General features: G+C 44.0%; 3 protein-coding genes, 1 long non-coding RNA gene, 1 other non-coding gene and 1 pseudogene across 9 annotated transcripts; 3 read left to right on the forward strand and 3 right to left on the reverse strand.

Annotated features, from left to right (window-relative positions):
- Window positions 1-13933: 13933 nt before the first annotated feature.
- On the reverse strand, window positions 13934-14032 carry LOC115898436 (annotated as a pseudogene).
- Window positions 14033-14708: 676 nt separating this feature from the next.
- On the forward strand, window positions 14709-317149 carry CHCHD3 (coiled-coil-helix-coiled-coil-helix domain containing 3). 3 transcript variants are annotated; one of them, XR_004058031.1, is made up of 11 exons: window positions 14735-15002; window positions 26330-26417; window positions 76243-76324; window positions 78230-78319; window positions 124038-124155; window positions 214423-214506; window positions 262557-262627; window positions 286834-286989; window positions 288898-289034; window positions 305499-305634; window positions 316347-317146. XR_004058031.1 is itself a non-coding variant. In XM_030932908.1 (8 exons), the coding sequence occupies exons 1-8, from the start codon at window positions 14922-14924 to the stop codon at window positions 316368-316370; spliced, it is 684 nt and encodes a 227-aa protein (XP_030788768.1). In that variant the 5' UTR covers window positions 14709-14921; the 3' UTR covers window positions 316371-317149. The 3 variants fall into 3 exon arrangements, 2 of the variants coding, with proteins under 2 accessions (XP_030788768.1, XP_010356039.1); XM_030932908.1 differs by lacking the exons at window positions 78230-78319; window positions 286834-286989; window positions 288898-289034 and having other exon boundaries at window positions 14709-15002; window positions 316347-317149; XM_010357737.2 differs by lacking the exons at window positions 78230-78319; window positions 214423-214506; window positions 262557-262627; ... (2 more) ...; window positions 305499-305634; window positions 316347-317146 and adding an exon at window positions 129389-129989 and having other exon boundaries at window positions 14709-15002.
- A 31114-nt stretch (window positions 317150-348263) lies between these two features.
- Window positions 348264-348367, reverse strand: LOC115898467. The gene has a single exon (XR_004058194.1). It is a non-coding gene; the product is annotated as a small nucleolar RNA SNORD46 (small nucleolar RNA).
- Window positions 348368-446807: 98440 nt separating this feature from the next.
- PLXNA4 (plexin A4) lies at window positions 446808-969310 on the forward strand. Of its 3 annotated transcripts, XM_030933215.1 has the most exons (32): window positions 518061-518901; window positions 585383-586656; window positions 604672-604854; window positions 793975-794106; window positions 852285-852385; window positions 864962-865085; window positions 865818-865971; window positions 867143-867242; window positions 869723-869837; window positions 882495-882695; window positions 890243-890339; window positions 890822-891012; window positions 894979-895130; window positions 899415-899532; window positions 906024-906160; window positions 908173-908337; window positions 911428-911521; window positions 911982-912221; window positions 912862-913008; window positions 913689-913923; window positions 917943-918085; window positions 924215-924483; window positions 927576-927642; window positions 928495-928641; window positions 933164-933323; window positions 943914-944017; window positions 944561-944660; window positions 945867-946057; window positions 947310-947479; window positions 951966-952178; window positions 959590-959740; window positions 962158-969310. In XM_030933215.1, the coding sequence occupies exons 2-32, from the start codon at window positions 585469-585471 to the stop codon at window positions 962251-962253; spliced, it is 5685 nt and encodes a 1894-aa protein (XP_030789075.1). In that variant the 5' UTR covers window positions 518061-518901; window positions 585383-585468; the 3' UTR covers window positions 962254-969310. The 3 variants fall into 3 exon arrangements, with proteins under 3 accessions (XP_030789076.1, XP_030789075.1, XP_010366188.1); XM_030933216.1 differs by lacking the exons at window positions 518061-518901; window positions 793975-794106; window positions 852285-852385; ... (25 more) ...; window positions 959590-959740; window positions 962158-969310 and adding exons at window positions 446808-446986; window positions 450525-450640; window positions 609115-609364; XM_010367886.2 differs by lacking the exons at window positions 793975-794106; window positions 852285-852385; window positions 864962-865085; ... (24 more) ...; window positions 959590-959740; window positions 962158-969310 and adding an exon at window positions 706009-707814 and having other exon boundaries at window positions 518779-518901.
- Window positions 829428-832860, reverse strand: LOC115898367. Its single transcript, XR_004058102.1, has 3 exons — window positions 832825-832860; window positions 832153-832365; window positions 829428-829642 (listed from the first exon to the last, which is right to left on the reverse strand). It is a non-coding gene; the product is annotated as an uncharacterized LOC115898367 (long non-coding RNA).
- A 123295-nt stretch (window positions 969311-1092605) lies between the features above and the next one.
- Window positions 1092606-1093517, forward strand: LOC104665915 (ferritin heavy chain). Its single transcript, XM_010367883.2, has one exon. It carries the CDS (start codon window positions 1092804-1092806, stop codon window positions 1093353-1093355), a length of 552 nt encoding a protein of 183 aa, XP_010366185.2. The 5' UTR covers window positions 1092606-1092803; the 3' UTR covers window positions 1093356-1093517.
- Window positions 1093518-1153433: the final 59916 nt, after the last annotated feature.

The following is a 1153433-nucleotide window of genomic DNA, read 5'->3' on the forward strand; positions in this document are numbered from 1 at the left end:
TCTTACCCTCTTCCCTCCTCCCCTCTGCTGGTCTCTCTTGGAGTCAACCTAGGCCTTTCCCACAGAGATTCACCCAGCCTGGTGTCTCTGCCTCCACTGAGTAGCTCCATCTGCCCAGGTGTGGGATGGAGACAAAGGACAGTTGGACTGAGACAGCCAATAAAAAGAGCTCCCTGGAAAATTTCCATCCGGCCTGCACATTGGGAGGATGGGGTGAGGCCTCAGGAAGTTTGTGCCATTTGCAGTGGGGAGGATCCTGGCCTCTCCTGTTCCTGGGTGGTGACCTGAAATGCAATCTGTAAGACAGGGGCCTGTTAACAGGAACCCCTCTTGCTTTGCTGAGAGTCTTTTTCCTTTTCCCTCAATAAATTCTATAACTCCTCACCCTTCAAAGTGTCTGCATGCCTGATCTTTCCTGGTTATGTGACAAGAACCTACAACAGGACCTGCTGAGTGGACAAGACACACCTGAGTATCGGGCAAGAGTGAGGGAAAAGGGCACTCATATCTTCATTATTCTGTATTCTAATTAAACTTTCCCAAACAACTTTTACATTTAAATGACTTAAACACTTCTGAAATCTCTATAACAACCTATACGGTTTTCCTTATTTTACCCTTATAAAGTAGATTGGTTAGATGTTATCCTTTTTTTTTTTAGAGATGAGAAAGCCAACAATTAGAGAAATTAAACATTATATCCATGATCTCACTATAGGTCTTACTTTACTAATTAGAAAGCTGGAGTTACAACCTAAGGTTTCTGACCCCACCACACGATGCTGGCTCTTTAGAAAAGGGAACATACTTGGTTCACATTCATTAATTCATTTAACAAACGTGCATGCATAGACTAGGGATCCAGTACGGACTGAATATAAAAGTTGAAGAAGACACAGTCCCTGCCTTCAAGGAGCTCACAGTACAAGGAAGGAGAGTGGGAGCTGTTCTAGAGATGCGACACCCCTTGGTTTTCTCTCCACTGTTAGGAGGAAGGCAATTTGCAGAGCGCCCTTCCCTAGGTGTCTTCTTCCACCCACCCTCCCCTCCTTTCTCCTGGAATATTGTTGGCACAGCTTGCCCCAAATCTTGTGGCTGTGTGTGTCAGGGACCCCGCTGATCATCTCATAGCTCTCCATGAAAGGTGTGGAGGCAGAGATCCAGAGACAATGGCATTCTACAGACACATACACAGGCTGTGGTCAGGAGGATTGCTCTGTGGGTCCCTGAGGGCAGGGAAACCAGCCTTGGAAGGAAAGGAAGTCCAGTGCAAGAACAGCCTCAGGGCAGCTAGGGAAAGAGGGCTCCCAAACTCTCTAGAACATCGTGGACTCTCCCCAAACTTACTGTTTCTCTTCCCACTTTTTCTCCTATTAGTTTAAAAGTCATTAAAAGAGATAATTAAAAACAGAGGAGATGATTTTCAAAAGAAATAAGAAGGGGATAAAAAATAATGTAAGGCAATAAAATGATTGAAAAAAGTATTTCAAAAGGCTCAAATTAGATAACAGCAATTATAAAAAATGAGAACAAATTTGAAAGATTAACAATTAAAAATAGATATAAAATGGCTTAAAGTATAAAGTCATAATTAGTAGTATAAAACAAAATTGTAAGTAATGTTATAAATTAAAATAATTGATTATACATTTTAAAGATGAATAATTAAAAAGTAAAGATAAATAGTATTAAGTTAAAAACCATAATTAATTAAAATAATATTTTAGAAAAGATGAGTATACCCATAGAGAAATGGACAAAGAACATGAATTGACATATGACGAAATACAAATAAAAATATGTATGTAAAAAATGTTCAACCTTGCTAATAATAAAATAAATGCATATTAAAACTTTGAGCTATTGATCTCTGCTTACCAAATTGGCAACGGTTTGAAAAATGATGTATTCAGTGTCATTAGGGATACGGGAAACAACTGTTGTATATCCCTGAACCATAAATTGTTTCAGCATACAGACGCAAGACACATGAGAGAGCTGACACTGTGCATACTCTTGTTGTCCCCAGTAATTTCATTGCTAGGAACTTATCCTAGGGGATAATCATGAATATGCACAGTGAGTTGCCTGCAAGAATCTTCATCAACATAATTGTTAATAATGTTAATGTTTTGGGCCAGGTGCGGTGGCTCACGCCTATAATCCTAACACTTTGGGAGGCTGAGGTGGGCCGAACACTTAAGAAGAGGAGATGGAGACCATCCTGGCCAACATGGTGAACCCCATCTCTACTAAAAATACAAAAAATTAGCCTGGCGTAGTGGCACATGCCTGTAGTCCCAGCTACTTGGGAGGCTAAGGTGGAAGAATCACTTGAACCTGGGAGGTGGAGCTTACAGTGAGCCGAGATCGTGCCACTACACTCCGGCCTGGGTGACAGAGCAAGACCCTGTTTCAAAATAAATAAATAAATAAATAAAGGGCTGGGTGTGGTGGCTCACACCTGTGATCCCAGCACTTTGGGAGACCGAGGCAGGAGAATCACTGGGTCAGGAGTTCGAGACCAGCCTGGCCAATATGGTGAAACTCCGTCTCTAACAAAAATACAAAAATTAACCAGGTGTGGTGGTGCTCGCCTGTTGTCCCAGCTACTAGGGAGGCTGAAGCAGAAGAATCGCTTGAACCCAGGAGGCAGAGGTTGCAGTGAGCCGAGATTACACCACTGTACTCTAGCTTGGGTGACAGAGCGAAATTCTGTCTCCAAAAAAAAAAAAAAAAAGTTAATGTTTTAAAACTTCGAGAAAAAAATTCCTAAATGCCCAATAGTAGGAAATTGGATAAATAAATAAGATTTTTCACACAAAGAAACACTATACAATGATTAAAAATACTATTGTAAAAGAACATTTAGCCAGGCATGGTAGCTCACGCCTGTAATCGCAGCACTTCAGGAGGCTGAGGTGGGCGGATCACAAGGTCAGCAGTTCGAGACCATCCTGGCCAACATGGTGAAACCCTGTCTCTACTAAAAATACAAAAATTAGCCAGGAATGGTGGTGCATGCCTGTAATCCCAGCTACATGGGAGGCTGAGGCAGGAGAATCGCCTGAACCGGGGAGGCAGAGGTTGCAGTGAGCCAAGACCGTGCCATTGCACTCCAGCCTGGGTGACAGAGCAAGACTCCATCTCAAAAAAAAAAAAAAAAAAAAAAAAATTTTAATAACATGGAAAAGAGAATCACAATGCATTAAGCAAAAGACCCAGCAGGTTAAGAACAGTTTATACTATATGTCCCATATTTCTTGGAGGAAAAAAAGATTATGTGTGCATATTATTAATATATTAGAAGTAGTTTTTATGGGTAGTTATTTATAGGTGATTTTTATTTCTATTTTTTGAGACAGGGTCTTGCTCTGTCACCCAGGCTGAAGTACAGTGGTGTGATCATGGCTCACTGCAGCCTTGAACTCCCAGGCTCAAGTGATCCTCCCACCTCAGCCTCCCAAGTAGCTGGGATTACAGATGTGTGCCACCACGCTCACCTAATTTTTGTATTTTTAGCGGAGATGGGGTTTCACCATGTTAGCTAGGCTAGTCTTGAACTCCTGACCTCAGGTGATCCACCCGCTTCAGCCTCCCAAGGTGCTGGGATTATAGGCGTGAGCCACCATGCTCGGCCAAACAGCCAAGTCTTGGGAGTAAATGACTTTCCTTCTGCCATTCAGCAGCCATCAAGACCCAATACATTCAAATAATTCCTCAGGCTTCAACCCATTCTCTATAGTTTTTGTTCCTGGTCAGTGCCCTAAGAGACCCCCATAACCCCTGAGCCAGTCTCTACCTCCTACCCCAGAAACTGAAGGGACCAAGTATTCCTGGCCTTGTGCAATGACCACCCTATGCTACCCTAAAGACTGGGAAAATGTGGGTGACTTTGGTACACAGGGGAGGTGTACACAGTTTATCAGTAAGTATGCTTTATGTGACAACATGCAGAAAACAATGCTCAAAGGCAACCATTTCTCTGATATTTATCACCAAATATTAATTTTGCCTGTTCCTTCCTCTTTAGTGTAGTGGTGAGTATAATAATAATAATAATAATTTTGCCTGTTCTTAAACACCATGTAAATGGCCTTATGCAGGCTGTATTCTTCTATGTTGGGCTTCTTTTGTTTAACATTATGCCTATGATATTCACCTATGTTGTTGAGTATAGTGATAGTTTATTTTTATTTTTATTTTTTTGTTGTTGTAGTATAGCATTCCATTCTGTAAATATACAATTTATTTATTCTAAAGCTGATGACATTTGGGCTATTTTCTGCTTGGGGCTCTTGTAAATAAAGCTGTAATAAATATTCCTGCATGTATCTGTTGGTAGAAATAAACATTCATTTCTATTATGTGTATCCCCGGGAGTAGAATTGCTGGGTCATTAGCTAATGAATTGAATGAAGCCAGTACTCCTTCCCCAGTATTCCCATGGGGAAGGTGTATTGATTCACAGCAGGCCCAAGTCACCCCTGTACCAGAGGCCTGTATTGCTACCTCACAATCGTGCACCATCCCTCCACTTAGCAATCATGTTTGCCACAGCTCCAGTAGCTGCTACAGTATCCTTTATCCAGCACCAAAGTCCTGCACATAGGGCTCATGAGGGCAGTTTCCCACGAGAGACAACATAGCTGGCAGCAGAGTACTAGATGGAATGCTTGGAGATATGGACTCTTGCCAGGCCCTGATGTAACCAGGCTGTGTGGCCTTGGGCAACTCACTCAGCCTCTCTGAGTCTTGATTCTTTCATGTGTGACATAAAGAGGAAGGTTAGATGGTTTTTAAGGTTGCTTCCACTTGAAAGTCCCATGAGTTTTTGTTTTGGAGACAGGATCTCACTATGTTGCCCAGGCTGGAGTGCAGTGGTGCTCACTGCAACCTCAACCTCCCAGGCTCAAGTGATTCTCCTGTCTGAACCTCCCAAGGCTGCACCACCACACCCCCCCTAATTTTTTTTTGTGGAGAGGAGGGCTCGTTTTGTTGTTTAGGCTGATCTCAAACTCCTGGGCTCCAGTGATCCTCTTGCTTCAGCCTTTCAAAGTGCTGGGATTACAGGCATGAGCCACTGTGACTGGCTCCATGAGTTTTTTTGTTTGTTTGTTTGTTTTGAGACTAGAATCTGGCTCTGTTGCCCAGGCTGGAGTGCAGTGGCACAATCTTGGCTCACTACAACTTCCACCTCTCGGTTCAAGCAATTCTCCTGCCTCAGCCTCCTGAGTAGCTGGGATTACAGGTGTGCGCCACCACACCTGGCTAATTTTTGTATTTTCAGTAGAGACGGAGTTTCACCGTGTTGGCCAGGCTGTCTCAAACTCCTGAACTCAACTGATCTGCCTGCTTTGGCCTTCCAAAGTGCTGGCATTACACGTGTGAGCCACCAAGCCCAGGCCCAGCTCCTTGAGTTCTAATAAAAGAATTGCATTTTACCAAGTCTTGTTCCAGGCCTGAAGGTTGGAATCCATTATGCTTTGGAACATGTAAGTAAACCAGAGTTTCAGTGGAGTTGAGAGGCTTAGGATGTGCCCATCTTGGGTGCCTCCTTGAGCTGCTGCAAAAGCGGAAGCAAACAAGGCAGCACACTTGGGTGAGGACCAGCTGTGTAGAATGTGTGCTTAGGGATATTTCTACGCTGTTACCATCAATAAACAGGCATTTCTCTGCCTGTCCAACATCACAGCAGAAGTGCCCATATAACCTTGATGCATTTCAAGCATTTGTTATTTGGAAGTAAAGAGGCTAACAGCCTGCATTTCTGAAATCTCTCAAGCTCCATGACAGGTAGACATTGTTAAAAAAGGTTAGGAGAATGTCCTTTTGCTCTCAAACAAAAATGGCTTGAAAATTCATCAAGGCCAGAGGAGCCATCCAGGAGAGATGACAGATGGAATGTTTGTGCTTGTTTAAGGCATGGAGATGAGAAATGAGTCTCTTCTGACTCCGTCTCTGTTCATCAGAGATGATCACTCTAAATCCAGCACAAAGGAAATCAAAAGACCTTGGAACTCTGGCAGGGCTTGAGTTTAGAAGACGCAGGAGCCGGGCTGAGTTTGCTTCTTACTTCGTGCACACTTCTCCCCACTCACTGCCACCCCTCCTTCTATGCCCTTAGAATCAGTATTTCAGCCACTGTATGTTGATGAATGTAAGATGAGGAGAAAAGAAATAAGGTGTCAGAGAAAAAAAAGTAAAAATGAGAAAAGCAAAGCAGAAGAACGTCCAGTAAAGGACAGAGAGTGGCCTTTTAGAAACCTGCTGTTCATTTGGTGAGGCTTTACTCTAGAATAAACTTTATGCCAGAGGTACCAAAAAAATCTTCCTGGTGAACTGCAAAGTTATGACCTGTGGGTAAGATTTACTTTAGCTATTGAGCATTAAGTGATGTCTGTTAAACTGAATGGTCACCAGAGCCCATCCTAAGACTGGCATGGCAGAGCATATACAATTTACCATGAACAAGGTCTTAGTAGCAAAGTGTATTCATCTGTTCTTACACTGTTAATAAAGACATACTCAAGAGTGGCTAATTTATAAAGGAAAGAGGTTTAATTGACTCACAGTTCAGCGTGACTGGGGAGGCCTCAGGAAACTTACAATCATGGTGGAAGGGGAAGCAAACACATTCTTCCTCACAGGGCAGCAGCAAGAAGAATTGCCGAGCTAAGGGGAAAAAGCCCCTTATAAGACCATCAGATCGCCTGAGAACTCACTCACTATCACGAGAATAGTATGGGGGAAACCGCCCCCGTGATTCAATTATCTCCACCTGGTCCCACCCTTGACTCGTGGGGATTATTACAATTCAAGGTGAGATTTGGATGGGGACACAGCCAAACCTTATCACAAAGGTACTGTTAGTTGAAAATCAAAGATAGATGGAGTGGTTTCTGAAACATGGGGGATCTCCGTCTCATGATTTTATGACACACGGGCAGTACAGTAAATCAGTTCTACTTGATCAATGCATGAAATCACTTGATCATTATGGCTACTAAAGGGAGACTATGTGATTCATGTCATAACTGTGGGTATTTTCAAAGTTACATAGTTATACTGTACTTGTAAATGCTTTCTAATTATTGATGACTTGTTTTATGCTATTGTGAGTTTTTAATCTTTTCAAGTGTGCTGCTCAAAATTCTTATATTCAAAATATGTCACATAAGCACATATGCATACACCCACATGTGAGCGCACACACACACACACATACACACACACACATACACAATGCTGTTTTAGGGCTTCGTTGTTTTTATATGATTCTACAAACAATAATTGGTGGAAAAAGTTTTAAAGCTGATGTTCTATTATGGCTTGTCAAATACGTCTTAGTCCATATTTTCAGAATGTCTCTGTATTGATTGCACTACACATGAAGCACTTTTCAGTGATTTTAATTGGTTTGCTATAACTATGGCAACTATATGTCCTAGATTTTGCAGGATAATCCTGATTTCAAGGACTGATTTCATTGTCTCTTTAAGTTCACAAATAATAGAGCAATTGCTTCAATTTTTGGCTCAGAAAACACCATCATTAGATCCATATTCTATTTCAGCACAGGTCATAGAATCCAAGTGCTCTACTGTGCAGCTAGCATGCTACTCAGAATTGCTGGGGAGGGGGCCGTGATGAACAGCACAATGATTAGCTTTTCTAGCTGGGGACCAAGAACAGATCTCTCTCCTCCTTAACCCTCATTATCATTATCCCATGTCACGTTCTTTCTATTTTTACCTTTGCTTCTCATCCATATCTTTCTACACTCCCACCAAGTAGAGCAGGGACAGTCAAGCAGTGTGCGATGGAGTGGCAGAAGTGAGGTCTCCAGGATTAGGTCTTTTCCTACTTTTTGTTTAAAGTTGGGATTGAAAAATTGGTGTATATAGAGCAAATCCTTCTGTAATTTTTGTCTGTTTGAGTCATTTGAAAGTTCATTTTTATGTATGTATTTATTTTGAGACAGGGTCTCACTCTGTCGGCCAGGCTGGAGTGCAGTGGTATGATCATGGCTCGCCACAGTGTAGACCTCCTGGTTTCAGATGATCCTTGGACATCAGCTTCCTCAGTCGGTGAGATGACAGGTGCACATCACCACAGAGTAAATTTTGTGTTTGTTGTAGAGATGGGGTCTTGCCAGGTTGCCCAGGCTGGTCTTGAAGTTGCCCAGGCTGGTTGTGAACTCCTGCGCTCAAGTGATCCTCCCATTTCGGCCTCCCAAAGTGTTACAGTTGTGAGCAACTGTACCTGGCTGATTTGGAAATTTAGGTATACATATATTTTTCTTTTTAGGGGAAGGAGATCATTAGGGATGACTGGATTTTTCCTTTCTTCCCTCCCTCCTTCTTTTCCTTCTTTCTCTTTTTTCCAGCATTCATTCCAAAGATGTGATGTGGTGGGAAAGGGACAAATCACAAAGAACAGAGGAGTTGGAAGATAATATTGCTTAGTGATCAAGCTAAGATTTGTGAAAAACCAAATTGCTGCTCAGTTCTCGGCTCTGCATCAAAGTAAACTGCTGACATTCAATACTTAGAGTGCTGGTTTCCTAGGCAGAGACGGAAGAAAATATGTTGCATTATTGTTGTTGATATTTGGGAAGGCACATATGATGAGAACGATCCTCTGGTAAGACTGTATGTGCCCCAGAACCTAGGAAGCGTTGTGCGGCTGGGCCTCCAGAAGCCCAGCAGCTTAGACAGAGCCGGCCATTATAAAGACTATAGTTGCAAGGACTTTCTGAATCCTAGACATCCCTAGAAGTTTCTGGAGTCCTGGGTCTTCACATCAGTGCTCTGTATTTGTGAGGCTAAACTAATTTTTTTTTTTTGAGACAAAGTCTAACTCTGTTGCCCAGGCTGGAGTGCAGTAGTGCAATCTCGGCTCACTGCAATCTCCGCCTCCCAGGTTCAAGCGATTCTCCTGCCTCAGCCTCCCGAGTAGCTGGGATTATAGGTGCCTGCCACCAGGCCTGGCTAATTTTTGTATTTTTAGTAGAGACAGGGTTTCACCATGTTGGCCCGGCTGGTCTCAAACTCCTGATCTCAGGTGATCTGCCCACCTCAGCTTCCCAAAGTGCTGGGATTACAGGCATGAGCCACTGCGCCCGGCCAAGACTAAACTAATTTTTAAGGGCTTGCTTTATGCTAGTCTCCCTTTTAACTGGCTTGTATTTCACTATTACAAAGTTGCTCACGGTTTTCTTCTTCTTTTTTCTTTTTCGTTTAAAATAAAAAAACAAATGATTTGGACTTTAATAAATGATAAATAATTTCTATCATGTTTAAATAACTATAAATTCTTTTTCAAAAAAATTTTTCATATGTTATCTTAATAACTATACATTCTTTAACAGCTTTGCTTATTTATTTAGAGACAGGGTCTTGCTCTGTTGCCCAGGCTGGAGAGCAGGAGTGCATTTATAGCTCATGGTGGCCTCCAAGTCCTGGGTTCAAGTGATCCTCCCACGTCAGCTTCCAGAATACAAAGGACTACATCTGCAAACCACTATGCCTAGCTAATAGTTTTTACCAGTGTTATTAATACATAATTTACATGTCATAAAGATCATCTGTTTAAAGTGTACAATTGAATAAATTTCAGTATACTTATAGCATTGTGCAACCATCACAATCTACTTTTAGGCATTTTTATCATTCCTCTAAAAGAAACCATGTACCAATTAGAAGTTACTTTACATCTCATCCCCTCCTACCCTCTCTAAGCCTAATCTTCTTTTGTTTTCCATAGACTTGCCTATTTTGAACATTTCATTTAAATGGAATTATGCAATATGTGGCCTTTTGTGTTTGGCTTCCTTCACTTGGCATAATGATTTTGAGGTTCATCTATACTGTAGTATATATCAGTACTTTCTCCCTTTTTATTACCCATTAATATTCCATTTTCTAGATATATTACATTTTGTTTTTCCATTCATCAATTAATGGACATTTGAGTTGTTTTTCATACTATTATAAATGGAATTGCTCTCTTCATTTCATTTTTGGCTTGTTAATTGCCAGTGTATAGAAACACAATTATTTTTTATTTTTATTTTTTTTTGTGATGGAGTCTCACCTGGGCTGGAGTGCAGTGGTGCCATCTCTGCTCACTGTGACCTCCGCCTCCCGGATTCAAGCAATTCTCCTGCCTCAGCCTTCCCAGTAGCTGGGATTACGGGTGCCCACCACCATGCCTAGCTAATTCTTGCATTTTTAGTAGAGATGGGGTTTCACTATATTGGCCAGGCTGGTCTCGAACTCCTGACCTCAGGTGATCTGCCTGACTCGACCTCCCAAAGTGCTGAGATTACAGATGTGAGCCTCTGTGCCCGGCTACAGTTGATTTTTGTATGTTGATTTTGTATCCTGAAAACTTGCTGAATTTTTTTTTTTATTATTTCTAATTAGTTTTGCAGTGGATTCTGTAAGATTTTTCTATTTGTAAGATCATGTCATCTTTGAATAGAGGTAGTTTTACTTCTTCCTTTCCAGTCTGCATGCCTTTTATTTTTCTTACAGTTTCTTCTTCCACCTATCTTTAGTTTGCCATCATTCTTCATGGTACAGACTCAGTGTTATAACTTCTTTTATTGCTATCTTTTTGTATGCTCTGAATTTTCTAGTTTAAATTTGAGAAAGTGAATACAGAGATAGAGAAAAGGGAGAAAGACATAGAGAATCTGAGTAGCTCAAGTGTTAGCTATTTCTTTTTAGGGCAAAGCTTTGCATTCTTTTCTCTTCTGTTTCTTTCTTTTTTGAGATGGAGTCTCGCTCTGTCACCCAGGCTCGATTGCAGTGGTGCCATCTCAGCTCACAGCAAGCTGCGCCTCCCGGGTTCATGCCATTCTCCTGCCTTGGCCTCCAAAGTAGCTGGGACTACAGGCACCTGCCACCACGCCTGGCTAACTTTTTGTATTTTTAGTAGAGATGAGGTTTCACCATGTTAGCCAGGATGGTCTCAATCTCCTGATCTCCTGATCCGCCTGCCTTGGCCTCCCAAAGTGCAGGGATTACACGTGTGAGACACCGCGCCTGGCCAAAGCTTTGCATTCTAGCTCATAGGTGTCTGGCTAGTAAATGCTGCCTGTGGATTAGATGACCATTAATAAGCTGTAGCCAGAAAGAAAGGGGGTCACAGGTTCTGGGTAGCTAAAGAAGGGATTGCATAGACATGACTGGCCTGGAAATTGACATGGATAGAACAATATTGGTAGAGAAGGCTTTTTTTTTTTTTTAAAGATTTCATTGATTTTTTTTTTTTTTTTAAACTCAGAAGGCATCTTTGTAATGTTGGTTAAAATGCATTAGGATGTCTAAAATATTTTGGGATTGTCTGTTTGATAAGACCACTTATATGTTTTTGCATCATAAATAGTGAAGGCACTCCACTATCTTCTCATGCTTAGTATTCATCATCTTTAATATATTTGGTTGAAAGAATTCTATTTAATATTCTAAGGAGATAAATATATTTAAGACAACTAGTGGTTCCTTCATCTCTCTATTCTCTCCAAGAAACACTTTCTTTGTACTTGGTTATTTTGGCAAGTGCTTGTTGAGCATATATTTTATATGGAACCTCCGATATGCCCTATATATTGGGGTAATAAGTGAGAGTGTGTTTGTGGAGGGGAGGGTCCCCAAAAAATGAAAGTCATAATTCCTGGGAGCTCTAATTCCCAGTAGAAGAAAGAGTTAGGCTGGGCATGGTGGCACATGCCTGTAATCCCAGCACTTTGGGAGGTTGAGGCAGGAAGGTTGCTTGAGTTCAGGAGTTTGAGACCAGCCTGGGCAACATAGTGAGACCGCAGCCAGGTGTGATGGCACACACCTGTAGTCACAGCTACTGGGGAGGCTGAACTGGGAGGGATTGCTTGAACCTGGGAGGGTGAGGCTGCAGTAAGTGGTGCTTGGGTCACTGCACTCTAGCCTAGGCAACAGAGCAAGACCCTCTCTCAAAAAAATCCAAACAACAACAAACAAACAAACAAACAAAAAGAAACTTGAGAACAAGTACGAAGTAGCACGTAGTCTCATAACTGCAAAGTAACATAGTAAAATTTGAAAATAATATAATGATGAGATGTAATCAACACTCTGCTACTGACCAGGGATATAGAGATTAAAAAGACATAGTTTCTGCTCTAAAGATTCATACAGTAAGGTTGGGCGCGGTGGCTCATGCCTGTAATCCCAGCACTTTGGGAGGCTGAGGTGGGCAGATCACAAGGTCAGGAGATTGAGACCGTCCTGGCCAACATGGTGAAACCCTGTCTCTTCTAAAAATACAAAAAAAATTAGCTGGGCGTGGTGACACATGCCTATAGTCCCAGCTACTCCAGAGGCTGAGGCAGGAGAATCGCTTGAACCTGGGAGGCAGAGGTTGCAGTGAGCCGAGATTGTGTCACTGAACTCCAGTCTGGCGACAGAATGAGACTCTATCTCAGAAAAAAAAAAAAAAAAAAAAAAAAGATTACTACAGTAATAGATCAGCACATAATTGGATTCATACAGTAATAGATCAGCACATAATTGAAGCTAAAAAATGTGACTGCACTGTAGATGTCTTTGGCATAAGAGAATGCCATGGTGTGTTGTGGCCCACTGCTTTTAATGTTGAGAGGGGTTAATAGAAGAACAGTACCATCATTAACCTGATTTCTACTGAGAATCATCTGCCTCTGTAAAACTAAGGTCATATGGCTAAACTTATGTGTAACAGTGTGTTTAGCAAAAAATAAATATGTAAATGGATAACCTCATAACTACATACTGGTCTTATAGAGGTGAAATGTTGAACTATAAATAGAAACTTTCCACAATAGATCATCTCAACTTTTCTGATGTAGTTTTAATTCCTCCACTAATTTATGCCGTCTTTGTCAATCACTTACTTTTCTCTGCCTAACTCTATAAGGGCCTAACTTATGTAACCGAACTAGTAATAGGAGACACAAAAGTGGAAAGTAAATCCTCTGCATATTTGGTGCAAATAATTTATTCTCTGAAGAAATGTATTTTCTCATTGGTTTGAAAACCACAGCACTTACAATTTTACTTTACAAAAAGAAAAAAAGTACAGATACATAGTTCATGAGATGAGGGACATGGGACCAAACATACGTTCACTTTTTTTATTTTATGGCTACGACTAAAATGTCACCATTCATGTACTGCATAACAGTGTTTCAGTGAAAGAAAAACCTCATTTCTGACGGCAGAATCACAAGATTATAATGGAGCTGGAAAATTCCTGTCGCCTAGTATTTACTACACTATGCTTTTTACCGTTAGATTAAAGTGCATTCTTTCTACTTATTAAAAAAAAATTAACTGTAAAACAGCCTCAGGCAGGTCCTTCGGGAGGTATTACAGTAGCTCCATACGTGTTATTGCCTCTGAAGACCTTTCAGTGGGACAAGATGTGAAGGTAGAAGACAGTGATATTGATGATCCTGATCCTGTGTAGGTCTCGGCTAATGCGTGTGTTTTGGTCTTAACTTTTAACAAAAATGTTTAAAAAGTAAAAAATAATTTCAAAAATAGAAAAAAGCTTATAGAATAAGTATATAAAGAAATATTTTTGTACAGCTATATAATGTCTTTGTGTTTTAAGCTGTTACTAAAGAGTCAAAAAGTCACAAAAATGAGAAGGTTATAAATTTAAAAAGTTCCAGTAAGCTAAGGTTATTCTTGAAGAATGAAAATATTTGAAAATAAATTTAGCGTTGCCTAAGTGTACAGTGTTGATAAAAGGTACAGTACTGTATAGCCATGTCCCAGGCCTTCACATTCAACTCACCACTCACGCACTGACTCACCCAGGACAACTTCCAGTCCTGTAAGCTCCATTCACGGTAAGTGCCCTATAGAAGAGTACCATTTTTTATCTTTGATTTTTTTTTTTTTTTAACAAACTGCTTTAGAAATTCATGTGTCATCCTTGCTCAGGGGCCATGCTAATCTCTGTATTGTTCAAATTGTCCTAGATGTGTTGCCAAAGCGAGCACTTTTACACTGTTTTTTTACTGTACCTTTCCTATGTTTAGATATATTTGGATACACAAATACCACTGTTACAATTGCCTACAGTATTTACTACAGTAACATGCTGTACATCTTTGTAGCCTAGGAGCAATAGGTTACACCGAGTAGCCCAGGGGTGTAGGAGGCTACACCATCTGCGTTTGTGTAAGTACACTCTATGATGTTTGCACAACCACAGACATCACAAAGTCACCTGACGAGGCATTTCTCAGAAGTAGTCTTCATTAAGCGACCCCATGACTGTAATGAAACGCTAAGTTTTGAGCCAGGAATTTGTGTATAGAACACTAGGAATGGCTTCATTAGGATCATGCATCTCTTTCATTAAACTGTGAGTCCCTTTGAAAGACAGATTATGTCTCTGAACTCAGTGGCCTAAATTTCTAGAATTACGTCTTCCAAAAGTTGCCCAGTTAGGCGTCTGGGGAGTCAAAACCACAACTCCCAGAATGCCGTGCTCCCTTAGCGCGCTCAGGCGCGGGGAGAGAATGTCCCAGCATCCATCGCGCCAGATCGAGACCACAGTTCCCACTACACCTAGGGACTCCGGGGAAAGCTTATCAAACACCACCTGTTGCCATAGCATCCGGGTCGGGTGAACCAATCCGGGCGCCCTCGCCGAACAGAGGCGGGGAGTTCGCATCTCCGGCCAACCTGAGGCGTCTTTGTTGTGGCGCGTGACCGGAGGAGGCGGGAGCTCAGGACCGGCGCCTTCTCCTTGCTTCTGGGGTCGTGGCCTTGCTCCCGCTGTGCGGGAAAAGAATCCAGGCCGTTTCACGCGCGTGTGGGCGCGCGGGCCCCGAAGTGCTAGTGGTTCCGCGCTAGGTCTCCGCTGGGTCAGGAACCGGAGCCATGGGTGGGACCACCAGCACCCGCCGGGTCACCTTCGAGGCGGACGAGAATGAGAACATCACCGTGGTGAAGGGCATCCGGGTGAGTGCCCGTGGACGGGCGGAGGGCCAGTGCTCGGACTCGGACCCCAAAGTCCCATCTTCCCTGGACCCGCTCAGCCTGGTTTCTCCCGTCCCGGCCCCTAGTGTTGTACGGCCAGAAGCCCAGATGTCTGGGAAGAAGCCCAGAGTTTCCAGACGTGGGACATTCATTCAGAGATAGTTCCTGGTTGTGTGCCAAGTGCTAGGCACTGCTGGGGCGGGCGGGGAATGCCAGGTTGAATTATACCCTGCAAGGGCTCACGGTCTACTCGTAACTGTACTGCTCACTTGTTGCAGGGCCGTATTTGAAACTCAGTGGCTCAGTGTACCTGTCTGTGAAATGGTTCTCCCGGGTTCAGGACCCAAACCCTGCTTTCCCACAGTTCACACCCTAGTCTCCCAGGGTGAATTGGCATTTTAAGGATTGCCTTTGTTTTGTGTCATTTAGTGCTCTCCGTCTGATAACACCCCCTCCTCCCGCTCGCTCCCCACACCCTGTAATCCTCCCTCCCACCTCCACAGTCTTTTCTGGCCTGCTTGGGGTGGCTTCTGGCTTCTCCCTGCTTCCCTTTCACTTGATATCTCCTCTTTCCCAGGCGCCTCCTCTGTGACCTGCTGCGCCGAAGTTTTGGACTAGGCCCAGTTGCTTCAGGACTAGTGTCTGCCAGTCTGATAGGGGCTGAGATAGGTTTGCAGTTTTTCAGACCAGTGGAAGTAATGTAGTCATTTCTGACCAACGTTGCGGAGTACTTTTTTTTAATGCCCTTTGCATGCATCTGATACATAAACTGAAAACCTGGTTTTTCTCTAGGGTGTCAGTATACCAGCACTAACTTCATTAACACACTCTCCCCTGCGCCTGAATTTGGAAAAAAATTCAGTCCACATTTTTGGACGTATGATGCCTGAACCTAGTAAATAAAGCAATTTTGACTTCAGAAAGTTTTATAATAATTTATATTTTTTTCTGTTATCAACCAGCGTAAATAAATTACATTTGTAAATTATTTTTAACAGTTGTTATCAGGAAATAAAACTTCTTAAATATTTAAAATGTTTTAAAACTTTTTCTTCCGAAACTGTTACCTTGAGAATAATTTATTAAACTTTTCTTTATAGAAACTCAGACTGTTGAACTGTTTTTGGTCTGTGACCAGCCTTTCTTTATATCATACTAATTAATGGTAGTACTACATTTTGTAATAAAATATCTGAGGCTGCATTCTTTGAGTTACTGTGGTTCAGTTAGTACTCTTTGGAGTAAAAAATTACTGTAAACTTTTAAGTTTTATGCAGAGATTTTAAGACTTGCCAATAGGCCTTCGGTATGCCACTCAGGGTGAAAAATAATTAAAAGACAAAGCAAAATAAGTTTTGGGTGAGAAGACATTGGTTAGAAAAAAATGTATAAATCCATATTCTCATGCTTTAGTACAGACACAGTGCTAAGAGCAAACAAAATTGAAAGAATGTGGCCACAGCACAGAGATTCATATAAAATATTAGATAAGGTTGGATGGAATAACTGACAGCAGGGATATGTATTCTATTAAAATGGAAAAATTGTCTAAAAAACCTTTTTAAGATTTTTGTTTTTTAAAAAGAAATGTCCTTTGGTCATAAACTTGACAGCATTCTTCATTTGTTTTTCTTTCTCATATAGTACATTTTATCTGTATTGCTACAGTTCAGGCATGCTCATTTTGACCTCTGTGCTTTTCTTCAGAATATACCCTTCACCTGGAATGCCCTTGCGCTGGTCTCCATTGCTTCAAATCTCCTTTTACATGAGTGTTTTGCAGTCTCCCTGAGCTTCAGTTTTCTCATCTGCAAAATAATGGGACTGAGTACATCTCTCAGATCTCTGATGTTTTCCAGTCCTGAAATCCTGTGAGTCTGGTGGCACTGTAAGTTTCTTGTAGCCATACTTAGCCTGTTGCAGTTTCCTGTAGAAGTGACATCCATTGAAGTATTGGGTACACAGAGGTCATTCTGATTTCTTTGAGCTCATGATAGAAAGAGTGTCAACTTGTAATTAAACAGACAGTTTAAATCTCAGGTTAGATATTTATTACTTAACGTGATTGCCTGTGTGGTTTTTGTCTTGGTCTTTTGTAAATGTTTTCAGTTGATCTTAGTATTTTTCTTGGCTTGAGTTAAGCAGACATCCATTTAAATCGCAGGTTAGGTATTTATTAGCCTGTGGCCTTTGACAACTGACTTCTTCTCGTATTATTTCCTTATACATAAAGGGTAATACCATTCCTTCCCTTGACTGGTTGTTGTAAGAAGATGAGGTAAGGTATGTAAAGCACCTGGCACATTGTAGGTTTTCATTAAAAAGGCAGCCATTATTATGATAGGGTTCCTTTCACATGCAAAGTTATAAGAGTCTTTGAAAATGCTGTGCCGTGTAGTGGAAAGAACATGTGCCTTGAAACCAAGCAGACCTGGGTTGGATTCTGTCTCTGCCTCTCCCTAGCCGAGTAGCTCTGGACAAGTCACTTTTCATCATGTTTCCGTATTTAGTATTTCTGGATAAGGCAGCCTACTTTGAGAATTTGACATAATGTGTATCTAGCACAGTGTCTATTACTTTGACAGTGTTTGCACTCGTGAGTAGTAGCTGTTATTAGAGCTGTTCAAAAGAATGGACATGTGAACTTATGTGAACTTCAAATTTTAATAAAAATAAGAGCATGTTGTGCCCCAACAGGTGTACCTAAAAGGGTATGGACTGGGAAATGGGAGTCTTGCATTATATCCTAATTGAGGGTGTTTTTTTGTCTAGGTCTATTGTAGATGGTTTTTATTTCTTTATATTTTTCTTGGCTTTAAACAGTCACATTGTTTCCTTCTGAGACATGGGGAAGGATAAGAAACTGCATTCTCAGTATGTACATAAGTGATTGTTTTTAGCTTAGTTTGTTAGAACATGGTGCCAATGAGGCACCAAACTTCAGTTTTGAACTACAGTTGGGTTAGTTCAACTTGGCTGAAGAAAACTTTCCAACTTTGCCCAGTTGTCTAGCATTTATGTCATTGGTTGTAAGAAATGAAAGTTTACCAAACTTATTCAACAGAGTCAGTCACTACTGGAAAACTAATTCTGTGTTCTGTTACACTGTTAAAAATAGTACAGATGGTCTCCTATTAGGATGGTTCGACTTAGGATTTTTTGACAGTGGTGTGGAAGTGACAAGCGTTCAGTAAACTCAGCTTCTGGCATTACCTTTAGCAAAATCCATTGTAAACCAAGGAGCGTCTATAATTTCATCTTCATTTTTTTTTTTTTTTCATATAATGACTTGGGTTCATTCCCTTAATAGAAATATGTTGGCAATTATGAGCTTTTTGAGTTGGAGTCTCCCTGTGTTGCCCAAGCTGGTCTCAACTCCTGGGCTCAAGCTATCCTCCTGCCCCACTCTCTGGGACTACAAGCATGTGCCGCTCCACCAGGCTCAGTCATCATTTATCTTAATGTTTAAAGAATAACATTTAGTGAACAACATAAGGCTTTTGGTAACTATGTTGAATATTTATTTATTTGAGATGAGTCTTGCTCTGTCGCCCAGGCTGGAGGGCAGTGGCACGATCTCAGCTCACTGTAACCTCCGCCTCCTGGGTTCAAGTGATTCCCCTACTTCAGCCTCCTGAGTGTCCGGGATTACAGGCATGTGCCACCATGCCCTGCTAACTTTTTTGTATGTTTAGTAGAGGGGGGTTTCACCATGTTGGCCAGGCTGGTCTCAAACTCCTGACCTCAAGTGATCTGCCCACCGTGGCCTCCCAAAGTGCTGGGATTACAGGTGTGAGCCTCTACACCTGGCTGAATTTATTAATAGATTGTGTTTCTGTATATTGTTGAGGTCCTTAATTGTCTATGAAAGGACCTACTTCAAATTTTAAGTTTAAAGTTTTTTCTCACCCACCAGGTGTTATTTTTCATGGTATTTGTAGGGTCTTGTTTCTTCCCTTTATCCTTAGCAACTGATAGCTTTTCTTCCCTCTTCTGTAAAAATAACTTGTATTTTTACGCCTGATTCCAACTTGAATCTGAAACTACTCATATGGATTGGATGAAAGGTCAGTCTTTTGCCTTGCCCTCTTCGCAAGGCTAAACTAAATTCCTAGAGATGGAAAGACCAAGCATTTTCATTACTCAAATTACATGTGGTTGATAGGATTTTTGTGGGCACCTGCCGTGCCTGCTTGGAAAGTGTGCTTACAGCTCAGTCTTTCGAAAGTTTATCTGAAACATCAAAGCTGTGAGTGAACTCTTCTAGAGCAAATGTCAACTTCAGTGAGTATCATTTTCAAAGATATATTTATCATGCTTTCCAGACATAAACGAATGTCAGCAGCTGGGCCTTACAGTTGCAAGCTGAAATTAACAGGAGCCAGTTATGGCAGTATGGATACTTAATATGGAACATAACTCATGCTTTGGGAAGTGTTGGCAGTTGAGAGACTGTAAATGAAGAGATTACTTAATATGGGGTATTATTGAGGATTCTGAAGAGAGTATGTTATCAGAGACTACAATTTGGGTCAGCCATTGGGAGTGTTGAGGAATATTGTACAAATAATTTAGTTAAGTAGTAGATGATTAGTTTCTTTCAGCTTTAGATTCTATGAAGTTTTTGGGCTGAGTACCATCTTAAGTTGTCTAGGATTTTATAAAGGTAGAGATAATGGTTTCTACTAATGACAAATGTAAAGAAACACAAACCTAAGCTAAGAATTACATATTTTATATATATCTATGAACATGTGTATGGGTTCCCTCTCCTCCTTTCCCTCAAGTAACTATTTGGGAGTAATTTCTCCCAAATAATAGTAGCAGTTTTTGAAGCCTATGTCTTAAAAAGGTAATTGTAAAGCAAACTAATCCTCACAGAAAATGACTTATGCTAAGTGGAAGGAGGATCAACAGAGAAAAATGGGTCTGAGTTCTTGAATCAATTTGCTAGGACATATCTGGAAGAAGATAAGAGAAACTTCTGGAGGCAGGAAGCTGATTTGTTTGTCTCATGTGGCTCGTAACTATATCTCTTAGAAGGGCCACTGGAGAGTTCCTCTTTTTTTACTCTATTCCCTGGGAGTAGAAATACTTTCTGTTTGTCCATCTCACCCAATCTCCTGTTTCTGAGAAAATTCTGTCTTCTGGATTGGTGGGTGGTGTTTCTGGCACGAATTTTGGATAAGACCAAACAAGTTGGGTAGGAAGAGATGAGTGGGAAGACTGTAGGAGATGACACTTGCCCTTTCCCCCTCTGTGGAGCACATTGGTGTGGTGAGTACTAAAAATTTAAACTTGGCAAGCTCTGTTTGCCTAAATTTGTCTTTAGGAGCAATAGAGAATAGGGTGGACAGTCAAGTTCAGTGGGCTGAATATCGGCAGATGTGCTTCTCTTGGTTGCCTCTTATATTAGAATGGTGGTTCTTTTAGTTCGTTGAGCACTGTGGATCTGTGAGCTGTGGATTCTGGCCAGAACCATGCAATAAGCCAACAATTTTGTGTGCAGTTGAGTAATTGATCCATGGACTACTCAGTCTGTGGACCTCAGGGTATAATTCCCAGTATCAATGTGTGTGGGGGTTATGTTGTTTCACTATTCTTTGCTACAAATAATTTCTGTAAATTGCCCTTGGTATTTGCCTTGATGCAGATTCCAGAGATGTCTGGAAAGCAAGTATAATAGGTATAGGTTATTATATAGGAAAAGGCTTTTTCTAAAACAAGTGCCCTGTTCAGGAAAGATGTGTTTCCTGAGGAAGATACTTTTTTTTTTCTTTTTGAGACAGAATCTTGCTCTGTTGCCCAGGCTGGAGTGCAGTGCAACCTCTGCGATCTTGGCTCACTGCAACCTCTGCCTCCTGGGTTCAAGGGATTTTCCTGCCTCAGCTCCCTGAGTAGCTGGGACTACAGGCGCGTGCCACCATGCCTGGCTAATTTTTTGTATTTTTAGTAGAGACGGAGTTTCACCATGTTAGCCAGGATGGCCTCGATCTCCTGACCTCATGATCTGCCCGCCTTGGCCTCCCAAAGTGCTGGGATTACAGGCGTGAGCCACCACACCCAACCGCAAGTTACTTCTTACACAGAGGCTGCCATTGCAGAAGCTTATGTTGTACCACGGACCCCCATTTTGGGTCATTTTTCATCACAAAGATGAGTTGTTCTACAGCTACAGATTGTGTGTATAACCCTGGTCAGCATCTCTAAAGCTTGTCAGCTGCTTCACGAGTGAGTACCCCTGTTCACAGAGGAGATCAGGTGAGTCCGCAGGTCTGAACTTACTACTGCAATGGGAAGGTCAGCTCAGAGAGCATTGACTTTGGATACAGATGATAACACAGCAAGACTATTGCCTCATAACTACACTGCTGTGAGCAGACTGGGAATAGGGTAATAGTGCTTGGAGCTGGCAGAGGTGCAACTGTAGATGGCCATGGGTGCTGCTTTGGAAGGGCCTAAGGATACAGTTGTTGAATGATTGTAAGAACAAGAGAAAGGTGGACTCTCAATAAGGCAACCCTACAGTATGTTTATGAAGCCTACAGTAGATTTAGTGTATACTCCTTTGGCACATGCTTATAAGTTGACTGAACAATAACCAAATACCCCACTGGGAAATGTTTTGAATTGATGTGAGAATTTGACATTAAGTAGCAACTTGGGACATCAGAGAAGCCTCAAAAAGAAAAAAAAGTTAACAAGAAATTAGTGATTAGATTGAAAGAGACATTCTACTTCCACTACCCAGAGAACATAGATAGAGAAAAATGAGCACCTTCTCCACCCATACCAGGACTTAGGCAGCTGCTGCCTGCAATAGCTGTAGGCCTAGTCCTCATGCACCTTACAGAGGAGGAGTCAGTACAAGCTCAGACCCAGTTGATAAGAATGAACCAAAATGAAATAAAAAGTCCCTGTGGCTGGAGCTATATGGGTAATAGCTTTAGCAAATATTTGTGTAGTCAATTATAGTTTATGGTGCAAAAGACTAAAATCCCTCCACAAAATCTCTCGGGATAAATATTTTCACTTTTTCAGATGAAAATAGTAACTTTTCAGATGAAAGCTTATTGCTAACACTTGATTTTTGAGATTTATGTATATTATATATCAGTTAAAATAGCTTTAAGATTCTAAAAATGAAAGCTCATTTTTTTCTCTTTAAGAGGAAGTGATATATTTTTATTACATGCATGGGATTGAAGGAGTGTGTTATTTAATAGTAGAGCATTGGACTAGAGATTGGGAATTACTGCTTCTGGTCTTGATGCTGCCAGTAACTGAATGTTACTCAAGGTCTCTTTTTTCTTCAAGTATAAATTGAGTCAGTCTTAGAGGGATTTTCCTCGGATGTATCTCAGCTTCGCAGATGAGTTTCAGCAACATTCCCAGTGGCTGTCAGTTGTTGGAAAGATGCAGCTGGCCCTGGCATTTTCAAATAGAAAGTCTTTGTGTCTTCCGAAAAGGGAGTTGTAGTTTTTTCCTTCAAAGAGCACACACAGCATTTGATCTGTAGCCTTTCTTTTTTCCATCTCACTTCCATTCTGGTTTGGGCCCCGAGATAGAAGTAACAGTTCAGGTATAGACTATTTAGTTTGTTGATGTATCACAGGGCCTTGATTAGTACCTGGCCTGGGAGACATCTGTTGAATGAATGACTTAGTATATAGGAGCTTGCAATCTAGTGGAAAGGCAGAAAGGTGAATGTGGAAAGGCTAATACCTGTTCTTTCATTGAGACTGTATTGGAAGTTTGAGAAAGGAACAGTGGGTACAAGGAATGGTAGCTTTAGGTAGGCAGGGTTGGAAGGGAGTGGACAACTGGTTTGGTCAGTGAAGGCTTGAATGTTTAGACTGGGTCTTGAAAGGTGACTCCCTCCCAAGAGGCCAGGAGAGAAGGCAATGTAGGCGTGTGTAAAGGCAAGGAGATGGGTGTAGAACAGGATATGAAATACTAAGGAAAAAAAGCTGTAGAATTTGAGGCTGGAGAGTTAGGCCATCACCAAATGATGAAGTCTTGAATGCTGTACAAAGAATTTGAATGTTTCTATAAACAGACAGTAGCTATTGAAGAATTTGAAGTAGGGAGTTACCATTATCACATTTGCATTTTAGGCGGATGGTAGCAGGAATTAGGGCAGGAGAAATGGGATGAGAGAAGAGAGGAATTTATTGAATATTTAGGGATTGATGAAGTCATGGCTAAGAAGGAGAGAGAAAGAAGAGTTGAGAACAAGCCCTATGTTTGAATTTAGGAAGCTGGGTGTTTGTGGTGTCATTAATGAGGTAAGGAAGGCAGGAGAAAGAAGAGATTTGTGGCAAACGTGAGTTCAGTTTTGGACACTGGGTGTGAGGTGCTTCTGGTTTGCCGGAAGGAAGTTTTCATTAGACAATTCAGTGCGGAGACCGGGCTTCTGGGATGTAGGTCTCAAGCTTGAGCGAATACATTTATTAATGGAATTTATTAGTTTATCAACAGCAGTTAGAAATCAAGAGATTGGATGAGAGTACCAGTACAAGAGCACATAGAATAAGAAGAGAATAAGGGCAAAAGACAGAATGTTGGGCCCTTCAGTATTGAAGTGTAGGCAGGAGAGGGGAAGCTGCAAAAGAGATAAGATGTGGCCAGAGTCCTAGGAGAACCAGGACAGCAGGATGTCAGAAAAGCCAAGGGAAGACTTTCCAGAAGAGGGGAATGGCCAGAGGTGTTAGATGTTAAAGGTAAGCCATATAAATAAGACGTTTTGTAAATATGAAATACTGATTTACATAAATATCAAAAGTTATTTGGTCATTGGTGACTTCTACCAGAGGATGTTCACTGTTGCACCTGAGGGTAAAAACCAGATCGTGGTGAGTTCAGGAAGTGGAAATGGGAAGAAGACCCTTGATACAGGAGGAGGATCACTCAGTTACTTGAAATGGAAATCCTGGGCTCTTCCTTGATGACTTCCGCTTTACTCCCACATCCACTCAGAGATTGGGTAGTGATGCTGAGGGATGTTTGAGTGGGATCTTGAGACTTAGACTTTTTGGGTTTGAATCCTTCCTCTGCTACTGATAAAGTATCTGATCCGGGGCCGGTTATTTAATCCGGCTATGCTTCAGTTTTTTCGCCTATAAAATAGAGATATAAAAATACCTATCTCATAGGCCTGTGAAGGAGTAAGTAAGTGAAGTGCCTAGCTTAGTGTAGCGCCTGGCACATAATAAGCACTCAGTGAATGTTAGTATTTTAAATCCTAAATACCTTTTAAGTGTGTTCTCCCCTGGATTACCATAATAGCTTTTTTTTTTAAAGCTTATTAAAGTAAATTACTGTAGAGTAATTTACATGCCGTGAAATTCACCTATTTTAAGTTTACATTCCAACGCTTTTTTTTTTTTTTTTTTTTTGCTAGATAGGATCTTGCTCTGTTGCCCAAGCTGGAGCACAGTGGCATGATCACAGCTCATTGAAGCCTTGACCTCCTGGGCTCAAGCGATCCTCCCTCCTCAGCCTCCCAAGTAGCAATTCAACACTTGATAAATTTACTGAGTTGTACAAACATCACTACAAGCCAATTTTAGAATATTTTTATCATCCCAATAAGATCTCTTGTGCCCATTTACAGTTAATCCCTATTCCCACCCCAGCTCTAGGCAACTACTTATCTACTCTATAGGGATGCTTTTTCTGGGTGCTTCATATATTTCATATAAATAGAATCATTCAATGTGGGCCCTTGTGTTTGCTTCTTTCACTTAGCTTAATGATTTTTAGGTCTATCTGCACTGTAGCATATGTCAGAACTTCACTGCTCTTTACTGCTGAGTTGTGTTCTGTTGTATGGATATGTAAGATTTTGTTTATCCATTCACTGTAGATAGACATGTGTTTATTTCCACTCTTGCTCTTATGAATAATGCTGCTATGAACATTCCTGTGCAAGTCTTTGTGTGGACATATGCTTAATAGCTTCTTAATTGGTTCTTTAGCCTCCTTCAGGGATCCTACTTCTGTTCTTGTCCCCCTCCAATCTGTTCTCTACACTGTAGCCAGAGTTATTTTCCTAAAGTGTTAATCTGATTGTGCCATTCCCCTGCTTCAAATCCTTCAGTAGTGCTCAGGTACCCTCAGGATCAAGTTCAAACTGTTTCAATTGAAGAGTTCACTGAGAATCCTCAAAATCTGGAATCTCTACCTTCCCTCCCCACCTTCTCTTTCACTATGCCCCCTTCCACTTTCTTGCTTCAGCCATTTATTCATATTGTTTCATTCATTCATTCAATTAACTAGGCTTAGTGAGGCACTGGGAATATAGCGATAGGACAGCCAAATCCTTGCTTTCACGGAGCTTTCTTTCTAGTGAAAGGCAAATATCAGATAGTGGTAAGTGCTATAAAGAAAATAAAGGATGACGTGATAGTAACTGTGGGAATGATGACTCTCAAATCCACAGGACTGGGAGTTCCTCAGAGCCTCTGCTCTATTGCCAGCTGCCTACTTGATGTCTCCACTTGTATGTCTAACAGTGGCAAATTCTGGTTCTCATCTGTACTTTAATGTGATTTTTCTCGCCCAGGAGCACTTTGATCCCATTGCATCTCTTCCTAACTTTTACGCATCCTTACCTTGTAAATCTTCCCTAATCCTCTGCTCCAGCCCTGTCTTCAAAGCCTGGCTACATGTGCTGCCCATTATGGTTTCTGTATACTTCCATTACATGCTGACTCACTCAGGTTGCACTCTTCGTGTTATATTTAAATGCCTGATGGTTGTTTATTCTATTATGCTTTAAGCACTTGATAATTTTGAATACTCAGAATCTAGCCTAGTTTCTGGCACATAGTCGATGCATCATGAAATCTGTTGAAAGAGCGATTGTATGTGGTTAGCTTTGAACAGGAGGGAGGGAGGGGAGGGGGGAAGGAACACTTTCCTTCGGGACTAGAGGGAGAGAAGGAGCTAAGGCCCATTAATGCATAAATAAGTGTGTAGGTTTAGGGGAGGAAAGTTGAAGTTTAGATAGCATACATTTCCTCAGAGATTACAATTTCGTGCACAGTATAAAATGAACAGTGTAGTTATTTATAATGAACAATTAGCAGTGCATTAGAGAAAATAAAGGAGCAGTGCTGTGGGGTGCATCTTGAAATCTTAAAATTATTCTTCCTTCTGGTTTTATGGCTGTTAGATTTAGCCTAATTTCTTTAGGCCATTCGTCATATGTATGGATATGGATGACTAAATTACTTGGATGTTATTGCATTGGTTTTCATTCTTGCTGTTTTATAATTGATTTTATTTTGATGTTGCTTTTCCAGCTTTCGGAAAATGTGATTGATCGAATGAAGGAATCCTCTCCATCTGGTTCGAAGTCTCCACGGTATTCTGGTGCTTATGGTGCCTCAGGTATTGCTGAATTTTAATTTTAGGGTTTTTAGGAGAAAAATTATAAGTGGAAAAAGTTGACTCAATAGTCATGTTCTCTAGCATTCTGTCTTTCATTATTTGGATGTTTAGCTTTTTATAAGGAATATTAGAACTCAGTATCGGGGTTTCTTTTAAAATGTTTTGTACTGGCCGGGCGCGGTGGCTCAAGCCTGTAATCCCAGCACTTTGGGAGGCCGAGACGGGCGGATCACGAGGTCAGGAGATTGAGACCATCCTGGCTAACCCGGTGAAACCCCGTCTCTACTAAAAATACAAAAAACTAGCCCGGCGAGGTGGCGGGCGCCTGTAGTCCCAGCTACTGGGGAGGCTGAGGCAGGAGAATGGCGTGAACCCAGGGAGGCGGAGCTTGCAGTGAGCTGAGATCCCGCCACTGCACTCCAGCCCCGGCGACAGAGTAAGACTCCGTCTTAAAAAAAAAAAAAAAAAAAAAAAAAAAGTTTTGTACCAAGAATGAAGCTATTTTCAAACAGTCTTTGAACATTTTGTTTTCTTTTCCCACTCCTGAATCCTCTACTAGGTTTTGGAAAGTTACTTTATATCTTTTTGTATAAAATGGATTGCTTATAGGGATATTAGAGATTTAGGAATAAATATTTATTTAAAAAATTGAACTTAGAAAATATTGATTTGCTATTTTCAAATTGTGAAGGGTTCCAAATGATTTTATTTTCTAATAAATTTCTTCTAAGTTTATAAAAGATTTAGTTTGTCACAGTCAGTTATTGATGGAAATATGGTGGCAAATGGAATCCATAAAGAATTATTAAGCCTAATTTTATCTGTAGGTCCTGCTGGATAAGAGACTTAATGCTGTTTCTTCTCCCTTTTCTCTCTTCTGCCACACTCATCTGTTTATCCAATATTTTACTGAGCACCAGCTATGTGTCCAGTACTGTTCTTGATACTGCCCAGTTGATGGATAGATATGCTATTTATTGTGAAATGGCAACAAGAAAATAATTGGGATAATTAATTTTGGATTAAGTGAGATTTTCCTGTACTTATCAGAAAGGGGAAATCTGTCTATAGACTGTGAAATTGAGAAAGATGAGATCCTGCCCAAATGACATTCACTTGGGCCAATTGTCGCCCCCCCACCACCTGCTTACTAATCATTAAGTCAGTAAACATGAATTGAGCTTCTGATATGTTTAGAGGAGAGGGTACCAAGGTATTTTAAGAAATAGTTCTTACCCCTTTGAAGCTTCTTGTTTAGTACTAGAGTTGAGGATTCACAGTTAGTTAATGCTAGATAGAAAGTGAGCATGCCTTCCTTGTTAGAAACCCTTTTTTCGGCTTCTGGACCACACTCTTGGTTTTCCTTCCACCCTACTTGCAACTCAGTCCAGGGTTCTTTGTTGATTTCTACTAAGTAATCTTGTCCCAATGTACGGTTTTGAAATCATTATCTAGATGCTTGTGACTCCCAAAATTATATCTGTAGACCTGACCTTTCTCTGAAATTCCAGACATAATAGACAACTGCCTACTTGAAATCTCCCCTTACCGATTTCTCAACTTAACATATCCAAAATCAACCTTTATTTTCACCCCCAGGCTTACTTTTCTTCTCTGTCTTTCCCAGTAGATGGCACAGGTAGTCAAGCCCCTTCTTGGGGATTCATCCTTGTTTTCTTTTTTCCTTACTCCTTACATCAGACTGTTAGCTAGTCTTGTCAACTCCATCTCTAAAACATGTTTAAATATGTTCCTTTTGCATCCATCTCCTCTGCTATAGCTCCAATCCAGATAGATAACCATTGTCTTCTGCAGAAGTCTCTTAACTGGCCCCCTGCTTCCAGTCCTCCGCCCTGTGCTGTGCACACAGAAGTCCTCACAATCTATTGAAGAAAAGCAAATCAGGTCAAGTCGTGTCCCAGTGGTGGCTCTCCATGGTACGTAGAATATAGTCTGAGCTGCTTCCCTGGGCTTCCATCATATATCATGACTGGTCCCTGTCTGCCTTCCAATATCATCACCTTATTCATCATCTCCTATCACCCTTCCTCTACTTATTCACTGTGACTGCTATCTTCACTAGACGATAAGCTCCAGGGAACTTGTTCTTCATCTGTTTGTTCACAGCTGAATTCTCAGCTCCTAGGATAGTGTACCTGCTTCTTGGTAAGTGCTTATTGTTTGTTGAATTAATTTACGGGCATTATCCATTTTAAAAGTAGCTACTTTTGTTCATTTTGGAGAGTTCTATACATTTAATACAGGTGACATTTATTGAATGTTTCTTTATGCAAATAAGTAAACCAGGTATTTTGAAAAGATGCAAAAATAGGAAAGAGTTCTTTTTTTGGCAGATAAACTACATATACAACAAGACTATAAGGGAGGTAGAAACATAGTATAAAAGAAACCTAGGAGATACTGAAATTAAGTTTATCAAATATTTTGGCTTAAGAAGATGCCTTGTCGTGCAGAAACAAATGGCTGTCCAGTTTATTAAAATGCCCAACAACTGCACTTCTGGTCATTCGGGTCTTGCATATAAATACCATTGCATACAGTGAGCACATCTAGCTGACGATAAATGTACTCTTGCTTCCTCCTCTTCCTCAAAATGGTGAATCTGTTCATATCTACATGTATGAACTTAAAATATGGAAAATGTTAAGGAAGCAAATGGTTTGTAACTTTGTAAGTACTTACGACGTGGTGTATCTTTTTGCTTATGAATATTCTATGCTATACCCATTGTTTCTGTAGTTTAATTAAAACATTTTTTTGGTGTTAAAAAAAGAATGATGATGTATGGATACATTTAAAATTGGAATTTGTCCTAAAGTATGATTTGTTGTAGGTAGATTTTTTTTCCTACCTCCTGTGTTAAGGAGTGAGGGTGATGATGATGATGATTCAATATACTGAAGTAATGACAGATGACACTTAAACAAAATTTGTTACATGGTAGGTACTCTGCTAAATCCTGTGTATGTCTTATCTCATTTCATCCTTATAACCCTAGGAAGAAGGACCTGTGATAACCCATTTTACGTAGAAGGAAACTGACACTTGAAGTGATAATTATTTTGCCCAAAGTCACACAGCTGGTGAGCAAAGGAGATGAGAGTTACATTCAAGTTTGTCTGACTCCAGAGCAAATGCTGTTAACCACTTTGTCTTATTTTAATTTGAATGACATCTTGCTTTAGAAAGGATATGACAGAAACTAGTTGGAACAAAGGAGCTGCTTTTTAGTGATGTTCTGCTTGAATTAAGGAAAGAACCTGTTGTCTATAAGTGATTGTTGGTTGTTCTCAATTTTTCCCATATTGGCTCTCAAATAGTGAGTGGAAGGAGAGAAAATGTTTTCTTTCGTGGGTTGTTTTGACACTTTGAGAGAGTGGGGATGGGTCAGGAGATTTTCTGTGAGTTCTGTGGTGTGTCTGGCCCGAAGAGCATGACACTGATGTGAAGAGCTCTGGTTTTGCTGAGGGACCCATCCCTTCTCACTCCCCATTTGAAATGACTGATGAATTCTGTGGTCCATGACCAGCTGTGACCAGCCTGGGCACTGAAAGCTCTTAGAATGCCATCTTGTGGGCTGGGTTTGGTGGCTCATGCCTGTAATCCCATCACTTTGGGAGGTTGAAGTGGGTGGATCACCTGAGGTCAGGAGTTTGAGACCAGCCTGCCTAACACGGTGAATCCCTATCTCTGCTAAAAATACAAAAAATAGCTGGGCGTGGTGGCACATGTCTGTAATCCCAGCTACTCGGGAGACAGGCATGAGAATCGATTGAACCTGGGAGGTGTAGGTTGCAGTGAGCCGAGATTACTCCATTGCACTTCAGCCTGGGCAACAGAGTGAGACTCCATCTCAAAAGAAAAAAAGTATGCCATCTTGTGTTTTAGTGGTCAGGCTAGAACTACACTCTCCAAATGGAAGCCACTAGTCACATGTGGCTCTTCAAAGTTAAGTGAAAATTAAGTTAATGATCAAATGAAAACTTCAGCTCCCAAGTTGCACTCATATTTTATGCTCAGTAACTGCATGTGGCTTGTGACTACCATACTGGACAGTGCAGATATAGGGCATTTCTGTTATTGCAGACCATTGTGTTGCATAGCTCTGATCTAGAATACACCAGTGCTTTTTATCTTCTGTCTGCACCATGATGTGAAAAGGACTCAACAAGGCTCATAGGACAGGTTCTTTGAGTACATAATTTCTCTCACCCATTCCAACCTAACCCAAGAAAAGAACTAAGATTTAGCATACTATTTTGAAGTGATCTTGCTTTAGGTTAAGAATGCAGTTCGACTATGTGTAAATTAACAAAGATTTATTCTTCTTAGAATTAAAAAAATTGATTTATAAAAGCAGGAAGCCTGAAAATTTATGTTCTGTTCTGAGTTTGTCTCATTTAGGGGTTTTAGTTAGTACTCAATAATAGATTTCTTATGATTTAAAATTTAGATGTGTTATGAAATAATTTTTCAAGCCTACAAAAATGTATTGATAAAAGTGTCACTCGCCTTTTTTACATTTTTCAGTATGAAGTAAATTATATATTAAATGTGAGTTGAATTTTAAGTATTTATTACAAAGCCTTTTTTCTCACAGGACTCTTAGTCATACCAGCCCTAGGCTATTCGTATGTGTGAATATAGGGCAGTGTATTTGATGAACTAAGAGCCCTAGGATTTCTGTATATAGGAACTCAATTTTGTCATAAAAATAGTTTTGAGAATACATTTTATACTATAAGAAGGTGGGTTCCTCTGAAGACTTTACTGAAACTATTTTTCATAAAAAATATAATTTTTTGGCTAAACCTTGAATCAGATCAATGGCTCGTTGCAATAAGTATTTGCATGTAAAGCTGGGTAAAATAATACACTGTGTGACACACAGCAGATTGTAATGCCACTTTAATAAATGAATGTGCTCTAAAGAACTTAACTGTGTCCTTGCTGCCTCAAATTTTCTGCTGCGTTATCTCAACTGTATTGGTTTGCTTTTACACCAGATAATTTTCTTCTTAGGCTGACATAAGGAGATGTCATTGCATATAGTTATAAACTTACCTTTTCATTAACATCTTGCATCTTTTGATTTTAAAAAATCAATTTTGGGTATTGATTGTTTCCTTTCCCACCTGATCTTTTAGTTTTTCTGGCTTCTAATGAGGTCAGGCCTCTCATGGTTGACCCTACCGCTGAAGAAACTGTCCGCGAATCAATACGAAGAAGCAGACAGGAAATGATATTAGGAGATGTTTTGTTGTTTTCGTAAGCTACTGGCAACCAGATAAAAATGATGAATCTGGAAAAAAACAAGACAAATGACCTAACTTTTATTATTGTCCTCACTGTAGAAGTTTCTCTGTAAATTTCTCGTCATTGTGAAAAATAACAAAGATTTGCCAGTTTGTGTTAAGTATATCACTGAGATCACTAAGTATTTGGCAGCCTTAACAAATTGCAGGAAACCAATTTGAGCAGGAAATAGCACAGCCTAAACTAAACAGCCAATTTTGGGAAATAGATTCATCTATAAGTTCTGTGTATTTTTCTCCCGGAATCTGGCCCTCCTAGTTATTTTAAAACAGCTCTTTAAGGCTCATTTAGACATAACACTGTAGGGAGAGTTCAGAGAAAATAAGCTTATTCCTTTGACTCGAGTTACAAGAACTGAACGTCTAGGTTTCCAACTTTTAATATGTGAAACTTTGTCGATGCCAGTGTCTCAATTCTGTACTTTTTTCGTGGGCCATAATGGATGATTTGCCTTACTGTTCCTAATGGTAAGAAACGTAATTGCTGTTGAATTAAAGGCATTAAATCTAATTCTCTAAGTCAGCATATTCTGCTCTGAAAAAGAAATCTGCCAACGGTCCAGGGTTGAAGAACTTCATGGTTAGTTCCATCAGTCAACAAGTGGTAGCATTGCCACCATCTTTGACCTTCAAGGAATTACTAGTTTGGTCTAAGCATATTTAATGTTACAGTGTAGTGAATGAGTACTAGTTTAGTTGCTTTCTCCATTAGAATATATACGTGAGTGAAATAGAATGTATAAGAGCTGTGGAAAATGCTTTAGAAATTTAGACAAAGAGCATCAGGAGCTTTGGCAGGCAGGCCTGGCATCAGGGGAAGTGAACTTGAGCCAAACTTGAGGCTAAGGGGGACGGGAGGGGGGTTAGAGTAGAAGGTAATCCTGGTAGAGTTAGCACACAGACCAGATTAATTCAGATAAAGATTTCTTGTAGGGTCTCATGGGTGGGTAGGTTGAAGTCAATGAGTTTAATTCTATCCTATAGGGCCTGGGCAGCTACGGAGGTGTTCCATCTCATTTTAGGATGCAAGACTGGAAAGTTACATTAGTTGCACCTTCAGATATACCCAGATATTGGTAACATTTTTATTCTTAAAAATATAGTGCCTGTTTTCTTACTGATATTTTTATGTCCGATAAACAAATCAGAGTGGTAAGAATATGTATTTTCTGCCATAGTACTAAATAAAGCCATTTTCATCTTCAGTTTAGTAAAGAAGCAGCCCTATAAGCATTTTTGTTTGACTGTAATTGGCCCTATTGCAAAAATAAATAAATAAACAAATAAATAAAGTTGCCTTCAACTGCATGAGACAGCGTGGCAGTCTAGGGTGTAACGGATGAGTTCTGAGCAGGGAAGGGGAATGAAGCAAGTGGATCCTTGGAAGGATAAGGAAAAGAAAGGACGTTAGTTGGAAACTAGCGATCGGGAAGGTCAGCCGCTGCCTGGTCTAGGAAGAGTGGCAGGGCAGAGGAGGACTTGGCTGGACATGGTAACTATGGCTCCATGGATGGGTAGTGGCAGTCCTGGACTCACGCTTCAGTACTTTCTCCCCAGGCTGAGGGCACCTTTTCTCTGTGCTACTTGATTCATCTCTATGTTGGATTTATTTTTGAGAATCCAGAAAACCTTTAGGCTGACTTTATTTTAAAATTGAGAGGAGGGCATAGAAAACTTCCTTTCAGCCGGGCGCGGTGGCTCAAGCCTGTAATCCCAGCACTTTGGGAGGCCGAGACGGGCGGATCACGAGGTCAGGAGATCGAGACCATCCTGGCTAACACGGTGAAACCCCGTCTCTACTAAAAATACAAAAAACTAGCCGGGTGAGGTGGCGGGCGCCTGTAGTCCCAGCTACTCAGGAGGCTGAGGCAGGAGAATGGCGTAAACCCGGGAGGCGGAGCTTGCAGTGAGCTGAGATCCGGCCACTGCACTCCAGCCCGGGCGACAGAGCGAGACTCCATCTCAAAAAAAAAAAAAAAAAAAAAGATAAAAGAAAAGAAAACTTCCTTTCTTGTCATTAGCAGTGTGGTTTGTATTTTGTGGTATTTTGGAATGGTCAAAAGGGAGTAAAATGAAGAAAGTGTTTCAGTGGGAGAGGGAATGAACTAGAGATAAAGCTTGGTAGGTTCTGAACGTCAGTGAGTCACACCTTCCGATTGTTTTCTGTGACTAGGAACTCCCACCCGTTGATTTCCTAGTTAATGGATTAACCACTGGCTTCAGCTACTTTTTATTGTGTCTTCAGAGGTCCCTGCCCTTGTGACTGAAGCAGCATAATTTACTTTGCATTGGTGCTTCTAGGTGGTATGAAGTCAAGTGGGCTGGACACTACCTACTTGCCCCTAAGTTACTAGAAAGAAGCAGCTGTTCTGTTAGGTACGTTGTATAATGTAGATTAGAAATATAGTAATGTCGTAGAGTCACAGTACTCAGGAGCTGGAAATTAACTCAGGAGTTACGACCCAGTAATTTCAATGACAGCAGGGAAAAAAGATGCTGTTTTAAAGACGCTCCCCAGTTTTGCTGCCGTAGATTCTGGACACTAACTTTAAATGCAATTACGGGCTAGTGGATTGTATTTTCCCACAGAACAAGTGTTGTTACTTGGCATAACCAAGCAAATCATGGGTGTCACCAAAACTATATTAAGAAAACTAGATAAAACAGTGATATAAATTTTGTAATCACGCTTTAAGATTTATAAAATAAAATACGGCATTGGTTATTCAAGCAAAACTAATAGAATATAAAGCATAGGACATATACGTAGAAATACTATTTTTGATTTAAATTTCATACATTTGTTGTAAACAATATTAACAATATTTTTGCCTTTCTTGTAATTTGACAGACTTGAGAGCATCATCTGGTTGGCCCATATCTCTTGTATAATAAGTTGTCCAAGGGAGTTTCAAATGTACATTTTCCTATTGCAAGCAGAGAGATTCAAAATCAATCCATTGACTTTCCAGCTGTCAGCCAAATAGTAGGTTATTGTTGTTGATGATGATGTTTTCCCTTGTTAAAAAAAAAAAAATTCTGAAAAGTAAGATCTGATCCAGCATTTCACTTCTTCCCTTTACCCTCTCCTGCCTCCCTGGTTTATTCAGAGTCACTCCTATAGTGCTCTGTATTAGGCCAAATCAGTGCTACCAGGGAACAGTAAGTGCTTTTAAGTCCCCCTTTTAAACCTTCTCTGCCCCCAGGGCTACTTGACACTGTTGACAGCTGTCACTACACTTGAGTGTTCCTTGAAAAGCCTCGGGAACCCATGTGGATCATTATAGTAAGGCTCTCCAAACTTTGTCACCCAATTGCTATGGCATGCTTATGACAATATTCTGGTTCTGTATGCCCTGCTTCCCCTGAATGAGCGGTTAATTGAAATATGGGTTTTAATTAGCCAGCATCGAATGATTGGGGCTTGAAATTACTTTCAGTTCCAGGGTAGTCATGATAACTCACATTACTATAAAGATGCAAGGTGTTTGGAACATCTCACAGATTGCATGGCAGGCAAGTACACGGATGCCAGCAACCAGCTCCTGTGTACTCACTGTGTTGGCAGGACTTCTTTCCTTTGTCAGCTGAGTGAGTGCTGCTGCTTTCTTCCTTACTTCGTGCACTTGCACCTTGCTCTTTTCTCGTAGGGCTTTTTTTTTTTTGCTTGTCCACACTCATTATTGCTATAGTCCTGCAAGGGTCACTCACAGACCTTGTCTGTATTTGATGAGCAATACAGCCTTGCTCTGCATTTCCCATTTTATGATGTTAACTTCTTCAGTTTCTCCCATCCCTGGCGTCATTGCCCTAGTCTGGCCACTATCATCTTTTTCTTGCATTGCCCTGACAGACTGTTGCTTGGGGTGCCTGCCTTTAGTCTTTCATTCCCCGGTTTATTCTCACTGCAGCCCTAGTTTCTTTCCAAAGCATGAAACTAATGCCATTCCTCTGTTAGAAACTTGAGCCCTCTACCCCGTCCCGGCCTTCCTCTTAGGATGCAGCCCAAATCTCTTACATAGATAGCAAGGTGCTATACAATCCATCTCCTGCTCTAGTCTTCTCTGGGAATTTCATGGGATTGAGCCCATATACTGCTTTTGTACAGGACCTTGCTGGCAGACAGACCTTTGTCTGTCATGTTGAACTTCTTTGTCTAGTCATATTGAAGTTCTTGCATATCCTCAGACTTATCCTTTTGAGCTTTTTAATTTTGATACAGAGTTTTGCTGTTGTTGCCCAGGCTGGAGTGCAGTGCCTTAATCTTGGCTCACTGTAACCTCTGCCTCCCGGGTTCAAGTGATTCTCCTGCCTCAGCCTCCCTAGTAGCTGGGATTACAGGTGCCCGCCACCACGCCCGGCTAATTTTTTGTATTTTTAGTAGACACGGGTTTTCACCATGTTGGCCAGGCTGGTCTCAAACTCCTGACGTCAGGTGATCCACCCATCTCAGCCTCCCAAAGTGCTGGAATTACAGGCCTGAGCCATCACGCCTGGCCTCCTTTTGGGTTTTTGACCATGTTGTTCCTTCTGTCTGAACACTGTTCCAACTTCTAGCCCTGCCCCAACTGTATCTCACCTCTTACCTGCCTTTCATCTGGCAAACTCTTGCTCATTGTTCAGATTCCTGCCTAGAAACCAGTTACCCCAGGAAGCTTTTCCTGAGACCCAGTCCTGGTGAGACGCCCCTCCTGTGTGGGCCTGTGGCACCCTGTGCATGTCTCTCATACCACGCGTCACGTGGTGCTGCCACTGCCCATCACACACCCCTCTCCTCCAGATCCCACAGCTTCTGTTTTCTCATTGGTCCTCCCAGGACCTCCTCTTCTGGCACTTCCTCCAGCACTCCCCCTTGCTTTGGTGCTGAACTTTCTTTGCCTAGGTGAGAAGCCTTTATAGGACTGTGTGTGTTCGCTGCAGGTAAATGTTGACCTGTTGAGGCCAGGTAATTAGGCAAAGCAGGAAAAGAGGAAGTCTCAGAGGGTCGAGGAGATTTCCTTCAAGAGCCATTTCTTCATCTTCTCAGTGTGGACCTTCCAAGTTGATACCATTTTGAAGAATTTCCTTTTCTTGTGTTACTGGTTCTCTTTACTACTGATCCTTGTAATCGTATGTACTTCATTGTGTTGTAATTACGTGTTTACTTGTCTATTTTTCCCATTTGATTATGAGCCTTTGAAAGAAGTGAATGTTCACTTCCCATGTTCTGTACGCTCAGTCCACAGTGACTGTATTATAGAGTTAGGTGCCTCATAAATGTTTGTGGAATGCATGAGCTAAAGCAAATCAGATAATGAAGCCTGATATGTATAAGTGCCTGTGTCCGCTAAGTGTCAAGCAGGAAAAGAGGTCTTTCTCTTAGGTTGGTTCCACTGGGCATGGGTGTGAGTGTCTTCACCAGGCTCCTGATGGTGCCTATGTAATGCCAGTCTCAGGTCTCAATCGTAGCAGACCCAAGGAAGCCCTTTTGGAAGAGGCACTTTCTTGAGTACCATCTGGGGAAAACTACGAGTTTGTGGAGGAGTAGCTAGGGAGCGGGGCTCTGGATTTGGAAACATTGATGTGGAGGTTCATGTCCTCCTCCTAGTTATTAATTTAATTTAGAAAGGAAATCATCTGTGTAGACTTGCCAAGTTTTGGTGAGTGCTGAAGTGAGCTGGGATTTTCCCTTCTTGGACCCTCCCACTCAGTTCCTGCTACCCTCCTCATTTTCCTCCTCCATTGGGGTCGAAGTTAATCTGACATTAGTACCTTTGCCCCCTGGAATTTTTAGGTTAGGAGTTTTAGGTGAGGTTTGGTTAGGGTGTCTAGAGGGAGGTCCCTAGCTTAGAAAAACAGGTCTTACCCCTGACTCCCTTTTCTAGTAGAATGCCCCGCTCTCTTCCTGTTGTCAAAACTCTGGGACACTTGAGAGTTGGGCTTCTCTTCACTGTATCTTCTCCTGTGCGGCTGTTCTCATGCCGGATATCAGCTTCTCACTTGAGGATTGTAGCTTATTTTCTTCTTGAAAGAGTGGTCTTTCTGCCATCACTCATTTCCTCAAGCCTCTGAGGCCCGCTCTTTGAAGTCTGGGGTCTTTGGTGTCTGGAAGCCCAGGAGGGTTGTGGTTTGGTTTGGCTTCTGGGTAGGGGTTGGAAGGAAGGCCCAATGCTTGGGCCAGTCTCCCAGTGTGGGGATGACTGGGAGACCAGGGAGCTAGCTCAGGGAGCTCCCTGTGTGCTCAGACACACAGAAGCATCTGAGGAGCCCTAACTAAAAAAGATCCAAGAAAACCTCTAGAATTTGCTTTAGCTCATATGGGCTTTTACCCAGTGCTTCCTTTTCACCTCATCACTGTGTGCTGCAGTCACAGGGAATGTGAATAACTATGTCCTATTGGCTTCATTTGGTAGTTACACTAAATTCTTCAGATGCAATTTGTTTTTTTGTTGATATAGTGGTCATCTCATGACTTTAAACAACAAGATAAAATATTGATTGCTGTGTGTGAGTTTTGAGAATGGACCTGAGGAATGAAATGAAAATCAGTTACTAAAATCAGGATACATTTGATTTAAATAAAAAATATTAAAGCAGCATTTAAGGTCAACAGCTCCCCCAAAAACATTGTTTTGTTATGTAGCCAAGCTAGGTTACAGATTCTGAATATCATCCTTATAATTATTTAAACAAATTGTTTTAACAAAATACCTCTAGCAGCCCTCAATTCATTTCCCTTCTTGAAACTTGTGCTTTTCAGTGCTGTGGCGCAGACCTGTAATCCCAGCACTTTGGGAGGCTGAGGCAGGAGGATTGCTTGAGCCCAGGAGGTCGAGCTTGGAAGTGTACTATGTTTGCATCCCTGCACTCCAGCGTGGGTGACAGAGTGACACCCCATCTCAAAAAAAAAAAAAAAAAAAAGAAACTTGTGCTTTTAGCAAGAAGAGATGGCTTTAACTGTGCCTGCACACTTACAGTAAAAAATAAGGCCAATTACCTGTTTTCTTTTTCCTTAGTAGGAAAAATGAGCCCAGCTAAGTAGCTTTTGTTTAATTTTGTGGAGCAGCAAAGATATTCATTGAGTACAATATGTTTCTTTAATTTTTCTTAATAACATGTTATCTTCTCTGGGAATCTCATGGGATTGAGCCCATACACTGCTTTTGTGACATCTTTTAAAAACTTTTCTAAAAATGTTTTTTTAATATTCCATCTCAGAAACTTTTGAGAGTGGGTATTATAAGATTATGGAAAGTTATAATCCTGTTTTCATGATTCTTTGACCTTGGACATATTTTATTGTTTTTTTAATAAAAAATCTTTAATGAAAATTAAATATGTATGTATATGTATAATGAAAAAATATAAATGCTCAAGCTTGATAAACATAAAAATAATAAATTATTTCCTCTAATTCTTTTTTCCTGTCCTATTAAACATGCCTCTACTGACATAGCCAGTATTTTGTAACTCATGTTCATCTTTTTTGCAAAAATGACATTTGCACAAGTGATGACATAAAACTTGTTAAAAACAGTGATTTTTAAAACTGTTCATGATTGTTTACAGGACTTTGAGCTGAAACATTTTTTTCTTTTTTTTTTGAGATGAGGTCTTACTGTATCACCCTAGCTGGAGTGCTATGGTATGGTAATGGCTCACTGCAGCCTTGAACTCCTGGGCTCAAGGGGATTCTCCCATCTCAGCCTCCTGAGTAGCTGGGACTGCAGGCAGGTGCCCCCACACTGCCAATTTTTAATTTTTTTTGTAGAGACAGGATCTTGCTATGTTGCCCAGGCTGGTCTCAAACTCCTGGCTTAATTCCATCCTTCTGTCTCAGCTTCAAAAAGTGCTGGGATTATAGGCATAAGCCATTGAGCCTGGCCTGAACTGAACCTTTTTAAGGCTATGTTATATTTTGATTGAGAACTACCTTTTTCTCTCCATCCAAGTAAAATTCTTTAAGTTGAGCAAAGACCTCCCAGCCCTGCAGCATCATCTGTGATGTGCCTCAATAGGTGTGACTTGAACCAACCAAACCAGACCCAATTGCAAAGGCCAACTGAAATCACCATCTGTGCTTTACTGGCAGTGATATGATGTGATTGTGTGCTTTCAGAAATAGGGTTACAGAGGAAATGAACCTCAGTTCTTCAAATGGGAAATGGAAAGGTGGTAGTTAAATCACCACTGAGTAGAGGAGAGAGAGAGCACATGTGGTGTATGTTGAGTGTTCAGAGGGCTTTTGCCATTTAATAGTTGTGTGATCACAGACAAGTTGTCTCATTTTTCTTCAGAATAAAATGGGGAGACTAATGCCAATTTCACATGGTTGTCATGGAGACTAAATGAGAAAATATACAGATGCTGAGTGAAATATAGCAGGTGATCAATAAGTATCCCTTTCTTTTTTTCTTCTTTAACATAGCAGCATCCAGGGCCATAACTTCACTGCCACCTTTCACCTGTTCCACATTGACTCTTGCAAAGGGAACTACTTTCTATCTACCCTCTTTGGCTTTCATTTGGTTTTCTGTGCCCTTGCTCTAACAAACATTTATTTATTACTGGCTATGTGCCAGACACTATACTAATGCCAGAGTTTCAAAGATGAATAGTTCAGAGATGTAATGGAGATACGCAGGTAGCATATAGGATTGACTGCCGGCTAACTCTGCATAGGGCGGTCAGGGCAGACTTCAGGAAACAGGTGGTGATGATGTTTGAGCTGAATATTGAAGGAGGAATAATGGGAGTTTACCAGTCAGACATGATGGAATTGGTGGTGGGGGTGAGGAGGAGAAAGGGCATTTCTTGGGAGAAGGATGATGTGTGATGATGGGTGCATTGGTTACAATCATAAAGGGCTTGGTGATTTCTGTGAATTATAACTAGTTATATTTATTTGAAGTGCACGTACTCGGTGGGAAATGAGGTTACAAGGAGTAAATACAAATAGACTAACAAAGCTAAGGAGTGGGCATTTGCTTCTATAGTAAATAGCTCTAACCCTCCATCTTTTTTTTTTTTTTTTTTGAGGCATAGTCTTGCTCTGTTACCCAGGCTGAATGCAGTGGTGCGATCATAGATCACTGCATCTTGACCTTCTGGGTGCAAGCAATCCTCCCTCCTCAGTTTCCTGAGTAGTTTGGGTTATAAGTGTGTGGCACCACCACACTTGGCAGACTTTTTTCTTTTTGTAGAGACGTGGTCTCACTCTTGCCCAGGCTGGTCTCTAACTCTTGGGCTGAAGTGATTCTTCTGCTCAGCCTCCCAAAGCACAGGCGTGATTACAGGTGTGAGCCACTGATCTGGCTCTAACCTTACATCTTTATACTATTTTTAATTAGTGTATATGTGTGAGTATGGCGGGGGAGGAGTTGGGGGAGAGATGTCACCTCCAAAGTTGCCTCAACAGAACTTTTCTTGATCCTATTTGCCTTCCTCTAAACTCACATGACATTTTATCTGTATTTTTCTCTTGGCAGTCAGTATTTTATGTATACACACACATATAATTATGTATAGTTAATTATAATATAATTAAATATATAACAATTATGTTATAGTTAATTATAATTTGATATATAACACAATTATAATTATAATAAATACATAGCAATTATAAACAATTATAATTGAATATATAACATAATTATATAATTATAATAAATACACAATTATAAACAATTATAATTAAATATATAACATAATTATATTATAATTTATAATAAATATATACATAATTATGACTAACTGTATAACATAATTATATAATTATATAGCAATTATAATTATAGTCAAATATATAGTACAACTATAATAAATATAGAACAATTGTATATACTATAGTCAACTATTTAATTATTCTAATTAAAGATAATATAATTATAATATATAAGTATATTATACACATAATTATATGCAAAATTACGTGTATATTTTATATGCATATCATTATATATTAAGAATATGTAATTTTTGTTTTTTTAAAGAGATGAGGTCTCACTTTTTTTCCCAGGCTGAACTCAAACTCCTGGGTTCAAGTGATACTCCCACCTCAGCCTTCCAAGTAGCTGGGATTAAAGGCAAGTGCCACCATGCCAGGCCCCTCTACATTTTAAAAACAGTTACTTATTTATAACTGTGTTAGCACCTTTACTGTACATTAAGCTCCTTGTGGGCAGAAGGCATACCTGAGAGCCCCTGGTTCCTTTGTGACCCATATGGCATCTGCCTCACCTGTGGAAGGTGCTTAAGAAACACTTGACAATGTAATGAATGAATCGATGGGCCTGTGAGCATCCCCAGCTTCTTCAGAATACTTTTGACTGCAGAAACATGTTTGATGAAAGTAGTCAGTCACATGCCACCTGCGTCCCTGTCAAGTGCCCGTGCCCGAGCTCGCTGCTGTGTGCACTGCGCTGAGTGAGTTATGAGGTGCCTTTCCCGGAACCCTCCTCTCGCCTGGACCCAAGAGAGGCGACAGCTGCGGCTGGGGCTCTTGGTTTCCAGAGGGTCTGGACTGGTTTGGGTGCTTTAAAATAGATATTTAGTTCAGTGGTGCTTATGGGGGAGATGCGACTAGAACTTAAGTGTGAGACTTGGGTGGATGGGAAAGTTAAATATTGGTCTCTTCAAGTTTTTTTTTTTTTTTTCTCTTTTGCTATTGTTACCACTTGTCACCGTCTCCATGTTAAAATGCCAAAAATGATCTAGTTGTTGCTTTTTTCCCTATTTTCCACCCTAGTCGCTCCTTACCGTGACTCCTGCCCTTGGAGGGCACGTAGCAGTGTCTGTCCCGCCAGTCCCAAGGCCCTGTGGGAGGAGACTGGCCTGCATCTCTCTAAGACTTAGTCTGACGCCACGCGCATCTCTTGTTCTGTGTTCAATCAGTAGTCCAGGGGAGAAGCTTCTGCCACTTCAGAGCTTTGCTAAACTAACCTAATTTGTCCAAATCACCCCAGAACCACCATCTCTGACTCAAGCTTCCATGCGACAGCCTGATCCGTTTCCCTGGACAGGTCTCTTTCCTGGAACGCAGCCCAGGCACCTGTGCTCCTGGCACCTTTGAGGTCTCTCCTTTGAGTCGTGGCCACCGAGAGGGTTGAGAACACAGCACCCGAGGTCCCAGCCTTTGCAGGAGCCGCCCTGGGCAGAGCTGGACTTAGATCTTCGGTGGCCTCATATAAAGCCGGCAGCCAGCCTCTTCTAGAACCCTAGCCCAGGGACTGGAGTAGGAAAGGACCTTCGAAGCGAAGACTGCCTTGTCCCGCACTTCTTCCGGCTTCGATGGAAAAATGGGCTTCCTAATGGGTTAAATCCTTTAAAATAAGGAGTTGGGGGTGAAGGGTGTCGTGCACTCCTAGAGAAAGGTACACAGTTGCCTGGCTGGGAACGTGCTTGGCGCTGACCCTGCGGGCATCTGACTGGTCTTCCAGCTCAGGAAAAAGAATTTGAAAGAGGCTTAGCGTGAAGGGGAATCAAAGAGGAGGTTGTGATTTGGTTGAAGGTGCCTGGTTTAGTGCTGTAATTGTCTTATTTTTTTTTTATATATATATTTCTTGGAGTAAACATTTTAAATAAACGACATCATTGTCTACTGAAAAAAAAAAAAAAACAAAAAAACAAAGAAAGTAGTCCGTCACAAAAGACCACATACTAAATGATCCCATTTATAGGAAATGTCCAGTATAGGCAAATCTATAAAGAGCGGAAGTGGTGGTTGTGTAGGGCTGGGGTGGTGGTGGTGGTAACAAGGATAGGGAGTCACTGCTGATTGTTGCACAACTCTGAGGATACACTAAACACCATTGCATGGTACACTTTAAATGGGTAATTTTTTTTTTTTTTGAGACGGAGTCTCGCTCTGTCGCCCAAGCTGGAGTACCGTGGCGCGCTCAGTGCTCACCGCAAACTCCGCCTCCCGGGTTCACGTCGTTCTCCTGCCTCAGCCTCCCGAGTAGCTGGGACTACAGGAGCCCGCCACCACGCCCGGCTAATTTTTCTTTTTTGTATTAGTAGAGACGGGGTTTTACCATGTTAGCCAGGATGGTCTCGATCTCCTGACCTCGTGATCCTCCTGCCTCGCCTCCTGCCTTAGCCTCCCAAAGTGCTGGGATTACAGGCGTGAGCCACCACACCCGGCTAAATGGGTAAATGTTATATAATGCACATTTTGTCTCAATAAAGCTTTTGAAATTTTGTCAAATTTTTTAAAAAGTATCTTTAAATGCATTTTTTTCCTGTTTTTATGTTTACCATATGCACATAGGGACTTGTATTATATAATATTTATTGTTATTTTTTGAAGTTTGGACTGGGAGCTGATAGCATGAGCTTTGGGACTTCATTAACCATTTCAGAGATGCAAGGGAGTGTGAGAGGGAATTCTTGTGAGCCTATGCAGAATGACCTCATTCCCTCTGTCAGAGAAATACTGCACTAAGTTATTTTAGTATTAGCAGAGTGACATTGTTGGATATATTTGGATAGTATATTTTTGTTTCAAGTCATTGAAGGAGTTTGTCTTCAGGGAGCAATATATTGCTTTACCTTAATAAAAAGGCATAACATTGGCAGAAGGACAAGGAATGGTGCTATTTTTCTGTCACCTTCAGAATGAAGAGGTAGTAGTTATACTTTGTTTTTTAGCCTGTTGATCTTGTACTTCTCATCAACAGGTGCTTTATTTTTAAAAGTGTGTTTTATATTAAAATAGCATTTATGCACTTATGAAGCAGTACTTATTAATAAAACATGCCCTTAGATAAATTGTTTAATGAGGTTTTCTTTTTTCTTCCACATTGTGGGAACTAGTGGTTTCTGTATTGATGGAGAGCAGGGAGCATCTTTTCTTGTGTGTTCATTTATGTAAAATTTTGCCCTCTTGAAAAATGAACAAAGATAGCCAGAAGGTATTTGTCATGCAGTCTAACCACAAGAAATCTTGAATGAGATCATCATCAAGTAACTTAAATAAAACAGTTATTTTCTGACACTTGATCACCAGAGTCATTCTTTAGGACACTTAGCATTATTATGTGTTTATTTTTCTTTTTCATATGATTGCCAACTATTTTGAAGAACGGAATGCTTCAGATTAATGTCTTGGGAGGGAGACACAATCTACTTGACCCTGATTTAAAGGGATAGTGGAAGTGGGTGGTTCTTCACCACGGATGTGATTGTTACTAGGGATTCTTCATAGACTCTGTCATAGCAAAAGTATTACATTTGGCTCCTCATGGCGTATCCCATGACAGCAGAGTGTTGCTCAGTGGATTGACTTGGGCTGAATCAGTAGGGTCTTTCCAAGCATAAATTTGAGGGCTTACTAGACCAGAGAGAGGCAGAGGCCTTAGGATTTGGCGGGAGATTCTCTGAGTTGTTGCAAATAGTCTCCATCTCTCCTGTGCATGACCCAAGAGTTTGCTCGGAGACACCTGTTGAATAAATGGTCAGCCAGCACTGTGGTTAGGTGGAAGGAGCACGAATATTGATAGATGTTAAACCCTGACGTGGCTGAGCCTAGCCTTCAGCTTTGCCTCTTACTGTATTTGTGATGTCCAAGAGTGACAGGGGCTAACATAGCTATAAATAAGCAACTATTAAGAAATTGTAAAAAGTAGTTACTGCCAAGAGAAAAATACAGAGAAATGCCGGTGTGAATTTGGAGGAAGTTTAGAGTGATAGGAGCTATGGGCTAAAGCCACTACTCTTTCTTGGGCAATCCCCGTTATGGAACAAAGGGATCCAGAATGCATTTTCCCAAAGAAAGAATGAGTACAGATGAAATATTGTTGTTAGAATAATTCTTCAGGCTTATCATGGGTTTTTGGGTTAACTTGGAAAGCCAAATAGCATTTCACTTTTTAATGATGAATATGCAGATGAGCTGTGGCACTCCTGAAGAGCTGGCATGGCTTTCCATAGCTGCGGTCAAGCTTGGCTCCTCTCTGTTTTCCGTATGTCTCGTGAGAGGGTTTGAAATATCAGCTTTGGATTCCAACATTTGAGTTCAATTATAGTCTCTATGTAGTTTTGATTACAGGCAAACATTTGTATACATACAAATGTGTGTCTGTGTACGTGTGTTTGTCACTTAGGAAAATAACGTGTCAACCACAGATGTGTTAGTATGAGCATTTTAACAGATCGTTAGTCACTGAAGTTTTTTTGCAGTACAGGCTAATGTCAAAGGCAGGCTTTCTCCTGCTTGCTGTTTTGCCCAGGGCTGGCATGGCTGGACAGTGACATGAAGGGATTGTAACAATTCACTTTTGTAATTGTTGATATAATTTTGGTTGGCTTTTGTTTATTAACTATTTCAAGTATGATGGTGGTGGTTTTTTGTTTCTGCTTTCTCTGCTTCAAAATGATCAACGATTGCATTCTTCTCCTCCACTATATGTAGGAGGGAGGGAGGATTTAGTACTTGCACATGAAAATACTTTGATGCTGTGTCTGGTCATTTTTCAGGGAGAGAGAGGCCAGAGCCTGTGAAGGTCTATTGCTGCAGAATGGTTAGCACAGAGGCAATTGGTACAATGAGGGGTGCTCAGGCTTTGGGACCATCCAGCCCTGAATCACCATGGGGCTCTTTATAACATTGGAATAATACCTCAAGGCTAACCTAATGCCTAGAACATTGTTGAATCAGTAGAGACTAAATTGGCATGGTATTGGATTGCTGACTAGAAATACTTCTATCTCAACCTTATAATCAGTTGGCCATTTTGCTTTGGGTACATTTCTTTATTTCTCTGGGCCTTAGTGTTCTTATCTGTCAGATGGTGGAATGGACTGTTATCTCTAAGATTCCCTTGATAGATTCTGAGCTTTTTAGATAAGAACCATTTTCATTCGTCTTTGTTTCCTAACACTGCTATTATACTTGGACAAAACATTTTTTTGAACAAATGATTGGATTTGCAACTATGGTTATATAGCTACATATAGTTATAATTATGAGCTTATTTGTATATGTCTGTGAACATTTATAAATGAGAATTGTCTTTTTTTGAGGTTTATCCTCAAGCAGCCTGAAATACACCTTTATCTCTAAGTATTCATTCATACATATACATATGTTTGTATGCCTAGATCTAATATATAAAATTTAAAAATTAGAAAAAAAAAAATAAAAATGATCAAGGTGCAAGGATATGCATTTAAAAAAATCTGTTGCTTTGGAAGAATTTATTTATGTTTCATTATTTGGATATGATGCTTAGAATAACTTGGCTATCAGAAAAATGCTGTTGGCACCTTCTAGGTTTAAAAAAAACACTCCAGAGAATTAGAGAAAAAATAGTAATTAAAAGGATACTGTCAAGGTTGGTAGGTCTAAATTTAACAGAGCAGCTGTGTTTTGGTTTGGAGGGGTATGTGTCTCATGCTGTCTCCCCATGCTGTTTGCTTGCCCTGTTATGAGGCAGAAACATGTTATAATGGAGATAGAGATCCTGCCTTTTGAAATGCAGCCTCAAGAAGTGGCTGCTTGAATATTGCAGTGCCCCCACTGGCTTACAAGAACCTTGTCAGTGTTTGGAGAAGTTTAAAGCTAGCAGGTATAATTGTTGTTAGGCTTTCTGGCTTGGCTGTGGTCTTTTTCTGAAGGAACTCTTCAAGAACATTGGACAGTATTCTCTGTGCTTGAAAGATTGTGTTTTATTGCATTTAAGATGCCAGTAATTATAAGATTTTATTTTAATTTATTTTATTTTATTTTTTGAGATGGAGTCTTGCTCTGTCACCCAGCCTGGAGAGCAGTGGTTCAATCTCGGCTCACTGCAGCCTCTGCCTCTTGGGTTCAAGTGATTCTCCTACCCCAGCCTCCTGAGTGGCTGGGATCACAGGCACATGCCACCACGCGTGGCTAATTTTTTGTATTTTTAGCGGAGACGGGGTTTTGCCATGTTGGTCAGGCTGGTGGTAAACTCCTGACCTCAAGTGATCTACCACCTTCGGCCTCCCAAAGTGCTGGGATTACAGTCATGAGCCACTGTGCCTGGCCTATTTTTAAGATTTTATGTTCCACTAAGAAATAACCTCAACAGTTAAGCTGTGATAAAGTGCTTTCCTATTCATTAGAATATTCATTTTATGTTTATTGGAGTTGTTCTATCTATGTTCATAGATAAAAAGGAAAATTTAAGTGAAATGAATTGTTAGCAATATTCTTGAAACTTGCATTCAGAGTCCAAGTCTTCTGAATCATTTTCGGCCTCCATGTTTTCCATGTGAGTGTTTTTTCCCATACTATCACCTTGCGTGCCATTAAGAGTGCTAGTAATGTAGCAGTTGTTAAAAAGAGTGCTCTACTGTCTGCCCTGGAATTTTCTTCCATGCTGCTGACTCTCATTCTGCATTTTTTTTTTCTTTTTAAAAACACAGTCTTCTCTGTGGCTCAGGCTGGGTACAGTGGCAAGATCTTGGCTCACTGTAACCTCCACCTTTCGGGTTCAAGCAATTCTTGTGCCTCGGTCTCCTGAGTAGCTGGGATTACATGCATGCAGCACCATGCTAATTTTTTGTATTTTTAGTAGAGACGGGGTTTTACCATGTTGGGCAGGCTGATCTTGAACTCCTGGCCTCAAGCGATCTTCCCTCCTCAGCCTCCCAAAGTGCTGGGATTACAGGCATGAGCCACCATGCCTGGCCCTTCATTCTGCATGTTTTGATGCTACTGCCTTCTTGATCTCACATAGATAATGTCATGAATGATGTTATGACTGCCACCTGGCCCACAGTGACAGGAAGATACCGTCGATATCAGAGATGAATAAATGTGCACCTTAGAAGCAGTGGCATGTAGCAGCAGTGCATTAGCTGTAAAAAGGACTTTGACCAAGGAGTCATTGTTCAGGGTTCACAGTAGAAGTGTGGATTATGGAGTATTTTCTTTATTCTAAATGGTTAACATCGCAAGTAAAGAAATTGTTTCACGTTCAGACACTATTATTCTCTAATTGTATTAGTGTACAGTTCCCTTTTCTCTTTCATGGAGAATCTTATCGGAGAGTTTAACCTGAAAAGAATAGCCCTGCTATTTCTGTTTTTTTTTGAAACATCTTTCAAACATCAAACATACTTTGCTTCTCAAGCATTCATAGTATGTATAAATAATGAGGAATACAAAGATGAGTAAGGCTTGTTGCCCTCAAGGTACTGGTGGTTAAATGAGAAATGGTAATAAACATCACTAACAAGAGCACATTATAGTCTTCAAAGTAGGATAAAATTATTGGATACTGTTTACCTTGGATTTATTAAGTTTAATTAAGTCTGCCTACAATAAATAAAAAATCACATGTCTAAAAATATGTGTATGATCTTGAATTGGATCTGAATCAGATTTCTTTCCCTTTAGAAGCTCTATGTGGATAATTGAGTCAAAAGAATACGATCTGTAGGTTATAGTATTGATGGTTGTTAATGTCCTAATTTGATCATGGTGCTGTAGTTATATAACAGATTGTCCTTGTGTTGTGGAAATTACATTGGAATATTTAGGGGTAAAGACATCACGCCTGCAATTTATTGTAATGTGTTTCAGAAGAAAATATTTGTGTGTGTATGTATGTGTTATGTTTGTATAGAGAGAATGATCAACTAGATGGTGAAACGTTAATTGGGAAGTTTGGGTGAAGGGTACATGCGGATTTTTTATGGCATTCTTACAACTTTTCTGTGGTTTAAAATGATTTTAAAATAGGAGGTTATGGAATTGAAAAGCTATTGCTAAGATATCAGATGCCTAGTACTTTTAAAGCAACATACTTATTTTATGTGATTTTAGGGCAGATGTGTGCATATTTTAAGAAAAATTCCATTCTCTTGGCGGAAAGTTGCCGAATGTCTTCACCTCTGATTCCTTGCTTTCAGACACCCCAAAGTGCTTGCTCTCTCACTTTGGGGATTTATATATCTTTTGCGGCCCACTTGGGGGGAGTATTTGCACATATATTTCTATGTTACTGCCATTCTCCAAACACTCTATTATTATTGTGTCTGAGAGGTTTTCAGCTGTTTTTGGGGGGGAGTTTCCTGCATTTAACCTTTGGTAGTGATTTTCCAATTGTCTGTGAGTAGCTATTTTGATGACTTAATTTAGAAAGGTGGTCCCTTTTATTTATTTCTAAACTAGCCCCTATGATCCCTGCTTCTCTTCTGCCTCTTGACCCCTCCCTTATTTGTCACCCTTCTCCTCACTTCTCTATAAGGCACGATTCATCTTTGGAATTAGTAAAAATCCTGCCTCTTCCAGGAAGCCTATCCTGATTATCCCTATGGAACTCTCATTGCTTCTTACTCTGCCACTTACTACACTCAGTTTTGTATAGTTATATTTTATTGTTTTATATTGTTCTCCATGATGGATTAAAATTATTGTTTTGTGGTCACTTAAAGTTATATGTACATATTATTTTCCCAGCCCAGTGTCAGAGTACTAGCACATATAAGCAGATATAAACAATTTTTCCCCTCTCCCGCTGATTTTATCCCCACAGCTCATGGCTGTCTCCACGAAGTAAGTGATTCTATCTGAGGAGGTATTTTTTACTGGATCCAAAACTGAAGCCACTGTCTGACTTTTGGGATTATCTGTATCTCTCCTTTCTTCCTTTTTACCTCCAATCTCTGAGGATTAAAGTTTTTTTTTTTTTTTTTTTTGTCTGCATTAACTGAGATATTAGTTTCATAATGTAGCCAATTCATTTACTATTTTAAATTCAGAATGACAAATAAACTGGAATTTTTTCACCTGTTATTAGATCTGTGATTGTTGAAACACGTAAAACATATTTGAACAAAAAACCTTCCAATACAGTTTATAAATGTGTTATCCTCTGGTAAGGATAAAGTCATGAGACTAGTTTTTGCTCAAGGATGTACCACATTTGCATCTTAGATACAACTGTTAATATTCTCTTCTTGTTGATTCAGGCAGGGTAGCTTTTCCTAAGTGACAGAAATGTAGATGATTATGTGAAATAATGAGTTGTAACTCTGAGTTTGTTTCATATCTGGATTGTCATTTTGGCTTTTTGGATTGTCTTATGAAAATTTTCTGAAGGCAGTACTCTTTTATAGAGTTGGGATTATGAAACTGTAAAATGTTCTCTTTTACCTTTGTCTTGTCTCTGAAACATTTTTTGGGTTAAATTCTTTAAAAAAAAAAAAAAAAGTCCCATTGACTGTGTATGTGCTATTAACTCTAGCATCGTTTCCATGATCTGGCATCATCCAACATTTGATTTGTCCTCTTTCATACATTAGCACATCCCAGCAGCTCGTGGAAGCATTTGTGAACGAGGAAACTGAGGCTATGAGGGATTAAGTGATTTACTTTAGACCACAGGTGACAATGTCTGATGTAAATTTGGGTCTTCACTCCAAACCTGTACATTCTACTGGATTAAAGGTTTTTAACCTGCTTTGTGCCAAGTTGCACTTTGGCATTCTGGTGAAGCCTGTGGATCCATTTTACTTTTAAATACAAACCATACATAGCATTATAAAAGAAACCAATTATATATAATTTTAAAAACCCAAGTTTGTAATATACACTGACTTACTAGCACATTACATAAAATGACCTGGTGTTGGGTGTATTAACTACTATTATTTCAAAGTAGTGATGAGCATGAATATTTGGAATGTCTGAAACTATTGTAATGTGTTACGAAAATGTGTGATTTCTATTGGTGACAAATCACAGGTACTGTGGCTAATACTACTTGGTTTTAGGGTATCATTCATATTTGAAGGAAATGCATACTGTATTTAGAAGTTAGTGAAAATAAAGGTGCATTTTTTTTTTTCTATCCAAGTTTACAGATCTCTTGAATTCCCAGGTTAAGAACTACTTCATTAGACTATACCGGTCTCTCATGTTTATAAACATTTGTGCCACCTGCTGGATCTGCTCTTAAAAAACAGAATAAACAATTACAAAAGCAAAAATATGTGCAAACAATGTAAGACTTCACTAAAAAAAGTAAGATTCAGGCATATGTATTAATTCTTGCACTGCTATAAAGAAATACCTGAGACTGAAACGAGGTTTAATTGGCTCATGATTCTGCAGGGTGTGTAGGCTCATGACTCTGCATGGTGGTATCTGCTGGCTTCTGGGGAGACTTCAGGAAACTTACAATCATGGCAGAAGATGAAAGGGAAGGGGGTGCATCACGTGGCTGGAGGAGGAGGAGGGGCAGGGAGAGGTGCCGCGCACTTTTAAACGACCAGATCTCATGAGAACTCACTATAAGAATAGCACCCAGAGAGAAATCAGCTCCCATGATCCAGTCACCTCCCACTAGGCCTCACCTCCAACACTGGCGATTACAATTTGAAATGAAATTTGGGCGGGGACACAGATCTAAACTATATCAGCATATACATATGTTGTGAGATTCTGGAGGGTAAAAATTAAAATTTACTTAATTAAAAATGGTTAGAAACTATAAGTTTAAATTGTGTTTCTTAGTGTTCTAGTCAGTTCTCTGCCTACCTCTCCCCTAAAGATAAAATAATCATATTTTATTTTCTTCATTAAAAAGCCTTTGCCTTCTGTATTTCAGCTTCTTATGGGCAATTTGTTTTAATGAGGGTGACTGTCAGAGAGAGTTTCAGTTCTCCATTAGTGATGACTGGTAGGTAGAGCAGAGACAGGACCTGAAATAGAATGTTAGAGTGCGCTGAAATGGCAAGGCTCTCCTGCGCGTCGTGTAAGCCTGAAAAGGTTTGTTTTCTTGCTTTTCACCGGGTGAGTCTGAACCTCTTTGTCAGTTGTCAGGCCTGACAGCTTACGTGTATTGTAGTTGCTTCCATCCTTACCTAAAATCTAGTTCTACTCTTTCTCTTGTTAATTAAATGAGAGGCATTCACTTAAACGCATTTTATTTCCTCTCTTAGGTGGGGAATTGGTAAGCTGTTTCTTCTAAACTGTTAAGCCCCTCTGTCTGAGTTGCTCCAGAGATACTAATTTGGATGATGTTGACAGGAAAAGCTTTAGGTAGAGGGAAAAAACCGACTGAGCACATTTACTGCTCAGCAGGGTTGCCATGCTCCCCTAACCCCGCAGCATGCAATAAGTATGTGCGTTGCTTTCCCCAGGCCAGCGTCCTGGGTCAGAGCTGCAGGACTTGGGAGGCTGTGCCTTGGCCCTGCTGTCAGCCTCATCTCCCGCCTGGGGAGGAGTGCTGCAGACTTGTGTGAGCTTCCATGCAGCTTCCTGGATTCCCTCTCCCAAGTCTGCCCTGCGGACCCATCCAGGACTGCCTTATACATTCTTGCCCTTGACTCTTTCCAACCTTGGGGTTTTCTAATCATTACCAACACTTTACAGTCTTTTTGTATTTCACAAAAATAACTTGCAAAAGCTTTTGGCCTGAATTTTTGTAACAGTCTTTTGATTACAGTAAAGGCTGCAGAATACTGTTAACTTCTGATTATCTTAGGACAGATTGTTTTAAATTTGGCTTGTAAGTTGAATGGTACTTTATTTTCCTTTAGTACTTCTTGTATTATTATTATTGTTATTATTTTGGGGTAACTATTCTCCCCACCCATTAACTTTTATTTTGCTGCATCCCATCAGGAAACTTGTAAAACCTAAAAACGTAAGCATTTATTCAATTATAGGTAATGTTTGAAAGAATACAGGTCTGCCTAGGTTGGTATTTTGTACCATTCCCAACTGGGGACTTAAATGACAATGTTTTGGAGAGCACATGCTGTTAAAAGCGCTAATGGAGAACATTTTAATTTCTATTAGCAAATCAACCAATAAACAATTATTTAAGTATTTTCTTTGAGTGTCTGATGAGTTTTGTGATTGTTAGTAGAGATAGGCAAATGGGTTTCAGCCGATTCAGTTGCTTTATCCACAGTTGGTTTATCACACATGCTGCTACCTGCCATGGTGATTAGACATTTACATGGTTTAAAATTTTTATTCATAGTCATGCAATGTTTAATTTATGCCCATAATAGATTATTGGTAGAAATCTGGAAACATAAGGGACACTGATGCTGAAAAGCAGGTTAATGAGCATCATAAATGTGATGATGCCTCTGAAAATTAGCATCAAGATGCTTTTCACTAGATTGCTAAAATGTATTCATTTGCTAAAATGCTCGTATAGCACATTGGGGTGTGTCTCATATTTTAATACTTAATCTTAGAAAGATTGCTCTTCATTTATTAGGAATAAAAACTATTCTCCCCCAATTGTATTTGCATTTGCAAATAGTTCCCTGAAATCTTTTATCTTGTCGTAAATAAAACACAGAAGTTCTAAAATCAAACCAGTTAACTTCCCTAAGTGCAAAATGTAAGAATTCTGAACAGTAGAGCGTGAAAGGGATTTTGTCTATTTCTTTTTTTTTTTTTTGAGATGGAATCTCACCCCGTCACCCAGGCTGGAGTGCAGTGGTGCTATGTTGGCTCACTGCAACCTCCGCCTCCTGGATTCAAGCGATTCTCCTGCCTCAGGCTCCCAAGTAGCTGGGTGGGAGTACAGGTGTGTGCCACCATGCCCAGCTGATTTTTATATTTTTAGTAGACATGGGGTTTCCCCATGTTGGCCAGGCTGGTCTCAGACTCCTGACGTCAGGTAATCTGCCTGCCTTGGCCTCCCAAAGTGCTGGGATTACAGGTGTGAGCCACTGTGTCCAGTCGATTTTGTCTATTTTTGAAACTGTAACAGTTAAGTCAGTTTTGTCTACATTAAAAAATATAGTTGGTCCCCAAATGAAATATATACTGTCATATTTGAATTTTTTTCATAAAGGCTGCAACAAGTTGAATTTTATCTTGATATATCATAAATGGTATAAAAAGACTATTACAATAAACCTTGTGATGGTTCACGCCTGTAATCCCAGCACTTTGGGAAGCTGAGGCAGCTTATTATATTATATTTATATAATAATTTATATTATATAAATATAAAATTTATGTTTATATTTAAACATATAAATTACAGATGTTTAAAAATATTACCAAAGGTTTCTTAAGATTGTATTATTTTAAGAAATGCAGTTATCTGTTGGAATGTGTAGCAGAGAGAAAAGCCTTGGGGTAGGGACAGCCAGGACAAGGGTGTTCTAAATCACATTCAAGTTTTGTGTATATGACTGGAGTGGGTGGAGATGGGGGAAGTAACGAACTTATGACTCAATCAGTCTTTTCATTTCAAATTCTGCTTAGTGAATTTTGAATAAAAGAAAACCTGTGAAAAAGGAAGATTTAGGAGGATTTGTATTGGACCCTTACTGCTATTATGTGGAATGCTACGTGAGAAAAAAGCCTGGACAACATAATGAAACCTCTGTCTCTACAAAAAATACAAAAATCAGCTGGGCATGCTGGTGCACACGTGTGGTCCAGCTACTTGGTGGGGCTGAGGTGGGAGAATCACTTGAGCCCTGGCCATTGGTGCTGCAGTGTGCCGTGTTTGTGCTGCTACCCTCCAGCCTGGGTGGCAGAGCGAGACCCTGCATCAAAAAATAAAACACCCACCCCCAAAACAAACAAACAAACAAACAAAAAACTTTGTCATGATCTTTATTAATAGTATTAGGTATTTAAAATAAAATGTTTTAAGTAAAATCACTTATGTAACATATAAATTACAGATGTTTAAAAATATTACCAAAGGTTTCTTAAGATTGTATTATTATAAGAAATGCAGTTATCTGTTGGAATGTGTAGCAGAGAGAAAAGCCTTGGGGTAGGGACATGGAACATCTTCCCGCTTTCTGCATCAGAGAGTATGAAAATGTGTACACATTGGCACAGACTAGAGCCAGTTTTGAATGATTTCTGCAGTATATTGGCCTTGCCTGGTCCCCTGTGTCATTGCAGAGTAGATTATAATGATGTGTATCACCTAGCAGGGATGCCAAGCTCCCTACATCTTTCTGGGATAAGGATGGTTTGAGTAAAAGGTTGCCATGGTTGTCTAGATGCAGCAAGCAATGTAAGACTGTCTCAGAATGTGTTCTCTTGGTGTTAAGCCTTGGAGGTGTGTCTTTGTGAGTATTCAAAGGGAAACATAATAGTTGGAAAGAATCTTAGGGACATGCAGAAATACTACTGCAGTGTGATGAAGAGAAGCCTTTTTAAGATTGTGAAAGTATAAATATTGCTTATAAAAAATAGATGTGTTTCAACCAAGCTTGCTTTTAAGTGAATATGTATAAGTAGATTATAGTTCTCCATTTACATCTTTTATAAAATTGGCCATGCTATACTGGAAAAAAAGGGCCCTTGGATATAATTTGCATTTCTTAAGAATGTGGCAGTTCTGTCATTGCATGCTTAAAAATAATTATTTTCTTATAGAACTTTAATGCCAAAAACCTTGCCAGCACCTCTTATATATTTGTATTTTACCTAACTTATGCCCAGGCAGACAGTTTTAGACCTGAACTATATTTATCTTTTAGCTGATAGTTGAAGTCCTCATAGGACTGTTAGCATATCAAAGGCAGTATTGAATTAGAGCAGTTGTTTGTTTTAGGTCTTAGAAATTCCCAGAGTTTAGCAGCAGAACATAGAATAGTGGAAGTGGATTCTTAGATGGGTTCAGCCAGGACAAGGGTGTTCTAAATCACATTCAAGTTTTGTGTATATGACTGGAGTGGGTGGAGATGGGGGAGTAACGAACTTATGACTCAATCAGTCTTTTCATTTCAAATTCTGCTTAGTGAATTTTGAATAAAAGAAAACCTGTGAAAAAGGAAGATTTAGGAGGATTTGTATTGGACCCTTACTGCTATTATGTGCAATGCTACGTGAGAAAAAAGATGGAAAAGTAAATCAAGAGCATTGCTTCACTTAGGTTTTCAGCAAACATTGGGATAGCTGAGACATTTTTTCATTAAGGTTTAGCTTGCCAGAAAGGTGGTTGAGAGTGAGTGAATTGTTAGTATGGAGGTACTATGATTGTATGTAGGTACTATGATTGTTAGATTAACATTAAACAGGAAGTAGATGACTGGATGGAGCCTTGAAGAATTACCAGGGTAGGAAAGGTAATTTAGTCATTGAAGTGCCATCTATAAATTCCTTGTTATTTGAAATTTGAGTGTTATTTTGATAGGGATTTGGGTAAAGTAGGTTTATGGGAACTAAAATGTAATCTAATGAGGTATTGGTATTTATCAGAAGGTGATATAATTCTCACAACAATCCTATTACCTGGATACTTGTATAATTTCCACTATACAAGCAAGGAAACTGAGTTACGGGGAAGCTAATAAACTTGGCCAACAATATACGTAAACACATGGCATGGCAGGGTTTTAAATTGAGGCATTCTGATTCTACAGGTGATCTTCTTAGCTGCTCTGCCGTGATGACATGGGCAGAGAACCGCAGTTTCAGAAATACGTTTACCGGCAGGGACACTCGAGGTGATCTAACTCATGGTCCTCGTTTTGGAAATAATAAAATGGCTCTTCGACTGCGATTGAATGACTTGTTTTACGGCTTACTTACCCTGGGATGGACAAAGCATTTTAATGACTTTTTAATTTCCTCTTATTATGCATAGCTGGATAGTATAGGGGAGTGAGAGATCTGACCCCCCTTTTTGCTCTTGCTTAAGTGGGTTCTTTGGCTGGATCTGCAAACTAAATTGACACCAGGCATATTAACAAGTGAAAAGCATGTACATCATCTACATGTTGATGGGGATCTTCACAACAGAGTGAATCCGAGGAAGTAACCACAGCAAGATGCTTGTATACTTTATTGACAAAGAACAATGAATTTGAGAAGAAATGACAGGACAAGTAAAATTTGGTGAGGGGCAGTAAATTTCCTAGGGGAGTTACTGAGATATATATAGGGGTGTGTAAAACTAGTAGAAGATAAGGGTTCCTTCATTAAGTATATTTATTCAGGTCCGTTGCAGCCCCAATTCTCAATGTCTGGTGGTAAGGGCTGTTTTCTCGCCCCAGTACTGGAAGGGTACCCCTCTTGATGGCTTACTGCATGCAGGAAGAGACAGGTCAGCTAGCCCCTTCTGAAACTACAATTGCTCCAGTGTTTTCAACTTGAAAGAGTCAATATGCCATTCCGCCATATTTTGGGATGGCGTGTTCTTCACTCCTTCAATAGGGATAATGAAAAAAGAGACTTTCCTGGGGCAGCTATAGGCTTCTGTCCTGAGGTCTCTTCCAGCTCTTGCAAGTATACCCGACATAGCTGATTTTTAGCTTTTCTTTCTAAGTTTGCATGTTTTTGAGGCTATTCTTTGATTCTTCTAGGTCCGACAAAGGGTAGAGTTGGACATATGTTTTTGTAAGATATGTGGGGTCGAATATAGGTTCCACTGTCCTAATGGAGACCCTAAGTTACAGTGGCTCAAAAAGTTAAAATTTTGTTTTTCTCTCATGTAACATTTTGGATAATTTGATGATTCCCTAATATTGGGACCCAGTCTTTTCTGTATTAGGCTCACAACTGTCCTTGAGCCTGTGTCATGGGGAATGACTCTGAAGCTGCATACACCCTGTTGATTCAATTTTCTTGGCCTGAACTTAGTCACTAGGCTATTCCTAACTGCAGGAGAAGCTGGAAGATGTAGTCTTCCTTCTGACCAGCCATGTGCTCAACCACAAATTGGGTTTCAGTTATTGGAGGTCAGAGAGAATAGATATAGTGATGCTTTGTAGGCTGCTGATCGGGGCAGCCTCTGCTGTGTTATGTGAGATTTATAATTTTCCTTGGGTTCCCAGATGAGAGTGGAAAAAGGCATAGTCAAGGCTTCAAGTGCTGAAAATGTTGGCAACTCTGACGTGCAAGTTCTTTTCAAAACAGAGCTGAGTTATGCTGGAGTATTTTGGTTACAAAGACTTCATTTTCTCACCTGTCTGAATTCCTGTTTGAATTTTAGTTACTCGATTTATCAGCATGGATGAAAAATTGAAAAGACTTGATATTTTAAAATTATATCCGAAATGGCAGAGACAGCATCTGAGGATTCCTCTTGCTACTATAAGGAATGAGTAATTTAGTTTGATTTTTCTTGAAATCCAAATAAATAAGATGATTAAACTCAAGATAAAGCTGTAGTATCTCTATTGTGTCCTGTCATTTGTCATTGCTACCCTGTCTTGAAAGCTTTGTGGAAAAGTAATGGTTTTGATGTTTGTTACTGAGATACAATTCCCACAAACAGGTATTTAAAATATTTTTGTCATAGCCAGTTGATTGTGGCATGTGCATGAACTAAGCAACTTAAAGAAAAGAAGTTGGTTTGTTGAATAACAGCTTTCACTAGAGACACTAAAGTCCACAAAACCTCAGTGAGTAGTTGTCAGATTTCATTTTAAGGAGGCAAAGCTAAACTTTTTATGCATTTCCTACCATGTATAAATCCAGTCAGCAAGCAAGGACTATTAAATGTTTTATTTTGCTAGTGGCAGCAAAGAATGTAATGTTGGATATAATATAGTTTACATTTACAGTTGAACTTATGTTTTCAGTTGTATAGACTCAAATGAATAGGTCTCTATTTCATAGTCAAAATGGGCAATTTATAGAGTGATTTTCTAGAACACCCCAATATGTAGTGACTTTTTGTAGCAGTGACTGCCACATGTAGGAAATGGATCTCTATAGAACTTTGCTATTAATGTTGCAGGGTATTTGTTGCATGATCTAGAAAATGCTATCCCAGGTTACCTTTCATTCCTTGTAGCTGACTTAGCTTAACCTCAGCTGGTGGCTTAAGTCAGTGGCCAAGAATTTTCATCAGCTGTCCTTGGTAACATACATCATTCATCATACTAGGATGATTGGTGTTATCAATGGAAAAATCTAAATGGAAGACAAAAAATTAAATGCTACTTGAGAAGCAAGAGTGAAAAGAGAATATCTTGGCTCTCTAAAATTTCCTCTCTTTTCTACCTGTATTCAGTATGGCCATGAATATCCTTTTGGAGACACTTTGAATCTCATTGTTTTCAATTACAGAGGAACTCTTCAACAAAAAGCCCTTATTGTATGGTGTGCTTCTAGATAGCGTATATAAGAAACTGTGTGCTGTAAATTCTGCTTACCCAAACGTTGTTATAAAGGTATATGATTGTATTTTTCTACAGTATATCATGTAATATAGTACAGGTGTTTGATTGTAATTTACCTTTTAAGAACACATAGTCTTATAATGGTATATTGGCAGGACACCTGTGGGGTCAAAGAAAAAGAACATGAACCAATTTTGTTTTCTTAGAGTCTGTGCTACCTACTTTTAGGTACTTTAATCCCAGCCAACTCTCTTTTGGTATAAGTATGGTTTGAACTTCTGTTAGCGAAACTGATATACTATGTAATGTTCATGATTGAATTGATAAAGGTGTTTTTTAAAACTGGAATTACGCCTCTTTATGCATTGTTTAAAAATAACTTTTAAATGATTATGAAAGTAAAGTGTGTTTTTGGTAAAAACTACAACTAAGTATAAAGAGAAAGGAAAATGGTCCATTTTTCCTAAATATAAAAGTAATCATTAATATCATTTTGGCATATATATGTATGTTTTTTTTTTTTTTTCTCGGCCCCCTGCCACCTCTGCTTCCTGGGTTTGAGCAATTCTCCTGCCTCAGCCTCCTGAGTAGCTGGGAATACAGGTGTGCACCACCATGCCTGCCTAATTTTTGTACTTTTAGTAGAGATATGGTTTCACCATGTTGGCCAGGCTGGTCTTGAACTGCTGACCTCAGGTGATCTGCCTGCCTCGGCCTCCCAAAGTGCTGGAATTACAGGTGTGAGCCACCATGCCCGGCCATATGTTTGTATTTCTTTGTGATGGTGTCCTTAGGCTTTTTTCAGTACTATACGTATAGAAAACAAAATGAAGAACAAACAATGTGTTCAGTCTGGTATCTTTTCACTTGTGAGAAATTTTTCATGGGGTTTAAAGCATGTTTTTTAATGTTAGCGTTGTATTCTTTGACCATTTCACTGTTTTTGGACATTGAATTTGCTTCTAGGTTTTCATTGTTTTATATATAAAATGTATATTGCTCTCCCTCATTGTCTAAATCTTTCTCTTTGCCACACTACACTTCATGTTTCTTAGGAGGAAGATTTAATATCTTTTAAGCTTGTCATGAAAATGAATTTTTAGAAAATGCTTGATCAACATCAATTTTACTTTACCCTTTGGTGTCATTATCATTTATCATATTCTGTTACTTTAGCAGCATTCAAAGATAATGAAAGAGATTCAAATAAATTCTTGTTACTGTCAGATCAAATTCATTTACAATAAATATGTGAATCTTGATGATCAGAAGCTAAAATACTTATTGAACCTGGAGATCAAGCCAGATCCTAAATTTTTATGAAAACGCACCACAAATTCTTCTTGTTATATAATCTTTTCTGTAGGTTAAAAAAATGACAAATTTTAGCATGTCGACATTCTGAAGAATATATGGCTTTAAACAGTCTCTTGCAAACTATAGTACTGGCTCAATGAAATGTTATACAGCATCAGTCGGGATTTTTAAAACAAAATGCTGTTGGTTCTCCTATTGAACAGAGTTTCATTCTGTTTATGTAATGACGTTCATGTTTAACCTGAAAATACCTCTTCATTCTACGGCATTTCATCTTCAAGGGAAACCTTATTAGTAATTTATAGATTAGAAATAAAGTCACAGAGGGTAGTCAAGAGAATACAGGTCTCTGTAAACCTGACTCTTTTATTAACATACTTTGCCATGAATACTTTTTATTCAGCTGTTTTTCTACCTATTTAAGATGAACCAGATATGACATATTTCTGTATTTTATTTCACAATTCTATGGTGTATATCCCCAACACCCAAACAGTGGTTATAACTGTAAAATGAAAGTTTTGCATGGGTAACATTCTTATTATTTCACTGCCTTGTTTGAAATGCATGTAAATTTAAATGTGAACATTTTATACTATTAAAGATTTTTAGTATTATATATGTATAATGCTTTATTAGATTAATTTCTTCCTGTTAAATTCCCTATAAACTATGTAACTTGAGATAAAAATGATACAATCATTTAAAAATGTTAAAACATGCAGTAAAATCTTACTCATTTGGATTCATTTAATTTACAATTTATCAGAAAGTTAGAGAAGAATTATGTTTACTTACACTAACAGGATGGGAAAGGGATCATGGGGTGAGAGTTGAGGAGGGTTTGGTAAGAAAATTCCCTTAGAGGAAATCTCAGTTACCTAGCGAATTATTTTATGAAATCATCATGTATGTTGGATGTTACTGTTGATGGAGAGTAAGTTGGTATTCTAATTATTAGTTTCATTAAAACAGTTCCCCTAAGGACCACTACCTGATAACACTTGTAAGACTGGATCCAATTGCTGAAAGAAATTGAAAAGAATGATAGATGCATTTCTTTAAAAGTAGCATATATGTTTAGATTTTACTCATTCTTGTTGCCTTCTTACCATTTATTCTAGAGAGTTTCATATTATACGCTTTAGGGAAAGCTAACTTATTTTTGCTGTTTATAGAGAAATTATTTCTTACTACACCCTCACCTTAATTTCAAAAAGGAATCTCTGTGAATTATAGGTTCATTCAGGATGAGTAGCTTTAAATCTGTTTTCATTTTCCTTCATTATAAAAATGATATGGCCTTATTGAACTTTTTTTCAGTATTCTGATATTGTCACATATAAAACATAGAGTTTTAAATGGTCAAGCGCTATCCTATGTAGATAGTTTTGTTGGGAAGTGTGTCAGCTTGAAATAAATCGATGTTTGGGGAATTGTGCTCTTAAAGACGGTAATCTGTAAATGTGAATGCTAAATAATGAAAACATTTGTACAGTTTGGGAGTAGATGAATTTTAATCTATATCTCTCTGATGTCTGTACATTCTTGTGATATCATCACAGAGACCTGGAGTGTTCAGGTTGCAATTTGTACCCACCTTTTCCATTTCTATCGAATTAGTAATGGAGCCTTCATCCCTCTAGGACATCAGGAGAGAAAAAAAAATAGACAATTTGATGATTAGCAGAGAGTAATTTTGATTACTCTAAGGAAAATTAAGATGATCTTTATAAGTGGACCAGGCAAAATGTGGTTTTGGTGAGTACGGAGCTAGAGAAAGCTAGTAATGTTTGGGCACCTTAAGGCAGAGATCATGTTGGGGGAAGATATCTTGGTGTCATTCAAATGTTTATCTGTTTGAAAAATCCATATCAATATTAGTAGATTATTTGTGACTATCTATGGTCATACAAACCATAAAATAGCGAGATTTCCCACTTTTTTTCATTTATCAAGGTGAATATTTTAGTCCTGTCTGAAACAGTGGTGCGCAGTGGTGGGGCAATACTGTGTCACTTTAGAAAGTGTTTGAGTATTACCCCACTTGAGGAGTACGGCACCACTTCAGGCACTTCAGGAATTAGAGGGAAGCTGTGGTGCGTAGTGGCACGGGGAAGGATCTTCATGGCTGGCTGTGCCTGGGGCTAGTTTCCCATCTCCAAGAATTGTCCTGTGCCCTCCAACTTCTGAATGTCTCATCAGAAATTCATGGAGCTGAAAACCTATATACCTGGCCCAGAACTTAGTTGTTTTATATATAAACAGAAAGTATGTTTTGCATGGTTTTAAAGTATACTGAATTTTCCAGGAGTGCAACTACTGTGTAACAATAGCTTTTGCATTTGTGATGATTTAGCACACAAACTCAAGATTCAGACTTTATTATGTCTACTAGGGTAGTTATGTTTGAACATTTACATAATGAGATGCCATTATTTTATTATAAATTAGTTTATTTGTTTTTAACTCTTACACTTAGGGCATGCTATTGATTCCTTTTTTTGGTCAGATTATAATCAGTTTCATTTCAGGATAGTGAAGGGAGCATTGCAAAATAGATGTGCTATAAAAAAGCAGAGTTGGGTCTGATAAGAATGAGAACCACTGGTCTGAATGCAGGCATATCTTTTTCATTGCTATTTTATGTAGTCCCAGGTATTCTGAAGGATTTACACCCTGAAACCTTACATAGCACATGGTGTGAATTACAAAAAGGAAATGCTAGATAAGAAGAAATTCCATCACTTTTCTCCATATAGTACTGGTATTAAGGAGATCGTTAGGAATGTAATCATAAAAAGTGTTTTTTTACTGTTCCTTTCAGGCTAACTTTACCATGAATAGTTTATTTTACTTTTAGAAAAAAGGTTAAGTACATTCTTGAATTTAAGTTAAAGACAGCACAATGCTTTGGTCTTGAAATCCTTGTGCACAATCTTGTGTTTTAAAGATAGTAAAATCAGCTGTGATGGGCTAAGTTACAGAGCTTCCACAGTGCTTCACAGAGAATTGTTTTTGTTTTATTAGAGATTATATGACTATTTAGGAATACATTGAAATGATGTTTTCTAGCGTTGAACAGAGATTTGTTACTTTAGGTGAAGGGAAAAATAACGGCTATAGGTATTATAATCTGACTTCACAAATGAAGCTGATCTAATTATCACAATGTGAATTAAATAAAAAACAAAGCTCAGGATATTGCACTATAGTTAATGAAATATCTTATACCAATATGTCTTATGCTGCCTCATTGTTTTGATATATTTGAACTCTCATAAATAAAATATGAATTAAGCATGGATGTAAAATCTGAATTGCTTTATTTAAAACTTCCCAGGAGAGGCCATTGTTTTGTAGTGGTTAGCTAGTATCTGAAATGGGTCCTTTTCTGCATCCTCATTCTTAATGGGCTGTAAATGAAGCCACTGAAGCCCAGAGGTTTGACTATATGTGATTCTCTCACTATTTCTACTGTCTAGTAGTAGGCCAGTGTCTAAGAAGAGGACTCTACTTTTCTTCCTTATAAAAAGGACTGTAATTGGGTCATGAATTTTCTTTTTATTCAGAAGAAGAAAAGTCCTGAGGTTGGGGTTAGCTGAGTTCCCAGGGCTGTAGAAAGTTAGGTGGATTAGAAGATAGATTTTATATTCAGACTTTTAAATCTTTTATTTTCCTTGTGCTTTGATTACATGCAAAGATAAAGTCTCGCTTAGAAAATAGTGTTGGTCAGAGTTCGAAGAATTAAATATCTTAGTTGAATTTAGGAAGATTTATTAGTGCATAATGAATTTGGGGATTAAAAACAGTTACATTGCTAAAAAGTACATTCTACTTCATAACAATAAGAAGAGGGAAGATTGGGCTGGGCGCGGTGGCTCACGCCTGTAATCCCAGCCTTTGGGAGGCCAAGGTGGGTGGATCACCTGAGGTCAGGAGTTCAAGACCAGCCTGGTCAACATGGTGAAACCCCGTCTCTACTAAAAATACAAAAAAATTAGCCAGGTGTGGTGGCAGGCGCCTATAATCCCAGCTACTAGGGAGGCTGAGACAGGGGAATCGCTTGAACCCGGGAGGCGGAGGTTGCAGTGAGCCTCAGATCGCGCCACTGCACTCAAGCCTGGGGAACAAAGAGCGAAATTCCGTCTCAATAAAAAGAAGAGGGAAGATTGATTTATGAACCTAAGTATCGGAGTGGTATTTGACTTTCTGATACCAAAGCAATCTATTTAGGTAAGGACATTAGTCTTGGTTAAAGCTTTTTTAGCACATGAAAAGGCTTGTCCACTCTTCTTTTACTGTTATGAAATATTCTTTTTATAAAAATGTACTATGAGCCCACATCAGGATGATAATTAGGAAAGTAGACTAGAGTATAATATATATTAATTGGTCTGCGTTACTGTATATTAAACAAGCAGATCTTCCTGAGTAATTGTATGTTTTATTCTCTAAATTCCTTTTGAGAAACAACAACTACCATTCGTCAGTATAAGTTAGTTACAGATTGTTAATTATGGCTGCCCTTTAAATATGTACAGAATACACTGTTTGTGAAAAACGTCTTTTATTTATAATTCTTCCTCTTCTTTCCTTCTTGTTTCATTTCTGACATGTGTTGAAGGGAGGCCTGTAATTGCTGCCTTCCATTGTTCTCCTCCCACTGATTGGAGGCTCACGCCGTCTGATTTGCATGCACTCCATGGGATGATAGGTAATTGTAAACCATGCTGCCAGATCTCCCTCCTGTGCCCAGAGTAGACATTAATTCACTGAACCTGGACTTGGCCTCAGAGTCCTCCATACAGCAACTCAGGCAGCTACTGCCAGTTGATCAGAATTGGCACGTAAGATGAAATCTATTTATCATTCCTACACTTGCTATCTTGGTTTATTTTTTCCTTTCCATTCCATTCCATTTCTTCTTTGCCCCTAATGATATTCCTCTTTCACCCCCTTCCCTCATCTGATGCATTTTTAAGGCCTACCCCTTAGCCTTTTGCTTTTTTTTTTCTTTCCCTTTATGTGTATTTTTGACGTGTATATATATGGATATATGTATATTTTCCAGGAGAATTCGCTGAGCTCAAATCTGTAATAGTCATTCCCAAATCAGCATGTCGAGCCAAGTCTCAAATCAAATATGAGTTTCAGGTTCAAGTATCTAATTGCCTACAATTCCATGTGGTGGTTCTGCCATTACCTTCAATTGAATATGACTTAACTCATTATCTGTCTTCTCCAAACAGCCTCTCCTTCTTTACTTAATTGACCATCATGGGTATTAATTTTCTGGCATGGGTGCACCTTTGGCTTTTTCTTTCATCTCTCAGTCAGTCTCAGACGATCATTTTTCCCCATGAAAAATCTTGACTCTTAGACTGTGTCTTTGCAACCAGTCTCCTATTTTAAGCCCTCCTCACCTTTTGCCAGTGGCTGTCAAACTTTAGTGTGCATCAGCATCACCCAGAGGCTTGATGACACACAAATGGTTGGACCTCATCCCCATGGTGTTGGATTCCTTAAGTCTGAGGTGGGGCTGAAGAATTTGCATCTCTAGTAAATTCCCAGAAGAGGCTGCTGCATTGAGGGGAAGGTGAGGTTACACTTTGAGAACCACTGATTGCCTTCTGCTTTCCCTCCCAGTTTACCTGCAAATCTTTACCAGATTAAATTCCCTGTCCTAACACTCTATTTCATTGTATTATTGCCATTTTTTCCCCAGCTGTCCAGGATGCCATATTTCTTGATATTTCTTATCCAAAATCCTTCATAGTTTACAAGACTCACGGCAGTTTAGCCTAATTTACCCTTCTGTTTTTACAAACAAGTTTTGTTTGGTAACAAGTTTTTTTGGTTTCCTTTTCATCTACCTGCTCAAGTTCCATATCCTTAACTATAGCTGACCTTGATAAGTTTCCTTAATACTGAACCTCAATAGTATAATTTTACTGACTCAGACTGTAATCTCCTTAATGGTAGAGATCATCTTATATGTCTTCATCTCTCGTGAAGCCTAGTGTAGGATTACGTCAGTGTGGAGGTACAAATTGATTGATTCACCTAATTTGGAATCAAACTTGATTCAGATTTGATTTGGAAAAAAACAATTAGAGAAAACGAAAATAACTTCATATCGTTGATCAGAGCACAGAAAACTGAGCTTCAGCATGGAAACCAAGACTTCATAGCCAGTGCATTAAAGTTGTAATGAATACCTGCTCTTCTCTCCTTTGTAAACAACATACTGTCATTAGCGATGGCTCCAGATGTTTTGTTAAGGAGGTTCCAGGAGCAGAAGCTTAATGGTTGTGGTGACCACTACCTTTCATTTCCAGCTTGGTCCTCTATGCATTTTATGACTCCAGAAGAAACCTTTAAATTTGGCCACACAGGACCATTTGCATGAAATGGAAGAGGGCTTGGGTCGTGTCTGTACTTCATTTAGTTTGGAGAGTTAACATTGTATTATAGTTTTATCTCCAGTGAACAAAATATAATCATTTTTGAAACAAAAAAAATTAAGCTATGTATCAGAAAGCAATATCCAAAGGTAATTATCATTTTTTAACTTAAATTATAGATTTTATTTTCCTGGAGGCCTTGTGAGATCTTGCAACTATTCAGAATATTAAGACATGAAATACTATATATATCTGATTCTCAATACTGGTTTTATGAGTTTTCTATTTAAGATGTCTAAACTGTAGAATATGAATTACGAGCTTGTCTCTTGCTATATGGCTATAGCCCAGTATTGATGTTTTTTTTTTCCACATGGAATGGAACATGGAGCTAATTTCTATGGGTGCTTATTGTGAAGCAAACAATAAAATGAACATTATTTGCATAATATGCCATTCAGATTAGAAATTTACAAAGGTATATAAATCCTGATGGAGTGATAATGCTACAAAATAAGCCATTAACTTGATGCTGTTAATGTTCAGGTTGCCAAACTCTTCCTAACACTGTGCCTTCTGGTACAATATTTATGATTATGAATGTGCAGTGAGGAGTTTTCTTTCTACCGTCTTCAGTTAACTTTAATGTGTAAGTAGCCACAGTTACCCCTGCCAGGTAGTAGACAGATGGCATTTGTTTTGAAGGCACTCTTAAGATACATTCCCCTTACAAGATGGTGAAGGTAACTGTCAGCTGAATATACCTATACTCTCTGCGTGCGTGGTTTAAATCAGGTTTATTTGTCTGCCAACTAAATGGTGCCACAAACGGATAACGGCAAACCATTACTTGTTTATTTCTAACCGTTGAGATTTATCCTAGTCATCTTTTGGTTCTTCCAATCAAACCCTGTACCTTTTAGAAGGTAAGGAGCAGGACAAGATTTATCCTGTAATCTATGCTGCGAGTCATTTAGCTCTCATATACTTTGTGTTGTATTTCATTGATTGCATGGATGTTTTGATTATTATTTTCCTAAACAATAAATGCTCTTCATTTGAATGAATTTATTGAAATTATAAGATTAATGAGTATTTCTATGGAGCTGAAAATTTAATTTGGCTATGTCTTATGGTATAACCTTTTGCTCAACTATCTCAATCCTGGGAGAATCAGAATCTATCTAAAATCTGCTGATTATGTTATGCAGGTACATAATACTTATTTTGTTCTCTTGGAAGATCTTCATGGTTTCTCTTTAGTGTGTTTAAACTAGCACATGAAAATAATAGACTTTACAAAATTGGCCATGACCTATATCAGCAAATGGTAAAACCGGAAAGAAAAATACATTAAAGGAAAAATTCCAAAGGAACTGATATTTCTGTAAGAAGCAAGGTAAATTTTTATTAAGCAACTTAAAGAGATTGTTGAAGAAATACTGTAATTGAGGAGGGAATTATAGTGTAAGGATTATGCAAAGAAAATGAAGTAAAGGAGAATTACAAGTGGGAAAAGTTACAAAGGAAATTAGTATGTTCCTTGAGGTTCAGGGAATCTATGTATGTTTCAAATCATGGTTGCATTTTCAGTCTTCTGTTTTTCATAGTTGATGAGTTCATTAAGTCCTTCCATCTTTTGGAGTCATTTCTATTCATTCAAGGATCTATCTAAAATGTATAATTATGTCTCCCCCTACCATTCCCTCCCTTTATATCTTTAGTTTAACTAATTTTGGTCAACACAGGAATTTGGGCATCACCTGTCACACATAAGACAGGTGAGGCGTATTGAATTTATGCTACACTTTCTTTGAGGAATTAGAATTTCCTCACATTTACTAAGAATACTTAGAATCAAGTATAAGTTTAGGAATCTTGGACTTTCTTATTTGATCCTGAACTCAAATTTATAGCCCAGAAATTTTGGTGGCTAAGCAGGTCAAAAGATTCCTAGGCAATCCATAAAGAAGACCCTTGGACTAGCCAAAACATTTGTTTAGAACATTGTTTAGTAAAGACAAACACAAATTGGTTAGGAATCCAGAGCTGCTTTCAACCATCCAAGTATTTATAATGGTTTCAAGTAAATAGTTTAGAGCCACACTTGCTAGAACTAAGCAATTGCAATGCTTGGCTTTTTCTCACATGTTTTATGGTCAGTGTTTATATCTATAACTAATTGACAAAATGCCAGTGTTTGTGTTCGTTAAAATACATTCACCATTGAGAAAGAAATTAAAATGTTTTCTGAGAAGAATTTTAAAAAGTACAGGCTATACAAGTATGGGAAGAAAACATTCTTTTGTCTTAACACATTTCTAAAAGGAGAGTATGTGTGTATGTAAAAGCCATGGAACCATACTTACTGAACTTGAAATAGCTTTGCAAATTTCCATGGCAAATGGGATTTATATGGCTTGAACATTTTTTTTTTTTTTTTTTTTTTTTTTTTTTGTTTTTACTCCTTTTCTCATTTCACAAACTTTGCCAGTTCCCAAAGATTTGCTTGGAAACCCCCTGTGCTAATAGGCAAAGTTGGCCTTTCTTGTGCTTCTCTTAAACTAGCCCATCCTGAAACACTGACCTTTTAGTTTAATAACAGTTTTATTTGAGAAAATGTTCAGATCCTGGGAGCTGAAAAGAGTGTTTTCAGAAAGACCATTTTAAATAGTGGTCTCCAAATGCTGTATCTTTTTCTCTCATGCACTTTGGGTCAGACCCATCAGAAGAAATAGAGTATTGCTTTATGTATTCTATTGATTTAAAAACAAATACCATGAAGCTTAGATGTGCTCAGAACCCATCACCACACGGGTTTATTTTCCTGGCTGTGCTTTGATTTGCTGTTTTAGATTTTAAACTCTTTATGCTAGGTCATGTTTTTATCTTCTGTTATTTTAACTTCTCGTTTGTAGCTAAGGTAATTACTTTCTCAGTTGTGACCTTGGACTTGACCCAAAAGTTGTGATTTTTTTTTTTCCTTTTCTGGAAACAGGTAGGGCGTTAGAAAGAGCAGTGCTTTGGTTCCTTTATGGACCAAATTGATGTCAAGCAGCTGGTCACTTGGACGTGTCTTTTTCAGTGGCCACGGGAGCGTTCCTGTCCCTTTCATTGCTGCTGTTGTCCTCTTCCCATGTTTTTCTCTCCCCTCATGGCCTACCTGGACGATGCCATCTGTAATCTGCATCTCCTTCTCACCTCACCCCACAGCAGGTGGCAGGGCTGATGGTAGTAGGGAGAAGGGGATAGGGAAGGAAATGGCAAGCCTCCAAGCTGCATTTTCTTCACCCCAAACTACTTCCTCTCCACATTCTCACCCGCATGGCTTTATGCCTACCCACCCAGCTGGTCACTGTTTGATCACACTGGAATAAACAGCTCGCTGCTGATTTGAGCTTTTCTTCTGGTAGGAAGACACCCCTATGTCATAGGCATAAAGTGCATTATGAAGATATGACATTGTGCCAAGTCAAGTAAGCCAGACACAGAAAGACAAATACTGTACATTCTTACCTGTATGTGAAATCTAAAAAAGTTGAGCTCTAGGAAGCGGAGTACAAGAGTGATTACCAGGGGATGTGGGATGGGGAAATAGGGAGATGTTGATCAAAGAGTACAAGCTTTCAGTTATAAGGTGGTGACTTTAGATAATAATATTTTTTACTTGAAATTTCATGAGAGAACGGATTTTAAGTGTCCCCAGTGTTCCCCACCCTGATGGTAACTGTGTGGTGCTCGATGTATTTGTGGTAATCATTACATGATTCATACCACATCATCACATAGTTCACCTTGAATATATATGATTTTATTTGTCAATTATACTTTAATAAAGCTGGAAAAACCAAACTGCTTAATCTGTTTTCTCTTGCTTATAACAGAATACGTAAAACTGGGTAATTTATGAGGAAAAGAAATTTGTTACTTAATGTTATGGAGGCTTTGAAGTCCAAGGTTGAAGGGCTGCATATGGCGCAGGTCTTCTCACTGGTGGGGACTACTGTAGAATCCCTAGGTCGTGCGGGGATCACATGGTGAGGGGGGCTCAGTATGCTAGTCCAGCTCTCTCTTCTTTTTCTTTCTTTTTTTTTTTTTTTTGAGATGGAATCTTGCTCTGTCTCCCAGGCTGGAGTTCAGTGGTGCGATCTTGGCTCACTGCAACCTCAGCCCCCTGAGTTCAAGCGATTCTCCTGCCTCAGCCTCCTGAATAGCTGTAATTACAGGTGAGCACCATCATGCCCTGTAATTTTAGTAGAGACGGGGTTTCACAATGTTGGTCAGGCTGGTCTTGAACTCCTGACCTCGTGATCTGTCTGCCTCGGCCTCTCCAAGTGTTGGGATTACAAGTGTGAGCCACCGCACCCGGCCTTCTTTTTCTTTTTAAGGTACCAGGCCCATTCCCATGATAAACCATTAGTCCATGCATGGATTAACCCATTCATGAACCCTCATGACCCAGTCTCACCTCTTAAGGGCCCCACCTCTCAGTAGTACTGCCGCAGTGGGGATAAAGTTTCAACATGAGTTTTCAAGGGGACAAACATTCAAACCATAAGCACAAACAAACAAAAAACCCAAGACAACAACAGAAAAGATATGATACAGTTTTATCGTTTACTTAGAACACTGACCTCAGTGCATCATAGTTACACTCTGAGGTTTTACAGACGCCTAGTTTTAATTTGAATTAAATTAAATTGAATTTTAATTGAGAATCTGATTGAATTTTGCCTGAGAAATATCTTGCTGTTGTAACTTGAAGTAGTCTGGGAGAGGCAGCATGATTTTACATATACCATTTGACTGTGAGTTGATACTAACTGGTATGATAAGTCATATTAATTATGTTAAATATTTGTTTCAGTTTTTGCTACTAATGGAGCTACTGGTTGTATGCAATCTGAAAAATTTTAGTGTCACATTGTTTTACTTGTTTATGAGAAGTAGATGAAAGTATGAAAATCATTACCTTGTGGAGTCTATCGTCTAGAATTTCATAGCTGACAGGTGCACCCATGTGTCATATTTTTAGATGGGGAAACTAAAATTCAGTTAGATTAACTGATTTATCCAAAATTTGTTTAGTAGAAAAGCAGACTATTTGGACCTTTTGTGGAGATCTTACTGCCTGAAATTTATCTGCTTTTATTTGGATCGTTTAAAAATTTCCATACTGAAAGAGCTTTAATATTTGCCTGAATGCAAACAGAATTCTATTCTAGGGGTTTTCTAGGTTTTGTTTGACTCCTTCTAAGTAGAGACTTGTATTTTTCTCATGTTATAGACTATGAAGTAAGAGAGAGACAAAACAGAAGCATAGTATACAATTGGAAGGGTCTGTAAACACCCATTTCAGAAAATGTTATTCTCTTGCTGCCCAGAGAGGTTAGTAATTTTCCCAGGGTTCCCCCAGATTGTTGATGGCCATGGAGGGATTAGACCTTAAATAGTTTTTCCTCTATTCCCTGATTCCCTGTGCAGTGTTCTTTTTATTCTTTTGTTTTCTTTTCTTCTTTTCTTTTTTCTTTTCCTTTTTCTTTATTGCTTTCCCTTTCCCTCCCCTCCCCTCCCCTCCCCTCCCCTCTCCTCCCCTCTCCTCCCTTCTCCTCTCCTCTCCTCTCCTCTCCTCTCCCCTTCCTCCCTCCCTCCCTCTCTCTCTCTCTCTCTCTCTCTCTCTCTCTCTCTCTCTTTCTTTCCTTCTTTCTTTCTTTCTGTCTCTCACAACTTATTAAGGAACATTTAGCGTATCATAAAATTCATTCAGAGTGTACAGTTTGGTGGTTTATAGTATATTTATAGAATTGTGCAACCATCACACAATCTAGTTTTAGAATGTTTTTGGTTGGGCGCAGTGGCTCACGCCTGTAATCCCAGCACTTTGGGTTGTCGAGGCGGGCAGATCAGCTGGGGTCAGGAGTTCGAGACCAGCCTGGCCAACATGGTGAAACTGTCCCTACCAAATATGCAAAAATTAGCGCATGCCTGTAATCCCAGCTATTTGTGAGACTGAGGCAGGAGAATTACTTGAACCTGGGAGGTGGAGGTTGCAGTGAGCTGTGATTGCAGCACTGCACTCCAGACTGGGCAACAGAGCAAGACTCAGTCTCAAAAATAAATAAATAAAATAGAAATATTTTCAATATCTTGAAATTTCATACCCATTAACTGTCATGCCCTATTTTCTGCTTTCTCCTATCCCAGCGAACTACTAATCTACTTTGTGTGTCTATGGATTTTTCTATTCTGGACATTTCATATGAATGGATATAGTAGGTGACCTTTCATGTCTGACTTCTTTCACTTAGCATAATGTTTTCAAGATTCATCATGCTGTAGCATGTATCAGTACTTCATTACTTTTTGTGGCGGAATAATATGTGGAATGGATGCACCATAGTTTGTCCATTCATCAGTTGCTAGGCACTTAGGTTGTGTTTAGTTTTGGGATATTGTGAATAATGTCACTATAAATACTCATGTACGAGTTTTTGTATAGACATGTTTTCAAATTTTGAGTATATATATACCTAAAATTAGAATTGCTGGGTTATGTGGTGACTCTTTAGCATTTTGAGAAACTGCCAAAGTGTTTTCCACAGTGGCTGAGCCGTTTTGCATTCCCACAAGCAATGTGTGAGGGTTCCAATTTCTTTACATCTTCACCAACACTTGTTATTGTTTGTCTTTTTTATTATAGTGGGTTTGAAATGGTATATCATTACAATTTTGATTTGCATTTTCCTAATGACTAATGCTTTTGAACAACTTTCTATGTACTTGTTGGCTTTTTGTATATCTTCTTTGGAGAAATGCCTATTTATAGCCTTTGCCCATTTTAATTGTCTTTTTATTATTTGTCTGTAAGAGTTCTGTATATATTGTATACTCTATATACGTGCATACTCTGGATATGAGTCCCTTGTCAGCTATATGACTCTCAGATATTTTCTCCCATTCTGAGGGCTTTTTACCTTCTTGATAGCATCATTGGATGCTGCTGTTGCACTCTGATAGTCCACAACTAAGAGAAATTGTCCTTCTGATCTTTCTTTTTTTTTTTTTTTTTTTTTTCTGAGATGGAGTCTCGCTCTGTCGCCCAGGCTGGAGTGCAGTGGCCAGATCTCAGCTCACTGCAAGCTCCACTTCCCGGGTTTACAGTGTTCTCCTGCCTCAGCCTCCCGAGTAGGTGAGACTGCAGGCGCCCGCCACCATGCCTGGCTAGTTTTTTGTATTTTTTAGTAGAGACGGGGTTTCACTGTGTTAGCCAGGATGGTCTCGATCTCCTGACCTCATGATCCGCCCGTCTTGGCCTCCCAAAGTGCTGGGATTACAGGCTTGAGCCACCGCGCCCGGCCCTGATCTTTCATATATCTTCTTTGTTATTGCCTCATGTCAATGAAATATTTAAAAGGGCTTTTGCATATCCTATTATAAATAATATTTTTGCATATGGTATGGGACTAAGCATTTATAATGTTGAGATTATCAAAAGGGACACTGCTGTCTAGTTTTCTATCTAATAGGCTCAACCATTTGAAATAAAACTTAGGTCCTGGCCGGGCGCGGTGGCTCACGCCTGTCATCCCGGCACTTTGGGAGACCAAGGTGGGCGGATCATGAGGTCAGGAGATTGAGACCATCCTGGCTAACATGATGAAACCCCATCTCTAATAAAAATACAAAAAATTAGCCAGGCATGGTGGCACACGCCTGTAGTTCCAGCTACTCGGGAAGCCGAGGCAGGAGAATCGCTTGGACCCGGGAGGCGGAGGTCGCAGTGAGCTAAAATTGTGCCACTGCACTCCAGCCTGGGCAACAGAGTGAGACTCTGTCTCAACAAACAAACCAAGAAAAAAAACCCAAAAATAACCTTAGGTCCTATGCATATTCCTAGATCCTCCTAAGTGCTTCTGGTGCTTTCTTGTTCATAATTTTGGGTAGTAGGTCTCTAGTGAAGAGGAGTTACTCTTTGTTTACTTCTTGTGGAAGGCTCTTAAAGAAGCCTGTGAAATTTGTCCACTTTATGTACCATCATAGCTGTAAGAAACTTTACAAAACATACCATACACAATCTTCTAATTGGAAAGACCAGATGTTTCAAATCAAGTCACCAGGTATTTAGAAAGCTCCAGCTGTGTTCTCAGTACTCTTCTGTGTCTCTCTCCAGTTGCTGGCACTTGAATTTGAATGACATGTATTCCAAAAAATAGGTTTTCAAAATTTTCGTAAATTACAAATGCCTTTTTTCATAAATAATGGAAAAATGAATGTAACTACAAATGATTTGCTCTGTAATACTTGATTTTGTTAGAGGTTTAATTATTGAAATGAGAAGTTATTTTTTGTCATATTGCTCTCCGAAGTCCCTTCCTTACAGCCTCCCCTCTCCTTACACACCATTGTCAGACTTTAATGTTAGGACATCATCTTAAAGAATTAGTCCTTACCGACTCAGTCCCCACTGTACAGTAAGCAGTTCCTTGAGTTTGTTATAAATTTTGGCAGGAGTGGAAATCTAGGTCACCAGGGAACTCTCGATGAAATTACTCCTGAAGTGCACTGATTGGCGTTTTCCACAGTGCTTGAGAAGTCCCACGGAGATGCTGGCCACTTGGCAGAGCTTTGTCCGCTCACATCTAGTCTCAGCCGGGCTTTCCTGAGTATTTTCTCGCTTTTATTTTTAAGAAGTCACCTATTTTATCTCCTTCTGCTCTTCGTTGATTCCAGTTTCTGATGAAGAATTGAAAAGAAGAGTAGCTGAGGAACTGGCATTGGAGCAAGCCAAGAAAGAATCTGAAGATCAGAAACGGTGAGTTTTGTGGTATCAGAGAGAGGTTTTGGTGGACTTGTTGTATTGACCAGTTTTTTTAGAGAAGAATGATTGTAATAAATCTCATTATTTGTGTATGACTGAACTTCAGAATGTGCTGAATACATGAACTTGGCCATTTTTGGTTTTAGATTGTGCCTCTTAGAACCTTGGGTTAGCTGCTTCCCAAAGCTGTGAATTACCATTGTATCTCTTGTACTGGTTGCTTGAATATTGAGCCCTGTTATTATTGGGCACTAGTTATTATTTTGTTGACTTAAAAGAATTAGGGTGTTACAGATATAAGTAAGGTTGGAAATAAAAATCCTATTTCCATCTTCTAAAGTTAACCACTTTTTAACATTTTATTGCTCGAGATTTTTTCCTCTGCACACACTTCCATCTGATTGTTGCCATTATTAATACTACAATAACAACAGCTAAAAGAATGTTCATTGAAGTGTTTTTACACCAGTAGAAAATTGGAAGCAATCCAAACCGACCATCCTGGAGGACTGACTGAATTAATTACGGTACATGCCTGTGATGGAACACTAGAGCGTCAGTTAGAGCCCTATGTGCTGATTCAAAAAGATGTTGACGAACTACCCACTGAAAAAAAACACCATGAAATGATTTTTAAAAAGCATTTTTTTAAATACTACTTTTTGAAGTTTTAGAGTATGTACTTATTCATAAAAAGATGGGAAAACATTTTAATCTAAGATAAAGTGCTTCCCATCTGTACTATTTCTGGAGTTTGCATATAGCTTAGAGAATTATGATTACATGATCATGTGAATGTCTTTTTACTGTGAGCACCAAACACATGCTGCCACCGAGCAGATGCTTAGTTTGTATTTGTTTTGTTTTGAACTGCCCAACTATTTTGCTTGAGAGATCTGGAGGTAAGGAATCTTTGAATTGGATTGTTGTCCTCACTGGCCATAGGACCTTCACCGTATAATTTAACCTCTTTGAGCCTTAAGTATTTCATCTTTAAAATGAGGGTTGTGAAAAATTATTCTTTAATATTTCTTTTGACAAACTGCTAAGCTAACTCCCAATTTGCACAAAATATACAGAATAGAATATGAATTTTAGATTAAGACTGCCATTTTCTCAGGAAATAGAGAAGGCTTATGACTTACGATTTAAAAAATCAAGACGTAATTAGTACTGCCAGAAAGGTCTGTGTATATTTCCACAGTTTCCCATGCAGTGCTTTATAATTATTTAATTGGGTTAGGTTGATAGACTATATAATTAGATAGTGAAGTTTAAATATTCAAAAAAATTTCAGATTACTTTCATTAAGAAGCAAAGAGAATCAATATATTATGGTAGAATTTCTTGTCTTTGAAATTTTGTTATTTTTAATTGAGTTTTATTTTAATAGGGATATTTTGGTTAGATTCTCATATTTACTTTGCTTATTATATTTCACATAGGTTTTTTTTTTTTTTTTGGTCTTGCCTTCTCTCCATATGGTGCAGGCTCTTTGTTAAAATAACTCTCACTGTGTTTTTTTTTTTTTCTTCTTCTTCTTCTTCATTATTCAGCTTCCATTTGCTCTGCCTTGGCTCATGAAAGGGAAAGGGCAGATGAGATGAGTAAAAGGCGCCAGTGAAAGCCAATTTCATAGTCTCAGGTGGAAGGGGGTTGGCAGCCTAGCTGTAACCTGGACAAATGACTATTGATAAAGAATTTATTTTCTGTCACCTTTAAGGAGAGCAGAGGATGGTGCGTCCTTTATGTTATTTTTTCTTTTTAAACAATGTTTTGTTTGAAGCCTCCTTCATGAAAACTTCCAGCTGTCAAATCTTGGCAAAAAATGTGTGTTCATCTATATGATAGTTCTTGGAAGAATCAATAGCTATTTTTTTCTTTCTTTTTTTCTACCAGAGAAGAAACTTCAGAAACAGCATTAAGAAAGTTTTGTGTGCAGTCTTTTAGCAGCAACTTTTTGGAGTCACAGAGCATATATATGTTATTGTATGTGTTACCTGAATTGAATCGAGATTTGTAGGCAGTTTTAGAAAATGGCTCCTCTTGCGTTTGTACTGTTACTCATATGGTATGTGCCCTGTGTGCCAGTTTTCTCTTTTTTCCCTCCAAATGCACACAAACCTGTTGACCAGTTCTCAAGCACTTAATATCTGGACATAGGTGTCTACGTATGTTTTGAAGAAACTTGTTCGACAAGGACTTTGGAATTAATTTCGATTGTGATATTTTTCTTTATAGAATAGCTATTATCGTTGTAACCCTTTTTAAATGGAAATTTTAAAGTTCCATGAAAAATGGAGTATAGTCAATCTCCATACCCCACGACACAGTTTTAACAATTCTTGTTTCACCTCTAGTCGCTCTACACATGTTATGAGTGGTGAGGAAAAGTAGTACAATTTTAAACAGGCCTGTGAATTTTATGGCAGGGAAATATTCCAAAATGTCTTCTATCAGTATAGTTGAAATAAGCATTTTGTTTCAGTTAGATTTATTTAGTTGAAAGACTGAAACTTAACTCTGATTAGCTTAGAAAGCAAGGAAATTTTTAGGAGTGTAAAGGATATATAGCTCAAAAGAAACAAATGGAAGACTTAGAGAACCATTAGCAAGGGGAAGACTGGATATTTCTAAAGCTGTGTGTAGTGAGGAAATAGTTCCCCACCAGAAAATCATGACGAGCATCCCATAAGGAGGGGGAACGGATGCTGGGTGGCTGAATTTCTTTGCATGCCACTGATTTTAAGATTTTAGTGTATTTGATGTACCCTATGAAAAATATTGCTGCAAGTTTTAACACAGTACTTTATCTCTTAGGATTTTCTTATTGAAACAGTTCATTAACACTAATTTTGAGTTTTTGAAAACATATGTGTGTGTGTATGAGTGTGTGTATATATATATATATATTTTTTTTTGAGATGGAGTATTGCTCTGTTGCCCAGGCTGGAGTTCAGGGGCGCGATCTCGGCTCACTGCAAGCTCCGCCTCCCGGGTTCACGCCATTCTCTTGCCTCAGCCTCCCGAGTAGCTGGGACTACAGACGCCTGCCACCATGCGTGGTTAATTTTTTGTATTTTTAGTAGAGACAGGGTTTCACTGTGTTAGCGAGGATGGTCTCAATCTCTTGACCTCGTGATCCACCCGCCTCGGCCTCCCAAAGTGCTGGGATTACAGGCTTGAGCCACTGCGCCTGGCCAACATATGTATATTCATAAGAAGGAAAAAGTAAGCAAAATAAATTGATTAAGGCAGTGGTTCTCAGCTGGGAGAGCATTTGGTCCCCAGGCGGCATTTTACCATGTTTGGAGACACTTTTGGTTGTTACAACTTGTCAAGTGTTATTGGCATCTAGTGGATGGAGGCCAGGGATGCTGTTTAACATTCTGTAATGCATATGACAGTCCTTACCTCCTGCCACTGCCCGCCCCCCCATTCATTCTCTCCCCACCAAAAAAGAATTGTTTGGCTCAAAATGTCAGTTGTACCAATAGTGAGAAACCCAGGGCTAAGGTATTCTTCAAACCAGCCTACATTGAATTTAATTGTTCTGGATCACTTTTGGACTCAGGGTTTAATGTCTTTGTTTTTACACACAATATCATATTCTATGCCGTCAAAACCTCGGTGACACAACATTCCTTAAAAGATTACTCCACTCTTGTTCCTGGAATTTTTCCAAGCTGCTGACATCAGTTCTGCAAATTTTGATGCTTCTGTGCAAGCTATGACAACAGCAGCAGGACCGCCGCCTGGCAGATAGCAATTTTCAATTGCTTTTAGGTTTGTGAAAACATGAAAAAATATGCATCCTAGAATTGATAAAATGCAGTCCATATACACTCCAGACCATAAAATCTGTCAACTTGGAATGACTTCTTGAATGTCTTGTTTTACCTTCTACTTAATGCAGAGGCCCTTTTTAGGCATCTGTGACTGGTAGGGCCACATACATTTAGATTCCATTCAAAATCGTTGAAACTGACCATATTTCATTAGGTCATCTAAAATTTACCCCAACCCCTTTAAATCTCCACTCCTAAATCTATGCAGACCTCCATACTTAAAAGTTGCCTTAGAGGAGGTTTCTTACTAAGGCCATAGTGACAATACAGTTGCTAATTATCAGCATGATGACTATATAGGTTATATTTTCATTTTCACAAAACATTTACATATGGACTCCCAATTCATTTTATCATAGATTTATCCTGTTTTATGGGGATCTTAAGTGATTTGCTTCCACAAATCATGCCCCCCCACAAATCACTGACAGATGAGTTCACACACTAAAATTTTTGGGTCTAATTTGAAATCATGGTTTTGTTTATCAAAACGTCTAGTAGACAGAATAGTTACTCAGTGTACCGAGAATCCAGAGTAAATGCCTCTTGTCAGCAGTCTGTTTTTGCTGTGATACTCAATGGTGTGTTTGGATTATAGCTGACCATATTGTGTTGTAACTGTGTAGGCCAGTATAGCAAGACATAATATGCTATAGTTTGAGTATAGACTTTTAAAATGTGATTTACTTCTCCCCTGTGCCCTACCTCCAAAAGTCAGTCTTTGACAGCAAGAAAAATGTGACTACTACTGACCTCTGACCTTTGGCATTTGAATTTCACCTCTTTACCTATAAAGGCAAGTGAAAGTGTTTCAGTTATAATAACATTTTTTTTTTCAAGAAACTGAGAAGAAAGGGAATAACTGCTTAATGTTGGAACTAACTGTATGTCAACCAAGATTACTTGCTTGCTATTTTTCAGTATACATTAGTTGAGATTTTCCCCTCACTTTTAGTTATTTGGAAAGTTACATTAGATTTGTAAGACTTAAAATAATCAATTTGGTTTAATGAGTAGTTTAATAAGTTAGTCATAAATTTTATCAGCCATCTGGGTTAGAGTATGGTGTAGTTCATTTATTTTTCCATTGATAGCATTATTGATACCATCAAATAAGGGCTTAAAACTCATTTGTACCTTTTAGTTTCTCATGGTAATGGTGAAATTTATAGGGATGGTACCATCTGTTTAAGTTCATTATATATGATAATTTATCTTGATTTTATTATTACATATGTTCTGCCTTTTTCAAAGGCAGAAAGAAAAAGGCAAAAGAAAAAGCAGAAAAAAGGAGGAGGAAGGAGTCCTGAAACAAACAGGGTTTTGTGGGTAACATCATGTTTAAAATACATAATATAAGAAATCATGTGGCTGGGCACGGTGGCTCATGCCTGTAATCCCAGCACTTTGGGAGGCTGAGGTGGGCAGATCACCTGAGGTCACGAGTTTGAGACCAGCCTGACCAACATGGTGAAACCCCATCTCTACTAAAAATACAAAATTAGCCGGGTGTGGTGGCACATGCTTGTAATCCCAGCTACTCGGGAAGCTGAGGCAGAAGAATCACTTGAATCTGGGAGGCAGAGGTTGCAGTGAGCCGAGATCATGCCACTGTACTCCAGCCTGGGCAATAAGAGCAAAACTCCGTCTCAAAAAAAAAAAAAAAAAAAAAAAAAAAAGAAATCATGCATCTAGCATGGCTCTTTTCACATAGTAAAGTCTTACAAGTATTTGTTCAGTTGAATGAATCACTGGGTCTGGAAAATCATGAGAGCCTTTTTTCTAGAAGGCGCAGTTCTATATTATGTATGTGGGTGTATATCTATTCTACATTATATTAAAATAAAAACTTAAATTATGTCTTTGAAATTGGCTACTGACCAGAGACTATAGATACTTGTCTTACAAATCTTTCTTTTAATTTAGTATAGTGTTGTACACTTGTTTTCCTGTCATAGACACAAATTACACAGTTATGAAAATTACATACCTTCAACCTGCATGTAATTTCTAGGTATATAGTAATTAAAAAAATTTTTCAGGGAATGAGTACTATTGATAATTAGTATTGATCAAGGCTTATAAAGGCATAGTTTTGAAATGATCTTATGAGATCAGTTAGCAATCAGTCTAAATCAGTCTATTCTCAATGCAGTCACAACTGACACAGGCAAATGAATTTCACTTCTTGTAATTTATAAATAGTTGCAAAGAAGGTTATTGCAGAAATTTGAGTTGTAACTCTTCAGCGACACGCAACTGATGTCCAGGTGTTACCTATACCATCCTGCTGTGATTGTGAGCATATTTCCCAGGCTCATTAGGCTTCAGTGGAGATAGTAGACGGTTTGTTGGCATTATTTCCAAAATATTCCTTTATATACTCCAATATTTAAGAGATCCTTCTGTAGTATAAAAGTCCCAATATTTTAGATTATTTTTCTTATTAATCCTATTTTTGCTGTTTTTTTAATGCTTTATTGCGTTGCTGTTTGTTATACTCATACTTTCCCTTTTATTCTGTTGACCAGTTGATAAAAAGACCTAACCAGTTCTGAATGTAGTAGGAAGAACATGTCCTAGCCACCCAGTGTTTTTCACTGGAAGATGATTGGAAGTGCTGTGTATGTACTAGGTATTGGAATCTTGTGCCATCTGCTACTTTCATTGTTTTTCTTCAAGTGGCACTTTTCTGTTTTTAGTAGTCGACTGCTTTTTCATAACCAACAATGATAGAAGTTTGGATTTTCCAGCTCTGTTTTATTCTCATTGTTTTATTTCTTTTTCCAAATCCAATTTTCTTTCCTACTGATGCTACACTGTTGTAAATCCTGTTTGAGAAGCTATTTTTACATGTTAATATCAAACCTGGAAAACCAGAGTCAATCAAGCATGCCATAGACATCAAACTTTTTTACTGGTTGTAATAGCAGCAGTGATATTTGACCACTTCTTGTTCACATGTTTCTTTTGACAGTAATTATAGTGTTTTCTCTCGTGAAGCGCAGTGTTTGAAATCATTTGTGCCAAAGTTGATTTCTGCATTTGGAAGTTTCTAGGAATTGATTTCTCAGTGTTCTATAGCTGTAATAGTCTTGTTGAAGTGTCTCCATTACTTTTTGGCCTGGGCATGTGGAGTTGTAATGTATTTAGTCATTTATTATTCCTTACATAAATGATTAATGTTTATTGTCAGTATTATCACTGATTTATAAAAACAGATGACTGAGTTAGACACAGGTAATGTTTTTTCAGTTAGCAGCAGAACTAGATTAGAATTGGCCTGCTGCATGGCTCTACCCAGTCTTTTGCTGAAGTGATGGAATCATATAGGCTCTCATCTTTACATAAACATTTTTCAAAGGGAATGCAACATGGAACCCAAAGTAAAGCTGATTTAAGTGCTGATTGGTTAAAGCTAGGACTAGGAACTTAGTACCGTGTCAGCCCTTTTTCTTCTTTTTCCTTCCTAAAGACCTAGGCCCTTGTGCTAACTGGGGCTTTCTTCAAGAAAACTTGGTCAAGATCATTTTCTCTCAAATTTGGACACTTTGTGTCTGAGGAGTGTACTTTCCTTACCCAATAAGAGCATTTGTTTAATAGACTCGATTCTGTTTCTATTTTAAAAGGTGGGTGGAACAGTGGACTGTTGTTGATTTCCTAAATCCGGAAGTCCGTATTTATGGGCAGTGGTCCACATAGGCTGGGCCTAGCCCTGGCTGTTTCTTAGTCCTGGGCCTTCTGGAAGCCATCTGTTGATCCTGTTGGTAATGCTGTGTTAGGAACACTGGAGAAGAGTGTGAGGTCCTTCTGTGCAGTGTCTGGAAATACTGGAGAATATTCAGAGAGAGTCCCTGTTTCCCCTCCTGACCTTCATAGCTTTGCCAATATAGCCTCAAGCTGAAAAGGAACGTGGGCAACATAGTTGTAAATCAAATGTAAATTTTCTCTCCGGATTATAATACTTCCAAACATTGGCACTTTCTCCTGTTTAAGTAATAACCACCTTACCCCCCTTCTTTTCTTGGTTGGAACAAACTGTTGAACAGGAGTAGCCCATCTTAAATTTCTGTTTAATACTTTATTGAGAGAACCATGTTCTTTTGTATCCCATTCTTATTCAGAAGCAGTTGTCATTTGTCTTTGAAAACTTTCCTTGCGGTTTGATACAGACATACACATAGAACATGCACACTGGAGTCACATCTAATCTGTGAAAACGATTTCAGAGTATAGGACCGGTATGCCTAACTACAATGTACAAACATTAACAAATACAGGCGTCATCTCTTACTTACTATGTGCTGAGCACTGCTCTAAGCATTTTATATATTTTCATTCATTTCAACTATATAACACCTGTATTGGGTCGGTATTACTGTTATCCTCATTTTATAAATGAGGAAACAGGGTAAGAAACTTACCAAGTGATATGGTTTGGTTCTGTGTCCCCACCCACATCTCATGTTGAAATGTAATCCCTAATGCTGGAAGTGGGGCCTGTAGGTGGTGATTGGATCATGGGTGCGGTTTCTAATGGTTTAGCACCATCCCCCTAAGGCTGTTCTTGTGATAGATTTCTCATGAGATCTGGTTGTTTAAAAGTGTGTAGTCCCTCTCCCCTTTCTCTCTTCCTCCTACTCTGGCCATGTAAGATGTGCCTACTTTGTCTGGCCCTTCTGCCATAATTGAAAGTTTCCTGAGGCCTCCCCAAATGCTGCCATGCTTCCTATACAGCCTACAGAACCGTGAGCCAATTAAACACCTTTTCTTTACCAATTACACAGCCTCATGTATTTCTTTATAGTGGTGCAAGAACAGAGTAATACACCAAGGTCATATCTATTAAGTAAGTGGTGGGGCTCGGATTTGAATCCAAGTGTTTGCATTTAAACACCCTACAGTATTACTTTCTGTATGAACAGGGAATACCTTCTTTAAAGTCTTTCATTTACAATTGTGGGAAGAAGTATCAAACAGTTACTTGGATTTTCTCTTCTAAACCTTTAGTAAATAAAAGGTCTCTTAAAAATGACCTCTGTTTTGTGTTACTGGTTATTAGATCTAGACAGCTACTCTGTACAGTATTTAAAAAAATTCTTTTGTCTTAGGACCAAGCTGTCTTGAGAACCTGTCTTTACAGTTAATATTCTTTTTGTTATGTATGCTACACCTGACTTTATTTATGTATTTATTTATTGAGACGTCATCTGGCTCTGTCGCCCAGATTGGAGTGCCGTGGCACAATCTCAGCTCATTGCAACCTCCACCTCCTGGATTCAAGCGATTCTCCTGCCTCAGCCTCCCAAGTAGCTGGGGTTACAGGTGTGTGCCACCACGCCCAGCTAATTTTTTGTATTTTTAACAGAGACAGAGTTTCACCATGTTAGACAGGCTGGTCTCGAACTCCTGACCTTGAGTGATCCACCTGCCTCAGCCTCCAAAAGTGTTGGGATTACAGGCTTGAGTCACTGCTCCCGGCCCTATACCTGACTTGTAAATGCTTGTTTGTGTACATTTTCAGTGACAGTGGCAGTTTAAATTTCTCATGAGTTCAGTTTTTGTTAGCTTAAGATTGGGACATTTTTCTTAATGGCACAGTGGGGAGTATGTGGAGCAGCTGGTACTCTGCCTTATGAACTTTAGAGTTGAGGATCTGCTGCTGGTCAGTGAGGCACATGTGTGCTCACTAGCTATTTCCTGAGTTCAGTGGAGCAACTTGGGCACCTTTCACGGTGGGGGAATTTGTTAACCTCTTTCTTGGAGTTAGGAAGCGTTAAAGAAGTGCAGAAATTACTTTAATTAATGATTGCAGAGGGGAAAAATTTTTACATTTCTCCCTATATTCATTCTTAGACTTTTGTTTTTTTGAAGTGGAAGACTGGCTCATTCTGTTATTTTATATATTTGTGTTGCTTGATATGCTGGGTTTTTGGCTTGTAGTGTCTGTTGTTAGTATTTATTAGCCTTTTATATGATAGTCAAAGTCATCTCATTTAGTCTACAAACTTAGATGTTTTGAAATCAATTAAAAACTTAGCTGCTGGGACAGTTTGCCATTGGAAATAGAATATTGAATTTCTCTGTCAAAATATTCAGCCACGATGGGAGCAATTGTTACTTATATGCTGTTTACAGTTGCTTCCTTACATAAAAACAATCTGAATCCTCGAGACTGCAACCATTTCATTTGAAAGTTTTTTTTTTTTTTGAGTTATCCCCCAAACAATTTTAGTGTGATTTAGGTGTCAGATATAAAGCATTAAAACACAGATTAACCATGTAAATGTTTCAATTCATGATTTAAATTCCAGTTTCTTCACAACTTCTCAGAATGGATCTTTTAAATCCCTTGGTTCTTGGTGCCATTTTGTCAATATTGATTTAGATTAAAACAAAAATCTCATAAAAATTTGTAAATTGCAGTGCATTTTGACTTCCTGATGGGGTTGATGGATTAAAACCAAATGATACCAAAGAAGTACCCCACCAAAGTCAACTGAAACCACTGATGTGACAAGTGTCTACTAGTTAAGAAACCCTTATCCAACAGAGTTTCTGCAACTGTTTCATTATTTCTACAGAACCAGGTAGGTTTGACATGGAAAGGTCATTCCTCCAACAACTGAAAACATGGATATTGTGTTGGTTTGTTTAAAAAAAAAAAGAAAATAAAATTACCAGGGAAATACATACCTATTAAAGGAATTCAGTAAATACAGATGAATAGTTTTCTTTCTCCCTCCTTTCCCTTATTCTTACCCTCTCCAAAATCATTTATACATTCATACTCTAGATTATTTATCATTTTGGTTTTTTTTTTTTTTTTTGTCTGAGACGGAGTCTCGCTCTGTCGCCCAGGCTGGAGTGCAGTGGCTGGATCTCAGCTCACTGCAAGCTCCGCCTCCCGGGTTCCCGCCATTCTCCTGCCTCAGCCTCCGGAGTAGCTGGGACTACAGGCGCCCGCCACCGCGCCCGGCTAGTTTTTTGTATTTTTTTAGTGGAGACGGGGTTTCACCGTATTAGCCAGGATGGTCTCGATCTCCTGACCTCGTGATCCGCCCGTCTCGGCCTCCCAAAGTGCTGGGATTACAGGCTTGAGCCACCGCGCCCGGCCAACTCATTTTGTTTTTTAAAACAAGTATGTGCTTATGTAATGTGCTTTTTTCTAGTCAGTCATATATTGTGATCTCTCTTCCCACGTCAGCATATATAGTTTCAAGTAGACTGTCTATCTGATAATAAATGGCATTTAAGAAGATTTTGCCTAAGAAAAGTAATATTACTAATAGTAATAATATGTAATAGTAAGTAATCATTTGTAATAGTAATAGCTAACAGTTTTGAATACTTCCTTTGTCCTAAGCACTGGTCCATGCCTTTTGCACGTGTGATTATTTAACCTTCATAGCAGCCCTATGGGGCAGGTTCTGACCTGCTAGTCTCCTTACTTTGTAGATGAGGTAGCTGAAACACAGAGGTCACTTGCTTATAGCCACATAGCCAGAAAGCAGAGGAGTTGGAATTTGAACGCAGGCAGTCTGCATCTGGAGCCACCCATACTTACCATCACTCGATTAGATTGTGTTTCAGAGGCTATTTCCTGATCAAGCAGTAATGTTACCTATTATATGTCTGTCTGAATGCTCTTTTTTTTTTTTGAGATGGAGTCTTGTTCTGTTGCCCAGGCTGGAGTGCAGTGGCGTGATCTTGGCTTACTGCAAACTCTGCCTCCCGGGTTCACGCGATTCTTCTGCCTCAGCCTCCCGAGTACTTGGGATTATAGGCACCCACCACCACACCTAGATGATTTTTGTATTTTTGGTAGAGACGGGGTTTTGCTGTGTTCGCCAGGCTGGTCTCTAACTCCTGACCTCAGGTGATCCACCCACCTTGACCTCCCAAAGTGGGATTGCAGGTGTTAGCCACCACACCTGGCCCTGAGCTTCTTTTGATGTGAGTTACTGAAGGTTTGGCATCACCTCCCCTCCCCTCCCCTCCCCTCCCCTCCCCTCCCCTCCCCTCCCCTCCCCTCCCTTCCCCTCCCTTCCCCTCCCCTCCCCTCCTTTCTTTTCTTTCTTAGTTTTGAGACAGGATTTGGCTCTGTCGCCCATGCTGGAGTGCAGTGGTGCAATCTCAGCCCATTATACCCTCTGTCTCCCAGACTCAAGCCATCCTCTCACCTTAGCCTTCTGAGTAACTGGGACTACAGGTGCATGCCATCATGTCTGCCTAATTTTTGTATTTTTGTTAGAGGCAGGAATTCACCTTGTTACCCAGGCTGGTCTCAAACTCTTAGGCTCAAGCCATTTGCCTGCCTTGGCTTCCCAAAGTGTTAGGATTACAGACGTGAGCCACCATACCCTGCCTGTAGATTTATGTTTTATAGGCTTTACCAGTAGACTATGCCTTAATTATGGAGCTCAATAAATAAGGAATTTAGATTGAAAAGAATTTCACAAATGAAAGGACTTTTTGTGTTTTGTTTTTTAACTCACATGACTATGTTTTGAAATAAAACTGTCAAAATACTGTCAAATGGTGGGTAAAAATTAATATTACTCTAGATTTAGCTGTAATATGTTGGAAATTGTGCATTTCTTTATGAATCTATCTGTCAGCTGTACAATTCAGTTTTTATAGAATTAAAGAAAAGGAGCCCAAGTGAGTTTCTATAACTTACGTTATTTAGCACTACATAGGTTTGCCTTACACAGTTTGCCTTAGAAAAGCCCTCTCCTCAAACTACTGAAAATGTGGATAATGCTAGTCTAACAGAAAATTGAGGGTAACAGAAAGTTGAAGGTAACATCAACTTTCTGTAACCCTCATCAACTTTCTGAGGTTGCAGTGAGCTGAGATCACGCCTCTGCACTCCAGCCTGGGTGACCGAGCAATACTCTGTCTCAGTCAATCAATCCAATCAATCAATGAATGTCAGGTATAAATAAATAAATAGATAAATAAATAAATGTCAGTGTTTCTACGTAACAGAAAGAATATTAACTGTAAAGACAGATTCTCAAGAGAGCTTGGTCCTAAGATAAAATAATTTTTAAAAGATTTTTATTATTAATGATTCCAAATTGATTCTTCTTGCCTTTATGTCCCTATTTTCTCCTTTCCAGTGAATTGGCCCTAGTGTCTCTGCTTTTAAAATGTTAGAAATTAATTACCTCTCACCTTTGCCACCCCTGCCTTAGGCTAAGCCAGTGGTTCTCAGCTGCAGGAGATTTTACTCCCTTCCCCATGGGACTTCTGGCCATGTCTGGAGTTAGGTTTCCCAACATTGTGGGTACCACTGGCATTTGATAGGCAGAGGCCAGCGAGGCTGATAAACATACTACAGTGCACTGGACAGCCCCTCTACGACAAAGAATTGTTCAGTTCGAAATGTTGATATAGCTCCGAGGCCGAGAAGCCCTGGTGTAAGCCATTACCATTTCTCATGTGTAGTAGTAAAAAGTCACCTCTATGAGGTTATTCTTGTCCACCAGATTCTATTTTTCACAAAGCAGCATTAGTCAGCTTTAAAAAATGTATTTTGAATCGTGTCGCTTTCTTTACTTAAAACCCTCTAATGGCTTCATTAGATTTAGCGTAAAGTCCAAGTCCTTTTCTCTGACTTTCAAGTCCTCTACCTATTGTTACACATTTACACCCTATGATACTTGGACCTCCTATCTTACCACCCTCTCATTGAACACTTCAGCCACTTCAGCTGCCAAACCTGTTTGTGTCTACAGCTCCTTGTCCAGAATATTTGCACTTCATATTTTGCACAGCTGACTCCCTCTTACTATCAGTTTTTCCCAAATAACCCTACAGAGAGGATTTCCCTGGTCATTTTGCCTAAAATAACTTCTTTCTTTCCTGTTCTCTCTTCCTAGCTGTCCTTTTCCTGATTTATGTTTCTTTATGGTATTTTTTTTTCCTGTTTTTTGTCTGTCTCCTGCACTGGAATATAAAAGTCTGTGAGGGCTAGGCGTGGTGGCTCATGCCTGTTATGCCAGCACTTTGGGAGGCCGAGGCGGGCAGATCACCTGAGGTCAGGAGTTCAAGACCAGCTTGGCCAACATGACAAAACCCCGTCTCTACTAAAAATAAAAATTAGCCAGGCATGATGGCAGGCACCTGCAGTCCCAGCTACTCAGGAAGCTGAGGCACAAGAATCGCTTAAACCTGGGAAGCAGAGGTTGTGGTAGCCGAGATCGCACCATTGTACTTTAGCCTGGGCAACAAGAGTGAGACCCTGTCTCAAAATAAAAAAAAAGTCTACAAGGGCAAAATTCATTGTCTGTCATATAGTAGGTACCAAAAAGGGATTTTATACTAAATTACGATAATATTTTACTGTTATGGCTAAATACATTAAAATGGGATAGAATTTGTCCTAAAGTCAAAAGAGACAGTAGAATCATCATATGACAGTAGCAACTGCCATATGATGATTGTCCACTGTGTACTGTGTGCTGTGCTTACATTTGTATATATTAGCTCTGAACTCCCCAAGAGCTCTCTGATGAAGCCTGCTTTGGCCTGTGTTGTGGTCTATAAGATGATGCTCCTCATATTCCCCTCCAGGATCCAAGGCCAGGTGACCCCCGCTCTGCCATCAAACTGGGGAGCAATTGGATGTGGTAGCTCTGCTTTCTACAGGTTTATTTTACAAAAGTAGCTTGGAGCGGGTAAGTACCTTGCCCTGACAAAAGGCAGCATCAGGTTCAAATCCAGTTCTCTTTTACGCCAAGCCCGTTCCCAACACTTCAGATTTTCATAGTGCTTAGGAAGTGACTGTGATTCATATCTTCCTGTTGCGTAGGCTTAATTGGCTTTCATTTTCTGATACGAGGACTGCATTTATAACTCCAGGAGCAGTGGTTTTTTGGTTTCAAGTCCTGTCCTGAGACAGTTGCTCAGTTTCCTTCATTTTTAGTGAGCGTTGTCTAAAAGTGGAAACTTGACAGTGTATGAATATCATCTAAGCTTTCAGAGTATTTTTATTGTTGGCTAACAACATAATCAAAATTTGAAACTACGTGAACAACATGTACTGCAGTTTGCACTTACATTTTACACGAGACTGAACCAGAGCGTGTGTTGTATAATCTTTAAGCCTTGGCTGTTGGGACAGAAGTCAGGAAGTCTCTTGTGTCTCTGGGCATATATTTCTGCCCCCACGAACCTTGTCAAAGGGATTCCAGATGTCCTTTGAATATTTGGTGCGTTAGATTCAAGAGGTGCCTGGCGTAACATGGATTTGTGTCTTGAAACTTTGCACTCTTTCCCTGGTTTTGGGACGGAGTGTTTTTTTTGTCATAACCTGAGAGATCATCTCTTCTCTCCTCGTGCCCCACTTGGCCTCCCTGGCTCCTGGGAATCGGGGCTCTCTCCAGGCACCAGGGAAGGCAAAAGCCCAGAGCTTCCTGGGATGGCAAATTGTTCTGAGTTTCAGTGTGTTCCTGTACTTTTTTTTTTTTTTTTGAAACAGAGTCTCTCACTGTCACCCAGGTTGGAGTGCAGTGGCGTGATCTCGGCTCACTGCAACCTTTGCCTCCTGGGTTCAAGCGATTCTCCTGCCTCAGCCTCCCAATTAGCTGGGCTTACAGGCGCGCACCACCACGCCTGGCCAATTTTTGTATTTTTTGGTAGAGACAGGGTGTCGCATGTTGGCCAGGCTGGTCTCAAGCTCCTGACCTCAGGTGATCTACCCGCCTTGGCCTCCCAAAGTGCTGGGATTACAGGTGTGAGTCACCATGGCCAGCCCTTGTATGTTTGAGTTGAAGATTATCTCTTGCTTCTTGGCCTCTTGTATATATCCTCCCACTCACTACCTGTGTGTTCTGGTTTTTGTTGTTGTTGTTGTTTTGGTCTTTTTTGTTTTTTCATTTGCCAGCAGCTTGTCATAGGAATGACACATACTCAGCAGAGTCCGCTTTAGACAGCTTTTTGCAGACGAGAACAACAAATTCACCAGTCAGGGAACAAAGTGAGAGAAAAATGAAGAACAATATTAGAAAAGAATCCTTTGGGAAGCTGCACAAAAAATGTTATATTAAAATCGATACCAGGGCTTGACCTTTTGTGGTAGTGTATATTTTAAAGCCTCCTATTGATTCTCTTTTAATAACATGTTTATTCTAGTTTACTGACATAAGCCTGCAGAGAATACAAAAAGAAAAGATCAAATTCTTTATTACAGTGGTCATTTAAATTTGTCTCAGACATTTCATATGGCTAGTGTTATATATGTATATACTTAACATATTCTTATGCATTGTAAGACTTTGAGATGTTATGAAGGTGACAAAGGGGATTTTTATTTTTGTTGAAAATACTCTTGGCCTTGCTGTGACATATAAGTATATCTCCTTCCTTTACCATGAAATTGCTTTTTTTTTTTTTGCTTTTCTGCATGTGTGTAGAATACAGAAAAGTCTCATTTTGATTGATTTTTTTTTTCTTCTCTTGAAAACCATCGATAGCTTAATCTGCTGAGTCTGGGAACATTTGGTGACCGTTCTATGCATAAAGACAGCTGTCTTTCACTGTAAAACTAATGGCAAAATGTCGAAGAATAGGAAATCTTCTTACCTGACCCCTTTGATCACTCAATCTTGTCATTTCAAAGACAGAAATATTTATTGCTTTTCACCATGTGGGGCCATGCACATTTCACTTAGGAAGATAGTCATCTTAAGGATGTTGTCCAGTCATGAATTGGTTGCACTATTCTTATCTCCTCCAGTTTTTTCCATTAGGAAAGAAACAGAATCAATTTTCTTACTTCATTCAGATGATTTCCCCCAACATAATGGATATTAAGAGGTATCCAGAATAACAGGAAGGACTTGAGAGATATACCTGGAAAGGTTATCCTGTAAATGGCAAATTAAATGAGATTCAACCTGTAGAACATCTTGTTAATAGGCTTGGGGAGAAATAGGATGCTCAGATCTAATTCATGGTTTTAATATAATAGTCCTGTTGTTTATGGGACATCTAATATCAAATGTTGAGAAGCCAGACAGTAATTCCAGGAAGGCTGTAATGAATTAGAGGACATTTTGAAAGGGCAAGTAAATTAATCAAGAAGCTAAAGCATCAGAAAGTTGGGACACGTGTATTGTAGCATGGGAGGAGACAGGGAGGCTCAGCAGAGATGTAGCAGGGCATCCCTAAGGGGGTCCAGAGAGTGGCTAGTTTCTCTCTACCCTTGTGTCTTTAAATGTTGGAGGGACCTGGAGTCAGCAGCCGTAGTGATGATACTGCTGCCTTTCTGCACACTGCTGGTGGGGGGCCAGCCATTCTGTTAGGATTGGTTCCTGGACACTGACCAGCTTGCTAGGGTCTCAAAAGGTGAGTGTCAGAAAAGCTAGCTTATAAGTAAAGGTAAAATTTAAATGAAACTAAGATTTAAAACTGTCCAGCTTAGCGGTCAGGTTAACTAATCCCTCGGTAGAAATTGAGTTATGATATATGTCCAAAAAGAGACTGAGAACGAGACAATAACTAAAGACACAGGCACAATCAAGTGGGTCTCTTCGAGGGTCTGCCCCTGCTTGCTTCTCTCTTACTTTGTCCCATTGTCAGTTCTCCATTAGCCTGGTCTGCTCTTCTGTGTTTTATCATTACCCCACCCATAACAGCTTCCTAGTACTCATCAATATAGATCAAAGTGAAAATCACAAGGCACATGATAGTAATAAGTATTTTTTCTAGTTACAAAAATAACTCACACTGTTTAGAAAATTAGAGAAATGGAGCCAAAGTTAAGAAAATGAATCACCTGTAATCCCACTATTCACATAAAACCACTGTAAATATTTTGGTACACAGGCTTATACACACAGGGAAAAAAAAATAACAGAAGTGGTATTATAGTGTCCTTACTGTTTTTATGAGCTGCTTTATTTTTGCTCATAATATATCATAAAATATCATTTTGTCAGTACATATATAAATAACTTCATTGTAGTTCACTATTAGACATTTACGGTTCTGAATAAATGGTTCAGAGTGTTTCACTTTTATGAACACTCTGCATTGGATATCCTTATTATTAAATTTACACATATCCAGTGTTATTTCCTTAGGGTAAATCCCTAGAAATGGAATTACTAGGTCAAAGGTTATACTAAATATTATTATTGTCAAATTGCCCTCAAGAAATTGTGTTACTTAATTCACTACCAGTATGAATCCTTATTTTTTTCTCACTGTTGCAAACTTTGGGAACATAGTAGTTAAACCAGTGTTGTGTTATGCCCATATGACCATGGCTGCTCATATCTGTTTATTTGGCTAGTATTTTCATTAATTTTATTTATTTATTTATTTATTTATTTATTTATTTATTTGACAAGAGTCTTGCTCTGTTGCCCAGGCTGGAGTGCAGCTGTGCGAACTCAGCTCACTGCAACCTCTGTCTTCCCAGGTTCAAGCGATTCTCGTGCCTCAGGCTCCCAAATAGGTGGGATTACAGGTGTGCGCCACCATGCCTGGCTAATTTTTGTATTTTTAGTAGAGACAGGGTTTCACCATGTTGGTCAGGCTGGTCTTTAACTCCTGACCCCAGGTGATCTGCCTGCCTTGCCTTGCAAACTGCTGGGATTACAGGTGTGAGCCACCGCGCCCAGCCTATTTTCATTTATTTTAGATGGGTGATTACTGGTGGGATAGAATAGTCTTTTTGTGTCAGTGCTGTGAGAGTTTAGATGCTTTAATTCTTGCCAGATCATTTTAGGTTAATGTTAAGTTAATATAGTTTAAGAAATCTGTAACTTAATAATGTTCTTTGTTAGCTGTCTGTACATAACAAAATCCTGTCACTGAGACCTGTATGTGGCTGGCGAGATACAATAGTTACGCAATAGGTGAGATACGATATAACTGGGAAGACTCTAATTGCCCTGGAGTGGACTCAGTATTTCTAAAATTGCTACAGCAGATCTAGCCTCAATGTGATTTAGTTAACTGGTCAGTATTACAACATATCTATAAATGTATAATTGTGCCATAAGATCAAATGTCACAGAAGAAATAAAAAAGCTTTGTGACATTTCTAGCTTTATAAGTAAAACAATACCCTCTATCTAGTAGATACTAAATAAATATTTGTTGATTATTGAATTTGACCATTCCTTCATTTTTTTGAAGGATAACTTGATGTTTGCCTTTTGCTTGTTACATACAAAAAGAGGAAAATCAAATAAATTTGTAGATTGAAATGAAAACTCCATGAGAAGCAAAAATCAGTGACTGAGCTTTGGGCTTAAAAAATTGTATAGCTTATACTTTTGTGCTTTCTGTTTCTTGATTCTGTATGCTGACCTGATTTTTAAATTCCTTTTTAAAAATGAGCACATTAAACAAAATGAATGTTGATCTTAATTCTGAGAAAATAAGGAAATATGTTTGTTGGATCTTTTCTTGATCCCACACTCATAAGAGATGCATAGGTCTAATTCCTTGTTCAGGTTCACCCTCGAGTGAGATTGAGCCTAGAGAGACATATGCACTTCACCCTTAAACCACATATGCTGATTTAATATAATGAATACATCTAAGCGGTTTAGAGATGGAAGAGATTTTAGGTTTGTTTTTTGTTTGTGTAATTACAAAAATAACCCAGAATTGGGAATCGAAAGACCAGAGTCTGGTCCTGCCTCTCTACTTATTAACTGAGCAGAGATTAATCACAGTTTCTTTAAGCTCAGTTTTCTCATACTTAAAAATGGAAACAATTTTAAAAGCACTAAATACTGCTTCTATTCTACTTTTTTGTAAAGATCAATATATTGACATTGCATTGAACCTATGTACTTTTATATAATGGTATTTTTAATAACAAAAATAAGAATGATTATTATTACCACAAATACTTCTACTGTAACTATAATCTCTGGAATAAACTCCCTCATTATTACAAATATGATAGCAGTGGTTTGATACAAATGTTAAATCAGCAGTATCCCAAACACACTTTTTTCATTTTGCTGTGCTGTGGTAACCAGATCATTGAACTCAAATAAAAAGTACCAACATTTGAAAATTGTCTTCATTGCCAAGTATTATGCTATTTGAAAAAGTTTGCCCACTCCCCTTGCCTACTGCAGTTTCCTCTTCACGTTGCGTTTCTCCTCTCTTATTCTTCATCTGCTACTTAATTGTTTCAGTGTCTTCAGTTATTGTCCTGTTCTCATTCTCTTTGGATATACAACTCCTGGGCTCAAGTGATCCTCCTGCTCCGGCCTCTCAGATAACTGAGTTTCTACATGGCATTAGTTAACCTGACCTCTAGGCTAGATGGTTTTAAATCCCTCTTTCATTTGAATGTTACCTTTACTTACAAGCTAGCTGTGCTGTCACTTACCGTTTGCTTTTACAGCTCACCTTTACAATCAGTCCTATCTTTTGTGAACTCTGAAGCCACTCTGGTATTCTCCTCCTTGGATAGATGACTGATAAGATATATGGAAAAACTGATGAATCTGGTTTTGTTTTGGTAATTCTTACCCAGGAACACATTAATTCTCATATTAAATCTTTAAGGTCTGCTGGTTGTAGTGGCTCATACCTGTAATCCCAGCACTTTGGGAAGCTGAGGTGGGCAGATCACCTGAGGTCAGGAGTTCGAGACCAGCCTGGCCAATATGGTGTAACCTTGTCTCTACTGAAAAACAAAAACAAAAATGAAAACAAAAATTAGCTGGGCGTGGTGGTGGGCGCCGGTAATCCCAGCTACTCAGGAGGCAGAGGCAGGAGAATTGCTCCATGGTGGTGGTTGCAGTGAACTGAGATTGTGCCATTGCACTGCAGCCGGGGTGACAAGAGCAAAACTCCATCTCAAAAAACAAAAACAAAAACAAAAAACTTTAAGGTATCTTTCAGGTTCAGAATTCTAAGTATTGACTTTCTAATGGAAATTATTTTCATCAGGACTCTTTGAAGTTTTAAAAAGGGTTAATGTTAGGGTTAAATTGATTTATAAAGATGATGTCATATGTTTCTTTTCAATCTGTTTTTATCCTCAGTGTATTTTTATCTCAGCAGGTATGTTTGTAGTAATAGAACAGGTGGTCTGGGAAGCAGCTAGTCAAAGGTGGCAGATCACTTTGGGCAAGAGCTTGAGTCAGCGTTGAGCCTCAGCAAGTGTAAAACAGAACACTATGTAAATTTGAACATGGCAACTGTAAATTGCGATGCATTGTCATAGTAAAAAAAAAGAAGTAAAATTGGTATTTACAGCCAAATAGTGCTTTTCCACTGTCATATATGATGGACAGTGACACAATTATCATCTCCTCAGCTATCATAGTTTTGAGTCATGCCAGATCTTTAAGTTGTCTGTGTCTCATACAGATAAAAATAAAATCTTGATTGTGGTATTTGTTGTTCTTGTTTGCTTTTAAAAACTAGTTGTCTGTCTTCTTGTCTTCTCCTGGGATTGACCCCAAACCCAGTGAGGTTAATTTACTATTGGAAGCCCATTTTTACAGCACACAGGCCTCAATTTATTTTAAGAGCATGTTTGCTAACTCTGTGCTGCTTTAGCCCTGTAAACATGAGTCTTAAGGGAATTTTTAAGAATTGGCAATAGTGGGAGTTTCACATTCTGCTAGCACTCTTCTGCAAGTCATGTTTCACATTGCCTCTGAAACATTAATCTGAGACACAGCCTTCTGAGGTTCATCTTGATTAATTATATATATATTTGTATATAGATCCTTAATGCCTTCAGGATTTATTTTTCATAAACTATCCGAATTGACCTCCTTGGTACATTGTTTTCCACCCCATTTCCTTCCTCATAGGCATATATACATACTGCAACTCCTAGAAATTCAAATACATGTCTTATTTTTCAATAACTTGGGCATTTCATTTCACCCTGGAAAATGTAATCAAACTGTATAACAATGTCATTCATTTTCATTTTTATTCTTGCTCAATCCCTATTTAAACCAATGGAAAGTTAGTATCATTGCAACATCTACTATGATATGAGTGTATTGTACATGAAGGTTTCAGGAGGTGGTCATTACTGTGTGACATTAAATGGAAGAGCAATTTTAGTAACGGTTCTATAGATATTTGATAAGAAAAAGAATTTGTAAATGTGTTTCTATTTAAATAGCACTCCCATTCTGAGTTAATTCTATTAAGGGAAGCTAAAAATGAATTAGAAATTGAAGCTATGTTGTAGCCTCAAATTGTCTTTTTATGTGAGTGATCTTTTTTTTTTTTTTTTTTAAATAGTGCTTACCTTCACCTAGGTTATCTCTATAAGGAATGCTGTTTGTAAACTGTTATGAACTACAAATAAAATTATTTTTGTACTATGAAAGCCTAATTATCATGGATTTCTACCATTAGCAAATATCAAACCCACCTAATTTATCAGGAAAAAACCCAGGGGCCAAAAGTTAATGTCTTTTGGAGTTGGAGAGATCTGATTTGAATGCCAGCTTTGTCTCTTAGTAATCTGTGATCTCAAGTCAGTGATTTACCTTTCCAGGCTTCACTTTCTTCAGTTAGGAAGCCGAGTTAATAAGAATACCTATCAGATAAGCATGTTTTTCAAATGAGGATTAAATAAGATAACATTTAAAGTGCCTGGCACATATTAAACTTTTGACACAAAATGCTTATTCTTACAGATAACTCTTTTCTCTCTTTGAGGTGAAGATCAGTAGAGTGTGATGGGTAAGAGTGTGGTCCTAGGAGTCAGACCACTTGGGTTTGAATTCCAGCTTCATGGGTTACTAGTTCTGAGACCACTTAGTAAATTACTTAACTTGTTGAGGGCTCAGATACCTCCTCTGTCAGATGGAGGACAATAATAACTCTAGATGCTTCATCTGTAAGATGGAGGACAATAATAACTCTTACCTCAGGGTTACCTTCAGGATTGTTTGGAGGATCAGATGGTTCATTCCAGGTAGAGTTCTTAGTACAGCACAGTGACTCACACAGAATCAAAGTAAATGCTCTGTAAAAATGATTCTCTATAGTATCCATCTGTGTATTCATTCATTTCAGAGAATCGTTTCCTAGTTGTATAGTGTTAAAAATCTGTCTGCTCTCTTCTACATGTGCCCTTTTTCATTTCCTCTTGCCTTTATAATTTCTAAAGATTGTAAAAGATCTCTTTGTTGATGAAAATGGAAGAAAAACTAGCTAAGTGAAGCTAGATGAGCTTTTTCTCTTTTGTAGGAGCCATTGCTCCTTTCTGGAAAACTATGCCATGTGTAATTCCAGAAGTGCTAAGTGAGAGAAATAAGAAGACTTTTTTTCTTATCACATTTACAAGTTTTTAAAAAGAAAAACTAACTTAGTTTTTAGTTTGAAAAATATTCCTTTTAGTTGACATAAATTTTCACTTTGCTATTGGTGCTAAATGGTTGATTGTTGTGTATTGCTTTTTTACTTGCTCAAATAATCATTTTCAAGGGCTTGGAGACCCTCTGTAAAATCCAAGGATCTCTGCTGCTGGAATGTTGCAGTGTTACATGCGAGAGAAAGGGATAACATTGTGTTTGGCTTTTAAAAAGACATTCTGAAAGGAGATCCAGAGGGTTAGCAGTGCCCAACTCTGCTAATGTAGTTAAAGCCCTGAAATGAAGGTAGTCAGTGGCTTTGCACACAAATATGTAATTTTAAGAATTCTCATTTATATGCCAGAAGGTAACATGCAAGGGTTGAGGGCATTGAATAGTAGGTTAAACACAGGCCTTGCAGAGAGAAATTAAATCATTTTTGGTGAGGAAGATGCTATCTAAAGCTATGCCTTGATAAAGATCTTAGAAATTAACAGTCATACAGCTGTGTGTTATGAGGTGGGAACTGATGAGAAGTTGTAACATGTACCTCTAGATTGCTTTGAAATTTTGGAAGAGAAATACCTAACTTGCACCTAGCTATGATTTTGAGACTTACTGTAGCTCTGTGCTGTCCTATGGCCACAGGTGACTATTAAACACTTGAAATATGGTTGGTCCAAACAGAAATGTGCTCTAAAATGTATACCAAATTCCAGAGACTCAGTGTGACAAATGTAACAATCTCTTTACTAGTTTATTGTATTGATTATATGTTAAAATGATAATATTTTGGATGTGTTGGGCTAGACAAAATACATGGTTAAAATTAATTTGGCCTGATTCTTTTTAGTTTTCTAATGTGGCTTCTAGATGTAGTCTGCATTGTATTTGCATTAGTCAGTGTTGCTGTAATATATTTAAGCATAAGACGATTGCATGAAAGTGACAACATCACAAAAGTGAAAAAACCTAAAGCCTGGTACCCCATCTCACTCCCCAGTGGTAACCATCATTAACAATTTTTTGTGTTCTTGTAGTCATTTTTTAGGTATTCTCTTCTTCCCTTAAGTACGTTGTAAATTATAGAATAATCATAAAACTACTGTAATTTAATGGAGATTTCTGGATTGGGCTGGGTAAAAATGTTTTAAATGAACATCTATATGCCCTTTTGTCTCAGTTACTCGTACTTGAGAAAAGCCTAATTACTGAATCTTTGTACCTTTACAGAGATACCACTGTTACTTGGTAGGATTGGGACTGGTGCTCAGGATGAATTATTTTTCATTGAAATTGTAGCATCAATTCTTTCAAATGATTTAACAGAAGAAATTGACTCTCAATGACTCTGGTGACAATTAAGGTCTCATATTGAATGAAGAGTATTACCTGTCATTGGCAAATGTATCACGTTTTCTGCAGTGTAAATTTTTAAGCAGTTTTGTTTCTCTTTGTCACTTTTTGAAATAATTGTTGATAAAATTGCTGATCTGATAAAAGTGGGATAGGTGAATTTAGTAGCATTACATAATGTCATGATATAAAAAGGAATGATACTATATTTGATGGTAGAATCCATCTGATTTTTAAAACATAATGCTCTGTACAATGTTCTAAGCACATAATAAATGCTAAATAAATACTTTAATCAATGCTTAAAACATGTAATGTCAAATTGAATAATAGAGCATTGAGTGTCACTGACAATTTCCTTTTCTAAATTAAGATAATTTGTGAACTATCGAAATATGACAGTAATGAAAGTTTAGACATTAGAAAATATTTAACCCACATATTTGTGCTTATTTTCCTCCTTTATAGAAACAGAATAAGGCAATATACAAATGGCCATTTCCTTTTCTTTTTATTATAATAACCATAATGAAAATTTCAGCAAAGAAAATATAACTAAAGCAGTACCTTCTTGAAACATTGTAGGTGCTCAATATACAGACTTTTCTTTGTTCATATTGGTTTATGCATAACCAAGGTGCTTAACAGTATCGTTAATTGGATTCCACAATAATCATTTGATATAGAGTGTACTATTAACCATCTTCATGTGAGAAAACCAGTGGTTTGAAGATGTTATAATGATAAATTCAGTATGTGGCAAAGTAGAGTCTAAAACCCAGATATTCTAATTCTAGGTTATATTTTAGTGATTGTTGAAATGGCCATTGCAAACTGGAAATGCAGATAAATCTTGGAAATTGGGCCTTATTCTTTGAATAGTGTTGTTTGTCTTGAGACAGGGTCTCTCTCTAGCCCAGGCTAGAGTGCAGTGGAGATCATGGTTCACTGCAGCCTCAACCTCCTGGGCTCAAGTATGAACAGTGTTTTATTTTTAAAACGCTAACATTCCTAACATTCCAGTTAGGAACACTTTAAAGTCCTTTCTTCAGAGCACTGTGATTTTGGGTATTATTTAATTGATTTGTCAATAAATCCTATTCTCCTTGCTGTTTTAATGCTAATTTTTAAGACAGGATTGTTTGCAAATGAGGCAAATCCAATAATGTGTGCAGATTACCCATTGATTTGATTAAATTGACTCATTGAACAACTTTGCTGTGTGATATTTTAGATTAGGTACTTCCCTTAGTAGAAGATGTGGAGACAAGTCATTGTTTGATCTGAACTTGCTACTTTATTACAGTTTCACGCATTTTTAAAAAGAGGAGGAATCAAAATGATATGTTGATAAAACTGGCAGAATTGATTCTTAAATGCATTTGAAGCTAGACTACCCAATGTTATTTTTTACTCTAACCTTATTATTATTTTTTCCACCTTTGGCATAACATGTGAGCTTCTAGTAATTTAAAATTTCTGATGAATGACATTTGATAAATGGTGTGATCCTGTGAATAATGATAAGCACTTGAAATTCAGTTGGTGAAGCATCAATTTCACACCTGAGACCCCAGCTCCAAGTTTAGGTTAAAGGTTTGCCTGGCGTCCGCAGTCTTTTTCTCCGGTCCCTTGATAAAGTGCAGTCATTCCAAACCACATTTTTCTTCTGCATCAAATTCAGGCAGGACTCTGAATCATTAAATATTAAACCTTATATTCAGGAACATTATTCATTCATTAATATTGCATTGCAGCCTAAACTGCATTGTTCAAAACATTTTAGGATGTTATGCAACTCTGTCAAAGTACATTAACAAACTTAAGTCATGTTGAACTAAGCAAAAAATGACAGACTGCATCACATACGTGTTATAGTTGAATTTTTGTATAGGAAGCATTTTGTGTTGGGATATTTGGAAATCACCGTAAAGATAAAATGGATTGCAGAGGAAGCCAGATATAATGAATATTCACCTTCTGTGTAACATCTGCTATACGTCTTAATGAAATTTATAGTTATCCCTGAAATGTTTCTTCCTTGACAGTATTTATTGATTTTTAAAATTATTTTAATTGGGAGTTGAATATGAGTTGATACCATTCTAGCTGCAGATAAAATGACAGCATCGGATGCAGGGACCATTTTTCAGATCTCCATGATAGCCATCATCTCCACACAATTGAACTTAGACCTCCTGTGAGCCGTAGAGTAACTGGGAAACTTTTGATATTCGCAGAGTATAAGAGAGTGATCGAGTTCAAGCATTGGTTTCGGTCTCTGACAAAATTTGTTCTGGAATGCTGTGAACACATTTGGTCTCTTGCTGTTTTTTTTCTTTTTTTTCTTTTTTAAAAAACACTGTTAGTTACAGTGAGAAGCCATAAAATTCTTCCCATGCAGGAAAATGGTAGAAGCATTTTTTTGTGTGTCTAAAATTGTTCTTTCTTAAAAAAAAGAAAAAAGAAAAGAAAATATTTTTCTGGTGTGGTAACAAAAAATTGAAATAGAAAATTCAAATAGAAAGTGTAAAAATTCACAACTGATGAGGTGATAGCATACTTTTTTTTGTACAGTGACAGTAATATAGCTTATGAGCTTTATCTGAAGTAGGTGAAATACTGATTATATTTTACTTGAGCGATCATTGACACTTAATGGATTAGAACTTAATGAGGGAGAGGTAGTTTGATTTTAAAACATCCTTGATTACATAGATTTTTGGAATGGAGGACAGATTAATCTTCCTGTGATATGTAGATCAAAAACTGTATAGGCAGCTGGTGGGCTCATCTTGAACACCTACAGCCGTTCTTTCAAAAATGATAGAAATGGATATTGTGAAGTAAATAATGAAGGTGGCATAGTGAATTCCTGCTGGCAGAGAGTTAAATTATTCATTTTGTTAGTTTAGCTAACATGGTTCATGCTGCGTGGGATTTGAGCACTATGTCAATGACTAATATTGCATAATTAAAAAGCCTCAGTTCCTCGGGCTTAGAATGTAGCTGAAATTTAGAAATGGTTGTTAACATCGTGGAAATGCAGTTTTATTTGTATAAGTAGATGCTGTTTACCTAGCCATTTTGAAGTTTTGACTTTATGAAACATTTGTGTAGCACGTAGGCATATGTGGAAGATGTTTTTAACGATAGTTAATCTTGCAGTTCCTTCCCCTTGCTTTGCGTCCCACCCCACAGTGTTTTTCTTCTTGAAAGGCTGCTCTGTAGTAAATGGTCCATTTCGAAAGCCTGGTGAGCACACTCCCTCAGCATCGCACTGCGCTTCTTCCCTTTGCTTCTCTCTTCCATATTAGGTTGCTGATTAGCGACAGGGCTTGGAAGGATTGCTACCTCTGTACTATTCAATCTGGGGGACTGCATAGGCACTGATACCTTTACAAAGCAACGCCGACATTAGTTTATTACCTTCTCAATTTTAGCAACTCTAAAGGGAAAGAGACCTAACATAAACCTCTTTTCATTTTTGTACGGTATAATCTGATACATAGTATTTCATAGTCAGTCAATTGGACTATTTTGTTTTATGTTTCTTCACAGAATGTAATTTTACATGCATATTTGTACCTTTGGGATAACTTTTTAGTAGTATTTTTGAAGCTCAGGACTCTGAGAATGGGGAAAAACAGAGTGGAAACACGTTCTGAGTCACCTGGTAGCCACTTGTTGCCTTGTGATGTCAGTACCTGTAATGTGCTTTTGCAGTTGCCTTAGGGCCAGTTGGATGGCAGGACATGTAACAGTGCCCTGCACAAAAGGACCACAGAAGGGTGGGCTTCATTAGGGGAAAGAAGAAAGACGAGACATGTACATCAATGTTTGAATCAGAACATGGAGCATTTTACTTTGAGGGTCTTGAGCTAAGCGTTTTGGTTCACATAATCAGGATGTAGCATAGTAACTAGCTATTTGGTTTTTTCACCATAATTCTAGAATACACATTCCACCTTACGTTTTCCTATGTGATTTGGGTAATCTATTGAACTTCTCTCAGCTGTGGTTTCTTTAGCTCTGAATGGGGAATAACAACTACTAGGTGGGATTTTTGTGAGGAGTAAATGAAATAACATACATAAAACACCTGTTAAAATACCTGGCACAAGGAGGTACTTCACAAATGGTAGCTATTATAATATCATGGGTAGTGGAATATTATGCATAGTTTTTAGTTAAAATGGTATAATTTGTATGTTAAAATTGTTAATACTAAAAATAACCAAATGAATGGGTGAAAAAATGAAGGCGCACATAGGCCTGATGCCTTTTCTTAGAATGAGTTGGAATTACGTGTTATTGTAGACACCTTAAGAGCAAAGCCTAGGTTTTACGCTCTGTCTCCTTCCGGCCGATTCCACAGCTTCACACTATGGCCTGCACATTAGATTCACAAAAAGTGCTTTTAAATGCACTTCAATTTCAAGTTACTTCATTTGTTTGGTCTTGGATGTGGATTCTGAATGGTAATTTTTCTTGAAGTATGTCTGTGATTTCACTTTTGAGTCAAAGATGGAAAATACCAAGTGAGGATACAGCATAGTGCCTATAACTAACAATATTGTATTATAGGCTTAAATTTTAGGAGGGTGGCCTATATATTAAGTGGTCTTAAGGGGGCAGAAGGAAACTCTGGGAGGTGATGGACTTGTTAATGGCCTTGATGGTAGTGAATGGCTTCATGGGTGTTTACTTATTCCTAGACTCATCAAGATGTGTACGTTAAGTATGTGCAGCTTTCTGTATGTCAATCATACCTCAATAAAATGGTTTTAAAAAAGAAAATACTAAGTAAGGAAATGAACAGGAGTTATCTTAAAATGACAGTAAAGAAAATCCTACCAAATTTCACTTTTTTTTTCTCTTTCTATACATGTTTCTACCATTTTGAGGTGAAAATTAAAATCTAGTATACTGCTTAGTGTGGCTTTCAAATCAATGTATTTGTGTTTGAATTTTTGTAGCATGATTTCATAGGGAATACTAGAAATAAAATATCTGTCAAGAAATGAATTTTTTGCAGATAAGTAGTGTCAGAGAGGCATGAAATTGATTGCTGTGATCTAAGGAGAATGCACTGTGGAGCAGGCGTAGTGGGTGCTGATGTTGTCTGTTGGTCTCTCTGTGTATGCCAAGGTGACTTTCAACAGAGAGATGAGCTTGGTCTAAGGGATAAGGCCCCTTCAACTCTTGATATTTCTTTTGAGGTTGTAAGGAGTTGAGGTAAAAAATATAGGGCCATCTTTATTCAGAAGGAAGACTGTTGGAAATTGTTTTCTAAGGCCTATGTTTAACTAGCTAATAATAACAATTGTGGTTGTGTTCAATGATACAAAATTTGATTCTTAAGAGGTGATTTATCCTTTTGCTGGAGTGGGTTTTAAACAGTTTTTGAGAATAAAATTGGTTTTGCAGCATATATTCCTTTGGAGAGGGGTTGTTGTGTTTTCTCATACAACTTCATTAGACTCCTAGCTTTCAAAAACGGATGTCAGTCTTCCCTCAGATTGGCTGACCTTTACAGTAATTGGCGGTGTCCCTTTTCGCTAACATTATAGAATAGGTGCTGGCCATGAAGTTTAATCTTGAACTTACTTCTGTGTAATGTTTACTGAAAGCTGTGCTCTGAAATATAGGCCATCAATCTGTTTCTTGATTGTCTAAGACCTACCTTTTCATTATGTTTGATGATTATTAGTGAGCTGCAAAATTGGAACATGTTGTTCTGTCTCTCTATATCAAATTTCTCTTATTTGATGGTTTTGGTGTTCAGTTTTCATCCTATGTATATAGAAAGACCTCGTATAGTACTTGCAGTGAGTGGGGGAGGGGGCTATGTGAAACCTCAAGGTTTCTTTTTAGAAAAATGTAGCCTATAGTGAAAAGATGGTACGAGGAAATTATTTCCATAAGAACTAATGTACAGTGCCCCAGGTTGCCCTGTCTTGCACTTTTTACTTATTAACTCTGCCCTAAAATTCTTTAACCCTTTAATGTTAAAACATTAAGATGAAATAGACATTTTAAAAATGGAGAGGATTCTAGGGGGTTGGAGGCTCGAAGCATCTCTGCACCTTCTGCTATCAATTTCAGTCTCGCCACTAGCTCTGTTTCTCAGAAGCACATCTGACGATGGATGTGAGCCATTGGGCTAGTTCTGGCAAGTGCAGGGATCAACAGAGTTGGCCTGTTGGTCCCAGTCTCTGTGACTGTTCCTGAGAGAATCTTTTGGTTTTCATGTCCCCGTCAAGTGGTTTGGGTGGGTGAGGGATGGGGAGAGACTTTCTCCAGGTTTTCTTAACAGGGGGCTACAAACTCATCAGCTGGTGGCATACCATTGGGCCTCAGCAGCAGAGGCTGCCTCATCCCCCACCACTTAGTGGATCCTTCCACCTAAGGCGGCCCAACAGTGGGACCTGAACTCTGGTGCGTAGGCAGATGAAAAAGAAGGGGTCATCTATGGGACACAGTAGGCAGAGAGAAAGAGACAAATGAGATCTTAGAAGAAGTGTATCTTGGAAGAACTCTTGGAATAGTTCAGTGGCGCTTTGATGTTTGTGGCTTTGACAACGATTGCTGCTTGATTTTAATACACCCTCAATTTTAAGTTGCATTTTGATTTCATAGATAGTGAACAGCGGAGGAAAGTAACTTCATGCATGTTATATTTGATGAATGAGACCAAAATTCTAGAAGGAGATAAAGGGAAGAGTTTGAGAGGAGGTGATAATTATATGATATAAAACATTTCACTGAGCTGAAGAAAAACTGGAGTCTGCAAATTGAAAGGACTCTTTATTCTAGGAGGCACTGAGGAGAAAACATGCATACCTAGTCATAGACTGCTAAAATTTCAGAACTCTAAGGGTAAAGAGAAAGCGTTACGAGCTTCCAGAGAGAAAGAACACTAATTTATAAAGGAAATGGGATCAGCCTGGGTTTAGGCTTTTCTTCTGCCAGAGTGGAAGCTAGAAGATGGAATGACACCTAAAAGGACTGCAAGCCCAGAATTCTCTATTGAGCTCTCACTCAGCTGTTAGGGTGAAAAAGAGGACCATGGATATACAAGGATTTAGAAAATTTATTAATTTTAACTCTAGCAGGCAGAGTCCATTAAGGAGATCAAACACACCAGTTATTTTTTAGAGAGAATTTAATGTAAGAATTGTTAATGAGGCATTTAAGAGCCGAAAAGGCAAAAACAAACAAAAAAAGTAACTCTAAAGCAGTACTGTTTAACAGAAACATTACGTGAGCCATCATTGTAGTTAATTTTCTAATAGTTCTGTCACAAGTAAAAAAGGTAGAAATAATTCTGTTTTTTCTCAGTATATCTAAAATCACAACATATAATGAGTATAAAATTTATTTTCATACCAAGTGTTCAAAATCCAGTGTGTATTTTATGATTAAGCAAGTCTTGGATTGGACTAGCCACTTTTCTGGGCTCAGTATCCGCATGTGGCTAATGGGGACTGTATTGGACATTGCAGCTCCAAGGTATCTCAGATGTAACACTGGGGGACCAACTGGGAAGAGGTAGTTGTTAAAACATTAAAGCTTGGAGGAGAGGTTCTGTGGGATGTAGCTCAGACCTCCGAGGAAGGGGCATTTCCTAGCTGGTAGATTGCTGTCTCTGAACTCTGAGGAGAGAGACCTGTGGTTCTGGGACTGAGATTTTCAAGAGTGTGCCAGTAGGTAGGGTCAGTGTCTCCAGAATGGGGTGCACTGAGGCTGATTTTGCAAGCAGACTCAGCTCAAATAAAGTGCAGACTCGACTCAACTGCTGCTGCTGCAGCAACAAGCGCTGCTGCTGCTGGGAAGCATTGAGGCCCGAGTGACGCCATAGGAAGCAAACGGGAAACAGCTCCTTGTTCTTCCACCAGCCTTGCAGTTTCCCTCTGGCTTCCCTTGTTGGGTCTTAGTAGGGCCCCAGTTATGTAGCAGAAATGTGTTTAGAGACCTCGCCCTCCCCACCAGCCTCAACATCGTGAAGCAGAGAGCAGAAGAGGGCTGAGAAGCTGAGAGTCATAGCCAAATGTTGAACACAGTAGTCCATCTTAGGATAATACTTAACAAATAATTCTAACCAAATTAATTACAACAGAGATGTCCATGTAGGGGAAGATGAAGAGGAGGGGAAGCACCCCTGAACCCCTGAGGATCAGTCTTTGCCTTGTGTACGTGAAAGATAGACTGGGATTGTCTCATAAAGTGCTAATAAAGATTCTTGAAATTGAAGAAAAATCCTTGAGGAAAAAAAAAAACCAAGAGCTTTATGAGTTTCAAAGTACTGAACTCTTAGCTCAGAATTGGGTTGGGGGAAAGTCAAAGTATTCAAATGATTTCATCTTACTGGGTTTGCAGGAGTAGTGTTTGAGGAAATACTTATAACTGTGTTTTTAAACAACAGTAGAGAAAAGAGTGTGAAATTTTTTTTGTGAGAGTTAGGGGGAGGGTATGGTAACTTGATACAACCAGCAAAATGAGGAAAAGGAAAAAAGTAAAATTAGTATTAAACATGATATAAAATGGAAGAAATAAATATATCAGTTATACTGTTAATAATTGTGACTGGGCACAATTACCCATTTAAAGATCAAGGCCGCCACATGCACAATAAGAGCTATGTATTTATGTGAAATGCAGTTAAAACAAAGTAAACACTAAACAGAATAAAGAAGCAAATTATGTAATAACAAGCACAGTTTATAAAGACAGCAGCCATTAACCTTTATGCATCAATCAAATTAGCAGCTCAATGTATAAATCAAAAATGATTAGAATTTCAAAGTTTAGTTGATTTACAAAAATAATAAGGATCTTTGCATAATTATTTTTTCCTTGAAAATGTTTACTCTGGCTTCGTGGAGAAGCATGCTAAGCTTTAACATTTAGCACATCTAGTATAAAAAGAGACAGAGTGAGTTAGGTTGTGTGCATGTGTCTGTGTATGTGTGTATGTGTGTGTCTGCGTAGGGGAGCAGAAAGGCCATTCACATCCACCTCTCTTAGCTCCACATCTGAGAAGCTAAATGCAGGTATAAGGTGAGAGGTTGCAGTATGGTTCAAGCTGGAAGGTCTTTTGAAATCAGAAAGAAGAGGAGAATTATTGATTGTTTTCCTCCATAGGGCTTACAATGGTAATGTCATCTCTTTGTCTGGCCTAAGGTTTCCCTAGCCTTATCAATGAACATAATTTCAAAATTCGAGTCCTGGCGAAAATGTGTCCCTTATGAAAAAGAAATGTAAGTGCAAAACAATATAAAAGACTTGATGTATATTTTGTCTACGTAAGTGTACTGAGATTCTCACATTATTTCATAGCTTACGGTCCTCTTTATGAGACTCCATGTGTGTCTTTCAGGTCATGGAACCAGGATTATTGTCCTAGTTTCTGTCTTCAGGAGGAAGCCATTTCACATTGTCATCTGTCCAGGGCTCAAGCTGCCCATCTTGGATGGGGCCGCTGCTTGCAGGAGGAGTTGATAGTTTGCCTAGCAGGGCTCATGAAAGGGATTTGCCCGGAAATGTCTGCGTTTGACCTCAGGTTCCTTTTTCTTCCAACTGACTTCACCATTGTCTATCTCCAGCATCTTAGTAAATACACAGCAGCAGTGCCCATTCCAGTGAAGGATGCTACAGGGGAGGATCCTTGAGGAGGGGTATAAATACTTTCTAAACAATAGTAACAGGTCATGCATGACCCTCACATAACTTCTGTGAAACAGGTTATTTATTTATTTATTTTTTGAGATGGAGTTTTGCTTTTGTCGCCCAGGCTGGAGTGCAATGGTGTGATCTCGGCTCACTGCAACCTCCACCTCCCGGGTTCAAGGGATTCTTCTGCCTCAGCCTCTCCAGTAGCTGGGACTACAGGCACCTGCCACCACACCAGGATAATTTTTTTATTTTTAGTATAGTGGGAGTTCACCACGTTGGCCATTAAGCCCTGCTGATAAGACACGGTTTAATGGTGGTGTCTTTACCTCCCCATCCCCACCATTATTCACCTGTATGTTGAATATTATGACGTTTGATGTGAACTTTGAGGTAAAAAGCTGATGATCTCAGTTTAAGATGCCTCTAAATATTCAGTTCAAGTTAGACAAAGAAGTGGCTATAGGTCATTTCAGTAGAGGAAGACTGGGATGCTTTGTGGTGTTGTGTAATTTCCTCCTAGGTAGTTTTGGTTATGAATTTCTGAGAGAGAATGGGCGCAGGAGCCATGGATATAGTAACATTAACTTATGAGCTAAAATCAGAATACTTTTCAAATATAAATGTATTTTTCAGTGCAGTAGGAGGAAATATTTAAGAAGGTTGAAGAGCATCTAGGACAGGTGGTACTTGTTCCCAAATGAGAACTGAAATAGGGACTTTAGGTATAAAGTAATGTACAATGTGTAAATGGGAGGCAATCATCTGGAAGGGGGAGATGAAGGCTATTTAGGATTATGGCTGTAGGTAATCCATAATTATAGTCCTAGGCTTTCAGTTATGGGTTGAGTTTTTTTTTTTCTCTTGCATCATTTTGAAGCTATGCAGACATATTTTCAGATAGTGACAAAATTTTATTGTGAATTAAAATAAAATAACCTTTTCTATGTTCCTGTGGAAAGGAAGGAAACCTTGACTTAAATTCTGAGTGCCATTTTCAATGGTATTTACACAGAAATGTAGATGACCAAAATAAATGTCCTCTTGGTTTTATTCAGAACCAGGACTTAATGATGGTTAAATACAGTCCTCCCTTGATATGCAGGGAGGATTGGTTCCAGGACCCCTAAGGACTCTAAAACCCTCAAATGCTCAAGGACCTTATATAAAATAGTATAGTACTTGCATATAATTGGTGCACTTCCTCCCATATACTTTACATCATCTCTAGATGTACTTACAATACAATGTAAGCACTATGTAAATAGTTGTTAGACTGTATATTAAAAAATTGTATTATTATTTTTTATTTTCTTTCTTTTTTTTTTTAGAGATAGGGTCTCATTCTGTTGCTCAGACTGGAGTGCAGTGGTGTGATCATAGCTCAGTGCAGCCTCCAGCTCCTGCAGTCAAGCGATTCTCCTGCTGTAGCCTCCCTAGTAGCTGGGACTTACATGCAGGTGCCACCACACCTCACTGATTAAATCAAAATTTTCTTAGAGATGGGGGCTCACTGTGTTGCTCAGGCTGGTTCTGAACTCCTGGCTTCAAGTGATCCTCCCACCTCATCCTCCTGAGTAACTGGGATTACAGGCGTGAGCCGCCGAGCCTTGCTTTTATTATTTATTTTTCCCTAAATATTTTTGATTCCCAATTGGTTAAATCTGTGGATGAGGGACCCATTTTATTTAATGTATTGCTAAATTACCATTATGTAAAATATATATTGCTAAATAATCATTAAATAAAGAGTACCTATGTTCCATGATATTTATAAAAATATGCCCACACTCTGTATTCATTCTTTCAAAATATATTTTGAATGCTTACCAAGTGCCAGGTATTATTTTGTGTGGGGATTACAGTGGTACGTAAGACAAAGTTCTACCCCCATGCCACTTGTTTTAATGGATTTTAATGGTATCTATATATATATTTTGTGTGTGTGTGTGTGTGTGCGTGGGTGTGGGTGTGTGTGTGTTTTCTGTAAGAATGCAGGCTCTGAAGTTGGCTGAGTTTCATTCTGGCTATACCTCTCACTGGTTTTATTTTGGATCAATTTGACTTTGATAAGTTTCTTATGACCCTTGAATGATGTGAGCGTTAGGAACACTGATCCCTTGTGCAGTTGAAAATCTGTATATAACTTTTGGCTCCCTAAAAACTGAAATGCTAATAGTCATCTATTGATCGGAAGCCTTACCAATAGCAGAGTAGATTAACACACATTTTGTATGTTATATGTATTACAAACTGTATTCTTTTTTTTTTTTTTTTTTTTTTTGAGACGGAGTCTCGCTCTGTCTCCCGGACTGGAGTGCAGTGGCCGGATCTCAGCTCACTGCAAGCTCCGCCTCCCAGGTTCACGCCATTCTCCTGCCTCAGCCTCCCGAGTAGCTGGGACTACAGGCACCCGCCACTTCGCCCGGCTAGATTTTTGTATTTTTTAGTAGAGACGGGGTTTCACTGTGTTAGCCAGGATGGTCTCGATCTCCTGACCTCGTGATCCACCCGTCTCGGCCTCCCAAAGTGCTGGGATTACAGGCTTACGCCACCGCGCCCGGCCTACAAACTGTATTCTTATGATAAAGTAAGCTAGAGAATAGAAAATGTTAGTAAGAAAATCATAAGCAAAAAAAAATTTATTATTTTTAAGCAAGAAAAAATACATTTATTATTTATTAAGTATAAGTAGATAATCATAAAGGTCTTCATCCTTCTTGTCTTCAGGTTGGATAGGCGGAGGGAGAGGAAGGTTGGCTAGTCTTGCTATCTCTGGTGGTAGAGGCAGAAAAGATGAAAGGACAGGCAGGCATATTGTGGAAATGCCTTATAATTTCTGTCTGACTTTTTTTTTGCTTTTTCTGGTTTCTCTAAAAATGTTTCTACGTGGTACCAATTCTCCTCCCACTGTTTGCTTTAGTTTCAGTGACTATATTTTAGAAGAGTTCCTGTCATAAAAGAAGTCATTTGTAGTCTTGGATAATCTGAACCCTTCTGCCACATTGTCTCATGTCAGTTGTGTTCTGGCTCTGCTGCTTGTACATCTTCTCATCGTCTGGCGCTGTTTCGAAAATACTCATCTCCATCATGTCGTCCATCTTCTGTTAATTGCTCTGGTGTAGTGTCTGTTAGTTCTGGAATTTCTCCAAGGTCCATCTTGAAATCCTTCATCCCCCACCTTCTTTTGGTTATATTCACAATCTCTTTCATGATTTCCCTGGCTGGCTCTGTTGTAAATCATGTGCAATATCTGGACACAGTTTCCTCCAGTAGGAATTTGTTGTTTTGGGCTTGATGACTTTCATGGCTTTTTCTGGAACAACAGTGGCATCTTCAGTGATGTAATCCTTTCAGACTTCATGATGTTTTCTCTGTCTGGGTTCTCTTACATAGTGTTGACAGTCCTTTTCATAGATTATCATGTCTGATGAAGAAAGGTCCTTATGACCCCCTAATGTACAGGCTGATATAAAAACATTCTGTTTGCAGGTAAGTCACCACTTTGACGTGTTCAGTATTGAACGCATGGGGTTCTGGGTGGCTAGAGGCTTCATCCAATATCAAAAGAACCTTAAAGGGTAGTCCTTTACTGGCAAAGTATTTTCTGATTTCAGAAAAAATCATCGATGACAATCATCAATGTAACCTATCCAGAAAATAGGTTTTTATTGTGAGGACCTTCTTGCACAACCAAAAGATTGGCAGCTGGTGTTTGTCTTTTCCTTTCAAGGCTCAGGGTTAGCAGCTCTATAGATAAGGACAATCGTGCCATAAACTCAACTGCGTTTGCACAAAACTAATAGAGATAGCCTATCCCTTCCTGTCTTAAATCTTGGTACTTGCTTCTCTTCTTTACTCATATATGTCTTTCATGCCATTTATTTTCTAGAATAAGGCACTTTTGTCTACATTAAAAATCTGTTCAGGCAGTTATCCTTTCTTAATGATTTTTTTTTTTTTTTTTTTTTTTTGAGACGGAGTTTCGCTCTGTCGCCCAGGCTGGAGTGCAGTGGCCGGATCTCAGCTCACTGCAAGCTCCGCCTCCCGGGTTCCCGCCATTCTCCTGCCTCAGCCTCCCGAGTAGCTGGGACTACAGGCGCCCGCCACCTCGCCCGGCTAGTTTTCTGTATTTTTTAGTAGAGACGGGGTTTCACCGTGTTAGCCAGGATGGTCTCGATCTCCTGACCCCGTGATCCGCCCGTCTCGGCCTCCCAAAGTGCTGGGATTACAGGCTTGAGCCACCGCGCCCGGCCTTCTTAATGATTTTTAATGGCATCTGGGAACTGGTTTGCTGTTTCTTGGTCAGCTGCTTCTCCTATTATCTCTTATTATCTTGAGATTTTTAAGTAAAACCTCTTTCTCAAATTATCAAACCATCCTTTGCTGGTATTAAATTCGCCTTTAAGCTGTCACATAATGGAGACTTGACTTTTCCTCAAATCTCATTAGAGTCTATAGAGTAAGCCTTTCTTAGCAATCCAGCACTCACATAAAAGTTGCATTTTCAATACAAGATTAAAAGATATTTCTCAAAATATGCATGGGTTTTGCGCCTGCTGGCATAGCCACATTGAAGGCTTCGTGAATTTTCTTTTCTTTTTCTACCACAGTCCTTATGCTGGATTCACTTATCTCAAAATGGCAGGAAACTGCAGCTGCAGACCTCAATCTATGGTACTTATCAAGCAATTCAACTTTTTTTTTTTCCTGTAATGTCTTGACTTTTCTCTGCTTCTTGGGAGCACTTCTAGCATCACTGGTGACACTTTGTATGGATCCCATGATGTGATGTAAAGTTATGGTATTGCAATAAACACAATGAAAAAGACATGAGAACCTCAAGAGATCACTTTTTACTGCAGCCTGCAATTTACTGGAGAGACTAACTGCTCACTCGGAGATGATTAGCATCACATAGTGTGTTAAGCAGATACTCTAACTCCTGAGCTCACCACAATAGCAACAGGAGGTCCCTACTGAATTACAGCAATACAGTATGTACTATAGTTAATTTTATGCAGTTATGACTTAATACTGCATCTTTACCTCTGTTTACATTTCCCTTCACTGCAGATGGTGCCATGTACAGTCTGTTTGTGTGCATACGTTTTGATAAATTTTAACTTCTTGTTTGAGATAGTCTCGCTCTGTCACCCAGGCTGGAGTGCAATGGCGTGATCTCAGCTCACTGCAACCTCTGCCTCTGGGGTTCAAGCAGTTCTCCTTGCCTCAGCCCCCCGAGTAGCTGGGATTACAGGCGTGGCCACCATGCCTGGCTAATTTTTTGTATTTTTAGTAGAGACGGGGTTTCGCCATGTTGGCCAGGCCGGTCTTGAACTCCAACCTCAGGTGATACACCTGCCTCGGCCTCCCAAATTGCTGCGATTACGGATATGAGCCACCGTGCCTGGCCAATTTTAACTTTTAAATAATAGATTTGTGTATATTTTATGATAGTGAATGATAAAACTGACCAGAATTAACATATTTTATGCATTCATGACATACTTTAAAATTTTATTTATATTTATAGATATGTGGTTCATCTGTGAGTTTTATCAAATTGCTACAAATCTTCAAAAAAATTTCAATATACTTATTGAAAAAAATGCACATATGTGGTTCTACACAGTCTAAACCTGTGTTATTGAAGGTTCAGCTGTACTTATAAGTTCTGTAAGCCTCAATTTTGCATAATTTCTCTGTGCCTCAGCTTTTCATCTGAAATATAATTCATTTAATAGGGTTGTTGTGAGGATTAAATGAGTGACACCTGTCAAATGCTTACATTTGTACCTGGCACAAGTAAGCATAATAAATGCTAACTCTTTTTCTGTCACACATGCAGATATTATATATGAATTTAGGCTGGGTGTGGTGGCTTTTACCTGTAATCCTAGCACTCTGGGAGGCTGAGGTGGGCGGATCACCTGAGGTCAGGAGTTCAAGACCAGCCTGGCCAATATGGTGAAACCTTGTCTCTACTAAAAATACAAAAATTAGCCAGGCATGGTGGCATATGCCTGTAATCCCAGCTACTCGGGAGACTGAGGCAGGAGAATCGTTTGAATCCCGGAGGTGGTGGTTGCTGTGAGCCATGATCACACCACTGCACTGTAGCCTGGGCAACAGAGTGAGCCTCCGTCTCAAAAAAAAAAGAAAATTTAAGATGGCCATATTCATGTTTATGTATTTATTTTAGATTTTCAATCCACATATATTTTCTTCCAGGATTTGAAACAATTTGAGCTGAGAAGTGTTAAGCTTCTCTATTCCCTTATTTATGTCAAGCCTTACTAATCAAAAGCTGTATATTTGTTTTGTCATGATTTTTAGTAGTCTAATAATTACTTCATTGAATTACCCAGCTCAGCTCTTCTGTTTAAAAATAGATGGTAAACAGTATCTTGAATGCTAGTTCACCAGGTTCTGACTAAAATATGATGCATGAAAATAAAATTCATCGTTAGCATTAAAATGACCTTTGAGGTTGTAGTCACTCATTTTTCTCTTTCAGTGTTTGAAACAGTCTTTCTGCGTCAGGTGCATTGCAGTATCTCCTAGATATTGCCTGTGTATAATGGTCACGGTTCAACTTTAGATAAGTCATTTAGTCAAATCACTTTATCTCTAGCAATCTCTGTTTCCCATTTATTCTTTCCCATTATATGAAGTTCTTATCAACTTTCTCTCCATAGTATAATGGCCTTATATATTAAATTATAAAGTAATTTTCTAAGCTAGAATTGTATAGAATTACTTATGTGTCAGCCTATATGAAGATAAATCTAAGTATTTGTGGATGGCCAAATGAGCAGTATCCAAATTCAGAAAAACATTTAGGGCCATTGAAGGCCAAACCAGTTTGGGAAAGGGGTGGTAATAATTTAGACTCTGGCAAACTCTGACTTAGTGTAGTATAAACAAATTTTGAAAGAGCCTATTTTAAAATAACCGTGAATAATGTGAGATTTAAAACTGTCCTTACATGACCACAAAGGTGAGTAATATAGTGGAAACTAATTCCTATAGGAAAGTTTACTCTTTAGGAGGTTGAAGAAGCATGGCTTTGGAAGTCAGATCAGCATCTTTCACGCCTCTGTTGTACTTCTCAGTTTTCCTCATGTTAAAAATGGAGATAATAGCTGGTGTGGTGGCTTGTGCTTGTAATCTCAGCACTTTGGGAGGCTGAGGTGGGTGAATCACTTGAGTCCAGTTCAAGGCCAGCCTGGACGACATGCTAAAACCTCGTCTCTATAAAAAAAGCCCAAAAATCAGCTAGGCTTGGTGGCATGCACCTGTGGTCCCAGCTACTTGGGAGGCTGAGGCAGGAGGATTGCTTGAGCCTGGGAGGCAGAGGTTGCAGTGAGCTGAGATCATGCCACTGTGCTCCAGTCTGGGCACCAGAGCATGGCCGTGTTTAAAAAACAAAAAACAAAAAAAGCTAGAGCAAGTAATGCCTCCCTTATGGAGGTGAATAAAGTTCAATATGTTAATGCCCTGCTAAAGTTATCTTTAAAATTCTCTTTCTACTTTTGTAAAAACTTGAGTTTCTTTGGAGTAAAGTCACACTGGCTAGTGTTTACCCTGGGACTGAAATATAGAGAACTAGATTTTATACCAGCTGTCCATGAAAGTTGAATATTTTATAAGTAGTTTATTTTTTTCCCATTTAAAAGGACATGTAATAATATTCATGATAGGAGATTTGGCTGGCTTTTAGGAATTCATTTTGCTGGTGTACGTTAAGTCCCTCGCCTGATTGACAATATACTGAGGAAAAGAGCTAAGTTGCTGGGGCTTGAGGTCTAAGGGCAGCACTGACTGGTGTTTGTTTCATTAAGCTTAGGCAAGCTATCCAATTACTTAATGCAAACAAGAAAAGTTTACACTAAACTCCTACTTCTTTGCTTGAAACTCTAGAGAATTTAAATGAGGAGAGATATGTATTTAAAAGAAAGAAATTTACATGAAACTTAAATCAGGGGCTTAATGTAGAATATATTAGAGTAGGAGATCTAAAATATTAAGTGGGAAATGCCAATAAATAAAAAAGGAATGTATTCTCTAAGATACTTGGCCTGTTTAGTTTTGTTTTGAGATAATTCTTAAATCTTTGGAAACCCAAGTTAATAATGAGAGACTTATTTTATCTCCTGCCTTTACATATAAAGTCCTGCCTTCCCTTGGTCAATGAGAGCCTCGGTCTTCTCTCCTTGGTGAAGTGTTTCCAAAACAACATGGCTTCTGATTTTGTAGCTCCACTATCTGGGCGGTAGTATTTGGAGAGGCCAAGATGGCAGGACTGTCTCATTTGGTTCAAAAAGAGAAACATTGGTTGACAACTCATCCACCTTTCGCAGATGGCCGTTGAATAGTATAGCTCCATGCGATATAAAACCAAGGGGCCAGAGAGGAAGCTTTGACAAGAATTGGGGGCTTCTGAAAACATAAGCATTTTTTCTTTGCAGAATTGACAGCAACCGGTGATGTAGGAAACTTAAAAGAAAATAATTGCCATGCAGTATTTTGGAGGGGAGGACTGGGGAAATGGAGAATGGTACAATTTTGAAGTTTCAAATCTATTGCTTTTAATTGGGAAATGGTACAACTTAGAAGCTTCTTATCTTTGGGCACTGGACAAAACTGAACCTCAGTCAGTATACCATTGAAACTCTGTCCTCCAAAAGAATCTGAAGGCAAGTAAAATTCTTTGCAGAGGTGATTTCAAGCCTCAGAAACCCTTCTAAGGCTGTCACAGGAATCTCGCTGAAGGAAATCCTTTCTTGGTGCTTCTGGACCCAACTGGTGTTTCCTCTGCCTAAGACACTATCTTCTTCCCCATGTTGCTCAGTTAATGTCCTGTAGAGCCCAAGTTAAATACCAGTCCCACCCATGCAGTGTCATAGATACCTACCTAACTTTTTAAAAATAATGCACCTGTTGTTTGTAATCATGGCTCATGAAAGTGGGGACTGTGTCTCTTGCTTACTACTTTATTCTTAGTAACCAGAGTAGTCCCTCTCACCTAGTAATTATATACTGAATAAATTTATGAATTCCAGTATGTAGTTTTTGTTGAGTACTGTAGTGAGAAATCTCAGGATTACAGTACTATATCTGCCCATCGAGTAGAAATTATAACAGTATCAACCTGAGAGAGAATATAATGCCCCTCTGTTTCATTTATCCCCTGCCACCACCTTTTTCAAGATTTTTTATGGAATGAGGAATAATATGTTTAAGGTATAGAGTTTTTAGAATGTTTACATGCAAGGGACCATAAGATTATATAGTAGTTCAATCTTCAAATTTTAAACGTGAGGAAACTGAGGCTTATTAGATTGTACAGCTAAGTTGTTAATAGGAAATGAGAATTTGTTCAAAGTCCTACTGCCAAACTCCCTGATGACAAAAAATTTGGTTTCTTAAATAGTCACTGTATAGACCTTTAAAAAAGTTTTTAAAAATTTATAGACATTCCTTTAAAAACATTTGAGAATTTGTGCAGTTCTATTTATAAGGATGAATGAAAGGATAAGAATTTATTAAGAAAGGAAAATAATATTCTTTTTGGTCAGTTTGCACCACTGCCAATCCTTTTTCAATCCAGGTGTCAGATATAGTTAGGTGTTGATGTTGGAGGGGCTCTGGACTGTTGTGGCACCTCCTGTTGTAGGCTATTTAATGTAGCCTGGGATTATATCACAGATGTGCCACATCTAACATGGTGGCTAGGCCCTTAGAGGATACGGTTTGCCTCTCTAGGTATTTCTTATATACCATAGCGTTCATTATATCACAGATGTGCCACATCTAACATGGTGGCTAGGCCCTTGGAGTATACAGTTTGTCTCTCTAGTTGTTTCTTATATACCATCGCCTTCTGTTCTTTTGCAGTTTGTTTTCCTTGTTTTGTTTGTGGTTGGAAATATGCCATTTATTTGTTTATTCATTCATTCATACATGCATACGTCAACAAGTTTTTCTTGCGTATTTAGTATGTGGCAGGCACTTTTATAAGTACCGGGGATATAGCAGTGAACAAAAATAGGGCAAATCCTTGTCCTTATGGAGCTATGGACAAGAGGGAAAGGAAGCAGCTTGTGAAAGGGTCAGGCTGCTGGAGTTAGTAGAGTCAATTTGTGATATTAGAAGTCCTTAGATATCATAAAAATAAAGCAAAACTTATTGGTGAAAAACTGGAAAAGATGATGGAGACGACATTGTAGTTAGTGAATTTGGAGATTGTCGTCTTCATTTCGGAAAATCACTGCTTTCTCTGTATTCCTACCTGCGTAGTGAGTACTGTTATTATTACTGCTACTTACCTAACATTTACTGAATGTGTACTGTGTTATGGTCATTGTGCTAAGTGCCTTGTTTATATAGAACCCTGTAAGTTAGGTATTACACTATTTCATTTTACCCATGAGAATAGCAGGACTCACTGGAGGTTAAATAAAGTACTTATTCAGATAGGAAGTGTAGAGTCTTGATTTGGACCCAGAGTTTGCATATCTGTATCAGTCATGGCAAACTAAATATGTTTATTTTTATTATCACGTTGAAGACTTTTGTGCTCATGTTTTGCTTCTTTTTCATTAACTTGTCAAAATCCTTATGATCCTGTATTTCTTAAAGTTGAACCATGTAGAACTCCATATATAATTAAAATCTAAGCCATACATAAGTAAACTAAAATGGAAAAAAAAGTAGTAATTGTTTAAATAAATAGTACTTTAAAATTAGATACACCAAATGTGGTAGATACGATAATCCAGTTGTACAGAATTCATTTTATGTTCATGAATGTATAGTAGCATTTTAATAAAGATTTTATGTTTGTAAAGTGCCTAGCACAGTGCTTAGTAGTTGATCCATAAATGATAGTAATTTTATTATTTTATTTTAGTTTCCACCTCACATGTAAAAATAGGTAACGCTTTTTTACTTATGGGTAAGATGCCCATAAAAATGCTTTAAATACAGTGTTGTATATGATAACCTCAGCAGTTATTTGCACAATATTCTCCTGTGGACCACTTCATTTTCGATGTTCCAGGATTTATTTGAGTACAAGTGTATTTTGGTAATTAAGGACTGTGGTCTTACACTTTAGCGTGCATCAGAATTCTGGAGGGCTTATGAAAAGACAGTTTGCTAAGCACTATCCCCAGAGTTTCTGACTCAGCAAGTGTGGGGTGGTATCCGAGAAGGGGCATTTCTGACAGACTCCCAGTTGATGCTACTGCAGCTGGTTTGTGGACTGTACTTTTAGAACTGCTGTTCTAGGGAAATGGTGTGACTTCTAATTATTGCTGTTCTCTTACAATTACACATATCTAGTGATGTTAATGTATTGATATCATTGATATTGCTGAATTTATTGTATGGTCCTTGTGAAATAATTTAGAGAAATTTGGTTTGTATAAGTGTCATTGTGCTTACTGCTTAGGAAGTTTCCCAAAGGTTACTTTTGCATTAGAGAATTTTGAAGTACAGATTTTAATTTGTTTCTATTCCTCTTTTATTATTCAAGACACAAAGCTACAGAGCTTTGATTTTTAGGGGGAAAGAATTATAACTTTGTAATATATCTTGCAAGGTTTTTTTTTTTTTTTTCTGTTGTAGTTGATTTCTGAGAATTCCAGAGTATCAGGATGATGTAGCAATTTAAAAATAGTAACAAAAAATTTTATCTCTAGTTTTTTTCAAAAATCTTTTTAAAACTAAAATTTGACAGGCTAGTCTTGAGTAGAATTTGATGCTCATGATTCACACGTGTAAAGTAGATTTCACTCAGAATTTCACTTACACCAACATAACAATTTTACTTTTCCTTTTTAAAGCATAGCTATACCTTCAGGGATATGATGGTATAGTAGGGTTATTCTCTGAAAGAAGAAAAGGCAATCAGAAAATCTTTGTCCATGAGATTAGACTGAAATCTTTAGTGATTCAGTGATGACTGAATGCCTCTATGTTCCAGGCACTATGGCAAAAGTCAGTGCCAAAGTAATTTATCTTTATCATGTACAATGAGGGGTTTTAGTGGGTTGTAACTTAATATGATCTAATTGTGTGATGAGGCTACTGACAAATCTAATGCAATCCTGTGCTTCATTAATAGAACTAGTATTGTGTACAGATCCAGGGAAGTAAGATTCTTCTGTCTTATTTTGCTAGAGTATGTCTGGAGGGTTAGGTTTAGTTTGGAGCTAACAGATAGATTGGAGTCATTCCAGAAGTGAGGAGCCCTGCAGTTGAAAGCTGTGGTCATATTTGCATATAAGGATTGTTGGAAAATAGGGATAATATACTGGGAGGAAAGGTGTCCTCATTAGTTCCCTAATGTCTGGCTTCTCTGCTGTGATGTGACATTCACAAGGACAGTGACCCGTCCATCTGGTTTATCGCTGTGTCCTCAATGCCTAGCACAGTGCCTGGTGTGCATTCAGTAAATAGACGAGTTAAGTTTGGAGAAAGAGATGATGGTTACTTTCAAATATTTGTCATGTAGATGGTTTTTTTTTTTGAGACGGAGTCTCATTCTGTTGCCCAGGCTAGAATGTAGTGGCATGATTTCAGCTCACTGCATCCTCTACCTCCCAGGCTCAAGCAGTTCTCCTGCCTCAGCCTCCCAGGTAGCTGGGATTACAGGCATGCACCACCACGCCCAGCGAATTTTTTTTTTTTTTTTTTTTTTTGAGACGGAGTCTCGCTTTGTCGCCCAGGCTGGAGTGCAGTGGCCGGATCTCAGCTCACTGCAAGCTCCGCCTCCCAGGTTTACGCCATTCTCCTGCCTCAGCCTCCCGAGTAGCTGGACTACAGGCGCCGCCACCTCGCCCGGCTAGTTTTTTTTTTTTTTGTATTTTTTAGTAGAGACGGGGTTTCACCGTGTTAGCCAGGATGGTCTCGATCTCCTGACCTCGTGATCCGCCTGTCTCGGCCTCCCAAAGTGCTGGGATTACAGGCTTGAGCCACCGCGCCCGGCCGCCCAGCGAAGTTTTGTATTTTTAGTAGAGACAGGGTTTCACCATGTTGGCCGTGCTGGTCTCGAACTCCTGACCTCAAGTGGTCCACTCGCCTTGGCCTCCCAAAGTGTTGGGATTACGGGCGTGAGCTACCACCATGCCTGGCCTAGATGGTTTGTTAATTACTTAAATTTTCAGAGGACAAATGAAAGTACCAGGGATGGAATTTTTTTGGTGGACAGATTTTAATTTTACATAAGAAGAACTTTGTAAAACTTCGTTATATTTGGCAGCCAAATTAATAAGCTTCTTCATGTATTTGAATTTGGTTATTTTAAATGCTTGGGTGGAGGCTGCATGGGGATTTACTTCTATACCTGCTTTTTTGATAGATTATGGGCCAAGATGATTTCAGCTGTTGACCCTTTTGGCTATGTGCTTCTATTTTTTAATTATTTCATTTGATAGAAAATAATGTCAACTAATAAAATATTTTTTCTAACTTAGACAATTCTTGTCATTTTAGACTAAAGCAAGCCAAGGAGCTGGACCGAGAGAGGGCTGCTGCCAATGAGCAGTTAACCAGAGCCATCCTTCGGGAGAGGATATCAAGCGAGGAGGAACGCGCTAAGGCAAAGCACCTGGTGAGTATTAAAAATGTAGGAGAAATTTTCTTGCCTACAAGGAAATCTCTGATGTTTGGGAAGAGCTAAGTACTCTGTGCCAGCTTTTAGTGTTGATAATATTATTCATGTTCTCTTTGCTCAGATTTTGATTTTTGCCTTTTACAAGTAGCTTACAGTGTAGGTTTAACCATCAAGGACTTTAAAGGCAGGTAACTCTGGAAGTATTGAAGTAAAAACCAACATGCAGACATATGTACATGTTTCATGCCTGAAGGATTGTTGTGTGCTTTTTTTTCGTTTTCTGTCTTTTCTTTTCTTTTTTTTTATTCTTTTATTTTTTATTTTTGAGATGGAGTCTTGCTCTGTCGCCTAGGCTAGAGTGCAGTGGTGTGATCTTGACTCACTGCAGCATCTGCCTTCGGGGTTCAAGCGATTCTCCAGCCTCAGTCTCCCGAGTAGCTGAGATTTACAGGTGCCTGCCATCGTGCCTGGCTAATTTTTGTATTTTTACTAAAGACGAGGTTTCACCATCTTGACTAGGCTGGTCTTGAACTCCTGACTGCGTGATCCACCCGCCTTGGCCTCCAGTGCTGGAATTACAGGCGTGAGCCACTGTGCCCGGCCTGCCTGCTTTTTTTCTCCTTTGCCTTTGGTTTTATTGTCTTGGAAACCTCAGGGGTCAGCAATCTAGGCTTCTTTCTCTCGCTGCTGGTAACTACCAGGTGTTAGTCTGGAAGACTCTGGCAAAGGTGAGTAAGGTTTGATCAATCACTCGCTGGGGTTTAGGGAAGAGAAAATGTAGAGCCAGGGCCTTGGGGGAACAGTCTTTTCTAAGATAATTTTTTTTTTAAAGAAAATATTTTTTAGTCTTTTAAAAGATTACATAGACGTGTTTTTGTTGTTGTTGTCTTTAAAAGTATTACTAACAGACAGAAGAAGGTTTAAAAGGCGCCCATCAGTCTGTCCTTCGATATTCCCATGGTTTACACTGTGTGTGTGTTTTCCTCTCGATTATTTGTCTTTCGATATACCCATGGTTTACACTGGTGTGTGTTTTCCTCTAGATTATTTGTCTTTCGATATACCCATGGTTTACACTGGTGTGTGTTTTCCTCTAGATTATTTGTCTTTCGATATTCCCATGGTTTACACTGGTGTGTGTTTTCCTCTAGATTATTTGTCTTTCGATATACCCATGGTTTACACTGGTGTGTGTTTTCCTCTAGATTATTTGTCCTTCAATATTCCCATGGTTTACACTGGTGTGTGTTTTCCTCTAGATTATGTGTCTTTCGATATTCCCATGGTTTACACTGTGTGTGTGTTTTCCTCTAGATTATTTGTCTTTCGATATTCCCATGGTTTACACTGGTGTGTGTTTTCCTCTAGATTATTTGTCCTTCGATATTCCCATGGTTTACACTGGTGTGTGTTTTCCTCTAGATTATTTGTCCTTCGATATTCCCATGGTTTACACTGTGTGTGTTTTCCTCTAGATTATTTGTCTTTCGATATACCCATGGTTTACACTGGTGTGTGTTTTCCTCTAGATTATTTGTCCTTCGATATTCCCATGGTTTACACTGTGTGTGTTTTCCTCTAGATTATTTGTCTTTCGATATACCCATGGTTTACACTGGTGTGTGTTTTCCTCTAGATTATTTGTCTTTCGATATTCCCATGGTTTACACTGGTGTGTGTTTTCCTCTAGATTATTTGTCTTTCGATATTCCCATGGTTTACACTGGTGTGTGTTTTCCTCTAGATTATTTGTCTTTCGATATACCCATGGTTTACACTGGTGTGTGTTTTCCTCTAGATTATTTGTCTTTCGATATTCCCATGGTTTACACTGGTGTGTGTTTTCCTCTAGATTATTTGTCCTTCGATATTCCCATGGTTTACACTGTGTGTGTTTTCCTCTAGATTATTTGTCTTTCGATATTCCCATGGTTTACACTGGTGTGTGTTTTCCTCTAGATTATTTGTCTTTCGATATTCCCATGGTTTACACTGGTGTGTGTTTTCCTCTAGATTATTTGTCCTTCGATATTCCCATGGTTTACACTGGTGTGTGTTTTCCTCTAGATTATTTGTCCTTCGATATTCCCATGGTTTACATGGTGTGTGTTTTCCTCTAGATTATTTGTCTTTCGATATACCCATGGTTTACACTGGTGTGTGTTTTCCTCTAGATTATTTGTCCTTCGATATTCCCATGGTTTACACTGGTGTGTGTTTTCCTCTAGATTATTTGTCTTTCGATATACCCATGGTTTACACTGGTGTGTGTTTTCCTCTAGATTATTTGTCTTTCGATAATACCCATGGTTTACACTGGTGTGTGTTTTCCTCTAGATTATTTGTCTTTCGATATACCCATGGTTTACACTGGTGTGTGTTTTCCTCTAGATTATTTGTCTTTCGATATACCCATGGTTTACACTGGTGTGTGTTTTCCTCTAGATTATTTGTCCTTCGATATACCCATGGTTTACACTGGTGTGTGTTTTCCTCTAGATTATTTGTCTTTCGATATACCCATGGTTTACACTGGTGTGTGTTTTCCTCTAGATTATTTGTCCTTCGATATACCCATGGTTTACACTGGTGTGTGTTTTCCTCTAGATTATTTGTCCTTCGATATACCCATGGTTTACACTGGTGTGTGTTTTCCTCTAGATTATTTGTCTTTCGATATACCCATGGTTTACACTGGTGTGTGTTTTCCTCTAGATTATTTGTCCTTCAATATTCCCATGGTTTACACTGGTGTGTGTTTTCCTCTAGATTATTTGTCTTTCGATATACCCATGGTTTACACTGGTGTGTGTTTTCCTCTAGATTATTTGTCCTTCGATATACCCATGGTTTACACTGGTGTGTGTTTTCCTCTAGATCATTTGTCCTTCGATATTCCCATGGTTTACACTGGTGTGTGTTTTCCTCTAGATTATTTGTCTTTCGATATTCCCATGGTTTACACTGGTGTGTGTTTTCCTCTAGATTATTTGTCCTTCGATATTCCCATGGTTTACACTGGTGTGTGTTTTCCTCTAGATTATTTGTCTTTCGATATACCCATGGTTTACACTGGTGTGTGTTTTCCTCTAGATTATTTGTCCTTCGATATTCCCATGGTTTACACTGGTGTGTGTTTTCCTCTAGATTATTTGTCTTTCGATATTCCCATGGTTTACACTGGTGTGTGTTTTCCTCTAGATTATTTGTCCTTCGATATTCCCATGGTTTACACTGGTGTGTGTTTTCCTCTAGATTATTTGTCCTTCGATATACCCATGGTTTACACTGGTGTGTGTTTTCCTCTAGATTATTTGTCCTTCGATATTCCCATGGTTTACACTGGTATGTGTTTTCCTCTAGATTATTTGTCCTTCGATATACCCATGGTTTACACTGGTGTGTGTTTTCCTCTAGATTATTTGTCCTTCGATATTCCCATGGTTACACTGGGTGTGTGTTTTCCTCTAGATTATTTGTCTTTCGATATACCCATGGTTTACACTGGTGTGTGTTTTCCTCTAGATTATTTGTCTTTCGAGATACCCCTATACCATGGTTTACACTGGTGTGTGTTTTCCTCTAGATATTTGTCTTTCGATATTCCCATGGTTTACACTGGTTGTGTGTTTCCTCTAGATTATTGTCTTTCGATATTCCCATGGGTTACACTGGTGTGTTGTTTTTCCTCTAGATTATTTGTCCTTCGATATTCCCATGGTTTACACTGGTGTGTGTTTTCCTCTAGATTATTTGTCTTTCGATATTCCCATGGTTTACACTGGTGTGTGTTTTCCTCTAGATTATTTGTCTTTCGATATACCCATGGTTTACACTGGTGTGTGTTTTCCTCTAGATTATTTGTCTTTCGATATACCCATGGTTTACACTGGTGTGTGTTTTCCTCTAGATTATTTGTCTTTCGATATTCCCATGGTTTACACTGGTGTGTGTTTTCCTCTAGATTATTTGTCTTTCGATATACCCATGGTTTACACTGGTGGTGTGTTTTCCTCTAGATTATTTGTCCTTCGATATTCCCATGGTTTACACTGGTGTGTGTTTTCCTCTAGATTATTTGTCTTTCGATATACCCATGGTTTACACTGGTGTGTGTTTTCCTCTAGATTATTTGTCTTTCGATATACCCATGGTTTACACTGGTGTGTGTTTTCCTCTAGATTATTTGTCTTTCGATATTCCCATGGTTTACACTGGTGTGTGTTTTCCTCTAGATTATTTGTCCTTCGATATTCCCATGGTTTACACTGGTGTGTGTTTTCCTCTAGATTATTTGTCTTTCGATATACCCATGGTTTACACTGGTGTGTGTTTTCCTCTAGATTATTTGTCTTTCGATATTCCCATGGTTTACACTGGTGTGTGTTTTCCTCTAGATTATTTGTCTTTCGATATACCCATGGTTTACACTGGTGTGTGTTTTCCTCTAGATTATTTGTCTTTCGATATACCCATGGTTTACACTGGTGTGTGTTTTCCTCTAGATTATTTGTCCTTCGATATTCCCATGGTTTACACTGGTGTGTGTTTTCCTCTAGATTATTTGTCTTTCGATATTCCCATGGTTTACACTGGTGTGTGTTTTCCTCTAGATTATTTGTCTTTCGATATACCCATGGTTTACACTGGTGTGTGTTTTCCTCTAGATTATTTGTCCTTCGATATTCCCATGGTTTACACTGGTGTGTGTTTTCCTCTAGATTATTTGTCCTTCGATATTCCCATGGTTCACACTGGTGTGTGTTTTCCTCTAGATTATTTGTCCTTCAATATTCCCATGGTTTACACTGGTGTGTGTTTTCCTCTAGATTATTTGTCTTTCGATATACCCATGGTTTACACTGGTGTGTGTTTTCCTCTAGATTATTTGTCTTTCGATATTCCCATGGTTTACACTGGTGTGTGTTTTCCTCTAGATTATTTGTCTTTCGATATACCCATGGTTTACACTGGTGTGTGTTTTCCTCTAGATTATTTGTCTTTCGATATACCCATGGTTTACACTGGTGTGTGTTTTCCTCTAGATTAGTTTTTTCTAGGCTTTTCAACATATTGAAGCATTTAGATAATGCTATAGATGGTGTTAAGCCTCATGAACATTTTCCTGTGTCACTGAACATTTTTCTGAAATGTTTTTAATGGCTGAATAATATTCTGTCTTTTGTATTCAACATAATTTATTAAGCAATTTCTTATTGTTATTTAATAGATAAAAGTGGAACTGCTCTGGGTGAAACCTGGAGTGTTCACTGCTTAGCCTCCACTTCAGCCTTCCTAGAAACCCAGATGTAACTCCTTGGAACCTTTAGTCCTCATTGGAGCACAGTTGGGAACTCACTGGACAGGGAAAATGGGAGCACAGAATGGAAAACTTTGAATGCAAGAGTGAGGGGGATTTTCCTAGTTCAGTAGGCAATTGGGAAACATTAAAACTTTATAAGAAGAAGGCCAATTTCTAGTCTCTCCCATTCTTTACCTTGGTCACTTCTCTGAAAGACTAACCCATGACCAGCTGCAATCAGAGAACATGAAAGGAAGTCCATGCCTAAGGAATCATTTCCTTCCGGGACAAATCTGGGGTCCAGGTTGCATGGGCAAATAGTGAAGCCAGAAAGAGTAGAGGTGGTAGACCAAGAAAGAAATGTCAGTGGACTGACTGGCAGCTGCCCTGAGAACCGTACATGTATTGACTAGAACAAAGGGAATAAGAGAGGTGGAAGCAAAGTCAGTCCTTGTGAAAGGGGAATAATTTCAGAATTAAAGACAGTAAGTTTTGAGTAACTCAACTGAAAATTAAATTTGTTGTATGTCTAAGTTGAAGGATTTTTTGAGGAAGTTGAAAAAATGTCAGGTCAGTGGGTTGAAAGGTCATTTCCATGCATATTAAAGTCTCCAAATTTGGAAGCTAAGGATGTAGTGGGGGAGGTTAATAGCACTCATGTTTGAGGAAGGTACGAGAGCAAAACTCTTAGTTTTCAGCGGGCAGAAGAATACCTTGGTTGACATTTCTCTTTGCCTCCGAGCTTTTACTCTTTTGAATCTTATGTTTGAAGCACTCTTTCTCTACCTCTTTTTGTCTGAATTTGGATACACTGTCTTGTTCTCTTAGTTTATGGAGACCAGCAAGATTCAAAAACTCAAAAAACTCATTAAATATATACACATACTCAGCAAGACATAAAAAGAGATTTCACAAAAAAAGTCAAAGTATCAAAAGATTTGTTACTCGGCATAACTAAAATATTAAGCAACATGTTTTGATTGGAATAGTGTATCTGCAGTCTGTTCTCTTTTACCTATTGAATCTTGTCTGTTGTCTGTCTTTACTGTTTTGTGTAGCTGGTGAAGCATGAACAACTGGCCTCGTATATTCTGATTTGTAGATCTCTTCTTTATAGATTCTGGTTGTGTGGTATAGATGAGAAATTGTAGTACTCACAACCTCTATAGAGCCCTCAAAGCACTTAGGGAATAAAAGTGGAATTTATACCACAGGATGACAACTGATGCAGAGGGTCCCTTCCTTCTCAGAGTGTTGTCAGACATTTGCATGGTCTGCCATGGCCACGGCACCATGGCTGCCTATGACATTTAGTTATTGGGCAATTCCCAATTTATTTACCAGATTTCTCCCTTTATTGTTGTTATTTGTTATTATGGAAGACATACATATTCATTGGATCAAGATTAGAAAATAAATACAAAGAAATACTAAAATCACTCAATGTACTACAACTCAGAGATAGTTACTGTTAATATTTTGGTTTATTATTTTTATATTCCTTTTTACTTCCCACTAAGTTTGTATAAAACATTTGATTTTATGTGTATAACTGTATTTCTCCAAACATAGATAATAGTATGCACGCTTTTATATAACTCTTACAATAGCCTTCACATGAAAACATTTAGGCCATGTGGTAGAAGTTTTTATACCAATAAATATGTTTTTGTATGGTCACATTTTAATGGTTGTGTTTCACTGAGTTTTTCACTAATTACTAAATTAATACAAGAATATTATAGAACATTTGGAAAATAAAAAAATTACAAAGAAAATCAGTATTATTATAATTCTGTCATCTATCATTAATATTTAGAGGTATAAAGTTCTTTCTGCCTTCCCCATATGTGTATATTTTATACATGCTTTAGGGTTTCAGATTTTGCATCCCACCACCCTCCAGACCAGTACTGTATGGTGTGGACGGTGATCGCAAGCCTGCTGTTGTATATTAGTTTCTTGATCCCCAGCTGGAGATGTGGGCATCTTCAGAACCCGTAATTGATGTGGGAGTAACCCCAAGAAAGTTAGCATTGCTCCACTGTGTGTGGAGGGCCCCTATTGCTGCCATTCTTAATTCTAATATGTGGGACTCTTTGAGTGATGGCCAAGCATTGTTTCATTACTCTTTATTTAGAACTCAAATGTTGCAGCCTGCAGGAAAGTAAAGACTGGGTTTCACACATGTGAAGTAATTAAAAAGTTGTCTTTCAGAAGAAGGGGGGTGAAAGCACGGGAGCTGATGTGATGCTGGGACTGTGAAATAAAACGATTCCCACCCCTTACCCCACACCCCCCGCATCTTTCTGTCTCACTAACAGCTGACATTTAGGTTTCTGTCTCCTTAGATGTGAGTCCAGGCGTTTTCTTCCCACAGTTGTTTTAGCGGCTAGCTTTATTGAAGCTCTTTGAAGGGCAAAGTCATGATGGCCCTGTTGTTGAAGTTTTAAAATAGGATCAGATCAAAACTTTCCCCTTTGGAAGAATTGCTTTCGCTGGGGAAGCTGTTAATCCCACTCTAGATTCTGGAAGAGTATACCAGCCCCTTCCTCTACTCAGCGCTGAGTGGTGCCAGCATGTTAATCAGTTGACTTTATCCAGAGGCTTTGGAAGAGGCAGTCTACTGATAATGATTTTACCTGCAAGAAAATGTTAAAAGCAGCTCATAGTCAAAATATGCTTCGTAGGAGCAGGAAAGCACCTCTGTAAAGAATGAAGACTGACTGGAAAGACAAGACCAGGGAATTTGTAAAGTTAGTGCAACTTGATATTATTATGTGTATTGTAAAGATCTTATATATGTGATCTTATATTTGCTGTCATTAGATTCTTTGTTGAAATTGAACAGTAGCAGGTTGGTTTTTTTGACTTTGCAATTATAGTTTCTTTTTAAAATGCCAATTAAAATTTAGACTCACTGTTTTTTATGTCTTACTACATTATGCTTGTTTAATGTTAGATTTTTTTAATTTTTAATTTTTTATTATTTTAAAAAATTTAAGTAGAGACAGAGTCTTGCTATGGATCTTGAACTCCTGGTTCAAGTGATCTTCTGCCTTGGTCTCCCGGAGTGTTGGGATTATAGACGTGAGCCACCGTGCCCAGCCACGTGTTTCTTGTTATCATCACAGAACTATGTAGTATTTTCTTTTCTTTTCTTTCCTTTTTTAAAATCTAAATGTTAAAAGAAGTCTCAGTTTACTTACTTCAGGCAATATTTACTTCAGTATTCTTCCATTACTCTTTGGACAGATGTTTTATTGAGTGCTTACTGTATGAAACGTACTATGTTAGGTACTAATAATCTATAAATAAAAGACAAAATCTTGTCCTTGAGGAATAAAAAGTAGAAGGTATATTAAAAATAATGTTTAAAAATGCTAAGTCTGTTATAGAGCCATGGTACTTATAGTCTTGTGAGGATTCTCACTTTTGGGAAGGCCAGGACTTTGTCTTTCTTTTAACTAATTGCTATGTCTACATTTATTTATTCAACACATAATTGAGTGCTTAATATATGCCAGTGCTGAGCAAACAGTAAGCAGTCAATAAATATTTGTTGATTGAATAAATGGACTAACTGCATCTACTGAAGCCCTGGAAATAGGATGAGAGGAAATGGGGAAGAATAGAAAAGATTTTCTGGGGAAAGGACCCCTGAGCTGAATCTTGAAGTATGAGTAGGATTTGCTCCCAAGGTTGAGGAGTGGGATGAAACAGCCTCAGGTATTGCAGGCAAAAGCATGGAAACATGGTGACAGGGGGACACTACTAGAAGTTGCTGAGTGGGAATCCTTGTGGCAGTTAGAACATAGTCTATTCTTTAATTGTGTGCGTGTGCTGGGGGTTCACGACTTAACCCGTCTGGCATGGCCCTAGGTCCTGTTTATAATTGGTACCTGATTGCCACAAAAAGTCTGTTTTGCCAGTCTTACGGTCTCTATTTTAACATTAATGCTGGTCAGTGGTTGTGTCTAAACTGCAAAAGAGAGGGTGTATAAAGAGACAAATCCAACCTCCTATCCCTTTATGGTCGAGACCTCAGTTTTTTAGTTTCTCTGAGGTCCCCTTGGCTAAGAGGGGGTCCATTTAGTCAGTCATGGGGCTTAGGGTTTGATTTTTAGCTTACACTCCATAATGAAGTATGAAGGGAAGAGCAGAGGAGGAAATGGCAGGAAGCCCAGAGACCAGTTAGAAAGCCCTGTGTTAATCCAGGTGAGAACAGGTGGTACCCAAATTAGGGCATGGTAGCAGGGATGCAGAGAAAAGAAGAGGCATAGGAACTATTTGGAAGGTAGTATTACTAGGATTTTAGGTTTCAAGGGTTGAGAGAAACGTCAAGACTAACTACAAGCAACGTTTCTAGTATCAGCAACTTCATATCATTTTAAATACAAAAATTAGCAATCAATGTAAAGAATGTCCTGGGCTAAGCATAGCGTGAAATTTGACTTCAGTGTAGCATTGAGAAGGGTCCTGGCCTCAGATACTGCACCAGTTGTTTATTCAGCGCTTGGCAAGAACATCAGTCAGATCATTAGGTATTTCTGTCCCTTTCTGCATTGTCCTTCATCACATATTTATTAAACACTTACTGTGTACTAGGCACTATTTGCCAGGGATGCAAAGATGAATTAGATCTGGTTGCTTTTCTTCAGAGTCTGCAGTTAAGTGTCAGGTTTGTGGGGAAGGTTATTCTTGCCGTGTATATTTTATCCCAACTCAAGTTACAATTTTTGAATTTGTAAAACCTTATACTATAGAAAAAAAACACAGTTAAAAAAAAAAGGGTGGGTGAATGCATAAATTTAGTTTTTGCAAATTTAAGCGACTGTTTCTCCAAAATGTCACTTTTCATCCCCAGTTTGCCTTTTGTCTGAAATGCACCAGTGAAGCAATCAAGAAGAAGAATTGATTAATTTTGTGCTGTGTGCCTTTCAGTGCTGTGTTTTGTTTGTGCTTCAAACTGTGACAGTTGAAATTTCATGGTAAAAAAGAAAAAAGTTTTGAATTTGGGGTATAGAGAAAAATGACTAAATTAAAGGAAGCAGATGAGAACACTACTGCTGTCCAAGTGAGGTTCTATCCAAGGGGGAAGGGGTACAACTGGGGTTGTAATTTTGAAATGATCGACATGCTTCATGCTCAAATGTTCTGTGTAAGAGAAGAGTAAGAGTGATCACTTGGGGTTTTTAGTATCACGGAAATTAGCCAGGTGAATGAAGTTGCAGTGTAAGCGGTGGTTTCCCGGGTTCTTTCATTGGGCATTTAAAGATAATTTAAAAAATAAATCTGTTGTTTTTGGGTGCAATTTAGACTTGAATTATAACCTCTGTTAAAACTCTCTCTGGTTATGTACGTTGTGTACTGGTTTTCTTGCCCTAGACACTAACCTCCAATTTTTTGGATATGTGTAGAGTATCAGTTTGCTTTGAATTCCAAAAATGAAGTTAATGAATTTGAGCTTTTGCTTTTGACAACTATTGAAATATGGCATTTCCACATTATATTGGAAGGATTTGGGCCATTTAGGTGTTAGACATTTTCCTCAGTGTTATTGGTGAGAATGGGCTTTGGGATCCATCTGCAAGTCCTGTTCTTTCTGACACTTGCTCTCTTAATAGCTTACCAGGAAATTCAAAGGGAAGTATCCCTCACAACAGGTGAGAGCCTCCTGTGCCTTTGGATTTAGCAGGCCGTTAGGGCTTCTGGGGCAAAGCATTCAGATTCTGTTTTCTCCTTTGTGTTCTTTGTTATCATGTGTGGCCTCTACCTCCTGTGTGTTATGGCAGCATTATTATTATCAGCTGGAATGCAACCTTATGAAGAGATTGTGAACCAAATTTTCTGTGGAGTAGCAGGGCAGCTTTAGGTATGTCTGCTACTGCACTGTAGTGAAAAAGGAGAAACGTCTTTTGTTTCAGTTTGCCTGCCTAGGCTGTACGTTAAGATCCCAAAGAATGAACAGGACTGTAATTACAGATTTAAACTTTGCTTGTATCCTGAAAACTTGCCCAGATTAATGTATTTTTCAAATGTACATTGTCAGACCCCCTTTCCTCATCCAGGTTGGCAGAAATGCCTAGGTTCTTTTTTTTTTTTTTTTTTTTTTTTTTTTGATACAGGGTCTTGCTTGTTGCCCAGGCTGGAATGCAGTGCATGATCACGGCTCATTGCAGCCTTGACCTCCCAGGCTCAAGCGACCCTCTCACCTCAACCTCTTGAGTAGCTGGGACTGGAGGCACATTCCACCATGTCTGGCTAATTTTATTTTATTTTATTTTGTGTGTGTGTTTTTCTTTCTTTTTTTTTAATTAAGAAACAGAGTTTTGCCATGTTGCCTAGGCTGGTCTCAAACTCCTGTGCTCAGGAGATCCTCCCTCCTTTGCCTCCCAAAGTGCTGGGATTACAGGAGTCAGCCACTGCACCCGACCAGAAATACCTAGGATCTTAACATCACGAAATAGCCTCCGAGAAGCACAACATTATGCTGACTAGATATTGAGGGACTTGGAGGTGGAGAACAGTGGAGTGTTCTGGTCCTGGAGATCTCACTGCCAGGACTCAGGGGGCCTATCATGTGAACACAGTGTCGCCATTCTCCAAGGGACTGTGTCAGACTGTGTGACCTTTTTGACAGTGATTAGAAAAGAGGACATCACAGTTGAGTAGAATGCCATTGATGTTCTTGGCAACAATTAGTCATATTTAAAGACAGCTAGGGAAAATAACTCTGCTTAGAATGTGTTCTCATATTTTCTAAGTGTGCTTTTGAAAATTCATCAAGTTACTCGCAAACCAGTTGGATCAGGGCAGTTCTTGTTGAGTGTCCTAAGTGTTAGCTGTGTTAACTTATTGACATCCTGTCACTTGGGTCATTATGGGGGTCCAGGTGAGATATGGAGAGGGCTGTGTAAAAGTCCATAGGCAACTGCAGTGCGAAGGGCTAGTTATAATTCCATCTATTTATGATGACCTGGCATTCATTGTGAACATACTTACTTCATTGCCTGGTCTGTTGGAATTTTATTGAACTGACATCATAATCTCATTTCCTACTAAAGAGGCTAAGAAATACGGCCCTTGGTATTTGCTTTAACCTGCAACAAATTAAAAGTTAAGCATAATCAAGTCTGTCAGTCCTTAAGAATCCCAAGTATATGTTTTGCACATTATGTTTTGAATGAGAATGTAAGGCAGATGAGCTCCTTATATTCTTACAACAGTCTTTCCACATTGTCTTCATGGCTAGTCACACAACTGTCAGTTCTGATACAGTTGTTGTGACTTGTTTTCAACCTATTGTGCATGGACCTGAGGTTTAGCGAATTCGGTATTAAATCGAACAGCAATATTGTTTACCATGTGATATACTATGTGATGTACCATGTGCAATGAGGCCTGCTTCATTTTTATTGGATGTTAAATTTTTCACAGTGTTGAATATCCCAGCTCTATATTCCTTTTGTGTATCCTTGCTTTTATTGCTTTGATATAATTCCTAAGTGGCACTGAGTTATGCTTTTTCTGTGTTTCTTGATGTTCTGACCTGTGCCCTGATTTGGGGGTGGGAGCAGGCAGCAGCTATCTTCATGTACCCTGTAACTATTCCCTTAACCATAAAGACATTGGACATTTTCTTGCTCACTGTACTCTTTTCTTTACTAACTATAGTTTAAGGATGACTTCTCTTGAAAATACCAAAGGGCAGAATTACCAAATGAAGAAAGGCTTCCATTCTCTTGAGAGCAGGAATATATTTACTAACCTGCAGTATTTATTACATACCTCATTTAGTCCATTCATCATTTTAATAGAAAAATGAGTCATTTTAGATGATTCTGAAATAATTCGAGGTAAGCTACATTGCTGCAGGCAGAATATGATTTACACAGAGAGCACCATGCTATTTTCAAAAAAATACAGTGGAATGATCAGCACCAATAATTTATGATTACTTGTGGTAAACTTATCAAATGTCTTCATTGTCATAGAAATTTGTTGATTAGATAAAGCATTTAGAGTTTTCCACCTAGCTTTTCCCCCTTCTTCCATCTTTTATGACAAATGGTTACAGAGTTCCATACTTATCCTCTGCCTGTTTCAAACACTTGACTGTAAATTTAATTCCAGATTTGTGTTTAATATTTTCTTGATAAGAAAGAACACCAGTCAGTGTCATGGGCCAGTTTTATTGGAGATGATAAACCTACTCATATACATTTTCTGCTTAGAAATTAAACTTCATCCATTTACAGTTTCTTTAGCCCAGTGTATACACATATTTTAAATACCATCTTACCTATCCATAGGTTACATATTTGACTCTCAGGAACACAGCTAACTCATTGCCTGGAACCATAGCTCTGAACCCCAAAGGCATCACAAAGTGATTCTAGCTAGTGTCTTGAAGCTTTTGAGCTTTGTTGATAAGCAGCATCACAGTAAAAGCCATATTTGCTTTTAGATTTAGTTTTTTTTTTCTTCTTTTTTTCATTTAACTAAGAGCCTTCAACTCTAGTATCTCCTTGGGTGTTTGATATGGGTAGACATCTATCATTCATTCTTATTAGAGATGATAAAAGAAACATTCACAGAGACTGTGAAACTAAAGGTTGTACAGAGATAGAGCCAGGGTTACAACGCTGATCTTCTGTGCCGAGGTGATCTTATTTTGGGCACAATTTAGCAAGTTTAGTTTTGTTGTTTTCTTTTTTAACGTGTAATGGATTTGATTTATTACGTTAGAAAGGGTGAATGGACATTTAGGTACATGGACAAAGAAGAAATCACTGCAGCTAAAAGTAGAAAAGGTAACTAATCGTCATGCATGTGATACACTCACAGGAAGTAAAACACACACACAGACACACAAGCACAAAACCCATAGCATTATGAGCCTACTTAGCATAGAGGCAGGCAGCCTTAACTGCTTGAATAGGCCTTGTGTGTTCTTGCTTAGTAAAATAGTGTATGCACAATCATAATACTATCAGGGATTGAGAATAATCTGTTTACCAGCATGGGTGAGAAATATTAGCACTACCATTTCCCATCTAAACCATTTTGCATTTAAAAAGTTCTGGCATGTCAACCTGTAAATTTCAGTATTAAAAGACATTCTCTTATGTGAATCCCTGTATTGCAAAAGATACTGGTCAAAGGAAGTGCTATTTGTACACTTTCATCAAGTCATTTTTGAATGTTCTTATTTAAAGAAAGTTTTCTGTGGCCTGTTACACTTTGGGAGAAGTGGTTGATATAGACACAAAAGGACCTGGTTTCTAGCAATTATCCATTCCCTTGGCCTCAGAGGAATACTAGTATATAAAGGCAGAAACTTTCTCTCTCTTTTTTTTTTTTTTTTGAGACAGAGTCTCACTCTGTTGTCCAGGCTGGAGTGTGGTGGTGTAGTCTTGGCTCACTGCAGCCTTCTGCCTCCCAGGTTCAAGTCATTCTCCTGCCTCAGCCTCCTGAGTAACTGGGATTACATGTGCGCGCCTCCATGCCTGGCTAATTTTTGTATTTTTAGTAGAGATGGGGTTTCACCATGTTGGTCAGGCTAGTCTTGAACTCGTGACCTCATGATCCACCCACCTCAGCCTCCCAAAGTGCTGGGATTACAGGCATGAGCCACTGCACCCGGCCTCCTCTTTTTTATGTCTAACATAAAGTCTTCATTTGTGGGGGAGGTAAGAGATGATCCAATTATTTTGTCAATTATTCGATTTTGGATAATAAAGAAGCATTAATCTGGGAGAATGCTTGTTGAGAGTAGAGGTAGGCTTGTTGCAATAGAATATTTTTAGGAATAAATGTGATATACATTAGCAGTGTCTACTCATGTAGTGAATTCAGTCACTTTTGTATTTTCATTGAATTTTATGAGAAATTTAAAGGAAGATAGTCTACAGTTTGTTTGTAAAGCCAAGCTCTCAATAGAGTTTGAAAAACTATGCCATTGACCATTTTGGATATTTGTTAAGTTTAAACAAACAAACAAAAAAGGAAACAAAAAATTGGGGATGTAGTTGTGTAATTGTTAATGTAGTTTTCAATTATACTTTCCAATTCCAAGAATAATTATCTCAACAGCAGGTGAACTATGTATTAAAAATTAGTTTATTTCCAAAAAATAAGCTCTCTTCTCATAGCTCTGATAGAATGATAGGAAAGAGCTGGTAACTGATCTTACTTTATGTCTACTATTGCAAAAACTAACAACTGAGTATTAACATTGCTAGATTATGTGTGCGTGCATGTGTGTGCATGTGTGTGTGTATCATCATTTGTGTTGCATAGGGTAAAGGTAGAGACAGTAAGAAATTAGAATTTTAAAATTCCTTTCTTAAACTTTTTACTTTGAAATAATTTTTAGCTTATGGTAAAGTTGTAAGAATAGTAACAAAGAGCTTAACTCTGATTCATCTATTTTTAGACATTTACCTTACTTTATCATTCTATTTCTGCCTACATGTATTATATATATAATATATATAATATATATATAACATATATATGGGGGAGGGGATCATTTGAGCATGGGTAGAAGACATGTTTATTTACTTCTTAATATTTCTGCCTCTTAAAAATCAGTGTTTCTTATATAATCAAGTATAGTTGTCAAAATCAAGAAATTTAACATTGATGACTATTTTAATATTTAGCCTAGATTACAATTTTGCCAATTATTTCAATAATGTTCTTTATAGCAACTGTTCCTCTGGATACAGGATGTATTCTAGGATCATATATTGCAACTATTATAATTGTTGTGTCTTAAAATTCCATTTTAAGCATGATTTGCAAACAGTATTAAGATGAATACTGTTAACTTCAATTTATGAAGTACTGCTGTCATTGCTAGAGTTTTAGTAAGAAGAAAGTGGAATGGGCAAAAAAGAGGTGAAGAGTTTCATTCAGACCTATAGATTAATATTCTGTATTGTGGGTGAGTTGAGGAAAAATCATTGTTTTGGAAATTTTCTTTTCATGAACTAAAAATGCTTTCACCAGCATCTGTATAGATCCCGTATCTTCAAAGTGCAGCAGGCATCTATGTTGCATCATTAAAAACTTAGAGAATAAACTCTTCCTATATTTTGACAATTTTTGAACAGTAATATCATCTGAAATAGCCTTCTCTCTGTCCTTCCACCCTCCTCTTCCAGGTACGACTCCATGCAATTTTAGGCAAATTGCTTCCTTTTCTTTATGCCCTTTGTTTCTGTCTTTTTAAAATGAGGACAAGGTCGTTAATGTAGTTCTCTTTCAAGTCTCTTACCTTGACGAATAAATATCTAAATACAGGAGTTCTTACAGAATGCTAAGTTCTATATACGTATAAATTGAGTTTTTATAAAGTAATTTTGTTTCATGAATAGGTTACCAATTCCAAGAGTCACATTTATTTTAATTTTCTTTGATTATTAAATAAGTCCATTTTAGAAAAACAGTTAAAGTTGAAAGCCTCTATTTTCTTGGTTAAATTGGATTTTTGTTATTGAATACTTATTCTGATTAGTAGAAGTGGTTTAGTCACAGGCCAGGCATAAATGCTTTTAGACAGTCACTGAATTGGAAGTGTCAACATGAGAGAGGGATCCTTTTCTTGGAAATGGGAGCATGGGATCTTTCTGCTAATAGTGTTTGTTGGCTTAGAATGAAAACTCAGAGCTTTGTTAGGAAAATAAACTTAAGTTGGCAACAACCTGAGTGTGAACCTGGAGGGCATTATGCTAAGTGAAATAAATGAGATACAGAAAAACAAACACTATGTTCTCACTTGTATGTGGAAACTAGAAAAGTTGAACTCTCAGAGGCGAAGAATAGAAAGGTGGTTGCCAGAGGTTGAGGGCTGAGAGAAGTGGGGAGATTTGGTTAAAGGGTACAAAGTTTCAGTATAAGATAGATGAATAAGTTCTGTGGATCGAATGTACAGCATTGTAACTATAGTTCTACAGTATTTTTAATAATACTCTATTGTATACTTGAAATTTGCCAAGAGAATGGATCTTAAATGTTCTTAACTGCATGCATCGTGTGTGTACACACACACAGGTGTGAGATGATCGGTGTGTTAATTAACTTGATTGTGGTAGTCATTTTATATTGTATATGTATATAAATCCATCATGCTGCATAACTAAAACATACGTAATTTTTACTTGTCAATTATACCTCAGTAAAACTGGGGAAAAATACAGAACTGGTGGGAAAAATATAATTAAGTGACCCAAATTTTTGTATCACAGTGGATGAAATCCCTTTGCTGTCTCTAAGCTTAAACAAAGATTCATCTTTTTGAATGCTTGCTTGTTTTCCATTTCTTTCTTCAATTCATTAAAAGTTAATATATTTTTGAGACAGGGTCTTTCTCTCTTACCCAAGCTGGAGTACAGTGGTGCAATCATAGCTCACTGTAGCCTCTACCTCCTGGGCTCAAGTGATCCTCCTGCTTCAGCCCCCCAAACAGCTGGGATTACAGGTCTGTATTACCATACCTGGCTAATTTATTTTTTATCTTTTGTAGAGATGGGGTGTCACTATGTTGTCTAGGCTGATTTTAAACTCGTGGGCTCAATCGAGCCTCCTTTCTAGGCCTCCCAAAGTGTTGGGATGACAGGTATGAGATGCTGCACCTGAGCCCCTTTTTGTGTTTGTTTTTTGTTTTGGCGATAGAGTCTGTCACACAGGCTGGAGTGCAGTGGTACCATATTGGCTCACTGCTACCTCCGCTTCCAGTGTTCAAGCAATTCTTGTGCTGCCTCCTGAGTAGTTGGGACTACAGATGCATGCCACCATACCTGGCGATCTTTTTGTATTTTTGGTAGAGATAGGGTTTCACCATGTTGGCCAGGCTGGTCTTGAACTCTTGACTTCAGTGTTCTGCATGCCTCGGCCTCCCAAAGTGCTAGGATTACAGGCATGAGCCACCATGCCTGGCCCTGTTTGTTAATTTTTAATGTGATCATTGGATCTTCCACCTTGCTAATTTCTGACATTGTTTTTCTTCCTTTCTAAACACCTCCTTGCTCCATGTTGAATTTTAAGCATACGGACAGTGGCATCATTAGAAAGTTTCCCATCATTCCCTGTCATGCACAGGTGATAGAAGAATGTATTGGTGCTTCAAACTGATTATTACTTTTTACCTCCTTGATGAACTCAATATATTATAAAGAGAGTGGCTCAGTTCCAACCCTGGAGGCATCAAAAAGAACAAGTTCTAAATAACATCCTCCTTTAGAATGCAGCATATTTTAACTGTGTCTCTCCATCTTGCACATCACCACTTCCAAACTCCATCTCTAACTATACATATGCTCTCTATGTGTATGATAATACTGCTTTCTTCATCCTCTCTTCTCCTCTCTCCTCTCTTTGAATTTTCTTTTTTTTTTTTTTTGTGAGCCTTAGGAACATGTACACAGAGTGACACAACAAAAGCAGGCTCTTGATGTAGTCAGATTTTGTCCTTGTAAATGACATGGTACAAATGCATGTGGTGGATTAAAATATGTTCACCCTGACAGAAATCTTTCAGTTGAAGTGAAAAAGCGTCCGTCAATTCTGATTGCAACAAAGGTTGCTGCTGCGAGTGAGAGGGACTTGCCAAGACTGCAAGTTTTTCAAGCTCTATTCTGGAGATACATTTGTTACTTGGTTCTCAGCTTTGATTTGGTTATAATCTTATCTTGGCATGTTCTCTTTCCAGAATACGCCATTTTCATTTTTCTTTGGACTTTTCTCAAGATTTATGAAGGGGGATATTTAGCTTTTTGTCTGGCAAATAGCAAAGGTTGTTTGAGTTCCCTAATCAATAATTGTAAAATAACTAGAAATTGATCTATGCCAGTTGTAAACCCATCCATGCATTTATTTATTTATTTTTCTTCTTCTTTTTTTTTGAGACGGAGTTTTGCTCTGTTGCCCAGGCTGGAGTGCAGTGGCATGATCTCGGCTCACTGCAACCTCTGTCTCCAGGGTTCAAGTGATTCTCCCACGTCAGCCTTCTGAGTAGCTGGGATTACAGGCGCCTGCCACCATGCCTTGCTAATTTTTGTATTTTCATTGGAGATAAGAGTTTCACTATGTTGGCCAGGCTGGTCTTGAACTCCGGACCTCAAATGATCTACCCGCCTCAACCTCCCAAAGTGCTGGGATTACAGGCATGAGCCACTGTGCCCAGCCCCATCCATGCATTTCTATTAATGTCTGCTATCCGTTAGAAACTGTACATAAAACATTTTTGTCCCCACATCACTGAAGATAGGACAGAAGCAAGTGACAGATAACTGTGTATTAAGGGAATGCTCTTATAGTGCTCACAGTTTGATATATGGCTGTGGGGCTGTTTCTCTAGATTTGTAGTACATACTTTGCAGGTGACAGTTTCTGGAATGTGAATATAGCCTCATTTGGGAGTTAGAGCTCATCCCAGGTATAGGCAGAATAATGTTGTGATTTGAGGCTACTGCCAGGTTATGCCTTTTCAAAAATAGACTTTTCACTCATTTGGCATGGCCTTCCCTTTCTTCTCTATTTGGCCTGAAATTCTTAATTTCCCTCTCTCTCAAGATAGAATTAAGGGCAAGTGTGCTGGAAGTGCTAGAAGTGTTTAATTTGTCAAGACCACCATTGATAGACATGTATGTTGCCCAGGCAAAAGAGATGCTGGTTAATACTTGGGTTAGAAGGACACATGTTCTCTTCCTCTCCCCGTTATGGTGATACCTGTCAGTTTGTCAGATGTTATTTTGCTACCTTGTGACTGTAGAAATTTCATAAGACCTAAGCTTCTAACTGGCCAGGGCACTATTATTTTGGGAGGACTTACCTGTGCTCACAGATTGTAGTAAGACACTTACTCTTAAGTAACTTAGAAGTGAGAGAGAAATAGTGGTCTTGGGATAAAGCTGGAAATGTACTGAGTGGCTTCAGAACAAGAATGGCCCATTGCTGATGGACTATATCAATACATCTGAGGAAAGGATATGCCAGTCTTTATTTTTCAGTCTTTAAAGTTCTAAATAAAAACCAAGTAACAGATGTATCTCCAGAGTATTTAATACCATGGGACATATTTACAATATGATGTTTAATGGAATAAAAATCAGGATACTCTTTAATAGCTGTACATCTCTATGGATGGAAAGCTTCATAGTAAGATTGTTTTTTCTTTTTCTTTTTTTTCTCATACTTGTATTTTTTTTTTAATTATCACAGCAAAGTGTGAGCTTTTTTTTCTTATACTTTAATACTGCTTTTCTGTGTTTGCTGAAGTCTCTGAAATGAATAAGTGTTAATTTACAAAATACATTTTCAGCCATTAATTGTATTTAGAAAAGAGTACAATGCATAGAAAGAAAGAAGAGATTGTAAAAGACAAGCAATGGTTATATTCTTCTCCTCTGCCCTGGTGTAACAACTCTGGCCCTTGTAGGCCTCTGCCTTTTGTGGAGATGTTTATAATAAGCCCTTTTAGCCTCATGCCTGTCATACATTCAGGCTGTAAAGCTGATCAAATAGACATCCTATTACGATTTAGCTTCCCAGATACTTGGTCTGCAGAAAGAGCATGTCTTAGCAGGAGGTCCCACATATCTGTTCTTTTGGGCAGATTTAACTTTTATTTTAAAGCAATAGTTTGGCCCATTGGTTGGTTCATAAGTCTGTGTAAATTTCTCAGCCTGTTGACAAACTAGTCTTCCAAATGTGCAATACTAAGTTCACCCAAAGTAATTAATCACCTTTTGATAGGTGGCCTGAAGTTGTTTCTAGTAATAGCTCCTGTACCATGTGACAACTGGGCTTTTCATTTTCAAAACTTTATTGAAGAAAGAAAACTGAGGGCTGGGTATGGTGATTCACATCTGTAACCCTAGCACTTTGGGAGGCTGAGGTGGGTGGATCACCTGAGGTCAGGAGCTTGAGACAGCCTGACCAACATGAGATCACACCACTGCACTCCAGCCTGGGTGACAGAGTGAGACTGAAAAAGAGAGAGAGAGAGAGAGAGAGAGGAGGGAGGGAGGAAGGAAGGAAGGGTGCCCCAGAGGGTGTGTGCCCAGGGATGCCCACCTCATCAGATTGGAGTGGTACAGCTATTTCCCAGTTTGGCCCCACCGTTCTATTGCTATTTTAGGGCCCTAGCTCCTACTTTCCATTTTCTTGGAGGCTGGGCTTGCTTGGAGTAGACGGGGGTCAACTTACCTTGCACAATCACTGTAGTTCTTGTTAGACCTTGAAGAGATCTTAGTAATCACCTTGTCTAATCTTTACCTTTTCTTCATGAAGAAAGAGGCCCAGGGCTTTTGGGAATAAACCAACAGAGTCAGAACCAGCCTCCCAAGTCTCCAGGTTCCTTGTATAGGGTGTATTTCAGTCTTTGTGGTGGTTTTTCAGAGAGGCTGTCAGGATTGCTGAACAGAGAACAAGAAGGCAGGGATCTTTCTATGCATTTGGGCTGGCTTGGGATTAGTAGTTACACTGAGGGTGGGGAAGCTCTCTCCCTCTGCTGGGTAAGCCAGACACACAGAGGAGATTTGGGGTAAGTCACTCTTCAGAAGAGGCATGGAGATGTATGTTTGTTTTTGTGTTATCTCCTATTTTCTGCCTAATATGTTGCAGTTTTCTTAGCAGCCCTTTCCACCATTTACCTACCTCCTCAGCCTAAGTGGCTGGGCAAAGATTAATGTCATAATTTCCTAGATAGTGAAACTGGTGTCTTATGCCGTAATCTCTCTTGAATGATGAGGCCTAGAGTATTTATCAATTATCTTCAAGACCACTATTATAATGAGTGAGACAATGAGTAAATATCTCCAGCCTCTGTGTGTTCTTACTTGAAACAAAGAGGCAGAAATATGGTCACTGAATACAGAGAATGATGATCATTGATAGACCTCATTCTATGATTGTAATGACATTATATTGTACTTATGTGGAATTATAGTAAAGCTTTTACAATTTATAACATGACTTGCCTATCATAACCAATGCCCATTGTTTTAGCAAGAGTGGACTTTTTCTTCTCAGTCTTCTTTATGTCTGTACTGATGTGTGTTTGTGTATGTATTTGACTGACATTTCCATTGATTGAAGAGTTATTTGTATAGGACCTACTATATGCTAGGCATTGTGGTCTATATGTATACATCAAAATATATGTATCAAAAATATTTGCCTTAATAGAGCTTACATTTCGGTAAGAGGAATTGGTATACACCATGCGTAATGGATTTTAAGAAATTGGCTTATGTGATTGTTGGGACTCTCAAGTCTGTAATCTTCAGGGCAGGCCAACAGGCTTCAGATTCAGGGAAGCCTTAATGTTGCAGTCTTGAGTCTGAATGCTATCTGGAGGCAGAATCCTCTTCCTTAGAAAACCTCAGCCTTTCTGTCTTATGGATTCAACTGACTGGATGAAGCCTGACAAAGATTCTCTCCTTCGAGCAAAACTTTAGTCAGGCTCTGTTGAGTCCTTTCTGAATATCCTGCTAAGTCAGTTTTGGGAAAATCCCCCACCCTTGTTATCTGACCACCCTGGATATTATCACCCTGGCCTTGGCTTCAGCAATGATCCTATTAAGTCGCCTCCTTATCCTTGATGTTTTCTCTTGGTACTTTTCTATTTGCTGACCCCCGCACCCTGCTCCTTGGTTATAAATCTCGGCCCTTCCTTGTTAGAGTCAGAATTGAGCCAATCTCTCCCCATCACTGCAGGACCTCATTGCATTAGTTCCTACACCTATTGCCATGGGCCCTCTTGAATAAAGTCTGCTCTGCCTTCTTAACAAATATCATGAACAGTTTTTTATTTAACAGGCCCATTCACATTATAAAAGGTAATGTTTTATTCAAAGTCTGAAGATTTAAATGTTAATCACATTTAAAAAAGAAAACCCCAAAAAACAAACAAAACCCAGCTAGACTGGTGTTTGACCAAACATCTGGATATCATAGTCTAGTTGATGGACATTAAATTAACTGTGAAAGCCATTGTCTCCACTTTCTAGATGAAACGAACCAACAAGTACTTTTTGCCCTGCATTCCAAACGATGTAGAAAGCTAGGCAATCATGTTGGTAATATGCATACCAATGGTTGTAGAGTGTAGAGGTGTTTGCTTTGTTCAGGACCATGGTTGTAGGTCTTTTCTGCATAGGTAGGGAAGAACAACAGTTGATTGAGGAATGTCTTCCAGCCCACCCCAACCCACAACACACACACACACCCTGACACCCTCTGAGGGAAAAAGCCTCCTTTCTACCTTGATGTTGTTGGTGATGTGCCCAGCCACACAGTGTGATAGTTTGGGACCCTATGACTTCCCTGGGCTAAGGGCCATTTAGAGAAGGGCCTGCGCTGACTCTTCATCAGTTGCAGTTACCGTTTTTGATGGCTTCCTACTTTGCAGTTCCTTGATGTTTTTGCTCGGAGAGGAAAGCCATGTCTGTGGTACATGGTGTGGCCTCCACTTTTGAGGAATTTTGTGGAGGACAAGGGCATGGAGCTTGAGGTACATGCAGTCTGTGATCAGGCCTGTGCTTTATCTGAGTAGGACCACAGTGAGCCTCCCTCAGGGCCAGCTATATGGATGTCTAGAGGTGCAGGCAGATGGCAAGGGATGTCCAGTGCATACAGAGTGGAGATTTCTGCTCTACTCAGCCCCTCAGTGGGACTGCTGCTGTCCTGGTGGCTTTTCTGGGCCGGATTTTGGGAATGTTGGGGATTGTACCCTCTGAGGAATTGGGCCTGCTGCTATGGGCTCCCCTTGTCTCTGAACATCGTAGAGTCAGTATTTTGTTGAGATGCTGAAGACAGCATAGGTGAGGGCTGTGGTGGCCCCATGTTAGCATTGTCACGTGCCTTGACCTCTCAACCACTCCTCCAAAATTTGTTTCTGGATGGTTGCCTGAGGATAATCCCTGACCCTGTCTCCACAAAGGACATGGATTCTACCAGCTCTGGCAGTCTCTTCCACATTCTCCTAAACTGTCAGGCCAGCAAAATGTCTAGTGTCATGGCCATAAGCTTCCTCTTGTAACAGAGCCATGTAATCGTATGTAGGTGACAAAATGTTGCCGTGCCTCAATTCATTCAGTAGAATAGCAGCCCATGGGTTTTGTGCTCCTCTGCACCAGATGCTGTGTCAGAAGATAGGGACACAAGATGGAGCATAGTCCTTGCTCTCAAGAAGCTTAGAGTGTCTGTCATATACACCAAAGCAAGACAGACCCCCACGTGCCTTGGAAGCACGCGCAGGCCTGCTGCTGCCCTAACCCTCCTCCTGCCTGTCCCTCTGCCTGGTACATCCTCCCCTGCTTTCTGCCACACCTCTCAGCCCTCTTTTAAACTTTGCCTTTCATTTCATCCCATAGCATAAGTATCTCCTTCTTCAAAAAGCCTTCCTGATTTCCTAACACAGAAATGATCACAGTCTTCTCCCTATTTCCAGACTCTTTTATGACTCTTTTATAGTGAGGGCAACCTGATAATTTGTCATCCAAACTGGGAAAGTGAAAGGAGGCACTGTTAATGATATGGGGACAACACATAAACTGGGATGCTCCAGGCAAACCAAAACATATGATCACCCTACTTATGACCTTTACTCCTGTTTGAGTAAAATACAGTCTGGCCAAGTATGGCCATGTTCAAATGTGAAATCCATCATTGGGATGGGGGAGGCAGAAGTTATTTATACTTGCATTTCCATACTGGGATTTACATGCAACAGGAGCTCACTAATGCTTCCTGAATGGAATTTATGCAGTTCACTATACGTGTCCTAAGCTGAGCAGATCTGCTGGAACCTCCAGGATAGCTGGCGGAGAGAAGAGAATCAGTTTGAATAGGCAGAGCTGGGGCCAGGGAGTTTCAGTTGTGGGGTGACTCCTTTGAGTTGTCCAGTAGTCCAGTCTTGGTGTAATGGCAATTTGGTGCCATGCTGGGCTGCATTTGGTCACCCTAAGGTCAGATCTGTTCTGTTATGTGAGCATGAAGTCAGGGTGTCCCTCAGGGCAGTCTGGAAGGTGGTGGAGCTGTGGTTCCTGGGTGGACATAGGAGCCTCGTTGTGAGGAGAAATAGAGCCTCCCCAAAGGTAGACAGGTGACAGGCTCCGTTTCTTCATGCTGTGGCTGGCACCTTCAGTCTTCATTACATCTCAATACCTCCTGGCAGTATATTAAATTCACAGCATTGGAGAAGGTTATAATCACTTAGTAAGGCCGCGGAAAGTTATGTAGAGTGAAGGACTCTATAAGGCTCATTTTATAGACTAGTTGTCACTGAGGAATTTCCTTGATGAAGAGTCTGGATGACATTAGTTCATGGACTTCTACATATAAATGAAGGACTTGCCATTTAAACAGTCCTTTCACTGGCCAGAGTAGGCAGCTATTGGCATAATGAAGTGAGGTATTGAATATAATATTGAGTTTATTACCACATGGTTCTGAAATAAGTAAATAATGGATACATTGACTTCTACTTTATAGATGGTTGTAAGAGACCTCTTTAGAACGGTTTAGAACGCTTCAAAGGTCTTTTGAAAAGTGCAGTATTTTACTGCCACCTCCCCTGTTGTCATAATTCTTTAGTGCCTTGGGGCCAACTCCCATTGGAAAGGTGGACACTTAAAATCCTTTTGTGGGTAATGAGCATTTGGTTTTATTGCAGCCAATAATTTGGACTCCAGTGGAAAGTTGTTAGTACAGACTTTTGAGCCTACAATATTATAACACTTTTAATCAGACACCTCTGACCAGCAAACTCTATATGGCCTATGTTTATAGTATTTAGTATGAAAGTGAACTTCTCATCTCTCTATTCAGGACTGGCTTGAGTACTTTCCTTTCTTTAGTTAAAATACCTTAGGCTTGACATTAGCTTCTTAGACAAGATTGTTTACTGTTTGATTCTTTCATACACTTCTTGTCCTTCACTGGCTCTTGTGAAATCTCTAGCCAACTTTTAAAGTTGCGAATTTTGTGCCAACCTCATTTTCTCCATCATTTGTGGATGCAGGTGCAAAAGAAAGAGCTGTGAAGTTCCAGCATCGAGAGGCTCAAGTCTGGCTGGTCATTGAAGTCCCCTTGCCAAACTGTTAGAGAGTATAAATGCCCTAGTGGATTCAGACTTACAGGGTGGGACCTGGGCATGTGTATTTTTAAAATACACCATTCTGATGCTTAACCCTTGATGTGAAAAATGGATCAAGGACGTGAAAGAGGCAAGATGTCACTCTCCTCTTGCTGCTGGTTGACAACCCAGTGATTGGGACAGCTTTGGTCTTAGCCTAGCAAACTTGTTGGTTGGTGCCAAAGCCTCTGTGCCCATATGCACTTTCAAGCTTCCTCCACATTGTATGACAGTGAAATCTGTGTTAAGCATGTATGTAGCAGTCATGCTCTTCATATTTTTTTAAGGAAAATCTTTCTATTCATCTTTCCTCTTGGGCCTCTCCCTTGATGCCACCTCCTTCCTATTAGGTCTTAGAGAAGAGAGCACTGGCTTTAGAGACAAAAGACGTGATTTAGGGGCTCTTCAACTAATGAGCTTGTGATGTTTAGCTAGTCATCTCACTTACTTGAGCTTCAGTTTCCTCTACTCTAAAGTCAAGGTGATATTTTCCTTATAGCTTTCTTGGTAGGATCAAATGAGGCATTGTATTAATATAAGCAAGCACTTTGTAAAACTGCAAATTCTATATTTCTTAATAAATGTATTTTTGATATCCAATCATATAGCTTAGCGACAGGGATATGTTCTGGGAAATACATCATTAGGCAATTTTGTTGTTGTGTCAACATCACATAATGTACTTACACAAACATAGATGGTATAGCCTACTACATACCTAGGCTATATGGTATAACCATGCACAGTCGCCATTCGGTATGCAGTCTGTCACTGACCAAAGTGTAGTTATATGGCTTCGTATATGTGTTTCCCACAGTGGCTGGATCGGTGCACCTCATCCAAATGGTTGATTGACAGATATTCCCAACAGGTTATAGAAAGAAGTTTTGCAGAGTATTGATGTATTTCTATTGCCTCTTTCTAAATACTTCCCTTCCCTTGTACCCCTCCCTGTAAAGCTAGGGACTCTATTTCTTGACTCATTCCTAGGAAATAGGATTTCTTTTGCCTACAGTTAGTATCTAGTTTTGGAGACCCACCAGTTGATGTGTGGAGTTTCCTTCTTGGCCTTTTCAGCAGTTTAATTCTGATCACGTTCTTAAAACAATATTTTACTACTTCTGATTTTCCTAATTATCATGCAGACAAACAGTGGGGATCATGACATTAGAATTAGTGAGTGGCCTATGATTTTTGCCTCAGAAAGAGAAACTCTTGCTGTTTTTCTCTCCCCTTGAGCAACACAGCAGTAATGAATGAGCAGGTCCAGAGTACTTTATGATAGATGGTTAATGGTGCTGTGCCTCAGCCAACAGGCCTGTTTCCCCAGCATCTGTCACAATTCAGAGTCATTAGCATACCTTTAATGGTTTCTTTTCAAAATAATTTCTACTAGGGCATTTAGAATGCATCAAGGAAAAATATTGAGTTGTAGAGATGAGGAATTTTAAATGTAGACAAATGGTTTTCATTCCCTCAGATGTAATTTTGATAAAATCAAGAAACCACATAGCAACATACTATAGAGTATAACATAATTCACAGCACTTAATGTGCTATCTTGGAATTACTTTTTCAGGCTTTCTAAAATAGCTAATGAAAAAAACCTTCTTAAAAATTTTTTTAAGATTGCTGTTTACCAGCACCCTTAACTCCATAACAGTCTTCCTCCTGGTGTGTGTGGACGGCTCGTTGACTGTCTTACACACTCTGTCTTATGATCAGTCAGGAAATCAATGTGATTTGCATCTTATAAGATGACAGATGTTTTGTAGGGTCTATGCCATTTTTACTTGTACTGGTGAATATTAGGCTTGTTATTTATTTAGTTGTGAGGGGGAGATCTTCAGAGAAGCAAATTAAGCCACATCTTTTTCCTAAAATGTCAAGGATGAGTGAGAGAAGTTCTCTATTAGATTTTTTATAATGCATTTACTATCATTTATTTATTTATTATAATTTCAACTTTTATTTTGGATTTGGGGATACACTGTACATGTTTCTTATGTGGATATATTGTATGATGCTGAGGTTTAGCGTGTAGTCGATCCCATCACTCAGGTATTGAATGTGGTACCCAATAGTTAGTTTTTCACTATGACTTATTTATTTAAAAAAATTAAATGACCTCTTTACTTTTGAAACATGCAAATCAATGTGTACTTTTCTCATACTTATTTGAATAATAGTTTCTTATATTTGCCAAGGATGCTCTTTTTTAATATCTACTTAATGTATTTTTTTCATATTTAATGTTTTACAATAGAATTATGAAGAGAGCAGGACACAAAGTATCCCATATTCCTAAACACAGCTGAGAACCTCCTGGAGGAAAGTTGATGTGGTCAGGTTTATACAGCTGACCATTGGAAGGGCCAGAGCTTTAACTTGTGTCTGCTTTTTGTGTCTAGAGTAGCCATTGTGTGCTACTCTAGAATGATCTTTGTAGCCTTACCAATATTATAATTTTCATACTGAACTCCTAACTCCTTTGTGGAGAGATGGTATTTTTTTTTTCTGTATTTTTTTCTTGGTGATTGGAAAGCAAATAATTTGATTTTCACAAGTCTTAAGACGTATTTTATTAATTTTAGGGTCTGAATATTGGTTTCTTTTATTTGTTTGAAATATTGACACTATATGAGGTCATTTATTCTTTGCTATGTGTGTTACTTTTAAAAATTATTGGGTTGTTTAAAATTCAGGATCTGTTCATTGAATTGAAGAAAAGCGTTTTTCCGTTGCCAGAGTACATCTTGTACACTTTTGCATTCTGGAACAATTACTGTTATGCTACTTAGGCAAATAAGCATAGGCTCATTAGAAGATGGAACTTGTGATTATAAACTTCATTAGTATGTGTTTTTGTTCATTTCTCATCCACAGGGCCCAAGAAAGCTCAGTATCTTCTTGTTCCAGGCAGTGGGATTGAGTGGGGGAGCAGGAAATAGGTGTCTGTCCCCTCTCTTTTAGTATGAGTCCTGGGAGGTGTGCTTATCACTTTCCTTCACATTCTATTGGTCAGGACTTAGTTGCCTGTACATATCCAGCATCAAGGGAAGCTAGGACATATCTTGTTTTTCCTTAGGATGATACGAGCCATGCAAAAATTCAGAGGCCCTGTTATAGATGGATATATGAAGAGTTAATATCTACCACAGTTATATGGTCTTCAAAAATGATATTTGAGCTTTCTGATGCAAAGCCAATTTTCAAAAGTATTTAGATATTTTAACATTTCTTGACAACTCCTTTGCAATTGTAAATCACATTGACGTTTTGATTATATATATTCATTTGAAAGCACCAAATACTATTATTTTCCTAGTTATTGTGGTGCTAAAGAGTTGTCAGTAAAATCTAGAATCTTTAAATAAATTTTGAAAAGGGATGACGGACCAAATGGAATTCTAATTACTTGATTTCAACACATTTCTCTTTCATTTGAATCTTTTAAGAGAAAAGTGAAAAGCAGCATTATCCTTGAGAATTTCTCTCTCAGCATCTAAGCAGCCGTTTTAATTACAGAAAATGTCTTCAAAATCTGTTTTGCCATTTTAAAGTTTTGGCTGTGAAAAAGTCAATTGTCAGTGTGTAATGGAGGAAAAAATATCTTAAAAAGCCATTGATATAGTATGTTCAGTAGACACGTGTTATTTGAACACTAGTAGTTGATTTTCCATAGAAACTTTTTCCTCTGGAGTTTGGGTATTATCGTTGGTAATAAACATCCCTGCAGAACTGACTTCGATTTCACATGAATTTTTAAAAAATAAACCAAAATCATGCATTATATATTCCTTCTCCCAAAGGAATCTCCTTGGGAAGCTGTTACGTTTTCTGCTAGAGCTGCCCTTCTCAAAGTTTCGGTCCTACCCTCCCTTCTTCTCCGTCCCTCACACTTCCACCATTTTCTTCCCCTCTTTCTTTTCTTTCTGTCTATCTGTCAGGAGTTGCACTAAAAAGCACATCTCTTTGACCAGCCTCCAAGGTGATGAATCTTCATCAGCTGAAAATAAATTTGATTTTTGGAAACAGCAGTCATTTAGAGTCAAGGTCAGTGGGTAATAAAACTGTAGTAACATTTTGAGTTAGAGATGGGAAGTGACTATAAAGTAGTGAGCCCATTTTTCTTGAGTTTTTGGAAGGCAAAGAAGGAAATCCCGAAATAGGAAATCTCAGTTTATTGTGTGTATTTGTTAAAAACAAAGCAAAACAAAAAACTAGTCTTGTTTTGTAATGACATTGCAAGTTTTGTATATTATTTGTTTATTTTTGTATTTGTGCCTACCTTTTTTTCCCCAATGGCTGTGTCTTTCAACTGACTGTGGGATCCTTGTCACACTTTTATTTTATGTTGATAATCCTTTTGGCGTTTTAAATGATATCTGTATGTAATATTGAAATATAGTAATTAAAGTGACACAACATAGGAGGAAATCAAATTTCATTTAATGTTTAATTACATAAATTGACTACCTGATAGATTTTTGTTTTTTAATTTGGAGTTTAACATTTGAAAATTGGCAGGAAGGTTTTAATGCTTGTTTTAAATGTAATCATCGTCTAGATCTGTACTGTCAAATGCAATGATATTACTTATTGTGACATTTTCAAATGTTATATGTAGTGCCATCAATTTATATTGCTTCCAAAGTGTAACTTTTAAAAAGACATATTCAGCAGTTATACTAAACATTTGAGTCTTTCAATGTCTGTTAAATTTAAAACTTGATATTTATTAAAAGAGAATTTTAAACTTAGAAAAACAGTGTTTTTCATTTCTGTATTTCCTTTGAACTTGTATAGTATCTCATTTTTTTCAGGCTATAATTTAGAAACTTTTTATTTTACATGCTTACTGGCCATCAGAAGTTTTTTTTCTTTCCTCCAACTTCATGTGTAAAGTTTTAAAATAAAGTGAAGATGTTAGTGAATTTGTTTTGAAAGGAAGGAAGGAAGGAAAAGAAATTAGTACAAAAGCTAAATAAGTATGCTTAGCTATTGAGATAAAGTGCCTCCTGTTTCTGGTTATTTGTACTACATGGCTTATTTCATTCAATTTTTGTTTAATAAAATTATGCCTTCAACTATAAGCATTAACAGTAGTGATTAGCTATATATAAGAAAGTTATTTTATTAAGATACCCGATTGTCTACTGGCTTTAAAAATAACCGTTTATTTTCCATAAAAAGCAGTAATCTTCATTAGATTTTCTAGTAACTGTCTTGTAAATAAGTACTCAATAGTCCACTTTTTGAGAATGAGGAAAGGTTTATAACCATTTAGCAGAAAAGTGTATTTTCTGGTAGAAGAGACAACTGTTGAAGCTCAGCAGCTTGGCAAATGTTTTAGGTATAAAAGTCACTGTGGATTTGAACATTAAGAAACAATAAGAGTAAATACAAAATTTAGATATTTCTTCTAATTAAAAACATTAAACACATTATAATATAATTTGCTCATTTATTTATTCATCCATTCATTTGGTAAACTATCACATATTTCAGGGTATAACCTCAGTAATAAAGATGCAAGTTTGCATAAAATTAGAATCTGTCACTTTGGAACTCAGTCTGATATATACCAGGTTTTACTCCATATTTATAAAATTATAAACTGGAATATATTTATACTCTAATTAAAAATGGAAAAGATTTTTATAAAATTAGGAGACTCATCATTTTTGTATAGAAATTTTTGGAGTTATTTCTTAATGACCTATAACAATAAAAGTTTAATGTTTGGCATTCCCTGCTGAGTGAAGCTCCAAATGACATGGAATTCCAGTTTTAACTCAGATTTTGAGCAAACTGAGCAACGCCATAGAAGAGCTCTCAGTTATGTTCCCGCCCTAGTAGTTTAAAACTGGCTGGTTTTTATTCTATAGTATTTATTGAGTACCTACTATATACCAGGCACTGCTTGGTGCTTATTTTTACATGTCAGGTACATTTCAGAGGTATTAAAATAATTTTGAATTTCTCACTGTTCTCTTTCTGTCTCTTTCTGTGTGTGTGTATAACAGTGAGAAATGTGTGTGTACACTATATGTATATGTGTGTGTATGTATATATACACACGATATATATATTATAAATAAATATATATTATATATTATAAATAAATATATAATATATATTATAAATAAATATATATTATATATTATAAATAAATATATAATATATAATATATTATATATATTTTGGTTTATATATAATATATAAAATATAATATATAATGTATATTATATATAACATATAATATATAAAATATAATATATAATATATATTATATATAACATATGTTATATATATAAAGGCCAAGTAAATTTTTAGTTAAATTGAATTATTCCTTAATGATTACATGAGAATATCTTATCAAGGCTAAATATAGTAATCATCAGCACGATTTTTTATGTTTGATATAATAAGAATGTGTCTAATTTTATGCATTGTATAATTATTGAATGAATTTTTGGACAGTGTGCATACAGATGGTTCTGGTTATCATTTTCAGTAAAAATGTTTATCTGACCTTTCGTAACTCTGCCCTCTGAAGATTATGCTTCATAGAATTTCTAATGTTCATGAGCATAATTGCTAACTGGTGTTTATGTAGATTGCATTGAACAATCTTTAGAAAAAAAAGCACATTATACCGTTTTCTTTTCAAATTTATTTGAGAAAATCTTGTGAGTACTTCTTCTGTGCCTAGTGTCAATGCCTACATTTTAGTTGAGTTTCAAGATTTATCTAAGCATCTTAGTTTTTCTTTTTACAAGTTCTTTTAAAACTTTTATTAAAGCAAGATGAGAGTTCTTAAATGGGTTGCACAAATGACCGCTAAGTCATAGTAATGTTACCTTATCAGCTTACTCTCCTATGTGTTTTCTTCACACCCCTCTTTTGGTCTTTTCCATTCTCATGCTTCCTACCTATCACTTGTAAAGAAGTTTGAGGTCATTTAATCACATCTAAATCATTTTAACTTTTAATAGAGAATAGGAACTCATTTTGGTGCTTGGCAACTCCAGTGATACGTACTTGTGTGAGTATGTTTATAAGTCTACATACAATATTAAAGAAATCTCATCTATTCTTTTATATTTATTTACCATAAAAATAAAGTTCTGGAATGCCACGCCTTACTTGAAAAGCGTTATTTCTGAGGATTTTCACATTTTTTTATTTAATTGTTTTAATGTTAGGTAGTGCTGGCTTAAGAGGAACCTTTTTGAAAGTCGAATTTTTAAAACAGTGAAAGCGCAAGAAGTCTTCATGGTTTTTAATGGCAATTTTTAAAAAATACTCTCATTAATGTCAGGAACATATACATTCTTTATATTTTTCAGGAAGTACTAACCAATGCCATTAGACAAGAGAAAAAAGTAGAAGGGAAAACATGGAAAGGAGGAAGTGAAATTTCCATTATTTTAAGATTGTGTACCTGGAAAATGAAGAAAGCCAGCTGACAAACTTTTATAAGCTGAGAGAATTCAGTTAGGTAACTGCCTATAAAGTCAATAAAGAAGTTGTTTATGTACTCATTAGTAATGAGAACAAAGAGAGTTTAGAGTAGGCTTTCATTTTGGAATAACAATTTTGTAACGTATTGACAGTTATATTGAAATAAATGCAAATGTTTATTGTACAAAAATTTGCACAAGTAGATTTGAAAACGTAAAACATCTATAATCCTACCACTCCTGATGACTAGTGTTAATATTTGCTGTTTGATTCCTGTTTTTACTATCCATACATACTTTTGGGGAGTGTATGGATAGGATGGAGGAGGTACAAATTTTTGCTCATATTTTACTACTATTTATAAATTTTTTTACAGCAATATAATTATTTTATTACAACAATATTTTTTACAGCAATAAAAATATAATATTTCTATTACAGCAATGTGTTGTGACTATTGTTTCATATTACTAATATTCTAGGTATTCTTTTAATGTATATTTTGGATATTTGACCATTTCTCCATTTTTGGGTATTTGTGATGTTTTCTTTCTTTCTTTTTTTTTTTTTTTCTTTTTTACTATCCCCAACAATGCTAAGAAGAATGTCTTCTTGGCTAAATCTTAGCCAATCTGCACTCCTGCCCTGTCAGATCACTCAGCCATCCCAGAGTCTTAGCAGAGGAGCAGTTGGAGAAGCAAGGGAGATCATGGTATTAAAACCAACAGTATTGGGTTCCTAATTTTTGGGTTGCCAGCAATGTAAGGCACCCTGTGTCACCAAGAAGTCAGCAATTGATTGGTTAAAGGGGAGAGTTTGAGAATTGTACATTGATTGCTAAGGCGCAATCAATGACTTGATGTTGATGACTTATTTTCTGTTTTTGATGAATTTCTAAAAGCAAATTTGCTGTTTAAAGAGTGTATTTTAATGTTTTCTTTCTATACATGCATGCTAGTAGGAGCTCATGACCACACAGAGAAAATTTTCTCCCTTTAAAGTTTGTATCAATTTATATTCCTACCAGCAGCATGTGGTGGGAATTACTTGCCTACTTATTAGCATTGGGTGTTATAAGTTCTATTATTATTTATCAATTTGAAAGTGAGGAAGATTTCATTTTTAACTGTGATTCTTAGATGAAGAGACAGATAGTGAAATAGACATCGCCAGACATACGTGGCTAACCTGAATTGCTCATTTGTAACTTTCCTTTTCAATAATGTCTTAACATATTTTTTTATAAGACCCCCTCATTTGCATATGTAAGTTTTACTTTTAGATAGTCAAATCTATCAGTCTTTTCCTTTTATAGTAACTATATGGTTAGAATGGTTTGTCTCCCTTTAAAATTTATTTAAATCGTCACTACTTTATTTGTACTTCTGTTTTCAATTTTTTTACTCATGAAATTTTAATTCAGTCTTGTGTTTATTTTGGCATGTGGTATCTCACCAGGTCTTTCTAAACAGTTTAGCTTTTTGAATAAGTAATTTATCTATTCTCCTTAGAGTTGTCTTGACTATTTTATATTAAGTTCTCATGTAGAATTAAGGTTGTTTCTGATCTTTGAATTCTGTCCAATTTGTATATTTACCAATTCTTGAACCAGCACATTATTATTTATTGTATATTTACACTCAAAAAATATTTGTCAAGGCAATTCCCCAGTCATGACCATTAATTTTCAACATTTCTTTGCTAGTATGATTTATCTCTTCTTGAAAATGAACATTAGTCTCTTTTCATTAAGCATTTTAAATACTCAAGTCTCTTTGTTCTTCTTTGTGCATTTAGATACCTTTATGCAGTATCTGGAATGTATGTATAAACTGAAATTTTTGTGCTTCTAATATTTAGATATAGTAGGTAGTTTGTTCATTAAAAGGTCTATTTATTAGAGTATGCTTAAGACAAAAAATAGGATCTATTCATGCTTATTTTTTATCTTTTATTTTTTCTTCTCATTGTTTGCTTGGGTTCCTTTCTCTCTGTTTGTTTGCAACCAGACCCTTTATTACTTGTGCATGATTGGACATGTTGTAAGCAATAGAGACCTCTTGCAGCAAACCAGATACCTAGTGGTAGGCTGCACATGGGATGTGGCTTTTCTTATTAAGAAACCACATTAGTTTATTCACCTGTGGATTTATTGTAGCCAACTCTTCCTCATTTCATTATGAACAAAGATCATTACTTGTGTGCTTTTTCAGAGGACATTTGTGTTACATGTTTTTCTCCATGTTTATAAAACATAGAGCATCTTCATGTCTGTAATACCAGCCTAGATCCCATCATACTACTTCTAGCTTTTCAGTGTATTTCTTATGGATATCTTCTTTTAATATAAAGACACAGGAGAAACAGAAAATTCTTCCAATGTATAAAGCCGCAGGATTCAATAATGTGAAATTACAGTGGGTTCTTTTAGAATCTTCAGAGAATTGCAATTATTAACACTATGAGTAATTTTCTTCTGTCTTAACTTGTAGTTGTTAGAGAACAATTTAGAAAATTGATGCTTCTGTCAAAAGTCTGGATGGGTAGGATACATGCTCAGTGTGGATATGACAACATTAAGAACTCTACAACTTTTACTATGAAAAAAAGAATATATTTTATACTCCATTAAACTGTTAGACATCATCAATAATTACATCAACCCATGTTCTTGTCTGTATCAAGGATGATAAACTAGTCACTATAGAGTTTTTCTAATGACTGTAACTGTATTCCCCTTTCCTCCTGCCCCTGTGACTTTCTGCCCCTTCCCTCTCTCCACCTCTCTTTCTCATTAGAAGTGTGTGTCTCCTGAATGTTTCCAGCCAATGAATTTAGGTCTAGAATTGTATAGGGACCCACCAAGGATAGTTCAGGAAGTCACGCGACTTAGATTGATTTGCTTTCTAGCTCTACTACTTTGTGAATATATTCCTTTGGGCATAGTCCAGTCTTTGTATCTCAGTTCTCTCATCTTTCAAATGAGCACCAGTACTTATTTCAGAGGACTGTTTTGAGAGTTTGAAGAGGTATGTGAAAGTGCTTTGAAACTGTGATTATTATGTTACATTCCTATTGCTATGATTATTTTTCACAGTGTTAATCAGGACTGCAGACCCACAGACAGATTCCACAGGTAGACTTGAACCCAAGAGTTGTTGTTGGTGATCTCCCATCCTGTCCTGTGCTTTTCAGAAATGGCTCCATGCCTCCCTGACTGCACTCCTGCCCTATCAGATCACTCAGCCATCTCAGGCTCTTAGCAGAGGAGCAGTTGGAGAAGCAGGGGAGATGATGGTATTAAAACCCGACGGTATTGTGTTCCTAAGTTTTGGTGTTGCCAATAATGTAAGGAACCCAGTATAACCAGGAAGTGGACAAATAATTGATTGGTAAATGTAGAGGGTTTGAGAATTAAACATTGACTGCAAAGGAGGATAGAAATATCAGAAATAAAGAGGTGGTGTTTGAAGGGTCAGAATTTCACGTTACAAATCTACATAGTGGGGCAGAGCCTTACAGTCCTGCAGTATAGGCATGGCTGTTATGGCGGGTGGCTGATGGTCTTCGTGGGGGTGGTTTGAAGAGGACAAGGAAAGCCATTGTTGTGAGCTGAAGTGTGGGTCTGTTGAGAAGTAGGGAGCACCTCAGTGTCACGTAGCTGAGGATGGCCTGAGGATGATAGCATCCGTGTGGGGCCTAGGCAGTAACTGCACCCTTGCAGGGAACTAGCCTGTCATGAAGCTGTAAGATATCAAGTGCCTTGTTTTACGTACTCTCTTCAGGGATAACTATGAATCCAAGAACTGTTGTCATCAATATTTAGCTATTTCTTAACATTGGGTATAGTCCCAAATTTGAGGAGAGAATGCAAAGAACTGTTGCCCCACCGTAAGCTTTTTGTTACAACTGAACACATAGATCATAATGCTTTAGTGGGTAGAACTGTGTAAGAATGAATATAAACAGGCACATATAAGATCGGAAAGCAACAGTTTTACAGTATTTTAAGAGGAAACTGACCACTGAGAAAGTGGCTTCTTGGGTTATATTGGAATTTGGATCTTGCATGCAGAGTCCGAGGTCTAAGGTTTTCCATGGACTCTTCTACTAAAAATGAAAACTGACAGGGCAGGTGGAACAATACCTTAACTCATCCACTCCTGTGTGGTAATAAAACTTGTTTAGGAAAGCCATGTACTTTCCACCTGATGCCCTGTGCCTAGCTTTATTGATACCTGTCAAGGATGTATTTCTTAACAAGCTCACTTATTTCCACCCAAGTCAATGGAATAGACTCTTAGACTGAAGTGAATAATGGAGGCTTGTGACTGTTAGAAGCCATCACAGCAGTAGTGGAAGAAATGACTGCTGAAAGCCAGACGTTGAAGGAAGAGAGAAAATATAAAAAGTAGAAACTCTGTTAAAGTGCTCCAGTGGTGAATATTCCTAAGGACGGCCATGGTTTATTCCTACAACAAAACCAAACCCATGAGCCACTCTACCACTTTCAATCCAATTGCTTGTAAGGATGCAGGGAATGAAATACTCTGAGGAAAGAGTTCCCTTCCAGATGGCCACAAAATTTAATCAGGGATTCACGGTGTATCAAGGGATAGGCCTCGGTTATATAGAAAATGCACTTAAATGGAACACCTTATTTCCCAGGGATGCCAGATAATTGAGTTATACCTAAAATCTTGAACTGTCTGACTAGCACACAAGCATACACATCTAGCTTCTGTGTGCTGAGAGGTGTTAAATGGTTTGGAAACTGTAATTAAATAGCTGAAATTGTGCTGCAAAACCACTATAAGCATTGCCTCATGTAGTATTTCAAACAAGTGCTAAAATTTCATCTGAGTAGCTGTGACTAATCTAGTCTTTATTTGTCACACATTCAAATTAGGAGGTGTATGTTCTTGTTCATGTACTTTCTCATTAGCACTAATATTGCTAATGGGAGTGACAAATGTATCATGTTTTTGCCTTCGATCACTCATGCCTTTTAGATACTAGCTCTTTAGAGGAGGTAATTTTCCATGTGATACATTTATGGAGCTCTGTGTTTAATAGATTTACTCAAAAGAATATGTCCATAGGGACTGTTTATTAGTTGATAGGCTCTGGGGAAAACAAGTTTGGATTAGTCAGTTTGAATCATAGAAGAAATTGTGATGGCAATTAATATAAATGGGAATATCACATACTCACTTGTTCCTAAATGTCTTTCCAGCATTTCCCCCCCTGGTTTATATGAACTTGGAAGTTTCCCAGGCTCTTGACTTTGACACTTGAACACACCCTCTTCATTCTTCCTTTCCAAATTTTCGTTTGTTCAAAGGACTCCTTAGTGTTTAGAGGGTCACTGAACTCTTGTTTGGTACAGTCATAAATAGCAAAGAAGATACATTCTGAAAAATGCATCATTGTGTGAATACTAGAGAGTGTGCTTACACAACCTTAGGTGGTATCGGCTACTACACACCTAGGCTAAACAGTATAGCCTGTGGCTCCTAGGCTACAAACCTGTGTAGCAGATTCCTGTACTTAATACAGTTATAACACAATGGTAACTATGTGTGTATCTAAACATATTTATAAAGGTACAGGAAAAATATAGCATAAAAGATAAAAACGGTACACTTGTATAGGGCACTTACATGAATGGAGCTTGCAGGATGGAGGTTGCTCTGGGTGAGTCAGTGAGTGATGAGGAAACATGAAGGCCTAGGACATTGTTGTATACTACTACTATAGAATTTGTAAACATTGTATACTTACATTATGCTAAATTAAATTTATTTTACTTATTATGCTACAATGCTGCAACAGCTGTGAGTCACTGTGTGATAGGAAATGTTCAGCTCCATTGTAATCTGAGACCACAGTCACACAAGTGCCCCATCGTTGACTGAGACCAGTTTTATGTGGCGTAACTGTATTTAAAAGTGTAAAGCCATCTTATTCTTTTAAAGAATACTGATTTCATTAAGGGCCAGTACATTCAGCTATTGTTTTCTCTCCACCTTCTTAGCAGGTACTGTTTCCTTGTGTGAGATCAAGAATGACACTCACCAAGGATAGAGTACCTGCTGCTGTCAACTGTTCCCTGCTCCCAAACATGTATTCAACCTCATACACGTTGGGGTCAGTGGGCTTTGTAGACCTCGCAGCCGCGTCTCCTCTTGGGGCACTCTTCTCCTTGTCTCCCCAGGGCTCAGATATCTAAATGTCCTGGGAGCCTTCTCCTTTCCTGTTTCCTTGCTGCCGATGTGGGCGACACACTGCAGGTTTAAAGTGTGAGCCCAGTGGAGGAGCGCTGTCAGTTTGGACTGTGGCTTGTGGGGATAGCTTTCTTGCATTCTGATTTCCATTTGATAGGCATTTTTCCTTAGACAATATTATAAAGAGTAGTTAGTTTACCTGGGACTCCTGAGTTTTGATGGTGATATACTTTAGCTGTGTATTGAATTAAATAAGAACTTGCCTGGACTGCCTGTGTTGATTTCCAAAATTAAATTTCAAATGACTCTGGAACCACCCATTTCCAAGTTGTGTACTGTTTCAGTCTTTCCTTGGTGAGTTACTTAAAATTTTCACTCCAGCTATGGGAATAGATGTGTTACGTCTTCAGTTGGGTACAGAGGAAAGAATATTGACTCTGGAATCAAGAAACTAGCGTACGAATCCTTATTCTCATTTGCCTTACTTTGAGCAAGTCATTTAACCTCCATGAGCCCTAGTATTTCCATCTGTTAAATAGGGAATGATTCATAGCTACAATATGTACCACACAACATGGTTTTGAGCATTATATGGTATAATGTAGATGAAAGTGCCTTGTAAGTTGTTAGGAAGGGATATAAATGAAAGATACAATTATTTAGTATTTAATAATTAGAACAATAGCTGTGTTTGGCAGGTCTCTAAAATATCATAAATTTTCATAAGTTGTTGAAGGCGTTTGCTGGGATTTTAAAATTCCTGCCATTTTATAGAAACACTTCATGTATAATTTTCAAGTAATACAGGTTTTTAATGAATTAATTTTGTTAATGACTATATGTTTGTAAGTAAAACACCTTACAGTAATAAGGTACTGTGAAAAGGAAATGTCTTTTAATAAATGAAAGATCCATTCAGTCTCTTTATGTAGCACAGGCTGAAATACCAGCCGTCATATTAAATCTTAATCAGTAACAATGTGTCACTAATTACAAGAGCTGGTTTATATATTGGGTAAATTGCTGTTTGTAAACGTTGGATTATATTAACTAGCACTGCTAATTGCCAGCCACAGCCTAAGTGTAAGCTTTTCTGAAAGCTTCCATTAGTAGCTTGAAGTAGGCACTGCTGCCTAATATTTCAGTCAGTGAGGAAAGGCAGGTAATGACATTATGAATACATTTATAATGCAGGCCAATTTCTTCTAAAATGCGTGTAAGTATTATTACTTTACCAGGAGTCTGTGAAATATGATTTATTTAATGCATTCCAGCCCCCATAATATTAAGATATAATTGAGATGTGAAGTTTAAAAAATTGTATGCAGTCAGTATGGTACATGAATCATAGACTAAATTGCTTATAATTTTAAAGGCACTTAGGGGAATTGTGAAATTTATATAATGCATTCTTATGTTTGGGAAAGGTTATAAGAACAATAGTCCAGTTATTTTAGTATTTCAGTCCCCAAAATAGGACTTTTTGAGTTGCTGTTAAACCTAAGATAGCCGTATACATGAGCAAATCCAAATCTTTCTATGTCCAGTTCTCATTCACTACTTTTTGTGAGTTTTTTCTTTAAACCTCTCATATTTATCAAAGCAGTTGAGTGGTATATAATTTCTATAAAGGCCATAATCTAGTTTTTATAAACTGTACAACTGAATGAATGACAACAACATAAATGTTGCCAGCATGTTTAAGAAGGGAATCAGTTAAATGGTACTTGGAATTTTGATGATTATTGCTTTGAAAAGACTGAAAATCACAGGTCTTGCTTTATAGTTTAATTACTTGCTTAACAATTGCTAGTGATTCACTAAATCACAAGGCTTCCAAACAAATAACATCAGTAACTCTGCCATGCCTGAGCAACTCCAATTTTCTTGACAATGGCTACCAAACTGTGTTTAGCCTAATATAAACTGTTAGTTTAACTGCAAGCAGTGGGGGCTTCAAGCATGCTATCGTTGAGATGCCAGCAAATTGAGCCCTTTGCCATTGGTGACACTTGTGTCAAGAGTAACTTTAGCATGTTTTATCAAGACCAGTTGGAGAAGCAAATATAGTAATTATCCACATCCTTTTTGGATATTAGGTTTAATAATAATGAGTGCTGTCCAGCTTTCCAGAGTTTCTAATTAATAATTGGATCTTAAGAACACAGCATGTGGTTTCTCACAGTTTGAATAAGATTGGGAAATAGGGCAAGCTTAAGGTCCTAGGTACTTTTATGGGCCTGATAGAAAAGGCAGCTTAAAAGAAGAACAAGTTGTAGGAAGACATTCAGGTGTGCTGGTGTGAAAATTTAATTTGTGCCTTTATTGACCTGTGCTCCCTGTCCTTGCTGTGTCTTAACGTTGTGGCATTTCCGTGAGTACACTGCTCTTCCTTCTTGTCCTTTGGTAATGGCAAGCTTTTGATTTCAAATGGACTCTTCCAGAATTAGATGAATTCCGCAGTTTTTACTTTGGTAGCAGCCACAGTCTTTTGCTCACTTGAAAATGATCTTATCCCCTGTTCTTTAGTACTTTATTGTTGACATAATGGAAAATAAGCATGTCAGACCTGCATTTAAGAGGGGACAATAATGCCTGTTACTTATTGGGTGCTTGCTCATACCGGGCACTATACTAACTCCATGTACATTCTTAAATTGTTAAATTGTTAAAGCATGCAGTGGTTGTATTCTTGTGCCTATGCAATGGTTAGAATGTCCCTTCTAAAACTCACCTCAAAATTTAATTGCCATTGTGAGAGTGGGCCTCTCAGAGCACTCATGAATGGAGTACTGCTGTTATCTCAGGTGTGAGCAGTTGTCCAGGCAGTGGCCTCCTGATGAAAGGATAAGTTTGACCCCCATCCTCTCTCTGTTTTGTGTGCTGACTTGCTCTTCTGCCTTCTGCCATGGGATGATGCAGCAAGAAAGTCCTCACCAAATGCCAAGCAGATGCTGGCGCTATGCCCTTGGACTTTGCAACCTCCAGAACCATGAGCTAAACAAACTTCTTTTCTTTACAAATTACCCAGTCTTTGGTATTCTGTTACAGCAGCAGAAATGGACTAAACACCCTATGATAGAAAGGAGGCTTAGAAAAGTAAAGTGATTTGTCTAGAGTCACTAGTCAGTTTGGCTCCAGACTCATGCTCTAGGCTTCTATGCCAAACCACCTCTTTAGTATAAATGTGTTCTCTTAGTGTAATTGTGAACATTACCAGTTCAGATATAGGCACTATATGAAATAGACCCTTCTTGGTATAGATGGATATTTATAAAATTTTTAAAAATTACATCCTGCAAGAATATATTTTACATCCTGACCCAGAGTACACACAGATTTTAATTCATACATATGAAGTAATACTGCTTGTGATTTATTGTTTTCTTCCTTCTTAAAGTTTCTATTTTATTGTGCTTTCATATTAAAAATGCTAGTATGATATGCTAAAATGATATAAGAGTCCAATAATAGGTAGTAACCTCCAGTTTGAAAAATCACTGAGAGTTAGTGCTGGCCTTGTGGGGTTCATGCGGCTGAGTGAAATCTGTGTTCCATTGGTTTTAGTTGTGCTCATGTGGTGCCTCAGGTACTTGTACTTCTAATTTTGTTAGTTTTCTAATTTTGTGAGGTCTTGAATAGGTTTTGCCAGTAGGCATTTGTGAGTGATTGGATTCTGAGGCAGGATTAATACTTTTCCCTAGGCTGTGAGAGTTTCTCTTTTGCCATTTCATCATGGTCCTTTGGGGGTTCAGTGGAGTTTGGATTACACGAGTATACTCACAACTAGAGGCTGCCTCCTTTTTTTTCTAAAGCTCTTTTATGCCAGGCATGTTCATTATGGCAACTGAAGGAAACTGAAGTACAAAAATGTTCTTTCTTCACTTGTATCTTTTTCATGATGTGCTGGACATAGTATAAGAAATGTGTTGTAAATAGAAATTGAGAAGATACAGAATAGTCTCAGTCTTTATCATCTTGTACCCATTGTCAGACCTACCAAAGTATTGGCTAAAAGGCTAGACTAAGGTTATTGCCCCACGTGTCTTTGTCTAGAATGAACTAGTGGTGTAGGAGCGGCATCACCTAGCACTGTCTTGAAATAAGGTGTCCATGTCATCTCATTCAATCCTTTTTGAGGAAGCAAACATTTGTTGAGTACCTACTGCATCATGGCCCTGTTTCAGGCTCTAGAGTTACAATGGGGAATGTGATACACAGGCCGCTGCTCTCTTGGAGCGTGTATTCTAGTGGGAAAGATAGTCGTTAAATATGAAAGCAACTAGGTATATAACTATATATTTGGTTTCAGAATCAGGTAAGCATATGAAGAACAGTGACGTGAGGTAAGATCATAGAGAACTGTGGACTGCAGCATTTCTCCTCTTATCTGTGTCCCACCCCATGGATTGTGAATTTCTCTAGGATATAGAAATCCTCCAAAGAGATCCTCAATGTGTGAGCCCAGGACCATGATAGGATTTTGATTTGTGAAAGGCCTGTAACTCAGTGAGAGGATGTTTCAAGGAATAGAATCAAATGTGGTGTCTAGAGCAGTGGCATTGGCATCACTTGGAAATTTATCACAAGTGGGACTTTCCAGCCTATCTTGGACCCCCTGAAGCAGAATCTGCAATTTAACAAGATCACCAGGTGAATCCTTAGGCAAATCAGAGTTTGGGAAGTACTCCTCTAGAGTAGTGGTTCTCTGCCTTGGCTGCTGTAGAGAGGGAGAGTTAGGTCCAGTAAGTCCCTGCCAGTGAAATGATATTTAGCTAGACCTTTAATCTGCCAGGGTGGAAATCATCAGGTGCCCCAGCTTTATTTACTTCTGCAGTGCCCATTAAGTTTAGGCTGAAGGCAAGGCAACTTATTCTGTACCTTTGACATCCACCCACAACCCAGATGGGCTAACTGAAACGAGTCCTCCATCCATCATTATTAAGAAATCCCACTGGCGCACTCTGGTCCTGTATGTGTGTCCCCAGGACCTGGCACATTGTCTCTTCTTCTGCCAGACATGAGAGCCCTTTTGCCAGTGAGCCCCTTTGCCCAGGGATTCTTTTCACCTCTCCTGTGCCTGAGTGTGTAATAAACCTTTCTGTTATGTACTATCATTGGATCAGGTGACATCTAGTTTTTTTAATGGTGTGTTTTGTTATTGAGTACATTTATGGTATTAGGGGTACCCAGTTGTGGGCTAAATCAGATCTTTAACAGAAATCTTGGTTCTCAGACATCACCCCCAACCAGTGAAATCAGCATCTCTGCCAATTGGGACCTAGTATTTTTCAAAACTCTCCAGTGATTCCAAAAGGCAGCTGAGATAGAGGGAAAATCTATTTTATGTTACTAGGGCCATAGAACATTTTAGAAGAGCCTTATGATAACGTCTGGCTGATGTTTTGCACATCGTCACTGAAATACACACTTCTCTTGATGTGTATGGCATGCTGAGCACACCATCAGAAATCACGTGACCCCTTACAAAACTATGGCAGAACTGACAGCAGCAGAGCAGAGTAACCAGAGTTAAATTTGAGTCACCATAATGGGATTACCGTTAGATTCTGTGGAAAATATGTTACAACAAATGTGACTCAATTGATAAGTGAAAATTGCATTTTGCCCTTGATGAAAAATAACTGTTCTGTTTAACGTTCAGGATGTTTTTGCCTGTTGTTTTCACCTAACTCAGGACGGAATCTCCTTAACAAATGTATGAAACTGGTCGAGACCTCGGTTTTCCATCTGAATCTGAAAGTGACCCTTGTTGTTTAAAACTTCATACTCTGGACAGTCTTTTTGTGTCAGCCTTGCTTTTTGCCATTTGCTTTTTCAGATGACACAAAACAGACAAGATCAGCTGGGAGCGCTTCAAAGTCAGCTCTAAATGGAATTAAGAGAAGGTATTCTGAGGCAGGAAATAGTTGCTAGATGAAGGGCCTCACAGGGAATGATTTTGAGGTCCTTAGATTTTATGACGTTGGATAAGTCAGGGCTCTGAGTCATGGTTTAGAAGAGCTCAGGTGAAAAAATTTAAAGGAGGTCCCTACAATTTTGTAGGATGTAAAAACGAGAAAATTTAGCAAAAAAGGTTTATGTGCTAATAATGAGCCTGATTTGAAATATTGTCCTTCCAGCACTTTGATATGTGTCTATCAGTGGTCTGCCTTTGACGTGAAGGCCCTGTGTGTGGCGGCTTAACTTGTGAATCCTCACTAAAGGGGAACAGTGGGAGACGGCAGCCTCAGCGTGCATGGATGGCAGTGATTGGCTGGCAAGTTGTGGAGGCCAATAAACAGTGCCTTCCAGGGTAGAGACCTAGGGAAGCGCCTTGTTTTTGCTTTGTCTTAGTGTCTGCATGTGTTTGACAAGTGAACAATAAAATGTGCTGTTTGATTCCACACTGTCTTGATTCTTTTCTGTGTCCCTCCTGCAATCTTTCTTTTTCATGTCACATTACATGCGGCTCTTTTCACCTCTGTCTCCTGACCCTAAGTGCTAGCGTTCATTGGTCCCTCTCACCCAGGATGTGCTCTAATTGGCAGAACTATAACCTGGTAGCAGCAGTTCACTATTTTAGTTTCCTAATTGGTGTCAGGGGCTACTGGCAGAGCCCAGCTATGTTGGATTGATTGATAGATCGGCTGCTGTGAGTGTCAGGCTTCTGTCTGACCAACAGGTTTATTGCTTTTGAAACTAAAAATTAATATGTTAAATATATCCTGCAGTGTCCATCGTGAGTCTGAAAAAAAAATCAGCTATTCATCATTCAGGAGCACTTTCAATGTTACCTGAAGGTCCCTTGGGTTTGCAACTCAAAATTTTGTTCTATTTCTGCCTCACAGCTGGCTGTTTTCTTGCTTTCATGATGCAGTGTAAAGCTGCATTATATTTCCCACCGCCTGCTGCACAGTGGGTTTCTTCTTTTCAGAAGTAATGCAGACAGGGTGTTAAATGTGTGTGTCGGTGGTAGGGGGAGGGGAGGCAGCATTGAACCCATTCTTCCTACAGAACTTAAAATTTACAAGGTCATTTACATTAGTCAGTGAGAGTGTAGATAGTTATATTAATGTTGAATCAGAAAGAAAAATGATACAACTTCTTTTTCAAGAGCTGTTTCATTTAATTGACATTTGTATTGAAGATGTAACTTAGCATTTAAGCATCTGAGTAATCATCTAATATAATGATTAGTTTACCCATGTTAATGCCTAAAGTTATACGGAAGGCTCAAGAATACTGCATTTTAAAGTCTAGTTTTAATACTTTGATTAGCGCCTTATTTTCTAGTATAAGAAAACAATACGGTGACCTTAATGAGATCAGCTATTACCAGTGAGCAAACCACTTTCATGTTTTTGTTGCTTCTAGTTCCTGTAGAAAAGTACTTAATCATTTATAGCAATTTTTCTTTTGTAGAAAGATAAGTTTGGGTCAGTCTTCAACAAACATTATGCAAAATATCTTGATAATAGTACTGTCTTATATTTGTTTGCGTTGTAGTGGTTTTCCAAATAACTTTTATATATGTTATCTCATGTGGTCCTTAGAAAAATTCAAAGTTAATAATTATTATTTAACATTTATTGATGAGGGGAATGCGGATCAAAAAGTTAAGTAACTGGATGGAAATCACTGCTGCAACATATGTGAGTTGATCGTGACTTGATCCCTACTTGTCACTCTTGTTACTCCACTTCTGGAGTTTTTCCACAATAGTATGCTGCCCTCTATGTGGTGAGTGCTATATTAGTGCTTCTGGGGTTACAAAGCAACCTCAAAACTTGAACTCTCTTGGGTCTTAAATTCTAGTTAGAAGACTGATACCTGCATAGAGATAGAAACACAAAGTGCTAAAGGGCTGAGTAATTCAAGCCCTGGACATGGGACTGGGCCATGGGGTGAATGAGGAGAAAACCTGGTACAGTGTCTTAGAGTGAGTGTCGGAGCTGCAAGGGACATAGGGATTTGAAATGTGTCTGGCATTCAGCCTGAGAGAACAGCTGGATCGAAAAGGTATAGCAATGGGAGAACATGGGTTCAACTTTAGGATGCTGAGTAACTTAATGTTGGTAGAACGTAGGGTGCTGGGGTGAGGGAGGGCTGTTAACAGGAAAGGTGTGGAGGGTAGAGAACAGCTCAACTGCCTCTGTTGGAAGTGTTGCTGGGCAAAAGGGTAGGGGAGAAGAAAGGGTGAAATATGTTAGAAATGTGGTACAACCCTCCAAACAAGTGGAAACACTCTGCATTCGGGGATTGTTCATGGGAATTCAAATGATGGATTATATGTGAGAGACATTGCTGAGGTTGGGAATAAAATTAAGAGTGGGGGCAGGAGGCAGTGGCTCATGCCTGTATTCCCAGCACTTTGGGAGGCTGAGGTGGGCGGATTGCCTGAGGTCAGGAGTTCGAGACCAGTCTGGCCAACATGGTGAAAGCCACTCTCTACTAAAAACGCAAAAAAAAAATTAGCCAGACTTGGTGGCATGCCCCTGTAATCCCAGCTACTCAGGAGGCTGAGGCAGGGGAATTGCCTGAACCAGGGAGGTGGAGGTTGCAGTGAGCAGAGATCGCGCCACTGCACTCCAGCCTGGGCAACAGAGTGAGACTCTGTCTCAAAAAAAAAAAAAAAAAAGAGTGGGAGGTTAAGAAGGAGGAAGTGAGTTAGGCAACACTAAAGCTTACTCCGGCTTGAAGACTGATAAGAATCATATTTCTGTTTAAGATTTCTGTCATTTAGGTTTATTATTGAACCAACAAACAAGCAATTGCAAGGGTATGTAATGAGTTTAGGACCCAAGTGACTGGATGAGGCTTTCTCTTGCCTTAGTTTCTCACAGAGTAAATCCAAAATTCTGTTGTCATTACAGCCATCATGCAGGAAATAATATGCCATATTCATGGCAATCAGAACCATAGGTTCTCTGACCTTCATATGTTAAGCTGAGGAAAGAGGCCTATCAGCTCTCCCTTTACCATAAGCGAAAGCTTCCTGTGCCCACTCATGAATTCTTCTCTTCCTGTCAATCTGGGCCCACCATAGCCCTAGTCATGTAGTATGCCATGAAGTAAAAGATGACTGCAATGTGGAGCTCAGTGACTAGCAAGATATTGACAGCTTTAGATTGGGTTAAGGACAAGTTATGTTTCATATTGCTGTATTTGAGGTCCCTTCAAGATATCCTTGTAGCTGTGTTCATTAAATAAGTTGGAAACATATGTCTGGAACTGGGGAGAGCAGCCAGGAATAGAGAGATATGGGAATCCTTCTCAAAGTGATGAAGCTCTGGGAATGAGTGAGATTGCCAAGAAATAGTATGTGGAGAGAAGAAAGAAGACAAAGGCAGAATTTTGGAGAATACCAACCTGTAAAGCAGCAGGTTGAGAAAGAGTTGCATCGGAGACTATGCAGGAGCCATCTGCAAGGCAGAGGGAGGATGAACCATGCGTGTTCAAACAGCCAACAAAAGAGAGAGAGAGAGAGTCAAGAAGTGAGGGGTCTGTCAGAGGTGAAGTTTCCAGAGGCGGCCAGTGAAATGAGCCTCAGTGAGAAACCTGTTGAACCATTAGTTACTATCCCTTTGTAACGTACATAATAAAAAATAGTGTTGAAATCAGAACCCAGGTTTCAGGTGATTAAAAAAGAGGAAAAAAGGGAATAGCCAAGGTAGTTATTATTCTGTGAAGATTTTAAGCTTTGAAAGAAAGGTGATAAAGATTATGTACCTTAAAGAAGTAGCAGTTTTTTTGGGTGGTTTTTCTTTAAAGGTATTATGTTTGAGAGTCGAGGGAAAGAAGCCAATGGCAAGAGAAGGATCAAAAATGTAAGAAAGAGGTGATAATAAGTTGATGTAGCAAAATCGCAGGATTTGGGGAGGGAATAGGTTCAAGGGTAGAAATAGTCCTTGGAAAGCGAAAAAGAACCCTGCTTCAGGGTAAGAGACAGAGAAAAGCAAGGATGACCTGAGCAAATTTAAAAGGGAGGGAGGATTCCTCCTGAATGGCATCCATTTTCTCAATTAATGGATTTATTGATATTTTGTGTTCTTCTGTTAATGCTGAGTCCATTTATTCTTTTTTTTTTTTTGACAGAGTCTTGCTCTGTTGCTCTGCCTGGAGTGCAGTGATGTGATCTTGGCTCACTGCAACCTCTGTCTCCCAGGTTCAAGTGATTCTCCTGCTTCAGCCTCTCCAGTAGCTGGGATTACAGGCATGCACCACCTTGCCTGGCTAATTTTTGTATATTTAGTAGAGACAGGGTTTCACTATGTTAACCAGGCTGGTCTCGAACTCCTGACCTCAGGTGATCCACCCACCTTGGCCTCCCGAAGTGCTGGGATTATAGGCGTGAGCCACCTCACCTGGCCCCGTTTATTCTTTAGAGTAGGAGGCTAAGACAGCCCAAGGTGTACACGGTCAGATAAGACGCTTGTGATACAATTCTATTCTGGTAACCTAAGAAGTGCATCTTCATTGCTAATCAGATATTGATATTGCTTCCCTGACTGAATTGGCCCATTCCTGGCACATCTTTCCTAACTTCAGCATTCACCCAGGCCTCATAGAGTTTTTTCACTTTTTATCCTTTATCCATGATGTCACTCTCTTCATGTTACAGGTCTTGGCTGGCCTGTCCTCTTCCTCATTCTGCCTAGGAAGATGGTATTCCCTCTGAATCAGACGTGGACTCCAGCCTCCAACTAGAGTCCCCAGCCTACTCTTTAGCTGGGGCTTAGTGGACTCTCTTCTGGAACCTGGCCCGGTTCTGTGCCATGATGAGAGAATGAGGCTGGGGTTGCCTTATGGGTTCTATTTCACAACTACATAAATCAGGTTTTTTTTGTATGAATAAATGAATATGTTAGGAGATCCTTCAGGGTAAAGATGTCTTTGGGAGTAGGTTGAGATACTTTGTAGGTAAGATGGTCCCTTTTAAAAAATTAAAAGGAAGTCTTAAAGATGTCTGACAGGTTTGTTTTCTGTAAGGTTAGTTTTTTCTTGCTGAAACCTACTTATGAATCCTAAGATTGTGTGCCTCCAGTGCCTGTGAAATCTGTTCTGACTTTCTGACAGTGGAAATGGACATCTAGTTCCAAGAATAGGCTTAAATTAAAGATTGTCAATTTTAAACAGTTTAATAGATATGTAAGGAATAGAGCTATTTTAACAGTGTCTTTCATTTTTTGAAAACTAACACATGCTTTAGAAATTCAAGCTGTTTTTAACCAGTTGCTTCCATCTAACTTAACAGCAGCTGTTGCACAGTATTATAAAGGGCCTGGGCGAGGTACAGTGTTGAAAACTTGGTGAGTCTGAGATTTGTTACATATTTTATCAAGTTACCTGCTGTCCCTACAGTTACAGATATGCTAGATTGTTTGATGTCTACTTTTCTGGATGAGGAGCAGATCTGGTTGATGGCTGTTGAGAAATTAGGAATGCATGCAGAGGTTCCAGGGACTTGGTGTGTATATTCAAAGAAAAGGTACTTTCTCATTTAGCTTCTTGTGCTTAACAAACACAGCTAAGGAAGGAACCAGAAGCAGTAGTAGTTGGTAGAAAATTTATGGTTTTCAGCGAAACCACTTTCTATACTGCATTTTGGGCAGCGAGCTAATATGTATTTTGTGGACTTGTTACAGTGGGCTCTTAACTGTTTGTGGTTGTAATCTGGGGGCGTGGGTTTCTATGTAATCTTTATGAAGAAATTGCAATAGCCTATGCTTCCTAAAGTTCCCTTGGACTTTGAATTCTACTCATAGCTGTATTCCACAATAGAGAGCTGCTCATAAAAAGGCATCTCAGTAGAGATTCTTGATAACTAGGATGGATTCTGATGTTTTGTTAAAACGAAAATACCTATACAGTTACCCCTCTGTATCCATGGGTTTTGCATTTTTAAATTCACCCATACATGGATTTAAAATATTTTGGGGGAAAAACTTAACAATACAACAACAAAAAATACACATTAAAAACAATACAGTGTAAACAGTTATTTACATAGCATTTACATTGTATTAGGTATAAGTACTCTAGAATTGATTTAAAGTATATGGGAATATGTGCATAGGTTGTTTACAAATATGATGCCGTTTCATACGAGGGACTTGACCATCTGTGGACTTTGGTATCTAAAGGGGGTCCTGGAACCAATCCTCAGCAGATACCAGGGGAAGACTGTATATCAAAAGCGCAGCTTACAGAATGCAATTATGTACATTATCTCATTTGCACCTCACACATTCCTTTTACGGATAGCATACTTCCTTTTCAGTCTCTAGACTCTCCATGTGCAGTCTCGTCCACACCCAGCAGGCCATCAGATCTCAGCCATCAGATACAAACTAGCAGCTCCAGGATCTATATTCTTATGCTGTACTTTTCAACATGTAACTCTGAACTAGTCTTCCTTCCCACTGTCAGCTTCTTCGGAAACTGGTGTTCTCTTTCTCAGTGATTGAGACTGCCATCTCTGTCTGAAATCTAGCTATCCTCCTTGCTACCCCTCTACCCCTTTCCAAACTCTACTGATACCAGTAACTTACAAGTTGGGATTCCAAACTTGCTGTCTCAGACATTGTTCTGGCCTTCATTTGGCCTGTACTGCTTCAAGCATATCCCAACTAGTCTACTTGCCTCTGTGTTCCACATTGCCTCTGGAATGGTGTATCTGATTCCTACGCAAGAAACCCCGTGGTAGCTTGCCGTGATCTTCAGCTAAATCTGGCACTTCAGAGTGGTAGATGGCTCATCCTCATAGTCTGCCTTGCTTGCTTTTGCTGCTTCATCTCTGACCATTTTTCTAGGTATAGCTTGGACTTCACCTCCCTGAACCATTGGTAGGTGCTGAACCTACTGTGGTCTTTTAGGCTGCCATCCCTCCATGCTTTAATACCTTTCCTTGTGAATATACATTTGCATTTTCTCCCATCCCCAACTCGTTTGTGAGGCTTATCTTTTGGAAACATTTTCGTTATGAAGTTTGTTGGTACTCTGTGTTTGTGCTCCACTTCTCCAGTGGACAGCAGGCTCTTAGAGGACAAGTGCGATGTGGTATTCCTCTGTTTTTCTAGCTGGGATATACACTTGTATTATAGCTGGGGTATAAATATACGTGTGTGACGAACGCTTGCTGAACATCGTACAGATCTGAGTTCGCACATATATTAAATTACTAAATGTAAGTAAGACAAACTAAATAAAAACCTTACATTACTGTCCTGAAGGTGTAACTTGGGATGGGGTGGGGAACCATGTCCCGTGTAGATAAGGCATTTAATTAAATGCAATTTTAACGTTGAAAGTTGGCACCTAGACAAATTTTTACTCCCAACATTTACATCTTAAAAAGTAGTAAACGTTGCTGGAAAGTGGTAGTGAAACTTGTGTCATTTTGAAATAAATTCTGGAGTCACAGTAGTACCGGGTTAATGCATGATGTATCAGTGGCTTGTACTTGCAGCTTTGCACTATAATCAGGTTCTTTAAAATTAGTCTTACTTAAATGAGAAACTGTCTCATCCTTTTTTTTTTTTTTCTTTTTTCTTTTTTTTTTTTTTTAAATAAGAACCTCTCCCTTTTCTAATGGGGACAGCATCCTTTTCCTACCATTTCTCCCACCCCTACTTCATTATTGGTATTATCTTATAAGGATTGTTTTGTGTTTTGAGAATTTATTTTTTCCTCAAAGCTCCCCCCACCTATTTCCTCCAAACAGATAGAATTCAAAGAAAGAATAGCCCTTCTTTCATCCATTATAAATGATTTTTCATTTGAGCATGTCATTTTGCTTTTTTGTTCCAATGGAGATCAAAGGGATACAGGTTCACCCCCAGTGTTCAGCAGTTCTTTTCAGTTCTGGACCTTAAAGAAATGGGATCTGGTTGAATTTGTTGCAGCCTTAGATCTCTCTCCAGGCATGTGGCACTCAGATGCTGGGTGTTACTGCACGCCAAATGCTGTGTGTGTGTGTGTGTGTGTGTTTTAAGACAGAGAAAGAGCTGGAAATTTGGTGTTCATACGTTTTGATGCATGGCCCAAAGATACACATCTTAAAGGAATGTATTTGTATTGAAATATTACTTGTCTCTATTTCAGCTGAGTGGGGAGTCCTTTAAAGATCCCTGTCTGAGAATACCTGCCCCGCAGTTTGAACTCTGGAATCATAAAAATTTCGAATGGATATTCTGTAGTTGCTAGGCTTTACAGAAAAAGAGGTTTAAAAAACAATATTTTAATTCTTTACTATGACCAGAACCAGTGAGACCCTTTTAAATGAACTCTTGGTGGTTTGTAGTCTCAATTTCAAGTTGTGGTAGGGCAAGATGAGGAAAGATTAATTTTTACCTATACTTAAAACCAAGAATAATGAATTGGACTTTAATTGTGAGACACTGACACGTTAATAAATTAAAAATAATTGACCTTTTTTTAATACCCTGCTTTGTTCTTCAGTCTGTGATTTATGTATGTCATACTATTATTGTGAAATTAGTGTGAGATGTCAGGCCAAAACTGTACCACTACTGTTTGATCATTATTAGTCTTCAAAATTTCCATAAGATGCATTTCATATTTCACTATGCAGGCCTCTCTCATTCCTAGTCTCATCATTGTCACCTAATCTTATCCTTCTGACTGATCTTACTCTCATGGAAATGCCAAAATTTCTTTTGCCTCCCATTCCTTATTTCTCCAGCTGTGGTCAAAGTCCCATTTTTCTTCTAGTTGAATTGAATGTCTACTCCAAGATTTATAAGTCAAATGTTATTCTTATGGTTCTGATGAATTGCATAGTTTATTACTGTTGTCTACAAAGGAATGTAATATTCTCTAAAAATCTAAGACTCCATTCACTTATTGCATAGAGCTAATAAATTATTTAAACAATTCATCTGTGTGTTAATTTTTGTGCTTTATCTTTCTCATTCCTTCTCTAAATCAAGTTGAACTTCCATATATCTGTTTCTTTTTAATGTTAGGATAGCAAAGTGTTTACATAAGGCACAAGGTTTTTAGGGACTAAAGGCCAAAAATATTTCTGGCTGCTGGGAAATCAGATTGGTGGTGGGGTCTATCTTCAAGTCTATTTCCCATTGACAAGGCATATTTGAAAAAATATGTTTATTTGGATTTAGAACTTGGGTTTTGATTTGTTGTCCTATTTTATGAGTAATTTTATGGCTGAGGATCTGAAGGTACATTAGAATCCTCAGATAAACGCTCAGATGTGTAAACTGATAGCCCTCTTGCTATGAATTTTTTTAAAAAAACCTTATTCAACATAACTACTATATTCCAGCTGGTTGTAAGTCCCAAAAGTCTGGTCATTGTATAAATGGAATTATTTTTATTTTCTTCCCTGTGAATATTTGGCATATTTACTTTTATCTATGTCTAATCTTATCTCTTATCCATATGGAAAGGCGAGTTTGAAGTGTCCAGTCACACAAATCTGTCTGTCTATAAATAGACAGCCATACTTTATCCAACTGTGCTGAAACATGAAGACATTTAAAACCAACTGAAATATCAACCCAACTTCCGAAAAAGGACTATTCATGTAAATATTGGTTTTTGAATCTGAATTAAAAAATTATTAGAATGGTCTATTGGTGTATTTGAATTTTGATCAATTTTGGTTGGAATTTCAGTCAAGTTTATTATGACATTGTTGTGATAATATATTTTGTGATATATATTTGGAAGGTATATGCTTTGTGCCTATTAGAGCAAGACAATATTCTGGTTGTCTTGAATTTCTATTTTAAGTGACTCTTTCATTCTGGTGTTCCTTCTTGACCATTTTTCAGATCCTGCATGTTGGGGAATGAGTAGTTTTTCACATGATGATTTTACATGTAAGTTTTAATGCTCTGCACAATCTTGGATGGATAGGTTTGATGAATCAACATCATTTGGAATGGTGTTTCCTGATTTAGAAAAGTAAGAAGTAGTTGCTTTGCTTGTTGGTTGCCCCATACTTGAAATACAGGGTAGCTATTTGTAAGTAAACCTAAGACAAAGTTGGGAGTCTTAACTGTGGCTAAACCCTGAGAGTGAATAAAACTCTATAAAAATTGGTTAACCCACTTGGATTATGAAGTCAAATAATCAGAATAGCTTCTTGCCCAAGTGGGAAGTATGACTTACGCCTTTCAAAGTCACAATGGACATTTTGATCAAAGTTTAAGTATATCAACAGTACCTGCTAGTAAGTTTGCTTTAAAAAAAAAAGGTATAGAGAGGAAGAGAAACGGATACAATATCGAGGCCTCTTTTAATGAGTAGGCAGAATATGGGATATGGACCTGGCCTGGACTCACATGAGTGAGTTGCACTGCAGTGGGATGTTGGCAGTTTTTAAAACTCTGGTATTCTATTTTGTGTTTGGGATTTGGAGATGGTGAACTGAATACTGATGATTAATGAGCACAGGGATTAGTGGTGATATTAGTAATTTTGCTTGGGACAAGTCATATTTAATGCTTACGAACAGATTTTTGAGGCAGGAGAGGTTTGGTCAATCCCCTTCTTCCTTCTTAAGGGTCCAGTGCTTGTGCTGTACCCACCCTTTGTCTTCATGTCTACCCATGGGCTTCAGGCATCTTCCCAGGCACGCCTATGCTTACCTGAAGCCATTACCTCCTTTTCCACGTCCCACCTCCTCCCTACCAAGCTAGGAACAGTTTTTTTCCTTTACTCGGTCCATTTCTCTTTGTGAGCTTAAGAAAACTGGTCAAGTCTAGCTCAGCTATCCATCACATCAAGGACAAGCTGTAGAAGTGAGGCAGCTCTTCTCTGCGCTTCTTGTATACTGTTTCTAGCTGTGGATCTTTGGGTAGTCATTTGCTCTTGTTAAGTCTTTCTTTCCTCCTCTGAATAGAGATGTGGCATAACAGGAAGATGTCTCAAGTCCTCTGAAAGTATAAATTCTTTGTTTATGGAAATCATGAGTTCTGTAGGGAAATTAGACTTCTCACCAGCCCAGTGTCATCATCCTCTGAGACTTGGTGATAAGAAGTGCCCTCAGGCTTTGCAGGCTGCCTTAGGACCATTTTCAAATGGAAAAATACATTCAGAATTCCAAACACTTGCCTTAGAATTTAGTCCTCAGAAAATGACTTGATCATGTTTTGTGTTTTATTGTTGTTGTTGTTGTTGTGTGTGTCATATATTTCTGTTTTGTATTTAATAAAGGTCTCAAGCTCTTCTTTATTTCAGTATATTTACCTGTAAATTGGGATTTTTGATACTTGCTTCAAATAAATATTGGGTTTATTTGCTGTTTACTTTTAGGATGAGCCTAATATGCAGAGACTTGCATATTATTAATCTTATTACTTTGAGAAAGAACTGTTTCAAGGGGTGAATACTGAAACTTGTCCCAGTACTTGGAGTTTTCTTGCTTTTATTACATTTCCTAAATGAAATTTCAGAGCCTGGAGGAAAGTAGTGGTGTAAGTATATTTCAAGAATATCTAATTGGTTTGAATTCTTTGGTAGAGAGAAATTTATAAAATTATAGTATCATTATGAGTGTAGTTTAACTTTTTGCTTAATGTATATATAGACCCTCGAATCTTTTTTATATTGTACTCATAATTTACTCAAATATAATAAAAGAGCTAAAGTATTGTTCAGTTTACATATATCAGTATTTTCCCTCTCTTGTTCTATACTTAATGATAGTCCATGGGTTTTGCTTCTTCCTGGTGGTGATTTATCTTGAGGAAATGGGGCATGATAGCTGGAAAATAACTTCTATCAATTGCCATTTTACTCAAAGCAATGCCCGTTACTGTACTCCTTCCCCAGCCAGTACTGTAGGTAAGTGGACAGAAAATAAGTGATGTTTACAATTATCAACTAAGAAGTTGAGCTGTTTCAGGAGGTAAGGTTTGCTGTTTTCATTATAAATTATAAGGCCAGGTTTTTTTTTAAGGCAGTCTGTAGATAGTTTTTTCTTTGATCTGAGACTACTTAAAAAATACAGATACATATAAACAATACAATAATTAAGTGAACAATGATTACATTCTTATTTTGAGGCATAGCAAGCCTGTGATTCTAAGTGAAGTACCAAGCACCTGAACTTGTATTGGATGGGCCATTTGTTTACTTGCTTCTAAAACACACAAAAGCATTCTGTCAGCATCTGGAACCTTCATGACTATTTTTGCTTTTTCATGACGATGGAGTAAGCAAATAAACAATAATAAATAAAACAAGTTGAGGCAATATTTACATTGTGTGTGTTTGGTCATTCAGCGAATGAATAGTATATTTAAATCATCTTTTTCTATGATTTTTGGGAGGACTTGCATGTCAGATAAGCATCTCCCTTGTTTTGCTATTTATTTTCTTCCCCAAAGTGTTAGGAGAGCTAGGTTTTCTAGTTTTTGTTTGTTTGTTTAAGCACCATATTCTCTATTAGAGCAGGGGCCAGCTAACTTTTTCTGTGAAGGACCAGGTAGTAAATATTTTAGGCTTTGCCTGCCATGGGTTCTCTTGCAATGCTTATCTCTGTCATTGTAGCGTGAAATCAGCGACAGACAATGAATAACGAATGGATAGGCTGTGTTCCAATAAAACTTTATTTCCAAAAGGCAACATTTGGGCCATAGTTTGTTGATGCCAGCATTAGAGTGACAATTCTTGTTCCTTGTGTATTTATTTATACAACCCTGCTCCATGGACTACTCATGTTATGATAAAGGGGTAGAGAAGGGCATGATGACAGTGTGCGTTCCCAGTGTGCTGGCTGTGGCCCTACACCTTTTTCTCTCACTTAAGAAAACATCCCAGAAACCCAAGAAGTGAAGAGCATTTTCCCCCAGGGAAAACCTTGAATTATGTAACATGTAAATCCATGGGAATCTTCAGCACTTTATTATTAGCATCAGATTTTTTTGTCAGACTCCTCACAGCTTTCCAACATACACCAGCTTGTAGTTATATGGTCTTTTAGAAGTGATGTTAGAGGGCTAGTCATTTGGAGTTAATGGTTTGGGTCCAAGGAACACAGTCATCAAAGCTGAAGCCAGACAAGACATCTTTGCTCATCCAGTAGTGTATGCATGGGCCACTCAAAACTTAGTGTACACAAAAGACTCACATTTGTTGTTTATAGAGGCGTGTGACTAAACTGAGCCCAACAGCAGTATGCCTTATGTTTCATATTCTTAGATCTTTTCCTGTCTCTATCTCTTGCAAGCTAGAATTACTACAGATGTTGAAAACATTTGACTGGATTTAGCCAAGTTGAAAGCATATTTTATAGTATTTTGGTAAGGGAGTTAGATCAACTTGTTGTAGATTACTATTTGGTCAAGGAAAGGCAGACAATTGACGTGGGGTCTTCTAAGAATAAACCCAACTATATAGGATTAGAGTAAAATTAATGATGATGATGATTCAGTTACAGTACAGACTCTTATCTGACCTTCACAGAATCCACCTGGTGGAGAAAACAGCTTCCCATTCCCTCATAAGACTTGCTTTGCAGTGTCCATGGCACATTGATGCTCATCCCTGGTAGACTTTCTGACGCTCCTGTGCGTTTCTTATCTGTTAAGTCAGCTCCTTACCAAGAGTGAGTTGTACTTGCTTATTCACCTATTTGCCAGTGGTTTCTATTACATAATTTTATTAAATGTCATGTCAGCTGTAGCTGTTTCTATGAAAAATAAGCAGAGTGCTTTGGGAAGACTTGTAAAGGTGATTTACTTAAAAACTTGCTCTTGAATTAGGTATAGGCAAGGAAACGGTGGAGGATTAGGGGGAAATCTAGAAGGGTTCTGCACTCAGATTGAGTCTTTTAAGTCGTTTAGTTCTTACTGACCTTTAAAGAAAACAGCTGAAAATGTAAATAATCTGTTAATGAAGGATTCCAGAGAACTCAGCAGAGCCATACTGGTGGAAAAGGGCTGATTCTCATATGAGACAATTGGGAAATAATTTTTACTTAGATATTTTATTACAACTTTATTGTGAAGTACATACGTATATTTTTAACTGTTGTTCACTTACTGGTCTTGATTGTATCTGAGTGTTTCACAAATACGTCATGCACTGTGCCAGAGCTTTACCCAAACTCTCTTATTTAATTCTCCGAGCAGCCCATTGAGGAGGATCCAATGGTTAGCTTCATTTTACTGATGGGGAATCTAAAGCTTGGGTAGCCCATGAAGTCTTCCCAAGGTCCTAAAGCAAGTAAATGCTACATCTGAGATTCAGTTTCCTTCTCTCCCTAATTATATAATCCCCCTGCCAGCAGCCAACTCAGGACTTTTCAATGCTATAGATTTTTTTTGAATACAGTGGTAGGTGAGATCTTAACTCATTATGAATTGCTAAGCCAGTCTTTATTAGAATCAAACCTGGGGATTGTCACAGAATGAATTAGCTCTAGTTTAGTGCAGAGAATATAGACAAAATGACTTAAATCTTCACCATGTTGTCCCTATGTCTTTTCTTTTCTGCATTCTGATCTTTTTTGTTTGCTCACATACCCGCTTGGAATGGGTATATTGTTTTTACCTCTTAAAAATGCTTTTAGGTATATAATTTGATGCTCAAAATATGAGTAATAGGGCAGGTCTTTTAAGCTCCATTTTTTTAGATGAAGAAACTAAGGTTCAAAAATTTAAATGAACCACAAGAGTTTAGAGTTTAAATATATAGGAAAGATCCATATCGCAGCTGAAAAGTTGAATAAAGAAATGTTTGGCTGTGTAATACAGATATTGAGTTAAAAGAGGAGAAGGTTGAGGGATTTTACTTCTTCCTACTATGTGTAGAAGTATGATATAGAGGATTATGACAGGCTCTTTTCTAGTTACGTCTGAGTGTGGGATTACTTTTTTTTTTTTTAAGAATTCAATTTCAGCAGAAGGGATTTAGTTTAAAGATGGGAACTAGTTCCCCCTTAGATGGAAAGTCTGTTGGTTAATCTTTTCCATAGGGTTGTACAGAACAGTTTTAGATTCTGTCCAGATTCAGAATAATAAACTAGCCAGCAAGGTCCAAAGTTCTACCATTGTATCCAATGGTTGTAATTTTTAAAAACAACAATGCAGTCATAAACTTGGATTCAGTCTGTAACATTTGCATGCACTCAGACTTTATTATAAATACAGTAATCTTCCCTTACCCACTGAGGATTCCTTCCAAGACCCCCCGTGGATGCCTGAAATGCAGATGGTACCAAACCCTCTATATGTAATTTTTTCCATACATACATACTATGATAAATTTTAATTTATAAATTAGGGATAGTAGCCAGGCATGGTGGTTCACACCTATAATCCCAGTACTTTGGGAGGCTGAGGTGGGAGGACTGCTTGAGTCCCAGGCGTATGAGACCAGCCTGGACAATATAGAGAGACCCCATCTCTACCAAAAGTAAAATTAGCTGGGCATGGTGGTGCACACTGGTGGTCCCAGCTACTCAGGAGGCTGAGGTGGGAGGATCACTTGCAGCCCAGGCGGTTGAGGCTACAGTAAGCCCTGATTGCACCACTGCACTCCAACCTGAGTGATAGAGTGAGACCTTGTCTTTTTAAAAAAGGCATAGTAAGAGATTAATAGCAATAACTAATAATAAATTAGAACACTTATAACAATATACTCTAATAAAACTTATGTGAATGTCATCTCTCTCACTCAATATCTTATTGTACAATACTCACTTATTTTCAGACTATGGTTGACCCTCGGATAAAGGAGTAACTACTGTAATTTTCTACCATGTTCTTTACATTCTAGAGCAAAAAAAAAGGATGGTGATATGAAGCAAAGTATTTAGGTAAAAAGAGGCTTCTCAAGAAGATTTCTCTTATATCAGTTTGTAATATTTCCTACTGAGCAATTTAGTTATATTTCTAATTCTCTGAAAGAGCACTTTCATGGTAGACCCAGACAACAGTAAACGAATTAGGACGAAGAGTGGAACTACACAGAATGGATTTAAAATTAGTAGCGTGGATTTAAAAAATCAAAATGGAATTCATAGATGAGAAGGGTTATTTAACCAGATCATTGGGAAGTAATTAGAAAAACAGACAGGCAGTAGACACAAGAAACTTGGAAATCTACCTTCAGTGGGGAGGCATAGTCGTTTGCTGAACTGTACACCCATATGTGTTGCTTCTGCAGTGTGTGATCCCAGAACAACAATGCTCATTTTGCTTTACAAAGAAAAAAAAAAAAAAAACAGAAAGTTTGATTAAAAAAAAAAAAACAAAAACAAAACTCACCACAAAGCACCAACCATATCATGTCCTTAGTACCCACTGATCCCTGAGTTCACAAAGTTAAATTTTTTTTTTTTTTTTGAGACGGAGTCTTGCTCTGCCGCCCAGGCTGGAGTGCAGTGGCCGGCTCTCAGCTCACTGCAAGCTCCGCCTCCCGGGTTTACGCCATTCTCCTGTCTCAGCCTCCCGAGTAGCTGGGACTACAGGCGCCCGCCTCGTCGCCCGGCTGGTTTTTTGTATTTTTTAGTAGAGACGGGGTTTCACCGTATTAGCCAGGATGGTCTCGATCTCCTGACCTCGTGATCCGCCCGTCTCGGCCTCCCAAAGTGCTGGGATTACAGGCTTGAGCCACCGCGCCCGGCCTACAAAGTTAAAAATTAATGAAGAAGTTCAAGGAATTGGCTAGGTGGCAACATGAGCAAAGATTAAAAGAATGAAGAATGTATCTGCTAAGTCAGGGATAGGAAATCTGTCTTAGAAGAAAAGAAATCAGAGCACAAGTAAAATAGTCGGGGTGGGATTAATGCTTAGGGACTTTTGGAGTCAGAAATTTGAAATACTCAATTGACCTATTTTGAACTTCAAAACAAAACAATTCTGATGCATCACATATGTTTTAGCTCACTAAGGGCAAGAACAAAGAGTGAGGAGATAAAATTGTAGAAGAAGAAATGAGCAAAGAAAAAAAGAGACAAGAGAGTGGGAAAAAGTTTCTGGTAAGTGGAAGGATAGATAAGGAAGGGGATGGATATGGGGAACAGCTCAAAAGGAAAGACCAGAGGGAACCATGCAGGAGTGAGAAAAATCGTCCTCATCCGCCCTCCACATGTCACTTCCAGAACTTTCTTATAGTTCCCAGTCTGTGTTTCTGCCCCCTTAACTGGTCACAGTCTGTTCTGAGGTTTGTCCCAGTTGTCCTGTCCCTGACCCCATGTTTCCCCAAAATCTGTTCCTCCTTACCATAGCTCAAAATCCTTGCTGCTGTCTTCCAGTGGATGCCCTTGAGAACTTGTTGAGGTAGATAGGATTGCAGAGTGTTTCTTTGTTGAATTTATTTTGTTACTTTTTTTGAGATGGAGTTCTGCTCTCTTGCCCAGGCTGGGGTGCAGTGGCATGATCTTGGCCGACTGCAACCTCTCCTGCCTCAGCCTCCTGAGTAGCGGGACTACAAGCACGCACCACCACACCTGGCTAATTTTTGTATTTTTGATAGAGGCAGGGTTTCACCATGCTGGCCAGGCTGGTCTCAAACTCCTGACCTCAGCTAATCTGCCCGCCTCAACCTCCCAAAGTGCTGGGATTATAGGCATGAGCCACCACACACAGCCTCTTTGTTGAATTTATATTATTCTTCTCTATTTTAGCTTTCCCAGTGAAACTTTCTTCCTCATCATTTCCAAGTTGGTGTGTTTCGTTAATCTGATTATCTGTCATTTCAGAGTCCCTGTTCTCCCACTGAACCACACGCGCACACACATCTCTGTCAGGCACCGCCCTCCCACCCCAGCTGCTCCTGTTGTGTAAGGCACGCTGGGTTAGCCAGAGTGGCACCCCTTGTTCCAGCTTTCAGGTTTAATGCTTGAGAACATTTGAAGACTGTTGTCTGGAAAAGATAAGTGTTTTTATATTTCTTTAAATTTTAGGAGTTGTCTACCACAACAAATAAACTAGATCATACTTTTTAAGTTCAATACTTGTTTTCCTCATTCTGTGGAAAAAATATATCTTCTATTAATGATGTACATAATAGTACTAATTGTGGGCCACCTTGGCTGAACCCAGTTGTATGCTTAGGCTTAGATAATTGAGGTTGTAATGTCATTTCTGGAACTTTGAGGCATCAGTAGAGATCACTGATGAAGTAAACTGACAAGCATAACTCCTTTTCTTTGGAAAAGGTGGATGCTGTGTGCTAAACTAATCAGAAGTTATAGAGCCTTAGGCTGGGCACGGTGGCTCATGCCTGTAATCCCAGCACTTTGGGAGGCCAAGGTGGGCAGATCACAACGTCAGGAGTTTGAGACCAGCCTGGCCAACATGGTGAAACTCTGTCTCTATTAAAAATACACACACACACACACACACACACACACACACACAAGCCGGGCGTGGTTGCGGGCACCTGTAATCCCAGCTACTCGGGAGGCAGAGACAGAATTGCTTGAACCCAAGAGGCGGAGGTTGCAGTGAGCCAAGATCGTGCCATTGCACTCCACTGGGAGCCTAGGCAATAGAGCAAGACTCCATCCCCACCCCCCCGCCAAAAAGAAAAAAAAGAAAAAAGAAAAAATTTATAGAGCCCTTTTCTGTTGATAAGTGCCCCTTGAAATAAAGCACCCATTGACTGGATTTGTTGCCCAGCAGTGTGCTGTCTCAGCGTAGTTTCTTCCCAGTGGGTCACATCGGTGTCATGTTATTGTCAGTCTGTTTAGTCTATCTTAAAAGCCTTTCTTTCCTTCCCTCTGCTACTAGTAACCTGGCCTCCGCCCGCTGTGGTGCCTCTCTGTGCAGATTCCGATATCATTCATTCCCCACACTTGTTCATCCTGGACATGACGTGCTAAGAAATCATGGCTTCAGAATTGGTAGACCTCCCTGTTGTAGGATGTGGCTATTTGGTGAGATTTTTCTTGACATAGCCAATGTAAAGAAGACTGTTCAGGTACTCTTGTGTGTGGCCAGAGCCTGAGTGCTGCCTGCGCTTCCACCTTTAGGGCTTTGTGCATTCTATTCCCTCTGCCTGGAGGGCCTGTTATTTTGCCTGATGGATGAATTCCTACCCAGACTCCTGGATTCATCTCTAAATTTACCTCCTTTCGGGAAGACTTCTCTGACTCCAGAGACATAATTTCCCCCTTCTCTAAAGTTCCATGCCTCCTTTATCATCATATTATATTGTGATTTAAAAAAATTACTTGTCTCCCATTTGACTTTGAGATCCTTGAATCGGAGTTTGGTTCATCATTGATAATACCTACCACAGTTTCCAGAGGTTGTTGAACTTGGGGGATAGCCAAATTTTTGGTTTAATTGAAGCAGGGGAAATGCAAGGTGGATTCCCTTCACTTTGGAATCTCAACATTCTTTTTCTCTGGCCTCCTTCAGCATGTGTCCTTGACACAGCTGGGGTTTTGATTTATTGATGTTCTGGATTTTTCATCGCGTGCTAGACAGTGCCATTTGTTGTGATGTTCTAGCTGGCACAGTGCATATGGGCTGTTGAGCAGAACCAAATACTGTCATTGTGGCAGTTACAGTTTTTATTTAACAAACATGTAGAAAATTTAAGCACTTTACATATTAACCCATTTGACCTCATAACATCTTTATGAGGGAGGTACTATTAATAGTCTCATCTTTGGCCGGGCACAGTGGCTCATGCCTGTAACCCCAGCTACTTTGGAAGGCTGAGGAGGGTGGATCACTTGAGGCTGGGAGTTTGAGACCGGCCTGGCTAACATGGTGAAACCCTGTCTCTACTAAAAATATAAAAATTAGCCAGTGTGGTGGCACACGCCTGTAGTCGCAGCTACCTGGGAGGCTGAGGCAGAAGAATCACTTGAACCCAGGAGGTGGACGTTGCAATGGGCCGAGATCATGCCGCTGCACTCCAGCCTGGGTAACAGAGTGAGACTTTGTCTCAAAAAAAAAAAAAAAAAAAAAAATCCCATCTTCTAGATGAGGAAACTGATGCACAGAGAGGTTAGGGTAACTTGCCCAATATCACATGGCTAGTAGGTGGGAGAGCCAACATTTCAAGCCGGGAAGGTGCTCTGGCTATGGGCTAACGTGTAATTTACTCCCATGCTTCACTGCCAGCGTCATTTTACCTTTAACCACTAGCAGTTTATCTATCTTCTTATCTCAGAGAAGGGAGGATGTCTCAGATCAGAACCTTGGGCCAGGCAACAGTTTCTAACCAGTAATAGTTTCCATTATATTTTCCCTATTATCTTCCACTTAGACAGTTGAATCTGATTTTCTAATTATGGTAGTTATATAAAGACTTCTCTTATAATTATTCAACTTTTGAAATAGAGCTAATTTAAAGAAAAATATCAAGTGAATAGCAGTAGGTCTTAAATGGTGGCCTATATAACAAAAGTCCTGAAGGTGATACATTACGTATTAATGGATAGGACGTTGTGAGTAGTTGCTTACAGAGGGTGAAGAATTATGAGTAGGGCGGATTTCTGGTTTGGCTGATTTGGCTGATGTAATTCACTTTGTTGTGTTTGCAAAGATAAGGGAACCTAAAGATGGAAAACTTAGTAGCAATTGAGGGAATAAGAGGGCATAGAAAGGACATAGGTGGACATGTTCATGTTCCATTATTAACCTACATTGCATGTGTATTCAGTTATTTAGCTCTGATTTGGTTTATATTTAATGATCTCATTCATACCAAAGGTGTTCTACTGGATAGCAAAGCTTTAAACTTTTGACTTGCTTTGGGCAATAAACATGGGGACAGATTATAAAAGAAGGGTTATGGAGAGCCACAAGGCAGTTGCTGTGAAGCTATTACAAAAGACACTAAACCGATAGGGAGCAGAGCAAAGGTTTGTCTGGAAGATACAAGTCAGGCTGAAGTTGGGATGACCCAAGGTAAGTTTGAAATACTTGTACACACCACTTGTATTTTCCCAGATCACCACTTGTGCACCTCTACAACAAACTTCTGCTTTCTCACAGGACTTTTATGGAAGGAAGAAAAAGAATTCGAATCCCTTGGGCCTTTTTGTAGGTTCATTGTTAGCGTCTTGTGTCTGCCTTGACCCATTTGCATTCTGGTGATTGCTGGGAATAGTGAGATAACCTATGAATAGTCCTTGTCCTTCCAGTGTGATCTGAAAGGTCTTTGCTGCTCTGTGCCTGAAGATAACATTGACAGGTAGTTAATGATGTTCTGGGGTTGCCTCTAGCTCTTTGTAGATGGGGGTGGCCAGTCATCTCATGGCTACTTCCTTGGCTAGGACCCCTTCCCATATTGTTCCTATTAGTTGTTAATTCCAGCAGGGTGGACTACTCTCTGTCCTTGCTTTAGTGTTGATGTGTTCATTTAGACACTGGGCATGCCTTGTGAGTCTACTGGACTGTGTTTGTGGAACTCCCATCTCTTCTTGCCCTTTTAACCCTTATTCTGCATGGCTGAGAATGGGCCGTGCTTCTTTTTGAACCTAATCTGTTATTGCATCTGCTGCCCTTAATTATGCTCCTTTTATGCCCTTAATTACTCCTCTTGGTTTTCTGTTAGTTTTTCTTCTCCTTGTGTTACTCTTTTACCCACAGCATGTCTGACAGCCAGGATAGTACTGTGGCAAACTGTCAGCCAGCTCCCATTGATTGGTAATGCTTACGTAATGAGCTGTGTTGGGAAAGGTTGTGTAGCCTTACTCAGACTCAGTGGGGTCAGGAAAGACAGTGCTGGCTGAGCAACGTCTGCTATGAGCATGGGAGCCCGGAGCAGTGACATCCTTGCCTCTGTCTGCCATGTTTTAGAAGCATATAATTGCTAGCCCTTTGCTGATCTATAGTGTGCTGCTGTGTTCAGTTTGAGAAAGTTAGAGGGGGTCAGCTTGGATGAAGAGAAATGGAAATAGTTAAGCTACCTGCTTAGAGCTATCTCTTGGCACAAGAGAGATGGAGAAAATGACACATAGAAATGTTCAATATTAAACGGAGAGACAGATATACAAAGGGAAACTGCAGAAATATACTTTGTTCTGTTCACCGTTCTCTGTCAGAAATCTGCTTGAATTCCCAATAGTTTATTACTATCAGAAAGTTAAAGAATAAAGAGTATGCATTTAGTTAAACCTACTTGTGTGTGTCAGGAGCCTGAACAATACAGGCAACTATAGGAGCCATGGCAACTCTTTCTGCTCTCCAATGCATGCACCAAGCATGTGGAGGTCACTTCTTCTGGACTTGCAGGCACTATTCTGGACTCTGACCATACAGTAATAAAAAGAAATACCCCCTGCCGTTGGTGAGTTTTACCGGTACAAATACAGTTGTCCCTAGGTATACACAGTAGATGGGTTCCAGGGCCGCCCTTATATACCCAATTCTGTGCATCTTTAAGTCCCACAGTTGGCCCTACAGAACTTGTGGATAGAAAGTTTATACTTAGGTTTTGTATCCTATGACTACTGTATTTTGGATCTGCTTTGAGTTGAAAAAAGTCTGCATTATAAGTCATTGTAAGTGCACTTGCTCACTTCAAATCCATGTTGTTCAAGGGTCAAGTGTATGTGCTTGGTGCCAGTTTTTCATGGGAAAGCTCATACCTGATTATTTTCTCGTTCTTGTTTCAGCCTCTAAGCAATAGCTACAATGCCTCACGCGTAGGAATTTTTCTGTAACCATTGCTGAATGAATTGTGTGCTGTAGGTTGCAAGTGCCATGAAGTTTCTGAAATAAAATTGTCAATAGAGCCTGGTATGGCTTTGTAGAGAAGAAGATAAAGGTGGTTGTGTTAATAATGAGAGAGTAGTTGATTAAAAAATAAATACAACATCATCTTGACCACTTATTGGCTGTGTAACTGTGCCAATCCCTTTCACTTCTTTGACCCTCATTACACTCCACTGTGAAGTTGGGAGTGATAATTTGGCAGGATTTGTTTATTTTACCATTCCTCTGCTATACAGTATTGTAAGTGTATTAGTCTATTCTCATGCTGCTATAAAGAACTGCTTGAGACTTGTTTTTTTGTTACTGATTTTTGTTTTGTTTTGTTTGTTTTGGTTTGTTTTGTTTTTGAGATGGAGGCTCGCTCCGTCACCTAGGTGGGAGCGCAGTGGCATGATCTTGGCTCACTGCAACCTCCACTTCCTGGTTTCAAGCGATTCTCCTGCCTCAGCCTCCCAAGTAGCTGGGACGACAAGTGTGCACCATGACACCTGGCTAATTTTTGTGTTTTTAGAAGAGATGGGGTTTCACCATGTTGGTCTTGAGCTCCTGACGTCAAGTGATACGCCTGCCTCAGCCTCCCAAAGTGCGGGGACAGGCGTGAACCAGCACACCTGGTCTTGGGCAATTTATAAAGGAAAGAGGTTTAATTGACTCACAGTTCTGGAGGGCTGGGAGGCCTCAGGAAACTTAAAATAATGGTGGAAGAGGAAGCAAACATGTCCTTCTTCACAGTGCATCAGGAAGGAAAAGTACCAAGCAATGGGGAAAAAGTCCCTTATAAAACCATCGGATCTCATGAGAACTCATTATCATGAGAACAGCGTGGAGATCACTGCCCCCATGATTCAATTACCTCTCACCAGATCCCTCTCGCAACATGTGGAGATTATGGGAACTACTATTCAAGATGAGATTTGTGGGGGGACACAGCCAAACCATATCCTTAGACATAGCTTTGATAATTTAATTAAGACCTAGCATTATTTTGAGAATTAAATGATATAATGCATGTGAGATAACTTTATAACATTCTAAGTTCACAACTATTAGTTATTATTAATCTTTGTTATTTAGAAGCAGCTTTCCCCAGACTCCTGAGTTTAGGGATCTATTCCTTTGCATCTGTCTTCCATTTTGTTCAGGTGTCCACAGGAACCTAAACGAACCTGCCTGGCCTGGACCCAGTACTTACAAGGGCTTATGCTTCTGACCTTCTTCTTCGGGTATGTTAGCCACTTACCGGGAAGGATGGTGTCTTTATCAGAGGAGAGTCTAGAGTTTTAACCTTTAGACCATGCCTTAGAAACCAAGGGTCTCAGATGTGAAAGGATACCTTTATGATGAAAGTGCAGGGTAACTTTAACTCATGTTTTGAAGATGGCATACTAAACAGCATCTCAGTGAAATATCTGAACAAATGTTAAAATTAGGACATTTAAAAATTTAGAGCCAGCATGATTTTTCTAAGGTTGGAGACTTTATATAGTGGCCTTTTATTTAGGGTAAAGAACTTAAAATTTGGTGTTAGACTGTAGCAAATTTGAAGTTTTGATAGAAGAACATTGGTGCTTTTGTCAAGTTGGACACAGGAAAACTCCCAGTTATGTTTTCCTGCGCCGTGGCAGCATGATTCTCTTAAACACCAGGTTCTGAACTGCAAACTGAGACTGATGGTTAAAGCAAACAGTTCCTCATGCCTCATGATGATATGTCCCAAATTTCCTTCTCTTTCGTTAATTATCTTTTCCTTCTTAATTAATTAATTTTATTTTAGAATAGCATGTCTGATCTCTTGAATATATCTGTGGCCTACCTTCAAATTGCCTAGTTTCAGTGGTGATTCTATTTGGAGATTTTTTGTGGCATAGTCATGGTATGTATTATGTTAATTCTTGTACATTTCCCTGGGTTTTTGACCATGGTTTGTTTTCTCAGTTCTGCAGTTCACTGCCTTCTCACTAGAATTTATACCTTTCCTTTAGAAGATATTTAGAAAGTGCTGGTAGAAACATAGCTGTCATTCAGCACATGCAGGTCCTGTTATCTCACACTTGGATCCTTTCAACAGGCCTTTTAATGGTTTCCCTACTGGCATTCTCCCCTCTTTCTAATCCATCCTACATACCAAGATTAATCTTCCTAAAATACTGTTTTCATTGTGCTCAAAAACCTTTAGAGGCCCCCCCATGGCCTACAGGATGAAGTCCAGACCTCTTAGCCAGTTAAGTCTTCCTACAGACTAGTTCCCACTTATTTTCTAGCCCTCTTACTGTAATTCCCTCTTCAACTGATAGACTTGCTGAGGCCTCCTTTCTTCCCTCCTCTGTGTCTCAGTTTCTTGTGCCCTTTCTTGCGATGGCCTTTGACCCTATCTCTACCCATCTAAATCCTACTCATCTGGCTTTCAAGTTCTAGTCCAGTTGATGAAATCCTTTATTTTCCTGGCAGCATATACTGTCCTTATCGTATATTATCTTCTATTATGGTTGCTTGTGTTTACAAGCTGTGCCCTGCCCTCTACCCCAATTTATAAGTTCCTGAAAAACGTGGCATCTGTAGACAGGAATGGATTCTTGGTAGTTTTATAGCTCTGTGTGTAAATGGGAGCTTTAGGATTGTGGTTTATGGTCATTGAGTGAGATGCAATAGACAAGTTATTTATTGTAGTCTGCCCTGTCTAGTTCAGTGTCTGAGGGTCTTGTACAAAATAGGTTTTCATTGAGTGCTTATTGAATAAATGAATAGATATATTAAGTTTATTTTGTTCTTCAGATGAGTAAATTATTTTAGCATTTAACTTAACATGTTAACATGTATATAGGGTATGATTTATTTCTTCTAGCAGGAAGAGACACATTCAGAATGCCCCAGAGTCATTTATGGGTGATCATGAATTGTGTATTCTGCTTAGATCAGACTTTGTGTTTAGAGCTGAGTAAGTTGGTGGCCTGGCCATTCTACCCACCAAATTGCAAAAGTTCTCCAAAGTGTTACAGGAACTGTTTGGACAGTAGATCAATTAATAGTTTTATGTTGCATTTCATCTCCGGAGGATGCAGGCTACCTCAGGTGACAGAAAGCTACAGGAGGACAAAAGATAGCTTGCTGCAAAGACCTACGAGGCAGTCTTTTTTTTTTACAAATATTCCAGCTGGTTGTCAGCTCTTCCTTGATCGTGTGATCATTACTGCTGTATTTGTCTGACACCAGACAAAAAGAAAAAAGGAAAAAGATGGGGCGGGGGGTTGGGGAGGGAATTCCTTCAGCGCTTAAACCAGGCTTGTCACACTGCAGGGGCACTGTGTTTGGTTTTAATAATCTCATATGTCATTATTAGTAGTAAAATATAAATTTGTTTCTTAGAACTTTTTAGAAAAGAATTTTGAAAAGATTATGAAATGGCACTCATGCTCATCTTTCAGGAAAGAGGTGGAGGGGGTGTTAACTTGCTAACTGTCATCACACTGCTTGTTTTCAGTTTCAGATTAATAGCAGGTGGTATGCAGTTTTCAAAGCAAACAGGCTTTTTTGTTCAGTTAGAAAAAGCACTAATTCCTTACTGTAGCCTAGAATATTTTGTGCAAAGTGACAAATGGCAAGGATCACAAAACATTTAACATTAAAAAAAATTGACAGCTGGTTAATATTGTAAATTTTTTAAATTAAAAATTTTCTTAAACTGACAGATAACATTGTATGTATTTATCATGTACAATGTGATGTTTTGAAGTATATATCATACATTGTGGAATTTTTAAATCCAGCTTATTGCCAAATGCTTTACCTCACATAGTTATAATTTTTGTGCCCAGTGCAGTTAACATTCGCTCTCTTTGCATAGTATAGTAAATGTCTAAAGGATCGAGCCAGTCCTTTCAGTGAAATATTTCTCTTACCATATTAATTGAGTTGTGTGTCTTGGTTATTTATGCTTAATATATATGTCTGTTACTTTCAGTGAATATATTTTCATGCAGCTATTTTGATTTGTGGCAATATCCTTTGGTCAACTCTGTAGTACAGTACTCATCTCGATTAGTAAATGCCTCTGGAAAGGAATTGCATCTTAGAAGCTCTGCAGATGATCAGCCCATCCAAATGGATGGTTAATGCATGCTTTTAAATACATCTGTGTGTATGTGGTGGCAGGAGTGGGGTGGTTGGTGATGTTATGTTTGGAATAATGTATTAAGGATTTCTATTTCTGGATTCTTATTTATAGGCAAGTTTTTTTTTTTTTTTTTTAAACTTTAATTAGGCATTTTTTTCCCTCAACTTTTAATTTCCGGGGTACATGTGCAGGATGTGCAGGTTTGTTACACAGATCATCCCATCACCTAGGTATTAAGCCCAGCATCTATTAGCCAGTCTTCCTGATGCTCTCCCTCCCCACAGCCCCCCAACAGACCCCAGTGTGTGTTGTTTCCCCCAGTGTGTCCATGTGTTCTCATTGTTAAGCTCCCACTTATAAGTGAGAATATGGGGTATTTCAGTTTCTGTTTCTGCATTAGTTTGCTGAGGTTAATGGCATCCAGCTCTATCCATGTCCCTGCAAAGGACATGATCTCATTCCTTTTTATGGCTTTTTAAAATTATTATTATACTTTAAGTTCTAGGGTACATGTGCACAACATGCAGGTTTGTTACATAGGTATACATGTGCCATGTTGGTTTGCTGCACCCAGTAACTCATCATTTACATTAGGTATTTCTTCTAATGCTATCCCTCCCCCTGCCCCCATCCCATGACAGGCCCCCTTGTGTGATGTTCCCTGCTCTGTGTCCAAGTGTTCTCATTGTTCAGTTCCCACCTATGAGTGAGAACATGCGGTGGTTGGTTTTCTGTTCTTGTGATAGATAGTTTGCTGAGAATGATGGTTTCCAGCTTCATCCATGTCCCAGCAAAGGACATGAACTCATCCTTTCTTACAGCTGCATAGTATTCCATGGTGCATATGTGCCACATTTCTTAATCCAGTCTATCATTGATGAACATTTGGGTTGGTTCCAAGTTTTTGCTGTTGTAAATAGTGCCACAATAAACATACGTGTGCATAGTAGGATGATTTATAATCCTTTGGGTATATACCCAGTAATGGGATCGCTGGGTCAAATGGTATTTCCAGTTCTGGATCCTTGAGGAATCGCCACGCTGTCTTCCACAATGGTTGAATTAGTTTACACTCCCACCAACAGTGTAAAGCGCTCCTATTTCTCCACATCCTCTCCAGCACCATTTTTTTAATGATCACCATTCTAACTGATGTGAGATGGTATCTCATTGTGGTTTTGATTTGCATTTCTCTGATGACCAGTGATGATGAGCATTTTTTCATGTGTCATTTATAGGTAAGTTTTTAAGAATATTGAGATACTGCTTAGTATGCCAACTTTAAAAAGTGAGTCAGAATAATCTGTATTCTATTCTTAACTCATGACTAGTTAGCTTTATGATCCTAAAAGTGTCTTTGACTTCTAAGGGCCTTGGTTTCTAAGGTATATTCCTGCCTCTGCCTTAAATATGTATGATTGGTTTGAAAAAAAAGTTGTGGGTTTTTTTTTCTGGACACAAAGTCTTGCTGTGTTGCCCAGGCTTGGAGTACAGTGGCATGATCATAACTCACTGCAGCCTTGACCTCTTGGGCTCAAGTGATCCTCCCGCCTCAGCCTCCTGAGTCACTGGGACTACAGGCACATGCCACCATGCCTGGCTGATTTTTTTTTTTTTTTTTAAATCTTTTGTAGAGATGAGGTCTCATGTTTCCCGGGATGGTTTTGAACTCCTGACCTCAAATGATCCCCCCACCTTAGCCTCCCAAAATGCTGGCATTATAGGCATGAGCCACCATGCCTGTCCTTTGTCCACGTATTTTTGATAGCTGAGAAATACGGTATCAGATGTCATTCATGTTTGTCATTAAGATGATTTTACATGTGATACACTCACATGTGGTATACTCACATGTGGTATAAAAGGCTTAAGGGTGGGAATCACTTTTCTCTGGTCTGGAATCTGATCACTTAGTTCCTCAGTTCCAACACTTGCGAAGAGCTTTCTAGCATCTGATCAAATGATGGATTAATGAAAATCCTACCCACAGTAAGATGATTTTTAAGTCAGAAGGCAATATGTAATTAAAACAATAACTATAGCCATAAGCAGGCCAGATACCCTTGCCAGGTAGTTAATAATATTCTGCCTTCCCAGAAGACAAGACCAAATCAGAATTGTGAGGTTGCTTTTTGTTGTTGGGTTCGAACCCAACAACAGGTAGATGGATCTACCTGGTGAGCTCTCCTGGGAAGTCAGAAATTCTGTGTTCATGAGACAGCTCTTCCAGCTTGTGGATTTCAGGCTAATCTCTTGTCTGCAACTTGTTTCCTTAACTGTAAGATTAAAAAATAAAATTAAAAGGTTCGTGTAGAAACTGTACTACAGTTGGCCCTTTGTGTCCACGGGTTCTGCATCTGCAGATTCAACCAACCAAGAATTGAAAATATTCAGAAAAAACAACCTTAATATAACAACTAAAAAGAATACAAATAAAAATCAATACAGGGTAATAATTACATAGCATTCACATTGTATTAGGTATTATAAGTAATCTGGAGATGCTTTAACATGTATGGGAGGAGGTACATAGTTTATATGCAAATACTATGCCATTTTATATCAGGGACTTGAGCATTTGTGGATTTGGGTCTTGGGGAGTTGTGGAACCAATCTCCTGCAGATACTGAGAGACGACTGTACTTGCTTCACATTGCTGTGCAGTGAGGCTTTCTAGTGTGATTATGTAGTTACAGGTCTTTAAAGGTGACAAAGGATGTTAAAATTTGTAAGTTGACAATGCTGATCATGTCTATTCCTAAGTTCCTTGACAGCAAAACTCTGGTATGCCAAGAGTTTCTAGAATTTGAGATTGCGGAGCTCTCTGCCTCATTTTGGTCTTCCCATACCAGGAGTATTGTTCACAAATAGGGATGTGAACAAAGCTAAGTCTAAACCAGCCAGGCCTGAGGACTGAGTCAGACAAGAGGACCCCCTGCTTCCCTCCTGTGGCCTTTGCCTTCGCCTCAGGGTGGCTTCTTTAATGGGAAGATGATGGCATGTCTCCCTTCAGTCACCTCGATCCCAGCACTGAGGTGGCTGATTTCCATCCTATCTTGTGTGTGCTGTTGCTTTCTATTTGGATGAGAATGACTCGTGCTTTGAGTGCATTCTCTTCTTTCCATTGCTTCCTTCTAAGGCTTCTTTCCCTTCTTACCTGTTTAGGCCTCAGGTTATCATTTGTTATTCCTATGATCTTATCTCTTAACTTATTTTCCTTGGTTAGATAAGCCAGAGGCTTTGTGCAGAGGCTGAAGGTTTTCAAGAAACCCCTCACTACCCAGTTTGGGGAAAACTGGGATGTTGTAAAGGGCTGAGTGTTCTGTTGTACTTTCATTACCAGTGACCCATTGTGGACGATTTCTTTAGAAAGTAATTTTTATTCCTTAAGTGCTTTTCCAAGTTCTATTTTTTCTTTTTCTTTTTTTTTTCCTCTTTCTCTGTCTCTCTTGTTTTTTGAGAGGGAGTCTTGCTCTGTCGCCCAGACTGGAGTTCAGTGGCGCTATCTCGACTCACTGCAACATCTACCTCCCCGGTTCAAGCAATTCTCCTGCCTCAGCCTCCTGAGTAACTGGGACTACAGGTGCCCACCACCATACTCAACTGATTTTTCTATTTTTGGTAGAGATGAGGTTTCACCATATTGGTCAGGCTGGTCTTGAACTCCTGATCTCAGGTGATGTACCCGACTCAGCCTTCCAAAATACTGTGATTAGAGGCATGAGCCACCATGCCTAGCCTCCAAATTCTATTTTTCTTCGAATATAGTAGAGTTGCATCTTAAGGATTTAGTTTTAAAATCAGCATATATGGTAAACATTTCTTTTGTTCAAAATTATTCTTAGGAGTTCAGCACTGCTAGTTTTTTTTCTATTCTGGATCAGTAGTTTTCTTCAGTTGAGCACTAGATGAAAGTGCTGGCTTTCATATAAAGGTTTGTGAATGAAACCTGTATAAGTTCAACCACTAGAGTTCCATTCACTGGGAAGAGATGCTCACTCTGTGAGGGCGTGTGGGAGATGAGACAGATTGAGAGGAGAGCTGATGTATGCCTCCAGTCTCAGGCTTTCTTGTGGAGTAAGTGGAGCTCTGGGTACTACTGAAATTATTCTCTCTCCCTCCATCACCCTGGGCAGTTGAGTTTGCGTAAGTTAAATGTCTGTATGATGTAATTATACCAGCCTCTGTAAAGAAACGTAAACAGGATGAACATGCCTGATTATTTTCTGGCCTTTCTCGTTTTTATGTAGAAGATAAGAATGAGTGTGATTTGGTTAGCAGCAAGGAGTTGAAGTTGTTTTAGAAAAGTGGCCTCTTGCAGCCCCAGTCTTACCTATTTGAGTTTGCCAGGTGGTATGAGGTTCAGGAGGCAGCCCAGCGAATATTGCTAAGGCAAAGACTCTGTTCTGGTAATTGCAAACCCACTGCCGGTGCCAAGTCAGGCAGAGAAGGAACATTGCTGCTGCCGCACAGTGTCTGCCCCTGGCAACCAGGTGTCATGTATACATGGTTATTTCCAAATGTTGTTTAATGTGTGCCCCTAGCATCCTAGCAGTTTGGCAAAAGAACATACACATTTATTGAATTTCCTCTGGCCTAACTGCTTAGTAGATTCAAAATGGATAATAGAGGAAATGTTGTGGTAAATGTAATGCATGAAATGTGGATGTTAGAGGGGTCTTAGATATTATTTAGCCTATCCTCTGAATTGTACAGATAAGAGACAGATCCAGAAAGGTGAGGTGATTTGCTGTAGACCATGAATTAGCAGCCAAGATGGAATGGAAGCTTTAGTTGTCTGATGCCTATTTTGTTGCTTTTTCTACTTGATAGAACTTATGGATCAAATAGTATTCCATAAGTTCAATTGAATTTACTCAGCCTGGCCTGCATAAGTGAAGCAATTCTAAAGGGAACTCATATATTCAAACACATGTAAACCTCGTTCTCTGCTGGTTTACATTCTGTTTGAAGTGGAAGTTGATGTTTGTTGTCATCATTTTGTTTTGTGTTAGTTAACAAATCTGATTATGTGGTGGCCATAGGAGTGTGCCCTTTAACTCTATCTTTAACAGAATAGATAAAGGGTGTGGTGCAGTTAGCTGACAGCATCAAGCTGCTGCACTTTGGGATCCACCACATGCTCTGGGGCTCCTCGTCAACCTGGCTAAGATTTTCCCAGAGCTGCGTATGATCTTCATTCCTTCCCTGCTGTTGCTGGTGTCAGACCTTCAGCACGGTCTGAGGCTCTCCTGCTTTCTTCTGCTCCTTCTGTCCTCCACCCTTCCCACACATGTCCCCATAATCAGTCTCTTGTACTTTATGTCTCAGCATCTGCATCCCAGAAGACCTGAACCGACATAGTATACAGGTTGATTTGAAGTTATTTTTAGTGTAGTGTGCAATAACGGTTGCAGAAAATCTTTAAAAACAAATCTTTATGTTGACCAGGGCTGAAAATTGTTACAAATGTTTGATTAGTCATTTTTTACATTTTTTTCTCTTAACTTCAAGCCAGCATGAGGAGAAATCAAGTCATAGGTCTGGGAAGTACACTGTTGTCAAGAGACAGGAGTCCCAGAACCAATTCTCTTTCTGACCCTCAAGAATTCCCTTCACCGACAAAGAGCTTGGAGCCTCACTTACTTCCTAGAAAATGAACTGAGTGATCTCTGGATGTTTTCTTCAGCTCTGGATGTGAAACAGATTGCAAGAAAAGAGGTTGAGTGGCCAATTGGTCCCAATAGTGTGAACGTTAAGTCTAAATTTAAATTGAACAAATACAAGTTAGTACAAAGAAAAGGAATTCAGAAGTTGTGCAGTAATTGTCTCCATGTTGTTGTCCAATTTATTTGTCAGTTCACTGACACCAAGTATCTTGGTGCAGATAGTGCAGTTTAACTAGTGTCTCTATGTCAGAGTGCTTCTGAGATTTTTAATCTCCATGGTAAAACAAGATTATATGTAAGTGCCTGGAAATGGAAGTTTTATTTCCCACAATATGGAATAAGAAGATAGAGATATTTTAGTATAATTGCACCTTAGGTTATATAACTCAAACTGCTTAGTATTTATTCCCACTCTGTACTCACAACAGCTATAGTTTAGAGTTGAGACCACCCTACTTTTATGAGTGATGGTAGCATTCAGTAGTTGATAACACCAATCTGTGCTGCAGCTGCCTTTGATAGTAAAAGCCCATTCCTTCTCTAAGTCCATATAATCACACGATTTTATAGAATATGGCCTCTCTTACCACCTTTTCATCTTTCAGTGCTAATTCTTCGCTTTAAAGTTTTTAAGCGTGCTAATGATGCTGTGACATAGAGTCCTTAATTTATTTTATAGAATTTTGCTTTTTGGAGCTGTATTTTATATTCAGTTGCTGAATTCGCTTCACCATGGTCTTTTAGTCTTGTTAGCTGTTTATATTCACTTGTGTCTTTCATAAGCATGTAGTAGCTGAAGCTTAGAGAAGATAAGACTGCTTGTGTTAGAACTCTGAAACCCCAGCAGTTCATTTCATTTTTGATTCAGCATTTATTTAATGTTTCTTATGGGTTGGGGATTGTGATGAGTGTTCTTGTCTTAAATGGATGTTGGGCGGAGAGCACAGAGCATATGCCACTGAACTGATGTGGTGATATGTTTCAGCACCTTTCATGTTGAAATGTCATGTTACTTTGTAACATGAAACTTGTAAGTTATAATGGAATCACAATATGCCTTGTTCTCAGGAATTATATATAAAATATTTAACAACAGGTATGACGTAGTCACTGCCCAAGCAGAACAAATGTTAAACAACCAGAACCAGTTCATGTCAACGGAATCTCGGCCCTGCCTGATCTGAACATAAGTTAAATGGATTCAAAGTCTTATATGTGATAGAAGCTTTGATTCTGGTTTTACCAGAAGCTGTAGGAAAGAAAGAGCTTTTGTACATATTTTATATATTTTCTCACTGGGAAATGATTCATTACATTACAAAGATGTGAGCCACTCTCATTGCTTTTGTGCTTTATGCCTTTGCAATTCAACCCTACCACCAGATGATAGATAGCACAAGAAGACCCAACCCCAATTCTACAATATGTACAGACATTTATTGAATAAAACTTTATTAGAAAGCCGGTACAAAATGATTCATACGACCGGTTTTGTAAAACTCAACAAAGTTGCAGTTTTCTGTTCTTTTAAGTATTTTCTTTGCAAGCAAGTTTCACCTGAGACAGATGACAAACAACAATCCTCTTGTAGTAGTCTGTTTTTATGCTACTAATCAAGATATACCAGAGAGTGGGTAATTTATAAAGAAAAAGAGGTGTAATGGACTCACAGTTCCACGTAGCTGGGGAGGCCTCACAATCATGGCAGAAGGCAAAGGAAGAGCAAAGTCACATCTTACATAGTGGCAGGCAAAGAGCTTGTGCAGAGGAATTTCCCTTTATACAACCATCAGATCTCATGAGACTTACTATCATGAGAACAGCACAGGAAAAGTCCGCCCCCATGATTCTGTTACTTCCCACTGGGTCCCTCCCATGACACGTGGGAATTAGGGGAGCTGCAGTTCAATATGAGATTTGACACAGCCTAACCATATCACCTCTTAAACCTGTGGTTCTCCACAGAGGCGATTTTGCCTCCTAGGCAACATTCGGCAGTGTCTGGAGACATTTTGTTTGTCACAACTCAGAGCTGGGGTAGTGCTGCTGGGCTGTATGGATTAGAGGCCATGAGTACTGCTAAACGTTCTACAGTATGTAAGACCTGTCTCCATAACAAAGAATTATCTGGTCCAAATTGTTGATAGTGCCAAGGATAAGAATCTCCATCTTAAACACATGGCTGGATACAGAGCTTTTTAGGGATCAATTCCGAGGCACCATTCCTACAGTAAAAGCTAGAGGCCTCATTGGATTTCTTTAACCTGTTCATGTAGCAGATGTAGGAGTGTCTTTATAATATGGCAGCTAATTCTGATATATTTGTGATAGCTCTCATTTTACTAATAAGAACTCATATCTAACATTTATTATGCTGGTTAATGGACCATTTTCACCAATAAAATCCCATTTCCAGCAGTCATTTTGCTAATTAGCAAAACATCACTGTTGATTAAGGCATGGGTGACTGAAGCGCTTCTAGTAGCTTTCTCTACTTTTCGAGCTTCTGATAAGAATACTTGTTGATTGCTCCTGGATTGTGCATTCCTCAGTAACTTGCTGGCAGCACTTAATTCAGAGCTTACATAATAACATACACATAAAATCACACTGTATATCATGTGGTAGTTTGAACTAAATCATGGACATTAGGACAGATTTCCTTCCCAGAAGCTGTACCTACTTACTTCGTACAAACTCTTGCACTCAGTGCAGTTCATTTGATACAGCTGCTGTGTACTGACTGTTTCCTTGTGGAAAGTACAGATCTAGATTGAGCCAAAGATACACACAGAGAGGAGGAAAGCCCTTCTCTTGTCTCAGGGAGTTTACAGTTAAGGAGAGGAGCAGTGGGTAAGTAAGCATGTATCATACAAGGTAAAATAAAAAAAACAAGTGCCATAGGAAACATACTGAAAGGTTTTATTAGCTGCAAAAGTAGGAGAAGCAGCTAGGGTATGACTTGGCAAAGACTCTGGAAGTAATGTCCAAGGTGGTTTTGGAACATGGGTGCTGGGCTGGGTCAGTGCATGGTGGTGTGGTGATTTCACAGAGTGGTCATGGGCACCCAAGTCTTCTGTCTCCTCACTGAGTTTCTTACTCTGTCATAGTGCAAATAACTTCCAAATTATGAAATAAAACTAGAAAACTGGAGGAGTAAATATATAGTTAACAACTGTCCCCTCTCTCTCAAGCTGTAGAAGAAAGTTTATAAAATTGGTTCTAATTTCATCCAGCACTGCATTTTGCTTCTTTTATTAGGCACTATGATATACATAAAAGTTATGAGAGAACTTCTGGGATAATTTAAAGCAAAACACCACCACATCACTTTCTATTCAAAATTTGTGTACTCCAGCAACCTCCTGTCTTTATTCAATGTCAGCTTTACTTTTTAATTTCAAAAATCATTCATTTTTGGCTCTCCATTCTTATTTAAGAGAATAGCAGATATACCTTTGCATTAGTCCATTTTCACACTGCTATAAACAAATACCTGAGACTGGGTAGTTTATAAAGGAAAGAGGTTTAATTGACTCACAATTTCACATGGCTGAGGAGGCCTCAGGAATCTTAAAATCATGGCAGAAGGCAAAGGGGAAGCAAGCACCTTTTTTACAAGGTGGCAGGAGAGAGTAAGAGCCTGTGAAAGAGAAACCTTCAGACCTTTATAAAGCCATCAGATCTCATGAGAGCTTGCTCATAATCACCGGATCTGCTCGGGGGAAACCGCCCCCATGATCCAGTCACTTCCTACCAGTTCTGTCCCTCGACATGTGGGGATTATGGAGATTACAGTTTGAGATGAAATTTGGGTAGGGACACAGAGCCAAACCATATCATTCCACCCTGGCCCCTGCCAAATCTAAGGTTCTTTTTACATTTCAAAATTAATCAGGCCTTCCCCACAGTCCCCAAGAGTCTTAACTCATTCCAGTTTTAACCCAAAAGTCCAAGTCCAAAGTCTCATTTGAGGCAAGGATAGTCCCTTCTATGTAGGAGCCTGTAAAATCAAAAGCAAGTTAGTTACCTCCAAGATACAGTGGGGGGTACTGGCATTGGGTAAGTGCTCTCATTCCAAATAGCAGAAATTGGCCAAAATAAAGGGGCTACAGGTCCGATGCAAGTCCAAAATCCAGCAGGGCAGCCATGAAGTCTTAAAGCTCTAAAAAAATCTCCTTTGACTCCATGTCTCATGTCTAGGTCTCATGTCTCATGCCATGCAAGAGGTGGGCTCCCATGGCCTTAGATAGCTTCGCCTCTGTGTTTTTGCAGGGTACTGCCCCCCATGCTGCTGTCATGGACTGGTGTTGAGTGCCTGTGGCGTTTCCAGGTATACTGTGCAAGCTGTCAGTGGATCTACCATTCTGGGGTCTAGAGGACAGTGGCCCTCTTCTCACAGGTTTACTAGGCAGTGCCCCAGCAGGGACTCTGCATGGGGCCTCCAACCCTGCATTTCCCTTCTGCACTGTCCGAGCAGAGGTTCTCCATGAGGGCTTTGCCACTGCAGCAGACTTCTGCCTGGATATCCAGGCTTTCCATACATCCTCTGAAATCTAGGTAGAGGTTCCCAATCCTGTTATTGACCTCTGTGCACTTGCAGGCCCAACATCACATGAAAGCCACTAAGGCTTGGGGCCTGCACCCTCTGAAGCAATGGCCTGAGCTGTACCTTGGCCCCTTTTAGCCATGGCTAGAGCTGGAGCTGCTGGGACTCAGGGAACCAAGTCCTGAGGGTGCACACAGCAACAGGGCCCTGGGTCTGGTCCAGGCAACGTTTTTCCCTCCTAGGCCTCTGGGCCTATGATGAGAAGGGCTGCTGTGAAGGCCTCTGATATGCCCTGGAGACATTTTGCCCATTGTCTTGGTGATTAACATTCAGCTCCTTGTTACTCTTACAAATCTTTTCAGCTGGCTTGAATTTCTCCCCAGAAAAATAGGTTTTTATTTTCTACTGCATGGTCAGGCTGCCAATTTTCCAAACTTTTATGCCATGCTTCCCTTTTAAACATAAGTTTCAATTTCATGTTTCTCTCAAGTTCGAAGTTTCACGGTTCTCTAGGGCAGGGGCAAAATGCCACCAGTGTCTTTGCTAAACCATAGCAAGTGTCACCTTTGCTCCAGTTCCCAGTACGTTCCTCATCTCTATCTTGAGACCACCTCAGCCTGGACTTCATTGTCCATATCACTATCAGCATTTTGGTCAAGTCTGTTCAACAAGTCTCTCAGAAGTTCCAAACTTTCCCATATCTTCCTGTCATCTTCTGAGATCTCCAAATTGTCCCAACCTCTGTCCATTACCCAGTTCCAAACTTGCTTCCACATTTTCTGTATCTTTATAGCAGTGCCCCACTACTTTGGTACCAGTTAACTGTATTATTTCATTTTCACACTGCTATAAAGATACTACCCGAAAGTAGGTAATTTATAAAGGAAAGAGATTTAATTAACTCACAGTTGCGCTTCCTGGGAAGGCCTCGGGAAACTTACAATCATGGTGGAAGGCAAAGAGAAAGCAAGAACCGTTTTCACAAGGCAGCCGGAGAGTGAAAGAGCATGTGAAGGAGGAACCATTAAACACTTATAAAACCATCAGATTTTGTGAGCACCCACTCGCTATCACAAGAATAGCAGGGGGATCCTCCCCCATGATCCAGTCACCTCCCATTTGGTCCGTCCCTCCACATGTGAGGATTATGGGGATTACAGATCAAGATAAGATTTGGATGGGGACACAGAGCCAAACCGTATCATACCCCTGTGTGGCAAAGGATATAATCAGTTGACTGTTTTCAGTATGTTATTAGTATGAAAAAGTTTAAAATGTCAATCAGGGCTCTTGAAACTCTGAGAAGGGGAAGACAATACAAACGCCAACACCAACTGCCCTGATCCTGGATGCTTGGGTTTGAGTTCCAGACTTCAGAAAAGGGAGTATATTGGAAGAATGGACTTTTGTCTTTCATCTCTCTGGTCTATGTTTACCTTACATTAGGTGTTATAGCATTAGTGGACGTCAGTGCAGTTTAACATTTCAAGCTGGGGTCTGCTTATAGCTGATGCTTATGCCTCATTGAAAAGTATAATAGGTGGGACATCCTTTAAGTTCACCTAGATGAGTTACCCTACTGAAGGTCACCCTCTGGTATGGTTTGGAAAACAGTGCTGGAAGTATAATTCTTTGTTTATTAATGCCACTTGGTAAAGACTCAGTGAACCCTATGTAATTTCTCCTAACGAAAGTCTAGAATTCAATTAATTGAATACATGGCTACTTTAATTATTCTGTTATGGCTAATTGATACTCACAGTGATCATGTTTTACAGCTTCTAAATGCAATATTACCTTACAAGTTTATGGTTCAGCCTCCTTTGATATTTCAGTTCTTTTTCTGTTTTATGTCAGCATATAATTTTATTAGGTTCGTATATATTGCACCTCATATGTAGTTTTGACAATGAATAAAGGTCTTTTTCCTACTCTTATTTGCTCATCTGCTTATGTGAGTTGTAAAATAGATTTTGCCTACCATAGATTATCCATATTATAGTGAAAGATTAATCTTTCTCAGTTCCTTATATGTATGCTTCAGATTGTTAAAAGATTTAGAATAAAAGGATATATAGTTATAGGGATGTCCTGTTTATGTTGTTAGAGCATTGTTATCTTTTCTAAATCCTAGTAATCTCTGGCTTCATAGTGTTATCTCATGGAAAGTTGAGTAGGTACCTACTTTGTTTTTTACACTGAACTATTAAAAATTGAATACTGACATTTCAGGGAACTTTGTCATTTAAAATGTACAAGCTTTCCCATAGCATAGAACCTTGCCTTAACATGCCTTGTGCTTGATATACAAAGTAACATTTCATTATCTGTGCTAAGTGATTGTGATGTCACCGAGTTCCCAGCGCCGTGCAGTTGGTGCCACACCTGAGTCCCCAGGAGCAACAAGGGTTAAAAGGGTGTAGTAATGCCGAAAAGTTTGTGCTATGAAGATTTAGCCTGGACTATTCATGGGAAGGTAAAGTTCCTATCAGCACAATATGTTATATTCATAATCCGAGTTTTCTTCTGTATAAACTTTATTATACCCCTTGTTGTAAAGCACCTTCAAGTCCATTCTGAAAAGAGACAAGTCTTTAAGGAAGTAAACATATGTACTTCACTTTTAATCTAGCTATCAACACCAAGTTAAGACATCAGAATGTTCGTGTTGGGTTCCTTGAACTTGATTTCCATATTTTCTTTGTGTTCTGGCATTATGGGATACTCTAGTTTTCCATAATGATCCACTTAAGTACATTGTGTCACATTTTCAAGTCCAGTCACATTATCCCAAATCTGGCAAGATCTGAAAACAATTCTATACATATTTCTTCTAGGAATAGCAAATAGTAGATGGGGAAAATGTTTTATATTTTTTTTCCCCAAGATATGGTTCTGTATCAATAAATAATGTTGTAATACTCTTTGTTTTTATTTGTTCATTTACAATGATTCTCTGTTAGAGAGCTCTACGGAGTTTTATTTCCTTGCAGTAGGTTTAGTACTTTTTAAAAGTTGAATGTGACTCCCCATCCTCAGCAGCTATTAGCTTAGTCAATGTATTCTAGGCTTATTTAAGTTTCAGGATTCATATCGTGTGACTTTTCCTCCTAGCATCATATTAACTGTTTCAAAGCAATGTGCTATTAAAGTGTTGTTGCCATGTTTCTTACTTTGTTATTCTTCCCAGTGGATCTCAAACTATTGATTCTGTTTGCAGTCCAGGGAAAGATGTGTGCTGCTGGCCTATAATTTGGTGGTGTTGGGTCTTAGGAAATATTCCCCTCTTTGGTCTTTAGTGTACGCATCTGAGCTTTGGACGTGTTATTTTAAACTTTTTCAAGGATCATGTCTTAGAAAAGTGAGTGAGCATATATCTGTACATCCTTTATTTAAGTTGTAATCAGCTCTTCAAAATTAAATTTGTTGATTGATGCAGTGTCCTCAGTAGGCTCAAGTGTTGAATTCTCTTAGTGTTTTCTAAATAATGGTAATGGAATATCCATTATGATTTCTTTGCATTTTAAAAAATCTCACTCTGTGAACAAAAGGAACATTACCTAGTATGAGTGTTTTAATATCCGGTGTAGATAATGCCATATATTGAATGGGGGAGAAAACCAGGTGCTGATACATTCAGAATTTAGTAGGCAATACAATTTCCATGCTATCTATAACTGTTCAAGTTGTTAAAACAAATTTTTTGAATTGTTAATATGATTATTTAATAGTTCACTCTTTTAGATGCCCTCAATGCTTTATTTCCATCTCATAGTCAAGTGTAAACATGTGTAATATTGATGTTTAAAAGATTTTTTTTCTGATTACAGAAGTAATAACTGTTCATTATAGAAAATAAGAAACAGTCCAAATAATATACCCCGCTACGTATGTCATAACTACTATAACATCTTACCATACTTTATACTTTTTTCCATGTCAATATAAACAAGTACTCCATCTTCTCTGTCCCTCCCTTCTGCTCTTCCCTCCGCCATTTCTCATGCAAAATTAGGAGCTTAGGGCACATGCTATTTTATGACGTGTTTTTTTCTCACTTAACATTTTCAGTTTTAAAAAATTAATTTTCTATTAAGATATCAGCTTTCAAGGACTCTTACTGTTTGATTATATGGCTGGATCAAAATCTTTATAATCAGTATCCTATTGCCAGATTCTTATTTACCCAAACCTCTATTGTTCACTCTTAGTTGTTGCTTTAAATAATGCTCGTTGCATTTTCTTAGATGTAAATACTGTTTTGTTTTAATATTTGCTAGGATTGAATGCCTGGAAGTCAAATTGGCCACATAAGAAAATTAATGATACTAATGATTTATACATACATTCACACATTTATAGTTATTATTACAAATTTTAGTATGCTTAATTTATATTCATTTTTAAAATTTATGTAGTTAAATTCATTCTTTCTGATATACAATTCTATGAGTTTTGACAAGTGCATATAATTATGTAACCACCACCACAGTCAAGAAACCGATTCATTTCCTCACCTTAAAAAATTTCTTCCTTTTGCCCCTTGACTATTAAGTATGTTTGTTTTTCATTCTGCACATATAAAGAGGCAAAAATAAGAAAACAGATACCGCCCATAAGTCTACCATTCTGCTGTAACCTCTGTTGACATTTTGTAAAATAGCCTTCTGTTTTTTTTTTTTTTTTGTCTTTTGTTTTTGTTTTTTCTCTTCGTCTTCCCTACAAAAAAAGAGGTTATACTGCCTCTTGATTTATATAGCTTTTTTCTTTTTTACATGGTATACTCTGAGAACATGTTTCATTTAGCCATTGGACTGGTTTGTTTTTGTTTTCTCTGCAATTCTAAACAACCTTGTAATGAAGTCTAAAAAGCCCTATCATGAACATCTTTGCATATAGTACTTAAGTACCGTAAGTAGCGTTTTTAGGTCTCAGTGCATATGTACGTTTTAAAGACTTGTTAATTTTATCTGGTTGATTTATAAAATGGGTATACCAATTTATATTCTGACCAGCAGTGTATAGGAGAGCCTGTTTTCTTATATCCTTGCCAATATTGAGTATTTTTATTTTACATTTTTGTTAGTTGGTGAATGAATAATATTAGACACTGTATTACCTTAATTTGTACTATCTGATTTGCTGTGGGGTTGGATTTTTTCATGTGTTTATTATTCGTATTTTTTTGTGTGTTAATTTCTAGTTTATATTGTTTGTGTATATTTCTTGCCTTTTTTTTTTTTTTTTTTTTTTTGGCGGGGAGAGGAGTGGGGGGATGAGGCTTCTTTTTTAAGTTCTGTGTATGTTAATAACGTTAACTCTTCCAGTTATATGTTGGGATTTCTTTTCCTCTTTTTGTTACTTGCTGCTTCTTTGGATTTTATAGTGCTTTTGTTTTATGGAGTTTCTTATGAGTCTATTCTTTTTCATTTTCTTTATTTATATTTTGGGTTTTTATGTTGAATTTAGAGAGGTCTTTTCTCTTTAGATTATGTAGTCATGTGTATTAGATTTGAAATTTGTTTACTTTTTGTTTCATATTCCTAACAGTCTAATAAAATTTTTACTGTGCTGTACCAGGGAGCCATACATTATATACTTGTATATGGGTATACTTTAATCTAATCTTAACATTGTATTTGTTTTTATTTATTCATATGCTTCCAAGCAGCATGTACTTTTCATTGAATCTTCTATTCAAACTGTAACAGCATAGTGACATTAAAATGTGTCTCAAGTTAAGCATTTCCTTTTTATTTTTTCCCCGTTACCTTCTTTGACTTGCATTTTAAATATTATCCGTCAGATGTTGTTTGTGTGTGAAATTAGGAAAAAACAGTACTTACGTTGTTAAATAACTGTTTGTGTTTATTTTATTTTTAACATGCTGCAGGATATTGAAGACAAAGTAAGTAGCAAAACAGCAACCTATAAATGTGCAAGTAGTTCACCTAAACTAAGCAGATAGTTGAGGCACCTTAACATCTGAAACAGGCAATACTTGGTCATTTAGCGAAATAATTTTGGTGAAGTAGCACAAGGATGGGAATGCCTAAATATATACTTGTTAATAGATGGCTGGATGCATACAGTTAAAAAATATATATACACACACTATACATATTAAAAGTAATATATATACTTTGTTTATATAAATTAAAAGATACACACATATATACCTATATATCTATATATACTATATATAGATATATATACACACACACACACACACACACTTTCTTATAAGTTGTAGTCAGGCATATATTCAGCATTCACTGAGCAAAAAATATGTTGAAAACAAAATCTAACTCAGAGTGATATAGGAAAGTCTCATCCCTCAGAGATAAAGGCCAATTAAACATAATATTCAAGATACCAACCTTAATTTAAGAAATACATTTTTTTTTTTTTACAAATCTTGAAAAATATCCATAAGTAGCCATCTTCATCATTTTTTAAAGAACCAAAAATATTTTACTTGTTTAGATTTTATTTTAAAAAATCTTGTGAATTGAAAGTGCAATAACTAAAGTTTTTGAAATATTGTTATTTATTATTATTATTTTGAATTATTGAAATAAATATAGTAGTTTTTGTTTCCACTCTTCCATAACAATTAATTCTTTACATAAAGGGAAATAAAACAATGTATGTATTTATTTGCAGGTAATTAACTGTTCTTAAACAAGATTTATGTGCAAAATGTTATTTAGGCATTACTTTTTTGTTCAAAAAAGGTTAAGAGCCATGTATCTTATGCCCAGGATAAAATTAAAGTTTTGTTGTACAAAATATTAGTCCTTGAAATTACTCTTCGATAGGGAAGTTAAATAAGAGTCTGTTATGTGCTGTATTCTGACGTTTCCAAATATATTTGGACAAAATAGGACACAGCTGTTACAGTGAAAAATACAATGCGGACTTATTCTTTACATTTAAATACAGCAATCATCATCTTAATGTTTTTCTATGGCAGAGACCTAATAGATTGCAAAAATCTTCAGATTTGTATTCTTATTTCTAATGCAATTTATTCTTGACTTTTGCTTTGCTGTTGCTGCTTTTTCTTGATATAGTATATTCCTCATTTCTTTTTTTAGGCTAGGCAGCTGGAAGAGAAAGACCGAGTGCTAAAGAAGCAGGATGCATTCTACAAAGAACAGCTGGCTAGACTGGAGGAGAGGGTATGACTATTTTTTGTCATTGATTCTATTACCACATCTGCTGCTTTCTTGTGTATTTATTTAAATATTAATTAATTAGAACTTCAATTGCTTTTCCTGGTGGTAAAGTGACCAGGAAGTGAAGAAGCAAAGCAGGCAGGTAGGTAGTTCATCCTCTGTAACAATGTCATTTTTTCTTTGGTCACTTTGGAATGGTTGCATTATTTGTTCACTGATGGCATTTTACCACTTTGGGACCTACCAAATGCAAATACTTTTTTATATGTTTAGAATCTACATTGCCTCCAGGTCAGACAGTACACTCCTACTCTTATCTCCCCCAAACGTTGACTAAACTTTAGTACACTCTTAAAAATGGTAGCGTTTTAAAGGATGTATTTAGTTTCTTTTATCTTTTTTTTTTTTGCTTTTTTCTTTTTGAGATGGAATCTCACTCTGTCACCTAGCCTGGAGTGCAGTGGTATGATCTTGGTTCGCTGCAACCTCTGCCTACTGGGTTCAAGCGATTCTCATGCCTTAGCCTCCTGAGAGCTGTGATTACAGGCGTGCACCACCATGCCTGGCTAAGTTTTGTATTTTTATTAGAGATAGGGTTTCACCATGTTGGCCACACTGGTCTCGAACTCCTGGCCTCAAGTGAGCTGCCTGCCTCAGCCTCCCAAAGTGCTGGGATTACAGGCATAAGCCACTGGTGCCTGGCAGGGTATATCTTCTTTCTGAAAACTCAGTTTCACTGCATTTGTAGTTAAGAAATGAATGTCTCCTTCAGGAGAGGTGGATAGGAGCTGAATAGTAGAAGTTAAACATGAGTTAGGAGAAAGGAAAAAGAGATAGGGTGTCAAGTCAGCATGGGTCTAGCATTGGACAGAGATGGACAAAAGAAGGTAGTGAGTTTAAGAGTGAGAGTTTGAGCACCTTATCAGTGCCCTCTTCAATAAAGTAGATTGGTTATCTAGATTAATTGGTTATCTAGATTAATAGACCATGAGGTTGCAGATTGAGCTCTCTTTTTCTTTTTGAATGAAACTCTCAAAATTTTATTTGTTGAAAATGTTATTTGATAAGAAAATAAGAAAAAATAAGAAATACAATATTAACCCTCACTCAGTACAGTTATGTGTGTGTTAAATGTGTTTGCTGTCTCTGTATGTTACTGAACTGAGTACCTCTTGAATGTAGGGAGCATTTTCTCATTCATTTAGCAGATATTTACTTAAGCACCTAATATATGTTTGGCCTTGGTCTTGTGCCAGCAGCTTTGTACTAGTGAAGAAAATGAGGTAAACATCTGTCTTCCTGGAGCTTAAATTCAATTCAAAACCAGAATACATATTGTATGGCAGGTTATGATAATTTCGAGAGGAATAAAATGGGAAAAGAGAGTCCTAGGGCTGGGGTTTAGGCATGGAGTTGGGTAGAGAGGGAAGATCTCTCTGTTGAGATGACATTTGGGAAGAGGCCTATGGTAATAGGGAAGCAAACCATTGCCAAAACCATGAAGCAGGCGTGAACTTGGCATGTTGGGGAAGACTGGGGGATTTGGGAACAGATAAGCCCTCTGGATGCTGTCTTGGGCAAGAGTTGAAGCAACAGAGAAATTAGTAAGAAATTATGGCAGTAATTCGGAAAAGGAATGACTGGTGTGCATCTGAGTGCCGGCAGGGGAAGTAATGAAATGTGGTTCAGTATTTTAAAGGTAGAGCTGACCAGATTTGCTGATGGCTTTGAACGTGAGTGAAGAAAGAAAAGACTCAAACTCTAGGTTTATGGCTTTTATAACTAGAAGATTTTTTCCACAGGGGAAGATTCTTAAGATATGGATTGGGATGTTGGTGGTAGAGGAAATCAGGAGTTTCATTATGGATATGTTAAGCTTGGGACACTTCAGACATTGAAGTAGAGATGTTGAATAGGCATAAAATGGAATGGTTTAGAGAATGTCAGGAATTTTTCCTGTAAAGGGCCAAATAGTAAATATTTTAGGCTTTGCACACCACATTTGGTTTCTATGCAGCTACTCAACTCTACCTTTGTAATGTGGAATCAGAGAAAGCCACCTGTAAATGATTGAGTATGGCCCTGTTCTAATTGAGGGACCCTGAAGTATGAAGTTCGTATGGTTTTCACACATCACAAAATTTTGCTTAAATTTTTTTTCAACCATTTAAAAATGTAAAACCAAAAACAGGAACTGGGCCTGATTTGGCCCCCTGGTTGTGGGCAGAACTCGGATTCAGAGCACAAGCCTCTGATGTCAGATGCCTTGGATTCAAATTTCTGACCTGTCATTTCCCTGCTGTGTAATGTGGAGCATCTTATTTTACCTCTCAGTTGTTTCATATATTAAGTGATGATTTAATAGTGCTCACCTCACTAATTTGTTAAATGAGCCAATACTCATAAAGCACCTGTAATAGTGTGTAGCGCAGAGTAACCATTTACCCACTAATTGTTTTACTTCTATACCTAGAGCATTGTACATGGCTTAGAGTTTGTGTTAGTGTGTTTTCTCACTGCTATAATGAGCTGTTTGAGACTGGGTAATTTATGAAGGGAAGAAGTTTAATTGACTCACAGTTCTCCGTGGCTAGGGAGGCCTCAGGAAACTTACAATTATGGCAGAAGGTGAAAGGGAACCAGGCACCTTTTTCACACAGTGGCAGGAGAGAGAGCGTGTGCAGGGGAAACTACTTTTAAACCATCAGATCTGAGAACTCTCTCACTTTCCACAAGAACGGCCTGGGAAAACCACACCCGTGATCCAGTTACCTCCCACCAGGTCCCTACCTCAGCATGTGGGCATTACAATTCGAGATGAGATTTGGGTGGGGACACAGAGCCGAACCATATCAGAGTTAGTAAATGTTAAATGAGTGCAAGTGAAAGTTTTTGAGATGATGTACCTGGCACCTGCTTTTCCTCACCCAATGACAGTTTTCTTTGCCGTCAGGTTTTACTATGTTAGGTACCTTATAAACTTGCCTTTAATTATTGTCGGGTTCAAGAAAAGGCACTGACAAATATTCTCCCATTTCTCATAGACTCACCAATTTGATTGGTACAAGTGTCTGAGAGGATTTGTTTCTGGCAGATTGAACTTACCTGCTCAACAACTTCTCAGCAAATAAACTGTTAGGCATTTTGGCATGAAGTAGAACAAGTGGTAGAAGATTAGATAGACACGATATGATAAGATCAAATTACATATATGCAGAATATATTGTTTTCCTTTTTGAAGATCAGGCTGGAAAGTAGTTAGCCTGCAGTTGAAACTGAAATCTGAGACGTACCAGTAAGCTTAGAATGCTAAGGTGGAATATGTACACTACTGTTACTTAATACTCAATAACTCCACAGTAAGTAATATGTGATAGAAAGAATGTTAGACAAGGAGTCAGAAGGCATGCTTTTGTCATCTTGTGGTGTCTGGTTCTTTATCTGCAAAATGGGGATATACTCTGTTCCTTGCTCATCTTCATGGTGATGGGGGGTAGATCAGATGAGTGTGTACAAGCCCCTTGAAAGCTGGAAAGAGCTTAACAAATACCAGCTGTTGCCATGAAAGAATATCTGCTTACTTTCCATTGTGTATAAGATAATGATGATCATAAAATTAATATTATTCAACTTTCTTGTGTCTTTTGCCCATTTTTGTACAGTCCTGTTTTTGTTTGTCACTGTCATTCTCAAAGTACCCAAGTTGAATTTTGTCACTTTGGATTTCTTCCAGGAATATGTGAGAGACATTTAGGTCTCTAATGATGAAGCATTTTCTAGGCATAATGCAAAAGATTGTAAAGGGATTTTCTTTTGTATTACGATGGCAGTGAAAATTACAATGTCTAACTGTTTCTATTAGGAATTCTGCATACACTTTTGTATTAGATAGTATAAAAATGCTGAATCCATTAATTCGTATTGTAAGAAATAATGATTCTAGTATTAATATAACTTGCAGAATCATCTAACTTACTAGGAAATCAAGGTTGCCTGTGGTTTAAAAGTGGACATAAGCACATATCTTTCCTCTTTTAACCAAATGAAGTGATGAAACTATAAAGTAGATACCAGATGGTGTAGCATCAATGAGTCCTTTGCAGAATCATTCTGAGGGAGATTCCTAAGATAACCTTACCATCTGCACAGCAACTAGATTAACTAACAGCAATTGTACATGTTATCACTTTTTGATGACTTGAACTATTCATTTATATTGGCTTGATGCAAATTTCTTTTGAGAGTATAAATCAAAGTGCACAAAACATGTGAAGTACATTTAGTTTTGTAATACAGCTTGATTTGCTTCTTGGATCTATTTTAATAAACTCCTTGTTAATTAGATAATTCCCATGTGTGAATGGAACCCCCTCCACCCAGGTATTTATATTGGCCACTGCACCCAGGAGTCTGAGATAATTTTCTTCTTTCACTAACTTGTTAGGAGTAATAAGTGTAATTTAACTGGACACTGATTTCACCCTCTTTAAAACCAGTTTTCAAAAGCAGCGACACTTTACTGAGAGAGAAGGTCAAAGCCATTCGAAAAGATTTTTTAAGTCCTTATTTCGTAGCCAAATGTTGCTAAGTTATCAGTGGCATATCGGTGAACATTAGAGATATCACATTCAGGCGTTTTACCTAATTGAAAGATACTTAGAGAGTATTAATTCCCGAGTATTGGTATAAGAGACATAGATAGTGTTAATTCCTGGTTGGTGATGTGATGAGAGGAAGCTGAGAACAGCTTTCAAAGAGAAGGTTCTTAAGTGTTTCTAAGAAGTAGTCTCCGAGTCTCTTAAGGAATTCTGTTTTTTTTTTTTTGTCTTCCCAACTTTATTTTTAATTTTTTTCTCAACTTTATTTTTGTTTGTTGTATAATTGACAAATATGTCCATAATGTTTTATACCTCTTTATGATAGCCACATTTTGTTTATAATATCTGTGATTAGTTGTGTGTGTTTATCTTGTACAGTCCTGAGGACACAGAGCTCATTTTCTTATTTCTGTATTTTCTATTTTTTTTCTTTGGTTTTTGAGGTTCCATAACTTGCATATTTCTGTATTTTCTACAAGTAGCACAGTGAATGAATTCTAGATTTTCTAAGCGTATACTGTGAAGTCGTGTTTATGCAATTAGTGTATGGTTTTAAAATGCACACAAATATTTTAGTATCTTTTTTCACTAACCATTTAAATTCATAATTTAATTCTGTCCTGGGAGAAAGTCAAGTTTAACTTTGAATACTTTGTTATTGTTTATAGCATCCTCATTAACATAGCTGATGATAACATTTATTGAGCATTTACATTGTGATTGGCACTTTGCGTGGATTGTCTCATTTTATACTCACCAACAACCCTGTGTGGCTGTGCACCCTATTGCTTAGGTGAAGGCTTAAAGTAATTCACCTAAGAACATACAGCCAAAATATGATAGATCTGGATTTGAGCCATGTTCCATGCTTAACCATTTAGCTGCTGTCTAGTACTAAGTTGAAGATGTTCATTCTGTATGTAAATCCTCTGATTGTAGTGTTAGTTCTTTGGGTCATTCAAGTTGGCTCTTTCCAGTTTCTAATACAGCTTTTTAGTTCCTGACATTATAATTTGTTTAATGCTACCTCATAACCTAAAAATGTTAAGCATTCAAAAATGAATAATTTTCTCCCCGGAATTTGGCATTTCCTGGGAAAATTTGACCAACAAGGAATGAATAAGGTCTTATTACCTAGCGATTACAGCATGATGCCCCTAAGAGTTATTTTAATATCTAGTTGTGCTTCTTTCACATTGAAATAAGAAATTTGTAGTCATTAAAGCAGCTTAAAAATTTCTTCTTGAGGTCTTCATTCACTTGCTCATACTTTGATAATACTGCTTTCCATCTTTTCATCTCTTTCCATCTTCTGGAAAGAAAGCAAACTTTTTTTTTTTTAACTTTTGACAAAGTGTTTTGATAGTTATTTCATCAGAGTCTGGATCGTTGCATGTTCTTCAGGAGAATGTGTATTTTTCAGGAGTCTGTTGGTCCTGTGGGAGGGAAGTGAGGGAAAGGACCATGGTTATCATGTCAGAGAGGGCAGAACCCACAGTCTCCCAGGGGTCTTCCAGGATGAAGGGCCTTGTCTCCCCAGGACATGTTGAAGACTTGAGCTGTTCGATAATGTGTTTGGCATGTATAACTTCTCAATTATGAATTTGAATTGATTTGCTCTATGGAATCCACTTTGCTCTTGGCTTTCCTGAGAATGACGGGGTTTGGCTCAGCCTGAAGCCCTCTTGGCTTCAGGAGCTGAGGGAAATCAGAAAATTTAGTTAGGTATAACACAATGTTGAATAACCCGGTGATGTGGCATGCATTTTTGCTTTGAGAACTCCTCCCTGTACCTCCCCCACTGCATTCACAATTTATTTGCATTCCTAAATATGAAGATACATTTGTAAGATTGGCCACTTAAAATATTGTTCTATGTGCTGTATGTAAAAAAAAAATGGAAGACTTGATTTATTAGGCTAGTTTTCCATGGCATATAGTCCAATAGATGCCTCCTTGTCTATAAACATATTATCTATTATTCATCATATGCTTACTATATTGAAGATCTGCTAAGTGTATACCATCCTTCAAAATTCTCTCCCATGTCAGGATCTTTGCCTTTGTTGTTCCCTGGGATGTTCTTTCCCACCTCTGAATAGCTGTCTCTGACTCCCTTACAAGTTTTAGGTTTTCCTAATGACTATCAGAAACTAGACTTCTGAACCCTGTCTCTGTCATATCAACCTATTTATTTATTTGAAAGCACCCTTCCAGATCTGTAATTAGTTTACTCATTATTTGTTAACTTGTTCATGACTGCCTTCCCAGTCATCCAGTAGAAGTTCCACGAAGGCAGAAACTTTGTCTTAGACACCCCTGTATCACTTACCTGGTGAATCATAAATGCCAGCATGGCATGGATTGCTTTCAGTTTTCAGACACCTCTGGATTTCGGCAGCAATTTGCATATAGACTGCAGGAAATCCCACAAAATTAAGATGGGGAGAGAATTATATAAGCTGAGCAAAAGAGAATAATACAAAGAGAATGGTGAAAAATAAATTGCCACTAAGAAGAGAAGTATATTACTAGTTTGTCACCTGTGGAGAGAGTTGCTAATTAAATTCTAAGGTCATGCTTACATCAAATGAGCAATTTTTAAAAGTCTCTCACTTATGGCAGATGACATGTCTTTTATTGCATCATAAAGTGTTGGGCTCATCTGTGTGATTAATTGGCTTTTGATTACGTGACTTCTTCTTTCTCATTTAGTACCTTTGTTTCTGTGCTCCTCTGTGTGAAGCTGGGGGAAAAAATAATGCCAACAATGATAATAATGAGAAATGACAACAGAACAGGTTATTGTCAGCCCAGTGTGCTTCTTGTGGGAAGAAATTATTATGTTTTTTTTACTACCAGATGAAGACTGTCATTGTAAAATATTTCAGTGAGTGAAGTTGGATCAACCTTTTCAAGGGAATAATACAGGATGGATTCACAATTAGACTACTGACATCTGAGATACTAAAATATAAACAATCCTTTTTTGGAGATGGATTACTTAAACTTGGTTTGTGGGATTAAGAAACCGTTTGACATTCCCCCCGGGACATGCTTTCTAAACAGTTGCCAATGATTTTAGGTCATGTGGATAACTTATTTTGGCCCTGCCATGTGATAGAGTAAATTTAACATAATAGTTAAAAATGTAACTTCCTGGTAGATGTGCCTACGTAGGTTATACTAGTTTGCACTTGTCAACCTAGAGAGATGTACTATTCCTTTGACACTAGGAAATTTTGTACTGGCCTCCTCATTCATGTGGAGATCAGGGCAGATTCCCTGTGGTTTCTGTAGTTACTGAGAGCTACAGAAACGAGAGATGAGGTTCTATAGTCCACAGGTTTGGATGTTGAAGTTAGTAGAAGCTAATACCATTTTTAATTGTAACGTCATAAGCAACAGGTTTTATTAAAGTGGCTTGGATTGTGTACATTGAGTTACTCTCAATTTTTTGTCATCAACCAGTGATGGTAGTTTAAGTAAATGCACTTAGATGTTAATTGTTCAGTAGAAAAATTAATAAGACCCAGTATCAACATATCTTTTGTTAACATAATTGACACATTTATAACTTAGGTGCAAAGATGGAACTATTTTACACTCTTTACCTGGTTTCCTAAGGGAAGTTTATTATTGCAGATATTCCAAAAGTAGCAAGCAAGATTTTTTCCCCCCCTAGTTTGTGCTCTGGGGAAAAAAATCAATACAGTATAGTAGATATGAGGGTCTTATCCTTAATTCATTATTCAACAAATCCTCAAAATGCATTGGCTTTTCTGTTAACCTCTCTGAAATTCGAATTGGAAATATGGTTTAGGTAACCTTGAGCTGCTTTTTAAATCTGACTTTAGGGATATGAGACTTACTTTTTTTCTAGGGTGAGCTGTTAAAAGTGCATCCAGGTAAAATGATCCCCTTAACCGGAGTCAGTTTTTCTATGTCTAACTTTAGAGGAAAGATTTGCAAATTATGGGATCAGCACTTAATTTGGGGCTGTATTTACCATGTAGGCTGTCAAGAAGTATTAACCTTAAGGTAAGATGAGAACATAGAGTACAAAGCTGTAAGTTGATGGCACACAGTACAGCGGTATTAAATAACATTATCCATCCTGCTTGCTACAGTAAATAGGATTTCACTATTATGATGTGTCAGGGCTTTCAGTGAAATCAAATTTACAAGACACTAAACTGCCATCCTCTCTGCTGAGCAGCTTTATTCTGGGATCTTGCTTTCATATTAATCCTGTTGGTAGGAAATACTTGTACCAATTGTGCATGGAAATTATAATTTAATGATCTCTTCCTTTTCTTTATTCAGAGCTTAGAATGGACTACTGTGCTTTGCAGTGATAGCCCCAGGGCTCTGAGAAAGAGATAATATACAGTTCAGCTTTAAAGCCCAGCACTGCTTTTTTGTGAGTGCTTGTAATGATCGTAAGTGCTGAGATGCCAACAATATGGGTTGCATAGTTTCTCAACTCTCCACATTTCCTTTACCTTTTGAAAGGCTACACAATAAAATAATTAGAATCTGTTTACCCTGATGGTTTTAAAAAATGATATGCCACTTGACTGTGTAAAGACAAGGTAAGAAATAAAGCATTGTGAAATCCAGGGAACATTAATTCCACTTTTAAAGATTCTGTACGTTTTGGGAAGGCTCAGCAGGCTGTTTTATTTGAAAAACAATTATTTACTCACTTTACTTTCTTTGAGCTTCTTTCTTTCTATTGATAAGAATATTACAGCCAGGAAATCATTATGTTTCCTGCGTATGAGATTGAAATTGGCTAAATCCTTTGAATCTTCTTCACATCCAATTTCAAAGTTAGTGATTGTTTTGCTTCTTGACATCTTGTTTATTTATACATTTCAAATGTACTTCATTTAGGCAGACCAGCCAATGCATATTTCCCTATTTTACTGACTGAAAAATTAAAGTACATGAATATTAAATTTTTTAAAGGAAGTTGCAATGCTTGTGTGAGAAAGTGCTCTTTAATCCCAGTTTTATGTTCAGACCATGAGACAGCTGTGCCTCTGTAAGGGATTACGTTTCAATGCATTAGCTTCAGTTAAAAAGATATATTTGGTCATTAAAACGTTTGCAAATAATATTAGCTCATAACGTCATCAAATAAGAAGTGCCCACATCTGAATTTGGCATATAAAGCAGGTTTGCACAGTAAGGTCGGCATTTAATGAAGGGAACCCAAATCCAATTTGTCTGTGTAGACTAAGATAGGATTTTAATTTTGTTCATTCTCATCAGAATTTTGGGAGCTAGAGGGAGTCCTTGGCATTCACCACTCATTCAAAAACACATTTATTAATCTCCTACAGTGGGCCAGGCTCTATTCAAAGATATAATGATGCATACAAATGGCGCAAAAGCCCATTGGTATCTGGCACGGAGCTTTCAGTTGACACAGTGGTGCAGTGGGTCCGTGGAGGCTGTGTTTTGTGCAGAACACTACCTTTGTACTGCCTTTGTCCCTTCCAGATCTAAAGATCATGGGATTTGGAGGGAAAGTTCGTAGGTTGGAGAGATCCATCAGGTTAAAGTATCAGATAAAGACCCCAATACATTGGTTGCCTCAAGTAGTTCTTTCTGAAAATAAACATTTAATAGGTAATTCCTTTGAAGACCAGAACTCATTCCCCTTTGAACACTGTGATAGTGGCTGGCACATATTAAGCCTTAGATAAATTTTTAAAAATTGATGTATTTGTCCAGAAATGGGGTGGGTTCCATAGCCAAATAATTTTGAGAAATGTTAGGTTTCACGAAGCTGAACAGATTTCTTTTCTACAGGCCTCCTCAGAAGTTATGTACACTTAGAGCCTCCAGGATGAGGATACTGCATGATGTGTTTCAGCATTATACCCGAACCATGGAATGGTTCTTCTGAGATATATCTGTGAATGTATCCCAGTATATCACCTGAGATTTCTGTGCCCTAAATAATGCTAGTACCTACATTTTTTTAGTCCTTCTTAGCTTGCATCCTGAGATGTAAAGGTATAGTAGCCATAGAATTTCACTGATGGAATTCCTAATCTGAGGACATCTGAGGACCTGAAAGCACCCTGGGATTGCCGCCCTTTGCACTGTGTGCCAGAAGCGTAGGCTGATGAGAAGAGGCTGTCTCAAGGTCCTAAAGGTGCGGTGCACTGGGGTGGGGTGTTCTTTCTCACTCTGAATTCTCTTCCTAATCCTCACCCACTCCAAGAGGCTTTGAGAAACTGTAGCCCATAGTAGGTATCTCATTTTGTATTTAAGTGTCCATTGACTCAATCTTGCATTATTCCAGTCTCCTCAGAATTGAGAGCAGTGGGTAGTGGGGTTTCTCCTTGATCTTCCCATGTCAAGATTCAGCACCATGCCCATTAACCCAAGAGCTGTACATACTTGCCTGAAGAACATAGGTTTCAGCAGAATGCCACCAAGGGAAGGTCTGAACCAGAATATTCTTCCCTTTTATGAAATGAAGTAAGAAGGTAATTAAATTGGATAAATTTCTCCTGTGGATCTTTACAAATCTTCCCGCAAGGGTTGCCAAGATACGGTGCTGAAGGAGCATGTGAAAGAGATATCAACATCTTCTGTTCCATCAGAGCCTCAAGGTTTCTGTGACCCTCTAGAAAGAATCTGTAGGACTTGCTGTTATTTTGTGAGGAAGCAGTAAGGTTTACTTACATAGGGTAGAAAGTGCGCTTTTGTATCTGGAGAATAAGTTTGATGATGGTCAGTAATCACATGCTCTGTAATTTAATTTGTCTTCGGAAAACATTTAGAACTGGAGTTCAGAGGGAATGGCACGATCACCACAGTGTCCCCTTGTGACTTGTAGTGTTTGCATAAACTCTATAAAAGCAGGGACCTTGTCTGTTCCCTGCTGTATCGCTAGTACCTAGACCAGTGCTTGGCACTTAGCAGGTGCTTGGTAAATATTTGTTGAATGAACAATGAAGACATTTTCAGCAGGTCAAACATGGCCATGTAACCTAGAGATGCATCTTCCAGGTTGCTTAGTGGGCAGCTTGTCTCAAGTTAAACCTTATTCTGCAGGTTTTCTGAGATTTAGGTGAAGGTCCTTTTGCTCCAGTCATGATAATTTCTGCTGTTAATGCAACGGCATATCTTATTTATGTAAAATTAAACATCAATGTAATAATTACTACTCCTCAAGCAAACTTTTGAAATAAATCAAATTATTGTCTAAGTGATATTCTTATCCATTACTTTTACATGACTGGGGAGAGGGTGAATAATGATGATGATGATGATATCAATTTTATCCACAATCTGTAACCTAAGTAGAATGCCCAACTTCATATATTATCCCAAAACCTGGTTTTGAGTGACAGAGTGCCTATGAGTACTGTGCATTGTGTACATCCTTGTTCCAAGATTGTTGGGAAAGAAATATTAATATCAGTGTCAGTACCATCACCATCATCATTAAAATCCACCATCGGCATGTGCCTGTAGTCCCAGCTATTTGGGAGGCTGAGGCAGAAGAATCACTTGAACCTGGGAGGCAAAGGTTTCAGTGAGCCAAGATCACACCACTGTACTCCAGCCTGGGTGACACAGCGTGACTCCATCTCAAAAAAAAAAAAAAAAAAAGAAAGAAAATTCACCATTTATTGAGGGATTATTATAAGCTAGGCAGTGCTTGAAATGAATTAACATAATACTATATTCTGTCCCTAGAACAAACCATTAGGGGAAGGTATTTCTTCGCCAGGCAACCAATTGATTTGTTGAGGCTGAAAGACGTTGAGTAACTTGACCCAGGATTCCTAGCTGGTGCACCCAGGCCTCTGTCTTCCTCCTCGCCAACGGCCTCTCCTTCTGTGTCACCAGTGGTGGACTATTAAATTTTCACTTTCAGTCCCATGTGGTTCCACTCCCCTTTCCATCCTCCTCCTCTATATTTTTATTTATTTTTTAGATTATTATTATTTTTTTGAGACAGGGTCTGGCTCTGTCACCCAGGCTGGAGTGCGGTGGTATGATCTCAGCTCACTGCAACCTCCACCTCCCGAGTTCAGGATTCTGCTGCCTCAGCCTCCCGAGTAGCTGGGATTACAAGTGTGTACCACCATGACTGGCTAATTTGTGGAGATGGGGCTTCACCCTGTTGGCCAGGCTGGTGTTGAGCTGACCTCAAGTGATCTACCTGCCTCGGCCTCCCTAAGTGCTGAGATTACAGGCATGAGCCACCGCATCCAGCCCTCTCCCTCTTTAAAAAGATTTTTGGTGGAGGTGGGCCTGACATTTTTTGTTTAGAACCACTAGAGTCAAGTAACAGATTCTCAACTAACTTTCCCTCAGCAACATTCATACTTGGTTTTCTTTCACAAGCTAAGCACCCATTGTTTATTTAATAGTGAATCTTGTTTAAAGCGAAGTTGAGCCAGCTTTATTACAGGGCATGATTAGATACAGTTAATTAGTACGGCTAAGTATATAGGCTAAATTAATAGGAGAGGTGCTGAAAGTAAGGAAATTGTAAAGGATCTGTGAATTGGGTCTTAATCCTCTGAGGGGATGCAGAGAGAAGAAGCTGGCCCTATACTGTGGGGAAATATAACCAGAAATTGAAGTTACAAGCCAAGCCAAATCAACCCAGGTAAAGGTGATGACACTTTCTATGATGGCAACTAGTAGTTCTTAAGTAGCCTTGAACCATGGTGTCCACAGCAGCCCAGCACACTTAGCCTGCTATGTGGATTATACCTGTGGAATCCCAGGGCACAACTTCCTGCAAGTTTAGTTTAGTCATACGAGTTTACTGTCACTTTCCATTCTAAAACCGAGTGTGCTCTTGTTTCAACTCTCTAGTTTCAGGTCAGAAATGTTTCTCCTATCCTAGAACTATTTAAACTTCAACTTCCCCAGGCTCTGCCTCAAAATTAACTTTAGTAATTAATAAACTTCAGTACGTGTACCACTCAATTAACTACCCTCAAGCCAGCGCTACTTTTAACCTTCCTCGATGGCAGATTCTTGTCCGTCTCCTGCCACCGCATTCCTTCCTAGGAGATCTCCATGTTTGCTTTCTCTCTGTAGATTGCTTTGCCTGTGTTGGGCATCCCCTTAGTTTTACTTTTTTTCCCCCAACTTTAGTTTTGTTTGTTTTGTATAATTGACAAATACATCCATAATGCTTTATACCTCTCTTGATGATAGCCACGTTTTGTTTATAATACTTGTGATGAGTTGTAGATGATGAGGGGATGTTGGGCACCTACAGTGTGTGCAGATATTATGCATGGTGGGTACTTGTGACACTCAAAGTCACTGAAGCAGACACAGTTTACCTCTAACATCTCATCACTCCTCCTTGCTTGTTACCTCCTAATATTAAAATTTCTAGAACTTAATCATAATGTAGTTTCCACCTTGCCTTGATGGACCGTCTGTGATGTGACTTGGGCAGCAGAAATGGAAGCGAGAGCGGAGCAGCACTGACTGAGGGGTTGTCTCCTTGGGCAAGCAATCCACGTGTTGAGAAGATTTGTCTGCTTGTCTGTTTATCCTCATTTTCATTAAAATGAAAATGTAACTAGAACTACAATGAGCACTTCTGTAGTTCAAGAAAAATAACCCGTAATAAATTGTGAACTGTCTATTCTCTCATGGTGTAGTTACTCTAAATTGTGGAAATTTGGCAGTCGTCCCTAGAACTATTTGTTAAAATTCAATAGTGTGTAATTAAAGACAGAGACTGCCATTTCTGCTGTTGGGTACATTAAAAAATTATATTATGTATCATTTGGATTTGACCCTGAACTCATTTCCCAAAAGATCAATGCCAGAAAGACAAAAGTATATTTTAGTCTGAATAGAGGCTCAAGTTATATAAAGTAACTAAATTTATGGAAATATCAGTTAGACTCTAGCTATTTAAGAGTAATTATGCAAAAGATAGTTTTGAACGAATATTCCTCTGGAAATGGCCAAATGGAAGCTGTAATTATGATGAAATTCTGTGCTTCAAGCCTTGCCAGACAATAAAACAAGACTGCTGATGTTTTAAGCCTGTATCATTAAAACTAATATTGATACAACAACCTGTATAATATATCAATGACATGGAGTATTTTATAGACACACAAAAGTATACTGCTCCTTGAAACTTTAGCATTCATCTAGTATAAAATTACACTTTTTTCAAGCAATGAAACAGCAACCTAGAGGCATGAAAATCGTTTTTACGTAGTTGGGAAAGGGAATGGTGGCAGTGTTTACCTAGTTACGATTATCTCATCAAATAAGTTCTAGGCAAGTGAGTGGGTTTTTGTCTGTTTAGGTTCCTGCAATTGGTTTGTGTTGGGGTGGCCCTCCCACATACAGACAAGTGGATATGGATTCATATATTAGACCTCCTAGGTATCGGCTATTTATTCTTAGATAAATCATGTGACCTGTTTGATCCTCAGATCCCTCATCTGTAAAGTGGCCTTCATATCGTACTTCGTTGGAGGTGTGGAGATTAAGTAAAATATTATGTGTTAATTTATATGTACATACTAAATTAGGATAAACATCAGTTATCAGCACCAATCTCTAGGAGGCTGATAATTATACAGCTGTTTGAGGTAGCTTGTTGCAGGGAGAAAGCTGTAGGGAGAGTAGAGGGATTGAATCTGGAAACACAGGTTGAATTCTATTTGAAGTATTTATCTTGTTTTGTTTTTGTTTTTTGGAGATAGGTCTTGCACTGTCACTCAGGCTGAAGTACAGTGGCACGATCTCTGTTCACCACAACCTCTGCCTCCTGGCCTCAAGCAGTCCTCCCACTTCAGCCTCCTGAGTACCTGAGACTATATGCACGTGCCATCACACCGGGCTAATTTTTGTGTTTTTTGTAGAGACGGGGTTTTGCCATGTTGCCCAATCTGATCTCAAACTTGTGAGCTCAAGCAATCTGCCCACTTTGGCCTCCCAAAGTGCTGGGATTACAGGCATGAGTCCCTGTGCCCGGCCACTATTTTGTTACATTGAAATGTTATATTGAATTTTGCCAGAAGGAATGGAATTATTGGCTGTTTTTATAATATAGATACAATAATTAAACCTACAATTAAGCTTACATAATCTTTCAGGTTTTTCAGATCTCTCTCATGTATATCATTTTATTTGATAAAATGGGATTTTTTCTGCCAGGTACGGTGCTCATGCCTATAATCCCAGCACTTTGGGAGGCCGAGGCAGGAGGCTCACTGAGCCCAAAAGTTTGAGACTAGCCTGGGCAACAAAGCGAGACCTTGTCTCTACGAAAAATAAAAAAAATTGCCAAGCATGATGGTGTGTGCCTATGGTCCCAGCTACTCAGGAAGCTGAGTGGGGAGGATCAGCTGAGCCCAGAAGGTCAAGGCTGCAGTGAGCCATTATGTCGCTGCACTCCAACCTGGGCAACAGAGCGAGATCCTGACTCCAAAACAAGTCATGGGGGTGGGGGGAGCAGATTTGTCTTATCTGTATATTTGCCTTCGAATTTGGCAGATTGTGTATATCAGAGATAGAAGTCTGGTAATTTAGTGAGCATAAGCTTAGGTCTGTCTGTCATCTTTTGAGCAGAGGCTGGTTTGAATCTTCATCCGTTTTGTTGAATCAGCCTAGCTAATGAGTGGGAAATTTAAAAAAAGAACACAGCTGGTTGAGCTTTCACTTCTGCATATTCAATCCTATGGTATGTTTATTAAATCCTATGGTATTGTAATATTGCAGTCTAGCTCTTTCAGACCAAGGAAAGAGGTACACAGAGAAGAAGAAACCAGGTTCTAGAGGTTGTGGTTGTGACATTTGGGGATGGCAGTGTTAAGGAAGTAGCCAGGGCATGGGGACTGTAGGACCGTAGGAGACCTTAGCATCAGAAGAAATGCTCTACAGGTGCCCTCTAATAATATACTGTGAGCTTGTCTCCTGGAATTTTTAGTTTTGCGTTTGAATGTTCGTCAGAAGTGTCTGACTTAGGATATCAATGCAGAACAAGGATTTGCTTTTTCTTGATGAATTTTGGGTCAGGTTTTTTTGTTTGTTTGTTTGTTTAACATCAAGTAAGTACAGACTGAGTTGTATTTTTCATCTTCTCCATTAAGATGAAATGGACAACAAGAGGATGCAAACATGAAAGCTTGGGTGAGGATGGGTCAGCAGGCTGTGGTGGGCAAGAGCAAGGAGCCCTGGGGAAAGTCGCGCAGCAGTTACTCTCCCGACAGCCACAGAGTTTTGTGGGACGGTGTGCACAATTGTGAATAGTCCTTGTTTAATTGGATTCTATTCCAGAGACACAAAACAATTCTAGAGTCTTGACTTTGGCAAAATGACATTGGGATGCTTATATCAATTTTCATTCCTAAAGAAAATGTTTCATTTCTAAAGACAAATGTACCGGGTCAGACTTAATTCTGGGACATCTCATCATTTTGTGCACTTTATGCAAGAGTCTATTAGAAGTACTCACCAAAGAGCAAAATCACCAAAGCCCTTTTCGTTATAAAACTAAAGGTCCCAGCATATGTTGGCCAGCTCAGAAAACCTTCACAGAAGGCTGTGTTACCTTTTTTAAGAATGTTTTTTTTTTTTTTTACTAAATTACTCAAAAGGCATTCTGAGTTTAGAGAATGTCTGATCTTGTTGAAATTTTAATTTCATTAAACTTAAATGACAAAAAACTCCAGTCTTTAAGTCATCAAGCAATAACTTTTCAAAAAGATCTGTGTAAACATCTAATAATTTTTTTATCTTGTAATTTAAATTCATTTTTATGTTCCTCCCACAACTTCCTTTCGGCTTTGCTGCTTCTACCTAAAAAGCAGAAAGCAACGAATATTGGTTAGGCCTCTTAAATTATGTTTTATATTTGTGGATCTTATTTATATTTTTAATCCCTTAAGTCAAAGTGTGTTATGTTCATGACTAAAGCATGCAGTTGTTACAGTATAAAATTATGGGCATTATAAGGATTAAACCTAGCTTGTCAGTTGTGGGTGAATGTCTTTTTCATTTGAATATGCTACAGTGTAAAGATAAAGGCATAACAACTGTTTTAAATTGTCTTTCTTTCTCATTTTCTCTGTGGTACAGAATATGGCAAAAATACCTGCTAACTTGCCACTGTGAACACCCACTCTGCAGTTAAAACATTTCCCATAGCCTATTTTATATAATGTACTTTTTGGATCCCTTCATTATCCAGAGAAAATCATTTTTCTTTTGAGAAATTTTTTTCTCTTAAAGTTTATCCACATAGCAAAACAGGGTATTGGTATAAGTCTTTCTGCCTTATACTTTCTCGTCATTCATTTACTCTAAAATTAGTAATAGCAATAAAATGCTATATGTGCATGGTACATATTTTAAGTAACCTGGAATATTGACTGTAATGTATTTCTATTATGCTTTTAGTAACTTTCTTTATCTGTGGACGTTTAAAGGAGAGAGAAGGGTTTGCTGATTTCAGTTGACAATCAGCAACTGAAATAAAAATTCTAAACCATATTTTCTCAAAAACCTACCTCTGTAAGTTCTGTAAGTTTTGCTGAATTCAAGAATAACTATTCTCTAATTTCTTCGTCTCACCTATAATTTAGAATACTTTCAAATAATTTTTTTGGACTTTTGTAAAGCTTTAAAAGGTATTACTTTAACAATATTTTAATGTAATTTAATACCCTTGTTTCTAACAGTTCAAGACTTTTGCCAAATGTCTTTTTATTTTTTAGTGTTATTTTTGCACTAGTAGTTGTTCATTTCGTAAATATTTGTTTAGAACCTACTATGTGGCAAGCTCCATTTTAATAGGTTCTGGGGATATAGCAGAGAGCAAAGCAAACAAAAATTCCTCTGGTTCCATAGAGCTGACAATTCATTGATGCAAGATAGTCAATAACAAATATATTTTATGTCAAGTGGTGATGGGTTCTATGAAGAAAAATGACTCAATAAGAGGAGAGAAAATGGTGGTATGTGTATGGTGGGTGGGGGTGGGTGATGCTCTTTTGGATAGGGAGGCCTCCGATTAGATGCTACGCGAGCAGGGACCCGAAAGAGCCATGTGTATCATCTACCTGGGGGAGAAGCCTGCTGGCAGGTCCTGTTGAATGCTCGTTACCTACATCGCTTGCATTGGCTCCATGTCATTTATTGCTCTAGCATATTCTTCACTATCTTTTCAGAAAGTGCCAGGTCTGCTTTTCAAGTACAGTATCTGTCTTGCCAAGCCTGGCAGACAGTGCTTATTTTGGTCTGTACTTTGTTAGCAGATCAGTTCTATGTTGAGTTCAAATGACACTCTGGTTTCAAGAGTGACTGTAATTCTTTTTCTCCTTGAGGAATAGTAAATAAGCCCTATGAATCTGGTCAGTGAGTATTGCAGTATTTAGAAAATTCCTTATCCAGTGAAAATGCACCCATGATTCTCTGACTTTAGACACCTTTCCTCAAGCCTCTCCCAAACCCAAGTCATCACTAACAGTGTTACCAAGCCACTCAAAATGAAGAGTAACATTTATTGCCAGTTTTCTTGTATGTATCTCAATGTGTTTGCTAGCACTGCAATGCTGAGTTATTTAATTTAACCCTTCCAGCTTTCTAGGAGTGTTATCCTCATGTTTTAGGCAAGTACAGTGAGACACAGTAAGGGTATGTACTTTATCCAAGGTCGCAGGAATAGTAAGTGGCAAAACCAGGAAGTGAACCCTGGTAGTCAAAGCTCACATTCTCTCTAAGCCACACAACACAGACTTTTGGGAAGTTATAATTGGGATGGGATTGCATTAAACAGAAAGGAGCTGAGTGGGCCCTTTGGTTCAGTGTTCTACCAAAGTTAAATAATAAGTGGATGGGCCACATAAATATTTTAATATAATTGGGTGAAAGTTCCTCCTCTAACATCATCCATAGATTGGAAATGGTTTCTGTCCACAAGATTGTGCAGTTGATGGTTGTTACAGGCCGAAAGAATGAGGGGTCGTGATCAGCTCACTATACCACTGGAGGCTATATGAGTAAAGAGCAAATTGTTTTCATGAAAGCAGGATGTTGACAAAATGACAAACTGCGTCTGCCACCCAGAGGGAATGCTGAGGGCAGTCACAACCCAGGCACAAGTGTTTCTTGTGATTAGGCACATCTGAAGCCTGTTAACAGTCATGTGAACCTGTGATCAATTAAGCAGCTGACCACTTGTTACCTCCTTCTCGCTGCTCTTGCTACCCAATAAATACGAAGGGCAGTAGAAGCTCGGGGGCTGCCTTTGCTCATTAGAAGCAGGGAGCTCTCTTCTTCTTCCCCGGTTCCCCTTCCTTTAAAACAGTGTCTTTTGTCTTAAGTTTTCATTTCTACATTCATCTCTTCATTCGATCTTGTAATGATGGTCTTAAGCAGTAACAGTAGTAACTGCTGTAATGACGGTCTCAAAATAGTAACCATGGCAGTCGGCCACAGACAGATCTGTATTCACCACCTCCATGGTCCCTTTCCTGCTTTTGTTGATCTGTTCCCCTATTAAAACAGAGGCCTGATCGCCTTATTTGCACCTGTCATCTTTGCACTGAGTCCCCAGTTTTTGTGGTGTTCTCCCCAACCACCACCTTTGGGTGAACTCTCCTTCCTGCTTTTAGGTTTCCAGGCCCCCTACTGAGGACAACCTCTTCCACATGATTAAAGCAGGAAAAGCCTGGTTATCTGAAGGTTTCAGTACTGTGGACAGCCTGCTGAGGTGGCAGCAGTTAGGTATGGCTGAAAAAGTTCAAGTAACTCTTCTGGAGCTTCACTGCTCATCCTTCGCGTGGGTAATCACTTGTTTTTCTCACACCACATAATTTTTTCTCAAGTTTGGACCCCCAGGTACAGGATACTGCTTTCCAGTATGTTTGGCATAATTTTATTAGGTACTTAAAGCATCTTTGTACCATAATTCTCCTTATCTGACAAATTAAAATTCATTTTAATGGTTTCTTTTAACTTTTTTGTCTATAGAAAATGAAGTTTTAATGATTGGAGCTCATCTTCACAATTAGTAGAGATCTTGCTGACGTTGTATTTGAAAATAGTGTTTATTCTGGGAAGGATAGTATGCAGGATAATACAAGAGTTTTCAGAAGTTTTTACATTTAATTTAGGGTCTTTGCAATGTGTTGAATGGAAATCCAGGTTCATGACATTGCCACCCATTTTTTAAAAAATTGATATGTATCTCAACATGGCAAGAGAATGGTATTCTGGTGTCTCAACCAGAATCCAGAGAATGTAAGTTTTTACCTTTGTTTTAGACTTGGGGTACATTTCTCTTATTTGTCCAAGAGATGCCAGATGGACAAATCACAGTACAGGCATACTTCATTTGACTTTTTTAAAAAATACAAATTTAAAGTTTGTGGCAACCCTGCATTAAGGAAGTTGATTAGTGCCATTTTTCCAACACTGTGTGCTCACTTAGTGTCTCTGTGCCACATTTTGGTGGTTCTTAATAATATTTCAAACTTTTTCCTCGTTGTTATGTATGCTATGGTGATCTGTGATGTGATCTTTGATGTTACTGTTGTAATTGTTTTGGGACACCACGGACCACACCCATATAAAAAGCTGAACTTAATTGATAACTGTTATGTGTGTCTTCTGACTCCTCCACCCATCAGCCATTTCCCTGTCTCTTTCCCTCACCTGAGAGGCCTTCTTATTCCCTGAGACACAACAATACTAAAAGTAGGTCAATTAATAACCCTACAATGACCTCTAAGTGTTCAAGTGAAAGGAAGAGTCACACATCTCTCTTTAAATCAAAAGCTAGAAATGATTAAGCTTAATGAGGAGGATGTGTACAAAGCCTAGATAAGCTGAAAGCTGTGCCTTTTGCACCAAACAATTAGCCAAGTTGTGAATGCAAAGGAAATGTTCTTGAAGGAAATTAAAAGTGCTACTCCAGTAAACACACGAATGATAAGAAAGTGAAACAGCTTTATTACTGCTATGGAGAAAGGTTAGTGGTTTGGTGGAAGATCAGACCAGCCACAACATTCCCTTAAGCCACAGCCTAAACTAGAGTAAGACCCTAATTTTCTTAAGTTCTACGAAGGCTGAGAGAGACAAGGAAGCTGCAGAGGAAGCACTGGAAGCTATCACAGGTTGGTCACGAGGTTTATGGAAAGAAGCCATCTCCATAACATAAAAATGCAAGATAAAGCACTAGGTGCTGATGTGGAAGCTGGAGCAAGGTATCCAGAAAATCTCCCTACTATCATTGATGAAGGTGACTACACTGAACAACAGATTTTCACTGGAGGTGAAACAGCCTTGTATCAGAGGAAGATGCTATCTAGAACTTTGCATAGCTAGAGAGAAGTCAGGGCCTGGCTTCAAAGCCCCAAAGGACAGGCTGACTCTTGTTAGGTCCTAATGCAGCTGATGACTTGAAGTTGAAGCCAGTGCCCACTTACCATTCCAAAAATCCTAGGGTCCTGCAGAATTATGCTAAGTTTACTCTTCCCATGCACTATAAATGGAACACCAAAGCCTGGATGGTAGCATGTCTGTTTACAGCCTGGTTTACTGAATATTTTGAGCCCACTGTTGAGATCTGCCTCTCACAAAAAACGTTTTTACATTTAAAGTATTACTGCTCATTGACAGTGCACCTAGTCACCCAAGAGCTCTGATGGAGATGTACAGGGAGATTAATAATTTCATGCCTGCTAATACAATATCTGTTCTGCAGCCTGTGGATCAAGGAGTAATTTTGACTTTCAAGTCTTACTATTTAAGAAATGCGTATTTTAAGGCCATATGTGCCATAGGTAGTGATTTCTCTTGAATGATCTGCGAAAAGTACATTGAAAACCTTCTGGGCAAGAGTTACCATTCTAGATGCCATTAAGAACATTTGTAATTCATGCGAAGAGGTCAAAATGTCAGTTAACAGGAGTTTGGAAAAAGTTAATTCCAATTATGGATAGCTTGAAAGGTTTCAACCCTTCAGTGGAGGAAGGAATTGCAGATGTGGTGGAAATAGCAACAGAATTCGAATTAGAAATGGAGCCTGAAGATGGAACTGAATTGCAGCAATCTCATGATGAAACTTTTAACGTTTGAGGAGCAAGCTTGAACAGATGATGAGCAAAGAAAGTGGTTTCTTGAGATAGAGTCTACTGTTGGTAAAGATGATGTGAATATTGTTGAAATGACAGGAAAGAACTAAGAATATTACAATACATTAACTTAATTGGTAAAGCAGCAGCAGAGTTTGAGAGAATTTTGAATTTTGAAAGAAGTTTTACTCTATGTAAATGCTATTAAACAGCATCCCATGCTACTGAAAACTCTCCCCTGAGAATGAATTGATGTGGCAAACTTCATTGTTGTCTTATTTAAGAAATTGTCACAGCCATGCCATTTGGCCGCCACCACCCTGATTCATCAGCAGCTATCAATATTGAGGTAAGATCCTCCACCAGCGTGACTTGCTGAAGGCTCAGATGATTGTTAGCATTTTTTAGCAATAAAGTATTTTAAAATTAAGATTATGTACTTTTTTTGACATAATGCTATTGCACACTTAATAGACTACAGTGTAGTATAAACATGACTTATGTGCACTGGGAAACCAAAACGTTTGCGTGACTCACTTTATTGTGGTCATCTGAAACCAAACCTGCAGTATCTCCAAAGTATGCCTGTATTCAGTTTTCCTATTCCAGTGATATAGTGGTTGTAAAATAAAAGTATTTCCTCCCTCTTTCTCTCCCCTCGTTTCTCTCTCTCTCTGTCTGTTCCTCTCCCTTCTTTCCCTCCCCTCCCTTGCCTTCTTTTGTTAGTTCGTTTCTTCCTTCTGTCCTTTCTTTCTTCCTTCCTCCCTCCCTCCCTCCCTCCCTCCCTCCCTCCCTCCCTCCTTCCTTCCTTCATTCCGTCCGTCCGTCCATCCATCCATCCATCCATCCATCCATCCATCCATCCATCAGCAAACATTAAGTGCTGGATTTCAAGATTCATAGACATGATTCCTTTTTCTTAAGGTACAGTAGGTTAGTGGGAAGGAATATAGGGATTATTTTGTGGTAGTATAAGTTCTTTAATACAATTTATACTAATCATCCAGTTTAACATTTTCTCACCTTCATATTCCTTGAAACCTGAAGCTTAAAATTTGTATAGATCAGGCATCAGCAAACTAAGAATAATTTGTACATTTTTAAATGGTTGGGGGAAAAATGCAAAAGAATAATTTTATGACACGTCAATTCTATGAAATTCAAATTTTAGTGTCCATAAATAGTTTTATTGGAAGACAGCCATGCTCATTTGTGTGTGTATTGTCTGTGGCTACTTTCGTACTAAACAGAGTTGAATAGCTTTGACAGAGACCATGTGACCCATAAAACTTGAAATATTTACCATCTGGCCTTTTATGCAAAAGTTTGTCACCTCCTGCTTTAGACATCTTTTTTCCCCTGGAAATTCCCAAGGATAATTGATTGTGGACACATCCAACTATGTTCCAAGACATGGGCTAGGGACACAGGAAAAAGCAACAAACCTGAAGGACCTGTTTCCTACCATCACAGAGCTCAGAGTCTAGTGAGTAGAATACAATACAGAGAACAAAATGAGCCAAAATAGATCATGAAAAGTGTGATGAAAGAAATATAAATACTGTGAGAGAAAATAGGAGAAGGGGTTTCAGATAAGGTGCTCTAATGCCGAAACCCTTAGGAAGCATGCACTCACACTCCAAAGAACAGCAGAGGTAGCCGTCCTGAGTGCTCCAGCCACCAGTCTTTCTCCAGTTTTCCTCAGGAAATGACACCATTACCTACTCAGTGGCCGAAGCTCACAATCTATGACATATTTTTGATTCTTACCATTCCTCACATTCCCTCCTTCCTCTCCAATTCATCAGGAAGTTCTGTTAATTCTACTTCCAAAACATAGTTCAATTTTGCCTGTTTTTTAAGTCTATTGCCACCATAAACCAAGCCTCCATCTCTGTCAGCTGAGCTCTTGTTATCACTCCCTTGTCTCTCTAGTCCATCCTCTGTTCCCTCCACCACTGTCTATTTTCCAACCAAGAGCTATGGTTTTTTAAGAACTTGAGTCTGGGGAAGACTTGAGTTCTCGAGTGGTGGCTCACACCTGTATTCCCAGCTCTTTGGGAGGCTGAGGTGGGCGGATCACTTGAGGCGGGCGGATCACTTGAGGTCAGGAGTTCGAGACCAGCCTGGGCAACATGGTGAAACCTTGTCTCTACTAAAAATACAAAAATTAGCCAGGTGTGGCATGCACCTGTAATCCCAGCTATTTGGGAGGCGGAGGCAGGAGAATCTCTTGAACCCAGGAGGTGGAGGTTGCAGTGAGCTGAGACTGCACCACTGCACACCAGCCTGGGCAAGAGAGTGAGACTGTCTCAAAAAAAAACAAAAAACAAAACTTGAGTCAGATTATATCATTTCTTTGCTGAAAGCCATCCATGCTTTTCCATAGCCCTTAGAATAAAATCCAAACCCATTACAGCTTGTTAAAGAGGAAAGGAAGCCAATAAGGCCTGAACGTAGGGAGTGTCTGATGTGCTGGACTGGATATAAGATGGGGTAAGAAAGAAGGATGATTGCTGTGTCTCTGACTTCAGCAAATGTGTGAAAGATAGAGCCAGTTACTGAGTCTAGGAAGACCAAGAGGAATAAGTTTGTTCATTGAAACAAACAAAAAACAATGTGCGATTGTGTTCTTACCTATCTATCAAAAAAATCTGCTTATTGAGATTGAGTCTTACTCCATCACCCACACTGGAGTGCAGTGGCACAATCGTGGCTCGCCACAACCTCCTGGGCTTAATTGATCCTCTTGCCTCAGCCTCCAGAGTAGCTGGGACTACAGGTGTGCACCACCATGCCTGGCTAATTTTTTGTATTTTTTTCTGTAGATGTGGTTTTGCCGTGTTACCAAGGCTGATCTTGAACTCCTGGGCTCAAGTGATCTGCCCTCATTGACTTTCTAAAATGCTGGGATTACAGGCGTGAGCCACCGAGCCCAGCCCTGTGTTTTAATCAATTTAAATTTGAGGTGTTTCTGATACAATTGATGTCAATAAAACATTTGGACCATTGAGTATGGAATCAGAGGCAAGGTCTGGGCTGGGTGTATAGATCTGGGAGTTGTCAGCCCATGAAGAGAGTTTAAAACCATGAGACTGGAAGAGCTTCGCTAAGAGACCAAGTGCAGGTCAAGGAGAAAAGTGGACCTTGAACAGCCCTGAGGTCTGAAGTGGGGGTTACTTCTTAGGGGAAGGCAAGAGTCCAGTGGAATTCCTCCATAGGGACTGAACGGGAAGGATGCAGGACTTGTGCTAATTTATCCAGGGAAGCAGTTCTCCATCATCTTTGGAGGAAGTGGGAATCTAGACTGGACAAAAGCCAAAGAATGTTAAGAGCATCTTCTACAAACAAAGCCTCTGGCTAATCTAAATTTAATTCTGGATCTTGTAATGTATAGTGTAGGAGTTCATTTAAATTTAATTTGCATAGGGTGAAAATAAGCTTTGACCTTTATAATTGCTGTATCAGAAAACTCACATGTTCGTTCCTTGACTTGTTAGCCAATTTTTCCTCTTACTTTATTCTGGTTTTGTTGTTGTTGTTTCACTTTATAATATAAGGATTTAAGAACAAGTGTCTGGATATCCACAAAGGCAGCACAGAAAGCTGACATGTCGATCTGCTTTTGTTTGTAATTAAAATGGGCTTAAATCCCATCCCCTTACACTAAGTAAAATATGTAATTAGAATTTTTAATATATAATAACTAAAATATCTCATTCTAGGTTCAGGGAAGGTAATAATATTATTCAATTAGAGGCCAAATGCCACCTCCTACACAAAGCCTTCTAATTGTTTTGTGTAGATGGTGATCTCTTTTCATAGGGCATTCAAGTTAATATAGTGATCTGGAAATCAGTACGTTAATACAGTGATTTGGAAATCACTGTACTACAAAGAACTCAAACAAATTTACAAGAAAAAAACAAACAACCCCATCAAAAAGTGGGCAAAGGATATGAACAGACATTTCTCAAAAGAAGACATTCATACAGCCAACAGACACATGAAAAAATGCTCATCATCACTCGCCATCAGAGAAATGCAAATCAAAACCACAATGAGATACCATCTCACACCAGTTAGAATGGCAGTCATTAAAAAGTCAGGAAACAACAGGTGCTGGAGAGGATGTGGAGAAATAGGAACACTTTTACACTGTTGGTGGGATTGTAAACTAGTTCAACCATTATGGAAAACAGTATGGCAATTCCTCAAGGATCTAGAACTAGATGTACCATTTGACCCAGCCATCCCACTACTGGGTATATACCCAAAGGATTATAAATCATGCTGATATAAAGACACATGCACACGTATGTTTATTGTGGCACTATTCACAATAGCAAAAACTTGGAATCAACCCAAATGTCCATCTGTGACAGACTGGATTAAGAAAATGTGGCACATATACACCATGGAATATTATGCAGCCATAAAAAGGATGAGTTTGCATCCTTTGTAGGGACATGGATGCAGCTGGAAACCATCATTCTTAGCAAACTGTCACAAGAACAGAAAACCAAACACCGCATGTTCTCACTCATAGGTGGGAACTGAACAATGAGATCACTTGGACTCGGGAAGGGGAACATCACACATCGGGGCTATCATGGAGAGGGGGGAGGGGGGAGGGATTGCATTGGGAGTTATACCTGATATAAATGACGAATTGATGGGTGCTGACGAGTTGATGGGTGCAGCACACCAACATGGCACAAGTATACATATGTAACAAACCTGCACGTTATGCACATGTACCCTAGAACTTAAAGTTTAATAAAAAAAAAAAAAAAGAATATTATCTCTGGAGCTCGGCTGCTTGGATTTGACCCTGCCAGTGCCACAGACAAGCTCAAATGATCTGGCAAAGTATTTCATTTCGGGGGCCCTGGTTTTCTTATCTGGAAAATGGGGATAATCGTACCAACCTGATGGAGGTATTGTCAGGTTTGCATGAGAAAATCTATATAAAGTGCATGTTCTGGGATCAGATTTAAGAACTATTTAGAAAAAATGTCTGTATTAACACTTGGCTAAAATGCCACTGATTTGTAAAGATATTATTATTAGCATTTATACTCTTTCTTATCCTCAAAGTGATTTGATGGGATATGGGCAATATTCTAAGCGATGTTAAATCAGGAAGGCTAGTTTTCTAGCATACAAACTCTCAGAGAGCTAAAGACTAAAAATATATTTTTCTTTGTATATCCAGTACGTGGCACAATACTAGGCTATTCATGCTTTGTGGAACTGAGGACTAAAACTCAGAAAGTTGATATTAGAGAATTAGGATTATTGGGGCAAGGGCTGGCACATGCCATCTGCTTGAAGGGTTGTGTTAATGGCTGTGCAGAACTTTCCATTGCATCATTACTTTTGTTTTTTGTCAAGAATGAAAGGTATAGAACAAAAATTGGCTCAAGAGAAGTGAAACTAAAGAGAAAAGAGGAAAAAAGTGAAGATGCCAGGTGCGGAGGCTCATGCCTGTAATCCCAGCACTTTGGGAGGCTGAAACAGGTGGATCACCTGAGGTCTGGAGTTCAAGACCAACCTGGCCAACATGGTGAAACCCCATCTCTACTAAAAATTCAAAAATTAGCCAGACATGGTGGAGCGTGCCTATAGTCCCAGCTACTCGGGAGGCTGAGGCAGGAGAATTATTTGAACCTGGGAGGCTGAGATCGCACCACTGCACTCTAGCCTGGGCGACAGAGCGAGACTCAGTCTCAACAACAAAGTGAAGAAAGAAGTAAAAAAGAATCGAAGAAAGCTCTACTCTGAATGAGCTCAAATGCGTCTCAGCACAGAGAAATACAGACAAGTGTGCTGGTTTTGCTTGTGGAGAGGCACTGTCCCAGAAGATGGGAGTTACCCCGTGACCTACTAGGCCAAATGGGCTTTTGGCTGGAATAAAGTAGTTGAGCCTCTAAATGACTTTACTCTCCTTCAGCTCCGATTCTTTCAACACAGGGGTCGCTAATTTCTAAAACCAGACCCAGTGGGATTGAGTAGCTTGCCCAAGGTCACAAGCAGTAAGGCCACTGTTAGGAAGTGCCCCCTGCCATCCAGAGATCTTCAGCTCTGAAATAGGCTGCCTAGGCCACGTGTGGTGGCTCACGCCTGTAATCTCAGCACTTTGGGAGGCCGAGGCAGGCCGATCACCTGAGGTCGGGAGTTCGAGACCAGCCTGGCCAACATGGTGAAACCCCATCTCTACTAAAATTGCAAAAATTAGCTGGGGTTGGTGGTGGGTGTCTGTCATCCCAACTATTCAGAAGTCTGAGGCAAGAGAATCACTTGAACCTGGGAGGCTGAGGTTGCAGTGAGCCAAGACCACACAATTGCACTCCAGCCAGGGCAACAAGAGCAAAACTCCATCTCAAAAAAATAAATATATATATAAAATAGGCTGCCTTCTGAGATTTGCCAGTCTCCCTGTCACCAGTAGTGTTTTAGGCACAATGAGAACGATCACTTGTCAGGGATACTGTAAAGAAGATTCTTGCAACAGGATTTGATGACCTGGAAGGTCTTTACACCTTACCTTAAAGTTCAATGATTCTAACTCCAGTTTCATGGATTTAGTAAGACAGCCTCTCTGCCTAGCTCCTTTTAGAAATGAATCTTTGAAAGCCTTTTGTTTTATGTTCTATTTAAAATAGCAATTAGCTTTGCATCTCAGATACTTTACAGTACACCATGTGTATTATTCTTGTGGAATATTAGTTCACCAGATGATAGCCCACAATTCTAGTTACATATGAAGTGGTGGTGCAGTGAAATAACATTGCAGCTCCTCACTAAACCAAAAACTCCAGCAAGCTTGTCGCAGAGAGACCCTCATTTTCCCAGCTGTCAACCTGACTGATATTTTAATTTTTTTGCCCTGTAGAAAACTTCAGTCTCTTATCCAATAGATTAATGAGTGAACCCCCAGGAAATGCAGCAGAATGTTTCTGTTTGCCAATGCAATGAATGCAGAAGCTAATAAATGTCTACTTCTGTCAGGAGGAGGCGTGTAATGAGTAAATGATGAGAGAAAGAATTCAGGGAAACAAATGATCAATTCAATCTAAGATGACAAACAATTTCCTAATAACTTGGCCTGTAGTTGGAGAGAGGGCTTCACCAGTCTAAGAGAATGCCTGTTGAAACTAAGCCTAGCACAAGGCCATTTACATCAGCTGCTGATGGATTTGGTCTGGTTACATTTGGGTCACACTGAGCAATAAGGCGACATTCAAACACAACCTGGTTATTGCAGACTTTTCTTTGCCCTGTAATTTCTATGAAGGTGTACTAGGAAAAGGAGTCATTTCAGAGCCTAATTCACATTATTCACCCCGATTCCATTTATGTTTCACATTTGTCTTTTTAATAAAAATCTTTTTCAAAAGTAAAGATCTAGTCTCTTTCTCTTGAAATGTGTTCAAATCACAGGGATCACATAAGAACCTCTTTTGTGTAGAGTGAATATGCTGTTCTTTAAAGATTTTTGTAGACCTCAACTCCCTAAATCCCCAGTGTCTGCCTTTGTGGGAACTAACAGAATGCATATGCTTTGTCTCTCATGGATGGGTGCATTCTTGTATATAGGTCTTGTCTGGAAGGACTTGGACCTACACTAGGCAGAATACACAGTAAATGAGATGGGCCTTGGAAGGAGATTTGCATCCCACATGGAAGATGTGAGAAAGTGACATCATGCCAGACTGAAAGATCATTTGATGAAATGCATTTTATTGTCACCCCTTTGTGGGATCTTTCTAAGAACAATTTTCAGAAGAGCCACGTGGCAAAGATTGGCTACTAAATACCAGCAGTCTTCAGGGACAGATTTTCATGAATATTTCTAGAAGACTATCAAACGTGTTTACTGGTCCTCTATAGCTATCTTTTCCTCCCCATCCCACCCACCTTCTTCTTCTTCTTTTTTTTTTTTTTTTTAACAAATATGACACATTCTGTCGTATTTCAGTACCACATGAATGAATTGCTTTTCTGCAGTTGAGGGGTAAAACTTTTAGGTAGAGTTTAATGCAGGAAAATGCTAATGAGCCACCAAATAGAAGCTGGACACAGGCAATACTGCAGGGCTCTTAGTGTACTTGGTAGCATATGAAATACACCTTAGAGACTCAGGAGTCCTGCACACTGCCTTCTAAGGAAGAGCCATTATACCTGAAAGCTAAGACTTTTCAATGTGCCTCTATTCACATGCATATTTCTCTGCCAAGTCTTTCAAAAAGGCCTTTCCTTTGAAATACAAAAAGATAAACAGGTCTTTGAAATAGATCGGTGATCCCTTTGCCACTTTTGAGCTTTCTCCAATTCATATCTGATTTTTAACCCTTAAGACTGACTTTTCTTTTCACCTGCATAACTTTATGTGTGTTGTTAGCACTAGAGAAAACCATGTCACAATTATCATTAACATCTCAGTTTGTGCTAAAATTGATGAAAAGAAATTAAACTTCAGATATGTGTATCATCTGTATTGGGTCTTCTTTTTCTTGGGTATTGTGGTTTGGTTAAGAAATAAATATAAACCCTCCATGGTCAACAAAAGGCATGACTTAGTCAAGTACTCTGTAGGGTACCATCTACTGCTGTGTACTGAAGGAACTATATAATATTTTAAACCTCAAGACCTAAGGCCTTCTACCTCTGGACTTAAGGACTGATTTATTTCTGTGAGAAAGTGACATCATGCCAGACTGAAAGATCATTTGATGAAATGCATTTTATTGTCACCCCTTCGTGGGTGACAATACCTTATTGAACACCAGCGAATGTGTGACCTTGTTTAAACATTCCATTCCTAGTTGGTAAAATAAAGATAGTGGCCCCTAATTTACTTGCTTCTTGGCTGGTTTTTATCATAAAATCAAATGATATGAACATAGGAAATAATTGATTCCTAACAATATTTGCTTTCGGACAGTCCAAGACTCCAGTTTTCCTATGCTTTCAACTCTTGCCCTGATAGAATTGTGTTCCCTTGTATAGGAGGAATCTCCAGAGCCTCACTTCTTTCGGGAGACTTTTGAATATGAATGTTATAATACATCTCAGTAGATCATAAGCACTGGAATTACATAACTAAATTTTTTTAAAAATCTAATTCGGGTCCTAGGACCTTACTCTGTAGGAGTTGCATTCAGTAAATACTTGAGTGAATAAAAAATGAACATTGACCCACTTAACAAATGGCAGAAGAATTTCAGAGATACTAATAATAAATAGGACTTTACCTTCATAATTTAAAATTGGTTTGTCCCCCAACCCCCTTTTAAAAATTAATCCCCACTCTCTCATCTGTATTGACCTTGTGGTTGCGTGGGGTTGTACTGTGCCGAAATGGTAGATTTTTGTTTTTACTTTTTTGTTCTAGAGGGAGAGTTGGTACAGTTTGGAAAACTATAAGAAACTGTTGTGTAACTGTCCTTATTCTTATATCTTTTCACCAAGGGCTAAAAAAAACTTAAACATTTCTTCTCTCCTTTTTTCTCTTGGGGAAAGGGGGAAAAAACAAACCAAACTCTAAGCAGCCCTATCATTCCATTATGTGAATAATCTACTACTTACTTTAGCTATTTTCTGTGGCTAAATACTTGTTTTTCATTTTTCAATATGATGAACTCCACAATGAACAAATTTTAAGCTACGTTTTTATATACATTTATGATTATTTCACATATTTCCAGACATGAAGCCTTTGAGTCGGAGTACACTCGAAAGGCATTTGAAACATGTTGCCATAAATTGTACCAATTTATACTCTTCCTAGCAAATGATGAGGGAACCCATTTCCTCATTTGCACATTACACTTAATACATCTGTGAAATAAAAGAAAGCAAGTAAGACAGCCAGTTTGATAGGGTAAAATCAAATGATTTTACCAATCTTTGTCTTTCAAATTTTTCGAATGCGACTATCAAGGAAATGTATGTGCTAGACACCTGCAGTCTGGCCCTTCCCCATGCTACTCCCCGATCAGGAGACTTGAAAGAATGGTATTTTCTGTTAGGTGAAATCTCAGCTTAGAATATAATACAATTCATCCCAGACTTCGGAGAGTGCACAATGCCAGTGATAAAAGTAGATTCACAATGAGACACTGTCTTGGATGGTAATTCTATACCCCCTTGCCTGCACCAATCCCAAGACTGTCTTCATCGAATATAGATGTTAAGTGTGTGCATTAAAAGAGTGTGCATCATAGTTCTTTTTTTTTTTTGGAGAGGGAATATCGCTCTGTCACCCAGGCTGGAGTGCAGTGGCACGATCTAAGCTCCCTACAACCTCCGCCTCCTGGGTTCAAGTGATTCTCCAGCCTCAGCCTCCTGAGGAGCTGGGATTACAGGCGTGTGCCATCACGCCTGGCTAATTTTTGTACTTTTTAGTAGAGTCGGGGTTTCGCCATGTTGACCAGGATGGTCTCAAACTCCTGACCTCAGGTGATCTGTCCACCCTGGCCTCACAGAGTGCTGGGATTACACCGTAGTTCTTAATGAGTAAATCCATCTTACTCATTTGTGTCATCTTTTATATGTCAAAAGGTGACACAGAGAACTTCCTGAGTGTAGTGATCCTTTGAGCTTAAGGATGCTTTGCCTTGCGTACACCATCAGAACACCTCCTCATTAAGGCTTTCACTTGTCACCCTGCAGCGGTCAGTCGGAGTTGTTTCATCTTCTTATTCACTTAGAGAGGTGTGCACAGTCTGGGATACTGAGCTTGTTTGTGGCACTCGCCCCTTATTAGAGGGCGTATTTTCTGTGGTGCTGCAAACGTATTACTTCTGAGCAAATAGATTTGATTCTGCTGGGATTACAGCTCAGCTGGTGCTGAGGAGCATAGCAAGTATCATGCCTGTGAAAGAGTTCAGAGGTTTGCTCAATCTTCAGGAAAGTTTTTCTTAAGTAGATTTTCTGAATCAGAATGAATTATTTATGGTGGCCTCTATTAGAATGTGTCTGTCTTGTCTTGCTAGAGATTTGACGCAATCTTATTTTAAAAGTCGGGTTCTAGGCAAAAGTGGGAGGAAGACAAGCTTTGTCTTGGCCTCTCCAGCCTACTCTCTCAGGATTCCTGACTCCACGAACTCTCCTTCCTCACAGGACTCCTTCTGTAGTCTATACACTTAACTTTTGTTCTGGAAAGCATTCTTGTTCCCATCTGTTGGTTATGAGTCTCTATAAGGAAGTTAATTGATAATTAGCTGAAAGTAATAATAACTGGATTCACTCAGTTTCTCTCTCAACCTGGATTCCAAAGAAATAATAATTCAAGGTCTTCTAATTCTTTATGAGAATCTTTAAAATTTGTTTTCTCTGTCCTATGGTTATTTCTATGATTACTATAATCGTATTTTCAGTCAGTAGGATGAACCTTACAAATGTGAGAAACACTAGGTTGGATGACAAAAATACCTCCCTCCCGTGGCATTGACACTATAATCTGGAGCTCTTGAAAACAAGAAAGACAACGAAACTGAAGCTAGTTATCTCTGTGTACTATAATTGGTTAGCTGTTTGGAGCTCTCTGTCCAATAGCCGTTCGAGGTATCTTCAGCCTTTCATTCCTAGGACCTACCCCTGGCCTGACCCGTATTATTAGCTCTTCAGCAGTAGTGCTTCTTGAATGAATTTTAGGTTGGCTTCTCTGAGGGCTGGAGAAGAAGGTGGAATGGTAAGCCAGTATCATCCAAATGAGCATCTGTTATAAATCCTTCAGATTATTAATATAAAATTATGAATGAATGCAGGGCTAAAGAGCATTGCTGTTAAAGGAGCCAATGTTTGCCTGCTTCGTCTGCAGTAAGGCTGATCATTTATGGCTTTCCTCTTGGCCCACAGTTTTCAAGAGGACTCTGTGTGCGTGTGCTTGCACTAGAGCTTGTAGCTGAGCAAGCACAAGAGAGTTTGTGTGTTAGATTTATAGAGTTCCTAGTCATAGGAGATGATATGAGACCAGGAATAAAATGGAGTGCAAGCCTGAGATGTGTTGGCAATACGAATGTGACACTTTCTGTATAAAGCCATCCAGTGGACGTACTGTTAAATGTGCATGTGGCATCACCTCATTGAGCACTTCCCAAGGAAAACTGATGACCTGGAGAGTGACTCTGTCACATCACACAGCCCTTGAGAGAATGGGAGGTTCCTGTGCTGGTTCTATGCAGTAATTTAAGAGTTACTCTAGAGGTCTTGCAAGACATCACGGTAAATTCTTGTGATAACCCTTCTGATAACTGTGAAATTGCTTTGTCTCACCCTTGTAGAATAAACAGTGAGACATACAACCATGTCAAGAGTAGAAAAGTCTCAGGTGTGTAATATAGAAGTCCAAAAGGTGAGTGCAGGTGGCTGATACTGGTTTATCACAGGGAGAAGGGCTACAATAATGGAAGGATTTGAGACCTTTTATCGGCATTATTATTAAAAAGAATAATAGAAAAATTAATACCTTATATTTGAGATAAATGAGAAGTCTCAATGTAAGCATGGAAAATAGAGAAAGGATTAGAGTCACTTTCCCAGTAATATTTAGATAACTTTCATGCATGATAAGAATTTACTTAATACCTGCTGGAAATGAAGGCATATTTTTCTCATAAAAATTATACATGCCCAGGCTAAAACCTTAAATTGTTATTGAAGGCTATAAAAGAAAGAAAAGTATCTTCTCAAGTCTGTAACAACTGTTCCTTGCAGAACATTTCTGGATATGTGAGTGCATGTATTTTTGCTTATCATTTTATAAAATAAACTATTCAAAGTATTTTGTACCTTTCTGTTTTCTTCTTGGACCTCTTTCCATGTCAAAACTGGTAGGTTCCTTTTATTCCTAAAAGGGTCAGAATAAACTTTTACAAGTAGAGAGATGAAGCTTGAATTGTCTGACACAAATAGCTAGAGAAATTTAAAAGAAATTAAATCACAACTAACTTAACTGAATATGAAGGTAGATACTTCAGAGAAATATAGGACTTTAGAGCCTTATTACAAAAACCACTTCCTAGAAATAAAAAAATTCCACATAGTGATCCAGTAGCACTGTAATTGTTTACTAATTATATATTTGTGTGATTTTTAAATTTATGTCTGGCTCCTTCATGATATCGTAAGTTTCATAAAAGCAGGGCCATTCATCTGTTTGCTCACCATTATATTCCAAGTTCTTGGCCCCGTGTCTGGCACAGACCTTTAGTATTAAAAGAATTTAAAAAGTGACAAATAAAAGGAAACTTAGGATGCCAAATGAGTTTTTGGTGCAGTTGTTTATTTTAATTGCCCAGCTGAAGAAACTGAGGCATGAGATAATGTAACTAAGGTTATCCTTGTGTAGTGGCAGGGCTGTCAGTGAATCTAGGATTCTATTCTAATTAGAAAACCAAAAAAAAAAAAAAAAAAAAAAAAAAGACCTGAGACTCTAATTAGTGAAGTTTCTAAAGCTCCTGGAATAAAACTAGAAATGCCAGAAGAAGCTCTGAATAGCTCTGTTTCTTTATATGAGATATAGTAAAGATGGAAAGAAAGGGTAATTATAAAAGCAGTTTATTAATTTTGCCAAGGCACCCAGGAGACAATGGGGTTTTCATGAAATGTGACTTCTCAGAGATGGTAAGATTTGATGCGAGAGTTAAACATGGCTTTGACATTTTTTAATTCTTCCTGTTCTTTGTTGGAAAAGGAGAGAGGCAGAAGGAAATGGAGATTCCTGACAAGTGAAGCATTACTGCAAAGGAGAAAGATGCTTCTAGTGTGTCGTTGCATTTGACTTTATTGAAGTTATTCATGAGGTGTACAAAAAGCAAACATCTTAGGGCTTACAGAGGTCTATTCCTGATTACGTTCACCCTGTCTATCATGAAAATAGAATGGCTGACATTAGAAGTAGATTTTTCTCTTGTTTAATAAAAGGCTGGCATGGTGGCTTCAGTGTCATAAGAGCACCAGGCACCTATTGTTCCACTGCAGCACCCTAACACAGGCCTTTGCTCTTTAAGGTCAGCTTATGTCCCAAGATGGCTGCTGGAGCTCTGGCCATCACATCAACATAGCAGGCTGGGAAAAAGGGCTGAACAGATCCCCTGTCAGCTTAGATCAGCTCCCTTTAAGCAGCCTACTGGGAAGTCCCATATAACACTTCTGCTTACAGCTCAGCCTCACTGGCAGCAAACTTGGAATATTAGTTTTGTTTACCATTTATCTAGCTTAAAACTAGGGTTATCTAAGGAGGAAGGAGAGATTTTAAGATAAACCAGTGAGAGTCTTGTTTCCATAGGGAATCTTAATTCGTCTTGACTGTGGAATGTAATAGGATTTTTGATTCATTAGGAACTGCTAACTTGGTTATTTATTATTGATTACTGGTGACATGGATTTGAAAAAAATAGGGCTGAGACAAATTATGATTCACTTATCCATATACACAAATTATTATTAGCAGAAATTTAGGGATACGCAGGATAAATAACTAGGTTTTTGAGTTCAGTGCTTACATAAAACAAATAGCAATGCTGAATGTTAGATACATGGAGATGCAGTTTGAATTCGTCGCTTGATGATTATTCTTCAGGTTCATGCATAGTTGCGTAGGTAAATGAATGGAAATCCATGCTCTTTGGATTACCTAGGGAGCCAAGGTTGCTGGCAGGAATGGTATTGTGATGGACAACCTCTGCCTTCCACAAGGAGAAACCAGGCCCTATGCCAAGTACTGAGCTTACATAGTCCCACTGATATAGTCATCCTGAAAGATAAAGTCCTCATTTTAGATGTTAAAAAGCGAGACTCAGTTTAAATAACCCAAACCATTCCTTAGCGTACCTTTTAGAAACAGAATACTGGATCTGATATGCTGTGAATCTGAACCGATGTTGGCAATTTGCAAACTATTTAAATTAGCTTTGATTTTTCTGTCTAAGGACAGCATTCTCCTGGGGGTGTTGAGTAAAGATGGAGGGTAGGAGATAAAAGGAGAGAGTTCAGGGAAGTGGACTCAAGGCCATGGGTTTAAGAAGTTTCAGTAATAAAATATTCTTTAAGGTTCCAGCTACTCTGTTGGAGGGCTGCTTTTCTTAAACCAAGAATTTCAAATTCCTTCTGCTTTTCTGCCCACCTATAACCGACTTTAGAGTATAGACAAAAGAAAGGCAAAATTCAAATCAGTCATTAGGCTTTCTGATAGAAGAAACCTTAAAACTTCTAGATAAACTAAATTTGGACTATTACTGATTTTTTAAAAAAAATAGCTTTTAAAGTTCTGGTAAAAAATGTAGTTCCATTGCAAAGTCAATCTCTTGATTCTGTGTAACTCTGTAAAAATAAAGAATGGTTGACAAGTCATGAACTCCTTCTGAACACCTGATGCCACTGAGTAAATAACTGTTTCAGAGCTTCTGTGCCAGGAATTGTATCTGTGCAGCAATTAATGCAGCATTAAATTGGATCCCCAAGTGCTTAACTCTCACCTTTGGAAAAGCATACTTGCCTACATCTAGCTGATTCTATATCATAGTTCCTGGGCGAGGATTATAACAGAAAGTATAATTAGGACTTTTGAATCTGGCTACTGAACAATGAGAACTGCTCTTATTTGACATTGGTGTTTGTGGCACCCTGGACCTTTGTTGGAATTGGCTGGCCACCTAGGGTGACACTTGTGTTTGCATGTGTTGTAGGAGGAAGAAGAGGCCTACAGTTGTTAGCAGTAACTATAGACCAGTTTAGACACAGGACAGTCTCACCTACAGCCAGTGTGGTGTTGTACCTTGAAGGTACAGAACCAGACTTGTTCCTGCCACCATTGTCTCGGTGCTGAGGATCTGTGGAGTTGCCACCATGCTTGAATGGACAGGCCGTCATCTTGTTGTTCTTTTCTGGGAAATAGTGTCAGGCCACCAGAATTTAAATTGTACCTCAGCTCTCATGTTTTACATAGTCATGCCCTAATCTCCATATGAAGCATTCTATAATAGAACTGACAAGAGCCAGTTACATTTTTCTTATGACCTCTTTGATTTATTCTTTTCGTACATGTGATGGGTATGATCATACTAGTTATAATAAAACAGAAGATTCAGAATCTGAGAAAATATTTCACGTATACTGTGTGTGTATGTGCATGTTTTCTTTTGATCAAATTTAGAACTTGAAAACAGATACTTTTCAAATCTAGCAATAATGTGTATCTGTGCGTGTGCATTTTAATATATGCTTTTAAAAGTGAGACTTTCTGAAAATGGAAAATGGCAGTGTATCGCACATTCAAAATCCTGGGCCATGGCCAGCCCAAAGAAACTCGGGAATGATGCCCACTCTTGTTGATTCCCGTTTCCTTCCTTACGGTCTAGAAACTTTGTTCTTGGGGATGAAGATACCAGATGGGTAAATCCCTCCTATGCCCCAAATTAGTTTAAGGGATATTGGAAAGAAATATTGGAATACTTGCATCTAAAATCAACCAGTTTGTTTTGTACTTGATTTTGTCTGTCACCTCAGCTCTCTGTGGCAGGTACAATAAATTCGCTCAGTAAACACCCATTCCAAATTCTTTCTTCTTCTTTACCCTAGAAGTAAGAAAACAAAAATAATCAATTTCCTAGCCTCCTTTGTAGCTGGGATTCTGAGCCTCCTTTGCATGATATAATTGTAGCCGAACGGGTGGAAGTGCAAATCTCTGAACCTCCCCCTTCCTCCACCCTGAGGGCATGGGCGTAATAACTACAGGTGTAGTAGCTACCTTGAACCATGAGGACAGAAGTCAACTGCTCATGGTGGCTACAAGGGAAGACAGAAGAGTGGGGCCTAGTTATCTGTTGATACACTTGGATAGTTATATCAGCCGTGAGTTTCCCATCCAGATTTCTTATTACACAAGAAAAATAAACCCCTTACTTATTTAAGCTACTGTTTGGAGCTTCAACTGTTACTGTACTATTATTGTAATTGAACACATCTTAAGTGATACACATTTCCTTTTTGTGGTAGCATTGCAGGCTGAAGTGTTTGTCAATTTGTAATGGATATAATAAAGGTAGTAGTTATTTTCATCCTCATTATAACATTATTTCATTTACTTTAGACTTGTCTCTATCCCATGCTGTTTTAAATATGAGCAACAGTTGAAATGCTGTTTAGAATTGCAGGTGTCACTCTTAACATTATTTCTGTGAGTTTGTGTGTCATGTACTTTGCTGAGTGCTCTAGGTATAACAATGAATAGGACAAGATACCTACCCCTAGGGAGCTTGGAGTAGGTGGGGACCACACAGAAATACAAGTTGTTGGTACACTGTGTTAAGTTATAAAAGTCTCTTCTTTGTAAGAACACAGAGAAAGAGCATAATCAGTTAGCTTTTGCTATATAATGAACCGCCACAAACTTAGTGGCTTAAAACAGCTACCATTTTATTCACATCCTGATTCTGCAGGTTACCAATTTGGACTGCTATCAACTGGGCTCACTCCTGCTGAGTTGGCTGAGGTTTGGCTGCTCTAGCTGTCCTCACCGTAGATAGCGTGTAGTCTCTCTTCCGCTTGCAGGCTAGCCTGGGGTGATTGACATGGCACTGTTCAGGGTTGCAAGAGAGAGGCCCAGGTTTGAAACTGGCACACCATCACTGTTGTCATATTCTGGTGCCCAGAGCAAGACACAAACATAGCCCAGACTGAAGGGGTGGGGAAGTAAACTCCACACGCTCATGATGAGAGAAGCTGTGAAGTCATGTTGCTGGGGGCACGGATATAGAAAAGAGTAAAGCATGGTGGCCATTTTTGCAATGTACCACCGGGTTCTGAGAGAACAGGGGAGGGTTTAGCAATAATTTTCTTAAATGATTTCATCTCAGATTTTTAAAATTCAAGATAATAGCATGCCCTTCTTTATTGGTACTGAATAAAAGGTGATACCATCAATCTTCATCAGTTTTGGAATCATCTTTCAATATTGCCAATTACCTGTTGAACATCAGTTTAAAAAATAACCCATAAGAAAATGCCACTTTGAGAAAAGAAAAGTTGCATGCCAGAAAGTGCAGGATTGACATGTGGTTGGACTTTTCTTTAATCTGGCGTTTCTCATGGACCATTTTAGGAGATTCTGTTCCCTCAAGATGCTCCCTGAGCAAATCAGTTTGAGAATCATGAACAGTAGTTCTCATCTTAGAGATTCACACTATAGAGTAAAAATCAAGGCCTTGGGAAGTCTTGGCATTAAAGTACTTTCGCTGTTTAATGTAGTTAATTGGATTTCATTAGTGATAAGGTCAAATGTTATTGGTTTGATTTTTATTTGGGCTGGTTAGTTAATGCCATAGCTATTAACGCTCCTGACACTGGCCCACTATTGTCTTCATATTTCCCATCCATCTTAAGGAACAGAAAAACAGAACAGGTAAGCAGTGTGAGCAACATTCACCAATGTCTGGTTAATGGAACAAAAGGCTTTTGTTTTAAAGATTTAAATTTTTATTAAAATTGCGTTTTAAAAAAACCACCCCACCCATACTATACAGTTTTTTTTTTCCCCTGTTCAAATAATTTTTAATAATAGTTCGCATTCCTAAGTCCCTGGTGCTACAAAGAGTTTTACATATATTACCTTATTTAATCCCCAGAGTATCCTATTAGGTAATCATTATTACACTATTCCTGTTTTACAGAGGACAAGTAACTGTTGAGGTTAAGTAACTTACTCAGTTTCACAAGAGTAGGGCCATGATTTGGCCATCTGGCTCCAAAGTCCATGTTCTTAACCACCGTGCTGTACTGCTAAGTAACGCCCACCTAAGTGCAGAGTTCTGTGGACAACATATGCGTATGTTTTACAGGAATCATATTAAAAAGTATGTACAATGGAGCCTTCAGTCTCCCCACTCAGTTTGTTGCCTATGTTTTCAGTAATTGATCCATAATGCCTTAGATTGGAATGTGTTTTAATACAGAAAATCAAAATACCTATTGTTTCCAGTGATGCCTTGTCTATTAGGATAGGTGACAGAAATATCTTCCAAATATAGAGAATTATATTGTTGTTTTAGATACAGTTTACATCCTAGGAGCTTACTAGGCTTATCTTTGACAAGGATGTGCAAGTCTTTATCAGATGGTTGATAGTGCTAAGACATCTAAGAGGTACTGTCATACTACTTGAAATTTATGAGATCTACCTTCTCAAAGAGTCTTGGTAGAAAACATGTTTTATGCTTACATCAAACAATAAGACTTTCTTATTGAAAGAAATTATTAAAGCGCACCTTTGATATTTGAATTAAATCACATTTACCTGCCACAGATTTATATTAACAGTACCATTGGACAAATCATATCAAGTATTTTTTTTTTTTCTGTTTATAGGGCTGGACAATATGCAGAGTATATATGAATGAAGATATTTTTTATTTTAGGCTGTAAAGGACCTTATAGGCACAGAAGTGATATGTTGTTACACACAAAAAAATGATTATTCATTAGAGACCACCTTGTAAGATCCTGGACATCTTTCTTTCTCTGCGTTGTTTTTTTTTTTTTTTTTTTTTTTTGGAGACAGGTCTTGCTCTGTCGCCAAGGCTGGAGTGCAGTGGCACAGTCTTGGCTCATTGCAACCTCTGCCTCCTGGGTTCAAGAGATTCTTATACCTCAGCCAGCCCAGTAGCAGGGATTACAGGTACCCACCACCACACCTGGCTAATTTTTGTATTTTTAGTAGGGATGAGGTTTCACCATGTTATCCAGGCTGGTCTTGAATTCCTGGCCTCAACTGATCCTCCCACCTTAGCTTCCCAAGGTGTTGGGATTACAGGTGTGAGCCACTGCACCTGGCCCACTTGTTCTTTTTAGTTCTCTTTTTAAGGTCATCTTAACAGGATTTCTTCCCCGCTCCATGTACTATGAGTAATTACTCTTAACAAATTTGGGAGGGAATGTACGCATCTTCTTTGGAAATAGGAATGTGATTGTTCCTTATTTGAGCACAGATCATACAGGTCTTACAATTCAGCTATTAGTAAATGATCAGACAAATTGACATATATCCTACTACAAACTGTAGGGTTAACCAAAGAAAACAGTTATAATGATGACATTAAAGTAACAGTCATCTATAAATAATAAACAAGATAGCAGCAGGTACAACCTGTTACAATCTGAAGACAACAGAGATAACAGAAGCAACCTTTCTGAAAATGGTTGTGCTCCTACCTCTCAGTACCCATTCAGGGTAGGAACATTGTGGTGTTGCTAGGCAATGTCTGAAGACAAACTTCTTGGAACAGTTTGGGGTCCTCCAGTGATCTGCCAGCAACATTGGCAGAATCACTAATTTGGAGTACCTTTGTAAAGATTATAGCTATATTTAATTATGAAAAGTGGTTATTTGCGATTATTCTTCTAAACACTGATTTTTTTCACTTTGAATGGCAAGTTAAATACTATATTATTCTCGCATTGTTCTAGAAACCCCGTAGTTTACAAATTTATTGTGTGTATTCAGAATCACCCAAGCTGCTTGTAAAAAAATGCAACTTCCTGGCCCCATCCCCAGAGATTCAGGATGTGGCCCAAGACTCTACAGTTTAATAAGCTCCGTAAGTGACTCTGAAGCTGGTGGTCCATAGACCTTGAACCAAGGGCTCACAACAAAAATTAGCTGGGTGTGGTGGACGTCCCCCTGTGATCCCAGGTACTCGAGAGGCTGAGGCAGGAGAATCACTTGAACCTGGGAGGTGGAGGTTGCAGTGAGCCAAGACTGTGCCACTGGACCCCAGCCTGGACGAAAGAGTAAGATTCCATCTCAAAAAAAGAAAGAAATTATTGCACCATCAGAACACTACAGTAATCATTGCTGCAAACAGGACTCACCAGTGAATACCAAAAGGTGATGGACAAAACTTTGAGAAGAAACAGAACATTTGCATAGTCTCAAAGTATCTCCTGCAAGATATCAATTACAGGAAGGAAAAATGGTAGCTTTGTTGCGGAGAATCCCCACAGACACCACTTTAATCAGGTAATCAAGGTCAACATCAATAAAAAGATCTGTTGCCATAAAGTAGCCCCTGAAATCAGGCAGGAGAAGGGCATATTGCTTCTGTAGAATTCTTCCCAGTAGTGCATAAACTCTAACCATGAGAAAACGCCAGATGAGCCCAAATCACGAGTCATTCTACAAAATATCTGACCAGTATTCTTCAGAAGTGTCAAAGTCATAACAGACAAGGAAGACTGAGGAACTGTCACAGATGAGAGGGGTCTAAGGAGCCGTGGCAATTAATACAACATGGGATCCAAGATTAGGTCCTGAAACAGAAAAGGAACATTAGTGGGAAAACTGGAAATAGCTGAATTAAGTCTGTAATTCAGTTACTACTATTGTAACATTGTTAAATCATTACTTTTCATAATTGTATCATAATTATCTAAGATGTGGACATAAGGGGAACCCAGGTGAAGGATATATGGGAATCTTTTGCCTATTTTCTGTAACTTTAAATTTTTTTCACAATAAAAATGAAGACAGTATATTTGCTTAGTATTGTGTATACACTGCAACGGTTTAGTATTCAAGAATATGTAAAATCCCCACTTAGCCAACCTCTTCAGGATGTACCCACCCTGCCCAATACACTTTTATATTCTAGCCAAATGAAATCTTGTATTGTTTGCCCCTTTGGAGGGAAGTAGGAGTAATACAATTTTTGTCTGTATTATAAAATATTTAATTTTTTTTTTCTCGAGACGGAGTCTTGATCTGTCACCCAGGCTGGAATGCAATGGCGTGATCTCAGCTCACTCCTGGATTCAAGTGATTCGCCTGCCTCAGCTTCCTGAGTAGCTGGGATTACAGGCACGAGACACCACTCCTGGCTAATTTTTTGTATTTTTAGTAGAGACGGGGTTTCACCATGTTGGCCAGGCTGGTCTTGAACTCCTGACCTCGTGATATGCCCGCCTCAGCCTCCCAAAGTGCTGGGATTACAGGCATGAGCCACCATGCCCGGCCTATAAAATATTTTAAGCCAATGTAACAACTAGCTGCATGCCCACACCTCATTTTTAAAAATATAGCAACCCAGCATAGCCCGTGTTCCCATACTTTGTGGCATCCAGCTCCTTTTGTGCGCTTCCACCACACCACATGACTGCTGCCACTCAGAGATCATCAGTGGAACTTGGTGTTTACTCTTCTTGTTCATTATTTTTCGCTTTTCCAATCTTTGCATAAGGTGCATCCTACCGATCAGATCTACCACTTTTTTGCTCTGCATGTTTGTCTAATTCATTCCTTTACTCTGTAGATTTTCGCTGTACAAATACCCAGTATTTATCCATTCTCTCACTGGAAAACAATGAGTGTTTTTTGTTGGGTTGGTTGTTTTTTTGTGTGTGCTTTTTTTGGTTTTTTGTTTTGTTTTGTTTTGTTTTTTTGAATAGATTCTGTTCATTTGTAAAAGTGTCTACTGAGGCCAAAGGAGATCTCTACTCTTTCTGAACTCCAGTAACACTTATCTATGACTTCTAACTCGGCATTTGTGACTTTCCATGATAATAATTGTTCTTTTCTCCCATGTTAGATGGGAAGCTTTTTGAGGGTCTGATTCCCAAAGATGGATGTTATTAGCATAATAAGAATTTAGTTTTCTTTCACGAATAAGCAAATACTTAATAAATTAAACACTGTCTACACATAGATCTTGAGAATACTTGTGTTTATTCCCTTGGTTGTTACATGATATTACCTCTTGGGGACTTTTCTTTGTTGGAAGGATTTTATGCAATATGGGAAACTGGTCACTGAGGTGGAAGTATGGAGCATAAATAAAGCCTAAAGCTTTAATTTGAGAATTATGTGCTAAGTTTTCAAGCAACACAGGTACTGGGTTGCGTGCGTGCGTGCGTGTGTGTGTGTGTGTGTGTGTGTGTTTTAACATCCTATAGGAAAGTTGACAAAATTAGTAATAATTTTACCTGCATTTGTCATGGCAAAGCAGAGAGGAACTGACTAATTTGTATTATGGCTTTTGTGTACATTCTTAATAAAACGTATAATATTTACCATTTAGAATTTTTACCATTTAGAATCTATACCTAGAATGGAATTACCCTAATTATTTTCCCCCAAAATTATTTCATTGAGATGTTGATGTTACTCTGTGAAAACATTTAACAGATTTCACAGCTCTCTTGCCTATCTTATTTGATTTCTTCAACAGCTTTGGCAGAAATAAGCAAGGCTAATATTATCATCCATACTCGACGGGTTACACTGGAAGGGAAGCTGGGGGAGATTAAAGACTCCCTCAGGGTCACAGAACAGAACCAGAAACCAGATCTTTCAACTTAGTCCTGTCTCTGTCCAGATATTACAGTTCCAGTGCTTAAAGTAAGCAAAAGTATTAATTAAGATATTATTGCTTAGCCAGCATTTTAATAGATAGTTCAGTAACATAATACCCACTCAACATTTCGTTAGAGTAATTTGGGAGTTTCTCATCTTTAGGGAGAGTAACCATTGTTAGTGATTAGTAACTGCCTTTTTGCTACATTCTTTGATAGAAGAGTTCAAAGGAAAGATTACGCCAGACATTGCAAAAGTGTGTGTTGTGACTGGTGTGTATTTTAAAGGGAAGAAAATCTTATAAGTGAAACAGATAGGAAGGTGTGACATAATGTTAAGTATCTGAGATGACAAATGGTTTTTTGATAGCTTGAGACCTACAGAGGAATTAAAACCTCTCGGCATACAGACAAGTGCAGTTGATCACTCAAATTGCAATTTTATAAAATGCAGCAGCAGTACACTTAGAATATTGTCTTCTTGTCAGAAATGCACCTTTGTGCTTGAAAATGATAAAAAATTGCAATCGATCCTTAAAACTGTTCTGTTCATCTTTATTGATCAGGTGCAAGAAAGATAAATCGTAGCCCAAATAAGATTATAGTAAATGTTAGCATCGTAGGCGACTATAGGTTGATAGAAAACCATTCATCATCTCAAATGGTGACCTGTCCATGGCTCTAGCCACCCTGAGTCTGCTGTCTAATCACATACCTATTGATTTTATCTACATCCAAGAATCCTGGATGTGACTGTCATTGGACAACCTAGATTGTTAAATGCAAAGGGGTTGCTGGTGTGAAGAGGATTTCACTTTCATTTTTTCACCAACCAACAATGATTTATTAAAAAATAAATGATCCCAAGCCATGCATATGAAACCTGAGTGATTAGAGAATGAAAGGTACACAATAGACCACTGTATTGTGGTGGTGTTTTTGTTGTTGTTTTTTAATGCGGTGCATTTTGCAGGATATTTCGTTGAGTCTCAGGGCTCATGGGGTCATTTAGGCCACCTCCTGCAATAAGACCAGTTTCAGTGTAGCTAGTAGAATGGATAAATTTTGCTGCCCCAGGAAAGGCATTACTTTGCCACTGCATCTTGGTTTATGTTGCTTATGTGTCCATTCATGTTAATAGTGGAAACATTTTTTGTTATTAAAATTATCTCAATCTGCCCCCTTGTTATAAATTAGTTATAAATGTTGCTATTATAAATGTTGCTGTTCTTGTGGTCATGTGGAAATGATAGAACAACTTAAACTCCATAAAGAAAACTTTTTTTTTTTCTTTTTTTGAGACGGAGTTTTGCTCTTGTTGCCCAGACTGGAGTGCAATGGCTCCATCTCTGCTCATCGCATCCTCCACCTCCCGGGTTCAAGTGATTCTCCTGCCTCAACCTCCTGATTAGGGGGAATTACAGGCATGCGCCACAGGTTTCTCCATATTGGTCAGGCTGGTCTCGAACTCCTGACCTCAGGTGATCCGCCCAACTTGGCCTCCCAGAGTGCTGGGATTAGAGGTGTGAGCCGTACATACCATCTTGATGACAAAAATACTGTGTAGAAAGAAATGATCTTTAATATCCTAGTAGGAACACCAGTGGAATAATAGGCAAATACGAATATGTGTGAATTTCAGTTTTTGATCTCAGGCATCCTTTGATCTTGCAAGAGAAGATTCCAAATAATGGTGATCTAAAGAATCTTTCCAAAATGTTAGGAATTTTCTCCAGAGGATCAAATGATAAGGAATCGTAACTGTGAAAGTTTACTCTGTAATTATAATTGGTATGTACCAACAACTCTACTGTTATTTAAACAAGTAGCTTTCCATGTGTTTTATAAGTATCCATGCCACCTTTACAAGAACGCCTTCTACTGCTTGAGTGGCTGAAACAAGGTTTTATGTATTTTTTGAAATTGTAAATCTTCCACACGTTTTGTCATCTTGGATAGTGAAACCTTTGCTATCAATCTTTGTCCACAGAGCTCGGAGTTCTACAAAGTCACCACTGAACAATATCAGAAAGCTGCTGAAGAGGTGGAAGCAAAGTTCAAGTAAGTTTTTAATAGTACTATAATGATTTATTATTGTTAACAAGATGAAAGCACAATTTTAGTGCTTTTTACACAGAACATAGTTTGTTATATAGCACTCTAGAATACTTGGAAGAGTTTGGGGGTGGTTGAGATGGGGTCATGTTATCTGCTAAACTGGAATTCAGATGCCGAGAAAAAGGCATTTGATGAAAGCTTGCTACAAATCAATGTATTTTATGAACTAGGGGGAAATTGAAATTAACAGTAATAGAATTTTCATTTGTAATAATATATAAAATAGAATGCCCTTGATTATGAAGGTCATGTTAAATTACTACTCTACTAAGGGAAACATAGAAACCATTCACTTTTGTATAATAAAATGATGGGCATGTCCAAATTTGGGTATCTGCCTTTCTCATGGTTAGGCTGTTTTCATTTCTTCACATGTACCTTGAAAGCCTTTAAATCATAGACTTTACCTGGCCCTTGATTATGAAGGTGATGTTAAATTGCTACCTCTCTTAATCCTTGGAGTGTTTAAATGAATGTTCTGTAATTGATGGATCAAAGTGTCGTGACCCATAGCCTTGTACTTTCCCTTTGCTGCCAGTTCTAACATTAGGTAAGAAGACATCATTCAGAATTTTTCTAAGTATATAAATAGTCCTATTGTGTAACCCCTATTAGTAGCACATGTGCAAATTAGTGAAGCAAAAAAAGTTGTTGTGACAGCTTTAGTTGAAAGATTGCATTGGGCTCTGACCTCCTTCCTTGCACATGTTTACAAGCATTTGATAAAATGATTAAACCCTAAGGTGGAATTACTACTTTCTGCTACAGTACAATTTGTGTGGTAATGGATATTAGTGTTACTGTAATGTGGATTCAAATAAAATTTTTTAAAAATTGAAGATGGTTTGAGGTTTATTTAAAGAGCCAAAACCTTTCAGCCTTCCTTAGTGAATTATCTCTTTGGAGGCAGCAGAGAGAGACCTTCTAAGGATGGGCCACAAGTCTCACTGTGAAAGATTAACGTGAGATCTTAAGAGTTTAGACATATTAATAGAACTAGGTATAGATTTTAAGTTACTCTACATATCTTATTTTAAGTTAGGTGTTTATTTTTCTCCCTAATGATATAGTGACTTTTTTTTTAAGATAGTAAACCCTTTTTTGTCTCTGTACCATGAGAACCTTTGAGTTGGCTCCCCGAGTATTTCTTTATTCTAAGACAATAGCTATAAAAACAACTAAATTTAGGATATGTTAGAGATCAATTCTGACTAGAGTGATCTGTGAAGTTTTCATAAAGAAGATGATTTTTTAGTTGAGCCTTTAAGAAGAGTATTGAGTCCATATGAACTTTAAAGCAGTTTTTTCCAATTCTGTGAAGAAAGTCATTGGTAGCTTGATGGGGATGGCATTGAATCTATAAATTACCTTGGGCAGTATGGCCATTTTCACGATATTGATTCTTCCTATCCATGAGCATGGTGTGTTCTTCCATTTGTTTGTGTCCTCTTTGATTTCACTGAGCAGTGGTTTGTAGTTCTCCTTGAAGAGGTCCTTTACATCCCTTGTAAGTTGGATTCCTAAGTATTTTATTCTCTTTGAAGCAATTGTGAATGGAAGTTCATTCATGATTTGGCTCTCTGTTTGTCTGTTACTGGTGTATAGCAAAGACTTGGAATCAACCCAAATGTCCATCTGTGACAGACTGGATTAAGAAAATGTGGCACATATACACCATGGAATACTATGCAGCCATAAAAAAGGATGAGTTTGCGTCCTTTGTAGGGACATGGATGCAGCCGGAAACCATCATTCTTAGCAAACTATCACAAGAACAGAAAACCAAACACCGCATGTTCTCACTCATAGGTGGGAACTGAACAATGAGATCACTTGGACTCGGGAAGGGGAACATCACACATTGGGGCCTATCATGGGGAGGGGGGAGGGGGGAGGGATTGCATTGGGAGTTATACATGATATAAATGATGAATTGATGGGTGCTGACGAGTTGATGGGTGCAGCACACCAACATGGCACAAGTATACATATGTAACAAACCTGCACGTTATGCACATGTACCCTAGAACTTAAAGTATAATTAAAAAAAAAAAAAGAAAGAAAGAAAAAAAAAAGAGTGCTGGCAAGAATAGTAATCCAATCCTCCTGGCAAGAAACAATCCTCTTGCCCAAATTAAGACAGCAGTGGAGTTAGAGAGGAAGTTACAAATACAAGAAGTTTTAGATCTGGAGTGGATAGAACTTGATAGATGGTTGAATGTGGGTATATCAGAGACTGTTGAGGTTTCTGGTTTAGGCAACTGGATGGATAAATTGGACACAGAGTACATAGCAGGGACAAGGTTTGGGGTAAGGGAAGAGGAGTTTGGTATTTAACAAATTGATCCAGTCAGCCTGACCTACCCACACTTCTCTTGTTTTTCTTCACATATATTTGGGGATCATTCTGGCTGAACTTTAATAATTTATGTTCACAAAAATGTTGCTTTGTCCGTTGCTCTTAAGAGATTTTCATTAATACAATTGTCTTTCACACTGGATTATAAATGATGTGAGGGCAAACTCCTTTTATTTTTTCCCTTTTGGTATTCTTCTTAGGCCTCTAGTGAAATCTTGATACAGTATAAATAAATATAGCCAAGTTAACATCAATTTCCCCGTGAATTATGTAAGCCTGTAATGGCAGACATGGTTCACCAAACATCCATTTCAACTCGCATTAAATAAAAAATGAAATTAAAACAAAAAACATAGAAAAATGAATGTGGCAGTAGAAGGGTTATTAGAAGATAAAATATAGTTTAGGAATGTTGATACATTTTAATATGTTCTATTGTTTATGTGCATTCAAAAATTATTGATATTGATAAAATACTTTTAAAAAATTGAGTTGATAAAGACAAAATAAAGATTATAGATTACTCTTTGGAAAAAAAAAAAAGAAGAGTATTGAGTAGGTGGACAGGAAAGACATTCAGAAGGAAGACTGTGCTCTATAGTTGGTGGGTGACAAAGCAGTGGCTTGAGTCAGAGAGATTTGCGCAAGATAAAGCTGGAAAGGTCAGTGGGTCATTAGCTGCTGGGCTGTGAAGTTTGGTCTTCATTGAGCAGTGAGTCATGGGAAGATGTTTGACCAGATGAGTGCTCTGATTTCTGGGCTTCTGAAGGAAAAGTAATTTGATGGTGGATGTGGGGTTTAGTTGGAGATATGAAAAATAAGAACTTGAAGAATGAGATAAGGTGAGGCACGGTGGCTCACACCTGTAATTCCAGCACTTTAGGAGGCTGAGGCAGGAGGATCGTGACCAGCCTGGTCAACATAGTGAGACCCTGTATCTACAAAAGAAAAACTTAAAAATTAGCCAGTTGTGGGGGCATGTACTTGTGGTCCCAGCTATTGAAGAGGATGAGGTGGAGGATGGCTTGAACCCAGGACTGCAGTGAGCTATGATTGTGCCATTGCACTCCAGTCACAGAGTGAGACTATGTCTTAAAAAAAGAAAAAGAAAAATCAGATGGGAAGTCTGTACAAGTGCAAGAGAAAAAAGAAGTTGTTGAAAGTTTAGACATGGCGCCAGGCCTGATGGTTCACGTCTGTAATCCCAGCACTTTGGGAGGCCAAGGCAGGCAGATCACTTGAGGCCAAGAGTTCAAGATCAGCCTGGGCAATGTGTCACAACTCCATCTCTACTAAAAATAGAAAAATGAGCTGGGCATGGTGGTGCATGCCTGTAATCCCAGCTACTGAGGTAGCTAAGGCTAAGGCAGGAGAATTGCTTGAATCTGGGAGGCAAAGGTTGCAGTAAGCCGAGATCATGCCATTGCACTCTAGCCTGGGCAACAGAGCAAGACTGTCTCAAAAAAAAAAAAAAAAAAAAAAAAAAAAGATTAGACATGAATTAGTGATTGGTTGGTGTATTAGTTTGCCAGAACTGCAAAGTACCACAGACCGGGTGGCCTAAATAACAGAAATGTATTTTCTCACAGTTCTGGAGGCTAAAAGTCTGAGGTCAAGGTGATGCCAGGGCTGGTTGCTTCTAGGCCTCTCTCCTTGGCTTATAGGTGGCCATTTGCTCCCTGTGTCTTGAAACAATCTTTCCTCTTGTGTCTACATGCTAATCTTCTTTTCTTACAAGAATACCAGTCATATTAGACTAAAACCCTCCCTTGTGACCTCACTACAATTTAATTACCTCCTCAAAGCCCCTCACCCCAAATACAGTCACATTCTGAGGTACTGAGCAGTGCACTTAGGAATTTTCAGGGCACACAGTTCATCCCCTAACATTTAGATAAAAGGGGCAAAAGAACCAGAATTATGAGGTCAGCAGATTGGAAAATCAGTGGAGAGTGGATTTCATAGAAAAAATAGTTCTGGTTTTAGATGGAAAAATATCTGTCCTGAAGTTCTGCCCAGCTGCTGTGTCATTCAGCCTGAGCTAGGCTTGGGGAGCGAGAGGCCACGGGAAGAACAAAATTGACATCATGATGGCTGACCTCCTGCAAGTCAGCAGGGCCCTGTAAGTTAGGCTTTGTTTTAAACAGAACCTCAACAGCATCATTTTGTCTTACCTATTAAATATTATTCAAGAATAATTAATAATCTGGCCAAACTGTGTAGTAAGGAATTGGCCTTGGCCAAAGAGAAGTCTGGATTTTGTACCAAGCTCCTGGGAAATTATAAATCCTTGGATTTCCTAAGTGATAGAAATTGTTATTCTCAGCCAGGCATGGTGGCTCATGCCTGTAATCCCAGCACTTAGGGAGGCCGAGGCAGGCAGATTGCTTGAGCCCAGGAGTTCGAGACCAGCCTGTCCAACATGGTGAATCTCTGTTTTTACAAAAAAAAATACAAAAATTAACCAGGCGTGGTGGTGCATGCCTGTAGTCCCCAGCTACTCTGGAGGCTGAGGTGGGAGGATCACCTGAGCCTAGGAGGCAAAGATTATAGTGCCAAGATGGTAGCACTGCCTTCCAGCCTGGGCAACACAGCGAGACCCTGTCTCAAAAAAAAAAAAAAATAGAAAAGAAAAGAGAGAGAGGGAAAAAAAAGAAATTGCTATTCTTGCTGGGCCCCTTGGACCATGTGGTATCAGCTCAGCCTCTGAGGGGGTGAGTTTATCATGTGGACCATCAGTCAGTCAAGCTGTTTAATGAGGCTCCAATAAAACTCTGAACAGTGCTGCTCAGGTGAGCTTTCCTGGTTGACCGGACTCCATGGGCACTGTCACACATTGCTACCAGGAGAGCATCAGGTCCTAAGGGCATTGGAAGCTTTGCATTTGGAACCCACCCCCCACCCCATCCCCACCCCAAGTGCAGTCCTATGTATCTCTTCCTTTGGCTGATTTTCTGTATCATTGCCCTATAGTAAACCATAACTGAGTTTAACAGCTTACATTGAGTTCTGAGTTCTTTCAGTGAATTATTGAACCATTGAATTTTGGCTGGTTTGGACGCCCCCCCCCCCCCCCCCGCCTCCCGTAAACTTGGTGTTGATGTGTCAGAAGTGAGAGCAATCTTGGGGACTGTACCCTTGGATTTTTGCAGTTTGACTAACTCCAATGCACACAAAACCTAGGTTTTAACACACTGAAGAAATTTTAATAGCTAGTTTTTTAGAGAGTGGCTTTCATTACATCATTTTTTTCTCCCAGCTACTTCCTGCTAGACTGAGCTTCCTAGAATGTTGTATTTTGATTTGCAGTGAGTTCATTAGCTTCACACCTAGGAAGCTATAGTACATTGGATATAGGAGATGCTTGCCATCTTTGAAGGCACAGAGATTACTTAGTAGATTGCTATTTCTTTTTAGAAATTTGGCCATCTCAGATAATCAGGACTTTTGTAAGACAATATATAATATTTGCATTGCGTGACAGGGGTTTTTCGCCTGGCCAGATTTTTTTCACTGGCTCCTATCTGTGTGACCAGCTTAGCACCTGTAAGCATCACCTTGAAGAGTTCTCTCTTGAACCTGTACCTGAACTCAACAGTTCCTCTTAGGCAACAAGTTCTAAAGGACTTTGAGGAGAATTTAGTTAATTGTATCTGATGAAAGTAGGATTCATTTGTGTACATCTTGGTTACAGGAGATAGAAGCTTTTTAAAATGCAGTGTCAAGGGCAGTATTATATACCTGATCGGGGTCATACAAATCACTGTAAAGAGAAAGAAAGCTAAGAACGTTTGAAGCTGCCCATGACTAACACCAGTCCATTGATGCAACCTACCAGGATAGCTAATGGAATTATTTTAGGGATGCTTAAAATATTAGCTCATACTTCAGCCCCTCAATTTATAGTTTTGGCAGTAAAATACTTTAAGAATTAATGGATTGTTTTCTCCTACTTTATCCACACATCATTCATTCATAGAGCCCCTGTGTGACAAGCCAAGCTCTGAATACACAACTAAGAAAACAGGCCAGGATCTTACTACTAGCGTGAAACTCAAGAGTTCATCAGAGAAAAACAAAAGGAAGACAAACTTTTTAAATGATGATCTTTGTGAAAATCCAAAGTTAGTTCTCTTCTGTTGGGGTGATTACATTCCTAATGCATATCAAGTTGTTAGAAATATTACGTACCATGATTTCAGTGGGAACTAAGGGATTTGAAGATAATTTGGGCTATTTATTTTTCCACAATAGATTTAAAATTTTAGCTCTAAAACCTAAATCACTGAGCAAATCCAGCATTCTTTTTACATGTAGCCTTAATTCAAAAGGAATACCTTCTATTTTCTCAATCCAACTAAAACAGTAATTGTCAACACTTCATGTCACATTTTATAACAACTTAGGTGGTAGTTTCTATTATATGGTGCTAGTAATATGTTATAGCTAATCCTAATGCAAATTATATTTTATATTAATCCCTATGCTGTACCTCATAGGTAATGAATTAAACAAAATATTATTTTAATAATGTTACATGTGTAGTTCTTAACACGGGTCTAGCCCAAAGTAATAAATACTACATTTGATTTTGATATAAAAAGTTACGAAACTCTGTGCCTTCGGAGAAATTTCTGTATTTGTTTTTAAACAAATTCTAGATGATGCTAAACCTCTAGCACATTAGAAGGAGTTCTTACCCTTGGGGAGCTCCTACTCTAGCCAGGATGACCAGCATGTAAAGCACTCACGATAGGATAGCATGTAAGAGAAGCCTCCCAGCAATGTAGCTGGAGTGCTGCCGACCTCCTGTTTCTTGGTCAATGTCAGAATCAGATCTCTGTGGCTGCATTGGAGCTGATATGCCACACCTGTAGAAAGAAGATGTTACCAGAGTGTTCATGCATGTGAATTGTTTTTAAAATAGAAAAGCAAATATCAAGTAAATGTAAAGCAAATTTCAAAGACATGTTAAGTATTTTAAAGGCAATATATGCATCATAAAGACAATGCAATAGTAAACAAATGAAAAGCATTTAAAAAACAATTGATATTTCATTCTCATTCTGTCCTTTATATAATTTAGTGGTGAGTTTCTATTTTCCATAAAAGAAAGAAAAAATGCGCATGGAAAGTGACATAGATCTATTGAAAATATTTTTGGAATGATTTCATTAGAGGTATAACTTTTTAACATGGCTTCAGTTTCTGTGAAAGAAGAAGCACTTCTAAAGAAGTACAGTTCTGTGAACTCGGATGTGAATACCAGTAATACTCCTTTGTGTGCCAGATTTTAGAGGGGTTTTCGCTTTTATCCTTGAATGAAGTTGTTGAAAGCTGACTTACAAATTTAGGCTCATAGAAGAAGCTTAGGTTATTCTTATAAAGTGTTAAAAGATTAGTTACCCTGTAAAAGTAGTTTAGTTGATTTTAGAGTATCTAAGGAATACTATGCAAAACTCATACAGATAGAATGGATTTTGTAAGTATTATCCTGTTTTTAAAGGTTTTCTTCAATATAAAACCCTTGAACTTTAAAATGTCCTTGATTTTTTTTTTAAGGAGTTGCACTTTAACTGGCAATATTGTTTAGTTTCTTTTTTGGGTGTAAGATTTTAATAGTTATGCCATGGATGAATTTGTGAAGCCGAGGAAGACGCACCAATAGTATCAGCAGGTGTTTCTCGTGTTCTGTATAATCACACATGTGTATCATGGACAGTTTTAAGCAACGGTGTTTAAAGATCCTGCTTAATTGGCTGTAAAATCATTAAATACGGTTTTGACTGGCAAATTTATAATTCTGTTAGATGCGTAAGCCAGTGAGCCTGAATGTCAATGCAACCTCATTTTGGAAATACTAGATTAATAGAACTAATTGTACTAAAAGTACAAAGTTTACTCTGATTAATAGTCTTAAAATTCTTCTAGAAGTTTAGTCAGGTAAATTTATGTTACTTACCTTTCTTCTTAAACTTTTAATTAAAACTTATTTCAAAAGTTTGAGCTGTTCAGTTCTGTACTTCTCTTTCTAGTTTCTCTGAAGTTGAGTTCTTGCAATTTGTCAGTGACTCCAGCTCCCTTATTGAGTAACGTGCCTTATCAAAAGTACTAAAATTATATACTGTTTTATGCTATCAAAAGTACTAAAATTATATACTGTTTTATGTGTATTTGTATCTGCAGCTGACAGGTACCCTGAACATCTTCTCTAACACGTATTGATGTCTACTTATAACCTACTTTAGTGCTGTGTGAATGGATCTAATATACCAAATGTACATGATAAATGTTTTATCTCTGATTCTCATTGATCAGTTTTGAAATGATCAAATGGTTTATCTCAGTAAGACACTAATTCACATTGATCAAATTTTAAATGATCAAGTTGACTTGGTTTCTGCTGAACACAAATTGTATTAAAACAACATTACTTGAACATGCTGCCTTCTCTAATGCAGGAGTTATGTTACCAGCAGTTACATTATAACTAGAGTTATTGTATTATAAAGATGTCTCCTTCATAATGAAAAGTTTACACAAGAAGAAAAGAATGTGATATTACAGGAAGAACAGGGCTTCAGGCAAGGATTTGGGCTTTTACTAACTAATTAAATTCTGCATTTGTATTGGGCCTTTTTTCCCCCTTTTTTAATTTGAAGGGCTATGAGCAAGAAATATAGCAGCTGCAGTGGTGACATTTTATTCCCCACGGTCCTTGGAGCCAAGTAACATCTTGATTATTCAGTAAGAGACACAGTAATTGAAGAGGCAAAATTCTAGATAAAGTAAATATACCTGTATCCTTTGGGCACAAGCCTCTTGGTTACAATTATGTCTTTAGAAGTTTCGGGTTATTTGTTGGTTTTTGTTTTTAAAGCATCAGCTCACCTACATCAACTTCCGTAGTATTTCATGTCCCCTCTGGAGTTTGTGAATGTGCTGCTGGAGGAGGATTTCGTATCTGAAATTGAAGAAAGATGTTAACGTACTTATGAATATACTTTGTATATGAAGCTAATGGCAAATACACATTTGGCTGTCACATCGACTTGGTTATTTAGAACACAAAATTCCTCAGGCAGGTTATTTATTATGTCTTTGACTTGAGTCTTCCATCTGTAAAATGTAAATTGTAACTGCCACCTTCTGTAGGGCATGTAAGCTGAGAAGGTTTAAAAGTTAACTGAGAAAGTTGTCTTTGATCCTTATCTAAAAAATGGTTGTAAGTTGTTTTATTCAACTGCAAGATACTGGATCCCATTTCAGAAAAGTTGTAGATCATGCAGCTCCTTCCGTTACCTCATCAGGGATATGTAAGGTAGTGCCAGCTCCCAAGCTGTCAATCTTCCCTGCTTGTTTGTCTGTCCACCTCCCACCAAGCAACAAATTAGTTCCAAGGAAAGTGAGACCGGCTTTGGAGCATGCCAATATTTGACAGTATTTCTTATGATACCCATTTAGAATTGGTTATATTTACAAAGAAGACTTCGTTGATAAGTGCTTTTTTTTACCCCCTTCTAAAATTGGAGCCCTTTGAATCAGATCTGCCTGGTTACTTATTTCTTTTTAGTTCCTCGGGTTAGATCTCTATACTTGGTCTAAATACTATTTTCTAAGATAATAGAAGTAAATGTCAAGAAACATTAAGGAGAGAGATTTCCATCTGCATTATCTCTCTACTCCATGACTGGTTGCCACAGTATTCCACTCAACTCAGTGGTATCCTGCAAAAAAGGGCACGGCAGATGGAAAAGCTGATTGGGAATATAGGGATAAAAAGGGCAGGAGGAGGAGTGTACACCAAGAACAGAGAGTATTGTTAATTTCTCTAAAAAGACAATGCAGACTGCAGCCATCTCATGAACGTGGACACAAGACCAAAAGGGTCACTTTGGAAACTTTTTTCATCACTTCAGCATAGGGTGTAAAGGAATCTCAACTGGTGAAATAAGCTGCCGATGGTGCAGCCAGATTGGCCACGTCCTTCGTAAGTCCATGACCTGGAGCATTCTTCTCTGTTCTTGCCGTGGCAGTTGGGGTTTGTTGGCGTTGCACCGAGCATCTTCTTTCCTTTCATATAAGTGGTTTATGTGTGAACATGTAAATGATCAAACCATTCTTGTGGCAGCTCTTAGGTTTGTGGCCATATATTCCTGGATTCATGATTCGTTCTTTGTGAGCTAACAAATCGTTCTGTCTTCCCTGGCAGGAACATTAGTATTGAACTTTCTTCTTAATCAATACGATCCATTAAGAATCTAGTATACCCTACATGGTTATGTGAAATATTAATTGCACATGGTTAGTTAGATAAATGAAGATTCTGCCAAAATGATAGCTTCTTTCCTTGTATCATAATATTTTAAATGAGAACATTCTGAGTGCTCGGGTACATGATATTTTGGAATTTGTTTATTGATCCTTGCTTACTTAAGTAATTAACTACACAGCTCACAGTTGGAAAAGACATTTTTAATTGAGACTACTAGGTTTGTCCTCTTGCCAATTCCAACTAGAGAATTCATTTACTTTTTAAGGGCTCCAGTTAAAAATCATCTCTTTGATTTTCCTTTGATGCTTTCAAAGATAAGGAAACATGTTTTGCGTTTTGAGTGCAACTAAGATACAAGTAGAAAGTAGTGAAGCTTGTAGGAAGGCCAATTAGAATTGATTGTCTGACTCACCTGCCCTGTTATAAGATGTCCAGAAAGACTTCTAGAAGGTAGAATTTAAATTCTGTCCTTGTGTCAGATATGCAAAGTTAACAATCTTAGGACTTGAGCACAGTTAAAAATTGTTATCAAAGAAGTTATCTACACATAAAAATGGTAGCTCAGGATAGTTTCTGGAACATTGTATACGTTCAGCCGTAGTATAACATCAAATTAATTATGTCTTATCACTCCAGAGTTTGGTAAGCCTATTCCAGATGCTATCAGCCCTTCCCCGATTTCAGCCAGATAATTAACTTATGAATGTATTTGGCCGCCCATTCACTCTGCCTGGGGTAAAACCACATACTAAATAGAAACCAGAACTTTCAGGATACATTGTATTTAAACTTGTATTCTTGTTGCTCATTTGAATGTATAATTACCAAGTCACCCCTCATGATTTCAGTCTTATCAGTATTCTTATTTCTGGCTCTTCTGATTTTTATTAAGAGATAAGCAAACAAAATACACAAATTGATAGATTGGACCTTATGAAATTTTAAAATTCTGCCCATCTTAAGACACCATTAGGAAAATTTTTTTAATGGGCAAAAGACTTGGACACTTCAAAGGAAGATGTAAGAATGGCCAATTAGCACATGAAAGGGGTTTCTACATCATTAGGTATCAGGGAAATGTACATTTAAAACGTAGGAATGGAGAAAATCAAGAAGACTGATAATACTCATTGTCTGGAAAGATTGTGGAGAAACCAGAACTCATACTTTGCTGGTGGGGGTATACAATGGCAAAAGTCCTTTGAAAAAAAATGATGGCAGTTCCTTATAAATGTAAAGTATACACTTGCTGTGTGATGCAACAAGTCTAGTCCTAGGTATTTGCCCAAGAGAAATGAAAATATACGTCTACAAAAAGACTTGTACACCTGTGTTCATAGCAGGTTTATTCATAGTATCAAAAACTAGCAACAATCCGAATGGTCATCATTGAGGAAATGGAGAAACAAAACAGACAGTATTCCCCTCAGCTCAGTGGTATCCTGCAGAAAGGGGTAGGGCAGATGGCAAAGCTTATTGGAATATAGGGATAAAAAGCGCAGTGTTCTAGTTTATATTCATACAGTAGAACACTATTCAGCAATAGAGAAGAACAAACTACTGATACATGTAACAGTACGGATGGATCTCAAACATCATGTTACACAAAAAGAAGCCAGACGCAAAACAGTGCTTCCTGTGTGGTTCGTTTAAATGAAGTTCAAAAATAGGCAAAATTTGCCTTTGGTGGGAATAGAGGAGATTTGATTGGAAAGAGACACAAGCAGCATTTCTGAGATTTTGGGAATATTCTGTTGTGTTCTGGGTGATAGTTTTACAAGTATATGCAGGTATGTAACTTCTTACACAGTATGAACACTTAAGATCGGTGCATTATGATATACAGGCTGGGCAACCCTAATCTGAAAACCCCAAATCCTCCAAGATTGGAAACTTTTTGCATGCCAACATGATGCCACAAGTTGAAAATTCCACACCTGACCTCATGTGACAGGTCACAGTCAAAGGCAGGTGCATAACATGCAGTCTATTCACTGTCCCTCAGGAAGAAAATTACCTTCAGGCTATGTATAGCGTGTATAAAACGCAAATGGATTCCACATTTTGGTCTGGGTCCCATCCCTGAGATATGTGTTTATGTATATGCAAATATTCCAAATTCCAGAACCCAGATTCAAAAACACTTCCATTCCCAAGTATTTCAAATAAAGGATACTCAACCTGTATGTTAATTATACCTAAAACACCCTAAATGAAGAAAAACTATACCCCAAATATTGGGAATTCCCAGTTTCTAACTGTAATTTGTCCTAGATAAAATGCTGCTTCAATTTAATCACAGTCTTAAATATATGATTCCCAATCCTATCCATAATCATATTTTTTTCATTGAATTTGAATCCTTTATCTCAAAGTCAGGGCTGTTCATTCAGGATATTTTATTACTATAGAAATAGGGATAAATCTTGCTTATATTTCATTTATTTATTTTCTTAAAGAGTCATCTTTTCCCCCCATTAAGTTACATTTGCCTGTTGTACTCTTTTCTTCTTCAACCTAAGACCTTGTAGGTAGCCTTGGATAAGATTTGAAAATTACTTTTGATAAAGGGATTTCAAAGGCAGTATTTGTGAATGAAGCATTTGTACAGTAGCACTGGTACTTTTTAATATAATAATCATATGCAGTAATTTGTTCATACTATTTATTGAGTCCTGGCAGAATGCTTGAAAACTTGTAAAAGCTTGCATCTTGGCCCTTCCTTACATGTTGAAATGAAAGCACACATGTTCATATGTTAAAGTGTCGTCAAGCATCCCCAACTTGCTCACATGCCTGCCTTAAGTTATTTCATGTGCTTTCCCATTCAGTGGCCAATAGTTAAATTGCTGTGTTCCTTTTGTGATTGTGTGTGTCTAAATGCTGGTAATCAACTGAATCCCTGGAAAATTGATAAATGTGCTCATTAAGGAGAGTTCTTGCTCTTGGCTCCGTTTCACAAGTCACCTCAGCTAGTGTTTCTGGATGAAGCTGGCAAGAAACACTGTGCAGTGATACATCTGGCTTTATACTCCTTTTCAAGGGAAAAAAACCCTCCTTTTTTAGTATGTTAAACATGCGTTGTAGGGATATTGCAATTACAAAGAAGTAAGCTATTTGCCAATTACATTATTTACACAAGAAAGACCAAGGGCTGCTACTGTGTGGTGAGATTTTTAATTTTTTATGCACTGCCATTTGCTCCTCTTGTTCTCTTGAGCATCTGAGATTACACAAGTGCCTATTCATTTGTGACGCAGAGCCAACTATGCAGACTCTGAAGTCCACCGGCTGGCCACTGGCATAGATCTCAACAAACCTGACTATGTGAGAGATGCATTCAGCATGGTTTATGATTGGAGTGTTGAAGGTAGCATACACCTGTTCCTGCTTTCAGGATGAAAAATGAATTGCCAATTACAGTAGACATGTTCAGACAGACGCTTCATATGGTAGAAGCTTGCTCAGCCTGCTTTATGCTGGGCCCCCAACTATGAAACCATCAGTTGTGAAAAAGGGATGTGTTGGCAAGGAGGAGGAGAGAGAAGGGTATCAGTCCTTGATGTGTTACCATTTTTTGTGCTCGTGCAAGCTGTGGGCAGGAGGTCAGTGCCTCACACCTTTGTTTCCCAAGCAGAGCTCTTGAACAAGATGAAGTGATCAAAGCTGGGTGCCAGTGCATTATCACAGTCTCATTACTTTGCAAGCTGCATGCCCAGATGCTGCTGTTTTCTGCATCAGGCTTCTCTGATTTACATTCGTAACACCTCCATTACAGCTCATTTGATACTGCTCATAATCAACCAGTTCTTGTCTTTTCCTGATAGTGTTTCTCCAATACAAAAGATGCTAGTGTAATGAAGAAAATAGCATTGCTGGTGTAGAATTCATCTTTAAGACATCCTGGTTAATTGACAAGAAGTGGGAACCAAATGGTTTGTCATGACTTAAATCATTTGTGTGTTGGTTTGGGGGTGTTTTTGAAGTCTTTGAACTTGAGTTGTTGGATATTGCCAGCAGACCTATTTTGACTCCTCCTGTCTTGGGAGTTCTTTTCTGTTAGTGAATTCTGACACCCTGTCCTTATTTGTTTGGTTTCTTCCCCTAGTGAGTTCAATGGCATATATTTGGCATATATTTATTTTTTTAAAGGTATTAATGTGACATTTTTGCTTTGAAGAACTTATCCTCAGTATTAACACATCCATTCATCAAGGGTCTCTTGGATGTTCCATGTTCTATGGGCCCTGAAAATACAAACATATCATTTGAGTCCCTGCCCTCAGAGGGCTTATACTCATTATACTCATTAGCTCAACTGCAGAAGTATCAAAACTTGATGCAGGAATTATTACTAAAAGATTTGTTCATGAAAAATTTTGAGTATTTTATAATTTATGGTTGTTATAAATTGGGAATACAAAAAGTGACCAAAACATGTTAAATGCTAACATGAAGGTACAAACCATAAAACGCAGTAGGACTAGGAGGGGAATCCCAGGGGAATCTGGATTGCATGAAGAGGTGATTGACATAAGCTGGGTCTTCTCACCTTGAGATTTTCTTCAAGTAAGAAGACAGAGAATGGCCTTGCCATGAAGAGGGAATTGAATAGTGGAAATGGTTGAAACGGTGTAGGGGAGGTCTAATGGAATATGAGACCACAAAGGAAGACTGGCGTCAGACTTGAAGGACTTGAAATGCCGTATTTTAAAAGGCAGAGTTAATAGGGCATAAAGATTCAACCAAGAGTTCTACCTGCTTGGGAATACTTTTTCTTTCACCTATCCCTGGTTCCCATAATTGTCACCACTAGGATTATGCCTTTTGAGTTGGTCATTGTTTCTGGAAGTCTTCTATCAAATAATAAAATATAATATTGGATGCATAGATGTTGTATACATTTATTATATAGTAATTAGAGTTTACTGCATCAAATTAATGACTCCCACTCTTACTACACTAATGTCCACTCAAAAATAACCACATATTAGCTTGCCATATTGATTGATAGCAAAGTTCAGGGGCTTGAAAGGATGGGACATAGGAAAGACTAGTTCTGATTTAAAAGGTGGGGAGGAGAGAGTCAAGGAAAGATTGAGTTCATGCAATGCTGCCTGGGAAAATCCTAGGGCATTAGGCAAAAAAAGAGCCTCATCTTTTCATACCAATTGAAATGGTATACGATTCGCTTCCATTACTCCTAGCTGTGATACCTTTGAATGGTGTCCTGAGAATTCACATGGTACCAGGTTCTTTGTGTCATTGCAAAGAGTGTGTGAGAGACAAATGTATGTGGTTTATTCAGATGTGTTTTATCTGGATGTCTAATTTTTAATTTATGTCTATAATTCTGATTGTGCTCAAAATAGATAAAATTAGCGCACTTCCTAGGTGAATTTTCTATTGCTAGTTCACTTGATTATTAAATGAACCTTTTAAAGTATTCTCTCTCCTTCGCATTGAATTTTATGAACAACTTTTCTCTTTTGATAGCCTTAGAGACTTTGTATAGTGAAAAGGATATGAAATTAATAAATACTACAGGTGGCCCCCCTTACCTGCAATTTTGCTTTTTGCAGAGTACAATAAGATACTGAAAGACTGCATTCACATAACTTTTATTCTAGTATATTGTTATATTATTCTTGTTGTTAGTCTGTTACTGCGCCTAATTTATAAATTAAACTTTATCATAGAGGTATGTGTAGGAAAAAACATAGTTTATCTACAGTTAAGTACTATTCATGGTTTCAGGCATCTACTAGATATCTTAGAATGTATCCCCCATGGATAAAGGGGAACTGCTATGTTAGAATTTTTTCTCTTTTAATTTATCAAGGAAATATTTTTTTTCTTGTAACAAGGGAAATATAATTTCACTCCTCTTTTCTTTTCCACATCAACCTTTTAAAAGTAAAGCATGTGAAGTTGTAGTTTGATACTTAGCCTTTCACATTTATCTCTATGAATAGATATGTTAATAAACATGTTTTGTTTTGTTTTCACAGAGTGTAAGACTATACCATATGTATATTAACTTATATTTATTATGGACATATCCTCCTGCGTCAACACATAAATTCAACGCCTTCTTTTAAATCCAACTCATTCTTCTAAATAGCTGCATTATGCCTCATAGGATTGGTCTGTAGTTCCTCTACTGAAAATTTCTTTCAAGTGATTGGGTTTTTTTTTTTTTTTTTTTTTTTTTTTTGTGGTGGGGGCGGGTGGGAGGTAGATAATTCAGAAGAAGGCTGCAGCAAAACAAACTCATACCTAAACCCTAAGGAACTGGTACTTGTATTTCTGTAACGTAGATGGGGTTTGAATTGTGACCATTTCTTCCAGCTGTTTAGCATTAGGCTACTTAACCTCTTGAGCTTCTTTTTGTTGATATAGGACATGTACGTATAGTACCTCATGGGTTGTTAATAAGGGTTAATGAAATGAGGGTAAAATTCTGGGCATATAGTAGGTCTATACAGATCAGTTTCTTTTAGGGATCTAGTAGTTAGAGTCAGGGCCCAGGTTATTTAACCTTAGAAGTTGTATCACAGTATGAATCAAAAATTGACCTCCCAAGACTCCTTTTTTTTTTTTTAATTAAAAAAAAAAAAAAGGAAATCATGTTTTGTGAAAATTGTAGGCTTTTTTGACTTGTATAATTTAAAAATACTGCATTTTGGCACAACCTTTGCAGCTTTTGCTGCTAGTTTGTAATTCCCTAGAGGTGAATTGAAAAGATTAGTGGCAGAACTTTTTCCATTAACTCTGAGAAAAACTACAGAGCAAAAAATTGTCCTTTGGCAGAAATGTCAATCCATACCTCTTTTGAACATTTGGAAAGTGAAGCGCTGAGAAGCTGATATAATAGGAGAATTGAAAACTAAAATGTATACACATCTTCACCTTTTCTAACAGACGACAAGACAAAGGAAAAATACATCCTCAGAACTTGATGATGCAAAGAAAATAGGATTGTTGCTCCAGAAAGTGCATTAGGCTGGGATCTTTAAAAGATTTGAGTGCTAAGCTTTTGGCCATGTTCTTCAGAAGGGCTGATACGTTCTTACTAATGATACCTCTATTTGTACTTCATGTCATAAAATTCTACCTTTATATGCTACAGTATCTAGGAAGTAGACTTAAGAGCAAATGTTTAATATACTACAGGTTTTGCTATAGCATCTGCCAGAAAATACGCTTATTTTCTTTCATCTGTGGTTCTTGGTCTTCCTGATTTCTTTTTAAGTTTATTAGGACTTCTCTTCATTTTCCCACGTCATGATGTCAATGTAGGTACAATGAAATAATAAGTATCCACATGTGTAAAATTTTTACTGAAGATAATGTTTATAGATACTCTTCACATCATTCAGTAGACCTATTCTAGCGAGTTACTTCTCCTTTTCCACCCCACCCGTAGCCCACACTGTCTTAGATTTTCTATCTCTGAAATGGTGATAATAACAGAGCTGTTATATTGGAATTAAATGAGATCCATTTATGTTTTTAGCATATCCTAAGCAATGAATAGTGAACTATTAATAATTACTATAGTCATCAATAGTTGAATTTTCTGTTGGGTGAATTTTGTGTTGTTTTAATTGATGCTCATCATATGATCTAATGTATATTTCCCTGGAGGATAATCCTTGAACGCAGTAAAATTGCAATTGAGAGTATACCAGGCCCCTTAAAAGCATGTGTTGAAAGGTAAATGCTTTCTGTCAAATCATTAACCAACAGTTAGCAGCACTACTCAAAATAATAATTATGTTTTAATATGCTACATGAGAACTACATAATTTGGTTAGAAATACATACGCAATGGTGTGCTCAGATAAAATGCAGCCATTGTTAGTTCATGATATAGTCCTCACCTAAAACCTTGTCATAGTTTTAGAATATTTTCTTCACTTGAGATTCTAGGCAATGATAGGTTGGTAGTCTATACTGAACAAACAAGATTCTTCCTAACATGTTCTGCAGTCAGTTGCTCAGCATTTGAGCCATATTACATTTTTTTTTCCCAGAAGCAAAAAGGACAGTGGGGCTAAGTGTCTAGATTAGTCCCCAAAAGCCCGTTTAACTCCTGCAGTTCAGAAAAGAAGACTAGATGTTAGGGGCAGCAAAAAAGAAAAAAAACTACGCATTTTCCCACCTGTGTGCCTCCATGTGTGTTTAAAGTACATTCTGGATTTAAAAGCAATCACAGGTGCAGCCTTGTTTCTATGAAGAGATAGATTCCTGTAGAGAGTGAGAAAGGGATGCGGAAGCCGTAGCAAGAGGAGCCTCCCTCTCTACCGGTACCTCCTTTTGTTTTCAAACATTTTTTGTTAGCAGTTAGTGGAATCCTAATACCCACAACTGATAATATGCTATCTTAATACTATTACTCTAGTTCATAAGCTTACTTACAACCTTTGCTCATTATGAAGAGAACAATGAAGCTTATTTTTATGAACACAACATTTAAAAATTAGGGGCTAAGGATGATGGCTACAGTCCTATATCAGTCCCAACAGCCAAAGTTATGTGTTTGAGTGTTATGATGATCCTGATTTGCAGTGATAAGTAGTGGCAAATAATAACTTTTTTTTTTTAACAGCTTGCCTTGCAACCACAAGATGCTCATCCATCAATCTGATCCAAATGATTAAAACCGAAATAAGTTTCCGCTTCAAAGTTAAATAATAGACACTATCTAATAAATCATAATATAGAAGTTGGAACAAACAGCCAAAACTTAAAATTTTTTTTTTTTTTTTTTTTGAGGCGGAGTCTCGCTCTGTCGCCCGGACTGGAGTGCAGTGGCGGGATCTCAGCTCACTGCAAGCTCCGCCTCCTGGGTTTACGTCATTCTCCTGCCTCAGCCTCCCGAGTAGCTGGGACTACAGGCGCCCACCACCTCGCCCGGCTAGTTTTTGTATTTTTAGTAGAGACAGGGTTTCACCGTGTTAGCCAGGATGGTCTCGATCTCCTGACCTCGTGATCCACCTGTCTCGGCCTCCCAAAGTGTTGGGATTACAGGCTTGAGCCACCGCGCCCGGCCAACTTAAAATATTAAACCACAATATGAAAATAACCTTGGATACCTCCTGGGCTGATCTTTTGCCATCCTTTCTCATGCATTTCAGTGTTCATTCACTAAAGGGAGGGTGTGCCTTCTGCATTCACACTTTAGCCCGGCTCATGCTGTCCCCACAGCACAGCCACAGCACACCTCACCTTTACCACCTTCCTCCCAATAAACTCAGCCTTTTGTTAGGACCTGTCTTATATGTTAATTCCTTTGCTTTCTCTATAAAGTCTTTCTAGACACCTCCTTTCCTACTAAAAAGCCATAATGAATTGTTCCCTGTGTGTTTATGTAACTCCAGCCCTTATGACAATGTAAGTGGCATCCGTGTTGCCTGTGCCCTTGTCTTCCTTCTCAAGTGTGAGCCATTTAAGGCACGAGCTATATCTGAGCCAGCTTGATGGTAGCACACCTCTCTCTAACAGGTGCTCAATTCGTATCAATATTTCCATTTACTAAATTGAACTCTTATAAAATGTCCATGCTTCTTAACTTAGACTCTTGCAGTTCAGAATAGAAGACTAGAGGTTAGGGGCAACAAAAAAAGCAAAAAGCAAAAAGCAAAAAAAAAAAAAAGTGCGTTTTCTCGTGTGTGTGCATTTAAACTACATTCTGGATTTAAAAGCCTGGGCTTACTCGCTCACAGGTGCAAATAAGAATGTTTTTGCTCTGGAAGGGATCTAATATAGCTCTGAATTTACACTAGAGGAAACTGTGTCTAAAAACTAAGAAAGAATTACAGACTCAGGAGTTTGAAGGGCTCATTGCCAAGGTTATAATCTAGTTAACAGCATGTGAATCTCATTCTTAGTTGAACTGAAACCTTCTTGAGGGCAGGAATTGTATTTTATCCTCTTTATCGATCTCCCCAAGCACCTGGCATATATACTGTGCTTGGGAAATACGTATTGAAATAAATTCATTCAGAAAATTAGGTGCCTGTGGCTATGTTGACATCTCTGTGTCTGGCCTAATGGTTTGATTTATCTGGCTGTTAATGGTCTTCATTACAGGCTGTTAATACAGGGCTGATTTTTGTTGGACATTAGCTAATTGCCAGAGTTCATCTCTAGTACATGCCAGATAGAAGCTGGGCTTTTCTCTTGACAATATCAATAGGGTAATTAGTACTATAGCAAAATTCAAAACATGATGGAGTATTTATTACATTAAGAATTGTCATTATTTGGGACTTCCTTCAGTTCAGATTTCTATATAGTATGAATTTTGTCAAAGGAAAGTTATTGATACTTAAAAATTTGTTGACTTTTGCTATTTTTAAGGACTGTTTTTTTTTGCTTCTGTTCATGTAGATGGATTTATATATTTTCTAGTTTGAAATTTCAACTTGAAAACATAGCTTCTTCAAGTCAGGTAACTGTCTATCAAGAACACCAATTAAATACTTCATAACAAGTTTTCTTCTTATAAAAGCCTACCCACCCACTTTCCCCATGAGGTTTCTGTTGTCTGTTATACCAGTCTATATTAAACTTAATTATAGGCATTTTCTGAGCAAAGCACTGATGGAACTAAGGCATAGAGGAGAAAATTTCTGTGTACTTTAAGGATAAGAGAACCATTCCTTTTTCTGGCTCAATTAAAATTGGACTGATTGTCAAGTCCCATTAACCTAGTGGGTCACTACCTTGTGTGCATTAGTGGCAGCCCCACTGTAATGTGGAGCAGTTTTGCCACGTTGTGGACACATTTATGAAGATTGATAACAGCTAAGGTTCAGTGTTAACTTTTATTGTCAGGCAGGCTGTACAAGAAACTGTCTGGTATTGGCTTTTGCTTTGATTTATGAAAAGGTTGCCACATGAAGAAGACATCACATAAAACAGCACTGCTAGCAGCAGCGTTATTCAATGCAATTGTAACCATAGCAAATACTAACTAATGCTAATTAGGTTCAGCATCATCCCTTGCTACTTTCCATAGTTTGGATGGGGTGGGCCCTCATAGCAATATAATACACTCCCAAAGGAACGGGTGACTCTCTTGCTGTTACTTGGGTTAGCATGTATTTCTCCAAAGCTTTCGTCTTCCTTCCTTCCTTCCTTTCTTTCTTTCCTTCCTTCCTTCCTTCCTTCCTTCCTTCCTTCCTTCCTTCCTTCCTTCCTTCCTTCCTTCCTTCCTTCCTTCCTTCTTTCTTTCTTTCTTTCTTTCTTTCTTTCTTTCTTTCTTTCTTTCTTTCTTTCTTTCTTTTTTTGAGACAGGGTCTCACTCTGTCACTCAGGCTGGAGTACAGTGGCATGATCATAGCTCACTGCAGCCTTGATCTCCTGGGCTTCAGTGATCCTCCTGTCTCAGCCTCCTGAGTAGTTGGGACTACAGGTGCAGTAGCTAGCAGTGTGATGCTGGTTCTTTAAGAGAGAATCATTAAGAAATCGACTTCATGTTCAGTTATCCCAAGGTATCAGTGATCGAGTAATTACCTGTTGGCTTTGCCTCAGGGGAGACGTGTGCACACTCTCCCCCATGAACCCCAGAGGTGGCAGGAGTGTGAAATTCTGACTCCTGAATATCTGCAATAGCTCCAAGTAGTGGCAGGTGGCTCTTCTGGAAAATGGCACCTAGAGCTTCTTTCTCAGTTGGACCTTTTGTCCCTAAGGAGGATAGTCATCACTTTGCCTCATTTTTTTTTTTTTAATCTCAATGCACTTTGATATAATGGAGTATCTTTTATGCTATAAAAACTTTCCTTCCCTTTGAAATATTTGGTCTCACTAGTCCCAGTTGCATCTTAATATTCAAGAAAGGCAGCTGTGTTTTCCTTTAAGCAAATATAATTGTTGGGGGAAGGCATCTCTGCTTATCCCATGAACAAATACATTATGGGTAATGCCAAAAAAGAAAAAAGCTTGGGACCCCAGGAAAATTACGTAAATCTTTTCAACTCTTTATAAAGCGGAGGAGTGCTGCCCTTTTCTTTAGAGCTGGCAGCTGTGGAGGCTACGGCCCAGCACGTGGACAGAGAAATCGCCATCTTTCTTTCAGTTCCCAGGTAAAGACAGAGAAGACAGAGATGCCCTTTGTGTCTCTTGTCTGTTTTTCAGGCAGCCACATTTGTCATAGTTGAACCTACTTCCATTTTGATATTCCAGGTTTTTTTTCAGGCTTTTATATTCCATTTATTGAATTCTGGCAAGATTTGGCCGTTCTCAGATATTCTTTATCTAGGGAAATCCTTTGTGCAAATGTGGGAGGCAATCCTCTCAAGCAATAGAATGAAAAAATACCAGCAGAAGCATGCATTAGTTATCACTGGGAGCAGAATATGGCCCTGGCCCAAGCAGGTTGCATCTAATAGCCTCTTGTTGCCTGGAAGGCTTCTGGTTCCTGGAATTGCTTGGAGTGTACAGGCAAGCCCCTGCCATAAAGGAGGAAACACAGCAGCAGCTGGGGAGAATCACATTTGGCCCACAATGGCAGTAAGATGGTGCCTGGGAAGCCTGCTCTCAGATTTGGGGGGAGCCAAATTATGAAGTTTGGATGTGAGATGGTGTCATTAAGGGCTTTCTGGAGAGATCATGCAATTAACTATGAAGCCAAATGAGCCAGTATGTTAATATATGGTGAAGGTACTCCTAAAATGCTCATGAAGGCAATCTAGTGATTGTCATAAAAGTTTCTTTTAAACAGAAACTTTTTGAAAGGGTAAATGCTAAATCTAAACCTCAAATCACCTTTAAAAGCAGACATAGCTGAGATCAAGGCTCAAACATTAATAGAGGCAAACTCTTTTACTCCAGAAAGTGAAGAAAGAGACTGCTAAGCCCAGATGATTTTTCCTGGCTTTGCTTCCCTTTTAGAGGATGTGGATTGAGCCAGAAAGGGGCATTATCTGGTCTCTATTATTTTCGGACACTGTGGATTTTGTATGGCAAGGTGCTTATTGGAAGAGAGCCAGGCTTCTCGTGAATTTCAATCTGACAAAATGCCCAGCCTGAACTACACGACCATAAGAAAGTGCCGAACCAAGAAAGTCCAACCCAATGCTAAAGATAGAATACTAGGGAAAAGTTTAGTGCAAGGGAAGGCAAATAAATTTTGTTTGAGGCACCAACTCCATTGATCGTGGTAGCTCCCTGCAGTATTTCCTTGAAAAGGATTCGAAGGCTATGACAGACTTAGCCTAAAAGAATGTCAAGATTGATTAGTGATGTCTGTTGCTGGCTTAAGCATTGAAAGAGTTGGCATTTTTCCTTTGTATTTGCTACTTCTGCTTTAAAAGCATATATAAAAATGTGTTCACCCCTTGATTGACAGTGCCTAAACCAGAAATAGGAAGGATCTGGTTGGGGTAGGGGAAAGAAAGGAGGAAGAGAGAGAAGGAGAAAAGAAGGACAAAAGCCTAAAGGAATGTATAGTGCGATTTTCATATCTTTTCTCTGTTCTCTTTTCACCTTTTTTCCTACCAGCAGGTTTGGTGAAATGAAATATCACAAAACAGGACTCTTTATATTTTGTTACCTCTTGTCCCAGTATGGCTCCTAGTAGGAGAACTCGTTACTTCTCCCTCATTTCAGGCAACCTGAGCACCAGTGAAACTGTGACTGGCATTTGCAGGTATCTAAAAGGTAATCAGAGTAAGAACAACTGGTAAAATGTCCTTTATGTGCAGTCATTCCTGCCGTTTCCTTTGTAATGAATGAGAGAATATATTAAGATTCCATTTTGCTTAGCATTTGTAATATATGCAAACATATTAACCTTTGGTACATTTTTGAAATAGTCTCCTGGGCAAAGACCTTAGTTTATAAGCAGGGAAATAAGACTTCAGTCAGATGGCCTCACTCCTAAATATTGGAAGGAGGAAATGCTCCATCTGTTAAACAGTTCTTTCAGTCTAAATGTTGGCACTTATAACCAATATTGGAGATCTAAAAGTGGCCGGATTTGATGGTGTCTGATAAAAATTAATATTATAATTGATTTGCCATCACGTTGAAATGCTTTGATAAAAAGCTTTCATTCCTTTATTTCATTATACAGTATGTGATTGTGATAAAAATTATCTCATTACTCTATTCAATTTAGATAACAAAGCCAGTTATTCAAACCTTAAACTAAAGTTATCATCCTGAGCAGTACTTAAGTGTTTCTCTTTCTGGGTCTTCAGTTCTAGCTCAGATTTGAGTTGCTGGCCATAATCCTCCTATCTGACAGTTGACATTGATTAAGTTAGGCCAACAAGTCTAAAATTTCAGTTTCATGGTCTGCTGTATAGCCACAGCCATTACATACCTCTAGTACCATGATATGATATATGATACGATGTATGATCTGATGTGCCAAAACTCCAGATTTTATAGGCTTTTCACATAATCATTTAGTAATGTGCAATTAACTTCTGAATGGTAATCAATCCACACATACAATGATTTTATGATGTGTAAGGCTTCAGGTTCTTACTCATCCTTCACAAAGGCCACTCACTCAGGCACAGGAAGACCTTTAATTTTGTCTGGGTTTTCTTTGCATTCAGCCATGGTGCATATATAGAAAGGAGAATCCTCCTAGTTCATCCTCTTCCCCATTCCTGCTTATGAGTTGGCTACAAGGCCATTACAGGCAGTGCTGTCATTACCTGTGCATTTAAGACCATTTGAAAATGAAATCATCATTAGTACTTTCACATTTCTCCCTATTATTTCTAAATGTCCTTTGGTGGTTAAAGCTTTTGGGGGTGTGGGGTAGGGGAAGGGACAGACCTCACAGCATGATTAAACTGAAATGTTACCCAACATTTTAATAACACCAGCATGTCTAGGCCTCCTCCAGAAGACCGCCTGCTTGGCGTCACAAAATAACATTTGTGACCCTAAGGATACAGAAACACACGAAAAGAGGCTGGAAACCAGTTTCTGGCCTGTTTGAATACTGGTTTAACAGTAATAGAACTTTAACTGTGTGGATTTATTCTTGAAACATCCAACTTGTTTTAGGCAAGATTTTGCTACTATTAAGGCAAATTAAAGCAGTTTGCCATCAATTCTGTTGAGTTCCCCTCACTGCTTAGTCACAGGTAGCAGCCCTGCCACCAGCAGTGGGCAAATCTATGCCAAGTGTAATTACTTCAAATACAGTTCCATTTATTCATAGGGAGGACTGTTGCTCCCTGTGAGCACGTACTTGGGGAAAGAAAAGATATGTAGGTTTATGTTCATTATGTACCCCATGCTAGAGGTGTGGTTTTTAACATGAGTACAGCTTTTTAATCCCTTCATCAAAAACACATGCAGCAGCCCTCCTCTTTTTCCACCACCTGAACACTTTGTGGTCACCTTCAAGTTTCGTGAGCAGTTACCAACTCTCAGACGTATTGTATTCTAAAACTTGGTTTTTAAGTTGGCTGTTTGAAAATAGCAGCTCATTTTTCTTTGGAAAGAAGATGATAACTAATGGTTAGATTCTCAGAATAACCTGCAGAAATATATTAACAATTAATATGTATTCATAATAATAACAGCTACCATTGATTACAGGCTTACTCAGTGCCAGACACTGTGTGGAGAGCTTAAACGTTATCTTACTAATCTTCACAACAATGTTAAACAGTAGGAACTGAGGAAAAGGTTGCATCTTAGAGAGATCAAGAAACGTGCTCAAGCTTCCATTGCAAGTAAGAGGTAGACCCCAGTTTTGGATATGCATATTTTAGATGCTAGATCCTGTGTTTTTAACCATCACAGTAAATGGCTAAAACATAAGTAATGACTGTATTCTAGAACTTAAGTATTTATTGGAGAATTGGTTCTCAATTCCAGTTGGGATGTTAAGAACATGTGTAGTTTGACCACTCTTCCTCACAGGTCTGCCTTGTTCCCCCACATATACACTGACTAATAGAGTGCTGATGAGAAGTGGAGAAGGTACCCCAGGGGCTTCTCAGGGGGAAAGGTTTGAGCAGCTGATGGTGTTTGGCAGATGTAAAGGGCACTGGGAATACTGCCCTTTTGGAGCTTCTGGTCTAATGGAAGAAATAACTGATCATCCAAATAACTTGACAATGGCAGTTGTGAAAAGTGCTGTCAAATGCTATGAGAGCATGTCCCATGGAAATCGACTGTGAGGCATTGGAGACAACCTCTTAAGGCTGATATAAAGGCTAAAATAGTAGGCACTGGGGAAGGACAGCAGGGCCAATGCTTGTTAAGACCCTGAGGAAGTTGCTGAGCTCCTTTGGAGTTCTGAAGGGAAACCTTTTGTGGGAAAGCGTCATAGAGGGAGATGGAAGCAGGAGTTACATCTTGTTAGGACCTAGTAGGTCATAATCACTATTTTGGATGTATCCCAAGAGAGGTAGGAAATCTTGAAGGGCTAGGGTTGTAACCTAGAAGTTGTGAGACCAGATTTGTAGTTTAAAAAGGGGCACTCTGGCTGTTGTTGTTTTGATAATGAATTGTGGTAGAGAAGAGAGTTAGAGACCAAAAACGGAAACAGAGAGACTACATGGGAGGCTACTGAAATAGTTCAGGCAAGTGGTTATGGTGGCTTGGACTAAGATAATGGCAATGGAAATACAGAGTGGTCCATTCCAGGCCAGGCATGGTGACTCATGCCTGTAATCCCAGCACTTTGGGAGGCTGAGGTGGACAGATCACTTGAGGTCAAGAGTTTGAGACCAGCCTGGCCAACATGGTGAAACCCCATCTCTACTGAAAATACAAAAATTAGCTGGGCTTGGTGGCAGACACCTGTAATCCCAGCCACTGGAGAGGCCGAGGCAGGAGAATCAGCTTGAACTCGGGAGGCAGAGGTTGCAGTGAGCTGAGATTGCACCACTGCACTCCAACCTGAGCTACAGCAAGACTCCATCTCAAAAAAAGAAAGAAAAGAAAAGAAAAAAGGAAGTGATCAATTCTAGATGTATTAGAATTTAGACAAGACTAGGTGACAGAATGGATATTGGGAATGAAAGGGGGAAAGGGGGAGGTATCAAGGACAACTTCCTGATCTTGGAGGGTCTATTTACTGAGATGGGGAAGAAAAAAAATAAATTGGAGGTAGAGGAGGGAATTAGTTCAGTTTTAAACATGTGGTACCTGTAATGCCTTCCACGTAAATAGCAGTAGTCAGTCACCTATAAGAAGGCTGGGCTGGAGATAAAAATTAGATAGCGACCAGCACAGAGATGGTATTTAAAGCCATGAGAATGGTTGAGGTATCTATGGAGAGAGGAGAGAGAGAAGAGCAGAGAGACCTCCAGGACCATCACCCCAAGGAACTCCAATATTGAGGGATCAGTTAGAAGACAGTGAGCCAGACAGCCAGGAGGAAAAACGGGAGAGTGTAGTATTATGGAAGCTCAAGAAACTCTTTTCAAGAAAGGGACAATTTACTGGAACAAGTCTGTGCTGATCGGGTCCTGTAAGATGTCTACTAAAAATCACTGGATTTGGCCACTTAGAGGCCTGTGATTTTAGCAGGAGCAGTTCTATCCAACAGGTGAATGAAAGCCACTTTGGCATGGATAGAGAAGAATGGATGGAAGGTAAAGAAGTAGAGGCAGATATTGAAAGGGTATTTGCTAGAGCTGTGCTTCCAAAAACATGGTAGCCCCTAACCACTTATGACCCCTTAAATTTATTAAAATTAAGTAAAATTTAACATGCTTTTCCTTTGTTGCACTAGTCATATTTCAGGTACTAAGTTACCGCTGGTGGTGTGACCACCATGTTGGACAGCGTAGATTTAGTACATTTCCATCGCTGCAGAAAGTTCTGTTGGATGGCACTGTTCTAGAGAATGCTGGAATGCAGGCGAGAACCATCTCAGGAGAGAAAATCCCACTGGAAGGCAAGGGTGGAGGAAGATAAGAATTGGATCCATGCATAGGGATTGCCTTTCTTTTGATGAGAAAAACACTCTTCCTCCAAAGTAACAATAGAAAAGGAGAAGATGGGTGCCGATCCAGATCTTATGTTGGCAAGATGAGGGAGTTATCTTTTGGTTTATTTTTATCTCAATGAAACAACAGGCCAGCACATTAGCCAAGGGTGGAAAGGAAAAAGAACCAGGTGAGATTTTTGAGGAGGTTGGAGATGGCATGAATAATCCTAGTAATAGGGGGAGAGTGAGTTTCCCAAAGAAGAGCCATAACATTGTGGCAGGATTTAGTGTCTGTGAATTTATAGTGATTCTAGTTTCCCTAGTTTTGTGATTTTTCTCCAGAAACACTCAACTGGAGACTAGTATTAAGGGGCTTTCGTAAGGCAGCCATTCTTAGATTGGGCTGTGTGTAATGGCATGTATTAATACTGCTGAATTGGAACCCTTAGGGAGATGTAAAACTAATGGAGCTCAGCATGGTGAATCCAATCCAGACATGAATTGAGAAATGCATTATTTGGTCCTACAGTAATATATCATTATCCCTTTATGTAGAAATCATTGAGATTCCACCTCTGAAATACTCATGTATGAGACTCATCACAATCATTTGGAGAATCTGTGTGGTAGATTGTTGTTTCTGTACTTCATAGTTGGTCTTGTTCATTTTAGTCTCAGCAGCAGACTAGAATGTTAAGCCAATTTGCTAAATCTTGCCTGTCCTCTGTAAAATGCTTAAATCCATTTATGTAATATAAAGGGATATGTTGGAATTTAGTGCCTTCTTATGGCATCAGTACTGAATACTTTAATCAGAGCAAAAAAAGAAACATGTTAGAATTTTCAAATTACAGAGTTATCATGTGGATGTTTCACAGAGGCACGTGCTGTTCAGTGTGCTTATACACCCGTATAAACTTCTCACATTTATTAGCTATAAAATACCTTGAAGGTATATTTTCTTCTAGTTTTTATATTTAATTTATGGAGTATTAAGTAGGAAAATATTACAACTACTTGAATGCATGATGCACTTATTTTCTAAGAATTAGTAAATAGTGTTATCGTGTGTGATTAGTTGTGTTTAATGCTAGAGGTGAGATATTACGAATTAGCAACTCACCTTCTAAGTTCTTTTCCTTACCAGTTACCTTAAACATGTCCATTTCCCAAATAGAGAGAGACCATTTGTCATTTCCAGGGACTTTCAGGAGATTAAAAGGTTAACATTGACAGTGCTCTGATTTCAAGAATGCAAGGCACTATGTACAAAATTCGTATGTTGTTTGAGCATTTTTTTTAAAGCCTCTATGTTCAAACCTTTTGAAATAAATTTAGTTCCTATGGAAACTTATCGCTGCTGGAGATAGTGCCCTTATCCAAAAGAAGAAAATAAAATCAATTCAGAGCATGATTTTATAATTGTATAACATAGCTTGGGAATGGACATTAGGAATACGTGCAGTTGTGCTCTTCGGCTGTTACACTGGTTCATATTAGATTGTGTTTGAAAACAACCTTGCAAATGTCACCATCTGTCCTTCACTTTGAGGCCACAATAGGTAAAGAGTGGTTTAAGCAGACGTTTCAGTGGGTACTCTTTCCTACAACACCACAGGTAATACCTTGTGAGGAGGCAGGGGATATGATAAATATTTTGGAAGTAAAATTAGCATTGGTAGGTGGAGGAGAGGGAGAAGGAAGAATGCTGGTTGAACTCATAGGAAAGGTTGGCATTTTGCAGGCTATTCATTCACTAGAATTCATGTTGATGAACACGAAAAGGAGGCAGGTGAGGCAGATGGACTGTTTGAAAGTTGTAGTAATAGTAGTGTATGCTTGAAGTGATAACTTAGCCTGTGGTAAGGATATGGAAAACTGAGGTGGGGTTAAAAGTGAAAGAGGTATTTTAAAACAAGAACTAACAATCTCAGTGACTTCTTGAAAGTAAAGAATCAGCCAGGTGCTGTGGCTTATGCCACATCCTAGTACTTTGGAAGGCCAAGAATGGCGGATCACTTGAGCCTAGAAGTTTGAGACCAGCCTGGGCAACATGGCGAAACCCCATCTCAGCAAAAAAAAATCACAAAAATTAGCCAAGTGTGGTGGTACGCACCTGTAGTCCCAGCTACTCAGGAGGCTGAGGTGGGAGGATCACCTGAGCTCAGGAGGTCGAGGCTACAGTGAACTGTAATCACAGCACTATACTCCAGCCTGGGTGATACAGCAAGATCCTGTCTCAAGAAAACTAATAATTTAAAAACAGGAAAATGAATAAATAACAACAAAAGAACCAAAAATTGATGTATGATGATGAGCTAACAATGTTGCTATTGGTGAAAAGTAGGAGGAAAATCTTGTTTGGATAAGAAAACTAATAACAAATTGACCATATCCAGTTGATACTTAGTGTAGAGTCTCAGAAGGAATCTAAGAGGATCATCAGATGTAGTCGCTGGCTTCAGATGGCTGAGATTACTGATTGTATATTTTATAGAAAAACTGAAGACTAAAGAAACCTAAGATCACACAGCTACCAACTAGTAAAGAGACTCGAAATCCAGTTCAGTCACACACAGAGTCGTAGGAGTACTAAAAGAAAGAAAAATACTTTCACAAGGAACTGTAGAAGAGGAGTAGGGACAAATATCTGAGCTTTGGGAGTTACTTATAAATAAAAGAGGAAAGCAGGTGGGGAGAGAGCAATTAAAAAGACCGAGAAGGGGCCAACTTACAATTTCATGAATAGAGAAAGCTTCTAAGCTTTCCAGATGCTCGTGTTACACCTCACACCCAATGGCTTGCCCCATGACTTCAATAATGCGTTGGTTTCTCTGTCTCTTTTCTCACAAGGTTACTGAGATACTAAATCAGAAGGGTTTGTGCCAAACTTGTGCTGAAGGCTGATAATGTAGGGGGCATGATGAATTGTTTCCCAGTTTACATTTTGGTCTTTGTGTAGAGTTTGCATGTGGGATTTCATCTCTGTCATCTTTAAGTTTTCAATCAGTTTTCTATTTAGTGCCACAAAACCTGCGGAAATGGCATCCCCATTAGGAATTGTGGTGTCCAGGCATCTAGGGGGAAAAGCGAACTTTATTACAGCAGTTTCTCAGGGGATACAATATATATAAATAAAATATCATTGCATTTTTTTGAATGTTATTTATTGATAAGCAGTATATGCACATGATAGAAAATATAAATATTATATGCAGAAGTCAATCTCCTTCATAACTCTTTGGCCACCTATCCAACTCCCCTCCTTGGAAGCAACTGCTATTTCCAATTGTGTATTTTTTCAGATATATTTTATAATCATTTCTCAGCCTTTTGGCTAAAATCAAGTGTAGATATTTATGTCAAGTATATATATATATTTTTTTATATATATGTCAGCATATACATGGTATATGATTTTAAATTAAACTTGTGAAATCATGAGCTTGTGCAGAATAAGTAATCATTGCTGTCCAACATCCATAAACTCTTATTCCATTTTCCATTAACCATTCATTTTACTGCACGTCTGTTTCGGAGAACAAGAAGGAACTTGGGCTAGAAGTACTGGACACTCAGTGTAAGTGTGAGGTGAAGCCCATCAGTAAATACATAAATATATTCCTGCCTTAGATTTGTTTACCTTATATGTAAAATGATATGCTGTGGTGGAAAGTACAGCCTAGGGGGCAGAGAGGAGCCTGGAGCATCCCTTGCCAGTGTTGAACATCTCCCATCATGGAGTCCCCTACACCTGCTCAGGTACCACTGCAGGGACAGGCAGCGGGGCCTCCCCCCCGTTCATATGCTGTCTCTGCAGTTCCGTGTCCAGCTCCTTTAGGAGAACCTTCTTCTCGTGTACTGCTTTTTTCTCATGCATAGGCTTACTCACTAGAATTCCTCTTGCTGTCAGAGCACTGACCCAGCTGGTGAGGTTTCCTACCCAGCAATCCATTTCCTTCCACTCTTCCCCATGTCACCAGCCTTATTTTGTAATGTTCTTCACTGTGGACACCCTTCTTTAGCTAAGAAATCGAAGTGTTATTCCTTAACCACACCAGGTCTGCAAGGACCATGCCCTCCTTTCTGCCTGCCCTTCTTTGTCTTTCTCTAAAAGAATTTAAAACTCGCCCCAACACCTTCCCTGACATCCTAACTTTTAAGCACATTTTTACTGGTTCTTCTACTTGATGGGAATGTCATGGTCTGCTTGCAGAATGTGTCCTTGATGAAAGTGTTTTGGCTCTATAATTTGTATGTAAATCTCCATGTGAATCTTTAAAAAAAAGAAAAAAGTCTATTAGAAATGTCACTGCCTCCAGCTCTAGCCTTTTCTTCTCTCTTCTTTTGCTGCCTTTCCTTCATTTACTTGTCTGTCTAGAATGCCTTTCTATCCCATCTCTAATTGCCTAAGCCCTTTCCATTCTTGAAGACCCTACTGAAATTCCATTATCTCATCTAAAACTTTTCCTAGTCATCTCCAGACAGATGTAATCCTTCCCTTTTGTATTTTACTATTGCCAGATGTGTCCCTTTAAAGTAGCTCTTATGGGCTAGATAGACTCAGTCTCTTTGTCATGTCCCAAGGTGCCTGGTACTCTAAAGGATACTGAATTGACCTCATCCTGCCGCCTGCATTTCTTCTTCACTGCCCACTTTCTTCTTTACCTGTTTCTACCTTGCTTCTGCCTCACGCACTGTGCTCAGATTCTTTCTCCAGTTTGCTACGGAGCACATTCCGTGGCCGTTTATCAGTCTTCCTTCTTTTTGACTGTCTTCTCTGTCATGAAACTCTGGTCTACCCAGCCTTGTGATGCTGTGTTACACCAGTTCTCTCCGCGGTCCGTTCCCCTACTGCTCCATCTTCCTTCCCTGTCACCCCCAGGTGTGGACTGTTCGCCAAGCCTCTGTTGTCCTTCCTTCCCTTTGCCTCTACACTCCCCACCACATCTTGCAGGGGATTTCGACACTGCAGCTGTAGCCTTGCCATCATGCTGAGCTCCAACTCCATGCTTTAGATCGTGATGAGGAGGTGTCATTTCCACTTGAACTTCCTGTCATTACTTGAGAATGTTTATTCTTTAAATCCCCAAGGCCTAAGCCATCCTGTTATTCTCTCAGTCCTTCCTCTTCTTTACCTCCATGTCCTCTCAGTTACCACATCATTCCATCCTTTCTTTCCAGTGCCTCCATTCTTGCTGGATCATTCTCTTCATCAGCTTGTTTCGTCTTTATAGCTGGGTGCTGCTTCACTGACCTCCCTGCCATGTAGTTCCACTTCCATCCATCTGATTTATTTTTACATTGGATCCAGCTTCCCAAGACGGTACCTTTATAACTTCACCCTCTCATTTAGAAAGGCCAGTGACTTTTCATCACCTGCAGGATAGACTCTAGGTGTGCTGTCTCTTGGCAGACTCTCCGTATCCCAGCCCCTCCCTCCTCAGCACTACCCCACTCTTCCAACCCTCTACTACAACCTGAGTCCCCTGAATATGCCAGACTCGATTGAGCCTGGACCTCAGCTCACCTAGATCCTCTCAAACGCCCTCTGACTCTTACAGTCCTTCACTCTGTGGGCTTTTTTAAAATCCTATCTCCTCTCTTCCTTGGAAACCCCCCAGACTACCCCTTGCCCCATACTATCCACCCACAATAGAATGGTTATGCCCTCAGAACAGGTGTAGCATATACTGTCTGTACTGTTTCCTTGACACTTTGGTTGCCTTGTGTTACTTGTGACCTTTATGAGTGTGTGTGTTTCTCCCCCAGTAAATAAGTTTCTTGGGGGAGTATTTACTATTCTCTCCCCTCCACTTTGTTCCTGCCCCTCCTTGACTGCCCCTTTCCTAGTCTCTACACAGTGGCACAGCTCTGATGTCCATGTGACATTCTTTCTGCCTTGCAGCACTGCATCCAAGGAAGTTTGGCAGCATGGCCTTTTGGCCCCATTTTGGGATTTCCCTCTTCCAGTGGCAGTGCCTAAGCATTCCCCTCTTCAAGTTACTGATAGTGATGGAAAACAGACAAAAGGCTTGACTCTACCCCTCCTCCCACTGCTGCTTCTGCTGCTCTTCATTTTTAGCACTCTGACACTTAAAGGGCAAATCAGTATGGATCATTTTTTTTCTTCACTTGTCCCTAAAATAAATACATTTGCAATTCTTTCAGTTAAGGGAGCCAGACACATTCCTTCCAGTGTGTATCTGGTATTTGGATCTTGCTTTTAAAGTGTAGTGGGAAAAAGCATATCACGTAAAGTAATGCAACACGCTCTCTCACCACAGACTTAAATTTTGGTCTTAACCTAGTTTTTTAGAATGTGTCACAGCCCTCATTGAGATATGTGACAGTTTTGAAATTTTTAAAATTAAACTGTTCTTGACTTCTCTTGATATTAAAAGCACTCTCTTAAATTTGATCACAGCAGGGAAGAGGTAGGGGTACTGGAATGTATTTTTATGCATGGACGACTCAAATGGAATTTCACCAAACTTTGCACCACCCAAGTCACCCCTGAGCTGAGAAGGAACATATAAAATTCATCCCAAAGGGCAATTCTTTGTGAAAAATTATAAGCACCTAAAAATAGAAGCTTCACATGCATGCGTGCCCACTTTTATTTCTGCACAGAAAGCTGCCTGCATGCTACTCGACAGTAAGAGTCTGTGATTCTAAGCGATTCTACTAGATTGAGGAAAGTGATATAAGAAGGCCCATGAAGTAAATATTTCTCCAAATAGGGAAGGATTGTTTCTGGGAGGGTATGTTTGATGTTCCCTTCAATTTTCTCATTAAGTCTTAGGTTGATCCTTAGTATCCTTTGTCAGAAAAACCTGGTAGATTGCCAAGCCTGGTGCCCTGTCCCTTGGCTACACTGGGGACTCGCGTGTTGGCTATTTCCAGTTATCCATCTTCTAAACGTGAGGTTTTCTGCAGGAAAAATGGGTGATAAAGGGAGTACCACCCCTTCAAGAACTTGAAATTAAAGTTATCTTCGAAGACAGATGTCATAGTTTGCTTTAGTTCCCAGCCTTAGACTCCCCATTTCTCTCCCTCGTCCTTCCCATTGAATGGGTTGCTGTGTCCAGCCAGTCCCTCTGTTTTTTCTCCACCTGCATGAATCTGGCTGGGCACAGCAACCCACCACTAGGAAGGGTGGATTCCTTCCCTTTCTCCTCTAATTCCAGTAGATTATTTTGCTTCCTAATATCTTTCTGCTTTCCTCAACGTATCCCAGTTCCTCCTGTCTTCCTTCTGTTGTGGGAGTGACTGAATAGATAAAAGAATAAATGAACCAACCAATCCTCATGTTTTTAATCCTAAGACCAATTTTGATGAACATTCCAAAGTAGCATCATGAGGGATTAGAAATAACTCACAAAGCCTCAGGGGTGTCAGCATAAGTAGAATATATTATATAGATATTTAAGAAAATAGTTATTTAAGGAAAAATCTATGGTGCATTGTATATGGCTCATGATGAACATATTTCTGTTATGTAATTCAACAGTTGTTTTACGAAGTCAGGAGAGAGTAAATGCCATGCCTTTCTTTAATAACACTAATAATAACAACGCTTTTCTTGACCCTGAAATCTAGTTGAGATATTCAAATTAAAAAGTTTGACCTGTGTTAAGATTACTTGGTCTCATTCACACATTGATATATCCTTTGGAGATTTGGATTTAACATTTTCATTCCAATACCTGTGGATCTTTTGAAAGGACAAAGAGAATAATCTTCAAATTTGCAATTCTTACAACCAAGGGCTACTTCTATGGACTGTGATTTTATACTGTTCCCACTACATGTATGCTAGGAGGTAGTTCTACCCAGAAGACTTTATATAACTGCTGCTAAAAAACTGCATTGTTAACCCACTAGTGCCTGTTTCTATTACAGCATTATTATTTGACATTTATTAAGCAATAACAATATTTCAAGCATTGTTAAGAAAGAAAGGGAGGGAGGGATGGCTTATAGCTCTTTAAATAAAGGCTCCCCACCCAGACAAAAGTGCAGTTTGTTAGCTGTAGAATTTTGCCTGTTGAGAAGACTTTGTAGGCTTGAGAAAATAGCATCTCATGAGTACGTGATTGTTCTAAATTATATGTGATCTGGAAGTTTGTTTGGGGTCCTTCCAGATTGAGTTCATGTTGCCGTCAGTTATGTTGAGTCCCCAAACTCTAAACAATTATTGCCTCTCAGTCCTGGTATCTTCTAAGTAAGAATTAAGTAAAAATTTTATCTCCCTTTTTGGAGATAAGTCAAGAACACCAAGATATGGTGGAAAGTAAAAATTAGCCAATGGCTTATTTCTTCCACCTCATACCAAATGCCTGACTTCCCAAATCCTTCCACCTGTTAAACAGCTAAACAAAACTTGGGGACCCTCATTCTTTGGAGACCCAATTTCCTAAGTTCAGACCCCAATGAGGAATAGGAACTCTCCAGCTCTTCAGTTGTGCTGGGTCAGCCTATATAGTGGGATCCAACTCAGGGTTTGGTGCAGTTGGCAAGATCCCACGAGGGTTTTCTGTGAAGGGTAGAATGAGAGCTGCATCTTGAGGAGAAGCCAGGCAGCAGGGGAGTCCCATCGTGTCAGGGTGTGTTACTCTCCCCTGAGCACCACAGAGAAGCCCCAACCTCTACCAGCTGTCATGTGGCCACATGTCGTTAAATTCCTGCTCTCCTAGGTTTTTCCACCCTGCCCCCCATCATTTCCAAGGACCCAATATTATTGAATAAGAAAAACACATTGCAAAATTGAAAAGTTGTTTACTCACCTTATGTTTTGGTGTGTTTGTATCCATCTGTTTAGGGTGTATGAGGCCTATTGGCATAAGAACTCTGTATCTGTGTGTATAGAGTACTGTGTTGCTCATTTTAGCAGGGATAGGTGGCCAGAGGTCCTCTCTTTTGGATTTTCTTGGGTTTAGGGCTTTTACTCAGAGTCCTAACACTGGAGTGGAAGGCTAGCAGTGCTTTCCCCTCCTGCCCTCCAGGTCACACTCTCCCTGTGGATCCAGACTGTGGAATTGTGAACCTGACATCTTTTTCCAAAGTTAACAGTGGATTAAAATTAAAATGTTAAACCTTAAAGTATTTTCTGATACATACTATTCTTTCAAACCTTGGGTTTACAGGATAGAATTTTATATGCTCTGTTTTCTAGCTAGCCAAAGCTAACCTTTTCTTTTAAAGCCCAAGCTGAAGCTATTTGATTAAATAGTATGGCCCTCATTACAGGTCATGGTCTGCTGTCAGTGTGACTGGTTTGTTGAGCTAAGTGCTGAACTAGGTGATGTCCAGGTCAGCATTCCTTTCTGTGGTAACAGTGGAGGCTGCTTGGCATTTTGTGTTGTGATGGTAGAAAACGTATAAGTTAACATTCATCATGTTGGTAATCAAAAGAAATTGTATCTCAAATTGTATATGAAAACAAATGGAAACAAAGCAGGCAGCTTTTGGAGCTGTTTGGACCACTTTAGAGAGGGCCCTCTAAAGTGTAATTGTGGAAATTTGATTATAGCTCAAATGGAAATATCATTAATAAAAGGGTTAGCAGTTATTAAGAATGTCAGAAAAGCTTAAAATTGAATTTTTCAGATCTTGCATTGTTAGAGGCTATTTACATTTTACTCTGAAAACAAATATTAGGATATTTGGATTTAAGGTAAAATTAAAAGGTTAATATAGTACATTTCAGATAAATATTTTCTTTATATTGCATTTTACAATAGATTAATTATAAGTGATAAGAGAAACAGAAGTGAAGGATTATATATTTTTAAATATTGGCAATGTGCCTAGTAGCTTTAGTTTTGCATTTTAAAAGAAAAGCAGAAATCCTAATCACTGGGTTTAACAGCTAATAAAAAGTTGGTAGAGAAAAAAAGAGTTTTGCATTGTGCCATAGGAACTAGACCTAAAGATTTGATTCCCTGACTCTGTTGAGTGTCTGCTTTTAGTGTAAAGTATGGTTTTATGAGACCACCTGATCCCGTGAAGGATGCATCATCACAACCTGTTAAAAAAAAAAAATTAGAATTCTTTTAACACCAGCCATTCTCATATTCATTTTCTCTCTCCCTCCTTCTTTCCTTCTTGTTCCCTCTCTTCTCCCTCTCTCTGGTCTTTCATCATAGTATCTGTAGAACTCTTTCAGCGTACTTCTGGTTCAAGTACAGAGAAAGGATCCTTTCTTTGCATGCCTACACTCATAATGAGTGACTTCAGTGTCCTCTAGAGCCTTGGGAGTTGTGGCTGCTAACTGATTGAGTGGAGAGTGGTGTGAGGAGTGTTATCTCCATATTTTTTCCTTCTCTGAAGTTACTTTATTATCCTCACCATTAACATTAGCAGAACTAAAAAGATGGGTAAGTAGTTTTCTCGCAATGTAAACGTCAGACCCACATCAAAGAAGATTCTAAGACTTGAAAGTAGAGGCAGGAGTGGAACCAACAGATAGTTTTAAAACAGATAACCAAGTGTAACTGTGTTATGGAGTCTTAAGAGGGGACTTCTGAATACTCCCTCCGCTTTGTTTTTGCTAAAAGTGTTTTTGTTTCTCTTTGATCAATTAATTTAACTTACAGGAAAGTCTCCTAAGGTAATAATCAGAAATGGTAGTAATAATTTATGTCCTTCATGTCTTTTAAGCAGTGAAAAAATAGAAACAGCCTAAATGTGTATCTTTATTCTTTTCTGCCTTTTTCCAAAGTTTTTATAATAGACCTGTTAGTATAATGAGAAAAAATACTTGGATATATATTTTTAGGTGCCTTTTAAGTGAATATTAACATTAAACATTAGCCAAAAAATGTTTTGCTGGTGACAGGCTACAGAATACCTACCAAAAGTGCTTCTTTTGATTTTGTTCTGGGGTCAAATCTTTGGGACTCCAGTTCTACCTTTAGTACTGTCAGCAACCCCTTGGGCCTTTGGTGCCACTGTATGGGGTAGGGAGGGCCAAAGGGAGGGCGGGCTGCTAGTGCTTATGGAGATGAGGGGAGAGGAAGGGAAGAGCAGAGTAAAAGAGTACAATAAAGAAAAGAATAGAGACGTGTGTGCATATGGTAGGATCCATGAAAGGTTCCCAGTAATTTCAAGTGACCACAAAACTGAATTTTTTTTTCTTGTTTTTGTTAAATGTGTATTTTCAAAGGTTGACTCTGTTCCACCGATTTCTTCTTGCTAAACATGTTTTTGAGTAACTGTTACATCTTCCCACTTCTTTATTAGTGTTTTAAGTTTTCCGTATCTGTATTTTATCCTTAACATTGTCATTCACCATTTATTTGCCTCTTCCTTACATATAAAGAAATTAACTTGTCTAATCATCCTTTGCTGCTAAGATTGAATTTTCCTTCCTAGGTATCTTGAAAGTCTGCCTTTCATTATTTTTGCCTAATAGGGGCTTTTTCCATCAGCAGGAATGAAAGCAGTCAATAAAAGTCAATTGCTGACTCTATGATTATATGGAGGGTTTACCATAATGCATATTGGAAATGTTTTTGAAACCTTTATCCTGAATGGAAGGTGCCATGGCTTGTGTTTTATGGCCTTCTAATGTTAGACAGCAATCTCATTTAGCATTTTCCCAAAGTGAAAACAGTGCATTAGGACAGTATAACAAGCTTTACAGATCAATACAGAGGCAAACCTTTACCCTTACAGATTAATCCAAGAAAATGTCCCAGTGTCTACTCCAGGAGCTGGAGGACAATTATGCTGATTTCCATTCCTCTTCCCCTCTTTCTACCATCGAATCATTAATACAGATTGAAATGTGTACAAAAAGAATATCAGAGGATGACTGCACACACACACACACACACACACACACACACACACATACAGAACAGACCACCAGACAGGAAATCAAGAGCCCTGGAAGTGAGTAGTATTGATTTGTGGTGATAAAAGTATATTTTGACACATTTCAAATAATAAATAACTCATGGACTTTAACTTGCATGACTAATAGCTCAACTCAGGATACATGCTTATCTACAACTTAAACTACCTCTTTCTGAGGAGTCCATAACATTAGGTGAATTATCCCATTGTGAGTAGTCTTTTTAAAGGAAAAAATATGCTGTCTTCTTTATGATGCGCAGTGTGGCTGCTCATTTTTACAGTCTTTTCCTGTATGTTAATGAGGAAGGGCTGCATATCTGGTCAGTGTTGTTCTAGCCTTCCCTCCTCACCTCCTTCCCCCTGCTTTTAAATCTGAGACACATATCAGTTGTCAACACTAGGATACAATGTAATTCCGCTTTCCTGTGAGCTATTAGTCATTAGTCATGTATTTGCTAGGTTCAGCTGATCTGATGCTTAATCATATTTTATTCGATATTTATCTAGATGCAGGTCTTGCTATAATTAGTCACTTAGTGGTATCTGTGCCTATACTCTTTGAAGCACGATTGATTCCTTTTAAATCCTGATGTTCATGGTAAAGGATTAGGGAAATCTGTGTCCAGAAAAATTCAAACTCCGGGGATTCTATTTAAATTCTGTTCTTAGGTATTTGACAAAGCAGTAAGGTAATGAATGAAAAAGTAAAAGTGATGTTATAGAAAAATTGTTGAAACTTTTTTTTTTTCTCTGTATGTCTGTGTTCTTTAGAGGGTAGTAGGAAGTCAGGGAACTGCCAACATGCTTTGCGTTTCTATTCTAGCAAAATAGATATTAGCTTAGTGTACTGGATAAAAGGACTGAGGAGACAAATCGTCACCCAGGGGTTTCTTTATTGATGAGAAATATTCCCCTTGTGTTCTCTAGGGGTTTTTTTTTAGAACCCATTAAGTTTAAAATAATGTGATTTTAAGATTACTATGGAAATAACAAATTTAAATTTCAAAAATAGAAGTGATAAGACTGGAAGCTTCTTGTATTAAAACTAATTTGAAAAAACATGAATTTCTAGATTAAAAGTAGTAATACTGTGTTTTTTTTCTCTGTATGTATTTAGTCCTTACAGTCCAAACTTCTCTGCCGTGTTAATAAGAATATTTTACCTTCATTCGTATAACTCATTTGGTTTATTATCATTTTTCAAGCGTATATTATAAGCTTTTTGGAAACATTTACATTTGGTCTCAGATATTCACAGAAGCAATCTGACTAAAATCTGAGATTTGTAATTATAAGTAGCAAAATTTTAACCCAAGGGACTTTAAAATGTTTTCTTTGTACCCATTTGTATTCACTGAGTAAATGTGTTACATGACTTCTGTAGGGGTTCCCATGTCTAATAGCTGAGGTGACAAAATAAGTCACAGCCCTTGGAATTTGCATTCTAGTAAATGTAGGTTGCTAAATTGTATTAGGTTGTATGGTGTAGTCACTGTCACGTGCATGGCAAGAAAAGTGAATACAGAACCAATGGGGTCACCATAAAGGGAATGATAGACTGTACCGGGGTTGGGGGGGTGGAGAGCTAATGAACCTGACACTTGAGTGAAGTATCAAAGGATGAGTAGGTTTTCTCCAGATATATAGGCATAGGTGGGAGTTTGGGTGTAGAGCATTTCCAGAAGCAAGAGCAGCGTGAGCTTAGACCTGAAGAGAAGTGTGAGAACCAAACCCTGAACTGGGTTTGTCCAGGCTTCAGCTGTGTGCAGGGTTGGGGGGTGAAGGCAACAGGGTAGGCAGGAACCTGCTCAGGAAGGACTAGCCAGCTGGCCTTGTATTTTGTGTAGAAAGTGCTGCGGAAAGAGACTGTCTTCGATTTTCTATTGGAAAGAACCCTCTGGAAGGTGTGTACGGGCAGGCGAAGAGGGTATCAAAGCTGAGAGACCAGCTGGGAGGTCATTTATTGAGTCCAGGATGCGTCTCACTTGGAAGCAACGGAACGACAGTGATGTGGAGCAAGAGGACCAGGCTGCAGGGATCCCCAGCTTTGTGGCCAAGTGGATATGGGAATGGAAGAGAGAACTTAGGGCTTCCAAGTTTCTGGCATGTTTGATACGGTTTTGGTTTGGAAGGGACGGTTATATTGTCCAGACTAACTCACAGCAGTGTCAGTTAATGGAACTCATTTCTTAGAATTTATTTACCCTTTGTTATTTTTATCATGGGAAAAATTTAGCTATCTTTAAAGTTTAAGGAAAATTCTTTCTCTTAAACTTTTTTCTACATTTGCAACCTCTGCGTCTTACTGTACGTTTTATGTGTTCTTTAACCTTGATTGTTATTCTGAATGAAGACCATTGGTCTCAGCGGTCCCTGTGTTTGTTTTCAGGCGATATGAGTCTCATCCAGTCTGTGCTGATCTGCAAGCCAAAATTCTTCAGTGTTACCGTGAGAACACCCACCAGACCCTCAAATGCTCCTCTCTGGCCACCCAGTATATGCACTGTGTCAATCATGCCAAACAGGTAGGTGTGCCAGCAGGCCAGTGGGGGCACTGGGCAAATCGAAAACTGGATGACCTGGGGCAGTGGTAAGGACTAAGTGGGCCACTGTGTGTGAAAAGGCTTTCTAAGCCCTAGTCATCATCATCAAGAATTACTGTAATGAGTTAATTAGGGCATAACTTCTGTCCGATCATTGTCAAAGAGCCCATATCTTCCTTGTGTTCAACTCATTTACTTGCAGAAAAAAAGGATTCTACCAAGATTATACTTTTCACCACTTGCCCTGAACTTTTGTCTTCTAATAATAATGTTCTCAAGGTCATTCCTCATACTTTGAGGCCAATATTTAGAGCCAGTGAAGAGGATACAGATTAAGAGCTGGCCCTTTGGGCCCATAAGCAGCAGGTAGTCAGGCAGACGGCCAGGTTAAAAAAAAAAAACTCCACCGTTCAGTCACTGTCCAACCCTTCCACCAGTTTGACAGAGTCCACTTAATTGGACAGGGAAAGGGAAACCAGAGATAGCATTTAAAAAAGAATTTCCACTGCTTTTATAGACCATAGCCATATTCTTCTCTTGACCCTTCATATCAGAATAATACGATGTTCACAGGACGTGCATTTTCTCTAATTTATGTACTTTAGAAAGCTAATGATAAACCCTGAAGCAAATTATCAATTCTGGCAGGTCACATAATTGCCTATCATTTAACCAATTTAACAGTTGGATATAGGTTGTTCTGAGAGGCGGAAATTGTTGGAAACCTTGATTCCTTCTGCTGACAAACTCCATAGATTTGACCTTCTAACCCAAGTAAATCTAGTGTTTGAGTTACACAGCATGCCTTTCTGCAGTCTAATTTGCTGTAGTTATAATAATACCACTTGGTGTAAAATTTTTATACTCTACAAATATCCGATGGGAGGGTTAGTATTGTCTGGATAGCTGGAAAATAACAGTAACATTGGTGGAAAAAAGTATAATCAATATTTATTAAAAGCCTGTGTTGTCCTTAAAAACCTAGTGGCTGGCAACTTTTTTCTGTTTCTTGCTTGTAGCATAACTCTTAGTAGCATGCCAGGAATCCTTTTCTTTAAAGGTCTTTGGTAGAGGTAATGTTGCTAATGTTAAGTTAGTACATTTTATTTGTCAAAAACAGCTTCTGATATGCTCTTGATAAATCCCCGCCTTCGATATGAATACAAACTGAAGGACTTGGGACTTGTAGGTTGATTCATGGATTTTTCTAACTTGATAATAGTGCCTTATTGAGGTGGTGGCCAGTGGAAAAGTGTGGCTGTGACAAAGTATATGTTTCAATGCTAGTCTCTAACATACGTGCCTGTTTGTACCATGTGATTTGTAACATTACCACAGTGACAGCTGCAGGGGCATTGGGAGTGCTGACCCCATCCTGCCTGTCTGGGTTGTGTTGGATTATCTACACATAGTCCTGTGACATCAATGGTATATATTTATAGGATAAAGCAAAGTTAACTTATGACAAAATCAAATACGCCACATGGCGCGATAGCGAGTTTGAATCTGGCAGACCTGAGTTTGTACCCTGTCCTTTTACTAGCTCTGTGACCTTGGGCTTGAGTTTTCTCATCTGTAAATTGGGGTAATGTTGTGAGGATTACCTTTATATAAAGTATTCAGTAAATCTTATTTTTCCCCTTCTTTCCTCAGTTGCATTATTGTGCGGAAATTTACTAAACAGGTCAGCCAAAAGCATCAAATTATTATTAATGATTTCAAAAGAGACCCTCTTTCTCCCCCCTCACTCTCCAGTCTGTTATTTTCAGCTAGTATGTTTGGAGTATCTATTGTTGTCATGGCTCTTGTATTCAGTTATTAGGAGGTGTATAATACAAGTTAGTATTAAAAAGATAGAAGCCGTCAAACCTTTTTTCATAAGATGGGCAACATTGAAATGGACAAGAACCAAGAAGCTGCACTGCCTTACATTTCTGCAGTAGTTAGGAGTGCAGGGTCATTTCACATCCGTTCTTTTACTTGTTTTCTTATGACAACCTGAGATGTAAATAGAGATGGTTTTATTTTCACCATTTTCCAGTTGAGAGCATTGAAACTCAGGGAAGTCACAATAGTAAATTACAGCTAGACCAAGATGTACCTTGCCATAAAAACAAAAAATTTCAAAATACGTAAGTGGTGTTTGGTTTTTGAGTGGGTAAGTTTGTGAAGGGGCATCCATCCATCATCCACTAATACAGAAATAAGTCAGTGAGGGAAAGTAAGAGCGGAAGCAATAAAGGGAGGACACAGAACATGAAAGATCTAACAAGCGGGGGACAGAGTCTGAAGGTCACACGTGGGGAGTGGGTTGATGAAGCCCGTGATGAAAGGGGCAACTTGGCACTGGCCCATTTTAAGATCATGCCACAGTGGCCAGAAGGAGCTTCTGTCAGTGTTTCACAAGCAGTTACTTTCCCTCCAATACCAGGTTGTCCTTTTGCTCCTTGTGAATTTAGTCTAACCTCGTGACCCCAGCTGTGCCCCTGTTGTTTGAAGAGACTCCAGCAAGATACATGGTCCCTACTGCCTGTTTTAGCAGTTCCTCATAGGCCAACTTCTTATATTTCCTTGTTATATTTCCTGTTAAATCCAGACAACAAGCTGGACATGCTAAACATGGAAAATACTGCACATGATAACAAGCCATTAGGCTGTGTTGCCCATATCTCAGACAGTGCAAGGGTTTTCCCCATGGAATAATTCCAATGGCTAAGTCCACTCTACTTGTAAATAACTCATAAGATTGGCCTTTCACGGGTTCCCTGGGGCATTGTTCTAGAGACTAATAGGTTTTACTGATGGGAAAATTTCCAGATATTCCTTAGCCTTAGTCTTCCTCTCTGCTTATTTATCCACTTACTCACATCCGTGTTTCTTCAGCTGTTCTTCAACAATTTCTCATGGGTTGACATGAGACATTTAGACTATTATTTCTTGTGTATTAAGTTATGTGCTCTTCCTGAGTGTAAAGAGATATTAAATAGCTCTAATTATTACTTCTAAGACTTAAAAGCTACCGGCTGGCTGGCTATATGAGATACAGCATTTACAAATGAAGGAGCACATCGATTGAACATACTTCTGTGTCTTTTATGTCTCGTATCTGCTTAGCCTCATAACTTTCTCAAGCTCGGCAAGATTGGATTACCTCTTCTTACCTTTGATGCCAGGTTCCCATTCTATCTTACTACACCTACCTTACAGGAGAAATGGAAAGGAGTGGGAATGAGAAGCCAATCGTATTTGCTCACGGGTAGACCAAAATGTGCCCAACTTCTGTTTTTTGAAAAAGGGGAAGGGTGTCGAAAGGGTTTGCTGTAAGACCTGCATTACCTCTGGGACCATTCCCTGGGACATACCACTTCTCTGCTATTTACTTGCAGAATTGGACTACATTGGGAGTCGCTAGTCTAAGCATTTCAGCTTTTTCCCAGCCCTGCTGCTATTGACAGAAAAGTGCAGAAGCTGGCTGGACCCTTATGGCACATTCTATGTTCACTGGGAGGGTGGGGTTTATAGGAAATGCTGTTGCTGCCATCCTAATCTAATTATGGTGAGTTGAACTTCAGTTGCTTTGATAAATTGAAGGTTTGAACCAGGCGATTCATGAGGGCCATCTAGCTCTGTTATTCTAGGTCTGATTCTACCTTCATGTATAGAGAGCAAAAGGTGGTGTGCATAAGCATGCCTGTTCATAGGCGCACTCAGATGAAGAGACATGGCTCATGTGGTACAAGCAACACGTCTCCTTTTGAGACCTCCAGTATTTGTGCCTTCGCCTCTTAAATCTTGCTGTCCATCTTTAACGTTCACTTGGGAAGAACACTTGCATTTCTGATGGGTCTGCTGCCGCCTGGCCTCCCACTGCTACATCTTTCTTTGAGGTTCACATTCCTGACAGCCCTGGGGAAGCCAAGGTGGCAGAAAGAACTGGGAGGGAATAGAAACAGTTTCACAGTTTCTCCAAAGTCAGTGAAGTGAAAAACAGCTGTCTCTGCGCTGGCTGGCAGAATGTAGCCTGCCGGCTAATAAAGGCCATTAGAAAATGCAGGCTCCCTCCAGCCAGTCGTAAGCCTCCCCTGGATTGTGATGCCTTTCATCCTGTGAAGTACCACTTTCAGAAGTGAGGGATTCTGAAAACAGAGCAGGAAGCCAGGAACCTGGAGCCTGTCAACCAAGGGCAAACTGGGACCAGAAGCAAGGACCAACCCCAGGAGATGCCCAAGGGACAGAGGTCAGTGTGGGACCTGAAGTTAGATGATGAGTCCATCAGGGGTCCCCCAGACCATAGCAGAAGTTCAGTCAGTAAGCAGGCAGTGGGGCAGTAGCCACGCAAACAGGTAGCTCAGCTCACAATAAGGACGTCTTGTAAATGAGACTACCCCACCTCAGACCTACATGCTTCCTGCTGATCTCTTTGGAGAGATCAGAAAGGAACCTGGCCTCAGTGAGGAATACGGGGTCAGGACCCAGTAAATGAGCTAGATCCTAATATGACAGCTCTCCAACTTAAGGCTAGTGGACCCCGTTGTCTCGTTTCTAAAATATCATTAACATCTCCAGTATTTGGTTGGCTTCCTAAGTCAAAGCCTCAAGATCAGTGCATATGGAGGAATTTGCCCTGGCACAATTTCTGTCCGCCTTCTGAAGGACAATGCATTTCATCTCCCCTGTGAACTGTATTTATATTAGACCAGGATTCAGTGCTCCTAAGTCTGTGACATATTTTGAGTATGAAGGGGTCCTGAAAACATAGTAGTAGCTTTTGCTTAAAAATCAAGGTTCTTGAAAGAAAAACCTATTGCCAGAGCAAGCTGTATGTTATCATTGTTTTCAGATGAACTCTCCATTAGATGCAAATGATTTAATAGACTTATAGGCTGTTGGAGCTAAAAGGAGCCTAGAGATCATGTAACCCAGCCTCATTTTTTCATGTGCAAAAACTAGCTTCCAGAGAATTTAAATGATCTATAGAAGGGCAGAACCCAGACCAAACAACCCACTCTTAAATTCAAAACCGGGGTATTTTTCCTGTCATGTCAGATCTCACATGTGGGTGAGCATCAGAATCCCCTGAGGGGTTTTTTAAAATGTACCCACCCAATCCCCATCCCTGGCGATTCTGATTCAGAAGGTCTGGGGTGAGGCCTGGGCATCTGAACTCTGACCAAATTTTCCAGAAGACTCTGTACCCAAAGTTTGAAAACGATTGCTCTTAGAGCCATTGGCCCAAATTGCACTGAAGGTCTTTGACCTCTCAGAGGTCCTGCCAAGTCCTTGTTTTCCATCTTTTGGGAGATGGGGAGCTGTGACTCCCTACAGGTCAAAGCTACCTGGCAGAGGTCTCATCAGACCAACCCTAGGAATGAATCTTTAGCCTTAGGAGCAAATTGGAAGATGACATGGGAAGAGGATGGAAGCCTTGAAAAGAGATCTTCTTCCCCTCTTCCCTTGCTTCCATTGAAACGGTAGGTGACCCCAGTCCCCTGACCAGCTCACAGCTATGACCAGACCCTCCCTTGGTTCTGCTGCTCCCAGTCACCCTGCCTGGGTCCCCCCGATGTACACAGTGGCCACTTTCAGAGAGCACGAAGATAATCAAGAAGGTTAACTTTCTGGGAAGCCCTCCAGGAGCATGTTTTTATTGTGTTCGAAAGCTGCTTTATCATCATCACCTGATGACATTTATTAATTGCCCAGCTGGGATGCTGGTACACAGGGTGACTGATGCGTGGGTATTTCATAATAGATTTCCCATCTTTTGGTAGGGCAGCCCTTTGAATTTAGAGTCAGATCAAAGCAAACAAAATTCCAAACTTTAAATTTCTTACCCCAGCCTGTTCCATCATAGGAATCCTTTTCTAAACCACTTTCCGAGAGTAATCGTTGCTTTGTGACATTTTCTCTTTTTTTAAATCTGAGTTTAATAGAAGAAATACAACCATGGTAATAGATTTTCATTTCTCTAGGTATTTCTTTTCTCGTGCTCGTCCTTCAAGAGTTAGAACTGCAGTACGTTAGTGTTTTGTCTGTTATTGCAGCTAGCTGTATAAACAGTTAATTACTTGTAACTTAATTTGAATATTATACAGAGCATTTGTCATAGAAGATATAAAGCAAGATCCAGGCAGAAAAAAGTTAACTTGTAATTCCTCCAAAGCAGGGGGAACAAAGAACAAACAGCTCTTGCTGCAGGGAACAGACACATATTGAAAACAAAATAAGTGAACTAATCAGATTTCCAGGTAGTGAAGAACAGTACTTGGTGCACAAGCAAAACTCGCTTTTTGCTTCCCATAAATTCAATTTATAGATGACTTTTCCTTCCTGTCTCATGCACAGTCTTCTCATTCTGTCTTTTTCCTTCAAAGCTCTAGTGTCTCCCACTCCCCACTTTTCCTGACCCTCCTTAGTGAAACTCATATCTTGAGACCAGGTCTGCGCCAGGACACATCTCCAGTGTCATTTTTCCTTGGTTAGGTAAACCTTCCTGCTTCTCTACCCAGCTTTATGAGGCCTGAAGTCTTGGTGAGGCGCTGGGTAAGCTCATCCAGAGACAAGCACCCTGAGTGGTATCTTAAAAAACAAACCACTTTTCTCTTCGTGATGATTGGTTAGCAACCCAGGGTTGCCATCATTTCTCTTAAATTATCAACACAGCCAGTAGCTGGCATGCTGCTATGATAGTCAACCCCTCCAAGAAAGCCATGATTCAAAAATCAGTTGATGAGATTATTGCGTAACAAAAATATTTGAGGCAAGTGGTTAGGATGGTTAGGAAGGTTTTAATAAGCGGAAATGACATGCAATCTCAGGTCTCCAAGGGCACTGTTCTTATTTGTGAGCTCCGGTTGTTCCTCAGTGGCTTGAATGAGAAAAAGATGTGGGAAAAGAGCAGTGTTCTTGCCTGAACCACTCTCTTCTTTTGGTGATTTACCCAGCTGTTTATAAAAGGAGTTTCTGCAGGCCCAAATACGTGAATGATGAGCAAAAGCAAGGAATCTCTTTCCCCACATTAAGATTAAGTGTTAGCAGTTCCTTAAATGAAGGAAGCAATTTTTTATAACTTGCAAAGCTTCTCCCTCATTCTTTAGGGAATTTCCTATGTTAATTTATGCAGTGTTAAATTTATGCAGCGTTGAAATTCAGCCCAACAGCAGCTACTTACAGAACCAATAGAGAAAGTAGAAGAACCTATAAGGTGAAAGCTGAATAACACAGACCCCACCAGACCTTCAGATCCCTCCAGCCAAAAGCCCTGGGGTCTGGGTTGGAGCAGGTTTTGTTGCATAGCTGGAATATAATAATAACCCAGAATGTTTGACAGATGAATTCATCTTTTTTAAAAATCCAGCCTGCCATTGTGTTTGTTAATTCCTCAGATAGAATTGAGGTGGTTTTGTACCACCTCTGCCACCCTTTGGTAGCAAGTGAATGCGGTTTGACAAAATGTTTATAGATCAGCCCTGGTGCTTTTCTGTGGTGGTCCCATGTGTCTTCAAAGAGTCACCACAAATCAGCTGAACTGAACCACTGTGCTGTCTTTGAGGATTAGAATTTTAATACATGTAACTGGGTATTTTGTGAATGTGGTTAAAGGGGTTATTAAAATGTTATTTAGTGTCTTTATGTGAGACTGGCCTGCTCATCCTCAGACCAGCCAGGTCCCATCTTGTCCCTCTTTCTGAAAGATAGCCTAACATTCTTAGCATGATATGATTTGGTTGAAAAATTACCCATCTATATTTGGTTGAGGTTGCAGGGAGAATAGTAAAAACAATCTCTAGACTCGCGATAACACTCTAACTATTGCTTCATTAAGTTGTGGCAGCTGCAGATTATTTTGCAATATTTGAAAAGAGGTGCAATGTCATGTGGTTATCCTTATAACCCTAAGCCCAAAATTGTAGAGAGGGGCACAGCTATGTAATCTTGACCAGGCAGATGACAGCTCCAAGCTCCCATCAGTGTGTTGAAGAAAGCAGTGAACCTATAACCCCCCCCAAATGCAAATGGCCCAGTGCCATCATTTATAAAGAGATCACTCTCTCCAGTAACTGAATTCCTTTAGATAGGCTCAGTATAGATCCGCTTTATAATGGCTTCCATTTTGTATTTAAGAAAGCATGATGTAGTGAGGTTGTCTATATACCTGGAATTCAGAGAACTTACCATCCATGTACTTGGAGAGACTCACACAGATCAGTTCACAAGCAGGCGAGCATAGCTGAGATGCTGTGATGCTGTGACCCTGCCAGGTGGTGTCTCTTACATGGTGGCTGCTCAGTGTGTTATTTTCCCAACGAACATGGGGCTCGTGCCTCATATTCCAGTGTGAGTTCTTACAGGACAACTCTGCTGAGCAGAATCTTCCACTGTACCTACTTGGTTTTTCCTGTTTTCTCTAAATGCATCTAGCTTTTTAAATTTACTTTCTGTGTGACCTAATCATTGTTTCTCTGACCACTCTGTGTGTTATGTCTAAGTTTGCCTGCCTTTATATCTTATTTTGTGCCCTATAGACATAGGCTTCTTAGAAACCTATAATGATGGACACTTTAGGATAATCTATCCACCCTTTGCTCCTGTAGCCCAATACACCGTCTTGTTTGACTTCTACTCTTTCTATTCTGTCCCCTTAATTTCAATCATTTTTAAATTTTTGACCCTAAATTGTTGTGTCTAGAGACCTTTGACCTCAGAAGGCCTGCAACTTCCTTCTAGACATTGCCATTTTGGATGTCTCACCCAAAATTGTCTGACAAACCCAAAATTTAAGTCATCCTCCTCCTTCTCAGGATCCCACTGGCTTCCCTGTTTCTCTTGGTGACCCCATCACTTGTCCTTGTCACCGAGGAGCCTCCCATACCTTGGGTGTCACCATTTCCCTTTTTCTTCCCATGTGGCTCTAGCTCTTGTTTCCGCCTTTGTCTGGTTTCTAATCTGCCTCCTCCTTGGCCTTCCTCCCTGCAGACTCTCCTCTGTTGGATCCATCATGCCGAGGATGTCAGGTTAACATTCCTAAATGCCATTCTCCTATGTAAAAGCATTCCTCAAGGTTTTCTGTGGCTAGCAGGAGATGTCTCAGCCTGGCGTCCGTCCTGGGCCCTTTCCACCCTTTCTCTTGGTCAGTCCTGCACATGTACTCTTTCTTCCAGCTAGGCCTCACCCCTCAGGATTCCGTGTGTGCTGGACTTGTTTTCTCCCTGAATCCTGGCCATTGCTTTCTCCCCTCATTCCTCCCAGTCCCACGCCAGTCCTCCCCCTGGATTCTCTCCATGGTGGAAGGTCTTTGGAGAAGCCTTCCCTGCTCGCTTCAGCTACAGGCGTGCCCTCTGTACCAGGCAGAACCATTCCTCTTGTGAACTGTGACCGTCTCTGGAAGGGGACACAGAAACTGGGAAACAAGGAAGGAAAAACTTACTTTCTACGAGATACTATTTTGTTCCTATTAAATGTTATGCTGTTTATACAATAAAATAAATTTTAGCATGTAGTTAGCAAATAAATAAAAGCAAATTATTACTTTTTATTATTGCTGAATGTTCCACCGGTGTGTGTAGTGGTTTCCCCAGTGCACTGAACTGAGTGCAGTGGTACCTGGTAGGAGCTCAGTGGAGAGCTAGGTGTGTGGATGGCTGGAAGGGTGAGTGCTGGCGGGAGGCAGGTGGGAATGAATGAACTGGAGGCAACCTCGGCCTCACCTTGCCTCTCTGGGTGGTTGCAAAACTAGAGGGGAAAGTAACACTTTTTTCTTCTTAAAGACCTCTAAAAATGGAGGCAGTATACCCCCATTTCAGCTGAGTATAGAGTTTTCATCTGAGAGTTAAGAATTCTTCCTGTCTACATCCGCATCCCCCAAATTCCCCCAAATAAATAACTAAATAGAATGCAGGGTCCGTTTCTGCAATCTGGGAATAGGTACTAATCTGTGTAGCTCTGTCCAGCCTCATGAGCACATGAACATCTGTGTTCTCCCTCTCCGGGAAGGAATCTTGTGTTTGTCTAATGAAGAGATTCTCTCTCAGAGCCTTTGGAGTTGGGGTTTGATCCCCGCACTGCCTTGGCCATAGCTTTCCCCCAGTCACTGCATCCGTCAGCTATGCTCCCAACATTTCCAAATGCCCCTACCAGGAGCACTTTTGCTTTCTATTAGAAACAGAGTCTTACTCTGTTGCCCAGGTTGGAGTGCAGTGGCATGATCATGGCTCACTGCACCCTCTGCCTCCCAGGCTCAAGGGATCCTCCCACCTCAGCCTCTCGAGTAACAGACTACAGGCACCCACCACCATGCCCAGCTAATGTTTTTGTTATTGGTAGAGATAAGAGTTTCACTGTGTTGCCCAGGCTGATTTCAAGCTCCTGGGCTCAAGTGATCTGCCCCCCTACTTGGCCTCCCAAAGTGCTGGGATCACATGCGTAATCTACCGTGCCCAGCCTTGTTGGGGTTTTCAACCCATATGGTGGTGAGAAGGGTCATTTAAAGATCATACATGATAAAGCGATGGTGTTGATTAAAGGAGCAATATTTTGAGAACAGGAAGCATATGTCTTGTTTTCTGTGTTTTTAAAGTTAGATATTTGAAAAACAATATCTATTGAAATTTGAAAAAATCATACTAAATAGTTAGTGCCATTTATTTTTTGCCCGCTCCTGGTGGTAAAACTTACGCTTTCTGTTTGTCTTTCAGAGCATGCTTGAGAAGGGAGGATAAAAACTTTCAGAACGAGCAAAACACCATCAACGTTAATTCCAGAGATGGAACATTTTTTTTCCTAGTAAGAAAATAACCCATTTGAAGAGAAGACCACTAATGAGAAGACCACTAAAGAGAGACACCAAGAATGGACTCAGCAGAATCATTTCACATTTTGAACAGCAGCAGTTTGAAGGGCCAAAACCTTGATCAGGAATCAGTCATTAAAGGACGCGCTTCAGTATTAGTAAACCCTCTTATGATGATTAAAAGAGAAGGACAGCCCTCTCCACCATTTGGTACTTTCTATTCAACTTCCACTGACCATAAAATGTTTCTCTTCTGAGCAAGCCCCATCATGTGGTGAACCTCCACCCTAACAAAGTAGGATGGGGTGGGGGGCTAAATTAATTGGAGTGGGGTGAGGAGAGGGCCAGAAAACATGGATCTGGGGGCAGCAGTGCTGGTTGGAGAGAGCCAGAAAACAGATCTGGAGGCCGCAGTGCTGGGTGGAGTTGTCGAGGCTGTGGCATGTTGGGTTTCTCTCTCTTTCTTTTCTCCTTTGATTATATAAGAGCTGTTTCATTTTAACTTATTATGGTGATTATACAGGCAAGAAGACAAAAAGGAGAGAAAATGTACCTCTTCTACTGGAATAATGTTTATGATTACAAGTGAGATATGGTATTTTTATCAATATGAAGGCAACCTTGGCTGATATAACCTCTATAGTGAATACTCACATCTTTACTTCACTCACTATCAATAATAAATATATTTTCTGACGAAGACTGGCATTGTAGCTCCTCATGCATTCCTTCGGCTGGGTTAGGTGGCTATGCTTACGGAAACTGAGCTGATTTATATTGTTAATAATTTGCATTTGTGCTGTACCTTTCCTCTCAAAGGCTCCAGAGCATTTCGTGGAGCCTCTGACAGGCAAGTGATGCTTATAACTTGCCTCTCAGGTAGGTAGAATTCAGGAAGATCTTTACAAATTGTGTGAACCTTCCTTTCTTTGGGATGACTTAAGTCATCCTGCCTGGGGCAAGAACTAGATTAGATAACCTTGGTTAGGACCTTCTGACCCTGCAATACTACAAAACAGTTCAAAGAAAATAATTCAACCATTAGTTGTTTTTTCCTCTTTCCAATTTTTCAAAACTTCCTGATTATAACTCTCCCTTTTTTTTTTTTTTTTTTTTATTTACCGTGATTGGTGCTTCAACCCTGGAGTTGAGTGAGTTGGAAATAAGTAGTCATACTAAAGCGAAATGGGAAGGTTCTCTGGGGACATAGGAATACCAGTGCTCTGTGATATCCTTTAAGTGTCTTTTGTCATGTAGGATTTTTATTTTATTACCAAGCAAGTAAATTTAGCAAAAGAAGACAGAATCTGTATCCTTAATCTGTGTTCAGATTCTGGCTCTGCTGTGGAATTCAGCCAAGTCACCCAACACTTCTTCAACTGTGAAAAGGGGGCAAACAGAAGAACTAACTTTTAGGCTTACAGTGAAGAGTTCAAATGGTTACTCACCACGTACGTTTGGTCAGACCCAGTAAATGCTTGCTTGTGTGATGATTCAGTAAACTGGCATTTGGAGTTGGGGGTATAGAATGTATTCACATGCCCAAGTAACTTTTATTTAAAGTCGGGATGTACTTGTGATGGGACAGTCTCAGCCAACCCATGTGAGTGTAGCTGCAGCTCCTTTTTCATTCAGGTTCCCTGGGCGATGGCTCCCTCCAAGTGACATGTTCATGGACACTTGGGCACACACCTGCTGGCCTAACATTGATTGTGAGCAACACTGGAGGCTCTCCTACCATAATTACTAATGTGCTCTGTGATGACTGCTTCATGAAGGTTTTTTTGGTTGGGTTTTTGTTTTGTTTTGTGGGGGGCTTTCAGGTTTCTTTTTTAATGGTCTGAAAGAAGCTGGGTTTATTTCAGTGTGAACAGGGATTCACTGGTAACTTGAGGAGCAGCACGTTTTGATGCTGTCAGGGTGGCATCCAGGTAGCTGCCTGAGAGAAATGGAAAAACCTGAGAGACACAAGACAAATGTTTACATGGCGACTTGCTGTAGTGTTTGCAAATCAGCTAACTCACAAATTCCCTCCTATACTGTTATGTTTTGCAATTGAGAGCCAAGTGCTTGGCACATCCCAGGCTGCCAGTCTTGCCTCTGGCAGGCAAATGCAGCGCTGTAGAGTCAGGCATCTAAAGTGGGCGAAGTCCAGGGGAAGGGGGTTTGGTTCGTCAGGCCGTCCCTCCCAGCATTGCTTATTAATTTATCATTCTGATAAGCATGGTAGGTGTGAGACAAAAGCCAGCGCTTTGGGGAAATAAAAGGATGAAATGATGCCTTTCTCTCCATCCATGGAGAGCTCCCTGCTGATGGCATCATAGCTCTACCAGGTCACAGTAGCTTTCCAGACCACTGCTTGGGAAGAATGTTGTGATTTATATGAGACTGTGGAGTGGTACATTCCAATCAGTCGGTTTCTCACTTAAGTAGAACACACCTTCAACCACAGTAGCTTAGCTCATGAAGCCAAGAAGAATAAAGTGTCTTGAAAGCTGGTCAGAGGTTATCACACTAAACAAATGTTTGATGAACTTATAGAACACAGCTGGGTTGAATCAGCACGAAGTCCTCTTTGAGAAGTCAATAACATTGCAGAAAACTTGTCAACATGCACTGGTTTAGAAAAGTATTGACTAATCATGATTAGTAGCAAATGTAGACTGCTAAAAGCCAGACGCCTGTGGCCAGTTGGTCAACCCACAAGACTCCTCCCTGCAACAGTTTTTAGCAATATTTGGCTTAGAACTGACCAGGTAGTCACGTGTCCTTGACTTCCTGGGCTGAGAAATGGAGAATGTGTGGTTCTTCACTTGCTGTCTTCCAGCCTGCAGGTATAATTGCTTTTGCCAGAAACCCACATTTCAGTGAGCTGTAGGAGGCGACCCCTTTGAGATTTAAGAATTAAAGCAACAAAATTTCAGTTAAATTAGGAGGAATAGTTCAAGAGATCTATTGTACAACATGCTGACTATGGTTAATAATGTGATAATGTATCTTGAAATAATTTTTTTAAAGAATTAGCAGTTGAACAATTGAAAAGGCAGCAGTAACTTGCTGTGCTTCAAACCAAGTGAGTTAGAAAATAGTCTGTTTAGAGTTACTCCTCTTGAAAGGCTAATGTTGTGAATGAAGGAGTTGATAACTCATTCATATCTCACTGCTCTCCTCCTGGCTTCCTCTCCCAAGTTTTCTCAGTCTCTGCTTCCTCCTCTCTTCTCTGCCATCTTCATCCCCTCCTCTAACCTCCTCTGTGTGTTTACACTTTTCTCAGCCTCTCTGGCCTCCCTCCAGAGAAGCAGTGACAACAGAGTGCACAGTGCATCCTCCTGAGTACAGAGTCCTGGGCTCTTGACCCAGCTGTGCTCCATTTGTCAGTGGGGACAAGTCACCTCTCTCTGGTCTCTCACTGTACAGTGGCCTGCACTGGGTCCTTTCCATTATGATTTGTGTTTTTTGATGCTTCCCTTCTTTTCTCTTCCATCCTCTTAAATCTTTTAGTCCTGTATTTAGTACTTCCTCTCATTTAGTAATTTCTTATTCTTACAGTTCTTATAAACTGGGTAAGTGGAATTTACCATTAAATTCCATTAAATTCTCTAAATGAAAACTATATTTGTATTTCTTTCTCTGTAGCCTTGATGGTACTTTTTCTACAGTTTTTGGTCCCCATTCGATTTTTGTTCTCCATCAGTGCCCTGAAGGATTTACTCCGTGGGCAGGCTGCATCTAATCTTGGAAGTCATCTTAGGACACGTAGCCCATTTGTGCTGATGACACCCACAGTCCAAACCACCCCCAGAATAGGGGACTGTGGTGCGGGTGCTCCGAGGCCTGCACCGGCCAGTGAAGAATTCATGTTCTGGCTCAGGAGTCCATGGTTTAGTTTAAAACCTTCTTCCAGGCATCTGTTTTAGCTTCTTCCTCCCAGCCATTAAGAGCATGTGGAATGGAGCAGATTTCAGTTTTTACTCTCCTTCCATTGACCCACTTGATTTTGAGGTACCAACAATAACTGAAGCAACATAAAGGAAATAAAGGAGGGGGATAAGGACCCATTTACTGACCAGAAAGTAGAATGCTGGCTCGTGGTGATCAAGGCGGTGCCTGGAGAGGACTGGACGTGATTCCCAGAAGCTCCTTTCACTCTCTAGGGGCTTTTTTTCTCCTTTTTTTTTTTTTTTTTTTTTTTTTTTTGGAGACAGAATCTGGCTCTGCCACCCAGGCTGGAGTCTTGGCTCACTGCAACCTCCACCTCCTGGGTTCAAGCAATTCTCATGCCTCAGCCTCCCAAGTAACTGAGACCACAGACATGTGCCACCACGCCAGGCTAATTTTTATATTTTTAGTAGAGATGGGGTTTCACCATGCTGGACAGGCTGGTCTGGAACTCCTGACCTCAAGTGATCGCCTGCCTCGGCCTCCCAAAGTGCTGGGATTACAGGCGTGAGCCACTGCACCTGGTCTTTAGGTACTCATTCTGACTGTACCATATATGAAAAGTCACTTTTAGTTATTCCACTGTAGGTGAGTCAGAGCTGTATCTGTTTTACAATCATCCCCAGCCTGCGCATGACCCAGGGAGACTGGAGTGGTTGGTGATTTTTCAAGCTCAGTGAAATGGGAAACTTCAAGGCCCTCCTTGGGTACTGGGAGGTTGGCCCTGCCCATCTCCCCTGGACGAGCTCTGCTGCTCCTGGATAGCACTGCTTTATCCACAATGGAGGATCGGATTGGTAAACAAAAGACAAAGTAGATTTGTTCTCCCGTACCCGGAATGAGAGTCATCTTCCTCACCCAAAAAGGTTCCTTATGCTAGGAATTTTAGCCAAAGCACCAGACAGCCTCCGGAACTTTCAATTCCATCACCTTAAGCCCAGAGTCATTGGATCCTGGCTTTGGGAGAAAAACGACCAACCACCTAATTCATTTTCCTACCTCCAGGCTGATGTTTGAATGGAGATGGTGGAATTTTCTATTTCATGTTGTGCTCTCTCTCCTCTCGTCCTCTAGCCTCAATATTGCTGGCAGAGCCCCTAAGAAGAGTTGATTTGCTTTAGTTTATGGGGAGAAAGCAAAAATCCCCCAAATCAAAGGTATCTTCCACTTTTCCTACCCTTCCTACTAGATTTATGGTCATCTCTAGATCGTGATAATATCCCCTTGTATTTCAGGGGACAAGCCTATGTTAAATCCAGATGTTTGTATTCAGAAAATATGGTCATCAAATTGATGCTTTTCAGTTAAGGAAGTTGGAAACTGAAACAATTTCAGTCCCTGCAACTCCTCAAACCAAGTCAATTCTGTGGCAAAGAGCTTTGCTTCAGTTTGATAGAGTACTTCAAAACTCTTGCGGTGATTTAGATTAGGAGAGGCCTCTATACTCTTCAAAGGCTTTCCCATGCAGAAAAACTTTACTTACCTACCACTCTGCCCCGCACTCCCTGGCAGATAGTCTGTCTCCTGGGAGGATGCTTATCAGGCAGGCAGTGGTCATTGTCCCTTTGTTGAGAGGCCAGTCTGCTCCCATGCAGAAAAACTTGACTTACCTACCACTCTGCCCCGCACTCCCTGGCCGATAGTCTCTCTCCTGGGAGGATGCTTATCAGGCAGGCAGTGGTCATTGTCCCTTTGTTGAGAGGCCAGTCTGCTTCAAATATAACCTTGCCTTCAAAGTAAATTACATTTCTCTGATGGCTTTGAAATGCAAACATGGAAGCTGGAGGTCAGTGGTCAGTTGCAGGCGCTTAGCTGTGCGCCTTTCTTCCCAGACTTGCCCCAGCACAGAGCAGCCTGCCAGGGCTGGAGTCCAAGTGGCTCATACTTGGGGAGCCTCCTGCAGAGTCCTTTTCCCTGTCAGGTCTGCCCATCAGCCAAGCTACTGCTGGGCCCTCCTCACTGTCCACAGCACAGGTTGAAAGCCTCTGCTCACTCTCTCTCTCTGCCCCTCCTTGCAAATATATAAAATCGAGGTCGAGGGCCAGATGACTGGGGCCAACTGCCTATTATCAGCTGCCTGTGCAGTCCAAGGGATGAGGGAAAAATCATTTTCTTCATTTCATAGCCACAGGCCATGTTTCTCAGTCAGCATCAAACTGGCAAAGCCATGCCAGCCTGCACATTTTAGCTTGACTTTGCATCTCCCTAAGGTAATGCGCATCCCGGTCTCAGAAGCATGACCAGGAAGTCATTGAAAACAGTCTTCAACCTCCAGTTGAAGTGGCATTGTTGTTTTATTTCAAGCTTGGAAGGCAGGCTGCGGAGCAGGGGCTGGGAACTCCACTTCAGCAGAGGGTGAATAGGATGTCGGGTAACCTGCTGGCAGGAGTTTATTTTCAGTCACCTCCGTGTTCTTAAAATGCCTTTGCAGCAGCTGCATGTTAAATGTGAACCCAAAATAAAAGAGCCCACACTCCTCACCCTCAGGTGCTTAACACAGAACTTAGAAGTATCAGTGACTAAGGCGGAAGGTATTTTTCTTCTATGGGAAATGAATTTATCAGTGAAGTTAGATGTTATTTTTTAGAAGCAGAAGAGGGGTTATGAATCACCACTAAGGTGATGATGTTTCAGGAACATCAGAAGTTTATTGTCCTGAGTTTTTATAACCACTTTCAACTTCCTCCTCATTAAAGGAGAAGCTTGTTCATTGCCTATGGCTCAGCATGGACCACTTAGCTCACCACTCCTGCCTTATCTGGTTCCCCGGAGAAGGGGTTTTTAGCCACAGTACCGTGTCACACTGGCATTGCCTGAATCATTGCCTGAATTCAGCATAGCCTCTGTGCACCGGGTACTGTTCCAGGTGTCAGGGATATCGTGGTGAACAGGACAGACAAGGTCCAGACCTCATAGGTTGTACATGCTGGGGGGAGGAAACCATAACCATATGATGTCTGGTAGTGATGAGTGATATGTGAGATACGAATGGGTAAAGGAATGGAGCGCTCAGGGAGGGGGAATAGAGGTCTGTGAGGGTGCTGTGCTATTTTAGATTAGGTGGTGAAAACAGCTATAAGGTGGTCACATCTGAGTAGATTCTTGAATGTAGTGAGAGAACTGGAAGCCAGGTATGGTGTCATGTGCCTGTAGTCCCAGCTACCAGGAGGCTGAGATAGGAGGATTGCTTGAGCTGGGGAGTTCGAGGCTGCAATGCACTATGATCATGCCTGTGAACAACCACCGCAATCCAGATGGGGCAACATAGGGAGATACCATCTTTAAAAAGGGGGAAAAAAGATCCAAGCGAAGTGCATTCCAGATTGGAGAGCAGTAAGCACAAAGGTCCTGGGGCAGAAGCTTGAAGTTTCATGGGTTAGGGGAGCAGTAAGGAGGTCTTCATGGCCCCAGCAGAGTGAAAAAGGCCCATTGCTCTGGGATGTGGGTTGACGGAGGTAAATCAGAGCCGGAACAGGCAGGACCTTTTTGTCTTTGATTTGAATTTTATTCTGAGTGCAATGAAAAACTATTGGAGGGTTTTCTGCCAGGCTGTCAATGTGATTGACATTTACAAAAGTCCACTGTAGGCTGGGTGCAGTGGCTCATGCCTGTAGTAGTGCTTTGGGAGGCTAAGGTGAGAAGATCGTTAGGCCAGCCAACACAGTGAGACCCAATCTCTAAAAGAAATATTTTTCAATAAAAAAATTAGCCAGATGTAGTGACACACACCTGTAGTCCAGCTACTCGGGAGGCTGAGGCTGGAGGATTGCTTGAGCCCAGGAGGTCCAGACTGTAGTGAGGTATGACTGGCACCACTGCATTCCAGCCTGGGTGACAGCAAGACTCAGTCTCAAAATATCCAACCAACCAAACAAAAAAAAAAACACTCTGGTTGCTGTATAAAGAACTAAAGAACTATCCAAAGTATAAAAGCGAGGCGAATATTAGGAGGCTATTACATTAATGATCCAAGCAGGAAGTGGTGACCCGGACTAGAGTGATAGCGTGGAAAAAGTGAGAAGCTGGATTTAGGAGACACGTAGACGTAGATAGACCCAACAAGACAGCCTACTGCATTAGATGTGGGACATCAGGGAGAGAGGAATAAAATGTAAGGACCCCAAGATTTACCTGAGCAACTACTGAATGGTGCTGCCATGTATTGAGATGGAGACACTTAACATCTACAAGAGTGGGAGGGGTGTGGGCAGGAAGCAGAGCTTCCGTTTTGATCATGTTAAGTTTAATATGTAATTTATGACCCCTAGTAGAGATGGCTGTGCAGGCCTTTGGATGTATGTCTGGGGCTAGAGAGAAGATTTCGGGTCCTCATCAAGACGGCATGGAGCCTTGGCACTGGCCTTGGATGTGCTTGCCTATGGGATGAGTTTGTAAAGAGGAGAGGGCTGGGACAGCTCCAGCTCTCTAACACTGGGAAGCTCAGGAAGAGGGAGAGGAGCTGGCCAAGAGCAATGTGAGAGAATGGCCACTGAGGTGAGAGACAAACCAACGCAGACATAGAGACCAAGGGAAGGGAGCATTTCAAGAAAGGGGGAATGGACAGCTGCACTAAATGCTACTGATGGGTTGAGAAAGATGACAGCAGAATTAGCCAGTGAATTTGGCAACATGAAAGTCACTTGATGAGCAGGTGGTGACTGGGGAAAATGAAAGCCTGGTCAGAATGGGATTGAAGAAAGAATGAGTTTGGAAAATGAAGACAGTGAGAAGCAGCAAAACTTTTTTTTTTTTTTTTGAGGCAGTGTCTTGCTCTGCCACCCAAGCTGGAGTGCAGTAGTACAATCTTGGCTCACTGCAACCTCGGCCTCCTACATTCCAGTGATTCTCATGCCTCCGCCTCCCAAGTAGCTGGGACTACAGGCATGCGCCACCACACCCAACTAATTTTCATATTTTTCAGTAGAGACACGGTTTCACCATGTTAAACAGGCTGGTCTTGAACTCCTGACCTCAAGTGATCCATCTGCCTCAGCCTCCCAAAGGGCTGAGATTACAGGCATGAGTCACCACACCCAGTCAGCAGCAGCATTTTTAAGAAGTTTTGCTTAAAGGGAGAGTAGAGAGGGAAGTAGGTAGAAGAGATGTGGGCTCCTAGGGAGATTTCTTTTTAAGATTGAAGATAGAGCCCATTTTATAAGGAAAAAAGCAGAAAAAGAGGATAAGTTCAGGGGAAAGTCCTTGAGTAGGCTAACAGGCTGGGATCTAGCCTTAAACAGAGCAGGGAGAGTTTATCCATTGTAAATAGGAGGAATGTTCAGTTTATGAGCACAGGTGCAGGCAGGCTGGTGGACGGTCCTGAGGGGATGAGGTCATTCTCTTCTGATGGTTTCCATTTTCTGATCAGCCATGTGGCGTATCCCAAGTTAATGTTTGCCAGCAATCATTAAAAGTAACTGAGTGCCTTCCTTTTCTCACTGCCTTTCTTCCTTCCTGAATAACTCAGTCCAAAAGCCCTTAGGTAGAGCCAAGCAAGGTGGGCCCCCACACAGGGGATGAGAGTGGTGGCGGCCAAGACTGGGATGCCTGAGCCTGAGCAGGAAGAGAAGGGTGTCCGTTCGTGGTAGGACTAGAACCTGAGTGATGGGAGGAGGTTGGTTATGTTGTCTGGGGGAAGAAGGGTGGCTCTAGCAGTGGAAGAGTGATGACATACAGAGGACACTGATCTGATAATAAACATATTGAGGATAATGAGAGCCAGGTTTCTTAAACATGGAAAGGGAGAAATGAAAATGACCTCTGTAGCGCGGGCTTGGAATTAGAGATATTGAAGTGAAATTGTGGTGATAGATAGATACTGAAACAAATATATATATGAATGCATGCATATTTATATGTATCTATTCATACTAATATATTATGCACATATGTATGTATGAATGTACATTCATTCAGATATTCCTTAGATCTGTCATTGAGAGGAGCTGGGAGCAACAGCATTCTAATAGCAGTGAGCTCACCATATGCCCAGATCTTCGATCTAACCACCATCCTTCACTAGAAGGAACGATGACTTCTTGAAGAAATGGCTAAGCCCTAGGTAGGAAAAAATACAAGATGGGAACGTACCAAAAGGGCAGTGCCATCTTGAAGGGGCTATCACTGGCCGCAACTTGGGCAGATTTAACCCCAACTGAGTGACAAAGGAAGGGTCCAAACTGATACCATGGGTCCATGCTAATATAATAAATAATGAATAAATAACTGGGGAAAGGAGAAAGCGTTCCCTTAGTATAGAATGCAAACTAATAAATGTTAAAGGAATGATAGAATTGTGAAATTATTATTTGACAACCACCATAGTAATAATTCAGCCAAGAAACATCAATTGGATGTTAAAACTAGGGGGGTACTTACTCTTCTGAGAAACAGGATGGATGTTTACATGTTAAATTCCCTTCCAACTTATGAACTACAAAACTAAACAGAGTAAATTCTTACAAAGAAGAAACCTAAGAGACATCACCAAAATCAAGTGATCAACATTAACATGACCAGGAATGGGCCACATCAAAATGTGATAGGATGCAGTGAGAACACAGCAGCAGCACTTCTGAGACCATCCCACCAAAAGGATAGTTCAAGAAAGGGGACTAGCGTGAATCTAATCATAAGGAAAACATCAGACACGCCCGAGGGAGGCCCAGTCTACAAAATAGCTGGCCTGTACCTTCTGAAGTGTCAAAATCATGAAAGTCAAGGGAAAAACTCTCAAAGAACTGGTCCAAATTGAAGAAAACTAAAGAGACACAATGAAATACTCTACGTGATCCTGGACTGGATCCTTTTGCTATCAAAGACATCACTGGGACAATTGCCAGAACGTGAACAGTGTCTGTAGATTCGATGGTAGTAATATAGCAATGTTATTTATTTGCTTATTTTGAGGATTGTATGGTTGTTATAGAGGAGATTGCTCTTTTTGGGGGTATTTAGGGCTGATGGGGTATCATTTTGGCAATTCACTCTCAAATGGTTCAGGAAGAAAAGTTTGTACTATTCTTGAAACTTCCATAAGTTTAAAAGCATTTCAAAATAAAAAAGAATTATATGTTTTAAAAAGCAGCAAAGGTAAAAGAAATTTACTTTAAAAATGAATTGAATAGCTATGACATTCTTAAAGAGCTAGAAGGGAAGACTTGCTCTACTAGAATCATTATAAAGTTACCATAATTAAGAGAGTGAAATGATATGGAATTGATGGATGGGACAGAATAGAGAGTTCAGAAACTGACCTATGCATATGTGGTTGGTTGATTTATGATGAAGTTTGTGCTTCAGGTCAGAGGGGAAAGAATGGTCTTTAAAAAAAAAAAATGGTGCCAGCTCAGTTGGATATCCCCATGGAAAAAGAGGAAAACTAGACCCTCTCTTACTCCATACTTGAAAGTCAATCTCAACTGGAGTATCATTTAAACGAGTAAACAACAAAGCTTCTAGAATATAGAAGAATAGTTCCATGACCTCAGTGTAAGGAACTATTTCTTAAACAGCATACAAAAAACGCTACCCTTAAGGGAAAAGGCTGATAAATTGTATTCCTTTAAAACTGAGAATTTTTGTTCATCAGGACATTATGAAGAGAATGAAAAGGCAAGCCTTAAGAGGAAGATATTTGTGAAACAGCCAACAAAAGGTCATATCCAGAATATATAAAAAAGGCCTATAAATCAGTAAGAAAAAGACAGCTGAAAAGAAGAAAGGGCAAGAGACTGAAATAAGCACTTCACACAAAAAAACGCAAATAAATGACCAATAAGCATATGAAATGTACTCCATGGAACTGCTAATTAGGGAATGCAAATTAAATTCACAACGAGATGCTACCATTTATCCTCCAACGTGGCAAAAATGTAAAAGATGGAAAATACTGGGCGTTGTCAAGGATATGAAACAACTCGCTTCTAATACATTGCTGGTAAGATTACAAATTGGTACAGCCCATTTGGAAAATGATTTGACATTTTCTATGAAAGCCAAATCTATACATAAATTATGACTCAGCAATACCATTTCTAGGTACATACTTAATGTTCAGTAGCATTATTCATACTAGCTACAGAGTAGCAACAACCAAGTGTGCATCATAGTAAAACTGATTAAATATATTGAGGCATCTGGACTATGATGCAATCATATGGATGACTGATTTATGGCTACACATAAAAACACAGACGATTCTTACAGTGTTGAGCCGAAGAAGTCAAATACTAAAGAATGAATATTGTGTAATTGCATTCATATAAATTTTAAGGCAGAAAAATGATAGTTTTTAGAGATGGATGCTTATGTAGTAAAAGTTATGAGAAGTAAGGAAGTGTTACTATATACGGACGGCAGTTACCTTTCTTGGGGTTGGAGGGCGTCCTGATTGGAAAGGGACAGTAATGGGACTTCTAGGGTCCTGCTGCTATTCTGTCTCTTTGCCTGAGTGGTGAATGGGTATATTTCATTTATGTTATCTGTACCTTGGTTTTCTGTACTTTACTGTGTGTTTTATACTTCAGAATAAAAAGGATTCAAAATAAATTCAAACAGGTTCAGGGTGATTCCTATGACAAAGTCATTTCCACTCCCTTGATAATACCTACCAGGAACTGACATTTGTTGAGGAGTATTCTGCGCCAGGCACTGTATTAAACATTTCAATATCTCCTGTTGCCATCTGGGCACGGTGGCTCACACCTGTAATCCCAGCACTTTGGGAGGCCGAGACAGGTGGATCACTTGAGGTCAAGAGTTCGAGATCAGCCTGGCCAACATGGCAAAACCCTGTCTCTACTAAAAATACAAAAATTAGCCAGGCATGGTGGTGTGCACCTGTAATCCCAACTACTCGGGAGACTGAGGCAGGAGAATTGCTTCAACCCTGGAAATGGAGGTTGCAGTGAGCCAAGATTACACTACTGCACTCCAGCCTGGGTGACAGAGTGAGACTCCATCTCAAAAAAAAAAAAAAAACTCCTATTGCAATAATCCTATAAATTAGGTCTTTTTATTATTCCCATTTTGCAGGTAAGAAAACTGAGGCTTGGAGGGATTAAATAACCTGCTAAGGATCATACAGTGCGTAAACAACCCAATCGGCCCTCCCCAGAAGTCTGGCTCTTAACTGCTGCATGAGCTCCTCTCTATCCAAGCCCCACCTCGATACTAGATCTTTAGGACAACCGTTGTTATAAACCTCCAAGTTTCCCCCATCCCCACAGTGTCTAGTACAGTGCATTTGTACAGGACAAGCCTTCAATAAATGTTGAGCTGAGTGAAGGAATGAAAGCCCCATTATTTTCATCAGCTTTCTCTCATGTACTGGGTGCAGTAGCACAAAATATCTTGTCTGTGCAAAGTTACTGAGATTTTGAGCAGAGGAAAAATAACTGGAGAACCTCCTGCCTGTGGCTGATGCTAATTTTGCTCACTGGGGTCTGTCAGGCAAATTCCCCACTTCCTCTTTTGCTTTCCCTGCGCTCCAAGACATCTGCCTAACTCCGTGGTGTTCCCCCGCTCGGCCTGCCACCCAGGAAGTGGTAGAGGGGGAGTCACAGCCGGGCTGTGCGCGCGTGCACTGCTTCTGTCTCCGGAAGGTCCCAGGTGCAACCACTCAGCAGGCCCCAGGTGGGCCACTAGGGTGCAGGGCACAGAGCCCAGCCATTCTAAATAAATCTCCTAAGTCCATGTGGTTGCTGGGTTTCCAAGGTCTTCTGAGGCAAAAAGATTTTGGAAGGAAAGTGACTGTTGGTCTGGAACTTTCAGGCCCTAGTCAGTGGAGATTTGTTACTTGTACACTGGCTTTGGAGCTGGAGCTGCTCATGAATGCAGATACAGAGCAGATGGGTGGGGCTCCACGTAACGTCACCAGCTCAGCCTTTGAGCCTGCCTTTGCTAAGCGTCCTCTTCCTGTTGCTAGTAGATTAAAAATAAACAACTGCAGAAAGGAGAAAATCAAACTTTGAGAACTCTACACATTCTCTCCTGAACATTTTTTGTTTTGTTTTGTTTTGTATTTTTGAGACAGAGTCTCGCTCTGTCGCCCAGGCTAGAGTGCAGTGGCACAATCTTGGCTCACTGCAACCTCCACCTCCCAGGTTCAAGCGATTCTCCTGTTTCAGCCTCCTGAGCAGCTGAGATTACAGGTGCCTGCCACCACACCTAGCTATGGACATTTTTTTAAGAGACAGAGTCTTGCTTTGTCACCCAGGCTGAAGTGCAGTGGTACGATCATAGCTCACTGCAGCTTCAAACTCCTGGCCTCAAGCAGCTCTGCTGCCTCAGCCTCCCAAAGCGCTGGGATTATAGGTATGAGGCACCATGCAGTGCCCCTTGCTGGATTCAACCATAATTTCAAGTTGCCCAAAAGAGCTGTTTGTTTATAATTCTCCTGCCTATCCCTCAACTCTCCCCAACTGACTCCTCTACCTCGACTTTATGACACCCCACTCATCCACCACATGTTTGTGTCATCTGGGCTTAAAGTCTAAGGTTCATGGACTCCCCCACTCACCCACCTGATCTTTCCAGCCCTCGGATACCATCCATTTGGCCCAGACAGCCTTTTAGAGCCAGGAGAACTTGGGTCAATTCTTGGTTTTATAGACAGTTTAAAGCCACAAAAATAATGTCCTTAAAGTGAGGATTACTAGGCACTTTAAAGGTTATAGGCAGTCTGTAATATCCTTCAGGAAGATCACTATAAATCTGCAGAGGGTGGTATAAAAGGGTCAAGTCTCTTCCAGTTCTTTTTTCCATAATATCTTGCCCTAGACAGTAGTAAATAATGGTCGCTGTGGCTTATCCAAGTGTTAATACCTTCCTTAGTGACAGACCTTCAGTTTGTCCAAGTAGCAGATGGACAAGTCTTTCAGGGTAAAGGAGATCCCCTTCCCAGACCCAGGGATAAATTCTGGTTACCTTAAACCAATCGTAGTAATTTAACTTCACTTGCCAGTGATTGGCTCAGGAGTGGGCATGTGACATGATTCTGGCCAATGAGGTGTGAAGGAAGTCTGCTGAGTGCTTCTGGGAAAGTTAAACGGCGACAGGAGTGATGCCAGGTTCTGTTTCCCCTGATGGCCTTTGCTATGTGAGTGTACAAGATCTGGAGCTTTGGTAGACACCTTGTGAACATGGAGTGACGAGTCTGAGGACAGAAACTAAGATATGGGAGATGGGAAGAATCTATGGGTTTGTTTGTTTGTTTTTTGTTTTTTTGTATTGTTGAGCTGCTGAATTAATCAGTTAAAACTGTTCTACCATTAGACTTCTTATTATAAGAGGCAATACATTTTTTCTTTTTATTATGTTGGATTGGGTTTGCTGTTATTGTTAGCTGAAACCTCCTAACTGATACATCTGCATTTAACAAAGAGGTGCTCTCCCTCTCTCACTCCTGTTCTCTTTCCATCATTAGGGAGCCAACTTCAGGCTAGCAGGGACATGGGTTTTTAGCGATGTCTTCATAATCTCTTACCGGAATCCCTTTCTCATCAAATGCCTGGTCAAGGTTAAGCTTCTAATTTCTAGTCATGGAATAGAACAGTGTTGAATGAAGAAGTCCTCAGCCAGGCATATCAGAATCACATGGCAATGGGAAAGGATCTGAATAGACATTTCTCCGAAGAAAATATACAAGTGGCCAAAAAGCACATGAAAAGATGTCCAACATCACTAATCATTAGGGAAATATGAATTAAAACTTCAATGAAACACCAATTCACAACCACTAAGAGGGCTATGATTTTTTAAGAAAAAAGAACAATAACAAGTGCTGGTGAAGACATGGGAAAGTTAGAACTCTCATACATTGCTGGTAGGAATGTGAAATGACGCCACAGCCTGGCAGTTCCTTAAAAGGTTGAACATGGAGTTACCATATGACCCAGCAATTCTACATCTAGGAATATGCCCAGGAGAAATGAAAACATAGTTTTATACAAAAATTGTACACAAATGTTGACAGTAGCATTATTCATGATAGCTGACAAGTGGAAACAATCCAAATCTCCATCAACGAATGAATAAATAAATGTGGTATATCCATACAATCAAATATTATTTAACAAAAAGGAATGGAGGTCTGATGCATGCTACAACATGGATGAGCCTCAAAAACATTATGCTAAGTGAAAAGCCACTCACAGAAAGACCACGTATTGTATAGTTCCATTTATATGAAATGACCAGAACAGGCAAATCCACAGAAATAGAAAGAGAATGAGTGGTTGGCTAGGGGTTAAGAGAAATGAGGAATGACTGCTAAAGGTTTTCTTTTTTGTGTAAAGAAAATGTTCTAAAATTAGATTGTGGTGATTAATTGCGCAACTCTGAACATACTAAAAACCATCAATTTGTGCTTTTTTTTTTTAAATTGAGACAAGTCTTGCTTTGTTGCCCAGGCTGGAGTACAGTGGCATGATCACGGCCCACTGCAGCCTCAACTTGCCAGGTTTAATCTATCCACCTGCCTCAACCTCCTGAGTAGCTTGGACTACAGGTGTGTGCCACCACATCCAGCTAATTTTAATATTTTTTTGTAGAGATGGAGTCTTACCATGTTGCCCAGGTTGGTATTTGTACACTTTAAATGGTTGAATTTTATAATATGTGAATGCTATTTCAATAAAGATGTTTTTAAAAAGAAACGTGATTAAACCATTTTTGCTTTCTGAATTTACAAGAATTGGAAACTCTATTAACTTGTTAAAAATCAACAGTATAGGCCAAAACAATTGCTATATAGGATAATAATAAATGTTACTTCTATGCATCTAAAAAAAACCTCACATAGCACCTGGGGAGTTTCCCTGGCATCACCTGAGACCTATAGATATGACCTGGAATGAGGTCTGGGAGTGAACAGCTCAAGTTCGCCAAGTTCATGCTCAAGTTCATGCTCAAGAACAGCTTAAGTTCATGCTCAAGTTCGCCAACCAAGCACCCAGAGGGAAGTTCTCGACTTCAGAATAGTGGCTCTCAACCAATAGAGGTATTTATTTTTCAGGAAGAATGCTGAGTGTTACCTAAAACCGTACAAGAATCCATGGTTACAGCAGAGTCTGAGAGTCAGAAAGACCTTTTTCTTATTTATGTACTTATACATAATAATTATTGATACATACTAACTGTACACATAATTGATACATAATTGTACATATTTATGGGGTACCTGTGATGTTTGAACAGGACTTATTTTGAGGCTGGGTGCGGGGCTCACGCCTGTAATCCCAGCAGTTTGGAGGCAGAGGGGAGCGTATCACCTGAAGTTATGAGTTCGAGAACAGCCTGGCCAACATGGTGAAACTCCATCTCTACTAAAAATACAAAAAATTACCTGGACGTGGTGGTAGGCATCTGTTATCCAAGCTACTCGGGAGGCCGAGGCAGGAGAATCGCTTGAACCCGGGAGGCGGAGGTTGCACTGAGCTGAGGTCACACCATTGTACTCCAGCCTGGGCAACAAGAGCAAAACTCATCTCAAAAAAAAAAAAAAAAAGAACTTACTTTGAATTCTTACTCTGTTAACATGAAAGCTGTGTAAACTGTGGATAGTTACTCAAACCTCTTCAAGTCTGTTTCATGATCTGTAAAATGGGGATAAGAAGATCACCCCAAGGGGCTGATGTAATAAGACTTAAAAATTTGAAGTGCTTTGTACCACGTCTGGCACCTAGTAAGCTTTTATCCGAGTGACATGAAGGAGTCAACATTCTACAGTCTGTCCTGATATCAATTTAAGTCTTAGGAAAACATTGAATTTGAAGTATGTGAGCCCAAGGGCACACACAAATGCCTTTATTGAACTACTAGTCATATGGTGAAGTCCTTAGAACATAAGCCCCGTGAGAGCAAGGCTCTGCTTCGGGCTCTGTGCAGTGTCGTCAGTGTCTGGAGGTTAGTTGGTTCTTAAATATTTGTTGTGTGCATGAGAGGCATAGGGTTTTTTCAGCAGTTGCAAGTGAATGTTCCGAGTCCCCTGCACTATGAGCGGCTCCATCTGCCATCTGCCTCTGACTGTGGACCCCTGGTGTATTAGTCTGGGATGCCGTAACAAAGTATCATGCACTGAGTGACTGAAACAACAGACATTTATTTCTCACAGTTCTGGAGGCTGGAACTGCAGCCAATTCGGTTCCTGGTGAGGGCGCCCTTCTAGGCTTGCAGACGCCTGGTTTTCCGCAGTGTCCTCACAGGCAGAGAAACAGCTCCTTCTCTTCCTCTTCTTATGACGCCAATAAGCCACCGTGAGGCTGCAATGACCTTATGTAACCCTGATTACCTCTCACAGTCCCCATCTCTAAATACCATGCCATTGTGGGGTCAGAGCTTCAACTTGTGCATATGGAGGGGGCACCCCTCCTCCTGCTGCAGCTCACCAGCCAGTATCTGTGTTGCTTCCGACCTCCCCACCCCACCTGTCAGGACCAGCCTTTCGGCTCCTGCCCACTCCTCCCGTCCCCCTGGGAGTGTCCAGCCCTGTTCAGCCTTTGTCTGTATTAGGGGACCTGTTGATGCTGGCCATCTGTGCTGTGCCCTACCCACTGACCCAGGATCGTTCTAGACCAACCTGGAGTAGGCACTCTGAGTACAGCCTCACCTCAGTCCTTATTCAAAGATGAATAAGGACTATAAAAGTCTTATTCATAGTAAATAAGTTCTGTAAAATGCCACCCAGGAAAATGCCAGCAAATGTAGAAATAGCTTTGAAAAAGAAGACTTTTGCTCCCATCATGGTAGGACCAAGATGTTTGCTAGAACAGTTGGCATGCCAGGCTTTCCCGGCTGGCAACATGCTCCAGATTGCATGGCCTTTCCCACGGCACAGCCCCGTCTCATTTGCGGGAGATTATCGCTACCATTTGAAGTCCACCCTTGTGCCTCCTGGGCCTGAAGAAACTGGCCTCAACTCTTTCCTCTGCCAGTGGCATTCATGAACATGCATGGATTTCCAACCCACCTCGTGTGGCTGGCTCTTGCCTGGGCTTCTAACCTCTCCCTCCACAGATTGTTTGCATTCTCTCTTAGAGCTGGTGTTTCTCGCACCTCCCAAATTAGTATCATCTGTGAATTTCATCGCTCACTGTTTACCCCGCTTCTCCCTGCTCATTAGCGGGGCTGGAAGAGGAAGATGCTCTCCTTTGCGGCAGGAGAGAGACAGATCTGAGCTGCTGTGAGCCCTGAGGGAGCTGCACCCAGTGCAAGAGCTGTAGGCCTCTGCTGAGATGGAGGCGGCGCCTGCTCTGGAAGAGAATGTCGGCGCTCTTCAGAAGCGGGTTGGGAGGCCGCAGCATCAGCTGAAGGTAAGGAGAGGATCTCCCTGGCCAGGTGTCCTGGCCTTTCTTCTTGTGAGGAGCAGCTCTCCAGGCCTGAGCTGGAGGATCAGAGGCACCGTCACATCCCCCTGCTCCTGTCGGGGAGGCGAGAGGCCGTGTGTCGTGGCTCCTGTCGGGGAGGCGAGAGGCCGTGTGTCCTCGCTCCTTGCTCAGCCCGGAGGCGCCCACTCAGCTAAGAATCTTTCTACCCTTTATGTCTTCATCAGGCCTTAGGTTTTTGTCGTTATATAGCTTGCCACTGTGTCTTTTGTTTTTGTTTGTTTGTTTTTTGAGATGGAGTCTTGCTCTGTCCCCCTCAGGCTGGAGTTCTTGGCTCATTGCAGCCTCCGCCTCCCAGGTTCAAGCAATTCTGCTGCCTCAGCCTCCTGAGTAGCTGGGACTACAGGGGCGCACGCCACCACACCTGGGTAATTTTTGTATTTTTAGTAGAAACGGGGTTTCACCATATTGGCCAGGCTGGTCTCGAACTCCTGACCTCAGGTGATGCGCCTGCCTTGGCCTTCCAAAGTCCTGGGATTACAGGCATGAACCACCATGCCTGGCAGCGACCTGTATCTTAATGCAGTTCTCTCTCGTTTTGAGACAGGATCTTGCTCTCCCACCCAGGTGGGATCACAGTGGCCCCTTAATGCATTTCTCTCTGACTTTATTTCACTGATGTTAACACAAGGCTTGACAGAAGGTAAAAAAAAAAAAAAAAAAAACTTCAAATGTTTGAGTGAAAAGCATCCACTAATAGTTCCACGAATCAACTTGCAGTCAATATGAGACCCGCAGTATTTAAAACTGAGGGGTTTCAGACAAAAGCACAATTTGCATTTAAGTTGGACTGTCTAGTTTTTAAAATGAGGTTATGGCCGGGCGCGGTGGCTCAAGCCTGTAATCCCAGCGCTTTGGGAGGCCGAGACGGGCGGATCACAAGGTCAGGAGATCGAGACCATCCTGGCTAACACGGTGAAACCTCGTCTCTACTAAAAATACCAAAAAAATAAATAAATAAAATAAAATAAAATAAAATGAGGTTATATCAATTTCATGATTTTTTTTCAAAAACAAAACAGCTTTATTAAAATATAATTCTCATCCCATGCAGTCCAGCTCTCTCAAGTGTGCATTTCAATGTCTTGTAGGATATTCACAGGGTTGTTCAACCTTCACCACAATCTGATTTTAGAACATTCTCATCACCCCAAAAGAAACCCTACGGCCATTAGTCAGGCTCCATTTTACCCGTAGTCCTCATTCTTTGGCAACCACGGATCTCCTTTCTGTCTCTAGAGATTTGCCTGTTCTGTACATGTCATAGAAATGGAATCATAGGATATGTGGTTTTTCTGGGATTGGCTTCTCACACTTAGCACGGTGTTTTCAAGGTTGATCCAGATGGTAGCATGCATCAGTCTTCATTCCTTTTTATTTCAAATAGTACTGCATTGTGTGAATATATCACCTGTTGCTGTTGGTCGTTTAGATAGCTTCCACTTTTTGGCTGTTATGAATAATACTGCTGTGAACATTTGGGTATATGTTTTTGGGTGAACCTTAGTTTTCATTTCTCTTGAGTACATACTTAGGAGTAGAATTCCTGGGTCACATGGTACCTGTGCTTAAAAATTTGAGAAACTGCCAAACTGTTTTTTCTTATGTATTTATTTTTATTAAAAAAGAGACAGGGTCTCACTATGTTGCCCTGGATGGTCTTGAACTCCTACGCCCAAGCCATCCTCCCGCCTCGGTCTCCCAAGGGTTGGGATTACAGGTGTGCACCATTGCACCCAGCCCCAAACTGTTTTTTAAAGCGGCTATAGCATTTCACGTTGCCACTGGCAGTGTGGAAGATTCTAATTTCTCCACATTCTCCTCAGTACTTACTGACCTTCTTTCTGATCTTAGCCATCCTAGTTGGTGTGAAGTGGTATTACATTGCAATTTTGGTTTACATTTCCTTGATGACTAATGAACTTAAGCATCTTTTTACATGCTTATTAGCCATTTGTATATCTTCCTGGGAGAAATATCTATTCAGATCCCTTGCCCATTTGAAAAATTGGATTGTTAGCCAGGCATTTTGGGAGGTTGAGGTGGGTGGATCACTTGAGGTCAGGAGTTTGAGACCAGCCTGGCTAACATGGTGAAACTCTATCTCCCGTAAAAATACAAAAATTAGTCAGGCATGGTGGCACGCACCTGTAATCCCAGCTACTCCAGAGGCTGAGGCAGGAGAATCACTTGAACCTGGGAGGCAGAGGCTGCAGTGAGCTGAGATCACACCACTTCACTCCAGCCTGGGCGACGGAGCGAGACTCAGTCTCAGAAAAAAAAAAAAAAAAAAAAAATTGGATGTTTATCTGTGTATTGCTGTCATAAGCATTCTTTCTAGATTCTGGAAACAAATCCCTTATCAGAGCTAATGATTTGCAAACATTTTCTCCCATTTTGTGCATTGTCTTTTTGCTTTCTTGATGGTATCATTTGCAGCACAAAAGTTTTAAATTTTCTGAATTCCAACGTATCTATCTTTCCATTTTGCTCCTGGTTTTGGTATCACATCTAAGAAATCAAGGTCATGAAGATTTATGCCTATATTTTCTTCTAAGAGTTTTATAGTTTTAGCTTTTACATTTAGCCTGTGATTTATTTTATGTTGATATTTGTATATAAAGTGAGGGAGGAGTCTAACTTTATTTTTGTGTGTGTGTAATCTTGAAATCACAAAAATAACTCGGACCCCTTTCTACTAATAGAATGCGCTGTCAGGTTGCATCTGGTGCCCTGGCCCATGTGCACCTCCCAGAGCACCTGAGGGCAAATGAGGTGGTACCTGAGATGTCATTTTGCAAGAGATGTGTGTGAAACTAAGAACTAAGCCACAGAGGGACCAGCTTTGGATCTGAACTGGCAGCATCCCTTTTGCAGCTGCCCATTCCTCTCCCGGGTAGTAAACTGGGGGCACCATTACACTGGGGGGCACTCTGGCCTTTTAAAAAAATATTGAAGGTGAAGTTGAGCCTTTGTGTTCTTGTCGTTGGCAGAACACTGCCTGGAAGACAGCCTACCTCCCGGGTGCTGTTCTGGGTGTCTCGCCTGCATGCCCACAGCATTTAGGGTACTCATGGCACTGCCCCACAGTCCCCTGGCTGCACATTCTCAACAGCCCCAACTCCGCTGGCCTCCCTCTTCCAGCGAGGAGGGTGGAGACAGCAAGGAGAGGATGGAGAGTGTGGGGGAGCAGTGTTGGGAGAGGGAAGCCAGTAGAGGAAGAAGATGGCAGGTGTGGAAGAGAGTGTGGAATAGGCAAGGATTTTCAAGGAGCAAAGCAGAGGGTAGAAGAGGCAGGTACAGGCAGACCCTGGACCTGTAATGCTCCTCTTCCTCCTTTCAGTGTCAGGCAAGACGACCAGACCACGGCACCTGTGCGCAGCCATGCTCTTCGCCACCAGGACTGCCCAAGCGGTGCTCATGTGTGTGTCGGGGGCAAATGGGGGCTCCCTGGGTGTGTGTCTTCCTTTCTGGCCCCGGCTTCCCCCTGGTGCCCCTGTGTCTCCCTCTTGCCCAGGTGGCCCTCATGCTGTGGGCATCCACCATGCTCCAGTTCTTCAGGGAGGCCCCCCACCAATCCTCACTGATTATCTGAGCAAGTCCTCTAAATCAGCTGTAGGTTATCCAAGCCAAGTGATGTATTTGCATTTTGGTTTATCAGGCTTCAAGGCTTTCACTTTGAAGGAACCAATGTAAGGGTCTGCAAGAGCCTCACTGGGTTGGGGAGGGAGGAACATAAGGTGGGAGAAGGGATATTTTCTCCTTGTTGCTCCAACTCACATAGGCCTTTCAGTCCCAGCACCTTGCTGTGAACCCAGATGGGCTAAGCGAGTCTGCCAGCCCCTGGGCAGTGGATCTTTCTGATGTGACCCCCCAGACTCCAGTTGCTGCCTTCATCACGAATCTGCCGCAACCCTCCTAGAGTTGAACGAGGACCCGGGACACTAGGGCTTCAGCCCTGCTGAGTCACAAGCCACCTGTGTGACCTTGGGAATTAACTTGCCACCACCAGGCCTCATCTGCTTGGACAACATGAGAGATTCAAACTGGACCCTTCCCCTTCCCCAGCCCCCAGTCTGATTCCCATGACATCATTTTCCAGGCAAAGCTGATTGCCCTTGATTCCGCATTGGGTATCCACAGCCAGTTCCTATTCCTGTGCGGATAGCTGTACCTTTCTCTTCCTCCATTGGCAGGGTCTCTGGGGCCTGCTCCCCTGTAACCCTTTAGATCTGTCAGGAGAGCCAGATGCTGGGCTCACATCTAGCTCAGCCTCTTACTAGCTCTGTGAAGTTGGGTAATTCATAAAACTTACCCTGCCTCAGTTTCCCCATCTTTAAAAGGGGGATGATAGAAGGCCCCTCCTAGGGTTGTTGTGTGGATTAAATGAGTTGATCTTAAAGCTCGATGAACGGTGCGCATGGTAAGGGTATACACATGAGTTCCCATGACCGCTACTGCCATGTTCTCTCTGTTCCCTGCCAATCCCTGTGTACTCTGGAGGTGTTGCAGAGAGTGTCCAATCACATTGCAGTCTTCTCCCTATACCCCCTTGTGAACCCGAGTTTCTAAAGATGGAGTCTGCTCTTTGTCACATCTCCTCTCTGATCTCCCTGGTCTCTGTCCTCCTCCCTGGGTCTTCAGTCCATACAGGGACATACAGAGGTCAGACCTGGGGCCTCAGTCTTGACAAGTCTCTGGCCCAGAAATCTGCTTATTTAAAACCAGTCCTTCCACACCTACACAACCACTCTTTAGCCCATAGTTTTAAAAACCTTGCATTGCAGACGGACACGGTGGCTTACACCTGTAATCCCAGCACTTCAGGAGGCAGAGGTGGGTGGCTTGCCTGAGCTTAGGAGTTTGAGACCCACCTGACCAACATGGTGAAACCCCATCTCTTCTAAAAGTACGAAATTCCCTGAGCCTGGTGGCATGTCCCTATAATCCCAGCTACTCAGGAGGCTGAGGCAGGAGAATTGCTTGAACCCGGGAGGTGGAGGTTGCAGTGAGGCGAGATTGCGCCGTTGCACTCCAGCCTGGGTGACAGAGCGAGACTCCATCTCAAAAACAAGCAAACAAAAGAACCCTTGCATTGCAGGTTATAGCTACACACGGTAGACCACGCAGTGAGGTTTCCCACAGTCTTTCTCTCTCCTCTGTTCTCCCCATTCTCCTCTGCCTACTCTTTTATTACATCTAAACTGTGGGATGGCAGATTATTTTAAATTATTTGTTTTGTATTAGCTTATAAATGATATATATTTGTAAATGTGGGGAACACAGAATATGAGATTAAATAGAAATAAAAATTGGTGTTTTATCTACTAATCCTACAAGGGGAAATACATTTACATACGAACAATGACATGATTTAATAGTTTAAAGAGATTTAGTTAATAGAGCATCTTAAGTGACAAGTTTTAAGAGAGAAGTTAAATGTGGTTATTTGACAATGATCGTAGTTTTAATCAATTTCACTTCGGTGATCTTTTATTTCTCGCATAGTGAACAAGTGTTCAACATACTCTCAGTCATTTCTACTTCTTGCATCACCTTCTCTCTGGACCAAAATGTTGCTAGGAAAATCAGTTTTGTTGTCAAATGCTGAATGAAGCAAATTTATAACAACATCTTCATTGCAAAACTTCTCAGAGCCTTTAATTGCTAATATAATTGCCTAAGAAGGCAAGACTGTGTGTGGCATTACCCAAACACGACTATGCAACAATCCTATATGAAAACAAAAAGAAAGAAGTATGTTTTAGCATCTTTCTAGGAGTCAGGGTTCCTTGGCATTCCATGTGGGAAACCCATTTTTATGTTAAGCCACCAAATGGTTCATTTCACATCCCAAAGCCAATAGCAGAGGCGTGGTACCATGTATGGTGTGGGGCTGAGTGGAGAGCAGCTTGTGGCTGTTACTGATCTCTGGGAAGCAAATCTAGGGTGAAATAGAACGCTGGATGTGGCCTGGAATGCAGGGGTTCCCATTAACTCGGCGAGTTTGGTTACTTACAGCTGAGGCCATTTCCCTGCCTATAAACCAAGGATAAGATCTGCCTCCCAGGGTTGTGAAGAATAAACATTACTTACGAAAGTGCTTAAATATAAATGCTCTCGACAAGTGATTTAAAGGAGTTGGTTAGTATAGGAACAGACCCCAAAATTGTAACCTTGCTAATATTGTGTTTTATCAACTTGACTTAGGCTTAGTGCCCCAGAATTCCCACACCTCTCCAACTGGGCACATCACAGCCTGGCCCGTGGACCTCCTGGTGAGGAGCAGAGAAGTGCCAGCTCTGCAGTGCCCAGCCCCTCCCCAGCCCACTCTGGGACCCACTCCCATTTGCACTGGGAGGCCGACTGCACCAGGACACTCCCTGCCGGGCCATGAGAGCTGCTGCTTGCCTGCACGGCCCATCAGAGTGGGTTGCTATAAAGCCTGGAGATCCCTCAGCATTCCCTCTCTCTGCACATATTCACTTCCCCTATGACCTTTTGCCCTGTGTCATAATGCAGCAGGAAAGCCCTCGTCAGAAGCCAGGGCCATGCCCTCGAACTTCTCAGCCTGCAGAACCATGAGCTAAATAAACCTCTTTTCTTTATAAAGTATCCAGTGGCAGGGTTTTTTTGTTTGTTTTTGTTTTTTTTTTTTTAAATAGCAACACAAAATGGACTAAGGCAGGGATTTTTAAGAAACAAAAGTGACTGCTTTTGCTATAAGCAGGCATTTAAGTTCAGCATGTGGAGCAGCTTTAGTGACGGCAAAACTGTTGGAGGCAGGGAAATAAGTCCCTTGGCTGGCAGTGCGAATCTTTGCTGGCCTGGTCCCTCTAGCACCAAGACTGTTCTTGACTCCACCAAAGAACCAAGGGTGAATCCTAGAACTGTAGGCTATATCTGATCCCACAGCATCACTCTTCCTGCATCTAGAGAGTTCCCTGCACATTCCTATAGGTAGAATGTGTACATAAACAATGACAGGTGCAGACAGGCGAGCCCACTAATTATCACCATCTGGATGAATAGACTGAAGTAAAAAAAAAAAAAAAAAAAAACCTATGTGATGGAATTTTCTCCTCTTTGTTTTCTTATTTCTGGTGGCTTAAATATTGTGTTTGGTTTAAATACAGACATGATCCGACCACAAACATTATGGGCGGAAAAGCCAACACAGCCGACTCCATAGAGAGACTGTTGCTTTCAGGTATGAAATAAAAATAGTGTTTGCTGCATCTCCAGGTGTTCCTGTCTCTTCTTGGCACGTGTCACCTCACTCCTCCGTAGGACTTCTCTGGCTAGTTTACTCCCATTTCAGAGAGGAGTAATTGGCAGAGGAGAGTTTAAAAGGCTCAAGGTCACAGCCAATAAGTGACAAAGTTGGGAAGAAAACCCACATGGCACATATTAGCTACAAGCAGGTCTAGCCTTGGTTCCTGAACCCAGAGGCAGGACTGGGAAGAAGGACTGGGTTCATGGCCCCCTAAATAAAGGAAGTGTGAAGGGAAGTCTGGGCCACTGGGCTAGTCTTTGTTCTGATGATGAAGAAGGAGCATTTGAAAGGTAATCATCTGTGCCAAGTGCGTTCCACTCCTGTGCTGTGTCTCCTGGCCCTTGGATACTAGGTGTCTCTGCCCTCGTGGCTAACAGGTGGGAGAGAAAGTGCTGAGTTCAGCTGCCAGGACACCCTGGGGACAAGTGTCCCTGATCCACGGGACCCCTTCAGCATTTGGGAAGATGAGATTTTCATCTTGAACATCTGGTGTTGGCAGATTGGCAGGCTTTACACTGTATCTCTGGGGGTCTGCACCTGGCCTCTCCCAGGGTCTGGAAGATGGTGGAGGTGAGACCGACCTCATCCTTGGGAAGTAAGTGAGTGTCAGTGGCCTGCTTGCCTCTTTTTTTTTTTTTTGCAGCCTGGGATGAGAACCAGGGCTGGTGCAGCTGTGGGGTGCTGGCAATGCCATTCTTGTCTACTAAGCACTGTGGATGCCATTGTTATCCACAGGGCACTGTGGCACTTGGAGATGAAACAGATGAAGTCCCTGCCTCCCCCGTCGAACTTCCCAGGGTAATGCTGGGCTGGAGGACACAGGGTCTGGGCCTGCTCAGGCAGGTTTTGTGGGAGCAGAGAGCAGAAAGGTCCTTTTGCTGCTGGGGGGACATGGCTGAGGCAAGGTAAGGCAGAGGTGAGGCAGAGGCAATGGGCCTCTCTAGGCCTCTAGAACCAGACTCTGCAATGTCTGGAGCATGGTACCCCCCCACCCCAGGTGACTTATGGAATCTCTTTAGCTTCTTTTACATCTCTGTGACTTTTGCAGGGTTCAGATGGCATAAAGCTGTTGGACTGGCCAATTTCTTGGAGTCTCTTTTTTTCTGTGGGCAGGGTTGGCACCAGGTAACTCCCTATGAAAGCAGAAGCATCTCTTCTGCCACTGGTCTCTTTCGAGGTCAGGTCTTGGAGCCTTGTTAAAGGGCAAATGCCATCTGGCAATGTTATTATTTGTAATGCCTTAGTTCCTCTACAAAGTGAATTTGCTACTTCCCTACCAGGACCCTGGGAGGACGAGACTTGGGACAGGTCCTGTGTTAGTGAGATGGGAGGTGGAGGAAAGGGAGCCGGGAAAGTACCCTGGCCATGTGCCCTGTTCCTAGTGGAGAAAGGGAATTTGCTAGAGGACCTGGACAGATGGTCAGCTGGTCTGGAAGAGTCCTCACACCTTGTGGGTAGTTCCCAGTGTCTGCCCTTTGCGGGGACCAGGTCGCTGTGCCTATACCTTCTTACTCACCCCTACACCAAGGCCTGTTGGGCAGGATCCCTGCCACTCCTCACCCCTGCCTCCTGTGCACCATCTCTTGCCACGTCTGCCTCAGTCACCAACCCTAGCCTCTGTGCCTGAAGCCCTGCTCTCTACAGTTGTGACCCTCCTAGGATATGGGAAAGTGGACGCAAGGCTCGAGCAGCCAAGGAACTCTGGGGTCTTCATTTGTAAACATAGGTGGCTTTGCCCCTCATCTTCACCTTGGGATGTGGCAACAAAGGCTCATTGATCTCTCTCTACTTTTCTCCTCCATAGAAGAAATCAGACAGGATGTAAGGATGAGGCTGGGCACAATGACTTATGCCTATAGTCCCAGCTGCTTGGTAGGCTGAGGTGGTAGGATCACTTGAGTCTAGGAATTTGAGGTGAGCCTGGACAACATAGCATGACCCCATTTCTAAAAAAAAAGAGAGAGAGAGAGAGAAATGTGAGGATAGAACTAATTTCCCTCACCCCCACCCTGCATATTGTAAAGGACAGAGGAACTGGCCACCAATGTTCCTGCCAGCATGAGTCCTTGGGCCTTATCATGACATGTGGGCCAAAGAGGAATTTGAGTGTCAGAAATGTGTAGATTTTGTAAATTTGGTTAGTTGTTAGTTACCTCTTCTGACATAACAAACAGGGTAAGCCAGGCAGTTGGAAGAAAAGGCATTTTAAAATAAGGGAAGATGCCACTGTCTGTTGAACTAGGGTTGCAATACACAGAAAGGAACAGATCGGCTCTTGCATTGAAGCAGATGGGATTCTGGGCTAAGCCCAGAATTGGGGTGAATCTCTGCATAAGTAAGTGTACCAGTGGTGAAGGCAGAAGGACAAGCCACAGCACCCCCGGTGGAAACTGCCATCTCATTAGATGCCAGCCATGGGGAAGACAAGCATGCAGTCACCCCAGGTCCCTCTCCTGGTCCTGAGACAAGAAGCTTGCACTTTCGAAAGGACCAGTCAGAGTTAGGAATGTAGTGGGTGGCTGTAGGGTGCTGCAGAGTTGAGCTGCACCCCCAGTACACCATAGAGGCCAAGTGTAATGAAGAAACTAAGCTTACCCCTAGAGAGGTCTGGTCTTTGCCTTCTGCTACTGGGAGGTGACCCCTAGGCCCTTGGGATGTCCTGCCCAGTAAGAGTGTCTTTGTTACATGGGCACCTTGGCCACACTGGACAATGTGACTTATGCTGGGGGCTTTGGGCCAGCTGGTATCCACTTGACCTCTGGAGGGGTTAGAGATTAAAAATCAGCCACATAGGAGGTCAACCATGGAGCCCCAATAAAAACTCTGGACGCCAAGGCTCAGGTGAGGTTGGTAGTACTCCATACATATGTCACATACTGTTGCTTGGAGCAGTTAACACCATGCATGACTCCATGGGGAGAGGGTGATTGGAGCCTCCAGTGTGGAATTCTCCTGGAATCTTCCTTATGGCATCTTCCCTTGGCTAATTTTAATCTGTATCCTGTAGCTGTAATAAACCATAACTGTGAACATAACAGCTTTTAGTGAGTTCCATGAGTCTGTCTAGTAAACTATCAAACCTATGGGTAGTCTTGAGAACCCCTCAACCCTTGCAGTTGGCGTCAGAATCAAGGGTGATCTTGCGGATGACTGAGATGCCTGTTTCTTCAATTACACAGGTGGGTAGAATCATTTACCACCTGAACGCCTTTTTAATGCTGACTTATCTGATGAAGCTAACTGACCATGAACAGAGAAACTAGACTGAACATGAGAATCTAGGAAACAGTGCTTGGGACACAGACTTTTAGCAGCAGGCATCACAGAAGCTCCCCATGTGATGGGCCTTGGGAGCCTCCAGTGTGGTAACTACCTAAGCAAGCTGGGCTCTGGTGGAAGAACTCACTGCTCCCAGGATGAAGAGAAATCCTAAGTGAAATATGCAAGTTATGATGACCACAGTAGGTTCTTGTTTGAGGGGGGACTGATTTCCCTGTTGAAATGGGCACAGCATCTGGGTGGAATAGGGGTGGAAAGATGGGTTGGTAACAGGGAGTCAGAGAAGGAACAGATGATGAGTCAGAAGCCTAGGATTTTGATCCTAATATTGCTGCAAACTGGTCATGACCTTGGGGAGGTTAATGATATTGTGGGTCTCCTTATTTGGTGCCTTGAATGTGGGAGCCCATATAGTTGATGGGGCTATGGGGATATATTCAAGTAGGATCATGGAAGAGAATGTACAATTGGGTACCTTCTCTGCCAAAGGCATGCTGGGACTTGACTTAATGGAATAATCAGGGTTTTCCAAATAAAAAACATAATTTTGTTGCATTTTTTTTTCCTTGAGACAGGATCTTGCTCTGTCACCCAGGCTGGAGTGTAGTGGCACAATCATGGCTCACTGCAGCCTAGACCTCCCAGGCTCAAGAGATCCTTTTGCCTCAGCCTCCCTAATAGCTGGGACCACAGGCACTCACATACAACTAATTTTTTTTTAATTTTTGTAGAGATGAGATCTTGCTATGTTGCCCCGGCTGATCTCCTGGCCTCCAGCAATCTTCCCATCTCAGCCTCCTAAGTGCTGGGATTATAGGCATGAGAAACTGTGTCTGGCCCAATTTTGTTGCATCCTTGAGGCAAAATTTCTCCTTCTTCAAGAAACCTCAGTCTTTGCTACTAAGGCCTTCAACTGATTGGAGGGGGCTCCCCCACATCATGGAGGGTAGTCTGTTTTTGGTCAAAGTCTACTGAATTAAATTTAATCACATTTAGAAAATTATTTAAAAATCATAAAAATTCACAGCAACATTCAGAGTGGTGTTTGACCAAACAGCTGGGCACCATAACCTAGGCAGGTTGACACGTGAAATCCACCATCACACTCTTTCATTTAATGCCCACAGCAACAATGCAAAGCTGGCAGCATTAGGAATCCGCAGTGCCGAGGCTGGATCTGAGGCGGCTATGGCTTCATCTTCTCATGGTACCATGCTGTATCTTGTAGATGATCCTGAAGATTTCACAACAGGGAGACTTCAACTCTTTGTGACTCTCTTTTTCCCCCTGCAACTATCTTTATTATGGTTGACTCAACATAAGATGCTATCATAATCAGCAGAATTATAAAATTGCACCGGAGGTACCAAAATAGGCCATTTACCATGGATAATGACCCTCACATCATCAAACGTTAAAAATACACATGAAAGTTGTACAGTCTAGACATTTATAAAATACATAGCTAAAAAGAAGATATGGGGTTGCCTCTTTGGGAGGCTGAGGCCGGCAGATTACTTGGGCTCAGGAGTTTGAGACCAGCCTGGGCAACATGGCAAAACCCTGTCTGGACAAAAAAATTACACAAATTAGCCAGGCGTGGTGACATGTGCCTGTAGTTCCAGCTACTTGGGGGGTTGAGGTGGGAGGATCGCTTGAACCCAAGAAGTCAAGGCGGCAGCGAGGTGGGACCACACCACTGTATTCCAGCTTGGGTGACAGGTAAGACTCTGTCTCCAAAAAAATAAAAAAAAGATATGGGGTTCCACAAGGAGGATTATATTACACAGTTAATACATGCAAATTAAAGAGCCATCCATGGAGAAGCCACAATGGCACAAAACTTTTTTTAAAGCAACCACAGATTCTATTTTTTCTAGTGTTCCTACCACGAAAGAACTCCCAGTGTTGACCCCACCTCCCTTTTTGTTCCTTTGCTTCTTTTTAACAGTCAGTGTAACGACGACAAGTCCTTGCATGGGCAAGTGACACACAGGTGGCCAAGGTGGCCACAGCCACACCTGAAGATACATTTTCATCACTCCAATACCCCCTTTTCAAAGCAAGGTCATGATCTGCCAGTAGCCATAGCCTTGGCATTGTGTCTCACTCTGACACTTACCAGCTACTTTGTAACCTCTAAGTTTGAATCTCTGCTGAATGGTTCCGGGAAAGCCACCATTCCCTTAACAAAGTCTAGAAGACATTTGTGAGGTACCAGGCATTGGTAAGGACTGAGGCTAAATATGACTGAGACACAGACCTGTTTGAGTTGCTCGGTGTAGCCAATCTTGAGAAGATTATGGTACAATGAGCAAATGTTTGGAAAGTGCTTTTCATATTGTGAAATGTAAGCTCTAAGTTTTCACACGTTCATTGTAGACACTGATTGTGCACACTTCCCATGAGCCGATGAAAATGATATAGTTGGCTTCATTGTCACCGTGGTAGTGACTACACATTGTGTTATTGTCAGCATTTATTTGCTTAAAGTTTTAAGAGGTATACTAATTGCTTAACCACTTGTAAAATCTAAGGAAACTCAGAAGAAATGCTAATGAAAAATGTGAACTGAGACTCCACAAAGATTTTCACCAAAGAAAGGAAAGAAAGATTAGGAATGAGGGGGTGTCATTAGGCAGGATTGATTTTTTTAATGCCAGATGCTAAAAATCAAACTTTTACGAGTGGGGAGAAACACGGTGTGGAAAATGCTGCGACTGTGAACCTGAAGACTCCTCTCATGCCCCCATAACTCGTATTCCACTTGGGAAAATGCGTTTTTCTAGGAAGATAAGTTCTGTAGTTCAGTCATCCCATGATTGGAGAGGGAAGGGGGCAAATTTCTGCCATCCATTCATCACCTGTAGTGTCACAGATGATTCGTTCTCAGGAAAGTTATATTTGGGCCCAAGGGTTGAAATCAGAAAAATAATGTTTTCACCCTGAAATGTATGAATAAATAAAACATATATTTTGCCCACATAAAAGGATTATTATTCCTTGACCAGTGATTTTAAAGATACACCGATGGCAAGAAAATTAGTTTTCTCACTTCACATAGGCTCTAAAATAAAAGTGACCTGGAATTAAAACAAACAAACAAACAACCCGAATGGTACCCTGGAAGCCTAAATTTTGGCCTAGGAAGAGATCAAGGACAGTCTTTGTTCAGATGTCTTTTTAGCAACTATTTAGCATTCATATCCCCAATACTCTCCAAAAAGCTAGTTAAGTCTATTCCCTTTAGTTTAAAAAAAGTCTGTAACTGAGCTTTTAAAAAAAATATTTAAAGTTAAGAACCAAAATAGACTATGGACAAATAAGTTTTTGTTCATGTTCTGCCCCTACTTCTTTTTTCTGGGCCTCAGTTTCTTTATCTGTAAAATGGAGAGGTTGGAAATGTGTAGGTTTAATCTCTTCCTGTTCCTTCCAGATTCCCGAAATCACAGATTCCTCACATCATGACCTTTCCCCAGTGCCACTTAGATTGCTCAGGCCAGCGAAGCTGGGGAAATCACAGTTCATTTCATGAGCTCTGCCTGGAACCAAAGCTTTTTACTCTCCTTCCTCTCAGCAGGCCCTGGCTGTGCCCAGACTAGTGTGGGCAGGGATGGTAGGCAGGATTCTGGGGTCAGGCAGGGTCCAAGGACTTACCTTCATCCCTGGGAAGTGCCTCAGAGACAAACATTTGGTGAGGAGGCAGGGGGATGTGTGGGAAAGGGGTTGCTATGGCAACCCCTGAAATGTGCAGGCTCCAGACCAGTTGCCTGCCCCCTCTGGCCTGGTGCTGCTCCTAGAGGTCTTTTCGGATGGGAGGGGAACAAATGTTGGGAGTTACATGGGGATCTGAGTGCATTCCCAGAAATCCTCCTGCAGCCCCCAGCCTCACTACGGCTTCCAGAGGGGGGATCCAGCGCCAAGACACCATATAGCACATGCAAGCATGCTGCAGCCAAGAAACGGCTTCTCTGTGCCTCGCAGTCTGTCTACAAGGCCCAACTCGAAGCCCACCTGCTCCCTTCCTCTGGGCCCCTCAGTATGTTTGTCAGCACTGATGTGCATTATTTGTGTGTAAGTATTCATAAGATTTCTCAGCTGTTGAAGCCTGAACGTCAACAGAGTAGTTAGCCTCGGTATAAACTGTTTACATGGTAAGTCACGTGTTTAACTATGCATCAGTAGCATCAGAAGAAATTGCTGGAGGGGGCAGAGAGATCTGTGCTCCTGCATAAGCTATGGATAAACGAGGGGAGGGGAGGTCAGTGTGGGACTCACCCAGAGAAGCCAGGGAGCTGAAGGAGAGAGAGAGAAAGTGGGAGGGAGTGGAGAGAAGGGAAGGGAAGAGGGGGAAGAAAGAGGGTGTGTGGAGAGAGGGAGAGGAGGGAGAGAGAGTGAGACTGAATCGTGAGATAAAAGATTAGCTGATGCTTTGGAAAGGAGGTAAGAAAATTAGCGGCAAAGACAGGTACAATTTAATTAGGCAAAAATTACATGTAAACAACACTTCCTAGCTACAGGAAGGAAACGATTTTGGTTTCAGTTCCTGAGCACTGGGGTCTCCAGGTCTCCTGTGCAGGGCGGGCTCTCTGCGTTTTTCTCTGAAGCCCCTTGCAGACCCTGTCTGCTGCTGTCTGCAGTGGCTGGGGGGAACTGTAATCCGCTTGAAATTCATGAACAAGTCCTCAGAATGGCCTCAACTGCTCCCTTTACTCTTCAACCACAAGCCTGTTCCTGCTGAAAAGATTTCTATTCTCTCAGCCTCTCTGCTGCCATGGAGCTGTCAATGCCAGCAGCTGTTGGGCCAGGGTATTCGTACACATGTGAGTTCATCACAGTTTGGTGCGTGCGTGGCCGAGCTGGTGCCAGCTTGGTTCGTCTTCTTCCATTCTGTTCCTTCGGCTTTTTTCTCAGACTCCCTTGCTTGGAAGAAAGTTCTGGCAAGAGCCTATACGTATGATATGAAAACAAGATTCTGTGTATGCTATATATAGTTGTGCACAGGTGTTACATAAGAAATTCATGTGCTATGGGTGTGAAACATGGTCAGAAGACCCAGATGCATAAATCTATTTATTCACAGCCACATGCATTTGTTTGCAAGTAACCTGGTGGTCCCGGTCCTGGTCTAGAGAATTACTTAGGACCATTCAAAATGAACCATACTTGTCAACATGTTCGAAAAGCCAATTAATGAAAAAAGAAAATGTCAAGTTGCTTCCAAATCAATCTAAGTAATATTTTTTAAAAATGTTCCCAATGAAAGTTATTTATGAGACAGTTCCTATCATTTTACACACAGAAAGCTTTAATGGCTGTTGTCTGTGGGGGAAAAAATTCAGATTCTGGCTGGTCATTCAGGGTGCTCCACTGTCTGCACCTAGGATTATTCATCTTTAAGGCTATGTTTGCCCCTGCTCCTGCCACAGAGCTTATTTTTTATTGTATCTTTTGACCATGTAAAAACATCAGTTTCTTGGACGCATATCATTGACCAGTTTGCAGATGGGCCAAGGCTGAGAGGGATAATGAACTTATTTATTCAACTAATGTTGAACACCTAGGCTGAGCTGGGCATGCAGCAGGGAAGGAAACAAAGCCCCCCTGTTCTCATGGAAAGCTTGTGTGCTAGTGGGGAGACAGACCCATGTTCTGGAGGGGTAAGTGTTATGGAGAACCATCCTGACTGCAGAAAGGTGGCCTCTCCAAGAAGGTGGTCTGTGAGAGGAGACCTGTATAAAATGAAGGGGAGCATCTGCTGAGATTCAGGAGACGGGTGTTTTTGGGCAATAAGAGCAGCAGATGCAAAGTCTCAGAGGCAGGAGTATGCTGAGAATATTTGTGCAGCAGCAAGGAAGCCACATGTGGCTGGGGTGGAGTGAGTGAGGGCAAGAATGGGGGGAGGCAAGGGCAGGGAGGCAGCTAAGGCCAGATTGTGCAGAGCGTTCTGGCCATGGTCATGATTTGGGATTTTACTCTGAGTGACATAGGATGCCACTGGCCGGTTTTGAGCAGACGAGAGGTGTGATTGACTGTGTCTCATGTGATGACTCTGGTTGCCGCCTGCAGAGAAGGCTACTGTGAGGGTCAAGGGCAAAAGCTGGGAGACCAGTTAGGCAGTTATTCTAATAATCTAGATTAGGACTGCGATGGTTTAGACTAGCTGAGTGATAGAGGTGGTGAAAATAGTAGGATTCCGATGATACTTCGCAGGTAGAGTTGCAAGAATCTGTTATGGAATCAGATATGGAATGGAGAGGGGAGTCAGTAATTCTAAGAATTCTGGACTAAGCAATCAGGAACATTGGGACTAGAACCATTATTTATTGAGATGGGGAGTAGTCTGGGGAGGGGTGGAAAACCAAGGGTTCTATTTAAATAGGTTTAAATGAGGCCATCCATTGTGCTATGAAGATATTTAATAGGCAATTGTATTTATGAGTCTGAAATTCTGGGGAGAAGTTAGGACTTGAGAAATCATGTTGGGAGCTGTTCAGATGACTTTAGAGAGTGGGGGTAGGTAAAGAAGGGAGGAAGTCCAAGGATCCAGCAAAGAGTGAGAAGGAATGGCAAACAGAACAGGAGGAAACCGAGAGAGGGGGTCTTCCTCTGAAGACAATGAAAGAAAGCATACCTGGGAGGAGGGAAAGACCGACTCTGTCATTCTGTCATGTCATCACAGGAGGTCACTGATGGCAGTTTCAGTTGAGTGGCCCAATTGAAAGCCTGATTATAGTGGGTATTATGGATTGAAAATTGTATCCCCCAGAATTTATGGGTTGAAGCCCTGACTTCCACGTGATGGTATTTGGAGATGAGGGCTTTGTGTGCTGCTCCCACTGCTGCCTACACAAGTGGAGGAAAGGCCACGTGAAGATACAGAGAGAAGGTGACTGTCTGCAAGCCGGGAACAGAGCCCTCACCAGAAATTGAATGTGCTGGCACCATGACCTGAACTTGCAGCCTTCAGAACTGTGAGACAATAAATGTTTGCTGTTTAAGCTGCCCAGTCTGTGGTACTTTTTATGGCAGACTGAGGAGACTAATATGGTGGGCTAGGAGACAATGGAATAAAAGTGGCAACAGCTGGAATTAACAGATTTTGCTAGAAGAGTGTGATCAGGAGAGTTAGGAGAAAACATTGCTATATTCAGAATTTTGGCTTAGAAAGTTCCTAACGATTATGATCAGTTTAGTGGGAATCCACATGTTTGTTTGCTTGTTGGTTTGTTTTGAGGCAGAGTCTCATTCTATTGTCCAGGCTGGAATGCAGTGGCGTGACCATGGCTCACTGCAACCTGCATCTCCCAGGCTCAAGTCATCTTCCCATCTCAGCTTCCTGAGTTGCAGGGACCACAGGCACATGCCACAATGCGTGGCTAATTTTTTAATTTTTTTGTAGAGATGAGGTCTCGCTATGTTGCCAGGGCTTGTCTTGAACTCCTAGGCTCAAGCAATTCTCCTGCCATGGCCTCCCAAAGTGCTGGGATTATAGGTGCACCATTGCACTTAGCCCCACATGTAGGTTTAAATGGTAAAGTTTTTATGTGCAGGATTTGAAAGATGTGACTTCACAGAGTTCATGAGAAAAGGCCTGGGATTTATGGCCCTTCATGCAATATGAACAATTGCACAACGAGGATGTCAGAAAGGCCACGTGGACCCTGGCTTTGGCTCCTGGAAGAAGCAGAGCATCTGGAGCAGTGGAATTACAGTGTCCCTAAGGGTCACCCTGCTGGAACATGATGAGTATGTTACTATGCTGAGCCCTATGCTTATAAAAGAGAAGGGTAAACCAGAGCACCTTTGGAGAAATTTTCCAATAGTAAAAATCTACTGAAGAATGAAAGGTGTTCAGCTTGGAGAAGACCCAGGAGGGAGAGATCTGTCTTCAACCGTTTGAAGCTTGTCACATGGAAGAGAGCTCATACTTGCTTTTACAAATTGAGTATAGAAGGTAAGGGAGAAGTGTTTCAGTTATCTATTTCTGGGTGATGAACTGCCCTGGAAATGGAGTGTCACAATTTTGTAGGTTGGCTAAGTGGTACTTCTGCTGGTTTTGTTTTACCTGGGCTGACATGACTACACTCCCATTGTGATTGGCAAGGCTCTGGGCTCAGTTGAGTCCCTTGAACCATGAGGCCTTTCATTCTCAAGGAGGAAAATTTGGGCTTCTTTTGAATGGTGATGGCTGTGAGCCAAGAGTCTAAGCCCCCAAAACAGGACTTATCAAGCCTCTGCTTGCATCATGTTTGTTCCATTAGCTAAAATGAGTTGTATGGGCAAGCCTGTTGGTCAAGGTTGCAGACAACAGAAAGTTATTGATTCCACAGATGTGATTCAGTGGGGACCATTAGTGTAAAATCTACCATTGAGATATTTCAACTCAATATAAGAGAGAACTTTTAAGCAACTATAGCCATGCAATTAGCTACCTTGCGGAATAGTTGGTTCCCTGGTAGTAGAGATATCCCAACTTGAATTCATGTGTTCATTCTGCCACTCATTTAAGCATTTTATTAAATACCTATGTTGTGTGAGACACTGGGTTGGTTACCTACTATGGAGAATAAAAGATGGCTAGAATAAGGTCTGTGAACTTATGACTTTTACAGACCACTGAGAAAAATGGGGGTGAGGGAAGGAGTTATTGAGAGAGACTTGTAGGTAAAGTGCAGTGGGAGAGCAGAGAAGAGAGAGAACTTCTAGATGGAGTCGGGGTATGGAAAATAGAGGTGGTCACTAACATCTTTACAGAAGAGATAATTTAGCAGAGGAAAGGGAAATCAACTAATTCCCAATGAGCTCTACTGTGTGCCAGGCACAGTTCCAAGCTCTGTATGAATGTTTCACCCTTTAATCTTTATGACAACTGCATCATTCCCATTTAACAAGTGAGGACACTGGATCTCAGTATGTTTACACAAGAATTGTCAGACCTAGAACTTAAGTCTTGCTCTGGCTGGTCCATGGTATATTCCTTGCAGGAAGCAAGGCTGTCTCCATAACATTACCATCTGCATTACAATTAAAAAATTCAAAAGTACTTCATATACAAAAGCTCATCCAAGTTGGTTTTTACAGTATGAGGAAACTGTTATCCTCATTTTATAACTGAAGAAACTGAAACTCAGAGATGTTGATTCAGACAGAGAGGGGGCTTTTGTGTTAACTCTTCTCTCTGCCTGGAATGCTGTTTTCCACAACTACGTGGTTGGCTCCCTCCTGTGATTCAGATCTCAGCTTGAATGTCACCTGCTCAGAGAAGTCTTCCCTGATCACCAAGCCCAATATGGCTCCCAAGTCTTTGACTCTCACGTCATCCTATTTAAATTCTTTGTGTAGCACTTGTTACTGTTTAGATGATCTGTTTTTTTCTTTTCTTTTTTAAATTTCCTCAATTGATGATTGCCAATTTCCCCAGCTAGAAAGTGAACTTCATTAGTAAAATATTTCAGTTTTTTTTGTTTTTCAATGCTCAGCTTGATTGTAATTCCACAAATCAGATATGCATGTTATACTTTATGTAGTCATATTTCTTTTTATTTTCACACATTTACTATTTATATTGCTTAATAGTCATTCTTATATTTCACCATTTTTTCTAGTATCATTTTTCCTCTTCCTAAGGTACATATTTTAGTTCAGATATTCCTTTAGTGGAGGATTGTTGTGATGAACTTTTTGTATGTCTGAGAATAGCTTCATTTTTCCTTTTTTCTTGAAATATAGTTTCCATGCATATATTTAATACAGTTCTCAGTTGGCAGTGATATTCTTTTTTCTTTCTTTCTTTCTTTTTTTTTATTGAGAGGGACTCTCGCTCTGTCACCCATGCTGGAGTGCAGTGGTGTTATCTCAGCTCACTGTAACCTCCGCCTCCTGGGTTCAAGCTATTCTCCTGCCTCAGCCTCCCCAGTAACTGGGAATATAGGCACGTGCCACCACCCCCCAGGTAATTTTTTTTTTGTATTTTTAGTAGAGACAGGGTTTCACCATGTTGGCCAGGATGGTCTCCATCTCCTGACCTCATGATCTTCCCACCTCGGCCTTCCAAAGTGCTGGGATTACCGGCGTGAGCCATCATGCCCGGCTGACAGTGATTTTCTCTTAGCGTTTTGAAGATGCCATTTTACTATTTTCTAGCTTTCATTGTTGCTGTGGAGGTCAGCTGTCAGTCTAATCTTTGTAATCTCGATTCCTTGAGTAGTGCTTTCCCCTCTTCTTTAAAAAACTCCCTGGCTGTTTCTAGGATCTTCTTTTTGACTTTGGTTTTCTGCAATTTTATTATGATGTGTCTTGCTTGGAATTGGTTGGATTCCCTGAAACTGAGAAGCAGTGTTGATAGGTTTGGCTGTGTCCCCACCCAAATCTCACCTTGAATTATAATGATCCCCACATGTCAAGGGTGGGGCCAGGTGGAGATAATTGAATCATGGGCGTGGTTTCCCTCATACTGTTCTTGTGGTAGTGAATAAGTCTCACAAGAACTGATGGTTTTATAAATGGAAGTTTTCCTGCACAGATTCTCCCTTACCTTCTACCATTGTAAGATGTGTCTTACTTCCCCTTTGCTTTCCACCATGATCATAAGGCCTCCCCAGCCATGTAGAACTGTGAGTCAATTAAACCTCTTTTCTTTATAAATTACTCAGTCCTGGGTATGTTTTTATTAGCAGCATGAGCACAATCTAATACAGACATCAACTCTGAAAAATTCGAAGCCATTATTTTTTCAAATATTTCTTCTTCCTTTTTCTCTCTATTTGCATCTTCTGGGACCCCAATTATACTTGTGTTGCATCTTCTCATTCTTTCTTTCCTGTCTTTTTATCCCTTATTTATATTTTTCACCTTTTTTTCCCTGGTGCATTCTGGGTAATTTTCCAGCTATATCTTCCAGTTTGCCAGATATACTTTTGCTGTGTCTAATGTGTGTTTAACCCATCCAATGAGTTTTGAATTTAATTTATTATGATTTCACTTTAAGGAGTTATATTTGGTTCTTAAAACTATTTGGTTTGACTTTGATAATCTCTTGCTCCTTTGTAATATTATAAATTCCCTTTTATTTCTTTAACTATATGAAACTTATTTAAAATTCTTTATCTGATAATTCAATACTTGTAGGCTCTATGGGTCTGATTCTGCAATTTATTGTTTCTGCTGATTCTTACTCATGTTGGCTTGTTCCCATGCATGTAGGGATTTGCTCTTTATTTGTAAAAATTACAAGAGGTCTAAGTTGAGGGTTCATTCCTCCAGAGAGGATTTGTGTCATTTTTGCTAGATGCTTAGAGCACTATCTATCTGGGAACACTTTAAACTACGTTTGGAGTTTTTAATTTTTACCTTCTGGACCCACAGGTGGTATGAATTCCAGCCTTGAAACCTTATAAATATTAGCTTGTGGTAGGAAATATTAGGTAAGATGTTTTTCTCCCTGCCACCTTCCTACTCTAAGGGCCAAGGCTGAGTCAGAAAAATCCTTTTTTGTAGGGCCGCTGAGGTGTCATTTCATGGGCATTCCTGCCAATAAAAGTCCCATTCTACTCAGGTCCTAGGATTTTTCTCCAGCCTCATATGTGTCTCTTATGTGTCATATATGCTTCTCGGCCATTAGGAAATCCAAGGATTTCCTAAAGGAAAATGCTTCTGTAGCTTACTTATCCCCATTGAATTTTATTTCCTTATAGTTATTTCCTCTGATTGTTTTCCTTATTCTCCTGCTAACTCAGCCATGATCTAAAAATATGTTTTATGTTTTAGCCAGTATTTTGATGTTCTATACTGGGAAGGTGCTCTCTCCTTATTTAGTTCAACATATTGCCAGAAGCAAAAGCACCTATTCTTATTCCACACCACACTGCTTTGCCTTCAAGCCCAACGAACCAAACACATTCAGAGATGTGGCTGAAAGTCATTTTTGTAGTGAGTAGTGTTACCAGCATCCTGTTCCCCTGTTGTTAGAATTTTCCTCTTTCTCCTAGCCCCTCTAACAGTAAAGAAAATCAAGAGTCTTGGTGTCAAATGAAGGGCCAATATAGCTGGATCATGATGAGAAATGAGAAAAGAGAAATGAGAATAAGTTTGATATGTAGATTGGAATCAGATTGTGAAAGACTATTTGGGGGGCACTGGTTTTTATTCTGAGTCAGCTGGGAAGCCAGTGAAGGGTATTAAACAGGAGAGGGATGTGAACTAATTTTATTTAAAAAATACAAATGTGGATGACAAATTCTTAAAGAGCAGAAGTGGGAAAGGGAGACAGGTTAGAAGGCAACTGCAGGAGTGCAGATAAGAAAAGAAGTAGGTTGAGGTAGCATGGTAATCATGAGATGCAAAAATGTAGATGGGTTCATTATCTGTTGTTGTGTAACTAATTACCCCCAAATTTAGCAGCTTAAAACAATAAACACTTGTATCTCACAGTTTCTGAGGACTAAAAATCTAGGAGCAACTTAACTGGGTGTTTCTCAATCACTGTCTCTTATGATGTTGAATTGAATCATTGGCTGGGGCTGCAACCATCTCAAGGTTAAACTGGACTGAAGAATTCACTTCCAAGCTCACTTGTGTGATTATTGGAAGGCTCATTTCCTTGCTGGCTGTTGGCCAGAGGCTTTCATTCCCTGTCACGTGAGCAATCTTTTCATAATCTAATCTCTAAGTGAGATGCCATCAACTCGGCCACATGTTATTGGTCATGCAATTCAAACCCTTGTACAATGTGGGAGGGGACTACATGTGGCTATCAGGAAGCAGGGCTCTTTGGGGGCCATCTTGAGGCTGCCTACCATAATGAATATGAAATCTACTTTGGTTGTAGAACAAACAAGACTTTACTCATGAATTTGTTGTGGAATATGAGGAAAAGGGAGGAGTCAAGGATGGCTTCTGGGTTTTTGGTTTGAGCTACTTACTACCATGGGAGCCACTGGAAGAGAAACATATTGGAAGCTGGGAGAAATCAAGGGTTGTATTTTCAACTTTGGAAGTCTGCGAAGCATTTTAGATACCCAGTGAACATGTCAAGTAAGCAGTTTGAATGAATAATTCTGGAACTCAGGGGAGAGTTCAAACAGAAGATTAAATTTGGGAGTCATAGCCTGTGGATAGATTTAAAACCTAGGCACTGGACAAGATCACTGAATTGTAGTCATTCTCAAGCTTCGCTGCCTATTAAAAGCTTTAAAACATTCCAACACCAGGCCATTCTCCAAATCAATGAAATCAATACCTCTGGGGGTGGCACCCAGCCACGAGTATTTTTAAAGCTCCCTAGTGATTCTAATGTACAGCCAAGTATGAGGACCATTGACAAGGGAGAAAATGTCAATGAGAAGAGAAGGGATCCCGGGACTTCTTCATGTGTGAGAGGGTAGAGGATCATAGTGTTGCAGAGAGAAAAAGTGATGGCAGAAGGCACAGCCTCTTTCACAGTACCTGAGAATTTGGTTGATCCTGTGGTTCATGTGCTCTTGAACCATTGAATTCCACATACAGAGGTTATCATTTGTGGCCAATTAAGAGCATAGATAACCTTGGAATTTCAAAATGTAAAAAGTCGAATACATTGCTTCCATTTTGCAAGGCAATCAGACTTAATTAGACCCAACGTATTTACCAAGCATTCTTCTGGCCTTTTTAATTAGGGATGAAAGTTAAGCAGTTTTGAATCTGACACTCTTTAAGAGTGGATGATTTTGTGCAAAGACGTGGCTGCATTCCAGCTGGAAGTTTCTGAATTCAGGCTGTAGAGGGAAAAGAGTAAGTACCCAGCCCAGTTTAACTTCAAGTTAACAATAATGTCTCAGTTTCTGCATGTGTAAAGATTTTGTGCACTTCATTGTTAAGTAGGTATTTGGAGATATTTTTCCATTTTTGGAGATTTGTGCATTTGAGAGATTCATTTTCTAATATCAAGGCCTCTATTTGCTACCCTGTTACCTCAAGCTTTTGCAGACTGGTGTACTTTGGTGAGCTAAGAGATCAATGATTTACAGCTATGTTCTCAACCATTCTTCCTGAGATTTTGAAACTGTGATCTTGACCCCATTAATTTATTTTCCATGACTCTTGACTAACAAATTGAGCAGGTCAAATTTATAACTATTTATAAATAACAAGGTAATTATAACCTTGGGAAGTATATGGCATATTCCCTCATCCCATACCTGCACCTCATTGGGATATTTTAAAATATATGAATTTGTCTATGTTTTTGTTTATGATTAAGAGGATTGTTAAAGGAACCCCCAAATGCTCTATAGCTGGAGCTCAAAGACCTAGGTTCAAGATTTAGCTCTATCACCTCTTGGCTATAAGCCCTAAGGCAAGCTTTATCTTGTTAAACCTGTTTCTCTCTCTGTAAAATGAACTTGATCCTTTTCTTACCTCTTTCCTGAAGTCATTGTCCACGTTGAATGGGGTAACTTGCTTTGAGGAGTATAGAGAAATATGTGGATATTAACAGCCTTATCTTCCTGATGTGAGGACTTGCTGTCATCACCATTTCCCCTCTTCTGGGCATATGTACAAGCCATTCACCTGCTTTGGGCATCTGCTTCCTTGCCTTCTTGCCATCTGGCCTTTCCTTCCTTCCAAATCTCATGGCACAAACCTCATACCTCTTCACAAAGTCCCCTTTGATTAACCCCATCTCACCTGGATCGTCCTTGATGTTTTTCTCCAACACCAGAATATGGTGTTCTCTTTAAATTAAATACCATATACTTGTGTGTTTCTGCCAGGTCTTCATTCTGGCTTTTCATTACATTGTTAGCTTTTGGAGGGCAGTGACTGGAGATTATTTCCCAGGTTTGCAGCAGGCATAAACAGCAAAGTTCTATTCATCAATGTGGACCACTAACTTGTCTTTATCTCCCACGTGCATTTCTCACTGATTTTCACCAATTAGCATTGCCCAGAAAGCAATCAAGTTTAGGATGTCTGTAGACATTTTCCTGCATGTATAACTCAGTCTTTTCCTTATTAAAGCAATGCCTGGCTCTCAAAGTTTTATTGGTATCAAAGTTTTAATTGGGTATCAGCCAGTGAGGGAGGGAGCAGAAGCATTCATTTTTGATTTTCATTCGCAGGAGTGTGTCTCCATCAGCACACCACCGAGATTTCAACATCTCTATCCTTCCTTCCCTCTCTTTCAAGTTGTTCCAAGCCCAGTGACATTCGAAGGGATGAGTCATTGTCTAAATGTGGAGGCTGTCATTCTGCATGCACAACTGTGCTGGGTTGGGTACCATCCCAGTCTGTGATGGGAAGCATGGCTCTGACCTCACAGGGAAGAGAATTCTGAATGTAATCCTCTGTAAACTTAGAAGTGACATAAATCATGATTTGATCTTTTTTGGGGACTCAAGCTGATGCTCTGGGGATTTACATAATGAACAGACTGCTGCAGTGAGTAGAAATAACACCATTCTTGGAGACAGGAGACTTCAGTTGGAGTCTTGCTCTTGCACTCACTAGTTGTGTGACCTTGGGCAAGCCATGTTACCCCTCTGGACCTCAGAGAGGAAGCAGGTTAAACTGGATCATCTTAAAGTTAGTTTCCGTGAGGACCCAAAATTCTACTGAAAGTTATAAGATAATGCGGACGCAATCAACAAGGACTTTGTAATGTTTTCTTGGTCTCCTAATGTTTCTGCTGATGTGGAGAGGTGGTGGGGAGAGGGAGACTCTGGGAGTGACTTTCTGGATGTCTAGCAGATACATATGTAACAAGTTGTGAAAGGAAACCAGAAATGAGAGTGCAAATGGGAAAAGAGATGAAAGAAAAGTAGAAAAGAGGACGTTCTGTGTTTCCCTCCACACTGCCATCCCTCTGGTTAATTGTAGATTTCTGACTGCTTCCAAGCTGTCCAGGGTGCTTACTGATATCATGCAAGGCACAGGATGTGAACTGCATCAGCCCCAATTCAGGACTGGGATGATCCCCCAAATCATTGAGTTTCAGGGACAAATATTTATGGGCATTCTGTCTACCCTGAGAGGCTAAACCCACTGACCTAGGACACTCAGGTGTTGAGCCCTAGTCCTAAGTTGTGGCTTTCTTGGTTATTACTTGTCAGGGTTAGTGTTTCTTAAACCCACCTTCCGAAAGAAGTGTCTCGTGACAAAACCAGCCTGGAAAATATGCTGGGTTGGATGAAATCAAACAGATGTCTACATTTCAAGGTTTCTTAGAGTCTTTTATTGCTAAATGTATACTGCTAACATCTAAGAGGGGAGTATAATATGCAACATTTCCTAAACTTATTTGATCATGGAGACCCCTCCCCTCAATCTCAGCCTCTATTTATTTATTTATTTACAAGACTTCTGATAGACCTCTGAGAAGCAGCTTTTTGGGAAATACTGCTCTAAGTTGATGGCTGTCTAGAACGTTCACCCCAAACCTCATCCCTTTGGGAGGTCAGTCCTGATTAAGTCCAGGAGGATGGATGAGTCAGGGCTGACAGTTCCATTCCTGGCACCATTCCTTTTTAATTAAAACCTGAAAACCAAGAAAGGCGATTGGATCACATGTTCAAACAAAGGCTACATGAGTCAAGTGAGTGTTCTACTGGGGATCCTGCATCCATATGACTTTCAAAGTCCCAGATGCTTTCCACAGAATGAAATAGTTAGAAGCGATTTCATCCACTCCTAGGCCCCACCACCACCCCCTGCCTTGCCCTCCCCAGGCTCCATCTGAGATGTCAGTCACCAGCCTGGCATTCCCAACAGGCCTGTTTGTGAGTGTCTCAGTGATAGGAAGCTTCCTGTATTCATGACATCTTTGAATGGCTCTGTTCAGTGAATGCCTTGCCATAGACAACTCCTCAAAAGAATTTTGCTGCCTGGGAGTGACTCTTTTCCCATTCATTTCTTAACAGATATTTATTGAGCACTTACAATGCATAGGAAATAATGAGTGATCAAAGGTATAGACCAGTATCCTGACCTCAGGTTTAAGGAAGACATTTGCACAAAGAAATACGAGGGTGCTTATGGCTAGAGGCGAGAAGGTGCTGGGAATATCAGAGAAGGGAGAGACCAATTTCTGCTGAAGTACCCAGAGAAGCTTTAAAGAGCCGGCAGCCTCTGAACCACGCCTTGGGATGGCTCAGAGACTGGGCGTGGTGGTCAGGGAAGGGCATTAAAGATGGAAGGAGTAGCCATGGGAGGCAGGACTGGGGGCAGGTTCCCAGGTGTGCACATACGTGAGTTGCCGATTTGGGGATGATAAGCAATAGCACCAAGTGGCTTCAGTCCCAGGAGGATTGACTGGAAGCACACAGGGGTTTCTGCCAGGGCAGGGAAGCACTGGTGACTCCCAGAAGCAGCTGCTCATGAACGTCCTCTTTCAGGCCCTGCCCCAGGCCCCTGTATCCCTGTATGTCTCTGAACATGCAGGTTCCCAGGAGAGAGAGCAGGATGCCTGAGGGAGGGTCATGAGGCCACCTCTAGGGTCTGTTGCAAAAAGAAGGGGAGGGTGATAACGAAACATGTGAAAAGTGCTTAGAATGGTGCCAGGCATCTAAGAATTGCTAAATGATACAATGTAAAGCATATAAATTATGCTGAGCAGTAAAAGCAATACTCCCCCAGAAAGCATCTTATCAATCTGGAAGAATCAATCTGGAAGAATAGTTTGGGTCAAGGGTAAGGAGGGGTGTGTGGTGGGGGGAGGGAAAAGGGGATGGGAGTGAAGGCTTTCAGCACAGGGCAAAAGGGTCAAGGCAGCAAGATTCTTGTAGGGGCAGTGTGGGATGAACTGACAGTGGGGATCAGTAGAAGTGTTGTAGCCATCCTAGACTTAAGAGCGGGGTTAAGATCACAGGTGGCAACAGGAATGGTTTGAGTGGAGATGGACGGGCCTTGTTCTAACTCTCTGCATGGTACCGTGTGAATCCCCTCACTGGACAAGGCTTTTGACCTTCCTGAAGTCTATTTTTGACCTCGGAGCTATCTGACCTGGTTTCTCGTATCAACCACAAATTTTGCCTGGTAGTGAAAGTGTTCAAGGATGCTTAGCAGCCAAGGCTGGGGGTGCTTATGGTGGTGGGAGGGGCAATTCCAGGAAGAGAAGTGGACAGTGTGGGCTCCTGGGGCAGAGGTTCCCAAATGCCAGTCCATAGAGAGGTGCCATGAGACAGGTGGCAAAGCTTTCATCCTTCTCAGTAAAAGCCCTGGTGTAAGGTTAGCAGCTGTCCTTCTGATGGGCCATCCTTAGCTTGGAAATTGTGCTCTTACTTTTCCTGTAGATATATTCAAATGTGCTATCCCTTCACACCACTCACTCATCTGCACCTTCTCTCTCCTTTTTAAATAAAATAATGGTCAAAGGGGATGGTAGGAGATTTTCCTCCTTAATTGTCCTAACTTAGCAAAACAAAGAACTGACAATTCCCATTTTTAAGTTGTGTAAGTCTATGGATTCTAAAAGTCTGGGAAAAATTGATGGCAGACTAGACACACAGGTTTCTCTCTCCTCCCTCCCCATATCCATGAAGATGACAAAAGAAACAGGAAAAAGTCATAAAGGTTTAAGGCTTGGGAGGTCTACCACTGAGAGAGATCAGAAAAGTGAAGAATATATATACATATTTTGAGACGGAGTCTTGCTCTGTCACCCAGGAGTGCAGTGGCGTGATCTCGGCTCACTGCAACCTCTGCCTCCCGGGTTCAAATGATTCACATGCCTCAGCCTCAAGGTAGCTGGGATTACAGGTGTGCGCCATCAAGCCCAGCTAATTTTTGTATTTTTAGTAGAGACCAGGTTTCGCCATGTTGGCCAGGCTGGTCTCAAACTCCTGACCTCGATGATTCACCCATCTTGGCCTCCTGAAATGCTGGGATTACAGGCGTGAGCCACCATGCCCGGCCAGAAGAGTGAAGTATTTCTGAAACGTACTTAGGTCAATGAATGCATGGGGAAGTAACATAAAAAGAAATATGAACAGCCAGAGAAGCATGGAAGTACGCTCAGTTTTCCTAACAATTAAATGCAAATCAAAACAAAAATGAGATACCATTGTTTTGGTCTTATAGATTAGCAAATCTTTTGTCAGTCTGATAAAAATGCAGTGTTCTGTGTGGTCAGGATGCAGAGAAACTATCCTTTTCATAGGTTGATGTTTCATATGTAAGTTATGAACTTCTGAAGGGGAATTGGGTAATTATCTGTCAAATAAACATATATAACACACCTTTTGGATTCAGCGATTCCACTCTCTTAACTGACTTTCAATTACCAAGCTCTTAGTTCCTTCGGTGACATGCTCTGATAGACGCCAGGAATGCACTAAAGCCTTCATAGAGTTTCTTGCCTTCTAAGAATCTACTCTGTTTATTCCCAAACCTGTTGTACCTGGTGATCTTGCAATTTAATCACAATTATGTGAATATGAAATCTGAGTGGAAGTGGTTTTTTTTTTTTTAACTACAAATACTGTGTTGAATGTATTTTTTAGAGAAAAAAATAGACTTTTAATGTTCAACAGTGTGGAGATGGTTGATTAATTCTGATTCATCCCTGAGATGAAATATTATTCTGCTAATAAAATTATGTTGTCAAAGGAAAAGCCAAGTGAAAACAAAAAAGATATATAATTATGTTTCAGTGGGATTCTGATGTTATAAATATACATATTGGTTTACAGTGCCTCTGGATGGTGATAATACAAGTGATTTTCATTTTGTTCTTGATACTTATTTTCCAAATTTTATATAATGACTACGTATTACTTTAGTCATCATGAAAAGACATTTAAGAAACTTATTTTCTGAACATACATTGATAATAATCATAATAAAAAATTGCTAGTACATAGCTGATAAACTAGCAATCTCATGCAGGGGAAATAAAGGACTTCCATGAACTTGTTTTCAATAGAGCCCCTGGCCTACTCTCAAGACCAGAGTCACAGGACTATCAGCTACATTATTGGTTAATGGGAGACAAGACACCTATAGCTCAGGATAAGACCAGCTACTGAGATGAGGGTCAGAGGTGGTTAACGTGGGCTGGACACATTAGTTTAGAGGGGCCAGGAATGCAAATGTGAAATTTTGTATTCCAAATTTTCTTGGTCACTGACTCCTTTTTGTTTTAAATTGGGAAATATTTTATATATTAAAAAAAAAAAAATCCAAAGACTATTTAATGAATACTGACACGGGAAATGTTCCCTTGGCCCCCTCAAAGGGCGTGACCCCACGGCACTGTCCAGGGGTGAATGTTAACAGCTCCTGAAGCCCCAGTGGGCGTGTGTTACTGTGTGCTCTTTTCGTTTGCTGTCTATCGGAGGCTTGTGTTAACCAGCTCAGTTAGACCCTCTACCTTGTTGCAAGGACAGAGGGCTTTCTGTATCCTGGATTCTGGCCTTGGTGTACCGGAAGGGTCGGATCACATGTGGGCTTGGAGAATGAGTGCAAAGTTTTATTGAGTGAAGTAGCTCTCCGCCCATGGGGCAGCCAGAAGGGACATGGTTTTTCCCTGGAGTTGGGCCGCTCGGCGGCCCCGGCTCTCTTCCGATTGCCCCGGCTAAACTCTGCCTTGTCTCGCCGGTTGAGACCAGCCAGAGTGCGGGTGTCCGTCTGTTGGTGTGCTCTTCTGCTAGCATGCGCCCGTCGATGTCCGGCTGCTTGTCTTCTTCCGCCGATGTGTTCCTCTTACCATCCAGCAGCTTCTGTCTCTGCTTTGCTAGGGTCTCAGGTTTTTTTTTTTTTTTTTTTAGATTAAAAATGCTTTATTATTATTATTATTATTATTATTATTATTATTATTTTTAACATAGAAGAAGCTTGGTAGTGGACATGTGGCCATTCGATGTTCTTATGACTAAGAGAGTTCAGGCTCAATCTCTTACAGAATGTAAATGTACCCCTATGCATGCATATGTAATTCTTATGAAAATTAAGCTTAGTCACTAAAAGAAGATTCACTATCTGAACTTTCTTCTACGGTTTTTTGACTTTCACCATCAGGCACTGGAGCATCTGGCCTCTCAAGAAGATCTGGGTCTAGTCAGGTTTTTATAGGCCCAGGATGGGCGCGTGGAGAGCCAGGGTGGTCTTGGGAAATGCAACGTTTTGGGAAAAGGCGGAAGAGCCTGTCCTCACCTGGGTCCGTAGGGTAGAGCCCTAACCATGGACCACGCCCTCCTCTACCCAGCACTTCCCCTCCCTTCTTCCTTTCACTTAAAGGGACCATGCCCTTCCTTTCCCAGCACTCCTGTATCAATACTATGCATCTTCCTATCAGTTTAAGAAACAAAATATGTAAGTATAGTTGAAACCCACGATGGTTATCTTGTCCCAAGATGAAACAAGTGTTCTAACTTTGATGTTTTCATTTCCATGCATCATGTATTTATACGTTTAATAACTATACTTTTTTTTTTTTTTTTTAAAGAGACAGGATCTTGCTTGGTCGCCCAGGCAGGAGTGCTGTGGTAGGATCACAGCTCACTGCAACCTCAAACTCCTGGGATCAAGCGATCCTCCATCCTCAGTCTCCAGAGTAGCTGGGACTATAGGCATGAGCCACCACACCTGGCTAATTTTTAATTATTTTTGTAGAGATAGGGTCTTCCTATGTTGCCCAGGCTACTCTTGAACTCCTGGCCTCAAGTAGTCCTCTGGCCTTGGCCTCCAAGTAGCTGGGTTTACAGGCTACTGTAATCCCATGGAGCCACAGCATCTGGCCACATAAGTCCTTAATATCTTGCTTCGTGTACTTTTAAATTTATATAAAGGTATCATACTGCATATATCTGCCTGAAACTTTTTTTTTGTACAATGGATTCATGTTGATACATGTAAGCCCTAGGTTCCTTAATTTTGACAACTATGCATTTTTCCATTGTATCGTTATTTATCTATTCTGTTGATAAACATCTGTGTTGTTTCCAAGTCTTTTCCTGTTAAAAGTGAAGCTGTGATACCCATTGTTATGCATTCAAGATTTTTTTCCCAGAAGAGTAGATTTTTAGGTGTTCTTACTATATATAAAAAAATTGGGCAAATTTGTGGGAAAATGGATGTTTTAATGCACTATAGTAACTATTAATATTTCATTCTCTATATGTGTGTTAAAACATCATGTTATATACTTTATGTATAATAAAATTAAAACAGAAAAAGAAGGAATAATCTTATATTTAAGCCCATAAAAATAAAAAACTGCGTGTGAAAAAGTTAATAGAAATTAAAAAGTAAATAAAACATTGGGTTCAAATGTAAGCAAATAACCAAGGTTTATATCTTTGTAACCCCCCCGCCCCCAAGTGTTTTTCTGCATCTATGGAGGTGTTTATCTAACATTTTAAATTATCTTCCTGATGATCCTGGAGCTAGGCAGCTAATTTGATGGAAACTATGAGATGAGGTGAAGATTCTTATAAAAACCAATTCCTTAAAGTTTTTCAGAACATCACCCTCCAAGAGGGCATTTCAAAAGTCGCCTCCCACAGTCAGGGGGTTGGAAAAGAATGCAGGTATTGTCACACGCTGCCAGTAATTCATCATGTGGTAAATGGTGATGTGTGAGCTGGAGGGTTGTGATAGCTAGAGACTGTTAGAGAAGAACTGAAGAACAGCATGCTTAGCACCGGGTTATTTGAACAATATATGATTATTATGGGCCAATGCCTGGGGCTTGGGTATATTTTTGTTAAGGTGAAATTTTCTTTGTAATAGAATTGGTTATAATGGGATTTGATCTCCATTCATCTCACTTACCCGTTCTCCCTCTGGCTGCTTTGATCGCTCTTGCTGTCTTTGCAGCAGTCAACTCAGCATGTCTAAGGACCCAAGCATGCCTCTAATTTGTGACCAAAAGCTCTCCAATGGGGCTGTTCTCGTAAGACTTAGATCTCTTTGATTTACCAAACATTCATCCATCATTGATGGCCTCACTCAATCTGCCTTACAACGTGTTTATTGTCTTACTTAGCTTGTCCCCCTCGGAACTCTCCTGGCCTGTTTAGACACATCCTGGCTTGTCGCACATTATGGATGATGAACAGTTATGTTCTGGAGGGTTCTGAGGTTTCGCCCCTGGCCAGCGTGAGTGCTGTGTCTGTTTGGGCGGGGTAGCAGGCAATTAGAGGATGATGCTCATTTGCTTCCCATCCCAGGTTTTGCAAGGCACATCTGCCAGCCATCTTGTAAGAATGTTTGGAGTTAAATTGCTAAGTTTGACCAAGGAAAAGGGTGGGCATGATGCAGGATGCAACCCACCAAATTGCCACTGCAGCCTACACAATTCAAAGGTCATGCCCCATGGGCACTGGTTTTCTTGGCCAATGTTTGTACAAATAAATAATTTCTCTTCTCCTGAGTTGCTGTGTTAAGTATGTTAAACATTGGCTGTATCCGCCTAATCAGTTTCTTCCCTTTCTTGTTCTGTACATAGGTTGATTCTGCAAGAAGGTGAAATGCAGGAAATTGTCTAATGGCATTTCACTTGATAGGTGGTAAAGGGCTCCTCACTAGACATGTTTCCTCAGCTGAAGGGCCTGTGATCCTACCATTCGTGGCCTCCAGGAAAATGTGAGGATCACGGTTGGGGAATGTAAATCGCCATCACTTTGATTAATTAATTAATTAGCTTAGCCAGAGGTTCAAGGCTCACAGAAATTGCAACACGATGATTATTCATTCAGAAAATTTTTCATAAAGAGGGGGCATGTGCTCTGTTAGGGACTAGTGATCCAAAGATATCGCCCACATCTTGCTGTGCTCTGCCCTAGGTAGGGGCATAGTCTAGGGGGTATGTTTGAAAGAGCACTGAACGGGTGGCTGTGGGCCTTGAATTCTGGTGGCAATCCTGTACCAGATCTGAGAGGTGGTTGACCCAGGGAGCCTTTGGGGCCACCATTTCCACATCTTTATAGTGGGGAGAGGGTGGAATAGGATCTCTAAAGTCCCTTTTAAGTTTGCCTGCTGTGAGCATATAGGTATTTATTTTTCTTGGGTAGCTATTACATCTGTGTGGTTCACACATCAGTACAAAATGTCCTTCCTTCCCTGTGCCTCACCTGCTCCTCTCCCTACTCAAGCAGCCACCACTGGTGTTAGTTTATTATCCTTCAGAGATTTAAGAAATGTAAGTAAAAGCTAACACAAGTCTAAATTCTTTATCCCTCTTTCTTTTTCTTTTTTGAGATGGGGCCTTGCTCTGTTACCCAGGCTGGAGTGCAGTGGTACAAACCTGGCTTCCTGCAGCCTTGACCTCTTGGGCTCAAGTGATCTTCCCACCTTAGCCTCCCGGGTAGCTAGGACAACAGGCATGCACCATCATCCCTGCCTTATTTATTTATTTTGTAGAGATGGGGTCTCCCTATGTTGCCCAGGCTGGTCTTGAACTCCTAGGCTCAAGTGATCCTCCTGCCTTAGCCTCCCAAAGTGCTGGGATTATAGGCATGAGCCACCGTGCCCATCCCTCTCTTTCATCTAACATAAGATATGGCATACTGTAAACACTGTTCTACATCTTGCGTTTTCTCCACCAATTAACAATGTATCTTGAATCTTTCCATGTCAATATAGAGCTTCTTTAATTTTTTATATAGCTATATAGAATTCCATTGTACATATGTTCAATACTTTAACTAGTTCCCATACAGATGACAATTTGGCTGTTTCCATTCTTTTACTGCTATAAGCAATGCCAAAATGTATAAGGTTGTATTTATATCATTTTGCATGCTGCTAAGTGTGTCAGTAAGATAATTCCTAGAAGTGGAGTTTCTAGGTCAAAGATATACATTCTGGTAATTTTGAAGCTGTGATAGATTTTTTTCATCTTTTTTTTCTGACATCACCTCTGACATCAAGTATATGTGGGGTTTCCAATACCAAGTCTCTGATTTTCCGGCACCAACTGTGTGTACAACCATTCAATTCAATTTTGACAATAACTACTGGAAGATTGCACTGGACTCCACAGGTTTAAGGCCTCAGTCCCACAAAACTGCCCCCACTTCGGATGCTACCTACAAAGGAGATGGCTGGGCTACCCACACTTCTGCCTGGCCAACTGTAAATTCTGGGGTTTCTGCAATGCCCCCTTCCTTTGCCCCAGAATGGCTCACAGAACTTGAGAAAGTGCTTTACTACTATTTCTAGTTTATTATAAAGGATAGAAGTCAGGAACAATCAAATGGAAGTGACTTCCATGGTGGGAGTGGTGGGCAGAGCCCCTGAGTCCTCAAAGTGCCATTTCCTCAACACATCAGCGTGTTCACCAACCTGGAAGCTCCCAGGATCTCATCATTCAAGAGTTTTTAGAAACTTGTCTCCAGACCCCCTCCCATCCTGGAGGTCAGGGTGGGGTGGCGATGGGGCTGAAAGTTCCCACCCTCTGATCACACGTTTGTTCTTTCTGGTGACCAGAACCATCCTGAGGCTATCTAGGGGCTTCACCTTGCGTCAGCTCCGATGTGGTTGACAGGGGACTCCTACAAACAACAAAAGATACTCCTAACACTCTGAAAACCCCAAGGATTTTAGAAGCTGTGTGCCAGGAGCTGGAGACACAGACCAAATGCACTTTTCTTTCCTTTCTCCTCCTTCCCTCCCTCACTCCCTCCCTCCCTCCTTCCCTCCCTCTCCTTCCTTCCTTCCTTCCTTCCTTCCTTCCTCCCTTCTTTCCTCCCTCACTTCCCTCCGCCTTCCTTTCCTTCCTTCCCTTCTTCCTTTCCTTTCCTTCCTTCCTTCCTTCCTTCCTTCCTTCCTGCCTTTTCCTTTTTCCTTCCTTTTCCTTCCTTTTCCTTCCTTTTCCTTCCTTTTCCTTCCTTTTCCTTCCTTTTCCTTCCTTTTCCTTCCTTTTCCTTCCTTTTCCTTCCTTTTCCTTCCTTCCTTCCTTCCTTCCTTCCTTCCTTCCTTCTTCCTTCCTTCCTTCCTTCCTTCCTTCCTTCCTTCCTTCCTTCCTTCCTTCCTTCCTTCCTTCCTTCCTTCCTTCCTTCCTTCCTTCCTTCCTTCCTTCCTTCTCTCTCTCTCTCTCTCTCTCTGAGACAGCGTTTCATTCTTGTTCCTTAGGCTGGAGTGCAATGGCGCTATCTCGGCTCACCGTAACCTCTGCCTCCCCAGTTCAAGTGATTCTCCTGTCTCAGCCTCCCAAGTAGCTGAGATTACAGGCATGCGCCACGACGTCTGGCTACTTTTGTATTTTTAGTAGATACAGGGTTTCTCCATGTTGATCAGGCTGGTCTCAAACTCTTGACCTCAGGTGATCCACCTGCCTCAGCCTCCCAAACTGCTGGGATTACAGGTGTGAGCCACCGCACCCAGCCATGCTCTTTTTATTATAACACAGAAAGTTACAGTCAAAACATCCTAATAATCCCACTCCTACCATTAGTGAATTAGAGGGTCTGTTTCCCCACAATTTTGTCCGCACTGTGTGTTATCACACTTCCAGTCTTTTGCCAACTTAAAAAAATATATTTTATTATTTTATTTATTTATTTATTTATTTTTGCAGAAATGGGGTCTCACTATGTTGTGCAGGCTGGTCTCGAACTCCTGGCCTCAAGCCATCCTCCGGCCTTGGCCCCTCCAAAGTGCTGGGATTACAGGCCTGAGCCACTGTGCCCAGCCCTTTTGCCAACTTGATAGTGATAATGGAATCTCAGAGTAGTTTTCATTTGTATTTCTTTTGTTCTGAATGAGGTTGAGCATCTTTTTACGTATTGGTGAGCTGTCTACATTTTGAACAGGTAGGTTTTGAGGGGAGGAGAATGGAAGGATCCAGAACATTATACTCCTTATGGAAGATGAGAGGAAGGGCTGTGGGGTCCCACAAATGGGAATATGCAAGGGTTAGATATGAACCGAAGGTCTCTGATTTTTTTCTTCCATGTTTTTATTAGAGTCAATCCCATTTGCTTCATCTACTGCCCACTCCAAGGTTCCAACCTGACCCCCTCTGGGTGAGCCAGTCACAGTTCCATTAGTAGGAGACCTCAGGCTTCCTGGAAGATCCTCCGAGATGAGGTTCCCTGGGCAAGCCCAAGTGACCCTGCCTAAAGCCCAGCTGAGAGCCTGGTTGCTGGTCACCACGTTCTGATGCCCTTTGAATAATCGAAATTCCAGGGCGAGGAGTGCCCAGGACCTCATCCAGTGCCTGTCTCCACCTCCCTCTTGACACCAGAAGGCGGCATTGCTGTGGTTGCCCGGACCTTTGCACATTCAAGACAGGAGAAGAAAAATCCATAAGACTCTCCTGTCCTTGAAATAGTGGGAAGAGGAGAGAGAAGAAGGGAGAGAAAGGTGGTAACCTTGTCCTGGGGAGTGACAGTCGCTGTCAGCCCCGGCCAGTACAGATGGATTTGTGTCCAGAGACCCCACATTCCAGGATGTGTGGCTGCCAACAGGCTGATGCCTGAAGGGCTGTCCAGAGAGGGGCATCCTCTGTGAAGCAGCAGAGGCAGAAATGTGACAGTGTTTACTCTCCAAGAAAAAGGATTTAAACCATGCCCATCCTTCCTAACACACACGCCTCACTTCTCCTGTCTCTTTTCAAGAGGTTCTCCCAACTCCTGCTGCTTTAGTCTCTGAGGACTCCTCCACCTCAGTGGCCTCTTGGCAGGTCCCCTTTTCTTCATCCCCCTCAGCAAAGGCTGCTTAGAAGCAGGCACACTGGGAACCTTCTAGCATAAACCCAGTGGTGCAGGTGGAGGAAGGTCTGGAGGGTTGTGTGTGTTGCAGGCCGGGGTGAAGGGGCTGTGAGATCTGCTAAGACCAGGGAAGCCTGGTTCTCTTTGTAACTTAGGGACCCAGCTTCCGAGAGTGTTTGGTATACGTCCATTTTATGGCACTTGACTCTGCTTCCCTCTCTGTAAAATGGTTGTAAGTGTTCCTGTAGCCTCCTCATCTCTGGAAATGTTGAAAATCCCAAAGACTCAAGAATTCCAACCAGAAGACCTCAGATCTTCTCCAAGGAGCACAGTGGGTGGGTGTGGAGAACTGTCTTTTCCCTGAAGTTTGAATAATCCCGAGGCAGCGTGTCCCCCCGGGCAGTGATAGATGGAGGTCCCGGGTGGCGGGCTCTCTTGACAGCAGCCTGCCCTGCGTCTGACGAGCAGCCAGCTCAGAATGAAGATAAAGCACCATGGGGCTTTGATGGATGACGGGCTCAGCTTCTCTTGAAATTGGTCTCTCAAAACAATATACAAACTAATACACAAATCAATGCAAAGTGTTTCAACTGTCAGGAAAACTCAGTCCATCTATCACACTTAAGAGAAAGTGGGGGCTGTGGCACTCGGCCATAGCGTGAGTCCCCAAGGCCCGGGGAAAGGGATGCTTGGTCCCCAGAAACTGATTGCGTGATTGAGCATGTCCCTCTTGAGCGTGGACCCCAGGTTGTCTTGAAATGAGAAGTGGGAGGGAATTCTTGGCCTCATCATGCTGCAGGACTAGATGAGAGGGGCCAACGTGCCTTTGTTTCTCTGCTCCCCATTGGCCACTCATGGATGGGCTGAACCTTTGAGGGTAGCCATTGGCTCAGGTCCTATGGGAGGGTAGTAGCTCCAGGCTTTGAACTAGTGATGATGCACAAGTGCAGGTTGTAACTCAAGGTGACTAAGAGCTGGGCAGCCTGGGGGTCGGCTAACGCACTTGGGTTCTCCAGAGTTGTTTGCAAGATGGTTGCTCCTCAGCATCCCTCCGGCCTGTTCCTCCTGCCTCTCCGCCCATCTGGGAGCTTCACGTTTCATTCTTCCCCTGACTTTTTTTTTTTTTTTTTTTTTTTTTTTTTGAGTTAGGGTCTCACTCTGTCACCAAGGCTCCAGGCTGGAGTGCAGTGGTGCAATCACAGCCTCATTGCAGCCTTGATCTCCTTGCCTCAAGTGATCCTCCCACCTCTGCCTCCTGAGTAGCTGGGAATACAGGCACATGTCACCATCCCTGGCTAATTTTTTTAAAAAAATTATTTTGTATAGAGATGGAGCCTTGCTATGTTGCCCAGACTGGTCTCAAACTCCTGACCTCAAGCAATCCTCCAGCCTTGGCCTCCCGAGTAGGTGGGACTATAGGGGCACACCACCATGCCTGGCAAATTTGTTTATTGTATTTAAAAAATTTGTTTTTGTAGACAGGATATCGCGATGTTGCCCAGGCTGCTCTTGACCTCCTGGCCTCAAGCGATCCTCCCACCTTGGCCTCCCAAAGTGTCCAGCCTCATTCTCTAAATAATGACACTATCTGCCTTGAGTTATGCATTCTTCCACTGAAATCAAGTTCTTAGATTTATACCAATCTTATTTACTCTAGAAACTTCTTAAAACTTACATATATATCATGCCTTGCAGGTTGCAAAATCTTTTCATGTACGCGGTTAGTAGCAGCATCTCCATTTAACAGGAGAGGAGATTGAGGCTCAGAGAGGTTAAATGCCATGACCAGGCTGCCAGAAGGGAAAACCTGGTAGGAATTTAGGAAATGTGTTGCAGTTCCAAGCCCTGTTCACAGAAGCTGCCCTCTGGCATGGACTCTGTGCCTCCCATCTGATATATTTCAGCTGTGTGTCCTCACCCAAATCTCATGTTGAAGTGTAATCCCCAGTGCCAGGGTGGGGTCTGGCGGGAGGTGTTTGGATCATGGGGGCAGCTCCCTCATGGCTTGGTGCTGTGTTTGTGATAGTTCTCAGGACATCTAGTCATTTAAAAGTATGTGGCACTTCACTGCCCCACCCTGCTCTCTCTCTCTCTTGCTCCTGCTTTTGCCGTGTGAAGTACCTGCTCCTGCTTCACCTTCTGCCATGAGTGAAAGCTCCATGAGGCCTCCTCAGAAGCAGATGTCACTGTACTTCCTGTACAGCCTACAGAACCATGAGCCAATTAAACCTCTGTTCTTATAAACTACCTAGTCTCTGGCTGGGCGCAGTGGCTGACACTTGTAATCACAGCATTTTGGGAGGCCAAGGAGGATGGATCATTTGAGGTCAGGAGTTCGAGACCAGCCTGGCCAACATGGTGAAACCCCCATCTTTACTAAAAATACAAAAATTAGCCAGGTGTGGTGGTGGGCACCTGTAATCCCAGCTACTCAGGAGGCTGAGGCAGGCGAATCACTTGAATCCGGGAGGCGGAGGTTGCTGAGAGCCAAGATCGCACCACTGCACTCCAGCTGGGGCAACAGAGCGAGACTCTGTCTCAAAAAAAAAAAAAAAAATTATCCAGTCTCAGTTATTTCTTATAGCAATGCAAGAACAGCCTAATACACAGTCTTCCAAGGACTCCAAAGAAGCGTTAGAAACTCCATCCTTCCCTTCCATTGTTAGTTTCTGATCTCTTAGTGACACTAGCCATGTGGCACATGGTGGCCGGCATGAGCATCAGCTCCTGTTCTTTAGTGGACGAGCAGTTTGCCCAGAGTAAAAGATAATTACTTTTTAAGGATTTTCCCCCCATGACTAAAAAAATGAAAGAATAATCTTATCTGCAGCCTTCAGAATAAAGACATGACTGGAGATCCCGGTAAAGGGATTCTGTAACTCACAGGGTCAGAAGATCTCCTAGATCTTACCCATCCTCCTACCTCCCTCCAGGCTGTATCCACAGCGCCCCAGCCAGGTCTGCGGCTGACTTACTTGTGGGCATTTCCAGGGAGACAGAGATGTCCTTCTTCCGGAGCTTATCCAAACGGTTGGAAGTTCATCTTAAATCCCTCCATCCACAATTTGGATCCATGGTCTTTAGTTGGTCTTTGTCCTAGTTACGGTGTCTCAAACCTGTGAAGCCATTCCTTGAACCTGTGGGCTGTTCTCTGTGCTATTGGGGTCACCCCTGACATGTGTGGTCGGTCCTGGATGTCCTGCTGTATTGAAGATATGAGCAAACTGGAGGCCTCTGGAGGGGTGAGCAGGACATGGAGAGGACCCATCACCATGCTACATGGAGAACAATCCAACAATGTGCATCCTATAGAAAAGGGAGTTGAGTGATCAACTGGGGTTCAAAGGGGATACATTTACGAAAAGGCAGGGATATGTGGGGATTAGGAGCATGAAGATGGGGAGCTTCTGGGAATGAGGCTGGAGGTCTCGCACGGGCTTGGGCATTTGTTCCTGAGGGCAGTAGGGAGCCAGTGAAGGTCGGTGCATGGCAGTGGCCTATTTGGATGTTGAGGAGAGGTCAGCAGGTGGCCACATGGAGAAGCGGCTGAAGGGGACAAGGCTGAGGCAAAAAGCGTCTTAGGAGACTGGAGCAAGGTCTGCCTGTACCTGAAGCAGAAGCTCATGGCTCTTCTGTTGCTGGAGAGAGGCTCTGGGGATTACACGGGCTCCTCCTATCCCTTGGAGGGCCTGATCTCAGAGGACGGGGGGTGGGGTGGGGGTGTGGGTGGTGGAGGGAGTTTGCTAGCTGACTCCCATGAGGGGAGGGGGCACGCTGCTCTTGCAGCAGATCACATTAGGTGTGGCCAAGGGTAGAACTGCTGTTGTCAGAGTGTCTCCCCTCGTGGTGCTATCTAGGCACTTACTCAAGCTTCTGGGCCTCAGGGCTTCTGGGAAGGCCAGGTCCTTAGGGTGGAAAATTCTAGGCTTACTTTAGGGGAAAAGTCCCAGAGGAGCAGATAGCGGGTGTTTCTAAACACCCGTTCCTTGTTTCTGTGGCTAGAAAAACAAACAAACAAAACCTCTTATCTTTGCAGGAAAATAGAAGGCAGAGACTCAAGGTCATTCCAGGAAAGCCTTTGTGGGTCATGGCTCTGGTCTGAGGAGTCAAGTTTCATTTAGCCCCAGAGGCCACAGCCATGCACTGCCGTAATAGAGTAGGGCTCCTGGAGGTTGAAGCCTTTCCCTCTACAGACTTAAACAAAATTACAGTAAGATACACATCACCTATTACCATCTTAACTATCTTTCATGTTCAGTTCAATAATGTTAAGTACATTCAAGTTGTTACACAGCCGTCACCAACATCCATCTTTGGAACTCATTTCATCTTGCAAAACTGAAGCTCTACTCCCATTGAAAAACGGCTCCCCATAACTCCCAGCACTCTGGACCCTGACAACCACCCTCTAGCTTCTGTCTTTATGTACCTATTCTAGGTGCCCCACGTAAGTGTGTGATTTCACTTACATGAGGCACCTAGAATAAGTACATTTCACTTAGCAGAATGTCCTCAGGATTTATCCATGAGGTAGCCTGTGTCAGAATCTCCTTCCTTTTTAAGTCTGAATAGTATTCCATTGTGTGTATGGACCGTGTTTTGTTTATCCAGTCACCCATCAACACATATTTGGGACGCTTCTGCCTTTTGGCTATTATGACGAATGCTGCTATGAACATGGGTGTGCAAACATCTCCTCGGGACCTTTCTTTTTCTTTTGGCTATATACCCAGAAATAGAATTGCAGGATCATATGGTAGTTCTATTTTTAATTTTTTGAGGAACACCCTGCTGCCTCCATAGTGGCTGCACCATTTTCCATTCCCACTAACAGCCACTGCAGCGTTTTTACGACATGCCTGTAAGCTACAAGGCCACCATGGGAGGCTAGAATGAAGACTGAGTTACAGCCACACCGGGCACATAATTCAAGCCTCAACCATACCACTGCACAGCCCTGAGGCCCCAGGGGAGCAGGGAGCCGTGGAATCTCCCAGCCAACTGTAGCTCAAAATTACTTTTGTTCAATTTCAGAGTCTTGGGTTTAAATATAAAAATTCCCCCTAAATGTCCATTTAAGGAACAATAAAAGTTTTGAATAAGCTTTCTCAGATCCAGGGCTATATACTCTTTATAGGGCCAATTGCTTCACTTCACGGTCTTTCTTCACTTCCTTTTTTTGTTTTGTTTTGTTTGTTTGTTTGAGACAGAGTCTTGCTCTGTCGCCTGACTGGAGTGCAGTGGCACAATCTCAGCTCACTGTAACCTCCACCTCGGGATTACAGATGTCTGTCACCATGCCTGGCTAATTTTTTTTTTTTTTTTTTTTTTTAGTGGAGACAGGGTTTCACCATGTTGGCCAGGCTGGTCTTGAACTCCTGATCTCAGTCAGGTGATCCACCCACCTTGACCTCCCAAAGTGCTGGGATTACAGGCGTGAGCCACTGCGCCCGGCACACTTCCTTTTCTTATTGGGAGGAATTTTGAAATGTCTCATTCTAAACAGGACTTTGTTTCTGGGGATCTCAAGATGCTATAAGGGCTTTTTGCTACCCTATTCTGTGAGATTACCCTGAAGTCAGAAGATGCAAGAACTAATATCCCTAGCTATGACTTCTCTAAAGGAGATGTAGATACAGTGACCCCTCATTGAGGTGTTGTCTTAGACTCTCCTCTCTGGGAACTGCGCACCTCACCCCAGGCCTCCAGTGGCCATGTGTCTGCTGTGTTTTCCCGTCTCTCTTGTTTAGCAACTTAGGGACTGACTACTGACCCACAATGAATACTTCATATTTTTCTGAAAATCTGGGTTGTGTCTATGGCAGTGGCCAGTGATCCAGCCAAATTCTACCCATCGCCTTCCTGTTTTTGTAAATAAAGTTTTATTAGAACACAGCCACACACCCATTTATTTGCAACTTGGCCGTGGCTGTTTTTGTGAAACAATGGTCAAGTTGAATAGTCATACCAGAGACTGCAAGATTCATAAAGCCAAAAATATTTTCTATCTGGCCTTTATGGAAATTTGCCAGCCCTTGGTCTAAGGAAATGTCAGTCTCTGTGCATGGCCAAACCAGTGTATGTGAACCCCCATTCGGAGGGGTAGCCACATTCTGCCATGTAGACAGAAGAGAAGAGATGAGAAAGTCAGTCTATAGGAAGAGAGACACAGGACACAGAGAGAGCTGGATTTGGGAGATGAGACATGGAGGCAAATCCTGATAGCTCCTGATTCCTCAGTCCAATAGCCTTTCTTTTTGTTTTGAGACTAGGTCTCACTCTGTCAACCAGGCTGGAATGCAGTGGTGCAATCATAGTTCACTGCAGTCTTGACCTCCTTGGGCTCAGGTGATCCTCCCCCGTCAGCCTCCCAAGTACCACAGGCACATGCCACTATGCTCAGGTAATTCTTGTGTAATTTTGTAGAGACTGGGCTTCGCCTTGTTGCCCAGGCTGGTCTCTAATTCCTGGGCTCAAGTGATACCCCTGCCTCAGCCTCCCAAAGTGTTGGGATTATAGGCATGAACTACCGTGCCTGGCCTCTACACCCTTTCTAAAGGCTGTTGGGTTTCATTAGTTACTCCCAGTTCTTTATGATAAAATCACCTTTTTTCCTTAAGCTAGCTCAAATTCATTTCTGTTTTGGCAGTTAGAGTCCCCAGTAATACTCTGGAGAAGCTCTGTGCCTCTGTTACCCAAAGATCAGCGGTGGTTCAGCACATCAAAGCCTAGTCCAGGGCTGGCCTTACCTCCTTCCTTTCTTCTGAGCTGGTGAGTCAGAAGGAAGCAGGTGTGTGCAAAGTTGGCAGCTGAGCTGACACGGAGAAAAAGTTGTTGGTGAAGAGCTGGGGGTCAAAGCCCTGGTGCACGCCTCTTGCTCTTGACTGACAGCTACTACCTCCTCCCGGCAGGAGCTGAGGTGGCCTCCACACCTTGTGTGCTCCAGCAGCTGCAGTCAGGGGAATGCCAGAAGCTGCCAACCCTGGCCTTTGTACCCTTGAACTCTTTGAAACTGTTCTCTCAAGTCTACTTTGAATTTTCTTTAGTAACTTTTTAATAAAAACAGACCCAATGTAATCTTAAGCCTAACAGTTTTTGTACTGGCAGCCTCAGAAAGACAGATACAATGCTTGGCATATAGAAGAATGGTGTTTCTAGTTGGAATTTGTGGTAGACTTCAAATAAATTTTTAATGAGAACTTCTGGTTCAAAATGGTGGGCTGAGTACATGCTTTCACCTTTGTCACTTCTGAGTTGTCTATCATGGCAAAGAGATTGGGGAGGAAGATTGTCGAATGCAAGAAATCCCAACACATTTCTGGAAGATGGAATGAATGGGATTTTGATGCATGCAACTGTCTGGAAAAGGCATAACCTGGAATAAAAGTGGCACTGCAATGGATGTGGGAATTCATATGCTTGTTAGAAAGCAAAAAGGATTCTGGGCTCAGAGTTGGCAGGTATAGTGGAACACAGGAGTGAGAAATGGGACTCACAAGCGGAAGGACGGTTAAAAGTTGCTATGGTTGGTATGACCCACGTATCATACTTTGGTACAGATAATCTGGTATCTGCTTCAAGATAAAATGTAAAAGGCATACTGTAAATTTAAATCAGCCCTCTGTGGAAGGCTAAGGCATCCAGTGCAGGTTTTGGTGGTCCAGGACAGAGCCCTCCATGTTCTGGCATTTGGGGAGTTCTTGGCTTGGTTTTTAAGTGAGAGCCTCATACATTCTTCCTAAAGCCAAAACCACCAGCGTGCCACCAGGCAATATTTCACACCCCACGGAGAGCTCCTAATCAGGATTCTAAGGAAGAGACCTGCTGGGAAAAAAGAAAAATCTCTTGGGTTCCAACATAATGCAGAAAAAAAATCCTACATCAGCCACCTTGTCCAATTTCACTATGGAAGGACAACCAAGAACCACAAGAATTGGAGAAGAACCAGAAGCATGAAAGAGACAGAACAAGATAGACAAACTGACCCCGCTGGACACCAAGTCCATCTCCAAAAAAATCTTGTAATTTATATACTCAAATTCAGTGGTATATTATATCCATAAAACAAGCATAAGATGTAATGGAAAAGGAACAGAAAGAGAAAAAGAGATACTTCTTAGAGATTTAAAAAATCTTGATGACCAAAATTAAAAATGTTCAAAACAAGCTTGAAATGTAAAGTCAAGGGAATCTCTCAGAATGTAGAAAAGAAATATAAAGAGAAAAATAATAGTGGAGAAAAAGTAAGGGACATGAGAACTCATCCTTTAAGTCAAATATAAAATGAAGATCAATCCCAGAAAGAAAGAATAGAGAAAACGGAAATTAGCAAAGAAAGAGTAGAATAAAATTTATCAGGGCTGAAGAAGGACCTTAATTTTAAAAGGCCCCCAATATCCAGCATAGTAAATGGAAAAACAAAACAAAGCAAAGCAAAACAAATGACCCAATACTTAGACATTTTTCTGTAAAATTCTAGAGCACCAAACACAACTGATAGATCCTACAATTTCCTAGAGAGACAGTGCAAGTTATCTCAAAGACACTAAACTCAAAGTGGCAATCGACTTTTCATCTGTAACCCTCCGTGTTAGAAGACAATACAAGAATGTCTTCAAAGTTCTGAGAGAATAGGACCTAACTTAAAAAAAACTTATTTACCCAGCCCAATTGTCAATCAAATATTAGGGCAAAATAAGGCCATGTAATTTCCTTATACCCTTTCTCGGGCAGTATCTGAGGTCGTATCCCAGCAGCATGGGGAAGTAAACAGAAGAAGAGAAAGACATGGAATCCAGGAGACAGGAGATCAGGTCCAATCCAGGAAGACAACTAAGGAGACCCCAGAGTAACAGCCAGACTCATCCTGGAGGACGACCAATCCAGACTGGAACAGAAGAGCAAAGTGTTGTACAAGGGGGAGTGAGAAGAAAGAGCACTCCTGTGGTAGGAATATCCTCTCAAGGATGGAACATCCTAAAACATGAAAAATGACCATTAGTCAAAGGAAAAAATGTGCTTGGAAGCACCTAGATAAACAAGAAGCTGTACCACAAAGTCAGTATCCCAATAAGCAAAATGTATCATGATTTTAAGCAATTGCTGGACTATAAGAAAGAAAACTCATTGAGCTTTATGCTGGGATGGCCATTATTCTTTGAGTGGCCTAAGGATTGCAATTTCAGATTTGTAGAAAGGAAATTGACACACTGGCCCCACTTGTTTGGGCAAAGCAACGTGTGTATTGTGATCATAATTGTTGCTAACAACAAACAACAACAACAACATTTAGAGTGCATCTATGGAAGCTCAGAGGATGGCATTGTAGTTACAGAATGCAAATGTTAATATCAGCATTTTAATGTGAAATTTATCTGACAGCAGGTTGGAGACAGAAGGGAGAAGGATGGGTAGGGGCATAAATACTCCCATCTTACCTGAAGGAGAATCAAAATACTGACTAAAGTTGATGGAACAATAAATGGAGGTACTGTTATTTAATGTTATACAAGTAACTAAATATATCAATAAAAAATATGAAGCCACACACATTGAGCTGGGTTTTAAAGGAGGACATTTTAAGTTGATAAACCAAGAAATGGAGTTATAAATACCATTTAGATTAAGGTAATCACCACCAACATGGCAGCTGGAAGATCAGGTGGGGCCAGGAGTGGCGTGAGCTCCAGCCTGGTCTCTGGCTGCAGTCAGCACCTTCTGCTTCCCCAAATGCACTAAGTAGTATCACTTTATATTTGTGCATTGAGCAGAGCAAGGTTAGGGAGCATTATGTTATGGAACCTGACTGACCTTCACCTCCTTTTTCTCAGCTGATGTATGGTCTGTGCTTGTTGCCTGGCACTTGTTTGCAGTAGAGACAGACATCTGTACCCCTCAAGGGTTCTGTGTGGTCCACAGTGGCCTACAGGATACTGGCAATCTGAATAGAGGTGGGGAACCCTTCAGACCCACGGAGGGCCTGCTATCTACCATCAAAATGTCTCTCCAGCCGGGCCTGGAGCAGCTGTGCGGTCCTCTGCCAGTGATGTCTGAGCCCTTGAGCAAATTCCAGTCTCTTTGGGTTTCCCCAGTAGATCTTGGTGTGTGCTGCTGCTAGGGTTGTTTTTATGGTAAAGAGCCAACACACTTTAAGGAGGGAAAAAGGCAAGGTGTTCCGCTCAGTTAAAGTGTGTGGAAAAGTCAGTGAGAAGATGGTGCTGATGACACAAGTCTATGAAGCCCTTAAGTCACCTGCGGTGGCGGCCAGTCTTTTGCAGTTACAAATTCTGTATTTGGCAGCACTGAGTAAAAATCAGAACAGGCCAGGCCATCACCTGAGGACACTGTAGACTTTTCTGGAAAAGGACAGAAAAACCAGCTCCGTGAACTTTCAGTTCACGGACAGACACTGTCACTCAAAGATGCATCAAAATCCCTCCAATCCTAAGTGACTGATTCAAAAAACATCTTAAAAGCATTTTAGAACAATGGAGAGCAACATCAGAAGAGAATGATGGACAGTTTGAATGAAAACACTAATCTTCAGGAAAGTCTAGAACTGCTTGCCAAAAAAACCGTGAGATGGGAGCAAAGAGTGCAGGAACTGAAGGAACAGAAAACCTTCTTGAAAACACAAACGCAGGAATGAAATAGGTCATGGGTGATAAAGTGGGCCAGTGAACATCTCCGATAAAAACCTTGCTGAAGATTGTAGGTGTGCCTGTCTCTTTAGAGATCACATGGCTGATGGCAGCTTGAAATTAGAGAAAAAGAAGAAAGCAGAAAGAACTGGAGATCATCAGGTCTATCAGTTACAAGTTGATTTGAAGAGACTCCTGGATGCTGTTAACTTAAATGTTTTCTTTAGAAGATTTGAAGGGAAAAAGAAAAAAAAATCCAAGAAATTATGTGAAGAAAATCAAATGAATGAAGAGCTTCCAGGACAAGCAAAGTCTCCAAACTGAGCAAGCATCTCTGCCGACTGAAAATTCACAGCTTCAAAGTGAGATTCAGAAGCTTCCCCTGGAACTTGAAATACATCAAGAACATGTAAGGCAACTTCAGAGAAAATCAACGGAAGAGGAAATATACTACCTAGAAACAGAGAAGAAACATTCTACAATGTATGCAGAAACATAAGCCATACATATTGGAAGTGCAACTTCTACAGATGATGGCTGAAGATATGGACAATGGGTTGGACAGAACCAGTTCCTTCTTTCTTACTTTTTTTTTTTTGTTTTTTTTCTTTTTTTTCTTTTGAGATGGAGTCTCACTCTGTCACCCAGGCTGTAGTGCAGTGGCACGATCTTGGCTCACTGCAACCTCTGCCTCCCAGGTTCAAGCGATTCTCCTGTCTTAGCCTCCCGAGTAGCTGGGACTGCAGGTGTGCGCCACCATGTCTGGCTAATTTTTGTATTTTTAATGGCGGCAGGGTTTCACCATGTTGGCCAGGCTGGTCTTGAACTCCAGACCTTGTGATCCACCCTCTTTGGCCTCCCAAAGTAATGGGATTACAGGTGTGAGCCACCGTGCCTGGCCCAGTTCCTTCTTTCAAAGCCAGATTGTCTTCTGTGAGAAAAGTACTCCAGAAAGTTGGATGGGTAGCTCTGTCAACAGAAAGAAGTCTCAACAAGCTCAGAAAATAAAATGATCACAGCAAATATTGGCTAATGCTGTGTCTGAGTCCCAGCCTCTCCCTGGTGGCCCTTTTGCTCCACACGCAGCCCACAGAGGCCTGGAAGCATCAGGGGAGGACCTGGGCCTGGAGGTCGCCCAGGAAACAGGAGGAGAAAGCTGTGGGAGTGCAGGGATCTAGGGTCACAGCTCAGTATCATTCAACCTTCCCATCAGCCAACCACAGCAAGACATTTGCCTGTGTTCTTGCAGTAAAAGTTTTGATGTATCTCTTAGAGTTTAACGCTTGCCATTTCGTGGATGGCATAGTTACTTTCATTAAAATTTGATAGCATTAAGAGAAGAAGCCGGGTGTGGTCACGTGCAGCCATAGTCCCAGCTACGCTGGAGGTTGAGGCAGGAGGGTCGCTTGAGCCCAGGAGGTGGAGGTTGCACTGAGTTGTGATTACGTCTCTGGACTCCAGCCTGGGCAATGGAGAGAGACCCTGTTTCTAAAAAAAAAGGAAATAATCACCAAAAGAATTAAAAATGGATTGGACTTAGGAATTGCCTCTGGGAAGTGAAGTGGACGAGAGTGCGGAGACCGCTGCTGTGCATGGAAGCTGGAGGAGCGACTAATCTGCATAGCCCTGGGGCTCATTTCCTCCCTTTGGAACACCTGGTCCAGCCAGGCCCAGCCTCAGCCCACCTCTTTGAGAATGATGAGTGCTCACGGGACCAGATACACTCTGTTGCTTCTCTGACTTGTAAATGTTCCATTAATAACCCCTATTGTATATTTACACAACGTGGTGCTAGCTGCTTATGCCTCCACACTCCCTTTGCACAACACAGCACTTGTGTATGATTTGCTTTGTTCCCGTATGCATGTCCTTTTGAGAAAAGAATAAAACTGTAAAAACCCGTTTATCGAATTTCTACCGTGTGGCAGGCATAGTACTGGGTACTGATGATTGGAGGGTAAACAATAATAGAAACAGAAATCCTTCTTGAATGATGGGAGATCTAAGGGCTGTGTTTCATAGAGCTTCACTAACACTCACAGAGGGATGTCTGTGAGTTCAACTCAAACATCTGCCTGTTCTCCCCACTCAGTACCCTCTGCCCTCCTGGGGAAGGAGCTCTTTAGTAAGGGTCTCAGGGCAAGGAGCTTCTAAGGTAACCACACTTTCCATTTGTGTACATCTTTGACCAGCCATGAAATTTCAGGTATCGGGTATATGCCATGGCAGGAGAAAGGGCTGGGGGTGGGGTCGTAGCCTTGAGAATATCCTGAAAATGGCAGGATGGTAAAGCTGATGATATGCCCTTGAGTTTAGCTTTCACATTGAAGGAGGGATATGCAAGTTGATGGAAAAAACAGGATTTAGGTTTGCTTTTTTATTTCTTTGAGATGGGGTCCTGTCTGTTGCCCAGGCTGGAGTGCAGTGGCATGATCATAGCTCATTGCAGCCTGGAACTCCTGTGCTCAAGCAATCCTCCTGCCTCAGCTTCCCAAGTAGCTAGGAATGCAGATAAGATAGGAATAGATAGGAGTTCCTATCTACCACAACCAGCTAACTACAAACATTTATTTTTTGGTAGATGTGGGGTCTTGCTAAGTTGTCCAGGCTGATCTTGAATTCCTGACCTTAAGCAATCCTTTTGCCTTGGGCTTCTGAAGTGTTGGGGTTACAGGTGTGAGCTACCACACCTGGCCTGCTTTTTAAAAATTGAGTGCCTTCCTATTTTTCTAAGCTTGAATGCCCTTTATAAAAACAAAAATAAAACAAACTTTAAAAACCCAACCATTTATTTTCATTCTAGAGTAGTTGACTCATCCGGGGTCAACAGGGCCAAAGTGATGAACTCAACCCCTGAGATCTGTGTTTCTGTGTTGCGATTGTTAGTTGTATCTCTGGAGGACAAGGACTTCCTATCTTATTTATCCTCAAACCCCTTGTGTTCAGAAGAGTTCCAGGCACATATGAAGGGCTCAAACAAACTATTGTTTAATACAAAGTAATTTGTAGTGTATCTTACTTTTGTACCAACCTAATACTAAAATCACAGACGTCAATAAATAATTCACTAATAAATGTGTTCTTAGTTATAAGATTTGGTCCTGAATACACAGACCATGTGGCCCATCCCCAAAGCTGAGTGGGTGAATGTTCAGAAGTGAGTTTGCCATGAGAGTGCAGAAATTTAGCTCAGCCCACCCTCCAAGATAGGTGAAGCTACTCGAGCACTGTCAGCAGACAGAGGAATAGCAAAACCATATATAAATTTATCAAAACAAGACAGCATCTATTTTATTGTCAATACCACTTCAAGAAAATTAATTTCCTGTGCGGTTTTTGTTTCTGTATTTTAGTGGTCGAATGTAGTGCCCAGCACACACTAAATAATGGTTTCCTTCATTCTCTCATTTTTGTCTTTTTGTTTTTTTCAGAAAGCCCCTGATTGATTAAATGTCTCCCTGCATATTGCCCTTAATCCTATGCTCTTTTCCCCCAACCCCCTCTTCAGCACCCTAGCATTCTAATTTCATTGTGCTGGGAGCTGGCTTGAACCAAAACAAAGCAGCACATGAACCCAGTGCCAAGCAATATGGCACACGAGTGCCAACTCCAAAGGATCTGCCAACTCAGGAGAGAAGAGGGGCTGGAGGCGGGGAGGCCATGGGTCAGGATGTGATGACAGGATTAGAAAGGACTTGGAAAGGGAGAGAGAGTCAAGCTGCTCTGTGCTCTGGACTTGGATGAAGCTGTCATGACAAAGTGATACGGTTTCCTACCCACCGTCTCCTACTCTGATCCCAGCCACAAAGTTGTAGAGAGGTATGGACAGAGTGTTTTATTACAGTTGAAAATGAAGTCCTTTTTTTTTTTTTTTTTTGGACCTTATGGGCTGCAGGAAAACTCTACCCTTTTAGTCCCCTGTTTTTCCTATCTGTAAAATGGGTCTCCTAATGCTTGCTGAGGAAGGCAAAGAAGTGTCTTCACAAGCACTAGCCTAACAAAACTGACCTAATCACCTGCGGCACAAAGAAATGAGAAGCCACGGCCAGGCCAGCTCCCTTCTTGACTGGGATCTAAACCTCTGTGGGGGAGGTAGCTGCCTCCTGCTCAAAGGAGAGCCCTTCAGAGGGATGTTTTATGGACACTGCTGGAAACAGAGGATACAGTAAAACACAAAAGCAAGTGTTTTGAGCTAGAGATCCCATTCATTCTGCTTGACAGACGTAAATTACTCACCAGACACAGGCATTTCCCCTCATGGTCGTCACCCAGTGAAAGGGAGAGCTTTTATTTTCTAAATGATATATGGATCCAATAAAATTATTATTACATCATCTCTACTGGCCATCACGACTCACAGTGGGAGAGCATTATGGGAAAATGAATGCTTCCTCTGGAATGGGGTATAGAGATGTGCGTGGGTGTGTGCGAGTGTGCGTGTTTGTGTAAAGATTTCTGACAGGAGATCGAGACCATCCTGGCTAACACGGTGAAACCCCATCTCTACTAAAAATACAAAAAAATTAGCCAGGCGTGGTGATGGGCACCTGTAGTCCCAGCTACTCGGGAAGCTGAGGCAGGAGAATGGCGTGAACCCAAGAGGCGGAGCTCGCAGTGAGCCGCGATTGCGCCACTGCACTCCAGCCTGGGTGACAGAGCGAGACTCTGTCTCAAAAAAAAAAAATATTTCTGACAGAGAAAGATGGGAAGTTGTATTAATATTAGTTGACTGAGCTCCAGCACTCACAGGCAAAACCAAGCATCTTTCCTGGGACCTTCCTCAGGGGGTCACTATTGAAATAAGATGCTATTAGGGAACAGCTTGGAAAGGATATAGTAGACCAAGGCCCCAGGGCTCAAGGAGTGACACTGAAGGGCTCTTGTCAGACTCAATATGTCTTCATTTTTTTTTTTTTTTTTTTTTTTTTTTTTTTTTTTTTGGGGACAAGGTCTCACTCTGTCACCCGGGCTGAAGTATAGTGGTGCAATCATGGCTCACTGCAGCCTCGACCTCCCCAGGCTCAGGTGATCCTCCCACCTCAGCCTCCCAAGTAGCTGGGATTACAGGCACGTGCCACCTTGCCTGGCTAATTTTTTTGTTTGTTTGTTTTAGCTAGAGACAGGATTTTTCTATGTTGCCCAGGCTGGTCATGTACTCCTGGGCTCAAGTGATCATCTTACCTCAGCCTCCCAGAGTGCTAGGATTATAGGAATGAGCCACCATGCTTGGTCAGAATCTATAATGTTGAATTTAAGATATCTGATATTTGGTATATGCCATGGCAGTGGGGAAGGGCTAGAAATGGAGTAGTTCAGTGCAGGGCTCTCAGACCCCCAAAGCCTCAAATCATCTTGTATAGCAATCTAGGAGGAGAGCCTCCTTCAATCATGTAAAGATCACAGGAGACTGTCTTCTCCAGAGATAAGTTATCGATGGGCTAGTGACCTTGAGTCAAATTGAGTATGTGGAACTATGCCCCTTTATATTGACAGAGGGCTGAGATTTGGTAGCAAGGTGGAGTGGTGAGTGAGACCCCAAAGCTGGATAGCTCTAACCACTTCACCCCTGCAGGTGGCTGTGTCTGAGTCCTCAGTTACTCCCTGGGTCTTAGAAAGCTGAAGATATTAATAGAGGATTTCTCTGACTTCAGTGAGTCGGAGGGAACAGCTGCACCTGGGGAGTTTTTCCACTTGACGAGATGGACTGCTTCCCAAAGCGTCGTTGCAATCTGCCATGAAGGCTTGGCATACCTAGGAGCTCTGGGATAGAACACAACCACACAACCAAGCCTTGAATAGTTTCAGTGCTGGGTATCCCAAAAGGCAGACTAGTTGCACGGCCATGCACACACACACACACACACACTCACTCACTCTCTTACAAGATGTTTAGATACTTGACAGTATGAACTAGTCATCCTAGGAAAAAATCGAAACCAGGCTGGACTTTCCTACCCTTATAGTTTAGTGCTATTTTTTTTTTTTTTTTTTTTTGGAATTTCACATAACAGGGCTCAGTGTTTTGGGCCCTGGATAATTTGGATGCCTTGTGCCCAGAGTTCCCTAAAGGGAGGGAACTCTGAGAAGTGCATTGTCCTCTTGGAGAAGCTTGGGCTCAGTGGGGTTGGATGCAGCCTGGTGAGACATAAACATCACAGCGACCTTTGGGGCTCCTCATCTCCTGAATTCTCATGAACTCTTCTTATGTTCAAGTTTATACTCTTGAAATGCAATTTAGTAGGAAAAACTATACCCATACAAGTTTAGGTAAAGAAACCAGCAGTGATGTACTCTCCCAGCTCAGGTTAGGTGAATTCAACCTTGTAATACTTAAACTGCTGCACAGGGCTCTGTCCTTTTAGGACCCTGCCTGCCCCTCAGAGGGGAGCCAAGAGGAAGGATAGATGGCCATGGGGACCCCCACAGTCCATGGATCACTGACCATCAAGAATGTTGCTATGGGTCTCTCTAGGAAGAATGGGGGCCACCAGGCCCTGATAAAAGGAGTCTATACAAGATGTGAGGGTAGTAAATCTGTCCCAGGGAATATCAGCTTTCCAAACTAGATGTGATTGTAGATGTGTAGTTGAAAAAAGGAAAAAGAGTCCTAGAAGGTAGGGAGAGAGTTTCTCTAGACCAATACCAAATATATCTTTCAACAACAGCGGAAGTGTGATATTACTCTGATTTTGGTCCACAAGACACTCAGCTTTCATGGTCTTACACCGTCTCAACATATCTTAACTGCACCATAATGCTTGTCTCTCTCTCCTCAGACTCCAGCTCCATCCCCTTGAGGACAGTCTCCATAGTGGTTTCCATGTTCAATTCAGCTCCAAAGTCAGACGGAATCACGTTCTACCCCGGCTCCACCCCTTGCCACCAGTTCCTTATCCTCTTTCATCCTCAGTTTCCTCTTTTGTAAAGTGGAGATAATAATTGCCCCTACCTCCTTAGCCTAGCTAGCACCTGGCCTGCAGTTAAGTGTTTGATCAATATCTGCTGCTGTAATGCACTCATCATCACCATCATCATCACCATCATCATCATCATCATCATCATGTCAACTGGTTGAAGAGCCCCCTGGTGGTGGTGATTCTGGAAAGAGTATAGGTTCTCTGCGATCACAAATGCAAAATGAAAAAAACAACTCTTTGAATATAGAGACAGGCAAAAGCACCTGAATGCTGAAGGTGTGCCACCTCAGTGGTTGTGCTTAACTGACAGGCTCCATAATGGTGTGAACACTGCATGCCCCGGCTGTCTGTTTTGTGTCAAACTTAATCCTTATTTTCACAAACCCAAGACTGTTTCAGAAATGGTCTTTGTGGCCACCATGGGAAAGAACAATGCAGTTACCTGACAACCTGGCGGTTCCCTGGTGCTTACTGACGTTGCTTTGTTTTTTAGAATCACCTTAAAAGCATTCTAGAGATGGTAGGGAAGGGTGGAATTCTGAAAGAAGGAAACCAACAGGGCGTTGAAGGGCAGAGTAAGAGCTTGAGAAATCCATTATCCATTAACATTATCTTGGAAGTCAAGACTTAGAGATACCCCAGGATAAGTTTTCTTTCTCCACAACAGACGGTTAATTACCCTATAGCTAATTTGTGTGGTTATAAGAGTTTATTTGAAACAACGACAACTCATAGCTCCAACAACTGAATGTCACTGGAGGAATTCCTTCTTCTGATCTCTCTGCGCCATATCAGCTTCACTGACAGAGGCTCACGCACTTCCAGTGGGCACTGAGACTCCCTCCCATCCTTACACAGGATGGTCCTGTCGGGGCGAATCCTGGCGAAGTCTACAAGATTCTTGTGTTCTTTCTGCCAGATGCCAGAGTCATCTGTGCTCTCCTCACTTCCTCTCTTAGCAACTATGGTCAGGCTAGTTTTAGACTCTGCAAACTCATTCATACGGAGAAGTAAGTGATTATTGATAATTAAATCCTTGCAGTATGGGTGCTTCATAAGTTGAGGCCATGTCTTCCTTTAAAGGCATGAGTCTATAAAGGCGGATTTTCAGGCCTCAGGTGCACATTGTGGCAGGGAAAATGTGTTGAAGAGTAGGTGATTTAGTGAAAGTTCTTCTCAGAATTGCTCCAAATTATACCACACAAGTGACCTTTTACTCTACCCCTGGTTTAAGGATATAGCAACAATTATAGTCTGTGGAAAGCCTACTACCTAAAGGAAAAAGGTTTTGAAAATGCAGTGGAATCTTATTGTCACACAGTAGACCCTTGACATTCTTAAAGGCTGTGGCCTTGGACCTTAGTGAATTACCAAATTTGAGAATGACATCAAGTCGTGTAATTTCTACCCCACAAGGTAATAAAGTATAATTGAAAAACCTAATGCCTCTTTCAGATCCATAATGGTTCTATAAATACAGCACTTGGGTAATTCATAAAGCCACTTTTTGGCCTAGACCATCACGTGATTAGTTAGACCTCTTCTCTTCCCTGCCATGCCAGCAGCTGCCTTTGTTTCCCACCCAGTTTCCCACAAAGAAGCACAGGCTTTATCACCTCCCATGTGCTCCATGACAAATGGAGAAGAACAAAGCCACCAGCCCAGTGCCCTGTCCTTACACCCGGCTCTGAGTACATGACCGTGCCTTGGCAACGTGACAAATGACTGCACATTGCGTGTCGTAAATGATGGGGTCATTCATGAATAGTTAAAACCATGAATGCGAAGCCCTTGAATGCCAACGGCCTTCCGGGCTGATATCATGGAAATGACTTTAACACTTGAGCTGGAGGCTGAGAGACATCATTGCGGGCCCCTGTCTTCACCGGGTGGAACATCTCCCCCTTTGTGATGTCCCCAGTCGTGTGTATCTGGTGGCCTCTGTCTTCGTTTCTTAGGGCTGCTGTCATAAAGTGCCACAAACTGGGTAGAATGGCAGGAATTTGCTGTCTCACAGTTCTGGAGGCTGGAAGCCCAAAATTGGTGTCAGCAGGGCCAGGCTTCCCTGACCCTCGATATTTGTCCTTTTGTGACTGGCTTATTTTACCTAGGATAGTGCCCTAAGGTCCTTCCCTGTTGCAGTGTTAGTGGGAAAGCAAAACTGTGCAGCCACTGTGAAAAACAGTATGCTGCTTCCTAAAAATATTAGGGAAACCACTGTGAAAAACAGTATGATGCTTCCTAAAAATATTAAAAATAGAATTACCATGTGATGCCACAATTCCACTTCTGGGTATAGACTCACAAGAACTGAAAGCAGGGTCTCAAGCAGGTGCTTGTCCACCCGTGATCACAGTGGTATTATTCACAACAGGCAAAAAGTGGAGGCAACCCAGGTGTCCAGGAGGCCAGGCACCAGGGAAGGAGCTGTTCCAGATTTCTCCTCTAGTTTCTGGAAGCCTCAGGTCTTTCTTGGCTAGAAGATGGCTGCTTCCTCCCTATCTCTTCACACCATCTTCCCTCAGTGTGTGTCTCTGTCTCCTTGCCTGGCATACTTTTTCGTAAGGACACCAGTCATGTTGGTAATATTAAGAGCCCACCTACTCCAGTATGACCTTATCTTAATGAATTACATCTGCAATGACCCTATTTCCAAATAAGGTCACATTCTGAGGTACTGGGCGTGAGGATTTTAGTATTTTAGTATATCAATTTTGAGAGGATGCTATTCAACCTGTAACAACCGCATACACTTCCTTGACGCTTCTGCTGAGTGGTGAGGGGGCAGCTTTCAGGAGTCAAAAGAGTGATAAACACCTAGTCTACCTCTTTCTTTACCCATCTCACCATACCACACACACTCACACACCTGGATGCTTTTAAAGAAGCTCTGGCACCTCACACCCATTAGGATGGCTGTTACCAAACACAACAACAACAACAGAAAGTAAATATTGGCAAAGATGTGGAGAAATTGCACTGTAGGTGGGAAAGCAAAATCGTGCAGCCACTGTGAAAAACTGTATGATGCTTCCTAAAAATATTAAAAATAGAATTACCGTGTGATGCCGCAATTCCACTTCTGGGTAAAGACCGGAAAGAACTGAAAGCAGGGTCTCAAGCAGGTGCTTGTCCACCCATGATCACGGTGGTATTATTCAAAACAGGCAAAAAGTGGAGGCAACCCAGGTGTCCAGCAACAGATGAATGGATGAACAAAACATGGTGCAGGTTGAGTAGCAGAAATGTGTGGGACCAGAGGGGCTTTTGACCATATTTTGGAGTCTGGAATATTTGCATATATATAATGGAATATCTTGGAGATGGGACCCAAGTCTAAATTTAAAATTCATTTACATTTCATATATACCTTATACACACAGCCTGAAGGTAATTTTATACAATTTAATAATTTTGTGCATGAGGCCCAGCACAGTAGCTCATGCCTGTAATCCCAGCACTTTGGGAGGCTGAGGTGGGCAGATCCCTTGAGGTCAGGAGTACAAGACCAGCCTGACCAACATGATGAAACCCCATCTCAAATAATAATACAAAAATTAGCCAGATGTAGTGGTGCATGCCTGTAGTCCCAGCTAACTCGGGAGGCTGAGCCAGGAGAATTACTTGAATCCGGGAAGTGGAGGTTGCAGTGAGCTGAGATCGTGCCACTGCACTGCAGCCTGGGTGACAGAGTGAGACCTTGTCTCAAAGGAAAAAAAAATTGTGCATGAAACAAGGTTTGTGTGCATTGACCCATCTGAAGGCAAAGGTGTCAGGTATGGAATTTTCGACTTGTGGTGTTTTGTGGATGCTCAAAAAGTTCAGATTTGAGGTTTTGGGATTAGAGATGCTCAACCTGTATTTACCTACAATGGGATATTCTTCAGCTTTCAAAGGGAAGAGAATTCCGACACATGATCCAACATGGATGGACCTTAGGGCACTATCCTAGGTAAAATAAGCCAGGCACAAAAGGACAAATATCATGTGATTCCACTTAAATGTGGTACATAGAATTGGCAAATTCATAGAGACAGAAAGGAGAGTGGTGGGTAACAGGGGTGGCTGGGGGGAGAGGGAGTGGGGATGGGGAGTTTTTTTTAAATGGGGTATGGAGTTTCAGTTTTGAAAATTAAAAACAGTTCTGGAGATGGATGGTGGCAATGGCGACATAGCAATGTGAGTGCCACAGAGCTGCACAGTGAAATATGATCGAAGTGGTACATTTATATTATGTGTGTTTTACCACGGTTTTCTAAAAAGAAGCTTCGGAGGTCGTTTTTAAGAGTCTTCTGCAGCCAGGCACAGTGACTCACACCTGTAATCCCAGCACTTTGGGAAGTTGAGGTGGGTAGATCACTTGAGGTCAGGAGTTTGAGACCAGCCTGGCCAACACAGTGAAACCCCATCTCTACTAAAAAAATACAAAAATTAACCAGGTGTGGTGCTGCCCACCTGTCATCCCAGCTACTCAGGAGGCTGAGGCACGAGAATCGTTTGAACCCAGGAGGCAGAGATTGCAGTGAGCTGAGATTGTGCCACTGCACTCCAGCCTGGGTGACAGAGTGAGACTCCATCTCAAAAACAAACAAACAAACAAGCAAACAAATGACCATCTGCTTGTGCCTGGCCCTGGGATTTCATGCAGGTCATTTTCCTCTTCCAGCATCAGTTTTCTCGTTTCCATATGGGAACTGTGTGTCCCCCAGTGCCTCCCAGGATGGACCTGGGACCTGCCAGGGAGCTCACCTCAGAAGAAGAGCCTTGCCCAGTGTGTCCAGAGGGCCATGGGCTCAGGGGGCCTCGAGTACTAATACTGGTGAAAACTGCTAGAAAATACGTGGGAGCCCAAAGCTGGGTGCTGAGGAGTTAAATGTGGTCGACTGGAACCGTCCTGAAAGGACAGCATTCATAGCCTAAGTCCTTTGGGGAGACTGGAGACAAGTGTTTTGCCCCGTTTCCCTCTTCATATAAGGCTGTGTCCTTGGAGAGAAGGAATGTGATCACCCCAGGTCTGGCCAAGTCTCCATGGACCACAGGGAATTGGGAACCAGGCCACCTTGGCTGTGCTGACAGCCCATCCATTCTCTGGCTGGAATGAATGAGCAATGAAGTCAAAGCTGTCTAGGTTTCAAGATAAGTCTGTCCCTGTTCTCTTTTGTTTCTGACACTGAGAGGACAGAAGCCCCTTTTCAGGGGTTCCCTTCTAGAGCTGCTTTTCAGAGCCACAGAGCCTGGCTAGGTCCCACTCCAAGGATCCCGGGTATTGTCTGCAGCTGAGCGATGTGGGTGAGAGAGAACGCAGAGCTGAAATCTAGGAAGTGCACGTTGTGGTTGGCACTCTTCCTCAACCTCAAAACTCTGCCTGCCAAGATAGATTACACGTTTGCCTTCTTCAGCGTCTTTGTTTCTGTTCTCACTCTTCTCCTTTCATAACATTGTGACCAATCAAGTAGAAACCTGAGCAGACTCTGAGCCTGAGACCAGCACCTTCTTCAAAGGGAGTCCCGCCAACAGAAGGATTTTCTTGTTCTCTTAGAAGAAAAGTGCCCCCTCTAGTAAGGGTATGAGCCAAGAAGGAGCCAAGCATGAACTTGGGGTCAGTTAAACAATACTGACCAAAGCCATCAGCGAAAGCTGCCGTTTTCCCTGTACAAAGCCAACATTGCTGTCCATGGGCTGTCTGCACTCACAGAGTATTTGTCTTGCCAAGAGGCTTGTGGCTTTGATTCATCTACACTCAACTCCGTCCTCCTGGTGGCTGGAGGCCTGGGAGTCGTGGACAGGAACCAATCTAAAGTGCTCATGGGGTATCAAACATGGAGTCTCAGAGGGTAACTTCAATGATCCAACTTAAAGCAAGAAGGACCGTACCACTGATGGGGCACCTACTGTGTGCTAGGGTTGTGGGAGGGGTGACACAGGACAATCTCATTTATTTCTCACAATAAGCCTTCCAAGTAGAACGGGTGGCCATCATTCTTACAGAGGAATCAACAGAAGTTCAGAGAAGTTCAGAGAGGCTAACCAAGGAACTGGAATCACCTGGGGGAGCTTTCAAATGTTCATGGACTATGCAACTTCAGAGTCAAAGTGAAAAAAATGCGGCCACTATTTTGGGAATTACTCCAAGAGAATTAAGCACTAGGAGAGGAGGGAGCACCTAAAATCCAGGGACACCATTCCTGGCATTTACAATCTTGGCCAAGGAGACCTTCTGGAAATCTTCAGCGATGGGCACATCTTTGCCCCTGGCAGAGGAGCTGCAAAGAGGCAAGCAAAGTAGTTGAAGGCAGCAGCAGCTTTTGGAACAAGTGAGTCATTTACAGACGGGTGATTACAGAGCCCAGAGGAAATTCCTGGGTGCTTTTTGTGAGGGTGATGGAGGCCTGTGCAGTGCACAGAGGGCGTCTCTACCTGAGAGGAAGAGAAAATAGCAGAAATAAGTGCCCAAGTCTTCTCCTCACTCCCTCTACACATCCTTAATCATCCAGCTAAAAAAAAGAGATCTAATATTACTTAGACAAAGAAAAGCAACCCAGGCTTCCATTCCTATGTTTCTTCTTTCCCGACAGCTTGTGGAGTGCCTGCTGTTAAGGGCAGAAAAATATCACCCCATGCTCTAAAACACGACAAAAATTACCACCCTGTGACTGCTCCGGTCCTTGGCAGGTGAGCTCCAATGTTGGCAGACCAGGGTTTTTGGGAGTGCCAACTTTTGTGAACAAAAATCACCAACAGAGGCACCAGTGATGGCTGAAGGAATTCACAGAGGCTCCCTGAGATGAGGTGGGGTGGGGCCCTGTCTTGTCCTCAGGATCCAGGCGCATGGGTGCAGGAGCCACAGATAGCAGAATGGACAGGTCCAAGTCAAAGCAGAAGCTTGGGCAAGCAGAGGGCAGGGGTGAATGTGGACATTAAACCCTGCATAAGGCCAGGGGCCATGGCTCGTGCCTGGAATCGCAGCACTTTGGGAAGCTGAGACAGGAGGATCGCTTGAGCCCAGGAGTTTGAGACCAGCCTGGGTAACATAATGAGATCCCATCTGTACAAAATAAATTTTTTTTTTTTTTTTTTGAGACGGAGTCTCGCTCTGTGGCCCAGGCTGGAGCGCAGTGGCCGGATCTCAGCTCACTGCAAGCTCCGCCTCCTGGGTTTATGCCATTCTCCTGTCTCAGCCTCCCGAGTAGCTGGGACTACAGGCGCCCGCCACCTTGCCTGGCTAGTTTTTTGTATTTTTTTAGTAGAGACGGGGTTTCACCATGTTAGCCAGGATGGTCTCAATCTCCTGACCTCGTGATCCGCCTGTCTCGGCCTCCCAAAGTGCTGGGATTACAGGCTTGAGCCACCGCGCCCAGCCCAAAATAAATTTTAAAAAATTAGCTGGGTATGGTGGTGTACACCTATAGCCCTAGCTACTCAGAAGGCTGAGGTGAGGAGAATCACCTGAGGCCAGGAGTTTGAGACCAGCCTGGGCAACATAGGGAGACCCTATCTCTAAAAAATTTTTTTAAAATTGGCTGGCTGAGGTGGCACATGCTTGTGGTCCCAGCTACTTAAGGGGCTGAGGTGGGCCTGGTGTGGTGGCTCACGCCTGTAATCCCAGCACTTTGGGAGGCCGAGGTGGGTGGATTATGAGGTCAAGAGATCGAAACCATCCTGGCCAACATGGTGAAGCCATGTCTCTACTAAAAATACAAAAATTAGCTTGGTGTGGTGGCGGATACCTGTAATCCTAGCTACTTGAGAGGCTGAGGCAGGAGAATTGCTTGAACCCAGGAGGCGGAGCTTGCAGTGAGCCAAGATCATGCCACTGCATTTCAGCCTGGTGACAGAGTGAGACTCCAGCTCAAAAAAAACCCAAAACATATATATGTATACATATATATATATATATATATTGCTTGGGCCTGGGAGGTCAAGGCTGCAGTGAGCTATGATTGCACCACTATACTTCAGGTTGGGCAACAGAGTAAGACACTGTCTCAAACAAACAAACAAACAAAGAAACCAACAAAAGCACAACCCTGCATAAGCTTAGAATCACAAATGTGGACAGCGCCAGCCAACAGCAGTGGTTGGCAAACTCTGGCTCTGTGAGCCAAATCTGAATGAAGGCCTGTATTTGTGCCACCCTTGACGAAGCATGGTTTCTACGTTTTTAGATACAGTAGTTGGAAAAAAAGAACAATACTTTGTGACAGGTAAAAGTGATACGAAATGTAAATTTTAGTGTCCATAATAAAGTTTTATTGACACACAGCTCATTTGTCTACATGGGCTGCGGCTGCTTTTGCTCTTCAATAGCAGGGTTGGGGTGACAGAGCCTATATGACCCAGAAAACCTAAAAGATGTACTATCTGGCCCTTCCCAAAAGAGTTCGTCGATCCCCGGCTAAGAGGGATTTAAATCCAAGCTCTGACACTTACAGGCTGCGTGACTTTGGGTCAGTTCTCTAACCTTTGTGAGTTTCAGGTTTCTCATCTATAAAATGAAGGAATAGTCATGCTTTTGCCATGTGGTTGGTGGAAGGGTTACCTGAGACAGCAGATGAAAAGAAAGCACTAAGCAGAGACCTGGGACAGAGCAAGCACTTGGTAAAAGTTTGCTTCTGTGATTCTGTTTGTCAGGTTTCTTAAGGAAAGAGTTTGACCCGTATGACAGAGACTGCAGGTCTGCTAACCCTATGACTTTTCACAATAGGCTACTTTAGAGGCCTGGAAAAGCTAAATATTTGCTCACTCGGTCTCTCTTGCATCCAGGGATAATCATATGATGCAATCTGGCCAATGAGATATACATGGAAGTCTGCTCTGAGTATCCTGGGAAAGCTTTTGCTTTCTTGATTTAAAAAAAGGCATGTCATGGCTGAGCTCCGCCAATTTTTCTTCCTGCCTGGGCTATAGGTGTGATGTCTGGAGCTGGGGGAGCCATTTTGAGCCCATGAAAGCAACGGTCAATAGAATTATGAAGACTACTGACTCTGAAATCATTAAACTGCCAAGTCAATGTCATCAGCCACCTACTTTCAGACCTTTTGCTATTTAGAAAAATAAAACTCAATGTGTTTAAACTATTGTTAAGTCAGGCTTTCTAACTGAACGCATTTCTGACGGATACATCATTTTGGAAGTTGAGTGGGATTCAGAGGAGCTGTGGGTCATGGGGGAGGGCTTCTGCTTGAGGGAATCAGAAGTGACTGTTAGAAACAGGGATGTAAAGATGTACCTTTTGAGAAACTGAGTCACAGACACAGGCACAGAGATAAGAGATAGGAGCTCAGAGTTCTGATCAAGCTCAGTTTTGGCGAAGAGAAATTTCATTGTCATGGCATAGCAGGGACAGGTGAAGAAGAGGTTTATTGCCTTTCCCCAGGGGAGCTGTTAGCGAAGAACAGGGCCTATCAGCATTTCCGAGGCTGCCTTAGAGGGATAGGGAGGTAATGAAAATATATTCTCTTAATTAAAATGTACGTATGTCTAGAAAACATACTCGTTATATTCCTCCTTGGAGTAACTTAGCAGTCTGAGTGAAGTCTACACATTGGATCTAAGCAGTTCTAAATAAGGCAGCCGCAGTGGCACTTGGAGAAGGAGCATCACTTGGTCCAGGGAGAGGTGATTCTCCTTTGATTTGGCCTTGACCCACTTGGATTTCCAAGAGCATAAAATGGCATGGTCTGTGGGAGGGGAGTGTAAGAGTAACAGCCTCAACAGGGTGGGAAATAAGTTGTTACTTCTCCCTGGGCCAATCTGGGAAGGCTTTGTCATGGAGGGGAGGTTTTGGTTTAAATTTATATATTATATATATATATATATATATATATATATATATATATATATATAATTATATATAATATATAAATTTACATATAAATATATATATTATATTTTTAGCAGATGCATGTAAGTGCAGTGGCTCATGTCTGTAGTCCCATCTACTCAGGAAGCTGAGGCGGGAGGATGGCTTGAGCCCAGGAGTTCGAGGCTGCAGTGAGCTATGATCATGCCACTGCACTCCAGCCTGTGTGCCAGAGAAAGACACTCTCCATTTAAGAAAACATCAGAGGTTTTAATATATTTTCTCTTTGGAGAGATAGTGTAAGTTTAGTCCAGGATATATTTTAATACAGGGAAGTATAAAAAAGAAAGAAAAACCACCCTGAAATCCCCCATCCCACACCCCAGGCAACCATAGATCTCCCTCTGGGCAAATGAACATGTGTAATGAGAAGTTTTACACAAATGAAATCCTATCGCGCTGAATATGCTTTCTTTATATTTTCTCCTCTCGCTCTCTTGCACCCTATTTTTTAGTTGTAGATTTTTTTTGTATTGGTGACAACAGCTAGGAATCACTGTTGATATGATCCACGTCACATTCCTTTGCATGGCTCCCTTGGGGAGGGAATTGGGGGAACTATTGGAGTGGTGGAAAGGGGTTGTCTGGCTGGAGTTGAAGCATGGGATGATGTAGTAAAAGTTCCTGATGGATTTTCTAGTAAAGATGTAGGTTAAATTGGGGACAAGAGGGAGGTTAAGAAAATGGCACAAGTAGGTGATCATGGGAAGAGCTGCATAGCCTCCTCCTCCTTCTGACCGTCTAGAGCTCTCTCGGGGATCTGCTGGCTGGCTGGATGCCCTCCTGCACCTGAGCACAGTCCCTGACCCCTGCTGTGTTGGGCAGATGCCCCGCTGGTTGTCTGGCCTGCCCAAGGTGGACAGAAGTGAGCCACAGCACTCCACTCACCGCAGAGCACCGGGAGGCTGCATTGCCAACCAGGAAATGAAGTGCATAAATGATCCTGGCCTGAGAACCTGCCAGGTTAATTGGTCCAGCCACAGCCTCCCCAGTAAACAGGCCCTTCAGAAAACCATGGGGCAGCTTAGAAGCTCATTTTAGGGATGCAGAGCCAGAGCAAAACATATTAGAAAATAATTTCCTAGATTCTGTGCTGATGGGAGGTTACTATTTTGACACGTCAATATTCCTTCTGGCTAGTCATTGAATTTATTTTAATAGTGTTTTTTCTTATTTGTCTTTCGTTCACCCTTTACGTCTTCCTGTGAGTGTCATCAATGTGGCAGGATAGAACACTCTGTAGGAGCTTGGGTCTGGTGTCCACCTGGCTTTCCATCCTGGTGTCATTACCTACCTGCTGTGTGAGTGTGGGGAAGTTATTGGACTCTTCTGACTGTCAGTGTCTTCTTCTGTAAAATGAGGATATTAACAGTGCCTGCATCACACCGGTGCTTTGGCCATGCCTGTATTTCCATGACCTTACTTAAGTGCACACTTAAAGGAAGTGTCCAGCTGCCTGGATTCCAAACACTCCCTCCCATCAGCCTCGCTTTTCAGCCTCAGGCAATGTGCAGATGATGATGGCTTGGCCTTGCTCTTTCTAACTGTGCTTGTTATTGGTACTTCTGGCTCGGAGAGCTCCTCAAAAATCGCTTTGGCTTAAATGCTTCCTACACACACCATGAGGGACAGAAGCGAATACAACCTTGTGGCTCAGGTCACCTCAGGACTTCAGCCTCAGCTTTGCTTGAATATGTTAACGAGGACCAGAAATAAAATTATAACTAGAAGTAGGAAGCAGGGAGCGAGAGTGAGAGCCGATGAAGTAGTGCACCACAAGCAGATGTGAGTGGGAGAAGAGATGGAGACCTCTCCCAAACAGCAGGGATGGTGGGAGGGAGAAGGTGCTGTCCTCCATCTGCCTCTACAGAGGCATGTGTCCCCGTGGCATGCCATGCATCAGTCCAGGCTGATGGCAAAGTGAGCTCCCAGTGTGCTGGGTCAGTGAGCCATCCTCCCGCTTTGGAAGTAAAATGCTGCGGGGAAGAGACCAGAGAGCCACAGGCTGGGCTCTGGGATCCCTGGACCGGCCGAGACCTTTGGCTCTGCATCTGTCTTTCCTTTCTTTTCTTTTCTTTTCTTTTTTCTTTTCTTTTCTTTTCCTTTCTTTTCTCTTCTTTTCTTTCTTTCTTTCCTTCTTTCTTTCTTTCTTTCTCTTTCTTCTTCCTTTCTTGTCTGCATCTCTCTCTCTTTCTTTCTACAGAGTCTCTCTGCATCTCTTTCTTTCTCTCCTTCCTTTCTCTCCTCTCTTTCTCTTTCTTCCTGTCTTTCCTTCCTTCTTTCTCTCCCCTCTTTCTCTATTTCTCTTCTCTCTCTCTCTCCTTCCTTCCTTCTTTCTCTCTTTCTTTCTTTTCCTTCCTTTCTTTCTTCTTTCTTTCTCTCCTCTCTTTCTCTCTCTTTCTGTTCTCTCTCTCCTTCCTTCCTTCTTTCCTCTTTCTCTCTCTCTTTCTTTCTTTCTTGTCTGCATCTCTCTCTTTCTTTCTAGAGTCTCTCTGCATCTCTTTCTTTCTCTCCTCTTCTTTCTTTCTTTCCTTCCTTTCTTCTCTCCTCTCTTTCTTTCTTTCCTTCCTTCTCTCCTTTCCTTCCTTCCTTCCTTCTCTTTTCTTTTTCTTTCTTTCCTTCCTTCCTTCCTTCCTTCCTTCCTTCCTTCCTTCCTTCCTTCCTTCCTTCCTTCCTTCCTTCCTTCCTTCCTTCCTTCTTGTCTTGCTCTGTCACCCAGGCTGTAGTGCAGTGGCTCAATGCAACCCCCGCCTCCTGGGTTGAAGCAATTCTCCTGTCTCAGCCTCCTGAGTAGCTGCAACTACAGATACATGCCACCACCCCCAGCTAATTTTTGTATTTTAGTAGAGACGGAGTTTCGCCATATTGGTCAGGCTGGTCTCGAACTCCTGACCTCAGCTAATCCACCCGCCTTGGCCTCCCAAAGTGCTGGGGTTAGAGGTGTGAGCCACCATGCCCGGCCCCTCTGCATCCCTTTCCCTTCTCCTTGCACATTCTGGTGGCCTGAGAAAGCCAAAGAGACAGAACAGAACAGAGACATGGAGACAGAACAGGCAGAGCACCTAAGGTAGCTGACTGGCTGGTTGCCTGCCACCCAGCACCCCAATTTTTACCCAGCTGTGGCTTCCTGCCACCCCAGGCTGTTCCTCATGCCCCTAACTGCCTTCCTCCGCTGCCCTGCTTTCCTACCTACCTCTGGGGAAAAAGAGGAAAGCTTCTCTTGAAAAAAAAAAAAAAAAAAGAGTCCCAGTGGAATGGCTGTAAAGGATAGATTAAGATGAATACATTTCCTGTAAACTTCGAATAGGAAGTGCTCTCCTAGATTCAGAAAAGGCCCCCTGCCCCTCTACTCCCTGGTGGAGCTCCTGGCCATGCCTTGCTGGGGATTTGTGGGTGGGTAGCACAGGGATGCTGCTCCTTTCCCCTCGCTCCTTCCCCCACTTCTCCCTCCCGCCCATAGCCAGACTTCAGGCTAAGTCCTCTGCTGGGCTTGAGAGCCTGGCAGGGCGGTTCTAACTGCAGCTGAGCTAGCTCATGGGAGAAAATTCTGGCAAAAGAGAGCAGAATAGATGCTACTGTTGAGAATGAGATCCCTCCTAGCTTGGAGTTCTATGATTCCATGAACAATGAGGCATGAAAAAAACACATTCAGCTAATTTCCACCCTAAGAGCACCATTCCCATTATGGGTAACTGTAAACATGTAGCACATTTCAGAAAAGGGGGCCCGAGGTGGGGGAGGGGAGCTGAAGGGACTGAGCCACTTTTTTTTTTTTTTCCAGATTACAGGAACCTCAGCACTCTGGCTCAAGTAAGAACAGCCTGAACCAGCCACTGCTGGCAGTATTTCCTTTTGTCTTAAAAAATAAACCGAATTCACTTTTGAATAGAAAATAAGCATTAAACACAACACTTAATAACCTAAATTTTCATCCATTATTTGTCGATAAACGTACTTTTTATGTAGTTCTAATCACCGTGTACATAGTATTTTATGTTGCTTTTCCACTTAACATGATTTAGAATGTGCGTTTTCCACGTATTGACATAGACTGAGTCTTGCCATTAGGTAGCTGTATGAGAACCCATTACATTCAGACCCTTTAATTTGTTTCTCCAAGCTATTCGCCTATTGCTGGACATTTGGGTTGTCTCCAGTTTTCACCATTATAAATAGAACTGGCAGCGACATCTTAAGATGGAGCAATAATGATGAAGAGCTGAAATGTTGCTGACTGTATTTGCATTGGCAACCAAATTTACAGAGAGCCTCAATATTGCGTCTCCCAAATGCGGGAGTAATTAAACAGCTGCCTTGAAGGGTGGCTGGATGATTTATAGGCAACGAGATGCGTTCAGTGGGTTTGTCAGTATCCTGCGGCATTAAGGATACGCTTGTTAATTATCTGTGGTTAATATGATAATTTAGGAAAAACAACACCTATTAAAGTTCTTCATTAGGCAAAAAGACTTCTCACTTTTGAACAAACAAAGCCTCCAAAATTAATGAGATTCACCTGTGATCTGTCACTGGGCAGAGAGAGCAAAGAGTCCCATTTTTCTTTAACTTCCTCACAATGTCCTGGGTCAGAAAGAGGCTCCCTCTTGGAAAATTTTGCCAGGCCCTGTCCCTGCCTCTGTGGCTGCCTCTTTATGGAGCCACCAAATTAACCGTTGTGGGACCAATTCGTTTTATCCAGGTGTCTTGACAAATTTTGCTTCGTCAGTGGAATTGAGAAACCTTTACCTACTTGTCTCTGGGACTGAAATGGAGCAAGTAGTGGTATTCTTGTTTTGTAAGTGAGGAAACTGAGGCCCAGGTATGGTGAGTGGCTTGTCTGGGGTCCCAGAGCCAGGCAGGGGACAGACAGAGTGACTCAGGTCTCTTGCTTCCCCACCTGAGTTCCTAGCTTCCCTTCCTTCCCTACAATGTGCCCTCCCTCAGGGGGATCTGCCAGACCAGGACTGAGAGCGATACGGAGATTCTTGGAGTGAGCAGAGAAAAAGGTAATCGTATAATGTGATGCCGGAGACAATATCAGGAAGATCTGAGGAGAAATAACCTACTCTTTATACTTCAATAAGTATTGAATGTAACTCATGGTTGTATTCAATCACCGCTCCCGGGTGTCACCCAAGTCATCCTCCACTGCCCCTTCATATTTCATTTTGGCCTGGGCAGTGCAAACTCCATTGAAGCCATCAAGAATAATTTTTATATATGGGGTCTCTGCTGAGCCAGCATCTTGCTGCATAGATTCCCAATTATCCTGTTTGGTGGGGGCAGGAGTCACAGGGTAAATGTGGAGAGAGCTCGCCTAGGCTGGAGGCTGTCTGAGAATCAGCCAGGTCTAGTTCCTCCATCCCCTGGCTCTCTCCTTTCAGGCAATACCAGCTCCTATTCCTGAGAAACACCAAGACCTCTCCACATGGTATCCCTTTGGAAGAGTTAGGAGGTGGGAAAGGACAGAACACAAATTGCTGTGTCCTGGAGTTTTTGTTCACTCTTCCATTTACTTTTCATAATGAACCTAAGAGGTCTGTATCAGAAGCCTTGTCATATGGGTGGTGAAGGGAAGGCTGGAAAGGGTTAAATCCCTACTCGAGCTCACACAGGGATTAAGTTGCAGAGGGGAGGATTTAAACTCAGATGCTCTTTTCATTTGCCACTGTTCCCTTCACCTCCACTCTCCTTGGTGACTCTGACATGGACTTGGCCCTTAGAGGGTGAGGAGGGGTGGGGATAGCATGGTGTCACAGCGGAAGCTACAGGGCAGTGGCAACTTAGGGTCCCTGGAGGGGCAGCAGTCCCCCACTAGCACCCAGGGATGCTGCCTGTGGGGTGACACACTGATGCTGGCTGTGGGCTCCGAGGACAATCAGGTTACTCCCTTTTACAAATTCACCTCCATCTGTGTCTGAGTGCTGAACTGACTCCAGGTGAAGTTGGAGTGATGGATCAGTCCTGGTTTTAAATTCCCACTGCTGTGTAGCTAAATGTGTGCCCCCAGGTAAGCCCCTGACTTCTTTCAGAGCCTCAGTTTCCTTTGTGAATCTGACATGAATAACATTTGCATGGACTGTGTCCTTGGGTAGCTTGGAAGATCAACTCAATTGAGTAGGAAAGTGACTTGGAACCTGAAGCATCATTTTATTACAATGAAATAATGCCAGGGCTGAGACCAGTGATTACATTTTATTTCACAGCTGCCCCTTCCTTCCTGACAAGTGTGTCTACCGATACTTCCTTAAATAACCCTCTTGCCAGGGGTTTCCAAAGAGTGGTCCAGGGACCAACCGCATCAGACACAACAGAGGGTGCTGTGACAAATACAGATTGCCAGGCCCTACCCCAGACCAGAGCCTGGGGCATTTTAATTAGCTCCCTGGATGATTCTTCTGTCTGGGCATTTGCCGTTCAACTTTCAACTCACTCACAGACCACCTCAGTTTCTTTTCTCTGAGACTTGGGAAAGAAGGGTTAAAGGGAACGAGTGGGTGTTTGTGTTCCTTTGTCTGGTTTTTGTAGGTGGCCAGCAGACTGTGAAAACCTTTGGCTAGGCTTGGCTCCCGCTTTGTGGAGACGACAATCCCTTAACCCCATGTATTTCCTTTTAGCTTGACAAATCAAACCAGTGTTTAGCTTGATCAAGCAAACCCATGCCAGCCCCTTGGCTCTCTCCTTTCAAAAGTGGGCTCAGCCTCTTTCCAGGAGAGGGGGTGCTGACTTGGGAAATGCTGATTTGGGCCCAGCGGTGTCTCGGGCTTGCCATGTGATGTTGCCGAGCCCTTTGAATCTTTGTGTTTCAGGGCCTCACTCACAGTCAGGAGAAGTGCCTGGATCTGTCCAGTGATGCTTGGCTGGAGGACACAGCGCCCCTTGGTTTTGTGTGTTGGGCTTCCTGGGCTGTCAACACTAGTTTCCACCAAGTCTTCATCTTTCTCCTAAAGGTGAAGCCTTGTATAGTTGTGTGACTTGAGGGGTCCTTTCGTGGGTCAGAGGGGCCCCCACCCAGAATGCAGGTGTGGGTGCAATTTGTCACTTCCTGAACAGTGTCTGCCTAAAGTGCACACTTTGACTTCCAGTTTGGTGCATCCTACCTGCTTGGAGTCGAATTCAGCATAAAGGCTTGTTCTCAGACCTAGGCAGGGAGAGGATCAAGGAGAATGGGGAGGGTGAGGGGCAGAGGTTAGTGTTACTAAATGATCACCAGGACCTCTTTCTAAAGCAATTTGGACTCTCAGGCCTGGGCTTACTGTGCACACCTCTGTGTGGGATTAGAATAGTCAAGAAAGTGGCAGAGTTTGCATCAGGTTCCTTTTTCCTTTTTAGACAGAGTCTTGCTGTCTCGCCTAGGTTGAATGCAGTGGTGCCATCATAGCTCATGCAACTTCGACCTCCCAGGCTCAAGTAATCCTTTTGCCTTGGCCTCCTCAGTAGCTGGGACTACCGGCACGTGCCACCACACCCAGCTAATTACAATTTTTTTTTGTGTTTTTGTAGAGACAAAGTCTTGCTACGTTTCCCAGGCTAATTTTTTTTCTTTTCTTTTTTTTTCTTTTTGAGATGGAGTCTTACTCTTTCGCCTGGGGCGGAGTGCAATGGCACAATCTCCATTCGCTGCAGCTGCCGCCTCCCAGGTTCAAGTGATTCTCCTACCCCAGCCTCTCTAGTAGCTGGGATTACAGGGCCCTGCCACCATGCCTGGCTAATTTTTGTATTTTTAGTAGAGACAGGGTTTTGCCATGTTGACTAGGCTGGTCTTGAACTCCTGACCTCAGGTGATCCACCTGCCTTGGCCTCCCAAAGTGCTGGAATTATAGGCATGAGCCACCATGCCTGGCCTCCCAGGCTAGTTTTGAACTCCTGGGCTCAAGCCATCCTCCTGCCTTGGCCTCCCAACGTGCTGGAATTACAGGTGTGAGCCACCTCACCTGGCCTACACCAGGTCCTTGATCTGGCACTCCACCTAGGACCCAAGGAGGCAAGAACCAGGTCAGAGAACCAGGTCAGAGAAGAAAACAAATGCAGCTGCAAGAGGTACAGCAGGGAATGAAGAAAGGCAGACATTGTCCCATCCTGGCTGGTGAAGAAGAGATTCCACTGTCTATCCATGTGAGTTAACCCCTAAGTTTCCAGGAGCACTGCTCCTTCCCAAAAGTCTCCCCTGAAGACCCTCTGCTGTGACCTGGCCACATACAGAAAGCCATCCCCACTGCTACCTCACTCACCACCAACTTCACCTCCTCTCTACCTGCAAGTGACAGGCAGTGAGTGACAGATTTCAAGGCTGCCCTGGAAGGTGCGGCCAAAGGAGGGTTGATTTCATACTTCGCTTATTTCATCTTTCTCCATAGTCTGTACCCCATTCATCTTTCATTCACAATTCTCCTTTTTCACCCTTGACTGATCTGGTACTTGCCTAATTCTAGAATCTATTTTTCCCTTCCTCTGCCCCCTGATCTGCCACTGAATTGCTTCCATATTACTGTCTATTTCTATATTTCTTTTGCAATTCAGCCTTTTCTTCGCCTGTCATATCCTTTAAGGCACAGCGTGTGGGCTTGTGAATGGTGGTGAGTGCTGGGGCCACGCCTTCTGTCTCTCAGACACACCGAGACAAAGGTCCACCTCTAAGAAGCTTTGACCCACACAGTTTACTTCTTTAGTGGTTTTTTTTTTCATCTGTAAAATTGGATGATCTGAGCTGATCATCTCAAAGCTCCCCTTTATCTTCAATATTAGTCACTTCTGTGGTTCAGGGCACTTCGTTGACGGCAAATATTCACTCTACCTATGCACAAAAATCTCTGCATCTAATTTTCTATTTCATGATGACTGGACCAGGCATCCAACCACCACCAGATCAATGTGGGCTTAGGGGATGTAACATATTGGCCCAAGCCTAACATAAATCTAAGATAGCAGTGGCCAAAGACCCAAATGCTAAGTGTTTATTGATTATTTTGTTTATTATCCAAGTGCATGCTCCCGTCCTCCTTTAGGGCATCCATGAATCTTAGCAGTAAATCTTGTTTATTACAGAGCGGGGACTAGAACCCGGACCTCAGGTCTGAATGAATGCTGGGGAGGTCCAGCTTGGCTCTGCGATGTTGGCAGGATGGACTCGTTCTGGGTCTCTTGCTTGCCAATTGGATGCGTTTGAGCACATTAGCCAAAGGGTCCCCTCTGAGTGGAGGCAGACCCACCCATTGTTTATAACTTGACAAGTTTACGGCCCTGCCAGAGCCGTCTACCCAAACCGAGGGCCATCTGCTGAGACAGTTACTTCCCAGAGGCCCAGTAGACCTGGGCTTGCCTTACCCAGGATATCACTCAATGGCCGTTCGTATCAGGGCAAGTCTCCCCTCCATGAGGACTTGCAGTATGAATCTGTACTGGCTTTGGTCCTTTTCTGGGTCTCATCACTTACACTCCTTTTTGGAAATTGGCGGGATATAAAAAAATACATTTATAAACATATCCTGAATTTCACCAACACTCGTAAATGCAGCCTGTACCCAACTATCATATTAGGCCGGTACGAGAGCCGTTGAGGTTTTTTGCCACTACTTTTATGGCAAAAGCCACAATTACTTTTGCACTAATCTGATACTGATTTACACACGACTTAAAGTTCTTCAGCTTGTTGGTTTCTCCCTTAAGTCTTGACTGAGAGACTCTCCTACTAGTTGTTAATGCCCCAAAGGACAGTTGTTTCCAATTTAAAAACCAAATTCTCTTGGTTGGGTGTGGTGGCTCACTGTCTGTAATCCCAGCACTTTGGGAGGCTGAGGCGGGTGGATCATGAGGTCAGGAGATCGAGACCATCCTGGCTAACATGGTGAAACACTGTCTCTACTAAAAATACAAAAAAATAGCCAGGCGTGGTGGCTCGTACCTGTAGTCCCAGCTACTTGGAGGGCTAAGGCAGGAGAATCGTTTGAACCCAGGAAGCAGAAGTTGCAGTGAGCCGAGATCGCACCACTGCACTGCAGCCTGGGCGACAGAGTGAGACTCTGTCTCAAAAAAAAAAAAAAAAAGCAAACACAACAACAACAAAAAACCCAAAAAAACCAAATCCTCAAATTAGCACAGAGCTGAATTTGTGAATGTGCTTAACAAATGCTGCTAAATTTAGTTGAATACAAGATGATCACCCTGGGAGGAGAGGACGAAGAGAGGCCGAAATCTGGCCCCAGGTGAAACGTCCAAGACCTCACCATTGCTTAGGAGGAGCGGATGTCTTCCTTCTTCTCATTGGTCCCTTCCTCTGCCCCTTCTCTTCCCACCTTGGCTCTGACAGAGGTTCTGAATGTCTTCTGGGAAAACAGTTCTTGATCTTACTGCTAATGAAAATGGATAATGTGTGAAAAATTGACCTTTCAGATGACTGGCTAACTGCTTTCAGTGTTAAAGAGATTTTCCAGATGGGAAAGAAAGGGAGATGAACAGCTAAGAGGTTGTTTCCTGGAAGTGGCCTTGACAGCATTTGAAGGCCACTGGGACTTTCATTCCTTCCACAAACCACTGTGAGTGCCTTTGGTGGGGAGAATGGGACAAGAGGAAAGGGGGTTGATTGAGGGGAGTTCCCATGGGAGTTGTGACCACACCCTTTCTTCTCACCTCTACTCTGAGGACTTGACGCTCCCTGGTCCCAGGTAAATGCCTTTTCCTGAAGTAGCTGATGTAGCAATTCTCTTTAGCATTCCTGAGAGATAGCGGTATGCCAGCTGTTACACTTGTTGGCTGCTTGAAATAGGCCAGAATGGGAATATTTACACTATGGAAATTGTCAAATGCTACAAATAAGATCTTTTTTTATTCTGAGAGTGTGTTTAGATTTACCAGCACATCACTACCTGGAGAAAGAAAAATCATCTCATGTCCAGACATCACACCCAAGCCAATGAGTTTAGAATCTTTATGTGTAGGGCCAAGGCATGCGTGGTTTTAAACTCTTCCCAGGTGATTCCAACGCACAACCAAAGTTGGATTCACTATTCCAATCGAATCCTTGCATTTTACATGGGAGGAATTGAGATCAAAGGGGTAAAGTGACTCCTCCCAATTCCAAGAGCTCCCAGGGAGCTAGCAACAATAAGCAGATCTTCCTCCAAGGAACTCCAGATGGCAGAGACTCACCTCTGTACCATTTTGTCCATTTCTTTTTCTTTTTCTTTTTTTTTTTTTTGCTGACCTCTCTTCTTCCACATTTTCTTTTTTCTGTCTCTTCCTGCCAGGTCCCGAACAGAGCTCTCTAGGAACTGCCACCTAAGATGTGCTCCTTCTCAAAAAAAAAAAAAAAAAAAAAAAATGTGTTCCTTGCCCTCAAAGTTAGGTTTTTCTGTGGGGAGAAGGTTACCAGAGGAAATAGTGGTAGAGACAGTTTGTGCTTGCGTCCCCACGTGAGTGGTGCAGGATTTTCCATCTGAGTAGAGGGGCCCAGAACTGAACAGAGCTGTCACGAGAGAAAAAGTTGATGTTTGCTGCAGAAGATCAACAAATCACTTACATTCTACAAAGTCAGATAAACCAGTAGCCTGGTACTTCTTAGGGTTAGATCTGGGGACTCCCCTCGAAAACTTGCTGGTCCTTCTGCCTGAGGACAGCTCCCTTACCTTCTGGGCCATCAAGTGGCTGCAGAAGGCAGTGGGGGGCTCTCCCCCGAGGAGGGAATGAGTAATAAAAAGAGTTTACAGAGTGCTTTCACAGGCATGATCTCATTTGGGTTGATGACCCTGGGGCTCTTGAAAGGAGAAGGAAGTGGGGGGCTTGGGAATTCAAATTGCATCTCCATTGTCTTGGGAAACCCTTTCCGGCAAATAGGAGTCAGCAAATCCCCACCTTGCCTGTCCCTCCTTCTCAGGCCAGGAGCATTTAGAACTAATTGAATCACTAGATTAGCTAATGCAGCCTCCATTAAGACCACGAGATCCCAGGGGAGAGGCCATTGAAGAGAAGCAGAAAGATCCACACTCAGCCCCAGCGCCATCCCAGCCCCCAACACCACCACCTTAGTCTCAGTTTTCATTAAACCCCATGGACTGCCTGGGGCACTTCTTCAGACTCTCCTGTGGCTCTAGCATTTGAGGACAGGACTGATTTATGCCCTCCGTTTATGCCAGTTCTTGATCCTAAGGAACAACAAGTATATAACAGATGGTGTGTATTCCTTCTCTGGATTTTCTTTTAAGGTAAGCTCTTCCTATTGGAGTTCTTGTCCTGTGTCCAAGAAGAATCATAAAGGAAATAGCTGACCTCCCCAAGTGCGTGAGGTGGTTTGCTAGAAGGATAGAGATAAAAACTCCAGTCTTTGGACTAATTTTTCTTTCCACCCAGACTGACAGCCTCTTCTCTATGAGGTGGGATGCTGGTTGGATTTTCTGTTATTCAGTCCAGTTATTAGATGTCCACCAGTCACTGTGCCAACAGCTGTTGGGGGACTACAGTAAGGAAGGTCCTTGTGGTCCTGAACTCCTGGAGCTGACTGCGCAGTGACTGGAGCAGCGGTACTCCATCCAAATTTGTGGGATGAATGGACAAAGGGGAATTGGCCGACCTGGGACAAATACTCCTTTTCTCAGCACTCCAAGGTGAATGGAAATCTCCAAAAATGGGACGGCAAATGTTGCCTAATGTATTTACTGTAGCTTTGTGAAGGCCAAGATCTTGCCCATTCCTTCTAGAGCCCTCTAACAGCATCTTATTCAAACTTGAGTCCTTTCTGTCCTTAAATCATCACCACTGTCCCACAATTAGTGCACACTGCCCATGCCCTATACAGTAACGGGGTCCCCATCCTTCTTCTCCCAGCCCCCTTTCCCACCTCAGGGCACCTGCATGTCTGGGGAAGGGCACTTTGTCTGACTTTTAAATCTTCCCTTCTTCCATGTTCACGTTTTCTGTCTTCTCTCTGTCCTCTGTCCTCTCTACTGTTTGGGTTTCCTAGGAAGTGACGGGCTTGCTGCTGGGATGGAGTTTTACATGCCTGCTAAGGGCCCCTGCTGTCTAGCAGTCAGTGTTTTACTTTAATGATAAATTCCCTCAAAGAGGTTTGATATGTTTTTAAAAACAATAATGCTTTTGCCTCTTACCAGGAAAATATCTCATTGTGGAAAAAATTAGAAAAGACAGAAAAACGCACACAAAATAGGAATATCATCTGCTACCATCCAGGAATAACTACTGTTGTCGTTTTGCAAAATTTCTTTAGAATCTTTTAACTACACACACACATACACATACACAGACACGTTTGTTAATATGTATTTATGCACATCTATATTTACGTATAGATTTACACATATATATGTATGTTGCGTGTATGCATATATGTATATATTAACAATAGCAAAACAAAAATGAGTTCAAACTTCGAAAGGGTTTCTTTTCAGAGAGAACAGTTCAAGCACAAACAGAGACAGCTACTCAATGATTATGGGGTGTTCTTTATGGCCGAGGTGACTCCACGCATGGGCAGCCCTGTCCCAGCCACCTCAGTGAATGCGGGCTGTGGTTGCAGCTCCAAGAACCCCTGTCCTATGGGCACACTGGGTGGGTAGACAATCACCCTTGTGATTGTTTTGGTTTTCTCATCTGTAAAATGGGGAGAATAATGGTATCACCTCAGAAGGTTTGCATTTATATCTGAAAGCAGAGCCCAAGACAAGGAGTTGGTGCAGGTAGTGACCTAGGAATTTTCTTGGTCACGTTGTAAGCCAGGACTTCTAGCTAGCAATGCACCTCCCCACCTCCCTGTCAGTATTATAGCTTGTACCCACATTCAGTGGTTCCCAAGCTCTTGTCCTGTGTCCAAGAAGAATGAGGATACACTGACAGTTGAAGGGTGACAATGGGCGGAGAATAATTTTACTGAGCTATGGAACAGCTCTCAGTGGAGTGGGGATGCAGAGCTGGGGGGAGTTGATCCTTCACCCCCACAGTTGGGTGGTTTTTTCTCAGTGTGGCTGGGTTTGGGGTTTTTTATGGACTCAGAATGGGAAGTGTATGCTCATTGGTTTGTGAGTATGCAAAAAAGGTTAAAGTGAAGACGTGACTCAAAGGTGGGCACAACAGTGTAGAAAACCAATTAGGAAAGAGTAGGTATATATAAAATAGGTGAAGAGTGGGGATCAATCAGAGGAAAGTGCACCAAATGGGAAGACAGGTTCTCAATCTGGCCCGTGGATTTGTCTTGTAGCTTGGCTTTCAGGCTTTAAGCTGTCTTCAGCTTGGTGGTGGGGTTTCACTAGGGACCCACCCCTACCTGCCTAGGCATTTGGCTGCCTTCTGCCACCATCAGTAGTTTATTTGGGAGGTGACTCAAGAAGCTGGAGGGGGCAGCAGAGAAAAGCAAGGCCATGGAGTCTTGGTGTTGCTGGGACTTCTCGAACAACTTAGTGAGGATGCCCCGAATTGCCTTCCTAAGACTGAGAGACTGAGGCTTTTTCCCACTGGCTCCTGTCCTGTTTGGTTGATGTTGCCCTGGGGGCATGAACTCCCCTGTACTTCAGGCTGCTGCTGCTGCTTGCAGGTCTAACACATGGTGACAGAGAAAGCCCTGGGGGCAGAAGGAGGTGAGGCCAGCTGCGAGCCGCTAAAGTAGGACACTGTCAGTGGGGTGAGTCTGAGCCAGCCTGGAACTCTGCACTGCAGCTGTGGCTGGAATCAGAGGTGGGCCAAGGAGGGATGCGGGGCACTGGGTTTCTACTGTATTCCCTTAAAGATGGCTTTGGCCTCTGGAGTGAAAATCCTAGCATCCAATTAGAGGAGAGAAGAAGAGAGCCAGAGGCCAGAGGCTGGGGACACACACACACACACACACACACACACACACACACACCCTACCTCTCAGGAGGGGGATTTCAAGTCATAGATTTTCTGAGGTCTCTGGTTAGACAGAGAAAGCAAGGAGCCAGGTGGGAAGGAAAAAGAGACTTCTCAGGCCATTCAGCCTCTTGAACTAAAATCAGATTGTAGGGGAAAGAGGAGCTCTCTTGTCCCCTGCCTCCCAGGAGGAGGTGGCCCTGCCCTCACCCCAACATCCCACACCTCTCACTTCCCCAGGAGAAGGCACACATTCAAATGCAGTGTGTGGGCAATGGGTGTGGCTGCCTGTCTACCACGTTCCTGGCTCTGGCCCAGGCAGCACTTTTTCAGATCTGCACATCTGTCCATAGCAAAGAGGTGTAGCAGCCTTGCATCTATGGCCTATTGCTGGGGCAAAGGCTTTATCCCTTAGCTGGTGACCAAATCAGAACCATTCAGGGCCTGAGCTTGTTCAGTTGTAAAATGGGCTCAAATTCAGAATAACGTCATGACCCTCAAACCACATATCTCATCGAGGACATCTCTTCCCAAATCTGCATTCAGTAGCATCTCATTGGTAGCTTGCAATTGGCATAGTGGGAGTATTTACACCAGGTTAATGGGCAAATGCTACAAATCAGGACTTTTAAATTTGGAGATCCAGAGGTTAAATGTTTACCAGCACAGCACTGCCCTCTAGGAACTTTATCCATTCTGCAGGGGACTGGGAGATCATGGAAGAAAGCAGTGTGTGGATGGTAAAGTGCCCTTCACAGGCACTTTGATTTTGGGGGCAGCACTGGGCCTGCCAGAAGAAGCCACCATGGTCTCATCAGGCCAAGCCCCTTCAGACACCCTGGAGGTTTTGTCTGTTGCTGCTTCATTTTCAATGTGTGATTCCCAACCACTTAGCTGCCTTTTACAGCAATGGGCTGAAATGTCCCCTTGGTCTCTTGCTCCTTTCCTTATTCCTCCCGCCCCACCCGCCAGGAGCCTGCCTGCCACTGAATTGCCATGCCAGCAATTTTCTCAGCCGCTTAAAAGGCCATCAAGACAGCATCAAACTGCCTGTGCATGCTAAACCCAAACGCTTATGGAGCAGAGCCCAGAGTGGGATGCTAAATTGGATTCTATCAAATCAACATCAGCTGCGTGCAAGCCGCTGATAATGAAAGGCTCCTAACGATGGCGTTCATTGCTGTAAAGAGATGACTAAGAGCTAAGAATGGATGACTGTTGGCTCTTGCTGGGCTGGGAAGGAGGCACCGGGGAGAGGCTGTGGTGATAGACTATCCCTTGTGGATGCTGGCTGGAGAGGAGAGGAAGGAGGAGTCAGATAAGGGATGTTCTCCATTTTTGGAAGGGGGATGGATATAGGAGAGACATTCACGTTCTCCTTTGTATTTTACATACACAAGACCCAGAAACACATTGAGATCATGAAGGTGGGTCCAGCCCAGATGTGGATATAGATTCTAACTTCTCATCCAGAAATCACTTTCTCTGCATTAACACCCCCTAACCCCTCAGTTCATGAACTCCTCAACCTGGATGGTCATTACTTAAAGGAGGGAGGAGAGGCAGAAGAGTGAGCCCAGCAATTTGTCTGGGGTCTCTCCTTTTCTGCTGACTCCTTCCCTGTGCTCCAGGTTGTAAGAGGGCACTTCCTCTACCTGGCATGTGTATTAGTTTCTGATTTCTGCTATAACAAATTCTCACACATGTAGGTTTAAAATGACAAATTTACTCTCTTGCAATTTTTAAGTCAGAGGTCTGACTTGGCTGTCACCAAGCGAAACTGAGGGTGTGGTGGGGCTGAGGGCCTTTCTGGAGGCTTTAGGGGAGGGTGGTTTCTTTGCCTCTTCCATCTTGCAAAGGCCTCCCTCATTGCTTGACTCTTGGCTCTCTTCCTTCATCTTCAAAGCCAGCATTGCTGCATCTCTCGGACCCTTCTTGTATAGCTGCATCTCCCTCTGACTACAGCTGGGAAAAGTTCTCCACTTTTAAGGACTTGGGTCATTAGATGGGATCTACCTGGATGATCAAGGATACTCTCCTCTTCTTAATGGTCTTAACAGTAATCACATCTGCAGAGTCCCTTTTGCTATGTAAGGTGACATAGTCACCGATTCTGGGGATTAGCACATGGACATCTTTAGAGAGGGCCATCATTGCCTACCACAGCATGCAGAAATTGAAGGCTTGCTTCTCAGAGCCCCTTCATTTGGCTGAAATATCTGGTGACCAGGATAGAGCCAGTTGTGATCCACTTGGGTGGATCGACGGTGAGGAACCGGCATCTGTGGGTATCACTGCCACGGTCTGCACCAGCTGGGATGGAAGGAGAGAGAAGCTTGTTGGATGGGAGCTGCCTTGAATCTCTTTCCTGAAAACAATAATGCCAGTGATAGTGCTGCACATTGGACAATGCTTTATGGTTTTCAAAGCCACGTTGAAATAGGATAACATGCAGCTGGTTGGGCTGGAGGACAGTAGGTCCATGTTGCAGAGAGGAAAACTGGGACTCAAGTTGGGTCAGTGCTGTCCCCCAGTATCACTGATGGCTTTATGATGAGGGTCTAGTGTTTAATTTTTAGTCCAAGGCTCTGTTCAGCAGGAAAAATCATCTAGAGATGGAGTCAGTAGATTGGCTGCCATAAGGGCTCAGCAGATCAGCCTGAGGGCTGCAAGGAATATCAGAGAGCAGAGAACAGTGTCCACCTCAGACTCCCTCATGGTTCTCTGCTTTCTGCACTTCTGGCTCACTGCTGCAAGATGGAGTTTCAGTTGCTCTCTCATGGGGAAGGTTTGTGTACCACTAGTCACACTGTCTTGCTGGGTCCTGTATTCTGCAGTCACCCACTTGTGTTTGCAGGGCACTCGCCAGCCTAGTTTCTGCAAACATTGGTTGTGACCAGCCTGAGAACAGAATCTGGGGTCTCAGGTTCAACTTCGCCACCTTCTGATCAGCCAACTCTTGCCCGATGTTTAAAGGCGAGCCTATTGCAGGTGGCAGAGTGGACTTGCATGAGTCAGCAGACTCAGCCTTGCCACTTAGAGCATTCTGGGCCCAATCACACTGACCTATACTGATGCTGGTGAATGTAGAGGCCTATGACATCACAGGAAGAAAAAGCATTGTCCTAGATATCTCATCTAGAGAGAAAATAGTTCTATCTGTAGTATCACATCTGCATTATTTTTTTCACCAATGCATTTATATTTTGGTTGGCAAGCTTTTATGAGTACAAACCACACTCTCCCATGTTGGACCCTTTGCCAGCATGTAGCCTGTCCACTAACTAGCTTGTACCCCATCCTCACCTCTACCCAGAAGCTGCAGCTACTCTTAACTAACTGGTCCCAAGGAGCGTGGAGAGGAGTTGAGAGAAATCGGCTCTGGAGTCTGGCAGCAGTGGTCTTGGGCAAGTTATTTTACTTGTTCAAGCCCTAATTTCTTCATCTGTAATATGGGGCAATAATAATTGCAAGTATTTATTGGGTTTTATGTATTGGGAACTGGGCTCATTGGAATGACACATAGTTTTCAGGTATAGCTCATTTAATTCTCACAATGACATGATGAGAATTAACGTTACATGTCAACTTGGCTGGGCCATGGTGCCCAGTTATTTTGTCAAACACCAGTCTGGATGTTACTGTGAAGGTATTTTTTTAAAGATGTGATTAACCTTTAAATCAGAAGACTTTGAGTAAAGCAGATTATCCTCCACAACATGGGTGGGCCTCATCCAGTCAATTGATTTATCCCTCCAACATTTTATCTTATTAGTTTCAGTCCATTGTTCCGGCCCAGACCTTTTTTTGAATCTTCACTCTGTCATCCAACATACTGGCTCTCCCATCTAGCTTTGGTTCGTCTATCAATTTGTTAAGCATGCCTCTTACGTCTCCACGTATCTGAGGATAAAATGTCAAAGAAGACAGACCCATTGTATGGTTCTTTGGGGAAATGGACAAGCCTCTTGTGACGCAGCACTAGGGGCTTCTTTAACATAAGAGAAAAGACTCACGTCCCTCTAGAGGAAGGATTTCTGCCTCCAGACTGCCCTTGCACACATGTCTGCAACATCAGCTTCTGCCAGAACTTCCAGTCTACTGGTCTGCCCTGCAAATTTCAGACTTGCCAGTACCACAATCACATGAACCAACTCCTTAAAGTAAATCTTTCTCTTTCTCACCTATTGCTCTGCTTGTGTGGAAATCCCTAACTGATACAGACATTATGAGGCAGGGAATGTTATTATGTCAATGACGTAGATGAGGAGTGTTCCCCCACCCACGCTCTCCACGTTTCTCAGCCTCCCAGGTGCTGAGATGGGTCATGTGACTAGCCTGGCCAATGGAATGTGGGCAGAGTGACATAAGCCACTGCACCTGTCTTGGAATTCCCCCACCTCTTTGCACTTAGGCTGAATGGAGAAGACCCAGTGGAGGCCTCTGAGAAGGAGCCACTAGATGAGAAGCCTCAGTCCCCAAACCATCTATAGGAGGTCACCCGTGGGATTGGACTGTGACATGAGCGAGAAATAAGCCTTTATGGTATTTGGCCACTTAGGTTTTGAAGTCATTTGTTGTAGCAAATGGCCCACTCTGGCAATTCACTGTCCACTGTTGTCCAGGCAGGAGGGTGCAGCATCAGTGCTAAAACTCAAGTGTCCTGGCTTGTCTACCTGCTCCCTTCCCCGCACTGCAGCTGCCTGTGGTGTTGTTGGGAGGGTTAAATGAGGGGGTGTGTGGTAGGTGTGGCACTTGGTAGGCCCCTCATACATGATAATGATTAATGTAGCAAGGGTTTTATTTGAGGCGTGGATTTGTGGTGCCTCTTGTAGTATTGATGTGGACAAAATGGAGTAAAGTAGGCTGAATGATGGCTTCTTCAGTAGTTGAACAACTGTCCCCAAGAAGTGTTGGTTAACAAGCCAGTGTCAACCAGGAAGTCCCTAGTGCTGGGTCACAGGAGGTTTGTCCATTACGCCAAAGAACCCTACAATGTGTCTGTCTTCTTTGACATTTTATCCTCAGATATGTGGAGACATAAGAGGCATGCTTAACAAATTGATAGATGAAGCAAAGCCAGATGGGAGAGCTAATTTGTTGGATGACAGAGTGAAGATTCAAAAAAGGTCTGGGCCGGCCAGAACAATGGACTGAAACTAACAAGATAAAATGTAGGAGGGATAAATCAAAGTCTTGCCTTTAGTTCAAAAACTAACCAAATGAGGACGAATAAGGACAGGATGAGGGAGGCTTAATGCACTAGCTGCTCATGGATGAAAGTCCTAGGGTTCTCGTTGTCTATTCGCCTGTTATAAGTCAAGATACTGACACAGACTCTTTAAAGATGAAGGACACACAGGCTGCATTAATACAAGCATCATGCCCAGACCATAGTCATCCACTCAATGCATATATACTGATTGCTTCCTGTATGCTGGGCATTGCACTGAGTGCTAGGGATGGAGCAATGAATGAAACAGACCAACACTGCCCTCGTGCCTCATGCAGCTGACAGGGACAGAATTATCCTGGGACCTACACCCAGATGGTAAAGGGCTTGAAAACCACGTGACATGAGGAGTTGTCCAAGGAACTAGTAATCATGAGATTTACAGAAGCTTCGGAAATATGAAGGGTCATCTCTTCTAACAAATGCTATATACTTCAGAGGGACAAAGAGGACTGATGACTGAGTAAAGAGGGCTGAGCCTTGACCTCGGCACTGCCGATATTTGGGCTAGGAACTGTCTTCTTGCTCTCTCAGTGGCTCCTCACAACAGCTCTAGAAGGTAAATATGATTTCCTCATTTTGCAGACGAGAAGACAAAGTCTCAGGGAAGCTCATGTCACGTGGACATGCTCACAGAGCTGGCAAGTGGCTGAGAAAGGTTCCAAATCCTGTCTGTCTAAATTAAAAGCCCCAGGTTCTTTCCCATTCACCACCCCTATGCAGATTTCACCTTAGCTTGAGGAGGACGTTTCTAACAACTGCAGCGAAGCATCAATGGACCGCCTTGTGCTTCCTGCACTAGAAGTGTTTTGGCAGAGGCTGAATAACAGTCTCCTGGAATTCCCCACAAGGGGTTTCTCCATCAGTGCCTGGGAGGTGGGTGGGGTGGGGTAGGGCAGGCTTGGGTGGCATAGCCTCTGTGCCTTCATCTCTGGCCTCATTGGCTACATTCCAACCACACTAAGCCCTGGGAGCTCCTTAAATAGGCCATCTTCTTTCCCGTGGTAAGGCCTTTTCACACACCAATCCCACCATCCACTTCCCATGGCTAACTTCTGCTCATCTTTCTGGCTTTAACAAAAACTTTACTTTCTGCAGGAAGTTTTTCCTGATGCTTGACGCTGGGTTAGATGCCCCTCTTAGAGGCCATCCTGGCATCCTGCCTATGCTGTCCATGGAGCATGCAGCACGCTCCTCCTTCTGCCTGGCTCGATGTCTGTCGGAATTTCCCTGACGAAAGGGAAATTCCCTGAGGGTCTGCCTCGATTCTGTCCTGTCCTCAGTTTCTAGCACACAGTAGGCACTCAAGAAAGGCTCAAAGAATTCCTGACATCCTCTAAGATCCGGCGATTATTTTGGTGCCCTGGGAATGGCCAACGTCCATTGGGTTTTCACCTTGCCTCCTGCCTTCTCAGCGCTTGGCTATGCCTGGGACAAGGCTGGATGGGTCACAGTGAGATGTGCAGTGGGGATGGGCCAGACAGCAGCGGCCACTGGCCCCAACCCTGCAGGCTTCTCTACTGTGCTGGAATCCAGGTGAGTGATGGCCGTGGAGCCAGGTCTGGCAGAGGAAGGGTAGTGAGCTTCCCCAGTGACCTCAGCGATTAACCAGGCCTCTGTGGACTCTGGGCCGCCTGGCATTTCCTCCCTCTCCCAGTATCCCCAGGGCCCTGGCCTCTTTGAATGTGGGAGCTGCAACTCATTATTCCTTCCTCCATGCATCCGTGGCTTAACTTCCTGACCAGGAGGCAGCAGGGAGAGAAGGGGTTAATGATGAGTGGGGAGGTGAAGGAAGGGAGGATGATGTCAGCCAGGCTGCAAGGCAGAGACTAAAGCCCCTAATTGCTCTTTTCCTTCTTGTCAGAAGTGCAGTGGGTGACTCCATAGTTACTGTAATAAAGGCCCGTGGACAGGGAAGGCGGCCCACTAATGAGAGGGCCATTGTTCAGTGAAGAGGGAAGCAGGAGACAGGCCCATGGGGCCAGAGCCCTGCTCCCCAAAGGGAAGATGGAGAAAGTCCCTGGGTCACCTGGCCTGGGCCATGGGTGGGATCATGCAGGTTGTGGTCAAGTTGCATTTTAAATGTCTTCAGCATAGAGCAGCTGGTCCTGTCTGTGACATAACAGACTTCCAGGACCTCACTGGGAGAATGATCCGAGGGAAAGAGACTGGGTCCTGATGGCTGTGTTATTTGGTTAGCAAGTGGGATGACTTCCTTCAGGGGGCAGGTTTTGAGAAGCTGTTATGTTTGCAGGGAATCACCCTGAATATGGGGTCACTCCATCTTTTGTAATAAACATGTCCTGATTACTCTCAATTGAGCAATTCTTCCAGAACCTACCTTAGTATCAGAGACTCCCAGGAGCAGGAGGGAGGGCTGTCCATCCACCCATAACTAGTTTTGTTTGATTGTTTGTTTGTTTGTTTGTTTGTTTGTTTTTAGCAATGCAGAGGGATTACTCCATGTCCTTGCCAGGCTACGTACGGTACGGAGGCTTTGCCACTTCCTCAGTGCCCGGCAAGCCGAGGATTTGGTGGACACTGTCACACAAGTATGCATAGGCATCCCCTCAGCCAGTTTATTTCCATGTTCCTGAGAGGATCCTGTACAGAGCTGCTGAGTTCGAGTCCCCACCCTTGACTATCCGCATCTGAATTGTCATCTTCTCTCTCCTCCCCTTGGAAAACTTGCTTCCTGCCTTCTGCAGGAAAGCTACCTAGATCAACAACATGTGGTCTGTCTGTGCAATGGAATATTACTCAACCTTTAAAAGGAAGGAAATCCTAGCTGGGTGTGATGGCATGCCTCTATAGTTCCTGCTACTTGGGAGGCTGAGGTGGGAGGATCACTTGAGCCCAGGAGGTCAAGGTGGCAGTGAGTCATGATCGTGCCATTGCATGATCACACTTCAGCCTGGGCAGGAGAGTGAGACCCTATCTCACAAAAAAAAAAAAAAAAAGGAAGGAAATTTTGATACATGCTACAACATGAATGAAACTTGGGGACATTCTGCGAAGTAAAATAAGCCAGTCTCAAAAAAGCAAATACTGAAAGATGCGACTCATACGAGGTCCCTCGAGTAGTCAGATCAACAGAGACGGAAAGTAGAATGGAGGTTGCCAGGGACTGGGGGCGGAGAGTGGAGAGTTAGTGGAGTAATGAGCATAGAGTTTCAGTCTGGGAAAACGAACAGAGTTCTGGCAATGGCTGCCCAACATCGTGAATGTATTTAATGCTACTGGACTGTATACTTAAAAGTAGTTAAGATCATAAATTTTATGGTGTGCTTATTTTGGCACAATAAAAAAAGTCTTCCTGACTTCTCTCTCCCTTCTCTAAACATCTATAGAACCTGCCTCTTGAACCTCCCAAAGGAGAAGCCTTGCCCCTTCTTCTAGATTGTGGTCGTTTCAGAGACTGTTTCTTGAATTCACTACAGGGCTGAGTACTTCGTATTCAGGACATACTTGCTGCATTGTAACCCAACCAATGGAATTCACATCTGCATCCTCACCAGAAATCCAGACTTTTCACTTTGGGTGCTTGGGGTGGCCCAAGTTTATACCAAACAAGTTGAACTGCTTAAGTACTTATTAAGGCTCCTGGAACCCCAGTACCTAGAGCTACCATAGAATAGGAAAACATGATGTCATTTCAGGAGCAGAGGCCACATGAGGACAGGAAGGAGGGCCAAGGTATGGTCCCCAGCTGTATCTTCCAAGGCCACTGTGAGGAAGTGGTTCTGTGGTTAAGCAGCTTTGGGAAGTGGCACAAGCCAGGTTGATACAGCAGGAATTCTCTGATCCTTTAAATATGAGTGTGCCAAGAGGCCCACGTGGTGTGTGCTGCTTTGCACATGCATATCACCCCAGAGTCCCTTTAGGGAAAACCATCTCCCAGGAGCTGGGCTTCATGGATCAGCCTCAGGGAACTTCCTGCATGTGGGCTCCCTATAGAAGACTGAAGGGCCCACACATCCTTACATTGGATCGGGCCCTGGAGGACTGAACATCTTGGGCTTGTCCAGGTCCTCCCCTTACCCTTCTTGGTGCCATCTGGTCATCCTGTCCCGGCTCACACCCTCACACCCTCACACACCCTTACAACAGGAGCTGTAGGCTCTGCCCATGTCGAGGCCAGCCTCTTCCTGCTCCCAGTCCTATCCCTTCCCATCTGAAGGCTCATTTATCTTGTCTTTTGTGCTTCTTCTGTTTCCCTTTGAACCCCACTCTGGCCCAAGGGCTATAATTTATTAACAATCCCACATCTCCACCCCGCTGCTCTGAGTCACTGATCCCATCCATATTCAGTCGTGCATTATTTAAATCTGGAAAATGTTCTGGGCTTGAAATGAACAGGGAGAGAGACTCATTAATATGGGTCCTGTAGATGTATTTTTTCCAACTCTTTGGAACTTCAGAGGGCTCTGCGACCATTATCCCAAATAGTTCTTTCTTCCTTTGAAGAGCAGAGGCCCACAGGCGGCCCATTGGGTTGATGGGGGGAGGGCTGTGGCTGTGGCATCGCAGTTGGTACCAACCCTGCCACACAGGGAGGGCTGCGGGGAAGTGGGGATCGGCATGTGGGTTCTGGCTGCCCATGCTGTCCCAGGGAGTCTCTTCCTCTCTCTGGGCCTGGTGTCCTCTTCTGTAAAGTGAGGCATCAGCCACATGGCCTCCCAGGTCCCTCCAAGTTGCTCATGTGCGCTGTGAAATGCATCCCTGCCTCTCCGTCGCACTGAAGAGGAAAAGAGTTAAAGTCAAGCAAATCACACTTGTCGACTCATATATCTTTCAAACACCTCTTACAAGTCAAAAGAGCAGACCGATCACAAAGTGAGTTCATCCTTTTAAATCATTTCGCTGCAATGGGAAACCTGAGAATGCCCAATGCAGAAACTGTTTAAATCCATTGTGTTTATATAGCAGCTTTATTTGCGAAGTGCTTGAAATACATTTTCATATTTGGTCTTTGCAGTCTATTTACAGAAGGTGAGTCGAGGAGAGTGACTATTGCAGTTTATAGATCAGGCACTGAAGCCCAGAGAGACGAAATGCCTTCCTCTAAGCCACCAAGCTGCACAGTGGCAGGGGGCTGTGACATGGACTCAACGTTTCCTGGAAATTTCTCCACCAGGATACCCCCCAAGTTCTTGGGCTTCACCTGATAAGTAGAACCATCTCTTTCTCTCCCAAGCCTTGTCCTCTTCCTGGTCAGTCCCACCCAGGCTCATCTAGGCCAAAATCTGGTCACCAGCCTCACTTTTGGGACTTTGTCGTAATCCACATCCAATCAAGCACCAACTCGTTCTCCTAAGAATTCCCTAAAACCTTTCCCTTTTCTACACTCTAAAGTCAACTGCCCTCGGTCACACCTCCATTGTGCCTTAACTCATGTGGACTGGGCCTTTTTTTTTTTTTAAATCACAGCTTCCTAACTAGTCTCCTTGTTCTCAGCCTCCCTCAAACCCCTTCTCCAAAAATGCAAATCTGGCCACATCCACCCTCTTCCCCGCTCCTCCCACACTAGTTTGAAGCCCTTCATTGGCACTCATGATTTATGGAATAGCCTGTGTTTTCTAGCATGGTGTCTGGGAATGGCTGATCTCATCTGGTCCATCTATCTGCACCACACCTTATGTTTTCCTAATATTGGGCCAACAGTAATTCTCTTAATAAGCCATACAATTTTCTGCCTCCATGCTTTGGCTTGTGCTGTTTTCTCTGCCTTGAACAACCAGTGCAGTCCTGTTCGCCACTTCTTGGCTAATTCCTGGTCCTAATCTTTCGAGACTCAGCTCACATGATGCCATGTGGCTGGATTAGGTGCTACTCTCTGGCTCGTCTAATACCCTGTACCCATTTCCAACATGGAATCTTCTGTGTTATAGGTAGAAATGATCTGTTTACCTATTTATCTCCACGGTAAAACTTCTGCTTTTTTCAGAGCAGGAACAAAATCTTACTCATTTTTATAGCTTCAGTGCTACAGCTACAAAGCAGAACAAAGTATGTGTGTGGTAGGGTTTGAAGGAAAATACTATCTTTGATTTTATTCTCAGAGTTGTGGAAGGGGAGAAAATGCCTAAGGATGTAGGGTGTCCTAGTAAAGATGTTGTTTCTTCTTCTTTGTGCTGATCCTGGGGGTCTCTACCTAAGATGCTTCACTGAGGTATAGATGCTTGGTCAAGGTCAACCATATCTGTTCAACACTGTCTCTAGTTCTGAGTCCAAGGCTGTAACTCCAGCCCTAAAAAGAGCTATTTGCTTGGCTTAGAGGAAACTTCTATTCCAAAGCCACAGATGTTCCAGTGATCCTCGGCAGTCATCTTGGAAATTACTGTCACTGGCTCACAAGGAAGAGCTGGTGACAGGTCATGCAGAGATCAAGGCAAACCCATTCTTTTGCCTTGTACAGGGGAGGAGAGAAAACTCCAAGGAAGCCTTCAGCATCACTGTTTGCTTCCCAGCAGTGGTGGTGGAGGAAGGGGAGGTCAGAGGGCAAGTACCATTTCAGGGAAACGTGTCTGTTTGTATGTGTGTGTTTGTGTGTGTTTGTGTGTGTTTGTGTGTGTGTGTGTGTGTGTGTGTGAGAGAGAGAGAGATCCTTGTTTCCTCTGCTGCCTAGGGAGACTGAATAAGTGTTGGGACAGAGATGGGCAACAGCCAAGGTTGACCAGAAGTCAACCCCTGACCAATTGGCTTTCCCTCCCACGAGGACACTTCATCCCTGTCTAATCCATGGGCCTAACAAAGCAATCACTGTCTCCCACTGTTTCAATCTTTTACTCAATCACTTAATGATTTCTCAGGTCTGGGTGGCATGGCCACAGCCCTGTATTAACACAGAGAATAATTACCCACCCTATTCCTTGCAACTGTGCCTCCTATTTACTGCCCTTAAAAAGACCAAATTCCACCCCTCTTCTTGCTGTGGGCATAAAAAAGGACCTCGGCCTCTTATCACTGTCTGGGGCCTTGGAGCAGCCAGCCATAAACTGCAATATCTGCTCGTTTATTCCTGTTCATTCAATTGGCTCCAAATTGCGCTGAACGAATTCTTGGGCTATAGAAGAAGCTGTGCAGTCCTATTTTCATTAGTGTGGACACTGAGCAGAGAGAGAGGGAGAGAAAAGAGGAAAGGAGAGGGCACTGCAGCTTGGATTTTCTCTACTCCCCACCCCTACCTTGCCCCTCAGCTCTTCTGGGCACACATTGCCCCTCTGTGCAGGAAACAGGCCACTCCAGCATGCCTGTGCCTGAGCCTTCTGCTGAGAACCCGGGTCTTATTGACACAAACTCACCCCCATTAAATGTATAACTTAATGACTCCATGATAGGAGGGAGAGCCAAACCTGTCCTCCCCTCTGGCCAAGCTGTACTTGTTGGAGAAGATGGCGCTATCTGACCATCTTTTCATCTTTCCTAGGGAGCTGGAGAAACTTGGTCAAGGGGAGACAGGGTCCCAGTGTGGCCAGTTGAGCAGGGATGCAGGATCAGCTCCACAATGATCTTAATGCATTGATGTAGTTTGGATCTGTGTCCCAACCAAATCTCATGTTCAACTGTAATCTTCAGTGTTGGAGGAAGGGCCTGGTGGGAGGTGACTAGATCATGGGAGTGGTTTCTCATGAATAGTTTAGTGCCATCCTCTTGGTACTGTTCTTGGGATAGTGAGTGATCTTGGAAGATCTGATTGTTTAAAAGTGTGTAGCACCTCCTCCGTCTCTTTCTTGCTCCTGCTCCTTCCTTGGGAGATGCCTCTTCCACCTTCACCTTCTGCCATGATTGTAAGCTTCCTGAGGCCTCCCCAGAAGCAGATGCCTGTGTAATGCTTCCTGTACAGCCTGCAGAACCATAAGTCAATTAAATCTTTTTTCTTTATAAATTAGCCAGTCTCAGGTAGTTCTTTATAGCAAGGCAAAAGTGGCCTGATATACACATTGATGATTTTCCCCTCTTGTCATCAACACTGTCCCCATAGGACTACCTCATCCCAGCACCCTGGGACTGAAAGGATTCTGAGGTCAAGACATTTGGTTTCCCTGCCCTGTGTTCTTTCTTGATTTCCTGCCTACTGCGTTTACAGTTTGGAAGTTCTCGAGGAGTATGACCTGAATCTTCCTTATATAACGAAAGTCTGTTTCTTTTTTTGTTTGTCTTCCCTTGGGGCATCCGTGCCTATTAACTCTTTTGAAACTGGAAGTCATTTATGAAAGTCTTGTCTCATTTTCCTCAGCCTCATGTTCTCCAGGCCAAACCTTCCCAATTCCAAGAGTCCCAGCATCATGTAACTTAAGAGTCAGAAGGATGCCTGTTAACCAACCCTCCCACTTGACTTTATTACCCCTTCTACACATAAGTGACTTCCTTCAGATCCTGCCCAATTTATCTGCAAGATTTTTTAAAATGTGGGTGGTCCACTTCTATTTCTAATAGCCCATTTGGTTCTGAGGGGCAGAAATGAGTACTTTAAAGAGAGGTTCTTGGTCTTTCCAGCTTTTTTCCTAGGTAAGTACTGGGATGGAAAAACATTAACCTGACTTCATTTTTCTCTTTCCCTAAGGACAGGGCAAAGGGGACAAGGTTTAGTAGGACTGTGGGTTTTCAGCATCCAGTTCCCACATTTCAGCTTCAGGAAGGAGGCCTGCCCAGAGGAGGTGGGGTGTGGTAGAAAGAGTAATTGGTTTGTGTCCAGGATGCATGGATTCTAGGTACAATTCTCCCAACTGTAGCTGGGTAACCTTGAACAAGTTGATTTACTTCTGTGGGCCTCAGCTTCTCTGTCTATAAAGTGAGGAAATTGGAGAGAAGGAATTCTAAAGTCCTCTCTAGTTCTGACATTTCTGAGTGAAGAGCCCTGTAGAGGAATGACCAGAGGGTGAGGGACACTGGCGATCCAGGATAGTGCTGCTGAAGACACCTGGGCCAAACGAGGCTCCAATGAAATAAGCAAGAGAATGTGATGGATGGGAAACAGGGTGGTGGTATTGACTCAGAGGGCTGGTGCGAGATGTGTGGCGTGGGTGGTCAGGCCCACGTGTGCTGGGGAGTGTCAATCTCCTTTTTGTTCTTCTAGAAACTCCTGCACCCATCCATGGTGCTCTTCGTGGCATTGACCTCCATCTTTCTCCTGTACCCATAGCTCATGTTTGAAGTGGGTTGCTTCAGATTTTTCAGATCATCCGAGAACTGCTGTGTTTTCCAGAGTTTCTCTCCATCTGGTCAGTCGGCTGGCAAAGAAACCCATCTAAAGGCTAGGATCATCTCACAGATAGTTTAAAAAAACCTGCCAGCTTCAAGCCAGCCTTTTCTAACAAAAGAATCCAATAACCAATATTTCCCACTGCTTTTTCTCTACTAATGCTATGGAAATAGTGCATTAGATACAGGAGCTGGAGTGGTTTGAAGAAGGATAAAGAATCTATTTTTCTGTGTCTGTAAACATTTTCTCCTTGAAATCTTTGACATGGTTGAGTGTTTGAATGCCTTGGGCCCTTGCAAGCGGAGTGTCCACTGTAGCAGGCTCCTTCTTCCCCGGGCTCAGCCAATTGCCCCAGCTAACAGAGAAAACGTAGCTTTCTTGTAGTGATGGACGCTGGAGCAGGCTTGGAGCCCTGCAGCTTGCCAGATAGTGCCGGGTAGTGCCACCATCTGAAACAAGTTCCAGAGGCAAAGGCAGGGGAGAGAGCAGGTTGACTCATGGTCATTTCCCAGAGCCATAAGATTTCCAGGCAGCTGAGCCAGCTTTGGCTGGACAGTCAGGAGCAAGGCCTGGCCAGAGGGCTGAGGGTGGCATTTCTGGTCCCTAGTCTCCGCCGCATGCTCTGGGCATTTTGGCTCAGGACTGTTAGGGCAAGCTGCTTTGTCAGTATCTCCAGAGCATTGGCCTTCTCTCTCCTTTTCCCCGAGAACATTCTGCCAACTACCAACATTGCAAAAGACTGAGCACAGATGAATCCTTCTGTAGTTTCCTGGTGTCTGAATCAATGGAGCTCACATGATATGTGACCTTGAACAAATGTTCTTGTTTTTTGTAAAGTTTTTCTAAAGTGAGGCCATCTCATCCCTGGCTGCTGCAGGCATCCCCTCTCTGCACAGTACAGAAAGGGTCATGGGCCTGGAGTGAGGCATCTGGGTTTCAGTTTCAGTTTCTGTTTTAACAATGCCACATAATAGCAAACTTGTGACGTCAAGCAACACGTTTAACCTCTATAAGCTTCCATTTCTTCATCTGTGAGATGGGTTTAATATTTGCCATGACTATAGGGTTTTGGAATCAAATGAGTTAACAGTGCTTTGCAAGAGGTGAAGATCTGTACAAGGGTAAAGTAGTGCTAATGATACAGACATGTGTAGCAAGTTTCATGTGAAATCCTTTGACGTCATCATCAGAAACGATGTGTATAGGGGAGTGGCCACTGGAAGTGCTGTGTTGAGCAAGGAGATGAGCCTGTCAGACCATAGTGCTCAGAGCTCCATGCCATCATCATTCACTTAACCATCTGAGAAATGATGAATCATTGGGGCTGCCCAAGCCCTTACTTGATATTCCTCAAGCCATGATTATGAGGACATTTTGGGGAAGACAGAAGAAAAGAGAATAGGGAAGGACCATGAAGTGAGGAGGGCAGGAGCCCAAGCTTCTAGGTCCTGGAGATTGGCACCATCTAGTCCCTATCCTGGTGATCTTCCAAATCCATCAGCAGCTTCTCCAGGCAGGCCTTAAGCTACAGTGGTAGGATTCACTTCTTAAAAAGGCTTGTTCACTTCTTAAAAAGGGAACTAACTGGGTCATGGGAACCATCAAGATTTTGACTAGGGTTGACCAACTTTGAGCTAATTCATTGGAGAAAGCCTCATGGGTTGTGGATATTTCATGTGAAAAAAGAACCAAGCTAAGGGCCTGCGTATGAACAGAGTTGCTTTTTAAGACATTATAGTGTTGCTAGTGCCATGATAGTGCCTGCCTTTGCCTTTGCATTCAAGTGTGTCTAGGCCTGATCTATATCACATGGATAGGTATCTAGATTATCCTTTAAAATATTCTGAGATAGGAGATTCCAAAATTGCCCTTGGCAAGCTATATAAGTATTAGCAAATTTAGCAATACAAAGGTCTGGATCCACATCTCATTTCCTACTGTAGAAGAGGATATTCTTGAGTTTCCAGGAAGCGAGAAATAAAGTTTATTGACCTCTCTTTGAAGATATACTATTATTTTTATTGAAATTTGTTCTCAAGACTATTAATGCCAAGAGTTGTGAAGGGTCTGAGATTTTACTTTACTTAAAATGTAATAGTTAGCCTGTTATTGTTCAAGTTGGTGGAAGACATGAGATTCCTGGATCAGAGATGAAAAGCTTTATTACTCACAGCAAAAGTGGTAGCCAGGTTGTCAGCTTATTTGTGTTGGTTCCCCGGACCCAGTTCCCACAAGGTGGGAATGAAGATGGCCAGATAACAGCTGTACACAGAACAAGTTTTATTGTAAGAGAGAAATCCTGAGCTTAGAGAATTCAAATCTTTTCTAATGGCAGTAAACATTCCTGTTCTTCACTCTGGAGTGAGACCCCATCTCTATCTTCCAGGGATGTTTGCTATAGAAATACTCTTGAAAAGATAATCTAGAACATAAGATAACACCTTGCTTTCAAGACACGCAAAAAGCTGAGTCCTATGGAGAAGTGTCTCCCAATATTGATCAGTTTTACTATGTTTAGGTGAGCAAATTCCAATTTCTTTAACCTTTTTCCCTGGGCTCTATTTCCCCACCCCTTCATTTGTTGGGCATTTATCCCCAGTGGTGCTCCATAGCTATTTTTGGGTCCTGTGGTTTCTTGCCTCTTAGGCAGCACCATCCAGACAGACCCTCTACTCTTCTGCAGGAGACTTCCACAGAAGAAGTTTACCTCCTTGTTCAAGGGTCCCCAAGGAAACTGCACCTGGAAGGTGCATTGCCATCATCTCTTCTGTTCTAGAAAGATGAAGACAAATTGCAGGCAATTCAGAGAAAAGTAACTTAGGTGATTAGGGGTGATGTCAGGGGAAAGATGAAAAGAACTGCACAGGCAAGCGTCTGCTCATGTTTGTGCTGAAGAAATTGGAGAAAGAGGATGTAGGGATGCTTCCAGTGCCTGAGCGGATCAGGCTCAGAGTACCTTTCAGGATACAGATATCTGACTCTCTTCCTCCCTAGCTTGGCCTCTTTGTGGATCTGTTTCCTTTTTCATAAAACAGGGATGAAAAGGATGCATTGTTGTTGGAGATTAAAGGATATACTATGTATTTATAATCACCTAGAATAGTGCCAGGCACATAGGAAGAGCTCAAGTAATGCCTCGTGTTTTTGGAACACAGAAAATTCGAGCTAGAAAGAATCTTAGCCTCATATTCAGCTTCTCAGTCTACAGAGGAGGAAACTGAAGCTCAGAGGCAGAGGTGACGGATCCATGGACACAACACTAGCTACAGGAAGAATATGACTAGCCCCAAATTCATCCTTTCTTTAAGACAAAATAATATATTATGGCTCCCTGTCATTTTAAAGGTGTTTTAATGGTTAATGTCCAGACAGTGAGCAAAAGTGGCACATATTTATTAGGCTTCAAGTTATCCTTCTGAGTTTCTTTAGAGAGGGTAAGTGTGTTGGCGGTAGCTTTTCTGAGAGGAAATGTAGCCTTCTCATTACAAAGGCCTACTGCTGAAGCTCACCTTCTTACTCTGGGTGTTAACACTATGGCTAAATGCATATGGGCTTTTACAACAACTTCGGGTGTTGACACCATGACTGGATACATGTGGGCTTTTTATTCTGGAGGCTGAGTAGAGGCAGCCACCAGCTCCTTAATTTCCAAGTTATCTTGTAGGTGTCTGTGGGTGTGGGTGAGAAAATGTACTCTAACTTCCCAAAAATAAATTAAGCTTCCTCTTGCAATATACATGAAGGATGCCAATACTTTTAACTTCTAAGTGATCTTACATTTTTTTCAATCAAGATACATTGATTAAACAATGATTATTATTCTATCTTATGTTAATCAAAATTTAACTGCCAATCAGAGCTTCTGATCAGTAAAATACCATTGCCATCCTACTGGGTTGACATAATTCTAGGCCATATATTGAAACATAATTTTTTTTGAGTGTGCCTGGGCAAACCTGTCTCTAATCAAATTTCTGTTTCATTTTTGGAAATATTGAAAGATGTCCAAATAGTGCCATTATTACTTTCAAGAAGCGCTAGGGACTGCCACCATGAACCATAGGGTCAAGAAGCTAGGAGGGATCTCAAATAATCTAGTCAATTGTCTGGCATTTACAGAAGGAACAGAGGCCCAGGGACTGGGTAATGACCCAAAAACACTGGCAGAGGCCTCTTGGAGTGGCTTTGTATTCGTTCGTTCTCATGCTGCTAGTAAAGATATACCCAAGACTGGGTAATTTACAAAGGAAAGAGGTTTAATTGACTCACAGTTCACATGGCTAGGGAGGCCTCACAATCATGGCAGAAGAGCAAGGGACATCTTACATGGCAGCAGGCAAGAGAGAGCTCATGCAGGGGAACCCACCTTTATAAAACCATCAGATGTTGTGAGACTTATTCACTATCATGAGAACAGCACAGGAAACACCCACCCCCATGATTCCATTACCTCTCACTGGGCCCCTCCCATGACATGTGGGAGCTACAATTCAAGATGAGATTTGGGTGGGTACACAACCAAACCATATCAGGCCTTCCCAGCTCTACTGATGTCCCTCATTCCTGAGAATGACTGCAGTATAGGGGGAGGCCTCAGGGCCACATCTGGGCTGTCATTCCTCCTGACCTAGACCCCAGAGATAGCAGGTTTTCTCTCCTGGCCTCGAGCTGAGCTTATCAGTCTCTTTCTCAAGAGTTTGACATTTGACACAGGGACTCAGGCTGAAGGTTTCTTGAGGGTAGGTCTGTGAAGGGTGGCACAATTGGAAGGAAGTCCATGCTCTCCTAATGCTCAGTGCTGGAGCCAGTGTCATGTCCTCCCTTCACGTATCTTGGTTGTCCAACTCTTTCTTCAATTTCATACACCAGGGGCCTTCCAATAAATTTTTCATAAAAAATAAAAGATCATTTAGAGCTGGTTTCTGTTACTGGTTACCAAAAGAACTTTAACTAAAAGGATAAAGAATTAGTAAATAGCAATATTGTACCTAGAATCCAGGTCTCATGATTTTCAATCTAATGCTCTTTCTGGCACAGCATGCTGCCACTCAGAAAAATCCATAAAGTCTTGATATAACTCATGCTTTGAGTGATATAATAATTATTAGACAATGAAAATTCTAGGGGGAAAAATGCAACCTTTTTTGGAATCTTTATTGAAAGCTCTTTTTCAAAGTATGAGATGGAAAAAACAAAAGTCACATATATACCTACATACTTGATTGCATTAAACTAGAATAATGAATTCAGTTTACTTTAAAATGAGATATTATTACACAATCTCTAGGGTAGATTTACCAAACCATTAATATACAAAATAGAAAGACATTCTCTGAATTTTGAAATATCTTTCACTGGTATGTTTGATACTGCCACCTGGTTTTCTGTGAGTTCCTAGAGGGATGCAAATGAGTATGCTCCTATAGACAAATGAATATGCTTCTCTTCAAGGTTGTGAATGAAAAAATAAGGATCTTCTATTTTACTCCTGCCCCTTTTTATGAATAGAGAAACCAAGGCATTGAAGCTGATTTAATTGCTTGAGGTCCACTGAGAGGAGGCAGCAGAGGGGTCAAAGGAGGAACTAGAATTAAAACCCACATGCTTACTGCTTTCTAAGCTTGGGTTTAGCTTCTGAAGTGAATTTTGAATGAAAGGAGAATGATGGCTTAGTTTGTGTATTACATATCTTTATACCTCCCATGCCTACCATGTAAACAGGCACCTAATCAATATTGATGGAAAGATGAATAGAGGGAGGGAGAGGAAACAAAAAGGAGGATGAAAGAAAAGTAGGAAATAGGGAGGGAAGAAACACAAAGCTACTGATATGGTTTGGATTTGTGTCCCTGCCCAAATCTCATGTTGAATTGTGATCCCCAGTGTTGGAGGAGGAGCCTGGTGGGAGGTGATTATATCATGGGGGCAGATTTCCCCCTTGCTGTTCTCGTGATACTGAGTGAGTTCTCACGAGATCTGGTTGTTTAGAAGTGTGTAGCACCTCTCCCTGCTCTCTCTTCCTCTTTCTTTGGCCTGCTTCCCTTTGCCTTCTGCCTTGATTGAAAGTTTCCTGAAGATTCCCCACCCATGCTTCCTGGACAGCCTGCAGAACCCTGAGCCATTTAAACCTCTTTTCTTCATAAATTACCCAGTCCCAGGTAGTTCTTTATAGCAATGTGAGAACACACTAATACAGCTACTGAGCTGGAGAGTGTTAAAGGAGAGCTTATTTAAAACTGCCCCAGGAAGTCCTGAGGACACATGTCCCGGTTAAGCTATGAGGCAGACAAGTTGGGAAACCTGTAGCCATACTGGCTGGAATGGGGATTCATATGTGTAGAAAGGGAAAAGATGCAGAATAGAGGAAAGAGAATCAAAAGAAAGCAAAAGATGAAGAAGTTGAGGTTGACTTTTGAGGAGCAGCTGTGCGGTGCATGGTGAGCTCCCTGTCCTTCTCCACTGCTGGGCTCTCTCAGCTCCCTCTGGTTATTGGCCCCCTCCTCGCTCAAGGTGCCTACTCCTCTCCTGTTTTTGATCAAAGCCAGCCTCCAGGAAGCGGAGGCACATTCACAGCTGAATAAAACACTGACCTCTTTTTAAAGTGTTACCAAGACATTTGCATTTTAGCAGATTTAAACCTTGAGCTACAGAAATGAATTTATAATGACGCAGTTTGTGTCATCAGCTGGTGGACTGGCAAAGTTTCACTTGGTGCCCCGAAATGAATCCCACTGAATGACTCTCACTGCTCAAGTCCTGCTTCTTCCCCAAATGCTCTTCCTCTTCCTACTTCCTGACTCAGCCCTCCTCCATGCACCTGGGCCCCACTTGTCTTCCATCTGCTCGGTTTCCTCCGCGCTTACCACTTGACTGGTAAGCCAAGTGTTAAGGAGTTCTAGTCCCAAGTGCACATACAGGAAGAAATTATGCACTGCAGCCAAAAGGGGGTGTGTGTTATTCCTGCAGAATATGTGGCTTGTGCTTTGGGCCCAGGGTGGCATGTCCCCACTCCCTGAGATGTAATTTGTGCTCACCAGTGTCACAGGCTGGCCCATGCCGTGCCAAGAAAGTTTAGGTAAACGAGGGTAAGGAGGGAAATATGGAGATGGTTTGAGGCAGATGAAAATAAGAAAGATTAATGGATGAGGAGGGGTCCATTTGGCCACAGTGATTTGATGCCATACTCACAGATGTCCACCAGGAGCAGTGTTTCCTAGAGGGTTCCTCTATTAGGGTTCTGTAAAGGGACATAATACGATATATGGATATATGAAGGGGAGAATTGACTCATACGACCACAAGGTGAAGTCCCCCACAATAAACCGTCTGCAAGCTGAGGAGCCAGGAAGCGTGTCCGAGTCCCCAAACCTCAAAAGTAGGGAAGCCAACAGTGCAGCCTTCAGTCTGTGGCCAAAGGTCCGAGAGCCCCTGACAAATCACTGACATGAGTCCAAGTGTCCAAAGGCTGAAGAACTTGGAGTGTGATGTTCAAGGGCAGGGAGCATCCAGCACAGGAGAAAGATGGAGGCCAGCAGACTTAGCAAGTCAGCTAATTCCACCTTCTTCTGCCTGCTTTATTCTAGCCAGCCTGGCAGCTGATTAGATGGTGTCCACCCAGATTGAGGGTGGGTCTGCCTCTCCAGTCCACTGACTCAAATGTTAATCTCCTTTGGCAACACCCTCACAGACGCACCCAGGAACAGTACTTTGCATTATTCAATCTAATCAAGTTGACACTCAATACTAACCATCACAGTTACTGTTTGGTGATCTGGGACCAGGGCCATTAGGACCCAATGGGAATCATCTGAATTTCACAGTTAGAAGGTTGAATGAATGGAGAACTTTAAGGGCAAGCAGTGTAGTTTAAAGGTATGAATAAACTGTATGTGTGTGTGTGTGTGTGTGTGTGTGTGTGTGTGGTGTGTATGTGTATGTGTGTTTTCCAAATTGGTGGGAGACTAGCAGTTAAGACTTTGTTGAAGAGATCACTGTATCAAGAAACTGACATTTTAATAAATCCAGATCAGCTTCTGTTTCAACCATTCCGAATGCTCTGCTGTGGGTCTGAAATTAGAGCTTTTAAGGACCCATTGTACCCATTCTTTCATCTCTTGATGCCTCAGTTTCCCTTCCAAATGACCATTTCATTATTGACATGCCTTCAGTTTTCTTTTGCCTTATCAACCATGCAGCAAAAACAATTTAAATTCATGCCTTAGTAAAATTGCAAATTACTTTGGGTAATGGACCTCCTGGGTCAAAATAGCAAATGATAAGCCTGTAAATGCCAATGTTCTGTCTACTGTATAAAGCTGGGCTCCAGAGGGAGGTGGTTTGGTCGGGTTCCCACTCAACTCAGGTCCACTTACAACTCTGAGCTCCTCTGTTTTGGGATGAAGGAAATGAGGTTTTCTACTGAGAGGGGAATCTATTGGAGATTCTCCTTCCTTAAAGGAAGGTTCTGGGGTGCACCATCAAGCCTGATGAACCAGCTGCTAGGGTTTTCTATCCTCCTAGGACTGGGTGGTGCAGTTGCAGCCTGAGCCTTGGCGGACCCTGGGTGAGTTGCTGGTGTTGGGATCTTAGCAGGAGAGGAAGCAGACAAGAAGAGCCCAGCACGGATGCTTGTGAGCAGGAAGAGGCAATAGTAATTGCCAAGTTGATAAAGAGTAATGCGCGGATCTTGAAATTGCTGAAAGTGCAGAGGGAGGGGCCCTCCAAGAGGGAGAGAGAGCACAATGTCCCACCAGGGAAGCCGCAGCACTTCCTCTCTGGTTTGATTCCCGTTATGCATGTCAGACAGACTTACTCAGAGAAAGAAGGGGGTGGAGGGGAGTAGAAAATCAATTGTTTTTCATATTTATTGATCTCTTTCAATGAATCGCTGTGGTAATGGAGTGGGAGGGGAGAAAGGGTCAGCTCCAAAGGGTGAGTAGCCATCCACTTTGGCACTGGGAATGTCAGGAGCCCACTGAGGGTGCTGGGTGAGAAACTGCCACTGTGTCCCCAAGAGGCTGTGGGAGGGGCAAGGCTCAAGTCTACCCAGGGTTGGGGGAAGGACCTGAACACGCCTGTTTAAATATTTGGGGTTGCAGATTCATCCAGATGAGTTAGAGTTCTCCACCCCCGTGTTAGAAAATATACACATCTAATTGCAGAAAAGATGGCTACAGAAAAGAGTACTGTAGTAGAAAGGTATGTAATTTCATGAGAGTATAGCAAACATTCCAGTCTTTTCTCCACATGTGGTTTATGCAGTTATGATAGAACTTACATGTACAATATCATATCTTGCTTTGTTTGCTTATCAATAAGTTGCATTTGCTACACTATTAAAAGTTCTTTAGAACATCCTTTAAGTAGGACTTTTTTTTGCTATAAAATAACAAATGACCATTACAGAAAATTTGGAATATATAAAAAATATAAAAAAAGAAGTAGAAGTATTCAAAATTTTACCACCTAGAAATGACTCCTGATGATAGTTTAGTATATTTCATTCTAAGCTGTTTTCTGTACATGTATATATAGTGTATTTACCTCCATGAAATTTTGATCATTATATATATATATACATATATATATACATATATATATGTATATATATTATGTTCTACTCTTTCACTTATGTGATCAAATCATTTCACCTTTCCAGGTTGGGGATGGCTCAGTTGACAGGAGGATTTTTAATGTTCATGTAATGTTCTATCATATATGCCCAGCAGTCTTTACTGGATTGATCCTATTACTTCCAGTGTTTGGGTTGTAATAAACAACACAGTGATGGCTTCTTTACATCTATCTTTAACCTCTTCTCTCAGTACCTAGAAAATACTATTTTTGTGGAGATGGAGCTGGATTTCCCCTCAGCTTCAGGTAGAAACTCCACTTTCCCTGGCCTGCTGAAGCCTGGCCCATGCAAAGTTTCTAAACTTGGCTCAGAACCTGCTGAAAGCCTCTGGTGGTGGTTACCCCTCACTGACAACCCTCATTTTTTTTTTTTTTTTTTTTTTTTTTTTTTTTTTTTTTTGAGACGGAGTCTCGCTCTGTCGCCCAGGCTGGAGTGCAGTGGCCGGATCTCAGCTCACTGCAAGCTCCGCCTCCCGGGTTTACGCCATTCTCCTGCCTCAGCCTCCCAAGTAGCTGGGACTACAGGCACCCGCCAACTCACCCGGCTAGTTTTTTGTATTTTTTAGTAGAGACGGGGTTTCGCCGTGTTAGCCAGGATGGTCTCGATCTCCTGACCTCGCGATCCACCCATCTCGGCCTCCCAAAGTGCTGGGATTACAGGCTTGAGCCACCGCGCCCGGCCTTTTTTTTTTTTTTTTCAGTTTAGTTTAGCGTTTTTCTAGAGCTTTCTGTCTAATACAGCAATACATATGTGGCTCTTCAGACTCAAATTAATTCAAATCAAGCAAAATTAGAAACTCGGTTTCCTGGTCACACTAACTACATTTCAGGTGCTCCAGAGACATACATGGCTACCATATTGGACATAAAATCATGGAGCATTTCCATTGTGGCAGAAAATTCTATGGGAAAGTTACCCTGGGCACTTCTGATTGACTTGTCTGGGGGTCTCTCTGAGTTTTGGGGGCTGTCAGTCTCTACTTGCAATCCCCTTCCACCATCTTCTTGGACAGACCCATATTTCAGTCTTCTCTATGCCTGCTTAATACCTAATTTTTGCATCTAAGTTGCAGCTTAGAGCAGGTTCTTTTTGTCTCTGGGTGAGTAAGAATTTACCCAGAGATCCAAATGATAAAAGCACAAGTAGGCTTTTCTAGTGCTACCTCCTCAGACTCAATGAGGAAGAAAATGGATATTCCTACCCAAAAAAGGAAGTTAGTGGAGGTGGCATCTCACCTCTCCAAGCTGGGGATGGCTCAGCTGACAGAAAGGGTGAGCTGTTGTTCCTATAGTCACCACCCTTAGAGGGCTGGAGCCTTTCTTCTCAGCACAAGGGAGGGCTAGAGCTTCTGTCAGTGTCTTCCAGGAAGGTTTCACAGCAGCAGCTGGGGCAGAGCAAGGCCATCAGTCACCACTTCCCCTTTATATAGGATTGGCCAGGTGTTGTCAGACTCTGATAGCATGTGGCAAGCAAGCAGGGATCGAGGGCCCTGGGAGACCATGTGTTCAGCAGTGAGCAAGTCGCTTAAACACACCAGGGTGTTGAGAAGGATAGGGCGGGACACAAGCTTCACACCAACGCTCGTGAAAAACAGAGCTCCAAGCCATTTACATTCACATTTCAATCATGGTGCCAGGATCCAAATTCAGACTGTTGCGGTCTAAGCAGATGGCATCAGCCAGGTGTATAGAAAGGCCTACAGGCTTTAATTACTTGGGGGGCGTATTAGTCTGTTCTCACTCTGCTAATAAAGACAAAGCTGAGAATGGGTAATTTATAAAGGGAAGAGGTTTAATGAACTCACTGTTCCACATGGCTGGGGAGGCCTCACAATCATGGCGGAAGATGAAGGAGAAGCAGTCATATCTTACATGGCGGCAAGCAAGAGAGAACATGCTCAGGGGAACTCCCCTGTATAAAACCATCACATCTTGTGAAACTTACTCACTATCACAAAAACAGCATGGGAAAGACCTACCCCCAAGATTCAGTTACCTCCCACTGGGTCCCTCCCATGATACGTGGGAATTGTGGGAGCTACAATTCAGAATGAGATTTGGGTTGGGACATAGCCAAACCATATAAGGAGGACAGTCTAGTGGCCAAAGAAAGTCTAATTACAAAGTAAGATTTGTTTGGGAGGCAGATTCTAGACCCCAGAAGAGATTGTATTGAAGGCTCCTCCCAAGACAGGTCCTTGTCCCTTGTCCACTGCCTCTTCTCAGAAGACAGCAGCACTGTAGGGAAGGAAATGGAGATTACTTGTCCAAGAGGAAGTGAAGGAAGGAGACGTTCTCCAGGACTCAGGTTAGCTCCTAGAGTCTTAGCTCTGTCAAAGTGAGAGCAAGAGCCAAGTTTGTCCTGCTCAGTGACCAGTCCTCAGGGCAGGCACATGGTAGATGCTCCATAATTTTTGGTAAATGAATGAATAATAATGATTTTATAATTTGAATTGATCTGGCCTTAATCAATCTCAACATGCCCCCAAAGGGCAAATGTATTTCAGGGAAGATAATGAGATTTGGGACCAGAGATGGCTTTCCCTCACATTCTTTCTTAGTATTTTAAATTTTAGTATATAATATTTAATAAATTTATTAATAAGTATATGTAGAGTCTATATAACAATGTAACATACAAAGCATACTAATGAAACACACACTGCTGAAGCCACCACCCAAATTAAAAATCAGAGTTTTACCAATAAGATAGATGCTGTCTGCATTGTCCTCCCCCAACAGATTCCATGGCCCTGCTCTTGCATGAAAACAACCACTATTTTGAATTTTATGTTTATCATTCCCTGAACTTTTAAAATACCATTTCACCTCCTCATCTGTGTGAATTATTAAGCAGTATGTTGTTTCATTCTGCTTGATTTTGAGTTTAAAAAAGACATATTGATGATAGTCCTTTGAAACTTGCTTTTTATTCAACATTATGTTTCTAAGATTATCCTTGTGTCTATATTTACATTCACTTTTCACCGTCACCTAATTTTCCATTGTGTGAAGATACCAGACTTACTATGCACTCTCTCACTGATGGGCGTGTCGGTTGTTTCAGGCTTTTGATGGGAACATTATGGTTGTGGATATCTTGCATATGACTCTGGGTACACATGTGTGAGAATTTCTCTAGGATGTGTACCTGGAGTGGAATCACTCACCCTATGGTAGATGCAATTTTAACTTTCAAGGTGTTTCCATATTATTTTCCAAAATGCCTGAATATACTCCTGACAAAATAATTATACTTATACTTCTGACATAAGAATCCCCGTGTCTCCACATCCTCACCACCACTTGTTACTCTCGAGTTTCTTAATTTTTGCCAATATAGTATGATATTATGCTCCTAATTTATATTCTCCTGACTATTAATGAAATTGACCTTCTCTTCATATTTCCTCTCTTTAGTTTTGTTGTTTGTATTTCCTCTCTTTAGTGGCATCCTTTCTCATACCTTTTGCTCTTTTTCTTTTGGGTTTTGTCTTTTCTTTGACTTTTTTTTTTGAGATGGAGTCTTGCTCTGTTGCCCAGGCTGGAGGGCAGTGGCCGGATCTCAGCTCACTGCAAGCTCTGTCTCCGCCATTCTCCTGCCTCAGCCTCCTGAGTAGCTGGGACTACAGGCGCCCGCCACCTCGCCTGGCTAGTTTTTTGTATTTTTTTGTAGAGACGGGGTTTCACCGTGTTAGCCAGGATGGTCTTGATCTCCTGATCTCGTGATCCGCCCGTCTGGGCCTCCCAAAGTGCTGGGATTACAGGCTTGCGCCACCGCGCCTGGGCTTCTTTGACTTTTAAGAATTATTTCTGTGTTCTAGATACTAATCTTTGGGTGATTAATATCTTTTCAATGTTTTCTCCAGTTGCTATTTACTTATTTAATGGTATCTTTTGATACCTCAAAATTCTTCTTCCTTTTTGAACAGAAGTTCTTGATTTTAGAGTAGTCAACATGTATCAATCTTTTCTTTTTGTGTTTTAAGAATCTCTTTCTGATTTTGAGTTTGTAAAAATACTCCTCTATCTTATCTTCTAAATGTTTTAAAAATTTTGGCTTTTTGTATTTAAGTCTTCAAGGCACCTGGAATTGATTTTTATGTGATATAAGAGTAGTGATTCACACATTTCCCTGGGTATCCCATTGGGATATCCAGTGGAGTATCTTTGTGTGGATAGACAATTGTCTTGGCACCATTTATTTAAATTAATCCTATCGCCAGTGACTCAAAAGTCACTTCTGTATCAAGAATATGGGTCTACCTAATAAATCTTGAAATCTGGTAAGGCGAGTCCCTTATTTCATTATTCTTGAGTGTCTTTCTTTCATTCTCAATCTGGAGGAAAGATGGCAGTTCCCGTGCCCAAGGTCATAAATAGCAGAGACTTAGAACTCTGACAGTTTGTGTGTGATGCTTGTTGATGAGGGCTGCACCAAGTAGACTATGCCAAAAACATCTGTCTGTGATGCTGAAGTCCCCAATTCAGTGTAGGAAATTCCGAGTCTCTTTTAGCCTTGGGCTATACTTTCAATATCCTTCTAAGTGCTGAATTCCTAAGACAGCGAAACCATCTGACAGGAATGTTAGGGTTTACCCAAGGACAGGATATCAGTGTTTGGCTTGTAAACCAGATGCGGTGGATGCGACAGTCCCGGGAGGGAAGCAGCATGGTCTCAGGATGGCTTGCAGCCGGTGGTGCCATCCTGTCACACATTAGGAAGAGAAAATGAAGCAGAAGAAAAATGCTGCCTGACATGTTCTCAGCAAAGCACTTTTCCATCAAAGCCTCTGCTTCTTGACAAACAGACTCTGAGATGCATCTAGGAATATCTCTGATGTAGAAAAATACAAGGTCAGAAACACGTTGGGTGTGGGAAGAGTCCATTTACTCATCTATACAATCGCTATTTTTTATTGAGTGCCTACTATGTGCCAAGCACTATTCTAGGGGCTGGGATTCAGCCTTGAAGAAAACAGACAAGTTGCTGATGTTCGAATGGGGGAGAGCAGACACTAAACAGCTAAACAAACGAGCCAGATAATCTTACCTATGAATAACAGTTATCTAGAAAGGAAAACTGCATGATGCTCAGGGAAGGATTCTTTGGGGTGGTATGAATGGCAGGAAGTGGCAGCCTTGGCACAATCTGCTGTTTAACTCAGTCCTTCAGCAAAGGCAGCTCAATAGAGCAGCTGGACCAAGGTGTTGTCACCTCTGCTCCCTTATCTTGCAGAGGCCTGGAGTTTTCTTCCATGCTCGTGGAGGTGGTCTTTCACTCACCAGCCTCACACCCTATCCCCCATCCAATCCCTCCTGTGGACTGTGGCGGCCTCCTTAGAGAGCTGCTGCCTGACACTTGCTCTTCAGAATTGCCATTGTGTTCTTCCTGACCAGCCCTATCTGCATGAGCTGTGGGACCATGTGCCCTTGGCTGCCCCAGCCAACCTGGCCTTTCCTGTTTTGCAGTGATGTACCAGGCTGTCCGGGGATTCAGGCTCCATTGCTGGGGCTGTCCTTGACCCATCTGGTGCAGAGAGCTCAGAAACAGAAGCCAGGGGACCTAGGTTCTCATCCTAACTTGCTGTGTGACCTCAGTTAAGCCTGTCTGGACTCCCATCTATAAAATGACAGTTTGTGTGTGATGCTTGTTTATGCACTAGTGGTTCTCTAACTGTTCTGTGGGATCCAGGTCTTTTCTCTCTGCAGAAGTGATTCGAATTTTATCCGAAAACTATTTTTATGGCTGTAATAGAAAAAACAAAACTCCAATAGGTTATACGCCAAATATCAATAGTTTAAAACCCAACATGTTAATTTGTTTTGCTAGGCAAACTCGTTTTTGCACAGATCTTAGAATAAATCTCTTATCGCCATCTGTGTGTGTGTGCATATATATATGTAAGCTATTTATTAAAATGTCATTGATTTGGATGCTTGTAACTCAGTTCTTATTTGGCATGTCTGCACCTAATAAACAGTACCAGCAAGTGCATGACTACAGTGCACACCTTCCCTGAGCAACTCACCGCCAGGTCCGTGCTAGCAGCATGTTCTCAGTGAACGTTGTAATATAGCCTGGGCCTGGCTTTTTTTTTTTTTTTTTTTAAAGTTAAATGTTTTAGTTGGAAAGAACCTTACATTTACAGAAAAGTTGTCAAGATAGTAGAGAGTTCCTGTATATTCTTCACCAGCCTCCCCTAATGTTAACCTTTTACATACCCCTCATTGCATTGGCAGAGGAGGGGAATTAATATTGGTACAATACTGTTACCCAAATTACAGACTTCATTCAGATTGTCACCAGCTCTTCTACTACTGTTTCCAGTCCCCTCCAGGGTCCCACGTGGCATTTAGTTGTCAGGTCTTCTTAGTCTCCTCCAGTCTGTGATGGCTTTCCAGTCTTGTTTTTCATGACCTTGACACCTTAGAAGAGTGCTGGTCATGTATTTTGTAGAATCCCTCTCAATTTGGGTCTGTCTTGTGGATTCTCATGATTAGACTGGGGTTATGCATTCCAGAACTCAGTCTAATCATGAGATGCAGACTGCATGGAGATCTTAATGCATGGAGATCTTGCCCACGAGTAGCGTGACCCAGTCAGCGTTATGGAACACAGCCCAATCAGACCAGTATTTCCCCTCTGTAGCTGGATTGAGGAGGGAACATGGGGACTGAAACCTTGAATGCTTCTGCTTTAATTACCCCGAAAAGGTAAAAAGCATTGGGTGGAGGAGCCCCCTCATTAGGGATCACTGGGGATACTGAGCAGCATTACTGTTGAGAGTGTGAAGGCAGAGGAAAGCTGAGATACAGCTCTTAGTGATGTCCCTTGGCTGAAGCCCCATGGGAAATGGCCAAATTCTATATTTCATATCACTGAAAAATTGGTAAGAGTTGGAAAAGAGGAAGGTTCTGTAAGTCACTGGTCTCACTAATCAGGAATTATTGATACTGTCAGAAATGGAAAGCGTATCTGTGCTTAGAAGGACATATATGAAGTGTGAGTGTGTAAGTGGATGCATATGTGTGTGTGTGACATGGTGTGTGTATGTGAGTGTATGTGTGAGTGCATATGTGTGTATATGACACTGAGTTTGTGAGTTTGTGTGTGTGCATGAGTGTATATGTGAGTATATATGTGACTGTGTGTGTGAGTGTGTGTGTTTGTGGGTGTATGACTGTGTGTTCATGAGTGTTTATGTGAGTATATATGTGACTGTGTGAATGTGTATGTAAGTGTGTGTGTGAGTGTATGACAGTGTGTGTTCGTGAGCGTATATGGTAGAATGTGGATATGTGTGTGAGTGTATGTGTGTGTATGTGTGTATATGATAGTGTGTTTATGAGTGTATATTTTGGATGTATGTGTATGTTTGTGACTGTGTGTGAGTGTATATGTGTGTACATGATAGCATTTGTGAGTGTATATGTATGCGTGTAATTGCGTGTGTGTGAGTGTATGTGATATATGTGTGACTGTGTGTGTGTGAGTGTATGTGTGAGTATATGTGTGACTGTGTGTGTGTGAGTGTATGTGTGAGTATATGTGTATATGATAGTGTGAGTGTATAACAGTGTGTTTGTGAGTGTATATGTGAGTATATGTGTGACTGTGTGTATATGTGAGTGTATGTGTGAGTGTATATGTGTATATGATAATGTGACTGTGTGTACGACAGTGTGTGTTTGTGAGTGTATATGTGAGTATACGTGTGACTGTGTGTATATGTGTGTATGTGTGAGTGTATATGTGTATATGATAGTGTGAGTGTGTACCGACAGTGTGTGTTTGTGAGTGTATATGTGAGTATATGTGTGACTGTGTGTATATGTGAGTGTATGTGTGAGTGTATATGTGTATATGATAGTGTGAGTGTATGACAGTGTTTGTGAGTGTATATGTGAGTATATGTGTGACTGTGTGTGTATGTGAGTGTATGTGTGTGTGTATGTGTGTGTATTTGATAGCATGTGGGTGTGAGTGTATGACAGCATGTGTTTGTGAATGTATATGTGCATGACTGCATGTGTGTGTATGCTAGTGTATGTGTGAGTGTATATGTGTGTATATGATAGCATGTGGGTGTTTGTGAGTGTATGACAGCGTGTGTTTGTGAATGTATATGTAGGTGTGTGCCCGTATGTGTGTGTATGTTAGTGTATGTGTGAGTGTATATGTGTGTATATGATAGCATGTGGGTGTTTGTGAGTGTATGACAGCGTGTGTTTGTGAATGTATATGTAGGTGTGTGCCCGTATGTGTGTGTATGTTAGTGTATGTGTGAGTGTATATGTGTGTACATGATAGCATGTGGGTGTTTGTGAGTGTATGACAGCGTGTGTTTGTGAATGTATATGTGTGTGACTGTGTGTGTATGTTGGTGTATGTGTGAGTGTATATGTGTGTACATGATAGCATGTGGTGTTTGTGTTTGTGAATGTATATGTATGTGTGTGACTGTATGTATGTGTGTATGTTAGTGTATGTGTGAGTGTATATGTGTGTATATGATAGCATGTGGGTGTTTGTGAGTGTATGACAGCGTGTGTTTGTGAATGTATATGTAGGTGTGTGCCCGTATGTGTGTGTATGTTAGTGTATGTGTGAGTGTATATGTGTGTACATGATAGCTTGTGGGTGTTTGTGAGTGTATGACAGCATGTGTTTGTGAATGTATATGTATGTGTGTGACTGTATGTATGTGTGTATGTTAGTGTATGTGTGAGTGTATATGTGTGTACATGATAGCATGTGGGTGTTTGTGAGTGTATGACAGCGTGTGTTTGTGAATGTATATGTATGTGTGTGACTGTATGTATGTGTGTATGTTAGTGTATGTGTGAGTGTATATGTGTGTACATGATAGCATGTGGGTATTTGTGAGTATATGACAGCGTCTGTGAATGTATATGTATGTGTGTGACTATGTATGTGTGTATGTTAGTGTATGTGTGAGTGTATATGTGTGTATATGATAGCATGTGGGTGTTTGTGAGTGTATGACAGCGTGTGTTTGTGAATGTATATGTATGTGTGTGACTGTGTGTATGTTGGTGTATGTGTGAGTGTATATGATAGCATGTGGGTGTTTGTGAGTGTATGACAGCGTGTGTTTGTGAATGTATATGTGTGTGTGACTGTGTGTGTGTGTATGTTGTGTATGTGTGAGTGCATGTGTGTGTATATGATAGCATGTGGGTGTTTGTGAGTGTGTGACAATGTGTGTTTGTGAATGTATATGTGTGTGTGTGTGACTGCGTGTGTGTGTATGTTGGTGTATGTGTGAGTGTAGATGTGTGTATATGATAGCATGTGGGTGTGAGTGTATGACAGCGTGTGTTTGTGGATGTATATGTGTGTGACTGCGTGTGTGTATGTTGGTGTATGTGTGAGTGTATGTATGTGTATATGATAGCATGTGTTTGTGAGTGTATAACAGTGTGTGTTCATATGTGTGGCTGTGTGTCTGTGAGACTGTGGAACCAGCATGTGGCTTGGGAATTGGGTCCTAGGTCCAGCCTAGTTTCATGCATTCAACAACTCTACATCTCAATTTCCTCTTTCGTAAGATGAACCCACCGGTAGGGCTCAGACTGAGTGGTCTAAACAACAGGCATTGATTTCCCAAAGTTCTGGGGGCTAGGAAGGCCAGGAGCAAGGTATCAGTAGGACTGGTTCCTGGTAAGGGCCCTCTTGCTGGCTAGCAGACGGCCACCTTCTCACTGTGTCCTCACAGGGCAGAGAGAGCACTCTGGTCTCTCTTCCTCTTCTCATAAGGACACTAATTCCATCACTGGGACCCTGCTCTCATGACCGTATCTAAACCTAAACACCTCCCAAAGGCCCCATCTCCAAATATCATCACATTGGAGATTAGGGCTTCAACACAGGAAATTTAGGGAGCCAGAAACATTCAGTCCATAACAGGGAGGGAATACAAAAGAGACTTCCCATGAGCCCAGGTGTTCTGAGTGGAACAGACTGAGAGTGGAGGAGGAGCTTGGTGAGTCCAGTCCTTCAGCTGTATCCTTGGATGACTCATCCCCAGAGAGTCCATAGCTCTTCCAGGGAAGAAAACATCAAGGGGCTGACAGAGGGGAGATTAGCCTGTTCTATGAAGCTTGTCACCTTAATGGCCTGATGAAAGGAGGTGACAGAGATAGATCAGAATAATACCGTTGATCACTTAATGGATTGCCACTATCATTAACAGCCTTAATTAGTCCATAATATACTGTACTTCCACAGCAAGTGCCACTGTTAGAAATGGAAATCAGGCCAGCCGCTGGGGCGGCAAGCAGCAGGAATGCAAATGTCCACCACCCCTCAGATCCACACAAAGCCTTCTGACCTTGGAATTCAAGGTACTGGCTCAAGCACAAAATTCACCCTGAGTTTCTAATCAAGCCTGTCTTTGGCTCCTCTCTCTTTACAGTCCTGTTCTCTTCCTCACTGCTCTGACCAATCATTGTAGCTCTTACTGCTTTCACTTCCCTTGATGGTAATGCCACCTTACGTGTGCACATCACTTTGCGCTCTTCCCAACTTGTGTCTTTGAGACTGTGGAACCGGCAGCAGCTTGGGAATTGGGTCCTAGTTCCAGCCTAGTTTCATGCATTCAACAACTCTACATCTCAATTTCCTTACTCATAGGCTGAGCCCTTACCAGTGGGCCATAGCAGCCCCAGCTGCCCAAAATACGCTCCTAGTATTCTTATGGAAACTGTGTATTAGTCCATTTTCAAACTGCTATAAAGAAATAACCAAGACTGGATAATTTATAATGAAAAGAGGTTTAATTGACTCACAGTTCCACATGGCTTGGGAGGCCTCAAGAAACTTACAATCATGGCAGAAAGGGAAGCTGGCACCTTCTTCACAAGGCAGCAGGAGAGAGAGTGCACGTGAAGGAGGAGCTGTCAAACACTTGTAAAACCATCAAATCTCATGAGAACTCACTATCATGAGAACAGCACGAGGGAAACTGCCCCCATGATCCAATCACCTCCCACCAGTCTACTCCCTCGATACGTGGGGATTATGAGGATTACAATTCAGGATGAGATTTGGGTGGGGACACAGAGCCAAACCATATCAGACTGGGACCATGAAATGAGGGCAAAGGAAGCAGCTGCATGAGACTTGGCATCTGGTTACAGTGTAGGTTCTTAATGGGCATCCTTAGTAACAGATGGCTCGCCCCTGTGGCCCATGCTCAGCTCTGCAAACTAAGCTGACACACCTGAGAAGGCATCCCAGTACTTCCTGACCCAGAGGCACTGGGTGTGGTCCTAACCTGAGGGGAAACATCTGTTGGTCTCTCCAGTACCCTCAGGCTCTCAGCTGGGCCCATCTCTCTTGACCTGTACCTGAGCTGGGCACACAGGGTTGGCAGTTGGTTTGGGAAGTATGAGCGAGAGAGGGAGGTGGACCTTGAGATTTTTGTCAGATGAGGAGACTTAGAACCAAACCTCCCCATGGTTCAGTCTGCTACTGGGAGTCAGAAAGGGTGTCTTCTTGTCAAAGGTCCTAATAAAGCACTTTCTCTGCCTCTCAGATATTGATTCATCATCTTTAATTTTTGGACAGGGCATGCACATCATATACTCTTTCCAACCACAGATCGACTGCCGTTATTTCCTTCATCATCTTCCTCTTTAAATATATCATGAAGGAATTACAGTGGCTGGGACCATCTATTTCCCTGGAACCAATGCTGAAAGGGGGCTGGGATAACGAATGTCCTATTAGAGTAAAGTAATGTTCTCCCCTGAATTGAAATGTGCCTTTCTGGTCACCCAGCCCCTTTGATGGTGAAGAGGCAGGAAGCAGTGGAGTGCTGTCTGTGGAGTGAGAAGGAGGACGCTAGGGAGAAGCTGCCAGGCAGAAGAGCCATGGGGTAGCCAGGAACACAGGCCATGACCAAGTTTATGGTTTGCTTTGGTGCCAGAGATTCTTGAGCAAGATGAAGGGCATATTTCTTGGTTGTGATAGTGATAGTGAATGTTTCTCGAGTGCTAACCATTTATCAAGTGTTAAGCCAAGATTTCAAGATAAGCCTAAGCACCTTGCAACCATCCCATGAGGTGGGCGTTGCTACTGTCTCCATTGTACCATGAGGGGAGGTTAAGTCACCTGCCAGGGAGACAAAATCATAGATGTGGGGTTTGAACTAAGCTTTACTGGACTCCAGAGCCCTTTGCTCACTCACTCCTCTAGGCCACTGCCTTTCAAATACTTTTGGCTGCAACCCACGGTAAGAAATATGTTTTACCTGTGACCCACTGTCCACACACACATTTGAAATTAAACATTTTCACAAAATAATACTTATTTTTACTAGTGTGTGATATATTCTGACTTTTGAAAATTTCCATTCTTTATTTTCTAAGAGACAGGATCTCCTTTTACTTAGGCTGGAGTGTAGTGGTGCGATCTTAGATCACTGCAGCCTCAAACTCCTGGGCTCAAGCAGTCCTCCTGCCTCAGCCTCCCCAGTAGCAGGAATTACAAGCATGGGCCATAACACCTGGGTAATTTAAAAAATTTTTTTTTGTAGAGATGGGGTCTTGCTGTGTTGCTGAGACTGGTCTTGAACTCCCGTCCTCAAACAATCTTCACCTTGGCCTCTCAAAATCCTGGGATTACAGGTGTGCTCCACCTCGCCAGGCCCTCATTCTTTTTAAAAAAGGCTTGTTGGACTCACCACATTGATTTCACAACTTACTGGTGGATTGTGAACCCTCAGTTTGGAAACCCTTCCCCTTGGTGCCTGCGAAAGTCATTTTAACCACAGAGAGCAGTTCTAATATGGCCTCTGAGACTGGGCTGGAATTTCTAGGAGGAGAGAATTTCCCCAGCTTGATTATGCAGCATTTGGGTCTGGGGCAGACTCCAGAGGCTGCTTCGTGTGAAGTGGGGGTTGGGGGCAGGTGAGCCAGCACATCTGGCAGCTGGAATTAAGATACGCTTTGCTGTGTTTCATGTGTGTTAGGGCACTCTGGGGGCTCTGAACTTGCATGTGAAGATTCCTGCCCTTGAGGAGTTTATGATCTTTCTCAAAGAGCATCTCTGTGTGAAACAGCAGAAAAACAATACCAGACAGACGGAATCCTGCAGGAAACTGAAGGAACATGGAGGAGCTTCATCATTACTTGTTCACACGCAAGCCTTCCCACAAACAGAGCCACAGTCTTATATGAGCTGCCCTTCTACTTAAAACATATTTCTTCTCCCTCCTCCTCCTCCTGCAGGACTAAAAAGATTCAATGGCAGACCATTGAAATTCTCCCTCCCACCCTGTCCCCATTCACCTAATACTCTTCTCTGGAGGTCACCAGCCCTTTTAGTTGATTGTGTATCCTTCAAGAAATAGTCTAGCACATATAAGCATGTGTAAATTAATTTTTTTAACACAAATTGTATCATTTCATACTCACTGTTTTGCATCTAGCACTTTCTATCTAGCACATTTTGTATCTAGCACTTAATTTGTCTTGGAGATCACTGCATAGCAATACAGAGTTCCATGTTGGTTTTTTTTGGAACTTTCTAAAAATTTCTGTTTGGGTAAACCGTAGTTTCTTTAACCAGCCACTTATGGATGAAACATTGAGATTATTTGTAATCTTTTGCTGTTATAAAAACTGAAGCAGTGAGCAACCTCCTTGCACTCTGGGATGTGCCTAGACGTGGTGAGGTGGGCCCAGGAAGGCGTTTGCCTGTATCCCTGCTCTGTGCCTCCCATGCCCCCCATCCCTCACCCTCAACTTCAAGTCTGTCTGCCTCTTCCCTAGTTTCTGTCTGCTACCTCCAGGACCCTGTGCATGCTGTTCCTTCTCCTTGGAATATCCCTTCTCCCTGGCTGACTCCTAACTCACCTTCTGGGTGTCAGCTTGAGAAATCCTTTCTTAGGGGCAACTCTGTTCATCCCAGCATTCTGTAGACTTGTGATCAATCACTTAATACTATACAGGGTGACCCTAAGGTTTGTATGCTGTTGGGAATTTTAATATGTTTATTTCTATAATACAAACAATCTGCAAGAAGGAAAAGAGAGGAAATTTAATCATAATTTACTATATTTAATTACTGAAATGTTGGCTTTCGACATATCCAGCATCATTTTAGATATATTTGGATAGAACCATTCCGTATAGTGAAGGGTTTATTACCTAGAAAATTAAAGAAAGAAATTAGAACAAATGAATCATTAAAAATTTCATTGAAATCTTGAGTAAATTCATTCTCTGTCACACTTTGCAATTTGCTTATATATTATATAGAAGCGAATTTATTAAAAACTCAAACTGCACAAGAATTACATGGATATCCTAATTTATTTATTTATTTATTTATTTATTTATTTATTTATTTTTTACCATATTTCATCTAAAACACACACACTTTTCCCCACATTTAACATTTCTGAAAGGGGGATGTGTCTCACTGTTAAATGCTATCTTATGATGCTGTGGGTTGGACAAGAGCGTTGACTGCTGTGATCATTGTCTGAGCATGCACAGACTTGGTCATGGGTGCTTATGTTGTCATCCCTCCAATGGATTTAGGTGCATGATTGACATTGCATATCTGGGGTTTAGTTTATATTTAAAATACCTTTTAAAAAACAATATTACTCTAATTTGGTACCAAAACAAAAAGTTTATATAGAAAGAAAACAGAACAGGAGGGTATCAATTTGATGCTAGCAAGCAAAGCAAATTTTTTATCATTTGAAAGTAAAAGCTCACTATTGTCTTGCAAAGTAACAACAAAATGCTTTACAAGACTAGTAGCCTGAATTGTGTCCCCCTTAAATTCACATGCTGAAGCTCTAACCCCCAATGTGACTGTATTTCAAAATAAGGCCTTTGCGGAGGTAATTAAGGTTAAATAAGGTCATATGGATAGACCCCTCATCCAACATGACTGGTGTCCTTACAAGAAGAAGAGATACCAGGGATGTGTGAGCACAGAGGAAAGGCCATGTGAGGATGCAGCAGGAAGGTGACCATTTGCAAGTCAAGGAGAAGGCCTCAGGAGAAACCAAAGCTGCCTGCACCTTGATCTTGAACTTCGTTCTCCAGAATTGTGAGAAAATAAAAACCTCTGTTGTTTAAGCCACCCAGGCTGTGGTATTTTGTTATGTCAGCCTAAGCAGATTAACATAAGGACAAAGAAAGAAAGAGTTCACAAGGAGATGAAGCTATGTTACAGTTACATTAGTTTGCAAGAATTGTGTATCACAGGCAAGCATGGAAGCATCAACATCCATTTGCATGATGAATGTCAAGAACTTGGAAGAAAGTCTTGGAAGCAATAGCGGAGCACACTTTTAGGAAATATGACCTCATCCATCATCCATCCATGGTGCCATTTTCAAGTCTGAGTTGGAAAGTGATTCAGAAGACTTCAACACTGACTAAGAAGTTTTAGGGATAGTGTAATTAATTTATTTTGCTTTTATTCCCCTTTTTGCCTGTATAAGAGCAAGACAAACTAAATGATTCTAAAAGAGTTTTTCAATGAATCTAAAAGTTGTAAGTGACAAGAAGTAATTGTGTTTAATTGGCGGTGCCCCCCCCCCCTTTTTTTCTTCAGCAGACATAAGGCAATGGTGTGTCACAAAGTCAATAGTGTCCTGGATTTGATGAAACTTGGTGTAAACATGGTGTATTGGTCAGCTTGGGCTGCCATAACAAAATATTGCAGATTGGGTAACTGAAAAACATTGATTTTTCTCATACTCTTGGAAACCGTAAGTTCACGATCGAGGAGCCAGCATATGTGGTTTCTGGTGACGGCTCTCTTTCTCGCTTGCAGATGGCTGCCTTCTCTCTGTGTGCTCTCGTAACCCCTTTTCTTTGTACATGCAGAGATAGCAAGCTCTGGTCTTTCTTCCTCTTCTTATAAGGACACCAGTCACATGACCTCATTTAATCTTATTACCTCCCCAAAGGCCCTATCTCCAAATACAGTCACATTGGGCTTAGGGCCTCAACAAATTAATTTTAGGGGGATGCGATGCATTCTGTAACCTATGGTTATTTAGTGTAAGTTTTTCCTACCAACTGAAAAATCCCTGAAAGCCACAACTTCTTTGATTGTCGGTTCTATGCTGATCACGTCTTCTCTGGTCACTGTGTACCTCAGCACCCAGCACGTGGTCTGGCACGCAGTAGATACTCCATGAACATCTGTTGGCTCACTGCAATCTCTTCCTGATCCTCTGCAAGAACAGAGCACCATTTCTGCTTTGGGAAGTAATAACAGAGATCTTTCATATATGCTTCAGACGCTGGTGTCAAGGTCAAATCCTGTCTTGGTTGTAATTACTTATCATAAGTGATAGTGCAATGCTAGAATGTTGGAGCTCTGCAGTCCTTAGAAATCTAGCCGAATCCCCTCAACTCACAGATGAGGAACTTGGGCAGTGTTCTTACCCCAAGCCAGTTAGAGAAAGGGCTGGGGCTGGAGCTTGGGTCTCCTCTGTGGTGCCCTTTCTACCCATGACTCTGATCAGTGGTCTGGAAAGTTACAAGTGTCACACGGAACTGGGTGCCGTGGCTTTTAAGACTTTTACAATTTGAGTATAGAAGCCAGGAAATTTATCATTGGAAAAATTGCATGCATTTTTTTCCTAGCTATAGATGAAAACTTTAACATTATTTTGGAGAAGATTAATCCTTTGTTCTGCAAGACCCCTTGAATGGCCCCTTTGGTTCCATCCATGCTGGGGAACTGGGTGGGGGGTGGCGGGGGCAGTGTTGACTCAACGCAGAGGTAAAGCCTGGAAAGATAAATGTTCTTTTTAGGAACATTTTACTACTGGTGATTGTGGGGGCGCATGGTTCTTGGCAGGGCTTCAGGGAATGAGGGACAAGCTGAGTGGCAAATATTATATTTTACTTTGCCTGAATTCTTGCTTTTTCTTATACACACAATGATGTCAGTGTATTCATGGTCATGATGGTGAGAGATCGGGGAGGTTGGGAGATGCTTTCAGGAAAATAGAAACAGAGAGAGGACACAAGAGCATGAGGTTTGATCTTCCCTTTGCACTGGAAGTGGAAACTGAGGCACAGGCTACCCTGCTATAGAAAATTAGCACAAAGGTCTAAGGACTGGAAGAATTGTCACTGTCCCTTTTAAATGAGAAGCCCTGGATCTGGGCACCCGGAATGTGGAGGAGATGGATCAGCACTGAATCTCAGGCAGAGAAGCTATTCTAGGTCCACTGGCCTGGGTTATAAGGTCTGGGGGCCCCAGGCTCGGCACCATGAAGGGTGTTTTCAGTCCATCCTTGGATGGTGAACTTTGATATGACCCGGATGCTGCAGAGTTGCTGCTCTGGGACGCCAACCCCTAGAGCACCATGTGAGGGGTGCCCCACTAGAACTGGGAAGTGCTGGACACTTGGGTGTAATTCCTGAGGACCTTAGAGATTTCTGGAGACTTGAAAAGATAAGATGTCTTGTGATTAAGCAGACTGGGGCTCAGAGTCATTGCTCTTTGTACGTTGAATGTCAGTGAGCATTTGTCCCCACAGGCTAAGACATTCTGGTTAGACACACACAGAGCATCTCTTGCTCCCTCTAAGCTCAAAATGCTTCCTTACCATTATTATTATTATTTTTTATTTCATGTGATCAAGGTAAAAAGGGTAAAAGAGAGTGAAGATGTGATAGCCCAGAAACCATGGGTACAAATGGTCAGCATTTTTTTTTTCTTTTTTCTGTTTTTTGAGACAGAGTCTTGCTCTGTCACCCAGGCTGGAGTGCAGTGGTGCAATCTTGGCTCACTGCAATCTCTGCCACCTGGGTTCAAGTGATTTTCCTGCCTTAGCATCCAGAGTAGCTGGGATTACAGGCACGGACCACCACCCCGTTAATTTTTGTATTTTCAGTAGACATGGGATTTCACCATGTTGGCCAGGCTGGTCTCGAACTCCTGACCTCAAGTGATCTGCCTGCCTCAGCCTCCCAGAATGCTGGGATTACAGGTGTCAGCCACCATGCCTGACCCTGGCATTTTCTTGTATAGGAGTTTTACCAAGATTGTCTCAGTCTTCCAACCATCCTAGGCCTAGACTGCTATGATGTGTGTTGATCTGCTCATGACCTCATGGGGTAAGCAGTGATGGGGACAGGGCTGTGCCTGGCATGACAGCTGCCCGTGATAGAGGGACAGATATGGGGAAACCGAACCACAGTCTCTCTTGCACACACAGCTGTGTAGGGAGGAGGCTGTGCACTGGGAGCGGAGGCTTCGTCATGGCAGACCCTGGGGGTGGATGAGAGCCCAGGCTTCAGCCTGGGCCCTGGTCAAAAGCTGTCAGGAAGCACTGCTATGAAAGACAGTGGAGCCCAGCTGACTGGGGGGCTGTGGGCAGACTCTAGTACTGTTGGAGGCCACCAAACTCCTGCTTAGTATCTATTTTTGGATTTAGGAGTTGGAACCAAGGTAGAAAACTTTATAGTGGGGAGAAAGAAACTGAGCCACCGTAGAAGCTTCCTGTCTCAGGATTAGTTCAGGATCTGGGCAGGGAGTGGAGGATGGAAGTCTCTGTAGTCAGCCCATTGGAGATGGGGAGGCAAAGGTGTGAGAGATGAGGCAAAGCCTCCCACCTGCGGTTTTGGGATGTCTTGTCCTCATTTTCAGTTATTTGCTTGTTGATGGATTTTCTGCTGGAGTAACTACATCACAGGTGGGGAAACTGAGGCATAGGACGAGCCAATGCTAAAGCTGCCAAGGGTTTCTCATAGACTTGGAAGACAAGCATGGCTTCTGTCAGTCTTCCAGAATTTTCTTAGGCAGGAGCTGGGACGAGGGGCAGCTGAAAGCAAGTCTGGGGGCATCTTTGCTAATATTTTATTCCCAGTTAAAGAGCACTTCAAGTGTCTGAGAACGTCGTGTGGCCTTCCTCTTGTGCAGGTTGTGGAAAATTGCATTCTCCTGTGCTCAAGGAAACTAAGGAGAGCCTGGTATGTGCAGGACCCTGCTCTGGTATCTTTGTCAATTCCCCTGTGACAGCTGCAGATTCAGAGACCACACTTCAATTATGGACCCACCAGGTGAAGGGGTCCTTGGACAGGGCCATCATGTATCGAGGAGGTAATTCATCCTTTTCATAGCCACGGAAAGGGGAAGGTGTGAATACAAACTGTGGTCCTGGTCTGAGAGTGGGATGGGGGATGAGGAACGGGAGAGGGGATAGACAGAGAAAGAGAAGGGTGAGGGAGCTGAGAGCCAAGGGAATGATCAAAAGGCTCTTTGGGAATGGACTTGTAGAACCAGCTATCTCTGCATTCCCTCTCGCTCATCCTTGTCATTCCAAGCATTTCTACAAAGCACTGTTTAGGCATCAAACAATACCAAGAAGACTTGAGGCAATAGCTTCCTGGGAGGGAGCACGTGCATGTTGGGGAAGGTGGATAGAGCAGAATTCTTCCCGAGTCCCTCCCCACCTCCTGCATCCTTTGCATGCAGCTAGCTGTGGTCTCTGCAGCCTCATTCAAATAGCAAAGGTGAGGGCTGGCTTGGGTTTGCCCAAGGGAGACGAGAATGATTCAGTGCCTGAGGCCAGTGGCATTTTGGGAAGAGAATGAAGCTCAGAGAACTGCTAGGCTGGGAAGTTCTTTCTCTGCTCAAACAAGGCCACCTTATTGCAGTGCAGTGGGGGAAGCATGTGGGGTGGCATCATATGAAATCTGACCTTCTACGGCTTTACATGAATCTGGAAGGGCAACAGCAGAGCAGGGTTTTGGCAGGTGACTGGCTGCTACTGCCTGGGCCTTGTATGGCTGGGCTTTGAAGCCCACTTGCCTCAGGGCATTTGAGCATTTGTATAGCAACCACGGGATGGAGCCGAGAGTGTGGGACAATAGCCAATCTATCACTCTTGGGGGATATTCCTTGATGAGGTCTCTGAAGCTCACAGATTCTAGGAAAACCATACTCTAGAAGCCCCATACCTGGAACATCAGACTATAGGGGATCTCCCAACCCATGTGGCTGGAAGTCCAGGCTGCTGGTGCCTCAGCTTCCCTGCTTGACTTGGGGTAGCCCCTTCTCTCCTCTGCCCCCTGCCTGGTTTCTTGTGGTCCCTAATTCCTAGGCCCCTGCACTCTCAGAAACCTCTTGGCTAAGGAGCTTTACTGGCATTTGGCTATGAAACCTTCAGTTTGCTTGGAGTTTTGTGCAGAGCTGAGCCAACCTGGGTGTTAGATGGGAGGCTTTGAACTGAAAGTTTCTTGCGCTCATTTTCCATCCTTATTGCAAGATGGTGGATGCTTTCCTCACACCTCCGTCTGCACATTGGAGTCTTTTGAAGGGGATGCCCACTCCTGAAGCTCTCTACCTTCTGAGTTCTGTTGAGAGGGCTTCTCCTAACAGATCCCTGGAGCCTCCTCCTCCATCCCCCAGCCTCCTGGAAGAGTTGCATCCTATCTTTGCTGCCTGCAGATAAATACTTGGCATTCATTTACCTATTTCAAGTTCAATAACCTGGCCCTTGGAAAATTCCTGTGTTGTTAAGTATTAAACATGGAATTTTCTGATGCTGTTGCGTGATTTTGCATCTTCTGGGGTTAGTTGGGGATTTGAGTCCAGCCTGATAGAGGCATGGAGCAAGGTGCAGGGCCGTGGGGTCAGAAACAGCCCGTCCTAGGGAGCTGAGGAATTGTCATGGCATTTCTTCCTCTTCAGTCCTCCAGGAAACCTCTTAGCAATGTCAGCTCACATTGTTTTTTCCTTCTAATTGCTGGGAACTTTGTGTGTTCTAGCTCTTGGTTATTTTGAATCTAGTACTGTATTTTGTCTTAGAATGTTTCATCCTGTGGGTGTATCATCCAGCCAATTTACAAGCTCCTGGGGACAGGGGCTATATCCCTAAATCCAAGTATACAGTTCAAAAAATCTATTCAAGTTCTTACTCTGTGCCAGGTGCTGTGCTGGCATTGAGAGTGCAAAACTAAGTATGCTATGACCTTTGACCCCAAGGAGGAAGCAATGGACACATGACTTCAGCAGAGCACAGTGACTGTATTAGGGTTCTCTAGAGGGATAGAACTAATAGGATAGGTATATATATAAAGGGAAGTTCATTAAGTATTAACTCACACCATCACAAGGTCCCACAATAGGCTGTCTGCAAGCTGGGGAGCAAGGAGAGCGAGTCCAAGTCCCAAAACTGAAGAGTTTGGAGTCCAGTGTTCGAGGGCAGGAAGCATCCAGCACAGGAGAAAGATGTAGGCTGGGAGGCTAGGCCAGTCTCGTCTTTTCATGTTTTTCTGCCTGCTTTATATTCTAGCTGCACTGGCAGCTGATTAGATGGTGCCCACCCAGATTAAGGGTGGACCTGCATGCCTTTCCCAGCCCACTGACTCAAATGTTAATCTCCTTTGGCCACACCCTCACAGACAGACCCAGAATCAATATTTTGCATCCTTCAAAGCTGAGACTCAGTATTAACCATCACAGAGGCCATCATGACAAGGCATGCATGCACATCCACACGTCCCAGACTACATGAGAGGTGGTGACCAGAGGGGGATCTCAGAGGGGCTCCTTGAGAAGGTGAGACCTGAGTGAGGCCTGCAAGAGTGAATAGAATTAGGTGGAAAAGGGAGAGGGCAATATTCAGAGACAGCAGCATGTACAAAGGCCCAGGGGCACTTGTTCAGTAATCTAGAGGAAGTTCTATGTTTCTGGAGTATTGAATTTAAGGCAAAGAATGGGACAGGATGGTGTGGATAAGTATAGCTTTCTGTGTGTGTGTGTGTAGTGTGTGTGTGTGTGTGTTGGCACAGTGCTGCTGTGTGTGTGTGTGTGTGTGTTTTGTGCCAGACCCCTACTTACTTCAGTAGGGATGGAACCATGTTAGAGAGGCCAAAGAATAGACCTGGAGCCAGTGAATGAGACATAGGGTTTGTTGAGGCCTTACATACGGGTAGACTAGTGGCAGTGGGCTGGACAGGAGAACTGCTGTTTGTAAAAAGCATGCAGTTTATATAGCATTTTCACTTAGCACCCTCCACCCAGGAACCTCCACCTAGCAACCTCCGTTTAACCCTAAATAAAGGACCTTGATGCCCTGTGTGCCCTGCATTCTAAGGAATGGGCCAAGGGTTTAGATGACCCTCATAGATAAGGAATGAGGCTCCAGGCTGGCCACTCCTGGATTTCTTAGCTTGGAACTCCAAAACCAGCACTCTTCTTAGACCACAGGGCCAGTCTCAGGGTATGCTTAAGTTATTGCTGTCAGATGCATCTGTCATGCACTGTGTGTTTATTACTGTCAGGTGCAACTGCCACGCACTGTGTTTTTTTTGTGTGTGTGTGGTACAGTGCAGTGCATGCACGCGCGCGCGCGCACGTGTGTGTGTGTGTGTGTGTGATGTGCTGGAGCTGCTGTATGTGCTTAGTGGGAGAGCCTAACCTGATTCCTTGGGTGACAAGGGAGAAGATTCTGATGGGAGGAGGTGAATCACAGGTTTGCATTTCGGAAAACTCAGTCTGTAGAAAGATGGACAGGCCGTGGGGACATGGAACGAAGCTACTTCAGTGGTCCACCAAAAAGATGATGAGGGTCAGAGTTAGGGAAACAGCTGGGGGAAAACGTGAAAAATACTTCAGAGATAAAATGGTCTGGACCAGATCCTTACCTTTAACTATTCAGTGCCTGAATATATCCTTGATGACACAGTAGACTGAGACAGGAACAATCCGCACAAGAATGAGAACCTTGGTGGGGCGCGGTGGCTCATGCCTGTAATCCCAGCACTTTGGAAGATCAAGGAAGGCGGATCACAAGGTCAGGAAATTGAGACCATCCTCGCCAATATGGTGAAACCCTGTCTCTACTAAAAATACAAAAATTAGCCTGGTGTGGTGATGGGTGCCTGTAATCCCAGCTACTCAGGAGGCTGAGGCAGGGAAATCGCTTGAACCTGGGAGGTGGAGGTTGCACTGATCCGAGATCGCACCACTGGACTCTAGCCTGGTGACAGAGTGAGACCCCATCTCAAAAAAAAAAAAAAAAAAAAAAAAAAAAAAAAAAGAGAGAGAGAGAGAACTTCAAGCCCCACTGTTTTCTCAATCACCTGGAGCAAATTGTGTTTGTCCTCCTCTGTCTCAGGCAATTTTAGATCTTTGTTGTCTGCAGCCCACTCAGAACACTGGCTTCATTGATTTAATTTCTCTCTCCCCATCTCTTCACCCACCTCCCCCTATATACTGACTGCCCTTGACCCAGGAATATTTTGAGTTGAAGGGAGTGTGGAAAGCCTGATTAGGATGGAGGATGCCTTGGATAAGAACAGACACAGATTTTCCCTCCTTGTGATGTTCCCAGGGTTGAAGCTGGGGTTCTGTCTGCCCACCTTCCAGTCCATGTCAGCCTAGAGACTCAACTCTGTGTCCTGAGAACACAGAGATTAGAAGAGCTAATCTCTGGCACCAAATGCTGTAAAAGGACCACAGTGGGTCCCAGATAGTTTCCACTGGTCTTCAGCAAAATGGGGAAAATGTGGAGGCTCTCGTATTTTTCATAAGTCTAAATTTATTCCGTTTTAAGTTTCTGCTTTTATCCTGAGATTCTCTTCTTCCCATCTTGTGGTGTTAACAAGTCATTTAAAAAATGAAATGATAGGGATAATGGGATTTATTTTTAATGTGCTTATTTGGCAAAATATAAACTTGGCGATTTTGTGTTTATCTACCCTCCCCCAGATTATTTTGAAATTTTCTTGGCAGGTGAAATCTCAGAGCCTGGGAGCTGTTGAGATAGATGCTACATTTCTATCCTGGGAGGTAGATAATGAGTAAGAGCCTAACTCTGGAACCAGGCACATCTAAGCTCATACTCAGCGCCAGCATTTGCTCACTGTGTGATGACTTCTGGGCTTCAGGTTCCTGATCTGTAAAGTGGGAATAATATAGTAGCTACTTTATAGGGTTGTGAGGATCAAATGAGTTAATGTGTATCCTCTATTATTACTTCTAAAGAGTTCCATTACATGTATCATTTTCTTGTCTACCATGAGCTCTAATTTCAGAAATTCTACCCAAGAATTCTACCCAAGACTGCTCTTCCTTCACTATTTTTTTTTTTTTTTTTTGAGATGGAGTGTAGTTCTGTTGCTTAGGCTGGAGTGCAGTGGTGTAATCTCGGCTTGCTGCAACCTCTGCCTCCCGGGTTCAAGTAATTCTCCTGCCTCAGCCTCCTGAGTAGCTGTGATTCCAGGTGTGTGCCACCATGCCTGGCTAATTTTTGTATTTTTAGTAGAGATGGGGTTTCACCATGTTGGCCAGGTTGGTCTTGAACTCCTGACCTCAGGTTATCCACCTGCCTTGGCCTCCCAAAGTGCTGGAATTACAGGCATGAGCCACCACGCCTGACCTTCCTCCACTAATTAATCCAATCTCTCTCATATTTCTTCAGCATTTAGAGTTTTGATGAAAGGTATAAGTAGAAAAGAAAGGAATTGAAAGGAGAGTGCTTAAAGTTGGAACATCTGACTATGTCCCTTAGTGTAAGATCAGCCCTACTTCCAAGCATGTAGCTTCTTGGCTTGGACATGTAGCATAGATTTAATCATCCCAGGAATAATGAGGAGAGGTGGGTGAGGAGCAGACGAGACCATGGGGTTTGGGGAGGGTCTATGGAGTTGAGTGTCAGGGTGAAGATATTTTAGTGAAAGGCTCATTCAGGGACATAGCTACCCTGGGATCTCAGGGTAAAAGATCAGATAAGAGCATTTGGAAAAGCTTCCAGTCTGGGGTACCATCTAGAGCAGACACTCACTAGACAATGTGCTCATTCCTCCCTCTAGAGCTTGGCTTAGCTAAATGGTCTACTGGAAATGCCATATCTCCCCACTCCCCATCCAAAAAATACCCTTCCTACAAGATTATTCAGTTCAGGTGATTCATTAAACACTTGTTAAGTATATTATCTTCTAGGAACCAGCTACTGGGCCCAGTTTTCAGGACTCAATAGGACTAAGGCACCTTAAGAGTAAGGGCTGTGCCTCTTAAACTGTATGTGTCTCATGGATACACAAAGTAATGAGATAAATTGATCAGTTTTTCAAAGCATCAATATGAGTTGAAGATTGAAGAAAGAAAGTAAAGGAAAGCAATTTAAATGCCAAGTAATTTAAACTAATATTCTTATTTTAAAACAAACAGATCCATTATGGAACAGGGGCAAAATTTGCATGTATTTAAAAAATAAAACGTGAGATTTCAAAGAAATTTTACGCAAGTGGTTGAGTCTTTTGGATTACATCCCAGACACTTGGGAATACACACGTTAATTATCTGCCACTATGGGTGCTCTGGTTTAAAAGTCTGAAAATTCTTTCTGTGTGTCATGGGAAGAAGTTGAAGGGTTTTAGTTAGGGAAGAGTCACAATAAAGGTTGCAGTTTAACAATGTCACTCTTGAGGAATACCAGGTAAACTTACAGATCAAACACTTAATTTATTTCTACTCCCTCCAAAAACTCCGCTGACATGACCATAAAGAGTCAAATAAAAAAGCAAAAAACAAATGAACAAACAAACAAACAAAAAACCCAAAATGGACAAACAATGTTTACAAAATTGAGGAAGCTGGAAAAACAACGGGCACATGACAAATGACTTAGCAGTGCAGAGAAAGTTAAAACTCTGCTGGGGAAAAACCAAGAATCAAAGTGATTTGCAGAAAGAACCAGAAGTCAGAAGCAATAGAGTCTGAAGTTTTCTGTTATAGACTGTGTGCTACGGACATTGAATTGTGTTTTCCCCAAACTCATATGTTGAAGCCCAATCCCCAGTGTGACTGTATTTGTAGATAGGGCCTTTAGGAGATAAGTAAGGCTAAATGAGGTCATAAGGGTGTGGTCCTAATCTGATAGGAGTAGTATCCTTATAAGAACAGACACCAGGCTGGTTGTGGTGGCTCATGCCTGTAATCCCAGCACTTTGGAAGGCCGAGGTGGGCGGATCACAAGGTCAGGAGATTGAGACCATCCTGGCTAAAACAGTGAAATCCCATCTCTACTAAAAATATGAAAAAATTAGCTGGGCATGGTGGTGGGTGCCTGTAGTCCCAGCTACTCAGGAGGCTGAGGCAGGAGAATGGTGTGAACTTGGGAGGTGGAGCTTGCAGTGAGCCGAGATCGCATCATTGTACTCCAGTCTGGGCAACAGAGTGAGACTCCATCTTAAAAAAAAAAAAAAGAGAGAGAGACACCAGAGAACACTGTCTCTCCATGCATGCACAGAAGGAACACCATGTGAGGACATAGTGAGAAGGCGGCCATCTGCAAGACAGGAAGAGAGCCCTTACTGAAAATCGAATTGGCCAGAACACTGATCTTAGTTTTCTAGCCTCCAGAACTGTGAGAAAATAAATTTCTGTTGTTTAAACCCAGTCCATATTTTGTTATGGCAGCCCAAGCTAAGATACTGGCTGGCAATAGGAGAAACAGTCAGAAGTTGTTATAAGGAGCAGTTGGACTCATGGTTCCCAATCCTCAGTATGCATCAGTTTCACCTAGAAGAGTTAAAAAATATGCAGGTCAGGACCTCGCCACAGAAACTCAGAGGTAATGGTTCAGGAGAGGGTCTAGGCATCAGTTTTTTAAACTGTTTCCCAGGAGATCCTAATGTGCACTCAGCATTAGACTAACAGAATAGGACCTACCAGATGCCCTTTACAAGTCTGCATACTCAGGTATCTGTCTGTGACTTTAGTGCAGGAATGAAGCTTTCCTCTCTAGAGAAGTCACACCAGAGAGTCTCTAGACTCAGAGTCATCAGATAAAATTGATGGTGAGGTTGAGTTAAAACCAATTTACTGAGGCCTCTTATTCCCCTTCTTCCATTCAGCTTTGCAGAATGCTGGTAGTTAGGTTTATTTGTCCAAGGCAGGAGTTCTAAGTATTCCTCTCTGAGGAATACATTCCATCCAAGAGAAAAGCTCTAAAGGTATTACCACTTGGGGTCCCCTTACAAAAGGGCCTGGGCATACCTGATCAATCAATAGTGAGGTTAACTAGCAGAAAAGACAGTGACAGAGCTTTCAATCAGCATTTGAGTGCCTCACTCTTGAACATAAATAGCCAAGAACATAAGACAGCTGAAGAAATATTTTTAACATGAGACAGAATTTGAACTAAGCAAATCAGAAGGAACTCAGAAGAAATGAATGCAAGGCGTAGTGTACAAGGAAAACAAAAAATATCCTCATGATGAAAATGCTTTGAGATGTAAGACAGAATACTACATTCATAAAACAATAATAGAAGGTTGTAAAACAAGGAGTTTCAGAGAACAAGATCACATAAATTAAAAATAAGAGAACAGAAATAACTCTTAACAAAAAAAGTTACAAGATAGAGTTGAGGAAAGTCTAGAAATTAGATCAAATTAACTTAGAGACTGAAATGGAAGAGAAAAATAAAGAAAATCCAGGAGATCCAAAAAATAAAAGATGTTTTGAAAAAGAGAAGAGAGGAAATGAGGGAGAGAGAGAGAAGACATTTTTAGAAACAAACCCACAAACGAAAAGGCATGTTCAAAGAATATGAGTTTCCAGACTAAAATGATCTGTTGAATGTTCAGCATAATGAAGGAGAAAAAAACACTCTAGCAGAAAATATTATGAATTTTCAAAATGCTGTATAAAGAGCCTAAAAGCTGAGAGACAGAGAGAAAAACAGGGAGAGCAAGAGAGAAATACAAAGGAACAGGAGTCAACACAGCATGGGTCTTCTTATCAACAACATTAAAAGTTGGAAGACTGTGGAGCCATGTCTTCGGAATTCTGAGAGAAAATGCTTTTGAACCTAGAATTTTATACCCAGCCAAACTACCTCGAGTACGAGGATAAAATAAATTTTTAGGAAGGCAGGTCTCAAAATATTACTGCCTGTATACTCTTTACAGGAAGCTGTTAGAAAATGTGTTCCACAAGGATGAGGACTATTGAGCAGGATTAGAAGGCTTCTGTCCATATTGGAAAAGGAGGAGAGAGAGCTTCAGGAGGAATGTCACCAAGGAGAAAAATATTAAATGGATTGAACACCAGCTGTGTTTAAACATATTGAGAAGAAATGTTCTGGTGAAGGGTTTGGAGAGATATTAGTGAGAGTATCTGAGTCCATTCTTGTTGCTATAACAAAATACTTTAGATGGGGTTATTTATAAAGAACAGACATTTATGCAACCACAGTCTGGAGGCTGGGAAGTCCAACGTCAGGGTGCCAGTGGATTCATTGTTTGGTGATGGCTGTTCTCTGCTTCAAAGATGGTGCCTTCTTGCTGAGTCCTCATATGGTAGAAGGAACAAATATTGTGCCTTCACATGGTGGAAGGGATGAAGGGCAAAAGGACCTAGTGAACTCACTTGAACACTTTTATAAAGGCACTAATCCCATTTATAAGGGCAAAGCCCTCGTGACGTAATCACTTCCTCCTAATTCTGTCATGTTGGGTCTTAATTCCAGGATAAGAATTTGTGTGTGTGGGACACATACATTCAAATGATAGAACTGAGGGCTACATAAAAACTAAGCAAATAAGACAATCAGGGAAAACAAACAAGCAAAACTGTACAGGAAAAGAAATGTAATCATAGTATACACCATGGATCAGCTGTGAATAATGTTATATAGAATCAAAACAACAAAAGCCATGAAAATTGTGATATAAGAATCTCAGGAGAATGAAGACCAGAAAAGTGTGTGTGTGTAAAAGATCTAAACCTTCATCTTTGATAATAGGAAGTTGACAGATATCTAAAACTGAAAAGCATCAACAAACAGAAGCATAAGCATGTTATTTAGAAATGTAAAAATAAATGGCAGAAGGTGATGGGATGGGTGTTGGGAAGGAATACCATTCTTCCTTGTGAACCATGAGTTATATTTGGTTTCATAAACTGTGGTACTTTAATAAAACTAAAAGTTAAACTACAGAGATTGGAAATATAACTTTTGTAGATATTCAGAGGTGGGATTGATGAAGGGTTGAGCCAAGGTAGAGCAGGTAGTCAGGAGACATTGAAATTTTCTTTCATCATAGATTGGATTCCAGCATGCAGCCTCTTTATTAAGGAGGGTCCTTGGGATCAACATCTGTGAAAGGAAATGGACAGAGTACCATGTTGTTCTGTGATACAGGCTCACTTGCATTCTCAGATGACCCCATAGGGTGCTCCAGAGCTAAATCCTGGGTTGGGCTGAGATGCATGCACCTTGAGTGAGACAGTTCTCTGCAGCTGAAGCAATCCCATTATGGATTGACAGATGTGTTAGGTCATTCTTGCACTGATATAAAGAAACACTGATATAAAGGTAATTCATAAAGAAAAGATGTTTAATTGGCCCATGGTTCTGCAGTCTTCTAGAGAGGGCTCAGGGAGCTTTTACACATGATGGAAAGCAAAGTGGAAGCAGGCACATTGCATGGCCAGAGCAGGAGCAAGAGAGATATGGGGAGATGCTGCACACTTTTAAATGACCAGATCTCACGAGGGTTCACTCATGATCACAAGGACAGCACCAAAGGGATGGTGCTAACCCACTCATGAAAAATCTATCTTTGTGATCCAATCACCTCCCACCAGGCCCAACCTCCAATACTGGGGATTACAATTCAACATGATATTTGGGCAGGGACAGATATCCAAACTATAGCAATAGCTGAAGGCTGAGCACTGACAGCACTCCCAAAGCTGAGGCAAAAGTCCTTCAGGCTAAATTGAGAGGGAATCTGGGCTGTGCATGACAGTGTCCACTACAGTAGGTAAAAAATGATGATGTGACAAGGACTTGACCTAGTTTGTGGCAGTGGGAATGTGGAGGAGGGAATAGATTTCAGAGATACTTAGAAGGTAAAGTCTACAAGGCCTACTTGATTGGTGGTGGTGAGTGAAAGGAAGGAGAGTGAATTGGGATCATCTGGTATACCACCAGTTTTCTTGCTTGTAAGGCTAGGTTCACAGAAAGAGGGTATATAAGGGTAAGGGTGATGAATTCAGTTTGGGATAAACTGAATAGAGAGGCCTGTTGGGGGAGAAGACCTGCTTAAAGCTTCTATTTCAGACCACTCAGATCTTTTCTCTTAATTACTGATGACTTTGTTTTCTGAATTCCACAATCGAACCCTGAAATACATTTCCTACAAGAAGGTAAACTCCATGAGGGCAGGATTTTTGTCTGTCTTGGTCTTTGCTGTATCCCAGTCCCTAGGGGAGACCCTGGTATGAAGTATGCAGCAATATGTGGATATTTGTTGTTGATATAGTGTGATGTTCTCATATCACTTCTTTGTGTCTGACTTCCTCAGTGAGAGTGCAAGTCTTTTGCAGTTACAGTATGAAAATTATTTTACTCCTCTACACCCTATAGCACCCAGCACAGTGCTGGTACACATGTGCCAAATGCTTGAGAATGAATGGATTGAGGAAGGCCAGGGAATCTCAGGCCTCTAACTGCCTAGGACTCCACACACCCTACCCTGCCTCCCAGACCTGACTTCTTTGATGGTCTCTCTGGTGCTTGATGTGACAGATGCTCTACAGGATCTGTGTGAATGGTGTGAAAAGATGGTACCTAGAGCGAGGGGGAAATCCCCTTGAAATATTGCACAATTAACCAGTTTTATTAGAGATGAACTCACATTATGTACATTAGCAGGGTAGGGAGGTAGTTGTTGAATTTTAAGGACACAAATGTCTGAATGTCAGAAGAGGAGAGTTAGGGATCCTTCATAATTCTGCTCCTTCAGGATCCAGCACTGTGCTGGGCTGGAGGGGCTTTCATCATACGGTTGCATGACCCTCAACCCAGAGAGGCTTGATTTGGCACTCTCCACCTCTCCTGGGCTGAAGTCATCAGTATGTACCCCATCAGGGGGTTTAGGTTCTTTCAAATTGCCTAGCCCTCACTTTTGAGATGGAAAAAGTAAGTAGAGGACAAGTTTGAAGAACAAAGAAGAAAAAATCATGAAGGCCAAATAGATGTCTTTATTTTTGGGGCTCAGAGTCCTGTGGGTGAAAATGCATTCACAGCATTGGCCATTTGTGGGGAAGAGTTATTCTATCTACTTTATACAAGGAGAATAAATTGGGCAATCTAGAAGCAGAAGAAAGTCCAAGGACTTGGGTGGTTTGTTCTCTCTTACCCAGGACTCTTTGTACACATGCTTCCTGTTCAGACTTGAGGACTGACTTAGAGGTAGGTGAACTTTTGAGATTTATGGTGACATTGATTCTAAGGGTCGTGGCAGGTGGTGGGGAGCCTAAATAGGGCAGCCTTTGCAAAATTTGCTGGTGGGGCTGGTGTTTAACCCTAAGTTTACTGAACACTAAATCAGCAATCTGTGAGTTATGTGGACCAAGTTTATGACTAATAGCAGGACCCAGGAACTGTGGTTTTCAAGCTCATGCTTCCCCTTCCAAGATTGAGTAACCCCCAGATGTGACTTTTCATATGAAGTAGGATTTGGGCTTTGAGTTGGTTTCTAGGTCATGAGGATGAGTTTGTGCTGATCTGCTCATTCTCTCTATTCTTCCCGCACACACACCCCCATGTGACCTCTGGCATAAACATTTAGACTATTTGGCATGGGCTCTGTGATCTATGCTCATGAGCAAGGATCACCTTTCTCAGTGTGAAGAGACAGAACCTATAGCCATGGGAGCTAACCAACCAGGCATGTGCTTATGGCCAGGGACTGGAGCCTGTATATGCTTTGCATATTGCTGTGATCTTAATGAATAGTATACTGCCATCACCATGGGTACTACCATTATGATGGCAGCATCAGAGTCTCAGCAGTGAGGGTAGGATAAAGAGCCCTGGTACTTGGAACCTGAAGATGTGGTTCCAGTCTTGCAACTGCTTTGGGACTAGCTTTGTGGCGCTGAGCATGTCACCTAATCTCTCTGAAATTCTGTTTCTATTAAATGACAATCTTTCTTGACTACATCATAGGAGGTTCTGAATATTGAATGAGACAATATAAGGGAAAGTGCTATACAAACAGTGAAGTGCTATATAAACTGTGAAGTGCTATGTGGCCAATATGCTGTGACTATTACTGATGGCAATGCAAAGACTAAACTTCCTTTATTCTTTCATTCCCCTGATATTAAGTGCCTCATATGTGATGGATACCAAGACAGGTACTAACAGTACAACAGGCCAAAAGCAACTAAGCAGCATGGCTTTATGATCCAACGTTAAGATTTCCAGGTTCACATTTGGTGGTCTGTCACCTTTGGGTGAGGTGCTGTACACCCTGGGGGTTGCTTCCTGCTAGACCTTTGGATGGGTCACCTGTAAAGGCCTTTGGAGTGGTTGTTTTTAAACTGTTCTCTGTAGAGCCCCAGGGTGCCAGGGAGAAACTCACATGGGTATGGGGTAGAGCAAACAGGAGGGACTCTAGGCCCTCCTTCCCCTGTCTTCAGCCAGGCCTGTTCTCCTTTGACTGCTTTATTTGATTGTTTGAAAACTGCTGCTATGGTGGAAGAAGCTGGACAGTCTGGCTCCTTGATCTTTTCTAACTTTTGCAGTGACTTATGGGTGAGTCCTTTTTAAAGTCCATTTCCTCCTCACTCTTCCCAGGGCAGCCAGAGGCATAGACTGCTGTCATTATTGGAAAGTAATCAGGGTATGAAGACTTTAATTTTAGTTTTTCTTTTTTTTTTTTTTTTTGAGATGGGATTTTGCTCTTGTCACCCAGGCTGGAGTACAATGGTGTGATCTCGCCTCACTTCAACCTCCACCTCCTGAGTTCAAGTGATTCTCCTGCCTCAGCCTCCCGAGTACCTGGGATTACAGGCATGTGCTGCCACACCCGGCTAATTTTTGTATTTTTAGTAGAGATGGGATTTCACCATGTTGGCCATGGCTGACCTCCAGACCTCAGGTGATCTGCCTGCCTCCACCACCCAAAGTACTGGGATTACAGTTGTGAGCCACCATGCCCGGCCAATTTTAGTTCTTATACCCAATGGGTATAAGGGGCTGGGAGAGTCACCTGGAGAGGTGGGTTGGTTTCCTTTCACAGCCATGGAACAATAAGTCTGCACAAATAGCTTTGACAGCCACCTGGCTGGGCAGCCGTGCTTCATGAGAAATGCTGGGCATGACTCTACCTCGGGCAACTTCTCCATGCCACAGAAAGTCAACTTCAACAGGTAACCTGGTAACCTTATGGTAGATTCACTCCTGGCCCTGAGCTCGAGGGCAGCTTCCTAACAGCAAATGGCATTTTAAATAGTCTTTGACCTTGGATGAAACAATTCTGCAGCATCTAGACTCTCTGCAGTAATTGACTCTGATGGCTGACAGGACATTTCCAAGGGAACAGGGTCCCCCAAGCCTGAAGCACTGACCAACAGCTGGAGTCATCTGGGAAGTAGTTCTTAGGTCACAGTGAGGACCAGAAAATGGAAGAAATCTCTTTTTTAGCTAACTTGTGACATAGGCCAGGGATTTTTTTTTTTCCTTCAGATAGCTCCTAATTCTTTAGACAGTTTCTAAGATGGAGTATTTTGTGCTGGGAGGTATACCTATATGCACAGGATGACTCCCTGATTATTTTCCCAATGTTTTTATAGCATCTGCAATCATCTTAATGAGCTAATCCTCACTACAATACTGGTGGCTGCTGTAATAATAATAAATAACCCCACAAATGCTTGAATGGGAGAGAAATTTGATTCTTGCTCACATTAAACCCAAAGCACGTGTTCAGGATTGGCGAATAGATCTTTTTCAAGTGGTGACCTAAGGACTCAGGCATCTTTCCTCATTCCTCTGTATTTCTGCCATCCTCAATGTGTGGCTTCTAGGTTCATCATGCTTGTTTATATCCAGCCAGTGGAAGGGAGGAGAGCATGGAAGATTGTATGTGGAAGGTTTTTATAGGCCAGTCCTGGAAGCATTACACATCGCTCCATTTACATTTCAATGGCTAGAACCCAGTAACAAGTCTCTACCCAACCACCGAGAAGTCTGGGAAACACAGTCTAGCTGTGTGCCCAAGGAGAAGAGATTTGGAGGATAACTAGCTGTCTCTGCTACTACTATCTACTTAGGCAAAGTCTCCCTATTTATGGGGAGAAGAGGGCAAGGAATAGAGTAAGAAAAATTATCTTAAATAGCAGCAATGTAGTTGACTTTCCACATTCAGATACTCCTAGGCAAAATAAAACAACAGTGGGAAATCGTCTTCACTCATCCGATTTGAAATGATTTTTAAGTTTGGTGATGATGGCAGAGGTTTAGGAAAACTGGTTCTCTCATACCTTGCTTGTGGGAAAGTAAATTGGTACAGCCACTTCAGAATACTATTTATCAGTATTTACGGCAATTTTAAGTGCTCATGTCCTTTGACCCAGCAATTTCATTTCTCATTATTTTTTCCTAGAGTAACACTTGCCCATGTATATGGTGGGGCTCAAATAAGATAGCTTTGAAGCAATATATAAAAACCAAGAGATTGGCCAGGTACGGTGGCTCATGCCTGTAATCCCAGCACTTTGGGGGGCTGAGGTGGGCAGATCATGAGGTCAAAAGATGGAGACCATCCTGGCCAACATGGTGAAACCCCGTCTCTGTTAAAAATACAAAAATTAGCTGGGCATGGTGGCATGCGCCTGTAGTCCCAGCTACTTGGGAGGCTGAGGCAGAAGAATCACTTGAACCAAGGAGCTGGAGGTTGCAGTGAGCCAAGATTGTGCCATTGCACTCCAGCCTGGGTGACATAGTGAGACTCCATCTAAAAAAAAAAACAAAAACAAAAAACAAAAAACCAAGAGATTAAAAACCACCTGAATGACCAGCAGTAAGGGACTAGTTAAGTAAACTCTGGTTCACTTGAATTATAGAATAGCATGGAATGGTGCTATGGACTGAATGCTTTTGTCTCCCTAAAATTCATATGTTGAAGCCCTAGTGTGATGGTATTTGTGGGTGGAGCCTTGGGGATGTGATTAACTCATGAGGGTCGAGCCCTCGTGAATGAAATTTGTGCCCTTATAAGAAAAGACATGAGAGAGATGATCTGTCTGCCCTGCGAGGATACAGCGAGCAGGAGGCCGTCTGCAAACCAGGAAGCAGGCCTTTACTGGAAACTAAATTGGTCGGAACCTGGGTCTTGAACTTTCAGCCACCAGACCTGTGAGAAATAAATGTCTGTTGCTTAGCCACCCAGTTGATGCTATTCTGTGATAGCAGCCTGAACTAAGACAAATGGTTAAAAATATAGGGTAGAGTTATATGACTGGATGTGGAAAGGGCTTTAAGACACATTCCAAAGGAAAACAGCAAGTAGCAGAGCAAAAGGTATCATATTACATCATTTATAGAAATAATAATGACAGCAAGACAAAAACTACAAATCTCTCTAAGTACATATATATTTACATACATCAAAGCACAGGGAAGAGTCTGGAAGGTTATAAACCAGGGCAATGTTCTTACCTTGGGAGAGAGGACTGGGTTTGACATGGTAGTTAAGGAGACTTGAGATTTTATTGTTTGGATTTTAATAACCCTAAAGCATCCTCAATGTACTACTTATATAATTAAAAACAAATTAATAAAAATAAAGATGTTAAATAAAATAAATTTTAAAAACTCAAATATTTTGGACTTTGCAAATATAAATACCAATGGCGTTTATCATGTTTTGTTATTATGTTAATGTTTTAAGACCTTGAACAAAGAAACACAAACTAAGCAAAACAACAAGAACCCTCTCAGAAATCCTAATCAGAGGCAGGCCACTTATCCAGGGTGTCTTCAGAAATCTCAAGAGTAGGTGGGATTATGAGAACATGCATACTGAGTGTGTCATGACGTCTTTCAAGGCCAGTAGGTGATCATGTGACCCTGTAGCCTTAAACATAGTACTATCAAAAAAGAGCTTATTAAGAAAAATGGGCCGGGCATGGTGGCTCACGCCTGTAATCCCAGCGCTTTGGGAGGCCGAAGTGGGCGGATCACAAGGTCAGGAGATCAAGACCATCCTGGCTAACACGGTGAAACCCCATTTCTACTAAAAATACAAAAAAAAATTAGCCAGGCGTGGTGGCGGATGCCTGTAGTCTCAGCTACTGGGGAGGCTGAGGCAGGAGAACCCGGGAGGCGTGAACCCGGGAGGCGGAGCTTGCAGTGAGCCGAGATCGCATCACTGCACTTCAGCCTGGGCGACAGAGCGAGACTCTGTCTCGAAAACAAAAAAGGAAAAATGGACCACAAGTAGTCCTGCTGTTATCTAGTACCTCTCCAGTTATGTTCCAGTAGTTTGATAGTTGGAGTGAGATTGGTTCTATAGCTAAAATCAAGTAGTTGGTCACACATCTTTGTTTAGCTTCTAGAATATGCCATACGCTAACCCGGAACTGAAATGGAGCCATGAATAAGACAGTCATTGCCACTTTACTCATGGGGCTTGTAATCTAGAGATATTTTCCTAATTAATACAAAACATTTAGCCAATTCACAGAATTTTCTGTTTACAGTTTTTCTTCCGTAGATGTTTCCTTTGATTTTTGATTTGCTTACATACCAGCAAGCACAAATGACAACAGCAATAAAGCTGATAAGTATTAACAGAAAATAAGTATTAACAGTAGCAAATAAGTATTAACAGAAAAATTCAGAAATCACTTTTCATGTTTAATCTGACAGTTAATCTTTTTGGACAGGTAAGCATGGTTGTGATATTATATTTCATATATATGATATAATCTTCTTGGCCCCATTTAAAATGGTTGATTTGTACGTGGAATTTAAAATATCTCATGGGGACCAGCCAGAGAATGTCATGATTTCCAGGCTTGATACTATCTGGAAAAGTTTGAGAAACATACATATATACTTGGCTCTTTTTAAGGGTTGGTTTTCCTAAGAATTCAAAACAGGTGGAAATCTTGGTTAAGAAGGTTTTTTGGGATTTACACTTCGCTGACATTTTCCCACTGTTCTGAGTCATTTCCTTCTGAGCCACAGCTTGTCTGGTTACCAGGCAGTGTCTGGGTCATAGAAATACAGTCTAATGAATTTAAAAAATTTCCAAATAATTTCTGTCCTCTTCTTGCATTTTTTAATTTCATAATGTCCACAGTGATACTTCTGAAATCTACTTTTCTTTCCTATCCACTTCTCTCCTGGAGCCCAGGCTACCAGAAATCACTTTCTATGTTTAATTTGACAGTTAATCTTTTTGGACAGGCATGCATGGTTGTGATATTATATTTCATGTATATAATATAATCTTCTTGTCTATAATTAAAATTGTTGATTTGTAAATGGAATTTAAAATATTTCATGGGGGCTATACAGAGAATGTCATGATTCTGTCCTCCCAACATAAACCTTCTGCTACTTTTCTCTCTCCTCCTTACCTCACAATCTTGCATTACAAAAGCCCAAAGCACTTGTCTGGCCTGAATGAGCCTGGTCTAGAGAAGGAGGAGGAAAACCGGAGAGGCAGACAAAGTTAGGCAGAGCTAGAGGGAAGCAGGGAGTGAAAGGTAGAGAACAGTCAGAGGTTAATTATGATTACCTTTTCACATAATCATTTGTGAAATAGTTCACTTGGTCAACACATATTTATTAAGAACATACCAAGTGCCAGGGCCTGGAGATACATTAATAAACAGACAGAATGAACATGGCCTCTGCCTTCATGAAGCTTCCCCTAATGGGACTTAGAGAGGAGTAAGCAGGTATTCACACAGCACCATGATGAATGCTGAAGAACAGCAGTGCAGGAGTTCATGGGCCATGGTGAGGTAGGAGGAAAAGCTTCCTGAAGAAGGCCACATGGCTTGCTAGGAAGCCAGAGGCTGCTAGGTGTCCACTAATATTCCTTTAATAATAGCACCTAAATTTAGCTGACCAATGGCTGCCCAGCTAGGGACTACATTTCCCAGGCTCCCTTGCAACTGAATTTGGCCATATGACTTAATTCTGGTCCATGAGACCTCAACAGGAATGATGTGGGCAACTTCTGGTTTGCACCCATAAGATGAAGGGTCTGCCTTCCTGCTCTGATTCCTGTCTGGAAAGTGGGCCTGGAGGTGGTAACTGGAGCAGCCACCTTAGACAGTGAGAAGGAAGCTCAATGGTAAAGGTGGCAGAGGAGAAAGAATGAAGCAGAAACAATACTGTTGAGCAGAGTTGCCCTACCAGCCCAAGACCTGCAGATAAAAAGATTCTATCTGGTATAAACTACTCTTATTTAGTTTTTATTCTGGTAGCTGGACAAATATTTTAGGTCATATATCAGGTTTAAGAGAGAGTTCTGAATTTCTAATCTCTTCTTATCCACTTGGGATCCCACAGTTTAATTCAGTAGCAGTCCTTGGATCAACCAGTCTGGGAGGCATTTGGGAAATGGGTTGTCAGTGTTTTAGATTTCATGGGAGGAAGCCTCAGTGATGTAGATACTCTTCCAATTTAATTACTGTGAAAATTTCTAAGAGACAGTGATTACTGCCTTATTTGCTGAAAGAATGGCCTGAAGGAAAAGAATTTATGTATTTGGTCTGAAATCAAACTCCTTACTATTAGGAAGACATAGGACATGCAGAAATGGAATACAGAGGCATTTTTCACTCTCTAGCTTGGAGCTCTTTAGCCCAGGGTTCAGGGATGGTCTCGGGATAAGAGTGGAAAGTGCCCTTCAGTTCCTGGAGCAAGTCTACCCACATCGTGCCTTCCTGATCAGTCTTCAGACTCTGAGTCATTTCTTACATTTTGACCCCATCCCTCAAACCACCCTGTGCTTTTCCTCCATGGCACTGTGGCTCCCTGTCACTACTGAGAAGCGCCCTCTCAGCGTGACAACTGAGAGGGAGCAAGCCCAAGGTGGCACTCGGGTTCTCTTTTTTTTTTTTTTTTTTTTTGAGACGGAGTCTCACTCTGTAACCCAGGCTGGAGTGCAGTGGCGCGATCTCCTCTCACTGCAAGCTCCGCCTCCCAGGTTCACGCCATTCTCCTGCCTCAGCCTCCCGAGTAGCTGGGACTACAGGCGCCCACTGCCACGCCCGGCTAATTTTTTTTTTGCATTTTTAGTAGAGACGGGGTTTCACTGTGTTAGCCAGGATAGTCTCGATCTCCTGACCTTGTGATCCGCCCGCCTCAGCCTCCCAAAGTGCCGGGATTACAGGCGTGAGTCGGGTTCTTTACAAATAGGATCAGTCAAGAGAAGCTAGGTTGTGCTGATGTAATGAAACCCCTCAGATCTCAAATCCAACATGACTGCTCACTTTATCCACTCAAGTCACCCTGGATGACTATCTTGACTCCACCATCCAACATGAGGCTTCAGGCTTCGTTGTGGTGAGAGGAGAGAGGGCATGGGACGTTCTTGCTGCTCCCAATCAGAAGGGACCCATTTGCTGGACAGAGCAAGTCATGCAGCCACTCCTGACTTCATGGATTGGAGAGTAGGGTCCTCCTGTCTGTCTGGAAAGGAAGGGCAACTGGAAGGGTCAAAGAGCAGCACAGTCTACCACAGAGATGACCCGTGAAAGGGCTGGCGGGCAAACACCGTGTCTTCAAACAGGTGCATATTCCAGGAGACGCACAAGAGGATCCACTGGGTGCAGGAAGAACATAATAGAATGTTTAGTTGTATTTATTCTTTATCTTCTCCTTTTACAGTTTCTATATTTTAAGTATGTCCGTTACATCCACTATAATGTCTATTTATAGTATAAATAATGTTAGACATGTAATTTATGTGATTATAATTTATAAATAAATATGTATATACTGGGGGTGGATGCTCAAAAAGTTTTATGGATGAGGCAAGCAATTAAAAATGTTTGGAGGCCACTGGGCTGGAGAACAGGACCCAGAGCCTCTTAGGTTGTAAGTGCTGAGGGCTCTTAGGAAACAAGGCTCCTGCAGTCCTTGACCTCAAGTGACTCAGTTTCCTTGGCTATGAAATTCCCATCATGATTCCCTTTGCGGAAGCTTTTAGGATCAATACCCCAAAGGTCCTTAGAGAACCGGCTGAGACAGGATAGGCAGGTAGGGTAGACAGAGGAGGCTGAATACATTTTCTCCTCTCTTGCCTGCAGCCAGCAAATGCAGAAGCACTGCGAAGAGGCAACATGCTTTTTAAACTGTGCATGGCACATATAGTGGGTGTGTGGGGCGCATGGTTACTGTCTGTGTGTCAGGTAGAGAACGCAGCCTTGGACTGGAGAGCCAAGGGAAAGCATGACCAGGGAGTCTGGGCGTTATCTGCCATTGCTTTTCCTGGTGTGGCTGGAAATTTTTGAGGGATCCACTCCAAGGGAAGAGTGTTGCTAGCTGAGTCTGGCTGATTTGGGGATAGGGAGAAAGCAGGTGGTGGGGAAGAGAGAGAGAGAGAGAGAGAGAGAGAGAGAGAGAGAGAGAGAGAGAGAGAGAGAGAGAGAGAGAGATCCTTTATCTGTCAAAAAGTGTATTAGGTCTCCAGAGGGGAGACAGACGGGAGAGGGGAGAGGGGAAAGGGGAGAGGGGAGAGGGAGGGATAGAGGTGGGGAGAAGGAGCGAATGCATGCATGTGTGTGTGCACGTGCATGAGTGTGTGTGTGCACCCACGTGCACGTTGCTGAAAGCTGATGTGGACAGAGTCTGTTAGTTTTTCTTCCTCTGGTTCAAATGAGGTCTCTCAGTTTTGGAACGTGGAAAGTGTCACTTCCCTGCTCACTCCAATGGCCCGCAGAAGGGAAGAAGAGCAGGGAGGGGAGGGAGTAGGAGCAGGGAATAAGGTAGCAGGTGCTACCGGGTGCGGAAAGGAGAAAAAGTGTCAGAAGACAGATCCCGAAGTGAACACCGGAAGTGACTCTTCGTTGCGTCCAGAGCCCTCAACCAAAGGCTGCAACCCAGAGCTCTAGGGACGCCGAGGCCGGACACTGCGGGCCGCCTGCGGTGGCGGGAGCAGCTCCAGCCCCCGTCCCCTCCGCTAGGGGCGCGGGCTGCAGAAGTCCCTACGGCGGCAGTCCAGGCAGACAGGACGCGCGTGGGGTTCGTGCTGCACAGGCATCAGTTTCCCTTAGGGCCCTGCCCCCTCTGCCACCACTCCCCTCTCTGTGAAGGACATCATCACTTTCCCAGCTACAGGCTCAAAACCGCAGCCATCTCCCGAACCCCCTCCCGCTCCACCGGTGGCCAAAGCCCTGGAATCTCAGCTCTCCCAGATCCCTCCCTTCCCGCCCCCATGCCGGATCCCTAGGTCGGGAGGCAAAACCACAGTGCGTCCTAAAGCCCTGTGCTGATGGTATTAGGACCTTCTAAATCTTTTGTTCTATGGAAGAGAAACCAGCGTTCTAAAAGAGGGCGAGGGCTGGGAGGAGAGAGATTGATTACAGTTTAAGGGCAAGGGACATCTTGGGAAGCCAGGAGGCAGGATTTCAGAAGAGGCTCCGAAAGGGTCTGGAACTTGGAAGCCAGCGGGACACAGGCGACCTTCCCAGACACTCCTCCATCTCCGCCTCTCTGCACATCTGCTTCCTCCTTCTCTGCAGCTTGCTTTTCTCCGCGGCTCAGTTCCGTGGTGGGAGGTGTCTCCGGCATTTCCCAAGTATTTACATCTCCTCCATTCAAGAGACCTGAATAAACTGAACTAGTACCAAATTTCTTGGAAATTTCTCATTAGTCAAATTGGGCCAGGTGCCTCTGTCCCGTCAGCTGTGGCCAGGCAGTCAGAGCGCTGCACACAGCTGTGGTTGCTGGGGCCCGCGTCTGTGCCTGCCAGCCTTGCCTGGGCACCCTCCCTGTGGGTCTGGCATTTATAAACCTCTGCTCCAACAGCACTCCTTGAGGCTTCAGTGCCTCCCCACCTTTGTGCTTTATTTCCATCAACTTACATGCTGAAAACAATATTAAATATGCTTGTTTCAACTTTACCCGCTGTCTGCTGCATCCTGCTGTCTTTCAGGGTGGGCCTGCTCAAGCCCACACCCGCTATGGCACTAGACCTGTCCAGTATGAGGGCCTCTAGCCACATGTGGCTACCGAGAACTTGAAATGTGGCTAGTCTGAATTGAGATGTGCACTAAGTCGATCAAACATTAGATTTTTAGCTTTTAGAAAAAAAGAGTGTAAAATATCTCAGGAATCGTTTATATTGTTGATCTGTTGGAATAACATTTTGGATATCCAAAATATTGGGTTAAAGAAATAAAATGTAATTTTAAAAAGTTAATTTTACCCGTTTTTACTTCTCTAGTGTGGCTACTAGAAAAATATGACTCTCATTACGTTTCTACAGGATAGCACTGGGTGAAAGCACATTCTCAGCAAAGGCCTGGGCTTTCTCACTTACTCCCTTTACTCAAGCTGTTCCTCCCTCCAGAAGGTCTCCCCATCTTCCACCTATGCAACTCCTATGCATCCAGCAAAACCTCCTTTTAATGTTGCCCTTTGAAGCCCCATGCCCACAGGCAGAAGTAACCTTCCCACCTTCAGAACTGTGGAACGTTTTTTCTTTTACTTTTTTTTTTCCTGGATTTAAAAATACACTCCTAGCACACTTTACATGTAATTATTAAAATATATTTTATCTTCTGTATTATATTGTAGGTCCTGTGGCCATATTTTGTTTATTTTTTTATTCCAGGTGTAGATAGCCAACAAATGCATATCACTGACTTGGAAATATTAAGTCTGTGCAAGAATATCACACATGCTACTTTGCGTTTGTCCTGGTCTGTATTCCAGTTTTCTCCATCACCTCCTCGTCCACTCACTGACACACCACAGGTGCACACTGTCTCACCCCCATTGCCATATCCACTCCGCCACCAAATAATGGCACTTTCCTGTGCCAGGAGCTGGTGGAATATGGGTGAACACCGGTGAATAAAAAGACCAGGTGAATAAAAAGCCACAATCTAATGGGGAGAGTGATAATTAAAAAGCAAATAGACCCGCATGGACTTATGAACTGTGATATGGAGGATTCAGAGGAGGTGCCAGTGGGGGAGGGCAGGTTTATTTAGATTCATGGTCAATTGGTGGCAATGACCTTTAAGTAGAAGCTGGTGGGATGAGGAGGCAGCTATGTACAGAGCAGAGGAGAGGCCCAGGCTGAGAATCTGATGCGAGAAGATCCCAAGATGGACAAGTGCAAGGTGTGCTAAGCCTAGGGAGGGAGGAGGAAAGCTGCATGAGACCAAAGGGCATTTTCTCTGCAGTCCAGCCTTTGTGTGCATGAGAGGAATCGCTAGTAGGTCAATTTCCTCTCTGTCTTCTGAGTTTACTCTTTGGAACTTCAGAAGCATCATGGACTACACTGGGCTCTTAACCTCTTTTCAACAAAGCATAAAGATTAAGTCCATTTTTTTTTCTCATAGTGTTACATCTAGGTGACCGTGTAATATAGTAAATGTATATATATTTTTATGAAGATCATGTGTATAATCTCTTTTTGATGCCCTTTTGATATAAATCAATGATTCTCACTCACAGTTGATTTTGTCTTCCGTGAGACATTGGGCTATGCCTAGAGACAGTTTGGGTTGTCACAACTGCTTGGGTGGGGTGTGTTGCTACTGGCATCCAGTGGATAGTGGTCAGGGATGCTGCAAAATATCTAATACATAGGACAGGCCCTCCCTGCACCCAATAAAGAATTATTTGTCCAAAATGTCAATAGTGCTGAGAGGGAGAAAGAGTCAGGATGAGGACTTTTTTTTTTTTTTTTTTGAGATGGAGTCTCTTTCTGTTGCCCAGGCTGGAGTACAGTGGTGCAATCTCCTCTCACTGCAACCTCTGCCTCCTGAGTTCAAGCGATTCTCCTGCCTCAGCTTCCCAAGTAGCTGGGATTACAGCTGTATACCACCACACCTGACTGCTTTTTGTATTTTTTAGTAGAGACAGGTGTTTCAGCATGTTGGCCAGGCTGGTCTTGAACTCCTGACCTCAAGTGATCTGCCCACCTTGGTTTTCCAAAGTGCTGGAATTACAGGCATGAGCCACCGCTCCTGGCCTGGATGAACACATTCTTGTGATAGGTAGAAAGTTGAATCTGTGACAGAGACTGCCAGATGCTACATCACATCTGTTGTTCCTTCCATTCTTAGTAAAAGAAGCCCAATTTTTTTCAAGGTCACACAATGCATGCAGCTAACAGGTGCTATATCCCAGTGTCCTCTGCAGTTAGGTGTGGCCATGTGACTAAGTCCTGGCCACTGAGATGTAAGCGGACATGTGCTATCCTTTGGGAAGGTTGCTAAAATGGAGTTGACCTGGCATGCATTGCTGTCAAGGGGGCATTTTGCTCTTGTTTTTCTGATTTCCTGCTCCCTAGAAGGTGGTGTAATAGCAGGAGCTCAAAACAGCCATCTTGACATACTGATGACCTTGAGAATGGAAGCCGTGAAGCAGCCTTGAGGTGACCTTGAAGATGGCAGAGCACAAAGTCAGCAGCCTTGGTCTCCAATGACTTCATGGAGCCCCTGGACTCTTTCCCTCCCTCCAGGCTTTTTTAGGTGAAAGAATGTGCCCTGCCTGTTAAAACTTCTGTTACTTTAGTTGCTTGTAATATGCAGCTGTGTCTATTTTTAGCTGAGAGCGTCACGGTCACAGAGAAGGCTGAAGGTCTAGGGCCCTTTCTACTGGTTCTCACTACAGGTATCAGCACTCCTCTTTTGGTACTGGTCTCCCTTGCTAAATTGTCAGCCTCAGACACAATTTTCAAATTCTAGGCCAGACTCTACCTGTGGGGAGATTTGTGTGTAGCCCATCTTGCAGGATCATGCCCCAGGTTATTTAATAAATTCCACCACCTTTGGGTGCACATTATGGCACTGGCACAGCATAGTAGCCTCGCTGCCCTCTGATCTTTCTTGGAGACATTCAGAAGCTGTGAAGGAGCTGGGTACTGAGGAGTGTGCACCGGGCTTGGCCCCACTGCTGTCACTTTTGAAGTCTGAAGTTCTGTGTCGGAGCGTGGATTTGGAAGCGTTAAGATATGTTTGCCAAAGGCTGGAGTTTTCATGTGGAGTGGAGAAAGAGCTGTTACTTTGAGGGGGAGAAAAACACCTTTCATTTCTTTAGGGAAAGATAAGTAATGCAACTTTGCAGTTTCTCACTTCTGATCTTCTGGGGAGCAGATGTTTCTTAAGGAATGGCAGGTCCAGAGGCGACATATTTAAGTTCGCAAACACCACACATTTAGATGTTAGACATTTCAGTGTTGCTAAAGAAAACCACCAAACGAAACAGCCAACTCTCCCTCTTAGTTTGTCAAAGAGAGACTTTTAAAAATTCACTTGGCTGCTGGCTGGGGGGACCGGCTCACTTGCCAGTCTCAGAGATGGGGGAAGGGGGTGACTGTGTGAGTGGGGTTGGGGAGACCAGTGATTAGAGGAGAAGGGATATGGGGGTGCCTGGGTACACAGAGAAGCCTCCCTTCCTTGTGGGGACAAACAGGGAACCACTCCATGGGCCAGGCACCTTCCTGCTCATCCACGTTACAAATGGCGAACATCTGCTCCTCCAAGAGGCAGTATCATGGCACTCAAGGGGGAATCCACCCCTGTGCTATGTGGGCGGTTATCTCCTAAGATGCTTTCTCCAGGAGACAGAAACTAGGAGAAGAGGAGCCTTAGGTAAATGAATGGAAAGGATTCCTTCAGATAAGAATGAATGACACCTGGGTTTTAAATGATGCACTTTTGGTTGAACAAATGGCTTCTCTTAGCCTGATGACCCTCTTCCCATGCATGCACATATTAGTTTTGAAGACATTGTTGGGGCTGAATGTTAGGGGAGGTTGCTGCAGAGAGCAGAGAGAGAGGGAGTTTTAAGCAGCTGTATTCTAGCTATGGTCTGAATAAGATGAAATTCAGCCTTTTATTTTTAGCAGGGATTGGGGGACCAGGAAGAACCTTCTAGAGGGGACTGAAGAGCTTCTTTCGGAGGATGAGGATGAGAAGGTTAGGGAGGCCCTCCAAACACCTGCCAGTGCAGCAGCAGCAACAGCAGAGCAGTCCTGCTGCACACAGCATAACTCCACTTCCCAGTCTCAGAGGCTCCTACTGCCAGTGCTCTGGTGGAGAAACTGAGGCCCAGAGGTTGTAATGACTTTTTTCCCATCTTCCCAGAAATTCCCTAGGAGGAGGAGGGCCAGCCTGGGGCTCCTGGCATCTCGTATAAGGGTTTTGTCTGCATGATTGCTTTGCCTTCATTATATCACTTTCTGCTCGGGTTCTTGGAAGTGTTCCATAAATGCCCGCTGTGTGAAGCTCTTTCTTAAAATAGGAAGAGGATAAACTCATCTAAAGGAAGGGAAGGACCTTGTGAAGAGAGCTGGGCATAATTACAACTCACCCTGGTTTCACTAGTTCAAGCAGGCAGATGGTGGATAGAACTGAAGCCAGATAATTTGCACTTACCAAATTAGCACCCGTCTGTTAGTCTGGAGAAATGAGAAAAAAATGGGCATCTCTCTTTTCACCATATAAGGTAAATAAAAGCCAGTGTTCATGGAGTGTTGGCCCTACAGGATGTAGAGTCACTGCTGTCCCAGCTAGTGCTCTACAGCCCATAGGCTTCCCCCTCCCACTGCCAATGGGGGGCAGCCCAGTGTAGAGGGAAGAACTTAGGCCTGGGAGTCAGACAGCCAGAGGTTCAAATCTTAGCTCTGGTACTTACTAGTTGTGTGGTCTTGGGGAACTTAACACCAGAGAGGCTGTTTATTCACCTATAAAGTGAGGATAATAATATCTATTAGTCTAATCGGTAAATAAAAGTAAGTGAGCAGGTTGTAGTTGGCCATCTGCAGTGATAGCTCATTGGTAATGACCACCAACCCCCATTCAGTCATCACCCACATATGACCATAGCCACAAGAAGTGTGGTAGAAGGGACTAAGGGGAAGGCTGGTCCAGGGCAAATTCCCCATCACTCCAGGACATTGCCCACAAACCATATGCTCTTGTGGTCGGCCATATGTGAAAGAAGGATGAGGCTTTTACTCTGCAGGACTTACAACCACATGATGGAGCAACTCACATACTTCTAAGCAGCCATGGACACATTTTGGAAACAGTTTGTCACTGACCACTCTTTCCACCAACTATTACTGAGTGACCCTACTCAAAGTCAGGCACTGCTCTGGCATTGAGAAGACTGGCTCTGCACTCAAGAAATTGTAAATCTGGTAGGGAAGGGAGATACACAAATGTAATTATTACAAAACATGTAAAATGCTATAATCAAGGTGTGATGAATCCCACTGGGAATGGGACGGAGATGGCTATGGGATGTCACTCATGTGGACACTGAACTGGGCCTTTAGGGACGAGGGGTATTTCAGCAGGTAGTGATGGGGTAGGAAGGGCCCCCCAGGTAGAGAAACAACATGTAAGCAAGGTCTCAGGGGTGGCAGTGCCTGGCTCTCCCAGAGAGAGTGAGCAACACAGGGTGACCAGTGTCAGTCCCACCTGGGCATGGCAGAGCAGGGCTGCGTCTGACCCTGAAGGGCCTTTTCTGAATTTGAATGTGGGCCTTGAGACAAGGAGAGTTTTTAGTCAGTGGAGTGAGTAATCCCTGAGGGTTGCAGTTTGGGAAGATCCATCTGGCTGCACCAGAGAGAATGGACCACGAGAGGCAAGAGTGGAGGCAGTGAGACCAGTTTTTAGGCTATTGCAGGAGTGCGGGGGTGGGGGATGGGGGGAGGGGTTGAATGGAAGCAGTGGCAGAAGGAATGGATTGAAGTCCCCATAAGAGGAGAGACTGGGCAAACTTGGTGATGAATTGACCATGGGGTAAGTGTCAGAGGGCCAAGGGTGAATACCTTATGACTTTCTTGGGCAGTTAGAATCTTGGGCCAGCTTTCTCTGAGAGCACTTTCATTGTAATGCTTGCAGTGTACTTCTCCTTTGTCATTGGACTGAGTGTTCCTTGAATGCAGTGACTCTGTGTTATTCATTCTACCTGTAGCCCTCATGCTAATACAGAGTACGGTCCCAACAAGCATAGAATTAATATGTTTGTGAATAAATGAATGAACTATTTATTCTGCCTTTTACTGCACACTCCTGCCTGGAGAGTGTGTGCCCAGTTGGCTTCTTACAGGTCTCAGCATGGGGTCTCATTATCCCTATGGAATAAGGAGGATAATGGCGGTGATGGTGGTGATGTGATAGTGATGAGGATGATGGCAGTGATGGTGGGGATGGTGATAGTGATAAGGATGATGGTGGTGATGATGGTGATGGTGATAGTGATGATGATGATGGTGGTGATGGTGGTGATGGTGATACTGATGATGATGGCAGTGATGGTGGTGATGGTGATAGTGATGAGGATGATGGCAGTGATGGTGTTGATGGTGATAGTGATGAGGATGATGGTGGTGATGGTGATAGCAATGAGAATGATGGTGGTGATGATGGTGATGGTGATAGTGATGATGATGATGGCAGTGATGCTGGTGATGTTGATACTGATGATGATGATGGCAGTGATGGTGATAGTGATGATGATGATTGTGGTGATGGTGGTGATGGTGATAGTGATGAGGATGATGGTGATGGTGCTGATGGTGATAGGGATGAGAAGGATGGTGGTGATGGTGATAGTGATGAGGATGATGGCAGTGATGGTGGTGATGGTAATACTGATGATGATGATGATGGCAGTGATGGTGATAGTGATGATGATGATGATTGCGGTGATGGTGGTGATGGTGATAGTGATGAGGATGATGGTGGTGATGGTGTTGATGGTGATAGTGATGAGGATGATGGTGGTGATGGTGTTGATGGTGATAGTGATGAGGATGATGGTGGTGATGGCGATGATGGTGATAGTGATGAGGATGATGGTGGTGATGATGGTGATGGTGATAGTGATGAGGGCGATGGCAGTGATGGTGGTGATGGTGATACCAATGATGATGATGGGAATGATGGTGGTGATAGTGATACAGATGATGATAATGGCAGTGATGGTGATAGTGATGATGATGATGGTGGTGGTAATGGTGATAGTGATAATGTGATGCTGCTCCCCTTCCTCTTTCTAGAACATAATGCTTCTGTTCTGAATTTCCTTGGGGACTGCAGGAGGCCTAATTAACTAATGTGAGGAAAGTGATTTGATTGACACTTCTAGGCTGCAAAAAGGTGTAGGCTTAGGGAACATCTTCTTTACACAGTGATCATTGCTCTTATAGCCCCTCATGAGGGGCCCCATTAAGGTGCTTCTATCAAAGGTAGATAAAACTCCAATCCCTTTAGCCTGGTTATTACATTTCAGAACTATCCATCTCTCCATCTATAAAGTTTTCCCTTGATTTCTCATTTGCTCAGTATGGATTTGCAGCTGCTCTTCTGTTGGGCTCTGGGCTGCTCCTGGCTACGTGCGAGGAGCCCTGGCTGCCCTCGGGGAGGCAAGAGGAGATCCAGGTTGGTGAGCAGTGAGGCAGGAGGGAGAGAAGGGGGAAGGAAGGAGAGAGGCTGCTTTTCCTTAGACAACTTGAGTCATACTGGCAATTGCTCTAGAATTTGAAACCATGCTCAGAAGGCATGTCTTCTGGTTGTATGTGCGGGTCAGCCTCTGGGAACTGGAATGCTCTGGGCATGGGCTTTCTGGTTAACTGTGGATTATTGAAAATCTTTGTTTTGGTTAGACTCGTTAAACTTTTTCAAAGGCTTCTGTTCATTTTCCTTCCTCAGATGTTTGAATGTTGAACATTATTTACTTTTGATTTGGTGGTTTAGAAAGCATCCAGGATCATGATTCAGAAACCCCATTCTAAAAAGGCCAGTTTTTATTTTGCTTGACCATAGGTGTGGAAGGCTCAGGGGACTGTGTGAATCTCACTTCGGGATGCATTCCCGATTTTGTTTGTCTAAATTCTAGATATCAGCTTGTTTCTTGTGATTTGCTTCTACTGAAATTTAAGGCAGAGAATTCTAAATATGTGAGAGCTCAAGCTGCTTTCTGATGAATGACATTTTTGCCGTATATCAGGTGTTCCCTCCTCCCTAGTTTTTCTCAGGCTTAAAGTGAGGGGTGACCCTGTGAATCTAAAGAGTTACGTGTAAGACTGTGCCCAGTCCTATTGCTAACTCTCTGTGTGAGTTTGGTGGTTCAGTCAGTTCTGCTATAATGCTTGTTTTGGAAATGCAAATCTGTTCCAATGCAATTGATGGATTAGGGAATGATCTGAGCGTAACACAGATTTCACATTTACTTGCATGCGATTTAGCCTACGAGAAACACTAGGTGAATGCAGAAAACTGCATACAGATGAACTGAGTGGCATGAGAATGTATAGAACACATGCTTATACATGTGTTCTATATGTGTAGATAGGCCCAGTGACCTCGGTTGGTTTCCCTTTTGTTACCCTGTCCTGCTCAAGGAACTAGGTTTTCTGATGATGGCTACTATTTTCCTGGGGCTGACATAACAAAGTACCACAACCCAAGTGTCTTAAAACAACAGAAATCTATTCTCTCACAGCTCTGGAGGCTGGAATTCTAAAACCAAAGTGCCCACAGGGCCATGCTCCCTATGAAACTCTCAGGAGAATCCTTCCTTACCTCTTCCTGGCCTCTGGTGGTGGCTGTCAGTCCTCGGTGCTTCTTTTCTTTTATCTGAGATGGAATCTTGCTGTGTTGCCCAGGCTGGAGTGCAATGGCACAATCTCAGCTCACTGCAACCTCTGCCTCCCAGGTTCAAACGATTCTCGTGCCTCAGCCTCCCTTGTAGCTGGGGTTACAGGCATGCGCCTTCATGCTCAGCTGATTTTTGTATTTTTAGTAGGGGCAGGGTTTCACCATGTTGGCCAGGCTGGTCTCGCACTCCTGGCCTCAAGTGATCCACCTGCCTCAGCCTCCCAAAGTGCTGGAACCACAGCCAGCCTTTGGTGTTTCTTGACCTGCATCTGCATGGCTCCAGTCTCTGCCTCTGTCTTCACATGATGTTCTTCCTGTGGGTCTCTCTGTGTCCAAATTTCCCTCTTTGTGTAAGAACACTAACTGTATTGGATTAGGGTTCACCCTAATCCAGTCTGATCTCTGCTCCATTTGATTACATCTGCAAAGCCTTATTTCCAAATAAGATTACATTCACAAGTACTAGGGATGAGGACTTAACATTTTTTTGTGTGTGTGAGGGGTGGGGGTGGTGGTGACACAATTTAACCTATTAACAATAACCAAACCAAGTTCCAACTCTGCCTGACTTCCTGTGTCCCCAGAATTGGCCCAAATCTACCAATGCCACCTACCCGCTTCCTAACAGACCCTCCATGCACCATCATGTTTCTAAGCCCTTGGCCTTTCCACCACTTATCATGTCACCTACCTGTTCTCCAGGGCCAAAGCCTAGTTCTACCTTGTCCCCAAATCCTGGGGACAAAGATCTGATGACTCTATCACTGGATCCCCTCTCTAAATTCTTACAGCTGTTGCTCAGACATAGCCTCATTAGTACAGTAAATAACAAAAGCAATGCCTAGTCCGATGGGTCTCGTCTACCGGGGCTATGAGGCAAAGTGCATGGCCTTGGCACACCGCTGCGTGGAGTGGGATCTTAGCTCTGCCGTTTCCTAACCGTGTGACCTTGAATAAAATGACTTATCTTCCCCATGCTACATCCTCTTCATCAATAAAATGTGGATAAGAACAGTGCCAAACTCATAAGTTGTGAGAATTAAATGAGATGGTTCCTGTGGAGTGCTCAGCATGGGGCCTGCACATTTGTTAATTTTATTGTGAGTGCTGAGGACACTTGCCTTTTAAAAGTACTGCTTTTTAGGTTGATGCTGAGCCTGGGCTGGTGTGCACTGCTAGGACTGGAGTCAATAAAGGAAGAGCCATCAAGGGCTGGGACAAGAGGGAAGTGCGGGACCAGGAGAGTTGAGTCCCAGGGAGAGACTGTGGCTAGGGGCAGAGTCTGGTGCAAGCAGAGTTGTATCGAGGGGACAAGACTGAGATATGTCACCATCTGCACATGGAAACAGAGGTATGTCATGGTCCCTGCGCCTGTAGAGAGAAATGGCTTATCGAATGAATGAATTATTGAATAATGATAAGTTTGGTTCGAAGTAGTTGTAGAAGGAGATATAGATAGGGGAGATGTCCCAGTAAGTAATTATATCAAGTCAGATAGTTGGCTGGGCAGAGGTGGGGTGAGGCAGGAGAACCTGTGGCATCCCTTGGCCAATTCTTGTGTATTACATAAGTTGGTGTTTACTGTTTATTGAAAAACCACTGTTTACCAGATTATTAAGACTCTTTTCTATTTCGTGTAACAAAACCAGCACAAGCTGATTTTCACAAGACAGGGAACCTTATTTTGAGGATGCAAGGGTATGAGTTTCATGGAAGCCAGGGGCAGAGATGAATTAGAAGCAGAGCCTTGAATGATATCTACCCTGTGTCTCCTGTTTCCTCTCTGTATATCTATGTTCCTCTTCTCTCTCTGCATTTGAAGACTAGCTCCTCCCATTGTTCCAGGCTGGTTGGCAGAGCACAGGGTCCCCATCAGCTCCTGAGCTAGTGGGAGTTCATGGGCCACTATCCAGAGAGAGACTGATTTCTCTCAGCACTCATCCAGTGCAGAATCTTGGGGAAATGCACACATATTGGCCTGGCTTGTGTTAGGTGCCACCTCCCCACCACCCCGGAACACAGAGGGGTAGTGGAGTCAGGTACCTTAGCACCCACCCCTGCAACACAGGGAACTTCACAGAAGAGGGGTATGGACAGTGTTGGGCACAGCTGGGCAAATAACCCAATTGGATAGTCTGCTAGGCACTTTAGGCATGTTATCTTTTAAATCCTCACCACAACCTTGCAAAACATGCATTAACTTTCCCAATAAGGCACCACCGATACATAGTGGATGCAGGGTTTTAATTTAGATCTGTTTGAAACAAAGGACCCCGCCCCAGATTAAGTTATTTGCTCAAGGCCAGAATTAATTGGTAGCTAAATATGCACTCATCAGCGTGATACAGTTTTTAAAATACAAAACCACACCCAAGGAAGAAATATAAATAGAAACCAGTCCTCACAGCTGGGAGTCTAATATACTTGGTTGAAGTCCAGTATCTGACTCCCAAGTCCTAAGGTTGGCCCTGCCCTTTTGCATGCTGTATAAGGTGGCTCCTGGGGAATGCAGACCCCCTCCCATAGCAGAATCTGTACTTTCAGCAGTGGCTTCTCTACTCAACATGTTTACCTGTGAGACTGAATCCTGGCCTGCAGGTGGTCAAAAAAGCTGATACATATTAGAGGCTGGGCTCATCCACTTCTTCCTGCAGGCAAAGCTGGTACCAGAATCCTCTTAGGGGAGGTCAATGAATCTTTTGCTTAGAGACCAGACACAATCACTGTCTGGATTATCTGCAACTCAGGGCTGCCGAGTAGCTGGGCAGAAGTGATTTACGGAGGAATAGTTCCCGACAAGGGACTCTGGTGACCTTATAAACCAAGAGACTGAAGCAGCTCGGCTTCTCTCTTCCCAGGGTGGAATTAATTCCACCTTAATCTCTGCAGTCCATTTGATATTTTTTTTTTTCAATAAAGAGAATACAGATCCCAGCAGTCTATGCTGCTTCTTGGAGACATTTAAACGACCAATCTCATTAGTGTGGGAGCTTCTTCAAGGAAAATTGAAACCAGCAAACTGGCTATGAGAAGATTAGAAACATAGTATGGAAAGGAAGAAAAATAGGGAAATTTGTAAAGGCTTTTATTTCCAGGCTAACAGCTCTTTTCTGGGTACTTTTCGTATTTCTTTCATTTTTTAATTGATTGATGGGTTGTAAGTGGTTGATAGGCATACTCATTGGAAAGTTTTGGTTATGGTAGGGGAGAAGTTCTCTTTCTTTTTCCATGTTTCTTTTGGTTCATAGAATTGTACTAATACTTCCTGATGGCATTAGGGAGCTCTTTCCACTTCTCAGTGACTCCTCCATGGGTAGAGGAGAATCCACTGAAAGGTGAGACAGTGAGTCTGACAACCTTCTCACCATGCCTGTGTCTCTTCATGGTGCAGATCTGTATCATGGCTGATTCTCATGTCTCTGGTCCCTCTTGTACTCTCTTCCCTGGCTAAGATGGGAGGCAGGTCATTGTCATCCCTGGTAACTATTTTGATGGCTCGGTAAATGTCTTTTCTGCAAGCTCAAACCTTCCTTGTGTGAGAGGATCAGGGTTGGGGCTTGGAAAGAAAGACTGGGAAGCTTGTTGGGGTCTTGAGTGTAAACTTTTCTCCTGGTCACAAAAGCAAATATTTTTATTCAATTTAACTCAGGTGATTTTGAAGTTGATTTTGAGAAGAACATGCTGAGAAACTCCCCATAACAACAAGGAGACCACAGGGCCATAAAGAAGCTGGTAGACAGAGACAACATGGTCTCTTGATCGTATAGATTACAGAGCATGTAGCTGTCATCTGGGAAGCTTGCTCTGGACTAAGCTCCAAACCTCCCTGCAAAGCCATGACTGAGAGAGTGGACTCCAAATGACAACTCATGAAGGAGGCGAAATAGCCCCTTGAGAGTCAAGCTCATTAGCCACAAAGAGTGGACAAAGTTCTCATATTTTGGTTCAATGGTCTTTGACCTTGAAAAGAACAGGGAGTCTAATTACCTCACTAGCTAGAGAGTCAAACCTGAGAAAAATCATAGCAGAGTCTGAAAAATTTGAGGCTTACTTGGATTTTTCCCAGGCGGTCACTAGAACTGAAAATTATTCGGTGTTTACATGAGTAAACCTAGATTCTTCTATGAAGAACCTTTGGGACCAGCCCTCATTGATTTAGAAGAGGCAAATTTGTCCAACAAATTGAGATCTGAGTAAGAATGAGAGACAAATCTTAGTCTCAGCTCCCACACTGCTTTCCCCATGTGTGAAACGGGGATTTTAACATCAACTTCTTTCTTAGATCTTTGTTGTGTGTGCAAGGACATCTTTCAGAAAAGGATCAACATGTACCCACTGAATCAATTACTAATCTAATTCTGTTCTAATCATTTAATATGTTCAGCCACATGTGACAGAAACCTCCATCTCGCCACCATAGAAAAAGACCCCAAACTATGCCTTAAACAACAAAGGAGTTCTTTCATAAAGAAGTTCAAAGACATTTACATAGAAGGATAAAAATCCACCAACAAAGCAAGATCATGGGAGTGAGTAGGGGAACCTACCCTACCAGACTTTAAGACATATTAGAAACATGTGGTAGCAAAAACTGAGGTGGTCAGGCAAGAACAGCCAAAAAAATCAATGGAACAGAGTCAGTATAGGGAGTAAATACCCAGTTAAGATGAATTATGAATGATTGAGGGAAAGATGAATTATTTAATTAACAGATTTGGCTAAATCTACTTACCATACAGAGAATCATTAAACTAGTGCCCTACCTAATGCCACATATAAAGGTGACCTAGAGATGGATTAAAGACCTAAATAGGAAGGACTAAACTGTAAGGTTAAAAGAAGATTTCCTTTGAGACCTAGGATAAAGGATAACTTCTTTTTTTTTTTTTTTTTTTTTGAGGCGGAGTATCACTCTGTTGCCCAGGCTGGAGTGCAGTGGCGCCATCTCGGCTCACTGCAAGCTCCGCCTCCCGGGTTCACGCCATTCTCCTGCCTCAGCCTCCCGAGAAGCTGGGACTACAGGCGCTGCTACCATGCCCGGCTAATGTTTTGTATTTTTAGCAGAGATGGGGTTTCACCATGTTAGCCAGGATGGTCTGGATCTCCTGACCTCGTGATCCGCCCATCTCGGCCTCCCAAAGTGCTGGGATTACAGGCGTGAGCCACCGTGCCTGGCCTGGATAAAGGATAACTTCTTAAATGGAATTTTAAAAGTGCAAAATATAAGGAAAAAAGTATTTTATTTAACCATAATCGTATCAAAATCCAGGATTTCTATTGGATGAAGGATACCATGGACAGTGAATGAGCTGATGACAATTGGGAGAAGATATTTTACTGTGTTTAAAACTGACAGAGCACTATTATTTAGAATTCACAGGAAATTCTTGCAAATCAACAAGCAAAAGATGAGAACTCCAAATGAAACATGGACAAAGGTTATGAACAGGTAACTTATAAAAGAGGAAACCTGAACAACTAACAAGTATATGCAGAAATAATCCAAATCTCTTTAAAATGCAAATTAAAATGTTACTTTAATGTAGTAAACTGACAAAAATGTGGAGGTTGGATAATATTTGTTGAGGTTGTAGGAATATGGAAAATCTCATGCCAATAAGAATATATATTTTGGCCAGGCACAGTGGCTCACGTCTGTAATTCCAGCACTTTGAGAGGCCAAGGCTGGCAGATCATGAGGTCAGGAGTTTGAGACCAGCCTGGCCAACATAGTGAAACCTCGCCTCTACTAAAAATACAAAAATTAGATGGGAGTGGTGGTGGGCACCTGTAGTCCCAGCTACTCAGGAGGCCGAGGCAGAAGAATCTCTTGAATCCAGGAAGCGGAGGTTGCAGTGAGTTGAGATCACACCACTGCACTCCAGCCTGGGTGACAGAGCAAGACTCCATCTCAAAACAACAACAACAACAATAATAATAATAAGGAATATATATTTTGTTGTAGACATTCTGAAGGGCAACATAGCACAAGTTAGTCACATGTATTTGTTAACCATATGACCCAGAGATTCCATTCCTGAGTATATATTCCAAAGGTGCCTAACGGGATTGTACCCAGGTGCAAATCTGGGTGCCTATCAATGGGCAGTAACAAATGTAAAATGTGGTAGAAGCACACAATGGAGTGCTATTGAGAAGTTAAAAATTACAGATTGGATATATACATGTTATATATAGAGAGAGAGAGCGCGCAACATGGATGGATTCTCAGAACTTAATATTGAGTGAAAACAGTAAGGGACAGAATGAAGCATATGACATTATATACGTATGTAAATTAAAATTCTATATGCATGAAATATATACGCATTTTACAAAAATGCATATAAACAAAAGACCCCCATTAACCTTATCAGAATGGTAGTCAGTGGTCAAAGTAACAGGATTGGGAAAGGGAAATAAAAGGGAATAAATAAATACATGAATGAATGAATGAATGAATGAATGAATGAATGAATGAAAGGAGAGAGACAATGCTTGATTGAACGTGTCATGAACTAAAAGTATAGTTGACTCAGTTCTCTGGCCTAAAGCCTAGTAAAATAGAAAAGAAAAAAGGGATGATTAAATATGGCCACTAGGTCTTACAATTTAGTAAAAGGACATAGACATATTTCATTTAAACAGTAGGATGGAATTATTGAGATACTTTGGAACAATTCTGCTTGTGATAGAACAGTGACACAAATGATGATGTAGTGACTTCTACCTGAGTGGGGGCTCGGGAAATGAGAAGTGGTCTTGCAGAGGAGACAACAAACTATTGGGGGAGACTGGCATGAACAGAAATAATATAATTCAGAGAATGATAGGGAAAAATTCAAAGTGAATCATAAAAATAAATACAATGGGAATGCAAGGAAAGTCACGATAATTCTACAGAGAGAATTGAGGAACGCACCTTGATCCTGAGCTAAGCCCATAACACTGGGCTGGTGACTCAGGCAATCAGTCAGTCTGGGGTCACATCTAGGTCCAGAAATGGCTGCTGACTTTAGCAGACTATGCACGGAAGCTCAGATCAAAGCTCTGCACAATCGTACCCCCGATGTAGTTAGTGTGACCTGAGAACCAATCAAACAATTAGTAATAAAATATAGACTTCCATTCTGCTTCCTCAGTGAGGAGGTGAATCATTTTAAAACCAGGTTCCAATGCTGTTTTTATTGTTTTGTTTTTGTTTTTTCAGGACCATGGCATTTAGATTCTGTTTCCAAGGTTGTAGATGTAATGAGATGATTTATCATGGAAAATTATTGCATGATCATCAAAAAGTAATGAAAGTTGTCACAACCTTCCTTCTTAATGGTATTTTTCCCTGACCTCCTTCTCCCTACCCCAATGAGCTCTAGGGCTCTAGCATGGAGCCAACCCAGGGATCTGATACTATTTAATTCATGCAAGCAGTCAACCATAAATGCATTTTTCAGAAGTAAAGACAACTTCTGCAACTTTTTAATTAAAGCATAAAAGCCCTTAATTAAAGAGACATAAATCACTGAGAAACCTTTAAATCTTCATAATCTTTTGTGGCATTGTATGTATGTTTCCTGCTGTGCTCACTACAATCACAAAGGCAGCAGAGTCCAGAAAGGGACAGCACTGTTCTCCAGTGTCCTGGAGCAGTGGCTTGGCAGGACCAGGCATTCAGTGGCTGTGTCATGGTGGAGGTGCTGGTGTGAACCCTGCACTCAGTGGAGAGAGGCCCAGAAGACCTTAGAGCAGGAACATCCAGCCCTGCTTTTGTCTTAATCTCAGCCCACACTCAGAGTGTTTGGTAGGTCAAGATGGCAGTCATTTCTAGGGGATAGAGGGACAAGTCAAACAACACCAGGAAGAAGCAATCAGACAAATCAAGAATATACAACATTTATAAAACTGTCAGCCTGGGTTCATCAAAAAATCAGTGTCATGAAAGAAAAAAGTTGGAGGGCTGTACTGAATTAAAAGAGACTCAACAGACACTACAACCAAATACAATGTGTGACTTTTGATTGGATCTTGGTAATTGTGAAAAAAATCCTATAAAAATATATTTCTTAAGATGATGGAAAAATTGAATAGGGACTTGATGTTAGATAATATAATGGAATATTATTAATTCTATTATACACAATAATGGTATTGAAGGTATGTAGGATAATGTTTTATTCTCAAGAGAGGTTTGCTGAAGGGTCTAGAAGTGAAATTTCATGATGTCTACAAATGTGACAAGATGATAACAATTGTTGGGTATAGGTGGAGGGCACCTAGTGTTCATTTTAGTAATCTCAAACAGTTTATATACATTTGAAGCAATTTTGTCTTAATACTTGGGGGGAGAAAGAATGGCAACTTCTTTGTAACTTCTATTTGATCTTCCTCTACATGTGGGTCACCAGTGTACTGAGTGAACGAGAATCAGGTTGGGCCAGTATATCTGGACAAGGTTTCCTCTCTTGTGACTTAGTGCCTGGGTATTGTGAAAGTACCACTTTTCCAGGTTTTAAAATAATATGGGCTTTAAGAACAAGGTAATTATTCAGGTCTTCCCTCTGGAGCACTCGTCGCTGATCCACCCGTATCTGAGGATTTAAAACTTATGAGCACAGAAGTCCTCGTTCTCCTGGAGCTCCCAGTCTAGCATGGGAGACAGATGAATAGTTAGGCAGTTAGTCCCCATGAGGCATCATCCCTTGCAGAGGCTTCTGACACCTGTGTCATCAAGTTTGCCATGATGCCTGGTGACCCTCCAATATTGGTGATACTATGCTGCTTCTTTCTCTGTTTAAAGATAGACAACAAGGGCATCATATACATCTCAAAGTGGTGTTTATTGTTCTATGTGGCGTTGGACATCACTGCTGGGTGCTGGGGGTCTCTGTGGGAAGATGGGGAAGTGGCAGGTCATGGAAGCTTTCACGTGGTTGGGTCCACTGTGGAACTTGAGATGGTGACTAGGTCTAGAATGGGACCGAGTCTCCGGGATCTAACAGGATCTAAGCCTGGCAAAGCTCTCTATCTATCTATCTATCTATCTATCTATCTATCTATCTATCTATCTATCTATCCATCCATCCATCTATCTATCTAGCATCTATCATCTATCTAATCTCTGTCTGAATGGAGACACCACTGGACTAGACCCAGAAATCTCTGTACTTTCTAGCTCGTGTGTGAAGTAGCCACCTTCTCCCAGGGCTCAGTGCCTGAAGAAGCAGAGTGGAATTGTGTGGAATGGAGTCCAGCAGGGTCCCATCAAGAGACCAGTCTATCCATGCAGCTGGAGAAGAAAATGTCCCCCATGCAGTCTTCCCTAAATTTTGAACCGTTCTTTGTCAAAACTAAAAACGGCTTTAATTTAGAGAGTGAGAGCTGGAGGGACCTCGGAGATCACACCATGGCTTTCAAAGGGTGCTGCCACAAAGTGTTGGGACTCTGAGAAAGTTCAAATGGAAGTCAAGACTCAAACAGTTTGAAAACTGCAAGTCAAGTCCATCCTACTCACCTTATAGAAAATGAGCCTATTAGTTTCCTAGGATTGCCGTAATGAAGTACCACAAACCGAGTGGCTTGGCAGAAATCTGTTTCACAGTTCTGGAGGCTGGAAGTCTGAGATCAAGGTGTCTGCAGGGTTGTACTCCCACTGAGGGCACCAGGGGAGGCTTGTTTCAAGCCTTTCTCTTAGCTTCTGGTAGTTCCTTGACTTGAGACAGAATAACTCCTTATGGAAAACATGGTATTCTCCCTGTATGGGTGTCTGTGTCCAAATTTCCCCGTTTTGTAAAGACACCGGTCATGTTGGATTAGGGTCCCATGCTCCTCCAGGATGAGCTCCTCTTAATGAATTGCATCTGTAATGTTCCTAATTCCCAAAAAGTTACATTCTGAGGTATTGGTGGTGACCACTTTAACATGAATTTTGGGAGAGACACAATTCAGCCCATAACAACGAGTAGAGAGGCATAGACTTGCCTTAGCTTAAGTAGCCTTGCCTGGTCATGGCCCCATGCCTGGGTCTGGGTCTCTTGGTCCATCACCCGGAGCTCCCTTCATCACTGCAAACTGCTTCCCACCTGATGCTCGAGCTGAACAACGATGCCCAGGCACACTTTTCTCAGCCCTAACATAGGAATCACTTGCCAGTATTGGGGTGCCCTCATTCAACCTCTTTTTATGAGTGCCTGATCTCTCATTTGGGGAATCCCCTATTGTATGGCCCTTCCATGGCAGGCTGCACTTGTTTCCCTCTCTGCGGATTGAAAGGGCAGACCCTCTTTCTCCTGTCTTCAGGGAGCCCATGTGGATACATGCCTTAGGCTGAGCCAGTGAGACCTGCTGCCTGCAACTTGGTCCCTGGAATGCGCGATGGCACGACGTGGAGGCCACATTTGGGTCCCAGTGCTGCAGCCACACCTGCACCCGCCTGTCCTGTAAAGTGGCCTCGTGGGGCCTCCTCCCTAGTCATCCTCCAGGACTCCCTTTCTTCTTGCTTTTGCAAGTCCCTGATGTCCTTTTAGTAAGTTCCATCTTTGCCTAGGAGAGGCAGATGGCATCCATTTCTGTGACGGACACACCCAGGGTGTCACGGCTTACCTGGGGTGGTGTCACAAAATTAATTTTAATTTTAGGATGAGCCAGGACAAATCATGAGACCCTAAAGATGACAAATGATCATTATGTGGATTTTTTTTTTTTTTTTTTCCTGAGACCTGAGACCTGTTCTCTGAGGGTCGGACTAACCCAACCAGCTTGGAGCTGGGGTAGGCAGGGAGAGGAGCTAATTTAGATTCCACGTCAGCCCACGCTGCATGTCAGTTGTGTGGGTAAACAGCTTCCCCACTGGCAGAACACCAGGCCCAGCGATTTTATCTTGTTAAAACTGAGCCTAAACAAAACAGATAAGCGTTATATCATCCTCACGAATTAGTCCACCTCTGGTTTATCTTCTGAGAGGCTTGCCACCCTGTCATTTGTATCACTGTAAACATAGGTTGGGTAGATCACTCTTAACTAATTTAATTTGCTTTCAAATGTATATGTGTGGGGGGGACCTCCCTTAAACCAAATTATCTGGAAAAATAACATCAAGGTGGGTGAAGAAATGCAGGTGGCAAAACAGGGTCTTGGTTTTGTTTTTTTTTTTTTTTTTTGCTTCTGGAAAAAAAAAAAAACACCACCTAGGGGTTTGTTTTTGATTAAATGCCTTAGCCTTGCTTTGGTATTTATCTTTCTGTGGCAGCCCCTGATCTAGTCACAATGTGTAATTCCATTAGCATTATCTCTCCATTCATTTGAGAGGGGCTTCAGCCTGGACAGCCATGGCATAAAAGGGCTACAGTGTTCCGGAGGCTTATTTCTTATTTCTGCAGCAAGTTTATTCCTTTATCGGCAGCTCTTTTAAAGGGAGCTAAAGGGGACCCCGTCAAATCGTTAAACGAGAATTTAATGTGGGTTTTTAAAGGCAAACCCAAAAGCTTTACAGAAAAAAAAAAAAAAGGTTAAATTAAATAAATGAACAATGGCCCACAGCAAGCATAACTGATGGCTGAGGATAATGCGGACGGGCCTCAGATTTATGAAGGAGGTTTTATCTTTGTGCTTTTAATGAGAAGAGTGATTTTGATCGGGTGTCAGGACTCCTGGGTGCATTCTAGCTGAGCCGCTAACTGACCTCATGACTCTGTTTCTCTCCCTGCACCGCACTCCCATCTTTGTCTCTTGTCCACCGCAGAGGTGACGCTGGGAGGAAGAAAGAGAGGCTCTTTCTAAAGGGCTTTGAGTAGCTGCAAAGGAAGATGAGGGCAGATGGAATGTAGATACTGGCAATTCTCATTTTTCCATGCTAATGGGAGGCAGGGTTCCCAGGGAGAAATGAATTGCACAGAGAATGCCCAGACCTTGAATTTTAACTCTCCCTTCCCCGAGGGGCCTTTCACCTCATGGGCTTGTGGGTCACCTCTCTGGCTGGCTTTGCTTCTCCTCCTCTCCTTGCTGTTGTTCACCCCTTCATAGAAGTTCCCACCAGCCAAGACATATAGGGAAGATGAACAGCAGGTGGGAAAGAGGAGAAGATGCTGGGGGTTGGGGTAGCTATGTGATAATAGCTCCCGGGAGCTGCTTGTAGGACGCAGCGCCTGTAATCCTGTTTTCTGGGACAGGGATTTGAGGTGCCAAAAGAGTACATAACACGCAGCATTCTGAGAATGGAGTTGGGAGGGACTGTGACAGATGCCGACCCTTGCCATTAAAAATGGCAACACTAATGCATCTGAAAGGGAGATGGGGACAGCCTTTGCTGAAGACCCAGTATGCTCCCAGTCCTGTGCTAAGTCCTTTATATGTGTTATGTTTTTAAGGAACTGTTTCCAAGCTTACAAATAAAATCTGGATCCTTATCAGTAAATTTTTTGAGCATTTCCAACATATACACATGTATGTATTTATAAGTTATATATATTCTATTGTTGTAATGTATTATGTATTTTATATGCATAACTGTATATATTTTAAAAGAATGAGAAAAATAAATAGAAATAGAAGTTACAATACTTTTTTTCCTGCATCCTTGTGGAGTCATGGGCAGACACTAGGTGCTCACAATTCACTCTGGCAATTCGTGCTCTTCACATCCTGCTTGACAGAGAAATACTGTCACTTCCACTGTATGGATGAAGAACTGTGGTGAAGATTGTTTGAGTGATTTGATCAGAGCTGGGACAGTAATCCATGTCTTCTGAATCCATTACAGTGCGTTCTCTTTTTCTTCCCTCTTGTCCCCAACATGGTCCCTGTGTTTCTGTGGCCCAATCTTCCCTCCATCCCCTGTTCCATGGCTTCCCATGTTGATTGCATCTGCGGGGGATGACACCTTGACTCTTGATTAGTCCAAATCAGTGTTAGTGATCCCATGCTTACTTTCCAGATGCTCATTTTCCCAGCCTCCCTTGCAGCTTGGAGTGGCCAATTCTGGCCAATCAGACATGCAGGAGCACTCTGAGAGGTTTCACTTGCTGTCAGAAGGGAGCACTGGGAAGGAGATGCAGAGAAAGTAGGAAGAGAGACTGAGTCCTTGATAACCTCACTGAGTCCTTGATAACCTCACTGAGTCCCTGAACCAAGCCAGGAGCCACCTACCTCCAGACTGCTCTCCTGAGATATTAAATGTCTTACCGCTTGAGTAGCTAGATGAGTGTGATGGTTAATACTGAGTGCCAACTTGACAGGACTAAAGGATGCAAGGTATTGTTCCTGAGTGTGTTTGTTAGGGTGTTGTCAAAGGAGATGAAGATTTGAGTCAGTTGGACTAGGAGAGGCACAATCCACCCTCAATCTGGGTGGGTACCAGCTAATCAGCTGCCAGCACAACCAGAACATTAAGCAGGCAGAAGAACGTGGAAAGGCTAGACTGGCCTAGTCTTCCAGCCTACATATTTCTCCTGTGCTGGATGCTTCCTGCCCTCAAACATCAGACTCCAAGCTCTTCAGGTTTTGGACTCTTGGACCTTTCACTACAGATTGGAGGCTGCACTGCCCGCTTCCCTACTTTTGAGGTTTTGGGACTCAGCCTGGCTTCCTTGCTTCTCAGCTTGCAGACGGCCTATTGTGAAACTTCACCCTGTGATCGTGTGAGTCAATACTCCTTAATAAACTCCCCTTTATATATACATCTATCCAATTAGTTCTGTCCCTCTGGAGAACACTGACTAACACAATAGGCATTTTGTTACTTGCAGACAAAGGCCTTTTTAACTGACTTAGTCTTTATTTCTAATCAGCACCTTCCGTCCTCAGTTCATTTCCTCAGTTACCTTCTGTGCCTGTGCCTCAGTTAACTTTTGTGGAACCAGGCTTGGTTCACACGGCATAAGAAGTCAGATGACCCAGAGGTCTTTTTAGAGCTACAATATATTTTCCTAACTCTTTTCTGTGTTATCTTTCCCAATTGTATTACCATGTGTGTATTTGTGTGTTCCATTTCTTTCCCTTGCATAGTTCTACCCACACTGATCCTTTCATGGTTCTTTGGAACCGAGTATTTTCCCTTCTCTGTGTCCCACCTGGAACTGAGTATTTTCCCTCCTCCGTGACCCAGCTCACAGCCTTTGCACAGCCACTCCTCTGTTTCGTCTTCTCTCATCTGCTGGCTCTTTCTTTTTCTTCCAGTCTCAGTTCAGACGTCATCACCTCAAGGAAGTCATTCCTAGCCTGTGTGTCTCCACTCTTCACAACACCATGTTTTAATTTTCTTCATGTAAATTACCACTGCAAGAAGTTCTATTGCTAGTTTGTTTCACTCATTACATCTCATCCCCATTCAGAATGTACGTTGCACAAGAGCAACCTTGTCTGCTTTGATCTCCACTTTATCTGCAGCACCTAGAGCAGTGCTTGGTACACATTAGGATCTCACAGTGTATTTTCATAACAAATGAGTAAAAGAAAGAATGACTAGATATGAGGTGACTACTCACCTGAGTCCTTGGTTTTCTTCCTCAAGGGTATATTTGAGTGTTTATAAATGGGGATACTAAAAGCTAGAACAATCAGAGCTTCCTGGGCAACATGCTAGTTAAATAATATGCTATCATCAACTTTCTATAACTTAAAATCTTAACTTAGAAGAACATATATAAACATTACTATTTCTTACTGAGATGAGTCTTATTTTTAAAACATCGTAACAGCAGAGACAATATTAATAAAAATACATAGTTATAATAAATATAGTGTTATGATCAGAATCAAGAAGAATTGCATTCTAAATCGACACTGTTTCCCTTACAATCCCACACTACTGGGAGAATACTTATATCTTAGCATTAACAACAGACTACGACAGTTATTTGTTTGCTGTTTTGTCCCCTATTCACCTGAAAATCTCTAAGGGTAGCGACTATGGCTGAAACAGCTTTGGTCTGCAGCATGGTGACATATGGCAGGCATTCCGTAAATGTTTTTTTCAATGGATGATTCTAAACATGATATGAGTTACATAAAATATCCTGTTGGTATATTTTGCTCTACAATTACAATGAAATTTTCTAAAATAAAAAATCTTTATCATCCCATGAAAATCTATACTATCTCTTTTGGTTGTTTGAATATACCTTTATTATTGTCATAATCACTCCTTCCTTCCTCTCTCTATTTCTTTCTCTCTCTCTTCCCTACCTCTTTCCCCCTTTTCTTCTCTCCCTCCTTTCTTCTTTCCTCCCTCTCTTCCTCCCTCCCTTCCTTCCTTCCTCTTTCTTTCTTCTCTCTTTTTCTTTTTCTTTCTTTCTCTTTCTTTCTCTCTCTCTCTTTCTCTTTCTTTCTTCTTTCCTTTCTTTTCTTCTTTTCTTGCTCTTTCTTTCTTCTTTTTTTCTTTCTGTCTCTTTTTGCTTTCTTTTTCTTCTCTCTGTTCCCGTTCGGCTCCTCCTGTGGCCTTTCGTTACTTTCTTTCTCCGTTTTCGTTATCTGCTTTCTTCTTTCTTTTTTTCCTTTTTATTCTTAATTCTTTCTTCTTTCCTTCTTCTCTTCTTTCTTCTTTCTTCTCTCCATCTTTCTTTCCTTTTTCTTCCTCTCTCTCTCTGTTCCTTCCTCCCTCCTCCTCCTCCCTCCCTCCCTCCCTTTTCTTCCGTCCTTCCTTCTTCCTTTTCTCCGTTCCCTTCCTGTCCTCCTCCTCTCTCTCCTTTCTTTGTCTTTTCTTTCTTTCTCTTTCTTTCTTTCTCTCTCTTCTTCCTTTCTTCTTTCTCTTTTCTCTCTTTCCTCTTCTCTGTCTCCTTTTTTCTTTCTTCCTTCCTTCCTTCCTTCCTTCCTTCCTTCCTTCCTTCCTTCCTTCCTTCCTTCCTTCCTTCCTTCCTTCTTTCCTTCCTTCCTTCCTCAAGGTGTGTTCGCTTCTGTAGTTTCTATGCCTGAATACGCATGAAGAATTAGGAGGGAAATTATGATCATGTCTGAAAGATGTTGATAAAGCCACCAGAGAGGAAAATACAGGTGCTTTAGTTTTATTTTCAGGAGAAGAAAATGATGGCAGTGTTGATAATACTGATTGCAGTACAGAAGGAAGCATAATTGGGAATGGTAAAGAGTTTAGATAAAATTTGGAACTCCTGCAGAAGAAGCAGCACACATTCTTTCACAGACAGGTGCATTGATGATAGAATAATTTCTCCCAAGGGAGAGATGAGAATGCCATTGTTCAGGTCATTTAAGACAAACTAGAGGAGGAAAAAGCAGTCATTATTTTTAGTTTGAAGAATGTCCACAGTGTAGTTAGGCATAGGACAAAAACCTGTCCAGCCCCCAGGTTCACAGTCCATGGGATGAGATGATACTACCTGACACTGAGTTCATCACCTGAGGCTTCTTTGGGACATTAAGATCTCTGTCCTAGTTTTCAGGACCTTATTAACTGTTGAAGGCTTCAGAGGGTTAAGGGGGTAGGAAGGGAGAAATGGAAAGGGTCCCCCAAGGAAAGGGAGAGACCACCTAGTGAAAAGGGAGACAAAAGGAATCTGGACATAGAACAAAGAAAGACTGGGAACTCTGGGGAGTGTGGAATGGGAAGAAGATTTGAAAACCAAAGAGAAAAATAAACAAAAATTCAGAGCCCTGGATTATGTGAATATCCAGTAGGCAAAAGGAACATGGAAGATAAATTCATGTGGAGCAGCACCAAGTGGAAGATGGTGTATCTGGTGAATGAGGTGTACAGTGCAGAGTGGGAAGAGGCAGGGCTTAATTGAGTTCTGTGCCTCCTCCTTCCCTTCGTCCCATCCTTGGCCTTCAGTTTCTGGCTTCATCCTTGACTTCTCTCCTTAGTAATGGTCTTGGGTGGGATATTGGTTCTCTTCCCAAGGAATTACCCCCAAAGCATTCCAGTTCAACCTAATAAATATCTACTGAGTTAATGCAAAGCCTACGGCACCATAGGGCATACAATGATAAATACAGAATGAAAAACATCTCAAACCTCTAGAGATATCAGAGGTCATTCAACCCAAACTCTAGTCTTCACTTGACCATCCCCTGGTTTCTGCCTGACCACACAAAGTGATGGAGAACTCACTACCACTCAAGGAAATTTATTTTATCTTTAGAGAACTCTATTAGAAAGATATTCCTCACATTGAGCCAAAATATGTCTAAATAAGATAAGTTCCATTCTCTGATCCTACTTTCACATCTTGATATTACACAGAAGGAATGCAGCAGCTCTTCTCTTTGACAGCCCTTCAAATATTTGAAGCTGTTATGTTCCCTTGAGCCTTACTTCTCAAAGCTGAACATCACCAGTTACTTTGATTGTTTCAAATTAATTCCCTTCTGGGCTCGGCTACTCTCTCCTGAATGTGCTCAAACTTATCATAAAGTGCTTAAAGTGTGGGGCCTTGAGCTCTATACAATAATGCAGGTATAGTCTACCTACCTCAAAGTTGAGCAGGACTGCTTCCTTTGGGACTCCATTCTCTTTCAATACAGCTTACGTTCCCTTGACTTTGGCAATGTTTCACTATTGATTCATATTGAGCTTATTGTCAACTTCAGCTCATACTTTGTTTTTGGTTTGAGACAAGGTATCACTCTGTCACCCAGGATGGAGTGCTGTGGCGCAATTACGGCTCACTGCAGCCTAGACCTCCTGCCTAGGCTCAAACGATCCTCCCACCTCAGCCTCCTGAGTAGCTAGGACTACAGACACATGCCATCACACCCAGCTAATTAATTTTGTTGTTGTTGTTGTTGTTAGAGATGGAATCTCACTCTGTCACCGAGGTTGGAGTACAGTGGCACCATCTCGGCTCGCTGCAACCTCCACCTCTCGGGTTCAAGTGATTCTCCTGCCTCAGCCTCCTGAGTAGCTGGGACTACAGGTGCCCACCACAATGCCTGGCTATTTTTTTTGGTATTTTTAGTACAGAAGCGGCTTCACCATGTTGCCCAGGCTGGTCTTGAACTCCTGAGCTCAAGAAATCTACTTGCCTTGGCCTCCCCAGTTCTGGGATCATAGGTGTGAGCCACTGTGCCTGGCCTGAGAGCCATATATTTTCAAATGTAAATCTGTTAAGCTCTCTCACCTTTTTCATTCCTTAGAATGGTACCTCAAGGTAACACCAGAATGTCCTGTCAACACCCAGAATGCCCAACATTCGGCAAAAGTTTCTTTTTCTTTAAGATGGAGCAGGATTGTCAATACTCACATTTAATATGTTTCTTTTATTGCAATCGTAGACAAATTTGATGACCATGTCTCCTCTATCATTATCCAAGTCATTAGTAAATGTGTTGAATAGGATTAGTCTGAGAACAGAGCTCTGACATATACCCTAAGAAAACCTTCCTTCATGTTGTCTTTGATGCATTAATGAACATCTTTGGGGTTTAACCATTGAGTCAATTAATTCACCAGCCTACATTGCCTGGTGTTCTACAAGGATTTTATTAAAGAGTCTATTAAATGCCTTGATTCAGTTCAGATATTCTCTCTTACGTTTCCTTGATCTAAAAGCCTCACAGCCTTGTTAAGTTAGAGAGCAAGACCAGCCTAACCAAGTTTGTTCTTTGTAATTGCTATGGACTAAATGTGTTATCCCACTCCCAATTCATATGTTGAAGCCCTAACCCCCCAAGTTGGGGCCTTTGGAGGTAATTAGGTTTAGATGAGGTCATGAGAGTAGAGCCCCCGCCCCTGATGGATAGAGTCCTTATAAAAAAAGAAGGAGTCGTTTGAGATCTCTCTCTGCTTGAATGAACCAAGGAAGAACCATCTGAGGACATAAACCAGAAAGGAGCCATCACCAAGAACCTGACCATGTTGTCCTCATCTCAGACTTCCAGCCTCCAGAATCATAAGAAAAAACATTTGTTGTTAAGGCCACCCAGAGAGTGGCATTTCATAATAGCAGCCCCAAATGACAAAGATGGTGATTTCAGACTTACTCCTAGTGATCAATCACATCCTTTTCTAAATAATCACATACCTATCTTTTAGTGATCCAATGGTCACTTTGGGGGCCACACTCATTTGTTTGTGTTTTTCAGAACTCACATTATTTTCCCCTTTTGCAAAACTGGAATGCCATTTGCCTGTCTCTGGTCTTTCTTTGTCTCTCCCTACACAGTTCCTGATAACATTAATAACAATATGGAGCTTTTGACCATTGCTATCTAAATGTTTCCTGGCATCATCCTATTTTTGGCCTGTACCATGTCTGAGTGTTAGTTTCCATGAGTTTACTGACTCCAGTGTAGAAGGGTATTTCCTTTGACTTGATCTAAAGCTGCTTGCTTTAGCATGGAAAGGAGGTGCTGGAGCATCTCTGGAATCCCCCTATAATCAATCTAGTGCCAAACAGAAGTTCTCTGGCCAAGTAGGATACTGGCTGGTCTTTAGGAAATGAGAGATGAAGTCTCATTCTCTGGGACGTTTACCGGATCATGCCTAGGCAGACAGGCTGCTGTGTGACCTTCACGGCAGCCCACAAAAGAGGAGCAACAGGGTGCATCTAGTAGGAAACTAGAACAAAGGCAAACTCGAATATGATACAGATGGGGTGGAGGAGTGGTTGGCTGGATTTGAGAAGAGCGAGCGAGCAGAGGACTGGCGGTGTGAGAAAGATGTTTTTAGTAGCAGTATTTTTTTGTTCATTTTCAACTAGCTTTTTGAAAAATGGAGAATGTAGTACTTGCACGTGGTAAAATGTCAAAAAGAATAAAGAATATACAATAAATTAAGAAAATACACATCGTTCTCTCACTCTGAGGTTTCTGCTGTTTTTTGTGTATCCTTCCAAAATGTCCTATGTATGTACAAGCCTATTTTGTATATTCAAAATATGCAAAGATATACACGAATACACCGTTCTGCATTTTGCTGTTGCTTTTCAGAGCAGCATACATAGATTTACTTCATTTTGTTTTCATTTTGTTTTACATCTGCACCATGTTCTGTTGTATGGATGTATGGTAATTTTAACAGCAGTGCTTTGAGGAAATGAAAACAGAATTTCTGCCAAACCCAAGGCATTAATCTTAAGTTTGAGGTGGAGGGAGTAAATGACAGATGTTACCAGATGTATATTTCAAGCTTCTTATGCACCTGTGGGTCACATCAACATGCCTTGCCTCAGTTTACCTAGCAGGAAAAGAATAACGATTTGATTTTAGTGTCAAAAACCACGAGTAAAGGCTTCTTACCTGTAGGACTTGGAAAGAACAGCTAATAGAAAGATTCCATATTAATATTTTCTTATAATCAAAAGATGGGGTATGCACAGAAAGAAACTCTTATTCTGACCCTGAACTGGGCTGATGCAGTTCATGTATCTGATGGGTTCCTATGAACAATTATTTGAGAACTTGGCAGGCCTGGGCTGACCTGCCTTATCTAGGCCCATCATTGGACCTGCCAGAAGTGTACTGGAAGGTGTTTAACAATCAGCTCTCCACAAAAACAAAAGTCCCGATTTGTAGCATGTGCCAATTTCCATGGTGCAAATACATCCACAGTGGCTGATTTCCAGCTGCTGGGCCTGGCATCACTGGCTGCAAAGTTAGGGAGAGATGGCACGATTGGCCCTCCCCAAGCCTCATGTGCTACCACACACCTCTGTGGACTTCAGGTTTCGAGGGTACCTGCTCTCTCTGGACTCCACAAGGGACACCTCACAGCTGTGAAGGTTACAGTCAGCAGGGGTGCATTAGGAGAAAGCCCTTTAAAAATAGAGGAAGAATATTGGGCCTAGCCAGGAAAATAGAGCCAGAAGGAGAATGCAGCCAGGCCGCAGAGTCCTGGAGGCAGACACTAAAGTGGGGAGAGGTCACCTTGGGCCTAAGCCCTGTCCTCAGAATCCCCAAGGCAACTGACTGCGGCTGTCTTTCTCTACTTCGCATAGGCACCACTGTCCCTTCATTCTTCTTCCTCTTTGCCTCTTTCTTCCCTTCTTCTTTCGTCCTAACCCTTGTATATGCCTTGGAGTTGCTGATAGCCTACAGGCTCCAGTGAGCTCTCTGGAAGCTGCTGAGGGCACAGGAGAGAAGGTGATACGAGAAGTTCTCAAGGAGAATGGTGTGTAGGGAAAGTGGACGATTAGCTTTCAATCACATCTCACTTCTAGTCTCTTTTTATACTACCTGCCATCTATGGGAAGCATCCTTGGGCCTCCCTCCTGCCCTGTGGTGCAGCACGGGTCAGGATCAGATGTAGGGAACGCTTTCTGCACCACTAGGCCTGGTGCTTGGCAGGTGCAAGGCCTCACCCTGGAACCCCATTCAACCTCACCTCCAAAAGACTCTCTGGCAGAGGCAGGTGCCAGACAGCTTGTGAAAGTGAACAGGACCTGGCACAACTTTCTGCCTCTCTCTTGAATGTCTCTGATGGCCAATACCCTGGAACTGAACTGATGATGGCCCATCTCAGGTGAGTGCTGGATTTCAGTATTCTGTATGTGGATGCTTTCAAGCCTCTTCACTGGGTTTTCTCATTTCCATGTAACACACTGAGATGTACTAAGAGGCTTAACCCAGGAGCTCTGAAGGGAGTGACTGGCAGGACATCTATTGGTGCCCAGTCCTGACCAGCATGAGAGACTATCATGCATCAAGCATGCCCCTCTTTGTCCTTCTCATTCTAAAGCCAAGGGGGCTCAAATAATAAGCTTAAGAGGTTAATGAGGTCAAGGTCAGAGGAATGATATCTTCCCTGAAAATCACTGTATTTGTTATCTGTTACTGCATACCAAATCCCTGGCATAAAACCATATCTTATCTCTGCTCCATGATGTCTGAGACCTCAGTTGGAAGCTTCTGAAGGCTGAAATCATCTGAGGGCTGAACTAGGGCTGGAGGATGGGCTTCTAGGGTGGCTTGTTCATGGGGATGGCAAGCTGGCACTGGTTGGTTGTGGGTAGACTCAGTTTCTCACCACATGGCAGGTCCAAGGGCCTCAAGAGACCAAGCTGGAAGCTCAAATGTCTTTTTTTGACCTAGCCTTGGACACTGTCACTTCTTGGTCAGTTAAGTCAGCTCTGATTCAGTGTGGGAGCAGACTGCATGAGGGCATGAATACCTCTGGTTGAGAGTCACTGGGGCCATTTTGGAGGCTGGCAACCACAGTCACTTAGAACAGCTTACACTCAGATCACCTGGCAACCATCTTGTAAATGTGTTACCAGGCAAAAGCCTTCAACCCATCAGCACAAATCTGTCTTCATCACAAGGAAAACAACCTGAGGCCTTTCTGTTGTGTGCACCCCAGTCTGAGGGGCCAAGTGACTCATTTAAACCAGGCAGTGCTGAGAGAGAGGCACCATGTGGGAGACATGAACTGTATCCAGTCCTTGGAATTCAGGCATACTATGGGATCTTGTGCCTCCCAGGACTTAACCCCCAGAAGTGTTACACTGAGGTATTTCTCCTTTCTTGTTGTAGCAAGACATGGCTTTGGCCAGATCTGGGACTCTGTTGTTTCTGGCCAATGGAGTTAAGTCACGCCACCTCCCTCCCTCCATCTCCCCTTACCTCACAATATCCTCTAACTTCTGGTTTCTGTGGTTAAAAAGACAAGTTTTGTTGTTGTTGTTGTTGTTGTTAGTTGAAAGAGAGGGAAGCATTCTGGAGAGGGGGCAATGGATGAAATGGTCTGGGGAAGAAGGGGGGTAAGACTCGGACCATGGGAGGCATGGGAGTTGTTTTGGCGCCCAGAGGATCAAGATCCACAGTGTGTGTGTGTGTAGGAGGAGAGGGGTGTCCTCCCTACTTAAACACCAATCCCCTGGTGTGGCTTGGAAAGCCATGGCACTGCAGCAGAGCTTGCCATGTCCAGCAGTGCAGCCTCGTGGAGGTGCCCTTACAGAGGGCAACCACAGAGCTGGCAATGCAGAGCTGTCCTTCCATCAAATGGCTCATGGGCAGTGAGTTTCCAAGAGGGTACTCGTGGTGAATGAAGTGGTCAGATTTGTTCCTAAGCACAGGGGGTCTCTGACATAATGGGAAGAGACAGGGAGGGGTTTCTCAGTGGTGGCCAAAGTCTTATCTGAGCAGAAAAGGCTGGGAGTTGAGATTCAGATGTTAATATCTCTGTGCTCATTTGCACCCACATGCTAGGGAAGCCTGGAACAGTTGGGTCTCCTAAGAATACCCAGCCACCAAGTTCAACCTACTAGTAGGCACTGTGGTGACACAAGGATGTTCCTCCCCTCATCTTCCTCGAAAGGCAGTGACTTCTCCTTTCTGCTTTACTGTTCCATGGTCCAGTCTCGAAGACAGAACCCTTGGCTTAGAGGCCCACTTAGTCCTTTAGGAGACAGAGGGAAGAATAAGTTAGTTTGAATGGATTGAGAATCTTGAGAGCTGCTGCTCATGCCTTGAAGTGGCAGCATTCAAGAAGGATGCAGATTAAAGCCTGCTGGAGTGTGCTGTGGACATCTGGTGACACATGCAGAAAGCAGGGGCCAGAGGGGACCCTGGCCTCACCCTTGTCACTGCAGAAGTCTCCTCTTGCCTCCTCTGCTGAACTGTGGGATACTGATGATATTTCTGCTGTCCTGCAGGTGGCGCCACAATTTAGGTTTTTAAGCTGCTGACTGCCTGCCTGTGGTTTCTGTCCAGCGCAAGGTACAAGACCCAGCCATGAGGGCAGCTCTTGGGGAAAAGAAAGTGTCTCTCTAGCACCACCAGGCTCTGGTGATTTATTTAACGAGCAAATCTGGCTTTTATCAACTTAAATAGCGGTACTGTTCCTAGGCTAATAAAATGGTGGTAGTTAAGTGAAGGGAAATTTAAGGGTTTCTTCTCCTCTTTCCTATTAAGCTGGTCCTTTTATTCAGCTGTGAGAGATGAACCAATACTTTTTCTGTCTAAACCCAGCAATAAACCCCAACCCAAGTCCCACAAACATAGCTTCTTTAGAAAACAGGACTCTCTGAAGCAATATGCCATTTAGCTTCTCCCTCTTGTGGCCATGGGTCCAGGCAATGACATAACCAGCTTCATGACCAGGCAAGGGACAGAGGGAGTGACTCGCAGCGCCATTGTCAGTAGGGGACAGCTAGATGGTCCTACTTGTGTCTCCCTTAGCCCTCATCAGTTGGAGAGGGTAGAAGAGCTGTGAGAGCCAAAAGAACTTGTACTTAATGCAGAAACACATTTTGAACTGCGGTAAGGTGCTGCCTTTGCCTGTGTGTTTATTCATGGGGTGGGGACAAGATAGCAGAAGGCCTACCCTCATTGTATCATTCTATTTGAAAATAAAAAAGATACATTTGTCTGGAAAGTGACCCTAATTCCCTACATGTGTTTTGTTCCTACCTTTTAGTTTCAAAGCACATTAATAAGATGGTATATCCTTTGAATGTCATTGCAACTCTAAGGGGCAAATGTGTCAAATGGGAAATGAAGTATCATTGAGAGGACGTGACCTGCTCCAAATTATAAAGCCGATGACAGGACCAGAAGTAGGACACGTGTCTTCTAACTTCCAATGTAGAGGCTCTACTCTTCCCACCCCATTCCATTCTCCTAACTTAAGGGAGTCAATCCATTGGACCATCACTGAAAAAAAAAATCCTCTACTGCGGCTAATTTGACCCTTTCTGCTCCTCCTTCCGATAATATGATAACTGCCCCCTTCAGTATGCCTTTCACCGTGTTATTCAGTGAAAGGAAAGCAGGGAAAAGGCAATTTGAGATATGACCCCATTAACAACGGAGAGCTGGCTGGGCCCCTCACCTGCCCATAGCTCGTCCAGCTTTTTGCTGTATGTCTTCCCTGTCATTTGGCTCTGTTATTACTCTTCAGGCACCACATGACATTCATTTCTCTGAATGAAAATAAATGACACCACACACTAGGCAGGAGATAAAGAATAATAAACACATTTTATTTGCCACCTCTGAAAAAAAAAAAAAAAAGGTCTTTGACTTCCTGTCTATCCGTCAGGAAATGGACCTGGAACTCAAGCCATATTCACACACACACACACATACAAACACACACACGCCTGATACGAGGAGGAAAAAGACAATCAGATTGTATTAAAAATACATGCCAGAATGACTGAGAATGGAGACAGAGCTGTTTTCTCACCTTCCCCTCTTCCTTTCAGCATTTTATGGCATACAGAGTGGCCAACAGATATTCAGAAGGAGTACCCCCTGCCCTGCTTTTATTGAACAATATTCCTTAAGTAACCCATTAGGGACTTCCGTGGGGCTATCTGGGCTCTCACTTCTGGGAATGGACTGTGATGGTCCCATGCAGCAATTTTAAAAGGGGCACCTAGAAGCAGTGCCAGGATCAGGTGATGCAAACCTTACATGGATCTGGGGGTGAGGGGGACTCCTTCGATTTTGTATCCTCAGTGCCCGGCTGGCCTCATGCTAATCCCAGTCTTGCACAGAGAAACATTTGGCCCTCGGCTTCCTCCACCCCAGAAGGATGTCCAAGAGGCAGTAGCATTGAGTGATTTTGTTATGTGTGTCTCTGGACTTCTGAAACTAACCTGATATTGTGTGCTTTATCTAGAGTCTGGGATTCAGGGTTTCTGGGAAGAGTGGAGCCAGATCAATGTATTCACGTGAGCTTAATAAGATAACTCCTTGCTGCTTTCTGGGCCATGCAATACTTAGCAGAGAACCAGAGACTAAAAGGGCTCCACGCTGTCTCCTGGAATATCCTTTAACCAAAGAATCAAACATCTGGTTTACTCCTCATTCTGGCTTGGTTCATCTTCTCATTGGTGAGAGCAAAGTTTCAGTGGGGTCCTCTATGGGTGGGCCAAGCCTGACCTACATGTGCTGCTCACCTTGGGGCTTAAACGATCATCTCACAGCTCCTTTCAAAGGCTCCCCAATTCACACAACTTTGATTTCTGTGAGAATATAACCCATATAGGGAGGTAGAGGAATTTATGCCATTATCAATCATGTCCACCTAATAAGGAGGCTCTGAGATGTTTTGATGGGAGGGACAGTAATGGGCAGGGAGTTGCTGGGTGTGAGGACAGGGAAAACTAAAGAAGGGACAGGAGAGAGGGGGCCAAGAGCCATTGACTCCTTTAGAGGGTCGTCCTTGATGGTTGCCTATCCCAGGGAATGCCTACTGGACACTGCTGAAGGTGCCACTTCCCTGAGACTATGGTGGGAGCGGGGATGAGGATGAGGGAGGTATGCACAGAGTTGCAATAACAGGTGTGGGAATCCCTTTGGGTTCTCTTGGTGGTGGGCCCATTCCTAACGGGATCTAGGCAGAGGTTTGGGAGGTAGTGCCACCCACTCCCCATCTCCACTGCCTAAACCAGAACCACATGGTAATTTCTTTCTTTGGACTTCAGAAACCACCCTGATGTTGGCATGGTCTGTTTTGGATGTAGTCTAGGATCTAGGGTTTCAGAGAAGAGGAGCCAGGAGAGCCGCTCAGTATAAACATGACTGGAAAAGTCAGGTTACCAAGTCAGCTCTGGGGCACTGACCACTCATGTTCTCTCGTGCAGGCCTTGTGCCCTCAGTGTCCTCGGCCTCCTTGGGTGCCATGTGGGGGTGACTTGGTGGGGTGTTGGGAGGGGTTCTGAGTAGGAATGGGTGTATGCCTCGGCGTCAGTGTGCGTTCGTGTCAGCCCTGAGCACCTGAGGGTCCCTCCGACGGCCAGCGCCCAGAGCTGCACCTTCCGATGCGGCTGGGTGCCTCCCTCTGAGCGCGCGCCTTGCGCCCGGGTCACCCATGTATGCCCCCCTCTCCGCCCCACATCACCACCGCCAGGGTGGCTCTGTGCGGGCCGAGGGGACCCAGGGGGGTGTCGGCAAACATTGGTAGGGCGAGAGCCGGCGAGCCAGGCGGCGGCGGGTGGGAGAGTGTAGGGAGGCGCCCCCTGCCCCCTCTGCCGGCAGCTCTCCCTCGGTCTAGATGTCAGCCGCGAGCTCCGAGCCAGCGAGAGCGAGCCAGAGAGGGAGCGGCGGCGGGCGGCGGGCGGCGGGCGGCGGGGAGGAGAGGAGGCGAGGCGAGGGAGGGAGGAAGGGAAGCAGTGAGGGCGGGAGGGAGGAGAGGAGGACCCAGAAAGCGCCAGGCAGCTGGAGTTTTTGCAGCGCTTGGCCGGGCTTCAATGCACAGCAGCAGCGAGCCGCGGCGGCAGCAGGCAGCCCGGGAGCTCCGGCGGCGGCCGAGCCAGCGGCGGCCCCGCTCCCTGCCCCCTGCAAACTTTGCTAGCAGCCTGACCGGGGGGCCGGGGGCGCGCCCGGGAGGCCCGGCTCGGCCCGCGGCCGAGCTCTCCGCTGCCGCAGCGCCAGCCGCCGCCGCCACCACCGCCGCAGCCCCGAGCCTCCCCGGAGAGCAGCCGGTGGCTCCCGAGGCCCCCCAGCCCCGGCCCCAGGGCACTGCCCGGCGAATCCTCCGGCAAGGGTGGGGGCTGCAGCCGGGCGGCCGGCCGCGGGCTTCCGGGGGGCGGCCGCCGCTACCCAGAGAGGAGCGCAGAGGTGCCGAGAGCGCTCCCCGGCGGGTCCCCCGCGCACTCGCCGCGCCCGGGCAGCGGCCCGACCGGGCGAGCATGGGCGGCGCGGAGTGACGCCGCTGTGCCCGCTTGGCATCAAGGACATTCAGCCCGCGGGGGTGGGGACGAAGGGGGGCAGCCCCGCGTCGCCACCGCAGCCCCCGAGAGCCGCCGCCGCTGCTCAGACTCCGGGACTGGGTGGAGGAAAGGGGTGTTCGGAATCGATCCCCATTTTCCGACCTTTTTGTTGGACATTACGCCCACCTTGGACGCCGCAAGAGGAGCTGTCAAGCCCCGCAGGCTCTGATTCGGCGCCCTCCGCGTTCCTGGGTTGCTCCCGGCTTCCCTGTGCCTCGGTGGAGTATTTGCGTTCGGGGCTGGGGCTGGAGGAGGCAGCCACACGCGCGCACACGCACACGTTCAGAGGAGGGCGAGAGGCAGCGGCATAGGCTCCATCTGCAGTGTCAATGCGGCGCTCCCGCTGAAGGAGGGAAACGCGGCGCGTCCAGGTAAGGAGCCGGCCAGCCGGGGAGCGGGGCCGGGCGGGCGGTGAGGGCAGCGCGGTCGGAGAGACCCGGGCCGGGCCGGCCCGGGAGTCTTCGGTGCCCTGGAGCCAGCCCGCGGCACACGCACACATACACACGCAGGCACACACACAGATCCACACCGGCACACACGGCGCTCGCGCACCTGCCCACGTCCCACCTGGACGCCCGCGGAGGTGCAGCGGCCGGAGCAGGGATTTCCCGGGTGCGTTCTCCTCTCACGCTCCCGGACTCAGACTTCTCTTTCCCGGGACTTTTGGGGTGGGATTCTGTGTATTCCCAGCTCTGCCTCCCACCCGAAGAGGTTGAGGGAGCGATTTTTTAGCTCCCAGCCCCTTTCATCCCTACCTGGGCTTTAAAACGGGAGAAGTCCTGGGAGGTCTCCGGAGACCCACCCAGTGTCATCGCGGCCCCGTGGCCTTTGGACACCCTGGGATTTCAACGGGAGACAGAACCACAGATATTCGGACGCCTATTTGGAGAGAGTGATGGCCCAACGCGTGGAGAGGAGGCCACATAGGCGGTTGGGGCTGCAGTTCTGTAGGGCGGCGCATATGGCACAGACACTGCGTTTCCCCAGTAAGAGGCAGCACAAACGCCTTTCTGAAGCATGGCACGGCTTCCCCGGGAATGCGCCGAGATTTCAGACAGAAAGCGGCTTAAAGCATCGCCGCGTATGTTGCTTGTCTAGGGAAGGTACGGGGGTCAGATCCTCCTTAAAAGGTATGACCTTATTCACAGCCTCAGTCCCTGCTTAGCAACAAGCAGACAGGGCTTGGAGACACAGGACTTGGGTCCCCTCTCACCTCCCTACCCTTCCTTGGCACATGGGGCTGCTTTCCCCGGTGCCTCCGGCTGGCGAACACCTGTCACATGCCTTTCGAGGTATGTGTCTGAGAAAGATAACTAGAAAGGGGAAGCAGGAGGGGTGTAGTTCTCCAAAAGAGGAGGCTTCCCTCCCTCACGACCGCGGCGGGCGGCGGTGCCCACTGGAGGAGGCAAAGCATTCATGGGTCTGCCAGCTTCCCCCAGAGCCCAGGGCTGCTCCGAGTGTAGAATCACTCCACAGAAGCCCGTTCTTTAAGGTCCTATTTCCCGAAAGCATTTTCATTCTTTCTCTCTGGCTGGAGTTTCACAGGCTGCTCGGTTTAACTTTTTCTGGAGGAGGTGGGAAGTGTCTGGGGTTCTAAGAGGCTTTTCCATAGTTCCCTTCTTGGGGTCTAAGAGCAACTCATTTAGGGTCTCAGTTGTCATAGGGAGAAGAACATGAGCTCCAAAACAAATTTGGAATTGAATATACATGTACAAGCTCCTGCGTTTCTGGACCTGTCCCTTTGAGGTACCTTTCTGGGCAACCTGATCATATCATTCTCCCCCAGAACTGAATAAGCTTGTACCCTCTGTCCAAGATCATGTGTTCAGAGTATCCCACAAACCCACCAGTGGAGAAAATATGTTAGGAGTCTTCCAGAACATGATGGGAGAGGAGCAAACATTCTTTTGAACAAGGAGGCCTCAGTGCTAGGCTCAGAATTTGGGTTGTTTTTGTAAATCCTGAAGATGGGGGCTGAATGAAAGGGCTTTTTCAGCACCCTGACTCCGCTATTTCCAAACTTTTTTCAGCTCCTGCAAAGGTCTCTGGCTAGGCTGGGGAGAAGCGCAGATGCCCCGGGAGGGAGAGTGTATTCCCGCTGTGTGCTGTGTGAGCTGCCCTTTGATTGACTGAAAAGCGTAGATGGAATAAAGCAAATCTCTCACAATGGGGAGACCCCAGTAGGGGGAAGAAACCTTATTTGCTTTTTAAGCATGGTGGGCGTGTGCACACACATACACACCCAAGATATGTACCCACATGCGTTCTCAGAGTCTGGCTAAACGTGGTCAGCTCCCCCAGCCATGTGTGACAATGGGGTCCACTTCTGTCTTCCGGGCTGTGGAAGAAATGGAACATTTCTCCCCACATGCCCCTCGAGGGCGTGGACAGGTAGGTCCCACCTACGTGTACAGCAGCACATGGTTTGCAATAGAAATAATGAGCTCCAGCAACAGTGGGTGCCTCCCAGGTAAACAGTCCCTCGTGAGACCTGGAAGAGGCAAAGGGATAAGGTACAGGATCTTCCTGAAATGTCTGCATCTTCCCTGCAGACCTCCACTCCTTTCTCTGCTTTCCTCCCTACCCTCTTTCCTTTCTCATGTATTTGCAGCCTCAGGATCCATCATTTTAATGCAAAGCCAGCAGTCATTATGCTGGTTATAAGCTAAACATCTGGGTTCAAACAATCTCCGCACTTTCTGCACTTAGCATTAGGTACCAATTTGGTTTCTAGGACAAGGCAGGCATTAATTAACATCTCTGTAAAGCGGAGTATATATCACGTTTTCCTGGCTCTCTTGCCCAGCCCTGAAGCATGCCATGCTGTCATTCACCCTCTCTGCCACTCTTCTGTGCCCTTCCTTTTAAGTTCTTTGAGGTTTTTCTCACTGGGAAGGGATTCACACTAGAAAAACTCCAGCCATGAATGCTTCTTTTCAGCAGACCCTCACTGCCTGGTAGATGGTGCTTAAGGCAGCTCTCCTGAGAGCACTAGGCGTGGGTCACCTGCAAGCTGCTCCTTCTTGCCCAGTCACAACCTCCTGGGACTCTCCTCTGTCCTCCCAGGACTTCACCCTGGATGCCCACCGGGACACTGCAGACACTTCCGGAGGACTCCAAGGCAGTCAACTTGTTTCCTTTCTCCTTCTCTGTGCCTTTCTGTTGCCTGCTGCTGCTACTCCCTGCAGACAGGGAAATCTGCACGGCAGAGTCTGCCTACATACACTTTGCCTCGGGATCCTTTTCATCACAATGAGGGCTGCTGGGAATGAAGTGGGGGCTTTCTAGGATGGCAGCAGTCCTGAAGTGGGAGAGAGCTAAAGGGGCTGGGTCATTAACCGCTCTTGGTTCATAGTTATCATCAGGCTTTGATGCAAAGAAATCGCAGTGGATCTCTCTACTTCTAGCCAGCTAGGGGGCATTTCTTAGCTGCTTCTCCCCATCCTCACCTAGAGAAGGCATACGCAGACAATGAACATCAGAGACTTGTTGGAGTGGCTCTGTGGTGGGTTACCAGGGGGCGGCAGCAATACAGAAAACACGACCATGATCTTGGCTGTCATTAGACTATGCAACAGATGTGCCAGTGTCTCTTCTCTTCTTATTTGTGTCTGGTGCTACCCAATGTGAAACTGGCTCAGACCCTGGGCTATTGAGTAGTTTCATTTCCCTCCCTTGACACCTCCCTTCCTCTCCCTCCAACCCCCACTTCTCCGCCCCCACCATTTGCTAATCTACCTCTTGGCTTTGTGCGCACATCCGCCAGCCCATTCGCCCTCAAATTTGCGGCACTCCAAGAAATCAATATAACATGAATTTAACGACAGCTGGATGATTAAGTGTTATTTATATTTAAGAGCGGCATTTTAAAAAGACGTATCACTAATAAATCAAACGGCTGTTTGGGAGATGCACGTGATTAGGATAATTGGCCTATAGGCTCTATGGAGCTGTGCTTGGTCCCCACAGGGCCCCGTGGACAGGACACTGTCTCTTTAAAAGCTGCAAGCTCCATTGCTCCCTCCCGGGACTCCCACCTGATCCCCTCTAGCTGCCCAGACTTTCTCTTTCTTCTTTCACGTTGTCCTCACTGCTCAGGCTGTACCATTCAAGTTGTGGTAGGAAGGTGGAGCCTGTAGGGAGACTGAAGGGGGCTCTGCTGCTAAGTGGTAAGAGATGGATCTTGAAACGAAAGACAGGCAGGAGTCCTGATTCCCATAGCCCAGGCGTATTCCTGAAGGAGGAGGCTGCTTCCCTGCATGGTATAGAGCAGCCTGGAAGAAAAGCTTCCTAAGTCCCTGTGTAAGTCTGTGTAAGCCCCCACACCCCTGCCCTGTCCTGTGGCATCAGCCTCCCAAGGGAAGAGGCTGTGAGGATATTAGTATTGGTTTCAGTTCTTGTAAAAACAATGGAATGAAAGATGATAATTAATGATGATGGTGGCCAATATTTATTGAGCACTCATTTGGGCTAGGCACCATTTAAGTAGTTTGCCTCATAACAACCCAGATAGGCTATTACAGTCCCCATTTCCTCCAGGAGGAAACTGAGATGCAGGAGGTTAAAGACTTTGTCCCAGATCACACAGCCACTTAGTGAGGGAGCCAAGTCTCACTTGTGAGCAGTCTGACCTTTCTCCTCATCACTGTGCTGGTTGCCTCCTTAGAATATATGTGTTCACTGTATTGCTGCCCCTTTGGGAGGTTTATGGGTGAGGGCTTAGGAGGAAGTTTAGAATATCTGGTCCTAGTCTCTTGCACTACCTCTGTGATGCCAGGCAAATGTATTTATTCATTGAGCCTCGATTTCCCCATGCATCAAGGGGGATGAGTCTTCTCTTTGGCTGTTGGTAGGTTATAAAATTGCATGGATCATTCTAGCAGAGTGCCCAGGTCCTGAGGGTGACTGTCACCTCATTTGGCAATTCCCATTTTCTCTCAGGAAAAAATAAGGAGTGAGTGAATGAATTGAGTGAAGCCCCATCTTTACTTTAGACTCTATGAGGCTCCAATTCTGATAGGAGTCTCGTTCTCCCTGCTGACTGCTTCAAATTGCTAGTATTGTGGAATCAGCATTTTCTCATTTCATCTTTAAAGTAGCTGTGCAAGGTAGGTATTGTTTGTTCCCATTTTGATAGCATAGAAACTAAGGCTGAGAAGAGAGTTTAGGTGAGATGTCTAAGGCCCCAGGTTGCTAAGGGACGGATGGTTTTTTCACTCTTGGGCAAAGATTCTTACCATTACACCACTCACGGTAGGTGCTTGACATTTGTTCAGTCATGCATTTATTACTCCTAGAGTTTCTGACTTTAGGATCCAGAAGCAGGGAAGAAATCTGTGCCTGGGGACATCATGCCATGCTGGGTGCCTGGATCCTATGGTGGTTGGAGCAGAGACTCATCAGATGTTGGTGCCAATGGACCATGTCGGAGGATAGCCATCTGTAGCACTTAGAGGAATTTTGATAGGTCCCTATTTGCATGAAGAAAATAATTCAGACCTGAGATGGTGCAGGCTGAGACAAGGCATCAGGAATTATATCCTGATGCCAAAAGGTGTGGGTGTGAATCCCTGAAGGAGTCCATGGGCCTGGTTGGGTTCTGTCCCAATCCAAAGCCAGGGCTAAGCTCAGTCCCTCTGGTCCAAACGTTTTAGGAAAAATCCACAAGTGAGGCACTTTGGTTACTTGCTTTTTTTTTTTTTTTTCCTTCTTTTTCTCCAAAAGACAAACTTTTATTCCATGCATTATTTCTTTGACTTCTCTACACTGTGAGGTGAGTGAAGGTTGTGTCCAACTTGAGGTGGCTAGAAGGGGTGTACCTGGAATTTCATCACCTCCCCTCTGAGGCAGCAGCAGGAATGAGTGGATAAAACACTGGCAGGTAACGTCCTGTGCAAACTGAAACCAACAGGTGTTGGCGAGATCTCAGGCATCCTCTCTTTTCCTTCTGAGCTTGGATCTTCCCCTTCCCCTCTATGGTGTTTCCTCCATGAACCAGGATTCGCAACAGCAAATTGGATTTGGGGATGTTTTGTCACTCCAACACAAAACAGATCACTAGCTAAGAGGATAGAGCCTCCTCAGTCAATGTGCTGAACATAGCCTCACTGAATTAATTCCCAAGATCTTACAGTGTAGAGTATTTTCATTATGAAGCAGTTGAGGAAGAGGTCACTGGAAATTTAGGAAAGGAAAACCGTGGCAGTTGAAAGGCTTTCCTGGTCTTTGCTCAAGATCAGTTCCTTATCTGACATACTCACTGAACTCCTCTCGAATGAGCACAGCTGGATTTTCCTTTTGGTAGTGTAGAGGCTCAAACTAGAAGGTGAACCAATCATTCCTTGGCTTTGGCCCAGAGGCCAAGAGGAAAGAAGTAAGCAAGGCATAGCTGGTGGATTGCTTCCGTCCTTGTGGCAGGGTTAGAGAGTGAGAGGAGACAGTAGCAGACTTCCGGATGTGCAACTGAAGAAGCAGCCTGCCTGGAATGTCAGCTAACGTTGCTAGAGTCAGTTGGAGTTCATTTTCTTCCTCTCCATCTCAGACCTGCTTTCCTGAAAGTAATACTTAAAATAGAGCAGAGTTTCCCAAAGTATATGCTGTGGGGGAGTGAAAAGGCTTTACATACAAAAAAGTTTCCACAGTCAAATAAGTTTGCAAAACCCTGGATGTAAAGCAAAGCTGAAGTTACACCTTGCTGCAGGACTTCTCAGATCCTTTAATATACTCACATGGATTGCGAAATCACAAAAGTAGATATATTGTGTAGTGGACCTGGAATCCACTGAGAAACACTGAACTAAGACAGGCACTTTCCTATGTCTACTCTCAAATGTGAATAAAGAGGTGGCTTCTACAGTGAAAATTTCCACTGAACCTTTGCATTACGTAAACCAAGTACTAGATTCTGGTGATTGTGTAAGCATTAGGTTCTCAAGCAGAATTGTGCCAGGCAGGTAGAGAGGCCACCTCTGGCCTCAGCATTTGCTCAGCCTTCTTTAGAGCCTATCCTGCCCCTTGTCTTTCCAAGGAAAGAGACAGCTACTTAGGCACATGTCCATTTTCTTAGGTTCCTAGATGATTCCCCTTGCTTAAAAACTACTGTTGTGGAAAAAACTAGGCTTTGGATACAGATAATGTAGAAAACTCTAACTGAAGCGTCTTGGGAAAAATCATTTTATATTTCAGTTTATTGTTTATAAAATGAGGAGGTTAGTCTAGACTGGTGATTAAACATATTTTAATATGTATACAGTGAAAGTCTTTGCTCCAGTGAAATTTTATATGGAATTCCAATGCACAGAACAGATGCAAGCAGGACTATTCTTGTCAAACCTATGGAAAGCCTGAGCCTTGCCCCCTCTGCCTGTCTGTCCTTCACCCTAGTCACAGCCTGGGTTCCCTAGAAAGTAGAGCTCAAGGCAGAAGCTGTGTATTACCACTTTATTGAGGGGTGGGGTCCCAGGGAAGCAAAAGTGAAGCAAAGGAGGACAGGTAGGGAAGGAAGAAGAACAAATAGTGTATTACCAAGCTGGCCCTGGCTTCCCAGTGAAAAGCAGCTGGTGGCTCAGTCACTCAGGAGGTATCCAGGGAAGCCTGGTGTGAACACTATATCTCAGAATAGTCTGTGGTGGGGAGGCACAGCCAGCAGTTAATCCACGGGTCCTTCTGGTCTGCTGTAGCTCACTGGTCACAGGTCAGCCCACGAGGCATCAGTCAACTCCTCTCACTTTGGGGTTGGGATACCAGGTCAAGCTAGAGCCTCTGTGGGTCAAGCCCTGGGGCTGAGGTTTCCTTAGCTCTCCCTGCAGTAGGTATGTCAGAGTTACCCCTGCAGGAGCTCAACCTTTGCCTCTGAAGGAAGAAAAGACAGCAAGAACTTTAGGATCAGAGGAATGGCAGAAAGCATCACTGGGGCCTCTCTTGTCCATTAGATACTGACCCTGTCTTCCTCCCTAAATACATATGCTTGCCCCTAACCACTGATTGATGTGAGCAACTCACTGACTTAGAGACGTGGGTCTGCGTTAGGGCATCTGCCTGAGCGTTGTGGCTTCTAGAGGGTAGGGTCAGCCCCTGCTTCAAGGAGTGTCTTGTTTAATCAAGAGCTCAATTCATACTTTTTAATAATGGTGAAGAAGCTGCTACTGGCAGTGGCAGTGATAACAAGGGGAACAGGAAAATGACTGCAGCTCAGAATTGGGGTGGGGTGGCGTGATGTCAGGTGAGACTCTGCAGATTTGGGCAGATACATAAATTGGGAGTCTGGGATAATAGTTTCCATGCAAGGAACATAAAGTTCTTCAGAACAGTGTCAGATGGCAAGACAGGGCAGGGTACTCCAATTAGGAGCCCCAGAATTCACAAGTCTATGTCAACGCTAGCTGACTACACTGTGGGTTATCCAATTTAAACCCCAAATAGAAACCACATGAAGAATGGGTGCCAATCCGATATCTGGAGACTTCTCTAATGTTTTGGGACTTCTTAAACAACAGCGAGCCTTCCGCATAGTGGTGTGTGACTATCTCAGGGACAGCACGGCTGCTGGGAAGCAGGGAGAGGTAGTAATGACCTCTGCCACCCCCCTAGTTTTCAGAAATAATGAAAGCATTGAAATATAATGCAACAGGGGACATTTCTGCATAAACTATTTCCTGTAAGTCATTGCCTTTAGCTAATCCTGCCCCTCATCAACATTTTTTACTACTCCTGTGCTTTGAAGGCCCTTTAGGGTCAGGCTGGGCAGAGGACTGATGGTCATGCTGTGCTTGTGACCTCTTTTCAGCTCTCTTGTCCATTAGATACTGACCCTGTCTTCCTCCCTAAATGCACTTGCCCCTAACTACTGATTGATGTGAGCAACTCACCGACCTAGAGACGTGGGCCTGCATTAGGGTGTCTGCCTGAGAGTTGCAGCTCCCAGAAGGTAGGGTCAGCCCCTGCTTCAAGCAGTTTTTGGTTTAATCAGTAACTCAATTCATGCTTTTTAATAATGGTGAAGAAGCTGCTACTGGCAGTGGCAATGAAAACAATGGGAATCATGTATTTCCTTATACTTTAGGTTGAGAGGGACCATTTCTTACTTCTTGTATACTCAGTGCCCAACCAGAGCCTATCTTACTGGAAGCAATGAATAAATATTTGCTGTAAAAATAGAAGGAATAAATGGAGCAGGATAAGGTGGAGAAGAATGACCTTAAACATATCAATACTAGGGAAGTGTGAACCAGGCTAATATGGTGGGTTCTTGCTCTGCAGCAGGGACAGAGCAGGGATCACATCAAGTCAGGCTGACTGGCTATTCCAGAGGATTCAGATGAATCCAGATGGGTGCAGGCTGAGCCCCTCAGTCACCCTCCAGCATCCTGGGTCATAATGGTCAGGGACAGGTAGGTGCAGTGGTCTTCTTGCTCATGGATGCACATGGAATTAAATTATTTCTCTCTGTGCAAAACTCACGATGGGTTTAGGCGCTGATAGATTGGGGGCGGGGGGGGGGGAAGACCAAGCTGAATTTAGCAGAACATTCCAAAGACTAGTCTATAAAATCCTCCATGGAAAAAACATTCTGTGATCAAGTAAGTTTTGCAAGCATCCTCTCTTTTGTCCTCTTCACGGAGATGCACAAGGGCAAATTAAAGGCGAAGAAGACCTGTTTTTGGGAAACCTATTTATTCTTCGCCCACTGCTTTTCAGGTTATTGGGCCATGGGGATCCCTTTATGTGGGTATATTCAAGCCTATTGATGTCTCCTGGAAAGAGGGTTCCCTAGAAAGGCATTTTGGGAGATGGTGGCCTTCAACCGGAAGCTTTCAAGTTTTGGTTTACTTCAGAGGTGAAAAAACCGGAAGAATGAATTCACTGTACTGACGAAATAGGGACTTGCAGGGACTTGTGGCCCCAACTTTCAGAGGCACTGCCTGCCTCTTGTCCTTGTCATTTGCTTTTGAGACTCCCAGAAATGACTGCGAATTCTCATAAAACTTTAGCGACCATGGCCTTGCGATCTGCTTTCAGATGTATATTTCATGAAGAAACCATTTCGAGAAGTGTGAATGCCACTCTGACAGGTTTGTGGACATGTTTCCCACAAGTGGCACCTTTTGGTTGCACATAACAGATCAAGATGGATGTTTGCAAAATATGTGAGTAATGACATTCACCTTCTCAATTTTTTTTTCTCCAGCTATACTTCTTGAATAAGAGGCTTCAATATAGCTGACAAAGATAAATGTTCTTTATCAAATTAACAAAGGAAGCTTGAGTTATTAAGACACATCTCCCTAAACTTTGGATGGTTGAAACAAATTTTCTCTTGGGAAGAGAAAACTTTGCCATCCAAGAAAGGGCTGAGGATTTCTAATTAGACTGTAAATCCATGGTTTCCACCACTGGGTAGTGACCTGGGAGTGAAGTTAGGCATTTCCCATGGAAAGCATTTTCACCACCTGGCATTCATCTAACACAGGTAATGATTGTGTATGTGTGTGTGTGTGTGTGTGTGTGAGAGAGAGAGAGAGAGAGAGGGAGAGTGGGAGTGTGTATGTGGGTTGGGGTAAAAGGGGGTACCCTCTCAGTGGTATTTGGGTTTGAATCACTTGGGGACACTGGTAATTCACGTCCCCAATTATAGGGCCCCCCCATGCTTGGTACAGGCACGGTCCTCCTTTCCAGAGTGAATAACAGTTGCTAACACACACTAACAAAATTCCCCTGACACCCATTCATAAAGCATTGCACTGGTGATTCTATCAGCATTAAACTGTTTGGTGACTGAGCTTAGAATTATAGGAATCGGAGAAATGAATTAGCAGTAAATCAAGTCCCAGCTGAGTTTGAACCCAACTGCAGTGAGTTTTAAATTAAAAATATCTTGCTATGATGAAGCAGTTGTAAGTCAAGCACTGGAGCTCTGTCGCTCTTGACTTTGGAGAAGTGTGGCAGCCACCCTTTGAAAGGAAAACCCTGACAACAGCTTGTATTGATTCCCAGCCATGCTGGGAAATTGCCACTTCGTTTCTTCTTCATAAACTGTTGACTTTCATTTTTTTTTCAAAAAAAGGAATCCTATTTGCAGGGATACAGCAGGGCTTTGGGAGGAAGACAGGTGGGAGAGGGCTCAGGCCCACGGGGGACTATTCATGGCATTCTCTTTGGTCCTCAGGAAGAGTCCTGCTGAAGGGGAATCTGGGTCTGCGGGTGTCATGTGGTTTGTTTCCCTGCTCGGACCATATGTGATTCTTCTTTCTGGAGGATCTGTACAAAAAACAACAAAGAGAACACTTCAAGGAAGCTGCAAGACTGTCGTGTTGCAGTGACAACTGCGGTATAATAGGAAATCATTTATGTAAGTTACAGTGCCCTCTGAATGGAGCTTGTCAGAAATGTGGCTACGGTCTTTCCAGGCCTATTTTTGTTCTTTTTTGCAAAATAAACAAAATTTTGTTTATTTTGCAAAATAATCCTGAGGTTTTCATTTTCAGAGCAATTGAAGAAATATTATGTACTGGCCAGGGAATACAGAAACTGAGCTTCTAATCCTAGGTCTGCTGAATGTCTTTCAGCGAGTGCCCTCTCTGGGCTAGGCCTCAATTTGTCCTCTTTAAATCCAGGAATAAACCCTTGCTGTTTCACACCTGCAGCCCAGGAGGTGAGGATGAATGTGGCCTTGCATATTAAAGAGTTGGGTGAGCATCAGAAGAAAGAGTCTATTTACACACAAGGTCAAAGAAAATCAAGACAAAGAGAATGAAAACTGAGCTTAGGCCTCTCATCACACCTTTATTAGCTCCCATGTGTTTGCTGAGCTGGCGAGGAGGTGTAAGTGATAAAAGCCACATGCAGAGGGTCAGAAAGGAGAATGTAGTAGGGATGGCAGGAGACAGTGGCAGGGGATGGTCAGTGCAGGAGTCCAGAGGCCTGGGTCCCTGAGGAAATCTCTATCCTGGCAGTAGTAGGTTCAATTGGGGACTGCAGAAAAAGAAAAGGGTTCGTAATATCCCTCGATGCCTACATTTCACTAAGCTCCATGCACATATATTTGCATATTTTAGTAAGAGAGGTTGATATGATGTTATGAAATATTTAATTAATTGATCAAGCAATTAGTCAATTCAAGCAATATTTATTGAGTGCCTACTATGTGCTAGGCACTATGTGAGAATTTGTGTAGAGATGAAAGACCTACTTCTACCAGGAGGGAGTTCATGGCTAGTGTGGCGACAACATATGTGGGAATAGAGAATTTACATGCAATGTGACAGGAAGTGAGATTGGGGCATGAAGAGGGTGCTCTGGGAATAGGAAGAGAGGAACCCATCCAGTTATGAAAAGCAGGACATGAAGAAGGGCTCCTGGAGAAGGAGGAGGAGGAGCAAGAAGAGGGGGAAGAGGAGGAGGAGGAGAAGGAGGAAGAGGAGGAGGGGAAGGAGGAGGAGAAGGAGGAGGGGGGAAAAGGAAGAGAAGGAGGATGAGGAGAAGGAGGAGGAGGAGCAAAAGGAGGAGAAGGAGGAGGAGGAGAAAGAAGAGGTGGAAGAGGAAGAGGAGGAGAAAGGAGGAGGAAGAGGAGGAGGAGGAGAAAGAGGAGAAGGGGAGGAGGAGAAAGAGGAGGAGAAGGAGGAGGAGGATGAAGAGGAAGAGGAGGAGAAGGAGAAAGAGGAGGAGAAGGAGGAGGAGAAGGGGAGAAGGAGTAGGAGGATGAGGAAGAGGAGGAGAAGGAGAAGGAGGAGGAGAAGGAGGAGGAGAAGGGGAGAAAGAGTAGGAGGACGAAGAGGAGGAGAAGGAGAAGGAGAAGGAGGAGGAGGAGAAAGAGGAGGAGAAGGAAGAGCAGGAGAAGGGGGAGGAGAAAGAGGAGGAGAAAGAGGAGGAGAAAGAGGAGGAGAAGGAAGAGGAAGAGAAGGAGGAGAAGGAAGAGAAGGAAGAGAAGGAGGAGGAGGACGAGGAGGAGAAGGAGGAGGAGGAGAAGGAGAAGGATAAGGAGGATGAGGAGGAGGAGGAGGAGGAGAAGGAGGAGGAGGAGAAGGAGGAGGAGGAGGAGGAGGAGGAGGAGGAGAAGGAGGAGGAGGAGAAGGAGGAGAAGGAAGAGAAGGAGGAGGAGGATGAGGAGGAGAAGGAGGAGGAGGAAAAGGAGGAGGAGGAGAAAGAGGAGGAGAAGGAGGAGGAGGAGGAGGAGAAGGAAGAGAAGGAGGAGGAGGATGAGGAGGAGAAGGAGGAGGAGGAAAAGGAGGAGGAGGAGAAAGAGGAGGAGAAGGAGGAGGAGGAGGAGGAGAAGGAAGAGAAGGAGGAGGAGGAGGAGGAGGAGGAAGAGGAGGAGGAGGAGGAGGAGGAGGAGAAGGAGGAGAGGAGGAGGAGGAGGAGAGGAGGAGGAGAGGAGGTGGAGGAGAAGGAGGAGGACGAGAAGGAGGAGGAGGAGAAGGAGAGAAAGAGGAGGAGGGAAGGAGGAGGAGGAGGAGAAGGAGAAAGAGGAGGAGGAGAAGGAGGAGGAGGAGGAGAAGGAGGGGAGGAGAAGGAGGAGGAGGAGAAGGAGAAAGAGGAGGAGGAGAAGGAGGAGGAGGAGAAGGAGGTGGAGGAGAAGGAGGAGGAGGAGAAGGAGAAAGAGGAGGAGGAGAAGGAGGAGGAGGAGGAGGAGAAAGAGGAGGAGGGGAAGGAGGAGGAGGAGAAGGAGAGGAGGAGAAGGAGAAGGAGGAGGAGGAGGAGAAGAGGGGTGGAGGAGAAGGAGGAGGAGGAGAAGGAGGAGAAGGAGGAGAAGAGGAGGAAGGAGGAAAGGAGGAGGCGGAGGAGGAGAAAGAGGAGGAGCGAGAAGGAGAGAAGGAGGAGGAGGAGACGAAGATGAGGAGGAGACGGAGGAGGAGGAGGAGAAGGCATGAGGCGGAGAACGGAGGAGGAGGAGGAGAAGGATGAGGAAGGGAAGGGAGGAGAGAGAAGGAGGAGGCAGAGAAGGAGAAGAGAGTGGAGGAGGAGAAGGAGGAGGAGGAGGAGAAGGAGGAGGAGGAGGAAGGAGGAGGAGCTGAGAAAGGAGGAGGAGGAAAGGAGGGAAGGAGGAGAGGGAGGAGGAGGAGGAGAAGTGGAGGAGAAGGGGAGGAGGAGAAGAGAGGAGAAGAGGGAGGAGGAGAGGACAGAGGAGGCGAGGGCGGAGGAGCGGAGGAGGCGGAGAGGAGGGGATGAGGAGAGGGAGGAGGAGAAGGAGGAGAAGATGGAGGAGGAGGAAGAGGAGAAGATGGAAGAGGAGGAAGAGGAGAAGATGGAGGAGGAGAAGAGGGAGGAGGAAGAAGAGGAGGAGGAAAAGGAGGAGGAGGAGAAGGAGGAGGAGAATATGGAGGAGGAGGAAGAAGAGGAGAAGGAGGAGGAGGAAGAGGAGGAGAAGAAGGAGGAGAAGAAGAAGGAAGAGGAGGAAGAGGAGGAGAAGGAGAAGAAGGAGGAGAAGAAAGAGGAGAAGGAAAAGGAGGAGGAGGAGAAGAAGGAGGAAGAGGAGGAGGTGAAGGAGGAGGAGGAGGAGGAAGAGGGGCATCCAGTTGAGTTTTAGAGGATATTTTGAAGGCTCCCTCAGATTGGCTTTGTGAACTCATAAGCAGAGGTCCCACGTGGAGGAAGTAGCACAGAGAGGTGAGAGCACAGCCCTCGGGGTCTGCAGGAGTTCAAGGCAGAGGTGGGAAGTGGGGCAAGGGGCAACATGGCAGAGGCTGTACCAGGACCAGTATCAGTGTCCAGCTAAGTGATTTATCCATCAGGCAGCAGTCAGGCCTTGGGGATCTCCAGGAAGAGAATCAACAAGACCAGATTTGTACTGTGGCAAGGTTAAGCGGGGGCCATGTGGAGAATAACTGGAAGTGGGCTATTGTAGTAAATCAAAGCATCCTGAGCTGGGGCTGATCAAAGGTGGTGGCAAAGGAGTGAAAGGGGCTGATCTAAGAAGTACATCATAAGAGTTAGCGCTGACAGATGGTGGATATGGCGGTGAAGGTGGTAGGCAGCAAAGAACGGGCAGTGGGGCTGTCCTGCAGGTGTCCTGCCTAGGCAGCTGATGGGAGATGATGCCATTCATGGAGCTGGAGAAATCTGGACTGAGGCAGGTTGTGGCGGAAGTGGTGGGGCAGGAGTACTGCATTCTTTTCTGGACAAGGTGAATTGAGGCACATGTGGATTTGCAGGTGGAAGTGACCAGGAGGCCGGTGGATAGAAGGCTCTTGTGTCCCTGGCAGCTTCAACTTCATGCTTACCTAGTGCTGTTTCCTTCTGGACCCAGTTGCAGACTTAGGAGTTCCTTTTGGGATCTGGCGGAAACTTGACAAAGAAGCAAGAAGATCCACATAGAGATTCTTTCATTTTTCAAGTAGTTCATGTTTCGATGTAAACATACTGTCTTGGACAATGTACTTGAAATTATTCTGAAAGCATCCCAAGTATTCACTTTCCCTTAGGAGAGTCCCACTACTTTCCAGTGGAAAAAGAACGATCCCTGGAGGTTGAGTAGCACCCAGAGTGCTACTTATGGAGCAAGCTTGGAACAGAGCACACCTGGGCCACTGTTCTGCTTGTTCCCTTCCTTGGCACATGCCTCCAACTTCAATGAGTGCATGCTCAAACCAGTATGGTCTAGGGAAATGAACTCCACCATGAACTAAGAGATTGGTAATTAAAATATTGACCTTGCCCATTAGGAATAATATCCTGTTGGCCTAATCCCACATTCTGGTTGGTCCAGAGTGTCCAACCAGACACTCTGGCTTGGTCCAGGAGTGTCAAGTGTCAAGGAAAAATTTTTATGATTGGAATGCCTTTAGGTGGGGCAATCCCTCTCCAGGTTCTGCCCCCTGTTTCTTATATCTTTGCTTCACACATCTATGATGAAGGCATTTTTAAAATTCCAGACACAGTCTAGGGCTTAGTAAAACTCAAGCACTATCTGTTCTCTCTCTTTCCAATACATGGGGAAAAAAATGAATGGGTTAGCATATTAGTGACAGATGCTTTGCATTTTGCAGGGGAGCTTTATAATTTAGTGGTCTTCATTGGTTGTAGGAGGTGTAGATAAGGGCTCCTGTGTTCCATTACAGAGCTCATGCCATAGGAACTGCAGAGAACAGGCCATTGGTTTGAGCAGTGCTAGAGAGAGATATGCCCAACTCCTTCAAGTCTTCCCAGATGCTTTCAACCCTCTGTGCTGCTGTGGAAGGTAGTGAGACTTGGGGATGGGGAGAGGTCTGAGACAGTGCTGGGCGTCTGAGTAGCCCGGGCATCATTTAGACCTGTTCTTCCAGACTGAGGGACCCCAGGATTTCAGGCCCAAAGAGTGTCTTTAGCTGCAAAATTGCAGTACAACATCAAGTGAAACAATGCATCTACCCTCTTCTCTGGATTACTTCTGGGTATCTCAGAGCTGCTAATAAAATTGGCTTGTGCTTTGGGCTGTCTTGTGGGGAGAAACGGGGGGCAGGGTAAGTGTTTTTGAGCCCTAACCTTTCAAAAACCCCACAGAGGTGGCAGGATTTCTGCTCTTTCCTTCTCAAGCTTCTTTTCCCAGCCCTTGCACATTTTATCAACTGCTCTCGGCATGTAATACATTTATGGAGCTGCACTTTTAGTCTCAGAGAATTCAGCAGCTTCTCCCAGTTTATCTGGTGGCACATTGTTTCCTTACTAGGAGGCAGAGGGCAGGGCCTGGGGCTTTAGGAAGGAAAGTAACCTAACTGCAGTGATCTGTGGTCAGCACTGGAATAGAGCAGTTGAGGCCACGGGGTTGTCCTTGTTACATCCCCTCACCATGCCCCTGTCCACTGCAGCTGAGGCCTTTGGGATTGGTGAGCTGAGACCTCTCCAAGGCTGTCTCAGAGCCTGCAACAAAGGTAGGGAATCCCTATGCTTTCCCCTTTTCTTGTACCACCTTCTTACATTTCATTTTAGAGACTACCTACTGACCTGAAGGCATCAGATGTCCTCAAAGGGGCTGCTGGCTTTATGCTTGGTTGAGAAGATCTAAGAAAGGAGGCAAAGGCGAAAGAGGCAGGATACTGACCATGTGCATGATGTCAAATTGGACAAAGAATCTTGGCTGTCATTGGCTCCAGGCCGAGTGTTGGGGGTGTGGAGGAGAGAGAGTGAGCTTTGCTAAACCCAGGCCTAATTGCATGAAGTTGCTGTAGCTCATTTCACTCTCCTTTGTTCCTTCTCCCAATACTAGCAAGACCGAAGCCTTCTTGGCAAATACTTAAAAATAAACTAATTAAATAATTTTTCTAAACTGTATTTATAGTTCTGGCAATCATTATTGAGTAAAATGGTATTTTATTTACATCTAGGATTTGTGGCAATGTAATAGAAGTTCCCCTGTTTTAATTTGATGATGCTCATTTTTGGAATGTTCTAAAGAGTGTTTATAAAAAAACTTACGAAATATCACATGACCAAATATAGAAAATTCGCTTTGAAAATATGTCATTTCTCCAGCACATACTGTTTTGAAAGAATGGCATTTTCACTTAAAACTTATATTTGAAAACTTAAAAATATTGCTAGGCATGGAACAGCATGTTAACCAGGTAAAAAATTTTACAAGTAGACTTAGTCACATGCCAGGTCTGGGCATTTTTGTGTGCAGACAGTAGTATACAGAGAGACTTCCTGAAAACTCAGCCTGCCAAGAATTTCCTGGTAATATATGATTTATTGGCTTGTATTTTCAGTATTTATATCTCATATCCCCACTTAATTGCAAGCTTCTTGAAAGCAGGTATTGTCTTAGACACATTTGCAGTTCCCTTTGGACCCAGCATAAGGTTATTTGATTGTCTCTCTCTCTCTCTACCTTAAACTTGGTTTTCTGAGCTTGAAAAGAGAAGTATTTGAATGGTCGGACAGTAGAGGGCATACACATCCTGAAACAGCTGTGGATCTACAGGAAGTGGGAAGTAGCTTCCTGAGGAAGTCTGCAGGCAGTGATGTCCATGTTTTGGTGTTTATTCTTCCATATGATTATCATTTTTCACCAGCTGATGGTAAACAGAGCACTCAATGAGTTGGTCTCTAGACCACGGATGTACCATATTGCTTGGTGGGCACAGAGGAGCTGCAGATAACATCCTTTCCAAAATGAAAACTCCATGAAACTTGGCTAACTTCCTGTTGTCTTTGCTCAAAAGGTCCGAAGGTTTTGCAAAGGTGAAAACTTAAAAAAAAAAAAAAAAAGCTAAATTCAAGGAAAATTCAAGGAGATAAAGAGATTTTTATTCAAGGGCACACACAGTTGCTCCTTGGTAATTGATTGCCTATCTTTATGTACCCCCTCCTCCCATTTCCTCCATCTTCTGTGAAGAAAATCTTAAGTTGTAGGTTTTGATAAACTCTCCTCCCACCTCTTTTGTCTAAGCCAAACATCCTGGCTGTGCTGGCAAGTTGGGAGCCTTTGCAGGGGATGGGAACAACTCAACTTCAGTAGCACGTGATAGCGGGTTCTTTCTCTTTTAACTGCTTTGCACATTGATGGAGAGCTCATTGCTGCTCATGGTACAGGTAGGTCTGACTCCACATCTGATTTTGTGTAGGTCATCATCTACAGGAGGTGTAGATAGCAAAGCCCAATGTCAAAATTCATCCATGTGGCAGGGTTTCTGGGCAGCCCTTTAGGATCTCAGGGCAGCCCCCATCCCACTGCTGGTTCATAGCCAGTGGGTCTCTAAGCTTCTCCCACCCTCATTATATGTGTGTCTTCTACTACCTTCTGCCACCTGGTACTTTATCCATTAACATTTTTTGAAGCCTAAAATTTGAATTTTTGTTTGTCACATTCAATTTCTTTTGGGGGGTCCAGTTTTGACCTGTTTCAGGCTGCTAAGATAGTCTTAAACTTTGTGTCATCCTCATCAATGGGTTGAGCCTTACTCTACTATTAAATGACTTTTCTCATATTATCTCATTTGACCTTCACAAGTCCTGGAATCTGTCAGTTGCAAATTTGATAAATGTGACTCTCAGTCTTCATTCAACTTACTGATAAAAGTATGAAACAGCACAGCACCAAGGACAGAATCCTTTGATGTGGCATTTTCTGAAGAGCTTCACTTTTGGGTTTGACAAATAACCATTGATTCACTTTCTTTAGGCTCCCGAAGCAGGGGAGCACCCAGGACCCAGGATAGACTTTGGAGGCACACAGATCTGGCACTGCAACCCAACTTATGCCAAATTGACCACGCCCTATGGGCAGATTATGTGGGGACTCATTTCCAATGATTATAGGCAGGTGAGAGCTATGGGCCTTCTCCTCCACAACCTTCCTACAAAAGCAAGTTGCAGACTCAATTCTACCCTACCTACCATTCTTTGTTAGTAACCAGGCACAGAAATAGCCATACAGCCTGTTTTTGAAGCTCAGTGTGGATCCTGCTCTCTGCCTCAACTAGTGTCCCTGGAAGGGTCTCAAGATTTGCTGATATAGCGGGTCACCTCAACCCTGCAGGTGGACAGCCAGAGGACACGAGGGGCATGCAGCAGGCAGAGGCTCCCTCTCTGGCCCCAGGGTGTGGTAAAAATGTTGTCAGTTTCTGCAAGTATCAGGAAGTGAGAAAGTTTGAGAGGCACTGACTTAGTAACTCTGACAAGTTTATTTCAAGGAAGATTTATTTGAGGCAGATGTGGCAATGTGGTTGCAGGTTTCGGCTCACCTTCTAGTGGGATTAGAGGACAGCATCCTTTGAGAGATGAAATAGACCCTAGTAAGACCCCTAGGCCAAGAATGGAGCCACAAAAGGCTCTAGGCTTGCCAGATTCTTGTGCCCAAAGGGCAGAGATGCCTGGATGGCATTTCTAACCAATTATGCATATTCTACACTGCTTCATTTCTTGTTGATAAATTGTTTCCAACATCTCTTATGCTTTTTAACAAACAGTATAGACTCTGATGCAAGGCTTTCAAAGGCTAAGTCACTGGCCCTGGTTAGTTACAATACTTCAGATGCTGACTAACCATCCTTGGGTAAGGACTGGAACTAACTTACGTTATACTACTCTGTTTAAGCTGGCGCATTTTAAAGTAATTTACAGACATCATCAAGCCTTGGCTACTCAGCTATATGGCATCAGCATGTTACCTGTCTTCTCTGTTGTTCAGTGTCCTTATCATTAAAAGAATAAATTAAGGGACTACTCTAACAATTAAGTGACATAATACATGGGAAATAGCTTGCACACTGCTTGACACATATTAAATGCTCAATAAATGGAGAGGTGATATTATTGAAAATTGTTGCCTGTTCTTCAGATTCCTAAAGCTTGTCAGTTCTACTACTTGCCACCCTGTGTTGGATTAAAACACTTCAGTTTTCTTGGTTTATAAATAGTCACATCTGTTTCTAACACTGGGCTTCAACAAGTCTACTGCCTTGAGGTTCTATAAGCAAATGGGAAGGGAAGAAGAGCAGGTGGCTGGTCCCATTGCATTAATTCTGGCTCTCTGTCAGAGTATGACCTCTTAAAAAAAGATTTAAAAATATTTGTAGGGATTCCTTTATTTTTGGAAGACTCCGAATTTTCTCAGAGTCTAGATTTAACAGCCACATTTATATATTCAATCTGTGCTCAGATCAGCCATCCACATGTAAACATACATTATTTTTATAGGACCTGGAGTGATATCTTAGATAATGTGCTTTCTTGCCAGGCCATGGTGATAGTTACTGTTTTTCTTTTCTTTTATTTATTTATTTTTTTTCAGGTTTACCACCCAAGACTCTGAATTTGGTGTAGGGAGAGCAGATAGGAGACTCTTGGCTCAAAGCAGTGGCTAACCATTAGTGAGTAATTATTGCCTGGAGCCTACCTGATAATTATGCCAAGCATTGCAGGATGGGGCATCTGCTAATGTTTGCCTGCAACAAAGTCAGAAAGCTGAAGTGGTCCATCAGAGACCAGAGAGGTGTGTTCAGTGTACATGTTATTTGCATACTTGGATGTCCTCACCTGCCTCCAACAGGGGATATTTATGAGCACAGCCCATCTCAGCTGTCTTCAGCCCCAGGCCCTGGTTTCCTGGAGAGATAGCCTTAAACTGGCGAGTAAGGGCCTCTGGGATTCTCCTGTGTGGTTTTCATCATGTACAGCCAGCCAGCCAATCAGAACCCTCTGCCCTGAGGTATCCTGGTTCAGAGCATGCTCGATTCTTCCAGGCACCTTAGCTTTGAAATCAGTGAAATCTCTGCATGATGACGAACGATTAAGCTGGAAACATTGCATTATTCCCAGCAACACTCTGGCTGAGAGAGGAAAGAATCACTGGTTGACTGTGGAGAAAGGTGATTTGCCACTGTGGAGAGGGAACAAAAGCTCTGAGAGTCTGGAAACGGAGTGTGTCAGTGTATTTTGAAGATGATGAGACCTCTGTGAGCAGAGTCCTGCTCTGGTCTTGTGGAGATGGTCTTTCCACAGCATAGCACATCATGGGGAGATTTGCCATTGCTTCTCTGTCCCCTAAAGGAAAAGGGGCACCTCATTGTTACACTGTTCCCCAAGGGTCCTTGTCACTGCCATCCTCTACTGTTCAGCCCATCTACAGAATGCAAAAGAGGGGCCAGATATTCTGTGCCATTGCTTGAGTGTGTGTCCTGATATTTTTGGGTTGAAAATAGTCATATATCTATATCTATATCTATCTCCAAATGGGTACCCTTGGGCAAAATTGAGAAGTAGTTGAATTTTGCCCCTAGTACTTGGGCATCTCCTCTCTATCTCTCTTTCTTTCTTTAGATAGGGCTTTTGGTGCTATACACTGTAGTGTGTATACCTGTGAGCTGGGAGCAAATAAGGGCTGAAATTCTGCTCGTGTTTTATTGGCCAAGGCTTGGTGTATCTCTTTGCTCAGGAAGGGTTGCCCTTTTCTTCCCCCAAGATGCCTTCTGTTTACCAACTTCTGTTTACCAAGTTCTGGCCAACCAGAGAGGACAGCACTCCCTAATTCTCAGTAAATAGCCATGTAGACCAGTGAGGACCCTGCTGTTTGCACCCTCTCCACTCTCTTCTGTTTAGCCTTGGGCCACAGAAAAACAGAGGTGATGGAGGAGGTACACTAAGGTGTAGGTTGTTGAAAGAGAAAGCATGATGCTTGACCCAAAGAAACCATGTTCCAATGGTGGACTTTCAGCATGTCAGTGGAGGGAGTAAGATGTGGACGGTGCAGGGGGGCTTTGCTAGAACCTCTCAAACCAGACAGGAAGGTCCTATGTGTGGTCATTCTCTAGGTGCCTGTGCTTCAGATTGAGCTCGGGGACAGCTGTCTCTGGCCCCTCTTTTGCATTTAATTTTCATGTACCCTGCCAGGAAGCTCTCCCCCTGGGCTGATGACTGTCACCCCTTGGCTTTTCTGATGGGTCTGGGGAACGGGGAGATCCTTCTGACTGTGTTATGAGCCTCCTGGGGGCAAAATACCATTCACAGTAATGTGGAAAATAGACTAAGGACTGCTGAGAGCTGCCTCCTGCCATGTCCCCACACTTCCTTTATGTGTATGCTCCCTGTCATTCCAGGAAATGCTGACCTCTGGGTGAGCAGGTTGCAGGCCACACCTGAGGCTGGCAGAAACATGTCTCAGGACGCATCTGCGAGGCTTCCAGATCATCCATGTGTGGATGCCGTGCAAGAGCTAGGCTTTCAGAGTGGCAGGTTTTCTGCCTTTGAGGTCCGCCCAGAGAGACTGGCTTTTCCAGCAACCAGAGTTAGGAGGAGCTTCAGGTTCATGGCATGGGAGCCCACAGCACCCCAGAATCCCGAGCCAAGCGTTCTAACTGCTAACAAGCCAATCCCCTGCCTCCTGGCAGAATCACTCCTAAGAGGGCTTGTGATGGGCAGTACTGGCCCCAAGACAACATTTTTTTTGAGTTTCTTTTATCCTAACACAACTTCCACTTCAACTAGCATCACTGAGCTGGTTTTGGGGTGAGGATCTCAGGCACCGAACTGATTTTATACAGAAGGGCATTTCTCCTGATATTAATCTTTAGGGAAGTGAAAGCCTACTTTTATTCTGTCCAGTGTTTTGTGGTCCAAAGCGGGTGTGTCTCCAGATGAAGGAAATGGAGTATCAATGCAATATGAGATCCAATGAGCAGCGGCTGAGGTAATCAGATACCACTTCAGCTGGAAAGCTCACACCTGCAGAAGGACTTTTTCTTCTCACCTTCCAGAGCCTTCTAGCTATGAGGTGTGCTACAGGACATTGGGAGCTGATGAAGAAGCGGGCTGCCCCATTCCCACTCCCAGGGCTGCCTGTAGAGAGTCCAGGCCCTTCACTTCCCAGTGCCTACCATCTTGGGGCAAAGGTACTTACAGCTACTGCTTGTGAACCAGAATTTTTGAAGGGGGTAAGACTAACAAAGAGCCCCAAACAAATAACTCCCACTGTGGCTTCTTTTTGACCAAGTGTTTGCTGAGAACTAAATCAACTCTCCTAAGTGTGTTCTTTCTCAGTATTTTAAATCAACGTCTAGGAGTCAGGGCTTTAGCACTGAGGTTCCGGGTAACTCTGCCAGCTGTGATCCTGGACACCATGGCTTTTCCTGCCTCAATTAATGTCTTCCTTGCTCATTATATTAACTCTCACCAGGAGCTTTCCTGTCAAAGGAAGGAGGCGGAGCGAGCACTTAGCTTTCCATCTACTGTCAACTTCGGCTGCATCTTGGCTGCATGTGCGGCATTGATTTTACATGTCCCTCCTCAGCAAACCTGCTAATAAGATTATTTTTCCCTCCTCTCCTTCCTCCCACCCCCTTCAACCTGGCCCCGACTCCTGGTCAGACCTTGATTACATGTCTCATTGATTCCATTCAGCTATTTATTAATACACTAATTAGTATGTTCATTTAAAGGAGAGTGACACCGCTTTTTAAAAATAGATGTACAGAGGTGTAGGTTAATGGAAATCTCTGTTTATTTAACATTGATGTCTGGTGTGAAGAGGATTAGTTTTGGATGTTAAAAGGACACAGGGGTTTTTCCGGGGCTTAAATCACTTTAGCTGACAGTCAGTAACACCCTTTGAAAGGTGACACCTAGAATCATGTTTCATTTTCCTTCAGTGATCATAGACACTCCAGTATTGGGGTGGGGAAACTAGAGGGCAACTGAGAGGGTACAGTACAGGGCTGGTGGTATTAAGTCTGTTGCAGACAGCTCTGATTGTGTATGGGGACTGGCTGGTCCTTACAGCCTCCAGCGAGGTGTACTCACTACTCTGGCTATAGGACCTGACTGGCATTTTGTAATGAAAGGTTTATGAATGGAAAAGCATTGCTTTTCTATTATAGCCTTGTTCTTTTTGTTCTTGAGTTGCTCACTATTAATCATGGCCAGTTAATTCTGTAACAAACCACCTCTGTTCAATATGGGTTAGTATGTGGGGGGATTTTGCTCCATGCAGTCATTCAGGAGCCCAGGTTCCTTTCATGTTGTGGCTCCACCATCCTGTTGAGGGCTTCTCAATTTCCCACTGGCTCTTCTGTATCTGGTCAAGAAAGAAAGGAAGAGAAAATGTGTGAAGAAAGCTGCTGAGTGCTCTGGGGACCTGGGTGTGCACCTAAGCTCTCTGTCTCCAAGTTCGGTGTGCTGGGACTGCACTTTGAGGGTTGGGGAATTGTCAGGAGGCTGCTGCTGTGGTCCAAGGGAGAAATGATGAGGACTAGGCGTGGGGTACTAAATGGAAGGGAAGGCAGAAGCCCAGAAGTGGGTCTTGGTGAGAATTAGATGAGGCAGCTGAGGGGCACAGAGGACTGAGTGGGTGCTTATGCTCTAGCAAAGGGAGAGAATGCAGGAAAAGGAACAGGTGTGGAAGAACTGATGGGGCCTGTTTTTGAGGAGCTGGGTTTGAAGTGTCTATGGGACAGCATGGAGATATACTGGGTGTGTGAGTGGCCAGGAGGTCAGGGGGAGACCAGGATTAAGGTCTGCACTGCAAATTGGATGACGGTCTATAGGTGCAGATGTGGTCATTGCAGCCCAATGGGGTGGGAAGACGATTAGGGTCATCAGCAGCAGAGGAGCTGGACTCTTCCTTTCCTCCTCCCACTGAGTCTTTCAGACAGAAGCCTTGAGGGAGAGGAGGATGGGGGAGGTTAATTGTGTATAGCAGACCTCGGTGCCTTGCAAATACAAAATAAAGTCATATTTTGGTTAAAACTCAAATTATAATGATTTTTTAAATTAGCTGAGCTGCACTCAGATCCTCTTTAAGTGTCTACTAATTGCCTCCTGCAGCTGAAGAAATGCTGACCCCTCCCTCTCATTGCTATTCTCCCTGTTATTCCAAGCCTGGAAGAAGTCCTTCCCCAGATTCCTTCCAGCACAAAGAGATCAGGCTGTATGTTTGAATATAACCTTTTTTGATGGGTCAAGGGCAATAAAGGAAATGCAGAGAGTAACTTAACACTTCTTCAAAAGGTAGCCGCTGTAGGTATCTCCAGGCTTAAACCTGTCCTCACTTGTGGGTACCTCATGCCCCACCCCTGGGCATCCTGCTCCCTAGAGGAAGGGCAGGCTCCCCACCATGCTGTGGGGTCGGGGGTACTCTGAGTTGCAATGAAGACCCACATTCCAGCCCTCATTGTCTTCCTAGGGAACGTTCACTTCCTTCAGGGTAAACCTTACCCTTGGGCAGCAGGTGGGGTATCACCCTAGCCTTAAGGCACCCACAGAGCAACCACAGCAGAACAAGGTTACAACCCCAAAGTCTGCGTTGGTGCTCCAAACCGCAACTGGATCCTGGGCTCAACCTCTACTTTCTTGTAAAGTGAGGATCTCACCCACCTGCGCTGTCTTCTTCTGCCTAATTTTTAAACTATAGCTCTACCTTTCTCTACCTAATGTTCAAACTGTGGTTTGAACTATAACTCGTCTGCCGGTCTACAAAAATAAGCTGAGCATTCTAAAGTCATTTTAAGAAGAAAATCCCAACCCCCATGCTGTTCCCCAAGCAAACAAACAAACAAACAAACAACTCACCCTAAGGAAATATTAAAGATATAGCAGTAACTTAACTCAAATAGCAATTGACATGACTGCTGAGGAATCCTGCCTGCATTTGATGTACTTCGCCATTTTCCAGAACACTAAGGAGGGTAATGACTCAGGCAAATGACCCTCCCAGAAGCAAGGAAATCTGCCCCCAGGAAGATTTTAGGATCTACTCACTTTTAAGGTTTTTCCTGCATTGATGGTTCCAGCTTTCAAAAATCTTGGGAGGGTCCAAATGTATCAGTGTCACCGGGGTTGGGACCCAGGATTTTTTTAAGTTCCGCAGGTGATTCTCATGAGTAGCCAAGTTTGGAATAATTTCCAGTGTCTGAACTAAGTGGTTCAGGTCCTACCAAGACACCTCAAAGGGTGTGAGTAGTTAATCAATAGTTTGCACGAGGGGAAATTAGGTTCCCTGGGATTCCTGTTTTCTTAGGTGGGATAATGATAGGGGTGTTTTCGGAAAAGGGTCCTGATCCAGACCCCAACAGAGGTTTCTTGGACCTCACACAAGAAAGAATTCAGGGCAAGTCCATAGAGTAAAGTGAAAGCAAGTTTATTAAGAAAGTAAAGGAATAAAAAAATGGCTACTCCATAGGCAGAGCAGTAGGATGAGTTGCTTGACCAAGTATACTTACAGTTATTTCTGGATGATATGCTAAACAAGGGGTGGATTATTCATGAGATTTCTGGAAAAGGGGCAGAGATTTCCTGGAACTGAGGGTTCCTCCCTTTTTTTAGACCATATAGGGAAACTTGTGGATGTTGCCATGGCATTTGTAAATTGTCATGGTGTTGGCGTGAGTGTCTTTTACCAGGATACTGTATTATAATTAGCATGTAACGAGCAGTGGGGATGACCGGAGGTCACTTTCATCACCATCTTGGTTTTGGTGAGTTTTGGCCAGCTTCTTCTCCGCATCCTGTTTTATCAGCAAGGTCTTTATGACCTGTATCTTGTGCCAACCCCTATCTCATCCTGTGATTAAGAATGCCTAACCTTCTGGGAATGTAGCCCAGTAGGACTCAGCCTCAGTTTACCCATCCCCTATTCAAGATGGAGTTGCTCTGGTTCAAACACCTCTGACAGGGGTACATTTTACTCTGCAAACTAAGAAATAACAGATTAAGGTTTAATAGCTACATTGGGTATTTATTGGAACTTTTAGGAGAAACCTTGATCTTGGTCTCGGATGAGAACACGCCTTACCTTGGGTCAGAGCACATTTCTCTTGGCCTGGGGCTAGGAACAGAGAACTCAGACTGCCTGGCAGCCTCTCTCACTGTTATCAGTGTTGTCTACCTCCAAGTCCCACTCCTGGGCTCTCTCCACCAAGCAAAAACCCCCAAATGCATACAAAATGGTAGGACATTTTTTAAAAAGCAAATAAATATCTACCTTACTTGCACTTGAAATTGCCCTAGGCTCATCTGCTTATCATAAAAATCCTTTCTCAGTCATCTTGCAATAAGAATTAAACTCTACTCTGTTGATTTGTGACAAGGGCTAGGGGAGTCTAGAACTCCACTTCCTACTACGGCAACTAAGTGCTGTTCAACAAGCAGGACTCTCCAAACCCCTCACCAACCCCACCGGATTTGGGATGTGGCATTCCTAGAAACTCTTTTGAGGCTTTCCAAAGCCAGGCTTTGTCTCTCTTCACTCTCTCCCCACTTGCAGCCCTGGAGTGAAGCCACCAATTCAAAGGACTCTGTGTGGCTGGGTGTTTTCTTCGGTTTCATGTTTTGTTTGACAGCATTAGATCTGCTCGTGTTCAGACTCCCCAGGGCCTGTGTGTGCGTCACTGAAGGCTTTCTGTCCTAATTTGGTCATAGTGGTCTTGGGATCTGTAGTTGTGGCTACAAAGAGAGGTGCTTTCTGCTTTCTTGCCATCCCCAGGGCTCTTTTGCAAGCTGCTGCATGAAGCTGAAATACAGAGCAGTCCAAAGAATAAAAATCTAGGCCACCAACAAACTCTCTTGTTGCCTCCACAGACCCTGATTCGATTCTCCCGGTAGGTATATTTGTGGGGTTCTGATGGCTTTGACCGCCTCCCTGTTTTCTCTGTGGTTCTGGTTTGCCTGGCTGTTGGAACGTCTGTCCTTTGATTCTTCTGCATAGTAGGCCAGAGTTGGAATCCCTGGTATAGTTCTGCACCCTACCAGGACATCCCAGGAGGAGCTCCAGACAGCTCCCAGCCTCTACTCTTGACTCCTACTACCCACTGTATCCTTACCCATGCCTGCATGCACTCAGGACCATTGTAGCAAAGAAATAGATGCAACCACATTGGCATGGAGGGGATGCTTGTTAAGTAACATACAAAGACCTAGAAACTTAAGCAGAGATGTAGGTGTGGGAAGGTTTAAGAAAGAACATACTGTAGGCTTCAAGGTAAAGACTCCGAAATCAGATTAAGGTTCAATTCACATCCCACCACTTTGTAGTTTGGGCAAGGTACTTAAATCTCCTTGAGACAGTGACTTCATCTGTAAGAGGGGGGTGACGATGCCTTCCTTACAGATTACGTGAGATGACGTGTGTGAAGTGGTCAGCATCAGTACTGGGCCCAGAGCAAGCATCATTGAAGAGCACAGCCTACTGTATCTTCCTTTTGAAAAGCATTTTTCACTTTAAATTCTCTCTGTGAACTGGAATCAGGGGAAATATCACCATGGAGCTAGCTTGCTGTAATTCAGTTTACTATTTCAAGAGAGGAAGTATTTAAAACATAGATGTATTTTTCAGGCCACTTGTAACAAATTAGCATCCTTTTGGGCTCCCTTTCCTGGAGTAGTGAAACCAGATGGGCCACTTTGGCATTTGACTTGCATATTTTCATTTTGTGAATCTCAGGGGTTGGACCCATGGTTCCTAAGCCTTGCTTGTCCTCAGATTCACCTGAGGAACTTTTGAAAGTTACAGATTCCCTGCCCTCCTTCCAGACTGATGTAACCAGAATCGACCAGGGTGTTAGGAGCAAGGGTGGGGATGGAGAACCTTCTCAAAAGAGGCTTAAGGTGGATCTGATAATCAATCAGTTTTGTCAGTCCAAAACAAGATCACTGTTCACTAGTGGGGCATTTGTTTCAAGCATTTCCATTAATGCTGTTTCTTCTCCCTCTGCTCTCCAGTGTACTATTAAAAAAGCTTAGCACTCAAGGGATCACCAGCACCTGCCCCCTTCTGTTCCTGAGTCTCAGTGAGTGTCTGGTTGTGAATTAATGGTGCCCACTGCTTTTGGCCACATGGATATATTAGATTCTGGAGATATGCTTACAAATGGCTTTCACCAGAGTTCTACTTTCTTTGGACTTAAAAAATTTGGTTGGTGCATTGGGATTTTTAGTCTCTCAGTTCCTACATCCCAACGGGGTAGCATATTGAACCACTAAGACTGTCAAAGCAAGAGGGAAGATGCAGACCATATGAAAGGGATCCCTAATACTTGTCCCTTCTTAGATGCTGCATTTTTTTGTGGTCCTGGAGGCATCTATTCCTGCATTTCCACATCCTAGCCCTTTTTCTGCTATGCTGCCATTGTTTTTCATTCTGAGGATTCGTTTTGGGAGTAGGTGAGCTACTATTCCTGAAGCTCTAGCTAGAGGCAAAGATCCCAAGTACTTGGGTGGTGGCCAGAACATCACAGAGGGGAACCAGATGTAGGTCAGGCTTGTCAAATGCACCCTTCTGTGCACCATCTGGGGTTGGTATTCAAGCCAGTCCCCTGTTGGACTCACTAGTGATGACCGTGGTTATCAAAGGTGACTGACAACTCAGCACTGGTCAGTTTTGGGAGTTGGTTTGCAACTGCGGGTCCCCTTCTTAGCCTTGAATGTGCACAGTTATCCTATCAGTCAGCAGGAATACACCCAGCCGCCTTCTGCAGGGTCCAGGCCCACAGGTGCCTGATGACTTTGTGGTGGATGATGTCAGTTGATCAGTCAAACCTCTCCCTACTCCAGCAACACTGAGTTTTTCTTAGCCTCCTCTATCCTATTACACTTCTTAACACCTTAGTTCCGAATTTTCTTAATCCTCACTTTTTTTTCCTTTCCTGCGAAAAACAAATGAAAGTCATCCGCTCACTGTTTTGCTTTCTTCTGGAATAAAGGCATTTGGAGAGGAAAAGTGAGCACATTTATAGGGAGGATTCTCTTTGGGGCTGTGTCATGAGAGAAAAACCTTGGGTCAACCCATTGCCCTGCCTTTGGGTGGCAAATTTGTAAGGATTATTTGACTAGAAAGGGATGCCTGGCTTGTTTTTCTCATCCCAGCTCTCTCAGTTCAATCATTCAACAAGTATTTATAGTGTGTTTTTATGAGCCAGGTGTTGTGCCAGGCGCTGGGGGTTCGGTGTGAGTGGCAAACACGGTCCTACCCACAGGGAGCCGAGAGTCTATCCCTGGGACGTTTTTGTTCAACCTCATTCTGCTTTGATAGGTTTCCCAGGCCTCTACCCAAACCTACATCCTGACTTACACTGGGATAAATTAAAGCTGCCCACAGGAGCATGTGAAGTAACTGCAGGAGGTAGGGTCCTTTTGAGAGAATTAGTAGGAGCTTTCTTGGGACAGACAATAGGAGCCCAGAGGACACTGGGGGAGGGGTGGTTATCCTCTTAAACTCCAGGTCTGAAGCGGGAAAGGAGTCTTGGGATAGACTAGGGAGAAAAAAATACATTTGCGTTTTGCAGATCTTATTACTTTGGTGTAGACAATAAGAAAGGCAAAAACAAACAGGTTGTGTGGTGAGCTTTGCCTGGTGTGGCTGTACTAGTCCCCTCTATTGTAGCACAGGTCCAGTTCAGATCAATGTCAAGATCAGTCATTTATTTATGAAATTAATATAGGCCCTTCCCCAAGTTACATTTTACTTTTAATTTATTTCATCTCCAAGATCTTTGCAGTGAAAGCGAAAGTTTTCTATTTTTATTTTTTACAGGTACCTACTTTTGATATTCACTCATATACATGGAAGGGAGGAAGAAATATATGTAGTACATGACAGACATCTAGGCCAAGAAAGCCATAGTTATTTAAAGGTTTACATTTCCACTCCATTCAGACCCTACCTAAAATCCTGGGAAGTTAACCCTAATGGGCACCTTTTCATTACTCAGTAGAACCAATAGTGAGAATCCTAGGAGCCCCCATGGATCACCTGTCACATAGTGACAGGGTGTGCCCCCCTCACCCTCTGCACACTTAAGTCTATTTCTGTGTGCTCCTTCTTTTCTATAGAACTTCCTGGCTTGTATTCCAATGCTCCAGGACCTCTATTACTAACAAGTGGCTCTGGGAGCTTTCTCCTTCCCCAAAACAAGAATTGTGCTGTCAGCCAATTTCACTTAGAGAATCTCTAATATCACAAAATGGGTTGCTCTCTGACTCTCCAAGAGGTTATCCCACCTGCCTGACTGTAGTGACACCATATCTAGATGTATTCCATGGTAGGTTCTCTATTCTCAAATGAAATCATCTCTCCTCTGGGAGGTTTTTGGGTTGGAGAGTGGCCACTGTCACTTACTTGAAACTGAGACCTTTACTTTGAGCTGTCTCGTGATTAAAGGAGGATGGGTGGGTTGTGGCTTAGCCCTCATAATCTCTTTCCCTTGTCTAAGCTACCCATGTTCAAAACCTCAATGTCATCTTTGATTCTTCTTTCTCTTTCAATCCCAGTCTCAATTAATGGGCAGATCATATCATCTAACTTTTCTCCCTCTGTCCTTCATCTGGTTTTCTTTCCATATTCTGATTTCTGTCCCATCTTCTAGTTGGTGTGCCTCACTCATGAAATAACCCTGGACTTCCCATCTTTCCCTGTCTTCCTAGTGTTGCTGCCAGCATAGCCCTAGCTCAGATAGTTTGCCTTCTTCTATGAAGTTTGATAAAAGGGGTCAACTCTCCTTCCTGATTTTGGTCTCATCCCCCTCTAATCAGTTTGGCATATAAGTGTCCGATTCATCTTCCTCAAGTATAGCTCCCCAGGAGAATTCCTTTGCTTGAGAATCTTCAATGGCTCCCCATAGCTTATCAAAGATCCTTCCTTTTTAGCCTAGCATTCAAGTTTATCCTTGTTTTGGAATTGGCCTGTTGTTTGGGTTTATCTTTTATTTCCTCCCAAAAGCAAATCCAATGTTCCAGTCAAATCAAATACCAGCTGGGAGATTTTTGCTTCTGGTAAAGGCAGACTAGCTAATTCAATTGACTGACCTTCCTACTGATAAAAATTCAGAAAGTGGAGAAGATATTTTCAAAAACAAGCTTGAAGACACACGAAAGCTAGTAAGGTGGTAAATATTGATAGGGCCACATTTTGGAAGAAGCTGGAAATCCAGAGGTTAACTAATCAGAGGAATTAGACTTTTGCTGGCTTCTAAAGAGGCAGCTGAGGTTCTAAGCATTGCATTTGACAGCATCAGGGCATTCGAGGACACAAGCTGGAGTTCAGGGCCTATTAAGCATGGGAACATTTTGGGTTGAAACTACAAGTAAACCAGCTTTTGCAAGTTGTGAAGTCAGGCTTTGAATCCCTTGAGTAGCTAAGAAAAATGACAGTTTCTGAAATGGGATTAATGTTACACTGTGTTGCAAGTCAGTTACCTGGTAGAAGCAAACAATACTACCTGGAGGAAGATACCTGATCTTAGTCATCATATTATTTCTACCAAATAAATCTTTGAATACAATGTCTAGCATGTAATCAAAGATAGGCTGGCACACAAGGAAATAAGTCAACATGACCAAGAACCAGCAGAAATACTAGATTCACAGGTTTCCTGGATAATTTCCAATGCAATTATCAGACCATGGATTTAAAATAACCGTGCTTACTATTTTCAAGTAGAAATAAGACAAGATTACAAGTTTTGGCAGCAAACTAGAAACTATAAAAATGACATAGTAGATTTCAAACAAGAACCAAAAAGAAATCCTGGAACTGAAAAAATACAACAACTGAAATTAACAGTTCAATGGAGATATTTTAAATAATTTAGAAATAGCCAAAGAGATAAATAATGAAGTAGGGCAGGGGGCAAATGAAATCATCCAAAATGAAGTATAATAAATACAGAAAACTTAGGTAAGAGACATCGAGGATACAGTGAGAATAGTCTTTATCTATTTAATTGGATTTCTACAAAGAAAGAAAAAAATGAAGAAGTATTATTTGAAGAGGTAATGGCTATGAATTTTCTAAAACAAGGAGAAAATATCAATACAGAGATTCAAGAAGATCTGTAAACTCCAAGCAGGATAAATAAGAAGAAATCTACATTCAGACCTGTCACAATACAAACATAGAAAATTGAAGACACATTGTAGTATTTGTTATTTCCTGAGCAAGTCTTTAATTTTCTTGCATCTGTACCTTGGTCTATACTATTTCCCCACCCCCTCATCTTCATCTGTCCAGATGTTACCCATTATTTACCAAGCTTTATCTGATAATCCTCCTGTCTTTACTTCCAACTGGATTTATAATTAAAATTATCAGTAAAAACTGAATGTCAACCATATTAATCCTACTTGTTTGACTACTGCTATCATTATTAAGTGCTTACTTAGTTCCAGGCATTGTCCTGGGCACCTGTCATATATTATTTCTTTTAATTCTCGTAAAACTCAGCAGAGATTATTACACAAGAAAACTCAGAGACCACCCACCTCTCCTCTGAACTTGTCTAGCATTTTACCTGTCATGTACCACCTATTTCATTTCTTTAAAAACGCTTCTTCTTCTAGACATGTATTCGATTTTCCTGGAAGCATTATAATTTGTATGTAAAGCCCATTTCATCTAGAGGAAGTGAGTAGCAACTGGTTTGGCTCATGCATAGTAGGTGTTCATTCGTTTGTTGAGTGAGTGTCTCACATGGCTTACCTGCCTTGTCCCTGAGATGCCTTAAATGCCTGCGGATCTGTTAAAGTCTGAGCAGATGCACCAATGGAAACTGAGCCCATCCCCACACCTTATCATCTCTGCCTGCCTTAGCGGCTCCCGTTCACATGTTAAATTGAAAGCAGCAACCCATGCTCTATTTAAAGTGTCCTCGAAAATGGTACTCAAGTGTGTAACACAGCTATTTCACTGACATGGGCAAGGTATTTATGGAGAAGTTGTTTTTCTTTTGGATTGGGGGCTTTATAACCAGAAGCCATTATATGACACCTACGTGGATGTCAAAAGGAAAACAACGAAAAAACCTCTACTAGTTACTTCCATCTCTATCAAGACATAATCTCCCTGGTTATTTTCTCTATCAAGCCGTCTCTCTTCCATCAGCATCCAAAGATCACAAAATACAACCTGGGACCAGTAAAGTTGAAGCAGGAATTGTCCAGAGCAGAAAGAATAATTGCGGTTTTCACCATTAGCATTCCAGCAGCACCGGCTATCTCTGGGTTTGTTCACCAGCTCAGCTTGACAGCTTAATGGTTTGCGGGGCAAGGAACATTTTAGCACAGTCAGTTGCTACTCTTATGGGGAGGAGGAAGCTGGTGAAAGCACTAGGTAGGAGTCTCTAGAGAAAGGGGCTATGTATGGGAAGAGAGGTGTTAAGTTAGGGGAAATGACCAACTTCATCCAAGCCACATTTCATCCAGTGCTTTGGGAAACCTGTGAATCGTGCATGCTTTTGTGTGCTGCTGTTACTTTTCTCCCCTCTGGTTCTCTGTCTGGCACTTTTTCCTTGGGCATCCTTTGAAATAAATCTTTATTGATTCTACTTATTAAATTTACTCCTGGCATTTTTGACAGCTAGGATTGTTAAGTTTCTGAACAGTACCAACATTCTCCTCTCATCCTTACCTCCCTCTCCCTTTCTGAGTAAAAATTAACAAATAGCACAAAGTTTTAAAGAACAGGCCACACTACACCTTCTGCTCTCTTGACCCAACATCCATTTCCTGTATGAGCTTTGGGGAAATTTGGGGAATTCCTATGAACACCGTGTTGGAAAATGTTTGCCTGGGCCCATGGAGCTGGAGATCTAGCGCAGGTTTGGTAAGGGGTGATCGAGCCAGGGCAATTGAAGCAATTGCATGTTAAATGAGATTTGAAGCAATTGCGTGTTAAATAAGACAATGAAGTGTCTCGAGTGAAAGCTGGTCCTCACAGCACCCACAGTAGGACTTGAGCAGGAAACGTGTCCCATGAGACTTCCAGCCCTCCACTGTAATTGTTGTGATTGTTTAGTGGATTCTGCAGGCAGAGACATGGTGCATGCTGTGGATAGCTCCGAAACTCTGGGGTGATCAGTGTTTCTCAGTGGAGACGCCACCGGCATTGTAAGTAGGATGCTTCTTCATTCTGCAGAGCCATCTTACACAGTGCAGGAGGAGCGTTCCTGACCCTCTGGATCCTAAAAGCCAAGAGCACTCAGTCAACCACAAAGCCTCCATACATTTCTAGATGCCCATGGGGAAGGGAAATGGCCCCATAGGATACCTTTTGCAAGTCAGAGAGAAGGAAGGGCATTGTTAACACCTTGCCTTCAGTTAACACTGTACCATTCTCTGGGGAATGGCCATTAAGATATCTTTGATAGCTGAGTGACCTTGAACAGTTCCTTTCAAAAACTCTCTAAGCCTTCACTGAGGTCCTTGATAGTTGCCTGGTGATCGTAGAACTCATCTCTTAGGTTTTTAGGAAGATCAATATTAGCAAATATTTATAAGTGCTTACAATTTGCTAAGCACATTATATGCAGGGTCTCATTTAATCTTTGTAACCAACAACCCTATGAAATAGGTTCCATCATCATTCCCGTTTAACACATGATGAAACTGATCCCACCTTAAGATGCAAAGACTTAAGTGTATTACTCAAGGTTGTGCAGCTAGCCAGACTATAACATAGGTCAGTGGCTTTTCAAACTTCAGTGTGCTCCAGAACCTCCTGGAGAGCTAGGAAAAATCAGATTGCCAGAACTCAGCTCCAGAATTTCTGATTTTGTAGGTCTGAAGTGAGCCTGAGATTTACATTTCTAATAAGTTCCCAGGTGTTGCTGCTCTGGGGACCAATTGCAACTTGAGAACCACTGACTGGAGCCCTCCGATTCATAACTGCCAGTAATTTGGAATGTACTGTGAGCTCTGGGAAGACAGGTGGAGGGTCTGTCCCTCTCCCCATGTACACACAGCACACTCATCACGGGATATTGTATGGCTCTACGTGGCCTTGGACAGGGCACAGTCTTTGTGGCAGGGACAGAGTCTCACTTGGGTTGTACTCCACTGTCAATCTCTTGAGACTCCCTGTGTCTCACAGCCCTGGGATGGAGATGCGGGGTCCTAATTAGGCACAAGTATGTCCTGGGGCCTTGTAGTAGGAGAGAGAAGAGCAAGGTGGGTGAGGGGGTGGCAGCAGTCACAGGGAAACAGGTGGGGGCTGGGAGGTTAAAAAGTCATAGAAGATGTGAGTTATTACAGAATCTGAAACCTGTATTCAGGAGCTTTAATTATTTCTACGTGTTTGTGTTTCCCGTGACTATCAGATTTTCATTCTCTGCTTTTCACAATGTCAACTTGGGCAAACAGGAGCCAGGGAAAGGGATTTTCTTTCCCTCATGCTTGGGGCAGGATGTTAGGGGAACAACGTCTCCCTCTGGTTGGTCATGATGGCCACAGCTGGAATCAAAGTGAGGGGAGTCCGTAGAGAATGGACAAGGGGTGGGGCAGCAGCCTACAGCGTCCTGGCTCTCTCGGCCTGGAGGTACTTCCAGTCGTAAAATGATACACACTGCTTGTCATGTGCAGGGGCAGATGCTAGGTACCTTATCATAGTTGTGAGGGAAGGATTCTACTTTTGAAATCCATTTTATAGATAAAGTAAGTCTGAGAGATTCAGAAATTTGAGAGGTTTACACAATGAGCAAATGACAGAGCCAGGCTTGGAGTCCAGGGCAGCCTTAGGTATAGCCGGCACCCTTAATGCTTTTGCAGTAATGCTCACTTACAATCTTGGTGCTTGCTCTGTCTGAATTCCTGACGCTGGGGATACTTCAGTTCCATTCACCTTGCCCGGAAGCAGGTATTCCCTTCCTGTGAAGCTGGCGATGCTCCAGGCTTCAGACTGCCTCTACCTAAGACCTTGCCGGTGAACTTGTGCTGATCATATAACCTCATGCGGCCTGAGTGTCCCCGCTTAGGGAGCACCAGGACTCCTTTCCTCGCTTGCTGGGCTGCTGCGTGGACACTGACATGTCTCTGTGCTCATGAGAGGAAGGTGGTACAGGTGCTTATGGAAGCAGGCAAAGGCTCCACTGCCACCCTGTGTCTGCAAGCCTGGTACACGTTTCTCCTCCATGTGGGTGGCGGCATTGGGAGGACTGGAGACAGGGAAGCAAGAGAGGACAGAGATTGTCTGATCCTTTTCTCGGAGGAATTGAAATGTGAGCAGGTTTGGGGTCAGGCAGGATCAGTGAAGCTCTGCATTTCACAGAGGAGTTGCTCTGTGCTGGGGGATTTTCCCCTCTGCTGGTTTGATAAATGATCCCAGGCTGGGTGTCCAGGCTGAGCATGCAGGTCGTCATGGCCCCCACTGCCCGTGCACTTCTCCATGAAATTGACAACAGAAGGTCATGGCTTGAAGAAGGGCTTGATCCAGATAAAGACTTTCTTTTTTTAAGAATTTCCCAGCTCCCATTCTTACCCAAGGCTTTGCTGTCATTGTGGATTTGACACCTCACTCTCAGAGGGCCTGGCTTCACTTCTCTCTTCCTGTCTGGCCTTCCTCACTCCCACTTCCGTGCAGCACAGTAGAGCATGTTGAGTAGATGCCTCCCACTCTCTTCGGGGTCTGGTCAGGCATACGTGCCTCAATCCCGAGACACCCTGCAGTTCTGCTTCTGGTGTTTGCCTCTAACTAGGGAATCCTAGCTAAAGCCCTTAAAGAGGGTCTTAACTTTTTTGAAATAGGACCTTGGGTGCTGAAAATGGCCCCTTCAGGGCAACGTATGGACTTAAAGGATTAAGGCTCCTTCCCAAGAGGCTACTTTCATTGTGTCAGGCCAAAAAAGAACCACAAAATCTTATCATTAGATTGTTAATTCCATCCAAAGTTTTCATTTGTTGAGTGCTTGGTAGGTGCCACACACAGCCAAGAGCTCATTTTAGGCATTGCTTGCTCCAACCTCCTGCCCTAGCGGGAAGTCTTGTGCACAGGAAAAGGGCACCTGGCTGCTGCCTGGATATGTCTGGGGTAGCTTGACCCATTGCCAGGCTGGCCTTATGGACGGTGAGGTCTCAGAGAGGATCAAGATCTCTGTCTTCTGACCTCCACTTGAAGGCCCTGCTTCTGCCCTTAGAAAGAAGCCAGAAAGAAAGCTCGCTCCTCCAGGCAGCAACCCCCAAGTGCAGTTTATACATAACCTGTCGCTTCAAGGCTTCCTGGACTTCTCTAGTTACTTGCTTCCTTGCCATCTTTTAAATCAGCTTAATGCCCCTGGGAGGAAGGTCAACTTAGCAACACTCCTTGGTAAGAAGCAGAGGCTGACAGAGTGGAGACTCAGCAGTTCGTGCTCAAAATACCTGCTTTTCTTCAGAAATACTTTCCTCATGACTATCTCTTTCTGCCCTGACTTTTTGGAGTTGGGACTTTTGAGTTGTCAAAGTCAGCCACCTCTTTAGGACAGCATCTCCTCGCTTGGGGGTGGCGTATGAGTCGCTGCCACTGCCTTAGCTGCGGTACCAGGCAACTCCATGGCTGGCTCTAGGATTACAGCCTGCTGTCCTCTCTCGGCAGCTCCTTGTGGCTGGGTCCTCTGGGCTGATTTGCCCAAGGACTGGCTGCCTAATTAATCTCCAGGTGTCTGGAGCCCCGGTGGAGCAGCCTATATCTGGCAGGTTTACTCAGAGGAGAAGCTTGGCTGTGCCATGTGGGGGCCCTGCAGGGGCTGAAGGAAGCCTTGTTCAGAAGCCTCCTTCTCCTTTCTTCTGCACCACTGAAGTCCTCATTCTATTTGTTGAGACCTCGATGTGTCAGTGGGGTGCATGCAGAGGCGGAGGTAGATTTAGGGACGGGAATTTAGTCTTTGCCCTCTGTAATGCACAACTTCTCCCTTGGTCTGTTGCAAGAGTCAAGACTGGGATAAAAGGATAAAAATTAGTCACAGGTGGCCGGGCGCGGTGGCTCAAGCCTGTAATCCCAGCACTTTGGGAGGCCGAGACGGGCGGATCACGAGGTCAGGAGATCAAGACCATCCTGGCTAACACGGTGAAACCCCGTCTCTACTAAAAAATACAAAAAACTAGCCGGGCGTGGTGGCGGGCGCCTGTAGTCCCAGCTACTCGGGAGGCTAAGGCAGGAGAATGTCGTGAACCTGGGAGGCGGAGCTTGCAGTGAGCTGAGATCCGGCCACTGTACTCCAGCCTGGGTGACAGCGAGACTCCATCTCAAAAAAAAAAAAAAAAAAAAAAAAAAAAAAAAAAGAAAAAAAAAATTAGTCACAGGGAACAACAGGAAGACAAACTGAACTTACTAGGGAGAGCAATATAACACAGTAATGATGGCAATAATAACTGCAAACACAAATACAGCAGCTACTATGTGTACAGCACTGTTTGAAGCATTTACACTTATTAACTCATTTAATCTTCACAAAAGCCTCATGCAGTATATCCTATTATAACCCCATTTTACACACGAGGGCCTGAGGTTTGGAGAGTAACTCGTCCAAAGTCATAAGACAGAGGTAAGTTTTTCTCCAAGTTTGGCACGCCCGCTTGCTGTGGGAAGCAGAAGAGAGGTGGGGAGCAGAGTCTTGACTTTGAGTCTAGGCTGCAGCCTTTAAAATGATCTACTCTCTGTGAACCCCAGTTTTCCCCTCTGTCTCATGGTAATAAGACCTACCTTGTAGGGTTGTGGTGGGGATTAATGGAGATGATGGGGTCAAGTGTACAGCCCCGTGCCTGGCCTGTGGTAAGTTCTCCGTAATTAGCTCCTGTTGTGCGGGGAAGACACCTTGGTTTTTCAATCATTGGGAAAAGATCCTGCCTGTGTGGCCTGCAGAGGGGATCTTGGCCAAGGTATAAGGCATGAGTCTGGGAACAAAAGGACCGGGGTTCTATTCTCTTGGGGTCACACTTTCCTTTTGGTTTTCTTAGTGAATTGGTGGGACAGTGAGGTGTGGGGTATGGGGCGGCTGCCATTGAGGTACATGAGATGAATCAGGGTCGTGAATACCAAGGGACCCCTTTCCTTTGCTCTGGAGCCCCAACTCTGCAGCTGATACGAGGAAGAGGGTAGGATGGAAGATAAGCTCGTTGACCTCAGCCACAAAAGGCCATTACCAAGAGCTGGGTCTTGAGGTTCCTGAGTGTGGTCCCCGCTTGCTCTTCTCCCATGGAAACCCACCAACCAGACCACAGCCCATTCTCTGCCTCTGCAAGCCAGGAGAACCCTTAACAAAGTCAGGGAATGGCATTTGGTCTCTGATGTTTTTGGCATGTGCCTCCATCCTTTGGGCATTGTCTCTAAGTAAATCAGCACTCACTGGAAGGTTCATCATTAATGATGGTGAATATAAATCCAGATATCAGAATAGTCTTCTTCATAATTTTGATTTCTTTTTTCTTTGGAGATGGGTTGATTTCTGGTCCTGCAGCTTGTAATATGGACGATGAAGAGCTATACTAGGCCGTGAAGGATCACATCTTCATTTTCTTATTGATGACCAGTGCCTGCATTATTTATGTGTTACATTCTATCCATATTCTCCTGATAGGAAGCCCTTAAAGCCACTTGCCTACTTTTTAAAACACCGGATTATTGAAGTGAAATAATTCAGTAAATCATAAGTTTCCTGAATTGGCTCAGGTATACTGTCATATCTTGCTAAATACCGATGGCAGACTAAGGAATGAGGGCACCGTGTCAGCCTCAGTATCATGGCGCTGTCTGCTCTCAGACACCTACAGGACCCACGCCCCGCAACACACCAGCCCGGTCATGGCATCCATTCTCTATATCAAATATTAGTAGAGCTGTTATATTTTAGTCTTTTGAGATACAAATAGATTTAAATAGAAGTTCTAGTATTTTCTTTCCATAGCCCTTCTTTTGGAGACCACTAAAATAAAAGGCTTTGGGTGCCAGCCAACCCAGTGTTCGTCCCATTTGCTCCAACTTCTGACTGCTTTCAGGCTAGAGGCTCTTCGTGCCTCCTCACCCCATTCCGCCACTACTGAATCTGTGCACACACAACACTCGTGGGTAGGCCCCCGTGGATAGGGTCTCTGGAGCCAGGTTCTCAGTCTCTGCATCAGGCTTAGATATGTGGATGCGAGGGTAGGGAGGGCTAGGGTGGAAGGAACCTCAGGTCTCTCACTTGGCTCCTCTCACTTGGAAGTTGCTGCTATTTTGTGGGGCCTGCCACAGAGGGGAGAGGGTCTAATGGTGGAAGTAGTTAGTAGGGGCGGTGACCCTGAGGCTGGTGACTTGGGGAGACTTGGAGCAGAGTCAGGGAAGATCTGGAATTGCTGATTGGATTTCTCACCAGGTATCCCTGCTCCAGCCAAGTAGTCTTGTATCCTCTCCTTGTTGAAGCTGACCGGTTTTCTATTTCAGTGTGAGTTCCTGCTCCCTCCCCTCTCTACTACGACACACGCTCAAGCTGCGGCTTCCTCTTCACTGGTCTTTTCTTTCTTCCTCTTTACTGGCCTTTTCTTTTCTTCCTCTTTACTGGCCTTGGGAGTTCTCATAAAGCAGCCATTTTATTTCCCTTTCTTCAGCCTTCACTCAGTCACCAAGGAATGTCTCTGAATCTCATTGCCTTTGTTGCCTGATGACTTGTTAACATAATAATAATAATAATAATAATAATAATAATAATATCCTTATTCTGTCCTTTAGAGCAATCCCACAGGGGTCTGGTTCTGTGGGAAGTGGTCCCAAACCAGAGTTCTTGGTTCTTTTTCTTTTGTGTGTGTGTGTGTGTGTGTGTGTGTGTGTGTGTGTGTGTGTGTGTGTGACGGAGTCTTGCTCTGTCGCCCAGGCTGGAGTCCTGCGGCGGGATCTGGGCTCACTGCAAGCTCTGCCTTCTGGGTTCACACCATTCTCCTGCATCAGCCTCACAAGTAGCTGGGACTACAGGCACCAGCCACCATGCCTGGCTAATTTTTTTGTATTTTTAGTAGAGACAGGGTTTCACCATGTTAGCCAGGATGGTCTTGGTCTCCTGACCTCGTGATCCACCTTCCTTGGCCTCCCAAAGTGCTGGGATTACAGGCATAAGCCACCTGACCCGGCCTAGTTCTTGGTTCTAAGATGAGAGGATGAGGTGGCCTTGTTCAAGGAGGTGGGTTGGTGTGGGATGGGTGATGGCTCCAAGGTGGGCGGTGAAGGGAGGAAGGGCTGGGTGCTGGCAGCAGGCACAGAAGGGAGAGCAGAGCTTTCTGGTCCTGCAGCCTCTGTGCTCAAGAAGTGCAGCTTCCACTGATCAGAGCTCCCTGAGGTGGGCAGGGCAGCTGCAGCTTCTTAGACTAGCAGAGCAAAAGGAGAACAGAGGCCCAGAGCATCAAATAGAGAAAAATGGCTTTCCTGTGGAGCCAAGGTTTTTTGTTTTAAGTAAGCACAGGGGAGTCCTGATATGGACGAGAATCTTTGAATTATTGGAAGATGCTTGGGATGGAAAATTGGGCTTATGCTGGCCTCTGTGGATTCCAAGGAACCCTTTGAACAGGGGGGTGTCTGGAGACAAGTTGATTCTTTTCATGTTGGGGGTCTTGCACCTCTCCAATTCCTGAGTTTGTGTTCCACCCAAGGATTTGGCTACCTACGACAGGACCTCAGAGCGGCTCTAGGGGGAAATTTAAGGTGACACAGTGCTGATCATTTGTTCCTCCTACTTTGAGTGGGTGTTTACCCTGTGCTGAGTACTGTGCGTGAAACTGAAAATAAGAAATATATCTTCACCTTAATGGGGTTTCCTTAGCAGCAAAGGGAATACAGGTATAAACGTTATGGCAAGTGCAAAGTAGAACATGATAACGATAATGTACATACAGGTTCTATTATTCTGGAAATTAAGGGAAGGACAGAAATCCCTTTGGTTTGGAAGTTAGGAGGGATTTGTGGTGGTGGCACTCAGTTCCACTGATGTCCCTACTTATTCCTCATCACAACCTACAAGGAAGATCCTACTGTCCTCTCTGTTTTATGCTTAAGGAAACTGAGGCCTAGAGGGAATAAATAGTCTCAGGTCACATTTGTAAGTGTAGAGTTGGGGAAGGAAGGAGGAAAAAGGAATCTCAGGTAAAGGAAACAACTAGGTGAAGTTGTGACAACAGGAAAGCACAGGACATGCTTGGGCATTAGAGAGTAGTTCTGTTAGAGTGGAAACCATGAAGCCAGATGATGGAGGTCTTTGAATACAACATTAAGTCTGTCCCTCACTGTGTAGGCAATAGGGAGCCATTGAAGATTCTTGAGTAGGAGAGTGGCATGATCAGAGAAGACAAATGGTTTGGAAAGAGGAGAATCTGGAGCTGTATAGAACATTAGAGGTGATGGTAACAAAACACAGGATGGATAATGCATTGTGCACAGAGAATGGTATGAGGTCATATTTTTCAAACAAGGCAGGAAAGAAAATTTTCTTTCACTTGCATAAGAGGCAACTGATTTCATAAGAATAAGGAAGAAGTGACCCATATTCTAGTTCTTCCCATCTGCATCCACATGTTTGTAACTGGAAACTTCCTAGAAATGCAAACTCTCATATCCCACTCCAGACCTGTGGAACCTGTGTTTATGAAAGGCCACCAGGTGATTCTGAAGCATGGTCAGGTTTTAGATTCCACTGTGACAGAGTCCTGACCCCCAAATGAGGCTCTAGTTATTATCGTCCCATCCTTTTTCTGTCTTCTTACTGCATTTCTTTGGCACAAATGCCAGTTAGTTTTTTAGATCACTCTAATGCCAGTTTGTTGGAATGGGTAAAAATGTCTTTTATGTCTTCAGACCTGTGTTGGCTTTGAGGGAGGTTGTGCCAAGTTGGCACCTGGAAGCATCCGGATCACTGGAGGGATGGCTTTATGCTGTGAAAAAAGCTTTGGACTGAGGCTCTAGGCCCAGCCAATGACTAACCCCTTTTGTGGTTCTAGGATTTACAATGCCAGATTTTGAGTTACAGCATCTGTAAAATGTGGACAATAATGAGATTCTGTATATTAGTGATTCTCAGAGTGTCATCCCTGGGCTATGAGTGTTACCTGGAAACTCGTTAAGAATGCAAATTACTGAGCCCTGCTCAAGACCCACCAAATCAAGATGAGCTCCAGGTGAGAACCACTCCAGGTAAGAATCAACTCAGGTGATTCTGATGCACCGTTAAGTTAGAGAACCGCTGCTGTTTGTTGAGAATAACTGCTGCTTGTCATAGCACTCAAAAGTTCAGGCTCTTAACTGAACTAGATTTTGGCTCTATTACAGCGGTTCTAAAACTTGACCATGCTTCAGAATCACCTGGCAGTCTTATCTACACAGCTTCCATAGGTCTGGAGTGAGGTCTGAGAATCTGCATTTCTAGGAAGTTACCAGATGAGAAACATTATTCTATTACATACTAACTTTGTGGTCTTGGACAGATTTCCTGCTCTCCGTGACTCAGTTTCCTCATCTATAAAATAAAGATCATAATAGTGTCTACCTTATAGACTATTAAGATAAATAGAATAGTTAATTCATGTAGAGTTCTTAGTGCATGATAGCTTCATAAGCCTTTTTCTTGTTATTAATCTATAACATGTTTTACAAATACAGACAGTAATTGTGAGAGTTGGGTGGCAGAGGACTACAGTGTGTCTGTATTTAAAAATTCTTGTGGTGGTAGAGTACCTAAAACATAAAATTTTCCATTTTAACCATTTTAAGCGTAAAATTCAGTGGCATTAATTACACTCTTGATGTTGTGTAACTAACGTTGTCATCCATCTGCAGAACTTTGTCATCATCCCCAGCTGAAACTCTGTTGCCATGAATAACTCCCCATTCTCTTCTCCTCCCAGCTCTGGGTAACCAGTGTTCTCCTTTCTGTGTAGCAATTTGCCTGTTGTAGAGATTCAGATAAGTAGATTCTTACAATATTTGTCCTTTTATGGCTGGCTTATTTTACTTAGCATAGTATTTTTAAGGCTCATTCATTTGTAGCACATATCAAAACTTCATTCTTTATATGGCCAAATACTATTCCAGTGTGAGGATATATAACATTTCGTTTATTCTTTCGTCTGCTGATAGACACTTGGGTTGTTTCTATCTTTTAACTCTTGAACGTTGTCTGCAATGAACATTGTTGTGCAAATACCTGTTTGAATTTCTGTTTTGGAATATACCTAGGAGTGGAATTGCTGGATCATGTAGTAATTCTGTTTAGCTTTTTGAGAAATCACCAAATAGTTTTCCACAGTAGCTGAATAAACCATTTTACACTTTGACTGGCAATATCCAACAGTTCCTATTTCTCCACATCTTCACCAATACTTGTTACCTTAGAGTTTCTTGATTACAGCCATTCTAGTGGATGTGAAATTGTATTTTGTTGTAGTTTTGGTTTGCATTTCCCTAATGGCTAATGAAATGCATATTGGCCATTTATATATCTTCTTTAGAGAAATGTGTCTTTAAGTCATTTGCTCATTTTCAACCTGGTTTATCTATTTGTTGTTGAGTTGTAGAAATTCTTTATGTATTCTAGATATTAGACTCTTATCAGATAGTTGATTTGCAAATATGCTATCCCTTTATGTTTGTTGCCATTTGGGTCTATTTTTAAATACAATTTTGTTGAGATATAATTGCTATTCCATAAACTGCATGTTTAGACATTTGAGCGAGTTTTGACCTGTGAAGCCATCACTATAATCAAGGTAATGGGCATATCCATCACCCCAGAAGTTTCCTCATGGCCCTTGGGTAGTCCTTCCTCCTGCGCTTCCTCTCTATGTCTATTAATAATAATGATCTAAATACCCTGGAATTGACACAGAAGCATGATGAGAAGATTCCCAGTCTGGGGCTTCGGAGATCAGACCCTGAGTGCCCTGACTTTCTTGCCAACAGATGCGTGATTTTGAACCCTGGGCCTGCTTCCTCATCTGCACGTGACAGGGTTTGGCTATCAGTGGTTCTCATCCACTCTGGCTGCATATAAGAATACCCATTTGGGAAGCTTTTAAAAAATATTGATGTCTGCCCTAGACCTTTTAGACCAGAGTTTCTGGGGGTGGGATGCTGAAATCTGTGTTTTTAAAAAAGCTCTCCCAGTGAATCCAATGCATAGTAAGTTGAGAAGATTTCCAACACAGCCTTCACATCCCAAATTCCATGATTTCTATAACACCTTGTATTTTTCATACTGATTTAATTTTATTCTTTCAAAAACACCACGAGGTGGGTAAGAAAGATGTAGCTCATTTAAAGACATGAAAGTAAGTATGCAGAGTAGGGAGGATTTGAGGAGATGTGAGGTAGAGTGGGGATGAGAAGGTAGCAGGTGTTTTCTGCTATTTCTGTTATTCCTTTTGATTGCTGTTAAGCAAGATGACACCAACCTGCATTGGAAGACAGCCAGTGGCTGCCAGGTAGGGCCTTCTGGGGTGCGGTTATTATGGACTGGGGCTGGCTTTGCTGGTGTGTGCACAGATTCTCAGGACTAACTCATTCTAGTCCCAAGGATATTGATATTTAAGATAAAATACCATCTTATTCATTGCTGGTGAATGGCCGTTGCTGTCCTAGACACCCTTCATAGTCTTCATGGTAGCAAGGGATCATCAGCGAGCACAGCTGTAGCCTGAGGGATTAGTGGGTGAGTCAGTGAGATGCTTTCACCTTGGGTAGGACCCAGTGATGGTGTGAACCATAAGTGAACGGTGGCCTCACACAAGAAGACCCAGGTTGGGCAGTTCCAAGATTGGTCATTCAGCAGCTCCCCTGCATCATCCTACTCATGGCACTTCCCTTCTCTCTGTTCAGCCATTGCAGGCACATCATTGGTGCCTCCCTCATGGGCACAAGAAGTCTGCCACAGTTCCAGGCATTGTAAGCAGGTGGACAAGTAAGAGAGGTGCTCCCTCACATGTGTCTCTTTTAAAGAGCAATAAAATTACATTCCTGATTCCCCTGGCAGGCTTCCCATTCCATCCCATTCTTCAGGCTTGGGTGGCATGGCTGTTCCTAAACCCATCACTGGCAGGGGAAAGGAGACCCGCATGATTGGCTTAATCCAATCACGACTGTTGGTTGGGGCTGGGAATCATTGGCTTATTCCAATCATGGCTGCCCGCTTCTGGGGTGCAGCCCTGTGTGGAGGGTGAACTCCTGAATACAGTTGAAATATTCCAGTAAGAAAGATACATTGGTGGGTTGGCTGCTCCTTGGGGGAGCATGGGTTGGGACCAGGAGGCTGGGTGTTCTTGAGAACAATGTCATCTGCACCGTGGAGAAGCCTTGTGTCCAACTGCTGCCCCTCCTGGGAGTTCACCTTCCTGGTGAGTCAACCACAGCTCTCTCTCCCTGGCTGGCATGAGATTAAGAACCAAGTGCTCATGCTGTTTACTCTGTTCTCTGAGCCGACCACCCCGAGTTGGTTAATAGCTTCTTTATTTGAGCTGTTTAGATTATAGCCTTCTTAAGTTATATTCTTGTCCTGGGGAAGAAACCTTGTCGCCCTGATTGGGCTTCACTTCCCTGCTCTTTCAGTGGAGACCTGGGGACACCTTGCCCTTGTAAGGTGGTTTCTGCAGGTATCTGGTGCTTCCATGCGGATGTCTTGATTGTTACTAAATTAACTCTCAGAAGGTCACCTTATCTCCTTGTTCCAGGGGCTCTGTTCTCTTGCCTCTGTGTGCAGGCTCTATCAGTTACCTCTCAGGGCTGTTGGAAGATGCTCTTCAGATTGGATCAGGTGGGCACGTGCCTGGAGGTTGAGTCTGGCATGTGGGCAGTATGCTGGCAGGTAGCACGGGGAGTCGGTCTGGGCAAATACAAATATGACTGTAATGCAGTTGGGTGTCAATTCAGCTGGGAATACAGGTTATTGGTCCATTGCCTCATCGATTTTTGCAGGCTGAGTCTTTGCCTCATTGATTTTTCACTTTGGACTGAATCTTGTTCGTCCGTCCACTAGAGATTGCTTCATTTCTTTCCAATCCTTTTTTTTTTTTTTTTTTTTTTTGAGTCTGTTTCACACTGTGCTGCCCTTACTCACTGTAGGTTCCTAGGAAAATCTCTGTGATGTGGAGAAAGGCATTTAGCCTCTTTAAGCTTCACTTTCCTCATCTGCTCAATGGGGATGGTAATTCCTGCCTAAAATGCCTATAAGCTTTGAAGGCAGTTGGGTACCTGGGAGAGTAGCTCCTGAGAGGTGGATGGCAAGATTTGCTCAGTGAGGGAATTCTTACCTTGCTGAGCAAAATAAAACTCAGACTCTAACCTTGGCAATGGAGGAAGAACCTCTACTTGAGGAGGTGCTGAGGTCCTGCAGCCTCAGCTCTTGTCTAAAGATTTCAATTTCTCTGCCAGTAACTGCAGCTTTGGCCACGTTGGGTCCAGAGAATGGAATGCTTCTTCCCAATAATCTACATCCTAAGTTGGGATTTACAACTGTCCATTAATTTCTAAGAGCATGGCTAACATAAGGCTGGACATTTAACAGATTTTATCCGGGGCCTGGGGGTGATAAAAGTGAAATAAATAGAGAGAGTTACCATAACAAGTCAATGGGCTTTCCAAGTTATGGTTTATTTTGCTTCATCGGTGTCTCTTGTAGAGTGGCCCTGTTTAATACCCATTGTGCCACCATGGGGGCAGGGTCTGTCTTTGACCACTAGCCAGACCCTCAAGACCCCTTAGAGTTTAGGCATGAAGACTATGCACCAGAGAGGGATGGGAGGTCCCTGTCCTACCTGTGAAGGTGTGCCATCAGTCCTAGTGACCTCTTTGGGAGCCACCTGGATGACTGCCACCATAAATGTTCACCTCCTTCTTGAGAAGCCATGTCCAACCCTCAGAAGCATAGCCTTACCCTATAGGGCAGGACAGAAGAGTCATTATCCCCAAATAAAACAGCAGGCCCAACAGGGGTTCCAGGAGTATGTGCACTACAGGCAGCAAGGAAGTGAGCCATTCAGGCAGGGCACCTTAGAAGTCGAATCAGCAATTTGGGTGTGAGGATTGGTGGGGCCTTTGAATCTGGGAATGAGCTAGGAGTTGATGAAACAGAAACCTACACTTTGTTCAGATAGACTTATTTTATCCTTCCTCCTTTCTCTACATTTGTTTTTCTGTCAGATTTCTTATAATCAGAGAAAATTGTGGCCTCTCTCATCTGTGCTAAGAGGATCAGGAGAAGGCAGTTGTCACAGGCAGGCAGGCATCTGCCAGGAGATTAATGGGAGGGCTGCTGTGTCTCCATGGGGCCATGGTGATGGAGGATGCAATGTGTTACATGCATGAGCCTTCAGTGGGAAGGGAAGATCAAGGAATGCAGTCTATACCAGTCGCTCTCGTTGCTTCTCCTCACCTAGAGATTTGCCTTCCAGACCTAAATCTTGAGAGCTTGGGTTTTTGTTTCAATAAGTGAAGCAAATTGCTTTAAGTTTCTCAATTTGCTTGACAGGGTTTTTATAAAGACTCAGTGAGACAGTAGATGTGAAAGTCCTTTGAGGAATGGAAACCAACATGCCAGTATTTCCCAAGGTGTGTACCATGGAACAGTGTTCCCAGAGGTCATAATAGGGATTCAGCAAGAAAAGCTTCCTTGGTCAAACAAGTTTGAGAAACCCTGGTTCACAAACCTTCCATGGGTTTGCTTATCAAAGCACCACCTCTCAGGACTTTTAGTGAACTGACATGCATCATGGCTCCCCAGGAGGGTGATGCAGTGTTGCCCATACTTGCTTAATAGGGGACCTTTTCAGGGCAGAGCCTTGGGAGGGACTGGTGTTCTTCTCAGTGCTACATTATTATAATCCTGTGGGTCTGAAGATGCAGGTTGGTGAAAGGGACATGTTTTCACCCAATAAGGCTTGACAGACATTTGTTCACACGTTTTCTCTAGGTCTTCCCTTTCTCATCTGTGTCCATGAACTGGCAACTATAAACAGGAGTTACTTAAAACCCAGAAGTGTCTGATGCCCCCGCAAAATGGATCTTTATTAAAAAGCATCTTACGGCCGGGCGCGGTGGCTCAAGCCTGTAATCCCAGCACTTTGGGAGGCCGAGACGGGCGGATCACGAGGTCAGGAGATCGAGACCATCCTGGCTAACATGGTGAAACCCTGTCTCTACTAAAAATACAGAAAACTAGCCGGGCGAGGTGGCGGGCGCCTGTAGTCCCAGCTACTCAGGAGGCTGAGGCAGGAGAATGGCGTGAACCCGGGAGGCGGAGCTTGCAGTGAGCTGAGATTGCGCCACTGTACTCCAGTCTGGGCGACAGAGCAAGACTCCGCCTCAAAAAAAAAAAAAAAAAAAAAAAAAAAAAAAAAAAAAAGCATCTTACATGCCTGTAATCCCAGCATTTTGTGAGACTGAGGTGGGAGGATTGTTGGAGTCCAGGAATTCGAGACCAGCCTGGGCAGCATATTGAGACTCAACTCTACAAAAATTTAAAAATTTAGCCAGGTGTAGCAGCCTGTGCCTGTTGTCCCAGCTACCCAGAAGGCTGAGGTGGGAAGATTGTCTGAGCCCAAGAGTTAGAGGCTGCCGTGAGCTGTGATTATGCCACTGCACTCCAGCCTTGGTGACAGTGAGACCGTGTCTCTCAAAAACAAAAACAAAAAAACACCTTGTTGTCTACATGTTACCACATGAATGAACCTTGAGGACATTATGCTAGGTGAAAGCAGCTGGACACAAAGGAAAAAGACTGCATGATCCCACTCATATGAGGTACATAGGATAGTTAAATTCATAGACATAGAAAGTAGAATGGAGGTTGCCAGGGGCGGGGGGTGAGGGCATGGGGAGTTGGTGTTTGATGCGTACAGGGTTTCAGTTTGGGAAGGTGAAATGGCTCTGGATGGCAGCGATGGTTGCATCATGACATGGATATACTTAACGCCACTGAACTGTATGCTTAAAAATTGTGAAAATTGTAACTTTTATGTAATGTGTATTTTATCATGAGTTTTAAACATGTTAATATGTTTTTTTTAAAATAATCTTGCCCTTAGTCTGAGTTACTTTGATTTCAGCCTAATTTCCTTGAAACTGGCCTTTAGCCCTTCACTGGTTTATGTAACAGAGTACCCAGGACACTCTTTATGACTTGAGAGAAGAGAGGGCTCCTTGCTAAGAGGTATATGATCAATGCTGTTTCCCCTTTTCATTTTCAATCCTTTAATGTTATTAACTTTGGTTGGGAACTGATGAAGTTTATAAAGTAGTCTGTACTGCATAAGCATCTGTAATTTCCCTTTGGTAAAATGAAAGTTTTGCAGTGGTAGTTCTTCCTTCACAAAAAATAAGCATCAAATTATAGGTTCCTAGGTAAAATACTTTCATTGACATCTCCTTCTTCCAGCCAAGGACCTTTGGTACAATCTCTGCATCTACCCAGGGCCCATCCCAGTTACAAGGTCCCCATCTCTATGGGGCTTTTTGCAGGATTAGGTTGGTATCGTAGCCTCACTTCATTGTAATTATTGAGAATCAGCTTCTCATCCAGAGAATGAGGATGACATTAGCATCTTCCTGGGAGTATTTACATGAGATGCCTTCTGCAGAACACACAGTGTGGTTCTCTGTGAGTCACCTCCCTTGATTGTTCTCTTGAGCATCAACCTGGGCCGGGTGGGCCCTCTGGACAACCTCACCCTTGACTTCCTAAAAAGAACTCTTGCCTTCTCTGCTCCCCTGCCTGATTTCCCTGTATCAGTTAAGTGGTACCAGCACCCACCCAGACCCTCAATCCAGAAATCAAGGAGGTGTGACTAAGTGCCTCTCTTCCACCCCCCTCGTTTCCATCATCACCAGCAACCCCTGCTGGTGCAACCAGTCTTGTTTAATGACACTGTCACCTGAGTCAGGGCTGCTGTCTCTCCTCAGTGAACTCCTCTTGCACCCAAAAACCGTTCTCCAGACAGCAGCCAGACTGAGCTTGCAAGCCATAGACCCTGACTATGTCATTCCCTTGCTTAGAAGTTTTTCACGGCTTTTCTGCCATTTGGAATATACCCTCCAGCATCCGCTGTCTGTCTTCTCTCCCACCCCATCACCCATCCTTCCATGCTCATCTGGGCCTTCCAGCCCCTCGGCCTTCTGCCTTTTCCGTGCGAAGTCTGCTTCAGTGTCTTTGCATTTACATTTCCTTTGGCCTGGAAAGCTCCTCTCCCAAATCTTTGCATGACTGGCTCCCCCTGACCATTCAGTCCCCCTGCAAGCGTCACCTCAGAGATATCAACCGTGGCTATTCCAACTACAGAAGCCAGGGTTGGTCTCTCTGAGGTCATGCTTGCAACAGTTATCTTGTAGCAAATGACTTTGCTTCTTTTTTGTTTTAGGTTTTGACACTATCTGAAAATAGTTATTTTTCTTGTTTATTGTGTTTCCTCACTGTTGAATGTAAACTCCATGAGACCACAAACTTTGTTGTCTTACTCATTGCTGTACCCCCAGAATGCAGGTTCCCGGTGTGGAGTCTAGGGAGCTGAATAAGTGTTGGTGAATGAATGCATGAAGACATGGGCCATCTTCCCTGCCTGCTGGTTAGCTTCCTCAGACTAGCACTTGGCCCTTGAGAGCTTGCCCAATGGTGCCACCTCCTTGAGCTCCATGGTGCATAAGTTTTCAAGGCCTACCAAGGTGACAGGCCAGAACAGGTTAGAAGGCTTTTCTCTCTTCCCAGTTAACATCTGTGCATTTATCATGGGCCTTCTAGACCAATTTCCCTTCCCACTTTTGCTATACAATCCCCAGTGATGACTCTGGTGAGTGACTTTGGGGTTTGTTTATTTATTTGTTTTGAGAAAGAGTCTCCCTCTGCCACCCAGGCTGGAGTGCAGTGGCACGATCTCAGCTCGCTGCAACCTCTGCCTCCTGGGCACAAGTGATCTTCCTGCCTTAACCTCCTGAGTAGCTGGAGCTGCAGGTATGTGCCACCATGCCTGGCTAATTTTTGTATTTTTTGTAAAGATGGGGTTTCACCAGATTGCCCAGGCTAATCTCGAACTCCCAGGCTCAAGCAGTTTGCCTGCCTCAGCCTCCTAAAGTATTGGGATTACAGGCGTGAGCCACCACGCCCAGCCAACTTTGGAGTTTATTAGGAAAGTATCAGAGCAACAGAAGACCTGAGGTGTAGACAGAGGAAAGGTATGACTTTGGGCAAGTTAATGAGATTCTGTGACACCCAAAGTCACGCCTCAGCAATAATCCTAATGGGTTGGGTTGGGATGGTCATGTATGTTTGAAGCCATGAGTGGTTTATTGCCTATGAAGGAGCTTAGAGAAGGCAAAGTGTTCCACCAATGAGAGGTGGTGATGGTTGTGTTGATGATGGAGTTTCAGGTGGCGTAAGAGGAGGAGGGCAGTGGGAGCTGGCAGGTGTTGTCCCCTCTGCATGGAGCATGCTGTGTTTCTGTCCATGGAAATGATCCACAGAGTGGATTCAGAAGAGCTACTGAGTCTACTGAAAGGCCTCCTGGGTCTTGCAGTGGATCTGACCCTTTATCACACCTCAGTCCACCTCATGGCCTCTCTTTCCCCATGGACACACAGCAGGTCCTGAAAGGGGGATGTCAGCAGCATCCAACATGAATCCCTCCTCTGCCTGGCCCTGCCCTGGGCCCTCCACCAACATGCTTCTTTCTGTATTCCTGTCACCTGAAAAAGGAAGAGGGCATGACCAAGTCATAGGGATGCCATGGGAGAGAACCTGTTATGTCAGGAGTATTGGTGAGAGGGCCTGGTGTTGATTTCAGGGGTAGAGGTTGGCTTGTTGAGGACACATCTACTTTACAGTCACGGGTACCTGAGAGGATGGCGTCCCCGGTGCTTCACCCGTCTGTGCCCAGCTTTGTGAAGTTGGGGAGGAAAGGGATGAGACTTCCTGCTCCTTGCCCATGTGTTGCTGGCACAAACACAGAGTTAGGGTGAGGTTTCATCACAGTGCAGGGGTGAGGGGAAAATGAGCTGGGAGATGGGGGTGTGTTAGTTAATTTGGAATCATTGCCAGAAACTGCACATCTCCTTGGCCATTTGACTCACAGGTGTGTGCCCAGTGGGAGAGGCAGGATGACTCGGAGACTGGGACCCAGAGCCTTAAAGCACGTGTTAATTCTTGGGAGTAAGGAATGAGTGGGCCCAAAACAACCTCTTTACGATGTATGACATGTTCTTCTGGCATGTACAGTATATATTACACTTGTTACTTGATCAATACTAAATATTTCTTAAATTTAGTGTTGTCATAGTGATAGAGATTATTTCCAAACTTTATGCCCTAAAATCCTCTATTCTGCTACCCCCTTACATATTCTCAGGTAGTCGTGCCTGACTCCAAAACTTTGTTGCAGTCATTCTGAATTTTTTTTTTTTTTTTTTTTTGAGGAGCAAATATAGCTCTGTTCAGCTTCCGGCTGCAGCGGAGATTTCTGCCAAGATTTTCGGCACACAGCTGAAATATGTTTTGTATTTTATGAGCTTTGGCTCATCGTGGAATTAAATAGCACTAATTACATGAATATAGACCAGCAAGGGAGACAACTGTTCACTTCCTGATTTTCCAGGGAATTGAGAAAGAAGAGAGGGGGTACAGGGACAAGAGGGGCCTGGAGTGAGGCGCTCCCACTAGATGTTGGTGACAACAGAAGCACTGTCATTTGGCTGAGTGAGCTCCAAATAGCATGCTCCCCCGCAGTGCCAACGTTTGGTGGGATTATGGGCTTCCTCAAGTGAAGACTCTGTGGGGCTAGAAGGTAGGTGGCTGAGCTGTTGGGGAGGCTGTGACAGGGGCTGGTGGGGGTGGCCAGGCCTTTTAGGAGTGGAGGGGTGGCTGGAGAGTTGCTGAGTCTCAAGGATCTGAGTGTATGGACTCTCGACTTGGTTTTTCCAGAACTTTGCGTGTATTATTATCATTTCTAAACCCACTGACTGTTTTTACAGTTAGAAAAGTTTAGCTAGAGATTCCACACCAGTCTGCGGAAGGGAATATTTCCATTTCTTTTTCTTACTTGCTAAGGGTAGGAAATGAAATGGGTCAGATTATGCTGGCAGAGTCAACCTGTCGAGGGGTCTAAATTAAGCCCTTGGGTGGGCGGGGGAGTTTCAATGCTTGGAAGCCTCCTGCTGGCCTCCTGCTGTGGACTGAGGTCCTCAGAGGCCGGAAGAAGCAAAGGCCCTTCCTGGAAAGATCAACTTGCTTGTCAGGCTCAGTGAAATGGACCAACACCTGAGCTGTTAAGAATGTGCTTGGTCCTTTTTATCTGAGGGAGAAAATAGACTCCAAAGCATGTGACTTATGTCCACTTAACAGATGAGTACCCAGAGTTCTCTGAGGGCAGGCTGTGGAATTCAACCCTGGCAGGCGCTCCTGAGGCTCCCCACAACCTAGATTCAGGCAGCTAAAAAGGCAACTTAAGCAAAGATGCAAAGAGTCTTTGGAGAGAAACTTCAGCACCAGCTTTTTGTCTCCCAGTGAACACCACCCCCGGATGTTGTAATCATCACATCACGTGGCTCTGCCCTGCACCTCCACAAAGGCCGTTTGTGGAAACTTCCCAGTCTCAATGATGGCCTGTGTTCTGTGAAGCCACAACATTTCACTCTCACTTCTGGATTTAGCACAAGAAGAAACTGGGTGATCTCTCTTCCCCGTCCTATTTCCAGAAACACCATTTTATAGATGGGGAAACTGAGGCAACAAGAAAGAAGGGCTGTCACTTAGCAGGACGTGTCTGGTTAGAATGACCATTCCTGATGCCTATAGTATCCTCGGCCATGGCGATTCTGAGAGGAGGCTTTTATGGGTGACACTGGCTGGTGCATGACTGGCTGTGAGCTAAGAACGTCCCACTTCTTCCCTTGACCATGAAAGGAGAGCAAGGAGCTCATTTGGGTGAAGACCACTGAATGTGGTTTTGCCTACTGGGGCCAGGCCAGAGCAGCTGGAGAGGCTACAGGGAGTGTAGGTTAGAGTGGCAGGCAGGGATGCAGTGAGCCTCCTGTCCTGATGAAAATGTCAGCTGGGCAAGCCTCAGGCCACATGCATGAAACAGGGATTCCTGGAGAGGTGACTATCCCCAGCCTGTGGTGACCCCCAAGCCCCTTTTCTGTGGCCACAATGTCCACCCAGGTCTTGAGGCAGCAGAAGTGACAGCAAGTCTCCCTTTGCTGCAGCTTAGCAACTTTCCATGGTGTCCCCCCATTTCTGTGCACTCAGAGGCCAGTGGATCCCTTTGGAGACCAGGAGACAGCACCCGTGGACAGACCCTGGATAGAGTGTTCCTCATGGGCTGGGTAGGAGACAGTGATCACATAGGTGCCAGGCTGTGCCATTTTGTAGAGCAGGTCTTGACACCAACTCCAGCTGGGGCATCTGACTCCAAATTCCTGGCTGGACTGTTTCTTTAAGTGAGATGCTGGAAAGAAGTTGAGGATTCTATCCTCCCCAAGTCAGGATCCTATTGAGAGTGCTGTGTTTTTAAAGTCTCGCTGCCACACTTGGAGTAAAGAAAGCCATTGCCTAGCGACTCCCCCACCCCGAGGCACAGTGCCTGGAATCTCAAGGCGATCTCCACGAGATAATGGAGAGTTTCACTTGGGGCTGCCTGAGCCTCGGCTAGAGCTCCTGCTCGACTCTGCTGGGAACGGCAGACTTGGCCAGGGAGATGTGGTTTTGTACCCTGAGGGAACACCCTCCAGGCCAAGGACAAGGAGTTCTGGGGGGAGGGAAAGGAAGGAGGGCATGGAAACCATGGATAAACGCCTCAGAGTTCCAGCTGGGACCTGATCTCTGAATGGAGAGGCTCACAGGCTCAGCCTCCTGCAGAGGCTTCTTCCAGGCTGGGTCCAAAGGCTCTGTCCATGGTAATCACATCTCCTCAGCCCCTTTTAATAAACTAGGAAGTAAGGATGAAGGGAGCCCTGCGTAACTGAGCTTGGTGCTGGATTTCCCCGGGACCGGGCTTGTTGCCTGGCGGCGCCAAGACTCTACATCAGTGCCTGGCCCTCTATCGCTCCCTCTTCCCCATCTTTTATACTTTTCTCTAGCCCTCCCACTAGTCATCAGTTTCACAGTTCCCATCTCAGAATAGAAGCAGAGGCAGAGGGAAACACACTGGAAGGAGGGCTCCCATGGCCCCTGCTGGACTGCTGCTTTCTGACCGCACGAAGCCCACCCACACTGAGACTGTCCAAAGCCAGCAGTGACCTTCTCTTGGGAAAACAGTTGCTTTGACTTGACTTTTCCTCCTAGTGGTAGTGATGGGTTGTGCTGTGTCAACCCTACCCTCTGGCTCTTTCCTTTGATGAATGTGGCACTCATTTCTGAGATAGCCAGCAACAAGGGGCAGGGGTGACAGTGAAGGCCGGGACGGATGGAGCTGCAGTGAGGTGGCCAAGTACATGGGGTCAGTTGTCTATCACGGGCCCCAGACTGTAGTGAGCTGCATGATTGGGCCCTAGATGGGTGTAAATAGAATTCTCCAGGGAAAGATGTAAAATAATTCATGGCTCCTACTTCTAGAATCCAAGAGTTGAAAGTAAAAACAATGCAGACATGAAAAAATACCAATGTTACTGAAGATGCTATTCTGAATGCATGGATTGCGGATTGGGGTAGAAATCTACAAATAGCGTGTGTCCATTTTGTTTGCATGGATCAATGAGTGTTTAGAGTTTCTTAGATGAAATGGAAATGAGGCCTGTTGCTGCTCCCCAACTCCCTCACTGCCCTCAGCTGCACACACACTTGCCTCCCTGGGCCCCAAACTTGGAAATGGCCATCGAGCAGGAAGATTTCTCTATCCTGTATATGTTAGCTTGGACGTCTCCTCTCTCTCTGGGCTTGGCTATTTGCCATCTGGCTTTGGGAATAAGGGAGGGGGATGCTGACATCTAAAGAGAGCTCTTCCTAGGGCCAGAGCCTGATGTACCACAAAGAACAGAGACCTGCAGCCCCCCAGCACTAGGTTTGAATCCCAGCTCTGAGTTGCAGTGAGCTTGCTATGTTTCTGCCTGTGAGTTAGGGTGAGGCTAACTGTTGTCATACACAAATCCACAGTTTCAGTATTATCACAGTAAAGGTTTCTTTTTTGTCTGATGTTCCTGGTTGGTGCACAGATCTTTCATCTTGAGGCTCCACCATCCTATAGGGCATCAGGGTCCTTTTTATCCAGCTGGGTGGTGAAAGAAACTGTAGAGAAGACACACTTATTTCTTCCCTGCTTTGGCATGGAAATGTTACCATAGCCTTGCTATTCACACAGTCACACCTGAATACCATGTGGAAATGGAGAGGCTGGGAAATGTCATCCATCGCTGGTGGCCACCTCTCACTGACTTCACACCGTCAGCCTCAGGCATAGGGAAGAGCATGTTTTTTGTGAAAAGTTAGCTTCCTGTTCCCAACCCACCTACACAATTGAGATGAAATGACCTGTTGTACAGTGTTGTAGGAAGGACTAAGGGAGATGATGAAGTTCTGGGTTTCTAATAGGAGCTGGGAAGGGGAGGAACTGCAGAGCTTGCCAGTGGGACAGCTAGAGGGGCCTCAGCCCCTGGAGAGCCGGGACACTGTTTTTTTGTTTTTGTTTTTGTTTTTGTTTTTGAGATGGAGTCTTGCTCTTTCACCCAGGCTGGAGTGCGGTGGCGCGATCTTGGCTCTCCGCTGCAACCTCTGCCTCCCGAGTTCAAGTGATTCTCCTGCCTCAGCCTCCCGAGTAGCTGGGACTACAGGCGTGTGCCACCATGCCCAGCTAATTTTTCTCTTTTTTTTTTTTTTTAAGTAGATACGGGGTTTCACCATATTGGCTAGGCTGGTCTCAAACTCCTGACCTCAAGTGATCCGCCTGCCTCGGCCTCCCAAAGTGCTGGGATTACAGGCATGAGTCACCGCTCCCGGCAGGGACACTGTTTTTTGCTCTGGAATGTATCTACCCTTTGCACCCAGCCCAGAACTCCTTATGTGGTATGTACTCCATCAATAGTCATTGGCTGAATACATGAGTGCATGCTGACTGCTAGCAACTGGCATCTCCTGCATTGTGGCTGTTTTCTGTTGTTGTCTGTTTTCTATCTGCAATTTTATTTTCAGGCTCAGCTTCTTCTATTCAACCAGGTCCATACTGATTTCCTTTGCTGCATAGGACGGTGGGTCTCAAAGTCCAGTTTGCTAACACAAGACAACTTTTTATGATATTCCAGCTGGTGGACCGGTTGGTCTCTATGTAAATCATATATGAAAGATGTAGTTTCTCTGATGCATTTGAACTCATGTTTTAAAAGGGAAAAATGGAGTATTTTAAGTATTTATAAGCCCTGGTTTAGAAGAGGGTACAGCCACTTTTTTTTTTTTTTTTTTTTTTTTGAGACGGAGTCTCGCTCTGTCGCCCAGGCTGGAGTGCTATGGCCGGATCTCAGCTCACTGCAAGCTCTGCCTCTTGGGTTCACGCCATTCTCCTGCCTCAGCCTCCCGGGTAGCTGGGACTACAGGCGCTGCCACCTCGCCCGGCTAGTTTTTTTGTAGTTTTTAGTAGAGAGGGGGTTTCATCGTGTTAGCCAAGATGGTCTCGATCTCCTGACCTCGTGATCTGCCCATCTCGGCCTCCCAAAGTGCTGGGATTACAGGCTTGAGCCACCGTGCCCGGACGGGTACAGCCACTTTTTTAGATTGGTCCCTGTTTGAACTGACTGGCTCAAAAATTTACTTGAAGCACCAAGATTTACTTTGTACTTTAGCCGTACGTGATACCCACTGCCATCTCATATACTCTGCTATGGAGCATTCCTTCATTCATTTATTCACGTGTTTCCAAACATCTATTATATACCTACTGTGTTTCAGGCTCTGAGCTTGGAACTGGAGAAAAGAGGGGTAAAATATAATCCTTGTCCTCAAGGAGCTCATATTTTTAGACTAGGGGATAGCATCAGTGGATAAATATAACAGAGTTTGTAAAATGTGAGACTCTGGTGGCACTGGTTCCTGCACTAATATATAGTAGGGGCATCTTAGACCAGAGGCTTGATCAGAGAACGCTTCGTTTGAACAGTGAGTCTAACTCAGGGCACGGAGGCGTGAATTGGTGAAGACTTCCCAAGAGCGTTGCTGGTGCAGCTCCTAAGGCAAATGCTCGGCAGATAGGGAAGTGTTGTGTTTGATTCTGAAAGTTGGTACGTACACATGCACACACATGCACACACACTCAAACGTCACCTGGGGTTATGCCTCACTATATGTAAAACCATAGTTTATCTCTGTGGGCAGTGGAAGGCACAGATCTGTTTGGCTTGCTCACTTGAACCCATGGAATAATAGTGTATTAAAGAGGTTGTGGTGGGAGACACTATACTCTTTGGGATTTTTCTCTGTATGGGTTAGGATTCTTATATTAGCAAGTGCCAGAAAACCGAACCCAAACTGGCTTCTGCAAAAGGGGAATTTTTTTGAAAGTACAGGCATAGAGCTGGTTTCAGTGGACACAATTGAGACATTTATAGGATGTCGTCAGGCCTGGGACATAGTACTCTCTATCCTTTGGCTTAGTTCTGCTCTTCTCACTACTTTGGCTTCATTCTTCCAGGCTCCTGTCCCCTGCTCCCACCCCTGTGATTACAAGATGGCACCAGCAGTTCTTAGGCCCTTGCTTCTCCACGGTCACATCTGGTGGAAGAGCTAGAACTTTCTCCCACAGTATCCCCATCCACAGCCTGTTGCTTGTCAGAGACCTGATTTAACCAGTTTCTCATTGCTGAGCCAATCACTCTGCCCTCCCCACCCCTGTTCTGTGCTGAGTGGCTCAGGCTCTGAACCACAGGTGGAGTCAATTCTAGCAGAAGTGTTTGGGCTGAGAGAAGGCAAAGGCACAGATGCCCAGAGGATAAATGAATGACAGCAAAAACAATAGGTATGCACTGTCTCTGAAAGTGTGTTTCAAATTTTTTTGACCATGACTGTATTAGTTGGGCTTCTTCAAAGAAAACAGAACCAAGAGGATATATGTGTGTGTGTGTATGTGTGTGTCCGTGTGTGTCCGTGTAGAGACAGAGAGATTGATTTAAGGAATTGGTTCACACAATTTTGGAGGCAGCAGGTTCAAAACCTGTAGGGTAGGCCTGTAGATGGGAGACTCAGAGAAGAACCAATGTTGTATCCAAGTCCAAAGGCCATCTGCTGGTGGAGTTTCCTCTTGCTCAGAGGAGGCCAGTCTTTTGTTCTATTCATGACCTTCAACCGATTGGATGAGGCCCACCCACATTATAGAAGGCATTCTGCTTTATTCAAAATCCACTGCTTTAAATGTTAATCTTATGCCAAGACACCCTCCCAGAAACTTCCAGAATAATGTTTGATCAACTATCTGTGCACTGTGGCCTAGCCAAGTTGACAAATAAAATTAATCATCCCAGGGACCCAGTTACATCACACATATTTACACCACACTCAATATGTACTTTGCTATATGGGTGGGTAAAACAAAAGTCTCACCAAACAGTGCTTATCTTTTCTATGTGACATACTAATATTTTCTCTTCTATTTTATTTCATTAAGAAGAGCACCTGGTCAGGTGTGGTGGTTCACGTCTATAATCCCAGCACTCTAGGAGGCCGAGGCAGGCAGATCACTTGAGGTCAAGAGTTCGAGACCAGCCTGACCCAACATAGTGAAACCCCATCTCTACTAAAAGTACAAAAATTAGCCAGGCATGGTGGTGGGCACCTGTAATCCCAGCTACTTGGGAGGCTGAGGCAGGAGAATCACTTAAACCCCTGGGAGGCAGAGGTTGCAGTGAGCCCAGATCACACCACTGCATTCCAGCCTGGTGACAGAGGGAGACTCCATCTCAAAAAGAAAGCACCTGTGACTCACCTAGTTCATGGTGTGTTGTGACATGAATTTTGAAGTGCTATCCTAGGACACATTTTCTGAGAATCCTATTACCCCATAGCAAAAGGTCTGAGGACCAGGCCTCTGTCCAAGGGGCCAGGGAATGTATTGTGAATAACCAAGTGAGGCCTGAAGAGCTCAGCTCTCCAATGTCCAAAGTGACTGTGTAGGACCTCCGCCAAGACCTGTACTTGTTCATGCCTTGGTTTCCTTATTTATAGAGGGCATACTTATAAATACCTCATCTACCTAACGGATTGTCATGAACAAGAAATGCAGAACAAGGTAATATCCATGAAACACTTTGTAAACTCTACAGTAATTTCACAGGGTAATTGCTATTTTAAACGACTCTGTAATAACTTTCCTTTCTACCACTCAGGAATCTGAGAGGATGGTGCTATTTCATGAAAATTAGTTTCAGTTCTTTGAAACTTGCTGCCTAAAACAAAGACAGCCCCAATTTCTTTAATCAAAATGATGATCAGCCTCTATAAATGAGTCCCATCTCCCACGAGACTACTCAGAATTAAAATCTGATTTCAAAGAAGGGAAAACTGTGGCGTGTTTGGGTTGGGTTTGGGGGGTCTTTCAGTTCTCCTGCCTTCTTACCCACCCTCCGTAGTTCAATGAATCCTTTGGGGCAATCATGAAGCTTATTTGGTCCCATTACTTGCCTTTGAGAATCAGAGTTGGGCCGAATGTAATTTCCAATACTTGGTTTTGACACTAGCTAAATGGTGACTTGAGAGCGAAATGGTGGGTAGGTCCTGAAATTGGGGTGGGGGTTTCCTAGGTTGGGGTTACCGCTTACAAGAATTGACGTCCTGGAAGGGAAACCCCCCCTGGAAACTCTTGCTTTGCCAGATTGGATCAGCCTTAGACAGCTCGGGGAGGCAGGGGGCTGGTGGCTCTGCATATCTGTGTGTCCCAAGCTGGGGAGGGGTCACCTCTGTGGTGGTGCCTTGTGGGGTCTTTGGTGAGGCAAGCTGGAGCTCACATCTTATTTTCCCCCTTTCTCTTCCATTTCTCTTATTTGTTTCCTAATCAGTCCCTTTCTCGGTGTGTAAAATGAGAGGCTGGTTATTCCCAGTACATATTATTGTTTCTGTGGGCCCCCCTCCTCTCTGGGTATAGTAATCTCACCATCCCCAGATGAGGCGATAAGTGTTTGAGATGCATAACTGTGTCTCATTTCAGTGCCTAATAGAAGATGCAGAATGAGCCATGGCACCTTTCTGCTCAGTAAATTCATAATTATAGGATTCTTCGTCTCGCCTCTTGCAGACTAGAGAGCTGTTGATTGGCCATGGGTCCATGTGTGTGTACAGTAAGGCAGGTTGTGGGGTAGGCACACTTTCTCCAGCATATGGCACGTTGTGATACAGAGACTGTGCGAAGTTCCCTCCTCAGAAAAGTTGGTGGCTGAGCCCCGACCTGCACCTGCCTGTCTGAAAGGGGGATTATCAGCCCTCTGGAATTTGGTTGTTGGCAGAGATGCTTTGAGAGCCCTGTTAGCCAGCAGAGCATACGGTGCCCAAAGAGCAGTCTCTTTCAGACAAAGGCTGGAAGCAGCTGCTGGAGTGAGTTCACATAAAGTCAGAAGAGAGGCCGGGGTGGTGGAAAGAGTATGGGACGGACAGTGTGAGACCCGATCTTACACCATCTTCAACTCAATGTATGACCTCTTGCAATTTCATCTGACCTCTTGGATTTCAACGTCCTTGTCTCTAAAATCAGGGATTGGGAAACACTAAACTGGATTATCCCTTTCAGATAAAAAACGTATAGATTCGTCTTTGATAGGAATTTGACTTTGCACAAGAAATTCAAGATGAACCATCTTGACTCTTCATCACTCATCTTGAGATGTACCACCGAGTACCATCTCATTATCATAATCCTAATCTTTCTAATCCTATTTTAATCTTGCTAACGATAACAATGACAGCAACTATCATTTCCTAAGCACTTAACTGTGCTGGGCAGAGGCTCTATGTGGCTGCTGCTTTACAGTCATTAATACTTTCAGAGGTAAATCACAGAACTCACCTGATTGGTGTTATCTACCAGCTTAGCCCCTGAGGGTCAGAGAGGACTTTGTTTTTCTCCTGATACTGGTAGGTGATATCCCAGGATTTCTGTTTGGGGCTTACATGAGTTAACAAGGGCTTCTAAGTGCTCTGTCTTCTGGGCTCTGGAATTGTGCATTTCTAGAAAAGTATGGATTTTGCAGTGATTGAAACCTGGACTTCAAACCCAGTTCTGCTACGTATTAACCAGTGTCCTTGAAGAGCTAAAATTTCCTCACCCGAAACAGGAATAAGACAATTCTGACCCCAGGGAACAGTAGTGAGGATTACGTGAGCCAAGCTATGTGAAAGTGTTTGCACGGGCTCTGGGGTGCAGTAAATGCTCCACAGATATTCCTCTATGCTTCCAGCCCCTCTTTCTGCCAGTCAGGAAATAGTTGTTGAGCCTCCTCTATATGTCCAGCTATGAATGTGTTGACAAGCCAGACAGACCAGCCCTGCCCTTGTGGTGCTCACAGACCCTCAGGTCCAAACTCTCCTTCTGCAAAGACTAAGGCTAAATGGAAAGAGAGAGGCTCCTCTCTGGGGCCTTTGCTCTTTTCCTCTACAATTTCATTTCTTTCTTCAACACTTTGCATTTCAGTCTCAACTTGCCAGTGATATCCTGGCAAGGCTGAAGCTCTCTCTTTTCAGCCTCATCTTCCACCTGATTCATTCGTGAATTGTGTTCTCCAGACATACTCTTCCATGTACACACCCTCATGTGATATGCCCATGCTTCTGCTATGTAGGCCCCTCCCCTAGAAGGCCTTTCCCTTCGTGCTCTGCCTGTCTTCTCCAAATTCACGGCTCAGCCCGAATTCCATGCCCTGCCCAAGGCCTCCTGCAGCCTGCTCCTTGCTGTCTCTCACCCCAACTTAGAAGTCTTCTTCCTCCTAGGAACTTCCAAAGCACTCTCTTGTATGCCACGTGACTTTTCATCATGCGCATCAGTTCAGGTTCTGGTGGTATTGGCCTGATGTGACTACGCGTTCTTTGAGAGTCTGATCCTTGGGCCCCACAGCATCTCACACATTTTGTGCGTGTTCTGAGCAAACATTGACCACATAGGTGAATGAATGAAGGCCCTTGGCTTGCAGCACCACTCTTGGTTGTGGTGTGCTCCACTAACCAGTCTTCCTCCTCGGATATTGACTGGAGAAGACCTGTGCTTTTCATTAGTTTGCTGACTGACAATGCAAAGTCTTTATTTGGTTTTCTTCCTTCTTCTCTTGGTTTCCATCTAACCTAGTGTTTGCTCCCTGCTGGGGAATTTTCTATTGCTTAGTGGTCTACCTCTTCTCATTCTCCACTTTTGAGGTGTTTGGGGGTGAATGAGAAAAATTCCGCAGAGCTGAGATACCCCCAGATAGGATGTTGGCAATTCCTGCCCTGAATTCTCCCAAACTGGAAGAAACATAAAGCTGTCCAATGGGGACACACACAGGAAGCATCTTGAGTAGAAAGAGACCCTCAGGATGAGAGGTGATCTTGTTCCCTGGGGATTTTTGTATTTGTTTGTTTATTTATTTGCTTGACCGATTATTAAAACATTTTTTCTCTCCCTTTAATGAAAACCTCTCAGAGGAGGCCCCGCTAGGGGAGGAAGCCAAGATCTGCCTTGTTAAAATGACATTAGGGCTCAGGGCTGGGCAGCGAACCCACAGGACCTGGTTGCCACCGCAGTGTGAAGAGACTGAGGATGTGGGTTTTTAATTTGGCCTCTTCATTCAGCAGAGGAGGCACAGAGGAAAGTTTCTCCTGCAGTAGTAGGTACGGACACGGATAACCAGAGGTAGTGGCTGTAATGGACAGCCCCCACAAAGGGATCAACCTTAACTTTTCTGCTGCATTTCACAGGGACCACGGTATAGCCCCATCTGTGCAAGGCTGGGGTGAACTGAGATGGTTTAGCAGTTAAGATTGTGAACCTGTGCACATTTACACTACTCATATTTGGAGCTACTCTACCACTTATAGCTGTGCAAGTTACATGACTTCCCTAAGCTTGCTTTCCTTAGCTGTAAAATGTGGATACAATAGGATGTACTTTGGAGGTCTACCAGTCAGGGTCCCAGCAGGTAATAGACAGCACACATAAATTTGGTCCTTTGAGAAAAAGTTAATAAAGAGGCTGTTCATAAAAGTGTCGCTCTTTAAGAGGCAGTGTAGTATGGGGGGATAGTAATAGTGAGGTCCCCATTACCACCTCTACGGCCAGATGGGGTCCAGCAGGAAGTGGTTCACAGAGCCTGGAGATGGAGAAACTGTGTGCAGAGGCCTGCTGTGGGGAACATGGGACAAAGCTTGCAGCCAGTGCAAGCAGTCCCGCCTCCTGCCCTCCCTCCCTCCCTCTTCTCCTGCAGCCAGTCTTTGCGGATGCTGCCTGCTGGTGGCACCTGACCCGGGTGACAGTGCTGGACAGTGTCTGACACAAATTCAGGCACTCAGTAGATAATGGCTGTTGATCATGATCATCATCATCATCACTGCTATTATTATCATGTCATTATCATCACCACCATTATCATTACTGATGTGTCCTCCTGGGGCCGCTGCCAGCCGGCTCTGACTGTGTCACATGCCTGTGGTGGGGGTCGACTCAGTCAGCCTCCAGTACCCTCCTAGTGCAGTTCTGCTCAGTGTGTGCAGAACATTTTGAAAGTCCAGGCAGATAAGCTGTGGGGTGAAATGAAGCTGCTGGTGCTGTTATCCAGCTCATAGTCTTTCCTTTTTCCAGTAGGGGAGACTGCATTGCTGAGTCCTGGCCCTCCAAGGGGACGACCGTGCCTGAGTGCTGCTGTGCCACTGGGACCCGCCTCTGCCATGAAAGCCATGCCCTGGAACTGGACTTGCCTGCTCTCCCACCTCCTCATGGTGGGTATGGGCTCCTCCACTCTGCTCACCCGGCAGCCAGCCCCGCTGTCCCAGAAGCAGCGGTCATTTGTCACATTCCGAGGGGAGCCCACCGAGGGTTTCAATCACCTGGTGGTGGATGAGAGGACAGGACACATTTATTTGGGGGCTGTCAATCGGATTTACAAGCTCTCCAGCGACCTGAAGGTCCTGGTGACGCATGAGACAGGGCCAGACGAGGACAACCCCAAGTGTTACCCACCCCGCATCGTCCAGACCTGCAATGAGCCCCTGACCACCACCAACAATGTCAACAAGATGCTCCTCATAGACTACAAGGAGAACAGGCTGATTGCCTGTGGGAGCCTGTACCAAGGCATCTGCAAGCTGCTGAGGCTGGAGGACCTCTTCAAGCTGGGGGAGCCTTATCATAAGAAGGAGCACTATCTGTCAGGCGTCAACGAGAGCGGCTCGGTCTTTGGAGTAATCGTCTCCTACAGCAACCTGGATGACAAGCTGTTCATTGCCACGGCAGTGGATGGGAAGCCTGAGTATTTTCCCACCATCTCTAGCCGGAAACTGACCAAGAACTCTGAGGCGGATGGCATGTTCGCGTACGTCTTCCATGATGAGTTTGTGGCCTCGATGATTAAGATCCCTTCGGACACCTTCACCATCATCCCTGACTTTGACATCTACTATGTCTATGGTTTTAGCAGTGGCAACTTTGTCTACTTTTTGACCCTCCAACCTGAGATGGTGTCTCCACCAGGTTCCACCACCAAGGAGCAGGTGTATACATCCAAGCTCGTGAGACTTTGCAAGGAGGACACAGCCTTCAACTCCTATGTAGAGGTGCCCATTGGCTGTGAGCGCAGCGGGGTGGAGTACCGCCTGCTGCAGGCTGCCTACCTGTCCAAAGCAGGGGCCATGCTTGGCAGGACCCTTGGAGTCCATCCAGATGATGACCTGCTCTTCACCGTCTTCTCCAAGGGTCAGAAGCGGAAAATGAAATCCCTGGATGAGTCAGCCCTGTGCATCTTCATCTTGAAGCAGATCAATGATCGCATTAAGGAGCGGCTGCAGTCCTGTTACCGGGGCGAGGGCACGCTAGACCTGGCCTGGCTAAAGGTGAAGGACATCCCCTGCAGCAGTGCGGTGAGTCCAGGGAGGGCTGTGGGCGGGGATGGTTGGGAGTGTAGGATGAGAACCCCAGCCTTGTAGCCCCCATGGGGTGTGTATCATCCTTCCCCTTTTGCAGATGAGGCGAGTATATCCCATCCCATTTCTGAGTCTCATTGGACCCAGAGTGTCACCAAACATTCTGCAACTATGACATTGAGTGTATAAGAGTCAGAGTGGGAACTAAAACATAAATTCCTTCAGAGTACTCTCCTCTGCCCCATATTGGCTCACTGGTTATGAGGGGGAGTGCTGGAAATAGGTAGGAATTGTGTCAAATGGATGTCGTAGGGACTGGGCATGACTGGAGTCTAGATCACAGTGTGCTATAGTGCAAGATGTGTACACGCCCTTTGTATTCACCAAGCCTGCAAATAACCTTCCTGGGAGCTTAGAATAAAACCACAGGGTAGGGGAAGAGGAGAATGTGAGGAGTCATCCTATATTTGGGATAGATATGGAATTTCAGGAGAGGTGTGTTTTTAGCCCTTTGTATGTCTTTAGGAAATGCTAAAATGAGAGCATAGTCAGGTAAGAGTGCAGTGAACACATAGAGAAAGCAAAGCTAACTTAGAAAAGGGACAGGAAGGGACAAATCGTGTTTGTTGAGCATCTTCTGCATGCACAGTGCCTTAGAGGAGACGTGAGAAAGTCAGGAAGCAGCCCAAGAGCAGCATGGGACGATGGGAGAGCTGCGGGGAACCAGAGGGAGAGCAGCAGAAGGGTTGGCTTAGGGGTCTTTGCATGGCTTGTGGGTATGGCCTTGCTGGGTGACCCCAGGTGAAGCAGGGGACACAGACTCTTGCCTGTCATAGCCTAGCTCATGTGTGCCACACCATGAAAAGCATCTGCCTTCTTGTGGCTGGACTCTGTTCCTCTTCACAGTGGTCCTGTTTGTTCACAATCATTCTTTGGGTGACTTGGAAGGCTCAGCTATCAGCATCTTCTGTGCTCTTGTCCTTTTCCTTTTGTAACTGTGCATTTTAAATATTATGAACCTACTTTGAGAACATCAATTCTGTGATTTTAATTTGGGGAGAAGAAGAAAGGAAAATGTATCCATCAGACAGAGTACACATCCATACTGATGTGATTCTTGACTCCTTAAACTTTGGTGGAGTTCCATATTAGGAAATGTATTTTGGTTGTTTAAAAAAGCATTAGTTTCCTTTCATAAAGTATAACTATATGCCAGGCAGATCTCAGAGGGGACTGGCACCCTCCCCAGCCAGATTGTAGAGAGGCCATCACTCCAGTTTGGGATTTGGGTTGGAGGTAGGGAAGAGGGAGGAGAAAGATGGTGCCCTGGCATTAGGCTCAGACTGTTTTCCACTGTCAAGTCTTCCAGGCAGTGGGCCGGCTGAAACTAAAAGATGTCATCTCTTCTTGGAGGTTTTGAAAAGCCAGGAGTCCCCTGATGTCACAAAGGAAACAGGAGAGGTGCTGTGGACCAAGCAGGGCAGGCAAAAGTTGACAAATCAGAGCCAGACCAGAGAATGGAGGGGACTCCACTGTATCTACTGAGCCTTCCTAGCAGGTGACTTAACCTTTGGGAATGCCTCCTGGAGCCCTCTGTTTAGGGCAGTAGTGGAGCCACTTAAGAGAGTCCAAGAGACAGGCCTATGAACTTGTGGGGGCATGGAATGCTCCCAGATGAAGGCAGGTAATGATAGAGGCTGTGCTGGACATATGTCTATAATGCACTCAAACATGGGTCTGTGGTGAGATGTATTAGAATGTTGGTGTTCAGAAGGCCCTTCGAGAGCCTTGGCCTAAAACTTCATTTTACATTGAGCACCTTGAGACTCAGCAAGGTGAATGAATTGCCCAAGGTCACACATCTTAGGAGTGAGTGACAGAGCCAGCAATTGAAGAGAATCCCCCTTACCTGTAGGACACCCACACATGCATACATGTAATAAATTCCCCATGAGCATGCACACATATGCAGGCCTGTTAGAAGATGGCAAGTTTAGGCCATGTACTTACTAAACAACAACTAGTTCTTTTGAGACCAGAGGGGTTGGCAATCTCTGACAGTTTCCTGTAGAAAACTTGCTTCAAATCCTGACTTTCTGGGTGATGCTCTTGGGAGAAAAATCAGCTGCAGGGGTCTGTCTGGCTGCCCGTGGGCAAGTGTTCATGCTGCCCTTGCTTCCTGCCACAATACAAAAAGCCAAGTTTATCATGGAAGTCTGCAGAGCTGCAGGTCCTAACACCATGTGGTGGCCTTGGAGAGAACAGAGGGGAAACAGCTTTGCAAGACAGACTAATGCCAGGATGGGGAGTAATGGAGCCAGATAACAAGCTTTTGATTTTTCTTTTAATTAGCCCTTTCAAGTTACAGGCAAGTTCAGGGCCGAGAGTAGAAAGGAGGAGGCCAGAAACTCTGCACAGGGCCGGGGCTATCTCTCCAGCCAGTCTGAGAAAGGCCAGGCTGCCGTTTAATGCACAGTATCAGTTTCCTTTGATTGGGCAGATACCTGAGTTCCTGTGCTCCAGCATTCATTTGGAGTCAGCTCAGACCACATGTGTTTCATGCAACATCAGCCAGGCCAGGCTCTGTGTTGCCACGATGGCACCATTTGCAAACCCAGCTCTTCCTCAACCCATTTACAAGGTTGTTGGGTTAGTTTTCCTGTTCCCTTCCAGCCTAGAGGTGGAGGATGAACAAGATGGACTCTGGAGTTCTTTTTTGTCATGGAGTCTGACACTCCCTTGAGCCCTGTGAAGTGGGAACTCAGTCCCAGATGACCTCTGTCCTGTGGTGTTCCTGTTGTAGGAAGATGGCAGAGGGCAGGGCAAGGCCCAGGAGGTTGGCTTTTAGGACTTGTGTTTTGTAGGGCAAGGGGTCCCCTGTGGGTTTTATCATAGTTGCAACTCTAAAAACTTGAAGAAGGGATTTGACTAGCAGTGAATATCGACTGTGATCCAGGCTGTACCAGCTCTCTAAGTTAGAATGCTCCTCCCATGGGGCTCTTCAGGCTTTTCTAGCCCTTTTCACATCCTGAGATCCATATTCTTCCCCCTGAACTCATGCCTCCAGAACTCAGAGCCGGGATCCACGTAACTCCTGGGTCACCTGCCTCCTTCACAAGGTCCCAGCACCTGCTTTGGCTGTGTTCATTCAGGGGATAGGAAGGAATGGGAAGAAAAACCCCTACTACAAGGCCCCTCGTGCCAGGAAGCATCCACAGAGCACTGGACAGGCCGAGGCCTGAGGGCTGGGCAGAGGGAAAAGTCTTGGGCCATGGGGGTGGAACCTGCTGACCCACAGCCCCCAGAGAGCTCGACAGTGCCTCAACTTCAGGTGAATCAGGTAAGGCTGGCCGTGCTCCCATCGGAGATGAGGGCTGGTTGGTCAGAAGTGGCCTCCTCATGGGAATGTGTTGCTGTGGACATAAACAGGCCTGTTGCAAATGCACATCCCTGAATGGGCACCAGGTGTGGAAGCTGGGGAAACAGCTGGGGCTTTCTGGTGTCAGTGGAGGGTGGGAGCAGCAGCTTCCACCTTTGCCCTCTGAGCCGTGCTTTACCCCTGTCCTGGCTTTCTCCAGCCTGGGTGGAGAGAGGTCTCCCAAAACAAGTGGGTTAGTATCTGCAAGTAACTCTAAGGATCTCATGAGGACACGGGTATGAGGGGGTCCTAGAGGGTCTGTCAGGGCCCCAATTTGTCTTGGGACTCAGAAGACTAGAGGTCAAGCTAATGAGCACTCATGTGGGGAATGGCAGTGATTTCCTTTCTGTTTCTGTGGCTTATCCTTGGTGCATCTCTATCCTCAGCCCCTTTGGAAGGCTGCCATCCAGGCTCCCTGAGACCGCCTGTCTGCAGAGCATGTGACAGACAGTAAGGCTGAGGAGCCCACACCTGTGGCCTCTGTCATGTGCCAGGGCCTTATGCGGGAGAAGGCGATGGCTCTCTGTCCTTCTCTGGGGGGGACCTGACAGTCCTGACTTGGAGTGGGCAGCTGGCTGGAGAAGATGCTGGGTTTAACCAAGCACCTGGCATCTCAGAATTCCCCAGGCATAGGGTTATCTATACCTTCTCTCCTTTCTTCAGCCTCCTGGGGCAACCTCATCCAACACTAATGAACTAACGCCTCCAAATAAACTAATGAATGGCGAAACATGTATGGAGCCCTAGGAAAGGGCTTGGCAACGCACTCCCTCCTGGTGGATATCAAGCATCGTAGAATGGCATCTGTCTCCAGGAGCCCACACAGTGGAGGCGAGAGATGCACACCAGCAGGTCATTATGGCCTGGGTGATGGGAACAATGGCTGTGGTCATGGGAGTGACTGTCATTCACTCCACTTCATTCTTCCCTGACTTTGAAACCGATTGAGCCATGGGTAAGGGAGTCAGATAGTCTCGGCCATAGTACCGATTAGGTGGTGTGGAGAAAGGTGGCATGCAGTAGGTGCAGAAATCAGCTTCTCAATCTCCCTGTCAAGCTTTGACCTGAGTGTCCTTCAACTAGAAAATCTGGGTCCTTGGAGCAGAAACTATTATCCAGCATCACTGACTCACACCTGTCAAACCCCAGTAGTGGGAGCAGAGGGCAGAGGCTTCCCGCCTGTCTGGAAATAACACACTGGAGTTTGCATGGTACTTGATGGTTAACAAGGGCTTTCACACACCTTTTCTTCTCCCGATACTACTGTAGGATAATGGAAGGGCAGGCATCCTCTGCAGTGGAGGGAACAGAGGAACAGAAAACTCAAGTGTTTCACTCAAGGTCATGTCATTAGTAAACTGAAAGCTGTTCTGTATCCTAATTCTCAGCTTGGTGCTCTTCCCGTGGTGTTTCACAAGAGTGTTCTAGCGGTGTCTGGAGTAGGCAGTTCATGGTGCCGGGATTGTCTGATATTGGGGGGTAGTTGTGATCCGGGGCCCTAGAGTGCTGAGTGCCAGTGGAAGTTCCCAGTCACTGCGAGGCAAGAAAACCTCTCACCTTTCCAGAAACCTCTCGTTGAGAACCATTGTGAGACCCAGCTTCCACTTGACTCTGGGGTTTACCCACCAGCCCTGTGCAGTCCCACAAGGGCCACACAGGCACAGGAGATGGAGCTTTTCCTTTTTAACTCAAAGCTCCCCTTCCTGCACTGCTGTGTGCATGACTGGGTGGCGACAGAGGTCTCCTTCCACGTGCCATTCCTTTGACTCACTGGTTTCCTAGGCATGGCAGTCCTGAGCAGGAGACAGGGTCACCCCCTTGGACTCGGGCTGGCCTCACGTCCCAGTCTGGATGGTCACTGAGGTTGATGTGGCGCCTGAGATCCTGAAACTCCACGAAAGTGAGCATCCGGAATGGCCAGGCAGGCATCCCAGGCTCCAGGGCCTGGCTTCTGCAGGTCTTCTTGGGGTGTTTTCTTTTCCCTGTCAGCAGGAAGCACAGGGCTCAGACTCGATGGGGTTGTATCCGGTTGTTTATGGCATTAGACAAGGCTTGCTCTTTCTGCTCAGCTCTTGTCCTCTCTAGACCGGGAACTCCTCCTCTTCCCTGCACCACCCCTCCTCTCTCATCTCCACTACACTTGCCACACACACCGTGGTCCATGCCACACTCATGTCCCAATAAATGCACGCATCAAAAATCTCACACAGTGGTCTGAGTGCCCACCTCTCATGGCCCATGACCCTGTACTCCAGATTTCTTATTTAGCACTGGGTGCCTGACATATCACAGCCCCAATCTTTATAGAATCAAGTCTTCCCACTCTCTCTTGGAGATGGCTCCTGTCTCAGGTATTTAGGTGAAAGGCCCACCCACCTGCCCCTTTTTGGCCAGCAGGGTTTGCAGTGAAAGTCCCATAGTGTGCATGCATGGTGCTTTGTGTGACAGGTGGCTGAACCCTGGGGGATATGCTGGGTTTGGCAGGAGCAAAGTTAAGGCTGGCTTCCTAGGCTGGATGTACTCCCCCAGGATGCCCACCCTGGAGGCCACTGGGTCAGTGGGGGGTGAGGCAGGACCCAGGAGTCACACAGACTGAATTTTAACACAGACGGCTGCCAGGAGAGCTCAGCACAGAGTTAGGGTTGAGGATGTGGGGTCTCACAATACTAAGAGGCGGACTGCATGTCATGAGCCCAAGCACAGTGGTGTGCACACCTGTAGCACACCCACGTGCACACACCCATTCTCTCTGTCCTTGATGTCTGTCCTCCTCATTGCTGTCTGTCTGTTGCTTTCTCTGCTTCTCTCCTCTTGCTCACTCACTCACACTCCTGGTGCACAGTCCTCTCTTAGCCTTTCTCTGTCTCCCTCTTTCTGTGACTTGTTCTCCCTCACCCCACACACTCTGTTCAGCAGCAAGTACAGTGAGATTCCTCTCTCTCTCACACACACACACACACGCCTCATGCAATATGAGATAGTCCTGCCAAAATGGGAAGCCGGACCTCTTGTTCAATGGGCACATAGACCAGCCCTACTTAACAATCCAGATCTGGATTTCTGGGCCTTCCTTTCAATTCCTGTCATCCTCACAGGGTGGCGTCTTGGCCGGGTTACTGGTCTGGGAGTCCGGATCTTTGGATCTCAGCCAGTCCCAGTTTGTGAGATGTCACTGGGCAAGCAGTTTCCCTCTTGCTTTGAATCACACATTTTATCTTCAAGAAGGAGATGATAAAAAAGTATCCTTTTAATAAAGAGTACGGAAGCTCATAAGGAAAGAGAAATATACAGATCTTAATAGACACACACAGCCCCTTATATTCATAGGACACTCTAACATCTTCATAGTGTCATCCTGTGTCTCCTCCTTTAGTTATAATAACCACCCAAGGGGACAGAAAGGGGCATAATAATATTGCAGTGATTTCATGCTTAGAATTTTTTTTTCTTCACCAATACCTGCTTTTGAGAGATTTGGGCTGTGCTTAAATCAGGTGTGATGTTTGGTATCTCAGGCCCTAGGATGTGCTCCAATTGCCTTTATTATTATTATTTCCCTGTTCCCCTTCCCCTCCTCTTCCTTTTTCTCCTCCTCCTCTTCCTCCTCCTCGTCTTCCTCCTCCTCCTCCTCCTCTTCCTCCTCCTCCTCTTCCTCCTCCTCCTTCTTCTTCTTTTGAGACAGTGTTTCACTCTTGTTGCCCAGGCTGGAGTGCAATGGCACGATCTTGGCCCACTGCAACCCCTACCTCTCAGGTTCAAGCGATTCTCCTGCCTCAGCCTCCCGAGTAGCTGGGATTATAGGCGCCCGCCATCACGACTGGCTAATTTTTGTATTTTTAGTAGAGACAGCGTTTCACCATGCTGGCCAAACTGATTTCAAACTCCTGACAGGTGATCCACCCACCTCAGCCTCCCTCCAATTGCCTTCCTTTCTATATAGCGCAGATTACGAATGATAAGAGAATGCATTTGGACAACAAGACACGTTTTGAGCCAGTGCTTGCTGCTGTTACCTTCATGTGTCCCTCAGTTTTGTAAGGTGGAAGGGAAGGACTGCACATCACCACCTCGGGCTTGTTTCTTTTATCAAGAAAGTCAGTGGAGAGAAGGAAAAAGAGACAACTGAGAGAGCTGTTCTCCATCCAGCCTCTCAATTTACATGTTTTCCCTAGTGTGTGTGGCCCTATGGGCGTGAAATGGGGTCAGTGGGAGAGAAGCAGCCCACTCCCTTCCCTGGTCTCTGTGTCATTACTGTGTCTCTGTCAGTGTTCCAAAATATAATGGGATTTGTTCAACTGATTTATCCCGCATGCAGGCAACATTACCCAGACCCACACCCAGACCCAAGGAGCAAGAGAGGAAGATACATGGCCATGAGAGTGGGGCTAATAAAATTTATTTCCACTAACGAGGGAATGACCTACCCCATAACTCAGCCTGGGGAGCAGGGCCACTGCTTCCCAGCACCCACCAGAAAACACACAAACTTAATCATCATGGCATTCCTCACTTCAATGACAGCCCTTGTGGCAGCTGAGGCTGCCTGTCACAGACTCTGGGAGGGAGAGTAGGATTTGGGATTGATGGACTGGTAGCATGGGATTTATCTGCCCCTGACAGGTAGCCACTGGGGTTCTCTGGAGCTAAACTATAAAAGGAGAGAGGTGGCATCCCAGTAGGTTTTGGTTGTTACCGTTCGCAATGCTGAGACGCTTCCCTGGGATTTCCCATGGGTCTGGTATTGGTTGCTAAACCAGCCCCCAGTGATAATGCCGTCTGCAGAATTACAATTCTCTTGGTAGACTAGCCTAGAGCTCTGGCCTGTCCAGACTATTCCCAGGTCATTGTGCCATGGCCCTATCTGCTTCTCAGAGAGAAGAACATGAGGCTCTTGGCAGCTAAGCTAATGAGGAGAAGGTTATGGGTTCAACTCTTAGGATTCTGAGCTGAAGCTTGTCTTTGGCTGCTATGCTCAGCAACACCTAGAAGGGGTGCATTGCTACAGCTCGCTATTGGTTACAGCCTGGCCTGCAGAATGTGTGCTTGGCTTAATGCCCCTCTCCAGGGAAAACTGCTCAATTTAGTGACATTAGTTCCCTATTAGAAGGATAGTTTGTTTTCATGATGAATGGAAGATCACTTAGATATCTGGTGGGCTTGGGCCACAGATGGTCCCAAAACACACATAGAAACTTCAAAATGAGTATTGAAAGAAGCATTGCTTTTAGCAAATGGCTTTCATCATTCCATAGGTAGTTAAATGCATTCATTTAATAAATATTTGCATCAAAATCCCCAGCCCCACCTCCTAAAACACAATGACTTTCTATTCTGTTTTCTGGTCTGCTCTCCTCCTTTTTGAGATGCCCAGAAGCAAAGCTCTTGGTTCTTGAGAACTGGGGCCATATGATAGTCCCCACTTATCCTTGGGAGATGCATTCCAAGTCCCCCAGTGGATGCCTGAAACCGCAGATAGTCCCGAACCCTATATATACTGTGTTTTTTCCTATGCATACTGTCATGGTTTGGCTATGTCCCCATCCAAATCTCATCTTGAATTCCCATGCGTTGTGGGAGGGACCTGGTAGGAGGTAATTAAATCATGGGGTCAGGTCTTTCCCGTGCTATTTTTGTGATACTGAATAAGTCTTACGAGATCTGAGGGTATTATAAGGGAGTGTTTCCCTGCACAAGCTCTCTCTTTTTGCCTGCTGCCATCCGTGTAAGACATGACTTGCTCCTCCTTGCCCTCTGCCATGACTGTGAGGCCTCCCCAGCCATGTGGAAATGTAAGTCCATCAAACTTTTTCTTCCAAGTCTCAGGTATGTCTTTATCAGCAGTGTGAAAATGGACTAATACACATACATACCTATAATGAAGCTTAACTTATCAATTAGGCACAGTAAAAATGAACAGTAATAATAATCATAAAATAGAACAGTTGTAACAATATACTGTAGTAAAAGTTGTGTGGACATTATCTCCTCTGTCTCTCTCTCAAAAATTTCTTATTGTGCTCTACTCTCCTATTTTTGGACAACAGTTGATCTGTAGCTGCAGTAACTGAAACCATGGAAAGTGAAGCCAAGGATCGGGGGAACTGCTGTAATTTGTTGGGTTGTTTTTCCAACCCCAAGACACTTTTCTATAAGCCCCTGCAATGATGGGTTTGTCTAACTGGGTTATTGTGACTGTGGCTTGCTGGCTCTCCCTCTGTTTCTCTTATACATTCGTTTTCCCTATAATCTCATTGAAAAAGACACCAGGAAGAATCATTCTGAGATGAAGCATTAGTAACTGAGTGTATGAGCCCTCACTCCAGCACTTTTTCCGTGGCCTGTGCTCACAATCAGGGTGCAGGGGTCAACTTTCACCTGTTATAGGATTTTTCTGGCTTGCTTTCAAGAGACTTCAATCTCATAGGGCCAGTGTGGGTCATGTGCCTGAAGGTCACGTGTCTGAAGGCAGACCTTCCGGGGAGGGCTAGAAGTCATAAAAGAGAAAGTTTAGGCATTACAGTGAACCAATCAGAGGATTGGATAGTCAGGTCTTTTTGATTTCTTCTTTGTTACAGAACTCATCACTCAAGCATATGGAAATATCTTATAGAATAATGGCCTTTCTGAGGAGCTAAACCTAAGCCCACTAGAGACTCCCAGAGATATTTCTACCTCCCTGTGGACACTCTCCACTTACCTCTACCCCTGAGGAGGTAGTGGGGAGTAAACACAGTGTCATCTCAAGGGGTGGATGCATTTTGTGTATTTATGAACACCTTAGGGGTCAGCCATCATATTTAAGATATGGTTCCCAATAAGTGGGTGATCATTATCTCCCTGTACTGCAGAGTTTTACAACTGGAGCCTGCATTTAGACATGAGCTATTACAGCTTATCTGATCAATATCTCCCTTTAAAAAGAAATCCCACATGTGTAATTCACCAATTCCCCATTTCCAGTGGAGGTGTGCTATGGTCAGCTCCCAAGATATGTGTATGTGTGTGCGTATGTGTGTGTGTGCACACATGTGCATAAGTGTAATTAATGGGAAGAAATTTAGGGCTGCTCAACATGAAGAATGTAAAGACCTTTTCTTTTCTGTATCAATAGGCAGCTCATGGGCTTCCCTTCCCTTTTTCTCCTAACTTGAATTTCTTTTCAAAATGTCAGCTCTCACTTTCCTTTGGGATGCACAGACCCAGGAAAGGAAGAAGCCCAGCTTGGGTGAGTGGTCAGGGGCCTCCTTGGGAGGGGAGAGTTGGTTGATTCTGGTTTCTGGAGATGGCAGAGCACTCATCCCTGGTGCTGGGAAAAGAAGTGGACACGTAGGCTCTTCCCTAGCAGTCCCCTGCTTCCTCTGATCCTGGAATAGATTGTCTTTAGGACCACCCTCTAGCAACCCCAGAGGAAACCCCTGCTTAAGATCAGTTTTTTGGCCAGGTGCGGTGGCTCATGCCTGTAATCCCAGCATTTTTGGAGGCCAAGGAGGGCAGATCATGAGGTCAGGAGTTCAAGACCAGCTTGGCCAACATAGAGAAACCCCGTCTCTACTAAAAATAAAAAACAATTAGCTGGGTGTGGTGGCAGGTGGCTGTAATCCCAGGTACTCGAGAGGTTGAGGCAGGAGAATTGCTTGAACCTGGCAGGTGGAGGTTGCAGTGAGCCAAGATTGTGCCACTGCACTGCACCCTGGCAACAGAGCAAGACTCCGTCTTAAAAAAAAAAAAAAAAATCAGGTTTTTTTGTTTTGTTTTGTTTTGTTTTTTTCTGTCACCAGGAATTTGGGGCTTTGGTACCTATTTTCTCAGCAACCTGATAGGTAACTAGGGGAGGCACCTCACTCTCCAGGCTCTAGTGTCCCGTTCTGTAAAATGGGGCTGTTGGATTTTATAATCCTGAATTATTTTCCACATCTGAAATATGATGTGCAAAAGAAGGGCAGAATACTGTTTCATAAGCCAGAGAACTTGGACATGAGCCCAAACCTCGCCTCTTCCTCAAAGTCATGCCTGCTCCCCAAGGCAGTTGGTGGCCCACTCTCTGGACTCCCCCCAGGCACATAACTGAAGCAAGGCCCAGATGGCTTTGTCCAGTCATGGCCCAGGTCTGTCCATCCCCGCACTGGGAAAGAGGCAGTTCTTTGGGGCAGGAACTGAGACTTTTTCATGTTTATATTCTTAGGGGCTCACCTGGTGATTGGGGCTTAGTAGGTTTTTCATAAATGTTCTTAAGCAAATTAGTAAGTGAGGAAAAGTAAAGAGCATTGTCTTCATCTAGTGCCTGTTTCCCTTGCTGAACGCAGGGAGTTCCAATAGTCCAAGGAACCAAAGGTTTGCTGGAAAAACATTGGTCTAAAGATCCGGTTGGCCCCACCATGGGTGAGCTTGGGAAAATCTCTGATGTCTTCTTACCCCATGCAATGGACAGGAGTGGGGGCTTCCCAGCTGTGGAGGAGCATGAGGCTAGATGATACTTTTCCATTCAGGAAGGGCAGGAGAGCTGGTTTCTCCAGATGAGAGAAATCTTCTCTCTCCTGGACCATAGGAGTTGCCCACAGAGTAATGGGAAGACCAGAATTGATTTTGTCTTCCATCCTGGGACTCAGAGATGGCTGCTGCTGCCCCAGAGCAGCAGGGCAGGTACATAGGTGGCTGGAGGAGTTGGGTGCATGGCACATCCCTGCTGGTGCTGGTCACCTGGTCTGCCTCTTCAGGAGCAGCTCAGGATGTTTGTAAACAGTGGATGCCTGCAGTAAGAGGGCAGCCTGTGGCTATGGAAGAGACTGTGTCCCAGAGCTAAGCTAATTGGCCCACGGGGGATGGACCTGCTGACCTTCACCTCATTAGCACTGCATTTGGGCCACTGAGCTCTGGCTTGGTTCTGACCTTTCCATAATAAGGACTCAATGTGAGGTTTCTGCAAAGGTGGGACAAGCCAGGGCCGGGGCTAAAACAGCTTCGCTTGGCAGAGGAGGTGCAATCAGGACTCACGCCAGGGGCTGTGCAGGCTGGGGTCAGGGGAGGATTTGGGGATCAGGGGTCCACCCCGCCTCATCACCTGCGACCTTCAAGATGGATTGGTGTGGCTGTCAGAGTGGGTGATAGTTGGTTCCTTAAGAGTGTGTCATTGAGGTCTAGGGTTGGGGGTGTGATGTCTAGGGTTCTTGAGGAGATCCCCCCACTGTTCCCCAGGTCTACCTCCTCCTCCAGCCCTTCCCAGGGAGTCTCCATAGAGACCACTGAACACTTCTGGGGTCCTTGGGCAGCGGCTTTGCAGCTCTGCCCCCGAGCCTGTGGAACTGCTGGAGGAAGGACACTGTCTGCATTTAAAATCCTCTTTTCATGGAGATGATAGAGTTTTTCAGAGTGCCAGTCTCTCTGCAGAGTGGGAGCAATTTCCCTGTAATTGGTAAAGTAACCGTAACTGCTCTGTCATTTGTATGTGGCGACACGTAATTGCACGGTAACCTTTGCCGCGGTGCACGAGGGAAGCGCTGTAAGCTATTAGGTTGTAATTCGGAGTGTCAGCTCCAGCTCCCCACGCCACCTCCACCACTGCCACACTGTGTGGCAGCCCCTGGGGAGGCTGCTGTGGGGGCTGTCTGCATCCAGGTCCAGCTCAGGGTCCTGCTCCCGAGTGCGGATGCTAGGCACATGCTGTGTTCTCTAGTGCCCTCAGCTAGGAAGGGCCCTCCATGGTGATCTAGGCCAGTGCTTCTCAAACCTTAGCAAGAGGATGTTGGAATCACCTGGTGGGGTGTGAAGACGAAGATGTCTGAGCCCCCATCCAAGACTTTTTGATCCAATATGTCTGGGGTGGAGCTCAAGAATGTGCATTTCTAATGAATAACACTCAAGTCTTCTGGATCTGAGACCATTCCCCAGCTCCTGCATTCAATTTTGTGACCAAATGTCTATCTGATTCTGAAAGATCTTTGGGAAGAACTACCTTTGCTATTTCATCTTCACAACATTAGCCCCTTTAATCTTGATGACACCTCTGAGATAGATACCATGAATTTCCTCAAAGATGCTGAGACCCACAAAGGTCATCTGACCATTTAATGACAACAAACAATAAGAGTGAACACTCCCATAGAACTGACTAAGTGTCAAACATTGTTCTATATGTTTTAAATTATTTAATCCTCACTACAGTACTATAAAGTATGTACTATTGTTATAATCCCCATTCTACAGGTAACAAATTAAGGTACAGAGAGGTTAAGTGACTTGCTCAAGGTCACACAGGATTAAGTGGCAGAGTTGGGATTCAAACCTAACAGTTCTGGTTCAGTACTGTTAGCCACTGTGAAACTCAGGCTTTTATTTATCCCTTCTATCCACTCATCCATCCATCCATCCATCTACCCATCCACCCACCCACCTATCCATCCACTTATCCATCCATCCATTTAATATACATATATTAGCCTACTATGAACCAGGCACTAAGCTAGGGGTACAAAGATGCATAAAACATGGTCCCTGTCCTTGAGCTCATAGTCCTTGGAGCACAGTGGATCAGCCATCTTAATTTGCACCCCATGCATTCTATGAGGACATTTGAGCCAGTGAAAAAAAGATCCAGGGTCCTCCGGATAGGGATCCAGACAGTGTGGCCCTCTCAGGGCTTCTGGGTCTGTCCACAGGGTTGTCCAGATGGGTTCCATATACATTCTCATGTAATGGGCCCTTATTTCCTTTCCTTGTGAGAGTAGAGTTGCTCTCTAATAAACAAGTGTTATCATAACCATGGCCAAATATTTTGTGTATTTGTGGAGTGACAGGAGGCCAGCCTGGGCCTAGGGCACGACTGGGCTCCTGATCATAGCAGAGTCCGGAACTGGCTCCTCTGGCTGTGGCTCTAATCTCACTGTTAATGGGGCCCAGGGGAAGGCCCAGCCAGGGCTGGAGCAAACACTCTCTCCCCCCATCACCGGGGGGCTCAGGAAGCCACACCAACCCTCACCTGTCGAAGGCTTTCACCAATTAGCCTCCCCTTCTTGGGCCCAGGCAGCCCTGGCATCTGTTCCCTGCATGTCCACCTCCCAGGTCTGCAGGCCCTGGGGACCCTCCCTCCTCCTGCTTCAGGTACTGTAATTAGCTGGTGGTTTCAGCTCAGACCCAGCAATGCATACCGTGTTTGCAGTGCATGTTGTGGTTGAGAGGCATGCTAGGGCCACGCCCTGCAGCCATTCTACCCCTGTTCCAGGTAGGATTTCTACACACGAAAAATCAACATGAAATATCTTACATTGAAGTGCTTCCCAGCTCACCAGGTGCCTTCACTCCTACAAGCTTACCCACTCTATAGCCAAGGAAAGTCAGGTTAGAGAACAGTAGGAGCAAGTTGTGCAATTGGGAAGCAGCTGAGCTGCCATTTGAACCCAAGTTTTTCCACTGTTTCAATCTTAAAAATCCCTCCCCCATCACCCCAGCTTCGAGGCAACAAAGAGCAGGGCCACCTGCTGCCACAGCTGGGGGACCTCAGCAATCATGCAGACCTGGATGGTGCTTGGTCAAAGGCCTCAATGGCACCTGTATCACATTCAGAGAGAGAAGCCAAGCCATGGGGAAACTTAGGGAGAAAGCTGTCATTATCCCAGATCTCGCCTGGGCTTCTTGCTGCATGAGGTTCTTCAGAGGAAGACAGTCACAGGTCCCTGACTTTCTGGTGAGTGAATGATGTCACGGGCCAAATGTATACTCTCTTTTTGTACATGGCTGTTGATGTGCTTGTGTTGTGCCCAGCCAAGGGGAAGAATTGTATTCAGTAATCCTGACCACTCAGAAATGCCATTTTGGGAGCTGATAGGCCTGAAGCCTCCTCGGGCTAATGAGGCCTATGTTTGCGGCAGAGGTGGTGGGGAACTGTGAAACATGGACTCCCTTTCTCCCTGCCTCAGTGTCCCCACCCTGTGCAGTGTGAACAACCATTCAGCCATATCTACTGGGAAAATGGATCATAACGGGCGATGTACAGACTTTGCGATGGCAGAGGTCCCTGCAGCACAGCTTAGGCCTGAGAAAGTCGGGGATGCGAAATCCTTGTGAACCAGAAGCGGGAACATTCAAGGGCCACGAGGACGTCTAGCACCCCAGGCTGCTGTCAGAAGGCCTGACAGGTTGCCGTGGTCATATCCAGCAGGGACAGGGCATCTTCTCCCCTTTGCCTGGATTTGTCCTTCCTCTCTTCTACTCCTCCCTTTAACTCTCTGCCTCCTGTCTCCTTCCCCATCTCCTTATTTAGGGAAGAATGGTAAAGATCAGACTAAATCTTGAATACTCCCTTGTAAATTTGACTCCTATAATTTTTTGTTTGTTTGTTTAGCAGAAACAGGGTTGGTCTCGAACTCCTGACCTCAGATGATCTGCCTGCCTCTGGCGGGATTACAGGCATGAGCCACCATGCCTGGCCAATAATTTAATTTTTCTTTTTCTTTTCTTTTTTTTTTTTTTTAAAGGGAAGGGAAGAGAGTTGTGTTTGGCCTGGGCTGGTGGACCAGGCCACGCAAAAGAGGCCAGAGGCTATCAAAGGCCTGGAGAGCAGACGTCTGCTCTGCACGAGGCCTGCTCAGGCTCGCCCATGCTCTCTCCCCATTTTCACTCTGGCTGTCCCTACCCTGTAAGAAGAAGGGGAACGGTCAGAGAGGCTTCTGATGTTCAGCAGGTTGCCTTCTTTGGAGGGACAGTGCCTGCACCTCTTCTGGGAGGGAGTGGAGGAGCCTGCTGGGGCCGGGTGAACACCTGTGGCCTGGTTTCACACACTCCCTGGCAAGAGCCTGCCTGCTGTTCTCCAGATGCCCTTTCCTTTGGCCAGATTGAAGCCTTTAAAAAAGTGACACCTTGTATTTTATTTCACCCCTTTCTCTGCAAAGTCCAAAGACGTTTACGGGCACGAGTGCAATAGCCTTTATGGTAGCCCATCAAAAAGCATGGATTGTTTCCGTCATCTTTATAGAGCAGAAAATAAAAGCACAGGAAAACGGAGTGACTCTTCTGAGACCACACAGTCCTTCCAAGATATGGTGGAGAATCCACCCCAGAGGGGTGTGTGCCAGACCCAAGCTGCTTGTGGGGAGTGCTGGGGGCTTTTCACCGGCTACTGCCGGGGTCGTCAACACTCCCCAGCACCACAGAGCCCAGGTGAGACCCTCTGTTTCATGAGGGACCTGATGGCCTGGTATAAAAAAGGGAGATTCCACTGGAAATACAGTGGGGGAACTGGCCCCAAAGCTTCCTGACTTCTGAACTTATACTTCCTGAAGTCAGGAGCAAGTGAGTCAGGGTCAGTGTCTCATAGGATATCTGGAGAATATTCTGTTTAAGGAACACTAGTAGGTGTTCCAGTCAAAATGGTTTAGCGGCTGGGTGCAGGGGCTCACACCTGTAATTCCAGCACTTCGGGAGGCTGAGGGTGGTGGTTACTTGAGCCCAGGGGTTTGAGACCAGCCTGGGTAACATGATGAAATCCCGTCTCTACAAAAAATACAAAAATTTAGCCAGGCATGGTGGCACATGCTTATGATCCCAGCTACTCGGGAGGCTGAAGCAGGAGGATCGCTTGAGCCTGGGAAGTCAAGGCTGCAGTGAGCCATTATCATGTCGCTGCACTCCAGCCTGGGTGACAGAGTGAGACCCTGTCTAAAAAAAAAAAGAAAAAAGAAAAAGGGTTCAGAGAATGAAATGTTTAGGAGAGGCTGAGATAAGGTTAAACATATTTTTTCTTAAAAATACTTTTCAGACCTTTCACGTAACTAATCGTTATGAATCTCTTAGATGGTGTTAAAAGGCTTTCTAGAAATATGCCTGCGGACTCCTTTTGTGTAGAGCATATCGGGGACCTGGGTTTCCATGGATGGCACTTTGGGAAGTGCTGGTATAGGCATGGCAGGGCCAGGGCTGCCCCTCTTCACAATGCTGTAAAAGAGACAGGGAGCCTGGGATCGGAGCGCATAAAGCACCAGCTGTGGCACATTGAGTTGAATCAGCACCTTCCTTCCCCCACTGCTCCTTTCCCCAGCTGACTGCCCGCACATGGCTCTGTTGTGATAGTGCTACTTACATGCTAATGTTTTCCATTCCCTAGTCTACACTTTTGAGTCCTCATGTGTGTGTCTGCTCGAGATATGGAGCCCACATCCCTTTGCTGTATAGATACGAAGACCACATTCCTCTTTGTGTATAGATATGGAGACCACATCCCTCTTGTGCCTGAGCAGAGTGGCCTGGAGCCCCTGCTCATCTGGGCTGACCCAGGGCTTTTCCACCTGAGGATGATGATGATAATAATGATGGACAAAGCTCCCAAGATGGCGCTGGGAGGGGTTGGAGAAGAGGCAGAGACACAGATTATGGGGAAAGGAGACCTGGGATCTGTGTTTTTTGCCATGTCCCTGCACCTGCCCACTCAGGTGATTCTTTACAGGTCACCTAGTTTCTCTGGAGCGATGTTTTTCATGTAAAAAGGAGGGATTGTTACCAGATGATTCATCTCTAAGGATTCTTCTACCTCCATAGTTTCCTGACTTAATATCTCTGCCAATTTCCCTGACGCTCCCTTCTAATTTTTCTCTTTTTAAAATTTTCAGCTCTTAACCATTGATGATAACTTCTGTGGCCTGGACATGAATGCCCCTCTGGGAGTGTCCGACATGGTGCGTGGGATTCCCGTCTTCACGGAGGACAGGGACCGCATGACGTCTGTCATCGCATATGTCTACAAGAATCACTCTCTGGCCTTTGTGGGCACCAAAAGTGGCAAGCTGAAGAAGGTAGGAATGAAGTGCAGCCCTTTTGGTTACTGTGAAGACAGTCTGACCCTCCTGGGCTGGAAATTATGTCTTTTCGCTACCTTGGGCGTGTGGGCAGGTGATACTGTTTGAGCTAAGGAGATACGCTGCTGTTGAGGTCATGATGATCATCTTATCCTTTCTCTGCCTCTGTGCTGAGGTTGCGGGGTGAGTGTGTGGATTCACCTCCTCCCTAGAACTGGTGTGCACATGAGAGGTGTCAGACCAGCCTTGCAGGGTTGTTCTAAATGGCACATACTGTGTTCAATTTGGGCTTGTGCCTTTAAGGCAAAGGCTTTACTAGGTCTGAGCAACTGGGGAAGGTGGGCAGGGGGAAGGGACAGGCCTGTTCCCCTTGCTCCAGCCCTTCTGACTGCTGCATCATCTGGAATGCATTCAGGGAACAGAGGGAGGAAAGTGCAGACCTGTTAAAGTTGCAAATGGGGCCCAGAGCCAAGTTGTGGGCTGAGAAAACCACGGGTGCAATGGGAGCATGGAAATTGCTTCTGGTGAGGTCAAATGGTATGATCTAGGGACCTGACGTTTCCCCTGCACTTTCGGAAGCTGGCAGGTTCTGGGGTCCTGGGCGATCTTGGCTCATCAGTTGTGTTGGGAGCAGTCATCCACCGAGGGTTGTTCTGTGCTCAGGCTTCTCATCTCATGAGTTGGAGCTGGCCCTACAGCACATGTCCTTCTTGATTGGATTAAAAGCCCTTCTAAGATGGTAGGCAGGAGGTCCTGTTTCCTGTTGGCCAATAATTGCGTTTTAGTCCTTTCCCAGGAAATATTGGTGATTTCATGTGGAGCTCTTGCTTGCTTTATTTTGGCTTCTCTTGGAGTTCTCTGGACATTGTGTGATTCAGATTGGGTGAAGAGGCACTGCCTGATTGAAACTGAGCCTTAATCCCTCCATTTCCCTTTGCTGTATTTCTGGCTGCTAGCTCTGGATGGTCAAGAGGAAATGTTCCAGGCATATTTAGAGGACTATGCCTATTTTACCATCCCACAGTGTAATAGCCCAGCAATCATTTCTGTTGGCATCTCTGTGGACTGGTGGCGTGTCTGGAATGGGAGCATGTGGAGCACAAGAGGCGGGCACCCCGGAGTCTGTTTGTGACTTGGGAACTTGTGTGTGGAGTGATTCTATAGGTGATGACTGGGAAAGAAAACAATGAGCACTGGGGAAACATCATGGTACTCTGCAAGAATGGTGTCCGTGAGGTACCACGCAGCTGGCACTGCCTAGGAGGAAGTAACCGCCTAATTTGAGTGGAACGCCTTCAGTGTCGCAACCAAAAACAGCAAAACACATCTTTAAGAACTGTATTTCATAATTCACTGCAAATAATTCTATTTCATACTTCCTTTCTGTGAAGAAAATGGTAAACACAATGGAATCTTTTCTTGCTGCCTCGGACTCCTCATGAGTTTTGCTCACATAATGAACTGAGTTTTGCAGATACCCAGGGAAGATGCTGCGAGGTTTGGGCATGTTGTCCTCACACAGCTCCTATGTCTGATTGTTGCCGCCTTCCCGGGTCTTCCTCTTATGCACTTGGCCACTCATCACTTCCAGTTGCTGCCAGGAATCCTGGTTGACTTCAGCACCTTTCCTCCTCCCTCATTCTGTGGCTTCCAGCTTTGGTGGGCTAGGAAACCAGATTGCCAAGCTTACTGAAATTGTGTCTGACAAGCGTCAGTCCACAATGAGGAGAGAAGTGTGTGAGCTTTTGGTCAGGGACTTCAGATGGCTCGATTCTTCAGTAGGATTTGGCAAGTTTGGTCTGCTGGAAAAGTGAATTCTAAATATGGGGGACATTACTATGTACAATTCATGCACTGAGACCTGCTTCGCCTGCTTCATTGGGTGAATGAGCACTATTGAGAGTAAATAAGTCAGCAAGGCAGTATGGGGGATGCTTTAAGTCTTTTCTCTAGTGAGCTCAATCTCAGTGCAATGGAGAAGCTAACTCCCTGCCTTGCCCTAAAAGAGTCCTACTCACTGAATTTCCTACCAGCTGCCAGAGGACCATTTACTAGCTGGCAGGATGGAGTAGACCCTGGATGAGGATTTGTGTGTGTGTGTGTGTGTGTGTGTGATTGTCTGAGCTGGTTGGGCAGTGAATGTTATCAGTGAAATGAACATTGAGAGTTCAGTGCACATAACAAAACAGTTATTTTCTCTTGGAAAAAGGAAGGTGTTTCCTGTCCATGGATGCATTGTAAACCCAAGACAGTCAACTTGCATTTTTGTGCTGTTGGTCCAAGGTTGGGTTGAGGCATCTGGTGGTTGGTGCTCTTTCACCTGTGGAAGCCTGTCCAAATCTGTTCCCCGACAGGGAGGTCAATCAAGTGCAGCACTGTGAGTGTGGAATCAGGACACCACCAGGAGCCTGGGCCAGCAAGGCGCTCAGAGACGACCCTCCCGAGGCAGGTGAGGACAGAGCCCAGCAGTCAGTCAGGCAGGCAGTGACAGGCAACACATGCAACAAGAACCTGGGGCTTCATAAACTGTGACTGGCATTCCCATCTTTTACTTTGGTGGGTTGGTGTAAGAACAGTTCTGTTTCAGCCACCTGGGATATTCTGTCTAATTTCCAGAGCAGTGATGGGGCTGGTGAGGCATAAACGTTTCAAAGGTAAGAGCGCAAGGGTCAGTTGTGGGGAATGAGCCTTCAGTCCTCCTGGGGAAAGGCAGGCCACGGGGCGGGGGGGGGCAAACTTTCTGCTCTGCAGGCTCGGAGTGGCAGCCTTTTAATGGTTTTGCTCACGTCCAGGTCCCGTGCCTGCAGACTCAGCACAGCTGGCCCAAGGGAACAGTCTGAGTTGGGAAAGGAAGGCTGGGCCGCCGAGTCTGTTGTTTGAAATAATAAAAAGCAAAAGTGGCCCGTTTATTTATTTTTTTTCTGAACAATAGAATTCCCCACCCCCGCTCACTCAGTAAGCACCACTCCCCTTTCCTTGTAATAATTCTGACTCGCTTTTCCCAGAAGTTATCAGGACCACAGTCACCTTTTGGGCAGAGGCCCAGCCATGACAAGTTGTGAAGCTGCAGGAGGATTTTGCTGGAAGTTTTGCAAGCCACTGAGGCCAGGGCGTGAAAATAATGGAAATCATACTGTAGCCATAATTATAGAGTTGGTTTCTCTGAGCCCTGTAATAATCTCCTGTGTGTATCAAGGCTTTACGGTATGACAAGAGACTGGAAATGGGGGTAGCTGGTCAGGAGACAGCTTGGGGGGATGCTAAGAGTAAGGGTGTTTGCTGTGGGTTTCAGGGGTCCAGGAGATCAGTCTGCCCTCAAAATTACTGACTTTTTATTTTGCTTGAAAGGCGTGAGTCCCAATCATTTGCAACCTTGTCTTTGACGACTGTGATTTCACTCCTTTGGTGCACACATCACATGAAGCAGGGGGAAAGGAGGTGAGGAAAGTACCAATTTAGATGTCTTTGATGTTTTCTGATATGTGTGTGTTGTCATGGTATTGGCAGCCTCTTCCTGTGGTGAACTTTAAGGGTATGTGTGTAAAGAAATATGACCTATAAATGCTACAGTCATGAGTAGGTGTCTAGGAACTTAGCAATAACCTACAGACTGTTAATATTTCCACTATAGGTAAAACTCGTAAGGCAAATGCCATCTTGACTGGCTTTAGGGCCAAGCAAACCTAAACCTTTGGCTTGAATTGGGACAATCAGCTCAGTGTTGTCTCCGAAGCACAAGATTTCTTCACAAGAATATTTCTGCTGAAATCCTTTCCCTCTCTCTCTTTCTCTGCCTCTTGCTTTCCTTTCACTAAGCGATCATTTTTATGGCTGCTGTTCAGTGGTGAATTACTGCCTGACATTAGTGGGAGAGACTAATGTTCATTGTGAACCAAAACATCATAAACTTCCACTTGAGGTGCGATTGCTCCTCTCGCTGGTGATTGCATCTTCCCTGGATGTTTTTGCTAGGTTAAACTGTTCACACCTAAGGGGGTGGAGCGCTGTATGGATGTTGGTTAAGTCTGGCTGGCCTTGCTATTAGCCTGTTGTAGGACATGCATCCATGTGTCTGTGCACAGACGAATCCATACCAGCCTCTCTGAGTAGGAACTGGGTGCACATTCCCATGGAGAGGCGATAGGAGTATACAGTACAAAAATCATTCTTATTGGGAATTGTCATGTAGATTAATTTAATCTTCCTAAATTTTTTTGCTCGAGCCTGTTTTAAAATTAATTTGCTTGTGTTCCCTAGACCCTCAGCATAGGTGCACAAGGGGAATCACCCAGGAGTGGATTGGAATGGAGGGAGACCCACCTGGGGTGAACATTGCTTCTCAGGAACAGATGCTGTGTGTGTGCTTCAGTGCTTGAGTCACAAAGCAATATCAGATCAGAGAGTCCAGCCCCTGCTTTCTTGCTTCCTAAATGTACCTGGGAATTCTTCCTAAAATTACTCTGGAAATTCGAATCCACTTTAACTAAAAATAAATATTCATAGCACAGAAAGCCCTGCAGATGGATGGAAGTGTCAGGATATCAAATGGAGACACAATGTTGGAACACCAAATAGAACAGGAACCTGTGGTTAGGGCAGAGGGCATGTGTATTTGATACAGGGTTCAGTCAGGTAGTTCTGTTGTGCTATATGTTTCTCCAGCCCAAGCTGCCATGGGCTCATGTGTGATTGATCATAAGCAGAAAGGGAAAGAAATGCAGAAGCATCAGGGCTGACCGATTTCCATGACAGGAAAAGACCATCTATTTGCTATATTGTGTGTGCATTTTCCATCCCTGGTTTTGCAAATGTTAAACCTGCATAGACCTTACCCTGTGGGTTGTGTGAAGGGGAGGCTGAGGTTGAAGAGCTCCAGGCAGAAGATCCCACAGGTGTACCAGCAGTGCCACCCTCCCTCCTCTGATTTCACGTTCAACCACACACAGACAGTATTCTGTCATTAGTCTTTCCAGCCTGGGAATTCTAAGACTGGCCCTTCAGACTGACCTTGTCTCAGACCAGTGCATGCCCTTCTCACGGGCCTTCCTCCCACCTCGTTTCAATCTCTTCTGCTGTGTTTTAAGCTTTCTTCCCAAATTGAACTCAGTTGATAAGAAGAGCAACTAAGCTGGTTGATGCCCTCTTGGACATATTTTATATTCTTCCATGCTATTAAGCCCTCAGTCAATCACCCTTTTGATGTTAATGTGGCCACACTGGCCCTCTTTTCTTATCTTTTTCCATTTCTCACTATTCTGCCCTTGGGCCCACCCACCTTCCCTGCATGTCCCTGGGGGATCTCGAGTGGTTCCTCTGTGCTAACCTGAATAAGCCCAGGGAAGTATTCTCATCATGAAGTTTCTGCTGCAGCCAATAGCGAGGCACTGTTGCATTCTCCTCCTGGCTTCCTCCTGAAACACACGTTGAGATCCTAGCAAAGAGTTTCTCAGGAACACTTGTCATTCTGTTTTCCAAGTGATCATTGCTGGTGCACATGATTTAAAGAGATCGTCTTAAATGAGCTTTGCCAATTCAAGATTTATTGATACATGTGCCACTTTTTTGAATCATATGTGTGTATATACACACATTGGTATAGAAAGATCCTGATCATAAATTAAAATGCAAACACATTAAAATTGAAGAAAGTGCTGCAGAAACACCCCAAATCATAGAGCACATTCAGTCAGCTGATACACAAATGTCAGACACACTAGAGGAATTTATCCAGTGACACATGCAATTGAAGTAAAATATTGTGCTTTACAAGAACATATCATTAAAATGAAAACTAGCAGCATATCAGGAGTCTGGCCATGTAACCAAGACAACAAAGATAGGAAAGGATGAAAGACATGATGTACAGAGGAAGAGGGAGGAGGCAGAGGCAAGAAGAGGGAATGAGCCGCCAACCATAAGTGGTCCTTTTAGTGCTGGGCTCACACCTGCTAGACTCTGGATGGGAGGAGAATAGAATCTTGAAGACTCCCAGAGAGGGTAGAGTCAGAGGAGGGTCTTTGTTACCAGCAATTGCTATGATTTCCTCAGCCACTTTGATGGGGAAGGCAGTGGCAGTTGGAACGATTCACAGCTCACCAGTTGATGTTCTGACTGGGGGTCTGCTGAGAGTCCATACTTAGGGAACTTCCTGGGAATGTATCCACTGGGCTTGCTTATTGGTGATATCATGGGGCTGCTTTTCCCAGCAGTTCTGGCTTCTCATGGAAGTATGCATGGTGACTTTAAAAGAGGTCTCTTGGCCGGATGCAGTGGCTCACGCCTGTAATCCAAGCACTTTGGGAGGCTGAGGCAGGTAGATCATGAGGCCAGGAGTTCAAGACCAGGATGACCAACATGGTGAAACCCCGTCTCTACTAAAAATACAAAAATTAGCCGGGCATGGTGGCGCGTACCCATAATCCCAGCTACTCAGGACGCTGAGGCAGGAGAATCACTTGAACCCAGGAGGCAGAGGTTGCAGTGAGCCAAGATCACGCCATTGCACTCCAGCCTGGTCAACAGAGCAAGACTCCATCTCAAAAACAAACAAAAAAAGGTTTCTTCAAAGCTCCCACACTCACTCCATACCTTCTCTCCTGGCCCATGAGACACAGGTGTATTAGTTATCAATTGCCGTGAACTACTCCAGAACTTAGAGGCTTTGAACAACACTTATTATCATACATACAGTTTCTGTGGTTCTGGAATCTGGGCATGGCTCAGCTGGGTCCTCTGGCTTAGGGTCAAGGTGTTGGCTAGGGCTGCAGTCATCCCAAGGCTAAAGACAGGAATGGGGAAGAGTCTACCTCCAGTGTCACTCCCAGGTTTGTTGGCAAGCTTCAGGTCCTCACTTGAGAGATCCCTGCATTGCCATGTGGGCCCCCCATGAGGCCACCTACACAACAATGTGTGAAGCAGCAGGCTTCTCTAGAAGGATGTCTGAGAGATGGGGGTGAGAAAGAGGCTGAGTAAGGTGCAGGCCTTTGTCATTTTGAAACTTGGTTTCAGAAGTGACACCCCATCCCCTTTGCTGTATTCTGTCTTAGAAGCCAGCCACCGGGTCCAGCTCACACTCCAGGAGGGGCTCTATAGGTTATGAGCACCCAGAGGTGGGGATCACTGGGGGCCATGTTGGAGGCTGCCTTCTACACAAGCGCTTTGTTTCTCAGCCACTGAGGGGACTTGAACCCATACTTTCAAACTTCAGGTTCACTTTTGGTAGCATGGAAAAGGACACAGCCTTCCTCAGGAACACCAGTGGCCCAGGCACTGAATCCTGTCTTTTGACTTGTGGCTTTGATTGTGCAAACACGGTAGAGAATCCAGAGGATAAACAGGAGGCTGTGAAGCAGTTGCCACACCCACAGGACCAGGGGTGAGGAAGCTTCCTCAACAAGGTGGCCTGGGGGCTCAGCAGGCAGTCCCAGGTGCTCTGTTCATCTAGAGAGAGGGCAGTGCTCGATGATGGACCAAAGACATTTAGATTTTGAATCAGTAGTTGATGAGAACTCTGTGTGTCCATGGAGAATCCATATCTTCTGCCTTTGGTCTCTGTGGGGAAGCCCCCAGCATCTTAGGAAGGGGTCGTTTTCTTAGTGTTTAGGGCTGGCAGAAAAGAGGTGATGCAGAGGAAACTACCAAGCTTTGAACACCGTGTAGGCACCAGGATTGTTCTAGATGTTTTCACATGTTACTCACATTGATTGTCACGTGTAATCCTCAATTTTTTTTTTTTTTTTTGAGGAGATGTTACACCTTCCATGTAAAATGGAGGAAAGGGGTTGGGTAACTCCCCAGAGGTCACACGGTCTAATCTGAGGTTGTCCTGGACCTGTATAGAGTAATATCATGGACTCTACCTAAGGCCTGGCTCCTGGGCTGTACGGTAGGTCCCCTCCCCGATGGAGGGAGGAGGTGGTGGCTGGGCCTCTGGTACCTGCCCCGGAGCCTGTTGCTCAGAACCCTCCTTTCATTCACTCTGTCCCTGCCCTGGCTCAGGTCCTGATGTCCATGCTAGGGTGGTTGAAACTGATTTTCCCCTCTTTAATCCATCTTCCTGGGATGGATTAAAGAGGGGAGCACTTTAGGGACAGGAAAATCAGTTTGGATGGATCCTAGATGGCAGATTCAGCTTCCTAAAGCAGTTCCAATCCTCTCACCCTTGTCACTAAGAAAAACAAAACTGGACTTGTCTCACCCACCCTTCCGTAGACCCTTGCCTGTAGTTCTGCCTGCGTGGAAGTGGCCCTAACATGCTGAGGACTCAGGTCCCGTACTCAGCCATTCAGCCTCAGCTGGCTGCCTCGGCCTTCATGTTTTGAGTCCTCAAGGGCCCTGGCTAAATTTAAATACCAAGAAAGAGGCTCCCACCTGAGAAACGGGAGGGGACTCCTGCCTTCGTGGCTGTTCTCACATCACCAACCTGCCTCCATGGGCAATTTCCTTCTCCGAGGGCAATTATGCCGGAGCTCAGATCCCACAGCCGAGTGGGAGGCGGCCATGGGGAGGGCAGGAGGTTTTGTGGGAGGCAGCCAAGCTATGCTTTTCCACTTACCCCTGGCATGCTGCCTGGGACAGACTGGGCCTATCTTTGTCTTGGTGGCTCACTGGAATTGTCCCTCCTAGAGCCTATGGGACTGTGTGCTGTGGTTCTGGGTGATTTTTCCTGTGATGGGTTATCCATGGTCCCTCTCTTGACCCATTTGGAGGATGGCAGCTTCTCCCTAATCACGGGTCATTATTGCTTTGCAAGCGCTCTGGAGCGGAGGGCCTAATGAGCCAGTCTCCTTTTTACTCTCAGTCACCTGGAGCACCTGTCGCCACCAGCACATCCAACCTTCTTTTTCCTTCTAAGTGTCTAGCCCCTAAACCTGAGCTTCTCGGCTCTTCTCACAATCCTTTGCCTACTTTCCTCACTTTCACCCGCTCCATTCTTACCTTTTCCTTCCTGTCACTCTGTAGTATTGTACTTTTAACTTCACTTTCACCCGCTCCATTCTTACCTTTTCCTTCCTGTCACTCTGTAGTATTGTACTTTTAACTTAGTGAAGATGTGTTCGCAAATGTTATCTTGACCAATTAATTTGCTCAGGATGATGTGGAGTTAGGAAGGCCAGAGGCAGTGTTGGCTTTGCTATTTCTTTATAGATATGGGGACTTGGGGGAATAGTATGATTGGATGGGAGGTTAGGGAGACTACTTCAGAAGTGTGCATAGTTCTTTATATAGTCAAACCTCTTTTTAAAAAAATGCAAAGAGACCAGGACCAGTGGCTCATGCCTGTAAACTCAGTACTTTGGGAGGCCGAGGTGGGTGGATCACTTCAGGCCAGGGGTTCGAGACCAGCCTGAGCAACACGACAAAACCCTGTTTCTACTAAAAATAGAAAAATAAACCAAAAGAAAAATTAGCTGGGTGTGATGGTACATGTCTGTAGTCCCAGCTACTCCAGAGGCTGAGGCAGGAGAATCACTTGAACCCAGGAGGTGGAGGTTGCAGTGAGCCGAGATTGTGCCACTGCACTCCAGCCAGGGCAACAGAGTGAGATCCTGTCTCAAAAAGAATGATTAATAAATAAAAGAATACAAAGAATCTACAAAGAGCAATCCTCTTTCCCCCTAAACCACTCCTGGCCGCCCACTGCAGGCAGCATTCTCTCCATCGCCCATTGTGGGGTCCCAGGCTCACTAAGGTGCGGGCAGAAGGCCGTATTCCCCATGCCCTGTGTTGTGGCACAGCTGCATGGGGACCCAGCTCTATTTTGTTGGCTTACTGGGTTTCCCTTATGAGTCCTTTTAGGAAAGGCTCTCCACTTACCCCTGGCCTGCTCCCTGGGACAGACTGGGCCTATCTTTGTCTTGGTTTCTCACTGGAATTGTCCCTCCTATGGCCTATGGGACTGGGTGCCATGTTGCTCCAAAGGTTGCATCCGTGAGAAGTGGGTGTTGGTTTGGGGTTTTACCCCACCTCACAGGCTCTCCCTTCTTTGGGGTTGTCCTCTGACACTTCCAGTGCGTCGCCTAGTCCCAGTTTTCCTTTCGGGAACTTTTTTTTTTTCCCCCCAAAGAGATAGGGTCTTGCTCTGTCACCCAGACCAGAGTGAAGAGGTGCTATCCTGTCTCACTACAGCCTCAAACTTCTGGGTTCAAGTGATCTGCCTGTCTCGGTCTCCCAAGTAGCTGGGACTACAGGTATGTGCCACCATGCTCCACTAATTTTTAACATTTTTTATAGAGATGGGGTCTTGGATCTTGCTATATTGCCCAGGCTGGTCTTAAACTCATGACCTCAAGCAATCCTCCCACCTCGGCATCCCAAAATTCTGAGATGTATGAGCTACCATGTCTGGTCATGGGACATTGTTTGAGCTGCCTTCCAAAAAGTTTCTTCCCTCCTGGAGAAGGCTTCTGAGGCTTTGGTGGCAAGGAGGTTGGAAGGAAAGAGATGGGTTGTCTTTCTGCTTAACCACTTTTACCTTCCCACCAAGATATGAGTATTCTGGGGCTGGAGGTGGCTAAATTTGGGTGTTCCCAGGTATTGTTGGACCTGAGAGGCCAGAATGATGTTGAAACCACCTGATGAGCTGCCCTTATCATTGCATCCAAAACTTAAACCAAATCCTACTGTGTTCCAGGTATTCCCATGGGAGTCGCAGATACAAATTGCCATTTTGGCCTCCAGGCAGGAGATCATATATGGGTGCCTTATATACATTGTGGTTTGTTAAAATAATGAAAATGATTAGGTATCTTCAGTCTACCTTTAAAAATCTGTAAGTCAATACATTCTTTACCTTGGTCTTTCTGCAACAGACCAGCATTTCCTCCAGTGATAATTCAGCTCTGTCCCTTTTGTTCTTCCTTCCCCCGCAGAGCATAAAACTTATCCATGATTTTCTGTCTGAAACAGGATTCCTTTACTACAAGTATCTCTTGTGAAGGGTAAACAGAATTTTTAAAATGTTGCATGTAATTATAACCATATTTTAAATGCATCAGGTTAGCATACCTGGAATATTTTATTTTATTTAATCTTTATGATCAAAGTTGTCCTGGACCTTTCCCCAGACATACCAGACTTGGGAGAGAAAAATATATCTTAAACCTCACTTAGAGAATGAGTCTTTTTTAGATCCAGAGAGGTTTAGTTAGGCAGTGTTGGCTTATGCCGTAGGTGGGCCTGAATCTGTACACTGTTGACCTTAAGTAGAGCTAGAGTGGCAGCTGGGGACCCTAGAGGTTCTGTGACCTAGGAAGGGCCATGGCTGGAGGGAGGCTGATGGTACTGATGGCTTCCCGGCCTCAACCAGGCTGTGGGCTTCTTTATCTCATTTTGGGTAGGAAATGTGGATTCATTGTAGGAAACTAATGAATCTCTTTCTAAAATGGAGAATTATTTTCTAAAATTAATAGCCTCATAATGTATCCATTTTATAAATTTGGTTTTTATTTAGTCACATTTTTATTACCCCAAAAATTACAGGTGATAGAAGCTTTCAACATTGTAGCTGAGATGTTTTTCTGAAAGGAATTTGTTCATTTTCTTCACATAGAAAATATAGTTCATTAATATAGCTGGATCTATTTCCCCAGTGTGTTTACACCTTCTTCCAATTAAACTGAAGGTGCCCTCACAGTACTGCCCCGAAGGTAACAAGTGCTGAATAAAAAAATGTATTTGAAGATGGGCCACTGGAGCTTTAGGGTCTTCTAGTGCCTGTGTGCACATGTGTGTGTATCAGCTAGCTTAGGCTACATTATGTTGCAGTAACAAATGACCCCCAGGTTTCAGTGGCTTACAACAACAACAATGAAGGCTATTTTCAACTCATGTTCATGTGCACCCTGGGCTGGCTGCAGCCCTCCTCCATGTTATTTATCTGGGAGACTTGGAAGGGCAGCCCCTGTCTGGGACATGTTGATCTCATGGCCAAAGGAAAAGAGAGATGGCAGAACCGTGCCATGGTTGTTAAAGCTACTGCTTGGTGGTGGCCCATGTTGTTATCACTCCCATTTGATTGGCCCAGCCAAAGTGAATGGTGTGGAAAATATAACCTTGCCTGGAGTCTTGGGAGGGGGCTGGTGTATATGTATGCAGGGAGGTGGGAGAGAAGGGCCATGAATATTTTGTGGATAATTCTGTCCATACAGTTTACCATAAGGATTATTTTTGTGAACATCAACATTCAGTCAAGAACTATCTTCTTGGTCATCTAAAATGCACTAAACGCTTCTTGTCTTAAAGAGCTTGTGATCTTGTCTTTGCTCAGTGTTGGAAAAGATGTGCAAAAACTATAGGATATGGCTGATTTTATGTCATCAACCCCAGATATAATGTTGGAGATTTTTAAAAAACTAAATCCTCTCTCAGATGATTTTCCTCTGATTTACTTTTTTCCTCCTAAAACTGAAACTGAAATTATTCCTTATCTTTCATTAGTCAGGCTCTGAATGTTTGTATCTCCCCAAAATTAGTTTTGTTAAGAGTGAGGGCACTTTTCTACTTAAATACAATGATTAGATTGTGTTCAGCAGATGTCTCTTGGATAATTAAATTACCCAAATTTATGGAAGCATTTCTTTTACCTATAATTAAATAGTTTCCAAATTAATTTTTCCTAAGTAATTTAAGCTCCAGAGATTCCCCCACTTTCCATCTGAACCCACCTTGCCAACCATGGGTTCCAAAAATTCACTCTGGACACAGGCAGGATATTGCCCATTAAATTCCATTTCTCAGGACAAGGAACTCAAAGTTGTCTACTGACTCAAAACAAGCTCACATGCCTTCTTGTCAGGGTTTCCTGCCAGCCTGCTCCTCTCTGGAAAAGGCGGGAGACTTACAGAGTCAGAATCCTGAGTGGAGGAACCATCCTGCAGGTTGCACTGAAAAACATTGATTTTTATCTCTCAAAGTCATTTTGTAGACTGCCAAGTTTTTGGCCAACGTGTCTCAAACTTGCATTGTATTGATGATGCCTGGGGAAGCATCAGTCATCCGTAACTGGGTACCATAGTATGTATTTTCATGGCTGAGCTGGTGACAGCAATTGCGGGGGCCTTGACAATCTCAGAAAGTTCATAAGGAGTTGGCCAGATTCTAGGAGGGGCACTTTGATTCTGTCTAAGCTCTTCACCTTCTATTTTCAGGTAGATAAGATATATTCACACATGCCTGGCTCTGTATCCCCTCTCCATACACACATCCATAGTCATAAACACGCATATACACCCAGCTGACACACACACCTGTGTTCACCCATGCACAGGGAGGCACCCACACATGCCAGCATAGGAACTGGCAGAACCTTCTTTGCACTCGAGCCTGGGGCTGCTCCCGCTGGTCTCTGCATTCTTGGATGGAGCATCCACTTCCCTCATGTTCTCTCTGGGAGATCAGCAGCACACCGTCTAATCAGTTTACCTCTGACTCACCCGCTTTGGCTTCAGGATGATGACAGATCGGAGCTATTTAGCTGTCAAACGCCCTGACCATTGCCCAGATGGACAGTGCCTCAACCACCAGAGTGGCTTCTTTCTCCTCTGGGTGTGGGGAAATCAGTCTCCCAGCTGCTTTTTTTTAAGTGCTCCTTGCATCTGCCTTCAATTTTTATGTTAATGCCTCTTGCTTGCTGACCTCGCTTCCCGGCAGCCAGCCTAAGTGTGAGTCCCATAATTAGCTTAGTGATAATTTAATCTCTCTGCCTTAAATCTGATGGTTTCTGAGGGAGTTGGGTCAGGGGAAGGAGGACCTTTATTTCTCTCTTGACCTGTGCTTTTGTCTGGATTCTTGTTCTGTGTGGGGGCAGGGGCAGAAGGAAGCAGTGGGATTGGGGGATGCCGTGACAGAGCGGTCCCTGGCATCGAGGGTAGATGCCGGGCAGGAAGCTGAAATGAAGTTCATCTCTATCTCTAACGTTTTCTCTCTTAGGGGGGTAACGTTTCTTTGTCCTCATTTCCCCCTAAAACTGTGAAGGCATTTAAGTGTGGGCATATAAAGAGCTCTAAGATGCTTGGAGCTGGGGGGCAGCTTGAAAATGGGAAATCAATGTGCTTCCTCCACTGGTCATGATGACCATTCTCGCAAGCCCAAGGAGGGCTGGGAGGGGCCACGGGAGCCACTGTGGGCCACCCCGCTGCCTCCCACTCCTGCTCCTAGGTACCCCTGCAGTCTTTATGCCCAGGTGTCTGCCCTGGTCTGTGTCTGAGGCCATCCATCCCTCTAAACTGTTAGGAGCCAGGCCTGGGTGTGGCTTAAAATCTTGGAACCGACATCCAGGAGATCTTAACTTTGTTGCTGGCTGCACTTCTGATTTGGGACAAATTCTTTATCCACACGTGTGTCACCTTTGGAGTAATGAGCATATTAATGTATGCACCCTCCCTCCATCTCTCATATGAATGAGCTGAGGGTAGTGAGATTTCACATTTATAGAACTTTCTTTAATTCACCCGGGAGGAAAAAATTAAAACAAATTAAGAAGATGGCAAGGATCCATAAGACTTTCTGTGTTTAAAAAACTTCTAAGAAGAGTCTTCAGACTCACAGATGCAAATAGCCGTGTGAGCCGAGGCAAGGTAGAAATGCAGAGGGGGGCAGGTCTCCAAAGGTGGGGCTCTGCAGGGGAAACAGCAGATGCTCCAAATAGATGTACTGACCAGTTCTGATGGGATTTAATTTTGTGTGTGTGTGTGCCTGTGTGTGTGTGTGTGCACACATGTGCTCAATATCTCTTTGGGAGAACTTCGGAAACCCCAATGAAGAAGGTGAGATGTAATTCATCAGAGCCACCCTTGGCTACTCACTGAGTCCCTATAACATGTGCGGTGCTGTAATTGGGGTGAATAACCTGGGTGAGGAAAAGCAGGACAGGCGGGGCAGGCTCAGCTCTGCAAGGCTTAGGTTCCCTCCTAATACCTCCTGCAGGCTGGAAACAGGGGCTTTGATTTATGAGCTCACTTTTAATGAAAAGAACTGCAGAAAAAAAAAAGTCTCACGTTGCCTCTACAGGATAAACGTTTTACAATCTAAACTAATTTTGTATCTTTCCCAAATGCCCCAGTGCTGCAGGTGGTGTGTGTGTGTGTGTGTGTGTGTGTGTGTGTGTGTGTGTGTGTGAGAGAGAGAGAGAGAGAGAGGGAGAGAGAGAGAGATCGATTTGACCTTGGCTCGGCCTTGTGGATCTGACCCCGTAAGGATTCTTTGCTCCCACTGCTAATGCTGCCTCTGCCCTTCGAGCCCTGCTACACAGCCCTAATGCCTCCTACTATGTGTTTATTTTATTGTCCTGTTTTTTTTTGTTGTTGTTGTTTTGTTTTGCCATTTCTATCTGCAGCTTTCTCTAAAGTCTTCACTTGAAGAGATGCTGTCAGTTCTGTTCTAAGTTGCTTGTTGAACTTTCTTTCCTTTAACCACAATAATGTTCATGCTGTCTTTGGTAGGAGAGATTTTATTTTGGTGGCCACCCCAAATTCTCAGTATATTTTAATTTCTTTTTTTTTTTTTTTTTGAGACGGAGTCTTGCACATTTTAATTTATCTGACAACCCCTCATTACGTTCCCTTGGCACTTCCCAGTATGGAATTTATTAGCCTCCCAGCCCTTGTTCTCGGGGAGCTGATCTTCTCTAATATGACTGAAACTGACACAGGAGTGGCCCTGGTGTGCTTGAATATAAACCTGGCCTTTTTCACATGACAATATTTATTTGCCATCACTATCCATCCCCATTAGCAGTGTGATACCAACCACTCTTTTTGGTGGGCCCTGCCTTCTGTAAGTACCTACGTTTATTTGACATTTAGAAATGTATTTATTTCTTTGTGAGAGGTGTCATGTCTGCTTTTCGTAGTTATTTTCATACCTTCCTTTGTCATAAAGGTTCGTGGGATGCTGTCCATTAGCTACAGAAGCAGGAGAGAGGGGTCCCCATCCCAGCAAGGACCTGCCGCCACTACCCTCCTGGGACTGCTTTTGGGAAGCATTGGGGGAGCCGCTGGGGCCTCTTTGCTCCAGGAACAGGAGGGAGAATCTGACCACCAGACACACTAAGAAACTGCAGGGAAACTGACCAGCAAAAGTCTCCAGCTAAGGAAGCCAGAAAACCAACTTCAGAGCCATGGAGAGGCAGCTTGAGCCAGTGGCAAGATTTGCGGTTTGCACCTAGTGGCAGGTTCTCATCTTTTTCTGCCACTGACTCACTGAAAGAGACAAGGGATCCTTGCCCACCCTTTGCAGGGATTTGGTCTTATTTTCAGTAAATAAGAGGGAATGTGCTCCACCCTCTCTACCTTCTGCCTGCTGCTGCATTTATAAATACTCTGCCACGTAACGTCCTGATGTAGGCCTGACAGGGGAAGCTGTAATTCCACAATGAGAATGTTTCATACTGTTTGCCACTCATCTCAAACGAAGTGTGTCCGTATGTGGACCTGTCCTGGAACTTCAACTCACTGTGCCTGGTGTCGTGGGGACTCGGAGGAGAGCAGACCCGCCAGCCTGTTCCCCGCTGGCCACGCCCTCACTATCACCTGTACCTGCTCCTTGTGGTCTTGGTGTTCCCTTTTGGTGAGCTGAGAGAGGGGCCCTGTGCCTTTCACCTACATTATGGGACTAGCAGTGACATCCTCTTCCCAGCTCGTCCAAGTGATGTTTCCCTGAGCCCTGGGGCTGTTCGGCAAGATGAGATCATCGGTGCTAAATCTGTCTCTGCTGACAGCCTGGAATTGGGTTCCACAGCCCCAGCAGGCTTGGGAGGCTTTCGGCTGGGGGCGAGTCCTGCGCACTGCCCTGGCTCCTGCCATCGCCCCTGCTGCTGTCTGTTGAGAGAGACTTCCGTCTTCCTCTGCAATTCTTACCTCCCTCTTTTCAGCTCCCAGTTTCCTTGTTCTAAAGAGTTGCTTTTGTGCCCAAGGAGGGAATTAAAAATATGATAATCATAAGGGAAGCCATGGTAGATATGAAGAATCCAGCAAAATATAGATAATTGATGCTCTTGTGCAACTGACCAGAGCAAATTAAGAAACAAGCAGAATCCAATAAGGAAAATATTTCTGAGCAAGAAAAGATCCAGATTTTCATGCTGAAAGAACTTGCTAGGCCCCAAGAAAAATAAATGAAGATATGGGGGAAAAAAGTATCAGGGCAAAATTTTTTTATTTTCATGATCAAAAAGCAAGTATGCAGGAAAATAAATTGAATTTGAAGAGGAAAGAAAGGTCAGGGTGGGCTCAGATTCCTCAGACTTCTGAGGCTTGTAGACGATAATGGAGCGTGGTTACAAGCAAACTTTACAGAGTGTTTTCTGCTCAATACAAGTTCCGAGAAATACTCCATCGGAAAACTGTTTTGGCTTTTGTTTGTTTGATCAAACAAGTTTATGAGATGCTGCAGGTGTGTCTTCTTTTGGGCAATTCAATAAAGCTCACTCAATGTATTTTAAAATTCTGAGAAAACAAGCCGGAAAGCATACCCAGTTCCGGTAAGAAAGGCTGTGGCCCTGCTTGTTGGTTCTTGCGTGTACTGTTGTTTGGCATGGAAAGTGAGGTGGCTGGTGTTTTACAAGTCCACATGTGGGGAAGTGGGTGAAGGGGGAATCAGAGTTTGAAAGAGCACCCCTCCTCCTCCTCCCACTCCAAGGCATCTGTGGTCTATCCTTCTGACAAGTGATGTTTGGAACTCGAAGGGCCCTAGGGGTTAGAAACAAGATCTGGAAGGCCCCCTCCCCAAAGATGTCCACATCCTAATCCTCAGAACTTGCGAATAGGTTACCTAACATGGTAAAAGGGACTTGGCAGATATCATGAAGTTAAGAACCTTGAAAAAGAGAGATGAGCCTGGACTATCCAGGTAGGCACACTCAAAGCACATGAGTCCTTAAAAGCAGAGAACTTTTCCCGGCCATGGTCAGCGGGAGAGAGACATGACTATGAAAGAAAGGCCAGAAACTTGTATCACTGCTGGCTTTGAAGATGGAGGAAGAGAACTGTAGCCAAGGAATATAGGTGGCCTTTAGAAGGTGGAAAAGAAATAGATTAGGAAATAGATTATCTCCTAGAACCTCCAAAAAGGGATGAGCTCCTGGAAAGGCATGAAGACCTGCCAGTGCCTGGATTAGCCCAGTGAAACCCAAGGCAGATTTTTGACCTATAGAACTATGACATAGCTTGGATACGAGTCCCTGGCCAAATCTCATGTTGAATTGTAATCCTCAGTATTGGAGGTGGGGCCTTGGGGGATGTGATTAAATCATGGGGTGGATTTCTCATGAATGGTTTAGTACCATCCCCTTGGTGAGGTTTTTGTGATAGTGAGAGAGTTCTCTCGAGATCTGGTTGTTTAAAGGTGTGTGGCACCTCCCCATCTCTTGCTGCTGCCTTATCCATGTGACGTGCCTGCTCTTGATTCACCTTCTGCCATGACTGTAAGCTTCCTGAGGCCTGCCCAGAGCTGAGCAGATGTACAGCCTGCAGGACCATGAGCCAATTATACCTCTTTTCTTTATAAAGTATCCAGCCTCCGGTGTTTCTTTATAGCAAGTGGAGATTCCTCTAAAGCATCTGCAAAATTGTTTGGGGATAGGTGTGAAGTTTGGGGGATGGCATTTTGGGACCAGATAGGGCCACTTAGAGGCCCACATCCAAAGAGAAGGTGAGAAAGTTTGTACAAAGACTGACAATCCCACCAAACTTTGTCATCATTCCCAACTAGAGCACTTCAAGTCCTCTGATCCAAGCCAGATGGGGTGAGGACAGGCCCCCCATGTTTCTGAGCCCAGTGAACTCTACTGGTCAAAACAACTGTCAGCTCTCCCTCTTGGATATTTATTGAGAGGAGCCCTCTGTAAACTTCTCAGTGTCATTTACTTTATTTGAGGTTTCATTATATACAGAGTTTCTTCCCCTTGGTTTTGGAAGACGTTTGGGCATAAAAAACTTCTGGGAAGTTCATCTTTGTCTTAACTGGACAAGGCGGAGAGGCTTTTGGTGGCTCTGGCATGGGGAGCAGCTACTAGAGTCCAGTGAGAAGATCTGCCACTGAACCCGACAGTATGCAGGGCCAGTTGTGACAGTGGCAAATGGTGTCCTCTCTCCCTAAGGGGAGTCACCACCGACCTTAGTTGTTTACTGGTCAAGGGAAACCATGACTGACCAGGCTTATGTTCTTGTGTGTTGTTTCTGTTTTCCTCCGATAATTTCTTGGCACCACTGCCATCTTCCGCTTAACAGTTCCTGTTGAGCAGGATGTGATTTTAGGCAGTGTGTGATGATCAAATAAGGAAAACATGGTCTTTCTATTCTTGGAGATTTTAGGTAGACAGAAAAATTAGAATGGACGAATGCATTGAGAAACCACAGAGGTATATTGGGATGAAGACCATGGGCTACTTTCTCATTGAAAGGGCATGTTCTTTGCTTGGCTTTGCAAAGCATCCAAATGGAGCCATGTTTCAGTAAGACTAAGAGCTCCAGAATCAAATTTTTGAAAGTCAGTTTTCAATTCCAGGGTTGAAAAATAGAACTCACTTCCAGCAACCAGGTGAATCATCAGCTGAGGTTGGGTCTGCTGCAAAAGTGGAAATCACTTCCAATCAGTCAGGGCTGAGGGGAGGAAGAGAGAGAATGGAAAATGAGAAAACAGTGAGCAACTACTCCATGGTGAACCTTGTGCTATCAATGTTTTACACATGTACGGTCTAAGACCCTCACAACAACCCTGCTAGGTGAGGATTTTTGCTCCAATTTACTGTAAAGAAACTTACACCCAGGGAGGTAAGGTACTTCTTTGTCCACAGACTCCAAAACCTATGCCCTTGTACTACACCATGACATTGTGACACTCCTCCCTTTTGGATCAAAAATATTCTTTTTTTGTTGGTGTGCATTTCAGAGCTCAATTTAGATTCCCTACCATATACCCAGCTCTGTGGGGGTTAGTCTGGGGGAATATGTGGAGACTGAGGCTCCAGAGAGGAAGCACTTGGTGCTAACGTCTCAGGTTGCCCTCCAGGCTGGAAGCTTTCAAGCATTCCACAGGCCATGTTCTGTGCTTCAGAGTGGGCCTTTTCTCAGTGCCTGTTGAAATTCCTAGACTCTCACCCCAGACTTCTATACTTATAGGATTGAGCTCCATTTCAAGTGGGCCTGTGAAAATGAACAGCTGATGTGTTACATAATTCCTTCTCTCCTTAAATGTGTGTATGTAACAGTCGTGCATAAATATTGTGTGTATTATGTGTGTCGAAGGGAGGGAGGTGTTCCTGGAAAAGTGGAGGAGGACCTGTCTGCCATTTTGGATAACTTATTTCAAAGCATTCTTCTCTCTTTCTCCTCATCTCATTCTACTCCTACTTCTGCAGGAAGAGTGAGAGGGCCACAGAGCAGTGTTCTAAAAAGGGATGATAGAAGCATTGCCTGCCCCTTCGACTGCCTCTTCTAGTTTTTCACCATAAGGCTGAGACTTCCCCACCTGACCTCAGCTCTTTGGATTATTGAGATGAGAATGTTTTCCTTGGCTGGGCGCGGTGGCTCAAGCCTGTAATCCCAGCACTTTGGGAGGCCGAGACGGGCGGATCACAAGGTCAGGAGATTGAGACCATCCTGGCTAACATGGTGAAACCCCGTCTCTACTAAAAAATACAAAAAACTAGCCAGGCGAGGTGGCAGGTGCCTGTAGTCCCAGCTACTCGGGAGGCTGAGGCAGGAGAATGGCATAAACCTGGGAGGCACAGCTTGCAGTGAGCTGAGATCCGGCCACAGCACTCCAGCCCGGGCAACAGAGCGAGACTCCGTCTCAAAAAAAAAAAAAAAGAGAATGTTTTCCTTCAGGGTTCACTGGGATTGAGTGTGCAAACTAATAACATTATTAGGAAAAATTATTGATATAGAATACGTATGGTGTATGTATAAGCACCAATTTACAAAATGGTAACTGGGGACAATTTCTAAATCGTGTCCTCTAAATATGAATTATATTTCAAGTTTTCAACAATATCATCTCTCTGTGTGTATATGTGTGTATGTGTGTGTATGTGGGTGTGTGTCGTTTAAAGCCTTGGCAGTTTGAATGTAAGATTTGTCTATCTCTATTGTAATTACTTGAGGTTTATCTTAGGCCCAGCTGATACCAGGTTACAGGGTTTTTTGTTTTTGTTTTTGTTTTTGGTAAAACTTTCTCTTTTTCCAGAGAGCTAAGGACTGGAGGGGTTTCTTCTAACTCAGTCACACCAGGATGGATTGGGGAGTGCAGCCAGCTGTACCCAAGGAACCACCCAGTGAGCCAGCTGGAGCTGTGTGCATGTGTGTGCAAGTGTAAGAGCCATGTGCAGTTACTGCTGATGGCATTGGAGGGGACAGGTGTTTCATTAAGAGAGATTTGGAACATGTTGGCATTCCAAAGTGAGCCAGCAAAAGGATCCCACAGCCAAGAAGTGTGCTCCTCGGCAGTGCTGCCATCCAGGGATGGTCTGTTTCACCACTTGGACACCACCGTCCTGAATGATGAGATTATTTGAAGTATTAGAAAGACTGAAACAACTTACTCCCATAACACCTATGGGAATATTCTCTTGGGCCATCATGGGAATGGGCTGGGAGCCTGGGTCCCTAGGTTCAATGCCTTTTAATTTTGTGATCTTTGGCAGCTACTTTGCCCTCTCTCTGTGTGTTAATTTCCCACCTTTGAATTGAAGACCAGAAAATGTGGTTGGGACAGGATATGCTTGAGATATGTGCTGGGACATGATGCCCAGCTGAGAGGTGGGAACTTTGAGGAAGTTTTTGGTGAGTACCATTGGTGCGTGGACCAGTTTTCAGAGCGTAGGATGGGAGGGTCAAGTTGTATGAAGCAGTATAGTAACGAGGCCAAGGTCTTTCACATGTCCCCTGCAGGAGGATAGCAAATACCTCTGGCCCGCGGTCTCAGCCAGAGCCCTGAGCTCTTGCCTAATGGGTCACCTTGGCTATGAGGACTGGGACTGACTCAGGAAAATAAGACAAACTCACCTCTCAATATAGGTCAGTTACCCTCACACCTCTTTTGGCCCCAACGTCAGCCACTCTACAGAGCTGTAGAGATGACCCCAGAGAGGTGGGCTAGGAGCTCCTCATCTTATTTTGTGACTTGATGAATTGGGAGACAGGCAGCTTCAGGGGCTGTGGACTCTTCAGTCCCTATCCCACCAGTAACTTCTCAGTCCATCTGAGGCTTTTCCATGTGTGGAGCAAGTAGTGTGTAGTATACCTGATGGGGCTGCTTAAGGAATCGCTAATGATCATGCAGGGCAGCTAAGGCATAGTGGCCATGGCAGCATCTCTAAGAGGTTAGAAAATATTCTAGTCAGGCGGCTTCCCTTGGCAGGAGTCTCCTGCTAATCACCCAGAAAGCCCAAGATCCTTTGAACAGGCAATTGCAACTATGGTCCTACATTATTTAAGTTTCTTGATAGATGGCTCTGCAAATCTGCTTAAAGAATACAGGGGGAGAACTTATAAAATGCTTAAAAAATTAGAAAGAAAATGGAGAGAGAAGAGAAAAGATGGAAGTGCAGAGACTGCCCCCGAGGGAGGGGGTTACACATAGAGAAAATTGCTGTGGGGGTGCTGTTTGCATCCCACTGCCACCAGGGGAACTTCATCCACCCACCTCCATCCTTGCGTCTTGGGAGGGCTGGACCCAATGGGACTCAGCGTGAAGGGGATTTCCCCACGGCTGCTCCAGCCAACACTGACTGCAGGCTTACCAAGTGTAGACGCTGCTCTGTGTGATTTACATCTGCTAACTCTTTCAACCCTCAGAACAGCCCCACAAAGTAGGTATGCTTACCGTTGCTGAGGACACTCAAGGAAACTGAGGTCCGGACAGGATAAAGAGCTAACCCAAGGCCACATGACTCAGGCTCTGGAGGCAGGATTTGAATGCAGGGCTTGACTCCTGGCTCCAGAGCCTGTACTTGTCCTCATCATGCCCTGTTGGGCTTAGGCTGAGCCAAGTGTGGTCATCCACGACTCCTGCCCGAGACCTACAGCCTCCAAGAAATGTCAGACATTTTCCCTCCTGCATATTTGCCCCTTTCACACTGGCCCTCTCTCTTGGATCCTTCTTGCTCTAAGATCTTTCAGAGCCAAGCAATGATAGATGACCCCTTTCTGTCTAGCTGACTGATGGCTTGCAACTTCTCCATCTCTGAGGGGAGAAGCTGAGCTGAGGGGCTTCAGCTTGCTGGCCTCTTGATGTTTAACAAGTTGAAACCAGGCCCCTGACCTGCGTGGGTGCCTGGCACAGTGGCTTGTGTTGCCCACGTGCTTTTGAATCTCTTCGAAGGGAATGTTCTCTGGCTCTAGGCAGGTGTCTCTGTTTCCCTAGCCTCCTCTTTTTCCAAAAATGCGTTTCGAAAAATACAGATGGGCCTCTGTGTGCTCTTCCAGCCCCTCTCTCCTCCAGTTCTGCAGGAAGAGTGGTCTCCTCTGGGTCTTTCTGCTTTCTTTCCTTCCCACCAAACCTGCTACCTGTGTCCCCTTCCAAGTTTGTGATTACATGTTGCTCACTTGGGCTCATCTGGCCTGAGCTGACATTCCCGGGCCCCATGATCCTGGGATGACAGCACATGGGAGAGGAAGAAGGGCTTTTTCCAAGAAACAGAAAATTCCATGTACTTAGGTTTGGTAGCCACATGCCCAGAGAGATTCTGGATGGTGTTCCTGTTGGACTACATTTTCCCACTAGGAATAAAACATGGTCGTTATTTGGATGGGTCCTTAGGTGACTCCAATCCAAGGACCAAGGTAAGGTCCCCTTTCCCTGGATTCTTATAAGCCTCAGGAACAAAGATTGTAAAACTTTTTAGAGTTTAGAGAGAGAAACTTTTTTTCGTATCAAATCTTACGTGGAAGCCAAACATTAAACTGATAAAAATCATTTCAGGTTGAGGGTGTACATTGGCGGGTATGAAGTTATTTCAGAGCTTCCCTCTCAGTTTTCTCAATGTTCCCCAAAAACTCCTAGGACACCTCGGGGGAGCTCAGGGGGCCCAATGCCGCACAGCTAGAGGCCCCACCCTCCACACTGTCTGGTGGGTGGTCCAGACTGAATTGTTAAATCACCCTGTCTATGGGCTGTGTGTCCAGTTGTTGGGGTGAGGTCTGGGGAGTGGGGAATGTGAGTGGTGGAGGGAATGAAAGGAGAGAGGGAACCTTCCAGTGCCTCACCATTCACCCTCCCCATAGATGGCACCTGGGCTCCCTGGGACTGGGTCAGGCTCTGAGTGACAGCCGTTGAAGAGAAGCCAGCCTCCAGGAAATTTCTCCAGTGTGACTGGGCATCCTGTCTCCTAGCCAAATGTATCAGATCTTTGAGGAAAACAGGCTTCTGGCCAGGCCAGCCTCATCCTTAGGAAGAGCTGTTTCCATCTGAGGAATCTTTTTGTAGACAGGTGGTGGCCCTTGAAGGGTAGGTCCTCTGAGCTTGCGCCATAGAATGCCTGCACCACTGACATCCTTTAGTCCTGCTGAGGGGAGGGGCTAACTCCTGGTAATTTTCATTTTGCTGATCAATGAAGGTTGTTGTACTGGCAAATGCCACCTGTATCACTACTACAGATTCTTAGGGACCTGCCCTCACATGTGAATCTCGGGTTACATTTTGCAAAGCTGTTTCATGTATTTTGCAAAGCATTTTGACACATTTTTCACATATTTCACATATTTTGCAAAGCCCTTTCACTGTATTTCAGTGCACGCCCACCTGAGAGGCAGGTACTGAGAGTCTTACTTTACAGATAAGCAATCAGCTTAAAGAGGTTCCCTGACTCAGGCAAGGTCACAAAACTGATTAGTGCCAGAGTGGAGACCTAACAATCAAATCTCATTCCAAGCCGGATGGTATCTCGCCATGCCACAGGGGCCTTCTGGTGGTCTATCTGGTGACTGAGGACAAAAGAGGAGTAAGACAATGGCAGACTCTTAATTTCTAGCAGGTTCTCTGCAACTTCCTCCTGAATCACCCTAATATTCCCGCTTACCTCCCCACCCTTCCCTGGTGAGACAGAGCAGGACTCTTCCAGAGAGCAGATTTCCATTGTTATTTTTTGCATCTCAGCACCACGTGTATTGCTATTTTTATCCTGTACTAGAAACTATTAAGTGGGGAGAAATGTTAATTGGTATTATTACAGCAAACTGTGTCCTAGTAATATTGCAATTCAGAGGTAAGCTTCCCACTCCCCTCCCCTGCCTTTGAGGCAAAGATTGGGATTTTATTCATTTTGCTGACAGCCAGCCCTGGTTTCCTAGGCTGGCGCCTGGCCTGTGGGGAGAAGTACTTGGGACTCTGACATGTATTGGACATGCTCCTGGGCCTCTGCTCTGTGGCTAGTTTATGAGGGAAGGAAGTGTAGGGGTGGGTGGAATAGCGATGAATTTAGTTCTGTTTTATCCACCGACGCTGGACTGGAAGGAATAAGATGTCTGCTCAGGTAGCCCTCATGAGGGGTGACTTGCAGGGTCTTTGTGAAAGAATCTGGGGCATGCGCATTCACGGTCCAGCTGAAAGTAAGAGACCGTGGCCCGCATGGTGTGTCCCTGTAAGCCAGAGGGAAGAATGAGCAGATTAAAAAATAATAGCAGTGAAGTTCACACAAGTTCTGCCTAACTTCCAGAAGGAAGGGGACACATTATTATTAGGGATTCAACAAACGGGCTGGTTTCTAACCCTGGCAGCTTGCCTTCCCAGCTATGGAACCTTAAGCAAGTCTCTTATCCTCTCTGGCATCAGTTTTCTCATCTGTGAAATGGGCTAAAAATACTTACATCTCTGGGTTGTTGTTACAATTACACTGCACAAAGCACACAGTAAGGTCTCTGGAAATTAAAGCTTAATAGTGATTTTTTTTTTCATCATGTGCTCTAAGAATCCTGAGGGCTGAGTGTGCACTGGTAGATGGAAAATCCAGTTTCCAATCCAGCAGCATCCACTGACTGCTCAAACCCAACCTGTGCTTGATAATACCTTCCAAATCCTCTCTGGGCCTTCTTCCTTCCGTGGGAAGAATAATCGGCTTGATTTCATGGTACCCTACAACTTTTATTTTTTATAATGTTGATTGTTTTTAAGAATTATTATAGGCTGGGCGCGGTGGCTCACGTCTGTAATCCCAGCACTTTGAGAGGCTGATAGGGGTGGATCATCTGAGGTCAGGAATTAGAGACCAACCTGGCTAACATGGTGAAACCCCGTTTCTACTAAAAATACAGAAGTTAGCTGGGCTTGGTGGTGTGTACCTGTAATCTCAGCTACTCAGGAGGCTGAGGCAGGAGAATCACTTGAACCTGGCAGGCGGAAGTTGCAGTGAGCGGAGATTGCACCATTGCACTCCAGCCTGGGCAAAAAGAGCAAATCTCGGTCCTCCCACCAAAAAAAAATTATTGTAGAAATGCATGTTTGTGGAAAATATAAAACAAGAATAAACAAGAAAAAAAATAACCTGAAATCCTACCATCTTCAAAAAATTATTAATGCTGGGCATGGTGGCTCATGCCAGTGAATACCAAAGACTTGGGAGGTTGAGGTGGGAGGATCACTTGAGGCCAGGAATTTGAGGGCAGCCTGGGCAACATTGTGAGACCCTGTCTGTACAAAATAATAATAATTTTTAAAATAAAAAAGATACTTGAGTATATCTCTATGCCTTTTTCTCTATGAACATGTACCTTAAATATAGACAAAGTTGAGATTATATATATGTACATATTATGTCTTTGTCTCTACTTTTTATTGTGAACATTCCCCTGTGTGATTAAATCTCCTTCAAACATGGTTTTTAGTGGCAGCCTAATATTTCATAGCACAATCCTTGTTTTTCTGTTTTTTGTCTTTAAGCTTTCTGGTTTTCTTTTTGATGCATTTACTTCCTATTTCCTTTTTATCACTTGTTAATTATGCTCTGAGGGTTGGATTTTCTCTGCTTTCCTTCCTTCTGGTGATTTGGAAAGTATTCATCCTATTTTAACCTAATAGTGGTTACCCTTAAGTTTTTGAAAGCACATTTAAACCTACATTCCCTAAGGCGTCAAAGTTAAGAATTAAACAGTATGATTGTATGTCCTTCTCCTCCCCCTACTCCCAATTTTTATTAATATGATCTAGGTTTTAAGACTTGTATTAATTATTTTTATATTATGATAATTTCAACATTGATTCATCCCTTTCAAACAGTATTTTTGACGTCTCTACTATGTTATAATTGAAATTATACTAAGTATTTGGACTTTAACAGCTTTTCATTGTTCATAGATCTGTAACATTGCAAATTTTCCACCTGTGGGTTCTTAATTTTGATTTGTCTCCTTAACGGCGTTTGCCGTTACGACTTTTTTCCCCCATAAAGGGGATAATATTTAAGCCCTTGGATATCTGAGACTGTTATTCTGTTAACCTTAAATGTAAATGGAGACTTGACTGAGTATTTTTCTTTTCCTCAAAGTTGTTGAAATGACTCCATTGTCTCAGAGCAATGAATACAGGAGAGGAGCCTGAGGCCCATTGGATTTTGATTCCTTTGTAGGTAATCTTTTCATTTACTTTGTCTGAAGGTTTATAGAATTTTCTCCACATATCAGAAACATTTATCAGGATGTGGATGTGTGTGGACTTAATTTCTTTTGCCTTGGATTTAAATATGTTCTTTCAATCTGTAGCCTCCAGTTTTCAATGCAGGAAAGGCTTTTATTATCACTATTATTATTATCATTCTCATCAAGATGTCTGCTCTGTGCTGTTTTGTCTTTGGAGGGTTCCTTGTGTGTACGTGTTGGGGTGTCTGGTTTTGTGGTCCAGATCTTATTTTGTTTTCCTCACTGTCATCTGATTTCTGAGAAAGCTTTTCAAGTGCGTCTGTCACTTTCTTTTTTGCAGTGAGGTTCCTGCTTCTTATAGTGAGGTTTTAACTTCAGCCATTCACGCAACCTTACCTGACTGCAGCTCCTTCCCTCTGGAGCAGAGGAAGAGGCCAGATTCAGTCCCACGCCCTCATTTACATATTGTTTCTGCTTAGGGAGGCCTTGTTGTACACACACCATGTGGTCTCAAAGCCGTGCATATTTCTTGCCTAGCCTTTTAATGGAAAAGTTTGCTGACCTCTGCTTCAGATGCTATTTACTTTGATTTTTTCAGACAAAAGTCTTCTTGAATCTTACTGAAAAACAAAGTTTCCCAGACACTTTCTTTCTTTTTTCCTTTTGGTAAATCTATCTCATAGAAAAATATTTCTTGTGATCATCCTCATCTCTTTTATTTTTTACTTTTTGGGGCTGCAATATCTTTCTGCTTGCTTGGTTGCTTGCTTCTGTTTGTTCAGCCTTACAAAGAGAGGCTGTGCGCAGAGGTACCATGAGTCTAAGAGAATAGTGTGAACACCTTTCTGAAACATGTAGATTCTGCTCCCATCCCCCCTCTGCTTTTGTTTTACTGAAAAACCAAAATCATCCTTGTGGGGGGGGTGATGTGTGTGATTAGCAGAGGGTAGGATTCATTCTTAGACAGTAAAGGAAAGACAGGGAGAAACTGAGGCTCAGAGAGGCTGTGACTACATATGCTCAATTTTTGAATTGAAATGCCGCCTGCTAGGTTTGACTTCTCCAGTCCCACACTTCTCAGCTGGCGGCCTGATCTCCAGTTGTCCTGACTTGATTTGGCTGCCAGCTGGCCAAACATCACCCAAGGTTCTTTGCCACCTGAAGCTCTGGGAAGCCTATGATGCTGTCCCTTGAGAAGTGGACCCCACAGAGTCGCAGGAGAGAAGGGTGGGCACACAGCTCATTTTTTCCATGCAGTTATTTTTGAAAATATTTAGAGAAATTACGATTTGAGGGTTTTGTTTGTTTGTTTGTTGTTTTTTGAGACAGTGTCTGAGTCTGACACCCAGGCTGAGTGCAGTGGCATCATCATGGCTCACTGCAGCCTCAATCGCCCGGGCTCAAGGAATCCTCCCACCTCAGCCTCCCAAAGTAGCTGGGACTCCAGGTGTGTACCACCATGCCTGGCTAAATTTTTTTAAAATTTTTGGTAGAGACAGGGTCTCATTATGTTGCCTAAGCTGGTCTCAAACTCCCGGGCTCAAGTGATCCCCTCAACTCGGCCTCCCAAAATGCGGGCATTACCGGAGTGAGCCACAGTACCCAGTCAAATGGAATTTAAACTGTTGTATCTGAATTGTACACAGTCATAAGTATTTTTGCTATTGGTTGCCATCGTGACAGCATTGGGTACTCGTATTATATGTTGGTGTATAGGTTAATTATAGGAGGGGCATGGGGAAGAGAAGGGGCGGGGTGGAGACACTCTTTTGTACACGGTGAATTTAAAAAATCAGTTACTTTCGCAATTTAGTCAACTCCAATTATCTACACTTCTGGAAGGGAGGTGTGATGTGGATCATAGAAACCAGAAGGTAATTTAAACGTTATTTTCACTTTGTTTTGGGATATTGTATATTAGGATCAAGGGAGCCTCCTCACTTCAGATCAGGCTTCCTGCCCCCAGCACCCCCGCTCCACTGCCCCCCAGCAGATTTCCCTTCTGGTCTGTGCCTGCTTGGGCTGGTATTGAAACAAGCCCAGATTTGCTGAAACGCTGCCCGTGGGCCTGAATATCTGGGGGAGCAGGAATATGAATTGAAAATGCCCAAGGGAAATAAACCACACACAAAGCCGAGACCTGGACTACTTCCGGCATCTCTAACCTCCTAATGTGCTGGCCCTGGAAGAATCCACAAAATCAAATTGACTGTAACCTGCTCACCACTCTTTGGTCTTTCCCTGGGTTCCTCTCCTACTGCCACTCCATTTGCATCCAGCTCCTCTTGACTGACAGATTATGACCAAGAAGGCTGTATTTCAAATAAGAAAAGGGGCGGGAGATCGTTTCCCCGAATATAAGATCTTGTTGGTGTTAAAATTAACAGTGATAACTATTGCTGTTCCTCCAGTTCTTACCTTCTGCTTCTTCATGCAATTTTTAAATTAGGGGTTCTGGTTCAGAAAACTGTCTGCTCAGGGGAATTGATCCTCAGAGCTACCATCTTTGTTCAGACAGCGGCCCAAAGGGTCCAAATGCTCCATGGCTGGAAGCAGGAGGAAGAGCGCGGGCTCTGGTTCGGTCGTGCCCTGTAAAGGCACACGGTTTACCTAGGCCTACGTAGATGTGTGTATTTATACTGCCTAAGCTGCATATTTCAGGCTGTAATTGCATCCTGTGTCCCCACAATATTATAGACATGAAGGGAAAATGAGGGCTTTGCACATTCCCAGAGATGTAATTATGGTAATAGGCAAACCTCATTTGCAGTGCTTGTCCCGTTAGGCATTTCGCCCAGCTCTCCACTGCACACAGCTTGGGAGTGGATGGGCTTGGCAGAGGGACTGTTTCCAAACTTGGGTTTCTTGGGTAACTTTTTATTGCACTGTCATATACAAGCAGCAACGTGCGTATGTCCTAAGTGTACACCTTGGTGAGTTTTCACATGCTAAACTCCTCCATGTTGCCTGTACTGAAACCAATAAATAGAACATTCCCATGCCCCAGAAGTCCCTTTCTATTCCCTCCCTCCAGGGACAGACACCATCCTGACCTCTCACAGCGCAGATGTGCCTTGCCTGCTTTCTGCTTGATATGCCTGGAATCCTGCGGTCCATACTCTCTTGTGTCTCTTTTGCTCTACTTAAGTTTGTGACAGAGACCCAGCTCACTCTGTGCATCTGTAGTTTGTTCGTTCTTATTGCCGTGTAGCATTCCGTTGTGTGGATACACCAACATTGACTTTTCCATGTTATTGCTGATGAACATTTGAATGACTTTCAGTTTTTGCCTTTCATGAACAGTGCTGCCCTTGATACTCTCATGCAGGTCTTCTGGTGACCATATATAATCACATTTCTTCTGGCAATACACCTAGGAGTGAAATTGCTGGGTCATGGCGTGTATGCCGCTTTGGTAGACCCTGCCAAGCATATACTAGATATTTTTAAAAGACTTTTGGGTTCTGGTAGGCTGGTTGATATCCTCACCAGAAAATATCAGGAAGGGGATACCTTGTCGTTCTTAGACTGCATGGTGTAGTGGGTTTTGGAAGGAGATACACCTGGGTATATTCACTCAATGAGTATGTCTCGAGTGCCCACTGTTCTAAATGACAGGATGTGTTAGTTTCCTACGGCTGCTGTAACAAATTACCCCAAACTTGGTGGCTTCAAACGGCACAGATTTATTCTCTTACAGCTCTGGGGATCAGAAGTCCAAAGCAGGATTCGCTGGCCTGAAACCAAGGTGCACACAAGGCCACATTCCTGCTGGAGGCTCCAGAGGGGAGTTCATTGCCTTGTCTTTTCCAGCCTCTGGGGCTGCATTCCTTGGCTCATAGCTCCTTTTTGCATCTTCAAGGCCAGCGGCATAGCATCTTTAAATCTCTCTGCTCTGTCTTCACACTGCCTCCCTCTCTGTGTAGTAAAGTCTCCCTCTATCCTCTTATAAGTGTCCCTCTTAAAAGGATACTTGCAATTGCATTTAGGATCTACCAGATAATTTAGGGTAATCTCCTTCATCTCAAGGTCCTCAACTCAATCACATCTGCAAAGTCTCTTGCTCTAGAAGGTAATGTATAAGGTAGCATTCAGAGGTCCCAGGGATTAGTACATGGGTGTCTTTGAGGACCATTATCTGGCCAACCACACCAGGAGGTATCGTCTCTCCATTTTCACCATGTCATCCTCGGAACTTGCCTTCATGAAACATCACAAATGGCACCACAAGCTGCCCAGTTGTTTAGCTCCTCTCTGTGATTCTTATTACATTGTGAGGGAAGGTTGATGGATGCAATGGGGGATGTATGCTTAAAAGATAGATGACTTAAGATTTGTTTCATCAAATGGTCATTTACTTTCAGCAGTAACGAAGACTCTAAAATGGATAGGAAGAAAAATCCAGTGCAGTGTGGGATCTTGGATTGGATCCTGGAATGGCAAATGGACATTAGTGGAAAAACTGATGAATTCCAAATATAAGCCTACAGTTTGGTTAACAGTACAATGTTAATTTTGTTACAGTAATTGTACCATGGTTACGCGTAACATGTTAACACACAAGGGGAAGCTGGGTGCGGAATATACAGGAATCTCTGGATTAACTTTGCAATTGTGCTATAAATCTAAGATTGCTTTAAAATAGAAAGTTAAAAAGAATACAAGGTACTCACTTAAGTACCAGAGGAAAAGCTCCAGATTCCTTACGTTTATGTGACATGGGAGACAGGGTTCGGTGTTGTCAGAATGAGTTTAGATCTGAAAGGTAATCATGAGGTTTTAAAAAATACAGAACCATTAAAGTGTAAATGGAAACTGGGGAATGTGAGACAAATCAGATGGTGTCAGTTATCTCTATGGGGATGTAGGAACCAGTTCCATCCGAGGTCTCCCAGGCGGGCTGGGCTGAGGGTGGTCCTTGGGCATGAATGGAGAGGAAGCCCTGCCCTCAGTCTTTCTGATTGATTCGTCAACTCCTCCCTAGCCCTCCTCCCCTCCCCTCCTCTGCCCTCCTCTCTTCCTGGCCCATCCTCGGCTCAGTCTGTTAAGGGCTCCCCAGTGGCTGCCGGCTCGCAGCTGAGTCGTTATCTTCTTGTCACACACTTATCTGGGCACGGTTAGAGCCCCATAATAAAATTTGTCACTGACTTTAATCCCATCACTGTCCAGACCCGGTTGATTAGTCCCTCTGGTTGTTTTGGCTTAGTTGTGTACCTCTAGCCTCTTCTAGGAAATTGGTTGAGATGGAAGTTCAGAGTGTGCTCTTGGCCTTACAAAAAGAGAACAGGGGCTGGGCGCAGTGGCTCACGCCTGTAATCCTAGCACTTCAGTAGGCCAAGGCAGATGGATTGCCTGAGCTCAGAAGTTCAAGACCAGCCTGGGCAACACAGTGAAACCCCCCTCTCTACTAAAATATAAAAAATTAACCAGGCATGGTGGCGGGCACCTGTAGTCCCAGCTACTCGGGAGGCTAAGGCAGGAGAATCGCTTGACCCAGGAGACAGAATTTGCAGTGAGCTGAGGTTGTGCCACTGCACTCCAGCCTGGGTGACAGAGTGAGACTACATCTCCAAAAAAAGAAGAAAAAAAAGTAGAACAGAGGAGATGCAAAGAGGGACCTCCAAACATGTCTACCAGAAATATATAAAACGGTTTTGTCTCCCTCCTGCCCTCCCAGCGGCCCCTGTCAGGCCCATCAGGGCCAGACGCAGAAGAGGGGCACCTTCTCTCATCCATGCTGTGAGCTGCAGAAGGCTGGCCTCACCTGCATTCTCCCGACAACTTTGCATGCCCCACATCTTCCGTCCAGGCCTCCGGAGATGGGCGGAGGGGTTGATGGTTAGGTCTGGGCAGGGGAGCAGAGGGATCGAGACTGTCAGTCAGGTCACTGGGAGCCAGGCACTCACACCCTCAGACTGGCTGAGGACCATCTGGGCCCCACTCCCCCGCCCCTTCGCTAGACCACATGGAGCACCCTGGCAGGCTTCTCTGCTTGTATCACTCTTCACAGCTGCACGCTTGATGCACAATTTCGAAGCCCAGAAAGAAAGGGTGTGTGTGGAGAATGCAAAGGGAGGATTCTCCAAGGAGCATTTTCACTCAGCAAACTTACTGCAGGGGCTCCCCACAGACAGGAAGACTGTGCTTGTGTGTGTCACCCAGGGTCTGCATGCAGGCATATGTGTGAGTGAGTGCATTGGGGTTTAGCGTGTCTCCAGGTGTCAATTCGAGCGGCCCTCACTCTGTATGTGTGTGTGTGTCATATACTTCGGCACACTTGAAAGTGGCCTGGCCCTTTCTTCCTTCTCATGTTCTGCTTGCTGCACACCTGATACCTTCCTCTCTGTCATTCCCTCTCTACCATCCTGAGAGCCAGGCGCCCCTCCCTGCCCCTGAAGTTGAACCTGTTTTCTGCAAATACGTGTTTTGTCTCAGCTCCATGGTTTTCCATCATTGGGCTGTCTGGGCTTCATGTTTTATTTTCAGGCATCTGCCAGGAGGGAGGCAAACACTGGAACAGCCACAGTGCTGGCCACAGGTACCTGCCAGTGTGTTTGAGTACAAACAGCACCCAGGCGAGGCTGCAGGCTGACGGCCGGGGCTGCCTGTTTCTCTGACGTCTCCCCACCTCCTCAGTCAGGGCGGTACCTCTACAGCTTCAGGCCCCCACCCAGGGCAGGGATGCACAGAACCTGCTCCTCTTGGCCAGCACTGGCCCCATCGAGGATGCTGCAGGAGCTGTGGGAAGGTGGACAGCCCACCGTGGGATAGGAAGAGATCTGGATGAGTTTGCTAAGGCTGCCATAGCATAGTACCACAGACTGGATGGCTCCCACATTTATTCCCTCCATCTCCTGGTGACTGGATGCCCAAGATCAGGGTATAGGCAGGGCTGCTTTCTCCTAAGTTTTCTCTCTTTGGCTGTCTTCTCCTTGTGTCCTCACATGGCCTTTCCTCTGTACCTACTGGTGTCCAAATTTCCTCTTCTTATAAGGACACCAGTCAGTTTGCATTAAGGTCCACCCTGGTGATCTCATTTTAACTGAATGACCTCTTTAAAGATGCTATCTCCAAATACAGTCACATTCAGAGATACTGGGGGTTGGGACTTCAATATATGAATTTGTGGAAAGGCAGTGACACGGTTGCGGGGGCACACTTCAGCTCAGAACAACGTCCTTTCTGTGCCCTACTCTACTTGGCCTCCTTTTGTAGAGCCATTTCCCAGCCAGCTTCTTGTTAAAGCCAAGAAGTGCCCCTCACAGAACCCAAGCCCCTTTTCTTGCATGGGTGATAAGGCAGCTTTTGGTTTTGTGGTTTGCAAATTAATTGCAAAGAAAATGGAGAGGTTTGTTGTTGTCGTTGTTAAGAAAAAGGCAATGCAGAAGCGGGAACAAGCACTTTGAGATGAGACTTAAGAGTCATGTGGCCTTGATCAAATGGCTTCACCCCTCTGCACATGTTTTGTCTATACGATGGGGCTGTTGTGAGGATTGGGGTGAAAGAACGTGTATCAGATGCTCAGGACAGCGCCCGACACGCAATGGGTGCTCAAAGCTTACTTGCTTCCTTTACTTTCATTGACAGCATTGATGCTGCTGCCATTCCTGCACAGGAAAGTCTGCTGACAACAGACACACTAAATCCATTGGGCTGCTTGGCTGCTGCCCACACCAGAGAGCAGGGACAAGGGTGTGCTCAGCACGTGGCACAAACCTCATTCTGCTCTTTCAAAATAAACCACACCCTGATGTCCTTTCTGCTGATGGTGGGTCAAAGACCACATCTCTGGATACAAATGCTTATGATAGTCACTGAAAGTGATGTGAGGTCTCAAGGGGGAACTTGGAATTTGAAAACACTCATTGGCTGAGTGCGCTGGCTCATGCCTGTAATCCCAGCACTTTAAGAGGCTGACGTGGGCAGGTCATGAGCTTAGGAGATTGAGACCTTCCTGGCCAACGTGGTGAAACCCCATCTCTACTAAAAATACAAAAACTAGCTGGGCATGGTGGCACATGCCTGTAATCCCAAATATTCAGGAGGCTGAGGCAGGATAGTCACTTGAACCAGGGAGTTGGAGGTTGCAGTGAGCCGAGATCACACCACTGCACTCCAGCCTGGTGACAGAGCGAGACTCTGTCTTGAAGAAAAAAAAAAAAAACCCTCATGGTGGGCAAAGGATGCAATGGAAAACTGGAATTCTTTTCCTTCCAGGGACTGTTCTCAGACCTGAATGTGAATCGGGATCACCTGGGGAGCTTGTTGAAACACACCCCTACAGTTTCTGAGTCAATAGAGCTAGGATGAGATCCCAAAAGTGGTATTTCTCACAAGTGCTGAGTGATGCAGCTGTGGCTAGTCCTAGGGCCGTGACTGGAGAACCGTGGCCCTGCAGTCTGAGTCCCATGTGGGGTCTGTGTCACCTTTCTCTCCAGCCTTGCCTGTCTTTGCTGCCCTCCTGCCTGCCTGATCTGACTTCTCTCTCTTCTTGGGAGAAGGGCAGTTTTGTTGACTCACCTCCATCCTCTCCCTGATTGACATAGGATTTGCGTCTCTCATGGGCAACTGTTTTTTTGGCCCTTATCCTTCTCTCCTCCTTTTCCTCCACTTCTCTTGTCATTTTGGGGCCTCTACATAATTCCCCATGACCAAAAAGTAGAACGTGGTGCATAGCTCCCTAACTGTTGCCTGCAGTGACCCCAATTAGGAGGAGGCAGATGCAGAAGGAGCATCTTTGCCACTGCCATCCTCATCTTCTGAACCCCCAGGTGCCTCTACCACAACACATATCCATTTCCTGGTCCCAATTCCCTAATCACTTTGCCAGAGTAAATAATTGCTGGTGCATGGTGACCCAAGGTCATAGCCGATGGAGGAATGTAATTAGGACCTGCATTTCTGACCATCTTGGGAACTGTCTTGCAGCTGATATGTTTCTCTCAGCCCTTGCACTGATGCTCATATCCAACCCCACCACTCCTCTTTGAAGACCAGAGAGCTTGGGTTGGAAAAGAGTTGCTCATGAACAGATGGCCATATTGCCTTTCTTTGCATCTCTCTCCACAGAAGCGAGAGGGTAGAGAATCAAGCCCCCAGGGAGCTGGGAGCTGGACCCTTACACCTTTCAGATCATATCTTTTAGTGTGTGAGGGCTCACTAATGAGCCTTGCAGGGAGAGATTTGAGACTAGAAACTCACGCTATGCCGTGTTTTTTTTTTGATTTTGCAAGAACTCATGGCTACCATCGCTTTCCTTGTGTTGGAGACATTACTTCTTCTTTTCCTGGCCTTCTGAGCCCTGCTAACATGTACTTGGTAGAGATGGGCATACCACAGGCTCCCTGGGTTGAAAAGGCCTGAAGTGACTTGACATGCATCCTGATGGGTGGGACGCTAATGTGGGAGGCAGAAGCCTGACCTTTTATTCCTGTCTCTTCCATCTCTCCATGCTGGAACGATTTCTCTATTAAATGCATGGTGCTAGGATGCCTTACTGGGGGAGATGATGACAGATAGAGGCTTTTGATTTCCTTTGGAATTATCCTCCTGGTCAAAGCAGGAGGAGGAAAACATCTTCTTGCCTCTACTCTGACTCCCATGGCTAAGCCAGACTTGAGACAAAAATAAAACCAAAAGAAAAGGGCAAGAAACTCTTGTGTGTCCTTCTAGCATCCCTTTGTGGAATGAGAGAGGACTCTTGGGGAAGGAAGAGGGCAAGGAGTATAATACAATATTTTGGTGTCTGATACTTTGAGCCTCCTTTTGAGAAGAACTTCCAGACAGCCTGAAGGGAGCAGAAGTTTTACTGATTGAAGAAAGATGGGAATCATTGGCTGTCATGTCTAGGAGGGCTTGCCTACCAATGAACTTGCCCCTCCCACACAGCCCCATCCCATCCCTGTGCCAATCACTCCTGGGCCACTGGGGCAGCTTAGGAGTGTGAGCTTTGTCTCTTCCACGGGCCAGCACTGCCCTCTCTTTTTGGATTCCCATGGGGTCCATGGACCAAGCTCGTGCATCCTTCTAGAAAGACTCTCTATGTGCAGGGATGTTTCCTTGACAGCTCAGCTCACTGCCATTTACCCACTAGGCCCATCAGGCAGGGCTGAAAACAGAGTACAGGAGACTCACAAAGGAAAAGGCCTTTCCTTGCTGGACATCAGTGCAGGCAAGCCCTTATTTTGATTTGGGACCAGGCTTCTGTCCAATCCTGTTTCCCCAACTTCATGAGTACTGGGCCCATTTGCCCTTGCGGATATACTTCCCCAAATACTCCCTAAGCTGCTCAGCACATTGGCTCTTGGTGGTGAAGGGGATACTGATGTGAAGTCAGTGGCCACTGCTGCCTCCAACCCTTTTCCTGTGATAACCTCAAGAGGCCTCAGGGCAAGGATGCAGCAAAGAGGAGGCCCAGGGTGTAGACTTTAGCCCGAAGGATTGGAGTACAACCCAGCCACTCCTTAAGATGAGATGCTCATGACGGGAAGACCTCTGGATCAGTGTGGATGAGGCCTCAGCTGTGAAGGGTGGGCCCTTAGTCCTTTATGGTCTAGACTTACTGCACCTGGCCTCATGCTCCTTCCTTAGACATAGTCTTCCATGAGGCATAGCAGTCAAGTGCCATTTTCACAAAAGTGCCTGGAGGTTAATGAGTAACTAGGACTTCTGTGTTTGTACTACTTGAAGGTGTGGCTACAGAAGAAGGGGTGACCTGGAATTTTTCTCTGCTTGAATCATCTTTCTGGGCTCCTTAGCCTTGGGTCAAAGATTCCACCCCTGCAGAGGACCTTGAGCCATAAAACAAGAGGACTAGGGACTGACTCATCCATGTGGGCCTCCTGGGCCTCCGACTTGCTCAGGGAGCTCAAGGCCACAGTGGAACAAAGTGCTCCCTCATGGACATACAGAAATACTCCAGAATCTCAGAGAGAGAGAGAGAGAGGGCTGAAGAGGCCCACAAAGGGGGCTAGGAGTCCCTGGGGACACTCAGCTGACTCCTTGGCCATTGTTCCTATAGCAGGCCAAGCAGGTTCCTCTGCTCCAAGAATTCTGGTGTGATGCCACCCTTGACTTCAGTTGAGGGCAGGGTCCTGGCCTTTCCAGCCTTACCAGTCCACCCTCCTCAGTAACTGAGTGACCAAGGAGTTGGGGAGGAGGAGTGAAGTGAACATGATCACTGGCTGCTGATAGAACAGTAATGAGATTAATGGCTCTTAGAACTCTCTCATTAACAGTGGAAACGGTATGTCAGAGGCATTTACAGTATTGGTTCTCAAGACGTCAGCCCAGGACACACAGAGCTAATCGCGTGTCCCGCCTACCTCTGAGCAAAGACTTACCTGCTTCCTTGGAGGAGAACTCCCTCCCATTTTGAAACTTTGTGTATGAGGTTTCATACCTCCTTCATAGCTGAGGAGGAGTAGAGGCCACGGTTTTGATATGGTTGCTTCTGAGATCCACAAACACAGCACTATGTGGCTGCATTAGATTCCAGAAAGAGCCATAGCCTCCCGGACCCACCTGCCGATCCTGGCTCTCCTAGTAAGTTTGGTGTGAGCCTGAGCAAGTTGCATGGCTTCTGTGGGTATCAGTGTGCTCACCTGTATCTGGAGGGGTCCTGTAGAGCAGTCATCTTCCTTCCTGGAGGACAGAGGGGACTCAAGAAATGAAAAACAGGAGCTGGTGTCCAGGAAGGAAATGGACAGTGTGACTGGGAGAGGCATTTCATCAGAGGCCATTAGCCCAAGGCCCCCAGAGGGGCTGTCACAGCCTCTGAACTCTGTAAGGTTGTCTGTAAAACAATGGATGAATGAGCATTTTCCAAAATCTTTGAGAATATTCTCAGAGAGGTCTTGGTTACCCCAAGGTGAACATCCACTGCCAACTTAGGGTGGATGTTGTCTGGAGTTCTGCCACTAGGTTGGGGAGGACGGGCCTCTCTGTTGAGTCAGTGCCCCAGCCCAGCAAACCTGAGCTTTCGTACAGGGTACTGAAGGCTTTATGCCTCTGGTTCTGAATGAAGCTGTCAGGAAAGAGAGAAGCAGGACCAATGGTGGCAGTCATGTGTGACAGAGGATCCAGAAAAGGACAGGTTTCGAAATGAGGTACCTCTGCCTCCTCACCCCTTTATGGGAGTAGAGCTGGTGCCATGTGACCAGGATCTGTCCATGCATCTCTTTGGGCATGGTTTCCCTGAAATGGATCATCTGCAGTGGGAAACACTGATTGAGTTGGGGATTTAGAGAACATGGTTCCTCCTGGCTTCTGAGTCCACCTCTGAATGTGGACATGGTGGGCCACCAACTTCATTGTCTTGACCTGACTAGACTTTGGATTGTTTCCATTTGGGTTGATCAAGGTGTGCAGTTGAATGTTGTCAGGGGCCAAGTTACCAGCTTACTAAGAACCCAAATCCCAAAGCACGTGGATCTGAGTAAGAGGCCAGGAGAACTGTGGAGAAAGAAGCGAAGCCAGTCAACTGGACCATACAGCCATGAGTAGAGCCAGGGGTATGAGCTCAAGATAACTTATAAGGTCATGTGTATGCCTAATCAGTGTCTATTGGTCTAGCCAGCAGCTCATTTTTACCTCTTAGAAAAGGAATTTGAAAAGTCTTGATGTCTGATCATAAGCCAGTGGTTTGCCACCAGTTCAGTTCAATTCAAAGTGATTCAATTAATAAACCAACATTTTATTAATTACCTGTTGTAACATCAATATCTTACCAGGTACAACAATGGTTATATAAGAAAAGAAAGGCACAATCCCTGATTTTGATGAGCTCTACAGTTAACTGTTGTCTGGTATAGATATTTCTACACAAGAAATCTCTAGAGACAAATAGAACTGGGCTATGTATAAATGTGCATATAGAATTCAGTCCGTGGTTCAGAGCTCTTTGCTGGTTCTTCCTGCTCTGACTCACGACTTCTGAGAAATGATAGGATCCAAAGTTCTGTCTCTTTAGTTTTCTCCACTTTAGGTCTGAGAACATGAAATAATAACTACTTTCCTTAGAGAAGAAATAACATATAGATACAGAGGGAATAAGATGTTTCCTGGTTAGGAAAGAAGGAAAGGAAAGGTGATTTAGAGTTTGCTTTTCCCAGGATACTGAAGAATATGGATTCCCTGACTTGCCTCCACCTCGCCCTCCTCACCCCACCCTTTCTATGCCTCTCCCTCTATGTTGATCACGTGACTGGGCACCCTCTTCATGAAACTCTTGGCTCTGCAGAAAAAAGAAGCCCTGATGTATAGCATATGCCAATTTCTATGGTGTAAATACTTCTGCCCTGGTGTTCTCAAACTACCAATAGTTTAACAACTGGATCACAAACTTCCTAAAAATGTAACGACCAGCTATTGTGAGCTGGCAGTGGCCACTCTAGTATACCTCTGTGAGTCATCTTCTCCTTGTGGAACTGGTCACCACTGACCACTTCACAGGACACTGGGCCTATTCCTCATTGACAAAATGGAAGCTTCCATAAAATACCAACTTGGACACCCACTGGTCAGCACCCACTGGAAATGGGAAGTTCTGGGAGGAAAATGTAGCTCTGTCTGGAACCTAGTACTCCAGTGTACTTATCAGAGAAATAAGTTAGAAGGTGTGAGAGAGGCTATATGTGTTTGTTTGAGGTGTTTGTAGTTGTTGTTGTTGTTGTTTACGACAAGATCTCAGTCTGTTGCCCAGGCTGGAATGCAGTGCCATCATTTTGGCTCACTGCAACCTCTGTCTCCTGGGTTTAAGCAGTCCTCCTACCTCAGCCTCCTAAGTAGCTGGGACCACAGGCACACGCCCCTACACCTGGCTAATTTTATTTTTTAAATTTTTTTTTTTTTTTTTTTTTTTTTTTTTTTTTAAATAGAGACGGGCTTCACCATGTTGCCCTGGCTGGTCTTAAACTTCTGTACTCAAGCGATCGACCCACCAAAGTGTTGGGATTACAAGTATGAGCCACTGTGTCTGCCATGAGTTCTTAAACTTAGGAGAGATGCTCACCTTCCTACGATGTGCTGTGTGGTGTGGACAGAAGACTGACTTAGATGACCTCTGGGGATTATTAAGTCCCATTTTGGAAAACTGATCATTCTATGAAGTCTTCTGATGGATTAAGAGATGAGAGGTCCTCTGTTTGCAACATGGTATCCCAGTCCGCTTCCCACCTCTATCTCTGAGTTCATTTGGTCTTCCTCATAATCCTCTTTCTCCTCCACAAGAGGTCCAATTACCCCAGCTATGGCTGAAAACATCATTACTTAGGAGATCAAAACTCACCTGGTCCCACCTCCCAGGACATTTTCCACAGATTTCCCCTCCTCCCCTTCCCATTGAGAATCTTGAGGGACTGAGGTGTGCATATCCATCAATCGGTTAATGGGGACAAAGTCTAGAGGGCACTGAGTTCTGACACAGTGAGAGCGCTGAGAGCAGGAAGGAGGGGATGAGTTCCAATTCCGTTTATTCAGGTGATGCGCTATTCCACTCTGGGCTCTGGTGGGAGCCTGGTGAGCCAGCTGCAAACCTCTAAGGGGAAATCAACCAGAAATGTCAGTCAGGCAGTGGAGCGGGGCCAGAAAAATCAGTGCTGAATTTCAGACATCAGGAGGGCAAGAGAAGGGGATAGGAGGATGAAATGAGAGCATTTGTTTGCAATTCTAATATAACAAATCAGCAGATCACTGGGCAAAGATGCCTAATGAAAATGCGCATTATGGATGTGGGTGGATGGGGAGAGGAAGGGAGGATGGAAGGTCCAGGCACAGGCCTGTCAAGGAATTCAAAGGTGTGTGTGTCTGCTGCAGGCCTGCTGCAAAGGGGAATGGTGCCAAAAAAACAGCTAGCTCTAGGCTGGAATCCCAAATCAACCGCTTACTAGTTGTATGGCCTCAGACTCATTACCTTAGCTTGTTGACCCTCTATTTCCTCCTCTGTAAAACGGAACCCTTGGGAATTCGGATGGGGTAGGGTTTCTGTGAGGATACAATGAGGCAACATAGTTACCTGGATAGTTGAGTGGGTGCCAAGGCAAGGGCACCCACTCGGCTGTGGCAAGGAGAGGGCTTTGAAGATCCCAGAGACAAAAATCAAGGTGGTGTGGGGTGTGAGCTGCCGCAGACAAGTCTCTCTGTGTCTGCTCCAGATATCACATAGGAGGAGGAGCAGGTGGCAGACTGGGAATATTAACCTACACGTGGAAGGGTGGATGTGATTGGCTAAGCCAGGATGTTCATGAGAACCAGTCTTAAGGGGATGCCTTTTAACACACCTGACAGTGCTGGTTTTCAGTTTCTCCTGCACATCCAGAAAAATGATTTTGCTTGTATGGTCTACTGACGGTGACCAGCAGAGCACTCAGGTGTGGGGAAAGTGGACAGGGTGCATGGTTGCACACCCACAGGTTGGCACAGGTTCACACAAATCCCACACACCCTCCCACACCAACACACGCACACTCCTTAACACAGATGTGCACCAGGCTGCCTGGGGTTACTGGAACTTAGGTACCCTTTACATGTTCATTAGATGACACCTGCCATTCAAGATGCTTAACGGACAGAACTAGGTCCTCTTTGTCAAGAAAGTAGTTATGTTTAGCCGGGCACAGTGGCTTACATCTGTAATCCCAGCACTTTGGGATGTTGAGGCAGGTGGATCGAGAGTTCGAGATCAGCCTCTCCAACATGGTGAAACCCCATCTCTACTAAGAATACAAAAATTAGCTGGGCATGGTGGCACATGCCTGTAATCCCAGCTACTCTAGAGGCTGAGGGAGGAGAATCGCTTGCACCCAGGAGGAGGAGGTTGCAGTGAGCCGAGATGGTGCCATTGTGCTCTACCCTGGGAGACAAGAGCGGAGACTCCTTCTCAAAAAAAGAAAGAAGTTACTTTCTGATAACAACACCTGAGCCAAAGGGCATCGTTAAAAGGATGAGAAGGTGTCTGGTTTAATTTCCAAATTTGAAGGACAGGAGTAAGTGTGGACTAGAGTTTCCAGACAAAAGACTTTCAGATTCTAGAAGAGTATTCATGAAGGCTGAAATTCAGCAAGATAATGTTCTTAAGTTGGTCTCCAGGTTTTCAATCAGGCTCAGTTTGCAAGCCAGGCATTTGCAGAGAAAGAACAAAGGCAGGGGGATCCCACCCAGTTCACTGAGCTGGGTGTGGCTTTGTTGGCCAGTGTTTTAGCACTGAATGGCAGCGGGGGAGCCAAAGGAATCCATGGCCCTCCTCTGCTCGCTGATGGGATTGGTGTATTATTGTGTTGCTTGGAGTGGAAGTGCACATTTTTTGAAAAGAAGTCATGCCAGAAATGTTTTAATTTGAGAGAAGTACCAATTTAGAAAATGATGGGGAACCCTGGAGATGCCACATGTTGGTCTTTGGAAATTTTCTCTGCTGAATCCTTCAGTAGCAATATTTTCACTTCTGTGTAATAAAGAAAGGATGCAGACGTGAGGTTAATGAAGAGGGAAGTGTCTAAAGGAAGATCGAGTCCAGGGCAATCCAGGGGAACATGGTCACGACCAAGCACAGTGTCAGCTCATCGTCTTTATTTGTATTGACTGATCACGTGCCAGGAAATGGACAGCAGGCCCTGGTGGCAGCTGGAATTGACTCTAGAAACATCTGGGAGGAGAGGGCAGAGAGATCACAGTCATGAAACCATCAGTTTCTCGTTTGCACTGAGGAAAGAAAGGCTATACAGAGTATCGGCAGACTTGAGTTCTAGAAAGCAAATTGCCCCGTTGATTCAAACTTCAGGCAGTATGACTGCTCTCTCTGAAGGTGTGGGACTTTGGAACCAGATGGAGAGCAGCCCAGAAGCCAGGAAAGCTCCTCCAGAGAGAATGGGGTGCAACAAGGATGGTACTGCTGATTGGATTTGCCTTGGCTGTAGGAACACGGCCACATAAAGGAAGGACACAAAAAGGAAGGAAAGCCTCCAAACATCAGCAAAGGAACATCCCTCAGTTGGGCAAAACTTCTTGTACCCCAAGAGAATCTGAGGGAGCTAGGCCCCTGAAGACACCAGGAGTGGGAAAAGCATGGAGAGGTCTGGCTGTCTGCATGATTATACAGTGATCTCAGGCTTCCATTGGTTGGTCTCCTTCATGATAAAACCAGTAGGATGGAAGCTGGTGCAGCACGGGCTGGGGTAAGCAGAGCCGACACTATTTGTCAGCAACCCATAGGACCCTACTGGTGCCATCCCATCAAACGCCAGCCAGCCTTGGGCACAGCGTAGGGGTTTGACCTCTCAGGCCCTGCCAGCCCCAACAACCAATGCCTTGAAGTCTGCTAGATCAGGGCAAGGTAAATCACAGAGACAGGAAAATCAGGGGCCAGAAGGTATTGCTGACGTGGGCAGCTTGGTTCCTTGTTTAATGCCTGACCCTGTGAGCTCAGGTTGGCCTGGGACTGTTTTTCGTCTTGGTCAGTGTTCCACATCTGGTGCTTAGCCCAGGGCCTGGGCACAGAGCACACTTAAGTGGGGACATTTCCAGAGGGGGACTTCTCTGAGTGATAACATTTGGGAGGACAAAGGTCAGCAAAAGAAAAAAGAAAAAGAACAGAAAGAACCCCATGGAGAAGCAGCAGATTGGAATCTAGAAAGAACACGTAGGTGGTGGGGAAAGTTGCCCGTTCAAGAAAAGTAAGAATCTTGAGGCATTCCCAAGAAAAAAGGGAGTGGAAAGGACATCTGTTAAAACTTCTGAAAGTGGAATGGGGGTTGGGAGATGCCTCATTTTCATCTTTACAGGCTTCTCCTCTTTCTTGTTTCAGTGCTTGCTGACATCAAGCAGTAACTTCATACACAATTTATATACAACCCATAGGCTCATCCCAGCTCCTGGCATCAGGGACCTCTGTAGCCCTGACACAAGAATCCAGGCTGGTGACACTGACTATGTTCCCTTAATCTTCCACTCTTTGTCCCTGACTGATAACTCATTCTCTGCCCTTTGAGATCTGGATTAATCCTTTCTTTATTGTCTCTGGAGTGCCTGGGCGTCCCTGAAGGCATGTGATCATTAAGGACTTGGGGCTCCTCCCAGATAGGGTGAGCACATGGTTCTCCAGCCTCAGAAGATCTACGCCCTTGTCTTGCCCCTGGCTGTGATCAACGGGTGACTTGAGGTCAGGAGTGTCACTCTTGCATGTGATTTTGAGCGTTGGTGGCATGCCACTTCACAAAGCCGTTGGCACTCCTTACCCTGAAGGGCCTCTCCAAAGTGAAGCCCCAGCAGACCTCTGGCCTCATTAAGCTGAGTCTACCTTTGGGATCATCCTTCTCTGATATTCAGTCTTTGCTGGCCTTGGGCAAATCACTCTTTGTGAGACCTTCATTTCCCTGACTGGCAGCCAGGGAATAGGATTATTATTTGACTGCATAGATTTTTAAAATGTGGTACAGTCATGATTTTTAAAAATATAAATATAATATGAAATGTAAAAAGGCATGAAAGAGACTCCAAATGCAGGGTTTAAAAAATAATTCCATTCATTACTACCTAGAAACACTGAGCTTAGTGCAATGAGCACATGGAAATGCTAGGTCCTATAGCCTCAGGATCTATGGGCAATGTCCTGTGCTTCGGATCACAGTGTGCTCCTAGCTAGGGAACATCAGTGGGGGTTAAGAGAATTTTGTTGTTATTCTCAATTCAATGCAGTGAGCATTTATGGAGGATATGTTATCGTCCAGGCAGTGTGCTGGACACTGCCAACCAGAAAGAACTCACTATGACCTAAGGAGCTATCAGCCTCCCCTTACTGGTCAATCTTCCAAAATACTAAAAAGGGAAGCATCTTGTCCGAGATCCCATAACAAGTTCGGTGACAAAGGCGAGTTTAAAAATCACCAACCTATAGAATTTACCTTTTGTTGCAATGCAGGTGTGATGCAGTCACATTGGGCGGGAGCTAGCAGGAAGAGACTGAGTTAGGAGACTTCAGTTCTAGCTCTATTTCTGATGGGAACTCACCATGCAAATTTGTGGTTTACCATGCTGTTCCTATATTATATTTGAAGAAGCTGAGTTTTCAACACCCTAAGCCTTGGTTTTTTTTATATGTAAAATGGAAATAATAATACTTACTTTGCATGGATTTTAGCAAATAAAATGTGAGAATAACTATCATATTATTTTGGAAAAATAAGTTCATAGCAGCCTTGACTTTGCTTTTAGAAGCAGATGTTGTCCTGTTCATCAACCTTATTTGCTCCTCATCCCCTTCTCTACCAGGTGCCCAAGCGAAACTTTGTAGATCCCAGCAGGGTTTCTGCAAAGAGAATCAGATGCAATTTTTAAAAACATTTTACTTGTGGGCAAAAATCCCATAACAGCAGCTAGGCCTTGACCCCGTCTGGTTGACTCTTTTCACAAATAAGTGTTTGATAATCACCCTTCGTGGTAAAATATTTGATTTATTCTATGTCAGTTCTTTGGAGGGCCCTTAAAAAAACTGCAAAAGCATTTGCTAGCAGCTTTAGGGAAGGGGAGGAAAGAACAGGAAGAATTATGAACACACACCCTTGGAATCGTTATCATATTAAACCTGTGTTCCTTGAGAGTATGGATTTTCTGATGCAGTTGGATCTCTTGCCTCTGGACAATGAAATTGGTATCCTCTGCCACAGAATAAATTACCTGTCAGGCTCTTTTAAGCAGTTTCAGGATGGTTAGTTTGAAGACAGCAGCCCACGCTGGAGAAGGCAGACAGGGCTGGGTGTGAGGGGAGTGTGCTTTCGAAAGTTGCTGGTTGCATGTCGTAGTGTTATTTGCTGTGTCATGTTGATGGGGTGCGATTTGACAGCTGCATGGGAGAGGTAGCAACCTCAAAGAATTGAGAAGCACCTTCCAGGTGTTTGTCTGTGCAAGGCAGGGGGAAGGTAAACCAAGTCTCCCTTTTTCAACACAGGGATCCTGGCATTCTCCTGCAGGTTGAAGCTCAAAATTTGTTTTTGTTGCCTCACTTGTGGGGAAATGGGAGAACATAATTGACCCTATTATGAAGATAAATTTGTGTTCTATGGCAGTATGGTACAAGCCCATGCAGACCTCTCTCTCTCTCTCACACACACACACGCACACGCACACATGTGTGCACATGTAAAATAAGGTTTTCCAGTAGCCAGAAGCATTTATCCTAATTCCATAAAGCTTTACAAAGTGCCACGCTGCTCATTCACCATTGGGAAATTTTTGAGGTCAGGAACCGGGTGCTTCTCTCTCCAGTCATGCCCTAGTCAGCAGGGCCTAGAGGACCATGGGTACAGAGGAAACTGTGCTAGGGCCTTTAGGGAAAGGGAAAAGAAAGCAGAAATAATTAGGACCACAAACTTTGGTTGGCCACCTGTTGTGTGAACCTCTGAATTCAGGTCTTGCCCCTTGAGTTCAGATCTTGCCCCCTAAACCAGTGATTTGCACATGTTTTGGTTCCAAAAGCTATTTGAGCAGCAGAAAATGCCCCTCCTTGTCCCACAAAGATCCCTAGGAAAATGTGTCACCTAAGGTGACTGGGAAGGGTAGCTATGCGTGGATATACACATTTTATGTGTATATGTATATGCGTATGTATATATGCATATGTGTGTATATGCATGAATGTGTATGTATGGGTATATGTGTGTATATGTATATCCATGTATACCTGTGTATACATGTATGTATAATATGAATAACCAAGTAAATTGCTTGTTCATGTATTCTAAAGTGTAGATGGCCACACATTCTGAGAGACCAGTTTGCAGATAGCCGGGAGAATTTTCAGAGTCCCCCGGGGATGGCTTCATTGGCTGGGACGGGCCTCTGTGGTTGCAGAGCCCGAGCAAGGTGGGCTTGTTGCACCTGTGGGCCATGTGTCTGAAGCTCCGGCACCTGCCAGCTGCACTGCAAGTGTCAGGGCGGCTGGATCTGGCTGAGACTATTATCTGCTTCTCAATTGCCTCCAGGCCTCAGGAAAAAAATGAGAACTGCAGTTTGTGAGTGATACCAGGGTTGCTGAATGAACCAGGGACTGTTGACATTCTTGCCAATTGTAAAGCACATTATACACGGTAATAATTGCAGGTTAATACTTGCTGCCTGTGATGGAGTTTAAAAGGGACGTGACAGTTCATCTCAATGTGGGTTGAAGAATTAATACATCCACGTGTTTCATATAAACCTGTGAAAGTCCATCGACGACTTTCTGTCTAGCAGTGGGCAGTTGATATAGAATAAATCTTTTTGTTTTGATATGTTGACAATCAACTATAAGGATGATTGAAAAAAAAAAAAGCTATTAGACCAAGAACAGAATTGTCAATATTAAGCACATCTAAAACTCCACAGAACTGTAATTTTTAAAAACAGCTATTGGGGTGTTAATAGGTGCAGGGCGTTAGGCTAAGCCAGCCTAATTGCCAGCAAGTGGCAAAAACAGAATACTCCCATAGTCTAATATCAAAGTCCTTGCTTTACCATGACACTACGGGATACTTTTAAATATATGTTAGACTAATACTGAGATTATCCAGTTAGAATGATCATCCTATGTTGATACTCTGTGTGGTTGAGAAGTTAGCCATTCCCTGTTTAACTGGGTAATATGAACAATGGCTTTCTTGCAAATAATAATGTTATGTATCAACCTACCCTATTTTTGCTATGTCATTTTAGACCTGAGCTCATGGGGAATGTCAAATAATAATAAACCGAATTAGTATTTATGGAGCACTTACTACATGCCAGGCCCTACGTCCCATGCTTTATCATGGCTTATGTCATCAAAGCAACCCTGTACTGTTATCTACACCTCATAGATGAGGACATTGAAGCTCTAAGTGGTCATGTACTCTAAAGCTGGTATTTTAACCAGAATCTGTGGTCCTAACCACCCTTTAACCCAATTTATAAATGTGTTTCAAACCCACACACATGCTTGTCCACCTGTAAGTCGTGCTGAGGTTTTCCTGCGTAGGGTGTACCAGAGACACACTTCTCAAAAGCTCCATCCTCCCAGAACCACAACCACACACAACCACACACTGGATACAGTTCCTGCCCCTCCTGTTGGCTTTCCTTCCTGCCTGGTCTCTACGGAACCCATGGGCGTAATCTTGGCTCAAGTTAATCTCACTTTTCCCTCCTCCCACCTCTTCACCTCTCTTTCTCAGTGGAGACAGTGGTTTCCACTTAATGTGGAGGGAATCACATGGGCTTGTCAGGCTGCCCTCTGCAATCACATGACCCTCCTGCTGCTGACAGTCTGCATTGTGTGTACTCATGTTGCGGTGGTCACCACCTCTGGGTTTTGCTGTATCTTCAGGTGGTGTGTATTTAGTGGTCTGGGGCCAACCTGGGGTGGGAGAAACAAAGGAGAGTTTCACTGAAAATAGGAGAGGCTAAAGAGGCCAATGAGAGCGCAACAAGCTAAGGATCTCTTGGTGCGGAGGGTACAGGGCTGGTGGCTTTTTCTGTTTTTTTTTTTTTTTTTTCCTCAGATGGAGCTCTCCTTCCATTTGTGATCCCGAGCTTCACATAGCCACATGCACAACCCCCTAACTCTCACACATACACCCACACATCACCAGTGATCTCAGTTTCATTTGTAAGGATGTGTGTGTCTATGCACGTGCTTGCAGGCAAACATGCACACACACGTGTGGTCGCATCCCTCCCTGTTAGATTTCTGCCCCTCAGGAGTCAATTTCTTTGGATACTTTAAGGGGTTGCACTTAGGACCATGAGGGGAGGCAGCTGGCACAGGCCTGGACTTTTCAGGGTCTTTCTATGCACCAGGTTCTGACTATTGCACTTCTGATTCTCTTTGAAGAGCAAAGTGGATGCCCTGTATTAGTTGGTGGGGCACCTGAATTGGATTCTCTTCTCCAGGACATCAATTTGCAGCTGTTTTCATCTGAGGACTCAGGGAACAAAGGAAAAGAAAATCTAAGGATACTCCCTGGGCATGCTCCTTCCCATCCATGTTTTGGGGCTGAGGTCAACATGGGCATGATCCCTGAGCAAGGCGTGGGTATGTGGCGATGGAGCATCTGTAGGGCATTGCAGCAGGGAAGCCCAGTCATATCCAAGTCATACGGCTCCACGTGCTCCTGCAGGGGTGGCATCTGAGCTGGCCAATAGTCCGAGTGTCCTGGAGCCCTGAAGCAGCCTGCATTGAGTGGGGTATAACTGCTGTGAAGCCACTAACAGGGACTGCATCCCAGCTTGAGGGAGGTGCTGGGGATTTTAATAGGTCATTCCTAGCTTGTGGCAAACATCTTTCAGCTTCTCCTTTCCCCTCTCTCATCACTGACCTTTTCACTATCTCTGTCCTGTGTTGATTGTGGGTTTTCCTTGTCTCTTGGCTCAGCAGCCATCACTGAAATTCAGAGCCCTGATTTTCCATGTAGTAACTTGGAGGAGGGGTATGCAAAGGGACTTTTCTTTGCATTTCTCCAACGATTGGAAATTGAGGGACAGGTCATCTTGCTTTGATTGGGATCTCCCACTGCATTGGTTCCTTCTGCTGTTTCCGTTTGCAGTGAAGGTGCAGGTGGAGGAAGGGAGTTCCTAAGCTGGCTGGCCCTGTCTCATTGCTCATAATCTATGGGGCAAGCCTTCCGCCGCCTGGCTCCAGGATGGCTGGGCGAAGTAATTATCCTGGATAGTGGCATGGTATTCATTGCCATGGCCTTACCTCATCACTCCCCATTTTTCACTCTAGCTGCTTAAAATATAAACCAGACCCGTTGTCCCCATAGATGGACTCCCTTCAGAGTGGGACGGAGTGTGCAGCATGTCATATGTCATTTGATTTGCAGCGTGTTTGGGTGATTGCCAGATGAATACAGGAAGAAGGAGAGTGCAGCCTGGAGTATGCAGGGGGATGTGTGGCTTTCCAGGGACAGAGTCTCCAGGCTGACACCTGACCCAGCAGGTGAGTTTGACAAGTTGCCAGCCTCTGAGGTCTCATATGTGGATTGGAAGAAAACCTAGAAGTCACCCATCATTTTCTGGGAACTTGAGAAGTCCGTGGGGAGCAGGGTGGGGGGTGTCCCTAAGCCAGAAGCCTCTAATTTAGAGAATATTAGCACAATTCTTCTCTCTATCCCAACAATTTGCTGAGAAATTGTTGGAAGCTGCTAGTACCTACTTCTGGCTGGGTGCTGATCCTGGCCTTTGCTTCACAGGGTTTATCCTTGGACCACAAAGCTTAGAGCTTTACAGGGAAAGAGAGAATAGAGGAAGCGGGCACTCCAATGTGTAGGAAGGGGAAGGGAGATGGGCTCAGTGGACGTGCCGTGGATGGTCACACTCACACACTGGCTGCAGCCTGTCTTGAGTCGTGTGGGTGGTCAGAGACTCACCAACACAAAGACAAGTGTCGCCGGACACAGGTGGCTCCAGCAAACATCCACAGACAACCCCCCGAACGTCCGGCTGCATCTCTGACTCCTTCCTTTCACTCTCCACTTTCTTCAACACTCCTCATTGTTCTTTCTCACCTCCCCTGTGAGCCTCACCCCTCCTTTGCCCTCTGTTCTCTTTGTAGGAGATTGGGGTGCTCGGAGGATGGTGGTGGTCCTCCAGGCTGCTTGGGAGCCCCCTGGCTGGAGGCCATTTCTGGGTCTGCAGGCTCCATCCACGGGGCTGATTAGAACAGGCTGCAGTCTGAGCAACTGTATTAAGGAGTAGTTGTCATGGAAACAGGCTCTTGATGTTGTCTAGATTCCAGAATCTCTCTCCTCTCCCCACCTCGGTTATTTTCTTTCCTCCCTTGTTTTTTCCCCTGGGGCTATGGGTACATGTTCAGTAGGAGTTTGTGGACCCACAGCTGACACTGAAGACTGCAGATCTCAGCCGGCTCCATGATGCAACCATTCTAAATGAGGATATGGGTCTGTGTGGCCAGGAAGCCCGAGGCAAGTCACACGTACTTCCTGCTCGAGTCCTAGAGATATAGGCTGATGTGTCCAGATGCCAGAAGCACAGACTATGCCCCAACAAGTGTTCTTTATGCGTAAAGAAGGGCTGGGGAGAGTGGAGCAGACTGGGAACTTGTATCTTAGCCCTGTCTCTTCCCAGGGTGGCCCCAGAGCAGAGACCTGGAAAGAGGGTTGAGCCTCTGGACTTGGGTGAAAAATTAGAGTGGAGACTTTGGTAATCACCACTGACAAGGCTAGTGTTTCATCCATACAAGAGACTAATCCTCTAACTCTCTACACCTGTATCCATCAAGGCCATGCCAGCTTATGCAGCTGAAGGTGGTCAGAACAAAGCAGAGCTCACTGTTCCACACTTAGGATAACATCATTCATGGGCTGTGTGCCTTGGTGTCCCCAAATGAGGCAAAATGGGGTTCATGTTCTTTGATCTGACTACATTCATCCCAAGGAAGTTACGTGGCTAAAAAGAGATAGCAGATGGCAAGCTCCTTGGAAAGAAGCAAGTATTATACAAAGAAAAGAAATAGTTGTAGTTGGGAATCTACTTTAAGATAGACTTGAAACAGCATGACTTAAGAAAAGCCACAAACTGATTTGTGTCTTGAGGGAAACTAAACTTCTAAGTTTGAATTTTGCTAAACCTCGGGGAGAGACAGTATAGCATGCACAGAGTGTTCACCTACCTCTCTGCCCTCCTTGCCTCCCACCGTGGGCAGCTGGGACAGGCATGGCAGAGATGCCAACCAAGATGGATAAGGTGAGCTGGGCCCCAGGGACAGCAATGTGGGTACCCTATGGTGGCCAGAAAACCGTGGAACCGGGAGCTGGGTGCACACTGTGGCCAAAAGAGAGGTTGGAAAGCCAGTGCCGGGAGTGCCAAATCTGATGCCAGTGAGGGCACTGGGGATAGAGAAGGAGAGACAAAAGCAAAGTGTCAGAAACTGAGGAAATAGGAACGGAAAGGAAGGATAACCAAAGTCGGGAGGTGTCCCTGGAGTCAGGCAAAGCTGTGCAGTGGTGGGCAGGTCAGCCTGGTTTCAAGGCCCAGCTTGGAGCAGTTTCATAGTAATGGCGCCTAGTAGGTGCTGAACATGCTTTTATTGATGGGCTGACACTGGTTCATCCATCTCTAGGGATTGGGGTCATCAACTTTTCCTTCTGTGAATCCTTAGCCTGGTGTTAGCATGTTGGGCACTTTTGTTTCTAATTTCCCTCCTCTGCCTACTCAACTGAATGGAATGAGGGTATGGAGGGAATTTTCCAATATGGTGATTCTTTCTAGAATCCTGAGAGGTGCCAGATGAGGTTAGGAAGTCAGGGCTGACCTGAGTCCTTTTATCTCCTTGCTCAGGGGGTCTCGGGTATCACAGGTGTCACAGGTCAGGTCTTCTGTTTTGGGCCTCTCCTTCTAAGTGGTAAATTGTGCATCTCTCTAGGTAGGAAATCATAAAAGATAAGATGGTGTCCAGCTGGTTCTTTTCTGAGAACAGAGAGGAAGCTTCATGCACAAGCCAGCTACTCTCTTCCTTTCAGTGGTGTTTGTGCTGTCTCCAAAGGGAAATGGACGCTGAGCACAAGCCTCAGAAAAACACCCTATTTTAGAATAGTTCTGCTGTGGCCCTGGCCACATGTTTTCTCTTGCAGTTGTGTTTCAATGAATGTTTTTTACTTCCAGCCGCCTGTGTTTGGCACTAACGAGCAAGGGTGGCACTGAAGCCTTTGCTGGGTGTGTAGGGTAGAAGGCTTCCTGTCCACTTCAGGGACCCCCAAAGCATGTTTTTGGTATCGCTTTGTTACTATGACAAAAGGTGACATCAAACCAGTGGCTGTAGGAACAGGTGACATCACAGAGTTGTCAAAAGCAGTGAGTGATCTCAGAGTCAAAAATATTGATTTTTCCTCCCAAGTTTTACTCTAGTAAGGGAACATTTATAAAATTTAGGAAATTAAATATAGTTCCTACATTTTCCAACCCAGTCAGGTGCTTTAATCTAGTCATGTTTGTTGCCCCTGTTGCCCATTTGGTGTGGGTGTCAACCAGGACTAGACAGAAACATCATATGTGTAAGAGTCACTGTAATGCACAAGTATAATGAGAAACACTTACAATGGTGGGATGGTAATGCATACAAGAGACATGGTAGCTCCCACAGTATACTGTACTTGTTTGTAGAGATGCTGTGGGAAAAAAATACTAAAAGGGACTCGAAAGCCCTAGGTTTCAGTTTAGGCAATGTCATTTCTAGTGGTGTGTTTTTGGAAAGATCCTTTACTTTTTGGGGCTTTGTCTATGTGATAAGTGAACCTACTTCAGGGGGATGTTGTAAAAACTAGATGAGAGAATAAAAGTGAACGCACTATCCAAATGCAAACTGCTTTTAACAATACTGTTTTCTTATGACATGTTCCCACAGCCTCCTTCTTACCCATTTCCTCAGTTTTTCCATCTGTTAAATAGTCCTTCCCCACACCCCATCAACAAGCAGACCTCCTCCCCTTCTCTCCTTCACATTAGTGAAGAAAGAATAATAGATGTGAAAATCTTTGAGTTCCTTGGAACCAAGGAGTGGGATAAATACCCTATATTGATTATGATGATTATATCTAGGACTAGAAAAATATGATTGCCTGGTTGCCAGTAGCAACCAGATGGCAATGCAGGAGTAGGAAGTTGAGCTGTGTTGTGTGGAGAGCTTCCCTGAGCACAGAAACACATTTATTTTCTTCTTTTTCTCAAATCCCCATTCCTGCTCTCTTGGGCTGGCATTCTTGCTTTTGGGAGACTGGTCACTCACAAATGGGATTCGAAAGGAGTTGCAGAGAGGACTAACTAAAAGCTTCTTAGGGAATGACCTGAGTGACTGGTGAGTCTTCTGTCACCAGTTCTTGTCCCCCTTTAGATGTAGAGATGGGATATCCAGCTTCATGGAGTGAGGAGGGTGGGCTGTAATTGGACCAGGGAAGAGAAGAGACCACTATTGTGGAGAAACACAGAACCCCCATGCAAAGGAAGACAGAGGAGCCATCTAAAAAGATGTGGGGGAGGGTCACCACGGAGGCTATGGGTAGGGAGTATGCAGAGGCTCTGAGCCTGGTTAAAACCACTTCCACCTAAGCAGAAACCGAGGTCTCAGGCAGGCATCAGTTATGAGAGGCGAGGTCCCATCCTCATCTCAGGTGTGAGCAACCATTTCTCCAAATTCCAGATTCCTCTGTCTTTATGCCAGAGGTCCCAGGCACTGGGCCACAGTCTGTGCTGAACACACATTATCTCACGTACCCTCATTTAACTGATGTCCTTATTTACATAGTCACATGGCCAGGGAGCACCGAGGCCAAGACCAGAGCTTGTGGCTGCCTGGATGCAGGGCCTGTGCTGTCTCTGCCAAGATGCTGATCATGTTCCTAGCAGGTCAGAGCCCTAAATCTTGAGCATGAAGGTTCCCAAAAGTGAGCCCTCTTGCAGGTCAGACGTCTTGCAGTCAGAGGTCTTGGCTTGAATGCTGTGATACTCCTGTGTTCTAAGACATTCAACTTCTAAGGCATTTAACTTCTGAGTCAGGTCTTCCCCTGCCTTCCTCCTTCCCTCTCAGTGTTGGGGCTATGAGTTTTCTGTTGAGCACATTAACTTGCCTGACAGAGGTCCCCACATGGAGCTGCACATTTCTGGTTGTTGGTTGCCACTAGCTGGCTGAGGAGTGATGAGGAGGGTGTATGTCAGCTTCCTGAGGATGTGTGTGCCTCACCACCCATGACTGGGAGGGGGAGAGAGGAGGTTGGGCAGGGAGATTGTGGACTGTGGTCAGCTGCCCTTCCACCTCTCTGGCAGAAACAAGCTTCTCTGACGTGACTGGAACTTCTGGCCAATGGACAGAATTTGACCAGGATTAGCAAATGTCTATTCAGAATTTGCTCCGTGCGGGGCATGAGGGTAAGCACTTCGCTTATTTAACCACATCTCAGCTTCACATGGAACTTAGGAGATGATGACTCCATTTTATTGCCTCTGTTTTACAGATGGGGAAAGTGGGTTCTAGAAAGGACTGATCATTTACAGGGAGTAAGTGCTGGAGTTGGACTTGAGCCCAGTTTATCTGACTCCCAGTCTACACTCATAACCACGAATCACTTTACAAGTCCCACCTCCTCCCGCTGGCCCACAGCCACTCTTCTGCTCCGCCCAGTGGTATGGCCGAGGCTGCCTGCTCCTGTCCTAGTTTAGGGTTTCTTTAAAGAGACTCCTTGCTTATTCCAGTCCTGACGTGCTCTGCCACCATGTTCACTTTCTTAATCTCATTGCCGCCCAACCATCTTTGCTCAAAAGATTCGATGCCTCCTACCACCTGCAGATGTTTAAACTCCTTTGCCTGAGTTGCTTGGCCCTGAACAATCTAGAAACAGCTTAACTCTGGATTGTTAGCACTCAAGCTATTATTCCTCAAAAGGCATGAAGACTGCAACCTCGGCTCTCCATGTTCTCATAGACACCATCAGGCCTTGCTAGTTGTTCTTTCTGGCTGGAATTTTTCTCTCCTCTTTCTCTATGCCCCAACTGTGCATACCCTAATCCCACTCATCTTGTCAGGCTTAGCTCAACTGCCCCCTCTGTCATTGGCCCTTTCTTGGCTTCCTCAGCTGGACCTAATTCTCCCTCCTCCCTGCTTGCATAGGATTTGATCTGCCTTATGCTACTTAACCATTTCCCTCTTGCACATTGATTTTCTAATTCACTCAGCATTTCCTGAGCTTCTCCTGTGTGCCTCATGCAGTAGTGGGTGCTGGATGCAGAAGAGGAGTAACGTCCCCGCTGTCAGGGTACTAACTGCATGGAGAGACTTGGTGTCTGTATGTGTCTGATATCCTGTGCCTGATTTTCCTCTGGTATGGTGCCAGGGTAGGCATTCACTCAATATACTGGTTTTGAATGAATGAAGATGCTTGTACTCCCTATTGCTAAACGGAGAGGCAGTAGGAGAAGACAGTGGTAAGTTGGGTTGTGCTGCATAGAAACTCAGGATGTTGGTCTCTTATTACCTTATATGCCACAAATACCCTCTGCATAGAGAGGGGCAAATTGAGACATAGTTCCTCTTCCATATCCTTCTGGGAAGGGATTGTTTGCCCATCTGAGGAAAGCTGTCATCCAGCTGCCCAACCTGCTCCTGGGGACTGGGTTCTCACAGGCATCAGAGGTGTCTTGAGCAAACCTTGTAGGATGATTTCCTGAGGGCTTTCGTGGTTGGTAATAGCCTGGCCTACCATTGCAATGTGACCTAGCAAAGACTGACCATCAAGCCTTGTTCTAAATACCATGCTGGGTTTATGGAGTCAAGGGATGGTTAAACTCTGGGTATGGAATAATCAGAGATGCACAAAGTCTTCTAGCAACATCCTAGAGCAATAGTCAGCAAACTCCAACCCATGGGCTGGATCTTGTTTGCCACTTGTTTTTATAGCTCACAAGTGAAGAATGATTTTTATGTGTTGAAATGGTTGAAAAAAATCAAAGGAAGAATAATATATCATGGCACTGTGAAAATAATATGAAATTCAAGTTCCTGAGTCTGCAAATACAGTTTTGCTAGAACACAGCCATGCTTACCTGTTTATATGTGGTCTGTGCCTGCTTTCATGCTGTGATGGCAAAGTTGAGTTGTTGCATCAGAGACTGCATGGCCCACAAAACTTAAACTATTTCTTATCTGACCCTTTCTGGGAAAAGTTTGCCCACCCTTACGCTAGAGGACAAAGTTCTTCCTATACCCATCCATTTTGGTCAAGAAGGTAGAATTTCCCAGCTGTCCAGTGGGTAGGACCAGTGATTTCTAACCCAGGCACCAAAGGCAGAAGTTAAGGAGCCTGCATATGGACAAAGTGTTGGCCTGGGGCTTGGAGTCCTGAGTTCTGTTGGTTTGGGGCAAGACCTTTTCTCTCTTGGTCTTTCTCATCTTGACAATGAGAAGTTTGGGCTGCATGATCTTGAAGGGGGACATGGTTGTCTAGTCTACATGGCTATTCCACGGAGGGGTCTGCTTTGCGTGAGGACTTTCTGAGCCATCCTTTGAGGCCCTGAGCTGGAGGCAGCCCCCAGCTGACCTGTAGGCAGACATAGGAGTGCCTTTGTCCTCCCCACTCTCCTTCAGGGTCTCAGTCTTTGCACTCCGAAAGCTTTCCAGAAGTACTATCTTTTCCTCACATTGGTCCCTGTTTGGACTCAGTCAAACTTTTTTTTTTTTTTCCCCCTGAAGTGCCTGAGATCTAGGAGAACTGTAATTATGTAATTCTTCCTCAGTTATCTTTTCTAATTGTTCTCAGAGCTGTTTCCTAAACTGATTGGAAACAATTGCAGACAGGGAATGGAGTGGGAGGTAGGTGAGGACCTGGCAGCTGGCCAGAGCTTGGCTGTCTGATGGAGGCAACGTCTTGGCAATGGGTGCAAGGGCCGGGACAGAGGGGACCACCAGCGGCCAGGCTGCCCCACACGGTTTCTGTGTCTGAGCAGCAGAGGTAGCAGGAAGGAAACACTCATTGAGGTGTTGGAAGCTTCGGTTTAATCACCCCAAAATAATAAATCTCCCTTCTGCTCTCGGGCCCTAGAGATCCCGCTGTTTTCCCTTTCTCTGCTGACGCTGGTAGAGCTCCCTGGGGATTGCGCCAGGGGCCAACAGGGAGCAAGGTCCTCACCTCCTGGCATCAGATTGTTTGTGCTTTCTTAACAGAACAAAAATTGCAACTCTTGAGCCTTCCATCACCCCCAGAAGGCCAGGAGAGCCAGAGTGGGAGAGCATAGGGACTTCCCACTGATTTGAGCCTGAGTGGGTAGAATGGGGTCCCTCCTATGAGATCTTTGGGAAAGCATCAAAGGTGCTGGCTCTTTGGGCCAGAGCCCCAGGAAAGGGATGCTCCTGGGATGTCCTTGCTGTTAGGAATTTGTCCCCTAGCTGCATGGTTCTCTGGTGGGGGCCGGCAGAAGGCAGCTCATGCAGGGCACTTGAGGTACATGGGGCCTTCCATGTCACCTGGAGGCTTTCCTGCAGTTTCCTTTGGTTTCCCTGTCTGTGCTGATGTCCTCCCCTCCCCCATGCCTCTTCTCTCCTACTTTGCAGAAGCATATGGGTTTTCTAGCAAGGGGAGAGGAGAGGGGATGTGGAGAGGACGCCCACCTTGCCTATTGTCCACAGGTTCTCCCTGCACATCCACACCATCTCTTTAACATTCCCAAGAACCCTCTGAGGCATGGAGATGGTCACTCCCATTTTCCTTTTGCAAAAACATTTGCAAAGGAAGGATCACACTGGATTCCGCAGGCATGTATGAAGCACGTAGTGCATGATGGGTTCTAGAGAAGGGATTGGGCAGGAGAATGGAGTAAGACAGAGCCCCTTCCCAAGGACCAGACTCTCCAAGATCACAGGGACAGTCAGACCATGACGAGCTGGTGTGCAAAGCCCAGCGGGTCTGACCCCAAAGCTCTTTCCGCCAGCCCCCGAAGCTGCCAGTTAAGATGGATACTTGTTAGGCTGAAAGCTGCACCACTCACTTAGAGGAGCTAGCCCAGCTTCAATTCTTTTCCGGGTGAAGGTGAGGACCCCCACAATTGTCACCCATGAGTTTATGACTGGGTGTGTGGGGGCCTGCCCATTCTGCTGTGTAGTTATTTCTCTTCCCTCTTTCCCAGCCTCTGGAACCAGAGAGGGGAGAAAAAAGGAAGTGTGTGAGGGGTTCTGGTGGGGCACTGTGGACCCTAAGGTCACTCCACTTTGGTCTTCTACCTGGAGCATCCCAGCTCCCCTGGCTGTTTTTAAGGTCATGAATCCTTCCAGCTCCACACTCAGCTCCTGCCCTCAGTCAACCTCCTGGAGCTCGGATGTCCAGTGGGCCATTTCTCTGAAGGCTTTAAGGTCTGGGGTCAGGAGCAGGAAGAGGCCCCAAGGTCTTTTTACTCCCGGAAGCTCTTCCCTCTGCCCTGGCAAAAGAGACAGCATTGCAGTGTCTCAGCCGGTTGCCCTGCTAGGTTGCTCAAATCTCCCACCACTTTTAAAGTTTATGCGTTTCTTCGGTAGGGGTCACTGACTAGTGTTGGGGAAGAATCCCCTCCTGGGCCCTGTTTCGTGTTTTGTGTGCTGAGCTTGGTCCCGAGGGCCTACAGGTGAGTGGATCCAGCTCTGTCCTGTGGGACTCTAGTGGCTACTGCCCTAGGTCAGCATTTCTCACCTTTTTAAAAATCACCTTTTCCCCCTTGGAGAAAAGTTAAATTTAATTTAAATTCTCTTTAATGAGATGACATGTGAATTTATTGAGTAATGCTGACCTTTGGAGGGCCATAGATCATTATATCTAAGATTTTTTTTTTTTTTTTTTTTTTTTTTTTGCCCTCTAATTTTCACCCTCTGGGGAGTACTCTTGCACCCATTGAGAATGCATGTTCTGGGCTTTCCAGAGGACTATATGTTTTGAAACTCTCTGTAATTTCTCCAAACTCTCACTTAAGCTATAGAAAGGAGGGTCTCAGTGGATGAAGAATGTGCCTCCCAGGACTTTAGATGGTATTAAATCTGCTACTACAGCAAATTTGCCTCAGTGTTTCTGGGCCTCCAAGTTTCCGTGTATAAAATACAAACACCTGCTGCTGCCCCTTCAACCAACAGGGAGGCCACACCTAGTGTCAGGTGGGCGTGACACTGAGCTGGGGTTGGGCAGACATGACAGCGCTGGCCACACTGTGTGCCTTACACAGAGGTGGAGACAAGACATCTTTACTGTCCTCTTCCTACCCTAACTTCTGCCAGCAACCCAGCCCGTGGAGGTGTGTCCCTGAGGGAGAGGACCCCCGCCCCCATCACCTTAGCCGCTCTGCTGGGTCATCACTGGGGGTCATTGAAGGGCTGATGAGCCATGGAGGTGGGCTCTGCAGGATGACGGAGGCCCTGTGCAGTTGCTCTGGACATCTTCTCTTGCTTGGCCGTGCTTCTTGACACTCCCCTAGTTATACACTGAGCTCCCCCTGGGAGAGGCCCTCTTGCCCCTTTTCAGAGGCAGGAATGAATCTACAGCAGTGGCAGAGGCTGGGAGGAACCAGAAACTGCGCGGTGCCACCTTCCTCCTGAACGAGGCACCACAGAGTCCTGGGCCTGCACTTTATGGACAGTTTTCTCAGTTTCAGAGCCAGGGAGTTGGGGCCACTGAGCAGGGTCAGGGAGCCTGGGCAGGAGGCCTGAGGGCTGCAGAAGCCCCTGTCTGCCTCCGCTGGAACTGTCTGATGGAGGTACCATGTTCAAGAGCAGGCCAGAGCCCCCAGCTCCCGCCCCCACCTCGATGGAGAGTGTAATAGGAAGCACAAATGAGAAACAGCCTTCTGGAATTTTGCTTTGGTTCCTTTCTCTCAGTTTCCTCAAATGTTTCTTTCTTCTCTGTTTTCCCAGTCCTTCTCCTCTCTCTTTGTCCTCTGCCCTTGTCTTCCTCCTTGTATGATTTTCTGGCTGTGTGGCCCTGTCTGCCTGCCTGTCTGCCTCCCTGTATGCCTCTTCTAAGGCAGGTACCCCTGACTGCGGCAAGTCAGGGCCCGAGGTGGGGAGAGGTGGGGATCTGAGGAGGGTGGGTGAGGAAGGGGAGGAGGAACCAGGAGGGGCCTGGGGTTCCGGAACACAGACATTAACCCTTTCCTGGCCTAAGGACGTCATTCAGCCTTCCCCTCCCCTTTCCCACCAAGGTCATAAAATCCGTTTCTTACTTTCACCAATTCCCCTGTCAGTGCCAGAAACACACAATTAGCTTTAAAAGTGTCTCCAAGCTGTGGCCAGTTAGAAATTTATGACTTTTTTTTTTTTTTTTTAAAGCTTTCCTTTAAAGTGGCTAATTAGGTGTATTTCTCCAATGGTAATTTTAAAAATGCTAATTGGTCTGCACTCTGGAAGGAGGAGAAAAATCTTTCCCCCTTATTATCTTGGCACTAGGGAGACATAGAAGAGATTGACATGGCCCGAGCCTCCAAGGAGAGAGGCTAGGCGCCTGCTCTTTTACGGACTTGGCAGTGTGGAGGGGCCAGGACTTATTTTCTGTGTTTCAGACAGTGGCCTCGCCAAGGGGATGTGGCATAGTGGGGCTGGAGAGGGCAGCTGGGGTAGGGCGGGAAAGTGATTGGCTCACCCACCCGGGTGCCATGGTGCTGACACCCGGCAGAGGGATGGCATTCCTGGGAGGATGGGTGAGCTGGAGGATGTGTGGAGGGCACACCCTGGTCAGGACTCGGCTGTAGCACAAGATTTGACAGCTGCCAAACCACACACTAGCAGAACCTCCCTTTTTTTCCTATTTACTTATATATAAAATTTTTATTGATATGTTTTGTTTTGGTACATGTATGTAATGTGTAACCATCAGATCAGGGTAATTGGGATATGCATCACCCCAAACATTGATGTGAGAATTTGCCATTTGGGGGAGGCTGTTTCTGCCAGGGACAATTATAAATGGAATTGAAAGGGGACAGCATCCAGGGTATATAGTGTCCTCACATGTGGGAGGGGCAGGTCACAGGGAGCCCTGGGCAGGAATGAGGCTGGGAAAGGAGCCCTGGCCTGGGGGGTTCTACTGACCTCCTGACTTGCTAGGCAGGGTAGGGGTTCCACCAAGATTTTGGTCCCCCCAGAAGGATGGAGACGACCTCAGCCTGGTTGGACGTCCACAAGGAGCGGTGCCCCCTCCACTCTCTTGTGGGCCTGGGCCAGGGCTCTCCAGCTGACTCCCTTCTCAGCGCCTTCAGTCGTAGAGTATCTTGGGACTTGGCATGAGTTTCCTAGATCTTCCTCTTCCAAAAGTTGCTCAAAGTTGGAGCAAAACCCAGGCCAGGGACCGGGGGCAGCCCAGCAGTACCAGCATGTGAATCCACAACCCCTGTGTTTCCAAGAAATGGGTCTGATGTTGGGTGAGGGGCTCCCTGCTCCTCTTCTTGGGGCTGGGGAGTCACTCAGACCCAGGCAAGGAGGAGGCATGGGCTCATTTATTTCAACGTCTCAGCTGTCTCTGTGGGAAAGCTGAAGTGGGGATAGAATCAAGGGCCTCAGGTGACCCCTGCGTGGTTAGAGGCAAAGGGCATGTTCTGGGAGCTGGTCCAGAGGGGAGGGCAGCCCTGGAGGGCATTGACCTCCGTGCAGTCCTGTCTGGTACAAGGGGGCCTGGTGAGGAGTGGGACATTCTGTTAGAATGCCGTTGCTTTCTCCTTGTGGCCCTGATGCTAGTGGCTGTAGTGTGGCCATCCCCCTGTGTTGCTATGTGAGTAACGCAATTACGAAGACACAAAACAAGGATGAATAAAAACATTCTGCAGGAGAGAGAAGGGGAGGGAGGACCAGTCACAATCAGCTCCGTTGTTATCAGATCATTTCAGGGAGGAGTCGAATTCCAGACAGGGAGCCCAGTTCCCTTTAAAACCCTGTGCTGTTGTGGAAGGGAGGAGTGATGAACAATTAAACAGATTCCTCAGCTTGTTTGTCGAAATGAGCTTTTATTAAGGATGTCACTTCATCTCTTGGCTTCATGACCGTCTCTAGAAAAGCTGGATGGACATGTGACTGATATTCTGACCCCAAATCTCTGCAGCTCTCTGCAACTTCCCTGAATTGCTCACAGACTCAGTTTATCCATCAGCAAAATGGGAAGAGGGAAACCCCTTCATTCTCTCTGCTGCAGTGTGACAGATTCTTGGGAGCCCTGAGGGAGGACAGAACAGAGTCTAGATCCTGGCTTTCCACTTCCCGTTGAGTGGATTTGGGCACGTCCTTTCACTATGTAAGCTTCGGCAGGTTGGGAAGAGTTAACTGAAATAACAACATGAATTGTGCAAAATAGAAATATGGACTCAATCTGATTGATGTAAAAATGAAAGATGAGCCATGCAAAGTGCCCAGCACTGTGCTGGGAATGCAGAGCCTCCGCAGGGCAGATCTGATTTCTTTGCTACCCCTCCTGGCTAATTCCATGGTGTGTGCACAGGAGGAGACTGGAGAGGATGAACACAGCTCAGGAGTCATGTAACAAATTCCGTGCCACCCCAAGGGGCTAGCGGGGCAGGGATGATGAATGTTCTTAATCAAAACCTGCCACACCATCCATTCTGCTCTCCCTTGACTCTCTGCCTCTGATGAGGTGGAGAAGCCTGGCTCCCCCGGTTGTGGAAGGCTTTGCTTGGCAGATCTCACCTCCAGAGGTTTCCCGAGGTGCTAGGCCAGCTCGTTTGTCCATCTTCTGGGGTTATCCAGAGTTACTTAATCTTTATGATCCTCTGCCCAATGGGGTAATAATACCCCCTTTATAGGGATATTATGAGGATTAAGAGAGATTATGTATGGCCAGGAGCTCCTGGAACAGGGCCTGGGCCTGGAAAGTGCTCAGCAAATGTTACTTCCCTTCTCTTTGCAAACCTAATAGCCAATAAACTGGCAACTGGACGTCTGACTAAGCACATCACGAATTAGCTTCAGTCATAAAGGAGACAGAAGGGGAACGAGAGCCAGGCCATTAGATATGGCCAACATGAATCTGTCTCTGGATGAATTACTGCTGGGCAGTTAGGATGGCCCCTATTAGAATGGCTGCTTGGAAGAGTAGCACGTTCATGGATTTTGGAGGTCGGCAGCCATACTTTTAATCTTGGGTAAGCTGCATATCCTTCTGTGCTTCTCTGTGTGTGCACATACATGGGAAGAATTAAATGCCCTTGTGACTGTAGAAAATCTGGAAGGACACAGTAGATCCCCCATAGATGTTCATCTTCTCCCCTCTTGCTCTCTGAGGTGAGAGATCAGTTTGGTCTGAGTAAGTCACCCATTGTTCTGCAGGAAGTCAGATTCTTTGCATCCCATCCATGCAGAGCCATACAGGGTGGAGGAGGGTACTGGGCTCACACGTTCACCCTTGTTTTCCAGCTTCTAGGGTGGGGCTTGCGTAAGACATAGACTCAGACCATTCGGTAACCAACTGAGCAAATCATTCTCAGAGTCTGACCATTTTTCTGTGACTACAGGTGTCTATTTGACAATGACTTCCCTGTGAAAGGCTCAGGGCACTTTGAAGACATTACCTCATTGTTGGGAGAATTTTAGAGGCATCATTTGATCTATTTCAGAGCCAAGGAGGGTGAAGAATACAGAAAGACATTGGCTTGCCAGGGTTGCAGCGAAGCAGTGATGTATTTGACATCTCAGTTCTAAGCCGGGGTTCCCACTGCGGTACTCTTGGTAACTAAATTGGTGTCTCAAAAAAGAGGTTCTGGGATTCTCTTGGGGATCTCTAGGGTTCATTTGGGATACTAAGACTAGACTGTGACCCTGGAAAACATTATGAATTGGGATAATAACAATAATTACCATTTGAGCACTAAGTTGTAAGTTTTGTGTTTGATATTTTATATCTTTCATCTTATTTCTTTTTCACAACAGTCGTTATATAGATGGTAGTTATTTTCGTTTTGTAACTGAAGCTCTGGTCAAAAATTTTAGCAATAAAGTAAAGAAGCAGCTAAGATTTAAATTCAGGGATGTCAGCCCTGGTCAAAAATTTTAGCAATAAAGTAAAGAAGCAGCTAAGATTTAAATTCAGGGATGTCAGCCCAAATAAAGCCCACTCGGTCTCCCTGACACGTAGTAGAGAAGTCAGAGAGGGTAAGCAGGACGGAGGAATTTTCTAGGGTCAGAGTGATGATAAGAGGATGGAGTGAGATCCATTCTTGGTATTGCTGGGGGAGAGATGAAGAGAGTTTGTTGTCAATGTTGTCATATGTCAAAACTCCTCTTATATTCTAGGACAATTTGGGACCCACCTTTTAAAAGTGAGTGTTCTCTTATTTAGCCTTTAAAAAAAGGACATTCTGACACATGCTACAATGTAGACGAACCTCAAAAACATGAGGTTTGAGTGAAATAAGCCAGACACAAAAGGACAAATGCTGTATGATTCCATTTACATAAAGTACCTGGAGTAGTCAAATTCATAAAGGCAGAAAGTAAAATGGTAGTTGCCAGGAGCTAGGGGACAGGGGAATGGGGTCTTAGTATTTAGCAGGGACAGAGTTTCAGTTTGGGAAGATGAAAAAGTTCTGAAGATGGATGGCAGTTGTATTAGTCCGTTTTCACACTGCTGATAAAGACATACCTGAGACTGGGCAATTTACAAAAGAAAGAGGTTTGTTGGACTTACAAACATGGCTGGGGAGACCTCAAAATCATGGTGGAAGGTGAAAGGCATGTCTCACATGGCAGCAGACAAGAGAAGAGAGCTCGTGCAGAAAAACTCCTGTTTTTAAAACCATCAGATCTTGTGACACTCATTCACTATCATGAGAACCACATAGGAGAGACTTACCCCCATGATGCAATTACCTCCAACCGTGTCCTTCCCACAACACATGGGAATTCAAGATGAGATTTGAGTGGGTACCCAGCCAAACCATATCAGTGGTGATGGTTGCACAACAATGGGAATGTTCTTAACACCACTTAACTCTACACTTAAAAATGGTTAAAATGGCAAATTTTAAAAGAAGTTGAGTGTTCTTCCTATTCAGGTGTGTGAAGGCAAAGAGCTTTTTGTTGGGCAGAGGCACCTGTGGGGCAGGTGGGAGCCCTGTGGCTTTAGTTAGCTGAGGAGGCTGTGGAGGCTGGAGCCTGAAGCTAGGTACCAAGAAGCACCAGAGGATGAGCCCAGCAATAGATTCTTTGCGTGAGCCAAGAAAGTATTAGAAAGGACAGAGGCTTTCTCGCTGTCCTCTGGACCAGCAACTCAGGAATCTATTGGATCACAGTCCCAAGGGTAGACAAGCAAAGAGACATTTCAAGGCAGAGTGAGAAACGTGTGATACAAGAAGTGTATCCTCTTGGAGGACACAGTTCAGGGGACAGAGACCATCAATTAAATACATTAGAATTCATGCTCTAATACAGAGGCACAGGAGCTATGTGGACTTGACCTTGACTCATGGACAGCTGTGGAAGAGGTTATTGAGGCTCCCCTCACCACATGTTTGCGGATGCCAGAAGCCTTGAAGAGAAGGACTGGCAACATGCTGCAAGCATTGGTTGATGTGGTGTGGTCTAGTGGGTGATAAACTCTGGCTCCCAGGCCAAATCCAGATTACCCCTGATTTTGTACAGCCCATGAGCTAGGGATTTTTTTCTCCATATTTAATGGTTAAAAAAAAAAAAGGCTATGTCATAGCCCATGAAAGTGACATGAAATTTGAATTTTACTGTACATAAGTAAAGTTGTGTTGGAACACAGCCACATTCATTTGTTTATGTATTGTCTGTGGCTGCTGTCATGCTACAACGGAAACGTTGAGTGGTTGTGACAGAGACCATATGGCCTGCAAAGCTGAGAATATTTCTTATCTGGCCTTTACAGAAAAGTTTGCTGGCCCCTGGTCTAGTCCAGTATTTTTTCAAACTGTGGGTCACAGCAGCCAGTCATGAATCAACTTAGTGGAACATGACCAGAATTCAAACAAGAAAAATAGAAGAATGGACAGAAACTATCAGAGTGTATTGTTTATTATAAGGCTGTGTTTCTCCTCAAACATTTTCTTATTTCCTTTAACTTTTATTTCAATTAAGTATGTATGTGTATTCTTGGTCGTGAGCTGAATTATTTATCTTACTTATGAGTCTCAACCAAAAAAGTTGGAAAGCTACTTGTCTAGGTGAACCTAGGAAATTTCTAGTTGTTCACCCAGTTATCTGGGATGAAATTTGCATGCAGTCTGCTCAGCTACCTGTGCTCAAGGGAGCAGTTCTCTATTCCTGCAGCCCAGATCCAAGCTAAACTGGTGGGTACAAGATTTCTCTCCCTGGAATAACGGTGGTTACCTCCGCCCAGGACACAATGCCTGGCCCCAGGTAGAACCCTTTCCTTGTTCTCACCCAATTTTCTCCCACTTAAAGAGGAAGGTTTCCATTTTCCCACTGGAAGTGAATGAGGAATGTTCACTTCCAGGCAGGAAGAGAAAAAGAAGCAAGTCCCAGGACAAGGACACAGAGCTCCCTTCCCAACCCTTTGATTGACAGCTAATACTCAGTGACAAGAGATGGCGCCCGTGCAAGGTGACAAGAAGTGAGATCCGAGAAGGCTCTGTGTTTACAAACATATTGCCAAAAGTGTCACGGATACAATTGAAAAACATCGATAGCGATCGATGGGAACAAATCACTGGCCCCAGTCATTAAAAAAGAAAGTGAATCCAGGCCTGGAGGAAGTGAAGGGGAAGAATCTGTAGAGGATGGGAGCATGGTTACACCCTCTGCCCTCTCACTTCTTCCCCTCCTGCTTACTCTTTGTTCTTCTTCCCATAGCCCCTGCTCTGCACCTCTGCTCATCACTGCCAGTTGCCCCCTTTACAATGGAAAGAAAACCATTGATTTCTACAAAGCCTCTGCCTTGGTCTTAGAGGAGGAATCTGAGCAGAGCTCCCTGCTTTCCTCTTCCTTTCTCCAGGCTGTGCCCCGATGCCTGTTGAATTTCAAGCAGTGACTTTGTGAACCAGTTCTTAGCTAAGCTTCATGTTCTCACAAGGCATCCCTCCACACAGGGCATTAGGATGTGATGTGCTTTGTCTGAGCAGGGGGTTCTAGGACTTGAGAGCTAAGCTTGGTTGGATCCATCTTGGTCTGGAAAGTTTTGGGAGACCAAGGAACTATGTTCAGCAGGAAGTTTTGACCCTGATATTATGGTAGAAAACAGAGTGTGGAAAACAGGAGCAATCACAACTCCAAAAATTTGAGGTGAATTTGCTGCTGGAGTCTGAGGGACTGCAGTAGACATCATGGAGAAACTTGGGGGAGGGATGAATGAACTTTGATGGATGGAGAGTAGAACCTTCCTGAGTTCAGGTCACTTTAGAGCCTGGGAAAGTGGTGTAATCCTTCTTTTAAAAAACGAGATAAAACATACAGCAGCAGCAAGAAGGACAGTGCTCGTGCCAGAGCTGCAGAAGTGTCTAGAAGGACTCAGCAAAGGGTTGGGGTTGGCTCAATGCTGGGCTGTGGATGGTCATTAAGACTCAGTGCCCAGAATGCTGGTTCTAAATCAATTCAAAAAGTCTTCCACAGGAGGAATAATGAATTAGAAGTGTTTTGTCCAAATAAACCAAAATGACCTAAGAAGAGACTTTAGAGGACAGATATCAGGTGGTTGCAGAGAAAGCAATTTCCCCACAAAACTAACGAGGTAGATAGGGAGCCCAGAGAGAAGGAGAACAGAGACCCAAGGACCAAGGAATAAACCAGCTTTCCTGGGACAAAACAACAGCAGCCCGGGCAGAAACCAGAGTAACAGATTGGGCATTGTTTGATCTCCTGCTCCTTCTCTCTCCCTCTGTCTCTCCCTCTCCCCCTCTGTCTCTCCCTCTCCCCTCCTCCCCCACCTCTCCCCCTTTCTCTCTCTCTCTCTCTTCTGTCTTTTTCTCTCTCTCTCCTTCTCTCTCTCCCTCACACACATATATACATTCATTCATTAATCTATTGTGTTGCTTATTTATTTTGTGCAAGGCATTTTTCTGTACACTGGGAATTCAGATTTAAAAGATATAGAAATAAAATCTCTTCCCTCAAGGAATTTGTGAACTAAAGCATTACCTCATTCCTTATCTACTGGACAAAGTCTATATCCTGAGATTTTTCACTGAGTCTCAAAACAATTGCGTCATTTAAGTGACTGAATATGTGGTTTGAGGGAACAACCATGAAGCAAGGGTCTGGGAAGAAGCAGAGGAGGCAGCCCCGATCCAAAGCGCAGGCCCCATGACACAGGGAGCACACTTGGCCATGGTGACAATAATGTCATGGCAGGTAGGAGGAGATGCCCAAGAACCTTCAGGCAAGGAGCCCCTTCTGCCATTTCATCTCTGGCTGTCAGAGGCTCCCCCACAGCCCTGGTCGGTGGTAAGTGAGCTGTCAGGAGGATGGATTAGCCTCATGCAATGTGGTAGGTAGTGATCTTTGAGGCCAGGGGGAAGCAGGAGTCCCTGTAGAGTGGGCATAAACTTAGCTTAAGAGAGTGTGAATTTCTGGTGCAGACAAGAAGGCAGTCAGCAACATTCTCTTGCAGGACTTAAACCCCTTCTTTGTCCTGGTATATAGTCATGGCAGGATATAGTCACTTCTATTTTTTTGCTAGAATCTGAAATGCAGTTGAATTTTTCTACATGCTGAGATGTTTTCCATTTTTAGTAGCTTGTAGAGAAGCAACTGTGAGTTTGTGATGAACAGTATGGGGGTGGACACTAGTCCATAAAGTGGTTAAAGGACTGTTAGGTGTCATGCAACCACTCTTCCATCCAGCCAAACATCCATTGGTTTACTCAAGGAGTATTTACTGAGATTGAATAGGGAAGAGAGTCCTACAGGGCTGCTTCCCAAGCTCCAGGTTTGCCATTTATCTTTTCAATTGCTGCTATTTTACAAATGTTCAATGTCTCATTCTTGGACAGCCCTGTGCCATAATAAGAAAGGAAGACACAGCAATAGGGCTAGTGATTTACCTGTTAGGAGTCATAATAGTGTGAAGATGTGTTGGAAATCACCTCTGAGTACTCTGATATTTTCTGTGCACATCTCAGAAGGGATCAAGGATGAGAATAATGGGAAGAACCCAGAGTGACAGGCTAGGTGGGATGAGAAGAGCCTTCGACATAACTGGCCATGTGACCTGGGCCATTGGCCTCCCCAGTTGTCACTGGTCTTATTGTAATGTATGAAAAGAGGTTGAATATGCTAATCTCCAAGGCCCCTTCCTTCTGTGGCATTTCATGAAGTCTCACTTGTTAATAACAGCAACCAGTTGGTCCGTGTTGTGCTGCCCCAGGTTCTCCTTTTTGCTTCTCACCCTTTTCTTGTCCTTTCTAAATGTGAACAGCTCACAAATTAATGCCATCCTTCCTCCAGCTGCTGGTTATCCTGAAGAGTGTTTCCATTTGCCAACATCTAGCCTTATACTCTAACCAGTGTTACCCAATGCATTTTCAGTAACAATGGCAATATTTACATCTGCACTAGTCATTCTGGTGGCCACCAACCACATGAGACTACTGAGCACTTGAAATGTGGCTAGTAGGACTAAGGAACTAGATTTTACGTTTTACCTAATTTAAATTTAATTTAACTTTAAAGAACCATGAGTAGTTGGTTATCAGACAGCATAACTATAATCTGTTCTTTCCCCAATGCTCTCTGGTCTATATCAAACTTATCTGTTCATTTCTTCCTAAATCATTGGTTAAATTTGGTATCTGTAGTGAAATTTCTTTGGCTGAAATTCTCTTGACCACTTACTAGCTGCAGAACCTTGGGCAGTTTACTTAACCTATCCAGATCTCAATTTCCTCACCTGTAAAATGCAGGTACTGATAGTCCTACTTTGTGGGATTGCTGTATTGATGAAGTTAATGAGTATAAAGCACTTAGCACGGTCCCTGCCACTTTGTGTTGATAAAGGTTAGCTGAGACAGAGGAGGAGAAAGAGGGAGAGAGGGAAATGTATTTCCACTATCTGTCTCCTATTAGAGTTAAGTCTTGCAGGCTGACTATCTAACCTGTAGTGTTACTAGTTAGCATATGGAGACAAAACTGTCTCCCAGGGCCCACATGTGTATCTTTTTTATTTGAGTCTTATCTCTTTGTCAACCACTCCTGATACCTCTGTTCCCTGCACCAGAGCAGATACAAATCTCCTAACAGCAGCTACACTGACACAAGCTGAGGGTCTGTATCCCTGGTCTCTCACACTCATACATGTGAACATACCCATGCACACACACACGTCTTATAAAGCAGACAGACCTGCGATCTCATTCCTTCAGACATCTGTGTCTTCTGGCTGTGGCTCCTCCTCCTTTGGGTGATGGGGAGCAGGGCGATGACCCCATTAATTCCAGGCAGGCCCTTGTTGCTCTGCAGGCCTCCAACTCCCTTCGGACCTCCCCTCTGGCCAACTTGATCTCCCAAGTGACGTCTCTCAATCCTGCCCCAGGAATCAGATGTCTAAATAGCAAATGAAAGATTAATGCCAGTGGCCAAGATTAGGGTGTGAATAATTTAAAGGGCAGCATAAGAGCCAGCTCTGCTTACCAGCAGGGCTGCCTGGTAGAGGTCAGGGAAAGGGTAGGGGCCTGTATAGGGCCAAGGATAGGAGGTTGTGCATTCCCATGGATTGATTTGGGAGAGGATTTGTTGTCCTTGGCATTGGGAAGAATTTGTAGTTACAACCGGGAAATGGATCCTTTGGCATTCTTATCAATACAGGGATTGTGGGTTCCACGAGGTGTGTGGGAGGATTTCGTGTGGGTGCCATGTTTCCATGGAACTCATAGCACATCCTATGCCTCTCATAATAAGGATGCCTCTTACCAGTATCTCTGTTCTTGTTGCCACCTTGAACCCGTTGGGCTGTAGGAATCCACATGACTGTGTTCTTGTTGCCACCTTGAACCCGTTGGGCTGTAGGAATCCACATGACTGTGTTCTTGTTGTCACCTTGAACCCGTTGGGCTATAGGAATCCACATGACTGGGGACTGGGGACTGATGAATTAGCCACTCCCACAAGCAGTGGAGCACTTTCTGGGGTTATGGGATTTGAGGTGAGGAGTGGCCAGTTATTTGTGAAATGAGCAGATATTTTACAGAGAGTATGGCTCTTGTCCAGGCATAAAACCTCTGTGTGGATATTTTTTTCTCCCCTCCCTAGCATCTCGGTCACCTCTCTGCCACCCCAGCCTCCTGTTAGGTTTACCACAGTCTCTCCTCTGACGGTTTGGGGTTTGATAAATATTTTCCTCTCTGGAAGTCTTTAGCAGTGCAGCAAAAAGGTTACATGATGGATTCTGCCCATCACTTAATTGAAGCCATAAAAAATGAAAAGAGAGTTTCCAATAAACCAAACCATTACTCACTGGTGGATGGAGAGGAGATCCCAGAACCGGGACCTGGGAGGCACAGCTGGGAAGCCCTCCAGCTGACTGTCTATTATGATTATTAATCACAACAGCAACACGGTTCATCGGCACCGAGCTTCTTAATGAACTTGGACTCATGTCCTTACAAGGTTGTAGCCATCACAGCAACCAGGGCTTTTCCATTTAAAATCCCTGAAAGCTTAGTTGACTTGGATGGATGTCCAAGTGGGTGCATATGTCCCAGGGCTCCCCCAAATTATGAGATATGTGTAGTCGTATCTAGGCCCGAATAGTGGAAGAGAGATAGCTCTATCTGCCATGACTGGGAGACTTGTGTAGTGACTAGCAGTGTAAGAGTATGGCTGGTGGCTGAGTGCATACCTTTTTTTGTGAGCACAGCTTGATGGCTGCATATTGTGAATGGGGTGTTGAGAGTTTTGTTTACTGGATGGTTGATATGGGGGTGGGAGTGAGGAGTGTGTATGGTGGTAGTGGGTGTACATACTCTAAAATAGCATCATCTCTGTGTGGATTCCATAACATTTGGGTTTCCAGGTGCATCACAAGTAGGAAGACCCTAGAATTTATTGTCCAAACTGGAGGAGTTTTAAAAGTAAAAGAGGGCATTGCTAATATTTTGCCTGGGCCACACACATAAAGCAGCACCATATTTCAGGCAGCCAGGACCATGGGGTAACTCCATTTATAAGGCATCATTGAATTGCTTAGGTGTGTGTTCCGTTGTGTTTTGCTCTGAGTTGGGTTTAGGTTGAGGCCTGTCTGTTGGTGCCTAGAGGAGTGGCAGAGGGTGCCTCCTTAGTGGCAGAATATTCGTGACATCTGCCACATGGTGGAAAAACAGCCCCATGGCTCCAGGGTCAGAGATGTGCTGGTTGTGTGCCCCTGTCTTGATGCTGGGGGACTTTGGTGCTCACTCCAGGAGTTACTAGAGACAGTGAAGCAAACCCCTGGGCTGCTCCAGGGAAGGAGGTAAAGACCCCATCGAGGAAATCTTCAGAGTTGTTTCCAGGCTTTACTGTGGGCCCTGGGGCCACTGTGCAGCGAGTCGGGAGGCAGACTCTGCTCTAGTATGATTAGGTCTGTCCTAGATTTGCCTGGGCCTCAGTTTATCTCTATGTAACACTCAGGGAAGAATAGTATCTAGTAATGAGAGTGTTAATGCTTGAGACAGTGTCAGGAATGAACGGTATAAGAACAGCACGCCTTCTTTTCCATTTTCCTTGCTCTTTCTCTCCCCACCCCCATCCTTCCCATTCTTTTATAAAGTGACTTTGCTTCTGAAGACCTCAGATCTTTGTTCCCTAGTCACTAATCCCTACACATCAGCAATAGTTTACCTCCGTCATGGCACCCCTGAGGTTTAGGAGGAAAGGAGAGGGGTCATCCTTCCAAAGCTTGGCCAGCGTGTCCTTCATGGAAGTCCTTCCCTGGTGCTCCAGGCCCTGGTTTTCTCTCCAGCTCACCCTGGGATCCACAGCAGGCTGTGAGCTCTGGAATAACACCTACAAGAATTGTGTCCTGGCTGCTTTCTCCAGAGGTCCTCTCCCACCTCCTCTCTGAAAACAAAGAACTTCCCCATGCTGCCAGCAACTAGATGTAAACAGAAATTAATCCATCTGTGCCAAACCTCAACATGTCACCTGATCCTTATCACTGCCTCATAATCGCCTCCAAGGAAGATCTTATTATATTAAAAAGCAATTGCCCTCTATGCTGGTAACACTAATAGATTTTTGTGTGATATTTATACAGGATTTTGTTGTCAGCTCACGAGATGCTATTCCCTTCCTTCTGCCTCTTTCCTGCCCCCTTCATCTTTGCCCAAGTCTCCTATCATTTCAGTTTCCTGCAGGTCTCTGTCTGCAAGGCGATCAGCTCCATGAGGGCAATGCACCTGTCTTCTTAACTGTTGTATTGTCAGCATGGGAAACATGCTTGGTGCATAGTAGGCATACCATTTCATCCAGCCACTTCATTCATTCATTCATTCAACAGATGGAGCTGAGGTCTAGAGGGGGAGATACACCAAACACCAAACAAATAAATAAAATAATAAACAGTTATCAGTGCTTTGAAATAAGCAGGTTTTTGAAATAGAGGATAATCAAGTTTTGGAGGTCTACTGAGAATGAAAGGCTGGAATGTTTGCTCTGAGATGTCAAGAATGTGAGGAGCTGAAGTTGGCTGAAGAGTGTTCTAAGGCGAGGACACAGTCCTACTAGGGAGTTGTGAAGTAGAGAACAAATTGGGCACCTTTGAGGACGTGAGAAAGGCTTCCTGTGAACAGACCTTCATGAAGGGAGGCAGAGGGCATTGGTCAAGTTTGGAGGGGCAGGCAGGAGCTAGGCCATTTCAGAAATGTCTGGGGTGGTCAGAGCATTCAGGGATGTGATCATGTGATTGGATGTAGAAATTGGGATCCTTCACACTCCAAGCATAAATAACGATGTAAATGAGAGACCAAGCCCTTAGGAAGTCTATGGTGTGGAAATGCAAGGTGAAGTTGGTGAAGAGTGGAATTTGAACTGGGGATGCCAGAATTTCTGGGCCTTTTCTTCTCTTTCACACTGACTGACACTCATTTCCTCGTGTCCTCTGTTCCTCAACGTTTACTGAGATTATGTCAACATAAACATGGAATTTGGACTCAGATGGTGGCAGAACTTGAAATCAGGACCTAGCTGAAGCCTTGTGATAGGTTGAAAAGACCCAGGTTTCATAAACAGCCACAATCGTAACAATGGCAATGACAGTGCATTTTTGCCTTCTGGGCTCTTTGGTGTCAGTAAATTCAAAGCAGTTTAAATTGAAGATAGATTTGATGGCAAGAGCCAAGCCCATAACACACCCTTCATCAGCTATGGTCTTGTCAATTACTCATCAGAAGTAGCTGCTGATGAGGGATTCCGGGGTGAAGCCCGAACAGGGTGGCGAGGTGCCAGAGCCCAATCTGATTGCTGGAAGGTACCCATTCAGAGTCTGGGGAAATGTAACCTGCACAGAGAATCACTCAGCTCCAAGAGAACTTGGGCCTTCATCTGCAGTGAGGGAAGAGATAGGAGAGTTGTTTGGAAACATGGAGCAACTCATTAATTAGAAATTGAATGTCCCCCTTTCTCTGCCAGCTCTGAATACATTAAAGTGAAAACATGAGATCAGGCACGTTCCTTTCGTTCTCTATTTCTAAACATTCCTTGCATTAAAACCCTCATGTTTCTTTATTCCATGACAGCCGGATCATGTCATGGGCAAACATAATCGGGATGATGGCCAGAGTACCAGAACTTTTTCTAAAAGATGCTGCTGAGGACTGGTGCTTGCTGCACAGGCTGGTATCTCCTGGGGCTCACGTCTGAGGTTTGGGTTCCTGGTGGAGTTTCCACCTAGAATGGATGGGGGACGGACAGATGGGTGGATGCACCGTCAGAAGGGGAGCTAGCTGGAGTGGAGGCAGGTTTGTGGCACCTTCCATACCTCCTGATGGAGATGAGTAAAAGCATAAATGATAGTGGCCTTCCCCACCAGGGCCTTGGGGAGGGGGGTGATTGCATGCCTGTTTTTGGCAAAGTTCTTGGAGAAAGGCAGCCTAGACAGACAAAAGTTTTATTATCAAAAGGCAGCACTTGCTAACCCTCCTCCCTCCATGACACCAGCCTCTCTGGTTGTCAGCTCATAAATGTGTCTCCCAGTTACACAGCACACGATGTAATCCTGTCAGATCTCCTCACTGCCCATTGGGATGGAGTTGGCAGTTCTAACAGTTATCCCTGTGGAGGGGGGAAGGCTAGGCTGGGGTCTGTTCTCAGCTGTGTGAGTGACAAGACAGCTTCGTGTCTCTGTGCTTCCTTCTCCCCTTGGACGAAGTCAGGAAAAGCGTCTCTCCTTCCTGTTCCTTCTGAAGGTGCCATGTGTGAAAGGTACTTCAGAAGCTCAGATGGAAGGCACTGTGCTGCTTCTGGGGTTCTACAGTGCTGGCTCAGAGGGTCTCAGTCCTGTCTGTAAAGAGGAACTGTGAATGCTGAGAATAGCACGGGGGGCCACGGGGAGGTAGAGACAGTTTCCCTTTCCTGCCTGTTTGCCCAAAACTGTTGCCATCCCCCAACTTTCACCCCCTAGAAGCAGGAGGGAGAGCATGAGGATCCAAGCCTAAACTCGTCCTTATTACATTTCAGCCATCGTGGTTATCCCATGCAACTACAGTCAGCTTCTCTCAACCCAAGGGACTCAATTCGAAAGAGGGAGCAGGGAGAGGTGAGATTCAAAATATTTAAACTTCAAGGGCACAAAGCCTCAATGCTGGGTGAAGAGTCTAGGGGCCCCCTGCCGGGCCAGTCGTTAACCCTTTAGGTGACACATCTTAGGGAGGTCATTGGGGGATCTCCCAGAGGACGAGCCAGCCTGCTGAGACTACAGGGGAAGTATCCGAAGGTGATGGCAATTTACCAACTAGTGTGGAAACATTTCAGTATTTTATCTTCCATCCATCCTGGTGCATGCTGGATGAATATCAGGTCTAGAAACAAGTCATATTTTCTCTGAACTGTGGGAAAGATGGCCAAGGTCCAGGGGAGAGAGACAATCCCATGTAATTATCAAATCATGGAATTCCACCGTGAAAGAGTGAAAAATCCAATTAACCCCCTCATCCAGGGTGGGGAGTTGGTTCAACGTGTGGATTCTCATTTCCCCTCCCCTGTGAACCACTCAACCACTCTGGCATGATCGAAGGAGGGACAGACTTTCAAGGGGTGACAGACAATGTCCTTGAGGAAATGGAACTGGAAACCATGAGACCATCAGACGATTTGTGAGGTGATGCCCCATGTTCATAATGGACAAAAAGAATCCCAGGGAGTTCGGTCAAGGGGAGACGTCTGGGGGCAGGAGCTGCCATGGGGGTCATAGGACATGGGATCTGTCCTGCAGTGCCTGTGTGAGCCACCAAGCCATCTACTGCAGTACCCTGGAAGGTCAGGTCCAGCTGGGGCCTGGATGGAGGCACAGAGCTGAGCCCCCACCTCCCTAACCTGGATTTCTGGCATCACAGGGCAGCTGCCAGCGACCCCATTAATCCGGATGTTTGGCTCCAGATGTCCAATCCCAAGGACATCAAGTCAGCATTTTTCTCTGCAGACTCTAAAAGAACAGCTGCATCTTCTAGAAGACCATCCAAGTTCATGACTTCTTAGGATGATTACAGTGTTTTACTTGTAGCATAGTTACGTCTCTTGGACCCCTTTTTGAGATCCCATTCTCAAACACAGGGGGATGGTATTTCAAGACACAGAATGTGAGAGCAGAGAGGGTTTTAGAGATCATGTGATCCAACACATTCCTCCTTGAGATGATGACATGGGGTGGGGGCAGGGAGGGAGGCAGGCAGAGAGGGCACTTCCCTGCAGTCATCTGCAGAGGTAGTGGAAGAGATGTGACTGGATCTCCTTTTGTAAATAATATGTTTTTAGCCGAGTGCAGTGACTCATGCCTGTAATCCCAGCACTTTGGGAGGTCGAGGCTGGTGGATCTCTTGAGGTCAGGAGTTCAAGACCAGCCTGGCCAGCATGGCAAAACCCCCTTGCTACTAAAAATAGAAAAAAATTAGCTGGGTGTGTTGGCACGTGCCTGTAGTCCCAGCTACTCATGAGGCTGAGGCAGGAGAATCGCTTAAACCCAAGTGGCAGAGGTTGCAGTGAGTCGAGATTACACCACTGCACTCCAGCCTGGGTGACAGCAAGACTGTCTCAAAATAAATAAATAATTTTTTTTTTTTTTTTTTTTTTTTTTTTTTTTGAGACGGAGTCTCGCTCTGTCGCCCGGGCTGGAGTGCAGTGGCTGGATCTCAGCTCACTGCAAGCTCCGCCTCCCGGGTTTACGCCATTCTCCTGCCTCAGCCTCCTGAGTAGCTGGGACTACAGGCGCCCGCCACCTCGCCCGGCTAGTTTTTTGTATTTTTTAGTAGAGACGGGGTTTCACAGTGTTAGCCAGGATGGTCTTGATCTCCTGACCTCGTGATCCGCCAGTCTCGGCCTCCCAAAGTGCTGGGATTACAGGCTTGAGCCACCGCGCCCGGCCAAATAAATAAATTTTTAAAAAGTGTTTTTGTGTTCAAAGCTAAAAAAGAATTAAAAAATACTTGTTTATTTAAAAAATTTAGAAATCTATAAGAAATGTAAAAATTGCACACCCAGAATTCCACCACCTGCGGCTATCATTAATCTTGCCTTTTAATTTTTTATGTTAATCATTTTCTGTAGATAAGATTATACTATGTATCTCATTTTTTCCTGCCTATTCAGTGAACCTTGTAACTCAACTAACTTCCCCACTTGTAAACTCTTCATAATTTTAAACATCTGCTTAATATTCTATTATGCACATATATTGTAGTTTACTTACCCACTCCCCTACTGTTTTATATTTAAGTTAGTTCTCATTTTCTAATTATAAATAATGCTAATATGAAAATTATTGTGCATAAAGGTCTTTTTTTTAAATCCCTGTATTTCAGACTATTTCCTTTGCTAGAGTCCCAGAAGCGGTATTTCTAGGCCAGAGGGTATGAACACGTTAAAGATTGACTATCTGTTACTCAATTGTTTTCCAAAAGTATTGTTCCAATTCATGTTCCCACTAGAAAGCTATGAACTTTTATTAAATCTTTGCTAATGTGGTAGACACTTCTTGGTTCCGATGCATAAAATCTGTGTGTTCTAAGTTCAAGTTCTGTGACATAGCAGAGATAGTGATATGAATAAACAGTTTCATTTAACATTCTTGAAAATTCAACAAAGCCCTGTATCCACCTTGGATAGCAAAAGGATTGGCCCCATTTAGCTCAACTGACTAGGACAAGCCCCTCAAACTGATGCCTACCTCCAGACCAGGAGAAATGTATTGACATAGTCCCAGGAATAAAAATAAGACAAAGTAGGTTGGTTTCCAGGGGGCATGCTGGGATGTAGGACCTGAGCAGCCAATGTACTTGTGTGCATATGTGTGCATGTGTGTGTGCATGTGTGTATTTGTGTGTTGGTGTACATGCATGTTTGTGTGCATGTGCATGTGTGCATGCATGCAGGATGCATCTACATCCCTGGAGGAAATCCAGAGTGCTGGATCAATGGACTCAGAAACACACTTCTCACACTAGAAAATGGGCGTCATACACCTCTCTGTGAAAATCACCAGAGGGGCTCATTTGGCTACTCTGATGATCCACGCCAGTCCATCTCAGCCCTGCTGTTCAGAGGGCCTCCAAGTCCCGGGGGTGGGGTGTCCCAGAAAGGGTTGGGCCTTTTCAGCCTGGCTTAAGGAGATAGCCAGCTGAGATAATGAGCCCCTGCTCATTTTTAGGGCAATCTGGCAGGCAGGACCACCAGAACAAATGAGAGTGTCAATATCCATCTTTGCAGATGCATCAGTCAGAGCCATCAGTGTAGCTATTTCTAGAATGCCCCTCTCTCCCAGACTCCATAAGGCAGATGAGGACATGGGGGATGAAGCGTTCTTATGAAAGCTGAAATCCCACTTGGGCTTGTTTCCCTTATCGTTAGAAAAGGGGTAAATGAGGCCTAGAAAGTTGAATTTTCCCCTAAAAATGATCACCTACTCCCTTTTGATTCTCTTGGTGCCCACTCAACCTTCTCTGCAAATGCAGAGTTGGAGAAGTGCAAGGACATTAGAGATTTGAACTTGGCCCTTCTTACCTTCATTCACAGAGAGGTTGCGTGGCTCCTAGGAGACAGGTCACTCAAATTCTAGCCCTCACTCTAGCAATCCATGTGGCTCCAGGTGAGTCACAAATGTCCCTGGGTCATGGCTCTTCTAACCTGTGAAACAGGAGGCTGGATGAGGTAAATCCTGGACCTTTTTTTTTTTTTTTTTCAGTTTTATGAATTTGAGATATTATAAAAATCAAATATGCCTAAACAAGTGATATTTGGCTAGAAGGCAGCAGATGCTCTGAATCTAGGAGGCCAAAGGAGAAGCCCTATTCCTTTCAGTCATATGGTCAAGAGGCTCCTGGGTTTCCTATAGCATCCAAAGATGATGGGAGAGTTCAAGGTGAACAACAGGTGAGTTAGAATGCGCTCTGGTTTACTCAATTCCTAAAAATCTCACAAGTGAGGAAATAAGCTGTGGTTGGAGTAGCTGAGTAACTGACTCCAAATTTGAAGAAGTTCTTGGAGTGCGTGATTGACTTATCTAATGTCAGCTTCATTCATGGGCCACGGAAAAAATACTCAGACCATTGTGTGGCAGGAGGGTATGCTATCCCTTTCAAATGAGCCAACTTCTGTCTGGGCTGAGAATTAGTCATTGGAAGGATACAGAAATCCTTCTCTGTGAAGAGGTCCATGGATCTGAAAAGTCATTTTAACCCTGCCGTGTAAGCCTGGAGATACTTGGACTCTGACTTGGTCAGGCAGTCTGTCCCTTTGCAAAATGGGATTTCTGCCTGCATTGAGGCCACATTGAGTCATTGTCACTTGCCTCCCACTCAAACGGTGCTTTCCAAGCCAGGGGGCCACAAACTCATTGTGTAGCTTTAAGTCAATTTAGTGTGCTGTGGCCAACCTTTTTAAAAATGGAATAGACTAAGGAAAATATCTGAGTGCATTGCAGGTAGCAAGGGGAAGACTTCCTTTCCTGAAATGTGTTGTTTTATCCTGGGTTTCAGTGTAAGATCTGGGTAGGCCTCCAGCAAAACAATTTTTACAACTGCCCTAAAGGATGGGGAACCTGAGGTCTAAGGAATCCAGATGCTCTCTGCACATCCTCGCAATGTATATTTTGTGCCACATGGGTATGTGTAGTGAAAACCAGAAATACCACCTGGTTCTGCAAGTGATGGGCTGTGGGGCCTGTGGGCATCCACTCAGCCCAGTGTCCCCTGGCTTTGCAGCCTGGGCTCCAGATGGAGGAAACCTGATAAGCCGACATCTCCTCCCCTGGGAGGACTGAGAGCTGTCACCCATCTTTCCAAGACTGGCAGTAACCAGGACTCTCCATTTCCTGTTGCCCCTGCTCCTCTGGGAAGAAGGAGCAGGGAAGTTTAATCAAGGAAGAGTGAGATCAGAGAGAAAAGGGAGTGGCTGGCTCAGCATCTCATGGTGAGTCCAGTGTGGCAGGTATGGAATCACACTACTAGGATTTCCTAAGTAGGAGCAGCTGTAGACACAGCCTAAGTCTGCCTTATCAGTGTACAAGGAACCCAAAACTCTGCATTGCTGTAGCCCATTTCAAACCAGACTTTTAATCACCAAGGCCCAGGCTCCACTGCCCTGCCTCCTGCTTTCGGTCAAGCAAGGAGCACCATGTTTTAGCAAACAGCTTCTGAGAGCTATGGAGTGGAAAACATACATCCCTCAGAAGAGAATGTGTCCGACACACACACACATGCATACATGCACATACACACACACGCGCACACACACACCCATACCCTCTCAGCTGCCCTCTCTTATTTTTCTGAAACGATGGATCCCCCTGATGTTATTTTAAAGTACAATGTCAGACTCAGGTCCTTCACAACAAGGAGGACCAGCCCGGGGAAGCCAGTGGGGACACTGGGGTGACAGGAAGGTAGTAGCACCCCACCCTGTGCAATACTCCCCCTGCAGCTTCATCCTTCCACCCTCTATACCTTCTGGTCTCCTGGATCACAGGGAGAATAATAATAATCGTAGTAGTCGGCATCAGAATAATAATCACAATCTACACCAGCTTGGCACTGTTCTAAGAACTTTACATGAATTATCTCAATCTCTATACCCCTATCAGGTGGCGCTGTTACTGTCACCCCCTTTAACAGGGGACAAAACTTGGGAAAGTTAAATAATGTGGTCACATTGCTCATTAGGGTTCCAATCCAGCAGTCTTACTTGGGAGTTCATTCTTAATCACTACCCTGTAGCGTGTGGCTTCCATGTCACCTGGTACACTGCCAGGTCCATGTAACAGGGACACTGTGACACCAGCAAGCCATGTTGGTCGTGTGGCCATCCTGTTCTGCCACCCAGTGGGAGGCCACCTGCCCACTGCCCCCGGCTCTGGGCCTGCGAGGGCTGGTTGGTGACAGTGGTGGCGGGTGGCCCCCTGGCTCTGGGTCTGCGAGGGCTGGTTGGTGACAGTGGTGGAGGGTGGTCTCCTGGCCCTGGGCCTGTGAGGGCTGGTTGGTGACAGTGGTGGAGGAGACCCAGCAGCCTCCTCCTCTGCCTCACAAAGGCTGAGGAGGCTGCATATCGTCCTGGTTGGGGTTTGAGTGATGAAGTCGCTGGGGGGAGTCTCCCATATTCTAGGAAAAGGGGTCTTTGGAAAGCTTTCTTGGGACATTTCCTGGAGTTGTGTTGGGCGGGCCCATCAGAGCTGGTGGCATTGTGTGTAGCCTCACATCAGCCTCCTGGAGGGTTAGAGGTTCAGCCTTCTCATGGAGCTATTTAGGGTCAAGGCCTCTGGGTTAATTCCTCAATGGGCTCTGACCCATCCTGTGTTATGGAGGTGCTTGGAGACCCGCGGAAACAGAAGAAGTGAAAGAAAGAAAGTCTTGTCTCCTGGCACCCACAGAGCCTGGGTGAATCTCTGCTCCCCAGAACAGCAGGACCAACTACAAATCCCTTATCCCACTCTGAACTTCCCTGTTGCACTTCCTGAGTCCTGCCCCTTGTGAATGGAGCATGTCTGATGCAGACTCTCCTGGCTGCCCTGGGGACTGAGAAGGGGTTTGTTTGTAAGAGTGACTGAACACCAAAAGTCTGCAAGTGGGTCCAGTTGGCCATTTTCTCCCTCCTGATCCCTCAGGTTCTGTCCCCAATGTCAGCCCCCAAACACCCTCTTCCCCCTTCTCTGCCTCTTCCCTCCCACCCCACAAAGTGAAGCCACAAACCTGCATTTTGGAGTCGGCAGGCAGATTCCTCCGTCATCACTTTGCGTGGGGTGGGAGGAGGTTGGAGAGAGAGAGTGGAGAAAAAGCCAGGCCAGGCAGGGGAAAAAAGTCCCAATTTAAACCCAGGCCAATTTGGGAATTCAGCTGACACAGCAAGCAAACGCGATCAGTAAGAAGTGAGAGGGAGATGATTTATGTTTTGTGCCTGAGGATCCACGGAAGACTTTCAGGTGTCATTAGGGCCCCCCAGTGATCTTTAGCAGCAATTAGGGCCCCCTCCCCTCACCCACCTGCCTGGTTTTAGGCTCATGCTGCCAGCTCCTCCCCTGAGTAGGGGAGATCTTAAAAGCCTCTCTCCCTTGCCTGACTTTTCTTTTTCAACTTTCACATTTGGATGAAAATGGGACACTGGCATTCCCAAGAGAGAACATGATTGAGTGCTGGGCTCCTGAGAGGGCAGTGCATTGCCAGCATAGGATGCTTAGGTTTGGAACCTCCATTCCCTTCCCTGCTGCTTTTGGGGGCCAAACATAGCAGGGGTCAGGGCCTCTGAGTCTGGGGCGAGGACCTGGGTTCTGTGCAGTGGGAGAGATCATCTTCTCTGATCTTCCTGCTCCAAGCACTGCATCCTGGGATGTTGGCATGGAAGGGGCTGCCCAGCCTCCCCTCTCTGGCTCTGAACCACACAGAGAGCCAAAGCAACGCAGCTGGCCAAGAAGAGATGCTCGAGGTTAGCTGCGGGAGAAGAGAGATCCAGTTATTACATATTTGCATGGTGGCAGTGGGTCAGCTGAGTGTTTTGTGTTTTGTTAATGAGCTCTTCAACATTAGCTCTCTGGATTGAGGGTGAATGGGTGGGCGTGCTCAGCACAAGAAATGAAGCAACTGGGTCAAGGACACACAGTTTCTGGCCACGCTAGGGGTGGCATTCCCAGCCAGACCTGTCTCATGCAAAGTGATGGTGCTGTGGTAATAATGTAGGAGGTGCTTCTCCTGGTCCTCGGATGCCTCCTTGTTAAACCTGATTGATCCAATGGACTGAGCAGCTCAGGAGCAGCCTGCCCTTTGCTCTGCATACCCTGCGATGGCAGTGGCCAGTGCTACAAAGTGAGAAAGCAGGCTTTGAGAGGGGAGCTGTGTTTTTGGCAGAGAGTATTTCCTGCAATAAGATGATTAGCCAGCCGCCCCTCCCACAGTGGCAGCCTGCAGCAGCACACTGCCCCTCTCCACTGTGTATATGTTGGATTAACTAATAACAGGAAAAAGTAAAGAGATGTTCTCCAAGGCATTTAGAACTTGGACTTGAGTATCTTAAAGCCCTTTCTCCACCTTTACAATGGAGCCCCTCTGCCTTGCGAGGGTGGCTTCCTCGTGTTAGGTGAGTGCCCCAAGTTACCTTTTATAGCTTTCTGTCTCCCCGTCTACCGTCAGAATGTCTGTCACTTGTCACTTCTCACTGTTGTCACTGATCCTGTCTGATGCAGCTCTCCTGCTGCCATTAATTTGTTCTTTTTAATTTACTATGGGCTTGGAAACAGATACTCAAGCTTATTAGACTTGTGTATAAAATAAGAATAAAGAGGTGTTGCATGATTACTCCAGGGACCTGCTAAGTCAAGTGCATTTGCTTTGGTATGTAGGCTTGAGATTTCTATTTTACTGTTTCCCAGGTCATTTCTGGTATTTTCTAGCACCTGGCTCTGTTCTCGACTGGGGAATCTAAGGCTAGTTGAAGTGCAGTCAGACAAAGTGACATGAACCATGAAAAGGACTGCTTACTTTTATACCCATCAATACTATATTCTGAAGCCTCTCCAGCATCTCCCTCTTTTGCTTCTCTGAGAGATGCCAAGTGCCTTCTGGGGAATTGGCTTTTTGCTGAAAATTGCTGTTGGTAATTTGCAGGGACTTAGAGCTGGTTCAGGTGTTTGAAAAGATCCACTCTTCTAAGCAGAGGGATACAGCCAGTTTATTATGAGAAGTTTTATCCATCTTCACTCCTCAGCTGTCCCCAAGTTCAGTTCTTCCCCTCCTCCCCAGCATGGCCACACCATCTCTGAGCCCTTCTTTATTGGCTTAGAGGGCACTTTCCCTTCCTTGAATTCTCCAATTCTGCCCCGTCCTGGTTAAATCCCACTTCACCATGAAGCCTTCCCTCATCCTACATGAATTTCTCCAACCTTTTGCATCTGTTCAGCAGTTCACTGATTTACTCCACAGGTATTTATGAAGCCTTTGGTACTATATCACATCTGTTTTTGGATTTCGTATGTGTGTCCCACCTTCCTCCATGAGCAGAGGTTCTCAGCCTGGGCTTCACGTTACAATCACCTGGGGAGCTTTTAAAACTCTGATGCTCAGGCTGCACCCTAGTCCCATTAAATCAGACCCTGGAAGCACATTTTTTTAACTTTGCCTTTTGAGATAATCCTGGATTTGCATGCAATTGCAATAAATTGTACAGAGGTATTCCTGTACCCTTCACTCAGTTCTCCCTTCCACATGGCAACATTTTGCATAACTATAGTACAATATCACAAATGGAAAATTGACTGGTACAACCCACCAAGCTTATCCATTCAGATTTCACCAGTTTTTGCATTGGTGGGTGTGTATTTAGTCCTGTGCAATTTTATCACATGTGTAGATATGTGCCAGCCAAAGGTCTCTCCCTTTTCCACAGGTCCTGGAGACCTGATTTGAGATCGTGCATGTCAGGTCGCTGGAGTCCTCTTCTGGCCTGCTTGCACAGATAGCTATTTGCAGGGCTTGGGAATGAAATTGAAAATAGACCAAACAACGTGACAGTTTTCTCCTGCTATTTTTTCTTCCACGAACAGAATGTTCAGCATTATTTTTTTCTCTTTGTGCAATATTGCAAGTGAGAAATAATCTGATTGGAATGCTGGCTTATGCTGTTTATAAGCCTGCAGTCTCCCGCAAGCTGTGCACAGGGAGCTTTCCCGAGGAGGACATCTAGGGACTTGCAGGATGAAAGGTTTGGGGAGTCTCTTCCGCCACACCCAAAATCCTGGTGAGGCTAGGAAGGAAATGCATGGCATGCATATGGATGGTACCCCTAGAGGCTTCTCTTTTTCCTGGGATTGTTCTCATGCATTTTGCCTGAAAACCATCAAGGAGTGGCCTGGCCCATTCACACAGGGCCTGGTAAGGAAGGGTGAGCATGTCTGAGGCTGGGGTACATTATGTCTCAGATTTTGTCTGCTGAATAGTGGGGAGGAGAGATGAGGACCTTAAGCTACCTGCTTGATTTTGTGAAATGTATGGAATTTGAGGCCTGAGATGGACTGGCTGTAGAGAACACAAGAGCCTGGGTGACAGGTGGGTCGCAGGACAGGATACTCTTCTGCATCCTCCTAGGGACTCCTTCCTAACCTCAAGAGAGGGGACAGAAAAGCATCATAATTGTCAGTATCACATGGGAACTTAGAGAAAGTGGAGTCCTTTATTTCCTGGGAGACTTTAATCTGAGGATGTTAGTTCCTTCCTTTTTTTTAAGAAACACGTATGGATCACTCACTCTGTGCCTGGTATGAAGCTTGGTTCTGGGGCACAAAGCTAACAAACACAAAGACAGACTAGGCATTTGTCTGTTTAGATGTGGATGAATTTTATTTTATTTTTTCTCCTGGGGTAGGAGGTGAACTGGGTGGGGCAAGGGAGGAAGTTGATTATTTTGATTTATTCCAATTTACGAATGCCCAGAAGATGTAGGTATGGGACAATCTGATCACAAAGGTCACATTCCTCCCCTTTCATGCCCATGAAAGTATTCTAGATCTCGGTCGGATTGTTAGTTACACAGGTGAAGGCATTTGTCAAAAACTCATCAAAGTGTGCACTGAAGATCTGCACATTTCACTGTGTGTGAATTTCACCTTAAAGAAATCACACTCCAAACAGAAATGGAAAAGAAGCAGTGAAGCCACAGTTAAGAGCAGTCCACTTTCATCAGGAATAAAACCTGATTTTGAAATTTCGTTCTAACAACATTTTCAGATGCCAGAGCCCGCTACAATGAATATACCTGTGGCCCTGCAGCTCTGCCCTCCAAAGCACAGACGTGTGACCTTCAGCAGACTCACTGCAGCCCTGCCCGGGTGTGCCTGTTTCTGCTTCAGGAACACCCCTCCCAGACCCCACAAGGACCAGCGTGGTCCCGCCTCCCCTGTGAAGCCTCTCGATCTCTCCAGTCAGCCAAAGTGATCTTTCCTTTTTTTGCTTCACCTGCATTGACTTAATATAATGTGACTCTTATTATTCAGAGTCTTTCATTCACATTTGCTAAATAAGCCAGCACATATAAAGAGTGGAGAACAGTGCCTGCCACAAAATAAATGCTCAAGAAGTGATCATGACTATTTTTGTTGTTGCTATGTTTTATGCTTATGATCAGTCCCTTTGTAAGTCTTTGACTGACATACAAGCTGATAAGTCTTGTGGGGACTGGGTTGTGACCCTTTGGTGACCAGTGTGATGCTGAGCACTTGCGCCCGTTTGAATCCATTGGAATCTGCAAAACCGTGTGTAAATACTCCAGGCTAACTTGAAGCCCGTGGGTGTAATAGAGACATGACTGAGGGAAATTCTAGCAGGGACTTCAATGCAGCACCAATCAGATGGCATGGGGTGGGAGGGGATGCCCAGGATTCTAAGATCCTTATCCAGCCCTGCTATTGAGAGGCCTTGAGAAAAACCTGGTGCCAGGACCAGCCGAGGAGTGGATGTGGCAGCCACAAAGGCCATCTTTGTGGACAGCCTTTAGAATCTCCTGTGGGTGTCCTGAGGTAGGGTAATAAGACGCCACTTGATGACAACAGCCCTGCCTTTCAAAGTGACACGTGGCAAAGGGGCATCATGACAATGACACCTGCTCATCAGCCCTGTCCACCTCGAGTTGGCGAGGGCTGGGCCACCATGCTCATTAGGTCGGCATCTGTCCCCACCAGCCTGCCGGCAGCTGATGCTCATTAATCCTGGAGCCCCGAGCCTACTGGGCCGAAAGAGGCTGAGCTTTTAGAGCCATTTATGGCAATGGCCTCAGTGAGTGCTGCTAGATTGATTTATAATTGGGCTGAGGAGCCTCCCTGCGTCCCCGGAGCCCAGGCTCTTAAACTGGGCCAGCCCGGGAGGGTGGTTTTGGCTCACTGGCTTTGTGAAAAGGACAAATGCAGAGCTGGGGTTCCCATCAGACCCAGCATGGACGGCATCTCCACAGAGCTGACTCCCGCACACCCAGGGCCCTCCTGGCTTAGCCGCCTTGGACATGTGGTTCCTTGTTGGGACACCAAATAGAACCTGTGATAGTGAGGACGTGGGCTCTTCGGGAGAGCAGAACACTCAACAGGGTCTTCCTGGCCGGCTTTGGGATCAGTCCTCTGAAGTCATAACAGTTTCGCAGGAGAATATTAATAATGAAAATGGCAGATTATATTTAGTGTCTGCTTTACAGCTGCTTGGCATTGATCTAAACGTGTGAAATGGATCATCTCATTCAATGAAGCAAGAACTATTACCAGGCCTGTTTGGCAGATAAGGAAACTGAGGCACCAAGGTTCCATAACTTGCTCAGGGACACACTGTACTAGAGGCAGAGCATGACTTTGGACTAGGTGGCTTAGCTTGGGGCTTTGGTGCCTTTGCTTTCTGCTGCTCCAGGCACGGGACTTGGCATTCCCAGCCTAAGCAATGGGTCTGATGGATTGTCAGAGATCCTGGGAGCCTCCATATTGAAATGGCAGTGCCCAGAGTGATGAAAGAGAAGGTGACTGGCAGTCAGAAGACTGGAATTCCAATTTCCTTCTGGCCGCTAAGCAGTCATATGATTTTAGGTATATCACCTTTCTCCCCTGTGCCCTTCGTCAGATAGGCATACTGTCCTTAGTTGTTGCTTTTAAATAAGGATATCGGCCCACAATAGATATTAAAACACTGAGAAAATAATTAATAATGATGACTGTGACTGCCCTTGGCCCAGTAGGAAGGCCCCCAGCATAGGTCGAGGGCTTGAAGGAGAACATCGTATTTCAGGTGGTAGAGACAGTGGCCTTTTGACAGTCTAGGAGCAGCTTCATCCTTTGCCAGGATGAATCCCTGGTTTTCTCTGTTGCTGTCTTTCGGTGTCCTGTGGAATTTCACAGATTTGGGGGAAACTGATGTCTACTCACCTCTTTGGGTTTTTTCTTTCTCCCGGCATGGAACTCTCATGAGTGTGTGGTAAATAAAGCACCTAATGCCACCTCGTTCCCCTAATTCTTCCTACTACCTGCTCTCCACTTCCCCTTGTGTCTGTTTCTCTCCTTCTGCTGGTTCACTGTCATCAAAGACACATCTCAGTACCCAAACTGTGCACCCAACTGGCTTCATTGCTGCAGGTTTCAGATTAGCTCGAGTGATGGTGGCGCTTTTTACGGCAACAGAAGCTGCTGATGCATAATTCAACAAACAATCCAGAATTGCATCAGAATCCAAATTACTCACATCAGAAGGATCTTGATGTTAAACACTGTCTCTTAAAAACCAACTTCATTCATGCTGGTTCCTGTGCTTTTATCTTCTAGTATTTGTAAAATTTGGGGGAAGACTGAGATGTGGAGAAGACTTTTAGCCTAAAACGGATGGCTGGGTATCCCTGCAGAGAATGCGGGTGGTGTGATATCCCCAGCCCCCATCCCTGGGCCAGCTGTCAGAGTGGCAGCTGTCTGTGTCTGCATCTTGGGGCAGGATTTCCCTAGGCCCCAGGCAGGTGTGGGGCAGGGTCGCCCCCGGAGGCTCTGGTTCCCACACCAAGGCAGGGTCTTTCCCTAAAGAAGCCAGCATCCTGCTTTACTCTGGAGAGGCTGCATTGCACCGTGGTTAAGAGTGCACGGGCTTTGGGAGAAGCCTCCTCAGGTTCAAAGTCTGGCCCTGCTGGCCAGGTGCGGTGGCTCACACCTGTAATCCCAGCACACTGGGAGACTGAGGCGAGTGGATCACTTGAGGCCAGGAGTTTGAAACCAGCCCCATCTCATGGTGAAACCCCGTCCTCTACCAAAAATACAAAAAATTAGCTGGCCATCGTTGCACACACCTGGAATTCCAGCTACTTGGGAGGCTGAGGCATGAGAATTGCTTGAACCTGGGAGGCAGAGGTTGTAGCAAGCTGAGATTGTGCCACTGCACTCCATCCTGGGTGACAGGGGTGACTCCATCTCAAAAAAAAAAGAAATAAAAAACCCCAAAACCAAAGTCTGCCCCTGCCACTAATCAGTTGTTTGACCTTAGGCATGCTACTTAACCTCTCTGTGACTTAGCTTCCTTATCTATCAAGTGTGGATAAAAATAGGATGTGGTAAATAAAGCACCTTATTTGGAATCAGGCTGCTAACTGGCTTCATCATTTGTTTCCCGGCCATGGGGACGCTGGTCATTCCTTCTAGAGCAAGTGGTTATGGATTGCACTTGCATCTGGGCTTCTTGCTTCTTCTGGGAGACAAAGAAAGTCAACTGTTTATCTTACAGTGCTGTTGTGAAAATTAGAGTTAATATATATGAGTGCTACATACGTGTTGGCTATTCGTCTCTTTCAGAAACTTGCATAGATACCTAGGGAACCCATAGGTCTCCCCGTTCCTTTTATGAACTCCCCAGTTTTTGAAGCGTGACATCTACTCTTCAGTATCTGGACTGAGTCCCCAGAGTCCTTTCTGCCCATCCATGGTGGGGATATCCCAGGGGGCTGGCTGAAGGCTTTCTCTTGATGTGATCACTTTGATCACTGGCTCCCCATCTCTAGGGTGCATTTACCCTAAGCCTATTTTGGTTCAGCTGTGTGTCCCAGGAAGCCCCCAGGCAACATCACTGTCTTTCTCCAGTGAGGCTTAAAGGATCCGAAATTTATAGCTCACCAAACTATGGCAGCTCTTGGGATACCAGTTGCCCATAATTTGCGAGAAAACAAAACACCCCCAAACAATGAAAGCTTTCTGTGTCTTGAACATGTGTACAGGCAGAGGTATACGGGAGAAACACTCGTTTGGAATCAGGCTGCTAACTGGCTTCGTCATTTGTTTCCCAGCCATGGAGGCCCTGGTCATTCCTTCTAGAGTGAGTGGTTATGGATTACATTTGCATCTGGGCTTCTTGCTTTTTCTGGGAGGCAAAGAAAGTCAAGTAATATTCTCCCCTCTTTATAAGAGGCTAATTGAGGATCCCAGCTTCCAGGCTGTCTGTTTATCAGAGGCAGCCTGCATGGGTGCCAGGGTTTCACTGACTGTAGATTCCCTCTGGTTCTGCCCAGCAGCATGTCAGGGGCCACATGGCCAGACATGAGATGCACAGGTGGGATACACATGCCAGCCTCCCTGTGATACTTCAAATAGGACTTTGTGCCCCCCACTCAGTGCTACATCATCAGATTTATCGGGCTGGCACCCCCTCTCAGCAGGACTCTCTCTGGGGTCCCTCCCAAGGTTTCCATTGATTTCTTCCTCTTACAGTGCCTCAGACTCTAAAGAAAGTGCTTATTCATCTTGTCCCCACTCCTCATCTTCCTTTCTGCCTGAAAGGCCACCAGCCAGCCCCTTGTCCTCAGCCATGCCAACTAGCCCCCATAAAACTCATGGTCCTGTTATCCTGCAACAGCCGCAAACCGGTGATTTCTAGGAGCCTGGAGGGCAGGCTGTGACTTCCACTCAAGTCTAAACCTATACCTGAATGCTTAATTGAGTGTTTCCCCAATGATTTCCAGGAGTGGAAAGTGGGTTATTTGGTCAGTAGCTCTCCTAGCTGTTTATCAGCAGCTGTGGTGGCTACCCGTTTGCTGTAAGACTGCAGAGAGATGCAGCTTCACTTTTGCTGGAGTGTGCAGCCACACCTACCCCAGAAAGGCAGAACTATATCCGCACGTGATGAGGCCCAGGATCCCTGAAGGCTGAGAATCCCCAGGGCTGGTCCCAGAGCTCACCTGACTGGTGGATCAGAGCCACAGATGGCCTCAGAGAATTCTGGCAAAGCAGAGGGATATTTTAAGTAGGGGAAGAACAGCAGGAGCTCAGAGCAGGACTGCACACACAGTGGGTGGACCAGCAGCTTCCTCATGACTAGAATCCCAGGGCAGGGGTAGTGGGAAAAAGTGGGGAAAAGTTCTTCATAGATTCTCATGATTTCTTCCTGGGTTCATTCATGCCCCTGGACTCACACTAACTTGGTTTTAATTTCATGTTGTGTGCAATGTGACTTCTAAAAGATGGCTAATCTTAGCACAGAGAGGTGAAGGAGTTGACCCAAAATCACACAGCAGGTTAACAGCAGAGTAGAAGTGAAAACCCAGTTTTCTTTGCTTTCGAAAGCAGTATTTGCACTTCTGACAGCTAGAATCACAGACTCAGACAACAGGGACACCCAGGGTCAGAGAGGTGAAGTGACTTGCCCAAAGTCATACAGCCTATTTGTGGCAGAGCTGGGACTAGAACCCAGGTTCCTAACTCAATCTAGTGTTTGTTTCACTTCTCACTCCTGATCACATTCTCTGGTCCCTTCACCTGCTCCCCTCATTAGCTAGGGAGGAGGGACCCTCCTAGGGACTGGCATCTGCTGGTGCCATCTGCACCAAATCGGCTTGGGTGTCTCGAGGGGGTAGGACAGAGGCAGCCCTACTGGCTGGGCACTGCTTCAGAGGAAACTCGGCCCCATCCTGGCCCAGGGGCTGAATGCAAGAGCAAGCTTTGCATGAGCACAAACTGTTCCCTTCCCCCTCTCCCATGTGTCCTGGGTCTTGGCCAGGGCTTGGAGAAAGAAAAAGAAATCTGGATGGCGGCTAGCCAGGCAGACTCCGAGGTTGTCAGAGGATTGGGGAAGGTCAGGCAGAGATGCCAGTTAACATGAAAAAAAAAAAAAAAAAAAAAAAGAGGGTGGGGTGCAAATTAGTGGTCTGCGTCTCAACACCACTGTGCCTGGAATCTTTAATAGGTCTTGTTGTAAGTTGGCAGAAGAGCCTGGATTGTTACACGGCCCCAATTCTGAGTCAAGCCTGGGCTCTGCTGCCATGCTCTGAAGATGGCTCAGTGTCCTGGTGCCGCCCCGCTCTGCCAGTTTCATCCAGGCTGAACTTCAAGCCTTTAAATGTCCAGTTTCTCTCTTACATGGAGTCAGGGGCCTCTTCTTTGGATTCCCACCCTCCTCTCCACTTCCCTTGCCATGTCTGCTTACTCTTCTACCTCTCCTCCTAGCCTAGGAGTTTCGAGAGAACAGGGACTATGTCTTGCTGCACTCTGTATTCTCAGTGCTTAGCACAGTGTTGTGTAGTGTTAAGCTCACTAAATATTTCTCAGATGAATGAATGAGTGAATGAATGAATGAATGAATGTGTAGGTAACAAAATTCGGACTTGAGTGATGAGCTTGTTGGGAGGGAGGGTGCTCCCATGGTAATCAGCCATGCCCAAATCCAGGTTCATATGTGGGGCTGTTTGCTCTTGACTCCTTAGTTGGACACCCAGGTTAAAGCCAACGCACCCTCTCTGGATCATGGGTTCTTGGGGTAAAGCCCATTCACTGCCTTAGGTGCTGGGCTGATAATCAGATGAGAGACACAGTCTGGCAGGGGAGTGGGATTTATCACCCGCTGTAGGAACCCAGAATGGGGAGTGGGAGAATCTTCTTGGGTGGGTGGGGCTGGGGTCAGTGGTGCTGATAGAGAAGGTGAGCATGAGCTAGGCCTTGGAGGATAAGTGAACATTTCCAACGAAAAGGATGAGGAACAGCATGAGAAAATTCAGAGGAGGAAACAGACAACTGGTATGGGGAACTGCAATAGTTTTATTTGGCTGGGGCATGGGGTAGGGTGGGATGGAGTAGGGCATGGATACAGAGGAAGCTGTGAAGCGCCTTCATGCCAACTGGAGGAGATCCTCTGCTGTGGGGTCTGGGTGCTCAGATGGACACAGGGAGGTGGCATCTTCTAGGGCTGCTGGGTTTTGTGAATGATCACGCCTGTTTTGTCTCCTGGCCAGCCTGGGGTTCAACAGGACTCCAGTGTCTGTGTCCACTCACTGGTTTGAGATGCCTGGACCTGCACAATGACCAGGATGGCTGTGCCTCACAGGATTGCTGTAGCCTCCAACAGCGGCCCCTTCTCCTCAGGACAGCCTAGGAGAGGCTGAAGCCTGGCTGTTGCCACAGTAACTGCCAAGCAGGGCACACAGCAATGCGCGATGCTCAGCTCTGCACTGTACCTCGCTGCAGAAGAGCACTGAGGCCAGACAGCAACTGCCAGAGCCTCTGGGGCACCTGGTTACCTGCCTGGAGCATCACCCGCCAGGGGTGAGCCTCCTGCCAGCTTGGAGTATCATGACTGTGAACCCAGGAGACCTGAGAAACTCAGGGAGTGGCAGCCCTGGAAAGATTGTGAGGACAGATTGGGAGAAACAATGTCTGCACTTTTCAGAGAGCATCTGAAAGACAGGCCAGGGCCTTCTGATAGCAGGTGCACATTTACAGACTGCATGAAGGCTAGTTAACTTTGTTGCCTCCGTGATACCCTTCCATTCCTCCATTTCTTCATACGCACACTTATTAGTGTAATAAATATTTTTAAAGTGCCCATGATGTCCTTGGCACATGGATGCTGCCCTCCAGGAAATTACGTTCTAGGAGGACAGAAATATCAATGAGTAATTCCTACGCACACTAACATGTGCTTCTTCCAGGAATCTTTTTTTTTTTTTTTTTTTTTTTTTGAGACCGAGTTTCACTTTTGTTGTCCAGGCTGGAGTGCAATGGTGTGATCTCAGCTCACTGCAACCTCTGCCTCGCAGGGTCGAGTGATTCTCCTGCCTCAGCCTCCCGAGTAGCTGGGATTACAGGCACCTGCCACCGTGCCTGGCTAATGTTTCATATTTTTAGTAGAGATGGGGTTTCACCATGTTGGCCAGGCTGGTCTTGAACTCCTGACCTCAGGTGATCCACCCATCTCAGCCTCCCAAAGTGCTGGGATTACAAGCGTAAGCCACCAGGCCCAGCCATTCCAGGAAACTTTTATTGATGCTCCAGAGCCTTGTGCCCTCCAAAGACTGTGGAGTCTGCCTCAGTGGCCTTCCTGGCCTCTGACTACTGGATGACCTGGACAGTGAGGACCCCAGCAGGAGACTAGTGGGGTGGAAAGGATAGAGGTTGGAGATTAATTCACACTAGTTCCCCACCTTTAGCACTCCGCTCCCACCCACTGTCCACCACTGCTAGGTAGCCTGGGATTGGCTGTATCCTCTACCTAAGATCACTTCTCAAAGTGATCTGCCCTACGCGATTCTCCTTTCAGCTTCCAATAACCATCCCCATTCCTTGCTCCCTCAGGCTAAAGGGTTATAAGGGTGCTTTACTTTTGCTAGCCCCGGGATCCTGCATTATCCCTTGAGGTTGCCCATTAGTTCACATGGGTGAACCACAGAAGAAATTGGAACCTATCAGCACAAGCTGTCCCTAGTAACAGAAGACAAATGCAAGGAGGTTCTACTTCTTCTTCAACATGCTTTGCCAGTCACTATGGGGGAGATCAAGTAAGGGAAGGGAAGTGGGTTCCCCTAGCCCCAGTTCTCCTGCCCTGAGCCTGATGCTAGGCGTTGCATTTCCCATGTCACCTACCTGATGCCACCTTGCAGCGTAGCCACACACACACACACACATGCACACACGTGCACATGCCTGCTCCTGCCAGCCACTGGTACTCTTCCATCCTCCTGGCTGGGCACAGAATCTCCTTTCCAATAATGCTAACTGGCATTGAGGCTAAGCAGAAACTAGATTCCATCATCCCTTTGCTTTGCTCAAAAGGAAAAGGATGGGGTAAAAGGGAAACTCCCTAAGACTATGGTGCTGTGGTACAGGGAGAAATAACTCGAGTTTGCTCTCTGCGTTCCTTCCCATCCACTGCCTTCTGTGCTTACCAGCTTTTGAGTCACCAGCAAAGAATTTCCTGTCTTATTACAGACATCATTTTTCAACATTAAAAGCACAAAAGGAGAAAGGAAAAGCCTTTGCCCAGCTTGTGCCCAACCAATGTGAGGAAGTACAAGGTCCTTGGGACTTTCAAGGAGTGTGAATAACTGCTGAAAGGCAGGGTGTGGCTGGGCATGTCTCAGGAAACACTGAGGAGGATGGTTGGTGGGCAGAAGGGGGCTGGGACTCATGGGGCAGAGAAGCAGGGGCCATGCTGTGGCACATCCTGGAGCTTACTTTGCCAGAGAGAGAAGTTAATGATGGCTGTGTTTTCAGTGGGGGCCTTTTCTTTTTTATTGTTATTATGTTTTATTTATTATACTTCAAGTATAATCCCACCCTGAATTCTACAACCCAAAGGTTGAGACAGTTTCTGTCTTATCCACCCTTGAAGCCAATGTCATCCCAACTTGAGGCCCCAACGCCTCTTAGGATCCCCTGGGAGAAGTAATTGGGTGAAACTCTTCATATGTACTTATTCTCCAAAATGTTGAACAGCTGGAACCCCTTAGTTGGATTGGTAAAAATACATGGTCAGGACCACAGAAAAGACATTAATAAGGAGCCTTTTTTTCTGAACCAAAATTGTTAGTTAGGGTAGACTATTACAATATAATAATGAGTACAAAATTATCACTGTGGTGGAATATCTGGTGACTGGGACTAATATGAATGATTGACTTACATATTCATTTTCTTGTGTTAATCTCAGGCAGGGACACAATCTGGCTGGGTGACTCTGGACTGAGACACTTAACCATGGGGGTCATCAGTTTCCAGGGTCTCCCCAGCTCTGTGTATTGGTGATTTTGGGTGGAAGGGGAGAGAACTCCTATGGAAGTCAGACTGAAGTGACGGTCACAGTGCAGGTGGGACAGGAATAGGGAGGACAGGTGTAGGAGAGTGCTCCGAAAGGGAACTAGGGCCCCCACCTGCACCCTGAGATAGAAGTCTCTTACAAATCTGTACATATTCCTTGTGATTTCCTTTCAACTGTACTGAGGGGGCTGTGACTTCTCTCCTAACTTGTGTGCAGGTTGAATGTTTTCATTAAGATCTGGGCTGCTGGTCAGTGGGAATTGATTGAAGTGGGTCTGCAGTCCCGTACAGAAGCAGAGACACGCCGCAGGAAGGAGGTGCAGAAAGAGACCCTGGGGAGCTTCCAGCCTCTCTGGCTCTATGCTGGAGACAGAGCAGGGTACAGAGAGCCCTTAATGGCTGAGCAGATTAGGAACATCGTTCCGGCTGAGGGCATAAAGCCCTGGTGAATGATAATCAGACTTGCAGCCAGTCAACCAGCTAAGCAGACAAGATCTAAATAAACATCCTGCTCTCTCTGCTTGGGCCATGATCTCTATTACAGAATCAAGTTGTCCCCTCCAGCACCCTGACCTTGGGCTCTCTGCTTCATCCTGGTACAATGCCCATTTCCCAATATTGGATTCATAAATGTCTCTCGCCCTTTGTGCTCACTCTCCTGAGCTCCCTTTGGATCTGGCAAGTGAGTGCCGTCATTCTCTGGTAGCTTCTGAACCATGGAGTTACCTGGCGACAGATGAGCTATCCAGTTTTCTTAGCTTTTTTTCTTCATTCTTGCCCGTTACTCAACTCCCATAAAACATTTCAGCCTGCAGACCCTGCCAATTTTTACACCCCCTCTTCTCTCCAACTTAGTTAAGGCACTTCAACGTTGAGTATCTCCTTTACTCAAAGACGTTGTGAAGGTTGGATGAGAAGAAAACATAATCTATTAGCTCAGAAGCCTGGTCTATTCTAGCACATCTCAAACTTTCACATGCACACAAATTGCCTGGGAATTTTATGCAAAGGCAGATTCTTATTCAATAGGTTTGAGGTGGGACCTGAGATTCTGCATTTCTTGCAAGTTTGCAGGTAATGATGATCTTGGTCCTTGAACCACACATTGAGTGGCAAGGATCTAGACCAGTGCGATTCAGAATATACTCTGTGAACAAGTTGTTAGTGGTCTGTGCTGATAGGTACAGACATTGAGAGTGAGCATTTAGAAATCTATATAGCAATTTGATATTGATGCAACATCCCATTGCTTAGTCAATGCATTTGTATTTTGCAGCTTTAAGTTTCACTCTTCTAGTAATTTGTTCTTCTAGTATTTGACAAAAGTATCTATCTACAATAGATGGGAAATTTTACAGACTGGCCCTTCAAAACAGTTTGAGAAGCCCTGGCCTATGTGACATGTGATGTGCTTTGCAGTCCCTGAGATTCTCTGGTGCTCTGCAGCTTGTGCACACAAGTGTCCTGTCTTTGGGGGCAACCCTGGGGAACATGATCCCTGCTGAGGCTCTCAAGTCAGGTCCCTAGAATATCCTCATCCCACCTGTTTTCCAGGCTCCATGTTTTCTTTCCACGACAGAATCCTGGGTATTTCAGACTACGGTTTAACGTACCAAGGGGATATGCTAGGAAAGGCAGACCAAAAAGAGAGGCAGCCAGAGAGCCTCTGAGCCTGTGGCCCCAGAGGTGTCCACCCCAAGCCTGGGCAGCCTGCTCCCTTCCCCACTAAGCAGGATTTTACTCTAATGTAGTATCACCTGGCCCACTTCTGAGAAAGAAAAAGCCAGGCTGCAAAACAAGCCAGTGAGAAGGCTTCCTGCCTTGTATGCCCACAGGGGAGGGCTGGGTGTTAATGAACCCAAGTGCAGTCATAACAGGAATGAGACCAGCTGGAGCCCGCCCGTGTTTGACCAGCGGTCATTTGGCAGGATCCAGACTGCTGGGGGAGTGGTCAGAGACACAAACACAGCCCGGTGTTCTCCCTGCAGAAGCTGTCTTTGTTGTTCTTGGACCACTGTGGGCCAGGACTGGTGGGGATGACCCTGGGGATGCAGGGCTGGCAGGATTCCTTTCAAACTCACTCCTTTTCTTCCCAGCTTGTTTCGATGCTGGGCAGCTCATGGGGCCCCTCTATCAATGGACTGATTGGTTTTATATTCCGCCCTTCTGAGCTGGAGGTAATCCCTCAAAGATCGCTGCTCTGTGGAACATCATGCCATCTTTACTAAATACTAATTAAGTTTAACAATCACAGAGAAAAGGGGCTGATATTGAATAACCATGTGGTGAATGATCTTCTTCCACCCTTTGGAAATCAGTCACTTCAGTGTTCAAAAACAATGTGATTTCAGCTAGGTTCAGATTTAATTGAGTGGATAGATTTTGATTTGTGCTTATGATTTATTGAATGACCCTAAGCTGCTTTATCTTTTAATTTGTGCAAATTATTAGTGAGGGGCAAGGTTGGCCACAGGAGGGCTTGTCACTGAGAATGTGTGTGTGTGTGCATGCGTGCATGCATGCGTGCGTGCCTGCGTGTGTGTGCGTGCGCGTATGCGCATGCATGCTGACCTTTGGATAAAAAGTGATACTTGGTAAGGTGGGGCTTCGAGGTTGTTCTTTCAGGTATATAGGCGAGGCATCCTGTCCTGATCATTTCCCTTACTAAGACACGTGCCACCATACAGCTTGCTGAGCCAGATGCCTGGGGCCGGGTGTAACATCCATGACCAGGGAACAGAAGTAAAGTTGTTTGGTTGACCCAGGATTTGGACTCCAACTGTGGCCTCGTTAGTTCTGCTCCATAGCCCTTGAGGCTCTTAATACATTTTGTAATACATATTTACTGTATTTCAGTAAATATGTATTACAGTGCTGTAATACATATTTGCTGTAAATGGAAAGGAGAAGGGGAATAAGGGGCCTTGTGGGCACATCTTGTGCATCATGGTCTAAGTCTGCTAAGGTTTCATCTTGTCCAGATGCCTGGTACCAGCCTCTGCCCTACCCTTGAGCTACAGACGGGACCCCGATCCCACAGAGCAGCAGTGACTCTGGAAGTCCTGTTCTCCAGCTGTTCATCAGACTGAGAAAAACTTCAGAGCTGTGTAGGCTTGTTTAGTGTGTTGTCAGCCTTGGATATTGAAAAATGGAAACAGATGAGACACATCTACCTCCCTGTGACCCCAGCCATACATCATAGCTCATGTTCTGCCACCCCAGGTCCTTAGGGAAAAAAGACTTTGGAGAATGTGTCTCTGCTTAGCTTGGCTAGGTAGCTGGTCTCTTTTCCCTGGCCCAAGCATCCCATGGGTACTCTTGGACAATGGAGTGTAGGCATGTTTGACTCATGTGGTGTTATCACTTGTAAATGTCAGTGAAACTAACTGATTCTCCCATTGGAATATAGTTATCTCTTGGACCTGGTCTATTTCTTTCCTGATATATGATAGGATAACCTCATCCTCATTTACCCACTTCTGCAGCCAAGTCACCTGGCCACTGTGTGTGTGTGTGTGTGTGTGTGTGTGTATGCTCATCTGTGTTTAAAGGTGTGTGTGCATACACAGGGCAGAGAGGATGGAGCCCACCTTACCGCAGCATCATGTAATTAACTCAGTGCTCAGAACCATCCCAGCCTCTGCAGGAAGAGAAAAGGAAGCCAGCAGTGCCTGCTGAGCTGATCATATGTGCAAAAATCTGTTGGCATCTGGTTTAGGAGAGCACCCCAAAAAAGTTAATTGGTGTTGTTCAGTCTCCTTTCCTTAAGACTATGGTTACAACCAAGCATGAGCAGTGTCTCCTGCATGGCCACTATCCAGCACGATTCCGTAATTCTCCCATAAAGCCAGTGGGGAGGAGGAGGTGAGTGGCGAAGGGAGTGGGAACACTTGGTGTCATGTGCTCCCATCATTTCTACTAGCTTACTGGGAAATAAAGTGTAGTCAAGAGTGTAGGAAGGCAAGATGTAAAATTAGAGACTGGTACTAATCTGGTTACCTGAAAACAAGTGGAAGTGCTGTAGATTTGTTCTGTTGCTGAGAACCACCACACTAAACTTTGTGTAGTTCCTGGAGGATGCACAACAGTGTAATTCTCTTTAGGGTGTGCCACAGGTTCCTGGCCTATAGGAGGGAATGAATCAGGAGGGCTCTTGAGAACCTTCATCTGTGTGCTTGCTCCGGAAGTGAGTCCCAAAGCTGGAGATTTAGTGAGAGCAGGCATCCCCTCTGTGTCTGACTGTGTGTATTCTGGAGGCAGAGGTTTGTAACAGGCCATGTGCACCTGCATAGGGATGGGTAAAACAGGGACTTTGAAAGAGTTGAAAAGCATTATAAATAGTTGTTCAGAAATGAGTCCCAGGAGTTCCACGTGAAACTGGCTCTGTGTGCATTGAAACATGGCTGTTGGGAATTCTCACTGGTCCAACACCCCTGCAAAACAATGTGTAAGTATTTAGGAAGACTTGAAAGTAGTCAGATCCTTTGAACTAGTGACAATTTTTTAAAGAATCAATTCTAATTTGTTTTAAGAGTAATAATCACCAAGATACACATTTCAGGATTTATTTAGCCTATCAAAAATTGGAATCGATATATATACTCATTTAGAGGGGAATGGTTAGGTAGATTTGGTATATTTGTGTAGTCATTGAAAACTTAGTTTATAAAGGCCAATCTTGTAACTGATTCTTGTGTGATAACATTCAATGAAAAAGCATGAGACAATTAGAAAGCATGATACAATGAATAAAATAAAAACCGGAAAGAGAACCACCAAAATGCTAACAGTAGTTGTGCTTGGAAAATGGGACGAGGTGTGGTTTATTTATTGTTTTCTATTTATTTACATTTTTTTCTTAATTTTCTTTAATGAGCATTTATTACTTTTGTATTGGAAAAAATAAATTTTGAAAAATAGAATCCCAGGGAATGCTTTAGGTAGCATTTAAGTCTGAGGGTGAAGATGCTTTGAAATATCCGTGTCCAACCCCGGTGTGTGCAGCCAGCCAGCTAATTAACTCAGCAGCGAGGGGGTCTTTTTTCAAGTGGGTTGTACGGTTTGCTTGGTGGCTTGGCCATCTCACAATACATGCCATGAGTAGGCTTCAGAGAGAGGGAGCATGGATGGAAGGATCAATACAAGCCTTTCCCCACTGCTGGGATAAACCTGACTGCCAACAGGAATGTATTAAGGGGTTTCCTACAGAGGATGCACCCTGCTTTGAACTAAAGATGATACAGAAGAAGTACAAAGGAAAATTGTTGCCCATAAGAACTTGTATTCCTATTTAAGGATGAGACGCTAAGACATAGACATGCAAAAAAGTTCATGAGCATCATATATAACTACATTTGTGTATGCATATACTTGTGTGTGTTTATATATGTATATAAATATACACATGCACACCCACACATATATATACACTCACATACACATACTGCAAATACTCTCTCAAATGTATTGGTAGCTCAATATATAGACAATATATAATTGGTCAATGGAAAATAAGCACTTGTTACATTGTGTTAGTAGCATTGTCTTTGAATACAAAGGACAGTGTATCATTGCTGATCATTTTGATAGCGATAACAATTATTGCAGACCATGCCAGTGCCAATACTCTCTGTTATTAATGAGCTGATGATGTAGCAATCTCCATTTGCAAAATGCCACACATGACAATTTAAAAATCTTGATCCTTTCGTTAAAATTGACTGTGTATGCTTAGGGTGAAAGGCTGGTGGAGGTGTGAGGTCCCTGCCATGGGGACCTCATATTTGGTTCTCATTTGAATCCCTTCCGGTGAGCTTGAACAGCCATCCTCATTTTACCAAGGAAGAAACTGAGATTTGAGTAGGCTGCATGAGAGCCTGAAGCCAGCAGCAGCAGGGGCTGTGATTCTTGTGTCTACCCTGCACCCCTCAGCTGGTCAAATATTATCCAAGCAGGCAAGGCAAACAACCATGAAGGGCTCATACTGGAGCTTGGAATGCATCTTTCTGACTCCTGCAATTGGCTGTGCTCTTAACCCTCTTCCCGCTTCCTCTTCTCTGGGCTTCAGGGAAAGAAGGAGACATCCTCAGCCTGTATGCTTTGTCCAAGAGGACAAAGGCAGGTGACCTATTAGAAAGCACATCTAGTGGTCTATCCTATACCCAGCCCAGAAAAGTCCCCCAGCTTTCTTTTCTCCCCTCTCCCTTGTATTGTATCATCCCCTGTGGCTTTTTCTGTGCTTTTTTTCCCCCTCCTCTCTCTCAAAGCAAGCAAACAGGAGTGTGAATAATTGATTGAGAGAAACTGGAATGACTAACAGTTCTGGTGGGAATCGTCTCTCACGTCAGGAAGCCTGCGGGGGTGCACAGATGACGACCAGACGCCTCTGGCTCCTGCCCTGGAGGGATTGTGGGCTGCAGGGGGTGCCCACCGGGCCCTGTGGCACCTGGCTGTGTCTGGACCCTGCTCAGGGCTCCTGGTGCTCTCCATTAAAGCCTCGGCCCTGGGCAAATGTTGCAGGATCTTGAAAAGTCCTCTGTTCCAATCTGATTTGAATCATACCAGATATCCGCTCCGCATTCATCCCAAATGTGTGAGTGTATGTGAAGTAGAACTAGGGGTATAAATTCTTTGCCTTATTAATATCCATGCCAGATGTTTCCAGACCGTGTTCCTCTCAACTGGAATGTCGCTTGAAATTTAAATAGCTGTTTTTCAATAAAAGATTATCTGGTCAAATTTGAGAAATGCTACATAGCCTCCTCTTAGAGATTCACTGCATGCTTAGGTAAATTAAAACACCTGAGAAGTCTAGAAGATTTTTCAGCTGCATTTGTTTTCTTCAAACTTATTTGACTGTTTGACATTTTGAATCTCTTCTTTTTTATCTTATATCTTGTAGGACACTGTCTCAAGTATACAATTTAGGAAAATACTGTTCTGTGCATCTCTGCTCCCTACCTCATATCTAGAAGGGACAAGATCAGACTGGAGATGTGAGTTTGAATCCTGTCTCTGCCTCATGTCAGCTGTCAGACCTTGCAGGAATCTCTGAGCCTCAGTTTCCCCGTCTATGACAAGGATACAACCAAACCAACCAGTCCTCAATTTGCCAGCGCTGCCTATTGCAGATAACAGTGCCCAGCAGAGTGCTTGTGATCCTGGAGATGCTCTATAATCTTGTATTGAAACTGATTGTAGTCCATGGTAGATAAAATTACCTTGTAGCTAAGCAGAACAGATTCAGATCCGTTTCAGAAACATGAGTCTCTAACTCAGGAGATTTCCACAACTGTCTTTTGTAACCTGATCTTATTCTTGTGTTTAACCTTGGCACTGGGAAGTTCTTCCTGGTATCTTGCCTAATTTACTAGAGTTGGTGTTAATGCTATTTCCCCCTAAGGCATGGCTCTTGGACCAGTATCACCTGAGAATATGATAGACATAAACCCAGAGTTACTGAGGCAGGTGCTCTGAGTTGGGGACCAGCAATCGGTGCTTTAGCAAGTTCTTTGGGTGATAAGGTTTGGAAACTACTGCTCTAAAGTGTCATCTGTTTTGACTTTGCCAAGCACAATCTGAACTCCCACGAGGCCCTGCTCCTGATACTTTAAATCTGTCCTGTCTCTTTTTTTGCCTCCCCATGGAGGACTGCTGTCTATTTTCTGGGTTCCTGGAATGTTGGCAAGTTTAAATCAGGATTATGAAATTATTTGAGAATGGCAATCTTCCCTGCTTTAGGGACACCCCAGGAGATGAAAGGCCACGTTATATTATCTTCTCCCTCAGTGCCTTGGTCCTTCTGTCTGGGCGGATTCTCTGATTCCACCCATCTGCTTCCACAGCCATGTCAGGGACCAAGCAGGGTGAGCCAAGAGGGCCACAGTACTGCAGTGGAGGAAAAACAGGCTCCCCGGGGGAGAAGTGTTAGATAAATATGCCTCCTTGTTATCACCACCAGGGCCTGGTGCTGCCCTTTGCACATGATCACAATGCTGCAAATTCCACAGGCTGCTCTCTACAGGGAGTTGAGCAATGGATAACAACTGTTGGGAGGGTTATTTCTTTAGTATTTTGATTCGTTAAAAAAGTTATCTGTAGTTCCCAGAAGCCCCAAGAGGAGGGGCTGCTTCTACTCCTAGAATCCCATATGGGGCCAGTTTCAGCATCTCAAGCAATTCTCAAGCCATAAATAAGCCAACACCATTATAAAATGTGGTGAGCCCTGCCTCTGTTGTATTAAGCCACTGTTATATTATGAGGTGCAGGGGCGGTGAGGGGTGACAGTGGTGGCAAGTCCAAGAACATATGAAGCCCAAGAACATACCTTTGACTAGTAAAGGCCAGACAAGAATTAAGTAACTGGTCCCTACTGCAAAGGCCTTGAAATCTAGAGACAGGTGTGTACACCAAAATGGGTAATAGTTTGGATGTTATCTTTCATTGTTTTTGAAATTTGCAGAGTGACTGTGAAGAGCTATAGTGTGAGATTCTGGAAGCCTTGGTTTAAGATTGGCTCTGTCACTGGTGGTTTGCAGCCTTGAACAAGATTATTTCTTTGTTCATTCTTTTACTCTTTCCTTCAACATTTGACTGATGTTGATGATGCTCTTGCCACTATGCTGGTTGCTCAGAGTACATTATACATCAAAGAGTAGAATCACAGCCCTGTCCTTAAGTAGCCCACAGTCTGAGGTGGGAGGTACTTGTAGATAGATCACAATACAGAGAGCAAAGGCTTCCATGGAGGTATGCAAGGTCCATGGGGATCTGTAAGACAGAGCCTCAGGTGCTTTGGAGAAAGGAATGCTTCTCAGACAAAGCTTTGACATGCTGCCTCCATTTCTTTCCCTCCTCCAGGGGTTTTGTAAAAGCCAGGTCATATCAACCTAGTCCTGGTTCTCCCTTGCATGTTAGGCTCCCATATGAGGAAGGACATGAGACACTGCCTGGTGTAATCACCCTTTGGATGCTAACGTACCAACTCCCATAATACACACCCACCGTTGCCCACACACAACAACCAAGCCACTGTCCCGCCTCCACTTGAATATCTCTGATCATGGGGAATTTTGTACTAAATATTATGCCATCTGTTATAAATAAAAGATCTGGCCGAGCACGGTGGCTCATGCCTGTAATTCCAGCACTTTGAGAGGCTGAGGTGGGCGGATCACCTGAAGTCAGGAGTTCAAGACCAGCCTGGCCAACATGGTGAAACCCTGTATCCACAAAAAATACAAAAATTAGATGGGCATGGTGGTGTGCGCTTATAATCCCAGCTACTCAGGAGGCTGAGGCAGGAGAATCGCTTAAGCCCAGGAGGCAGAGGTTGCAGTGAGCCAAGATTGCACCATTGCACTCCAGCTTGGGCAACAAAGAGTGAGACTCCATTTCAAAAAAAAAAAAAAAAACCAGATCGAATGCCCATTTCAGAATTGTCTTGGCTGTCATTGGTTTAAAGTAGACTAAATCTCAACTAGCAGCAGAACCTCCTGATACCATTGAGTGAAATTTCAAATCTTAGCAGCTTAAAGAATATCAGAGGCGGGAGGGACTTTTCGATAATCATTCTCATTCTCATTCTCATTCTCATTCTCATTCTCTTTCTTTGAACCTCATTTTGCATAGGAGAGATCGCAGACCCAGGTGAAATGACTGGAGGAAGTTAATCATCTGCCATGGCTGCTATCCGTGAAACTTCTTGGAATGTCTAGTATTTTTAGGGAATTAGGAGCTCATAAGAACACCTTAGGGATAGACAGAGTCCTCAGAACTATGACATGCTAGGGGAGAGGGGACAACCCAGGACCCAGCTTGCTTTAGGCCTTTCTAATCTTTAAGGATTGTTGCCTAGTAGAGAACTTTGGCATCAACCAATGACTCAAGAAATAATCACCCAGGACATACCATGTGCCAGCCATGTGCCAGGGGCAGTGAGAAGCTGGAGCTCTGAATTAAATACTCCTACTCTTTTCTCTAAAGCACGTCTTAAGTTTTCAATGGGAGGAATCACTATTTCCACGACTTGAGAACACTAGACCACTGACCCACAGAGCAACAATCACTTCTGCAGCATGAAATGCCAAGCTGCCACAGCTAGTGCTCCCTTCCAGGTACTGTCAGGACTCTTGAGAATAACATACGTGTTTCTCACAGAAACAAGATAATTGGGGAATAGCATAGATGGTTTCACCAGGAGCGTGTGATGGTCGGGTGGGGGGGGGTGGTGATGGAACCTCTATGGTGCTCTTCCTATCCTCACTCCCAATATCTGGGGGAACAGTGCTATGTCAGCAGAAGTTGAAGGATTGCTCCTGAAAGCCCCATCCATTGTCTCTCCCACACCACAGTTTCAGCTCGTGGCCTCCAGTAGAACGTGGGTGTGTGTTGCCGTTCTTTTCTCTCATGCCAGGCTGTGCTGTGAGAAACACCACTCTCCCCTGTCATCCATCCTGGCTCTTTCCTCTCCTCAGCCCCAGGTCTCTGCATTTCAGTTGTTACCCCGGGCCATAGCTTCCTGCTCACACGTATCTTCCGGAGAGCAAAGGATTTGCAAGTGGGCAGCAAAACCTAGCTACTGAGTTGGTGCTGGTGGCCACTGAGGGGCACAAGGAAATCAAATGGTCTCTCCAAGCAGAAAGGTGGGGAGGAGGCTCCTATGGACCCATGAGGGATGTCGTAGAAGGGGAGGCTGTGGTACCCCATCTTCTGTGCCGCCCAATCAGATGTGTGGGTACCACAGAGATGGGAGAGGATGTCACATCTTGCACCTTAGTTTTCCTACTGCACAGAGGAGTTGATCCTTCCAGCTCTCTCCTTTGTTTTCTTTTTTGTTTGTTTGTTTTCTTTTTTTCTTTTGAGTTTGTAGAAGACTGTGTCTGGAAAAGCTCTGGGCTTATCAGGGAAACACATTCTGTATAGGCCATTCTAGGGGAGGCTATAAAAAGGAGGCAAAGGTCATTTGACTTGGAAAAATGATCTTTACTATTGAAATCATTTAAAGCAATTTTTGCTAGGAAAAGGAGAGGACTTATTTATTTGGGAATCTGGATTTTTTCCAACTGGGTCCCAGAAAACAAGGCTGCTGGGCTGATATTTCATAACACAAGCATCTCATATTCTCTGGCTTTTCCTAAATAGCCTTTTCTAGCAGAGAGAGAGAGAGAGAGAGAGAGATCCAATTGCCTCATAGAAAACATCTGGGGAATCTAGTGTAGGATTTCTTTTTCTGTATTTTGTTTTTACACATTTCATGAGCCTGGGAAAGGAGTTTTTGCTGGTGTTCACATTTGAAGAAGAGTGAGCAATGCAGGAAGATAAGTTTGTCCATAAGCAAACATTGCCATAGGCAGGATTTGGCTCCTCCTGCTAAAAGCAGAGAGGATTAACCCTGCCTGGCTCCCAAGGTTGACCTGGGAAGACAGAGAGGATCAAGGAGGACTGGGTGCAGGTGGGGCCAGGTAGGAGTTATGGCTGCCTCGTGTCCTTTCTAGGACAGTCACAGGGACAATTTCTTCTGGGTCCAAATCCAGGCCAAAGCCACCATCAGGGCCTGCTGCATGAAATTAAAGGTGGTGGGCGCTGCCTCCACTGCAGGGCAGAGAAATCAGGAGACCTGGAAAGGCCTTCTCTCCTGCTCAAACAGTGATTGATCAGGGCTCCTGAGAAATGGTTATTGCTGAGCAAATCACTTCCTGGGAGTGGAGATTTAACAGCAGCAATTTTATTTCCTTATGGTTGCCTCTTGCTGAAAGTGCCTTGCCTAACATCACTGTTTATAGTTGCTGAGTTTGTAGGGCCTTTTAAAAAAAATCCTTTAAAGGAAGTATTTGGAGAGCTGAGTCAATTGTAAATGAGGAGAAACAGATACTCAATCAGGATGCAGTGGGCACAGGGACCCCAGCATCTTGCTCCTCCATGGAGGAGTGGTAGAGACATGGATTTCTTCCTCCCTCCCCTGTATCCTTGGCTGGGGATCCTTCACCTTATGGAGCAATAGATGCTTTCCCCTTAGTGTATGAACTCCAAGGACTTTTGGCAAAGTTGGTACAGTCCCTGGGCCAATGCTGGGATCTCTGGTGATGATTGTTGAGACCTTTTCACATCGCCATAGCTGTCCACAGTCTTCAGAGGAGCAGCGCTTCGAGAACCTTACTGAAATTTTATTCTGACAGCAACACCATGGGGCAGATGCTACAGGTGGGGCTGTTTCAAATTTGCAGATGGAGAAGCTGAGTTCCCTGAGGTGAAGGCGTTGGTCTAAGGTCATGCCAATGGCACTGGGACTCAAACCCTACTGTCTGCTGTTTTCTGTTCTGGCTGGACTGGAAGGAAATATTGCTCCCTGCTCTGCTTGGCTCCTATTTGCCTTTTTCCTTTCTGAATTCCACATAAGCTCTCCCTCACTTAATTCTTCATGCTGGCAGTCCCCACTTGTACTTAGCTCCCCCACACGCCATGCTGTTTCCCGCTCCGCTGACTGAATACATGTTGCTCTGCCTACAGTGTCTTCCCCACCATTTTGACTACTCTAGGAGCTCTTTCTCAGCTCAGATGTCACCTCTTCCAGTAAACCTTTTTGATCTGTCCTTCCTATCCTCCTCTTCCCCAGGTAGACGGAATCACTCCCTTTCCTGGACTGCTACTGGGTCCTCTAGCATGTCCATGTTGGCATGGATCACACTGCGCTGTGGTTAATCAACTGCCTGTCTTTCTTACTGAGTTCTGCATGAGACCCTTTAGGGCAGGAACATCAACAATTTGTCTTTGGGTCTCCAGTGCCACACACAGAATGTCCACATGCTATTTGCTTTTGATGAGTGGGATTGGGGCTGAGGAGCCCAGTCCATTGTGGCATTATTTTTGAGCCTTTTCTACCTGTTGGGGGACAACCAGGTTTCTGGATCCTAAGGAAGATGTCTGTGTGAATTTCATGATGTCCCAAATCCTTCTGAGGGCTGGGTGGGGTGGAGTTAAGGGGAAGGACCAAGATGACATGGAAGATGTGTAAGCACTGGCCACGTGGGCTTGGAAAGCCCAACCAGCCTCTGCCCGACTAGGTTTCTTTCCTACTCTGGCCCTACCCAAGCCTCTACTAGTAGGACAAGCCTCTACCAGCAGGACTCAAAATCCCAGCTAAAGTGTCTGTCTTGGAAAAAGGTATGTAGATGAAATGAGGACATCAGCCTCAGAGGCCTTGCTAACATGAGCTTGGGATACCCAGGATGAGAATGGGGAGTGCCGGGACAGCCTCGCCTTTCTTGGTCTTCTCACACACAGACTTGTGCACCTTGTCCATCAGACCTCTGACACCTTGAAAAGGACCCACACAGAGCTTGTCCCACAGCAGACAGGGTGGTTGTAACTGACTCTGGATGGCTTACCCCTCACATACATTTTCCCTGTAGAAAGCTGGAATGCTTTTCTGGCTTTAAGAGTGAGTTTGTTGGAGTTGCTAGTGAAATTGCTAGATAAAAATTATATGCTCTCTGTTGGTACAAGTGCCTCACACTGATTCATATTGCTAATCATGACTTTTCTGTTTGTCTTGGGGGCAAAGCTGGCAAAACAGGAGTTTGGTAGAGCTAGAAACTGTGGTTAGGATTCGAGGGTTCAACAAGTGGTGACTCTTTGGCAATCATGGAATAATAGCCCACAACCTACACCAGCTCCTGGGACCCACAGATACTCTGTGTGTGTTCCTGTCTGAAGACGTTCTGATGGATGCATTTTGATACCCACTAGTAGCTTCTAATTACCAGCTGCTCACTCTTACCTTCCCTCCAGCCTTTTGCTGGTGTAGGCCTGGCATCTCCCAACAGCTAGGCTTTGACACCCTGCTTGTTTTGTGAAGGAGCCTGTCGTATGGTATTAAGGCAAGGTGGATCAACCCCTCAGAACTGAGAGCCAGACCCTGGATAGAATTGTATGTGACAGGAGGGATGAATTTATCAACATCAGCAGGCTCCTAATGAACACAATCTCCTGGTGCTAATGGGAACCGTAAGGAGTTAGGCGTGGATGAAGGCCACGGAGGCTTTCAAATGCAGATGTCCCTAATCAATCACATATTGTGACTCATCACTTACTCCTTTGGTCCACTTTTAATAAAGGCGAGGATGAGCTTCTCTGTCCAAACGGGAATGAACGGGAGCCAAGCTGCCATCTTCACTTGGCCCAGGTCAGCATAAAATGGCTCATGATTACTCTCAGATGTGCAGCAACTTGTGTGTTGCTGGACTGGCAGTTCTGCAATCAATCCCAGCTGCTGGACTGGAGGGTGGGGAGCCCCTGGCCACCTGAGCCTCAGGTTGGAATCTCTCTTATATTCCCATTAAATACAAGGCCCCACCACATGGGAGAGTTTAAAGGGAAAATGAGATTTTATTAAAGCCAGGAGACCTCCCTGATAGAACAGAAAACCTAATAAGGGCAGTAAGATTTCTTATCTCTGATGAAAGTTTTCCATTCTCCCAGATTCCTCTCTTTTGTTGTCACTATATTGCTTCTCCTCCACCGCTGCATTTCCATGGGCACCTCATCATTTAAAGTCACTGCTAAAAAGCCAAAAATTAGTAGCCAAACCATCCAAGAGCTGTTTTCCCCCAACAAAGGCCCAGCGGTTTAGAGCGTATTTGTTTTATAGTTTGAATATGGTGACTTCAGTACGTTCCCCAGCTTTAGAGCATTGATGGGATCTGGATTTCCAGTGGAAAATAAGACAAGCCAGAAAAATGTAAGGAGCTGATGGCCAGACACACAAAATCTAACCTTTCCTGCTGCCACTCTGCTGGTTTCACTAACTGTGTGCACATCCAGAACTACGGAGGCCTGGCACCAATCGTGAGGCACTAAGGTCTGGAAGTCTGTCCTTTTCCTTCCCTTCCCTTCCTCTTGACTTCTCCAGACCTTGGAGAGAAGATTGTAAGACTGGGTCCTCTGGGAAAAGGTATACTTGGAGTCCCTGGTTGCTGGGGCTAAAGGTGAACTTAGCAATGAAGTTCACCCAGAGACTCATGGGCAGCCAGGGCTTGTCTTGCCTGCTCTCTTGGTTTTATCATTACTTCTGCTGCCTGACCACATAATGCCCTGGCCATCTCAAAGCTTGGAATTAGTGCCCATGCAAAACGGGAATAATGATATTTACCAACCACATAGTATTTTGACGATTAAAAGGGATAATGGATGGTAAGCCCTCAGAAAAGTGCCTGGCACATAGTAAGTACTCAATAAATGTTTGGCATTATATAGTTGGCATGGCATTAAATTATTTTATGTTTTTGTTAACAAATGCTAGAGAAATGCCAGTTTTTGAGGCACTTCCCTGCTCTCCATGCCAGGCCCTCTGCTGAACCCACAGACAAAGATTATCTTCTGTAAGCCTCCCAACTTTCCCTATTTATAGGTGAGAAAGTTGAGGCTTCTAGATGTTGCACAAAATTATACTGTTGGTGAGTGACAGAGCCAGAATTTCTTTTATTGATATTTATGCAGTACCTATTTTATATCAGACACTACTAGGTGCTGGAGATTTGAACCTTTGTGGGTTTGATTCTAAAAGGCTTCATCTCTCTAATGCATCATGCTGGTTTCCAGTGTGTGAGGTATGGGAGAGGGTGAGTAACATCTGACCTTGGAGGTAATGAAGATAGAGAGGACACGTTGCTTGGTGTAGGGGCTTCCACTCCTGCTTGAAGGTTGTTATGCAGTAGCTAAGCTGATGCCACTGGGAGGAAGGATCTGCATGGGTCCACCTGACCTCCTTCAGAGGACTGTCATCCACAAATCCTAAGGGAACAGGAGGGACCCTTTCAATGAAGAAGAAACTGCTTGAGTAAACAGGGCCCAGGCCACACCACATGTGTGATCCGTGTAGTGATACTGAATGCTATACAGTTTATTCTGGGAAAAATTAAACATCAAAACAGCAGAGCCACTCAAGGTTATCATCTCCGACTTGGTTTTAGCCATTTGTTTCTGCTTCTTTTGGATTAGAAAACTGAAGCTCATTGCTGGAAGGGGTGATACCTTTGTTCAATACCTCATCCTGCAGCCCTAATGCAGTGGTACATGACATGTCACGTGACATAAATCTTTCCCAAAGCATTCTCATGTGCCCGACCACCTTAGTACAGCTGGTGGGAGTGTGGGTGATGCATTGATTGATAGGAGAGAAGCCAGGCTGGGACAAAAATAATGCAGGTGTCAATCCAGAGGCAATGGCCAACAATCATTAATCAGAGTGGTGGCACAGATAATCAAAAGATCGTGTCTTTTTGGCTTTGGATGCATGATTGCAGTTTTTCACATCAGGCTTACCTTCCCAATCAAGTTTCCCCAGAGTTTTTTCTCAGTATGTTTTCATGGATTAAAGCAGTCTTCAGTGGTTGGGTGTGGCCCAGACTGAGAGTGTGTGTGTGTGTGTGTGTGTGTGTGTGTGTGTCAGGAGGCAGGGGCAGATCAGAGAGACCCAACCATGGGCCTTGATAAATGAGTTACTGTCCCTGATGCCTTCTCTTTAATTCATCCCTTTCAAGGACGTCTGTGAAAATCTCTGGCCACTGTCTCCGTCCCCGCCCGAGTTTAAGGCTCCCTCCCGAGTGGCTGCCTCCCTTCCAGGCTCACTGCGACTTTGGTTTTAGCCATCAGGCCCCTTGGTGCCCCAGTTTTATGAACTCCTAGGGAGAGGATTAATTTTCTATCCCAAGGCTTTATTCAGGGAACTGTGTCCAGAAATACGCTCCTACATCTAAAAGATACTGACATCATTGGCAAGAAACTCTCACAAGAAGTGATTTGAGATTAGGAAGATACAGGAATACCTGTAAGATTCCGAAAGGTAGGAGAAGAGGTAGCTGAAGATGGTGGGCCACTTTCTTTGAGGGTCTTGGGTCGTCTCAGAGGGTCTCCTGGAATAGTTTTTGGTAAGCTCCTTCCTTGCCCACTCAAATATCCCAGTCTTAACTTCCCATATTCTTTTCTCTGTGCCTTCTCTATACATAACATGGAGCCAAAAGACTTAAAACCTGGTTCATGATTTCCACCTTCACACTCTTAATCCCCACCCCCATTTCCCTCTCTACCCCAAACTGTCTCCCCAGCCCAACCACGGGGCACACGTGTCTGCAGATCAGCCCTAATCTGGAAGCATGCCTTCCCATTCCACATTCTCCTTCTCTGGGATCTCCTTTCACTCTTCTTGTGCCCCCCTCACCTCTGTCTCTGCCCACCAGTGTGACTATCCGCATGTGGCCGACACTGATTCAGATGCTCATGCCAACCAGGCATCAGCTCTCCCTGCTTGCCATAGGCATAAATGCAGCCTTACTGGGGACCCTCGGGGCAAAAGTGAGTTGTTGACTCCTGGGATGTGATATGCCCACACAGGAACACAGTTTTGCCTAATGGCAGAGGGTGGCCTAGCTCAGTCACACCCATCAATATCTAGGGGCTGGAGCAGGCAGGGAAAGGGGTGATAAGAAGGAGTCAACAGAATACAGGAAAAGAATCTGCTCACTGCTCCTCTGCACAAGTTTGTTATACATAGACATTTATTAGTGATACAATTGGAATAGAAGTAGGTGAAACACACACACAGGCACACACACAGAGTCCAGGAGAGCCGGCACCGTTAAATACAGGCAGAACAAGGCTAGTTTTATTAACCAAATACAGATAAAGGATATTTTTATGTATGCATCCAAATACAAATGGATAATTTTATAAAAGTTGTTTGCCAGCATTAAGAATTCTAAATAAGGCCAGGAGAGCATCACCAAAGGCTGTGGGCTGGACATTCTCCAGCATTTGAGAGGCCACCTCCAAGTCAAGAAACCATGGCACCTCTGGCTTGCAAGGCCTGTGGGCTTCCCAGTAGTCCCATCCCCAGCTGGCTGCCTCTACTTCCCTTGTGTCTCATCCAGGGCGGCATCTGTGATAACACAGTGATGGGCAGTCTCTCTGCATCCACCCACCAGAACAGCACTTTGGGAGGAGTGCACCTAGATTTTCTATACTCAGAGCTAAGACTGGGAAGGAAGAACACCCAAGTTGACTCTTGCCTCTTCCACATTAAATGCTGGAGTCCTCCTTGCAAGGGAGCTCAAACCTGCTGTCAGGGGCCACACTGCATACCTTTATTTTTGAGATGAAGTCTTGCTCTGTCACCCAGGCTGGAGTACAGTGGAGCGATCTTGGCTCACTGCAAGCTCCGCCTCCTGGGTTCATGCCATTCTCCTGCCTCAGCCTCCCGAGTAGCTGGGACTACAGGTGCCTGCCACCTCGCCCGGCTAATTTTTTGTAGTTTTAGTAGAGACGGGGTTTCACCGTGTTAACCAGGATGGTCTCGATCTCCTGACCTTGTGATCTGCCCGCTTCGGCCTCCCAAAGTGCTGGGATTATAGGTAGGAGCCACCGCATCCAGCCACATACCATCTTTTTATACCTACTTCTCAGGGGACCATGATGGACAGATTAGGAATCAAAATCACTCCTCTATAGGGTGTCTATAAAAATTCCCTTTCTTTGATGAGCTCTTTGTTCAAAGTGATGGTTTCAGGGCAGACATGAAGTGCCTGCTTTTTGGTGAAGTCTACTGAGGGATGTCCTTCTCTGTCAACACAGGTGGTCGGTGCCTCTCTTTTTGGTGTATGTTATGCCCACTGGGGGCTCTTCCATTCTCTCCATACAGCCCCTGGCTGCTTCCATTAGCTGAGCCAGTGCAGGCATTAGTCTGCTCTCCTTGGAAGACTCCTTGGGGTGGTAGCAGAGAAACAGGGGCATCGACCAGCACTCCCTCAGTTCTCACCAGGCTTGGGAACTCCTCCCCTCACCTCCTTTCCGGGAAGCCATGTCCTGTCAGTTTTGCTGAGAAGGGGAAAAATGCTTATGATATCAGCAAGGGGTCTGGTGATGCGTCTTAGCAGGTTTCTGGCGCCTGGTTGGCTCTGGGGGCCTGAGAATCAAAGGAGGGGCTTAGGCCACTCAGCTTAGTCCTGTCTCTGCTGCTGATTTTGCCTGAGGGGAAGAGAAAGTTGAAAGGAGCTGTCTTGGTCAAATGGCAGAGGCATTAGGGATTATCTCAACTCCTGTGAAAGGGCTGGGAGAGGCTCTGAGTTCTGAGCAACCAGACACATCAAGCCAGGCAGATCCAAGCAGGAAAACTCAAATGCGGAGGTGTGCAGCAGGATGGAGAAATGGCATCGTCTGAATTATGGGAGGGTGGATGGAAAAGAGGACTGCAGGGGAAGCCCCTTCAGGTGGTGCTGACAGTGGCAAACATTTTCAGAGTGCTATGTGAGGTGAATGCAGACACCCGCTGCAGATGCAATGTGGGTTCCCAAGGTCATCGCCTGAAATCCAATGTCACCACATGGCTGGCGGCTGGTGACTGCAAATTTCACCTGGCAACCATGTGCTTTGGGAGGGCTGAGCTGCCTTCCTTCAGGGCGGGACCCGGCTCCTCAGCAGACGTCTGCTTGTCAGTTCTCCTCAGCCCCAGCATCATCTGCGACTGTTGATGGGGACGGGCATGGTGCCCAGAGCAGGTGTATTTGAGCCCAGCAGGACGGGCCACACCTGTGTGTCCATCAGGTGCTGTGAGCCGCAGTGCAGGCAGCTGAGGGCCCCGCCCTAGACGCTCTAGGTGTCAGCCTGGGCAGACAGAGGGTGACAGGAGAAACCACAGCCCACCTCCTCCTCTTGTCCCCAGGTCAGTGGGGGTTCCCGCCAGCTGGACTTAGGCTCAGACAGCTGCTCCTCTGGATGCCTGGCAGGCCCAGGAGCTGCTGGCAGGAAGGAGAGCAACAGGGAGCCAGGGTTTGTGTGGGTGCAGCCGCATCCCTCCCCACCCGGTTCTCTCCTCCCATGTCTCCTTGTTGCTTTTCTTTTCTCTCACACCTTAGTAGTTGATCAAATAGTTAACTTAAGTGAAAAACACTAACCAAAATAGAATATTCAAATAAGCTGCTGTTCCACTCACTCTAAATGCCCTTCGTTCTCCCTTCTTATGGAGGCAACACTGCCCCTCCTTTGATCACGCTTGGCATTGACATTGGCCCCAATCAACACCCTGCTGTTCAGCCCATTTCCAAGACATTCTTCTCTCTTGCCGACTGCCCCCATGTTGTGTGGGTGTTTTCTATGTCATCACAGAAAGCTCCTTTCTACACCCCCTGTGATCTCTGCCCTCCGTCAGGCCTGGAACATTAAGAGAAAAGTGTCACAGTAGGAAGACAGAGGGCTTTGACAAGCAGAATTGAAGTTCTACCGCTGACACCTGGGGAAACCTGGGCTAGCTATTTGGCCTTCCTGGTCCTCAGCTCTCTTATCTAATAAGTACCTGCACCACAGGTCTGTTGTGAGGGCTCAACTCAAGTCAGTTCAGTTAAAGCGTCTGGCTCCTGGTGGCTGTTCCATCCCTGCAGGTGCCCTTTGCTGCTCTGTCCTTCTCGTTCTCTGTTGGGCTTCATGGATGCTCCCCAGAGACACACTGCTCCAACCTGTGGTCAGCTGTATCAGCCAGATGTGTCCTTCCTCTGGACTGTGTCATCTCTAGTGATGTCCCCTGCATGAGAGGGGGACTTATTATTAGTTTTATTATGTACTCGTGATTCTTCCGGGTTTCTCCATCTTCTTGTATGTTGCGTTCATCACCCCCGCTCCCCACCCCACTCCTCACCTGTATCCTTCATCCTTTCTTCCCAATACCTCCATCCACCTTTCTTCTTCCAGGCTCCAAAGCAGTTCCTTCTGCATCTCCCTCCTTCCCTGCCACCTCGCCCCCAGGTATGTATCCTTTTTGAGGGTGGTACACCGCCCACTTGCTCTCACGCCTGAAGAGTTCAGTGTATGGCGATCCTTTGGAAATACCTCTTTGGTCATAGTCCATGACAGAGCTGCTAGGCCACCATCCTTAGCAGTCTCTGGATCTAGGCAAGGGAGTCTATGTGGCCACCACAGCCCAGCCCAGGGGCTACTCACCTGAGCATTTTCACTTCTATTTCTTGAACATAGCCAATGTGGTTAATGATTTGCAACTTGCAGTTACTCTATATCCACATGTAGAACCCATGTTTTGCAAGGGTTTCATTTCCAGGTAATCTTAGATATCTCTTTCTTAGCTTATTTGAAGCTCTCACCAGCCAGGTACAGTGGCTCGTGCCTGTAATCCAAGCACTCTGGGAGACCGAAGCTGGAGGAGTTTGAGACTAGCCTGGACAACATAGTGAGAGCCCGTCTCTACAAAAATAACAACAACAACAAAAATTAGCTGGAGATGGTGGCAAGTGCTTGTGGTTCCAGCTACTCAGAAGGCTGAGGTGGGAGGATCACTTGATCCCAAGAGTTTGAAGCTGCAATGAGCTATGATTGTACCACTGCACTCCAGCCTGGACAACAGAGCAAGACTCTGTCTCAAAAAAGTTTTTTTTTTTTTTTAAATAATAAAAACAAAAAATTAAAGCTCTCATCATCATATTCCAACAGCAGATGCCAATTATTCTTTCAACTAATTTTTCCAGGGTAAATTATAAATGGCCCTTTGCTGGAATTTCTTTTCCACAACATCAGTCATTCCCCTTCTTCCCAAATAGTTACATTTTATTTCCCAAAGAGCGCCTACTTTGAGGTGGCCAAGAGAAAGAAACACTTCTTATTTAATTCTCTCTCTCTCTCTTTTTTAATTGAGACAGAATCTCACTCTGTTGCCCAGTCTGGAGTGCAGTGGCACGATCTCGGCTCACTGCAACCTCCGCATCCTGAGTTCAAGTGATTCTTCTGCCTTAGCCTCCCGAGTAGCTGGGACTACAGGCATTGTGCCACCATGCTCAGCTAATTTTTGTATTTTTAGTAGAGATGGGGTTTCACCATGTTGGCCAGGCTGGTCTCGAACTCCTGACCTTGTGATCTGCCTGCCTCAGCCTCCCAAAGTGCTGGGATTACAGGTGTGAACCACCACGCCCGGCCTCCCTCTTTTTTTAATGGTAGGAAAATCAAGACTCAGAAAGCACAGGGTCTATTACCCTAAAAGACAGACCCTCTTGGTCCTGAAAATGAGAAAAGAATGGGGGCTCTCACCTCTGGCTCCTGCACAATGTTTTCTGGAACTCTGAATGTACTGTGTGTGTTACAGGAGGTAACTCGCCATCATCCCCAGCTTCATGATTGGATTACAGATTTCTTCCAATTTCTCTTAATATGGAGCTCCCTGTAACCAGACAGTCCTATTGTGACAGGTTCACGGCTTGTAACTCATCTCACTGTTTCTCTGGAGGAGTCCCCAAGCTCCCTGAAAGATAGGAAGGCACCCCAGGGACTGTGAAGGCAAAGGAGTCCCATCTCCTGTGGTTAGCGACGTGAAAGCAGAGGAGGCAGGACACCCAGATTTCCTCTTCACAATGTGCTTTGCTAGCTCACTTTTTAACATTCTCAAAGGAATTGAGTTTCCGTAATTTCCTCAGGGATCTGGGTTTCTATCTAAGAGCACTTGGCAAAGGAAAGATTTACTTGCTGATGCCTGTCTTCTCTTTCTGAAGCTCCTCTTCTGTGCCCTCGGTTTCAGGAGCCCTGGATTTGCACTTCATTTCTCCCCTCTGCCTCATGTAAAATTGCCTTCCTTTTCTTTTCTGGTTTTCCTATCCATCAGCCACAGTTCCAGAGTTATGGATCCACTGAACCACAAGTCATTCCAGAAATGAAACTGTACAACTTTTATTTTAGAGATGAGGAAACTGAGCCCCCAAAGGGGGAGGGTCTTGCTGAAGACAGAGGTGAGCCTAGAATCCAGTTTTCTGACTTTCAGCCTAACCCCACTCACCATCACACTCTTGCCCCATGCATGAGCGCGCACGCGCGCACACATACACACACACACACACACACACACACACACACACACACACACACACGGGCCATAGGAAAGACCCGGGGAGCAGGGTCTGGAAACCCCTGGAGGGACACCTTCTCCAGTGTACTCAAGGGACCATTATTCACTAGTGCTTTTGATTGACTCACTGCTGAGTTCTCTCAGCTTATTGATGGAGCAGTTAAATGAACCAGACATAGACTTCAATGAGATGAGCCCTTAAGTTTGTTTCCTAGACCTTCAAATTTGGTGAGAAGCCATTGCTATCACAGAAATGCCCAAATCCAGCTCTTGGGAGCCCTGGTAGGGAAGGCATTCATGAGGACGGACATCTGTCAGGGAGGGTTTGGTGCAGTCTTCCCCAGGGAGGGAGGACATCTCCATTGGCATGGATGGTAACCCTGAGAGCTTACATTGTGCTTTTAGGTGCCAGGCTCCTGATATTATTAACTGAGATAAAGCAGGCGTTCTTGTTTTCTCCAGTTAACAGATGAAGAATATGAGAATTAAGTGACGTAGTTACTGTAATAATTCACCTAAATTCACACACTAGACGTATCAGCCCTGGGAGTCAAACTGGGTTTTTCCCATCCCAGAGCCCACTTAGCTTAACCACAGGACTAAACTACGAACATAGTGAGAAAAAGGAACCGTCATTCTCCACATTCCCTCAGCAAGACCACAGAATGGGAATTTTTGGTGATAAGGAAAATTCCTGATAATTTGGGATGGTTTCACTAATGTCCAGTCCAGGCAGAAAGGGGGCTAAATGACCTTCTTTTAAGTCCAGTGACTTCTTGACGACTTTTTGGAGAAAGGAAGAGTCTGTCAAGCTGGCTGCCACTCTCAGATGTCAACAGTGCCCTAGGTTGGGCTGCATCCAGGCAGCGCAGCCTCTTAATGGCTGTGAGCTGGCATGAAACCACTGCCCCAGCGCAGAGAGGACAAGCAGTCTAAAGCTTTGTGCTCTGGCAGGCTAGCTCTGATCTTGCTAGCTGCCAGGGCTTTGGGGAACAAAGAAAGGCAATGAGTTTCTTTCTTGTTAGCCCATTATTTGAAAGCTGAGTTTCTATCCAAATATCCTGTCATTTGCTCCGTATGACAAAGTCTGGACACCAATATGTCATAACCAAAATGTGAATGGCTTCCTCCCACCATGTCTGCCCATCCCTCCCCATTGTTCCCTCCCCACACCCAGCCCCGCCTTTCCCGCAAAGGGGTCTGCATTCCAGAGGGCAGCATCTGAGCCATCCCCCTGCCCAGGGAAACATTGCTGCCGATGAGTGAGAATGTTCTTCCCCACTAGAGCACTGGTCCTGGCCCAGGGACCACACCAGGCAAGTGACAAAGGGGATGGATTCAAGCTATTGCTGCTCCACCCTGGTGCTCTGCTGAGCAAGACAGCCACAGGCAGCAGGAGGGGAGGGCAATTTGCCATGTGCCCCTGGCCAGGCTCAGGCCATACCTGGATGACTTCAACTTGAATTTCTTCAACCTTTATCTCTTTGTGACCCTTCAACTTCTCTATAAAGTTTTTCAAACAGGCATTACTAATTGAAATGTAAGAACAGATGGTGGCACTATGATGGTTCCTCAAAAAATTAAATATAGAATTACTATATGATCCAGCAGTTACACTTCTGGGTCATGCCCAAAAGAATTGAAAGCAGGAGCTCAAGCAGATATACAACCATATTCATAGTAGAATTATCCACAAAAGCCAAAAGATGGAAGCAACCCAAATGTCCATCAACAGATGAATGGATAAACAAATGTGGTTTATCCATATAATATAATGGAATATTATTCAGCCTTAAAAAGAAAGGAAATGCTGATATGTGCTACAACATGGATGAACCTTGAAGACATATGCTCAGTGAAATAAGCAAGATACAGAAGGACAAATATTGTATGATTCCGCTCATATGAGGTTCCTAGAGTTGTCAAACTCCTAGAGATAGGAAGTATAATGATGGTAGCCAGAGGCTAGGGGAAGGGGAGAATGGGGAGTTGTTTAATGGATTCAGAGTTGCAGTTTGGGAAGATAAAATAGTTCTGGGGGCTGGGTGCAGTGGCTCATGCCTGCGTCCCATCACTTTGGGAGGCTGAGATGGGTGGATCACTTGAGGTCAAGAGTTCGAGACCAGCCTGGCCAACATAGTGAAACCCCATCTCTACTAAAAATGCAATAATTAGCCAGGCATGGTGGCGCACGCCTGTAGTCCCAGCTACTTGGGAGGCTAAGGTAGGAGAATCGCTTGAAGCTGGGAGGCAGAGGTTGCAGTGAGCTGAGATCGCGGCATTGTACTCCAGCCTGGGTGACAGTGAGACTCCATTTCATAAACAAATAAATGAATAAATAAAGTTTTGAAGATAGATGGTGGTAATGGTTACATAGCAGTGTGAATGTACTTAATGACACTGAACTTTACACTTAAAAATAGCTAAAATGGTAAGTTTTATGCTATGTATATTTTACTACAATAAAAGAGGTAGCATGCATGCATGTTTCACAAATTGCAAAATTCATATACATACATGAATTTTCCTGTTATTATTATTTTTAGTGATAGGGCACCTGTGACTCAGAAAAGATCTATGTCTTTCCCAAAGTCATGGTTTGTAGTCTGACTTCAAGTCAAGTGTTCTTTTAAGTGTACCAGCTTGGCATAAACATAACATGTGATACCAGGACTTTCTTCTAACCCTTATGGCAGACATCAGTTAATGGGTCACTATCTGACTAAGTGCAAATTCAACCCCATAGTCATTCTTAACACAGCACTATAGGAAGTCTCTATCAGTCAGTCAGAGTTAGCGTGCAAGTTGCAGCTTACTCCCATCTCTGCAATTCTAGCATTTGCATCAGTTTCTTAATCTGGGTGCCCCTGATTTATCACTATTTTGTGTGAAGTTTTGAAGATGCATGAGACTGGTGTAGAAAGCGTGTGGTCCTCCTTGGAGAGCAAGGGGGCTAGTCACACCAATTCCCAACCCAGAAATGAGTGCTTGTGGTCTTGTCTTATTTGAATATTACTATCTCAAGCCACCTCTCTGAGCTTGTAGCAGCCCTACCACATCAATAGTATCCCTCCCTGCAGATGGCTCTACAGCAAACCCACTGAAGATGGAAGTATGAACTGGAGTCCTCTCTATCTTGCTCTTCCCATCTTGGCCTTACTTGACCACATATCAAGGCCTCTAAATGGTCTCATGACTTAAGTGGGCCCAGGAGAGGGGAGAGGGCCTATGATTAAGAGAATCCCTGGTGGCTGTAGTGGCCTTGGAAACCCTCTCTTATTACATGCTGCAGATTTTCATTTGTGGATTGCCTGGGCTTAATAGCTATTCGTACCTCACTTTAGATCCAGTTGAGTTATTGATGGAAGTGAAGGAAAGAAAGGGAAAAAGATTAGTATCAATTTTTCTTCTTCTTTTCCTTTTTCAAATGTTCTTTTCTTTGAAAGATCAAAGGAGGGCCAAATAGAACATTTTTTCACGCGCGCGTGCACACACACACACGCAGCCACACCCCCACCATAATAGAACCCAGGAGGGAAAATTCCAGCAAACAAAATTGTTCTCAGACATCTTTTTATTTTTCCTTTCAGTGGCTTTGATTTAGTCCCCTGGCTTTAATCAAAGTGTTCAAGGAGGCACAGAAATGATTTTGTTAAACAAATTTCTGGCCTCACTCCCTCTTCCTGCTCTAACCTTTCCTCCTTCCGCCCCACTCTCCACATTTTTAAATTTTTCTTATATTAATGTGGGTTGGAAAAAAAGTTCTCTTAGCAAAAGAGAAAGTGAGGACTGGGGAGAATCTTATTTTCCAAACTAATAACTGGTTGCGGTCCAGCCTCTGCAGCTGACATACTAATCTCCAAACTTGGTAGTCCCTTTCCTCCTTCCTTCTTTACTAAATTCATCCATCACTCTGGGCACAATAAATAAAAGACTCAATAAGCAAATCAATCAATGCATCATTTTCTGTAGCTCATGAGGTACCTACAGTGCAACACTTGTGGGCTCTGTTCTCCAAGCAGTGAGTGTGCACACAAGGCATCGTGGACCTGCAGGGGCCTTTGAAGAGGCTGGCTTCTGTCACTGGGCTGGCACAGTGGGACAGTCCTCATGATTGTTATCTGCCAACCTGGGACACTTCTCTCTCTCCTAGCTCTTCCTAGTTTTCCCTGGAAGGTACCCCATGAGTTCACATCTGGAGCAGAGCAGCAACCCACCCCCTAGGGCTCATTACAGCTGAGTCCTTGGGGAAGGGGATGGCACGGAGGACGATCCATGTTAAGGCCAGTATCTTCAAACAGACTGTCAGGCAGCTGGAAGTAATACAATCAATTTTACTCATCTCTTGGCTCCATTTACCATGCATTCTACAAACATTTAGTGAGCTCCTATGCCAGGTTAAGAACAAAGCCACCACCAGGGATAAAATGTGCATTCAGCAGATGTGGCCCCCATCTTCAAGCGGAATGCACTCAGGAGACTTGAGGTGGGAGAAGAACAAGACAGGGGCTATCCAGGGTGCTGTGCAGGACTGGGTATGCTAAAGCCAGCCCAATACAGGGGGCAGTACCCACTGTCTCTCTCTCTCTACAAGCATACAGGCCTCTGTGCCATCTTCTGAGCTCTGAGGTTGACAGAGGCACTGGACACCCTACAACAACTTTACAGGGGGGTTTGGGGCCTCTTCTTCCAAATAGGTCCATTTTTATCTTTTTGTTGTTGTCGAAAGAAACATCATTCAGCTCAGAGGTCACTGCAAGACCTGTCATGATATATTCTTGCTAAGGAAAGAATAGAACAGGACCCTTACTGTTTGGTAACCCCATAGTCCTAAAGAGAAACTGAGTATCTGATCTGTGTTTTTAGTGAGCGCCACCTTTGCTGTGATCGTCATAATCTCCTGTCTTGGTGCAATGGGATAGGCAGAGATGATGTCTGGGACCTGGCGTGGATGAATAATTGACAGAGCATATTCTCCTAAGCTGTCTTGGGGTTCATTAGGAAGGCCTGAGGGACAACAAGAGCTCTCATGGCAGCTACATGTGGATGAGGGACAGGCCCACCTGGAGGTCCTGACTTCTTGGTCTCTCCCACCCTCGGAGATGGTGTTTCTTAGTGACTGCCTGGCAGAAAGGTAAGCTCAGGGAGAGAAAGTGCCCATACCTTTAAGGTACATAGCAATGGTCCCAGGAGCTGTGTAATCTGGTAGGATAAGAAAAAGGATGTTGTGTCTTTAACATCAGGTCCCTAAAGGGAATATATTTGTTAAACATTATAATTACCCTTCAGCCGCTGAACTCCATGGCAAATGAGAACTCAATAGCAATTGAGAACTATATAGCAATTGAAACCACACTGAGGCCCATTACTGTTTCTCAAATGATGCTTTCATTTAGATAAGACAGGCAATTATGCATCTTGATTAGGTCACTGCTCCCAAGGGGATAAGGTATTTTTCAGGATTTCCCCCCTCCCTGTAAATAATGCCCTAGAACTACATCCAGTCTCTCAAATATCCTTTTTTCTCTCTAGATATAGATAATGAAATAAAAACTTAGATACAAAGACAGACATACACACATAGACACATGCAGGCAAAGCTCTATTTTTCTCTCTCTTGTCTTAACACTTAGGAGCATTGAGATGTGTGAGTCTTTGTGGCCAGGGTGGGAGAGATCAGAAATAATAATTTAAGACCTTAGGTATACATTTTTCTTTATTTTACAAAATATGTTTACATGTATTATTTCTTTTTATTACTGCTGCAGTCAAATTAAGTGAACAGAACAGGTATTAGGAGCCTTGACAGCCAGGCATCGTGGCTTGTGCCTGTAATCCCAGCACGTTGGGAGGCCGTGGCAGGTGTATCACTTGAGGTCAGGAGTTCGAGACCTGCCTGGCCAATACGGTGAAACCCGTCTCTACTAAAACTACAAAAATCCAGCATGGTGGTATGTACCTGTGGTTCCAGCTCCTTAGGAGGCTGAGGCAGGAGAATCACTTGACTCTGAAGGTATAGGTTGCAGTAAGCCGAGATTGAGCCACTGTACTGCAGCCTGTGTGACAGAGCAAGACTCCTTCTCAGGAAAAAAAAAAAAAAAAAAAAAAGCAACCTTGACTTTTTCCTTCTGAAATAGGAGACAGCTGGACATAAAAAACAAAACTCTCAGGTGCCTTCCAGGTCTAACTCTGAGTCTCTTTGTATTACCCGTTTACAGAGGAGAAAACTAAGACAGGAAGGTTGAATGGCTTTCTCAGGGCTACCTCACTAGTCAGGCCATTGGTCTGGGTCTAGAGCCCAGGTGGTCTGATTCTGGTGCTTTTTCGTCTGTATGATTCTAAGCCCTTCAGTGGATCCTCCTTGCATCCATGATAAAATCAAGTGCCCCTTATGTATCCTTCAAGATCCTGACTTTTCCAGGCCTTGCCTTGTCTGGCCCTGCCTGTTTTCAATCTTCAAATCTCAATCACCCTGCTCTGTCCTGAGCAAGGCCACCCTAGCCCTGCCTATGAGATTGTGCCCAGCGACACTCGCCCATAATGCATTCATCTTTTCTTCACAGAACTTGACATAGATGTAATTATATACTCACTTGTAAAAGTTGTTTTAAAAAGCTTGTTTTTATCCCTTTATTCCTAGCACCTACCCAAGTCACCGTCATACAGTAGGCATCAACTTAATATTTGTTGAATGAACACATGCATTAAGGAATTAACTGTGAGTAAATAATGGCCTGGAACCTCTACATGGCCATACCCGAAGATTCTATATGGCTAATTACTTCCAAGTAATTTAATAAAACACAGTCATATCCTCATTCCGTTTTCTTCTCCACCAACCCTCTCCTCCAAATTACTTGGCCATTTGAAAGCTGCTGCTCTCTAGCTGTACTGGCAGGCAATACCTTTTCTTAAAACTTTGCTCTCCCCAAAAAGAGTGTGGGTACACTGCGTCAGGCTCACTTGTTAGTAGAAAGGGCAGCCTTTGTAGACAAGTGAACTTGAACCTCCAGCCCCACCCTGGTTTCAGATGAGAAACCTGAGTCACACATGCTTGCTACAGATGACAGACATCTGGGCTGAATTGGAAGTGGGGAACAAAAAGGATTTGTATATTTCAAAATATCTGGATAATTAAATAAACTTCTCAATTCCCTTCCAGATAGTTGATGCCACATAGATGCAGCCACAGAAAGACTTCGTTTTGGACTCTAAAAAACCAGTTAGCAGTGGCAGTGGAATTTGAATCTTGTTCACAAATCCTCATCCCCATTGAGACACACTGGCTGGGAAAAAATATATTGTTGTCCCCTTCCCCTGAATGGAGTGTTCTGTGTCTAACAACCTCCTGCTTTCTGGCATGGATTTCTCTGTAATTCCTTTCTCTGACTTTGGCCTAACAAAATCCTTCACTTTAACTTGGGCTCAGCCCAGCGCTGGTATTTATTTACTAGAGTTGCCTGCGGAGTTCTAAGACCACCAGGTGTACGCACAAATCTATAAAAACACAATGCAATTTCCAAACACTGCAGTAAACTCCCCCTAAAGAGTCTGCTATCTTCGGGGAGGTTAGACTGAAAAGAAGGTTTGTGTTGGCGGCAAAGAGAAGGCTGAGTGGCTTTCTACAAATTGAATGAGGACAGACCTTAATTCCTCTTAGGAAAAGTTCTGAACCCCTCACATGCCTGAGATGGGATGTCAGAGACTCCGGCGGATCCTATCTTCATGGCAACCAGGGGAAAGACAACACCCTGCCATGCAGGTATTTTGGCATCTTGGTCTCTTAAGATTCCAAACTGGACATGGATTCGGGACCAAACTATTGCACTACTCTGGGGGGCACTATTTACAATGAACAAATGAATTGATACTCTCATTTGGCTGAGACAAGAGCAGTTTTCCTTGAGACATGCACTCCTGATGACGAGAAGACTGTGCAAGAAACCTTTTGCTGAGGTGGATTGGGAAGGCAAGAAGGATGTAAAGGAAAGAAGGAGGGCAAGTGAAATGCAGGGCACAGAGCTTGGCACTCAGTATTCAGTGCTCTCAGCTGAGCAGGCTGGCTCTTCAGCCCCTCCTCTGTTTACTCCATGTGCCCTGCAAAGATTATCATTTCCTATGGCTGCCATGAAAAAGGTGGGAAAATTCTGCTGTTTTTGGACGAAGATGGTGTCTCTGGCCACATGTACATTTTTTCCAGGTTCTTGTGTCTGGAAGAGACTCTGGCTGGTCAACATTCCTTAGCCGACACCCATCTCTCCATTTGGACACCACACCTCTCATAGGCAGAGACGTTGCCTCTAATGTTGAAGCCCTTTGGAAACAGGTGGTTTCACAACCTTCCTTAGGAATCCTTCCCCAGACCCCTCTGTCTTCCTCATCCTTCAATGAGAATCCCTCAGGGAGTATTTTTGGCTCTCTAACACATGTTCCTTCCTCAGAGAAGGAAGGCTGACTTCCATTTCTCATATGAGAGCCACCCATGGAGAGAAATAACTCTTATGAAGTCCTGCCTCCAACTTCTGTTTCGATTAGAATTTTGATGGGCTGTCTATCTGATCTTTAGCAATCCTTTTTGTTTTACCCTGGACTTCTCAGAACTTGCTTAATAGAGGGAACCAATATTGCCTGGACTAGAAAAAGAAACCCTTTGCTGAGGTGGATTGTTCTGGCAAAGGGTTAGGTCCATAATACTCCTGCCCTAGCCTTACTTCTGTTTTGGTGGACAACAGTGGTGGATGCAGATCTGACCTTGGGAAATGACCAAAGCGGGTAGTAAAGAGAGGATATCCTTGCAAGGGTTTGCCCTTATATGGCACTCTTTGTTCAGCACAGGAGTGAGAATATGGGAATCTTCAAAACACGAACCTTCTAGTCTTGTTTTTTAACAACAGCATTGACCAAATGCAGGAAGTTCATCTTGAACATCACTGTTTATAAACGGCTCAGCAATGTTTACCGTGGTTATAATTGGTATCATTAAGCTTATGTGACATTATTAATGCAGCTGATTAAATTACTATAAACCCAACTTTGCCATTTACACGAACAGCTGTATCTGAGCTTCAGGCTTTCCCATTTGAGCACCTGGGTAGAAAAACAGACCCACTGGTGGGCCCAGTTGGGAAGCAAATGGAACCCCAGCTGCTTCTCACTGATCTGCTAGGTAGAGCTTCTAGGAAGATCTGTCTCAAGATATCTTCACCTTGTATGAGTAAAGTGGTTTCCCTTTCTAAAGCATTTCTTCAAAACTGGACATTGCAAGTCCATTAATATATGTTCAAAAGGAGCATAAATATCTCCCCTCTTGCTCTCCTATCCCCAAATCCCTCCTCCCTCTTCCCCTAAAACCTGCATCAGTTGCCCACGGACATGTTGGGGTCATTTCTCAGCCTTGTCCTACTATAGAAATCTACTCTCTGTCATATAACAAACTGGTACCTTCTTACCTCCTCGTACACTTCACAAAATGAATACTCCCTCCTTCTGGAAACACTTTTCTCTGTTGGCGTCGTATGATCTCCATTTCTCTCCTTCTCTCTCCCTCCCTAAAGCCTCTTGATTTTCCCCCTTCCCCCTCTCCCTCTACCCTTCCTCCTCACCTCCTCCCTCTCTTCCTAGACATAGGCAGAGGGATTTATATGCCTATTTGTAATTGCTTGCCTCATCCCACACTAGGATACAAACTACACGAGAAAAGGGATTTTCTCCTATTTGTGGCTGCATCTCTTTTTCCTAGGACAGTGCCAGGCACATGGTTAGTACCAGGTAAATATTAATTGGCTGAATGGGAGAGTCTGCCGAGCACCCAATTGTCTCATTTGTCCAGACTTGTGATGAAAGTGGGGATCACTCTGGCTGCACTTTTTGCTCACAGCCAGTGGGGCTGGCCCCTTTCAGCTAATGGAATCTGATGTCAGCTGTCTTGGGGGATTTATCAGTTAGGATGTTTCGGTTGCAACTAACAGAGACTGACTCAGGTTATCTTAAATCAAAAAGGGAATTTATGGGGAAGGATATCGAGGCCTCCCAGAATTGATGGCTAGCTGGAGGAACAGACTTGGAGGAAGTTCAGGAATTGGTACATGGGGAAGCTGGAAGGGTGATAACCATCTCTTAGCAGGAAGCATCGTCCCTGCAGTGACTCACCACAGACATCCTGAAGAGTGTGTAAGCATCCTTCCTTACCAGTGCATTACCTGCTGGAGATCCAAAGGCTTGGGAGCAAGTCTTCATGAACCAGCCCAGGGCCCTGACTACTAGAGGCAGGAAGAGGGGGCATCTAGCTCTTTGAACTTCCAAAGTGGGGGCACGTGGTCCTGCCTGAAACCAAGATCTTCTATCGTGGAGGGTTACACCTAAGGAAGGAGTGCTTGGATCCTGGACACCCCTAAAATAAGACCAGTAGAAGAAAGCAGGCATTTGCCTCATCTTTTATGAATTGTGTTTCAAAACCGCTAGACTCATGTATGCTCGTGCTGAAAAGGGGCTCAGGCACCTTCTCCACATTTTCCTGGGGCTGTCAGCAAGTTGCCTCCCATAGGGCCCTTGTGAAAATTCCCACCACTTCTCTAATTCTCTGCCTTTGCCACATTTCTACGTGCTGGTTGCTAAGTGGAGGGAGGAGCTAGAGCATCTTCCTTTTTGAAGAAAAAGAATCCCTCTCCAAGAGCTTTCCCTGTCCTGATTAATTAGAGCCATCTGCAGGGCAGGGGTACATTAGGACACACACACGTGGACAGACAAGCACATCCAAGAGCCATTCACCAAGAAGCCTGCCCCTTCTCCAGTGACCTACCTACATTAGTGCTAAATAGCACTGATGATAATGATGATGCATTATGATCAAAAGTTATTTTTATGAAAGACTCCTGCCTACCACCCTCTGCCATCAGAATAGTCTATTCCCTGATGGGGAAAGAAGAACTGTAGTAGACTAGGAGCAGAAGTGGGAATATAAAACACTTTGACTCCAGATAACTGAGCCCTAAAAAGAGTTTAGACCCCAGTGGGTTTCAAATAAAAACTCCTCCTGGCTAAATTGTGAGTACCGTGAGTTCACAGGGATACATGTTTGTGGATTTGAGCTCATTCCTGATTTAAACCCCTTAATATACACAGGCTCAGTGTGCAGTGTGTGTGCACATGCACACACACACACACATACACACACACACACAGCGCTGGTGCCCCAGGCTTACAGGCATACACACTTCTGGCTGTAATGATTCAGATGCCATTAATCTAAACCCTCCAGGACAGCTGCTCCTTTGATGTCCCCTTGGGGGAACATTCCAGGAGGTCCCACTCTTACTGATGTGGAACTCTCTGGGGGTCAGTGAGCAATGAGGACATGTGTTGGGGGTTGGAAGGGAGAAGAAAACCCTGGGCTCAGGCTCCATGAGGAAAACAGATCTGACTTGAAAAGAATTCAGACTTTCAGGGGTTGCAAAGCTTTCAAGAAGCACAGCAGACTTCATTAATACCAGACTGTGAGGACCTTCCCTACAGAAAGCAAGGCAACTGACACCTCATTGCAGGGCTGGACAAGATACTGCTTGCCCCCCACCTCAAGTTGTCGCCATAATAAATGGGGGAAATTTATGCTTTCTCTGCCTCTCAACCATAGAACCAAGTCATTTATAGACTTGTTGGGTCAAATAAGAACAGCAGAGGAAGCTAATGCAGGGATGAAATAAATTATGCTTGTGTTTTTTTGTTTTGTTTTGTGATGAAGTTTTCTTCCAGCTTCAGAAAAGTCAATATCCCAAATACACAGAACTTGCCAAACAGATATTTCAAGATGTGATAATACTTATTAGGAGGAGAAACTTCCTAGTGAATACAGAAAGAAATAGTTTGTAAATTTCAGCTTTACAAGCAACTTTTCTAACATAAATATATATAGTATAGAACCCAGTACACAAATCTGTGATTAAGTAATAATGGTAAAATTATAGCAATTGGCAATGCACTGATGCTAAGTTGATACCATAACAATTAGTCCTCAAATATGATTTAATAAAGGAATAAGCACATATTTAAGAATGGATCTAAGAACAACTTAGAAAGTAATCACAAAAAGTGTTCTGGGATGGAGCCATAAAAACTGGGCCAATAAATCTCAGCCAGCCAACCAGACATTCTGTTATTTGATAAAACTAATAATGCAAAACTTATTGCTATAGCAGAAACGTCATAAAAATGTAGTAAAAATAAACAAGCACATGGCTCTGGCAGAAGAGCTAAAAACAAGCGTGGAAATTGAAGACGTCAAAGTATAGCCAAGAAACATCTTGGCAAGTGGGAGCAGGCGATGTTCACATATATTAGTGGAAAATGTTAAGGAATTTGGGAGTTTTTTTTTCATGTTTGAGCAATATTTTGGGAAGTGATATTTCATACATACTTGTCTCTGTACCAAGATATTTCCCCTCCCAAGATTATTTTGTAACGTACTTGACTGGTGAGATCTGTTACTTTTATGATGCCTTTTGGTAGAAAAATTTGAAATTTGTACAGCAAAGGGGAGAAGGCACTAAACGTTATTAAGCCTTACCTGTATTATCCCAATTAATTCTCAAAGCAATCCCAAGTGGAAGGAAAGTGTGTTCCTATTTTACATGGGAGGATGCTGCAGCTTTGAGAAGTTGGTCACAAGTATCTGGAAACTGTCACCAGCCCCGAGAGTGTTCGCTTCCCCATTTTGTGTGAACTTTTTCCCATATCCCTCCTCTATTCAGCTTCTACCACCTGCCCCTGAGGGTCTTTCAAGGATTGACCAGGCAGGGGATGGGAGGAGATTCAAAGGTCAAGGTAAACTCTGCTCCAACCCCAAGTCCCTCTCTTCCTCACTGTCCCATGAAACACCCCTGCACCTCTCACTGCCAATCTCATCCACAGTGGCTTGGAGGCAGGAGCGGTGAGGCTGGCCTCCCTCCTGGGGACTCTACTCACAGTCTGAAGTCTGCTGCCCAGCCTGGGCAGGCACCCACAGCTCTGCACCTCCTACACCGAGGACCTGAAGCCAGCCAGGCAGGGATGGGCACACGTAGGCGAGAGGGGGTCCTGCTTTGGCCTCTGGGCTCTTATCAAAGGAGGAGGAGGAAAACAGCTGTGTTTTGGATCTGAAGGGGTTACAGGGCCTGCTCAGCCCCTGGGATGGCAGCCAGCAGGGGAAGTGGGGAAGCTGTGAGGAGAATAGTAAGTTTCTCCTTGCAGGGACCCTATTCCAGCTGAATGCAGCCTCCTCGCCCTTAAATCCAATTAAAGGCCGATATTATGTCAGTGGAAATGTATGCCAATCCTAATATAGTCTAATAAGCCTTAAAATAGCACTCTGTAAGTGGAAAGCCCTGTGGTTTAATTTGATTCGCAGCCTAATAACAGGCTTAATAAGAGGGAATTGGCCCCCTTTTATTTTCCAACTGGTCTCTGCATGCTCTTTTCTTCTTTTCTTTCTTTGTCTCCTTTTTCTCTTTCTCTGGAGCTCTGTGGAATGACCAAGCAAGGCGGGAGTGAGCAGGAGGTGGGCGCATCTTCCCCCACCTTGCTTCCGGCTCAGAGGCCTGGCACCTGCTACCTGAGTGTGGTTCTGGGATGTAGCAGGGACTCCAGGTCCTTGGCTGGGTCCTACATGTGACTTGACTCCTGGTGCACATGGACAAGGTGCTTCCTGTTGGCTTTGTTGCCTTCCGTTGTAAAGGAGAAGGTAGATGGGAGGTACCTCAAGGCGCGTATCTTGGGCATGTACCTTTGGATGAGAGAGGCCTCATCACTTTCTTCCTGGGCCTTGGGTCTCCCTTCCCAGGATGTTGGAGCCAACGGCCATTTTCACACACCCTCTGCTAGAGATGATGGGGTGGCCAGCCATGGGCAAGTCTTATCAACACAATCTGGAAGCTGAATCCGCTTTATGGAACTTTGAATCAATTCTTTGGAAGGACAAAGGATTCTCAAACATTTAAAAAGCAGAGTTTTTGAATTTAAAGTACTCTTAAAGAAACAGCTTTAATGAGATTCACATTTGGTATAATTCACCTATTTAAAGAGTACAAGTCAATGGCTTCTGCAATTCAGTAGCTTTTACTATAATTATAGAGTTGCACAACCATGACCACAATCAATTTTAGAACATTCTTATCGCTGCAAAAAGAAGCCCCACATTCCTTAGCCATCTCCCTCTCCAGCTCCACATGGCCCCCAGCCCTAGGTAGCCACTAATCTATCTTTCTCTATACATTTGTCTATTCTGGACATTGCATATAAATGGAATCTTACATGTAGCCTTTTGTGTCTGGCTTCTTTCTCACTCAGCACAATGCTTTCTAGGTCAGTACTTCATTCCTTTGCCTTGCCACTAATATTCCATTGTATGGATATACCACATTTTATTTACCCATTCTTTATTTGATGGACTTTTGGTTTGTTTCCTTTTTTGGCTATTCTGAATAATGCTGCTATGAACATTTGTATGCACGTTTTTGTCTGGATGTATGTTTTCGTTTCTCTTGCATGTATTTCAAGGAGTGGAATTTTGGGATCATATAGTAAATCTATTTCACCACTTGAGAAGGTGCCAGACTGTTTTCCAAAGCAGCTACCTCACTTCCATTCCCACCAGCGATGTGTGAGGGTTCCAATTGCTGCACACCCTCGTCAACACTTGTCATTTTCTATCCTTTACTCTAGCCATCCCAGCGGGTGGGAAATGGCATCTCCTGCTCATTGAGGCTATGATTTGCATTTCTCTGAATGGAGTTAATGTATTCTTTTATTTATTTATTTTTATTTTTTGAGACAGACTCTCACTCTGTTGCACAGGCTGGAGTGCAGTGACACGATCTTGGCTCACTGCAGCCTCCATCTCTCTGGTTCAAGCAATTCTCATGCCTCAGCCTCCCACATAGCTGGGACTACAGGTGCACACCACCATGCTCGGCTAACTTTTGTATTTTTTAGTAGAGATGAGGGTTTCACCAGGTTGGCTAGGCTGGTCTTGAAATCCTGACCTCAAGTGATCTGCCCACCTCTGCCTCCCAAAGTGGTGGGTTTATAGGTGTGAGCCACTGCACCTGACCCTGAGTTAATGTATTCTTGATCTGAACTGGTCTGCAAGTTAATAAACAATGAAAACAGAATTTAAATCTCAGCTGTGGTGATGATTAGCCAGATCATCTTGAACCCCTTACCTCTCCGAATCTTAACTTCTGGCTTTGTGAACAGGAGGTTGGGATTTCGACGATTCACTAAGACAATGTGGGGAACGGCTTACAAGGGGGAGGGCTGCAGCATACATTCATTTCCTTCCCTTCACCTGGTCCTGATGTGTATGCCTCCATTTTCAGGATGGTACAATGGGAATGATATTTACTCCTGTGCCATCAATTTTTCAACAAGGTCAGAAGAAAAAATATACTTTAAAAAAAATGGACAGTGATGATGGGTTGAGTTGGGACAAAGGAAAAGGGCATTTGATGGCAAGATACGGAAATTGGAGTTTTAATTTTTTCTATTAATAAGCAGCAAGCAGTGAAAAGCAACATGATACCCATCTTCAGTAGAAGAGGGGTTATGATGGGGAGGAGAGTGACCAGCTGTTCCTGATCTCCACGAAGGACATCAGAAGGAAAAATGCATTTAAACTGTGGGAAGCAGCCTGTAGCTTAGGTTATTAGGATGAGCTCCTTTGCTGTCAGGGTCATGAAACATTGGAATGGGAATTTATCAAATTTCCTGTCCCTGATGGCCTTTCCAAATATGATCAACTGCATCTAGGAGTGGGAATGAGATGCCCTGAGGCAGCTCTGTCCAGCACAAAAATGCTGCAATTCCTAGCATTGGCCCCCTTGGTAGCCCTCCCCGTGTGGCCCTCTGCACACACCAGGCAGGGTTGCAGCCACTCCTCCGTACCCACCAGCCCCCCACCACCACACCCTGTTTTGGCTGGACCCAGTTGCTCCCTCCTCTTTCCCTCAATGCTCTGGGGGAGATGCTGCTCTTCTCTATTTCAGTAGTGAATGACGTGGCTTCTATACATAGCACGGCTTATAACTACTTTGGCAGCTCCTGGGTTGAAAGGTGCTGTTAAGAGAAAGGGAGGGGGAAAAAGAGCTAAATTACCCTTTTATTTATTTATTTTAAAAAAAATCTTTCAAGAAAAGCTCAAACATGTGGTCCTTTACTTCAATTGCTCACTGAGACCGTTACGATCCTTGACCCATCTTTCGGAGTTGGATGGCTACCAGTGTCTTACCGAGGAGCAAACAGAAGTACACATGGGGAGCACAGAGGGGAGACTCAGACTTGGGACGCTGCTCCCATTAGGAGCTCTGCCTCTGTCCATTCAGTGTGCAGTAGGGATGGTGGTGGCTTCCTCAACAAAAATTCTTTCCACCTTTCTCCCATAGCATAGTAACCAGGAAGTGTAATAAGAATTACCTCCACCCCTAGGACCTGAGGTGGGCTCCTATTGGCCTGAGCTAACCAGAGTGATTCTCTGCACTCCAGGGTTTGGCCAAAATACTTCTAAACCAATTGGTCCAGATGTCCCCTGGCCCCAGGGGCTGGGGTCGCCCCCACCCTAATTTCTGGCTGTGCTTATTTTGCTTCCTATTGGTTACCAGGAACCTAAATATTGATCCCCACAGCCCTGGAAGATGCCAGGAGGGGCGTGGGGCAGCCAGAGCCTCAGGCCATGTGCTTGCAGCTGGGAACAACCTCTCCATTGACCTCAGCCTGTTGTACAAATACTGTGATCTTTCTGTGTCGTGATGTGGAAAGGTTTGGAGTGAGGACAGACCTTCCTTCATGCATTCACTCACAAACTGTTGGATTTGTTGGCTGTGTCCTTGGACTGGGCTTCCCTCAAGCATGCAGGAGAAATGCTAGTGACATCTTAGGTCTTAGGTCTGTGGGTCCCTGTTCCTAAGGCAAACCCTAGGAGGTAGGTATTGTTATGATTTCTGTATAGAAGATTAGGAAAGATTGTTAGGATCTCTGTGTAGAAGATTAGGAGGCAAAGAAGTTAAGGGATTTGGGCAAGGTTATTCAGTTAGTGAGCGGAAAGGCCACAGTTTTAACCCAGGCAGTCCAGCTTCATTACCCTAATCTTTCCAACTGAGTGATGGGTGGGTAGGGAGAAGGAAGGCCAGTTTGATATCTGATACCTCCTGCCCCATTGATCACTTCTCCAGCACCAGCCTAAGGAGTAACTGGGAGGAAAACGGAATGTTTTCTTCCTTTCCTGTCATCCTTTCTCCCACAGCTGTCCCAGAAGAGCCATCCCTGGAAAGGTGCTCAAACCACAGTGCCCAGGCCTCTCTGCAGGGAAAATCTGTTTACAATGAACATGCTGGTAGCATGAAAGTGCCCAGAAGAGCAGCTGCTGCAGGAAACACTGTAGAAAAGGGGAGAAGGAGAAAGTGAAGCCAGTGGAAGATATAAAGATAGCCCCAGACTGAGTTAGAAAGCATGGGTTTAGATCTGGGCTCTACCACCATCTCTGTGATCATGGCCACCTGTCTTCCCTCCCCAGACCTCCAAGGTGGCTTGCAGACTCTTCTTGGAGCACACAACTGCTTGTCCCCCTCTGTGACCAACTCAACACTAGACCCTCAGACTGCCTCTCCTTTTGTGACCCAGCTACCACTTCCTACCAAACGATCTTGGACGATTCTTTGGGCAGCCAACACTCTTCTCCAAAAATACCTCTTCACTGAGCTGGCGTTGATTTGGTCAGTTTCTTGGTTGGTTCCCCGATCCTTTTGTTCCCTTTTACCCATCCCACATCAACTGAAACGCATGCCTGCGTTCAAACAGGCTCGCCCTTGTGGGAATCCAAACTTCCTGACAGATGCACCCTCCTTTCGTGCCTTGCTTAGTTTTCAGGTGATGAAAGTGGCCTTGGCATGGGTGGTTGTCATGGAGACACATCGCAGCTTCCCGCCTCATATGGGCCCTTGAGCTCTTCCCAGCAACCTCTCAGGGCTAGAAAAGGAAGAAAGGTCTGGCTTTGCCCTCTGTGTCTCCTTTTTTTGGGGGAAGGGATTCAGCTGAGAGTGCTTTGATGCTATTTAATCCAAGTTATTCCACTGGGGAGAGGGAAATGGGCTAGCAAAAAATCCAGGTGGTTTTTCTATTTGCCTTATTGTATTAGCTAATTATCTCAAGTGGCAATCAGAGAAAGAAGAAAAAAAAATGGAATCAGAGTAACATCCATGTTATTTATATTTTATCATCTTTGCCAAGCTCAGCAAAGGGATGCAGTTTTCTTTATTTCTCTGACCCTTCATCGAATGTCATCCTCTCACTACTGATCAAATCTCACTGCCTATTGATATCAACATCAAAAGTACCTCACCTTTTCATTCAAGGCTCTGAATAGACAGCTCATCAATAATATCTACCTGAACCTCTGCGAGTATACTTTCTGTAGGAGCCTGGACTCATCCAAATGTCTAGTAAAGTGTGTGTATATGTGTAATTTCTCCAGAACTCATCTCTAAGCATCTCAAAAGATTTTAAATAGTACCTTACATAATTCTAACCATTTTTACTAGAAGACCTCCTGCTACAGTGGGCAGATGGGGAAAACTGAAGTATAAACTATAAATGAAGGATGCTGTGTTCTTTTGTGGAATCCAATAAATTAAACAGGTTTAAATCTAGTAGGAAAAACAATGTAGGTTTCCTGCTGCTCTGTGGCCTTTCCAGCATGTTTGGAAGACAGGGCTAGCACAAAAATTCTGCCACAGCATTTACTTTATAGAGAGAAGAGTGTAATTAGCAGTGGATAAGGAACCTGCTAAACCCACGTTTTATTTTTGCTTCCTCCGTTACTGACTTGGGTAGGTCACTTAATATTTTTGACCTTTGTTTTTCTTTTGTTTTCTTTAAACACTGAGTTAAAATACCTACCTGCTTTCCTGGTGGTGGACCAAAGATGTGAAGAGACTTTGTACCCATAAGGCATGCTAAGTTTCATTAAAGCTATGACATATCTCATTTAGTCCTTGCACCCATCCTATGAAGTTAGCATTATTTTATGAGGCTCGGAGACATCAAACAAGTGCCCAAAGTCACACAGATAGCAAGCAGCAGTATCTGGACCAGGGTGTGCTTGTCAGTAGCCCACAGCTGTCTGTGGGAAGAAGGTTAAGTCAGTGCTGAGAAAGACCCAGGGGGAAGGTCATTTCAAGGTCATCCCAACAAACAGCCTGCTGTACCAGCTCTGGAATGATATGCTGCTCCAGTGACCAGAGCTGATAGGAGCCTTGTCGCTCATGCAGCAGATGGGGAAAGAGGAGAACAGGATAGAATGGGAGAGGAGAAACAGTGGAGGAGAAGGGGGAGTCATGTGAACGGCTGTGCTGGCCTGGGAGAGGGATGGGTAATGTGCCATGGTGAGGTCCTTTGAGCCAAGAGAAAATGTGTGTCTTTATCTTTGTCTGTATAATTTATGGTCCAGCTGGGCTCTTTCGTGAGGTTGGGGATGTTCTGCCAATGCCAGAAGAGTTACTCTTGGGGTGAGACACTGGATCCCCTGGGGCCCTGCCAGGAGCATAATGTCATTGTGGTTATTGGAGGGGAGTTCCCAACTGGGGTTGGCTGCTACAGCCCAGAAGATTTAGGGAGCACAACTCTATGGAGTTCCCAGAGCAACCAAATGACCTGACCTCATGTATGTTAGAACCATGGATTATATCATTTCCTTCCCCACTAGTCAGGATGACAGTAACATAGCAAGCTAGGTAGTTGTTATAATTGTGGATGAGATGTAACGTTTTTTCTGCAGGAGAGATCAATGTGCTGGGTACATCTGAGCTTTCTTGACTTTAGGAAATAGGCAAGAATAAAGTATTAATGCTTAATGCACATATGGTATGTATGGATTATTATAGTTCACCATTGTTCAGATGATTTCTTGGAGTTAATAATTTACTGAGATTAATGACGATCTTTGGAGTGTTGATTTAGCAGAAAACCTTGTTAACAAACTTTGTGCAGTTGTGTGTGCTTTGGCAGTTCCAATGTTTGCCAAAGTAACCAGCCTTAATGTGTTAAGAGTCTAGACTTTATGCCCAAATGTTATTATTTATCACTCTGCTCATCAATGGATTTCCTACTTTCACACCTACATCCATCCCCCAAAGATCTAAAGATCTATGCTCTAAAATGTATGTATGTGTTAATTCATTTCACCAACATCTACCAATTGCTGGCACCTAGTCTGTTGGGGAAAATAGGTATTTTTTACAGCTTTCTGGTGAGAAAACTGAGCTAAGTTGCTCTCAAGGGCACTGCTAGTACACAGCAACCCTCATTCCTCTACTGGGGTGGGGAAAAGTCCTACCTGCTATGACATGTGTTACTTTGGGTTTAGACACAGGATGCCTGCAAGACTTGCAGATATTATTATTCCCTAGTTCCACTGAGAGGCAAGACCATCTCAACTGATCTCTTCCTTGACATTTAATTAAATTGTAGTACAGAAGTGACATGACAGCATTTTGAGGACAAAGATAGAAATAGAAGATGTTTTGATGAACAGCAGTTGGAAATCTGCATCAAACTCTGCATGTAGATAATGGAACAACTTAAAGAAGGGAAGAGGAAGGAGGAAGCTAAACCTCCAGGAAGTTTAAAGGAGGACCGCCAGAGGGAAAGGGGAGGGATGTGCCCTCATTGGACAGGTGCTGGTAGTGACTATTTCTGGGTGCAGGAAGTAGGTAAGGCACATGCAGTTGCTCCACAGACCCCACACCTGCTCTGCAGGGGTGAAAACCCTAAGGTAGCCCTTCATTGCACTGGTCCCACCCTTACCTCTGGGGAGCTCAAAGTTTTTCTGAGTTTTTTGTCTTGTGAAAAAAGAAAATCCAAATTTCAATAGTCCTTAATCATATCATAGCACATGTAGAAAATGATAATATCTGTGGGGCACATTGAGGTTGCACACAGTGGCAGGCGACTGCCACCCCAAGGGCTAAGGGGAAGAAAAAAATCCATGTCTCGACACACCCATGGCTCATTCATGGCTCCCCTTCTGTGCTGTGGACAGTTGAGGTGAGCTCATTAATGAAAGCACTGGTGCTTTCCAGAAGGCATTTAACCTGTTCTACATGCAGGAAACAACGGCACTGGTGTCATCCTCATAAGACACAGTAATTTAAGTTGGCCATTAGGTACTAGGGGCATTATGGGCAGGAGTGGTGAGTGTGGGGTGGCAATTATATATCTAAGAGAGGTAGTACCTGCTTGTGCACTTAACTTTTTTCTTTTTTTTTTTTTTTTTTTTTTTTTTAGACAGTCTTACTCTGTCACCTAGGCTGGAGTAAAGCAACATGATTTCAGCTCACTGAAACCTCCACCTTCTGGGTTCAAGCAATTCTCATGCCTCAGCCTCCCAAGTAGCTGGGATTATAGGTGTGCGCCACCATGCCCAGCTCATTTTTGTATTTTGTAGAGATGCGGTTTCAGGCCGGGCACGGTGGCTCAAGCCTGTAATCCCAGCACTTTGGGAGGCTGAGGTGGGTGGACCACGAGGTCAGGAGATCGATACCATCCTGGCTAACATGGTGAAACTCTGTCTCTACTAAAAATACAAAAAACTAGCCGGGCGTGGTGGCGGGCACCTGTAGTCCCAGCTACTCTGGAGGCTGAGGCAGGAGAATGGTGTGAACCCGGGAGGCGGAGCTTGCAGTGAGCCAAGATCGCGCCACTGCACTCCAGTCTGGGCGACACAGCGAGACTCCGTCTCAAAAAAAACAAAAGAGATGTGGTTTCACCATGTTGGCCAGGCTGGTCTCGAACTCCTGACCTCAAGTGATCTGCCAGCGTTGGTCTCTCAAAGTGCCGGGTTTACAGGTGTGAGGCACCGCACCCGGCCACATTGAGTGTTCTAAGGGAAGCCAAGTCTTATTTTCTTCTGAGCCTCAGTTTCCCACTTGTGACTTTAAGCCAGAGGGCTCTGGATGGATGGTTCTTCCCTTTTCAAAGGGCACAAGTTGCAGAAGGCCTCCTGAAAGAACAGTGCAATACTGATTATGAAATGCTCCATTGGAAAAAGACTTTCCAGACAGAAACTAGAATGGTGGTTGCCAGGGCCTTGGAGGAGGGGAATGGGGAGCAGTTATTTAATGAGTGTGGAGTTTCAGTTTTGAAAGATGAAATGAGTTCCATGGCTGAATGGATGGTGGTGATGGTTGCACAACAATGTGAATGTTCTTAACACTGCTCAGCCACACATTTAAAAATGATTAAGATGGTCAGTTTTATGTTAGGCACATTTCACCGCAATTTAAAATTATTAAAAGGAGATTTTCCATGGAAGGATCTCACCCAGTCTAATTTTTACCATTTCAAAGTAGCTTCCTTCTTCCTTTTGTAGTGGGTTTTCCTAACCTTAAAAAAAAAAAAACTTAACTGTTGAATTGATCTTCCATACTAGAACTTTGGACACTTCTTACTTTTTCCTAGGGCTTGGTCTTGGAAAGGGACTTCTGCCAGATGCTAGTATCCCCCAGTCCTTGTGTAAATATCTTTTTTTCTTTCTTTCTTTTTTAATCTTTTTTTTTTTTGAGACAGAGTCTTACTCTATTGCCCAGGCTGGAGTGTGATGGTGTACTCTTGGCTCACTGCAACCTCCACCTCCCGGGTTCAAAACAATTCTCCCACCTCAGCCTCCTGAGTAGCTAGGATTACAGGTCCTCACTACCATGCCCGGCTAATTTTTGTAGTTTTAGTAGAGACGGGATTTTAGGATTTCGCCATGTTGGCAAGGCTGGTCTTGAACTCCTGACCTCAGGTGATCTACCCACCTCAGCCTCCCAAAGTGCTGGGATTACAGGCATGAGCCACCATGCCTGGCCTCGTGTAAGTATCTTCTGAGGGAAAACATATAGTGGCCCAGGGAGGCTTAGTCAGCTCCCTTCTCCTTAAGCCAGTTTGCAATGGTCAGAAGTCAGGCCACACTCTGGCCTGCGAGGTGACCTGCAGGATTGCTGGCCTCTCACCTGTGCCCAGGAACATCTTTGAGCTAGAGAAACAAGAGGCAGAATTCTTGCTTGGGGTTATGCTTTCAGGTTTATTAAAACGCACCCTTTCTACGGTGTGATTTTTTTTTTTTTTTTTTTTTTTTTTGAGACGGAGTCTCGCTCTGTCACCCAGGCTGGAGTGCAGTGGCCGGATCTCAGCTCACTGCAAGCTCCACCTCAGGGGTTTACGCCATTCTCCTGCCTCAGCCTCCCGAGTAGCTGGGACTACAGGCGCCCGCCACCTCGCCCGGCTAGTTTTTTGTATTTTTTTTTTAGTAGAGACGGGGTTTCACCGTGTTAGCCAGGATGGTCTCGACCTCCTGACCTCGTGATCCGCCCGTCTCGGCCTCCCAAAGTGCTGGGATTACAGGCTTGAGCCACCGCGCCCGGCCCGGTGTGATATTTTTAAGCCCAGCTTAATTTATAATAACAATCACAGAAGCTTCTTATTTTATAGCCAAGATGAATCTGTTTGTAACTCATTATATTCACAGAACCTTTATTGGACTAAGCATACTACTATGGTTCATGAATTCTGTTGTTATTATCAGCATTGTTATTCATACCTTTATCCAAGCTTCATTATTTTTTTATCTAGTTGCCTTTTTCCTTACTTTTTAGTAATGTGTTACAGGCTTTATTTTTATTTATAATCATAAATTCCCTAACAGCAGGAAATACTTTTTCTGAACGTTGTGGGGAGGAAGAATAGTAAGAGATAGAGTTGGCCTAGGTGGTCTCCTTCAAGCCAGATTGATGCCAGAAGAAGATCCATGATGGACTGGTTCATTCATGTCACCCCCTGCCTCACTTGATGCCAGTGCTTAGGCCATAAAGATCCATTTTAAATGGTTAAAAATGGGGCAATGGTGTCACCCAAAAGCATGTTGGAATCCCATTTTGACTAAGTCAATAGCCTGTATGAGTTTGGTAAAGTTGCTATCTACATCTTATTTTCCTCATTAAGATAATAGCACCGTCTTGCATATGAAATCTATGTAGTTTACATTTATATAACTGTCATTCAGTAAACACTCAACACATGTTAACTATTGTTGTTTTATCTTCCTCAGGGAATTTATAATCTAGAGAAAGAATTCAACCCTAAAATACCCAGAACTATGCTGTAAAGGGACAGGGTAAGGGCCATGATGAGGAAGAAATGGAATGTGAGGACCAGCCCAGACAGGGTAGTAGGGCTGGGGCCAAGTGGCTACCTCCCAGGCAACAGAGACCACATCAGCCCAGGCCTAGAATTAGAAGGTATGCATGTGCTGACCAAGAAGAATCAGGCCAAAGCTCTGGTCCATGCAGGAAGGAAGGATATGAGCCTGGAAATACTGGTTGGGGCCATTCTGGGAAGGGCTTGAATGCCATTGTAAGGGATTGAGATGTTACTATATATTAACAATTCTAAGACACATTTTTCCCTCACAATCTAACATCTCTGAAATTGAATGCTTCTTACAATCAATGTATTGTCATAGCTAATTGCCAGCCTTTTTTTCTTTCTTAGTAGTACATAAAATTATAGTGTACCGTACAATTGGTGCCTTAGATTAGATAAAATATGGTGTGTTAAAAGCTGCAAGACCCAAGGGTTGGAGAAAACTTCATGTTGCTATTGTTTCTGTGCCATTCTAGTAACTTGTTCAGTGTTAGTAAGTAAATGCCCAATTATCCTCAGATATAATTCAGTTCTGATAGAGGACATGAGACTCCCCAACTCTTAGCAGTCATTCAGGGGTAGGGCCTGGATAGTGGTCAGTCCTAACACTCATGCCCCCTCCAAGACTGGCTCTATCTGTGCATAACTGCTATGGGTTCTGCAGGATGAGTTAAGAACCTAGGAAGAGACCAGGTGTGGTGGCTCATGCCTGTAATCATAGCACTTTGGGAGGCTAAGGCAGGCAGATCACCTGAGGGTATGAATTCGAGACCAGCCTGGCCAACATGGTGAAACCCCGTCTCTAATAAAAATACAAAAATACAAAAAAATACAAAATTTAGCGAGGTGTGGTGGTCTGTAATCCCAGCTACTCAGGAGGCTGAGGCGCAAGAATCTCTTGAACCTGGGAGGCAGAGGTTGCAGTGAGCTGAGATTGCATCACTGCACTCTAGCCTGGGCATGAGTCTCTGTCTCAAAAGAAAAAAAAAAGAAGAACCTAGGCAGAAAACTGGACTTGCAGGATGGGTAATGCTTCAGAGAGCGGCCCTTTATTGTTTCCAATTTCCCAGTTCTTTTGTGGTCTTTCCCATCTCTTTTATGTCCTCTCCTTCTCCATTATTTCCCTCTTTTCTGCTTCTCTCCATTGAGTAAAGCTGTCCTTGGGGTACACTAAATCCATGGCTCACTCTTCAGTAGGGACAAGGACACGAAGGTAGAAGGTGACAGAGGATCTGGAGATTCCACTAACTGATGCTCAGAAGTATCTGAGGTCATTTACATCCGGGTGCCACAGAAGCCTCGCCCCTCCTTGGTGGACCAGGGTTGGTTGCCTAGCAACAGTGCCCTCTGCTCTTTTCACACATCCTCTTCAGCATCTTCTGTATCTTGTTTTCTTTCAGACCAGTCCATGAGGTTGAGTTTTATCCAGTTTTAAACTTTAATAAGCAATATAATGAAGAGGGGTGAGAAGAGTGTTTGGTACAATTTTCCTTAGACCCTCAACCCTTTAACTCCAACCAGGACACTAAGGATGTAGGTGGAGTCTGATCCCCTGAGTCTCTGTCTCAGCTGCCACAGACTCCCTCAGGAACTGGTCAAAAGCAAAGGTTGTGAAGTTGTGAATGAGACCTAGAGAATGTGAAAAAAAAAAAAAAATGAGATCTGTTGGGCCCATAATTCTACAATATACCTATTTCCCTGCTATGGCTAGCTAGGTAGGGAAGCGGAGTGAATATTTTCAGTCTGGATCTATATTGTCTTACATACTGCGTGTGTAGATTACAGTGTCTTTGGCTAAAAATATCTTCATTATTAGGTTCAGCTTCTGTGCTAGGTCCTTTTAGATAAGAACCATTAGAGGCCTTTTTATAAAGAAACTTCCAGTCAAAATCAAATATTCTATAATCTAATCATAATAAGTCCTGAATGCAGGCATGCTACGTCACTTGTCACCTAAACTAAGTGTGGGGGCCCCTGAGTATTCCATCCTAACCTAAAAAGATGGAAAATTCAGGCCTAAACATTTACAATTATTGTATCCAGGACGGGGCAAGGAGAGAGAGAGAGCAGGGGGAGAGAGGTTATATTAAGGTTTATTCATTTATTTGCATAGGAGAAAATGCATTCATAATTGCTACTTTTCACAAAATGGAACACTCTTTTCCCTTTTTATTGATGCCTTGCATATGGCAGGTACACAATAAATACCTTGGAAAGGAGAAATGGAAGGAATCGCTAGTTCAATGATTTTATTAAAACAAATCTTTTCATGTGATAAAATTTGGAAAACTGCTCTGCAGAACATGTGACTGAGAACTGGTGTTAAATTTAAGTTGCAAGATTTATTTCCAGAGATAAACTTTCATGTCGTCTTTACTGGCCTGGTGTGGTAAGAAACATTAGAAGGGAGATGAGGCAGTATAGGCCAAGTCACATCTCTGGCATAGGTGTCGTTACTTACAAAATGAGAGGTGGGTAGAAAAATCTCTAACATTTAGGCTAGCTCAAAGGTTCTGTGATTTCAGATGATAATCATTATGTTTTGCCGAGTCTCAGTTTGTGTGGTCTGTAAAATGGCGAGAATGCCACTTGCCCTGTAATTTACTAGCTGAATCATCACCTGAGCCAGAAGAGGCCTTGTGGGGGCCTTCTCTTTCCCAGGCTCCCGGCCATTCTGGAAGAAGCTGCGTCTCATCTTGGATGGATCCATGGGCTTCCATTCCTCCTCTTCAGTCATCACAGTTCCCTGAAAGGAACTGTCATAGAAAACAGTGCTAAGTGGTCTGTGTCATCTTGCCAGCAGTGAGATGAGCCATCCTTCCTCCATAACTTTAGGATACTGCTGCAGCCCAGAAATTTGTCTTCCTGGAGAAGAAAAGAACCACTTTCCTGTCCAGAGGATGGGTGCCCGATGAGGGAAGTGGGTGGTTGGGGTTGTCAGTTTCCACAGTTACTATTTGAGGGCAGGTCCTGTCTTTTATTCAGTGCTGCATGCCCACAGACCACCGTCTACCTCCTGATATTTATAATGTGGTCACTAAGTAATTATTTATTGAATGTTGAGCATTGTGACTCTTTTACAAGACATTCCAGGCTAGATTAGAAGATATCTGACTCTCTATAGAACATCCTCATATGATTTGAAGGGTGAAAATGTTAATCACTGTGTAAATATCTGAGTAATTACTGCACTGGCAGCATTTTTGAGGCAATTTGTCCTGAAAGCATGGAGCAACTCATTTTTACTGACATCACATTACATCTAGACTTAATAGTTGGCTGGCTTTGACAACATCAGAGGTATTCTTTTTTGTGTGCCGTTTTTCATAAATGCAAGATTGACATTTGCCTTTCATCAGTGGATTTCAAAACATCTTGGAGTCATAGGTTTGGGGGGGCTCACTGACCCACTGAAGTGTCATTTACACATTTAGAGGCCGAGAGGAATTTGAGTCTGTTCATGGCTCCTGTGCCGGTGGCAGAACTAGTGTGGACCCAGTTCTCCTGACTCCTGATCCAGTGCTTTTTACAAAACACACAATAGCCTTCCATCCTGTAGTCCTTTCAGAAATTGGAAATTTTAAGAGCACACCCTCAGCACAGTATGCATCTAAGAATATGAGTTTCGTAGAGGATGAAAGTCATAGTGAATTTCAGAGAGGACCCTGCCCAAGTTGAGAGTGAGTATATAACAGCGTTCTACAGTGTAGATATGAGAGTGTGACAGCAACTGCCTTTCCCACCACAAGAGAAGATGAACTGAAATTGCTCCAGGAAAAACTTAGAGCAGACAGTCAGCAGAACTTCCTTGTTCTTCTGTAACTGGGCTGGGCAAAGGCAAATCCCATCAATCTGTGACTCACTCAGCTACTGGGAGTGGCTTTCTGTTTTCTCCAAAAGTTCAAGAAAAGGCTCTTTAGTGAGCAAGGCACATTTTACCCAGCCTAGAAATATGTTACAAGGAGAGCCTCATACCCCCTTAAGCTCATTATGCCCTGCTCTTTTTTTGAACATCGTCTGGTTGTGTCATTTTGGATAAAGCCAAGCCTGCCAAAACTACTGAAGCTACCTTGGCTGTGTTTTCTCAGCAATAGGAAGAGAATGCTCCAACATTTAACATCTAGGTTGTAAACATTGTTTCTCAGAAATCGGCTTAACTTTCTGTAAGTGGGATGCAGTTGACTACAAATTCCAGGAGGGTTTTATTGGTGGCATTTATATGAAAGACAATAAAGCACAGCCCTCTCCATATGACTTCCCATTTCTACACCTGTGTTGAGCAAGTATGAATGTGCACAACACAGGTATATGTGTGCTGCTTTAGACATGTATTTCTGTGCATGCATCTGAGTATTCATGTGCACAATTTTATGTGCTTCCACAGCCACGGGGCATGTGTGAATATGGGAAGTGTATATGAACATGCACGTGCATGTGACCATTGCCAGTTTTTATTTGCACATCACCCACAGCTGCACACATGCACAGGTATCTATAGCACATTTGCAAGTGTCCATTCTATTTTTGCTCATGCCACTTTCCCTGCCTTTATGGGGGAGAAATTGTTGAATGTTGGCAATGCAATAAAGAGAAACTGATTTCAATGGAATGTTCCTTTGCCCTGCAGACACATTGCCACCGCTTTTATGCAGCACATTACACTGTGGTGAAATTTAGTTAATTTTATGGTTTGTTATTACAACAGCAGAGTGGATTGAGAGAGGCAGCTTTTGTTGGCTCCAAGTTCCAGATTTCCTGGGTGTGATGGGAGTGAACAGAGCAGGAAGCTAGAAGTGGTAGGAAACAAAGTCCACGCAGAAGCAGAGTGACTGTTTCAAGTGGCTTTTAACTACAAGAGTTAGTTAATTAGTCAGCAGAGGCTTGGCTGCTACCCTCATGGAGTGGATAATTTGGTCAAGGGCATTAGAGGAACATTCACAGAACAATGAGAAAGCAACCAGTTGCTCAAGTGTTTTTGCTGAGAAGTAAGATGTTTTGGTGAAGAGAGCTTTGCAGCCTGAATGTTCTGTGTTCAAATCCCAGCTTTGCTAGTGATTCGCTCCTTTGTCTCTGACCTTAGCTTCTTCGTGTATAGAGTGGCGGGTAGTGGTGGCCACCCTCTGAAGTTCTGGAACCAAGCACCTAGCACATAGTAGATGCTCTGTAAGTGCTCCTTCCTCATCTCCCTTGTTACGTAGGAAAACTCTTCTGTTCTGCAATATCTGTAGAGGAGAGAGAAAGGCAAAGCAGGTGGGGTTTTGAGATCAGGCTAAGTACCAAGTGGGAAGAGGTTATGGATGCACATAATAGTACCCATAATTTCTGAAACCCCATATCAGGATATACAATGTGAACACTTTGGAAGGACTACTCTGGAAAAACCAGGACAAAGATGTGTGTTGCCTGGATCAGATGCTCAGCACCTTGACTCAGGATGTGACTAAAACCCATTAGCTCATTAGGAGTTAAGCCATCAGTCACTGAATGAAGCAAAGCTATTAACATTCTTATTTATACTACTAATGAAGCTAATTAAATCTTAAATCCAGAAACAGAGTTGGTGTGGACTAGAATACTTAGAGAGCAGAAGCTGTTTCCCAAAGAACATGGCTTTCCTTGTTATTCTTCTCAGCTGGGGCCTTGAATCTTGCCATACATGGTAGGGCAAGCAGATGACAGAGAATATGTCAGCTCTGCTATCATTCCTCTAAGTTCTGGCAACTTCTTTCTCAGACTGGGAGGCTGTTCATCTCTCTACTGATGGTTCCTTCATTCTCAGCATACAGTAGCCCAGCAACTCTGGTGGTCTTGCCAAATGGCACGTGCTGGTTGGGGGAGACCACCAGCAGGCACCCACTTCCCTCCTAGAATTGGAAAAAAGTCTTGAGACAAGGTGGCAACACAGAGGACAGACCTGCAGATCCAGGCATATGAGTCAGCTTTAGTTCTTCATTGAGTCAGTCTCTCATCTTTGGTAATGTGTTCTCTGGAAGTCTCCTTGACTTTTCCTGTCTTCGAAGACCTCTAGGAGCATGGAGATGCCATGAACTCATACTCACTGATGGCTTGAATAAGAACAAACAATGATATCTTTGTTTCCTGAGTAGAAACTCATTATTTCATGGATAATGTTAGAACTCATCCATTTAATATAGGATGACCTTGAGCTTTAAAGCTGAAAAGGGGGGGGGGGGGGGTTCTGTTTTGGCCCAGGGAGCCCCAGAATGAAAATTCTTGAAAATTAGCAAACAAGGCTGACTCATTGAAGGAGAATGAACTCTTGTGATTTGGGGGAGTGGGAAGAGGAGGTAGGGCTTGGGAACAAACAACCTCTGACAGAGAACACAGGCTTCTGAGTCATATCATTATAGAATAGTTAGATTTTAGCAGCCATTAAACCATACCCCTTATTACAGAAAAGGGACACTGTTTATTTAGTGTCCTCCCTCCAGAATCAAAATGTTCATATTGTTCATCATCCCTAGAATCCTAACTTCTGATATAGCTCATGAGCCCTATGACGGTTGCTGTACGAAACTGTTCGGCTATGAAGACTACGCTTAGAGAATAAAGTGTTGGGAGTCACTAAACAATAGATTTGAGTGAAATACAAACAATATATTTTGTACAAAGGTGATAAATGGTCAAAAGATTAAGGAACAACAAGTTTGACTTCACAATACAGTTATGCCAAATATAAATTTTTAAAAAATTATTTGAAAGCAGTCAGGATTTTCACAGAGCTTAGAGTCATCATCCAAATATTAACCTGTCAATGTAGATAGGCTGACATTCTCAGTAATTGAAAGAACAGCAAAAGCAACTTACAGTCCTGCATTTTGAATGAAAGTGTTTGATCATCTTCTGGTTAGACCCTGGGGAGAGTCTTCTGTTATGGTGTCATTCAATGCCAATGTTCTGGGCACTGGGTGGTGAGGTGCCTGAGGGCAGGTTGGTAGAAATATAAGGAAAAACGTTTCATCGCTAGTCCAACTATTATCCACAAGAATGGGAGAAGGGCTTTAGAGGCCACCATTCTCCCTCGTTGTTTAACCCATGAAGTTCAGTCCTGATTCTGGCCCAGATATCATATGCCGGCCCTGAATTGTGACTTCCTCATTGTTTGCAATCACCACAGAATCTGCAGTGTCTCTTTCTAGAGTAAGAAAAACGTCTCAGCTGGGCACCTGTAAGCCGGGCACCTGTAATCCCAGCGCTTTGGGAGGCTGAGGAGGGAAGTTCTCTTAAGGCCAGGAGTTTGAGACCAGCCTGGGCAACATAGTGAGATACCATCTCTACAAAAAATAAAAAATTAACTGGGTGTAGTGGTGCATGCCTGTGGTCCCAGCTACTTGGGAGGCTGAGGCAGGAGGATCATGTGAGCCTGGGAGGTTGAGGCTGCAGTGAACTGTGACTGGGCCACTGCACTCCAGCCTGGGAAACAAAGTGAGACCCTGTTTCAAAAAAAAAAAAAAAAAAAAAAGAAAGAAAGAAAGAAAGAAGGAAAGAAAGAGAGAAAGGAAAAGAGAAAAGAAAAGAAATCTGAAATCTTATAAAGCAGCAGGAGAGACCTCTGTTTGAACATAATCATGAGACTTCGCTGTGCAAAAACATGACTATTTCCCCCTCCCTATAACTTCTGTATTTTACAATGGGCTACAGAGTTCCATTAAGGAGATTACATATAGTGTAAAACAAAGAAGTTACAGATGTTATAAAATCATCACAATTGTTAAACACATTTAATAAGCATAACAACAGCAGCTATATATGTGTACAAAACACTGCTTTATTCAAAGGACGTTATAGACAGGGAGAATTAGGTCTTCCAGGACCCTGGAGAAGAAGGTAAGTTCTCCCTGTGTAGAAAGAAGAGAAAAAAATCAGCAGGGCCAGTGGTTGGAATGACTCCCTCCTGCTCAAAGCGTTGCTGGCAGTGTTTATAAGACAAGGCCCGTGACAAAGCTTTGGAAGTGTCTTATCCCCACAGGACCCTTGGGAAGTGGGGCCTGGAGCTGATTTTCCTCACAGAAGGGGAACGATGTCTCTTTCTCAGGGCTGTCTCCTGGGATGCCCCAAACCTTAACTCTCATCTTTTGGCAGTCCTGCCCTCTGGTAGAAACACCCCTCCAAACCCAGACACCTCCTGGATTGCACCCCACAGTGGCTGCGTTCCTCCAGCAGCTGAGAAGTGGGCACAATTAAGAGCACCATTGCAGCTCCCAGTGGGACTGTCAGCAGCAGCAGGCACCTGGGAGGAGGCCCAGGTGCCTCCCGTCGCACTTCCCCTGGCGCTGGCCCTGGCCTAGGTTACTCATGGTTGCTTGGTGCTAGTTACTACCTTCCCACCTCCCCACCTCCCTCTTTCTCCTCCTGGCTGAAGATTCATGGGAGCTCCAGCTCAGAGCTGGGAGCAGGTGTGGCATGGCGGGGAGCTGGGAGAGCCCATTATTACTCTGCACACATGTCCCAAATTGTCACTGGGTGGCAATTCCTCAACAAGCCCCAGTTCCAGAGACCCCTTCTCACAAACCCCCCACTTACCATGCCCAGGGATGGCCGCTGCAGGGCAACAAGTTGATGGGGAGGAATCAGAGAGCTGCTATCTCAGTTTCCGACCACAGCATCGGAAACCAGGAATGTCCTTTTGAGTACATCTCATCCAATGACTTTTAAATTGCGGGGTGAGACCCATTAATGTGTCATGAAAGCAGTTTAGTGGGTTGTAAACAGCAGTTTATTTTAGAGTGAGTGAGAGAGAACAAGAAAGAGAGAGAAGGGAAAATATCAGAGTTCATGTCATAGATAAGTGGAATTTTACTTCTGTTGTCTATAAACATGGATTTCCTGTCCTTTTTTTTTTTTTTTTTGGAGACAGGGTCTTACTCTGTCACTCATGCTACAGTGCAGTGGCATGATCATGGCTCACTGCAGCCTCCAGCTCCTGGGCTTAAGCGATCCTTCTACTGTAGACTTCTGAGTAGCTTGGACTACAGGCCCTCGCCATCACACCTGGCTACTTTTTGTATTTTTTTTTTTTTTAGGAAGTGGAGTCTCACTATGTTGACAGGCTGGTCTTGAACTTCTGGCCTCAAGCAGTCCTCCTGCCTTGGCCTCCCAAAATGCTGAGATTACAGGCATGAGCCACCACACCCAGCCCACAGAATAATACTGGAATAAATTATTCCCGTGAGGAATTTAGGAATCCCAGTCCCTCAGATAAGATTTTGGCCAACTTCCCATAGATGATTCCTGCCCTTCCCACTGGCTTCCCTAGCTCACACCCTCTCAGCCAGCTGGGACAAGGCTCAAGTTAAACAAGACCTGGTAAAGATGTTCTTGCTTGCAAACATAGCCGTGAAGACCAGTAGTCAAAAAAGGACAGTAGGGGAGAAGAAACGTACTGATTTCAGGGTGGACAGGCCCCAGAAACACTATAGGAAAAGCCTGTGACCCTGGTAGTGCACTGCCCAAAATTTCAACTGAAACAATGTCCATTCCCTGGCCTAAATGTCTCAGGCTTCTTTCCACACTCAAAGTGGGCACCATGGGTTCCTTCCACTCCCTTTACAGGTACGAGAAGGCAGAGGAAAGAGGCAGAATTCCAGATGGCTTCAGAATGTTCCCTTAGCGAACAATGACTTTATTGTTAATGAAATGTGGGTGTTTGAAGGGAATTTAGAAGTCGTGTATTCAGAGTCTGCATTTTACACTGATGATATACACATTGTCCATGAAAGTTCAGTGCCTTGCCAAAGGTTGCCCAGATGCCTGTAGCTCAGCAGGGTCTAGGACCCAGATCTCAACACTCAAGAGCCCCTTCCACTTTCTCACGGATGCATAAATGTCTCTAGCCACAGCAGTGGCTGTAGAATGGGGAGGATGGGAGCAAGAGTCCCCATCCTATAGAACCCTCCCTGTACCTCACAGGGCACACTAGTTCTGCCCATCACCTCTTTCAACCATGGTGCTTGGGACATGTGAGACAGAGAGCTGGTGCTTTGGGATCCCTGGAAAGGTGGCCTGGAAGGAAAGCCCGAGAGCAATAGCCACCATTATAATTATTATGAGAAAAATACTGTACACTTGAGGTTATTATTAGATGCAACGGCTGAGTGAGCTGTTCACTTGGACCTAATAGAAAATTGCTCCTGACCACTCCCCATAACCACAGGATCTGGAGGAAAGCGATTGAGAGAGATGCTGTCACCTTCCCTGGGAAGTGACATGGGCAAGACTCAGACCTGATGCCCCAGGTCCCTGAGCAGCAGACCCGTGTGTCTTGCTCCTTCCTGGGCCGGTGGCTATGAGTGGGAAGAGTGGGTAGAGGTTGCAGAACAGGCTGCAGGCCCTGATTACCCTTAGTAGAGGCAAACTCTCTGTCCTTGGCAAAGGTGAGGCTGTGTGCAGCAGTGTTTCAGCCCCTCTGCCAGCCCCAGCTGGCAAGGTTCAGGGGCCAAGGCAGAGAGAGGTTCCCATATCCATCTTCCTCCCGCTCTCAGCTGAGCCCATTAGGAATGTATCGCTGCCTCCTGATTGCTCTTCTGTGCTATTAATTTGTGGTTGTATTAATTCCTGCTGTTATTATACAGCTAGGTGATGCAGAACAAAGCTGCTCATTAACATGGCCGAAGAGTTGTTGCTACTGCCAGGGTTGAGCGGCCCCTCCCTGCTGTCCCATCCCACCCTCACTCTCGGAATAGTCTTGACATGAATGGAGCCCTGAATCTTGAAAAATGACTGGCAGGCTTGGAAGTCAAAGGTGACCAGGGAGGTTACAGTAAAAGGAGTAACTTTGCTTTGTTACTGCCCTTGGTCGGCCTTCTTTATTTAGAAAAACATATTTATTCTGCTCGTAAGCAGCACCTATAACCCCTTATGACAGGTGTTGCTTTTGTGATAAGTAGGGATACATGGTACACATTCACCAGGTAACTGCCAGGGTCAGTGGTATTGTCTGTGACCTTGGACATGTCCATCCTTGTGAGTCCAGTAGATTCAAGATCAAACCCATACTGCAGCTGGGGCACTCAGCCATTGACCAGCCATGTCATTTTCCTAAGAGTTCCCATTTGGGCCACTTCCCTCCTACAACCAGATGCAGGCACAGTTGGGGGTTGGGAAGGATCCCCAGTACAATGCCCTGGCTTGGCCAATTTCTTTACGTTTTCACATTTTAAAGTGTGCTGTAAAGAAGTACTCGGGAATCCTACAGGACAGAAGACGAGTTTTATTTTTAATGCTTGAGGACCTTTTCCACCCTATCTCTGTTTCTGTCCCTTCTGGATCACTCACTGGTGATCAGGTTATATTTCACTCTGAGTGATTCTGATGGTTACTCTGCCACTGTGAGCAACCGATTAAGTCACTGCTGGTATCCCGGAGGTCTCCTGATGTAAGGTGGCCAGCACTGCGAGGGACCCTCCCTCCAGCTCCAGCTTCTTCCCACCATGTCCCTACTCAGCTTCAGCCAAACTGAGCACCTCACTGCCACCACACAATCCAGGTCCTTCCCACCTCTGTGGCTCTGCACAGGCTGTGCCTTAAACTAGTCTGTTCCCTCTCTGTTCCATCTTCAGAATGCCCACTCATTCCCTAGAAACCAGCCCAGGGAAATCTGCCCTGTGCTCCTCCCTTTGCCTCCTGCATGTCCATAGCACCTTCTGGTTTCAGCCAGCTCTCAACACACAATGGAGAGCATGCTTCTAAAGAGTTAAGGTCTCTCAGACGTGGTATGTGGTGCCCAGGACAGCACCTGGCTTCCTCTAAGCTCAAAAAATACCTGTTACTAAATGATAGAATCCTCCCTATTTTGTAACCAGAAAATCTTAATCACGGGGCTCAGAATGACCAGGCCTAGGTCAGCAGATAAAGATTCAGTGGCAGCAGGACTAGAACTCAGGATCCTTCATTTCTTTGTGGGCCCCCACGAGTCGTCAGTATCACCAGATTTCCCGAGGGCCTCCGGAGACTAGGAGTCAACCTGTTTGTTTCCTCTTTGTTCTTATATCCCTTCAGAATGACTGGCGCAAAGGACTTATGAGTTATTATTTTGATAATTTAAAGAAATCCAAAGGAGCTGGAGGCCCATGATGCAGATGAGGAAAAGCAGCTGGAACTGGCTGCCGGCTCTCAGGCAGTGCAGCCACAATTAAGGCTGGTGCTTAATCAATTCTCCCTGGTTTCTGCACAGGCAGTGTGTGACAACCGCTGGACCCCTGGGGCCCCGGCAGGCACAGGGCTGAGCACCCTTGGGCAGAGTCCTGGGGGGCACAAAGAGGAGGCACCCACTCTCTTCCTGTAAAAAGGGGGAAACACACATATAAAGATATAAAAATTCCTTCCAAGAGCCAGAGACAGGGAGAGGGCGAGCATTCCCAAAGATGACAGGGAGACCCCAGAGCAGTCTGGGGTGAGTGCTAGAAGGGTAAGGCTGGAGCTGGAATCAAGAGACAGATTGCACCTACAGGAAGGTGTGCAGTGGGGGCATTTGGACTTTTCCTAGAGATTTCTTTTATGGGCTGACACAAAGGTGTCCTTTGGGTAGCAGTTCCCAAACTTGGGGGTGCATCCACATCACCTGGAGTGCTCCTTGAAGCACAGATGGTTGAGCTCCACCCCCAGACATTCTGATCCAGTAGGTCTGGAGGGAGTCCGAGAATCTGCATTTTGAAAAAGTGATGTCGATGTGCCGGAACCACGGTTTGAGAACCACAGCCTCAGAGCAAGCAAACCCAGCTTCCCCAGGAACCCAGACCTTGTGAACGTGAGGCCAGATGGGGCATCCTTGGTGGCTGAGCCTTGAGAAGATTCCCCCTCCTCATCTTCAGTGGTCTCTCCCTCTTAGAGTTGCCATGAGCAGGACAGGAAATCACGCTTGCAGAGCACCTGTGGTACCTGGCAGAGGGAGTGATCAGTAGAGTACTGGGGACTCCTGGAGTGTGCACAGGTCTTTCTGATCCCACCTGGTTTGCCAGGGCCTGGAAATCCTGCAGGGCAACTCCTGGGCAGAGACCAAGGCCATGCTCTCCTGCTCTGCTTTCCAGTTTTGCCACCATGACGTCCTCTCTAAGGAGTGATTACCCTTTATTTCTCCAAGGTGAGGAATCTGTTGAACCTCATGGCCCTGGTCATAATTGCTCCCAGAGTCAACAGTCCAGGCCCTCTGATTCTTGCATCTGATTCTGCTGGAATAGAGGTGGTAGAGGTGTGGGGCAGGGGCAGGAGGCCCCCCTGCTCCTGTTAGCCCCAGGCATCTTGCACAGAATGCCCTTTTTGTCCAGCCCTCCTCCAAGCCCATGTGCCTCAGTGATGTCACAGTGGAGACTTGGTAGGAGGAAGACCGTGGGGTGGGGGAGGGTGACACAGGCCGAGAAGATCAGAAATGCAGCTGAGAAGGTGGCTCAAAATAGCTCATGGAGAACAGGCTTCTGCTTGACAGGCTGACGAGGATGTGCCTGGAGCCAACACTCCTCTTTGAATGCTCTGTCTCCTTCTAATTATGGATCTGTCAGGAGGAAGAGAAGCCAGTGCCCGCCTGACCCAGTGACCCCTTCCCTTAACGTGGAAACAGGGAGGCAATGCTCAGTCCCCATTAACAGGGTCAGATGCCTAAAGGAAAATGGGCTGCCAGAGTGGAACTGGGAAGACAGTTCAAAGGCAGTGCATCTGTCCATCCGGCCACTCTTTCCATGGGGACCAGAAGTTCTCTTTGCACCCTGCCACTGGTTTCCTTCTAGATGTGCAGAGGAGCTCACCTGTGTCCCCACACAGGGCGACTCTCCCTGTTCTCAAGGACCAATGGGAAGGACTGGAACCTTCTCCTCATCCAGCGATGGGGGAGGAGGCTGGTGGAGGGAGGACTTGCTGAAAATCTCTCTGCCACTGAGACTGGCTTCATGTCCCTTCTTCATACACGGGGCACAATGGACCATGTGCTCTGCTCTGTTTTAGAGATTTGTTAACTCACATATGAAGAATTTTATGAAAGGATTTCAACTTGATATACTTTGATGAATAAATCATACAGGATCCGGATGCGACCTTCCTCACACAGTATTCACCTCTGTGTTCAAGGACCCAGGGCATAGCAGAACCTTGATGCATATTTTGCATGGGGTGTTATAAGGGTGACAAATGAAATTCACTCAGAGAGGACCTAGCTTCCAGGCAGACAAGTTATATATGGATCTTATTCTGGAGGAAGAACCTGCCGCTTCAGAAGGTTTGGGGGTAGGGGTGAGAATGGGAGACTCCATATGTTATATAATTTTGTAACAAGCAATTATGACCTTCCCTGAACCTTCAAATTAAAGTTTATCTTTAAAAATCTATGTATTTAATCTTAATTTTCACAAGTAACCTATTTCTCAGTACTTCTGACCCTTAGATGGCAGCCTCCCCTGGAAATGTCAAATTATGGGATGCTCTGGGCATGAGCAGACCCAAGGGACCATCTTTGGATGGTGGACTCAGAGCCTGGGGTTACAAAGCTGCCCACCTTCCCTCCCTCCCTCCGCCTCCCCCCTCTTTTTTGGCTTCCTTTTCTCCCTTTTTCCTTTCTTCCTTTCCCGTCTCTCACTCTCTCCTTCTTTTCCTTCTCACATTTCTTTCTCACTCCTTTCTTCCTACCCTCCCTCCTTTCTTCTCTCCCTCCCTCTTTTCCTCCTTCCTCTCTTCTCTCTTTTTCTTCCTTCCCTCCCTCCTTCCCTTCCTTCCTTTCTCACTCTGTTTCTCCTTTCCTCCTTCCCCCCTTTCCTCCTTCCCTCCTTTCCTCCTTCTTTCTCTCCCTTTCTTTCCTCCCTTCCTCCCTCCTTCTTTCCCCATTCTCTTCCTGCCACAACACTTAACTGAGTACCAGCTCTGAGCCAGGCACGGGGCACAGACACTGTGAGGAGTGAGACAGACATGACTCCTGCCTTCAGAGAGGTTCTAGTTTCTATTGGGGGAAACACACACTAAATAAACAGCTATAACTTCAGGTTGTGTTATTGAAAAAAAAAAAGATAACACTGGGTAAGGGCACAGAGATGTGTTAGAGGAATGGGAACCATCGGCACTGGGAGTCAGGGAAGGCCTCTCTGAGATGCCATGGGAGTGCGAGGCCTGCGGGAAGTGAGGGGGCAGCCTTGCAAGGTTCTCCGGGAGAGCATGTGAGTGGGCAGAACAGCCCTGACGCAGGGGCTGGCAGAGGAGGCACAGTGAGAAGGCAAAGGTGGGGGTGGGCAGGAAATGAGCAGAGGCAAGAGGAGGATAGAGAGAGGGCCAGACCATGCAGGCCACGGGAGCACCAAGGGTCACCATTCAAGGGCATCAGGGCATCTGATTCCACATGGATTCTACCAAAACCCAGGAACAATAGGATGGTGTGTATGTGTGTGTTCATTTATTTATGTACGTAAAGAGATTTGTTGTAAAGAATTGGCTCACAGGATTATGGAGACTGGGAAGTTCCCTGATTTGGAGTTGGCAAGGTGAGAAGCCAGGGACGTCAATGGTGTGAGTTCCAGCCTGAGTCCAAGTTCAAGGCAGAAGAAGACCAACGTCCCTACTGGAAGACAGGCAGGCAGAGTTAGAGAATTCTCCCTTCCTCTACCTTTTTATTCTATTCGGGCCCTCAGTGGATTGGTAGAGGCCCACCTTCACTGGGAAGGCAGTCTGCTGCACTCCTCCAGCCACTCAAATGTGCATCTCATCTGAAAGACCTTCACAGGTGCACTCAGAATAACATTTAGCCAGCTATCTGGGCACCCTGCGGCCCAGTCAGGTTGACACATAGGATTAAGGATCACACAAGGTCTGTACAGCGGGTAGGAAGGGCTACTGTGTCCTGGCTGTCAGCTGTGTTGGAATCCACTGCCTGGTGAGCCAGGGGCCCTGCAAGGTCCATGCCCACCCTCCCCTTTACATGGTTCCCTGTAGTGCCGAGAATGACCCACTGGGCTTGCATGTGTCACTTTCCTAGGGTTGCTATAATACAACACTGTAAAATGGGTGGCTTGGGGCATTAGGAGTTTATTCTCTCGCAGTCCTGGAGGCTAGAAGTCTGAAATTAAGGTGTCAGCAGGGCCATGTTCCTTGAGACTCCGTGTAGAACCCTTCCTTGCCTCTCCTTTGTGCTGCTAGTGGCCAGCCATCCTTGGCTTGCAGCTTCATCACTCCAGTCTCTGCCTCCATCACTACATGGCATTTTCTTCTTCTGTCTACATTGCCACATGGCATTTTCCTCTTCTTTTAAGGACACCAGTGATACGGTGTAGACTCCACACTAATCAATTCCTCTTATCTTGATTGTTTCTGCAAATATTCTATTTCCAAATAAAGTCACATTCACAGGCACTGGGGCATAGGATCTCAGCATATCTATTCAGGGGACACAGTTCAACCTGCAACCACTATTTTTCTGAGATGCCCTTGGGTGCTAGAGACTTGTCCAGAGGGGCCCTGATTATTCAAATGGCAAGAATTCTACTCTTGCCTTTCAGCTATTAACAAACTCTAATTGTGGATGGCCCTGTATCCAGAAGCTTCTTCAAAGCTCTGAGGCATCCTCATTCACATCCCAGGTCCAGGGGAACCGTTAGGCACCCTAGAAGCCACTTGAGAGTTGGGTGGTAAAATTTGAGCCACAGAATGAGGGTTTATTTTTTTTTCTGAACCAAGCTAACAGTTACCCAGAAGAATAAACCAGTATGAGGAGCCCGGAGGTGAAGGTAGGTGGAGGCAAGTGTCCGACGCGCTACAAGATTCTGGTGGTGGTTTGTCAGCCAGAGGATGCTGCCAAAATTCCATCTGGAGAAGAGGAGGCTGCTTTCCTCTGTTTTGTGCTTTTCAGGGGGCTTGTGTTCTTGATTTTAATCATTGTGGATTCTGCATTCTATAACCCATTACCCAACACTCAGATACCTTTCCAGGCACCTGTATTTTATACTGTATTTTGTCGAAATTCAGTTATCATCCCGTTTCTGATGTCCCTACCTTTCTGCAGCATGCAGAGAATCCTAGAATAAACTCTGGCCTCAGGCATCGCTGCCATTCACCCTAGGGAAAGGATGTTTAATCTGCAAAATTATTTTAAACTTATCTGAAGGGGTTCTCTAATGCTTAGCCTTTTTAATAGCCGACTCTCATTCCCTTCCCAATGCAAGGAAGAGGGAGATTTATTCTGGCCAGTGTATCCCAAGTAAATCTTGGGTATCTCAATTTTACATTTTAACGAGAAACGAGCACTTTATAATAGCTGCTCAGATTAAGCTCCAACATACTCTCAAACCATTAACCTGAAGGAACTGTAACGATAAATTAAACATATTAATGAAGCTGTATTACAAGCTCAAAATTTGTTAGGTAAATTGTAGCATTATTAACAACCAACTTGACTTCTCACAATCTATCATTGGGGGGAAAATGAACTGAAACAGTGATTACATGACATGCAAACTCTGCCACAATAAATAAACACAAAAATGTTTGTTACTAGGAAATGCAAATCTGCTAGGACATTTTCATGGGAGTGTCAAACCTGGCAGATCTTTTAAATTTTTCTCTTTTTCCTCTCTCATTCTCCCTTCACTCCTGTCTGCTTTCTCTTCTTCTTCCCTTCTCATTCATTCCCTTCACTTTCTTGGAAGGATCTTGGCATCCGGTTTTGGGTTCACTGGTCAATATCCTTGTCTGCAGGTCTCTGCTAAGTTTTTAGATAGAGCCTGATTTTTGTAAACAGGATAAATTGCTCCAGGGCCCTCCTTACCCACTGTTTGCCTGTCTCTGATGATCCCTCCCTAGCTCAGTATGGTCCAGGACCATCTCCATCCTTAGGCTTATTTTGTGATGATTTGTAGCCAAATTAGTTTGCACCTCATGTGGAATTGCATCATTTCTGCTTGGAGGAACCACAGAGACCTGAGGCCCTCACTTCCACACAAGGAAGCTGAGGCACAGAGGGTGGTGTATCTTTCCTGCAGCCACCCAGATACTTACACAGTGAGAAAAAGAAATCAAACCTGCAGGTCTTCTCCACATGACAGATCTGTACATTATATCACAGATTTCTCAATCTTGGGTTCAGATTGTTTTGCAGAACCTGGAAGCGTGGCTATAGTCTAAGGACAGTCAACATCATAGTGGCCTGGAAGTGGAACATTCACCCTTGGCCTGGGAGAGTCTTGTCAGAAGACTCCCTGGCATGGTAACACCTTGCACAGCACAGCCATGAAGTAGGAGGAAGACCTAGTAGACCTATTTTGGAGGGAGAGTGCCTAGAATTGTCCTGAGAGATTTTAGGTGGCCCCAGGTCAGGCCTCCTGGGTTGGGGTTTTGTTGTTGAAGGCTTTGTTTTTACCACTTTCTCTTAGGCTGTAGAGGTAATAATGCCTAACTTCTCAGATCACTTGAAGGATTAGATGAGATGATGCAAGTACAATCCACTTTGTCAAATGAAAACCTAATGGACTGTGTAGCCTCATGGCTGTTACTACTGGCACATCAACACACCCATGTCTCTCAGTCCTTCGGTTTCCTGTGCCCACCAGGGCACCTGTCTGTTGAGTTTCATGAATCATTTGCTGGCACCCAGCAATGCACATGTACAGGTTATTGAAGGTCTGGTGGTGGGGAGAGGGCAAAAGGGAAGACAGGCTGGACAAGGTGAACTCATGGGGATCACAGTTCAGTGGTCACCTGAGTTATGAGTCTCTCCCCGAACAGATCTTTTCCCTCTGTGAATTTCCATTATGTCACCCAGTATATTTCATCTGTGCTAAAGGAGAATACACTGATACAAATGCGCACCACCCCTCCCCAACCCTTGTATTTCTGATGTTAAAGGCCTCTCTGGCTTACATTGCCTCGAGGGGACCCAGTGAGATAGTGGATCGACTGTCCTGTTTAAAATCTGAACAGATCTCTAAGTCACAGGAAGCTGAACCCCAGAACAGTGGTGTCCAAACCTGGTTTTGTGACATCCCTTTCTTCCTGAGCATCTCTGGTTGTTTCAAAGAGTGACCCAATGATCTCCTAAATTTCCAAAGCAAAATAAGTCACAGTAGTTTAAAAATACATACAGCACAGGAGGTGCTTAAGAAGAAGAGATGAGTGTCTCTAACTAAATGAGTGGTAGTGACAGAGCAATTCACCTCCTATGTGGCCAGGTACTTTTTGGAGTTTGAAACTAGAGAATGTTGAAATTGCACCGGGACATTTAGCCATGCTACCTTCTCGCTGTGTGGGATAAAGAATGGAGCCACAGCTTCTTAAAACCTGATGCGACATCTAGGAGACAGAGAGGAAAAAGGCAGCCCTTCTGGCTGGGCACAGAGGCTCACGCCGTAATCCCAACACTTTGGGAGTCCAAGGCGGGTAGATCACTTGAGGCCAGGAGTTCGAGACCAGCCTGGCTAACATGGTGAAACCCTGCCTCTACTAAAATACAAAAAAAATTAGCCAGACATGGTGGCACATGCCTGTAATCCCAGCTACTTGGGAGGGAGAGGCACAAGAATCACCTGAACCCAAGAACAGAGGCTGCAGTGAGCTGAGTTTGCACCATTGCTCTCCAGCCTGAGTGACGGAGTGAGACTCTGTTTAAAAAAAAAAGACAGCCCTTTTAGGGAAATTGAACTCTAGCCTTGGTCTATCTGGTTTCCAGACCCAATGGAAAGTGTGTCTCAGATCCGAGTGCCTGCATGCAAAGATTTCCAGATTTCTCTGGCACATTCCTTTTCCAACCCTTTTGCTTACCATGTTTATTTTTACTGTTCTTTTTTTTCTCACTACTATTCTACTGTAATCATGCCCAATTTGGTGATTGGGACAAAAAAGGCATGGAATCTGGGTTGTAACTTGCCCAGATACTCTGCTAGTTTCTGCCTTCTTCTAGGGGTAGAGTTTAGGACTTCCGATGCCTCCTTCTCCCCACACAGGCTTCCCTCCTCCCCAGAAACTCGGAACTCTCCTGGGAGGCTGGCCACCTGCATACAGGCTCCCCAGCACATGCACCTTGGCCGTCTCCAAAGGGCCTCCTTTGTGCCCATCCCCACCCTCAACCACAGACACATCTTTAAAACCTTGTCTTGAATGTTCACTAGACTCTAACATGTGTCCACGTGTCCCCCAGGGCTCCCTCCTGCCTGGCTCTCTGCCTCCTGCAGGTCTGTCTGCTCATTGCACCGACACAGCAAACACACATGGCGCACCAACATTTCAGCTCAGTGTTGCTTTGAACAAGGCCTTCCAGGGGATCAGAAACGTGGACAGCAGATGTCAGAGGTGACCCACCGTCTGCTGTTTATGGGAGTTGCTCATTCCCTGGGTCAGGGAATGTGTACAGAGACTGTCACAGCCGGTGCAATGAGCATCCAAGAGGTTGTCACTGGTATCTCCCTGGGAATTGGATCATGATTTTAAAAAAGAAAAGAAAAGAAAAAAAACCTTGCCTAGAACACAGACATGCTAGGGTAACTGTAGATCTTACGTTCACACACACCCTGGGCTTGACATCCTTGCCTTCACAGCTTGGCAGACAGAAAAATAACAGTTTGTTTTCTGTGTGATCAGAGTTGACTTAACCAACCCCTGCCAAGCTCTTCTCTTTGTCAGGAGGAAGAGTTGGAGGGAGGTGAGGGCATGCAAGTAAGCGTGAGGGGGCGGCGGAGGTGAGAGCCAGGTGAGGAGAGACAGCCAGAGAAAAACAGTGGTGGGGAGCTGGCCGGTGAGTGTGGAGCCAGGTGATGTGCCAGGCATCTGACAGCCGTCAAGGAAGGGCAGCTGGCAAGGGATTGCCAGGAACCGGAGGGCAAAAAAACGGAGATTTGGGGCAAAAAAGACATAGTTGATGGCTGGAACTTGCTGGGGATGCCCTTGTGAGTCCTTCTTCAGGAGCAGTCATTCTCAAAGTTTGGGATGCATCCAGACCACCTGTAGAGCTTATTTAATACAGATTGCTGGCTTCACCCCTGGAGTTTCTGATTCTATAGGTCTGCACAAGGCTAGAGATTTGGCATTTCTAACAAGTTCCCAGATGCTGCTGGTCCGGAGCCCAAACTCTGAGAACCACTGCACTCAGGGAAGCCCAGCTGACTTGCTTTAAGTTCTTCCAATATGGCATCCACCAAGAGCACAACCTTTATTCATGGGAAAGGTCATTCAGTGCTTGGAGAAGCGCTGAGACCCTGCTCTCCGCTCTCCAGGCAGGAGGTAAGAAGTGAAAGCGGAATCTATGGTTCATAGGGTGTTGCGGGTTGAACTGTATCTCCCCAAAGGGGATGCTGAAGTCCCAACCTCTGATACCTGTGCATGTGACGTTATTTGTAAATAGGGTCTTTGCAGATGTGATCAAGTTAGGATGAAGGATGGGCCTTAATCCAGTGACTGGTGTCTTCATGAGAGAAAGGAATGGGAAATTTAGACAGAGTGACCCGGGCCATGTGAAGACAAAGGCAGAGATTGGAGTGAGCTAAGGAAGAGCAAGCACTGCCAGCAGTCACTGGAGGTGGGAAGAGGCAATGAAGGATTCAGTCCTGCCAACCCCTTGATTCCAGACTTCTAATCTCCAGAGCTATAACAGAATACATATCTGTTATTTTATGACACACAGTTTGTGGTCACCTGTTATGGCACCCCCAGCACATGAATACACTGGGTTTTCAGAGTTCGTTTGCGTTGCCATCTTAAAAGCACCCAGTATGACCACTGTGGGTAGGTCTTGTGTCATGCTGACTTTCAAGGGAGATGCCTGTTCTCTGCACATGTCTGTGGGTGCAGCTCTAGGTTGCTTGACTGTGGAGACGTTCACCAGGGGCAGTCCAACTCAGGTGTCTGAGAAGGCAGGGGTGGAGAGCATGGGAGAGGTGTGGAAGCATGGCACTGCCCTGCAGAACTCCAGCAGAGCCCCATGACTGGGAAGGAAGCAGGTGGAGAGCATAAGAGAGGTATGGAAGCATGGCGCTGCCCTGCACGGCTCCAGCAAAGCCCCATGGCTGGGAAGGCAGGGTGAGGCACTGTGCATTTCATGAGCTTACACCAAATAAAAGAAAGGTTAGGATGACGGGGAGGCAGTGTGAGAAAACCAGCTTCTAGAGCAGGCAGTCCGGTGATCTCAGAGCACCAGGAAATTAGCATAAGGAAACAGCAAAATGGTCCCTTAAGAATGCACGGCCGAAACTTCATGGTAGAGGAGTGCAGCTGCAATGTGTTTGAAGAGTAGGAAACAGGTGGAGAGAATTATAAATTACAAGGAACCCTGAGCACAGATCTAGGATGAAGCCCTCATCACAGCACCTGGAATATGCTAGTTTTCTATTGCTTAATTGGAGTTCCCTGGGGACTGCATGGGAGTCACCAGTAGCACTTATTCAAAATGCACGTTCCTGGGCTCCACCTCAGCCATGTTGCGTGAGAGTCTCAGGGGACAGGGCCTGGGAAGCTGCATTTTCACAAGCTTTGCAGGGGTTTTATGCTAAGTCTGAAAACCATACAGCATGTGCTTAGTAAACCTTAGTAGGTTTCCCCCTTTCTAGATTAAATTAGGGGAAATAAGAATGGAAGAGAGAAGGTTTCAGAAGGGCCTTTCGATGGCTCTCCTCCATATCGCCTTGCCCAGGACCTCTATGTGGGCCCAATCCAGACAAGCGCTGCCGGGCCAGGCATCACAGGACTGTAGTCACCCGACTGTCGCAGCACTGCCACCTGCTGGCTGCAAGAGAAAATGCAGAATTCAACAGCGAGTCCACACTTGTTAAAGACCAGCTTCAGAACACACATGCAGACGCCCATGCACACACATACCTACATACACACCACCGAACAGAGCCCCTCCGACCCTGGCTAGATCACAGCAGCATCTGTGATTTCACCTGTGTAACAACTACAGATGCATTCGATTTCTCCCTTCAGGGACAGATGAGATTGGAGTGGGGGAGAAGAATTGGAAAAAAAAAAAAAAAAAAAAAAAAGCAAAGTGCATGATGATCACCAGAGGCTCTGAAAAGACTTCCTCTTCCCTCCTACCTTCCTGTTTTCCGGTAAACACAGGAGGTAAAGATGTTGTGCAGTTGTGGAAACGCTCACTCTGCAGGGGGTGGGGAGGGAGAGTCCCGCAGCTGAGGCATCCTTTGGCTCCCAGCCCTGGGGAAGGAGAGAGAAAGGAGGGAGGTGAGGGAGGGAGCCAGGAGGCTGGAGAAGCCGACCCTGCCCCAGCTCAGCGCTCCCAAGTGTCCAAAGCAAGTGAGCACATACTGATATCATCCCCTTTCCTCGATACTCTGGGTTCTGGGCAGTATTGTGCTCTTTTATGCCTCAGTTTCCCCTTTAGTGAGCCGATGGGGCTGCCAGAGGGTCAGACCCAGGTGTGATCTCTGGTGCTCAGAAGAGTGAGAGTGTCCACATGAATCACCTGTCTGGCTAGGAAGGGCTCCAACTCCCTCCCCCTGCAACCAGAGCCCTGAGAGGCATGCCCCTCCCTCTCCGCTCCAGTCCCCCTGCCTGCAGGCCTGCTTGTTGTGTGGGATGAACTGCTGAGATTGCCTTGTCTCAGTTCATGACCTTATGTCAAAACCACTTGGGATTGAGTTTCTTTGACCGGGTTACTCAGGTCTTCAGGGAAAATGGATTATAGCCTTTCCCAGGAGGCACAGATTCTTGTGTGCTCTCAGAGAATGTTCTCTGGCCTGCAAACTGTGCCTGCCTGGCCTCTACCCTTGCCCTGTCTGGCTCTTGTTCTCCACTCCCTGCTCTTGGATTTCTTCCCTACCCATTTCTGAAGTTGCCTGGCCAGGTGTAACCTGAGCCAGCTGAGGGAGGGAGCAAGCTGAGAAGCTCCCTACAACTGGTGTTACACAATGCTATGCTGACTTTTGCTTGTGCTGCTCCACTTTGTTCTTGTTGCACACAACCTGGTCATGGTAAACTCATGGCAGCTTTGCAAGGACACACAAATGGTCACTGAATGCCACAGAATGAAAGCAATCAGGGAAGACTTTGGATCCTATGCTAGTGAGTCCCAGACCAGTAAATCCAACCTAGTTCAGTCTAACTCAAGTCAACCAATTTAATCCAATTCAACATAACACAACCCAATCCAACCCCATCCAATGCAACCCAATCCAATTCAGTCGAACTGAACACAACACAACCCAATCCAATCAAATTCAACCCAATGTAACTCAACTCAATCTAATTCAATACAATCCAACACAACCCAATCCAATCAAAGTCAACCCAACACAACACAATCCAACCCAACTCAATCCAATTCAGCACAACCTAACTCAACCCAATTCAATCCAATCCAACCCAACCCAACCCAACCCAATCCAATCTAACATGATACAGCACAACACACACAACCCAACCCAATCCAATTACATTTAATCCAACGCAACTTAGCCCAATTCAATTCAACACAACACAATCCAGTCCAATCCAATTCAACCCAACCCAATCCAGTCAATCCAATCTAACACAACACAACACACACAACCCAATTTAACACAACCCAACCTAATCCAATCCAACACAACACAACACAGCCCAACCTAACCCAATGCAGCACAATACAACTCAATCCAACCCAACCCCAGCACAACACAACTAGGCTCAAGCAACAGGCAGTCTTATAACACCGTTTTACTCATCTCACCCTGCATGGATAAAACTAGAGAGGTGGGGGACTAAATGGTGTACTTTTCTTGTGAGACCCCAGTCTGTTATTTTAAAAGAAGTGGGTGCCAGGGATACTGTGATAAGGACCACAGTTTCAGAAGTGAAGAGACCTAATGAAGCTACAGTGGTGTCATGAATTTGGAGAGTCATTTCTCATCCAGGCTTTTGTTCTTCATCTGCTGGGGAGCTATGGCCTAAGGACAATTCCCGAACCCAGCTCACAATACTACTGGGAGGACACACTGAAATAATGTACATAAAAATCCTTTTCAAAGTTTGAGGCACCAAGCTATTACTGATTAAGTACTTTATAGGCTAGTGTTAAATCTATGTCTTAAAATCTTAGTCTGGAAGTTTGTGAGAGTTTAGGGTCTCTATCCCATAGTGACTTTATCAGTAAAGTGCTAAAATTAAATGTTGTTCCTAAGTCCACCGTTTTCCATGAGTTTAAGTTGCTTGATTGAGTTCAAGTTAAGAACTTCAAGGTTTCCGCAAACTCTGGTTGGAGAGCTTGCTGCAAGTAAATGTATTGTTCCCTTAACCCAAACACAAAAAGTTGACTAGAAGGGAACTGGGAGAATGTGGACAACTCAATATAATCCACCTCCCAACACAACATAGGGAGGCTTATGGTGACGGAGTTGCATTTTTTAGTTTAGTCATTTGAGGCAATAAGTAGGTGTTCACCTTTGTTAAAGGAATGACAATGCCCCTCTTCAAGGGCATAGCAGTTTTTCCAAGTTGAAAAGTGGGGTATGCTTTGCTTATTATCTCCCATTTACAAAAGTCAGATCGTGTCAGTTCCCCATCCTGGAAACATACAACACTTCCCCTCTGTGTACAGGTTAAAACCCAGCTTTTTGAAAGACATTCAAGGGTCTTTCGCACCTGCACCCAACCTACCACTTTGGGCTTCCCTCCCACCATGTCCCCGTGAGGCATATGCCTTGACCACAGCTGATTACCCTACACTGCACACACACAGCACTTTCCTCCATCTCTGCCTTTGCTCATGCCAGCTTGCCTAGGACATACTCTTCCTCGTGGCTCCTGCTATTTGAGTCACATTCCTCCTAACAATCAGCTCACATTGCCACTCTTCTGGGAAGTGTACTCCTCAGAATTGACCACTGCTTCCTCAACCTGGTCACCAGAATGGAAGCCAATCATTTGAATGTGCTGCACTCAGGAGGGGAGTGAGGTGTGGGCCAAGGTATATTGGGTTTTAACCAGATCTGATTGAAAATGAGATCCAGCACTTGTTAGCTATAATCTAATTTTGAGCATCATGTAGCCCATCTGAGTCTTAGTTTGTTCATGGATACAACATGAATACAAATAATCATCCTCCTTCCTTCACTGGAATCGTGGTTTGTTTATTAATTCAATAAAGTTAATTGTGTCCCTACTATGTGCAGTGTGAATTAAATTTAGAAAGTCAACTTGAAACTGCCTTGTAAATTGTGTTATGAATCTTGTTTTGGACAAGAAGTCTTTGCGGGTTGAAACCAGCCAAATTTAATTTGAAACTTCTGCATTTCTGGGTGAGATTTTACACAGTAGGTGCTCAACTCATGTTCAGCAATGGAGTGAACTACAGAAAACAAGCCTCCCAGAGGTCACACAGAGCAGACCGGTGTGAAAGCCCCTCTGGTTCTGTTTCCCAGGCCCCAGTAGCAGAAATGTCTCCCTTGCTCACAGATCCTCCCCCTGGCTCACTTAGGTACCAAATGGAAAAGTCAAGGAAGAAAGTGCCACAGAGGAAGAGTACAGTATTCCATTGGATAACTTGCTTAGGAGGGTGGATAAGATTATCCTTAATAATCTGACACTTTTATTTATGGAGTGTCTGTGATAAAAACCCTCCAAAGTGCTTGCAGTCCATTGGAGGAGAGGAAATAATCACCTGCTTAGAAATCTGAGAGGAAGTTAAGTGACGCAAGACAATTTTGTTGCTGACTTCTTTTTTGTCTTACAACACAACAAACTGGCATGATCAGAGCCCTGCTGGGCTGAGGAGGAACAAAGAAGTCTTTCCATCATGCCTGTTCCTGGTCTACCTAGAGGATGGCAAGTAAAGTGGCTGGAAGTCCAGTTAGTGAACTCCAGTGTGCAGACCCAGGGCAGTTCTGATACAGGACACAGGGTCTGGTGATGTGGAACCTCCGTGAGGACCTCTTTTGGAACCCCAGAGTAACAACCTGTAAAATCTCAGTTTTTTTCTTGATATTCTCCAACCCTCAGCTCTCCTACCCTTTCCTTCCTCCCTTCCTCTCTTCCTCCCTTGCTCTCTTCCTCCCTTTCCTACTTTCCGTGGCCTCCCTTTCCAGACTCTGATGGGGGTGAACCATGGAAGGCCCCAAGAAGCAGAAGGGAACCAGCGACCCCTGGTGGTGGGCATTGGCGTGAGGCCGACTAAACGCTCTGACCCAAGGGGAAGGTCTGGGGGGAAAAGGGGCCACACTGCACACTCAACGCTTAGAGTGCTTCATTTTGCTTTAAGTCTTAGGTCAGAGTGGGAAATAAACCCCGCTATTTTTTAAATAATGGTAGATATTTCTGGATTTTTAAATTGACATAGACTTTGGAAAGAAGTTCCTGAACCAGCCCTAAGCAAAAATTGAGAGAATTTTGGTGCAAAATGAGACTTTTGTTTGGTTCCGTGAAACTGTTTAACACAAAGAAAAGTTCCTCAGATACTAAAATTGAAGGATCCTGGTGATGGTGCAGAGAAGGTGATTAAATTGGTGTGTCTTTCCTGTGCTCCTCAAAATGACTGCCTATTCATTTGTAAGTTTATGTTGGGTCGTGCATGGAGCCTGTTTCAGCTGCTGGGATGGGAAGTGGGAGAACATTCTATTTCTCAACTGAGCGAGCGCTCTGTAGTGTCTGGGGGCAACGTGAAGGCAAGTAGGAAAAAGTAATTTGTGTTCTTCCCTTTCCCTGGCACTTTTCCAATCTGTATTCTGTAATCTACGGAATGTGTCTGACGTGACCCTCAGAGACAGGGTAGGAGGGCCAGCCTGCTATGGTGGTCATCTAAATTCTGGCTCTGGGAAATGATTTGATATCATGATTTCACAATCCACCTCTAAAATGACAGTGACTCAATTGTCCTAAGCAATGACTTTCTGCCAAAGCACCAGTCCTGAATGTCCAAAAACAATCAGAGGGCCCATCGGCCACACTCCCACCAGTGACATTCAGCAGATCTCAGACCTGCACTTCTTTCCACCCACATGGCATTCCCTTCAACTTGCTCCTTGGGCCCGCCATTCCCTGGGCCACCCAGGTGTGAAATGCAGAGTTGTCTCTCATTCTTCAAGCCCCATTTCTTTCTCCCTCTATCCTTACCCTCTATTCCAACTGCCTTTTGGCTAGACCAAGATAAGCACCACAGTCCTTTACTGTCACCCTACTTCTAGTCCCTCCCTGTCCACACCATGTAATATAAGAGAGTATGTTCCAGGCACATGCAACTTCCTAGAGCAAAAAGGTTCAGGAAGGAAAATTATTTCCAAACCAGTCTCAGACTCCCACCATCCAATACATTTTATCCCTTAACATGTCCTTGAAACACATTAAGTAATATTACTTTAAATGCATTTCATAAAGAAGGCTTTGTGTAACCGTTACTAGCTTAATATTGACTCTAGGCTTGAGGAAAAGTGATGGGGACATAGGTACAGTGAGGTAGGCAGAGAGGGAGGTTGGAGCTCAGGACCACCCCCATGTGCATCCAGATGGCAGCTGCAGACAGAGGTCCAGGTCCAGGTCCAGCTCCTGTCTCAAGACCATCAAAAAAGAATGCAGTGCCCCTCAAACCTCAGTGCAGAGATTCACAGGAGAGTAAGCCTTCCCTCTCTCTTTTGCCAGTGACGTAGCTGTGCAACATCAGTTGCCAGAGGTGTGTCATGAGTCAGTGAGTAGCCATGGACCCCCCCATGTTAATAAGTGCTAACTGTAGTTTAGCTCTGATTGTGTGCTGAGCAGTATGCTAAATGCTTTTCATCTACTAACTCATTAAATCTTCACGTCAGCTGATAGTGATAGGTACTGTTATTATCTGCATTTTCCAAATGAGGAAACCAGGGGTTAGAGAAATTGACTCATTTCCCAAAGGTCATGTAGCTAGGTCCTGGCAGAGCTGGGTAGGAGCCCTTGTTAATGGCCTCTGGAACCCATGCTTTTAATCACTACATTGTTAATTTATTGGGCAAACGTAAAAACTAACGCTTTGACAGCGTTAAGTGCTGGCCAAATGGATAAATGGATATATTACTATTGTATGTCAATATACCATTAGCATATTATATTAACATATTGATCATTAATATTAATATACCATCCCCTGCCTCTTGTTCTTGGTGACTTCCCCATTGGGCTCAGTTTTCACATCTGAAACATGGGGAGAGGCAACTCCCAGAGGACCAGAACCAGTGGCTGTAGGTGTTTGCTCAGTGCCTCGGAGCTGGGAGATCAATAGTTTAATTGCTGTGAAACACATGGGCCTTGATGATGCCGCATAAATAATTGTATAACTGTGGCCAGTGATGGAGAGAATGGTTTTCCAATATCTTATTTTAAAATGGATTTCTCTGCAACTAACTCCACAGGCTTCTGGCGGAAGGAGTAACTCGTACAGGCACTTATTATTATTATTTTTTTCCTTCAAGGCACTTTGGCTCTGGTGCCTCCCTCACTGGGATCAAAGGTCACCCATCTGATTGGAGGAGGATGTCTTTAGGCCCCTCAACTGAGGGCAGGGGTGGCTTAAAGCTGGATGCTCTGTGGTTTTTCCTGGGATGAGGGTGGTCAAAAGCCCCTTTGTGATCTCCCAGCCAAGCTCTCTCCTGGCCCCAGGGCCCCCAGCTTTCTGCATCTGTGCATTCCAGCTCTGTCTGGTGATGTCATCCCCAGACAGGGATGCCCTTCTCAGCTCCAGCATTCTAAGCCCGGGAAAGGCTGTCCTCACAGTCTCTTTGGGAACAGATTTTCTGACTGTAAACTATTCACATGCCTCACCCCAGGCTTCATGAATTCCTGGGTCCTCATTTGTGATAGTTCCAAGTGTTTCTTTCCCAGAGTAGCTGCTGTTTTTAAAAAGTAAGATGTGGGCAGTATCTGTGCTGGAGAGATGTGTGGGATGGGGAGGGGAAGGATTCAGTAAGGGGTGGTGATCTGTGAGATAGCCCTCAGTGAGGCCCACTCTTCAAAGAAGCTCTGGTAATTTTTTTTTTGCTGGTGACACTGAACATTACAGTGCCTACTCTTAGAAGAATTGGTGCTGAGTACAGATTTGAAGCCAGAAAATGTAAACTTCAGTGTGGGGCTCCACTTACTGGCTAGTGAGCTTGGGTAAGATGAATAACATGTAGCCCCTGCAGTCAAGAAGCTCCTAGGGAGTGGGGAAGACAGTGAGTGCTCATGACCTAGTGTAGCAATGCGTGTAAGTGCCATGAGCAAGGTGTGCAGGAAGTGCCACTGGAGCCCACGGGAGGCACCAGATCATACCGGGAGACTCTGGGGACAGTTCTGAGACTCTCAGTTTTCCCTGAGCTGGATCTTGGGTAATGTCACATGCATCTCTCACTTCCTTCTGACCCTCATTTAGGACACACACACACACACACACACACAATTATCCTAGATAGCCCAGGAACTGGGGCTACTTTGAAATCCTGGTATGGATCCCAACTGAGCAAATCTGGAATCCCCTCCTGTTCTAGGGCTTTGCAAATGCACTGACATTGCAAAATGAAACTCTATCATTTCGGCCAGAAGCCAGGCAGCACCACTCTGACCAGCGTGTGCTTCCCAAGGGGACGAGGAGTGGATGGAGGGAGATATCCCAGCCTTGTTGAAGTTGTGTCCTCTGCCTTCTGGGAAGCTGCACCTCTGCCCCTTGTAATAGGTGAACATGGGCTGTTCTTAGCCTCTCACACACATGGCTGTCCTTGGATGGCAGCCTCAGTGTCCCTTGGAAGGGCTGGTGCCCCAATAGCCTGATGAGGCTGCAGGCAAAGAACCTAGAGCAGAGCCCAGAAGGGAGAGCAGATGTTGAGGTAATATGCACTTGTCTGATGCTCCCTGGGTTATTTATCTGTCAAGGAAATTGCAAAACAGTGCTTGGGGGCTGAGCAACAGACCCATGGGGCTTCCTGCAGACAGCATGATGATGGGGGCCATATAGGGCTGGCTGCTGCAGATGCCCTTAGTGCTAGAAAGAGGCTTGGTGGTCCTATAAGGACAGAATATCAAAGAAATGCAAGCTTGGAAGATAGTCTCTGAGGTTGCTGGGACCCTTCTGATCTCTTTCCAATGTTAATGGGACTCATGTGTTCATTTGTTAATTTACTAAACATCTATTAAGCAACTGGTGTTCCCAGAGCTACCAGGGAGCCTTGCTAGGGGAAGCTGTGCTCTGCTGCGCCATCATCACCATCACATTATCTCCTCTTCATCTTCATATTGGCTTACTGGGCACAGCGACATATTAACTAGCCACAACTCACAGGCATGTCCATATTTTGCGAGCATGTATCAGGTGCTGCACTGAGAGCATTTCAGAATTCACCTGATGAGATCCTCATGGCAGCTCTAAGCTCTGAATTCTGAGACCCGTATTTCAGCTGAGGATACCAGGCAAGTCTGAAAAGTCCCGCCTGAAGTTGCAATATCCATAATAGACAGAATCAGGGGAGCTTGGTTGCCTGCACAGCCCCAGGCTTAAGCTCTATACCACTGACCTGCCCTCAAGATGTTGACACACTCATGGCTAAAACAAAACATGCTCAAAACATGAAAGGAATGTTAGGAATAGTCTTCCACGCCCTAAGTGCCTGCACCCAGAACCGAGGCTGCACATGAGGTGAGAGGGCGATCGGAGTGGGCAGGTGTTACGGAAAAAGGCCTCAGAGGAGTGACCAGGGGCAAGTCCGGAGGGACTGATGGGCATGGCCTGGCTGAAAGGAAGCAGAGAGTCAATGGAAGGAAAGGGAAGAGGGGACGAAATGGTATGAACAGGACTGTAGGTGGAGAACTGAACTGAGTCCTGGGGGAAACAGAAAAGTATCTACCTCTGCAAAGAAGGGCAAGACGGATGACTGGGGACTGTGCCCACCATGCCCTGGGTGGTCAGTGTCCAGCAGTTGTTGACCTGATGAGGAGGGAGATGAGGCATGTTCCTGAAATTGGGAAAGAGTCAAAAGGAGGCCTTAGCTTATAGGGGAGCTGCTCTGGGGTGATGGTGACAGCTGGTAAATCTGGGATGTGAAAGGAGAGGGAGGTGAAGCTGCGTCTGAGGCTGCAATGAAGGCCCCCTTTGCTAGCACGGTTGACTTATTGAGTCTCTGCTCCGTGCCGAGCTCTGTGCTAGTAACTCCCTTCCTCTGAGTTAGGACCTGGACGACTCCTGGAGGTGCGGTAGCAGCTCACACAGGAGTCCCTGGATTCCCTGGCTTCTCTCTACTTCTGTTTTCTTTGGGCCTCCAGCTGGACAGGGGTTTTCTCCTGGTTCTGTTGTAGCTGCACGAAGCACCTGCTGGATCCCACTCCGTAGGAGGCCAGATTTCCAGCAGGAGAGGAACATGGATTGTGCCAGCCCCAACATCCTTGCGCACCTGTTCCTAGTCCTCATTGTCTCAGGAATCAACCCCTTTGTCATTGCAACAGGTGTGTGGGCAGAGAGGCGAGGAGGGAGCCTCTCCATGTGTGGGGGCAGAGATGAATATGGCTTGTCCAAGCTGTAGGATGAGGCAATAGAGGCATGTGGATGAGGAGCTGGTGGTCCTGGGTTCTGGCCTGCCTCTCTGTGCCTGATACCATGCAGGGCCACTGACTCTGCTTTTGGAGACTGGCCCTGCTTCTCCCCAGCATCTTTCCAGCCCCTCCTCTGCCCTGCATCTTCCCTGGGTCCTCAGAGATGCTGCATCTCTCAACGAGGCTGGGCTGTGGTTCTCCACTCCCCCTTCTGAGCTTGGTCAGACCATAGGCATGAAACTGCTTTCCTCTTCCTCCATAAAGTCGTTGGCTTTCTGAATCTCTCCTGAGTTAAAGCAGACTCAGCGTTTCCTGGACAATTCCTGTAGCTTCAGGGCAGCCATGAGAAGGTCTCTGGGTCCACGATGGTGGAATGTCAATCTGTACAATTCATCCTAAAGAGCACAGACTCTTTAGTCCTGGTTCCCTGCCCTCTATTGACTTCAGACAGCCCAGAGCTAAGCTATGGGTCCTCTTCTGTCTCTCCTGCCCTTAGGTGAACTTGTCAGATATTGGGAGTCCGATCTGCAGGCCACATCTTCCAGCCTCTTTATCTACTGCACATATAGAAACCTTCTTACCTCTTTATAACAGGGTCGTGCTCTCAGTGGGCTTGGATGAAAATCATAGAGATCCCTTCATTTGAATAATAATCATTGCACATTAATCATTGCTAATATTTATCAAAGCCCCCTCACTCTGCTAAGTATTATTCATGCTTGAGACATTATCATACTTGCCCAATAATGGTAACAATAAGGTATTGTTATTATTTCCGTTTTTCATGTGAGGAAAGTGATAGGAAAGTTTAGTAGATTGCCTGAGGCTGCACAGTTCCTAAGTGTCAGAGTTGGGAGTCACGCTGTTTGCACCACTCCTGCGCTGCCAGTGCACCCCAGCTCAGGACTCTGGTCTTTTGCAACATAGATGAGCATGGTCCATCTGCCAGGTGTCAGAAGGAGCTGATGCGTGTAAAGTGCATGGCATGGTATGGGGTACATGGCAGGTGGTGAATAACTATTTATTCATGGAAACTTGTTTTCTTAGGGATGGGAGTTGCCCAGGCTCCTTTCTAACCAGAAGCACACGGGAAATGGCCAACCAAGATTTTAGGGTGCAGGCTATCCAAAGAAGTGGTGGCTCTGGGGTCACGGGGTGGCTGACCTACCAAGGTTTCAAACCTGTAACTTTAGCACACAGTGCTCTCTGGTGTCTCTGGGAATGGTACAATCAATGAAGCTGTTTCAAGATATTCCACATGTGAAATATGCTGGTTTGAACCTTTTCCTGGTGTGTTCTTTATATCAGTCCTATTGATTTCCCTTTTTATTTCTTCAGCATCTTTCTCTTCTGGAGTCATAGCTTGTTCTTTGTGTCACCACTCAAACAGGTAGGGAAGGTTTGGAGGCCATTATCCCTGGTTTCTTTTTGGTTTGAACATCACAGGGCAAGACGCTCCTAATGGCAGCATAGAAATCATTATTTGGCTCTGAGAATGTGTGTAATGGGAGACCCAAAGGGACCGATTGTCCCGGCAGTGTTTGGTAACACGGCGCGGGATTCGTGCACACACGCTGCCTGTCTAATTAATTACTGTTTACACTCTTGCAGTTCCCTTTGCATCCTCTTTCTCCTGGCTGGAATCAGGAAATCAAAACAAAGTGCCTCATGGAGCTATTCTGGGGCAGCTTAAGCAGCATGAACACAGAAGCAGGGTTTACACCCACCTTCCAAGCCCTGAGACTAAAGGCAGGAAGGCATGGATGTGGCGTCAAACAGTCCACCCTGCTGGCGAAACAGGGCACCTACCGGCCACGTGGGCCTGGCTGGGCAGTTTCTGCTTCACTTTTGCTGTAGAATCTCCCAGTTACAGTGAGGGAAAGCCCCTAACTGGTTCCCTCACTGTAAAATAGGGGAAATCTACACCATGCGGCTGAAGAAACACGAAGATGATTGCTTTGAGTGTTTTCATTCATGCATTTATTCAACAAATGGTTATCGAGCACCTACTCTGTGGCACGGTTCAAGGGTCTGAGATACATCCCTTGATAAAGATTTCTGCTCCCGTGGTGTGTATGGTCTAGCAAGGGCATAAACAATAACCATCATAATAAATGCAGGACACAGTACGTCAGAAGGGAACAAGTGCTGTGAAAAAAAGCAAAAGCAGAATGGGGAGAGGGGATTGGAAATCCAGGGGATAGGCAGGAGGGAATAATTTTAAAAAGCAAAAGCCCTAGGGAAGATGCGAGGTGCTTCTATGACTGCAGTCTTATTCTCAGATGCCCTTGGTGTGGGGTTGTAGGGATATTGGCAGTGAGGGCCTGGGGTGTGAGGAGCTCCTCTGGTGGAGAGTCTGATGGGAACTGAGAAATCCTCCAGTCCACCAGCCTGCAAACTAGGCAGCTCTTCCACAAGGAAGGGCCCCTTTCTGAAGACGTTTAACCCACAACCAGCCAGTTGCCAAGATACTCAGACCTCATGCCCATATTCTCATCTATCTTCCTGCCAGCCTGCTGCAACCTTCCCAGCTCCTCTTTGTCCCAGACAGTTGTATCACCTGCCCTCTCTCCCTTTTCACAGAATTAGAAAGGGAAGGTTCTAGAGATTGTGTTTGAGCTGAGATGTGGCCCCATCTTCAGAGCCAGAGGGTGTACATGTGTATACATGTGTGTGCGCACATGTCTGTGAGTGTGCGTGTGTGTCTCCTGGCTCTAGCTGTGGCAACTCAGACCCAGAATCAGCTTCTCAGGCCATTCATTCATTCATTCAACAATGAGTACCTATCCTGTGCCTGATTCTGGCATTCTTTGTTGTGGTAATTCTTCCTTTCAGGTGCGGAGTGACAGTGACGAGGCCTACATCATTTAGAACCTGTGGGTGCAACTGAGTAGACTGCATATCTATGATCCAAATGGCTCACAGTTTGCTCCCTCCTGAGAGACATCATACTGCTGTTGTGTGCCAGAGATACGGATCCTGGTCACTTATTGCTTGCCAAAGATCTTTGTTGCTACTTTTGCCTCCTTGGGAGCCAGGTCAGAGCCAGGAGAGAGACCCAGGACAGCTAGGAGAGCTGAAGTCATGTGCTCAAGGCTTCTAAGAGGAGCCAAATCTGGCCCCCTTACTTCCCTCCTTCAGCTCCTCACCTATCCCTGCCTGCCCCGATGAGGTCTCCCTTGTGCAAACTGACTGGTTTACATTTTGTTGCAAGGGATCTCCTTCCAATTCTGGGCAGTTCAAGGCCTAACTCTGGCTCTGGCATGGCTGGAACATGGGGCACCTCTCCATAAGCCCTCCACCTCTGGCCCTGTGGGCAAGGCATGACCTCCTTCCGTCCTGACCACCAGCTGGTTTGCCACGTGCCTCTGTGTTGGAGGTTTGAGGGTCTAGGTGGGGAATTAAGATTGGCCCTGGGACATATGCTTCCAGGTTTGCTCTGTTCCCCTCTCCATCTACAGTTCCAGCTCTATTTCCCTGCTTGCTGGATAAGACCCCACCCTTGCATTCTTATAACTGGGTCCAGCTCCCAAATCTCAAAGGTGTAGACCTCCACTAGGAAGTTTGGGGAGGATGTGAAGGGATAGAGGAAAGGGAGAGTGCAGAGGTGGCCTGCATCTTTAGAGATGAATAGCACTGTTTGCTCATTAGGGAGATTAGTCCAAGCAAGACGGCAGCCAGAACGCTCTAGTGCAAGCATCTGCCTGCTACTGGGAGACTATATTTATTGTTCAATCCTTCAGTGGATGTAAATAAACAGCCCGGCCCAGATAATGTTCCAATAAACAAACAAGCAGCTGCCAGGAGCTCCCTGGATGGCTGACCTTTGAGGAGGCCATGCTGCTGATGTTTCAATAGCAGTCTGTCTGGCAGTGCAGAGACTCACCGTGCCAGGGATGGAGATAGGTGGCAGTGCCTGCTGATGGATCGGCAGGGGGCCAGCGGGGCTGGAGGAAAGGGTCTGGCTGCCTTGGAAGATCTCGGGCTGGGGACTGAGTAGCTGGGGATGTGGATGCCTGGATACCCAGAGTAGAGGGTGTGTGTGTGTGTGTGTGTGTGTGTTCTTGGTAAGCTGCATGTACTGTGGAGTAGTGCAGTGCACATTGAACGCTGTAGTGGAGGTTTCTGTGTGGCACAGGCGAGATGATGCTCAGTCCTTAAGTGCTCACGTGACCTCACCGGTTGTTAATGTTGAAATGCATCTATGCAATTAGTAGTCAGTTGCTGCCCCCAGCCCCAGATGCCCACCACTGTCTGGGTGTTCCACTCATCACCACTCTCTCCCAGGGCAGTATTACTTGGTGCGGTTAAGAGTCCCCAAGAATCCCCTCCCTTAGCAATGATTCTGGCTGACTGGTTGGTTCCCTGCCACGAGCAGGGGTACCAGGGATCCTGCTGCATAGGAGGTGTGCCCAGAGTGTGGGAAGAGAAGGCATGGGTGCATCAAATGAGCCTGGATTAGAAGGAGGCCCATGCGGCAGCATTCTGACTTGATGGGGACCATACAGTTTGTTGGAGCATACGGCCCAAGAATGCCCAGAAAGTAAGGGCTGTGGGGCACACTGCACTGTGCCGTAGCTCAAAGGTCCCTGGGAGACACAAAGGGATTGCAGCAGAGGACACGGGGAGGGAGGGTCGGGTGGGGTTGGGGGTGGTTGCAAAATCTCAATGGAGCATGCCTCCAGGGGGACAGTCACCAAACCAAATTATTAGCAAGGTCACTTGGTGAGTGCAGAATCAAAACACAGGGAAGAGAATAGTCTAGAATTGTGCTGTCCAATATGGTAGCCTCTGGCCACACAGGAAGCACCTGAAACATGGCTGTTCCAAACTGAGCTGTGCTGTAAGTGTAACATGCACCTCAGGAGGCAAAGGTTTAGTTAGTATGAGGAAAAGCAGGTAAAATATCTCAATAATAATTTTAATAATTTTTATTCTTGTAGACATGCTAACATGATCATATTTGGGGTATATTGGGTCAGATTAAACATATTATGAAAATTAATTTTACCTGTTTGTTGTTGTTGTTGTTGTTGTTGTTGTTTTGAGACAGAGTCTCACTCTGTTGCCCAGGCTGGAGGGCAGTGGTGCGATCTCTGCTCACTGTAAGCTCCGCCTTCTGGGTTCACGCCATTCTCCTGCCTAAGCCTCCCAAGTAGCTGGGACTACAGGCACCCGCCACCACGCCTGGCTAATTTTTTGTATTTTTGGTAGAGATGGGGTTTCACCATGTTAGCCAGGATGGTCTCGATCTCCTGACCTCATGATCTGCCCGCCTCGGCCTCCCAAAGTGCTGGGAATTTTAGCTGTTTTTTAAAATTTGGCCACTACTAGAAAATTCTGAATGACATATGTGACCCACATTTGTGGCTTATACTGTCTTCCATTGTCTAGTGCTGTTCCAGAACATTCTACTGGGGCTGAGGCAAGGCCTGCAGGGGCACCCCTCCCTACCACAGAGGACACAGTGGTTCTCTGATCTGCTCTAGTCTCTCTCTCTCTCTCTCCTCAAGATGATGGTGCAGAAAGATGATCAAATTCTTCCCCTTGGACACCCTTTTTCCAATTTTTACTCTAACCCTCCTGTCAGTATGTTACGACTTTGTGAAATCTATTAGTCCTGCTAATTTTGCTACTTCAGATCAGTCTTCCTACTGATGTAAAAGATTTCGTCCCCTAAGGTGGCTTTGAGTAAATTTCATGTTACCTGTTATGTGTTGTATTAGTCAAGCTCTCATCACTGGCAGCGCCATATTGGTAGTTCTAGGTCATGACGCTGCCTGCCCACTAGCCTCACCTGGAGCTGGGCTCATCATCCCTGGTTAAACTCCAGTTGGCCAGATCTCCTGAGAAGAACAAAGAGAGGCCTTTGAACACCCCTCTGCCATAACATTTGCCACTGGGCATTATTTGTGTGAAATCTGAGCCCTCCAGGAGACAGGCCTCCTGGAAGGCAGGGCTGGCACTTACCACCTCTCCTCTCCAGAAGGAGAGGCCCTGGAACAATGGGCATTCATCAGATGCATGGTGGGTGTGGGATGTGTCGTTCTGTCAAAGGACACACAGGATCAGGGTGTGGTTTCCTCCTTAGTGTCATCCTCAGAGATTAACATCTTCCAAACACCAAATGTGCCTCTCGCTCTATCACCAGGCTGGAGTGCAGTGGCACCATCTCAGCTGAGTGCAACCTCCACCTCCCGGATTTAAGTGATTTTCCTGTCTCAGCCTCCTGAGTAGCTGGGACTATAGACGCCCACGACCACGCCTAGCTAATTTTTGTGTTTTTAGTAGAGACGGGGTTTCACCATATTGGCCCGGGTGGTCTCAATCTCTTGATTTGGTGATCCGCCCACCTTGGCCTCCCAAAGTGTTGGGATTACAGGCTTGAGCCACAGCGTCCGGCCAGTTTCTTTACATTTTCTACCAAAAAAAAAAAAAAAAAAATCAACTTCTGTTTTCATCCTTTCTCATTATTTAGGTGATCCACAAGTATCTATACTATGTAAAATAAGAAATCTAGGCCAGGCCTGCTGGCTCACGTCTGTAATCCCAGCACTTTGGGAGGCTGAGGCGGGCAGATTATGAGGTCAGGAGTTTGAGACCAGCCTGGCAAATATGGCGAAACCCCGTCTCTACTAAAAATACAAAAATTAGCCAGGCGTGGGGATAGGTGACTGTAATCCCAGCTACTCAGGAGGCTGAGGCAGGAGAGTTGCTAGAACCCAGGAGGCAGAGGTTACAGTGAGCTGAGATCGTGCCATTGCACTCCAGCCTAGGCAACAAGAGCAAGAATTTGTCTGAAAACAAAAACAAACAAACAAAAAAAGGAATCTAATTTGTTCAAGCTGTCATGTTATAAGTGTTGGGGTGTCCTCTGCATTGATGACTGAACCATGGTCACTGGTCAGTGTGTCTCCTTTCATCTCAACTATTTCTTTCTGGGTTGGGTTGTCTTTCCTAGGCTGTTCTTGAGTTGCAGGCATCTGGATTGTGTTCCTACCTTATGAGGGGTGAACTGAATGTGATCTCATATGTTCAGGTGAACTTGACCAAGATGATGGCTCTGCTAGTCTGTTTTTCTATGAAATCTTACTTAAATGCTACCTACCATTTTGTTGGCCTTTTGGCTGCCTGAGTATTGGGAGTAGTAAATGGTGGCTTTGATCCCTTCCTCAATCCTGACTCTTACCTCGATTATAACTAGCAGCTCAGATATTAGAGACTGTGGTTGTTTTACATTTATTCAGTAATTACTTACTAAGCACCAACCACGTATCAGGGATTGCGCTGAGTACAGCAGGCATGACCTCTTCCTTGGGAGACTCATGGTCCCAGGGCTATTTGCCCACGTGGCAACTGTCAGCCCTGCAGAGGGTGGACCATTTTTTTTGTAGTTCACCTTTGTTGTTGGACTTCTTGCTGTCCCAAAGAGTTTACAATCATTTGTACATTTTCCTGCTGCCTCCTCCAGGCCATTTATAAAAAATATTAAATGAGATTAGTCAAAACACTAGTTACTTCTCCATGCACAAACCTGTCTTTTCCTGTCTCTGAGTCAGTTCTCTCTCTCCATGGCCAAACTGCCCGAAGTCCCACGGAGACTCATTATTTTTAAATACCTTTTCATGTGGAACCTTGTCAAAGGCTTCTGGAAAATCTAAATAGCTAAGAGACAAACACTGAGCTAGGGATCAGGAGACCTGGATTCTAGTCTTATATGCCATTGGTTTATCATCGAACTTGGGGCAAGTCACAGAACAGCCTCCATCTCAGCTGCTTCATCAGGAAGATGAGAATGATTATTCTGGCAATCAACATCATAAAAATGTTACAACCATCAGCTGAGACAGTGTTATTTAAGAATGCTTTGCAAGGTATAAAGCAAAAATATAAGGGATCATTATTTAGAAAATTTACAATAGCATCTTCATTCATATGCAGGTTTCTCTCCCAGAAAAACTGCAGTAGATAAAGACATGGCTCCTCCAGCACCCCTGGGGTGATGCTTGTTTAAAATCAACTCCTTTGACGTCTTGAAGGAATGCAGGTTTACATAAACAATAGTGCCGAGTTCAGTGTGAGCCTTTGGTGTAGTGTGTGAACTCATAGAAGCATGACCACTGGAATCAATCAGACCCTGGTATGGGTGCAGCCTGTGCCATCCGCCAGATGTGTGACCTTAATCAAGTTATTTAACATTTTTCGTGCCACACCTGTAAATGGGGACAATATTAATGCTTACTTTACTGAGTTCTGAGATTTAAATAAGAAAATAAATATATGTAAAATGCCTACCATTGTCCCAGACCCATAGTGGCCACTCAATAAATAGCAGCTTTTGTTCTATTTGTCTATGTTAAGGGTCCAAGAGCCAGCAGCTGGTCCATTCTATCTAAATTTTTGGATTGCCCGTCAAACATTCAGTAAATTCCACCATAAATTCCTTTATCCATGTCCTGTGTGAATTTTTTCAACAGATGAATAAATAATGCTTTTCTTTGGTTTTCTGAAAAGTTGTTGGAGGGTGAGGTGGGAAAAGAGAGAAGGAGCCTTTCCAATTACATATTTCCCACTGGCAGAGTGCAGAGGGTGGGGACTTAGCTGCATCCAGCCTCCTTGCAGAAGGCCAGGCCTATGGAAACTTGTCCAATTGGTGCTTCCTCGTCCACCCCTCTGTCCCTCCCCCAAGTCATCTGGTTTCCTTTGATGTCCAGCCACACCCAGCAAACCCCTCATCCTCAGGAGCAGGGAAGTTGGAGTCGAAAGATAAAGGAGACTGCTCAGGCACTGAATGTAATTTCATTTGGGGATCAGGCCAAGGGGCACTGGATGGGGCTTAGTTCCGCCAGCACTCCCCCGGGGAGCCTGCTCTGGCCGACGGTGGCCTGAGGGGGCTGGAGACCAGCCAGGGCATTCAGTATCATTCTCTGCTTCTGCTCCAGGGGCACCTCCCAGCTGGGGATGAAGCTTGGCTGGGCCAGGGGCCAAGGCCATCATTGCACAGTCAGACTTGGGTGGTAATCCCAATTGGTTTTGCACAAATTCCTGTTTCATCCAGATTAGGAAAGGACCTGGCCAGCGTGGACATCTGGTGGCTTGGGGATGGGCACAGAAGAAGGAGGGCTCTGGGAATCAGAGGCATTTCCATTTTAAACATTAACCATGACTCCTTTAACTGTTGTTTTCATGGGCTTAATGGGAAATTAGCAAAGTAGAATCTGAACTACATTTATTTATTTATTCTTTTTTAGAATAAATATTTGTCAAGCTCAAGTGTTTGGGCACCAAAATCGAGAATGACTAGAGAAAGTCTCAGGAATTGTAGAGACTAGAGACAGACCCTGACCTCAGCCCCCTGCCTTTAGGTGGCCGCCACTGGGAGACACATGGGAAACCCTCTGAGAGCAAGGACTGTCATGTAACTGGTGGTAGGAAAAGCATGGACTTCCAGAGTCAAACTGAATTCTAATTATCTCCCCAGATTTTATTGCACAGGCCAGTTGTTTAATGTACCTGGGTATCATTTTTCTCATCTATTATCAGTGCATCTGTTAGGACTTTTGATGTTGCAAAAAAAACCCTTTGTATTACTTTAACATAAAGAAAATATCTGGAGTAACTAGAAAGTCCCAATGTCAGGCAGGCTTTGGGGTTACTTTGATTCAGTGGCTCAGCAATGTCACCAAAGACCAATTTTTTCCCGTCTCTGTGCTTGACCTGCCCTGGTTCCAGCTCCCTTCCTTGTTAGGAGAGGGCTGCCCACAGATCTTTGAGCTCCAAGTTCATTTTACCCCTTTGAGAGTTAGGAAATACGGTCTCTTCTCTCTACCATGAGTCCCTGCTTTGCTCTGATTCATGTTGATTGACTCGAACCTATTTTCTCTTAATCACTGTGGCAGAGAGTAAGATCAAGCTGGTTTGTTTGTGCTCATCATGGACAACCTGGGAAGCAGGGAGTGGGTTCAGTCCCACCCAAGAGGTGGGAGAGGGTGGAATGGATGCTGGAGGGGCACATGAGCCGTGATGAATGAACATTAAACCCACGGGATTGAGAGGATTACACCAATAGAGAATTATGTGCACAACCATCTCCCAGTACCTGATGTCCACGAAGCTTAAAAATAACACTTAAAAGGAAATTTTAAAAATCAGAGTCCAGAACAAACCTAAAATCAAGCAAATAAACCACAAAATAACCTGATATTAGAGTTCATGGACTCAAGAGAAATGAAAGGTGGGAGCCTTCTGGGGGACCTGGTGTGGTCAGTTGTCATTAATGTGGTGTTCTTTCTGTAATTTAGTTCCTCAGAATGCCTCTTTTATTCTCCTTGATCTTGTGAGAGGTTAAAAATTACACATTAAAAATTAAAAATAAGAGTGCCTAATGGGAATATTTGGAATATATTCTTTTTCCTTAGCTTTATTGTTGAAATCTCTAAAATTACACTATGTGTATCTTACAGTCCTGTGTGTGGCAGGGAAGTGTGGTGATGCCCTAGCTCTCGCCTAACCACACTCTCAATAGTATTTGTTCCTGATTTATGGGAGTGGTGTTATTAGCACTCACTGTGCAGTGGTCATGTTGGGTCTATGCATTCAAACACAGGATGGTTCCAGAGACCTTGGCCAACATCCAGAGGCCAGACGAGCATCATGTAGGGTTGTAAAGCTCATGTCTTTTCTAGGTTAGTGGGCAGAAGTCTTCTTTCCATTGTCTCTAAGCTGTCCCAGCATTTCTAGGAAGAACTTGTGGATGGCCGGGGAAGATCTACTCAGCTGAGTGTTTGCAGAAGGTTGTGGATGACTCATGCCTGAAGCACATTTTCCTGTAATTCCCTCATCCCCTTCCGTGGGGACGTGAACAAAATCTCTAGAAGGTTTCAGGACCTAATGTTATAAGTATAAGCCACTATTTCAATGCCAAAAAGAGACCCTTAGTGTGAAACCTTTGGGGTTGGCCCCCTGCCTGGTTCCCCTTCAAGGTACAGCAATGACATCTGGGTAGCAGTTCCCTTCCTTACACTGACATGTTTTTCTGCTAACAAATGCAGCAAATAATATCGCCTTTCCAATGCAGGGTGACACTCTGATCTGAGGCAGCTTCAATTACATGTTGTTCCTCCAAGCCTCAGAGCCTCATCTTTTTCTCCGAAGACCGGCAAGAAAGGCATCAAATGCTTGAGCCTGAGGCAGAGGGAACCAGGGAGATCAAGACTGGATTCTTGGTGAAGCCCAGCTTGGTCCCCAGCTTCCCTCTCTGCCACTCCCATCCTGAGGCCCTTGGTGAGCTTATGTCACTACACTCCTTGGCTTTAGCCTGTGAGCACTGTAGAGACAGAACTCATGCCCTCTCCCTCGGCTGTTGACAGGTTCTCTGGCTGAAGTTTGACTGAGGGCAGGGCAGGATCTGAACTCACATTGACTCTCCTCCTCTTCTCCACAGATCCGGGTGGATGGACCCAGGGGCAATGCTCTCCAGTATGAGACGGTGCAGGTGGTGGATCCTGGCCCAGTCCTCCGGGATATGGCCTTCTCCAAGGACCACGAGCAACTCTACATCATGTCAGAGAGGCAGGTAAGGCTCTTTGGGCTCTGCTAGATGTTTGTCTTACAGCTAAATACTAGCCTGTGGCTCAGTACAAACCTTAGGAGGCCAGCTGCAGAGAGGTGATTTGATTTATTTGGCGCAGTGTGTATCTTTTCAGTTTTGCTGCCTGGGGACTGAGGCTTGGTGTTCTGAAACAGGAAAGAAATATTTAAAATATCAAAATATTGGAGACTCTAGAACAAATCCACTAACTTCAAAATCATGGTTCAGGGCCAACATTTGCTTCCTTTTGAAGAAATATCATACAGATGTCCAAATTGTGGGTCCAGATTTCCCTATACAAAATGTGATCTCATACCAAAGTCACCTTCCTGGCCCCCAGAAGCCTGTGGGAGGCAAGGATTTATTGCCAGAAGAGCCTAGTTAAGGGAACACCATGGTCAGGACCCAGAAAACAGAGTCTGTGTGGTGAGATACGATGAGGTAGGGCACGGCCTGAACTTTTGTGTGTACATACAACTCTTTGTAGAAACTCCAGCAAATGCCACGGAGCCTGCCTGAGACGAACAGATATGGTGCAGGTTTACTGATGCTGAGTAGGAAGTAGAAAACCTGGGCTTGGTTCTCAAACTGAGCTGAGAAGGAAGTAAGTTTTTATGGAGTCCCTGAGCTCAGGCCAGGAGCCATATATCTGCAGCAGGCAAAGGAAGGGGTTTCACCTTGGACATCCATGTATTTAAGGGTATTTCCTGGAGTCCTCTAATTCACTGCCTGGAGTGGTCCACCCCACAACACACAGCCCACCCCAAGTGTGGTGCAGCACCACCGTACCTCTGCCCTGTGGCCTCTGTGGAGGATGGGTCGTTCCCTGGAGCTGTCCTTCCAGCCCATGAATATGTATGTGTTAGCTCTGAGTGGCAGCAGCAACCATGAGGGGCGGATCTCTCCTCTTTTTCATCCTCGTCAGCGTGGCCTGAACTCTCTGGAGGACCCTGCTAACAGAGTCTGGATTGTTCTGCCTGGGCCCTCTCGGCATTGTGGGGGAGATGAATTCCACATTATGCCACCCACGGGGCTTGTGCATTATGCCTTAGCAGTCACAGGAGCTCTGCCCTCCCCAAGAGCTCGATGACATCTTCTCTTGGTGTCGGACTCCCCGTTCTCCCAACTTTAGCCACACTGGGATCCATTGTGCCCTGGTTGAGGCTGCCACGGCTTGGGAATGGTCTCATTCCCAAGGTGGGGTGGAAAGTGGAGTATTTTTTCCTGGGAGGAGAGACTACCAAGATGGAGCCTGCAGCTGGGCACAAGGCTTCCCATTTGTCTACATTCCTTGCTTTTATAACAGCTTCCAAACTCCCCACTCCCAGCCCACCTCTGAGGCCCTAGGAGCTGAGGGGAAGCAGCTTTCCTTGGTGGCATGAATCGTCTGGAGAAGATCTTCACAAGGCATTGAATATTCAGGATTTCTTGCCTGATCTGAAAGCCAGCATTTCTGAACCTGGGACTTAAAACATAAGAGGACTTTCAAAGATGGAAAATATAAACGGAGCCAGGTGCAGTGTCTTGCACCTATAATCCCAGCTGCTTGGGAGGCCGAGGCAGGAAGATTGCTGGAAGGCCAGGAGTTCAAGGCCAGCCTAGGCAATATAGCAAGACTTCGTCTCTAAAAAAATAAAGAGAAATTAAAAAAAAACCATAAGCTGATAATACGAGTTATCAGCCCCCTCTGAGAACTGAGTCAGGATTCTGAGCATTACTCCTTCCCTGGGGGGGCCCTTCTGAATCCTTGTTCACCTCCTTGTCCTCAGCTAGTTCCCCTTGGATGGGTAATGTGGTCAGTACCCATTCAGGCTTGGCAATGAAGCACCCTGAGAGCTCCATATTATGGGCACATTGGAAAGGAAGGCAGGAATGAATAGAGCCAGGGCATTCATCCATTCCAGGGCTGCTCCACACAGATGGGGAGACTGGCCTGCCACCCAAATGACCATTTCAAAGCCCTAACACCTGGGCCGACAGTGGTCTCCACTGGACTTGTGGATTCTTGGTGGAGATTTGTAGAACAGTGCAATGATTAAGTCCACAGGTGTTGCCATTGGAATGACTGAGCATGCATCTTAAATCTCATTTACTAAATGTAGTCTCTGATAAGTTCCTAACCTCCTTAAGATTCAGCATTCTTTACTGTCCTATGTAGGTGACAATAATATCAGATAGTTTTGTTCCAAGAATTGAATGAGATATGCATATAATAAACTTAGAACTATGGCTGGCACAGAGTAAGTGCTTGTTAAATGGAGACACTCTTGTTTTTAGGACAGGAGTTTCCAGACACTGACTGTGCTTACAGTCAGGCAAGGACTGGTATTGAGATTCTAGATGGTCCATCTGGGTTGGAGCACAGCAGCCCAGGTGAGGCCAAGGTAGGCAGGGAGCAAAAATCCAGTCCCAGGGGAGAGCCCATGAGGAACCCAGGCCTGCTTGACAGACTGGGCACGTGGAATAGAGCTCAGGGCCAAGCAGCTTGGTGAATATACCTAGGTATTTTCCAGACCCAGGGCATCAGGACTAATTCTAGCCTCCTTCAGGTAGTGGGTCTCCCTCAGCCATGATGGATCAGAACACTTTGCACACCGTGTGTGCAGGCTAAGGGCATAGCTTGGCCATGATGTCAGCGCGGCCTGGAAAGCACTTTCCTTTCTTATCTGACTAATTTTTCCTTGTCCTTCAAAACTTAGCTTGACTGTCACATTCTTCATTGGGTTATTCCTGGCCTGCAGTTAGACAAGTCTGTAGTAGCCCTTGTCAGACCAGGCTGTGATGATGACTTCCTTGTCTCTGTTGCCACCAGCAGCTTGAGAGCATCCCATGCCTTGCCAGCCTAAATCTCATGTAATAGGCCCCTCATAATTTTTTAATGAATGAGTCCCCAGTGCCTTCATTGAACCAGAATTGATAGAGAAAGGTGCCAACACAAATAACCTATTGCTTCAGTTAATTTCAAAGCTCAAACTTAAGTAACTGAAAGACTAACTGAAGCCTGATCTTACTCTCTGCCACAGAGAGTAAGGGTGGGATTGAACCCACTCCCTGCTTCCCAGGTTGTCTGTGATGAGCACAAACAAACCAGCCTGATCTTACTCTCTGCCACAGAGAGTAAGACGGAAAGAGAGAAGTTCAGATAAAGGAAGCACCTCCTGTGTGTCAGTAATCTATCACTCATATTCATTGGCTAGGGCTGCCATAACAAAATAGCACAGACTGGGGAGCTTAAACAACAGAAATTTGTTTTCTCCCAGCTTTGGATGTTGGAAGTCCAGGATCACAGTGTCAGCAGGGCTGTTTTTTCTGAGGCCTGTCTCCCTGGCTTGCAGATGGCTACCTTCTCACTATGTCCTCACATGGCCTTTCCTCTGGGAGCAAAGCCCTGGTGTTTCTCTGTGTGTCCTACTCACCTCTTCTTCTAAGAGCACCAGTCAGATTGGATTAGGGCCTCTTTCTATCAGCCTTATTGTAACATAAACACCTTGATATGGTTTTACTGTGTGCCACCCAAATCTCATCTTGAATTGTAGCTCCCATAATTACCTTGTGTCATGGGAGGGACCCTGTGGGTGGTAATTGAATCATGCAGGCAGGTCTTTCCCATGCTGCTCTCATGACAGTGAATACGTTCCATGAGGTCAGATGGTTTTCTAAGGGGAGTTCCCCTGCACATGCTCTCTTGCCTGCTGCCATGTAAGACATGGCTTTGCTCCTCATTTGCCTTCCACCATGATTGTGAGGCCTCCCCAGCCATGTGGAACTGTGAGTCCATTAAACCTTTCTCCTTTATAGATCACCCAGTCTCAGGTATATTTTTATTAGCAGAGTGAGAACGGACTGATACACACCTTTTTGAAGAACCCATCTCCGAATACAGCCATATGCTGAAGTGCTGAAGGTTAGGGCTTCAATGTGTGAGTTTTGGGGAGAAACAATTTAGCCCGTTACGTCACTGTCACGACTTTTGCCCTGTCCTATTATTTTACATTATGTTTTTGTTTTAACTTATGGTTTCAACTTGGATACCTACTTTAACTGTCTCTTAAATAGTATTATTATGGATCTAACACGTCAGTCATATATAATATGACTAATGTACTTACAAATCAAACAGAACTATTAAAATTATTAAAACTCCGTGTCTGCATCCACACAAAATCTATCTGTGTGTTGCTTTGGGAACCACTGATATATTGGCTGTAGCTTGGGTTTTGATGTCTGAAGACCTAGATTCAAGACCCAGACCTATCCTCCACTGGCTGATGACCCTGGACAAGTCAATCAGCTTCTTTGAGTCTCACTTTTCTCATCTGTAAAATGAAGATAATCATGATAATCTTCTTCTATCAAAGAGCTCAAATAACACAAGAAACACATCTAGTAACTTTCAGATCGTTATTTTTTTTTTTCTTCACGTGAAGTGAAGACCTAAATATTCCTGAAAGATGTGAGTTAACAACATTACATACCAATGAGTTAGTCCAGGGGTCAACAGACTTTTTCTCTAAGGGGTCAGATAGTGAATAGTGTAGGGTTTGTTGACCATATGGTTTCTGTTGCCATTATTCAACTTTGCTATTGTAACACAAAAGCAGCCATAGATAACATCTAAACAAATGGGGACGACTATCTGCCAATAAAACTTTGTTCACAAAAACAGGTGAAGAGCAGTGGTTTTGCAATCTCTGAGTCAGTCCTATAATGAAAATGTGTTAGATGATGACCCTGGCATTGGAGATGGTGGAGTTACTGTGTATAGGTCACTCAAAGAAGTGTGGGGAGAAAATTCCTCAGCCTGTTAGAATGGACCCCAGTGCCACATATCCAACTGCTGCCTGACATCTCCACTTGGACATCTGGTAGATATCTTCACTTAACATGTCTAAAGCCAAATTCCTCATCGACCTTCCCAGCACTCCTCACCTGTAGTCTTCTCTAACTCAGATGATAGGGATGATGGCAGATGATGGCAACTATGCCATTCAAGCTAAAAATCTTAGAGTTATCTTTGATTCCTTTCTTTATCCCTTACCCCACATCCAGTGTGTCAGGAAATTCTACAGACTCTACAAAAATATTTCCAGAATATGGCTATTTCTCACCACTTCATTGTTACCTACCTGGATTGAACCCCCATGGTCTCTTGCCTGAATATTTGCAATAGCCCTCCAGCTATTCTCTCTGTTTCCACCTTTGTCTTTCCAGTCTTTTCTCCATGCAGCAGTTAATCTTCAAAAGTTTGAGTTAGATAGTGTCATTCCTCTGTTCAAATCCTTTCAATGGCCAAAGTGCCTGTGAAGACCCACCAGGCCTTATATGCTCTGTCCTCATGAGATGTCCAAGCTCATCACCTGCCACTCTCCCACCTCCCCTACTCTGCAGGGCCAGGGTGGGAGAAAGTGCCCTGGACACAGAGATGTCCTCTGTGATGCTTCTGCAATATGGCAGGCTCCTGCTTCAGAATCTTTGTCCTGGTTGTTCCTCTTTGCCTGGAATTCTCTGCAGGTATCTGCCTCCCCTGAGTACTACGGGTAAAACACTAGATTGCTTTCCACCCACACTCATAAACTCCCAATCTCCTCTCCTGGGTCTGTTTTTATCCATCGCACTTAGTCTCTTCTTATTTGCTATATGATTCTTATAATTGTTCTGTATTATATGTCTTCCTCATTTAAAATGTAAACTCCATGAGAATATAAATTTTTGTTTTTTAGTCTTTTTAGTTTACTTGTGTATCACAGACCCCCGGAACAGCACTGACACCTAATAAATACTCAATACACATTTGTTGAATGAGTGACTGAATGGATCTGGGCTCAAGAGAGCTGTGGTTTCAATTCTGCTGCTCTGGCTGCTCCTATAACTGAAGACTAAAATCTACCATGAAACATACTAGCATCTGTATTCCCAGATCTTAGTGGAAGAGTGTCCTAAACATATGGTAGGGTGGCAATCCGGATGATAATCCAAGAGGTTTATATTGGATTGAAGGACACATTTTCTAACAGGGATCACTGTATAAAAAAGCAGTGGTAGAAAATGGTGTGCTTTATGCTGTCCATTCTTACATACCAGCCTCTTTCTTCTCTGATCTTTTTGGGATCTGCAGCAGGGCAGTGGCCTAAAGGACCTTTTGGTCCTGGTGTTGTGTTCAATACAATGATAGGTGATATGGCTTGGCTGTGTCCCCACCCAAATCTCATCTTGAATTGTAGCTCCCATAATTCCCAAGTGTTGTGGGAGGGGCCTGGTGAAAGGTAATTGAATCATGGGGGTGGTTTCCCCCTTGCTGTTCTCATGTAGTAAATAAATCTCACAAGATCTGATGGTTTTATATTTGCTTGGCTCTCATTCTCTCTTGCCTGTCGCCATATAAGATATGCCTTTCCCCTTCTGCCATGATTGTGACATCTCCCCAGCCACATGGAAATCTGAGTTCATTAAACCTCTTTTTCTTTATAAATTACCCAGTCTCAGGTATGTTTTTATCAGCAGCGTGAAAACGGGCTAATACAACAGGTAAAGAGAGAGCAGAGATGAGCAACTGAATCAGGAGGCTTGTGATTGCTTTCCAAGTTAACAGAATGGGTGTTCATGGACCCCTCCTACCATCAGGGGCATCTCATCACTCTCAGCGTAAGGCCCAAGCTCCTGGCATGGCCCTCAGACCCATCCTGTGGCTCCTCTCCACCTCTGCAAGCTCATTTTGTGGCCCTGGCCCCTGGCTCTCTGTGTACCAGCAAACAGGCCTCCATCTGTCCCTGAGCCTAGCTCCTTCCTGCTGCAGAACTTGCATGCTCAGTTTCCTCTGCTGTGACAACTCTCTGGCTTTTCCTGTGGCTGGTTCCTCCTCATGCCTGTGGTTTTTGCTCAAATATTGTGTCCTCAGAGAGGTCTCCACTGGCCACCCTACATAAATGTCCCTCATCCTGGCATCTTGACTTCTTCCTATTCTTTTTGTTTACTCACTTCTGCTGCCCACCACAGTATGAAAATTACCTGTTTATTTCCCACTTATATGCATTAGCATATAAGTTCCTGGGGAGCAGGGACCTTGTCTCTCTTGTGTCTAGCAGGTAGAGGAAGACCTCATCCAGAGAAGGGGCCGGGTATATTCTTGTAGAGTTGATATGAGTGAATGAGCTTTGGACTTCATCTCTTTTTGATGAAGAGCAACTTTTCTTTGAAAGCACTCTGATTTTGGTGAGGCTGGGACCTCCTGCCTGGAGATGATGCCTAAAGACTTAAATAGAGATAGCAGGATTCTGAGTTTTGTTAAGAACCAGATAACTGTGATTCAGTCAGCAACCCAGCAAGCTCTAGGGTGTTACCTCTGTCCCTGAGGAATGTTCCTCTTTATCATTTGGTGGGCAGCAGCTGCTCTCTCTTCTAAACACTCCTTCATCCCTTCTTGTCCCTAGTTTCTTTGTGGATGGAGATGCTGGTCTCTGCCACCTCCAGCCTCCCTCTGATTTATATGATACCACACTGGGGGACACAGAGTGCAGAAAAAAGGCATTTGACAGTCAGGGGAAATATTTCACATCATATTTTAGTAGTTGTGAAATAGTTAATGAATCCATAGTTAAAGAAGTATCCGGAGAGATCAACTAACTTTGACTCCCCACTGCTGTTTGAAACTCTCCTTGGGGCCGAGTGTGGTGGCTCAGGCCTGCAATCCCAGCACTTTGGGAGGCCGAGGCGGGCAGGTCATCTGAGGTTAGGAGTTTGAGACGAGCCTGGCCAACATGGTGAAACCCATCTCTACTAAAGATACAAAAAAATCAGCTGAGCCTGGTGGCACGCACCTGTAATCCCAACAACTTGGGAGGATGAGGCAGAAGAACCACTCCAACCTGGGAGGCGGAGGTTTCAGTGAGCTCAGATCACGCCACCGCACTCCAGCCTGTGTGACCTAGTGAGACTCTGACTCAAAAAATAAATAAATAAATAAACAAACTCTCCTTGGGTTCCAGTGTTCCTCATTCCATATGCTGAAAGAGGCCAGCTCTTGGCATGTGGTAGGATGAATGGATGGTAAAGAGGATGAATGAATGGCCAGCTCTTGACAGGCAGGGTAAGGATTATATGACTAATGGAGGTAGAGAATGGAGTGTGTGTGTGTGTGTGTCTCTGTGTGTGTGTACATATGTGCATATCTCTGCACACAAATGCTACACATTTTCTGGCTCTGTCACCCATTCCCTCAGCACCTCTTTCATTCAATATTCAACAAATGTTTACGGAGCACCTGCTCTGAGCCAAGCATTCTTCTAGGTTACCAGGAATTCCATGGGGAGCAATACAGTCAAAGTCCTTATCCTTATAGGCCTTACATTCTGGGCAGAGAGAGAGCTAGTGAATGAGAGAATGAGGGAATGAATGAATGGCTTAGATCAGGTAATAGTGAACAGAGTGAAAAATTAAACCAACTCAGGTGGAATAAGGTGATGTCCAGAAGAGTGGTGGTGAGTGCTCTTTTAAAGACAGTTGTCAGGGAAATTCTCCAAGGAGGGAACTTTTGAGCAAAAAGCAGAAGAGAGTGAAGTGGTGCGAGGGGACTGTCTGGGGAGATGTGGTCTAGGCGGAGGGAACAGCAAGCACAGAGGCCAGAGACGGGCAGGTGACTTGTGTTTTTGAGGACACCGGACGGGCTGCCAGGAGGGGAGAAAGGGCAAAGTGGTGAGTGAGGCAGCTGAAGACAGAGGCCAGCTCAGGTCACTCCAGCCTCCAAGTGCACCTGTGAAATGGGGATTTAGTAAACAGTATTGATCTCCTGGAGTGAGCGAGGATTCAATGAGATATTCCAGGTAAAAGAGCTTAGGTCAGAAAGGACATTCAGCAAACGTTAGCTATTAGATTATTTGCAAATTACATAGTTCTGCAGGCTGGATATGGTTTCTCTTATCACGGATGCGTGGATCCCTCTGTGAGCTCGTGCAGCAAGTGCTGTGTTGTGTGTACACTTCTGCTTGGAGTGTGTATGAGTGTGCACTATGAAGTGTCAGTGTCATTTTGTCATGATTTAACTGTCTCTTTCAGAGCCATGTTACATTTCTCTCTCTTTTCTTCTGCATGATTCTGAATCTTTCTCTGCTGTGTGTGCACATGCACACCCACCCCTTCCCCTGTATCTATCCCTGTCTGTGTGTCTCTGTTAGCCTCCTTCTTGCTTTGTGTGTGCATGCCTGTATATGAGTGTGGTGTGTATTTACTAAAATTCCAGTAACCCCGAGGGAATGTCTATACACACTGAAACCAATGTGATAAAAACCTGCCAAGCCAATGGGAGGGAGGTGAGAGGAAATGTCAGTGAGGCAGATAAATGAGAAGATGAGGTGGCAAAGCTGGGACCGTCCTTGTTCTTGGGTGCCCTGGAGTGACCTCCCCCAGGGGAGAAGCAGCTGTCCCCCAGACAAGGCGAGTATCTTCTTTGATAGGCCCAGAGGAAGTGGCAGATTTCTCAGTGAATTTCAATGTTGCTGCCTCTCCACATACCAGCCCTTGCCTGCCTGGAAGCCAGAAGCCTCAAACACACATTTCTGCTTTGGGGATCTGTTTCAGCCATGTTTGGACCGAAGCCATCTTTTATGATGTCCTTTGTTTTACTGACTCCTCTTCACAGTGGATCTGCTTCCAGGTGCTGGGGGACTCTTGCAGCCTGTCCTTCTGAGCTGCTGGTGCTCAAGTCCTTGCTATAAAGCAGGATGCGGATCCTGTGGGGTCTGAGGAGGTGGGCCTGGAGGTGAGTCCCCTGCCCATAGGCATTGCCCAGGATGGCAGCCTTGCCTGGCTCCTTCCAGCATAAACCAGTAGTGAAGTGGCGAGGGCCACCTTGCTTTATAGCATATTACTCAGGCCTGATTCATTCATTCATTCAGGAAACACAGACCAACCTGGGCAACATAGAGAGACACTGTCTCTAATTTTTTTTTTTTAATTAGCTGGACACTGTGGCTCATACCTGTATTCTCAGCACTTTGAGAGGCCAAGGTAGAAGGATTTATTGAGGGCAGGAGTTTGAGACCAGCCCGGGCAACATGTCAAAACCCCATCTCTACAAAAAATTTGAAAATTAGCCAGATGTGGTGGTGTCCACCTGTAGTCCCAGCTACTCAGGAGGTTGAGGCAGGGGGATCACTTGAGCCTAGGAGGTTGAGGCTGCAGTGAGCCATGGTCACGCCACTGCACTCCAGCCTGGGCAACAGAGGGAGATGGCTTCTCTAAAAATACAAATAAATAAAAATAAAGTTTTTTTCAAAAAGAAACATTCTTTAAGCTCCCTCCTACTATGTGCCAAGTACCAGTCAAGGCATTGGGAATACAACCATGAAGAAACAGTGACATATCCCTATGATTTTAGCAAAAGGAAGCAGCGAAGAAGGAACCAACCTAAGAAATAATCAGAGACTATTTATGGTGATAAACACTCCAGGAAAAGGAAATCAAGTGGATTAAGTAGAGTCAGGATCCTTGTGGGGGCAAAAGGGTTGCATTTTCAAATAGAGAGGTCAGATGGGCATACAAGAGGAGAAGGGGAGGCCTGTCCATGTTGTCCTGTCCCTTTCCTTCTTCTATTTATTTGCAAGTTCTTTGTGTGGAGTTGTGAAATTGAAAGATGGTGAAGCTAGCCTCTCTGGAGGGTAGAAGTGAGAGGAGGCATCGTGATTGTTTTTTACCATGCTGTGAGCTTCAGAAGGAGCCATAGTTCAATGGGGAGGTGGTACCATGGTCTAAGAAAGGGCGGCATCGCTTGAGGCTTGGGACCCTGAAGTGGATGGTGCCTCCACCAGGGACCCCCGTGTGATGAAGGAGTCATTACTGTTTCTTTGTGCCTCAGTGTCCATCCCTGTCTCCACCCTGCCTCCCAGGATGTTCTGAGGGAGGTGACGTGAAGTCTAGCAGTCTGGGAGGTCTATAGACATTGATTTGGTAGAAGATGCTGTTGTGAAGATACTGTCTCCAGCCAAAGGTGCTGGGCTCCTGCGAAAATAATTCCTATTCTCAACACTGGGTCTGTGGGCATGTCTCACGTGAGGTGCACTGGATGGTGATGCAGCTGTCTCTCTGCCATCCTGTCTGCCCCTGCAGGGGCCAAGCTGTACACTCCAGTTAGTGTTTGGATGGCTGACACGGTGACAAGACCATGTGGACGTTTGCTCCTGGCACCCAGGCTGGCCTGTGTCTGATAGCTCCTGTGAGAGCGAAGTTGAAGCACAGGGCTGAGGAATGAGTGACAGGAAATGGAGCCACCTCAGACGTTCACAAAAACAGAAAAGCTGTCTCAGTGTTTTACCCAATTTCACTCAGGTGAGAGCCTTCCCATTTGTCTGGAACAGCTTCTGAAGGTTCCAGAATGTCATTATTGAGATAGTCTCACTTTCCACTTCATTCTTGGTCAAGGTACAGGATGTCTCCATTTTACCGCAGCAGAAATGGAGGAACCAGAGGGGAAGTGACTTCCCTCCCTCATTTCCTACAGTCAGTAGGTGCTGAATTGTCCACTGCACCCTAAAACCTTAGGCCTGGAAAATGCTGCTGGCTTATCTGGTGCAACACACTCCTACTGCACTTTCCTTCTGCGATCAGTGTGGAAACTGAAGCCCAGAGGAGGGAGCAGGTCATCCAGATTCAACAGCAGTTTGGGAGAGGAGCCGAGCTTGAATCCAGGGTTCAGCTCCTTCTGCAATGCCTTCCCCAGCCCCCTCTTCCAATGAGGAACAGGGAGCTCTCTGTGAGAGGAAGAGATACTATTCATCGTCTTGACTTCCCAGTAAAAAGTGATGCACCCCACTCTCAGATGTCGGAACCGGCTGTAGAAGGCAGAAGGACTCTCTGAGGATGGGGTAATGGAGCAGTGCAGGTGTGATCAGGACTCAGAACCCACCTCGGCCCCATGAAGGACGTCCCTTGGTTTACTTCTCCTTTGTTGTAGCCTGACGCAAGGTGGGACAAGAGCCCCTTTGCAACTTTTAGGGCATCTTGGGGTACATGGAGCCCTGGGCAGCACCAGCCCCACCTCACAGAGGGAGTAGGCAGGGAAGCAGCCCATCACTCCCACTGTTCTTTTCTGACAGATGTGTTTCTATATGGTCACTGGTGTAGGCAAAAGTCTCTGACATCTGAATATGATCACCACAGTGGCCTAGCATCTCTCAGACAGACCATGGGGGTGACCAGAAAGCACAAGCATGTGCAGGACGGAGGCCACAGGGGGGTCATTAATAGACCAGAGACTTGGCTTTTCATACCTGTCCTTAGTACTCACCAGCTGTGCCACCTGGAGTCACTCACTCGGGCAGTTCATGCTTTGGTTTCTTATGTAGAAAATGAAAGTGATGATAACTCTCTTTCAGTGCTTTTAGGATTGAAGTTAATATATGTAAAGTGCCTAGCATGTAGTAGGAAGTTGTGGTTGCTGTCATCATTATCATTATTCTTATTACTATTAGAAAATGTATTGTTAATCCTAGCACTTTGGGAGACTGAGGCGGGCAGATTGCCTGAACTCAGGAGTTTGAGACCAGCCTGGACAACATGGTGAAACCCCATCTCTACTGAAAATACAAAAAGTTAGCCAGGCCTTATCATGTGTGCCTGTAGTCTCAGCTACCTGGAAGGCTAAGGCATGAGAATCACTTGAACCCAGGCGGCAGAGGTTGCAGTCAGCCGAGATCATGCCACTTTACTGCAGCTTAGGGGACACAGTGAGACTCTATGTCCAAAAAAAAAAAAAAAAAAAACCTTGTTAGGGTCAGGGAAGCCTGGACAAACCACTGCTTGGTGGCTAAAGGTCAGTCGAGCTCCAGGCACCAGCTACCCAGAATTCTGTGCTTCCCCCATCTATCTCAAAGGCCCTGGAAAGTACTCAGGCAGACCATCCCTTCGTAGTAAGGAGCACTGCCTTCCAGGGGATGGAGGGCCTGGGAGGCTGCGGTCTCCTACCCTAATCAGAGAGAGCTATGTTGCCTTTGGATTTTTCTCTGTAACTCTGCTTCCACTCCGGGGAAGAAGTCTGAATCCATTTGAGTCCAACCTCATTGGATATATGAAGTTTTCACAGATTGGGCAGCTGAAGAAACTTTTGGTCCCTCATCTTCCAGAACTTCTAGAGGAGAGGGAAAACTGGCTCATTTTCCTTCTTTCTGCCCCAGAATAGAGAAGAGCTATGATGTGGAGGTAGAGCAGGGGTGGGTGAGGGAGGATGTGGAGTGGAAGGAAAGCTGAGGAAACCCAAGGGCCAGTGGTTAAGGAAAGCGCTGGCAGCTCTCTAATCCTGAACTCCATTAAGCATCTGTCTCCGGCAGTTGCCCTGACAGTCACAGCACCTTCTCCTAACTTAGCACCGGTGTCCTGGTACTTTCGGAGCACTCTAAGTGCCATTTTTAAAGACAACCACCTATCATCGTCCACTTAGCAGTACATAAGGAGACTCCACAGGGTGGATAGACAGGACTAGGGCTTCTTCTCTTCCAGCTTCCAGCTCCTCTCCCACCATGTCTGTTTAGTAAGCGCCACTGCATCTGCATGCCCCGCACAGAGCCAGTCCCTGTGCACAATCAGAGAAGGGCCGAGGGAAGGCTCTGTTCTGGAAGCTCTGCAGTGGTAAAGTGAGAGCAAACTCCAGCTTGAAGCGTGTTGAAAAGAGTGTGATCCTACTGTGGAAATTGCTCCAGAAATGCAACTTTCTTGTGGAATTAGGGATCAGGGAAGAAAAAGACATCAGTTTGAAGGGCACATTCTCTTCACGTTTTTGAGTGAGGTCATTACAAGGACTCTGGTCTGGAGGCTGGAGCCTTTGGGGTCTTTCTTAAGACTACCACTGATCCTCACTTGTGGGTGGGGGGTGGGCCTTGACCACCTCACCCCTCTCAACAGGCCAGGTATTGGTAGAAGTTGACTCACACCATTCCAACCCACTTCCCTGTTCCCTAGGGATGGTATCCTAATGGAAATGGTTAAATTCCATGAGCACTGATTGACTTGCTTTTGAGTTCTGTGAAAAACAGACCAGAAATGTTGATACTTAAGTAAATTTTACACTCCGTTTGAATATCAATGGGACATTTTCAAAAGTAAATAGATGCACATTAATTTATGCCCTTGTTCAAGATGACTAGTTAGCATTAATGATGTCACATGACTTTATTAAATGCAATATATGTATAAAAGGGTAAATTACAAATGGCATTTATTTACATATCTCATATGAGTCTTTCAAGTGCATTTCAGATATTACAAGCAGACAATGGAGACATCAATTTGAAACTGACTCAGAGACATATGCGATGGTTTTAAAGATATGCACAATGGCTGAGGGGAGATTATCTGAATACTTATTTAGACAAAGTCCAGAAAAACAATGAAGGGGTGGAGGAACGGGTAGAGAATATATCCTTCTCCAAAAGGATTCCAGCTGATGCCAAAGGCTATCCAGTTACAGGCTGTATGGCTTGAAGGTGGGTCAGGGCTAGAATCACAACTCTGCTGCCAGATTCTGGCACTGCCACTTGGCTTTGGACAAGTTATTTAATCTCCGGGTATTTCAGTTTCTTCATCAGCAAAATGGGAATATCCTAGTGCCCATTGGCTGGGTGGTTACAATGAATAAATAAGAAAGTGCACATAAAATTCTTAGTGCATTGCCTGGCACATAATGACGACTCAGTGAGGGTTAGCTTTCATCTCTATGATTTTCAGTATGCTGGTGACTATTACAAGAATGTCTATGTTTCATTGAAAAGAAACCACCTATGCCAGGTGTGGTGGCTCACTCCTGTAATCCCAGCACTTTGGGAGGCTGAGGTGGGCAGATCATCTGAGGTCGGGAGTTCAAGACCAGCCTGGCCAACATGATGAAACTCCGTCTCTACTAAAAATTCAAAAATTAGCCAGGTGTGGTGGTGTGCGCCTGTAGTCCCAGCTACTTGGGCGGCTGAGGCAGGAGAATTGCTTGAATCTGGGAGGGTAAGGTCTCAGAAAAGAAAATAAATAAATAAATCCACCTGTAATATTTTTCTTCCAACATTCATAAACTCACTCCTGTATCCTCTGGGGCATTTTAGGTTTTTTTGGCACCAAGAGTGACAGAGAGCAGACCAGGAGGCCTCCATCGGCCCCACTCCCGGTTGGCTGTGGCCTCATAGTCTGAGTCCGCAGGTTCCAAGGCCCTTTGGGTGTTCTAGTGGACTGAAGTGCCCAACCCCCTTCCTTGAGACATGGCCTTTGGCTAGGGCCACTACTCACACCTGAGATCACCTTCAGTGGGAGAGGAAGGCCCTCTGGAGAAAGTTTTATTCCCTCAAAGCACCTTTTAATCCACAGGCTGGGAGGTAAATGTTCACTTTCATTTAAGTGTGGGGCTCTAAAGAGACAAATGATATTCTTGTGAAGCGTGACATGTGTAGACCTCCCACTAGTCCTTGCCTTGGTCCAGATTTAAGCATGTTAGTCCAGCATTTCCCAAACTTTATTTCTTAGAACCAAAATTCTGCAGGATTTTTTTTTTTTTAAACAAAAGCTTTCTTTAGTCAAATATGTTTGAGAAGATCTGAGTTGAGCAGATGTATAGATATACAGAGATGTTTAGAGATAGGGTCTCACTCTGCCACCCAGGCTGGAGTACAGTGGTGCCATCATAGCTCACTGTAACCTTGAAGTCGTAAGCCCAAACGATCCTCCCACCTCAGCCTCTGGAGTAGTTGGGACCACAGGTGCCATTTCTCTGTAAGCTAAATTTTTAACAATTTTGTGTAGAGATGAGGTCTTGCTGTCTTGTGCAGACTGGGCTCCATCTGGGCTTAAGTGATCCTCCTGCCTTGACCTCCCACAGCACTGGGATTACAGGCATGAGCCACTGTGCCCAGCCCTTGAGTTAAGTGGATATCTTGACTATAGCATTTTATAGTGCATTTAATATGCTAATGGGTATTATGAATCTCTGAGCGATGAGAGGGATGACAAATGACAAATGTAGGAAGTAGTGTCTCCCAAAGTCATTTGGCCACAGAACTCACGTTACCAGGAGTACCTAGAATGATCTGTGCATTGTGGAACCTTCACTGGGAAAGACTTAACTATCTTTTCCCAGCTCTCCTGGTTTCCTCTACCTTTTCCTTGGCCAGTCTCTCTGGCTGTAGGCCTGACCCCAGTTACTCTTTTGTGTGTGTGCTGTTCTGTCGTGAGCACAGGCCGAGTTCTTCTTGGTCTTCATTCTTGCGATTTGGGGAACAGAGGGTTCTCTTCATCAATCAGATTTTCAGGGTTACCCCTTGAAGTCCGGGCAGCTGTTGCCTTTGAGTCTAACTGACGTCTGGCTCGCTCATGCTCACACAAATGCCCAGGATCGTATCTCTCTATCCTAGGTCTGTGGAGCCTTCCTCACCTCTGAGCTTAGTCCATGATCTCAGTCTCTAATTCACTGTTCTTTTCTAAAAGGCACACATTTTATTACTATTATTAAAAGTTTACCTCCTACTGCTGCCAGTTACATAGTTCTCAGTGAGAACTCATGTATCACTTTGCATCTTCTCAGATGTTCTTAATTTAGGAGCCATTGTTTATTGTCAAATATTTATTACTCTGTCTTCCACAATTAAAGTTGAATGCTAACTGGGCATGGTGGCTCATGCCTGTAATCCTAGCACTCTGGGAGTCCGAGGCCGGTGAATTGCTTGAACCCAAGAGTTCAAGGCCAGCCTGGGCAATGTGGCGAAACCCCGTCTCTACAAAAATTAGCTGGGTGTGGCGGTGAGCGCCTATAGGTCCCAGCTACTTGGGGGGCTGAGGTGGGAGGGTCACTTGAGCCCAGGAGATTGAGCCTGCAGTGAGCTGTGATGGTGCCACTGCACTCCAGTCTGGGTGACAGAGCAAAACCCTTTTCAAAAAATAAATAAAATAAAGTTGAATGCTGATGACCCAATATCCCCAACTTCACAATAATCTAGGGGAAGCTATTTATTTAGTGTTTTGTTCCAGAATATCAGAGACCAAACTCTAAAACACTGAGCTCCCTTTTGCCTCTTTAGTGTTATGCATTTTGATGCCAAGGGCTGCTAAGAAGGAACACTCTCCAATGGTGCAAGGGGGAAACTGTTAGAACTATTGCTTTTTTTTTTTTTTTTTTTCTGAGACAAGGTCTGGCCCTATCACCCAGGCTGGAGTGCAGTGGTACAATCGTGGCTCACTGCAACTTCTGCCTCCCAGGTTCAAGCCATCCTTCACCTCAGCCACCCTAGTAGCTGAGACTACATGTGTGCATCAGGGCATACAGGGTAGTCTCAAGGCATCACCACACCCAACTAATTTTCGTATTTTTTGTAGTGATGGGGTTTCTCCATGTTGCCCAGGCTGGCCTCAAACTCATGAACTCAAGCAATCCACCTGCCTTGGTCTCCCAAAGTGCTGGGATTGCAGGCGTGAGCCATTGCACCTGGCCTATAACTTAAAAAAAAAATTTATTTAAAAGAAGAAATCTGGTTTTACTTGTGTTCAATATAGAGTTGATGCTAGCTAGTGTCTGCCTCCCTTGCTCTATGCATCAGTCATTCGTGCATTAGAGAGGCACGGGAACCCTACATCTTGGGGGGCTTGACACTGGCATACTCGCTGGCTGAGTCAGTTTCAACATACTACAACAAATTTGCAATTTATGTGTGACAGATATTATCAATGTTATAAAAACAATCCTTTAAATAAAATCTTTATAATACTTTGCAATGATGTACAAGTGACCATGGAAATTTTTTGTGCAGCACAGAGGTCTGCTGCTTACGGAAACATAATAATTAATCATTTTTCTTTTAAAAGAACCAAAATGTTCCACATTTGCTGATCTTTTCACTTCTGACAAGCAGCTGTCAGAGTATGCCACTTTGCTGGTAACTTTGAAAAAATAAACACATAATCTTTCCCTTCAATATAAAGGTAATACATTCAAAATGGGTAAGAAAGTAAGTACTTTCAGAAGGATTTATGGCATGGGGAGATCATTTGGGGAGAAAAGAAAAATGTTTGGAAATATTTTCATCATTATGTGAGTTTGTTGCCGATAATGAGTAAATGTGACACCTTAAAAATTCATATCTTAAAACTTTTAAAACTTGGAAACAGAATCTCCTACCTGCTTAAAAATCTTCCAAATGAAGAGTTTCAGAGAATTTTGACCCCTTTGTTTAAAAAGGATAAAAATTCAGCGTCCTCCAATTAGTTGAAAGAGCTGATTGACATCAGAGAAGATGGAAATCTAGTAGCTGAATTTCAACAACAGTTCTTCACATAATTGGTGCATGAGACTGAAAAAGAAAACTATCTTGATTTATTCAGCATAGCCAACAACGCACTTTTCTGCATCTCTGCATCTATGTGAGGTGTCCTTTTCAGTTATGACAGCCATTAAAACAAAGTATGGAAATAAATTGAACCTTAGACCTTAGAGCCTTGTATCACTAAGTGCTAAACGAATGTGTTAAACAATAATAAAACCAATTCCAGCACATCACTCTTACCATTATAATAATTTTCTTGGTGATAGTAAAATGTTTTGTATCACTCCTTTATAAAATCAAATACAAATTGAGATGCTATTTTATCTTTACCTCACTTCACTTCCTAATTTTTTAAAGGTTTGATAGTGCTATGATGCTAATGAGCAGAGCATATATATTGTTTGTAAATAAATACATGTGCATTGTAGATGCATGCTCAAAGAATTTTTTTACTATGAAGTGTGCAGTCAAAATCAGTTAGAGACCTCTGGCTATTGGAGTATATAAACTTGCAGCTTCTTTATAAATTAACTTTACCTCAATCTCTGAATTTCACTTTTCTGTTACCTTATAAAACAATCTCTTTTGTACCAAGAGTTGGTTGTGTAGACTCAGCTCAAAGTCCATAGAACCCACGGTGCAAAGGAGTGGGTAGAGTGGGTGTGGTCAGTTTGTATTCCTTGGTAATTTACCCAATGCCTTCTAGACTTTTCTGTTCTTTTCCTGAGGAACAGATGGAAGATTCTCTCTGAGAGTCACTATAGGAATTTGAGATGGTGCTGACAGATATGAAATCCCCAGACAGGCAGAGAGCATTATCAAGGCTATGGCCATTAATGCTGGCAGGGAAGATTCTTGTATAAATGTGGCCAGAATGACTGTGGAGCTTGAGAGCAGTTTTCACGGATATGAATCTGTCAGCATAGGGTTTGCCTTTTCTCATTATGTCTCCCATTTCTCATTCATTTCTCCCTTTTTCTCATTTAATTTCCATTTTTTCCTTTATGCCCTCCACTTTTTTTGGTATTTCTCGTAGCTTCTTCCTTATTTTTATCTCAATCTCTCAATCTCTTGTCTCATTCTTTGTCTCCACATTCACCTTCCCGTCTCCCAGCCTTTGAGGAGGGAAGGGGAGCTGGAATAGGGTCAAGCCAGTGTTTTTCAAACTGCTGGTCATGACACATTCGTGGGTCGAGAAATCAATTTAGTGGGTCATGAAACCAATTTAAAGGGTCATGACCAGAATTTTTTTTTTTAATGGAATAGAATAAAGTCAAATAGAATAGTGGCCATCAAACATAGTAAGGATAACTACTATTTGTGAAACTATATATGGACATGTATGTATGCCCTGAGTTGCAGTGTAAAACATATCTCTTTCCATGAGTCATGGTCAAAATGAAAGTCACTAACCTAGGGAAGAATGCCTTGTATAAACTGGCAATATGTTGACTTCAACTTTGGGCATCTGGCTCCCATTTCAAGCCATGCTAATGTCATCATCTCTCCCTCCACTAGTTTTTAAGTGATTTCTCAATCTCAACAACTTGCCTTCTACAGTTATTTGTTGACGGTTTACTGTGGTGGCTATGGAGCAGCAGGTAAAGTATTAAACACAGAGTAAAGCTAACTGGATTCAAGTTCTTGACTTGTGAGACCATGACTTCCAAGTCTCAATTTTCTCTCTTTTTTCTTCATTGAGACAGGGTCTCACTCTGTTGCCCAGGCTGAGAGTAGTGGTATGATCATGGCCCACTGCAGCCTCGACCCCACCAGGCTCAAGCAACCCTCCCACCTCAGCCTCCCAAGTAGCTGAGAACTATAGGCACATACCACCATGCCTGGCTATTCTTTGTTTTAAATTTTTGATAGAGATAGGATCTCACTATGTTGCCCGGGCTGGTCTCAAACTCCTGAACTCAAGTGATCCTTCCACCTTGGCATCCCAAAGTGCTGGAATTACAGGTGTGAGCCACCATGCCTAGCCTTAATTTTCTCATGTGTAGAGTAGATCAGTGCTTTCCAACCTGTCAGTATGTTAAGACACACATGGAAAATGAATGTATTTGTGTAGCTAGCCCTAGTGACGGAGGTCCCCTAATGACCAGAGGGAATGAGGTATTTTCCAGCTGCCCCAATGGCTGAAAGTTTCACTTTGGTGGCACACCTTGGCCCATCACAGTGTGCAGCACTCACCAGTCAGGAAGCACTTTCCAGCTGACCACAATGGACTCTGTAGGTAGAAATCTTTGTCCCTGTAACTTTGTGCATATGTCTTCATGCTAGAACATCCAAAGATGCACAAGACAAGCTCTATACCCTCTGGGAGCTTACTATTCAGTCATTGTTATCACCACCTGCAGTTTGCAAGAGACACAGTGTGGTACAGCCAGCTGTGTCACGATCAGCCTTCCTTTGCGGTGGCCTCTCCTTGCCTGAAGCCCTGACATGTGAAAGTTTCTTTTTTCTCCTTGGGAGCTGAATGCAACCCCTGAACTACCTTGTAGTCTTGATATTTCTTAGTTATAGACATAAACCTCAGGCAAATCAAGATGAGAGGGACAGACTCCAATGGTTCTCCAAATACCAGATTCTTCTGCATTCACCGTGAGCATCAAAGGGGAAAAAACTAATTACTATCTTTCTAAAAAGCTGAGCATGGGTGGATATGCCCTTGATAGTGGCCAGCAGATATGCTTCTTGCAAACCATTCTCCCCATGCAGCCGCTGGCAAGTGTCTCTCCTAGGGCCTTCGCTGCCCTGAGGACCCCTGCCTCGGGCCATTAGTGAAGAGGCTGGTCATTATTAACTAGTTGGCATTGACTGATGACACGAAGGCTTTTTATGGCCACACATGGGCAGGTGGTAGGCACTTAGTTGACCCTTGGAATTTGGAGTTTATTCTGCCATGAAAACAAAGAAATAAAGAAATGAACAGAAGCCTCCCATAGTTAGACATACTGGTTAGAGACAGCCCAACAGCCTGAGCTGCCCCCATCCAGAAGAATCTACCTCCCAGTCCCTTGTCTCAGGCTCTGGCACAGCCCCTCCTCAGGCCTCTAAAATGAGAAGGCAGATTCTTTCCCTTTTACTGCCCTCTAAAGTCTGGCACCATACAAAAAGATAGTGTCTGTGCATTATCTTGCACACTGGAGAAAATTCTGAAATTCAGGTTGTATGTAAGAGGCTATTTCTTGACGTGTTCATAGAACAGATTGTATGTTATTTGACCACAGGAACTTTCTGCATAGAAAATAACTCTTTTCACATGTTCTACATTTGTGTACTTTGTCAAGTCATATTTGATATTTTTAAAAAGTGAGGTACACTTGTTATTAATTGACATCCCTCTAACTCAATTCAACAGGCACTATTTTTTACCCAGTAGAGAGGCTGGCAAGCAGCAATCCCAGTCTGATCAACCACCTGGTTTTGGAAATAAAGTTGTATTGGAACTTGGTCACACCCATTCATTTACATGTGTGGTCTGCGGTTGCTTTGGCCACAACAGTAGAGTTACATAGTTGAGACAGAGACCATATGGCCTCTGCAAAGTCTAAAATATATATGCTATATGCTATCTGGCCTTTCTTAGAAAACAGTGTGGTTTCTCCTGTCCTGCTAGGTATTAAGCCTCAAGGTCAGGGAAGAAAATGGGTAGGAAACAAACAAGTCTATGGCAAGGTCCTTGTCCTAAGAGAGGTTACAGGTTTATTGGAGAGAAGAGTCTGAAACACAAAGCATAAACCGCCAACAGTTTCTCATTTTCTGGGCAGCCACATGGTGTGTGTCCTCTCTCCTGAGCCTCTGCTTTCATCCTGCCATCTGTTCAGGACACCATGGGACTCATCTCCCCAGGGAAATCCTGTGCATGATTCAAAGCCTGTGTCCTATACTGAGTCATCCTCACACTCATCCTCCAGACTGCACTCTCCTGCAGGGCAGACACCAGGGCTTATAATTGGCTTGCAGCCCTCATGGGACCTGCATGGTGGTTGGTGCCGTGCCAATACTCATACGCATCTGGTGCATTTAAATGAATCTTCACACTGATTTAGGGAAGGTGGGAGGAACTTACATGAAATGACCTTTTCTTCACCAGTTAAAAAAAAAAAATTTCCAGTTGGAGCCTGGGTCAAACTCCTGAGATCCAACTTCCCCCACTTAAGCAGTGCCAAGGATTCCCTGAATAAATAAACCATTCTAGTAATTGACTTCTAAGCAACCCAGTGTTTCCGGAGAATATCCAGACAAAAATGTTTGCCTTCTAGGAAAAAGGGGCCAAGTGACTCCTTCCTCTCCTGCTTCCTCACTAATATCTTCTCAATCCCACCATCTTACAAAAGAAAATTCTTTAAAAACCAAAATGAGAACAGTAATTTTATGTGACAGGAGTATTTATATGGCTGTTCTTCCCATGATGAATCCATCTAGGGGCTCAGCAGCTCCCTCAGATGCCAATTCATAAATCAGAAAATGCTATTACCCACTGGCCATAAACACAGAGCCCACCCCCAACACAGAGGACTCATTGCAGAAACAGGAGCCCCGTTTCCAGGGCAGAAATGAGTTCAGAAAATCCACCTGGCTGTCTAGAGAGAGGAAAAAATGTCTTTTCTTTGATAAATAATCAGTCTTTTCTTCCTCTCCATTCTTTTTCCCCTAGAAATATGTAGAGTTAATGGCACGGATATATGCCATTCCACAGAAATAATAATAACAGGGCTAACCAGATTGCAGCAGGGCAAAGGGGAAGAGTGGGAACAGCAAGAAGCCCGAAGATTTCCGGGGAAACTTTTTCTATTAGCTTAAATGCAGTTCATGAATAAGCTGCTTAGGAATGACTCAGGGAGAGTCCCGCTTTGTGGGCACTCCTCCTGGAGGCACCCATCAACAACAGGCAGGGCGCCAAGGGAAAGGGTGGGGAAGGAGGGGGTCATTGCAGAAAAGGCTGGGAGTAGGAGGAAGTCGCTGGGTTTGCTTGTGATTCCACTAATGATATTCTACACTTTATTTTCCATCTCAATGGGTGTGTGTTAGAAGCAGGAGCAGACAGAGAGCTGAAAGAGAAGCAAAGAGGACAGAGAATGAGAAGGAATGTGGCAGGAAAACTCTTCTGGGGGTGTGAACAGTTTTAGAAAGTCCCCACTCATATTCCTTTGACAGAGTGGAGAGGCAGCAGTGGACCAAACAGGCTATGCTCATGCATTTATGTAGCTTACATTCTGGAGGGACAGGGATAGACAATAAACACAGCAGAGAATAAATAACCAAGACAGCTTCTTCCAGCAATAAGTGCTATAATGGAATAACACAGAGTCACATGACAGAGAGAAACTGGGACTAAGGGTTGCAGGGAGGGGCCAGTTCAGACTAGGTGGCCCAGGAAGCTCTTTCTGAATAAATGACATGAGAGCTGGCCACTGCATGTCTTCAAAGAGAACATTCTAGACAGAGGGAACAGCAACAGAAAAGACTTGGAAGCAAGATGCACTTGGTATATGCAAATAACAAAATATAGTCACTGCAGAGAGGGAAAATGGGAGCAAAAGAAAGCCCATGCTGACATGCATGAGAGTCACATGTCACATGCATGGGGGTGACATCCCTGGGGTCACTCCAATAGAGCTAGAGGAGTGTTAGACCCAGGTGCTGGGGACTCATTTCCATCTAATCCATCCAGAATAATAGCAATCAGGGCGGCATGCAAAAGAAGAGGTCTCTTGCCCCTTTGTTTGTTTCTGGGACTGGCCTATCTCTGTGGTAAAACAGCAACAGTATGAGAGCTGATAGTTATAGAGTGCCTAGTATAATATGATCCTGGCAGTGTTTGGGTGGTTTTTGGTTTTGGTCTTTTGCCAGCTTTACTGAGGTATAATGTGCATCTGATTACCAATATTAAGTGTCTGGTTTTATGGTGGTGATGGACTAGTTCTGGATGTTGATTGTGGTGGTGGTTTCATGAAACTAGATGTGTAATAAAATGACATAGAACTATACCCACATTTTAAAGAAATGTCAATTTCTTGATTTGATAGTATACACAAGATTTTGTAAAATATAACCATTGGGGGAAGCTGGGTGTAGGGTACATGGAACATCTCTGTACTATCTTTACAACTTCCTGCAGTTCTATAACTGCTTCAAAATAAAAAGATTTTAAACAATTAGAAGACAAAATCAATTTAAAATGTGAAAGAAAAGAAGAAACTTTTTAATTATGTTCCAATAATAATTATAGAGAAGTGTCACTACTGGATGCAAAATTGTGGGCAACAATTTGAGAGAAACTGGATATTTGCATAGTCTCAAAGTATTGACCCTGAATATTTATTAACTACAAGGTAAAATAATTACTTTATAGTGTAGAAACCTGGCAGAAACCATCTTAGCCAATTGATCAAAGTTAATATCATCAGTAACAAGACTTGACGACATCATGACAATTTGATATGATGCACTGAGGCTGGGTGCTATGGCTCTCACCTGTAATCCCAACACTTTGGGAGGCTAAGGTAGGAGGATTAGTTGAGGCCAGGAGTTCAAGACCAGCCTGGGTGACATAGTGAGACCCTCTCTCTTAAAAAAAAATGCACTGAGAAGAGCACAATATCACTTCTGTGGTATTCTTGCCAAAAATATATGACTCATTCTAATCATGTGAAAACCTCAGACAATCCCAAATTGACAGGCATTTTACAAAATTACTAACTAGTACTCATCAAAAGTGTCAAAGTCATAAAGATGATGAAGGATTGAGAACTTGGTAGAAATGAGAGATGATGAGGTTACAAAGGAGTTATAACAACTAAATGGAATGGGGGACCCTGGAAAAGAATAAGAAATTAAATAGAACTGGTGAAATTAGAATAAAGCCTAGAGCTCAGGTCATGGTATCGTACCAATGTTAATGTCCTGGTTTTGAGCATAGGACATGGTTATATATGCTCTTAACATTAGGAAAAGCTAGGAGAAGGGGATATAGAAGCTCTTTCTACTATTTGTGCAACTTTTTTGTAAGTCCAAAATTATTTATATTCTAAGACCTATTGATTTTGAAATATATATATATACACACACATATTAGTGTAATTACCACTACACTTGTGATATAAATATTGCCATCACTCCACAAAATTCTTTTATGCCCCTTTGCTGTCAGTCTTCTCTCCCTGTCTCCAGCACCTAGAAATCACTGACCATAGTTTTTCTGTCACCATAGTTTTGCCTTTTCTAGAATTTCCTAGAAACGGAATTACACAATACATAGTCTTTTGTATTGGCTTCTTTCACTCAACACGGTGTTTTTAACTTTTATCCATGTTGTTGTCCCTTTGTTACTGCTGAGCAGTATTCTATGGCATGGGAGAACCTCAGTGTACCCATTCACCAATTGAATAATATTTGAGCTGTTTCTAGTTCAAATTTTAAATAAAGCTCCTAGAAACACTCTTACCCAGGTTTTTACATGAGCATAAATTCTCATTTCCTCAAGTGAGACTTCCGGACTTTAGTTGCTGCTTAAAGCCCCTTCAGCACTTTAAAAGCTGGAGGTTGTCTCTTTCCATTTTTTATTTCTGTAGATAGATGAGAGCTGGTGTTACAGAGTTCTCCCCATTTTATAAACAGGGAGAAACAAGCTGAAGTCTTATAGCAAGTTGTGGCTCTGGAGAGGAAACTCATCTAGGAAGTCCTAGGTTCTCAGTCAACACTATGACCATCAGCTTCTCTGATCTACCTCCCCTCTCCTCTTTGCCTCTAAGCTGAATTACCATGCAGCATACTACCCCAGCAGATAACTAAGTGAGGATCTTGCTATTCATCAATATAGCTTCCCTTATATTCTAGAATCAGGGTCAGAAGAAAAGTTGAGCAGTACGTAGTTGAGGTCAGTCAGCAAGGCTGGTTGCAATTCTCAAGGTTGAAATAGCCTATAATGTGACAGGAGAGGTATATGTGTGTGTGTGTGTGTGTGTGTGTTCAAAACCAATGAGGCATGAATTAAACTGTTCCAGTTCCAAACAAAGAGTTTCCAGTGTGAGCTTAGTGTATTATATTTTCCCCCAATGTTAGGTTACAATGCTTCCACTTTCAACAATTCCAGAAACAACAGACATCACTCAGAGTGGATGACGTCTGTTCCATGAAGATGAAGGCTATGTAGGGATCATCTTCATGACCATTTTATGATTGCTCCATACAGGCAAATGCATTTGTTCAATTATTCATTTGTCAAACATTTGATGAATACCTACTAGGTAGTAGATATGGCTTTAGGATAGAGAGTTACAGAGTTAAATAAAACACAGCCTGCCCTTCAAAGCATTCATGATTATTGAAAGCTGACATGTAAAGACATAAATGACAATATAATGAATTAAGTGTGACAACTGAAGTGAATACATTATGGAGAGGTAACATGGAGAATGAATGATGAAGAAGGTTCTTAAGGAGGCAAAATATGAGCTGGGTTTCAAGGATGAATAGGATTTTGCTGAGAAAACCAGAGAGAATAAGCATATTTAAGGCAGAAGGAGCAGCATTACAAAGTCATAGGAAACTTTGAAACATTGTGGTGTCTTAAGGGAAACGATAAGAAGTGTAATGTTGCTGGGACATAAATTGAGCTGAGAGACTGGTGAAGACTGAAGAGTTGGGCAAAAATTGTATCATCCTGTATTCTAGTATCATGCTAAAAGAACCCCTGGATTTTACTCTTTAAACAATAGAGACCAACTGACTTGATTTAAGCAGGAATGAAACTATGCAAGACTTGATTGTCAAGCAGATCAAACAGATCATTCTGGTGACAAAATAGTGAGTAAATAAAAACTAGGAAATCCAGGGCTAGGGAGACCAAGGAGGAAGTTTTTGTGATCCACTGCCAGGGGCTTATTTAATTTAATCTTCACAGCAGTGCTTATAAAAATTAATTGTTTTTATTTCCATTTTACAGATGAGAAACTGAGAAGTTTGTAATGTACTTGTAAAGCCATGATTTGAATAGTTCCATCAAAATTAACGTCATGATTTAAGGCTGTAGAAATGGAGACAAAGGTATAGGTTAAGAGATATTGATCAGGTTAAATAGCATTGATGATAACAGAATGCAGGGAAGCCTGAAGGACATAAAATGTGTTTGCGAAGATTCCTGGAGTTCTTGGCCATTAGAAATTAGTTGTATGTTGATGCACTGACTCAAGTGAGAAATGCAGAAAAAAAACCTACCTAAACCCTCATGTGTTTCCCCTCCTGGTAACAAGTGTCTTCCACCTGTGCTCTGATCCCTAATTCCTTCAAGCATACATGGGACTTTCTGTCCAAATTTTCAAAATCTTGTGTTTCTTCTTATTGTCTGTTTTTTCAGCTCTACCTTCAATGAAACTCAAGTTTTATTTTTCTCTTTTAAACTACAGCTTTGTTTCTTTTCTTTACCACTACATAATTTGAGTCTGTAGTTTACAGTTTCTACTTTCATTTTTCCACCTCTCTTTCCCCAACCCTCTGTAATCTGGTTTTTCCAATGAAGCTACTCTTGAAAAGGTAGCCTGTGACCTCCTGTTGACCACATCCCATGGTCTCTGTTGAATTCTCATCCTCTTTGACGTCTGCTTGATAGTTACCTCCATCATTTCATGACAGTGATGTTGACCTTGGCTTCTCTATACTTAGAACTCTGATTATCAGAAATTCAACATGGATTCTTTGATCATTTAAGAGGCAGTGGAGAAATGGACTTCTATACCAAAGAGGTGCCTCAGCCTCTGGAAATATTTCCTTCTTAGCTTTCCCAAATAAAGCTATGTAGCAGTCACCTCTGGGGTGGAGGGAGGGGACATTGTCAGGTATGTTTCTTGTTTTTTTTTTTTTTTTCTAAGTGACTAAACTTCCTAGTTTCCCTATCTATTTATTTGATGTCTTTGATAGCAGTGTAAGGTTTTATTGTGATGGTCATGTTTTTTAGACTTCCAGATGAATAACTTAGTATATTAAGATGAGGTAGGCTAGATTAGGATAAGCTTCAAAAATTCGGGAGCTTTAACACATAACATTTTATTTCTCTTTCATTCAAAGTTTACTATGGATCTGACAGATCTTCCAAGGAGGATCCTTTCCAGGTGGGCACTTAGGAATTTAGGCTAATTCCCTCTTGTGGCTTTGCTGTCTCAAACATGGTCAATATTATTGTTGCTGTGGGGGGAAAAGAGCTGACTGGTCACACAGTGACTTCAGTCTTTTGGTGCAGCAGTTATACGTTTCACTTTTACTTACATTACACTAGATAGTCATATGGCCTCACATAACTGCAAGGGGGTAAGGAAGCTCCATTTCTATGTGTCTCAGAAAAAAATAAGAACCAGATATAAGTGAGTACTACTCATCTCCACTGCATTGAAAAGTTTCAAAAAACATTTTTCTATAATTCTCTAGTGATGGAACAAGTACTCGTTCAGCTTTATATTGGTCATAGATGGTTGAGCAGCAACTCTACTCAGAGCCAGGAGAAAACATTCATTCATATTGTGTAGGCACTTTAACTGATAAAATTCTTTGGTTCTGTATTTCAGCACCAGAACTTGAGGACAGCTCCTCTGCATTGTAAATGATTCTGCCAGTACATCAGGTTTATTAGCTGTACTGATTTCCTGAATTTTCATAGAGGTATTGACATATATACAGCATAAAATATTGCAATTAAAATACTTCTTGCTCTCATTCCTCTATCCCACAAATTTGAGCAATTTCTTTGATGAGCAGGGACAGAATGTCAAAATGCCATTCTAAGTGGTTGGCAAGTCCGTCTAAATTTTAAGGAACCACCTTTACTTTCTGAACTTATGAGGCTGCACTGCGTTTCACCCTAATGAAACTGCGAAGTAATTTTGGAATCATGGGGGAAAGTCTGGCTCTAGCCCTCAGGGGATATATTGAATAACTTGCTTCTTGCTGACCTCAATCAATCTATAATTTCTAGACTTTTTAAGCTATTATCTCTCTGGGTTCTTATTTGGAAACTATTCCCGTGGTACATATAACTTAAGGAGTCACAGACATGGCAATTGTTACTAAAAGAAATTCCCATGTGGCAGCTCTTTCCATACGTGGTATGGAAATTAATAAGCATTTATTTTATGGCAAAATAAAAATAAAACTGTCCTTTTTTCTTCATATATACATGTCTCTTTACATATAGTGGTTTCTCTCCAAGTAAGTATTTAGGACGATGAGTTTAGTTCTTAGAAACCTGAGGGTGAACCGAATGGATTCTGAGCGTGCTGGTGTTTTTTATTATTCTTGTCAACCCCTCAAGCACGTTTCTTTGTGATTTCCCATTAAAAGTAGGGGCCTCAGCACTGACTTTCCATAATGTACTAGGGACAGCTCCCTCTCCCCTCTGCAGGACTTCCTGTTTGCCTCATTCCTTTCTCTTCTCTCTAGCAATAGCAATATCAGACATCCCAGCAGCGTGTTCCTGTTCATCCAAACCTGGCAGCCACTCAGGGAAAAGGACAACAAAATGAAGCCACATTCCCAGAAAAAGATAAAAATAAAATAAAACCTGCAGAGGGATATGTTTTTGGAAGGGCAACAGTTGGCAGAAAAAAAAGTCTTTTTTTGGCAGAAAAAAAAATCAATGTGTTAAGAGTCCCAGCACTGGGTCAGCTTTTTGTTATTTCTACAATAAGATTGCATCTGCACCTTCAGATCCTGCTGGCCATTTCAGACACGCCTAACCTGTCATCAAAACACTACCCAGTTCTGAAGAGAGCTGATGCCGTGTCCCGTGCCACTGTAGGCATCATGAGCAGCGTCCTTTCACTCTCATCTGGTCTGTAATGTTTGCTCCCCAGTCTGGTGGAGCTGTGGGGAACGCTGTGGTGGGAGGGGGGATGGTGGGGAGAGGCAGGGGGTCTATAGGACCTCTTTCTGCTCAAATTTGCTGTGAACCTAAAACTGCTCTAAAAGTCTATTCAAAAATAGTTTAAGTTAGAAAACAGGCAGTATACTACTCTTTTATCATTCCTTTAATGAATACACCTACATTCAAATGTCCTTCTTTGCTCTCATACCGCCAAATCTGACATACCCAGGGGGCATAGAAGAATAGGAAGTATAGAGCTGCCACCAATACTGGGGCAGCTGCAAAGGTTGAGGGGACCCAATGTGGAGAACCAGAGGTGGGGGAGGACACATGTGTCCAGTGTCGTGTGGACACATTCCAAGTATTAAGACCACAAGCTAATAGAATAATAATACTTTGTTTTTATATAGTCCCCCCTCCCCCACATTTTGGAGGTATTCCAAGTGCCTTGCCAACTGAGACTCTCACCAGCCCTAAATGAGGTGCTACCCTGTCCCCTTGCTAGAAGCAGGGACAGCCGAGGCATCAGTAAGTGGGACTCAGGAAAGGTGACATGATACTCCTTCCCGACACCACACATTCACCAGGAAGGCCAGCAGTTGACATGCCACAAACATTCTTTGGTCAACTGAGGAAGCAACAGATGCTATCTAAGAAAAGAGGGCTGAGATCTGTCATCCAGGAAGCCTGGCAGCTTTCCTCCTCTCGAGGCACCAGCAGTCTGAGATGTCATGTGGGAGTAGATCAGTCCATAGGCACCTACGCTGTTCACATGAAGCATTTAGCTCTCTCTCTTAGCAGCCTGTGGGGTGATCCCCTGTGCTCCTATGTAAATAAGACCCATGCCCCTCCCACCAGCCACACTCCAACTAGCCTTGCTTCAGGTAATTTTTCGTAAGTGTTTCATGAGCAGACCAGTGATTCAAACAAAATTTCAAACTCATGATGAAACTGGATGAGGGTAAAATAAAGAATTGCACAGAGTGGGCAGCAAGCCAGTCTTATATTTGGGATTGAGGAAAGTGAGGCAAAGAGGAAACTGTCATACATGGTATTTCCATGGTGCTGTAGTTTCACGCTCTGGATACCTTAGAGCAAAGAAGCTAGGGGCAAGCCTAAAGTAGTTTTACCTGCATGCATTCCTCTGTGTAATAAATTACTTTCTTAAGAGACAAGCGCAATCATGACAGGATAGGGAGTTCTGTGCCAGCCACGTTGTATCTCAAGGCCCTGCAAACCATGGAGTGGCACTAGAGGCTGGCAAGTTCATAAATAACCCTCCCAGTCTATTGCATTTTTAATCACGGTGTGCACCATGATCACTAATGGCACTTGCTTACGGGACAAAGCTCCAGTATTTATCTTGTTTTAATTATATTAGAAAGCAGTGATATTCAATTAGCCAACTAATCAAGCAAGCCAATCAATACTGGTCCTGGCAGGATTCTCCATTGCCCGGCTTATTGTTCTGGGTGGCAGTGCGTGCATTAGAGTCAGATGGAGTTAACTCTTGATGGCCAAGGTCCTGCTGCTGAGAAGTAGGCAGGAGCAAGGAAGCCAGAATTCAGCTCTCAAACATGGGCAGAAACCCCACGGGTTCTTTCCTTTGCTTTATTACGGTGAGGACTTGCAACAGCCTCCATTTGGTTTGAGGTGTTATTTGTTCTACATAGTATGCTCATTTTCCAAATACATATAAAAAACAATTTCCCTGCATTCCGAAGATTGAAGAGCTGAGTTTCCATATCATATAATAAGCCAATGGCAGAGCTCTAAGTTTTGAGCTGACAGAGAATCTAAATACCATGAGATGAGGGCATGATGTTTCCAAGGATTGCCATGTGGTTCCCAGCTCCACCATGTAGCTTAACAGCAGTAGATCACCCTAGAAAGCCTCTACCATGATTATTTGGGGCATGTGTGTCTAGATTCATGATAAGCTGGAAGATGTACTAAGTCAAGGTCAGAGCTGCTCTAGGGCTGAGGGCTCTGTGAGCTGGGCACACCCCTCTCCCCATTCACATGTGTCCAAGGACACCTGGTTTTAAGACTGTGTGGTTGGTTGTCCAAGGCTAGGAAGTGGTTGTTGACCAGAGAGGAAAGTGTTCCCCTTGGGCTATGCTCTTTATTCTTCATCCTCATCAGGCTCCTCCTACAGACACACCTGAACATAAACGCATAACAACCCCACTTCCCAAGGTGAACTGATGACTGACATTTGCTCAGGGTTTCCTAGTTACCTGATTATTTTTCCTCATTTAAGAGGCAAGAGATAGTGTGAATTTGCTCCTGGATGCTCCTTACTTGGGTGGTTATGTATTCATCAGACCCCAAGCCTTGCGACGGTTTCATGAATTCCCACCCTTCACAGAGCTAAAGGTCTAAACTGGAACCTCTGTAGATGGTCTGCTGCTAGATGGGGATGGCATTGGAAAAGGAGAAACTATCCAGATAAGATGGGATTCAAGGATGCCCACCATTAGCTCACAACTCCCTAGCAAGTAGCATGGCCCATACACAAGATTAATCCCTTTGAAGCCCAGTCACTTTATTCCAAAATGGAAGTAGTTCTGTTTGATGACCAGACTGTACCCTAGAAATGTCTTTTCAAATGTATTAAAGCTCTCAAGACATCCTTGGATGGAAAGTAGATATCACTTGGTACAGCCAGGTCGATGCTTACGCAGAAGGCCAGTCAGCATGTTGCTGGTTGGAGAAACCACCCAAGTTCTCAAGCTCTTGCACCTCTGTGGGCAGCTGACTCCCTGATACGTCAGATAAGCTAAGACTCAAAATCTAATTCCTGAAGTGCAGCTATCTGAATCCAAGTGAGTATGTGGGAAAAATGAGACATTTCACAGAGAGATAGATTAAAAGGAAAAGAATCTTAAGACTGCTGTAGTTTCCAAACATTTGATGAGCTTCAATTCATTAAGAGTTTCGTAGGCTTGTTAATTTCATAAGAGCAAATGGGGCCCTAATGTCAGACAACAATCAGTAATTTGAAGGGGGTGAAAAAGAATAAGAAGTAAAACAGTCATTACCTAGCACAATGTTTAATCAAAAGACACTAGGAACTTTCAACTTCACGATAATGTTTTAAAAGGTTGGGGATTTCAAATGCACACAGTCTTTTTGACTCTGGCTGGCAGGCTGGAAAAATGGACATAGTTGTGATCATTGATTGTGATGGATTTTTAAAGTTCAGCTCCTCACCCTCCCCCCCACACACCCAAACACACAGACACATACACCACACATACACACACACACACACACACACACACACACACACACACACACACACACACACTTATCCCAAACCTTCTTTTTTTCCCTAGAGCTGGATTTCGTTTGGGCTCCAGCCCAGTGAACATGGGGAAACAAGGCTTTATCATGGGATTTGATGTCTGCTGAGCCACACATTGATACTGAGTCAACTTTTTCTTGATTCTGAACCATTTTAGAACTCCTCTTTTCTAATGACTTTTTCTTATTCCCACCCATCCCTTTTCATGGTAGTTAGGACCTGTGTGCACCTCCGTTTCCCCTGCTCTTCAGCATTAAGGGTGTGACCATGTGGTCTGTGGATTCCCCAGGCCCTTTAGGACCCCAATCCTGCACTGGCTGCTGGCTTCTAGATAACTGCCCAGAATGTTAGTGCCCACGTGTGTGGCTGGTAGGGTCATAGTGCACAGTACCTGCAGTTGAGCCCTGTCCTATTCTTCAGGGACTACCCAGGTTCACATGTATATCTGCTAGGGTCTGTATACACTCGCTTCTGCTACACAGAGTATTCAGTTTGAGATTCAGAGATTCATAAATACCTAGGAAGGACCCCACTGATCTTGTCTGCCTGAATCCTGGCTCAATTCTTTGCCCAGGACTGAAAATGACCCCAATCCTATCTTCTTGCTGTTCTCCTGCCACCTGATCCTTCCCACGCACACCCTGCGTATTGCTACCCAATTCCTAATTGTTCGATTCATGATGCCAATTGACCATTCAATTGAATAAATGAATAATGGTTCCAAAGGCTTCTCTTCAACTTTTAAGGTGCTGCATTGCCTGACCTGACGAATATAGCACAGTACTTAGCCTGGGATAGACACCCAGCAAATGCTTGATAATTGGTAAGCAAAATAGTGTTTTTAAAAGTGTGGAAACAACCTGTTTCAATCTAGATGCTTTAGAATGCTTTTTAAACCTGGACAATCAGGCAGGACCCAGCTGACCCCAAAGTACAATTCAGACTCAACACCCAGAGTTTCTCAATGTTATGAACCTGGTATATGTTGTGGTTGGGACTCAAACCCAGGTCTCTTCAGCGCTCTTCCCACTCACTGTACCTAACCGCTTCCTGTGGCCTGCCATTGCTTGTTGCATTTGTCCTTGTTTAAAAGCTGATTGTATCTACTTCTGGGATCAAGTTTCTCTATTAGCATTAAAAGGGACAGACAGGGCTGGGCTCGGTGACTCACGCCTATAGTCCCAGCCCTTTGGGAGGCTGAGGCAGATCACTTGAGGTCAGGAATCTGAAACCAGCCTGGCCAACATGGTGAAACCCCACCTCTACTAAAAATACAAAAATTAGCTGGGTGTGATGGCAGGTGGTGCCTATAATCCCAACTACTTGGGAGGCTAAGGCGGGAGGATCAGTTGAGCCCAGGAGGTGGAGGTTGCAATGAACCAAGACTGCGCCATTGCACTCCAGGCTGAGTGACACAGTGAGACTCCGTCTAAACAAACAAATAAACAAAAAACAACAACAAAAAAAACACAAGAAGGACAGACAGTATTTCCCAGAGCCAAATGAAGCCTAAAGAGCAGGTGGGGTAGCTCAGGCCATTAGGAGCCCAGCATGGCCTGTGGTTTAGGTGGTGTTATAAACCCTGCTCCCCGTGTGTATAGCAGAGGTAGCAGAGTGGCCACAAAAGCAAGCGCTGCCTACTTTTAAGTGTCTCTGCAAACCAGGGCATATGAGGCCTCATTTGCAGAAAAAAAATGAGTTAGGTGTAAGTTGGGGAAATTCAAGGTCAAAGCCAGGTTTGGACTGAATTATTAGGTACTACACCCCAAGCCCCACACCAGACAGTTGACCCCACAATAATTTCTGGGCCCTGCGGGCTGCATCTCCCTAAAGATAAAAGCAATTTTAGTAACTGCTGCAGAGAATATGGAGCAAACTCCAGGGGAGAGGGTTCTGATGGGATATGGATTCCTTCATAACAATTACCACACGCACCAGAGCTTTCAATTTAATTAAACCAATTCTTCAGCTTTGGGATCCATCTCTGGGCTCAGTTGCTTTTCTTCTTTCTTTTCATTCTTTCTTTTTTATAATGTTCTTGCTTCTTCAGTCTTGTATCTGAGTGCAGCAGGATATCTGAAATAATGACGAGCGGATGAACAAAAAAGGAAAAATGATTTCTCTTCTGGTGCCTTAATGGAAGGCAGTGAAAGAACTGAATCAAGAAGTTAATAGTTACTATCATTTATGCACCCTAGAAAGCTTGATACGGGCGAACTCTAAATTATCTTTGCTAATGGTACAGTAGTAGCAAATGAAATGATGCCATGGATCTGTTTAGTACTTGCTATTTCCCAAGCGATTTTCCACACAATCTCTCATTGAACCTACCCAGCAACTCCTTGAAGTTGGCACCATTATCTCATGTGACAGATGAGAAAGGTTAAATTACTTCTCAAAAATCACCCAGCCGATATGTGGCAGTCAGCTCTCAAATCCAGGCCTTTTGATTTTGAGTCCAATGCCCCATAAACAATCCTAAAATCTCGTCTGGGGTGTTACTTTTAATTTTCTCTCCCACAAAATCAATGCACACAATGGACAATTTGCTAGGTTTTAAGTGTCAGCTCCACTCCATCTTCTAGCTATGGGTAAAGGCTTCCAAACCAGAACTAGTGTGTGACAAGTTCTTAGAACAACCCAGGTGGGATTTCTTACCCCTACTTTACAGTGAAGAAGCTGAGACTCGGAGACACTCGTAACTCAGCCCAGATGTGTCTCTAGTAAATGGTAGGCTGCTGCCCCAGCCTGCTCTGATGGGGTGCCATGGGGCTGCTGGTTTGCAGGGTAGAAGTGCTGCAGACGCTTGCCTCCTGGTAAGCCTGTGCAGGGTGGTGGTGTGTGTGGATGGGATGGCCAGAACACATTTGGCATGGCCAGTCCTGCAGTCCCTACCCCACTGGTGGTGGGCCAGCCACACCAGGTTGCTTTCCACAGAAGTGTTCCCGTTTTGCATCTCTGCGAACTAGATGGATATGAGGAAGAACAGGAAAGTTGTGGGTACCCGGGGGAGAAGCTCAGCCTCCCACTCTCATCTGGACTTGTGTTTTCCTCAGTGGTCCTGTGCAGGCTGCCTGAATGTAAGGCTCAGGGGTCCAGACTTAACATAAAGCACTGGAAGCTTACGAGGGGTCACATGCCATAAGGAAGTGGGGCTTCGACTGCACTAGTAAAAGAAATTGGTTCCACTTAGCCACCCAGTATTTGTGGCTTCCCACCCCCAGCTGTATCCAAACCTTGGATTGTGGTGTTATGCAGAGTTGTGTGAACTTGAACCACTGACCTTAGGGAGTCATGAGTGACAAGTGGTCTCTAGGGTCTGGCAGTCTGCTGATGCTTTGACCCCTTAGACCCAGCATCTCCGCCTTCCTCCCCAGCCTCCCCACTGAACTCAAGCCAGCAGAGGAGCTCTCCCTTCCCCCGAAATGCCATCTGAAGCAGATGGTGCCTCTCTCCTTAGTGCGCATAAGGAATAACCCTAACAACAATATTAATTGATCAGTTAATTAATTTAAAATTCTCATTGCCATGGGAACCCGACATGTACATAACACTGTGCTGTCTCCTAGTAAGTGGGCTGGGAGAGGCAGGCTCACCCCCATTTGTCTGTGCCACCAGCTCTTTCCTACCTGCAGCCATGGGGCCACCTTGAAGGACAGTCCCACTCCCCTCTTTACCCCCTCCATGGAAAGGGGAAAAAGCCCATCAAGGTTTGCTGTCAAAGGATCCACTGAAAATCAAGTTACAACCAGCAAAATGTGTTTCAGAGCATCTGGCCTCCAATCCATCAGCCCAGGACATCATTAATAACCCACAGCCTAATGACGGAGATGAATATTGGAGCAGGGAGCAGAGGGGTGGCAGCCCCTGAGCATCAAGGCGGAGGGAGAGAGTGACTTATGAGCTTGGTTCCAGGTGTAACCTTCTCCCCACCACCAAGCCAGGCCAGAATGATTTATTGATACAGTAAACGGATTTTTATAATTAAAATTGATTTTCAGTTTTAGCCTGGTCTGCAAGGGCTGGGTCAAGTTCAAGAAGGGAAAGGGGGGCAAGCCGGAGAAAGGAAGGGAAATGTACTCTCAATTTCCCATATATCTTGGATTGTTAGAGCAGGAAGGAGCCTCTCATTTTACAGATGAGAAAACAGCAGCCCTGAGAGGTTGATCTATTTGGTCAACCTCTGCTGGTGAAGTAAGGCAGACCTGAGATTGGTTTTGGGTCTCCTGGATCTCTGAGATACACTCATTTCCCTGGGACTGTGTGTGTAGATGCTCACAGAGCCACAGTATACTGTTGTGCAGGTTGCTCACTGCACAAGGACTCCTCGCTAAGGGGCTGAGTAGGGGCTGAAATCTAGCCATGTCTTGTGCGCTAAGGTGGAGTGGCTGCTACTCAGAGGATGTGCTCAAAGGCACCATCTGAAACTGTTTCTTTTGGTGGACTGCTTGAGACTGGCCAGCAGCTGCCCGGATCCTCAAGGGCTGTGCCCATCTGACCCACTCCCTTCATTCAGTGCCTGGAGGCTATGCTGGGAATGTTTATTGACAGCCCCTAGTGGGCTTTGCTGCGGACAATGTAAGTACCCTGGGGTGTGGTGTGTCCAGCCCAGTGTCATTCATCAGGCAGAGATGGTGACACTGGCAGTGGCAGTGGCAGACACTAATTGATAAATAGTGTGGGTGTGTCTGCATATTCACACACAGATGGACCTGGGCACATCTGGATTGCACTGGAGCTGCTGGCACTCCCACATGTGCACACACTGCTCTTGCTCAGTCCCTGCAGGAAAAGCACAGCTAGGAGAGAGAAAGTGAGTTTGTGTCCATTGCCAAATTTCACTGAGCAACCTTTTTCTGTTCTAGCCCACCGCGGGCATCGCAGCCACAGGGCTCTGCGTCCTCCGCCACCTCTGGCTCTCCACATTGGGTCCCTCAGCTTTTGCAGCAGCCCCAGTACTGGTGGCAGTTCTGCTCCTTCCCCTTCTTCCACGTCCCCTGGGCATGTCAGATTTGGCTGTATGAGAGCAAGGAAAGACATTTGAATGTAGGTGTACTCATTAAGGGAATGATAAAAGAGTAGTATACTGCCCGTTTTCTAACTTACTATTTTTGAATAGATAATTTTTTAGAGCAGTTTTAGGTTCACAGCAAATTTGAGCAGAAAGAGGTCCTATAGACCCCCTACCTCCTCCCACTGTCCCCCCACAATCAGCATCCCCAACCGGGTGATCCCTTTGTTACAATCAATGAACCCACGTTGGCATATCATTATCACCCAGAGTCCACAGTTTTCAGTGGGGCTTACTCTGGGGTTGTACATTCTATGGGTTTGGACAAATAAAGGTATCCACCATTATGATATCATACGGAGTGGTTTCACTGCCCTAAAAATCCTCTGTGCTCTGCCCATTCATCCGTCTCCACTCCCCCAACCCTGTCCAACCCCTGAAAACCACTGATCTTTTTTTTTTTAACTTTTATTTTAGGTTCAACACACACATGTGCAGGTTTATTGCATGGTAAATCGCATGTGGCTGAAGTTTGGTGTACAAATGATCCCATCTCCCAGGTAGTGAGCATAGTACCAGATAGGTAGTTTTTCAACCTTCAGCCCCTTTTCATCCTCCCCACTCTAGTAGTCCCTAGTGTCTGTTGTTCCCATCTTTATCTTTATGCTCACATGTGTACTCACTGTTTTGTTCTCACCTATTAGTGAGAACATGCAGTATTTGGTTTTCTGTTCCTGCATTAATTTGCTTAGGATAATGGCCTCCAGTTGCATCCACATTGCTGTAAAAAGCATGATCTCCTTCTTTGTTATGGATACATAGTACTCCATGGTATCTGTATACCCCATTTTCTTTATCCAGTCTTCTGTTGATGGGCATCCAGGTTGATTCCATGTCTTTGCTATCGTGAGTAGTATTTCAATAAACATACAAGTGCAGGTCTTTTTGGTAGAACAATTTATTTTCCTTTGGGTTGATACCTAGTAATGGGATTGCTAGGTTGAATGGTAGTTCTGTTTTAAGTTCTTTGAGAAATCTCCAAGCTGTTTTCCACAGGGGCTGAACTCATTTATACTCCCACCAATAGTGCATCAGTGTCCCTTCTCCGCAACCTCACCATCTGTTATTTTTTGTCTTTTTAATAATAGCCTTTCTGACAGGTGTGAGATTATATTTCATTGAACCACAGACCTTTCTACTATCTCCATAGTTTTTGCCTTTTCCAGGTCATATAGTTGGAATCACATAATGTAGGCTTTCCAGATTGGCTTCTTTCATTTAATAATATGCATTTTAGATTCCTCCATATCTCCTCATGGCTCGATAGCTCATTTCTTTTTAGAGCTGAATAATATTCCATTGTCTGGATGTACCACACCATTTATTTATCCATTCACCTACTGAAGGGCATCTTGTTCACTTCCAAGTGTTCTCAATTATGAATAACATTGCTATAAACATCTGTGCACAGGTCTCATTTGGTGGGTAGTGGATGGACCACCCCTCACTATAGAAGAACCAAGATGCACAAAGGCTTCAGTGAGTCCAGTCTGGCTGGAGGCCCTTGGCATTGCACACCTTATCCCACAGGTGCCAAGCCCTGGAGGTTTGAAGGGAATACCATGGGCTGGTTTTCTTTTGCTTGTCTTTCTTTCTTTTTGTTTGACTTGGAGTTTTGCTCTTGTTGCCCAGGCTAGAGTGCAGTGGCACGATCTTGGCTCACTGCAACCTCTGTCTCCTGGGTTCAAGTGATTATCCTGCCTCAGCCTCCCAAGTAGCTGGGATTACAGGTGTGTGCCACCACACCCAGCTAGATGGGCTGGTTTTCTAAGCCATGATCTCTGAGTGATCTTCCCAGCTGTACTAAAAAATAAGTCTGACCCTGCAGACTCTCTGTAGATGGAGGGTCCATCCAAGCTTTCTGTGCCGTTCATTTAGGGTTCCCTAAGAACTCTAAACCCTGAAGTGGCTCAATACTGTCTGCTAGGGTGGAGGAGGGACCTCTTTGGAAGTGAAGTCACCAGGAGATGTAAAGAATGCTCCCAGTTCTTTGTTTTTGTAATTACCATGGCACACAAGCAATAAATTAGGACAACAGTACCAATAAACACAGTTTAATGTTGCATCAAACCCTTTAATAAGTCGTGTCTGATTCTATTTAATGATGTTATTCTTATTATTTTTCTTCAAATTGGGTGTAACTGGCAAACACATAGCATAAATGTCTGCACTGAGTGGTTATATCCAATAAGAGTTTGGATTAGGCAACTAAGTTTTCACCCAACTCTGGGATTCTTTGGTTGTGTAATTAGGTTAGTGCAGCCAACCTTTGCTTTCATAGTTATTTTTGTCTGCTTCCCAGGTGTTTTCTTGGATCTGGGGTCTGAATTGGTGTGGGTGGTTTCTCCAAGCATCACAAAAGGTCTAAGCATAGCTCCTACAGAATCGTGCACATGAGTGTCACAGGGACACTGATCACAGGGGACAGGAAGGAGGAGAGTGGAGAGAAAGGAGAAAAGGCCAGCCCCAAAGGCAGGGGCTGTGGTCAGGCAGGGTCCCCTGTTCCTGGAGTCATTGGGAATACAGGTCTTTCACTTCTGCTCCTTGACTCTGCTCCCAAAAACAAGCCTGCAGCAGCCACTGCCAGGAATGGCCTGACGCCAGCCCATTCATGCTGAGGTATGAGTGAGAGAGAGCCCACTAGGCAATTTTTGATAAAGAACGAAAGCAGGAAGAAGAAAAGGGAAAATCGAATGGAGTGCTGAGGCATGCAAAGTTAACCTTTCATACCCTGTGGTGTTACCAATGCCACCCTTTGCTCAGACCCCAGCCCGCCTTTCATTGACGCAGCAGCTATTTGGTCTGCACTGTTTTCAGATTCCCTTCACTCCTTGAAGAAGCATTGGCCAGGGAAGCACCAGGGGTGGGGAGGCCCTCTCTAGGCTTTGCTGAGTCTCAGTGACCCGACATGAGGGCAGACCAGGGTGGCCTTCCAGGCCAGGGCTCTTGTAGAGAGTAGATGAACACTATGGGGTGGAGCTTTCTCTCCAACTTTTCTGCCTTCAATGACCCCTTTCCAGCTACACCATCCACCTCAGAGAGCTGGCTTTATTAAAGCCCATGCTAGCCAAAGATGCCTTAGCATGTCAATGGTTTTGCTGGATTCTCCCTTGGCAGGACCAGGGTGAATGGCACAGAAAGCTGAGATAGACCCTTCCAATTCCTCCATCTACAAACAGTCTGCAAGGTCAGACTGATTCTTCAGCATAGCTGGAAAGATCCCTCGGAAAACATGGGCCTAGGAAGCCCATGAACTTCCCTTCGAATCTACAGGGCCACAGCTGAGCATCTGACAGGGTCTCTGTGTCAGAACTAACGGCCCAGCTCAGTTCTAGCAGCCTGGGAGCCCTGTGAAGTTCAGGTTGTCCTGAAGAATTGGCCTACCTGTGGGCTCCTGCTGCTCTGTGTCCCCAGACCATACCCTTGGCCCCAAGACAGGATGTGGATTCCCTACCAAGCTACAGGCAGCAGTTGCCTCAGGATGTGGCCAGCCCTGAAGTCTGCAGCCCCTGGAGCCAGTGAAACAATTCCATAATTGGTAAAGTCTCATGAAGTCAGACATACCAGCCCCTGCTGGGTTGGGCCAGAGTGACATTGCACCAACACACTGAGCGATTGTCTAGAATCCTGCCAGGCCCCAGATGATAGAGAGCCTTATTTGGAGATGTGTGTCATGTAGAAGGAGACAGACCTTGTGAGGGAAACATGTTGGCCAAAGAGTGATTATAAGATATATTTGAATGGAAATGCTCCAAGCCAAACTCTGCCTTCATCATTGTCCATGATGTTTGGGGCAACTTGCCTCTGCAATCAATTAGGCAGCTGCTGCTCATCATGGGGGAGCTACAGTCACCTGGCCCCTGCAAGTGAGGGGACTGGAGTGAAGAAAGGAGGCTGCACCATGCCACAGAGCAGCCGTTGGTCACAGACACCTTGTGTTAGGGACCTGGCACTGCCACTCACTGGCTATGTGACCTTGAACAAGTTGCTTAACCCCTCCCAACCTGTGTCTTCATCTGTAAACTGGAGGCTGTCATCCCTGAGCTGGCTACCTCACCAGATTGTGGTCACAGGCAATCGTGGCTATGAAATTGCTTATGAATGGGGAAGCCTTGTACAGCTGTCCAGTGTCATCGCTATGCTCGCCCCCACCCTGTCCCTGTGCCCCATAGCCTTCCACCTGCCGTATTGCTCAGATTCCAGGGCAAAATGCGTAATCCTCAAATCACTAACTCCTCCGCTCCCTATGGTCAAGGCCAGTTGTCCCAAACCCAGCCCGTTAACAGGGTCATGGGTGGGGGAATGAGCGGAGCAGTACAGGGCTTTGAGAAAATACAGATGCCCAGCTCCTGGGAATTTTGATTTTGCTGCTCAGAGCTTGGCCCAGGCGTCAGCATTTTAAGGTTCTACTGTTGATTCTGATGCTCAGTGAAGTTCAGAGTCAATTAACCTAGACTCCAAATTCCTGCCTTTCCCTCCTCCTTAGCACCTTGTAAGTGCCTTGATTCTCCCCTTAAACTGTGAGCATCCCTGAGGGGTGTCCCACAACTCAGCAAGCAGTGGCATGGTGAGCTTGCCTGGGGAGGCACACAATCCAAACCAGCCCCCACTGTGCCCCAGACTCTGGTCCAAGTTAAGCTATATTCCCAGCAATATCCAAAGTAGGCTTAATGGAGGAGAAAAGCATTAGAAAATGAATTGCACGTATGGCTACCTGCCCTGAATTGTCACATCCATTTTCTTGCTACTGCCTCAGCCCTGTATCCTGCAGGTTTGTTTGCAAACTCAGCAAATGCCCCATGTTTAATTGTGTCTGGAGGCTGCATCCTCATGTCCCTGTCACAGCAGGGGTTGCTGGATTCTGTGCCAAATACCACCATGCTGGGCCTTACTGCCTGACCCTGGCCTTCCAGACGTGCCGTGCCAACTCATGTCCCAACATGCCAGCACGCAGCACGGCCTCTTGTGCTTGGCGAGGAGCCAGCATGATCTCCTATCCCAGACCCACAGCACACTTGTGGTTATGCCTGTTCACAGAGGTCAGGGGAGACCCTGATTGAATAAAGAACACAGATAACCCTGGCTTCATTTCATCAGATAGTTGGAAGTGTTCCCTGTCTTTTCTTAACTTTTCCAGGTGCTGGGGCAATAAAGTTTCCTTGCCTGGGTTTTCCACTTTTCCTTCCTATACTATTCAAGAGCAGAGCAAAAGCTCTCAGAATAGCTGAAGAGAGGAGAGAAAGAGACAGGGGACTGGTTGAAAAGTTCTGGGGCTGGCTGTGTGGCCAAAGCCCTATTGATAGGGAGGGGTTTTTTAGGCCTGGGGACCACAGGGCATCACCCAGTGGAGTCAGTGGTCAGGTTAGGAATAAGACCGTGAGGTCCCATCACAGGTTCTCTTCAGTTCTGACTCCTTTTCCAGCGCTTACTTATAAGGTAACTGAGGGCTGAAGTATTCAGCGATCACAGGGACACATCTGGAAACCTTTAAAGTTGAATTTTAAAATGGAACTTTGCATTAAGGGGAATGTTGTCTGTCTCAGGAAAAGCAAACCCAAAAGATGAGTTGGCCCTGGTGGTCATGCCTATAAGGACAGATGCTGGGTGTTAGGTGTGGATGGTCTAGGACTGTGTTGAGTGTTTTACATGTATTATATCATTTAATCTGCATAGCTTTCAGAGGCTTGAGAATATTGAGTGCACCTGACGAAGCTCTTAAGTGACCGAGTTAAGATCTGAGCATCAGCTCTTGGACTGCACAGCCCAGGTCCCAGCAGCAGCAGGTCCCAGGTCCCCTGTGACCCACAGACTCCTGGCTAACATTCAGTTACTAAGAGCCTCCGCCTATCTGCTGCCCCTCCCTGTGGGCTGCTACACTTTTAGATCCTTCTCCCAGGTTCTCCATCTACTGAGCTTGTCTGTCATAGGCAATGGCATTTTGGTATTGGGAGTTGTCTGTTGCTGTAACAGAGGCCTGAATGGACAGAAAGAGGGTGGCTGAGACTCCTGGCCTTCCCCCAGGCCGTCCACCCTGTGAATGGGCCCAAAGTAGCCTCCTCCCACCCCATCTCCACCCCAGGGCCAGCAATTATTTCTGAGCTCACTGAACCCCTAGTCTAAATATAGGTCTAATAGCCATTTCTCATTTCAGAATGGGGAATCTATTCTGAGTCTTAGTTGGATATAGATCAGACTCCCCAGATGCACAAAATGTGAAATGGATGCATTACTCCTGCCACCACCACCACTCACCCCTTGAAAATGAACTTCCTAATGGAAAGTAACTGGCCCGCTACTACAGTCCAGTGGGGTCAGCTCCTGGCAGATGGAAGTGGGAAGCTCTGCCTTACATCTGCAGCCTAGAAAGAATGAAGGCTGGCACGGCACAGCTGGGTCTCCCCACTGTCCTTCCTGTCCCACCCAGAGAAATGCAAGGAGGGACATTGCTGAGCACTGACAACAGAATTTAATCGTCACCTAATAGGGGGTATATTTACTACTCCCTTTATGCGTAGGAGGAAACCGAGGCTCAAAGACACACTTTTGACAAGTGGCTGAGCCAGGAGTTGAATCTAGGACTTCAGAAGTCTGTGCTTTCTCCATTCTCTCAGAGACGATGTGCACACAACCCTTTACTCACCCTCACAATTGTTTATATTAATGATAAATAGAAATGGTTGCAGTAAACTCTAGTGGTTTCATAATTCATCATTAGAAGTTGTGACAATTTCCTTTCTTAGAATTCAAAGTATATTTCAGATTGATATCACTGTACTTTTTCAAGATCACAAGAGCTAGGGAAAGGGCAGAGCTGAGGGTCCCTATCATACAGATAGATGAACTAACCAAGATGAGAATAAAATTGAGGGAGATCCTGGAGTGAGACTCCTGGAGATTTTTCTAGCCATATGATAGTTATGATGGAATCTTCTGGCTAGAAAGGACGATAGAGATCAATTTATGTTGAGCACTGAAAGCTAGACAGATGAAGACAATTGCTAAGGGCTTGCAGCAAGTGAGGAACAGGTCTAGGATTACAGCCCAGGTCCTAGGACCCCCAGCCCAGTGATGTCCCAGCATACCATGACTCCTTCACATGGAAACTAAACTGATGCAAACATAGTGCGTGATAGCATCTGCACATGTTGGGGCTATAGGCAGAGGTGCCCTGATCCTTGCCCAGTAACTTTTGTGGAGAGATGGAGTCTTCTCCATGTTGGGTGGAATTGGTGTGAGTTTTCTGCCGGAAGCTTCTGGGTGGGCAGGTGACATCACTGAATAAGTGCATTGCCAAACAATGACTTTCCCACCCAATATGGGATAGTTAATTTTATAAGGAGAAAACTCCCCCATGGCCCAGGTCTCACTTCCAGGGTGCTGCTGGTCAGAAGGTGAACCAAGAGGGAGAGACCAAGCAACCAAGAGCCCTTTCCATAGTTCCAGAATATTAGAAATCTTGTGGGTATAAAGAAAAGTTGGGCCAGGTGTGGTGGTTCATGACTGTAATCCCAGCACTTTGGGAGGCCAAGGCAGTCAGATCCCTTGAGGTCAGGAGTTCAAGACCAGCCTGGCCAATATGATGAACCCCTATCTCTACAAAAAAGAAATACAAAAAAGATATTAGCTGGGCATGGTGGTGTGTGTCTGTAGTCTCAGCTACTCAGGAGGCTGAGGTGGGATAATTGCTTGAACTTAGGAGGCAGAAGTTGCAGTGAGCCGAGATCGCGCCTCTGCACTCCAGCCTGGGTGACAGAGTGAGACTCTGTCTCAAAAAAAAAAAAAAAAAAAAAAAAAAAAAAAAAAAAAAAAAGAAAAGAACAGAGAAAAGAAAAATTCAAGCTGTCACCCTAAAATAAATTTTGAGCTGCACAGTTAATTTAGTTTAAAAGACTAAAGGTTAAAGCATCCTTAAAATATTATTTTAATTTCCCAAGTCTATAATACCCTGTCTGTGAAAAATTCAAACTCCCCAAAGTTAACCACTGTTAGCAGATAGTAGGTATCTGCTAGATATCTGCTAGGTATCTCTCTAGAAGTTATTCTTTGCACAAGGTTTGCATATATATGTGTACACAGCTGCACAGTTGTCTTTTGAAAACAAACATTGAGTCTTAATATACCCTTTTTATAAAATTTGTTTTTTTAACTCAAAGATGAATCATAGACATTCATCCATCTGATACATACAGACTTATCTTAGAGTGTAGATGTGCCATGATTTCTTTAGCCAGTTCCCTTTGGATGGATATGTTGTTTCCAAACAGTCATTACTACATACAAAGCCACAGTGAATATCCACAGCCAACCACAGGTGTCTAGGTGCTAGTATTTCTGCAGGAAAGATTCCAAGAGGAAGACTTGCTGGGTCATTTTAGGTTTTAGTAATAACTGCCAAATTACTCCTAAAAATGGTTGCACTAATCTAAAACCTCACCGACAGTGTCTAAGGCATAAAACCCTTTTAGAGCCCGGGCATGGTGGCTCACGCCTATAATCCCAGCACTTTGGGAGACCAAGGCAGGTGGATCATGAGGTCAGGAGATCGAGACCATCCTGGTGAAACCCTGTCTCTACTAAAAATACAAAAAATTAGCAGGGCGTGGTGGCGTGTGCCTGTAGTCCCAGCTATTCAGGAGGCTGAGGCAGGAAAATCGCTTGAACTCAGGAAGCGGAGGTTGCAATGAGTCACAATCAGGCCACTGAACTCCAGCCTGGGCGACAGAGTGAGACTCCATCTCAAGACAAAAAACACCTTTTAGAATGCTGTCATTTTAACAATTGTCCTTTCATATTTGAAGAATTATTGGAAGATGCCCTCAAAGCCACATCTCCTAATGAAGAAGCTGCATTTTGCCTGTGTAGGCAAAGATGACCTGTGTCCAGGGTGACCCAGACATAAGAGGGCCCTCTTCACCTTTCCCGAGCAGCAGGCTGGGCCCTGATCCCAAAATGGGAACTCATGTAAGTTCGGGAGAGTAGGTGGGTACCTTGAGATAGGAGATAGGATGGAAGGAAGATGATTTAGGATTCCTTGGGTCATCTGTCATCTCTGCCTCCTTTTTCATCCAGTAGCACCTGGTCTCCTGAGAGTGGGGCCCCATGTTGATGGACCTAGAAGGTTCTCCTTCAGAAATATCAGTTTCCAACCATTTGAGCACCATGATTTTCCCAGAGTCAAATCCCTTTTTGAAAAAAGATGTTTGTTTCCCAGCCAGAGAAGCCTCATACCCAGCCTTGGTTTCCTGTGGGGAAAGATGTGTTTATTTGCAAACATGCTCCTGTGGTCCAGAACACTTCTGCCCATAGTTGTGTACAAATGCCACTCCTGTGCTGAGACATGCACATCTGGGCACACCCCCTTGGGCTGCTGTGCACTCATTCACAAAATGTATCATTTACACACACTGTTTTTTTTTTTGGTTTGAATAGCTAGAGCATTGCTGGGGATGCTGGTCAGCAGAGCCCTTACTAGAAGGAAGTCAGGGAGAAGGGTCAGGTGCTGGATGGAGAAAGGAGTACCCACCCAGCCTGCCCTGCCACTTCCCACAAGGAGCCAGTGCCAGCCAGCTAGGGAGCCTCAGCATATGCCTGGGGACTAGCTTGGCTCCACTGCCTGGGCCGGGAGTTAGGTGTCACCGTGCCAGCCCCTCCCCGCCTTCTTTTTGGCTGCAGGAACAAAGGCTCCCATTGAGCAGGCTGTGCTTGGGAAACACACAACAGCAGGTTCCCGGTCCCAGTTCAGAAGGGGCCATAGTCTTTGTCTGTGTCATTTGCTAAAAGATGGGCTGGAACAGGAGCAGCACTTTGATCCCCAGGACGACAGCCCCTTTCCACCTGCTGGGCTTGGTGATGGGGAGGGAGGCTTGCATTTTCCTCCAGGATGTGGGGCCGTGAGGCTCTGCCCCTGCTTCAGCCCTGACCTAAAGACTGGGTCAAGAATGAGCATCTTGGCCAGGAGTCTGTATCTAGGGACTGGGTATCAAATGAAGAGTGTTGGTAACCATGTAGCCTTGGACAAATCCCTGCAGCAACTGAGCTTCAACTGAAAAATGAGAGGATTGGCAGCTAGAATGTTTCCAAGGTCCCGTTGGCTTGTTAACTGTGTGAATGCCAGAACACTCCTGTCATCCTCCATTCCTTTGCACCTCCATGTTGGCGGGGCTGCTCTGGGACTGCAGTCTCCTCTATGAAAGGCATGGGATCTGCCTAGCTAGAGAAACTCACACATTGCAACCCCACAGTCCTGGAAGTCAGGAAGTCGGGCCTCCTGAGCCTGTATGCGAATGTGAGCATGAGAGCTCAGAGAAGGAGAGGATTTAACCTTTACACTAGGAGATTAATCTGTGGCAATAATCTAGAAATGATAGGTTTTAGAGTAGAGCCAAGATTGTCAAATCAGTGATCTCCAGGGGATTCTTGGAGTATGCACAAGTGTAACAGGAACCACATTCATTCATTCACTTATTTATTGATGTGTGCATGCAAACATTCATTTACTTTTCTCATTTACTGCGCATGAGCTGAGTACTAGGTGTAGTGGAGTGAAGAGAGATGACTTTGCACCACCCATCACAGGGGCATTTTATTGGAGGAAGATGCTGGAACAACTGAGTTGCTGTTAGCATAACACTCACACATTCATATGTGTCATCCCAATTGATCTTCGAAACAACCCATCAGGGTGCTTAGATGAGGAAACAGAGGCTTGATGAAGTTAAATAAGTTGTCCAAGTCACACAGTTATGGCAGATCCAGGATCCAAACCCAGGTCTGTTTTTCCCCCAGATCTCTGCTTCTCACTTGTCCCTGAAATAAAACTATTTCAAACTCTATTTTTCTCCCTAACCACATTTGAAGGAGTAAGAAAACTTCCTGGAGGAGGAGGCTGTGCTGAGACCAATTGTCATTCTCTCTTTAGGGCTGCTACTTGGTGATCTGCCCATAGTGGGGGACTCCTCAGCCCCTGAACTCAGCCAAACCTTCCTGATAGTATAGTAAGTAGCCTGCAATGCTGTGAAGTTTTCAACACAGGACCTGTGTTCAGCAGAGGGACCAGAGGTTTCTCAATCCCCTGTGCTATGTTCCAGGAACCAGTGGTGTCTGGCAGGCCCGAGGGTGGGCTCCAGCCCCCAGCTTCATTTCAATTTCCACCTTTGCCACCACCCTGCTGCGTGACCTTGGGCAAGCTGCTCAGCCCCCCTGGGCTATGGCTTTTCCATCTGTGCAGCAGGGAAGCGGATCGCTCTCCCACTTGGTGAGGGCTCTGGCTAATAACAATCACGTGCCATTGCAGCACAGCCCACACTGGGAAGCCTGAGGATGGGGTGATTTCTCGAGGCTCTGCAGAAAGCACACTGAGAGCTCCTTGCCCAGCTTCCCAGCTACTGCCGTTTGCTAATGAGGACCAACATATGTTGATGATTCCGGCGTCGGCACTGGCTCCTTGGCTGTCCGAGTTCCCGGAGCAAACTGGCTTCCTATTAGGCATTTATTCTTATTAATAGCAACAAATTGCAGCCCTCCGCAACATCTGCTACTTTTCGTTTACAAGAAGCTTCCCAAATCATTTGTATCAGTAGCATTTTGTGACCAATTCTTTGAGGCAGAGCAGGACTGGATCCCCCTAATCTGAAAATGAATCAAGTGAGGCATGAAAAATGGGAACGTTTTGTTCAAGGTCACCCAGACACACAGAATAGATTACAGTTTGGAATCCCAGCTCCCCAACCCTCATGCCCTGTGGCAGTTGCCTTTGCTATTCTAAATATCGTCGGCCTTGACCCCAGAGGTCCTGCCTAGAGGCAGGTAGGGATAGTGGTGGTAGCCAAGGCCGCTGCCCTTGACCCTGTGCCTCTGTCTGCCCTCAGGTGAGGCCCCAGCTGGATTAGCCCCATGGCCCAAGCACCAGCAGGAGGAATTGCAAAGCTCAAGGCAAACCATTCCCAAGGAGCTTTTACTGCTGCCAAGTAGAAAAAAAAATCATTTTCTGACACTGGGGCAGCCAGATGGCCACTACAGGGGGTCTGAAGCACATCTGTACTTCTGGTCAGCTGACCACATCTGGAGGGCTACATTGTCTTTCCAGAGTCGTCTTCATCCCTTTGCTTAGGGGCTAGACTTTCCTGAGATCAAGAGATCTATGACCATAGAATTAAGAGAGCATGGCCAGCATGGGAGGTACTGAGAAGGGCCATTTATCATGTCAGACCCGGCTTTCAATAATTTCTTAACTCATACCAGGTACATATGCCCTTAATGTTTGCATGATCTATTTGAAGCACAGGTGGTAAGAAGCAACCACACTGCAGCCTTCCCCCTCCTCCATTTGACTGATCTCTCCTCTCTCCCTCTCATGGGACTTTTACATCGTGGTGTAACTTTCTGTCCAGCACCTGTGTATCAGCTAGCTATTGCCATGATAAAGCTTTGTAACAAACCAACTCAAAACTCAGTTGTATACAATAGACATGAATCCTCACACTCATGGCTCTACAAAGCAATTGCATGTCAGCTCCCTAAGCTCAACTCGGCTGGGCAGTTCTGCTTCAAGCTGCTGCATCAGCCAGGGTTGTCTCCTGGCTATAGGTTGGGCTCAGTTCTCTCTCCATGTGGGTTCCTTTGGGGCCCAGGCTGAAGAGGAAACAGCTATTTTGGGAAGCTCTTCTCATGGCAATGACAGAAGCACAGAAGGCAAAGATGAGCACATAAGCACATCTGAAGCATTAATTTGTCTCAAGTTTCCTACCATTCCATTGGCCAATCAAGTCCTGAGGTCATGCCCAAAAGCCAAGAAGTGGGAAAATGCATGCCACTTCTCTATTCACCATGAGGCCATGGGGTGGAGATATAAAAGTCTTTTTAGGGGGTGAGGAATTGGGACTCATAATACAATCTGCTACAGCCTGGGACCAGCCTCCTGGCATCTGCCTTTCTTACCAGTTAGCTAGGTTCAGAAACACGTGCCAAGTTTGAGCAAAGAGAACAGGAGTGACAGGGTTCCAGGCATGTGAAGTGACTTGAAATAAGCACAGCTTCTTGAGCCACTGCTCAGCCACAAATTGCAACCCTGGTGGTGAGGGCCTTGGAGCCATCACAGGGAGACTCCACAAAACCTTTGTGTGGTCCCTGGCCAGCAGAAATAAAGCTTGGAAAGGCAGCCAGTGGTGACCAAAGGAAATAAAGGCTGGTGGAGAGGCTTTGAGGAGCTCCCTAAGACCAAGCCACCAAGACCCATGTGTATTACTGAGCTAAGAATTTGCCAGAAAAGGACTAACTTTTCTCAACTCTACTTCCTCTGCTCAGGGACAGTGGCAAGGAAGGACAGCATGATGTACAGCACCAAGTGCAGCATCTGCACGGCTTAACAGTTCCCCCAGCAGCCTCTTGGAGTGTCTTAATGGGTCATCTTGCCTCTTTTTTTCTTTCTTTTTTGACCATTTTGAAGGAAATTGGGTACTTAAGAAACCTTTTGGACATTTAAATTAACTCCAACCATCAGGGTCAGTGTAGCCATCGTTGCATTAGCATCCAATTATAAGAGTAGAAATGGAGTAATAACTCACATTTTGACCAGAATGTCAAATGCTTAAACAAATTAGAGATACACACAGAGACTGCATGCTATATCTGTGGAACATTTCTGAATGTAATCAGCAGAACAGCAGGCACCCTTCAGAATGTGAGCAACAGGCAGAGTGGGACCCTATTGCCAGAGGAAAGCATCTTTTGAAATATCAGGGGAACCACGCGGGAGTTGGGCAGTGGGGGCCAGAACTCAGAAGCTGTAAGAATTCCTCCAGCTGCCATGGAGGACCCCCAGGCTCCCAGGTCCCCAAGCAATGGGCTCAGCTCATCAGATGGAGAAACTTACGAAGACCAAGGCCATGACTTAAAATCTGATGTGGGACGCTTTGCTCTCTTCTCAGTCATTCATTGCCTTCCTATGCTAGGCCATTGTTTTGTAAATTTGTGGCCTTTGGAACTGAACAGGTTAGGAAGATGATGATGATGAGGATGATGATGATTGCATGTACAATAGCAAATGATCATTCTATTTACAATTATTTAAAACCAAACCAAACTACATTATATTATTTAAGGAAGCTTACCTTGGTGGCAAAAGGATAAAACCAACCAGATTCCCAGAAAGGTGATCTAGGGGGAAAGGAAGTATAAATGGGGAAGGGCACACAGGTGATTTCTGGCCATAACTGTGAATGAAAAATACCTAAGCAGAGGTTGAGCAACAGCAGGATAATTTTCTAAAATCAGGGGCCATTTGACCTCGTGTGAGTTATTTGAATTGGGAGCTCCTCGTTTAGGCCTTTTGGAATGGGTGGGAGGTAAGGAAAATTTCCAGGAAGAACAAGGCTATGGCATTATTTTTCCAAGTCAGGAAACAGGTATCCAGACCTTGAGAATGACAGAGCCAGTTATGTAATGATACATGATAGGAGACATTTATCCAAAACCCTTTGTCTATTTGAGATTACATTGAAAAGAGTAGCAATGCCTATCTTTTGACTGAGAGATCTCAGAATGTTTCATAAACATGATTGTATTAGTCTACCAGCAAAAGCTGTGCCCCTTTGACCCAAGGAGCTAAGCAGAGAACAGGTGTTTTCATATCCATGCTGCCATGCTGAAGATGAAGTAATTTGTGAAGTCCATTCAAAAGGATTATTTCAATTTTTTTATTGTGGTAAAATACACATAACAAAAATTCAGTGTTAATTATTTCTAAGTGTGCATTTGTAAGTACGCTCACATTGTGGTGCAAGCGTCACCACCCTCCATCTTCTGAACTTTTGCATCTGCCCAAACAGAAAGTCTTTGCCCGTTAAAGAGTAACTCCTTATTCCTCCCTTCCCCAGTCCCTGGCAACCACCATCATGCTTTCTGTCACTATAAATCTGACTACTCTAGGCACCTCACATAAGCAGAATCAGGCAGTATTTGTCCTTTTATGTCTGGCTTATTTCACTTAGCATCATGTCCTCGAGGTTCATCCATGTTGTAGCATGTGTCAGAATGTCCTCCCTTTTTAAGCCTGAATAATATTTCATTATATGGATATACCACATATTGTTGCTTCATTAATCTGTTAATGGACATTTGGGTTGCTTCCATCTTTTGGCTATTGTGAGTAATTCCACTATGAACCTGAGTGTGCAAATGTGTCTTTGAGATCCTGCTTTCATCTGTTTTGCTTGTGTACCCAGAAGCAAAATTGCTGGATCATATAGTAATTCTGTTTAACTTTTGAGGAACTGCTAAACTGCCTAATAGGTTTTTGCACAAAGCCAGACAATGTCCCAAGACAATGTTATGCAGACCCTACCCTAACCCTGCGCCCAATCCTTCTCTCCAAGCACAGCTTATGCACACATGGAGGTCCCCAGTGGTGATGGGGCTCCCATCTCTAGAAGCAGCAAAGGTGAAGCTGCAGCCACATCCATTAACACATTTGCTAGAGTCTTGTGACCAAGGGACAGACCTCAATATTCTGTGGTCTCTGATACAAATCTATCATTATGGTAGCTTAGGTCATGTCACCATCTGATTTGTTCTCCAAACAGAAGTCCTTCCCCCACCCCATTACTTTCTTTTTTCACCTCTTCCTGTGGTCTGAATTCCCTCACTCAGTTAATTAGCATGCCTGGCACTGCAGCTTAAGACTTTAATCAGCGTGGGGTGGTTTTAATTAATCGTGTGGCTCTGCATCTGGAGTGGTTTGTGTTCCAGGGTCAGGAGAGGAGTTGGAGATGCGGGTTGGGAGAGGCAGCTTTGTATGGTGTAAGGCTATGAGTGGCAAGTCTAGGTATTTGGGGAGAAAGAATCATAGAGGCAAGGTGGCTCAGAGGCCATCTGGCCACCTGTGCAACGTACTAGCAAGGTGTGGATGGTAACTGGGGACATGAGGGAATACATTTATACTGAGCTAAATGGTTGGACTAAATCCAGTTTTCAAAAGTGATTGAAAGTATTAGAAAAACTTCTGATGCTTTGCAGAATTAACCATGGGGTAGAGAGTGAGGCAAAGCAGTGATAGAGATGGAGAGTGTGCAGCCAGCCTGGGAGGCCTTGGCCATGCTAGAGACTATTGCCTGATGGTGGAGCCTGGGAGATTTCCCTGGTTCTGTCCTTCCTTGGGAAGGTCCTGGCAAGGTGAAGGAGGTGGCACCTAGCTTTCAAATGATGGTAACCTTTCTACTTGGAATGTCAGAATCCTGTTGACTCCCTAATTTGAATGTCCACACTTTAAAAAGAGTGGAGAAAACCTTGATCAAGTTCAGAAGAGAGTCATAAAAAATGATTACATCATAAATATAACTATTCTGTAAGGACAGACTAAAGGCAGTTGGGTTGTTTACCTTCAAGATGAGAAAGCTCTAGATGCCTGGATGATTGTCACCAAGAGAATGTTTTCTTGAAGGTGGACCCAGTGCCATTGTTATACATGTCCAGGAAAACCATACAAGTGAGATGAGGTTGACCCAAGAGACTTTGTCGGAGCATTAACAAGGAGCTTAGGATGTTAGGACTGAAAGGGAATTTGGAACTAACCTGCCCAGTTCCTCATTTCTCAGATCATCAGAAAGAAGCCCAGAGAGAGATTTGTCCAAGTTTACCCAAGAAACTGGGGGGCAGAACTGTGGCTGGAACCCAAGGCTCATAATACCCGTGCAGAACTTGTGTCAGGGCTTATGATACCCGTGCAGGACTTGTGTCCCTGTCTCAAATGGACCCACCTACATGAAAAGCTAAGAAAAGCGGATAGTTGTTCCAGAAGCTAGTAAAGATAGTGAACAAGTCCTGAAAATGAGATAACTCTGGATTTCATCCGAAGTGTGGAACAATGAATGGTTTAGGGGCAAATATCATAGTTCAAGGAGGAAATGACGCTATCAAGATATTAAAAAAGAAAAGTTCTCCCAGGTCTGTTAACTCCCGACAGAGTTCCTGAGGCCTCAGAAGAGTAGTTTTCTGGGATGTAGGGGAGAGGTAAGTGACAGTACAAGGAGGATTGGGATATTGATAAAAAGGATAGCAGCGATCCATCATAGCCATCACTTATAAAGTGCCAGACCATTTACAAAACCATTGCGTGGTCTGTGCTTTGGGAAACTGAATTGGGGTGGGGGTCGGGGAGGGGGGATTTTTATCTCCAGTTAAGCCAGAATTTGAACCTAGCTCTGAGGGCTCTTGCATTCTTTCAAACCCAACAAAAAATGACTCATGTTTAAAATCAAGAGGAGGGACTTGACAATTCCAGGGTATGGACATTATTAAACACCAGTTTCAAAATATTTTAAGAATCTGAATGCAAAGATTTTTGAGAATTTCACGTTCACCAAGGAGCTGGCTCTTGACTTGATGTGGAACATTCCGGAACCTGCGGCCACATTCCATCCAAGGTGGATTATAGAACTTGTCAATAGGAGAAACTGGGGAAGACGGTAATTAAGTTTAAAGCAAGAAAATGTTTTTGATTGAGCAAGGCATGATTTTCTGTTTAAGCCCATGCAAAATATGGAGTGCTAGACAAGCAGCTGGAACATATGAAAACATTATTGTGTACTTATGGTTCCCAAATTTCACCATTTATGGCCCCTTTTATTATTTTTTCCCTCTGTGCATTATGTTTTGAAAGATTCTGACTACTAAACAAACTGCATGTATTAAGTAATAACATATTTCCTATTTTTAATATGAGACGTACATCACTGAATATGAATAGAAAACATAAAACAGCAACAATTCAATTTCCATTAGGCTTTGGGAAATATTGAAAATAGCTTGTGGACCTCATTACCACTCATGAATTCCTAGGAGTCCAGGTACTTTGGGTTAGGCGTCACTCTTTATATGCTTACATAACTAGCATGTCTATGCTCACTTAAGGAGTGAGAAGAGAAATTAAAGACACAACAGGAAGAGGGCAAATTCTTGGCTGGTGTGGAGCCAGTGTGGGTAATTCATAAGGAACTAATTGTTAAGGTTAATTAGTAGGATAGGAAGGTCGTATGTAGGCAGACTCCAGGCACAGCCCATGCAGATTACATGAGCAATAATAAAAGAAAAGATAAAATTCCAAATGTGCAAAAAAGACATCTGAGAAGGTGGAGGAAGGGCCACCAAGGTCAAGGTCACTGCCGTCAGAAAGGGAGAGGGAGGCTAAAAGGTTGCTTGAAATAAGTGAAAACGCAGTGTGGTCATTAAGAACTCTCAGTGTGTACTTTGGAGAACAAAAAGATGCATAAAGGGAATAAGAAAGTTGAGGGAAAAGAGATCATGTGGGATTTGGAATTAATTATTAATTAATTCCAAAAGAGAGTTGGAGACTAATTGAGCAGCTCTGGTGCCAGTTTGCCTGTGCGTGAGTTACAAGTAGCCCCTGCCAAGCGGACATCATTTTACAGAGGCACATGCCCCATAAAACAGCAGGGGAAACACTGCCTCTGCATTTGCTCATGTAACAGAGAGGGTTCAGCCAGGTCAGCGCAGTTTATAGTTTTCAGTGCCTGTTGTCTGGTGGCGAGAAATTAAAAAGGACGGCCACATCAAATTCTCTTAGCTCAAGCTGAAACATCAAGTAGGATTCTCCATTGAGATGAAAAGGTATCCCAAATGGAAAAGGATGATGTAAAATTAAAAATAAAAAAAACTTTTTGTAAAGAAGAAACTGGCAAAACAGAGAATAAAGACCAAGGCTATAAAAAGAAAATAAAAACTCTGTTTGATCCAGTGTGTCGTTATTGAGTACCTACTATGTAGCAGGTGCTGGCAAGTCATGTAAAGAGACATCAAGGCAAAGCTACATTGGAGAACAAAGAAATTCAAAAGATATTTAAGAGCATGCAGGAAATGGAAGCATTTGGGCTAAGCAAAAATGTCATGTGGAACATTTTACATTAGCAGGCGGCTGGTGAAAGCTAATATAAAGTTTTGGGTTGGAGAGGAAGCCTCTAGTCATGAAAAGAGTGTGGGTAGGAGGAGAAATAGCAGCAGATGCTCTTTGAAAGCACCATAGTGAAAGCTTTTAGAGCCAGTTGGCCAACATTATGAGAAAGAAAGAGCGGGTAAGTAACAGCTACAGAGTGAGCTTATGATATCTTGGTAAATGGCAAGGAGGAAGAGAAAGAGAAGGGTCTTGGTCTCAGGCTAAATGCTCTCTGGAGCAACAACAATGATGAAACGTGAAGGAGGACTGGAAAGAAGGGGAAACACTATAGAAAAAGAGAAATGATAAGGGAGTGAGAATGACCATTTGCATTTATTAAATTGATAGGAAATAAATACATGATGAATTGGCCATTTGTAGAGATATTTGGGGGTTTCAGAGGTAGAAAACTTGAAACGAACGCTGTAAATATCTTTTCTAACAACTTAGTATGGACTGTATGGAGTCTGTATTCATGGAGACTGCTAAGAAAATAATATGGCTGCTTGTCTCCCTGGATGCATATGTGGCCACCTACTCAAACATAATCACTCAAGGTCCTTTCCCACACTGGGCTCCAAGCACCTTCATGCTCCTGCAACATTTCAGGTGATCCACTTGATATTTAGAGCAGCATCTCTTCTGGTACACTACTGGGTGTTCTGCAAGATCTTGACCACTTTCTCCCTGCCCTGCTATCCTAGCTCACCAGAGTCCCTGTGGAGTCCTGTGGTCAGTATCGGAGCTGCGGCGAGTGCCTTGGCTCAGGCGACCCCCACTGTGGCTGGTGTGTGCTACACAACACGTGAGTACCATGGGGAGGCTGCCTCCTGCCTCCCACTTCCTCCTGGTAATTCCCTTCCTCCACTTCTCTGTCATCACTGCCTTTCCCTTTGATCTGTCTTTTCTCCTTATCTTCCTTGCTCTTCCTTCCTAGCATCCTTTCCAAATTTTATCTCCCTTCCTTTGTTCTTTCTGACTTCTCTTTAAATTTGCCAAATTTCCTTAAGAAATATATGGCAATGGCGGCATGGGAATGATGATGGGTCAGAATATAGTTGTCACGCTGGGTAATCAGACACTGGAGGGTGGGAAGAAGCAGGATTCCTGGACTTTCCTGACTGTGGCTTACTGGGCTGGAGACTGACTTTCCAGGACTGAACACCAGGAAGAAGGCATTGGATATTTTTTTCTCCAGCTTCATACTGGCCACAAAATCATGAACAAGATATATGCTGTCCCTTTAGTGATTCCACATCTCCTTAACATCTCCTTCAACATCTCTATAGGATTTTCTGGTTTGGATCCACAGTTAAAGTGTGTAGCACCTGAGGACCCTCCCACTGCTGTCAAACACCCATCAGCTGGCTGTGAGTGCACTTGGGCTAGAGTCACTGGGTCAGTAAAGCCTGGCCTGAGTGCTGGCCACTTGCCAACATGCCTCCTTTTGTGTGGCTCCATTTTATTCTGTAGAAGAGGGAAGAAGGCAATGGCATTATAGTGGAGGTAAACGGTAAATAAACCAAGGGGCAGGAATAGGGCTCAAACAACCAGAAAGCTGAAGGCTTTTCTTTGGGGATCTGAAGACCCTTGCCATCAATACCTGGAGAAGCCAACAATGGTTGGACCTCACTCTGATGAAATTTGGTTCCAGTCCAGCTGTTGCTGTTTCTGGCCAACACCTGAAATGTGCCACTTTGTAAGCTGGATCCAAACACTATAAATTAAGAAGAAAAACTTTATTCTTCCTACTAAGAACCTGAACTACATGTGACCAATAACATTTACCAATAATTTTCAAGTATAAGAAGATAGGGGTAGGATCTTGTCTTCTCCCCTCCCCTTTGCAAAGAGTGCCTCTAAAAGTTAGAAACACCCTCTTAAACTCGAATACATCTCTGGGTGGCAGTCTCAGGCATAATGAGTCCTTGAGTTCCTTAGGGGAAGGTCTGACATCCCTCAGGTAAGTTATAGTGGAAAAAAGTCAAGAACCACTGAGCTACACTGAAGTATACATAACTCAGTCTACAGCCATGCCACCCTGAATGTGCCTGATCTTGTCTGTAATATACATAACTCACAGACAGATCACAAACTATGCACTCAAGTGTATAGAAAGGTTGCATGGTAACAGAGCAGGGCATCCTAGGAGTGGCCAGCATAGAAGAGGATGGCAGAGGTTGCGTTCAGAATGCAGATTGGCTCAGATCAGATCAGAAGAGTTTCCTGAATGATACCTTGCAAGGCAGACAGGGGACAGTTTTCTTTGTGTCACCCAGTGAGGCCTCTCAGGAAGAGACTATGCTCTAAACTCATTGCCTTACTTGGGAGCCTTGACTGCCCTGTTTTCTGCTTGGTTGAGGATAGCTCTGCAGTCCTGGCATGGGGCTTTCTTACCTGGCATAATTCAAAGACAGTCAGAAAATCTGGTCCATCCCTGACACTCTATGCCCAGTGGCAGTTTCCATGTCAGCTTTGGTCTCTGCCCACAATGCTGTCCCAGCCCCACAGAGCATGGAGCCCTGTGAACAGAGAGGCTCCAAAGCTTACAGAAGGCACCAGAGGGGCTGTGAGAACCCCTACCTCCCATCCCCAGGGCTGCAAGGTAAGCAGACATGAGAGGAGGGGGCAGAAGACAGTACTTCCTGTATGGCCTCAGTTTCACCTTCTGTAACATCATACCTGCCTCCTGTCAAGTAGAAGAAAACAGGGATGGATAGAGGCCAAGGTGAAGTCTGGGAGGTTTGTGAAAGGGGCCCTCAGCCTGCATGGGGAAGCCAGCTGCTCCATTCTCAGCATGGCATAAAAACAGCCACAGACATGAATTTTGGGCACCTGCCCCCAAGTCCAGACTCCTCATCCCAGCTCCTCCTCTGTGAATTGGACATGGTGACGCCTATCTCTCCCCTGCCTCACTGAGTCACTGGTGAATCAAATGAGATGGTATGAGGACCAGTGCCTAGTGGGCTGTGGAGCACTGGGAAATGTAGTGTAGGGTGGGGCAGGAATGTTGACAAGGCTGGGGAAGGACTGCGAGCTCGTGATGACCCGCCTCTTGTGACTCTGCTGATCCCTGGTGACTTTCCAGATGTCTCTACTTTAACTGCATGCTTCTCTTCCTGGGGGGTTCCCAGCCTTTGTCTAAATGGTGGGTGTTCCTCCTAGATCCTCCTCACCCCTTTAGTCTGGTGCCATGTTTTATTCCAACACTCGCATGTCTTATTCATGTTTCCATGTAGCACCAGCCCTTGTTAAGCTCTCAGAATGTAGGAGCTGTGCAAGTGTTGCTCTCTTTATGGTCATCATTGTCTGCTGCTGCTGCTGCTGGCACCTCCTTGCTCAAGAAGCCACAGTGGAGCCAGCGAGTTGAAGCACTGGGGGACACTGGGAAGATTACTGGAGTGGAAATCGGTGGACTCAAGTTCACATGCCTTGGAAACTTGTTGCGGGGCTTTAAGCAAGTGCAGTCAGTTCTCATTGCACATGGTAGATATGTTCCATAAAGTTGCCGGAACACACAGTTAGTGAATACCAAGCCACTGCTCCTAGGAGAAATACAGGGTTAGGTTCCTGGGAGCCTCTGGTCACATTTTCATCAACAAATCCATCTATAACCTTGTTTTGTTTGTGTTTTTGTTTAAAGACATCTTACTTAATATATATCATTGATTTATTAAGGTTGACCTCACTGCCAACAGCACTGTAACACATACCTGAACAAGGCTTATCCAACACAGCTATTTTCTCCATAAGGTACACCATGGCCTTCTTGCACTCAAGATCATTAGATAGCCCTTTAGCACTACATTCGGGTACTATTTTAAACAGAAAAATCACCTGCAAATTAGAAAAATGTGGCACTAAATAGGGCTTGAAGAGGACACTTGTTTATAGAGCGAGAGCTAAAACAAGAAGCTGAGGCTGCCTCGTCCCACCTCAGCTGGCAGCATGTGTGCCAGATCACTCAAATTTTTCAGTGCCCTGTGCGTGTCCACAGATACTGATTTTTGTCACAAATAAACATTAGCAGTTAGTTGAATTTGCAAGAAGATTCCACGATAACTCTGTATGTCAGAAACTTGGCATCCTTGTTTCAAAGAGGGAGAGCAGTACCTTCTCAGTGGTGGCACGAGGATAAAAGTAGGTGATTGATATAGGATGTTACAGAATTCCAAGATGCTCTACCAGGGCAAGGTGCTGTCATTTGTAACCTTGAGCCTCCTGGTTATGTCCATGACTTGATGAAGGCAGACACAGGTATAAGAGTTGTACCAATGTATCTGGTAAAGCCCAACTCTTCCAGGAGGACAAAGCTCAAGAGCCTCCATAGGCCAAGGCTGCCTGCCCACTGAGACACTCAGTAAATCCATCCTCCCTCCCTCTCAGAGTTATGACCAAGAAGAGCCGCCTGGCCCACATAGGGCCACATCCTTTTCAACTGTAAGAAGGTGGGAGAAGAATCTTGTCTTCCCCCGTTCCCTTGCAAAGAGTGCCTCGAAAAGTTAAAAAGACCCTCTTAAACTCGAATACGTCCTTGCTACAAGAGCAGGCACCCTCCCCATCTCTGAGTGGCAGTCTCAGGCATGAGTCCTTGAGTTCCTTATGGGAAAGTCTGAAATCCCTCAGGTATGGATTTCTGAGGTCCTGAAATCCAGGTTCTAAAATCCGGTCGTGGATAAGTAGAGTAGGTCCCTGGATTTCTAAGATGTTTTTAGTAAAGGTACAATTTTAGATTTAGATGGAATCAGATGCACAGATCTTAAGTGTACAGCTTGAAAGCTTTGACAAAGGCAAACAACACCCCTGTAATCCACATGTCTATCAAGATATAGAACACTTTCTTTATCCAGAGAGCTCTCTCCTTCTTCTTCCCAGCGGGCCTTTCTTCCCTAGTTCCTCAGGTTCAGGTCAAAGCCAGATATTGCTCCTCCTTATCTGCCCTCACTTTCACTTTTCGTGAGAGTAAACTGGACATCCATGGCTTGGAGAGACACTTGAGGAAGTGGACTCAGCAGGAGAGAAAGGAGAAGGCTGGTGGCTGGCAGTTCAGTGCAGGAGACTGAGGGCAGCCAGAGAGAGCCTATGGATGCTTGCTCTGAAAGGTATCAATTTTCTAGGGAGTCAAGTGGAAAGAGTGGGAGGTTTAATTGCTTCCAGGGAGTGCTGTGTCCACACTCACAAATTTGTCCGTAGATCTCTCAGACCTGCCCTTCTCCCTCCATGCCCAGCAGTGTGCCAGGCTCAGTGATATGAAGGCAACTCTGTTAGGTCATCTCTGCCCTAAAGCTTTTGGGGAACCAGGCCTTGGATTCAGGGTGGGAGTTTACTGGAATCAATGCATTTGTTCAGCCCCCACCATGGGCAAGACCCCGTGCCAAGTGACTCAGTCACTTGCTAAGTGGCCTCAGCAAGCCTGATCTTCACTGAGGAAGACCAGAACAGCAGGAAAAGGGTTCCTCGAGGTGTCAAGAGAAATTCATTTTCTCAGTCATTTTTGCCAGCTTTCCCCATGGTTGGAGTGAGTGAGGTGGTGGTAGCATCAGGAAGAGAAGGGCAGCAGATGGGTGTATGAGAGACAGAGACAGACAGCCAGCAAGAGAGGAAGAGGGAAAAGACAGAGAGAGGGGTTGAGAGTGAGCACATGTGACTGAGCTGTGCAAGGGCAGGGCCTCTGTAAACGGGTGGCTCATGTGGCTGAATGGGCTGTTTGTAGCAGCAAGGTCACAGGTGGGTTGCCCAAAATATGCTTAAGAAAGGCTCATGTAATTTAAATCCTCTCTCTTGTTACTCTCAATTGTCATGAAGCACTCACCTGCCAACCTGGTAGTACACAGGGTCATTCAGTCACTCTCTTTTGCAGCCCCTGACCCCGGCCCACAGGCTTGCCCATCTCTGATGGCAATGACAGCTTCAATAATGCTGAGTATTGAGGTGGCCCTGAGTTTTGAGCCTTTATTCCTTGTTCCTGAGCTGACCCATTCTGACTTGGGTGAGGGTAAAGGAAAGCCTTCGCCCTATCACAGCTATCTCCTGTCGTGGGCCAGAAACATTTTCTCCAGTGACCAGGCTTGGCAGGTCCCCAACCCCCCCACCCCCATCTTCCCCTCCCATGGCTTCATGCCCAATCAAAGAAGCCTGTCTCAGTCTCAGCAGGTAATGAGATCCTGCCCAGCAGACCCAGCCGCATCGATTGGCCCAGACATTACCTTTCTTAAGAAAAGTCATCAGCGTCACTCCTGGGAGGCTCATGTAACCCAAGACATCACAGGGGAAGGATAAGATCAGCTTTTCTAAAGTCTCCCTCTCACCCCCTCATGACCCTGCCTCTTCCCATATTTCTTCTGTTGGAAGAATGCCCTCCTCTGGATAGGCTGGCAGGGGTTACTTTTCAGGAGTCATTCCTATTCTTTTCTATATGGTTTCTTCCAAGATGGCGAGAGTGGAAAGACAAGAAAGGCACTGCTTTTCAGAGCAGAAAAGAAGAGTTACAACTTAGTTACAACGAAGGACCTGTCTATGAACAGACCCAGTCTGGGTTTAGTTTCTTCAGCTCTAACTTCATAGCCATGCTATGAAAATTAAGGGAGAGGACCTGCATGAAACCCCTCGCTGGGCCTACAATGCAGCAGGCCCTCATGCCTGAAGTGGCCTAAATGGCCATGACTGTGGGAGCAAAGGCTGGAGGTAGACCCCAGTGCCTCCTCCTGGCCCCCCTCCCCTTCCATTCCTCTCCCTCCCAGGACTGGAGGGCTGTGGCTGGTGCTGGAGCCAGCCTACTGTTGGGAAGTCTTCCTCCCCTTGGAAGGCTTCAACCAGCCATGCCATTGTCCACTTAATGACACACAAGCTGATTGCAAAATGCAAGCCCTGCTTTGCTTCACCCAGGCATATCTCACAGCCTTGCTGTCTCCTTTTTTAAACCTATATTCAAAGGCTACTTAACACTAATCTTCTAGGTCAATGATCTCTCCTAGGGCTGCTTGCACAGGGCCTACACAGTCATGAGGAATGGTTGGTGTCCACTTCCACCCAGCAAACTCCTTGCAGTCTGTGCAAGGAGGTTTTCCTTGACTCTTTGCCAAAAAACTACCAGCCTCTGATCCAAAGGAATGAATCCCAGACTAGATACTAGTACATTGGAATTTTCCTCTCCACGGCTTAGCAGAGACATAGTATGACTTAAGGAAATGGGCCTTTTCTTTTTTAAACATGCCCCCTGCCACCCCCAGCCCCCAATACACACACACACACACACACACACAAAACACATGTTTCATGACCAGAGAATGATAAGTTAAAAATGCCATCTTCCCATCTGAATTAAAAAAGCCCTGTGGTCTGCTCAAGCTCTCAATGTCCCTCCCAGTCTAATGACTTGGATCCCTGTGGACAACCTGAGGAGCTGGCCTACCTGTGAGGCTTCACTCCAGACATACACAGCACACCCATCTTCCAGCATTCACACACTGCATTCAGTCACGCTGCACTGGGCCACATAGGATGGAACAGCCCAGCCTGCACAGAGCAAAGTGCTTCCCTGCACCAAGCCTACTGGACTTGGTGACATTAATGGACATGAAGACACCAGGCTGTTGGATAAAGTATAGTGTAAAGCTGATGAGAATCAACTGGAGTCATCGTTGGAATGTGTCTCAGGTAATAGGCAGTGTTCTCCTTTTTACTGACTAGATTAGAAAGAGAATGGATTCGCCTGTGGCGATGCCTTTGCTGTCTCCTTTTTCCCTTCTCCTGCCTTTCCCTCCCTCTCCCTCCCTCCACGCCTGCTCTGCTCCACACCTGTTCTTTACTAACCTCTCCTCAACCTTAGTAGAAAATTAATAGGCCCTAATAGAGCTAGCCACTGATGAAGAAAAGAGAAAGACAAGCCGATTTCACTTTCTCTTTTGGCAACTGCTACATGTAATTTGGTTTGGTTTGGGATCATCTGGAAAAAATGAACATTTCCAGGTCCTTTTTACCTCTCATCTAAGGTTTTGTTCAATAGATTGTTCATTCAAAGCATGGCTACCAAGGTCAGAATCCAGTCAGGGACCCAGGGCAGAACATGGCTTCTCAATGCAGGCTGCAAGCCCAGCATCTGAGCTAATTGTGGTGGGACAGGATGCCTTGGTTGCCATATAAGCCCAGAAAGGTTCTTGGGCCTCCACTTAACCCCTGAACCTGCTGGTTTCTGCTAAGTTCTATGCCCTCCTCCTGTAGGGGAGGCATGGATAAATCTGATTCAGGTGCTTCTTAGGTAAATTTTGGGTCTTTAGAGATGGCAAAGGACCATGGGTCCATTTGCCAGCAACTGATGGCAGAGGCAAAATTACAGTAGAATCTTGAGCTTCCTATCTTGGGATTCATCCTAAGTATTTACATGGCACAACCCAAATACTTCAAGTTCCATGAGACCGTGGTGTCAGTCACTGGATCCTAGAATTGTAACATTGAAAGGACTCACCTGGTCTACCCCTACGTATAAGGAACCTCTTTCACATCCACCTGCCTAGGAAGGATCCTGTACTAGCTACTCCACTTCCTCCAAGCCACGCACATCTATCCATTACTGTGGTCATTCTCAAGGAGGACAAGGATTATGAATTAGGAATTATAGTCTCTTCCCTTGTCAGTGTCCCCAGATGTGATGACAATGGCCAAAGCTTCCAATAATCTCCTAGTTGAGTAGGCATTCTAAATTCTCTTAACTTTTCTACTAGGTCCGCTGGGGAAGGCCCTCACCCTACCCCCTTCTTTTTCAATCTTCTCAATTCTAAGCACAGATGGTGCACCTTAAGCATAGGTCATGGCCAATGTGAAAAGTTAAGGATTGGGGATCATCCGCAGGGAGAAATAAGGAGCAAGCTCTGATGTCTAAGCCTGGTAAACACGTGCTGGAGAGCCCAGGAAGATTGACCCAGCATCGGCCTCTCCAAGCTTGGAAGCTCACTCAGGCTGGACTCACAGATAGCCCTGTTTCCAAATTGAAATTTGTTTGCCTGGCCAGCGGCACTGGGAGTTAATATTTCTATCGCTGTATTTGGGAATTAATTTCTAGAGCACTTAATCACCACCTCTCTCCCTCTCCCTCACCCCCTTCCTTCCTTCATTCCTCTCCCTTCTAATTTTCCACTTGGCTGGGAATTCTCCAGCAGTGAAAGTTCAGGCTTACGGGAGGGTGGAGGTAGCTGCTTCATTAGAGAGGATAATCTCATTGGAACCACTGGCTTGAATAATAACCCCTTCCAGGGGCCCTAGGGCCTTTCTCCCCAAGGGCTTTTTGCACCTTTGATCTAAGACTGGAGAAGATGAACTGCAGAGAAGTGGAATGAGGAAGAGAGGTCAGAGGAGGTTAGCAGGGAGGGACTCCAGCTCTGGGGGTCTGATGTATCGTCTTGGGGTCAACTTCCTGCTGGCCATCTGAATGTTTGTATTTGGAGCGGGAGTGACATTGGCATGCAGAGAAGAATGTCAGAAAACTCCAAGTCACACAGCATATGCACTATCTAAATTCGTATCAGCTCCTGTTTTCCTACCTGGGAAACGGATGAAGTAGGGGATTCCTTCATGTCAAGGGGCCTGTACAGTGGAGCTGAGGGACATGCTTTAGGAGTACCTGAAGCCTCTTGGAAGGAAACATCTAAGCCACTACCCCTGCCTCTCAGGTGATGAAATAACAATTTGCTCTGGTTTCCAGCTCTGGTCTGGGCTGTTGGGAATCACAGTCCTAGAAAAGCCGAAGTCCATTCCCTTGACAGACCCCAGAAGAAACCAGCAGGATTCATGCCTCCCCTTCCATTATCCTATCATATTTAAGGTCAATTGTCTGTGCTTTTGGACATTTGTAGCCTCCACCCTCATGAGTCCTGGAGGATAGTAGAAATGTCAAAACATCTCTGGCTCTGACCTTACACTTGACTTTCCACTAAGATAGCTGAGTTCTCAGTACCCTTTGACAGCTATTAAGAAAACAGAGCTATGATCCAGACCATTCTTTTAGTCTTTTCTCCCTCCTGGTCTCTGGGCTGTCCTTTTCCTTTATTAAGAGGAAAAGTACTGCAGTCCTGCCTTTCTTTTGTCTTTGATTTGCCCCAAGGGCCAGTCATGGAGAAGATCTGTGATTCTCTGGGCGGGGCATGGTGGCTCACGCCTGTAATCCCAGCACTCTAGGAGGCAGAGATGAGTGGATTGCTTTAGCTCGGGAGTTTGAGACCAGCCTGGGCAACATGGTAAAACCGGTTTCTACCAAAAAAATACAAGTTAGTTGGGCATGGTGGTGTGTGCCTGTAGTCCCAGCTACTTGGGAGGCTGAGGTGGGAGGATGGCTTGAGCCCAGGAGGTGGAGTTTGCAGAGAGCTGAGATTATGCCACTGCATTCCAGCCTGGGCTACAGAGCCAGACCCTAAAAATAAAAAACACTCATTCTAGAAATAAATAACACATAAAAAATAAAATCAAATAAATCTGTGGTTCTACATCAGCTACAGTTTGGAGAGGTCAAATGACGATGTCAGAGAGGATAAGATGATAATACTAGCTAACATTTATGAGGGCTTACTATGAGCTACGCCCTGTCCTTAATGCTTTACTCACATAATCTCATTTAATCCTCATAATAACCTTATTAGGTAGTTACTGTTTTGTCCCCATTGTATAGATGAGAAAGCTGAGGCACCAAGATGTTAAGTAATTTGCCCAAGATTATACAGTTAAATGTGATATTTAAAATTGTAAATTACAGGTGGCTTCCCTATAAAACCTAAAATTGGGGGATGGTGATGAGTAGTTCCTTTGGCGCTCTCAGGAGCAGTGACAAGATGCAACCACATGAACTTTGGAAGCAGCAAGCAATGCAAGTAGAACTTGTCCTGAGATCCCCTGAGCAAACACCTGTGTGCCACCCCTCCCTCCCTACCCCTGGAAGAGAGATGGAGTCCTGTCTTTTCTATCCGAACCTCTATTTGGTAACTCCAGGTGATGTTTGGCCTGGAAACAGCTCTGCTTTTCCCTCTCTTCATAATTTAATCAAAGACATTTTTCAGACCTACTGATTGCTCTTAGAAATAGGAACTTCAAAGTTGGGGAGTCAGTGAATAATTTAAGCCTGTACTAGCTCTCTGGGTCTGCTGTTAATGGGAGTAATAACACTATTAATAGCGATGTCAGTGCAGACACTCTGGAAAAGTCCATAACATTAGCTTAATGGCTGAAGGTAATGGAGTCCTCGCAGAGGAGCTGGCCTGGTAAATTAACTTCCAAGTCTTTTAGGCAGACACTCTTGTTGCCATCGGTCAGCTGGAGCAGCAAGGAAGTGCCACGGGGATGACCACACTCACTCCTGATCCTTCACTCCTGGGAGGGTGTTTCCTAGAAGCACCCTGGAGAATTTATCTTCATCCAACAAGTTGCAATAACACTCAAAGTGCATCCCAGTGCCAGGCAGAAACAGCGATTAGCCTAGACAAAAAGATCGAGGGGAAAATGTTTGAATTGCCCTAAGGACACGAAGAGGGCACCAGGATGGTGAGGAGAACCGGCTTAGTCTGCAGCAGGGGTCTGCCCCTCACTCCTCAGTCTGGAAGCTTCAGGAGGTAGAGCTCCATAGTGGAGCACAGGCTGCAGGGTGCGTCTGTGTCCCAACACGTCCTGACAAGGTGGGGTTTGTTGCAGCATTGTTATGAGACTTAAACGCTAGGCAATGTAAACCCCATATCACGTGCCTATTAATAAGCGCTCGTACCTCGCAGCCATAAATGTACTGTTCAGGGTTGTTTTTCACTTTCGCATTGCACATCCAATCTACTTTGAAGTCCTGTATTCTGTCCCTGTGTCCCTCCATTTATCCCATCCTTAGAGGAACAGCTTCAGTCCATGGCCTTCAGTGATTTTTCCTTCATTTGCTAGATTCTCCTCTCAGGCTCTCCACCCAGGCTGTCATTCTTGCTGTGGCCAAAAGTGGGAGGAGAAACCCCCATAGCTTTCCCTAAGCCTGAGTTACCCCAAGAGCAGCTCAGGGTATCCAGGTGCCCCCTTCCCTCATCTCCTTGCCCCACACCATACCTGTCTGCTTCCTGAGACAGTTGTTCCCTCCCCAAGTCTCCCTCCCCAAGGCTCCCTCCCCATGTAGATTCCCTATCCCTGACTGTCCTGTGTCCTAATAAACTCCTTGCCTGGGGCTCCCTCCTGCCCTGCAACAGCTCCTGACATCTTCCTTCCTCTGCAAAATCTTATCTCTTTAATCAAAAGAGATCAGCAACTCTGGAGTGACTTCCCTGCTCTCATCTTCTCTCATCGTGTCCCTCTTGAGGACCCTGCTTGACCCCACCCCATAATAAAATCTGTAGTCCAGAGTTTCCAAATCATGACCACTTGGTGAAGCCCTATGTTCACGAAGTTCACCTGAGTTGGATTAAATACTGCTCCCTGAAATTCAGATACCTCTGTGCAGTGACCTCAAGTGATGCCTGCATTTGGGGGAGGTCCATGATTTTCATATGCATCTTTCACAAACCTTCATCAGCTAGGACTGCAAGGTCACACTGGTCATGGTCCACCTGTGACACCATACGCTTTGTACAACACAGAGCACTGAAGAGTAACAGCAAACCTTAGATAGAGCCAGGATTCTGATCCAGAGCAAGCTTTTAACTACAGTTTTTAGCTCCTTTGATCCTTCCTTCCCTCTCTCTCACCTGCCTACTTGAGGGGATTCCAAAATAAATCAAACATAGCTGCTTTTTTTTTGAGAAGCTCCTACTTGGTAGAAGAGGGCTGTACTTAGCCCAATAATTGTCATATAATCTAAGAAGTTCCAGGCTTCTTAAAGTAGGAGACTCCAAGGTGCTATGAGATCCTAGGAGGAAGCTCTTCACTTTGCCTAGGGTGGGAAGGAGAGATTGCAGGTGCATTTTGAGCCATGACTGGAAGAAAAAGTAGGAACTGGACAGGTGGAGAAGTGAGGAGAGGGAAGTCCAGCAGAAGAACTGGCATGTTCAAAGGCAAGGAGGTGTATTTTCTATATGAAGAAAACAAATCTCAGGTTGCCTAAGGAGGGGAAGGGAATGGCAAGGCCTAAGGATGTGCAGAGAGGGTGAATAGACAGAACTGTGCAATTCCTTATATGAGTTTGGAGAGGATGAGTAGAGTTAGGATGACTCTCAAGTTTCTGCCTTTGGCAAGAAGTGATTGGAATTGCCATCTTTTCTACATTTGGGAATGATGGAGGAGGACCAGGCTTGAGGAAGGACACAAAAAGTTTAGCTGCAGGCACATTGAGTTTGGACACATACTGGGAGCTGCTGGAAATGCCTGACCTCAGCATCCGGACCTCCCTGGACCAAGTGGCCATCTCCTGAGTAACTCGAGGGTATGTCCTTCCTAGCTGCACCCGGAAGGAGCGGTGTGAGCGGTCCAAGGAGCCCCGCAGGTTTGCCTCAGAGATGAAGCAGTGTGTCCGGCTGACGGTCCATCCCAACAATATCTCCGTCTCTCAGTACAACGTGCTGGTAAGGGTTGTGGGGGTTGGGGTAGGGTCCAGGGATGCAAGGAAAACTCTGTCCTACCAAAAAGTGCCTTAGCCCAAGGCCTCTCTGGAGGACTGGGCCAAGCCTGGCCAGCAGAAGCAGCTTGAGAGAGGGGTGCAGGATATCAAAGAATTAAGTGTCCATGGGGGGATGCAAGAAGGGGACAGGGACAGAACTATTGGGGAAGAGACTCTATTCATAAAGAGTAGAAAGGCAGGGAGCACCAGCACCAAAAATGATCAAAGGTGACAAAAGGTGTTGGGAATGATATCTTCAACTATAAAATGGGAAAGATGCATGTAGAGAGAGAGAAAGGGGCACAGGTGACTTCCAAGTTCTAGCACTGGGCACTTGGTGGTTGGTGTTTCTGTTTTTCCAAAATAGGGCCTAATGGGAGAGGTGCTCCATCAGCCACACCTCAGTCCTGCCCGATGTTCTCTCACCACGAAAATCCCCTCAGCATTCTTGTTTCCTGGGGCCAAATCCATTTCGATCCTAATGAGGTTTCTTTTGTCTCTGTCTCTTTGCATCTCACCGCGGCCTCTGTGCTGCTCTCCTAATAACTTGAGTCTCTTCTCCATGTTAATATTGCCCCTTGCTTGTCTTTGCTTTGCCTGTGATCTCTCTCGCTCTCCCACTTTCTTTTTTTATTCCATACCTGTCCTTTTCCCATTTCACCCTCCTCCTTCTCTCCCCCTGCCTGGCTGTTCACAGCTGGTCCTGGAGACTTACAATGTCCCGGAGTTGTCAGCTGGCGTCAACTGCACCTTTGAGGACCTGTCAGAGATGGATGGGCTGGTGGTGGGCAATCAGATCCAGTGCTACTCCCCTGCAGCCAAGGAGGTGCCCCGGATCATCACAGAGAATGGTGAGCATCCCGGAGGCACAGCTGAGTGGCACGTCTTCCTCCTGGCTAGATGAGGAGAATTCAGGACAGATGTGGGGGAACTGGGGGAGCCTACAGGCAGGGGAGGGTCAAAGGAAGGGGCATGGGTTGGTGGGTGTGTTATGGGAAGAGGGAGATGAAATCTCCCTCCACTGTCCTTGGCATTGACTGTTACAGCCCTTCTGTCTCAGCCCTAGGTTAGCCCCCAAGAGTCACCCTCATCCTGGGCAAGGAGCAGCTGCAGAGAGGGTGGGGAGGGGCAGGCCAGGACAGCGGTTAAGTTCAACCTGCTCCACTGGCTTGGCAGGTCAGTGGAGGAGGCCACTGAGCAGGTGCAGGGATGCTCACATGGCCGGTCTCTGACCCTGGACCACTGCCTTCCCTATTCTGCCCTCCCAGGTCTCCCCAGAGCTTCCTGTTATTGGGAGCAAGCTGCCCCAGGAAAGACAGCAGTGGGCAGAGGCTCCATGCTGGTGAGGGACAGGCCCAGCCTGGGCAGATTGATTCCATGTTGTCCCTCCCATTTGGGCTTGTCACATTTGTTCGGAGCTGATTGATTAATGAGGCTCTCAGGGAAGGCAAAGAACAAGGCTTGCAGTGGGGGCCTAGGGTCAGGGTTGTGAATTAAACATGGGCTGCAGCTCCTCCCTGGCGCCAGCTGAGGATTCCAGGGTCTCCCACCCTGGTGGAGCCCTGAGCCCCCCCAGAGGAGGTAGTGTCAGAACAGGGGCTCTCTTTACAAAGATGGGGAATGAGCTCATGCATACACACACATACATGCAAAACCTCTTGTGCAGTTTGTGGCAGCATTCCTAGAAGTCTACATATGTGTTTCTTCTGGTTATGAATCAATTTTGTGAGTCTGGCCAGGATATGAGGCATGTGAATGCACATTTGAATTACTGGCAGTGTGCATCTGTGTGTGTACACGTGGAAGAGGGGAAGTGATACAGTGGGCAGGGAGAATAGACTAGAACTGCCCTCTGCAGCTGCTCTCAGGATTGTCCTGGGACTGGATCTGCTGGGTCAGAGCCCTGTTAAACCAACAGCACCCTGGGGAGCAGGCTCCCTTTTCCAGCATGTGTCACTGGTCAGGGAATCCTTGACTTGGGGCCTCAGCGTTCTCCGACCCCTCAGCCATCTCTCCTCATAGGGGACCACCATGTCGTACAGCTGCAGCTCAAGTCAAAGGAGACTGGCATGACCTTCGCCAGCACCAGCTTTGTCTTCTACAATTGCAGCGTCCACAATTCGTAAGTGGCCCTTGCCTTACCCCACTTCCTGTTCCTGGGGTCAAGGTTCATCCAAAGATCAGAAAACCCCATCACTGTTCCCAGGGAATCACCATTTAGAAGCCCCAGAGGAGATCTCCTTCACCCTCTCTCCTCTGGTACCCACAGGGTTAATGGAAAGAGACTAGAAGAGCAGAGAGTGAGAACTTAGGGAGTGGGGCTCTCCACATCCCTAGCGCATACATCTTCCCTGACATCAGTCATTCTAACTCAATTCCATCTCCACCATCTGTTGTGGGATGGTGCATCCCACGTGAAGAACAGAGAGCAAGCTGCATGGGCAGAGGAGGGATCTGAGGGAGAGAGGCCCTGATGTGTATCCAGGACAGGGGCAAGTGGTCTAACCACTCAATCGCATGCTCAGCTCCCCACAGGCCCCTCAGGCCAGGTGGGGACAGTCTGGTAAGGGCCAAAGGGAGGCAGAAAGGTATGGGGTTGGGAGACTCTGGCTCAGGGGTCAGGAAGACTGACTCCAGCTCCAGCTTTGTTTGACTTAAGCATCTAACTTCCAGTGGCAGGTGGCGGGGGCAGAGACTCTGGCTCTGCAGCCGGACCAACTGGGAAGGTCAACCATTCTGTGCCCCAGTGTCCTCTATCCACAGGGAAATCGTAGTGCTCCTTCCAAGGGTGTCACGCAAATATTTACCAACTGACATGGCAGGAGCACTGTCCCATCAGAGCAGTCATTGGCTGGGATGCTGTGCTTGGCTGCTAGCCCTGAATATCAGCTCTACCTACCCCACAGGACAGCCACAAGGGGTAAAAGGGCCATGCTAAGGAGAAGCATTTACAGCCATGTCTGGCCCAGTGTTTAGGCACCACACGTGTTCTTGCTATTATTAGATTATCTTTTCTTTATCAAATGATGGGGTTGGACCAGGTTGTGAATGGGCTAGCCTGTTTTTCTTTTCACCATAGAAACCTAAACTGAAAGTAGGTGTGGATGCCCAATATACAGAATAGATGGAAGCAGGAGCTTCTCTAATTAAAGGTTGGGGGGCCTGGAACCCTTCTAGGAGCCCCACAAAACTACACATTCTCCAAAGGAGCTCTATGGCATCCCCAGAGTTCCACAGAGCAAACTGTGGAACCTGACCTCAAAAAACCCTGCTTGCTTTAACACACTCCTGTTTTGCAATCCATTCATGACATGACAAGAGACACTGGGGATCTAGGCTAGTGGAATTTTAGGGTCTATTGATCTGCTTATGGTAGCTGTGAGTCTAGAGCTTAGCTGTCTTTGGGGCCCCAAGTAAGAAGACATCCAGCCCTCCCAGACAAAAATGAGTTGCTCTAGCCCTGGGACTCTAACCCAGGCAACTCTCCTGTTGCCTCCTGTGACAGAGCTGTCCCTGTCTTTACCAGACAGAGCTGTGCCTGTCTTTACCACTCGGTGGCCTAATCCCTCCATCCTCTCTTTCCTCTCTGGGGAAGCAGAGTAAATAAGTGAAATCATGTGTGAAGCTTCCATTAAGCCCATAAAATGATTTTAAGCATCTCCTATGTGCAAGGGAATGTGTTACTCATTAGACACGGTGGAGTCAAAAATCAATGCAACACAAAGACTCAATCCTTACCCTCCAGGAGTTGATGGCCCGTGGACTAGTAGAGGAGCCGGACAGGTAATGGTGAGATATGACACAAGATGGCTAGGACTGTCCCAGAGATTTCAGCCAAGAGATTCACTAGAGAAGGGCCCAGGGTGACCAGCTCTTCCTTGGTCAAGCAGGTAGTCAGGTGGTGGAAAGAAGAAATGGTGCTCTGGAGGGAGGGATGGCTTGTGGGGAAAGTGTGGCCTATTCATGGCCAAAGCAACAAACCTGCATTGGGGGCAGTGGTCATCGACACCGTGAAGGACATAGCCTGTATGGAGAGGCATTTGAGTCTGGAAAAAGGAACCATGTTGGGCTTTTAAGCAGTCAGGAGCTCCTATAAAATTGCCTTGGTTTCCTGGGGTAAAGGTGAGGGATGGGGTTGCCAACCACGGAGGAGCCATCGTAGTGAGTGAACAGCCTCAGTCACTTCCTCCTGAGGCAAGGTGGCTTCTCAGCAGCAGAGACCCAGAGTCCATTTGAATACAAACCTAATCTTTTGTTTACCCCAACTCTTAGGTCTCTCTACACAAGCCCTCTGCTCCAGACCTTATCATTCCCTCTTTTGAAAAGGAAGATGTTATCCCATGGAGATGGAGGAGGGCTAATTTGGCCTTGGGGGACCAGGATTGTCAGCTACATATGGGAAAGGAAGGAAACCAGAGACCATTAGCTTCCTGAGCTCTTGGGGAGTAAAGGGATAGATGTGCATAAGATCTGCCCTTGCTGCGCATTTCACGGTGGTTTCTCTGAATACTAAAAATGTTTTGCTAGATCCTAGAGACTCAGGCCCTCTGCTTTGGGCTCATCCAGGTTCTTAGATTTGTGCCTCCCTTCCTCTGTGCCCAGGTGCCTGTCCTGCGTGGAGAGTCCATACCGCTGCCACTGGTGTAAATACCGGCATGTCTGCACCCATGACCCCAAGACTTGCTCCTTCCAGGAAGGCCGAGTAAAGCTGCCCGAGGTAGGTCCCTGGCAGCCAGAGTGGTGAGTGCCTCTTGTTGTGAGCATGGGACACAGAAGAGAGACATTCCCTTAAGAGGAGAAACCAAAGGAAAACCGTGCAGGACCAACCCCTTCCTCCTGACTCTTAAGGGTCCACTTTATAAAAGCAGGAAATATGCCAAACTCTGTGCTGGGACTGTGGGTTCTGGATCAGCCCTGGAGGTTCTGTTACAGACAAAGGTGTATTCCAGGTCATTCCAGCAAGAAGGATCCTCCACACACCAGATGGGTCCTAGAAAGATTCCAAAGAGATGGGTGTGTTAGTGTGTCCTAGAAATAATTGTGGGTACACAGCAGGACTGTGTCCAGACTCCTCAGCTATTCCTCAGGGCACTGTTGACAGAGGAGAACTGCGGCCCCCAAAGAGGGCAAGTTGAGTAAAAGGGAGAGAGATGAGAATAAAAAAATGGTCAACTTGTGAGCTAGAGCAGAGGTTTTCAAAGCATGGTTCCCAGACTAGCAGAATCTGCATCAGCTAAGAACTTGCTAGAAATACAAAGTCTTCTGTTCCAGCCTAGGCCAACTGAATGAGAAGCTCTGGGGGCAGAGTGCAGCAACTTGGGCTTCAACAGGCCCTTTGGGCTTCAACAGGCCCTCCCTGTGGTTCTGATGCTCGGACCAGGTTGAAGAATCACTGAGATACTGTAGGCTAAAATGTGACCTTTCTATTTCCTCTGAAGTTTTATTCTTCTTGAACATTCATCCTCACTGCACCAAAAATACTTTCTGCCTATGCTGTTATCTCTCTTAGAATGTCAGAGTGTGGGCAAGGACTTCAGGGATAACAGGTATACCTCTGGAAAAGTCTGTTGTTCAAACACGACAGTGTTTCTTGCACTCTCTCAGCCAGCACTGGACTCAGCAGTCTCCAGCACCTTCCCCCCCACCCCTAGTCTTGGGTGTATCTTTCAGATCCCTTTACACACCACACAGGTGTCATGACCATGTGGCCAGCACCACAGCTGTGAGAGAAGGGACCTGTCCAGGTGCAGGAAGCATAGGGGATTTGGTGGGGGGAGGGGGCAGGAGGGGCATTGAGAGAACATACAGGCCCATCAAATGCCCTCCCCATTCCAGACTCATACCCCACTAAGAATCCTACCTTTGGCCAAACCCTCATGGCATGAGAGAAGCTCTCTTTTATCTGAGGCTGAAAGGGAAGGTCAATGTACAACCCATGCTAACATCTGCTGCATGGGGCTACCCTAGCATGGTGGGTATGACTGCATTGTGCTTAGCCATCAGAAAATCCAGGCCCAAATCCCATTTTTCCCAAGTCTCAATGGCTGAGTAGGAGTTCTATAGGTGGACAGTAAGAAAGGTGATTCATTTTAGAAGTAAAAGCAAGGAGTGGAGACGTCAGGGGAGAGAATGGTCATGATTGAGTAACAGACAAGGGGAGCAAACAAGAAAGAAAGAGTAGAAATTTGAAAACCTTCATTAAGATAATGAAATGGGCCGGGCGCGGTGGCTCAAGCCTGTAATCCCAGCACTTTGGGAGGCCGAGACGGGCGGATCACGAGGTCAGGAGATCCAGACCATCCTGGCTAACATGGTGAAACCCCGTCTCTACTAAAAATACAAAAAACTAGCCGGGCGACATGTGGCGGGCGCCTGTAGTCCCAGCTACTTGGGAGGCTGAGGCAGGAGAATGGCGTGAACCCGGGAGGTGGAGGTTGCAGTGAGCTGAGATCCGGCCACTGCACTCCAGCCTGGGCGGCAGAGCAAGACTCCGTCTCAAAAAAAAAAAAAAAAAAAAAAAAAAAAAAAAATAATAATAATAATAATAATAATAATAATGAAATGACTAGGGACCTTTGGAAGCCTCCACATAGCTCAAATGTTTTGATTGCATTTTGTTCTTGGGCTTCTTTGCTAGATAAAACCTTTGCTAGATACACTAGTCTGGAAAGCTGGTGAGAGGCTGAAAACCTTTGTCTCAGCTCCCATGAAGTTCCTTGCAAGTTTCAGACAGAAATAAGAAGAGATTATGAAAGCCTCAGACAAAAGACCAACTCCCTCTCCATGGGAATCTGTTCATGCCTGGAAATGGCTACTATGGATTCACAGTCAGGAAAAGAGACCCTGTCCCTTTATAGGGAAAGGGAGGAGAGTGGTTGCACCTTGGATTTTATGTAGGAGTGTGAATCTCATACTTATGTGTCAGTTCTCTACTTTAAAAAGACAACATGGATATAAAGGTAATAAGAGCGATGTGAGTCAGGCAGCAAGGGAATGTCCTTGATAAAAGGCTGTACAGTCTCATCAGCCTGGCTGGGCCTGTCTTGGGGTGTGGTTTCATGAGCAGAAGGACTGGTTGACCCAGCAAGGCTGGGGACAGGGATGTGAAAAGAATCCTTTTCTTGTTCTGGTCTGAAACCTGCAAATAATTTGATGGGAGTTGAGACAAAGTGGTTCTCAGCTTCTCTCCAGCTTTCCAGACTGCCGTGTTTGGCAGAGGTTCTATGTGCGGACAGGCCCAAGAGTAAACTGAAAGCAAAAACAATTGAGCTAGCTGGTGGATTCTGAAGGCCTCTAATCATTTAATTACCTTGCAGGAAGCTTTTGAATTTCTGCTTTTTCTTTCTTGTTTGCTCTTCTTGTACCACATTTCTTTCTTTTAAGTATAGAAGAGGAGCCTCCTTCTGTTGCTCAGAAAGAGGGGAAAAGAACCAGAAGAGAATAAAATAAGGCCAGGCATGGTAATCCCAGCACTTTGGGAGGCCAAGGTGTGAGGATCACTTGAGCCCAGGAGTTCAAGACCAGTCTGGGCAACATAGTAAACTCTCCCCAGTAGAAAAATATTTTTATTTTTTTCTACAAAAAATAAAAATAAGTAAGTAAGTAAGCTGGGCATGGTGTTGCATGTCTGTAGTCCCAGCTACTTGAGAGGCTGAGATGGGAGGATTGCTTGAGCCTGGGAGATTGAGGCTACAGTGAGCCACGAGCAAGTCACTACACTCTAGCCTGGGCAACAGAGCAAGATCCTGTTTCCAAAAAAAAAGAAAAAAAAAGTGGATGGGGGAAGAAGAATAAAATAAGAGCCCACCGTCTTTCCCAGGGCAATGCAGAGATTTTAGAGGAATGATGGCTTCAAGTACCCTGGACTCCAAGCCAGTTGGGACACCCCTCAATACGTGACACAAGCAAAGACTGCCACGGATTCACAGCATCTCAGAGGATGGGATGCCAGGGCCACGGAGAAAGGAACTAGTCTGGAGGAAGTGGCCCAGAGAAGGATATGGAGCTGTATGTACTAACCTCTTGCTGCCACACTGACATCCTCTCCATTTCCCGTGAGCCATGGTACGGTGAGCCTGGCAGGCCATGGCAGGGAGCGGCTCTGGGGTAGTTTGGAATCGCCCATGCCTCCTTTATCACATGGAATACATTTTGGCTCCTCTTTACCTTGGATGTTTATTTATTCTAAGAAAAAGAAGCTCTACTGGGGTGTTTCTGGTCCAGGCTTGGAGGTTGCATTCTACCCAGCTCAATCCCAGGGCCATTTTGAGTGTCAGCATAGAGGTGAACCAGAGTTGGCCACCTGGTGATGGTTGTTGTAGCATCTTCCTAGTGAATGTGGCAAAGAGGAAACAAGAAGTATGTGTGGACTCCTGACTGACTCCAGCCACGTGGGGTCAGTGAAAGGAGGTCATTGTCCTCAGAACTCAAAAGACAGTTCCTGGCTGCTAGTGTAAATATGAGGATTTTTTTATGTTGTTGTTTGATTGTTTGCTCTATTTTTACATTCTACATGTACTTATTTTAGCAATGTACAGTCATGGGCTGCTTATTGTTGGGGATACCCTCTGAGAAATGTGTCATTAGGCAATTTTGTCATTGTGCAAACATCATAGGGTGTACTTTCACAAACCTACATGCTGTAGCTTACTGCAAACCTAGGCTACATGGCCTAGCCTATTGATCCTAGGCTACACACCTGTGCAGCAGGTAACTGTACTGAATACTGCAGCCAATTATAACACAATGGGAAGTATTCGGGTATCTAAACATATCTGAACATAGAAAAAACATGGTAAAACTACAATATTATAATCTTATGAGACTTCTGTCCTATATATAGTTTGTCATTGACCGAAGCATCCTTATGTGGAACATTACCATATATGTTTCTGGGAAGAGATAGTAGCAGGAGTAAGGGGTAAAAAGAAAACTACCCAATTAAAAGGTGATTTTGTGGAAGCCTCCAGAAACCTGTGTGCTGTCACTACTCTAGGGGAAGAGCTTACTGACAGCACAGTACTCTGAAGTTTTGCTATGATTTAACTGTTCATTCTTCATTACCCTAAGCATTTCAGCCACACTCGAGGCATTGTGAGAGGTTTAAAGGTGAAAAAGATCTATGGAGATCTGTGTTTAGAGATCTATAAAATTAGGCCATTGGTCTACATCATCTCTAAAGTTCTGTCATTGTAGGTAGAAAGAAGCTGGAAAGTCCCCAAGATAAATCCATGCCCAAAAAATGGTCGGGGGGCTGGCAATTATAGGGTGACTGTCAAGTCAAGGCTTAGGTCAACCATCTTTACCTAACAGGGTGGCCCATACCCTCAGGACCTGCAGTTCCACTGAACATCCAGCCCAAGGCCCACCCTCTTGGAATGAAAGTGTACCCAGGCCCTGGTGACTCCTCTGGAAACCTCTGGGATTTTCATTTCCTTTTACCCTTTGAGTGAGGGATGCAGACAGTGTCCTTTTGTTAGCTAAGAGTGAGGCTGACAGGTGGCTTTTCATCTACCCGGCACCATCTTGCATCTCAGGAATGCTTTCATCTGTGTGTCTTCCATTTCAACAGTAGCTTTGTTGACTATCAGGGATATTGAATTACCTTTTTTTTTCCCTGAACAAAGAATGCGTTCAGGTGAAGTTATTGGTCTGGAACAGAGAACTAGTCAATCGTTGTTGTTATTATATTAATGGCAAGTATTCCACCATAATTACAATTATTAGAAATAGAATGCCCAATAACATATGCTGTTTATGGTAACTATATTCCAGTTACAAGGAATGATTTTGTTTCAACTAATGATGGCATTGTGATAACAGCCCTGGGCCTTCAGATCAGCTGCCAGAGCCTTGGGTAGCCATTAACAAAGCCATGCCCACCCCTCTACTGAGCAGGAGCAGCCACTGGTCCCCAGATGGCTTCAGAATCCATCCCCAGCTCCTCCACAGGCCAACCTGGACCTCCCATCGGGCACACACACTTAATGATGATGCTTGAGGAACAAAGGTGAACTTCTTGCAAAAGCAAATTCATTGGCAAGAATTTGTCCCTGATGGACTATTTTGTTGTTTTTTCTCATCTAAACTGAAAAGCAAAGTGAGTTGCTGCTGAAGCTGTATTCTCTGGGCACCAGACTAGAGAGGCTTTGCAAGGAGGGTGAAGCACATCTGGCCTCCAGGTTTGCAGGTTCACCGAGGAGGCTCCCAGGAACGCCTCTCCTCTTGAAGTTCAACCAGCCTGCCTACTCCAGAGAATAGCTGTAAGATCAGAGGAGGCAAAATGAATTCTATGTGATTTGCAAAACTGTGTTTGAAAGCTTCTCCCAACATCCCCTAATACCCCAACACCCTGAAAAGAAACTCAGAGCCAGGATGAAATCTGGTATCAAAAGGATCAAGTCTTCTCCAGGACTGAAGACCCAACAAGATTGAGAAAGTCCTAGCTCACGGGCTGCTACTTGCCCCTGGTACTGAAATAAGCCCCATGCCCTGAAACAGGAGCAGAGCAAGGGCATTGACCCACTGACTGGACTCTGGAGGGAAATCACCAACCCACTCTGTCAGCAATTCTGCTTCACTTCTTGCAGGGAAGGCATTCCTGGGATCCAACCCAAGGGAACAAAACCATGCCTGCCGTGCCTTTCACCCTCCTGTGGAAAAAAAAAAAAAAGCAAATCCAGCTACAGAACATGCTCCCCACCCATGCACCACCCCCACTCCAGGTATTCAATTACCTGGGTTGCCATTCCTCCAGACAACTGCACTTTCCATCAATCTTGCCTGCCCCTCCCCACTTCAGGTTATGGGTATTTCCTTTTTATATTATTACTTTGCTCTCTCTATAAACCAGCCTGTCGTAGATCACACTAATGGCATTATAAACTTGGGGAACAGCAAGAAAATATATGATGCGTTACATTTTTGGGCACCGTGGTTCTGAGAAGGTGAGTATAAATTTGGGGGGTTGGTTGGGGTTAGGGCTGGCTTGTCTTTGGGACTAATGAAGGCTGAGGTGACTTGGACGGAGGAGAGGTGACCTGTAAATCATTTTTTCCTTAGTTGCCCACCAGGTCCCTGTTCTTCCCTAGAGCTCTGTTTTCCCCAGTCTTGCTGTAACAATAGGAGAATTAGAGCCCTTATTTTGTAAACACGCTGAGGGCTATAAATTCAAGGGCCTATCACCCCCATCTGCAGGCAGCACCAGCCCTGAAAGCAGCCTTTTCTCTCCCAGCTAGGCTGCATTCTTTATATCCTTGTTCAATTATTTAAATGCAATGAAACCTCTGTATAAAGCAGTCACTAATGTGCTGGACATGGTGGATAGAAAGTCATCGTTCTCGCTTTTATACTTTGACTTCGTGTTCCTGTCCTCTGCAATTAGCAGTGCGATTTGTATTTTGTGTACGTATCAGTGGAGACCAAAATGTTCATGGGGCTGGACAGTTGACCTTCGTCACCTCCTGAATGCCAGGCCTTTAAAGGTGTGCTTGTGCCTCGAGCCACTGCCACTTCCAAACCCCCTGCATTCTTAGAACTGCAGAATGTAGCCACAGGCAAAACAGCCTCCGAGGGAGTCTGGTTCTTCTGGCATGCATGTGTCTCCATAGAATCTTGTTAAATACAGGTGTTTTCCATCCTCCAAAAGCTGGCCCTTTCAAATGGTAGTTCAGAGAAATGGCCTCCTTCAAAAGAGAAGGGCAGTATGTTTTTGAGGAGTTTTGGATGGAAGCTGGATAATCATCTGTGGATAAAGGTCAGTATGGTGATTGGGTGAAAATACTGTGCTCATCATTGTCATGGGCACTGAGTGAGGTAAATAGTGTCCTTAGTGTCTTTATCTAGAACACGGGAGTGATCTTGTGTGTGTGTGTGTGTGTGTGTGTGTGTGTGTGTCTGAAACAATATAGTACATGGAAAATATGTTGAAGGGGATGGAGGTAGTGGAATTGACACTGAATTGAATGCTTGTACCAAGTTAACCATGTCAATTAGAATCGCAGCAGTATCCCATGCTGCCTGTCAGAGCCAGTTACTCAACTGGACAACCATACCAAATTGCAACATACCAATTATTAAAATATTAAAACATGTCCCTGCTGATAGGTGAAGAGCCACCCCTCGGAGGCCCACTTCCCCTATACCTCCAGTATTCATTCATTGGCTCATTGAATGCCACATTTTGAGCTAGTTTTGCAGGTGTGATTATCCGCATTTTAGAGGTGGGAAAACTGAGCTTCAAAAAGATCATACAGTTCTATATCCCAGATTATCAGCTGGGATATTAATAGAACTGGGACTAAAAGAAAAACAAACTGTTCTTCTCTATACTTAATAGCAAATGCGTGGGGCCTTTTTCTACACCAAGCAATTCTCCAATCCTCGGTGCTACCCAAGAAACCACTTGGGTAGCCTAGAACTCAACTCATTTCTGACACTACCTGCCCAGAGTGAGCATTGGCTCTCACAAGTTAAAGGGCTCAGTCTGACAAGACTGTCCCCATTTCAGATGCCAGTTGCAAGTCTGAGGTTGTCCCCTGCAGTTCTGACCCACCAGTTATAAGTCAGGGGCTCCCACAATCCCCTCCTCAGATTGGATAATTTGTTATAACAGGTCACAAAACTTGGGGAAGCATTTACTTACATTTACTAGTTTCTTTTAAAGGGTGTTGCAAAGGATACAGACAAACAGCTGGATGCAGCAATGCCTAGAGCAAGGTGTGGGAAGGGGCACTGAACTTCCTTGTCCTCTCTGGGCACCACTCCCTCAGCATCGCCACCTGTTCACCCCCAGGGAAGCTCTCCAAACCCCTTCACTTAGGGTGTTGATGGAGGTTGCTTTATGTAGGCAGTTGAACTCAGTCACCAGCCCCTCTCCCTTCCCCAGAGGAGAGGGCTGAAGTGCCACCCTCTAACTACATGTGTGGATCCTCTGGCAACATACCCCCATCCTCCAGGAGTCACCTCATGAACATAAATTCAGGTATAGTGGAAAAGGGCGTACTGTGAATAACAAAAGATGCTCCTTTTCCCCCAGTCATTCAGAAAACTCCAAAGGTTTTAGAAGCACCATACCAGCAGCCAGAGGAAAAGACCCAATATATATTTCTGATGTCACAATATTCCAGGGACTACACAATTCATCGAATCCAAACCAACCTCTTCATTTTATGGGTAAAGAGACCCAGAGGGTTTGAGGGGCTTGCCCAAAGCCAAATGGCTGGCAGATCTCCTGTCTCAGGACACATGGAACGTGCAACTTTACGATGTCACTTCCCAGAAGCGGAGGTTGCTGTTCGGGGAGCAGTGGCCAGAACTGGGACCTCCCTGCCAGTCCCCCTGGTGTTTGGGACACTTAGAGCTATTTAAGTTAGGCAGACTTATCCTAAGATGTGAGGCCCAGAGGACTGGAATAAGTTGGGTGGGAACTGCTGGGGTATTTGCAGAAAATTGCATGGAGGCAGGAGCAAAGGAGATGGGTCTTTTGGAAATGAGGTGGGAAAAGGGAGCAGATGAGGGACAAGATGCCGGCTGGGTTGGGAGGAAAGGACAAACATTTGCTGAATGTCTGCTCGCTCTAGGCCAGATGCTTTATATGTGTTAGTTTATGGAATCCCCAAAATGGTCATTTGGAAGAGGAATTTTCAATCCCTATTCATCGTTAAGCCAAGCAATGATGACAGGACTTGTTCAAGACTCTGAAACTAGAGGGGGAGGAGGGAGACAGACTTACTCTCATAGTTACAGGATTCCCAGCCAGACTCCTGCTGGGTGATGAGCCTTCAAGGTGAAGATAAAGGTCTGGGTGCCCTGAGTCCCTGGGCCATGAAACAGGGCCTCAGGCTCACGCCCTGGAGGAATATGAAAGTTTCTCTGAAGTTTCCCTGGAGTGTCAGATCTGTAGGTGATTTTGTATCTGGAATCTCAGCACAAGGCAGGTCAGGATCTGGGATGCTGGGGTGGGAGGAAGGGGCAGGGTGGTGGAAGTGGTCCCTTCATGCCTTGTTGCCTAGGGAGAAATTGCCATTTTACATTTCAATTAGGAGGGACACTGGGGTCAATCAGCAGCGCCACTAGAGGGAAATGTGCCCAGCCCAGCCCTGGGCCTCTCCAATTATTATTAATGAACTTACTCTCAGAGCTGCCAACCTTTTTATATGCAAACTAGGCCTTTATGGGGCTACTGATAATCAGGACTCATTAGATAACTCATCACAAGTCTCACTAAAAATCTTACAGGGGACGTGGGAGAGAGGCATTTGCTGCTGCCCATGTCCTGGACAAGAACAGTCCAGCCCCCAGGCAGGGCTCCAGCCCAGCTCCAGAGGGTTTTACAGCTCCAAGTCCCCTGGACTTCAGAGGGACCCTGGCTGACTGACCAGCCCATCCTGAGGTGGTCCTGCCCATTGCTGGGAACTTGCCTCTTTCATGAAGGGCAGAAACTTGGTGACTCAGGCAGTTGGCATCTGAGTTCTTCAGCTACCAGCTCATCTGCTGATACTGAGCCCTTCTTTCACCTCTCCTCGCCTCAGTTTCTCCTTTGCAAAATAGATGGGGTCCATGAGGGTAGTCAGAGGATTCTGAGATTCTAGTACCCTCAGCGCCTCATTTCTGGGTGGCAACATGTGGATGCGGGAGGTTGAGGGAAGAGGTTCCGGGGCCTCCTGGCTCTCACTCCCAGTGCGACCAGACCCAACTCCCTCCAGAGACTGTGGCAGGAGGGAGAGTCAGGCTCCTTCCTGCTTCAGGGGAGGGGAAGCTGCCCAGGGCTCAGGCAGAGGGAGGGTGGAGTCAAGTGGAGCCTGGACTCACAGCAACCCCACTCTCAAGGATCTGCTCTCCTTGAGCTGCCAATATCACTCTCCTCCTACTCCAGCTCTGATCTCCATCTTTTCCACAAATCGCTTCTTTCCTTTGTGTCTCACATTCCCGCCTTGCTAGAGCAGGGACTGAGGGAGCGACTGTGGTAGGCGCACAGGATGGAGCTGCTAAGACTCTCCACAGGTGGCTACCTGGCGTCTCCAGAGACCCACACGCTGTAGAGCCTCAGACCACACGCAAGGTGAAGGCTAAGACCAAGGCACCTGTTCTCTTCCTGCTGGCCCACCTCCCTGCTGCTTCTCTTCATTGTTTTAGAATGGTGACAAAATACACATATCATAACATTTACCGTCTGAACTGGTTTTAAGGATATGGTTCAATGGCGTTAAGTACATTTCACATTGTTGTACAGCTGTCACCACCATCCCCAAGCTGAGGTGGTGTTCCTGTCAAACAACTACCCATCCTGCCTCCCCTTAGACATCACCATTCTACTTTCTGTCTCTATGAATTTGACTGCTCAAGGGACCTCCTACAAGTGGAACCCTGCAGTATTTGCCTTTTTGTAGCTGGCTTATTTCACTTAGCATAACATCCCCAAGCTTCATCCATGTTATAGCAGAGTTTCCTCCCTTTTCAAGGCTGAGTAATATTCCATTGTATGAATAGGTCACATTTTGTTTATCCATTCATTCCTCAGTGAACACCTGGGTTGCTTCTGCCTTTTGGCTGTTGTGAATGATGCTGTTGTGAACATGGGTGTGCAGATTTCTGAGTCTCTGTTTTCAGTTCCTCTGGGCATGTAAACCCAGGAGTGGAATTTCTGGATCTGCAGTTCCTCTTTTAGCTGTACTTCAGGATAAAGGTGTGAGCAGCCTGTAGGGGCATGGGAGGAAGGATTAGTTTAATGGGCCTGGGACACTCCCATGAAGAAAGGATCCACTGCTGGTCCATCTGTGGACCGTGGTCTTGCTCCTCCAGCTTCTCTGTCTCCTAGCTTCCCTTATAGCTTTCTCTCTCCCTTTCTTGCTTCCATTTCCCCTGCCTCTCTTTCCCTCCTCTTTTCTTGTTGGATGATCAGAAAGGATAGAGGGAACAACCACTCCAAATCATGGAATCATGATGGGTTAAGATGAACAGGGCCTTGGAGTCCCGCTCAACTAATAGATAAGGAAATTGAATTTCAAATGTGCTCAGAGTTCCAGAGCTCATCAGCAGCTCAGGGGTACTAGAGCTAGCTCAAGCCTTCTCCCTCTGAACCTAAGTCTTGTTATGGTATAGCTCGTAATGGCACGGAGATATTTGGCTCATGTTTGCTCTGGGACCTGGGAGGGACAGCTGCCAGTTGCCTAACTACCTGGAACCCCTCCTTTCCACCATTCCTCAGTGGCTTCCTTTCTGCCTTACTCTGCTAAGGACAAGTGTTAAGGTGGGGGAGAGAAGCCTCTGCTGAGAGTTGGTGGTGAGCCCATGACAAAGCACCCTCAGAAAGAACATGTGCATCATGCTTTTGATGATCAACCTGCCCAGGAGCCATCTGTCTTGGCATGCCCCAGACAGTGCCACAGATGGAGGAATCTGGGGGATGGTGGGACCTGCCTGGCACAGGGGATGCCCAGGCCATGCTTGTGTTATGGAAGGCCTCACGCCTGCCCACATCCATCAGCAGGAGCTACAATACTGACTGTCCTCCACCCAGCTCCTGAGAATACAGCAACACACCAGCTCCTACCACTCAACTGGGCAGAGCACCCACCCTCCTTCTTCTGACCTCCTTATGTCCCCAGTCCTCCCTAGACAAAGCCGATAGCCCCAGGAAAAAGGGGCCCAGTGATTCACTGTCTCCATCCTAAAGGCCATCTGGGTTCCTGTGGCTCCAGGGCTAAGTATGCCCATTGCTAGCATCTAGAAAGAGCTCAGAGTGTTTCTACTCTGAGAGGCATTTCTTTGGGGCCAGGGCATCCTAAAGCTTGGTCAGAAGCTTCTGGATTTATAAAGCCTCTGGGGCCCATTCCAGAACATTCTCAAACATCAGATTCAGCCCACGTAGGGAAGGCCCTCCCAGCCCCCCTGCTACAGTCAAGACTCACATTCCAGGGACAGAGCAGGGCCCAGGGCTTTGCCTCTCTGTGAAGATTCTCACATGGTCTATCCATCCCAATTCTTGACAGCCTGGAACTTAGCAGGCAAAGAGATAATCAGTCCGCAGTGGCGGTGGGGAGGCCTAGCCAGCAGAGGCAGTCTCTAGTAGGGTAGAAGGGTGCCATGAGGAGGCTACAGGAGTGTCAGAGAATTCGGATTGCATAAGGAAGGTATTCAGCGAACCCAAAGAGGGTGGGGACCACCTCAAGATATGACACTAGGACCGCAGATTCCTCAGTTTCATTTTTGTCCTCAGTGCATTGCCCACTGGGTGGGCACGAACACCTCAGGGGTCACCTGTGGGTGTGTCCGTGGAAGGGTGGAGACAGGGAAAGTCCGGATTATGTCTGCAGAGGTCCTTGCTCTTTTGTTTTCCTGGCTGCCCAGCCTGAGCCATGCCCTCTGTCCCCAGGACTGTCCCCAGCTGCTGCGAGTGGACAAGATCCTGGTGCCTGTGGAGGTGATCAAGCCTATCACACTGAAGGCCAAGAACCTCCCCCAGCCCCAGTCTGGGCAGCGTGGCTACGAATGCATCCTCAACATCCAGGGCAGCGAGCAGCGGGTGCCCGCTCTGCGCTTCAACAGCTCCAGCGTACAGTGCCAGAACACCTCTGTGAGTCACCCAACCCTGCCCACCACCAAACCAGGCCCCAGCCCTGCCCACATCACTGTCATTTTCTAGGAGCCAAATCAGCTCAGTCCTGCAGTCATTTCCTCAACATGCACAAAACTGCCACCTGCTTCCGCCATGCCTGCTGGCACATCCCAGCCCCACAACACCTGCCCCAGCAACGTGCTGGGTTCTGAGGTCACCCAGGGCCTGGCCGTAGTTGTAAATGTTTGTAAAGGTTGTCTATGCAAGACAGGATTAGAAGGGATATTGGACCAGCCGTGGAGCTGTGAGCCCTGTTTGTGGGCAGATGCTGGGCTCCAGGAACCTTCATGTCCATCCTCTTTCCTGAGAAGCTCTGAAAGCCCTGTGCCCTGCCTTCTCAACAAGCCCCAAAGACATCCCACCACCTTCACATCTACATGGAGGCTGTTTCTCAGCAGAGAAGGCTTCTGAGACAGACCAAGCTTTGGCAGGAGGAAACAACAAAAGGGAAGGAGCTGGCCAGGAGCGTGCTGCTTAGATCAGCACAAACCTTGCCCAATGTGTAGCAAATCCACACTAAGCCCAAGCCCTGTCCATGAGTGGTCAGCAGCCCCCAGGCTGCTGACAGCTGTCTACCTCATTCCTAGGTACCCCACAGTGAACCCCACCTGTGTATCACCTTTCCTGCCCACTTCCCTTCGCACCTGCCATGTTGCCTTTCCAGCTACTGCTCTGGTCTCTCTCTGACTTTCTGGGCTCCCTTCTTTGTGCCCAGATGCTCAGAGACAAACACTAGACACATAGATTCAGAACATTTTCAAGTCATAGAAACTTTAAAGTTTGTCTTCACTGCACAAAAGAGAAAGTGGAGGCCTGGAAGCAGGGGCAGATCTAGATTTGTGGGGTGAGACATACCATTTGGAGACCTTCTTTAAGACCGAAGTATAATAAGTACAAAATTAGATACATAGGCCTTAAAAGGGGCTGTGTGTGCGAGTGCAGGCCCAGAAGCTGAAGCTCTATTCGCTTTGGGGTAATGCATCCCAAAATGTGCCAGAAGGTAAGTGACTTGCTCAGGGTCACACAACTAGTGAGTGGCAGAGGTGGCCTGGATTTGAGGGCCCCTCTTGTGTCACACTGCTTCCCATGTATTCTAGTTGCTCCTGGGCACTTACATACGGTGTCTGTATTTGGAGATGTGATGTGTGACCAGGAAAGTCCCAGACGAAGGATTTCGTGGAACACCCCACTCTTCCTGCAGGAAGTAGTCCAGGGGGAAATGGAGCCCAGAGAATCCTACACAATTGCCCTAGGTCACTCAGTATTACAGGGATAGAGCTGGTCGCTGCTCTCACAACCTCTGAAACCCCAGATGTTGTTCCCACGGCATCCCATGTGGCCATCCCCCTCCTGCCCTGGTGGCCAAGCTATTTTTCAGATTTCTACAGCACTCCAGATTAAATCTGCAGACAAAGGAGATATTAAACACCTCCTGTTTCCCCATAAATTCTGAGTTCAAGCAGATCAGCCCCAAGGATTTGGCTCAAGTCATTCTCTCCAAAACAAGACGCTCCCTATAGAAAGAGACCTGCATCTGGGCCTCACATTTGACTCTGCAGAAGGCTGGTGAGGGTCTCAAACTGTGGAGAAAACAGCCTTGTTTCTTCAGAGAAGCTGCCCCAAGGATCTGGGGATGTCAGGAGGGTGGATAGAGCCTGCGGTCCTCAGATGGCTGTGCCCTCAGTTCCCCAAGAGAGGGACACAAGTGTCATAAAACTGGGCCCCATGGCCTGGGCTTTGGTTGACTCAGTTAATAGACAAAGATACTCCAGACAACGGCGTGAGTTTTCTTCTAGACCCCTTGGTCAGAAGTTCTTTTGTGCCCTGGGTACGAACTTTAGCTTCCAAGAAGCTCACTGGGACCCTCTGCCATTCTGTTGACTGCCAGAATTGGAAGTAGATTGTGTTGAAATGTCCTCAGCATTTCCCAGGCCAAGAGCTGCCTGACCGAATGAGTCCTTAGCCATCACAGGGAACTCCGCAAACATGGGTGCGAAATCAGAGCCTCCTGGGAACAAGAGCACAAACAGGGTCTCAGCAGCACCAGGCAGGTGAGTGCTGTCTCCTCCTTCATGGTGTCCCTATGGGGTACCTGGTGCTGGCATCCTGGTCGGCACCCATGGGAAAAGGAAGGGAGCGACTGGGCTCCAGTGTGCACACTGTCAGATGTTGAATCCTTGGACCTCAAGAAATCAGCAAGTGACATAGCTCCACCCCTGGGAATTTCACATCTGGAAGCCTGATATCCCAGGACACAGTGGTCAGTTCTACTTCCAGCCCCTGTTGGCACTGGAGCTGGAGGCCTGGAAGCTGCGATTCCCTTCACCAAGGAGAGAACCTGAGACTGAAGCTCTTGGCCTGTGCCCTGCCCCCAACTCGGGACCTGAGGAGAGCTCCCGCTGTGCTCTGGCCCTCTGGAGTTCAGAGCTGCAGCCTCCCCATCCACCACGGGCCAGGTGTAGGTGCCCCCAGGTCACTGCTTCCAAAGCAGCTCAGCTGACTTTGCCTCCATGACTTTTTAATTTTGACACCATTAGTTGTAGGAGAGGTGATTTCTCTACCATTTTAAGGTCTGATAAAAAAAAAAAAAAAGTGAGGCAACAGGAGGGATACCCCTCAGATAGTAGAATGTAGGAGGAGTCCCCTCTGCTTCCTAGGACTCACTAGAATCCAATAGTTCTGGAGGACTCAGCTCTGCCATTTCCCAGGAGCCTCTCTTTTCATGGGGGACAGTGGAATCCCAGTTTAAATGCTGGTCTGGGTCTGGTTGCTGCTTGCCATCAAGCGATTTCCATCAAACATCTTTGCGGTCATGATCGGAGCAACCCTCCCCCACCATAGTTACAGAAAGCAGGGTACCTTCAGGCAAGAATAGACCTGAGAGAGTATCTACTTAATCCTGTTATGGATGAGGTCTCCAAGGCCCAGAGAGGGCAAGTGACCATCTCCAGATCACATAGCAAGCAAGACACAAATTGAGAACTTGAATCCAGTTTTATAACATAACCCCTAATCACAGGTTGAGCAAAGAACAGCAGCGAAGGGCACTTTCTACCCCAGCTTTGGTGTTATTCCTGGGAGTATGGTCTGATCAGCCTCAAAGAGGATTGTGTGGAAGAAGAAATTATTTCATTTCCTAAATCCATGAACAATCAAAACAGCGTTGGACAAGGGATCTAACAAAGAAATCCATGAGTTTGTGATGGCAGAAGGAGGTGGGTGATAAATTAGTCTCAGAGGAGAGCAGAGAAAAAAGAAGAAAATTCAGTGTGGGAGTGACACTGGGCTGGGGTGGTGAAGCCACTTCCAACCCCATTATGCGGGACAGGCCTTGAGCCAATGGCTGCAGCCCCCAGGGGCTGGTGGGAGGAGGACAGAGCGGACTCACAGGTAGCAGTTGAGGGGAAGCAACTGTAGGTATTCGTGGCCTACTTTAGACCAAGGCTCTAGGAAAATGTCAAGTGCTGCTAATAATAGTGCATGGCCACCAGCTCTCAGAGGCTGCCAATCATGCCAGTGAGTGGGCTGCAAAGGGCATCTGGCTGGCTGAAGTGCTGGTCGTGAGGGCCGGCGCCAGGCCCAGCTTCTGAGGACTCATGTGGGCCTCTGGTTTTCTCTTGGCACCTTCATTTACCACGTGCAAAACAGGGATGGGGAGCAACAGGAAGAGAACTTGCCCCCTTTCTACTTTACTGGGACACAGCTGAAAAGGGGTCAGCAGAGCCCTCTGGACTAGAGATGGACACAGGGTACATACCAGCTTCTTGTGTAGCATTAGGTTGTTGAGATTTGTTTGCCCAAATGATAGAACTTTCTGGCAAAATATCTCAGATCTCGGGACAAGGGGCTGGCTGGAGGAAAGAATGTCTCAGTTATATCGAGGTCTCATTTTTGCTTTAGAAGTAGAAGCTGAGGTTCACACGTTCCCAAGGTAATGGGGAAAGTCATCCATTAGCCCGGCATGGTGTGCCAGACCTTGATTGAGACACTTAACCTCCCAGCCTCCAGGAGCCTGGAGCCTGTCCTCCCCGGGCTCTGAGCTTTGTGCAGATTAACTGCCCGCTGATTACAGAGAGCTATATAAATGCTAAGTGGAGTGGAGATGGGGGGATCCTGGGGGATGGGAGCCTGCGGTCCAGGCTCCCAGCTGTCTGCAGAGGCAGAGAGGCTCCATCTGCCATGCCCACCCCTTTCCCCTACCCTGCCCCAGGCACATTGCAGGTCATCCACAGGAGAGAGAGCCTCCAGGAACAATGGAAACTTCCCCAGAGACAGAGGGGGGCTTGGGGGGAGCACATGGGGTTAATGATTTCTCTAATATTTCATAGTTGTGATCCCAGGATCAGGGGAGAGAAAGAAATGCCCAGCACGTGTGATCCTAATGTCTTTTTTATTTTCAATTTCTTCAAAGAGAAAATTCATGCTTGCACACATGCACACACACACATACCAGAACACATAAGCACATAAGCATTCTCATATGCATACATCCCATACATATTAAGGGTCTGGCACAGAAACACTCAATGCATGGCTGCTATTATTTTTCTGCACAAACATAAACATAGGCAACACAACTCGCCAGGGAGGGAGTTAGAACTCCGGACACATAGACTAAAATACAAAATCACATTTGAGTGCTTAGACTATGTGACAGATACTATGCTCAGAGCATGCTGTGCGTGATCTTGAATCCTTACCCCAATCCAAGGAGATGTGAACTGCTTTGAATTCCCACTTTACCAATGGGGAAACTAAGACGTGGATTATCTGCTCACTTCACACAGCTGGTCACTGGCAGAACCACTTTGTGGAACTGTGTGTGTCTGTGTGTCTATGTGCATGTGCATTTATGGACACAGATAACATGGAGATGTGTGCTAACCTCTTCTCAAGTCAGCATGCACATAAACACATTTGTGTACACAGATGCTCACATGCATACGTATGTAGGATTCTTTGCCTTCCTCTCTGTGGGATGTCAGGTCCTTCCTGAGAGGGGGCTTGAGGATTTATTCATCTTTGGCTAACACACTCCTAGTCACCACCTGCTGCTTCCACTTTGTGTCCTGGCCAGACCCAGGCCTGAAAGCAGAAGCCAGGCTCCCATTCTGACATAGCCACTGCCAGTATCCCTCCTAAAGGTCAGAGCTCTGCCCGTCCCAGCACTGCCTCCAGGTGATCAAATGGTGCTCAGCTTGGGGTGGAACAGCCAGCCCTGCCCAGGGTCATCCAGACAGCAGTTTGAAGCCTATGGGGATCACCTTTCCCCACTGGGACCTTCAAGGAGAGAGATGGGAAGGATGGGAAGAAATTGAATGTGGCTGGAGGAGGGAATTGGAAGCCTGAAAGTTTTCTCTCTCTCTCTCTCTCTCTCTCTCTCTCTCTCTCTCTCTCTCTCTCTCTCTCTCTCTCTCTCTCTCTCTCTCTCTCTCAGAAGAAGGGAGGGAGGTCATCCCCCCCTTATACCCTTCTCCCTCCACAGGGGCAGTCCAACTACCTCCCTACTTCTAACAGACTGCAGAGATTCTCTAACTTTTTAATCAGCACCAGAATCACAGGGTAGTTCTCAAAATGCTCCCCATCTCCAGAGATTCCAGTCTGGCAGATCTGGGATGGGCCCTGGAATCTGCATTTTCGTAGGCCCCCGGGTGGTTCTGACAAAGGAGTCCATAGACCACACTAAGAACCACCAGTCTAAAGTAGAAGAGGTTTTCAGGAAACTTAGGACCACCCAGCCTGACCCAGCTGCAGAGACAACCTCTGGGGAGTTGATGATTGAGTTCTCTGATGATCAAAGTCTCCACTGTGGATTTTGCAGGGCTAGGAACCTTTGTTTTACTCTGTGAGCTTGGACCCTGGCCCTGGCCCCAGAGCCATTGTTCACAAGACAGATTCAACGAGGGGGATGCAGTGCATCCATTGTGGGACAAACAACGAACGTGGCCCTCTGGCCACGGCACACGTCGCCAGGGAGGGAGTTAGAACTCTGGACACTAGGGCAGAGTCCGAAGTGACTGGAGGCACGTCCTCCTGCGGTTGCTGTATGAGGGCAACGTCAAGTCACAGTTTGTTCTCATGAAAGCACATTCCGTAACTCAGGAATTTAGGGCGATTTCCTGCACTGAGGATTATAACGTCTCCTTTAGAAGCTCCTACAAACAGGGTGCAGACCTGTCCCTGCCCAGAGGCAGAGGTGTGGACAGTAGCCCTCTGAGATTCTTCTCAGATGTGTTTTCCCATGTCCTGTGGCCACCCTCCCTCTCCATGAAGGTGCCATGGCCAACTTGGAGGAGGGAGTCTCAGCAGCCTCCCGTGATATCCGTCAACATCACCCTAGCGAAGCCCTCCAAATTTTTAATTCAAATTAAATTTGAATTAAAAGAGCCCATGAGTTCTGCAAACATAACTTCAAACCTGGTCCTCTGGACTAACCTATTTCAACAAATTGCCAGGCCTCAGCCCCTCCTATGCAGAAAATCTGTCTCAATTCCATTCCTCCATCCCACCCCATGTGGCGAGCAGAGTCGGGTGGAATAATGAGAAAATCACCAGGTAGGGGTTGGAAATTGCTGCCCAGGGTGGGCTGTAAGTTCCTCTGCTAACCCTCTTTCTCTGGGGACTGAGACGGGTCTGCTATGGGAAGGCAGACTAGGGGCCATCATACCTGGGGACTGCCCCCTCCACCAGCATCTTCAAGCCAGCACTTCCCTCTTCTCTCCACCCTTCACCTCCTATCTCTTAGCCAGGCAGGGGAGCAGGACCCTGAGGGGCCCTCCAAGGACAGGAGCACAACAGGAATCTGGGCGTGAGCCTGGCTTTGAGCTGGTGACTACCTGCAGCATCCAGGCCCAGATTCCCATATTTGCCCTCCAGAGTCCTCAGGATTTCCCCCCTCACCAACAAGCTCCCATCTAGTCCTCTTTTCTCTTAACCTCTGCCTCTCATCCCCCGAGGGTGTAGCCCCCTCATTTCTTAGTCTCTGTAACCACCATCTTGCCTGGGAAGTGATCACCCCTCCCCAGGTCTTTGGAAAAGCATCCACCTATCCTGGACATTTCCTGGAAATTAGAGTTCCCCAACCTAATTGCACACTTGGGAGGGCCTAGGGACCAGAGTTTTCCTGGGCAACCCGGGAGGAAGTGGACTTCCCTCAGTTTTACCTCTCAGGAAAGCCCAGGGGGTGGGAACAGGCCTCCCGCCTGAGACCCACAGGAGATGAGCTAGTGGCTTGCTCCCATCTGCCCCTTGAGCTGGCATCCACAGGGGCATGCTTGGAGGCCTGGCCCACCCCTGTGTTATCTTCCACTCCCTCTAATATACACTTCCCCACCTGTACCCACATGTGCCTGCTCATACTTGTGTGCACACAGGTAGACACAGGCACAGTTTTGGCAAGTCCTTAGCTCATGAGCTCTTAACAGCCCTAGGCTGATCCTTTGGGCCCTCTCTAGAACTCTCTGTGACCCCACTTTCTTCTTTCCTCCTCCTCGACCTGGCTGCAGTATTCTTATGAAGGGATGGAGATCAACAACCTGCCCGTGGAGTTGACAGTCGTGTGGAATGGGCATTTCAACATTGACAACCCAGCTCAGAATAAAGGTGTGGAAGGGCTGGAGCCTGGCAGGGGAGGGAGGGGAAGGGATGGGGTAGAGAGGGAAGGAGCTGCCCTGCATTCTCGCAGGTGTCATTCTGCCCCCGTCTCCTGGCTGTCCCTCTCCCTCTGAGTCCCTCCCTCACAGCCTCTCCACCATCTGTGCTTCTCCGTTACTTCTTGAGCATGGGGTCTGTACAGCTTGACCTGGGCTGGTGGCTTCTGGGAGGAGGTGGCATGTAGAGGACTTCCTGGGAAGGGCTGCCAAGTGCTGAGTGAACAGAGTTCCCAGAGCTTCCCATTTCAGTCCCTCTGCTCTGGCCTGGACTTTCTTTCTGGTTCTTTTTTGCATCAGAACGGCTAAGGGGGCAAAGCTGCCTTTGTGCCCCATTGCCCCAGGCTGGGACTGCGCTCTTTGTCCCTCTCTGGGCCCCTCCTGTCCCCACTGCCGTTCCCAAGCACCCCTTGCCCTTGCCCTTCCCCTCTGCAGTTCACCTCTATAAGTGTGGAGCCATGCGAGAGAGCTGCGGGCTGTGCCTCAAGGCTGACCCAGACTTCGCATGTGGCTGGTGCCAGAGTCCAGGCCAGTGTACCCTGCGCCAGCACTGCCCTGCCCAGGAGAGCCGGTGGCTGGAGCTGTCTGGTGCCAACAGCAAGTGCACGAACCCCCGCATCACAGAGGTAAGCCAGGGTCGGGCCTCCTGCTCCAAATGGACAGGCTCCAGGCTGCTGCGCCACACCCTGAGGAAACTCTGCCCAGCTGTGGTGTCAGTCACCCAGTGGTCACCAGGTGGACTTGGTTGCTCCTCCTGGCTGGGTGATGACCTAGTTTTCCTTCATGGCTTCCCTGGAAGCTTAGGCTTGGATCAGAGACTCTTGTTGGGGCTCGATTGTCCTGTTGGAATCTCCAAGGAGCTAGGTCAGGAAGGACTCAGTCCTTGCCAGCCCCTTCCTTTGTCTCTAAGTGCCTCGGTGGCAAGGCCTGAAGTTCCACTGGTGGCACCCTCACCAAGTGTCAGCCCATGATTGGCGGTTGCTTGGGCGTTGGGGCACAGCCCGGCTCTGGGGAAGTGAAGAAGGTCACAACAGAGAGGCCTTCGAACTCCGCCAAAACAAGCCCTGAGCTGTAAGATGGAGCACAGTTTAGGGGGACCAATGGGACACAGGCCATGGAGCGAAGACCCAGGGAGGAACACAAGGAAGAGCTAAACATGCAGACACTGGGTCCCAGAGAACAGGGTTTGAATCCAGGCTCCACCAGCTGTTTGCTGGGTACCTAGGTGTGGCTACTATCTCTACACCTCATCTTCCTCACATGTGTGGTGGGCCTCAGCATCCCACTTACACGGGAGTTGGAAGAATTTCATGCACACCTGCAGGCAAGGTACCTCACTCTGGGCCCAGCGCATGGGGATCTCACCAGGCTCCTCCTCACTCATCATCATTGATAAAATCATTCCCAGGGATGTCTAAGCCAAGGAAATCACTGCCCCTGGAGTTAACTTAAGTAGTCCTGTCTCTTCTCCTCCAACTCCTCTACTCTTCCAGCATGGCCAGAGTCCCTTACTCCCTCTTAAAATAAAAAAGAGGGCTGCATCTCTCTCTCCACATGCTCCTCCCCCGTGGCACCATGGCATCTGTGGCACCATGGCATCTGTGCCTCCAGCTCGGGGCTGAGCACACAGTAGGTGCTCAATACCTCTTTACCATTGTGGATGCTGGTCAGGATTATGAAGCAGCTGGAAGAGGGGGAAGGAGAGAAGATAAAGACTCAAGTCTCTGCCCCAGTGAACAGTGAGGACGAACTGGTACCAGGCTTTGTGGACAGTTTCACAAATGCACACAGTATATGATCACTTAACAGTGGCAGGCAAAAATATAGGCCATATATTTGTGTGATGGCTAATAGTTGCACTGCACCTTTATACCCCTTACCTTGTCCAAACAACCACCTGTTCTATTGGAGTCCCAGAGCTGCTGTCACAAGGTACTGCAGACTAGGTAGCTTGCATGACAGAAATGGATCATCCTGTAGTTCAGGAGGTAGACAGTTAAGGTCAAGGTTTTAGCAGGGTCGGTTCCTCTTGAGGACTGTGAGGGAAGCATCTGTTCCCCATCTCTCTCCTTGGCTTGAGATGACCATCTTCTCCCTGTGTGGCTTCCCATCATCTTCTCTCTGTGAATTTCTCTGTGGCCAAATTTCCCTTTTTCATTAGATCATATTGTACCAAAGCCCATCCTAATGGTCTCCTTCAAATTTAATTGCCTCTGTAAAGACCCTGTCTTCAAATAAGGACACATTCTCAGACACTGGGGCTAGGACTTCTCCCTGTGACTTTGGTGGAATCACAGTTCAAACCCATAATGTCTCCCAAGGCCAGGGTTATCATCAGGTTATTATTCTCTTCTAGACAGAGGCTAATGCTCAGAGAGGCACACATACTCTAACCAAAGTGTCAGTAACATGGTCCTGAATCCCAGGTCTCCTGAGTAATGTTCTCCTAGGTTATTGTTCTCTTCCACTACAATGGTGAGACTTCACACCTCCACTCACAAATTGTGCATGTGCACCAGGGATGTGTGAAAGCAAGATTACTGGGTTTTGTGGATGAACAGCCTCACCCAGCAAAGCAGCCCCTTGGGGTGGCCCTCAAAATGTGCCCCATGCTTCAGATCCTTTATCCTCCACCTTCCTGGCTGTACAGGCTCTGAGAGTTTCTCTCAGTCCCCACTTCAGTCTCTTGCATGGTAGGAATCTAAACAGTGATTCTCAGACTTGGAAGAAATATTTGCAGAATTAACCTACAGAATGATCTGGGATAGGAGGACAGCTGGACCTCTCTTCTCCCCACTACCCCCAACCCCACACTGGGGCCCATGTCCTCCCTTCCCAGTCCCCACCCCTCACCCTCACGCCTCCTCTGTGGAACGGCTCCTCCCAGAGCCCTCAACAAGAAACCAACCCAGGGGGCTGCTGTGTATGGCAGTGTGTCTGGTGCTATCGGTGGAACTTGCTTTCTTCTTGGCCTGGGTCCAAGAAAGTCACAGGGAGGAGATGGCCAATTAAACAAATCTCCCTGTGACAGAGGCTATTTACTGCCTCCATACTGGTGTTGGCCCTAGGGGAACCCGGGGAACTAAGAAGTGGGCCAGAGATAAAATTCCTTTTTCAGTATGACAAGCTAGGGCTAGAATATCATGGGGACACCACTGCCAGGTGCCAGTGACACTTTGGGGACTGGCCAGGCAGACACTTGGGAAGAACACAGACTCTCCCTCTAACCTTCCCCATGTCCGTCCACGTTCCTCTCATAGAAATGGGCCTATGTCTCCACGGAAGCTGTTTTTCCACTGCAATGGGAATACACTTATACACAGGCTCACACCCTGCATGCGCTCACTCACAATCACACCCACCCTTATGGGGATGTGTAGGAGATGGGAGATAGCTTGACTGTGGCAGGTAAGCCGTCTCACCTGGAGAAGTTGCCACTTGGTGGGGAGGGCAGCACAGCCTAGTTTCTTCTGCTTCCTCCTCCTTTCACCCTCACCGCAGGTTGGAATTCCCACTTGTGGCCCTGCAGGGTTGAGGAGAGTCGGATATGCTGGAAAGGAATAGAGATAGAATCTCTGGGCTCCTTCCATTCTAATCCTGCTGACATTGGCTAAGGTCCAGTTGCTGGTGCTCATAGGTGCCAGGAATGGAAGCACGCCCTTCTCTGGCCCATGAAACGCCAGGATGAGATTGTGTTAACTGTACAGCCCCCACCTCAAAGCAGGCACTTGGATGTTGAGTCCTCACATTGTAATCATGGGTTTTTTGACATGGATTTAGGAGAGAAAGCCAGTACACTTTGACCTGTGTACGAGGATAAAATTTAAATAAAACCTAAATCCAGTGTGGTACCAGGCCAAACAACAAAGGCAAAGGAGTTGTGACAAATGCTGATAATAATTCCGGAAAGATGTTTGGACAGTTGTAGGTTGTATTACAGTGACAATGCAAGACATAAAGATTGTAATGTTACTGAAAATCCCACAAGGAGGAGTGAGACAGACCTGCTCCTAGAGACTCAGGATCGGAGGAGGAGGGGGCTGGGAGTGGGAAGGATGAGGGACAGGCACAAAGAATTGTTGCCATGTAAGTGTCACAAAGAAGGTATTTTGGAATTTAAGTGGAGAGAGGAAGAACACAGGGTTGTGGGGCAGTGTCATTTGAGAAGTGTCTTGAGAGGTGGGTAGGGTCACATACGCGTAGAGGGCTCTGGGTGGATAGCAGGGGTTTTTATTTTCTTGAGAGTAGAATCAACACAAGCAAATGCTAGAAGGCATGAATCCCAGTTTTCTATGAATCACCCAGTAGCATTGCTGGTCACGTTCCATCCCCTCCTCTCTTCTTCTATGAAATGGGAAGATGTACCATAGGCTTTGAATATTGCTCCTAGGGACACACACAAACACGGACTGTTTTCCTAGAAGCTACTATGCATTGATTACCATAGGCTTTGGGTGCCCTTGGGGACTTCGAGCCACTCAGGGACTCTGGGGCAGACGAGAGAAGAGCCAGCAGCCTCTCCTGGCCTCATCAATAAGTGAGTGATGGCAGTATCTTGGTGTCTGTCTAATTACTTCTCTTCCTCCCTCTAGATAATCCCAGTGACAGGCCCCCGGGAAGGGGGCACCAAGGTCACTATCCGAGGGGAGAACCTGGGCCTGGAATTTCGCGACATCGCCTCCCATGTCAAGGTGGCTGGTGTGGAGTGCAGCCCTTTGGTGGATGGTTACATCCCTGCAGAACAGTAAGTGAAGTTGTCCAAAGCACAGGAGGAACAGGGGAGGGAAGATAGCTTAGTATTAGGGATATTCTGGTCAGCAACTAGGTGCAAGTCAGAGCTTGTGGGGGAAGGAAAATCACCCTAATATTCTAGAGTTGGAGGGTGGACTCCCACAACTCCCTGCCTGCTCAGCTAGCTAGCTGCCATACTGGGGAAAGTGTAGAGAGGAAAAGGAGAAATAGCTGGGAGAGAAAGGTGACTGTTACCTACTTGGGGTATAAGGCTGCATGGAAGGAAGGGAGACAAAACAAAATGAAAATCTGCAAGAGAAGTGTGAGTCCAATTCCTTCTGCTGTCCCCAACTTCCCACTCACATCCCCCCCCAGCACTGATCCTGTGCTACTCTCTGTGGAAAGTGATGATGAAATTCACACCCACTCTCAGGCTTGTGGGTGCCTTAGATTATTTTTCTCTTTGAAAGTCTGCTGGCCCACTGAATAGGTCATTCAACAAATGACCTTGAACTGTAACCCATCTAGTAGAGGAGGTTTGTGAATCATGCATGGCCTTGTAAATAAGTAAGCACCATCTTCCAGCCCAACAAACACAACTATGAAAATGTTTACCAGCACTATAGAATCTATATTCCATACCGTCTTTGTTGCACCTCCTGGAGTGAAATCTTGTCACTTGTGCTGTATGCATAAATTATTGACTCTTCGCAAGGCCTCCCCTAGGTATGTGAGTACAGTTTCCATTTCTGCTCCTGGGTCTTGCCTAGGTTTACTGATCCTGAACCATCACTACTGCCATCCTCAATTCCTCCTGATTTCCATGAGGTCTCCCCAAGATGCTCATAGCAGATCAGATGGTTTAAGGATCTAGTCTTGGTAGGACTCACCTCTATGGTCCATCATCAGTTAGTTACCAAAATATCTTTCTATGGCTCTTTCAACTTTCTGACACCTTTCTGGAATGAAACCAAACTAGGCCACTGCTAATATATTGTGATTTGAGGAATTTTAAAATATCCTACTTTGGATTTACATACCCAGATATCAAAAGTATTATGAAGCCACATGATTAAAATAATGTGATACCAGTTAGATCAGTAAAGTAAGATAGAGGACCCAGAAAAATAATGCTGATGCATACAAATTTAGTTTGTAATAGAGGTGATATTTCAAATCACCCAAGGAAAGATCATTCAATAATTGATGCTGGTTAACTCCCTGGAAAAAGTACAATAGCAGATCCTTATTCCACATTATACACCAAAATAAATTCCAGATGGATTAAAGAGTTACATTTAAAAAATGAAACTGTGAAAGGATTAGAAGAAAATGCAGGTGGAAATTTACTTGATTTCAAGAAGGCGAACTTGTGCAAAGTATAACTGCAACAGAGGAAATTATAAAGAAAAAGATTAGGGGATTTGAGTACTTAAAACCTTAAAACTTGTGTATCAAAAATCATTGCAAGCAAAATAAAAATGTGAATGATAAGCTGGGAGTCTGGTTACATCCTATTACAGTTAATAAATACTTTTTCTTTATATATAAAGAGCTTTTATAAATAAAAGGCAAAGATCACAAAATGATCAAAGAGCATGAACGTACAATTTATGAGATTAAAAAAGAACCAAAAGTCATACGAAAAATAAATGTTTAATGGCAGTAGTAATCAATGAAATGCAAATTAAAACACTAGGGAGTGGTTTGTGAAAGTTAATGCCCAGTGCAGGAGAGGCGTGAGAAGTAGCTGACTCCTTCACTCACGGTGCAAGGGGAAATTGGGACAAACTTTCTGGAAGGAGATTTGGAAATGTGGGTCAAAGGCCTTTAGCCTGGCCATCACACTTCTAGAACTTTCTCTAAATAACCAGAATACACAACTATATTTTCAAGAATGCTTATTTCAGCCTTATTTATAATAGTAAAAACTCAGAAGTGATTTACATGTGTAAAAACAGGGAATTCATCAATTCAGTAAATTATTGTATAAGCACAGGAAAGAAAACTACACAGCCATTAAATCTGATATTATAGAAGAATCATGACCAGGCATATACTCAAAGTATATTAAGTGAGAACACAGGTTCTTGGAACACAGGTTACAAGCATAATATAGAGTTTTGAATCAGTTTTGTAAAAGAAAATTAAGACTGGCTACAGTCTTGAACGTTGACATTGGATATTTCACGTGGGTGCAAGGCAGTGTGGCATGGTACATAGGCAAGAACTTGGACTTTACAAGGAGATTCCTGGGACTGGAGCCCTGTCTCTGCCGCTTACTAACTGGGTGAATGTAAGCAAGTTGCTCAACATTTTATTTGCCTCAGTTTCTTCATTTATAAAATGAGGATAATAATGGCATCTACCCCATGGTCTTATGGAAAATTACATTCTCAATGGTGCAACTGGGGGGTATGTAAGTATGACAAGTGCTTTCACATACTTTCTATTTTTTTTAAACACCAAACATGCATTAAGTATGTGATCTGGATAGCAAGGTATTACTTGTTCTGGAACCTTACTCAAAAGTTGTTTCTAAGAGAAACATAAAACATAGAAGCCACAAAGTAAAAGACCAACCAACTTAACCACACAGGTTCTTTTAAATTTTAGTGTGGCAAAAGACATTGGAACCACAGTTGAAAGATGACAGGCAAGGAGAAAATCATTGCAATATTTATAACAGACAAAAGTTAATACTCCTAATTCAGACAATCTATCAGCAAGAAAGAGGTCTTTACCAGAAAAGTCAAAGGAAAGGCCATATGAGATTTTAAAAACACACCCATGTGAAAAAATATAAAACCTCACTCATAATTTGTGAAATAAAAATTAAAATTAAAATGAGATTCCCCCCCCCCCCCCCGCCATTGGATTGTTCATATCTGGTGTTGGCGAAAGAGCAGACCATCGATAGAAGTGCATAGTCTAGACTTCTTGGAACATTATTTGGCTCTACCTACCAAATATTAAATATGCAAACTGACCCAACAGTTTCCTTCCTTAGAAATCTATCCTACTATACAGTGCCTAAGGATGTGTGTGTCAGTTGGTTCATTTTGCAGAATAATTTGGAGTAGCAGAAAAATCAGGACAACTAAACGTTCATCAATAGGAAGATGGTTGTGTAAGTGATAGTGCAGTCATCAGAGGAGGCACTGTGAGGCTGCTGAAAAGAAAAATGTCGAGCTGTGTCTGTAGAGATGGGAAGGAAGGTCTACGCTATTGTGCTGAGCAAAAACGGAAGTGTTGATAGCAGTGGATATGTTATGTTTTGCTTTTATTTTAAAAAACACATATATCTTTCCTTATGTATGTATGTTTACAAGTGTAATTGTATATATATGTAAAAACACATTTATGCTTATGTGTGCCTGCATAGGAAATACAAATATAAATATACATATGTGTGTATGTATATGTGTGTATGTGTATGCAAAGATATCTATTGGGCAAGTTGCCTAACTTTCCTTTGCCCCAGTTTCTTCATTTGTAAAATACATATACATAGATATATATACACATATATATTTATATATTATGTCTGCAAATATATATATATATACACACACACACTTAAGTTTTAAGTATATATATAGTTTTAAGTTTTAAGAAGAGTGAGGCACTCACTTTTTACTGCCATACTCTGTACTGTTTGACTGTTGGATTATTTTTAAAAAGGTATAAACAAATTTTATAATCAAAGCAATAAAAATTTTTAGAAAGGAAAAAGTTCACACACGCATACACACACACATATACATACTCACTCAATTATCCCCTCACCCGGCCTGGAACCTGGGGCTGGCTGGGAAGCAAAAGCACTTCACTGAGGCAGCCCAATCATTGGGAGCAGAAAGCTCCCAGGTGGGGACCAGAAAACCTTAGGTCGCTCCAAGTTCTGGTTTGACTTCCTGCAGCCCTTGGGTAAGTCACTTTGCCTCTCTGGACTCTGCCAGTCCTATTCCCCAAGGGTTTTGGCTAGAACATGCCCGCCAGTCTAGTTGACAACTGAGTAGATAATCATGAATTAGAGACTGAACATCTAGAGTCATAACAAAGGGACCCTCTTCTAGGCTCGCTCAAAGGAGATCCCGTAAGTCAAGTTTCCTCACTGCCTGACGATTAAGGAGAAGACCCTGCTAGGAGGAATTAGGATATGTTCTCCTTCCTCCCCTATCTGGCCATCCCTGAGATCCTACTGTGGAGAAAGGGACCTGGGTAGGTGCTGTGGGGTGCAGGGTCTTGGCTGGAAGTCCTGTGACCCATGGAATTTCTTCTATCCTCCCTGCAGGATCGTGTGTGAGATGGGGGAGGCCAAGCCCAGCCAGCACGCAGGCTTCGTGGAGATCTGCGTGGCTGTGTGTCGGCCTGAATTCATGGCCCGGTCCTCGCAGCTCTATTACTTCATGGTGAGTCTTGACCAGCAGTGATCTGGCTGGGTAAAGGCCACAGAGCTCATTACCATGATTGCTGGGCCCCTCTAGAGCTCTGTGGGCAAACGCAGGGCAAGGGCCTGCCCTGCAACCTCCCTCAGTTCATGAGAATCCTGTCTGTTAGTGAGTGAGAACACAGCCTTTGAAGTCTGGAAGACCTGGATTCAAATCCAGACTTTGCTGTGCCTGGCTGTGTGGTTTCAAGTAAGATGCTTTAGCTCTCAGGACCCAGAGTCCCCAGATGGGTGCATGGCAGTGTGGCACGGTAGGCAGGCAGTGTGCACGGTAGGCAGGAAGTCCTTGTGCTTGGACTTCACAAGGCAACTCCTGGGCTTTGATCCCTGGCTCTTCCACTTACTAACTGGGTGAACATGGGCAAATTGCTCAACATTTTGTTTTTGCCTCAGTTTCTTCATTTATAAAATGAGGATAATAATAGTATCAACCCCATGATCTTGTGGAAAATTACATCAATGTATTTATGACTTCTAGTATCATTTGTTTTATTATTTCTGTGGTTGCCACCATTGCTTCCATTTTCTGGCCTGTCCCTGCACACTCATGGCCCATTGTGCCATCCTATCGCCCTCACACTTCTCCCTCACCCCAATGTCTTAGTCTGTTTACTGCTGCTATAGAAGAATGTCTGAGACTGGGTAATTGATAGAGACGAGTCATTTATTTGATTCCTTATTCTGGAGGCTGAGAAGTCCAAGATCTAGGGGCTGCATCTGGCAAGTGCCTTCTTACTGCATCACCTCATGGCAGAAAGTGAAAAGTCAGGAGACTACATGCAAGAGAGCAAGAGCGGAGAGGGTGGAACTCCCTTTCATAACAAACCCCCTCTTTCATAATAAGCATGTTCCTGTGATAGTAACATTAATCCATTCATGAGGGCAGAGCCCTTGTGAACTAATCAACTCTTAAAAGTCCAACATCTCAACACTGTTTAACTGGGGATTAAACTTTCAAGACATGACTTTGGAAGATGCATTCAAACCATAGCACCCACTCACCATTATCCCTATTTCATGACCTCATTAACCCCTGCCCACCACTCACCTGCATACCCAATGCATTTCCCTCTACCCACACCATTGCCCCCACCTCTCTCACCCTACCACCCCTTTCCCCATTCCATGGCCTCTCTGAGGATCTCTTCCAAGTCCTTAAATTCCTTCCTGCCTGGAACCTCTCATCAAAGGCTGGCTGACAAGTAGTTCTATGGGACAGAGGCTTTTGGAATCTCTCAGCCTTGTGATTATGGAGATGGTGGAGACATGAACATACTCCCTGCCGCTCACACCCATCATTTTAAAAACTAAACCTCTCAGATTAATGACAGCTGTAGTGGTATAATTTCCTCATGATTCTGAGCTACTTTTGGAAGCTGGAAGCCTGAAGTGATGGATTTTATGCCTGGCCATCAAATGCCCTGAAATATGTCATAGGGAATTTGGCATTCATTCTCTTTCCTCTCTCTCTCCCTCTTTCCTCCTTTTCCCCCCTTGCCTCCCTCTCTCTCTCCTTCCTTGCTCTCTCCCTTCCTTCCTTCCTTGATCCCTTTCTCCCTCCCTTCCTTTCTTCCTCCTTTCTTTGCTTCCTTCCTTCCTCCCTCCCTCCTTATCTCATCTTCCTTCCTCCTCCTCCTCCTTCCTTCTTCAACTGACAGCCATTGATCTCCTTACACAATGCCTCTCACTAGATTATTTAATGAGTGCTTGTTTAATTGAGTTGGATTTTATGACTTGATGGTTCTGGCTGTGGGGGTTAGGATGAGGAATAAGTTCCAACACAACATCTCCCTCAGGAGGCCCACAGTCTAGAAGGGGAGGTGAAAGCAACTGAGCTCAAGTACTTGACACAGACTTGAATGTGGTCAGGGCCAAACCTTAGAGAAACATGAGTGTAGTGTGGCACCATGACTGGGACCGCAGCTGCATCTGCTCCGTCTCTGCTCTCTGAGGGCCAAACACCCCCTGGATGCCGTTGGCTGTCACTGAATGCACATGGGAATTCATAAAATGAGAATAACATGCACATATAATGGGGTTCATGGAAGAGTCATTTTCCTTATCTGTTTAGGATTTGAACCTGCCACCTTCTCCTGAAAGCATATGACAGAATTTCCAAGGGGAACCCAGTAGACATTAAGACAACTAATGAGAAATGTATATATATTTGTATATAAAGTATGCATATATGTATATGTGTGTGTGTGTGTGTGTGTGTGTGTGTGTATGTATGTAGTATATGATATAGACATAGAGACAGAGGGGGAGAGAGAGAGAGAGAGAGATGGAAAGAGGAGGGATGACATTCGCCAGGTATTTCCTAAAATTGGGCAAGAAATCTGGCTTTGAAATTTCCTGGCAGCCAAAGTAAAACGGGAGGAAACTGCTGCATGGCCAAAGCAAGCACTGGACTTCCTTGGCCAGCCACTGCCCAGAGCAGCTTTCCATCCTGAGGTTCTTGGCAGTGATCCTGAATGATAAAGTGGACAGGGCTAGAGCCACCTCCAACTTATTAAGCTGATGCTTCTTTTGAACCTTAGCTGCCTCTGCCCTGCATCCCCAGTCAGGCCCCTCACTCCTGTGGCTCAATCAAGGCCACCACCACCTGGCTGTCCAGCCATCATCTCCATGTGGCCCACCCAGGCTGTCAGCTCCCATAAACAGTGCTTCCTCCTCTCTTGCCCATTCCCATCAGTGGTCCATCCCCTAGGCCTGCAATCCTGCTGGGCTGTGGCTCAGCATCCCTTCATTCCTGACATCAATCCATCACCATGTCCTGGAGTCTTCCTTTTCCCATTCTCTTTGCCATAACAATGGCCTCCTTAAATCCTTCCCTTGCTTTTCTCTGTTGTAATCCGTCTACCATCATGTCAGCTTCCACCTTGAGAAGAGCCAAGGCTCCCCCTCCCTGTAAGACATTGTCCAGGCTCCTCTATCTGCTTCCCCGTTCAATCCTATTTTGCCAGACTTTGCATTGTCTGCCACCTTACCTTCTCTGTCTCCTTCTCCTGGTTGCGTGAGCCATATCCCCCTTATTCGTCAAAGCTGTGCTTAGGACCCCGTCCTCGGTCTGTGAATGCACAGGCCTGAGCTGTGGATACCCACAGGCCCTGTGCCCCACCCCACTTCTTGGGACTCCAGACATCTGCCTGCATCACACCACTCAGGGGGTCCTCTTTGCGCCCTGCTCCTCTTATCAAACCAATCTGTCTTGGGAGCTACTTGCCTTGGCCAGCCACCTGCCCAGAGCAGGGTTCCTTGGCAGGGACCCTGGAGGACACAGTGGACAGGGCGAAAGTCACCTCCGCCTCATTAAGCTGATGCTTCCTTTAAGACTCTCTGCCTCTGCTCTGCATTTCCAGCCAGGCCCCCACTGCTGAGGCTCCATCAAAGATCAGCCCAGGACCCTCCTTTCTTTGGGAGCCCCACAGTGCATAGGCAGCACTAAACCTCCCGACACAGGAGAGTCTCCTGGGGCGGGACGGGCATTAAACAAAATGCCCTGGACCTCTCCCTGCCTCCTGCCAGGACTAATTAAATCCAATGCTACAGATCCTGGGTAATTCTGAGATGCAAGCTGAGCTGAGGCCCCCTGACCTAGGAGAAAGGGCGTTTCCTGTGTGGCTCCCGTGTGCCAATGCACTCAGCTCTCTGCTTTTGTTCTTATAATGAGCCTGTGTGCTACACATTGGAAAGTCCCATCTGCCCTCAGGAAGGGTCCAGTCTTGCCTGTGTGATTGTTCCTACCCTGCAGAGGGGTGTGATTGAATTTAGGGTATTAAGGGAGGCTTCCTAGAAGAAGCTGGAGGGAAAGATGGGATTTGTATAATACAAATATAATATAATTTTCCATGTGGATCTGAAGTGGTGGGAGGCTGTTCCCAGTATAAGGTCTGACAAGGTAGTACACCAAAAGATGGGAACAGGAGGGAGAGGGAAGAGGGTGGGTGGTGAGGAGGAGAGGCTGAAGCAGAGGCAGGTCAGAACAGATGACAGAGGTTGCCTCAGGCAAATATGCATTGGTCTGGTGGGTCCCTGCAGCTGAAAGATTTGTGTTATTTTTCTACTTAAGGGACATCTTTGAGGAATGTCTCTGGTGCCACATGTTCACTTGGGAAGACTTTTAGGGAGGAGAAATAGTGCTAGGGACCTTGGTCTCTTTCTCTGGCCCCTTGCATTTAAGGGTTGCGTCATTGAGGCCCACCCCATTCCTCGCACAGAGTTTCTAGGGATTCCAGGTGGGAGTGAGGGACAGAGGTCCCCATGAGTCTCTGCAGGGGTTGAGAAGGAACAGAACCCTGTCTATCACACTTTCCAGAGTCTCCGAGCCCTCATGACCTTCTCGTCTACCAGGAAGCTTACAGGTGCACTCTTTGGGCCCTACACAGAAGTCCCTAGCTCCTCTGGAGTTCTGAGACAGCCAGGAAACTCTTTCCCCAGGACTTGGGGCATGTTGGAGAGATGCTTTTTAGTACCAAGGCTAGAGGGAAGACTTGTCCTCTCCGACAATCAGGCCAGACTCCAATGTGTGGGTTTATTCACCAAAAACCAAATACCAAGGCCAAGGGGCCCCAGATTAGCACTCTGGGCTGTCACTAGCTGTTCCTAAAGGTCTCCATGCAGTGAATGCTTTCCCCCTTCCCTCCACCTCCATTCCAAGTGAAGGAGGTGGCAAATAATGCAGAATTTGATTTCCCGTGCAAACTCACTGTGAAATATTTATGAAGCATGACTTGAATAATTAATAGCCTCTCACAACTCTAAAACATGTATCCATAACATCCTGTCCCCACCAGTGAGCCCCTTGATAGTGCCCCAGCAACACCTGCAGGAATTACTGACTTCCACCGCTTTTAAGAACCCTCACGCACAGGCTGCCAGGGAGCACCAATACCCATCTATTTTAACTTCCCTGAGTTCAACTCTGTCTCTCTAGGACCATCCCTGCATCGAAGCCTGTGTGTACAATCTTTCTCTCTCTATCTCTCTCTCTCTCTTTCTCTCTCTCTCTCTCTCTCTCTCTCTCTCTCTCTCTCTCTCTCTCTCTCTCTGTCTCTCTCTCTTTCTCTCTCCTTTCCTCTCTGGGAAATGTTGGTGGGGTTCCTTTAAGGTGGGGCACAAGTACCATTTGAAGAGGTACTGCAAGTTACAGAACAAGAAAACTCCCAGGAGCCTTGGAGATCACCACTTTTTGGCTCAGCCCCTTGATTTTGTTGACGAGAGAGGTGAAATGTCTTGTCCAGAGTCACACAGCGAGATCCAGGCAGAGCTGAGAAAGGAGGGCTCTTTCCGCAGCCTCACCCCATCCTCTTCCTGGTCTCCAGTTGAGCCAAAATGACAAGCTATTCCTTGGCTTGGCTCATGTTACAGGGATGCTAGACCTGGGATCCAGAGACAGGGTGCTGGGACCTGGTGAGGCAGGTCAGAAACTGTGGTCTGTGTGTCTCCCCACCTGTGTGCCCTGATCCTGGACCTGGAGGCGCATGTGCCAGGTGATAGGGAAGCTCTGGAGCTTCCCTATCAAAGCATCTCCAAGGGGAGGTTGTCAGCCTGCTCCGAGGAACTTGGAGGGTTGACTTTTGGTGCTGAATTCTTTAAGGAGGAGGTAGCTGGGGAAGGGAGAGAGAAATCTTCATTTAAATGCAGATACAGACTTCTCACCTGGGACTGAGGAAAGTTTTTCCATTAAAATGCTAATGAAAGAACAAACTGCAACTCCAAATCCCCAGCTGTCAAGAGCTTTTTTCTGCCCTGCCCCCAACCCGGACCTCTCACTGGTCCCATTCTGGCAGAGGGCTGGGGGCAGCCCTTGAAAGCAACTGACTCTTTTCTGCTTCTCTCTCTGAGTTTCCCTGGGGCTCTCACTTCCCATTGCTCTGCCACTGGGTGCTTTGGGCAGCTCGTTGTAGAGACCTGTGGGAGAGACAGTTTGCCACCCAAGAACAGAGCTGTAGGTTGGAAAGGGGTTGAGAACTGGAGCTCTGGGGTCAGATCTCAGTTAGGCCATTTTTTTAGCTCTGTGACCTTAGAAAACTAAGTTAACATCTCTAAATCTCTTCTGTAAAATAATAATGCCTACTTTATAGAATTGATTGGTGATTAAATTATATATGTATGTGTATAGGGATATACATATAATATGTATGCATATACATATTATATTATATAAATTATATATATGTATAGTTATGAAGACATACAATCTGACACTTAACAAATAAGTACATGGCAACTATTAGTATTATTAGTACTAAGGTAGGTATGCAAACTCTCAGGGTCTGAAACATTACCTATCCATACAAGCCTAAGAAAACTGTCCTGGTTCTCTGGGAGACTGCTATTACCAAAGATTCCAGAAAGCTGCTTGGGGGAGTGGGGTGCTGCCTCATGCCTGCCCAGAAGCCTCCTCCACCCCTTCCCAGTTGTGTCTCAGGCCACATTCTTTCTACACAGACACTGACTCTCTCAGATTTGAAGCCCAGCCGGGGGCCCATGTCCGGGGGAACCCAAGTGACCATCACAGGCACCAACCTGAATGCTGGAAGCAATGTGGTGGTGATGTTCGGGAAGCAGCCCTGTCTCTTCCACAGGTAACTCAGAGGGCCCCTTTCTGCAGCACCAGAGGGGGAAAGGTTAGACAGGTAAATCACTTCAGGGTAGTTTTGTTTTTATTGCAGAGAGTTGGGAGGGTGTAACCGCCTGGCAGTTTCTTCTTGCCAGCTGCAAAGATAGAGCCAATTTCCTGAGACAGCGTTATTGCAATAGAGAAAGAATTTAGTCAATACAGAGCCAGCTAAATGGGAGATGGGAGTTGCATGATTCAAATCAGTCTCCTTGGAAATTTGGAGACTAGGACTTTTTAAAAGATAATTTGGCAGGCAGGGGGTTAGGGAGTGGGGAATGCTGATTTGTTGAGTTGGAGATGAAATTGTGTAAAGTTGAACCAGGATTTTCTTGCTGTCTTCAGTTCATGGGTGGGATCGCAGAACTAGTTGAGCCACATTACTGGTCTGGGTGGTACCAGCTTGTCAATCAGAATTCAGGATCTGAAAAGTATCTCCAACAGTGATCTGAGGTTTTACAACAGTGATGTTATCCATAGAAGCAATTGGGAACATCTGGAATCTTGTGGCCTCTGATTGCTTATGTGCCTCCTGTGTCATCATTTTTGATCTTGTGGCTAATTTGTTAGTTTTTCAAAGGTGGGCTCTCTGGTCCCCAGGGAAAGAGCCTGGGTTTGTTTAAGGAAAACCCCAGGGTTTGTTTAAGGAAAAGGCTGTTATCATCTTTGCTACAAAGTTAAACTATAAACTAAATTCCTCCTATAGTTAGCTTGGTCTGTGCCCAGGAATGGACAAGGGTAGCTTGGAGGTGAAAAGCAAGATAGGGTCCATTAGGTCAGACTTGCACTGTAATAATTTTTCTATGTCAGACTTTCCTCACTGCCATAATTTTTGCAAAGGTGGTTTCAATCACCTTATGGCTTAGAAGTACTCCTCCTGCCTAACAAAGTGGATATGCTCTTTGGGAGAGAATTTGGGCTCAGTCTGGAGACCTGTCTGCCCTCCCTTCCCTGGATGGGCCCCATATGCTTCATGGCCCATCAGTTAACCCTGGTGACCCCATAGTACCCACTCTGCAGAACCCTAGGATACCCCAGAATGCAATTTGGAATCTACAACTAAAGCCCATTCACCAGGGTCAGATCCACTCTGGGAGTTGCAGAGCCAGTTGGACCTTCTCAGAGATGATAGGCACAGCAACCCAGTGTCTGAGGTTGAGCCTACAAGGCCAGGTGACCTTGCATCCCCTGGTCCCACTGTGCAGTCCCAGAAGGGCACACCTGCCGTGAACTGGAGCCTAGGGGGTAAGAGCAAGGCAGGAGGTGCATTCAGTGAAGGACACTAGGCAAAGTGGCTGGAGATGCTCCTTCAGCTGGCCTAAGATTCTCTAGAGAGAGGATTTTCCCTGAGAGAGCTATGCTGAGGGTTGTGATAATTCCCAAGTCAGACCCGGCCAGGCCTGGCATCAGTAGTGTTAAAGAAACAATTATTCTGACACTTGTTAAAATGACGAGAAAGACTTAGGACGATTGCAATTGATGTCAAGACTACTGCAACAGGGGAAATAGATGGGGCTCAACTCCAAATACTGCAAAGACAGCAGGGGGTTTATAGCCAATGAGCAGAATAAGGGGCTCAGTGAATGAAAAATCACTAAGAGGAAACATCAAGGTAGGTAGACTCCTGCTAAACCAACTTAACATGATTCTTGCTGAAGGCAGGCCAGGGTGATCAGATATCAAGTATGGGAGGATTCTCCCCAAACAGACTTAGCCAGATTCTTGCTAAAAAACGAGGCTAGACAGGCCAAAGACAGACCAGGGATGAGGCCCGGTTGAAAAGAGGGCTCAGAGGAACCTGTCTAAAGTTTGGCCAAGGAGAGAGTCTTTGTCACCGGATCTCCAGCTTTCTATCTGAGAGCACCCACCCATGGCCTCTGAGCACCCTGACATGCAGGGAGCAGTGTGGGAGGGCCCTAATTCAGGACCTCTATCCTCCTTAACACCAGGCACCCAATGCTGTGTCTTCCTGCCCTCCAGGCGATCTCCATCCTACATTGTCTGCAACACCACATCCTCAGATGAGGTGCTAGAGATGAAGGTGTCGGTGCAGGTGGACAGGGCCAAGATCCACCAGGACCTGGTCTTTCAGTATGTGGAAGACCCCACCATCGTGCGGATTGAACCAGAATGGAGCATCATCAGGTAGGAGCTGGCCCAAGTAGACCTTAATGCTCCTGCATCTCTGTTTCCCTTCCCTGACTCTCGAAAGCCAAGGAGAGTTCTGGGGGCCCAGTTCTACTTGGGGAACTGATAAACTGGAATTGGTTCCAAATACCCCCAAATCAGACCTTCCTACTGTGGCTCCCTCCTTCCACTGAGAGCAACTCTGTGCCAAATTCAGCCTGGAGGCCAAGCTCCTATAATAGCAAGAACCCACCTTCCCCAGTTCTGGGACAGGCACTGTGCTAGAGGCCATGTCCTCATGCTGCAGTGACTGCTGGGGGTGCCAGGCTACTCTTCTCACTTCTGGTAGACATAGGTGCTAATCCTGGTCCCACCTTCAGGCTGAGGGGTGTGGAAGAAGGAGTTAGATCAGGCCTGACTACTCCTTGTAGTCAGCTTACGTGGGAGAAGCTGTGTCCTGAGCCTGGAGGCCCCATCCAGATACCCATCCTCTCTGCTCCTGGCTGCCTGCTTACATTTCTCCTCCCCTCTGCTGCAACCTCCTCAAGGGTAGAGTTTAGGTCTTGTTCCCTGCTTTTTCCCAGTGCCCAGCCAGATGCACTGAACACCTGTCTCAGAGGGAAGGGACCAGGCATTGGAATGTTGGTATAGAAAGGCCCTGGGGCAGGGACTTGGGGACCTTCATTTACCTTGAGCAAATTGGTATTCTTCCTGGGCCTCTGCCTATTCAGCGATTCATCCAGGGATTTTGAAATCCCAGGATCTCTAGGGTCCCTGGAGTGGTATGTCTCCCATCAGAGGAGAAGGGGTAGGCACATGGCATGAGTCTGCCTTTCCAGGCCCTGGATAGCACATGGGAATGAGAAGATGCTATACAGGGCACCCCATGCAAGGCTCACAGAGATCACTGGGGAATCACTATAACAGGGGCAGCGTGGGAAGGGTCTCAGCCCAGCTCCACTGCTTACCAGCCCGGTGACCTTAACAGTTATCTCACCTCCCTAGGGCCAGAGTCCCTCATCTGTCCACTCTCGCATAGGCAGCTGAGAGACTGAAGTGAGATGCACATGCACAGGGCAGTGCCTGGCTCAGCCCCCTCCCCCTGCCCCCTGCTGGGTCCAGGCCTCTCACTGTCTGCTTCAGTTCTCAGGGGTGTGGGGCTGGGGGAGTGAGCAGGAAGTACATGTAGAAGTGGTCTCCCCAGGCTGAGGCAGAGAGCAGGAATGTGTCCAGTCCAGGGAACAATCTTTTTTTAATCCAGGGATCGGCAAACTCCAGTCTGTGGGCTGAATCTGGCTAGCCACCTGCTTTTGTAAATAAAGTTTTATTGGCGCACGGCCATGCTCATTCATACATGTATTGTCTATAGCTGCTTTCTCACTATAACAGCAGAGTTGAGTAACTGCGACAGGGACCATATGGCCTGTAAAGCCTACAATATTTACTATCTGGTCCTTTACAGAAAGAGCTTGCCACCCCCTGCCTTAAGCCCAAAAGAAAGACAGCCTTTGCCTGCTGAGATGAGATTTGGCCGTCCTCAGCAGTTACTCTATAAGGCCCAAACCTTCTGAGCTTTAGCCATGACCTTAAGGCAGATGAAGACCAGAAGGCACAGAGGGGAAGGTCGTCTGTAGAAAGCCATACCAGGATTTGGCCCCAGGAAGTTGATGCAGCCCTTTGTGACTTGGTCAACAAACTTTGCAACTCTCTGTGAAATTCACAGCCTGGTATAATTCAGTTCTTCTTTGTGTCATCCTCATAGAAATAGAGGTGTCACCCTTCCTGGCACTCAGCTGCCATTCCTGCATCATGCTCCCACTAGGAGGGAGGATGGAGACAGACATGTTCTGGGTCTGCCAGCCAGCTCCAGGGCTTTTCTTTAAGTTAATCAAGTCTGAGGATGGGGTGAGGCTCTGCTCTTACGAGCCGCCTGGGTTACTTGTGAACAGTGATGGTGGGCGTTTGATAAATGTGTGTTAAATTGGTGATTGAGAGGACTGGGAAGATGGCTACACACTGGAAGGTCATCTACAGCACTGTCATGTGTGCAGGAGCCTCTCCGAGTTTCACAGGAATCTTCCTCTGTGTGTGCACACACGTGTGTGTGTGTGTGCGCATGCGAGCAAGGAGAGAGGGGGAAGCAACTGGCAATATGAAGACAGGCAGATGGATAGATGGGTGGAAATGAATGTGGGTGTGTGTGTCAAGGATTCTTTACTCATCAACTTATAGCTAATTAACTTGCTAAAGCCTGTTTTAGATAGCAGGATTCTTCTTGAAGATGCTCCTTTGATTGGGGATCAGGTTATTTCTCATTTTTCTTTGAGTAGCCCCACAGAGGACACAGTCCACTACAGTACTGCCCACCACTTTATGCCCACTTCTCAGCTGCCCTAAGGATGGGTACTGACGTCCAGGTTTCTTTTGAAAAGCGACACAAGATGAAGCTCATAAGCCCTCCCTGTCAGCAGTCCTGTGTCCTCCCTGTCAGTGATCCTGTGCCACCCCAGGGTGCAGGAGACCCGAGTCCCAGAGCATTTCTCACTTGCATTCACATTTGCATTCATGGACCCTCTGCCTTTCCCAGATCTCAGCCTGATCAAAGCCTCCAACATGGAAACTTGTAAAATGATTGCCCTGGGGGAGCAGACTGTGCTCAGCCCCTGGAGGATGTGGTGGGGACAATCTGGAGTGAGGCTTTCATGAGGCCAAAGCTAATGTTTAAAAAGTCCCAAGATTGGCAAGACCAGGGGAAGGATGGAGGAAGAGACAACAAGGGGTTGCAGAGAAGCAGCTGGCACAAATCAAAAGGTCTTGGAGAGCTAAGGGGGCTGTGCTGTTGACTGGGCCTCCACAGGGGTCCATGCTCCAAACAAACTCAGCAAAGGATGGCCACAGACATCTGGTCATTACTGTCCTCCCCTTGGCTGCCGAGATGCTCGTCCTCATTACTATGCAGTCAGCTTGTCATCCTTGTCCCCATGAACATTACCCTGCTGCCTGGTTGTCACTGTCCTTATTGTTGTAGCTCAGTCAGTCATCATTGTAGTGTGCCATTGCTCTTCCTGAACTTATGATTTACACGCCTCCTTCTTTCTTCCTGCTCAGTGGAAACACACCCATCGCCGTATGGGGGACCCACCTGGACCTCATACAGAACCCCCAGATCCGTGCCAAGCATGGAGGGAAGGAGCACATCAATGTGAGTGCAGGGCTGATGGGGTTCATGGAGGTTACCTACACGAACGTGTGGGTCTTCCCAAGTACTGAGGTGACTTCCTGCCCATACACTGATAACCCATAGACTGTGACACCCTTGAATACTCGGATAGTGGGATGGGGGAGAAGACATAAGGGTATTTTTACTTCTTGGGGTACAGGCATGGAGGAGCAATTACATTTGGGGTTCCCGGGGTTTTACACCTTTACTCTTTCATTCTTCCAACCCTAGCCATTGCCACACCCACTACAGGCAAAACCGGAGCTGGGTGCAAGCTATAGAGCCTATTCCTTGAGGGCCCAATTGTGTGGTCCTGACTCATCTCTAATCCTCTTGTCAACCCCATGCTATCCGATGACATCCAGGGAGGCCTGGTACATGCACTGGGGCTGTGGGTATGTGGAGATATTGCATAGGCTCTGCCCTGTGGCTCCTCCCACAGATCTGTGAGGTTCTGAACGCTACTGAGATGACCTGCCAGGCGCCCGCCCTTGCTTTGGGTCCTGACCACCAGTCAGACCTGACAGAGAGGCCCGAGGAGTTTGGCTTCATCCTGGACAACGTCCAGTCTCTGCTCATCCTCAACAAGACCAACTTCACCTACTATCCCAACCCAGTGTTTGAGGCCTTTGGTCCCTCAGGAATCCTGGAGCTCAAGCCTGGCACGCCCATCATCCTAAAGGTGGAGTGAGGGTGGTAGGAGGTGGGGGTGGGGAAAGGAGGGGCTGCTGCATGGAAGGGGATGTTCAAGTCGCAGACTCCAGTCACTTTTTTCAACCGGCATCTCTTGCAGAGGTTGCAGTGTAGCCCAGAGTGTGATAAATGTTCTCTCTGAGTTTGTACTGGGAAGAAAACTCTCTTTATGGGCCGGTTCTATCCAGGGAAGGCAGATGCACCTTGGCTATTTGACTCTCAAGCTTTTATTGTCCTGAAAGTCCAAGTACTGGTAGGTCAGGCTCACTGCTTCCTCTGAGGCAGCCTTGTGCGAACCACAGCATAGGGCCTCCTTTGGAACATGGGTCACAAGTTAATTAAAGCTCATGACAACTTGAATCAATCGGTAGTGACTGACTCCAACTCTGCATCGAGAAGGATTCTGAGGCTGCATTTGGCATAAGCTGAAAGGAGTACTTTGATAACTGATTACTCACTGGGAGGAAGAGGCAATGGTAGTAGTCGTGCCACGAATACTTTTTGCACTTATTACCAAAGGTGGCTTCTTCACCAGCAGGATAGGACCTCCAGGTGGGAGGACGTGAGAGCCAGCTGGTAGCTGTGGTCCTCACTCTGCGATGGGAACTGGGGCTTTCCCATCTGTACAGGGCAAGAACCTGATCCCGCCTGTGGCTGGGGGCAATGTGAAGCTGAACTACACTGTGCTGGTTGGGGAGAAGCCATGCACCGTGACCGTATCAGATGTCCAGCTGCTCTGCGAGTCCCCCAACCTCATCGGCAGGCACAAAGTGATGGTGAGACTGGGAGAACCCCATCCCGGATGGAGTGGGCACTAGGGATGTGGATGTGAGCGGCCCAGCTCTGTCTCAGGCCACCAGGGCTTTCCAAGAGGGGATTCTGGCCCACAAATAACTTTTCCTCTAGCTACCCCCACCCCAAGTTCGTTCTTCATGTCCTCTTTTGAGCTTCTTTCTTCTGTATTGTCATTCTTTCCATGCTGGCTGGTGCAACAATAAGGAAAATGCAAAACAGCATTAAATCGTTGCTAAATCATCTGCAACAAACAAGAAAGCCTTCAAGGAGAAGGCCGTTGCTGGCCCACAGAAGTCTGTAATATCTTAATATCATGTTCTGTGCTTCCGTTGTCCACCCTTAGAATGGGCATAAATCTTAGGGGATCTAGTCATTGGTGGCAGACTGTGTTTAGGTCCCAGTTGTGTGCTGTTTTCTTATGAAGATGACAAAACTCGCTCCTGAATAAGAGGAGGTGAGGTTTTTCCAGTTGGTGGTGAGCTCTGTTAAGCTGTGTCTGTCCCTGCTCCCAGCCCCCCACGTCCTCTTGTCTATTTTGACACCAGTGATTGGTCTCCTTTCCCTCATCCTGCCCTGGTCACCAGTTCCTGGGTGACATGGGACTGTTGCCAAAGCTGCTGTGTCCCCACACCCAGCTCCCTCTTGCCCGGTGTGCCCCCAGGCCCGTGTCGGTGGCATGGAGTACTCCCCGGGGATGGTGTACATCGCCCCGGACAGCCCGCTCAGCCTGCCTGCCATCGTCAGCATCGCGGTGGCTGGCGGCCTCCTCATCATCTTCATCGTGGCTGTGCTCATCGCCTATAAACGCAAGTCCCGCGAAAGTGACCTCACGCTGAAGCGGCTGCAGATGCAGATGGACAACCTGGAGTCCCGTGTGGCCCTGGAGTGCAAGGAAGGTACTGAATGGCCCCGTGCTGGAGGCTGTGTGTGTGTGTGTGCACATCTGTGTATGTGTATGTATATGTTTCATATACAAACAAGCAGTCTGGGCAGCAGTGGGCAGTGCTAGAGGCTAGCGGTGTGTATGTCTGTGTGAATATGTGTGTGCATGTGTGTGTGTGTGCACTTCTGTGTGTGTATGTATGTTTCATATATGAGCGAGCAGGCTGGACTGCAGTGAGCAGTGCTGGAGGCTGTGTATGTGTCTGTGTGCATGTGTGTATGTGTGCACATCTGTGTATGTGTGTGTATGTTTCATATACAAGCAAGCAGGCCGGGCAGCTGTGAGCAGTGCTGGAGGCTCTGTGTGTGTGTGTGTGTGTGTGTGTGTGTGTGTGTGTGTGTGTATGTGTGTGTTTCATTTACAAGCAAGCAGGCCAGGCAGCTGTGAGCAGTGCTGGAGGCTGTGTGTGTGTGTGTGTGTGTGTGTGTGTGTGTGTGTATGCATGTGTTTCATTTACAAGCAAGCAGGCCAGGCAGCTGTGGGCAATGCTGGAGGCTGTGCATCCTACCTGCAAAGCCTCTCACTCTATAGTTCCTATACCTGTGTCCCAGACCACACCCATACCCAAGCAGGCCCTATCCTGGCAACACCAGAGAGGCCAAGGTCTCCTTGCCCTCTCCTTGAAGGTGTCAGATTAGGATCATTCTGCACCCCACTAGAGCAGCCTCTAGACCTGGAATCCTGGCTGAGTGGGTTTTGCACTCTACTCAAGGGGAGATCTGGGGGTGTCTTAACATGATGCATTTCAGCAATCTTCAGCTTTCTTCCTCTAGCAGGCAGGTAAGGCTGTAGGGCTGATCTGTGATTTAGAAGGAAGGGTGTTTCACAGCTTGTGTTAAAAAAATGACAAACACCACCATAAAGTGAAATCAGCTGCACTAAATCCAAGAAGGAAATTTAGGAGTCAGACTCTTGTAACCCCCAGGATATCATTTTGTGACTCACCCTGGGAGGATCTGAGCTGGTTCTTTGCTGTAGATTTATACATGGAGTAAATCCAGCCCCGTACCTGGGGCTCTCACTTCACACCGATTCCCACCAGGGCAGCCACAGCATTTTTTGATGGGGAACTGGATCCATTCCATCCCCTCTCTACATCCTTCAGCTGTCAACACAGCATCCGTCTTGTGGGACTGTTAATTACTGCCTTTTATTATATTTACGCTGCTTAATTTTTTTCTCCACAATGTACTCTTTCCTCTAATTAGGTGTAGTGATTAGAATCTCTTTTATGTGTGGCAGGCATGCTGCTTTGAATGTTGGAGGCGCTTGGTGACTTAAAGGAAGGCTGCAGACTGATAAAAAGCCAACCCCCCCTTCTCCTCCCTGTGGGCTGAGCACCCCAACTGGGAGGGGGCAGCTGAGCGGAGCTCCCGCCCAGGATTGTCAGCTGAGGCCCCAGGAGGAAACCTTGGCTTCAGACTTTAGGGGCAAGCTATGCTGTGCACGTAGGAAGAGGGGGCCTTACAGCAAAGGACTTGTCAGACTAGCCACAGAAACACTTTGCAGGGTGCCCAGAGCCGGCTGCTGAACGATTACAGGGCTGCACTGGTCCAAGCCAAGGGATCTCCTTGAAGACTTCACAGCCAGCCAGGACGTCCTCTACACAAACTCAGAAGACACCCAGCTGGGCCCTTCATGAGCCTGAGCTTCTGATATATAAACATACCCACGTATTTCCAAACACTTCCACACATGCCCACACACACTCACTGACATACACTTATGGACTAACACATACATTCACATGCCCACATGCGTGCACACTCACATACACTCACTTGTGTACTCACATACATGCCCACACACACTGACATGCTCACACACTCATGCTTTCACATACATACACTCACTGACATACACTCATGTGCTCACACGCTCGTGTGCTCACATTCATACACACACACTGACATATACTCACACACACACACTTGCACACTCACACACATGCACTCAACTCACATGCATGCACACACTGACATGCCCACATATTAATGCACTCACATTCACAAGTGCTTAGCACACATAGACTCATGCACTCACACATGCATACACACAGACATACACTCACATTCATACACTCACATTCATACTTGCATACACACCAACACACACATATGCACTCACACTGACATGCATGCACACTCATGCAGTCACACACACATATACACTGAGACACGCAGGCACTCACATTCACACACATACACACTCATGGACATACATTCATTCACACCCATGCACTCACCTTCACACACGCATACACACTGACATTTACACTCACACATGCCTACACACTGACATACACACCCTCATGCACTCATGCTCACACACTGTCATACATACTCCCTGACATGCTCACACACTGTCACACTCACACACTCTGACATACACACTCAGACAAGTGCCCACACACCCAACCTATGCTCATGCACGTGTTCCCACGCTCTCCTATAAGCATACACACCCATGTTCCTCACTCAGGACATAAATGGGTGTTCCCCAGGGGTTTGGGTGACAGCACATGCCAAGAACACATGCACACACACATTGGCACAGGCTCCACTTGGATGCATTTGGGTTCTCTACTGTCGAAGTCAGGCTACATATCAGGAACCCCTGTGTCTGTGTGGCCAGTGCAGAGGTGCAGGGGTGCAAGGAGAGAGGAGCAGCAGGAGAGGTTGCAGAGGCCTCTCCAGGTGGCACCCTCTTGGCTCTCTCAAACAAGCAGTCTTGGTATTCTCCTGGCACAGAAAGCCAAAATTTGAGGGCCTGAAGTCTGCTCTGCAGGGTGGAGCTCCACTCAACTCATGGGCAAGGGCGAGACCGGGGTCCCCGTAGACAGTTCCTAGAGTGGCTGTGTTGTGTTTCTGTGATCATCACAGCTCACTGGGCGCTGGGCTTGCTTTTTGAGGCTCTAGAGCCACATTGGGCTTGTTCATCCCTTCTGAATTCACAAAATATTTTCTCCCTATTTTTGAGATTATGTAAATAGAAAGAAATATTTTTTAGTAGTCAATGCCCACTGGCTGTTCTTTGCCAGCATGTGTTAATCTGTCCTGGTTGTCCATGTGCATGCATGCACACATATGTGTGTGTGCACACACCAAAGAGAAAGGCAGAGCAGGGAAGGGCTGGGTGCCTCACCCCTGAGTACCCCTGTGGCAGAGGGTGGCCCTGGGGGAGGATGTTCTCAGAACGAAGTATGGTGACAGCTTTGGCGCTATGTAACAGCCTCAGGCTGTACTGCATGCTCATTTTCCTGGGGGGTCTTGACACTCTGTTCATCTGGATACCTGAGCTGCCACCATACACAGCAGTGCCCATATGCAGGTCATAATTCACCATCAAGTAGCATCACCTTGAGGAAGGAAGGGCAGAGAAATACCTTGCCTATTTATACAGAAGGACTATATGAGTGTGGCTGAGCCTCCATCTCTGCCCCATTTGGAGGTTTGATGGCTCTCATGAGCTGCATGGTCCAGACTTGTGTCTTTAAACTTGTTTTCCTTTATCAGAAGTTGTTCTTGTCATCTTATAAGGAAATCTATTATAAAACACAGCATCAGGAATGGACACTTACTCATGGTACCTCTCCCTTCTCTTACTCATCCCTCTACATCCCCCTCCACAGCATATTTTGCAAACCAAAGCCCTTCGTCTTCAGATGGGGAGTCTCTCCTGGCCCAGCAGCAGCACAGATCTGTGGACAGCCTCACCCACCATCCCTCATCACTCACACTTTGGAAAGGTTTTAGCCCCAATACAAGGTTTCTTGCACTACATCTTTCTCCCATGCTAATGCAGTTCATCCCAATCCCAGCTAAGTAAACAGCATCTCCAGTTATTCCTGCCTATCGTGGTCCATTGCTCATGTCTCCTAGGGGCTTGGGTAAGGGTTCTGAGCATTCTGAGATGGAGGTGACTCCTGGGGCCTCCCCATCCAGCCATCTCACAGGCTTCTCTTCGTGCCAGCCTTTGCCGAGCTCCAGACGGACATCCATGAGCTGACCAGTGACCTGGATGGAGCCGGGATTCCCTTCCTGGACTACAGAACCTATACCATGCGGGTGCTGTTCCCAGGAATTGAAGACCACCCTGTCCTCCGGGACCTCGAGGTGAGAAGCAGTGCTCCATCCTGGTATTAGAGCAGGGGAGTGTGTTGGTGATCTTCAAGTCCAGCCCCTCTTTCAGAGGTGAGAAAGCTAAGGCCAGGGAGAGGACACAACTTGCTCAAGGTCCCCCAGCTTGTCAGCATCAGCCCATCCCTCTGGAAGAGGTGGGGCCAAGCCAGGGAACCTTGGAACAGAGATGTGAGTAGGGCTTCGGATCTTAGAGGGTCATGGAACCCTTTCAGGATTGAATGGAAGTAGTTGATGTCCCTCTCCCCAGAAAAAAATACATATGCACAGAAACAAGAAACATGGCAAATACATTGGGGAACCTCAGGGACCTTTGGTTAAGGGTCCATGAAGTAGGGGATTTGACTCATGTAGTTGGTACTCAATATATAAGGGATTTACCACTTAGTGCTTAATTGGAAAAGGTAAGCGATGCGTTGGGAAGTGGGGTGGAAATGTGAATGAGAAATCATAACCCTCTCTTCTACCAGCAGGGACCTCATCTTTTGAACACTTTATCCCACTTACTGTCTAGCATGGTATCTGGCTTATGTGTCTATTCATATTATACTTTGTTCTGAAAGGGCTTTGGAATGGCTTACAGAGATAAATACCAGAGAAAAGTGAAAAATATAAATGAGAGAAGACCAGGACAGAATAATAATCCTAAGGAGTAATCACTATGAATTGACTGTTACTAACATCTTAGCACAGTTTAAGCACTTTGCATGCATTCATTCATTTCACCTCCCAAGAAGCCTCTGCAGTAAGTAAGGCCATTATACAGGTGATAAAACTAAGGGGTCAGGAGTTCAGTGGTTGCCTGGGACCACAGAGCTGGTGGGGGCCAAAGGGAGATTTGAGCTCAGGTATTTAGATGTCAGTGTCTTCAGTCCCAACAACAGGCCTCGGTGCTGGACTTCTGGGGAGCCATGTCAGTGACCTGCCTTATAGCTGTGGATGGATCAAAAATCTACAGCCAAAGCAACAATGCGAACTAAGATTAATTCCAAGGTTTACATTGTCCATAAAATAAAAACAGACCCATCACTCGGGAGTTGTGTGGGTGTGCAGGTACCGACACCTGAGGGAATGTCTAAGCGGGCTCTCCAAGGGAATGTAGTAGGCTGTGTACCTCTGCAGCAAATGTGAGAAGTCCAGAGGGGCATTTGTGGCACACACATTTCTCCATACTTGCTTGTTGCATGAAGCATGCGCTTGTGTGTGTTTCTATATTGAGGGCATGGGCTTTTCTATCTGGAGGAGGCTCCCTTTGGCTCCTCAGCTGATAGATACCAAGAGACACTTTCAGAAGTTGGAGGTGACGGTCTCTATGTCCTCATTGTCAAGGTACCTTTTCTTTCTGTTTATATGTATGTATGTGTGCATGCATGTATACATGTATCCCACGCATAAATAAAAACATAACGTGTATCCTGATACTTTTATCCATCCAGTTCCTTCGTCTTGCTCCTGGTCTTTCCTCCTCCCCCAGTCCCACTCATTTTTCCCTTCCTTTTATTTTTCTCCAGCTTCACCTTTGTTTGCTTCAAATTACCAGGATTCTCTTAGGGCCCTGGAGAGTATGCAAATTCCTGTTTAAAGTGAGACATGAGAGGGACAAGAAGATAAGACCATTGTGTGCACACATGTATGTGTGATTGGATGTGTAGACTGTGCATGTACCTTATTTATCTTTGTAGTTCTAACTTCCAGCAGAGTAGAGTGCCTGGCACATAGTGGGCATGTGGGAAGTGGTAAATGATTGAATAAATGAGTGTCTGTGTGTTTGGCTGAGTTAAGGTGGAAATGGGGTTGTAGGAAGGGAAATTATGTCTAAACATTCCCATACTACTCTGTGGATGGGATGGAATAATCTAAATAAGAATGCAGTGAGGACGAGTATATAAAGTTATTCTCCTTTCTTCATGAGTTCAGAATTCCAAATCTAAGTAGGTTTCCTTTAAAGATGTAACTTTTAAGTTGGATTTTCCGAGAACTTTTACTGACCTGCATTAGCCTGGAGCTATGTGAGATCCAGCCTTCTATGTGAAATTGAGGGATTGTGTGTGGATCACTGTTTTCTTATTTTTTTCCAACCCCTTCTTGCCCCTGAAGTAGTTTCTCCCCCTTGGTGTTCTGAATATGGAAACAAGTCATTGATTAATCCAAACCAGTATTTCCCAACCCTTTCAGCCACTGGGGTTCCTGCTCACCTCTGGAAGTGTGAAGAAGGAGGTGTCCTCTTGCTTCAGGCTGTCCTGGAGGGGAGGTCACCCAGTCCCATCACGTAGGGCTCTCTGGGTTAAATCCAGGCCTTCAAGAAAGGTGCTTCTCAGGCACTAGTCATGTAGCAACCCTTTAAAATACAGAGCAATCTTCCACTCCCAATTTCAACCTATCATTGGCTCCTAAACTCTAACCTATTGGGTTACATTTAAAATTTACTATCCAGTTTTATACTCACAGACTTCAACTAAATTAGAGAACCATCTGGTGAATAAAGAAAGTCTTGTTTCAGAGTAGCATTTGCTTGGGCTGGGGAAGGTGGCAGGCAACAATGAGGAACTGTTTTGGATACTCCTTACAAAGACACTTCACTTCCATCTCCTTCCTTCATAAAGTGGGGAGAAAATTCCTACCTCCCACACCCCAAAACACTGTCCTGATGCACTAGATGTCTGGGAAACTCTTGGAGGAAAGGGATCCCTGGAAAGCAGTCCAGGGAGTCTGAAAGGCAGGTAATAAAACTGTCGCCATTTAAGTGTGCATGGAGCATGCCAAGCACTTTACATACATTATCTTATTTAATGTTCATAAAACATGATGACATAGACACTCATATTCTCATTTTATAGGAGAGGCAATAGAGCCCTGAGGTGATGGAGTTTTCCTCCACCTACAAGTCACTGTGGTCTCTCTGCTTCTAAAACCCTTGCTGCTGAATAGGATGCTATTTCACTGTAGGTGGCTTTGCTAAAAATCTTCCTTCCCAGGACCCCGGACCTCTTCCCAGGAGGCATGTGCATTTTGCACGCAGAAAAAGGGCAGCCTCGCAAGAAGCCCAGAGTGTATCCTCACACCAAGTGTGCTGTCTGGCCAACCCATGTCCTCTTCCACCTCTCTAAATGCCATAGTGCTAAACCTTCTGGTGACTGCCCTCCCTTAGCCAGCCAGTCTGAACTGGTGGGAGGCCCTGCATGGGAAAGCTTTACAGAGATGTCCGAGTTGGCTTTCAGACAGCTCTCAAGCCCAGGGGTAGGGCTAGACATGGTGAAAGATGGGGAGGACGAACGGGCACTTGGGAGCCAAACAAGTTTGGGTTTCGTAATCCAACTCTGCCTGTGATGAGATAGGCTGCCTTGGAATAGCTGCGATAGCTTCTCTGAGAGATTGTTCACTCAATTTTGCAAGATCATTAGAAAAATTCATTGGAACAATGTGTGTAATGTGCCAGGCACTGTGCATTGCACATGGTGGGTGCCCAAGAAATGACATTATCTACTATTATTAGAACAAGCTGTAGAACTGCTCTTCTGAGTAATTTGAAGGACAGCGGCATGTATGTGACAGGAGTGGTCACAGAGTTGGAAGACAGATAAATGGGGCAATGGAGGCCCGGGCTGATGGTAAGGTAAGGCTGTCCTTCCCTTATCAGCCCCCAGTGGAGGGGAGAACTGGGGGAGGCGGGCATGAAGAAAGCAGAGGCTAGTCCCACCTCCGGAGGTGAGGGGTTCGCCAGCAGGGGCTGTGGCCTGCTGTAGCCTGCTTGTCTCTGGCTGTTCCCATCTGTCTCCTGAGAACTGGCCCTCCAAGGACCAGCACCATAGTGAGAGAAATGAAAATGGACCTGATTTGGAAACACACACGTTTCCTATAGCTTCCAGATCCATAGGAGCTACTGATACCCAGCAAGTTGGAGGTTTCAATGAGAACCCTTCTGTGCAGGGTGCAGGGCTGGCTCACAGAGTTCTCGCTGTAGAAGGGATATCAGGACTCGCTGGGGCTGGCCTCCTGGTTGAAATTCTCAGGACAGGGCCTGGGTCTGATTGAACCTGGCCTCCTGCCAGTGGCTTGCCCTGAGCCTGGAACACAGGGAATTGGTAATGAGGATCATGAATGTTCTGCCACCCTGTGACTTTGGTTAAACAAGGCTTTCTCTGGCCATCTCCATTTTTCGCAGTTTAAAACCTCAAGAGTAGAGCAGGGGAATGTAGCTGCTCTTTAGGAGCTGGGCTGTGCATCAGCTTTTCATACACCCTCTCCTTTCCATTCACATCATGGTCCCTGGAGATGGTGGAACGAGGTGCCAAGTGCCTGGATTCATGACCTCCCTCCACCCTTTTCTGTCTTGGGGCTTTGTGAAGCTCCTTATCTTCACAGGGTCCCTCATGGGGATTATAACAAACCTACCTTTTTGGTGCTGTGTGCATTAAGTGGGTCAGTATTTCTAAAGTACATAGAATAGCAGTGTGGAGTTAGATCTATATCAATATTAGGTATCATTATGTTCATTTTGCTGGTGAAGAAACCGAGTCACTAAGGGCCCTAGGAAATGACTGTGACAGAATTAAACCCAAGTGTGACTGACTCTGAAACCAGGCTTGTTACTGCTGTATACATGACACTCTTTCTCAAAGAACTAGAGTATCCACCCCCTCGGGGAGACAGAGCCCTCAAGGTGTGGCTCTGAAGGCACCTCCCCAGGCCATCCCTCCCACTCCCTGCCTCCTCCAGTGCCCCACTTCAGGAGACACACCCTGCAGTGTCCTCGGAAGCTCCCCCTTGGGGGCAGATCCTATAGCTGACTTTTTAAGTAAGTTTTTTGGTTTAACAGAAGCATGCATACAAATCTTGCACAAATTGGCAGCGTGCAGCTTGATGACTTTTCCCCAAGTGAACATGCCCATTAAGCCGGCGCCCATCAAGCCGGCACCCATCAAGCCAGCACCAAGCAGAACACGGTCAGTCCCCCAGGAGTCCCAGGGTGCCCCCTTTTAGTTACAGCCACCCCCTAGAGCAGCCATTTATCTACAGCCATTGATTAATTTTATCTGCTTTTTAAATCTTTATTTAAATGATATTCTATGAAGACTATGCCCTCTTTAGCATCTGGCTTTTTTCATCCAGTACATTTGCAGGACCCATCCTGTTGTTATTATGTGTAGTGATAGGTCATTCATTCTCGTTGCTGTGTGGTATCCATTGGGTGGAATACACCACAGTTCTTCCATCTGTTCTCTTGTTGCTGGACATCTGAGTGTTTCCAGTTTGGAGCTATTACTGACAGGATTGCCATGCACACCCTTGGACATCTCAGAGGTGGATCTTCCGTACCTACCTGAGTTGTTGACTCATGTTTGCTGGGTGAATGGCACACCCTTGCAGGGATCTCCCAATGAACAGACAATGGAGGCAGGAAGATAAGACCGTCTTCTTCCTCTTCCCTTGGATAGAGCAGGGTCTTAGAAAGAGTCCCTAAGAAAACAGCAAATGCTAGAGTTAGAAAATTCTTTAGAGATGGTTGGGCTCAATCTTCCCTTTTTATCATGTGGATAAACTTAGGCCCCCAGAGAAGGAAAGAGACTTACCCAGTGTTACCCAGCAAGGTGGTATCAGAATCCACGTGGAACCCAGATGTCCTGACTCTGAGGCCACTGGTGTATCAACAGCACCCCTGGGGCTGAAGACGGGTGGGCATTAGGTTAGTCCCAGGCTTAGGGCTGGGGATTCTCAGGGTGTAAACCATGACAGCCCTGGGCACCTGGAATTCCCCACAGGGACTGTGAGGTGCTTTGCCATGGCACAGGGGCCCTCATCAACTCTGCGTCACCATCAGGGAAGAGCTCTGGAGTCTGGCCGAAGTGAGTGCCATCCCAGCCCCGCCATTTACTAACCATGTGATGCTCTCTCTGTGCTTCAATTGATTCATCTCTAAACTAGAGGCTGCAATCGAGGTTAATCAGATACTTAACTCAGTGCTAAGGGCTTGACAGCATTAGCCAGGTGAACTGTGGCTTAATTGGTGGGTGAGAGGGTCATGGGTATGGGCACAGCCATCCCATGGGGAGGTCACTGAGCTCCCCACCCTGCCAATGGCATCACGACCCCTAGGTCTCTCTGCAGGTCCCGGGCTACCGGCAGGAGCGTGTGGAGAAAGGCCTGAAGCTCTTCGCGCAGCTCATCAACAACAAGGTGTTCCTGCTGTCCTTCATCCGCACGCTCGAGTCCCAGCGTAGCTTCTCCATGCGCGACCGTGGCAACGTGGCCTCGCTCATCATGACCGTGCTGCAGAGCAAGCTGGAGTACGCCACTGATGTGCTGAAGCAGCTGCTGGCCGACCTCATAGACAAGAACCTGGAGAGCAAGAACCACCCCAAGCTGCTGCTCAGGAGGTGAGGGTGCAGTCTGGGGCACCCTGCTCCAGCCCAGTCATGCACCTGGCTCACCGTGCCTTGCAGGGAGACTGGGGTAGAGCTCCTAGGAGAGCAGTCACGTTCCTAAGTTCAAGGCACTAACTAGCCCAGAGCCAGGGCTACATTGCAGGCCCCCTAAGAAGAACCTGTCCACTGTCCTCAGGAGTCGAGGATGCATGGACTTGTTGGCTCACCCTCTTGTTCTCTTGCCCCTATGTCAAATCTCCATTTTTCCTTCTCTGCCCGTCTACTTAATCTTGACCCTGTCTACTGCAATCTCCTCTCATGGAATCTTCAGAGGTCACTTAGACCATCCTCTGGCCTTATCTAAGTCCAAAGTTGGATTAGGAGAGAAGACTTGTGGCCTCATGCCATCAGGTGGCAGGGGGCAGCATCGGGAGCACACTGGAGCTTGTTAGAAAAGCAGAATCACAGACCAGGTACAGTGGCTTATGCCTGTGATCCCAACAATTTGGGAGACCAAGGCAGGAGGATCTCTTGAGGCCAGGAGTTCAAGACCAGCCTGGACAACATAGACCTCATCTCTACAAAAATAAAAATATAAAAATTAGCCATGCATGGTGGTGCACACCTATAAATTTCCAGCTATTCTGGAGGCTAGAACAGGAGGATCTTTTAAGCCCTGGAGTTTGAGGCTGCAGTGAGCTGTGATCTCACCACTGCACTCCAGCCTGGGCAACAGAGCAAGACCCTGTTTCTAAATAAATAAATAAATAAATAAATAAGTGTAGAATTTCAGGCCCTCCCAGACCCACTGAATCAGAATCTACATTTTAACAAGGAACCCAGGTTATCCCAATCCATATTAAAGTTTGAGAAGCACTGAAGGAAAGTCCTTTGGTGATGTCTCACCCAGTGCAGCCCAGCGAGTGTTTCCTGGCACCTGCTATAGGCTCTAAATGGGACTAGAGTCCACCACTCAACACCCTGGAGGCCTCAGACTGGACACTGTTGAAACCTTAAAGGTCCCATGTAAAGACATAACCTTATCCTGTGACTTGGGCCTTATAGCAACTAGAGACTGTCTCACTCTATCAGTGCTTCTGTTTGAACTTTCTGTGCACCCTACGGCCATTTCTCCTCTAGGCCGTTATTCCACTACCTTTGACCTTGGCATATCTGAAGTTAGAAAACTCCCACATCATGTCATTTTGTCTAGCCATCTGCCTAGACCACTCATGTGCTGTCTGCCTGTCCCTCAGACTTCCATCTTTGGTCTCTGGGTCTAAGGCTAGGCTTCAGTGGTTCCCACTTGGTCCAGCAGATAGATTTGGCTTTCAGAAGTGTTTACTTCAGGATTTTTCGTGGAGCAGTGGGCATTTGCCTGCACAGCTGCAAAAGTCTGCTGCATATAAGAGCCAGCACACAGCTTTGGAAACAGCAAGGTAGATCATTTTGATTTTTGTTTTACTTTCACCATGCAGCCATCCACTGGCATAATTCTAGGGTTGCCACTGCCTGCCAGAGCCCCCACTGACAACTTCCCAGCGTGGTCTCGCTCTGCCTCTGTGTCTCCTCACCCTTGTTTTCCATTCCTGTTCTCCTGGATGCTCTTGCTTCCTTCTGCTCTCGTTTCCTTTTCTTCTTCTTGCCCATGGCTGCCTACCTCCTTTCAATATTCTTCCTTCTTTTCTCTTCCAAGCTTCATTTTGTGCTGGCAGCCTCCCAACTACCTTGGGATTTTAGTTATTAGCATTTTCTGGCAACTGCAACTTTAAACTCTATCCAGACATACCTGGATGGGCTAGTTTCTCTCTGGAACTGGCCACATACTTGGTGCAAGTTTGAACGTAATTTGTTTTCTCTAAATGGATGCAACCAAGAATGTCCTTGGGCTTACTGCACTGCTGCTGCATCTTCACCTCCAAAGTAAAGGAGTAGATGGGCTTGTGTTGTAGCATGAAAGACACAAGTTAGACTCAAGAATGAACTTTCTGTCATTGCAAATGAAACTCTAGAAGGGCTCCCAAGGGAAGTTCCAACGGATGTGGAAGCTTTCGCCATAGGACAGTTTGTTTGTTTGTTTGTTTGTTTGTTTGTTTGTTTGTTTTTGAGACAGAGTCTCACTCTGTTGCCAGGCTGGAGTGCAGTGGCAAGATCTTGGCTCACTGCAACCTCCGCCTCCTGAGTTCAAGCGATTCTCCTGCCTCAGCCTCTCGAGTAGCTGGGGCTACAGGCACGTGCTATCATGCCCGGCTAATTTTTGTGTTTTTAGTAGAGATGGGGTTTCACCATGTTGGCCAGGATGGTCTTGATCTCTTGACCTCATGATCTGCCTGCCTTGGCCTCCCAAAGTGCTGGGATTACAGGCGTGAGCCACCGCGCTCAGCCGCAATAGGACAGTTTTGACACAGCTTGGGATGAGCTGGGTGTATGGCTTTATGCTGCTGTGAATACCAGGAGCCTTTAGCTCAGGCTGTAGGCCCAGTTTGGCCATCTGGCCTTCTGACATGGACCCTTCCCCTGCCACCTTTATTCCTATTCCCTGCCAAATTAGTACCTCCCCAGGAATTTGGGATTCTTTTTTTTTTTCACCCAAAAGAACACAACTAGCTCATAAAGTTCTCTAAGGTTATACTATTTAATAGGATAGCTTTGAGCCACATGTGACTATTTACATCTAAATTAGTTAAAAATAAATACAAGTCCAGGGTCAGTTCCTCAGACATGCTGCCACATTTCAAATGCTCAGTAGCTTCGTGTGGCTGGTGGCTGCCATATTAGACGGCACAGGTAGAGAACATTTACATCATCACAGAATGTGCAATTGGTCAGTGGTACTCTAAGGTATTCCAGCCAAAAACCCTCCCACAGCCTGACGCCCAAAATGTCATCTTCCAGCTTTGTAGGAAAAGCTTGTCTTACCATTATGGGGGCGTCTAGGAGTCCATGAAAGTCTTATATTCATTGGGATCTCAAGATTTGGCCTAAACGCTAGAAGCAGCAAGATCAATGCACAATTCCTCCCCTGCCCTTCCCAGCCTGCGGGCTCTGACCAGCTGCTTCTTTCTTTGTCTTGTTCTGCTGGTTCCCTCGGTGACTGCTGACAGGACTGAGTCAGTGGCTGAGAAGATGCTGACCAATTGGTTCACTTTCCTCCTCTACAAGTTCCTCAAGGTAGGGTTGGATGTGGACGTGTTTCTGGTCCTGCCTCGTTCATTCTCTGCAACATGACTGGGGATCACTTCACAACCCCCAGTTCTCCCTTACTGGGCCTGGCTCTTATAACCCCACAAGAAATGGAATCCATCCTTATCATGGACTGTCTAGGAAAACAGAGGCCTGCAGTCCATCATAGCTCCGAAGACACAGTCTTCCTGAGACTAGTTTCCTCCCTCCTGGCGAAGGACAGATGAGCCCTGAGAGGCCCTGCATGGTCCCTAAAGCTGAATCCCTCTTTGAAGCTAGCTAAAAACAATTTGCCCATTATTTCTCTGCTTTTCCTCTTCCCTCTCCCAGCCCCAGACTTACTGAGTTTGATAAGGGCCCCGGGCCAGTGCAGAAGCCGCATGTTGCGGCAGATAATCCAAGGATGCGCCTGGGAGGTGGAAGAGGCTCAGCTTCTAATTATTAACTTATGTTCTAAGGAGTTCGTGCCACCCAGGACTGACCTCTGCCTTTGGATGGGGCCTCTGAGAGAGCAGGGTTTGGCGGGGAGGAGGAGCTGAGAGGAGGGCTGGAGGGGAGGGGAGGGGAGCGGGGGAGGAAGAAAGAGCCCTGGAGAGGCAGCAGTAGGAAAGGAGAAATGGGCAGAATGGGAAAAGACCCTGTGATCCAAAGAGGCAGGAGGAATGCCAGACTGAAGGATGAGGAGTTGGAGAGAAGATTAAAGAGCTGAGTATAAAAGCAGGTGGGGGCAGGCGGAGGGACTTGGCAGGGGATGGAAGCCGCCCTTTGGAGAAGCAGGAACTGGGGGGTGCACTCCAATGTTCCAGGAGCTGCTCCCAATGAGGTTCTTCTCACCTCCAGGAGTGTGCTGGGGAGCCCCTCTTCTCTCTGTTCTGTGCCATCAAGCAGCAGATGGAGAAGGGCCCCATCGACGCCATCACGGGTGAGGCCCGCTACTCCTTGAGCGAGGACAAGCTCATCCGCCAGCAGATTGACTACAAAACCCTGGTGAGCCCACCCATCTGTTTCCCCTGGGGCTTTGACAGGCGGGCTTCAGTCCTGGGTAGCCCTGCTTAGCAGAGGGGATGGCAGAAAGGCTGAACGGTCGCCTCTCCAGGTGTGTCTGCTGTGTGGGCCCAGCCAGGTGCTCCCCCTGTGTCTATCACCCCAGACTTCCTCTGTTCTGTTTCACCAGTGCATTCGGATTTGGGGACCAGTAGCTCAGACACATTTGGGTGACGCTTAAGCCAATGAACTGGGGGTTTCCGGCCATACCAGTTATAGGGTCATAACCCTTGACCCAAGTGAACTCCTCTTCTGTCCTCCCAGCTTAGAGTCAACACTTCACAGAAGAGGTCCATGCAGGCAGAGAGTGGGGGACAGAGAGGAAAGGAAGCTAGAAAGAATTCCTCATAGTTCTGAAGCCCACACTGCCTTCTGCTCTAAGTTCAAATACAACTGTGACCCTAGCTGTATGATACAAAGCCAAGGTGGCCTGGTGGTGCAAGGCATTTGCCGAAGGAACATGGGGATTGCCTCCGTTAAGGTCAGGTTCCCTCACCTGACAAAAACAGCTACGCTAGGAGGCACCAAGGCTTAGCATTCAAGAGCGTGGCCTTTGGGATCAGACACACCTGTGTTTGAGCCCTGACTCTGCCTTCGACCAACAGGGTGAATTGGGGCAGGTCCCCAATCCCTCTGAGTTTTGGTGTCTTTCTTGGGAAAAATGAGAACACCAACAGAACCGACTAAAGTGGAGATAATCCTAGTTGTTCACAGTGAAGTTGTGCAGGGGATCCAATGGGACAAGATGAGCAGGTGGTGAAGCCCGTGTCATACTCATGCCCTAGTGCTTGGTCACACAGGCCCCGCCTGCCTCCCCCCACTGTGACCGTGCGTCCACTCGCTGCTCACTGCCTTTTCAAACCCAGGGAGCTCACTCTCAGGATGTTTTGGAGATCATTGTGATCTCCAGCCAGCCCTTTCTCTCTGAGAAAGAGAGGACATGGAAGGAGGGAGTATGAAAAGATAAAAGCTGAGTGTTGGGGGTGATATGCAAGTGGCACCCAAGAATGGAAGGAAAAGAGATAGAAGGGAATGATGAGGACGGGGAACAGACGGAGGTTCAAATGCAGAGGGAGCCACAGCAGGCCGGGGCATGGTAGGACTGGGAGGGAGTATGATTCCCGGACGACCCCTCCAACTGCTCTGAGTTGAGGGCAAATTCCAGACCCTGTGGCCAGCTGGGGAGATGGTTCCCACCTCTGAACAAAGCCATCCCTGCTGGCTGGGAAGACTGCAACCGTGATCCACCTATCCCACTCTCATTTTCCAAAAGCCCTGGGAATCCCAGTAGACATCGGAACAGATTTGTGGGGATTGGCTTCCTTATGAAGATTCAAAGGAGCAGCCTGTGAACGAGGCCCCTGCTTCCTGGCAGTTACCATCTGCTTGGAAGGAGAGAGAGAGAGGCTCCGATTAAAATGGAAAAGGGGGGAAAAACCCTTCCAAAAATAGAGACCTGAATGGATTTCTTAATGAGATAGAACTACTGCGTAAATGTCTTCCACCCCATCTTCCCCATTCCACTCCCTTTCTTTCCTGTCTCCTCAGCACCTTCCCAATATTGAATCCAACACAATGAGTTGTAATCATGTTCTGTCCCCAGATTGCAGCATCCTTTGTTCCAGAGGCCACAGTAGTGCTAGTGCACTGAGCTGATTTCAGGTGCCACAACTTAAAGAGAATGTGAGGACATTGGAGTGGTTCAGGGACCAGTATCCCTTTAGGTGGGAACACCTGGGGACAGGAGCAGTGAGGAGAGAGGAAAGGAACTGCGGTTTTTTTGCCTGGAGAAGAAACAGCCACAGGGAGTTTAATAGCCGCCTTCAGGCCTGGGGAAGGTATTTGCACATGTGCAGGGGAGCAGCCCTTTCAGGGTGTGGGTGGACAGCAAGAAATCGTGCAGGACGGCAGCATACAGGGCGTGCAGACTCCGAAGAGCAGGCCAAATACAAAGATAGGGAGTCCTGGGACTCGGCGGTGGCTGGAGGATCCCTGAGTGCTATGGGCCTGCTAAGAGTAGCCTTGTCTTGGGCAGGAGAGATAACCACAGAGAGGCTCTAAGAGGCTTGTGGGGAGAGTGAGTGTACCACTTTGCAGTCAGGTGTGCCTCCTAGGGGTTTAGTGATTTATTGGATTGATGCTGGAGCTTGGACTGGTGTGGCCAAGGACCCTGCTAGTGGGAGTGCCCCAGTACCAACATCAGCAACATCTGGGTGCTAGAGTACAAGATGCCTACCTAGAAGCTCACTAGAACACTAGGTGCCCATGTGGAAGCCTGGAGCCAGGCAATACTAGACGCCTACCTGGTAGCCTGCAAGAGCACTAATTGCCCGCCTGGGAGCCTGCTGGATCACTAGATGCCCACCTGGGAGCCTGCCAGAGTGCTAGGTGTCTGCCCGGGAGCCTGCTGGAGTTCTAGACATGCACCTGGAAGCCTGCTAGAGCACTAGATGCCCACAGGAGGGCATGAACCTAGGAGCATTAGCTAGTTGCCTGGGAACCTGGAAAAATGGAGAATCTCAGGCCCCATCCCAGACCTCCTAGATCAGAATTTGTATCTCAACAAAGCCCCCATGTGCTTGTATACACATTAGTGTTTGAGAGGCAGTTCCCTGGCAGAGAAATCACGAGGCAGCTTGTTCACAAACTAGCCAAGGAGCATGGGGGAAGGGAACCTGTGGGTGGAGTTCTGGCTTGGCCAGTGGCCAGTGGCTCTGTCCTTCTGTGGGGCCACTGCTTCCACTTTAGAGCGCCAACTCCTGCCCTGAAGTGCACCATGGAGTTGTTCTCATGAGGCCATGCTGAACTCCTGCAGCAACTAGAAATGCCAGGAGATTACATTTAGGTGGCCGCCTCTGCCTCATGGGTCCCTCAGAGGAGGAAGCCCAGAGCAAACCATGTTGCTGTCTTGGGAAGGCTAAGCTGCCCCACCAGGGCCCAGAGGACAGGACAGCACAGCAGGGGCTGCCAGAACAGCCCAATGGTCAGGCTTTCCTCGGCTGTGGAGCAGAGGGAAGGGGCCAGAAGACTCTTAGAAGGAGGGGAGAGCTGGGAGGAGGCACACGTGGAGTATTTAGGGCAGAGGTCTCTCCACCATTGTTTTCAGGTTAGGGCATTTTGAGGGTGAGAGTTTGGTTTTATAGATTTCAGGGGTTTTTTTTCTTCCCCTTCTTAATGGAATAAGCATGTTTCCATTGGAGCTCATAGCAGTCTAGTTGCTAATGAAAGGCAGGTGCCCAGAGCCCAGGGTTCTGATTGCCACCACATGGAGCAAGAAGGGGGTGGAGTGGGAGAGAGACTGGTGTCTGGCTCTGCAAACCAGATAGGACAATTGGGAAATGCTTATGGGGCACAGAGGGAGTGAAATTTCCAAGAAGAAGAGAGACTCACAGAGGGCTTCCTGGCAGCAGGGCCCGAGGGAGAGTTCAGGAGCCCAGAAGGGGAGGGCCACTTGGCATCAGTACCCCTAGGATGCCCAGCCTCTCTGCCCTGGATCTTGTGCCCTCACTTATTCCAGTACCCACAGCACCCACCCCCGTTCCCCACCAGTCCACCCAGGAGCCCACATGGTGCCGTCGATGTAGAAATATCCCACTGTGAGAACGGCAAGAGAAGAAAAGCCTTGTTCTTTTTAAAGGAAAAGCCCAGAACTTTTTCAAGGAAAAAATAAGAATAAAAAGATAGTTTGGTGAAGCAGAGTTTTAACTTTTCCTACTAGTTCCAAAAAGAGAAATGGAAGCCCTGAACTATGCAGTCACCTCTTCCCCCAATACAGGGGTTCAAGTTCAGGGCCAGGAAAGAATCTCAGGTGTCTTGAACCTGCAATCTTTAAAGGGCATCTTTTTATTTTTAAAGAATACATTAAGTGTCTTATAGATTTGCCAACCTCTAATCAGGCGAATGAAACCTTCACAAAAATCGAAGCTTGTGAAATCTTTGGAGAAAGAAGCCAGATTCCTATTAGTTCTGTGTGTGAGTGTGCATCCGAGAAGGAGTGACAAGAAGGAGACAGACACACGTGGATGGACAGGGGGTTTCAGAGGTGGGCGAGGGTCCGGGTCTGCCGCTGCGACACTGCCTCCTGTGTGCATGTGAGAGAGACAGCACGTGTGCATGGATGCTTTGGTGTCTGTTCTGTTGCAAATTTCCCCTCACTGCTTCCACATGCTTGGGCATTGTCCCTTTGAAAAATCAGGATTCTAATGAAGTTTGTTCTGACAAGGAGTGAAGTGTGCAGCTTGCACTCCCTCAAGGACATTGAAGCCAAGGCATTGTCCTGCTTACCCGAACAGGAAAGGGCAGTGGGCTTGGTGGGATCACAGATAGCCTGGAGCCACCCTACACCTCCCCAGCCAATCCTGGAGAGGGGGAGCCGTTTAGGACGGGATCCCAGGGTGCTGCTGGGAATCTAGGAGCTTTTCCTGCTACCCCATTTCATATCCTCCTCTCCCCACCTTTCCTTCAGGTCCTGAGCTGTGTCAGCCCAGACAATGCCAACAGCCCCGAGGTCCCAGTAAAGATCCTCAACTGTGACACCATCACTCAGGTCAAGGAGAAGATTCTGGATGCCATCTTTAAGAATGTGCCTTGCTCCCACCGGCCCAAAGCTGCAGATATGGATCTGGGTGAGTAGGCTGTCCACCCAGGGGCTGTCCTTGTGTCTGGTCCTGAACACACCTTACCTTCTCCTGTCAGCAGAGGCAGGGCTGGGGTAGAGATCCAAGGGGGAGAATCACTGGCTGGAGAGAGTCAGGCATGCCCGGACCCCCGAGGAGCCCACGGGGTTGCCTTCCTGGACTGCTTGGAATTGACCAGAGCTGGTCTGTGAACAGTTTGCAGAGAGGAGGCCACGAGTCACTTGGTAGTCTGTCAGTAATCTGCCTGGCAGGATATGCCTCTGGGGTCCTTTGAATAGCAGAGGGGTGGGAAATGAAGGAGTCATATCTAGAAGGAAAGGGATTTAAGGGCAGAGTCCGCTAGTCTGAGCTCCTGCATCCCAAGGTCCTGCCACTACCTCTGTTGTCACCCGAGGCTCTTCCCTTCCACTCAGTTCCGTGGCTATAATTTTTGCTGAATACCTACAGCTTGAGGGAGCTGGATCAGTGATAGAGAATGGAGAGAAAGTATAGGGAAAATGAGATATGACAGCCTGCTGGGGAGAAGGATGACATTTTAACTCAATGTTCCATGAATAGATCTCCCAGCCTCTATAAACAAGAGCATGCTGGTTAGGGCCACCTGTACTTAGAGCCAGTTATGGCTTGCATAAGCATTTCATAGTATGCTATCTGGGGGAAATCCTCATGGGGAGCCCCAGGATCTGAAGAGGCCTGTGGGGAAGAGAGGTGGTTCCAGCATTATGAGCCAGCATCAAGCACATCTAGATTTGAGTCCTGGTGCCTCCAAATCCTAGCTGTGTGACCCTGGTTAAGTAACCTGTGTGTATGCCTTAGTTTCCTAGCTGTAAATGAAGATAATCATAGTGCCTGCCTTGTAGTAAGAATTCAGTGAGATCATGCATGTAAAAGCCTCTTTAATGCAGTGTGTGGTCCATCGTACACATTCAGTAAGTATTGGCTGCTGCTGTCACTGATTATGAGGATAATATAAGAATACTGAGTGTGCCTGTTTGTTGATGCTGGGCATGGAAGGAGAAGCACTGATGTGTGTATATGCTCGTATCTGGAGATTCCTGGCAACATAGTGGTGGGAGGACCCCTCAGACGCCTCTAATCCATCCATCTGGCCTCTAAGCTGGCTTTGGCTAAGCCATCCAAGACAGACGGGCATCTATGCTATTTTCTAGAATCCAGAGGGAATTTTCATCGCCTCCCACTGCTTCACCCCACTCCCTCTGAATTCTGATGCCTAAAGATTCTTAGGATCAGGAAGTTGTAGCAACTCCTCTAAATTCTCACTTCTTCATTTAACCCCATCTTCTCTCTCTTGGCTCTTGGCTGAAGGTGTTTGGCCCTGTGCTCTGAGCTTGGATGCTGAGGGAGGGACATTGGGTGAACATGTGTCTCCCTCCACTGTGGAGTTGTCTCTGAGTATGCTGTTTCTGGGACACAGAGGAAGCCCATATGTGATGTGGTGGGGAGGGGTGTGAGTGTGTGCTCATGTGTGTGCCCTTAGAGTCAGACCAGACCTATGTGTCTGTGTGCATTTGATTTGCTTTTGCTGCCATGAAGATCCCACAGACTCACAGGGTGAAGGAATCTGTTATGGCCCAGTGGGAGACAGAACAGTTCCTGGAAGGAGGATTTTTGTGTTCCCCACGTCCAAACAATTGAGTGGGATACGCCTTAAAGGGTTTTTCCAGGGAGAATTGAGTTTGGTAGTGGAACCAGCTAGCACCCACTGTTCCTTTGTTTTATCTGTGGGCATCTTCAGCTTTGCAGGGTCCTTAATGCAATTCAGGTGGGAGGAGAGTCCACACAGAGTGGGGCCAAGAGGGAGAGCTGTGCTAGGAGCAGGCTCCTTCATGCTGGAAGCTGAGATTGCCAAGGTGTGCCAGAACACAGAAGGAGCACCTGCATGCAGCTGCATGAGGAGATGTATGCTTCTGTGCTTAAGAATAGGTGATCTCCCATGGAGGGGCTCACAGAAGGCAGCCCCGTGAGCTTCGTCCTGAGAGTCCCTTAAATCGCTCCCTTAAAAAGCCTGGGAGCACAAGCCCAGCAAAGCAAGTCTTTTATGGGATGCAGAGCCTCCTGAAGCCAGAGTTCTAGACTATCTGGAGTGGAAACAGCAGCAGCAGACAAAGCAGGCGCAGTCGTTCCTGCCATCCACCATGATGAAAGGAAGCCCAAGGGCAGCTCTGCAACAAGGGCCTGCCCAAGGGTGGCTGGTCTGTGCAGCTAGAGGCTGCGCAAGCCAGGGAAAGGCTACCCACTTCCAAGGGGAAACAGGTCTCCAGTGCTCACCGTGACTGTTCAAGCTCCAGGCACCCAAACAAGCAGAGGTGATCCCTCTGCCATCACATTTGCTGCTGGGCCACACCTGGAGAAATAAGATCCCCACAGCAGGGACAGATAACAGGGAGAAGCAAAGAGAGGCCTGGGGCAGTTTGAACCTTAGGGCCCCCTCTCACTGGGAAGGGGCATCTCGCTGAGCTGCTCAGCAACGTCTCCCTGCTCAACCATGATGGGTGCTCTTCTGAGAAGTTCCCTTTTTTCCTTTTAAATCCAGTGTTTGGAGCTGCCCGCAAAGCTCTAGGCTTCTTCTTACCAAAGGTAGATTGCATCGCAAGAAAAATGGGGCCTGCTGAGAGACCCAAATGCTTTTTCCACACCGTTCAATCACAGCCCCCAAGAGGAGAGAAAGGCAAGGAAAGTTGTTCCCATCATGTAGGTGAAAGTGCTTTGAAAGCCTAAGAGCAATTTACAAGTGTAAGGTGTGACTATTTATGCCAATAGGACGCATAGCACATTGGCACTCACTCAGCCCCAAGTGCTGGACAGGGCCAAGACAGCACAGTATGCCCCCCGACTTTCTCCCCCTACCCGCTGTGCTTTCTTCTCCCACTGCTGAGGGCATCCAGCAAAGGTTGCCTTCCCTCTCCTGATGCCCAGCCCCTGGCACGTCAGGAGCACCCATCCCAGGCCAGCTCAGCAGGAAGCAAAGACATTTGGCACCACCCTGTCATTGTCCCAAGTAAATACAGCCCAACCCTCCCCGCTCTTGCTTGGCTTTTGGCTCCTGCCTTTCATCATCGCTGTGGCCCCTGGCTTTGCCTAACTGCTCACTCCTGACATGTCTATTCATTGCTCCTCAGAGCTCTCCCACTCCTCTCCCTCTACTCCCTCACCAGACTTGTCCAGGCATTAAGGAGCTAAGATGGGAAACCACAGTAATAAGGGTTCTCCAAAGAAATAGAACCAACAAGGGTTGTGTGCGTGCGTGTATGCGTGCGTGCATATGTGTGTGTCTAGAAACAGAAAGAGAGAGAGATTCATTTTAAAGAGGTGGTCACACGATTATGGAGGCTGGCAAGTCGAAAATCTGCAGGGTTGGCTGGCAGGCTGGAGACCCAGGGAGGAGGCGACATTACAGTTTCTCAAGGGAGGTCAATCTTTTGTTCCAGTCAGGACTTCAACTGATTGGATGGGGCCTACATTATGGAGAGAAATCTGCTTTACTCAAAATCCCCCCCGGTATAAATGTTAATCTCATAGAAAGACACCCTCACAGAAACATCTCGAATACTGTGTGACCAAATATCTGGGCACTATGGCCCAGCCAAGTTGACATGTAGAATTAACTATCCCCGGAACCGCAGGGCCCACCTTCGCTGCAATCTGTTGGAAGCTGGGGAAGGAAAGCGACCACAGCGGGAGGAGCTGGGACTGAGGCGGAGCTCTAAGGCACAGTGCCCAGGTAGCACTCCCCCTGCTACCCTTGAGGCTGTCCCCACAACCAGGTTTACGTCCCTTTCCACTCACAGGTATCTGGGCAGGGTAGGTACCTGTTTGCCTCACTTAACTCTTTGACAAACATGAGAAGATCCTACCCTGTGGCCAGCTCTGTGCCAGGCATGGAGATGCCAAAGTGCCTAGGAGAAGTTCCCCGCTTCTTAGCAGACTAACGGAGACAGGACATTTTTCTGTCTGAACTAAGGAGCTCTTTTTCCTCCTCCCTTCACTCCTCAAGGGAAATCATTGGTGCCATTCTTTCCCCTGCACAGATAGAGAATCTGCAGCTCAGAGAAGCACAGTGCCTGGGCCCAGGTACACAGCAGGGAGGTGGAGAGAACTCCGATTCCCTTCACACGCAGTCTCCTCTGCGGCCCCCATTTCCTCTCCCTTCTGCCACTGTCCATGACCTCCAGAGATTCCTGTAGTTTAATGCAAAAGCTCTATCAATAGCCCCAGAACTCCACCATCCTCTCTCTGTCTTGCGGCTCAAGTCGAGCGAGCTGAAAGGATATATTTTTTCAAATAAGTAATTCCTGTAGGCAATAAAAAGATACACTATCTTCTGAGTGAAATATAAAGAGTTCACAGCAGCTGTCTCCCCAGTTTGCATTTTCCTCTGCACCTGATGGGAAGGACAGATAAAGATAATGGGATTTTTCTTTCTTTTTTATTTCACCTCCCTCTCTCCCTGGAAGGTGGAAATGTAACAAATTGGATTGTGAGTGTGTCTGTCCTTTGTGCTTGGTGCCTGGAGCAGGGCATCCGGCTGCTGGGCAGAGCTGCTGCGAGAGAGGTCAGAGCTAGCAATCTTCTCTTGGTGCCATGCATATGAATGCCAGGGTCACCTTTCCTCCTTCCCACTGACACCACCTGCCTTCTAAACTCTTCTTTGACCCACCACACCGCCTGGAGTCATGCCAGAGCCCTGTGTTCCACATTCAAGAATATCTACTAAGTTCTAGCTTGTCTCTCTCAAATCAGAAAGTGGGGCACAGCCTGCCTTTGCCTTTCACTCTCCAGGCATCCCTAAATAGCAACAACTGACCAGTGCACAGCACTTTACAGTTTACAAAGATCTAGTACCTTCAGTGCAAAGAATGCACTTCTATTCAGGAACTTCTTCTTTTAAGCACCAGATATCATAGTTCAATCATGTTATATCTGGGAACTTGCTGTCACAATAATTTTTTTTTAACAGAACATTTTTAGAGGGTCACCCCTCCTGCTCCCAGGTGAATTTTCTGGCCTTTTTAGCAGATACACTCTGATCTTCTCTTGGCTCTCCTAGCTCTTCTCTGGTGCCTGCTCCCAGCACTTCAGCTTGGCCAGATGTTGAAGGTCTCAGGGCTCTCCGCCAGGTGTTTCCTTGGGGCTCCCTGCTGACAGGCATGCAGAGCCATAGAATCTTGTCTCCTCCTCCAGCCTCCTTCTTGGCCCAAGGTTTGGAGGGTGGAGTGGGCCCTGTGCAGGGCTGGTGTGTGCTTCTAGTGAGAACCTGTTCGCAGTGCCCCCAAGGTAAGGAAAGGTGGCAGGGGTGAAAGTCCAGGCATGTGGTCATGAAGGTTGTCCTGCGTAAACTGTGCAGGTCAATTTTGCTGGCTCTGCCTAGCCCAGTTGGTGCCTCCTTCCACCCTTGCCTTTCTTCAGCAGCCCTTCCTGAAGCTTCCTGGGATGGGTCTGAGGAGAGATGATGATAGGAAGACTGGAAGGGGAGTTAATGCAAAGCCTGAAGGGTCCCCAGCCTGAGGTAAAAGGAGGTGCATGTGCACATGTGTGTGCGCATGTGTGTGCGCGCATGTATGTGCATCTGTGTGCGTGTGTGTGTGCATGTGTGTGTGCCTGTGTGTGTGTGCGCGTGTGTGTGCAAGTGTGTGCGCATGTGTGTGTGTGCATGTGTGGGTGCCCTTGCACCCACCTGCATATCTACACTGTGAGGGCCAGAACTACAGGGTGCTGTGCACCCTGGGGAGAGTTTGCCTCTTAGCATGGCACCCACTGGTGGGTAGGGGACTCTTCAAGAGTCAGACCAGTGGGGTCCTCCATGCCAGCATCTCCTTCCAGGTTGGCCTGTGGAGGATCTCAGCTTCCCACTGCCAATTACATGGCTCTCCACACACTTGAAGGCAAGACGGGTTCCCTCTACCTCCCCTTCCTAGAGACTCTGCAAGCACAACCTCGCCATCTTCTGAACATCCCTGAAACCCACACCCCTAAGCATCCCTGAAACACATCTCCACAGCCATCTCCTGAGCGTCCCTGAAACCCACCCTTCCACACTGGCTTAGCTTAGGTCCTCACTGCTACTTCTGCTTTGAACAAAGGTGGCCATCCGGGCAGGGATCATGCCTCTTTGTCCCTCTAATAATGCTCTCCTCTCCTTATCCCCTCTCTGCTCTGTCTTGATGGCCTCAGCTCAGTCCCAGACACCTTGGCAAGGCATGCTGGATCTTTCTTAACTCAGGTCCTGATCTCCCTACACCTCTCCAGCCTCTCCTTTCAACTTTCTCCTGCTCAGACTCATCGATCCCTAGAACTGTGGCATGAGTGTCACCTTTGAACCAGAACACTTATCCCCCTGGCCAGCCAGCAAACGCCCACTCATCCTTCACAATTTAACCTGGGCAGCCCTTTCCCACCAGCTCCTTGTAGCTCTTCCTCCCTGTCTCACCCCTGCCCTGACCACTGGGCTCTTGCACAGCCCCTCCACACAAGAAGTCTTCAAGGGCAAGGGTTTATGTTTTACTCCGTTTTCTTGTTTAACTACCTCTCATACCCAACTGGCAGTGCCCAGCACACTGGGGGCACAGAGTAAGTGTTCTTTGATGAATGAGTGAGCATCGAGCTGCAACACCTCCTGGACCTGGGTTCTCACCATGGAGACTGCGTCTTGTGAGATGGGACTCTAGGTGTCCTCTTTTGTAGGAGCAGGTGTTTGTGAGGAGTCACTCTGCCCCAGGATTTGCTTCAGTCCTCTCTGAGCTCAGCATCTCATAGCATTTGATGCCTGGGAGGTATTTTCCGGCTTCTCACTATGCCCTATGGGCAGGCAAAAGGCCAAAAGGCTCAGCCTTCATGGGAGGACTGTGGTCATTGGCTGAGCTATGACATTGCCTCTCAACTGGTCCTAATGTGGTCACCTCCTACGGAGCAAGGTAGAGAATCAAAAGAGAGATATTTTTAGTGATATTTTTATAGGCAAGACAGAAGGAGCCCATCTGGTGAAGAGAGGGCTGGACCAAGCACTGGGGGACCTGGGTTCTATTTATTTTCATTACTGTTATTAAAACTAAGCACACATTGAATATGCAACAAAGCACAAAATTAGATACCGCCCTCACAGAGAGCCTCCTGAGGCTGATTCAGCCAGCCGTGCACACCATGAGAGGACCAGGGTGCTGGCCTTCATATCTAAGGTGGCAGGGCTGTCTCATCCTCAGCTCACTCAACCTGACCTTGAGATCTTTACTTCTGGGGTGGGGATGAGATTTTATGAGCCCAGCCATGCAGCTCAGGAGAGGGCACTGTTCCTGGGCTAGAGGGAAGCCACCTGCGATGGCCTTTGACCTTGGCTTTTCCAGGCCCCTGCTTTACTCTGCTTTACAACAGAGCTCTATGGCTCAGACTTCTATTGAGAGAAGGTCAGGAAGTTGTAACAGGAGCACTCCAGAAAGCTGAGCCCATACCCACTATCTGATCTTCTTGAGATATTTCGTGATGAGTCTAGGGAAAATAGAGACCATAACTGGCCTGAAGAAGGGGTTTCAGGAAAGGAAGGAGGGCAGGTAAGTATGGAAGTGAAAGTGGGTTCTGGCCAACAGGGTAAAAGCAAGGAATTTGGGCCGAGAAGGGTGACATTAAGGGTGGGCTTTCCTTGTCAGCCTACTTGAATTATTCTGTGCCAGGGAATGTGGGGCTGCCCACCAGTTATACTCCACCCTCTCTCCTCCATTCTGTGTTCAGCTGGGTGGCCTACCTGTGATCCTTTCTCCTTTCCTGAAAGCCTCAGGAATGGAGCTGCCTATATCAGCTGCCCATCCCTCTGGGCTCTCTTTCATCAGGACTAGGTTGTAGATGCTACAAAGCAATAATTTCAACTACTACTTTCTTCTTCTCCTTCTCCTTCTTCCTCTTCCTTTTCTCCCCCTTCCCCTTCTTCTCCTTCTCCTCCTTCTCTTCCTCCTTCTTCTTCTTCCTCTTCCTCCTCCTCTTCTTCCTCCTCTTATTCTTCCTCTTCTCCTTCCTTCTCTTCTTCTTTCTCCCTTCTTCTTCTTCTTTCACCTTTCTGATATTTCAGAAAAAAAAGCACATAGTAAGTTCTGTCTAGGAGATAACAAAACAATAGGCTTGAGTGATCTAAAAGCAAGCTAAGTGTACTCCTTGATTTCAGCCCCCTCTCTGTATATTGGCTTTTGGGGGAACATTCCTGACTTTTTGAGATAAGTCCCAAGGAGACATGACTATCTACCCAGTCTTTTTGGATAGGGGCATGGAGGTAGGTAGACTCTCATTCTCATTCTCATAATTTCTGGGAATGACTCAGACAGGGTTGTTGAGTATGGCCGCCCAGGCTGTGCACTGCACAGCTCGAAGGGGAATTGTACATCATGGAAGAAAACCTGCCCTGGCACCCAGAATCAGTCACCAACTGTCATTGCCTAATAGACCAGGCCATGTAGTTTATTCGGATGCTCCTGAGATGTGCTACAATTCTTTATCAGCAAGGAGTACCAGTGCAGCTGCTAAGCTAGAGGGCTGTCTGTCCACTGGCACCTTCTCCTTCTAGTCCTAGCAAGCCCCATAGTCACTTCAGTGGAGGAGACTCCCTTGGGGCCCAGCCAGAGGACTTAGTGTCCAGAGCTGAGTTCATTGCATCCCTCTCCCTAGCCCAAATGTGAGGAAAGCAGAAGCTGGCTCCCTTTTGTGTTGTGCCTTACAGCTGTTCCTCCACCCCATGCAGCCTCTGACTTAACCAGATGCCGCTCACTATGCAAGCAGGGGAAACTCACTGCCATATACTCCCCAACCCAGACTGGTGTCTGCCAGCATCCAGCTGCACAGCACATCAGCTCTCTGGCCAGCTTGGAGAGATTCCTCTTCCTTTGCTCCAACCACTCAAAAGTGCATGCATGCATACCTCCATAAAATAACAAAACAAAACCAAAAAATTCAAGAAACAACACAATAACAAGCAAAAATGCTAGTGACCAGATACCTCAGTGAGGCATTTTCCCCTTTGCCCATTAGCCTAACTGCCCCAGACCATAATCACCATGAACAATCCCAGCTGTGACATCCACCGGACTAAGGGATGGATGGTCCCCAGAGACTTCCAGTGAACAAGCATATAGTCCCTATGCTTTCATTCCTTTGACCACCTGACATGAAGCTAAGCTCTAAATTAGGCAGCAGGGAAGCCCCAGGGACTGCAGCCCCAGGGACTGGAGGCAAGGGGCTTAGATTTTAGAAGCATCTCTGTTATTCCAAAGGGCGTGCCATCTGTGAAATGGGATTGGCAGCACAGACCACAACAAATGCACAATGCAGGGAGGAATTGGTGCTCTCTGCCACGAATGTGGCTGGTTGTGGACCAGCCTTGGCAGGAGGGAAACGAGGAAGAGAATCTGAACATGTGGCTCTGTGAGACATAGGAAGAAATCCCTGGTGGGTCAAGCAGTGACTGCCAGGCCACTTCATCCAACAACTAACCATACTCTGAATGAGCCCAGCGTTCTATGCACATTTCAGAAGTATCAGCATCTGAGAGGCATTGAGCAGGATCTGGGCTGCCTGGAAACCAAATGTTTGGCTTGTTGGCTGGAACACATGTTGCATTTGAATTTAAGAGGCTGTTTCTCCTTTCTGGTGTGTGTCCATGAGAATGGTATGTGTGCGTGCGTGAGCTCATACATGTGTGTGCTGCATGAATGTATGTGTGTCTGACATGCACATGGATTTTCATGCATGTACATTTTGAGATAGGAATGTGCACTTCTGCACCTACACGTGATTTGTACCAAGTATGGTGGTGGGGATTTGGCTGATGAGAAACAGCCTCCCATTTCCCCATGTGTGATCCATCAGTAAGCTCATATATTGTAGGTGTTTGGGCCCATGAGAATAATATGGGGATGTAAGTATATCCTTGTAACATCAAATAATTACGTGTTGGATAGATTACAATGTTGATATCATTTCATCAACTTTGTGGGGAAGGGGACGTTCATGGGCATGAGAATGGGTTTTGCTGATTTTTTCCATACTCTTTGACCCAATCTCCCTGACAAGGGTGACACACCTGCCAGTTTCACCCTATGGCATGCACCCCTGGAGCAGATCTGGGGCTGTTCAGTGACTGAGCCTACAGCCTTGATTTCATCAGCTCTAAGAGCTTCCAATCAAGCAAACAATCCACGCTACCACAACTGTGCCACTTTGCATTTGCCTCGTGCTTTGTCAAAGCTTAGTGTTTTATTATGTGCCTCTTTTGTTTGGCTAATACTTTTTGAGCATCTACTTTTTACAGATGTAGCGATTCCTAGCAAGCAGATGAGCAGGGGTGGGTAAGTGATGTTAGTCCCATTTTGGTAACATAGTTTGTTGGGATCAGAACCAGAACTGGAACTCAGGGCCTCTCTGCGTTGAGAGCTTTGGCACTCCATCTTCACAGGAGCATGTGCTAGCACTTACAATGGATACACCCTTGAGCTAGCACTGCGTAGGTTACCTACACAGGGGTCCTCAGCTTCCCCACAGGAGAGGTCAGAGGGCCTCTCTGAGATGCCACTGCTCTCTTGGCAGAGTGGCGACAAGGAAGTGGGGCAAGGATGATCTTGCAGGATGAAGACATCACCACCAAGATTGAAAATGACTGGAAACGACTGAACACGCTGGCCCACTACCAGGTGAGAGGAATGTGGAAAGGGGAGGAGCTAGCCAACTACAAGTCCCTTGCCCTGGAAATCATTGCCCTGGAATAACAGGGCTAGACAGCAAGCCCCTCAACAGCACTCCATGTTCCCTTAGTGCTCCAGAGGAAATTGATGTCTCCCAGCCAAGAAACCAGGGAACCCTGACCTCTTTGGAGATAACATGCTGACATGCACACTTTCTGCAGGGCACGGGCAGAGTCCCTAAGGAAGGCCCTCCTGAGAAGTTCCTCTGGGCATTTGAGACTGGGTCATTTTCCAGGGAAGCACGGGGATTCAGAATGCTAGGGAGGAGCTCTTGCCAGAAGTTACTCCAAGAGAAGCCACAAAATCGAACACTAGTCAGTATCCAGAACTGTGTCTTGTTTTGCTCCCAGGAAAGCTGACAGCCTCCAAAGTCCCCTAGTTCTCCAGCAAGGCACCAATTGCCCCTTAGTGCCAAGTTCATCCTGATTTGTCCTTATTTCCTGGAGTGGCAGAGCTGCTGTGCCCAGGCCCTGAGAAGCTTTTTTCCTGTAGGTGCCAGATGGTTCCGTGGTGGCATTAGTGTCCAAGCAGGTGACAGCCTATAATGCAGTGAACAACTCCACCGTCTCCAGGACCTCAGCGAGTAAATATGGTAAGATCCTACCGAGTGTCCTGGGGAGGCCCAGGTGTCCTGAGCAGCTGTTGTCATGACAGCAGCATAGCCAGAAGGCAGGAGACTCTTGGAGAGGGGAGATGGGGCATCAGACAGGCTGACCATCAGGGAAGAGAGCCAGGTGGGGGAAGAGGCCCCTGGTTTCAGTCCATCACTCTGATGCATAAGCGAGACCTTCATTCATGAGCAAAAGAGTAAAGCCAACTTTCATGGATGTCTTCCAGGCTGTGAGATGCTATTCCTTGTGTGATAGCTATTATCTCACATCATGTTCATAACAATCTAGTGAATTAAATAATTATTATTTCCCCCTATTATGCAGATTAGTACATTATAACTCAGGTGCACAGAGGCTAAATGATTTGTAAGAGCCACTGTTATTTTGCAGTGGAGTGCAGGTACAGACCAGGTGCAAAGCTCTGCAGTGGTGGGGAGAGGGTGCTGGAGGTGGGATAGAAGCCAGAAGGAGCCCTGTTCTGCCCTATCTGTGTGCTTTGGGGCTAGTCATCTGACCACTATGAGCCTTGGTTATTTATTTATTTACCAGAAGAAGAGATTGAAAAATCTACTGACTGAACAGGGTCATTCTAGATAATATATAGATGAATAGAGAATAGTTCCTGCATACAGTAGGACTGCCCTTTCATTTTCCCGCTCAGTACTCATTTTGCAACACTTCACAAATACTGGTAGGAGTTTCAGCAAATAAACAGGAATAATTTGGCACAGGCCAGAGGGGAGGACAGACGAAGGTGAGCAGGTTACCAGGCGATTACTCATCCGATCAGCGGTTATTAAGGGAGACAGGCTACCTGCTCTTAAGCGTGTACTTAATTGGCTGCACAGAACTCATCCTGAGACATGACTTGAGAACTCTAACAAGGAAAAGCATTAAAAAAGTACAGGCTTATATTTTTTACAAATTGAATAATTAAGGGTTGACACGATGCAGAGTACAGGAAGGAGGGGGAGATCTGAGTGGGTAGAATTAGCCACAGATAGTTTCCTGGAGGTGGTGAGAAAGGCATCCCAATTTCAGGGAATGCACCAAACCAAGGCGAGGTGACAGCACCGGCCAATGGCAGGAATGATCAGACAGTCATTGGCTTCCACGATGCATGGTAAGGTGATGGGCTAAGGCCTTGTGGCCTCACATACATTGGGGGGTGATGCTTGCCTCGGCAGAAAACATGATCCGGTACACGGGCAGCCCTGACAGCCTCCGCTCACGGACACCTATGATCACTCCTGACCTGGAGAGTGGAGTCAAGATGTGGCATCTAGTGAAGAACCATGAGCACGGAGACCAGAAGGAGGGGGACCGGGGGAGCAAGATGGTGTCCGAAATCTACCTGACCCGACTCCTGGCCACTAAGGTATCAGACTTGAGAACTGGGTGCAGGGAGCCTGGAGGCTATGGAGAGGGACTTCGTCAGCCCACAGAAATGCCAGAGTAGCCAGTACCCAGCATTCGTGCTGGTGCCGGCTCTATTATCCACCCCAGGAGGCATTGCTGATCAGCCCCTGTACCGAACCTCAGAATCCTTCTCAATCCAGCGCTCCAGGCAAACCCCACCAATACATCGGTGTTGGCATGCAATCTGAAGATTTGTTTCTATCCCTTCTCCATGCCCTTCTGAAATGCTGAGACTCTGACTGCCTCTTTTCACATTCTTCTGCCATGCCTTATAAAAGAATGGTTTCTTCTCTGGGGTATCCTCTACAATCTCAAGTGGGGGAAGTCAGGGCTCCATCAGTGACTTCTCAGGCACCATTTCTTTTTTTCTTTTTTTTTTTTTCTTTTCTTTTTTTTTTTTGTTTTTGAGACAGAGTCTTGTTCTGTCACCCAGGCCGGAGTGCAGTGGTGCAATCTCTGCTCACTGCAACCTCCTCCTCCCAGGTTCAAGCAATCCTCCTGCCTCAACCTCCCAAGTAGCTGAAACTACAGGGATGCCCCACCATGCCTGGCTGAAATTTTTTTTTTTTTTTTTTTTTTTGTATTTTTAGTAGAGGTGGGGTTTCACCATGTTGGCCAGGCTGGTCTTAAACTCCTGGCCTCAAATGATCCGCCTGCCTCTGCCTCTGCCTCCCAAAACCTGGGATTACAAGTGTGAGCCACTGTGCCTGACCCCAGGCACCATTTGTAATCCTGGTTCTGGGGACATTGCTTACCTGCAGTGCTAGTCTTTCACTCCTGAGACTGGGCTCAGCTCTGCTCTCTGCAGAGCCAAGTGAGTCACTGTTCATTAGCCAGTGTGAGTAATGCCCAAACAAAACCAGCAGATTGTGTTTGTCTGTTCTAACCAAGTGAGTGTTCATTAGCATGTGTGAAAAGTGCTAAAATAACACTGCCAGAGGGTGTCAACCAAACCGTGTTGTTGGCAGAGGAAGCCTTACGTAGGTCTAGTCATCAGTGTTATATCTCTTTTCCATGTGCAGGGGAAATTTAAAGCTGTTAGAGACAAATGAAATGGGAAAGATGATTTAATGCATGGACATACCCAGTTTCACCCAAGCGAAGTGGACTGTATACCATCCTCCCCTGCCTAGGTCTGTGAGGCAGGTTTTAAAAGCCATCCTCAAAACTACGTGAGTTGAGCTGTGTCTGAACGTATCCCACCTCTCCAGGGCACACTGCAGAAGTTTGTGGATGACCTCTTTGAGACCATCTTCAGCACGGCACACCGTGGCTCTGCCCTGCCCCTGGCCATCAAGTACATGTTTGACTTCCTGGATGAGCAGGCTGATAAGCATGGCATTCATGACCCACATGTCCGCCATACTTGGAAGAGCAATTGGTGAGTGAAGGGAGCGCAGGGGGCACATCAGGAGCCCTGAGCCCACCCAGCCTCGAGTCAATGGTGGTGGGACTCTGGGCCTCCAGGAGAAGGGCTGGCCAGAGTCTGTTTTCATCAGCAGGGATTCTGAGCAGGCATATTCTCTGGTCCTCCCCATCCACTCTTCCTAGATTTTTGTGCTCGTTCCCTCTTTCACTTCCCTCTAGTAAAATCTGTCTGTGCATCTTTCTTTCCTATCACTTAGTCAGTTAACAAACATTTATTGAACCAGCTGAAGAAGCAAGAAATAATATGTCAAATGTCACGGCCAGGACACTCTCCCATCCAAGTACCTCCTGGGTGCCTGTGATTATGCTAGACACTGAGGATCGTGAGCTAATCAGACATGGCCCCAGCCCTCAATGAACCAACACATGAGGGTGAGAGGCAAGGAAGTCTGCTGGTGTGGGACAAATGCTATGGAAGATGGAGGATGTGTCGTGTGCAACCGGATCTTAGAAGGGCAATGTCTAACAGTGACTGGCAAGCAGTTTTGAAACACACCTCGGAACCAATCAGGTGAACAAAGGGCATTCCTATTCTGTTCAAGCAGTTGCTCTCTTCCCATAACCTCCTTTTCCAAGCTCTGTGTGGTGAAGAGACCTGCCCTTAACCACTATGTCTTCCTTTGAGACAACAGGATTCTCCAAGTACTAACTGACACTCTAGGTGTTCTCCTCTATGATCCCCTCTGTCCTTTTAGCATGGAGCATCCTTCCTTTCACTTGTGAGTAATTTGTATTTGAGGTTGAAATTTCAAGATCTCACATCAGTATTCAGTACTTAGTGTGGAACCTTGTGTAAAGCTGGGTCTCAGTAATTATTGATGAGATGCAGAGCCAAGGTTGTCTCTGGTTGAGAGCTCTACCTGAGGCAAAGCTGGCTTATCCTTTGTCCCATCAGTTCCAGAACTGCCTCCCTGTAGCTTCTCCATGGTGCCTGTCCCAGGCTCTTCTTCCCCAGATCATTCTTCTGAGGCAGTGTGGGCCTGTTGCCCAGCACCGACAACTGCTAGGATGGGCAAGGCATTAGGGCTCAGCCAAGCACCCTGGCACCTAGCCCCAGGCCCCAAAGCAATGCACAGATGAAGGCAGAAGTCAAGCTTTGGTACCAAAACTGTGTTAAATGTGGTATGCTCTGGCTCCTTATCCTCTTCACCGGGAGAAGAGACTATCCCTGCTGAATATGAAAAACCAGGCAGGAACCAAGGTTGAGCCCACAGGACCGAAGCCTGGGGTTTGCTCCCACATTAACTCCTGGTGAGAGAAGACCTTCATCCCGGGGTTCTTCCAAGCTTTCTGAAATAAGACTCAAAAATCTAGATTGCTCACTCAGTGTAGCAAAACTGGGTGATGCGATTTCCTCCTTTGAAAGCTGTGCTGGGTCTAATATCTCCCAGGACCTGCCTGTAGGTAAGATGCATTTGACTCTCCTAGACTTCTAGACTTCTTGGCATGACTATTGGGAGCTGTTCGGTGGGGCATGTCCCCAGCCTACTAATCTGCTTCTGTCAGTGAGTCTTCCTACTTACTGCCTCCATTGAATGTTAGCAGCCTTCAGGAGATGGAAAAAAAAGGCTCTGCCCAGAACTTCTCTTGATCCTAGCTGGAGAAAGTTGGGTCTTTCTAAACATTTCTACCTGCTTTTAGTAGCACATTGCAGGAATATCACCTACAATGGTATCCATACCGTTTATTTTCACCCCGTCCCTCCTGCTGGGTTGAGGACACCTCCACGGGTGCCATAATGTCCTTGGAGTAGAGCCACATCCTTCTTGGATCCCAGCTCTTCCAAGTACTCAGGTCTGAGCAAAGGAAACCCCAGGAAGTAGACAGTCCTGCTAGGCTCAAGTTCTCCCATCAAAGGACACTTTCCCCCAACCCAGACTTGATCTGTTGCTATGCTGAGCAAGACACAGTAAGTCTGGGAATTTTAAGATCTGCATATTGACTTGGAGTTAATTGTCTCTGATTGAAAAGTGATTATTTTTTTATTCCTGGCCCAAGGTGTAACCCACCCTCTCCCACCCTCTTCTTCCACAGTTCCCTACCTCTTCTCTTTTAAATAAACCTCCTGCTCATTTAGCCTGAGTGGCTGCAATCAACCAGAGATTAGTGCCACCACTAATGTTAATAATATGCTAATATTTCATTAGGCGGGAGCCTCGGGTGGGTGCTGTGGCTTCCCTGTTAGCTGTACCTGTCAGCAAAACTGGCTTGAGGACCAGAGAGCATAGGGGAGGAAAAACCAGCAGAGCAGATGTGAACTCCCAGAGTCCCTATTCCTGGGTGCAACTTCCGGAACAACAGGAAGATGTGAACAGAGACTTCGTTAGCTGAGAAGTCATGAGTCCTCCATTCAGGGCTCTGACCCCAGCTGTCAGGAAGCCTGGGCAGCTGGAGTGACCCCTGCTTTCACCTGGGTGTTATGGCTCTCTGAGTTTTTCTGGACACCATCCCATTATTTCCTATTAGAGATTTCCAGGGATGGAGCAAACACCGTCAAACATTGTCAGACCTCAATGCTGCCTGCCTGAGTCCCGCCCTGCACACTTTGTAGGAACTTAAAAGATCCTTTTCGACTGATTGGCAGTCTTGAGCATTAGGTTTTCCTGTATTAATAGCATTTGTTATTTGTACCTGCTGGCTGCTGGGAGATAGAACAAGTATAGAAATATTGTACTGGTTCTGTTGAAATGATGTAATTCAAAGAGTTTAAGTTCTAAGAAGCAAGCCAAGCACATAATGAACATTCTAACTGTTACCATCAGTGAGAACAACCACCAAAACAACAATAAAACATCAGGGGAAATGGCAAGAGGCAGGGGTGGGAGCAGAGGGAAGGAAGTAAGCAATCCCTTGCATGGTGCCTAGTCCTCTTTCCCACCTGCATCCCAGCAGGCTGGTTGGAAGCCGTAGGATTAGAGCCCACAGGGATGCCTACAGCCAAAAGGGGCAGAAGGCAGTGTCTCCCAGTGTCCCAGGATTGGGACACTTTAAGCAACAGGTTAACAGTAGCAGACTGCAGGGCACACTTTTCCCTCTTTGTCTTTGTTGATGCAGATTTCCTGTGTGCAACCCATCCTCCACCCCATTCCTCTAGGCCTCACCCTGCTAAGAAACACACAGGCCTGGCATGGTGGCTCATGCCTTGTAATCCCAACACTTTGGGATGCCGAGGTGGGCAGATCAACTGAGATCAGGAGTTCAAGATCAGCCTGGCCAACATGATGAAACCCCATCATACTAAAAATATAAAAATTAGCCGAGTGTGGTGATGGGTGATTGTAATCCCAGCTACTCAGGAGGCTGCGGCAGAAGAATCACTTGAACCCGGGAGACTGAGGTTGCAGTGAGCTGAGATCGCCCTACTGCACTCCAGCCTGGGTGACTGAGCAAAACTCCATCAAAAGAAAGAAAGAGAGAGAGAGAAAGAGAGAGAGAGAGAAAGAAAGAAAGAGAAAGGGAAGGCAAGGCAAGGCAGAGCAGGGCAGGGCAAGAGAAGGGAAGAAAGGGAAGGAAAGAAAGAAAGACTTACACAAGTTTTAAAACTCCCACCATCAAGTGCCCCCTTTGTGAAGGCATTCTGGACACTGCCCTCTGGGTAGACTTGATGATTCCCTTGGTCCCATGTTGGACCCTACACATCTCTGGTCCTAGCACCAACAGTCTTCCGGCATGTAGTCGGTTTCATGTCTGCCTTTCCATGAACCCATCACAATGCAGGCTTCTTGAGAGCAGAGGATGTGTCTCATTCATCACTGTATCCCCAATTGCAAGCACAGTTCCTGGTGGCCAGGAGGTGCCAACCGGAAGAAGCAGGGAAGGGAAGGAGGGAATACGATGGGGCCCATGAGGTGGGTGAATGTGGGTTTTCAAGCATGCCAGCTTAGAAATGAAGAATCCAGTCAGCTACACAGTACTTCTCAGCCCCAGTAGGAGTAGGCTGAGAGGCCCAGGCAGGGAGGAAGGGTGTGACTTCTGCCAAGTCATACAGTAGATGGCAGAGCGTCAGATACGAAGCCTAGATTCCAAGCAATTCCTTAAAGTTTGCCAACTGGATACTCTTGTATCAGGCTTAGGAGCAGACAGACAGAGAGTTAGAAATTCCACTTTATAACACACATCAAAGCTGCCTTTTAGGCCAAAGGGAAGATGAAGAGCCCTGCCACCAAGGCTGGGTATCAAGTCCTCGCAAGTACCTACCAAGATTGTATCTCTGGATGAATTATTCAGCCTTGGCAGTTCTCAGTTTCCTGGAAGGTAAATTGGGGCCCTGCAGACCTGCCTTATCTCCCTTCCTGGGCACATCCCATCCTCAGCATAGAGAAGGCTCTTAAGTTCTATTAGTTCCCCAGGCTTCTCTCCTTCTCCAGAGACCCCTCCTACCCACGCCGCAGCCCCACTGCACCATCTCCCCTGACTGTCTGCCTCTTCCTTCCACGCAGCCTGCCCCTGCGGTTTTGGGTCAACATGATCAAGAACCCGCAGTTTGTGTTTGACATCCATAAAAACAGCATCACAGACGCCTGCCTCTCTGTGGTGGCTCAGACCTTCATGGACTCTTGCTCCACGTCAGAGCACCGGCTGGGCAAGGACTCGCCCTCCAACAAGCTGCTGTATGCCAAGGACATCCCCAGCTACAAGAACTGGGTGGAGAGGTGAGTGCTGGGCCATGGAGCCAAGTCAGGGCCCCTTGCTGGAGCCAGCAGCTTCCTCCACAAAAGGTCCCCTCCCGTCAAAAACCAGCTGCACTTCCAGATGAGTCATTCACAAAGCCTGATCCTGCCACTTCAACACCCACACCCCCACGTCCCAGTGCTCCTGTCCCCTGAAACCAGAATAGGAAAACGTGGCCAGAGGTTGCTATGGTAGCTCTGCTTCCCTGGATAACAGGCCCTGGAGCCTAGTGGCTGAAATGTCTTCTAGGCCCAGAGAGGGGATGTGGCTCCTAGCTCTAATCTTCACCTCCCACCCCCCAAAAAATAAATAAAAACTGTCATCATAAGACTTCAAGGGGCCAGACTACATCATTGCTGCAGAAAAGGTTGGAGGCCTCTACCCATCTGCTCCCGTCTGGCTGGCAGTTCCCAGCATTCGGTGGGGATGTTTTTGTCACTGTCTGAACAGCTTCTCACTCTCCCAGCCCCTTGCCTCTCACGTGAGCTCTTAATGCCCTGGGTCTTGCAGTGTTGTGATCAAATCCCAGTGTCCTGCAGAGCTCTCGTGACTGAAGGTCCCCCTGTGAGCTGCAGGGCTGGGCTCTTCCTAGGGCGGCGCTGATTCATGGTGAAGAAGGTTAATGGTTTGTCTGAGCCGCATCAGCTCCATATGCCAAGCACCTGAACTAAGCAACCAGCTGAAGCTTTATTTATTCATCACAGCAGCCCTGTACTAGGGAGAGGACAGGAATGGTAAGCTCCTTTTATGCCATGAAGGTGAAGAAATATACATGCAGAATGGCTAAGTAATCTGCCCAAGGTGATTTAAGGGACTAAGATGAAACTAGATCCCAAACCTCTTAGCTGACTCCCAAATAACCTTCCTACCTCTTTGCATTACCTTCAGACAGGACCTCTGCCAACCCGTATGGTGCCTCTGTATGGTTTAAGAAAGATGCCCCTTCCTACAGAATGAGGTAACCCCACACCGAGTGTGTGGTTTGCTGAGTGATGGGCTTTGTCAGCCCTAGCTCGTCCTCTTGTCCAAGTACCTTTGTGCAGTGAGTAACCTGCACAACTCTACATGGCAGTCCTGCATTTAGACTTTCTCTTTATTCCAAGTAGCTTAAATATAAGAAACCTAGAGGGAAGCTCAGATTTGGTGCCTTTTTGAAGAGTAAAAGAGTTCAGAAGGTGTGCTTGACTTGGTGACAAAATGAACTTTATCATTTTGCCTATGATAGAGACAGCCTCTGTCTTTATACTTGAAAATTGCCTTCCCTTATAAAAAGGAAATAACTAAGAGGGAGTAGAGTCCTGGCCACTTCAGTGCATTAGTGTCACTGAAAGGGTTTGATTTTGTTTTTCCCTGTCCCCTCTGCTCTGTGATACCCTCTCCTCCTTTCCTATTGATGCAGGTGGTGGACATGCCACCTCGGCTGTCCAAAAGGAAACTAACTCTTTTGTCCTAGTGTCTGATTATTTCTGAGTCATCTAGATGTGTTCTTACCTCCTGCTACGTAGACAGTGGCTCACTCTTCCAACAATAGAGCTCTCAGGACTGGGCCCCCCAGCCCCTCCCGTGTGGGCAGCCAATTCTTTAGCAGGGAGAGGGGAAAGAGGCAGCAGCTGGGCTGTTGGTCATCCCTGTGCCACAGTGTCATTGTGATAGCGCCCCAGGCAGGGAGAGGGGGGAACCAGGGTTGTGAAGGGCTGGGAACATTTGTGAAGTGTCTGCATAAAGGACACTTCCCAGAAACAGGCTGCATAGTCAGAGCTGAGGCTCATGCATGCATGGGCTGAGCAAGTGGTCTCCTTTCTGCTTGGTGCTCAATGAGATTTGTGCCATGCAGCTGCTGCGGGTAGCAAGTAAACTCAGTCCATTGGGTTATTTTTAGGAGTGATTTGATGGTTTCCATTTCTTATCCCGCTTGTTTCTTAGCAACCACTGACACTCTCAAGAAAGTCATTCACTCACTTGAGGCCCCAAATCTTTTCTCCTTTCCAGGACCAGGGTACAAAGACAGACAGATCAAGAAAACAGCACGGACAGGGCTGAAGTCAAGCCCAGAGTGCTGCTTCACTTGGTGATGGAGGGACAAGTCCACTCCCATTCCCAGAGGAGTTATCCTCTGAGCTTGTCTGGCTCCCTTGAGGGAAAAGTAAAGTCTGGCAGGGCAGACCTCACCTGGTACCACAGCACACCTGATCTCCCACCTCCCCATTCCAAGGACATTGAGAGCCTGCAGTTGAGGATGATGGTAGAGTGACCTGGCCACGGCTTGTTCACTTCTGAATCTGCTCGCCTGCTGTTGGTCAAATGGAGACAGTCGTCCCAGGACTTAGAGGCTCACTGCTGTGGAGCGTGCCCTGCACATATTTGGGGAAGGTGTTCTGTACCATCACAACTAAAAAATAGGGCTTACCCTGCCTGGTCCTCTTCAGAGCAGGTGAAAAAGGGAAGCATATAAATTCAGTAAGCCTCAATAACTCTTGGTTGAACAGCATAGATGATTCTGCCAGTATGTTGAGTCTTCTAGAAATTCTTTATCTAGCCTCTCACTCATCTTTTCATCTATCCTCCCACCCATCCCCCACTCATCCTTCCATCTAGTCTCCCACAAGTCTTCCCACCCATCCTCTCACCATCCTCCCACCATGCTCCCATCTGCCCTCCCTTCTCTCCTCTCACTCATTCTCTTACCCATCCTCTAACCCATCCTCCTGTCTGTCCTCCCATCCATCCTCCTACCTGCCCTCCCTTCTCTCCTGTCACTCATTCTCTTACCCATCCTCTGACCCATCCTCCTGTCTGTCCTCCCATCCATCCTCCCACCTGCTCTCGCTCCTGTCCTGCCATCTATTTTTCCATCTCTTCTCCCATCTCTCCTCCCACCCGTCCTTCTACCTGTGTCTTCCCTCCCACCATCTCCCCACCCATCCTCCCCTCCCATTCCTGCCTCCAAGTATCTTGTAATAATGGTGGTTTGTAGACCCACTGTGGATTCCCAGTATTCACTCCCCTCATATAAGAATTTGAACTTTTGCTTGTGGCCAAATCTGGAAAAAGGGAGAAGAGTCTGTTGGTTTCCAATTAGCAGTTAACTGCTACCCTCATCTTACAGATGAAACCCAACAGTGTCATCACTATGAAGTGGTGTGTTGTGATCAGTTGTAGTTTTTGTGTCATTACCAGTAGCAATACGTTGCACACTTTAGTAGTGATTTCTTCCAATTTTAACTTGGAAGAGTTGAAAGGTCATTCTTGCAGCAACATTGGCCTCACTCACTTGCCATCAGTCAGCTTTTAAGAAGTAAGTATAATGGAGTCGCAGCAGGCCACTGGGGTTTAGACTAGAATGTGCCACACATTTGAATGTCATCTATCATGTGTGTCACGGCACGAAAAAGGTTAAGAATTTTAAATATTTAAATATGCCTCCTATGGAAACCATCCAGTCAAATACATAAAATGGTGACAGCTCACCCTGGGAGCAGTACTAGAGGTGAGATATAGACATTTCATTAACATATTCATTAATTCATGGGTCAAACATTAATGGTATCCATCACGAGTGAGTTGGGTACTTGAAATGCATTGAACTTGACCCTTTCTTTGCAGCTCCTGTGGTCAGGGAGACCACACAGACAAATGCTCAGCAGACCCCACGAGCATCATAGTGGGGAACTCAGGGTGTGGGGCCTCTTTCTGCTGGGCCCAGAGAGACCCTCCCGTGATTCACAGAGGAAAAGACTTTTGTGCAGGTTCTTGAAAGGTACATATGGGGGATATCAGAGCATCAGTCTGGGAATATCTTTCACTCCTGCATCTTCATCCTCGAGGTGTGTGGAGGGATGCCAACACTGTGTTCTTTCCAAAGAGTTTAGGGCACTGGAGACCATCTTCCCAATCACTACAGAGCTATCCTAAAGGCAGGTATTTGATACTCACGGTCACTCTCTGGGCCCAGGATTTCTGCTGGCATCCCACTACCCCATAGAAATCCACAGACTAGGACCCTGCAGACTGGCCAACAGTGGAGGATGCAGCTCTGTGGGGTGTTGATCTTTATGGCCTCCCCCAGAGGCTTGATGTCGGGACCTCAGGGGTGCTGGCCTCCTCCGTGCTGTGAGCAGGTCTGCAAAGAGAACCAGGGAAGGCCAGTGGTGGGACCAGCTCCTTCTTAGCAGGTCAGGCTTGGGGCAGCTCGGAGGGGTCCTGAAGGACTTCCTGGAGATGGGCTCACTTGCAGGCAGAACGCCCACAGGATCGAGTTCAAGCACAGGGTCCCAGGCTCCCTTTTCCCTTCCTCAATGCACAGCCAGCAGATGAGAATGCTTGCTTAAAGTTCCATAACAGGGCTTAATTATGTTCTTCCCAATCAATAAGGCTTCCCAGTAGAGGAGCCCAGCACAGGGGCCAGCACAACAGGAGCGAGAAGGAAGCAAGGTTCACCCGGCAGAGGTAGTACCACATGAGTCGGCATCAGGCACAAGGTGCTTGCTAGGGAGTGGGAGTGGGGGAGCAGGAGGGGTCAAGACAGCATTGGCAAAGCCCTGCAGAGAAGAGGGGACCATTTATCAGCAGGCAGACTTGGGATCAAAAACAGGGTAGACTGTCAGCAAGACTTAAGCCCCACACCCACAGACGTTGGGCTGTCAGTGGCCACTCAGCTCAGCTGATTTAGAACTTGCTGAAGATGAGGTCATGCAGTTGGCCCACCTGTCACTAGTGTGTGACCACAGACATGCCCTGGTTTGATCCAGCCTCCCCAGTGCAAAGGCAACAGGAAAGAGACAGGAGCTGCCCAGCAAGGACCTGACCTCGCAGAGAGGATGACATATTCAGGAGAGGCACGTCACCCAGTAACTCCAGATGAGATGGTCAGGGCCCCAGCCCTGTCCTATCCTACTCTCAACTCCCTGCCCTCCACCCCAGCAGCTCTCTCTGTCTTTCTCACACACACATATATACTTCCAGATATTCTCTTTGGGGAAATGGATAGGGCTTTTAGTGTGCTGCCATGAGGCAAGCCACTGTGAAGGCACAGAGTGCTGGGCTTCTGTTGTTTCCCCCAGCAATGGTCCCTTCACTGCAGACACGGTGGCCCCTAACCTAGGATTCCTTACACCTCAGGGACTATAAAGGCAGCAAGAAGGTCCCTGGCACTGTTTGCAAAAAGCTTGACAGAGCCACCTGCCTACTGTGATAAGCTCCACAGCTGGTGAGAGAAATAACAGGAGTCTTTGCTTTTGGTGATGGTTATGTCCTTTCCACGGGAACCTGGGTTTTTCACCTGGTCAGAGGCTCTGATTGTGTACAGGTGACAGGGTATACCTGTCTGGTGGAAGCTTGGAACTCAGCTGAGTTACCAGAGTTGCATGGCTGGCTGCTGGCCATGGTACCAAAAGTGAGTGAGGTTATTTGTTCATGCTTTTTACCAATACAGCCTGTGAAGGTAGCCCTTTACTTGACAAACTAGACATGGGATCCCTAAGGGGACAGTGACACAAATCTCCTTGGGAATGGCGAGATTGGGAGCTACTACTGAAATCTCTAGTCTCCCACTATAAAATGGAACATTGGCATTTATTGCATTCCAGAAATGGTGACAGTGAATCGAGTCTCGCTGTAATTGCATACCTGGAATGTCATTAAATTACTCAGAGCCCTGTGTCCTAAGGTACCTGAGGATGTGTTTTGGGGCGGGTGATAGGCCTTGAAGAGAACAGGCTCTTCTGGGGATGGAGCCAAGAAAGCAAAATGAAACAGGAAGGGGTACTGGGCCCTGGGGAAGGTGGAAGAGGGGCGGGGAATGGAAGAAGATGTGAAGGATGGAAATCCAAATGAGACGGGGGCAGGGCAGCCTGTCTGAGTAGCCAGGCTGCTCTGAGAAAGGCCATGTTATCACCCTTGGCCTTGTTGCCTGTCTCAGGCTCCTGCCCAGCCGAAATGCTGCCAGTTCAACAAAGCAGTTGACAAAATGTCTGGTATGTGGCCAGGGGAGTCCCTTCTGACCAGCCCCTTCCCTTGCCAGGGAGCACAGCTGTCATCTCCTTCCCTCTGCCTCCCCATCTTTCAGACAGAACAACAGATCTGCAATCCCAGTACCACTCAGAGCAGGGAAGCCCTTCCAGCCCTCACTAGCCCAGGGATGCTGTGGGGCAAATTGAGCTGTCATTCCATTGCAGGCCCTTGAGCTGATGACTGGGACAGTACAGGAAAACCATCTCTGCTAGTCTTCACCCACCTCATGGGCACTGATGGGAACAGTTGGAGGTCAGGGAAATAGCACAAGACTGAAGGGGTCCGGGTTGGAGAAGTGAAGGATAGGGCTGGGGTACAGAGGGAGACTATCCCAGAGCCTCTGACCAAGATTCGAGTTCTGAGAACTCCCAGGGTCTGTCACTGTCACCAATGCTTGTGCAACCCTGAGAGTGAGTGTCTTTCCTTAAACTTGGTGTCTAGGTGCCTTTCTTGATGCACCCTAATCCCTGCCCTGGAGACTGTCCTCCCCCATCCCCTCTGATACTAGGTTTCAGGTTTACTTTCTCCAGCATGGCAGCCATAGGGACTTGGCATGGGCTGGATTGGGCTAGGCTGAGCCGGGCCACCACAAGGCTTTGAAGTTTATGATGCCCCCCTATCATTGTAGTTACCTCTTCTCTTTTATGCAGTCCACAAGCCCAAAAGTGCATAGGAGAGGGTGAGAAGTGGCTGTCTTTGGGGGCACTGAGGCCTTTCAGTTCCTCATTAAGAAACTGCACAACTCCCCTCTGGCGGGGGAGTTGGGGTTTGGTGCATAAAATGTCAAATTGCAGAAATTAAAAATGTAAATGCTGGCATCTAATTAACCAGTTGACAGCAGTGCACAGCTGCAAGTGACAGTGACTGATTGCCTTCTGCCAGTCTCTCCCCTAGCAGCCTCAGCGCTGCCTCCTCCCATTGAGCCCCCAGAGAGCGGAGGACATCAGAGAAGAGCAACTGCTCGGAAGAGCCTTTGGGCCCTGCTGGAGGAGATCCCTTGCATCTGTGGAAGGGGCATTAGAGAAACTCAAGACAGTCTAGACCTCTCTGTGTGGTAGCTGAGAGCAAAGAGCATGCCCGAGGTTGGGCCCCTCTGGCTCTTGGTTCCTCTCCTGTCTGCCCTTAGACAATGTCTTGGCCACTCCCCAAATCCCTTCCCTCTATGACTACTGCATCCAGAGCTGTAGAGGGCTCTTCCTGGTTTGGACCCAGCAACCCAGATGAGAGAGAGACCACAGTGGTCCCCAGGTGGTCACAGTGCAGGTACCCACTACCTGGAGTGCACGCTGAGCTCATGGCCCCAGACACAGTGCTGGGAGCATCCATCTCTCCTGTACTCCAAATGCACGACTCCAGCTTCTCCCTACTTCCATCCCTCCACAGGTATTACTCTGACATAGGGAAGATGCCAGCCATCAGCGACCAAGACATGAACGCATACCTGGCTGAGCAGTCCCGGATGCACATGAATGAGTTCAACACCATGAGTGCACTCTCAGAGATCTTCTCCTATGTGGGCAAATACAGCGAAGAGGTAAGCTTTGCCCTGCTCCAGGCCCATTGGGATGGAAGGGGGCAGAGAATGAAGACAACCCTGCATGCCTCCACGTAAGAGAACATCACCACAGACACCTCCACCTCTGCTGGGGAACCACCACTGAGGACTTGGGGCTGTTTTCCAAAGGCTGGAATGCTAGAAACTCTCCATCCCATAAATTCTGCATTCATCCCTGTGCTTCTTAGATATATAAATAAGTACCTATTTCTTTTATATTGTCTTTTTTAATTCTTATTTTCTCTCCAGTATTTCTTCTTTTTTATGTTTTCCACATCCCTCTGTGATCTAACTCTCTTTAAACAGGCACCTCCCTACTCCTATGGGCAGGCTATATGGAATGGCATGGTATGGTATGATATGGTATAGACTCGAATAGAAACAGAATAGACTAGAAATGAAACAGAAGTGAGTCAAAACAGAATGGAATGGAATGGAATGGAATAGAATAGAATAGGATGGAATAGAATGGAATGGAATGGAATAGAATAGAATAGAATAGAACAGAACAGAACAGAACAGAACAGAACAGAACAGAACAGAACAGAACAGAACAGGAAAAATATAATGTGTTTTTCATTGTTGTGTTCCCTCACTGGAAAATCCCACCTAGGGTCATTGCCACTATAGACAAGGCCTTCTTTCTGGCCAGTGCCATGGTGCTATGGGAGTTTTCTTGGCTATGCATGGGGCCAGGAGCAGCTTGGAGAGAGAGGCCCCTCAGACATCTTCTGATCAGCCCAGGAAGCCCAGGAAGGGAGCAGCCCAGGAAGACACAGGCATGTTCAGGGGCATACACAGCACTGCTGGGTAAGAGGAGGCCTGTCTTCCTGGGCTTCTAGTCAGCTCTCTTGCCCTGGGCCTGGCCATCCTTGGAATCCAAATTCCCTGCATCTGAGCAGCAGCATAGCCACCTTCTCTGAGTAGAGGGTAGTAAGAGAAGCTGAAGCTCGTGCCCCGAGTTCTCTATCTCCTCCCATCCTCATTACTTAAGGAGAGTCCAGGAACCCCTGGTTAAAGAAGCTGACCCAGCAGGCCCAGGGCCTGGAGGCCTGCAGGCCATGAACAGCCTAATTCCGTGGCCCTTAAGTCATGGGAAAGCCAGTGCTGACTCCGTTAGGGCAGGGACCCTGATGGTAGTCTGCAGCTGAGTACTGGACTGGGACAGAGTTTTCCCCTGTCTGTGGCAATGCAACGTAATAAGGATGCTGTAGTGTGCACCAGTGTAAGCTTCCAACCATCTCATCTCAGAAAGGATTCTGTTAGTCTGCAAGGACAACGGTCTACCTTGGTGTTTAAATAACCCATCTTTTATGAAATGATGGTGTGTACAAATGACAGTTTTTGGCCAGCTCTATCTTGCCTCCCCATTTAAAGAAACATTAACTGGGTCATGAAATCCAAAGCCCTGGGTGCCTCCCTTGAGCCTTCAGCCTCCTCCTCATCCCCTTACCCTCCCTTCTTATCCCTGCCCCCTCAAACAGCAACATCAGTAGGTTCCACCCAATTGTCTAGTGCCTCTGGCAGGGCCGGCCTTGTGTTGAGGGTGCTCACAGATATTATCTGACATCCTGTCCCCTGGAGGTGGATTAGTCATTCCTACATTAACAGTTGAGGACGTTGAGTGTTCAGACAGGTTACCTGTTTGGCCTCAGATCACCCAGCTAGCAACTGGAAAAGCCTTTACTCAATCCCTCATCTCCTGAGTCTGAGTAAAATTCTAACACATTTTTCATTATGGGCCACAATTATTGGCTGTCATTGTCCTCTGCTAACTGCCTGCCCTCAGAAAAGGCTTTGGTAGACATTATCCATTAGGTGTTAATGACCAGGAAAGCTTGTAGTCTTAATCGTCTAGTGATATTTGTTTTTTAACAGGCAAAGTGAAAACAAATGACTTTCTAAATGTAGAATCTGGGGCCCCAGGGAGCTGATGGGGAGGATTTTTATGTCTGTGGGAGGAAGGGTGGGATGTCTTAACATCCATGAAATCACATTCCGGCTCCATGCTGAGCACTACACATTTCCATGGGATATGGAACTAGCTGCTGTCTAACCTGCAGGTAACTGCAGCAACTCGGCACAGGCGTCTTCAGCAGAGTTTCTGCCCTCTGTCTACCATCTTTTGTAGCCAGTAGAATGCACAGTCATTCAGACATGACGATGTGTGCTGGCATCCTGTGCGCACTGCCATGCTGATGCCCGCATACTGTGCCTGCCACACCTTCCCACCCGTGCTGCCCAGGCCTCCTCCTACCCAGCAGTGTCCAGTGTGCCCCTGCACATGCCTGTGGCTTCCTGGGCTTCTGACCACATCCACACCATCTTTGTGCCTCCTAAGAACACAGACCTATACAGATGAACAAGTAACCTCCCCATTCTTGGCTCTTCCACAGATCCTTGGACCTCTGGACCACGATGACCAGTGTGGGAAGCAGAAACTGGCCTACAAACTAGAACAAGTCATAACCCTCATGAGCTTAGACAGCTGAGAACCGTCCTTCCAGGGCCGCCCTGGAGGGGGACACACCAAGCCGTGCCTCAGTCTAGATTATCATCTTTACCAAGTGCAAGTTCCGACTGGCATCAGCAGCATCCCCTGAGCAGCGCTGTTTCTTTCTCTCTCTTTCTCTCTGCCTCTTTGTTTCTCCCTCCTTCCTGGATCTCTTCTCTTCCAGTTGCTCTGCCAACACAATTGGACCAAGCCACTGACCCTCAGTCCAAGAATGACCAGGCCCATGGCAAGGGAACTGACCAGAAGATGTCAGAGGGGCCTCTCTCTCCCAGCTGCTCCTGACCCTGTGCATGTCAGCAGCAGGATGAGGAGCCAAGGACAGGGGACGTATCTGTGCTGCTACGTCGCCTTCCACTTTGGCAGCCGCCGCTTCGGTCTGAGCCTTGGCCTAGAGAAGAGGCAAGGAAGTAGTTCAGTGTTATCTTCACTGGGAAGACATCGCCTGGCTCTCCGTTCCCACAGTTCTATCTCCAGTGGTTCAGCCAGTGGTCTGATCGCTTTGCAGCTGTGAGAAGAAAAGCCACACCTCCTGCATGTGGCTGGAGCAGGACATGTGTGAGCAGCTGGGAGGTGCTTCTTGAGGCTCCCTCTCCCTCGCTGGGATGGCATCCAGAGGCTTCCTGTCCTCTTCCAGGTCTCTAGAGGGACCTGCCTGCCCTGCCTGCTCCCCCACCAGTAGAAAGCCAGGTAGGAGAAAGAATAGCAGTTACATTCCACCATGGAGATGCTCCTAACCTTTTCATCTGAATCCTAGCAGCAGAAATGTAACACAGTGGGGGAGAAAAGGAAAGAGAGTTGCGTCTACCCTGGAAGCAGAATTTGTTGTTTTCCATTTACCCCCAAATTCAAATGAGTCACGATCATAATCATAGGTCTAGTCCATTACCAGAGCCCTGAGTGCTGTCAAGAGAAAGCATCTATCTCCACCCTCCTTTGTCACCCTTCATCAAGGGTCAACATGAAATGCAGAGTGCATCTAGGAGATTCTACCTCCAGCCATCTCCATGGCTCCATCCCCACCATCCTTCCTGAGAACTCCATAGACAGCTGGGGCCAACAGCCTAGTCCCTGTTCCCTCTGCAGAATCTGGTGCCATTGCTATGCAGATGACTTTGTCACTGGGCTGTCCAGACCTCTTTGGGAATGATTGCATTAACATCTCAGCTGTCTCTTTCATCATTCTCCTTCTTCATCTCTTCAGCAGTCATCCTTGAAAGAAACAGACTTAAGCACAGCCTCACAGAGACCACCCAAAATGCCAGCCAACCTCAGCCTCCAGCTTGTCAGGTCTGGGAGGGACAAAGAATCGAGCTGATGGGCCTGGCTGGAATTGAGAAGAGGGACATACAAATGACCTCGGCCTTGACATCCATCTCCCCATCTGTTCTTACATCTACAGATGCACCATTTTAGCCAGGCAGGCAAATGTGTGCCTAGAAATGGATACTAGGTAAGCTAGAGAATATGGGGAGAAATGGTCTAATGGAGGGTTTTAGGAACCTTTCATCCGAAGGAGACCTTAGGTGCTGTCTGGTCCGGTCTCCCACCCTAAGCAGGAGTCTCTGTTGGCACCTCTGCTCTGGAGTTGTTCACCACTATGGGAGACAAGGAGAAACATCATCTTAGGTGAGGTTAAGGAGAAGGATTCACAGTCTTGCCTTCACTCCCCAAACATCAGACATCGTTCCTTGTCACCCACTCAAAATGAGCCCCACTTGGGGAAGAAACCACACCATCTCCAGCAAAGTCCATGGAGCATCCGGTACTTCTAAGAACACTTGCCCCTTTGGATATGAATATATGCACGTGTGTGAGCGCATGTGCATGCGTGTGTGTGTCTGCCCCAGGTGTAGGCAGAAAGCGCAAAAGGATTCCTTGTCCTTTGTAGAAGGATTTTTGGTGTTCTTCTTCTCTTTCCCCTTGCTCATCCATTCATCCTGCAGCTTCAGGACATTTCAACCCTTGCTTTCTATGCTGAGAACTGGTGGGTGGAAGGAGAGGTCACTTGTCCATAGGAAATCAGGGTGGTCACCTGCCGAGGCCTGGACCTTGGCACAGGACATCATGTGACATCGCAAAGGACAGATGGTGGAAAAGACATGAGCAACCTAACGAGAAGAGGAAAATGGGAAACAATGCATTGGAAGAAAAAAAATAACCAAAGGTTTTGGCAAGTGCGGTACCAGGTGGAAAATCTTGGATTTTTCTATCCTTGATCATTTTATTCCCTCCCAAGAAGTTATGGGACCTGGAAGGCCAGAAAGGGTACATGTGGAAGACGGTTTGAGGAGGTACCTCGGTCACTAAAATATTTTTGCACATATGAAGTGTTGGGGAGGAAAGAGACACGAACATATTTAACACAGATTTGCTGGATGGAAGCTGCGTGTGTGAACGTGTGTATGAGTGAGTGCTTTTTTTTTTTTTTTTTTTTGCACAGTTGAGAAAAAAATCGAACAAGCAGAAAAAAAAAGACTTATAACGGTTCTGCTGAAGCTTTTATTTTTTACCAGATGATTATTGTTACTTTCTTTCGCGGTACAGGACTTTATTTTTTTTCCATGTTTTTGTTGTTGTTATAAGAAAACCTTCAAACACCTCAGAGAAATAGAAAGGTTAGGAAGAAAGAGGACACAAGGACAGACAAGTTTTCTGGCTGTCCCCATTTCTCCTGGGGAGGGGTTTGGGACTGGTTTGACTTTAATTGGTGGGTGGGTTGTTTCAGTTGCTCTGTTTGCCGCAGTCCCCGTGGCCTGCTTGGGGACTGAGAAATCCGAGCCAGGTATCCAGAGCCACAGCCCATCTTGCTTATAAAAATTATGTTTTCTTTTGCTGTTTGTTTTCCATTTCTTCCATTTGGATTCTTGTGCACATGTGATATGTTTAAAAGCAAAGACAGGCAACATTGTCAAAAAGCTGTTCTTGCCCCCCCGCCCATCCGCCACCCAAACCTATTTTCCAAACTCCCCCAGGGATCTTCCTCCCCACCATGGCAGAGCAAATATCCAGGGGCTGCCCAGGTGGCTTGCAGGCTCCCAGAGAAAGGAATTGGGCCAACTTGGTCCTGTGGGATGGAGGCCCCCTCATGGCCTCCCTCTAGGCAAAGTTAATTTGTTGAGTCTTGGGCAGAGAGAAGGCGAGAAAAGGCCATCTCCCTCACCTTTCCCTCCACCTCACCCCCTGTACCCTCCCAGGGAAAAAGGTACCAGACTGAGTCATCAAAATCATTGACAAAGTTTAGGTGGGGATTTTGCATGTTGGAGAGAGAAGGGCTTAAGGTAGCAGGGAAGGAGGGGACTTTGTGGGGTCCTAAATTTTAAGGAATAAGTAGAGGAAGACAAGAAAGAGAGCTGTAGGCTGGTCATTTCTCCCGGGCACGAGTCCCCCAGATATAGCTTTTGCCCATTCTTTGTCCTTCCCCATAAGGAGAGAGCCTGACAGTTCTTGGTAGCTGCAACTAATAGTGCCACTAAGTGAAGGCGGCCATTGTGCCAGTTACTTCCTCAGGAAAATATTTTCTTGCCTTCTTTCAATATGGTTTTAAATTTGGGGACAGAGGATAACCCAAGTGTCCCACAGGCCAAGGTACGTTCCAATGGCAGCATGACCCCTGCATCCAAAGTCAGCCCCTAGAGCCGCCCCCTTGTGCACCCACAGCCTGGTAAGTGAGCTTGGGTGCTTGCAAGGAGCTACGGGTGAAAGAGAAGTCATTTTAAATAAATCCCAAAGTTTGAGGCAGACTGTCTAGAACTGTTCCCAGGAAGAAGCAGGAGTTACCCACAGGAAAGGTCTCTGACCTGGTCCCCTCAGGCCCAGCTACCTGCGCCCACCAGGAGTGATGGTTGATGTACTGGCCCAGCATCTCCACCTCCCCCATGCAACCAGGTCCCCAGTACCCGTGTCTCCCGTTGCATGTCTGGCTTCTGCCTGTGTTCCTCCTGCCACGAGCATCCTCCATGTCCCTCCCCATTCCACCCTGTCTCTCCTGCACGCATAGCCTCTGTCCCAGGGCCATTTATCCACTTGAGTACAGGAGCTGCTCAGACCTCTCAGCCCAGCCCTCTGTGACTGTCCCAGCCCCGTCCCACCCCACCCAAAGCTGCCTTCCTGGCTGGTGGGGGGGCTCCCTCATCTGGTCAAGGCCCTATGGGTCCCCATCTGAGGATCCACAAGTTATGACTTCTCAAATGACCACCACTGCAAGAGGCATCCTCACCACTGTTTCCAGAGCCGTGAACGATGCTGTGATGAGCCCAGGTCTCAGCACCACCCTCTGTGACCTAAAAAGAAAAGCTCAATTTCCATCTGTCATCTTTCCCAGGACCAAGGGGACACAGTAATGTGAAGTCAAATACTTAACCAAGCATAGGGCCAGTATTATCAATCAAGGACAAACCTCCCACCTCACAGACAGCTGAGCAGTGAGGGAAAGACAGACACAGGTAGGAAGGTGCTCTGCAGGCACAAGGCCCAGAGATGCTCCTCTCCGGGAACTTCCCCTGCTCCTTCCAGGAACAGTGAACCCAGTGAGCAGCCCCAGCCAACTCTTCAAGGCCATCAAGGGGTCTTTCCGTGAATGACTCACCTCCAGGAGCTCAGCTGACCCCCAGAGAAGACCCACCCCAGGCAGCTCAGTGCCCTGGCTTCTCCCCATGCCCCAAATTCCCCTAGCCATCCCTCCTGGTCCTCGTCTACATCAAGGGTCTCTTCCCCTCTTCCTGCCAGCTCTCAGGACAGGTGACTGGGAGGCCTTGACCCCTCAGCCTCTTCCTTTAAAAAACAAAACAAAACTGTGGGCCATTTATTTAGGATTTTGGAGTTGTTTGGTTTTTGTTTGTATATTTTAAGAGTTTGAGAGTAAGAAGGGAGCCCTGCTATGGATGTTCAATCCAAATTACTTGGTTGGTGGGAGCCAAACCCATGACTTACAAGAGGATGAGGAGAACCTCAGAGGACAGGAGGAGCCTCCCGCATAAAAAAAAAAAAAATGGGTCAGGACATTCCCTGGATGAGGACAATGCTAGGGGTGGCATCTCACATGGCTGCTGCTATTCCTGGTGCTTCCCCACACTTTTGACAGATGGAGTCCTTCTCCTCCCTCCTCCTGCCACCTCACCCTACAGGCATTCTCTGTATAGGAAACATGAGCCTTGTTTTACAGAATAGGGGGCTGAGACACAGCCCCAGGTAACACTGACACAGCTCTCGAGAGAGGCTGGAACACTCTGCAAACCTCTCCTCATGGTGCTGAGGGTGGCATGCTCTCGACAGGAAACCTAAATGACCACTCCTCTCATTTGGAAGGTAATCTACTGCAGTAAAAGTTTCAGACATGCAAGAGAGAGGTTTTTTAATACTATAAATTTTTGCTCCCCCATAAAATTATTTTTTTATTAGAGGGAGTATCCAAGTTGTAAAAATATATAGAATTTTTTGGTTGTAAAAGAAATACATACTCATTAGGATCCCAATTAAATTCCTTGAGTAGACTGGTGACTACCAGAAAGCAAAGCAAAGTTAAACAAAATGAAACAAAATCCTTCATATACAAAAAGAACTTTCTGTTTGTATTGGCAGAGGTAGTGAGGTAGGATGAAAATCCTGGGTTGGGGGAACCTCACCCCCTTTGATGTCTATGCTTGGCTCTCTGGGCTGCCCCTGGTACTGCTGAATCCTATATATCTCTTATTAGCTTTCCTCAGACTTTAGGGAGGCTCTGTTAGGGATGGGTCATGGGAAGACCCAAGTTTTCCCTCCGCCAGGATTGCAAAAGTAAGTAGACTTGGTCTAGGCAGCTCATCTTCCACCAATTTCTTTATGTGGAATTAGAACTTCCTTTGTTAGTATCTTTGATCTTTTGACTCAAGCACATTTTGGAAGGGCTCCCTTACAAGAGTAGAATTTAAAACAGAGGATACAGTTAAAGAGCAACCCAAAGGGCACTTAAGAAACTGAGACCACTTCACCAAACAGGACTAAGGAATGCTTTCATGCACAGAGGTCAGTCGCAATCCAGGCACAGGATGAAGATGGGATACACCTGCTCATCTTCTCTCCTCCTTCCCTCTCCCTCCCCAATGTTCTTGTTAGCTTGTTGGCTTGCTAGACCTTCTGTTCTTTACAATGAAAAGCTAGCTTACCTCAAATAATCTTGTTTCCATTTGGAAACCAATGATTTTGTGTTTTAGAATGGACGACCCTCCCCTCACCACTCCCTACCTTAGCCTGGTGTCCTTGAGACATGCAGTCTTTGCTTAGTCGTGTGTTGGCTGCTTTGAGCAGGAACAAGGCCCCCAGGCCCCGAGGTGGGAAGGAATGATTGGATGCTGCTGCCCTCCTCCCCACTTTAGCATGTAGGGGCCAGTCCATCTCTTCCAGCAGGGTCCTGCCGAGTTACCATAGCAACCAGCAACTCCAGGGTACCGCAACAGACAATGGCTCAGTGAGCTGACATGTGGGGGTGATGCAGGGGTTTTGGCCCGGCCAGATGACCCAGAATTGAGCTTCCAATGCTAGAGGAGAAGGGAAGAAACAGGATGGATGGATGATTTAAGGAACCGGCAGGAGTCTGAGTCACATAGAGAAGCCATTGAAGGAGTTGGGGCAGGTTATCTCTGTTCCAGTCACCCCCTTCCAGCCCCATCCAACTTCTGTTTCAAACTAAAGCTCCCACCTCAAACACTGGCCCTTTGTTAGAACAAAGCAAAACATATCTTTAGACAACAGTGTTAAAATGAGCCTCAAATATATATGGATGAGATCTCTAAGAAGAGGGTCTTCTGGTTTTGATTTTTAAAGAAGAGTATCCTAGTAAAATATTAAAAAAAGATTTAAAAAAGTTTTTAAAAAGGAAACCTATGCTATTTAAATTGGAGCCCAGTTGTAACTTGGTAAAGGCAAGCTTCTGTACCTTTGTTATAATTAATTGTATACCTGTGTATGTAAATATAAGGCATTCCTATTTTGCAGTTCAGAACAAAAAAAAACTTATTTGTAATATAGAATAAAGTTTATTAAAAAATAATAAAAATGCAGTTTGGGATTTTGGGTCCTTCTCTATGTGACTGGCTGGGAGGGGCTGGGAGAGAATGCTGGCTATAAGATGGCAACAGCTTCCAGCATGCAGACACATGTCTGGTACCTTCTCTCTGCAGTTGTGTGACATCTAAACTCAAGCGCCAGAGATGCTTCCTTCTACTTAAGACTCTGTTCTCAGTTGCAAGGCAGCCATCCTGAGGTGGCAACACTTCAAGCCAGGGACAGTAAACATGTTACTAGTCAGTGCTGTCAGGAGACAACGCTTTCCTACATAGCCCAGTCAGTCCCAGAATCCCTCTCAATGCAGCCCTCCAGGAACTTGCTACTTGCCCATTAGAGTTGGCTCTGGGGATGACACAAGCATTGCCATCTCTGCTTCAGGTCTTCCTGGCAAGCGACACCTTTGTGACCAATGATTCTATCAGCCCCCACTTCCCCTGGTATGTTGATGGAGAGTGAAGATCTTGAATCCAACTGTGTTCCTGGGGTAGAGTGGGTTAGGGAGAAAAAGAGAATGAAAAGGGTGGCAGTGAGGAGGGCCAGAAGGAAGGAGCCCATGCCGCTGCCTGCCTTGCACGCCCATCTAAGGCCCACGCTGCTCAGAGGTGGGGGGCGGGGAGCCAGTGCAGCTGGCATGACACAGAGAGCCCTGGTCCAGGAACCAGGACCTCTGCAGGTTCTGCTGTTGGCTCACCTGGCCACCTTGGGCAGATCTGTCCACGTTTTAAGCCTCGGGTCAGCAGGTGGAGGACAGTGGGCTGAATGACTCCATGAATATTCCAGCATCCTTCTTATTCAAAGGAAAAGCCATGAGAAAAGCGAATTAGGAGAGAAGCAGGATAAAGAACAGGAGGCAGAAACATGGAAAGGGGAAGACTCAGGAGGGAAGCAAGAAAGGAAGGAGGAGTGCGGGGTGGGGACAAGGGGGAGGGGTGAGGCAGATGCTAGGGGCACAACTGCTGATGTAACTTCAGGCAAATTCCACCCTCCTGCCCCCACCCACCCACCATCCCATAGGCCCCTCCAGCCTTCACACCCTGAGATGTGCATGGGGAAGAATTCACCCAGGATGGGACCCCTGGAAGGCACAGAGAGAAGGGTCAGGAAGTGGCCTGGGGAATGTCCACAAGGGTCCCTCCTGGCCTTGCCTTCAGCACTGTCCCACCTTCCAGAGGCGATTTCTTCTGAGATACTAAGGAGCTCCTGAGGAGAGAGCATCCCTCAGTCTGAGATGGAGAAGCCACGGCCTCTGGAGGCACCATCAGCATGGCCACAGGACGATGTACAGCGTGGAGTGACTGTCGAATGGACGGGGCACCTGTGAGGGAAAACCGAGGTCCCTGGCCTCAAGACCTAGAACAAACCGAATGGATTGAAATCAACCAGAGTGGTAGTTGTTTTTTGTTTTGTTTTGTTTTTTTCTCTCGGTAGATCAGGCTTACAAGGAAAGTATAGTTCAGGAATAGGAAGGAGATGTTCTTCCCTTCTCCTAAATAAAGACTCAGGTTGGGTGGGGACAGTGATGTCACTCTGAAGGTGCACATTGAGATTGAACAACGAAGTTTCCACCAGGGCCTCAGATTCCCTTACCTATCTGAGCTCAAACTTTGTCAGAACCAACCACCATGACCTTGAGCAGGTTGCTTCTCTTGTATTTTGTTTACTTAGCCACAAAATAAAGATGGTTCTAATTGTACTACAAAGCCCAGAAGATTGGGGCAGGTCGATTTAGACAACCGAAATGAAAAAGACCCCATATGCTATGTAGGTTCATACATGCATGCAGTGTTATTATTAGTCATAAAAATGATATTCTACAGGCAGAGCATGGTGGCTCATGCCTATAATTTCAACACTTTGGGAGGCTAAGGTGGGCAGATCACTTGAGGTGAGGAGTTCGAGACCAGCCTGGCCAACATGGTAAAACCCCATCTCTACTAAAAATACAAAAATTAGCCTGGCGTGGTGGTAGGCGCCTGTAATCCCAGCTACTCAGGAGGCTGAGGCAGGAGAATCACTTGAACCCAGGAGGCAGAGGTTGCAGTGAGCTGAGATCGCCCCACTGCACTCCAGCCTGGGGGACAGAGCAAGACTCCATCTCACAAAACAAAACAAAACAAAACAGATACTGTACAAAGAAGAGTGGGCCCATCCTGGAGCTTTAATAACAAATTTAGAATAATGCCTCATTTACCCATTGCAAAATAAGTAAATGTCTAACACCTTATGAAATCGTTTACTTTTTGTGGTCATTAGACTATGAGATCTTTGATTTTTTTCCCCCAAGATAGAGTCCTGCTTTATTGCCTAGTTGGAGTGCAGTGGCATGATCTTGGCTCACTGCAACCTCCACCTCCTGGGTTCAAGCAAATCTCGTACCTCAGCCTCCCAGGTAGCTGGGATTACAGGTGTGTGCCACCAGGCCCAGTTTTTTTTTTTTTTTTTTTGTATTTTTAGTAGAGATAGGGTTTCGCCATATTGACCAGGCTGGTCTTGAACTCCTCACCTCAAGTGATTACTCTCCGTCGCCCTCTCAAAGTGCTGGTATTATAGGCATGAGCCACCGTGCCCAGCTGACTGTGAGATCCTTAAAGGCAGAGACCACATCTCAGTTGAATTTATTACCCTAGCTTAGCACAGTGACCCGCTCAGAGAGAGTGCTCAATCAACTATGAATGGAGGGAAAGAGGGACAGAAAGCAAGACTCAGTGAAAGCAATCAGCTACAAAGTTGGCCACTGGGTTGTCTCCCAACTGTGACTCCATTACCTTCAAAATCAGGCCACTTGCCCTCTCCTATGAATGGTTTATCTTTAGAAAACTAATTCCTTGAGTTGCAGCTAGTGGCTATCTTTTACAAGTAAAGAGAGATGGTGTTGTAGTCAAAACCTCTCCCTGGGTTAGCAGAGCTGCTCCTAACTGAGCAGAGTAAATGGAGGCAGATGCAGGACACTTCTGCACCATCACTTTCTCTAAACCTGCCTCACTCTTCTCTTAGCAGAACTCCTACCTTGAACACTGAGCCAGAGCCTGCAGGGCTGCTGAGGGTATCCACTAAAGCCAAGGTTCACGAATGACGTTGGACCCAGGCAAAGGAGGTAGGGCCCAGGCAGAGGAGGTAAGACCCAGGCATAGGAATATCTGGTAGGTTATATCACAGTTCAACAATAGCTATTTCCCCTTCTTGAAGGAGTACAGTTTCCCACCCCAATAAAGTTCAGCTGACCCAGCAACTTGGTTTGGGCCAATGGAATATGAGTGCTACTGGTGTGGTCACTTGTAATGCTCCAGAGAGCAGCAGCCTGAATCACAGAGTAAGGACAATGAGAGCATAGAGCAAAGCCACTGGATGATACCATGGTTGTGTAGTATGAGTAAAAAATAAAACTTTGCTCCTTTAAGTCACTAAGGTACGAGGCTGTTTGTTACTGCTGCATAGCCAAGACTATCTTGACTGCTATAGGGTACAAGGGATTTAACCTAATAGGTGGCCCCTCAGTTCATAATGAATGTATGAAATTTCACATTTCACCTACGGAGAAGTATTCTTTTGACCTAAAGCCTTCTTTAAAAAGGACACTGTTGACTATTTACACTCAGTATGAATCATTTTGTGGAAGGTCCTAATTTTCCTGAACTAGCTTTGGATCAGATTAGGGAAGAAAGGGAAGATTAAAGAGAAGAGGTGGAAAAAGGCAGTGCAAATCTACAGAGTTAGGAAAGAAGGAAGTGGAAGGAGGGGAAGTATCGAGGAGAGAAATGGGGAGGATTTGGAAGGTGAGAGAAAGGACCTGCCTTTTGCCAACTCTGTGCCAGGCATGTGCTGCCTGGTTCCCACACCACCTGCTGTGGTGAAGAGTTTTCAGGCCCAAGTGAAAGTCATGGCATTAACATCCCACAGTGCCCTAGGAGAAACTATTTATTATCTAGGAATGAAAACAACCAAGGTTGTTTAAAAATATAACCTATAGTTTTCTATATGCCTTGGTTTTGATCAATGATCAATTTACCAGGAAAACAGAGAACCCATCCTTAGGGGATACAGACCATATTCTCAGCACTGGTCCTTGATCAAGATGGCAGCTCCCTTCAAAAGTTATAAACAACAGCTTCTTGAGATGCCTAGAAGGATGCTGGCTGATTCTAATGAAGGCCTGATGATCCCTCTAAGATGCAAGAGAGGAAGAAGTCATGCTCCTCATGCACATACACGCAGAAGAGGGGTCCTTCTTATGCCTACTCCACATCCAAGTCCAGACCAGACCAGCCACTAGATCACTCACCTTCCAAGTTCCTGCTCATTACCTGTTTAAGTCTCTCCAAACACTAGCAATGCAGAGTCAGGGCTTGGGGTAGAAAGAAACAGAGGCCCTGGGAGAGGTGGCTGGCAGGTCAGTAGGGATGTGTGCTCCCCCGAATTCATTAGGATCACATCCCTCACCATAGGAAACATCCTGTTTCCTTAACTAAAAGGGCATTGGCTGTGCTGAACTACCCCAACTCCACAGTACGCTGCCAATCCTTCCTTCTGCTTTGGTTTGCCTGCTGTTTTGTGAATTTCTGTGGGCAACACAGGCTGGAAATGCCACTGACTCAGAGCTGTGTGAGCAGCCCACCTGTGCAGACAGCTAGGACTTCTACTCCTAGGACCTGTTCTCCATCCCCCTTTTGTATCTGGAATATACTGTCTACACAGTGTGATGGTGAAGACCATGGCCTGGTTCAGACTCTGCCCTTCTCTGGCCAGTTTTTACCTGGAGTTCCTAGCTGTCTCTAAATCATGGCTTCCTCACCTGTAAAGATGAGAATAATAATGCAGGGCTGCTGAGGATATCCTCATACAGTTCTCGTGAGGATCAAGTAAGGCAAGGATTACAAAGCACTTAGAGCAGGTCCTGCCACCCTGTAAGTTTGTGACAGATGGTAGCTTTTACTATTGTGTAGCAGGCTGCCGAAAACTCCACATATGATCTCTCTAACCCTTGCTCATGGGACAACACCAAGCACATAGTAGTTGCCCTATAAATGTTTTGTAAATGAACGAGTAAAGTAGGTACAAGAATTTCTCAACTGCCCAAGTCTTGAAATACACATGTAAATAGAACACAGCTTTCCAAAAAAGTACAAAAATAGATAACTAAAAATTATAAGAGCCTGATTTCCCCCTAAAAGCAGAGGTGAGACAAGGGTTTGTGAGCAGGGGGCTTATTTTGGGAAGCGGTCCTGAGGAAGAGGAGTGGAAGGTAGGGAAGTGAGGACAAGCCAGTTCTAGGGGATATTTTCAAGCTGGGCCTCACTGTGGGGGGCTGGGACTCTGACCCCTCTTGGACCTTCTAGTAATGTAGAATGCGTCTCAGAAACCATTCACTGGCTCCCACTCCCCACTGCAGAAAGCTTGCCCCTGGGCTGTTTATTCCTAACACTTCTAAGTTTGCAAGTGAGTTGGAAAAACTGAGTGGTTTCTCCCAGGCACCCCTGCCCCCCATGGTAGGAGCAGAGGAGCCCTGGGGCAAGAGGTAAGGAAAGTGCAGTGTCCCTGAAGCAGACACTATGAGGCTCCATGTGCATGCCACCTGGTTGCTGTGGCAATAGCTGGGGTGGAAAGGCGGGTCCAGAGGGTATGTGACCGAGTGCAAGGGAAGTCTACAACACAATGTGTAATCCTTTAAAACCCTTCATTCTAGATTAGTAAGATTAAAGTAATTTCAAAAACTTTTTTTCTTTTTTTTTGGTAAGAGTCCCCAGTTCTTTTCTTCTACCTCTTCATTTTTCTACTACTTTCATCACCGGCTACAGTGATTGCCTTCTCTCCTCCTTTCCATTATTCACAACAAAGCCAAGTTTTTGTTCCACCTTGAAAGTTATGACATATGGGAGATAAGTAAAGGATGTCAAGGTGACCCTGACTCATGGATGTTGGTGAGGGCTGGACAAGCCCATTGGTTCTGTGACTCATCAAATTCACACATGACTTCTGGGGTGGGACATGATACTGTTTAACCTTTCCCAGCACTGTCTGCCTTTCTCGGCTGTGCCATCCAATCAGCACCTCATCTTGGGTGGCCTTAGCCTTTCATTGCCTGTAATGCACCACTCAGCACTTTATTTTAATAGAATCAATGCTGATATGTGATAATTTTATCCCATAATAATTTCACCTTTTTATGTCCTGTCTCCTTAACTCAGAAATAGACCAGGCCTTCTATTTCTTTGATTCCGAACTCAATGCTGGATACACAGTAATTAGATGAATGCTCAAGTTTTACATGAACTGTGTATGTCTTTATTACTCATTCAAACATGTCAGCCCATTAACAAAACTCCCGCAGGGGTGTAATAATTATGAAATCAGATATTAACATTTTTTTACCAACTTTCAGTCATGTATAGGGCGTAGATTTCACTCCCCCTGCCCCACTAATTTTATTGCTTTGAAGGTATATTTGCCAAGGTACAAGGATGGAACAAAGTTTACTTAAATATAAGCATTTGATGTCTAGGCCTCCATTCATACCCTCACCCTCTGCAGCTCTGCAAATATCAGGACTGGTCTATGATTCAAGGTCTCCATGCATAAAGTAGGGAAATATCTGCACTTAATGAGCTTTTACTTGACTTAGAATCTCCTTCTCCATCTCTTGGCAGGATGACACCTAGTCCATCTAGGAAGAGGGTTAACATTTCCAGTTCTTCAGGGTCATCAGTTCTGTGTACAATAATCAGTGCATAGGAATTCATGCAGTGGATCATGATTTACCTTATGGAGAAACATCTCCTGAACTAGATAAGATCAACAGCTTCGGGCCATCAGTATTTGAACCTTAGGAGAGCTTTTAGAGACCCACCCTCCCTTGCAAAAGTTCAGCTTACTACTCATTTATCTCTGCAGCCCCCTCATCACCTATGTTCCAAAGATATGAATGAATAGGCCTGTCCAACCAAATGTCATTGACCATTGTTTTCTTTATAGCACTGGGCCACAGGACCAGGTATGTAAAGAAGATCATGTAATAAAATCAAGCTGATACTGAAGGCAAGTTTTTCCTAAGTGATCTTAGTCTGCTGTAGTCTATCAATTTAAAAAAAAAATTAGGTCCCTTAGAAAATGGGACGTTGATAAGATACTTGGAAGAGATAAAGAAGACAATACAAGCGTTGGGTGAGATTGTAAACCCTGATTTCCAATTACCCCTTGTCCAAGAGTCATCACCTCCCAGGACACAAAAGGATTTCCTCAGAGAGATGATGTCTGTGTCACTCACATACATTACTTGCATTCAATTCTCAGGATCCAGTTCTAGTCTACAGTTACCATTATTGTACCCATTTTATAGATAAATACACTGAGACTTAAAACAATAATTGAACTCCAGTTCCACAAATGGAAAGTGATAGAGATCATAGAGCAGGGATGTAAGCCCAGGTTTCTCTGATTCCAAAACCTACTCTCTTAATGATTGTGCTGAACTACGACAAACAATAAACAAGTGTCCCTCTGTCTCTGTCTATTTCTCTCTCTTTTACTGATGGATGGATTATCATCATAGTGTTACTGGAAAGGGGTCCCAATCCACACCCCAAGATAAGGTTCTTGGATCTTGTGCAAGAAAGAATTCAGGGCAAATCCCTAAAGTGAAAGCAAGTTTATTAGAAAAGTAAAATAATAAAGAATGGCTACTCCATAGAGCAGCCCTGAGGGCTGCTGGTTGCCTATTTTTATGGTTATTTCTTGACGATATGTTGAACAAGGGGTGGATTATTCATGCCTCCCCCTTTTAGACCATATAGGGTAACTTCCTGATGTTGCCATGGCATTTGTAAACTGTCTTGGTGCTGATGGGAGTGTAGCAGTGAGGACAACCAGAGGTCACCCTCGTGGCCACCTTGGTTTTAGTGGGGTTTAGCCGACTTCTTTACTGCAATCTGTTTTATCAGCAAGATCTTTATGACCTGTATTTTGTGCTGACCTCCTATCTCATCCTGTGACTTAGAATGCCTTAACTGTCTTGGAATGCAGCCTGATAGGTCTCAGCCTCATTTCACCCAGCCCCTATTCAAGATGGAGTTGCTCTGGTTCAAACACCTCTGACAATAGCAAAGGACATTGTAGAGAAAATGACTAGGGATAGGCATTGGGTTGCAACTGCAAGCTACAGCAGGGAGAGAAGAATAGAAACTGAGGGGATTCCGCCAGCAGATTTAGGGACTGCTGTGCACAGGATGGGGCACCAGGCAGCCATGCTTGTGGGATGCACTGCAGATACAGAGGGATCTGGATTTAAGTCTCCAGTACAGTACTTAGCATGTGTGTGTGGCTGGAGAGAAGTTGATTTTGATCACTTTGCCTCACTCCCCTCATCTGTGAAGTGGAAATAATTTGTGACAAGTTGTGGGGATTCAGCATGATGAAGTGCACCACGCCCGACTCACAGTCAGCGCTCCTCAGGAAAGGCAGCTTTGTTTTTTTCTTTCGTTTTTGAGGCGGAGTCTTGTTCTGTCCCCCAGGCTGGAGTGCAGTGGCACAAAAGGCAGCTCTTTTACAGTGCCTCACTGACTTGCCATTAGAACCCACTTCCTGGGGCCTTTTCTTCATCCTGGACATGCCGGAGGCCACAGCTGGGGCCAGCAGGGAGGTGGGCATATTGGTAACAAACCTCTCCTCTGGCCATAGGCATATCTTCCCCACCTGCAGGAAGACCCCAGCTCCTTCAGCGAACCATTTGCCCTCAGTCTGTGAGCTCTTCTGAGGCCTCAAGAGTATGTATCTGTCAGCTCCCTGAGGAGAGGTTGGCGGACACCATTTTGTAAAGTGGCAAACTAGAGACATGGCCCTGACAAGGAAGTGGTAGCAGGGTATCTTCATGCTACCCCACCCCACCCAGGAGGGGTCTAGTGTGTGTCCTTGCTGTGCGGTTCCACAGCACCCCGTGGAATGGGTCACTCACGCAAGCCTTCTATCCGGCAGCTCAGCTCACCTCTTCAGCCTCAGCTCCTTGTCACTCTGACAAGTCTCACAGAATCCCTAACACAGAGGCCTGGCTGCCCACATCTAGCTCAAAAACATTGCCTCAGCCTCCCTTCATGCTCTCCTGAGGCCTCTGCCAGGTCAGCCTCTCATTGCTGTCACCCAGATTGGCCTTCCCTGGGGGCCCTGCATGACAGCTGAGGCCAGGCTGGAGGAAAGAGCAGGCCCCAGTGAGTTATGAGGCTGTAATTCCATCAAGAGCTTCTGGAGAGATCGTAAACTCATGTCCCAAGTCTCCCCGGTCCCAGAGCCTGTTTTCTCCTCAGAGTGATTTATGAGCCTATAATTCTGAGATGGGACTGCTTCTTATTTCACATAATCCAAATATTTTCATAAGGCAGCATCTTTCTTTCTCCTGGCCTCTAGTTTTCTTCTTCGGAGCTAAAGAGCTGCAACAGCGTCGTCTAGTGGCTGAACCCCAGGGTGGGCCCCCTGGTGGAATCACCCATCACACCCCTTTTGAGATGGCTGTGGAAACCCAAGTCATGCCTGAAACCAAGTGGATATGGAGGGCCTCTCTGGGGGTTCTGGGACATGCAGATATGAGCCAAGAGGGATTTACACAGCTTTGATTTCTGCATCATTAGTTGACAAGCATTTGCCGGGCTCCACTTGTGTGGTGCTCTCTGTAGACCCTGTGAGCCGCATTGCCAAGCCCAAGCTCCTTGCTGTGGCCATATTTCTGCCCTTCACATGCCAAAGACCATGTGTGACTGTGGTCACCCTCATCAAGGCCCCGCCTGGCCCAACACACCACCCTGAGGCCAATGGAACATAACGTTTATTACCTGACATTACAGCTTCCATGTACACTTTTAATGTCAGTCTCTTGCACTGGAATATAATAAGCTCCACGATTGTGGGGATGTTGCTTGGTTGGGCTCTCCTGTATTATCTAGCCCCAAGCAGAAGTATTTGTTGAGTAAAGCATGAAGGAGAGAGCCAATGAGTGATATGTGAGGCAGCTGGGTGGTCCACAGCATTGGCCTCAATAGATGACAGAGACACACAGGCTTGCTGGGGACATCCAAGTCCCAAGCTTGAGCATCAGTGGTGGTAGGGCTGGTATAGACACTTTCCTGCCATTTTTCCCTTTTCTCCAGCTTTCCTTTGGGTGGAGGCCCATAGTCAGGGGTTTCACAGAAGGAGAAACAAGTGAAAATTCTTGGAGCTCACACTGGAATGGTGCCAGAGAGTGGGACCTCTGAATGGTAATCATCCTACCAACTGTGCCAAAGGCCCCTTCTCAGCCTGCTAAGTGCCCTTCATGGGAGGCTACCATGGTGATGTGCCATTACTGCAGCCGGAGGACCTCTGCCCCGGGATAGAGACAATGACTAGGACTGCAGCTATGTGAGTAGAAGCTGCCCTCTAGCCCAGACCCTCTCTGGGACCCGGCTCTTCCTCCCCTCCCTCCCTGCTTCCTGACTTCTACCCGTGCACGGCTTTTCCCTTTAAGATCTGCTCACGTTCTCCTCAGTGGTGGCTGGTAACTATGGAAACTACAATTAGGCTGTTTTGCTCCATGTCTCTAAAAATTGCCAAGTGCAGGCAGCAGCAGCCCCTGACTTATGACAGGCCCCACCCAAGCTCTTCTGCAGGTTCTTTTAGGACACACTCTTTGCTGGGCCAAAGACTACCTGTGAAGAAGGGCCAGTCTCTCTTCTTAGACATTTCCAATTCATCACAGTTCAATGTTTTTGTAAATGCAATGAAAACATATTAGAAATGAAATGGAAAAAAGATATACAACATTCAAGTCCCATTAATTGTGACAAATTTAATAGACATAAGATTACTCATTAAAATTGCCACAAAAAGTTTTTCAAAATTGCTCTCCATGTTTGTACTAAATTATCCTAGGTCAGCACCAGTGTGTAGACAGGCTCCAGGCCCCGGACCATCCTTTGAATAGCTCTAGTCTAGAGTCACACCTAGGGCCAGGCCTGCTGACGTTGTCCAGCTGGGGCCTGTACCCAAGGATGCCTCAAAGTGGAAGGCGGGGCTTCTCTACGGGCCTCTGACAATCTACAGAAATGTCTGCACTTGACTTGAGCAAAACTGTATGATGGAAGCAGCTGCAGAGGCTTGGTCATGCCTGGAAGTCCTCCCCAACAGCCAGGAATCTGCATCGCATCTGGTGGCACAGGACAGAGGTCACTCAGAGGGGACCTCAGTGAGCCTGCGCTGTGCCACAATTCACCAAATAACCCTACTGCTTTCTTTATGCCTTCTACCAAAAGAAAGGTTACCATTTGTAAAAACTAGATGGACATTCATCTTTTTTTTAACCTGATCTCTGAGTTTCCTTCCCATTTTATAAAATTGAAGTACACTTTTTTTTGTACACTAAAGCACATACATGTTAAGAATACAGGCCAGGGTGGGGTGATTCACACCTGTAATTCTAGCACTTTGGGAACTCAGGCAGGAGGATCACTTGAGGCTAGGAGTTTGAGATAAGCCTGGGAAATATAATGAGACATTATCTCAAAAAAAAAAACTTTTTTTTTTAGCCAGGTGTAGTGGCATATGCCTGTAGTCCTAGCTACTTGGGAGGTTAAGGTAGGAGGATCACTTGAGCCCAGGAGTTCAAGGTTACAGTAAGCTGTAATTGCACCACTGAACTCCAGCCTAGGTGACAAAATGAGACCCTATCTCAAAAAAAAATAAAAAGAAATAAAGAAAAGGTGGGAAGGAGGGAGGGAGGGAGGAAGGACGGATGAAGAATTTTTACACATTGATACCACTTAGATCAAAATATAGAAAACTGGCCAGGCCAGTAACCCCAGCACTCTGGGAGGCCAAGGTGGGCAGATAACTTGAGCTCAGGGTTTCAAGACCAGCTTGGGCAACACGGTGAAACCCTGTCTCTACCAAAAACACAAAAAAATTAGCTGGGTTTCATTGTGTGTGCCCATAGTCCCAGCAACATGGGAGGCTGAAATGAAAGAATTGCTTGAGCCTGGGAGGCGGAGGTTGCTGTGAGCAGAGCCTGGGGGACAGAGGGAGAACTCCTCTCAAAAAAAAATAAATAGAAAATCTCCATCACCTCCCCCTAAAAATTCCCTTATGCCTCTTCCTAGTAAATACTGACTCTCCCACCCCACCCCGCAAGCTAACTACTATTCTGATTTCTATCACCATAAGTTAGTTTTATATGGACTTTGCATAAATAGGATCAAATAGTGTGCACTCTAGTTTTTTACGTCTTTCGTTCAATGTAACGTCTGTGAGATTGACCTGTGTTGTGGGCTGGTGTCACTGGGCTCTTTCTTAATTTGCGTTGTATTCTATTGCATCTATGAACACTCCTGTAGAGCATTTTTAGTGCACATAGATTTCATTTCCTTCAGGCAAATATCTAATAGGGGAATTGCTAGATCACAGAGTAGGCATATGTTTAGGTTTTTAAGCAGACACTGTCACATAGTTTTCCAAAGTGACTGAACAAATTGACACTTCCATCAGCAACGTGCTGCTTGGAATTCTGGTTGCTCCCCATCTCTGCCACACTTGATTTTATCAGTCCTTTTCACATTAGCCATTCTAGTGGATGGGTAATGCTATCTCATCATGGTTTTAATTCACATTTCTCTGATAAATCATGATGTAAAGGACCTTTTCACGTGATTGTTGGCCACCTGGGTATTCTCTTTCAAAAAGTACCTTAACTCATCCTTTTAAAAAAATTGGTTTCCTTACCGGATGTGCAACTCATAGCTTCTTCTAGTCCTCAGATTGACTGTTTACTTTCTACATGATGACTTTTGATGAAAGAAAGCTATTATTTTCACATAGTCCAATGTAGCCATCACTCCCTCCATTTATGGGCAGTGTTTTTTCTGTTCTGTTTAAATACTTTTTGCAATACTCCCAAGATTATAAAGATATTCTTTCTGTTTTCCCCCAGATACTTTATCTCTCACATATGTCTAAAATCCACCTAAATTAATTTTTGCTTATGTTGTGAGGTAGAAGATGCAGCTCATTTGTTTTGCCATTTGGGTATCAATTACTCCAGTACTACTTATTAAAAAGACCATGTTTTCTGCACTTAATTGTGGTAGATTCTTTGTTGTAAATCTTGTGACCATAAATCTGTGGGTCTTTTTCTGAATTCTTTATTCTGTTTTATTGATTGGTCTATTTGTCTCTCCTTGAGCCAGTATCATACTGTCTTAATTACCATAACCCTGTAGTAAGTTTCAAAAATCTTTTAATTTCTCTCATCAATGGTTTACAGTTTCCAGTGTAGAGATCTTGCACATCTTTTATTGGAGTTATTCAATGCTACTGCAAATATAATTTTTTATTATGGTAAGAAATATATAACATAATATTTACTATCTTAGCCATTTTAAGTGTATAGTGCAGTTGGATAACTATATGCATATTGCTGTGAAATGGATCTCTAGAATTTTTTAATCTTGCATAACTGAAACTCTATATGCACTGAACAATAGTTCTCCATCTCTTTTTATCCTCTCATTCCTGGTAACCATTCTACTTTCTGTTTCTATGGCTCTATTTTAGATACCTTGCATAAGTAGGGTTACGAAGTATTTGTCTTTCTGTGACTGACTCATTTCACTTAGCATAATGTCCTCAAGGTTCATCCATGTTGTAATGTATGACAGCAGGATTTTCTTCTACTTCTCTTTTTCTTTTCTTTTCTTTTTTTTTTTTTTTTTTTTGGAAATAGAGTCTTGGTCTGTCACCCAGGCTAGAGTGCGGTGGTACGATCTCAGCTCACTGCAACCTCTGCCTCCTGGGTTCAAGTGATTCTCCTGCCTCAGCCTCCTAAGTAGCTAGGACTACAGGAATATAGCACCATGCCTAGCTAATTTTTTGTATTTTTAGTAGAGACGGGGCTTCACCATGTTGGCCATGCTGGTCTCGAACTGCTGACTTCAAGCAATCTGCCCCCCTCAACCTCCCAAAGTACTGGGATTACAGGTGTGAGCCACTGCACCAGGCAGATTTTCTTAATTTTTAATGCCAGATAATAGTCCATTGTATGTCTATGCCACATTTTCTTTATCCATTCATCCATCAATGGAAATTATGGTTGCTTTCACCTCTTGGCTATTGTAAATAATGCTGCAATGAACATGGATATACAAGTATCTTTTTGAGATCCTGTTTTCAATTCTTGTGAATATATACCCAGAAATGGGATTGCTGGGTCATATGGTAATTCTAACTTTGATTTTTTTGAGGAACCTGTATACTGTTTTCCATCGCAGCAGCACCATTTTATATTTCCTATCAATAAATAGCATTTTAAAAATCTCACCATCCAATTGTTTGTTGCTATAACTAGAAATACAATTAGCATTTTGTCTATCAACCTTGCATATACTGATAATTGCTAAATTCAGTTTTTAATTTTAATAGTTTGTAGATTCATTGGGATTGTCTATGTATACAATCATGACCTCTGTGAATCAAGATGGCTTTACTGGTTCATTTCCAATATGTACATATTTTATTTCTTTTTCTTGCCTTATTGAAATAGTGAGGACCTCTACCACAATGGTGAACAGAAGTGGAGATAGGGTACATCTTTGTCCTTTTCCTAAGTTTATGAAATTTCCCACTCCATGAGCCTTGTTGAGAAACAGAGCCTGCCTCCTACCTAGGAGCTGAAATGCCAGATTCTTATTTTCCTGACTTTCTTTGCAGCTAAGGCATCAATTCAGTCAGTATCCCCACGGGAAACAGAGGGCAGATTCATTGAGATGGGATTCTGAAGAGAAGGTAACAAAGGACTATTCATAGAGAAGCGGGCAGGATTAAGGGAACCAATAAAGGATGTCAAGGCATTCAGAGACTAACAGTAGTAGGAAGCAACTTCCATGCCCATACCTGGAAGGGGCAAGGTGAGAAAACGGTGTTACTCAAGGCTTGTGAGTTTGGAGCCCTAGAAGAGGACCACTCAACAGGAGCTGAAATCTTGGAAAGAAACAGGTACTGCCAGAAAAGCTGCCCTGAGTTAGAAGGAACTAAGTAGGGACAGAAATACCCTGGCTCCTCTCTTCTCTTATCCTCCAATCTCCTACTAGTACCTTCCATTGCTCCAACCAAATGGAAACCAAAGAGCAAGGGAGCCTGGGTGGAGCAGTCCATGGAGATTAGCCCCTGGGGCATGAGAAGGCTAGACAAGGATGTGGAATAAGTGGGAGTGGGAAGCTGATGGGGATAACTGGCGTAGGCATGAACATGTGATCAAGGCTTGGCTAATCAGATGCATCCTTCGCAGACCACACATCAGAAGCTAGTGGTACAAATAAGCAGCAACCAAGAGGATTTGTTCAGGTCATAGCAACAGGGACAGCACAGCGTCCAGGATGGGGGCCAGCAGTGTCATGAGGGCAAGTGAAGCATCTGTTGTAGGAATTCTGCAAGCTACCCGGTATCTGTTCAACAGCCTCCTCTTCTGTTTAAATTAGCCAGAGTTAAATTAGCTTTATTGCAGCTAAGAACGCGATGGAAACATGCCCCTGTGTTGGGTAACTTATCTCCATGATGAAAATATTTTTTAAAACCTCACACTCTACCCCCTGATTCATACAACATTTACTGGTTATCCCACATGATCCCAGCCTAGGCCAAGACATCTCTATCATGCCTTGCTATATGTCCTGCAAGAGGTGAAGGAGGCTGTGTTTTAGGGATTGTTACGGCCACAAGATAAATATGGACCATCTTTCTTAGCATTTTACTTTAGACTTTTACTTTAAAATGTTTCAAGAAAAATTAAGTACATTTGCTAATAAAAAAATTATACAGAAATAATCACATATATTATGGAATTGAATGCAAAACTTGCTGGACTTCTCAAAGCAAAACTGAAGCCTTCAAAGAATTTCCAGGCATATGATTGTTCACAACTTGATACAAAATGTTAAGAAGAAGCATATTAGAGTCTCTGATCCCTCTGCCTGTGTTGTGGAAGATCTCTCCAGAACATCAAATTGCTTCGGGAATCTAGATTCCCCTTCAAAACACTACTGATAGAAAAAACAGCTAGTTATAATCTAACCACTAGAATTTAAATGCAAGTGCTGTATTTGAAATGGAAGAGCCTAATTGATGTTCCTTTATAATTTTATTAATGTATTTTAAAAGGCTCAGTGAGAGTCTTGTGCTGAGCAGCCTGACCCTTGAATGCTGGGCTTCTATAAATAATGACAATAACCTTTGGCTGCTACCAATGGGGCAACATCCACCTGGCCCCTGTATTAGTGAAGGTTCTCCAGAGAAACAGAACCAATAGGTTTATTATAAGGAATTGGCTCACATGACCATGGAGATGAGGAGTTCTAAGATCTGCAGTCAACAAGCTGGAGACCCAGGAGTGCCTATCTGTCGCTCCAGTCCAAAAGCCAGCAGGCTTGGGAGCCAAGAGAGGCAGATGTTTCTGTTTGAGTTCCAAGGCAGGAAAAGACCAAGGATCCAGCTCAAGGCAGCCAGCTGAGCATTGGCGTTCCCCTGTACTCAGCCCTTTTGTTCTATTCAGGTCTTCAATTGATTGAATGAGGCCCAGTCACATCAGGGAGTGTGGCCAATGCACTTTACTCAGTCTACAGGTTCAAATGTGAATCCCATCAAGAAACACCCTCACAGACACATCTAGAGTAAGGCTTGGCCAAATGTCTGGGCACCCCATGACCTAGTCAAGTGGACACATAAAATGAACCACACAGCCCTATAAATACAGAAGTCCCAGTGGCCCCCTTCCCCATGCAGCCTGGAGAGGCAGCAGGACCCACAGCTAATCTAGGCTGCCTTTCATGTACCAGCCAAGACCCCTGGTAGAAGTGCTGTTTCTCCCCTGAACCCTGGAGGTCAAATCTTCTGTAAGCACTGTAGGCTGCCAAACAAGGCTCATCCCTTCCTCTCCACCACCAGGGTGAGGCCTGGGGTGACCCACTCATCCCAGTTCACCCACACCTTTCCTGGTTTTAGCACTGCAAGTTTTGTGTCCTGGCAATCCAAGGCAAACCAGGATATTTGGCCACCCTAATGCAGCCTGATCCTGGAGGTGAGAAGCTGCCAACCTTTATATCCCTCTGGGCAAAGGACCCTTTCCTTTCTTCCTCCTTGGTATAGGGAAGAGAGGTGGGAACATGAAAGCTTGCTTTCTCACACCAGCTTGGTCTATGTTGTAAGTCTAAGGCCCAGTCATTTCAAGTAAAAAGAATAAGCTCTTAGTACTACCTCTAGACCTAAGAAGTTGGTTCTTAACCAAAGAAACCTAGTCAATGAGGCAGAAACAGTGTGTGCTCCAGCTCCCTGACCATCTCCCTCAAGGACAAAACTGGTGCAGGCTTTTTGGGCTGGAGGCGACATGATAATTGTTCCCCAGGATCCTCCTAAGGTCTGCTGGTTCTTAGGATTTTGCAGGGGGTTCTCAAAGTGCTCTCACATTATTACCTGCTTTATGGGATCCTTCCAACCAAACATAACCCTGAACAGAAGTTCAATGTTGATATCCTCATCAAAGAATATTTATCCTGTGCCAAGGGAGCTTCAGAGCCATGCAGTGTTTATCAAAAAAGGTTTGGTTCCTGGTCTCCCTCGACTCCCCCCATACAACCCCAATCCCACCCCAAGACACCACCACCACCAGACACACACTGAATAGGGCTCTGAGCAAAGCAGAGGAGAGGGGGTGAGAGTGAGAGACAGAGCAAGTTGATGACTTGTTTTCCCCTCTTTCTCTTTGATCTCAGATAATTTGGGGGCTGTTATATTATTGCTGTTGGTTTTTGTGTTTTCACAAATAGGATGTTGCCTGCTTGCACTCAGAGGCTCTCTCAACAAAGGGAAGACAGAAACCTGTGAATATACAATGAAGGCGGAAAATGTATCTGGCTCTTGTCTGTCTGGTGAGCCTACTGGGATGGAGTTGATGCTGGGCCATGCGGGAGCTGGGGAGCGGCCTGAAAGGAGATGCTTATGTCCAGCCTTCTTGCTGTGATGGAATTGTATCTTCCCCCTGTCCTGATCTGTACCACATTCTTGGGGTGATATAATTGATTATTAACTGTTGCTGTTGTTGTTCTTATTGAAAGGCAATACACGTACATGGTGCCCAATTCAAGAGGCACAAAAGGGTCTCCATTCTACTCATGTCCTCAGCCCTCACTTCCCTTCCCCAGAGGCAGCCAACACCATCGACTATCTTTTCTCCTTGCAGAGACAGCCTTTGAGCACTTTGTGATGCAATGATCCAGCTGATGTTTGCAGCAGACACAGGCTTGAATTCAATAAACAATTGCTTGCAGATCCAAAGCCTGTCCAGCCACATGACAAAACCCCAGAAGCAGGGGTATTTTTGTGAGAGTTTTTTTATTTTTTTGGTGGTGCGGGGGCAAGAACATGGAAGGCAGGGAGAGTCTATCGTCTCAAAGGAAAAAATAACAGTACCATAAGGAAGGAGAGAGAGAGGTAGGACAAGAGAGCAAGATGGAGAGGAGAGAGACTGCTCTGTATTGAAGCACTCTATCATCTCAGCTCTCTCCCAAGGCATGATTCTGGAGTGTGAGTGTGCTGCTGCTTCCCAGGGACTGAGCTGGCATTGGCAAAGGACAGGCAGAAGCCATCCTACCATGGGTCCAGGCCTGGCGTGCCTCCCCTCCACCAGTGACTTCCCCACCTCTGTGCTGGGGAGCTCACTAATTCACATGGCACTTCTAGAAAACTTGGAATTGTCTGAAAGTTTCTTATTTATTTATTTATTTAGAGACATAGTTTCGCTCTTGTTGCCCAAGCTCCGCCTCCCAGGTTCAAGGGATTCTCCTGCCCCAACTTCCAGAGTAGCTGAATTTACAGGCATACGCCACCACGCCCAGCTACTTTTCTGTATTTTTAGTAGAGATGAGGTTTCACCATGTTGGCCAGGCTGCTCTCGAACTCCTGACCTCAGGTGATCCACCTGCCTCGGCCTCCCAAAGCACTGGCATTACAGGCCTGAGCCACCGTGCCCAGCCTATTTTTTAAAAATAGAATGATTGCATCAACTAGAATCTCTTTCTATACAATTTTATGGAAAGTCTAACTTTTGTCTTCTGGAATCAAGCTAACAGCCTGCATGGGCAGGTGGAGTGGGAGGGAGGTATTGAATAAAGGTAACTCTCCAATCATGGACACCTGAGGGCAAGCAGTCATCTGGGGCAAAGCCAATGGGAGAGAACCCCCTACCCCAGCTCTCGCCAGTGGGAAGTGCAGAAATGTGGGATGGGATGCAAGAGGTGCATTGAGGCCAGTCCTGCTCCTGCTGCCAGCTCGGGGCACTCTCCTAGCAGAGGATATGACCTGAGAGACAGACAGGAAAGATAATGTTGCCCTCAACTCAACTTCCCATCAACTCAGCAAGAAGGAAAGTTGTCTACACCCCGTCTCCCACCCAGACAAGGCTTTTCCAAAGAGGCTGTGACACAGAATCAGCATTTGCTTTGCATTCCCATTAAATATAGAATTTTCACTGTTCCGGGTGTAGAACATACTAGACCATAGAAGGCCTGGACTTTGCCCTTCAGAGCTTATGGTACAACTAAATAGATCATAAACATGGTAAAAGTTAAACAGATGACCTGGCTGCACTTTGATGGTAGCAGAAAGAAGTGCTACAAGACAGTTCATGATGAATTGCTAGATGAACAGAAAAGGTATCATTGCCATAGGAACTCCACAGATGGAGCAGACAGCAAAATCTCTTCAGAGAAGCTGAGATTTGAGCTGCATCTTAGAGGGTGGATAAGTTACACAGAGAATATAGAAGGTTATTGAACCCATCAGAGAAAATCAGCAGTCACTCAGAGCTCAGAAAACCCGTCCCTCTGCTTGGCCATAGACACTCAGGCCCTGACATCTGGGAGAATCAAGACATTGTCCAAGGTCAACAGTTGAGGCAGGTCTAACATTAGAGCCTTCGCTTCCTGCTTGCCCCCAGTCACGGCCTCTGGGGTCTTCCTCTCTCCCTTTGCCTCGTGGTGTTCCATCACCTGTCCCCGGTGGTGGAGGGACAGGTGGAAAGATTTTCAGCAAAGCCCTAGTGTGGGTCTCTGGGGTCTTTCCTCGGATCACCTCTCTCCCTTAGGAGAGGCCCTCAGCCTCCCTCTTTCCTCCCACTCACCAACGGCTGGGTAGCATACACTCTTTATGCTGCTCCCTCTTCCTTCGTGTGCTCCCTCACATCCAGGCGTGGGGGCGCAGAAAGCAAGAGACACAGGAGAAAATTGCTGCTCATGTTCCCTCGCCTCCCTGCATTAGAGCTGTCTAAATACATATGAGAGAGCCCAGCTCCGCCAGGCTCAGAGAAATCTGGCTGTCTCTGGTGGCTGTTCACGCCCCCTCCTCCGTCTCCAGGGCAACCCCTCCCTGGAGGTACAACAGAAGGTACCCTGCTCCAGAAAGCCAGGGAGGCTAGTGGGGGCAGGATCGCAGCAGGGAGACTGGAGCCCGCCCGGTCTCTAGTGAGGGCCAGAAAGCCTCCTCCTGTTTCGATAGCTGGCTATGCCTCAGAAAGGTGGAACACAGGCCCAGAGACCCTGAAAGGGAGCTGGGATTCTCTGGAGAACAGCATTTTGGGAAGCAAGTTACTAAAATCAAATGGACCCAATAGAAAGAAAAAAACAAAACTAGCTCACAGCCACCCCTCCCACTGACTTCCAAGTGAGATCCTGAGCAGAAGTGACAAGATCCAGGAGGTGCGCACAGGCTCCGCTCTCCTGAAGTCACACAAGAGGACACTCAGATTCCTGGGGCTGGGGGAGTCGAGCCATGGTCACCCAGGCCTCCTTGATTCACAGACCCAAACAGAAGGGAGGACAGCACAGGACGGGGCCTTGCCAGTGGCTGTGTCCACCCCTGTAGAGGGCGGGGGTGGGGTGAGGAGCCTTACAGCAACTGGGCCAGGGCAGCCCCCATGCCTACCTCCCCAGCTTGGCATTAGCCTCGAGGCTGCCTCCCACTCATGAGATCAAGATCTTCTGCTCCCCGAACCCCACGCCCTCCCCCAGGCCTCTCAGAGGTATTCCCCTACCAGGCTTTGGCCCCCTGGACTGTTGAGCATCCTATTGAGAGTAGGCATGGAGCTGTCAGGGCGCATGCTGCACCCCAATAAATCAGTGGTCTGGTCCCAGCTGTGCCCATGTCAGCTTGTTAGCCTGGCATAGATTACCATATAAATTGGATTTTTACTGCCATTCCATTTTACTTTCTTAATTTACCTGTTTTACTTCCCTCAGCCCTGGTGAGTCTCTTTCTCAAAGCTCTTCTATTCAGGGGGAAGATACATCCTTTCTGTCTGGACTCCAGGTCCACTCTGCCGAGCCAGAATTTTTCTCTTCTCACCCATCTGATCCAAAATGGTGATGCCTCTGGATCGGGCCCACAGAATTTCTCTGAGTTAGGCTGATGTGTCATTCTCAATTTTGAAAGTAGCCCCTCCAGGACATGGTGGTGTGGTTTTTGTTTGTTTCATTCTGTTTTAAATACCTGCAGTCTATTTTGACCTTGCCATCCTACTGGTCCTCTTCTCAGCTTGAATGGGTTTCTTGGTGGAAACCATAGCATGGGCGAACACATCAAACCAATCGCAGCTCAGGCACTTTGCCCTACACAGACTCAGCTTCCCTCGAATGAGGAATCATCAGTGAGCAGAAGGATTTTTGCCCCCACCAGTCCCTTCATCTCTCCAGCCCCACCCAAGCCGTCTCGCTGCAGCAACTCACTGCAAACCATCTCTGCTGCAAGAAAAGGAAAACGGCTCTGAAGCTGGCAGAAAGAGGGAATGGGCAATGATATGGTTTGGCTGTTCTCCCCTCAGATCTCATCGTGAATTGTAGCTCCCATAATTCTTACGTGTCGTGGGAGGGACCTGTGGGAGATGACTGAATCATGGGGGGCGGTTTCCCCCATACTGTTCTTGTGGTAGTAAGTCTCATGAGATCTGATGATTTTATAAGGTGTTTTCCCTTTCACTTGGCTCTCATTCTCCCTGTCGCCATGTAAGATGTGCCTTTTGCCTTCTGCTGTGATTGTGAGGCCTCCCCAGCCATGTGGAACTGTGAGACCATTAAACCTCTTTTTTTAAATAAATTACCCAGTCTCAGGTATGTCTTTATCAGCAGCGTGAAAATTGACTAATACAGGCAAGAAGTGGAATATAATAAATACCAGGCTCTGATGATTCCTGTTCAATTCCTCGTCTTTTCCAGGCTGCCAAGGACTTTCACTGCCTCATGGAAAGATTGAGAACTGATGCTCAGTCCCAGCCCCTTAGCATGACTCACAGATCCAGTAAGGCAAGGCCTTCCCCTTGCCTGCTGCCTGCCCTTCCCTACGCCACCAGCCAAGAGATGCAGATGGCTGAGTCTAGGAGTGCGGGTCCATGAAAGGAGCTTCAGCCCTGATCAAAGAATGTCAGGCTCTCAAGTCAGTAGCTTTTTATCTTGCTCACTATTGAACAGCCAAATCAATTCTTTCTTTTTTGCAACAACTTCCACTCTCACTCTGATCAGCTCACAGCTGGTGGAGAGAGGTGCTTTTCTCTTGAGGCCACCTCCACGGTCTCGGTTGGCGTTTCTTAGAAAAAGGAGGAGAGGACTCCAACTGCTTGTGACTGTTTTGTTATCAGGAGTTATAATGCTATGGTCCCAGGGAAGCCACTGAACAAAAACGTCTCTAGAAACAGAACAATTAATATGCTCTAGGGGAGAGATTCACCTTAAAGTAAGAGAAGACAAAGGAAGGGGCTGGGAAGAAGGAACTGTCTTTGAGTGTTTACCTTGTGCAAAGTGTCAGGAAAGACAACTTGTACATACTATAAAAATAGTGGTTTTTACCCCATCAGTTCATCGCCTCTCTCTTACCCCTCAAACTTCTGGTCATCCAGACCCGCCTCTGTTCACCCCCACTGCCCCCACAACTCCCTCTATCCCTCACAACCACCTGCCCTCTCACTACCCCTGCACACACATAAACTCCAAAGGAAAAAATGTTCAGCCAGACTCTCACATCTTTTTTGATGCAATCAGGAGAATAGGTGGATAGAATCAGAGAGGTTAGAGGTGAGGGGAAGCAGGAAGATCTGAGCCAGAAAGGCTAAGATCCTTTACATATTAAAAAAAAGAAAAGCTAGAAAAGAGAGAGAGTGAGAAAACTAAAAAGGAGAGAGTTTGGGGATTTGTTTGTAGGTTCTGGAGAGATACAAAATAGACAAGAATTAATTGAACAGAAACAAAGTGCTCTCAATAATTGCTATGGGTTTGGGATTGTGTTAAACATTAAGAGATGCTCTTTGAGAGATACAAGTAAAGCCTGAAATTCCTTCTATATCGCCATTTTGCTGATGTCTTTCTGTACCTTTTTACATGCAATTCTGTACAGAGACTGAGCTATAAACATCCACAATTATTCAGGTGACATAACAAGCTCATTTTGGTTCTAAGATGCAAACTGTATGTAAAAATTTCAAACTTTATTCTAGACTTGAGTCAAGAGCACAGAGCACAACTTCTCCATGACAACCCAGCTACTAGGGTCACATCTCCAAAGGGGTACAGGAGAGTCAGACACTAGCCAGAGGGGCAGAGCAGTTACCTTGAGTGAATCTGAACAGGCCAGACATTGGCATTCTCTCACTGCCTAGCAAGGATTCCAGTTTCTTAGTAGAGTCAGTTTTTGTTGTTGTTGTTTCTTGAGACAGGGTCTCATCCTGTCGTCCAGGCTGGACCAGGCTGGCTCACTGCAACCTCTGCCTCCCGGGTCCAAGCGATTCCCCTGTCTCAGCCTCCCGAGTAGCTGGGATTATAGGCATGCGCCACGACACCCAGCTAATTTTTTGTATTTTAGTAGAGATGGGGTTTCACCATGTTGGCCTGGCTGGTCTCGAACTCCTGAGCTCAGGCAATCCGCTGGCCTCGGCCTCCCAAAGTGCTAGGATTACAGGCGTGAGCCACCGCACCTGGCTAGAGTCAGTTTTATTGAGGTTAGGATGAAAACTAATTTCTCAGCTTCATAAAGGATATTTTTTGAAATATCTTGATTGGGTGATCTCACATGATGCCACCTGGAACATTTTGTTCGAAACCCTGCGTTCTCCTGCAAGTTGTAACGCTGCCTTCACAGCATCTCTCTGATTTCTCTGACTTTGAGGCTACACTGGATGAGCCACTTGGGGCCTTGGGGTTTATTTTGGTTCCAGGTACATTTATCCCTTAATGAGATTAAGAAGCAGTTTTGTCTTCAGTGTCTGTTGTTGGTACTTGATGCTTTAAAATAAAATGTTGGCATCTGACCCTTTTGAATCCAGTGAAACTGGGATAATTATGAATTTAAAAACAGTTTCAGCAGTGACACGCAGAAACGAAAATAATTAGGAAAAGACTTCTGTCTTCCTTCAAGTTGCCCCATCTTATTCTTCTCCCCACATTTTATTATGAAAAAAGTCACACATAATGCAAAGTCGACAGGATTTTACAGTGAACACACATCTCCCCACCAACTAAATTCTTCCATTAACACTTTCCTAGATGTGCATTCTCATGTTCCTGTCCATCTGCACATCCCTCTATCCATCCGTCACCCCGTCCTATTTTTGATGCATTTTAAAGTAAATTACAGGCATTACCACACTTCTCCCTAAATACTCTAGCATGGATATCATTAACTGGATTTCAAGATTTGTTACAGATTTCCTTTATTTTGAGGTATAATTTACATATGATAAAATGCACACATCTTAAGAGTACATTTGCTAAATGTTGACAAATGCAGATACCTGTTGCAACCCAAATCTACATGAAGATACAAAACTTTGCCAACACTCTAAAAAATTCTCTAGTGGCCTTTCTTCAGGAATTCTCTCCTCTACTCCCCGATACCTCAAGGCAACCACCTTCCTGACTTTTTCTGCAATAGACTCTTAGTCTGTTCTAGAACTTTATATAAATAGAACCACACTTCATTTTAATTGCAAAATAAGCTAACCTGTAGCCCCATTCAGTGTAGGCCATACTTAAGTATTGTTCCTTGCCTGGATCTAGAAAATGGGGAGTTTGCTTACTCCCTATAAAGATCAGAGTTATCTGATCATCAGTGCTTATGCTGGATGGTTTTGTGGAGCTGTCCAGTACAAAAGAGGCCTGTGAGAACATAGGGAATGTCTAGGTTGAATGAGCCTCATGGTGGCTCCCCATAGCCCTTCCCTAATTAATTAGCATCTGGATCTTCCAGAGATCCAAGGGTCTTCTTGGGTACAGTTGTGCTCAAGTTTAGGAATCAGGGTACACAAGCCACTTGGGCTCGTGGAAACACAGCCTGGATCCTATTTGCTTTATCTGTTCACCATGGAGGACTGTGGGCATTCCACCTTGGGTTCTCGGTCCTTTAATCTGAACTAAGGTGGGAGAGCCCTGCAGCATTTGTAACTAGGGAGAGATGCCTTATTCTCCCCATGCTCACTGTAGGAGGGATCAGTCCAAGGAAGGCGTTGTTGACCTTGTTTGTCGCATAAGACCACCCACCAGCACAGGATGGGAAGCAGAGGGAAGTGAACAGACCAAGTTCTGAAATGTGCTCATCAATGCAATCTGTCCTCTGAACATTTTTGCAGCAAGTGAGCGGCAGGATGCAACTGAGTGGAAGAAACTAATCAACTAGCTTGGCTGACAGCATTAAAGGTGGGAGAAGAGGCATCCAGATGGCAGTGCCAAGGCTACACAGACGTGTCAGGGCAGGATGCTCTGCCTCAGATACAGAGGGCTATCAGCTGAGATAGTCACATTTCCTCCCTGTGCATGGATTTTTCCATCAGCCACTATGGCCATGAGTTTCAGCACTGTGGAGCTCTAAGATGATGAAGATAGTGGTGGCGGCAGTGGTGGTGATGATGATGACGATCATCATCATATGGGGATTAAGGAGAAGATGCTGAAGAACAGAGTATTCATACTCTGAGAGAACATATTCCAATCTTTTCCAGTACAGCCGCAGATTTATGGAACACCTACTTTGTTGTAAATGGCGTTTGGCACTATGGGTTCTAAGAAGATTCAGAGAGCTCACTGAATAGAGGTGCGCTGTCCACGTGAGCCTGGCCAGCCCATGCTGGGTCTTAATCATCCTGCTATAAAGTGAAGATTTTTTTGGAAACTCCTATGCCTGTATCTCAGAGGTGGATAAGACTGGATATCCACAGTAGAAGTTGAGCCAGAGGAGTGTAAATGTTAATCCACATGGGCAATGACGGGGAGCAGGAAGGAGGAAGATGAAGAGGAAAAGGAGCAGGACAGAGCTAATTGAAATTAGCTTAATGTTTATAAATATTAAGGCCCAGATCTTGCTTTGATAGGACCGCAGGTGCAGAGATCGCTAAAGAGAAGAGTCCACAGGTTCAGAGTTTCTGATGTGGAGCTAATAAGAATGCTAATGGAGGTAATTAGAGACCAACTGATTAGCAAGGATGAATTGAGGAGTGTCATGGGTTGCTATGCATTAAAGTTCTAGGACTATGTATCCTGGAGGCATGAACCACATGGTGAAAGCCCCAGCTTCACAAGATAGAGTGGTGAGGCTGGGAGTCCCGCACACACAATGAGAATGTGAAATAAACCTCCAGCAGTTGGCAGGTGAGGACGCAACAGCAACTTTACATAGAGGCCAAGGGCAAGTCAGTGGGAGACCAAAGAAGATAATATTTTTTTCTATGTCCTTTTGGCTATACATTCCCAACTTTGATCCTGGGATCTCTGGATATTCATTCAACAAATATACAATGACTTTGTACGCTGTCCCAGGAAGTACTCTGTCCTAATCTAATTGAAGAATAGCACTTTACTTTCTTCCTATTTCCCTATCTGATTTATTTCCCCCTTCTCCTTTCAGAAGACAGTGCACAAAACAGAACACAAAAGGAGCCTGATTATTTAAAAACTAAGGCAAGAGGAAGGGAAGAGTGGAATAGGCATTTCCCTGCTTCCTATGCCCTGGATGCATAATAAATGTACACATGACAACTGTCCTCAAGGAAATTACTATCAAAGGTCAGGCTAAGAAATAAACTGGATAAATCAAAAGTGTTTCAGATATGGCATATGAGATAGAAAATAATGGACTGCTCCAAGCTCCAAGTAAATATGTCAAGGCCATGAATTGATCTTAGCCTTCCATGGTATCCGTCTCAATTAAGAACCCTCTAGGAAAACTTTCTTGAGGATTTACTCATGACCTCACCTATTTCTACCTTTTTATTTCTTTTTACCTTTTTTTTTTTTTTTTTTTTTTTTTTTTGAGATGGAGTCTCATTCTGTCACCCAGGCTGGAGTGCAGTGGCATGATCTTGGCTCACTGCAACCTCCACCTCCCGGGTTCAAGCTATTCTCCTGCCTTGGCCTCCTGAGTAGCTGGGATTACAGGTGCATGCCACCACCCCTGGCTAATTTTTGTTTTTAGTAGAGATGGGGTTTCGCCATGTTGGTCAGGCTGATCTCGAACTCCTGACCTCATGATCCGCCCGCCTCAACCTCCCAAAGTGCTGGGATTACAGGCATGAGCTACTTCACCTGGCCCTATTTCTACCTTTCTTCACCCAAGTCCTAATCTCATGCTGTCTCTGCTCCTGATTTCATCTCTCCACTATCACACTCCTTCCAGCACTGTCCAGGACTCTCCTTCCCTTAGTGGAAAACCCTAGAGAGGTCCCCACACATGTGCCTCCTGGCTCCCTGTCATCCCAACCCTAGGACAGCTGTTCAGGTGAAGTCTCACCCCAGAAAGAGCCCTGAATCATCAAGACTTGGATCACCGGGTGACACAACTATATGCTTCAAGGGGCAGAACCATGCAGAAACAGCCAAAACAGGGCTCAGCCCTGGCTATGCCCACAGAGTGTCAGCTGCACTCAGTTCACATGGTCCTGGCCCTGGATGACAAAGCCAGGTTTGCCTTCCCCAGGATCCTCATGGCCTGACCATAAAATGGCTTGTTGAGCTTATGTTGGTCATCGTGCCTCATCTACCTGTCCATTTCTCTGTTGCTGTTTCTTGCTCCCAGAACACTCAGAAGCAGAGGCTGGGAGGCAGAGGAGACTCTAAGCTGGGTACTCCTGCACTCCCAGCAGCTGCAGTTCAGAGCACATTGCCTTCCTTGACAATTGAAAGGGCAGAAACTGTCAGATTCCAGGTTTCTGTGCTCAGTGAAGCATTGCCAATTAAGTCTCTCTGGAGGCATTGCCTCTGTGGAGAGCCACTTGCAAGAGGGCTGGGTCTCCAGGGATGGAAAAAAGGATCCCCTATCTGGAGAGGCTGAGGGGTTCAGCTTCACAGAAGGGATGCTGGGGATGCTAGTGTTTTCCTTGGGCTTTCCTACAGATGCTGGAGCTGATATAAAAACTCACCTTCTTCCAGGCATTTGGAGCCCTAACCAACCACATCCTTTCTAACCTCACAAACACACAGACTCATACACATGCACATGAATGCACACACATATGCACACATGCACACACACCAGCCTCCACTGTCCTAACAGGTGCCATTATCCCCAATAGTACCTCCCTACCTGAGACATTCACAAGACCACTGCCCAATAAAAAGCTATGAAGTAATTTCAAAACCTCGTTGTGCCACCAGGTCTCCATTACACTTTGCTTATCCACATCAACATCATCTTTCTCATAGAGGTGGCTCCTAAAGGGCCTTGACAGGGCTTTACATTGGGGACTTCAGTGCCTGTTCAAGTCAACTCACAATTATTCTAATGGAGCAAATGGATGATCCAGTCCTAAAAGAGAACATCCTCCCAAATCACTGCTAATTGGATTTTAAACGTGTGATGGGATTTTGTGGCAGATGCTTTGCTTAATATGAAAAACGGTTTCAATTCCCTGATTCACAGTGGCTCTTGGGATGAGGTTAGGGAGAAGGCAGGCATTTGCACAGGTGTGCTGAGAGGAGGGAAGGAAGCCCGGCTGGGACAAAAAGAAGCCCGGGGGGACCATTTTCCAGGAGACCAGTAGGGGTTGATAGTGTTTGCTTCTTTCCCACAGGAGCCCAAAGACAGGGACCCTCCCACCTAGAAGAGAGAGCTGGAGGCTCAAGGGGAGGCTGGAGGCTGAGGGTTTTACCTTGTGCATGAAGTCGGGAGCTCATGGGGTTGAACAGAGTTTGGGGAGCCACAGGAGCAAATCCAGAGAGGACGTCGGAAATGAGCTCTTCCGACCACTTTGTGCACAGATGAGGACATCCACGCTAGAGAGGTCAGGACATGATGAAGCTAACACAGTCAGTGAGCGCAAGGGCCAGGCTGGGTCTCGGACCTCCAAGCTGCCCTCTGGAGCTCCTTCCACCACACCCCACAGATGTGCAGTGCATGGTCTTGCCCCAGCAAAATACCCGTGGTAGAAGCCTCTCTTAATGTGACAAGTGGAAAAGGCAGGTAGAAGCCCCAGGGCCATGAATAAGCTCCTCTTTTCTCCTTTGTACAGAGGGTCCTATGTGGCCACATCCACACATGCTCCAGGCCCAGTACGGCCAGTGGGAATGCGACCCATAAGAATTTTGGAAAAGAGAGTCCCTGATTTCCTAGAATTGTCTGTGCATTGCCTCATTCCCTCCCACATGCCACCTCTGTCACTGTCCAATCCTCATCAGGCTGTGGGCTCCCCAAGGGCAGGGACCATGCACAGCTCTCTTTGATAACTCTGAGCCCTAAACCAATGAATTACACATACAGGTATTGGATATATACTCAATCAAGCTGTACTGGATTAACTGGTCAACAGCAACTGGCTCTGAAGTGACTTGGATACGTAAACGGTGGCAGCAGTACAGAGAAATGGAGAGACAGCCCGTAGGCCGGGCTGCAAAGACAAAGAAAGAGATTAAAGGGCTGGGTTCATAGTGAGGGCATGGCCTCATGTGAGGGCCAATGCCAATTCTAAGAAAATACATGTAAAATGCTCACAGGAATTTATAGGATACCTATATGCCCATGTGTACTCTAGAGAGGCTACAGGTTGATTTACAAGAACACGGTTGTAGCTTTGGAGAGTCGTGTGGCCTCCAAATCAAAGGAATGCAAGGGCTACAGTGCACCTCTTGAGAAAGCTCAGAAATTAAGAAATACTGGGGCTGGGAGGGACATCAGAAGTCACCGGGTGAACCCCTCCACCTACAGATGAGAGACTGCCGGCGAGAGAAGAGAGGCAGAGAGCGAGGACATGAGGCCTGGACAGGAGCCCAGTTCCCTGTGACCACCTCAGCAGCTGCTCCCTGCCCTGCTCCATGGTGCTCCGTGAAGATAAGGCTCAGTGTGCCACTGGACTCTTGAGCTCCTAAGCGCTCAGCTATGGAATGTGTGGAGACTTCCCTGGATCACAGCGAAGTGGCCACCTAACAATCCCATGAAACTTGGATAGCGAGACAGCGGGATCCAAGCCAGACTTCAGGAGAAAGCAAAGATGATTGGAAAGGCTCAGGATCCTCTTTTCTCTCCAATGTCCCCTCCTGGATTCCTCTAACTCACTGGCCCTTACCCCCACTGACCCTCAAAATCTGCTACACAAACAGAAATAACAGAGGGGAAGTAAACCGTGTATGTGGACAGAGCAAGAGAGTGTGGAAGAGGGTGAATTCAGAAGACCCTTAGAAAAGGTTTATTCAGCCAACAACGGTGCCCAAGGCTGTGCCAAGGACAGGGGGTCTCAGTGGGAACAAATGGGGTTCCTCTGCACTGGAGGCTTTCCCCTTCAGGGCCTTTCACTCCCTCCTCCCTTTCTGGCCTGGAGACAGAAATGCAAAGTCCTTTCCCATGGAACAACTCACAGGGCCAGGGTGGCGGGTCAGGGGCTGTGCAGCCAGCGAAAGGGGTCCCTAGCATGTCCTTCCTCCCGGTGCAGCTACTGGCCTCCGCTCTGCCCAGCACAGCTCCCTCCAAACCCAGCAGGACTCCCAGATCACAGCCAGCAAGAGGAGCCCACCTTGAAGCTAACAGGTGTGACCAGCTGCAGATCCTCCTGGGACTCTCCAGGCCAGAGAGCAGATGGGGCTCCATGGTGGGGGTCAGAGGCCCTCAGGTGGGTGAAGTGTGCGGCAGGTGAGCAGATTCCTGGAGGCAGGCTGGTGTTAGGAAGCCTCTCCCCTCTGGGACTGCACTGTTCACAGGGCCAGGTGTGGTTGCTGCCACCTCATCCTTCCACCTGTGTCACTGCTGCCTTCGGGGGATGCAGCAGAGAGTGGCAGAAAGAGCACTGGACACGGAACTCTGTGGATATGAGATCTAATCCCAGCTCTAGCCCCTACCAGCTGTGTGACTTTGACCTTGAGCAAGACTCACACCCTCTTTAAGCCTCAAACTCTTCATCTGCAAAATGAAGATAATACCTTCTTCCTCCCTCAGCTTCCTGCGGAGGATAAAGGGAATCACTGAAACAGATGCAGCTGAGATCTTTGGCCCATGAAAGGTGCTCAGTGAGTGCTTCATTTCCTTTGTCTTCCTTTCGTGGCCTCTGGAAGGCTTAGCTGTTGCCCTTGGGAGCCCCTTTTCCAAACTATGACATCATGGGGAAAGAGGGGAGGAAGCAAATAATAACAGAGAGTTCACAACAAGGGAGCCACCATGCCAAAAGGTTTATAAGGATCTCTGTAACTCTCTGGATACAGTTTGTGAGGAAGCTATGATTCTGCCTTTCAACAGCTAGTAAGAGGGAGGAGATGAGTACTTAAGGAAGAAATCGTGCACAAATAGAAAGGAGACCATTGCATCTGGGCTGTTTCATGGACCTAGTCCTGTGTCTGGGCTGTATGTGTGAACAGAGGGTGGGGAACAAAAGGCACGCTGGTCACCTCTGCACCTCTGCTGACTGGGCTGGGATTGAGCATGTTTGATGATAAATATTTGTGATGAAAATTACCTAATGAGCTACAAGATGATTATCTAGCACCAAAATAGTATTATCATAAATGTTACAGATTAAATTAGGCTGGCTTTGCTAAATCAAACAAATAATAAGAGTAATTGAAATTCTAATAAACCAAAGGATTCCAGACCACTTGGTTCCTCAAGATGTTCTCATTGATTTAGGTATTTGCTTTGGACTATGTGGGTTAGAGATGAAAACACTGATCTGATCATCTGTCAGTCCAATTGTTTTAATGAACTTCTACCCAGGAGTGAAGTGAATGTGTGTGTTGAGTGTGGTCTAAACTAGGGAAGTTCCTGCAGTTATTCTAGTTCCACATCTCACAGTGACTTCTGGCTTTGGTTCTTTGGCAAAATTATATCATTCTTTACTTTTAACTTGCGGACAGAGATAGATTTTAACTTTTGACATTTTATCCATAGTTTCAGAGAAGACCATTTTCTTTGGGGACTGGCTGAAGTGAATGAGATGGTTTTCTTTATCATCATTAAACTGTTGAAGCTCTACTTCAAATAATGTATTATAGAAGAAACTGGTCTTCTCTCTTTCAATTACGGGGAGATCACCCTTTCTCTTTTTGGTCTTTCAATTCAGCCACTATTTGAAATAATCAATATTTTCAAACAAAAGCACTTAGACATTTTCATTTGCACCAGCACAGAACTGAATTAAAAAAATCATTTTTGAAACTGAAGGCTTTTGTTAGGATGATCGTGTGGAGACTGTGCTCTGTACTTACTACACCATTTCTGCTTTCTAAACACACAAAGGAAAACCATATTTCCCAGTCTCCCTTGCAGTAAGGCCAGTGCCACATGAATGAGTTCTACCAATAGGATGAATGGACATGAATGAATGAGCTCTACCAATAGGATGAATGGACGCGATGCAATACCTTTCTAGGCCTGATCCTCTACCACAGTTACCTTAGAGGTCATGTGTTTCAGACGTTGTGTCTGCAAGATGAAGACGTAAGTGAAAACCTTTGTACACTCAACACTAACCACTAACACAATTATGCAACAGTATTTCAGATTCAGCTACCATTTGTAGAGCTTTGTCCATGTTACAGGTAATAACATATCTGAAGATGTTCTCTATGTCTATCCTTATCACAAAATAATCTGACCTTCTTTCCAATTCTGGCCACACATTTTGGTCAAGAAATCAATCATCTCTTGTTTGTTTTTACAATATCTTATCAAGAACTTATTCCTTTGATAAGTCAATTAGCAATAAAGAAATAAAGCTGGCCAAGCGCAGTGACTCACACCTGTAATCCCAACACTTTGGGAGGCCGAGGCGGGCGGATAACGAGGTCAGGAGATCGAGACCATCCTGGGTAACACGGTGAAACCCCATCTCTACTAAAACTACAAAAAATTAGTCACACATGGTGGCAGGTGTCTGTAGTCCCAGCTACTCGGGAGGTTGAGGCTGGAGAATGGAGTGAACTCGGGAGGCAGAGCTTGCAGTAAGCCGAGATTGCGCCACTGCATGCCAGCCTGGGTGACAGAGTGGGACTCCATCTCAAAAATGAAAAAGAAAGAAAAGGAAATAAAAGAAATAAAGTTTTAACTTTAGTAATGAGACACCAACTATTGGCTTAGGGCATCTCTTGCTTTAATTTTCACAACAATCTAATGGATAAATATGATCATCCCCATTTTACAGATAATAATTTAACTTCTTTAAGACTCAAATAAGTTAAATAACTTGTCTTAGTTAAATAACTTGTTGACATAACTAGGCAAATAAAAAGAAGCCAGGGTTTAAACCCAGACTTTCTAATTTCGTGCTTTTATTTAAAACAAAAACAAAAACACTACACTGTCTCTTGACTGTAGGATGAAAAGAAGAATTTACAACATGATGTGAAGGGTGTCTTTTATGTGTCTTCAAGCCAGACCAGCCTCAGGCTGAAGATAAAGAAATGAGCAAAAATAATCCCTGCCTTGGAGGAGCTCACATGGAGACAAGTCAGATCTTTGTTTTTAATTGACGTTTTTTAGAGCAGTTTTAGGTTTACAGAAAAATTGAGTGGAAAGTACAGAGAGCTTCCATATGCCCCTCCTTGTCCATCCTATTAGTAACATCTTGCACTGATGTGGTGTATTTGTTACAACTGATGAGACAAAATTGATACATTATACATTTTTCTTTTGCACGAATTTATTCCCATACAATATTCTAAAAACACCCCTTGGTTTGTGTGTAAATTCTTTCCCTTCATTTTTAAATTGCCTTATAACAACTGGTTTCTTGCTTTTCTTTTTTTTATTTTTTTTCATTTGGGCTATTCTCTGAAATCTGCTTTTTTTTTTTTTTTTTTTTTTTTTCCAGGAAAAAGAGAGAGATAAAAACGCTGTGTCCAGAGGACAGGGTGGAGAAAAAAAGACGAAAATAAACAAAGCATCAAATACGAAGATTCTCACAGATAATACATTTATAAACACACAAATGGTTACAACAAAGACAGCCATGATGAATGGGTATATACATATGTACACATATATGTGTACAAATCCTTGCCCAGCAACCAGCTATGGCATCTAGGGAGCTAAGGCCAGTCTTTGCATTTGCCCTGAAGGCTCCCTTCTCCACAGCACCCCTTGTTTTGGGGTTTCATGGAGTACATGAAGCTCCCACAGCTCCTTGGGGGCTGGGCAGGGGATATTGAGATGAGAGGGTCTTGGCTCGCAGAAAAGGGAGAGGAAGGATCCAGGAAAACCATAACCCACACTTCTAAGCCACCCTTGACTACCCTGGGCATCTTGGCCCCTTGGGAACCACATCATAGCCCTTGTACCTTTACAGATAAAAAGGAGATCTATTTCCCACCCAAACCTCCTTCTTCCAGAGCAGGTAGGAAGTAAGGAGAGATCATGAGGGGAAGAAAATGGCTCCCAGGAGTTGGGGTACATGAGAAACCTTTGTTCTTTTGCAGGCAAGAGCAGAAGAGGAAGCTGGCTGCATTAGGGTTCCCTTCTGTCTGATATTAGGGAAGGCTAGCCGCTAGTCCTCCATAGGCCCAAACCTTGAGGAAAAGGAGGGTAGGGGGTCAGTGCTAACACTTGACATTTCTATGAAGTCACAGCAAATTCCTCCCTGGAGCACCAAGCCCCAATTTTAAAGCTTTGCTTGGGCAGGGAGGCTTCTGGATGACACCACCATCTCGGTGCTCCTGGGCCAGCCAGGAGGGCTGATGTTCCTTTTGGAGAGAGGTAGAGAATGAGGATGAAGATGGAACCCTTTAAAGGAAGACCATGCCTCAAGTCTAAGGATGGAGCCAGCACCTGTCAAGGATGGGGAGGACTTTTCCCAACAAGAGGAGCTGGAGAAAGAAGAGACTAGAACGTCTTTCCCCTCTTCCCAGCAACAAGCAGCTTGCCAGGTGCTCACCTGGAGGGTGCTGGTGGTGACAGTGAGACAGATGTCCTTATGATGCCCCACTGCCTTGCAGGGAGTCAAGTCAAGGGACCCTGGGATGGAAGGTTGGTTGCTGTCCCTATCCTGGGAGGATACTGCAGGGGACTGGATGGGTGGTGGCTAAGGCTGCTACTGCTATGTCTGGGAGGCCTGGGCCTGAGCCACTGCTGCTGTCACTGCCACCTGCCGGTGCTGCTGGAGATCAGAAGGGCTGTGTTTGTGCCTGTGTTTTCTAAGGGATGTTTCAGATGGACGTGCCCGACTGCAGAGAGGTGGGTGTCCTCCTTGGTGTGCTTCACTGTAGCCTAGACAGGTACCCCTCTATGAGGCTACATCCATGTATGCTGGATGATAGCTGTGACACTTGGAGGGCTAGTGTCTGCTGTGCTGCTGTGTGCGAGACAGTGAGCTAGAGAGTGTGAAGGCCTTCTCACATCCCAGGGGCACATGCACATGGGCCATCCCTGGCCTGGATCTGTGTGTGCTGCTGGAGGTGGGAAGGCCCCTGGCAGTTGGAGCAGTGGTATGGTTTGGCCCTGAGTGAATACAGAGGTACTGGAGGGGTAGCAGCTGCTGGTGAAGGTCCTGGAGGAATGTGGAACCTGTGGGGCTTACCTTGGTATGGGGCTTGGAGCATGTCAGCATCTCTAACTTCCAGTAGAATGTTAGTGAACACACTGGCACCTCCATAATATGATGTCAGCATTTTCCAGAAGCCCTTTTATTGTATAAAGCAGGGTACACCCAATGTCATAGAGTAAGTTCGTGATAGAGCTGAGATCTGAATCCAGGAGCCCAAGGCTCTGTCCATTTCCTTTTGCCACAGTTCCCTTCACTCTCATAGGTCACGCCATCTTTCTTTCTGACGGTCATCATTCTCTTAGGGAAGAGGGCCTAAGGCTCATTTATCTCAGGCAGCCCTGTCACCAGCATTGCCCCTTCTTTTGGCCCTGTGTGTGGGCAGGGGGTGGGGTGGGGTATAGGAGATAAGAAACCACACTGCCACCTCCAACACTTTCTACCTCCCTCCCATTAGGCTGATACCATCTTCTCGGAGAGTTCAAGAACCACCTGCAGGGCTTGTGAGGCAGAGGGAGGAGCAAAGACAATCATGGGAAGCCAGATGTGGAGGGTCAGAGCCAATCAGGCTGTGGCCCGAAGAGAACCTGAGGGCACCAGACTGGCAGGGGTCCACCCTGTGAACAGCATAGGGATCACCAGGATGCATAGGCTAAGCTGCTCTGATTTGGCCTCCATCCACACCCATCCTGAGGGCAGGGAGGGTCCAGGGCCCAGGGGCAGGTGCTGCCAGTAGGGCAGAATGGAGAGATGGAGCTTTATGTTCTCCATGAAACCCCAAAACAAGGGGTGCTGTGGAGAAGGGAGCCTTCAGGGCAAATGCAAAGACTGGCCTTAGCTCCCTAGATGCCATGGTTGGCTGCTGGACAAGGATTTGTACATATATATGTATACACATGTATACATCCACTCATCATGGCTGTCTTTGTTGTAACCATTTCTGTGTTTATAAATGCATTATCTCTGAGAATCTTCATATTTGATGTTTTATTTATTTTTGTCTTTTTTTTTTTCCTCCAGTCTGTCCTTGGGACACAACATTTTTATCCCTCTTTTTTCCCCTTAAAAAAAGGCCACAGCTGGCGAGGACTCAGCCTTTATCCTGCTGACAAGCATGGTGTTCTCAATCAGCCCTGGGATGGTGGGGATGGAAGGCCAGACATACAGGTTAGGACTGAAGTGGGAGTCTTCCATTCTATCATCTCTCTCTTCTTCCTGTCCTCTTATTCCTTCTCCTGTCCAGGACTCTAGAACTTCACTGCAATGACTGCTGTGGAGACGCCAGGGCCAGAGACAGAGTGCAGGAGGGTCAGCGTTTGCTAGAAGCAGTGCTGCAGTGCGTGCTACTGAAAACCCCAATTCCTCCACACCCACTCCCTTGGGTGCACTGGACAGGAAAGGGTGGAGGAAACACAGTACATTATTATGAATGAAAGCTCACAGTTAACATTGGGGCTCACACTCCTTTCGTTGTACATTCTATGGGTTTGGACAAAGGTATGAGGGCACCTTTTCACCACTACCATTCCATACAGAGCTGTCCCACTGGAGTGGGAATCAGAGAAAGGGTTCATGAAGTCTAAACATAGTTTGGACTTTAAAAATGGATAGAGGGCAGGCACGATGGCTCACACCTATAATTCCAACACTTTAGGAAGCCAAGGCAGGAGAATCACATGAGCCTAGGAGTTTGAGAGCAGCCTGGGAAACAAAGTGAGATCCTGTCTCTAATATAGATAGATATAGATATAGATATATAGATATATGGTTACAGTGGTATGCACCTGTAATTCTAGCTACTTGGGAGGCTGAGGCAGGAGGATCCCTTGAGCTCAAGAGTTAGAGGCTGCAGTGAGCTATGGTGGAGTCAATGTACTCCAACCTGGGCAACAGAGCAAGACCCTATCTCAGAAAAAAAAAGAAAAAAAGGTGGGGATCAGATTTTCAGAGAGACCACGAACCACAAATGAAACCAAAGAAGAAAGAATGTACAAGACATTATTTGACAGAGAGTGGGTATGTCACTCTGTTTTAACCAGAGGCTCATTTTTGGAAAGATGACACTGAGAGTGAGCACTAATTTGGCACTCTTATACGCCAGGCAACTGACAAACATTTTAGATGATTTCATTTAATCCACAGCGTAATTTATAATATAGGTATTACTGGTAGAGGGTCTTCACTGCAAGTTGTCCACGTTCTTGGCGTTTTGAACAAAGAATTGGGCAATTTGCACAACAAAGCAAGGAAAGAATGAAGCAATGAAAGAACAGAAGCAGGGATTTATTGAAAATGAAAGTACACTCCACAGTGCGGGAGCAGGCCTGAGTGACAGCTCAAGAGCCCAGATACGAATCTTCTCGGAACCAAATACCTCCGAGTGGTTTCCCATTGGCCACTTCATGCTTACCTCACGTAAATGAAGTGGCGGCCTGCAATCAGTCTGACTGGTTGCAGAAAGCAGCCTATCAGAGGCTGAAGTGAAGTTACAAAGGTCACACTCCTGTGCAAACCAATCAGAGGCTAAGGTGAAGTTACAAAGTTGCACTTCTGTCCAAATGAAGATTCCACCTGCAATCAGTCTGACTGGTTGCCAACAGCCAATTTCCCATCTGCTAGGTAGAAAAGGTGGGGGGTTTGCAAAAGGAGTAGCCTCTGTTCCTTTTGTTACTTAGGTGCGGAAGGTTAGGGTTTTCCTTTCAATTTGGTTCCAGGAAGTCCATGTGACACAGCCTTAGGTTCCCTGCCTCCAGATCCTATTTTCCTGCCTCATAGGTGTCATCAATACCATTTTAAATTAACAGGTATACAAATTAAAGCTTGGAAGGGGTTTTAAAAACATTTGCAAGGTGACACAGCAGGTATTCGGAAGATCTGGGATGCAAAGTCGGGCAGAATGAGTCCAGGGTTCTTTGTCTCAGAAACTACACTATAATCCCTGCATGCTAAAACCAAAATCAGACAGCAGATAAGTAAAAAAGGTAAATCGGGAGCTGTTTGAGATTGAATTGGGTATCACACCAGGCTAAATAATTGTTTTCTTTCAGCAACATGGTTTTCAAGAAACGTATATACAAGTATTTTGTTTTAGTAGTTGAGACCAGGAAGCCAGGATAGGTATGGATTTATAGAACCTTGTCTATTTCATAACAGCTCATCAAGTGAATAAAAACCAAAATGCTATTTAGGGGAAGGACCTGAGAAAACCCTACTGGGGGACTTTGTCTTGAAGATGATCTGTCAAGTAACCCAAAGAGAGAGTCAGAGAGCTAAGGAAAAACCAGTAAGAGGTCCCTGACATCATTCACATGCTGGCCCAGAAAGGTCTGGGCATGAGATGGTGGCTGCAGGGATTGAAGTAAAAGGGAGGTTATGGCAGGAAATGTGAAGGAAGAATTGAGCAGTCCTGGGGATGAGGGAAATGTGTGGAGGGGTTAAGGTAACTGGAGGAATGATGAAACTATGTTTAGAAATCCTAAAGGTCAGAGGAGGGGATAGTGTCAGAGAGAACACAAGCTGGGATTTAAACTCTTGGACACCATCTGGCCAGGGACAATCTGGTGGCACTGTCCAGAAGAGTTGGAAATAAAGTCTCGACTTTGACAAAAGGGTCAACTGTAGAGTTCCGGATCTGAGCATCGCCTCCACAATACAAACGAGGAGTGCATGAGTGAAACCAGAGAGGGGAAAAGAATGATAGCATGATACAGCAGGGATGGAGAGGGACACTCAGAAAGGTGGCAGGAGGATCAGGTGGGCAGGGCTGAGCCTGGGAGTAAGAGTTCCAGAGGGAAGATTGAGGCACACTTGTAGGCTACACTGCCATGAGACTGGAGGGGACGGAGGCTAGGACAAGGCCTTTGGGGTCACGAACTGGAGATCACAGAGCAGAGGAGAAGGAAGAAGCGGCAGCCTTGGAGTGGGAGCAGTATCAGGGCTGTGGAAGCAAAGACAGAACGTGCCTTTCCTCGGGCACTGAAGGCCCAAGAGGACAGATGTGCTCAAAGCTTTTGTTCAGACGCCAAGGGGACACACGACATCAGAGCTCAGTGACTGTGAGGACTAGACCCAAGCAGCTGACTCCAACGGGCAGGAAGAAGAGCTGGTCCCCCCAGAGCCCCCAAACACACTGCAGAAAGTGCTGTGGTGGTAACAGCTGCCGCCTCCAGAGAGGAACACCTGGGGGTATGGGGTTGGGGAGGGAGACCGACTCCATGTATATTTTGACTTTCATACCATATACAAGTATTAGCCATTTGAACAAATGAAGCATTAAAAATAGTAACAGATGGAAGAAGTACTGATTAGGACCAAGACCAGGGCTAAAAGGAGTTAGGGAGCTCCAGGGGAAACAGGTTAGGACTGTGAATGTCAACAGAATCCCACGCACGGAGCCGCACGGAGCCTGGCTCAGCCAGTCTGCCGTGTGTACACACACAAGCATCCATACACAAGTTAGAGGTGGGAAAGCAGCTTTTTCCTCTGAGTAGAGAACATGCAGGAGGCTTAGATCCTGAGATCTGGCTCTACTTTTAATTCCTTCATGAGTTGTAGCAAGAAAAATCAATCAGAAGCAAAGACGAGGCTCCTCCTCCTTTTTCTTCTTTGTCTTTTGGTCTTTTATTCCCTCCTTTTTATTTTTTTTAAGGTCTTGATATCATATGCAGTGGATTTAACAAAGTATTAAGAGCCAGTTTTATTTTTTATTGGAAAGAAATGTTAGTTTAACATCAGCCCAAGGAGAACATAATTAGGAAAGCAAATCAGTTTCCAGGAATGATCAAATGGTACATTTCAAAACAGATGGTAATGATTTAGGGATTATCCACTGGCTTTGGGTGTTTCATGCTAGTGTTCACCTCCATCAGCTCTGCTAACCAGGAAGTAACTGTGGAATCCATAAAATCCTTTAAAGCAAATTCAACACTCCCAGCAGTCACCCAAAGCCTAGTTTTTCCCCATGGGATTGAATGTACTGTTGTCCATTGTGTACTCAGAGGGGACAAATGTTAGAGTCAGTACTCAGCATCAGGTTATCAGAATCTGGGGATAGTTTTCTTTGAAACTCATTCTGTGCTCTCACTCTGTCACCGTCCACACATGTGTGTGCACACACACAGCAAGTGTGAGAGATAATATCCCAAGGTAATATCATTGCTGAGTATAGGTGTTAATAATTCAGTTACTCTCTTCAAGCCCAAGTCGATGTCTTACAGCACCACTGAGCCCCAGTCCCACACAAACAGGAAGCCAGCTTTGCTTGGAATGATTGGTTGCTGCTTTTTGCTCCCTTAGATATTTTAAGTTCCAGGAGTCTCTTGAGTTCTAGAGTTAAGTTATTGAAATGGGAGAAAAAGCCAGTGACAGAAAAGGTAACAACCTATGGGCTGGATTCTGCCAGGAGCTCAGGGCTGGGTGCAGGAGCTGGACTGCAGACAGTATCTCACTCATTGTTTCTGTTTTCTGATGCCATCATGGCAGCCTTATAGAGCAAGGGAAGTAAGCTGGCCAAGTCCGGGGCAGAGTGGGGCTCCAGGAGGAGAGGGCAGGAGGCTGAGCTCAGGCTGCACTTTACTCTGGCAAGGGCACCAGGAGCACACGCTTCAGTGGTCAAGTCCAATACAAGGCAGGTGGTCAGGCAAAGATTTTGTGCATTCTGAGTGTAAGAGGCAGTCCTGGACATGCAGTTTGTGGACTAGAAGTTTCAGAATTTAAGGACTTTCCAAAACTTTGCAGAAACAATCCAGCAGCCTGTTTGACAGTGTAGACTTGTCCTGAACACTTCAGGATTCTTGTTCATCCTCTACACCAAATTCACTTCTCACTCACCAAATGTGCCTGGAATGCTTTAGGATAAAGAGGCTCAAAGTACTATGGGAGCTTCAGAGAAGGGGCCATTAACTCTGCCTGGGAATTCTGGGCAAGGCTGCAGTTTGACCTCATGGCTCCTGGAGGATTTTCTGGCAGCAGGAACAAGTGTCTGACAATTGCCTTCTGAAATGAGCTCAGAAATCCAGAAACAAGCCTTTCTCTTGAGAATTAAGCCTTATTTGGGCATAATTAGGCTTCTGTGTTTGGAGTACCCAGGCTGCGTGTAGGACAATCTGCTTCTTTGGATGACTCCACCAACTGGAGAGAAACCAAGTACCTTTCACAACCCAGGCAGCAGGATCAGGACGTGGGATGTTTTGCACATTCCAGGAGCCCTTCTGGCATAAGAACATTGGAGAGAAAGAATTCACTAATATTAATGTTGAAGACTCTGGCGTCCAGACAGGTTCTTGCACTCTGAAAACTCTGGCCCACCATGATAGTAGGCAGCAATGGGAAATGGGTCAGAGAGAATGACTTATCTTCCTCCTCAGGAAGCCTGCACAGCATCACAATGCCTATCTCTTCTAGGTGATCTTGATTTACTAAGAGTTCTAGATTCCAAGATGGCCCCGTACATACAGCCCAGGAGAAAGGAGCTGTACCAGACACACTGCAATTTGAGCTTTAACTGTCCCACTAAAGCTTGTCAGCTGTGTGTTCCCCACAGGAGTACTTCCCTCTCTGCAAAGAGAAAGAATTAAAGACTCTCCTTCCAGTAAGAGGATCACAACGGCCTTTAGCACACACTTCTGCCCTAGCTGTGTGTGCCACTGAAGCAAAACCAACCTCCTGCCAGAGGGTGCCTGGCAAGAGGTCAGCAGCAAGATAAGCCAGCCCAGGATTACTGGATCCAGGTGTGGACAAGGGTGGATCAGAAGCAAGAAGGCCAGGAAAGCAATTCAAGAGGGCAGGAAACATCTGGAAGGTTCATGCCTCCCTTGAGGGCTTTGAGGGATGGATGTTGTCCTGTCTGGTATCAGGAAGCAGGGCTCTAGCCACGAGCTCCAAAGAGCTGGTACAGAACTGTCTCTGGGGCTTGAATGGACCAAGCCCAGAGGCCAGTAACTGAAGCCAGGGAATAAAGTCAGAGTGGGAGAAGAAAGGGCAATTAGACGCTGCGTTGGTTTGGAAAACTACTGGGCTAGGACCAAGATTATAACTTAACAGTCCAATATAACAACAATGGTAAACATAAGGGGTTCATTCTTCTAACATTCAACAATCTTGCTATGCTCCAGGGGTACAGATAAATAAAACTATTCCCTTATGGCAAGGAGCTCACAGAAAGTTGGAGGAAAACAGCCCTGTAAACTCAACATTTTAACAGAGCAACTGGAATGCTTTAGGATAAAGAGGCTCAAAGTTCCATGGGAGCTTCATGGAAGGGGCCATTGACTCTGCCTGGGAATCCTGGGGAAGGCTGCACAGAGATGGAGACATTTTGAACTGCGTTTTGAATGACGAATACCAGGTTCCTCGGTTGGAAAGAGAGGCAGGCGTTCCAAACAGAACAGACAGAATACCATGGGCAAAAGCAGAGCTCTGTGCAGGACTGTGGCACGTCATCAGAGTATGGAGCATTGGTGTGAGGGGTCCTTAGAGGAGAAGCAGAGGGCCAGGGGGAGGAGGGGAGGGAAGAGAGATGACAGGACCAAATCAGGGAGAGTCAGCATAGCTGGTCTGAATGTGGACCTGACCCACAGATGGCAAGGGGCCGCTGAGAGTCTGTTGACATTGATTAGGCTTCTTTGGTTATAAGCAACAGAAACAAGATCTCACTGAAGCAAGAAAAAAGCATGTCATAGAGGGAAAACAGGTGGTTCCCACACCTGATGGAGAATAGGGAGTGTAGGGAAGGGACTGGAATCAGGGCTGGACTGGATTGCAGACAGCAGGAACAGGCCACAATGTCTTCAAGGAGCTGTTGCCCCCAGGACAAGTCAATTTCACCACACTCCACTGGCCAGCCACAGTCCAGGGAAGAGTCTGACACAGGACTGGGGTCACATGCCCGCCTCCTGGTTGGCAGTCTTACCAAGATCATCCACTGTGGGTGGTGCTTCCCCAAAAGGAAATCAGGATTCTAGAACCAGAAGAAGGGGATTGACACAGGTGCTGCCAGAGCTTGATACTTGTGTGTTTCTAGTCTTTAAGCCAGAAAATGACAAACACACAGGGCAGGGACCAGCTAGCTTTTTCTATAAATGGCCAGAGAGTAAATATTTTCAGCCTTGTGGGTCATATGGTCTCTAAGGCAGCTACTCAACTTGGCTGTTATAGCCCAAAGCAGACAGACCACACATAGACCAATGTCTTTACTGCATGCCAGGAAAGCTATATTAATAAAAACATACAGTGGGCCCAATTGACCCCTGGTTTAGAGCCATATTAGGGCATAAGAGAAATACAGAAGGTTAGGAAACTGAAAGCAGAGACCAAACCAGAGACTGGTCTGTCTATAAAACTACGTCCTGGCCAGACGCGGTGGCTCACGCCTGTAATCCCAGCATTTTGGGAGGCCAAGGTGGGCGGATTGCCTGAGCTCAGGAGTTTGAGACCAGCCTAGGCAACACGGTGAACTCCCATCTCTACTAGAATACAAAAAAATTAGCCAGGCATGGTGGCGTGTGCCTGTAGTCCCAGCTACTTGGAAGGCTGAGGCAGGAGAAATGCTTGAACCCAGGAGGCAGAAGTTGCAGTGAGCCAAGATCGCACCACTGTACTCCAGCCCGGGTGACAGAGTGAGAGAGACTCGGTCTCAAAAAAAAAAAATCCTATGGGCTGTCGTGCTAAGTGCGGCAAAGCTTTACAAACTTCCTTTTCACAAGCATTAAGTTCTGTTTCTTCATGCATTCAACTTGTTTCTTAATTGTTTGTTTCCGAAGTGGGTTCTATTTGTTCGGTGTGTTTTGTAAGCCCTTCATCCTGGCAAAGGTAGCTGCAGTTCTCCTCAGCAGGATACCAGGCATGTATTGACTGTTTTTTGAAAAAATTGCACTGTAACCACAGGTTTCCCGGTGTGGTACACCTGTATTTATTGGAGTCAATTTTTAGAAATACAACAATACAACTGCTTCCACACTTTCTGGATTGCTGTTTTACTCCCTGCTTGCAACCCTCGGAGCCTTTCTCGGCACTGCTCTAAGTCATGACAGCTCGGGCAAGAAGTGGCTGGAACGCAGAGATGGTATTCACAACCGTGGCCAGGCAAAAGCCTAGCCCTCTTTTGTAATCACCTCTTCGGTGTGAGGCAATATGCTGTGAATTAGTGTGTTCCAGGCCCAGAGTGGTAACATATGGTGTATCTCTGCTCATTCTACATTAAATCCTGACATTTTGCAGCTGTCAAGATAAAGCTGTTTATATGAGTAACATTGTAGTTTGTTTATAGGGAAATAATGTGTAGTAAGTTATGATTAATCAAGGTGTCTCAAATCTGCTGGAGGCTTCTAAATAGATTTGTTTTCACTGCCATGCTTTTCGTCTCCTAAATCAGGGGTTTAGTTGCCCCCCACCTCCTTTGTCCGGCTCCTGTTTGTGGTCTTGTCCCCTGTGAGATGGATGAAGAGTGAAGCCTAGGCCACAGAGAAGCAAGAAAACTCAGGATACAGCATGGGCTAGGTGGCAGGAAGGACTCACCTGAACTCTTCCAAATCCCAGAAAGCTCATCAGAGAGCCGCTGTCTTCTTCATTCCAGTATCTCTGTGTTTGGAACCCAGATCTCCAATAGCCCATCCTCCTGAGGATTTGCGAGTAGGTGTCCAAGGCTCCTGCAGGACGTACAGTCCATTTAGTTTTGGTTTTCTGGGGTCCAAGAGGTCGTGGGGCCTTGACGCAGTACAGATTTGAGGGGTCTCAAGTTCTAGAGATCATAGGAACTCCTTGTGTCTGTAGTTCTGGGTTCGAATGTCCTCTCTGGAGGATAATTACTTGGAACTCCAGACTCCTAAAAGTGGGGAAGACCCTTAATGAAGTCTTGCAGAACCTTCCTCCTATAGCAAGATTCCTTCAGCATCGCCGACAGCTGGTCTCAGGCCACTGCCTACTCTCTTTTGACAGGGAAAAGCAAGGTAACTTCTAAGATTGGGGAAGTTCAAAAACTGGGAGGAAATCTACCTCTAACCTTATGCTACATCCATCCTAGTTTTGCCCTCAGGAACAACTTGGAACTGGCTGATTGATGTTCCACACAAAAATCCTTCAGATCTTGGTTGACAGCCACCATCCCCTCTGCAGGCCAAGCCTCACAGCTCTTAGAAGTAATCCTTGCAAGGTCTAGTTCCCCTCCACTCCAGCCACACTCCCCCAGCACCTGCTGGCTTTTTATTCACCGGGGAAGGTGGGCTCAGAATGGACCCATCTCAATTGTCCAAGATGACTGGAAGCACCAGCTGATCTCTCTCCCTCTTTTTAGTCCCTTCTGAGGCTCACCATGGAGACGTGGTCTGATGCCAGTGTGAGTAATAGAGGTCTTAGAATAATCATCATCACTACCAGCCCTGACATTTCTATAGAACTTCTTAACATTTTCAAAGTACTTTCCCTTTGTTCAGGTGCAATTATCCTGCCAGCGCAGCATCTCAGCACCAGAGTATCTCTCAAGCACTAGGTATGCTTATTCTGTGCCTGGGAGCCAAATGTGCAGACATTGTTCCAAAATGAATATTTGCATGCATGGATGCACACTTGGATCTACACACATGCGCATCTCTCTGTGCTGCACATGCAGCGATGCCTGTCCCTAAGCTGGCCACATGGTGAAGTGACAACCAGCAGTCCAGACCACTAAGTGGAGTTTGACCTGTGGACTGGAAGACGCACACATCAGACATGTTCCCCCAGCTCTGCTGGTGGTGCAGCAGAGAGGACCAGCTGCCTCTTTGGCCATGGAGGCAGAGCCAGCAGTCGCAGGAAGAGGAAGGAAGCTGCTGCGGCATCACATGCCTGCTGCCTCCCGTGCCTTCCAGGGCACACAGGAGGCAGCTGGTTGGAAGGCAGCAAGAGGAGAGGCAGGGAAGGTAGGAACTTGCTGCTGAGAGAGCAGGGTGAGTCCACGGTTGGGGAAGGGATGTCAGATCATCACCCGACTCCTTTTCAGCACATCGCCTGCCCTCCCCAAAGTACTCGCTCCTTGGCTGTGCTTCCAGAAGTGTCCACTGGGAATGATCTAGGAAAGGACAGATGGTCCTGAGGGGAGTCCAAAGAGATGCCCCCAGGTCAGCACAGAGGGGAGGTAATGAAGCCACTGGGAAAGCCTGGGCAGGATGGTGCAGAGGAGCAAAAAGAGCATGGGGACGGTTTTGAGAGCAGTCTGCCCAGAGAGGTAGGTTAACGGACCTTGCCAGGGCCCAGTGGTAGAGCTTAGATTGGAAGATACTGAGTTCAGCATCACTAAGCCCTCCCTCCTGAGGTCTAGAGGGTCTCCCAGTCATTTTGTCTCCTTAACCAGAGAGCTTAAAGATCCCCTCTAATCTTGCCATGTGGCAAACAGAGAGAAGCACCAAGCATCCCCTTTCATAGGTGAAAGGACATAGGAAAGACAAAGTAAGGGGTCAAGGACACCTTGCAAGGGCCGCAGGACGCAGGAAGAAAGGGTTATGGCAGAGGGCAGTGCCTTCTGAAAAGGAACAGGCAAATAGGCAAAGAAGGAAACCCAATCAGGAAATGCACTCTCTCCCTGCCCCCGCCACTGCCCCACCTCCCTCTTCCTGCAGAGACAGCAGAGCGAGCCTCTTGTCGGAAATTAATATTGCACGGGACAGTTAATCAAAGCTGAACCACCCCCCCACCCCAGTGAGTGAGTGGTGTTTGGAGCAGAGCTGACAGCCTGGCAGATGAAGGAACAGAGGTGACCCCTCCCGCTGCCCGAGTCCACCTGCAGTGGGGAGGGGGCTGCAGGGGGAAGCACACAGCCAATTTCTCCCCATAAAAAATGATATGAGGTGAAAAACCATTTACTGCACATTAGGATCCACAGTTGGACCATTTGTATGTTTTACTGGGATGGTTATGTCACTAAATGAAGCCTGAAAAATCCATCATGGGCGGGGAGCCTGACAGTGGCCCGGTCAGGGAAGGGGAGCTGGTAGGGGATAGCTGGGCAGGAGAGGAGGAAAGGGAAGGGCTGCCCTTTGTTGCTTTTGTGGGGGAACCCACATCTGGACGCTGTCCTTTAGGTCACTCAGTTTCACAGCAGAGGGTCTCATGAACCACCCGTCACCTCTGCAGTTAGTTGCCTTCTTAAATAAAAAGCTCGGAGGGCCCCTGTACCCCAGTCCTTCTTTGCATCTTCTGGGAATGCACTAATCTGATACCTGCCATTCAGCAAGCAACTTTTAATTAAATACCAGTCTGCTGGGCACTGACCTGGGGACCCAGAGGTGACAACAGTCCTGTCCTGGCCATCGCCGATCAGGGCCTTCCTTCTCCAGCCCTTGAGCCTCCATCAAGCCCCACTTGTTAGAGAATGAAGCCACTAAGAAACACCTTGAAGGCTGGGGTGGCAGGTAGTGGTGGGAGTGGAATATGGTGGGAGGGAAGTGTGCAAATGTCACTTGATCTATTAATCAGGAGCCTTGTTAATTAAACTGGAGCCAGCCATCTGAAATGCCAATTCTAACTTTAGTTGCCTGCCTTTATCTCTCCCCTTGCCTCCGAGCAGAGGCGAGGCCTCAGCAGCCTCTGGCCTTAGCAAACTAATTGGCCCCATGTGGTGGGATTCCAGGGGTGGAGCACCTTCCCGGCCTCCCCATCATACCACTGACCCCTGTCATACATACCTCTTCAATCCCAGAGCCCAGGGAGCCAAGACCAAGTGTCTGGCCCAAGTTCCTTATCATGCAGGTGAGGAAACTGAGGCCAGGTACTAGAACTCTCTTCTCCTTATTCCCAGTTTACTCCTCCATGTCCTGCTGCTGCTTTAGACCCAAGCTATGCAAACACAAAGGCACCCCTGATCCCTCTGTCATCTTCCCTGACCACTACTGTATGGCTCTACCACACTGGTCACAAGAAGTAGGATGGGGCTCAGGGCTTTGCTAGTACACAGAGTATTCTGATCTCAGCCTCCAGCTCCACCACCTCTTCTTCCCTTTTCAAATTACATGGTCCCTTGGCACCGCCAAATTGTGAAATAAGGACATCAATTGTGGGGACTAGTATAACACAAGAAATTCCAGGTGCGTAAATAAGAGGGCCAGGAATGTCACCGGATGTCAGGGGGGTAGATGGACTGATGAGAGCGCCTGTCTGGATTCCCAGAAGCATAAACTGCCTTGAGGTGGCTGGAGGACAGGACGAAAAGGACAATCGATGAAGGAACTGGGAACAATGCGTGGCAGCCAAGTGGACTGGTGTGATGCTGGTTTTGTTACAAGTTCATCTGAGGACAAACCAGACACTGCATTTACATGGAATTGACTCTGCCGTTCAATTCATCTTTCCAGGTGGAGGAAATGGATTCCGGAAGGAAAACTCCTGCATAGCAGGCAGCACGGATGTGGCGTGCCCAGTCCTGACACATGCAATGTCCCGCGGAGTGAGAGTGAGACATGACTCTCCTGGGGGCCTGAGCCTGAGGAGATTGTCCACAGCACAGGGAGCAGGCCCCAGGTCCGGGGGTGGCCTGGCGCGGGGCAGGCACACAGATTCAGGCACTACACGGCCTTGATTTAAATCTCACTTCTGCTGCTTACTCAAAATTGACCTTGAGCAATTTCATTAACCTCTCCCTCAGTTTTCCCATCTGTGAAATGGAGATGTTAATAACATCACCTTGTAAAGCTGTCTAAGAGTTTGGTAGATGAATATTTGGAAGTGTTTAGAACAGTGCCTGGCATAGAAAATGCTATAGAAGTGTTCAATAAACTAAATAAGTCTGATATAACCAAGAAAAGCTCTGAGCCTGGTGCGGTGGCTCACACCTGTAATCCCAACACTTTGGGAAGCCGAGGCAGAAGGATCACTCGAGCCCAGGAGTTCAAGACCAGCCAGGCCAACATAGGGAGACCCTGTCTCTACAAAATACTAAAACAAATCAGCTAGCTGTGGTGGCATGTGCCTGTAGTCCCAGCTACTCAGGAGGCTGAGGTAGGAGGATCACCTGAGCCCAGGAGGCTGAGGTTGCAGTGGGCTGAGACTATGCCATTACACTCCAGCCTGGGTGACAGGAAGAAAAGAAAAAAGGAGAGGGGAGGGAAGGGTGGAGGGAAGGGTGGAGGGAGGTGGGGGGGATGGTGGAGGGAGGTGGGGGGGATGGTGGAGGGAGGTGGGGGGATGGTGGAGGGAGGTGGGGAGGAGGGTGGAGGGAGGGGGAGGGAGGGGGAAAGAAAGGAAGGGGAGGGAAGGGGAGGAGGAGGGGGGAAGTGGACAGGGAGGGGAAAGGGGAGGGGAAAGGGAAGGGGAAAGAGAAGGGGGGAAGGGCAGGGGGAGAGTGAGGCCCGAAATAAAGACAGGAATGTTTTTCAACTAGGCATTTCTTTATGGATAACACTGGAAAGGAGTGAAGAGGACAACCACCCTCGCACTCTGTGAGTGACATGGGTGTTCTCATGGCCCCCAGCTCCTGCCATGTATGTGCAGGCGTACTCCGTGACCTAAGGATGTTGCTTATGAAATAAGTTCCTATGACATGCATCTGATTTCTTATTCGATTTCAGGATAAAATTAGGGTTGTGTCTGTTAAGGGGAAAATGTGCCCTCAAATACAAGAAACTCCCTAGAGAAAGCCTGTTAAAAATCACATATTTAAAAGAACATCAATATTTTTCTGACAGAGTATTAGTGACAATAAATAAATTGCCAAATAGGACTGCAGACTAGCAGGACAGTTCAGTATTTGAATGACAGTTTAAGGTCTCATGGGAAATAGCAGTGACAGCTGAACATGTCACCAATGATGTGGCCTCAATTGTCTCTCAATATATGAGAGGCTCCTGCTGGGAGAGGCAGTCAGGCCAAGGACGGCCAGGCAGGGAAGGTCAAGGCTGGGAGAATAGGCCACCCACTGTGGAGGCTGCCTGCAGCCCAGAGCCCTCTGTCTAGGTAGGGCAGAGAACAAGGTCTAGGAGTGGGACAGAAGAGCCAAGGTCAAGGTATGTCCAGACTGTTGTCAATGAGCCAGAGGCTGACCTGAGTGGAGACCCAGGATGCTATGATAAGACTTCTGGAGACAGATGGTGTTTGCATCAGGGGACATTCAGGCCACTTAGTAGGGCTGATGAGGGGAAATCCAAGAAACTGGACCCAGCTCTGGGAAATAAATGAGGCAAAGAAGTTAGGAGTCCAGGGCTCAGGGGTAGGGCCCAACTGCTGCCATGAGGAGAAAGGAGGAGGAAAAAGGCATGAGGAGCCCAAGGGATGGGGCAATAGGTTGTTTCCAAACTCTCCCAGGCAGTGGGGCAAGGGCCCTTCATAAGAAGTATATACTCCTTGGTCCGAACTCAGGGCAGCAGAATGGTCAGGACTGGTATAGATGGGGAGAGAGATGTATTGGTTGAACCCTCAAGTCTTAGCACTTCTCACAGAAGTCACAGTGGCCTAATATACAGCATTGTCATAGCTTAAAGTCTGCTCCTGGGACTCTCCAGAAGTAGTCTTTTAGAAATACACAGATCACCCTGGAGATGCAGAAATCTAGCCCAAGGCTAACAGCCCTGACACCGTGCAGGAGAACAAATACTGGAACCCACTGTGGACAAAATAGGGCATGACTTCCCAAACCACCTGGCCTAGGGCACTTGAACCAGAGTCTTTCTACATCATATTGACTTAGCAAGAATGTGAGACATAATTAGCTTACCCCTGATCCACAAACCTTGCTGACAGACATTGTTTTAAAATGTTCTGTGAACACAAAACTGTTTATGAAGTTTTGGTCGGGAGAGAGGTAGAAGACATTGATTACAGACCGTCACCATGTATGTATTTCATGTTTCAATTTTTCACAATAACCATGCTACGTTTATGATTCAAAGGTATGTTAGGCTGGGCATGATGGCTCACACCTGTAATCCCAGCACTTTGGGAGGCCAAGGTAGGTGGATCACCTAAGGTCAGCAATTCAAGACTAGCCTGACCAACATGGCAAAACCCCATCTCTACTAAAAATACAAAAATTGGCCGAGCGCTGTGGCAGGTGCCTATAGTCCCAGCTACTCGGGAGGCTAAGGCAAGACAATCACTTGAACCCAGGAGGCAGAGGTTGCAGTGAGCTGAGATTGTGCCACTGCACTCCAGCCTGGGCAACAGAGTGAGACTCAATCTCAAAAAAAATTAAAAAATAAAAACATGAAAAATAAAAGGTATGTTAAAATAGAATGTCTTACGGAAAGTCATTTAGGACTTTTGGAAAATAACTTCTGGAAGCTTCTGTAGGAGTCTGTTCATAAGAGTTTCTGGTGATTTTGCACCATTGGAACAGTTGCTGTACCCAGAAAGGAGAGTTTGTAATAGGCAGCTGTAGAGGGAAGCCCCTCCTTGTCTCTCTAACTCACCCCAGGAATTAAGAACTTCTAGCCCTGCTGAGCTGTTAGGAGAACCCTGCCCCTCCAGTGAGTCCCTCCTACTCTGAAAGACAGTGGTCAATGACTGGACAAGCAGGCTTCACATCTCCTGGGATCAGTTCATCTTCTCCCAGCAGAGTTACCTTGTTTAAGATGGTGCACACCTCGGGCCTCTCTCCCTGTCTGGGGTCCCTGTCTGAGTTGGACAGGCAAAGGCGGGATCTTTGCCTTAAGGTCTAGAATTGGGGGAAAGTATTTGGAAGACATGTCCTTGGGTCCACTTTTTTTTTTCCTAATCCAGCTTTGCCAAAGATTAATCTAATCAAAAAAAATCTCTACCTCATGTCTGGTCTATTTCTGAAGGGATTCAGAACTCACAAATAACAGCATCAACACAACTAACACTTATTGAGTTCTTACCAGAGGCCAGACATGGTGCTAAGTACTCTACATGGTTTGGGTTTTGTGCTTTGTTGTTTTTTTTAATTTCAATTTCATTAGAAACTAACACAGAGACCCCAGGATGAAGGCTGGTGACAGCAGAGCTGGGATTCACATCCAGGCTGACTTCACAGCCCACAATCTTCAACAGCAGCCACTAGAGTGGGTGATTTCACTGTCCTCCTGCTTCATGGGAAGGCAGTTTGTCTGTCTCCCAGGAATGGCTGGGACAGACGGCCAGTACAGGTGGAGCTCACCATAGGACAATGCTCAGATCATAGCAGAAAGTGGGAATGGGATAAGGGCAGGGTAAACAAGGACCAGGACAGGTGTCCACCTGGCCAAGTAACCAGAGGTGAGGTGTGCAGTAGCCTGGGGGTAGGCGGGGGGCAGGCAAGCCCAAGCAATGATTCCCAAGAGAGTCACACAGAGGCAGCCCATGGGAGAAGCTTGGAGGAACCCCTCAGGGATTCCTCCAGCTTGGAGCTCAGACTCATTCTATTGGTTTTAACCCATTCCTTAAGCCAATAAGTTTATTAAAATATCCTCATTTCCCTTTGCCATGTTTGGTCATAAAATTGTAGACATTAGAACTATAAAGCTTAGAGAGTTATTTAACTCTCTGGTCTTAGAGATGAGTAAATGGGACTAGAAAGGTGAATAAACTACCTAAGGTCACAAAACTATGTGGTGACAGAACCTGGTTGCAAACCCAAGCATTCCTCCTCCCCCTCCAGGGCTCTTCCCATAGCATCATCATAAGGCTCAGGATTCTGGTCCTATCAACCTTTATGGAAATCTACTTTGGGTTAGACACTGTGATAAATGTCAATGTCTGGCCTGGAGTTGATTTCCAATCTCAGCTACAGACTTACAATGGGGTTCATGAGATTGAACCCATGTTGCAAGGTGCACATTGGGCTCTCTGGGCTCTCTGGAGCAGTAAACATCTCTCTTAAAACTTTCAGGTTATAAACAGATGACAGAAGGTGTGACAGAGGAATACAGGATTGATTTTCTATGTCAACAGCAACTCCTAATTTGTATACTCTCTAATAGCCAATATTCCGTACTTTGAGAGACATCTATTCTAGCAATATAAGATGATTTTACCCCCCCCCCTCCTCTCCCCTATGTAGCCCTTAGACTGAAAAAAGGCCTTTGAGTTCAATAATCATCCCAAGGTCACAGAGCAAGCCAAAGGCATGACAAACTTAGAACGCTGTGCCCCAAATCCAAATTCCCAGGTCTCTAGTGTTAAGCCCCTCTCACATTACCTCACTCTGCATAGATTTCTGTCATGATAATAGAAAAGGTCACTCAATCAGGAACTTTGTGTCACTAGAATAAGGAAAGGATATGGGTCTCAGCCCCAGGAAGGCCAGTGCAGGCAGATAGAAGTGCAAGGAGAATTACAAGTGCAAGTGTCACTAGGCCAGGTGGTACTGATTTCACCAAGGCTCTATTTGCAGCTACAAACGAAGACCCCAAACTCTGTCCCTCCTGTCATCCAAGCCTCCCTGCTGTTCTTTTAACAGAAGCATTTTCCTGCCTTCCTCTCCCCCTTCCAAAAAACCTCACAAATATGTTGTGTGAAATATCAGAACTAATTAGACCAAATGGTGTTCATATCTGTCATTGGTTTTTCTGAGGGGAGAGCTGCCTGTGTCGTGGAGGGAGAGTTTATTAACTAATTAAGGGCAGTATTTAGCAGGGAGAATGCCCTGATCCTGTAGGAAAGAAGTATGGGAGGACAGGAGAGGGCTCTTGGATGGGCCAATTAAGAAAAACCAAGAATAGAGATAAAGACACAGAGAGAGTGGACCCAGAAGATGGTGTGGGAGAGAGGCAGGAGCAAGATGGAGATAGCATAGCAGGCAGTGAGTTCCACAGTTTGTACAGTCAAAATAGGACACTTTGCACATAAGTATAAGTGCATTTACCATTCCAATCATAAAGTACTATAGGAAGGAGGAGGCAGTTTGTCCACAGTCGTATTTAGTTGTTAATGCTACTGTTACACAACCAACAGCAGAGATCACATCTTATTTTCTTAATATTTCTCAGCTCTCAGCAGAATACGTAGTATTGGTAGTTACCCAAACATTTGGACTAGAATATGGTAGAGGAAGAAGAGGAAACATTTACATGAGCCTAATTTATGCCAGAGACAATCTAGGACCTTTTAGTATGTTTTTTCTCTTTGAGGAATATCTGAATAGAAGTAACAGATAAAGAACCGAAGGATGCTGAAGGATAAAGAAGACTCCAGAAGAACTTTCAGCTGCCTTCATAAATTCAAAATACTATCATGTGAAAAACAGAATGGATTAATTCCAGGAGATCAAACTAGGATTAATTGGTGGAAGGTATCATGAGGTAGACATTGATTCAAAATAAAGAAGAACGTTTTAATGATTAGAACTATTCAAGAAATGAAACAGGCTATCTGGTGAGAAGGGAGGGGGTGGGGTGGCACCCATCTTCCTGCATGTTAGACCCAAGGCTATGGGGCATCAATCAGAGGTGCTTGAAAGGAATTTCTGCAGTGGGAGGAATGTTTAAGTTCCCTTAAACATTGGGATTCAATGAACCTGGTAGATTTTGAGCTGTAGCAGGCTGCATTTCAGTTGCATACAATGAAGAGTATTCTCCCTGCAGAAGCAATAGGGCAAGACGCTGAGAAAGTATGAAACTTTCTTCATGCAGAAGTCTTTAGAAATGGGAAGAGGCAAAACAGGAATCCTTCTGGGAATATTTTGCATGGCCCACATACAAGGTGGGGAGTACAGGTGCATAAGAATGCTAGAGTTCTGCCTCATTCTCACTCCCTTTGCAACACCCACTGTTAAAAGGCAAAGGCATCATTTCGGAGAACTAAGGAGCCAAAGACACATTTTGTTCAATGGCTCTGTTTTGCCCTTGTCCACACTTTGGCCATGGTCTCTTCCCAAGCATCTACCCAGGCCTGTGTCTCTGTTCCTGAGAGAACCTTCTGATCCTTCCACTGATCCTCCACTGATCCCCAGACCCATCTGAATTCAGTGGCGAGCTCTGAAGCAGCACAGAAAATGGATGATGCTTGGGGAGGGAGAGAGGATGAGGTGGAGGCAGCTTGAGGCAGTGCTAAAATCGTGAGTCAGCCTCTGGATGGTCCAGGCTCCATGTCTAGCTCTGCCACTCACTAGGTATGTGGGACCTCGCTGGCCTCAGTTCACTCATCTATAAAGGACATGAGGCCAGGCACAGTGGTTCACACCTGTAATCCTAGCACTTTGGGAAGCCAAGGCTGGCAGATCACTTGAGGCCTGGAGTTCAAGACCAGCCTGGCCAACATGGTGAAACCCCGTCTCTACTAAAAATACAAAAAAAAAAAAAAAAATAGCCAGGTGTGGTGGTGCATGCCTGTAGTCCCAGCTACTTCGGAGGCTGAGGCAGGAGAATTGCTCGAACCTGGGAGGCGGAGATTGCAGTGAGCTGAGATCACACCACTACACTCCAGCTTGAGTGACAGAGCAAGACTTTGTCTTGAAAACTGAAATAAAATAAAGGAGATGATACTGCTACTTAGCTCATAGGACTGGTGTGAGCACAGTATGAATTCCTATCCTAAAATAACAGCTAGGAGGTGAATGCCGTTCACGGTGAGTACTTGGTGAGTGGCCTGGTCCAGGACAGCCCTTGCATTCTTTCCATGAAACTGACACCCACTGCCCTTGAAGGAGAAAAAGGAGAGCCACAGTATTCAAGGACAGCAGTAAGACCTGCATCAAGTGGCTGAAATGCTGTGTGTACAGGACCATGCAGAGAGTGGCAACAGTTCAAACAAACCTAATTTTAAAGAAGAAACCAGAACAAGGGGTGATGGCAGGAAGAGCAGAGCCAAATTTTCCCTGGGAATTGGGGGTGTCTGCGTGCCATTTATTTGACGACTGTCCTTGCTAAGGGGTCACCTGGCCTCTCCACTGTGGGTGGCTGAGGAGGCTCCTGCTGGGCTCCACTCTGGCTGCTCTGAGGGCCCAGTGCAGCCATCCCCCGGGCTCTTCGCCAGCAACGGTTTTTCTCCTAAGAACTTTTAAGCACCTCCAAGACAGACTTTGTAACTCATATAATGGATGGGAGAGCTGAGACAGGCAGCTTCAACTTGCTCAAAGTCACAGCATGAGTCTGCATTGGGCCCGAGGCCAGAACTTCCACTCCCCATGCTGTCCCGAGGTTCCCCCGCCAGGACCCTGCTCCCGTCTGCCAGTCTGCTTCACCGCCACCCCCAACGTGCGTTTCTCTAGTCTAATAAGGCTGCCCCTGCTCTTTGGCTCTGCTTACTTTAATATACACATAGATTACAGCTACATTAAAGGAGCCTGCAAATACCAAAGCAGAACTAAAGCAATTATTATAATGCAGCCTTAACAGCAGCTGTAATGAGACAGAATTAAAAATGTGCCAGCATAATCACAATTCACTGTTCCCAGTGACCTTCCAGAACCGCTTTCATTTGGAAAGTAACATCCAGTCCTGAACTGTCAGATGGAAGAGAAAAATTCAATTGTGCCTCCCCGTGTGGCCAGGTCCCTGGCTACCAGATCTAGCTCTTCCATACAAAGGCATCCGTCCCCCTGGCCTCTGCTATGTGGTATTAGCCATTTGCTCAGTGGGGCGCAGGGGGAAGGCTGGGTGCTCCTTTGATGGTACCAAGGCTGGCTTATTTCTCTCCTTCTTTGTCACTGGATCTGCCTGTTTCACACTGAAGCAAATTCCAGTCTGATCCCCATGGTGCCCGACTCATGGCATGCACTATGTGTTACAGACAATACCGCCTCACACTTAATATTATTTCCGCTGATCCCCACAATAACCCTGAAAAGTTGGCTCTATCGTTTTCCCTATTTTATGACCAAATAAACAAAGACTTATGGAAGGTAAATAACCACTCAAAGCCACACCTAGTGGGCAGGAAAGCCAGGACTCCAATCCCTGTCTTCAGACTCCAGACCACAAATTCTTATCCTGATTTTATGGAGCTAATATTCTAATAGAAGCAAAAGAGAAATCAATTTGAATTGGTCTTACATGACTTCATTTTGATACAAGGGGCAAGGCAGGGGAGGGGAAAGTGGAGGGTGAAATGAGGGAAGGAGACAGAAAGCACAGCCCACCTGGAGAGGCCATTCCTGCCAGTGAGTCATGGGCATCCACATAGCAGAAGCGTTTAATCATCTCTCTTCCTCTGGTTCAGAGGAGAGAACAGAAATAAGAAGGCAAAGTGCCCGGAGATGAAGGAGCCAGTAGGGGAAAATGTAGAGAAGGGAGGGGCTCCCCTCCCCGAGGATGCTCAGGAGGAAACACTCACACTCAGAGATTTTGCCCAGCCTGCCCCAAGACCAAACCAAGCCTCTGGTTCCTCCACCAAAGGCAAACCTGGCCACATCCTTCAGAGCATGCTCAGTTCCCTCAAGAGAGAGAGATAGGGAAGTTCCCAGCACTTTATTAGCACTTGCTTTCCCAGAATTGCCTTAACATCTCTCCATGTGAGATGGTTTCCATCTCGCCCAGCTGGACCAGGAACAGGCACAGGGAAGATGAGTGAGGAAGAGGAGACAGCTCCTCTATCTTCCTCCCAGCCAAGCTAGGCTGTGGCTCTGGGCAGCCAGCCTTTCTTCTTCCCCAAGCTGCAGACTGGTAGAGCCCTACAGCTCTGGTGCTGAGGACAATGACCTGAGAATTCTGGCTCTAGAAGCCCCACAGCCTCGAATATCTTCTGATGTGTTGCGCCAATGTTGGGAGGTCAGAATGTCTTTAACCAGCCAGCCTGGGCCTCCAGACAGGGTCTTGAGCCCCAACCTTCAACAACTACCAAAATCCTGTTCACCACCCCACCTAATGAACTTCAAGAACCATGGCCTCCCCCCACCCCAGAGTGAGCAATGGTAACGAAGCATCTTAGACTTTGACAACAATAGCAGGTAGATTTATGCCATTTCCAGGAATCTGGCTCTACAAGGTCATTATGAAACTCAACTATTTGTCATACCAGGATTGCTGGTCCCCAATATGTCCTGCGTCCTCGGTAGGCAGGGCCTCAGAATCCAACTGCAAATGATGGCATCACCGCTTGTCTTTGCTGGGAATAAGAGTCATTAAGAGAAGCCACCTTTACTTCTTTCTTAGGGGCTGCCATCACCTATATGAAAGTCCCACCTCCACCCGCCATTCCCATTTTATAGAGACAGACGTGTGTCTGATTCTGAGACTCAAGTAGAGTAGGATGATGTGCAATAGTTACTGCTATTGTAAAAAAGTGGGGAGGGGAAGTCTGGGAAAGCCTGGGAGGGCAGAGTGTCCCCAGGAATAGAAGCCCCTACTCCTCCTGAGTGATGGGACAGACAGGACCATGGCCATGGTAGGTCTCACTCCCAACTTCCAGACCAAGATGAGCTTTCTTAGAAGCCTGAGATCTTGGCAATACAAACATGAAGGGATGAGGAGCGAATGAGAAAAGAAATGGGGGAAGTGACTGAGGATTTTCTTGTCTACTTTCCAACTTGCACAAGGAAGTTTGACCTCTGGAGGCAAATGGGGCTCTTCACTATGGCGGTGAGTGGGGTGTCTATGGGAGCACTTGACTTTGAGTCTGCAGCACCAACTGTGGCAGTCCCAGCTATGATGTCAATAGTCCACTAAGACAGGACTCTGATGACTCACCTTTCTTCATAGAAATCATATTCAAAACCCAAGTTTTAAAGATACGGAAGAGACCTGAGACCATTGACTCCAAGAAAAACAAGTGTCCTACACAGAAAGAATCTGATACCTGTTCTAAAAATTCACACATGAGGGAACAAACAAGCAGAGCATTGGAAGGACCTATCCTAGGCTGGGAGCTGGGCCACTCAACGCCTCCCACCCGCCCACCTCTGTGGGCAGTGCATTGGTTTTCAGGACATGGAGGTGTAGGCAGTGCCTGCCAGCCCCCTCTTCTCCCACCCCAGGCGCTAATGAGATGCAGGGAGGGGTCTGCAGCCTGGATGGAGTGGCTTGCAATTTTTGTTGCTGTTGTTTTTGAAAATGTCTTTCTCTAGTTCTCTGCCAACAGCTTGTTAGCACATGGTTTGGGCTCCCAAGATGGTATGATGCCTTGCCTCAGCCCCCAAGGGGGTATTCTCAGGACATGTGTCCACAGTGTCCCCAAACAGATGCTCTGGGGCCTCTCTAGCAGTACCTGTCACATGGGCACAAAACTCCCCAGGTCCCATGTCCAGGGAGCCAGGTTTTAAAGCTCAGCCGCCACCCTAAGTTTCTTTTTCCATCTGTCTTGCAAAGGTGTGAATGGATTTGACAGAGGACAAGGAAGGAGAGAAAAAGGAGAGAAATTAACTGTACCCCCTAGTATCGCATCACTGTTACCACCCTCCCTGCCCAATCCCCACCCCTAACACACAAATTCTTGCTTTCATACAGGCAGCCAACCACTAAGGACAAAAGAACAAGCCAGGCAAAAGCATGCCCCCTATGATGTGTGTGTCTAGAAATAGTCAAGAGATTGGGTTCTGGTCCCAATTCTGTACCAAACTAGCTGACATTAGGCCAGGTACTTCATTTCTCTGAACTTGAGAGTCCTTCTTCCCAGGGTTAGTCGTCCATACTTTTCCAGAAAAGCACAATGGCTATTGCAGGTCACCTATAACTAAACACTAAGGCCCACCCCAGGCTATTCATTCACAGGAGGCTGGCTAGAAATGGGATTTATTATATTAATAGATGTGGGGAGCAGAGGCAAAGACGTAGGCTTTACAGGGATGAGATTCCTGACCTTAGCCCACCAGCAGCAAGATCAAGAGCTGCCCAACCACTGGGGTCTAACTTGGATTTGTTTCTTTCCTTGGTTTATAAAGTCCCCAAATTCGTATTTCCGTGTCTCAAACAAGCTGCAATTTACTTGTCACGTGCTTCATGGCCCACCCTCATGTGACATCTCCCTAAAGCAGCACGTTCTTTATCCAGAATCGATTTCTGGATGGCTCCAGGTCAGATCCACATCCTCCTCCTCTGAATCCACAGCACTTGCTGTTTGAACTTCTCACTTAACATTCATCTCATGCTGCCTTATGTTGGTATTTAATTTTTTATGTTTCCTCTCAGCTAGATTGTTCTGTTTGTCACAAAGCAATGATGTGCTTTATTCAGAAGTAATGGGGAGGTTGATGGGTTTTTTGCCCTAAGTATATTTTTTCTAATATTTGTTTTGATGCATCAATTTTGTTTTGTTGGTACTTGCAGAGTATGCCATTCTTCATTCCTTCTACTTGCAAACTTTCTGTGTCTGTCTTGCAAAGGTGTGAATTGATTTGACAGAGGATAAGGAAGGAGGGAAAAATGAGAGGAATTAGCTGTGCCCTGATGCTACCATATCACAATCCACACACACACACACACACACACACACATTTGTATTTTACAGGCAACCAGACATGTGCCAAAATATAACGTAGCCAAAGCACTAAGACCAAAAGAACAAGCTGTATTTTACATGTTTCTTATAAATTGTACTTCTTATACCCAAACTTGGAGTTTCTATCTTTAAAAAGGCAAGTTTAATCTATTCTGTTTATTATGATTGCTGATGTGTTTTGATTCATTTCTATCATCTTGTGTTTCATAATTGTTTGAAGAGAAACTCTTTGGTGGGTTTCTCATGCTTCTTTGTCTCTTGCTGGGCATGCCAACAAGGCAAGGATCTGACTGCTCACCTGGGTCATTTCTCAGGGTTGCATTTGCACCAAGAACCCTTGCAAACTGAGGTGATGTCTCCCTTTGGGACCCAGAGAAGGCTCACTGTCTGCTATGAAAGAGGTGGATTTCCCAAGTTCAGTCTTCATTTGGCAGCAACACAAACCCATTACACATGCAACATCCATTACACGTGTCACCCCTATGGGACTTAGCAGGCAAGGGGAACTGGAGCACATGTGATGCTTATGGTGGTTTCTGTGTATATTAAAGTCCTTTGACCCAGACATCACATGCCTTCTGACAGCATCCATGAAACAGTAACAGGCTAATTTATTAGCTTGGAAGTAGGGTAAAATCAAACTTCAACTTCTTCACAGACTCAACAATAATGACCATGGTTGTTTTCTCCTTATTTCCTCATATCATGCCTCTGATGATCAGAGTGATTCTTTATTTTAAGCCTCACCTATTTTAAAAGTTATGCATCATATTTATTTTCTTTTAATGGTTAACATTAAATTAAGCACACCTGACTCTAAAAAGTTTAAAATTAATTATCTTTATCCTTTTCCAGACAAGAAAACTGCTTCCCATGCCCCACCCTCATGCTCATCTTCCATGTTACTTTTTATTATTCAACATTTTAATGTTGCTTTTAATCTACTTTTGTTGTTCTTGTTATTGTTACAGTCACTGCATATTTAGAGTTATCAAAAAGTTCATCTTTTCACTCTTATGTTTCTCATAATTGCTTCTGACATTCTACACCTTCCACCCGGTACAGTGTCCACCTCACCAAAATGTATTCTCTAGTCAGTCTTTCAACTAGTAAGAGCTGTGAGTAATCAATTCCCTTGGAATATATTTGTATTAAAATGCTTTTTTCCTCATTTTTAAATAAGTGTTGAGTTAGAATTCAAACTTTAAGGTGTTAGCTTATTGTCCTACAGCAATTTGAAGGTCTATTTCCTATCGTTATATATTTTTGCTGATGATAAATTTGCTTTTAGTTGAATTGTCTTCCTTTGAGGTAATCTGACTTTTATCTGTGGAACTTTTTACAATATTTTTCCTAGTGTATATCTACAAAGTAGATATATATACTTTACTTTTACTTCTTCTTAGAAGCTGATATTTTTCCATTTAAAAATTTAAATGTCCAATTCTGGAAAACTCTCAGCCAATATCTTTTCAAATGTTGTCTTTTTAATGTATACTCTGTTATCTTCTCCTGGTACTTGATTAGACATATTTTGACCTTAGTATTTTAACTATATATTTGTTAAGCTCTCTTTCATATTTTCTATTTCAATTTCTGAGTGATACTATCAATATATCTTCGTCATTAATTTTGTCTTTGACCATATCTAATATACTACTTTACACATACAATAATTTTTTGTAATATCATTTTTATTTCTAGAAGTAGTATTTGCCTAAAGTTCCAAATTCATTTCTGTGTATTCCACCCTTTCTTGTCATTCTTATTCATCATTTTACATTTTTAAACATAGTTTAGTTATAATCTATTTTCCCTAGATCTTGGAATGCTAATTATCCTATTTGTTGCTGCTTCTAACTGTCCCTCATCACACCTTGTATTTGTCATAGTTTCTAATTTTTATTAGGAGTTCTTCAGTGGCGTTAATTTCCTTTGGGAATCTCATTTCCTCTCTATGAATGGTGGTGACATCTCTCTTTATAAGACTTTTCTTTGCCTCTGCTAACACCCCACTGGTTTTACCAGTTCTGGACCAATATGTTAGTTTCTAGGCATTACCTATGTAGTATGAATTTGTGCAGGTAATGCAGGCTTAAATTTCAAATTTCTGCTACATGACTCTCTCCCACCCAAGTCCTACATGGACAGCAAACTTTCTTGAAACTTTCCCAAACAGATTTTCTGAGTTTTTCTAATCCCCTCAGAGGCTCCTAACTATGCCAGTGGGCATTTATCCCTGCCTCTTAACTCATCTACATTTGAGGGCTTAAGTTCTGTCCTTGGGTGGACATGAACATCCCAATATGAGAAATTAGGCCTATGTCTGAGTGCGAAACTCTCTTTAGGCTGTTATGGTCTCAGCTCCCACAAACACCCTGGCTTAAGTTCCTGCTTCATCACTGATGCTGGGACATTCTGTCTCTTTCCTCAGAGCTCTGCGTGTCCTTGAATTTATTTTTGCTATACTGCATGCAGATTTATATACATTTGGATGGAAGGAACATTTTTCCATATCCATGCAGTCTGCCGTATTGAATTGGAAGTCCTCAAATTGTAAACTAAGGACAGGAACCATGTCTCATTCTCATCCTTCATGTAGTATATGCCTGCACTCTAGAGCCTGGCCCAGAGTAATACACAAAATTGGAGCTTAAAAAGAGTTGGCCACAATCTCAGGGTCTCATGGTAGGAGCTTTGTTAACTAGATCATAGTACAACAATGCAATGGAATGGGGTGCAGCCATTTTAAAAGATATTGTGGGAAATTTGTAAATGATATGGGGAAATGTCAATATCACTTTTAAGTGTAAAAGACAGGTTAGAAAATAGTATGCACTGTCCTATTATATAGAAAACAGACTAGAAGAAAAATACACTAAAATGTTAAAACCATTAAATCCCTGAAAAGGAAAGTATGGGCCATTCTTATTTTCTTTTTTGATTTGTATTTCCTAGCGCTAACATTATTTCTTGTATAATATATGTGATGAATATAAAGTTCACCACAACACTCAGGGTGCAAGTCCTGTGTCCCAAGTGTCCTATGACACTCAAGTCCATTTTCACACTGCTGATAAAGACATCCCTAGACTGGGCAGTTTACAAAGAAAAGAAGTTTAATGCAGAACTCACAGCCTCATGTGGTTTGGGAAGCCCTACAATCGTGGTGGAAGGTGAAAGGCATGTCTCGCATGGCAGCAGATGAGAAGAGAGCTTGTACAAGAAAAGTTCCCCTTATAATGTCAGATCTCATGAGACTTACAACATGAGAACTGCACAAGAAACACCTGTCCTCATGATTCAGTTACCTCCCACTGGGTCCCTGCCACAATATGTGGAAATTCAAGATGAGATATGGGTGGGAACACAGTCAAACCATATCATTCCACTCCGGCCCCTCCAAAATCTCAGGTCCTCACATTTCAAAACCAATCATGCCTTCCCAACAGCCCTCAAAGCCTTAACTCATTTCAGCATTAACTCACAAGTCCACAGACCAAAGTCTGATCCAAGACAAGGCAAATCCCTTCTGCCTATAAGCCTATAAAATCAAAAGCAAGTTAGTTACTTCCTAGATACAATGGGGGTACAGGCATTGGAAAAATACAGCCATTCCAAATAGAAATTGGCCAAAACAAAGGGTCTACAGGCCCCATGCAAATCCAAAATCCAGCAAGGCAGTCAAATCTTAAAGCTCCAAGATTATCCCCTTTGACTCTATGTCTCACATCCGAGTCATGCTCATGTGAGAGGTGGGTTCCCAGAGTTTCTGCATGAGGACCCTGCTCCTGCAACAAACTTCTGCCTGGGAATCCAGGCATTTCCATACATCTTCTGAAATCTAGGTAGAGATTCCCAAATCTCAATTCTTGGCTTCTGTGCTTTTGCAGGCTCACCACCATGTGGAAGTTGCCAAGACTTGAGGCTTGCACCCTCTGAAGCCACGGCCTGAACTCTACATTGGCCCCTTGCAGTCGTGGCTGGAGTGGCTGGGACGCAGGGCACCAAGTTCCTAGGCTGTACACAGCATGGGGACCCTGGGCCCAGCCCACAAAACCATTTTTTTTCTCCTAGGCCTCCAGGCCTATGATAGGAGAGGCTGCTGTGAAAACCCCTGACATATTCTGGAGTCATTTTCCCCATTGTCTTGGGGATTAACATTTGGCTCCTCATTATGCAAATTTCTGCAGCCAGCTTGACTTTCTCCTCAGAAAATGGGATTTTCTTTTCTACTGCATTATCAGGCTACAAATTTTCCTAACTTTTTGTTCTGCTTATAAAACTGAAAGTCTTTAACAGCACTCAAGTTACCTCTTGAATGCTTTGCTGCTTAGAAATTTCTTCTGCCAGATACCCTAAATCATCTCTCTCAAGTTCGAAGTTCCACAAATCTCTAGGGCAGGGGCAAAAATGCTGCCAGTCTCTTTGCTAAAATATAACAAGAGTCACCTCTGCTCCAGTTCTCAACAAGTTCCTCATTTCCATCTGAGACCACTTCAGCCTGGACTTTATTGTCCATTTTGCGTCAGCATTTTGGGCAAAGCCATTCAACAAGTCTCTAGGAAGTTCCAAACTTTCCCAGTTTTCCCTGTCTTCTTCTGAGCTCTCTAAACTGTTCCAACACCCACCTGTTACCCAGTTCCAAAGCTGTTTCCACATTTTTGGTATCTTTCCAGCAGCACCCACTCTACTGGTACCAATTTACTGTATTAGTCTGTTTTCATACTGCTGATAAAGACATACCTGAGATTGGGCAATTTACAAAGGAAAGAGGTTTAATGGAGAACTCACAGTCCCACGTGGCTGGGGAAGTCTCACAATCATGGCAAAAGGTGAAAGGCACATCCCACATGGTGGCAGACAAGAGAAGAGAGCTTGTGCAGGAAAATAGCCCCTTATAATAACCATCAGATCTCAAGAAACTTACTATCATGAGAATAGCACAGGAAAGATCTGGCCCCATGATTCAGTTACCTCCCACCTGGTCCCTCCCATAACATGTGGGAATTCAAGATGAGATTTGGGTGGGGACGCAGCCAAACCATATCAATATTCCAATTAAGTTAAAACTTGGTAAAATCCCAAATGCCAATTAAGTAGAGAATCTATGATATTCTTTTGATTTTCTTCCTTCTCGGAACCTTGGTGGGCTTACACTGTCTCAAAGGAACATCCATTTGACATCCACACCCAGATGGAAAGGTTACTGCTTTCTGAGTAGTCTGAAGCTGCCCCACTTCTCTTTGTCTTGCAAGAATGCTCTTCAGCACTGGGCCTGCCCAGGCTGGCAGTTGCCCATGGGTCCCTTGTCATGGTGCCTGCTTGATCCAGGTTCTCATGGTAGCCATCAGGGGAGTATGATCCAAGGGCACTCCCTGCCTAGAATCCCTCTTCAGGTTCCACCCCCACCTTAGTTATAAGCCCTACATGCTCTAGGGGCCCAAGTGCTGTGCCATGCTCCTGGGTCTAGTGGGATTTTGGCGTCAGCCACACACTATACACAAGCCTTCCCCTCCACTACTCTGGGCTCTTCCTCATTAGTCTATGTTCCTTTTTTCCTCAAGCTATTTCTGGACCCTCATTACCCTTACTGACACCAGGCCTTGATGGGAAACTCTTTACTCTATTCTTGACAGGTCTCTCTGGCTTTGACTTTCAGGAAGTAGGGATTGGGGTGTCTGTCCTCCCCACCCAGAAGGTCCTCTGTGCTTCTTTGGAAAACCAAGTCAAGTTCGTCAGTGACTAGCTTTTCCAATTCCTGTAAAGGTATATTTGCTTGGGTTGTAAGAGGTATTTTGATACCCTGACTACAGAAAAGTGGTTTTCTACTGTCTATAAAATTGCCCAATTTAGAGGGTAACTCAGGTAGCCCTATGCTAGGCTAAGAAAGACAGCATTTCTTATATGCATATATACCCCCTATATATAAGAGCCTTACCTAGGAGAGAAGTCAGGTGGTATTGAGGTCTGGCCCAGCCTCCAGCATCACCTGCCTGCTCAATGAAGACCAGGGAGCCAGGTGAAAATTGGTAGTTTAGATTCTCCCTGTGGCAATGTCCTTCTTTGCCTAGCTCCACTTTTGGCTGTTTTTGTTTCCTGAAGCATCCTCCAAGCAGAGCTCAATTAAAACTAGGGGTGAGGAACACAGGAACGAATGGGGAAGGAGATCCATAGAAGGCCCTGGAACCCTTTTGTCTTTTTCTCCACCTCTCTTCATTCCCCTTCCACCCCCAACTCTTGTGAAGTCAGGGAGGGGCAGCCACGGAGCAGGTGGCCCTGGCTGGTGCCTGGGTTGGTGGCAGGTTGGGTGGGAGGATGCTTGTCAGCATATGGGCCAAGGGAACACATGGCCCTGAGTTCCTGGGGACAGGAGGGGAACAGGCAGGAGCAGATGAACTGCTAAGCAACAGGGTTGGTGATTTCAGCCAGAGAACTTTCCAATGATAAGAAATAAGGGACAGCAGCCAGTCGGGGAGCTGGGGAAGGGAGGCTGAGGGACTCAGTTGCCCATCTCTGCACAATGATATCTGTGTTTATTTTCTTTTAAAAGTAAAATGTTATTCTCTCTGGAAGCTTTTGCTTTTCCCAACTTGCAGAGCTGAAAACAATAGGAAACCATCAATACAGTCTTCCCCCTCCCTAGGGGATGCATTCATGAAGTTCCTCACACTCACGTTTAAATTATTTCTTGGCTACAGGAGGCACAGTGGCTGAACTTCAACATGAGATCAACATACCGGGATGGAGCTGCTGCCAAGTTTTAAAAATAGCACAGAAGGAAACATATACCAGAGGGCCAACAGCGGTTGCTTCCGGGTGATAGGATTATGGATGATTGTTTTCTCCTTCTTTATATTTTTTTGTACTTCTCATGTTTTTAACATGTGCAGATATTGTCATGTGATTTTTAAAAGCTAAAAACAGACAAGGGCAACACACTTTCATAAAAGAACAAAACATACAGACTGATATGCCCAGAACCTATCATGTGGCAGAATCTAGGGTAGATCTTTATGTCTGTTGTTTGATTTGGCATCAAATATCCTGTGAGATTGGTTGTATCCCTTGTACAGATGAAGAAACTGAGTCCCAGGGAAGTTAATGAGCTTATCCAAGATGACACAAGTGGAAACTGGTAAAATGAGATTTCAACCCAGGTATGTCTGCCACCAGGCTGTATACTGGGGTGACAGATAGTGTCCATGTATCTCTCATGACTAGGTTGCTTCTTCTTGTATAGCTAAGTTCATGTTGAAAGGGCCAGGCTAAAGAATCAAAGGGAACACAGGGAAAAGCCCACTTCTGAATGTCAACAAGGCAATGCTTGCAATAGTTCAGACATCTGCTGATGTCTGAACTATCGATGATGAACATCATTCAGACACAAAGCTGAATTTTTCACACTGGTTAATTAGTTGGTAACTAATGTTCCATTAGTTCAGGAACTCAATTTATCATCAAAATTGTGTTTCATTGTACATTTTATCTTTTCCTCAAACATAGAGATAAGGATAGTGGATATAACAGTAACAGGCTCTTGAATGAGGGATATTATAGGAACAGAGACTAGCTGGTCCTTACATTGGAGTAAATCCTCACAGGACACGCATCTTGCCCCCTCTCCAACACACACTGGGGAAAAGAGTTGGTAAGGAGACGGGCTCAAGGAGTCCTTTTCCATTTAGATTCCTTCATCTCACTACTGATACTCTTCACTATTCCACACCATTTTCCCTGTTAATTTAGGGGTCTTCAGCCTGTGTTCTCTGGTCCATAGATAGGGTCTTACAGATTCCATGAACCCACTGAAATGTATGCCACCATCACATTTGTGCGTGTTAATGTGTGCAACTGTGTGTGTAGGGGATCCGCAGTTTTCACCAAATTCTCAGAAATGTGGAGAATCCCTACCATAACACATATTCCTTCTCCTCGTCCTGGTCTTGCCTATTCCCACCTCTCATGCCTGCTCTTTCTCTTTCATCACTCCCCACCCCTTCCTCATTCTATCTCTTTGCCTCCTCTTCCCCTGAATACTGCTTTCCTTCCCTGCCTCCCTCCCCTCTTCTTCCCCCTCCTCTCACTGGAATTCCTCTCCCCTTTGTCACCCCTGGCTGTGGTCTCCAGTCAGCCTGACCTTCACTTCCACATTCAGCAAGATTCAGCCCCTACCAGGCAATCTCTGGCCAGACATGGGAACCATAAGCGCCATCATCAGACAGCCTGGTAATTTTCTTATTGTTTATTCTCAAGAAGGCAATTTGGCTGCAGCTGAGCTGCAGAGGCCCTGGAGCCTGGTCACAGTCTCACATGTCAGCAGAAGGAATTAAGAGGTCGCCAAGAAGAGAAGCCAGGAGCCTGTTGCACCCACTCAGCACCCACTCCCTGCTCTGTTGTGCACCCCACTGGCTTCTTGCCCCTTTAGGGGAGCAGTCGGTTGTTACAAGCCCCATCCAACTCCCACCCATGAAAGAGATGGGCTCAAACTGGAAAGCTTTTAGGATCTGCATAAGGCATTACCTAGAACAAGGCAGGACAGACTCTAGATCATTTCTCATGGGGTGCAATAACTAGACAGTGATTTCATGTTGTCAAGTCACTCTAACAGCTTTGTGGCTTCAAACATGCCCAAAGACCCATCCATCCCACCCCACCCTACCTAGGTCCCAGCCCAAACTAGAAGAAAGCAAAAGGAGAGAAGGCAATGGTGGTTAACACTTGTTCAGATCATTTCAGCCAATATTCCTTGCCTATTGGGTGTTGGATGTTGGAGCAATCCAGTAATGAATAAACAAATATCTACATTGAACTCATTTCCTCTTTAGTGGGAAGAAGTGGTGTTAGTCCATTTTCACATCACTAATAGAGACATACCCAAGACTGGGTAATTTGTACAGGAAAGAGGTTTAATGGACTCACAGTTCCACATGGCTGGGGAGACCTTACAATCATGGCAGAAGGCAAGGGGGAGCAAGTCACATCTTACATGGATGGTAGCAGGCAAAGAAAGAACGTGTGCAGGGAGTCTCCCCCTTACAGAAACCATCAGATCCTGAGAGTTATTCTCTATCATGAGAACAGCATGGGGAAGACCCATCCTCATGATTCAATTACCTCTTATGGGGTTCCTCCCACAATTCAAGATGAGATTTGGGTGGGGACAGAGCGAAACCAGTATCAAGTGGCTAATGCTGCATGTTTAATGAAGAGTCAGGAGACAAGAGCAACTGACACAAAGAGGGCAAAGGATGGATGGTGGGAAGTGAAACCAGGAGTCGGTGGGACTGGACCCTGCAGAGCCATATGGACCTTGGATAAACTCATAGGGTCCACTCCTGCTGATATGCCCACAGTTCAGCATGGGTGCCTCCACCCTAGGCTTTCACAATCTTTCAACACAAACACCCTCCACCTAGAAAGTTCTGCTTCTCTTAGTTCAAAGTCCCAAGAGAGGAAGTCTAGCTGCTGAGCCTAGCTGGTGGCCAGGCTTCACCAAATCAGGCTCAGGTCCTCTGAGTAGGGGTTTGGTGTGGATTGGCCACCCCATCCTTGTTCTGGGCTCTGACTGATCAGGCAGTGACAGACATCCTATTAGAGGAAACTCTGAATGGGGCCTGGACCACTAATAGGATCCAAGCAGTCAGTTCAGGGACAGAATGAGAGAATCTCCCATTTTTCTCTCTCAATGGGAGAAAGTATCTCCCTCTGTTCCCCATTCTGCTGTAATACCCTAATGTCACTTGTTGGAAGGGACATTGGAAAAGGGCAGAAAGTCCTTTGTACATTGTTTGCGGGCAGTTTGATCCTAGTGAAGGATGATAATAGACGGGGGTAGTGGGTGGAATCTGCATTTGTCAATTTGCTTGAAATTACAAGGATAACACCTTCAGATGGATGTGGATGATTCAGAATCCTGATTTGCTGAATCTCCCTCACCCCACCCCCCAAAAAAACCTCAATAACAAAAAGCAAAATCTTTTCTGCTTCTGATTATGGGGTCTCTAAAAACCCTTGTCTCTGAGTTTTCCTGTGTGACACACAGTGATTTTCTAAGCATCCAGGAAAAACTTGTGAACCCTGGTATTGAGTTCTGATCCTAATTTTCTCTGCTGAGAAATGGCACAGCCTCCTGCCACTTATACTATGCCATCCGACCCTCAGAAGCCTTTGCAGGCCAAAAACAAGAGATAGCCTTCCAGCACAGGGGAGTGGGTTCATGCAGGTCATGTACCAGGCTAAGTCACTCCTGCTGCTCCTGGGCCTGGGACCCAGAAGGGCATCCTTATCCTGGACCCCTGCAGAGATCACAGAGAGAAAGTCTGAGTAGGTCAGCACCAGGACAATTGCCACCATCTGTCCTCTTGCCTCCCTGGAGCCCCTCACAACCACGCTGTCCTTGATCTCCCTCCAGCAGTCCATGCCCTTATGTCCAGTGCCAGAAAATCCATCACTTGCTGCTCTGGTCTTTACCGAATCTTAATTTCCAAGTGTCAGGAAATCTCATTTTCTCTATGATGGAGTTCATGTCTCCTTTTGTGAAGGGAGCTGGACTCAAATGTCAGAAATAGTATTCCTCTTTTTTTAGTACAACAGCCAGGGTCTGTTTCTGCTTTCGTCCTTTGGCAAGAATGGAGCCTGGATGAATAATGGTGGGAATGAAGGGAAATACACAGAAGCCTGGCTGTGTCCCACTGTCAGATTTAAATACTAGCTGTGCTGCCCAGCTCTTCCCACCCACCTGGGTGTCTGGACCTGCCCCACTGTGCTCTTCTTGTTTACAGTCAAGCCCAGTGATCAGAACTCCAGCTGCTGAAAAGAACAAAGCCACAGAATAAGGAGCTGAAGCTGGCAGGTGCCCATAGGACAGGATGGGTCTTTGGATACAGTTCCCTGCATCGCACAGGCCCAGCTCTGGTCAAACAGAAAGATGTTTACCCTCATGTCTCTAGCCTTCCTCTCTTGCAACCTTCCTGGCTGACTCCTCAGAACAAGGAAGATCTTGACTTCTGTGATATCCAACCTGTACTAATGCATCCTCATGTAACACGCAACTGTGCTGGCTGTCTGCATTTTAAAAACGTGATCACTGAGTATTGAAAGACTCACTTTATCTCTTATTAAAGGAACTGTGAGATAAGACAGGGAGGAAAAGAGAAAACTCCTTCCTCCATAGTAAGGTATTGAGCGGTCCACACAGGGCTGCAGGGAGGATGGAGAAGGGCTAACGGGGTAGGGTGAAGGTGTCCTGGAATACCCGGAACCTTGTCCCTGGGGAGCAGTGAGAGGAAGGGGTGCCCAGCTCTTGTTTTTAATAATCCTTTGTAGTTTTTATAATAATGAGATGGTTGTCAAGAATTGTGAAGGGCCAGGTGTGGTGGCTCGTGGCTCATGCCTGTAATCCCAGCACTTTGGGAGGCTGAGGCAGGAGGATCGCTTGAGCTCAGGAGTTTGAGACCAGTCTGGACAACATAGTGAGACCCCCCCCCTTCAATACAAATAAAAAAAATTAACTGAGCATGGTGATGCATGCCTGTAGTTCCAGCTACTAAGGAGACTGAGGTGAAAGGATTGGTTGAGCCCAGGAGATTGAGGCTGCAGTGAGCTATGATGGCACCACTGCACTCCAGCCTGGAGGACAGAGCAAGACCTTGTCTTTGAGGAAAAAACTTAAAAATTGAAGATTGAAGTGTATGAGGTTTTGCCCTCCCTGCAAGCTAACCAGTTAACTTGCCACAACTTCATGGGTGCTGGCAGAAGACCCGAGGTATTCTAGGTGAGAGATAAAGGGCTCTCTTATTAATAGCAATAGCCAGGATGTCACCATTTGCACCAGGTCCCCAAGGCTCAATTTCCACAGGAATAAAGAGGGCTATATGATACTCACACAATCAGTGGATTGAGTCACAGAAGAAAATCCTGACAACTGGGAAACTCGAATCAAGTGCTGTCAGGCAATTATTAGCCTGTTGTAATCCATTCTAAACCTATCTGACCTTTGTCCTAGAGGGAGACATAATCATTATACTGGACAGTAAATCAGCCTTCCCCTTTTCTCTGTAGAGAAAAACTATCTCTATCTTCCAAAGGTGTTTCCTATATAAAAATCATTCAAAAGATGTTTCAGAACAAAAGTAGTCAGTAACTCTGCAAGCAAGATATACAGAAAAACAAGAGATCCGATGAGAACCATCTCCCAATAATGGTTACACAGTGAATGGCTTCAGTGAAAACTTCTACTACCAGTAATGTCAATAAATAATATTGGGGAACTGACAGTATGAGCAGAAAGAAGCTAAAACATCACTGGGTATATGAATATAAAATCAAACATAGGCTTATAGGTGCAGTGGTTCCCCTTGGTGTCTCTAACCAGACAATACAGTAACAATTATGCACACCAGGAAGGATAGGCCAGATAAACCTTTCAAGGGTTGCATTTCATCATAGAGCATTTACACTACATCACTTGATATGGCCCCACAGACCACTGGGGCTGTGTTCATTTTTTTCCAATATCTTTTCTCTTCATTCTTCAGATTACATCATTTCGGTTGATTTATCTTCAAGTTCAATAACTTTTTTTTCTCATTCCAATCCACTGCTAAGCCCATCCAGTGAATTTTCTAAATCAGATCTACTTTTTTAATTCTAGCATTTCTATTTGGTTCTTTTTTTTTTTTCCTTTTTCATTTCTGTGCTGCAATTCCTCATCTGTTCATTAGAATCCTATTTGACTTCAAGTTCTTAAACATTTTGCATTTACTGTGTTGGGTTATTTCTCTCTGGACTGCTTTTTCTCTTGGCTGTGGGTTATATTTTCCTGTTTCTTCCATGTCTGCTAGTTTTTTATTCTGTGCCAGGCATTGAGAGTGATACATTGCAGAATCTTTGATTCTTCTTTCTCCGAAGAGTGTTATTTTCATTCTAGCAGTGACTTCTATTGACTGGACTCAAACTCCAAATCCTGTGTCTCCTGCAGGGGGCAGCACCCGAAATCTCTGCTCAGTTCTTTCAACCTTCCAGTTGCACTTTTTGCTGGGGTCCTTGGTGCCAAATTTAGGGGTCCTCCAAGACGTTGGTCAAAGTTTATACGTAGATTTTTGGGCTCCTTCTCCTCTGAACCCCTCCTTTGAGATTTCCATCATGCCTTTGTAGTTGTTCTGGCTACCGTGAACTCTGTCTCCTGATGCTGCAAGCAGTGCTTCTTTGCTTCTGCCAGGACTCCAGCTCTACCTCAGGTTGAGTGCCTGGTAGTGGCCTAGGGACTAAGCCATAAATGTGAATCTCTCCCGGCACAGTTCCCTACTTTCAAGAGTAAACCCCCCTCTAACCATGCCTGTCTTTGATTACTCCCCAACTCCTTCAAATTGTTATATATAAATATATATATGTGTGTGTATATATATACACATATATATATATACATTTTTTTAAACTCGTGCACGAGTTAGTCTACTACAAGTTGTTTTATCGCTACAGAGAAGTGGAACCATTCCTTATCGTGCTTTCGAATCCGTTTCTTTCACCACTGTACTGTTAAAATGCTATACATTATTCCATCATATTGGCCATTATATTAAACAAAACTTATGTAACACTTAACCACCGGTAGACATTTAAGATGTTTCCAGCTTTTGATACAATAAAATTTGTGGTTTCCAGAGTCAGGAGTTTCCACTGCAGGAATTGCACAAGATAATTCCTTTTGTTTGCTGGGAAACATACATATTAGTACCTCTTTTTGTTTCTACTTAACCCAACTTTTAACATATCTATTTCACATGTTTACAAGTTATATATTATTATGATGCTACAAGTAAGTAATTTATTAAAAATATATAGATAGATTAGGATACATGCTTAATTTTACTTAGTTATTTTTTACTGATCGGGATATATGACTTTAAAGTCTGGAGGGTACTATTATGAATAATGCTTTAATGAGTATATATATTTGGCATAATACTTATTATTTACTCAAGAAATTTACTCAGAGGTAGAATTGCTAGATCAAACTATGCACATATTTTTAAAATTTCTGATTCATAGCATCAATATTTCAACTAATTCTCCAGAAAGGTTGTACCAATGCACCCTCAAAGCTGCAGAATGTGAGAATACTCTCACATTCATAATCTGCTAACACTGACTATAGTTAGTGGAGTTTTTAATCCCATATTTAAAAGTTTTATAGATGAATAACAATATCTTGGTTTAATGAGAACATCCTCCTCTACTCACGGAGTTGAACATTTTTCATATACTAACTGTATTAAATTTCCTTTTAAATTGCCTGTTTATTTCCTTTGCTTTTTTCTATTAAAATAATTCATCTTTTATTTAAAAATTAATTTAGGAGCTCTTTTTATAGTAAATATATTCATCTTTTGTTTGATATGAATGTTACAAAAATGTTTTTCAGCTTATTATTTGCCTCTTTATTTGCTGATATTTTCACATATACAATGCATTAATGTCATCAAATTTATCATTTTCTTCATGGTTGATGCCTTTTGAATTATACTTATACAGTCATTCCACACCCTAAGATTATATAACAATTTTTATTTTAGGATATTTACATTGAAATCTTTAATTCATCTAGAATTTGTCATGATAAATTATCCAAAATAGAAATCGTATGATATATTAGAATCTTATATATATATTTGGGATTATTTCTGGGTATTTATTGAAATTCATTGATCTGTTCAACTACTATGTTACTATTGCAATCCTCTAACTTTTATAATTGAATAATACGTTCTAACGTGGGACATTACATTTCAAGAACATTGACAAACCAGAAAGCACTCAAAAGTGGAACTAGAAAACCATTTCATGTAATAAATATTTTTAAAACTAAGAACATTTAACTTTGAGAAGAGAGGACTCAATTCCTGTCAAAAGTAGGAATTCAATAAGTAACCTAAAGGGATACATCACAGCTATTTTTCAAATAGTTAAAGATCTGTTATATGGATTGGAATAGATCTGAGTGACTCTAGAGGATACAACCAGGGAAAATGGGTGGAAATTACTAGAGGAAAAATTTGGCTCATTAAAGAGCTTTTCTAACAACCACAGTTGTTTAGCAAGAAAACAGGCTGTCGTTAAGGAGGGTGGGGTAGGAGCAGGCTTCTCTTTGCTGGAAAAGTTAAAAAATAGGCAACTAATTTTCCAAGGATGCAATGAAGAGGACGCGTGCAACAAATAACGGACTAGGCTACATAAGGGACATTCATACTCTAAAATCCTGGTATCTATGATCTTGCTATCCTAAAAAATCAGTGTCATAACTTCATTAACATCGAGCGCTAGCCAGTGAAGAGTCGGTATTGCGAAGTCCCTAAAGAGACTGTAGAAGCTGTGGTTCACTTTTCCTTTGCCTATGAGGTAGTGGGTGCAGGGCTATAGCTGGAATGCAGGATATAAGGAAATAGAAATTTAATGGATGCCCACACAGCCCTCATTTTTGCTTAACCTTTTAGGTTTGACTCAGGGTGTCCTGTGGCACAAGGGTATATTTCCCCTAACAAGAAAAAAGTGGTCCAGGGTCCTGGGTCTCATTTTCATCCCGCTTCTGCAGACACCAAAGCACTGAGCAAAGATATGCTCTGTCCACTATTCACCTCCATAGGATATGGAGAAGAGAATTTTCCTTTAATGCCTCAGTAAAATATTCCAAGGTCCTGAGAGCTATCCTATTTAAATGCAATGATTTTATCTATTATTTATCCCCTGACTTTTGGAGAGAAGGTGTTTCAGTCTTGCTAAGAAGAGAGGAAGAGCTTTGAAGCAGTCCTCTTTGGGCTGGATTTCCTTGGGAATAAGCAGTGGCCAAGAACAGGACAGTAGAAGTATTGTCCTCTAGGGCTGAGGAACAGTATGTCTGAGAACACTGGCTCAGTGAATATCCAGCCACCTAAGAGTTCTCATTTCATTAAAGGCATGGGTAGATGGAGAAAGCATCATAGTAGGTTACAATCTCCATAGTCCATCGGATGACTAGCTTTGCAGGACACAAATACATACTTTGTGGACATAAAATATGAGGCAGAGACTGGACAGTACAAGATGTTACAAACTATTAAAATTGATATAATTAAGCATGAAAATATAAATGAAGAAGTACATGGGCCTTATGAACATAATATTGAATGAAAAAAGCCAGACGCAAAAGAGCTCTGTATGAATCCATTTATATAAAATTTGAAGGCAAGCAAACTAATTTATGGGGATTTGAAGTCATGATAATGGTTATCTTTCAGGAAGGGCCAGTGGTAGTGCCTGGAGGGGGCCCCAGGGGCCTTGGGGATGCTGGCAATGTTCTGGTCTTAATCTGAGTGCTGGTTGCTTGAGTGTACTCAGTATGTGAAAAATTCATTGAGTTATACATTATGTACTCTTTTCTGTACATGTTGTTGTTTTAAAAATTCAAAGCAAGAAGAGAACGGTAAGTTGGCACTTCTTGGCACCATTCCAAGGGCTCCCGCATGTTTGTGTCATTTAATTCTCCTAACACGTGAAGTAAGTGATGTTTTCTTCATTTTTTTTTCCCCCAGCAGGGGTTATGGTAGCACTGAGAGATGACAGAATAGGGTAGTAGCACATTGCTGACAAGTCTGAGCAAACCTGGGTCTTCCAGACTTAAATCCAAAGCTCAAGTTCTCACCAAATATTTACAAAAGATGGAGCAAAGTTATAACCCCAGAACCAAGGAGAGGAGAGTCAGCATTTAGACCCTCTCTAGGATTTTAACTACAATCCATGATCCCAAGGAGACCTTGCGAGTCAGGAAAGAATCTGTGTTCCCAGGGTCGTGGTGGGTTCTAAGCTACTTAGGGACCCCTCGTAGGCTCTCTGCAACATTCAAAATTCACTTTTGGGGTCTTCTGTCATCAGCCTACAGGAACCACAGCTGAGTCACAGTGTTTCACGGACTCCTCCCAAGGCCAAAGTAAGGGAAGAGAGATGGGGGAGAAAATGCAGGTGAACTGTTCCATTTCAGACACCTAATCAGATCAGTTAGGCAAAACATGGGCCTCAGACAAAACTAAATTATGGCTTCTTCATTTCCCAGGGGAAAGTTCTTTGCCCCAGACTTTAGGAAACTGTTCCAGCAGCTACTGATGTTTGTATATTCAGAAGATATCACTTTCCTGGCCAGGGGCCATCTCCCTGTGCTCCTATAGCTCCAAAACCCTGAAGGTGCCATCAGGGCTCCCTCCCCTCAGCCTGACAGAGATATCGTTTCCGCACAGAACAGCAAGACTAGCCCTTGCTGCTCTTGTCACCTGGGCCCTCGTGTAGGACGGTTTGTGTTCTTCCTGGGAATATTTCATTGCAGGGACCATGTCCTGGGTTCACCATGCCCCTTTCACTGTCCTGGGAACATGGGAAGACTGCATTTCCAAGCTTCTTTGGAATTAAGTTGGAGCCATATGACTAGTTGTGACCATTGGTCTAGGAGGGAAATTAGGTGCATGTAACTTCTGGGCCAAATCATCAAGGAGAGACTGTGAGTTCGCCACACACTTAATTCCCTTTCTCTAAAGATGTGGATGACATGTGTCCCAGAGGCTGGGCAAGGTTCAAGTGACCAGCATTCTCAAGTCACCTTACAGAAGGAAGTAGCCTTGGAAATGGGCAGTCGTTGACTTAGAGAAATAAACTGTTACGTGCAAACCACTGAGATTTTTTCCCCTACAACATAACTTAGTGCAATCTAATACAAAATTCCCTTAACTTTGCTTATACCCTCTCTAGGAACCAGCCAAAAACTTGGGAAATAGACACCCTAAAGTCTTTCCCCTCTTTCCCATTTTTTTCTCTTAATATGTTTCTCTCCTACTCTACATAAATATCATCTGGAGATAGTCCCTGGGAAACAGTGTCCTAAGCCCACCTGTTCAGGAAACTAATCAGATTCTAAGACTCAGTTGGAGCTGGCTGGTCTTGGTGGTGGTGATAGTGGTGTTGGCAGTGAGAGCGGTGGTGTGTATATGTGAGAAAGAGTATTTGTTTGTTATTTGGGAAATGCGGTAGTAATATTACAGCACTGGCTCACAAACCACTCTCAGGAATCTGATGTTGCCAGGTATGCCTGAGAATGAGCTATGTCAGAGGGAATCAGCTTTTCCTTGGGGGCTGACTGGTTCTGTGGCTTTCTTTTGGGGATAGTCCTACCACAGAGATAAAAAAAACATGTTGGTTCCCTTCAACTTCCAGCTGTGAGAAAAAGAGGAGCATCAAGATTCTTCGCAAGTCTGATTTGAACATCCTCCAGTGGAAACTCTCTTAGCACCTCACTGACATTCTGGAAAATGTGCATGGATCCTATTCAAGTTCTCTTCTTAGTTTCTGGGCAAAAATAAACAAATAAATCAAATCTGGCAAATCTCTAGCTAGGTAGTCATACCAGCAGTGAGTGGGTTTCAAAGTCAAGAGAGGAAGAATGCCTGGCTCAACAGGTAGGGTGGGGCCAGGATAGATAGGATGCAAGAAAGTAGAAGCTTCCCAGAGTTTGAACCCAAGTCTATGTTGGCATGTTCAGAATTTCTGGAAGAAAATTCTGAAAGAACAACAGATAATCACACCGTATTTTCTGTTCAGTCGTTTCTGAGGTCAAAGAAGAAGGCAGCATCCATAAAACAAATAAACTAAAATTACTGATAAAATTTGCTTTGGAAGCAGAAACTATTCACCATAATAACAATGCTTCACATTTTAAAATAGTTATCTGCCTTTCCTTCAAAGATTGTTCGCATGTCTTTATTATATCTTATCCTTACAGCTATGCTATCTGGTAGACATAGTAAAAATGAAGGGCAAAATAGGAACTAGTGTTTACCTGGTCTCTAATATTGCCAAGCACTGTGCACAAGACAAACAAGGTCATTTAATCCTTACATACATTTTATGAGAAATATTATCTCTAGTTGTAAATTAAGAAATTAGGGCTCAGAAAGGATATCTCGTCCACTGTCACCTAAGTCGTCATGGCAATACTCAGATTCCAACTGTCATGGTTTTAATGTGTTGCCCAAAATGTGTGCATTCGATGGCTGGGCACGGTGACTCATGCCTGTAATCCCAGCACTTTGGGAGGCTGAGGGTGGATCACGAGGTCAGTCCAAGACCAACCTGGCCAGCATGGTGAAACCCCATCTCTACTAAAAACACAAAAATTAGCTGGGTGTGGTGGCACACACCTGTAGTCTCAGCTACTCAGGAGGCTGGGGCAGGGGAATCGCTTGAACCCGGGAGGCAGAGGTTGCAGTGAGCTGAGATCATGCCACTGCGCTCCAGCCTGGCGACAGAGTGAGACTCCGCCATAGGAAAAAAAAAAAAAAAAAAGTATGCATTTGAAACTTAATTCTGATACAACAGGGTTTGAGGTGGGGCCTAATGAGAAGCAATTAGGCCATGATGGCTCTGCCCACTTGAATAAATTAAAGCCATTATTGTGGGAGTGTGGTCATTACCACAGGAGTGGGTTCCTTGCAAAAGGATGAGTTCCTCCCCATCATCAGGTGCCAGACCGTTGATGTTGGACTTACCAGCCTCTAGAAATCTGAGCCAATAAATTTCTGTTCATTGTAAATTACCCCATCTGTGGCATTCTGTTACAGCATCACAAAATGGACTAAGACATCCTGCCAAATATATATAACCTCAAAGCCCATTTTTTTAATGGACAGTATTGTGTTCATTGACCAATGTCATAGAACAAATCAGTGGTGGAATCAGGCCCAGGAACAGGTTCTGCTAAGAGCCTTGATACCTAATTCTGAACTCTACTGGGTAAGCCATTGTGCATAATAGCATCTTATTGTAAACAAAACATGCTTATTCATTGCCACCCAAATAAAATCCACAGTGCACAATAGTGGAGGGCAAGCACCTACCTGCCTCCCACTGTTTCCCCTCCCTGCACCTACTCTAATGCCCAAGCAAGCTCCAAGGTACAAAGCAAAGATGTTTTAAGAGCAGGTACATCAAACTATGTGCCAGAACCCAGTTTTTAAGATTATACCAATGACACCCTCCTGTTTTACTATTTAAGTTCAGAAATGTTAGAATTAGAGAATAAAGTTGCTATTTTAAGTTAAGGATTTGTTCCCTGATTATTTCCCAAGTTCATTTGAGATGGCTATGAAATGAGATAGTGTATGAAATAGGATAATGGAGGGGAAAAAAGCACATACAAAAGGATCAGACAAATAGAGATTATCAAGCACTTGAAATGAGTTAATTATCACTGCTGAGACTAAAATTTAGCTGCATTTCCTAGCAGGTAATGCATAAAAAGGAAACATAGTTCTCATTATCTAATGATAATAATTTTTAAATAATTAATTAGCTTTTAAAATCATGTTATGAGTGTCTCTTGGTGTGTGTGTGTGTGAGTGTGAGTGAGAGAGTGAGAGAGAGAGAGAGAGAGAGAGACTGATATCAAGTAGAAATGTACCTTGAGCTTATTTATCTGTAAGAAACAATAGAAACTTTAGGTATTATTCTTTCTTCCCTCTCTCCTTCACTCTTTTCTTTCCTTACTTTCTTCCTCCTCCTTCTCCTGCTTCTTTGCTTTAAAAATATAGAAAAGTATAAAGAATAATAAATATTATGCACTCAACACCCCAAACTAATTTGTGCCTTATTTTGTAACATAAAATAAATAGAATCAGTCTAGGTGAAATGGAAGCTTCTTCTCTTATCATTTTCAATTCCATTTTCTATCCTCTCTCCCAAGGTACTATTACTATCATTAATTCAGTGTGAATTTTTTTTTAATCTTATTTTTTGTATTATATAAAATACAATCCAAATATACATATAGTATTATTAAATTGTGTGTTATTTGCATGAACGGGATAGTATTGAGCACAGCATCCTGCAACTTACATTTTTCACTCGATATTATGCTTCTATTCATGCTGGTACACACAGATCCAGTTAATTCATTTTACTTGCTAAATAATATTCAATTATATGACTATATCACAATTTATTTATTTCATTATTTACTGGACATGTTTGTTTCTCATTTTTCAGCATTGCAATCAAATTTACTATGGATATTCTTGTATCTGGCAGTTTGAACACATGTTAGGGAATACTCCTTAGCATTAATATCTGGATATGGAATCATATGTCTATTTTAAATTTCTTTAGATTGCAGACAACAGAATCCACTATAGCTTGTTTAAGAAAAAAAAAAAAAAAGGCTTAATGAAATGATCTTGGATGTTGATACGATTTGCCTGTGTCCCCACTCAAATCTCATCTTGAATTACAGTTCCCATAATTCCCATGTGTCATGGGAGGGACCTGATAGAAGAAGGTGAAAGGTACTTGAATCATGGGGGCAGTTTCCTCCATGCTATTCACGTGATAGTGAATAAGTTCTCATGAGATCTGACGACTTTACAAGGGACTTTCCCCTTCACTCAGCTCTCATTTCTTCTCCTTCCTGCCACACTGTGAAGAAAAACATTGTATGTATGTACATTGACTGTATGTTTCCTGAAGCCTCCCTAGCCATGTTGAACTGTGTGAGTCAATTAAATCTCTTTCCTTTATAAATTACACAGTCTCAGGTATTTCCTTCTAGTAGTGAGAGAACAGACTAATAAAGACGGCCTATAAAAATTCTGGGAAGACCAGAGAAGTAAGCTGGAACAACATTGCCAGGGATGTTCTTGATTAGAAAAATACTTCAATAAATGACAGGATTGTTCTCATAGAAACACCAAAGTTGCTACTTAGAAGCGAAGACTCTTTGGCCTGGACACCAGCAATTTGAGTTCTGCTGCCACAGAAAAACTGGATAACTTTCTTTCCTACCATTTTGTAATGCCTGCTTTATCAAATATCAAAGACTCATATATGCTTGGATCTGTGTTTGGACCCTCTATTATGTTCTATGGATCTAATTGTTTATTCCTACAGCAATACTACATTGATTTAATTATTATAGCTTAATATGCTTTTATATTCAGGAAAGCAAATCTCTCTTCTTTTTCAGAATTATTTTGACTGTACATTTATTTTACATTAATTTTAGAATCAATTTGTCAAGTCTGAAGATTGTGTAGCAATTTTTAGTATATTGACATTGAATTTATAACCTAATTTTGGGAGAATTAATGTATTTATAATAAGATTTTCCCATCTACACACATGGTCTAATCCTCCAGTTATTCAATTCTTATTACATTACTTAAATTCTTATACTTCCTTTATTCTAATTATTCACAGGTAGCATTTAGGAATTTTTTGGCTATTGTTAACACATCTCTTTTAATTTAAGCTTTCTAATTTGGTTAATACTGATGTGTGGCACATTGTAAGTCTAGATATGTTGATCTTCTATCTTACTAAACTAAATTTTAAAAATATTGACAGCTTTTCCACAAGTCATTTTTTAATTGAAAATCAAGTATTATATAAGTAATAATTACATCTTTAGCTTTCATTTTTTGTGTGTGTTTAACTGCATTTGTTAGAACCTTAAGCACAATGTTGACACATGGCATGATTGATAGTGGGCATTCTTGTCTTCTTTCTTCAGGTGAATGTTTTCAATATTTTATAATTAATTATAATATTTGCTATAAGTAATAGATGGCCATTATGAGGTTGAGGCCTTATTCTTAATTTGCTAAAAGTTTTTTTTTTAATTATGAATGAGTATTGAGTTTTATCCAACCATTTTTCTGCATCTATTGAAATAATACATTTTTTTCTCATAATGTTTCTAAAGAAAATAGACTGACTGTCATAGCCAGGATGGAATAATATTAGATTTTTAGCACTGGAAGAATCCTGAAATATCATCCAGTGTTCTTAGTGGGACACCATTGGCCTTTGGAGCTAGGAAGAGTATTGTTTATCCCACATAGTATAGCAAGGCTGGCAAGCCTGGCTGCCACTCACTAAAAACCAAATGCACCCTTTAAGTCATCTGGAAATCAAGATGCCCCCACATATTTGCAAGGGTCCCCAGAAGGTGCCACTATGTCACTTTGACATCCCAAGGATCCAGAGATCTAGAAGATCTAGATCTAGAAGCCTGCAGGGTCTTGTCCTCAACCTGGGAATTACTAAATTTTTCCTTTAGACTTCACTAAAGAGTTTTTATGATGCTACACTGCTGTGAAATCTTCACTCCCACACTTCTCATCTTTGTTGAAGGGTTAAGTTATTCCAATTCGTTCTCATTTTCTTTTGTTCCTGCCCTAGGCAATCCTGCTGAGGATCTCTATTTTCCCTCATCATAAACAATCTGTCTCTTCTCCTCACTCCTGCTTCCTGTTCTCTGGAGAATGGTGCCTGACATAACACCAGACAGCCCACCAGGAGTCTTCTTTGATCTGTAGATCTTAGTAAGAGAAGGGAGTGTGTAAACCAGGCTGGCTGGGGAAGTAAACCAAGTCATCCTCTCAGCAATGAGGACTGGCTAGAGACAGCCCAAGTCCAACATGGACTTCTTTTGGTACCTAAAGGAGGAACATTTGAATCACAGAAGCAAGCAACTAGAAGATAAGTTAGAAATTATTCCAACACTTCTTCAATATAAAATCTAGCATGACAATTTCCTAAGTTTCAACTAATTTTTTATAGTCATGAAATAAACAAGAATTGTCAATGAAGAAGAGAGAAAAAATAGAGTTCATAAACTCCTTAAAAATTTACCCTGATGGACAGCGTGGCACAAAATATACTCTTCTCCTGCCACCTACTAGCTGTGTGACCTGGTACAAGTGGCCTAGCTTCCCTGAACCTCATTCTACTCCTTTCTAAAATGAAGATGAGGAAAACCATGTGGTGAGGACAAAAACAACGTGCATATAGCAGGTGCTCAATAAATGATAGCTAGTGTTATCTTTCCTGGGAACTCAAGATCGTGTAGACAGCTCCTGTGTCTGCCATTTCTAGCCAGAGCTTTAGTAGGGACCAATCCTAGCAAGGATTACATTCCAGAATAAATCAAATTAGAACTTCAAAAAGTCTTGCCTGGTCAGTGAGGCAGAAGGGAAAGCTATCATCAGTTTCTTTTTTTTTTTTTTTGAGGCGGAGTCTCGCTCTGTCACCCGGACTGGAGTGCAGTGGCTGGATCTCAGCTCACTGCAAGCTCCGCCTCCCGGATTTACGCCATTCTCCTGCCTCAGCCTCCCGAGTAGCTGGGACTACAGGCGCCCGCCACCTCGCCCGGCTAGTTTTTGTATTTTTAGTAGAGACGGGGTTTCACCATGTTAGTCAGGATGGTCTCGATCTCCTGACCTCGTGATCCGCCCGTCTCGGCCTCCCAAAGTGCTGGGATCATCAGTTTCTTTATTGAAGACCTCACAGGAGAGACTGCAGGAAATGTAATCCATTCATTCATTCATTCCTTCATTCATTCATTTATTCATTCCAGGAAGGGAATGGAAGCAAGAATACACAAATGCCGAAGAGCTCTTGCATGTTAAAACCATGCCCTATCCCAAGGACAATGACAGGAAAGTCAGCAAATAAGAAATATGGCTGGCCTATTAACAAATTTAAAATTAGCAATTTTAAATTTATTAAAATTAGCAATTTAAAATTTGCAAATAAAAATAATGTCATTTTTCCACCTAAGAATGAGTCAATGATTTTTAAAATGAGAGTTCTCAGTGCTTGTGAGGGTGTGGGAAATGATCACTCTCAAGATTGGAGGTGGGAATTCAAATTGATGAAACCCTGTGGCTGGGCAGGAAAAGTGGGTGCAGGGGGGAGGGGATGGTACAGCAGGGGCTGCCTGGCCCCCAGCGCCTCTGGACTGGCTCCACCCAGGTCTATCTGCTCTGCCCCAAACAAATCCTCTCGACCCAGAAAAAATGTTCATTTGCTTTGACCTCACAGTCTCATTTCTGGAGATTTATCCTTGAAAGTAACAATGGGGTATGCAAAACATATAGCTACAATGATGTTCTTCACAGCTCTGTTTGTAATATTTAAACACTGGCAGCCACCTAAATGACAGCAATGGGCGCTTGGCTGAGGTGGCTGCACAGCACGGAATCTCAGAGGCTCCAGAGCCAGAAACAGCAGGGTCAGGTTCAAATTCCAGCTCCTCTACTCACTGCCTGTGTGACCTTGAGCAAAACATTGCCTCCAAACCTGTTTTCTTACCTATATAAAGTGGATGATAATAATAGTATTTACCTCATAGAAATGTGGCGAGGAATAAATTAGATGATGTGTGTAAAATGTAGCCCATAGGAAGTGTTTTATAAATGTTTTCTATTATTAAATAAATTATGCTATAATCATGATCAAATTCATTACAAACATAAAAAGGATGCTGTAGAAAACTATCTAATGACACTGGGAAATTTTATGGATATTGTTATGTGCAAGAAAGTTATATTACTGCAGGATATCCATTTTTGCTAAAAAATATATTTTTCAGAGGGGAAAAAAGGTGAAATAATCTTTACATCAAAATGCTAACCATGGTTATTTCTGACTGATGGAGTTATAGGGGATTTTTGTTTTATTTGGGTTTTTCTATATTTGCCAATTTATCCTTAAAAGTAGGGAGGTGGAAAGAGGGTGCCATCAATAACGTGACTTTCCTTGCTGTCTAGGTTAATTATAATTATTCATTATAAATATGCAACAATAATTGTGTTTGTCTATAATGATGCTGTAGAAAATGGAGCTGGAGAATGGTGTCCTACAAAATTCCCAGCAAAGTGTCCCTGTTTTATCCCCTTCATGGAAGAAAATAGCCTAAGAAACTCCCCATTCCGAAGGACAGCAGGTTCCCCACCCTGTGAGACATCCTAGGGGACCTCACCTGTGTCTGTGGGTGCCACCTACAGCATGAATGTAGGCAAAGGAAAGAGAATACAAGGGACTGGGGGCCAAGGAGGTTGTGGCTCTCGGTGGTCCCCTTTCTTTACATCTCCCCTTCCACCTTCCTTCCCCTGGACCTTGTCTTCCTCTTCGGCTGCTGCTGTTTTTTGTTCAACTTGCCCAGGGTCCACCATTTCCCCACTGTGTCAAGTTTTGATGTGTGCCTCTTGACTACTGGATCTCTCCGGGCAGAACAAAGAGAATAGAATCCCCCCTGGAGGCAACTTGGCCCCAGTTTACCATAAAGGAAGGTCCCAGGCAGGACTGGCAATTTGCTAGCTAGGCTCCTTCCAAGTCAGGCCAGACCAGGCTGAGAGAGAGAGAGAGAGGAAAAAAAAAAAAGGCAAAAAGAAGAGTGGAGGCACATCCTTTCCCTTGGGCAAAGGAAAAAGAAGATGGGTCTGAGGACCCCTGAAATGAAGTCAAGTGGCCTTCTTTCTTCTCACTAGATCCACCCTCTCATCCCCCAAGGAAATAACATTTTTCATGAGCACAGAGAGATGGGGACCAGTTACATATAAATGGCATGCAGTAGTAGTTTTCGGGGTTTGGTTGCTTTAGTCCAGAGGCCATGGGTGGGCAAAGAGTTCTCGTCATTTCCATGGACCCCATCATTGTTACTTAGCATTTATATTGCATGGCTATAACCACAGGGTGCCTCCCAATCACATTTAAAAATTATTTGTGGAGCCAGCTACCTGCAATTACTCCTCAGCCTATTCCTGGGTATTTGCATACTCCAGGATGGCTTTGTGAGGAAGATTTTCTAGGTGATTAACCCCTGACTCAATGATGTTCCTAAAGAACTGTGATTTGGGGTGATGCCAAGAGATTAATAGGAAGCCTCTCTCCCGTCTATAAAACAAAAAATAGTGATATTTGCTAACTTGCCAAAACCACACGACTACAGGTAATAAATTAATGAGATTATCTGAGAAAGACTTGAAAGCCTCCTAAAGAGAGGTATTTGAAAGCACAGAGAGGTTTTAGGCCCAGTTCCATCGGACTGCAAAGCAATGCTCTTGCAGACGCACTGTACCACCTTGGAAATAAATGTGGTTTCCAGATTAAGCCTGCTGACAGGTCCTAGGGGACTCCAGCTGGCATGACTGCATTGTAGCCACAGCCTTGATTTTTTCAGCTTTGAACACTTTGAAAGGACAAAATGTCCCTTCCTGTTCCATCTCTACTCAAGACTGTTGATTCCCACCTGCTCAATCCTTGTCATTTCTCAGTTTCAGGGAAAAGAGTCACAAGGGATGTTGTTTGTGAATAACAGTGGGAAAGAGAAAAGGTACTCAGCAGAGCTACATGGGGGCCAAAGGCAGCCCTTCTCTGGTGTGAGGAGCCTGTCACTCTTCCCTCCTTGGCCCCACCTGCTTTCCAGCATTGGCTGGAATGTGAAGCAGACACTAAGCATCCCACTTATAAAAGACTCTTTCCTCTCAGTGGGAGATGCGTCTTTTGTTCTCTAAATGCAAAGCATTTTGGACTCATTCAGGACTCTGAATGACCCTACCTGGGGCACCTCAGGAGTGAGTCATAAGCTGTGTTTGACTAATTGAGTTAGGACCTGTCAGTCATCAGTTATGCTAGAAATACACTGTGAGCTGGATGAAGCTTCCTTGGAAAATAATGGGCTATGCAAAGTGGATGCAGGACACTGAGAGAGAAGAGATAAAGAAAGGTGCAGGCAGAGTGGCAGGGGCATATGTGGTCTCTAGGGAGGCAGACACACCCACCCATTGTCACAAGGCACTCTTTCACTCCCGCTCTCTCTTGCTCTCTCTCTCTCTCTCTCTCTCCTTGCACCAGATTTTTCAGAAATCAGGCCAAAGCTATTTTAAACATTGTGATTACAGTAAGAGAATGAGCATGGGCAATGCACCTGAGAATGGGTGCAGGACAGGTGGGTGGGTGGAGACCCATGCTGGGCAATTTTGATTCAAGGTGCTGAGAAATATGATGGTAGAGCAAGCTCCCATTCCTCAGGGCCCCCATAACAAATTCCCTGTTGCCAGAGAGGAATTTCCCATCATCCTCTCCTCCTCTTGTCAACGGCTGGCACTGTCTGTGCTAGAAGGCAGGCTGACAAGGTTAAGGGGAGAGAAGATCTGATATGCTATCATGCTTCCCAGGTCCGTGACAGGCAGGCTTGTGTGGAGTGGGCCCACGGCTTTCCTCTGCTTCCCTTTCCAAATAACCCCCCAGTGTGCCTCAGACAGTTCTGCCAATCAGAGACAGAGATAAGAAGGTGACTCTGAGTCCTCTTCCCAGAGCCTAAGCCTCAAAGACAATTATTTATGGGAGCTCTTGGGTGTCTGTCAACCTCCAGTCTAGGGCTTGCAGTAGAACCACATGGAAGCTGCCACTGCAGCGTGGAATGCACTCTGCAGAGCCAGGTGGGGTTGGGGTAGCTCTTACACATACCCTCTGCACCATGTCAGTCACATCATCCCCATCATTGACAAGGCATGGCCATCAAAAGGGTCATGTCCATCACTGAAACTGCTGCTGTGAGTCTGTGGATGGGGGGCTCTTGATCTCCTCAAGCTAAAGGGTCCACACTGCCACTCCCACCCCAGATCATCTGGACCAGTGCTACTCAATGTGTGTATCCGGACCCATATACAAATTGCTTGTTACTGGTCCACAGCGAGGTCAGTGCTGAAATTGAAAGTAAGCATTTTGAAACTTTTATAGTAATCTAATAGGGTAATGTAATGTGTTTATCCCTAATAATAAAAAAGGGGATTTGCATGTTTATATTTGTTTTATTTCCCCACAAATACATTCTAAAGAATACATTTTTAATAAAAACACGTATTTAATTAAAATATTCTGTAACACGGCCGGGCGCGGTGGCTCAAGCCTGTAATCCCAGCACTTTGGGAGGCCGAGACGGGCGGATCACGAGGTCAGGAGATCGAGACCATCCTGGCTAACCCGGTAAAACCCCATCTCTACTAAAAAACACACACAAAAAAACTAGCTGGGCGAGGTGGCGGGCGCCTGTTGTCCCAGCTACTCGGGAGGCTGAGGCAGGAGAATGGCGTGAACCCGGGAGGCGGAGCTTGCAGTGAGCTGAGATCCGGCCACTGCACTCCAGCCTGGGTGACAGAGCGAGACTCCGTCTCAAGAAAAAAAATATATATATATATTCTGTAACACATAAACAGATATTTTATTTTAAAAGTCATTCAACAACAAATTGCAAAAGAAAAACTCTGTTCCGTCATCCAAGACAGTTTGAGAAGCACAGATCTAGTTGCAATCCACTGCTCCAAGAATTGGCATCTAAGACACCAGGCTGTGGACTAGTTGTTTTTTTCTTAGGTATTCTGAGAAACAGCAAGAGTCAGAGGCAGAAGAGAGAGAAAGAGAGAGAGAGAGTAGAAGAGGGAAAGGAGAAAGAGTGAGGCAGGCTGATGGACAGAGAAAAAGTACCTCCTTCCTGTATAGCCTCTTTCACCTGAAACTGGAAATTCCACATTCCAATACAGTGATACTAAATCTAGTCCTTTCTGACATCCTTTCCTAAGATTATGGTTATGGAGCAAATCAAAATGAAGGCAGTACACTGACAACACAACCTCTCTGGGTGGCTGCCCACCCAGAACAACACAGAGCAGAGCACAGACATGCCCAACACTGAAAACACATCCTTATGGACTGCCCCAGCACCCTCTCTCCTCCACGCTTCTAGTCTAGATGTTCTCGCTTCTTTAAGAATTTAAAAAGAGACCATAACCCAAGCCTCTGCTATAATTCCCGCTGAGCAAGACACCCTGCAGAAATTTTTCAGCTCAGGCAGGATACCCAGTGATTAAGAACAAGGGCATCACAGTCAAACTTACTTGAGTTCTGGCTCCTGCTCTCCCTGCCTAGGTGACTTTGGGCACACCACTGACTTCATTAAACTTCAGTGTCTGCATCCAATAGAGATAACAATGCCTAATATTTACTGAGTATTATACTATATGCTTGATACTGGCTATCTGCTTTATCTGGAAAATCTCAAATAATTTTTTGAGATAGATACTTCTATCCCTGTTTTTCAGGTGAGGAAACCGAGGTTTTGAGAGGGTAATAGCTTGCCAAGTTTACACAATGAGTAAAAATCAGGACTCATTATTATGCACTCTGCTTCCCAGCGCTGTTTAATTAATATAAGATACCACCACACTATCTAACTCACAGGATGGCTGTGAAGATAAGATAATGCACTTATCACAATGCTTTGCTAGATATTCATTGCTATGGCTTTTGACATTCTTTTCCTAGGGCTATCTTGGGGCCTCTGAATGTCCCTCAGCTTCAAGGCTACAACCTAGGGCAGCAAAAGCTTGGCAGGCTCCAGAAGGAACTGAGCCAGGGTTTCCTTGGCAGGTGGCCCAGCCTGCATATCCTTCAATAGTCCAGGGTCTCCTACAAGTATGCCAACATCAAATCACAGGCTCAGAAGCAAATCTCAATAGTTACTCAATTTCAGGCTCTAAAGCTCTTTTCGTCTTGCACTTTTAACATCAGCTACAAAGTTCTCCCAGGTTTCCTGCTTCTGGATCCTTCCACTGAATCTTCTTAAATGCTAAGCCCCTCTCTGCAGAATATCGTTAAATGTCAACTATGAAAAGAGGGGAGTAGAGCCAAAGGGTAGGGAAGAAATCTGGGGAGATTGCCTGACTCTCAGTAAGTATTTATTCCCACTTGGTGAGTCAGTGTTTGAGCCAGAACTCTCCCCTGGGCTTCCCAAGGAGGATTTTTCAATGCTAGGCGATGGAAAGGCTGAATGCCAACTTCTTCCCAGCCATGCCCCTGAAAACCCTTGGAAACCTCAGACCTTGCTAATAGGTTCAGGGCTGACTCTATGTTGAGCAAGGTGACCTTGTTTCTCTAATCCCTTCACTACACAACAGAGTATTATTATTCTCATTTTAGAGATAAGGAAACTGAGGCTAGAGGCGTTAAGTCACTGGTCTAGGGCCATACGGCCAATGAGTCAGAACTTGAGCCGGGTCTATTTAGCACTGGTGTCTGAGCTCTTTCTCTCCAAAGGCCCTGTGATTTCTCCTACTGGGACAGGACCCTAGACCTCTAATAGGACTGAGATGCCTTTCCTCCATCCCTCTTCCCTGGTCACCTGGACCAGCATATCATCATATGGTCCTCATGAATTCTAACTTCTACACACCACCCTATCAGAGTGGAAGTGGGCTCCTTTCACAATTTCCTTTTTTTTTTTTTTTGAGACGGAGTCTTGCTCTTTCGCTCAGGCTGGAGTGCAGCGGCGCGATCTGGGCTCACTGCAACCTCCGCCTCCCGAGTTCAAGAGATTCTTCTGCCTCAGCCTCCTGAGTAGCCGGGATTACAGGCACCCGCTACCACCACGCCCAGCTAATTTTTGTATTTTTAAGTACAGACAGGGTTTCGCCATGTTGTTCAGGCTAGTCTCAAACTCCTGACCTCAGGTGATCCACCCACTTCAGCCTCCCAAAGTGCTGGGATTACAAGCATAAGCCACCGCACCAGGCCACAATTTCCTCTTTCAATTTCATTTATTTTATTTCTAAGGTGGTTATATGGAGAGGAAAAGATAATCTCATTCACTAGGCTGATGCAGTATGATTGGAGCCCTGGTTTATGAGGTTCTTAGCAGTTTCCCAATTTATCAGAGGGACTCAAACCCTGTTGGAGGTACCCTCAGCATAGCTTTGTTCTAGGTTTATAAGTCTTGAGAGACACTGAGTGGGAAAATGTCATATCCCTTGTCTCTCAGGGGTTGGTGAAAGGAACATGGTGATGAGATGAGACACTGTCAATCCAAGTCTCCGGGTAATTGTTTTCCATGTCAATGATGGCACAGTGACTCACGGTGCCACCTGCATCAGAATCTCCTTGAGGGCTTGCTAAAGCAGACTCTGGGGCCACAGCCCACCTCTAAATCACAATGCGATCTGCAACGGAGTTCAGGAAAATCCTAGGTTCCATGTGATTCTGATTGGGAAAGTTGTCCAACCTCTTGTGCTTTATTTCTCTTATATTGTAAAATATGAATCATAATAGTACCTAGCTCCTAAGATGCGGAAAAGAGACAGAAAGAAAATGCTTATCTGTGGGAGTGAAAGTGTTCTAAGCATCCCTGCTTCAGAGTCCTCCAATCCAAGGTTTCACTATAGTGCCTAGATATGGTAAGTATTTAAGAAATGACTTCGTTTGCTACTGCAAGCTGGGGAAATGGAAAAAACTCACTGATGATGTCATTAGTGAAGGAGAGTGAGTAGAGGGTCAAAGTCTTTCTAACTCTAAGCAATCAGTCAACAAACATGTAGCGAGCATCCAGTATAAGCCCAACATCACGGAGCAACCAAAGTTCTTACCTGTAGCATCTTAATTCAGAGTAGAGGAGATGAGAAAAAAAAAATCACGCAAGGTTAAAGAAAATAAGACTTAACTAAAGAACAAGACAATCATTAAAAGATGCCTCATGTTCATTTATTCATTCAGCATATATATTCATTAATTTCCTATTGTGTGCCATGGACTTTACTAGAAACTGAAGATACAAGGTTGAATACATGGTCTCTCCCTCAAGATACTTAAAGTCTAGAGAAAGAGGCAGATGAGCAAATCAATGTTCACGATTAATTTACTGTCTTCTGGCCATGAGTATTGACAAAGGATAAGTTTCACAGTATTTGAAATACTTCCTTCAGAGCCTAAGAGATCAGCTCTAATACTTTAAGCAGGAAGGCATTCGAAGTCTGGTTCCTGGTCTCAGAGAATTTAGAGCTCCAGATTCAAAGTCTAGAGATGAATATACTAAGTGGATCACTATCAAAGTAGTAACAGCAGACAGTTTTGAAATCTTATCTAAAGGTACCTGTGAAGTCTGAAAAGACAAGTAAATCTGCTCTAAATTGTTTACCACAATCCATGGGAGGGGGAAATAGGGAAAAGACCCAACCCACCTTTAATAACCACAATAAAGCAGGAAGGTAGAGATGAGAGAATCAAATCACATCCCTGCTTTCTGCAAAGCTCATTGCCTTGGTTCCTTGATGAGAGGAATAGCACCTGTTTATTCACTGCTATAGAGCCAGCACCTAGCAGACTGCCTGGGTTGGCGGCCAGGGTCACTGGTGTCTAATCAATAATTGCTGAATTAATCAATGAAAGAATTGATGATGCAGTTGTTCAGACCAGAGAGTACAAAATACTCAGTATGTAGCCAACCATTAGACCAGTGATTTGTGGCAGATAGCTCTTTTTAGGTCTCTGTCTTCTCTGAGCTCTAGACTTGTGTATCCAACTGTCTATTTGTCAACTCCTCTCAGCTGCTGCAAAGTCACCTCAAACTCAGAAGGAATGGACTCATGATCATTCCTTGCACATGCTTTCCTAGGGCTGCACATCTCCATGAATGCCACCAACTTAGCCCTGTGACAGAAGCCAGAAACCAAGGGCACATGACTTCACAGCCCTCTCCCCATTCCTTCTCACTCTTCCATCCCTTGGTGCTATCCATTCACATCCTAAAATTTCCTTAAATCCAGCCCCTGCCATTGTTCTAATCCCTGCTAGTATCTTTCTCCTGGGCTAATTCCATTGTCTCCCACTCATCTATCTTCATCCTCTCTCCCTAGCATCTCTCTACCTTGCCTTTGCCTCTACCTGCATCACTCCTTATTTCCATCTTCACATTGCTAACACTTTCTCATCTATCAGATCGCAGAGAAACCTGCCCTCATCTTCTTGACTAGGGCAAGGCTGTCTGTGATAAGCTCTAGCTAACTTCACTTTCATGACATTAGTCACAGCTGCAGTTTTACAGTCCCCTGTATAGTGGCCCGTGGCAGGCTTCCTAACCCAGAATGGCCAGCTACATCCATGCATCTAGTAGCATGGAGGATGGTAGAAGGAATAGTTAGGAATTCAGCTTAAGCAAAAGTGTTTGGGGCAAGAAAGAGAAAGAAAACAATCATTTTGTGCTGCAAAAGTCTTCAGGGTTAGGAAAGGCCGCTGGTTTGCTTGACTCATGGGAGGTGCCTAGACTCAGAAGCTGCCAGCACCCAGTTAACTACCATCAGTGAGCAAAGCAGGTGCAGGGGAAATGAGAGGGGCACCCTGGAAAGCTCGTGCCTGCCTGAAAGGCAGCTCCAGCTGACTGCTGCCTTGTGGGAACATCAGGCCCGTGTGGTCAGGTCCGGATTTATTTTTTCAAAAGTCTGAAATCAAAATTCTTGGTTATATCTCCTGAATTTTAAATGCTGGCAAATAATTCAAAATTAAAAAAAAAAAGTGATAGTCAAATAAAATGTATCTATGGTTCCAGTTTCTGTATGCAGACTTCAGTTTGCCATCTCTACATTAAATTATTTCTCTATTTTTCCTACCCCAGCTCTACACAGCCTTATAATCAATTCCTCTTCTGCCCCTCCGAGGGCTTCATATAAACCAGACCTGCTCTGGCTGCCGGTTTGCAGCGCGTTAAGCTCCTTAACTCATTTCTCAGTGGATTCATCCCGACTTGTCCCTCTCTTCCCAGCCCTCTCTGCCGCAAATGTCATGCTAGACTCTTTACCAGGTTATAATGATCTCTTAGGTCTAGTCATCACTTATCCATAAATGTCTTTTTCTTTAAAACAACTTTTTAAAAGAGCCTTAGCAGTGCGTTCTCTGAAGCGCCAGAGTCTATCCTGCGTCTCCACTCTGTCCCAACCTCCTCCATCATCATCTTTCTCTACCCTCAGTCCTCTTCTGAGCACTCTCTAAACCCAGAAACCCAGGTCGCTGAGAAACACAGTTTGAAAACTGCTGTCCCATTCATCCACCCAAAGATTAGCACTTGAAAATAGCTGTCAAAGACCAGACCAGTGGGCCAGGTGAAGTGGCTCACACCTGTAATCCAGGACAAAGCGGGAGGATGGCTTGATGCTAGAAGTTTGAGATCAGCCTACACAATGTAGTGACACTCTGTCTCTACAAAAAAAAAAAAAAAAAAAAAAAAGTCAGTTGTAGCCGTGTGCAGTCCCAGCTACTTGAGAGACTGAGGCGGGAGGATTGTTTGAGCCCAGGAGTTTGAGGTTGCAGTGAGCCATGATTGTACCACTGCACTCTAGCTTGGGAGGCAGAGCAAGACCCTGTCTCTAAAAAAATAACGAAATAAAATTAAATTAAAATTTTGAAAAATTTAAAAGGATAGGCCACTAGAAACAAGACTCCTTACAGCATGAAATCAGATATCTTCAAATACCACCATCCTGTAAGTCCAACAGGAGGGATGCCACCGCTTAGAGGTCAGTAGAGCCCCAAATGGGAGTCTTGGCTGGACACAGATGGTGCCCACCCATGGAGATGGGAGCCAGCAAAAGAGAAAAGGGAGAGGCTCTACCCTGCCTGGTATCTGGATGTCAACCCCTACAGGTGTTAAATTGCCCCTTCTGCGCAGCCTAAGCCCTCCTTTTTCCTCCTCTACTCCTCATCTCTGAGGATGGCACCACTTGGTCACCATGTCTGATGTGTGACACACCACACTGAAACAGTCAATCCCCAAGTCTGTGGTTTTCATTGCTTGGTATCCTTGAAATCCATCACCTTTTCTCCATCCTCACTGACAATCTTAGCCCAGGTGTGTCCCATGCCACAGCCACACAGGACTGCTGGTGTTTCCTCACAGCATATGCAAGCTCCCTTTCACTTCATGTCATCACAGATACTATTGCAACTGCCTCCAAAGTCCCCTTCCTCCTGTCTTCATCAGCTTGGTAACTCTTCCTGGTCCTTCGAGTTTAGCTAAAGGGTCTGATTCTGCAGAAAGTCTTTCCTAACTTCCCATACCAACTCTTCTTTTCCCTGCTTCCTTCACTACACTCTTGGATATTGTTATCAGATTCCTTATCCCATAATCCTGCAATATCCTGTCTCTCTGCATCTTCTACACTATACCGTGAGCAACTCTAAGGCAGGGACCATTCCTTTGACTCAAACTGGAAGCCCAGTGCCTAGCACAGAGTAGGTGCTTGCTGTAAGTGTGTTGAATGAATGACTGAAGTGTTCTAACCTTCACTTGCACTGAGGGTCTGCAGATTTCAAACAGTCCCTTTCTCAGCACACACGGCTTATTTTTAGCATTAGTGGTTTATCTCCCAGTGAAATTTGGTGCCAGCTGTGGTCACCTGTTTGATTGCTCTCTGAGCTCTGCCTTTAACTAGAAATTAATTTGGATTACTTAAGCTTTCCTTGCCCAGCGGAGAAACTCCGGCTGGGTAAATCCAAAGCTGCTGGCGATTTTTCCTTTTCTGTTTAATCTCCTTCTCTCATGCACTAACTCTAATTTTGTGCTTTCTGGCTTTCTCCCCCGCTTCAGTGCCCATTTTTAATCTGCCACATCTGACCCTTCACAGATGTTAACTCACCTCAGTTCTTTCACTTTCTCATCTGTTCATTCACTTCAGGGAAACTGAGGCTAGCCTTGCCAAGGGACCCAGCCACATCACTCTGGGGCATCTCTGACAATGGGAACCAGAAGTAAGAAATCCTAAACCCCAGTCTGTTGCCCTGTCAGCCAGATGCTGAGGAGGGTCAGAAATTTTAAAGGCCAACTCTTTGCCCAGACGTTCTGACCATCAGCAATGCAGGCACAGAACATGGCAGAGCAGATGGGAATGGGCACAGAACCTGGCCCCCACACCAAGCTTTTTGGCAAGACTATGTCCATTCCTACCCAGGGTCCCCTAATGCCCTCTGCCTAATCAGGGACTGCTTTCACTCTCCAGCTGGCCAGAGAAGATTGTTGTGCCCACTGTCTGAGAGCCAAAACAGAATTTATTCCAGTCATGAATGCCTACTTCTCTCCCACCTCCCCACCACATCAGCCTTCTGTCCTGCTCTCTTGGCAACAGACTGTCCACACCCCACACTGTCTCCAAAACAAGACTGGCTAGTCTCTATTGAGAAAGGGAGGGCTGGAGTGGGGGCACCTACTGATCCCACAGAGGACTAAGAGCTGGCACTTTAGGAAAACCAGAGACAAAATGTCTGGTGAGTTCTCAGGGCACTGGACAGGGCAGTTGGGCCTTTATGAGGAATCACTGATTTCTCTAAAGACAGCCTTAAGATAGTAAATTAAATATCAGCAAGTTTCTTATCATCGTGAACCTGAATCTGCTATAATTTCTACCCATTGGCTTTAATTTTGTAAAATGTTAACCCATCTTAATTTGGATGCTATAATCCTTAAGTGCATCTAAGAAAGCATTAAAAAAAAAATCATCTACTTCAGATGGTTGACTTATCTTGGACTTTTGGGGAGCTGTGCTTGCCTGTCTGTGCACCATACGTGTCTTCAAATCTGGATAGAAACTGTCTCCTTCTTGATTTGTATTCTTTGTTCTAACATTTTGAAACTTTTTAAATAACTGTTTTTTGTTTTTGTTTGAAAGTCTCATTCCGTCACCCAGGCTAGAGTGCAGTGGTGCAATCTCAGCTCACTGCAACTTCCACCCACCAGGTTCAAGCGATTCTTGGGCCTTAGCCTCCTGAGTAGCTGGAATTACAGGTACGCCACCACAACTGACTAATTTTTGTATTTTTTGTAGAGATGGGGTTTCACCATGTTGGCCAGACTGATCTCGAACTCCAAACCTCAAGTGATCCACCTGCCTTGGCCTCCCAAAGTGCTAGGATTACGGGCATGAACCACCATGCCAGGCCCCTTTTTTCTTTTTTGTAATGAAAGCAATACGTATTCACTACAGAAATTTGGGGCTGAATGTAGTGTCTCACGCCCATAATCCCAACACTTTGGCAGGCCGAGGCAGGAGGATTGCTTGAGCCCAGGAACTTGAGACTAGCTCATATACCAAAGCAAGACCCTGTCTCTACCAAAAAAAAAAAAAAAGTTTAAAAACTAGCCAAGCATGGTGGTACATGCCTGTAGTCCCAGCTGGGAGGGATGGGGCAGGGGGAATCCCTTGACCCCAGGAGTTTGAGGCTGAAGTGAGCTATGATCATACCACTGCACTCCAGCCTAAGGGACTAAATGAGAGTCTGTCAAACAAAGAAAGGGAGGGAGGGAGGAAAGAAAGGGAGGGAGGGAGGAAAGAAAAGGGAGGGCTGAGGACAAGCAGGGAGGATGGGAGGGAGGGAGGGAAGAAAGGGAGGGAGGGAGGGAGGGAGGGACGAAGAAAGGGTGGGAGGGAGGGAGGGAGGGAAGAAAGGGAGGGCGGGAGGGAGGGCGCGCAAGGAACGGGCGGCGAGGGATCAGGAGGGCAAGGGAGGGAAGAGGGAAGAACGGGAGGGAGGAGGGGCGGGAGGGAAGGGAGGGAAGGAGGGAGGAGAGAGGGCGGGAGGGCGGAGGGAGGGAAGAGAGGGAGGGAGGGAGGGGCGGGACGAGGAGGGAGGGGAGGGAGGGAGGCGGAAGAGAGGGATGAGGGTGGGAGGGAGGGAGTGAGGGCGGGAAAGAGAGGGAGGGAGGTAGGGGACAAGAGATGGAGGGAGGGATGGAGGGGAGGGAAGCGAGGGAGGGAGGGAGGGAACAGAGAGGGAGGGAGGGAGGGAGGGAGGGCGGGAAAGAAGAAAGGGAGGGAGGGAGGGCGGGCAAGAAAGGGAGGGGAGGGAGGGAGGGAGGGAAGAAGGGAAGGGAGGGGGGAGGGAGGGACGAACTGGAGGGAGGATGGAATGGAAAGGGCGGGAAAGAAAGGGGAGGGGGCGGAGGAAGGGACAAGAAAGGGGAGGGAGGGAGGGACGTGAGGAAAGAAAGGGATGGAGGAGGAAAAAGAAAGGGAGGATGGGCGGGAGGGAGGAAAAATAAAGGGAGGGAGGGAGGGAGGGAGGAAAGAAGGAAGAAAGGGAGGGAGGGAGGGAGGAGGGAGGCAAGGAAAGGAAAGAAAGGGAGGGAGGAAAATGGAGGGAGGAAGAAAGGGATGATGGAGGGAGGGAGGGACGAGAACGGGAGGGAGGAAGGCGCGGGAGGGCGAGGGAAGAATAAGGGACGAAAGGAGGGAGGGAGGGAGGGAGGGACGAAAGGGAGGAAACGGGAGGAGGGAGGAGGGAGGGGGAAAAGAAAGTGAGGGGGGAGGGGCGGGAGGGAAGAAGAAATGGGAGGGAAGAAAGGAGGGAGGGGGGGACGCAAGGGAGGGACAGAAAGGGAGGGAGGGAGGGAAGAAAGGGATGGAAGAAAGGGAGGGAGGGAGGGAGGAGGGAGGGTAGGGAGGGAAGAAAGGTAGAGTGCGGGAGGGAGGGAGGGAAGAAATGGAGGGTAGGGAGGGAGGGAGGGACGAGGGAAGAACGGAGGGAGGGAGGGAGGGAGGGAAGAAATGGAGTGAGGGAAGGCGGGAGGGAAGAAAGGAGGGAGGGAGGGAGGGAGGGAAGAGAAAGGGAGGAGTGAGGGAGGGAGGAAGACAGGGAGGGAGGGAGGGAGGGACGGAAGCAAGTGACGGGAGGGGAGGGAGGGAGGGAAGAGAAGGGCGGGAGGGGAGGGAGGGAAGGAAGAGAGGGAGGGAAGAAGGGAGGGTAGGGAGGGGAGAGAGGAAGAGGGAGAAGGGAGGCGGGAGGGAGGGAGGGAGGGAAGAGGGAGGGAGGGATTGAGGGAAGAGAGGGAGGAGGGAGGGCGGGAAAAAGAGGGAGGGAAGGGGAAGGGAGGGAAGAGAGGAGTGGAGGAGAGGGAGGGGAAAGCGGGGAGGGAGGGAGGGAGGGAGAGAGGGCGGGAGGGAGGAGGGAAAGAAAGGGAGGGAAGGGAGGGAGGGAAGAGGCGAAAAAGAAAAGGGAGGGAGGGAGGGCGGGAGGGAAGAAAGAAAGGGAGGGAGGGAGGGAGGGAAGAAAGGTGACGGTGAGGGAAGGGAGGGAGGGAGGGGAAGAAAAGGGAGGGAGGGAGGAGGGAAAAGAAGGGAGGGAGGGAGGGAGGGAGAAAGGGAGGGAGGGAGGGGGGAGGGAAGAAGGGACGGAGGGAGGGAGGGCGGGAGGGAGGAACGAAGAAGGGAGGGAGGGAGGGAGGGAGGCGGAAAGAGAGGGAGGGGGAGGGAGTGGAGGGAAGAGGGGAGGGAGGGAGGGAGGGAGGGAAGAGGAGGAGAGAGGTGAGGGAGGGAGGGATAGAGGGAGGGGCAGAGAGGGAGGGAGGAGGGAGGAGGAGAGGGAAGAAGGGAGGGAGGAGGGAGGAAGAGAGGAGGGATGGGGGAAGAAAGGGGGGAGGGAGGCGAAACACGGGAGGGAGGGAGAGGAAAGAAAAAGGGAGGGAAAGGAAAAGAAAGGGAGGGAGGGAGGGACGAAGGGAGGAGAAAGAAAAGGGAGGGAGGGAGGGAAAGAAAGAAGGGGAGGAAGAAAAGTGAGGAGGGATGGGAAGGACGGGAGGGAGGGGGGAAGGGAGAGGAGGAGGGGAGGGACGAAAGGGAGGGAGGGGGAGGGAGGGGGAGGGAGGGAAGAAAAGGGAGGGTAGGGAAGGGAGGGAGGGAAGAACAGGGAGAAGGAGTGGAGGGAGGGAAGGGAGGAAGAAAAGGGAGGGAGGGAGGGAGGGAGGGAAGGGAGGGAGGGAGGGAAGGAGGGTGAGGGAGGGCGAGGAGGGAAGAGAGAGGGGGGAGGGAGGGAGGGAGAGAGAGAGGGAGGAGGGAGACGAGAGGGAGGGCGGGAGGGAGGGAGGGAAGAGAGGGAAGGAGGGAGGGAGGAGGGAGGGAGGGAAAGAGAGGGAGGGAGGGAGGGAGGGAGGAAGAGAGGGAGGGAGGGAGTGAGGGAGGGGAAGAGGAGGGGAGGGAGGGAGGGAGAAGGGAGGGAGGGACGGGAGGGAGGGAAGAAAGGGAGGGAGGGAGGCGGCGGGAGGGAGGGGGGAGGGGAAGGGAAAGGGAGGGAGGGAGGAGGGAGGGAGAAGAAAGGGAGGGAGGGAGGGAGGGAGGGAAGAAAGAAAGGGAGGGAGGGAGGAAAGAAAGGGAGAGGAGGGTAGGGAAGGAAAAGGGAGAATGGTTAGGGAGGAGAAGGGAGGGAGGGAGGAGGAGGAGGGAGATGGGAAAAGAAAGGAGGGGGGAGGGAAGGGAGGGAGGCAGAAGAAGAAGAAAGGGAGGGAGGGAGGGAGGGAAAGGAGGGAGGGAGGGAGGGAGGGAGGAGGGAGGAGGAGAAAGGGAGGAGGGAAAGGGAGGGAGGAAGAAAGGGACGGGAGGAGGGAGGGATGGGAAGAAAGGGGCGGGAGGGAGGGAGGGAGGGAAGAAGAAAGAAGAAAGGGAGGGAGGGGAGGGAGGGAGGGGAAGAAGGTGAGGAGGGGAGGGAGGGAAGGGAGGAGACGGAGGGAGAGAAAGGGAGGGGAGGAGGGAAGAAAGGGAGGGAAGAAAGGGAGGGAGGGAGGGAAGAAAGGGAGGGAAGAAGGGGGAGGGAAGAAAGGCGGGAGGGAGGGGAGGGAGGGAGGGAAAGAAGAAAGGGAGGGAGGGACGGGAGGGATGGGAAGAAAGAAAGGGAGGGAGGGAGGAGGAGGGAAGAAAGGGCGGGGAAGGGAGGAGGGAGGGGAGGAGGAGAAGCGGGGAGGGAGGGAGGGAGGGAGAAGGGGGAGGGAGGGAGGGAGGGAGGGAAGAGAGAAAGGGGAGGGAGGGAGGGAGGGGGAAAGAAAGGGAGGGAGGGAGGGAAGAAGGGAGGGAGGGAGGAGGGAGGGAAGAAAAGGGAGGGAGGGAGGGGGAAGAAAGGGAGGAAGAAAGGGAGGGAGGGGGGAGGGAGGGAGGGAGGGAAGAAGGGAGGGGAGGGAGAGGGGAGAGGAAGAAGGGGGAGGGAGACGGGAGGGAGGGAGGGAAGAAAGGGAGGGAGGGAGGGAGGGAAGAAAGGGAGGGAGGGAGGGAGGGAGGGAAGAAAGGGAGGGAGGGAGGGAGGGAGGGAGAGGGAGAAAGGGAGGGGGAGGGGGGGGGAAGGGAGGGAGGGAGGGAGGGAGGGAAGAAGGGAGGGAAGAAGGGAGGAGGGCGGGAAAAGGGAGGGAAGAAGGGGGGAGGGGGGAAGAAAGGGAGGGAGAAAGGGAGGAGGGGGGAGGGAAGAAGGGAGGAAGGGAGGGAAGAAAGAGGGAGGGAGGGAGAAAGGGATGGGGGAGGGAAGAAGGGGGAGGGAGGAAGAAAGGGAGGGGGGAGGGGAGAAGAAGGGAGGGAAGAAAAGGAGGGAGGGAGAAAGGGAGGGAAGAAAGGGAGGGAGGGAGGGAAGAAGAGGGAAGAAAGGGAGGGAGAGGGAAGAAAAGAAAGGAAGGGGGGAGGGGAGGGAAGAAAGGGAGGGAGGGGAGGGGGAGGGAAGAAAGGGAGGGAGGAAGAAAAGGGAGGGAGGGAGGGAACGACGAGGGAGGGAGGGAGGGAGGGGAAGAGAGGGAGGGGAGGGAGGGAGGAAGAGAGAGAGGGAGGGAGGGAGGGAGGGAAGAGGGGAGGGAGGGAGGGAGGGAGGAGGCGGGAGGGCGGGAGGGAACGAAAGGAGGGAGGGAAGAAAGGGAGGGGAGGGAGGGAGGGAGGGAAGAAAGAAGGGAGAGGGAGGGAGGGAGGGAGGGCGGGGGGAGAAAGAAGAGGAGGGAGGAGGGAGGGAAGAAAGGGAGGGAGGGAGGGAAGGGAAAGGGAGGGAGGGAAGAAAGGGATGGGAGGGAGGGAGGGAAGAAGAGGGAGGGAGGGAGGGAGGGAAAAGAAAGGGCGGGAGGGAGGAAGGAAGCAGGGAGGAGGGAGGGAGGGGAGGAAGAAAGGGGAGGGAGGGGAGGAGGAAGAAGGAGGGCGGGAGGGAGGGGGGAGGGAGGGAGGGGGGAGGAGAGGGAGAGGGGAGGGAGGAGGGACGAGAGGGAGGGAGAGGGGACGGGAGGGAAGGAGGGAGGGAGGGAAGGGAGGGAGGGAAAGGGAGGAGGGAGGGAGGGAGGGGAAGAAGGAGAGGGAAGGAGGAAGAGGGAGGGAGAGAGGGAGGAGAAGGGAGGGGAAGAAGAGGGAGGGAAGAAGGGAGGGAGGGCAGGGACGAAAGGGAGGGAGAGGAGGGAGGGAGGGAAGAAAGGGAGGGGAAGCAGGGAGGGAGGGAGGGAGAAGGGAGGGAAGAAAGAAAGGGGGAGGGAGGGAAGAAAGGGGGGAAGAAAGGGGGGAGGGAGGGAAGAAAGGGAGGAAGAAAGGGAGGGGGAGGAAGAAAGGGGGGCGGGAGGGAAGAAAGGGAGGGAGGAGGGAGGGAAGAAAGGGAGGGAGGGAGGGAGGGAGGGAGGGAGGGAGGGAGGGAGGACTGGGAGAGAACAGGAAATAACTTCAAAACATTTGGCAAGGAAATAGTGATTTTATTTTAAATTTCTTTCGTTGGGTTTCTTTGACTGATGTTGGGGTGAAAAATTTTATTACAAAAGAGGCTTGTTTTCCATTTGCATTTCATCTTTTGCAAGTTGTCTACTAAGTTATCTGCCCAGTTTTCTAATGCAAGATTTATCTTTTTTTCTTGGTTTGTGAGAACTCTGTCTATATTAAATACATTAATTCTTTATCTTCTATTTTGCAAAAACAAAAACAAAAACAAAACCTCTCTAGGCTTTTCGGCTTTTATTTTTTTATGGTAGTTTTCACATATGAAGCTTAAGGTGTATCTAGATAATTCTATGTATTTTCTAAAGGATTTCTTTTTCTATCACCTTCTGCCTAGCTCCCCTCCCAGCTGGGACTGTTACCCCTTTAGGTCTGCCCATAAAGGTGAGCTGGGCAGGGGGTCTTCCCTAACCACACATCCTAGTCCCATCCCAACATCTTTTGTCCTCCTGCATTCAAAGGTAAATTCTAGGAGGGCAAAAACTTCTGTTTTGTTCTCAGGCATAACTGCAGTGCCTGGAAGAAATAAACAGTTGCTGAAAACATGAACGGGTGGATAGAAGAGAATCAGAACTCTCCTGCCCCAGTTATAGTGGTTCCTTCTCATCCCTCCCTGTCCCCAGTACCTGGACCATATGCAGTCCCCACTATGTTTGCTTCTACCTGGTCCATCCATATCCAGGGAGTCATTGCCCAGTGCAATTTATAAGCTCAAAGCTACTGGGCGCATTACCTAGACAAGGAAGTGTGGTGCTTAGAGACTGCAAAGATCCTTTGAGTTATTCAGCCTCCCTTCTGCTTGGCTCTGTGGTTAATTTATGCCATTGGCTCGGACAGCTCTGGGAAGCAGCCCTGAGGATCCCTGCGGAGCAGGGCCTTCTGCATTTCTCCCCTGAATATTGTTTTAAAAGGACTTGGAGCAAACAGAAAGCAGGAAACAGATTTTCTTTAATAGTCAGCAGAGAGATGGCAAGAGGAACACAGCTAACTGTATTCAATTTACTAACCATGAAAATAATATTCCAGATGCCATGACAGTTAATTTAGACTTCAGAAGAATTTTTTTAAAGGAATTATTGGCCAGGCATGGTGCCTTACACCTGTAATCCCAGTACTTTGGGAGGCCAAGGCGGAAGAATTGCTTGAGCCCAGGAATTTGAGACCAGCTTGGGAAACACAGGGAGACCTCATCTGTGATGGTTAATACTGAGTGTCAGCTTCATTGGATTGAAGGATGCAAAGTATTGATCCAGGGTGTGTCTGTGAGGGTGTTGCCAAAGGAGATTAATATCTGAGTCAGTGGGCACCATCTAATCAGCTGCCAGTGAATATAAAGCAAGCAGAAAAATGTGAAAAGGCTAGACTGGCCTAGCCTCCCAGCCTACATCTTTCTCCCATGCTGGATGCTTCCTTCTCCTCAAACATTGGACTATAAGTTCTTCAGTTCAGGGACTCAGACTGGCTCTCTTTCTCCTCAGTTTGCAGACCACCTATTGTGGGACATTGTAATTGCGTGAGTTAATACTTAATAAACTCCCCGATGTATATATATCTATCATATTAGTTCTGTCCCTCTAGAGAACCCTAACATACCATCTCTACAAAAAAAAAAATTAAATTAACTGGATATGTTGGCATGAGAGCCTGTGGTTCCAGCTACTTGAGAGGCTGAGGTAGAAGGATCACTTGAGCCCAGCAGGTCTAAGCTGCTATGATCCATAATCACACCTCTGCATTCCAGCCTGGGCAACAGAGTGATCTTGTCTCAGAAAAATAAAAAACAGAACAGAACAGAAAACAAAAGAAAAGGAAGGAAGGAAGGAACAGGGGAGGGGAGGGGAGGGAAGGGGAGGGGAGGGATTATTTAACTTAAAAACAAAGCAAATAAAAAACTAACCCGGACTTCATTCTGCAGCATCTATCTAAACTGAATGAAAAAAGTTCACAAAAACTAGGCCCTAGTGGGTGATATTTGAGCAATGTTTTTAATAATTCTTAAAGCACTGTTTCATATATGAGAGCAGCAGTCATATGAAGTAGGGATTATTTTCATCTCCATTTGATAGATGAGGATCAGAGAGGTTAAGCAACTTGCCTAAAGGCACGCATTACTAAATAGAGGAGTCACCAATTCCAGTTTTTATACTAATATCAAATAGTTGAATACAAAAGTCCATGGCCTCTGGTACACCACTCTGCAAATAAGTTCCTGTAAAGTGAATGTTTTTATGTGGATCATAAGGTTCTGCAATATCAAATCCAATCCAGAGGAAAGGATGTGTGGCTACCCCTAGTGATTTGGCAGATGTTTATTTAGCACCTATTTGAGTGCTGCAGATGCTCCACACTGTAAGAATACCATGATCAACCACACTCAAAGCATGCTTTCAAAGACCTTAAAGTCTTGTTGAAAAGATGGCATGAGTGGAAACAGAAGTATGCACTTTGACATGGATGTAAAAGATTGATCAGTTAAAATGAGTTTCCAGGCATAAGATCATGTAAGCATTTGGAGTTTATAGAAAGGAATTGTCAGCTTCCCTGTCATTTTAACTAAAGTATCTAAACTAATTTTAGTTCTGAAAATAGAGAAATTCTAGCTTCATGCTTGTCTATAAGTATTCAAGACAGTAAGCAATTTATCCATGCTAAATTGGAAGGAACAAGCAGGATTTGTAAATTCTCCTTTTATTTGTATTTAAAGAGGGAGATTCAATTTATTCCAAATTTATTATCCATAAGTAGATAGAATTTGTCCCCTGCTCCAATCTAGTTTTGAAAGATTATAGGAAATTATAGAGGAAATACATAAAATATACTGACCATGAGCTCAAATGGAGCAGGAAAATGGAGAAAAAAGGATCTCTCATTGTTGCCTGAGAGTCACCACGGTTGTGTACAAACCTAACTATAAGGCAAGATTGTAATTAATCCCCACCCCAACTTCCAAAGCTTCGAGAATATCAGATAAACCCCTGCAGCACACTATGCCGAAGGAGTAAAAGCTAAGTGATAAAAATGCTACCATAGGCCGGGCGCGGTGGCTCAAGCCTGTAATCCCAGCACTTTGGGAGGCCGAGACGGGCGGATCATGAGGTCAGGAGATCGAGACCATCCTGGCTAACATGGTGAAACCCCGTCTCTACTAGCCGGGCAAGGTGGCGGGCGTCTGTAGTCCCAGCTACTCGGGAGGCTGAGGCAGGAGAATGGCATGAACCCGGGAGGCGGAGCTTGCAGTGAGCCGAGATAGCGCCACTGCGCTCCAGCCTGGGCAACAGAGCGAGACTCCGTCTCAAAAAAAAAAAAAAAAATGCTACCATAAATCTTCTTAAAGTGCCCTTCTGCCATGGGCTCCTCATATTCCTGCTCCCCATCCCTTTCCAGCTCCTGCATCTAACTCTTCTGGAATTTTTTTTTAAAGGTATTTCTACTGATCTAGTAGATACGTGGACCCGGATAGGGATAAAAATTGGTGACCTTGATTTGGCAATACCTATCAAATGTTTAAAACCTTCATACCTTTTGACTCCAAATTAATACTCTTAGGGATTTGCCTAAAAGAAATAGTCAACAATGAATATGAATACATATATGCAAGTATTATTTAAAATAATTTAAAAATTTAAACTTAAATAGGTATAAATGTTGACCTTAAGTATGCTCTGCCAATACATTGAATTGAAAGTAATATAGAAGATATACAAGAAAAGATTAATAGAATTTACCATATAAAAATACAAAAAAAAGGGCAAAAAATAACATTTACAAAATCAGAACACAAAGGAGTAAAATATTTGCAACATATATGACAGGCAAGCTAATTTATTTGATATAAAAAGAGCTCTTTAAAATTAACAAAAAGAAAATCTAATAAATATTGACCAATAACCAAGATGCTCAATGTTACACAGTTAAAGAAATATAAACTATATTAGTAGCTACGTTCCATTTTTCTTCTGTAATAAAGACAAAATAGTATCCAATTATGACCAGAATTTAGAGAAAAATTTGTTCTCATTCATTTTTTGGTAGAAGTATAACTTGATGCACTCTCTTTAAAAGATAATTTGATAATCTACCAAAATGTGAAATTCTTAAATGTTTCCACTAATGTATCCTTGTACACATATTTACACAAGTGGATTAAAATGTATACATAGGATATTTACAGCAGTGTTGTTTATAATATCAAAAACCTGGAACAAAATAAATTACGGCACACCCACACAATGGAATATTATGCTGTTGTTAGGCAGAATGAGCTAACTGTATATATACTGATAGAGAAGGCATCATTCAACATAGATGGATACTTATGATAAGTAAAGGAAAGTTAAAGAATATTAAGTGTAAATAATTCCATCTGCAATACACACACACACACACATATACATCTTTTTCCACATAAGCATAGAAAACTTCTTAGAAGATATGAAAGAAATATGAATAGTGCTGACTTCCAAAGATTACAACTTAAGGGTAAGGGAGATTTTATACTTTATTTCATAACATTCTGAACTATTTGATTTTTTTCTTTCAACATAATTTTTAAAAACACTAGCATGAACCATTCATTGAGCCATTATTAATCACTAACTCTCTTCCAGGAATTGCTTACATGCTGGGGACACAGTGGTGAGCAGGAAGACACTATCTTTTCTCAAGCGGTAAATAATAACATGAAAAGACTCTTACAATAGAGGGAGGGAGACTATGGTCACAGGGAGAATGGTCTGACCTTAAAAGCGTCAGGCAGAAAGAGGCTTAACTTTTTTTTTTTTTTTGAGGTGAAGTCTTACTCTGTTGCCCAGGCTGGAGTACAGTGGCACTATCTCAGCTCACTGCAACTTCCACCTCCCAGGTTCAAGCGATTCTCCTGCCTCAGCCTCTCCAGTAGCTGGGACTCTACAGGTGCACACCAGCACGCCTGGCTAATTTTTGTATTTTTTATTTTTAGTAGAGATAGGGTTTCAGTATATTGGCCAGGCTGGTCTTGAACTCCTGACCCTATGATCCACCCACCTTGGCAGAGGCTTAACTTTTACAAGGAGGAATAAACAAGAACGGGTATGACGGCATTATCAGACAGTTGAAGAAAGACTTTTTCTTTGTTGTTGCCCTATTTTCAGGAGGGATCCTGAAGTGGGGCCATTTCTCTGGGTCAAGGTTCAGTGGCCTGTGGGGAGAGGAGAAGCATAACTAAAGTTTGACCAAGACAAGTTAGTGGGTATTTTGTCAGATTTATCAGTAGGAATCAATAGTCCAGCTGATCATGTTGACACCAGACCCTGGTCTGTGTCTGGGTCATCCATAGGTAAATGAGGGGGTTTATCCATGAATCTTATCTCCACCACATTGGGAATGTTTGTTCTTTTCAGTAAGCCACTTCCAGAACACAAAGGAAATAGGTGACTTCTTAGCCATGGCTGTTTTCCAGAAGGATGGGGCTCAGGAAGAGTTTAACACCATCAAGGACAAACACAGCCCTCAAAAAACTTGAACTGGGGGAGGAGAGATTTATAAATTAAACCATCAAATAATAGAATCAATAATAAACAAAAGTTAAATAACTGCTTTAAGATGCTTTCACAATGACTGCTGGGCCCGGAGGAGGCTGTGTCAAGTCCACATTTAGCTCCGTGGCTTTGCAGTTTCAAACATGCATCTGTATCTGTCCAGGACCAGAGATCACTGTAATAGAACAGATGGCACTGAAATGCACCTGATTATGTACAAATATGTAGGATTCATTGCAGCTCAATGAGGGAAGGAAAGGATTACCCAATAAATGGTGTTAGGACAATTAACTACCAATTTGAAGAAACAGTAATTTCAAAATCTCACTTCATGTATGCACTGAAATAAATTCCAGTTGGGTGGAAGTTAAATGTTTTCATTCGAAACATCAAAATCTCAGAAAGAAGTAGTATTAGATATTCTCCCAACCTTTAGAGGAAAAAGAACTTTAGGCCAGGCGCAGTGGCTCATGCCTGTAATCCTAGCACTCTGGGAGGCCGAGATGGGCAGATCACTTGAGGTCAAGAGTTTGAGACCAGCCTGGACAACATGGTGTAAACCCGTCTCCACCAAAAAACACAAAAATTGTTGGGCATGTGGCACCTGCCTGTAGTCCCAGCTACTCAGGAGGCTGAGGCAGGAGAATTAATTGAACCCGGGAGGCAGAAGTTGCAGTGAACCAAGATTGTGCCACTGCACTCCAGCCTGGGAGACAGAGGAAGACTCCATCTCATTAAAAAAAAAAAAAAAAAAAAAAAAAAGCAAATTTATAAGTTTAGAAAAATGTATGGCATAAAAAGAAAGGGTAAGTTCCATAGGTTTGACTACCAAAAAAAAGGAAAATACAAAACCAAACAGCAAACAAAAAAAGTTTCTGCCAACGTAACAAATAGGCACTACGTTTAATATTTAAGATCTAATCTATATTTCTCAGAAAAAAGTTAGGACTCTAAAATATCAATGGGCAAAATATACTCACAAAAGAAGCACTGTAACTAGCAAAAAAAGGTTTGAGATGTTTGGTTCCCAGAGAATAAGAATGTAAATTAAAATACCAAGGTATCATTTTCCTCCAGTATTAGGTTGGTGCAAAAGTAATTGCGGTTTTTGCCATTTAAAAGTAATGGCAAAAACCGCAATTACTTTTGCACCAAAAAAAAAAATGGCAAAAACCGCAATTACTTTTGCACCAATCTAATAAATTGCTATAAACATAAAAATAATAATTGCCATAAACTTAAAAATAATACCTCTGTGGCTTCTGTTTCTGGTTAAGATATAGAAAGCCACAGGTGAAGGCCAGGCGTGCTGGCTCATGTCTGTAATCCCAGCACTATGGGAGGCCAAGGCAGGATCACTGCAGGTCAGGAGTTTGAGACCAGCCTTTGCCTAGAGATGGTGAAACCCCATCTCTACTAAAAATACAAAATTAGCCTGGCTTGGTGGCATGCACCTGTAGTCCCAGTCACTGGGGAGGCTGAGGCAGAAGAGTAGTTTGAACCCAGGAGGTGGAAGTTGCAGTGAGTCGAGATTACACCACTGCACTCCAGCCTGGGCAATAGAGCAAGATTTCATCAGAAAATTAAGAAAAGAAAGAAAGACAGAAGGAAAGACAGAAAGAAAGGAGGGAGGGAGGGAAAGGAAGGAAAGAACAAAGGGAAGGGGAGGGGAGGGGAGGGGAGGGGAGGGGAGGGGAGGGGAGGGGAGGGGAGGGGATGGGATGGAAGAAAGGAACCGATTAGAATCCCCAAAAGCCCTAGCAACAGAGCCAGTCTACTCCTGCTACATGCCAATGCTTTCTCACAGTCCTTCCTCAAGTGCAAAGGGACAATAGGCCAAAGGCTAAAGTCAAGGCAGGAGAACTGAGAAAATCATCTTAAGGTACAGAGGACCTTCCCCAAGTGAGAGACAGTGGTTTGCTAAAGGCTGGGTACAGGAAAGGAGAGCTGAGAAAAATCCCTTACAGGACATAAGTGCAACACAGTGGCCTTCCTAAGAGCGAAAGCAGGGCCCAAGGGTGGAGAGAGGTCTCCCAAGTTGCAAAAACCCAGGAGCAGGACCCCAAACCCAACCTGGCAGTTGTCTGCAAAGCAGAAAGAAAGAAAACCCTCCCATGGTTCAGAGGGCTGGCAACAGGGCTATAAAGCATCAAAAGGATTTTTGTTTTGTTTAAGTCTCGCTAGTGCTCAGATCCCAAGCCCTGATGAAAGGATAGCCCTGATACCATTCTCAAACCTTTCGAAGTCAGTGGTGAACTGGATCAAACTGGATCAAACCCTGCTCAAATATAACTTTTCATTGACTCAGACTTTTTTATTGTTTGTTTTTTGTTTTTTGAGACACTCTCGCCCAGGCTGGAGTGCAATGGCGGGATCTTAGTTCACTGCAGCCTCTGACTCCCAGGTAGCTGGGATTACAGGCATGTGCCACCACACCCAGCTAATTTTTGTAATTTTAGTAGAGATGAGGTTTCACCATGTTGGCCAGGCTGGTCTTGAACTCATGACCTCAGGTGATCCTCCTGCCTTGGCCTCCCAAAGTGGTAGGACTACAGGCATGAGCCACCAGCACCTGGCTTCAGTCTTTCATGCTAACAGCCTGATCAAAGGGACATAACCTTTTTTTCTTTTTTTTTTTTTTTTTTTTTTTAAGATAGAGTCTTACTCTGTCACCCAGGCTAGAACACAGTGGCACGATTTCATCTCACTGTAACCTCCACCTCCCAGGTTCAAGCAAGTTTCTCGTCTCAGCCTCCTGAGTAGCTGAGACTACAGGCATGTGCCACCACACTCAGCTAATTTTTGTATTTTTAGTAGAGGCGGGGTTTCCCCATGTTGGGCAGGCTGGTCTCTAACTTCTGACCTCAGGTGATCTGCCCACCTCAGCCTCCCAAAGTGCTGGCATTACAGGCATGAGCCACCACTCCCAGCCAACATAATCTTTAATGTGGGCAAACATACATTAAATATATTAAAGAATTCACTTACATGAAGAATCTAAAAAAAACAAACTCATTAATATAGTAGAATGGTGGTGACCAGAGGCTTTGGTGAGAGTTAGGGGGATTAACGTGATGCTAGTCAAAAGACACAAAATTTTAGTGAGGCAGGAGGAATAAGTTTGAGATCTATTGTACAAGATGGTAACTATAGTTAATAACAGTGTACTGTATTTTTGAAAATTGTTAAGAAAGTAGATTTTAAGTGTTTTCACCATAAGATATGGTAAGCATATGAAATAAAGTATATGTTAATTAGCTTGATTTAGCCATTTCACAATGTTTACATATTTCAAAACATTATACTGTACACAATATGTATGTGTGTATATATACACACCATTTTTAGTTGTCCATTTTTATTTTTAAAATTTTTTTTATTCCCATAGGTTTTGGGAAACAGGTGGTATTTGGTTACATGAGTAAGTTCTTTAGTGGTGATTTGTGAGATTTTGGTGCACCTATCACCTGAGTAGTATACACTGAACCCAATTTGTAGCCTTTTATCCCTCACTCCCTTCCTACCATTTCCCTCTGAGTCCCCAAAGTCCACTATGTATGCCTTTGCATCCTCATAGCTTAGCTCCCACTTATGAGTGAGAAAATATAATGTTTGGTTTTCCAGGCCTAAGTTATCTCACTTAGAATAATAGTTTCCAATCCCATCCAGGTTGCTGCAAATGTCATTAATTCATTCGTTTTTATGGCTGAGTATCCACACCAATATCTTTTTTTTATTTTTGTATTATGGCCATTCTTGTAGGAGTAAGGTGGTATCACATTGTGGTTTTGATTTGCATTTCCTTGATCATTAGTGATGTTGAGCTTTTTTTCACATGTTTCTTGGCCATTTGCATATCTTCTAACAAAACAGAAAACTACAGACTAATATCCCTGATGAACACAGATGCAAAAATCCTTAACAAAATACTAGCTAACCGAATCCAACAACATATCAAAAAGATAATCCACCATAATCAAGTGGGTTTCATAGCAGGGATGCAGGGATGGTTTAACATATGCAAGTCAATAAATGTGATACACCACATAAACACAATTAAAAGCAAAAATCACATGATCATCTCAATAGATACAGAAAAAGCATTTGACAAAATCCAGCATCCCCTTATGGTTAAAACCCTCAGCAAAATTGGCATACAAGGGACATAATGTAATAAAAGCCATCTACGACAAACCCACAGCCAACACAACACTGAATGGTGAAAAGTTTAAAGCACTCCCTCTGAGAACTGGGACAAGACAAGTATGCCTACTCTCACCACTTCTATTCAACATAGTACTGGAAGTGCTAGCCAGACGAGGAAGAAAAGAGGAAATCAAATTGTTGCTGTTTGCTGATGATATAATTGCATGTCTAGAAAACCGTAAAGACTCCTCCAAAAAGCTCCTATAACTGATAAGTGAATTCAGCAAAGTTTCAGGATACAACATTAACGTACACAAATCAGTAGTTCTGCTATACACTGACAGCGACCAAGCTGAGAATCAAATCAAGAACTCAAGCACTTTTATAATAGCTGCAAATAAAATACTTAGGAATATACCTAACCAAAAAGGTGGAAGACTTCTACAAGGAAAATTACAAAACAAGGCTGAAAGAAATCATAGATGACACAAATAGAAATACATCTCATGGTCATGGATGGGTGGAATCAATATTGTGAAAATAGCCATACTGCCAAGAGCAATCTACAAATTCAATGCAATTCCCATCAAAATAACATCATTCTTCACAGAAGTAGAAAAAAAATCCTAAAATTCATATGGAACCAAAAAAGAGCCCACATAGCCAAAGCAAGGCTGAGCAAAAACAACAAATCTGGAGGCATCACATTGCCTGATTTCAAACTATACTATAAGGCCATCGTCACCAAAACAGCATGGTACTGGTATAAAAATAGGCACATACCCCAGTGTAACAGAATAGAGAACTCAGAAATAAACCCAAATGCTCAGAGCTGACTGATCTTTCACAAAGCAAACAAAAACATAAATGGGGAAAGGACGCCCTATTCAACACCTGGTGCTGGGATAACTGGCTAGCTACATGTAGGAGAATGAAACTGGATCCTCATCTCTCACCTTATATAAAAATCAACTCAAGATGGATCAAGGACTTAAATCTAAGACCTGAAACTATAAAAATTCTAGAAGATAACATCTGCAAAACCCTTCTAGATGTTGGCTTAGGCAAGGATTTAACAACCAAGAACCCAGAAGCAAATGCAATAAAAACAAAGATAAGTGGGACTTAATTAAACTAAAGAGTTTTTGCATGGCAAAAGAACAGTCAGCAGAGTACACAGACAACCCACAGAGTGGGAGAAAATTCACAATCTACACATCTGACAAAGGACTAATATCCAGAATCTACAACAAATTCAAACAAATTAGCAAGAAAAAAACAAACAATCTCATCAAAAAGTGGGCTAAGGACATGAATAGAAAATTCTCAAAAGAAGATAATTGTCCATTTTTAAAATGCATAAATTTTTTAAAAGAGTCTGGGGAAAAGAAGTACAATATGTGTGAATAAATGGGGAGTTTTAGCAGAGATGGGAACTATTTAAAACATTAAATGGCCATGTTATTAATTTTTTTAAAAAACATAAATTGTTTAAAACAACAATTATAATAACGAATTATGGAGTTTGGAGTATATGTAGCAACAAAATATATGACAACAGGAGCAAGAGGAGCGGAGTGAGGTAAATATAATGATACCGTTGTAGTGTTCTTACCTTGTCCATGAAGTAGCTATAATTTTAAAACACATGTTGCTAAACAAATGATTCACAGAATCATCTATAGAGAAATTTCATACCAAAAATAGATATAGTTAAAAAGCTGCTGGGTACAGTGGCTCATGCCTGTAATGCCAACAATTTCAGAGGCAGAGGCTAAAGAATTTCTTGAGCTCAGGAGTTTGAGACCAGCCTGGGCAACACAGTGAGACCTTGTCTCTACAAATAATTTTTTTTTTTAAATTAGCCAGGCATGGTGGAGCACCTGTGATTACAACTACTCAGGAGGCTGAGTGAGAGGATCACTTAAGCCCTGACAGTCAAAGCTGCAGTAAGCCATGATCATACCATTGCACTCCAGCCTGTGAGATAGAGCAAGACTCCATCTCAAAAAAAAAGGGGGGGAATAAAATACTTAATTCACCTACAAGGATACAGAAAAGGAGGGAGGAAAAACAAACAGATGGGATACATAGAAAACCAATATCAAGATGGTAGAACTAAACCCAATCATATTAATAATCATATTAAATGTAAATAAACTAACTGCTCTACTTTAAAGGCAGAGATTATCTGACTGTATGAAGAAACAAGACCCAACTATAGCCATTTATAAGAAAGATACTTTAAAGATGCAGAAGATATAAAAAATAAAAGGATAGAAAACATATACCACACAAATGCTAAACATAATGTGACTATATCAATAATATAGAAAGTAGTTTTCAAGACAAAGGGTAGTATTATTGAAGATAATTGGGACATCTTGTTACAATACAAGGTTAAATTCATCAAGATAACAATCATGAGGGTCTATACGCCTAATAACGGAGCAACAAAACACAGGAAGCAGAAAATGAGATTAGTAAAAGGAGAAATAAAGGAAATCCACAGCAATAGTTAGAGACTTTAACATCTCTCTCAGTAATTTATAGAATGAGTACACAAAAATGTCAGTAAAGATGCAGATTTTAAAACAATTTGATGTTTATAGAACACTGTACCCAAACATTTCAGAAAGATTTTGTTCAATTGCCTATGAAATAAATATATAGATAAATCATATTCTGGGCCATAAATAACTCTGAATACACTTCAAACAATATAAACATACAAAATATATTATGTGACCACAAAAATATAAAGTTTAAAATCAATAACAGTAGGATATTTAGAAAATCTCCAAATATTTTGAAGTTAAAAGACACATTTCTAAAATATTCATGGGCAGATAAAAGATCAAAAAAGAAATTAGAAATATACTTAATCGTAACTCTGGGAGGGCAGAGCAAGATGGCCGAATAGGAACAGCTCCAGTCTCCAACTCCCAGCGCGAGCGACACAGAAGACCGGTGATTTCTGCATTTTCAACTGAGGTACTGGGGACATCTCACTAGGGAGTGCCGGACAATCAGTGCTGGTCAGCCGCTGCAGCCTGACCGGCGAGAGCTGAAGCAGGGCGAGGCATCGCCTCACCTGGGAAGTGCAAGGGGGAAGGGAATCCCTTTTCCTAGCCAGGGGAACTGAGACACACAACACCTGGAAAATCGGGTAACTCCCACCCCAATACTGTGCTTTAAGCAACGGGCACACCAGAAGAATATATCCCTCACCTGGCTGGGAGGGTCCCACATCCACGGAGCCTCCCTCATTGTTAACACAGCAGTCTGCGGCGATCTAACCGCAAGGCAGCAGCGAGGCCGGGGGAGGGGCGCCCGCCATTGCTGAGGCTTAAGTAGGTAAACAAAGCCGCTGGGAAGCTCGAACTGGGTGGAGCTCACAGCAGCTCAAGGAAACCTACCTGTCTCTATAGACTCCACCTCTGGGGGTAGGGCTCAGCTGAAAAACAACAGGGGAAACAGCAGAGGCCTGAGCAGACTCGAACGACTCTGACAGCTTTGAAGAGAGCAGTGGATCTCCCAACACGGAGGTTGAGATCTGAGAACGGACAGACTGCCTGCTCAAGTGGGTCACTGACCACTGAGTAGCCTAACTGGGAGACATCCCCCACTAGGGGCAGTCTGACACCCCACACCTCACAGGGTGGAGTACACTCCTGAGAGGAAGCTTCCAAAGTAAGAATCAGACAGGTACACTCGCTGTTCAGCAATATTCTATCTTCTGCAACCTCTGCTGCTGATACCCAGGCAAACAGGGTCTGGAGTGGACCTCAAGCAATCTCCAACAGACCTATAGCTGAGGGTCCTGACTGTCAGAAGGAAAACTATCAAACAGGAAGGACACCTATACCAAATCCCCATCAGTACGTCACCATCTTCAAAGACCAGAGACAGATAAAACCACAAAGATGGGGAAAAAGCAGGGCAGAAAAGCTGGAAATTCAAAAAATAAGAGCGCATCTCCCCCTGCAAAGGAGCGCAGCCCATCACCAGCAACAGATCGAAGCTGGTCAGAGAATGACTTTGACGAGATGAGAGAAGAAGGCTTCAGTCCATCAAACTTCTCAGAGCTAAAGGAGGAATTACATACCCAGCGCAAAGAAACTAAACATCTTGAAAAAAGAGTGGAAGAATTGACAGCTAGACTAATTAATGCAGAGAAGGTCATAAATGAAATGAGAGATGAAAACCATAACACGAGAAATACATGACAAATGCACAAGCTTCAGTAACCGACTCGATCAACTGGAAGAAAGAGTATCAGCGATTGAGGATCAAATGAATGAAATGAAGCGAGAAGAGAAACCAAAAGAAAAAAGAAGAAAAAGAAATGAACAAAGCCTGCAAGAAGTATGGGATTATGTAAAAAGACCAAATCTACGTCTGATTGGGGTGCCGGAAAGTGAGGGGGAAAATGGAACCAAGTTGGAAAACACTCTTCAGGATATCATCCAGGAGAACTTCCCCAACCTAGTAGGGCAGGCCAACATTCAAATTCAGGAAATAGAGAGAACACCACAAAGATACTCCTCGAGAAGAGCAACTCCAAGACACGTAATTGCCAGATTCACCAAAGTTGAAATGAAGGAAAAAATCTTAAGGGCAGCCAGAGAGAAAGGTCAGGTTACCCACAAAGGGAAGCCCATCAGACTAACAGCAGATCTCTTGGCAGAAACTCTACAAGCCAGAAGAGAGTGGGGGCCAATATTCAACGTTCTTAAAGAAAAGAATTTTAAACCCAGAATTTCATATCCAGCCAAACTAAGTTTCATAAGTGAGGGAGAAATAAAATCCTTTACAGATAAGCAAATGTTTAGAGATTTTATCACCACCAGGCCTGCCTTACAAGAGACCCTGAAGGAAGCCCTAAACATGGAAAGGAACAACCGGTACCAGCCATTGCAAAAACATGCCAAAATGTAAAGACCATTGAGGCTAGGAAGAAACTGCATCAACTAACGAGCAAAATAACCAGTTAATATCATAATGGCAGGATCAAGTTCACACATAACAATATTAACCTTAAATGTTAATGGACTAAATGCTCCAATTAAAAGACACAGACTGGCAAACTGGATAAAGAGTCAAGACCCATCAGTCTGCTGTATTCAGGAGACCCATCTCACATGCAGAGACATACATAGGCTCAAAATAAAGGGATGGAGGAAGATCTACCAAGCAAATGGAGAACAAAAAAAAGCAGGGGTTGCAATCCTAGTCTCTGATAAAACAGACTTTAAACCATCAAAGATCAAAAGAGACAAAGAAGGCCATTACATAATGGTAAAGGGATCAATTCAACAGGAAGAGCTAACTCTCCTAAATATATATGCACCCAATACAGGAGCACCCAGATTCATAAAGCAAGTCCTTAGAGACTTACAAAGAGACTTAGACTCCCATACAATAATAATGGGAGACTTCAACACTCCACTGTCAACATTAGACAGATCAACGAGACAGAAAGTTAACAAGGATATCCAGGAATTGAACTCATCTCTGCACCAAGCGGACCTAATAGACATCTATAGAACTCTCCACCCCAAATCAACAGAATATACATTCTTCTCAGCACCACATTGCACTTATTCCAAAATTGACCACATAATTGGAAGTAAAGCACTCCTCAGCAAATGGAAAAGAACAGAAATTATAACAAACTGTCTCTCAGACCACAGTGCAATCAAACTAGAACTCAGGACTAAGAAACTCACTCAAAACTGCTCAACTACATGGAAACTGAACAACCTGCTCCTGAATGACTACTGGGTACATAATGAAATGAAGGCAGAAATAAAGATGTTCTTTGAAACCAATGAGAACAAAGATACAACATACCAGAATCTCTGGGACACATTTAAAGCAGTGTGTAGAGGGAAATTTATAGCACTAAATGCCCACAAGAGAAAGCAGGAAAGATCTAAAATTGACACTCTAACATCACAATTAAAAGAACTAGAGAGGCAAGAGCAAACACATTCAAAAGCTAGCAGAAGGCAAGAAATAACTAAGATCAGAGCAGAACTGAAGGAGATACAGACACAAAAAACCCTCCAAAAAATCAATGAATCCAGGAGTTGGTTTTTTGAAAAGATCAACAAAATTGACAGACCACTAGCAAGACTAATAAAGAACAAAAGAGAGAGGAATCAAATAGATGCAATAAAAAATGATAAAGGGGATATCACCACCGACCCCACAGAAATACAAACTACCATCAGAGAATACTATAAACACCTCTATGCAAATAAACTAGAAAATCTAGAAGAAATGGATAATTTCCTGGACACTTACACTCTCCCAAGACTAAACCAGGAAGAAGTTGAATCCCTGAATAGACCAATAGCAGGCTCTGAAATTGAGGCAATAATTAATAGCCTACCCACCAAAAAAAATCCAGGACCAGATGGATTCACAGCTGAATTCTACCAGAGGTACAAGGAGGAGCTGGTACCATTCCTTCTGAAACTATTCCAATCAATAGAAAAAGAGGGAATCCTCCCTAACTCATTTTATGAGGCCAACATCATCCTGATACCAAAGCCTGGCAGAGACACAACAAAAAAAGAGAATTTTAGACCAATATCCCTGATGAACATTGATGCAAAAATCCTCAATAAAATACTGGCAAACCGGATTCAGCAGCACATCAAAAAGCTTATCCACCATGATCAAGTGGGCTTCATCCCTGGGATGCAAGGCTGGTTCAACATTCGCAAATCAATAAACATAATCCAGCATATAAACAGAACCAAAGTCAAGAACCACATGATTATCTCAATAGATGCAGAAAAGGCTTTTGACAAAATTCAACAGCCCTTCATGCTAAAAACGCTCAATAAATTCGGTATTGATGGAACGTACCTCAAAATAATAAGAGCTATTTATGACAAACCCACAGCTAATATCATACTGAATGGGCAAAAACTGGAAAAATTCCCTTTGAAAACTGGTACAAGACAGGGATGCCCTCTCTCACCACTCCTATTCAACATAGTGTTGGAAGTTCTGGCTAGGGCAATCAGGCAAGAGAAAGAAATCAAGGGTATTCAGTTAGGAAAAGAAGAAGTCAAACTGTCCCTGTTTGCAGATGACATGATTGTATATTTAGAAAACCCCATTGTCTCAGCCCAAAATCTCCTTAAGCTGATAAGCAACTTCAGCAATGTCTCAGGATACAAAATTAATGTGCAAAAATCACAAGCATTCTTATACACCAGTAACAGACAAACAGAGAGCCAATTCAGGAATGAACTTCCATTCACAATTGCTTCAAAGAGAATAAAATACCTAGGAATCCAACTTACAAGGGATGTAAAGGATCTCTTCAAGGAGAACTACAAACCACTGCTCAGTGAAATCAAAGAGGACACAAACAAATGGAAGAACATACCATGCTCATGGATAGGAAGAATCAGTATCGTGAAAATGGCCATACTGCCCAAGGTTATTTATAGATTCAATGCCATCCCCATCAAGCTACCAATGAGTTTCTTCACAGAATTGGAAAAAACTGCTTTAAAGTTCATATGGAACCAAAAAAGAGCCCGCATTGCCAAGACAATCCTAAGTCAAAAGGGCAAAGCTGGAGGCGTCACGCTACCTGACTTCAAACTATACTACAAGGCTACAGTAACCAAAACAGCATGGTACTGGTACCAAAACAGAGATATAGACCAATGGAACAGAACAGAGTCCTCAGAAATAATACCACACATCTACAGCCATCTGATCTTTGACAAACCTGAGAGAAACAAGAAATGGGGAAAGGATTCCCTATTTAATAAATGGTGCTGGGAAAATTGGCTAGCCATAAGTAGAAAGCTGAAACTGGATCCTTTCCTTACTCCTTATACGAAGATTAATTCAAGATGGATTAGAGACTTAAATGTTAGACCTAATACCATAAAAACCCTAGAAGAAAATCTAGGTAGTACCATTCAGGACATAGGCATGGGCAAGGACTTCATGTCTAAAACACCAAAAGCAATGGCAGCAAAAGCCAAAATTGACAAATGGGATCTAATTAAACTAAAGAGCTTCTGCACAGCAAAAGAAACTACCATCAGAGTGAACAGGCAACCTACAGAATGGGAGAACATTTTTGCAATCTACTCATCTGACAAAGGGCTCATATCCAGAATCTACAAAGAACTCAAACAAATATACAAGAAAAAAACAAACAACCCCATCCAAAAGTGGGCAAAGAATATGAACAGACATTTCTCAAAAGAAGACATTCATACAGCCAACAGACACATGAAAAAATGCTCATCATCACTCGCCATCAGAGAAATGCAAATCAAAACCACAATGAGATACCATCTCACACCAGTTAGAATGGCAATCATTAAAAAATCAGGAAACAACAGTTGTTGGAGAGGATGTGGAGAAATAGGAACACTTTTACACTGTTGGTGGGATTGTAAACTAGTTCAACCATTATGGAAAACAGTATGGCAATTCCTCAAGGATCTAGAACTAGATGTACCATATGACCCAGCCATCCCACTACTGGGTATATACCCAAAGGATTATAAATTATTCTACTACAAAGACACATGCACACGTATGTTTATTGCAGCACTATTCACAATAGCAAAGACTTGGAATCAACCCAAATGTCCATCTGTGACAGACTGGATTAAGAAAATGTGGCACATATACACCATGGAATACTATGCAGCCATAAAAAAGGATGAGTTTGCGTCCTTTGTAGGGACATGGATGCAGCTGGAAACCATCATTCTTAGCAAACTATCACAAGAAGAGAAAACCAAACACTGCATGTTCTCACTCATAGGTGGGAACTGAACAATGAGATCACTTGGACTCGGGAAGGGGAACATCACACACTGGGGCCTATCATGGGGAGGGGGGAGGGGGGAGGGATTGCATTGGGGAGTTATACATGATATAAATGATCAATTGATGGGTGCTGACGAGTTGATGGGTGCAGCACACCAACATGGCACAAATATACATATGTAACAAACCTGCACGTTATGCACATGTACCCTAGAACTTAAAGTATAATAAAAAAATGAAAAAAAAGGAAATATACTTAATCGATTATACAAACACAACACAATAAAATTAGTAAAATGCAATTTAAACAATATTTTAATGAAAATTTATAGCTTTTAATACCTATACTAGAAAAGCAAAAAAAAAAAAACCCATAAAGTCAATTATCTAAGCTTCCACCTTAAGAAGATTGATAGAGACGTTCTTCGCCGAGAGTCGTCGGGGTTTCCTGCTTCAACAGTGCTTGGACTGAACCAGGCGCTCGTCCCCCATCCCGGCCGGCCGCCCATAGCCAGCCCTCCATCACCTCTTCACCGTGTCCTCGGACCGCCCCAAGGCCCCCGCCGCCGCTCCAGCGCCACGCAGCCACCGCCGCCGCCGCCTGTCCTTAGCCTCCACCATGACGACCGCGTCCACCTCGCAGGTGCGCCAGAACTACCACCAGGACTCAGAGGCCGCCATCAACTGCCAGATCAACCTGGAGCTCTACCCTTCCTACGTTTACCTGTCCATGTCTTACTACTTTGACCGCGATGATGTGGCTTTGAATAACTTTGCCAAATACTTTCTTCACCAATCTCATGAGGAAAGGGAACATGCTGAGAAACTGATGAAGCTGCAGAACCAACGAGGTGGCCGAATCTTCCTTCAGGATATTAAGAAACCAGACTATGACGACTGGGAGAGCGGGCTGAATGCGATGGAGTGTGCTTTACATTTGGAAAAAAATGTGAATCAGTCACTACTGGAACTGCACAAACTGGCCACTGACAAAAATGACCCCCATTTGTGTGACTTCATTGAGACACATTACCTGAATGAGCAGGTGAAAGCCATCAAAGAATTGGGTGACCACGTGACCAACTTGCGCAAGATGGGAGCACCCGAATCTGGCTTGGCAGAGTATCTCTTTGACAAGCACACCCTGGGAGACAGTGATAATGAAAGCTAAGCCTCAGGCTAATTTCCCCATAGCCATGGGGTGACTTCCCTGGTCACCAAGGCAGTGCATGCATGTTGGGGTTTCCTTTACCTTTTCTATAAGTTGTACCAAAACATTCACTTAAGTTCCTTGATTTGTACCATTCCTTCAAATAAAGAAATTTGGTACCCCCCCCCCAAAAAAAAAAGAAGATTGATAAAGGAGAACAAAATGAATCCAAAGTAGAAAAAAGCAAATAATAAGAGTAGAAATCAAAGTATGAGTAAATGAAGAAATGACAGAGTAAATTTGTAGAGTCATAATTAGTCTCTGAAAAAATTAATGAAGTTAATAAACCTATACCAAATCTAATCAAGAAATAAAAAGAGATAACACAAATGATTAGGAATAAAAAAATACTTTCACCGCAAATCCTTTCAATATTGAAAGGAAAATAAGAAATAATTATGAACACTTCAAAGACAATAAATTTCACAACTGATATAAAGTGGACAAATTTCTTGAAAAAATTAAAACTTTCCAAAACTGAAACAAAACAAAATCTAGTCTCAAACTTATTTTTATAAATTGAATTTGTAATTTTCAAAAAATTTACACCAAAGAGAAGTTCACTCCCAAATAGCTTTACTAATGAATTATATCAAGCATTTAAAGAATAATAATGCCACTCTCTAAAACAAACTCTTTTAGAAATAGAGAAGAATGCACCCCTCTATTTGTTTCATATGGCACTTTTTAAAATAGAGGCAGAGGAAACACTTCTCTATTTGTGTTACAAGGCAATCTGAACCTTGAAACTGAATCCTAAAAAAGATATTACAATAAAAGAAGATTACAGAACAATGTCTTTCATGAGCATAAACATGACGGCCCTTAACAAAATATTTCTGCATCAAATTCATATATGTATAAAAGAATAATACATCATGAACTGAGATTTGTCCCAAGAATGTAAGGTTTTTTTAGCCATATGAAATATAATCAATGTAATTCACAAAATTAACAGAATATAAAAGAAAAGTCATGTGTTTATATCAATAGATGCAGAAAAAGCATCTGACAAAATGCAATATTTTTGAGCATTATTTTTAATATCTCAGATTTTTTCTAGGAAGTGGTTTCCAAGAACACCACTTCCTCACTCTGATAAAAGACACCAAAAAATCTAACAACAAATATCCTACTTAATAATGATGTAAGATTAGGAGCAAGGCACCAATGTCCTCTCTTGCTACTTCTACCAAACATTGTATTGCGATCCTAGCCAATGCAATAAGATAAGAAAAAGAAAGAAAAATCAGACAAATTGGAAAGGAAGAAGTAAAGCTATCTTTATTTACAGACGACATGATTTGTATGTAGAGAACCTTAAGAAATCTATAAAAACATTATAAGAAATAAATGGTAAATATATTAAGATTACAGAATAAAATATCAATATACAAAAATTAGTTGTATCTTTATACTCTTGATGAATACTGTCAGTGAATTACTGGAAAATAAAATTTAAAATATTATTTAAAATAGCAAATAATTACAAAATATTTATATCATCAAATTCTTAGGAATCAATCTAATAAAAGATGGACCAGACCTCTACACTGAAAGTGAAAAACATTGCTAAAAGAAGTTAAAGATCTGTTAATAACTAAATGGCAAGATATATCATGTTTATTGATTGAATTACTCAATATCGTTAAATGTTTATTTTTCCGAAACTGATCTATAAATTTACAACAATCCTAATCCAAATACCAGCAAGCATTGTTGTAGAAATTGACACGTTAGTTTCAATATTTATATGGATATGCAAAGAATTTAGAATAGCCAAACAATACTGACCAAGATAAACAAAGTGGAGGAATTATATTGCCTTATTTCAAGATTTATCATAAAGCTAGTGTAATTGGCACTATGTAATCATATTTATAAAGTGTTTAAGCTCACTGTAAAAGGCTAGCTGCTCCTGCTCAGATGGATAGAGCAGCATGTGGAGATTCACACTGTAAGCCTTCACTCCAAGAACTACCTCAGGAATATACCAGTATAGCTGAGAGATTCCACAGACCCTTTGAAGGAACTGGATCACCACCGCAGGGTCCCTGAGACACCAGAAAACAGTGGGTTGGCTTGCTTTCTCAGTGGGGAGGCTTGTGGTCTGGGACAAGTTCTCAACCCTGGTCACCAGCTGCCTGGAAATGGATTTGGTGCTATTGTGGGGGCATGGTGGGAGTGAGACTGGCCTTTAGGACTGCAGGCTGCATGGGATTGGGGTGAGGCCTGTGACTGTCAACTTTCCCTCATTTCCCTGGTGACCTGTATGACTCAGCAGAGGCAGCCATAATCCCCCTGGGAACATCATTCCATTGGCCTGGGAACCATACCTGCGTCCCCCATAGCAGCTGCAGCAAGCCCTGCCCAAGGAGAGTCTGAGCTTAGACACACCTATCCCTGCCCCAACCTGTAGGTCTTTGTCTACCCACCATGGCAGCCAAGAACAAAAGTCATAATCTCTTGGGAGCTCTTTGGCCCTGTCTACTCCCTAATAAACCTGAATATTTAACCAGGCGTTCCTAGGGCAAGCTTGCATCCTCCCTATAGTACTGCAGCTGATGTGCTCTTGAAAGTGCCACCTCCTGGCTGGAGGCCAACCAACACAAAACCAGTGCTCTAAACAAAAATACAACCAAGGACCCTCAAAGGACCCACTTTACTTCCATGCTACCTCCACTGGAGCAGGTGCTGGTATCTGTGGCTGAAAGACCTGAAGATGGATCACATCGCAGGACTGTTTATGCATACTACCCAGTGCCAGCCAAGAGCCCAGTAGCTCCACTGGGTGGTTAGACCCAGAAGAACAAACACAATCATTCCAATTTGGCTCTCAGGAAGCCCCATTCCCAGAAGAAGGGGAAGAACACCACATCAAAGGAGCACCCCCATGGGACAAAAGAATCTGAACAGCAGCCCTTGAGTCCCAGATCTTCCCTCTGACCTAGTGTACCCAAATGAGATGGAACCAGAAAAACAATTCTGGTAATATGACAAAATAAGGTCCTTAACCACCCTCAAAAGATCACACCAGCTCACCAGCAATGGATTCAAACCAAGATGAAATCTTTGAATTGCCAAAAAAAGAATTCAGAAGGCCAATTATTAAGCTAATCAAGGTGCACCAGAGAAAGGTGAACTCCAACTTAAAGAAATAAAAAACATGATACAGGATATAAAATGAAAAATCTTCAGTGAAATAGATAGCATAAATAAAAAACAATCACAACTTCTGGAAAGCAAGGACACACTTAGATAAATGCAAAATGTACTGGAAAGTCTCAGCAATAGCATCGAACAAGGAGAGGAAAGAACTTCAGAGCTCAAAGACAAGGCGTTTGAATTAACCTAATCCATCAAATACAAAGAAAAAAGAATTTTAAAAAATGAACAAAGCCTCCAAGAAGTTTGGGACTATGTTAAATGCCCAAATCTAAGAATAATTCATGTTCCCAAAGAAGAGAAATCTAAAAGTTTGGAAAACATATTGAGGGAATAATCAAGGAAAACCTCCCCAGCCTTGCCAGAGATCTAGACATCCAAATACAAGAAGCTCAAAGACCACCTGGAAAATTCATCACAAAAAGATCATCGCATAGGCACATAGTCATCAGGTTATCTCAAGTCAAGACAAAAGAATCTTAAGAGCTGTGAGGCAAAAGCATCAGGTAACCTATAAAGGAAAACACCATCAGTTTAACAGAAGGTTCCTCAGCAGAAACCCTACAAGCTTAGAAGGGATTGGGGTCTTTCAGCCTCCTTAAACAAAATAATTATCAGCCAAGAATTTTGTATCCAACAAAACTAAACTTCATAAATGAAGGAAAGATACAGACTTATCCAGACAAACAGATGCTGAGAGAATTCGCCACTACCAAGCCAGCACTACAGGAACTGCTAAAATGAGCTCTAAATCTTAAAATAAATCCTCAAAATACAACAAAATAGAACCTCCTTAAAGCATAAATCTCACAGGATCTATATAACAATAACACAATGAAAAAAAAGGTATTCAGGCAACAAATAGCACAATGAATAGAATAATACCTCACATCTCAATACTAACATTGAATGTAAATAGACTAAATGCTCCACTTAAAAGACACAGAACGGCAGAAAGGATAAGAATTCACCAACCACATTTCTGCTGTCTTCAGGAGACTCACCCAACACATAAAGACTCACATAAATATAAGGTAAAGGGGTGGAAAAAGATATTCCATGCAAATGGACACCAAAAGTGAGCAGGAGTAGCTATTCTTATACCAGACAAAACAAACTTTAAGGCAACAGCAGTTCAAAAAGACAAAGAGGGACATTATATAATGATAAAAAGATTAGTCCAACAGGAAAATATCACAATCCTAAATATATGCACCTAACACTGGAGCTCCCAAATTTATAAAACAATCACTACTAGACCTAAGAAATGAGATAGATAGCAACACAATAATGTCAGGGAACTTCACAGCAATAATGTCAGGGGACTTGACAACAATAATGTCAGGGGACTGACAGCACTAGACAGGTCATCCAGACAGAAAGTCAACAAAGAAACAATGCTACTGTGTGTGGTATTGGCATGATAGACAAATAGATAAACTGAATAGAATAGAAAGTTCAAAACTGGACCAAGATATATTCAGTCAGTTAATTTTCAATCAAGTTGCCAGGTCAATTTGAAGGGGAAAGAATTACCTTTTGAACAAATTGTGCTGAAACTCCTGAATATTCCTAAAGATAAAAAGATCTTCAATCCTTACCTCACTCTCCACATGAAAATCAATTTGAGATTTGACAAAAATCTAAATATAGAAGCTATAAATATGAAGCCTCTAAAAGCAAGCACAGAAAAACATCTTTCCAACCTTAGGACAGCAAAGATTCCCTAGGACACAAAAAGGATTAATCTTAAGGTTCAAAAATTGGTAAACGAGAGTATATAAAAGTTAAAAATTTATCAAAGACAGTATTGATAAAATGAATAGGCAAGCCATCAGCTGGGAAATCATATTCTCCATATATCTGAAAAAGAAATTGCATCCAGAATATATAAACTCTTGAAAGTTTATAATAAAAAGACAAACAACTCAATTTAAAAGCATGTTTTATAATTTTTTAAAGGGAATATCCAATAAGTGTATAAAAAGCAAGTTTAAAAGCGATTCAACATTATCAGTCATCAGGAAAAAATACATATATACATATATATGATATGATTTCCCTCCTACTAGAATGACTAAAATAAAACATATTGGCAATTTCAAATTTTGGCAAAGATGTGGAGCAACTGAGACTCTTATATACCTCTGATTGACATGTAAAATGCACAACCAGTCTGGATATTCATATAAAATTAGCATACATCTATCCTCTGTCTCAGATATTACATGTTGAGGTATTTACCCCAGAGAAATGAAAACGTATGTCACAAAAAAAATAGAAAATATTTTTCAATTGTATATAGATGTTTATAACAGCTTTATTTGTAAGAGCCTAAAATTTGAAACAACTCAAATGCTCATCAACAGGAGAATGGATACACTGGTATATTTACACAATAGAAAACTACTCAGTCAAAGAAAGGAATAAACCACTGATACATATAAAAAATATGTATCAATCTTAATAACATTGTGTTGTACAAAAATAAAATCTAGACAAAAAGAATGTGTTTATTGGATTCCTTTCATATGAAGTCCAGGAACAAGCAAAAGAAATCTATGATGATAAAACTACATTAAAATCTAACACTGGATAATAAACAAAATGTGATAAATCTACTTTGTGGAATATATGTAAGCCATTCAAATTATATGTATGAAGATTATATAATATGCTGAGGACATATTTATACTGTAATCTTTTACATTCCTATATATATATATATATGCTCCCAACACAAAGAAACAATCAATGTTTAAGGTAATAGATATTCCAATTACCCTGATTTGATCATTACACTCACATTGTATGCATGTATCAAAATATCACGAGTACCCCAGAAAGACATACAATCATTATGTATCAATTTTTTAAATTAATTTAAAAATGCATACAAAAAGATACTAGAAGGAAATAAACCATAATGATAAATTGTTCTTGTGTTGGTTTTGTAGGGTTATTTCTTTCTTTTCAGTTTGGTCATTTAAACTTTAATATTTTTCTTTTTAAAAATATTCATTTTTTCAGTTTTTTTCTTGATATTTTTCTAATATTATATTTTTCTATTCAAGAATAAGGTATTTCCCTCTGATTATTCATGTATCATTTATGCCCTTCAGTCATTTTCTCCTTTGTTTAAATTGGTTTTTTACAGTACAAGAAATCCATGACTCAATTTTCATTATTTTTCATATGCAGTCCTTCCTCAGTATCCAAAGGGAATTGGTTCTAGGATTCTCATCAATACCAAAATTTACAAAATTTACTTTGATCAATACCAAAATTTACTCTTATATAAAATGTCATAGTATTTGTGTATAACCTATACTCATCCTCCCATATATTTTAAGTAATTTCTAGATTATTTATATACCTAACACAATGTTAATACTATGTAGTTATTTCATAATTATTTTAATTGTATTATTTTTCAAAATGTATTTTTTTAATTATGTTTCCCAACTATTTCAATCTAAGTTTGGTTGAATCCATGGATGTAGAATCTATAGACACGCAGGGCCAACTGCATATAAAAGGAACTCTGTTTTACCCAATAGTTCTTAATTTCTAGAAAATAAATTTTTAACTGGGTTTTAATTTATGAATATAATAAATGGAATAGGCCTTTCCAGTGACTCAATACTCATGCCTACAGATCGAGTCATCATGTGTAAGAAAATGTTATATTATTAGTGGAAAAAAATAAATAGATTTACTTTGAAAACATCTGAAAATATTAGCAGTGTTATTCCCTGGGCAGTGAGATAAGGCTAATTTCCTTTGCCTTGCCTGCTTTTTCCCACAGTGAACATGTATTATTTTATGGTAAAAATAAATGGCAAAATTAAATCCTCATTTCAGGCTGAAGCCCTCCCAAAGCCCTGGGCCAACCCTGATCCCCACCAGGGGCAGGAAAACGCAGAGTTCCCTAGGCCTGAAACTTGCATCTCCTTCATGATAGTCTCCGACTTAATGCTCTACTTCTAGTCACCAGGCCTTCAACTTCCTCTTCCTGGGCTACTCCCTGGACCTTAATAACCTGAAACTCTGGAGCTTCCTCTTCTGGCTCTCAGCCTTGCTCCTACCAGACCCACTGTCCACACAGCCATTGTGGGGAATCGCTTTGTGCAGGTAGTGCGCGAAGTCCAGTGAGTGCAGGAAGCAGGGACCCTCAGACTGGCTCTCCTACTTGGTTGGTGCCTGGGCTCCTTGGTGTCACGCAGGCAGCTAGACCAATAGCTCCACCTACCTTCCCTCCCCTAAGCCCCATCACCAAGAGATTGCTGAGCCATCACAGCTCCTGTTCCTGCCAGACCTTTATTAACCATGACAAGGGTTTGGAAAGCCTGTGAAACATCATAATCTCTCCTGTCTCCCTGTAGAAGCAAATAGAGTTAAAAGAGGCTGTGAGGGTGGAGTGGTGGCAGATGCGTCCCTGGAGAGCCCGACTCCAGCCAGCCTTTCTCCCTGAATGTGTCTCCCCCTCTCGGCTCAGATCTTCTCACAGGAGTCTGGCCAAACCTACTGAAGAGGAGCTAAAGAGGTGACTGCAAATTGAAACGAACATGCTGCTGAAAAGAATTCAGAGCAGTGACAAATCGCTTTACGCGGCCCCAGCGTATTACAGACAGCTGAGGACTCTCTCCCCATGCACCAGAGTATAAACTCGAGATATGCGTTCCTCACCCCTCCCTCCTCCTAACCCCAGGAGTACTTCAAAACGGGGATAATGACCAAGCCCAAAGAGGAGAGGAAAGGAATCACTCAAATTAGAGGGAATCTCATTAAAATATGACTCTTCACTAGCTATCCAATCACTGATTGACTTTTCCTCCTCAGTTTAATTTTGACACTGGTGTCTTGATTAATTAACTCTGTCACCAGAGCCCCAGGGTGCCACAGAAGGACTCACCAGGAGTTTCCTTCTCTGGGTTCCAGTCAGTTTGACAGGTAGGCTCTCCCTGGCCAGCTCCATGGGTAATGGCCTGAACCCATCCTGGTCCCTTGAGGATACACTGAGACACATTGTAATTCTCTAACCACTAGCCACGGGGCCCAACTAGCAAGACAGTCAGAAAGCCTAGATTATTGCTCTCCTTCTCTGACAGCATAATAAATTCCCTTCTCTCTACATTCTTATACGTATAGGAAGTTCATCAGGGAGACTGTGGCCAGTGGGAGAGATGGATCACCAGTGTTTCTGGATATGCCACTTGGGAAATCATTTGTTCACTCACTCATTCAGTCATACAGGGACTATTTGCTTGTAGCTGCTCTCTGCTAGACCAGGAGGGGAGAGAGTTCAAAAGAAGTATAAATTACAGGTCCTACACTTGAAACATTTATGGTTTTAGTTGAAAAGGCGTGATATTCTCTTACAAAAACAAGTCAAGATTTGGTGTTCTGAAGAAAATCTCAAGGTGAGGGAAGCCCATTTTCTTGAATATTATTGGCCATGTTTCCCCTCATCACTTCTGGGACCCTCTGGCATATCTGAACGGTACACTGAGGAACCGCAGTGGGGCCGCCACCGAGTGGAGCTTTGGGAGAAGACAAAAGGTCCAAGTTCTCTTCCTCTGCCTGGCTTTCTACATCTCCTCTCCTGAAATGAAGGGATAAGGGAGCAGCAGAAAATGTTCTAGGGAAGAGAAGCTCCCATTTCACCTCCTCCCCACTCCACCCCACAGAGGAGGACGAATCCATGCTGGCTGATTGTTTTGCCAGGGCCAAACTGGGACATGGAGTCACGCTGCCCTAACAGTGGACTGGACTCTGCCTCCTGGTCTACACTGCACTGGGGATGCTTTGACAGGGTGCTTCATATTCTTCTTTCGCTTCAGCTTATGTAGCAGAATGGTGTTCTGCCCCAAGACCCACTCCCCTTGAGCAAGCCCGATCATCTTGTCGTCTTCTCTCCCTTCCTTCCACATAGGAAAGAAAGATTTCATGACCTGACATTGACTTTTTATATAAATAGCTGGTGTGGGGATGGAGAGAAACACATAAGCCACAAGTGTGACTGCTTCCTACAGGCTTACCAAAGCCCTCTGATTTGGGGCTGGGGGTCCACCCTAAGTAACAATCAAGTGCCATTTGTTTCCCTTTTGCAATTTTCATCTTCTACATCTTTCTCTAGGAGATTCACCATGAGGAGTGCTGTGATCTTCTGCAGGATCTTAGTATTCCAGGGTCTTCTGCCCAAAGGCCATCCAGGAGTTCCTGGTCCCCTCTACAAATGGACAGCCTAGGAGACCAGACTAGGGCCAAATCACTCACCCGTGTGTGTCTCACCCAGGCACACTGTGGGCCCATCCTGACAGTATCCCCAGGCACACTGTGGGCCTGTCCTGAAGGTCTCATAGGACTCTGCCCTAATGGAACTTCCTTGCCATGTGCTCAGTATCTGAGACAACCCTTTCTAGAATACCCAATTTATTTCATCTCTTATTTTTATTCATCTATTTTTAACCTACCTTGCAATCAACATTAATGCACTCTGGTTAAAACACACACACACACACACACACAACCCTAATGACTTTCAGTAGTACTTAGAATAAAATCTGATCTCCCTCACCATAGCCTATATGGTAGATTAATTGTATTGTTGATCTCAACATCTCTAGCTCCTCTCTGTGGGAAAATTATACATTCAGACACCAATGACATCACACTTGGCTGTATAATTTGCTTTGGCCAATGGGATTGGCAACATCCACTTCCATGCAGACACTTTAAGGCCATTATGTTGTCCCCCACTTTCTCTTTTCCCTCTTCCAGAACACCAGAAATGTCTCAGATAGAAGCTGTTCCATCTGCTTGAGTCCTGTAGTGGAGAAAGTGTTTAACTGACTCACAATGGACCTGCAGGATGAGTGATAAGTAAATGTCTTCATTGTATGCTGCTGAAATTTGAGGGTCATATATCATCATGTGCTTTAGCCTAATCTGAATTACAGTTTTCTGCAATGTGATCTAACCCTGACCACTTCTCCAATCTTATGTCCTACTTTCCACCCCCTCACCTGCTCCACACCACACACTCTGATCTGTCTCTAAACACAAGCTTGTTCTCACCTCAAAACCTTTGCACATGCTGTTCCCTCTGCCTGGAATGCTTTTCCCTGACATTTTCAACTGGCTGGTTCTTTTCACTATTGAGATCTTGGTTCAAATGTTACCTTCCTAAGAAAGGCCTTTTTTGAACCCATATCTAAGGTAATTTCCCACTCACTTTCTCTCACATTTTCCTGTTTTATTTTGCTTTTGTTCCTGGGTTCGTTTCCCTTGCTGGAAAGACAATTTATGAGAGTACAGACCTTATTCATCATATTTAATGCTCTATCTCCAGACACTAGAAAGTCACCTGATACATAGACAATAAATATGCATATACTAAATGAATCTCTCTCCTAAATTTTAAACCCATTTCAACCTCCAACTAGATACATTTTCCTGGAAGTCCTCACACTCAACAAATATGAAGCAGAATTGATAATTCTGTCCTCTCATCCCTTAACCCCACCTCCTATTCACCCTGTGTTCCCTGATGGACACTGCCCAAATCAGAAACCCCAGGGAATATTCCCTTCCCCTCTCCCTGACCTCCCCCACCCTCAGTCACCAGGCTGATTGTCTCTTTAAATCTCTCTCCAATCCAATCCGCTTCGTCTCCATTACCATGCACCTGCCCTCACTCAGACCCTCATCATCCCTTGCCTGGATTATCACAATCTTTGCAGAACAGGGTTCCTTGTTTCCAATTTTCTCCTCTCCCATCTGTGCAGCACACTGCCACCAGAATTATCTTTCTAAAATCTAATCATGTCACTCCCCTGTTTAGAAGGATTTCAAATGAGCTGCAGGATAAAACTTAACTCCTTGGAGGCTGGGCCATACCTTTGCTTTTTTGCTCCTGCCAGCTCCGACTCCCAGCATCTCTCCCACCCCTGTCTGCCCCTTGCCCCATTCAGCCATGCTGAAGCAGAGCAGCAGGTCCAATACAGGTTGGCACTCATTGTTGCCTCTCCCTGCGATGCCCTGCTCCCTGATAACACCCTGCTCTAACCACACACACACACTCCCACAGCACCCACCTACTGAGAGCTTTCTCTGCTACACAATCTGGATCATCCCAGTCTCCATCACTCCCTCTGTGTAGCCTCTCCTGACCCTCCCTTTCCTCCTCCTGTAAAAATCAGAATGCTGTAATTATGATTACCAACCTTCTTTCACCTTCAACACTTTGTGCAAACCTCTTATCACGTGGTTTGGGTAAAGGTTTGTCTCCTCCACAAGGCTGTGTGTTCCTTCAGTGCTCACACAACCTTTCCTGACAGAGCCCCGAGCATGTCACACAATGCTTGATAGATAGTATGTGCTTGATAAATCTTGCACTAGTAAGTGGATGGATAAAATAGATGGTATTAGGTATAAGGAGCATAACTGATGGGCTAATTACATTACAAGCTGGAACACAGGTTTGCATGATATGACCAGGAAAAGAATGCAAATGATAGTTAGTGGGGCCAACCCTTAGTCTCACAAACAATTCTATCCTAATTAACCGACCCTACAAAGTGAACACCCGCCTGATATAACAGGAAGAGAACCAGGATTTGAGGAGCCCTACGGACTCATTTGACTCTAACCCTTACTTGCACTTTGACCTTAGGTACAGCTCTTAAATGCTGTGGCCCAGACATTCTCATCTACTGCGTATACAGCTTTTCCCCACATGTATCTTATAAGAAAGGGCTTTACCAATGTTTCTCCCATTTTACATATTCTAAAAGAGGAATTAAGTGATGCCCCCAAACCACACAATTAGTAAGTGACAAAGTTACAACTTGAACCCAGGGTCTCTGTTTCTAAATTCTGTGCCCTCCTCGCTGCACTAGGTTGACTTTCCCTCAAATGACAGTGGTTGTAAGGAGATTACCACAGCCTTTGAAATGCTCTGGTTTCAATACTCTCTTCACCCGGGGTTGCCTTTAATCACTTCTCCCACCTCAATTCTCAGTCTCCAAGCACCTATTAGGGCAAGCCTCAGGGAGAGTGAGTCAGGGGCCCTGGGTCCTCACCTGGAAATGGAGGTTTCCCTCAAACTGGAGGCAGTAAGATCCTTAGCAGAGCCCGTCAAAAATGCACACTGTGATTTTAGGAAAATTATCTTCCAACTGAATGCTATGTGAGGCCCAAAATAGCCCCTCCAGCCTTCCTGCTTATTTCTAAAATGCAGTTCTTAACAGTAATGATGGCACCTGTGGGGGAGGGAGAAAGGGGATTTAGGCTGAGAGTTGGTTTCATGTCACCTAAAAGGATTATTTTACACCATCAGAAAGATAATTCTCCTCCTACTGGGGGAGAATGGATTAGGTCTTTCCTTCAGATAGTACTTCATGAAAAGATTATTTGAAGATTATAGGACAAAATGGATACATTTGACAACATCTGCTAGGGCCAGGTTCTTTGGTTATCTGCAAAATGGTCATTATTTATGCAATTAGCAGATTGCTTGCTCTGGTGCTCATCTAGAGGCACACAACATGTGTGCAAGCAGCCTCTAGATGAGCACCAAAAATCCTGTTATGAGTTTCCTTCCCCATCTCCTACCATTGTTAACTAAGACATAAAATGCCATCACCTCCAGGAGGCCTTCCCTGATCTCTCCATCCAGGAGTAGCTACTCTTTCCTCCAGACTCCTGCCTCTCTCTCTGAAGTTCTCGTCATGCTCTGCTTTGTGAAGAGCTCTACCTGCGTGAGCCTTCTCCGCCTGGACCAGAGGCTTCCTCCCACGTTGTCACTCAACCCCCATCAGGCCTTGCACAGAATAAGCAGTGAGAAGTGGAAAAGCCTCTCTGTGCACCAGCGAGGCTATGGAGGAAGGAGGGTCTCAGAGGCCTCTGCTGGGGAGGCACTCTGCAGACCTGAATCACGCCATATTGTTGTTGCCCACACAAGGGCTTTGAGGGCTGAGAACACATGGTGCAGTTTGCCTCCAGGAAACACTGCTGGCCACAGCATCTTGGTCAAATGCCCCGGGACTCATGCTGCTCACTTATTTTATGGTGAGGCAGTTTGGAGAAAAGTATTGAGGAGTGATCCTGGATTGTGGGTCTGAACACCTCTTGGGCATGGGACAACAGGAGCACGTCTGGCCTTACTCAGAGCTCCAGAAAGCTGTCTTCTGAATCTGCAGAAATCTGTGACTAGCACCCATATTTGTTCATACCAATGCCATCTCCAGTGGCTACTGACTCTTCCAGTCTCTCCCCCACCAATCCTGTCCCAACCACACTGAACTAATGCCAGTTCCCAGGCCTCACACCCTTCCCTGAATCCAGAGTCAGCACACACAGTTTCTTCTGCTTGCACTGCCCTCCCCTCTCCTTCTCTATATCCTGAATTCCCCTTACACTCTTTTAGACTCAACTCAGATGTCACCTCTTGTAGGAAGCCTTTCCTGATGCCTCTACGTGGATTCAGGGCATCCTTATTTTCCTAGTATCCTTTGTCTGAGTGCCTAAGCCTGAGGTATGGAAATGCAAAAAGCACCATAATCGGAAAACATCCACTAATAAATGGCCACTCCTAATAAGTACTTAAACAATTTATTGAGCACCCATTTTGCCCCAGGCCCTGATCACAACAATGAATCAAATACAAATTTCCTCACCCAAGTGCAGCTTGCATTCTAGGGAGGATGGGGAGAAGGGACATGAAAACTCAATAAACATAAAAATGAGTAAATGATACAATATGATAGAAGTTGCTAGGTGTGTGCAAAAAGGAGAAAAATAGAACAAGGTAAAGATGATGGAGAATATTGAGGAAGACAGGGAAAGGCTAGTCAGGACAAGCTGCATTAAGAAGGTGAGATTCAACCAAAGACTGAAAGGGATAGAGGAGGAGCCCAGCGGATGTCAGTAGGAAAAACATCTCCTGCAAGGAACAGTTAGGGTGGGCAGCAGTGAGCTGTGACCTGGGGGTCAAATTCAACCTGCCACGAATTTTTAGATGACCCACCAGCTAAGACTGGTTCTTACATTTTTAAACAATTGGCAGAAATCAAAAGAAGTGTAATATTTTATGACATATAAAAACTACACGAAATTCAAACTTCCGTGCCCATAAATAAGGTTGTGTTAGAACATAGCCACACTCATTCACTCATGTATTGTCCGTGGCTGCTTTTGCACTGCCACAGCAGAGCTGAATAGCTGGGAAAGAGACTCTACGACCCACAAAACCTAAAATATTTGCTACCTGGCCCTTTACAGAAAAAGTGTAGATCAAAGGCCCTAGGGCAGAAGCGGGAATAACAAGGAGAAATTGTGGCTGGAACGAACAGGAGTGATGGATGGGAAAGAGGACATAGTGTGGATAGGCTAGGGAAGCAGATCATGGAAGGTCTTTTAGACCATTTGGTTTTAACCTGGGTAATGGGGAACCATGGCGAGATTCGGATCAGAGGAGTCACATTTTTTTTACTTATGTTTTAAGAGAATGGCTTTGGCTGCTCTGTTGGGAATAGGCTATTATGTTAGGGGGCTATTGCCGTTATTCCGGCAAGAAAGGACAGTGGCTCAGACCAGGGTGATGGTGCTCAATGTGGGTGATAAGAAGTGCTCCAGTTCTGTATATGTGTCAAACACAGAGCAAATAGAATTTCCTGATGGTTTGGATTTGGGATGTGAGAAAGAGAGAAATCAAGGACTCTAAGACTTGGGCATGAGCAGTTGAAAAGTGGACCAGGCACCGAATCCCATTTCAGCATGGTAGGTTAGAAGTGTGTGATAGACAAGCCAGTGGTGATGTCGAATTGTGGTTGGAGAAATGAGTCTGGAGTTCAGAAGACAGACCTAGCTGAAGACATCAATTTGGGAGTTGTAAGCATAAAAGTGGTATTTTAATCTCCCAGGAAGTGCACCTGGAAAGAGAAGAGGACCAAGGACTGAGCCTTGGACGGACCAGCTTTAAGAAGCCAGAGAGAAAAGGGAGGAAGCAGCAGAGTACACAAAAAGGAGTGTCCAATGAAGGGGTTGAAAACAAGACTGGAGAGGTGTCTGGAAGCCAGGCAGAGAAACTATCCATCTGATAGATCTATACATGTGGAAAACCTGCATCCAGGAAGAGGGAGAGATTATCTGTGCTGAATGCTGCTGCTGTGTAAGTAAGGTGAGGTCCGAGAGGTGATCACTACATTTAGCAACATGGAGGCATGGAGGAGCTCTACAAGCACAGGTTTGCTGGGGAGACTGGGGTGAGAACTGATTGAATGAGAGAGTGTGGGGAAAAGAGGAACTGAAGACTCTAGGTCTGGGCAACTCTTGTGAGGAGATTTACTGCAAAGAAGAAAAAAGAAATGGAATGTCAACTGGAGAGGAAGGGCATGTTGATGAGAATGATCTAGTAGAGAGTGAAACATTGATGCCAGGGTAGAAAGGAGGGTTATTCCAGAGCAGATGAGGCTGGAAGAAACTAGTGCACCCATGCATAAGCCATGGGAAGTCCTCACTCCTTGTGTATTTCCAGCACCCATCCGTGCCCATGCTCACCATGTAAGGGGCTTCGTGTCACTCTGTTCAAACTTCTTTATTCATTCATTCATTCAGTTGACTTTTACTGTATGGCCTCCGTGTACCTGGTTCTGTTCTAGGCACTCAGTGTACACACCAGGGAGCAAGTCTGATGGTCTCTGTTCTTTTGTAGGTTACACGCTAGTGGAGAAGGCTGGTAGGGTAACTGAACATCCTGTGTCCAACAGGCTCAGAAAAACGGGGCACTTAATGTCTCATATAGTGAAAGTCCAGATAAATGTTCACAGTTATGTCATTATTCTGGCCTTAATCAGAATGCATTACCACTTTCTACTTATCTATTTCTACACTGACGGTGATGTTCTTTAAAGGTATAATATTTATAACTCCAACACCTACTACTAAAGTTCTGACACAGGAAAGGAAGATTTAAAATATTTGAGTGAATACATAAGACCCAAGAGACAGAGAAAATCCTCTCTTGAAATTCCTCTATAATATTCAGCCATTTTGGTTACCAAGCTACACTTTCAAATGCAAAACCTCCCTGTGACGTTTAACACCTCTGCAAACAGTTATCCATGCTGAAGCATGAATTAGTTTCCTCAGATACCTTTCTTTTAAGAACAACCAGCTGAGAGTGAGTGTTTCTTATCGATTGCATTATTCCATGAAGTGAGATGAAGCGGAGATCTGGGAAGGATAATTTGGAAACTGAGGCACCAAAGGGAACATAGGACTAGGTATCCTGATCCAGTGGTTGGTCCTGGTGACAGCATGAGGACACCAAATAAAATTGGAGGGGACTTTGGACGGGGAAGACACAAGAAGGAGCTCAAAGGGAGAAAAGAGGTGAAGAGCTCCTGAATTTGAGGACACAGCTTACCTGAGACAGGGCCACTGGGAGCACCCCAGTCCTGCACAGCTAACTCAGTGGAGGCCTGAGGCTGATTGTCCTGAGCTTCATCCCAAGCCACCAGGGGGCTCCTGACACAAGTCAGAGCCTTCTCTCCAGGCCAGGAAACAAAGCTTCTCATTACAAATTGGTCTTGCCAATTGTTTTAATTAAGAGGCCGTGTACCTCTGACTAATTTTCTACTCTTGCCGACTTTCCCGTCAGCATGTATATTTGGCATCATGCAAAAGCTGCTTACCTCTAAATGACTTGTGCTCTTTCTGTTTTTCTTTCTTTTGTTTAGAGACAGGGTCTCGTTCTGTTACCCAGGCTGGAATGCAGTGGTACAATCATAGCTCACTGCAGCCTTGAACTCCTGGGCTCAAGTGATCCTCCCTCCTCAGCCTCTCGAATAGCTGGGACTGCATGCCATGCTATGGTTTGTTTGTTTTTGTAGAAATAGGGGTCTCACCATATTGCCTAGGCTGATCTCAATCTCCCGGCCTCAAAAAATCCCCCCACCTCGGCCTCCCAAAATGCTCGGATTACAGGTGTGAGTCATTGCACCCAGTATATATATGTGCTCATGTGTGTATGTATATGTATGTGTGTATATGTGTATATATGTGTGTATATATGTATATACGTGTATATATGTATGTGTATATGTGAGTGTGTGTGTGAGTGTGTATTTTTTTTGAGATGGAGTCTCCCTCTGTCGCCCAGGGTAGAGTGCAGTGGCGCCATCTTGGCTAACTGCAAGCTCCACCTCCTGGGTTCATGCCGTTCTCCTACCTCAGCCTCCTGAGAAGCTGGGACTACAGGTGCCCGCCACCACACCCAGCTAATTTTTTTTTTATTTTTAGTAGAGACGGGGTTTCACCATGTTAGCGAGGATGGTTTCAATCTCCTGACCTCGTGATCTGCCCGCCTTGGCCTCCCAAAGTGTTGGGATAACAGGCGTGAGCCACTGCACCTGGGCCACCCAGCCTATATTTCTGAAGACAGGCTGTAAAGGAGACATACTGAGAAAACGACTTTACAACAGCCAAGAGGGTGCAGAAATTGGTATTTAATCTTACTCTTATTTCTGAGTAATGTTTTTGCTTTCTATTTTTAGATTAAGAGTTCTAAATAGTTTAAAGTAAGCGGAATAGTTTTTACATTGTACTTTCTGGGCTTGTATATAGAGTTAACTTATAAGTTGAGATCTCATCATGATGCTGCTTTCCACACAAGATCATGTCACCCTGGACCCCTCTGACTGGGGAGTTAACTGCTGAGGCCACCAAAGGAGCTCGTTCTCCTAAGATTTAAACTATGACCATGCTGTTTGGATACCAAGGAGGGCCACGTCATAGCTGATGAGGTACGGGGCAAGACCGTGATCAGAAGACCCAACTAGGTCTGAAGTCACCTCCATGATTACTGCTTGCATGACCTTTAGCCGGTGCTTAACTCCCAGAGTCCCAGGGTTTGTTTCCAGATTTGTCATTGTAAAATATACATTACATAATATTTAACTATTAGTAAGTGTACAATTCAGTGGCACCACATTCACAATACTGTGTTACCGTCACTATGATCTATAACTTTTATCATCTTCAACAAAAATTCTGTACTCATAAAACAATAACTCCCCGCCCTCCCTCCTGTGACTCCCGATAAACTCTAATGCACTTTGTTTCTATGCATTTGCCTATTCTAGGTACTTCATATAAGGGGAATCATACAATGGCTGTATGGTGTAGTTTGTGTCTGGCTTATTTCGCTTAGCACCATGTCCTCAAGGTTCACCCATGTTGTAGCACCTGTCAGAATTCCTTTCCTTTTTAAGGCTGAATAATATTCCATTGTGTGAATAGACCACATTTTGTCTATCCGTTCATCTGTCAATAGACACTTGGGCTATAAACAAATGCTTGAGTATTGTGAAGAATGCTGCTAGCAACAATGGTGTACAAATATCTGTTCAAGTCCCTGCTTTCCATTCTTTTAGATATGTACCTGAGTGGAATTTCTGGGTCATATAGTATTAAGTAGTACTATGTTTAATCTTTTGAGGAATTTTCCAACTGTTTTCTATTGTGACAGCACCATTTTATTTCTTTTTATTTTATTTTGAGACAAAGCCTCACTCTGTCACCCAGACTGGAGTGCAATGGCACAATCTTGGCTCACTGCAACCTCTGCCACCCAGGCTCAAGAAATTCTCCTGCCTCAGTCTCCCGAATAGCGGGAATTACAGGTGTGCCACCACACCCAGCTAATTTTTGTATTTTTAGTAAAGACAGGGTTTTACCGTATTGGCCAGGCTGGTCTCAAAACTCTTGGCCTGCCCACCTTGGCCTCCCAAAGGCAACAACATTTGATATTCCCACCAAAATGCACAAAGATTCCAATTTCTCCATTTTCTCACCAGTACTATTTTCTGTTGTTTTTATAATCATCCTAGGTGTGAAGTGGTATCTCTTTGTAGTTTTGTTTTGCGTCTCCCTAATAACTGATGATGTACAGAACCTTTTCTGAGTCCATCTTTTTATATCTAAAAAAATAAGTGTATTAGCCCATTTTTGTGTTGCTGATCAAGACATACCCAAGACTGGGTAATTTATAAAGAAAAAGAGGTTTAATGGACTCATAATTTCACGTGGCTGGGGAGGCCTCACAATCATGGCCGAAGAGGAAAGTCACATCTTACATGGTGACAGACAAGCGAAAATGAGAGCCAAGAGAAAGGGGAAACCCCTTATAAAACCATCAGCTCTCGTGAGACTTATTCACGACCACAAGAACAGTGTGAGGGAAACAGCCTCTGTGATTCAATTATCTCCCACCAAATCCCTCCCATAACATGTGGGAATTATGGGAGCTGCAATTCAAGGTGAGATTTGGGTGGGGATACAGCCAAACCGTATCAATAATGATAACAAATATCTACTCTGCTTGCCTCAGGAGTTGATGGGAAGGGTAGTTGACTCAGAGATATGAACAGATTTGCAACACTCTATGCAAGTTATTAATAAGATGATGCTTCCACATGAGGCATTGATTTATATCGTTTACTCCAAGGTCTAGATGCTTTTATACAACAGTACAACTGCACAATGCAGAGCAGTGGTGAGAGATGACAGATACTTCATTTTCACTGCAGTCCTAGCCACTTCCACAACTTCAATGATTGAGGGAGGGAGTGCTGGTGATGCCCTCTCAGTGGTGTTTTCCAGCTGTTTATGGGGCTCTTAACCTGAATGCTATCTGCCTCCCTTAGTTGCTGCTCCAAAGCTATTGAATGGATCTTAAAAAGATTTCATGGCTGGGCGTGGTGGCTCACGTGGGTGGATCACGAGGTCAAGAGATCGAGACCATCCTGGCTAACACGGTGAAACCCCACCTCTACTAAAAATACAAAAAACTAGCCGGGCGCAGTGGCGGGCTCCTGTAGTCTCAGCTACTCGGGAGGCTGAGGTAGGAGAATGGAGTGAACCTGGGAGGCGGAGCTTGCAGTGAGCCGAGATGGCACCACTGCACTCCAACCTGGGAGACACAGCGAGATTCCGTCTCAAAAAAAAAAGATTTCATAATTTTTTCTAAGCACACCTGTGTGTGGATTCAACCTTGTGGTTTTAGAAGTTCTAAGCCACCATTACCAATCCAGCACTCTGGCTACATGGACCACTAAGAATTTTATATTCTAGCTTATGAGGCCACAGTAACAGTAATGACTCAAATTTCACTGGCTACAGCTCATTCAGAGGCTCAGAACCCTGTCAAATTCCTCTGGGCAAGTGTTTTAGAAATACACTCACCCAAGAATCATCTCCACCCCATGCCCCAGAATCCTTTATGGTGCTTTGACTGAGGTAAAAGTAGAGAGAGTGTCTCACTTCTCTATTCTGGATACCCGAGAACCAAAGCAGTGCCCTTGACCTCACAGAGACCTTCAGGAGAACTGACACATGGGCTCTGTCCACACCTCTGTTTCTCACAGACTCCCATCTATGGGTCAGGGAGGCATAGACCCCAGCTGTCTCCTACAACCTCTTCCCTCCTACTTGGGCTCCTCAGGCCCCTCTGCCCTTACTCATCCACTCTACTCTGCCTAAGGTGGCCCCTTGACCCATCTCCATTCTAGAATGACCAGCTAGGAATGCTACAAGGGCACACAAAAGCCACAATCACAGGTTCCAGAGTCAAAACAACCTGGGGTTTAGTCACAGCTGTGCTACTTACAAACTCTATGACCTTGGCCATGTGACTTAACCTTCATAGGCCTGTTTCCTCAAATGTGAGCTGGGAATAAGCATGCTTTTTTTTTTTTTCTACAGAGTCATATTGAGAATTAAAGGAGACAACGTGTACAATGTGTAGAATGCATTTAGGATAGCAACAGGTATATGACATGGTGCCATATATGTTATCTAGGTTTATTCTTATTTTTTTCTTGCAATTGCTCCATGACTTAATCCAACCGTTTTTTTTTTTTTTTTTTTTTTTTCTTTTTTTCGAGACGGGGTCTCACTCTGTCACCCAGGCTGTAGTACAGTGGCACAGTCTCACTTCACTGCAACCTCCGCCTGTCAGGTTCAAACAATTCTCCTGCCTCAGCTTCCCGAGTAGCTAGGACTACAGGCATGTGCCAATATGCCTGGCTTTTTTTTTTTTTTTTTTTTTTTTTTTGCATTTTTAGTAGAGACAGGGTTTCACCATGCTGGCCAGGCTAGTCTCAAACTCCTGACCTCGTGATCTGCCCTCCTCGGCCTCCCAAAGTGCTGGGATTACAGGCTTGAGCCAGCGCGCCTGGCCCTAAATCCAACCAATTCTTATCACTTTCACCATTAATAGCTCAGACTAAGTCCCCACCATCTCATATCAGATTTCTATGAGCCTCCTTACTTTATTCCTGCCTCCCTATGGTGAACCTACTGAAACAGAACGAATCTCTCTGGATGTGTACCCAGTCATATCTGTCCTCTGCTTGAAACTCTCAGCACATTACATTCAAGCCAGCCTGGTCCCCTACCACCCCTGCCTGGTCCTGAACCATCTCCCCAGCCTCTGCCCACCTGTCCCTGGCCATCTTGCTTTTTCCAGGGACACTATTATCTATACTCCTTCACAGCCTTTACACCTGCTGCCTGGAAGATGTCTGTATCCTTTTTGTCTGTGCTCAAATGTGATCCATTGTGTCCTTCCTTGTCCACTTTATCTATAGTAGGCACCCCTCTCCCAGTGGCACTGTCTCCTTACCCTGCTTTAATCTCTCCATAGTGCTTACACTGTGACATTATACTAGCAATGTGTGTATTTGTTAATTATCCATCTAAACTAGTAGTCTCCTACGGGTACTCTCTATCTCTTTAGGCTGCTTCATTTGTCTTCATAGTACTTACCATCACCAGATATATTAATTTTTGTTTTCAAAAATTATTTATAGGCTGTGCTCACGCCTGTAATCCCAGCACTTTGGGAGGTTGAGGGTGGAACACTTGAGGTCAGGAGTTCAAGACCAGTCTGACCAACATGGTGAAACCCCATCTCTACTAAAAATACAAAAATTAGCCAGGCATGGTGGTGCATGCCTGTAATCCCAGCTACTCAGGAGTCTGAGGCAGGAGAATCACTTAAACCTGGGAGAATCACTTGAACCTCTGTCTCAAAAAAGAAAAAAATATTCTAGTCTTTCTGTCTGCATTAGAATGCAGGCTCTCTAAGAACAGAAACTTTGTTTTACTTACTTTTCTAACTTCAGTGCCTAACCAGTGGTTATTAAGTAACAGGCATTCAGGAAACATTTGTTGCATCAATGAATAAGTCCATGCCACTTTCAGTCTTCTTTCTGAAACACAAGTGACCTCTCTGGACCCAGCGAGGAAGGAAGGCCCCATATCCTTGTCTTCCACATCCCACTTGCCCTGAATGTGAGATGTCAGGGGCTGGTTCTCCACTGTGATGGGAAGGCCCTCTAATCTCCGGGCACCAGCAATCTATGTTTATTTAAACTCAACATGGCTGTTACAGAAGAGCTGGTGAGAACATTCACTGCTTGTTGGGGGGCTCCAAGTTCACAGAGCACAGTCACAGTTACCAGACCCAGAGGTGAGCTGTCCACACATGCATTTTCTTCCCAAGATCTCCAGCCCAGCCCTCACATGCAGCCTCCACTGGGTGGGGGACACCTGAGCTGACAGCAGCCATGGACCAGAGGACCTTTCCTTGGAGTTGGGAGAGCCCACTGTGGCATAAAGAGCGGAAGCCACAAGGCTGCCTGTTACCTCTCTCGGCTCAGGACAAAATGCCTGCCCACCACCCGCAAGCCCCACAACCGCCCATCTCTTCTGAAGCTGCTCTTGGATTTGGTGTCAGTTCTCCTCTTCCAAGTATACCACAGGACTGTGTCCTTCACTGTTGGCCAGTTCAGGCCTCTTCTGCCTTTTCATGTGGAGCTATCAACACAACGCACTCACTTAAGTCACTATTTTAAGTCAAACAAATTGCTACTTCTCTGTTCATGTAGTAAAATATATATAACATGCAGTTTGCCATTTTAAACATTTTTAAGTGTACAGTTCAGCGGCATTACAGATATTCATGTTGTTGTACAACCATCACCACCATTCATCTCCAGAAACTTTCATCTCCCCAAACAGAAGCTCTGCCCCATTAAACAAATCCCCACTCCTCCCCTCTCCCAGGAGCCCCTGGCAACTGCAATGCTACTTTGTCTCTATGAATTTCACTACTCTATGTACCTCATATGAATGGAATTGCACAGTATTTGTCCTTTTGTGTCTTAACATAATGTCCTCAAAGTTTATCCACGTTGTAGCATGTATCAGGATTTCCTTCCTTTTTAAGGCTGAATAATATTTGAATGCAGGATACACCACATTTTGTTATCCATTCATCCATTAATTGACTTTTGGCTATTTGAATAATGCTGCTATGAACATCGGAGCATTAAATACCAATTCAAGTCCCTGCATTCAATTCTTTTGGGTATATATGCAGAAATGGAATTGATAAATCATATGGTAATTCTATGCACTGTACAATTTTTTTGAGAAACAGCTATACTGTTTTCCATAGCAGCAGCACAGTATTACCTTCCCAGCAGCATTGTGCAAGGGATCCAATATTTCCACGTCTTTACCAACACTTGTTATTTTCTGCCTTGTTTGTTTATAAAGGCCATCCCTAATGGGTGTGATGTGGTATCTCACCATGGTTTTAATTTGCATTGTCCTAAGGATTAGTGATGTTGTATTAGTCTATTTTGCATTGTTATAAATGAATACCTGAGGCTGGGTGATTTATAAAGAAAAGAGGTTATTTGGCTCATAGTTCTGCAGTCTGTATAAGCATGCCACCTGCATCTGCTCAGCTTCTGGTGAGACCTCAGCAAGCTTACAATCATACGATCATGGCAGAAGGCGAAGGGAGAGCTGGCACATCACAAGGCAAGAGAGGGAGCAAGAGAGAGAGGGAGGCGAGCCATGCTCTTTTAAACAACCAGCTCTCACATGAACTCAGAGTAAGGACTCATTCATTACTGCAAGGATAGCGCCAAGACATCATGAGTTATCTGTCCCCATGACCCAAACATCTCCCACTAAGCCCACCTCCAACGTTGGCAGTCACATTTCAACATGAGATTTGGAGGAGACAAAACATCCAAACTACATCAGGCGCTGAGCTTCTTTTCATGTTTATCGCCCATGCAAATTGCCACTTTACTCTTGTAAGAAAAATTATAACAAAATTTCTTACAGCCTAACAACCTACAGAAATACAGAAGACTTACAGTCTAACTTGGCCCCACTGAACACATCTGGCTTCGTTTTGTTCTCCCAGCTTCACAAATCTCTCTCCTTCTAATCCAAAAGAGTTGTTGTAACAGATATTCCAGGACTTTGCATTTCATCACACTGCGCACAGCCTCTTAATACCTGACCTGATTGTTGCTTCCTTTTAGGTTCCTATAACATAACCCAAAACCTCTTCAAATGTCTTCCTTGAGGCATCTCAAGGACAGCCCATCCAACCTACCTCTCTCTTCTGGTTCGACTTGTCACTTCCTCATTCATTATCTTCAGCTGTTATAGCAGTTCACCTCTTTCATCAACACTTTTCACAATGTCTAACTCCTCGTTTCCCACTCTTATTCTTCAAATCAGTTCATTCTGGTTGGTCTCCCTCATTTGAGCACTTCTGCTCAAATTGTCTGGTTTGTTCAGCTCTGTGGTCAGAGCCAATGTCTAGTCTCTGCCCTTGATCTGTCAACCTCATTTAGCTGAGACAACAATGTCTTCCTTACTGACATAAGTCGACCTGCCCTTGGGTTTCCTTCATCTACCCTGGTCACTTCTCAGTCTTCTTAAGTATTTCTTTTTTATCTGTCCTCCAAATGTTAGCATCTCACAGGACTCAGCTTGCACTCTTCTCTCTACACATTCTCTCCCTAGGTGATATATATACATTCCCACTGCTTTCAATATCATCCATAATTTGATGACCCCCCATATTTAGATCTATAATCCATATCGCTCCTCTGAGTTTCAGACTCACATATACAATTGCCTCCTTAAAATGTCCCATTTGGATATTCCATAGGCACTTTCAAGTTAATAAAGCAAGTGTCCAATCCTTGATTTTGCCCCTCAAATTCTCAGCCTTCTCCATCTCTGTAAATAGTACTATTCACACAATTGTCTGAATAAGAAAACGAGACTGTCTCTTTGATTCCGATCTCTCTGCCCTCAATTCAATCCATTACCAATGCCTGTTGTTTCTACCTTCAAAATATTTCTTGACTTCATCCACTTCTCTTCTGTTCCGTTCCAGATACTATGACCCACACTATCACCATCTTTCAAATGGATGGCCATGATGGTCTCGTCATTGGATGTCTCAGCTTCTGCTCTTTACCCCTCCAGTCTAGTTTCTCAATAAAAATCAGTTAATGGGACACCCCTTCCTAAACCATTTAACGACTTCCCATTGTGCCTCAAATACAATACAAATGTTTTATCATAGGTCAGTAACTCCTAAATGATCCAGATCCTGACTACTGCTCCACACTCATCTTGGCTGCTATCTCCTCCCCACTGTACTCCAGCCACACCAGCCTCCCTTCCCCTTAAACATACAGCACATCCCCACCTCATGGCCTTTGCTCACTCTCATCCTTTTGCATAGCAATGCATGTCCCCACCTTTCCCATGGCTGACTCCGTTTCATCCCTCCAAACTCAGTTAAATGTTACCTTTCTAAGGATGCTTCATTAATCACCACCTATATTTTCTATTTCTGCACTCTAGTAATTGCTTTCATAACATGTATTACAATTTGTGTTCTGTTGATCACTTTAAAATATTTTTTACAACTTCTTAGTGTCAGACACTAGGCTAGGCCCAGGGGATGCAGTTGTGAGTGAAATGTGATATAGCCTGTAATCTCCTGGAGATTTTAGTGCAATATGTAAACATTTTAGTGTAATATGTAAGCACATGTTAATTATTTAAAAGATCGCAAGTGTGGGTATATAATATAAAGTGGCATGAGTACTAGGAAGACATTTCTATTTCAAAATATAATTAAGCTAGCACTTGACCGGGATGCCAGTTGTCTTCCCCCAGAGAAGTGAGGCTTCCACTGGTATCTGAAGGACTAGTAGGAGCTGACCAGTCAAAGGGAATGGGGTAGCTTTCCAGGCAGAAGAAAGGACACGTGCAGTGACACTTCAGCAGGAGGGAGAAAAGCGCTTGAAAGGCCAGGTTGGCAGTTGCTCAGAGAAAGAAGCAGAGAGTGGTGCATGATGAGGCTGGAGAGCTAGGCCAGGCAACACCATGCCGGGCCTTGTAGACCATGATGAGAAACTTGGTCTAATTCCAGGAAGAAAAGGAAGCTGTTCAAAGTTGTTAAGTAGGGGGTGGGTGGGAGGTGAGGAGTCACACGATTTTATTTACTTTTTAGATTATTTCAACTACACTGGAAAACAGTTTGGAGAGACCACAGAAGTGCCACAAAACCAGTAAGTCAGCTTTTATGGTGGTCTGGGGGAGAACTGATGGGAGCTTGGATTGGAGGGGTAGCAGTGGAGATAGAAAGAGGTGGATAGATCGGGAAGATATTTAGAAATCAAATCAATATAAATTTGCAATGGATTAAATATAGATAGGGAAGACAAAGGAAGTTTCCAGGGTAACTCTTACATTTCTGATTTTAAAAACTGAATGGATTGCGGTACAACTCACTGAACAGGGCAAACTGAAAAACAGAAAATTAGACATGAGCCAGGAAGAGAGTCCCGGGGGGGCGTCATGCATCTGGTCTTACACATTCTGTGAGGCAACTTTGAGAAATGCAAGTAGAAATGTAGTAGGATTCAGAACAGCAGTGATATAGTGGACGGGGGTCAAGCACCCACAAGAGAGGCATGAGCTGAAGATACGATTTCAGGATCCATTGAATATATATATTCATCTCAAATTGGTTTTTTTTTAATTTTTGGGGCAACTCATTGGTGAGTCATGAAACCCATTTTACAGGTCCTGACCAGCCTTTTCTAAAAAAGAAAAAGGAAAGAACAGATATGAGTATTGCTTACTTTTGTTGGTTTTCTATGTATGTATGCATGTATTGGGTCCCCATGTAGAAATCTATTCTTACCACAGGTTCATGTTGTTTAATAAAAACATGAATGCTACTGACGGAGATGAAGACCGAAGCTGTGGGTCACCTGAGGTGGGAGGTTAGATTAAGATAAGAAGAGAACCCAGGACTAAGCCCCAAGGAACCCCAGAAACTAATTACTGAGCAAAGCAGGATGAGCCTGCAAGGGAGAGTGAAGAAGAGACGCTCCCCAAGGAAACCAGGAACATGCCATGTCCCTGCACCAGGGGCAGAGACTGTTCTATAGGGCAGTGGTCCCCAGCCTTTTTGGCACCAGGGACCAGTTTTGTGGAAGACAACATCAGACATTAGATTCTCATAAGGAGCACGCAACCTAGATTTCTCTCATGTGCAGTTCACAATAGGGTTCTTGCTCCTATGAGAATCTAATGCCGCTGCTGATCTGTCAGGAGGCAGAGCTCAGAAGGTAATGCTGGCTCCCTCTGCCACTCACCTCCTGCTGTGCAGCCCTGTTCCTAACAGGCCACAGACTGGTAACAGTCCATGGCCCAGGGGTTGTGGACCCCTGCTATAGGGAAGCAGTGATGATTAGCAACAGCAGCTATAAGGTTGAGTAAAATAAAAACTGGAAAATGACTACTGGATCCTTAGATACTCTAGAAAAAGCCATTTAGGTGGACTTGTGAGGATGGAAGCCAGGGTAGTGTGGGTTGAAGGTTGGTAAGTAGGGAAACTGAAGCAAAGAGCACAGACAACCTCTTTATAGCAACCCGGTGGAAAAGGAAGAGAGAGAACAGTATGATGGTAGCTGTGATTGCTACCATCTTGGTGGGGCCAAGATTGCTGCCGGGTGTTTTATTTTGTTGTGTGTGTTTTACTAGCTTAAGCTGTAAACACTTGGCAATGTTTAATACTCAGATGAATGACCTGATTAAGACAAAACATTAAATGTGCAGGAAACAGAAGGAATATTTCATAGTCACAATTCCTGAGAAAAGAGGGGAAAATGGGCAGGTAGGTTTTGGAGCACAGATGGGCTGTCTGACCTTAGGTGGGTCAGCATAGATATAAAGATAAGACATGGAGCAAGTTCCTTTCTGGGAGCTCCAGTTTTACCTGTGAATGAAGATTCTAGACCAATGCCATCCAACAGAACCTTAGGCAATGACGGCAATGTTCTCCATCTGTGCCATCCAATATAAGAGCCACTACCCACATGTGGCTATTGACACTTGAAATGTGGCAAATGGAATAAGAAATTTAATTTTCAATTTTCTCTAAATGAGTATGAATATAAATAGGCACATGTGGCTATGGGCTGCTACATTGGACAGCACAGGCTCAAGAGCAAATACAGAGGTAGTGGCAGGGCACAGTTGGAGGAGAATAGAAAGAGCTTGAAGTGGTCATCCCAGAAAGTGAAGTGAGACACACAGAAGGACCTCAGGAGAAAGTTGAGCCTCCTTTAAACATTGATGATGAACTTATGATGATGTCAATCCACCCTGTGGTGTAACTTTTTCCAGCAGCATTCATTTGCTGTGTTGCTAGTAAAGAGAAAAGGAACAAAAGAGCTCATGTGGGTTTTCCTTTTTTGAATGAGATAATGAAAGGACAGAAGGTCAAGGGAACTTAGGAAATGGATTAGAATGTTTCAGAAAGCATGAACCAAAACCACATAAAGAAACAGGTGAAATAGAAGATGTTTGATTGGAAGAGTAAGTAGCCAAGGACCCAGGTGAAGATGAAGAAGTGTTATAGGAGAAGCAGTTTAAGAATAAGCACAGGCCAGTTGTGGTGGCTCACACCTGTAATCCCAGCACTTTGGGAGGCTGAGGTGGTTGTATCACAAGGTCAAGTGCTCAAGACCAACCTGCTGAAACCCCCGTCTCTACTAAAATTACAAAAAGTAGCCAAGCATGGTGGTGCACCCCTGTAATCCCAGCTACTCAGGAGGCTGAGGAAGAGAATGGCTTGAACCTGGGAGGTGGAGGTTGCAGTGAGCAGAGATTGTGCCACTGCACTCCAGCCTGGGCAGCAATATAATGAGACACCATCCCAAAAAAAAAAAAAAAAAAAAAAAAAACCCAGATTCAGTGGGAGTGTGGGGGGTGGTTCCAAGATGGCCGAATAGGAACATCTCCAGCCTCCAGGTCCTAGCATGAGTGACACAGAAGATGGGTGATTTCTGCATTTCCAACTGAGATACCAGGTTCATCTCACTGGGGCATGTCAGAGAGTGGGTGCAGGACAGTGGGTGTAGCCCACCAAGCTAGATCCAAAGCAGGGCGAGGCATCACCTCACCCAGGAAGCACGAGGGGGAAGAGAATTCCCTTTCCCAGCCAAGGGAAACTGTGACACACAACACTTGGAAAATTGGGTCACTCCCACCCTAATACTGCGCTTTACCAAGGGTCTTAGCAAACAGCACACCAGGAGATTATATCCTGCGCCTGGCTCGGAGGGTCCCACTCCCACAGAGCCTCCTTCATTGCTAGCACAGCAGTCTGAGATCTAACTACAAGGCAGCAGCGAAGCTGGGGGAGGGGCGCCCGCCATTGCTGAGGTTTGAGTAGGTAAACAAAGCAACCAGGAAGCTTGAACTGGGTGGAGCACACCTCAGCTCAAGGAGGCCTGCCTGCCTCTGTAGACTCCACCTCTGGGGACAGGGCATAGCCAAACAAAAGGCAGCAGAAACCTCTGCAGATTTAAATGTCCCTGTCTGACAGCTTTGAAGAGAATAGTGGTTCTCCCAGCACGGAGTTTGAGATCTGAGAACAGACAGACTGCCCACTCAAGTGGGTCCATGATCCCCGAGTAGCCAAACTAGGAGATACTCACCACTAGGGGCAGACTAACACCTCACACTGCCATGTACCACTCTGAGACAAAGCTTCCAGAGGAACAATCAGGCAGCAACATTTGCTGTTCAGCAATATTCGCTCTTCTGCAGCCTCTGCTGCTGACATCCAGGCAAACAGGGTCTGGAGTGGACCTCCAGCAAACTCCAACAGACCTGCAGCTGAGGGTCCTGACTGTTAGAAGGAAAACTAACAAGCAGAAAGGACATCCACACCAAGACCCCATCTGTATGTTCACCATCAAAGACCAAAGGTAGATAAAACCACAGAGATTGGGGAAAAAACAGCAGAAAAGCTGAAAATTCTAAAAATTAGAGTACCTCTCCCCCTCCAAAGGAATGCAGCTCCTCGCCAGCAACGGAACAAAGCTAAACAGAGAATGACTTTGAGGAGTTGAGAGAAGAAGGCTTCAGACGATCAAACTTCTCTGAGCTAAAGGAGGAAGTTCAAACCCATCGCAAAGAAGCTAAAAACCTTGAAAAAAGATTTGACAAATGGCTAACTAGAATAACCAGTGTAGAGTAGTCCTTAAATGACCTGATAGAGCTGAAAACCATGACATGAGAACTACGTGACAAATGCACAAGCTTCAGTAACCAATTCAGTCAACTGGAAGAAAGGGTATCAGTGATTGAAAATCAAATGGATGAAATGAAGTGAGAAGAGAAGTTTAGAGAAAAGAGAGTAAAAAGAAACAAACAAAGCCTCCAAGAAATATGGGACTATATGAAAAGACCAAATCTATGTCTGATCAGTATACCTGAAAGTGACGGGGAGAATGGAACCAAGCTGGAAAACACTCTGCAGGATATCATCCAGGAGAACTTCCCCAGCCTAGCAAGGCAGGCCAACATTCAAATTCAGGAAATAAAGAGAATGCCACAAAGATACTCCTCAAGGAGAGCAACTCCAAGACACATAATTGTCAGATTCACCAAAGTTGAAATGAAGGAAAAGATGTTAAGGGCAGCCAGAGAGAAAGGTCTGGTTACCCACAAAGGGAAGCCCATCAGACTAGCAGCAGATCTCTTGGCAGAAACTCTACAAGCCAGAAGAGAGTGGGGGCCAATATTCAACATTCTCAAAGAATTTTCAACCGAGAATTTCATATCCAGCCAAACTAAGTTTCATAAGTGAAGGAGAAATAAAATCTTTTAAAGACAAGCAATGCTGAGAGATTTTGTCACCACCCGGCTTGCCCTACAAGAGCTCCTGAAGGAAGCACTAAACATGGAAAGGAATAACCGGTACCAGCCACTGCAAAAACATGCCAAAATGTAAAGACCATCGATGCTAGGAAGAAACTGCATCAACTAACGAGCAAAATAACCAGCTAACATAATGACAGGATCAAGTTCACACATAACAATATTAACCTTAAATGTAAATGGACTAAATGCTCCAATTAAAAGACACAGACTGGCAAATTGGATAGAGTCAAGACCCGAGATAGGCATCCAAGATGGCCAAATAGGAACAGCTCCAGCCTCCAGCTCCCAGCATGAGCAACACAGAAGATGGGTGATTTCTGCATTTTCAACTGAGGTGCAGACTGACACCTCACACAGCAGTGTACACCCCTGAGACAAAGCTTCCAGAGCAAGAGTCAGACAGCAACACTCGCTGTTCAGCAATATTCTATCTTCTGCAGCCTCCGCTGCTGATACCCAGGCAAACAGGGTCTGGAGTGGAACCCAAGCAAACTCCAACAGACCTACAGCTGACAGTCCTGACTGTTAGACGGAAAACTAACAGAAAGGACACCCACACCAAAACCCCATCAGTACATCACCATCATCAAAGATCAAAGGCAGATAAAACCTCAAAGATGGGGAAAAGGTAGTGCAGAAAAGCTGGAAATTCAAAAAATCAGAGCGCATCTCCCCCTCCAAAGGAATGCAGCTCATCGCCAGCAATGGAACAAAGCTGGACGGAGACTGACTTTGATGAGTTGAGAGAAGGCTTCAGTCGATCAAACTTCTCAGAGCTAAAGGAGGAACTACGTAACCAGCACAAAGAAACTAAAAACCTTGAAAAAAGAATGGAGGAATGGATAACTAGAATAATCAATGCAATGCAGAGAAGACCTTAAGAGAACTGATAGAGATGAAAACCATGACACGAGAACTACGTGACAAATGCACAAGCTTCAGTAACCAACTCAATCAACTGGAAGAAAGAGTATCAGAGATTGAAGATCAAATGAATGAAATGAAGCAAGAAGTGTAGAGAAAAAAGTAAAAGGAAATGAACAAAGCCTCCAAGAAATATGGGATTATGTGAAAAGACCAAATCTACGTCTGATTGGTGTGCCTGAAAGTGACGGGGAAAATGGAACCAAGGTGGAAAAGACTCTGCAGGATATCGTCCAGGAGAACTTTCTCAACCTAGCAAGGCAGGCCAACATTCAAATTCAGGAAATACAGAGAACACCACAAAGATACTCCTCAAGAAGAGCAACTCTAAGACACATAATTGTCAGATTCACCAAAGTTGAAATGAAGGAAAAAATGTTAAGGGCAGCCAGAGAGAAAGGTCGGGTTACACACAAAGGGAAACCCATCAGACTAACAGCAGATCTCTCGGCAGAAACTCTACAAGCCAGAAGAGAGTGGGGGGCCAATATTCAACATTCTCAAAGAATTTTCAACCCAGAATTTCATATCCAGCCAAACTAAGTTTCATAAGTGAAGGAGAAATAAAATCCTTTACAGATAAGCAAATGCTTAGAGATTTTGTCACCACCAGGTCTGCCCTACAAGAGATCCTGAAGGAAGCCCTAAACATGGAAAGGAACAACAGGTACCAGCCATTGCAAAATCTTGCCAAAATGTAAAGACCATCAATGCTAGGAATAAACTGCATCAACTAGTGGGCAAAATAGCCAGCTAATATCATAATGACAGGATCAAGTTCACACATAACAATATTAACCTTAAATGTAAATGTCCAATTAAAGGACACAGACTGGCAAATTGGATAAAGAGTCAAGACCCATCAGTTTGCTGTATTCAGGAGACCCATCTCACACGCAGAGACATACATAGGCTCAAAATAAAGGGATGGAGGAAGATCTACCAAGCAAATGGAAAACAAAAAAAAGCAGGGGTTGCAATACTAGTCTCTGATAAAACAGACTTTAAACCATCAAAGATCAAAAGAGACAAAGAAGCCATTACATAATGGTAAAGGGATCAATTCATCAGGAGGAGCTAACTATCCTAAATATATATGCACCCAATACAGGAGCACCCAGATTCATAAAGCAAATCCTTAGAGACTTACAAAGAGACTTAGACTCCGATACAATAATAATGGGAGACTTCAACACCCCACTGTCAACATTAGACAGATCAACGAGACAGAAAGTCAACAAGGATATCCAGGAATTGAACTCAACTCTGCACCAAGCAGACCTAATAGACACCTACAGAACTCTCCACCCCAAATCAACAGAATATACATTCTTCTCAGCACCACATCACACTTATTCCAAAATTGACCACATCATTGGAAGTAAAGCACTCCTCAGCAAACGTAAAAGAACAGAAATTATAACAAACTGTCTCTCAGACCACAGTGCAATCAAACTAGAACTCAGGACTAAGAAACTCAATCAAAACCACTCAACTACATGGAAACTGAACAACCTGCTCCTGAATGACTACTGGGTACATAACGAAATGAAGGCAGAAATAAAGATGTTCTTTGAAACCAATGAGAACAAAGATACAACATACCAGAATCTCTGGGACACATTTAAAGCAGTGTGTAGAGGGAAATTTATAGCACTAAATGCCCACAAGAGAAAGCAGGAAAGATCTAAAATTGACACCCTAACATCACAATTAAAAGAACTAGAGAAGCAAGAGTAAACACATTCAAAAGCTAGCAGAAGGCAAGAAATAACTAAGATCAGAGCAGAACTGAAGGAGATACAGACACAAAAAACCCTCCAAAAAAATCAATGAATCCAAGAGCTGGTTTTTTGAAAAGATCAACAAAATTGATAGACTGCTAGCAAGACTAATAAAGAAGAGAGAAGAATCAAATAGACCCAATAAAAAATGATAAAGGGGATATCACCACCGACCCCACAGAAATACAAACTACCATCAGAGAATACTATAAACACCTCTATGCAAATAAACTAGAAAACCTAGAAGAAATGGATAATTTCCTGGACACTTACACCCTCCCAAGACTAAACCAGGAAGAAGTTGAATCCCTGAATAGACCAATAGCAGGCTCTGAAATTGAGGCAATAATTAATAGCCTACCAACCAAAAAAAAGTCCAGGACCAGACGGATTCACAGCCGAATTCTACCAGAGGTACAAGGAGGAGTTGGTACCATTCCTTCTGAAACTATTCCAATCAATAGAAAAAGAGGGAATCCTCCCTAATTCATTTTATGAGACCAACATCATCCTGATACCAAAGCCTGGCAGAGACACAACAAAAAAAAGAGAATTTTAGACCAATATCCCTGATGAACATTGATGCAAAAATCCTCAATAAAATACTGGCAAACCGAATCTAGCAGCACATCAAAAAGCTTATCCACCATGATCAAGTGGGCTTCATCCCTGGGATGCAAGGCTGGTTCAACATTCACAAATCAATAAACGTAACCCAGCATATAAACAGAATCAAAGACAAAAACCACATGATTTTCTCAATAGATGCAGAAAAGGTCTTTGACAAAATTCAACAGCCCTTCATGCTAAAAACTCTCAAATTCAATATTGATGGAACGTATCTCAAAATAATAAGAGCTATTTATGACAAACTCACAGCCAATATCATACTGAATGGGCAAAAACTGGAAGCATTCCCCTTGAAAACTGGCACAAGACAGGGATGCCCTCTCTCACCACTCCTATTCAACATAGTGTTGGAAGTTCTGGCCAGAGCAATCAGGCAGGAGAAAGAAATAAAGGGTATTCAATTAGGAAAAGAGGAAGTCAAATTGTCCTGTTTGCAGATGACATGATTGTATATTTAGGAAACCCCATCATCTCAGACCATCTATTGCCTCTCAAGTTGATAAGCAACTTCAGCAAAGTCTCAGGTTACAAAATCAATGTGCAAAAATCACAAGCATTCTTATACATCAATGACAGACAAACAGCCAAATCATGAGAACTCCCATTCACAATTGCTTCAAAGAGAATAAAATACCTAGGAATCAAACTTACAAGGGATGTGAAGGACCTCTTCAAGGAGCCACTGCTCAATGAAATAAAAGAGGATACAAACAAATGGAAGAACATTCCATGCTCATGGATAGGAAGAATCAATATCATGAAAATGGCCATACTGCCCAAGGTAATTTATAGATTCAATGCCATCCCCATTAAGCTACCAATGACTTTCTTCACAGAATTGGAAAAAACTACTTTAAAGTTCATATGGAACCAAAAAAAGAGCCAAAAGAATCCTAAGCCAAAAGAACAAAGCTGGAGGCATCACGCTACCTGACTTCAAACTATACTACAAGGCTACAGTAACCAAAACAGCATGGTACTGGTACCAAAACAGAGATATACACCAATCACCAATGGAACAGAACAGGGCCCTCAGAAATAATACCACACATCTACAACCATCTGATCTTTGACAAACCTGACCAAAACAAGAAATGGGAAAATGATTCCCTATTTAATAAATGATGCTGGAAAAACTGGCTAGCCATATGGAGAAAGCTGAAACTGGATCCCTTCCTTACACCTTATACAAAAATTAATTCAAGATGCATTAGAGATTTAAATGTTAGACCTCAAACCATCAAAACCCTAGAAGAAAACCTAGGCAATACCATTCAGGACATAGGCATGGGCAAGGACTTCATGTCTAAAACACCAAAAACAATGGCAACAAAAGCCAAAATTGACAAATGGGATCTAATTAAAGAGCTTCTGCACAGCAAAAGAAACTACCATCAGAGTGAACAGGCCACCTACAGAATGGGAGAAAATTTTTGCAATCTACTCATCAGACAAAGGGCTAATATCCGGAACCTACAAAGAACTCAAACAAATTTACAAGAAAAAACAACCCCATCAAAAACTGGGCAAAGGATATGAACAGACACTTCTCAAAAAAAGACATTTATGCAGCCAACAGACACATGAAAAAATGCTCATCACCACTGGCCATCAGAGAAATGCAAATCAAAACCGCAATGAGATACCATCACCAGTTAGAATGGTGATCATTAAAAAGTCAGGAAACAACAGGTGCTGGAGAGGATGTGGAGAAATAGGAACACTTTTACACTGTTGGTGGGACTGTAAACTAGTTCAACCATTGTGGAAGACAGTGTGGAGATTCCTCAAGGATCTAGAACTAGGAATACCATTTGACCCAGCCATCCCATTACTGGGCACATACCCAAAGGATTATAAATCATGCTGCTATAAAGACACATGCACAGGTATGTTTATTGTGGCAATATTCACAATAGCAAAGACTTGGAACCAACCCAAATGTCCATCAATGACAGACTGGATTAACAAAATGTGGCACATATACACCATGGAATACTATGCAGCCATAAAAAAAGATGAGTTCATGTCCTTTGTAGGGACATGGATGCAGTTGGAAACCATCATTCTCAGCAAACTATTGCAGGAACAGAAAACCAAACACCGCATGTTCTCACTCATAGGTGGGAATTGAACAATGAGAATACTTGGACACAGGAAAGTGAACATCACACACTGGGGCCTATTGTGGGGTGTAGAGACAGAGGGAAGGTTAGCATTAGGAGATGTACCTAATGGGTGCAGCACCCCAACATGGCACATGTGTACCTATGTAACAAACCTGCACATTGTACACATGTACCCTAGAACATAAAGTATAATTTTTTTAAAAAGCAGCAGTAGGAAAGGGAGGATGAGACATTGTAGGGTGTTCATTCAGTCATCAAATATTCACTGAGCACTGAACAAGTGTCAGACTCTATTTTGAGTACTAGAAATGTAGCAGTGCACAAAGAGGTTACAAATCTGTCTTCACAGAGCCTAAATTCTTGTTGGAGCAAGGTGGACAAAATAAAATATATATTGCATCCATGATTAGTGCTAAAGAGGAAAAATGAAAAAGGCAAGTGAGCTAGAAACTTTCAGTGGTTCAAATTGTTTGCTAGGGTAGCCAGGGAATGCATCACTGAGCTCTTTGAGTAAAGATCTAAAGGAAGAGTGCCAGTTATGATTTGATGGCCTCTTACCTACCAATCCACTCTTTATTACCAGCTCTGCAACAGTGGGGATGAGCCCTTTTAGCACTGTTCCTTTGTAGTTAGCACAATATTAAGCTTTGTCACTGGAATGTTAGCGGTGGGGGTGGACACAGTAGGAGGAAGGCGCCTCTGTTCCTAGTTCTGGTGTGGTCATTTAGTCAATATGTAGCAGGGGTGTTTTGTTTTTCTGTAGCTCCCTTGTGGCACCAGCATGTGCCCCTTCCCAAGGGTAGCTTCCTTTGACATCCCTTCAGGTAACTTCACAATGGAAATCTGATGGTGGGACACTTTCTGTGAATGGCTTCCTCAGGCCAGCCTTGCCCAGTTGGCTTTGCAGCAGAGTGCCAAAGGCTTGGTAATTCTTGCCTGGCTTCACAGTACCCCTGTGGACAGATGTGCACTGACTTCTGAAGGGAAGTACCTCTATGTGGATGGTTTTCCCTAGAGCTCCAGATGGTGGACTTCTAGTGATTCCCGCCAGTCTGTACCTCAATGAGTTTATCTGACACGCAGCGAGCCATAGACATTCTCACTGAAGTCTGATCTCAGTCCTAGAAGTGGTGGTTGCTCCCTATGTCTGCTATTCTTTTAGAGTTCTCTTTCACTTAACTATTTACTTACTTTACCCATCTCTTCCTCACTCTAGCAATCCCTGATTGCTCTAATCCTGTTAATGTTTACACTTAATTGTCCGTGTTTATATTATATGACCTGTCTCCTGATTGGACCCTGACCGATACAAGATGTGAAGGAGTGGACCATGTGGTTATCTGAGGAAAGAGTGTTCCAGGCGGAGGGAACTGAAATGCAAAGACTATAAGACAGTGGAATTCATGGCCAAAGTGGATGGAGCAGAGTGAACAAGGGAGAGAATGACAGCAGGTGAAGTCAAAGAGGTAAAAGAGAGCCATTGAAGCAAATCTGACTTTTTTGGGGGTACAAAACTTCAGAAGTTTTGGAGCAGAGAAAAGGCTGACCTTACATTTTAGGAGGATCACTCTTGGTGCTGTGTTAAGAATATGCTGGTGGGGGACAAATGTAGCAGAGAGACTAGTCAGGAAGCTACTGCAAGAATTCAAGTGAAGCAGAACAGTGATTTGCTCTAGGATGGGAGCAACAGTAGTGGTGAGAAGTAGCTGGATCCTAGCTCAACCTTGAAGGTAGAATCACTAGAACTTTTTTGACAACTTGAATGCCTGGATATGCATTTTAAAAGGAATCAAGGTTAACTCTATGATGCTGAGTCTGGGGAACTGAAAGAATGGAGTTTACCTTTAGCTGAGATGGAAAATCTGTGGGAGGAGTACGTTTGGGGGAAAATCCCTAGCTCTGTTCTGACTTTGTAGGTTGGAGGTACCTTTTAGAACACTTAAGAGGCGGTAAGGTAAGGATTTCTAAAGACAGTCAGGGCTGAAGATAAAAAATGTTGAGCCATCAGCATATGTATGATGCCTTAGTCCTTTCCTGCTGGCATAAAATATCACAGACTTGGTAATTTGTAAAGAACAGAAAAGTATTTCTCACGTTCTGGAGATTGGAAGGTCCAAAATCAAGGTGCTGACAGGGTTGGTGTCTGATGAGGGGCCAGTCTCTGCTCCCAAGATGGTGCCTTAAATGGTGTGTCTTCACACAGCAGAAGGTGGAAGGGCAATAGAGGAGCCTAGCTGGTTCCTTTGAGGTCTTTTATAAGAGTCGTAATCCCATTCATGAGGGCTCTGCCTCTTAATACTATCACATTGGGTCTTAGCTCCCAACATAATGAATTTTGGAGGGACACATATATTCCAACCATAGCAGATGGTATTTAAAGTCAATAGGATTAAATGAGATTACCCTGAGAGTGAGTAAGTTTATAAAGAGAAAAGCCCTGAGCACTAGGCCCTGGGACATTCCAAGGTTTAGAGGACAGGAAGGTGGGAGAAGCCAGTAAGGGAGACTGACAGACCAGTGAGGAAGAAAGAAAACCAGAAGAAACATGTGTCCTAGAAGCCAAGAGAAAACAAAATGCTTCAAGGAGGAGAGAGTTAAGAACCAAATTAAATACATCTGGTAGGTCTGGTTAGATGACAACTGAGGATGACCATTGGAATGGCAACCTGGACATCATCAGTGACCTTGGAAATATTAGTTTCCATAGACTGGAAAAGGCTCGAGAGGGAGCTTGGGAGAGAATAGGAGGAGAAATACTGGGACCAGTGAGTATAGACAAGTTTTCTAGGAGTTTTGCTATAAAGAGAAGGAAATAAACAGAGTGGTAGCTGGAGGGGAGAATGGGGCCAAGAGTAGATTAGGGGTTTTTTTTTAAATGGAAGAAATAGCAACATGTATGAATGCTGTCAGCATGGTAAGCATCATGCAGAAATAAAATAGAGGAAATCAAAATCATTAATCCAGGAGACTATGGTGAAAACTGCTGTAACAGTGCCCTTGGGTAGGAGAGAGGGGATGGGGTCAAGGCCTCTGTGGAAGGGTTGGTCTAAGGCTGAACCAGGACCTGCTCCTCTGTAGTGGCCAGAAAGAAGACAGGATTGTGGGTATATTAGGTCAGGATGCTGGTTGGAGCTTTTGAACATTCTTTGCAGATTGCGCTAATTTTCTCAATAAAACAAGAAAACTCATCAGCAGAGAGTAGGGGTGGGGTGGGATGTTGGAAGATTGAGAAGAGGGGAGGAAGCACAGAATGGTCATTTGAGAGGAGGGGAGCAAGTGGGCCAGAGATGTGCAGGGAACTGCTAGGGGGTATTAGGGCTCCACATAAGCTTGGCGACCAAATATTTAAAATGACTTTGAACAATAGGAATTTTGAAGGTGGGGCAGATTTAAGCCTATGCTTGTAGGAATGAGTGGTTGAAGTGGAATGAGGACATCATTTGACACTATGACTCTTTACTGGTTAATCTCCAGGGCAAGGACCATGACTCTCTTTCACCATTGAGTACAGTGCCTGCCACAAAGTAGGTGCTAAATAAGCATTTGCTAAAATACAAATATTTCATAAATTACAGAGTATTTAATACATGACATTAAGCCCTCTCCAACTTCTCACATCTTCCTGTCATTGATCTTCTCCCTAACTCTTAAGGTTACTTAAGAGTTCAAGTCACACTGAAAATGCATCTGCATTTACGGATGATAACAGTAGTTTCTCAGCAAAGAAACTCAAAGACCTATATTGTGTGTAAAGTTAGGAAAGGGGCTATTCATTCTGGTCCCAACTTTGATAATACAAAACTCTTTTCTATAGGTCTTTTATTTACCAAAGCATGTTCACAATGATTCTCTCCTCTCACCTTGAGAATCATCCTGAGACAGAGTATCATCCCTATCTCACAGACGAAGAAAGTGAAGCCATTATGTTCCTGGGTCACTGGGCTAGTTAGAAATTCAAACAGTAGTGCCTGGCCCACACCCCAGGCTGCATAGGCTGTTGATCTTGGAAGGTCACATGATTTTGCTGCTGCTTATGACCACACTGGCTTTTTAAATGTCTGCTCTCTCTCCCACTCTGGTATCGACCCCCCTATAATCTCTTTTTCACTCCTTTCCAGCTTCCCTCCAGTGATGTGTCTCAGGCCTGGGTATAAGGGTTAAAAAATGTCCCTATCTCACTCCAGATCTCAGGAACAGAGTTGATTTGTACATGTAACAAGTCAGCAGCTCAAAACTCAGCCAGTCATGACTCAAAATTCTTTATAAGAAGCCAAGCTTCTTGGAGTGCACGCCCTGGGGCACCTGGCCTCAACTCCCGCCTCCCATCCAAGGGTGTGGATATTTACCAACATCCATTCTTTCCCTGAGATCAGAGCCTAAATACTTCTTACCATTTTCAGAGTGAGCACTAAGATGTGGGGACACCACTGTAGGCACCACACATATTGTTTTTATTCTTTTACAGTGAAAACACTCCAAAAACAGTATTTTTACCCGTATTTTACACAGGAGGAAATTGATGCCTGGGGAGGTTAGAACTTGCTCAAGATTGCTCAGCAAGTAACTGACAGGGCTGAGACTGGGTCCCAGGTCTGAAGACAAAGTCTGTGCTTTAAACTGCTTTTATACTGTCTCTCAATCCCTTGCTGAAGAACACAACAGGAGTGACTTCCAGATCAAAACACAGATTTTAACGAGCATCTCCTGCCCTCACTAAAATTATGGCAGAGTCAGTTTCCTCTAAAGCCACATCTCAACCCAACCTTGACAGGAGAAAAGATCAACATAGGAAGGGTAGGTCACAGGGGCTGGGGATAAGTGATGGAAATGCTAATGTGCCTGCCACACAGGTGGGAGTGGAAAAGAGGGGGGTGGGCAGGGAAAGCAGGAACCAGGTACTGTGGTCCAGGACTACCATGAGGAAGGCAGAAAACAGGAGTTGGAATCCCTGAAAGGGAAGGGACACTCCCAGTCTCTTCTTCCAATGAGCTCCCATCCACTTTCTTTCTCCAAATAGGCTGCGTAGTATTTGCTACCCAGTGCAGTAATTTATCTACTGCCTACCGGCCCCACTAGGCCCTAGCTCATGACTTCCAACAAATCATTCCACTTCCTCTAAGTGGTCTTGCTATGCCTGATGGCTACCTGGATCATTCTTCTTAGACTAGGCTACCATTCAAAATTGAACTGACAAAGAGCAGGAATAGATGGAGAGGGAAGTTTGCTTGGCAGGACTGTGAAGAACCACCCCAGTGGGGTACCATCCAGGTAATTTTAGGCTCTCTCAGGGACCCAGGCAGGGAAGAAAAGGACTATTAAAATCAAATTTTGCTTACTTTCCCCAGTATACATTTCTATGAAAAAAAAAAAAAAAAAAAAAAAAAAAAAAAAAAAAAACCTTGCATCATCTTTTAAGCAAACACACGCATTTGATTCCTTTTCCTTTAAACTTAAACCACATGACCTCAAATTACATTATTTTCCACAACTGTTTTTATCTTTGAAAATTTCTACAATGTGTATATTCCATTTATAATGAGGGGGGAAGCATTCCATTTTCACTTGTTTTTAAGGGACAAGCCAGAAATAAGATGGCCAAGAAGGTAATGAAATTGTCTGTAGGCAGTAAGAAAGACAGCCTCCTGCAGAAACGCCTCCCCCAGGTTGGAATTCCGCTCACTGGTGAGTCCAGAAGTCATAAGAGCAGATGCTGTGGTAGCAGTTTGGATCATTAGTGTGAATGTGCTGGGGGACTGTGCTATGCTCAGAGGTTGCAGGAAAGATATTGGGCTGGTTCTAGGAGCTGGGAAGAGCAATTTCACTCATCTCGAGCTACTTAGCAAGGAGAGAATTAACCCACATGGGGAGTCAGCATATGATTGAGTGAAATTAATCCTTCCCTGGCACTCAAAGCCTCTTTAAGAAGTTGCTTTTCCTTTGAAGAAGAGTGGTGGATTTCCAGACATCACAAGGGAAACTTGCTGTATTTAAAGAACATATATGTTCCTGAAAAGTCGTTTTCATAAATTAAATTTTCATATACCAAATCCTACTTTTCCAGACTTTATTATTAAATCAAGAAATCTTCTTCAGAGAATATAGTCAATCCACTTGGGAATAGAGCAGACGTGACATGCATCATGCTTTTATAACATTATGCTTTATTAAAAAAAAGAAAAAAGAAAACTCTCAAAATAAGTTACAAGAGATAAGTTTCTCAAAATAAGTCACAAAATATAAGTAGCCAGAAATATTTGCTTCCTTAGCTAAACAGCTTTGTGGGCCAAAGGAAACCCAATGACCTGGAAAAAAAAAAAGACTGAAGGGTCCCTAGAAGAGTTGTCTAAAAACCCAGTGTGTTTGGACATTAAGATATTGTCTCTTAGCTTCACACCTACCCTTTTATTCTCTTCTCAGATCTCTGGAAACCAACTTTGTACTTTGCCAACTGGATCCCTGTTAGCCCAGGAATAGGAAGTGCTGAAGAGAGGCTGGGTGGCTAGAGGAGAAAGTATGACTTGATTCTTCCTGTTCCTGTCAGTGTCACCACCCCAGTCAGCGTTCTCCATTCTGCAAGGGGCAGCTGGTTCTAGTTTCCATTTCTTCCCATGCTCCTAGAACTTGTCTCATCATGACCCTTGCAATGGTAGATTAGCGCAAGGGTGTACCAGCTCAACAGAATTTCAGGAATTATGAGCTAATTTTAAGCAGTTATAATTTACAATTACATATACTTATTTTATTGTTCTGTTAGGGTTGCTGCAACAAAGTACCACAGATTGGGTGATTTAAATAGAAATGTGTTGTCTCACAGTTCTAAAGGCTAGAAGTCTAAGATCAACTCGTCAGCAGGGTTGGTTACTCCCGAGGCTGTGAGACAGAATCTGTTCAATGCCTCTCTCCTTGCTTCCGGTTGCTTCCTGGAAATCTTTGGCATTCCTTGGCTGTAGAAGCATCACTCTGAACTATGCTTTGGGTTTCAAAGACATTTTCCCTGTATGCATTAGTGTGTCTGTCTCCAAATTTCCCCTTTTCATAAAGACACCAGTTGTATTGCAGTAAGCTCCTAATGACCACATTGTAACTTGATCACCTTTATAGTGAAGACGCTATCTCCAAATCATCTCATATTCTGAGGTACTGGGGGTGAGGACTCCAACATACCTTTGGGGGGAACAATTTAACCCATAACACTTACAATTAAATTCTATTAAAAAAAATATAGAGAGGGGGAACAGACAACGTTTGCTAGTGACTAGAGAAGCAGCAGGAGGGTGCGGCTGTAAAGAAGCACGAGGAAGTTCCTTTGGTGATGGGACAGGTTTCCATCTATATTGTTGTGGTTCTACAAATGTGATGTCATAGAATTATACACAAAGACATAAAGAAATGAGTACATGCAAAAAATGGTCAATTACAAGTCTGTAATCAAAGTACTTGGATTGTGCCAACCTATTTTCTAGTTTTGGTCATGTACAGATGCCACTATTGGGGGAAGGTGGATGATGGGTATGGGGTACTCTTCTTGTGACTCCTTCTAGGCCTATGATTATTTCAAAATACAAAATATTTTTTAAAACCAACAAAGATAATACTCATTACTTCCTAATTATTTTATATTTTACTATCAAATACACTGTCAGCCTAGCTGTGCAGGTCCCTTCTTCTGAGCTTCTACCTCTTTTCTCTGTTCCTCAGCCCTGGGAATGGCAGCTGTTTTTCTGCAGTTATATCTCCATGCCACCTCAGTGTTTCCTCTTTGCTTCTTCAGTTATCCTATACCAATTTAAATAAATCCTTATATCTGTGAATTATGTTTGTTTTCCTGACCAGTCCCTAATACAGTCAACACAAATGTTCTCCAAATCATCTATGTGGCTTACAAGATATTTTTAAGTCTTTCTTAAAACTAGAAAAGGCCCAGACCTCCATGCCTCTTCTGATTATCACAGGCTTTTATTTTGGAAAATTGATATTCCCCCTAAGAAGGGATGTCAGGAAGCAAAGTTTCTGTTGACCCTGAAGTAGTACAGGCAACAGGCAGCTATACAGCCCAGATCTGTGATTGTGATTATAAAGCAATCTCAGCAATGTTTTTTTTTTTTTTTTTTTTTTTGAGACAGGGTCTCATTATCAACCAGTACAGTAGTTTGATCAGAGCTCACTACAGCCTCAACCTCCTGGGCCCACGTGATCCTCTCACCTCAGCTTCCTTTGCAGCTGGAACTACAGGTGAACACTACCACATCCAGCTATTTTTTTTTATTTGTATTTGTATTTGTAGAGATAAGGTCTCTCTCTCTTTTGCCTAGGCTGGTCTTGAACTCCTGGGCTCAAACAATCCACCTCAGCCCCCCAAAGTTCTGGGATTACAGCTATGAGCCACCAATTTTTACTTATTTTTTGAGACAGTCTCTTGCTCTGTGGCCCAGGCTGGAATGCAGAGGTACAGTCTCAGCTCACTGTAACCTCTGTCTCCTAGGTTCAAGCAATTCTCATTCCTCAGTCTCCCAAGGAGTTGAAACTACAGGTATGTGTCACCACACCCAACTAATTTTTGTATTTTTAGTACAGATGGGGTTTTGCCATGTTGGCCAAGCTGGTCTCAAACTCCTGGCCTCAAGCCATCCACCCACTTTCAGCCTCCCAAAGTGCTGGGATTATAGGCATGAGCCATGGTGCTTGGCCCACTTTTTTAAAATGATTTCTCCACTGATTGTAAAGGTAATCCATGCTCATATAGTATATTACAATGAGTATAAATAAATGAACATATAATCCCAGCATTCAGAGAGAGATTTCTGTTGATACTGATGTATTTTCTCCCATAAGTCTTGTGATATAATATAACTCGTATTTGTTTATACATGTATTCTTTAAAATATGTCAAATGAAAATGGATAATGCTGCGTTAAGATATTTATCAATCACTGTTCTTCCCCCAGTTTGAATTGTTTGAATTCCCCGTTTGAACTATTTCAATCCACGATAAATATAGACTTCAGATACTGATGGGAATGTCAACCTTAATGCTTGCAGGAAAAGCTTTGTGAATATGGCTGGGATTTGTGGCCAAATAAGCTTTCTCATTTTCATCCCATTCCTACTTCAGTCCTGAGAACGGGGTTCTGAAGGCAGACATTTTACCATTCAGCTGCAAGTAAGATGATTGACTGATGTATCCTTTGATTCCCCAGAGGAGGGGCAGAGTAGAAGGCAGGTCTGGATCCACCTGTGAGCTCAGGAATGGAGGCAGGAGCACAGCACTTCCCGCCTGTGTCGTAGACCTCTCTCCAGCAGACAGACCTGTTCACTGGGGACCAGCCAGTACACACTTAAACTCCCCCCAAAAGAGTGAGGAGCAGTAGGAGTCCAATCCCAATATCTCACCAGCCAAGAACATTATTCCTTCTCTTTTGCAGAGAAGTGGGTGAGACAAAATGAAAAAAGCTGAATGGGTTTGCGGTGCCAAAAGTTCTCCTCTTAGAAACACAAGACCTAAGGAATAGGAAAGCCCCTCAGAGATGCTGTTTGTATCTTGTTCTTTTTAAGTAATGCTGTATTGTAAGCATCTATCAGTCATCAAAATATCCTTAAAACATGATTTTGTACTTTTGTTAACATAAAATAATACAGTCTTTGTAGAAATTTGAGAAAGAAGGCAAGCTACAAGAAGAAAATGAGAAGCATAGTAATCCTGCCATCCAAAAATAACCAGTGCTACATTTTGGCATCAATCCTTCTAATGTTTGTTCTATGTATGTGTACACATTTGTCCCAACTGAATTACATAGCACATATTGTTTTGTAACATGTTTTTCATTTAATGTTTCTAAAACATCTTTATATATTTTCCCACTTGTCTATTGCTGTGTAACAAACTACATCAAAACTTCATGGTTTAAGACAATAATTTATTTTGTTTATGATTCTGTGGATTGGAGCCCAGCCACATTCAATGAGATGGAGAAATGGATTCCAGCCCTTGAAGGCAAGCAGCAGGGTCACACTACAGAAGAGCATGTGGAATGGAAGAGATTTTCACAGCCTTCTTTGGAGAATACAGTATGCTACTTATGTTATTAAACTCTTCATAACTGCAATGGCTGAATATTCTAATTAAAAATGTATCATTGATTTAACGAATTTCAATTTGTGGAAACTTTAGAAACAATATTACAAACACCTTTATGATCAATATTCTTCTACAAAAGACTATCTGCACCTCTGAAAATTTATTAGGTTAACTATTAAAAGCAGAACTATCAGGTGATATACAGTTAAAACTACCTCATACAAATGGCCAAATTTCCAGAGAAACCCTTATTTAGATCCAGTTCACTTAAAAATGTTTTACTCTTTGAAAGAAAAATATTCCCATCAATACTCTTTAAAAATACTGTTGACAATTGTCATCTATTATTTTTACAGATAGTTTTTGAATGTGAATGAAATTTCCACTGAAATTTGTATCGGAGTTTAATTAAACCTATAAATGAACCTGGGATGAAGTGGCCTGTCTAAACCATTTGGTCTTGTGGTCCAGATGTCTTCTACCCTGATCTTTTATACTCATTGAGAGAAATTTATAATATTCATGATTGAATGAATTTTAGCATTTTACACTTTGTCATTGCTTGAGGAGGAGCTCTTTCCTTGCTATACACTTGAACTGATTAACAATGTGTAATTGGGTAAGCAATTGTTTTATATATCTATACGTGTTCAGCCAGCTTTCTAAATTCTTATTTATTCTAATAGTTTTTAGTTGATTATGTTAGGCTTTCTGGGTAGACAATCATTAACAGCAGATAGTGAGACTTCTGATCTCCTTTCCAGTAGCCCTTCTTGTTTCTGTTCCCTATCTTTTTGCATTGGCTGGAATATTCAAGACAATATTAGTAGCATAGTGAGAATAGGTATTTTATCTTATTCCTGATTTTAATGAAAATATATTTAAAGGTGTTTCCCCATTAAATGATATATTGTTTAAAATATTCCTTACCATTTAAAAAAAAAATCCTCTAATTTCAGTTTTTAGAATTGGTACGTATTTTTTTCTGAAATGACTTTTAGCCCTCCACTGAGATCATGTGGATTTTTATCATAGATTTACCGATATATTTCATAATATTAAATGATTCTTACATTCCTGAAATAATCCAATAAAAACATCATGAATTGGCCTTCTCATACACTTAAAACTTATAGCATTTTATTTAGAAATTTTGTGCTTTTATACATAGTGAGAATGGTTTGTAATTTTGTATTTTATGTCCTCTCCCTCAAAGTGTTACAGAATTTTTGGAGGTTCTTACTCTACCATTTCACAAGTTTCTCCATCTTTACCCCTAATTTGTTTGATTGAGACCTGTATCTTTATCTTAAAAAACTGAAGAGATAATTTGAGGTTTCTCAAAGTGCTGTCTTTTCAGAGAGTAATTTGCATTTGCTTCAGTCAGGAGGCAAAAAAACTGTCAATCCCAGATCACTATAATCCAATAGTGGTGAGGTGATTAAAGCCAAGCTTCAATCCTTTCAAGGGACAGGCTATTCCTGGTTCACCTTTACTCCAGTGATGTGTCCATTCACAGCCTTTACCCAAATCATGGAGTTTTATCAGGGACCCCATCCCTGAGAGACTCCTGGTCCCCCTAAGTCTGCTGAAAGTCCTGCTCAGCATCTTAGCACCTCCGCTCATCTTCTGGCATTGGAAGACGCTCTTAGGAGAAAACTGGCCAAAAGATCCAAGCTCTCCCAGATGTGTTTCCCTCTTCTCACGGAGCTTGGCCCAATAATTCTTGATTGATTTCTATTTCATCTGATACTTTCAAATATGCTTTTAAAATATATTTTGTCTCGCTTTTCTAGTCACCCTCAGCTGGAGAATGGGTTTGAACCGCCAAGCCAGTGACTACCGGAAAGAGCACGTCAGCCATCACATCTGCAGGAAGCACGAAGCAAGAGATGGCGGGAGGGGGATGCACCTCCCAGCTGAGTCGCACATATTTGCAAAACCTTTTCAGGTGGTCCACACAACACTCCTGCTTGTACCTCATTGGCCAGAATGTAGTCCTAGGGCCACTCCTGGCTTCAAGGAAGGCTAAAGACTTTTAGCACAACATATTGCCTAAATAAAATCTGGGTTTTATTGCTAAGAAAAAAAGAGGAGAGTGGCTATTGAGTAAGCAGCAGAGTCACTGCCACATTCCTCGTCTATAAAATGGAAATATTAATACCTAACTTATGGAATTGATGTGACTATTAAAGGATATAATGCAGGTAAATGTCTTAGCACAGTGCCAGGGTGGACATTTGATCAATATTAGCAACAATATTTATTGCTATATAGTAATTTGACTATAATAGACTATTATATGACAAACAGGAAAAAGAAACAATCTTTTAACTTCCTTTTTCTAGTTTCACAGTTACCTGAAGCCCCGTATAATTTCACTCAGATAAACTTAGGAATGAAATTTCTACTATCATTGTTTTGTTTCAAATAATGGAGTATTTGCTTAGTATAGAATAGCTGTTTATAAATCTAGCAAATTAATAGGTATTAAAACCATGTAATTACACTCTGGATTTTCTTGCACTGTCCACATTTTTACACAGCTTCATTAACTTCAATCTAACAAATGTATAAATAAATGTAATTTACTTTTTATGCCTTTGTAAGATCCACATCCTATTAAACAATGCAACACACACTTCAGCACAAATCCTTTTGTCAGATAAAGCTTCTGATTTTTAGTTGGAAATATATAGGTATTGGCATTCTTATAATAGCTTCTGTATGATATTTGGAGATGTTCTGAGAGTTCTTTGCCCTTATTTTTACCTTTTACCACAACCACACCCAGTGTTATACATATGGGTATGGATAAATTATAAGGGGTCACAGAACTTTTCATTCAAGCAGCCACAACAAAATACACTATGGTATCCACCTTCCTCCAGGGATCAGATATGAGTGAGGTAGTAAGTGTACGTGTGTGCATGTGTGTGTGTGTGCATGCATGGATGTATGTTGGAACCCCAGCATGGCAATAGTTATCAGAAGAAAAATTACCAGAGAGACACAAATTAATTACTTTATTATGCAGTGAGAATAAGAAGCTGAAAGTTGTTTCAGCAAGTTCTATTTTTAAGCAAATAATTATTGGGTTTCCAATGCTCTAAATTAAGTAATTCTCCTCAAGACTTTCCTTAAGTCTCCCTCTTTGAACTCCAGTGGCTGGCAAAGAATTGCAGCTGGCTTTGGGATGGGCTTTGGATTTCATTTGTAATTATTTTTTTCAACCATGCTATCCTCAAAATGAAATCTCCTCAGCAGTGTTTTTCTTCCCCCAGTAATTAGGATTGTTTGTATTAAGTCATTCACAATTTTTGCCCCTTATTTTACAAAAGGTAGTATTCAATAATATAAAGATTAAAAAAAAAAAAACTTGGGGCTAGGCACAATGACTCATGCCTGTAATCTTAGAACTTTGGGAGGCTGAGGCAGAAGGATCACTTCAAGTCAGGAGTTCAAGACCAGCCTGAGCAACATAGTGAGACCCTGTCTCTACAAAAGAGAAAATAAAAATAAGCCTGGCATAGAGGTACACACCTATAGGAAGATCACTTGAGCCTCAGGCTGTCGAGGCTGCAGTGAGCTGTGATCATACCACTGCACTCTAGCCTGGGCAACAGAGCAGGCCACTGTCAAAAAAAAATAATAACTTGGAACCAAGTCTAAGACCAGGCTATGCCACCTCACTGGTTTTGTGACCTTGGATATTATATTAATCTGGGTTCACCAAAGAAATAGGATATATTTATATATATATTATATATTTATATATTATATATTTTTATATATGTTTATATATTATATATTTATATATTATATATTTTTATATGTTTTTATATATTTATATATTATATATTTTTTATATATTATATATTTATATATATAATATATTTATATAAATATATCCTATTTCTTTGGAGAACCCAGAATATATATGTAGTATAAGGAATGGACTCAGCAGTTATGGAGACTGAGAAGTCCCAAGATCTACAGTTTGCAAGCTGAGACCCAGAAAAGATAATGGTATCATTCCAGTCCGAATTCAAAGGCCCAAGAACCAAGAAAGTCAATGGTCTTAAGTTCCAATCCAAGTCCTAGTCCAAAGACAGGGGAGGACCAATGTCCCAGCTCAAAGAAGTCAGGTAGAGAGTGAATTTTCTCTCAGCATTTTGTTCTATTGAAGCCTTCAAATATGTATATGAGGCCCACCCACATTGGGAAGGACAATCAGCTTTACTCAGTCGATAAACTTAAGTGTTACCCTCATCTAGAAACATCATGACAGACACACCCCAAGTAATGTTTAACCAAATATCTAGGCACTGTATAGCCCAATCAAGTTGACACCTAAAATTAATCAAAGGTATACCATAACCTTCACCTGTGCTGAAGAAGCGAGATAAGTATGTTAGCACTTTTGAAACTAAGAAGTACTGGATACACTTATTATGTATTGTTAAAATGGCCAAAAATGGCAACAAATAGCTAGCTACATAATAAGCATTATAATGGCTCCCATTTTTAGGACATTTTGAGGATTTATAATATGCTTGGCACTGACCTAAGGGCTTTACATACATTAATTTATTCAACCCTTACAATAACCCTTTGAGGTAAAGATTAGAGTTTCTCTGATTTACCCTTCAGCTACAGGAAGGTTAAATAACTTGACCAAGATCACAGAACTAGCAGGTGGCAGAGCCCAGTTTCAAACCCAGATATTTTGGATCTAGAGTCCATGCTTTAACAGCCACACACCATCATCTGCCTGAGGCTAGTGGGGATGACAACCAGTCCAAAGGCCTGAACACGTCTGCTCACTTCTCTAGCCCTTTGCTTTTCAGCAGTGGTGTCAGGCATCCCTTTAAAGCATCCTAAAGATATCCCTAATGCAGAGATGGTTAGAAACATGGCCAATTTTAACGAGAGGATACTCAAGATGGAGAGAAAAGGCAGAGAGGTCTGGGCATGAATAACTCATTGGGGTGTGGGTAGAATGGTTAGAACTAGGCTAGTGAATCATTGCCCATCAATCCACCATCAACCCATGCTCCCCAAGGTGGGGATATCACTCAGGGTGATAACTTCTAATTCTTAGATTATTTTATCTGGTCACCAGCAGAATCTGAGAAGATGGAGAAATAGGGTTGGTGAAATTTCGTAAGGGGAAGTAGAGAAAGGGAGGTCTGAGTGGAGGAACAGATGCTCAGTGGACCAGGCAGGGGTCCCCTGAGGGCAGGTTTACTGGTCAGTGGGCAGCATAAGAGCTCTATGGTCTGAAGAATGCCTATGTGAGATTAGCTCAGAGGTGGTGGTGGGCAGAGGAAGGGGACTCAGACAGCCATTGTCCACTGCAAGATCTTGTCTCTGCCACATCCAATAAGCACGATGTTCATAATTCCATTAGCAAGAGTTGTTAGATTTTGCAGAGACTGGCTCCTGTGCATAGTAGGGTTTGTGGGAGGCTGAGGAGGGGACAAGGACAGAGCACAGGCAGGGCCAGGGTCTGTAAATGACCTCGGCAAATCAGGTGCCTCACTGAACTACCATTGACCCATCTATAAACTAGAGAGAATAATCCCAGCCTGGTTCATCTCACATGGTAGTCGTGAGAAACAACCGAGACAATGTGCTTTGTAAATAGCATCTGGGAGAGCCAACGAAGACACCCCTCCAGGTGCCTGGACTCTGGGGCATCGTATTTCTGGCTTGCCAAACCTCAACTTTGCTCACAACTTTTCAACTTGAAACCAGAATAGAGGGGCAACCAAGCAAGCAAAGCACGATGTGCATGCAAAATCACCTTGTTTGATCTCAAAGTTGAGGTGGCCAAACCACGTAATGGAGCCTCTGCAACCTCTGGAAATTTGATCTCATTCAAGGACGGTGTTCAATAGAAGAAGTGTTCCTGGGCCCCCGGCAGTTCAAAACCTTGGCTAGATTGGCAAATATTTCAGCAGGAGGTTAGCAAAATTGATGTCAACTTAAATGAGCCTCCTCTGTGGTGCTGCAGAGGTCCATGTTTGCACTGCAATATTTTCCATTACTATGTAAAGAAGAGAGTGTCCCAGCACATCATCAGTGCAGGCTTTCATGGTAAGTGCCTGACAAAGGGGTGGGCCAAACATAGAAAGCAGTGCTCAGAGGCAGTGGTAACACAGCCGAAGCTGGTAATGCTGGGAGACTTGGGGAAGCATTTCCAGGCTAGAGACTGCATTTCTGCAGCCTCATGAGGACCCTCAGCCAGCAGAGCAGCAACACTGCAAAGTGCATGAGCCCAGGCAGACCTGGTTCAAATCCCACAGTGCCAGGATTTGTGTAAACTTGAGACAGTGAACTTGAGTCACCATTGCCTCACTTACACGAAATTAGTAAAATAAGCCTATTCCTAACCCTGATTCCCACTTTCCTCTGGACTGGATAATGGACAGATATCTGAATGATGTGATGATCAAGCAGATGATGGTTGTATGCAGCCTAGTCTATAGGACATGCTCAGTCATTCCTGGTGCCTTTGCCTGTCCCCACTCAGACCGCTGAATTATATTAGAAGTGATTTCTGACAAGTAACTTATGGTCTGATTTTTAACAAGGTAAAGACTGGGAGGCTTTAATGCTGGCTACCCTAGAGAGCCTCAACCACAGGGAAGAGCTGCTAAGTGCGTGTACTGATGGCCAGTGACAGAGCCCAGGCGGTCCTGAGCATCTTACTCTGTGCCTTCGACTCTTTTCCTTGATCTGAGGAACAAAGCCTAAAGGAGACATAGAGGAGGACCAGGAGGTTAATGAATCGGTGGGCTCCAGCTCCCAAGACCTGGAAACACTAGAGATTGGTGTTAAACATCAGGTGACAGAGGTCTCAAGAGAATCTTCAGCAGAGTCTCTGCCCCCAGGGCTCACAGTGTGCAGAAAGTGCCAAGTGGTGGGAATGGACAAGCCCTGGCAGGCCAGGGACATCAATAGAAGGAATTCCACCTCGCGGCCCATCATAGACCACTCCGTGTCTCATAGCTCCTTTGTCTCCCATGGCACAGTGCTTGATGTTTACAAGTGAGCCCCATGGAAAAAAAGGGTAAATCAGTGGGAGTGAGGAGATGGGGGTGCAGGTGGGGGGCAGAGGACTAGAGCCTATGCACATAACAAAATAATTCATTTAAATGGCATAGCATTGATGAAAGTCATTAGGTAGCTGTGTGTATGTGTGTTGTGTCTGTCCTCAGTTGCCGAGGTCTCTGGGGGCAGGAATCTTGCCTCATTCCTGTCTGCAGTCCCACAGGGACTAGAACATATTAAGTATAAAAATCAGTATTTTGAAAGAATATGTGAATGAACAAATTAAAGAAGCTCCTAGAGTCAATGTGTGGGCTGTGTCCAAGTGATTAGCCTCTTGAAAGAGGTCAGAGACCCAGCAAATGTGGAGAAAAGCAACAGGGAGGCCTCTCCTTTGGCCCTCTGGTTACTATACCTGACTCCAGTCTCTCTCCTCCTGGTCTTTTCTGCCCACCACTTTCCAGGACTCGTCTGTCTGCAACACTGCTTGATCCTGAATCTCCCTGCCTGAGTGCCTTCTATGGTACCCTATTGCTCTCAGCATCAAAATCCTCTCATGACTTTTAAGCCTTTGCATTCTCCACCCACAAACCTCTCCTTGCCGTTCACTGGCCACTCGTTCCAGCCAGCTGCTCCCACTGACCACCATCACTCCTGCTCCCCGCTCCTTGTTTCCTGACCAAACCCAAACAGTCTCCAGGGATCAAGACCCATCTAATAGCTCCAGCTGTTAAGGACCTGTTTTGAAACCTCCAGGCTTCCAATTCGGGCCATGCCATTTAGCAAGGTCAGATTGCAGGTCCTTATTCCCTGGGTTAATCCTGTCTCACCAATGAGACTATTAATTCCAAGAGGAGAAGGAAGCATGTCTACTCTGACCCCACTACCCAGCTTGCAACTGGCTGATAAATCAATTATTACAAATTATTGTAATTATAATTGTAATGATTATACTTGTATATTGTATAATTGTATATATAATTGTAATAATAAGTATATAATTGTAATAAATTATAATTACAATAAAGTATTATAATAATTATAATACATTATTGTAAAATAATATATTAAAGTCAATTTTAAAAGCCCTTCTGGGCTTCAGGCACAGGGATGGTGAAGACTGGGTAACATATCTGAATGTGATGATTAAGCGGGATGATGGGTGTGGCCTGTCCTGAGGAGGGAGACAGGGACCCCATCAGCCAATAGTGATGCAGAGTGGTCAGTGCTCAGGTGGAGTTGGACGTCGGGGAGACACCAAGCTCACTCCACAAAACTTGCAAAGCCTGGTTTTCCCAAGGAGGTGATGGCCGAGGAAACCCCTCCCTCCCTGACCCAGATCAAACCAAAACTCACCTTTCTCCATCCCACTGGGTTCATGATTCTCATCTCCCCGATAGATTTGGCCAGGTTACTTACATCTCTGGGCCTCTATAACCTCATTTGTAAAATAATTTTAACAAACCTAATCCTGATCCTAATCCAGTCTCTAACCTTAATGGGATGATGAACTGCTAGCAGGACTATGGGATGTTTAAGCTGGATAAAGCCTATCCTACATGCAGGACATAAGAAGTGTCCATCATTATTGGTTCCTTTGCCCTTCCCTGCTCTGACCACAGACCTTAAGTTTGGGGACCCAGGCTTATCTTGGAGCTCAGTGTTATTGTTAGTTGAACTTGTCCTGAGAGCAGTTAGCAGTTTCTCAGCTAAGCAGATACTTAAATATATGGAGGTCTACCTCTAATTTACCTGATGAGAAACCTCTTCAGCAGACTGTAATGCCTGAGAATCTCCAGAAAGGAGATTTCAGGCACACCTGCAGAAGTGTCAGGGACTTGATGTAAGTATGTCTAATCCTCCTAAAAGTCATGAAAGTGGTTATTGCCCCTATTTAACAGATAAGAAAACTGCAGTTTCTAGAGGTCAAGTGTCTCAAGACCTCACAACAAGTCAGTGGAAGAGCTGGGGTTTCAGTTTCTCTCCGACTGCAGGAAAACTCCAGTGGAGTCACTCTTCTAGCCAGGATCATTTAGGAGTAAGGGGAGGGCAGTGGACTGATGAGGACCTTTTAGTGACTCTTAGGTCATATTCAGGGAGGCATCAATTCTGTCATTTCGCTGCTTTCTTGTAAGAATTTAGGTAAATTACCTTTCTCCTCTGTGGACCTCAGGCTGGTTTATCTTTTAAAGTCCTAACTTTTTATGGCTAAGATAGACCTAGATGGGAAGGAGTTTGAGGCAAGAAGGGGCAATTTCAGATAAATGATCTCCCTATCAGCACCAACCTTATAGGAGTCTCCATGGATTCAGCTAGTTTGAATACAAATCACATTTCTCACTTCCAGAACCAGTTTCCCTAAAGCCATCATCCAAGTCAAACCCTGAGCCCTACTTCCTGCCTTTGCAATCCATGCCTTCGTGAATCACCAGTGCTCCCCGAGTTCTTCTGCTCGTTAGCTGGTCAGACCCCACTGCCTGCCCGCCCCAAGGACCATCATCAGCATTGAGAAGGAATCCAAAAAAGAGCAGTATGGCATGTTAGCACTGGGAGGCACTCAGAGACCACCTACGGTCCCCTCCTTTTACAGGTGAGGAGACAGGCCTTGCAGGAGCTAAGAGACTCCCCACAGCTCCACAAATACCAGCTGCGAAGCCGCCCACACACGTGCTCCTAGGCTCTTACTGTCTGACGGTGGATCACGACTCCATGGAAATTAGATGGATCAGCAGGCAGTGGCAATTGAATGTAGTGGGCTACAGGCGTGGGGGCTGTCAGGAAAAACAGTGCTCAGAGTGATCAAAAAATGTTTCCTGAAATAAATGTGTGGTGAAGCCGGCATTGAAGAATGTAAAGAACATGGAGAACTTTGCTTGAAGACTTTGAAGCAGAAATACGTCTCAGAAATTGTGGCACAGAACATTGTTTGTGGCTAGTTGTCTATGCCAATATCTGATCTCCCTTTCTTCCTCAAAAATAGATTTCCTGATTTTTCGCCACTAGGTACATGAATACCCAGAGTAAGAACAACATTTCCCAGCCTCCTTTGCAGCCAGGTATGGCTAAATGACTATGTTTTGGCCAATGAGATTTAAGATGAAAGTGCTGAGTGCAACTCCCAGGAAGCTTCTGTAAAGAAATGAGCATGCCCTTCTCACTTCCTTTATTTTTTCACCACTGGAATGCAGATGTGATGAATGGACCCTCAGCAGACACCCCAGGCCATGAGGCAGCATGTTAAGGCTGGCAGAGCTGCAACATAGCATGCTCTTGTCAAAATAACACTAGTTTGGGATGGCCTACTACCAGCTTCTTTACATTAGAGGTATGAACTTCTGACTTAAGTCACTTATAGCTGTCTTTTTCCCCCAAACTGAACCTAATTCTAGCTAATTCAGAGATAGAAAAGAAATAAATTCAGAAACCCCTAGGAAAATCCAGAAACCTGAAAGAGAAGCTGGTCTTGCAGGGAGTTGAAGTGAATGGAGAAGAATCACTGACATTCTGGTGGATTTGGTGGATGTTTTAAGAGATTTGTTGTATTAGTCTGTTTTCACACTGCTGATAAAGACATACCCATGACGGGGCAATTCACAAAATAAAACAGTGTATTGGACTTACAGTTTGGCATGGCTGAGGAGGCCTCACAATTATGGCAGAAGGCAAGGAAGAACAAATCATTTCTTAGGCGGATGGCAGCAGGCAAAGAAAGCTTGCACAGAGACACTCCCGTTCTTAAACCCATCAGATCTCGTGAGATCCATTCACTATCACAAGAACAGCATTGAAAAGACCTGCCTCCATGATTCAATCATCTCCCACGAGGTACCTCCCACAACACGTGGGAGTTATAAGAGCTACAAGATGAGATTTGGGTGGGGAGACAAAGCCAAACCATATCACCAGTGGTTCGCACATTTGAGTGTGCATCAGCATCACCTGGAGAGTCTTTTCAAACACAGACTGCTGGGCCCCAACCCCAGAGTCTCTGATTCCACTAGCTTGTGGTGGGCCCTGAAAATGTGCATTTGTAATGAGTTAGTAGGTTGCTGATGCTGCTGGTTCAGGGGACCAAACTTGAAGAACCATTGTTCTAGGCTCTTCAAAGACACTTACCCCAACTCAGTTTTCTTGCGTGAGCCTCAGCTTTGTGGCTCTAACAAGGAGATATGATTTTCAGCTGCTTTCAAAGACCAGGGAATGTGGGGAGGCGGGAAGGGTCTGAACAACAGCTTGGGCAAGCTGAGCATCCAGCAAAGAGAAGATTTGTGATGCAAATGATTTACTGGTGTTCAGCTGGGAGCAGAAGGGATTTCAATATGGTGAGCCAAATCGAATTCATTACCTGACAATTAGCTCTAAATTAATGCAAGACTGTGCCGTCTGAATGTGCTATAAGGGAGAAGGTCCCTGACAGCTTGAGATGGGCAGGATCTGAGACATCAGTCTTGGCTGGATTCAGAGAGAGCTTTTTTGCAGCTTGCCTGTGTACTCTGAGCTCAGAGAATGGCCAACACCCCACTCAGACGCCCTTTCCAATTGCACTCCCTCTAGGTTTAGTCCTCATTAACCCAGCCATATCCCATCCAGGATGGACTTGGTCTCCTCTGCCCTGACACCTCCAGGTTTGTTTCTCAAGAGACTGCCTTTTGCTTGCACACGGGCTGGCTGCTAATTCTCTTACAGTGAGATGCTGTAGAATGAAACTCATTATGTTTTATAGGAGCAAACTGTTAGCATTGTGTGAGTATATTTGACCTCCTCAAGTGGCAGTTGTAAATCCCTGGAGGATAGAAATTATTTTCCTTCTTTCTTTAGTTAATTATCTCCCCTACTTTTTCTCTCCCCTCCCTTTCCCCTACCTTCCTCCATCACTTTCCCACAGGGCTTCTGATGTAGTACACACAGGAGTATGACCGTAATGAATGATGACCTGCAGTTTGAGCATCCTTGGGACTTCATTTATTTATTCATTAAACATTATGTGCCAGGATACAGGTCATCATGGCCTCTGTCCACATAAAATTCATAGGCTAGTCTAAGAGACAGGCAACTAAGGAGTTAAAATCAGACCTTAGGGTCCTAGGGCATGTATGTGGAGTAGGGGCACAGGGCACTTTGCAGAGAATCCTCTAAGCATTCTAGCTGGCCGTGTGGATCTTCTTTCCCCTTCCCAGGACAAGCCTCAGGGCTGCCAGCTGCCTACAGCTCCCACCCTCTGCTGAGGATGCAAAGACGTCGCTGTCTGGGGTTGGCTCTGAAACATCAAGGTAAGGAAGGCAAAGAAATGATGGGGAACAGGAGGACCACAGGGGCTAGATCTGCCCCTTCTCCCTTAAATATCCTGCAGCCCAAATACCCCTCAAAGCCCCTTCCAGTGGGAATCTTTCCTTCCCCAATACCACCTTCTAGCAAGTTCAATAACCTCATATTTACATCCTTGATAAAACTCTTTTAAAGTCTGTTGACAGTTTCCCTTGGTTCAGACAAATGGCCCCCAGTTTTTTCTCTTCTCGTTTGACATTGTTGAACTGTCACGCAGAGGGAAGACAGCCAAGTCCGTTTCCACCCATTGGTCAGATTCTCTCAAAAATAATTAGATTATTTGTGGAATGAATCTGCATTTTAAAAAATTAAGAGATACCGGCCGGGCGCGGTGGCTCAAGCCTGTAATCCCAGCACTTTGGGAGGCTGAGACGGGCGGATCAGGAGGTCAGGAGATCGAGACCATCCTGGCTAACACGGTGAAACCCCGTCTCTACTAAAAATACAAAAAACTAGCCGGGCGTGGTGGTGAGCGCCTGTAGTCCCAGCTACTCTGGAGGCTGAGGCAGGAAAATGGCATAAACCTGGGAGGCGGAGCTTGCAGTGAGCTGAGATCCAGCCACTGCACTCCAGCCGGGGTGACAGAGCAAGACTCCATCTCAAAAAAAAAAAAAAAAAAAAAAAAATTAAGAGATACCAAATGACATTTGCATAGTGCTTTACAAAATGCTGTAGCTTTCACCTTTTATTTGGTTTCCCTGATCATTCTTGGAATTCCCCCCAATTTTACAGAAGAGCAGTAAATGTCATGGACCAAGGCCTGAGCTCTGGCCTTTGGCTCCACAGTCCGGTGCTCTTCCCA

The sequence above is a fragment of the Rhinopithecus roxellana genome, chromosome 6, assembly GCF_007565055.1.
Source record: "Rhinopithecus roxellana isolate Shanxi Qingling chromosome 6, ASM756505v1, whole genome shotgun sequence".
Taxonomy (NCBI): domain Eukaryota; kingdom Metazoa; phylum Chordata; class Mammalia; order Primates; family Cercopithecidae; genus Rhinopithecus; species Rhinopithecus roxellana.

Excerpts from the sequence above, each read along its gene's own strand:
- LOC104665915 (XM_010367883.2), top strand. The coding sequence starts at position 1,092,804 with ATGACGACCGCGTCCACCTCGCAGGTGCGCCAGAACTACCACCAGGAC.
- CHCHD3 (XM_030932908.1), top strand. The coding sequence starts at position 14,922 with ATGGGTGGGACCACCAGCACCCGCCGGGTCACCTTCGAGGCGGACGAG. Across the intron at positions 26,418-76,242 it reads TGGTGCTTATGGTGCCTCAG|TTTCTGATGAAGAATTGAAA; the intron begins GTATTGCTGAAT and ends CGTTGATTCCAG. Across the intron at positions 124,156-214,422 it reads GCGCTAAGGCAAAGCACCTG|GCTAGGCAGCTGGAAGAGAA; the intron begins GTGAGTATTAAA and ends TTCTTTTTTTAG.
- PLXNA4 (XM_030933215.1), top strand. The coding sequence starts at position 585,469 with ATGAAAGCCATGCCCTGGAACTGGACTTGCCTGCTCTCCCACCTCCTC. Across the intron at positions 882,696-890,242 it reads TACAGTGCCAGAACACCTCT|TATTCTTATGAAGGGATGGA; the intron begins GTGAGTCACCCA and ends ACCTGGCTGCAG. Across the intron at positions 928,642-933,163 it reads AGATTGACTACAAAACCCTG|GTCCTGAGCTGTGTCAGCCC; the intron begins GTGAGCCCACCC and ends CCTTTCCTTCAG.